The sequence below is a fragment of the Bombus affinis genome, chromosome 16 (genome assembly GCF_024516045.1).
Source record: "Bombus affinis isolate iyBomAffi1 chromosome 16, iyBomAffi1.2, whole genome shotgun sequence".
Lineage (NCBI taxonomy): Eukaryota > Metazoa > Arthropoda > Insecta > Hymenoptera > Apidae > Bombus > Bombus affinis.
Genome location: NC_066359.1, coordinates 5,410,512 through 6,557,099, shown reverse-complemented (window position 1 = coordinate 6,557,099; position 1,146,588 = coordinate 5,410,512). Strand labels below are relative to the sequence as shown.

The following is a 1,146,588-nucleotide window of genomic DNA, read 5'->3' as shown; positions in this document are numbered from 1 at the left end:
TATCTGGTAATTTATATTTGTAAATTTATAATTGAGAATTGACTGACTCAGAGACTTGGAGGTTTCAAGATTCGGAGATTGAGAGACTTGGATATCTGGTAATTTATATTTGTAAATTTATAATTGAGAATTGACTGACTCAGAGACTTGGAGGTTTCAAGATTCGGAGATTGAGAGACTTGGATATCTGGTAATTTATATTTGTAAATTTATAATTGAGAATTGACTGACTCAGAGACTTGGAGGTTTCAAGATTCGGAGATTGAGAGACTTGGATATCTGGTAATTTATATTTGTAAATTTATAATTGAGAATTGACTGACTCAGAGACTTGGAGGTTTCAAGATTCGGAGATTGAGAGACTTGGATATCTGGTAATTTATATTTGTAAATTTATAATTGAGAATTGACTGACTCAGAGACTTGGAGGTTTCAAGATTCGGAGATTGAGAGACTTGGATATCTGGTAATTTATATTTGTAAATTTATAATTGAGAATTGACTGACTCAGAGACTTGGAGGTTTCAAGATTCGGAGATTGAGAGACTTGGATATCTGGTAATTTATATTTGTAAATTTATAATTGAGAATTGACTGACTCAGAGACTTGGAGGTTTCAAGATTCGGAGATTGAGAGACTTGGATATCTGGTAATTTATATTTGTAAATTTATAATTGAGAATTGACTGACTCAGAGACTTGGAGGTTTCAAGATTCGGAGATTGAGAGACTTGGATATCTGGTAATTTATATTTGTAAATTTATAATTGAGAATTGACTGACTCAGAGACTTGGAGGTTTCAAGATTCGGAGATTGAGAGACTTGGATATCTGGTAATTTATATTTGTAAATTTATAATTGAGAATTGACTGACTCAGAGACTTGGAGGTTTCAAGATTCGGAGATTGAGAGACTTGGATATCTGGTAATTTATATTTGTAAATTTATAATTGAGAATTGACTGACTCAGAGACTTGGAGGTTTCAAGATTCGGAGATTGAGAGACTTGGATATCTGGTAGTTTATATTTGTAAATTTATATTTATATCTAGAGATTTATAAATTTGGATTCTCAGAGATTTGATGATTCGAAGATTACGAAACTAGCAGATTGTAAGGTTCGCAGATTTGAAAAGTAAATACTGTAACAATATTGCATAATACAATTTTTATATATTATTTCTGTAGTGAGTGCTAAATGAGAAATTCGTCGCGCTACTGAGATTCCTCGAGCATTAATTATCATTAATTTCGTCGCGCGTTCGAATCCGTACAACCACCGATCGATCCAACGCATTGTTATTGAGGCGAGATGGAGGAGCACCATATTGGAAACGCTAATTGCTATCTGTCTATGTGTATAAACTCACCATATACTCTCCTCTGGCTGTCTTATTGCTTGTCTACAGACAAAGCAGTTATGCCTATATAGTAACTTTGATTAAGACGAGTCTGGGTAAATTTTGGTAAAACGCATTAGACGAATTATTATATTCTTCGATTAATTTATAATTGTTCTGTTGCGAATAACTTCCGTGTCTTGTGGTTGAAGAGTAGAAAGTGGAAACATCAAATTCTCTCAAGTGTCGTTTTCTGAATTATAATCTAGAAAGATATTTTGGAAAATTATTGCACATCTTGTTTAATTAACTTGCAAATACGGTATATACTTGAATTTTGATGACTGTATAAATAAAGTACATAATATTGATTAAAATCTTTTAAGATACAATTTTCTCACCATAACCTAGAAAACCTATCTTGTAATTGTTACGAAATTGTTACATAAGATGTATAATTATCTTTCAGATACGTGAAACGTTTGAACTTTCGTGACTGTATAACGAAATACATAATGCTAATTAAAATTCGTTGAGATACAGTTCTCTGAACATAACCTAAAAAATTTTCTTTATAAAAGATTTCCACACCTCGCTGGAGGTATAATTATCCTTCATGCACCATTGGAAATTTATAATTCGATGATTACACTAATATTGACTAACGAAAGCGTCAATCTTGCCGCAATTAGCTGACCTTATCAACAAATTTGTCTGATTAACCAATCAATCGGTCGAATGTCGATGATCATCAAAGTGGACGACTGTAAAACATCCTCTGCAGCCAGTCTCCTGTCGTAGTAATAACGTGTAGATCCTCCTGTTTATTGAATCGTCCGGGGAAACACATCCCCAGTTTGCATAATCAATTTTAATGCGACCTGTAATGGTGACATGATGCGCGTCGATAAGCTAAACGCGATATTAATCAGGATATACAGATAATTCGCATGTTGGTTGCTATTGCCATTAGATTTGAGGCTTAATAACGTTGTTTAGCATTCAAGGGAAACCGAATGAGATTGATAATTAATATTTAATACTTAAATCAAGACTTAGGAACGAAGAAGGAGAGGGAAAATATTCGTCTCTGATTTTCTGAGTTATTTTTGAGGTTATGTACCATTAATTCGTTCAGAGCTTGAAAATGGCTTGAAAAGGTTTGAAAAGAGAGGAAGTATTTTAACACTTTACTAGACGAAACATTCGATATTAGTAGCAGAGTAATAATAAAATTAAAATTTCGGAAAATAAGCTGCAGGGAAGAAAATATTTGATAATTAATAAATATTGATGAATATCAGTTAATAAATATTAAAGGATGCAAGTATTCCATTAATTACGATATAGAATTATTACTAACGATATTACAAAATTTTAATAATGATATTGCATCAAAATAATATTATAAAATTCATAACAGAAATTCTCTTTAAAAATGCCAACGAACTGATAATTCCAGAAAGAAAATTTTGATATATCTTTGACACGAAAGATGCTTGATATTAGTTTGCGTCAGTTTGAACAACTAAAAGTCCCTAGTTTGAAAATCTAACCTAGAGAGAAACATGCAAGCTATTTTTTTTTAAATAATGAAACATAGACGAAATTGAAGCGTATTTCGATATTTCATTTATTCATTTATTTATTTATTTGCTGAAACACTTGCCCATGGCAAGGCACGTCCAGTTACAGACAAGAGGAGTGTCACATGAAATCGATCTCCTTAAAACCAGTGTTTTTACCCTAGGAATGGAACTTATACATTCGAAATTACTCGATGATCAATCGAATAATAACAACATATATATATTTATATTTATATATATGTACACTACCTTCATAAGTCACTGGACACTTATAGTTCATTCGTAATATTGCAAAATTTCATTTTTAATGAATTTCCGTTGTTAAATTCTGCTTTCTTTAATTTTCAGAAAACTTTATATCAATAAATTTTTAGGTTTAATTTAGTTAAAATTGTCTGACAATTTGCAAAAGCTGGAATACTTATGATAGATTTTTATGCATTTATGCAAAATTTGAACATGTAAAAGTGCACAGGATGCATATAATATGCACAACTACATAAAATATCCAAAGCATGGTATACTTTATAATTTGTAGTAGATGAACCAAATCTCTAATTTAGTTGCATTTCCTTTACCTGCGTTCATAAAAATGTAAATTTGCATAAAAATGCTCATATAACATTTCAATTAGATTTCATTTCATCAAGAAAAGTAACTAGATGTCCAGTGACTTATGAATCACAGCGTGTATAGACTTATTTATCAGCTCGTCTTTTCAAGCTTGCAAACGATCCGTGCAACGATGAGAATAGAACGTGTGATTTTATCGACTAAATTCGTTCCTCGAGCGTTACGAGCGTCTTCTCCGTCGGGGCCAGAAAAGTTTCCCAAGTTTTTCGAACTGTAGAAACTTTGCCAAACTATCGTCGGATCGGGATGAACAAGCTCGACACAACTGCGAAGGAAAAAGCACGACAACTCATAGAATCTTGCGAAAACAGTATACGAATGAACAAATAGTCCAACCTATTCTTTTTCTCGTTTCACTTTTGCTGCGAGAGAAAATCGAGGGAGGACTAAAGAATTAAGTGGGATTAAGTAGAATCTTAATTCTGGGGAGAATAAAGACAAGTTCCAGAATGGTGGAATTTCTCTGGCTTCGAAATAGCTTCGAGGAACGTAGGAAACTCGCAGCAATTTGAAACATTTGCGACGTAGCTTAAAAGTTGTTTAATAATTTGTAATTTACGTTACTCAGTACCTGGAACACGTTGAATTCCCATCGTTGGTTATCGTTCGCTTTCTTTCGCGTCTTTTGTGACTCTAAGGAACATTACAATTTTGCTTTGAGAAACTTCTGCAATTGTTGTTTATCATTTTCACGTTGATACATTTTGTTTGTTATAATTGCAAAGTTTAAGCGTTAAATAATATTTGTTATCCGCGATCATAAGCTATTGTTACATAATTTAATTAAATAGTCGTGGAATATTTATAGATTTTTCAGAATTTTTGCGTGGTTTCCTGACGAGAAACTTTGTTAGCTTCAATATTCATTAGAGTCACTGATTTTAACAATTTTCGATAATTATAGCAACGTACGAGCATCGAATTTGGCAAAGTGAATTAACATGACGAATCCTTTACTTTCTTTCCCTCAACAGACGATTCGAATTACCCGCGGTGTGTCGTGCCAATATACGGCAGACAAAAATCTGGTTCGATTGCTAGTGAATTTTTAAAGACAATAAATGTGGCGTACGATATACGTTTCTCCGTCTTCTGTAATGTTCTTTATCTTGAAATTCAAGAAACTGAACGGCAATATTATTCGATCGAAGAAATTAGATATTACGGAGCTAAATTAAAATCGATGTGTCGATCTTCATTTTATATGTAGGTTATGTTACAACTACGATCAAATAGTTAACCTACATTCATTTAATGGCTAATGTAAGCTAAAGGATTAGGCTTGGATTAGTTTTAGATCTGAGCTAAATCAGAAGGTTTATTGAAATTGTATTAGTATCTAATCTGGATTCAACAGAACCTTAAATCAAATCCAAACCTATGTAGATTTAGTACAAATGTCATTTTCCTACCTACACCCTGTTCAAAGGCTGTTAATCAAGTTAGATCCAAATCTAAGCGAAATCTGATTTGAACCTAACCTAAATGTAATATCTATGTTTAACAAAGATTTAGCTTACATCTACTCTGTTCAAAATACATTAATCAAACTTATCTCAAACATAATTTAGATGTCGCACAGATTTGCAATAGTTTATGTCTGTTCTGCTAAAAAATCGTTAACGAAATCTTACCCAAACTTAACCTAGATGTAGCACAGTTCTATTTTACGTCTGTACGTTACTAACCGTTATCCTTTCATAAAAATGTGAAAAAAGATATCGAAACGGTACATGTTCTAAAAGAAAATGTTTAAAAAGTACCGAAAACATAAATTATACGACAGAATTATGACGAGGAGAAGCAGAGCACGACACAACGCAGGTTTCTTTCATGACTCGATCCTTTATTAATTATGTACAGAGGTTATGTTCGTTTTTTCTCTCCCTTCGAAAAACTCGTTCTTAATACCATGCTGCGCTGATTTAATCAAGAAAGCGATATTGCTGATACTCGTTATATCTACGGTGTTTCTCATTATTATAGAAGTAACATGATCCCTTCGCGTCCTTTGGGAGAAGAATAGCTGGAGTTTTTGGCATCGATAAGAGTTTCTTATAGACAGCTTTCATCGAAACTATTTCACCGGAAATTGCCATCTTTCCCCTTCCAAATCGGTCACCCAGTAGCGCGTCAGACTCGATTATCGGGATTTCATCCTGCCTCCCGCCATAATATTCGATACCCCATGCTTCCAATGATCGAATGTTGAAAAATTACCCAATTTACCTAAGTTACGAATTTTCCCGTAGTGATTGGTAATAATGCGTGATTTGTTTTCTTTCTTTTACAATAAAGTAACAGACACAGAACAAATTCTATTGTTGATTCTTGTCACGTAAGGCTGAAAGGCGCGAAAACGAAGTAACCTAACCTAAATTTTTGTGGATCGCCTGCAGTCAAATGACGGCAATTCAAGGTAAATGTAACGGAAGGTTTTAAAGGCTTGTTGATATTGGAGGTACAAGAATGTGGAGGAAAGGAACATCGCCATTTTGCCTCTTTATGGGCTGATAAAAATGGCGAACGGCTGTAAATCAAGAAAATGTCCAATAACGGTTGACGTTCATCGATAATTGACAAAAAGATTGTAACGCGAGAAATTTTCATATCAGATTAAACTACAAAAAGTAAAAACCGTAATTCTTTTGTTTAATTAATGTTATCCTTTTTCCTAGTTTTTTTTTATAACCTAAAAAAAATTTTGAAATTATATCTTTACGATTATGGATAAATATCCATGAAAATATTTTCTGCATTGTTTGAATAATATTTTTCTAAGAGGAAAAGGACAATTGTCTTTAAAACGACGTAAAGTTTGTTTAAGAAAAGCAGAAACAGAATATGGAGTTTTATGCGATTTTACGAACAAAAGGTTAAGGGGATTTAGATTTAGGAATTCGAGCAACCCTTCGATCAGAGTCCCTTGCCATTTAAATCCAATATCGCCAAGGAAACGGACTGAATTCTGTACCAAATAAAAGTCTTTCGCTTCTAATACTAAAGTCCCTTCGATAAAAAATTTCCAATTCTTGAACATTACAAATTCTTACAGTTGGTAGGTCTGCAGAGATCCCGAGTGATCTAATAGATGCATGTAACATTTTATAAATATTTCTAAATAAACAAAAAGATCATTTTAATTTAATTTTTACTCTTTTTCCGTATTATTTTTTCCTTCCTCTGTGTAAAATATGATTCCATTTTGGTATACTAAGCATTAAGTATTTTTCATATATCCAACAGTTTTATCTTTTTCATTAAAGTTATCATTTGCAATAGAAGCTTTTAATGATAGTACCTTTTATATAGATCACAAGATAATAAGAATTTTTAGGATCTCTACAAAGTTAAATTTATCCCGAGAATAAAAAATGCCAGGAAGTCTAAAATATTTATTTCCAATCTCTTTAAACGATACGCTTCCCGTCTAAAAATTGCACCACCAATATCAAGAATCTACCAGGATTCTAATTTTAAAAATTTATTCTATTTCGATGCATTAACCTTAAACTGCAACGTCCACAATTTTGCCATATCATGAACATCTGGCTTTTCTGATATACCAATAATTTTATTAACAATATAACAATTTTATCTATCAACATTTTTTGCATAACTCAATTAATTTTCAATTTTCCTTTCTTTTTTAATTTTTCGTTCTGGGCTGAGTGACCATCATAAAATTTCAGATTTTTCTTAATTGTCCCACTAGATCATGATAATCAAATAATAATTCAAACTCCTTTTAGAAGTGAGAGCTTTGTATTGAAAGCATAACATTGGTGTAACATAACCTCGACTCGAGCTTTTTATCTCCCCAAGGACCAAAATCATGGACCGATATGCATAATTAAAACGTTTATGTGATAATTAGTGTCTCGTGTTAACTTTTGAATTAATGAACGGTCATGTCGAAGTGGCCAGACGAATGTGATCAACGATTACCCGATAGCCCACTGTCATGGCGTCGATCAATCATCTTCTCACGTGGGACGACTACGTGCGGCCCGCAAAAGTCCCTAGATCATTCTCTAGGTAGTTTACTTGCCGCGACGATTAATCGCCATGGTTAAAAGAATTTACAAATCCGAGTAACAGCTTGCAACGAGTTAATTGCTGTTGCAATTCAAGAAATAATCTAGTATATAATATATACAGAAAAAATAAAAATAACACAACGTTTATAATATATCTAATTAGAAAAATAATATAATGGAATAAAATAAAGATGAAATGTAATATAATAATATATATAGATCGAAAATACGACTTTGAAAATATTTATGCTTTAATCCATTTTATTAGGAGTCCTCTCCTTTATATCATATTTGATTATTAACATAAAAATACGAATTTCCTTTTTAAAATCATCCTGGTACTATATTAAATTGTGAATTATAAATTATTGTTCGAACGAGTGACGATTGAATGACGAATGAATTAGAATGACGTCTAATCGATATGAATAGAACAAATTAATGTATAGTGCACGAAGATAGCGAATCAATTAAATTACTGTTATCCTGCAGAGGATCAGAGTTCCATTAATGCACGGTATCAAGTCAGGTGTAATTCATAAACCGCATTACCGTTTCCAGCTATTAGGATCGTGTGTTACTAGAATTTGATTGGTTTTGCTATCAAGTAATTAGACGTTTTGTGTTGAAGTTTCTTATTAATATTTTTTTTTTATTTTGATAGCGTTCTTCGGCGAATACGTTTTTGATAAAATATCTAGATAATTTTAGTGGATCGATAGATTAAATTTTTGTTTCTACGTTTATAGACAGCATTACTTGTTTGATACTTTAAAGGTAACATTAAGATAACAATTTTTAATTGCAGATTTAACGATGAGTAGAGTCGGAGAAAAGAATTAATATATGTCGATATGAAATGTAGCTTTGGAGAGAAATCCCGATTTCATCATGTATCAATGAAATATCGAAAGCTGAAGTTATCGAGAAGCCAGATTATATGCAATGGAATGTATTTAAATCATCACATCGTCTGATAAATGTATGTCGAATTTTAAACGAATTTTATCGTTAATTACATTAACGTAAATCAGTTAAGTGGGTTTAGCAACGCAGGGAATTTAAATGAAAGTGATAAAAAAGATTCCATCATTATAATATATTTCCAATATCGTGCTCGTATATTTTGATATATCTTTAGTACACAAATATCCGCAGTCTAATAATTTATAATTCAATAATCTATAATCCACGTAGAATTTCCACTTTCTATATTTCAATCCGTAGAAATAAATAAATACAGACAATTAAACAAGAAAATTAATAACATAAAGCAAGATGAAAACTTTCACGTGTCAAATATAACTATATGACACCAAATTCTACTTTTGCTGATAGTCAATTCATAGAAAAAAAATCCCTAGATCTATGAAGAGCAATTTACTCGAAATACACCAAGAAATAAATAAATAAATAAATAAATAAATAAATAAATAAATGAGTAAATAAATAAATATAAGTGATTAAAAAACAAAAACAATATACATACTTATATTTATTATATAAAAAAATCAAGCCTTTAAAACTCTCATGTGCCAAGTGTAACTATATGGCGCCAAATTCAATTTTCACTGATAACGAAACGCAGCGAAAGAAGATACAAGAAAAAAGTTCCTCAGTTTGGTGACAAATTCTGAAGCTTTGGTTTTCTTCAAAAGGATGGAAGTCGGAAAACAAACGATTTTCATGAACTGTTGAACTCGGATCAATAAATCTGCTCCTGTCTCACCATCTCTGATTCGAGGTTCAGCCCGCCCATAGGGAACGTCGTGCGATGAAAAATGTCCATCATCACGTGATCACTAGCTAACGACGTTGGTGATCAGTTAAAACGTGCGACCTCCTAACGATGGAACTGATCGTCCTTTTAATCTAACGGCAAACTCGTTTTGGCGCGTATATTTACAAACGTATTTACAAATTGTTCAGGCTGATATGAGAAAAAGAGAACGAGAGATAGAACGACGGATCGTTCTTCGGTTTTGTTTAGCTCCAAGAGCTTCGACCTTGATTTAGAGTATTGAGCCGACGCTAAGTTTGGAAGCTGTACGATTCTTTACGTGAATAGGTTACTTTGTCTGTCTCAGGCAACTGTGGGGAATTTTTACCTTGGTTTTCGCCAATATTGGTATATCAAAATTGAAAGAGGTTATGTTAATGATATTAGGAAACGTTTATTTTATAAATAAAAGCTTTTATATTTCTGAATATGGAAATAATTTGCAAAAAAATTTCTGATTTAAATTTTTAATTTTTGATACTTTAGTTTTGCAGTTTGTTTCATTATTTCGTGTAATTTATATGATAACAATAAAATGAAAAATTGTAAAAAGACCTTCATGCTTCCAAACTTTTAATCGGTATCGTAATGCATTGTTCGTACGCTTGGAACGGTTTCGTGTATTTTTCTTAATTAATTCCCTTTGTTTCTTAGTAATTTTATTTACAAATCGACTTAATATTATGGCAGAAGACTTGAGATAAGCGGCTACGACGATATTTACAGAAAGCTGGCTCTCGAGGTTCGACCGATCAATCTTGACGAACGTGTTCCTAGATAGAAATGCGCGTGCATTCGCTCGGAATGAATTTCACCAAAATTTTGAAAATTTTCTTCATGGGAAAAATGCCTTCCGATGAATAAGAAAAAATTATTTGATAAGGTTAAGTTTCTTCGCGATTCCTGATCTTTTATATTCCGATATTTTATATTATTATAAAATAAAAATAATAGAATGAAAAAAATAAATAAAAGTAGAGAAAGAATAATTTTTAATAAACAATTTTTTATAATATAAATAATAACAGTAATAAATAATTTCTAACAAAAAATTTGTAATAAATAATAACAATAATGGATAACAAAATTTGCATAAATAAGAATAAAATAGTTTCAAACGAGAGACATTCAAAAAGCTCAAATAATCTTCGATCGGAGTATCCCAAATCTTAGAAATGAAACTTTTTCTATCCAATATTGGATTATCAATGGCTGTTTGAAGAAGAAGGTACATTCTCCAGAAATCGCGCAAGTTTCTTCGTACTTATTCTTTTCAGTTCTTTTCCAAACTTTGTAAAAACTTCATTCCATTGTCTCTCCATCGAGAATCTCCGACAAAACCGAGAACTTTCGTACAGTAAACGTCTAAGAAGCACTATTTACGATTTCAAGCTTTTAAAAACTGAACGTTTCCCGCGCTTCGCGTTGGAAATGGCGGGAAAGTAAAGTCGTATCTAGGGAATTCCCCTAAAACAATTTTGTCGTTCCTTTAACCATTTTCTTCCTTCTTCCCTCGTTGAGAGCTTCGAAGTTCTTGATAAAATCGAGATTTTATCGTTTTTTTTTTGTTGTTTATCCACTTGTTTAAACTAGTTCGATTTACTAATTAAAGTTTCGTATATAGTTCTCTGTTTCTTTTCGATTTATAAGACTCGTCACCGTGATATCACAAGTTTCCTTATACCACTAAAACGATGAAAACATTCATGAAAAAATGTTTCGTGCCTAGCTGTTCGTTAACTTATATTTACACAGCAAGGTTTGTTAAACCTTTATTTAATTGTACAAAATCGCCGCGCTCGAAAACAACTATGCGAGAAACTTTTCTTTAATCAAATTAGCGAAATTTCAAGTGGAAATCATTTACTCGGAATAAGGAAACTACGTTTAATCTAATTTCTTATGTTGAACAGATAAAATTCCAACCGAAAGTTACTGTTCATTTTATCTGAAAAAGCAGGCAGTGTTTATGTTCGAAACGGGAATTTTAACATTTTTGAAATTTTAGATAAATTTCATGAAAATTGACTTAACTGAAAAATAGATCCACCACTAATTGAAAGTGAAATTTGCTGGTTTAGTGAAATTAGAAAAATTTCAATAAACTTTTAGAATTCAACGGAAATAAATGAATATAAATGAATAAATAAGATGAAAATAAGTTTAACAGAGTTGAGCTGAAGTTTAGTGACAATTGTTCTGTCAATTACTGCAGAAAGGGGCTATAGAAGAGAAGGGTCCGTTTGCAGTTGAAATTTCCTTATCTTGTGCGTCTAATTAAAAAATTAAGAGGAAGAAAGGAAAGGGGACGAGAAGTTTTCAAGAAACATTTGCAGACTGCACTGTTAGAAACAAATTTAATAAAGGCAAACGGGGGAATCCAGGGCCGATTAGCATGTCTTTGGCTGAATCTTACAAACAGAACCACTGTAAGAAAGTTACCCTCGAAGTTTCTCGAAAGCACGGTTAAAGAGAAAGAAAAGAGGAAAAACTAAAACCTATCACAGTTATCTAGACGAATTCAAGAAGAACAGAGAAAAAGAATGTATTAAATTAATCTAGAAACATCGCTAAATATTTTTAATAATAGCGAAACAGTTATATCTCGAAGAACTAAAATTTATTTAAAAATTCCAGCTCGAATTAAAAAATGAGAACTGATTCTAGGGAATTTTTCTCACGCCGAAACCACACTGGTTACTTAATCAGATCGTTCATTTCACTTTCGATCTACAATTAATTACAGACAAAAAAACACGAAAGTTGAAATTGAACATCAATAAAAGAAATGTCACCATTACGTCATAACAAAAGAAATCAGCACCAAATTCCCTAGCTTTACACTTCCTCGAACATGTGTCTCTAGTCACTCGATTAGTTAGTTTTACGTTTCACAGTGAATTCTAGAATAACTAGAAGACTTTGATTCGAAACTTTAATTCAGTTTTCACAGAGCCAAATTTAGTTGCATTTTTACACGGTGACTTCTTCAGAGAATCTGCTTTTATCGTCCAGATTGATGACTATAGCGTGCGTCCTCGCGTGGCCGGATTTACTCTTACTCTTGTCGCGCTCCCTAACCTCACTTTCTTTGTCCTCGTGCTTCGTTTCCGTTCCAATGTCCTCTGTAGCCGGTTTACCGGAAGTGGAGACCGCCACATCGTTGGTCGTCGTTGATTTCTTCGTCTCCAGAGAAGCTAGGATTTCAGCCTCCTTGGAAGAACCCTGGTCCTTGTTTCTAATCCCATTTTTCTCCACGCAGGCCTGACACTTCTTTTCCTCCCTAACCTCTCCACCTGGGCACACGTTCGTTTGCACATGTGTCACGTGGTTTATTTGTTGCATTTGTATAAGATTGAGATGCATGTGCAGATTCTTCTTTATGAATAAAGAACGTGAGGACTTTTGACGGTGTGTAGTGGATAGTTTGTCGACATTGAGGTTAGATTGGTTAAGTGGGTTGGAAATGAATTGGTAATTGACAATAGAAATGTCAAATGGAAATGAAAATCACCTTCGCTCATAGTATAATGTAAGAAATGTTAATGGTCGATACGCGGCACAGTTTCGTTAGGTTAGGTTCATTGATTCGTTCAGGAATTAATTTATAATTGGTAATGGATATGTCAGATGGGAATGACGGTTACTTAGTGCTCATAGTGGATAGCAGCTCATGCTGTAATGTAACAGATGTTAGTGGATGATTAATAGCAATTTTTGATAGCAAAATTTTCTTACCTTTCTGATCGACGTCACTTTTAAAGGACCCTCCAACATCCGTTTCGGCAATTGTCGTAGATCCGTTAAGATCGTTCAGTCTCATGCCGCAGGAGATGACCTGGATGGTCGACACCTGTGTTTCAACGCGATTCGCAGCTTCCTGCATGGCTGCGAGTTTGTTCACCAAGTGGTGATTACCAAGTAGGACGTTTTTTTCCTTTAGAACTTCTAACTGAATTATGAACCGACGGAATTCCTCCTGAAACATTTAACAGCAAGAAACACCTTTTATCTCGTGTCTCACATTCTGTGAACTATAGATAATATTTTTATTCCCACATCTCTACATTTCATATTCCTTCTTTCATCTCCTAAATCTCTTATTCTCCACCTCATATGTAACATACATAATCCAATATTAACATTCCACACCTATCATTTACCTATCCCATACCACCGTTCCATTCTTTACATTACTTATTTCATTTCCTAAATCTTGTATTTCTTATTTCATATCTGATATACGTAAACCAATACTGATATCCAACATTCCCTACCCCATATCATTATTTCATTCCTTATTGCATTTCTCATATGCATACCCATATGTAATATGTACAATCCAATACTAATATCTCACATCCAATATTCCCTATCCTATGTGACCATTTCATTTCATACATTCCACATCCCATATCCAGTAACTGGCACCCCGCTCTCCACATCACAGTTCGATAATTTCACTCTCTCCATTTAGATGTAAGAGAAATCTTACATCTACATACCATAAAACATATTTTTCCCACAAAACCTAAAATACGGTCTACAAATTTCTTACAAGAAAGCGGCACTTACCACAAATGAAATCCCTATCCCACAAAATGAAATTTGTTGCCCACAAGATCCCCACAATACCCACAAAGAGTTAGCGTTCGTGCAGCCGAAAATCGATATCCCACAAAATGTAATTCGTTGTCCACAAGGTCCTCGCAATACCCACAAAGAGTTAGCATTCGTGCAGCCGAAAATCAATACCTCACAAGTGTAATTCGTTGCCCACAAATTTCCCACAAAACCCACAAGTGATAGACACCCTTCGCGGACGAAATTTCATACCCCACAAAGTGAAATTCGTTTCCCTATCCATGTTAGACTAGAGCTGATATTCTGACAACGCATCTCGGTTGTGGGAAGTGGTGTTTGTGGATCTTGTGCGAAAACGAATTGTACTTTGTAGAATAATGATTATTTTGCAGGAAAACAAACTTCACTTTGCGAGATGGTGATTTTCGTTTGTGGGCTCCATTTTACATTTTGTGGGAGAAGTGTAGTCTTTGCTTGAAACTAAATTTTTATAGTGTATATATAATTTAAAAAATATAGGGTTTAGGGAAAATGGTAGTTTGGCGTGGAGAAGGAAATGTACAAAATATGGAATGCAGAGAAGAATACATATACATGCAAGGATGTACGACATGGTTTAATAAATACGTGGCGTGAAATATGGGAAACGGCACATAGAAAGTGTGTTAAAGGATGAAGGATATGGAAATATGAAATATGATATGTGGAGTGAATATGTGTGTTGCGAAAGTAAGGACAAAAAGTATTTCTTAAAGGTACTGGATGTGGGATATAAAACATGAGAGAAGTAATGTGGAATATGGAACGAAGAAGTGAAATGCCAAAAGTAAGATGAAACGTATAGTTTGAGAATATTACTTATGGACTATACGTGATGGATACAGGATAGTGGATATTAGATGTTAAATGTGGATATAGGACATAAACAAATTTTACTGTATTTTACTTTCAGCTTTCATTTACACGAAGAATTATCTTTCTCCGGTTGTACTACGATTTCAGAAACACGCTGTGGATCATCGATATTTGATCTTTTAACGAATAGTCTCTTAAAATCCTCTATTTGTCATGCACAGGCGTATTAAAATGAAATACTAGGCATTCTGTTTTTGTCATCACATAATAGCCTCGTCGTTCGTCATTTCTAACTTTATGGAGACTGTTTGTTTCTCTTTTAGAGTGTCCATAGGGACATTATCCCCAAGTTTAGCTGCACCAGCTAAATCGGATTCTCTAATGTCGATATCGTAATTAACGTGACACGGTGGCCTATTAATCGGCTTTTCGCACAATAGTGCTCGACAGTTCTATGCCTATTAATCGGTATTTACCTTTATGGTGAGTATATATGTATGGTATTTCAGTGTACAAGGTAGGTATAAACCAACTTAAATAAATTCCCTAGCTCTAGGGAATCATAAGGTCTTGGAAATGGGATTTAATGTTTATTCAACTTTAGATTGTTCCTTCATTTCTTTAAAGTATAATGGAAATTGGTAATCAATGATTACAACTTAAAATATTTGTTGTGTATCAACAGATAAGATAAACATATTAATACCTTAGAGTATTTTGATTGGAATAAATATCTCTCTTCATTTCCATAAAATATAATAAAAATTAATGATTAAAAGTTAAAAATTCATGATAAAACATTCAGTGTGCATTACAAAAAAATAAATATGACTTTAGTGTACTATGATTTAAATAAATATTAATTTTCGTTAACTGCAGTGACAACTGAAAATATATCTTTAGAAAACATTTTTATACATTATTCTGTATAATCAAGTTTTTAAGTATTTCATTAATGGTGTTGCTTACTTCTTGGCTATGAGAAAAGTGCTCCAATTAATAGAGGGTTGAACTGAAGATTATTTAAGACTTAAGAAATCATTTGAAAGAAGTCAAAGGAAAGGAACGGAGCTCGGGAATAGAAATCAAGCTTCTGAATGGAGAGTTTATTAAGAAATAGCTTGTCAGGGTTTCTGAAGGAACTGCTGCTGCTGCTGGCAAGGAAACAGCAAGGAATCACAGAAGATATTAATTATTTTAAATGAAACATTAGTTCATTACAGGTATTTAAATTATACATAATATGAAATTAAATATTTTTACAAATCAATCATTCACATACTTCAACATTTTAATATTTGGATAATTGTTTTAAGTTTAGAAAAGAATAGTTTTCACATTTATTATCCTAATCTATACACCAGAAGTTGGCAGACTTGTATCAGATTGGCAGTAATGAGCGTGCAGGCTGGCTAAAAGCAGGGACTTAGTGTCGTGTATACTAAGGTTTGAAAGGGGAAGTGTATCCCCTCGAGCTCTAGAGTTCGATAACGGCATATTAGTGGTCCTGTGAAAGCGGAGCTGCAATTAATAGAGGATCAAGTGGTAGCAGGCTCAATAGGCTTTCACCTCAGCAGCCCTTCGACCAAAGGAAGTCACTAAAGCGTTCTACCGTTGCAAACAGACAGGGTGTAAAGTTTGCACGATGCATTTTGCGTTTCTGCTTGCCAGCAATGTATACATTCTCCTTGCGAATCAAACTATATATTCTTCTCATACTTTCTAAACAATGTTGTACCTAGCCAAGCTGTCCTTCGATGTAGAAATATACATAGAACTAGGAACACTCTTGCAAAGATGAATATTATAAATAGGGATTTTTCCTAGCAAGGAATTATAGGTATTTTTTAAGAATGAAGATGCAGAAACTTTCTTCTAGGGATAAAGAACTAAAGCCATTCTTGCCAGATTAAGCAACTAGGAATTTTTTACAAATGCAGAATTGCCAACATTTTGGTAGAAATACGGGGCAGACGTTTTTGTGAAGATCAAGATCTAGGAATCCCTAGATTGAGAACCTTCTGATAGACAAAAGGAACTAGGGAAATTTTCTAGCAAGGAAGAATAAAGGAGAACCTTTCCTAAACTCACAAAATCCATTGAAACTCTTTTTTTAGTTTCTTTATACAGTGTTGTAAACGTAACAAGAAACACGAGACAAACCAGCACGTCTGTAATAAAAGCAGCGAAACGAGTCTTCAACGATCGCGTCAAACGACAGGCTATAATCAGTAGTCAAATGTCAAAGCAGCCACGTTTCATCGACCGTGTCTTTCAGGTCGACGTAATTTTCTCGGCTTTTTGCCAAAGGCCTAGCAATCTTGGAAAAAATTCCCAAGAATGACATTTGTCATTGCGAATGGCCTTTTTCGCGCGATTCCTTCTGTCTAGGTCAACGTAACCGGGTTTGGGTCAAAGATTCTCTGAAATCAGCGAGTCGTGATTTCCACTTGGCTGATCTCGCTTCCACAGTAACGTTCTCTTTAACTGTAAAACTATGAACTCGACATGCCTTGGGTACTCTTATGTAGGTTATGTTCGATATATATACGAATTCTTTTCCAATTTTGCACGGGTCACTTACAGGTGTTGCGTGGCTTTCTATGGGTTATATGAAGATTATACGTACACAGGCCACATATAAATGGTGTCTAAGTTTCTATAAACCATATGAGGAGATAACATGGATTTAAATTTAGAAATTTGAAAATTTGGATATCTTGGATATTTGGACAAATATAGAATATACATATGTGGATATATATGGTTATGTTTTATTTATTATGTATTTAAAAGTAATAATGCAAAAATATTTCCATACGCAATTTATATGCAAAAAGTTGGCTAAACCAAATATAGGTTATGTACATATGTTTTCTTCTAGGTTATATCATTTTAACGTGTTCAATGAAAACTCTGTATAAATAACACATGGGTTATGTAAAGATTCTATAAATGAGATATTCTTTACTTCGACAGAAGACATTTTCTAACATAATGGAATCATAACCTAACTTTCCTTTCCTTAAATGCTTGGCTTCAACTGTGGATACTATTCTATCTTTTGAGTCAGGACCACAATACACGTGCTCACCAGATCTTTTCCTAATCCCAATTCCGCTTTGCCTTACAAGATTGTCATAATTCAAAGGAAACTCATCCAAGTCCTTGATAGCGATCACCATTAAAAACAATCGTTTGATTTCATGAGTCCCGTAAAGGGCAATCTTAAAGGAAATCCGCTTTACAAGCAGATCCGTCTAATTAAGTTTCCAAGAGATGGTTAAGGAGACTATGAAAGTTATACTGGTAAACCCACTCTAATACTCTATAAGCTTATTAAAGGACTGAATTCAGTGCGGGCCATTTTGTCTTATCCGTTGATATCATCATTGAGAATTCATGAGAAATTAGACGTCAACTTCCGTTGACTACTCTTTAGAAAGTTGATGGTGGAAGGAAGATGTTTTTTGTTGGACGCCATTTTGTACTCCGAGGAACCGAGTTGGCCTATGTATTTTTCCTCCACATTATTCAGAGAAAATTATAAAATTTAAGAAGAAAATTTATTGTTAACCCAGTTTGCCTATGCTTAATAATAGAACACCAACAACAACTCTCGAAAGAATTCTAGATTTTTCCAAAGCTCTAAAATAAAACTGCCACAAAAACACAACCAATATTTCATTCGTAAAATCTTCCCATTGTTTTCGTATTTTTACATAAATTGACGAATGTGGTTAGGTTACGTGGTCAGTAATTCAACAGCAATTCAAACAGAAATACTTTCCTCATTTAAATGGACCACTTTTCCTATATTCGTGGCAGTCTACAGTTCCTTAGATTTATCGTCCCTTTCAACAGGACACATTTGTCAGCAAGTTTTCTCGTTACTCCAGCATCTGATGCCTTCGCGACGTTTTGTTCGAGTTTCGAGTTCTTTTAGGTTAGGTTAGGTCACGTAGCCATTTTTTCCCCCTACCTGTCCCTCTTTTCGGTTAGAATCAGCACTTTTACGAAATCCTGTGCTTCGATCAGTAGGCGGGAATGGTCGACGTTAATGGTGTGGCTTGGTGGATTTAGAGGGCACGTGATTTCACTCGATTATGGACAAAATTAACAGTTCACGGAATCGTAAATGACAAACAAATTGTTCATTGCACGTTCATCTCGATTATGGACGATCTGTTGAATATTATAATTATGAAAATATTTGTTATCAACGAGCGATGTAGAAAGCTGACGCGTTTCAATATGGAATTTTGATTAATTGATTAATAATCGCTTCGTATTGACTCAGGCTGTGTCAGCCACGGTACAGTGTTGCCAACACACTGAATACAATCCATCATAATTTTCATATTATATGTCCCAGATATTATAATTATACTGTAATTATGTAATTGTAATTGTATCATACCAAATTTCAGTATGTTATAATTGTATCAAAAGAGTGACTAATTTTTCCAATTAGACCATTTTGACGATTGCCTAGTAATTTTTAGAAAACATATAACTATCTATTTGGTCGATTTACTTTTGAATAAATTATAAGCCACATTTTTGCATTGCCCTGTAGTATTCTGACAAAATTACCGTTACCCAGTCACGAAACTCCGGCGAGAATTTATGTAACGTGGAACGAACTAGAGGAAAGAAAAGAGCAGCTGATATCTAAGGATACATACATGCACAGAATCACGCGAACGTGCCATTAAAGACATATTTCGTCGCTGGTTCGAGTCGCCGTGGGAATTTAAATCAGACCCTGGTGCTCCCCTCGGTGCACAATCCGTCGAAATTGTGGGGCAGCACACGTGTCTCCCTCTTCTATTTCACAGTCTCATATTTCACGCTCAATCGACTTGACACGTGACATGTGTAAGAGAGTGAACATTTTTCGACAAAGAATATTCAGTTTCAGCTGTTGATCAATTGCTTTAAATATTATGCAACAACCAATCATCTTGTCTTTTTTAACTTAAGTTTTTAAAATAGATGCCCTATTTTATTTTATTTTTATTTAGCTCGAGCTCTTCATAACCTCAAAAATATCTCAACTTACATTTTTGAATGTAACTATAAAACTTAGAAAATTTGTACACGACGTTACAAAGTTTAAAAAGCTATTATATTGTTTCCAGCTAGAGCAATGTATTATCCATATGATTAGGAGCGAAATCTGGGCATTTCTGATCCTCAGAAAAGGGTCTAGAACCAGGGACGAAAGTTGTGGGATTGGATAGATCAAAGTGCTCTTACCGTCGCCCCGTCGCTTTCGTCTGTGAAGTTTCCATGCTGAAGGGATATGGAGTTTGTCTGGTTGCTAGTGCCCGTCGGGCGACTGCTTTTCCCCAGAAATTTACCTGTGGCCCCGGAGTGTTTCGAGTCTTCCTTGCCTCCGCTACGGAACACCACGTAGACCTACATTAAAACAGGCAAGTTTCAATGTTTCCACGCCTCGACCTTCTTTTTCTTTTTTGAGAAATTTTTATCCACCCGGATGGTGAAATTTTCGTCTATAGTGGCGCGATCTTGCATCGATGACGAGTCTAATGCGACCACTCTATAGAGGAACACGTATCTTTATGGGAAAACGAGTCCCTTTATGAGGGGGGGGGGGAGTAATGTGTTAGAATTTGGTATAGCTTTACTGAACAAAAGCGAAGCTTTAATATACGTTTACAAATAAATCATACAATTTCACTCGACTTAATTTACTTTACAATGGTTTTACAAATTTCTTATTTATTCTTACGAGTTATTCTCATTTATTCCTAACAATCTTGGCGAGGTTAGGTTCGATCAACGTTCAAATTAATACAATTTCTAATCTGCCTTCTATTAGTATAATTTCCTTTCTCGAATCTCTTTCACGGCTGAAAGAATATCACAGAGTAAAATGCGATTGTAATTTAGTAATTTACTTTGAATTATCTGGTGACATTCTAGGGACATTCATTAAAAACAGTAGGATAACGAAACTGAGTGTTATCTCTCTCTTTAACTAGTTTCTATTGGATTTCTGTTTAATGCAGCGTTTCTAATCTATGCCACTGAAGTAGCTTCCTTTTTGCAACGGTAACAATGTAGTGAGGTTAAGTCGAATTAATATTCGAAATAATACCGGAACAGTTGCCTTTCGGAATCTGCACTTAAATTAACATAGAATGGTAAATCAAGACGTAAAAACACTCTTGAATAAAACGTTCATTTTTATTTATCTACTGCTCGCTGGTTAAATAAAATGGCGCTCACTGTAATGGAAGTACAGACAGGTACGTTGTACGAACACTGAAGGACTACACTATGGACGGGAATGTCGCTAAACGACATGAATATTGAATTTGCCTGGACGTACTCTCGATGTTGCATAACTCCATAGTCTTGTCTCTAACGCATTCATCCGTCGAATCAATGGCGGCCAAGAATATTAGGTTAAAAGGGAAGAAAGGGAACGATGAGAAACCGTGCTTTTATCCTGTGTTAAGGTATTTCCTCAGGTTTACAATCGTCGTACCCGGTACGAGGAATACTGTCGTTCGTTACTCGGCTAATTAGTTCCGCTGACACGATTAATAAGAAATGAACGAGCTACATAACCTCTAACGAGCAAGAAGTACCATGGATGTGAAATTTTTCTCTGGGATACTTAACTCTATCGTATAATCTATCATGTAAAAAGAAGGAATGGCATTAAAGTATTCTGGTTAGAAAATCAGATTTTAGTATTTTAATGAACCAGTAAAACATTTTCTTAATTAGGACAGAAACAAATGATTTTACATTATTTAAATTACTTTCTTTTCAATGTGTAACACTGGGGCAGGTTCAGAAACAATTTTTTTTTTTTTTTCAAAACGACATATCCAGTTATTTTTGTTCATAGCAATTCAAACATTTAGTTTTTTGCTCGTATGTTGTGCACGAAGCTTTATTATTCTAAACGAATAAGAAATAGTGGAAGCAGGAAGAATGGTGACATTCGTTGCTTTATTCCACCGGAGAGTGGATATTTCCTGTTTGTAACTGGTTATACCACGCTTTGTTTCATATGCATACTTTTTACATATACATAACCTCTTAAACTTCATTTCATATGTACATATATTTACTTGTAATCTTCTGCAACTTTGTAGTTCTAGAATTTCAATTGTTACCAACGAAATAAAATGAATATTCCCCATTTTTCTCTTATCATATCGTTGGTAATACTCATCATAGTGATACAAAATCTTTTTCGAAATCATTGTCTAGTTACACCAACTTTCAAATCTTATTTTATAATTCCAATTGTCACTAAACATCGCTAGGAATAAACATCTCTATTCATCCCCTTGTGATACAAGTGAAGTAAAAAATGTTTTAAATTATTCGACATATGTATATAATTTAAGATTATTATTTTGGTAGACGAAGAATTTGCTAGGATTCCTTTGGCAGAGTTATCGAATTGGAAAGAAATGAGGTGTTTTATATTCAAGTTCCGACGTCGAACAACTTTCAATTTAAGCGCGGGAAAAGGGGTGGGTCAAAAAGGGGCGCGATTTTTCATCCCGACCACACGGCCGGAAATAAATTAGACCACGGCTGTTCGTACACAACTATTTTACAAGTTCCACGAGCGCCAGCCGTTGCTTTCAAATGATCAATATGCACGCCGTGAGATAAATAAATTTCAATGGGTTGGTCGCAGCCTTTAGAATTCGCGATCCAGCCGGCGCCATTTGTCAGGCGCACGGACCGCATGAACGCGTTGGAAATACAAGAATCGATTTAGTCTTACCTTGCTGCCGAATATCAAGCACAGCAGCAGCGTCACCGTTAACTGGGTGTGACAGAAAAATATTACGTAGAGTAAATCCGGATTGGCTGGCGACTGCAGGAACAACCTGCAACCAGAAAGATTGTGCCCTTTAGAAAAGAACGATCCTGCCTTTTTATTAAGTGCTAGTGACTTTTTCTTCTTTGGTTATAAAATCCTATTAAATTTTGATTTATGCTGTTTAGATGTTGGTAGGACTGCAGTTGTATCGCAGTTAATTCAAACGCATTTATCGGAGATTGATCTTAAAAGTTCTTAATCTTCTAATGACTTTTCATGATCTAAACAATCCAAACTACTTTTTAACGAATCCAGTACCTTCATTTATCTAGAAATTTTTCATACCGATACTGCCAACCTTCTAAACAGATCTAGTACCATAAATTGTACTATAAATAATACTGCGAATAGCAGAAATATCCAAGCGACCATAGAACCACCGAATAATTGAAAACTTCCACGTTCTCCGATACACTGAACATATCGAATTCTCCGCAGAGGGTCACAGTAATTTGAACAAACCTAAAAATCTCAATTCCATTTCGTCGTTATATTCCAAGCTGTTTTAACGAACAAGCAGACGTATAAAAAAAATCTCATTAGCGACCTAACCTTAATTTAGCCTGTCTTTTTTGACTTATCTTAACTATTCCGGCTTTGTAAAATAGCTTTTGTCCCTTGCTTGAAAGCGTTTTCCCTGGGAAAATGGCGACGAAGTATAGACGCTTCTACCATTTCAGGTGTTTTCGTTTAGTTCTTAATTATGCGCATAATTATGGCAAGACACGCGAAGCTGTAAACTCGGAGCAAAGCTTCGCCAAAGTAATATAACCGCGAGTAGAAAGTGTAGTTTAACGAACCGCAAGTAGTTGGAGAAATTGGTACATTGCGCACACTTTTGGGAGGAGAAAGGTAAACTCCGGTTCTTCGCCAGAGAAAACCCGTATGGCGGTCGGTAAACTGTCAGATAATAACAATAAGAGTTGCAGCCAGCTTCCGTATATTGCGGTAAGCAACTCGTTGAAAAGCAATAAACCAGCCTAGACCTCTCTAAAAATTGCTTTCTAAATATTAATAGTCGCTACCTTCTCAGATGGCGCCACCGTGCAACGGATATTAAAGTGGCCATTTTCACTTACCAACTTGAACTTCTCTTTGATCTCGCAGACTAGATTCTATAGTTTAACCTCATAATCTAAGCTCAATTTAGGCTAATGAATTGAGAGTAATATTAGAGTATACATGTACGTAGAGAGGACAGGAAGGATAGTATGATTAATTGACTGAAGGTATCACCTCCATTAGTTAGAATTCCCTTGTTAATATTCTATATTTATGCACCTAACCAAATAAGGAAACTGATCTATACCGTATGCGTGTAGATGCCAGTGTAGATTATTCAGAAGTCTGAGGCCAACCTTAATTGATCGTCTTAATCATGTTTTCAATAGAATTAGGCACCTAAGCGACAAGCAGATAACGATAGAATTAGTAGATTAATAAATGGAGCTTAGATCTTTACCAGAAGTTACTTTTAGATTCTGGTCACTATGTTACTTATGTTATGGTCACTTATGTTACTATCGTTACATAAGATGGTCTGTGATTCGCGGTGAAAACGGGGCTAGGGAAATTCTATGCCTTAAAATAAGGCGAGATTCGCAATGTGTACGTAGATTAGCTCAATTCTCAGCTAAACAGGAGTAGGGAGCACGGGAAAAGGAAAATGGCGATTCTTTCGATACGAAAAGTTACTAGATAAGTAATGCCACCATTTACTGATAAAAATTACTAAATATATCGTGAGATAGAGAAAAACAAATAGCGGCTGAAAATTGAAGAAGACATTACGATAAGTGAAATGTTCGGATTGATTCGATACGATTTTAAGAAGAACGGCCGTGAGAAGCTTCTCCGGTAAAATTATTAATGCAGAACACGTGCAGTTGCACGAAGCATAATAGTTTCCGGTGTTGCGCTCTAGTTCGTGTTGAACACGACCGAGTATCAGTGAAATGCATTATTAAAATTAACGATTCGCGGACGGCCCAATATTTGCTGGGTTGCACGGATTCGTTCGGCGTATTAAATTCAATGTTGCGCGATGGCGTACCTCTGCCTATCCATTCACACCGCCAGCCAGCAAGCCGTTTGATGGAAAATTATTCGGATTACGCGTGGCGGGTTTGAATATATGTAAATATAAAGGCACGGTTGCGTTAAAATTTCGTGAAAATATGCGTGTAAAAATTAGTTGGAAAACGTAATGGTACTTTATGATGTATTTACATACTTGCACTGTATTCCATATTTAAGAAATGTATTTTGCTGTTTCATTCGAAACGAACGATTTCTATTAAAACGAAACAAACGATTGCCACTTTGCTACAACACGAGAATCTCAAATATCGTATTTCGCATATATTTCGGTAAACATTATTCTCTTGTTAATTATGAACGTTTGCAAGTATACAAGTTTATTTAGTTTATTTTGATGCTAATACAAATAACTGTATTATAAAATAAATAATATTAATATCGTTGTATTATTAAAGAACAACTAGTGAATATGAACAATTTGTCAGAGATATTATTTAAATTCCCAGAATTACTAGGTTAGATTTCATTCCTGTCTAGTAACATTTTGGCGTTCTTGTTATGAGGTTAAGTACAAAGGGGATATACGGAGGCAAATAATTCTCATGGCCTGAGTTGCTCATAACGACACCGTTTCGCCTCGCACAATCGCACGGTTTTTTCAGCACAGCAAAGAATCCTGTAGCCGTTTGTTAGACTTAGCGTTAACCACGGATCTCTGAGTACACTTTTAACCTGTCGCTTTCAACTACAGTACAGCACGAGCTTTTGAATTTATTCTGTTGACTTTTCAGATAAATTGGTGGAATACGCTGTGCCCCTGGAAAAGAATTTTTAAACAAAGGATTTCCTCTCTCTTAATATCGTCAAAAGAGGAGCATCGTTAAATTCTATTTCATTTCTTTTTCCTTCTTGTTTTTTAAACACCCTGAACGTGCAATATTTTTCACGAGGATTTATGAAGTTTAAAGTGAGTAAAAAGGAATGTTTATTTAGCTTCAAGGAAATTAGTGTTTTTAGACGTTCACATGAATAAACGCGAAAAGGCGGTAAATGGAAGTCTCTAACGTGTGTTATATATTATTATCGATGTTCATGTACTTACATAGATACGTTTAGGAAGACTGACAGTAGAAATTCGTTGTAAATTGCCATCGAGATGAACCGACTCTCGTTGAACTCTGATGGTGTTTTTCTCACCACGATGCACAGCCTGATTCCCCATATAAGAAATATAACCTCAACTGGAACAAAGTAAAACATTTCTTCTTTTACTGTTGGCGAAACGAATCTGACTAACTTGTGTTTACGTGTAGCGAAGAAGGCGATTAGAAGATTATTTAAGTGGTCAATTATATCTTCACATATTGTTTATACAAAATATCAAATTAAAAATATATATTAAAAGTATAAAAAATTATAGGCAAAATTAAAGACATTAAGGACGACTAAAGATAAATAACACTTGAAGGTGGAATTAAAAATTCATAATGCATTTTAATATTCTTTTACAGTGTGGTATCGTTCGATTATAACCTTATCTAGCCATAACTGATAGTGTAACTTTTGAATTAATTTTAACACTACTAAATTGCCGTATTTTATCATACACCGTACTTTATAAAAGCAGAGAAGGTGGCGCGATTAATTGGCAACAATTCCAGGCAAACAATTACTGATAGTAGATTAATAAATAGAGCTTAGATCTTTACCAGAAGTTACTTTTACATTCTGATCACTCTATTACTATCGTTACATAAGATGGTCTGTGATTCGCGGTGAAAACACGGTGAATACCTAATAATAACAGCAACAAAAAAGAAAATGCGTTGCTAAAGTAAAAAAGGAAGATCTCCGCGCTCGTTCACGCAGCGATGTTCTTCACAGGAGGGAGATCTTCCTGTTCGGTTGGCTAAGTGTTAAGAAACTCACGACGACGACGACGACAGCGTTACTCGAATTTGAAATTACCCAGAAGCCTGAAACTCACACTGCGGTCGGAATAATATAATAAGACACAATAGAGAAGGGAAAAGAAGGAAGAAAATTGCCGTGATTTTCTTCCCGTGGAAGAAATTGTCCTATTACAGTGGTTCTTATTAAATTGTACTCTCGAGGATTCTTGTGGCATAGCCATAATATCGTGTCGTCTGCCGGATGAAGGAATTGGCGTATAACCGCTGCATTCTACGGCCAATTTGCCAACGTGGAATTTCCTGCTAGTTTGATGCAGAATTTTAACAGGAACAGCACATCAAAGATAGACCGCCTTATCTTTGATGCGCTTATCAGCAACGTCTGTCTAGCAATATGATTTAATCGCCGTTTAGGTTATGTATCGTATCTACAGGCCTTCGTTCCTTAAATTCTTTGGTAATTGTTATTGAATTATTTTGGACATTTCTGTGAAGCTTGAAATTTCCCAATTTCTTGTTTAACGTTTAAAATGGCTCGCGAGAAACACGATAACAGAACAATTCTACGAGTTGCTTTTTAACTGTATATTAGGTTGGCAACTAAGTGATTTCGGATTTTGTCACTAGGTGGCGACAAAATATTTTCGTTTCTGTAATCCATTATTTTATTTGTTATATTTTTCGAATTACAGTCATATGATATATATAAATGTATCGTTGAATAAACTTCATTAAACGAAACTATCCAATTCAAAGGGATCTTCCATTCAGTCGCGACTGTTCCAACTCGTCCATAACTGCGATTCCATTTATGATCATACAGTATATCCCCTCGTTTGGATTTCCCAGGTCCATTAAATTCCAACAAAACGATACACATTGCCTCGTCGCATAAAAATTGCAATTCAAACGAACCGCCTTGATGTTTGTACAAATCAATTTGAAATCGTATTTACCGTTTCATAAAGGGGTCCGTTTACGGTGACCTCATTGCAATTTTTCACTTGACTTCCGCATCATACGTTTTAATTCGGTAATAACGAGGTCGTACGTATCTTATATTCCTTTATGCATAATTTTGCAATAAAAGAGATAAACTAGCCTCTCTTCTAGCGACCTTTCTTTCGATAAATTTCCCCTCGAACAAGTTCTTCCTTCGGTAACTTTTTCTTAGATAATTTTCCCTTCAAATAAGATCGAACGATGTTACCATTTAGTTCATTTATCGAACGACTCTTGGTAATTATCTGATAAAAGTAACTCCTACTTTTGTTAAATATTTTCGTCAAGTTGGAATTTCTCGATTTTTCGAATTTTCCTACATCTTTTCACTGTACTGTTTATTTCGATTCGTAAAGTATGATGCGAAGGAAAAGAGATCGATGGTCGATGCAAGCAGTGAACGCGTCGGTTTTGGTTGTGCCCACATATGGGCAGGATTCAGTGTGGCTAGTAGTGGCAACATTTTGCGAAATATCTTTCACATATTCGAAAATCATCGAAATTGGCGAGGGATTGGTCTTTCGACAAGTTCGCCAAAATTTTGAGGAACAAGATTTTTAGTAGAACGACGAAACCCTGTAACAGGGTATTCTAAACTTAGCCAATCCTAGGCTTGTACATATATCTAGTAACTTCCCTACTGAAAAATTCCCTAGAGTGTTGCAGCGTCTGCTAAGCGTCATTAACAGTCCAGCCACGTTATTCCAAGCACGTTTAACCTAAAAAACAAAAGAACGAAGAGGGTTACGAATGAAGAGGAGACAGAGTACAACAGAGGCAGAAACCGTTTTAGAGAGGGTTGTTTTCCCTCGTCAAGAAAGCTCTCGCCCTAATGCGCTCGTGGAATATGCACTGGTCTGGAACGACGAAAAAGCTCAACAGTTCCTAGCCTGGCTAAACACGGAAACAGGCAGCATCATTTCTAGAAAATATATGCATGTAAAGAACTTTTCATACGTTGCAATTAAGGACATCAAATTAAGCCGAGTTTACAAATCATTACCGCGCATCAAAGGAGAAATTTGTGAAAAATTCATCAGAATTTTAAACACCTGAGGCATTTCGCTTGCCTTGCAAGAGTGGAAAGTTTAGTTTCAACGAATTGCGGAGGAAACGTTAAAATATATACGTGTGTATACAAGAGGGAACGGCGAAGGAAAATTACCTATCATTTTCACGCTATTCAGTAAGTTCTGGTCGTATATTATGTTACGATTCTTTAATTTTCTCTCGTTACCCAAGCTTTGTAAAATTCTCTAGTACATTACATTATTTTTGATATATAAATAGATATTGGTTATTTTCAGACAATTCTTATTGTTTAACATTTTAAGGTTAGAAAACTAACATTTTCTTGGTTTCTTAAAACTTCTCTAATTTTCCAAGCTTCGCGAGACTCAAACACATCCTTAACGCAAGCATCTATTATTCATTTTCAAGAAACTCTTAAACATTTTGAGGTTAAGAACGATAAATCTTCGAATATTACATTTCCTCAACATTTCCTAGATTTTCAAACTTTGCACGAATTTATTATTTTCCCATTCTCTGCCGTCCAAATATGTGCTATTCGTAATTAATTAATTTTGTTAATCCGTTGAGTTTAACTAACCTCAATTTTCTGAAACTAGTTAAGGAGGTTAGGACGCACATTTGATCCCGCCCATTTTGGTTTTACTTCTATTTTACGCAATTAAATTGTCCCAGTTAAAATAACAATTAAATGAACAATAATAATTAGAAAAATAATTGAAATAAAAAAATTAATCCAATCCACAAAGATCATACAATTAAATAAAAAAGCAAAACGACCAAAAGTTGCTTTTTAATTTTGAGAAAATAAATATACTTGGTGGAGAGTTAAATTAAATTTTGTTTAGTAGAAAATGTTGACTGTGTTAGCGGAATAAAATTGATCAACGTTCTCAGATGACAACACCTGGTGACGCTTAATCATTCGGTTAATTGATGGGACGTTCATGGAATTTCGGGTGGGATTTTATGAAGTGAATGATTGATTTCTGTCAGCCAGTGGGTTTTAATGTCGATAGAAATTCTCACGGGAATTACCGGGATGCCGTGGCCTGCATTGGACATCTACAATTCAAAATACAATAAGACAATTTATCAAAGTAGAAACTCACCTTTCTTTTATCTCAATTGAACAAAACGTGTGATATACGATCGTAATACCAAAAATTGATACCTTTTTATTATGTGCGTTCATAACAACGTCAGCTATCAATTTTTAATATGCAATGACGTAATTTATTAACAAAATAATAGCCTGATAATCAATGATATATGAAAGAGCATTAAAAATAATTCAATCGTCGATATACGGAATAAATTGGTGTCGAAATTTTCGAAGGTTATAAAGTAATCGTATTTAATACGATAACTATAAAATACTTAAAACAATATCGTTTGTAGTCAATTTAAATTAAGTAATATAATTATAATAGTCGGAAAATTGTTTTCATTGTTAGGAAAATAAATGCGAAACAACTGAAAAAATTTAAACGATAGAAAATGGTGTAGATATTCACATGAATTGCAATAAAAGTTAAGAATGCAGTAATTATAAAATGGTCGTGATTAATATTATCTGTTGATTCATTTCTGGCAATAGAATTTATTTTTTATTTATTCATGCAATTTAGTTCTCGCCATTTAAATCGTCAAATTTTTCAAAATATCAACATTTTCATTCAATATTACAATATAGTGACAATATTGCTTACACCATTAGAAAGGTTAGTGATAAAACCAAAAAAAAGAAACTAGCAGCTCTGCACGCGAGATCTAGTTACCTAGAGAAGGTTTCAGGTTCCTAATGACCGCTATTTTATATCACCAACCATTATCTCCGATACTTCGACTCTGTTCTGTCTTTTCAAGTGGCTAAATTCGTCTTTACGTGAATGTTATCCGATCGGTAGATCCACTTTCATGCAACGACCTTCTGACTTACATTTCGAAATTAAGATCTCGCGATACGGTGCGCATCGAAACGAATTCCAGAGATACCAGGACACTGCAGAGACTCCTTGAGATCAACAGAGCTGTACTCGGTCGATAATATTCGTCCTTTCAATGTAAACGTTTCATTGAAAGAGGTACAAAAGTTGTGGCGAAGGAGAGTAGATTTCAACTCGAAAGTGAAGAAAGTTTGTATATAGAAAAGATGGAATTTCTTAGATTTTGTATGCAGTGATTAAAAATTTGTTAACATTTTAATTTTAAGGACACGCAATGGAATTTGTTTTTTTTTTTGTTTTGAACATATACAGATGGCACGTGTTGGGAAGAAATTTTGGTTATCGGAAAATTGGAATTTTCGGAAATTTCTGAACGAGAAAATTTTAATTCCTTAACAGAAATTTGAATTCTTGGTGAACATGAGATTCCTGCTTCTGAGAATAGGGCCTTTTGTATTCATTTTAAATATAAATTCTGCGACTTACTGTTTATATACGAAAGATGGTTGTGGTTGTAAAATTATAAATAAATGGATGAAAAAATATTTGATACGAAGATCTGTAATATTTTGAAAATCAAGCTTATATTACTAAACTTGTATCAATCTTATTATAAAAAATCCACCCTTACGATTTCGATTTTTACTCAAAATTATGAAGAACTATAGATTTGATTAAAAAGCATGGAATCTGTTGAACTGTTTGCTTTAACCCTGTAAAATCAGGAGCGGAGTGAAAAAACTGTAACCATAGCCATTACTTTTCATTTCACGATAATATTGAACATCGTTTCTTATACTTTTTCACCCCTGTTTCACATTTTATTTGCGAAGGGGTATGTTTGAATTTGCCACGAAATTTATTTGAGCGCTGATCCATCGTGAAACTTTGCCTACAGCAAATAAACGTTGATTTATTTTTCCTCCTTCTTATCATTTCATTTTCCAGCAAAGAATTTATCTCGTATTTATTCATGAAATATTATTTAAGAATATATATATATATATATTGAAACTTCTAAAATTTATATTTCTCAATCGACGAATCTTTCACAATCCCTATTTCCTTAGTAATTAAAATCTCCAACATACAAATTCTCCAATAATCAAAATTTCCAATATCTAAATCCTCCGATAATTTCCACTGCACCAGTGGATTGATTCTACACAAACTTCTACAATACAAATTCCCCAATAAATAAAATGTCTAAAATTCAAACCTCTGTACATTCTCACTAGCTGGTGGTAATTTCAGGAACCAAACACGCTTTATAGTGAGATACATAAATTCCCCAGAAAACTATTAACATAGCAGTTACATTATTTTATTTGAACGATTGTAGCGCTGGAAATATTTTCTGCTGGACTTTAGCTGGACTAGATGGCAATACTGAAAGTTTTTATTTGTTAGAACGTTGGCACAATTGCCAGATAGGAAGACGCTTGATCATCCTAACCTTTGTTCAATGAATCCAACGGGTGATTACTTCGAAGAAAATTTCCATATCAACGAGACTGCAAGAAAAGTATGGCGACGAATGGTTATCGACGAATGAATGAGTTAGGGGTCCGCCGAATGGGCTGATATCTCTTGCGGACGCTTAATAACTGTCCTTACCAAGGCAATATCTCCTATGAAAACTCCCTATGGTCGTGTTTAAACCAATTAAAATCGCTTTATAAATCAATCGAGAGATGGAACCCGCAAGTTTTACGTTGCAGGATACCATAGGACGACGTTAAGTGGCTTAAAATTTATGTCTTGTAGTAAAAGTTTTGTAGAAAATTGGTATCTGCACCGACCACGCAATTTGTCTTGGATATAATACATTTTTTTTCAGTAATTTTCAATTATATCCTTTATTAAAATTTTCTAATCTTCAATTCTTTCTTCACTGTCAGCAAACTTATTACAAATTTGCCAATTGGTCAAAATCATAAAAGTGGTATTGGTAATTACAATTATAAAAATTGTTTAAAATTACTTGAAAATTGTCTCAGATAATTCTCAGTAGTAGTTTAAGATACCTGATGCTTTCAAATACTCTCAAATATCCTAAAATACTACAGCGACCATTCAGATGCTACCAAGTATCTTAGCTTTCAGTTTGGATTTCCAAGAAATTGTTATTTTTGAATGGTGCTGGATAATTTAAACTAATTTCAGATGCTGTCAAGTACCTTCAATTATATTCTAACGTACTATCAAAGTACAAACATACATTTTTTAATGTACTATCTTTTATATTATTTAAAATACCGTCTTTTAATATACCTCCATACTAATAATGTCACATCAGTATTACCTAACTTATCGCTGCAATCTGTACACCAAAAATAACGTTTACAGAAATCCATAATTTCATAATGTCAAATTTCAAAATGGCCGCAAAATGCACGTGCACATAATCGCACTTCATCAACAGTCCTCTTCAAACTTTCCCACTCGATAGAGGCCATTGATTGAAATCGTTCTACCAAAACATGGTGCAACTGATAGTGTTCTACGCAGTGCCTATTACACAGTGGGACGAGAGATGATAGAGGAGAAGGCATGCATTAGGCGATTGGTCGAGAGTTAAAGCACTCACGTATGGTGAAACTGTGATCCCACCAGTCAGTCCGGCAGAGATAAGCCTTCAGGTCGTCCGCTGTTCGTGCCACTATAACTACAGGCGGTGCAACCAGCGTGCGGATGCTCAGGAACACGCTGAATGTCATCACGATGACGCCCAGCCGCTTCAGCAGACTTCCATCCGTTATCTTCACCGCTTTTGCCGATTTCACTCGGAATATCACCGATATTCTGCAAGCAAAATCCACCAACATCTGGTTATCGTCTATTATTAACCCAGGATTTTGGGAATAGGGCAATGTTCATTAGGAATTATGGGAACGCTGTTTATTGCCAGATTCGGACAGTTCTCTCAATGAGAAAACGTGAAATCTTCAATAGCCAGGTTTCAGCTGATAGACAATGACAAGGTTTGTGTACTAGTTTCTGATACTATGGCTCTTATAGTCATTATATATGTTTTTATATTCATTCTATAATTCCTAGATTCTAGGGATTTCTTGATCTTTGGATATTTGAAGATTTGCAACGATGCATTATTTTGGGATTTTTATGGTCTTTTATGAAGATTGGTAGCTCTTCTTGTTGCATGGCACCCTCCTGATATTTTAGGTTAACACTGGGGCTATCTACCATGGTGGTCAGAATTATAGAAACATGGGAGACCTACAATGGTGTACTTTATCTTTATTCTTATTGATTATTATTTATCAAGTGGACCAAGAATTCTTATTGATTCTCTGTCCTAGTTTATAAAATGCTCAAACTCCTTAAATCACTGTGCAAATGGACCAAAAATTACTGTGGACCACAATGATTCTCTATCCTATGCCCAGGTGTCGCCTAGATGACTCTCAAACTATTAAATAACTTTCTAAACGCTTTCACGAAAAGGACACTTGTACTAAATGTTCAAGATCTCCCAATTTTTTCCGAAACTGAATAGAAAGTCTCTTAAATGCTCCTTAATCTCTGATCCTTAAAATAGTGGTGCAAGTAGAACATCGCTATCGGCAGGATGCAAGGATGCTCGAGATTTAGTAGCGTGGCCGTTTTCCTGACCAATAGAGCGTGTTCAAAGGATGCGACCTCAAGGATGAAATCTGTTCCGAGGAGTGCACTCGTGGCGATAAAGGCAGCGACACAAGAAAGACTGGAAAAAAGCTGTTTTCGCTGTTGGAACGAAGGAGAATCCACGTAAGTGGGCTTGACCTTTGATAATCGTCTCAAAGGTCCATTCGACGATACATCTATTAGCAAGAGTATCGTACTACAGAATTTACGTCATGAAACAGGCCGATGACTTAATACAATTTAAATTCCCATTTATGGAACCTCAGATTTGTCTCCGTACATTTTAATCAATTCACTTTTGTTTCTGGATTTGCATCTATCATGATCAACAAATTTGTAAGATTCTCCCGACTGAAGGGGACCTTCGAAAACTCGTGGAAAATCTCTTTTTTAACTCGCCAATTTCTATTCTTCGGTCAGACCATCTCTAAAAGGAGAAGCTTCCCTGTCCATTGCAGTTAGCTAAACGTTGGAATCCTTCTCCACTTGGATACCGCTCGGAAGCATCAAACGGTATTACCATAATTACTGGTATTTACCAGTATAACCAGAGCAAACTCCAAGCAATGTTAACCGTAACAATACTAAGTGTAACACTGTTCAGTGAGAATGTTCAAGACGAGCCAGTTTAGCATCATCCTTTGAGATGGGCTGCACTGAAAACTGTGTCAGTTGTTCTGTATTTGGCTGCCAGTTTATGACTTGGACAACACATCTCTCATATCATTTTTCGGCAAAGTCCGAATTGCCTACCTGCCCAAGCCGTAAACCTCACGATGTTGATCTCATTAAGAGACAATAAACCATGGAAAACCTAGGACCGGAAAGTCAGTATATAACGATGATACGAAGCTTCTGGTGAGAGTAGCAGCAACATCCTACCACAGTCTTCATCAGATCGTCAAACTCTTCGTGTATACTAAAAATGCAGATAAATTACCAAACCATGCCAATACACGATATACTTAATTTACCTCCATCTTGAGCGTTAATCTCGTTCAAGGTCATATCAACCGATCTGTTGAACCTGACCGATCTCCATTTAGTTGAGAATTCGCAACGTCAGTAGTGCGAAGCCTGTGCTGACCACAACAGTGCTAAATGTATCGATGTTACCTGGGACAATCTGAGTCCCAAAAGCCTCAAAACTCTCGCTCGTCGATCCTTCTGACAAGCAGCCGGCGACGTTCTCAGACTGCTTCAAACACCAGTCTCCGCCTTGATCAAACTGTCGAGTTTTCCCGCGAGAGCTCTACCTATTCAACAAGATGCAGATTAAGTACATCCACTGGCTCGGTCTAAGATTCAACAGTCCGAGTTTCCATTCGCAGTGAAACGCGATCTTGGTCGAGGAAACGGAGCGTAGAATCGACGATTACAATGCACTACGTTCTGCTATACGATCGTTTCGTTTGCCTAAGGAATCCGTTTAATTACTTGTACACCTTGGTTGACCCAGTTGTCGTGACCACTGGAAGCGATCCTCGAGGCGAATAAGAACCTCTGACAGCAAGCTACCCAGTCTGAGGGAAAAGTTGCGCCGTTGCTCTAGGGAATTGGCTAGGTCTTGGGCAAGATCAATGTGTCCTTGGTGCTAAACACAGGTAACAGGTGAATCGGTGAATCTTGAACCGGCTAAGTGGAAAATTGCAGCTGCTAAATCCTGGGTGACGATGGAAACTTCTCCTATTTTAGTTGAACATTATCAATTTACTTTGCAGTATTGTTAACATTATTCGAAACTTATTTCATCATATTAGTTTATTATTGTTAATATTAATTATTAAGATGACGAAGACTTGTTTGATAGAGGATATGGTCGAACTGGGTTTAGAAATGGTGAAAGGAAGATTTTATTTTGTACCAAGGGTTCTCAATCTGTGTTACAAGGTTTGGTAAAAAAATGGCTTTTGAGTAAAAATTTGGAGAACATTGAAATACTCTTCAAGTACCAAGGCTTCTCAAGCTGTTTTTTCATAAAGGAATTTCTTACGTGGATAGAAAGTTTCGCAAGTTTGACAATTTTTATCGACTATGTTTTGAAAAAAATTCAAATAGATTGAAACGTTCAAAATTTACAGCAATGGCTCTTATCTTGTTCCTTGTAATTTCTATTAATTAATTAATATTAATCCAGAGACGATAAAGTGCTCTCATATATTATAAATGAATCTTGGAAATTCAGAATTCGATAACAAAATATTTCTTCCAAAAGTAAGCAGCTGTGCACATATTGGGTTGGCAACTAAGTGACTGCGGGTTTTGTCAATGCCACCTATTGACAAAATCCGCAGTCACTTAGTTGCCAATACAGTACTCCTGTACATTAGCATTTGGACGGTCGGTTTAATTACTGTAATTATTGCAAGTTTTCGAGTATCAAAGGAAAATATGCCTAAGGGAGTATCGAGGGTGATTAATGGAGCTTTGATTATCAGTTGGACGAAAATAATTTTCCTGGCGACATTCAGGCGAACTTTCCTCACTTTTAACTTTCATCAAAGAACCCAGGGGCTCAGGATTAATCCAGCCTGAAGGCAGAGGGCCACGGATTATTCAGTTTTATTTCTGTGTCGTCGGTTAAGTTAATATTCAACAAACAAAATACAACGGCTCGTTCCGTGGCAAGTAAATTACGAGTTTGGAAAATATTGAAGATTCAAACGGGAGAGACAGGCGAGAACTTTTGGATTGCAAGCGCAGTTTTCTTCGGAATTGGATTATTTTTAATCAGCAGGCAGCTTTACCGAGTTTGATCGGAGTGGTGACAAGTTTGGCGAAATTTAGATCGCGTATCTCGAAAGCTTCCTTTAAAATTATAAGTTGATGCGCGTCACGAAATTCTTTAAAAGCTTAAAGAGTTTCGGATTTAGGGTTTTAAATCCTAGGAAATTCTTATGGTGATAATCAGTTCGATAATGAATAATTTTTCATATATATTTAGCTTCAGTTACTATTTTAATTCCTGAATGTTAGAATATTTATTATATTAGTTTGCATATTAAATTTTAATTTTATGATATTAAATATAACATATTTAAGCTTTGAGATATTAGAACACACAGATTTTTCAAAATTGTGGATATCAGATTATTCATTTTTCGATCAGTGAAAATACAGAATATTTGCACAAAATTAACTTTAATTTGCAAAAAAGTAAGAATCTCTATTTTTGTGATTGTAACGTTTGGTTTATAGTCATTCAGATGCGCATAAAACAATGGAACATATCTTTTCCCCTTTGAAATGTCATAATTTGGAAAATTAGAAAACCAGATTTCCACATGTTTTCTCTTTGAAACGTCCGAATTGGAAAATTAAATAATAGAAATTATAAAACCGAATTTCCTATTGATAAAACTTTTTCCCTTTCAAACGCCATAATATGAAAAATTGGGAAACCGAAATTTTATTATTTTTACGTTTCTCCCCTTTGAAATCTAACAGTATAGAAAAATATATCTCTCGGTTTCATGTAGCGATCGAGTTCTCAAAATGACATGATACTACGTGGGCGGGAGTTAATTAATAGATGATATCATGAAACTTCTCAAATTTCGTGGAACAATCGGTTAAGCAAGACAAAAGGAAACAGAGACGTGATCAGAGAGGCAATTTTGAGTTTCCAGCCGGAATTTCTAATTATGTGTGTCGATTTCTCGTGTAAGTCAAGCCTGTGCATTAGCTGGCTGAGTCGACTTCCGTTAATTATAACTTGCAGCTTCTGACAAAGTTGCACGTCGCGTCGATTAAGCGGCAACTTCGGCTAAATAACATTAGAATGCCGGAAACAAGGACTGGGTGTAATGGTGAGCGTACTAGTAGACGAAGAAAGAGAAAGTTTAACAGTGGACCCAGTGTAGCAAGTTTAACAGCAAGTTTCAGGGCCTTGGTTAATTGTGTTAGCTCCGACAACGAAGAAAAGTACATCGTCCACAGAATATTACAGCAATTTGCTGGTTCAAGGGTCAGTTTTGCTTCAATTTAGATTACATTAATATGGCGTTAGTGAATATTGATAATTCTTACATGATTTGACAAAATATCATGTGACTTTAGTGGATTTTCTATGACTCAAACCATTTAAATAAATTTCCCATGAATCAAATTAAATTTCAATTAGGCTCAAATAGATTTTCTTGGAACATTTCCATGTCACCGATAAATTTTCCTATGACTCAAATAACATTTCCATGACTCCAATAAATTTTTCCGCGACTCAAATAGGATTCCTATAGTTCCAATAAATTTTCCTCTGACTCAAATAACATTTCCACGACTGGAGTACATTTTACTATGACTCAACTAACATTTCCACGACTGGAATAAATTTTATTATGACTCAAGTAACATTTCCATGACTTCAATAAATTTTCCCGCGACTCAAATAAGACTCCCCTTCAACCACGATTATTTTCTCCAACTCTCCAAGCTTCTTTCAAATTTCTATGCTTTCCATCTCACTAACTTCTGCCATTATCGAAAGAAAGAAATCTGAACGTGCCGTTCGCGGAAATCGTCATCCATCCTTCAACCCTTTAAAATAGATCAATGTTTCACGATGAAAGAGTGGTTTATCACTCGACTGGCGAAGAATACAGTAAAAGGACAGAATCGTGCTCACTTGGCCGAGCTTTGTTCGTCGAAAACGAGGTGCAGTCCGAATGGCTTACGAATTCCAGGGGCGAGCCACGAGAGCGTACTTTTATTTCTCTTCTTCGCAAGCGAAATGGGCTGGGGCATGAAAGTAGAGGCAATCTTTGTCCCGGAATCTCCGTGCCCGACGGAAATCCTGCAGCTGCTCTTGAAACCAGCGATCTCGTGGGAAAAATCTTCGCAAAAAAGAAGAAGAAAACGAAAGGAACGATACATTACTCGTTGGTCGACGAAGCCACCGCTAGAAACTACTGACCTTCTTTTTTTCACGTTTCAACCCTTCGGAGCAACTGAGTCAGAGGGTTGATCGGTGGAAATCTATCGAACGCGGGAAGTCGGGGACGAAAGGAAGAGAATGGAGACAGGACGGTGCACTTCTAACCGTGGGAAACGATTCTTCCGATTCTTTCCAACTGGGGGATGAAGTGCGAAAAGTGTCACTGTTTCATCGAGTAGATTCTTTCGAGATCGAGGAAAATTGGCTCAACATTGTAAGTTGGAGAATTGCGACAGACGAAATTTTTCTGACGTGTGACGGAATAGATTGGAAAATGAAAACCTGGTTGAGGAAAAGGATGTTTTCTTTTAGTTATGGGAAAACTGAATGACCTATGCAAAGTTTGGTGGGATTGGAGGGAAGTGGTGTAACTTTTGGAAGAAGATATTGATAGCTTAAGATGTGTCCCAAGTATCGGTAAGTCATGGAAAATTATTGTGAGTCATAAACTCATTTTGATTCATAGAAAATTACTTAGGTTTATGGGAAATCGTTCAAAGTTAAAGAAAATTTCTTAGCATACAAGAAGAATTTTTCTATTTAAGTAAATGAGCTATTAGTATTCAAAGGAAAGTTATTCTAAATCAGTACAAATCACTCTGAACCATGGAAAATAATTTGGTGTTCAGGAAAATTCGTTGTGAATAAGAAAACTGTTTCAATATAATTTAATAGTAAAAATGTGAAATCTGTACAAATTACTTTAATGAGTCATGGGAAATTATTTCTAGTCGTGGGGAAACATGATTGACTCATGGAAAATCGTTTAAAGTAGAGGAAAATTATTCTAACTTGCGGAATGTTATTTTCACTAAGTTAAAATAATCATTTTATTCAGATTAGGTTTAAATCGATTTAATTTTTGTTTCATATGAAATTTAAGATCAAAATTCGTGGATTTCCATTTCCAATAAGATTCACCTTAAATATAAAGCAAACATTAAAATGCTACTAAAACTTTTCCTAACTATTCTATTAATAATAAAACTATTCCCCAGAAAATGATGCAATTGTATAATATGAGATATAGTATTCGAAACTCGTCAGAACTGTTGGTTATTTAGGAATTCCGTAAGGAAATTAAAACGTACAACCATGTAATTTTCCGCACGCGCGTCAGTGTGCAAATTGGAATTGTAATTTGAGTGAAGTGGATTCCCATTTGCGGAGCAAACATCGTTCGTCGGATCTCAGTATGGCACATGGAATTAAATATTTCCAACAACGTTATTTGTACTCACCGCCAAGTCTTTAACATGAGAGCTCCATAGGTGAGAGAAAACCCAATCTCCCTTAACCACACACGCACTGTACAGGTTATGACGTTCGGACGTGGATACATTACTATCGTCTGAAACAAAGAAGTTGATTTCCATTTACCATAATTCAACGTCAGCGAAGAAAAGTTAGATTTACTGAGAAATTCGAGTTTTTTCTTTTTTTTTTATGAATTCTTATAAATTGAATTTTTCTTGGCGTCACAAGGAGCTTAGAACCGAAAATATTCCACTTAAACAAAGGCAGATAGTATCGAAAGAGTCGTGCTTCTTAGACTTTTCCTTTACAGCGCGCCATTATGAATTCACAATATTTATCACGACAGATATAAAAGTAACCGCAAAAGGAATAAAAATGGCAAAAATTGAAAGTAGTTTGGATGTAACGATAGTTAGAATTACAATAATTTATAGGAACCTGCCATAAATGTATAAAAATCCACAGTTACTAAACTCGGGAAAGAAAATTCCTACGGCACAAGCACCGTTAAACAGAAGATATAAAATCCCTGCGATGCAATTATTCTTATAATCTAATGTTTCGAGAAATTAAACGAACGAGAAGTTCTCTCAATTCTTCGCATTCTTTCCTCTCGACAGGAAAATTTCTTTCTTGTTCTACGGGTGCATCGCATGAGGATAATTGCTGATATCGAAAGAATGCTTTTCATGGAAGAACGCGAACTCGCGTGCCGCGTCACGCTACGATTAGGTTAATTTTCGTTTGAGCGGCGCTAGTATCGCCCTTGCCCCGCCATTTTCGTGTCGATAGATTGTCGGTTTCACGGTCAAACAAGAGGAAAGTGTGCTCGATTGCCGGATAAAGACTTCCGAATGAACTTATCAATTGGATTTTATACAAGAACAGCCCACGCTGAATGGCTGCTTAAGCGGCTCTCAAATTATACGGTCCACCACTAGCGGTTTATTCTTATTAAAGGCATCGATCCACTTGGTTATTATTCTTTATAACCGCCGGGCGTTTTTGTGTTTGTCGACTATTTTAGCTCTTCATCTTCTATTTTGAGGTTAGGTTTCAATTTGCTTCGGGATAGAACTTAATTTGCTTTGATTCATTGATTTTCGCTAGGTTTAGGTTAGGTTCGCTTAGGTCTGTCTTGAGATTAATTTAGTTTGATTCACTGACTTTGTGATGGGTTTATGTTAGGTTCATTTCCTATCTTGATTAGGTTCATCTTAATTTTAGGTTAGGTTCATTTCCTGTTTTGAGGTTAGATTTCAATTTGCTTCAGGATAGAGGTTAATTTGATTCGACTCATTGATTTTGGTTAGACGTAGTTTAGGTTCGCTTCAGATCTGTTTTGGGATAGATTTTAGTCGAATCTATGTAATATTTGAATAGCCTTAGATTCGGATTAAATTCTGATTAGTGAGTTAAGTTTAAATTACATTAGATAAATGTTTTAATCGAAGGTTTCTTTGGTTATACTGAATATACTTTTAGGGGGAAATGGCACTATAGCTTCTTTCTTCTGGATGATATTTTAGGACGAAGTGACATTATCGTGGTTTTTCCCTGATCATTTTTGTGGGAAAAAATGTCATCATATCGGTTTTCTTTCTTATTTTATATTGAAAACTGTATGCTACATGAGAATATTTTCATACGTGTCTTATATAGTTTCTTTTTGTTTCAGTATGTAGCACACACAAAGTGTTTACCTTAATTTTTCTGTACTTTTTTAAGAAGAAAAAATGGAACTATTATTTTTACAACCCACGTTTAAAATAAAATTTCGTGAAAACGTCGGTAGAGTATACTACTTACCGTGCAGTATATGAAAAATGCACCTAGTACAATAACGCGTAGAAGAACAGGGCTTGCAGCTCTTACCACCTGCAACAAGAAAAAATCACCAAGAAATAAAATACCAGCTCCAAGCATTTTTACGACTATATCATTAAAATTATAATTTATTATATTTTTTATATTCATTATAGTTGTCTGTTTTATTGTCCATCATCAAAACTGTTGATTTTCTTTAGGATGAGAGCGTAGCAATATATAAAATACACGAAATAAGCGATATATTTTATCATTTACGTAATTAATTGTATCTCTAGGGAATATTCAATGATATAAAAGCTGACTCTTGTCGATTTATAATTATTTGTAAATAATTTGTTTAATCAATAATTATTGACAGTAAAAACATTGTTTTGTTACTGGTTCAAGAAGGTTATTCTATTGAAAAATAACCGATTTCATATCGTTAATTAATTCGTTTGTCAAATACACAGCCAATTAAAAAACAAACAAGGAATTCCCGAATGAAGAATAGAATATTGGTAACAGTAAAAATTCCAATGATATCGCTTTTTTCCATCGATTGCAGACTATCGAACATTATCGGAAATTGGAAGATTTTCCGTTTCGCGTTGCTGTGCACGGTTTTAACTTTCAATACCCACATCATAGGTCATAGGTCAGTAGAATAATTCAGGTTATATTTTGTATTAAAAGACGTAAAATTGTTTCAGAAGATAAAGTTGTCATCTTAAAATTTTGGGGAAAAATTATGTTAAAACTAATTTACGAAATTCGTTCGCACGAAATTCCACCACACCGATCCCAGACAAATTGAAATTATCCCAAGGCAGAAAATATCTGACATGAAAATCAAAGCATACATAATCATTTATAAAGGAAAATACGAATCAAGCTACGTTAGAATTAATTCAACGCGTTTCGTTCGCCTAAACTTCGAACGTACATCATTCACAACATAAATTAAGCATCTATTGGGTTGGCAACTAAGTGATTACGGGCTTTTACATTAGGTGGTAATGGCAAAATCCGCAATCGCTTAGTTGCCAAGCCCAACCTAACCTCAAACTGTTACTTGACGAGGCAGAGAGGCATCAAACTGATAATTATAACATTAGGTTGGCAACTAAGTGATCGCGGGTATTGTCACTAGATGGTAATGTCAAAATCCGCAATCACTTAGTTGCCAAGCCCAACCTAACCTCAAACTGACACTTGACGAGGAAGAAAGGCATCAAACTGATAATTATAATACTGGGTTGGAAGCCAAGTGATTGCGGACTTTGTCATTACCACCTAATGATCCCGTAAAATTATTTCCAACCCCATAAAATTATTTAAACGCAAAAATACAATTCACACGATGTGATAATTAACATAGAAATTAAAATAATTCCATGCAAACCCATCGATATACAAGAACATACGAGTAGGAAATATTCGTCAATGTTCAACAAATGGCGCAGAAAAAATATTTCAACAATCTGAACAAATTACTCAACGAATGAACGACAGCCACTTGAGAACCACTGACGAAGAAACGATTTACTCTGGCAACTAGAGACAAAGCTCGATGAAGAAGGGGTGGGCCGACGGATTTTTAATTGTCCAAGAGTTTCTATCAACTACTCGCTGCCTTCCACCCCCTTTCCTTTCACCCCTTTCGTCCGTGACATAGTTTACGCAAGAAACAGACACATTATCGGAACTGCGAGGGTTGAGTCCGTTAAAATAGGAAATCGGAAGTTGGCGAATTGCATTGGACGAGAAATAACTGCAGTCAGTGCTGAACTTGCCAGACACAATGGGAACCGGTGCCTTTCACGGAATGCTTTTAGTTTCTTAATCCGACAAGATTTCGTGGCTCCAACCCCTTTACCTCCTCAAGTTGCGTCGATAAGCGACTCTTCCTTCTCAGCTTAATATCGTCCCATTTACTTTAACTCTGTCCAACAGTTTTTTTTTATTCCTTCTCCTATTTTATCCTTTTCTCGGTTTTCCCACTCGATGAGTTTTGCTCAAGTCAAACGTGGGGGGGGGGGGGGGGGGGGATAGGGGAAGAAGCGCTGTACGACACCTTCAGATACAGCAAATTATGTGAATATTGGGGGTGGTTTCTGTGGAAAATGTTTACGCGTTTTACATTGTGCATTTTTAGACTATTACACGGTTGGCAACTAAGTGATTGCGGGTTTTGTCATTAGGTGGCGTTGACAAAACCCGCAATCACTTAGTTGCAGTAGAAATGGAAATAAATAAGCAGATATTTGTTTCACCTGTTAAATATTGTAATTATTAATTATTAATTATTAAGCATTGTAACTTCTAATTATATATATATGTTGAACGTTATAAATATTTAATGGTAATAAAATAATTGTAGAATATCGGAAATTATAAATGTTAGATTAATATTTAAATAGCAAATTCATGTTTTTGTGGATGCGATTAAAGAGGCTTTGCTCAGAGATTGTTCATTCGTTGTATTAATTAGAAATTAATTAAATAAAACTAAATAAATTTTATGATCTCTTAATGATCATGTAATTTCGAAATCAGGAAATCAACAATATGTATATATCATATTTTTCTTATATGATAGTCTTCATATACAGCAACCTAATATTATTCCTCAACGATTCAGTAGAATATTTGTCACTTTCTATTTCCACGATCTCTGGTCAAGCGAAACAGAAATCGAGGAATCGACGAAAATAATTGAAATTAAATAAAAGAAGATAGACTTATCAGGCTTTTATATTCTACATCTTTACACGTATCAATTTGTTACATTAATAATATAGAAATACTAATTGCTAAATTACAAAAGTAAATTGTAGAAATTATGGAAATAATTTATAAAGAATTTTCTTAACGATCCACTGCAATATTATAAGAATTGGTGGATCGATCGACGATAGCTGCTATATCTGGTTATGGTTACGAGAAACTCGACGAATGGTCCCATAATTCGCGTCGATCGCAGGAACATGTACAATATGTACAGTCGTGTTTAAATATTTGCCATCGGGCAAAATATTTGCAGCTCGCCGTGCATTCGTTTGAACAGCATCCCTGCAACGTTTCGCTTGGAATTCGCACGGAATAATATTGGCCAGCCTGGCTACGCATCGGCCTCCATCGAGTCAGACTTCTTCCTTCGTTTCTATTGTGTTGGCAACTAAGTGATTGCGGGTTTTGTCATTAGCTGATATTGACAAAACCCGCAATCACTTAGTTGCCAACCCAATGGTTTCTATTTGTGAAACTATGAAAATAGCCACCTGGTTTCCAAATAGCATACCTTGCTCGATAACCTTGATAACGTGCTTCGCCACAGATGAAATCAGCTGACAGAGACAAGGGAAAAAATTAGTTGCGCCTTCGCGTCGACGTGTGAAGTCCGGTCGGTTTCAGTAGCATAGGTCTGTCAGTGGTCAGACGTTGCGAGTAGAGCAGCCGTGAAATATCCCAGGCGTATCAGTCACTTGTCCAATATTTCCTTTGCAACTAAGTTCAAACAATTACTGCGGAGCTCGACCCATAAGCCATTGCTCTTGCTTCTTTATTTGCACGATATTACAAACGCTTTGTACAATATTAATAATTATTTATATAACAGAATTAAGTTAAATGCTCATTTCTAATTTTCGCTGAATGATTTTGCTTCAATGGTACGTGTGCGTTATTCACAAATGTGAATTGACGAGATTGTGAATTGATCAAAACGACAGAATAATTGTTAATTAAAACAATGAAACGAATAACGTGAGTGCAAATGAATTTTCTTAACGTTTAATTTCGTACGTACAGCATTCTCTCTTCGTTTTTTCTTCTTTCTGATATGTCTGATTAAATGTGGTAATTATTTCGATTATTTCACATACGATAAATGCAAAGGTACACGAATAATCCCTGTAGCCAACGAATGTAGAGAATAATACTGGGTTAAATAATTCCTTGGAAGCATCTTATCCACAAAATGTCTCGTTTAAATGCATTAGTTTCCCTTTAGTGTGGCGTCTTTTATGGTATTCTTCTCTTGACACGTTGCACGATGCCTTCTCCCCCTTCTTTCTCCCGGGGCAAGCACTTTCCTTTCCCTTTGTACATTTCCTTCGAGTGGCTTTTTCGACGGCTCCTTTTTCTCATTTCACCGTCCTCGGTGACTTTTCACAAAAATATTTCGCTACGTCTTGCGATCTTAAATTTCATTAAAGTAACTCCTTTTACCCTCTACGTTGCCACTATCTCGCTGATTAAATGCGTTTCCGCCCTGTTCGGGTCCCGCTCGAAACCCATTTTCTCATTATATGTCGTTTAAATGCGCTTCTGCCGTTTCCACTCTTTATTTAACCTATTTCCCCTAACGATCGTATCTTATGGGCTAGCAGCACCCCTTCTGCCTCCATGCCGGTGTCCAACAAGACACATTTATAAACAAATTACAAACATACACATCACGTATTTTACGTATAATTTATGTTACGTATTTATGCATTATAAATATTATGTGAACGTCGTGTATTTTACGTATTACAAATATTATAATATCAGGGAAATCTAGGTGTAAATTTTTCCTCATACTATTTATAATTTATTTACAATAAATAAACTATACAGATATTAATTAGACAGAAAACGACGGTTGTTTAACTCGAACTAAACGTAACAATCGTATTTCATTTCGACCATTCTCGCAACTCTACTTCTCCACTTCTCGACTAACTCTGACCTCTTGGTCAACGCTCTTTTTTTCCTTCCCTTAATCTCACCATGCCCACGCTCCGCAAGAACTGGGTGACCTTAGTCACATAGGCTTTTTCCCAATGTAAACTAACAACCGAAGGACAGACGACACTGTTTGTATGATTCGATCGATCTCTAATCAGGCCTTCTTTTTCACGATACTACGATATACGAATATTCTAAATTCTATACAGGCAGAGTTCAGGCAATTTTCTATGAACATTTTCTACACTGTATGTAAGGTATTCTAGAAACGATTGTTCGTCGAGAATCGTGAAAGTGACTAGTATTGTTTCATTCGTGATTTTTAAAAAAAATTTTTTTATGTAAATTTATAACTTGAGAAATGCAACGTTGGTTTTGCAGTAACGCGCTGATGACTGCGGTAAAAACAGAGAAAAGTATAAACCATCGGGACGTTTTTACAATCAGCGCGGAATCGTCCCGTGGGAGCCCACATAAAAAATGTAATTTAATCCAGAGTTGAACACGCTGCTCGTGCTTAAAATGGGGAAATATCGCGGCAATGTTCACTCGAATCTCCCAGGTTTACGATTATGGCTGAGAGATAGACTGTTTGCAGACGAATGGCGAACGTGTTCTTCGACAGCAGATGGTGACTATAAAGACACAGCGGTCGAAACTTTCTGACTGATACGCTTTGATCGACGATATTAGATGCTTATGATGACTTCATTATTGGAATTTCATTACTATACAAGTTACAGTCACGCTGGATTCGAAATTTGGTTCGCCAATCCAGCATTGACGATTATGAGGCCGTGACGATCGAAAATTGGTGACTATAAAGTCGCAGTAATGAAACGCTGACAACTACAAAGTTACAGAATTTGAAGATTGGAGACTATAAGATTGCAGTAGGTAAGGATTAGCGACTGTAGACGGGCGGATATTGATGATCCTAAAGCTATCGTGGTGAAAAATTGGCGCAGCAATTAATAGTCAACGACTATAAGAATTGTGGAAATTGAAAACTGGATGCTGTAAAGCTGTGGCAATTTGAAATTAACTATAGGATCTATATAACTGTATAACTATAACTGTGAAATCCCATGAATTAAAAACTGGCGACTACAAAGCTAGAGAGATGCAGGATTAATAACTATAAAGACGTAGCAATTGAAAATTGCTGACTGTAGGTGCGGGAAAATTGAAAATTGCTGACTACGAAGCTGCGACAATTGAATATTGATGACTATAAAGTCGCAGCAAAAATCTGGCGATTACAAAGCAACAGACGCAGAACGTTGCTGACTATAAAGTCGCTACGATTGAAGATTGCTGACTACTATAGAGGCGCGGAAATCGAATATTGGTAAATGGAAGATGGTCGCAGCTTTTACGCGTTTTGTCCTGCCGAGTTATTTTTATTTCACGCGTACAGTCGCTCGCCAATGTTCGTTTCGTCAAGAAAACACGCTCGCTAAGAAACAAGCACCGCAATTTTTCATTTATATAGGGAATTTGTCATTCGAAGAAAGCGTGTACGTGGTCCACTGGCAGAAGTAATGAAAGTACATTCGTGCAAGTTTCTTTGGGTTTTATTTCGAAGAATCATGATTGTAATCTGAGTAGAGGTCCCTTGGGAGATGATACACGCGATGGAAAGGCTTTTACCGATCCCTGGAACGATGACAGAAACCTTCGTTCGTCGAAGCTGGAAGAAAGTTGGCTGGAACGGGTGGCGACCCTTAAAAGGGTCGTCCTGGATATTTCTGATCGCGATTATTTTTATTGAATATTTTATTGCCAGCCTTTCAGCGTTTATTTATTTCTATGTAGCCAGAGGAACGTTTTTCCTTCTTTCTTTTATCCCAGCGTTTGGACACCTTGTGCAATTTGATTAAAGCACTGATATTTACTTTATATTTCTAAAGTACATCCTGTACATTTATAATATATTTATAATATATTATATTGGATAAAGTCATAAGTTAATTTTGTCTTTCTACTGTGGTATTTAGAAGAATATTTAAATTGAAATTTGAAAAGAATGGGACGAAAATATAAATTTAGCATTTAGAAAATATTTCATGACATTGTCTGTTCTATTTAAACAATTTATCGATACATTAAATCATTTGCAGAAGGTGTCTAACAACCAAATCTCAACAATTTTCGTATCTGGAAATCGACAATTTTTAGAAATCGAGCAGCGTAAATTCGCATTTTCCGAAATTCATGGACCATTAGGAAATGAAGCAAGAGGAAAGATCGGGAAATGCTGTCGACAATGATGTTTTCAGAGATATCACTGGAAACAATCTATGGCAAATAGCAGGAGAAATAACATCTCGAATGGAAGTAAGCCATTCCATAGTTGCCCCTCTTGGCTCATACAGCAGAGACAAAGAGAATGAACTAATATCATGCCATTTATTATTGCCATTTCATTACGTTGTACAAATAAATAGAACCCTGGATAACTATCGCATTATGGAACAGGCTGCTCTTCAGCTGAATTATATTTGTACCTGCATATGATGGAAAAGTATTCCTTTATGAAAAATGAAAAAATTAATAAATTTGAAATTATTAATAACACTGTTCTTTCGATGTAGATAATCAACTTAAGCTTCCTTCTTTATTGATAATATCAATAATATTAAAAATAGTATAGTATCAATTGTATGGTACAGTATTGTTATCACAATGTTTAAAGTTGGCAACTAAGTGATTGCGGATTTTGTCATTACCACCTAACGACAAAGCCCGCAATCACTTAGTTGCCAACCCGATATTACAATTATCAGTTTGATGGCTTGCTGCCTCGCCAATTGACAGTTTCAAACTGTTTTGCTATATTTTGCGGAATCAAAGTTGACATTTAAAGTCACGAACAAATTTCCAGATCTGAAATTTTGTTATTGGTGGAAGCGCGTTCTCCTGCCCCGATACGTAAGTCTCTACCTCGCTAACATCGAGTCTTCGTCGTCGTGTCACACATTTCGCCAATAATCTTCAATATGGAGAAATATTAACGAATTGAAATTTAATCCGAAGAAATATCAACGAGCTGAAGTTTAATACGAAGAAATAAAATCGATTGATTTTATAAATCGCGAACGTGCCCCTCGTTTATTTCGAAAATGTTCTTCGAACAGTTCGATCAACTTATCGATAAACGTTGGATGTCTCTCATTGGCGACGAGGTAAAAAAGGAAGAGGAATCTCGTTCGCTAAGGAGCATGGAGTAGCTGCGTTTATTGGAAGGATATAGCGGCATCGTGCAGGTTCTCCTTTGTAACGAACCTCCGGGGAAATAAGAGCGGAGGGCTGTTAATACAGACTGAACAGCGCTGCTTGCTTTCTGAGAGCTGGATTTTCTATTTCATTAGCGATAACGCGTATCGTTTCCGTCCTACAGCCATTTTAATTTTTATTCCTCGCTGTTTACTGTCCTGTGGTGCACGAGGTGTTGCTCCAATCAACTTCGCTTCGTCGTTTTTCAATTTTTCTTCTCGTCCGCCTGTTCCATCAATTCGTAGCTCAGGCAGATTTAATACGCGAAATGTCAGAGAAAAATATTTATAATGTGCAATTCCAGACGCGAAAAAAAATGTTCTTGGACGTACAAATTTATCGTTGATTTTATTAAAAGATTTTATAAATGTGTGGAACGTTATAAGTATGATAACGCGTAAACGAAACGTGATAATAATTATGTGATATATCAAAATAATGTGTTAGTGATATACGAATATATTGCTTGTATTATAAATATAATTTACAATCATTGGTATATACAGAAAAATTGAAAATATACCGTGCAAATGATGTGGAAATACATTTCAATTTATTCAAATTTCATTCTACAATTTTCATCTTTTTTCCATACACAAAGACATAGAATGTGCAAGAAACACTGCGTAAATATTTGCTTGGGAAATTTTATTGACACCCTGTATATTCTCCAGATATTCCCTCAAGTTACTACTTGTTTCATTCGTTGTAAAACGTGTTTTTAACTGGCAAAAGATTTCACAATACTGGTGTGAACAATTTCACTGAAACATATTTTTGGAAAAGCACGAAAGCTTCACGTTGACGACACGTTTTTTGCAGAAATTTGCAAAGAAATTGTAGAACGATTGTAGTTCTTTAAATATTTTTATAATATTTTCAGATACGTTTCAAACATACTTCTAAATACCACAGTAGAAAGATAAAATTAACTTATGACTTTATCAATTATAGTATATTACAAATATATTATAGTCCTGTTTGTATATATTATATATCGTAGTCTTTTAAATATTTTTATAGTATTTACAGATACGTTTCAAAGTTTCTTCTAAATACCACAGTAGAAAGGCAAAATTAATTTATGACTTTATCAATTATAGTATATTACAAATATATTATAGTCCTGTTTGTATATATTATATATCGTAGCCTTTTAAATATTTTTATAGTATTTACAGATACGTTTCAAAGTTTCTTCTAAATACCACAGTAGAAAGGCAAAATTAACTTATGACTTTATCTAATATAATACATATATAAAAATTAAATATAAAACTTTCAATTTATGAAATATTTTCATAGGTGGAAAATTCATCAAGTTTAGAAGTTTCGTAAAACCGATAAAATGAAACAAAAATTTAGAAAAGAATTCACGAAATTCATGAAATTCACAAAGCTGGTGAAACAAAAATTCGTTCATAAAAACAAGTGTTTTTTAAAGACATCGTGACGCGCCAACCATTGCACATTTATAATACAAAGTGAATTTAAAAAATTCGCTTATAATTGAGATCGAGTTACTCGTCTATTGTTGCCAAGCATTCTTCATTCTGTCAACAAAATTCCATTACTGCCGCAATGTAACAAAGAATCAATTCGGTTTCAGATAGATGGATGTATCTGGCACACCTGTATACTTCTTTTTAATTATTTCGAGGATGAGATCGATATCAGTTAAATTGCTACTTGCTCGAAGCTCGTGTGCTTCTTTTAATTGATTCGAACGAAGGAGCACGATTCGATTTCATGAAAGATTTATAGTTTCACGATGATTCATGGTCGAATTCAATTTCTTCGATTTTGTTGCTATATCGTAAACGATGAATCGTAGATCAAACTGTTAAGAGACAACGAAACACTGTTTAGGGTCAAGGTCATTCTCAGTTGCCACTTTTCAATTCTGTTCTTTGTACGAAGAAAGGCCACGTGAGATTATGTTATTGGGTTATTTGTAAAATTCGCGGCGAAGTCGGAGAAAGATTCAAAGGAAACGTAGTTTTCATGGATTTGACATTTTATCGAATGCACCAGCACATGCAGCAAATTTCTAAATTATTTTAAATTTTAGATATTTTGGCAATTTTCATACTTTCTTTATTTTCATTGCATCGATGTGTATGTAAATTGAAATATGTGTCACGAAAAAGAATTTTTTTTACCGAGATTTTACCTTTTTAACGATATTCTCAAAAATATAAATTTCCATAAAAATGGAAACAGCCTACTTACGATACATACGAAATTTCATTAGCACTACGATTAGGATTTGAAAATAATCTGAGAAAATTCTTCGAAGAATTAACATAGTCGGAGGAAATACCAAAAATTTGGAAACGGGAACGAACGTTGGAATTCGAAAATAATATTTGAGAAATTCGTCAGGAAATTGAAATAATTCGCCGAAATTGCGAAATCGGACAAGCGGCACGAACGTCGGAATTCGAACGTAATACGAAGGAATTTTTCGAGAAGCGGAAACGATAAAAAAAAAGCTGCAAATAGTTCGATGAATCACAAAATCCGTGTAATCTTGAAGATAAGTGTAGTAACAAATATTCAATGTATGAAGCCATTATTTGTGTTAATGTTTACACGGATAAACTATAATAATTCGTGCAATTTGAAACCGGTTCGTGAAACTTGAGACCAGTTCGTGAAAGCTGAAACCGGCCGTGAAACCTGAGTCCGGTTCGTGAAACTTGAAACCGGTTCGTGAAACTTGAGACCGGTTCGTGAAACTTGAAACCGGTTCGTGAAACTTGAGACCAGTTCGTGAAACTTGAGACCGGTTCGTGAAACTTGAGACCGGTTCGTGAAACTTGAGACCGGTTCGTGAAACTCGAGACCGGTTCGTGAAACTCGAGACCGGTTCGTGAAACTCGAGACCGGTTCTTGAAATTTGAGACCGATTCGTAAAAGTTGAGACTAGTTCGAAAAATCGGAATATTCATGGGCTTAGACTTGAATAAGGATAATAAAAAAAATATTAGATATACGAATTCATCATTTGAGAAGAAATTTATGTTAACATTGAAACGGACAGATTAATTTGAATTTAGAGAAAGAATCGGGAGAAAGGGCAGAAATGCCATCGAAGAAGATAACGTTTAAAGATATATTACCGCAATTAAGAATTATTACTGTAAATAATTGACGACAATGGGGAACCAGCGTTTCGAGCGAAAGTAAGCCAATCTACTGTTGTTGGTCGTTTCGTTCAAATAGGAAAAATAAAAAGAATGGATAAATGGATTTCCTGTCGCTTCCAACGAACAAACAAAATCCATTTTCAAGATTTATTATCATCTGTGATTACAAGTGGATGTTATCAGTCTTCGTGTTATTTTTAAACATTGGTAGCAGGATAATTCAAAAAATTATGATTTATAATGGTTTGATAAATTTCTATAAAATTGAAAAACACCTCGCTAGAAAGATTTTTGTAAATTTGAGGCAATAAAGAGGGGGAAAAATAACTGGCAGCAAAACGATGAAAAGTCTATTATTAAAGAATAGGAAATTTTTCCTATGAAGCCATTCATCCGTCCAATAAATGGGAAAAACACTGAAAACTTAATCGAAAACCAATATCGTTTATGACTTCAATTAAAATTCTATTAAATCGATCTTTATGAATTTAAAACGAAATTACATAAAAGCATTAAAAGAGTGCGCAAAACAAGATGGATATTATTTTAATCAAACGCACGATATTTCGAAGAAAGAGTAACCGTGATTGAAGTTTTATTTGAAAGCCATCAACCGGATATTACAAACGTCGTTTTCCATCACGAAGATGACGGAAATTTTATAGAACGTTCGAACAAAAGTAACAAATCTATTCTACTTTGGTCTGCACGAAATTTGTTGCTGCAAAAATGTTCAAATATTTCTCAAAGAAATTCAATATGAAAATATTTCTCCGCGAAATACTGAAACATTATACTCGAACAAATACGTTATCAAGAAACACACTCAAATAAAAGAAATTCTCCTGAAACAGTCGATAAACGTCACACGTTATAAAAATATTTCTCATAAATTATTAGCAAACTTTTCTTTGTCAACGTAGTTGATATATCGTGGCCGACGATACAATAAAATTTAATGAGCAAACGACGAAATTCAACGATATTTCACCTGCACCAACCTAATATATTCGACGAAACAGCTGCCTTTTTGTCTAGCCAGTCCCGAGTTCGCGTAACTCGTTTCCATTCGGCTCTTAATTTCTCCTAGTGGTCTGGCCGTGTCGAGCAAAACGTTGTTTCGTTATGGCTGGCCGCGAGAAACGAAAAAAGAGAGAAAGGCAAATGGACATGGCCGCGCATATTTCACCGCCTTTTTCCCTTTTCTTATCGACCCACCGCCTTTTTTCTCTACCACTAACGACCAGGCGAATACTTGTATGTCCTGAGTATTCTCCACTTAGCAAATCTATCTTCTCCATTTGTTCTCAGGATTTTGCTATTTTTCTAATTATTACAATTTGCAATTTGGATTTTTTAAAGTTAAGACGAAATGAAATTACAAAATGGAAAGTGAAGGAAGAAGAAGTAGAAGTATTGGCAACTAAGTGATTGCGGGTTTTGCCATTACCACCTAATGACAAAATCCGCAATCACTTAGTTGCCAACCGAATAGAATCCTGGAGTCTTTAAATTTTCAAAATCGTGAAATTTGTAATTTTCCTAATTTTCAAAACCTTCGCATTTCAAGCGATTACAGATTTCGTGAATAACTCGAATTTTCAAAGTACGAAATTTTAAAACTTCAAAATTTGAAATTGAATTTAAAATTTTTTAAATTTTAAAAATTTCAACATTTTTAAATTTATAATTTAAAAAATTTAAAAAATTTGAAAATTTGAAAATTAAAAATCTCAGAATTCCTGCAGTATTAGGTTGGCAACCTAAAATAAAATCCGCAATCACTTAGTTGCCAACCGTATAAAGCGAAGAAACGACAGGTTTGTTGGCGATGCCCGAACGACAAAGTAGAAGGAGTAGAGTCAGAGTTCAGCCGGTCGACAATGACTCGCCTTTGGCCAATCAGTTGCCCCGTGTTGCTAACTTGCGTTAAAAGGACGCTTCCCTTAATTTTCCAGCCAGTAGATCCAACAGAGTAGATTAAATTGCATTAATTTTTAACGATTTCACGCTCTAATGCTGCTGCCATATTGCAAAAATGTTCCACGAATTCATTAAAAATGAACTGGTTTCGGGTTAAAACTTTTCCTGACACGAAGCTTGTTCCTTAAAGTGTAGTTCTTGGAAATTTTTCACCACTTCCGTCAACTTTTCTTAATCTTGGGTTATTTGCATGCTTTGAAATATGTACGTTTGGTAAAATAGAATTTCCAGATTTCAATGTATATTCTGGAATAATTTTGAAAAGTTTCATAAAACAAAAATTCCTAATGAAATAAAATATTTGAATTTTTATTACTGGAGATACTTGAAACTTTTATGCAATTTCCAAACTTTCCTATCCTTCAGCGACTTGGATAGTTTTAAACGAAACCTTCCAATTTACATATTTCCTAGTATTTCTAATAATGTGAAATTTCGAAACTTTAATATGTTCTATTACAAAGTTGTCCGCTTTTTGGATTTCTAAAACTTTCACAAAATGTAATCTTTTACAAAAGAGGAAATCTTAACTAGAAACGATAAAGTCAGAAGCATCGTGCTACGACATAAGTTTATTTAAATTTGTCCAGGACCTAACACTTGACCGTCAGTAAGGAGTATTGCGCGGTTTTAGTCAGCCTCCTGTCTCTGAACCGATTGACCCATGCTACTGACAATAACTGAAGCGTCTGTTCATATGTACATTGACCAAGAATTAATTCAGAATTAATTAGCAACATGACCTAATTTTTGTCAGGCATCTATCGTGTGTCCATTATATTTCCTATCATCGACGATTATTTCTTGGATCACATATCTGTGTATGTGTATACCAGCCGATATTACTGGGCTTTTAATTTAATTATGGACGTGAACAGATTTTACAGTCTAATAATTGCTGTAAAAATAAAAAGAGAGGTAAATTCTGAAACTTACGTTCATCAGCAAATTTTTCTCAAATAACATCAGGCTTTTGCAACATTTACAGTGAAATACGATTTTCAAATTTTAATTCTATGTTTCTTGGACGCAGAAGTCCTTAAAATTTGCACGGAGAGGAGATAAAAGATACTGATAATAATATCCAAGTTTTTGTGTTATGTGTCTGTCGATACATTGACCTATACTACTGTCAGCCATCAAGAACTACTTTTACATTGTAATCAGACACGTATCTGACAATGTATCCGACCAATATCGCTACTTGCATTGAAAACTTGTTAAAAAGTTTCTAAATAATTTACCTCGCTGTTTAAATTTTAATTAGCCATTGGTTTTTCGTATTTATCGACAATACGTATCGAAGATTATTGAAAATTGTGCATTCTATTGAAAATTAATTAGAACGTTGATTGTTGCAAACTACTGTCTAGCTGAGAAATTATTTGTTGGGAAATAGATCGACCAATACTACTGTTAGTCACTAGAAACTACGTATTTCAGGTAGATTTCAATCGTGTGTAGGTTTTGAATCGGAAACTATTACTGTTCTATCCAACAGACTGTATGCATGCTGTATTTCGTGTTTTCGATCACAGAATCGTCTGACCATATATCGTCCTATACCACTAGCTCCGAGCTATACGACAATTTTCCCTAACTGCCGAAAACTTTTCCCTCATAAATAGGAATCTGGTGAACTTCCCAGTGTGCAATAAATATTCTTTCCTCATAAATCGAGCCGTTGCACTCGTCGAACAAGGCAACGGAGAATCAAAGAATTAGAAATAATTTCTGATAGGATTCTTGAGTAGCTGATCTATTTAAAAAAAAGTAGTCGAAGATAGCTAACTTTTCTTTGGGGTTCTTAACTAAAAAAAAAACATTACTTAACGAAGATTGAACAAATATCTGGTGGCTAAAACGTAGGAACGTTATTCTTAGCGATTCGCAGTGATTGAGATCAATATATTTTCATACATTCATATTCGGATTCACATATATATAACTCAGTAGTATTACCATAAGTAACATATATTGCTATTACTATAAGTAGTAATATCGATTATCAGATACACATACAGACGGGCAGCATAATATTTGAATTGCCTCCAAGTAGTATCGATCAGTGTATTCACCGGGAGATTTCCAATTGGAATTAATTCTCCATAACTGTAAAAACAATTCTTCTCTACTATCAACAGTACCGGTCGATATGGCGAAAGAGTTAATGGAAACACAACTAATCGATACTATTCGACATGATCCAGCACGTCTTTAATTAATTTTCAATACTCGTGAAATTTGAAATGGCAAGTAGTAATATCAGTCAATGTATAGACAACCGATGCAAACTCGCGGATATCCCTAATTAATTCCCAGTAGTTAGGGTCAATATTTGTACAGACACATGACTTACTTCAGTGTTTACAATTGTACAAAAAAAAAAAAAAAAAAAAAAAGGAAATGGCTTCCTAAAATGCAAAAATAATTTTACTTAATTGCAGTAGTATCGATGAATATCGATGCAGGCAGGTCTTTGATTAAACTGTAGAAACAATTGCAACCAATAATGGCAACTTGAAACCATGTCTCTGGCAGACTAATTTCCTTCGTAATTTACCTCTCGGCGAAGAAATACGTGCGTAACGAAGAAACGGGTTCACTGAGAGCTCGCGAGATTACGTTTTTGCAGGCCGACGGTGGATTTGCATTTATCTTACTCCGTATTCTGTAATTAGATTAAACGCTTGAAGAAAGACGGGGACTGGCTGACTGCAAATGAACAAATTCGTCGGGTCTCTCGACGTTGATTTTCACTTAACTTCCTCCGAGCTGTAAAAATTACCTTCGTTAACATTCAATCGGCCTGCAGAATACGAGCCTGAATGCTAAATAAAAATATAGCAGCCTGATGATCAGCGAGACACTGGCCCAATTCTCACCCCATAAATATATTATATTTTAATTTTTACAAATTAAATAGGTCGTTCGGCAAGTAATTCCATTTCTTTCGTTATGCTCCCATTTTCTTTGAGAAATTTCTCAAAGTTTTCATTTACGATACACTTCTCCAAAGTTCAAATTTATCATTTATTTACTTATCTTAGTTTGGAAATTGGAAATGATAGCCACGAACGTGGTTGTATCAGTGTCCGTTAAAAAGTAGGTCTGACCAATATAGTAACATACTACTTCTACCTTTCTCCATGAAATTTCTGTGTCAACAGTCGCTGATAGGTTTTTTATCGTAATTTCATTATCGATTGACAGTACCTGCATTGTATATATCTCTTAAAAATGCAATTTTAATTACCACAAAGATGGCAAATTAATTCATTGTTTAATATGGTAACTGGAGACCAAATTGTGGAGTTAATGTATCTTTAGATGAAAAGTTTATTTTCCCAAAGATCTTCTGTATTTCTGTGTAGTATAATTGCATCATAAATTTGTTATGGTAAGATCACAGTTAATTATTGTGACGAAAAATGGCTAAGTCAAGTTTGCTACCTTCAAATCTAAAATTTGTTTCTTAATTTATTATCTGAATTAGAGAATCTTACATATAGCGAAATTACAAATTCTGTGTCAGGAAAAGTGTGTCTGTGTCTCATTGAAAAGTGGCCTAATTAACGAAAAAATTCTGTGTCTGAAGGAGTTGCCTACTAAACAATAACCCAATGAACAAATCTTACAATGAAGTCAGGATAATAAAAAATTGTAACTCTACAAAATTCCTACAATAAACAGTAAATTGGTCATTTTGATCATGTCGTCAGTACAAATACCACCCTGCAAGAAATAACAAGAAGAAAAGTATGAAGATTAAACTAACGTTTTACCGACCTATCGTCGCAGTACCAGATGGAACTGGAACATCACAGTTTGTATTTCATGACGGCGGATTCTCAGACCCAGCCATCAATTAACTATCTTTTATTCACTTTAACATGAGCGCAGTACTAAGCTGTTAAATAACGAGCCACGTACCAGGTGGCCAATGAATAATACATGCAACAACGTTGTATCCATTGGCCACAGAAGCAGCGTGCAGGTTTGCTGACGCGACACGGTGAGTCAGAATTTTCAAGAGCAAATTCCAGCTGGTTTGGCACGCGTTCGCAATTCGCAGATGGCCGGGGATTCGCACAATCGTCTACGTGATTCGGTCGTCGTGTAATAATTTCCGGGACAGTAACCGTTGCAACTATGGCGACTTGTAACGCTAATGGGCCACGGGCACGTCGCATGTGCGGTCTCATTACCACTTTGATCGTCAACCGAGGGTCAGTTTCAGCGATGCTGTTCCATTAAACTCCACGTTTAATTGTCCATTCGTGGTGCTTCCTGAGCGACAGGATCGTTAGTCTTCTGACAAGAAGAATGCTAATTGTAGCGTGAAATATGATGGTCGATATGGCGAATCAAGTAATCAGTCGGAAATTATAGCGGGAGTTTAGCCTCAACCTTCATATAATCGAGAAACTTTCGATTTCAGTGGTAGACGCTCGTATAAGTCAGCCAGGGAACAAAACACAAGAAATAAGAATTTCCAGTGATGGTTTCTGAGTTGTGTGTGGGATTTATGTATTCCATAGGTGAGGCCAAAGTAGCAGGTCCATTTTAATTGATTTTAAATTCGCCACTTAATTGGTTATTTTTAGTCTTATGAAGGAAAAATAAAAAGAAAAGAATGTGTGCGCGTATGTGTTGATCAAATTACGAAATATGATTTCTAATATAGGAAATGAAGTGGACAGTTAGAAATCATGGGATAAATTCAATCTGAGTCTTCGTAAACGTGAGAAACCTTCCATTTCAGTAGTACAGTCTCATATAAGTCAGACGGATGATACAATGGCATAAATCAGCGTGTAAAGTAGTTTCTATTGATTTTTGTCTATGATCTATGTATTCTATGGTTGAAAGAAAACTAGCAGACCTACCTTAACAGATTTTATATCAAGTTACCACAAAAATTCGCGTCACAGAACGTGTTATATCCAGGATTTATCAAAGAGACGATAGTAAAACGAGAGCTTGTCATAGCGAGCCAAGCGCATTGAAATGCATCAGGTGCCATGAAAATAAACTTGTCTTGGCAGTCCCTTAGAACCGGTCGTGTCGTTAAATTAACCTCCCACGACCATCAGCAATCTGATGCGTTTGCAAAAAGGTTAATCTATCCGACGCAGCGGTATAACACGTGGTATCGCATCTCGCTTGTTAAAGTATCATATAAGACGCGCATATTGCGCTACACGATGCTCGTAAACGTGAACGTGCATATTACACGCGTTGCTTGTAAACCAGTTTAATGCGGCCAGCCTTCTTCAGCCAGCTCAGTTACAACATCAAAGAAACTCATTAAAGCTGCGAGGCCAACCGAATTGCGTTCGCGCTCCAAAATCCTCTGACGATTATGACGTTTGCTTGGAGATCTTCGAAAGCCAGGTAATCGTCGAATGGTATCGTTGCTGTTGAAGATTCAGGATTGTGCATTCTACTTCCGGTCCGTAGTGTAACACAGTCAGTTTGATAGCTTAAGAGAAAATTAGTGTAAAACGTCTTATTTTGGAACAAACTGTCATCTTAACGATTGTTTGGCTCCTCAAATAATCTCCTCCATCTTACTGAAGTTCAATGAATTAATCAATTGCAATGTAAAACAGCTGTCTAACTAAAATCTGCAAGTATAGTCACCGATGATTCGCAGTGCTATTGGTCAATATATGTCTCAGCATATGTCTCAAGTTGATCCTCAGTAAACATTATCGAGTGTTTAGGACACTGGTATCTTGGTAATAATTTGGTTACGCTGAAAATCCACGAGAAGCCCACGATAGTCAGTGACTAGAATCTGGGAATGAGAATTCAAGTACCAAAGTACTGGATACTCAAATCTCAAGACTGAGACCTAAATTGGCCTACAGATCTAGCTGTATAAATGGTAATGTAAAATGGAAAGTGTGGCAACTGGATGGGAAAGTGAGTTTTAGAAGCAGGCAACATGATAAAATAAGTAACCCACGTGTTTGCTTACGTGACTTTGAACTTCCACCGGGCCGAGAAAGCTATTTTCTGCGTCAGCGGTTCAGGTATATTCACGTCGGTATGGGACAGTATTTCACCGAGATACGTAGCTATTCCACGTTACAATAAACAGGTCTCAGGAAGATGGATCAGTCGTGGCAGACCTTTATTGTATCCGTCCAATTTCTCTGACCTAAGTCTCCTATATTTCTTCCTACAGTAGTACTGTAAGGGGAACATTGAACCGGATACACAAAGACTGCTACGAGAGAAAGCCTAGGTATCATTGCGACAAACAGTATTCACGCTGTCGAAAAATAACTCTGCTTGCCGCTCTTCTTTTCGCCATGTTCGACCGACCAACTTGTTTCCACGTTGTATTCCACTTCAATGTCTCTTCTTCCACTTTCAGAATAATATACCGTGGCAATAAGAGACCAGTGTCGTATAAACCTTTGAAATATTGCGAGTAAACTGGGATTGTTATACTCGAGTTCTTAGTCTTTTGATACCAGCCACTGGAAGTCAGAAACTTGATAAAGGGTCAAAGTTCAGCACAGCAATTTTCATTTGACAACTTGATATATTTTCTGCCGGTATAAATGGACCAATATCTAAAACATTTTAGTAATTCAATTTCAAGTTTCTAAACTCTACTAACATATTCATACGTTCTGAAGATGTCGAACATCGACCATAAGGTCTTTGCATCATAGTCATTTTTGCTTCCTAAATAAAAGTGCCTAAAGTCAGTTTCCTAAAGCTAATTGTTACTCAAAAATTCCTAACATTCTGCACTAGTGAAAAATTCCTCATAAATTGTGTTTGGAATTGTTAATAAATATCAACAGGTGGTTCAATAAATTCTGAAAAAAATTGTGCACATTAAACCACTTTGGTATACCTGGAGACCTTCTAATCCGTTCTCATGCAATCTAAACACTGCTGGCATCCACACGGAATAGGATCTCCGTGAAATAAATCCCAAAACACTAGTTAACAAGTATCAACGATGTAGTTGGCGGACAAACAGCAGAAAATCCTGCAGACTAGACGAGCAACCACCGTTTCTCAGGATCCGTTACGTTGGCCAATGTTCGCTAAAGCTGGTTTATCCCATCGCAACGCAACGAAAACGCAATCGGGTTAGCTAGAACGCCTGTATAGGAAGTTTGCTCGAACGAGTCCCATGAGGGCGGTGAATTCTCGCGTGGATGAATCGCGATAGATCCAACAGAGGAAAATCGATTACCAGTTCGAGGATCTGTACGCGACTCACTAAGCGGAAGAGCGGAACGGTATGACACGTAGCAGCATGATAGAAGAGCCTTACATTACAGCATCAACTAAAGCAACCTACAGATGCTGTGATACCCACGCTTCTGTTCAGTGCTTTATACTTTTCTAAAAATTGGATATACAATAAGGTGGTATTTTTTGGTGCGACATTACGATATTAGTATAGCGGAAATGTAACAATAAAGTAACCAAATAATGGTAAGGATTAATAACAGTAAAGCCTCATTTTTTGGTCAAAATAATAAGACTCTCAAAAATGGAGTATTACCTACCATTTTGTGTCTTACTATTTTGACCAAAAACTGAAGCCTTACTATTATTTTATCATTTTATATAGTTACCACTGTTATACCATAAAATAAGAAATGATAATATATATCACACACTATCAGTACGTGATAGTATTAGTATGGTGATACTCAGAGTATTAATAGTAGCAGTAGGTATATTATAGTATTACAATATCAGTATAGTACAGTAATAACAGTAATAACAGTAATAACTAAAATAATAAAATAACAGCAATAACCTCATTTTTTGGCCAAAATAATATCCTCTCAAAAATGAGGCTTTACTACCATTTTGTGTCTTACTATTTTGACCAAAAAATAAGGCCTTATTATTATTTTATTATCTTAGTTACCAGTGCTATATTACACTGATATTGTAATACTACACAAAACCTACTGCTACTATTAATACTCTGAGTATCACCATACTATTGTAATACTACCATCTACTGATACTCTATGATACACATTATATTCATTTCTCACTCCTACTAAATACAAATTCACTTTGTAGAATTATCGTGTCTCTGTACATTTCTTATTTTCTAAACTTTCTTTTGTCCGCTACCATACAATAACATATACAGATAACAAGCTTCTTACTGAACTGTTGGCAACATTGGCTGGTTCCATTGGGTACAGTAGCCTTGACAGTATATCCGAGGTCGTAAAATTGGAGAGGCGTCGAAGCTTATGTACGTGTCCGAGAGAATTGACAGAAGGTTGAAAAGATATGAAAGCTCAGAGCCGGGACGCGTCAAGCGTACCAACCTAGCTGTGGTTAAGTCTTCAACTACTGTTCTTATTGCTCGGCTATTTTCTCTTCACGTCTCACGGCTTTTTTCTTTTACTACTACGACTTCTTTTCCACCATATTTTTTCTTTTTATCGCACTGCCATACAGTATGACATCTTTGCCTTGTGCTTTTTCATTCTGCTAGCGGACCTACTCTATTTCTTCTTTCTATTTCTACTTTTTTTTTTTTTTTTTTAGTGCCCTGGACTATCATCTTTTTATTAGTGGAATATTTTCGACGATCTTACGATTCTCCTTTTTATTACTGGAATTTTTCTTGCTACTATCAATGATTTTTCTTTTTTTATTGCTGGTATTCCTCGCTTACGTTTCTCTCCATTTCTCAAACTTCTTTTTTTAACTTGTATTTCAATAATTGCACAAATAACGAAGAAATCTCTCGTTTAATTAAAAGTTTGACATTTCCCAGCCAATTAAACGAACTTTTAATTGGCGTTTATTATATGTAAATAATTTCATTAATTTTTCTCTCACGACATCTGTTTTCTTCTTTTCATTCAAACATGAAATGACATCTTTTTCGTTGATAAGAGTAGACCTTCTCTCGCACAATATTTCCAGCACATCTCGTTTTTTCTATGGGAAATAGAAGAATCGTCTGAGCGAACTCGTAAACATAATTCCTGCTGAGCAGTAATTTTTACGTCGATTGGAAACGAAATTTATCACGCGCCTCCCTGCCTTTTTCTATTTGTCACAATTACTCGACCCTCTGGCTCTTTTATTCCTTTCTACAATTCTATGAAGCACCGGGAAATTGTATTTTTAATCAATGAATACGATTTTCCTCGTTCAAGTAATCAATTTCCGATATGAACTAAGAACTTCGCTCACGCAATTCTTTTTGTTATTGCATTAATGCAAATGATATTAATGTTTTATATTATCTTCTTCTTCTTCTTTTGCATTTTGTTACTAGGTTGGAAACTAAGTGATTGCCGGTTTTGTCATTACCATCTAATGACAAAATCGGCAATCACTTAGTTGCCAAAACCAATCTAACCTCAAACTGACACTTGACGAGGCAGAAAAGCATCAAACTGATAATTATAGTACTGGGTTGGCAACTAAGTGATTGCGGGTATTTTCATTAGATGTTAATGACAAAATCCGCAATCACATAGTTACCAAGCCCAAACTAACCTCAAACTGACACTTGACGAGGCAGAAAAGCATCAAACTGATAATTATAGTACTGGGTTGGCAACTAAGTGATTGCGGGTATTTTCATTAGATGTTAATGACAAAATCCGCAATCACATAGTTGCCAAGCCCAAACTGACCTCAAACTGTCACTTGACGAGGCAGAAAAGCATCAAACTGATAATTATAGTACTGGGTTGGCAACTAAGTGATTGCGGGTATTTTCATTAGATGTTAATGACAAAATCCGCAATCACATAGTTGCCAAGCCCAAACTGACCTCAAACTGTCACTTGACGAGGCAGAAAAGCATCAAACTGATAATTATAGTATTGGGTTGGCAACTAAGTGATTGCGGGTATTTTCATTAGATGTTAATGACAAAATCCGGAATCACATAGTTGCCAAGCCCAACCTAACCTCAAACTGACACTTGACGAGGCAGAAAAGCATCAAACTGATAATTATAGTACTGGGTTGGCAACTAAGTGATTGCGGGTATTTTCATTAGATGTTAATGACAAAATCCGCAATCACATAGTTGCCAAGCCCAAACTGACCTCAAACTGTCACTTGACGAGGCAGAAAAGCATCAAACTGATAATTATAGTACTGGGTTGGCAACTAAGTGATTGCGGGTATTTTCATTAGATGTTAATGACAAAATCCGCAATCACATAGTTGCCAAGCCCAACCGAACCTCAAACTGACACTTGACGAGGCAGAAAAGCATAAAACTGATAATTATAGTACTGGGTTGGCAACTAAGTGATTGCGGGTATTTTCATTAGATGTTAATGACAAAATCCGGAATCACATAGTTGCCAAGCCCAACCTAACCTCAAACTGACACTTGACGAGGCAGAAAAGCATCAAACTGATAATTATAGTACTGGGTTGGCAACTAAGTGATTGCGGGTATTTTCATTAGATGTTAATGACAAAATCCGCAATCACATAGTTGCCAAGCCCAAACTGACCTCAAACTGTCACTTGACGAGGTAGAAAAGCATCAAACTGATAATTATAGTACTGGGTTGGCAACTAAGTGATTGCGGGTATTTTCATTAGATGTTAATGACAAAATCCGCAATCACATAGTTGCCAAGCCCAAACTAACCTCAAACTGTCACTTGACGAGGCAGAAAAGCATCAAACTGATAATTATAGTATTGGGTTGACAACTAAGTGATTGCGGGTATTTTCATTAGATGTTAATGACAAAATCCGCAATCACATAGTTGCCAAGCCCAAACTAACCTCAAACTGTCACTTGACGAGGCAGAAAAGCATCAAACTGATAATTATAGTATTGGGTTGGCAACTAAGTGATTGCGGGTATTTTCATTAGATGTTAATGACAAAATCCGCAATCACATAGTTGCCAAGCCCAAACTGACCTCAAACTGTCACTTGACGAGGCAGAAAAGCATCAAACTGATAATTATAGTACTGGGTTGGCAACTAAGTGATTGCGGGTATTTTCATTAGATGTTAATGACAAAATCCGCAATCACATAGTTGCCAAGCCCAAACTGACCTCAAACTGTCACTTGACGAGGCAGAAAAGCATCAAACTGATAATTATAGTATTGGGTTGGCAACTAAGTGATTGCGGGTATTTTCATTAGATGTTAATGACAAAATCCGGAATCACATAGTTGCCAAGCCCAACCTAACCTCAAACTGACACTTGACGAGGCAGAAAAGCATCAAACTGATAATTATAGTACTGGGTTGGCAACTAAGTGATTGCGGGTATTTTCATTAGATGTTAATGACAAAATCCGCAATCACATAGTTGCCAAGCCCAACCGAACCTCAAACTGACACTTGACGAGGCAGAAAAGCATCAAACTGATAATTATAGTATTGGGTTGGCAACTAAGTGATTGCGGGTATTTTCATTAGATGTTAATGACAATATCCGCAATCATTTAGTTGCCAACCTAATAATTATCTAAGAAATTGGTAGATTTTAAGAAAGTACATCATTACAATTTTACAATACTAAGCATAATAATACTACGTATTAATGCAAATAATATTAGTGTTGTTATTGTGTATTTGTATTCATTAATTTCTGGAGAAATCGATGGATCTGAAATGAGCCATTAAATTAGAAATACCATCTGCATAACATTGCAATTATTATCTGTCTATAGTTAATTATGCTATTTATACTATCTCATAAGAAAATTTGTTCTTGTACGTCACGATTCTGCTATATATAAGTTTCAACAAAATTATAGATATAGACAAAATGATTAAAAATATTCAAATTTTTCCAAACTTGATTTTCTTCCAAATTTCAAAACATTAAATTAAATTACACTTTAACGAAACACGCGAGATGTTGAGAAAAGACATGCACAAGCGTTCGAACGTTTTCTGTAAATGAACATTCTGTATATCCATCGAATTTTCGAATTTGATTAATATGGGAAATTGGTTCGAAGAGAGGATTGCATTTACATGGACGAACGCACATGGTTGTCAGTTTGACTCCGGAATTCTGCAACTTGTTGCATTCCGCCAACTCGTAAACAACGTTGCAGATGCGACAGGAAATCTGCTCTCGAAATATCATTTCGCAACGATATTTCGATTTGTCAAACGGGATCATATGCCACTGTAGCGACCGTAATCAGATACAACAACGAAACCAATTAACGATTTATCGTAATTAATTTCCGCTACAAATATATCTCGATAATCGAACTGATTTTATTAACCCATTTTCTGTTTTTTGTTTCTTTTTCGATAGAATGAAACTATTATGAAGAGAATTTTATTGAAAATATTGACAACTTTATAAATTGATTTAAAAATACACGGTGAGTCAGTAAAAACCTGCACTTGCAACAATCCCTTGTCTATTGACTTTATCGAACTTATACTTCAAACGAAATTTATTTTATCGTATTGAAGATAAAATCGAATATTGCAAAAATTCGTCTATGTGAAATCTTTTTTCTAGAAATATTTCAAATCTTATTCTTATCGATAGAAGGTAAGTTGTTCGGTTAAACTCTTGACAGACTCATCTTGAGTGTGTTGAGATCGAGAAACAGGCAGTATTTCTCTTCGCTGGAATTTTCTCTCTGATATTATCTTCAATTTTCCTGCTAAAATATACAAAATTATAGCATAAAATATGCATATTAATATGCACATGGTTTCGCTAGAAACATCGACGATTTTAAATTTAATTTCATAATAAATTCAACATTACGACAATTTCTTCGAAAATTTAAAAATCTCTTTCTTCGATCTGTAGCCAGCAACAATTTTTATTTCCAGCAATAATTCCGCACCGAATTACGTTGAATTTGATATGCAAATTTCCCTTATTTGTATACACGCGTATCTGTTTTTATAATTATTTTATAACAGATGAAAATATTTGGAATACTTATACATTTAAAATCTCTGCTTTTCACCAAATGTTTACTCAGACGAAGATAATTTCACGGAATACAGACAACGCAACTTTTCTTCTACGAGCTTCCCGCAACAAATAATACAACAAATTATTTTCAATTATTTCAGACGTTTAACCATCGAGTGAAAATTTTGACTGAATAACAAACAAGCGCATGCACCTATACATTTACAAGCTGTATGTAAATGTTAATGAGAAATTACGAAATCGTTGAAAACAGTGGAAAGTGGCCACTGCTTGTTCCACCGGTTGTTACCTTGTTAATTGTTAATTTATTTACATGTTTAATTATTGATTGGCAAAAGTAATTAAATTTATTGCGAATAAACGTTGCTACTGATTCGAGCAAACATTACACGGCGTGTTAATGTGGTTACATAATTATTGAAAAGCTTAAACAGAATAATCAGAGTCGACGAGAAATGAATGCGACTGTACAAACAATGAATATTTCGATAGCATTGTTATATTAAAATGTTTCCATGGCAAATAATACTTGTGCGTGTTTCTATATGTGTAACGTCTTTGTTTAATGGAGAAATACTAAAAGTTATCAAATTTCAATAAAATGTTTTCATCTCCAGACAAATATCTCTCTGTGTATATTTATTTATCGTTCAATAATATGTTTCTCATAATAGAATTTGATCAATGTCATGGAATAAAATATATGATAAATGTATGTGAATAGTTATATAATAAAATGTTTTTATTTCAAAGGATATTTGTATACATTTTCCAACGTGTATAATATTTTCGTTAACAAAAGAACAGTAATAAAATGCCCCTTTCTCTAGATAAATATTCCTGCGTATATTTATTTTTCAATAATAATATTTGTTATAAAAGCTCATGGAAGATTACATAATATTTCGATTGAATTGTTTTCGACGCTCGTGAAAATGCACGAGCCAACTGTTTGAATTTTACACTGTATGATATAATGGGAGTCAGTTAAAAAAAAAAAGGAACTTTCAACCAGAATTGTTTCGATAATATCTTAATCAGTTTTTAAAAGTAATTTTATTGAACGAACAAATTTTCAAAAATGGATAATTTCATTGAAATTTTCAAAGGGTTTAAAAATTAATATTTTCAATTTGTTTAAATCTTTTTTCGAAATTAAATTTTACTAAAACAATTTTTAAACGAAATTATATTTTAATTTTAATATGCTTGAAAAAAGGTGGTACAGAGGATAAGATTTTTAGTCGATTTTGGTTAAGCTTTTCTTCCAAATGAGACTTTAAAATAAAATACCATTTTTCAATCTTAAGGCACAATGCAGGAAAAAAGATAGTAAAAGGTTCGATTCAATTCCTCTTTTACTTTTTCTCCTGTCATCTAATTTCCTTTCAATATAAATTTCACACAAAACATCAATTCGCTTAATGTTATTTGTACAATAGCCAGTAAAAATTTGATTAAATATCTTTCTCTGGTTTGCTAGAATTAAATTTATCAATAATCTCTTATCCATCGGTCAATTCTTGTTCAAAAACACACATGATATCCCACCTAACTCTGCCACCCTTAATTACTTCCTTGTTTATGATGAGACAGCAAAATGTATGAAAGAAAAGTTGTATAACAAGATGAACGCTTTTCTTGTAAAAAAATTGCCAACTTTGTAACAAAGTCACTCTTCGACTATCTCTTTATATTTGATATTATTTCTTATATATTTTCTTCGAATTACTATTTTTTAATTTATTTAGAAATATTATAAATTAAGGTTTCCAATGATTTCTATCCTATATGATAAGTTTATTAATTGATAGATCTATTTACAATGGATTAAACATGGATGGAAACGATGGTTATGTAACGTGAACTAAATACAATAATGTGCCATAACTAAGACAATTAAATAGTTAATTCACAACTGACAACTAATAGTTTACAACTCATAACAACTCGGCAACCCAACTCTCGACTCCTCACAATCCGACTCTTCCCAACTCGACTCTCCACTCACGACTGTCACAACTCGACTCCCCACCACTCGACTGCCAACTCACGACTACTCAACTCGACTCTCCACTCGCGACTACCACAACTCGACTCCCCACCACTCGACTGCTAACTCACGACTACTCAACTCGACTCCCCACCACTCGACTACTCAACTCGACTCTCCACTCATGACTCTCCACGTAACGACCACACGGTAAAAACTGTCAGACCCTTTTAGCCTAACGGCACTTGGGCTTTCTCACAATATTGTTTATGGTTCACCCGATATTTCTTAGGCCATTTGTCCACGATACTACACTATCTACGCAAAACAATTTCTCTAAATTAATTCATCGGCAAGCAACATAATCCTTTTTCATTTACAAGCTTTGATATAGTTCCCTGCCATAAACGATATAATTTCAAGACAGTGTAACTGATAAAAATCTCCAACCAAAAGCTATGAAATTTCTCCTAAATTCCTAAATTCTAAATATATTTTTGAACTTAAAAAAACTTGCGCCGGAGAAACATAAAACAGCTGAATAAAAAATACTTGCTTCATGTAACGGGAGACAGGATAAATTTGCAGAATGGAAAACTACGAGGGACACGTAGAAAATTGTATAAAATACATACGCGTGCATCATCCAATGGACGCGTTCCTGTTCCAGAAACTAGGTGTGTAAAAAAAAAAAAAAAAAAAAAAGGGAGGAAATTATTTGTTCTGCGTGCGCGGAAATGAAAAATTCTTCAGCGATGCGTCGAGTTTCATGTTGATTAAGCAATCTGGCAAATGGCTCAACTGCCGCCACAAACGGACGCGTATAACAGAATAAAAAGGGCCGGTGAATATTGCATAGCAGCGTGACGGATTTAAAACGAGCAACGACTCGTAAATTCCAGCCAGCAGGAACGAATTAACCTTCGTTCGAATCCAGTTGTATTTTTATTAGCGACGAATTGTCCTTTTTCTCTCCAACTCGAATGGAATGAAAATTTTCAATGAGGAAAAGCACGGCCAACGAATTTCATCCACATACTGTACATCGTACAGGTTTTCCTTATGAAATGCTGTTTCAGTTTCTCGTGATTATTAGAACCGCGGATATTTATGCATCCATGGGAAATTGAAAGATGGAAAAATATCTATGGAATATACGTGGCAAGTCTGTAGAAACCCCCATCTCAAACAATTCATCGTTCATTGACTTTATGAAAAAATATTTAGAGTTCCAGTTGATCTCATCGCAGAGATCATGTTATGAGTTGGCAACTAAGTGATTGCGGATTTTGTCAATACTACTTAATGACAGAATCCGCGATCACTTAGTTGCCAACCCAATACTTTTGGCTATTAAAAAAAAAAAAAAAAAAAAAAAAAGAAAGAAAGAAGAAAAAAATATGAAAATTAACGACACTAGTCTCAAAGGATCTACGAAATGATCTGAAAAGAGAAGAAAAGAAATAGTAGGTTTAGTGTAATAGTAGAGATAATAGCGTTATCGTTTAGACAAAATCGGTTGGATGTTAGCAGGGTCCATAATCTCCTCAGGCAAATCTTATCAACAGTGACTTGACGTAGGAACTGGTGAAACCGACAGAAACAATCCTGTCTTTGGGCTATTCGTGTAATAAATTTCCGTAACAACTGGAGGCGATAGTTGCCGGAAGTGAGTTCGTAGTTTAGGTTCCGGCCCGTCTCCGGTTAATTAAAGGGAATTTATTAGCCCTGCGTTGGCTCAACCTCGATACGTGATTGGAAAGCAACGCTATTATTCTCGTTCAAGTTGACGGATAAACATCCTGACACGAATCCTGGAACTTTTAGAATTTACGGAATTATCGATAGAATTCGTTAAGAAAATCCAGACACCTTGAAGAGTTGGGATATTTCGCTGGAAATATCTGTAGAATGTACAGAGTGTACGTTCATGGAATTGTTCTTCCACTTTTCTCTTATTCCACTCTATTTTTATTCTTCTTTTTTTTTATAACAAATGGTACAAAACGGGTTTTGAACAAAAAATTTCATCACACGCATGTTTACAAACAAATATTTTTCCAACTCTGTCCCAACATCTAAAAAATCCTAGCCAAAGCAAAAACAAAGGCGATCTATTTTTCGTTGGTTAAGTCAGGCTTTTAATTTCCGGCAGCGGAAACACGTTGCCTTGTCTGGTAACGCGTTATTTTTCGAAAATATGAACGCCAAACGAACAATCATCGAGGGTACACGATAGTTGCAAGGACACGCTATTGGAAAAACGTAGCACCGATTTGCAGTTCATCCTACAGATCCACCTTTTTCTCTCTTTAATTACACCGGGTGATTGAACAGAATAGGATTCGTTAGTCGTGGAGTTTCGATTATCGAGACAGGAATAGAAAAGCGGCCAAAGTTGGTCACTTCAACGCGATTATTGCCCGATCCCTTTTCCATCTCCATATGGAAAAATCCGTCTTAACTGTTCCTTAAGTTCGTTCCATCTGAAATCCTTGTTCTAAGCTCTTCTGATCTAGACCAGGATCTTGTCAATTATTTGCCAAATAATTTCCTAAATCGGTTAGCAAAAGGCAGAGAAAATCGACGAAAGAAGGTTCAAAAATGACACTTGAGTAAAATTTATAGAATTATCGCGGGACACTATATACGGGATACCAATTGATTGGCATAAGTATCAGAGTGAAAGAAGACAAGAGAACGTGCCAAGCAATCTTAGGCCATAGAATCTTGGGCCATAGAATCTTGGGCCATAGAATCTTGGGCCATAGAGTCTTGGGCCATAGAGTCTTGGGCTATAGAATCTTGGGCTATAGAATCTTGAGCCATAGAATCTTGGGCCATAGAATCTTGGGCCATAGAATCTTGGGCCATAGAATCTTGGGCCATAGAATCTTGGGCCATAGAATCTTGGGCCATAGAGTCTTGGGCCATAGAGTCTTGGGCCATAAAGTCTTGGGCCATAGAGTCGTGGGCCATAGAATCTTGGGCCATAGAGTCTTGGGCCATCTTGGGCCATCTTGGGTCATAGAATCTTGAGCCATAGAAGCTTGGGCCATAGAGTCTTGGGCCATCTTGGGCTACAGATTCTTGGGCCATCTTGGACCACAGAATCTTGAGACATAGGAATCTTGGGCCATAGAATCTTGGGCCATAGATAGGGATGAAACAGTGAAACCTCTTTTTGCTTAGCTGTCAAAAGACACGAACCGCGCACTGTCCACCGCGCATTTTTCCAAGTTCGAGGACTAATATTCACTACTTATAAAACAGAGAAGCGTAAAAATTACTTAAGTGGTGAATTATATTTTGCGGTAATGATTTTGTTTAACAATTTAACATATTGTTTATACAAAACATCAAATTAGAAGTATATATTAAAGTGCACGACACAATCATAAGAAAATGTAGACAAATCAGGGAACAATGCCGGCTTATACGGTGAACTGCACCGCAACTTTGCAATGCAGAGATGTAATCTGCATTTGAGGACAGATAAAGGATCGATTCACGAGTCAGCCGCATTGAGATAATCGCGTTGAGAAGGCAGCTTGGACCTGGGTTAATTAATTTCGAAGCGGAGGTAGGTTAGCCTTTGGTAGTTGATTCTTTCGACAGAAGTTGCCCCAACTGCGTTTAGGGCAGTTAGTTGGCTTGGATTAAAGGACCTTTTGATGGTGGACAGGTCCTCCCAATGGGATTCTCCCCAGACCATTTCAAAGACCTTGCAGAAAGAAGGTGGAGCTGACATCAAAGGGGATTCTAGATTATTTTAAATCTATAGTTAGTGCTCAGAAGTTGTTAATCAGAGAGAATTTAGAAGCAGTTCGAATCTTGGCAGCAAAAAAAAGATACGCTAGGATCTGAAAATCAGGCTAACTGTTTTAGCTGTAGGTTGAAAGTAATATTATAGTAGTCTTGGGATTTAGTGATAACTGTGTAAATTTAATTTCAAGAATGCAACATAGGTAAGAGATTGATTCATTTATTCAGAATAGCAGAGAATACTGAATTTGGAAAATTATATATATTTCTGTGCATCTTTCCATTAGCAGTAAATGTATCTATTTTTCCAAATGATAAGATTTCTATCTGTTATTACATTTATTAGCTTTCTTGTTACCTAAATTTTCGGATACATTTTAAAAGCTTGCACTCTTTTGTGTCGATCATGTTTTATACAAAGAATTTTGTTACCAATCACCTGTTTCAAACAATGGAAATGTATTTTAACCGAACATTTTATAAAACACATTTAAAGTTTGAAATTTAGAACTTTCCATTAACTGTTATCCGCCTGAAGAACTTTCAGTTATGAATTTCCATTTTAAAAGCACAAATGTTCCTATTGAAATTTCATTATAATATTACAATAATTTAATTTTCATTTTCATGAAAAATTTCCTCAATCTCTTTTAACGTTCTTATTGAAATAAAAGTTTAGAGCCTATTTGTAATGAAAATTCCAGATAATAGAATATATGCCTTTAGTAACCATATCCTTTCTCACATACAGTCTTCCTTTGAATACTTATTCCATCGATAAGAACTTGGAATCAATATATGATCAAAATTTCAACGATATTATAGAATTTCATTATCCTGCCTTCGCTGACTGTGGAAAATTGCCTCTGCAAAATATTCAAAGCGTAAGGAAGGATTTGGATTGTGGGGAAGCATTTAGGCTCCTTACCTTCACTTTGCCATACTTCCAAGTGAAAAGGGCGACAGCGGGCAGGCAGGCGATGACGCAGCATTCCAGGATGAGGATAGCAGTTCTCATCAACCAGTTCAAGGATACCACACACGGTGAATCGTCCTCACAGGACTCGCAACCCTCAGCACAGGGAAGACACTCGAACACGCCATCCACGTCGTACTGATTCTCTTCACCCTAGAAATAAGACATCCAAATAGAAAATTAGAAAAATCGATTGTCATGGTACACTTGGGATGCAAAATAGAGACTGAAGGAAGATAGAAAACTAGAAAAAAAGGATGATTATATTTGAAATAAAAGGTAGAAATGAAAAATTAAAAAAAAAAAAAAAGAATTAATTATTATATTTGGAATTATATGTCAGAAATATTGTATTTATATTTTTAAAGAAATTAGGTAGAAATGAATCTTCAATGATATGTTAAAAAATGTCAAAAGTATAAGAAATTATAGATTTATATTTTACACGTACTAGTATTACCTAGATATTCATATATGTGATATGAGAAATTACATTGTATTATAATCAGGGTTCTAATTACACGATCTCCCCTTTCACATTGCTAAAAATGGATTGAATACTGTGTGCAATTTAACATTCTACATTTAAAATACCATAGAATACACGTTTTTATGGAAGCCAACGAATATAGTGTTCGAATAATCCAATGTAGATACGAGAAAATCTAAAAAGATACGAGAAAAGTACTAGGAGAAAATATTTAAAAAATACAAAAAATATAGTATCAAGAAATATGAAAAATAATATTTTCATCCGAAAATGTCTACCATCGTTTTATTAAGAGTTTACTAAAAATTCTATTTTACATTTCTATTTTGTTCATTGGTGTTATATTATACGATAAATATATTTTTCCAATTCCAAGCACAATTATTATTATTCAAATTACAATTTCATATTGATAAAAATTATGAGCAATTCGGAATTTTACGTCAGAAATATATTATATTTTTTATAATTTATATTTTATCAAAATTTTTTGTTTCGAATTTCCACTTTGGTGAGCGCTAGCGTTATCTCACTTCCGCACGCTCCAACCTCTGTCTCACTCGCACGCACTTCAACGTTTGTCCCACTCGCACGTGCTCAAACGTCTGTCTCACTCGCACGCGCTGAAACGTCTGTCTCACTCGCACGTGCTGAAACGTCTGTCTCACTCGCGCGCGTCACTGACCTCTCTTTTGCGCGCTAGCGCTGTCTCACTCAGCCGCATCACTGACCTAAAGCTCCTCCAACTGGTTGCCATTGAAGGGCGCTGAGCCAGCGGGTTTTTTTACTATACAGTAGGTCGCGCGTACGCACTTCCCGGAAGGAGTGGAAGGTGAAGCTTACTTTCAGGGATTTTAGCGGCACATCAATGGTAAACTTTAAAGCTGGATATCTCGAAAACGGAGCGACGTATCGACGTGAAACAAAATGGGTTTGAAAGATCGTGATTTATGCTGTCTTTCAAGAGTGAAAAATTGACAATTCTTCTGATTCCGTGGCTCTTATTTTCCCGTACATCTTATTGTATTTTCTGCTCCTCTCATTGCGGTTATGTTATTTTTCTAAATATCCGTATATCGTTTAAAGCGAGCGAGTTAAATATAGAAGAATATACAAAATATAGCGAACTTGTTAATAAATTTACTGCTAGTTTATGGATAAATATGAGGATATTCGATATTAAGAAACGCTTAAACGCTATCAGAGGAATATTCAAAAAATACCTTTCCATAAAACACTATATAAAAACATTCTCCATAAAAGAAATATTCGATGGTATCTCGATAAATGAATTTTTTCTAACTTCGAAATACACACTGTTTAGTACCATTTTACTGCACACGTTTCTTTCAAATTTCTCAAGCAACACCTGTATTTCTACAGAAGAGATTTTTATTCCATGAAGGAAGGTTTTAGTGGAATCGTACAGGTCGTAAATCACATAAACGCTGCTGTAAGCGGCCATACGGCAATCGAATCGATTAACATTCGACGGCTATTCGCCACATTCTTAATCCTATCGATAGCCCGTAATTCAACGAGCCAACCAACCGGACGGTTCATTAGCGGCCAATGTCAAAATCGGTGTCATGGAAACAAATGTGTGTCACGCCATCGGAACAAATTTCTTCAGCCATAAGCGACCAAATATGCATGATTACTTCCGCGTAAATCCGTATGGCTACAAATCATAACGTGGTAAATCGTATTCACGTTCGGGACTTAAGTTCAGGAGAATTTATCGATATCACAAATCAACGACGATGCCATTATGGTTTAGGATGTTAGGGTCAAGCTAACTACGCCCAGTTGCCATTTCCATGCGTCGTGAATGGAACCTTATGGCGCATCTCATTGCAGAATAACATGTTTATGTTAAGAGAAGATTCCATTTTACCTGTTACACGATATTTATTTGTTACGTGTATTTTTACTGATCTACTGATTTAGTGGCATTAATGGTGTCAATGATTTTACAATTTGAAACTATCAATGGTTCTTGATTCAAATTTTTCTTTAGGGGAAATATTCCTGCCAAGGAAAATTTCGAGTTTTCCTATTAATGAAAATCTTCTGAAATTTGGAATTTCCACAGAATGAAAAGTTTCAGCTCCTAGGAATTGCAAGAAGAGAAATTCTCTAAAATTTTCTAAAATTTTATTTTCGATGAATCACAAATTTGAACACGCTAAAAGCGAAAATTCTAAATTTTAGAAGCTTCCAAATTTTCGCTGAAAGTTTTCGTTAACTTAGTTTTTCTAAAGAGAAGACCATTCGAGAGGTGACGACTTTAAACTGTAAATTTCAAATTTCCAACATTCTAAATTCCAAATTACAGATTCCAATGGTTTGAAACTTCAAATTCCAGCAAGTATAGGTATCATATTTCAGAAATTTAAGATTCGCAATTTCAAAAATTCCAAGTGCCATATTGCAGAAATTTTCGATTCTAAATTTCAGCAACTCTAACTTCGAAAAATCCAAAGAAGAAAAAATGGTACTTCTTCTATAAAATAAATTTTGAAAAAGAATATCTTGCACATTTATATCTCGTAGCACATGTTAATGCAAATGATAATAATTTATTAGCAGAATGAAATTTCATGTGTGGCATTAGCCAGACAAATTCAAACTCGAGAGACACGTCTCATATTTGCCAAGCTAATAATTAAATTAGTCTACGGAATGGCATACCGTGTGTCTGTCATGAATTCCAACTGCTTCCTAGCATAATTGTTCGAGTATACAGACGAAACCTTGTCTAAGTTGTTTGGAATTACAGGGAGTAGAATTTCATGAAGTTGTTGCCATGTTTACTGTTGATTATTACACACGATAAACAATGCAAATTGTTACGAAACTCTCCATATTTAATTGTACGATAGATTAGATAACAATGTATGTATACGAGAAAAGAAAAGAAAAATAATAGGAAAAATATTCTTGCAAATTTAAAGACAGGATGTCCTTAAGAAAAACTACAAAATAAATTAAGTTTCTATAAAAAATTCTAATAACCTGTATTTAAAAAAAATAACAAATAAGAAGATACTTTGAACAACGTAAAATTATTTATCGGAGCAACAAATATGAAAATTATCCCATTGCAAAAAAGGAAAAAATATTCTTCCAAATTTAAAGACAAGATGTCCTTAATAAAACTAAAAAACGTATATTTAAAAAAAAAAAAGAAATAAGAAGATACTTTGAACAACGTAAAATTATTTATCAGAGCAACAAATATGAAAATTATCCCATTGCAAAAAAGGAAAAAATATTCTTCCAAATTTAAAGACAGGATGTCCTTAATAAAACTAAAAAACGTATATTTAAAAAAAGTAAGAAATAAGAAGATACTTTGAACAATGTAAAATTATTTATCAGAGCATCAAATATGAAAATTATTCCACTGCAAGAAACAATTTATTATAATTCATCGTATTTCCCTTCACTGATCTTTATATTCAAGCGAAAGTATTACATGAAAGAAACTACTTTTTCTTCCTGGACAATATTTTTAATTATTCTTTCAACAAACAAATATTACCATCCACGTTGGTGTATGACACTTTGACTTGTCTGTCTGCGTTCGCCGCGTGTTTCTGTTCAACGATGTAATAAGACTACGAGCACTTGAACGCGAGCTTTGTTGCAATTTTAATCCCTCGGATCGTGTCGAGTTCGTTAGCCAGATTATTAACACGTCCGCGAACGGAACGAAATTTACTCTTAATTGAACTGGTGTAACATTTCGAAACCGTGTAGCCAAGTTAATTAAGAGTTTGTTTTTTTAAGCGGATAGAATTCCAAAGAGGTATAATAGAGTGGAAAATAGCTGTGAGATTTATAAAACGCCAGTCAGACACCTAATTCTCTATCTGAAACTATTAAAGGCTAGAATTAGTTTATCAGGCGGAAAATAGAATTGCAGCGGTGATTAATTATTGTTTTGCAGAGAAATTGTGAAAGTTTATTAAATTGAAGGCTGTTCGATCGAACAGAAATCGTTTCACGTGGCATTTCGCACAGTTGGAAAATCTGGGATTTTCTTTTAGAAAAAGTGCAAGGGATTTTGGTCTAAAATTTGGCTGCCATATATAGAATTGTATGGAAAATATCTGGGAATTTTTTCGTGAAAAGAACAATTAGTTTATATAAAGTTTATTTCTCACAAATATTATTAATTTTAATTTGTCCATCAGGCAGAAAGAAGAAAAAATTGTAGCTAAATGTTAATCTGGACGATTGTTCCCTTCATCTGAACCCAATTAAGCTCCCTTTATTTAGTCGTGTTCATGGAAATACGAATTTTCCTAAACGCAATCAGAGTCACGTGACAATGATAAAAATAATATTGCGTTCTCTGAAATTTTATTAAAATTCACGAACAAACATTGTAACGCTATCCTGTCGATGCAAAACCATAGATAGCAGTAATAACAATAACGATAACAATAAATTTCACAAAAAATTCGAATAAAAAATTGTCAGCAAAATTTCGAGCTGGTCGAAACGCGAAGAAAAGAATAAAAGCTTCTAAAAAGTGTTGGGAGGTGCAAACAGGCGGAGCAGAAGCGGACAGCGTAAGTCACCTAATGGAAATCGACGAGAGGCGGGAACTTTAGCATTCGCCAGTGAAATGGGTCAATCACTCGCGCGACCTTCGCGCTCAACGCGTTGTAAACATCTGTGACAAGCCGAAACGACGAAATAATTTACGTTAACAGTACACTTACGTATAGAATCCGAACCGTTGACTCCGCAATGCCATGAATGATGATAATTTAAATAACATTAGGACGACAATGCTTTGGAAAGTTGGCAAAAGTGATTAGAATTCAACGAAGCACGGTTTAAATGGTTTTCTGGTTCGTTTGGTCGATTAATTGATAATCCACAGTGATGTTCCTGGCCGGTACAAGGGGAAAAAATCGATTAGAATCGGACAAGCGCCGGGGATTAGTAGAATAGGGTCGCGTATGGTCGGACAAGTGGATCAATCAGTAGAACAGCTCGCCCCTTCGGTCGACAGGTGGCCACGTCAGTGGAACAAGCAGTTTATGGTCAAACTGTGGTTACCTTTCATGGAATAGGAAAGAAAAATGGTAGAACCGAATATCTTTACGTCCCATGCTAGGATTTAAGTATATTTTAACACACAATATTATTTTTATACTGCAATAAGTGAAGAATATAAAGGAATAACGTTATAACTAAAATTTTACAAAAATGTTTCCTATGAGATTTCTGTGATTCTCCACGAATCAGAATATGCTAATAATAGCTAGGAACAACTAACAAGCTAGGAAATATATTTTCCTTGGATGGTATTCCAAGATAAGTACGCTTTATCAAATAGAAGATTACAGAGGAAGAATATGACAAGTTTCTCATCTTTCAGATAGCAGCAGTTTCCAAGTTTAAAATTGTCAGTTAATCACATTAACAAAATTGTTTGCGCTTAATTATTTGTTCACTCTATCTGTAATTATAAAACTATTACCTATCATAATATTAACACTGTCATCCGTGTCCTATCAATTTCACTTCTTCATCAACTATCCATCTTCAGTCTTAACAAATCCTTCCGATTTTTACCTCCTTTCACAGTTCATTTTATTTTATATTATTCAGTGAAAAACGTCCATTAAAATCATCCAATCGATAGAAGCATACCCATTACATTATTTTCCCACCAAGAACATGCTCGATGATGAGAAAAATATCTACATCTACACTGGTAGACAAATATTGGCAAGACCGTGTGCACCGTATGGGGTCTTGAACAGTTTCAATCTGACAAGATTGATCCACGGTCTCGCTTAGATGGATAGCAAATTCTCGTAGCAATGGTTCGCTTGTCATAGGTACTCGTCAGCCGATGAGATTGCACGTCAGAAAGACACGGTGGATTGGAGACAGAGGTGACACGGGAATCGAACGGTGGCCCTGGCTGGTCGGTGATCGTTCGATATTGCAAGCTTAGTGTGTCTGTTCACTGTGACAGCGTGTCATTTCTGATTACGTCGCAGGCATTCTGACTGAAGTTTAACGCAAACCGACGCATACCCTGCGCTACCGCTGATTGCTTTCTGATTGGAATTCGCTTGTCGACGATGACGAGAGGCCTGGCCACGGCGGTCTCTACTCTAACTAGCTAGATATCTAACCTACGTGGAGGTTTTAGCGATGGATCGTCGACGATCAGATACCTTCGTCCTATCGTTCCATTAATCTCTCAGAAATTAGACATCGCAGCTTGCATCAGCTCTTAATTGATATCAATGGGTCACTGAGGATTTTCGATCAGGTCACTGGATTCTTGAGTGTCTCACTGAATTCTTGAGTATCTCCTTTTACATTGTACTTTGTGTCCTACGGAGCAACAATTGTTAGTCATTTTTATGAAATACAAATTAAATAGTTTGGAATTTTTGACCGAAGCTCATCCTTGAACGAAGGCTAGAACTGACACAGTGCTTTTCTCGACTTTGGGAAGATTAATTACAATTTTAGATCGTCAAAGATCTCAGATCTTTATCCGCGTACTTTACAAATAGATCATTCGAGTTTGCAAGAGTCCACGAAATCCGCAACATTTCTAGGAACAATTACGAATTACAAATTTTGGCCAACTCTGATCTGTACGTAGTCGTAGCGCTGAAGCTCGAAGCATCGCGTGATAAAGAGGCTTCTGTGAGAGCCTGGCTGTCGAGGAGACGTCGACGAATTGATAATTGATTTTGGAGAATTGCATCGACCAATGGGGATTACCAGTCGATATGGTAAATGGAATCATGAATATTCTCGCATGTAGGAATTAGCTTCTGATTTCAAGAGAATAAGCTGAATTGGATAGGAAGTTGGGAAGAAGGTTCGTGAGAATAGGCTCAGGCCAGATTTTTGTGTCAGTAGTCCTGTAACAATTTTAAAAGGGCCAAGCGAACTCCTCGTTGTTCCGATTCTCAGAGATTTAACAACTACAGTGAGCAGTCACGTGAAACAAGGAAGAATCTGAATGGGCTTTGAGTTATTATAAATTCTGGTTAAGAAGTGAATAAGAACTCAATTATAGGGTGGACCCCAGAAAGCTGTGAAGTCTTAATACCGTACAGAATTCTGGTTCTTTGGAAGTTTCAATCTCGATTGTAGCGAAATTGTGGGGAATAAAGGAAGGCTTGAGTCAGATTTGGATTAGATCCCATTTATGTTTAAAGGTTCCAGGTCAAGGAGCGAATTTGGCCCGGGAATCTAACGTATGGAATAAAGGATTAATATGGAGGATTTAATATTCCAAGCGAAATAAAATAAGTGGAATTCCAAGTGAAACGAGAAACGAAATAACTTGATGCTTGTCAGGTGTAGAACGGATAAAAGCTAAAGTAGAATTTTATAACGTCGATTCAAACACAATTTCTGAACGGTTGGCAACTTATTCTAAACATTGGAATACTTCGATGTTAGCAAATTTAAGAAAGCTGAGATCACGCAAAGTGGAAGGAAATTCTAGGTGAAATTCTTTCTAACAAGAAATTCTTCAATCAGATGAATACATTTTGGATACATGTTTTAATTTTTACAGCAGAACCACGTGAGAGAACAGAGAACGAACTTCCACTGGAACCATTGTCAATCAACAATAGCCCACAATGTACCCACAATCTATCCATTCTGATCAAAAGGTCAGGCCTGAAAATAGCAGCTTTCCAATTGGATGAAACAAACGAAACGAGAGAACAACAAAAGCGAGAAAAAGTCACCAGAAGCAAACAGAAACGAGGATCATAAAGATGGGAAACGTAGTGGGGAACATTAACGGACAAATGACAATGATTCTTTTCAACGATACCTTTGGTGACGTCTATGCGACCCGTTTCACTGGCAACGTCCACTAACTAGGAAAACGAACGAAAGCAAAACCGAATCAACTGGTTTTATCGTCCTGTTTATTGTTCAGGTATTATTTCAGCGGAACAAAACAAGGTTCGTCGACTACGTGGAGGAAACGGGAAAAGTAGAATTGTCTATGCAGAGGAAACTGAAGAGCTCGCAACGACGGTAATTGAGGGGCTGCATCGAATGGTCTTGCATCATACACTTCTCGAAATTTCTTTTTCTCTCTCGAGAGCTGCTCTGTTTTTACGATGTTTTTCCAAACATGGGAACTGTTGTTAGTAGTGTGCGATGACACATTGCTTTTTCTTGGGAACATGGCGACCTGGTTTGACACATGTTTGTGACGGATAGGATCATCAGTACATGTGGTTTCATATTTTTGCCAGAGCCTTTGCAACCAGTGCGAAGCTTTGTTTCGGATTCTACCGAAGAAACCAGAACAGACCGTTCTTCATTTTTCGTATATTTGCAACGAACTTTCCGTCTAATCTGACAAAATCCAAACTAACCTAAATGTAGACTGTGCGCTATCTAGACCATGCTGGACCTAGTTTCTTTTTAAATTGATCACGAAACCCAAATACAAATCTAGGTTTTACATGATCCGGATCTCAATTTGAAATTCCATCATTTCTCTTGTCATCGCTAATTTCTCATTTACGATGGAAATGCTCTTGACCGACGGTACAATGTCTGAATTCTAGTCGCATAGTATCAGCATTTGATTGTCAACCGTCATAAATTCTCACACGTCAAGCTTTTATTTCAACTATCGGAAACTGTGCTTAGAAAAGTGATCGAGGAAAGTGCATCTATAAAAAAGAATATAGCCGATTCAAAACTGATCGATCTCGAAAATCCCTAGAGTTCAATTGACCGAACGATAGGAACCTGCCTTACCGACAGAGTCGTTGATGAAAAGATCTCATTTCATACGTCACACTAACCATTCGATGCGACGGGTCGACGAATTAATAACGTTTCGCTGAAACGCCAATGGGAAATCGTTTCGCCATCCGGCGCAGGTGCGCTCGTCAAACCGGGCACATAACTCCGGATGACAGTGCGGATGACAGCATGGCTGCTGTCGATACCCATTTTCGCGCGAAGGAACGAACGAATCGACAGACTGTCCAAGCTTCTATACGCTGGCCGTATAGGGTGCTCGAGAAAAATAGCGTTTGACCGAATAGCAGCCACAAAATGGAGTACCTTGGCCGCAACTATCGCTGCACAAATGATTTATGGCAGGTGTTGAGGTGTTGTTGATGGAAAAGAGATCGAAAAGTTCCTCCGGGTTGGCAACTAAGTGATTGCGGATTTTGTTAATACCATCTAATGAGAAAATCCGCAATCACTTAGTTGCCAACAGAATAAATCCTAACCTTTGAAATTTTTTCTCGTGCCAGCCATTGAAAAATTACCAATTTCCTTCAATCAGATGTTTATACGCGGTTATAATAGTTTTGCTATTATAACCTCAAAAATTAAGACCTTAACCTTTACATTTTCTTCTATCTAACCTTTGGCGAATGTTGGTCGTAACTGAACCTGACACCCTGAGGCGTTTCTCTATGGGAAAAAGATTAAATTTTCTTTAGAGATGGAGATTTACATGTTAACCTTTGGAATTTTCACTATGCAAAGACAATGGATAAATTCTCGTAATCGCTTTCCACTAGTGCAATATAAATTCGTTGGAATTTAGCAACTACATAAATCAGGAATAAATTAGAAACGAACCGCTGCGTTAACGCGTCATGGGTTCTTAATGGGTTAAGCGTAATGAGGTTCACAGAATCCTTGGAATAGATTTCCAACTAGTCACGTGTCACGCCAAGTTATTTACCACGACCAACCACAAATAACCACGGAATATTCTGCTGCGTCGCGTTCAAGTTCTCGAAGGAATTTCTGCGCCCAAAGGGCTGCATACGCGCGTCTAGGGAATATTATCGGAAGTTACGAAGGAATCTAGTAACTTTTTCGTTTTACCACTCGGACGAAAAGGACGATAAGCATTCTGGTTCTTGGGCGCTCGAATAATTTTCTGTCGATTAAGATGACAGGTTCTCGATAATCCGTGGTTCCAATCTACAAGTTTAATTCACTTTCGTCACGGACGATTGAACGTGGATAGCGATTCGGCAATGAATTCTGCTGCTAACTACGATTTCGTTCCAAAACTCGTATCCGTTGTTTTCGTGAAAAAGTTTCTCGGAAACGAGCCACGGAAAAACAAGTGAAGAATCACCTGAAATTCGATATCTAGCGTTAGTGTCGTGTACTTAACAGCGCAGCTTCATGCAAACGGCCCTATGGAGGACACGATAGTTGTTCCTCTGGCACGTTGCCACGGGATTCCGCACATTTTCATTCAACGAGAAAAAATTATACTTTCGTAAGCATTTTTTCCCTTCACTTTTTTCCTACCTCTACTACCCTCCAGGGATTAATTTAGCCTCTGTAGAGCTGTATACATGAAATAATTTCTATTGCTTTCCAACACGATAATTTCTTCTTCTTTTTGTTTTGGTTTTTCCTTTTTTGTTTCTTTCCTTCCTGTTCTTCGGAATGGAGAGATTCTTGGGTAAAGTTTCGAGGCTTGCTCCAATTTTTAATGCAGTCGTGCGATCGTTACTATGATTCAAGAACCTGCAATGTCCCTATATCAGTTGTTATTGTTAGCTCGTTACTAGGTAGTTTTATTTTCTTCTTTTTTTTTGGTGTGTATTATACACATCTCTACTTTGTCACTTTTTGTCAGTTAATTGAAACAATCATTTTTCTTGTTCAATTACTGTCACGCGGATATTATTTAAATAAAATATCTGAGAAACAATAGTGTATTAGACCAGCATCGGAACTTATCCATCGTTACATTGCTATAGTTATAGAAATATTGTATTAAGTAAAACATAATTAAATTATATTTAAGAAACTATGTCAAAGTAGATTATATTATATTATATTATATCAGAGTAAAATATTTGCAAAATAAATGTTTGTTAAGTTAAAAGCTAGATTTATCCATAGTTGGATAACTTTACCAAGTTATGGAAATATCGAATAGAATATTAAATTTTGTTATATAAAATGTGATTGACATATTATATCGTACTAGAGAAAAATATTGCTCAACCTATGGAAATACTATTTCTATAAGATACAATATTTGACAAATGTTTATTTATTAAATAACTAGCAAAACTTATCCATCTCGACTTTCAATCGATCCCCACGGATTATTGAAAGTTTCTCGTTTTATTTCTTTCGCGACATTTCCGTCGTACATGCGACTGTTTATTTATTTTCTTTTTTAACAGAAATATCGGAAAAATACGCAGACACGTGTGATTATATACGGGATAGAATAAAATTGGCACGGTTATTTGGTTTTGACAGAAAGGAAACGATTGTTTCAAGTTTAACGCGAGTTTGACGTTCCCTCGATTAGATGGCCGTTCAAAAAATGTAAAGTTTGAGACGAAGAATTGGGTCATTTTTTCCCTGCCTGCTCACGTCGTTTGTGACGTGCAGTTCTGGATTACGTGACGGGTTAATGGAAAAATATGAGAACGAACAGAACCAGGCCGAGTTTTGTATCGCGTTTGCTATAAAGTAATTTTCATAGCTCGCGTGATTTCCCCTTTCACGGTGTTGCAAGGGCTCCATCCTGGCCGATTGCCTTCGTATAATTTAAACAACGATATGGATCTTTCACTAAAAATGGTTGCGAGGTTTCTCCTTGAAATTTGTGTTTTTTACTCCTGCTTCTTCTTCTTCTTCTTTGTGGCAAGTCGTTGAGAAGGATGTGAAGTAAAAATAAATTGCGTCGTCGAGCCTTTTAATGCATGGCAAGGCCGCTATTATTAGCCTGAAATTACTGCAAAACGGTGCATTTTGTTATCAGGCTTGTCAACTTGTAGAGAATTAGTTAAAAAGTAATTTTCAAAAATATGTAGCTGATAGTGGAGAAATATTAACGTTCATGGTATCAATTACATTAACTGAATTTAGTGAATTTTTAAATAATCTTTCTTTAAACAAAATAATCTTTCTCTAAATCTGACCAGACAATGATTTGTAGTAAATTTTTCAACAATATTTCATTATACTACATATATAGTGTACAACATGAAGAATTTTTCATGGATTAATATTACAAAATTTAATTGTTTTAGGAATACAAGAAATTTAAGAAAAACACAATGCAATCTGGGCTAAAAATGAAGAAATTTGTAACGAATACCCAAAAACTTAATTATTCTTAGAATAATATTATGAACATACTGTGTGTAATGCCAATGATACTCCAAAAACATTTCATCGTGCAAGAACTGGAAACAAGAAATATGCAAAAGTCCCAACCGATACCCTAAATCCTAGCCATTTCCAGAAGATGGCGAGGCTTCATTGTTTAAAACGTGCATAACTATAAACGTAGCATCTGCAGTCCTACACAATAATTTCACATGGTACTCAAGCAAAAGCAAGTAGAAATCCCACTATTCTCTCATACTGCTCTTCACAGTATGTGCATTTATGTTCATCTTTGCATGGAGCTCATTAAAATCAGCGATTTCTCCTTCAGCCTCGAATGCGGTTTTCCTTTCACGCAAACCGTAAAACCAACGGATTTTGCCCTTTTCCTCTTAGCACATTAATTACTCTCAAGGTACTCTCTTACTCGATCCCTGGTCATTTATCAACAATTACAAACGACCTATAACAAATCAACACCACATAGCTAAAGTACAATATGCCAATGTTTTAAGTTCCATGCCAACTGGTTGACTAAAAAGGATCAACGTAGTGTTTGATATACAGTGAGATTTTACTTTGTCTGTATGCAAATCCCTTGCACGAATTAACATCTAAAAGTCCATTTCCATTTGGTTGATCTAATTAGATAAATGTGTGTTTCAGTAAAGGACTGTGCAAATGAATAAAAGAGACTTCAGTCTTCTGACACGTGATGTCCCAGTGATGCAACATCAACGAGAGAGCTTGCAGGTTCACAATTATGTAAAATTGATAATTAAACGAAGCCACCATCGTCTGCATTCTTTTGTCTGACCCAGAGTCATCTAAAATCACCCAAATTTCTATGAGAAATGGCCAATCGTGATAGTCTGACTGTTCAATTTCTCCTAAATACATAAAAATTCATGTTCTACCACTTATCACCTTCTTACATCTCCTTCACCCAATCCAGGAACCCTTCGGATCCACAAATCAAGTTATAAATCCCTCACAAATCTAACAATCAACCTAAATCAATCCACCTTGAAAGAAGCCAACCATGAAACCAGCTGACCAAATTATTCTATGTTACTTTTGAGTTACGATCACAATAAATTAACTGCAGGTTGGCTCATGATCCCAGTCTGTCTACCAATCACCAGCTGTCCCATTCCAGTCGCCTAATTCGGCGACTCGGTGGTCTGTAACGTTCGCCTAATACCGGCATAGTATGGTCGTCCACGTTGGAACTAGGTGCCGGAATTGTTTCAAATGGTCAGGTCCGTGGATCGTGTGCAGCACTTTCGTTTCACCAGGGATTAGTCGAATACTTCAAAGGAACCGACGAATCAGCAACGTGTTCTGTATTTCGTTGGGGACAAAAGGGAATCACCAGTCTTGGTCGTAGGCGATATAAAGTTCTTGGGTTCTATTTGATGGCGACAAGTGAGAACCGCGGCGACCAGACTTTGAATTGCTAGAATATTGAGTCCATTTTTGTGGACTTAGAGGAACTTGACTAGCAATTGTTAGTCTCTGCGAGACCTGATTTAAAGCACTTAAAACTCTACGCCCAGTAAACATTTTTGTTCATATCTGATGTACATTAATATATGATTTGAGAGTTTCTAAATTGGCTGAAGAGAAGATGACGAAGAGCACGGATTCTTATATATTTGATTGGCAACTAAGTAAAATCTAATATTTGGAAGAAATTTAAGAGCAATTAAAATTACCAGTTGATAATTTACCATTAGAGATTTATAGGAGTAATTTGTGAGATTCCTGAAGCGAGTCAATAATAATTAGCGAACTAAAACTCTCTATGTACTTGGAAGAATCTCAACGTGGATTCAGCACGATGACTGTCAAAATATCCAATTGGTGATTCCATTTGACAAAATGTCTATTCTACAACAATACCGTCTCTACGAATTTCTTCTTCTCGCTAGCCTGCATGTTTTATTGCAAACATTTATTCAAAAATGTTACTCATGAACCGACCTGGAGCCACTTGAACAATGGCAGTGTCTACGCTCTAATTGGGTATTGAAGCGTTTCTTTTTCCTTGATGGTGATTTTGTTGCCTCTCCAGAACTGTGCAAGAGCTATCCACGAAACTCCTGACTCAACATTGAGAGACACCTGAAGAGGTGGAGAAGTTGTATCTTGGAAGAAAGAGGCAACTCCGAATGCCGAAAGCAACGTGCTATCTCATTCCCTCCAATTTTTCCTTCTCTTCATCTTTTGAGCGAGAGACCACAACCGTGAAGTTTTTCCAAGTTTTTGATCAACAGAGGAACAAGACACGAAGAGGGATTCAGAGGTGTTTAACCAGGCTAAGAACCCTCGAGCAACCGGCAAGCCGATTTACAGCGAAGCTGCTTTTGAAAATCCTCGCAGGAAAGAATATTCTGTGACCTGGAACTAACTGGCTGCTCGCCCTTGTACATGATTTTTAGTCAGAGCCACGAGACACTGATAAGTTATCAGTGAAGAAGTTGTCTTGTAATTTGTCTGAGATTCCATTGCAGGTCCAGAAGAATTCAAAGTAGTTGGAGAAAATGATTAATAGTTGCTCTTTGGCGGTTTCTCTGGACGATCCAAAATAGTCTGAGAATTTCTTAACATCTCTTTTACTTTCCTAAAAATAGTTTTAAGCAGAGCAGTTTTTAAAGGAGATTCATTATGGTTCTAAGAGCGTATTGAAGAATGGCTATAGTTTGTCAAGGTATTTGGAATTCTTTGTTTTCTCCAGTTTTTCCAGGACAGTTTTAAGCGACTCGAGACTTTTTTATTGACATTTTATTAAACTTTTAGGAACAGTTTAAGAAAGGGATTTCTGGGAATGGTTGGCGATATTTTCAGACTTTTAAGAATAGTCCAAGAGAAGAATTGTTGAGGATTTATCAGGACTTTAGAAGATAGTCTAAAATATAATGATTTGAAATATAGTGTAGAGCAACCTTTTGATACTTTTGGGTGAGAGTAGTTTTGGAATAGTTGTAAAATCCACAAATAGTGCTTTCTTAATTTTATAAACAATCCATATCAACTCAATGTATGAAGGACAAATTATAATATTATTTTCAAGTACTTCTTTTTGCTTGAAAAACTTACCATCATCAATTTCTCGTACTCTTCCTCGATCACGGTGCCATTGTAGTATCGGTTGATAGACTTGGTGTCCGGGTAATAAAAGCCACGTTTGCAGATGCATCGGTAGCTTCCACGACGGAATCCAAGTCCTGGGATGGCGATGCACTGCAATTGAAAATTACAATTAGACGTGAACTTCATCATCGTGACTTCGTTCAATTCCAGATGAAATATTAAATAGCTGATACACAAGAAAAAAAAGGAAACAAAAATTTGGCTAAATTTATATGTTAACATTTTACCAATAATACAAGCTAACAATTTTTATTAATAAATCAACTAACCTCGGTGGTGCGTTTCTTGCATTTGTCACTGGCTGCAAAAATGTTCAATTGAGTGGATCCTGGTGGCAGAGGGCACTGATCTATGTCAAGTCTGCGTAGATCAATGTCTATTCCACTTGTCCCTCTGGAAAAAGAGAAAAGATATGAAATTATTCATAAGATTGTCTATACATATTTTTCGCATAACCATCTTCCAAGAACAATTAACAAAATGTATTAATATAAAATAAGAAGGAAGGTAAATTGCTAAGTATATAGGACGTAGATAGAGTCAAAGTGGCAATGGTTATTCGCTGTGACAGATTGAACCAAAGGGTAGTGGTAATTGACTGAAAGTCATAGTGGAGAGAGGACAAGGTTATTCCTATCGAAATTCATGCTTGTGACCGGCATAATGGACGGCAGTGTCAAACGACGAAGCATGCCACGCGTAAAGCTATTGATCGTTGCATCGCTTTATTGTGCAATAAAGCATAGTTAACGTCTGTTCTGAAAGTGAGGATCCTCTTGCCTGAAACACAATATTTTAGACGTAAGTAAGGCTTATTTTTCAGAGTGGATATCGACAGTGAGTCAAGAAAATGGAAAGGTTCAGTTAACATGTTTTCATATCCTCTGTTTGAGTTATCGTTTTTTTATACTCAATAGGATTATATATATATTGAGTATAGTAAAACGATAACTCAAACAAGCTTGGATCTATTAATTGGACTGATTGAACAGTATAATTGGTAAACGTGAGTCGAATATACTGCATGAACTGATTATACAAACAAACTGCCTGATTCATAATAGGAACTATCGATTTTACTACGATCTTTGGATTTTAATACTTCCATGTAGATTTCATTTTGAAAAAAGAAAACAATGATTCAGGAATTGTTAGCTTTTCATTTTCCATTATTTTCCTTTATTTTTATTTGAATTTTCCTTTATTTTCTTCTCTTTTCCTTCAATTATTTTGTGTTTTTCATTTTCTTTCAGTTTTCCCTGGGATTTCCCTTAATTTTCTTCCATCTCTCTTACTTTTCCTTAATTTTTCCATTAGTTTCCTTTTCCTAACTCACGGTTTTTCTTTGTTTGCCTCTCCTCTACTTTAAATTTCCCATTGATCGATTTCCCTTCTGTTAGCTTCAAATTTCCCTCCCCTTCATTTTCAATTTTCCTTCCCTTGTCTACTAATTTTCTATCGCCTTCCCTAAATTTCCCTTCCTTTTATTCTCGTTATCTTTTATTCTCCTTCAGACTGTTCCATCTTTCCCTCGCATTTTCTATTTCCCTCTTCCATTTCTCAATGCTGTCTTTCACTTGTTAATTTCCCTCACTCTGAACTCCCCTTTTATGTGCACTTTTACGATCACAGAAACGCATAAAAGTATACTTTGCAAACGTTCATGCACGCGCATTAAAAAAGCCTGGCTGGCTCTCATGTCTTGTAGCTGTGACAGACACGATGCACCTGTTCAAATAAAATACCTGTTATAGCGCGACGTGGACCACGAAACGTGGGCGTTGATCAATTTACTTCGCCTCTGTGAAGCACGTGCTCTGTATCGCTAATGACAAGACGCGAGTTCTAACCAGTGTATGCAACGGAACCAGCAATATTCATTACAGTAGTAACAGAACAGACACGAGTTTGTCAAGAGCGTTATCAGTTGTGGTGACAGTATCCACTGACAGAGCAAACTCTGCTATATGAATTTAATTCTTCATTTTTCATCGCGACTTCATTAATCGTTTAGCGATGACGAGTACATTAGAACGTAGAATAATAAATAGGTGGATGATAGTGTTGATTTTGGAACGTGATTTTTTGACAAATAGATAGGACACGAGTGAAAAAGAATGGTATTGACAAAACCCGCAATCTCTTAGTTGCCAACCCAATACTACAGGAATTCTGAGATTTTTAATTTTCCAATTTTGAAATTTTAAAAATTTTAAAAATTTTTGAATTTAAAAGATTTTAAATTTAGAAAATTTTAGTTTTAAAATTTCGTACTTTGAAAATTTGAGATTCAGGAAATCTGTAATCGCTTGAAATGCGAAGGTTTTGAAAATTAGGAAAATTACAAATTTCATAATCTTGAAAATTTAAAGTTTCCAGGATTCCATTCGGTTGGCAACTAAGTGATTGCGGGTTTTGTCAATACCACCTAATGACAAAATCCGCAATCAGTTAATTGCCAAGCCAATATTACTGTCTTGTCGTTTGAAGAAACTTTGGATATCGTTAGAGGAACTTTGACATTTTTCCACAGTTTGAAATATTCTTCTCGAGATTTCTTATTGGCTGTTTGAATAAATTTTGATTAACCAAACCAATTTTTCAATTTTACATCGCTTAATTTGATTGTATTTGAGTATCGACCGTGTCACTTGTTTACAAGCCATGCAATGTAAACTTAATTAATTAATGGAATTGGCAAATATCAAATAATCAAAGAAAAACACAGTAGCGTTTCTTCTCAAGAATTTCCTTATGCGGAAAATGAATTTTATTTTGCAAATGTTTAACAGATAGAAAGATCCTTTTCCATGGATAATATTCCATCGTCTTTCAACGTGGAAGTTTGCAAATCCTGAAAAGACCTTCTTTTAGCGTGATTTCCAATTAACCTCAATTTCCCCTAATTAACCTAATCTGTGGAAACGAGACTCCATGTATTCACGGCCAGTTACGAATTAATTCAATTATTACGAACCTGTGGATTTTCTCTGTAAACTCTGACTTCCTCGATTCCAAGGATAAAACTAATGCAGAATTTTCCAATCTGCTTGCAAAACGATGGTCAAATTCGATTTGTTCGTTTATTCCGAACGCAACACGAGCGTGCAAAACGTCAGGCATTTTCTTACTTGATCGTGAAATTTCGATTCGTTTATGCACATAGACATCGACTTCAGAGCCAATTATCGAAATTAATCCAGTCGATTCACGGAGATTTTCCAACCAGGGGGTCGGAAATAGAAGAGATAATTAAGTTTACGCGTAAAATTCGAACTCCAAGTTGGTAATTATCCCAGAATAATGCAACTGGAAATAATGTAATGACGCCAAATAAAGGAAATATCTGATCTTCATTTTTCCAGAGTTTGAATATGTTCATTTTAGGTTATGTTTTAGGTGTTGAATGTTATTAGCTCTATTATCGCAGTAACGTTGAAAAGTTATTTGTTGGTTGTGCGTGTCGGTTCTCTCAGTTCTATGATAGCGGTGGAATTAGTTCAGTCCGTCTAACTGGAATGCAGCTTGAACCTAGCCATGCTTCATTTTCTCTTGTTTGAAGGTTAGTTTTAGTCAAGTTCCGAACGTTGCAAAACCACCAAATTTACGTGGAATTAACCGTACTTAGCTGGCCTAACTCAAAAGCTCATTTAATTATACTTAATTGCACTTAATATAAACTTAATTTGAAATAACTTTGACTGTATTTAACTTATGTCTGAATGTACCGAACAAAAAACTAACCATATTTTATTTTATTTTAATATATCTATATATCAAAAGTCTGAACACTATCTGCTTGATCTCACTAGTCTAAACACTACCAACCTGATCTCACTAGTCTGATCTCGCTAGTCTGAACACGACCTACCTGATCTCACTAGTCTGATCTCGCTAGTCTGATCTCACTAGTCTGATCTCACTAGTCTGATCTCACTAGTCTGATCTCACTAGTCTGATCTCACTAGTCTGATCTCACTAGTCTGATCTCACTAGTCTGATCTCTCTAGTCTGATCTCACTAGTCTGAACACTACCTGCCTTATCTCACTAGTCTGAACATTACTTGCCTGGTCTCACTAGTCTGAACACTATCTGTTTGTTCTCTCTAGTCTGAACACTACTTGTTTGATCTCACTAGTTTGAACACTATCTGTCTGATCTCGCTAGTCTGAAAACTACCTGCGTGATCTCACTAATCTGCAAACTATATGTCTGATTTCACTAGTCTGACTTCACTAGACAGAAAGTAATTTGAAATCACGAAGAATCTTACATATTTCAGACATATTTTGTTTGTCAAAACTGATTTGAAAAGAATTTGAATAATAATTAGTATGTACGTAAGCATTGTAAATATTTATAGAAAATTCAAGGTTGCCAAAATGCATAGAATGCACGTACTGTACAAAAACCTGTCACATGTCCAAGCGATAAAAAAAAAATTCGAAATTGACAAACTATGAATTTTACTAACTTTTCTACTATACAGATATTACACCATTCGATAACTGTCGTCTATTGCAACATATTATATTTATTCACTATATTTAAATACAAATTCATCTTGCAAAATTTATACAATTATCATATTGTTATCTTATTTTCCTTACTGTATTGCTATTTTATATTTCTTATTCTATAAATTTTCTTTTGTAAACCACTGGTACGATACTCGTTAGAATATTTAGCAGTCGAAGCAAACCTCTGCCTGAGCGCTATTTGTTTAATTAGGTCCATAAAGAATTGTATAAAAATCCGCACTGTAATTTTAATTAAACGAAGGAAAGGTTAAACAGCAAAAGGAACGAATGTACGTAATCTGGGTATTTGCTAAACACGAGGAGAGACAACTTGGTCGTCCGGCTGCAATTAACAATTAATCAAGCATCCCGTTGCTCTTTAGCTTCATTCAACGAAAGCGTCTAATCCTTCGTTCCTCGAGTTGCGTTCAGTGAAGTTAAATTCACCGTGTTCGAGGAACGTTCCCACTGGACCAAGAAAATAACAAAAGGGAATTGTTCGCGAAGCGTCTGACAGTAAAATATTCGCCGCAAGGCAAAGGATTATAAAAACGTGAATACCAGCAGCGAAGATGCATGACTATGCTTCCGTTTTGAAACTGTGGACCTTCTGCCAGACTGCGGAAAAATAATAACCAGCCACGCGATGCCTTCGCTATACGACGAGAGAAGCGGACATGGGACGTTTCACGCGATTATGAAGTGCTATTATACGTTGTACCTTCGTTTTAATCATTTCTTTCGAACAAAATTTCCTTATTATATTAATTCTCTATTGTTCGATTAAACAAAAAGATCGTTTCTTCTACTGTCATATTGTGTTATTGGACTTGGCTGATTAATAGCAGATCTGCTCTACTTATTCCTAAATAAATGATACCTTCTAATATTAATATTTACATTAATATTTATTTGAAAATTTACATTTGTCATACTACCGATTTCATAATATTTTTCAAATGAAACTTGATTACTAAACTGATTTTTGATTAGTAAATTAAATAAAAAGTTTATTTGTACTACTTGTACTGTTTTATTGAGCTTGGCTGATTAATAATAGATCTATTCTACTTTTTTGCGAAGAAACGACACATTCTCTTATTCAGATTAATATTTGTTAGAAACTTGTTAAACTATACCGTCTTCCTAACTATTTTCCGACGAAATTTCGTTATTATGGCCGATACGTAACTGACTTATTCCACTGGTTTCACTAGTAACTGACCCATCTGCTTTATCTGTCCAGTAACGCTAACCTATTCTCCTTGTCTGGTTAACCATAAGAATTGATTCCTATCGGCTGATTAAAGATTGACACATTCTCCTTGACCACAAAATAACAAACACAAGCCAGAATCAGATATTGTGGCTAGTAAGTGAAATATTCCCTCGTCTGATCAATGACTGATTTATTCTTCTAATTTGATTACTAAGAGGTCACGTCACCTGTCTAACTAATAATTTACTTGTTCTCCTTGACCGACAAGTAACAGATACTGCTCACCTGCCTGATTAATAACCAGCCTATTTCACTAATCTGACTAACCAATGACCTCTTCCACCTGACTAGCCAATGACTTACTTATATTCCTTATCTACTGGTAACCGACCCATGTCACCTGTCTGACCACTAACGTTACCATTTCCCTTGACCGACAACCACCTGAGTTATTCTACTCGTCTATTCAATAATTGACCTATTCTACTTCTTAGACAGTTGCGTGGATATCAGCTGGAACTTAGTGGCCTTACAGCTCGAATTAACTTTATGTCTTTGAAGTTACCAGTTCAAACTCTTCTTTCAATGAATAAAAATACAATTTCGTTCAATAGCCAAATCGATCAGTTTCTCTTTCTGCACATTATTCAGTTGTGTAGCAGGCTGCAAAAATTCAGTACACTTTCTCAATGCTAATTATAGCATAGTCTGTTTTATCTATTGTATTGTACTGTATATATTTAATATTACATTTTAAACATATATTACTTTAAATATTACAGCATAATGACAGATATATTAAGTAATAATAAAATTACAAATTAAAATGAAGAATATCCACAAATACAATAAAATATTTATGATTTTGTATTACCATAAAATATGCCACACAGATAGGAGTACCGAAGAAAAATATCTTTTCATAAATAATTATCCGCTAACAGGGCAATCTTTAATAATAACAACTCCAATTAACCTATCAATTAAACAAAGTTAAAGAATTCATACTAAATTATCCGCTGAGAAATTATACATTTTCCTCAAGCTGGCTCAACCTATCAGAGCTTATTAATGACAAAATATCTTTAAAAACCGACGACTGCCACCAACTTGACAGGATCATCATTTCCCACTTGCCAATTTCTGTTTCAAATTTCCTTGGGGCTCTGAACGAATTTCATGGTAAAATTATTTCATCTGTCTTCCCGTAGATTTTTTTTCATTATTTTATTTTTGATAAATGATTGTTCGCCGGCTGGTTTGGTATCCGTTACCGGTCGGAATTACAGCGTGGAAAATGGGAGAGATGAGCAGGGACGATGGCCGTAATTCCCGCGAAACGAGGGATCGAAGGAAAATCGTGCAACTGCGGTGAACACGGTAAACCAGGGGTTACAGGGAGCCGAGCATCGAGTATGTTAATTCGCGCCGTCCAGGCAAACCGCCAATCGGTGTACGAACCGTTAAACTTCCACTGATAATGGCCTTGCTGGCACTTACGTGTAAGTGAAATGCGAGCAACGGAATTTGACGCCGTTTTCGTTCCTTCTCAGCCTCATTTTCATCCAATTACCTCAAAAACTATCTACCCTTAATGCATCTCTTCAGTACGATAATTTAACAGTTGTACTACTTGCATTAGTAATTTTTCTCGATTTAGCTCTGTTGATCTTCTTTTACAGTTGCGAATTATTATTGCGAATTTATTATTCATTTTCATTTCTCATTTTTCTAATTTTTTTTTTGTTTTTAAATAGTAACACGACCTGTGAAAGTTTATTTTCTTACGCTAAGGAGTTCGACGTAACACGGTTAATGCGGCGTTAACGGTGGCATTTTTCATAAGGCACGTCACCACAGCTGAGACAACGTTTCTCGCATCTGTGGAGTGGCGGAAGTCGCAGCAAAGACTGTCACAGTAGAAGGGGAAAGAAAAGCGGTGTTTACGTGGCAACGGTACTGCTCGTAAATCTCCCGACCTTTGATTTATATTGTCATGGAAATGGGAGACGAACGGTGTCCTCGACTGGTACCAACCCGATTTACGGCCACGACGGTTCTCATTGTCGCGCTTAAAATATTGCTAATCGAAAACGACCAACATGACAGGATCGCATCATGCGTTCGAACATAATTTTCAAACATACGTATTTACATGTATTTATTTAGATTATATATATGTGTGTGTGTATGTGTGTGCAGGAAGAAACTAGTACCATTAATACATAATTATTTTATTACTAGTATCATTATATTAATATATAATTATTTTATATATTATATCATTTATTATTATATATTTATGTTTATTATTATACTATTTATTACATTAATATATAATTATTATATTCATATTATACATTTATACAATTATACAATAATTCCTTTATAACGATTGATATTATTATCACTATTTATTTATACCATTTTGCAAAATCGTAGAAGGTAATTTGTTAAAATGAAGCGAAAATAATTCTGGTCAGCCTCTTACACCGAACACACCTCTACGAACGAAATGAAAATGATACAATATCAAAGAGCGTGATGATGCAGCGAGCTACGACGAACTTGCTGGTTCCAGCTACCATTAAAATTTAATTAAACTTGCTCAAACCATCTTCTACCGTCCACCACTTGAATCGCACTTCGGCCGATTTCTCGCCCCTTTTTATCCGCAAGAGAAGGATTCCTTTTATCCGTTTAACTCGAAAATCTCGACTCGTCTACTTCTTGCGATCCAGGCCGATTGGGAAGGGCGAAGTTAAGAGTAGCTGGCCAATTATATGGCGATCAGAGTGTAAATTAGCCCAGAGCTGGAGATAACAAGCAGCTAAAGAAGGGTGAAATGAAATTCTCTTTTCGTTGCACCACTTCCCAACGACATTTGCATGAAACAAACTTCCCTCTGCAAATGGCACATCGCGTTTACATTTCTTTCCGTTCGTTAAAAGTCTCTGATTGAAACGTTCGAACTTTCCTTCCTCTTATTTCCTCTTACCTCTCCTATCTTTTCCTTTTCTTTTCTTTTTTCGCGAATCTTTGTCGAGTGAAAAGTGCCCGGGAAAATTTCACGACGTTTGCTTTTTTTTCGAAAGATAATGGTTTTTTGATGGAAATGGAGTTAGGTAGATGAGACTGTGTGGCTGGTACATTAATAGAGAATGGTCGAAGTGGTGCATTAATCGGGCAGAATTGCCTGGGAACAAGGAATTAAACGGGGAGGATGGTGCGTCCTAATGAGGCATTCGATTGTTTTCACATGGAAACCTGGGAAATGGAGGCGTGTCTACCTTGTAATATCCCCTTGTAATTTCCACGAAATTCAACGGAAGCGAATTCTCAACAGGATTTTCCAGGTTGCTGAATGCGGTTGAAAATTTCAGCCGATTGATAGGACAACATAAGATGCAGAAGAAACGTTTGCCTTTCGTTGAAAATTGGTAATTTTAAACGATCGAATGGACGAGATAAGATGGACAGGACATTTTTCCTTTTCTTTTAATCACACGTTTATGCAACTTAGTTCAATAGTTTGATAGTAAATTCCAGTCTTTTTTTTTTTGATATATTTTGTAACATTTTGAAGAATGTTAGGAAAATTGTTCAGAGAATATGGAGGTACATGTACCTGAATTTTGTTCCATGGAAAATATGTTATCGCTTTTCCAACTACACTGGCAACGAGAAGAGTTCTCTCGTCATTGTCATTCGCACAACGATTTAATATCGTCATGAAAAAAAATTCTTATAATGAAAGAGGACAGGTAAAAATGACAAAAAAAAATGTGTTTGAAAAAAGTACGTAAAGACTGACGATAAAAATAGGAACAGGGAAAGAAATGTTCAGATTTTAATTCGATGTGCATTTTTTATCGTTATAACAGAAAAGAGAAAAATTCGTTTATTGTTATTATCGACATGCTAATGCGGTATATCTATTTATGAAAGACTAACAACGATGACAAAGGGAGCATGAAACGTCAAAGATGACAAAGCACGTATAATTAAAAAGAAAAGAGAATTCACAATTAAAATATATTGTCCCTTTAAATTCGTTCCTTTCTTCGGCAACTTTTCACCGAAGGGAGAACAAAAGAGCTGGCTTATCCCAACGAATGTTAATTTCTTTATTAAAACGTAACAACGAGGAGAAAAAGCATAAAATATCAAAAAAATAACGAAGCCTGTAATTAAAAAAAAAAAAAGAAAAAAAAAGAAAGAAGAAAAGAAACAAAGAAAAATAACAAAAGAATATCTTCCAGTTAGATTTAAATTACTATTGAGGTTAGGATTCCGCAATCACTTAGTTGCCAACCTAATATTTATATCCAATTAATTGTTCCAGAAACATTATCCAAATTATTATTACCTTTTCAACAACATTCTAACAGAAAGAGAAGAAAAGAGCTGTTTTATCCTACGATAACGACGATTTATTTATTAAAAACTGGGAAACGTGACCAAACCATCGAGAAAAGGCAAAAGGAATGTATCGAAAACAAACGAAGAGTAACAAAAATATTTTTCATTTAAATTCGTTATCATTCGTGCAGCATCTGGCCAAAAAGAGAAAAAATGTCTGGTTTATCATAACGAATGTTAATTTCCTGTGACTGGGTTCCAACGACGTTCCACGGCCGAGATAAACAGGCGGCTGGAATTTGGCGTGGCGCACGAACGCGAATAAAAAGTGTTCTACAAGCTCGAAGAAAAAGAGAGAGAGAGAGAGAGAGAGAGAGAGAGGCGCGCGAGGTAGCAAAGCGGAAACTAAAATCTCGACGGATTTCGTCCGGGCGGCAACGGGGAGGGGGAAGCGCGGATGGAGTGGGGGGAGCTGAACATTCACGACAGATTTCCGACGATTCTCACGAAAGGCTCATGCCAATTCCTTTATCGTAGCTTTTTATCGTAGCGATACGATTACTTCAGTTGGCTTACACGATTCCAGGCAAAGCCGTGGGAAAATCGGCAACTGCTGCTACATAATCGGCCCGTGAAATCGATACCAGCAGACCCTCCACCTCGGACTCCTCCCCCTAGGCTTTGTTCGTCACACTCTTTATTGAAAACTTGACCTAAAGAGACACTTACGTGCAGTACAGTTGACTTAAAGTAGGGCTTCATAACGTTTCCAGCGAATCTCGTAGATTTTAAGAGACACGGAAAATCTCTTTTACTTGTCTGGTTCTGACTATACGACCTTTTGTTGGAAATTTGACTTAAGAGAAAGCCTGTGCCTAGTGAAGTTGACTTAGACAGGGGCTTTGCAATTTTTCCAACAAATCTTCCTACATTTTCCAACACGCAGAAAATTCCTATTATTTATAATAGGCTTACGTCGTTGTCTTAGAAACTTAAGAAAAAGTGGCTGGCGCAACAGTTCGCTTAAACGAGTCTTTGTCATTTCTCTAGCGAATTTTGTAATTCTTAAAAGAAGCAGAAAGTTGTGTATTATCAATTTCGCTACAACCGCGCGTCATTTTGTTGGAAACTTGACTCGGGCAAAAGCGTATGAGTAATAAGGATAACTTAGATGGCGTTCGTCGTTTTTCCAGCGAATTTCATAGATTTTTAAAGGCAGAGAATTTACAATAATTATTTGTCTACGGCTATACGTTGTTTCTTTGTAAACTTGACTTTGGAAAATATTTTTACGCACCAGATGGACGTTTTGTATTATGAATTTAACAGTTTCATCGAATTTTGTTGATTCTAAAGAAGCGGAAGAATTTATTAGCTGTTCGTTTGTGATTTATTTAAAACATCTGTTAAGAGATACGAAGAAGTATTTTTATTTGTTGCTTCATATGGCAAATAAACAGTTTACAAAATTCATACGACTTAAAATTTACGATCTACATGAAACACCATAGATTCGTTAAAAATTGAAAATATCCTACGACATTTCGGTAAAGCTGCACTTAAGGAAAATGTCGCAACGCGATACTCTTATAATATAGTCACTGTCAAAACAATACAAAATTTTTATTTCGACGTCCCCTGGGACAGCAACCTACACGCTCGTCACCATAACCACTCACAACATTGTACAATATCCAGTACATAGCTTTTTCAAAGTACACAAATGCTTGTCGATAAACATTCAGAGTAACCTGGATGGAATTGAAGAGCAAACAGCCAGCCAACAAGCCAGTTGCAGGAATATACATAGGGAAAATGTGAGCTTCGAAAAATTTCTCCGTTCGATACGTTGATGACCGTCGAAGGGACTGCTGTCAGAAATAAAACAAGAATTCTGAAACAAAAATTCTCTGGGAACAAAATTCTAAACGAGTTGCACATTGCCACTTATCCATGAGCAGATGAACACATCTTGGTCGAATTACAATAACAATACGTGTGAAACGAATCGTTTATTTAACATCTTATCGATGATATGTTAAAATAAGCAGTTTGACGAACTTCTAGCTAATTTTACACACTGTCGTTAGAACCACGACAGTCTCTTTATTCGTTTGGAAAAATCTTGTCGCGTCTACATATTTGACACTGGAACGAGCTCTTAAAACGACAAAACTATTCCACAGTGTCTGACACTTAGGGATGCCAATTTCTCTTAATGTCTACTACTCTTTAAAAGCAAATTTGATCGTGTTACAACGATGAACGATCCTGACTGGTCCCATTCGTAACGTCGAGACGCGTTACTATCAAGAGTAACCAAGCGTCCACGTACATTCGAGCAACAAAGTACAACGTGGTATCACGAGGACATGCTGTTCGCGAGGAACTGGAGCTTCTAGCGGCGATTAAAAAGTTGCAGACGGAGGCTGCGGAAGTTTCGAAATGTTGCTGGTATTCGCGAATACACAAGAAAACTGGTGGAACGGGGGCAGAATATTTCGCGACGAGTAAGTGGTCGCATGTTGTACAAGCAATTGGCCAGCGCAAATTTTCTCTTGTAACTTCTCTGCTGGCCGAGGATAGTTCTACCTTTCTCTCTCTCTCTCTCTTTCTCTCTCTCACACACACACACACAGAGCGAACGTTTAATTAAAAAGTTCCCTGGCCAAGGATGATTCCGTCATAACTCTCATAATTTCAGCGGAAGCTGCGACCTGGCTTCTTTATCTACGACAGATCGACGAGATCCATTATGAAAGGGAATTTCGATTCTTAATGGTTTGGAGTACTGCGATTGCTCGAGTTATTGCTGACTTGGATGGCAAATAATTTACAGTTGGACGTAGCATATTGCGCGTTCCACTGATAATGTATTTGCCGCGAAGCGATGGGTCCCATTCAAATCACCCACGCCGTTTTCACCGACAGCGATTCACCGACGCCAGACCAGATTCACGACAGTAGCTTTAACCGACGATGGTATCGATCGATAACATCGACGATCGACGCAGAGTGTAACCAATTGTTCGCAGCAAACTCGCGCAGAGTACGAGATTGCTCCCAAGTATTGCACCAGTGTGCGTTCTAACTTTGTCCGTACGTCCGTCGCGCGTGTGATCGTACCAATCCCTTGTCATACCATTTAACAGGTTGAATGCTATCGGGGTCACCGGTGACCGGCACTCAACTTGGCCGTGGGGGTCACCGGTGACCGGCACTAAACTGGGCCATGGCGTCGTGGAGGTCACCGGTGACCGGCAGTCAAATTGGCCGTGGGGGTCACCGGTGACCGGCACTCAATTTGGCCATGGGGTCACTGGCGACCTCAGTAAGATAATTTCATTAATAATGATTCTACATACACAGTAACATATCACTTGTAAAACTGGCGTGGCATTAGACGTGTTAACTCGGAAGAATCCGAGCCCAAATGGTCAGGAAAAGGACCGAAGCGACGGAGACAGAGTGTCGGAACTCGTCGGAATATTCACGTTAGACATGAAATTAAACCACGAGCCTGACTCGTGATATTTAGGTTTGGCTGAAATTCTCATCACGACTGGGACTCGTAAAAGTATGGCAACGGGTTAAGAAGAAAGCGATAATCATAGTATGAAAATGCCATCGCCTGTGAACATAGCTTCTTCGCTGACTAATACAATGACACGCGTCAGGGATGCGCGAGCAAAGTTAGAACGCAGACTGATACGATATTCCGAGCCAAACTTCTGCCTTGCTCGAGTTTGCCGCGAACTATTGCTCGAACTCGATGTCGATCACTGTTGATATCGGTTAATACCATCGTATTATATACGTCGATCAAGTCCAGTATCGATGAAGCCGGGTCTCGGCCAAGTCTGGTGTTGGTCACATCAGATGTCGGTGAACCATTATCGATGAAAACTGTGTCAGTAATTTCAATGGCAGCCGGTGGAGCATTAGGATCATAGAAGCAACGAGTCTGCCAAATTCCTTGGAAAAATGTCAAGTGGCCAACAGCTGCCTTCCGCAGCTGCGACCCAAATGACTAAAAAGTTGCAAGAAATATTTTCTAGAAATTGGCATGTTTCCGAGACCTGCGTGCTTTATGACTTTATCACTTGCGAACGTCGTGCACGCCAACTTGGGCCAATCGCAACCTGAGAATCGGTTGAAAAAGTCGGTTGACGAAACAGACCGATAGACAGAGGGATAAGCTTCTATTTCCATTAATTTTCCGATACTGATTTATCGTCTTTTGCCACCATCTCTGTGCTTGGAATAACTTGCAAATCCTGCACTTGGCGTGTTACATCTGACACCGTGTCTATCCGCGGAATTAAGGTGCTACAACAATTATTTGAATAAACTTTTTGACGAACTTTTTTAGTTCATCGAGAAGAAAGATATATAATAATCCAATCATTTTTTGGTTTTCTGTTTCGGTCAAAAATTACGAGGTGGATCTTTCCCATCGATTGAATACTGCAGCCCATGAAATAGGCTTAGAAACCTGTTATAATTTTTTTTTTTTACCTTAACAAAAATTTTTTTGTATTCGTTAAACATATATAAAACCATAGCTCAAAATTCAATATCTTCATTTCTTTCTTTCCCTTCTAAAAAAAGAATCAGAAAAAGACGCTGTTTCAGAACATTCCAATTCAGGGCACCCCGTTAAAAGAGAATTTTGATATTTCAAGGGATGCAAAGAGCGTGGGCTACGTTTATAAATATTTCAGTATCACTCGGACGTTGGAATTCTATGAAATTTGAAAAAATCGAATTTCCATATATCCTTCAATTATAAATTATCTCGCCTCGATGTTTCAATCGTATTGCTTTTAAACGCAATTTTTACCAATTACTTCACGTTCCTGATCCTAAGTAGGTTAACGGTAACAAAGGCTATATGGTGCATCGTGGAAATGGTATGGCGGATGTAGAGGATTTATTGTCGCGTCGTTTCGACGTGCACATTCGCTTTGATTCCGCCAGCCGGAAGAAACGGTAGCTTGGAAGTGATGAAAATTTGATACCGATGTAAATTTCACATTAGAAGTCGTATTATACTGCTACTAAAATGGAGGAACATGACCGAAACGGAATTTTAAATCAGCTACCATTTCCAGGGTGTTATGTGCATCGATAATAATACGATGTTGCATTATTTCATATTTTACCGAAATTTCGATAAGAACGTTAAACAACTTTTGCCTAAATAATTATCAGTTAATGTTTAATTGGATTTATCTCAAACCGTTGCACAAACTGAACTTTCAAATGTGTTGCAAATTTTCAATTCGGCTCATTTTGTATCTTAGCCAAATTTTGTTTATAGCTTGTAAAAATTAATTATATTTCCGCAACAAATTTTTCCACTGTGTCAAATTTTAGCTTGGGCTGATTATTTTGTAACCTTGTCAAATCTGGCTTAGTTAATTGAAAAATTCCTCGCTGGATTACGTGGGTTATTTATTTGTTAAATTTCAATCAGAGTAGTTTGAAATTTTTATGGAAACACAGCCAGTGTATGTGTAATAACTGTCATCGAAAAAGAAAATTCGATAGCATAAATTGGCTCAAGGATAGAATCGAGAAGATGAATTATTGTATTAACGCAACGTTAGCCCTTAATGGTAGTTTTCATGGAAATAATCTGAAACCTGGAGGATCCTGGTAATCAAATTATCTCGCGTGTCTGTCGAAACTTTGGCTAAATCCTATCCCAAGTCGACGTGAATTAACGTCATTGTCCAAAGAATCGGCAAAAGTAAAATCTTCGTGGGAGATTTGAATTACTAAAAAAAAAAAAAAAAACGTGGATAAAAGTTAAAGTTAAAAGTCTGGTCTCGTTGGATAATTTGGAAAAAATCCTCTCGCAAGACTACGAAGAAAATTTCCTACGCGTAATTAGTGTCTGTACTTTCGTTTTCTGGCTTCTAAGTAAACGCTCTGGTTGCTTAATTAACAAGTTTAAGTCGGTTGGTTAAGAGGCAACCTGATTCCTGAGATTACCATCGAACGAGCAACAACGGATCAGTGTGTTAAAAAAGTAGCTCGAGCAAAGCGAAATTTTCCGCCTCTTTGTGAAAACAACTTCTTATCGACGATTTTCTCCGGTTACGCAGCTAACGGTAAACGTTAGTTGAGAAAAATTCTTAATTCGAAGAATCGACGTGCTGAGACGGACTTTCAACGTGCACTTTGTCCGACTAAAATGATATAATCCACTTAATATTAGGTTGGACCCATTATACAGTCTAGGCATTATAAAAAAATAAATGCATATATGCTAGTTAAAAATAAGTAAAATTTCAGAAGTTAACACGCGAAAAGTTATATAGGATGATGACAAATTTGTTTAAATTAAATTTGGTAGAATCTACCTAATAGGAAATGAAGTGATATAGAAATAATTTAGAGCAAGTAGAAGAACAATTGTTAATTTAAGAGACTGTTGCGGTAAATGTTTTGCATTATAGAACAATTAGAAGATAGTTATAGATAATTAGAAAATTGATCAATGTAGTATAATCTAGCTGATAGGAAATAACGAATTTAAAACTGTAACATGACAGCTGTATATTCTAATGATTTACATTCAACTTTAACTTAATGAAAATGGAACGTGGTTTCTTTTGTTGTAAACATTAGTGCATTATTAATTATCTCATTGAACTATTAACCGAGTCGGAGAACCCTGATCCACTTGCCTGAGCGGAAGATGTATGTTGTAGGACTTGGTTGAGCAAAGCCCAGAATGCTTCACTTGTTTCATTCTAATTGATCTATTCTACTTACGCAAACTGAACATCTTATATTACTTGATTCAGCACAGACAATACTGTTTCATTTGTCTAACTAAATATGTCTCTTATTCCACTTGCCTAAACACATGCTATCCATATTCCACTTGCCTGACCGTGTTTGCTCCCTAATCTACTTGTCTGATACAGCGCTTGCCTGTTCCACTCGCCTGACGAGGCACAATCTTGTTTCGCTTGTCCAATCTGAATTTCTACTCTTCAAATTTGATAAGAAATTATTCGTCCGGATTTTGCCCAGTTGGGAACGTCCTTGCACATATTATTTGTCCAATTAAGGATTGTTCTGTTCCACTTTCCTAGCTAGACACAAACCCATATTCAGTTCATCCTGGCTAATAATCTTACAGCGAGAAACTAGTTGGGAATTGTACGATTTCTGTTTACTGAACCAAATATGTTCTCCTCGGTCGTATGTTTGGCCAGAGACGATTCCATTTAACTTGCGATATTGACAATTACATCGTCTCAATGCCCCTTTCTGACTTATCCTGTTCCAAAAAGTCCCACTCGACTTGCCTCAATTGTAACCATCTTTTTCAATTGTCTGACTAGCGACAACTTTCTTCTACTTATCTGGCTGCAGGCAACTTCCTGTCTGGCCAGTCTTCTTCTATAGATCCGACTACTAAAACTTTCATTCCGATTTGGTCAATAACAAAACCGACTTCACTTGTCGGTGCATTAAAAGACTCCTTCTACTTGTCTAACTAGTGACGATCCTTTTCTACGTGTCTGGCCAATACTACTTTAGCTGGCCAATACCAATACTACTTTGGTTAGCGCTAGTTTGCTTATGTCGCCTCCGCGTGACTACTATGCTATTATGGCCGGCTAGAATTAGTATATTCCACTAATTTGGTCCACGGAAACCCTTATTCTGCGTCACTTCCCTACAGCGTGCAGTTGAATACGATCCATTTGATTAACCTACATGCAAGGTATCGCATTAAATCGAGCAGCAAGAAAAGTCACATGACCAAAGCTTTAAAAGTTTGCTCTGGAGCACAAGACAAGAAAGAAATCGAAGCAAGTATTCCATTTAAATGGCCACTCGAGCTCGCTATCTTTTTACACGTAAAATTACTGTGTTATGTCATTCTGCGAACCTCTGGTCGTTGTGTTTTCTCATTCGAATTCCTTCGTTTCTTAGTAGATGTGGTCGAATAAATAATTTTCTACGTATAACCATTCTCGTGACTTCTCAAATTCTGACACTAAATCCAGAACCGGACAAAATACGATTTTGATCGTGGATCCACAGACCTCATGGAGCCACAGTGTAAATAAATATGGAGAAGCAAATTCGACGCGAATAATTCTCCTCGGAGAAAGCTGCGAAGCTAATCGCGTGGATTTATTAGTGTTGCAGCTTCGTAAACATGGGAATAACGTGTTTGAGATATCGCCCTATATTATGCGCATAATCAGCGGAGGGAAAGCATGAACCAGAGGAAGGAATCCAGACTCTCAAGTCATCATACGGAAACGCTGAAATTACCGGATACCTCGAAGCTTTTATCGCGTCCTGCATAAAATTAGGGGTGAAAATTAAACGAAAAACCTTGAACTCCGACCAGCAGAAACACGTTTCAATTTGGCGAACAACGTACCACACGAGCTACACTTGCCAAAAATTTTCTGTGCCAAATATTTATGTGTTCGATTTACACGTAGAATTATTTTATGTTGCAAACGCCTTATTACGTGTTTGCTTGGTATTCAAATTTGTTGCCAAACACCAGCTAACGTCGAGTTCATATCTCGTCGAAAATGCCATCTTTGTAAGAGCTAATTATAGTAATACGGAGTTATAATTAATTGTTAAAACTGTTTCGTATATCGTATTACGGTTGTTAATTGTTAAATGCGGATTAACGTTGAAACAACGTTGCGTGTTCTGCACGCTGCTTACACGAGCAGGTCAGTAATTGCTATGGGAAAATACATTGAAAATACAGAATGAAATTTATTCATACAACGCTCTGGTCTCTGATAAGATTGACGCAAATTTTCACAACGTCGCTTAAGCGTAAATGAAAATAAGGAAGGGCAAATATATTAGGGTGGCAACTAAGTGATTGCGGATTTTGTCATTTGGTGGCAATGACAAAATCCGCAATCATTTAGTTGCCAAATACACATCTCACAAAAACGTCAACTCGATTTTCTCAACAGCAAAACTTCGTACAGACAAATTTTGTTTCTATTGAGATGCACAATTTTGTGTGCTACATTAGATTGGCCCTGTGTATGTGAATATGAGTGTGTGGAAGTATGTGTCGAGAATTGTGGACCTCAATAGCCGAAATAATGGTACAGGAACGCTAAATTTACACTTGGAATTAATATTAGACTAATTATATATTTATTTGATGAGCGATGTCTAAGATATTCATCGATACGCACTTGCACGCGTCTCAGCACGTTCTTCCATTGCGACTGTCACCCGACCGAACAATTTACATTCATTTGTTTTATCACACACAGATACTCCCATACAAGTATTTCTTCCAGTCTAGCACATAAAATTATACCCATCTCAATAGTATGTGTGTGCCTGGCGTCACGAAAAACAGATGAATGTAAATGTTCCTCTGGCAGTGTGGTATGGAAGATGGAGAGACAAAGAAATTGCTGAGACGCGTACAAATGTACATCGACGAAGATCCTGGCAATCGTTCATTAAATAAATCTAAAACTATTTTAATATGAATTCTAAGTGTAACCTTGGTGTTCCTTTACTTTTATTTCGGCGATTAAGGTCCACAATTCTCAACAGTTTCAACTCGTATTTTCTTATGGAACCGCTGTTTCTCCTATCACGTCATAATTTACGCAACAGTCTAAATTCTTCCGTAGCGAAGTACACGCGTGTCGTAGAGATTTAAAGTAAATTTCTGATTCTCTCAGGAACAAAGCTTCGTGTAAAAACCTTGAATGTACGTTTTCAACTGGTTTCTTTCTTTAACGTTATCTCCGTTTCTATTGCACCATCATTCACAGAACAGCCGACCTTTCTCCGCCAAATATAGCTCACGGAACCTTCGCAACTGGCTCTTAATCAACCAAGTTTGTTCTGCAATTGAAAGTTGCTTTCAATTTCTACTCGCCAAACGTAATTCGAGCGAAGATGTGAAATTCGAACCGTAACGCGAAACTAACAACGACGGAAACACGAAATCGAGGAGAAAAATAGCGGATAAACGCACGTAGGTACATGATCCCCCGTAGGATGATAGCCGTATCAGGCATCGCTGAAAAATCTAATTACCATACAAACACGATTTTTCTTTCCTGTTTTCAGAGTAAGAAAGGAGAGAGACGGACAGCCGAAGTCGTTAAACGAGTTATCGTCCGGATAGAAATGGCTCGATACGATCTGTAATCTGGCAAAAGGTCTTCGAAGCTGAGTTAAACGCACCCATTACGTTATTCTGAGATATTCCGAGGAATAAAATTTTAATTCTGTGAATTCCAATCGACGATCGGATTGGCTGATAGAAATATTTATATTTAAATTGTTTCAATTACTATTTACGAATTAACCATTTTTTTTTTTTTTGTCCTTTCTGTAAACTGTATGGCCATTTTGTTGAGTTTAAGCTACGATTGTAGATAAAAAAAAAAAAAAAGAAGATTGTCGGATGGTAGATGAAAATATTTATCTATGCCATGTGATTCTGCAATTTGAGATATTCGAATGTTCGCAATTTTTCCCATTCGAGGTTTGGTAATTTGAACATGAAAAAGTTATTTGTTACGATGGTAAACACGATATGATAAATATTATCGAAAACAGAGACTTTTTCCCTTCAGCTAAAAAGGACGTTGCTCGCATAATATTTGCACTTTCGAAATAAACAATTCTCTCCTACGATATTTCTTCTTATCCTGCGCCATTTTTTTCTAATGTTCAACTTCTGTCGTTTATCACATCGTTTAGTTATCAAAAACAATTGCTTCCTCCGACATTGTATTACGAAAAGCATGTCCAACGTTTGGACCGAAATTAAATTAAATTATAATTCGTATTTAGTTGGTATTTTACTTTCAAAGCGCAATTTTGATCATAACGATACGCAAATTTAATTAAAAAGAAACGCTACACTTTCATTATATTCTGTCGCATACATCATATTCATTGGCTCTTCCATCGAAATAATACACGGTGCATGTTGCAGATTTTTGACAATAATGGATGAAAAAAATTGAAAGACTTTTGAAACATTGATTTTTCCATTCTCATACCCTGTATATTTTATTACATTTCATTTCGCGTATCTCTATGTATTCCTTTTCTTTTTGTCTTTCTTTCATCAATGATTCCGCTGTAATCAATGGAAACGATCGCATGAATACGAACTCACCGGAAGCTTTGTCGTTTCAATTAACAGGTTAATCCGAAACCGATATCGGCCGTGGGAAACGAAATATTTTAGACTCATAGCGTATAAATTGTTTAATACAGATTGCTACTTCACATTTATACACGCGATATTTATTTATATTGGTCGAACGAGCGACCAATGTGTACGAATAATATCACCGATTGAAATACCTACAAGTAATTGTCATTAAAATAAGAACGTCAATGTATTTACGGATAATTTAAAAGTGGCAAGATTTATTGAAAAACATTGAAATATCTCTCGTTGCATAATCAAATTTTTATTTAGCTTTTATTCACTTGGTTGCGTTTACAGAAATATAAAATCTTAGAAATATTCTACCTGGTATACACATAACGTGGAATATACACATACACACACACATATATATATGTCGGAGATGTAGAGACATCGAGCCTTTCTTTTGGAAGATTTCCCAATACTTGGGCTCGGGGTGACATAACTGGTCGCCGAACGTAGCCACGGTCACGGGATGAACGAAATGTTTTACAAAGGAGGTTCCAGTGTTAAGGGATACGCTGTATAAACAATCAAGACTCGATCAGGAGCAATACTGGTTTATGTGGAACTGCCTAGTTACGGTGCTTGGGAATTTGTTGATATTCCCGATCGATATGTATTTGATATATGTAACTGTATCTGTCTTTTATTTTGCAATCTCCTTGGAGAGTTTACTGTCATCGTCTTGGAGTCAGTCTTAGAGAAACCCTGTGCCTGAGCGAACGTGTCAGTGTGCTATCAAAAATATATTAAAACGTATGGAAAGTTTCCCGTTGACCGTGGATTCGTTACAGAACCCAAGAATAATATTAAAAGCATTTGTTTACTTATTGTTTGTTATCTTAGTTAACCGTTAAACTAAATATTTATCAAACTTTGAAAAGAAATATAAATTTATGTAAATACAACCTTTATTGAACATCATGATGGCAAATGCTAAGGAAGAATCGTCTCGCGCTCGAAATCCAAACGACAATTCGACATATATATACATAAATTAATTTTGTTGAAAGTACGTGCATCGGTGAGCGGAAAGTTCAGAAAACTCGAGATTCGTCATTTTGATAAGGAAACGAGGTTGGAAATTAGGACGATCAGCGAATGGGTTCAGACATCAAAACAGCATATTTAAAATCCGATTTTCAGCATCATTAAGGTCAACGCGTGTCGAAAGGCATGTCGTGATGTCAGTGGAATTCGACGTACTCGTTTGCTGACTGATAAACCGGCCCGTCCCATAACGATCGATCAGTCTGTGGAAAAAATCAGTCGATATCTGTGCATTCTAAAAGATACGCTTACACTACGATGGAGGATATTCTTAGAAACTTCAAAAGTAGCTGGTAACGATGTAAGTATTCTCGGAAAATTGATAAAATTTCAATCGAATAGATCGATCATTGATTAGAGGAGAGAATTTTTCTCTTAATTTCAATTTTTCAATTTGTAGCATTTTTAATCATACAACGATTTGTACATTTTACTGTATAAAATATACTGTTTTTTAAAATAATATATAATGCAAAATACTAGCAAGCAATTTATAATAACGAATCTGTGTAAAAATTCTTGAAGCGGGTCCTCCAAAGATGACCACTATTTCCCCTTCCATTTATTTATTTAACCTATCCTAATCCAAATAAGAAAATCCACACCCCCCGCAAAAAGCAACAATACCCACAATTCTGATCAGAAATGATACTTTTCCACTCTTTAAAAATTCCGTCTATTCAATTATATTAAATCACGTAATTTCGAAACTGTAAGGTAAGTTAATATTCTTATGTTTTTAAGGGTTTGGTCCTTTCCGTTTTCCCGAACACAGTCATCCCATAATCAATAACCTAACGATGCTACAATGTTTTGCTACGTTGGAAGTAATGCACGTGTTAAGATAAAGAAAAATTGTGTTATCGAAACGCGATAAGAAAAATCGATGACGGAGATGCTCAAAGTAAACCGTACCCGTCGACACGATGAAACGGGTAAAGCCGAATCTTTCGACGAGCAAAAAAGATTTGAGAATCACTTTATTTCCAGCGATCCTGGTTCGTGTCGAATTACTTTGCAATTCAATACCTGGAAACGACTTTCGAGAAACCTAATTCACGCGGAACAACAGTCTGATCGAGCAAGTCGCTCGCCTTTCGCAGAAAGAAAACTGGATTCAGAGTTTAAAGTTTAAACACGAAGAACGAGAAGTGGATTTAAAGGAAAGAACCGGTGAATCCCATGGAAAAGATTAAATCGTCGATTACATTCACAAACAAAAATATTTGTATTTAAATTAATTCGGAGAATACAACGGAATATTCGTCTTTATATTGGATCATGAGTTAAGTAAGTAAGTAAGTAAGTAAGTAGAATTTTAATATCGTGAATCACAGATAATGATATTTCGTTGTAACGAGCTTCTTCCTACTTTGAAAAAAAAAAAAAAAATTCTAGAATAACTCTGATGATAATTTAATCGAACACAGTGTGTTTTTTAAATTTCTAGTCATTTTTTAATACGATATTATGAAAAGTGCAAAAAGTGTATCGATACAAATTTTCAATTTCATTCTTCTTTAAGCTTCAGACAAATAATGATCGGAAAATATTGCTGATAAATTCATCGTGCACTGGATATTTCTAAATAACGCGAAGAATTTGGTAAAATATTGCTAGGAGTTCATTCTTCTTCGGACATCAACTCCCATTTCCAACTGTACGCCTTCGCGTACATTTTGTAAATTCGTTCTTACATTGGCAATAATTTGGCAAACTACCATTTATCGAAAGTTCAGAAAACTCATACGCAACTTTCGATTTCCATCCGAATTTTTGTTTTCATTCTTTCTCAAATTTCAGACAAACAATCATCCACGCTGTACATTTACTCGCCCATTGTATATTTACTCATCCACTGTATATTTTCCAAATTCACGCTTGAGTTGAGTCAGAAAATGTTTGAAATTTAATGAAATATTACTAATATTGCAAGAAACGCGTCGCAGACTCTTCATTCTTAATTTCGATCAATTAGTCTCCAAACTTCAGGCAAACGATAATTTAATATTGTAACAAGCATAAATTAAATAATTTAATATTTTCCATCTAATAGTATGACCGTCAAATGTATATCTTCGTGTATTTGTATTTTTGTATGTTTCTATATGTTTGTCCATATCTTTTATTTTTATGTTTATATTTATATATATATATATATATATATATCTTGCCCATATCTTTTATATCTTTCATATCAACATTCTAGAAAGTACATGTGTTACGATTCATATTTGAGGAAGCAAATGTGTATATTACAGTGTTTGGATGTACCTAATATTGGTTAGTACAATGTTTACATCAGAAAAATGTTTGGACCACGTCAGTCGGATTAAGAACGCGAGAAAAAGGAGACAAGGGAGATAAAGATAGATGAGAAGATACGTACGGCGAAAAACGAGCGTTCTTCGGCTAGTACTAAAGAGGACGTTGCAAACAGAGGAGCGTTACAAAGTAGAAATCTTGTGAAAGCGAACGGCAAAGAGTGGTAGAAAATTTACGAGTTTCAGTGAGTTTAATTAAACTATTAAAAGCCAACGTTTTGTAAATACTTCATATTTCATTTGCGAATTCTCTTCAGTTTCTTTCTTTCTCTTCCTTTTTCTTTTATTTATTTATTTTTTTATTTCCTCTAACCAATTTACACGATTGAATTCTGCTGCTTGACATTTTAAGAAACAGTATGAGATTAATTTCTTTTTTTTTTCCATACAATTGAAATCGTACGAAATTGCGACAACAATTTTGTCATCATTCCTAAACCATTGCATTATTATAAAGCCGAAATTTTTTTCCTTTTTAGGTAATTAATGTGATTGAATTCTACACTTCCAATGCGATAATTTTATATTAAAATTCTTCAATTTTTCACATGCAATTTTCATTTATTTTATTGCTCGTTCATTAGTGAGGTTAGAAACAGGAGTTGTAAAAGGAACAGCATTTACGAGGCCAGAAAAAGTTGTAGGAGGTTAGAATTTCGCTATGGGTTTAATTAATTCCAGTCGTAGATTGGGAATATTTATTAAGTGGACAGTTCTGTGTGTATATTCGAACCTTTCAGCTTGTTATTTCTATGTACGGCTTGTTAACGTATAACCAAACTAACCTCAACCTAACCAAAACCTAACCTAAATACACGCATAATTTATTTAGTTCAACGACACTCTGATAAGTATTTGCTTAACGAGATACGGGTATAACTTCAATTTAACTGGGACTTTACTGAAACCAAACATAAAAAAGAAATTCTACTATTTTCTATGCTATTTTTAATCAATTTTCGATCGTGATACACTAATACTACCATTTCCCATAGAATTCGATGTATGCAAAGAGAAAGGGAAAGGGAAGGAATTTTTTATTAAGAAAATACATGCATTTTCGCACTTGTAAACATGAAAAATACAACTGTGAATATGCAATTCACTTTGAAACATTCAGCCTTTTCCCTTTTCATTTTTTTCTTCAAATTTATTATATCTGTACATGATAAAGAAATATTTACAATAGAAATTATTACAGCTACAATGGCGGATAACAAGGACGAAATGTTAGAAGAATGTGCTGACGATAAGAAATGTGATAATGACGAAGAATGTGTTAACGACGAATGTTCTGTTGACGAAGTGAATTCCAACGACGAAGTGGATTCTAACAACGAAGTGGATTCTAACAACGAAGTGAATTCTAACGAAGAAGTGGATGCTAACGACGAAGTGGATGCTAACGACGAAGCGGATGCTAACGACGAAGTGGATGGTAACGACGAAGTGAATGCTAACGTCGAAGCGGACGCTAACGTCGAAGCGGATGCTAACGTCGAAGCGGATGCTAACGTCGAAGTGAATTCTAACGACGAAGTGGATTCTAACGGCGAAGAATATTCTGATGACGAATTTTCTAATGTTGAAGAAAACGAGAACGAAGAGGGACGAGGGCGCCGGAACAGAAGGGCCATAATCGACCCACCGCTAAGAAGGCAGATGTTCCGTGATCATAACGGAAGACTTAGGGAGCCCTTTCGTATACGACGGAAAAGATCATAATAATAATTATATAAATTTCTTTATGTCAACCGAATCGATCAACCAAATAAATTACAATAAAATGTATAACACATAGTTTCAGTTTAAATATATTAACAAACTTTTTGAATTATTATTAATTTCAAGTCGTATAATCTGAAACATTTGCAAACCTAAAATTTCGCAACTATAGATCGTTGATGTTAAAACCTTCCGATTTAAAAAGACAAATTTGTACAATGCAGAAATAGATCGGAATAACATTAAATTAAAGCAGTCAAATGCTATCGACATTTTCTAATTTAATCCATTCGAATAAATTCGAAAATTTCTAACCCCATATTCTTCGAAACAGCAACAAAATTGTGTTACAGTACTTTTCCTGACTGCCTAATTTCGAATATAGTGCGACCTTTAAACATTAGGGTAGATCATTCTTAAATCGTGTGAAAATGCGTTTTAACTGAAGATCCCATTGTACCGAGTGACTTTTGACCTGGCGAAGATAAGAAATGATAAGTGGCAGCGACAGCTGCAGGGGATGAAACGAGATTGGCCGTGAGCCAAGACGTGTTTAGCCACATTCCACGGGCCACGGCTCACGGGGGATCCCCTGGGGCTACAGCCTTGCACCGTCATGAATGTAGCGCCATTCCCAACACCAGCCAAACCTTATTACCAAACACTTGCCTCGAATTATTAAACAGCCGATCTACAATGCAGATTTGTCCTACCGAAATTATTCGACGTTTCGCTCGATTCGTGGCCTTTTGCTCCTTTGACTACTTTGGTAACTTCTTCTCAGCAGCAATTTATGACTGTTCGGTAAAACGTGAGAAATGAGCTTCAAGTTACTAGACTTTGCAAGACACAGTTGCTAGTAAATTTTGGAACGTTAGGTTTCTGGGGATTTTTTGACGTATCAGGTTCCCAGGGAATTTGGGAATTTTTAGCTTCTCGCATTTGCAAAATATGCTGGGAATTTTTCAACTGTTGGAAGATTAACATTTTGTAGTTTCGAGGACTCGAGATCTGTGAGAGCAGAATTCCCCGAATTATGTAATTTCTAAATTCTGTGTAATCGAAGAGTTGCGGGAAGGTACGAAACGTTTGAGTTTGAAGTATTTGAAATTGCAAAATTTCGGACACTTGGAATTGTGCAGTGTTAAAAATTGACAAATTCTGAAGCATCGACATCTTATAGATTTTGATATTTTAGACTCCCCGATTTAAAAAAAGTTGAAATCTTCCAATTTCCCAGTTAATTTCCCAATTTGAAGTAGACAAAGCTCCGAAACGATAAGGAAATTGCAGATTGGATTGGTCCGTGGAAAGAAGTAATTAGATCATTTTTCTGGATCTGAAGAAAACACGACTTCATAAAAAGTATAATTTCTGATTCATGAATTTTCAACGTCGTTTCAGCTTTGTCTCACTAACCGTAAAAGAATTCCCTGAGAAAAAGAAATCACAACTGGCTTTTAATCTTTCCCTGGTCCTTTGAAGACCGGAAATGGATTCCCCGACGCCAGATAGCGCGAACGTCGCTGGAATTTTAACAAGAATGCGACATCTTCCACTCGACTTCAAATCAAGCCACATGAAATACGAAAATAGCTATTTTCCACTAACGATGCGACCATTTAAATAAATTTTCCACGAACTAACAAACAGACATGTTTTTTGTTAACAGTAATTAAAGCTGACCAATTAATTATTTTCATGTAAAAATAAAGAAAATTTATGTCTTTTACTTGTATAGAAAAATATGCCAAATAAATTCATTTCAGAGTTAGAAACACGTTGAATCTGTAAATTATTTCCATTCGAAGAACAAAGAAACAAATTGTTATAATTCCTGTAATTTCGTAAACTAATGATTATGATTATTCTTCTATTAAAAAGAGAAAGTACAGCTATGTCTCTGGCATAATTTTTCATCACAAACATTTTTATAACATTATCAATGTTTCTCAAACAACAGTACACTGTTACCTTGCTGTTTCGTTGCTTTTTTCAAATCTTTTTATCGACAGCTGCAAATTCAGCGAAACGATAGAGTTACTAGATAAAAAATCAAACGATAAATAAAATAATTAATGGCGTTAATAGTTAATTAATTAACAATTTTTTTCTTTTTTTTTAAATTAATTAATTACGATGTAAACGATCTTAAGAATCGTCAAAAGACTAGTGGAACAAATAACCGTGAGTCGTTTATGCAATAAGCCAAAATTTCGATAGAAACTTGCATTGACACTGATGATCATAATAGCTGAGATACAAATTAATCAAACAACGGAATGAGAAATAACCACGTAATAGTGGTACACAAAATGAATTTAATAAATCCGGCTCTAATTATCGTTACCATTATTGTCGTTATTGCCGTTGTTGCATTGCTATTGTTATTATTATTATTGATCCAATTTTCTGCATCACGGTTTCTCCGTAATTACACGTTCCGCAGTTTCAGTTTCATAGGTAAATTCGATTCTATAGATATCGTGCTGCCCTCTATCTGGGGATTTCGCGCCGAGCGACCGCTTGGAACGTGACTTCCGGAAAACGAGACCACTTTCACGGTTTGGTTGACGAATGGATCGCGAAAAAACACAGGAAACTGGCGAACTATCCGTCCCAGCGAATTTCCAAAACTCGCGTCGACTTTGATTTGTTTTTCTACAGGATGTTCAAGAAATAATGTATCTTCTATGAAAATAGCGAAAAAAAAACGTGTAGTTTAGTACGGATCTATATTTTTCACTCAACTAAGGTTTATTGGAATGTTGTTCAAAAATAAAACAGATACGAAATATGAGAAAATACGAGTATGCGATAGAGAAGAAGGGAAAATATATTAGTAGCGATTGAACACGTAATGCTGTTCTATAATTTCATATCAGCTGTTTTACAAGCGAACGTATCTTCCTAATTTGAATAAAAATTTGCTTTTTCCCATAGATTATGAATTACCAATCGCACGTATCTTTAAATAAATACCACTGATACTAATACACTAATGATATACATCTGGTGCAGGTTATGAATTTTGAATTGTACGTATGGGTTTAATAAAGCACTAGTACTAATACGTCGATAGTTTTGTCCTGCAATTTTTAAGAAAATTTTGATATTTCACACAAATTATGAATTGCAATTTGATAATAATAAAATACTGATGCTAATACACTAACGATTGCTCCCTCGAATAAAAATACCTACAATAAACCTGTAATAAACAACTGGCATACGATATAGGTTATGAATTATAAATTCTATACACAAATCGATCTGAATGCGTTTTTTTTAGCGTTTTTTTCATCGTTGGAATTCATAAATAACACAATGACAGACATGCACATTGCCTCTTGCCGTTATTGACGCTTATGAATCGATTACATTTTTGAGGTTATGTTGCAACCTCGCTAAACGAAATGTCGTTTCCAATGGCAACGTGCGAGCCACAGAGTAATCACAGAAAGGAGAGGGAAAATCATTTCGTTTTATCGTCCAACTTCTTAACGCCCCCGAAAAAAAAAAAAAGAAAAAAGAAAAAAAGAAATTTGAATTATTCATTCGTGCGCTTAACGGTATAACACAAAACGATAAATCAAATGTTGAACTATGCGGTGAACTATGACAAAACAACTGTTGGACAGCTGATATGCTAATAAAAATCGTCATAAATCAACATTAGAATCGGCGCCGTCGGTTATTTCAATCGAACGACACGATTCGCGTGTCAGAATTTCTAGAATAACGATACGTTTTTCGCCCCGGGATGATTAATTACGTACGATCGATGTACTCGTATTCTATAGCGAAAAAAAAGAAACTAGGAGGAGGGCAGGGGTGGGAAGGGGAGGGGTGGGGAGGGGAGAAGCGATGTTAATACTGGGTACGAAATTCTCGAAACGAATCGATTTTATTAACGTTTCGTCACTAAGTTTCCTTTTTATCGGCGCTGGCGTTTCGATGATAATCCCCACTGACAATGACTAATGCGCCATTGCGACAGATAAACTGTCGTGGATCATCCACTCATAAAATATCGAAACCGGAAGTAGCCGTTGGTAAAGTTACCGAAGCACGACAGTTGGGTCTTTACGCACGAATTATCGAGCCGATCAACTTGATTAGATTAAATATCGATTAGATTAAATATTGACGAGATAAGGTTGCATTTTATTGGAAATTAACGTCTTCTTAAGGTAGGCCCTGGCCAGCTATATCGGCCAAATTGAAGTTCCTTAGTAAACGACAAGTATAAAGGTGACATGGTGCTGTGGAGGTAATTATGTGTAATAGAATTTATATTTATTTTAGAAATAATCAGGATATGAGAATAAAAAGTTCAATTGCTTGGCGCGGTTGATCGATGCAATAGAGCTGACCTACGTCATAGAAATTCGAAGCGTTTTATTCAGTGCAAATTATAGAGCGGAACGTATTGTTGAAAATAAAAATACCGGAAATACAAGTTCGTTTGAAAAATGTTACAACACCGAGTGAACTTCGCTTGTGAATTTTCTACTAGCAGCTTTGTTACAAATACGGTAAGAACAATTTATTGAAAAATCTGAGAATAGTCATAAATTTCTAGGTTTATATATCGGCTTGGCTCATCACCACCTAATGACAAAATCCGCAATCACTTAGTTGCCAAGCCAACAAGACTTGCCTTAACATATCTGTAGCGCGACAGTATCCTCCGGAGGTAAAACACGTCGAGGCTCGAAAATCACGTTATTCGCGCCCCTTCATCCTAAGAAGAAATTTCTTGGTTGCCTGTACCTTTTACGCGCGCACGCTACAAACAATTCAGAAATAGACAGAGCAGCAACTTTGCCTAACGCGTTACAACTTCATTATAACACGTGGTATTTTGGACGCTGAAGCTACCGATGTTGCATATTTTTAAAATACAGGTGAAGAAACTTCATTTAAAAATTTGTTAAATTTCACATTAAATTTTAAATTTTCAAATATCGTACTTTGAAAATTTGAGGTTCAGGAAATCTATAATCGCTTGATATGCCAAGATTTTGAAAATTAGGAAAATTACAAATTTCACGATCTTGAAAATTTAAAGTTTCCAGGATTCTATTGAGTTGGCAACTAAGTGATTGCGGAGTTTGTCATTAGGTGGTAATGGCAAAACCCGCAATCACTTAGTTGCCAATCCAATATAACTAATTACTAATTATTTACAACCTATCACTAATTATTTACTAATTATTTGCTAATCAGTAGCACTGATTAAAATCACTGTAGGAAATTAAGCGTGCAAATACTGTTATTTAAATACGTATACATTTATAGAATACACGTAATTGTTATCATTGACAACTTTCCAGATAATACAAAAGATAATAAATGAAAAAAAAGAGAGAGAGAGAGAGAGAGAAAAAAGTGGTAGAATGGAGAAAATGGTAGAGATAAATGTGTGCAATCAGCGTAAATCCCTGGACCCTCGAGTCTAGAAAATTCGAGCAGATCTTAACACGAGTGCAAGATTATTTATATTCAGAAGGGGGATGAAAGCTGGTAAAGCTGTCGAATAGCCGGTCGACGTGTGGTGAAATATGAAAATATTGCCCGTTTCTCATAAATGGAAGACTACGTTCGTTCCATCTACCCGGACGGTTCATCGAATTCATTCCATGTTGTAAAATGTATCTAGCAACGGCTATAGATCAATGGAAAGTTCAACCAATTTTCCAACCAAGAATATTCATAAAATTGATATCGATATGGAGATAAAATATTTTATTATCAAATCAGGATATTAGTGGATAATATTATTACAATATTATAATTTTTTATTAAATTATTTATTCTTCTATATTTATAATTCTTATTTTTTTAATTTATTATTTAAAATTTTATATTGAAGAAATATAATTCTTTTCATTGTATCGTAGAATTTGTACAATATTTGTCGAAATTTTACACTGTATAATTCGATTTGCTTTTTCACCTACAATTCCCCCTTTGCCTGTTGTAGCAGAATTACCAGCAACATGGGCACATCCTCAACCCGCAAATTCAAAAAATTAGGAAACTTTGGCGATACGTGGAGGATATGTGGGTATGTATCGGGCAATTTTTTTCCTATCCACACTCCCTCTAAAGGGATCCGATTGACCCGTGAAGATCCGGGTATTTTCCGATTTTACATTTTACAACTAGCTAAAAGTTTCATAATTTTTTTTATCAAATAGTAGTCCTAATTAGAGCAAGTAACTTTCGTCTGAACATTCTCGTTCAGTCTCGTACAGATCGCGCGTTACAAGCTACAAAAATTGCCGAATCCGTAAGGGTTAGTTTTAACCCCCTCGAAATGAATTTGAGCAGCAAAAAAATTTACGTAAAAAAATATACATATAATCCAAACCTTCATAATTTTTTTAATTTGAAGGTTAGAGATTTTATGGACACTCTGTATATTGAAAATCTTTGAAAATTTTAAATCTTTAAAAATCCGCCCAAAGGAAATTTCAAAATCGCCGCTGACACACGCTCAGCCACTAAATTTCGATCGATTGTTATCAAATAGTAGTCCTAATTGAAGCTAGTAACTTTCGTCTGAACATTCTCGTTCAGTCTCGTACAGATCGCGCGTCACAAGCTACAAAAATTGCCGAATCCGTAAGGGTTAGTTTTAACCCCCTCGAAATGAATTTGAGCAGCAAAAAAATTTACGTAAAAAAATATACATATAATCCAAACCTTCATAATTTTTTTAATTTGAAGGTTAGAGATTTTATGGACACTCTGTATATTGAAAATCTTTGAAAATTTTAAATCTTTAAAAATCCGCCCAAAGGAAATTTCAAAATCGCCGCTGACACGCTCAGCCACCAAATTTCGATCGATTAAAAAAGAGGGTGGAATTTTAATCTGACGAACAGGTGGAACGAGAAGGAATATCATCTTTTTCTACGCGCATATTCCTTCCATGTGTTTCTATTGATTGATGGTGGGGTTAGCCAGAGGCGGACAGATACAACGTATACGTATGTGGAAATGCGCGATGAAATTCGGCACACATTGTTGGCGAGTAAAAGCTGTGACGTCGATGGAAATCCCAGTAAACCCAGAAACGTTAAATCTCCGGATAGCCGGTTGTATTTTGCCGTGACTTTAGCCGCTCATAATCATAATCAGGGCTCGTGCTACGAACTCGAGCATTTGCAACAATCGATAGGGTCAGCGATCGTAACAACACAGTCTCATCCTTATATTCTCTTTTCCAATCAGTATGTTCGTGTTTCATATTTTTCTGCCCTTAGTTTGCTTTCTCTTTCTTATTATTAAATTTACTTTTTTTTCTGCGTTAGGATTTCCACTATTTTAACAAGCTACTTACAAATATAAGCAAGCAAGTAATAATATTGCAAAAATATACGACTATATTTTAATTTAGTTTTTTTGATTATACTATACCAAATTGATACATTTCTATAGCAAGAGCCTGGTTCAGCATGTTAATATAATCATTCTTCAATACGTGGTAACGAAATGAAATATAACTGTGAAGCACCAATAGGTTGGCAACTAAGTGATTGCCGATTTTGTCAATACCACCTAATGACAAAATCCGCAATCACTTAGTTGCCATTCCAATATAGTGTTGATACAATAGAATATAGTAAAGCGTATTAAATACTTTGTTATTTTCTTATTGATCAGATACTTTACACCGTATTAAATTGGTATATTTCTATACTAATAGTATGTTTCAACATATCAGTACGATTATTCTTTAACGCTTCCGCTACGACCGGCTCGTCCGACGAGGGACTCCCCCCGAACGAGCCGCCGCGTCAAAACAGTGTATGGTGCGCGAGAAAGATCGTCAGCGGTCACATTTACGCTTCACTGCACACCGAGCTACAGTGACGGTGTTTACCGAAGAAAAAACTTTCCTCAAAACAGAGTATCTATAACTTCTTAACGCACTCAGTTTTCATTACAATTTGGAAACAAATAACATTACAGAATATAATAATATATTATAATATAATATAATTGTATGATACTAATAGCTTTTAATAATGGTATTGCGTGTGGTATTTTTCGAAACATGGTATTGCATGATGAGAAAAACATATACATTGTCCTCTTGTTATACCATTTTATTGTTACATTACACCATATTATGTGGTATAACGCATGCAAATGTAATTTTCGGAATGTCACAATAATATTAAATGCTTCAAGTATGTTAAAACTAAAATATGCTGAGGTAAATTATACACATTATATTAATTTGATACGTTCCAATATAAAATAATATACTTAAACATACGAATATAATTACACTCTAACTGTACTGGGTTGACAACTAAGTGACTGCGGATTTTGTCAATACCACCCAATGGCAAAATCCGCAATCACTTAGTTGCCAACCCAATATATTCATACAACTTGATATACAGTCTAATATACTGTGTAATGAACACAGAGATATGTCAAATATATTCAACACGCTTTATCACGTATTCAATGTTGTTATACTTGATACAACATACAGTATAATATACTTGGCTATATTCTAGTATCCCAGTATAGTCGAAACCACTAAAGTATTTGAAACATTCGAATGCATTTCAATCTGCCATTACGTTTAACCGTATCAAATGTACTACGTTTTCATATATTACTATACTATATCTTCATTTGCATCCTATTACATGGTACTGCATCAGCACACGGAGATACTGTAATAATTACTTTTAGGCTCCTATAACTCAAACATCGCGATCAAATAATTTCCAGAGAACAATATCGTGAATCTGTCTTGCAAATCGTTCTATTCGCCGATAGATATTAGGTTGCCAACTATGTGACCTACATTACCACCTAATGACAAAATACGCAATGACTTAGATGCCGACCCAAATAGAAACGAACAGAACGCACAAATGAAAATGCGCAAACGTAAAATTCAAACGATTTGAACAGTTTCAGATGGAAGATAGAGAAGAGACGCATAACCTCTATTCAATTACCTATGGCTGTCTGTTCTATGAGGTGGTTATTAAAACGGACAAATCTTGTTTGTCGTTGCTTCTTCACCCGATTGTAATTTTCCACGCCGAAACATCGAATTAAATCGCTGTTGTATGGATCGCCGTTGTATGGATTGTTCGCGTGCGTTCGTCCAATAAATTAGAAACAATTGGGCGGATTAGAATTTCGGTTGGTTCACGCGACCCTGCCATGTCATCGAGCTAGTTGATCCTACAGATAAGCACAGGTAAATAATGCGCTATTATTTTCACGCCTAACCTTTCACGCTTAAACAGATTGGCCTATAAACGATAGGAAATTGTTCTCAGCTTTGCCACACGTTCCGAAGTAAAAGTATTTTCGTTGTATGCAGTGGCTGATGAAGATATTGCGACGCGTAACGCAGAAAATTGCTACGAACGTATTACGCGCACTACGCGTGACTTTTCTCATATTTTGCAGCATCGAGACACGAGTATCGCGGTTGTAACAGTAAAATTTGAAATTAGTTTGAAAATGCGTATAAAAGCTGCAAGATGTTTGTTGCAAACGTACGTTAAGCGAAAAATTAGTATACAGCATGAATAGTAATATTGGTTTAGCAACTAAATGATTGTTGATTTTGTCAATAGATGGCATTGGCAAAATCCGCCATTACTTAGTTGCCAACCCAATATATTGAATATACAATTGATGCTGAACACGATACCACTAAATATTACGGTTTATTAATTTAACGAAGGATTAATTGTTGAGTGTTTAAATATTTTGATGATCTTGGCCAAGTACGTGTTTTGTAATCGACACTGTATAGTAAATGCAAGGGCTGAGCTGCTTCGAGGATTCGCTTGTATTGAAATTTGATACTGTTGAAACGATATGGAAACTTTGCACGACATTCGAGTCGATGTATATGGAATACCGTTTTTTGAAATTTGAATTTGAATTTTATCTCGTATTGAATGCCACTGAATCGCGTTAATAAAGAAGGAATTTACTATAAAACACGTATACCAGAATGTAGAATTTACAATGAAACTATAGAACCTGGTTAGTGTGTGTTCATTTATAATTTGAATATTCCTGTAATTTTCTCGTGTGAACTGATATTTGGGAAAATTGGCGTGAAGCTTCCTATAAAACCTGATTTAACGCCCGAAGAAGTTTCCTATTCAACGTAATAATTTTACAATGCATAGATTATACCAAACGGATTTACGAATGAAGAAAGTACAACAGCTGAACTACAAAGTTTTTTCAATTCTAACTATTCTAAAAATTCTCACAAATGCGGAATACGATGAAGTAAAATAGTCGACGAAACATAGAAAAGAAATTCACATCGATTAGCATAATAAAAAAAAAAGGTTACAAAGCTTTCAAATCTAATCGAATAATATTTGTGATAAAATGGAAACATATATTATTACAATTTGAACAAATATGATCCGTGTAGTTAATTATGTTTGAAATTAATTGCCTAGGGGACACGGTGATATACGTGAAAGGGACAGTGTGGGTGAATGAAAAAGCTGAAATTTGTCGAGATATAGTACATAACATATATTATAGATATAAGATATAACATATATGAAGCTTCTATATTATTCGATATCAAGGTTTCTCTACATAGTTGTGTGTTTTGTATTTAGTAAATATTCCATTATTTGTTTATTCCAACCACGTGCGTCTAGTTCTGTTAGTTCTATGCTATTTGCTTTCACGCAATATTGTATGTACATTATGTACAAGAAAATAAATTAAACGTGGAGATTAAATTATAATATATACATATATAATTTAACCTCCTATATTAAATTTTAAATAGATATGTATATATATATGGAAATATACAAAAGCGCTGGACCAAAAGAAGTTTAAAATTGTTACTTGTAAATTAATGTATTACCAATTAGTTTAACAGATTAGCGAAAGAGAATATTGTACATGAAAATAAATTATGAAATTACGTATGAAAATAATGTGTACAATTACATGCGAAAATAGATTATGAAATTATACATGGAAATATGCAAATGGATGGACTAAAGAAAATTTTTGCTTGCCAATTAGTTAATAGATTAATAAAACAGAATATTATACATACACAAAGGTTATAATATTATACATGGAAATATGCAAGGGGGCAGACTAAAAATAATTTCAAATTGCTATTTAGCTAGAAAAATTTACTGAATATCCAGCTGGACAAATTATAAAGTACAGATTAAATAAAAGAAAAAAGAAAAAGAACAAAAATTGCTACTTGTAGATTAACATACTACCAATTGGTTAATTGGATAATGAAAGAGATGAATGTCGTAATGAAATATACAATTATACATGGAATTAGATTGGAAAATTATACATGAAAATAAATTATCAAATTATATATAGAAATGTGCTAAGGGACGAACTAAAGATAATTTTAAATTGCCACTACTGCATTAAGATAATATATTGCCAATTGGTTAACAGGTTAGTGAAACAGAATGTAACACATGGACAAAAATTATAGAATTAAACATGGAAATATGCAAGGTAACAGACTAAAAATAATTTCAAATTACTACTTGTATATTAATACATCATCAATCGGTTAATAGATTAATGAAACAAAATGTCATATTTGTACAGCGTTACTTGCCCAAAATAGCGTGTATAGAATAAAAACGAGGAAGAAGTTTTATTGGAAAGTTTACAAAATGCAGACGATCGACAGTTAAGGAATTCATAGTTAAAAAACGCGTCCACTATCGTTCCAGCTATTGTCGCACAGTTTTTAAAAAATTTTTTGTAATAACTCTTAGGGGGAGAGGGGGGAGAAGAATATATAAGCCGCTTCGTTCGCAAGCGATTTGAAAAGCTATATTCGTGACGTGAAAGCTCCCAACGAACGGAACAACGCTTTATTGTCAACAAATATTAAAATTATTTATTTATACTGGAAACTAAAAAATTTGTTCCTATTGTTTCTCGAAAATTTCTAAAATGTCTAGTTGCACGACGGAACGAATAAAAATTTTATCATCGAACAATATGGCGAATACCGTCGTCGACGGCTATCACAGATATCAACGATCACTTGTACTTTTATCGTAAAAATCTTTTTGACAAATATATCGAAGGATATTAGCTGAAACGCTGAAAAACGATGGAGAGAAATTTATACTATCTCTATAAATCTGGTATCAAATTTAATATCTATAAATCTTCAGTGTGACGTACGAGTTCTAATAAGACTATTATATGGCCTGTTATAGTTCTCCATATTAGTACCATAAACGAGACAAACATAAGTTACATTGCGTTGATCATGAAAGAAATTACTTGGTGTCTATAAAAGAGGAAGATCTTGGAATTTTTCGATGTTGTTAAATTTGCGGAGGATTAGAAGAAATCTTGAAAATTCCTTCTCGGAGATTCTTCGATTCGTTCGATTTATTTGTTATAATAAAATAGCAAGCGTAGATAGATAATGCATATAATAAATTAATAGCACGATAGTGGTAAATTACAATAGACAGGAAACGAAAATGTTAGGCACGGTAGACATTTCCTTGTAAAAGAAATAAATATAAAAAATTGAACGAAATTGCATTAATTATACTAATTGTATTGTTCATTACTTTACTTAAAATTCGAATGGTACACGATTTAGAGGAATTCTAGTTTTAATGAAAGATTCAGCTTAAAAAAGGAATATTATAAAATAAACCACCTCGATAAAATTAAATTTAAAACAAAATTATTTAAAGGAAAAGTCTACGCGATTGAGAAATTTATCGAACAAATGTTCCTTTCGAAACATCCATAAAATTCCACAGATAAACGAAATAAGCCTAGAACTAAAAAATCATATACGCGTTTCCTGTCTACGTTGAAAATCATCGGTTCTGGCATTTCCAATATATACCACTGCAATTTCGAAATTTATATAACATAAACGACTTACTTGAAAAAGTAGGTGTCGTTGATGTATCCGAAAAAGGGGACAGTGTAGGTCAACATCCAAATATTTCCACCGCCGCAATCGTAGTAGGGTTTCGACCATCTACCATCCTCGTATTTCACCGTCAGGATTTCGTCTTCCTCGCGTTCCGTATGCGTCGTTTCGTTCAGTGTATACGTGTGGAAACCTGGACCACGAAATAACAATGGATTTCAATAAACTTTACGCGACAGCAAGTATATTTCTATTTTATTAATTTAAGATTAAATGTATAGAATATAGAACATAAATAAGATAATTCAATAGTGATGTAACTTTTCTAAATGAAACTATGCTTCTATAACGCAGTTTGTAATTCTCTACAAAAAGGTATTGAGGCGCTCGAGTCGATAAATGAACAGTTCGAAAGATAGTTTGCCTCTGGTCTTGTAAAACTTATCGTATGAAAGACAAAGGAAACGTAAATATGAAAACATCGCGTTGTTCTCTTTTGTCTTGCATACAACACACATACATACGTCGAACAACTTTCATCCGAAACATTGTTTCCTATTTCTGATATTTATAGAAATAATCGCGTGTAGACATTTAAAACGGACATATGGCGTGTATCACGTTTATATTGGCAATCTATAATACTTAAACGGGTATTATAACAGTCAGGTTAAATTAAAAATAATCTAGGTTATATTCATTAATACTAGACTGCGTATTTTTAATCCTTAAATAATAATACATTTTTACGGTAACCTAAAAGCTGTAAACCTGAGTCTTTCATAACCTATGCATTTTCAGCAGTTAATGCTTGTTAAAAGAGATCCAAAAACATTCATATAACACTATCAAACGTTCTAAATTAAGGTTATCGTAAAACTTTTGTCGAGTAACTGTTTCTAGGCGACAGAAGAAAGGTTTGTACGCGTTACGTTGAGAGAAACTCTTAACCCGGTCGAAATATATAAATATTCACATTTACAGATTAAGGGTTAACTTTATTTTCATCGTTTGGCATTAAAATTTACTACTTACGCTTACACGATATGTCTATGATAAAAATTCGCAATACTTCAATGGGCCAGCAACAGTTTAGGTTAGATCGTTTCTAGATTAAATGTATTGAAATTTATCACTTACCACTAACGATATTAATCACCAGAACCGCACAAGGAAGTTAAATATTCTAAAACTAATTAATTCGGTCGGCACTGTGAAGAAGAGAATAGAGAAATTTCTAAATTGCGAAGCTTTTATACGTATTACTTAATACTAACGCAGAACGATACGACCGACGTCACTTGTACCGTCCCCGATGTTTACCCAAATCAAACTGATTGAAATTGTGGAACGCAGAACGCTAGCGCCGATTGAACGTTAGGTCACAATATAAGGAAAATAATACATGAACTGAGTGTATACATCATCTGTTATCCGTTCCATAAGCGTTTGAATGTAACAAAACAAAACGGCTGCATAAATGTCGAAATCCTTAGTCATCAATAATCCAAAAGTATGTATAATTATATATTAATATTAATGTCGACATTAAGCCAGATTATAATTAGATTGCGGATTTTTACGCATTTATAGGAGATTAAAAATTGGAAAATATGCAGAAATATACAACATATTCAAAGTACAGTATTTATTTTAATATTCAACGGGTGAAATAAATTTCTACTTAAATTCCATTTGTTCAATTAATTTGCATAAAAATCCGCAGTCTAATAATTACGTATGATCGAACAAGGAACTTATTTCATACATCTAACGTAAATAAATTTAATGTAATTTATTAAAATGAGAAGAACAGAATAACCTATGTTGATCTATCAAATATTAGTCTCTAACAACATATCAATTTTATGTTCACGGTTTCAATGATCGTATCGTGCAATGGACAAGGAAAATTTTTACAAAAACACAGTATATTTTATATTTTGATCCGGCATATTATTCAAATATATTTCCAACAAACAGAGGATTTTTCAAATTAAAGACACAAAGCAGGATTTTTTCAATGGACATATCGGATATTTTCGTATCGTTATTCGTATTTGTATTTTACTAAATACATTTCACTGGCACATCTGACGATTTCGTTTCCCTTTGTTTCTGGTGTCTATTGGGAGATTATACGTTCACGATTTTCATTCGCCAACGAAGAAAATATCGAGTGAACCTGAGGAGACTGCGAAATATAAAATGACGAGATATTACCGAGCATGATCAATAGCGGAAGAATTAATTAACAGCTCGAAGCAGATTTTCTCGCATCTTCTCTCGTTGGGTAACAATGGTCAGCCTGTCGATTTCGTTTTTCATTCTGTTCATGGATAATAACTCGCGTATATAGGGAATCTTCGATAAAAAGTTACGTCCAGCCTGTCCCGCGCGGTAGTTTTTGCAGTGTATTTTATGAAATAATGTAACGTGCATATTACTATAATTACATATATATATAAGGAAAAAGTTACGTTAACAAGAATTACAAGAATATTGATCTTTTATGTAAAATTCTATTTAATGGAAATAGAAAATATAAATTCACATTTAATGTGAATATTTTAATAATGATATAAACATAAGGAGAACGATAATAATACAAATTTCTTATTTATTCGGTATTACATTATATTACGTAATTTTATAATATTTTCATTTTAATATTCGAAACATGAAATATTAAAGACGATAATGATACAATATAAATATTAAATATTCATTTCAACACAAGTATTGAATTTCTGACTTTCTCTAATTAATAGTTTAATTAACAAAATGGAAATTTTCTCTGAAAATTTATTTCGATAATTTGTATAAATAATTATATGAAAATTTGCACAACTAATTCGTACATGTAATCTGTATAAATAAAAGATCTCGAAGACTGGAATTTCGAAAATCTACAATCTACGTAAGTAACAAAATCTATCATTTGTACTTATACAGATCTGTAAAAACTGTAACATATAAAAAGTAGGAAAGGGAATTCTCTTTTTGATTTCTATAAGTAAGTACTTTTCAAACCCGGCATCTCATTTTTCATAGAACGTGGAGATTCTCCATGAACGAAACGGTATCGACGATTTTTCCGTTTCTTGCATTTGGATCATAAGATTTGAAGCGATATTCGAATCCGAAAGCCGTGCAAAATATACGAGACGCGTTAGGTGAGAAATTCAACTTCCATACATTTCTGATCGTCGATTCGACAGGCTACAGCTTCGGGCTCTTAAAAGAAATCTAGCATGAAGGGTGGAAAAGGGGTGGTTCCCCTCGTATCTCGACTTCGTTCATCGACAGAAGAGGCAACAGAAGAATTTTGTTCGAGATTACGAATTCTGGATGAAGTTTAACATTTCCCCTTGGCCCACCCCACTCCTCAACTCTCCGATGAACTTCGATCACGTGAAATCGATTTTGAAATCGTAATACCTTTACTCATACTTAACTAAAATCTTCTATCCCCCAGGCTTTCCATAATATTCGAACTTTAAATGAAATGTACATTATACGATCATGAAGGGTGAAGGTTTCGCCAAGTATAGGTTAGGTTTCAGTTAAATCAGGTAAAGTTAAGGTTATGTTCGATTTACATGGAATATGCCTCGTATAATGAAATATTATCTTTGAAGAATGGAAGAGTTTGTCAATTGATATATTTTACGGTATTATATACTAAAAAGACAAGCGGGAAAAAAGAAATCAATTTGTGCTGCTGGTTTTACAGCACTTTTTTATCTCATATTTTCCCAATGTAATACTATACATTGTTAAATTGGTTAAGCGTTTGGAATCGTAGATTTGGAATGCTTTCGCGGAAAATGGGAAATTTGTATCAAACAAAGTTGCAAGCCAAGATAAAGTTTGATTTATTGCCCCTGTTTTCCATAAACTTTTTAATCTGGCGACTGTTTTATTGTTGCACGAGATAGTGCGGCACACTGCTATATCGACGAATATTTTGTACAGCTGTCGCGAGCGAATTGTACTGACGGATCATCTTCTTCCGATTTACTGACATATTTAAATCTCGACGAATTTAAAAAAGAATTAAGAATAAAGAATAATTTAGAAACTAGAGAACGTTAACAAATTCAGAAAAAGAAATTTTAATTTAATTAAGGTTAATAGCTATGTAGTCAAATTTCACATATTTAAATCCTTCAGTTTTGACGATGAGTATTAAAATGGAAATTTTTACGATTTATTAATATTTTACTTTTGTATACGTTTCTATAATTTCTTTATTTCTCATTTCTACTTCCCCTAATCTTTTCTCTTCAAAATTCAATTTTTTAAAAATCTCGATCACTATCATTGTCTTCTCGCGAGATGACTATTAATTCCTAAATACTTCACGTAGAGTACATTCGATCCACGGCGATACGAAACCACTTCCCGCGCTATTACTCTAAATAACCTAACTTAACCTTGCCTAAAAGCTTCATCGCCTCCTAAAACCGAGAACTGTCTCCTCACAATATTCTCCAACCCCATACTACACTATAATTTTCACTCCTAACACCTAAAATTTCCTCTTCAAAATCAACCTAACCTCAATAACGAGCGGATAATTATGATTTACACGGGGAAGTACAGTGAGAAGAGAAAGTTTATAAAGTAGGAAGTATAAAGGTGCATACTATAATTCTACAAGATGAATTTATATTTAATAAGATCAATGAATAAATGTAATGTACGCTACAGGAGACAATGGCGGACACAAAAAAGTTTAAAAATCAGTGCATATGGATTTTGGTTACTTTTAACTAGACTTGACATTTTTTACTATGTTGGTAACAGTCACCTATCCCATAGTATAATCGTGTAGTAAAATTATAGTGCCTTTTGTACTGTTTACTTCATATAAACTACCTTCTGTCCGCTGTAGATTACTGCTACCAATATCGTACAATATTAGTATAGGACACCCGTTACAAAAATTCATACTGTGTTAATTTTAAACTTTCTTTTATACTTGTATACACCCGCCATGTATATCAAACTACAGTTAAAGCGAAACAAGGTAGTGAGAGAAAGAAAGAGAGAGAGAGGGAGAAAAGAATAGCCAGTAAAAGGTCCGTTGAAAAACACAAACAGGGAAGGAAATTACCGCGAAGGGTCGAGCAGATGACGGAAATAGCGTTTCGTCGAAGCCGTTGTTTCCTTAGCCGCTTTCGTTTCCTCCTCTGTCTATCGATAACGCTCTTATTTGCCGTAAGCTTCCGTTCCGGACGAAATTGCTCGGGCTTTATCGGTCTCACCCTACTTCCGGCCTGGGGAATGCGAGAAACGTTATTTGCACTGGAATCCTGACAGCATTGTCTCCATTCGTTGAGCCCGCTTTATTCGACGATAACTTTACATCGCGCGATCCTAACCTATACTCGCTTCATGGACTAACTATGATCACTGCGCTTTATTGTAGCCACCTTATATCCGGTTGGTGGGACACAATCTTGTTTCTACGAATCGACTGAAGATAACGCGATTTTCTTCGTGCTTTGTTCAGTATGTTCTTTGTTAGCTAACAATGTTTTTTGTCATTCTTGATGATAGATATCGGTTCGGCTGGGTAGCCTTATGTACAAATTTTACAATACTTAGAAAGTTTACAAATTTGATATTTACAAAATTTACAAATATTGGAATACTACAAAATTCACAAATTTTAAGAATGACCGATCTATTTTACTGCAGATACTTACATGTATCTGGTTGCTGGAATACAGCTCAATTTCTATGGATGAGCTGAATATATACCGCAATTCCCTTGGTGCTTTGTTCAGAGTTTCTTTTTCATTGAGTGACAATACGCTGCCAGTCCTGGTAGTAGAAAATTGGTAGATCGGGGAAACACATTTTTTATGCATTCGTGGGAAATTCAAATTTACAGATTTTACAAAAATTCTCACAATGTGTAATAATACAGAGAAACATACGGGATGTTCGCCTATGAATTTGAATCAGATTAATTATAATACAAGAGACTTTCCAAAATTTCAATTAAATTAACCGAAACCTAGACATGACCCAATTACATTTCAGGAAAAAGCATACCCATTCATTTGCATCCTCAAACGTGTATAAGCTTAATCAATAATCAGTGAAATAGACTATCCGCTTTATTGACTTAACTAATAATTAACAGATCAGCTACAGAAAAAGAATTCGAGATAATTAACCAAGGACAGCTCGTCATACCAGCAAGAAATAACCTAATTCTGTTTCATAAGCACACCAATCCTCTTTACATATATACACATCCTACATTTAAAGACAAACAGTGTTACCATCATCATGCTACCAGGGCCACTATTGTGCTAATTACTATTCACGTTTCAGAATTGGATTCTATTATAGATAATAGACAATATATAATACAAGTATAGATAACAAGTATGACACAATATAGATCAATTTAGATATACTTAATAACAGTGACTGCTGATATACTGTAATTTATCAAGCAATCAACTTGTGACCATTTTGAATATTTTATGGAAAGATTTCCCACTGTTATAAGGACGTAATGAGACACCGTGGAGTCAAATATCTCAACAAGTCCCTCCTACCGCATAACCTCACTCCTGACCTAACTCCTGCGCTGATTATTCGACTGAACAAAATGTCACACTTTTGGATTCTATCTGTGTGAAAATGCTTTTCTCAAGACCTTATCTCGTCTTCGCCTTAAATCTCCGTGAAACCATATTTCCGAGCATCCATGTTCATTTGGAACTATTCCTAGCTCTCACTAGCGAATATACCAGCAGCTGAATCTGGGATTCGGCTTGCGGGAAGATTTAAAGAGGACAGAAGCTGGCGAGAGGAAGTAGGTGAAACAGGCCTCAAACGTGGGTGTATAAAACGCGATGATGGAGGTTAGGATTAAGCGGAATAAATAACGGTCATGCGAAATAGAATTGGATCTTCCGCGTCCTTGATGTAGAAATACTCCTTGAAGGACGATTCTATTGGTCTGAAACGGAATTTTTCGAGACAAACTTTTTAAATAATTCGCATCTCATCGAAGAATGAACTTGTTGAAAAACTATTCGACGAGACGCTAGATAGAATTAAAAAAGAACGACTTGGAAAAAGCGAAATATCGATAGTTTCGAATTAAAGTAAGATGTGATTTTATATTGTCAATGGCTCAAAGACTTCTGTACAGACCGTTCACATCGATACAAACCATTTATTCATAAAACACGATATCCAACATGGCTTCGGGTGGTTATCATTAAATTGCAAATTCTTCGGACCATCGCTACGAGAAAGGAACTATAAACACTGAAAATATACGGTGACCCAAAAATTCCCTTAGGAATACTCAGAGGGCACCATAGTATTAAGTTACTCGAGAGAACATCTCGGAGATGCGAATTGCTAGCAATGCCAACCCGACGGCGTAGGCATAGGGTGCAAAATTAAGAAACCCACGTTAACGTTGTTCTTAAGATTGAGTTGGTTTAATCTCGAACACTAGATAGATCGTAATATAACCTCACTCTTTAGTTGGTAATTAACATTTTCACCTATGCTAATTAACTCTGGCACTTTGATATTTATCATCTAGTTACGCAAAGTAACGTAACAGCCGGTTCGAGTAAATATTGCATGAATTCTAACCTATACTAGGATAACCTAACCTAACCCATGAATTGTTGATTAGATTACATGAAGAATTTATGTAGAAGGTTTTGTAACGAAGTTTCGTAATTCTACAAGTTTTAATCCAGTAATATACTTAAGTAATATATCTAAATATACTTGGCATATTTAGGTATCATACTTAATATTCTTAGGTATCTTTATGGGAATAAGTCAGAATTATGGAAGCTTGTTCAGAATAGAACGTTAATCATCAACTTATACAAACGAAATAGAGAAATTCTCAAGAAACAGAGTTGACCAATTTGGCTAATAAAATTCAGGTACTATATTAATTTTATTAAAACAAAATAATATATATATATATTATTATCATCTTTAAACACACCATAGTAAACATACTAAACTTTAAGACGTTACATAAATTCCCTACAAATTAGTAGTCCACCAGACACATCTCGCGCCGCAATTTCACAGAATAATCTGGGGTCTCTCCAGATGTTATCAAAGGATTTCCCAAAGGGCCAGTTTCTTCCTCTGTCGTTTCTTTCGTACCTTTGCTTTTACGATGCTCTTTCTGTGTCTTTTAAAACAAGCATACCACAATAATTTAAGTCGCCGTTAATAGACACAGAGTGGAACACCAGCGGTATTTTTCCTGTCTCGTTATTTATCAACCACTAAGATTTTACGCAGCGCCGGACAATCGGGCCGCGTTGTTTTTTTACCTCGTTCGAACTCTCTCCTCGAGCGGATCGGTACAGCTGCAGCTCCTAGAAAAGCTACAGAGACGGCGCTCGACTTTGCTCCAACGAGTGATGCTGATTCACTTCCGGCCGAATTCGCGCAGGCTTTTAATTGGAAAACGGTTTTTAAAGTTGCCAAATGGAAACTTCTTAAGTGAATTCAGCTTTCGCTCTTTTGTCCGAAGCGATGGTAGCGTGAAAATGAAACAGAGTTAAGAAACAATTTCCAAACGAGTATTTGATTACAAACGAACCTTTCCAATGGAAATCTAGCAAAGCTTATTCTTAGAAATTAGTTCAATTTCCTGTGTTTCTATTTCCTTTTGTTTCATTAATATTTATATTGCTGCGGTGATAGATTTTTGACGAGGAGAATTAAAATTGCTTGGGTCAGAACAATGGGCCTGTGAATAAAACACCTACAGTCTAATAAGATCTAATTAACTCCATAATTTCACCTATATTATATCAAAAAATGGGACTATATATTCCCTATGTTCCCCATACAATCCTGCCACCTGAAACTTCAAACGAGATAAAACCTTCAGATCCTAACCTAACTTTACAGAGACGCGTATGTAGATGAAGGGAGCAAGATGGCTTCTGCTTTCTTTGGACGTATTAGGCGATAAATAACCGTTCATCGTTCGATAAGTGAATTCAGTCCAGATCAGACAGATTCCAATAAGGTCTTTGTATCCTAGTTAGATTATTCCTGGGAAAAGAAAGAGAAAGAGGATAGTAGGTTTATTGGGAAGTACGAGAACAGAGGAATAGAAGGTCGTGTGAATATTGGCTGAATCGTGGAGAAATCTGGATATATCGTCGGGCTACGACACTTCCAGCCGATAACGAAACGATATTAGCGGCGGTGTTGTATCCAGCTTAAACAGGATTTGCCCTCGTGATCACGTGATTGAGATACGCAGCTCGTTTTACGACGATCAGCCTTCCAAACGGTGGCTTTCATTATCAAATACCAGACTGGGCCGTGGTTAATGCGAATTAATTAAAAAGAGAACGTGCCCGGGGATAATCGTGCTGCTCCAGATTCCAAACTTGAAAAGGCCATTTATGGATGAAAAGAGCTGAGTCCTGGAGAAAATATTCGACCGGTTTGAAACGTCAATTTTTAGGTTAGTTAGGTAGGTTATCTGGATTCTAGCGACTTAATACTTTGTGATTGACATTTGAGAAAAATCTTTGTGAAATAAATTTGGACGAAATGGTAAAATTGATAAAAACAGTTATATATATTTACACATTGTAGCCAAGCACCTGAATAAAATTTTATTATACGTACTCGTCGAATGCAGAAATTCTAAAATCAACATTCTAACACTAACAGAAAGTATATAACGAATATAAAAATAAATACAGAAATAATTGTGCATATAAAATACAAGATAAATTCCAATTTTCCTATAAAATTTTGTCCCATTGTTTCTTCCTTGCTCGAAATAAAATTAGACCGGGTGTGAGTTAAATCCGACCATAAAACCACTTGGCCACTGCGAACCTATTAAAATTCTTCCATCTGCTTCCATTTGTCAAGTCGATGAATCTCGAGTTATTTGAAAGTAGAACTAAACGAAGTTTACGCTCGACTGAGTATCTGTACTAAAACTATACAATTGGGTATCTGTATTAATACAGCTGCTTTCAATTACAGAGCCATTTTCAACCTGAAAATCACTATGAACTAGTGAACAATTGTCGGTATATCCCTGTTGGACCTACGGCCATGTTTGCAGAGACATTCTTGATAAAGGCGGTCCGATGTATTTCTAGAGCAGGATCACGTTAGATTATTGATCAGAATTGGAAAGAGGAACAAAGATCCCGGTCGAAATAGCTTTATTCTCGGTCGAGCGAACGATGAAACATTTATCGGGTTCCAAGGCACCTGACTTGGGATTGGTGACATGTATTTCTAGCACGGATCCAATTCAGGCTGGATAATTTAAAGGAATATTTCATACTCTTAACTTGAAATTCGTCGGAATATTGATCAAGGCATTTGTACCTTCATAAGTAATGGAAGCAGGCGAATGAAACAATGAAATTTTTTAGTCGAATCAAACTTTGTCAAAGGCCAAATTAGCTTCAAATTACCTAACCTAACGAGGATCGAATAAGCTTCCACCGACGAGATCTTTTTGTGCCATCAAAATTAATTGTACAACGTAAACACTCTACATTGAAGCTTCTAAATTGTAAAGTTATTTTTTAAACAATTTTGTAACGAAGATCGAATAAGTTTCCACCGACAAGAACGAAATTAGTCGATCGGACCAAAATTAATCAAACTGCCTAGATATTACTTTGCAGGTAATTTGAAAGATTGTTTTTGAATGGTTCAGTCCAATAAGAATGAAAGTGGTTTCCATTCGCGAAACTTTTTGCTCCATGGGAAATTAATCAAAGGCTAAATGAAATCTTGGTAGTGAATTAAATGAAGAAATGGCCTGGATATTCAGCACAAGAAGTATAAAAATACTGGCTTCCATAAGACAGGTCTAGCTAGGAATCGATCCGACCATTGGTCAATACTATTTCCACTTGCATCGATCAGCTACAAGGCCGTGCTTATTATGCTGGACTACACTGACCTTTCACATCAGCCACCCAAGTTTCTTGTCAGATTTCAACAGCTCTTTGCTACAAAAGTGGCGATTAGATTTTCGCCCGACCTGGATCGTGCGACCAGACACCGCTAGGTATCGGCAAACGGGGCTAAACATATTTTCTACCACGGCCAGTCTGTCGTTCACCAGTCAGGTTAACTTTTCAGCTGGGGGATAATCGAATAAACGCTGGTCCCGAGGTGCTGACCGAGGCCTCCTTTTCTAATCGTTGCAGGCTCATCCAATAGAAACTATACCGGTGGGTGTGATGGAAGAATGTCCATGTACTGTCACCGTTATAAATTAACGTAACACGACATTGGTGGATAAGAGAAGCCGGTTGTGCAATGCTGTAACCTTTAAAAGTCGAGTGACTCTACCGTGAAGTTAGGTTAGGTCGACATCGCGGTACTGGAAACTAAGCGAAGCTAGCAGACTGTGTCCTCGAGTTGTTCATAAACTTATGATTGTTAATTTTCGATATTCTTTGAAAAAGTTTCTGAATATTACACTGGAATTTGGTGGGAATTCTGCAACACTCTCGAAGCCTGAAACTTCATTTCGAAATACTGTAACAGCGAGGCACGATCGATCGATGTCCAGGTGCTAAAAATTTAGTCCAAGAGGATTCGAGTGCTAGAGTTTGAAAATTTCAGATGCCAGTGGCAAGCTGCGGGAAACTTGAAATTCTATCAATTGTAATGTGACATGGTATCATCTGGACTATGCGAAATTCTGGCAATGCCAATTTCGCACCTTATAACTTGGACAATTCCGAATGTCGACAGTCTCGGTTTAGAATACGAATCGAGCGTCTTGCTATCATAGGCATCAGCCATGTTACGCCAATAATTTCGTATTCATCGAGGAAAAGAGGATTCGCCTTTAAATATCAACTTATAAATAATCCTGACATTTCCTTTCTCGTCCAGTTACAGATCCAACGACCTGAAAACACGAAACCACAGAGGTAGACGTTCTTGGTGACCCAAGAGCCCCGTCCTTTTCGTAATTCTTCTTACGACCAGCTCGTAACTGCATCAGCTCATCCAGTTGGAAACATCGATTCGAGAGATTTTAGATCTTAATACGTAAAGGTCGTAGAGGGCGTGGCAGATGCGTTTGTAGTACAATCGGACAGAAGATTATATTTTATATAAGAGTTTTATATTGGAACAGAAATTTGTCTCGTTTGCTAAATGAAATTTTGCAATTTTAAATTTCCGAAAAATTCACAAGCGAATCCACAATCTGTAAATTGATCGCTGGTTTCAAATTTCCCTCGATAAAATCTCCGAGCATAGATAAATATCAAATAGCATAGATAAATATCAAATTCCATGATTCTGCCAACTTATCAAGTTGGACAATTTTTCATTCCGATAATCGCGATTTCAGATGGCGCCACAGTAACAAAGAACGGTATCGACAGTGGCGTATCGATGACCTGTGCGCCCTGGGAAAAGTCTCTTGTCTAATCGACAATTGGTTGGCCGCTCGGTCCGATACGGATCGCGGTACGATCGAGTGTGGTTGCATACGTGCAGAGGCTGAATAGGCTGAGAGGAAAAAGGTGGCTGGCTATGAATGGAAGATGAGTGTTCCGGGCTTTCGTGCGGATAAATAGAGGCACACACGGTTTCATAGGGAACTCGTCGATCTGGAATACTCGCAGGATCAACCTGAATGTTCCATCTATCAGCTGCGATTCGAATTTGAATTTTCCTGGGATTTGTAAAGGTCTTTTATCCGATCCTCATGACTTCTAAATGATCGTCTCTTTTCAGGATAACGGGGTCAATCTAGCGTGATACCATTTCACTCTGAAGCTACATTCTAACGTGCGCATATACATATTTCTATCTGTTTTACGTTTTTCATTTATCTTACTCTTTCGCGCGGCTACGTGTTTCTTTCATTTGCCTGTTACGTATCCGCTTATTACCTGACGATTATTTTATTAAATTATCTATCAGGTTGGGATTTTGCCATTAGGTGGCAATGGCAAAATCCGCAATCACTTAGTTGCCAAGCCAATACTTACGATCATCGTTGCTTTCTGCTCGACAAATATAAAATCAAGAAACGTACGATGAATGTTGGATTATAATTCTGTGCGTTAGAAACCGTACCATGGCAACTGTATCGTATCGATTTGACGAACCATATGAAACAGAACTGTTCATCCTGCTGAAAGAAATACAAACGGTAGCGATACAAGGAAGCAAAAATACTGGATCTTTGCTACGTTAATTAACGTTAAACGTTACTTTCAAATAAAATTCGAGGTAAAATCGCGTTTCTAATTTTGCAACAGCGAAATGCAGAGCTACTCGAGATTGAAATATCCCTATCCAAGGGTTGCTCAGCGTGTCTATGAAGCAGCCATTTCAATTTTACAATAGCGTGTCGTTTATCATTTTGTTTGTTCGCGAACTTGCGAAGTAGTTATGAATAGAATGCCAAGTGGCAATAACTCTTGATGACAATACCTCCACAGATACATATATATAAGACAGGATAACGCGCATTATGAAATGTAGCGTAAATAAATACGAACACGACAGATGGCGCGATGGTTCTATGAAAATGTACAGGGCCGGTGTGACCTTTTGCGGGGCCAGGTTCAAAAATATTGCGGGGCCTGAATACACGTTCAAATTCTGCGCTTAAATTTTACAACGAGGAATTATTTATTTATAAATGCTGTTACATATATTATATACTTTTTATAAGCAGTTTTTGAATCCAGTCTGTACGACATTTGCAAAAAAACTATTGATGTAGTTTAATTTCTCTAAAAAGTACGTTTCTCTGAAAGCGCCTGGATTTTTTTATCTAAAGTAGTTTCCAAAATATGGGGACATTATGGAGTTACACCGAACCTTGATGATTTTTGTCACTCCTTTAAACTGAATCACCGCAACCAAAAAAATGTCTTGCATCTGTTAATGGTATCATCATTCTGTAAAAAGTTAATCAAAATCGGTGTTTTTTAATTGGATAATTTTCGTAGACCGCGGGGCCCCCCAAAACGCGGGGCCGGGTTCCAGCGAACGCGTTCAACCCGCCTTGCGCCGGCCCTGAGAATGTAAATAAATCGTGTTTCCAAGAAACCTTTGGCTCTTTACGATACACGCGAAGTCGTCTCCTTACGAACGTAACAAAAGAAACCTGTCCACTTGGCGAACGTGCTGTTTATCAAATTTAGAAATACTTCGTAACATTTCCCTGCGTTTCCGCATCTTCGGCTTTCCCATAAAAACATATCTACTCGGAATCACAATTTCCGCTATGAAACCAATTGTATTAGGTTGGCAACTAAGTGATTGCGGATTTTGTCAATACCACCTAATGACAAAATCCGCAATCACTTAGTTGCCAATACGTGGAATAGCATTCAACCATAAATCTGCCAAGAGGAAGAAACAACAGTCACTGGAAATTCGTGTATCGTTCTAGGAAAACAGAGGACGTAAAAATCTGCCGGCACGTTGATCGTCCATCGTCGCCGGCAAATGGCTTTCGGTGTTTTCATTGTATTCGTTTTTACCGTTCCATTTCGTCACCTCGAAATGGCGAGACTCGGCGCCATCGAATCGCCGCGTATTCCGCGTCGGCCTCTGTCAATAAGACTAACCTTTTACCCCTGTCCACTTGTCCCGCGTTTTCGGAACAGTGAACCGTGAACAAGAGCGGCGACCAGTTTCTTTAATCTTATTTCGTAGTCGGCTAGCTCTTTGCTTCGTTCGATGTTTGTTATTGGACCGTGAACAGAGAAGCTACGACAGCAGGATTTCTTTGATGAGAAATCGACGAATCCGTCTCCGGTGCGCATTACTTCGGCTCGTTTCTAGTCCGCGTATAGAGGGTCCGGAAAGCTCGTTTAATCTACTGGATAAGTTTTCAACGAGAACCTTTTATTTCTAATTAATCAACCGGCGAGCGGATTACGAGTTACCACATCGACGTAATCGTGGCACACGAGGCAGATTTCACATGGTTTATGGAGCTTCAGTGGTTTATATTAGGTTGGCAACTAAATGATTGCGGATTTCGTCAATGCCACCTAACGACAAAATTCCCAATCGCTTAGTTGCCAACCTAATATATGGTCTTGTAGATTGTTTCGTGAAAAGTGAATTAATGTGGGTTGGTATATATATATATGATATGGAAAGTAGTGTTTTTAACCCTTTGCACTCGAAAGGCGACTGTAAGTCATCATCTACGAAGATCTACCAAAATCACCATGGGTCTATGGGTATTTATACAATTACGGAAAACTGGCTTGACTGTAGCTCGCTGCATCACCTGCGCAAGGCATGTTCCTAGAAAACTATGAGTCTCGGAGGCCCTTCAAATTGATTTAATACTAAACAATAGCGAATGGCTTCGAGGACTAAGAAAACTAAATTTTAAAAAATATGTGAAGTTTTCCTTGAAATGGGTCCCACTCCAACAATTCTGTATATGTACACATATACGTTGTTACTATAGTTTTAGAATGAAATGATTAGAGATCAACAGTAAGAATAAATATAGTATAATATAATGTAATAATACAATATAATAAAATAGAAATATATATATTTATACATATGCTACATTTATACAGTGAGCAAGTGACTATCATATAGGCACACGACTGATCTCCCACGAGATATCGCCCAGTGCTACTCGCGAATCACGGTGATTCTTCACAGTGATCTGTGTGTTTTCATGATCGCCTCTGACTGGTGCGAAGCATAAATGCTCGTATACTTCATACTGACGATATCGACCGAACATTACGATCTGCACGCCCATACGAAGATTTAATATTTTGCTGTTTAAAATACCGACATAGGATAAAGAAGAGAAGATCGAATTATTTCTCACTTTTAATATCAAATAAAATTAATTTGCTTTGTACGTAGAAAATGTAACGTAATTTCAAATGCACGTCACGTGCAGATACCTTCGTAGTAAGCTATGTACATCGAAGTGTCGTCTGATAAATAATTCGATGAAGATGAAGAATTACGATCGTGGTGAGCACATTTGCCGAGGAAAAAAACATCAGCATCACGATAGCGGACGGAGCTAAGTCAAGATCGTGATCGTGATTCTGTCATCGCTGCGATAAATCACTGTGACGAATCACTGTTAGTAATTTTACCCGTCGTCTCTACCGATCTCGCGACCAACACCGATAACACGGCCATCGTCTGGCAGATCGCGTTTCAGCAACGGCGATTCGTGGTCTTTCTTTTCGTTAAGCGTCTAGTTCGTTGCAAAGTCACGGTATATTACACGGTTTATGTACACGGTACGTGTCTGTTAGCGGAAACTCCTGCGATATCCAGCGAGAAAAAAATTCCTATTGTTCGTGTGCGCGCTGTTCGAGGGTCAACTGTGTTTGTCACGCGGTTACTGTATTTGGCCGCGTCGCTCACCCGCTTTCAGCCTGTTTATTTTACCAAAGCACTTTTTTCGCGATAGTCTGATGGAGAAATATAGACGGGAGGACTCTGAGCACGTGACATGTGTGTTGATATACAGACTTTGACGACTGGACGCGTGATTAGCTAAACATAGTAAATAGCTATTTTTCCACTGAACTTTTTCAAAATGTAATTGTACAAAGTGGTTTAATCGATAAAAGGAATGAAAATATTCTCTGTTCGTTCTTTTATGGAAATATTGTAGCCGACCTCGGTGTTCCATATTTGGCTACCTATCCCATGTTATTTAGGTTTCTTTAATACTTCTCTTCTTTTTCTTTCATTTAATTTACCTTTCTTTAATAACGTCAATTCGATGCTGGAAATTGTTCGTAACGTTAGGAACATAAGTCTGTTCTTATATCGAGCGGAAATACGAGTACACATAAAAATTGTTTATTCGTCCCGATTGATTTTGTGCAGGCATGACGTTCGAAAAACAGAACGATCTTCCATATTTGGCTAGTCTGATATTCGTACGAGTTGGATAAACTCGATCGATGACACGGAACGTTAATTCGTACGGATTGTTGTTAGTTTCGTTCTCGCAGCAGGTTGTCGTTCGAACGGTGACACGCCTCTTCCAACGCATCGTTGTATCGTTGTTTTGACGATCGATTTACGAGGATGTAGCGATCGCGATTTTGACCGGAACGTGCTTCTAAGATGACAGAATTACGAGTATCGGTTCTTACGACCTATGGAATCAATCGAACCTGTCGCTTCCACACTCGAACCCATAGGATTTTCCGAGTCAACGATCAACTCGCGTAAACTTTCCGCCGCGAGCGTGTCGCTTTAGATCTTGAGATTTTCTGCGACGTTTACCCCGACCGATTAAAAATTATAGTACGTTCGATCGATATCTCGCGGCATTTTAATTCAGAAACTCGGAATTAAACGCAGTGAGATGGAATCGGCGATTTGTGTGGAAATTGAAGAAAGGAAAATACAATGACACGATGGAATATCTAGGTTATAATTGGTCGTAGGATTTAATTAAAAACGTTTCGATCTTAGTGAATGGGGATTAATCGAGTTCGTAATTGCCGCGCCAATTTATCCAGTAACGTTCTGATCGTTTGATAATCCGTTTATTTTACGCCAATCACTGTTTTCACTGTCGCTCGAATAGTTTTAAGTGCCGTCTCTGCTGGCTTCGTTCCCCTTCCGCCATCGTATTTTACGAAAGTTCGACGTGTTAATTGGGGAAGAAAGGGAACAGTTGTAAACGCAATAGCAAGATTCGAGTTTAAGTGAAAATCTTTAAAAGACATGAAAAATATCCAAAGTGCAACGCTCGTTGTAATATTTAACGAGCAAGCCAATTTTCCGAGCAATCTCTTCTTTAATCACGTTGAACATTTTTATTACTGTTAATCCGAAATACACTTTTCGAAAACTGTCCGGCACTAATATGTTTTAATAATCTGTCATACTAATATTTAGCATATTTTATAAATATATATAATAATAGTATGTTATGATTGCTCTAGTAACACGTTATGGCAATCCATTATATTAATTTGTTCTAATAACGTGTCATAGTAATGTATTATAACAGTCCACTGTACTAATTTGTTCTAATAACACGTTATAGTAATGCATTTTAACAATCCATTATACTAATTTGTTCTAATAACTTGTTATAGTAATGCACTATAATAGTGCATTGTAATAATGTGTTCTAATAGCATGTTACAGTAACGCATTTTAATAGTCTACTGTACTAATTTGTTCTAACAACATCTTATAGTAATGCACTATAATAGTCCATTGTACTAATTTGTTCTAACTAATGCACTATAATAGTCTATTGTACTAATTTGTACTAACAATATGTTACAGTAATGCACTATAATAGTCCATTGTACTAATTTGTTCTAACTAATACACTATAATAGTCTATTGTACTAATTTGTACTAACAATATGTTACAGTAATGCACTGTAATAGTCCATTGTACTAATTTGTTCTAACTAATGCAATATAATAGTCTATTGTACTAATTTGTACTAACAATATGTTACAGTAATGCACTATAATAGTCCATTGTACTAATTTGTTCTAACAACATCTTATGGTAATGCATTATAATAGTCCATCATACTAATTTGTTCTAATAACACGTTATAGTAATGTATTATATAACAATCCATTATACTGATTTGTTCTAATAACATGTTATAGTAATGCACTATGATAGTCCATTGTACTAATTTGTTCTAACAATATCTTATACTAACACAGTATAATAGTCCATCATACTAATTTGTTCTAGTAACACGTCATAATAATGTATTATAACAATCCATCATACTAATTTGTTCTAGTAACACGTTACAATAATGCATTATAATAGTCCACTGTACTAATTTTTTCTAATAACGCGTTATGGTAATGTATCGTAACGATCCATTACACTAATTTGTTCTAATAGCAGATAATAGTAATGCATTGTGATAGTCCATTACGCTAATTTGTTCTAGTAATACGTCGTATTGATGCATAAGGACATATCAGCACAGTGTGTTAACGCGTACTAACACAGAACACGTATCACCGTATATACGATACACGTGGTATATACTCGTCTCTCAAATATGATTACATGGGCAAAGAAGCCTAACAGGAGGTTGGCTCTCCAATCAACTAAACTAAATCAACTAAATCGTGACATTCGTTGAACAAGCCCCGAAATAAAGAACCGCCCTAATGATAAATACGATACACGCAGCAAAAAGGAGTTCTCTCCAAGGACGAGAAACGAGGCGCGCAGAATGGCCATTGACGTGAATACAGCCCCTGTCAAGCTCAGAATCTCATGGTTCATCGGTGTTTTTCGGACTCGCGAAGGGACCGCTGTTCCCCTTTTCCTTACCACACCGTACGATTAGCCTTCTAGCAGAGATAAAACCGTCATGGGACGAGTTTCGCTTTTTCCTCTCCCTGTCTCTCCCTGAACAAAAGAAGGTTGGCACGAGAGGATACTAGTCGAAGTGGTTTGTCGGTGACCAGAGGGAGCCCCTAGTCGCCTGCCGAGGTAATAATTTATGTTCCAGCGTACAAATATACCAGCCAATAATCGTAGCCTCTGGCAAACTATCGTACGAATGGCAGAACACGATGAAAACATGAAAGGCCGAGAGGGTGGAAAGCCACGTAAAGGGATGGAAACGTGGGAAATCAGACGAGAAACGTTTGATATGGACACGTGATATCGATGCATTCCGGGTTTCGTTAAGCCGGGAAAACAAAGGATTAGCTTCTTTTGTTGTGGATCCCAAGCCATTCGTTGACGATGTCTGTGTACGTATCATTTGTTTTCCTAATTACCGACGCAGCAATCGTATTACCATGCGAGGGATGCGGAAGTTTGTGGTTCGTGGAATATGCGGATCGTTTATTTTGGATAGGAGGCAATTTTTTAGAAAAATTCACCGGGCGAGAAATTTACGTATATTTCAAGGTGAACTTTTTATTTATATTTGAAGGCTTTGATGCTCAAATCATATGGAATGAAAAGGTGAGAAAATCAACGTTCACTTTACATTTCTTCAGAGCTAGAAACACAAGTACAAGGGGGAATTGAATTTTTCCCAAACTGCGCGAGAAGACAATTTTTCCTCGTCGTATCATCCGCTTTCTTTCCTATTGCAACCTTGTGCATTTCTATTTCGCGAAAAATTAAGAAACAGGCTTCAGCTTCCAATTCAGCCGAAGAGAACACCCCACTGACCTCACTGAAGAGATAAAATAGTCAAACTCGAAGATGGTATCCCGTAGCCATCCATATGTTATTTAGCAATTAAGTTAAAAAAATTGACCAAATGTCCAGCTGGACAAATTGTAAAGTACAAATTAAATAATAAAAACAAAAATACCAGCCACAAAGAAATCCAGCTTAGTTACCTTCGTCCAACGTTGACCAGTCCAGCTGAAGTGGACCAAAGGTTACGTTAAACGGTTCTTAATCCCCGAAAACAGCCTGAAATCTACTGTGGCAATCGTCAGCCGATCTTGCTGGTCCTGGAAATCCTCCGCACTCGCAACGAATTTAGGACAAGGCGAATAATCAGCGTGGATCGGTCGATGGTTTTGCAGGTCCTCGATGGCTTCGGATTACTCGAATCGAAAATGCCAAAGGCACTGGTTGCTGAACGACGAAATATTGACTGGTCAGAGCAGAAACAGTTGGTGATCGCAAAATGGTCACACACTGACGCAGCGAACGTTTAACAGCGGAGGCAAATTTGTTTAGTAACGTTCGATCGTCGCGATAAATGTGCCCCTTTTACATGCGTTTCGTTTTATTTCGCCCGGGGACTGGGCTCGTTTCACATTAAATACCGGCCATCCGCTTTTGTTTGGCCAATATTTTTCTCTCTGAACGTATTTGCGGCTATTTTGTTACAGATTTGACGAGGTTTCAGCGAGTTGGTTCGACAAAAGCTGTGACGAGCTACAGCAACGACCAGGGGGCCGACGTTTATGCAAATTCGTATTTTCGTGGAAATGTGAAAATAAGGAAGATGGTGGCAACTAACTAGGCAGAGATTTCTTTGAGATATGAAACATCATGACGAACGGCGAGTAACACATCGAATGAACGATCTGTTTGCATTTGCTGCGAACGAGAAGCACTTGGTTTATTTCTACGTTTCGTTTGTTTCCATCTGTGGAAACTCGAAGCTCGCCGAGAAAAAGCCTGTGATCCACGAAATTTGCATCGCGCCCCTCGAGGCTGCATATTATTCAAGGGACTTTCAGGAAGTGCGATTATTTCCCTGTACAACGCTTATCTGTCTGCTGAGGAGCTCGGTTTATTCAACCAGTGGTTGAAAAATCGTACGTACAAACAAAGATTCGCTTTCCCACGCGTTTCAGTATCAGCGATAAAAATTAGAAAAATAATAAATAGCGATTTAACCGATGGTCGTACATATCGTATAACATTGGAGGATTTTGGTGGAAATTTTCCAAATTCGGCCGAGGTAATTCGACCGACTATAACCCGAGGCTACGTAAATCGAAAGTGCAAACCCGAGTGCTAATTACTCAAAGTAATTTATCATTCTCATTGAGAATTGTGGATCTCAATCGTCGAAATAAATGTATAGGAACACTTGGATTATACTTAGAATTGACGTCAAAATAGTTTCGAATTTATTTGATATGGGATGTACAAGATATTCGTGGATACACATTTGCACGCGTCTCGACACTCTCTTTGTCTCACCATCTTCTTTACCACGCTTCTTTACCAACTGAACAGTCGCGTTCTTTTGTTTTACGAGACTCTGTGCACGCACATATTTCCACATGCTCATAGTCATATATGTGTGTCACTACTACGCGACTAATCTAGTGTTTCTTTTTAATCTAATTTGTACTTTACAATTTGTCCAGCTGAACATAATTTAATGTAGCACACAAAATTGCACATATTTCGATAATTCTCCTAGTAATTCAAAAGACCAGCGAACATGTTAAAAGTAGAATCGAGACTCGAGGTAAGAAACTCGAATCGAAAGTAACTTGGTAACTTTCAACTTCGTTAACTTGTATCGGAAACGTACGAGCGTTCTCTTAGGCGCTGTGGCGCTAGTGGAATGTACAATGTTGGATCGAAAGAAAGAAAAAAAAAAAGGAAGAGAAGGGAAAGAAAACACGTTGTGGTTGAGCGTAAAGAAAGGCAGGGAACAAAGAGCATCGTTGAAAGAAAGTCGAAGAAGACCGGAAGCTTCGCGTCGAGAAACGAGTTTCCTGGTTCAAGTGTTTGAGAAGCTCGTTAACCGTAAAACAGTCAGTAACTTCCGGACCATTATCAGTGTTTACGGTCCCATTATCGTTGCATGAAGCAGCAAGAAGCAACTTGAACAATGCGCCCGTTAATTCTAATTTACTATACGACAATAATCTTTGTGACCGATGACATGATTACCAATTTAGGTCAGGCCAAAAGGCTGAGATTCGCTAAAGCTCGCACACACTGTTCGTGAAACGTATTTTATACGGCATGTTGCAGAAATCATGATACTATTAACAAGCAAGGGAAATTCCACGAGCGACGTGGAACAACGTTTGACCATTCGTTTCCCGGAAAATCATATTTGAAACTTTATTCGGCGTTTGCGCGAGCTGGAACATTTTTTGGTTCACCTTCGAGTTTCATTTCTGGTGTGTTGAGGTTGACTGACGGAGGAACGAATGGATGAATTTGTAATAGAAAAATATATTGAAATAAGTATAGGTATAAGTATTATAGGATTTTTTGATTTATTTAGAAATATTAGGAATTAGGTTTTACAATGATTTCTATCCTATATGATAAGTTTATTGATCGATAGATCTATTTACGATAGATTAAACAGGAAACGATAGTTATTTAACGTGAACTAAATACAGTAATGTGCTGTGACTAAGATAACTAAATAGTTAATTCACAACTCACAACTAATAGTTTACAACTCATAACAACTCGACTCTCAACTCACGACTTGACTCCTCACAACTCGACTCTCCACTCACGACTACCACTCTCCACCACTCGACTGTCGACTCACAACTACTCAACTCGACTCTTCACTCACAACTACGACAACTCGACTCCCCACCACTCGACTGTCAACTCAAGACTACTCAACTCGACTCTCCAGATAACGACCACCCGGTAAAAGCTTCCAGGCCCTTTTGGCCTAACGGCACTTAGTTGCCAACCCAATAAGAACGCATCTATGATACGTCTGTTATTATATGTTAGGAAATTAAATTTAATTCAAATATATATACACCTTGAAGAATAACAAGTATTTTCGTGCGTAAAGTAAACTTCAAAATGATCTAAATGTAAATTGGCGCGAAAGATCAGCGAGTAGAGATTTTCCGAAAAATTCTTTCTATTCTTCGTGATGACAAGCGCAACGGAAAATGAAGTAGGGTGGAATTAAAAAGGGAGGTTTTCCTCTCGGATTTCCAGCTGATAGCGATTCTTCCCTTGGATTTCCAAGAATTGGTGCGTGCAGAGTTAATTAGTATCTTGTTCGAGTCTGCTTTTTGTCGACTAACGTTAATCGCGATCATAAAATTGATATTCGCGATTACGTAAAGCGTTTATGAAAATATCGTGCGCGCTACGATACGAGAGTCGGAAAAATTCCAGGTGCAAAAATATTTACATCGGAGAAAAATATTAAAGAGTATTATATAAAAAAACGTTTATGTCATATCACGGCGCAACTGCGTTTATTCCAACGAAATGTCACGTAACTCGTTTCCGCGACTCGATACGTCCCTCGTGTGTCAAATTCAAACGAAACATCGGTGAAATGTAACAGCAAATAATTAATTTTCCTCTTTATCGTTCGCCTGCACTCGCACTAATTCTCCTTCGAAGCTAACGGATTTTGTTCACGCGTGAAGGAGAAAGAGTTTCATAAAAATTGTCCTATAAACGCTAGAATAACATAATTTTCTATAAAATTAATAATTTTTTTATAAAATCCACACGAGAGACGAGTGAGAGTCCCGGTGACCCAACTTTCGCTGCTGCAACTGAATCGAACTATCGTGCGAACGAAAAATAATAACGAGGAAAGTAGTTGGCGAGCTCGTGTACGAACTGCAATTACGTAAAGTGTTCGACGCCGAAAAAATGCGATAAATTCGATAAATAGAGTCCTACGTTTATATTTACAAACATATGCGACCTTATTTTCGAGCAACAGCTTGTTTCATGTGATAATAGTCGTTCGCCAACGTTCGGAGAAATTGCTGCAACTGACCTAACTGTACGTTCGAACTGAACTTTAGCTAAGCTCTTATTATATGCTTGTAACCACCGACGAGCATCAATCCGCTTATGGCTTATATGAACGTCCAACAATAAGGTCCACGCACTATACGACACGCTGTTACGCTTCGCAGTTCGTACAAGTTCGCAAGTATATTGCGGTTATCACGTGTGTAGCGGCACATAAGTCAACGGAAGATTTGAATCGGCAGAGACTCGTATTATTGTGCCTCGGGACACTGTAGCGGGAACATTGTACTCTGATACTGTACTCGACAACGAAGCTTTCCAACGGTTTCGTCGGTAGAAAGTATATCACCGAAGCGTAATGTGCCATCGATATCCCTACGATCCTTTCGCCAAATATTTGGTAGGAGATGTGGCAACGTGGACGTGTAACGAACGCGTGTGTAGTGGGGATATTGAGGGGCGACGGAAAGAAACGAATCGGATGAAGAAAACAGTTGGAATCGAGAGTCGTACGTAAAGAGTCGAAAGCGAGAATCGTTAATTAAATATACTCTACACGTCCTATACGAAAATCACCTCAATACCAGCGTTGTTTTGGTTTGCTAGGTTCAAAGGTAAACAAACTGCGGATAAAATATTATCGCCGTTATTTGTAATCGTCAATCGGAGTTACATTCGAACTTTTTGTAGTAACGCCGGTACTGTTAAAGCGATACTATATAACGTTTTATCAAATACAACATTTATTAGACTAGAATAACTATTTTACATATAACATAATAACTTGAAGCATTAACGAACAGTGCTCTATTCTCTTGTACATCTCAAAACAAGAATTTGTTTTATTGCACATTCATGCGTTCCACACATGTTGAGCTTGTTGATGGGTGACTTATTTTTTCAGTTACGAAGAATTAAAAAGTCCATGATGGAAATATCCGCACGCAGATTTTCTGGCGTTGCGTGTGTCCGACGATTCTATTGTTAGAAAAAACGCGCGTTATCGGTGCAACCTAACTCGGTCTCTCGTTGCAGCCCAGGCGGGCCTGGTTTTTCAATGGCTGGCAGAATCGATACTTCAGCAAGTTTTTCTTCTTTTCGAAAGGGCGGCCGGATCGAAGGTCGAACGGTTCTGTCTGGTAAAATGTGAACAGATTCGAGCGGAAGATGGGCCGACTGACTCGGGAAACGAGCGAACAGGACACACCACTGTGTTCCAGCTATTTGTTCGTCACTGCCAAAGAAGTTTTTAAATTTTTTATCGCTGTGCAAATTTCTACACTAGGTGCTGTTTCCAACCTAACCTTACTCTAACCTTCCTAACCTATCCCATAAATCACGATTGTCTCGAACAATGGCATAATTTCAATTTCAACGATTTATTTCATGGTACAAAGAGTTAATATGAAACGTCTAAGGATTAACAAAAGATCAACACAAAATATCCCAAATAGATATTATTCGTTAATCGCTTTGAACATTCGTTAGAAATCCGTGAAAGCGAAACCTAACCTAAAAGAAAACCCCCCGGAGAAAACGGTAGGGCTCGTGCAGAAGATCCTGTCCTCGAAGACCTGAAGATTATCATTAATATGATTAAATGGGCCATCAATTATAACGGTTTGCTGGGATTGGACGAGAATGGCGTAAGAAAATGCAGCAATGAATAAGATAAGAAGCGAAAAGAAGATGTTGAGCGGACGATAGACATCGACGAGTAATATTAATGACGAAAGTTAGCGCAAGGAATTTGTTCAACGATAAATACCCTTTTACGACCGCCACGATCACCTTGGTATCTCTTCTTCTTTTCTTTTCTTTTCTTTTTTATTTTTTTATCGCCCCTAGCCGCGTTTCAAACGCTCAAGAGGAATTCCAAGGAGCCAGAGTGGAAAACTTTCGCCAGAAGAATCTCCTTTGCTCGTGTTTAATGCGAGCAAATTTTTAATTGGCGAACTTTCCCAGAAAATCCGACTTACAAGAAATCGTTCGAGTGCCGAAAGATTCACCTGAAAACAAGAATACCTGACATTCCTTTGCCTATCGAACTGGAAATCTTTCCGCAGGAATTAACATTGACTAAAGTTAATACTAATACTTGTCGTGTTGCTGGGACCTCTTGGAAACGAAATTTTCGATGTTAACGCAATGGTTGCCGTCTTGGCGCGAAAATTTAAACGACCGAAATACGAGATACTGGACATTGCGCAAAACGATGCAAAGGTACATAAAATTTATTTGTGCAAGATGTTGCAAACGGAATTGGAAACGAACGGGTGCTAAATTAACGCGATTCGTGAAAATCTATGAAAGACAATTCGGCAATTTGGCGCGGAAATTCAAAAAATCCACAAATGCCAAATATTCCAAAGATCGATCAAGAAAGCCCTCGAATATCGCTAAAATAGTGTTAAACACGTGGTGAATTGAACTTGCTATTGCACCGAAATCGATCAAATTTAGATCGACAATTCGGCGGGAAAATTCAAACGATCGAAACAGGACTGCGGATATCTCACGAAACGGCAGGGAAGCTTGAAAAATTCGATCGACAAAAGGGTGTCTCAAATAAAATTCGATGCAAACAGGTGTTAAATTGAGCTGTTCCCGTGGCGAGATTTCGCGAAATCGATGAAATTCGTGGAACGTTGTCGCTATCGCGATCCTCTCGTCGCTTTCGTAAAGATAAGCCCCAAGTGCTTCGCTATGAATAGGTGCCCTGACATTTAATGAGTCACGTTTTCTTCGGCAAATCTCGAACAACCTTCAAAGTACCTAGATACCATTTTCTTCGACTCATTAACGTGTCAAGGAAATCAATTTCGATAATTATTGGTGGCTAAGTATAGCAACGCGCATGCCGACGTCAGCTGATTTCGATGTGCCGTGTTCCTGGCGAACTGGAAACGTTGTTAAAGCGGAGAATTCAATTAACTACCGGGCTCTGTTGTATCGGTTATTTCCCTAATTTCCGCCCAACTCCGTACCTGTCTATGTAGTTTACGTTAACTTTTATTATTATTGCCATTTCCCACTAAATCTTCGCTAAAAATTAGACAGGAAGTGACGATAACAGCGGACCAAATTTTATTACTTCTGATATTCCTATTACTGTTGTTGTTGTTTATTCCACATACAAATTCTATTTCTTTGCTTCTTATGCATGTTCTATAATGTATTTATACGTGCTTTTTATATGTACATTGTCATTTCTATACATACAGAATAGTAGAGAAAAGTAAGTGGCCACCTAATGACAAAATCCGCAATCACTTAGTTGCCAACCTAATAGTATTTTTTTTAAACATAGAGATTTTTATACCTGGGTTTTGTAAATGGTTGAGAAATGAAATATTTCATGGTTTCTTCGCACTGTTGATATTAAATAGCGATGCTAGATGTTGGGATATTGGAAAATTTACCTTTTCACATACGATTTTATCTTTTTTTAATTTTTCTCCATAGCGGCTGGTGCAAACGACAAGAGTTTATAGCGTCTCGATGACGTTCGAATATCAGCTACAAGAATACGTAATAAAAGCTGGCGGTATCAGTTTCAAAATTTTAATGTCACATTTACAGGACGTTTCAAAGTCGTCGCGAGATGAAATAAACGAAAGCACAGAATGTTGTAACCCCTCGATAGCACGCAACTCTCGTCCAAAATATTTTATCGTATCGTTCGTATTTTTCCAGATATTTCAGTCTTCCCAGCTAAACAGGGAATATCGTGTAAACGTATATTTTTTAAGGCTCGGTGAAATCTGATACGTTAGAAAAAAACGGGATAAAATACGGGGAACTACAAAATAAAATACGACTATTTCATATGTTGCAACCTCGCATAGAAACAGGACCGTGTAAACAAAATGTAGTGCACTAAACTAATAAAAATGTGCTTCATAGTCAACGCGTAAACGACAAAATAAAAATCTATTGTACGATCATTATATTTTCGACAATATTTTTGTTTTTTATATACATATTCCTGGACCATTGATGTACACGCGAATTTTTCATAGAAATTCTGCCCTTCGATCGTTTAAAAATACAAAAATAATGAAGCAATATATTTAACGTGTTCGTAAGTAATGACGCAACGCGTGCGTCACGAGCATCTCGAATTCGACACCTGAGGACGCATACGTGTGCGTCATCCGTCGTTATCGAAAAAATTTGCAACTCGGCGAAGAATCTTGCGACGAAGAAGTCTGCATCTGCACGCGTATTCCAGTAGCCAATTTAGTCTAATTAGATTGGTTTAGAATATTGAAATTAGTTCACAGACACATGACCCCTTGGATTTATCTTTCAAGCGAAGACGATCGTGCAACTATTTCATTTCACGGTGACAATCGCTTTGGATAAAAAAAAAAAAACACGTTCACTTTTCACTTTCGACTTCGTGACCCTCGCTTTGTGTCTGACATCTCCTGGGTCGCGACCATTGTTCCACGCTTGGTTGATGGGTTCCCTGGGACCCAGCCTACTGCCCGGATTTGGCCTCTGCTCGCTTCTTCCTGTTCCCCAAACTGAAAGTGGCACCAAGGTTTCTGCAGGAATCCCTGAAGCGAGTAAAAGCCTCCTCTGCTCCCATATTCAATACAACCATAAAGATAAGCCCGCGTATTGATCGAAAAGTCACACATACAAATAAAATGATATTGCCGCAGACTGTGATAGCGGCACTTAGTATACAATCAAGGAAATCATCTGGAAGTCCTGAATGGAAGCCCTCTGACGATGTATTGGGTTGGCAACTAGATGGTAATGACAAAATCCGCAATCACTTAATTGCCAACTCAATAGAAACGCTTGGGAAGAAGGTGAGCCGCGTTATAAATAGAATTTCAAAAGACGTGCGCGCACGAGTCTTTCAACGACTGCGTGAGTCACCTAAAATTCGTGTAGAAAGGGAAGACGTATGTTGAATAATATTTGGGGTTCGACGTAGGAGCGAGAGAGAAGGAAGAAAGAAAGACGAGGAGAATGTTTGGTCCAGGGTTTGCTAGAGGACTCGTCAGTAAGGGTTAGGCAACGTATATTCTTCCCTCAGCCTCCAGAGGTCTATGACGTGCGAAACTTTGCAAATAAGATTTCCTAACGGCCTCCCTATCCCAATATCTAAGGTAACGTGTGGTGCGTAAGTCTGGAGCTAGTGCTGCCCACTGTACTACCGTGCCTCGCGCGCCTACTTTCCCTTCCACCTACCGTTTCTCTCTATACGTTCGTTAGTCGTCGAAGAAACCGCACGACGTTAAGAAGACAACTGCGACAGGGTAAATTTTGTTTTATTATTTGATTTGTACTTTACAATTTGTCCAGCTGAACATCCGGTAAATTTTTCTAGCTAACAGGCTACATGTGATTAAATATAGCGATTACTAAATATCGACATTGAATTTATACCTTGAAACTGATTAATATTATATATTCAACTGAAACATTTTTTTATCATTTCTGAAAACCTACTTACATAGTTATATTCGAAAGATGTAAGTCAAACAATTTGGATCCGGAAAAAAACTTTAAATTGAACAAGAACTTGATTTCCCATCGTTCGAATAAGTTGAAAATGATTCATAAGGAGAAATAAAACGGATAAATGAAAGATCGGCGAATCTCTCTGAAAACATCGAATCAACTTCCGCGGTTAATGATAACAGTTTTATAGAACGTTTCGTTTAAGTCGACTTTTTGGATAGTTTCCTTTTGTTTTTTTTTTTTTTTTTTTTTAATTTTTGTTTGAAATAACAAAACGACTAAGCTTCTGTATATCGTTTAACTGGCGCGAAGAAGCCATTCGTTAACTTTCTTCGTTTTTTCTGTCCGAGTCAAGCGACGAATAACGGTAGAATGGATTATTATACTTTCATGGATTATACTTCTCGTTTGTCGTGGATTATTTTCAGTAATATCTCTTAAAACGTCCATGGAATTTTCCAGCTCTCCTCTTGGCCCATTCTTTAACGAAAAATTACCAGCTGCGAATTTTCACGAACCAACGAGAATCGGCTTGCAGATTTACATAATCTTCTGCAAATGCTAAATTTATGTTTTTCATCGGGTGTCCCAACATTCCTTCCAACTTTTTACATCCACACGTGAAATAATATAACAAAAGTATTTATTTCTCCTTATGATTTCCATTATCTTCTTCGTATTCTCGTAAAATGCAAACGCAAGAAGTTCCATAGGACAGAGATAGCCTAAAAGGCAGCATTATATTTTCAAGGGATGAAAATTCAATGGCTTAGAAGGTCGAAGCTTCGCTAACCTTTCTTTACGCCATGTTGGCTTTATTGGCCTTGGAAAGTTGCATAAATAACCAATCTAATCGGCAGATATCGGTAGGAAAATAGTCTACGACTCAATTTTCTCAGATTTTCCTTTTTTATTTATTTTTTTTTTTTTTTTTTTTGTTTAATGCATTAGCGTCCCATCGACATTTGCTTCATTTCTCAGATCTTATTTTTTTATCCGACAAAATTCTTCTCCAGTAGCACGCCAGCTGCAAAATAAACGCGACACGATAAACACGCGGAAACTTGTTTATTTTCGTTTCATCGGATGAAATTCAAACCGATGCTTCGTCGTTTCGGCGATACACGCGTTCGGATTAACGCATTTATAGCTTACAATTTGTAATGCTGAAATGAATATCACATATATTAAACAATATGACGTGCAATACTAATTATTCGCTAATAATTCAAACACCGAGTATATTGCAGGAAAATACGATGAACAAAACATAATACGCGATAGACGCTGTGATATGAGATACGTGACAACGTAATAAGAGTTTCTCAGAAGCAACGCTAGTCGACTCCACTTTATACTCAAAATGTCTGCATTTTAATAAATTTCAAAAATAATGCTCGCAATAATGTCGTCCTTACATTTTGTTTCTCGATTCACCGACCTGTTCAACGTGGCGACTAAATTGGTTTACATAAAAATCTCGAACATGTTGGTTTACCAGGACAAAGTCCAGTTTCTCTTCTCGCCAAATATTAGGTTGGCAACTAAGTGATTGCGGATTTTGTCATTGCCAGCTAATGACAAAATCCGCAATCACTTAGTTGCCAACCCGATATTAAAGATACAACGTAACAAGATTATGGAAACTCATAGAGTGGCAATCGTCAACTTCCCTTTGATCATCGTAGTACACAGCAACTCTTGTTACCGGTAAAAGAATCTTCTCGCCGAACAGATAATCCGAAATCGTCGAAGCGTACGTCGGTGTGAAAGTTTTTTATTACTCGTGCACGCGACCCGACCGTACCGACTGAGAATTAAAACAATGGAAATAGGGCAGGGTAGCCGCTAGTTTCGCAGCGCATGTTCCATAGAATGCCGTTATACGCGTTCCAAGAGGCTACACGTTCCAGCAAAAGCAATTTTCGTGAAATGTTTCGCCGATTGTTTGCTGCTCGCTATTCACCACCGAGAGTTTAGAAGCAGAAAGTATATAGAGAAATGAGCTAGAGCAGGCACTTTCAATGAATGTATTAGCAATTAGTTGGCAAGTAGGGGAAAGCGGTAGACCGCGTAATATCGGCTTCGAACCAACCGTAACGTCAGAAGTGTCGAAAGCGGAGCAGCTCGAGTGGATCGAGGGTTTGAAGAGTTTAAACGAACCATTGTATCGCCGTTTAACCGCATTAAACCGGCCTGTTTAATATGTCCAATCGAAAAAGCTAACCCCAATCGATTCCGTGGCACTGCCTCGTTTTATTCAACCACGTAGACCGAGGAAATTACAGCGACTCGCCAACGTATCCCAACACCAGGCGAAACCGCGAATATTGTTATTCCTGAAGGTAATAACAGTACCGCACATTCTAGAGTATTGCGAAACGATAGTAGCATACATCTACTCGCGAAATTACTCGAACGTTTTTATAACATTTTTAGATGGACAGTTCACCAAACTGTTGTAACTTCGTCGCCTGATATGTCTCGCTTGTTTTTTTTTCCCGCGATGTTGACAAACGTCTCGGGTAGAATCTGAACGATTTCAAGGGCGACGTAACGTGAGACGTATCATATTTCGCGACGCGCTCCTCCAAAACGCTTAATCGATGCGTTCGACAGTGTCGCTTGAACGATACGTTCGATAGTTCTGTAGCGGAGAATAAGCTGGGCTCTCGTTTGGGAAACTTCAAGCGGTGGCAACGAAATCTCAAAAACTTTCGTATAACGCGGCTAATATATTCGTAGCAAGATTTTCTGATAAACATTGGAATACTTTGGTGCATCACCGTATCACGGCAAATGATTCAACGGCACAAGGAGAAATTTGGATATTTGACGAGGACACGAGACTGTGGAAACGCAAGTGGCAGTCGTTTCGTACTGACTGTGATACGCGATACCGTATCGACGATGCGGGTCGATGATAGCGACGGTAATTAACCGTTTCGTTGCTAAGTCCAACTATAGTCGTGATCCGTGAAACTTAATCCGATCCTACTGTTCACTCCACTCTGGCGAAGAACGAAAAACTCTTTGCCACGATATTGCAAGAAGTTCACAGAATGTTTCCCTTTCATTTCCATAAGCACTGTTATTCGATTGTTGCAATATATAACCTGGTCAAGGCCTTAAATTTCCTGCAAAATCTTCCCAGTACCTTCCATTCCACAAGACGCGCAAAAAGATCTAATCCCGTTGACCGAAACTTGGGAAGGAGCCGTTCCCCTGACATCAAATCGAATTTCCATATAGGGAAAGCTTCTTCTGGGAGAACGTTTCTCGTTGAACGGAACTTGCTTGCACGCAACATCAATCTGAAGTTCCAGCCAACAGCTTCGCAGCGAGACTCCATGATGAAACGAGTTCGAGTTGGGCAAACGTCGTCGTTTCGACAAACACCAGGCAACAAACACGAATTCGTTCTCCCGTGTACAACGGCGAAACGTCCAACAATGACGACAGAGAGAAAGAACAGAAAGCACGTCTGGTTCTCCTCGAGGCCATAAGTCGAGTACTGCACCGTATGGGGACAAGAGAGAAAACAGGAAGCAGAGGGCGCTCGGCAAACGAGCAAACCGCTGTTTACCTGACCCGGCTGTTTCCGTTTGCTTTGCGTGACGACGCAAAAGGATAACGTTCTTGCTGGAATTGTTCGGAAGAATCCAGCTTAACGCGTTCCTTGTCACGTACATCGCGTGGTCTTACTTGTCCGATGATTCGTTGAGGTTAGATTCGGTTCTTTGCTGAAGTTAACCCTTAGGCCGAGAACGTTCCTATGGTATCGTTAAGCTGCAAACCAGGGTCTTCCCCAAAGATTAGAAACTTCAGCGATGCCAAAATTATATTTGGCACATCAGAAACCTGAACACCGTGTATTGTTTCCGATAATGATTTCTTGAAGTTGGTAGGTCAGGATACGTTAAGATCTTTGGTATACTGGCGTTCAAGGGTTTGGAAATCTTACAGGCTTAGCTACGTAAAAAGAAGGGATAAAGGGAATATTAGGGCAAATAGTTGTGAATTTAAGCGTAACTTTTAATGTTGTTATCGATTATTGTAAGAGAGATACTCTGATACCACGAAGAAAATAGGAAAAAAATAGGTGAAATCATAATGGATTCAAACGCAATTTAAGTTAAATCGAATCGGATTTAGTTTGGATTAAGGAAATTATAATTTGTTGTACTAAAACTTTGAATGAAAAACTGCTTAAAGGAATGTTATAACTTACATGTATATATGCATATATATTGCAAAATTTTTGCCAAATAGATGAAAGACAGTTTGTCGTAATAAAACCTAATATAACCTAAAACAAATTTGACTCACGAAATTGATATTGATTTAAATATGCCAGTAATTGCCAAGGCAAACTCTATATAAACTAGGTTTAAGTCAAAGATACCTTAAAACAGCATGTTTGAACACTTCAAAAATTTGTAAAAGACAATCCGTCTTAATAAAACATAACCTGAAACCGCTGTAAGAGGAGAATTCTTTAAAAGAATGACAAAAATTTGGATACTCGAGGAATTTCTGACAGATGGAGGAAATACGATCCAGAATGCGAGCCTGTGTTACAAATGTATTCCATTTCCTTGGTATAACGACTCGCTTTTCATTCCACGGCCATTACCAGTTTTCCGGGAAACGAGGCCGTTCGGTTACAATATGTTAAGTACGAATCTCGAAATTGCAGCTAGCACGCCACGGAAACGTTGAATATACGTCCAGCAGTAAATCGTAAGCAATTTCGTTGAAGAGAGAGAGTAAAATCGATTTTAATGTAAACAGGTGTAAAAATCTCTTCGGATAAAAATTTCCCTAGAATTAAATCGAGTTTAGTCCTTAACAGCTATCATCGAGACGTCAGGTATTACCAACATATCGATACTATAAATTACAATCTAGTTAACTTTTTCCTATTTGAAAAATTGATAAAGTCAACCAAATGCGATATAATGTATTAAAGTCTAAGTATACTAAGTATATTAAGTCGTGAATATTTCAAGAAAATTATCGAGATTATTGGTCAGGCACTGGACAGCGACTTTGTTTTTCGACAATGCAAATCTAGATTATTTTTAACGATCACACGATGAAGGTTATGTTCTATAATGTGCACGACTTTTTTTATCTATAGGGTGTTACAATGGTTCCCTGTATTTCTTGAATTCCTCTTTTTGCGTGTATGTGTGCGTTAACCTCTTTATTGCTGAGTATTCCTTGTTGCAAATTCTTCTCGTCACTGAAATTCTTTTTCGGTTCTCCTTTTCTTCTCACTTCTTTTTGGTTGTATGTATCGCCATTTATTTTTTTTTTATTGTCAGAGAGTTAAAATTCCTTTCTGAAGTCTTTACATCGCTCCTCTTATCGCTACAACGTTTCTGTTTTTACTATTATATACGTTTGTTCCCTTTATCAGTGAAATTCCTTTCTTCCTAAATCCTTGCATCGTTCTCCTTATAACTACAAATTTCTTTTTTCATATCCTCATATCGTTTTTTTATCCCCGTGTGCCCTCCTCTTCTGGAAAACTCGATTTCCTTTATCGTTAGGTATTATCCCAGCAATCTTCCCCGTGACAGGATTGTTCTCCCCAAATGTGAAAGTTTTTCCAACTTCCAATTTCATCACCGTAGAGTGTACCCCAGGAAGTCCTTAGGATAACAGATTATTTCCCAACTATTGATCCACGTGGATGGGGGACACTGTCCACGGAACTACTTGAAAGCCAGAAGCCAGGACATGTCCACAGCAGTCAGAAACGATTTTAGAAGAAGTGACCGCTAGTTGACCGCAAACTAACCACAAGATGGACGCCGTTGTTCATGTCAGATACTTGTGACCAAAGGATTATACGATGAAAGCTGGAGATCTACCGGGGAGCTAGGCTATGTTGTGCCGTGCTATTGTAAGCTTAAAAATATTTACTGCCATATATTTCTAGGCAACCGTCTCCGCTAAAAGCTAGATCCTAGTATAGTTCAACTTAACTTTTGTTAATTGCCTGGTGGTACGACACGAAAGCTGGGGATTTATCGGAAAGTTAGGTTATGTTGTGCTATGCTGTGGTAGGTTTAAAAATATTTGCTGCAATATATTTCTAAGGAATCATCCGCGCTAGAAGCCAGATCCTAATATAGCTCAACTTAGCTTTTGCTAATTGCCTGGTAATACCTGAAAGCTGAGGATTTATCGGAAAGTTAGGTTATGTCGTGCTATGCTGTGGTAGGTTTAAAAATATTTCCTGCAATATATTTTTAGGGAATCGTCCGCGCTAGAAGCTAGATCTTAGTGTAGTTCGGTCTAGCTTTTGCTCATTGTCTGGTGATACGAAATGAAAGCTGAAGATTTGTCGGAAAGTTAGGTTACGTTGTGCTATGCTGTGGCAGGTTTGAAAATATTTGCAACGATATATTTATAGGCTACCATTTCCACTAGTATAGCTTCGCTTTCAGTGAAAACGGTTCCGTATATATGCGTGGAAGCAAATATTTTTGAAGCTAGTGTGCTATAATATAAGCTAACTTAGTTCTCGAGCTGATGCCCGGCTTAATACTAGAGCAGCTTTGACGTTTAGATACTCTAGCACTCGCAGAAATCCGAGAGTTTTATAAAATGAACGATAGTCTTATGAATTTGAATTCTATGTGAAAAGGAAGCTGTCCTTAAACCTTGGTGAATAATGCTTGACCTGAAAAGCATCTGCATGGTATTTCCAAGCAGAGCATTTTTAATTTAGCTCTATGTAAGTACACTGATTTTCAGCAATTTATTTACATTCCTTGATGTTTCAGACGGTGGATCGTGATAATCAATAAATAACGCAATATTGTATATTATTAAGTATTTTCTGTAACAAAGGAATGCTGAAACTAAATTATGCAGTCAATCGAAACAAACATTATTATTTCTCTATATACTGCTTCTATCATTTTCCTCAATATCATTTTCATATTATATTTCAATTTCAATTTTATATCATATTATTTTTTCAAATGTTCGTCTAAATATGAACATTGTTTATACGTGTAACGAACGCTATATTGCTGTAAAGCTTCTCAACAATTATAAATTATATTTTCAATAATATACAGTTATTAATATATGGTTCAATATATAATTTCGTTTATAATAAATGTCTTAGTATGAGTGAACGAGACCCAAGCCGTATATCCGGCAATTTTAACGACGTTATATGTGCACGCGATGCGAAAAACCGATTATTAAACCGAGAAGGTGGAAAAGTTGCGGCTAATACGGCAACGATACGCGTGCAATTAGCACGCCAGCAGACGATGCAATTAAACATTTAACCGTTAATTCGTCGGGCCGATATAATGTCTACAACGTTGCGACAAGCTTATAACAAGTTTCATGCCTTGATTTCAACGCCGGTCGTGAACGCTTCTCATTTTTCCTGTGTCTGGAATGACACATTATATCGGATAGGTTATATTTTTATCTTTGAAAGTTCTCAACCTCTTTTTTAAATTTAGTAAATGTAATTTAATTTGGTAAATATATATTGATAATTATTGGTATACATATTTAATATATATGACTTTACTTCATTTTATTAATTATTATTAATTATTAATAAGGTTATTAATAACAGTTTAAACACGAATAATGTTAGTAAATTCGTACAGCATACTATACCATAGTGAAGTCCTCGCTGTCAAATATGATTGGATGGATTTATTATAAGTCAGAGGTAATTAAAAAAATTCGTGAACATCCTGAAACACGTATGGCACAAAATCTGTTAATTAACGTGATCAGCAAAATTTGAAAGACCACCGCAAAATTTTTGATTGCGTAAATGATAAAAATAGAAAAGCGAGGAATTTTGTACACAGAGGAACCGAGACCAACGATCATAAAAATGAAGTTATCTAGAATCCGAGATTACGCGTAACCTAACCTCTAAGCTTCGAAAGATGTTACAGTGTCTTCGATTGCATAGATTGTGGAAACAAAAAATTGCTAACGATCGTTCTTCGTGATCTAAGATGGATAAACCGAGGGTAACAATCGTAAAAACGAAGTTAGAAGGAATCCAGGAAACTTTGTGCCTGCTCGAAGAGGCGATCAGATTTTTCGCAAGGGCCGGATATCGTAGTAGAAAGACCATCGAACAAAAAGGAATCACCATCGCGTATATTTCTTTCCCTCTTTGCCGTTCGATCATTCAATTTCGACAGACAATGAAGTAGTCCATACGGGAAGCGGAAGTAATCTGAGGACCGGCCTTCCATTAAAATCTGGGTCAGAATTCTTTGCTTCGTTCCGGCGAGTCGACGTTTCCAATATCCGCGACAGGCAATGGTTTCCCTAGGTGCGAAATTAAGTTGTAGAAAACGAAAAAACTGTGCGATAAGTTCCGTCAGATGTCTCTGTCATCGTTACGACAACCATCCCAATGTTTAACTCACAGTTCTGCCATTCGACAAAGTTTCTATATTTTTTAACGAAATATTGACCCATTTGAAAAAATTTACAATAAGAAAGAAATGTTCAGAATGTTTGACGACGTTTGAACTCCACGCTTCGCTACATTTCGTCTGTTATCTGAGCCCTATATTAGACTGTAATTTGAGCTCTACGCTGTACCATAACTTGGACTTTGCACTACGCCATAATTTGAATCCTATGCTATACCATAACACGAACTTTATGTCACGCCATAATTTGGTTCCTGCACTACCGACTATCTATTGGCTTGGCAATTAAGTGATTGCGGATTTTGTCATCAGGTTGTAAAGACAAAATCCGCAATCACTTAGTTGCCAACCTAATATTTGGATTCGTTTACTGTTCGCATTTGGGCAGATGTCTAGTTGGTTTATAGCGTAATAAATTACCTTTCCCTAGTACGATGTTAAAGGTACAACACGTGTGTTTCCGTTATTGGTCATCTAAAAGTGCGTCATCCATTGTCTTATGTTGTTTCACCACCTTCTGCCGTCTTTCCTGTCACGAACCATAGCTGTATCACGCTCACACCATATATTTCCTGTGCGATGTATTATAGTGTCACATTAATGGATCGTGATTTAGAAGCACATCTATCCAACAACGAAGAAAAGTAGACTTGTAGAAAATCTCAGATTCTTCTGTTCTTCGATAAATCAGCTGATTGGGAGCGTTACTAGAGAAAACCATTTCCAATAATTGGTGTTACTAATATTATTTATATTATAGCAAAATCTTGGTCAGATAAGCAGCTATCATAGTTCACAAAATTCCTGTAGAATATCCTGTAGATATTCAAACATGAAATTCTAAATCAAATACGAACATCTAAAAACTGGTCCAATTAACAAGCAGCAAAGGTTTTTTGTTTTATGGTATAATAAATACTGGGAGCTGCAAGGAAACGTAAAACTTCAACAACTGGGATTTCTTGTTTGGCTTTTCAAACTAGGAGGAGAAGACAACAGGTACCTGGATGAGTGGTTTTATTTAAACATTCTATTGATACTGTGTCGTGGACCAAGGGAAATCGACTGCTCTGTGTCTGCCACAGAATGGGCATTCTTCGTAGAGTGACCATTGCAGACTAAAGCTTCCAAGAAATTCTAGATTTTAGGAACTTTTAGTTGCCTTTTACCTTTGATCGGCAAAGCCTCAGTGATGTGATCTCACAGAAGCATCGAGCAAGGAAGCAAATTTTCTTTAAAGCCCTACCACGAACAACCATGTCATTGCCATATATTTATGGTAATTCTTGTCCAATGAAATGTAATTACGCCTACCTATTAATATGTCACTGTAATTAGTAAAAAAGATGTCTGAATAACTTTATCAGATAAATGAATTTTTCCTATTTTACTCGATACTCTTCGTTTTCTATCCAAGTGTATTTAAAAATTGCTAGCCAAGAACAGCAAGAAGCACAGTAAGAAAGACAGTCGACTATTCTTAGACTTCTACTCTTCATCTATTCAACAAAATTGCGGATAATGGTTCAAACCATTCACAGCTGATAATAATACAGAATCTCGACAAATATCGCAAAGATAGAGAAAGATCTGATCCGGCTTAAAGAACCAAATGAATTTCAGGTCACTCACCGCGACTGAATTGATCGTTATTCGCGATCACGCGCTCGGCGTTTTTCCTGGCGATGTAAAACCACTCGCTGCTGTTGCTCAGATACTTGTACTCGATCGCCAGGTCCTTCACCAGAATTCCATCTTGGTCCTGAAGTCGATGAGCAAAGGGACAGTAAAGCCAGTGGTCTCCATACTGCAGCTTGTCATAGCAATTCCCAGCGGCGAATATATCCTCGTCAAACTCGACCATCGACAAGACGCTGGCGTGTAACAGGTACTCCGAGGAGAGCATTACGTCTGGCGCGTATTTCCACAGTCTGGTCAGCATGTTGGCCCTGTTCACCGCGAGATTAGCTTCCAATTTGAACCTTTCCTGAGCATATTGGTCCACGATTCCCTCGCCCAGGTTTAAATCTGTCCCAGCGGTGCAGTTCTCACCGAGAATATGCTGATTCTCGATGATACGAAGGAACCTCGTGACGATGTCCACGTGGACAGGTTCCTTGCTCGACTTTCCTTGGTCTCCGCTCTTCTCATACTCCTCGTAATCTACATTTTCCGAATTGTTCCTGTCTCCGATCATGCCATAGTCGTAAACATCGCCTGATAGAACGATGTCCTCGTCGTCCAGGTCTTTCCTGTCACCAAACGATATTCCATGCACGATGTTTCCATAGCTTTCGGTCCCATTGCCGGCAGTTCTGTTAGAAATTTTAAAGATTTTAAACTTGTTTCTGCTCAACGTTTTCTTCCACTTGTATAAAGAATCGTTTCTATGGCGCACTTTCCCTTCTTTTCTTTTGTCAGACCCAGCTTCCGATAGTCTGGTGAGCAGCTTGTCCAATTCTGCTGTAGATCGTTCGTCGATCGTGCCCGACGATCTCAGATCTTGGCCTGAGATCGTGTTAGAGCTTTCACTCTTGCTCCTAGACCGGTCTGAAATCGAAATATCCTCACTTTGAGATTCATTGTCCATCTGCTCAGCTCTTCTACTGGATCCACTAAACACGTACGAGGACTCGGTATCATCTAGCTTCACCTGTCTCACGAAATGACTTCTGGATCTACCGTGTCTGATTTGGGTGGCTGGTCTTTCTATGTTAGTTTCCAATTTAGATCTAAAGGAGACCAACCGATCCTCAGGCTCCTGCTGATTGTCATCCTCGTCCAGTAGCGTGTCCTCCTCATCTTCTAGCTCCATTGAAGGCTCCGTCACGCTTTCGTGCATCTCCAGTTTGTCGACCAGCTTTCGTTCGATGAAGGAAGGCCGATGGTTCTGCTGGTGCCGCAGCAGTTCCTTGGGCCTCTCGATCTGAGCCTCTTGGTCAGCGTAGCCGGCCAGCCCAGTCCAAAGCGTGCACGTGAGCAGGACGAGCGCGTACCAGCGGCATAGGATACTCATCTTAGATGAGAATTCACGGCCATCAAGGGCAACGAGCTGTACAGATCCCGGCCCAGTCACGTCATCCGGACAGGAGCCGGGATTGCAACGCGGCTACCGTCATTTCCGTCACGTGTTCGCACCACTACGTTCCACTAGGCTTCTACCGATCCAAAATTAACTGCCACGTTTGTCTGTCGCATGTTTCTCGCGATAGATTCACCGAGTCACGATCGATCATCCGATGATCGACGATTTGCACTGTGCAGCCACGATTTCCGCACTGTTCTAAGAGACTTTCGAGTTTCTTGGAACAGGGACCACGGTTTCTCGCTGAAAATGTTCATCTTCTTTTCCAAGAGAAATTATAGGCAATAATCGAAATCGAGTTTGAGAGAGTTTGATAACGTTTGAGGGGCTGTTTCAGGTTGGGTCATCGGAATTTGAACAGTAAATATCGGTTGTGTCGTGAGTCATCGCTTCGAGCGACGTCGAACCGAGAGGATGACAGCGTTTTCGAGCGAGGGAGCGCCAAGATCCACTCGCGCTCGCACGCGGCGCCAGACTGAGGGTTGAAACGAACCAACCCCCGTGCTACGACGCGGTTACAACGCGCATGCCTCACCTGGATGATTTCGTTAGAATCAAATTGCATCTGTGTTTTCTTCGGATACGTGGCACGGATCCGCGTAAAACAGGGTAATCGTTAACGAGCAACTCGACAGCGTTCTTCGTTTTTCTTTTCTACACTCACAGCATATTGCAATAATCATAATACAAGTATAGATAGAATTACTGGTACGATGAAAATGATCAACTCTTAATGTTGCTAACTACTCGAAACGTAAGAAAATTGACGCGTTCTTCAAGTTTCTGAATTTTTATTTCTTTTAAAAATGTCAGCTGTTAAAGTAATTAAAAATCGTACGAGAATTTAATCAGCAACTCGATTCTATATATTCTTAATAATTTAATTATTTCGAATAAATCGTTCATTGCTCTTGTCAAAACCACCATAACTATTTATTACACTTTCGTTAAAAAGAGTTAAAAAGATGAGGAAGAGACTCGGATTGAAATTAATTGTTATTTTTAAATCGTTGCAATTATATTAAATATATTATTCTAATAAACAATTGATCTTCCATAACGTTGGAAACAGCACTGTCGTATTTTATTCTACGTCCTCATTACGTATATTATTATTTTCCATATTGTTTCGTTATTCAATCGATAAAGGGTGTCTCACTGTGCACGTAAGTATCTCGTTATATTGTGTCGGATATAAAAGAAAGAGCAATGTAACGCTCAATTGAATTTTCAAGCGATAGAATGTTAGCCAGACGATAATGATTAAACGACAACATTTATTCGTTATGACATATCGGACAATTTGTTGCACAATATGACAATTTATTATGTAACGTGTAGACGTATTGGCGAACGAGCAACGCGTCGATACCTAATGCAGCGGAAAATGCGTAGCAACGCGAAGTTTTCCAAGCCGGAGAAAAATGTTATGGCACACTATGGAAACAAATGGCCACCTCTGAATATAAAACGAATACTCAGCTATTTTTCTTTCCTACCCATTGAATAAATCACCATTTCACCGCGGCTATCTTTTCGTTAGAATTTATCGAACGATCCAATTTAAATGCAACTGAAATTTCAATTTCTAATCGACCGGTATACCAAACTTCTACAAACTTGTTCGAACCAAGTGGATGCAGAGCGGGAACAAGGGAAGCTGCACGTGGACAGCAACGATCCGATGTTTTAGAAAATCCAGAGTTCCTGGTATTTCGTACGATATATTGGCTTGGCAACTAAGTGATTGCGGGTTTTGTCATTAGGTTGTATGGACACAATCCGCAGTCACTTAGTTGCCAACCCAATAGAAATAAATGGGGAACTCAGTCGCGAAACGAAACGATCTGCAGAAACGAAAATAAAGATAAGATACAATGTGCTGGAACAAAGGTATTTCTATCGCGAACATGCGAAGAAAATGTGTGGTAGAAGTGTAGAATTGAAGAATGCCAGTCGTAGAGCAGAATTTCTTAGAACAGAACAACCATTTGCCTGGTGATGCTAAAAAATCGTGCGATAAGGATGGTATTAAGTTACACGTAAGATATTATGGTATTAAGTTACAGCTATGAACGAAACAACTACCACACCAGTGAAATTGACTGGTTCTACAATTTTATTTTAAAATTCCTACTTCGTGTTATATTTTTATAACTAAAAGAATAATATAACGACTGATACTTGTCGAAGTGTAAAAGGGTCCTGCAATCTGTTTATCGAACCCCAATTAACCAGTTTCCTCGTTTTCTGCAACTTGCCACACGTTTTTCAAATTTTTACTGCGTACCATTCAATATGCTGATATCAGTTATCAGGAAAATTCCGGATCAATCGCTAGATGCTAACACTAAAAATACCACACTGGTTCTACGATTTTATAAATATGCCAACCTTCGTTTAGGGACTATAATCGCAGATGGATTAATAATACCAAAAATGTAGTATATAACATGGAATTGCTTCTGTAAGAAAGTAATAAGTCAATGAATATAAAAATACTTTATTATTACATATTTTTTAAAAACCCCAGTCATTTTGATTGGTTTCGTTAAAATGTTGATGGTTCTAGTGTTGAGGCTACGTTAACATAAAATTAGCTATTTCGTTGGTGGATACTTTTTTCTCGAAACAGAGCTAGAACGAAGAAGACAATTTGTCTTGACGAAAAGTTCACGCGAGCTGAAATTTCCTCGAGATAAAAGGAATCCTCGACGACCTGTCTCTGCACGGAAGAGGCGTTCCGCGGAGAAAAGTTCAGCGAGAAATTTAACGAGAGATAACGATAACTCGACAACGATCCGGCAACGAAACCCTCAAAGGCGTGGCAACTCGAATAAGATACAGTTCTCGCTGAAGAGTTTCGTGAATTCGGTTCTATGTAAGCCGCGGGGGAACATGGTGGAGGAAATTTCTAGGAAATATGACACCGTCTTGCCAGATCTTACACCGTCTTGTTTGAATAAACAGCTGTTACTTTTGTACGAATTGCAGGAAATACCAAGGGAAACGAGAAGGAGAAATAATCTGCCTATCTATCACTTGCAAGTATTTTATATCGAAAAATTGAGGAGATTTCTGTGTAAAGGGTTCGTGAGATAAATTGTCGAATGACTGTTTGAGAAGCTTTAAATTCCGCCTGTTTAATATTACGTTCACGAATTGATAATTCAAGAGATTTCATTGTCGAATTAAAGAGAAATTTCATAACGACGCGAGTTTCTCCTTTCAAATTTCCTACATTTCAATTCTTTTCCTGCCTTTAATTCTTTGTTGTAACAATCTATCGTTCTGCTTATATCTTTTACGTGTTGTGCATTTTGATTTCTGTCTGTCGCTTGCGAAATTTCTTACGCGCAAAGCTTATGAAATGCTAACGTTATTCTTATTAAATATATATATATTAATAAGACATATGCAGCGACACTTGGCAACATTGCCAATATACCACCGAAGCGAACTGCCTAATGAGTCATCAATATCCTACCGGTCCTTCCGTCGAATGTTCGAGAAGAAGGCTGCATGGCAACGGTCGTGGACGTCTAACAAACGCGTGGATAGTGGGGATATTGAGGGGCGACAAAAAGAAAAGAATCGAACGCGATCGACAGTTAGGTTCGGACCAAGAAGCGATAAAGTCGAGTTGTAACCGGGCAGCGAGATTGACTGGCGAAACCGAAAGCGATAGGCGACGCGAAAGAAGACTCTTGTTAATAAATATATTGTTGGCCTAAGCATCGAGTGATTATTTAACGTACTATCACCTCACAAATATATATATTATATGAATTAGAACATATAATATAAGCAGAAAGGATACGATTCTACAAAGAATGCAACGGCAAATATAAAATAAAATTTCCTCAGATTTCACACGTTTTGGGAAGAGATGAAATAACCTATAATTATACATAATAATATAATAATAACAATGTAATTGCAGAATTTGTTCGATAATATGTATAATTATAACAATTCGATAATATGTATAATAACTTAATAAATATAATAATTTGCTCAATAATATATCTCGAGGAAATTGTAAAAAGCGACTAAAACTGCATGTAATATGCTAACACTATAATAGGAGGAGAGAATAGTGTCCAAGAGCTGATAAAATAGTATCAAAGGCGATAAAAAGAATTAACCATTCTATCACGAAAAAGCCGCTGGCGGTTGATCCTAAAAGGAAATTTGATGAGAACGATCAATTTACACGTCCAGGTCCGGCGAGGGGCCGATTCAAGTAATTCTAATGCGATCTGACCACGCTGGTATCGCTGCAGGCGATGAAAGGCTTCTTCAGACACTTGTTGCTGGCGCATGGTTCTTGATGGCGATAGTGATCGACCGTTTCTTTGGAAAATGACCAATCCTCGCATGGACGTATCGTATAATACGAGTGACGACGTAAAAAAAGATCTTAAAATCGATCAAACGCAAAGTTATTTTCAGCTGTTACAACGTCCACTTGGGAATGTATATTATTGGCCGGATATTTGGAATTGTTATTACGCGCTATATAAAAACTCGAAGAATTTAAAGAACAGAATTGGAAGCTTCGAATACGGAAACAATGGTAATTTATAAAATACATATGCGACTGTTATTAAAATAATAATGCTTTGTTATAACAGTTTCGTGAAAAAGAATCGTTAAAAAATTATACGTTTTATCGAACCTCCTACGTATAATTTTATCGGGCAATTTTTTGTAATTATATAAAATAAATATAGTTGTGAAACATGAATTTCGAAACGTATCAGAGCGTTTCTTACGATCTACAAGTATAAGTTGCAATGTTGCACAGTGCTGAATGCAGTGAACAAAAATTGAAATAATCGTTCGATTCTGATGTTATTATTTGATGATACCGTTAGTTTCGTTTATCTTGTATAGAATTCTATAGAGAATTCTTTTATCTGAACGTGAACTGCTATTATATAAACGAGAAATCATATATAGTAAGGATATAAAGTATTTGTCGCGCGACAGGTTTAAATAATCAGGCTGATCATTCTTGACCGTTGGTCAATTTCAATATTTGGATATTATAGTAGAATTGTTTTTGTCATAAACTGTCCGACACTTTGTTTACGTGCATGTTACGTGCACGAGTAAATGAAAAAATATCGATATTATAATATAATGCAAAATATGAATTTTATCTGTCTGATTATTGAATATCTTAACTTATTTCACAGTAACGTCATCGACTGCCGTTAGGCTTTTTTCCCCTTTTTGTTCAAACTAATTTATAGTTGAAAACTAGTATCAAAGAAGTGCGAATTTAGTCTTAGTTTGTAGAAACTATTAAAATGATAAAAATGTATATTGTATTAAATCGTTAAAGACACCAATTTATGATAAAAATTAAGAAATTGTTCACTTTGATTTTGTTATAATAGAAAAACCGTCGTTTGCTATGGCAAAAAATCGTTACCGTTTGATTGACATCCCGGCAACCTTGTCAAGTTATATAAGGAACACACAAGTCTCGCGCGAGCTCTTTTGTGCCTGAACTTCCGGAGAGTGAACATCGAAGAGGAACTTAAACATAAGGTAAATAAAAAAAAATATCACATAATAACATTGCAACTAGTAATTTATAACGTCTAAACCATTAATTTACAACACTTAAGTTATTAATTTATAACATTTAAGCTATTAATTTGTAACATATAAGCCATTAATTTATAACATTTAAGCTATTAATTTACAACATTTAAACTGTTATTTTATAACATTTAAGCTATTAATATACGACATTTAAACTGTTATTTTATACATTTAAGCCATTAATTTCTAACATTTAAACTATTAATTTATTACATATAAGCCATTAATTTGTAACATTTAAGCTATTAATTTATAACATTTAAGCTATTAATTTATAACATTTAAACTGTTATTTTATAACATTTAAGCTATTAATTTACGACATTTAAACTGTTATTTTATACATTTAAGCCATTAATCTCTAACATTTAAACTATTAATTTATTACATATAAGTCATTAATTTATAACATTTAAGCTATTAATTTACGACATTTAAACTGTTATTTTATACATTTAAGCCATTAATCTCTAACATTTAAACTATTAATTTATTACATATAAGTCATTAATTTATAACATTTAAGCTATTAATTCTATGTTGAGATCGATGCATAATATTAAATAACTCATGGGCGGGTCTCTTGCGTAGTCACCTCCGCGTGGTGAGACCTGGTAATTGGCATCGTTTTTCAAAAAATTAATCCGTTGATTAATCTTTGGAAAACGATGCCAAGCTAAGAACTACGCACCAGTCCGGTTTGGATCTCCAAATGCCGCCAAAAGAATTTTGGATGATCTGGACTGGACTGCAACGTGGGACACCGTGGGACACCGTTGGACACCGCTGGACAACGTTGGACAACGTTGGACACCGCTGGACAACGTTGGACACCGCTGGACACCGCTGGACACCGCTGGACACCGCTGGACACCGCTGGACACCGCTGGACAACGTTGGACACCGCTGGACAACGTTGGACACCGCTGGACAACGTTGGACACCGCTGGACAACGTTGGACACCGCTGGACAACGTTGGACACCGTTGGACAACGTTGGACAACGTTGGACACCGTTGGACACCGCTGGACACCGCTGGACAACGTTGGACACCGCTGGACAACGTTGGACACCGCTGGACACCGCTGGACACCGCTGCACCGTTGCACGTCGTTGGATATGTAGGATGTAGATATTGCATGTATGCATGCTTTGTTTAAAATTTGGATAGATTCATGCAAGTGTTACGTTGAAGATGAATGTTGTTGTAGATATATACATTTGTTTGTCTGTAGATCGTTAATGTGTAACTGCGTATAATCGTTAATTGTGTGCCTATTTGTACCACCTGTTTGTGTATCCTTACCCTTCCTCCACCACTTCGGAAGTTGCCCAACAAAACTAAGGTGCAAAGAGCCATTCAGTCGTCTGATTTTGTACCGATAACATGTGCTGCATCAGCGTAAAAAATAGCAGTATTTTCTAAATAAACGTTCGATAGGGAAAAAAAGAAAATTATCTAAACGATGTTTCGCTTCTGTCCCACCCTCCAGCCCACCCCACCCCCACACCCAACCCGCCATTAAACAGCTTTATTTTCAGGGAATATTTGTAACCGCGCGCAATGCGGTTGTAGAGTCAGTGTTTGATACGCGATAATTTCCTTTCAATATTTTAAAATCACTATAATTTTGATTAAATTCGATCAAATAATTATTCGCGAAAGTAATAAAATTCTATTAAAGAGATTTGTTACGCGATATTAGAGTACTTGTTCGCCGATCATAATTTAAGCAGTCGCGTTAACGTAGTCTTTTATTTTTCTTTTTTTATACATTTATTTTTTTGAATATTCGTTTTCGGTATTAGAGTCAGTGCCTCCCTCAAGAGGATAAAGCCTCTCCAGGAGCTCAAAAATGTAAGTAGTTTTATATAATGTATTTCAATTTGTTCTATGTATTATATTTTGCTTGAAATATTGTTGATTATAAAATAAAAATGATTGATAATTTAGAAAGTTGTAAATGTCCTTTCTAATTGAAATAAAGTTTTCAAGTCTTAACATTAAAGTATAATAAAACTGTCTCTGATGTGCATAAAAAATCACTGAATTGTCAATTTTTTGATTTCAAACTTTTATATTAGAATTTCAATTTCCATTACTCATTAGAGTTTATTAAAATTTCAGTCTTTATTATGGCTAAAGTTCCAAGTTTGTATTATGTATTAACAATATTAATGATGTCTTATGTTTTGTTATAGACACATCACAGCTTCAACTTCTTCATCTTCTTTGGGAATGTTCTAACAGTGGCTGAAAAGCCAAGAATGTAAGTATTTTTGCATATCGTACTTCAATTATGTCCATTCTGTATATTTTTCTTTCATCACTATCATTTAAGAGATACAATTTGATTGAAAATTTGTTAGGTTAGAATCTTCTTAGGTTATTCTTTCATTAAAATAAAATAAGTGTTAAAGTCTTAATACCAAATTATGAAACAAATGACTAACATATTTCACAAATCATTAGATTCTTCATTTTTACATTTTTAACTTTTATATTAGAGTTTCATTTTTTATACTGATCAAAGTTTATTAGAATTTCAATCTTTATTATTACCAAAGATACAAATTTAATAAACTTCCATTTCTCGTTATCTCCAACTTTTCTCCAACAATCTCCAATCACTCATCACGTTTTATTCTGTGTTTTATTTAGTCCACCACTGGACCTTCCACGGTTCCTGTCTGATGTTAATCTCCATAATGATATTCGCTGGAGTGGCGCTATAGCCATGGTACGCCCTCTGTTTCTCCGCTTCGAACGGTGAGTCGCATGCGTTTCTGTTCCTCCGGTCACCCAATCATGTCGTAGGATGAAAGGTCCGAATCGGCACGGGTGACTTGGTTGTATACGTAGAATTGTTTGCGAGCATAGTGACCGCGGGTATTTTTAATACCCGTGAGTAGTAACACTCTTGGTTAAAATTTATTAATTTAGGATAGGTCTTCTTGCATATCGCAATTATAATAATTAGCTTCTTAATAGTTAGGTTAAACATATATTCGTGTTATTTATAAATATGTATGTTAATATTCCGTATGAATATTTGCAAATGGCAAATATCTTCACGAATATATCTTGATTTTAAGCAATGAATTTTATTAAAAATAAGAGACGCTGAAGCGATCTCGTTTGAGCATTTTGTAGTGGAGAAATCGGATACCCTCCGATTTCGTTGCTTTGAAAGATGCAATTGTAACTGAATGATCATGACGATACGATTTTCTCTTTCGTGATAATGTTAAGTCACGTTAGTTTGTTTCACTTTGGATAGAATTTCAAATACGAGTTAAAATTCATTTTCTCCCGTACAAGAATGTGTGAAATTTTACGTGCAAGAGGACACTTCGCGACAGGTAGATCTTTGAATCAAAGCGATCATTTTGAACATTGCTTTTGCATTTTCGAGTATGTGCTTTGATAAAGAGATCGCCTGAGATTAGTTCTTTCTTAGTAATATATTTGGAGTCAATTGTTCCATTTGATCGAGTCTCTGTCCTTTTCAATTAACGCTACCTTTTTTGCAATATTAAAATTTTGTTCTAATTTATTAAATTAATAAAGTAGAGTTACTTAGTTACTATTAAATTAATAAAGTAGATTTAATTAGAAACGAAGTAGTAAAATATAAAATCAAGGAACGTTAGCCCGTTAAATAAAAATTACACAAACTAATCGTCTTTTTAGATCAGGATTTTCAGGTTTAACCCTTTCCGTGCCCATTGTCAGGACCCCATTCACGTGCCCAGGTGCTACTTGAATGGGAGAAAGACATTGGGCACGATGATCTAGAATTAAGTAATGTAATAATTTCTCAGCGACTGACGATGTGTTAGTGTATCGTGCACGACGTATTTTCCACATTATGTGTGTGTGTGTGGTTAGGCCGTGGAATTGCGTCGCATTTTTCCAATCCTTACAACTTCAAGTATTAAAAATGTCGAGACATATATTGATTCAATTACGTCACAATTTCTGATATCATCCACACGATTAAGTGTAATCACACTCTTGATATTCCTATCAATTGCAATTATGGTTCTAACTTTACATATATTCATTTTTAAAATATAATTCCCTCACACGTGTTTTATCACGTTTCACGCAATGGTCGCTAGCCTTCGTCAGTCGATTTCAGGAAAAAGGTACGTACCTTAGAGTGTGCATGATATGTTAAGCTCGGGTGTCGGAGGCGTCCCGGGACGTCCTCTCTAGTGTAGGACCTTTGCGCCCGAGCGTTTGTGTGAGAACCGTGGAGTGTGTGTGTTGGTGTGCCCGTTTTGCCATTTTTTAAATCTAGCGCTAGGTAGGATAGGTAGTATACTTTCTGGTGTGTCTGTTATAATTCTAAGTAGGTAGGGCCGGGCAGGTTGGCACAGTCTCAGGTCGGGTAGGCGCGTTTTCGTGTGACCAACCTGTTTCTGGAAATTTATTTGAAAAATCGACGGTGAAACTGGCACGAGTAGAGCATGCTCTCGTCTCTGGTTTTGCCTATCGATTTTTCGAATTTCGCGGTCGCGGTCGCGAATGGGCTCGAAACGAACGTTCATTGCTCGAGCACGCACATGCGAGTGGGCAACGATCACAGCTGTGATCGTTGGCCAGTCCATGGGCACTCCAATCAGCTTCCGCGGTTTATATTTTTATTTCACCTTTATAAGTTTTTTTTTTTGTTTGCGATTTAGAAGTCTCGAGCTTAGATTTAAGTTTCAGCGGGCATTGCGCTCGAAGAAAGAAGAGGCTATATGCCGAAGAGACCCGGCAAACTGCCACTCAAGAGGGTAACTACCAATGGCTCCCCATCCTCTGGGTCATCCAGAGCATGGGAAGTCATTATCGTTACTACTTTGTCACTATGCTCGCTTTTAGTATTTGTAGTAGTAGTAGTAGTAGTAGTAGTAGTTTTTGGCCGATGTATATCGGTCCATCGTCCCATTGGGCAAATCGCGAATTTTCTTATTAGTGTGGCGACAGATTATTTACGGGTCGAATTAGAGTTGCGAAATAACATCGCGGCTTTTAATTAGCGAGAAAATGATTACGGTTTGAATTAGAGTCGCGATAAAATGATAATCGCGTTTACTTTAGAGTTTCGAATTACGATATCGCGATTGTCTTTTGCAATTTTTATTATCAATTTTTAGAATTTCTTAGAGAACTATACGTATCAGAATTTATCATGTTTTCTATTATTTAAAATTGGATTATAAAAATGTTGATTTTTAATTAATTTTATAGTATTGCAAATAGCAATATCAGAATATTTAAAGTAGCTTTCTCATATAGTAAATAGTAATTTTCATTGTAATTCACTTTGAAAGAGTTAGCGTTGCGATAATCAAATGATCGCGTTTTCTTAAGTAGAGTTGCGTTTATGAAATGCCCAAACCCTCCGACTGCATTTGTCGGACACTGTTCCTGGATCACACGATACAGCTGCAAGAGCTGTACAAATGTGATCGTTGATCGGCAACCTCCTAAATGGTTGCATTGCGATCACTCGCTATTAGTGTTGCGTATTGTTTAAATACGAGTGCGTAGATTTATATTTATTAGCGTTGCGTATCAAATTTCGCGAATTTTCAGAATTTTTTTTTTTTATGGTAGATTAATTGATATTTGCAGATATAAAACGAAGCACTCGTTGCGTTTGATTTTGAGAACTTTCTGCTTCATAAATATTAGTAGTAAATTAGCGTTGCGAAATAAGAATATTCCTTTCCACTCGCGGTTTGTTGATCGGGTTTACATAGAGTGGAAGGCGATCGCATTTTAGTAGCCCTTCTGGCTACTGCACTGTTTCTTTTTCAGTGCCCCTTAATGTCCCCCTTATTAATACGCCCTTTAATGTCTCCTTTATTAATGCGCCCCTGACTAACGTGCCCCTTATTAATGCGCCCCTAACTAACGTGCCCCTGACTAACGCGCCCCTGACTAACGCGCCCCTGACTAACGCGCCCCTGACTAACGCTCCCCTGTCTAACGTGCCCCTTATTAACGTGCCCCTGACTAACGCGGCCCTGACTAACGTGCCGCTTATTAACGTGCCTCCTATTAACGCGCCCCTGACTAACGCGCCCCTGACTAACGCGCCCCTGATTAACGCGCCCCTGACTAACGCGCCCCTGACTAACGCGCCCCTGACTAACGCGCCCCTGACTAACGCGCCCCTGACTAACGCGCCCCTGTCTAACGTGCCCCTTATTAACGCGCCCCTTATTAACGCGCCCCTGACTAACGCGCCCCTGACTAACGTGCCCCTAACTAACGCGCCCCTGACTAACGCGCCCCTGACTAACGTGCCCCTTATTAACGCGTCCCTTATTAACGCGCCCCTGACTAACGCGCCCCTGACTAACGTGCCCCTGATTAACGCGCCCCTGACTAACGCGCCCCTTATTATTACGTTTATTACTGAAAATACTGCTACAAGACATATTCCTTTGTCAGCATGAACGTAATTATGAATGTAATATATATATATTTTTTCATTATATTTCATATATATACTTAATCCATATATATATATATAGATGTATGAAATTGTGAGCGATTTCATGCGTAACAAAGTATTATAATGAAATATCTTAATGTTGCTACGAAGATTTGAAATATTTTTTAAAATTTAATTCATTGCTATTAGAATTAATGCTGGTGATTGTTCGTTCTTAGAACCATAACTTTTAGGATCTTTTTGGCCGCGATATTTTCAATCTTTAGACAGTAATGTATAATTTTATAAATATTCGAATTTCACGAAATGATTTATGTGCATATCTTTCGGTTTGTTATGTTGCATAAGAAATAGCTGTAGTAAATAAGAATAATATAACAATAAATAACAATATAATAATAATATAAATAAGAAGAAAATAACAACAAGAAAAACAGACAAAAATAACAGACAGTAAAAGTTAAAAGGCAAAAGCAAGCGATTTTATATTAATCGGTTTTACTCTCATCTTTCTATTCAAACCAGATTTTCAATTTTCAATTCAGATCCAATTCAATTACTTGAAACTCAATTTCCTAAAATGCTCGCTTTCAAATTTCCTACTTTTCGCTAAAAAAAAAAAAAAAAAAAAAGAAAAAAAATACATATGATTCCCTACTTTTTTTCCAAAAATTTATCAACAGCAATTTAATCTAATCGACAATTATTACTTTATTTTTCACGTATAAAATGTTCTCATTTCAAAGCTGTCTGAACTTTTTTCCCAAGTACTAATCCAGCAAACGAGTTTGTCTCAGATTTACCAATTTACATAAAATGCATTCCAATTACACGTTTGAATATCACGCAGTATCTTCAATAATTATACATATTTTATAGAATTTTACTAATCTTTCGCAGATTGAATTTCTTTCGGAGTCTTTTATATAATCGAGTTCTCGTAAAGTCTCTCTTTTGTGCTATCGAATCTCTCGCGAAAAGGTCTCTCATACTCCTGACATTATCCCCTCCCTTTCCCTTTGTTACATTTAGATTATTACGTAGGCAGGTTACGTAGATGTTTAGACTTTTACGTAGCTGTGATTTATGATTAGATAGATTACTTTGAGATTGTGATCTATGTAAGTAGATAAAATGTATGTGATAAAATGTATGGCATTGTATATATTAGATTTTTAGATGCACGAGTCCTAGTCAGGTTTAGTTTTCGCGTCGGTTTTTCATCTCAAAGCTCCTTTTGCTGTTTGTTTCGAACGTTGTTCAAACGCACAGCAAAAGGAGCATTTATTTGACGATAAATAAATTTCACACTTTTTTGCGTAAACGGAGGGTGGATGGGTCGCGGTTAGGGTGGGTCTCCGCTCGCAGCACCTCCTCGTGGTGAGACCCGGGCAATCAGTATTATTTGATATATAATTACTAATTATATCACTATACAGAGAAGCAATTAACTGTATAACTGATACAATTATTAATTATATAGCAAGTAATATGAGCTAATTGGCTGCGATCCTGACTAGGTACTCGTATCAATGCATCTATGGTATATTAAATTAGTGTAATATGATTCGGACATAATTTACAAGTGTAACTAATAAGTACTTAGTACAGTATAAATAAAAATGTTTCCATGAGTTCAATCTACCATTTCTTTTGCATCTCATTTTGTCGTTCGGTTTGAGAATCACTGTACGCCCCGTTGCGTAGGCTGACCGCCTTTCACCCGTGTAAGGCGGGTTGCTCGCGTGCAGGCACAGTTCAGTCGATTTTTCATTATCGATAATCTTCGATTAATCTTCGATTTATTTCGGCTTCAACAATCACCCCTTAAATGTCCTCACACCTAGCCAAACACCCTGTATAATGGGATCCAGGGATGGTCACCTGGCCGTGGTGGGTTCAGGTAATTTGTATCGGTTTTCAAATATCAGTATCTCGAAATACTAGCGTAAATATTAGAAAATGAATAGAACAATTCGAACAAGCCGTGAATCTTATTTTGTTCTCTAATTGATCCCGGTCATTTTCTCCGATCTCGTGTTTAAAGGAAGTTTAGCTGAGTCATATTAAGGTATACCATTTTCTGACGTTTCGAAAGATACGAAGCGTGGCAAAAAATAGAACGTTAGAGTTTAGTAGAACGATTCGAATTTCCCTTTGCTAGACACGGAATTATGCATAGAGTGTCAGTAGCTTCGTTTCATTTCCTTCCTTTCAAACTATACAAATGTTGCCAAATAGTGTTGCGGATTACCGTACAATGTTCCGAATTACCGACGATCGATGTAATCGCTGTGTGGCAGATAGATGTTTGGCAGCTTAGTTTGCGAAATATTTATCTCCATTTATCATTTATCTATCATATATTTATCTCTCATTTATCGATTATCAGCAAATAGCGTCCGAATTCTTGCTAATAGCTTCGATGTCGAGATTTCTGTATAACGGTTACTAATTCATGGATAGGTCTCGTTCTGAGACCTGATAATTGCCATTTTTTCACAAAGATTAATCTTTGTATTATATTCTTGTTAATCGATTAACTATCTTCGGAAAAGGATAGCAAGCTGAGAACCACGCACAATGCAGTCCAGTCTAGATCATGAAAAGTTCTTGTCGTAGTCTATTAGTAATGTTGGCAACTAAATGATTGCGGATTTTAGCATTACCACCTAATGACAAAAGCCGCAATCACTTGGTTGTCGACCCAATAGTTTAACTGAATTTTAAGTCTCATTCTTGGACGAAGAGAGACGACAGGGGTTACAGGCGACTACAAAGGGCTCAATCTTTATTTCAAGATTTAATTTCAAGCCTCGCTTCTAAATCTCAATTTTCAGCCGCGTAGTTATCTTCAAGCCTCGGTTGCGTATTTTTAATTCAAACCTCGTCGTTTAATGCACCTCGTCGGTACTAGTATCGATAACCGAATCGATAACGTAGCACACGAAACGAAAATGGTAAGGGGACCCTGTAATCCGCAAGACACGGGATGCGCAAAAGTTTTGCTTATCGCGTCTATCCTGTGCCTCGTCTATGATTTAATAACAACGTCGACAATGATTTATCGGAAATCGATCACAAACTAGTATAATAGATAACACCGGAGACGAGTAGTCAACGGTATTACCAAAGCGTCGATAGCTGGCGCCACCTGCGAAAACCAATTTCAACTTCAAGTTTTCATGACGAAAGAAGCTGACGTTATCAGTCGTGAGTCTATCGACGATGCGAAATAAAATTGCGAACTTATGCCACAAAACAGATACCGATGTACGTACGTACGTCATCTGTGCTTATGCGAAAGACGAATACTCGCGTCTGCTTGCGCGTAACAATAGCAAAAGAACGTCATGGTCAGATATACTGCATTATATATATAAAAAAATAGTTGTGACAATTTATAATTAGACAGAGATCGTTTCTATTACAGTCCTGCGATTATTGCAATGTATTTAACCTGAATAATTTAATATTCTTCTCAGGCAAAGGAAATATTTGTAGGAAAAAATCATTTACATAGCGATTTCTCAACGTGTTAGACAAACGTAATAAACGATTGTTAAACTTTTTGAACGTCGTAAAACTTGTTCTAAACATTTGAAAGAAAAATTGATAGCTAACCGGTATTCTCGGAAATTATCTGCGTATGTATTGGGTTGGCAACTAAGTGATTACGGATTTTATCGTTACCATCTATTGACAAAATCCGCAATCACTTAGGTGCGCGTTTCTTGAGAAAGATCAGTGTACTAAGTTCGAAATTGGTAAAAATTGTAAGGGAAAATTTTGTTCGTATGAAAGGAATTTTAATATGGTAGGAATATTTCTTTTATTTAATTGTCGCGTTAAATTCTTTCTTTCGTGATAACGTTTAGTATGGAGAAACTATGGCAATGAATTAATTTCGCCTTATCGATCGAAGGAATCGATGTTCGTGCTATTTTCCATTGTGTATAAACTCATTTCGCCTGAATTAACCATTATCGACGATCAAATAACATTTTAAGAGATTAGATAGCGGATTGAAGCGAAGTTATACCAAAAACTTCTGTGAAATCTAAAATCAACAAATCGGATCATTGGGTAAAAGCGGTGAAAAAATTCATTTTATCATCAATCAATATCAATCGAAGTTGCATGATTGCAATACAGTGCTATAATGTGGAGAATTCTTGGAAATTGTATATTCTAATTAGATAGATTCATAATTATGAATTCATCAGTTTTGTTAATTATTTTGTGCTGATGATGAATTATTGTTGATAATGGCCGATTAGATTACTTATTAAGCAATAATACACATTTACGTTTGCAATTTTTTCATATCAATTTATATCATCGAACTTGATTTCTTTAGTGTCGTAATAAAATATTTACTTTGTTATTTTGACGCGCTTAATAGATTGCGAAACATCCTTCGAGTATCCTAAGTATTTTCGTCTTTTTTGTATAAGTAAATACTAAAAAAGCATTAAGAATTTTATTCGTTATTTTCATGATCTTTTTTTTTCGAGTCTTTCTTATTGCAGGGTATTTATTTATTTTATTTATTATTTATAATTGTTTATTATTATTATCGTGTTTATTTTATTCGGCATCTGGATTTCTTTTTCAAACTATCTTCGTACCTAGAAACCTACAGTTAACACTTCATTCGTCTCTCATGATGAACCTCGCAATCGTTTGAACGAAAAAAATGAGATTTTTCGAAACTTTAGGATAACTTGTATTTATTTAGAATATCTAGAATGTTAGAAGTTTGAAAATCTCAATTTCCGTCCAAAACTATAATTTCCACATTTAAGATCGAACAATACCATACACCATATTAAGAATTAGTTTCCTAACCCCATACATACGCGTATGAAGTTATTATATTTGTTAGAAATATTTATCATATTTCCCAGAAAACGAACATTTATTACTCAATACATAATTTCACAACTTTATATTTTCTCGTAGACATTACACAGAGCGAAACATTTTATTCTTCGGTTTATTCTGCGTAAATTTACCTATAACTTCGTAACAGTATAATACATTGAACCGTACAGAACTAGAAATACGTCATACAGGTGGAAAATTTATATTTCAATTAACGCGACGTAATTAACATATAAGATAAAGAGCATACGTACGAGCATACGAAGAAACATTAAACTCCACATTCTCAGGATTTTTGTTAAAATGGACGTTCCCCCTGTCTCCCGTGGACCCATCGTACTCCTATTAAAAGAAAATTTCGGTACCAGAAACGTTAGCCTGACACTAAAAAACCTAATCCTCAATTAACTCATCATTCGTCGTTGTATCGAAATCGTCTCTCGATCACCTCCCATGGCATCCATTCATATACATAATAATATGATGTGTATCGGTGATAGCACCTCCCAATCTGTCACTCGTGGGTCAACGTCACCATAACAGGTTATTTACTGTAATTTGTCAAATCGACCGCCAGAGTGCAGCCGGTGGTCCTTGGTTCGTAACGCAAATCTAACCTCCATAACCAATTTCTTATTTTCTCCTAAAGCACCAAAAATAAACGAAGGAAGTGTTTTTGAGGCGTGTTTTCGCGCTGCGTGTATTGGCGCAGACGCTCGCCTCCAGCACGCGGCATTGACCATTTCACAGCAGCCCAATTTCCATTTGTTACGCAATTGATGCAATTAGGTACGTCAATCAGCGGGATAATGGAATGGTCGAGATGGATACCGGCTAACAATGCGGAGTTAATCCGACTTCAAACGCTCGCCAGCGATGAAAACATGCTTTCGTCTTGCGTTGAATAGATAGCAGACCCAGCTATACCCAGTGTCCAATAATTCCATACTGTTGTGCAGCAAAGGTTAGATGTCAAGGAAATTTTCTAATGATGGATTACGTAGTTCGAGATTGCCTTGAGAATTATGAGAATTGATACGAAGTAGCCGGATTTTGAATCACTTAAATGTGTTTGAAATACGATAATTTTTTATTTCTTGTAGGTTGGTCGTTAGTGAATATGGTCGTTAGCGTATAATTCTATTTTCAAGAGATGTTTATTTCCGCATTTGATAAAACATTCTAACGTCTTTTTTTTCTTGTTTTGTGTCATTAGTGTTAAAATACATGGGTCAGATAAATAAAAAAGAAGCAGGAAGTAAATCTGCTGTAGAAAAGAAACTTAATTTTGACCTTTGACAGAATGTTCTAATTTTCTTATTATCGTTTTATTAGCATCAGGAATCAACAAGTGTTTCAATTAATAAATGATTGCTAGTAACTACTTGGTTTTGGAATAATCCTATTACGAAAAGGAAACTTTAATTCTTATACCTTTCGCTAGAATAAATTAGTATCTCTTCTTCTTTCATTTTACTATCGTTAATAGAAGATTTCGAATAATTCTTCTGCAAAGGAGAAATTTTTATTTCTGTCTTTTAGTTTAATATTTTGAATGATCTAATAATAAAATCGTGCAATTGGAGAGTTGACGAGGCATTAAACATTGAACAAAAATGCGATTGCGTGGTAAAAATTATCGTCGATACATGGTATAGAATATATTCTTAATCTTTATATAATATTATTCGATAATTACATCGACGACAATTCGTGCGTAAGTGAAACATTATTTCATCGTATTTCCATAATTCTCCTCGTTTCCAACCACTCACCCGGAACGTGTATCAACAAAAAGGAATTACATAAATAATAATTAACAAGTATGACCTCAACGGATATTAAAATTCAGAATCGAGAATTTCGTCGTCTGCTTTATACAATGATTCTGGGATCGCGTACATTTTATTCCACGTCTCTTCCACGTTTCAAACACACTATGACATTCACCTTTCGAAAAGAAATTATAAATTTCGAAATTATCCAATTTGAAAAAAATAAACGATCGTGAAATTTCGGAACGGAAATTATACACTAAGTAATATTTGAATGGAAATTCTCAGAATTTATTTGAAACAAGCATGTTGGAATATTTGCAAATTTTGATTATATCTCAAATAATTCTTTTCCTAGAACATTTGCAGACTTTATTTGTCATAAAAAATATCTCGAAATTTCTCAGATATATATATATATATATTGTAAACGATCTCTTCGTTAGAAAATTTTCAGATTTTACTAATCTAACAAAATCTTGAGTTTTCAAAAAATCGAAAATTTTTCAAGAAAATTGTCGAGTCAGAATACGGTATCTAAATCATCGGCCTTTCAGCAGAAGATCTTCGATATAAGCGATACAAAATATTAGTCTAGAAAAAGAATGAAATGAGTAAACATGGCAGGAATCAGGAAATGGAAACACGGAAATATTCTGACGTGATTTAACATGGAGGAAACTCGTTTCTAAGAAATGAAAACATTGTACATCGAGCACAAAAAACAGTCAGATGCAAAGAACCGGCGTGTATAAAAAAGGCAGATTTTCGTGCAATATTATGCACTGTATAATCGAACATACATAAAATTGTTCACCCGTAGTTCATGGCAATTTATAACATGAGGAAAGCAGATAAAAAAGAAGGCGCTGCTTTGCATCGGTAAGTTCATATAATTGATTCCATGCCGCGGTTTCTCATAAATATTCACGGTAAATATTACGTGGATGTACGTCAATATGAATATTGAAAAGCAAGAATGTTGCTCGAAGATCAGACTGCACCTCGAACAAATTCAGTAAATGGACTTGCTCATACTGATTGCACGGTTTCTACAAAGCATCAAATCTTTCTACCCTTAATGGGGCATGAGAACGATTATTAAATTTATAATATTGTAACTTAAATATAATAATAGTTGAGATAGTACTATATAATAAAATATATAATTTGAAGCTATAAAGTGGCATTTAGAGGGAAATTCGATTCTAACATTCGGTGAAACGAATAATTCCCTAGCTAACGTATATGTTGAATAATATGTTATATATATATATATATATATATAATTATATATATTGTTATAGCAACGTTATATCTATAAATATATATTCTATACGATAACTGATACCATTTAGAAAACACGCATTTCAATATTTTTGTTACAATTCATGCAACTTGTTGGAATAAATTAAAATAATAAATTCACGTTCAGAAAAGATATGCCATGATCTATTTTTACCGTGAAGGCCTCAAATGTAATCAATTCGCAAACATGTTTCGACTTTTCTGAAGATAGACAAATGAGAAGTAAACATTTTGCGGAGATAGATTAATAGCGAAATTTTAATTTTTCAGGAATGCATGGAATATCAGTAGCGAGAAATCATCTTGGCTTTGAATGAAGTACAAGTGAATCATGGATTTTATTTAATGAAATAGATAGTGAAGAGATAATGTAAAAGATTTGTTAACAAATGTTGAAGAAGGTCAGTCATGCATATCGAAGCTAATTATGATGATTTTGTATGCAAGTTCAACAATGTGATATAATATGGGTTAAAAGACAAGCCTGAGAAGCATAGAACTTTAATTACTTTATTACCACATTGAAATGAACATGTATACGATTTTATCACGATTGCGTAATTAGTAAATTACATTATTTTGATAGAGAGAATACTGTGGTAGGGAGAAACAAGTTGTAACACACTGTGGCTTTTTTATTCTTATTATAAAAGAAATTCTGAAATAAGATTTGTTAAGATGGAATATTCCAGCATTCAACTAGGAAGAATAATTTATTCTAAAGAGGGGACACAGAAGTCAGTGTCCAAAAATTTAGAGCGGCTATAGATGAGCCAAGTCATGAGGTACATGCGTGACACGAAATTCATATCTGTCAGTCATAAAGAGTAGCAGATAACCTTCACGCTTCAAACTTATGCCCATGAAGACTCTCGCAATCAGAAATTTTCCATTATTGTTAATAACAGCAAATATCCAAAATTGTTTGTTAGCTGAATCTATCAGCATCAGGAACTATGTCATAAGCATAACTGTAAAGTATTTTGATGATAATAGTGATCATCCTCCTCACCCCACCCCTCTCTCTAGTAAGTAGGGGACAAAGGAGAATCCATAATCACAAATTTCATAATACAGATGCAGTAAAGAGCTTCTTAGAATGTAAAAGTAAAACAATTTTGAGGGTCTCTTTGAAGAAAATGCTTTGATACACTTGTTCTGTGTCTAGACACTGTCTAGGTGATAATAATAAATCTTCTCAGGCAGAGAACAAAGAACTCAAGAGTGGAAGATCATTGGAGGCTCTTTCAGTGGGAAGTTTCATCTAGAGCATCTTTGTGAAATCTAGAATTGAAACAGTATTAAAAAACTTATTTACCTCTATAGAATCCTAATAACTAAGAGGTAAAAAGAAAAAGAGGAAAGGCAAGTCTCTTACAATTTTCTTCCTGATATATTAAATAATAAATAAGAAATGATTGTGAAATGATTCTGAAACGTTGAAATGAAAAATTTCATTTAAGATATATTTGGAGAATCTAAAATTGAGAAAACAGTAAAAGCCTTAGAACTGAAAGAGTCCAGACTTAGTCTAGATCTGAAAGAATCTTCTAAACTTCTAGAGTTAAGTGCAACTTAAAAATGTTCAGTCTTCTCTATCTAGAAATCATGTAAAACCTGAACTATTAAGAGACAAAATATCCTATTATAAATTGTTTTAAAAATGTTGACAAAATAGAAGGACATAGTTCTAAATATCTAAACTTTTACATGAAAATTATACAAAATTATACATAAATGTTCTAAATAGAAGAATATAGTTGTAGAATAGCATAGAATACACGCGGTCTGTTGTATTTCTGTTTTAAGTGACGATATTGGGTGGATGAGCTCGCAAAAATAACTAAGCGGCTGCGAAATTAGATGATCACAGTCGGAAGGCTGTCCAAAAAGCTCAAAGCTCCTTAGGCTGAGCAGTCTGGCTCAATACTGTGCAGCACGTGTTCGTCGCGTAACTTTTGACCCGATTGGTTCAAAATTGAGAAAACTTCATATTAGTTTAAAGCGATTCGAAAATTCTCGGATAAAGCTAGAAATCTATCTTGAGGCTATAATTTGTTTCAAGGTCAGTGAGAATTTCTGGAATTCAGTTAGAATCTTTGGGGAATTTTTTATTAGGAGAAGGAATCGTTTAAAATATAATACTCGTTTAGAAATTTTAATACCGCGAAATTAAATAAATAATAAATAAAATTAAAATTGAATTAATCGAATTTTGTAAAAATTAGAATTTTTATTTATACTAAAATCCTAACAAATTTTGACAAATTTCGAATTATCCAGGAAAAGGAACAATTTTATCTTTTGAAAGAAAGAAAGAAAGACCAATAATAATCGGCAATTTTCTAAAAAATTCGGCTCTTTACATGAAAGCTGGATCTGGCACTTATTGTTGAAAGATAGAAACTTTCCTTTCAATCATTTTTCTACTGAAGACGAAAAGCAAAATCAAATATTTGGGTTATTTTACGAATGTAATATAGTTTGCATGACTATCGGGGAATTTTTATTTTTAAAAGATCTGCGGTGAGGATCCATTCCTTTACTTGCACTGAGCGTCAAGTTAAAGCGTCGAGTGTCCAGAATATTCTGTACAGCTTGATCCAGCGTATTCTTGTTCAAAGAGCAAATCACTTTAAAATGCGATTATTCCGTGCTGAATGCGATGGTGTTTCTTAATTATTTGTAACCTTTTCCTTTTTTAATAATGTATTAAACGTAATTAAAATTTTGTTTTTTTATTAATTTAAAAACTACGAAAACCATTTATTTAAAGAATTAAAGAATTACGTGTATTTCTTATTTTAAAAAATTGTTGCAACTGTATTGTCATTTTGGAATTGCAAGATCAAAATAAAATAATAAACATAATTAATGATCAAATTTAAATGATAAAGGTAACTTTAGTCCAGAGAAAAAATTGAATTTTACTTAACCATAAGAATTTATATCTTTCAATATTTTTATAACTTTCCAAAAAAATATACAAGTTTAAACTAGCATTTGGATTAAGATTCAAGATCAAAGATTCAAGTACAACATTCTTCTTGCGCAATCCTGACAAATGATTAATTTTTTTGCATTGATTGAAATCTTATTTTTTCCATTTCTCTATTTTTTATTCTATCTAAAAAAAATTAACTTGCATCAAAAGCTAGTGTTAAGTACCGAATTTCATGATCGTGATTAACTATAAAGTATTACCAAGACAACGTAGAATAAACATAATAAAAAAACAAATATGTCTGAATGACCTTTTGTAATTGACGGAAAGGTTTCTATTGGTGCAACAATCTTTCTTTTTATAATTGAGGTATTAAGTACGTATCAAAAAATACATACTGAAATAAAAATTCTTTTTAAATATTTGGATATTATACATATTTATATAGCTTCATTATTTTAGAAATATTCCAACGTTATAATATCTCCATTACTGCGCACGCATACAGTTCTACTCGCGCATAAAAAAAATTCAATTAGACTCACCAATTACTTGGTCCTACGACAATGCTTTCCATTTTGTTAAATTAACGGCTGCTTTACTCTTCCTACTTCTTTCCTACTTCACTCCACTTAGATTTATTCCTGTTATATTGCTCCAGTAATTGAATTAAACCTAGAACAGGCGAATTTACAGCGTCAGATGTGGAAAATAAATTGAACGTGCAAAGCATCAGTAATGTTCTTATACGAAGTAACAAACATTGAAACGAAATAAATTATCGATACTGTTTGCGAAATTATAACATTTTATACAATAGCATACCTTTTAATCACTCTTTGAGAAATATTTATGGTAATTGATATCACTTTTCTATATAATTTTCACAATTTCGTGCAACAAAACGCGAATTCAAACCGACCGACGCGGAAAACGCGGAAACTACTAGCGCCACTTGCGTTCTCTTCTCTAAATAGAATTTAAATTCGAAATAGGTACTATATATCATACTATTCTCCTTTTATACATTACCCTTTATTTATTTTATATGAAAATTTGTATAATAAAACATTATAGACACAATACAATTTAATTTACGTACTTTTGGTTACAAAATGTATATCACAGAATGTATAATAATATGAATAAAATTCATAATAAAGTATAGAAATATATCTAGCCTAATCTATACTTGGAAGTTTAAAGAATAGACAAGTATGTTTTGTAAGTTATTTTTAATATACTAATAATCTACACAATTATCGTTTAATTAAATAAATCATTTTATTGTTCTATAGATTCAAATATCACTGTTTTAATTCGTATTATATGTTGAACATATACACAGCTACCACATAAATCACTCAATGTAAAAATAGTATTCAGAATAGTAATAAAACCAGAACATTATTCATTCTTTTTCACGTTATGCCTAACCGGAGAATTAATACATTTTCTGTCGTATGCACTAATAAACAAGTATAATGCAAAATGTTAATCTACTCAATCTATTAATATTAATAATAATATTTGAAATGCGAGAATTGCTTATTGACGATATCATTTCAAAATTATATGTTCACAAAACTTTTTCATAATGTTATAAATACTTCAATTTTTTTAAACTTTATAAAATTGTTAGATCGAGGTGGAAAAGATAGTGATGAAAAAAATAATGATGAAAAAAGTAGTGATGAAAAAATACTAAATTAGGTCCTAGGACACAGTATCAAAAAAGAAAAATAGAATCCGATAATGAAAATTGATTAGATAAATTGCAAATGAAACGCTGCCTTGACGCAACGTTGTCCTTGATAGGTTGAAAAGGGTGGAGAAAAGCGAACGTGAAGCCAAGAGAATTGGTTCAGTTTGTCGACGGTCTCATTCCACAGATTTATCAAATTTTTTGTCACGTGCGTGGCAAAAGGCGCGAGAGGGGCTCAGCTGGGCTGCATAACATTAATGCACCTGCGATTGGTCGCCAGTCGGAGGCTCGACCGGATCGTTTAAAAATAAATTACCACTCTGTGCAGTGTCGTTGCGGGTTAAATTGAAACCGGCCAGTGCACTCAGGAAATTTACGCCGGCCGTGTTCGGGTTCTCTGGTTACACTCATCTCGTTTACGAAGTCGTTTCTCGAACATCGTCGTGCTCGTACTCGCCTCTACTCTCCTTTATTCGAGAAATGACGCACGATTCAAAGCACGTGTGACTGATTCTTGCGCATTTTACGTCGCGTTTCGCGTTACAAGATCAATTCCGACTATCATCTACACATATACGTGCAACCACGACGAGCGAACCTAACCTCAAAGTCGTTCGAGCTCGTATCTGTATCTGCATAAAACTACACTTCCTGCTGGATTATCTGTTCGATTTTACTGAAAATAAAGTATGATAAAGAATATTTTTCATCGCACCAGTAGTGTTTTTTTTCATGCGTATAAATTATTTGCGTGGATTGCAACTTGAAGAATCTTCTTTAGTATGGTGCTAAAAGAGTGATAATGTACATTTTATAGTGGATTTATTTTGTGTGGAAAAAGAGTCTTGTTTTCACTTGTTACTGTGTCGATTATTCGTCCGACAATGTAAATTGAAATGAAGAGACCGATCTGAGAGAAATGATATAATTAGTGTGGTACGCATACGTAAGTGATGTGCAACGTCGACTTGTTTTCTCGTCGTGTCCAATCATCGTTTTATTCGTGCCGCTTATTGCGTCATGGATTTGGTTGGACGAAAACGTATTTGCTCGTCGCAACCTTGCACGCTGTGCATCATTGAACCTTTCGTTCCTCTAAAAATGTGAATTGAATAATACGTCAATTGCGTAATGTCGTTGATAACATGAAGAAAAATACGTTGGACGTTTTCTTTTCTTTTTTGAAATCATTCCCTGTAAATGTTTACATATACGTATATTTGATTAGATATATTCAAATTATTGCGATTATAATTATATCTCTATATTATTATGAATATCCTTTCTTGTGCTTCAATAAGTCCATGATACATTGTATTTAAATTATTGCGAATTTCCTTTTAACAAGTATTATGAATGTCCTTTCTTATGCTCCAATAAATCTATGGTCTCTACTGTATTTAGTTTATTGTGAATTTCTTTTTAGCAAATATTATTATGAATGTCTTTTCTTGTGCATGCATATTATGCACTACTGTACCTATCATATCTTTTTTTTCAAATGTTCTCAGGTCATATGCTAATAATACGTATATCTACATGATGTAAGACATGTTAGTGAGGCAGCCTTAAAGTGAAATGTTTCGTAGTTTACCAGATAGGGTGGCAGGGCTATATTATGCCCATGGCCTGTTTTGTTCGTCTCATCCCATTGCAATCATTTCATTGGCAATCTCAATTATATTGCTATGCTGGTTAGTAATACTGCTTCATTTGTATCCTACAACAAATAACAGGAATTAAAAAATAATTGCCATTTTTTTTTTCTATAGCTCTCCTTTGGTTAATTTACCAATGCCTGGCAATGTGCCAAGGACAATAATTAACCATACTATTGTACCTGAAAACAATACAGAGAACTCTGTGTTTTATGTGCAACAAGTGGTATTAAGGGTTGGAGTTATACCATGGACAGAGGAGTTAACACTGATGGATGCTTTTAGAGGTCCACTGTATGAAGTTTTTAATCTTTTAGAAATCATACAGAATTATCAGCATCCAAAAACGTAAGTTGTTTGCTTTTAATTGACTCTTTGAGTTGTGCTGTCTTTATTGTTATTATTATTTCTTCTAGACTAAAGACACTAGGTCAAGTCTGCTTACATATTGAGGCAGTTAAAAAAAGAAATGGCAAAAAGTCGGAAGTTTTGCCAGAATACAATTGTTTGGTTCTTTCACCTGCAAATCTATGGCAACGAAGTATTGAACTGTATGCACAAGATACAAATCTTATAAATACTATATATTCGTACCAGGTATGACAATAATGGATTGAATAAAGTCTAGAAATAATAAAATATCCAAAAAGATTTGCTTTAATTATAAAATTATGTTTTACAGAATCTACAAAAAGGTAAAATTAGTTTAGCCGAAGTAATGTTTGGAATGAATTTAAAAGAAACTGGAATTAAAAGATATCCAATTCGACTTAGACAAAGGATTTTACAATATGCAGTAACTATTTACTTAAAGGACTATGACCCTGAGTAAGTAATTAATTGATAAGTATAATTAGTTGACAATTATTTTTCATATTACTTGGTTGATTTTATTTTCAGGTTTATAAAAGGATTACAACATAGGTTGAAAAGTTACTATCATCTTCATCAAACGCAAAATGATAATGCTACTTACATTCCAATGGATGAAACATTACATATTCTTTATCCTGGTGAATTTAACTATAGTGACTTCTTCCCCCTGATGATGACATTTTTTGCTTTGTTTTTCTATGTTTATTTCTCTGTGCGTAAAATAGAGTTAGTGAAATCAAAAATTGGAATAGCTTTTAGTGCAACAGTAACAGTGATAGGTTCTTTATCTATGACTGTGGGTATTTGCTTTTTTTTTGGCTTAACATTGAGTTTAAGTGGAAAAGAAGTGTTCCCCTATTTGGTGATTATCGTTGGGCTAGAAAATGTGTTGGTACTAACCAAAAGTGTAGTGAGTACTCCAGCACATTTGGATGTGAAAATACGCGTTGCTCAAGCCCTTTCCAAAGAGGGTTGGTCCATTACCAAAAATTTGCTTACAGAAGTAACAATCCTAACAATTGGATTGTTTACTTTTGTGCCAGCCATACAAGAATTTTGTATATTTGCCATTGTGGGATTAGTCAATGATTTCTTCCTGCAAATAATGTTCTTTTCAACAATCCTCGCTATCGATATCCGACGGACTGAGTTGTCTAATGAAACGTCGAAATTTCACTTGCCCAACATACCAACTACGCGTAAGCAATTTACGACGACCATAACGAATAGAAAACCAAATATTTTCCGGTCAAAATCTCATCCGAGATTAAATGGTTTATCTAGTGGCCCGACGAATGTCATAGCTCCAAATACACAAAACACTCATACATTTGGCAAAATTCCAAAACGTTTACGTCTAGTACATTTCTGGGCAAGAACTCGAATATTTCAGCGTGCCTTTATGGTATGGATGGTTGTCTGGATCAGCATGATCATTTACAATTCTGGCATTGTTGAACATGTTATACATCTAAGTGAAACATTAAAACCAGAATCAGATATTGATGGATACACAGTAGACAGGTCCCAGTCCTCAAGCAATTACGTCGAATTAAATACCATGAAATCAGTATCAATTGCTTCTGAAACCATTGCTCCAGATCATTTGAACAAACAGGTAATTTAGAGACCATCTGTTTATTTTATTTTAAACGCTAAACGTGTGGAATTTCTAGAGCATAAATTTTAATTTACCGCGTTTTTTTATACATTAGGGTGATTTAACAAATAATATTACCGATGAACTGAATAAATTAAAACCAGTGGAATTCCCACCTTGGAGTCGTTTATCGCTTTATCACTGGTCTTCGATTCTTTCAATGTACAACATCTCTGCCGCCGGTGGACGTATAATTGTATTACCTACTATGAAACTATCTCATGCTGTCAGTCCGCAATTAGTGAAACAAATCAGTAATCCAAATGATGTGCAGCATTTTCAATGGCAGAGTTTTGCGACTGTCGCCTTCGACCCGTTAGATTTTTCAGGTAAGTATACATAACATAAAAAAATTATCAATACAATTAACGACACAACCATTCAATTAAAAATTTATTACAGATATGGAATTACCAACAAGGTCAGAAAGTCGAGGATTTAACGCGGATGCTCCTTTCATTCCTTCCAGTCCGATGGAAATATTTTTAGCGACAGTGCTATGTCTCATTAGTATTATTGTCGTCGCCTATACAATGGTTGTCCTTTATAGATGTATTTGCTCGAGAAATTACGCCGAATGGCGAGCAAGTTGGTATCAGACAGAAAAGGCACACGATTCGGCAACACAATTGGTTTTGGAGGCATTACCCCTAGTTCTTGAAGGTCACGCTCAAGAAGTAGAATGCATCGCTACAGACGGCAACACCATAGCCAGTACCTGTTTAGCTGGACACATCAAAGTGTGGGATGCAACATCGGGTGAACAGTTAATTCACATAGACAGAAAACAGTTCTTTAGTAGTCCTAATAAAAACTTGAACCACACAACGGCGGACGTGGATGAGTTAATGTCGGATTACGAAAGTGGCTCGCCACCTTCGAGAGGGGAAATGGAGAACACTAATTCGTTTGCATCGTATTACTGGCCAGCATCGACTGCCCAGTACAGAAAATCCTCTCCTGGATTATATAATATGCACAGAGGGCAAAATGATAATAGAAAAAGGCATTCAATGGGAAACACGCTGGACTATGATTATCAAATCAATGAATTCAACTTGGAGAAGAAGAAAAATAATCGTAAAAGTTTGGACAACGCTTACGATCTTCCAGACTTCAAATCAGCGATAAATATCAAGTTTACATCGATGAAACAATTCCAAGCACAGCAATATCGCGAGCAAGGATTCGATTTTGGTGACCAATATAAACATCTCTTTGAGGAACATAATAGGTCTATAGACGAGCTGCAGAATTCAGGGAGTTTAGAACAATTGTGCATTCCTAGTGTACAGTTAAACTCGCCCGGTGTAGTGGACAATGTGACTTTTGTGAATATAGATAAAACTATGCAAATCTCGCATGCAGTGTCCCCTATTTGGTGTATGGACTATCAAGAGAACCTTATAGTTGTGGGTTGTGCAAACGGCAGTTTAGAGTTTTGGGAAGGTACTACAGGTAAATTTAAGGTGAATATTATAAAAAATCAATATCAATATCAATATTAATATTTTAGAAAATAACAAAAATAAAAATAAATGAAATACTTTAGTGTTTGTTCGATGACGGATCAGGGCTCGGAATATCCGTCGTAAAATTCATCGGCAGTAGAGTAGTGGCAGCTAAATTAAACGGTTCCATTGACTTTCTACAATTAGAAAGTTATAGTGAAGGTCAACAAATTGACTGGGGATTCACCTCCTATAGAAGAAGTAAGTTCATTTGTTACTATTTAAATACACTGCTCTTTGCACTGTTACTTTTTTTTAGCTCATGTCAGAACAGGAAGTGCTGGCTCACCTATGGATATAAATAACATCATGCAATCCGAAGAAGACCTTCGCTGCATGAAAATTAGCTCTCATAAGGCACACCAGCAAGCAATAACGGTGCTTGACAGCGAGGGTGGTCGAGTTTTAACTGGTAGTCAGGATCACACTCTTAAAGTATATAGGTATGTATCTTTCTTTCATGATTTCTCTGAAACGTCCACTAGTTACGCTTATTTAATTTCAAATTCAATTTCAGGCTGGAGGACCAGTTGCCATTGTATACCCTCCATGGTCATTGTGGCCCCATATCCTGTCTATTCATTGACAGGGTGAGCCCTATGACGTCCGGCAGTGGGTCTCAAGATGGCCTTTTGTGTGTCTGGGATCTCTTAACTGGTACTTATATTATATCCTAGATAACAAATCATAACTTTTTATAACAAACTCATGTTTTTATTTTTTGTTCGTAGGAACGTGTATGTACAGTATACAAGCTCACGATGGTGCTATAGCCGCTATTACGTGTTCCGTGTCGTACGTGATAAGCATTGGCACTGATGAGAAGTTATGCGTATGGGAACGATTTCAGGGACACCTACTACATGCTCTTCCAGCACACAGATCAGCGTACAGTTTACAGTTAGTCATGTTAACACATCATTTACTCATAACCAGCAGTCAGGTATGTGCATATATTCTATTCTAATGAGATGAAATTTTTATTAGTTTAGCCGCTTTCGTAGCAACCCTTGTCACGTAAATATCGTGTGGGTAAGGTTCATGAAAATATGAGACGTGTTTGCAATTTGTACGATTTCAGGGATCACTAGTAGTTTGGGACGTGAGGACGGGAGAGCCTGTGCGTGAAGTGAGACTAGGTCACACAGATAGTTGTATTTTCGTAAAACAAATGTTAGCGTTAAGAGATAGCGTAGTGTGCGATTTTGGTCGACAATTGCGGATAGTCAGGTTCCCGTTGGTCTCTGATAAACTAGATTAAGATCTGTATATGCACCTTTGTACATAGCTCTGTTTCGTTTCTTATTTAATTTTAATATTTGAACAGCGTTCTACTATCTATGGAGATATAGATTTTTACACGACGTACATTTTACATTTGAAAATTAGACACACACTTTTAATATGAATTTTTTACACCAGACTACACCCGTCATGATCGTCGCCTTGATACATTTGTACCCTATCGTGACAGGTAAAGAGAAACGTGTAGAGTATATAAGTATACTTAACCCTTTCTATGAACCGTTACGAAAAATTTTCAACGATTCTCGAGATGGTTTATGTACATTTGAATATATCGCTAAAGGCAATGATACACGATAGAGATCATATTTTTAGATAACTAAACAGAGAATCGAATAACTTTTGATATCTCCGTTCGTTGCCTAAATAACAAATAAAAAATATGGCTGTGCTATATTTCGAGGCATCCAATTTCTTTCACAGCGCGATTTATGAGCATTTTCATAAGTATCGTTTGTTATTTTTCTTTCTATTTAAGCAACTTAGGAGTAGATCCATATGCGGAACTGACATTTTTGATTGTTAAATCGGAGTTGTTAAATACAGATATGTGCTGGGATTTCACTTCTGTATTATGCAAGCATCTAGACTGCGGATATTTATACACTTATGAGAAATTTGAGGGCAATAATGCATGGCGAAGATGTATAAAATATCCAAATTTATTATGTAGATTTTTCTATATATAGGTTCTATTAATTATTAATTATATTCATAAAAGTATGAATCTGCATAAATATCTGTAGTCTAGAAATAACGATTAGTTATTTCATAAACAGTACACTTATCAGTTTATTATAGAGGATCTTTCAACTCCAAGAGTTTTAAGAATCAATGTATTGCATAACAAGTGTCTAGCGTACGACGAGATTTCATTCTGTCTCTATGCAATTTTGTTACACGGTCTAAGAGTGCCTTTATTCAGTCTTTATTTAATCTAATTAAATATAAACGTATCTTCGTAAGGGGCTGTGGAAATGAATAAAACAGATCACAATCTTCTGACGCTTGGCCCCTCGATATGACGTCACTGGAGGCTTGTGCAAGTTTACAATTATGTAAAATCGTACATTGAATGTTGATTCATTTAGAGCATTGACAGAAAAGTATGTAATTTAATTTTTTCTGCCAAGAGTCTTTCGGAACTGTTGAATTTAATTTTCAAGAACCGAGCTCTTAGGCTGGAAGGATTGAATATTTAACATCCTATGTATTAAATCATGTAGTCTCCTTTAGTTTTAACGATCTATTTTTATACTAAGAATCATTACTTTCGAACGAATGAAAATGGGTCCTATTTTGCATACATATATAATATACATATGTATCACCATAGAAGATTTAATATGTAAATTGTCTTCTCCGCTTCGCTATTCGCTAACGTTCAAAGAGAAGAATATGTATATTTTGGGACACATAACGATGCGGAGTGTCGCCAATGTTTTATTCTTCTGAGAGGAAGTTGTACAAAAGCGTTCGAATCAAGTCCAAGTGTAAAGTTTGAAATATAGAAAATTATTGTTGAAGAGAGCGTTTAATATTACAAAAAGGGTTCCCGGCCATTAGCTGCATATATGTTTGAAGGACAATTTCAGAAGTTTATTTTAGATTTAAAACTATGATGTTTTTATTGCTCGCAAATTATGTGACATACAGACTGCAGATTGTGTGCAAACTTTTATTGTTACAGCCACAATTAAGGAAATGGAACTCAAACAGAGATCCATTCCACCTACTACATATTATAACAAATAATATGCTTTAGATGTTTTATATGTAATATCTTTCTTAATCTATTTATAGTTAATTCTAATTACTTTAAATTTTAATAGAAGCATAGAACTTTGAAGTCTAGCGATACGTAGTTGTTACTTGGACTTCCACTTGTATAATGAAATTCTAAATAATTTATCAGAAAAATGCGATCATATTTTTAAGACATACACAACAACTTCCACACTTTTATTTGAACATTTCCAGTTAATCGTCAGGGGACTCTTTGGTTAGGTTTCGAAGTTTGGCATGTGTGTTATGAAATGAATGTTAAAGATAGCGATCTATATATCTTTAGACTGAATTGTGTGGCGGTACGTGTCAACAAATTTCGTTTTATTTTTCTGATACAAGTTCGAGGAAATTAGCGTTGGGTCATGCGTCTGTTCAAAATAGATATATATATTTTTCTTAACCAAAGTTATAAATTATATCAGATATCATGACACGTTCATATTCATAGAAGTCGTTACGCGAAAGGAATAAAATACAAGGATAAAATAATTGAAAAAAGAAAGAAGAAGATGCTTTTAATGACACAGTTGGCTGGCTAACGTTTCATTTAGGATTTCGCATGATTTTTATATTTATTTAATTAATTTAACATGTGCATATATGTCGTACACCAGATATACCGTTCTTAATAAATTCTCACATTTACTACACCTCGAGTTACCTCTAATATCCTGAATGAACTCGTCGTATGATTGGTCAATAAGCTATGAATAATTATACAGATTCAGTTTTTCCTCATCCTATCGGAATATTGTAACAAATACTTTACATTGAATATTTTATTAGAAACTGCAAGTTTTCTCATAAACGCTTCAAAATTCACAGTCTGTTGATCAATTTCCTCTATCCTTTCTTTTTCTCTTCGCTAAAACAGATAAAGTATTAATGCAGTTTATGGAGCTCTTTTTTTTTGAGGAGGGACATTTTTACTATCTTTTATGAGGAAGATACGTCTAGAAAATCGAAATGAACGTGCAATTGGGGGTCATTATAATGCCAAAAATTCTGCGTATGATGGAACTTTCCACCAGATAAGAATTATACTATTGTAGTGTGTAATTAAGTTTCTTGGTAGATCAATAGGTGATAGTACAGGTATAGTATAATTCCATGATCAGTCTACGTGCGTAATATCGTTCAATGACATATTATGAACAACACCATATTTTGCAATTAATATTCTTCATAATAAGGTATATAAATATATTGGTTTGGTAACTAAGTGATTATCTCAAGTAGCAAACTGGCTTTGTCGGTATTAAGAACAATGAATATTTAATAGGAAATAAATGATAGATTATCGCATTATTAAGAGGCTCTTAAATTCGCGTCATTCCAAGTCGTACAAAGTTATGTGCTTTTATTTGGATAATTATTCAAATAAGATTTTTATCTTATTTTATTTCTTAGTATAATTTTCTGCAGGAAAAAACAATTTGAATTATCGTTCTTACAACAAAGACTTGCACAAGTTGGTCATGTACGAACAGTTGGAAGCTAATTGCCTGTTACAATTGATAAACATAGCGTAGACGAGAGTAATTGATCATACTGGACTAGCAAGAGCGCATAAGTAGCTCATTTGTAATAAACGGCATGCCCAATTAACGCAGTCGATTTTATCTAAATCATGCTTGAAAGATATATTCCTCTTCCTATGATACATAGTGTACTTAAATTCTCTGTAACAAAGGTAGCAAGTTTGATGATTAATTAATGACATAGGAATTATAAATTATAGTGAACTTTGCTAATATATTTTTCCTTTATTCTAAAGATCAATAAATTTCATAGACTACTGTGAAACTTATTACATAAAGAAAATCTCAAAGAATTCAATATCAATATAAAATTTTGTTGCAATAGATCTAGATCTAGATTTAAATCTCTGAATCTTCGTATAAGTAAGTTCAAAACGGTTGGATAACTTTTGTATATTAATAAGATTGGGAATATGATATTGGATTAATGTAATTTATTTTGAAATATTGTTATCTGTAATTTAATCCAGACATTTATAAGATTAACTGGCTGAAAATAAAGATAAAAAGTTTTCCATAGTGTCAGTGGCAATAAACAACAGGTGTTAAGGATAATTAGCATGCTGAGAGCTGTCTCAGTTAGTATGAAGAATTCTCAATGGCCAATATATAAAGTTTGAACTTAACAGAACGATTTTTGTTTTAATACACTAATTAATTAATAAGCATTTGCTATGTACTTACATTGCCATTACTTATACATGTAGATTACTCAAGTAATCCAATGATGGTCAGATTGTATTAATTGATTATCAAGACAATGAAGTACTCAAAGATAAATTGTTGTTGTAAAGCATATATCATGCCTTTTGTATCAACATTAAACTTCCAAAGTAAGAGTCACATTTCTAAAGTAATTCAATAAATTCTAAGATACTGAAGAGGACACTTTTCCTGATAGAAGAAAATCTAGTTCAATGAAGCTACCTGTAGCTGAGAGTATGACATTATAGTACTTGAATTCTCCCAATATTCTTCAATGATTTTTAAGATAGCAGTAAGAACCCTTTTACCAAACAAATTTCCTGTGAACCAGCTCAAGCTTGCATTTTAAATATTTAATGCAACAAAGTCCCAAGCCACTTGAGTGAATTTCAGAATACCAACAAAGAGGATACAAGATGTGATTTCCAATAGTTTGAACTACATACAACACCAGACAATCATACAGTTTGATATTGTGGCCCACTGATTTCCACAAGCTGTATCAGTGAACTTTAGAATACCAAGAATTTGTAATAGAAAGAACAATTTCTAACACTTTGCATGGCTCAGTTTGAGTTAGATCAACACATAAATATTCAGTGTGATATGAATTCACTCCCCAAGCCACATATTAATATACTTTATTCCTAACACTAACAATGCTACTCCTAATACTTTACAGCATCCAATTTGAGTGAAACGCGACACCAAACATTGCTATTCAGTACAATATTGAAGAGAATGCGTATAATCGAATAAAACCCAAAACCTCTACTCTAATATTTCAAGCCAAGACGTCTACTCCAGTTGACCAACTATCGTTAGCAGCTTACCAGTAGAGCAACGAGGAGCCTCCGAATCATCCACTTTGTCCCAAACTCTAAATTCAACGTTGCTGTTTTCCACTGCCGCTCGTCTTTCCCCGCGTCGGTCTGATCAATTTGGAAAGAGGATTAGAAAACACCGGTCTCCTCATTTGCGCGACTGATATTCGCCTGACTGAAGCTGACCCGTCACATGTGCTCGTTGATGAAAGCGAACGTGTTTGGTGGAGGAGGAATCGGAAGGTGCACTCGAGCTGTTCGCTTTCATTAACAGTTTAGTGCGTCTGACAAGAGTCGGGCGAAGGACTAGCTGGCTGTGCTCTCGGCTTGCAAGCGGAAGTGGTCGTGCAAACGCTCGTTGTTGCCCCGTGAGACTCCCGGCCTGGCCAAAAAGACCAGACGACTAGCTGCAGCTCGGGAAATCGCGTTTCCACGTAAATACGAGAAAGAAGATAACCAGACCTCGTGTTCGAATCCCGCACTGTCCATAAGACCTTATTATCGCCGTTTTCTTCGTCGTTGGACGCGATCGGCGCTTGGCAAGGCGATCTGGTCGTTTGACCTGCCTCCAGTGGCTTTTCTCAACTGCAACTTGTCAACGTCGGAATTTTAGTCACGAGCGAGGCACGCGAGCGAACGATCGACGAGGCTTTGGGAAACATTTGAACGCAAGGCTGGCGCATAGACGCGGATTTCAGTTGCAACGCTAGGATTTTCGAGCAAGGGAAGTCGCAAGGTGAAGGAGAGAAGTGAAAGTATCTGGGATATTCGGCTCGTACTCGTAAATCCTGCGGCTCTGATCAAAGCTAACCAGCTGCAACAGTAAAAATCATCGCTACAGAAAATATCGGAGGAAAGCAACTTTTCAAATATCTGTCTGTCGTTTGTCAATGAAAGTAGAACTCTTGGACTCTTTGCGATTAGAAGAGATCCGCGCGATGTTGGAGTAAGAAGAACAGCACAACAGAATAGCAAACAGAAGCTCTTGCAAGATTTTCTAACGGCTTATTTTAAATGACAGCACGATTCTCGTGATCGTAAAAGATGCGAAAGTCGAAGACATGAGAAGAATGTAAATCGGCGAGGATTAAGAAGACGAGTGAAACATAAATTCTCTTTATCGAAGCCAGTCGCTCGTGAAATCGTCTTCGATTTTTTTTTTTCCCGGAGGAAGAGTAAGTTGAATTATTTTTTGCGAGGAAAATCTTGACAAGATCTGAGAGGAAGAAAATCCTGACAGGATCTCATGAGATTACCCGAATTCTTCGAACGTTATTTGCAAGCAGAAAGAAGAAGTTTGGTGCAGAACGCGCGAAACAAAGAATGCGCTTGTGAAAGAATTTTGAAAACAGCTCAAGAACAGTAATATACGGTGTACACTATCGATTTAGAATGGCGCAGCCAGGAAACAACGATACCACCAGGTCTGTAAATTCTTCAAATTTTCTACTAACATTGAACGTCTGTGTGATTCGCAATAAGGAGAATAAATTTATCTAACGAACTCGTTGATCTTCAGAAATAATTGCCTTCCTCGCTTAGATAATTCTGTTTAACGGTTATTTACACGGTGTCTTGTAAATACGTAAGTAAAATTCAAACAAGCTATCGACTGCTCTTATTTTTATGATCCAATATATTGTACATTGGCTGATAACTTTATCTGAAAAATGCCTTGTCATTCGAAGGACAAATAATTCAGGCACCTTGTATTTAATTTTTAAAGAAAACAGCTCAATTTCCCGATGATATTACTTGACAAATATTCTTCCAATTCGCTGCTTACAGGCCCTAAAACAAATAAATTTTTGCGATAAGAATTTCAATTTATCGATATTTTCTTCATAATATTTAATAATAATTTCAATCCTATTCACCACATTATGTAATGTTTATTATATAATACCACTATTTAAATAATATCATTGTTAAATACCTTTTTCTAAAGTTCCAAATTGGACAATTTCTATGGGGATTTTCATTTAACAATCGCTTCTTTCGTTCTCTGATATTTCTTTGGATTTAATGCTGGCCTTTTCGATATTGTTAATATCCATATATTATTGTTATATGTTAATAATATTCTTCTCGTTAAGAAATGCCAGTTTCAACAAGCCATTCATATCATTTTGGCATGTTTTTTTATCACAGATCGTAAAGGATTTTTTATCTTATTCTTGTTGCTGTCGTTGTGAAAGCGAAAAGCTAACAACTTGCTAAAAGAATAATATTAAAAAATTCCAAATTAGAGAGGAAATTGAATTATTATTATTTTATATTGCTTTCAACGTTTGATAAACAACTTACTTTTATTCGATGATTTTATCTTGATTGTATACTGCTGTTTTTTTTTTTTTTTTTTAATGGAAAAACTACTGTTTTCTATGGTAGACACTGCTGCTTCTTTTTATACCAATAATTACGTGTTCCCTTTTTTTTTTCTCTTAAAAAAAATCACGGATAACCAGATGAAAATTCTCATTGTAAGAACAAAAGGCAATTCTTGCAGCTCTTTTTTTCTCATAGCACCGGCAACATTACTGCAGGTTGTTACGTAACGCGATAGTGTTCCATAGGTTTGGTCACGTGAATGCTGCACTTTACTGTCCTGTAAAGTATTCTCAGTTTGCCAATATATTTGGAAATCGTAAATTATCAGGAACAAGGATTTTGAATGCCGTGGAGGAGGAATTTTCAATTTTGATTTAATTCTGTCAAACTTCACGTTTCGAATACTTGAACCTTCAAACGTCCAAACATTTGAAAGTTAAACATTTAAAAGATTTCGAAGGTTTCTTACATTTTTAAACGTTGCAGCATTGAGAAATTCGCGTAGAAAAGATTTTAAACGTCCGAGCGTGCTAAATCGCAAATTTGTTAAGCTTTTATTATTAAAATCTTCAGTTACGCAAAATTTCAGAACTCCGCACGAAAACTTTCGAATTTCGAATATGCCCCAGTTGCGTGGACGAAATATATCGAAATGCGTTCGAAGGTTCGAGCTTTTTAGTTAAAACAATTGGGTTGGCAACTAAGTGATTGCGGATTTTGTCAATGCTTTGTCATTAGGTGGTGTTGACGAAATCCGCAATCACTTAGTTGCCAACCTTAACCTATAAAACGTGCGATCTTTGACAATCTTTGAAATGTGCGAAAAGTGTTTCAAAAAGATGGAGAAAATTCGATACTCGTTAGCCATGTGATACGTGTAACATTCGAGAAATTCTTTGCATCGCATAACAAACAGTTACTTTCACTTTGAACGAATTCTATCACGCATCGAGCATCGTGTAATTCTTCTCGTGTCGCTTTAGTTTATGCTTCTGGCTGTTATACATTCTTTCGTACAGTTACGTGTAATCAAGATGAGCAATACTCGATAAATAGTCATCGAACATGAAACAAGCTTCCAACATTAATAATAACAAAGCGTTCCATTCGAGTGCGCTGTTGTATCGGATTACCATATCGCGTAAATCAACGAATGCTTATGTGGATACTCTGACCGATTTATAATAACAACACACGAATATCACGACGATACGTGAATTGAGCCAAGTTGCTCGAGAGTAACCTATTCATAGTTACAACCCTCTATTCTTTTTTTTTTATTATTATTTAATTTGTATTTTGCAATTTATCCAGCTGGACATTTGGTAAATTTTTCTAATTTGATCGTTAAATAACATGTGGATGGCTACGGGATATTATCTTCGAGTTTGACTATTTTATTTCTTTAGTGAGGTCAGTGAGGTGTTTTCTTTTTAGTCGTCTCTTTATGAGAGTTTTGCTCGCTTCAGCAGTCGGCTGATTTCGATGTGTTGCCGTCCTTTCCTTGTATTTTTCTGCGTACTTGGCGATTTCTTCTTTGACTGTTGGTATTTTTAAGTCTTTGTGTATATCCTCCTTTGTGTATCTTCGATTGTAGCGCCTCTAGTTTATTTATGTGGCTGATTGCTGCTGTCCCCCATAGTGGTATTCCTGACGTCCAAATTGGTTTTATTATCGTTTTGTAGATTTTTAGTTTATTTTCTATGCTGAGTTTAGAGTTTCGACTAATTAGCCAATACATCTGTCTTCTTTTTATCCGTATTTTGTCTATAATTGACTTAGTATGTTGTTTCCATGTAAATTGTGTGTCTAAGTGGAGTCCTGGGTATTTAACTTGCCTTCTTCGTGTTATGTCCGTGCCATTCAATTGGATATTTGGTCAGCTCTCTATGGTGAGGAAAAATTAATGAAACACAATGCTGATGTCGTGATCATGTAAATTTTATTTTGCAAAAAATGATTAACCCTCAGGACGACCCTTACGTTGTACAATTATCAATTGTACAAAAATCAATGTACAGTCATTAAGTTATATTATAATAGTAAGTTGTAGATTCGTATCAGGTTTGTAATTATTTTACAGAGAACATCGTCAATTATAGTAGAAAACAGGCATTAGCAGTTATATTATGAAATAAGCCATTGAAAAATATTGTGAAAGAAGAAGAAGATAGAAAATACAGGAGATAAGAAATAAAGCTACTTTTCCCTTCTAAATGAAAATCTTCCAACTAAATCTACTGAATTTCAGATGATTAAAGCTTGCTAGCTTCTTAGATAATTTAGCCCAATTAATCGCAGGTTAAGACCAGAACTATTACTTGTTATCTTCTTCTGGCATCAACTGGTGCGTAGCATACGAAACATAGGTTCATTCGCAATTTTTTTATTCCACCAACATTCTATCATTAATCAGTAAATGATAAAATGTTAATTCCACTAAAAATTGTAATACTTCGACGTTGTTCTGGCTTCGGCAACGAAACACACTTTGTGAAAGATCGGGGCAAAGAGTCGCGCGTACTGACGAAGCTTTTCTCGTACGTTGCTGCAACGTGAAATATTTTCTAACGTTGCAACGTGCTACTGACTCAGATATGACGCGACGAACGCTTAATTTTCAAAACCAACAGAAAGATCGAACGGTGTTTCCCCGCTTGGAGAGAATTAACATTCCTGGAAGCTATTGAACGAGCTAACTGTCGGGGCATTTCCTGATAACACGCGTGCTGCTGTTTGTACTACGTTTCGCACCAAACAGGAAAATTTCGCGACAATAATCGAAACGTTGTGCGACCATCCATAGCAAATGAGCTTCTCGGAACGTGATCCTCGTCTTGCTATCGTCGATCATCGTTACGAAATGATCGCTTAACATCTGTTTTAGTCGTCTTTGACACAACCGACCATAGTTCGGACGTGGAATCCGCAGAACAAAAATGATAGGTGACGATTGCTGTTTTTCATGGGAAAGCATCTTTTAAATGAGACGCAACTAGCCAATTGGCTTATTATTCCGTTGGCAACTAAGTGATTGCGGATATTGTCATTAGGTTGTAATGACAAAACCCGCAATCACTTAATTGCCAACCCAATAGTTTCATTGGTTTCTGTTCTCTTTGCTCGAGGCAACATTGGGACAGATTCGATGGATTAAGAGGATCAAAAGTATTCTGCTGATATCGAAGGATCAAAAGGACTCGAGCGATATTTTTGAGAAGTCCAAGTTGAGGCCACGAGTGGCTAGCCAGCAAAATGGCAATCCAAATGGCACGTACTTCTCTAGAATTTTAAATCGTATAAAGACAATCGTCATTTGGCGTGTCGTTTAATTGATTATCGATGCTCGATTAATACTTTGAGTCGTACAAAATTGCGTAAAAGCATCCTTCATCTGCAGGCTCTTAGAATATGCATCGTTAAACAAACTATACAAATAGGTTAGGGTTAGGTTGGTGTTAGATCGAGGTTAGGTTAGATTTCTTTGTTCAATGAACATTGTAGCACGATTATGCGGTTATTTTTCTGTGATTACGAGGAAAACCGTGGAGCGTTGCTAACAGAATGCAAATAGAATAATGTCGTTCCCTCTGTGTCGAATAATTGGCCAACCAAAAGATGAAATTCGTGAAAAATTTGCATATACGTGTGATCTCTGATATATAGCTATTCTACAAACAACGAATGTAACTTTATTGCTACCTGGACATAGACCTGAAATATGACTTTTGCAACTTTATCAAATAAAAAAATTTCGTTTGTACGTCTGTGGACCTAGATGCATTATTTTAGACTGGAAATTATTTAAACGTGCATGAAACTTAAAGCGAAATATCGTTTCATAAAAATCGAGAAAAAGTGACTGGAACTTCTTCAGGTACGTCCTTGGTCGGGCAATTACGCGATCATTTCCTTCTTCGCATGCTTGCGTTGATTGGGGTAAAAATAAACTGTAAGATGCAGATGAGACTTCATCGACGGCATTAAAGATTATTATCGGCGGAGAAACGGGGAAAGGAAATCGGAAGATAAATTTACCTGTCGTTTTCCCTAAGCCGAATAATCCGTTCGTAATAATTCGAAGAAATCACGGGAAAATGAAAAACGCGGAGCACGCGCGCGGCATCAAACGAAATCGTATGCAACCGAATTTTCTGGAAAGTTGGATTAACGAACTGATAAAGCGAAGATAAGCGACTATAACCGCTGCTCTAATACGCGTGAATCACTTTCTTAGAAGAATAGAAAGATGTATTTTAGATAATTGATGATTGGCAATTTCGAATTGGTCAATTTTTAAAGTCCTTAAAATCCTCCCTTTGGAATTTTTGTTCAAAATTAAGAAAAGATTTAATGCAGATGAAAACATGAAAAATCGGTCAAGTCCACGGATTTGCTACAAATTGGCAAATATTGCTATTGTCGAATATCAAGATTAAACAATTTCTCTCAAATCGATCAGTTTTTAAAGTTTCTCAAAATTATCGGCTCGGAGGCTAAAAAATTCAATTAAACTAAAAAATAATTTTTTGAAAGGACAATTTCGAGAATCGACCAGTTCGAATCGAAATGTTGAATCTGCTTTCGAGTCAGATTTTTCTTCATTTTTCTCCTGCGATTCTTTAAATCAAGGTCCATGATTTTTCACGAAACTCGACGCATTCAAGGCTATTATTTCCTCAACGATGACGCATTATGACGGTAACTAGACACCATGAAGGTCGTATCAGCATGGCGTCACGTACAAATACCGATTACGATAGCTGTAAATGGTCAAAATGGATAATGAAAATTTACTTTCTTACAGATTTCAGAATGCCTTTTTATCTCAATTCTGGCCGATGATTCTTTCATGACGAATTGCTTGATTTAAGTTCGTTTCGTTTAAACAAAGTGGAACGTGGGAGTAGGGAGCTTACAAATGTAAAGTAAATACACATAATCGCAGTCAACATAAATATAATGATAATGAATGCAACAATCTGTTGTAATAAATGGCTATAAAGCATACTCGATGCCAATTCTGAAACAAGTTGCAAATTGTAAAAGAGATAAGAAAATGCCTGTAGAATATGGCAGACTGAACATTATAACAGTATATTACACATCTATTTTTATACTTTTTTATTTAGCTTCCTTATTGTCGTTTATTATCTTTCATATTATTTTTCGTTACAAAAGAGATTGTTCAGTTGGACTAAAAAGCCAGCAGTCTTACGATTCTGTAAAAATAATCCGGTTTTTTATAGTTTTACGATACGTGGTTGGATAACGACGAAATATATAAACACGGTTACCTTTAAATCGATCAATATTTCTCAAGATAAAACTAATTCCTGGATTAGGTGCTTCTTAGAAAGTACGAACAGGATCAAGATATCGCTACAATTCTCTATTTATCTAAACAAACAAAACATATACATTTGATTACCACTGCAAGATTATATCTCAACGTTGAGACGAAACTTTCGCGCAAACTACAAATTTGTAAAATATGATTTTTATTGTATTTATAAGTGGATTCAATAATCGCAAGTATATTTGAGAAATAGATAATAAATAAGGGAAGAGCAATGAGTAATTCAAAGGATACAGTGGCAATTATTTATATAGATAAGTACGCATATCGCGAACTAGTAATCGACACGTGCGGCGCTAGTGTCGCACCACGAGCCATAACCTGAACGAAGAATAAAATTGCGATTCAGATAAGAAGAAAAGAATTAAAAGACGCTATCGTTTACGATTATAAAAGTCTCGTTCTCACGCTATTAGTAGCTGTTTTTAATATGATTTATTGCTCGTTTTCAAACCGTTCGTATACACGTAAAACACGTAATATACGAAACTTTATTTTAACGTGGCATCTACAAATAAAATAAATCTCAGTAGATAGTACCGTGCTACAATCGGTAGCAGCGAATCCTTAGAAATCTTAGCTAAGATTATTATTACTTTAGCTATATCAGAAATTGTGCTCTTAATCTATGATAAGAGAAACGCGTGCTCCTTGAATGCAATAGGAATGTCGATAAGCTTCATGACGATGTGAAAGCATCAGTTTACACGCTGCTTGTTAAAACGTCGTTTTTAAGAGGCAATCTTGCGTTGACCGAGCATTTCCACTAAGAACAATCCAAACACAACGGCATTTCTTTTAAGAGAGGAAACCAAGATATCCTGAACAATCATTGAACTAATTAAATATCATCGCGTAGCTATCGTAAAACATACATGGAAACATCGTGGAATCACGTTGTAACTAATCGAGCGAGCATTATTTTTACAATTTTACTCGACGATGTGAATCGAAATGACGCAGCGATTCCTAATTCATCTCATCATCATAGACCTGAAACCACATTGATAAAACGATATAAAACGCGATTAGAATAAAATCAGCGTGTAGAACAAGGATAATAAGGATCGTAAATATTATCATGGAATTATGCTTATCGCGCCAGAAATATATATCGCAGAGGCGTAAGAACATAATAAGCTCATAACGAGTTATTTTCGCTAATCTTTTGATACGCTACAGGCGCCTCCTTTGATTCCATTCGTGCGCTAGTAGTATATTAAGTATATCTTTTACATGTCAAAAGGAAGCCTTGGTTTGGCACTGATATTGTTAATTAGTAATATATTTAATATACTTTATATATTAGTATATTAGTAGTATATTAAGTATATCTTTTACATGTCAAAAGGAAGCCTTGGTTTGGCACTGATATTGTTAACTAGTAATATATTTAATATACTTTATATATTAGTATATTAGTAGTATATTAAATATATCTTTTACATGTCAAAAGGAAGCCTTGGTTTGGCACTGATATTGTTAACTAGTGATATATTTAATATACTTTATATATTAGTATATTAGTAGTATATTAAGTATATCTTTTACATGTCAAAAGGAAGCCTTGGTTTGGCACTGATATTGTTAACTAGTGATATATTTAATATACTTTATATATTAGTATATTAGTAGTATATTAAGTATATCTTTTACATGTCAAAAGAAAGCTTTGTTTTAACATTGATATTGTTAACTACTAATATATTTAATATACTTGGTATACTAGTAGTTAACAATATCGATGTTAGAGCAAAGCTTCCTTTTGACATGTAAATGAAATATAAAGATAACAATCATTCGCAGTCTAGTCATGATATTTAATAATACCGATGGAAGTGTACTATACTTTTCTATGTGGCACTTTTCCTTTCACGTGCAGCCACCTGTATGACTGCATAACCGGATCCCTCAGGCGATCTAATCAACACAAAACTCGTTTTAATACAAGTTATCATTTTCATTTCGTCTGCTGTGAATCTTGTTTCCCAAGTTTTTGAGTAGACACAAACAGGTCTGCATCACGCTTCCTCTCTCTTTTTTATCAATTTATCAGATTATTTTGGTAACAATTTTGTCTACCTTATATATATATATATATCTTTTTTTAATTACTAAATTTTAGAAACAATCCAAATTTTAATCCCATGACTTTGATTTATTGTAATCTTTGAGCCATAATTTGCCGAGGGTAATTGCATTTCATATTAAAAGTACAATAAACAATTTATTTACAATCACAGCGAATATAAAAAATATTTATTATACAGATTTATTGTTCTTACATAAAATATGAGACATTTTCACCAAATATGTATTCTTCATGTTATACTGATAAAACAATTTTTGTCTCATTTTATGCCATTTTTTAATGTCATGTTTCAAGTTATTCACATTCTTGACAAAATTTCCAAAATTGTGAAAAATAGTGAATTGATCGATTGAAAGAGGATAATTCAGAATCTCAGGAATTGTTTACCAAATGTAATTCTCGATAACAGAGATGATCGATTATTTTTCTTCAAGTATCATTTATGTTCACACGTTCTACGATAAAAGTTAAGTTCAGATTTCATCTGGTCGATGTTTCTATCTTTCAGCACCGGTAAATATAATATTTTTAATTTTCCAATTTAAAAAAATAGAATTATACGATTGTCGAAATTTCCAACAAGTTGATAAGTGAGAGCAAGTCGATGTATTTATTTCTTTAATTGACCTGGCTAACCAGTCATTTGAAATTTCACAAAAACTGAGAGAACGCACTTGTAGCATCGCTTATGCAACTGCAATAGTCGAGAGCCTCCGGTTCCTTTCACGCAAAAAGAGAACTATGTCAATGACAAAAAAGCCAGCCACTGATGATGCTAGGCACAGGTGTTCACCTGTGACGAGCGTGAATCTTCTTCCAACGTGAATTTTTGCCTTTTGCACAAAAACGTTATTGTAAATTACAAAGACAAATCTCGAAATTGTATTTTTAGAAAAATAACAAAAAGCCTATGAAAATTGTAAAATAATCTATTAATGCAAATACAAGTAAAGCAGTATATTATTATTAAAAATTGTAGAATTTTAAAATAATAATTTCTCATAATTGTACAATTTTTTACTTTATTCAATTTTATCATATTTCATCAATTTTTTTAATTGTACAATCTTTCTGAACCATAATTTTTCCGGATACAATTTCGTCAAAGTTTATACACTCGGAAATATATTTCAAGAATTTTGTAATAATTTTATTCAAGACATACCACATTTTCTCAATTGCTATTCTATTGGGTTGGCAACTAAGTGATTGCGGATCTTGTCATTAGGTGGTAATGACAAAGTCGGCAATCACTTAGTTGCCAACCCAATAATTACGACGCGTTGGAAAATTTATTGGAGCCAGCAAGGGCAGGTTTTAGATTACGGGTTTTAAATTACCCATTTAATGTATGGAACCCAACCGAGTGGAACTTAATTGGGCCATTGGATAACAATTGCGCAATCGTTGTTAACCCAGTTTCGTTGAAGAAAGAAAATCACGTTCAATGGAATTAAACCTGCGACTCGGTGTCGATCCAAGTACGCCAATTTGGACCCCATCTGTCGTTGATCCACCTGTCTGCATCGTTAGATGAAAACATAGAACCTGGATGACTTGCAAAAATTTATCGAAGTATCTTTCGTTTCAAAAATAGAAGACAGAATTTTGTTCAACAATGCTAGGTGGGATCAATTTGGATGAAATTTACTGAAGAACGTTTGATGCCAAATATCAAATACGCTATTTTTTCTTTAGCTGACGAGCCAGGTCCCTTGGGTCCTGCAGGCAGAAATCTATTCGTACGGTTTGGCATACACTTTCATCGAAGCACTTTTACTAGTTTCGTCATTTTGTTTTGCATTCCAGCAATGACGAGAAAACGTCACCTGCTGAGCTAAATGGCATCTCTGAGGGTCTGACAACGTCGAGGCTACGCCAAGCATTTCCACAGTTCTGTGCCGTCAGTGCGAAGAACCTGCTCCTGCTTACCTTTGGTTCAACATTGGGATTTTCCACGGTCCTAATCCCGGAACTTCAAAAGGAGAACGCTGAGATCCCGGTTACTATGGAGGAATTGACGTGGATAAGTGAGCACGTTGTTTGTTTGCCTTGAAGCTTAGATCGACTTGGGAGCTGAATATGGTGCACCAAAATCAACAGGACTCGAATTAATATCTGGTTTGAAATGTCAAAACTAGGCTGATCTCAGAGTATCAAAGTCCAACTGACTGGGCAATCAGATTTAAAACTAATTTGAAAGGAAATCTGACTTTAGAGTCTGACTTAAAGCATCAATTTAGACGTCTAGCTCGTAATTAGGCTTCCACAATGGAATTCCTTTCACTTCCGTCTTATATATAGCCAGCTTTTTATGTCTATCGATTACGTAAACTCGTAGAAGGTCATAAAAGCCTAAAATTTATGAAACATTCTACTTATACCAATACAGGTAGCCTGAATCTGTTCCTGGTCCCAATCGGTTGCTTCGCTAGTGGTCCAGTGTCGCAGTTCCTAGGACGAAAGAGAACCATGATGCTGACTACCATTCCATTTACAGCAGCGTGGATCATCTTCTACTACGCGACGACAGCTGAGATGTTGTTTATAGCATTGGCCATGACTGGTTTAACTGGTGGTCTCCTAGAAGCACCTGTGATGACCTATGTGGCAGAAGTGACGCAGCCCCATTTACGTGGCATGCTATCCGCCACTTCCACCATGGCTGTGATCATGGGCATTTTCACGCAGATGTTGAGTGGCAAATTAGGCAACTGGAGGACTGTTACCATGATCAATCTCATCTATCCACTTATTTGCTTAGTTGCCCTCTGCCTGGTGCCTGAGAGTCCTTATTGGCTTGTTGGTAAATCCTCTTTCTTCCTTACGATGCAAATGATTTTACAAAATATGTAGTATGACGACTTTGACTGGTGTTTCTAGCGTTTAATCTCATGAACTTTGTAGTTCAGTTCAAGTTAGACTCATAGTTTCCACGGTTCAGCTCATAACTTGCCTATAGTTAGGGTCAGAGTCGCCAAGTTACATTACAACTACGCTGTTGTATAAATTAGCAGTCTAAATTAGTCACCGATTAAGTGTCGTGAAACAATTTTTCAGGAAAAGGCCGCCAAAGGGAAGCCGAGCGAGCTCTTTGTTGGCTTCGCGGTTGGGTCAGTCCGATCCACGTACAGTCGGAGCTCAGAATCATCTGTCAAGATGTACAGAAGCCAGCAGAATCCAAAGAAAAGATCTGGAAATCCTTCGGCAAGAGGACCTTCTACGTGCCTTTCTTTTTGGTCAGTATCGCCTTCTGCATTGGCGCTTTTGGAGGAACCAGTACTCTTCAGACGTACGCTGTATTGATCTTTGACAGTTTAGACGCGCCTCTAGACAAATACACAGCTGCTGTATTTCTTGGTCTGGCAGAATTGGTAGGAACATTGCTCTCTGTGTGTGCCATTCATTTCACCGGCAAGCGGTTGCTGACATTCTTTTCAGTCGGTGGTACCGGCATGTGTTTCTGTTTGGTGGCTGTCTATGGCTATTTGACTCAGGCTGATATGATCAATACAGAGAATATTTCTTGGATTCCAATGACTTTGCTGATTGGAGCTGCCTTTCTATCTCATGCTGGCATCAGGCTGCTTCCATGGGTCCTGGCTGGTGAAGTCTTTCCCGTACAGGTAGGTTTGCCACCTTTTAAACGCAAATTTCAGTCAATCATGAGCACAATTTGGCATAAAGATAATCCAAACACAACTCGAACCAAAATCTCCTGCATGGAAATCGGTCCATCGTTTCCTGAACATCATCCTAACTTAACCTGAGGATTCCCTCGTGAAAGTATGCCTATTTCATTAACGCAAACCCAAGGTAAATAAAATTATCTAACTATGACGACTGGAGTCAGGAAGTTGTGAGAAACTAATCTTCTGACAATGCTCCAATTTTGACCCAGGTACGAAGTAGCGCAACAGGAATGGCTGGATCCATAGGCTACATCTTCAATTCCATCGCCAACAAAGTGTACCTGTACATGGTCAACGGAATGTCTCTTCCAGGAACCTTCCTCTTCTACACTTTAATTAACTTCGCTGGGGGAGCACTCCTCTACTTCATCCTTCCAGAAACAGAAGGCAGATCTCTGAAAGAGATCGAGGAACACTATGCTGGTATCCAGAGTTTGAAGACCAGGCCTAAGAAGGAGGAACTAGCTTTCAAGGAGAAATGGGCTGCCTCGAACCCTGCAATAATCTACGACGACACCGAAAGCAAGCTTTGATTTTGTGGGAACAAAAGTGGTGATTAGTATTGTCTCTGTGAAGCTGAAAGCCTGAATGGTACAATGCTAACAGGGATTCAAAGTGTAGAGATTTTATAACGAATTCCTTGTTTATTTGACACTGTGTTCAAAAAGAGTGAACGATATTGAGAGTGACTGTAGACATCTAAGCACTGAAGAGAGTTAACGAAAGTTAATAATCAAATTTTATATACACTGTTAGCTGACTAGGTTGGGTCAATGAATTAGTCGAGGGATCTTTTTAAAATTGGACAGTCTGGAAACTGGACAGTTTAAAAATCTAATTCTTTAATATTTCTTACTGCCTCTATGCGTAGAATTACAAATGACAGAATAGTCGAATTATAGTTGGTTTTATGTTCCTGCACCCTACGAGGGCTGCAGCGACAGCTAGCGAGGCAACGCCAGACGATGCACACTTTATCGAATTTTATCTATCGAAGACAGTTTTATTGTAAATAAAACGTTGAGAAATATTTTTAATATTGTGACGTATGTGTTTCACAAGGATGTGTTCATGGCTAATTTCAAGCGAGATGTGCAATAAAATGGCACGTTTTGCAAAAATATTTTCACTTTAAATTACAATTTTAATCTATTAATCTATTAATCGGAGAAGTGAAAGTTCATTTTATTTTATTTGTCGAGAAGAAATGTTATTTGCAAAATTGTCATTACGGGTTTAGTCATTAAGTCTTTAATTAAGGAACGACCCAGTTCGCAGGTTAAAATTGTTTATTTTTAACAAATTACAAAGCGTTATTATGAGATTCAGTGGACACGAGCACTTTAGTTTTGCTGTCAAGATTCTTGCTCACATTGGCTTTTTTGGATTGTGGCTTTTTGGTACGTGGTTGCTTGTTGGATTTCGGTTTGAAGAACCGATCGACCACGTCCAGAAAATTTTCGTGTTGCAGAATGTTGACGATATCGACGATTCTCTCAGAGATCTGTGGGACTTTTAAATTCTGAGTCTTTAGTCTGCGAACGTGGCTAATTTTTGGTCTTTTCGAAGTCCCATCCACGCTTCGGCATTTCCTCAAGCTACGATTTAAGAATTTTTCAAAAATTTTCCATTCTTTTTATGTTTTCGTCGAACAACACAAATGAATTTTACGTTGAGATTTGCCTGAGCTTCGCTTCGTCCAGCTCACGTCCGGAATGTGATCGTTTTACTACTTGACCTTCGCAGCTTACTTCCGGCTCCAACACGATTTTCTCTTTCGCCTGACTGTTACCCGAGTTCCAGGATTTGTGAGACATGTTCAAAACGATTTTGCAAATAATAAAGGAAATAACATTCATTAGAATTTACACGAATAATCAACGAGAGAAGTAAGTGAAATTTCTATCAAACAAACAATCGTGGTTGCTATGTTGCTAATTTCTCTGCAATAATACTAGCACACACTTGCAAAAGTACAACAGAGTATTAACGAAGCTTTACACTTTTACCAATTATTTTGTAATTTTATTAATTTGAAAATTACCTATTACTTGGTTATTGAATAAGAATTCTGTTCCAAAGCCAACTCAAGTCATACTCCCATAGAAAGTTCTAAAAATTTTTGAAATTATCTCACAGCGCCTGTCGACGAGCAATACGAGCTGTCCGTAATACAGGAACCGATAGAAAGAGTTCGCAGAAATGAAGTAGACAAGTTACAGTAGGTAAGTTACCCACGGTCGATAAAGGAAACATCTGCAAAAAAATTAGCGAGATTCATGCGCATTGTCGTAGGCGCCGACGAACCAGGAAATCAACAAGTGTCCCTCCCCCGCGAAACGGGGTTCTATCTCCGGTTTCGAGATGTCAGTCGGGTTGCCTGTGGCGCAGGCGCGGCTTTTCTCGGGATTGGTCCGAGGACGGGCGGGGGTCCACGAAATGGTCGATATTTTAACTATAGCGGGCTACAGTGGCGCGAGGCTTTACCGAGGCCAGTCCAGTCTCTTTAAAATCGTCGCGAAACAACCCCCCGTTGTGCTACCGTGTGTTAAGTCGTGTGTCGGGAACCTCCGGACTCGCGTTTCGGAGTCATTTCATCATCGAAGCGAGGTGCAGGGTTCGAGTGGAACGCGTGGCGTGCAACCCTACTATTCAGCGATCAACAGTGAGAGGATCAACATTTTCAGGAGGTACATGATCGGAGAAACGACTCGTTGGACGGGAAACGACAGAGAATCGTCAGTGTCCATGTCCTCGAGAAGAATCTCGCTAACTAGACTTTAAGCTCGATACATTTCTGCCCGACCAGCCACAGTTCGTCGATAGACCGTTTATTGATTTCTCTCTGTCTCCCTCTGTCTCTCTCTCCCACTCTCGCGGTTTCCTCTTTCACGCTAGAAACTGTGGTCGTCGAGTCGACTTTTCACGCTAGAAACTGTGGTCGTCGAGTCGACTTTTCACGCGCTCTGCGCTTGCATGATCCTCGTTGACAGTCTATTCCTGCTTTCTCGTCCTCCCTGCCTCGCTTTTATCTCGGTTAACTTAAATTGTTAAATCCAGAAATTCCTCAAATTTTGCTGGCCCTGGTCTAAGACTCGTCTCAGGAGCTATCCGTTGCTCCTGCGATGTTGAGATTATGGACCTAATTGGATGGTTGCTAAATACAATGGTTGGTTCTATGACAAGTTTCACTGACCACCAGTGACGATCCAGTCTGTGTGACCTTCTTCCCTCTCTCTTGCTCTCCTGTTACCTCCCTCTCTTTACCCTTCAAAGGGACGATAGACATGTCAGCTGTGTGATCACGTCGACATTAAAAAGCAACTATGCCATGCCATCGCATGCAGCATAACCAGGAATTATTAACGATCAGGGGTAGACAGGCGACCGAGTTGGCAACGTTATCGGCCGGGCATCGCCGATATCGAGGAATCCAACGTATCGATCCGCACGCGTTTTCGGGATCCAGATTCGAGCGTCACGAGTACGTATACGGAGGCTCCATCTTCCGACTACGTTCATTCTGCCAGCCGCTGAAATCGAAACTGTGTAACGGGCGGCGTGGGTGGCCAGGGGTTGGGAATCGATCTTCCAAAAATATTTGCTCTGTTGCTAGCCACTCGCCACCACCGTTGCCATCATTCCACGGCGCTATATAATAGTGCTCGATCTATTCGTTCTCCTAATATTTCCGCCATTTTAAGACATATTTCATAACCTCACTTGCCGGTTGAACCTCTTACGATTAAATGCAGGACTCTGATTGTGATTCGTAGAGGGACAGGGTTAGGAAATTGGACAAATTTAAAGGCATATTCCGTCTGTTTGAAACTGTATGGATATCGTGTTTGTAATTGATTTCTTTTCTTGGATGTTCTATGTCTTTGGTTAGATTTGAGGCGAGTTTAATCGATCTAATTTTTCAGACCACAGAATTTAGTTAATCGAAGGCTCGAGCTTCTAATTTTTCGTTGCTATTTAAAAAAATTGCATAGAAAATCTCTGTTCCTAGATTTTTTATATCTGTAAATTAAGTTTGAAACAACTTGCGTTATAATTGTTTTCATTCATTTGCCGCTATTTCACCATCGTTTATTTACCAAATTTCGTTGCCTTCACGTCTACCGTATTTTCAAAGTTCGTTGCAGCAATCTTCCATCTTAGCTTCTCAAATTTATTCCACTATTTGCAAACCCTTTGAGCACAGTTTCATCTGTGAATTGAATTTGAAGCAACTCTTCTGCCTAGCCTAATTTTTATCGCGAAATATTTCCCAAGAGGCTCAAGATTCTTCCAAGCTCCGCCCATAATCTTCCCGGATCTCCGATTCTTTGAAGCTCGATCGTACGTCTCGAATCGCTGATCTACCGAATAAATTAATTTTCGATGAAAACACCGAACGATCTGCTCAACCGATAAAGAAATGTTAGGAGATTTTTCGCACAGGAAAGAGGCTAACAAGATAGTACACAGGTCGTTGCATTTGAATGTTTTAATGTCTTTAGTCGGAGGAATCGAATCTAGCCAGGGGTTGAGAGGCTCTTGGAGCACAAAGACCCGTGTGTCAGTCGCTGAAGAGCATTAACTGTGGAAAGGGGCCGAGTGCTTGAAAGATTTCACCGTTGAAACTCGCTTCACCGATTCATCGATACCGTGAACTTATTTCTTGGTACTTCAACTTCCCAATGAATTTTGTATTCGTCGATTCCTTCACGAACAATCTCTTCCGCCTCTGTTTAACGATGGGTCGCCAATAATTTCTCCCATCTTACTTCGTATCCGTCAACCGATCGCAGAATATCTTCCCTAACCTTAAAATATCTCTAACCTAAAAATGCAAGTTGGCACATAGCCGACATGTTTTCAAACGCGATTTAATCGAAAATGGTGCGTCTTACGAACAAACTTCGTTGTATATTTTCGACTTATTTTTTCGTTATTTTTCTTTTTAGATCGGCACGCGCTGGCTTATCGACCGAACGACGAATTTTCCAGTCGTGGAAATCGTTCGCCAAATAGATCGCGTACGAAAACACGAATTTTATTTTGTAGAAATTTCAATCGACAGATTAGTTTTCCGCGTTACTTATGCCGAGGAATTGCGCAAGATTTCAAGGTCATGGTACAGCAGGTCACCGAACTCAACCTGACGTTAACTGCACACGATTCTATCAAGATAAAACTGTATCGTGCCGCCGAAGAAAGCTAGTTTCACAGATTCACGCGACGCTCGTTTCTCTTCCTCGCGATATTACGTTGGCAAAGCTCGTGCAACGCGTTATCGCGTCGCTCTGCATGCATTCGTGCGCACCACCTCGGTGTTAACATGCCGCGATACGATTATCGCGAACCTTGTCCTACTTTCTTCGCCAGCCACTTGGAGCAACACGCGTAGGTGGCTGAAATTTTTCTCCAGAGTTTCGATATTGCCGAATGGTCTGTCGAACTTGCTGCATTGTCATCTTGCGTCGAAAGCTCGCCACTCTGTTCCTCCAATCTTCTTCGCGTTCATCCTCGAGCTTATTTCTTCTCCATAAAGTAAGAAACATTTTCGCGTGTAGGCTCGTGGCATTGGCTATCATCTTCGATCAGAATCTTCTCATTTTGCTCCTCGAAGACGCTCGCTGTTCGTTTCTAACGTTACGTCTTCTTCGTTGAATCTTCAGCAGTTTGTGATATTCCACCTATGACGAGACCCGCCTTGTCACGAATAGCCACGAATTGGAAATTCCTCGTGTCAGTGTTTAGTTGTTTGAGTGGCAAGCAGCGCGATCGTGCTGTTCAGATTTGGTGTGGGAAAGTGCCACTACGTTTGAACGCTACGTTATTTTGTATTCGCTTGGCAACTAAGTGATTGCGGTAATGACCATTAGGTGGTAATGACAAAATCCGCAATCACTTAGTTGCCAACGCAATATTTCGTTCCTATCTTCTCAATAATTTTTATCGAAGAAAATGTGGAATATTTGTAAACTAACAGTGCGCATATATAGTAAGATAGATGTATTTCGTACAAATTACAAATATGACGAGCGCTGTCTTAGTTCTCCTCGCAATCGATGAAGACAACCGCTGCCACGTTGTTTGCGATTTTTCTACCCTGTTTTTCGAACACCCCTGGGACTCAAACGGTTGATTAAGTTGAAGAAGAACACCAGGTGGTACACGTCGGTCTTTCGTTCGCCTGAGGGACGAAGAAAGGGAAGAAAATCCTGTGCAGACTAGCTGACCATATTTCGTTAACAACAATCTTCCTTGGCTCTTAAATGCACAGGACAACTGTTACACCAATTGCAATTTCCTTCGCACGTGAAAGGGTATTGCTGTACCATTTTGCTATTCCAGAATTGTGTAATCTATGGAAGCGGTTGGCTACGGAATGCGAACAGAGAACGTGATATCCGAGGTAGCCTCGCGTGAGAATCTCGAGAGAGTGTTGAATCATGCGACGAGATAGACCCAAAATCAATGGGTCGTAATTGACCTTGTTAAGATATTTGAGTCTTTATCGTTGATCTTACGAAAGTTGTCGGATCTTCGTTATTTCCTACGCTTTGAAAACTGTCTCGGGTCGCTTGTTTCAATCCTCAAAGCGCATGAACTTTGCTTCTTCAGCTTGACGCTTAACGGTGGGTCCGAAGAGATGGGAAGAGATGGGTCTTTCGTGAGAAATTATTTTACTTTTTTCTTCGATTTATCATCGTCATCGCGCACGTTTATGACGCGCATAATATCCCATTTAAAAAAGTGGGGGAATTGAAGAGATTGCGTAGGTGTGGATAAGTGTTTCAATAGATCGAAGTAGATTGAAGAGATCACGTTTCTTCATTTTACTTAACTTTTGCTTCGCTTAATTTACTGTTTATTATTTTATTTATTCTGTTAATTTATTAATTGTCTAATTTACTTTTTTTATTTTTCTTATTCTCTCAATTTATTAATTTTTTTAAGTCACTTAAAAAATACAGAGGACAATTTTTGAGTGGTCCCACATCCATAGCTGGCTTTCACTATGACGTTGGTAGGTTTCTTCAAGTTTCATCGTCAGTGCAGTATAGTTAGAAGGGAAGATAAGAGGTTGGTTATCGAGCAATTCTTCTTGGGTTATTTGTTAGAAGTCTGGCGAGCGTCTGCATGCTCTTTTATCGAAGGGATGGCAGTAGTTTTTAGTTGGACGAGCATCGTAGAATGAAGCGAGGCGGAAACGATAGGACTTGAAATCCGAGGGAAATCTGGTAGCTATGGCTGTGTGGCTCGGCCAAGAAAATCGATAAGAGCCTCCCACTCCGAAGTAAAAATCTCTCTCTCTCTCTCTGTCTCTCTGTCTCTGTGCCTCCGCGTCCAGTTTATTTATAGACTCTGCTCTTTTTAAATTTATTTTACGGCATAACTGCACACGAAATCGCAGCTGATCCCACGTTCAGCGCTACATTCCGCCTTTAGACCTTGTAATCGTTGACTTGATCGAAGGTCGAACGTACGTTTTTCAGAAGAATTCCTCCTTTCTCGTTGCGACGTTTATCCCTTGCATTTGCGAAACTGGATCACTTTGAGCTTTTTCTTTCTTTTTTTTTTTCTTTTATCGAATAATTTGGTCATTGGCCAACCTGCAACTTCAAAATACTTTCTCGTTTTTTTTTTTTTTTTTTTTTTTAACTGAAGGTCTCTTTTCAGGGAAGAACAGGATCATAAGCGTTTGCAAATTGTTTCGGTAGATGAATTTTTGATCGAATCGTAGGAAGTTCGAGAGTCTTTTGTTTCTTAAAATCGTAGATTTTTTCCTGCGGAAGAAGAGAATCGTAAACGTTGGCAGATCTTTCTTTTTCTTCTTTGTTGGTGACGATGGAAGCAAATGACAGTTTTTACATTATCGATGTTGCTGTAGCAGAGCCAGGACAGTTGGAAGGCTCGATTTACTTGGTATTTGTAATTCATATCGTAGAAGTGGAAATTCCATACGAATAGCAACGACACCATCTGGAATTATGGAACGATACGTGTCATTCCTATTACATATGCGTCACAGTAAGAGCCAATGTCTGTCTAAGAAGCATTAAGTCGGATCACGAACTTGTAGAAACGGATATTTAAGGGCTTTTGTTTGAATACATTTGCTGGATGCAGTGCACGTGGGTCGACGATATGTATAGCCGCACCTGGCACCAGGAAAAAGTCACGGACGCGGAACTCGTTGTCTTCCTATCGACTTAGGAAGCAACTGACGATTGCCAACCACCGATTCGCTGCCACTTCCACGGAACAGCTCGATCCAATTCACGGTCGAGGAACGTTCGTATTTGGCATTTGATGTTTAGCAAATTTGTTGTCGTTATTGTTAATTTACTGATGTTGATAATAAATTGTTATGGAGTTAGCTAATTGTTATTATAAATCTGATTGTTATACTATTATATAATACAATATCATTATATATTTTGCAATTATGTGAGTGTTAGTTATATTCAATGAAATAATATAACTATAATTATAGTTATATGAGTATTAGTTATATGCATATATATATTTAATATAATAATATTAAATAATATATTATTAGATAATAATATATCTAATATTAAATATATATATGAAACATATTATAATACTATTATATATTGTAAAATATTTATATATTTTTAATATTAAAAGGATATATTATTTTTTAAATATATACTATTTAGATAACTGCTATTATAAACCTATTGTAATACATTACATAATATAATACCATTATATATTATAATACATATATTTTACAATTATATGAGTATTAGTTATACGAATATATATATTTAATATTAAATATATTAAATATACATACGCATGCAAATACAATATTAAATATATACACACATACATATATGTCATAATGTAATATATTACAATAAAAGTTATATATTATAATATGCATATATTTTTTAATATTAAGTATATATAAAACACAATATAATACTATTATGTATTATAAAATATATACATTTTTTAATATTAAATATATGTTACTTATTGAACATAATATATTACTATATTATAAATTTGTTAAAAATAATATATATCTTTAGTATTAAAAAATATGTATATAACTAATACTAATATTAATATAATATGATTATATATAAATTATAAGCCTACGTTATTATTAGTTAACTGATGCAAGAAAATCGTGCGACCAAAATTACAATGCTGCTCCTTCTTTAACTTATCGTATTGGGTCGCCCTTACTGCTTCGAATAATTGAAATATTTGGTGATCGATGAGTGGTGGCTCGATCGAGCCCACGTGCTTTTTGTAGGAACCTGTAGTTGGAGGTTATCGGGTTTGACTGTCCCCATTGTGGGATTATCGATCATGTGGTCGGTCATGGCTACAGATGTGCCGGCAATTGCATTCAGTAATATACACGGTGAACAAAAAGAAACGACCTCCACTGATTGCGAACAAGTTGGAACATATTTCATACGAACATATTGAACAAAACTGTGTCCGATGTTATTAATAATAATTCACAATTGAAACCATCTCAGTGATTAAACGATATTTGTATCTTTATTCGAATGGCCATCAATCAATTTACACGTGCAACACGTAATTGCGCATAGAATTAGAAAGAATTGTTTCCAAATGTAAGAACAAATTTTTACTGCGTTTCACGCCAGCAGGATGATCTCTAACGTCTACAGGATGATTCAAACGTGTTGTACCCTTCGCGGTCTTTCAATCGCGTCGCATCCTTTGAATTTCTTTCGTATCACGCGATACGAAATTTTTACGGAAAATTGCAAAACAACGTTTCGAAAAATAACTCGCAAATGTCAAGATAACAACGATAGATAACGAGATAGGAAAAATTAGATAGATTAGAGTGTGAACGTGTTGGACGTTGATCGAAGTGGATATGTCTGGGTGAAGCAATGCTACGCCGATGCAATTTTTTAAATCATCCTGTACATCAGACTCGTGTATTCTGCAATTGTAGAGACGTTATAACGTTGATAGCATCGAGCAAAGAATAATTTACAATTGACATTAATTGATAGGCAAACGCAATAGACGAAGCAGACAATGGCACCGCACGTGTGACATTCTTCTTCCAGCCCTGCGTGGGCGTGTTCACACGTATCAGGAAACCGCGATATCGTGGAAAGAACTATGACAAGAAACGGGCAAAAACGAAAGAAACCACAAACATAGCCACGTTGGCCATTCGTCTATCAGTTAGCCATTTCCCAGCTAATTAGAACCTGGTTGCTCTTGTCACGCCTATTGTGCCTTTGTGCCAGATCATCGTAGAAAGTGTCGAATAAAAATGACGAAAAACAGTGTACCGCTTCCAAGTCCGAAGGAAATTTTCGTTTAGTGGAATCGTCTTAAAAATATTCACGGGTTGTCGATTTGGTAAAAAAAATTGTGTCCAGGTGCCTTTGTGTGGCTCGTTTTAATTCTGACAGGACATTTGCCGTTTATTTTTGAATCGAAGGTCAGCAAAATTATGAAAAATAATTGCACCTGTGTTTTCCCGTTATTCTGAGAAAAAGATTCTCGTAGAATCTCGTAGAAAAGTCTTCGTAATTTATTTTTCGATCGAAAATTATCGGGAAAAGTGGCACTTCGTATATTTTCTGTCAAGGGAAATTGGAAAAGAATTTCCATCGAAACGATCGGCTTGTTTACGCGTTTTCCACAATTTTGGAATTTCAAAGTAGTCGGATCCAGACTAACGAACGTACCGCCGGGAAAAATTCAATTCTGGAAAAATTGGTTGCTGGAAAATGGCAGACGAAGGGTCGAAGGGTCAAACAGAGAAGTCAACGAAAAATAGCAGGCCACCTGTCAAGGACTCCGTGTTGGAACTGAGGACGAGGATGACTCGGCTGATGTCCATCGTCGATATTACCCCGCACAACAAACTTCCGGTACCGCCATGCGTTTGTTTCGTCGCGATAACGTTAATTGCTATGTTGCAGTGTTGTTCGATCGAGGCTGGCGAACGCGTCGTGGAAAATTCTTAGTGGCTTAATCGACAGTGAACAGCCGGTGAAAGCGTTAGACAGAGTCGCAGAATGTTAACAGAGATACGCTAGAAAATTGAATTAGCCTCTTCTTGTCGGTTTTTCTAGAAATGTGGGCCTTTAGGAGGGTAGGGATTTCGAGACAATGTTGCAAATTTATTAGAAAAATGTTTCCTGAATATGCAAGATATATCGAAAAATATTTAAATGAAAATTTGTCATCTTTCTGGAAAATTGCTCGAAGAAAAATTGTTGCCTTTGCTGTTTGTCGTTGGAAATTATTAAAATTATTAAGACCAGAGTTAGTTTGTGTCTTGATACGTATTTTTTCTTATGAATTCCGCAACAAATTGCTTGCTTGGAAATGTTGCAAAAATAAGTCATACGTTTGAACGTAGACACAGGTACAAGTGGCAGAAATTGCAACAAATTTTACCATTACCTGTTATGATAATAAGCTTTTAAAATACATATAGCATCTGAGCATATTTGCATGTTACGTTTCTTCCAAACTCGATAAACATATGCCACACATTTATAAATAACGCTAAGTATATCAACAAAGTTTCGTCATATTTTGTTTTCGATCTGTTTGCAACATTGTTGGCGCAGCATACAATACAGCATATTCACAGGCAATTTTTCTAATAAATTTTCAAATAGCGACGTAATAAGTTATACAATACGAATGAACGTACAGGGTGTTCCAAAAGTGAAGCAAAGTTTGAGAGAAATAATCGCAAGATATTATCGAAATATTAATTTGCATATCGACGTAATGCATGCAAATATTGCACATAAAATTATGATACGAAAAAAGCGTATATAAATTACGTTGTCATATTTAACATAAATTGACGCTGTCATTAGCGAGGTACAAAAACATGGCTGAAAACATAAGAGCCGAATGGACAATCGCATTAGCAAAACGGTAACAGGCTGCTGCACATTAGTGCACGCTATTGCACGTGCATCAAATGCAAACTTAAAAAAAGACAGCCGATGGATGTTGTTGGATAACAATCGCATATGCTCGATAATGTATGATATCACGAACAATTCATCGAGTTAAGCCTCGAAGTGCATTCCATTTGTCTGTAAATTTTAGTTGTATACTCAGAAACCTATCGACCCAATATGACAATACGAGTCTGTGTTATGGCTGAATGAGATTGTGGTTACGCAGCTTGAGATTACGAATCGTTGATTTGCTGTAACAGTGACATAACCTAAAAAAGTTACGAGTTGAAATGTTCTTAGAGTTTCGTGATGATGCAATAGCGACGGTGTTGCCCTCGCGCGACCAATTTCCCAACTTCACTCAACCACTGTTTTCTCTACCAATAGCTTGTTAATTAAATGAAATGCCAATAACTCGAGAACGATGAACTTCGAGTTGTTGCAGCAAATGAACGAGATCGTGTACAATGTGGAATAGGCGAGATGTAACTACGAAAAGAGATGAAGTAAAGATTATTTACGTAATGTGGAATTACTTTTAGATGGCGGGCCAGGATCCAAAGTTTCAGAAGGAGGCCGCGGACCAGAACTTCGACTACATGTTCAAGTTGCTGATCATCGGCAACTCGTCGGTCGGCAAAACGTCTTTTTTGTTCCGCTACGCGGACGATTCCTTCACCTCGGCCTTCGTATCGACCGTGGGCATCGATTTTAAGGTGAAAACGGTCTTCAGACATGACAAAAGGGTCAAGCTACAGATCTGGGTCAGTATTACCCCGTACGTTTTTCCCCTTGCGTTTCCACTATCTCTGTTATGTTGTTTCTTTCTTCTTATAATTTATTGCGAGAATATTTTAAAAATTGAAAAAAGTGGAAAGAAAAGAAACGAGTTTTATCACGGACAATATATTAGCTGACAGAGTAGGGTCGATACTTTTTGAAGAGAAAATATCGTGTCAACGAAACTGAATAATATTTTAATAATTCTTTCGTATACTTTGATTCAACGTTATATTTCTGAACAAAAATTTCAATCAAATTTGTTAAACTTAAACGAGCAACATGTTGAGAAAATGTTATTTCAGGCAAAGTGTAAAATGCCTGAAACCTGCCTGTCTATGAAAAGATTGGTATTTGTTATATTTATTTATGTATCTTAATTATATTATCTTATCCATTTTGTATTTTCTAGCTGCTATTTTTCTTTCCTTATTTTCATTCACGACTACAAGTGTAGTATCTTTAACGTCATCAGGTGAATTGGACGACCCACGGGTATTCATTTAAACGGTATCTGTTAAATTATGCCAAACTTCATCATAATTTGTTTGCTAGATGATACCTGCTACAGATTACGTAGGATCAGATTGCTTCGAGGAGATATGATACACGTGTGAAGCTCTGTTGGGTGTGTGTGTCAAAACTCGCCAAACATAAAATTTTAAGACGATAACCCTAACAACCTAACCTCAAACTAACTCTAGTAACACTTAACCTTAAACTGAAAGCACCGAAAGTTGGATTGTAACTTGAACGTATTATCACGTACATCGTAGAATAATTGATATTTCATAAAGGTCAGTACACAATGGCAAGAACTTTATACGAGTTAGATGAAAGTTTTTCAGCAAGAAGACGTACTTTTTCCAATAAACAAATTTCAGGTGAACAAAAATGGCGGCTTCTTCCAGCCATTTCCTGTCCCATGATTTTGTAATTGAATTTTCTGATAACTGGAATCGTATCTTATCACAAGACACGAATTTTTAAGCTGACAATTCGTTTCTGAAATGTGGGAGATCAAAGAACTCAAAATTCACTCGGATTTTGTTTCAGTCCGACGACGTACATCTTTTAGGTTGGCAACTAAGTGATTGCGGATTTTCTCATTACCACCTAATGACAAAACCCGCAATCACTTAGTTGCCAACCCAACAAATTATAATTTAAAGTTGTTGCTGGATGTTTAAGGCTGGTGCCCACGAAAGAACGTCGAGTTGCTCGACCCGCCATTCACAGAAACTAATTGTTGGCTCAATTTGACAATTTGTCGCGACTCACCCTTCGTCGTACGAAATCCCTTGAGGCAAAAATTCAGTTCCAACATCCATGGGATTAAAATTAGGGTGCAATAATATTGCTGGATTGAATAATAAATATGATATATTCAATATTTATATAAATTAACGATATTGTGTTGGCAACTAAGTGATTGCGGGTTTTGTCATTAGGTGGCAATAACAAAACCCGCAATCACTTAGTTGCCAACCAATAATATGAACAAAAGTTATAATAATGTAATAATAATAATAATAACAGATTATATAAATAACATACAATATGAATATTGAGTATAATATTGCTTTTTCCATATGTTTCAATTTATTGGAAAACAGATATTTCACTGTTTCCTCTGGTTCGTCGTTTCCAACTAATTGTCCATATTTTCCATTTATTGCAAAATATTTTCAACGTACTCTTTCTGCTTCTCTTTTTAACTCGTTGTTTTCAATTTATTCCAATTGTCTTTTTTTTTCATCTGTCGATCGAATTTACAAAGAGAAATTAATAGAGAACAGCTATGGGCAGCATGTTCTTTCTTCGATTTGTTTTGAAATATTAAAAAGCTTCAAAGGACAGAAATACTGGTAGAGGAAGAAGTATATTTTTGTGTGATAGATCGTTTTACGGTTATACACGTGAAATAAAGCCGTAGAGCAAATGTAAATTCGATCGTCGCATACGAAAAAAAAGATAACTGGAATAAATTGAAAACAAGGAATTAAAAAGAGAAGCAAAAGGAGTACGTTGAAAATATTTTGCAATAAATGGTAACGTTCAGCCACAAGCACAGCGTACCGCACGTGGCTTCATTTATCAACCGAATCGAACGTTATCGCTTCCTTGTTCAAGACACTCGTAGTAATCGTAATTTATTTCATCGTTTTCGAACAACAATCATTTAGAAACTATTTTTCATCAATTGCTATAATGGTTCAAGATATTACTATTGTTCTTTTAATAAGTTCTTTTAATTTTCTTTTACAGAAAAATTTACCAATTTCACAAATGGTGTACCAATTACTTCACTACGCTGATAATTGTTTTTTAATTTTTGAAAATTCTGCAAATTTGTTGCTTCCATTATCCATGTTATTTATTGCAGAAAATGTTACCGTTTATTTCCTTGAATATTAAGGGAATTTATTTTATTTATTTTTCAAATTAAATGTATTGAAATGTTCAGAGAAAACTCGTCAATTAATTATCGCTTAATTTTAAAATTCGCAGAGAAGCTTCTCATAATTTTATTATTCGTGTCAGAACTGTTGTACTTCAGAAAATATTACTATTCATTTTAATCAATTATAATTGAATTAATTTTATTTATTTATTTGTTTCATTGATTATTTTTTAATTCACACAAAAAGAACTATTAGTCCCATCGATCGGATAAATTATTTTTCACGATACTTTTAGTTGTTATTTAATAATCTTGAAAGTCAGAAAAGGCCAATTTTAATCCGAGGATCCGTTTTATTGCAGGATACCGCAGGTCAGGAAAGATACAGGACGATAACGACGGCCTACTACAGAGGCGCGATGGGCTTCATCCTAATGTACGACATCACAAACGAGGAGTCGTTCAATTCGGTGCAGGACTGGGTCACACAGATCAAAACTTATTCGTGTGACAACGCTCAGGTTATCCTGGTTGGCAACAAGTGCGACATGGAGGACGAAAGGGTGATAACTACTGAAAGAGGCAAGCAATTGGCGGACCAATTAGGTGTCCAATTTTTTGAGACATCGGCTAAAGAAAACATCAACATCAAGGTGAGCCTAGCATCTGGACCATCTTCGTTTATTTATAATTAATTTATAATCACATTGTGGATTCTTATATTTATGGAAAATTTATATTTTGATAAATATTTTGATAAAAAGACGTTCAAGATTATAATATCATAATATTTGCAAAGACTAAGTTAGAATTTCATATTGGCATATAAACTAATAAAAAACATTGTCTGACTAATCAATTTCTCAGTTTTTGTCAATATACAAATTTACATAATGTTAGACGAACGAATGAAATAACAAGGAACGTAGGATTTTTAATTAAATTTTGAAACCGTTCATTTGGCCAGGCCTGGTAAGGTTAGTGTCAAACTAAAGCCAATTTCCAATAGAACGGGACTATCAATTTTTCATCCTAATGAAACTTAGCTTTAGCTTAATTGCCCTTTGGAGACATCAGAATCTTAGATGACTTTTTATTCAGCGAACCTCGACTCATCCACTTCACTAGAACTCGACTTTAGCTTCGTTACCACTTGGAGACATAAGAATCAGGAATGTTTTTTTATTAGTTTATGAGCTAAAGCCAAATTTTAATAGAAGCCAAAATTGCATTAGAATTTGGGTTAGGCTCAAAAAATTAGCCTCTTTAAAATTGGTTCGAGAGATATATTATTCTTTCTTCGTGGAAGTTATACAAAGTATTCCACCAATAGTTAAACACCACGTCCATTTTCATTTTTCTTCGACTGTTTACCCAGCCCATTATCCTAGCCAATACATAACTATCACGCGGTTGAGAAGGTTATCGCGTCACGTTTCTACATTTATTTCCATCCATGATGGTGTGTGTAAACAGTGTGCCATTACCTTCGACCAGGCATCCTCAATTACCGCTCATCTACACCCATTAATCATCCCAACACGACGGGTCAAACCTATTGGCACTGGCATATCGACGTCCATTCGATCGATTTTTCTGCCCACGGTTATCCGCGTCTACCTTTAGACCGCGTGACGTACATGAGATTTCAGCTTTTCTATTGGAAAACACCTTGGTACCATAAAACGATAGCAAGGCAAGCAATTTGTAGAGGATTAACGATGATTTCTAGTGTTTTCGTTACTGAAAGTGTTGTTCAAACAACGTCAAACAACGTCAAACCACGTCAAACCACGTCAAACAACGATAAAAGATATTATACGAGGTCGAGTAACATTGAATAACGTGAGAAACGGACGTTAGAAAATGTCAGGCGACGTCAGACAATATCAAACAACGTCAAACATGCAATACGTATAAAGGAACCGATTTTGAAATTTTATAGATATTGAGCAAATTGAAGTATCAAGAGAATCGCATGTTATGTTGTAGATATGATTGATCCTATAAGGAATATTGAGCCAAAATATGAAACTTATCAGATGTCTACTGTTTGAGTAAACGTGTAAAGTCTGCGAGAAGAGTTAGGGCCACAGATTAGAGACATTGTTGAGCTGTTTTCAATTGTCGATTGACCACGAATTATTTCTATAGCAAAAGTAGAAGAAGACAAACTGACATATATCTATTTTAACCTTAGATCAAGTCGATATCTACACTACGCTACACAGAGGCTACATTAAATTTTTTAGAAGTAACTTAACACTTCGATGGCCACATATTTCGACGTAGATCTTACTGTCACTCGTCGGTTGTTGTAACCTACTTTTCACCTCTTGAGAAAATTCCCTCGAATCCATCATCATGATAGAATTTTTATCGTGTTATCCTAATTTATTTTGTACACCTATGCGTTATATGAATTTGTTTATTTACTTGGCGATTGTTACATCCATACAGTTACAGAAATTGGGATTATAACCTTCTTCTGACCATCCACTTTCACTGAATCATTAGACTGATAAATTGCTGGTCTTGTCAATGCATTTTCCAAATCGTTTCATTTCAAGAGGACACTATCAGGTACAGGAATCATTTGTCTTACGCTTCAATTAAATGAAATTAAGCTAAAACTCTAAAGTCATGTAAACCTGACGACGACCAACTGACTGACGGTACAAGTGTTAAACAAAATTGAGATTCTAACAGGCCAAATCTGTGTACGTGAGGTTCAGAGTAAGCCAATATTAGGTTAGGTTAGGTTAAGTTAGGTTAAGATCTTTCAGAAACAACGTAAGCAAAATTGATATTAGGGCGTAAAATTAAACTGTATCCAGATTAACTATGACACTCTATGAGAAGTTAGATCTACCAATGTGTCCTTGTTTGAAAAGAGGGCGTGAACCAATCTCCGCTAGTAGATCATTAATCACACGATCACGTCAATTAGTGCAGCTCAATTACTTGGAATCTTTTTTCCCCTATGTTCCTCAAATATTAAGGCAATTAAACCCAAGCAAATTCCATTTCACAGACGGTATTCGAGCAGCTGGTGGACATAATATGCGACAAGATGAGCGAATCCTTGGACAATGATCCGACCTTGCTGGCGGGTGGAATGGGTCAGGCGAAGGGTCAACGACTCACCGATCAGCCGACCAATCCAACGGACGACAATTGTAATTGCTAAGAACATGGACGCCCATCTAATTGCTTTGCAAGCATAATAAGAAGGATAAGAATGAGTAAGAAGAAAACCAAGAAGAAGGAGATGAAGATGAAGATGAAGATGAAGAAGGGAAAAGATGAAGAAATATTAGAAGAAAAACGAGTGTATGCCTGTATATGTATGTGTGAACGTTTGTGCACGTGGTCTTGTGTGTATGATGAGTGTGTAGCTATGCGTGTGAGTGTGTAGCTATGCGGGAAAAGAGCAAGTGAGAGAGAGAGAAAGAGAGGAGGAGGAAGGTCAAGTGATAAACGCTGGCTCTAGTTCACTTTGTTCATCGTTCCTTTGACCTATGTTTCCGGCCGTTCTTCGTTCTGCTCTTTTTCTTTCCTCCTTTCTCGATCGATATATTTATATATGTGCACATAAATAATGTATATGCACAGGGCGAACCGTGCTACTCCATTTGACGAACATTGCTTCCCGTGTTGATAAAACGATCGTTGAGAATCCGAAGCAGACATTTGGTAAATTTCGAATTAGAGAAACGCCGAGTCGTTCAGACCTAACCTATCTTTTGTCATTGCACCGATTTCGGCATACTGTTCTTTGGGATAATTTGGAACAATCGCCTTGATCTTATCTCTAATCTATTCTTTGTTATTACAACAATTTGGGAATTAAAAAACTATTGGAAATTAATTTTCGTAGATTTGTTTAATTTTGAATATCGTACTGGATAACAACTTTGAATTCCTTCCTTTTAAGTTTTTCACCCATCTTTCTGTCATTAATCAAATTTGGGAATTTCGATATCTAAGGATTACCCAAACTTGAAATTTTCAACACGCAAAGTTGCTCTATACAATAATTTCAATACCTATGCTTTAGTTTCTAACCTATCTTTTGCCATTAGCTCAATTTGGGAATCTAATTACTGGAGAATTATAACTTCATGATATTTAATAGTTTCAACAATATTTTGTATATTTTAATGTTTCGTCTCTAATTCATAAATTGTTTATTAGTAACGAATCACTTTTAATGGAATTTTTTATCCCAGAACAAAGTAGAAAGAAGATTTGATCCCCACTGTGTTAAGGATAGTTCCACTTCTCACCGTAAGAAACGCTGCTATCCTTTCACGTATTATAGGCCACTCCCCCTAGACTAAAAAATCCAACATTTTCCCTCGTTTCTTCTTAGATATTCGATCAGAAGCTTGATGATCGATTCACTGACGACTGTAGGAGCAATTAGTCATGCGATTCGCCCTGTATACATATATAAATATGTATGATGGTTGTAGCCTGATTACGCGGAGGTGCCATCGAGCTAATCCGAGTCCGATTACGAGCAGACGTTGCAGTATTTTTCTTGGGTTCGACGGGGAAATTGTAAGAACGTGGTCAGACATCGTTAAAAGCTCGAGCAAGGAGCAGAATTGCGATATATCTGACCTATGTGACGAGGAAATTTATATTTCGTATCTCTACGATCTTGTACCCCTAACAGATTTAAATTTAGCGCCATTTCCAGCGGCTCAAGGTGGGGATACGTTCTTGTCACGCTGTTCATTTTCATCTTTCCCATTGGAATACGAATTCGTCGAATGAAAATTTATACAAAATTGATACTCGCAAATTGAAAAAGGAGAAATATTACTTCCTTTGGTTTCAAAAATTGTTTTGATTAGACAGAAAATTCTGCTCGATTCATCGACGTGAGTAGGACAATAACGAAAGAGCGAACCATTTGAAGTGAAACGGAACGTGAGTGCATCGAACCCAAATTGATCGAAAAAGTTCATCCTAAGACTCGGTTTCACTGCAAATGAGACATTTCAATGGCGGGTCGTTCGAACAAGCAGCCATGTTTCTTAGAAATACTTCTCAGGGACAAACTGATCTCACCCGCCATTTTTCCAATCTTCTTTTCACGGGTCAGTTTGTTTCTCTGAACATCACTGTAATTCGTTTCGACGGAGCATGAATTATTAGATAACGATGATCTTTGACGATTTCATGCGCAGCTGGCTCGATAACCAAGAATTTTCAACAAAGAAGCGCCTTAAGTCCCTTTCACACTTGAAAAATGTAAAATGTTGAAAATGAAGTTATGACATATCTATTGAATGTGATTCAGATTGAATTTTGTTGCATTTGGGATAGAATAACAGAATTTAACCGATTTGTGGTTAAAATTATTTTTTCAGGCGTGGATGGGGCTTAACACATTCGCTGCTATTGACGCGTATGGTGCGTCATTTCAGTTATCTTCGATTTTCGAAGATTATTATATTATAATTAATCGATAAAAATACAAGATAACAAACAGGATATTGATTTTAATTATTGAAAATTTTATACTAAAATCATTTTTGTTATTAATTTCAATACTAATGTTCTTTTCGTTTAATAATTATATTTCATTAAATTCACAATTTTCGCATCTTTTCCCAATTATCGAAAATCAGAAAAAATATATTCTTACCAACAACAATCGAAGAATATTTTTCAATTTATTTCTACACAGTCCATGAAACATTCGGATCGTAAAAGGGTTAAATAACAGCGAATGTGTTAATAAACACTTCTGAATTCGCCATGGCGCAAATCGTCGAACAAAAAGTTGCAACTCTGGTGAATAGAATTTAAAAAAAAAAAAAAAAAAAAATAAGAGTTGAAATATATCTGTATGTGTTGTATTCTCAATGGCGTTTCCTTTCTTCTTATAGAGGAACTCGATTTTTTCTGGAGGCTGTTCTCCCTCGAACCTATTATTCTCGACGACGTCGATCTGATGCACAACTTTCAAAACTTTGATCCTCGAAGGCTCGATCGAAGCTCGGGCACCTGAGATGATGTTAATAGAATTGTTGCGACGGCTGAAGTACGGTGACGTGGACGCTCGACACACTTGTGGATCGTGAATATTTTTCTTCTTTTTCTTTTTTTCTTTTTTCCTTTTGGAAGAATTTCTTCGAGAAAAATCCGTAAAAGTCTCGTCTTCCATTGGGAGGCTTTCGTTTTTCTTGAAGCTACAAGTTTGCCCATTGAGGTGGGCAATTTTCATAAATACGTGTGTGTCGGTGCAAGAAGTAGGAAAATTCGAGAATTTCTCACGTGGTGAGAAAACGTTCGTTCTCTAACAAGATCGTGCAGTTTGGATAAAGACATTGAGGCGAAGAGTTTCCGAGAAATAGCAGAATTCGAGCAACAATTTGGGGATTGTGTAGTGAATGAAAATTTGTTAATAATTAGAGAATGATTGGATAATTGGGAAATTAGTAACTTAAAAATTAGTGCATAATTGGAAATTTATCAGCATTAGGGCAATTGTTCGATAATCGGGAAATTCTTGAAAAATCGGACAATTATTGGATAACTGAAAGACTATTGAATAATTGGGAATTACTTAATAATTGAATGTTTATATAGCTCTAAAAAATTATTTAATAGTTGAAAGATTGTTAATAATTGGAGATTTATTAAATATTTGAAGATTTATCAACAATTAAAAAAATTACGTAACACTTTAAAGTTCATTAATTATTGAAAAGTTTAACCTAAAAATTCAAGATCTCCTAATAATTAAAAGATTACGGAAACTATGAGATAATTGTCCAAAAATATCTCCAAGAACACGTTAATTTATGTTCAAACAAAGAATTAGAGAATGTAAAATTCTGTTGCTTCCTAAGATTGCGTGACAATAAACGGAGGAAAAGTGCGGATCAATCCGGAGCAGAGGCTCCATTAGGCGAAGCATGTCGGCCATTTTGATTGGAGGTACGTGTCCGTTGATGCCCCATTTTTCGAAACGATTTTTGAAAGTGATATAAGAGATTCGATACTGTCCTTAAAACGGTTTCGAGTATTTTTTATCGGCATAGTATTCGAGCGTGAGACAGGTCAGATTGGGGGGGATTAAAAACGACCCGATTTACTTCGAGGAACAACTATCTATACAGTGTCGTATTTGTATTACTTGAGCAAACGTCGATACATCAGAGTAAATGTTTCTCAACGAATTCATAACGGGGCATTCGTTAATTTTCTTCGTCGAACGAAGATTGATTTACTTTGAAGAACAAAGATATTGGCACAGACCAGATTTTCCTATAAAATTCTGTGTAAGTATTAGGGCACTTACTTGGTCAGGTTTATTGAGAAATTTTAACAAATATTTTTACCGTTCTTAATTTTGCATCACGATCAAATAAGAAATTTATAATGAACTAAATGGAAAATAAAATTCGATATGTAAGTATACTAGGTATTAGTAAGTGTCTTGATACTTACGGCGGGAAGTTTAAATCTGTATATCGGAACTTTCCAATCTAAAGCATAAATAATAATTAATATAATAATTTATTATCATTAAGCAGTTGCACGATGAGAATAAATGATAAAAGCGTACCGATGACTTCTTCTAAATTCCAATTAGTGAAAAATCAATACATGAAAATCGAATATCGAAATTAGACGAACATATTGTATTATGGACAAATTCATCGAATTCGCAATATTCTAATTCAATTAATATAGTTTTCAAAAGAACCTGTAGACGTCGATTATTTTATTAAAATGTGGCTATTTTTCTGCAAAGAAGATTTGAAACTTCCCTAAGAAACTAAATTAAAAAAAAAATTCACACAGAATATTACAAAACAACGTTGTCTGTGCCAATGAATAAAATTGTCGTCGTCACTGTACATGTACATTCCAAATAATAATTGTTTTAGGATTTTTTAAGCCTTGCATAAAATATAATTGACCACGAATCGATAGAGGAGCAACGCAAACAAGCGCATCGATATTTGGCGTCAATTATCATAATAAAATAAAAAAAAAGGCATAATGAAAATAATAATAATAATAAAAAAAAAAAAAGAAAATAGCGTCCAATCGATTACTTCAGTCGTTGCTCGGCGTTTACAAACCTACTAGGCAAGCTGCCCTCTGTACATAAAGAAATATATATATAAAAAAATACCTATTATATATTATATATATAAATATATATAAATATATATATATATATTATTGAATCTGTAATGAAGTGTACTGTAAGCGTTACTTATTCGTGTCAACTCAAGATACGACTCAAGAAAAAGTCGCGGAGAAAATGCAGCCTGCGCCATCGTGTAATCGAGAATTAAAGAAAACTATACAAAGAAAAAAAGAGGTAAAAAAGAGAAAAAAAAATTGAGAAAAAAAAACAGGAGAAAAAATCTATCGATCGAAGAATTGTACGATTGTATCGATCAGATCGGAGAAAAATAAAATTGCGCTGTTAACGTGGAGGTGTTATGATCGACGGAATCACGTGTCTCTCTTTCTCCATCTGTTTCCTTCCTCTCCATGTCTCCAACTTCCTTGTTCTTGAAATTCAATATTAACGAAGAATTTCATCAATCGCTTAGATCATGACTTTGTCCACTTATATGACCACCTGCGAGCCTCGGTGTTATCTACGATTCGCATCGATGTAATTCAATGCGGTATCGAATTACCGGAACCCAAAGAATATAATATTTCTTCATTTATTATTATATTATTACGAGATGGCTTTAGACGGATTACTGAGATTCGTACGATCAAAATGATACTAAGCATGACTATATTCGGCCAACAATTTTCAACTAAACTAAAGAAATAGGTAATACGTAATTAGGAATAAGAAACCCTGACCCTATAGTATCTTATTACACTCTAGTCTACTCCGCTTTACTCGCTCTGCCTGCGTCTCACTCTGACCCTTCATGCTCGCACGGCTGAGTGAGCAAGAGTCAGATAATCTGGCCCATTTCTCAGAATTCTCCGAATTCGCTTCTCTGAATATATGGCTAAACACGCTGCCGATCGTTGCTCATATATCCGGACATTAGTGTAATATGTGATTAGGAGTGTGAAATGACCTGACTCTACCAGTATCTTATTACACTCTGCCTATTCTGTCTCATTTGCACTGCCTGCTTTCTCACACTTATCCTTAATGCACGCTCAGCAGAACGACCGAAAATCAGATAATGTGAGCTAATTCTCAGAAAGTCAGTTCTATGGATATATGGTCAGGCACGATTCTGATCGGTAGCCATATATCCCAACGTTACTCTATACATTCAAGAGCCTATCTAGTATCTTGCTAAAATGTCTGACCCCCTAAGAAGCTCCTGATCGGATTGCAGGGCCGCAAATTCAAACCGCCGACACAAAGTGATCGCTAAAAGGCTTTCAACACGCTCACTGTCATGATCTTCTAATAACAAGGCCGACATCGTTTCCTGTTGAGTGCTCCCTACCAGGCTTTTAGACCGTTTTGCTGACTTTGAAGAACAAGCGCCTACAATCTCTGCAGTGAGTACAGTCGAGCTGAAATTTTCCACGTCATATACGTATTACGTTGGAAGATACGTTCATCCTCGTTCGTTTGACAGTGGATCGATACTGTTTAGAATATTTTTTTATTATGTAAATTTATATATTTTTATATTATGTGAATATCGGTGAAATGGGCAAGTTAATAATAACAAAATATCAGGAAAGGAAAACAGTATGTGGATTTTTTAATTTCTCCAACCTTCAATATCTAGATCTATGAATTTTTGAATCTCGCCAATTTTGGATTTTCTCAACTACCGGACTTCTCAACCCTGCAATTTTCCCATTCTCGTACTTGTCATTTTTCGAATTATTTCGATACATTATTCGATTCCTGTATTTTTCAACGTTCGAATTTTCCGATTCCCGGATTTGTCAGTTTTGGAATATTTCAATTTTCCGTCCAGTTCCGCGGTTCTTCAATCGTTGGACATTTTAACGTACGAATTTCCCAGTTCTTGGATTTCTCAATTAATAATGCATCTGCACGCAGCGACATCTGGTAGCCAAGCGATGATAAATCGATGAATCCCCACTTTGAGGAACTTTCGAACTGTTCGTTAGAATCCTTCCAATCGCAGCGAGTTAAAACTTTGGTTTCAGTTCGATTTTTCGAGGAAATTTATTTACATCGCGGATGAAAAATTCATTTCAACGCCTAATCAAAAATATCAAACCTCAGCTGTTACCGTATTGTCATTATTAAGTCGCCAGCCTGAAGTCATTAAAACTGAATTTTGAAGACGCGAGCAATTACCATCGCAAGATCAGAAACGTACAAACGAACTTTATCGATCGATATCTCGATTCTCTAGGTTGGAACTCGTTAAGTTGCACGGCTCAATTAATTCCTGATTGTTCCATAACGAAGGGTTCATATTTTTGGCGCAAGGAGGCGTGACATTTGCCAGCGCCCCTGTTCACAAGTATTCAGATCCTCTCGCGAGAAATAATGAACGATATTTCCCAGCGACATGGTACAAATTTCGCAATTCTTCTTACGAAACAAATAAGCAAATATTTACAATTGCAGAAATTCTTCGAAACTCTGCACCAATCGTCATGCTCGTCTCTGACACAGAACCATCAAGTGTCCTAACACTCGCCAACACTGTACAGTACAACTGAACAAGAAATAAATTTTAAATGGGCATTGGTCTGACTTCGTTAAATGAGAAACCAAAAGATTCGAGGATTTTTGTATTTGGAGGGTCGGAACGTTAATGAACCGGTTGGAAATGGCGAGTCTGAACGAGATGAAACGCGAAAGTATGGCACCGGTGGTTTTAGCAAGAAACTGGGTTAGGCGAACTATTAAAAGACGCTCGACACTTGTGCTCGTTTAATATTTTTATTTAAGCACCGTTTGCCTGATTATTTCTTCTTCGAGTCGCTTTGACGATTGGAATTCGTTTGCCTGAAACTTGTGGAGCGCGCTGACAGCTTTATAGTCCTCTTCTTCATTAGAGCTCCCTGGCTAATACGGTTACCATCAATTATGTCGCCTAAGATATTTAATATAATACACGTGCACATGGGCTCGAATAAAGCTTAGAAGCGTCGATCAAATTTATGCGAAGAATGTTACAAGTTAGATACTCGTTCGAATATTTCAAGCGAGTTTTACACTAGAAATAGGACCAACTTATGGAAAATATGAATTTGGGTGAACATGACTCATCAAGTTTGTATTGTTCTTTATTCTTGTCAGCTATGAGGACAAATCTGATGTATTAGGTTGGCAACTAAGTGGCTGCGGATTTTGTCATTACCACTTAATGGGAAAATCCGCAACCACTTAGTTGCCAACCCAATACAGCAAATTTGTCCTATGCGAGTGCCAGGGTGCAAATAGGAAGAAGCAGTTGTGCAAGATATGAATTTGGGTGAAGAAGGTTCATCAAGTTTGTATTGTTCTTCATCTTGTCAGCTATGAGAAGGACAAATTTGATATATTGGGTTGGCAATTAAGTGATTGCGGATTTTGTCATTACCACTTAATGGCGTGGTGTCCTATGTGAATCCTATGCGAGTGCCAAGGTACAAATAGGAAGAAGTCGTGGAAGATATGAATTGGGATGGACACCACTCATCAAGTTTGTACTGTTCTTTATTCTTGTCAGCTATGAGGACAAATTTGATGTATTAGGTTGGCAACTAAGTGGTTGCGGATTTTGTCATTACCACTTAATGGGAAAATTCGCAATCACTTAGTTGCCAACCCAATACAGCAAATTTGTCCTATGTGAGTGCCAGTGTGCAAATAGGAAGAAATCGTGGAAGATATGAATTTGGGTGAACACCACTCATCAAGTTTGTACTGTTCTTTATTCTTGTCAGCTATGAGGAAAAATTTGATGTATTAGATTGGCAACTAAGAGGTTGCGGATTTCGCCATTATGTGGTAATGACAAAATCCGCAATCACTTAGTTGCCAACCCAATAATACTCGTATGCACGGACATCGATAAAATTCGAGAATGCCAGTAAAATATACGAGGAGAATATTAGAAGTAACCTGAATCTTTTAGGTATGCGAGTACCAGGCTGCAAATAGGAGGAAGGAGTCGTGGAAGATATGAATTTGGGTGAGCATTGCTCTTCAAGTTCTTGATTGAATTATTCAATTACTATGGAGCTTCGTCAGCTACAGCAAAGACGAATTCAATGTAATACACGTGCTATATGGGCTTCCATAAAATTGAATAATATCACTGAAGTGAGAATCATGAATCTTCTATACAAATTGTAGACTGAGGAATAGGCTAAGGAAGTTGCGGAAGATATAAATTTCAGCGAACGTCGCCCATTAGGTTTGTATTATTGTTCGTTCTTGTCGACTACAGCGAAGAATGGTTTTTGATAAAATCTATAATAGTAACATTCAAAATAAAATACTCCTGGATATTTTATGTGAGCTTAAAGTTGAAAAAGGATTCGATAGTCATAGGACACTGTGGCAAAGAAGAAAAAGAGGAAGAACTTGACATATGGAATGTGAATAAAATTTATCAGGTACATTAGGATCTGAATATCGATCAAATCTTTTATGTGAGTTTGGAGTAAGGAGAAGGCAAAAATATCGTAGATGACCCAAATTTAATCAAATATCATTTATCAACTTTCTAACGTTTGTTTATTCTAGTTGAGATCGTTGATCGCCTGTAATACAATGTATAACAAATGATAGGAATAATTATGCGAAAAATATCAGAATCATAATATTTATATGATTATTTAATACGAATCGACAGATAGTATAAGATACGATTTGCGAAAAGTGAAAAAATACTGGAAGAAGAAATCTTTCGTTTACACCGACTGTAATAATTTATGCGACGTGTAAGCACATAAACTACCGCTATTCCTATTCAATATTTTTATCACTAGCTAAAAATACTGCTTGAAACAACATTCAACGAAACAGATATTCGGTTATTTTTCTGATACAACGTGTATTTATTCTTCTGCGAGTTACGAGAAATTGTATGGAAAGTTTGGTATGTTCGAGGAGGATAATTCGATCGATTCAGATCGTCTGGGACGAGGAGGTAGTCTGCATAGCTGGAAACACGACCAAGCAAACTGACATCTGGCTTGGATGTCTTTTCTCCGTATAAAGAGGAGAATGAGGAATCGCAGCTAGAAAAAGGATTCCCTGGTGCGTGTCAATATTTGTTAGCCTTTTCCACATGATGGTTCTCGACTTCGTGGAAATGTAGCTCTGTGCATGGAAAAGGTCTCTTCCGTATCTGCCAGAAATTTATAAATAATGGCACAAGATAATGGTACATAGTATCAAATTATTTATGGAAAAAAGTTTCAACTTTCTTCTTGTTAGTTCTTTTTTTCTTTTTTTTTTTTTTTTTTTAGAACAGAGGTAGCACAAGCTACATCGTCGACCGGAAGTTTGGGATTATTTGTGGCCTTTTAAGCGAGCAGCGCTGCACTAAAACACTACTGGTAAAGGCCATAATTAGGCTGTGGCACGCCTTTTTCGTCAATTTCCTTTTCTTCCATGAATTCTAAATATATACAGAATATATAGCAATCAGAAACTTTTTGAACGCTGCTATATATATTGGATCTTCTCGATGAATATGTTTGGTCCAAATTGTGGCCATTTAGGTGGACAATATTCTACTGTAATGCAGTCAAACGCAATAAAAACGACAATTGGACTGTACCATGTCATTTATTTTTCATTCAATTATCTTCCATAAATGATTTTTCAGAAACTATTTGCATATTTCCCACAAACAACATCATTCCAGACTATGGCCATTTTTAAGTGGACAATATTCCATTGTAATGCAGTCAAACGCAATAAAAACCACAATTAGACTATACCATGTCATTTATTCTTCATTCAATTATCTTCCATAAATGATTTTTCAGAAACTATTTGCATATTTCCCACAAACAACACCATCATTCCAGACTATGGCCATTTAAATGGAACAGCTCAACGCTAAAATAGAGCGGAATCTAATGAAAACCAAAACTAGACTAACCACGCTTAGTTAGTTGTTTCATTGATTATGAACGTTTTCAATCATTTACTCTCCACCTAGCTGTTTCATAAATTATGGATATTCACTTTCAGTGGTTCCAAAGGTTCGTTATTTAAATATCGCCCACGAACATGTTCTTCCAGATTGTGGCCATTTAAATGGACAGCCCAACTCTAATAAGAACCAATATAGCAGCATACACGCTATATTATCTTCCATTCGTCTAGTTCTCTTTCATAAATTATGAACATTTCTCAGTGATTGCACCTTCGATCGTCGTTCGAATATTTCCCACAAACTATTAGATTGTCCGAAATGTTTCTTTCTTTTTATAAGGAAATAATAGACGCACAATGTTTTTCGTCTTATATCAGTTTATTCAATTATGCACGAACATAATAATAGAAGTATAACGAAATGGATCATACCTGATTCAATAAAATAATATAAAACAGTAATTATTGTCCATCTATTATCACCTTATGAAACGAAAGAAACTTTTCGGACAACCTAATATGACCATTTAAGCTGGCAACTGACATCTAACAAGAACCAGAACTGAACTGCGCTACGTTATTTATTTTTCCCATGCAATTAGTTGCCTCATAAGCTATAAATATTTTCAACCATCTGAAACCTTTAACTGGTACTCTGTTTATCGAGCATCGAATCTTTCCATCTGCTCGAGTTTCGGAAAAAGCTAAATACAGCGTACACCACGCGTGTACACGCGTCGAAACACTTGGAAGCTGTGACACACATCCGGAGGAAACGTTGTATCGATCCATCGGATTTGCGTTAATTCCAAAGTGTAAATCACGGAGCAACACGAACCTCGTTATTCCTGAAGATCTACCTAATAGAAAGGTTGCGTCGTTAAATCCAGGCTGTGCTTGTGTTACCTGGAAATCGTATCGGTGACAACGTTCAAAGGTAACCATGGCAGCTTTCGATTCCGGTTACGTTGCAATCTCGCGAAACAGTTCATGCATTATTCGTACTACTGGATCGTCACACACGTGTCCCGGCGGTTTTATCGATCGCGCCACACGTTCCTCGCCTCAAAATAATTGCGAGGCAAAAGAAGGTTAAGAGACAGAAAGCCTGTACTTTTGCGTATACGTCGGTGATGGCTGGACTGCGGAGTGTCATGCAAATTCGAATCTTTGACAGCGTGATGTGGGGAAAAAAGCACAGACTCGGTAGAAAATTATATTTTACCTCTCAAGTATCACGGAAACCTTTGAATATTTGATATATTTTTTGTTAGCGCGTTCGGCGAAATTTTGCCCTTTTCGATTTTGTGTAAATTCATAAAAATTCGTGGTCTAATGATCAGCAAAAAACTGAGTGAGTTTTTATTCAAATTGCTGTTTTCACCAACTTAATTGCCACTAGAAGCAGCAGAGCGGACAAAATGGCCGATTTGCGATTTTTCATAATAATTTTTTAGATTTAAATCGATACGTATCTTCCTACGCGTGTTTCATTTTCTTTTGCACAAGGTTTGTATTCGAATTGTCGGTAATTATAGCGTTAAACAAATGGAAACTATGTAGAATTTATTTCGTCCACTGATGAGCCCAACCTAACCTCAACCTATGTAAAAATTTATTTCATCTACTGATTATTATAATTATAATAATACAATAGTTTGGATATTTCGTACATTCTTCAATATTACGTGCATTTTGAGCATTTTTGAAATTTTAAATTTCCTCTAAATTGGTAAAAATCCGCGGTCTACTTATAATCAGACACTAAGCTGATGAATATTAACGCTTTATCGATTGATTGGTCCTTTGTAATGAACAATGGCTTGTCAACGGTCCGTTTTGGCCAAATGAAGGGAAATTTGGATCGTTATCTTCGTATTGTTGTGTATTTTCAATTAATTGAGATTTTACGAGATACAGGAGTTTGCAACAGTGTTGGTATACTATGTCTATTTTAAGGGCTGCTTTCCAGAGATTCAATTAGTGTGATAAAGTTTGGACTGAATTTTCATTACATACATTTAGATCTATAAGATATATTTAAACTAATTAAAAATCCCTGTAACTGCAATAAAAAATAGTGTTTATCTCTTTAGTAAAAGATCAAATAACAAATATCAAGTAATAAATCAAATGATCCGAATCCTTGTAAAAATATGAAAGAATACATCTACGTTATTTTATATCAATTTAATATTCACGTTATTTACGACAATTTCTAATTTATAATAAATATAATGATTGTTTATGAAAAATAGTGTATTAAACGTAAACCAATTGAAACAGAGTAAACATGGATCAGATTAATTTCTGATCTAGAACGCTTCAAACTATCGCAAACACGTCCAAACTAAAGTCACGGGTGAGTTGTAGCAAGGCTAAACTATAGTTGTAAGTATACCAGCACGATCTGGTCAAACACTTTCAGGTCATCTTGTATTCTAAACGACAACGTCGCCCTGGGAATGAACAAAGGCTAGAGAACAGCCCTTTGAAGGAAGGGAGAAGAGGGTTGCTCGTCGCTGGCGTGCAGTTTTCTTCTCTACACACGAATACACGCTAGGACAGGGCTGGCTCTCGTGTAGACCCCACTCGACCTGTCGAGGGGTTCCGAGCCAAGTTTCGCTGGACCGTCGTCCGAGACGCCAGGGTAGCCCCTTATCGTTCATTTCTTTCTATCTATTCATCGCTCAAGTGCAGAGAATTCACCTTGTCCTGCAATAGAACGCCAGTGAAAACTTGGAAGTTTGCTATGGATTACACATTGCTGTCGTTGGCGAATTTCATGCTTTTGCGTGAATCCAGAAATGCAGCAATCAGATACGAAAACTGGAAAATATGAAAATTTATGCGCATAGGATCTGGTAGTTTATGGTAAAACATCTAGAGAAGTGGAGAAAATAGAGAAGTAGAGAGAGACTGCCGTTATATATATACTGGAACAAATTTGTTCTTTAATGTACCTCATGATAGCTAACAATTCCCCAAGCTTTGTATTTTACGTGGAAACCATCATGCAAAATTGTCTGGACTTTCAAACTCGCTAAAACCAATTCAAATTCAGAGGTACGTAAGTATGCAGGACCGCGAGATCCAACAAGTTCTAGCGGAGCTTCTAGCGAAGAATTTCAAGAAACGAAGAATTTGTTCTCCAATATATAACTTCGTTACGATTAATAATAACCTTAAACTTGCCACTCTACATGAGACCTATTAATTCGATATTCTCCACACGTTAAAACCCTCTCCAACTAACTCAAACCTCTTCAAATGCAGAAACATTTAAGCGCTAATACGGTCTTAAAATATCCGCAAGTCTTTAAAGAAGCGAAATATCATGCCAATACTTGAAGAAACAGGATGCCTAAATCCTCGCGACACGTACGAATCCGCCACTTGCTGGTCGCGCATGCGCGCGACTATTATCCACTCGCGCGCGCTACAATCAGTCGTCTAGTTTCTTTTTCTCATACTGAAACGGATATTCGTAAAGAATACGCGCTCAAACAGTTCCACCACTCGCGTTCGAGAATACACACTAGTGGAAATATCCCTATCCCCACCAGCGTACGTTTACCCCCACTCGTTGGCCGCGTGCTATGTTACGCGTGGCGTCGACACGAGAGCAGTGAGTCAGTGGTGCGCGGGCCTTCGTGGCGCGAGGACGTGCACTATGTTGATATTTCCGCTTTGTAAACGCGCGTGCTCGTTCGTTTACCTCGTGTGAGTGCGTGTAATAACAGAAAAACTAATTTCATCTCGATTGTTCCTCGATAATCAGACTGGGTTTATCCTTCCACATGCTGCTGGACTAATTTTGTTATTTTTTTTTTTCTTTAATTTTCATTTAGTTTCGCTGGTGTTCTCGAGCTTATTGGGAAGAGTTGGAGCAAGATTGGCAACGTTTCTTCATTTGGCGACGGGTAAGAACTTTTTAATCGTGATTTAGTAGAATGTTTAGACGAAGTTAAAATTAGTTGTACTTAAAATATTCGTCCCATTGGGCGTGTTCTAACACGCTAATGAGCGACCTAGGTAATTTATCACGTTGCGATGTAAAAGTGAGCTACAAGTAGCTTGAATATCATATTTATTTCCATGATTTTATCTCTTTATGTATAACACTGTTTATAATCGATTGGAAGTTTCTCTTTTACCTTTGTATTATTAAACTGTGAAAATGGTCATTTTTGACCCACTCGTCGGTTTCTTATTTATCCCATTTTGCAAATAAACCAGAAGATGCTCACTGACAACACCACAGACGAATATGCTATAGCTGAAACCAGTTCTTAGCGAACGTCAGTTTCTTATTTGAGGATCTTCAGAGATTAGCAGTATCTTAAGGGATCATCCGGTGGTTAGAAGTCTCAAAGCAATCGTAACAACGATTACATTAGATTACCACAATAAATATAGAATGACTCTGTTCTCGCCAAAAATAATGCTCACCCACCACGTTGAATATATTTTCCTTTTTATTCCATTTATTTTTTACTTCCTCCTAGTTCCATTTTTATCCGATTCATTTGGATTCGATTCGCTGTATTAATAAAATATTCTACGAAAGTTTGCGATTGAGCAGAATATTTTCTCCGTTACTGGACCGTGGCAAACAGAGTGCTTAGAAGAAAAGTTTTCATTCAAGCATTCAGTCGCAGAGAAAATTCGATTTTAGTCAAACGAAAGCAACTCGCGATTCATTTGACTTTCGACGAATTCGATACTTGTTTGCGCGTTTGCTAAACGCAGGCCAGCTTCCTCTGCTTGTTGTTCTGGCTATCGTGGGCTGCTACAATTTCTGGCCAGCTAGTCGCCTGACATTGACAAATACAATCAGGCAATTGGACATCCTCCAACGATTACCTGGTCGCTATCAATTATTCTTTTACGGGTCTCTTCCGATCAGATCCGCGCCCAGCCAAACGCAAATTTAGGGAAATTTACTTGAGGATTGAGAAATCTTCTCATCTCTTCTATCGCTGCAAGTATCGTTGTCGCTCAATTTCACGCTACATGAAAATCCTCTTTCAGCTTTTCGAAAATCAACACGCTGTGCGTGTTGTTTCCTGATCGCCATTTCCCAGAAGTATTTAATTCTCATACACATACGTGTCTTTTATCTTCACAATCATCGACCATCGGACTTGTGACATGAGATTTATTTCTCAAAAATTTATGGTTCATTTTTTCGTAAACGTTCCAACACTTTGGTAATTTTATATCGAACATATTATAGTCGTATTAACGGAATAATTTTTTCCCGCGTGTTTCTCAACAAACGACAATGTTATAATTGTTAGTTTTGATCCATCGGATGAACTAATCGTTTGCCAGGAAGAAACAGCTGCGACCCACATAGTAAATTTATTTTCAAGATTAATTTCGCACGAAAGAAAGTCCTTTTATTTCGATGTTTCACGACTCGCTGCATATCAAATATCCCTGATAATATTTATCGCGCGTGTTTCCATACTTTGCCTGCATAAATGTATATTTCCCACACGTTCGATATACGTAAATATCCACGGCCTGCTAACGACATCTGCATTTTCTTCCATACCAAACGCAACTTGCTTCTCAAACTTCTCTCAACTCGTTCGAACAACGCCAGCCCCATCGAAACTTCTCTGCTAATAGCCGAAAGCATCTTCAGCTTCCATATCATTTTTGTTACGATCAAAGCAACCACTTTTAGTCAGTTAACAACACACAAACCTAATGTTTGCTTCGAACAAATGCTTCGAACTCGTTCGATGGAAAATATCTGCTTTGCACGTCGATAAACAGATTCCTCTTGAAATTCAAAATATATCGTAGGAAAGGGAAAATCTTGTTGGAAGATCTGCGTGTAAAAAGCACACGGTACACAAACATACGCAAACACCAGTTTCCCACAAACGTAGCATGGGGATAATCTCATATTGGTTGCCTTGATCGTAAACGCCAAGGTTTCTTGAAACGAGCCATACAACTAGATCAAACACGGGCGCAGCCTCGTCTCTTTAGATTAACCTCGAGTGAAAAAACCACTTGCCATTATCCGCAACAGATACCGAACCTCGTTCCACTGCTTCTTTTTTATCAAATTCTATCTGCTTAGCCGGTTCTCTGCGACGCGAAAAAACCTCGATTCCTCGATGAACATGGGCTGTAAGGGATCGGTGAATAATATTAGGTTGGCAACTAAGTGATTGCGGATATTGTCATTAGATGGTATTGACAAAATCCGCAATCACTTAATTGCCAAACCAATATCGATGATACAATTTTGATAGAAACGTTGTCAAACCGGTTCAAACTTCTTGAGACTAGACACGATCGATATTATCGACGGTATAGTAATCGTGGTTCTATCGCCAGGGAGTGATCGTACGTGAAAGAAAAAGTGAGGGGTGTATGATAAAGTTCGTTCGCGTGAGGTTTCACGGTGTTTGACGAAGTTGAATTTGGAAATTTCTTGAATTATCGATTGGCTACGAATGAGTATGTTATCTGTCGGTGCAGGGGATTATTCTACGTGTGAAAATAAGCGAAAAACGTAGAATACAACTTTTACATTTCAAAAAAAAAAAAAAAAAAAAAAAAAAATAGATTTGGAGGTGTTTACCGAACAATTTGCAAATCTCGTTTTCTCCGAAACGAAGAGTCTTCTGGAAAAATTGTATTCTACACTTTTTACTTGTTTTTACAGGTAGAACAATTCTCCGTTGGTTTTTATCCGCTGTCGATTAATTCGAAATTAACAAATTCGAGGCACATTTGTCAAATTTTTGAAACTCGATCGTCTCAGAAAAGTAACGTCGTACGAACAGATTTTATTCTACGTTTTCCACTGGTTTTTTCACGCAGAATCACCTCTGTGTCGAGTATATCACGCTTACCAAGACACCCTGTACAGACTGTTACATAAATAACAATGAAATATTTTTTAAATCGACCGAAGGAAAACAAAGATAATATACAGCTTCAATTTTTGCGATATTTCGAAATTGTGGACAGGGCGTTCCAACTAAAAGAAGAAAAAAAAGTATTAGTACTCCGGGGCTAGAGATGAATCAATGAAAACGCGACTCTCCGTCCTTTACTATTCCTATTATCTGGAAAATAGAGAGATCCCTTTGGCTAGCCATTTTAATTCCACCTGTTTGGACCGTATCCAATTAAATAGCGGGGTAGCCGCTAAAAAAACCGCCTGTTCCGCTGAATCGATGAATTCCGTCAGCGGGTTAGATCGCGGTCAAAGCTGATCTACGTGATAATCGGTACATAGAAGGCTTCTTTGGAGTTGTTGGCAGCCGGGATAAATTAATATTTCGAAGTGGAGCGGTCAGGAAGACCGACAAGTGTCTTCAGTCTCGTAAATCTACTGTCACACATTTTCCCTTTGGTTAATTTAGGCTCCTGCTTAGCGATGACGAATACATCAGAAGGTAGAGTAATAAATAGGTGGATGATAGTCTTCGTTTTGAAACGTGTTTTTTTTTGATAAATAAATAAGTGAAAAAGTAAAAAAGAATGGTATTGGGTTGGCAACTAAGTGATTGCGAGTTTTGTCATTAGGCGGTAATAACAAAACCCGCAATCACTTAGTTGCCAACCCAACCTAACTGAACAGCAGAAGAAATAAAATTTGTTCGTTTGGAACCTCGTTTCTGCGAAAACTTGTCTCGTCGACTTGGGAAACTTGTCAAGTGCGCGTGAATTTGGCTAATCCTTGGTTCCACTCGAACATTGTTGAACGATCGACAGAAAGTTACCGTAGGTTGAAGAAGAAATTGAAAATCCAGGATGTAAGGTTTTTCGTTGGAAGCCTTGTGCAGCAGGAAATTTGGAAATTTCTATGGTATGGAAAAACGTTGTTCTTGAAGAAATTAAATTTCATCATCGTACGGTCTAAGTACTCTGAGGCCTCAAAAAAAGCCACGTCGTGGGTCAAACGTAGTTTACCTCGAACGTTAGCTGTCCCTCGAAATTGACGGAGAAGTTATGAGAAACTGGAATGCAAACTCGCGAAGAATGCAGCCAGCCGAGCGTAGCGATCACCTCAATCATCTCTCAATTAATCCAAACTATTAATGGTATTTAGGCTCGACAATTTCACAGTATGCTTGTTCCATTCTCGCATTGCTGGAAAATAATTATTAAAAATCATTGCTACAAACGAGCCGCTTATCTGGCAAATTAATTTGGCGAAGCGAAACATGGAGAAAGATATAGGTTATGTTGGATTGGCAACTAAGTGATTGCGGATTCTGTCGTTAGATGGTATTGACAAAACCCAATATTTCCATCGAAACGATTAAACAGAGTTTCGTTTTGCCTACTAAAAATCTACAACGTGTATTCTACCTTTGATGATATACAGAGTGGCTGATAAAAGCATTGAAAAGCCCTTTGAAATAACGTTTTCAAAAAATTCCATCAAACAATGACAATTTTTTTTTCGAGAGGCTGCAAGGATCGTTGGCTAGATGAGGCGCAAACAAAATTTCGAAACAAACGCAATACTTGTCAGTCGCGAAGAAGAGAGTAAAGGTTACTTTTTCCAATTTTCCCATCCGGGTTTGTAGTGAAAATTTCATCGAAATCGGTTAACGTTGTCTCTGCGTCGATCGATTTCCATGAGACTTTTAATATTTTTCTAGCTGACATAATTTTTGAAAATGTGTCGTTTCAATTTTCCAAAACTCATTTTGCACGTCGCCCGAGATCGTAAAACAGGCATTTAACCACTTCGACCTGTGTCGATTGACCAAGTTTCTACAACTTGGAAACCCGAGAAGAACCGAGTCGCCAGATCTTGCTGTAACCCTGCAATATTCACTGTGCTTCCTTTTTCTTCTTGGCCGTTATACGCTCGATCAAAGTCGAGTTGCCGCGATTCCCATCGGCCGGCACAATCTCACGCTGCTTTCAAGTTGTGAAATCTAATTCCACTGGAAGTTGAAACTTTTTCCGCTTCTGCAGTTCTAGACAGGACGCAGCCACAGTGGTCTTTGTTCTTGACGATTCGATCGGTGTCTACCTCGGTTATTTGTCTATTCCCTCTGTACACTACTGTTTAAAAGTGTGTAATCATTTGCTTCCCGTTGACACAAACATTGTTGTTTCAACGTCACAAATGCAACGATTCTCTTCCATTCTAGCGACTCGATAAAATTTATTTGTAAAATGGTTGGCAACTAAGTGAATGCGGGTTTTCTCATTACCACCTAATGACAAAACGCACAATCACTTAGTTGCCAACCCAATAATACACGCGATGAAAGAATTGCCACCAACCGTTAAACGTCGAACATTCTGCAGTAGCTTTGCCATTTAAGGAATTCTTTGTTCTCAGCTCGTCTCTGTGCTATATATATATACTGTGAACTATATCGATACAACAAAGCAGATTCTTCCAAGTTCGTAAAGAGACTAACTGTGATTCAGTATGCGATAGTGTCGTTGTATTTTGTATTATCGTGATTGGTATCGTAAAGTAGTTAACGCTATATTAGCATGTAAAATTAGTTGGCACTTCTGTTGGATTGGCAACTAAGTGATTGCGGGTTTTGTCATTGCCACTTAATGACAAAATCCGCAATCACTTAGTTTCCAACCCAATAGTAGTGCTAACTAATTTTAGATACTAATACAAATGAAATGAAATGTTGAAACGAATGAAATGTAGAAATGAAATGCACAGTTCATCTATTGGGTTGGCAACTAAGTGATTGCGGGTTTTGTCATTGCCACTTAATGACAAAATCCGCAATCACTTAGTTTCCAACCCAATAGTAGTGCTAACTAATTTTAGATACTAATACAAATGAAATGAAATGTTGAAACGAATGAAATGTAGAAATGAAATGCACAGTTCATCTATTGGGTTGGCAACTAAGTGATTGCGGGTTTTGTCATTGCAACCTAATGACAAAATCCGCAATCACTTAGTTTCCCACCCAGTAGTAGTGCTAACTAATTTTAGATATTAATACGAATGAAATGAAATGTTGAAACGAATGAAATGAAGAAATGAAATGCACAGTTCATTTTAACGTGCCATCAATAAGATTTGAAATAGACAATTTGTGTTTCACATGCAACACTGCAGAAAAAGACGGCGAGCACCGGTTCTGATCTCGGTTTGTCATTAATTGCTGTACCTTGACAACATTTATACAAATTGTAGAAATTGTGCACGTATTGTTGTTGTAAGGCGACCGATGTGTCCACGTATTTATAAAGGACAGTGCACATCGAGCTCTATGCTCGGGACGCGTTTGTCTGCCTGTAGATTCTCCGCTAATAGAACAGGTGCTATTTATGGGCACACTCGTTCCGAAGCTCGCACAGTGTGTTTAACGTTGCCAGTTACAGCTGTCGTGTAAAATTCAGACGTCTCTTTAATCTTTCATCGATCGAAACCCTAAACACGAAGCTGGGTTAATAATAAATGTTACTCGTTGTTAATGTCAGTAACGCAAATATTTATCGGACAGACTGTTTTTGAAAAAGACGCGAGATCTATGACGAGACTTTGTTCTGATTATACGCGATGTTGAAATTCTACGATCGAGTGATCTTTGTACAGAAAATAACGTGTGCGTGTGTGTGCCTTGTATTGAGAATGATCATGGTCAATTATGATTCTGCGTTTCTACGCTCACTTGGACATCAATTAGCAAGAATCGAAATCATCCTCGTTTTCCCTCTCCAAAAAATTCGATATATTTGACAACCAACGAATTCAATATTGTTGATAAATTCTGAAATATTGGGTCCTCTTCGACCCAGCTATATGGTACAATAACCATCCTCATCATCATCCTCGACTTGTCCCCTAAAAATATCAAAGATGCTCAATAATACATGTTCCAATCATCATAATCCTGAAATGTTAGGTCCTGTATGATCCAGTCATACAAAAATTAGGCTTATCGTCTTCAATTTGTTTCTGGAAAAGCTGGAGGATAAGCGACGGATATCTCGAAAATTCTCATTGCCTGGCTTCAGCAGCCCGTAAGAGGCAATCATCGAGCCCTTCTGAAGCAGGAGTAGCATCCACAGTGAGCATTTTGCTCTACATTTATGGGAACAGGAATGGGCAGAAGAAAGCTACAGTCCTGGCAGCCAGTTAGTTGCGTAATAAACAGCATTTCGCTGAGAGGAAAAGCGGTTATCGAATCGTCAGACCCCATTTCCATCTTCAGTCGGATCTTACCAACGATACATCCTGTCGAATGGTCTTTCTGTGTTTCGCTTTCCCTTTCTTTACCCAGTTTTTTGCCCGCAGCATCGGCTTTCTCCATCTACAATGGGTCTCGGCCTCGTTCCCCTTGGTTCTCGTCGAAATTTCCAGGCTTTTCGTTGCCACAGGCAGATAGCGAAGGTCCGTGAAGCTTCATTGTAGCGAGAAACGATTGTGGACATGTGTAGGGATTCGCAGGATGCTTGAGACTATCGCGTTTGTACTCTGGAATTTATTGGTCGAGGATAATCCTAAGTTTGGCGACAGTTTCGTGTAAATGGAAATTTTTGCCGGCGATCTCAACCGATTCTCAGCGGTACGTTGATGACCCGAGATCTTTTCTTATACGTACAGTCATTCCAAGTTGTGGTGTAATTTACGTAGTCGAGGTATACTTATTTTTTCGACTTACAAGCTCATGAGAATTTGCTGAAGAAAGAAATGAAATTAACCCTCGTTTGTCAGAGTACCTTGGTGACTTGCTAGATATTCGCTCTTTCTCATCCCAGGTCCGTCATCTATCCAGAGATGTCTGTTCAGAAAGTGTAGAAATTATTGCAATTCATTTAGCAGATAATTGGACGAAGAAGAAATAGACGAAGATATATATATGAAAGATAGCAACAGTATAGAAAAAGTGCTATACTATATTTGTTTAGACTATTACTGTTATACTGTAAAGGAAGAAACAATTGGCAATCAATAGCATACTGTGCTGAACATGACCTCGACTCTCTTATCTCTCTGTGTATCTTGCAAATTAGCGCTTCAGGTTCTCGAAATACGTAAATCCTAGCGTCTGATTAATTTTTATGATTTCACGATATCTCGCCATCAATGAATATATATACTTTTTCCTCGAGATAATACGGCCGTATTTCAACCACCACATCTCGCTACAATCCCATCGGTAAACACGTGATTCCATTAATTTCGTTGGCCAGATAAATCACAGCGCCTGGTCGGTTACGTAATTAAGAACGAATCCTGTTTCTGAGATTAATATCCAGATGAAATTTGATAGGATTATCTGGTTAATCGCGACCGAGCACGCAACATCGAAAAGGTTTCGTTTGATCCTCGCAGTGTTTCGCGTGTGTCATGATTTATGGCTTCGAAATTACCATTCTAATCCGCGAAAAAGCTTTTCAATTCTCGTCTCTGATCTCTGATCTTTCAACGCTGAACTCGTTCCTTGCGTAGGAGCATTCCTTTTTCAACTGGTTTGTTGGTCGAACAAAAAGTCCCTAGGAAAATCACTAGACACATTTGGCCAATTTTATATACTGTACAGTGTTGCAACGTTACGTTGGAGTTACGAGCTTGGAAACGCTTTTAATTAAGTCACAAAATGGTTCGACAGGGAACAGGAAAAAGGAAAGCAATAAACTTTGAAAGCAACATGTTTCTAATTAAAAGGCTTTTTATTATTCCCGCTTGGAATTAGGTGAGAGTACGTCGAACGTAGGTTCTTGCCGTAACCTATATTCTCGATTTTTCGATAACGTAATAAATTTCCACACTTGTCGGCTGTGATTAATAAAAACAGAAATCTACTGTATTCGATGAATATTTATTCTTTTGAAACGGCATTGTGCTCAGGCAGATTGGTAGCTTTATGAATGTAATTAAATAAATAGAAGCTAAGTGGATATTTATTTCATCGTACGAAGTACAGTTCGTTGCGAAAGTTAGCTCTTCTTATCTGGAGAAACTAAAAATCCACTTTGTCTCAGAATTATCGCCTACATATTAAGCGTTAAACGCTTAAACATTTTTTGAAATATAAAAGATCTAACTCGCGAGAGTCTTAGCACGAAATTACGAAACTTTTAATTTCGTCGATACCAGACAAACATTTTACGTCCATAAAATAATTAATATGACGTTGGATCTAACTTTTTACGATTTCATGGAAATACGACAAGAGCGTGAACGCTTCTATGAAATTGTATTTTGCACTTCTCTTTAATATATTTATCTTTATATTTAATAGAACAAATCGCGTTGCGTTGTAAAACACGCGTCTAAGACCAACCAATATAAAATTCCACACCAAAAATATAACCAGAAATAAACTGTTCGCAACGATATTTCAAATTTAACGGACACGCGTAAACTTCTGCAACTGACTGTATCTGTTTACGCATATTTCGTACGTCTTTGCGTGTCCTATACATTTTGTACGTTTAAATTTTCCATAAATGCTCGAACATTCAGCCTGTCCATTTAGATTCCGTTTAATTCGTCATTAAATTCGAAGATTGAAGTTGGAACATGGATATGTAAAATTGGCCGATATCGATGAAGTTTGAAACTGTACAAGCAGTAATTCGCGATTTGATTGTGTTTACGAGACGGCAAAAAAATATTTCAGCCAATAAAGGATACAGAAATGGTGTAGATATCCGGCTCAATTTCCAGTTTTCGACCAGAGGAACCAATTTTTATTTAACTTTCCAAGCCGGATCATTCGACGAGATGTATAGTATTAATAAATCTGGGAACGTGCGCAAACAATGGCAGGCATGGAACGACGCGTGCAAAAGTAACTCCTGTAAATATACCGATAAATTAAAACCAAGCGAATAAGCCGGAACGGTATTACTAGACGGACGGACGGAGGAGGTCGTACTGACCTTTTCATCGTTCACCCTGAATCTGTTCCAAATTTCAGCCATTTTGGCATTCGATGCTCACCGTTTCTCGGATTCCCTCGTAAAATCGATCGAATGGAACCGTGCAAATCACTCGCGAGTCCATAATAAAATAAAAAACGTTCGATCCCAATTGACGTAAACAGCCGCCCTCTGGAATTCTATTTTGAGGTTAGGATGACGCGCGATTAAAAGATACGAAGCAATTGGCAGCGTTTTTATCGTTTGAACTGTTTATTTCTAAATTGGAGGTTATTGGAGATTTGGAGGTTAGGACACTGACGCGTCATTCGATTAACAGAGGCAGGTTAGCTGCCAACGTACTCACTTTCCCAGCTATTTATTTTTAAATCGCAGATTGTAGAATTTAGAATGTGAATCATAAGGGATTTTAGAATTTCGGGAAAGGAACGCCCCTTTCTCTTGTTGCTAGATCAAAGATGATCATTTTGAGGTTAGGATTGATATTTTCTACGCAGTTCGGTACAATTAATCGATAAATTTTAAGTTTCCATTGAGACACGTGTAAACCGCGAATTTTACCAGAGACTTGCTAATCAATTCGACTAAACATTTTCTAAGAATACATATAAAATAAGAAGTAACGGAAGACACGGCATTTTTCGCGGTGAGAAACAAATAATCGACCGACAACTATAGTTGAAATTCCTTGGCACGTCTTAGAAAAGGCTGAAAAGGGGTTTCTTTACGAAGTTTCAATCCCTGTCCCACTTTTCTCGGATAGAATCCTTGAAAAGGATACTAAAGCATCTCTCTGATGGGGAGGGGGGAGGGGGGATTTTTCCTATGAAGAATTAACGAAATTTCTTGGAACGAGGGTATGAGATGAGGGTAAAACCACAGAAATAGACGATTTGCGACCGTTTCACTTGCAAATTAGGATTAGCATTGTAAAGGAACGAATGCGAGTTAATGCTAGGCCTTCCAGTTCTGCCAACCGGAAAACTTCTCGGCTTGAGATCTGCTTGCGTCAGTGGCTGGACTACGCTTTGATGCGATGCTTGACGAACTTAATAAAGCATGAAATTCATTGACGAATGGCAAACATCGGACCTGTATTTCCTCTACAGGCCTTTTTAATCTCAAGTTTTTGTCATTTATGGCTTTTCTTCCTTGCATTTTTGTTACGGTCCTCTTTTTCAAGGACATTCCTTTCACGCTGAGTTTTAGAAAGTTTCACTTGGTTAATGCACACGTATAGAGCAGTGCACCTGACGTTAACGGAATATTCTTTTCCTCCTAAAAAATATTCTTCTCCCATGCAAATTTGTAGAGTTTCGTTAGATCAGATCCATTTTGTTCGTATAAATAGGCAAATGTTGGTACGTTAGGTGATCGTTTATTGATGGACCTTCGTTTTTCTCAAACCTGACAAACTTTGTCGTCCCAAATTTCAGCATTTTCAAGATTGCCCTAGTAATAAATATATTATAGCCGTAGGATGAATAATTAATCAAAATAAGTAAGTGGATGTTAGAGAGAGGTAACCAGTTTTCTACTAAAAACTTTCCTGTGTCTTAGTGACTTCTTTTCACATCTGATAAATTGTTTCTTGTCAAGTAGTTAAGTTTCAAGTTAATTAAGTAATTAAGTTAAATAAAAATTCTTCTTATAGGAAGACCTTATATTATATTTAATTAGTATAGCCAGATGTTAGTAGGACCCTGACAGTTATCTATTAAATAACTTGCTGCCTTTTTAATTTTCTTTTCAAACCTGAAAAATTGTTTCTCGCGAAATGGCTGTACCTTTAAGATTCTCATAATAATAAAATGTTGGTACAATGAATAATTAGTTACTTCTTTAGACTCACTTAACAATTTTCTATATTTCTATATTTCTTTACAACTATTCTCTGAAATTCATATAAATAAGTTCAACGAAATTTTGAAACATCCTGTAGGGACCAAACTGAAGGGCTGAAGCTTTTCTTAGCTAACAATTGCTTGGAAGAACTAATAGTCGGTGGTTTCCCGACTATTTTCTGGGAACAATTTCAACTTAGAATCGGAGATGGGATCGAGGGTGTATCTCGAGGGCGCCATCGAAATTTATGATGGCAGTAAACCTATTTTCTTTCAAACGAAATATTGATCCTACTTTTTTCCCTCTTCTTTTAAGACAAACAATTGTTTCTCAATTGTTCCCGAAGAGTCTACTACCATGAACCTTCCAGTCGATCCCTGTGTTTATCGATTTCGACGGTCATTATTTATAATGTCGAACCGTACCCCCTTTACGCGATGATACCGATCTCCAACAATGGCATAAAAATAGCAAATAAAAATACAGCCGAACTTGGATAGCTCGTGCAAGTAGTGGAACATTTTTAGAAACCTTTTATGAATATAATGTACGTGCTGCAGGAAACATTTTGATGCTTCACTAACACTATAGTAATATCACCTTGTCTCTGTATCAACTCAAAAAAAATCTAAAAATAAGAGTGACTTTTTAAAACTAAAATTTGGTTCTCCCCGATTAAAAAAATTGTTGATAAAAATATACATCGAACGTGGAAAATTTCTGTTTAATTTCAGGTGTAACGATAATTCTTTCTGTCGAAACAAAGATGGCCGAAAACGTAGTTGAATTGCTGCCAACATAGAACGTAGCACACCAAAAGGTTCTACATAATTTCAAGAATGTTTGATAGGATATAATTTGTTGCAAAGGACAGGTTTTCATCAAGCAGGCATAAAATCTTGAACGATGAGTTCACGTGGCCGACGAAGGCAAAAGAATCTTATCCTATGTGTCGCTTTTGGCACAGAAAGGTTGGCATTACACGCGGCAACGAGGCGACGAAGGTCGCCATTACAGGGCCGACTGCATGTGTAAAATTAACTTTGATCCCCAATAGCCTCGTTTTACCCTTCTGTCTTCTCCTAACTTATCATATTTTTAATAACGTTAAAACCTGCGTATCTTACCATATTTTTTGAGAAGGGATAAGAAAGCATAAGGGAGAAATATTTCAAATATTACTTATAACATGATTTATTGTGGCTTAATATTTGTTTTTAGTAAAAAGACGATCGATAATGTTATTTTAAAAGTATGCCCAAGTTCGCATAAAATATCACGATATTTCGTACAATGTAATTTTCAGTGTTCTGTTTACTACCGTTTATTTCGTACTTCGATAAAATTATCGGCGTTCGCACGAGAAAATTAGCATTTCAAATTTCGAATCGATACAGGCCGTCCAACTTTCCACCTCAAAGACCGTCACCCTTGTTATCTGGCAATTCTTATCGATACACGAAACGATAAACGCTTGGAACGTTAGAATATTAGCTTTATATCATTTCATTTAATCTATTTTTATATCACTCAATCTATTTTTATATCATTTTATCTTTATCTGACATCCATTTTTATCGAAATAGCTTTTATTGAAAATTTTACATAATATAGTTAAAAATTTACTAAATAAATTCTTGCAAATATTGTAACCACGTACATATGCTTAGTAAACAAATGCCACTGTGGGGATTGATGATAATTCAATTTCATATGTTTTGTTAATCTAACTCAAGTGGTAGTTGATTAATTGTTATTGATTAAATTACAATCATTAATTTCCATTATGTAAATAGACAGCGGTGCACATCAAACCCCATATTTTATTAATCTACTCTAGCTGAATATAATTTTCTGATCAAAATTTCTAATGAAATTCTGTTAATCAAATTATACTTGTACATTTCAACTTGTCAGTTTCTGTTGGTCTGGTTCTATTAATCATGTTCTATAAGTTTGCTTTTACTCATGCAGTTATAATAGAGTTTCAATTCCAAAACCAGTCTTAGATTGTGTTCTATTGATTTACTTTTAATAACTGACCAGAGAGATATTCCTTATTTTCACTTAAATCATCTGAATCATCAGTAAATTGTGTTCTTTTATAAAATGATATTTTAATCTCATTGTACTATATTTCTATTCTTATTCCTGCTCATTAACCTTTCTTAGCCTATAAGACATGTGAAAAAAATATATAGCCACTATTGTGGATGGGTTCTTCACTCTTGGTTTTATAAGAGATGATATAAAAAGATCTCATTAAAGTAAGGATTTATAATAGTTGAACTTGAAAATTTAAATGTAAATTTTAATTTAAAACCATGCCAATCTATCCCAAAGAATATTTCTTTCTTATTCCCAAAGAATTAATCTTTCTTTGATATTGAAATATTCTAGAAAACTCCATATAATACTTTCAAAGAATTTTATTCCCTAAGAACTTCATATTAAATTTTATATTAACAAGTTCTACACTTTTAAACAATGAAGACATTTAAATATACTTTAAGAATCTTTACATTTAAATTAAAAGAATAAGATTATTAATCTTTAAATTTTCAAGTCAAATGAGATTTTTCTTATATCTGTTCAATTATATTATCAATATTTAAACATTCACATATATAATAACATCAATACTGACAGTTAAGAGATCCCAAAGAATTTTATATCTGTCTATTTTAAAAAAGACCTTGTAGAGGGAAGATGACATGAAATTATGTATGTATATAGGTTAAACCTGCCACACCATATCATTAGCATGAATAATTACTCTAATTAATTAGCCAAAAAAGCAACGGACTAATATGAATGACTAAAATATAAAGACATTTCACATTTACATCTGCTTTAAAAAACCAAAGAAAATAACAAATTCAATGAATAAAAGTTTGCATAGATCACGCAAACGTGTCAAGAACGCACGAAAATTATCATTTCTAGAAAAAGTATTTTAGACTCACCGCAGCCTTCAATCCTCTATTCGAACCACCATGCAAAATCACTATAGAAACACCTTTAGCTGATGAACAAGCAAATTTCAAGTAACCACGATCCTATATCGGTATATCGATGTACGTTAAACAGAGTTGTTAAACGGATCGAAAGCTCGTAGCCTTTGTGATGGCAAGTTTTTGTCACGTGACACGAACAAAGGATAATTCGGGTACTGGGCGGGAAGTTTAATTAGTTGAGGGAAGTCTAAAACCATTACACGTGTCGGTTTGTATCGGAAGTGGGACCGGTATCGGCTTTTTAATAGCATACTGTCGAGCTGTTGCTCAATTTGTTCCCTGTTTTGTGCCAACAACTTCCTGAGGCGGAGTTTAATAATATTCCGAATAATAAATAGATCTAGATTACCATTTAGCCGAAATTAATTGCAACGGTTGATAAATAGTTTTATAATGTATAAAAGTATAAAACTAGATTATTTGCATTTCCAACTTCTCCGTATAATTAATTATGTTCTGTGGAGTTTTATTAGCAATGGTAATTGCTTTGGAGGATTTCAGTGGAATATTTTTATCCGAATATTTTATAAGAATAATAAATTTTCATTTTATTATTGCAACAAAAGATTAGAACGGAAACCTTTTTCATATTAACGATGTTGTTTTGAATTGTAAATAAATTTTTGTAGATCTCTTTTCTTATATAGAATATAATTCGACAAACTGTATTACGTTATATAAATTATCAAGATAATAAAATAATATAATTTGTAGAGACAATATGATGATATAGATAATATAGCTAATAGATAGTATATAATTTCTAATTATGTTCTACATGAAAAAATTCTTTGCAAATAATTTATTCAATTCTATTATCTACATATTATTTATGTCATTTCGAAACTACATTTAAACATAAATAAATGATCCATTATTAAAAATGAATAAAAGATTGATATGATATTCAAATCCTCTTCATTTCACGGAATACTTCCAGATCATCCTTTTTTCCACTGATGTAATTTGTAAGAGAATCCCGCCATAGCTCGCATAATGGAAATTCGATCGATATTCATCGATATTTACTGTCTCCGGTTATCGTTTCCGTTTCCTGTTCTACATTATTCCAGTTGTCGATGATTGAAATTAGAATTATGTCAATCGTGGGAAGATTCTCTTTGTCTAGGTCGACAAATTCCGATGAGGGAAAAATTTGATCTTATATTTTCGACCTCTTCCCGCCAAGTTTATAATTCGCACGGTCCAATTAAGACTCTTTTATTAGTTCTTTTGCTCTCTCCGCTCGGTTCGGATCGTCGCGTTAAATAAACGAGAACACGTTTAAAAAAAAGAGTGTTTCGTGATTTCTACAATCTGGTTCGCGAAATTAAATTCCGAGTGTATTGTGTTTTGGATTTCTATTGTGCAACAGGATTTTTATTCACTGCGCGGCACGATATTATTTTACGTTGAATGAAACAGAGGTTATGATCAAAAGGTTCGTAAGAATTTTCTAGTTTTCTATATTATTACGTTTCTACCCTTTTGCGACTGTTGTCATAATATTAAAATTGTAGTAGAGTGTTGTTAAAGTTGATTAAAAATTAATTGTAATTAATTAATTGATCGAAAAGATACTTTTCGATCTTCGATTTTATAGAATTATTTTCTTGGACGAAAAATCTTTTCGCTTCTCTATGAAAGTTATTTTACGTCTACTGAAAGTGATTTGTCATTTTTTGAATGAAAGTCATTGCAATTAAGCATCTACTAATAACAGAATTTTCATATGCAAATGAAATTCTAGGGGAATTTCTGGAACCATTGCTTCTCGAATATATAAAATTTACAGATTCCTGAATTTATCAGTGTTTTAAATTCTTGACATTCTAGAAATGACATTTTTGAAATCCTAGGGAAGTTCTAGGAATTTATTTTCATATACGGAATTTTTTTTAGAAAACATTTAAGAGGTAGAACTTTATTTAGGGATTTTATTTAATATCTCTAGACTACTTATCACTTCCGCCTTAAATTGGTGACAGTCGACGAACAATAGTTGGTAACGCTTATCGGAAAAAGCAATCGGGGATTTCTGGACGCTAAAGCTGAGAATGAGGAAGAAGGGAGGGGGCAGGATAAAAGCGCGGGATAATTGAGAGCGAGTGCTTCAATTATTCGGTCATCGAATAAAACGTCGGCTGGCTGCTTTTTAATTCGATATAGTAACGCGATTCATGAAGTCTCGAGGCGCGTTAAAGTCCTGTCTGATTTCAGCAGCGTGTTGCATTACTGGCTAGTGAATTATATTATATTTTTTCGAACGGTCTTTGATGTTTAACCATCTATGTAAAAAAACCTGAGAACTGAACCAGGTAAAATATCAATAAATGACCTCCGAGTATAATTCTGTAAATTGCTCAAAATTTTAATGAGAAAATTAACATTATCGTAGCATCCACGGGTCATTGCGAGAAAGTGAATTCTCAAGCAATCTTTGAAATTTAACTAGATGCAAATGGAAACTCTGGGTTGAATCAAGTTGTCTATCAAGAAAGGGTCTCCAGTTATTATTCTATGGACCTCTTATGACTCTTTAAAAAGAATCGTTTTTCACACAGCCTTCAAAGGAGAAGCATTATGAGAAAATAAATTTTTATTAAAATTGTACCGGATATAAGAGTGGGATTACAGTGGAAACGTACACACCAGAAGTTGTATTTGAATAAACCTTTTAAAATCTTAGGAAATGGGGGGAAATAGTGGAAGGAAGCCATCGTGAGACGGTAAAGTCAGCAATTAACAGGAAACAAGATGAATCCTTTGGCTCTATCATCGTAGCAAGAACAATTCTAGGAAGAAAAGCGACTACAAAGGAGAGGCAGGATGAAGGTATCGCTGGTTTATCGAGTCTGAGAGCGTTTCTTTATAAAGGCGGTATAGAAAAATCACGAGACTCTGAGAGCCTGACCTGGCTGTATCTATTGGTATCAAAGACGAAGACGCAAAATCGTAATACTCGTCGCGAAAGAATTTATCATCCTCGAGCAACGAGATTTCTAAGAAGATGGATCCTTTCTCAAGAGATCAAGGGTTAATAACCTTAGCAAACCTTATTAAACTGGATGGATTCCATCAACAAATAAGAACAATTTTATGTCTTAATATAATTAAAGCGATTTTATACTTCGTTTCTAGATAAGAGGAAAGGTATTTTAATCTAATCTAACCTAACTTAATTTGGTTAATTTAGGTTAGGATCTAGCAAGTATTTCCTAACCTATTTGTCTTTCAATATTGGCCTGTTAAAGTAATTAGACTCGAATAAATATTTTAATTAGTATCTTAATTTAGTAGGAAAAATAGTAATTTTTTATGAGATCATAAGAATCAGTATCATTCTATTGTTTGCACACCTGTTATGCACACAGAGTATACTTATAAAATAATTCTTAATAACGTGATTTTAACCTACAATAATGATTCGAAGCGAATATCAATTTTAATGTAAATACAAGTATAAACTCTAATGTGAATGTACTAATAATATCACATAACATAACTTTGGTTTATTCTCCGTGCAAATTGAGAAGAAATATGAATATTTTAAAAACAATCTCCATATCCGGCAGAACTTATAATTACACGAATCGGATTCATGTAGATTCTCTCACACTCAGAGTTCCAAACAGGCCTGAAACCATTGAAAACCAGGAACAAAGAGAGCCTAGCTGTCGGAAACTCTCTTAGAAGTTCCCTCATCGAAGTCCATAATTTGTTCCGACTGAAAAGCGTGTTCGAGATGGGACGTGTTAATTGCACAAAATGGCTTATCGCAATTTGCATAGCTCTCGGCGAAGAATGTCGTGGAAAAAGGAATAATCAGCGTTCACACTTACTCCAGGATTGGGTTCAATTACTTAAAAGGAGTCGAGCTTATCTGCTGGAATTTAATACGTGCAGCTTTTTCACCGCCGTGGAAAATAATCTTTTAAGGGGAATTAGCTCGACCATCTTAATCCAACGACAGTGTTATTAATCCTCTGAGGTTCGAAGAACATCCGTAGGACGACCGATAAAAACTTTTCATCTGAAAATGGAATGTCGAAATCACTCAATTAGGTTAGGTTAGGTTAGACCTCAGCAACAAGTATCTCAGTGTACTATACGGAATTGAGGAAAGCCAGATACGGTGAATGTGATCTAAGTGCACTGTACTGTTCAGTCTATGAGAAACATTCAAAGTTAAACGTGATTTATATTATTTCTGTAAATAATCAAAGTAGTCGGTTATGTTAGATCTGAATCTCTTTCCTTGAGTTAGGTTAGGTTTCAAGGAAAAATTACAGACGGCTAGAAACAAGAATGGAAAGTACGCAAACATAACTTTATCCACGTATTTTACAAAAAAATTATTCAAATCTTCAAAAATGTAACATTGTAAATCTATAAAGGTTCTGCGAAAAATTGTGAATTGACCATATTCTGATAGCATAGAAAAGTAAGGAAACAAGTAAGGAAAACTGACATAATATCTCGTAAACTTATTTATTTAGCCCTGGAGACGAATATATAAGAAAGTTCGAAATTCAGCGCGATTTATGGCGTTTCTGTGACTGCGCAGTCATAGGACAGATTAGGTTAGGTACATAATCCATCAAAATAAAGAAGGAATATCAGAACGTTAGATTGATCGATAGATTCAAATTTTTCTGTAGTGCTACGAATTTTTTATACAGACAGATGCACAAGTTTCCCTAGCGACTGTGCGCGAATGCTTTAATGGGAAATTTAATATTAATCGACGTGAGCTGCACCCATATTTAATCACAGGGAAACGTCCTTACGTTTAGATTAGGTGGATGCACATGGAGATAGAAATATATTTTCGAAAGATAAGAAGAAAGTTTCATCTATCATCCACAAAAAATATATTGTATTTTTATATCACGAAACTATGGTCAACGTTTACAACGTGGAAAAATGAAATATGGACGGAAGATGGAAATACGTGGTCGTGATATAAAAATGAAATTTTCCAACTGTAAATGGGTGACGGTAGTCTTCGAACGAAGTCCAGTATGCGATTAAACGAGACTGCAATCTGAATGAATTCAACGTATTCCATCCTCCAGGAAAAGACACATTGAAATTAGATTTAAATCACCAGGGACCATTTACATCACGACGTCCGTGTCCCCTCGAGTTGAAATAAGAAGATGTGTCCCGTCTTTATTCAGACACACTGAATAAGTCGTTTACCTTGTAAACAGAGCGCTCCTCGTTCCGTGGAACAAACGGCTGAGCCTTAACAAAGTTAAAACGGGTGTTCGTTAATAATTCATGAACCGTTACCGTGGCGCAGCGATTACTTAAATAAATACTGAATTAGATCGCAGCCTGGAAAACGTCAATGAAAATATCGTCGAATGTTTAAAGAGGTTTTACATATTTTACGATCGAAAACAGACTTTTAATCTGAGGAATCACGGTAAACTATGAAACAATAGAACATAGAAACAACATAGAACTTGCATTGAGAATTATGCAAATAATGCTATAAAATCCACTAAATGCTAATTTCTCTAAAATCCTATCTATGCTCTTTTAAGAACAGAGACACCTAGATGGGAGATTGGAATAAGCAACATTAAAGCAAAGTACAGTGCAGCCATTAGCTGTACCAGGATTTAGAATGTTATATAGGGACACGGTATGACTAAGGAATGAGGTAGTCGAGCCAGTAATAGGCGACTCCAAATAGTTGACATTGTTTGAGTTGGAAGGGAAGGATTCTGACCTAGTAATGATTGTTAATCCAAATTTACTGGTGATGAACTATAACGTTCCATAAGTAGATTACTGTTATGACCCCGCCAAATTAATTGACCAATTCTATTAACATTCATTGGTATTACAGTATTAATTATGAAGCCAGTCATGTTGGTAACAAACCACTCTTTTGTACTCTAGACCAGAAATGATCATCCATTTACAGGGTCTCTTTTATGAATCTTTAATACTTTGTCACAGCAAATACCCAACTCTGAAAATGTTCACTGTCATCATAAAAGTCTAAATATTCAGTTGACCACATTCTTTATGATATAAGTAAAACTGGCCCCATACCCAGTCTCTTATATATACAATATACCAACTACTGCAATATAAGATTATTCACATTCAGATCTCCCGTACAGTCAACACACAAATTATCACAGTAATACACGGTAGAAGAAAAGTACCACCAATTCTATTAGAATCCAGATTTCCAAAGATTCCAATGTTCCCTGTATATCTTCCCTGTTCCAGGGCTGGTATTACTTTCCATCTCATAGACAGCCTAGTCTACGTCATATCTGCAATATGATTGGTGCACACATTAGGTGTAACTTCAAGTTAGATTTCAAGGTATTCGCAAAGCTTCCAATCCTTCCCATTCCAAGTCAGGAATCACTTTCCACTTTTAATATTACCAGCATAAACACCAAGTATATCTTCAAATAGGAGGCCAAAATATTTTCTGAGTTTCCAACCAACCACTTCAAGCAAAGAATCACCTCCCATCCTCAGTATGGTCACTGCTCTTGAAACCCATTAACGAACCGTCTTCTTTGTTACAGACCAACAACCAAGGTCCACCGATGGCCATCTAGTAGCCGAATCTCCAGTACACCAGACTCTCATAAATACGCGTTGAAGCACCGATTCACCAGGTTGGAGGGAAGCTGCTGCCACGTCGTCACGAAGCTGCAAAGAAACGTAACGGCCGTAGAGGCATCGAGGGTGGCTCGCGTGCCAAGAAGATGCGACTGTTCGCGTGGCCTGGCAGCGTGACTCGCGGCGGACTCATAAACGATGAATTGGCGGGCAGCGATGTTGGCTCAGCCGAGAAACGCGGCAGCAGCAGGAGCAGCAGCGGAGGAGGCAGCAGCCACGGCAGCCAGCGAACCGGCAGATTGGACGCGCGATCGGGCGAACGGCACACCATCGGCTGGGCATGTACGTCATCTACCCAGCAGACGAGCTGTTGCGTATCTATGAGAACCCAGACCGTGATCCTAGTCCAGTGTTGACCGGAGATCGTCGGCCGAGTTGTCAGGTGACCGTGATCGCTGTTAACGAGAGAAACGACCGCCCACTAGCACCAAGTTGGCTGGATAGCTCGAAGAAGTGGAAAGAAAGGAGAAAGGAACGAGGACAGACACGTAGAAAAAAAGCGAGCCGTAACGAGGCTCCGCGTAGCCACGAGGTCGCGAAGGGTACTCGTCGCGAACAACACGCCAGGACTATGCAAAACAGTCGCGTTGGCGCCGGCGAGGATGCCGCCAATCCTTTCAAGGATCTCACACAACCGGGGCTCAGCGAGCCGCTCAAGCAGCACAATGCCGCCGCGCTCAAGCTCGTGCAAACCGGTGAGTGCTTTAGTTCTATCGCCAGTTTCTTCGCGTTTTTCTTCTTTTATAGGGTTTTAATGGGATCTTACGGAATTATGGCTCGTGGCTATTTGAAGACGCGAATACTGGAGAGTTGGGGTAGATTGACTGTGAATTTATACGCTCAATTATGTAATTTTATGGGTTACGTTATATTACCTATAAAGCCTACAGTGGTTTACGCGATACTTTATAGGTTAGGAAATTTAAAACAATTTGAAGGCAGGATTCGCGTATATTTATAAAGAATTTCCCTTGAAGAACATTGTTCATCTGTAGCATTTATCAAATAATTTTATTACGCCTTTCTCTATGAAAGCAGTATAAAAATTTTATTCAGCCTGGTCAATAGCTCAGCCTAGGATTTCCATTAGTAGGACGAAGTATTAGAAAGGTAGTAAAAAATTTTTGAAGTCTAACATTATAGTTGCGAATTATATAGTTAGAATATATACTTAGGATCGTCTAGCATTGGATAAATTACATTTATATTAAAAATAATTCTGTTTAAAATTAAAGACGTTTCTACCATAACTCTAATATAATTCTATTCAGTTCCAATATAACATAAGCTCAAATTTTTACTGGTTAACCATAATCATTTTCCGCAATTCTCATGTGGAACTTGGTTATTTTCTCTGATCGCTACGTGATAAGAATACAAAAGAGGTAGATTGCGTATCGTGAATTATTAATATCGTGGAAAATGTATTCGCCGGGAGAAATGTATTCGCCCGTATATATATGAATCCGAACTTGCTTCAAGGCCAGCATTACTACATTAGTATATTAGTATATTGTATAAGTATAATAGTCAATAATGAATAATAACACTTACGATCCTGATCTTAATTTCTTCCTAACCTCAATTCGTTCTGACGCCAAATTTGGAATTATTACTTTTGATCCTTCGTACGATTTTATTGTAACAAAGTAAATGTAGAGAGGTTAATTAAAGTTTCGGAAGTTGATTAAACCTAATGAAATTATATCTAATATGTTTACAATGGATTACAAATGGAAACGATGGATTATGTATTCAGCCACTGCAGACGCGCACTGTGCAAGAATGCGCTTTCTTCCTGAACTATTCTGTTGTTTCGTAATTTAGAATATTAGGTTCCGTAGTCGATCTCGTGATACGAAATACTTCTCAGCGATATTCACAGAAGTAATTTACCTGTACCGCAATGTTTCCTTACTTGAACATGTATGCATAATTTTGCTACACGGTACTTAACCTCAAAGGGAAATACCAAAGTCTTTTTCATTTTAAGGTTGGGAAGTAGCTGCTTTATAAATTTGAAAATATTGATTCAGATTTTAACATAGTATATGTCCGTAATTATTTATGCTACAGGTAGCACCATTATTGTAAGCTAAAGTTGTATAAAAAGATAATAATAGTAATTTTTATTTACGTTTGATAATTTATTCTAGGCAGAATTCTCCTAAAGTTTCCCTGGATAAAATTTCAATTAGTCCTAGTTGCTTTAGTCAAGCTTATAAATAGAATTCTTTCATAGAATTCTCCAGGGCACAAATCCAACCACCCTAGTTACTTTAATCAAACTCAATTAGTAAACATATTACTAAAACAAAATAACTACGTTTAGCAAATTGTCTCTACTAAGTAACAAACTTAACCCTCTCCTTGTGTTATAAAACTGTCATATAAGCATTCCATTATCTTGTTATTCAAACGTGAGTAACATGATTACACGTGCCACGATCAAAGGTCCCCCATATACTCATGTACACAGCTTTCCGTGTTCGAAGCTATTTTCCTTCGTATTTAGTAGTATAACAGAGTTGTACGTTTAGGACTTGACATTGTTCGTAGTCGTGCTAGGGAGTAATGCACCATAGACCCTATGATACGTATCTAGATTTCATGCTTAGGGATCGTAAGTCATCTTAGAGTTGTCCTAAACAGGTCTTTTCGGAGGTGGATTGCCTGTACAAAATGAGGGAGGGCTAATCTCCAAGCATAAACATATAATTTTAGCTAACTTCCTAGATTTATGACCAATTTACCAAATCTTTTCGTGCTTTCGTAATTTCTTTCCAGCATTCTTCCCTTTCCCTAGACTCGAGGCAAAAATAAGCTTGACTAATTCCCTATCAAGTCTTGATTCATGACCTACCAAATCTTTTTCCGATTTTTCAATTTCTTCGGTATTACTTTTCGCAATAAATTAAATATGATTAATTTACAATCGATAATTTGCTTGATCGTTATTTCATCGCCGGGATGCTTTCAAGCATTATACGCAGAGTATGTTTTGTGCGTTCAGTGTTGCCAAAATTGTGGCATGATGGATGACAGCCATTTTAACTACCGCTAGAAATAAAAGATTCTGCGATATCAACCAGATAGACGGAAATCTTAACCGGAAAGGCAGACATTTTGGCACAGATTCCCCTGAACTATTCTCCTTGTTTATCCAGACCATCCCTATATAGCGATATCCAACTTTTTCCATTGGTCTTGTCGCCTGTAACTTATGGCGACGCTGTAAACGATATATACACGGGAAAACGAGCGCTAGAATGAAGCAAAGGAATTTCATGGAAAATTCGTTGGCATGGAAACTGTCGTGATCGTGGCGTCTCCGAGTTCAGAGTTCGTTGAATTGGTGTCTTTCCAGCAAAGCTGGATAAAGCAGACTTGAAATATGGAACACGCGCAACATATTCTGAACCCAACAAAAATTGAATATTTCATAAATCCAACTCCCTAGTTTCATAGTAATAGGTTATAACCTAACTTATACAGTGTACAATTCTCTCTACTAATATAACTATAAGTTACATATAATATGATTTTACATAAATTATTTTGTTATATTTTAATGTAATTACAAGTATATAGAGAAATAATTAGACATATAAGAAAGGTTTCGTGTTTGTAATTATTTTGTATAAATAACAAATTATAGAATTATTTCTTCTACATCTACAATTACAATAAAAGAAAGGTTTCGTGTTTGTAATTATTTTGTATAAATAACAAATTATAGAATTATTTCTTCTACATCTACAATTACAATAAAAGGAAGTATTCTATGTAAAACATGGATTCTATTGTATAGGATAGCAAAAAAAAAAAAAAATGATGGAAAAAGATAATGGAATGAAAGGAGTTCCAAATTTTGGAGGTTAGATTACAATCTATAAATGTGGAATTACCACAAAGGTCTGGGTTTATCAAATTTTCATAATTATACTAAAATAACAATTATATTAGATCAAACTATAATCATATTAAAGCACAGAACCTATTTTACGTAGAAAAAGCAGATTCTATCCATCATCCATAATTCAAAAACTGGAATAATTTCCTCTGCTCTGACAATGTTTTCCGGGGATGTTCGGCTTTTTCCCTCAATTTTTCACCAGACCCAGACACGGAGCACGCTTCACAAAGGAAAAATCACGAAATTTCGACAGAGAAGGGTTTCCCTTTGCTCCAGCTCGGTTCCTCGGTTCCCGCCGAGAGAAAAAGTACAAATGGAACTGCTGTGGAGTGAGCAGAGAGCGAGATGGAGAGAGCCAAAAAAAGAAAAAAAAAAAAGAATTTCGGAGGCGTACAGGGTCGAACTGAGGAGGCGTGTGCCGCATAAAAATAACTCGACACGATGACATAATTGTAAGTTATTGCTACCATAAAACGACGTACACGTGCTTCGTAAAACGACGCGCTGAATGGGTTGGTGAGTCCCCCCATTTATAATTGACCTGTCACTGTTACGGCAAACGGTGCTGTTCTTCGTCTCTCTTTCACGTCTTTTTCTAACGTGTGGGTGGCACGTGATGGATACAAGCAATCAGGATCGTCTGATCTCCGTCTGGTCCAGCCTGTGAAGCTTATTAATGAAATTTGTGAACACGCGCCATCAAGTTACTGCTCAACCATATTACAAAAAGTGACAATCTGCCGTTCTCTTCGCAAATGTTAGGTTAAGTAACTGTGTCAAAAGCACTTTGATAAAATGAAAGAAGAATTAAACGGATAAAAAGCCTTGGGAAAAGGTTAAGGTGATTAAAAAGAAAATAAGAGTAGATAAAATGAAAATGCAGTACTGGGATTAGTCAAGAAAATGAAAATACATAGAAAGTCAGAAAAAGAGATGTTTTTTTTTAAATTGAAATTGAAGCAAATTGAACGGAGAGAAAATATTGATTTTAATTTAGTGAATTAAATTAAATGGAAAGAGAATGTAACTCAAGATAACCTAGATGGTCTAAAATTAACATAAGAATTAAGTATACGTGTAACGATATTGAAAACCAACCGTGTCTAATTGCTAAGTCAATTGTATCAGCCTTTCTACGAAGTCAATTAATTTAAAATTATTTGATTCTATTGAAAGCGAACCTAACCTAATTCGGTGGAATATCAATAAAAAAAAAGAACCAATTGTCAGTGGCAATTAACCTAACCTTGATCGTCTGAACGCTACAAAACTTAACTACGTTAATAACAATCTTTAAAAGCAAGCAGAATCAATTGCAAGCCAAGAAATCGATTCTAACCTGCGGAATTCAATTAAATTAAAAATGAACCTAACTTAACCTCGCCTACGAATACATAACTCGCCTGCAAAATAAATTATACTATGCATTTCACAAATATCAGATCCAACGACAGCGTGAGAAACGTTTACACTGTCGTGAGATAATAAAAAGCCAAGTTCCCAAGAGTGGAAGCGCGCGCGTCGAACGAGGAAGCGAAGAATTCATTATTCATGGAGGTAGGTCAAGCAAGCAATTCCAAGTGGACGGCCATCGAACTGGCCTTCAACAAAAATGCAACAAAACCAGATTTTTTGTCCTCTTGGCTCGTGGATAGCATTAGAGGGTGCGAATTTTACCCGATTCGTTGGTGGTGCATTTTTTCACGGTTAGCCTGTTACTTTTGGGGCCAATCACGCCGGTACGAGGCGAAGATTAATTATATCGAGCCAAAGCCAGGGGTTGTCGCTTCTATTAGGAAGTCCTCCTGTCATCGGTCTTTGTCACGCGCGATTTTATCGCGCTCCAGCCTCGAAAACTACGCTCACAGGCCGTACGATCTGATTAACCTTTGTCCATCGGTCGATGCCGACCATCTACCTGATCCAGTCAGGGGATAATAAATTTGCCAACTTTTTAAAACTCTATTTGGAGTGAAGAAGAGATCCTTTGATAAATAGTTTTTCATTTTCGGATGATGAATCTTTAAAAATATTATAACTTTTTGTCTTTAGAAGAAAATTGGAATTCTTAAGGTTAGGCGGCACTGTATAGTTATAGGTTACTACAAAGTTTAGATTCAGTTCAGATTAAGTTACTTAGTTTGTAATGAGGAACTGGAAAACAATACATTTTCATGAATCGTTTTTGTCTTTGGAGAAAAATTCAAGTATTAACATTTAGTTGGTACTATTGAATGACAGATCGTTCTACAAAACGTGTATTACATTGAGGTTAGATTTTCTAATGTGAGATGGTAAATTTAAAAAGCAAGTTTCATGATTTTTTTCCTTTTTTTTTTAGTTTGATTGTCTTTTTAAGATCTTAGATTTTCTAACAATTAGAATATTAACATTTACTTGGTTTTGTCATAGTTATACGTTATTACAATTTGAAGTAGGTTTAGGTTAGGTTCCGATGAAATTTATCGTTCGAAGATTTATTAAAAAGTTCTGGCAACGAAATACGAAAAGAAACTTTGTAGAGTAATAAATCCAGTTTACTTTGCCCTGTCCATTTTTTATTGACATACAATCATTTTGAAATAACCAGGTGTATTTTAACAATAATTACATCCATTATCAATTTGTCGTTATCTCGTGTCATGAAAATAAAAAGTGTACTTTCATTCCAATTCTTCTTTAATTTCATTTCGACTTTTCAACAAAGCTAGATATCAAATAAGCAACTTTTTGAATTTAACTCTTTTCTGATAAAGTTTAGTGGGAACCACCCTATATTTAAATAATTGTATTCATATTCATAAAAAAATACATATACATATATATTTATTACAGAGATTTATTAAAAATTGGGAAAAAGATTTACTAAATGATTTATTAAAGATTTATTTTTGCAAATGTTTCTACAGGTGTCCGAATACTTTCGTGAGCCTGTGTATACAACTTTTCAGTTATTATACAGGCTATCTGGCACGTTTAGTACAGGTTAGTTTACATGTGGTACATCGTATCTTTTATTGCAATCAAACGGAATGAATTTTATTATAGCATTATATGTATTTTTATGCGTATCCTTCCGTGTCTTTTAAAACCGTGGCTACAAAACAGTAACAATAATTATTTGCGATATAAACGACGTGTCACGATGTTCTGGTGACACAAATGTCGCGTCACGCGACCGACAGTCCACTTTCCTCGAGTAGTCGTCGTTATCGCGCTGGTTTTTTTCCTACTTTCTTCCTCTTCCTTCTCTGTGTGCGGGTTCGCTTCGTTTTGTAACGATCTTTTTTTTTTTCTTGCTCGATGATGCAAGTAGGGCTGTTAGTTGATTGGCTGCGCCCGGAACAATTGGCATTTCGTAAATTGAGATCACCCGACACGTCGAACGAAAAAATACGCAAATAATAGTGGCACCATTAAGAATTGCACTTTCTTTGGAAAACAGAAATTGAAAAGGAAATGTTGTTAAATTTATTATAATTGCTTTCTGCAATGAGTATTGTAAAAAATGTTGGTATAATTCCTCTCTTTATTTTATTTTTATATATTTCCGAAGAAGATTCGAATCGTCAGAAATTATTTACATTTCAAATATAGAATATAAATGGTTTTATCTTATTATTGATATATACAGAAATACCTAACGTAGTATTATTACACAGATAATATCTCATTTAAATATAAAAACATTTTAATTTTGTAAAATAAAATATACTTGAAAATACCAAATGTCTCGTAAAAATATTTGTTTCCAATGTAGTCCAATTTACATACAGATACATAAATAATGTAAAAAGTCAAATATTGGAAAACTATACAGGAAGCATCAAAAGGTTTCCGTTAGACAATAAATTAGCTGTCTGTGCCACTCGTCGTAAATGTAGCGATAAACGCATCAAAGTGAAATTGTAGAATTGCATCGTAAATAATTCTTTTGAATGTAAATATGCAAGTATAGATTCTTCGTGAAATTTGCTCATGCGTGTAATAAGTACAGAATACAATGTTATTTAATTTTCTCATTATTGTCTGCTTAATTGACGCTTTATTGATTTCCACTGGGTTCATGGTAGAAATAAAATCAAATCTTCACATAAAAAAAAATCTTTTTTTTTTGGATGTAATTTAATATAAATAATTATTTAAGACATACAAAAAGCAACAAAATAAAGAAACTTATGACAAAAGAGGAAGATCCCAAGGAACGTGAAATTTCCATATAAAATTGTTTTTTGCAGATATAAATCTATCAGGGATAATTATTTAGTGGACAAAAGCTGGCATTTAAATTTTTATAAAAACAATAATAGGAAAATCACGTGACTCTTGTGTTGCACAAAAACTGGCAATTTGATACATTAACGAATGAAAACTTGTTTTGTACGTTTTACGATATGCCTTTATAATTCCATCGCGAAATTTGTTAAAAGCGTTTTAATGTTTCCCCTGAAGGCAGCTTAAAGAATAAAACGATTAACGTTTGACAGGATGATTAAAGAAAAGCATAGCATTCTGCGTAGTACCTGTTTTAGAAAATTACTTTCTCACACTTATTAGTACTTAATTTACGCTTGTAGTAATATTTTTCTAGCCATAATTTCCATACACCGAGTGGACCAAAAGTTTCTAAATAGTATCATTATATTTAACAATGTAGGAAAATTATGAAAAAGTAAGATCTATGTTTATTTCTATACGTTCTTAAACACTTGGATTTATCATAAAAATATAAAAAGAACCATTTGTATCATAAATATCATAATACTTTTTCTACCACACAATTTAAGCGAATATCATACTTATAATTTACTGTAGAGATTTAAATCACAATTACAAATAACCAAAAAAGGTATAAACGACGCTGCAGATATCTATTTGTGAAATTGCTCTGAAAATCCGCAAACGCTTGGCAGCGTTCCACTTCCTTTTGTATATTTCACTCTGTAAAAACATATCCTAACTTTCGACCCATCTGCATCTCAAGAATGAACATCGTACCATCCCAATCTCATCGCCAACATACATGGGACTTACCATCCCATCAGCCATAAACGTTTGTACGGGGAAAACCCGATGATGGCGCGACGATCGCGGTGGACATGGGATATAGAGCACACAGAGGGCAGGCTGGTCTAAATGGGTATGAAATTGAATGATTACAAACCACATCGAACGATCGTCCATCAGGAATCCAATTTTATCTCCCGAATCCGTTGTGGCGAAATGTGTCGAGATTCGTCAACCGAATCACCCTTTGAACGAATCGTAGCCGGTAATCGAATTTCGGGTTGACATGACCGATTTCGTCGGTTCACTTAGGAGAAAGCGGAAATAAAGCGAGCAGATGCCGTTTTTCCGCGAGGACAGGCCACTAGTGATGGTAGTTGGTTTATCTGGTGACTTCCTCGTGGAAACGAATTCTCCTCGGAGTATTTCGCAAGATTACATCCAAGACCTCGTTACCGTGGTATAAATAGAGCTTTCCTGCTGGCGTGGATTCAGTTTAACAGCCGCGTAGAGTGGCGGCCGCGACGGGTCCAAACAATCTTCGGTCTGTCACGTGTGCTGACCTGGATGCTTATTCAGATCATTGGCGCCGGGTTGTTGCTTTCATCGGTTGCGCCAGGGGTGTACCTATTTCCTCTTCCTTTCGTTCTTCAGCATCAACTCTATGAGAGATAGTGGAAGTCTTCGTAGCTTAGCACATTGAGTTTACTGCTACAAGAGCTTCGTGTATTTTGCTCTAGGAATCGCGATAGGTTGAAATATGCTACACTGTTACGTTTAATTTTTGCAAGCTACCATATATTGTACTGTTTCTCTGACAATGATAGCTTAATTGTTGCACATTTTTTAGTCTATGCAATTTGTCTTAATTTAATCGGTCTAAAAAATTTGGTAGAAACGAGGGTCGCCAATGGCCATCCCGGCAGTCGATCTGTTAAGAGGTGGAAACTTGACAGAAACTGTCAACTTGAAAGCCAGTTTCGGGAAACCTGGAGCTTGGATGAAAATTTTGGCTATGATCGTGATGGATGGATTTGATATTCGAATGACAGAAATTTGATCCCGATCGCTTAATCTCTGTCATGTGATGCAAATGACTTGGTCCCAATAAATTAGGTTAGGATTAGAGTGGATTAACTCTTTGTCGAATAATTTCACCGAAATTGGTATGGAATCTAACGAAAATTATTTCACAATTATGTTCACAGCAGAGGAAATTTGGTAACCTGTCTTACAATGAGATAGCAACAATTGCGAAATTTCGGATCAGTTGACTGTCTATGTATTCGATGCTTTAGGTTAATGGTAAAACAGCCGCAAAAGGATCTAAGCGTACGGTCCTTTGTTTTTGAAAGATGATATTTTCGGTGCATCAGTTCCTTATGTTTTAGATCCTTTTGTTACAATTTCCAGCGGGAAAATTCTAAGAACCCGCAGGAATGCTATAATAAATGAAATAAACCAATCAAATGATAAATAATAAGTTGATGAAAATAAGTTGTAAAAGTTAAACATTAAAAAAGACATGATATTAACATTAATGGAAGTTATAAAGTACATTAACCTAAAACATCGAATGCACGCAGAAACAACTTATTCGAGATTTTACAGTTCTTGTCATCTCTTCGTTAGACCTAACCTCAATCCAAATTCGATCTAATACAATGTCTGACTATATCGAATTCCAATCAAGTTTCACTTATTTCTACCAATACCAACGACATTGCCAGTTTCGTGGTTTCAGTCGAAACCTCTTCTTCCGCCACACCAATAAATTGATAAACAAAATCAATACTATAAATCACGAATGCGCGTTGCTGCTCCACAGTGAAATTCCAAAGTGTCGTAATGTAACTTGAATTCTTTACAAGGACACGTAGTATTACCCCATCCTGAAACCAGCATTCCATATTTATTGCTTTCGATATTAGAAAATTCATTGGGTCGCTTGAAACCATAGATTTGCACCGAGTGCCAAGCTGGATCATAATTTTGCCTACTGGCGAGCGAGCATGTTTCCATGGTGTGCTACAAAATGGAAGGCTGAAAATCTAGGAACGATTTTATGAGCGCTACATTCATAATTGAGAATTCTCGTTCCGAGGATTTCAAGTGACATAATACGTAGGATGATATAGGAATCAGAGCTTATACAGGGTGTTTCAAACTTCATCTTTGAAATCAGTTAGATATAGAAAGAAATTCCATGAATGGTGTGAAATGATAGATGTATCCACGTTAATGTTGCACACTTTTATAGATTGCGTTTATTCAAATGGAAATTTCCATTTGCAAATGGCACATGTAATCTCGCTGCTTTCATATAGAACTGCAAACTTTTGTGCGTGCTAATCATCGCAGTCTTTTTTCGTTTTTGGAAAATACGAAAATATCTAATAATATAAATATATAATTTTTATGTAACTTATTTATCTAATTGCCAATAGTATTTTTTATATCAGTTTCTAACATTTGAATTTGTATTACATTGACATTAAAGTTTGTAGAACACGGTATTATTTTCTCTATTCCATTCAGTTTAATCTTTCATTTCTTACGAAAGGTGCCAGAATCTCGTACAATATAATTTTCTTTTGAATATCAAATCCTTCTGTATATCGAATTTTTCTAAAAGTACAATTTCTCTCAGTCTTGTGAATCATCCTGTACTCGAGAACTTATTCGTCAAATTGCCAAACGAATGTCGTGGATTAACCAGAGAATCTATCTGGAAATTCATTTTCTTGCCATTTGCAACCAAATACACGGTCGTTGGTTTCAACCAAATTGCAGCCACGTGACCAAAATTAATCTCCACTCGAGCGAAACATTTACAAGATCACAAGCAATTTGCTCGTATCGCAACTTTCTCAAAATCATTTCCCCAGCGCTGGGGTGCTTCCCTTCTAATTATTCCACGGGAAACAGCGGCGCGTGCATGCGAAATTAGCGAAAACGTTATCAACTACATTACCTACAGTAGGTAACGAGACTCGATGTAAATATCATTCAAGGTTATTGTTATAAAGTTCTCTTCGATTAAATGGATCGTGGAATGTTGCAGAAAGTTAAAGCAAATACATGCAATGCAGGGACGTACGGTAAATAAAGATCTCCTGAGATCTTTTATTGTCTTTCAGAACTTTGCAGGCATATTTGGGGTCTTTTGAAGACTCTCGTAGCCATTTGGGGACATCTTGCAATATTTTATTACCATTTGGGGTCTCTTAGGGAACCTTCAGACCTGTTGGAGCTTCTCAGTATCATTCGTGACAACTTTTAGAGTCTTTTGGCCTCTACTGATCTCATTTGAAATCCCTGAAATCCTGGAGCACTCGGTTTCGAAACTGGTGACAATGATCAATCCGTGTTCATTGAACGATGCACGTAAAATCGAAGGTACAGTGTCAGGCAATTTTTATTGCTCATCCCGATGTAATTTCATTCAAATCGAATCCGCTGAAGCGTTTTACCGACCATACGGATGTCGTTATTATTCCGGACGTTGGCTAATGGAATTTCATGGAACGTAGAGTTCCATGTAAACCGATTCTCTTTTTGGATCCTGGCAAACTCTCGAAATTGGACATCGAACCGTAGTCTTTCAACTATGTCTAACTCTCGAACAATGGAGGATATTTAATTTCCACGTAGAATTCTAGCATTCCTCTGCAATTTTTTGTTTGCCCGAAGAATTCAATAAAATCCTTTGACTTATACGACAAATCGCTAACGAAAGTTACTCTTGAAATTAGCCAGTCGTCGGAATTCTAGAGAAAGCGCGTTTTAATCCCACGAATGGTCCAACAGCAAATTCATGTCTCGTGGTCGGTAACCCCTGACATTTTGGCAACTGTTTAAAAAATCTCTAAGCAAAGTAAGTGAATCGGTAGAATGTGGAAAGTGGAGTGAAAGAAAAGCAGACACAGTAGGTCAAGAAGCGAAGCTACAAGTCAGGGGATCACCGAGTGAACTGATTCCTGGTAACTAAGGGTAGCCACTTGAGGAAGCTTCGAGTGTACCTTTCAGTAGACCAAGTGGACCAAGTAGACCAGCAGAGTTTGCAAGTAGAACAACGTAGAATAGATATAAATTTACATATCAGGACATCATTAACCTGTTAATTGGCTAGCCACTTGACTAGACCCTCTTGTCAGCAGCTCTTGCTCCACTGTTTAAAGAGCAACGAGGAGAAACTTGTTCATATTATTTCACACTAACCCTTTGTATAACAAGGTATTTCTAATAGAAATTGTTGAAGGACTTGTTATTGTGAAGACTCGCTCTCAACAGAATCTCAGTGCTCGCCTCTTTTGAAGCAGACGTTTAAGCAAAGGCCACAATATAAGCTTCGAGGAACGTGTAACAAGGTTTTCCTAAAAGGAGTCCGTTTCCTAAACGAGAAGGCTGCAGCCAAGTTTTTAGACGGATTTTCACTCACGACAGAAAGTCTAAATGCCACAATTATTCAGAAATATGTTACAAAATCCAAATCACTTAATGTAGCCCCGAAACCACACTTTTTAGCTATGCAGCCAATAATGATACTTAACCCAATATATTATTCATTAACGATTAAGATCAGATAATAAAACAAATTGCTAGCCATCCCAATGGAAAACGGTATCCTGCGAGAAATCTATTTCCAAGAACCAATACAGATATCAACAGCACCCAAAAACACGTGTTCGTAAAACAGAAACCATCCGAAGCGACGTATCTGATGGTCTCCAAACTTCAAGTCCAATAAGCGCCAACCATCAGTACAATGTCTACCCTGCAATTCCTTGTTCCCTGTTAAGGCACGAAATCGCGTTACACGCTCCTCTAATCTCGTCTAAACTGAGCCATAACACGAACAGGTAGCGCGCGCGCGTCACAGTCAGACAGAGACAGAACATGTACTTCCTGAAAGCTGGCACCGACTTGGGTTCACGGGTGCCAAGGTCGGGCCGATCGTAACTCGCCAATGAGAGAGAAAGAGCCAAGTACAAAAGACGGAGCATCGTTCGTTGTCCTCCGTCAAGGCCCTCTCCCTCTTTCATCCGCAGGTCGTCGACTGTGTGCAGGTGTAACCCGGAAGGTTAACGGGCTCGTACAGCAAAGGTCGGTGCAGGTTATATTTAATAAAGGAGTCTGGTTGCCACGGTAACTGCGAGGTGAACGAGCGCGGTATTGATTCAGCCCACCTGAATTCAGGTCAACCCCTGACTCCAACACCTTCTGGCCGTGTTACATCGACGGAGAGGCACCGCGGTCCGTTTCCGTTGCGTTCCCCCAAGCCTACCAGCATTGGATCTCTCCCCCGACCTTCCACCAGTTCTCTGTTCCTCGCCCCTCGCCTCGTTCCTATCAATTCCAAGCGCGAGACACGCGACCGCTATGCATTATGGATGTAGTCCATCTTGATAGGGGAGCCGAGGGACTCGCGACTGCCTGCCAAGCTAGGCCCCCTGTTTGCTCCCGGATCCTCGTCCCAGCAGCTCTTTCACGCCTTCTTACGAAGGTAGACCTGTCGTGGCAGGTATATGCGATAAGTATCTGGTGATGGGATACGAGGCAGAGGGGAGAAGACGATTAGGCGAGGGGATGCTGGCAGGTCTGATTGCTTATGTTTGATAGACGACGCAATTGCAAAGATACGCGCGTGTATCGGCAAAGAACGTGTTACATACACAAGCGAGTACAGGAGTACTGTAACAGGCAAATGTCTGGCCTGTGGATATACCTTGCTATCGTAACTTTTGACTGAAAATAGGGAGGGTCCTGCCACCCGGTAGGGCCATTGATATAGTTCCCCTTCAGCGGTGAGAATCTGGTTTACACAATAGCACAGCCAGATAGGAAGGGGATGGAATATATTAGGTTGTTCGGAAAGCTTCTTTCGTTTCATAAGGATGAGAATAAATGAACGACAATTTCCGTTTTATATTATTTTATTGAATTAGGTATTTATTCTAATTCTATTAGTGCGTCTATTATTTCCTTATAAAACGAAAGAAGCTTTTCGGACAACCTAATAGATCGGATACCTTCTGGACACATCTCGTATGACGATATCACCGTGTCGAATCGCCTGGACTGAGATAAGAATTGGGTGTCGATTAAGAATACGAGATGAGCGTTTGTAGGTAGCTTTTTTTAGCTTTGCAGGTATTCTTGGTTCACCTGGTTCATTTGACTTTCTTAGGCTGGTTTTTAGCACTTGGTCTCCGCAGGCTGTTTGGAGTGGTTCTTTTCTCCTTTCCAGGCAATTGCGCCGCAAGTGGAGCTTCTTTGGTACCAGGCAGTTTCTTTGGCCAAGCTCGTCCTCAGCTGTTTCACGTGGACTCATGTAGTGTTTGATGTTGGATATATGTTTGAATCTGTGTCACCTGTAGAAGAGAATTTTCAGAGAATTTTCCCCGAGTTTTCCGTTGTTTTTATGAATTTGTTCCACTTGGCTTTCCCTCTTTCGGGGCAATTACTCTGCAAGTGGAATACACAATATAAAGTTTAATTAGACTCTACAAGTTTCAGTAATTAAATTTGTTAAAATTAACTATATAATAATTTTATTAATGCAACGTAAATTACTATACTCAACTATAACTCAAAGATATTATTCGACGGCTATATGTAAAATGTAATCGCGTCTCGTTGCATGAATCGCCCTGTACAAAATAACGACACGGTGATAGTGAAAGAAACACAACAGGAAGCCTTCAAATCCCATCGTCGTTTTCACTCCTGATTCAATAGTTGAACGATTCAAAGTTGAATGTGTCTTGATCGCGATAAGAAACACGAAGAGGGTGGTAAATGTTCAGCGACTCGACCACGATAAGCGTAGCTCTCTGACAGCAATTAAAGCGAAATTCATTCGCCGGGACACATTCGTCCAGATGTTTTTCCCGATCGATTTCGTCCGCTTCGGCAAGTCTATCGATTCGTAAAATATATTATGGAATTATTGGAGCGTTGGAAAAGTTCAGCAGAGTATCGTGGGACCGCAATTAAATGAATTAATGTCGACCGGTTTCAAAATCTGCACATGCTTGAATAATTCCACTCCGTGAAGCTGGCCATTATTCTGGCAGAATTTTCTTCTTTTTTTCAATGAGAAAAAAGAAAATAATCTGGTTAACGTGGATTTGTATCGGAGTACTACGTGCCCTCGAAATATATGTATTCACTCGAATGGTAAAGGTGAGGTATTTCATGTGGCATAAAAACGACAATTTTAAGGTCTCTCAAGACGTTTCCACAGAGAATCCGCGTCACGTAAGAGAGTTTAATGTGAAAAGGATTTGGTGCAACAGAGATTTTAGTATTTTCTCAATGTACAATTGAAAACGTCCTGTGTAAATATGAGAAATCTCTATATCTCGGAGAAGATACAGTAAAGTAGGAAAAATAATAGAAATAATGTGGAGAAGAGGAAGAAAAATAAAGAAAGAGGAGACAGGAAGGATGTGAGAGAGTATAGGAAGAAGAAAATGAAAAGAAGAGATGGAAAGAAACATAAGGCTGGGAAGAGAAAAAAGTTATGAGGAATAAAGGGTAGAAACCCTTAGTGAATACTTAAGTTTGTTCTTGCTCATTTCGAAGTCGAATATCATGTAACACCATCCCCTCATTTATAACTCATGCTTCAACTTAACCCATCATAATCAAACTTGGACTTTCTTACATCTGCCTCTTTTTCTTCTATTTTTATTGAAAGAAGATATCAACCGTTTCGCTTAAATTACATCTATTACGATAAAAACGTCGATAAGTAGCAGAGAATCTTTTTACATTTTTATCTTGCACGAAAATCTAGAACAGTAAAAAAAAAAGAAAAGAAAAAAGAAGAAAAAATAGACCGAAGATAAAGAATCCAGATTGCCTGTGAAAGAATGTGAAAAATGATCTCTGCAATACGTTGCAAACACTTACGACATACCGCAACAATAAAACGAACGATACTGTTTGTAAAAACGATAAAAAGAAGAATTCCACGAAATCTACGAACTCTTTCGAAACGGTAAACAACGAAGCCAAACGTAGCGGGGCCATTAGGCAGATAATAAAATTTAGGATGGCTTCTAAAAATGAAAACGTAGGCAGAAGCCGTGGCGAGGTTTCAGCTTACATGGAAACTCGATTAAACGACAGGACGAAATAACATCGTTAAATAATGCCATTATGGTCAGCCATGGTCTGCTGATAAATCAATCGATCTGTAACGATAATTGATAGGGCGTAGCGTACAATCTTATTAGAATTACAGATTCCCGGCAGAAACTTCGTTTTCGAACGTTGTAATCGGGAATTTGAATGCCTCGTTGATCGTGTTGCCTCGTATAATACGAAACATTGGCATGAGCTGTGGAAGATTCGATCGAAGGTTCAGGGGGAAAGTTGGCTTCTAACGTAAGCTAAACGTAATCAAAACCTGACCTGATTACTATTGAAATAGGATCAGAGACACCTAGAAATCAACTGCGAATCTAATGTAAACCTAACCCCAAATATTGGGTTGGCAACTAAGTGATTGCGGATTTTGTCAATACCACCTAATGACAACACCCGAAATCACTTAGTTGCCAACACAATAAATCCTAACCTATATAATAGAAACATAATGCAAAAGAAAGCGAAATCTCAACTCGTCCTTGTAATTCGAATCTAATTTAAACATAACCGCGTCACGTTTCGTGAAATTCGTATAAAATTGATCGTACGTGCTATTAATTCGATTTAGCGAAGCAAATTACGAACGAAGCAACGGAAATCTGATTCTGAATTACAATAACAGTTATAGCGGGTTTGCAGCAGATATATCACTGGATCGGTCGTTTAAACAGAAATTAGTTTTAGATGAGGTAAGTTAAATTAGGTTAAACCAGATTGATGTAGATTATTTGCAGGTTAGGATTCAGTTTAGATCACACTTTCGCTCCATTTGGCACGAGTTAGTATTAACTTGTGTTTCGTCTCAATGCGGTTGTGCCTGCTTCCTAGTGGATATTCTTAGAGTTAGGTTAGGTTCGAAGTGTTTAAACTGCTAACCATTTAGCCAGCTTCTGTTTGGTTGACGTTAGGCCTGAAGACTATTTCGTTTTCAGCGTGGATCATTGCCAACGAATATTCACCATCAATTCATCTCCCATGCAAATTTCACTGAAACCGCAGTATCTTCGATAAACTGCCTTTTCAAAACATTATCCGATAGTCATTGCTTTAATTCACGACTGTACTGGTTATCGTGGCTATACGTGATACCACAGCCCAAATTGGTCAGCCTTGATCAGTACAATATTCCCATGCACTTGGCTAGATCGAATGGTATTCCAAAGCATCGTTTGCTCTCCCATTACCCAACATAATGTGTTACCGAACGAGACCTGTGTGTTCGTTTCTGCGAGCATCGTTTCAATCCCAGTGAATCGATCGAGGGATTCAAGAGTACGGTGAAACATATCGACACGGTGATGCCTATCGAATGATGATTACACAGTATCGCAAATACTAATTTGTTAAGTGACATGGTTCTGATGGCGAGCTAACACGAACGAACAAGAGAGGAGGAAACTGAGTAAATTGTACGGAAGTTTCATGCCACTGTAATTACTTGCTCTATCCTCGCCAGCAGCTGCATTAATGGAGCCCCATTAAGCTTTATAATAATGCACAGTTTAAATAGACGGTTGACCTTTTCCTGGCTCACTCTGCTTGAGGATGTGTCCAACAGTAGGGAATTGCCGCTTTCGAATCTTTGATAAAACCTGCTAGTATCGGTAAACCAATTTTGCCAATCATGTTCACTTGGAAGTTTTAGGAAAAATTACAGGAATCTGGGTCGAGGTATCTTGGAAATAAAGTTGCTTGTCCATTTGAATTAGATATGAAAATTTCGAACGAGCGGAAGCAGAACTTTGACGTTGGAGGTATTGAGAATTTAATAAAACTCGGACGGAAGAAAGGAGAATGAAAAATATACAGGAAAGAAGATAATGCAAGGAAACAATGAGTTTTTCAATAGTTACTTTATTAGAAGTCTTTCTTATTCAAATTGCTGGAACACGCAAAATATTCAGGACGTTTTCAACTAAATTTTGTCTACAGAGTGATCTCCTCCTGTCACATCCTGTACCCAATTTCTAGCATAGCAACAAAATCAGACCACCTAGTCCTGAAATAATGGAAGTATCAAATCCAGGTTAAGCAATATAAAATAAAGCCAGTAAAATGTGTGTAATTCGAACCATCGGTTGATACACTCGAATTCTACGAAGCTGACAGCACTTGACCTAAAGGATTGCACTCGAACGTTGAAACTGAACTGCTTGAACGTTCAAGGACCCTCTCATCCAACTGTCCTTGTTCTACACATCAATTTCACAACGATCTTTTCTAGATCAGCAGCATCCAAAAATATCGCTATACGACTCTTCGCTCCCCCCATGGGAATTAATCTTCCATGACGGTTATGAGAGATTTAGTGAGATGAGACCAGAATATAGGGCAACCCAGTGGGCAGTTTAATTAAACAAAGCAGTATACCAGGATAGAACAGGGTAATTGATGCTGTTCTTGCACATTTCATATTACACGATGTAGTCCAGTTTCACCTTATGTCAAATACTACTGGAAGTGCTATGTCTCAGCCGCAAAGGGTCCCAGATTCCAGGCGTGGCGGTGATTCAATTGGGCCAAAGTAGACGACGTCCGGCCGAAGGACGAATCGCCTACTTTTCCGGGTGCATCGCTGGGCCAATGGGAATTTCGTCATTCCTTCTATAATTACAGTCGCCTTCATGACGCCAGATATCAAGGATGAGACTCAAGAGATTTTGGCTAAAATTATCGGGGCAATTACCGCGCGCTCTAGCCAAGCCTCTAGGAAACCAAGAGACCGAGAACTCCTGGAGAGTCGAGGCCTTGGGCTGTAATCCACGGAAGTTGGACCTTCCGCATGTAATCTAGCCAAGTTTCGCTTTTCTTTATCTGTGGCGATCTAACCATGTCAGAAGTTTAATCCTTCGTAGACATCACTGACAGGAAGCCTTGCCTTTATCGCCTGGCAACTAATACGACATCTTCTGTTTCTCTCTCTGTCGTACAAAATATACCTAATCTTAGGAACCTCTAGGGTTATTGACAGGTTATTTCTAGGGTCTAATGTGTTTGGCTTTTTTCTAACCCCAGATTATAGGGTAATCCGTTTAGTGACCAGACCAATAGCATTTGGCATAAACTGAATTGGACCTTGTTCTATAACTGTATTATTTATAACTGATTTATCTTTTCGGAGATTGCCTCATATTGTGGCCTTGTTTGACCTAACCTGTATCCTCCGCAGTATAATCTGATAAATCCGATGTTATTATCAGAAGTATGTAATATATGAAATCTTCAGATTTATCGAGTGGTTCTCTGTTTGTCTCTGTTGATCGATGGTTTAGTTCTTTTCTGAGTCTAGATTGGTTCTAGGTTAATTTATCTAGTGGTAGGCTTAATAATATTTGACATGGACTGAATTAGATTCCCTTGTGTAGTATGGAAACTGATTCAAACAACGTACATTCTGATGTTTAATTAGGCTAACTGGGTTGCCAAATTTAGTTCTGCTGATCTCTTCTAACCTAACCTTTGGTATCTTATAATCCATCTGATAGAGTCCTGTCAGAACTACTGTCACAGTTATATCTGATTTGAGGAACTTATTTCAAGCTTATTGACAGATTTATTTTCGGGTTCCCTGATGCTAGATTGACTCTAGATTAATCTCTAGTAAATAATCCCTAGGAAATCCAACAGTATTTGTCAGGAACTAAACTGGACTACGTTGTGCAATATGAAAAGTGGGAAAATTGCATCATCGACACAGATCTATCTTAATATACTATTTTGTTTGACTAAGCTGACTAGATTGCCCCATATTTTGGCCTCGTTTACCCTAACCTATATTCTTTGGTATCTTAAGATCAGCTGGATAGAATTTGATTCTGTCATCAAAACTAGATCTGACCTTTCCAAGCTTTCTAGTTTTTAACTCTTCTTTGGATTTATCAACTCCCAGTTTGAACTGAACTAATGTATCCATTAATAAACCTCATTAGACGTGACGCGAATTTATTTAAAGTCCATTTGAAATTGTAAAAGTTGGAAGAACTGATCTGTCTTCATATACGCTTTGTCTGACCTAATTTCTCATGATTGATCTGATAAACTTTGATTACTGTACTGTCGCAAACTTATTATACTTCTATGTATTTAATTCTTCTCTGAACCAAAATTAATCCTAATTTAATCCATTGGTTCATATAAAAATTGAAAAACAAATGCATGAATTACACCAATGATAATGACTTATCTTTGTCTATTGCATTATTTGTAGTCCCCTTCACATTTTCCAATCTCACGATCGATCCAGTAAATTTTAACAGAGTTTGATCCTGTATCTGAATCCAGGACTTTTCAATTTTATTTCCTGGTCCTGGTGCTTCGTTCAACGATTCTTAATTTTTCGTTGAGCGAAGTTTGATCCTGGATCAGACCTTCTAGTGGTAAAACTCACGGTGCTCGCCTAATCAACTCTGTCTGCCTCGACTGAAACAGCTGAAACTGCAAACTGGCTGGAGAATCAGACGAACAACGCTATTTTCCTCTATCTATTTCTCGTTCTACCTGACAAATTGAATCCTTTGTTGTCCTCTGTGCCCTCCACTCTCGCGTAATTGTTTTATATTTTCGCGAGGTCCTAGCGATCTCTAAAGCTACTGAACGAATTTTAATGTCATCTTAATGCACGTGCTATCCACCTCATCTCATCCCCAATTTCACTGATCCCACAGGATGATTCGCAATTTAGGGTGAACGTCGAAAGAAATCCTTTGATCCCGATGAGAATTGGGACACAGAATACTCTCGAGGTTATACTGCATGTATTTTGGATACAGCTAAATCTCTGATTATCACTCGTTACGTGTCCTCGATGATTTTTCATCAGTGACGCACTTGTCTGGGTGAAATGGTGTGATTTAAAGGGCCATTTATATGAAATCGTGTGGCTAACGTTTTGATTAACGTTTTGTTTAACGGGTTCTATGTCAGTTCAGTCAACCGTTGCACAGCTGCCATAAACGATTCATGGCCACTGGTGCCTCGCTCGACGATTAGCGAAATTTTGGCTGCGGATCAACTGTCGCGCGACTGTTGCACTTCCTGACCATGGGACGTTTGCATTCCCCCAAGTTGTTGTCACTACACGTGCACCGAAAATAGATTACAGCTCTGACTTTATGTAGCGAGGAACTTTGAAAAACTCGTGGCTGGTAGCGTAGCTTAGATTTTCGAGGATGTGGGTCAGGTCTACCTTCGAAGGTCATCTTATCTTCAAATTTATGGAAAAATAGGTCACGTGATGGATCAACTTGCCAGGGATATTCTTTAATTCCTGACCTGACAGCGAGGACACGCAACTCTGCGTTGTAAATTTAGCTTTTAAACAGCTACATTTGCAACAAAATCATCTGAAACTAGAGAAGACCAGGCTTTCAAGACTCAAGTAGATGAAGCTTGTTGGGATATTCTTTATCCTCGAACATTCTCCGAGTACAACAAGCTGGAAAGAATGGAAGACAAAGCTTTGCCGGTGGCGTTAACAGGTTTCATGTGTCCGCGCGATAATTCACAGCGCCATGGAAAGTCGGAGATCGAGGGAGATCGGGTTCGTATTACTTGATCCCAGCCACATTAATCGACCAGTCATCCATCATATTTCACTGTTGATCCACGTAAGCCACGCGTCACCACACGTCCCGTGGAAATGATCGTTCCATGGTCCACGTATCTCGGCGATACGTTACACGGTTGTAATTCCTCACGATATCCGAGCAGACGGGACGAACTGCGATACTGTAAATCGTCCTGGCTACGTTGCTGCTTCCGTATATCCAAAAATGTGTCCTGGTCCAGTTCAAATTGCACATTTTTTCAGGCGATCTTCCAACCAGTTGCATACACTTGGTTTTTTCATTTCCTTTTTACGTTGGATTAGAGCTGGAGGCTATATTGTAGTTGAAGAGCTATAAATTCTATCAAGTACATGCGTGGTTGATGTTTGATCAAACATGATCAAACACGATCAAACTCTGTTTCCTCCAAGACGAAATTTGGTCTTGAAAAGAGAAAACATTCTTCCATATTACCACAATTTTAATACGAAACGTATAAAGAAATTTCTTGGCCTTCTTCGTGGCCACTAATTACATGCGTAGCTGATGTTTGATCAAACACGATCAAACTCTGTTTCCTCCAAGACGAAATTTGGTCTTGAAAAGAGAAAACGTTCTTCCATAGTGCCACAATTTTAATGGGAAGCATATAAAGAAATTTCTTGGCCTTCTTCATGGCCACTAATTATATGCGTAGCTGATGTTTGATCAAACATGATCAAACACGATCAAACTCCATTTCTTACAAAACGAAATTTGGTCTTGAAAATAGAAAATGTTCTTCCATAGTGCCACAATTTTAATGGGAAGCATACGAAGACATTTCTTGGCCTGCTTCGTGGCCATATATGAGCCACGGTATTTATCCATTGAAAACGCGTTTAAATATAATCGAATATAAGCCTTGGTCTTGATTGGCGTGACAGAGGCACGATAAACGTGAAATCCGGGAAACCTGAGACGACGTCTCGTGTTTATCATCTTCGTTATTCGCTACGGGCATAATTAACGGTTCTTTGGAATTCGATAGTCGAACCCCCGCGGGCTAACGTCTCCCGCCCTTTCAATTAACCCTGTCACGTCAATTTTCATGCGACGGGGCGATCGATATCGCCTCTGGCGAGGCAAATAAGCTTGATGTCTATTTGCCAGGGATTAGGAATTACCCTCGTTAGAATGTTCAATGGTTAAGAACATGCTCGTCTTTTGCTGCCTTGGATCCGAACCTTCGACACGCTCATTCCTATAAACCCAGGATTTTTTCGTTTTTTTTTTTTCGCTGTACCCTAACAATTTTTAAATTATTCACTCAGAGGCACCATCTTTCATCTCTTAGATCGTCAAAGAAAAATGATAATAGCTCTGTGAATGCTGCGTCTTGGAGCAAATATTTATATTCATTGATGAGCCTGAGAATCTCAACAATCGCTTTATACGTGCCATGAGATGAAAAATGATAGCAAACCACCGCTATAGACACGTATTTTGAGCGATTTAATTCCAAGTAATATTTTTTAACGCGATTGCACGAATTACAAATTATAACAAACAATTAAATGCAAATGAATCTGCAGCCTAAATATTAGTCGAATACGTGAGCCCAGTTTTGATGGAAAATATATGCAGCTCTTGAAAAGTAGCTCATTTTGATGGCAACGTGTGTGTTAGATAAGTGAAATCTTATTGCATTTCGTCGGCTGTTTGCTGTTCTTAACTATATTCTGTGTAGTCTGACAAGTAGAATTAGATCGGTAGATGGAGACAGGCAGTGCTCAAACTAGTGGAATAAGGTCGGTGGTCTGACCTGAAGTGGAGTAAGACAGACAGTGATCGGATTAGTGTCACTTATCTGCAGTCTAAAAACTTTCTTCCTGATTTCTTGCTGTTCCGTGTCTCGGATCAATAACATTTTCGAACTGCTGAGGATTATAGCGTGACAAACCATTTGATAGAAAACGATGTAATTTATCTTCCTCGTGGTCCCTTGTTGGCTCAGAATTGGGTGCAAAGGGATAACCTTGAAATATAGGCGAAAGCCCGTGAGCTTTTATTATTCCTCGATTACGTTGAATGAAATTTTACGTAAAAATATAACAAATAATAAATGTACAGGGATAAATATATAAATATGGGAACGTGTATTTATTAAATATTAATTTCTTTGTGTGAGAAATTTTATTTCTTTTTTAACAGTATAGCATACTATTTTTACAATGTACGATTCAATCATTTTTCTACAACTCCATAATTCATAATTTGTAAACATGGAATGGCTTTATTTTATCTTTAAGCAATAATTATGAACTAGATTAGGTTGAATAACAATAATAAATTTGTCAAGATAAGAATATTATAAATATAATATAACATAATAATAATATGATGATATAATAATAATAATAATATAATATAATATAATAGTAATATGATAATATAATATAATGATAATGTGATAATATAATAATAATAATATTAATATAGTATAATAATAATATGATAATATAATAATAATAATAATATAATATAATAGTAATATGATAATATAATAATAATAATATAATATAATATAATAATAATATAATATGATAATATAATAATGATAATAATATACTATAAATAAAATAATGCAAATAATAATAATACTAAATAATAATTGGAAATAAAACGTTGAAGATAAAAAAGGCGAAATAGAAAACCGCGAGTTGAAAGTGGAAGAGGAGTAAAAGCTATGATGGGAAGAGTGGACAGATTATCGATCAGGCTTACAGCTAATTATTTTACGATTGACCTGATGGCTCTATATTCATCGGTCATCCATGACAATTCACTGCGTGCCTCGTGTGCCTCGAACGCAGCTGTATCGATTGGCTGCTCATTGGAATTGACACGTACGTGAATAATTGAAGGTGTCAAATAGCAAACTGACTAGAGACGTGGTCCTATTCGCAATTAGAAACCTGTTATACCTAATCGATTATTCGAAGTTTCAGCACCAAAGTTCATTAGATTCGTTCGAACAAAACGAGGAAATATCGGATGGGAAAATTTCCCCCTCGTATTAAATCTGATTTAATTGCAACTTTTAATAAAATTAATCAACATACGCGTATTGTGATCACTATAGACGCGAGAAGAGAAGGTGAGATGGACAATAACGCGAGATAACGTCAACCTAAAATCATAGTCTTCATAGAAAAACACCACGAACATCATATATTGTTTTTCAAAAACCTCCATTTTTTTTTTAAGATTTTTTTAAAAGATATCATAAGGATGACATTTCCTAAAACAGAGAAATATTCATCTCTGAGAAAAAGAAAGAAAAAAAAGAACTAGATAGAACTAGATAGAACTAAAAAATACTAGACATTCTTCTACATCCTCGTTCGTGTCTCGTTACCAGTGACACTTCCTGTATATTCCTACCGGTGTGCAATCAAAACTACCGGTGATTAAAAAAGTCATAGTTTTTTATATTAACTTAGATAATGGTTAATTTATAACTGAATGTATATAAAATGATGAACATTGGGAAAATTTCGTGCAAATTTGCTTTTGCTTAATTTCAATTATAAACCTAAATAAAATTACACTTTTATTTATATAGAGCTATATCTCATTCATCTTCGCTGCACTTTTTACAAATTATCTTGTTATCAAATTTTCTAACCTTTACAATATTTTAATTGATAATTTTATTGTAGCAATGAATCTGACCTTGTTGATAGTTTCATTGTATGGTTTTTTCCCTGGGATTTTTTATACAACAGTAACATTAATGCACCAGGTTTATAAGAATTTTGTGAATTCCCTAGACGAAACGGTAGGACGTCAATGAGACGAACAGACAAATAACGAATTTTCCTCTTTGTCTTTCAAGCGCATTCGCACTAATTTTTCTCTAATTATACTAATTCATTCGGCCGTCAGAGTGAACAAGTTTCAGGAGAATGGTTCTACAAATGGTGGAGTAATTTAACGTTTTAGAGGGAAAAGCGTGTCAGGTTGACACGAGGGACGCGGCTCAGGGTTGAAACACGTTTTTCTACGAACGCGTAAAAATCGATCGGTAGAGGAACAGGAGGATTTGCATTGGTAAAATAAGCAATGGAGAACGAGCCTATTTACGCTGCTTCGTCCGTGTAATCGATTCCCGTTATCTGGAGGAACCTGGTGACACGGACGCGTGCACACGGTGCCGCGTGTACATCGATCGCAGAGACAGACGTATTCAAACAACGACCTTAATGAAAGCACTCGCCTAAACGAGAAGTCTTCACGAAACCGGCTCAGGTTACCGGCAGGTAACCCTGGCAACTGGATCAGGAGAGCTTCTGCCATTTCTCTTTTCCTTCTTTTTTTTTCTTTTTTCTTTTTTTTTTTTTTATCGATTTCTTGCAACGTTTAAGTGGATGAGGGGGAGAAATGTGTTTTTCGAAGAGACTCCTAGTAAATGAAATTTTCTTCTTTAGCGTTGTTTTGTAGGTTAGGAGAAATATTTGTGAAATATTGGCTTATGATATTTTAGGGTCCTGCGTTGTGACATCCTAATAGAGATATAAAAAGGGAAATTTGTTCATTCTGACAAGCTCCTGTGGGCGAAATTCTTTCTATCTTTGACGAAGGTACAGTAGAATGGAAATTTAGCGACTCGTAACATCGCAACGAGCATAACCTTAGCAACTGGCTTTTACAGAGGTTAGGTTTTCATCAATTTGTTGCGATATTCTATAGAAGTAGATGTTCGTTAATTTTGGCTTCCTTCTTGAGGATGAAAATGGTTAGGCTTTTTACGAAAATAGGGAAAAGCTTCAGGGAGACTATAGCATTGCAATCATTTTTTTGTCAGGCCAAATGCAATCTTAGGAATTGCCCAAGAGAAATTCTGATACGTCTGTCTCTCTTCCTTCGCATGTAACAATTTCTTGCAATATTTAAACAGAATGGGAAAGAAAGAGAAGGAATCTGCGGGAAAAAAGAAATTTGAGAAATTCCATTGCGCTCTCGTGTTAAGCAAAAAATATTTATGAAACGGCATAGAAAGACTGACTGGGACAGAAGTTCTCCTCCATTTTTTATAACACAGTATTCGGAAGAAACAGAAGAGAAAATTTGAATAATTTCTTCTGAGCGTTTCTTTATGATAAAAGGAAGCGATATGAAAAAGATTGAAAATTATAGCGGAATGGTGTCTGGGAGACACGAGTTATGATTATTCATTAGGCAAACCAATCTTAATCTCTCCTTTCTTTTCCTACAATGACTTCCTGCAATATTCAACACAACCAGAAAGCAGATTATTTCGGCGAGTCGCTGCTGAATTCTTTCTGGGAATCACCTGGCGATCTGGATTATTATGCAAATTGAAGTTTAAGGTGCTAGGAGATCGACTTTTAGTTTAGCTCCAAAATATAATTTTTGTGCCAGGTACAAGGAACACAGTTGTTTGTTTACTCCCACAAAAAACAGTATATTTGTATAAATAAATATTAACCATTGTTTGATATATACCAGGAATAAATAATAAAGAAACCATCGTGAAATTATGAAAGAATGATTTATACGTACGCAATGATGATGCGTGTAACACGATTGTAGATATCTGTTAATACCAGAGAATTAAAAATTGAGGATTAAAGAGATGTATTCTTTCGTACACGGAATGTCAGATACGCAAGAAATCTCGTGGAAGAAAGAGAAGGACGCTTAAAAATGGTATTTGTCGTTTGAAACTTGCGACGAAAATAAGAAGTGAAAATCGAAGGAAACGTTTTTCAACACGGAATCAAGGAAGATGGCTGGTTGCCGTGTTCAGGGGTTCTTTAACGCGTCGGAAGTTTTCTGGGACAAATCGCCTCCGGGATGAGTCGAGGGTTCGCTAAGTTCTTTTCGTTTCCAGATACGATCCACATAGCCGGCGTCTCGTATTCTCTGCAAAGCATGACGCAATCCGAATCAAATGTATCCAAACATTTTGAAAAATTGCTGCTAGGAATAATTTGCTTCCCTCTTACGTTGGTATTACTCAGCCGTTTATTAAACGTCACAGCATACGACGTATTCATTTCTCGAATATTGTCGCCGAGGTTAGGGCACTTTAATTTTAATCTTACTCGAGGTTGAAGTTGAACCGAATCCATGAAATTGTAGGAGAATGACTTCATTCGTTTTGTAACCTGATCGTCCTGGCATTGCCGCTACAAAGTGGTATCATCTCTAAATCAGTTGAACACGGTGATCCGAATGTGACTACGCTCGTTTGTCACCTGTTTTTAATTAAAATTCGGATTTCAAATGCACGTTTAACACGAATTAATAATTTAAGTAGCCTGATCAAAACCTAAGACGAATCAATCATACATATACATAAAGGTACATAACCTAATTCAAACCTAAGACGACAAACACACATACATACAAATACATGTACGATTAGCTTTGTCATAGGTTTGAGTTAGGTTATGTATTTGTACATACATATATTTGTATCTACACGTACGATTAGATTCGTCTTAGATTTGTATTAAATTACTGAAATTTTTACTTCGTGTTAAATGTTTATTTCATTAGATTAAGTTTAAGTTAAGTTTCGATTAAATTACTTAGATTCGAAACTCTCCATTCCAATTTCCATCCTACGCTTGTTCCACACGATGAAATCCATTATTGCTTCTATTAATGGCTCTTCATTGTACGTAATACAAAATTCAAAATACGATTAAGTTTGGAAAAATGTGGTAACCTAATGCAAACTTCTCTGTTCATTTACGTAGACCTGTATATGACTCATCTATAGTAACTTTTACTTTATTTATACATTTAACATTTTCTTTTTTTTTTTTTTTTTTTAGTTTCTAAGCTCGTCTGCTTCAGCCAACAAAATTAAGGACCAATGGTAGCTGTCGCGAGTTAATCAGGAAAAGTTGCAGCTTCGTCCGCAACGAGAAAAATATTAATACCTGATGGCGTGATTTCAAGCTGGCTTATTTCGTTAGATCTGTGTGAAGTTTACCGTGTCACGGAATTAATCGAGCCGCCCCCTTATTTTTAGAACACGTCCGCGTAATTGAATGTCAATTCCGTGCTCGTTAACCAGCCGCGTCGTTGGCAACACTGTTTCGGGGAACGTCAGTGGTAATAATTGAGTTTTTCTCTAGGGACTTTCTCTCCCGTGTGATCGTAATTTAAAATTTCTCCAACCTTACAAACTCAAATAATAAAGTAATTACAGATCCGCTGAAAAACCAGACACGTGTCTCGCTATGACGAACATACGCGAAAATAAATTACTCTGTTCCATTTCAAGAGTTCTATTTCATTTCTATAAAAAATTATTTTACTGTTACAACCGATAATCGAATATTGAAGGGAGAGACACGTGTGCCAATCAGAATGCACGAATTGGTTCATAGCGCAAAGAATCAACGATATTTGCTCCTTTTTTCACTAATGAAATTCCGTTTCACTTATCATAATTTCTCCCATTGTGAATTATCTTACAATCTTCTTTAAACGCTTCCGTTTCTCCAACGTGAAGCTCGATTTCTATGAAATTAAAATGGATGGATTGCTTGTTACACAATGATACACAGACGGATAAAATTGATATCGAATCGAGCACAATGAAAAAACTTAAGAGGATCAATGAGAGCCGATTTGCAACATAGTCGTTGGGTGGGACATAGAAGGGCGAGCATTAATAAAAAAGAAAAAAATAAACAATCAGAATACATCATGCAATATGTGATATGTGAGATAACATGAGACACGTTAGAACAAAGTATTATTGTCGAAATATTTCGCAGGTGCAGTTAAAACAAATGTAATGTCAGCAATGATATCGAAGATTCCGATATTAAAGTATCGAAATTCGATTGACATCTGCCACGATCGCAGGTCGGTGGAATGTTAAAATAGATTTTTAGAGAAACTGGACGTATACCACTTGTGTCGAATCTAATCGTTAACTACGTAACATGTAGCCGTGATAATTGAACGGTTTAACGATCGGATATTTTAATTACGTAATTGTACAATCTGACATAACCTAAAAATCGCCATCTATGATTCTATTTTCTACATAAAGTACAAGATATGACTAATTTTCAGCCATTTGGCAATAGAATACTATGGTTGCTTTGTTTCCTAAATTAGCTGATATCTAAAAAATTCTAATTTGGTAATTCTTTTATAAATGTCTGCTGTGTAAAAGCACCACGACATCCGATGTTCCGTCAAGTCCGACAGAAAGATAAAAATTTCGATCGATTTTACGTCAGAGACAGGAAACTCTGCCAATTCCCTTGGCCAAGTTGCGTCTATGTTACGTCGAGGATTTGACCACCCGAAATGCGTATTTATTTTCGGATTTCGTGCATCATGAAACAGCCTGTATATCCGGCTAAAAGTGGCCGTCATACGTCAACGAGCCACGCGATCATTGTACGCGTAAATATTTAGTCGATGCACGCGAAATGCCTTTTTTATTACCACGGATTCATGAAAATCGTCGTTTCTGGAATTCGAGAATTCTCCGAATACCATCCACTAATATCATGTAATAGCAAATTCTCCTAATGTGCCTCTAACCTAACCTAACATCAATACCAGATCCATCTTATCTACTAGTCATCAAACTTGACTACCATTAATCTTAAACCTTAGAAATTACCTAGAATTGGTATTCATGTGATATTCATTCCAAATACGCTTATCTCTAATGAGCTAAAAACATTGAATCCTAATACTAACCTGCTATTAACCACCAATTTTGTAGTCGAATTAGACAGTACCTTCTGTACTATTAGCACTGAAACCTTGAGATCACGTAGCTTTGTTATTTACCTAATATTCGCTGTAGATCCAACTAGCCCTGTTGATGGTCTCGAAAATTCACTGAACCCTACTCTAAATCCCCTAAACTCACGTAGCCCATTAGTCTAATTGACGCTTAGTGCCATTATAGGCGATAACGTACAGGTTGATGGATCTCGTTAATTTTTAATGAAGCAGCCTCGCGTTAACGTACGAACAACACATTGACCATTATCGTTATAATTAACGAGCTGATCGATTTATCCCACGATCCTCTAATTGTTCTTCGTGGTCTACTATTTTTGAACAACTCTACCACGGTTGGCATGAGGAAGGATTATTTCACTCAGAAACATATTTGAGCTTCTTACATAGCAAATTTGACAACTGCGCGGAATAAGGACTAAGACAAATTTATATAAATGTGTGAGTATCGATGAAATGCCTTGGCACCAAAATTTCAACGATTTCGAAAAATGAGTCCAATCCCTTCGGTCTATGAACAGCTTAATTCTGCGAGAAATTCAAAATTGAATGTTAAGATGCTGAAGCTTAAGACGTTGAAAGAAATAATTCTAGCCAACTATATCTCTGGCGCACAATACATCCTTTGTGCCACATTTACTCACTTCTGGTAATTGTTTATTGATACAAGAGCGGCCAGCCAGTTCTCCACGTGTTGAAATATTTGAAGAGAACTCGACGCCTCGTGTATCCTGTACCGCGAAACCCGATCTGTGTCTGACATTACGCACCCTCTCGTCTGTCTACGCTTTCATACAACCACCATCGAACAACCACGGCCTTCGACATACTCGTCCAAACGTTTTAAACAAACGTCCCATTTAATTAATCGAACGGTAGCTTCGGACAGATTGAAACGTCGCTCACCGAAACAGATTTGTCTGTCGAAGATATAGAGACAGGCTATCGATCAATTTACTATTCACTTTTCCTATTTTGTTCCAAGTGTTATAGATAACTCTGTACTCTCGTTCAAAGATCTAGCCATTCTATGTGTAACCATAACGGTATTGAGTGAATCGATGACTTGAAAGTTAGGTTAGGTGATTTTAGATCTTCAAAACTGGGTCCAATTCTAGAAGCTAGGCATTTGGTCCACGCGCGATTCTACAGACTCGACGTTGGTTCTAAATGATCCTAGAAACCCAAGGTCATTAGAGATCTTACAACTGTTGCCAAATCGAAGCCTGTATTTAAGTATGTTCCTAACCTAACTTATGTTTCACAGTGTCAGAGTTCGCGCAGGAGCTGGGCGCGGCAATGGAAAGCCACTCGGCAACCGTACGACGTCTTGTCGACGAGTTTCGCAGCCGATCCGGAGACACCAGAGTTGATTCCGGCGGAATGCGTCGAGTTTGGGAAAGTTTACTGCGCCAGGTGCAATCAGATGCAGAAGCTCACTTGGATCTGGCAGCGGTTCTCCAACAGCAGCTGTCTAGGCCCACCTTGGAGGCCAGCTTCCACCGGAAACTCCAGTCCAGGAAGGTAATTCGCTTCAGATCTCTGCATCTACGAAAATCGAACGAGCCCTTGATAACAAAACTTTGTTCAAAATCCATGGCATGTGCTACGAATGTGGCGAAAAGTGATTTAAGTTTGAAGGAAGAAATTGTCGTGCGATATAGCCAAAATAAGATAAGGCACCTGAATGTCTTTCACGACGTCGATAACGTGAGAATCTTCCAAAGAAATTGCACGTGGGCGTCGTTTGCCTGCTTCGAGATTGCTTCCAGTTCAATGTGATCGTCGTATCGCGTGCGGTATCAAGGGCTTCCTCCGAAAGCAGATAAAAGTTGCCAATACAACTGCTTTCAGTATTTCCTTAACGGATTTGAAAATTGAGATTTACGATCGATCCAGAGTTGCACGCAATGCAGATTTGAAGCTTCAAGATGATACCATCAAACCTACGTCTTACCCCAACCTAACCAAAACTTGATTCAGATTTTTCATTCTTAACAAATCTACTAATCTCGGCTGAGCAATTGGGTAACCAGTATCGATTTTCAGAGACCTGTTACAATCGAAAACCCACTGCAGCTTGACAAAATCCCAACTGAAAACTATTCCACACGAACCGAGATGTAGCCTTAATCCTAAAACCATAATTACAGGAGAAGACTGGTAGCATGAAAGAGAAAGATGATTATAAAACCAAGGAAATTCCATATTGCAGGTGTTTGCTCATCGCGAGGCCTACGAGCAGGTGGTGGCGAAGACCGAGGAGAAGCTGCAACGTGCCCGCGCGGATTACAAACGCGCCTACGCCTCTCTCTTAATGATAGATGGCGGGAGTGAGCAGGAGCTGAAACGCGCCTATTACGAGGCGCACAATGCGTACGTTCTTCAATTGAAAGCCACGAATGCCATCACGGAACGGTACCAGTCACAGTGCCTGCCTAGTCTGCTCGGTGAAATAGCGGAAGTATACGAGGAGTTATGTGGATTGGCTTGCAAATGCGTGGCTGGAATATCGGAGGCAGCCGCGGAGAGGGCTGGGGATCAGGCGAAACGTTATCAAACGGTAGCGAAAGAGGCTCAAGTCGTAACACCGCTAAATGATTTACAAGTACGTCAGATTGACTATATTTCCCAAGTCTTCCTTTATCTGTCCTCGTTTATGAGCCTTGACTCAATTGTTTGCGTACTGTGAGTGGCGGAATGAAGAGGGCAAGGGAAGGAATCCTATCAGTCGGCAGAACCGAATTAGGGTTGTGATGAGCTTGCCAGTCAGCCAGGCGTAAAGCTGTTAAATCCTCCTATTTGTGAGAGTCCTACATACTCGGTTGAGATTAGGATTCTTAGCTTCAGACGACAGGGAACTGTAGGGATATTATTCCGTTTCTGGTGTTGATTCTTAAGAGGAATAGTTTTGGGAAAACTAAGCTCGCGATTTTTAGAAATACAGGAAATGGGTTTGTTGTTTCTGCAAATAATAATAAGCTAGAGACAGAAATCGGATCTATATTTAGAGCACATGAACCGTGTCTATATTTGGCAAATCATGCAATGATGGGATTTATAATTATCATATATCAGCAGAGCTTGCATTAGATCATTCTATGATCATCCTGTCCCACAGAAATAGAGAAAAGATTCAGGTATCGATAAATAATGATCACCCTATTACAGATATAGCTTTGAGCCATTATTCAGTCTATTAAGAGTAGAATTTTGTGTCTAGATTCTGGCACGGAGCCTATCAGCCACAGCGACCCCATCGAAAAAGCCCTCCAGGCGGCTGTTCGTGGCGCCAGGTCCGCCAGAACAAATACCCATGGAAAGAATCAGTCAAATACCGTCGCTGAGGGACGAACTAGCACCAACAGGGACCAGTACTCTGCCCCTGATGGAGGATTTACGACGAGAGCACGATAGCCTAGCTCAAGAGATCACACGACTCCAGGACGCCTTGGATACGTTGATCCGCATGCAACGAAAGTGCGTTAACTTATCCACCCAGAACAAATATTTAGAAGTTAAACTACTCCGCGAATGTGCGAATCTCCTGGCCTAAGTGGATACGGTTTTCAATGAGTTAGAAGAGGTAGAAGGCCAAAGTAGGTGATCCAATCCTGGTCGGTTAGACGTTCAACGTTGGGTCTTCCCAGATGCAACGTAGATACGTTAACCTATCGATTCAGATACGAGATTTATAATTCAATAGACCATATCACGATCGTATGAACCTGATGACACGAACAGATAAGATTACAGGGGACAGAGCGGCAAAATGGGCAACCCCAAATCTTAGCGATCAAACGTTAAATGTAGGGTCTTGTAGCAGGCTACCATTTAGGATTTGATGAAAAGTAATTTCACTATATTGCCGGTGCTGGCATTGAGAAGAAGGTACGATCGATAACGTGGAGCACCAGTGAAATATAGAACCGCGAATAGAAATGATTAATGTCTGACAAAAGAATTCGTTCTAATTACCTCTCGTTCCGCTTTTCGGTGGCTGGTTCAATTTATTAAAGGTAAACACGTTACAAAGGGCCACGGTTCTCGAGAGCTGGTATTTCCAGCTTACAACACTCGACACGTTCGCGGGTTTAATTCCACGAAGCCCGAGAATCGCTAAACGGTTTCCCTTCTTTAATTGCAGGAGCGCTGAAAGCAATCTTTACACAAAAGTAGCCGAGCTCCAGGAAGACATCTCTATGAAGCGTTTCGAGCTAGGGGAGGCACAACTATACCTCGCAGCCGTGCAAGCACAGGTATTTTGATTGATATTATTTTGTAGCAAACATTCTGGCGAACCTGATGATTATCTTCAAACCTACGTTCGATGGTACTCTCTGTTCCTTTGGCATGGAAATTTTAACGAAACATTCACTTTGAAAAAGGCTAGTGAAGATACAAACATTTGTAAAGTAACTTTTCTAGCAGTGCTGTTTCAAGACAATATAAGAATCAAAATTTAGATACTCAGCTTTACTTTGTCACGATAATTTTTTAATTCTTCCGTTTATGAAAAAAATTAACTCATTAGAAATTTGACTAATCGTATGGCGAGAAAAATATTCTTAGGAAGTAATATTTTCGATCGACCAGTGATGTAATATGTAAAATGCTTGGAAATTTGTGAAAATGTTCCTTACATTTATATCACTTTCCCTTAAGAATCTCAACCTATCGCGTTTCTCATTTGCTCGGTAATTTTAACTTTCAGTAACCTTTTTCCCGTTTTCTTTTTTTTTTTTTTTTCTAAACTATTTAAATGAGCCGTCACAAGATCTATAGCATTAAAAAGCGGAGAGCTATTAGTGACTATCGAAAGTTCGCTAGCAAATTGCTGCACTTCAGTGCTGCCAACATAAAGTTCCTATCGGGGGAAACCGTATCAGAAGTTCCGTGCACTCGGATTAAAAACTTGCTACTTCCATAGCGAACCAGTATCGTTTTCTTGTTTAGAAAACCGCGACAAGGGTCGCGGAAAGTTTTTTCATTCGTGACTGAAAAGTTTCTGTGTTCCTGCTATGACAGAAATCAGATACGTGTGTCCTGTATGTGTGCGTGTTCGAACGTACAGGAATCGTTTGACGACCTAGAAATTGGATTTGCGATGGATCCCCGAGGAAACATCCATCGTAGAAAAGAAAAATCACCGATTTCACGCTGCTGTTCCCTTACACCGAAGGTTTCTTTACATCTGGCAGTTTCTTTGTTGGTGATTCCATTCAGACCGTGAAATCCTCTGATGCTCCTACCTACAGTTATACATATATTAGCATAAGAAATTTTTCAATCACAAAATGTGGTTACCTTCCATGGTTGAGAATTTAAAGTAATTCAGTATTGTTAGATCATACTTTTAATGAGCTTCCTAATTTCACTAATTACTAATTCTATCATTCAACATCTTTAAATCCCAAAATCGTACGAATTTAATCCTTCAATTATTCCCAGGTGACATATAACAACATAACCTCCAATAAACTTTTTCATTTGGTCATGTATCGATTAACATTCGTCATCTTTAAATTCTAGAATGTTTACTTATCAAAAAATAAAGTTTGATATTATTATTCGAATGAAATTTTATCTCAACCTAATCTCAACTGATCGAACGTATTGATCATATCAACGAACCAAATACCGAGAAAATTCTTCGAGTGGTTCAAAGAAGATTCTACGCAGAGTCATCTGGCGTGAATTCCTAACCTGAACCAATTTGTCATCGGCCAGCGAAAGAGCGCGAGCACGACGGTATCACAGATCAGCTGTCAGCAAAAGCATTATCCTCATCAGCAATCCAACCACCTAAACAGCCGGTCGAGTGGACGAGAACGACAAAGAGGAGCAATCCGTGACACTTTGTTCAGTGGGTCTTCAGACACAGTCGGTCGGAGAAGTCTCGCCGGGACAAAGGAACGTGTCGATCTCGGCCGCGAGAAAAAGAACTGGTCTCGCGGAGCATTCGTGGTTCTCGAGACGAGTGGCTGAGCCGATTAAAATTAGCACGAGCTTCCCATTGTTCCCTTCCACGGGTCTCGAATAAGTACAATGCACCCTGTTTGTTCACCTGCACGTGCTGTCCCGCAGTTCTGTGCCTCCTCTCGTACGATCCGCGCCAGATCGGCTGCCGCTAATAAGACGCCATATTGGAAACTAGTAATTGATCCTTCGATGTGAGTAGAGAGAAAGAAAAAAGTGTTCTTCTCAGCAGTTAATGCATATCGATCGGCTTAAAGATGGTTTTGATGTCTCTTAATGGGTTTGATTTGGTGGTCGGAATTACATGTGTATTGTGATGAAATGAGTATTAGTCAATACCGATATTATTGCCTATTGATGGCTATTAAACGGGTATTTTGAGGTTAAAATTTTCAAGCAGAGGATATTAGATGGAAAATTTGTATATTGTTGTGACAGTTTGCAAAATTTCAATTAACCATGGTGTCAAATTATCAAGCCAATTACTCTTCTAGTAATACTCTCTCATAAAGTATCATAACGTTGATAATTTCATTAGAAGACTAGCACGACTATTTTCACGTTTTTACAGAAAGTAACCTATGCTAAGTAACCTAACCAAAATCAACTCAACCATCATCATCGCCGTCAAACACTAACATTCGACTGGAAGTTTGAATTAGAAGATAGCAACGAGGTTATACGAGGATAAAAGAGGCAAGAGAAATATTTAAAAAAATCAGCCGTGGCAGAGGATAAGGGTCACAGAATCCTTTGTCGTCGAGCGAGACGCGGAAGACACGCGAGACAGACTTTCGCTGTGACTCGTATCCTGAAGGTAGATACACATAAAAGCCAAGCTTTTCTCCGGTCACTCATTTCCCGGAAAAGGGATGAATTATGGAGGGATAGGCGGCGAACGGTCGTGAAACGAGAGACGTAGTCAAAGAGACGTAAATTTTCGATCGCCTTCTCTCGTGAAAATAACTTCAACACACGCGCGCTTCTAGAAACGCTCGCTTCAGCGAGTTCGAATACCACGACGCGCATCTGTCGATACTCGAATTCGCAAGGAAGTACGGAACTTTTCAAACGTAGATACGTCAGAGATGATGAGAAATATGGGGAAAATGGGGTAGATTTAGAAGGACAAGTTTTCGTCGGTGAATAGTAGAAATTATATAGGCTGTCTTTGACACGTATAGCTATCTGCCGATATTTGAACTGCGATCAGATTACGATCGAAGCCTTCTAACGTGTACGACTGTATGGCGAACGATGACAAATACGACTGTGAAATGGAGGAACGATAAGAACGAGGAGTCGTCAAAGTCGAGAAAAATAAGGCGAATGATAAATTGACAAAAAATGATGAAAATGCTAAAGAATGACAAAAGCTACGAAAATGATATGGAAGGTAAGAATGGTGGAGGAAAACAAATTTACTATAAATTTACTATAGAAATCGTACAGGTTGCCTCGCGTAACTGAGACAGTAACTTTTAGAATACAGTAACTACTTGACACAGTAACAGCCAGAAGAAAAGTTTCTAACCTATAAATCTAGGTGTTTCAAAAAATGATGAGGCCCATATACGAAATTACGAGGAAATTTATTTCAGATGTGGAAACATGGCGGAAGTTAAGGCGCGAAATGCAAATTTCTCTGCTATGGTCTTAACTCAGATTAAACTCTAAGTCACAGTCATCCTACGTCTAACGTGACTAATAAAAATCCAAGTAAAATTCTAACTCGTATTAATCTACATAATCTGCATTTACGTATTTGTATCTAATCATCGATCTAATTTTAGACCCAACTAAATGTCCCTATGAAACATCAAGATCGACAGTAAACAGGATTTATGAATGGGAAAACAGAGACAGAGGAAACATAATGGAGGAGGGAATCTGTTTTTTTTTTCCTTGATAAATGGGAGGCAGACGCGTGAAGTATACAGCCCCATTCAATAATATTGATTTGCATACGCCTTTGAAACCTTTTTGTATCTAACTTTCCATCGAATTCGTCGTCCTCGGCGAGAAGATTGGCCTGATTCAAGCGTTCCACACGAGCATTCGCTAAATTCCACAATACGACGTGTCCTGATCCTTCAACTGGCACGCCAAGGATGACTGAATACCTAAATGTAGGCTGATCCGCACTCCATTACCTCCTAAAATAGCAGCCTCTGTGACGTTGCCAACTTTTTGCCGCAATGAACATTTAGGCTTCACGTGAATCTGAATAATTGTCTGCCAACCTGAATATCGATAGCAAAGGGCGATCAACGATATAGTAGTTGATAATTGCTAATATCCTGATATTAATATTCTTTGTAAAGATATTTCGGCAAATTTGTAAAACTTAGGCTATCGGTTTTTTAGCTGATGAGAGCTGCTGGTGAACGTCTTCGATAACAAAGATGGTGTTATAGTCATGGTCGTAGAACACGAGAATTGGTCACGTAGTCAGGAAGATTATAGATTGAAGGAAGGTCGTTTAACCGGTGCTTTCACCACCAGGGGATCGATATCGTGACCGAGTCTTGCTGAAATTTTCAGCAAGACACGTCCTAATGGACCTGTCAGCGGCCACCAGATACCAGTGTCTATGGAACAGGCTAGATATCGATAATTGCCCGTTTCGATCCATCCTAGCAATTTCCTTTGCATTAGGCTTCTATCCTAGCCTCGATCACTTTGTCAAGGCGATGAAGGAAGCTTGTGTTTTTTATCTATCAGAGATTTAGAGGCTAATTTAAAGGAGATGTTGCATGAAAGAGAGCGATAAAGAAGAAGAAAGGATACTTTTAAATTTAGATTTCTTATCTGAACGACAAAATTTGAACTTTATTAGCCACGTAGAGAGAATTTTACAGGCAATTGTGCCCTGTACAAAATGATTTTCGAATGAATTTTTAGATTAATACATCTAGCGGGATGGTATATTTCCCTTTTTCATTTTCTTCTTCGTGTTTCTCTTTTCTTTGTTTTCTAGTGGGACGTTGAATCGGAAATAGTTCTTTAAATATTCAAAAAGTATGCCCGATTGATATGGAGCTGCGATTAAGCGATAAAAGTTGCTGCAGTTCTTTGAAAACGATTCAATTTAGCCAGCACTTCTGTAGGTTAAAATATTCAAGGATATTTCGATTCCTAGCAATTTCTGGAATATGTAACGAGTAGTTATATAGAAATCCCATTGGAGTGAGAAAATTACTTGGTGTATCTTCAGAAATCAAATTGCTCCAATCGTAGCAAGCAAAAAAAAAGATCTGTCAATTATCTTGATTAATCAAAATGAAGGCTAAAATATTTTTTAAGTATTTTTTACCTGGAAGGGCAAATCATGAGAATTGTTCATTGCTATGAACCGACTAACTTTCTCTAACTCTCGAACACTCAAAATTCTTCTAGAAATTGAGAAATTGTGCTGATCCAAAGTTGAGAAACCTTTGTCAACAATGAGATCAAAAAATGCTTCTCCAACTGGCAACATCATTTCAAATGGCTTTGGACACTCGAAATTCCAGTTCTTGTCCAGTTCTACAGATTAGTTAAAACTTCTATAATAGTCAGAGTCCTTTTGAAATGTGTAGAAGCTGTTCCAATTAAAGGATTCCAAATTGCTATCAATGAAAGAATCAAAATAATAATTTTTTAAGAGAATTAATTTTTAAATTAATTTAACAGAATAATTAATTTATTTATTTCCTTTTTAGATCAATTTAATGATATATTACAATTGAGAGAATTACTGCGAGTGCTTGCAAATACTTAAAAATCCTATTCCATTCAATTCCATCGACTTGTTCAACTTGTATAATTGTCAACATTCCCCTGGAATGTTGAGAAATTGTCTCAATTAAAAAATCAAAAAGTTGTGTGAAAGATGAGGTACCTCAGTTAATGGAGTCAAGCCAAGTGCTTCCAAACACTTGAACTAAAAATTTTACCTGAGTAATTAAGAACCATAACTTGGGGACTTGTACGGAATTTTTAGAAACTGTTTTAACCAGTCCAAAGTGTTCGAGAGGTTAGAAGGAATCGAAGTTGGTCTCTTTAATTATCAAAATTTATCCAATTCGTCTAAAATGCTTCCCACAAGCCGACGAATCCTCTGTAGGTGGAACGTACGAAATATCGAAAGCAAAATGCTTGTTGCAACGTTTATTGGACAAATCAATTGTGCTGGGATTTCGTTTGTTAAATTACCTTCGCAAAAGTATGAATTCGCACGAACGTGCGCAGTCTATCAGCGGCTAAATAAAATAAAATTGAAAAGATACAGCTGAAAAGCAAATTTCATAGAACAGTTGACGTATAGAGAATAAAAACCGAATATACGTATACAGGCGCATGTCAAACTGCAATAAACCATGGCAAAACGCTGATGACTAAATGAAATAAAATCCGAAAAATATAAATCATAGAAAGAAAGGCTATCGATAGAAACATACAGATATAAAGCGCGGATAACTTGCAGCTTACATACAATCATACAATTGCCATACAACTGGTAATGGAAAAGCAAACAAACTCGAAAGAACAATTGTCAGATAGGAAAACCGGACATGCGTAAACAAACGCATGTGAAACTGTAATAAACCGGCATAAAGAGAAACTGATAACAGATAACAAAGAACAATTCTCAAATGGAAAGTAAAAACCGGATACGCGTAAACTGACGCGCTCCAAATTGTCATAAACCGGCACGGAACACCGATAACTGACTACAATAAACTGAGTAGAATAAAATGTAAAACAAAAGAATGCAGGCACAAAGGTAGACAGCTTCCAAATTACAGGTGGCGATGGGTTGCGGACGAAACAGGTTCCAAAGATCGGTTGGCAGATAGGGAAGGAAAACCGGATACGCGTAAACAGACACGCGCTGCGTTGCCTAACGCGTCGCCCGAATAAATAGGGGCGCGCAATCGCGCGACATGCGCCCTCACAACTGGGTCACCATCCGACAGCCGCCGTCTGAAAATCCATTCCTGGCCTCGAGTTCGCTCTCCTAGGTCAGGGTGGCAGGAGGAGCCTGACTAGTCCTCGCGAAAATGGGCTGGACAACGCTGCGCACACAAGTCGTTAGTATCCCCCTTGAAACACCTGGACGAGACACCTGGCCCCTTTCGCTTTCTATCGCGAATCCAGGTCACAGACATCAGATCCGTGCAGCCAGACAGTGATCGAGCCATTATTCGTGCCGCAGTGTGCTTTCGCGCTGGTGAATCCTCGCGTTCCTGACTCCGGATAGCTCGCATCCGTTGCTATGCGGCTCCACTGCGGTCGCTTCCGGTTCTTCTTACCTCACAAAGTCTGTACACATTGTGTCTAGTGGTATTTAACGTGAATGTGTGCCTGAATGATGGTTCTACGAAAATTAGCGACAAACGGAGGTCTATGAGAAAGTTAGGTCAGCTGCTGGTAGGAGCAGCTGGTGCATGGTGTTTTGACACGTGACACACGATATTTGCAGGCGTCGAGACGCGTGTCCGTGATCAGGACACACACGTGGGGGACACTTTTTGCCGCACGTGCTTGGGATTAAACGTGGTCGAATGATTTTCGTTAGGGGAGTGTCGTTCCTTGCTTGACAGAATGGACTCTCCGTGGCGTATTTTGATGTCGATACCGGGGCTTTGCGGACATTCGCAAGTGTGTACAGAGTAGTCGGGAATTGATTAAGAAGAATTGTTTATGCGATGGCTTTTACCGTTGTTTTGTCAAATTAGATTCCTCAGCATTTAACACTTTCGCGCGTATTAAAAAGTTGCTGGAAAAATCATGCGTCGTTGCACGTTGCAATTGTATTGCCTGATGAGACGTAGTGCTGCTGACGTTGCGTAACGTTTGTTCTCTGATAAATACACAGTAGCATAGACGCAACTGTTGCGTCTATATCTGTACACGTTTGAATGAAATATTTTTAGAAGAAGAAAAGACAGGCGACTGTAGGAAATGCGTTGAGATATTATTTAACTCTGCTACTTGGATATTTCATGTGTCAATCTTGCCTTCGTTTCTTGCCAAATTTTGTAATTCCATGGATAAAAATATCTGTACTTTTTAATAGCGAACGTGTTAAATACCTAGTGTCTTGACTTTTGTAAATGTCCCTGATTTTGCTTCTTTCATTATTTACTTTCTGTATTATTTTCGTGCTGCCCAGTCGTAGATTGCAGACTACTGAGTAACGTATCGCGGAATAATGCAGAGTACAGTTTCACTTGATGGTCGATGCTCCTTCAGTGTCTTTATGAATGAAGCCCCTACAGTATACTCGGTGCACGATATAGCGATAGGTACAATGGTCTGTTTGGGATCGATAGGAATCTCGGTTGCCGTGATATTGTACTATCGATGGCCTAATTTTAATTAACAATTATTTCCGGCAGACCATGCCTCAAGTTAACAAATCTGTTAATTATGAAATATTGACCACTGTTGGACACTGTTGTTGGGAATTAAATGTCCAATAATTATAATCAACGCTATTTCAATTTTAAACGATATGTCAATTGATTAATGAAAGAACAATAATATTAGTTTATATTTATTAAGAAACTGTTTATTAATAAATTGCAATTTTTATAATTGCAAGCAAAAGCTACCCTCCAGCTAGAATAAACATTAGCTTGCCATGCTTTTCGTCTCTTATATATTTCTGAATATTTAGATATTTTACATTTTGCATATTAATGAACATACCCTGAATATGCATGCTGTTTTCCATATTCATACATCCTGTGCATTTTTGTGTCTTTCAATTTTCACATAAATCCATAAAAATTGGCAATTTATTTAATTAATAGTAAAATGTTATTAAAATAATAGAACATTAAAATCTAATGATACTATTGAAATAGTTTTGTGAAATGGTGATAATAATTGGAAAATAAGTTGGTACATGTGTGTTACGATAAGCAATCGTGGTGTCCTCGATAGAATCCAATTAATAGCAGGCCGAGCCGTTGCATTAAAACGGTTCTGGCTTCCTCTTTCGTTGGATATCTATTTACCAGGCGGTCGTGCACGAGTTGTTTGCCGGCTCGTGCAGAAACTCGACTATTTCCATTGTCATCGCACTGTCATACCATAGGAAACAGAACTTTCTGAAAAGTTTTCCGATATCCCTGTGTTCAATGGCACAATAACGAGACTTGTGTCGTTCAGTTTATATCTTTCATTATTGCCACAGGTTTGAAGCGAATAGTGGTAGAGGTAAATTGATATTTAAAGAAACACAATTTTCTATTATTTCGTTACTATATTTGTTAGTGTAGAAGATAACTGTCCACTGAATTAATTGGAAAAATTTAAAGAAAAAAATTGGCTGAATATATTATATTTAGAAAATATTAGTTTGATTTATTGGAAAAAATTTGTACGTTATCTAGCGAGCTATTGCAAGAATCTAAAAATGATTCTAAATGTCACAAATCAGATTAAAGAAATATAATTGTTTAGTTATTTTGTTATTTAGAAATGAAAGACTGGAAAGATGAATTTTTAAAAAATTTGTCTATTTTGAGGTTCTTAATATTATTCCTTAAAGTATAAAGGATACAAAAGTTATCTTTGTCTGGATATTTTTAATTTTGAGATATTTTTTAACAGTACTTAGAAACGTGTACCTTTCATTACTATAATTTAAAAAGAAACTAGAAAGTCTCGAGAAATACAACATAGAAACGCAGGAATCAATTTTTCCATTGAGGTATCAAAGCATCAAAGTTCCAAGAAATACTGTGACCATTCTCTTTCTTCGTTAGATTATATCATTTCCCATTGTAAAAAGGTATCTAATTCGTTAATGGAAGTTAATTAGTGTAATTACTTAATTCCATAATGGCGTCGGTGATCATTTCAAAAATAATTGCAAAAGAGGTAAAGGCAGATCGTTAGGGAATTTTCAAGTACTAGAAGAAAATTGGATTCTATTAAAAAGATTGTCCAAGTCTGCCAGAGCAGATATTATATGTGACGTTCGTTTCAATTTGCAGAAGGAGCTGTTCGGGGCTGGAGAAGCCGGCCAACCGGATGGGGTGAGCAGCCGGAAGATGTCGAATGGCTCGACCGGAAGTACCAAGCACAAATGGTTGAAAGCGTTCAAGAGTTTGAAAACCAGCTCCCCGACGACTCCGCCATCAACCGACAAGTCAGTAACTATTCGATGAAAATGCACTTTAAACGATGAATGCTTCAAATATCTCCTTCCTTCTCTCCTATTTTATTTTTTGTTTCCATTGGTTTCTTTTTTTTTTTTTTTAGATAAGATGTTTTGTTAAAGTGTGTTGGTTGTGTTTGAGTAACCAAAATTGTTGTTTTGTCAATGCTTCACTAACACAGAGGGAAACAGGCGATGTACCATGCTGTTTCTACAGTCGTCGCCATGTCTAGGTGAGTTTGTCACTAGAAAGTCACTAGATATTCGTTCAACTTGCTTAATGATTAATTTAACAACGAGGTAAATTTGTTTACTGATCTTTCATTAATATATATATATATCTTATAATATATTAGCAATACAATTTTTAATAATTTTATGAAGAAATTGTATTGAAGATATATTCCTTTATTTAGTGATAATGAAGTATACCATTTGGTCCATTCTTTTAAATCATGGTACTTTACAAAATTCCAGAAATTTGCTAAAACCTTCTTACATTTCTACGCGTCTGACAAATTTTCCCTAAAGATACCATTAACAAAATAAACACGTTATATTAAACATATGACACATTAAATAAACAAAACAAAATAAGAAAGTCGAAGAAGCAATACAAAGAACAACTTGTTTCAGGAAAAGTTTGGAGTCCGAGGGAGGCCACTCTTGGCGCGAGTACACTTATCGAAAAATCACTCCCTGCGATGCGTGTGGCCAGGTGTTACGTGGCCATAGTCGCCAGGGCGTCAGGTGTCGTGGCTGCAAAGCAAACGCTCACACCGACTGCATCAATATGGTGCAGCCCGTCATGTGTCCGAGCCTGGCGCCTAAAAAGAGCGGGGGGATTCCCCTTCTTCGTCGACAGAAGACTCAGACTCAAGTGGACGACACCGCGGCCGCAGAATACAGTAAGTACTCGCCAGTTTGGGAATGTGATTGTGTCAAAATTGATTTTCTTATCCCCTCTCTCTCTCTCTCTCTCTCTCTCTCTCTCTCTCTCTCTCTCTCTCTCTCTCTCTTTCTTTCTCTCTCGTTGTCGCGGATGATCGATGCTCTAAGAAATGAGACGAATCTATTCTTAACCGAATCTTTGACACCCTCAGAAGTAGCAAGTTTATCGTCGACCAATTTGATGACAATCTCGCTATGATACCAAGTCTATTCACTGTGATTCGTCATTTTCATATTAAAAATTTGAGGCAGATTCCTTTGTATTACGGCGAAAGGTTTACAGGAGGAAAGAAAATTGAACTGCAGGGATGAGGGAGATGATCGATCCGGGATTGGAGCCAGCCGGATGAAACAGATTGCGTGAAATTGATGAATCACTATACTGAAATTTAAGCCTGATGGCCTGGAATTTAATTCTGGATCAATCTCGGTGCTGCAGTTCAACATTCCAGCTTGTACGGAAGTTTAGTTTCTCACTTTGGGATTCTAATTGCTAAAATAAATTACTGGATCCAAAGTACCAGGGTCGCAGAATAGCTTGTGCATGGACAGTTTCATTAGATAAGAGTATCGATCGATCCATAAATTGAAACAAAGAAAAAGATGCGAAAGGAAACGAAGGATCAAATTTTTCACGATGCTCTGCTCCTCATCTTCTCACCTTGATCGAATTTCCCTGAACGCGATTCATCGACATGCAAGGCACGGAAAGGGTCAGAGATCATGGTATGCATCACAGCCCATCGCGATTAACAAATTAATCGGATCATTCACCCTTCAACCTTCTTTCTTCCTCTTCGCGTCCCTCGATCGCCTGAACAGGCTACAAGAAAAAGGAAAAACTCTTTCTCTATGGTGTAACTCGGTGTTTCGTGTGGCTCGGTGTCGTTCAGAGTCACTGAAGCTGAAAAGTCGATCGCTCGGAGACTCTTTAAGTTCCATTAGCTCCCAGCTAAGATGGGAGCTTTCAGGTTAGAGAAGTAGTCTTAAAAAGGAATTAGGGAGGGTTCTGGTAGGTTTTTATATGATTTCAGATGAAAATGATATATTTGTTTAAATTAGTTTCCTTTTTAACTGTGTGACAACTGGAGAGCCGACACCAGTACCATGTTAGTATCAATTATTAGTACACACAATATACATATTTATCTGTTAATGCAGTCAGGTAGTTAGGTAGTTGTTATTTACTATTTAGATTTGGAAAGAATTGCTTCTCAAGGGCTTGCATCTAATTATAGATAGGAATGATATCTTTAGTTACTTTGTTTTATCTTAAACAATATGACAAATGATGATGCAACACTAGTGCCATATATGTCAACTATTGGTGTACATAACATTAGTCTGTTCAATTATTTATTATTTATTGTCATATGTATATTTATTACTCGTTTTGTTTATCAAATATTCAGAGTCACTGAATCTTCCTATAAATATAAGAAATACCATATTATTTAATTCCTGATATGAAGATCATTGCGCGTAGTGTTGAAACGATGGATTTGTTTGAAAGGTGTCAAAAATTATTGAGAGATTCCCTTGCTTAATCTGCTGTTAAGCGATCGCTTGTTACGTGCTCTTAATCCTTTCAACCTGATTTACTTCAATTGACGTCACTGTCAACCCATCCTCCGAACGATCGATGCCAATTTTGTTATCCGCTGTGCAACCAGTAATGTTGCAAATTGACTTTGAATGATTTCAACCTGAATTATGCCACTGATGGAGATAGATTCTGGCTCCCCTTTAAATCACGAATTTCCTACGATCTGCATTGAATTCTTTTGGAATTTCTAAGTGTAAATTTCTTCTTCGATAATGGGCTTTCTATTGTCCAGTACATGAAACTAGACGAATGTAATAGGTGACTCTGAACAAATGGCACTAAAACACACTATCACTGTACAATAATAAAGTTCAACTCTTGATGAGAAGTATGGCTACCATGAACAGGTGTCTTTAAAATTGACCAATGTTACTATCCTAAATACTCGTTTCTGCTATCTGTAGCTCCTTTCTTAATTCTGTACAAAAAGATACTATTTCCAGTTTACTAAATATCTGAACAATTACAACAAACTTCATTATATATTAATAAGGGAAACTATTTATACAGCAAGTAAATAAATATAATAGATTAAATTACAACTAATTAGTAAGTTATAAAGGACCAACTAAAGACACTTGTTGCCCAAGGAGCGTCTGCTTTGAGTCATAAAGTTGAAGACAAAGGAAAGGAAAGGAAAGAAAAGTGAACTAAGCAAAAAAAAAATAAAGATACTGAAAAGAAAGCACCTCGTGTGATGTCTCTCTGCTTTTGCATTGCTATCTGTCTATCTCGTGTGAGCAGACGTGGACGCCATATACCAGGTGCTGAAGCAGGCAGGCGAGATCCGTGGAAACTCGACAAACTCACCACCTACGCCTCCCACAGCAGATCATCCTCCAGCACCTTCGTCAGCGAGGGCTTCCTCCCACCCTTGTTCCTCGTCCACCTCTGGTAAGGCACAGCACCAATTCCTCTTGACCTTGAAGCAGAGCCTCCCTATAGGAAAAGTATAATTCCTCTGTTTCTTGAAATCTGTGACTGGAGTGCTCTTCAGGTGCATTCTACTGTGCAAAGATAATTGCTGACAAATTACTCAAGTTGTTGAAGCTTGGTCGACCCAGTAAATTGTAGATTCTGAAAGTTTTTGGTAACGTAGAGGAAATTTATGGATATGTGAGAGCGTAGGAGTTAGAAATGAGTCAGATAGCTGAAAGAAGTAAATACTCCCATTTAGAACATTTATTTTACTTGTTAGAGTAGTTGATGTAGTTTTGTGCTATAAAGTATTATATATTAGAGAAATCATTGTATGTTAGACTAAAGTTATTCTATTTCATATCATGCTTAATTTATTACAAACTGAAATGGAAAAGATGTTTAAAAATAAGAAAAAAACAAAATCCCTTTCAGTTCAGTACAGTATTCTGCTAAGAATTATACCCTTCAGTTCAATCCGTTTCACTTAAGAGAGTCTTATAAAGGTTTCTTCCTTCTGAGGTCTTCTGAGGTCTTTGTTAAATGTCAAATATATGCTGCTTCCTTTGAGAGAAGATCTGAAGTAAAACTTGGCACCTGTGCCAAGAGAAAAATGTATTAAAAGTACTTCGAACACGAGGAAAGCTATTGATTTTAGTTAAAGTTCAGCAAATATATTTTATATGAAAGCATTAGATGATTAAGAAGAGTAAGATGCAATCCTGAAGCGACTTCATCAAGTTTATGCATCTGCTAGAGCAATCTCTGCTTCAAGGTGGCACTTTACCCTGTTCTCTCTTTTTATTCTTTTAATCAACAGAAATATACTCTCTTCTTTAGGGACATGACTCGTAACTTTTGCCTCTTTTTTCTTTTTATCTATCCAGTAATTTCTCTGTCTCTCTTTCTACTTCTTCCCCTACTTCATCTTCATTCTTCCTCTTTACACGCGCGCCATCTGTACTGTTTTTATCGTACTATTCGGGATTCCCCGCATGCACTGATGGATCTAACCCATCGTCATCACTTTTCCGAGATCATCGACTTTGCGTTACGGATATTTCAATCTCTAGATCCTTTAACTGAAATATCTTTGGAATATTGTAAAAATCGTGAAAACTTTTAAAATGGATAAATTGTTGTTGGTGTTACCTCAATGATAATTACGGTGTGAATATTTTTGAAAAATTTATCATTTTCTATAAACGTGAAAGAATTTTTCGCAAATATTTTTGTTATTTTATCATCGTGCAATGTGTCCTACGTGAATTTTCGTCGATCGTTTATCTTGGAAAAAGATTGGGGAAAGAAGGATCATCTCTTTAAGAGTTCTCGATATGGCGGGAAGTTTAAATTTCACCATGAGGCCTCCTACGGACGAAGAGAGAAACGTTTGCCCGCTTTCTGTCCCCCAACTTCAAGTAACGAAGAAATCACAAACAGACGATCTTCGATTCTTGAACGAGTAACTTTGACAGTTCCATTAAAAAATAAAAACGGAAAATAACTAATCCGATCAAAAGTCCCAAATCGCTTGAAATGTTCCCAAAAAAACAGCAGTCATTATCGCCAATTCCCTAGTCTCCGAAATCGCAAACGTAACGTAACAATCGACTTTAGCGTCAATGTTAAAAAAAACTAACCAATTCCATCATGGAGTCTAAACGCGCAATTACAATCGATTCCATGGAATTCCATGAAACAAACGAATCATCTAAGGGAGAAAGAGGTGAAATCTTCAAATATCGCGGTAACAGATAGGGAGAGCACCGATAACGGCGCCACCAGCGCTGGACGGGGAAATCCCACGGAATTGCACCTACTAACGACTAAAACCAGCCTCAAAAGTGAGACTAAATTAAACAGTGCTTGTACTGAGAGAGAAAGAGCTACAGTTGGAGTGGAAAGCGCGTGAGAAAACATATCAAGGCGAAATCATCTTGGAATCGTTGCAATTCCATTGACCAGGACGGGGCAGCGGTGGATCAATGTCAGGAACCAGACCATTCGGGCAGCCACTGGTGTTGATGACCCAAGAGAAACCTTCGACCTCTTCGCAAAAGACGCCCGAACGTTCTTACCATGGCTCCAACAGAAAACGATGACCTTTGAACTGGACGCGCGTCGCTTAAGCGATCTGCGTTTCGAAAAGAAATGGATTTAAAGCTTCTAGGAACTGAAATCTAGCGACTCGTGATCTATAATTACTAGTTGTGGACTGTGAAGTAGGCTTTAGATGGTGAAACGCTCGTGAGTGGGCTGAAAACGTGGAATTGCTATGGTAAGGGGGTGGAATTGCGATTGTGAAAATCAAATGGGGGAAATTGATGTGTGCGGTCTTCGTTTATATACCGTGACGTGATACGTGTACGTGTTACTCGCTGGAATTGCTGAAGTTGCGCGACATTGAAGTATGCAACTTCGAAGTATAAATCGGTTGGTTTCAGTTTTGTGTGAAATTAGAGAGGCAGCTTGAAATTGTCGAGGAATCGAAGGTGAAATTGCTCGATCCCGTTTCGAGGAAAGCGAATATCGATCAACTTTTATGTATACAATTCTATTTTTCCGAATACCTTTGTTTACGCACGAATCGAAGAAGTTTGCTGGAATTGCACTAAAGTGAACGAACGTTGGAATTGCACACAAAATTCTCTTCATTTAACTTGTACAACTTGTTTGCGCCTAAATTTTCTCCGTGTAAGGACTGGAACGATGCTTGGAGTTGACAATATGTAGAGTATAAAATTGTAAATTTATTGTTCATCCATTCAACCAGCATTTGACGGAGGAGTTGATCATTTATTTCTGCGAACCCACCCTGTTGCTCTTTTCCGTGGAATTGCGAGATTGGAAATGTGGAATTGCTGATGCAAATTTTCCCGATTCAATAGTGAACAATTTTTTATTTGAGTATTGTTGAAAAAGTAGTTGGAAGTGAGAAATATTTTGAATTGCTTAATATTGTATTGCTCAATTTTTTCGTTATAGAAACTTACAAACTTTTTATTTTCGTCCAGTTTATGTATGTAAGATATTTATTCCTAAATTCAGCATGATCAAATAGCAGAAAAATCCCTATATTGGCGCCAATTATTCGCAGAATTTTTATCGTTTACGTACAGGTTGTGTCAAAAAAGACCGCGCCGTAAAGGTAAGGACTCACTACAAGATTACTACAGAGCAATTTCCAATCACTTAAGTACTTATTATCTCAATTAGCCTAGTTTCCTTTGAAGATCAAAATGATTAACACGATTGTCGAGTCTGGGATTGTTTTGTCAGGAAATTCAAAAGAAAAAAACTACAACGAAAAAAAATGTATAGTTATTCGAATCCAAGTTATTAAACATTATTCCGCATTTTAATTTCCCAGCTTTCTTTCTCTAAGAAATTATCTCCTCAAAGAAAAAATCGAAATGCACGAATCTTAAAAGTATGGTGAAAATGTACACAAAAGTAGGGGAAGAACGGACATGAAGTAGGAAGTATAGCGCGAAAAACGAACTCGAAGTCAATGAAAAGGAAGAAAAATTAGTACAAGGGAGAAATCATGTAAATATTGTAAATAAAAATGTTCTCTCCTGCGATTTCCTATGCTTTCACTTCTTGATGCGCGAGTCGTGTCCCATTTTTTTGCCTTTTTTATCTTTTTTTTTGTCATTTTTGTTTTATTTTTTATATAAAATTATTTTCTGTGTTAAAAAGTTTCGTATACTAGTTAAGTTTATCGCCTGGTGAGAGAAATACTTTCTTTGTGTGCATTCGTAATGTTACCGTATATCTATATGGTGTTCCTGTCTCGTTGTATGTGTTGATTTCCGGTCTCGACGTTGACGCCAAATGAGTACTTTTGTCAGAATGAAAATGTATGAAAACCTGTTGTCTCTATTGGGAATTGATTAAAAATTACGAGCCTCCACTTGCATATCTATGTGTACGTGTGCATACTGCAATTTTCTTGCACGCATATATCGACGTGTGGATTCGAATTTTGTTGAAAATCGTGTATTCTCCACTTTTTCGTTCTACACTGCTAACTGAATTTCCTTAAAAAATCTGAGATTCTGAAATTTCTTTCTTTTTATTTTTATAATTTTCTTTCACCTTGGTTTACTTTACTTTACCTTTTATTATTTTCCCGAAATTAATACTTTCGTGAGAAAAAGAGATTGTCTCTGAATCGTAGAAACTTGTCAAGCTTGCTCTATCTCTACCTAAACTCCGTTTAATTTAAGAAAAAAAATCCGGGAGCTTTTCGCTGTAACGATACATCATTACAGCGAGCTTCAATGACAGATATAACCTCAAAAAACGAGAAGGATAGGTAGGTACATCTTGCTGACAAGATGTTCGTGTTTCTTCCTGCAAGCAAACTCTCTCTGACTTCTCTCTATTCTAACTATCCGCTTATAAACTAGAAAAAAGAAACGAGAAACAGAATGAGAAAGTAACACTGCTTTGTAAAATGGCGTCAATGTCGAGCTACGAGCTAACCTCAAAGGCTAACTTGCTATGATCGCTCATTATGGAACATGAAGCGCCGCATAGTCCACAACGTAGACGCGAGAGACTGAACCTAAGGATGAAGAGTCTCAGCTTGGATTCTCCAGAGGGCACCGCTCATGTTCGACATCGTCCACGTGATTACTATACCGGGGGCCAAAGAGAGTCCACACCACCCAGACATTCTGACAGTGGAAGCATCAACAGATTATGTGAGTATTAATCAATTACTGGATTTCCTTGATAGGAGAGATATAGCGAGATCATGAAATTAGTCAGACTTGAAAGTATAGCGCAGAGGTGGAGATAATTAGTCTCGAAAAAGTTAAAAATACCATTCATGGTTTGAACGACTCGATTGCAGCGCCATGTAGTCCAGGCCAGGGCCACAGCGTCCACAAGCACGTTAGAGGGGCCATCAGAATGTCCAGCATGGAACTCCCAGATGAAAATGAAAAATCGTACTCATCGGCGAGCACCTCTCCTTGCCCCTCGCCGCACACTAACAATCAGAATCACGTGAATCCACCTGGAAAACGTGTCCTACCCCCTAATAATTTATATGTGGTGCTGTACAACTTCGAGGCGCGACATCGAGACGAGTTGGACTTGAAGTAATCATTCAATGATAATCACTCAGTTAATAGACCCCGGTTATTTAAACGTTTCTATGCATTGGAGAATTTCGCCTACTAAATATCATCACGAATACTATACTTTGTATACCTTATATAATTGAAGATTGTTTAAAAGTTAAATAAGAATTACATAGAATAAGAATCAAAAAAATAGTTTGGGCGAGACCTGAGTTAGGACATAGAAAAGTAACTAGGATTGTTCAATCTGCTGTCTATACGTCCTAGGGACTCTTTTCAATCATTGAATTATTTCCATTCATTTGCCTCTTGGTTAAGATGGGAGGATAGCAAATTGAACTGGGGAAAGAACAGGCCTCTTTGATGTTTCTACTAATATCTGAAACCTAATCGTTTCGCAGAGCTGGCTACAAAGTGACAGTAATTGATAAATCAGAGAAGGACTGGTGGAAAGGGAAGTGTTTGGGCGGCCGAGTGGGTTACTTCCCCAGTGCATACGTCATGCGAGTGGAGTCTGGGCAGAAGACGCTTCAGGTCACTCGCAACTTACAATTAACTGACCAGATTACCCTATTACGTGACCAGGTATTCCTTCTATATGTTATAAGGCACACAATTACGCGCAAAATAACCTTCACATTTTTGTAATCCTTATTATTTAATTGTCAATCCTTTGAATACTCTTGTTTCAATGAGAACGAACCAAATCTGAGCCAAGATCCTTTTTAACAACTACGATATTACATGTACTACGATAGCCCTAGGTATTTCGAAGTCTAGGGTCCTTCTCCTATTATGCACATACACGTCATGCTTGTCAAGTCAGATCTAGAATTTTATTCGCCCATTAATTGATAAGAATCTTGCCTTTATCATAATGGCGTATCATATGTTAAATACATGCGCTTGGTAATCCACCATAATACTGTATCATCAACGCAATCTATTTATGCGAACTCTTCCCTAGATCGTGATTCAGGTTGGCGAGGAGGTAGATGGCGTAGCGATGGTTCGTTGCGCCGCGGACGTGAGATCAGCGGACCACACGGGCAAAGAGGGCGAGGTGCTGTACAAGGAAACTCTATGCCCCTTAAAGTATCTTCAGGAGGTGTGACAACAGCCTCGCCAATCAGGCGAGCGCCAGAATCGCGCGAACCTTCGCGAGCGATTCTCCGCTTCAGCACGACGTAACGCGGTCGAGAAATACTACGATTGCCTACAGTGTGCCGAACAGTGTCGCCACGTGACCACTGTTGCCAACAACAACAATCCCAGCATCACTGCGATCAACAACAATAACCTAAAACTAGTGAAAAGCACGAAGAACAACAGTCTGGTCGCAAAAGGCACTATGGGCAACTATCGAGTGACCAATTCCATAAACTCTTCATCGCTGAAGGAGAACGCTAAGATATTGGCTCGTTTGGACGAGACCAGAGTTCTCAAGAACACCAAAACCAGCAATTTAGCCAGGTCGACGAAGACCCAGCCGTTGCCTCTGACCCCAGCCAAGAAGAGATCTTCCCTGGCTCGTCCAGTTCGAGTTCACGACTCCTTCGCTCAACCCAGAAAGCTGTTGCCTATGAACTATGCCTTCCAGACCTTGCAGAAGGCCAGCGAGTCCACGTACGAAGAGGACGACTACAAGGAGACCGGCTGGCCTATCCGGCTGAGACTCGAGCAGATGCTCGAGCTGACTTTGCCGCAGACCAAGAAGAGGCCGAAGAAGAAGACGCCGATGATGCTGATGAAGCAGCAGCAGACCAGTAGACATGCGTGCAAAGACACGGAGAGGCTGCTGCGCGTACTCAGCGTGAACAATGTGGACCAAGATACTAGGTACAATGTCACACGGTGTTCTGTCATGTAGAGACACGCGTTAAGGGATTGTTGGAATGAAGTTGGAGAGATTGGTGCTTGTTGGAGGAGGTTTCTAGAAGATGGAGCCCCACAGTTACGAGGAGAAAAGGTCCTGCAACACGATCTGGACCATTCTTTTCTTTTTTTTTTTTTTTTTTTTTTGACATAGAAAGGCTCCTCTAGGTAGGACAAAATTAATTGATAATTTTAAAACATTTGGGGCGTATAGTTGGTTTTCGATGAATAAACAATCGTCGTGTAACGAATAAACAATTGAAATTTATTTGAAAAAGGTAGGCTCTCCTCCCGAGCACGGATTTAATATCGAAGCTCGGTTCGATTTCCAAGATGATGGCCACGCAGATGCGTGACCAGTCACGTGATATGTATTTCGCTAATAATAAGAAAATTCTTCGTTCAGTGTGACTCGTGTCTTAGTACTATTAATCGCTTGTTGAGTTTGATAAAATCACCGAAAATCGGGGAGATCGCTATTTGTATCGTTTTTAATGTAGACAGTTCGCATAAGCATAACGAAAAAAAAAAAAAAATGATATTCGAGAACTATGATCGGTCTTCTCCCTACAAAGATAATTGTAATCATTTATTTATGCATTTATATCACGTGTCGTTTTCTTTCATTATCGTTGTTATTGTTTTGTTCTTTTTTTTTTTTACTAATTTTGCACTAACGTGTTTAAATTGTTCGTTGTCTCTTTTATCTTGGTGAGATTTCTGTTCGGTTAAATATTTCTAACGTGATGGATATTTTTAGAAAGCTTTGCATATCGTGCAATAGTTATGATAATCGAGAAATATATTTAAGTAAGAAATTAGCTGGTGAAGAAATATATTGTTGATAAATGGAATCGTAACAGAAACGCTTGATTAATTAATATTTGAAAAAATTAAAGAAAAATCGAATATCATTGGAAATCAAGTAACTCGCAGAGTGTGAAACTTATAGAACCAATAGGGGTCCTTTTTCGGTAGCTGGTCGCAAAAATTCCCAAATTTCATCTTCTGCATCATAATAAAAATTCTTTATCATGGACATTAACAGAATATATGAAAAGAGAATATTTTTTTTATCAAATCTATAGACAAAGAAAATTTTCTTTGCTTAATGTAAATTGTTTATGCCATTTAAAAAGAATCCAGTTTAGAGGAATATTTTATAGATGAACGAATTTTTATTAATTTTTATATTTTATGATTTATGTAACAGTCTCACTACACCATTGAGCCGAATTAAAAATCGCAATCGAAAATTCTAACATCTACACGCTTGTACTTTACGACTAATTCCGTCCCCAAGAAACATTCAAACTGATAAAAATTCTGGATTTTATTTATTCTATACTTGCGTGAAATTCTAAAAAATAATTCACACCTCCCCCCTTTTCTTTCTATAGCAACGATATCAGTCGACAAAAATCGTTGATAATTATTTTGTTGAAATTGTAAAAACAGTAGAATACTAACTGATTAAATTTATGGAACGTTTGAGAGAGATTATTATGCAGGGAAATGTTATCGACATTCGTCACTGTATTTAATAATGCGATATTTTATCCAAAGAGTTGACCAATTGCGTGATCTGCATTTACTTGATATGCATTTATTATTACAGGTTGTTTCAGAAGATACGTAACGCGCCATTTGAATGTGAATAAATAATAGACGCAGAACTTGAACAAAATTTAAATTAAAAAATTTAATTTCATCTGACATTAAACAAAATTTAAGCAAAGTGACACGGATCATGGTTAAAGGTTTCAAAGTAGAATACTGAAGAAATTTGAAAACTTTCAAGAGACAGCATGGCGCCATTTCGTTAATTAATAATGTATCTTCAGAGACAATATCGTTATCTGTAGAACAATATCGTTGAGTCTAAGAAATATATGAACGTTAAAGATTTTCATTCCACTATTCATAAATGAAAACATTGAAAAGGATATTTAACAAATAAATGAAAATTAATTTCTGATAAAAAGAAGAAAAAATTTCGCGAAATTTGTGAGATTATCATCGATCAGTTGAAAAAAGAAATCAACAGATACATCATCCCCAGTATAATAAAACGTAAGGAATAGAATGTGACGAGTCTTCTTGTTGCTGCTTCTTAGTTTCTTAATGACATAAACAGAAAAGTTGCATTTCCAAGAAATAATTTTTTCAAAGAATATCGAAGCACCAAAGAGCATTTTTCATAACAAACGTTTCACAACAGTATTCACGCATAGAAGAAAGTTATGTCAGAGAGTTCCGCGTACTTATTTTTTCACTATCCGACCTCATGGTGAGCTGCTGGATCTAGTCACAGATATGCTTTCAGCAACGTAATCTCGTCGAGTGTGCCCTGTTCCTGCTTAGAAAATCCTTCTCGACTGTCCTCGATCACGTCGAGCTCGTTGAGAAGACAACGAAAATCACTTTAAAGTGAATTATTGATAGCTACAAATTTTATTTGATCTGAAAAATTCATGAGTTCCAGAAATTTTCAATTTTTTTCCCAGATATATCTTAGATTTTCATGAAGTTGGGAATTTTTTACTTTTTTCATTTCATTTTAAAATGACAATTTTCCTCCCCGAAATTTTCAGATGATAAATCCAGAAAAAATCTGCGAGATACTGAATCTGGAAATTTCTAGGATTCGATCTGAGAGCTCAAGGGGTTGTAATCTAATACACTACCCACTGCACTACCAAGATCTTTACGTACTAACTTCATTTTTGTCCATTTTACCTACATCAATTATGTTGTTTTCATATTAATTTAATTCCATATTAGTTTCAAATTCCAATTTTGAAAAAGGATTTTCTAATCTTACGTACGGGCTCGAATTAACACTTCACGAGGACCGAAGTCAGAGTAGATTAGGATTAAGTATCAGGGATAACCGTTGTGTTATTGTACGTTGTAACGCTACGTATATTATATTTCATTATATTATATGCCGTAATGTAACGAGTGCCCTAACCCTGTTAAACTGTATATCGAATTATTAACTGTATCATAGAGTGTAAGCTATTCCAACTACCACGCCCAGTATTTTCTAAGTATTACGATTATGCTGCAGGATGTGTTCGTGTTGTTGCAACAACTGCTTCTGATTTGTCGTTCCTTTAAAATGACTTTTCATAACCCCAAAAAGAGAGTTATGATTTTACAAAAATGATAATTACACTTTTTATATTAACAAAAATATATATTTTACCTTGTGTGTTGTTAAAGAAATCACAAAAATTATTATGAAGTAAATTGTTCCCTCTCAACCTTGGTATTAATGAAATTATCTCGATTTAGCGGAACGACAAACTGGATCGCAGGAACCAAATGGAACAAAGATGTCTACGACACCGCGTTCACTGTACCAACCGTTTCTGCACGAATGTTTTTGGTGAAGCGCTGTGGGTTCTAACGAAGCACGAATATGATTTCTGTTCGACAATAACGTCGAGCTAATACGGAGGATGCAAAACTACGAATGTACAAGAGATTTCAGGAACGTTTCGTTTTTACGTATGAGAGTGGCTACGAATTAGCTGTGTCTCGTGTGCCATAACTCCTAACATTTGATATATTTATCGAGTCTAGTCCATTTACAATGAAACCTTTCGTACACACCCGAGCAAATGTGTTTATCCGAATTCATAGACTGCACGAAATATATATATATATTATATCTATATATACATGCACGTTTCATAAATCTCTACCTTGTCGACCGATCAAGATGTGTTGGTTTCTAGCACTATGGTAATCAGTAACTATGGCTAGAATGGCGCCATGTGAATGTTAATATAAATCAGTCCTCCTACAGATTTATGGAAATTCCTTGCAACCTAATGTGTGAAGCTAAGATGTTTGAAGTTATTGAACTTTTCTATAAATATAAAGTATATTTGGTTCATTCCTAGTGAAAATAGCTGATCACTAATAAAGATTAGCTCGAAATTAGTCAGTTGTCATAGTGTTAATGTGGCAGCAAAGAATTTGGCGAAAGGAAGAACTAGTCGCCAAACTATTTCATCTTTATTCTCGATATAACACTTCTGATACAGCACTTTTTTCAAATACTTAACATATCACGAAAAATAGCACATACGAAAAAACTAGAGCTACGTGAAGAATATAAAAAACACGAAGCAAATGCCTGAAAATCAAATGGTCATTTAGGATCGAAATTTCAAAAAGATTGAGAAATACATTTGTTAGTCGCGGCCTTAATTAAAAAACAGATCTAACACAACTTATACTTCAGCTGTGCCAAAATTGGCCACCTTCGACTCTTTCAGTGTCCATCGAATAGTCTTTAATAACTTCTTACAACTTGTATTTGGCGCCCCTGATAATAGGGTACTTGTCTCCGGTGCAGACACCACGGAAGTCGTCCAAGGACAAATCGTAGATAAGAACACCACCCAAACCTTTCGCCTTGGCGTAGGCAGCCTTATTGCCAGCTGTGTCAGGATCCTCATAACCGACCCAGATTCCGTCACTTCCTGTGTTCTCATTGTAAGATTGGAAGGCATAGCCGCCATATTTCTTGGATGGGTCACCAACACGTCTCAAACGACCCACAGCAGATTCTGTCAGCCTGGAGCACACCTCAGCGTACGAAAGAAGTCCTGGCGTGTTTGTGTGTGGTCCTTCGGCTCCCGGACCATCGGTGACTATAGGTGGTACCCCTGATATTTGACTGTCAGACGTGAGCTTCCATGTCCTAGCGTATGTTGGGATTCCCACGACTATTTTCGAGCCTGGAGTACCGTTCTCGAGCCAGTACCTTGAAACAGAATCAATACTTTACGGATATTTTAAAATTGTGCTACGTAAATGGAGATTCTAGAGCATTTCGGGGATTGGAACGCTTGAGAGCCAGGGAGTCCCCTTGAATTGAAGGGAGAGGGATAAGTAAATCAATAGTACAATAAACAAATTCTTAGTAATTTAGGATTTTCAGAAACTGGTGTAGATGGAAAATTTGGGGAATTTTGTAAACTAGTGAAACCAGGAACTAGGAAGTCCCTTTGAACTAAAGGAAAATTGATTTTTGATTAAGTTAATGGTACAATAAATTTCTGACGATTTGGGATTTTTAATAATTGACGGCAGAGGATAAGCATAGCTTACAGAAGTTCCTCACCTGGTTGTGGCATCAACGTTGTCTTGGGGGACACGTCCATAACTCTCATAAATGGGTGCTGGATAATCCCCTTCTTGTGGATTACGTTCTGGCGTTTTTTGATCGAAAGTGAACAGGTGCACGGCATCGATGTTGGGTGCCAGCAATCTCGCGTCATAGTAAACTGCAAGATATTAAATATAATAAGATAGAATCCACAAGAACAAAAAATTACGAAAATATTACAGAACTAAAAAATATTTCTTTATTTTGAAATATCCAAATTTAGGGCTTATTTTTGCGTGGAAATTTATACACAAAAGTTAAAAATATTAAAACTTCGAACTTATTCAAACGCGTGTTTGATAACTGCAGCAATTTAATTGCCTACATAAGAATTAAAATTAGTTGAAATTTTCTGATAAATGTAACGAGTAGGTGTCTAATAATTATGACCAGCAGTGTATGTTATTTGCAATCAATTTTACCAACACAGAGGTATATGAAAACACGTTACAGGTCCTACAAGTTACCAGAGTCCCTAAGTTCAATATTTAGAGAACGTGACGCTGGCCAGTTACACGCACAGCCACAGATAAGGCAAGATTGGTCGCGGCAGCACGTTCTTAATTTCGAAGCAAACAGACTACGTGATTTCTATTAATTTTTCGTCCCTATTTCCTCGTCACATCTGGATACTAATATCATATCCAATATACCTATCGTCCAAATCTTTAATCTCACCTGATTGCAAACTCGCTATATTGCCATCTTTGATTAAGAAAATTCGTTCATAACAATCCCATGTTATGAGAGGTTTTAAGAAGTTAAAGAAGTAACAGAGTAAAGAAGTGAAAATCTGAACTTACTACTACTGTTGACATGAGGAAGTACAGCAACAGTTAGGCCCTTCATTCTTGGTCTGAGTTGAGCTTTCAGGTCACGGACCAAGATGGTAAAGCCATCACGATGCTCCTGCTCCTTGTCATCTTTGAATTTACCATAACCAAAGGTCTTCTTCAAGCCATGCCAGATTGATCCAAATGTACCACGTTCTTTCTTGACTTTCACAGGTGGGAATTGCCAAGCCAGGTCAATTCCATCAAAGTCATAATCATTGAGAAGACGGTTGATTGAGTTAATGAACTTGGACCTTGATTCTGCCGTCTCAGTCTACAGCAATTGAGGATGTTAAGTTGTCTTTTTAACTTAGATTCAATTTGAGTTGTAATGAAAGTCAAATCTGAAGTATTTAGAACTTTGTGCCATCTTATAGCAGTAAAGAAAACTATGCAATGTTTAATAATAATTTCAATATTGTTTAATTTTCAATTTCCAAATGAAATTGTATTTAATACTATAAAGAAACTTACATTGTTTGTCAACATAGTCTAAATCTAAGATATTTATAGGAAAAAATTACAATAAAGGACAGCTCCTTGAAGTCAATCAATCCTGAATTGCAATCTATGTATAGAATTGAGTGACAAACAAAATAATACTTACAACAACAAGATACTTGTGAGTGTCATCCTCAGGATCAGCATTACCACCAATGCTGAGGTAGATCTTCAGATCTGGGAAGCCTTTCTTCAGTTGTGTGGCGAGTTTGTAATAAGAATATCCAACTCCAGTGTCCAAAGATGGATTCAAAGGAACAACTTCTAATGTCTCTGTATTAATTCCTGCAAACCCATAGATCAAATGTGTGCAGAGGGATAGTGCTGATCGAACATCATCCAACTGGAACTTTCCTGGCCCTGAAATATATCACAATAAATTACAATAAGTATCAAAAACACAACTATTGAAGAGCTATGGAAGAGTAGGATTATTTTGAATTAATTGACAATGATCAAAATAATTAATATAATATATAAATCGTTATTCATTTAATAAGCATTAAGTGAATGAATAATAATTGTTAATCTTTCTATTATATTATCTAATCTATGGATTAATAATCATTAATTTCTAATCTATAATTACTAATTGAATGATTACTAAAATCAATAAACGATTAACAGTAACGATATTAATCATCATTAAAAATAAATCAGTTATATTAAATAGAACAATAACGATTACTCTAGCATCATAGAACCTTTAATTGGACTATAATAATTGTTGATATTTTTAGTTTTTTCCTTGTTCAAATATAACGTTAAAATGTTGAAATATTCAACATGAAAGCAACTGATCAATTTTAACATCTCAATAGGCAAACTTTCTATTTCTCAGACTATAATTTCAGATTTTGATTGATCGAGCAAATTGATAGGTTGTTTGATGGAATAACGAAAGAAATTTTACCCTGTCGGTTGAAAGCCGTGCTGTTCCAATAGCACACAACTTTATTGTGCTCATGTGTGTCAACACTGAGCGCCGGTTGGGCGCAGAATACCGCAATAGCGGCGAAAATTAGCACTTTCATTTTCACAGACTGGTTCTACGGAAATTAACACACAGTAAAATTAGCATATTGAAAATAAGATCTGCTCCCAAGAAATATTGCATTATATTTCTATATTTATATAATTAATAAATATCCCACAAAGGTTTAATATAAATGAATGATAACGTTATGTTTGCAATAAAGAAGATAAAAAGTTGAAGAAGTCCATGAAAATTGAAAAACAAAATAGCAACTACGTATATCAAACATTTATACAAATTCGAAGGAAATATCTACTTAAGCAAAGCAGTAAAATTACAAAAAAGTAAAATGTCTACTATAATTTCTATTAATAGATTCTCCTTTCCTTAGACATTAACAGTTCCTATATGCTATACTACGTGTCAGCAAGCATAAATTTAAATACACCTATTATCCTTCCAAAAAGATGATTGAAAACTATCTGACAGTAGTTTAAAACTTTAGGTTACAAATATAAAGAAAATGACACTAAATATTACCAAAATATTAAGAAAAAAATTCAGGCATATTACACATTGGCAATCGATATATTCTCAACTAATACCGAAAATATACAGATAGAAGACACATAATTTTCAATCGCACAATCTAAAGTTTCACTTTTAAGGACGAAACCTGAAGAAATTGCCACCGTATAAAATTAAAGATGGCCCCAATAAAGACTCCAAGGTCGGACGTACTTTTCTCCGACGAAAAGATAAAACAAAAACTGTCTGTAGAAACTTAAAAGGCTGAATGAAAGACGTCTTACCTTTTCGAAAGGAAGAAACGGACTGTCGTGGCGATTTCTTCGTCAGGGACTTTGATACCTTGGATAGTTCCATTGAATAAGGTAGTGGGGATATTGGATCTCTTACGTCAGCGAAACGATCTTTCAGAAACCGTTTCTTCATAAGTGTTGACATATTCGTTCAGTAGAGAAATCAAGGCCATGGAGGGGACCAAAATGTTTCTCGGAACTTCGGTAGTGAATGCGCACCAGATAATCGGATCGATTCGAGGATTCGAGGAATTGGTGGCATGATCCCGCGGGTTTGTTGTTAGATCAGATGCGATATTTTCCTTTATTTTAATTTTGAGGGATTAGGGAACTTTTATGGGGTGTTTTTGATCACTCAGTGGCTTTGCTTTTTAATCGTTGGCAATAAGAAAATTCCTTTTTATTTTTACTTCTACAGTAGCGAGACAGAAATGAAAAACGTGACTAAAGAAGAGAAGATTTTCATTCGGTAATTTGATGTATTTGGAGGTTAATAAATTGGGAATTGGTAGAGTAGGGCATTAGTAGATAGAAAACGAAATTTTAATCTAAATTGGTTTTAGAAGGAAATCTGAATTTTTTATATATTTCTTAATATCAAATATTTTCTGTAAGACAGATGATTTTTATTATGAAAGTATTTTACACATGTTATTTGCTGTGAATTGGTGGTCTAGATATAAGTGAACAAATCTTGTTTTGGTTTTGATTGACTTAGAGAGGGAGTTGGAATTTTGGAGGCTTTTGGATGCCAAATTTACTTTCTTTAAGCGTTCATTTTTCATTTTCTTCAAGTTTGTTTGTGAGTTTTGAGTTATTTTTATTTACTAGTCTCGTTTAAAAAGAAGGAGGAAGAGAGAAGCGATAAAAGAGGGAAGTGATGTTACATAAATTGACAGTTTACATGATTAATAATATTTTGTTGCAACATTGACTGATTCAGGAAGAATGTTGATATTAAAAATATTTTGATAACAAATCTTGTTTTTAGCATTTTCAATTATTTTATGGACCATGTATAGAAATTTAGAATGTATAGAAATTTGTTTAGTGAAAAGGGGAAGAAAAAAGAGGGATATAAACTGAAGAAATTTTCACACATTAAATTTGACATGTTGAGAGAAAACGAACATTTAATGTTTCTTCTATACTAGCATTTAATCGGTTTTGAAAATTCAGCTGTAAAAATACAAGAATAAATGAGCTAATTTCAAAAATAAAATTAAAAGAAGCAATATTGTTTATTTCCGGTTATAACTGGTTGCTACCTAAGAAATAAAAATATAATAGTTAAAAACGAGGAGCAAGATGGAAACAAATTGGAACAATTTATACGATGGAAAATCACGATGAGATATTTTTAATGGGACATGGATATTCTCAAATAAGTAAACAGATTATAAGAAGTGAATTACAATTTCCCTCCTTCGTTGTTTATCTAATATGTTATTTTGCCAAGCACCAACTATCTGCTGAAATGAGTAACAGCCAGTCAATTTACTGAATCTCAGATGTAGCGGTGTCGCAACCTTTTACTCGGGTTATCGTGTTAACGTGGATCTCGTTTACTCCCAATACTTGCTTTTCTATCTTCTAGCAAACGACTCGTGTGTGCTAGTCGTCTACTAGTTAGTCAAAAACTATTATTTTGAAAATAATTCTTTCCTGGTAACACAGGATACTACAAATGATAGGAAACATGACTCAAAAGGACGACAAAAGAAAAAATCAAAAGAAGTAATTTAAGAAATAACGATGACTACTCATAGCGAAGATGAAGTATCGTTATTTATTATTTAATTAAATATTTTCAATGATCATTCTTATCTTGATCTGGTTAATGTGATCCTTTATGGGATGTTATAACAAGAAGATACAAAACACGGGGAAAAACAAGAAATTAAAAATGTGTAGAACTGCTCGATAAAAATATTCGTTTCTGTAAAAAAAAAAAAAAAACATTTGGAGACACTCGATAACAATCCGTATTTCCCTTTCCACAAAAAGAAGAAAGGCTATCCTCTGCCAAGGAATGTCTAACCTCCATAAATTGACGAAGTATCCTTGCCAAGATTCGCGAAGGATAATTTAGACGTGAAAAATTCAAAAGGCGAAAAGAAGAAACAAGGAAAACAACTTCTGTCGTGTCACTCGCTAGTTCTCGAAGGTTATTCGCACGTGAATTGTCGAATACGCGAGTCGACTCCTGACGAAGTAATTGAAGATGATTGTGTGATACGTTTTCGAGATGAGATCATGCATCATGACGCTCCTCGTGTAGGTCGTATTCGATTAATGCGAAGGAAGTCGAATTACGGGCGTTTGACGGCTTCAAAACAAACCTTGAGACGTTTGATAATTACGAATCGATTCGTTTTATGATAGTTTTATGACATTTGCGTTATCGTGCAAACGAGAGCAAATGATTTAAGGGAATTTGAAAAGAAGAAACGTTTCTTTTTAACAAAACGATTTCTTTCTACTATTAATTCTGAGTTAAAACACACTTAATATAGATACACATGTAATTATAAAATACAAATAATACGAATAATATAACATAACAAAACTATATAAATGTATTCTTAAATAATTTGAAGCAAATTTGTTGATTATCAGAGCCATGTATGTACAGAAAATTTAAATTTCAATGGTGTCTGATAATTTAGATGAGTTCACCTGAACACCTGGTATTACGTATAGTCTTCACGACTAAGTCACTAAGACACTTCACTACTAAGATCATTTATATATCTTTCTTTCTTGGCACAGCTGTGTATTGTATAGACGGATTATATAAACTCTTATTTAATAATGTTTGTGGTTTAAGAAATCTTCATCTGTTTATAATTCTTTAAAAATTATAATTTCTGTAGCTATGATTCTTACATGTAAAAGTAATAATTCCTGCAACTCTTCCATAAAAGAAAAAAGAATACAAAAATACTTAACCGTTTTTCTGTAAGATACTAAAAAAAAATTAATCTACATATTGCAGGAAACAGTGACAAGAAACTCGAACGCAGTCACAGACTCATGACTGGATGTTTAAAGGCGATTAGACCCAATGCAAATCGGTTCTGGGAACAGCGATCGTTCTGTATATTGTATTCTAGGCTTGCGTAAGACGAATATAGTGTATACATGTGCATCTGACTCATTGGCAAATAAAATCGCGAGCATGTTCCACACGGTTTAATAAAATCGACTGTTCTGCATAATATCCGATACTCGATGTGCAAAACACGACTGATAACATAAATTTGCATTAATTGAAAATGCAATTGAAATTTATAACGAACCTACAAATTGAAAATGAATGATAATAACAGTTAATCTATGTTATTTGAACACCTAAGAAAAGAGGATATGATAAAATGGTAATGTGAAACATCTGGAACGGTTTCGATCATTTGCTGTGAAAACATGGATAACGCGTGTATAAGGAACTTGTTAACTGATCGATAAACATGTTTAATTAAATAGTATTTAGTCAAAGTCTGATTCATCATGGAACTTTCACAGTGAGTTCACGAAAACATCGAAGCAAACAAATAATATTATCATCTTAGAAACTCTACTTGCATTATAGAACATAGAAACTATAGTTTTTCTAGAACCGCAAGTGTTACGTTAACCTTGGTATTTGATTTATAATCTACATATCCAGAAAGAAAAAAGAAGCTATTCTGTTTAAAATCAAAGATATAAGAGTAGTAAGTTATGAGATTTAAAAGGAATACTGATTGAATATTCTTGTAGATGGTAGTTAATTTATTTTACATATATTTGATATAGCATATGAACAAAGAGTTTAAATTAATAATGATCTATGAATCATTGATAAATAGAGGCTGTTAAAAAAGAAGATCTTTCTTCTTTGTCTTGCAGATGCAAGTATCAGTTAAAGGTCATTGGGACAATACAGATTATTCTGCAATATTTTATTTTCTGCAGACACTTCTGCATTATCATAAATACCATACATTCTAAATGAAAATTTATTTTTATGTAACCTGAAGACCTCAACACAATAATATGTATTATCTTTTAAAGAAAAAACTTTATATGTTTTTGAGATATTCTTTATGAAAAAGAATTGCTTTCATATTATTCAAATATTAGGTCATGAAGTATCAAGTGTTAAAAGGAAAATACAAAAAGTTTTTCAATCTTTTATTATGAAAAAACTCTTATGTACATATGGATCACTTTTCTCTGTGTCAGTGTATAAGTAGATATCTACGGTCATAACAAATATTAATCTATATCTTTAATAAATTCCTTAAAGTAGTTCCTTTCACTCTGTTAAGTCTTGATTGTTAGCGCCAGAACGACGACTGATAGGCAATAAATAAATCACGTGTACCCTTGTACCGATCGTATTGCACGGTTTCAATAAGAATAGTCGGCTGATTGAATTGCTGAATTCTATTTAAAAAATGTCCAACGAGACGGCTTAAGTAATAAGTGCATTTAAGTCACAACTCCACCTTGGCGGATTGTTGAAAGAAATCATGGACTCTTTCACTGGCAGAATATTTCATCTTTTAAGCTTCTTACTAATTGCTCATGTTCCACGAAAATCTGATAATCGAATGATTGATATACTACTTTAGAAAGGAACAAGTAGGAAGTATTCTCTTGGAATTCCATAAGTATGTAAAAACATTTAACACTCTAAGTTGTTAATTAGTTACCTACATCCTACATACTTAAACACATGATACAGGACAGAACATTTTGTTTTTGTTAACACAGATTAATTGCAAAATAAATGAATTCACTATATTAGGAGACTCTAACTTTGTAGAGTCTCCTACAATAGATTAGATTTAATAGACAAGGAATTTTCCTACAGAAATGCCTCAACAAATACTTATAAATCAATACAGTAATCATTCTAATACTACTGTGACATTTATCACAAAATTTTACTGTTTGTCAAATACATAAACACTGTATAATTAAATGAACAAGGTATTTCTTCCCCTGTTCCATCTGCCAATGAAAGAATGAATCTCTGAAAGAGGCTTTTCTTTCCATGGAAACTTTATATAATTCGCGTCTTTTTTACCTTAGAATTAGCTCTAGAAAAATACAGTCTGTTTTTTTTCTATTCACACACTGCTCGAACCAAACAACGAGCTTCTGAATAAAAATACAATCTACTCATGTTGGTTGGGCAGTGGCTGTTAAATAGCATCTGTATAGAGTATAGACTATCTAAATCTTTTTGGCTAGATCCCCATAAGAGGTTTCCCCCAAAAGAACGTGTAGATAAAAAAGTAAAATGGTGCATCTATCATTAAGAATCCTTGCTCCATCTTCTTTCTCTCTTCTTTATGATAAATGATGGTTAGCAGCTAGGTCAGTTCATTAAGTAATGGCAAGATGAAGAGTAGACTGATAGTAGATGTTAATTAGTAGACAATAATTGGTTTTCTCTTAAATAAGACTCTTGAATAAGAACTGTTTGTTCAAATCTGCCAAACCAGTCCACTTTACGGCATCTTTACTAAAAAAAAGATCCTTCACTCCCTCTTCTCTTGCTTTAAATTGTGAGGATAGTCTATTTGATCATCCTCATCTAAAATGATGAACAAAAGATTGAACAATATATAAAACTGAGTTACATAATGAATATATCTTATTGATTTAGTTACCTTCACCTTCATCTTCACCTTCAACTAATCTTAAATCACTGTCCTTCTGCTGGGGTTCTTTATCATATTCAACTCCTTCGTACTGATCATCTCCAATATCAGCTATTCGTTCAGCACCAGCATCAAGGCTAAAGTTCCATTAAAAAATAAATCTTATTATTGGATTACAAACAAAAAACCTATAATATTGTATGAATTAATGTCAATGTAGACTGTTAAAAGCAACTAAATTTTTGTAATTGTCTAAGATTTCTAAAATATCCGTACAAAATTGAGAACTGAATTTGATATAAAATTGGCTGAATACAAGAAATATGAAATTATCCTTCAATGAAACATACCCAGCAAGACGAATGTGATTCAATTCATCTCCAATCTCCTGTATGCCAGGCCCAACATTGAACCAACCATTTCCTCTTCTATCTGGAACTTGGTCATCGGCTCTTCTAGCTGGAACAGCTGGAAATGGAGGATCCAGATTTCCATTTTCACCCTCTTGCTCTTTACTGTTGACATTAATCTTCTGTTTCGGCTCTTCCTTCTTCCTGGCTACTTCGTCTTGTTTCTCCTCGCGATTCTCCAATTTTTGATCGATCATAATCGGAATGGGTGGCACGCCAACGGGGAGCTTGGACTTCGGGACCGGTTTCGGAACCGGAAGCGCCTTATCCACGGATGTGGACACTGGATTGCCGCTAGTTGCTGGCGTTGAAGTCTCCAGCTTCACGGCTGGGATCGACTTCATCGAACTTGTGGCCACTGTGCTCTGGAAAAATAATTTTGCAATCTTCTCTTTTTGCTTCATTTATTATATTAAATTTTAAAGCATTTCGAAACATTATTTTTATTTTAGTTTTAGAATATTTATTCTTATTTTATACATGGAGTATTGCTATTCGTGGAACGTAAATTTCAATTATTTATTTATTTACTTACTTACATAATGAGAACTAAATCTAACTTTCATTTCTTCGTTACTATCATAATGCAAAGTGCAATTTATTTTTACTAGGACTAAGTATTCTGTTCTCTCACATACACATGCACTCTAATAAGGAAATAAATTAATTATTCACAAAATATTCATTCTTTACTTTATAAATTTATATTTCTTTTTTGTATAAAAAGAAGGATTCTAGTTGCAATAATGCTATGCCTTTAAAATAGAGATAAGCAAGCGAGTGTCTTGGAAAATAGTAGGCTACAGATGTGGATGAAGAAACATTTTCAGATACATTTTGTAAAAATTAACTTACCTGCTTCAGTTTCTATTGGCAAAGAGGAATAGTTGTTTCTTTTTCTTCAAAGCTATGAAAGCATGTAAATAAACAAATATTGCATAAAGCATGCTCTTTTTTAAAGAAAAATCACCTGACAAAAAGAGAAAATGTCACTAAAAATTTTCCTTCAATTTTGAAAATTAAAAGCTTCTTCTCCATTTATAAATTAAATGGATTGATATGTCAACTTTGTTTTGTAACTTGAATTTTATTGAAAAGATAGTTTTAATTACACTAAAAAGAAATTGAAGGCAACCGCAAAATATCATAGAGCAAGTTCCAGTGAAGCAATATTAAAAACATAACCAAAGAAGAAGCTCAAGCATGAAAAATCAATTAATTCAAAATATTTATCATCCAAATATAAAAGTTCTACACCAAGATATTATTTGATGAAATCAGAAATATTATCGCAAAGAATGTGAAAATCAATTAATAAAACTTTCGAGAAAATTAATTAAAAATATCCTTCACATGAATAAGAGAACTAATTTTGAGAAGAAAATATTAAATGCTTTCACCTTCTAATGAGACTACTGTTTTATTTAAAAGAAAGAAATAAAGGGATCTATTAAAAAAGAAATTTAAACCATCTCACCAAAGATTCTTATTTCTAATATTTAATTAAATCTTTCTCTATCTTTCTTTCTAAATTTGCAGCAAACTAGTAATAACAAGGAAGCAGATCAGTTTAGTTAGGTTTCTGCGAGGGTGCCATAAAAAATGCAAGCAGATCAAAATAATAACAATTTATTAATGCATTGATTAACACGGACATACAGGCACATTCAATACAGCTTGCAAGCTACATATATATGACTGGTTTCTTTTTTAACTATTCAAAAGAATCGTCTTTCCTTTGCATTAGGCTGTCAATCAATAAAAAAATTATACCTTGAGCAAAAAGAACTTTTATAATTGAATTATGAAATACCAATTATAATTGAACGCAATTGAAACTAAATGTATAATATGTTGACAGCCTAATGTGTTCTAATTTACATGTAAAGATTGCTAAATATAACAATACAAATTAAAAAAAAAAGGATTCTCAACATTTACACAACTGCTAAAACATTTTGTCTTCTGCAAAATTCAAACATTGTTCTTGTGATATTGCACTTGAAAAATTTATATTAAAAAATCTATATTGAAGCAGTAAGTAGGATCAAGTTAGTGGATTTTTTAAATTGCTTATTTGGTTATTTATATCTTTTCAAGTTATTTATATTTGTCGAAGATTCGAGAAAAAAAATACTCTTCTGAAAAATCACAGTTTGCCCTAGATAGTACACAGAGGACTTTATTTCTCAAATATTTATGATAGCTTAGAAGCGATATTGGTTTCTTTTTTAGAATTATAATATTTTATTATGATATAGTTATGATAAGTATTTAATACCAGTTAATACTGATACTGATAATATAGATTAATAGTAAAAGAAGATAGATAAAACTACTAAATAATCTTCGAGACAATAATTAATTAAGATCATCCCATCATGCAACAGATTTTTCATATTTTCTATCATGTTTCCTCTCAAACCATCATTATACTGCTCAATCTACACTTGATTTCCTGATGATACAGGAAAGAATAGTTCTGTGGACTGATCTCAAGTCCTTTGAGTCAACTAAAGAAATTGTCTATCTACAGCACCAAGTACAAACCATGCAAATTACGTGCATGTGTAAACATTACCAGATAGATTATGCTAAGAAGAATTCAGTTCCCCAACAATCAACCATTTAAAGGCACTTCTTTGAACTTTCATAAGCTAGGAGAGTCAGCTTTCTAGCTTATCATGACTACTTCTATAGTTTAGCTATTCTCTTCCAATTCATTTTGAATGGCGATAATTTGTTCTTGCATTCTTAATATTTCTATATTAACACATTCTCTACAACATCTTTCTGTATTTCTGTACATTTAATTCTGTATATTTAATAATACAATATACTTTTATTATAGACAAGAACCGTTTGAGTTTTGTTTTCCCTTTTTTTACCAAACACCAAGCATGATATTAAAATTACATCTAAATTAAGTTCTGGTAGCGAATGTGTTAAGTAGTAACTAAGGTGAGCACAGTCAGAGTGTCACTACACATATATCAACTTTGATCTTTCCAACTATACTCACAATTACTTTGATTAATAATATATCTAAAACGCTTCAAGCATTTTTATAGCAAAGAGAATCACAACCAGAGCCTGAACTAAAGTCAGGAGCTACATTTAATCGTCAAGAAATTAGCTGCAATATCATAAAATCTTAAATCAATCTAAAGTCAATCATAAAATCTTTATACAAAAAATAGACAAACATGTTTCTCCAAGAGTAGCCATTATGGAATACTAAATACAATTATCCCTAGTATTTGTAACAAAAATATATCTGACAAAGCATTACAATTTTTTGTCAATCTTATTTGTCAGATCATTCTCAAAATTTGATTTATGATTCCATCTACATTGTTTTGAGCTTTTTCCAATTTTTTCTCTACCTTCTCAGAAGTCTGTTGGACTGGAGAATTTTTTTCATCAATGACAGCAGAATGTTCTTTTTTCCTTACCACTGAGACTGTGGTATGCTTCTTCGTATCAAGATTCATGTTAATTGTCTGAGCTATACCTGGTAAATTGGTAGAAGAGTGTTTGTCATTGAACTTGTCATTAATCTGGTTGGGCGGTGGGATAACTTGTCTTATCTCTTTATTGATCTCAATTTGAATTTCATCATTCACAGATTGATCGCCCTCCTTTTTCTGACGTTTCTCTTGCAAATCGTAGGGCAATGGTAAAACTTCTGCTTCCTTTAACTCGTTTGGACCCACTGGGACGATGTTGCCATTCTTCTGAGCGAATCTAACGTTGTTCATCTCGTTCACACGTTGTTCATTCGATTGTAGAGGATCCTCAATCGTTTGCTGAGCGACTGCTGGTGCATACAGGGGCTGTGGATTTTTATCGTCATTTGTCGGTGGACTTACCTGTTGTTGCTGTGTCCGATTAACAAGCTGTCCTGCGTTTTCTGCGTCTGCGGATTTCGCTTGTGAAGGGTGCGGATTGGCTACGTTTGGCTCTGGAGAAGTAGTTTTGTGTGAAGTTTTCTATTGGAAATAAAAAACAAAAAGTTACAGACCAATTCTCTTAAATAAATGATCTATCAATGTGAAGAGTCTTCAAAGACAAACTAAGAATCACGGATCAATATTTTGAAATGGATAGATTGGAAATTTGAAAAATCTTCAATTAAATAAGATTATTAATATAAAAAAGGAATCATACTTTGGCTACTTCCAGTTCATGCTTCAACTGAAACACTTCCTTCTTGAGATGTTCAATAGTGCTATCAGTATCCCCATTGCTCTTTAACATATCATTGTACTTTTGTTCCAGTTCATTCTTCTGAGTGTCCAGTTCCAGAAACTTGTTCTTTAAATGTTCTAAGGCTTTCTCTTTGTCCTCTCTTGCTTGCCTGATACGACTACGAAGTTCTCTGAGCGTTGTCTCCAATTTACTAGTGTCTTCTAGAGCTTGTTGATCACGCTTCTTACATTCTTCTTGCAAATCCTGGTGCTCTGTCTGCAGCAGCTTGTAAGTTTGTTGCAAAGAGTTGAATCTCTGCATTGCCTCTATGCTATCCTTGTCTCTTAGGGACTTTTCTCTAGATGCACGCTGCTGAAGTTCTTGTTTCACTGCTGCATTTGAACTCTTTTCCTCAGCCAAGGATCTTTCCAGCCTCACTTTGTACTCGAATATCACTAGAAATGAACAGAAATAATTTTTCAATGCAGCTGCTTACAAATTTATCTGGGAATAAATGCAATTTTCTCAAATTGAATCAGATTCCTTATGGTGCATATCTAGTAATCCATACCTTGAAGCTGAGCAGCTAGAGCCTCCTGTTGATGAGCACATTGGATGTGAAGTTCCCGAAGCCTGGCCATCTCTGAGGTGGCGGCGCGGTAGAGGAACACTAGAAGAAGACCCACCACCCCGCAACCCCCGTACACGGCCAGGCGGCCAACTCGGCCCCTGCCAAGTCTAGAACCACTCATCTCTGCAAACAAAATACATATCACAAGATTATTATATAGTAATCATAGTAATCATAGCACAAGTTAAAAGAGAGTGAACTGTCTCTCGAAAGTGAGTTGTATATTCTTGGAGTATGCATACATACAGTTGATCAAAATGCGGTCAAATTTCTTTTTTTTAATGTTTTTCAAAATGATACCAATTTTTTTCTATTTGAAGTATAATGCATTGATTAAATTTTTGTGTTATTGTTTATTATTTATTTATTATTTTAAGCGTCCAAAGAAAAGAAAAAAAATTGAAAAAAATTATCTTGTAATCATCCTTCTAAAAAAAATAAAACAAACAGCGTTATTATCATAAATACAAGATCTATTTAATGCAATCTGAGTTACAAGTCACATTCTCACTATTTTTATTTCCTACTTTGCTACTTTTTAATTATTCCACTACTTCAATATTCTGTTTATTATTAAATAAACTGCTGACAAATGAATCTTAATTTCTATAGCGCATATGACATCAATTTGATCAACTCGAAACTTCTTTTATCCCACAAGTGAAAACGAGAAATAAGGTCAAGGGGTGAGAGAAGCTCAAGCGTGAGAGAATAATTTACGCCAGCGTTGGCCCCAGTGCGACGTTCAATGCAAGTGAAAGTCGATGATTGCGACTGTAATAACTTTTATCCGGCGATATCCACTTGCATAATGGCTCATCTTGGAAAACGTACTAAAAAATCGAGAGATTTCTACGAACGTTCAAATCTGAGATCGTGCATGATAGATGCAATTGACCGACACTTTTAACGAGCGAGAAATAAGATGGTGAAATTTGTAACTGAACAAGACAGTGAACAACGTCTCGTCCTAATTAGAGCTACTATGTATATTTTCTGCTCGAGACTTTACCTCGATCGTTACTTTAAATTTATTTTTGCAGAAAGAGTTAAAAGTAACATCATAAGATTTCTGTTAAATAATTTTATTACATAATTACAATATGAAAAATTAAATAATATATGTTTAATATATTGGAAGACAGGTTTTTTAATTTTTCTTTCATTTTATTTTTGGCGTCATTTTTGTACAGTACTATGTGACTTAATAATTTAAGAATATTAAATATTGAAACTCATAATTACTATAATCTAAATATTATGAAAGATTAGAGAAAGAATAATATTATGAAACACGAGATTTAGTAACTGGAGAGTTTTGTGAAAATGAGGTATCTGGCGACAGTATCTGATTCGGCACTAACAATAAAAAAAGGAGGAAAATCCGTTTTGTAATGGACTTACCATTTCTACGTATATTAATAACAAATAATAGAAGTACAGCAATTATTGAATAATATTCATTACGAATTGTGTAATTATAAATCAGAATAGATTATCATGATCTACCTTATCGATCGAAAAACGATAACGTAATTTCCAGTAAACACATGTTGACAGGTAGGTATTAATCTAAACGTTAAGCGCATACATGTTTGCAAAAGGAAGGGTGGATGGTCGCGTGACACGCTTTCATTTCCTATATCTCGAAGAAACTATATAAAGCGGGACGCCATAGAGCTGGAGAATACACACAGACCGTTTATCTTCCCCTCCTTTTAATCCCTCTTAATTATATCTCTCATCCCTTTATAAAGCTGCAAGATACACAACTACCGGTTCGTGGAAAATCGTAATTGCACGTTTGCTCGTTCTACTGCTATTTTATACCGTGAATTAGAATGCTGTATTAAGATTAGCTATTAAAACCTTTATTTATGTTTTCATTCATTGGAAAGAGAAACAGTGCAACGACTGAACTAACCTCGTCGAAACTTAACCTAACATTGATAGATACAAGACTTATTTCTTTAATAAAAATTCTCCTAGTATCTATTCTTTCATTTAGCAAAGTTCTTCATGTAGTAACTATGATAAATTCTTATCATTTAAATAAAATTTCCCTAATAACTATGACAAATTCTTATTTTTCTGTATTAACTATTACAAAGTGACCGTGTTTCCATGAATTGCGATTTCTGTCGTTTCTCAATGACAATGAGAGGAGATTCGATACAAATACAATTTCATCTCGAGTTTAACCAGTCTGAAAAATATTCCTCGATATGTCTCGCATCCCTAAGTAAGTCTTAGCTATTTTATTCTTGGAAACTAAATATGCCGCCGCATTACTTGTGGTTAAATGAGTACACCGTGGATGGATTACAAGGACAAACAGATACAGATTAAGATCGATTCACGCAAAAAAATTGTTTGGTATTTTTCTATAAAATAGGTAATACAATTTTATATGTTATATTCTATTATATTATGTGTCTAATAATATTATGATTACATTTTACACTAATTTTGTAAGTTAAATACAATTACGATTAATAGTGTATTAAGTAATCCAATGAAAATATAGTAAAAACTTAAGCTTAAAAATATAATATAGCCATTTCAATTATTAAATAAATCGCGTATTTCTGTCTTCCAATATATCTACATAATAATAAGGCGTTAAATTGATTGATTATTATTCGGCGGTATAAAATCAAATTTAATCTCGTTTAATGATTCAAAGAATGAGATTTCCACGCGTGTCTTTTAATGCAGTGCATATATTCAGTCCGGCTTTCATAAATTTCAACGAGGCAAAAATTGCTGCTTTTATACGAAAGCAAAAAACATAGATAATTTAATACCGTCCCGGCGCGAAATAATAAAATGCGTCAAGTTATTTAGTTCTGTCAAATGAAATAAAATCGTTTATCACGAAGCTGCGCTTTGTTTCGCTAAAAAATTGATTCAATTAACGAAATAGCGAGCACCGGTTTGTTCTCCGACAATACGAATTTAAAGTTAGGTTATAAAAACTTGTGCGATACTAAAATGGATATATTTAGTTCTTTTTTGAGAAAAGAACTTCTTCATGTGTCAGTTAGAAGGAATATTGTTTGAAATTAGGTCAAAGAAGAATAATCTTACTATTTAAATATGAATCGGACGATAAAACCGTAGAAGTTAATGTGCACGCGGGCTTAGAAGCGAGTTTAACGGGAAAATGGATTAAATTTCATGTTCTTCTGCTTCGAGTTAGTCTTCAATTATTCGTATGGGAAGCTGCATTCGAGAAACTGATTGTAAAAACATTTAGGATACTAATGAAAATAAAATGATGACGTAGATATATTCTAAATTCCTTGAAATGAATAATGGTCCCTTTATTGAAATATTGCATGCCAAAACAAGATAATTATTGATACAGAGCTATTCATTAAGCAGAACTGATGCCATTTAGTAGTAATCAATCGTACAATGCCTAATGAATTTGAATATATACAGAATACCATGGACATATACATATTTATGATCATGGCAACCTTCAGCTTTCGCCAGAAAACTGAAGTTGTTCGCATCAATTAATGTACAATTTATTGCGGAAGAAGCCATATAAATTCTTGAAACATTACACAGCTGTAAAAACGACTAAATCGATTATACAATTATAGAAAATGAAAGAAGTCTTAAGAACATATATTATACAAGTGTAAAGAATTCTTATACATTAACTCCTAACAATACTTATCTAATTTCTTTTATGAATAGACCGCAAGTATTTATGTAAATTTATATTTTTATGAATACAATACCAAAGCGAGAAGTACATTTTTAATATTTTATATATTTTTGCTTATTATGTATATTTTGCATCTTTAAATTTCCTCAAAAATGCATAAAAATCATCAGACCATTCATCGTTTTTCAATTATTCTCCAAATATTAATTGTCATATGACCATATATCAATTTCCCAACTATATATTTTGAATGCAATATGTCGACTAATAAAATTAAACCAAAACTGATATAATCGTATAGCTTTTCGAATAAATTATTCACCTGCTACGTGTAACTTAAAATTCGAAAATGGTTTATCGATGGTTTATCGTTACATCCTCCACCACCATAACCTATACAAAACAAACGAGGAGGGTCCGCCACGGCAACTTTTGATCGGCGTACGTACGATGTAACGTAACGTGAGCAGAGGCAAACGTCTGAAATTGGACACCGGTAATTACGATAGTCTGCTTTTATCGTTGCACTTCGACCGGCTCTGCGAGAACGGAAATTACATCCGTCTCGCATGGCTCATCCACGGTTTGCTCGTCCTTGCTGGCCGCGCGAATTATCGAGGATATTTGCGATACCGTCCAAAGAGATGATACCTCGTATACGTGTACAATTGTGCATGTATATATAGATGTAGTGGGAAAAATGCACGAAGGGTGGAGTGTAGGCTACCTAGCGGCTGAATTCCGAGTTCACTGACACTTTCGAGCACGCGCGATAGATCCTGCTTTCACGCGTTTACATATGTGTAACGCACGTCCATGTGTCTGGAATTATTTTAACAGCATTAAGGTTAACGTACTCAAATTTTACTTAATTATCGGAGAGATTCTTCAGCGATTGATGCGATAGGAGGTAAATAATTTTGAATAATTATAACTCAATGATTTGATACGTTTTTAAGGCGGCTGTTTATTTACCCGGCGATGTAGTTTCCATTCGCGATCTAGCTGTAATTTTAATCGCGTTCATAAAATATAAAAAAAAAAATCGTAAGGTTTATGATCGATTTAATAGAATTCTCAGAAGACCGCTGAGAAACCGGTTTCTAGTTAATGGCGCGACGTGGTGTGAGAATATAAATGCGGCTTTTCGGAGATTCTATTTACCGCGTTGGAAATTCAACGAGCAATTAAAAACTATATCGCAATGACCAGTTTAATTTGAAATGAAAACAGTTTTAATATAAGTCATATGAAATTTCTTTAAAAAAAGTCGATTACTTTTTAGTTTACTATATGTATGATAAATCATACTTGTCTACAAACAATGAATTAAAGAAATACCCAAAATAGAACTAGAAAACGGTTCATTGTATCTCTGATAGGAGAAATTCAACAATCAAACTCTAAATTCAAACTTTCAAACTTAGATAGAGTTACATTCAAACGTTTAAACATTCAAGGCGAAGCTAATATTTCATCGAGCTCTATATAAAGAACGGCTTTCACAATTTTTATACGCTTTCTAACGCGGAAGAAAATTTATAGAGAATAGTGCTATACCGATTTAACTTTATGCCTTACAGGTCATTTTCCATCCACTGGATGTCTGTCTATTATTAAAAAATTTCTTAAGTCTGTGAAAATTATTTAAGAATACGTAATTGAATACTTAAGAAAGAATAAGATTTTTAAGAATTTTTAATTTCTTATATCAATTTTATACTAAAATTTTTCTTGAAATATTACATATATTTTTACTCATTAAAATAAGAGAGAATAAGGCGTAAGCTATAAAAAATCGAAAAGCGTAACGAAGAACTTTACTGCGACTGAAAGTTTTCTTTTAACTGCATTTGCGCTTTCATGTAGCTTTTAGTTAAGAGCCTAGAATTATGTACTTATAAAAAGTACATATACCGCCTAATTTTCGAGGTCGCACCTCAAAATTTAGATGTTTCACATGTATACGATATATACATACATATCTTTATAACCTCACATGTAAATGCATCGTTAACCTTATTCACCAGCTGCAGATTGCCACACATTAAACGATAGTATTTATCCTCGTTGAATCTTCACCATAACAGCACCAAATAAAAGCATGTCAACTTCACCCACCACAAATTTTGAATTATCAGTTATGTAACGTAATTTATACGGGAGATTATTACAAGATTTGATTATAGATTATAACACTATGCAAAAGTTCATGGTACGATTGATCATTATACAGAGAATAAAGGATGAATAAATATTTGCTCGTATCAAATAATACATACGATTAATTTCACACTATTTTATCAGTAGTTCTCTTTATGTACATTAATCATATCCACCACATTGAAAAAATACACTTATCAAGGTACACAAATAAATTTATGTATATTTAAAAGGTAAATTATTACATATATAATGAATATTTCTTTTTTACAAAGTTTTCCTAATGTAAATTTACATTTACGTAAAATGATTCCCACAATTTGTGTCGAGTTTTCTCTCATCAAACTTTTGCAATTTACAGGATGCGTATATCGAATCGTTATGGATATCTGTATTCACAATATTTAATCTTTTTCACAAACTTTAAACTAGGAATAATTAGGTCATTTCTGATTCGGATGCCTTCTAAACTACGTTTGTAGCATTATTTTGTTCTTTTTCCATTGTTAAATGAGAATAGCAAGTCCCGATTATCTATTTTGTTGTCAGCACTATTATTGAAATATACTGAATATTAAAATATACGTAAAACTGCCAGTGTCCTTGAAATAATAAAATATACGTAAGACTGCTGGAGTTCTTGAAATAATAAAATATACGTAAAACTGCTGGAATTCTTGAAATTTAAAATATACGTAAAATTGCTGAGATCTGAAATGACCCAATCATAATCATCCGACGTTTAATTTATGATTGTGCTTGTATTATCATTATAGCTCTGTATCATCTATTCGCGCTTAATTTCACAGGTGAACACTTCACAAGGCACGATCGCACTCAATGATTAATCCGTCTCACAGCACCGATTTCAAATTATCAATCAAATTATTATGCGATGAAATAACACCATATACACTGGTTAGATTCCACATGGAAAGCTGCGCCTACCTCATACACAAGTAGAGAACTGTACTCTCAGCTCTCCGTCATCGCCGCGTCCTCAAACTGTTATCTTGCGATTAATAGCCCCAATTGCGAAGAAAAAGCGTCGCGACGCGATTACACGGCCGCGAACACGACGTACTCGTCGATGGAGCTATCCTCCAGCTGAAATGCCGCGATCCAGATGAAGCACAACCGACAGGTTAGGACTCTTGCGAAAAACCAGACTCTAGACAATACAGTTGAACGTTCTGAAGCCGGTTTCCCCCACTACTGGTTCGTGGCTGCCACGCCATTAAAACGAAAGGTTCGCCAACCAATCAGGCCTCGCCACTTCGGCAGATGACCAATGCATGGATTCGCCATTGCCAACCTACGATTAAAAAATGCTCTAATTAAGCAAAAAAATACAGAAGCTCGTCGACAGTGCTCGCTTTGTTATTGGAGGGAAAAATTAAATATTTTTTAATTGACAAATAGAATTATGGATTAGAAAATTAGAAATTTTGAAATTGAAAATTAGAAATATGAAGACTAGGTTAGTAATTTCGAACCTTAAAAATCATGATTGAATAATACTGTATCTTTCTTTTTATTTTAAAGTTGATAAAGAAGGTCGGGAATATAATTTAGTATTTTATTAAATATTATAATGGTATTATGAGGAGATAACAATATTAAAATATTTGCATAGAAATTTCACATAGAATAGCTTCTAAGATGATTATGTGTAATACAATAGCACTTCTTACAATAAATTTGCAAAGAATAGCTTGTTAAATTAATTAAAGAGGTAATCGCGATTCGGTGCGATTTCTTCTTCCGCGAATGAAAGCACGAGACGAGAGAGTGACCCTCTTCTTAATGCTGCTACTAGGTCGTTATAAATTTCTCGAAGAATCGCATTTCCCTACTTTGTTCCACTTAAAACTCGCAATTATTGTTTTATTATACATTAATTTAGATTAATTACGAGTATCTTAGGACCAACTAAAATTATAGTATACACTTTTATATTTTTTTTATTATTATCGAATATTTTACAATAATGGTCTACGAAGTTTGGAAATAAGCGGAAATGACGTTTCTTTCTTTTTTATCAACAAAGAAATGCGAATAAAAACGTATAGCGTAACAAAGTGTGAAGACAAGTTTATTTCCGTAGTAATCAGAACTTTATTGCACGCAATCATAATTTTCTGTCAACACGTAACGTCATTGCAATTACTTGGTATAAAATATCTTCTGAAATGATTTAATAGCTCTGAAATAATTTAGAACCGGTTTTACTTGCATTTGCAAAGTTTGCAAAAAAAAAGCTTTTCACCTGCAAAGAAATGTACTACTTACTAGTAACATCATATAATATTTCTAAATTTATCCATAAAAAATTAAATTCATTCATGAAATATTTAAGATTTAATATTTTGTAATAATGAATAATAATAAATTTTAATCAGTTACTAAAATCTGCAACATTTTGTAAATCAGAATATCCTCACAACGATAATTTTCATCTATATAGAATTCCTATATACTATTTATTAAGAATTGATTCTAAATATAAATTTAAAAGAGAGATGTATTTATTATCAACATTATGCAACATTTATAAAATCACATATAATATAAATTATTATTATGAATTATTAATATACAACTATTAAAATCATATAACACTCATTTATAAAACATTTATGATTTGCCAGTAATATACTAAATTAACAAAACTTTCCAAACTAAAATATCCTCACAGGTATACAATTTTAATCGACATAAATACCATATCCTTAAAAAAATCACGCGCAATTTATTCCTCAAATTAATATTAAAAAATTACTGTATAATAGAATTTAAAAGAATAGTGGCTCACAACGCTTCTGCGGTGTACCTAGTAACTTTGAGCATCGCTACAGCAGTCGTGTGGCAGCAGTGGCGCCTGGCGGGGCACGGCTCGGCGAGCATCGGCCGCTCAGTCAAGAAACTCGACTGCACCGAATCACTACGAAGCGAGGTTAAAATCGGTACGAGCCAGGAGCGCGGTGCTCTCTGTAACTCTAGGCTTTGCCTGCACGGCAGTTGCTTTTTTGACGAATTCAGTGTACCGCGAGTTACTTCCGTGTTCCAGAATTCAGTGTCCGTAAGTTATTCGTGTTCGAGCCGTGTTCCCTAGTGTTCCTTACTTCTCGCGGGTTAAAGGACGAGGCGGAACGGGAACGTCGAAGAAATCGTTTTTCTTTTCTCGACTATCGAATATTTGGACACGCGTCGCTCTCGTACTCTCTCGCGTGCGTACATGTATTTATTCGAGATCCACTGGTCAAAAAAAAAGCAGCCTAGTGACAGTGATGAGTGTTTCTTCGCTTGTGTTCGTGGCCGTTGTTCGGGGCTTACGTGACTGTGACCGTGACTGCTGTGCCGCCGCCGCCACCGTGATGTACTTCGCAAGCTCCGCCACTAAGGAGATGCTGTAAGTCAAATTTTCTGTATAATCTAATTCGTACTATAACTTTCTCTTTTCGTTACCCGCGAAATTGTAATTCCGTTGGACAGCCCTGTGCATCCATTACGGATAGCCTTTGCGTGCTTGTTTATGTGCCGCAGATGGTACGAAGGTCGATCCGGAAATGGGTCGAAATCGTGATTTCCTATCACGATTATCCATCGTATCTCGTACCTCTCTTCTTTCTAAGCTCGTTAGAATTTCTCTGCAACATTCCTTCTTCTAAGACGTCCGTTGTAAATATTTTGAACATGGCTTTCCACTCGTCTCGGCATTTTCAAATATTCGATATTTTTTATACGTATCATATAAACAAAGGCTAATTTACATGTTGTATTAGAAAGAAATATAGGGTGGATATTGCTTTAGAGAAAAATTGGTAGGAAATTTATTCGGCGACGTAACGAGGCCGTTGCTCTTCGAACCGATAGTGCACAATTGCAGATGCGAATAATTTTCGTCGCTATTGTCGCGAATTACTCGTTGCCCCGTGTGTACTCAGCCGTACTTTTTTTTCCCTCTTTCGCGAGAGATAACGAGAGCGCGGGGCAGTTTTTTTGACGTTGGTCTCTCTCTCGCTGCGCAATAAAGGCGGCTCAAGGCAGCGCTAACATGGTGGCTGTTGCCGACGGAAACGTTGAAAGTCCGACGAAAAGGGTTCCCGATCGGTCGACCAAGGCATTTCCCATTTCCGCCCGTCTTCCGACCGTCCTCTTGAAGCCATAGATTTCTCGACGTGTCACGCTCGTATGTTACGTATATACGCGTACATGCGTGTGCATACGTGTACGTTTCCACGGCGAGGCCGTATGTATCTCTCCTTTGGTCGTCCGTTGTAAATGAAAACCTTACAATCCGCCTGCCTCGAAATTGGTAATTCGAACATATCAGCCGGACCAGTTTCGATTTCGAAATTCGAGCTCTCCGAAACCATTCTCCAATATCTTACCATTGTAATACAGAATAGCTTCTCTGTTCTTGCGTCGTGCTGGAAACGCAGTTAGTCATGCATGAAATTATTACGATTCTTCCGGTGGCGATCATCGAATCGTCAACAAATTATGATAAACTGTGGTTATATTAGTTATCACGAGTATCGGGGAAAATGAATATTGAAACGTCAGGAAATTCCGTAACAGTAGTCACTTGCTGCACGGTGCATATGTACAGCAGTGCCACGTTAACTGACCGGGATTTTACCTCGTTAACTGGCCGGCCTTATCCCCCCCCCCCCAGTTCTTGGAAGACATTTTGCGATAAGTCTGTAATATTTATAAATATTCATGTGTGTTCAATAAACAAATGTGTCGCATATGCGTATTCATTGAAGAAAGATGCTTAGAATTTCCTTGAAAGATATTTCGTTAACTGGATACGTAAGATACATCGTCAAAACGATGCATTGTATCTATATCATATGTTAATGTCGTGTAACTGACTCTAGTGGTAAATTACGTACTATTTTAACACTATTTATATATGACGTAGATATACAAGTTTTATGTTTCAAATTAAAATTATTTAATTTTATCGTGGAAAATAGTTTCACAATTATTATACATATTAACGAATATTGCATACATATTTTACGATTGTGTAATTGACTCGAGTAGTAAATTGAAACTATTTAATACTTGTACTTATATTATGCGGTATACATAAACACTGTTTAATTTTTTAGTTGAAAATAGTTCTACGATCATTATGCATATTAACCAAGCATTATTGCAAGTTTTACGGTCGTGTAATTCACTCAAATAGTAAATTACTATTTAATACTTGTATTTACAATGTGGTGTATATATATACTAATAATATTTAATTATTTCCTTGTAAGTAGTTTCGCAGTTGTTATGTATATTAAATAACAAATGTATATAAAAATAAATTTGATAATCTTTGAGAGTAACACAGTTAATACGGTCGTGTGAGAATTGTATTGGCTGGCGAGTGGGTATGTGTAGTGGTGCGATTTTTCAAACGGTACTTGATGGCTTGCGTTGATGCACACTGCTTCGGAAATCTATGAAATTGATAGCCACTTACATAACGCGGTATACAGAATCGCGAGAGAATCCAGAAGCGATTAGACGCCATTTTTCACTGGCGTCCTTAACTCATTAAGCAAATAGGGAGTAACGGTTTGTCCGTGTGACTGTGTCGCGTCCGTGACGTGTACCGTTCCGAGCAACAGATTTTCGATCCGCCATGTTTTTCTCCGAAACATCGAGTTTCCTTCCGTAATCGTGTTTTCATTCATCCTTTGCCAACTTAACGACAAAATAATATGTAAAAATCGCGTTAATACAACATTATTAATGAATGTAAAATAACGTAACTAAATAGTTTATTGTTACTCGCTTATTTACTGTTTTGTTAAGATATAAAATAAGTATCAGAATAATAGATAATTTATGGAAGTTTAGTATGTAAACCCGACATACGAAAAGAATCTTCATGCTTTACATAAAGATTTAGATAATCATAAAGTACTAGAAATAGTTCAGTTTCTTCAAACTTTACGGGATTTAGAAACTTTGTATGATCTAGAGAAAATAATGGAACAAATTCTTAGAATTTCCTTTCATAACCTCAACATTAAAGAATAGAAATCAATAAAATAAACTGACTGAGAAGAACAAATATACATAAAATTAGCTTTTGATAGGTTATACGTAATGAAAACAGTTAAGCAAATCTTTGGAATTTTCTGTTATCAATTTCCATATCGAATTCGGAATTGAACAATATAAATTAACTAAAATCGGATATGGGAAAACATGTTTGTCTTTACCAGGCTAGATAACAAATTTAAAAATGAGTAATCTCGTCAGTCAACCTAAAAACGTTTATATTTCTTCGAAAAAATTTGACATAAATAATATACACGGGCATTTTATCGAGAGAAATTGAATTTTCGCACCATAAGGCCGTCCATTTTTACCGCATACAAATTCCCCTGGTTTATTTAAATTTATAGGATGTGGAATATTTATGGGACCGTTGAAGATGCTCGAAAGGCGAGACATTCCGCCCGAAATCGACGTCGTTCATAAATTCCCGCCCCTTTTGGCCCACCCACTCGCCTCTTGGCTACATATTAGAAATCGATTTTACGTTTGTCATGCTTCAACTAGCTGTTATTTATCTCGTAATATACGGATTGCAAACGGACTATCTATATTTAGTGCGTTTTGTTCATTTCGTAGAGACTTAGGAGAGAAAAAAAGGAGAAAAAAAAAGAAAATAATGAAAAAGAGGAAATAGAACGCGAAATATTGAACGCGGTGCGATTCCAGTTTCCTCGAGTCGTTGCAAGTCACGAAAGTTGAACATATGTTGCGCTAATGGTTGCTGTGTGCGTAGGGCTATGCAAATAATACCTCTTCTCAGTTAAATCGGCCATTAGAGGCACGGTACAGTTACATTTTTATTTACCTGAATATCAAGATCTAAAATTAGCCTGCAAGCTTGCTTCGCTTTATAAAAAGAAAATTTTCTCCCGATTATGTAAATATTCGACAGGGACTTTACGTACTTTACAATGTTGGTACAAGTGGGAAAAAATACTGAAACATAAAATGCTGCTATATCAGGGCAATTATTTCGATAAAATACATTATATGCTTCGCTATGCTATGGGAAAGAAAAATTCATGAAATATAAAATCGCGAAACCGGTGTAATTATTCTAATAATTATTCGGTATGTATATGGAATAGTATAATAATTGTTATATGATTCATAATAATTGTATGTGTCATTAGTAAAGAAAAAAAAAAAAAAAGAAAAATTGTTAAGACACAAGACTTATTATCGATAAGATCTAAAAATATATCACCGGCTTGTTTTGTTTCATAAAAATAATATTTTCCCGCAATGCATATGTAAATATTCAATATTGATATAATGTAATAATATTGATAAGTATAGTTAATGAATAAATGAGAGTATCTGATATTCGATATAGGAAATTATGTTTTATAATGTTGGTAGGGAAAGAGATTGCACTAAAATGCACAATGGCGGGAAATCGTTAAAATAATTAATTGATATAGAACTAATCTACTTTCTAATGTTGGCAAAACAAGAGCAATTATTAAAATACAAAATGTAGTATGAAAATATAAAATTAGCCCATAAGTTAGCTTATCTTATAAAAGAGACATTTCCCTGTAATTATGTAGATATTAAATATAAGGATAATTTACTTAACAATATTAGTTAAAAACAAAAAAATTGTTGCCATGTAAAATATCACCAAACGAAGGGAGTTTAATTATTTAAACAAGTATAATAGCGCGTTAAATGGGATTTGGAAAGAGGATAATTATAATTCCGCAAACGAAGCGTAGTTCAAAAGATAAATGTTTGAATTAATAATTGGCAAACAGAAAAAAGGTACGCCGCGCGCTGCCTGTTAATTCATAAACTTTTAATCGCATCATTTTTAACGGTATGTAACATGAAAAATGTTAAACAGCCGGGTTTTATCCCGTCGAACGAGCTGCAAACGTAATCTAGGGGAATTACACGTGAATAATGTAACCAGAGGATCAGCGGTGTATATTCTTCTATGTCTTTTCTCACTAATCCGGATGTCGCAGTCCTAAACGCTTGATCTTTATTTTAATTCCAGCTTTTCTTCGTTTATTATCATTTAAACAACACGAGATAATGTTTTTAACTAATTCTTACTAACTTCTTTTCTATTACGAAGATGGTATTTTCTTTTTGAAAGTTCTCGTGGCTTTAGAGATATTATATCTAGTAACTTTTTTCTAATAATCTAATCGAATAATTCTGAATAACATTTGTTTTATTACTAGACGAAAGGATACTTTATTTACCTATGTTTTAAAAATAATGAAATGAGTTATTCTGACGATAACTCGCAACTCAATTTCAACTTTTATTATCTATCCCGGAACATCGTTGCGGGATAAAAATTATGCATAAGCTCAAAAAGTAAATCGATCAAACTCGGGGCAAATGCATCTGCATTTTAGTTTATAAAAGTGATGGATGTGCGGGTGTATAGTAATTTCTTTGGCGAATCGGTTCATCAGATAAGGTTTCTAATAAAATTGATGATTTTTCCCCCATAATTACTTTTGCTCCCGAGTCCTAATTATTAATTACTTAAAACAATACTTTCATTAGAATTATTTATAAATGTCTTAATAGGATTATTCATAATCATGGGATTTATATATAATCTTGTAGATTTTTTTTTACATATTTTAATTCCTTTCTCAATACTTGAGAATTATTTTCAAGTCCTAGAAAATTTCTATCTTCTCGAATGCAGAATTTGTTAATTTCATAGTGATTTCTAGTTTTTTCCATTTCTCCCAATTTTACTTAAATTTATATTTATATCAATTATATTAAATTCAATGAAATATCCCTCTGTACTTATGGGTACACTTCATTTCACATAAAATTTCCTTTAATGTCGAATGAAAGTTCCCGTTCTAAACCCCTTTCTATACAACATAAATCCGCTTTTGTAGCAGAGGAAAAGTCGGAAGAGCAGCGAAGTTCTCTGATCGAAGTCCATAATCGTATCACGTAATTACACGTTACCTGATCGCATATTGTTCACCATGATCGGTAAGGAATTACGCATGGTTCAGATTCATCGATCACGATCCTCTCACCAAACAATAGCATCGTATTTAGGATTAGCAAAAAGCCTCGTAATCAAGTGAAATATATTTCTATTTGCTCTTTTATCATTTATTCCTTTCTACCTTTTGTTCCCTTCATTATCGTTGGTTCCTTCTGCGACTTTTTTCTTTTTCTTTTTTTCTCGACACACACATTTTATTCTTTCTTTCACCATCAGGCCGTCGGACGCGATACTTCATCAGATTAATTAAAAATATTAGCAAATCGACAAGTTGCAAGTCGACAGACCTTACTTTTAATAATTAATTTAATCTTTATAATTTTCTCGTAGAACATATTGCAATAGATCGTTTCGTCATTGTCGTCACATAGAACAATGTTCTATAGATACAATTCCTCAAAAATCAAATTATTTTTAATGCAGTTGCTCGATTTGGCTGCTCAAAGTGCTTCTTTATTATATATATATATATATATCAGTTGTTTATATTTTCTTTATATTTCACGTCATATCATAGTGATTTTCCTAGACTCATTAAAAGTAGCAATTGGTAGAATGAAAAATATGTAGAATCAAAGATTGACAATGTAAGTGGTGGCTAAACGAAAGGCGGATTCATCGTCATTTTCGAGGTGGGTTTGGCGCGCGTGGAAAAAGTAGGCTGAGCGCCACTCGGCCTGCAGGACCGCCTAGTTTTTGTCGAAATCGATTTGTCGAGGAGGCGTACACGGATCGCGAACATTGAGACGCTTCCGAGTCGTCTTACCCAGTAATCGTATAATCTGCTGTTATCAAGAACCTTGTTCACGCTATGCTCCGTGGAAAAACAAATACACCAACTATTCTAAAGACAAATATAGGAAAGTTGGTCTAGGGGAATTTTTAGGGGACAACAAAATTAAAATTTAATATGAACGGTAGGCTTTGTTTTTTTTTAGAAAACTTGAATCCGATGTGGAATATACACCTTTTGCAAGAAATTGGATGTAGATGAATATCCTGAGGGATATTTAAGATTGGAAAGTAATTTGAAATATAAATTCGCAATGCGTCTACAGGAATTTTTAGGGATTTCTAGAATTACAGAGATGTAAGTTGCCATACATTTGCAAGTTTTCTATTAGCTGGTTTTCTTTAGTTAATTCTCTATTTCATTTTTATGCTATTTTATGTCTTCAAAAAGTCCCCAAAATACTTGTGATAATTATTAAAGTCTTCCTCAGGTTATACAATTAGTTTTTAAGACAAATGTTATAGGTTCGATATTAATTGCAATAAGAGAAATGAATAACAGTTACACAACTCAGCTAAGGGCTAAACGACTTAGTTAAAAGTCACAATGAAATGAAGAATAGGTTGGCAACACGTGATTCGATAGATCAGAAATATCGCGATTACAAAGATTGGCGGCCATCATAGGAAGAATGGCGTGAGATGGGTGGTGGCAGAAGAAAATCGACTACGCAAATCTTGTTTACCTGATTCGAATGGAAATTGCAAGCTCATTGCTTGCTTTGGGGAAATAGGACTAGTTTGCGCCCGGAACTCTTTTCAACGATCATTTATTTTGGTGGCGGCCATTAACTTTTTACACTAGAACCCCCGCACTACCGCAGCCATCATGAAAATTTGATTGAATACAAAATTCCAGCATCATGAATGAGGAAGACGCATAAATTATTCATTTTCATAATTAATTTCGCTTTGATATTTATTATTGACATTCCACCGCATCAATGTTTAATTAGCGACTATCTGCGTCTCCTATTTTGTTGATCCCATGTAATGATGGATTAGTGATTTTTGAACAAGTTCTTTTTCTCTTTTTTTCATAAAAAATGATGGAAAATTGGGAGTTGTGAATCAGCTGTGGAAAATTCGGGAAATTCCATTGGGAAATTATTTTATTTTGACGACCGATGTTTGCTAGGTGTAACTATGTATCAACCTAAAGACGATGCAAATTTAGGAATAACACGAGGAAGATAAAATTATCTTGTCTGGATGATAATTACTTGCCACTTGTAATTGTAAATCAGCCCAAGATCGAGCTTATAAAAGGAGTTTAAGAAAATAATTGTATATTCAGATAAGAAAAACGAGATGGAATAATACATATTTAAATAAAAAAATAGTTAATATATCGTCAGAAAGAGATTTGTCGTTCTGCGAGATACGATTAAGAATTCCTGAGATCTCGCAAAAAATTGCTTTCGTCTCTCATTACGTAAATACTTAAAATTCATAAATTACCAATACAGACGGTTACTTTTATAGCAAGTTTCCTTCTATTCGACAGTAGATGATACTTAATAACCACGACAAAATGAAATTGTCGAGACATATCAGCTCATCGAGACGATTCATCGAATAGTTTCTCGAATTTTCTCTGCATTCTCACACTAACCTAAAACCGTCAATTTCTTCCTTTTTCCTAACATAAAGCCGTAGTTTCGTTATATAAACCAATTAGTCCAATCGATTTCTCCTTTGTCAATCGGTTATCGTCGCAGGAATTAGAACGTCAAAACCGTGAGCTGCCGTGCAACCGTGTCGATCATCGATTTCTCGATGATTCTTATTAATTAACGAGTCGCCGGTTCGTAATCCTCCGATTGGAATTCAGGCACGCCTCACATAAGCGTTCAAAGTAATTAACAGTAGATGGATCTCGGGGAAACAAAAGAAAGATTTTAGTACGGATAGATAGGGGTAGATGGCAGCGCGATTGCGCGTAGATTTCTCCGCGATCGGTCTCATCGATTTGTCGCATACTTCGCGGCTGTCTTCCCTCGTTACGCGTGAGATTTTCGAGCCGCTGCGTGAATATTTCAGCGATAATACGCCATCTAAAATAGTCATAATTTATTCGACGAACCCACGCGACTGAGCGCCAGTAGTAATCGGTCTTTGCTCGATTAATACAACGTACAGTATCGTATTGATTAATCACGCGAGATTATGCCAATTTTAACGATATACGAAGCGTGGAATGCGTGCCAGACGAGCACAGATCAAGCAAAACTTTGTTTTATTATTATTATTCTTATTGAATATCGATTATCTGCCGTGATTTTTCTGATAGTTAAGTCAATCTAAGTATATGCATACATTCGTTAAAAAATACTACAGAATAATTTGTACTGCGATTTAGCTTATCACTGGGAGATTATATTTTATAGAGATTTTTTAAAGATATTGACTCTAGGTAATTTTAGAATACGCTGCTATTATAATTTGATATAAAGCTTTAGATATATAAGACTTTTCTTTAATACAGTAGATCTAAGGGACTTTTTGGAAACTCTGGGATCAGAATTTAATATAAAATGTACACTTTTTCCAATAAGCTGGAACTAGAGGGATTTTTAGAAAAACTTCAGGGAAATTTGAGACTAGAATTTAATACAGTATGAAATATGAGCTTTTTTGATTTTATATTGGTGAGATTTTTTTAAGGTACCGGATCTATCTGGAACCTTCGGGGCATACTAGAATTAAAATTTAATATGAAATGTAGACTTATTTTATTACATTGGAATTAGGGGCGTTTTAGAGAATTTTGGAATTGGAATTTAGTAAAAAATTTCGATTTCCTAAAAAGAAGTTGAGTTTGGCGGAAGGATTAGAAAATCTTAAGATTAAGATCTACAAGGAAATGTTGCGTACTAATCGCTAGAACGTGTTAATGGGTAATCCTAAGTCAGAGAATCGATGGAGAGAATATCATTTGATGTCTGTCAGCGAAAACCAGTTTCGTTGTTCGATTAAAAACAGGATTTCAGCGGGGAAAACTCTGTTTCCCGGCAACAGCATTATATTCGCAACTTTTCTCCCCACCCCTTCCCTCCTCTACGCCTGCGTTTTCGTGGAAACAGGAATTCCATTAGAGCTTTCAAATCGGCCGACTCTTTCATCAGACAGGATCGATTCCCACCGTCATCGTCTATTCGAATTAAAACGAGCCGCGCCGTTTCAGACTTCGCAGAACGTATCAATCTGCGCCGCCGCCATTGCAGAAAGAGGAAAAAAAAAGTCAGTCGCTGCAGTAAAATTAACAGAGATACGTCCGTAAAAAGAATTCGCGGAATTCCGGTGGTACGAAAATAAACTTTAATAATTTCCTATTAAAATTTATTCCAACTTACATCTGAATATATCACAGTTTGATCGTTGAACGAAATAAACATACATATCGGATTGAGTATGTGATAAAGTTCTCGCTAATTTCTACGTCTAAAGGAATATTGCAAAAATTATTTAAGAGGCGTAAAAACACGCGTATTTGAATTCTTTCGTGAAAGGTATAATAAAACTGCAGAAAAAAGAAACGCTCCTTGGTCATAAATATATTTGATATGAAAATAATAACACGTGATGCGATCTTTTAAGGAGACTCGAACGAATGTACCTAATGTTAATAAATATTTAGATGTTGAAACAGCTTCATAATGATCGCATAATATCAGTATCGATTCTTCGTAAATTTATCGTAACTCGTCGAATCGTTGAAGGTCTTGCGGTGGTGTTAAAGTTTCGCGCAACAGCTCGCGGCATTTTGCACCGAAACTTGGCGACGAAATTCTACGGGCAATTTGCACGGCGTATAGGCTGCCGCGCAAGTGGGTCAGCCTCTTGGTATCCGCGTGAAAAAAGCTTAAGGCGCTGTCTGCGGCCGTTTCACTCGGCTCTTAACGCGTTCAGCGCAGCAGATAATGTCGACGTGAACCGTCGCGAAAATTCCACTTGCTTGTTTCGAGAATTTTTATCGATGTAATCGTCTCTCGCGAAGAAATGACAAAAAAATAGGCAAAAAAGAAAGACCGTATCACGTAGAATATTTAGTATGTAGCACTATGTTTTTCTAATAAATTATGCATTGACGTTTTTTTTAAAGCAAGTTTTAAAGTATTTCCGTTAAGAACTGTGATAATTCTTTTTTGTTTCCACACAGTATCGCGTTTTTTTCACATTTGCAAGAAATTATACTGTGTATGTACATTGCTGGAGATATATCTTAAACTCTTTCCGTGGATCTTAGGAAATGGACGTGATCACGTAGTTTTACGTGTTTTAAAGTTTGTTTTAAATTACACTTTACATATAGGTTATACTATGCAGTGCCCTGTGCTTGATATTTCGGTATTAGGAATAGATTTCGAGAACTTTCTCTATGCAAATATTTTGGTAACTGATCGTTACCACGTAGCACTGCGGTTTTTCTTTTTTTTTTTACATTTGCAATAAATTACATTCCATGTAAGTCTTATCACGTTAATATCTCGTTAGAAGCGGCTCGTGTGTATTTTCACTCGAGAAATTAACATTAGCCCGTAATGTACTACGTTTTACGAAATGCACACCAAATTGCACTGCTGAAATTACGGTTTGGTCGTTGGACGAAATAAACACATTTTCTTTTGGCAACGTATTAATAGCCCATCGATGGTGGTTCTCGCGCGATTGTGCCTGCGAACATGGTACAGACAGCAATCGATACGACGGATACGTAGTCAAGTATCGCGTGAAACGGTAACCAATGTGTTAACACGCTGTCGGCCCAGAAATACGAAGGAAATGTTAACACTTTCACAACCGCCTACATAAGGGAGAGAAAATGGCTGGGAACAGCTGCACGCTGTCAACTAAATTACTAATAAGGGAAACAGTATCCATATTGCATTACGCATTATATTTACCTATGGAAATATTTGAAAATCAAATATTATAAATTAATCGTGCTTGAATCCTATCTTGTAATAATAGAATAAAATTTTTTCCTACGGCGTCTCGGTTTCGAGAAAAAGGAGTTTGAAAATTTGTTAATACACTTTTGGTTTAGGGTTTGGACTAGTATTTAAATACAGTGTGACAGAGTTAATAGATTTTGCATACATATATCGAAGGTGTTGATAAAATGTGAAAGGTGTTAAACTTTCTAATACTGTTGCTTTTGCATGATTCTTATATTGATGGGTCGTTAGTGGGGTGAATTTTATGTTGGTTCCACTGGTAGAGTAAGTTTGGTACCACTGAAATGGCGCAACGCGATTTTGCGGTACCGATACCTAGGCGAGGCTGACGAAAATACACCTCACCCGTTCTTTAATCGTCTGGCCCGCCTCTATCGAAGCCAAATCTATCCTGGTTAAGTAAAACGGCATAATATAGTCGCGGAAGGGCAATCCATAATTAATTTCCATAATTTAATAATAAAACGTAGTTTATCATAATTCTTAGACGAGGCCAGGAGGAACTTTCCATTCGTTTCTTCATTGATTTTCTTCAGAAAGAAGAAAGATGGTTCTTCAAACTTTGTCAAACTTCATGAAATTGTGGTATATTAGACAGAGGAAAAAATATTCATGAAGAAAGCGTTAAGAAAATTCCTGGAATTGCTTTCCATAACCTTAATCTTTAAAAAGAAAAGGACAGAATTCAATAATGTAAATTTATAGGAAATAAATTGCGGATTGGTTAATAGAAAATTAGTTCTTAATGGTTTAAGTTTGGTACAACCGTGCTTTCTATCGAACCTAACCTCAAATCTCCGATAAAGTAGAACTGTACACAATTTGATAAAACTTAATATACTATGGTTCATATTTAATCGAACTTTCTGAAATTTGTTTTGCATAAAAAGATTTTTAATGTTTTACTTTTTCAGCAAGATAAAATAGTATTATAAAGTTTCATCTATATTAAACGATTTATCCGCAATGTAAATAAAAAGGTATGGGAAGTAAAATATTTTTCGTGGAAATATTTTACGGTGGAATAATTTTTACGTTTAGGAATATATATTTGGACACGTCTGACCGCGTACTACCTCAAGCGTGTTGCGGACTGTCGATTCGTAAATAAATCGCGGTAGACGTCGCTAAATCACGTTTACTACATCGGTACTAGGGCCGCATCGTTTGGTGTTGCGATCGCGCAGCTTTGCACACACGCGACACATCCTGCCGCTCTCGAAAGACTGCTACGTGCCATTACCGGCTGACATGTTTGGACATCATTGTTTATAAGCGCTTTTACGCCGATCAGGACACCGCTGCCTCTGTGTACTAAACGCTAATTGATCAAAGGAAACAGTATACATCTTGTAACATCTCGTAGGCGATTGACGTACGTATTACTACATGATATAGAAAGTGATTCTTGTCGATCATCTATTACAATAAAGTCGAATTTACACTGTCACTTTGGAAGCACACGGTGGATGAACGCTATTAGCATCCTTATCACGTACGCTGATGAGAAATAAAACAGTGTAAATTCGGCTTAACGAAGACCCAAATTGCGATGTGAAATAGATTGAATTTATGTTAATTAATTCTCAATAGTATCATTGAATCATAAATGATTCGTATATTACATTTACAACTCATCAGTATATCAACTCAATAGTATACCATGATACAGTACTATAATATAACCCTAAATTTCAGTGATGATATGGTAATATAATGTAATATAGTGATACGATACTACATCTATCTAAGGATTTTCAAAAAATTCCTACAAATATAAGGCAGAATTTACCATAAGGCGCATTAACCTCTCTGTCTCTCTTTCTCTCTCTCTCTTTATGGCTTTATGCCACATTTTAAAACTTAATTAAGCCTCATAATGATGTTACGACATCAACAAATGGAGAAACGTTATACAAAAAACAGAATGAAACCTGGAAGAAAGAATCGTATCGATCTTTCAAAGTCCCGCAGAGTTTCGTTAATCGACGCTTGAAGAGCGTTCGAGGGAAGAATGACGAGGTACGATCGATAACACACGGACGTCGAGTCGCTGCTCGATACGGAAACCGTATATATATACGCGAACGATGGTTCTCTGGTTGAGAAGTGCGCGGTGCAAATACCTCAAAGGGACTCTTGACGATTTTCATAAAATGCCACTGTTTCTTGGCCGCTTTGGCGCGCATAGCGCCGCCATTAATGTTGCGCAGCACGGGAGCCAACCTACACACCTCGGGCGCACCTTCCCCTACTTCAAATTTTAAATTCGAGACACGATAAAGCGAGATCAAAGCAAAACGAGATTCGAAACGAAAGAGAGAGGCGGTAATTACAATCTGAAGATCCTAGCGACTATAATAACGCGAAACCTATATATAATTTCGTTCGGAACGTAGTATGTAATACGTTAATAACCTGTGCGATAGTTTTATGAACCGGCGAGAGAGAAAGGCAATAACAAAGGCTATTCTATATTTATTTGTGTGTATCTTGTGCGAGGTATGCAATGAGATTGATTTATTTGCGTCATGTAATCACTTTCATAACCTATTATTATTAGGTACACTAATGGCTAGAGTTCTAATATGTAATGAACGAGATATTAATAAATATGAAGGCTATATGTATTTCTTCCGAAAGAAACAAAAACTCTACCGCCGATAGCGTTTACTGAGTAGTATGTAAAATATTGTTATGTAACAAAGTTATTCGTATTCTTTTAAAGGAAAATGTTCCTTTAACGAAAGATCGTTATTTTTATACGAGATTTGTTGAATTGATTTGATAATATTATATCATCCCCTTGATAAAAATTTCTCTAAATCCACGAGTGAACTAAAGAATGAAGATTCTTAAATCATGTATATCGATCCAATATTGTCAGAAAATATAGGGAATTATCAAAAACTTTTGTCGACCAAAAACAAACTTTAACCCTCGATTGATATTGTTGCGTTGTAGATAGCCATGATAGTTTAGGTTAGATTTTAATTGTGTGTTATACGTAGTTCTAGGATATTTAAATATAATAAATGGATTCTATTATTTTATGAAAAATATAGAATAAAAGTTAAAGCAACGGACTGTAAAGTAAAGCGACTTATCAGTATCGCAGTATGATACTATATGTGCCACTGTATTCACGGTACTACTATGCTAGAATGTACAATGAAAATGTATTTATTAAGTTGTAAACGTATATTGTCCCTATTTTCTCTCTTTACACGATAAATTCAAAAACACGGTACAACCCAATACTATTTTGCCATTTCTGGCAACGTATCAATTGATAAAAAATACTAAAGAAGTTCTCAATATGTTTTTCTGAAATTATTATACACTATGTATAATACGTGCAAAGCTTAAAAGCTGGCAATGGATTTTCGACAGTATTCACAAAATACTCTCGAAACAGAAGGACGCTTGAGCGCTTTTGCAGCTCGCGCGCGCGCACGCCGCGCCCCGGACAAAAGGCAGGCTTCTCCGCTTTTGTACTCTCTCTTCCCGTCGTTCCTGCGTCTATTTCCGTCTTTGTCGCTCGAACACGGCTGGATTTCGTGACGCCGCGAGCGAATAGGGAATAGTTGAAGAAAAGGAGAGAAAAGAGTCGAGGGTGAGACTGAAAAGAGAGAAGTTCCACGAAATTCGTGTTCGACAAGGATGAAGTGTAATGGTCGAAGAGAGATGGTCGAAGTAAATGAGAGGATAGGAGAGCAGAGCAAGGGCGAGAGAAGTGGTTCCTCACCGCGAACAATACGAAATATCTTCCGTGAGAACTTTTCCCTTGCAAAACCACGGCGACTCATGATGTTCGGTTGCAAAATCTCACTCCACATTCACTCACTAATTTTTCTAATCCAGATATACTTAATATCTTCTACGATAATTCGCAAAATATTATCATTTCCCCTTTATTTGAATGTATTTTAATTGGAAAGTAAATTTTTATACCTTTTATTGTAGACGATGATTAGATCGAGTAATGGTTGCAAGAAGCAACCGGAAGTCATCTTCAAGTGACAGAGCAAAAGAATTACGAATAATAAAAGATAAATATTACATTTTTATATTAGTGTTAACCAATTTAAGATGAAATTGGTTGTAAAGAGTGATTTATTCCTCCGGATAGAATTTGCTGTTTTAATCGAAGAATCACGGTGATACACGGTCGACGTTGAAGTTCTAGTTTCTTAATCTTATCGTGAAGTATTGAACTTGATAAGGACTGGGCAGCCGAAGTGGAGCATGGTAAATCATTGTACTTGTGCTACGATTATGAGTTGAGTTTTGACCGTAAATTTCTTTTCTGTTGCTAACAACAGTTGTAAATTTTGAACTAATAAGTTCTTCGGTTAGAAATTTCTTTTTTATGACCTAAGGGTTTAAGACTTTAAGGGGTTGAAAGGAACGTTCCAGTTCTGTCGAATTTTCCTTAATAAAATTGTTTCCCGAATGATAGAATTCTGGAAACTGAAAAACGAATTTCATTTTCGTGGAGCTCTCCCTCAATTGTTTTTTAAACTACAGGAAATAATTCAACTTACGTTGTATTTCTTTTTTTTTTAAATTGGTATTACGTAAGCGAAAGAAATTAAATTTTCATAGAATGTATTTTTAACAATTTTTTCTCAAGAAAATAAATTTCACGAAAAATAAACAAATTCGAAAATGAAGTTTGAAATGATCGATCGCGAAGTCTACATATAACCATCTGCAAACGAGGAATATTCAAGCCGGAAAAAATTCCTGCAGCAGTTGTTCGGCTAAAGAGGATGCAAATGAACTATTCACGGTACTTGGAACTAAGTAAAAAGAAGCTACACGTAAGAAATTCTTTAGAAGGAAAATAGTAACAGAGAAAAGACTAAAAATGAACTTCGTTTATTCAGGATTTACCAGCTAATGGGCCTTGCTGAAACTTCACGTATTATTAGAATTAATTCGCAAACACTAGAAATATCAAAATTTCAAAATTCTTATTTTTTTTTTAATATTTTAAATAATTTTTCGAATATTTCATTTATTCGAAATATTAGATTTATTCAGGGTGTATAAACTGTACCCAATGATACGAATTACTATATCTAGGTACAGTCTGATAATATGGCGTCGTGACAACGCTTTGAAAGATAACATTTTGCCCTGATTGACGATTAAGCAAAATATCCACTCTGTTTATTTTTAAACACCGTATCCTACGCGTAATGTTAGAAGCGTCTCGATATACTTGTTAATCTGTCCAAGCTTGTTGAAACAAATCAATTTTCACAAATAGTCGGTACTATAATATATATATTATATGATAATAATAATAATTTCAATGGCGAGAATTTTGAGCCGTAATTCGATCGGATAAATATTCAAATGTTTGTAAATCATTAATGTTCCTGTAAATTTTAAATTCGATCCTTTGCCCTACAAACCGTATAATAGTTTAAATTAATCTCAAAAGCAAATTTGCTTAACGATGTTAAAGTAGTGAATATTGTGTTTTATACGGTTCACTTCGAATGTGGATAATTTTCAGCCATTTTATAGTGTTAGAACTGCATAACAATATACATTTCCTATTTTAAAGTATTACAATAAATAAAAGATCGAAACCTAAATAAAAATTTGTTTCACCCTCCAAATATTCCTCCGAGCACTTTGAATATTTCACATATTTTAGCTTTGCGTGCATTCTGCACACTTCTGTATTTCTAAATTTCTCATAAACGCATAAACATCTATAGCTTAGATATTGCATTTGACCATCGATATTAAAATAGTGACTATATATGTTTTCTCGAATATCTTGCACAGTTAGTTCGTTTCATATAGTTCTAAGTTGGTATGGTATAGTGAGCTTTCGTTGTATTGTAACCATGAGACTCATACATACTCGTACACAGACACTATTCACACGTACATGTGTAGTATACGTCAGAAAATACGTGGGTTCCAGCAGCTCGACTATGGCCGACGACGTGTCGACTTCGATTCTGGTTAAACGGCCGTCAATTTCTTGCGACTGTTTATAGTTACTCATCCTAGAAATCCTGAAAATCACACAGGAAATTCTTCACCTTTGACATTCGAACGTTTCCTTTTTCTCTCTTTTTCAAAAACGAATTCTGTTGTCGGTGCAATTTTTTTTCGTTGTATTTGTGGCTTGCAGATAAGATCAGAGATAAAGTTTCGTGTTTTTAAGAGATCCTCAGACTATGCTGAATATTTTACTGAATACATAATCATATTTTAATATCTTACTTCACTTTTATTGAAAATAAATTATATTGCTTTTATAATTGAAAAATTATTTGTAAGTAATTTGTCTGTATTAAGTTTTAATTTTATACCTAGTATTGCTGTAGGTTGTTTTATAGGTTGATTTACAACCGGCTGATTGCCTGAGGATGTCGTAGAAATTTTTATGTTTATATTGTAGAAATGTTTATGACGTTTGAGGCACTCCCAAAGCTTAAAGTAGCAGTTAAGGGTTAAATAGAAAGCTCATCGTCACTGGGGAAAGTGTACGTCTCAAAGTAGAAAATCGCGCGCTCAAAATAACACCCTGTCTACTCGGGTTACGCTATTTTGAGCACTGCTCGTACTACCTAAACTGGACCACTGAATTCAGTAAAAATATACTTAACCCTCAACTTGTATCGTTGGGTCATAGACGATACACACTTTAGGTTAGATTATCCAATTGTATCAAAGTGCATGTTGTTATCACTATTGTTAATCTCTTTTTTAATTCTGTACAAAATATCTGTCAGAAAATTCTCCAAAGATGTTAATATTCTTTTTTCAAATTCATCGATGTTCCTCAAACTCTTTCTCTTTTTAAATCTAACCAAAAACCCTGCGAATCAAGTAATTGTAACCAAATAACCTAAATTATTTCATTAGGGTTTTTAACGTTTTTCATAATGTAGAAAATGTAAGAAATGTTGGATCGTTAAATGCAAACACATTTCTATCTAAATTACTGTCTCGCTCGCTTTACTATGCTTAAGCCTATTCACCCTGACAGCAGCACTGTTCCCTATTTACTTTTCCACATTGACATTTCTCTAGTCCCGGAAACCGACCGCCATCATAAGAACAGTTACAACCGGGTCCCTTCGACCTGCCTTCATTCCAACCAATAAATCAGGTTTATTGACCCTTGGCAGCCGTAATAAAGGTTTTAACTTTCCGAAGGTCGGTATCATTGAAAATATTTGGAATAATATAGAGGGTGTCCAAAAGATAGCGATACAAGATTTTTAAGAGGTTATGGTATTTATTAAAAGAGACGAAATGAGGTAAAAATTAATTGAATGCATGCAATTTTGTATTTATCGTACAGATACAAGTTATACCAAAATTATATTTATTAAATAAAAATAAATAATTGTAAAAAATGTAAAATTAGAAAAGCGAGCATTTAGAGTATAATCATTATTATAATTATATTCCTATATGTACAATATTGAGTTAAACAATTAGAAATAGAAATCTAGGATAATATACAATACAACTATTACTATTTAGAATAGTTTTAGACTAACTACATGTTTAACTGTCTGAATAGCTGTACGTCTAGAATATCGTACGAAAAAAGGAAAATTAAAGGAGTGATAGCAGAAATCATAGCGACGGACGAAGAGAGATAAGGAAAATAGCTTTATGATTAGTCAAATCGTGTCAAGTGTCGTTTTTTTCTTTCTTCGAAGCTCGCAATTATCTGGAAGGTCAGTTTTGCTCCATGCTTGCCTTGTCAGAAGTTAAATTTCTTGATTATACTCGGCGATCATGAATTTCCATCGAATGTGTATTCCGCGTGACGTTCGCATAAACGTAGACTCGCGTGTCATTGGCAAAGTATGCTTATATAACCTGCACGTGGTCGGCTTGTTTATTTTCACGGATCCCAGTAAAAAAGCACATCAACTTTTCAATGTCTCCGACCTGCTAGTAAAGTTTGCGTATATCCTATCGTAACAAATCTGTATCACTGTTTACGATTTTATATTTTACCCTCAATCAGCTATTCATTTGTCATCATTTTCTTCCAATTCGACCTTTTAAACGTTGTTATATATTTTGTACCAATATATATATTCTATTCCAACATTGTGAATGGAAGTAAACAAATTATTTGCCAGGAATTAAATTCCTCAGATTTTAGTACAAGTTTTTAATGTTTTTCTTCTTTTTCTTTTTTCTTCGCTTTATGACGTTGAGAATTTTCAAAATATACTCTTTGTAAGGTTAGAATTGAAGAATAAGGTGATATTCTTTTCAAGAGGTTATCTTTATATTTTTACAATTTGATATGGCATTTTAATTTCTTTCCTTATAATTTGAGAATTTTCAAAATATACATTTTATATCAAAAAAATCAGAGGGATTATATTCTTTACCAAGAAATGAAAAGTCGGAAATCATGCTTTGAAAAGTTACCAAATTTTAATGGTATTTTTACTGTTCTTCTTTTATTAACCTCAAACTTCTCTGCAGATGTCGATTTTTAGGAATAGGAGGATTCGATAGTGAAGGATTGTAGGAAGTCTATCGGGAATCGATTAATATCAATTAACACGTCGTTCGTCATCGATTATGAATGGTTCGGACCACTTAGCAGCCGTGATAATGATTGTAATTATAAAGCGGCTGATAAGCATCGTTTAACGACCGCTAGTTGTTAAATATCACGTGACGTGACAAAAGCAGTAGTATGTTGATTAATTAATAACTTCATAGTTGATCGATCGCTTAGACGAAATGCTAATTTTGAAAAATGGTCCAATTATTCTCTTTCGATAAATATAACGAAATAAGTAAAGCATGAGAAATGATTGAAATAGAATCTTAACATCTAAAATTCTGCCAAAAGAAAGTAAATAAAATTTATCAACAAGATCTTCGTAAAATAAATAGTAGTCCAAAAAGGAATTCATTTCTCCTTGATTTCTTTCAAAGAAAAGTATACACACAAAATTGAAAACATTGAAATGTAAATATTATCTAGTCCAGGAATAATGCAAACTTTGACACGATGTTAAGAATCCATATGTACTGTGTATGTATGTGTATATGTCATTTAGTGTAGCGAGTCTGCTCGTATCCTATTGCAATCTTTGTTTTCATAAGTGCACGATTGGTTGGGTTTCTTTCGCCTCTTTATCTGTTTCTTATGTCTATTTGCAGCGACTCCATATAATATTTCTAGCTTCGGTTTGTCACGACTTATTCTATCTTATTATACTACCTTATAACCTATTTCTTTATCGCAGCCTACTTTACGCTATCGTATATCCATTTTTTTAAATACTGTCCCTGCATCACCATATTCTGTAGTAATTCGCGATTTTTTTTTTATGGATCCATATAAATCCCGCAATAGTTAACCAATTTTTTCCTACATACGAAATCGAAGATATTGAAATATATAGAAAGTTGTTTAACGCAATAAATCCAAAATTTAAGCTTACCGTAAAGAATCCAGTGTTTGTTTAAGAAATTGTTCATCGTAAAAAAATATTAAATTAAGAAATTATCCAACGTTAAAAAAGATCGAAATTTTGCCATAAAATTGTTTAACGCAAAAAAAAATTCGAACTTTGTTGACACGATGTTACAGGATGGATTATAGATCGAAAGAGAGGGTGGACTACGTGTTTTCATCGGCCCTGTAAAATATCTGGGCTCGCGAGTTTTCGTGATGATCGTCGGAAGCGTAAAAACTCGCCGGGTTGTACATGAACTCTAAATAAGCCGCTGCTGTGGCAAAACGTGGCGCGATCACCTCGCAGCCAACTAATAAAGCTCGGTATAAAGTAACCATCAAGCGGTGGTTTTATTCAATGATGCCAATGACACACACGGCACGTCATGTTCGTTCACAGTGGCTCTCACCCTCGAAAATACCGCAGGAACTTGGTTATCCCGATTGGTTTTCTATTAACGCGTTTTCGTCCTCTCTTTTGTCTACATGGAAACACTTTACTCTGATTGATCCACTTCATAGGGAATTTTGATTCGCTTTTGGGGAATGATGTGAACAATGGCGGATTATGGCGGGAGCAATTTTTATTGTAGCGTCGCTTTTAAAATTATATCGTATCTTTTAAAAAACATTATTTTTTTATTATTCCTAAATTATTTCATCGTTCCAAGCTCAATTTGAAGATCACGCTTTACAGAATACTTTCTCTAAGGAACTGCGTCTAGAGGATTTCTTAGGGAATAACTCTAGATGTACTCTATGTACCTTCGAATGTCAGATTGACAAACAAACTTGTATTTATGGGATAAAAGAGGTTTCTCTGTTTAAATGGTAGAACAAATGAAAAAATAGTTTGCTTTTAATTAATGCGAAGGATGGCTGGCCAGGCGAGTACAAAATGGAGGCATTTAATCGATATCACAGTCACTTAAGCGTGTCTTCGGAAAGCAAAAGAAAGAGAACGAAAAGAAACGAAATGAAAGAGAAAGGGGGGGGGGGGAATGGAATGGTTCCAGTAATAGTGGTGCAGTGCAGACTTTTCCACGGTGGAATGTCGCGTTTCAGCATTCCAGGCAAACGCTGTGTAACCCTCTGTAATTCTTTGATTTATAGAGATTCAGTGTTTAAACTCGACGCCTCCTCTAAATGGCATGCGTTATACCGTGCTAAACGGATTTCGCCATGCGGGATCACGTATAGTCAATACCAATTTTTCAATCAATATCGCCCTATTTGACAAGAACGTCCTTATTGTTCGCAAAAAGGTACAATTAAAATAAATATAAAATTTTATATAGAACAGTAACTATAACAATATAAGACCGATATAAGATAAGAATAACAATAATTATATATATGACAGTAATGAAAATGAATGTAGTCTTTGCAATATTTCTGAATATTTCTAATTATTTTACAACAATGCGAATAACTGTTTAAAAATTGATTTTTATTTTTATTTTTCTATAGTGTTGAAATTGAGACTTGCAATTTTGTTTTCATGATTAAAACTGGTGCGCTATGTGTTTCAAGTTTATGGGAGTTTTATGATGGTCACCATCATCTCATCAGTCCCTTTCCGTGAAACATTTGAACGATTGTTTTCTTTTCGTGGAGTTGTCTTCTCGCCGTACCGCTATATTTAGGAATGCACGATGTCCAACCAGAATTTCTACTTTTTAACCAATTGGAAATGCCAAACTATTCTGAGGATAGGAATAGGATGTGTTATAGCGAAATAATTTTCTAATATTGATTTCTTATAATCTTAAAAACTCTGTTTAAAAATTTCTTCAAACATCTAAAGATGTTGATTGAAAAGGATATGATAATTTATCATAGAAATGCGAAACCTTCAATAGAGTTAACTGTTATGTAATGTGAGATTGTAATCTAGAATTAACTGTTTGTCATTACTTTTGAATCACCCAATACGTGTTACTTTGCTCAGGTTTCTTCTTCATCGTTACACTGGTGGAGTCATTTCTACTTGACATATATACATCAATATCATGTAGCAAGCCTCTCCAAGATAAAAATTCAATAAAACAGACCTGACCTATTAAAAATTTGGAACTGTACTTATATATCAGCTGTCAAGTAAAAATGTGTTTCTTTGAAAAATTGCATGGTTGTCTGGACTTAATAGTAATAGTCTGGACTAAATCGCTAATGCGAAGAATCAAAATAAGAATAAGTGTCTTCCCTTGATAAATTTCATATTTGTTACAAGTAGAGCGAAAATAAAAGAAGGAGGGGGAAACATGGCTAAGGCAGTGACTATGGCTGAAAGTGTCATTTCTCGTGTAATACCATGATCGTCCCCGTGTCGAGGAGTCGTATCAAGTACCAATGTCGTGACCTGTTGAGACCAGCATCACTGAGGTGGTAGCATCACGCAGTTCAAATAGTCTCCTAATCCTGTGAGATTGAGCAGATCTCTCTTGCTAGATAGAAGTAACGGGGAGAGCGGGTGAGAAGTCGTGAAAGAGCGAGGGGGAGTGACTATGCACGTTGCCTTGGCTCTGGACCAAGCCACGAAGAGCCAGGGTCGTTCCGAAGTGGTTGGGTGCAGGGCCTATGCCAACGCCTACCGAATCACTGGTCTGTGCTAGCAAATATCGAATGCGCCTCCGGGGCGATTAGTGGTTTCGCTGGCGTTTCGAAGACGTGGGATCATCGTGGCGAAAGTAGATTCATCGATCTTCCGGTTCGCCACGAAGTCGTAAGAAATCGTTTGGTTCCGCTTTCGTGACGAAAATTTGCGGAAACTCCAGCTTTTCAGGCATTTCTCCTCAATAATTGCGTTTTATGTCTTATGCTTGTCGATACATCTAGGCTACTTTCCATGAAAATCTAGTTTTAATTTCTTTTCTTAACACGATTTGTTTTACTATTTATTATGTAACCAATAAACGTATAGTTTTGTGGGTATACATTAACATATTGACTTCGTCTTCTTTTTATGAATTGATATAGTTCTGTTTTTACGTGAATATTGTGTTTCTGGGAAATTATACAACTATTTATATACATATCTATCTTACAGTCTTAGTTTTCGATCAACTCGAAGCGTTTACAGACGGCAGTAAGTAAATCAGTTTTTTTTCATATTTGAAAAAGAGCCCCTAACAACAGCAATATTTCACTAGTGAGAACCACTGATACGAGGTCTTGCTACGGTTCTCAAGAAGCGACAAGACTAATAACGGGCTGGCAGCGGTCGCAATTATGACCATTATGCGAAGTGCAACAGACAATGCGACTGGTATCGCTGATGGACGATGATCCTTGATGCACTATATATATCATACTATAGTTGAGAACCACTATTGAATCACACGGTCCCAATGGCATTAAGCTGCCAGGGGCCATGACTGTTTGTTCGTACAACATTCCGATAATATGGAATGTCTATCGTTTCACGGAGATTGATGGTAATGGCGGTGGAAATTTGCGACAGAGAGCGCCACTGTGGCCTTGATGTTATGGCTGCGCGTGCGACATAAGAATGGCCGCACTTTGTTTTACCGTTGTTTGTCTTTCGATCGAATAATAGCGTCTTATTCTATTGACATAAGATGAAATCTTGTATCAAAATAGTTTGAAGTGAAATTTAATCTATAACTGGAGCACCGAAGCTTAACTTTCTTTTATCATTAATATATTATTAATAACAATTGTAAAAATATCATTCTACTATTGATAGCTGTTATTAGATACGGTGCGATAACTAGCATTATCTAAATATTGTGTAATTTGGTGTACGACACGCTGCATAAGCTTCTAGGCTACACGATTATCGAGAGAGAACAGATTAGTAGCGATAAGAAGCTACTTCAAACAATCCTTATCTCCTAGCATGTCCAGTGATGATTGTTTGAAAAAGTCTCTATTATCCACAAATAATTATTTGTTATCTCTCTTTCGAACGACAATGTGGCCAATTACGGCTGTATTGGGAAACATTTGCATATCGGGTGTTTAAATTGCTGTTGACCCTATCGTAATAAAGTCATAAAAATAATTATTATAAAAAAGCTGATATAACATAATTTTATCAGAAACTATGTATCTGCATCAGTTATTTAAGTAAATTGTTAGTAAGATTGTCGTAAAACGGTAAGGAAAACAACTATTCCACATATTTGAAAACATTAATCTAACCTAATATAATTACGAAATAATATTGAGTCAAAAAGTTGATATTATCCCTGGATGTAACAAATATCTTTAAATATTAAGAATTTAAATTGATCGAATGTCCTATGATAATTTCTTATTAACTTTCATTTTAACTTTGGTTCAAGTTTTTGATAATTTCTAGGAAAATGAACGTAATTTTGTAATTTAATTTAAATAATTATTTCTGCTCGACGAAATTATTGAAATGTTAAATTGAAAATTAGTAAAAAGTTATTATGAGGCTGAGAATCACTGTATGTGTTCCTACGCGGTCTCGATGATACGAAGAGAGGTTTCGCGAGCTCTAGCCGCCTTATATATCACGATCCTCGTCTACGTATCACCGTGAGCGTGCCTCCGCAGTCTCATATCACCTGTATGATACTGTTACTCGATTATACCAGATCTTCCGCCACTTTTTTTCTAGTTGAATGATACGCGGAATTAGATGCCTCTGCTTTCTATGCTTATTGGAACTAGGTATCAGGTGGATCGCAAACTATTTCGAAATTCGATTTTATATTCGTTCACGGAACCAATATGGCTGCCAGTGGAGTAAAAGTGAGATTATCCGTGATAAAATATTGCTATTGTTTCTTACGTGCAAATAGATAGGAAATTGGATAGAATTTAAATTCCCAGTAATCTCAATAGTGATAGGTTAAATTCAAATCTCCATAACGAAAAATTCATGCTACAGTTAAGGAGACACTGGAAGAAGGAAGTGACACTACGGGAATAGTTAATTTCAGACCTTCGTGAATAGAAACACATCCTATATCATTATCAAAACAGCGACGTTATCTCGTTAATCCTTTTTATTGTTGCTTTTCTTTTACTGGTGTTTTTTTACTGGAAGTGCATTTTATACAAATTAATTTTGAACTCAGGTGCATATATGTAATTGCTATGGATCATTAGCAATTATGAAATACAAATGTATATATAAAATTCTGTAGAAATGATATTTTATAGTTAACACCAGGATTTTAGAATATTTGGTCCATAGCAGTATTTTAATGACAGTTGTGTTTCGAAGTACTCTCAATATGTAGAAACTTAAAATGATATAGAAACTTAGAAAGACGAAGAACAGATTCTAAGATTCTATTTTATAATGTTTCAGGAGGATACGGCACGTGGTCTCGCCTAAATGGTGGCTCTAAGGGGTCCTATAAGAAAGCATGAGGGAAAGAACGCCCTCTGCCGACGACACCCCGAAGAGGGCCCCGCCAGCACCACCCAGAGGTTAGTTCCCATAATCTTGACCCTTAAAAAGAATTGCTCGTTTAATGTAACACGTGTAATCGTAAAAGTGGTTGGAAGTGAATTTTTAACTTCTCTGATAGAAATCTGATCGGTAATCTGAGTAGCATTATTTTTCCAACTCACGAGATTTCACGTGGTTATGTGAAGTTAGAAGTTTCCCCGTTGTGTACTTCACCTTCTAGATTCAGTAAAATGAAACTCACGTAAGTTAAGAACGTTACCCTACCTAAATTGTGGTTACTATGGTAGTGTGTTAATTACTTCTTGCCTGTTGTCATTGATATAACCTAATTTCCAAAGTAGACCCATGTCCACTCTTTCGACATAAATTCGTCCTCTGTTTATATTCATTGCAATATATGTTATATATTGATTTGTACAAAAAAGGTAGGATGAATTTGTGTTCCACTATTATAGTCAAAATAAACTGATATCCATAATCAACCCTTGTTAAACATACATCTTTTTATTAACAATCCTTACAAAAAAGTTTTCTACAGAAGAGAATCCAGTCCTAAAAGACTTCTTCTATAATTCGACATAACCTAAACAAGAAAAAGCAATCTTTTACGTCCAATATCTACTCAGACATATTCTAATTATCCTTCAGGCCACATTCGCATGACCGTAATGTTCCTCAGCTCGGGGATCGCGTTCGGTCTAAAATTATCCGCACTCGAGTCGCGATTCACGAGGTTGCAGCCGCTAGACGGGTGGCACGACTACTTTCGAAACACCCTGTTTGTGCGCATAGACGGCGTGTTTCTGAATGATGTGTTATGTAATAGGAGCGCACAGGTTGCAGGTTGCAGCGCTCGGGTAGTGTGCGCACGCGCAGATGCGTGCAGACGTCACGCACCGCAACTAGCGATAAGCCGGCGATATTAACCCGCGATAACGTTCGCCGAGCAGGTTATAGATGCGTATGTGTGCCACTGAACTGTCATGCTCACCGATAGGGGCCTTGAAAGCAAGTTCCATACAGTCACCTTCGCTAGTGCCTTCTTTTCTTTTCCTTTTATATCTTGGACAGATTCATGAAAATTTTTTGAATCTCCCGCCTATTCCTTATATACAGGACGTTTCAAAGACCGTGATCGGTTGTAAGGGAAGAAGTATGTGATTTAGATATCTTAAAAGCAGTTTATAATGGTAATTGGAAAGTTATTTTTGCATTGGGTGTTCTTGAACATATAGGCTGTTTCAACAATTGATAATATATATGTAATAAGGATATTCATAGAGACACTTCTGTAATATAATTTAAAAATGAGCTATTAATCTGCAAATTGTCTCTAGGTATATAAATTGTTCCAAAGATTGTTGTGTAGGTTAGATGAAGTGTTCTTCAGTTGATTACTTTTGAATATACAGATATTATTAATTTCCTTAATTAGTAATACAGGTAAAGTAATATATTTGAACTTTCTCCAAGACAATTTTTTCTAGTTTTAAATTACGTCTTAATGTAGAAATTAGCTTTCGTTTTGCAAGTTATTTCAAAGACTGTAGATTGAATTAAATGAAATACTGTTCCTCAGCGCTATAAACAGTTCTATAAAAGTCACTGGCAAACAATCGCTAGAAAGTTTCTGTTCCCAAGATAAGGAAGCGAAAACGCGTCTATATCCACATGTTTAATAGTATCATCTTTCAGATATAATATGGTGGGTGTTCCAGATCCATTATAGCCCCCACTGACGATGGCTAAATTAGAATTTTCCCAGAGAATATATCCTCAATTAAGATATTCTTAGAATCATCTAATTCAGTCCCAGAATTACCATTTTCCTACAATTGTCCAGGTCTAGGTTACTGAGCTACTGAATTATTATTTATCATTAATATTGTCACACTAATAACTACGTTTTCTTAAAAAAAAATGACTAAAAAAAAAAAAATACCTAAAAAATCAGAAAATCAACAAAAATGCATCATACTCTGCTGTTAAAAATTTTTTGTTGAAAATTTATCTCATTTAATTCAATGTTGTTATAATTATCCCTAACAATTGTTTAATCGTGTTTACATTTATAAATTTTTTATTAATACATTTAAAATCCAATTTTTTGAAACAATATACCAAGTAATGGTAAGCTGAGCCAATTTGTAACGATACCGTTTAGCGAGCCATGGGATTCAATGGGATTTAGGTTAGGTCCGGTTCCACATAGCCACAGTGTCCCGTAGCGGTTGGGTTTAGCCATTTTCGTGGTCGCAAATGGCAGTGGGATTCCTGGTTAATTATTGTGCCGAGCTCGCGTTTCACGCTGCATTATCGACCAGCCATTTGTGCTGCTCTTTGGAATGCAAACTGTTGAGTTTCGCCAAACGTACGAACAAGAATTTTTTTCTTTTGCTAATAAAACGATCAATGAAACCTAAAGTTTCTGACCAACTGTAATCGAAAATGAAATTCTGTTCAAGTTATTGTAATTAAAAATTTCAGATATAAATTTTCATATATAATAAATTCAGAATGAAAAATGTTAGTAGATTGATAAGTTCAGGTAGGTTACAGAATTTTCTTTCTTGAGTTGACAATTCTATTAGATAATTTGTAATTTGTATTATTTGAAGATTAACAGAATTAGAAATTATAGTTAGAAATGGAGATAGGTAGAACAGCACGTCGATTAAAAATTAAATATAAACGTAGTAAAAGTTTTATGGAACATAACCTAATCTAAGTTGATAAAAGCATAAAAAGTATTTAAAAATACTATAAGACTATCTAAGATGAAAGTAGTATAAGAGCATCTAAGAATTGTATATAATCTAATCTAAAAAAATATATTCCATAAATATCGAGAGATCCTTTATCAATATAAAATCGAGTTAGTCATTAAGTATGCAGAAGAATAACGTCACAGGAACGAAGGGAACTCGGAACTCGACGGGCGAAGAGACTGATACAGGGAAACGTGGTATAAGATAAATAATTTATCGCAAAGACGCCAGAGGGAGAGAAGCGGGGCGTATTATCGGGTTAAAACTGAAAATGTTGATCGATAACAAAATCAGCGAGAAGTGTGGTGGATCTGAATTATTTATCAAGTAAATAATTCATCGGAGGAATCTCGAAAAAAGCGTTACAGAAATAAAAGTATCAAATAAAGGCGAAGGAAACCTCGACAAAAGTAAGAATATTTATCGAAGATTGACGACTGATAAATTCGACTAATTTTTTCTTCACATATAGATACATTTTATTTGAATTGAAAATAAATAATTCCGTGACTGAAATAATAACACGTATAATGAGAAATATTTTGAATTTAATAATAATTTATTGAGAAGTAAATATATTTATTTTAATAATAATTTATATTGATCAGAAATTATATGAAAAATTAGTTGTGGAAATAATTATTCAGACAAAGAAAGTTTTTCTTTTGAAATAGTTCAGAGAAATGTTATTTTTCAGTTTAAATGAGTTAATATATAATTATTCCGAAGTAATTTAATAGCCAAATAAAATAATTCAAAAAACAAGTTATTTCATTACAACAATATATGTATCTCAATTTCAAAACAATTTGATAGTTGTTCAGAGAACAGTTATTTTTCAGTTAATATGAACGAGCGTGTAATTATTTCAAAATAATTTGGTTGTCAAATAAGAGAACAATCGAGGAAAAATTATTTTACAAGTCAAATGGACTATATAATTATTTCTAAATAATTGAAAATAAAGCGAATTAGTACAGAAAATGACTATTCAAATAAAGAATAGGTAGATAAGAGTAGATAGATAAATAAACAGATAGATAAAGAATAGGTAGATAAATAACAAATTAAAATTTCAAGAAAAATTACTTTTCGATAATACACAATTATTCCGGAATAATCTGATAAGCACATGAAAAAATAATTTATGGAAAAATTATTTTCCAAATATTGCAAGTAAAATAATTTTCTAAATTCGTTTTTATTTAAATAATCTCAAAATTTTTTTGATCCTCCATCGATTTTATGATATTTACGAAATGAAGATATCCATTTTGTAAAGGCTATTTTCCACTGAAACGAGTCTTCCATAACAATCGAACGATTTTACGAAGTAAATTTCGCCAGGAAAAAGGGGAATAACGTTATGGGAGATCATCGATTTTCTGGGAATTATTGGCTCGCCTTTGTTTATTGCCGATGGATGGAAATGAAAAGTTGGAATACGCGCTAGCCGTACAAAGGCTGCTGACTATTCTAATTGATTGACGGGCCGAAGGACGCTCGTGCGGTTGTCGTTTTAATAGACTGCACCGTTGTACAGTTATAAATTACACAGTTAACAGTGACTCGAAGCATCTTCGCCTCACGCAACGGGTGGAACACAAGCGACCTGTTCGAAATTAAGGCATCCCGATCGTATTTGTAGAGAGGGATTTTCAGGATTTAATGCTTGATCCGTCGTGACTCAATACTAACCGTAGCGAGAGGGTGGTTATAATGCAAGACATATGCAGGGAACAGGTCTCGATTAGATATTAAGGAAACGTAGAAATTTATTTCCAAAGCCGTTAACGTTCATAGATACCATAAACTACTTCGCCACGCAACTTTATTATTGCTGAGACACTTGTCATAACGGGGCACTAGTTTTTTCATCCCCGCTTTATAGAATAATACCGCTTAAGGTGGCAGGGTTGCTGTTTCGAAGGAAGATAGGGGACAAAATCCCGCTGCTAGTGCGGGAAGTAGTATAGTGGTGGGCTAGTGACGTCGCGATCATGCTATAGACTGTAGATTGTAGACAAATGAAGGTGGGGCGTCAACGTTGTTGATGCAGCGCGGAGAGACGTAAGACGAAATTCATGTCACGTGACACGAGCGACGTAGCTGTGGAATGGCAGTGGGGGTAATGTGACGTCATGTAGTCCCCGAATTAAGGGAATCGCCTGGCAAATTGGCACCAAGTGTAAACATAATCCCCGAAATCCCAGACGGTTCTAGACACAATTTCGTGGAGAAATGACCGTAAAATTGGCGGAAAATGAATAAGAAAATGGCGAAATTATGTCAAGCCATTTGAAATTTCGGAAGTTATGCTCACCTTGAATAATAACTTGGACAGCCTCGTTCTTTAAAGTGGGAATATAAAAATTGTTGTGAAAAGAAATAATCAAAAGTGTAATTCACAAGAATCATTTCGAATATGAGGTACAAAAAGCCATCGAAGTTTCATAATGTAGCATCGTGGCGGTTCATCTTAATTAAGAGAAAATTGCGAAGGTAATTTAAACGTGGATTAATAGCGAAACGAAACAAAAGAACATGAATTATGTAAGACAAAAGTAGATATATAATAGAACTTAATAGAACTCTGCCACGTGATAGAAAAGGTAAATTAAATAATCGTTCGATGCCCGCCATATTGAGTAGCTTTCAGAAAAAAGGACATACAAGACAAAGTGGCGAACCGAGTAAATTGCGTTAGAGGTTATGGTCTTTTTTATATTAACTAATTTTAAATTGAAAATGAATAAAAATTTTATGATAGGTCAACTATTTCATTACAGAATACAGTCTGCATCTATATATTTACCACAAACTTATAGAAATTTCTTCAGAAAGATTTTCAATTATGTGTTTTTGTATTTTTTAAACATGATTCAATATGTAGTTGAAAATAGTATACTTTTTCAGAATTTTAATTTCCTGTTGCTGAAATAGAAGTGGAATTTCTTAACCTATGCAATATCTAATTTTCTGAGCGCGTTCAGAAAGTTCATGTATGTTTCTATTATGTATCATGCAATATTTTCAAATATAATACCTCTATAAAATTCAGCATATTAAAAGACGCACTCTATATTCGTGTCCCTAGCAAATTTCCTCGATAGTACCAACATAAAACGAACGGAACAAAAAATCCAATGGAAATATCGTTATATACAGTTTTATATATTTGAGAAGAAATATAAAGGGCAAAAGTCACGATTAGCACAGGGTTGATCCCTGCCGCGATTAAAGGGTCAGTCTTCCGTCGCGTGTGATGTAAACTGGCGCAGCAGCAATGTCGCGTCGAGCGGGAGGAAAAAAGGGACGCGGCCATATGCATCTCCCACAGAGAGTGGGTAGCGCGCCGGTACTGCGGGGAGAAAAACAGAGTGGTGCAATTTGATGCAGCAGCAACCAACCGCTGGTAATAAAAAGATCGATTTTGAACGCGTCGACCCTTGCCTGGAAAGCCAACACCGGCTGTGAAACGACTTTCCGAGGGAAAAGTCGAAACGTGTACTACGTATTCAAGTGCCATTCTTTATATTTCCTCCGTAATGCTTTGTTGGAATTGTTTATTAATCGTTTTCAGTTTTCAGTATGTATTAGTATTTGGTTTATTAATGAATTACATGGCACAATTTTTTTTGAATGAATTTTATGATATATTCAAGTATAGTATAGTACATTTTTATTTAGTATATTACATTGTACGTTTTCTGAGTCACTTTTTTGTACCATTCATAGTATAGGTTTAGGTTTGCTAGTATAGATTAATATAGGTTAGATATAGTATAAAATGGTATAGGTTTGTTATTAGATTGTGTAGCACTATACCTCCTAAAACTTTTTTATAATGTATTATTTTTCTACATTATACTTTTTATTATATTCCATCTGTTTTATATATTTATTCCATATATTTAATAATCATTGATTCCACATTAATCATCTACAATTAGGTTTGTCAATATTCATAGAACAAATAGTTAATGTTAATTACAGCGTCTTAGCCGGTGGTAGAAAAAGGAACTAATGACTGCAATAAATAATTTTCTTCGGTAATAGTAAAATGAAATAATACTTCAAAAATATAAATTATCGGAGGTTTAAATCGAATGATTTATTACTCAGAATGTTCATAAGGTGATCCACCATGTTTTATTGCCAGCCATATTGCATTTGTGAGATTTATTGTTAGCTATATTGTATCTACGCTTTTATTGTATTATGGCCTGCTTGCATGTTTTCGGAATTCGGACAATATTAACAAAATACTTTCAATATAGGTTAGACGATTCGTGCAAATGGCGGACGAAAACGTCATGACAAATTCTCATTTTGCTACTTGGCGTGTAATTGTTCCTGCATTCTTCGAAGATGCGTTCAGTTTGTCACTCAAAAGGATGAGAGTTCGTTCGTATTTCCGTCACGTGGCACTCAATATCCGAAATTTTAAAGCGTTTTCGCCAGGATGCGATATTTTCCCTGTCGTCAGAGCTTCAGTCTTGGAACGAACGCGGTGGATATATTTCGAAATTCGATCGTCATTTTCTATGGGTCTAGATACAGAACGACTATAAGAATCTTCTACCAGAATTAAAATATTAGAGTCATATGAGGTTAGGTTTACGAGAAAAGGAATTTATAATTTTGGAAATTGGTTATGTTTCTTATTGATACTGCATCGATTGTCTAGGGATTTCTCTAGTGGAATCAGGATATCGTAAAGTTTGTAAGAATAAGGTATGGTCGCTGTTACTGGAATGGTGTTGCAGAGTACACGACTATTATTTCTAAAAATGTTGTAGTATTGTATTATCATCAGAAGAATTATTATTAGACCTGAAAACATATCATAAGTTTTAAATCTGGTCAATGTCATTAGGACTATATCGCCTATACATATATAATGACTATCAATTCTAAAAATACAACACACATTAAAATTTTGACCAATATTAGCAAAAAGGCATTGCAATAAAGAAAGATTTTCAGATCTAGAAACATTAACAATATAAACAGTGCTAACGTACTAAAAACCTTTGCGATATATAAATTTAATTAATATCAACATAAAACAATCGCAGAAATATATCAATCTAAATTTAAAACCATAAGTAACGTTATCAGTTCTGTATATATCACGTTCTACAACTACCAATATAAGCCAAAAGTGCTTCTAGTGTGTAACGAGACTGGGCCTGAACCAGGTCAAAGCGCGGCTCGTTCGAACGCCTCTGCTCTAATTGAGTGGCTGGTACAAAAGCTGATTTTCTCGTTTCATGATCGCAATCCCCACGAGTAGCTATACCTTTCGTTCGACGGACGGCGTAACGGTGTCTGGAATGGCCACATCGAGCCTCTACAGGGTTTCCTTTTTGTCCGACGGCGTGTGATGTCGCGAGCGTGAAAACCAGCCACGCGTTGCAATTAACAGTCGGTGGATTTACCGATGTTTCCGTGGCATTCGTTTCTCTTGTATACAACTGTACAAACACGCGGCATTCTCGCCTCGATGTACGTGTGGTAATCGTGCAATGAAATGCAAAGTAGGATGTCAGTAGCTATTCTTAGTCGGTTCTATGGCCGCCAGTTCCTTTCAGAGCCTTATAAATCCTAAATGGTTGTAACTTCTGACTGAATTATGGATTGCTACGCTTCCAAGTTGCGGTTTCTCCGATATGGTAAATAGTTTGCCATTGCGTTGCTTGCCCAGGGAATTTACTAGTGGAACTAGGATGTTAGGGAATATGAAGTTAGTTTCGGAGATTTGTTTCCGGGAAAAATATGTATAATTTGAGAAATTACTTATGTTTGATATTGGTATTCTGTTCCTTGTCTAGGGAATTTCATGGTGGAGCTAGGATAGTTAGGGTTTTATAAAACTGGATCTGGAGATTTGTTTCTGAAAACAAGTGTGTAATTTGAGTTAAATTTGTGAGACGAAAAGTTAAAATTTGAAAAGCTCGTTATGCATCATTGTTATCTATGTTATCAGTGTGTTATCCATGGAACTTTCTAATGGAACTAGAATATTACAGTTATATATGGTTAGCTTTTGGGTTAGCTTTGTTGGAAAAAGATTTATAATCTGGAAAATTAATGGAACTCAGATTATCTCTGGGATTACTTTTGAGGATTTGTTTATACACATTAGAGGTTAGGGTTAGGTTAGGTTAATTGTTCCACAGCTAAAAATAGGAAAAGGTAAAGAATACATTTCACTAAAACTAGGCACGAACAAAACGAATGACAGTAATTAACAAAACAATATAAGTACAAAGCAAAGTAAGAAAAATTTGAAGACGTTTCGCACGGCGCTATTTGTTGCGATCCGTTCTTAATAAAAGTAATGGCGCACAGTGCGGCAGTTGAATGAGGATTCGGGATAAAAGTCAACATTCGTCGGCCACTTTTGCCACATTCACATGTTCGCTGTCCACATTCGAACGTTCACAGAACAGGATCACACGCCACATTCGCACGTTTACAGGTTATGTTCTCACGTTACACAATACGGCATTTGGATAAGGATTCGGGACAAAAATAAAAAGATGCACACAATGTGCAGCTTTTCTGAAACTTGATATGGGGGGATCCGACGAGAGTAAAAGTCTCTTTATCATATCTTTGTTGGTATTTTCTCCACTCTCTGACGTAGTTTAAATATTTTGAATATTCATATCTTTGTTCAACCATACACGATAACGTTTAAGTAAACAATATCGATACGGGGAACAATTCTTTCATTTTTTCTTAAGTGTCATGCAGAAATCATTTATCTTCCCGTCCGTTTCGTCAGATATTGTACTGGCATTTAGTAAAGAACAAAGATTTTATGTAACTTTTACAATTTTCTGGCTATACATGTGGTCAGAAATTCACGTTACAACCAAATCCCGATTATTATTAGAAATATTATTATTAGAATGGATTTCACTAAAAGAATAAAGAACATCCAGCGTAGCAGTAAAAAATCAAATAGCAATGTAATACAATATGTTCTTGACACAGAACAATCAAAGCTACATGATGATTTGGACCGTCTTTTTTTAAATTGTTTCTCAGAGAAAGAAAGAAATGTTTAAATTGGAAATTAAAATTATGCAAGTGATTAGATTTTGATGTACAAACGATTTTCATTAATCCTCTATCAATTATTGGCACAGTTATTGTTTACATTTATACTACTTACAGACTGATGATATCATCGAATAATAAGATCAAGATCAAACAATAATTATTTCCATGGTTATTGTTCATTGCGTCCCGCATCGTCATGGCGGTTCAAATGGCGACCGTTTTGCATCATTAATTCGTTCGCTTCCTGTTAGGTTAGATGGCACCGGTGGCGGAGCGTGTTTTCGTGTCGCGATTCTTCCGCGAGACGCGATAATTGAAAGTGGCAGAAGTTAGAATTTACTTCAGCGCCCGGTCGCATCGCACTGGTGCGCTCGATCTTTTAATGAAAACCGGCCTTAAATTCTCAAAGGCCGCCCTGCGTTGCTCCTCGATGCACGGATATTAGACGCCCTCTCCCTGGTTTAACGAGAACTCTCTCTCTCTTCCTCTCTTGCTTTCCTTCCTCTTCTCACCCCCCTTCTCCGTCGGTGCATTCGTCACGAAGCAATTCCTTCGTTGCAAAACTCTGCACCCTTTCCTCCACCCCATTTTGTCCGCCCCGGTTGGTGCTTCGTCTTCTCTGTTTCCAAGTTGTCGGTGTTGTTTAAATATTCAAGAAAGTTTACGAGTCGACGAGAAGTTTTTAAACGCATTCGTGCAACGATTCCGCGGGTTACGCCAGTGTAGCTGCAACTCTTCAAACTTGGAACGAGTTTGCCAGTGTTGGAGGGAAAGATTTCTTCCCAACGAATACAGGGAATTTTATTCCCTTCCCTTTCTAATTCTAGCGACTGAACATTTTCTGTAGCACGTTCTATAACAAAACGTTGTAGAATGTATGAAAGTGCAACTAGTATCATAGAAAGAAAGTCTTAATTCTTCGCTCGTATGGAATAGTACCTGTAAATGAAAATTCAGCGAAATCTGATCAATAAAAACTGTTCAAATATAGATACGCTCTACGAGTTCTCAATATCTCGATTTATTTCGGAATGGAGTTTCGTAGCTAAGGGCTGTCACTTTTTGATTTTTTTTATATAATTTATTCGGAAAATATTTTATATTTTGGATTTTGAAGACGTCTTATCTGTTGAATTCCTATGTATAATGAGTTACCAAAGCCTTTGTAATAATCTATAGAAAAGCAGCTTTTTATATATCTTCGTAGGAAACTTAGCAATTTTGTTTAATTAGTCTTTAGCAAATTTTTTACTTTCCAAAAAATCTTTTTTGTTGGTCAATATAAATAGCGTTGAGAAACAGTGCATTATTTTATGAGTCGTTTATCTCTTAGATAAACCTATGTAAATGGCTTAGATCCCTATAAGTCACTTAAAAAAAAAGAAAATTAAAAAAAGATGGGGAAATGCAAATGACAGGAGAAAGGGCTGTATTGCAAGTGACATCAGCTTGTTAGTCTATATTCCACGAATTTGGATAATCTCCCGTCTTATCTCCCGAGAGAATCGCTCCACTTGACGCGCACGAACGTGACAATCGAAGGATCCGGGAAATCCCTGGTTTCTGGAAACGTGAAATACAACTGTAGTAGCTTTAATCCCTGGCTATATTCAGGCTGAAAAGTAGAGGGAACGACCATAGAGGAGGAAGTTTCCACGAAAAACCACTAGAATTCTTCCACTCCCATTTTTGTTCCTGTCGACTAGCTGGCAATTATTCGTTGCCCGAAAAGATTGATTCGTGCACGATGTTCCTCTTTCAGATCAGATTATAGATTAATCTACCTGGCATTCAGATACTAACGAGTATTATAGATGTCTTAACTGATCCGGGATATAATCGTAAATATTGGTAGCAATTACTAGTAATTTTGTGAACAATCCTAGTCATTTTGATGGTGTCAATGTCGTCAGTAATGAAAGCATGGAATATCTTACTGGTTATAGGAAAATATAATAGTTTTGGATTATATTCTAAAATATTAAGGTGCTACTAAGTACGTGTTGTGTAGAATTGAAGAATTGAAAATTAAAAATATTTAGTTCACAATTTTATTAGGTTAGGATGTTTTTCCATTAAAAATTTATGGAAGTAAAGAATATTGTATTAAGAAACACAATAGAAAAATTAACAATTCAAATACCAGAATAGGTTAGACTATAGGCCAAAAGAGTTTCTAATTTTGTTTAATGAAAGATTCCAACTAAGAGATGATAATTCTTAATCCTTAATAACGAAAGAATTATTTAATATAAGCTAGGAATATAAAGATCAGAGATTAATGATCTTTGCAAGTAAATTATCAAAGAATCCTTATCTCAATTTCCAACAATTTTCTCAGTGTACCACATATTGCAGAAATTCAAAGATTAAAGATTAAAAATTCTAGGATCTTTATAAACCAAAGAATTTTTATCTCTTATAATTACCAAATTACCCCACGTAATTACCGAAGAATCCTTATTTCAGTTGCCAATGATTTTCCAAGCGTACCACATTCTCCATAATCATTCTAGTACCTAATAAATCAGGGATATATTGTACATCGAGGATAAAAGACTCAACTCAACCTTCTCAAGTGTCAGCGCCCTCGATACCAGAAAACTAGAACTTAACCTAACCTAGATTCGTCAGCCACCACTCCGCCACCTATCAAACATCTTTTCGACTTTCCTAAAGAAGAGAAGACACCACATTCACCGGTTACCGACTGAAAAAACTTCAAATTCTCGGCAACTTGTAAACTGACGGGATAACTTTTCTAACCGTTTGAACGTTTCTAGCGGCGAAACTAATTTTAGAGAAAAGATCGGAGAGAGAAATAGTGGAACGAGACGAGTATTGGTCATAATTCAACTGTCAGAGAGAAGAATCGTGAGGAGGTGAAAACGAACACGGTCGGATTCAGCAAACTCGGCGCAGGTTCAACGAACCCCGTTTAATTACACGGCTCCACACTGGCTGCGCCACGCTGAAGCGATACAGTCGCGGATCTTTCAGACGCCACGTTCTCTACTGATTAGCATGATCATCTTTATTAATTCGAGGACACGTTCCGCTGAACCTGCGGCTCGTTTCTCTCTAGGAGGGAAATAGAGAGTTCCTGAGCCACGAATCGAGAGATTATCCAATTACAAAAGCAGCATGACCAGTCAACACGATTAATACAATTATAAACATTGTATCGTATTTTTGAATTGCCACAACTGCTATATTTTCTAGTTCATAATGGCTCCTAGGACTAAGTTCCATGTAAGTTAGGTTATTTAACATTCGCATCATATTATTATTAATATTATTATTTAAAGATATTGAATATATTGAGATTTAAAAATATTGAAGATAAGATTATTCTATTCTAACTAATTCTGTCAGATCATGGAATATCATAAATTTCAATTAAATTTTACATCCATAGGTCTTACAACAGCATCGGTAAATTAGGAAATTACCACTAGGGATAACAACCACTACCATTACTAATATGCCAGTAATAACATCAAAATCAAGGTACAAACACCATTGAAATCTCCCTAACAACTACCAATTGAACGCAACATCGATCCAAAGTAACTAAGTAACTAAGTAACTAAATTCAGGCGACATCGGGGCAAACTTATTCGGACATTTCCGAGGGCTGAGGTCGTCACCGTCACCCGGCGTCGCTCTGTTAATACAGGAAACCATGTAAATTCCATTGGACGCAATTGAATTCGTCGATGGAGCGTCACGTTTATTCCGTGCTCGAGGGATCATTAACGAGCGTGACCTGAAATTACAAAGCTCGCAATCATCGCCCTGGACCTGCGATTTTCAACTGGTGGCCGAGAAAATTTTGAAAATATTGTGTCATGTCTCGCTATTTACTTAGGACCACTGACCTCTATACCGTCGCTGTTTACCCAATTTCGTATCTTTATGGTCGCAACTAAAAGATACAGACATCTCGTTAGAGATTTGTTTCAGCCATTGCAAGCTATAGTTAATGTTCTTTTTTCCTATATTATATTTTATCTCTTCATATTTTGTTTATAGCGTATTTTTTATTGTTTTTATTATTTGTATCTTTATTAATATTCTGCTTGTATCGTATATTTTTGTAACTACAAATTTCCCGCAATTGCGTAAAAATCCGCAGTCTGATCATTAGCTTACACGTGCCATAAGATGAGGAAGATTGGAAATCGTAGTCGTAGGCTAGCTTCGCCGTTGTATACTCGTGTCCTATGCACTCTTGTCCTCGCTGGATCGTTGCCAATGCTCGCATGATTCCTTCCTTTTAATCTTCTCTATCTTCGTGTATCTGTCTGTCCTGCTTTTTTGCTGTTTCAAGTAAATGATGCAGACGGTTGATGGATCTAGTAATATCTGCTTGTTGGAGGATAGCGATAGGGAATTGTATTGGCTCTTTTGATACTGTTTTGCGTCTAGTTATTTGCAGGCTGATTGAAACAGCGGAATATAGAAAATTTTCGAATAAAGTTCTCTCGAGCGGAACTTGAGAATTTCAGATCTTATTTTCTACGAAAAAGATTAAGAATAGGGTTGAAGATTTTTAATCGATTAAATTGAAACTACCCAGGCACTGTATATTACGTAAGAGCAACAGGCCACAGATTTTCTATGTAAAAGTTAGATGAAATTGAGGAATCCAAGATCTGCCATGAATAGAATCAAAGATCCCAAGGTTTAGATTAAAGAATCTAAGATCTTCTATTGTGAAGAATAAAATAAAAGAAAGGCCAAAGAACCTGACGCTTCACTCTTCATGGTAGAACTTGTATCTTACATCTGACTTGGTTAAAACTGAAACGAAATGAAATCTACAAGCTTATTAAATTGAATGAAATTTCTTCTCAACGCGTGGCTATGAATAAATCACTACTTGCACTTTCCACAATTAGAAATTCTGCGAGATTATCGCCACTACTAATTCGCTTCATCGCTTTACTTTTCTTTCATTCTCTGTAAGCGATCCGTCCTTGCATATTTGATATTAACAGTTGCATACTTCCTTGAAGATTCTGAATTAAACACAGGTTGCAGCGAGAAAGGGACGACTAGAAACTTAATTGGAATGTTGTATGCAATACAAAGTTGTGCAGTGAGTTGAAGCAATCGTTTTCAGGACTTGAGCTGGTGGAGGCTCAGAATACTAGGTCGTCCCACTTGCTCACGCTCGACCGTTGTTAACAGAAATAGAACATTCATGATTTATCCTTTCGATGGGTTTGGTCTTGATTCCCCTGTTCTCATGCAAATTGAAATCATTCGCGATCTCGTATTTGAATTTCCATTAAGTTTCACCAAGTTCCAGGCAGATCTTTCTGAGTGCTGCATGAAATTATTAAAGGGCCTCTTAATAAGAAATACAATCCATCTTCGTCGTCTTTTTCTCCTCTTTCTTCTCTTTTAATACTCGAGCGAGGTTTCAAATTGTTTAAGACTCTATGATATTGATATTGATCATGGAAAGTCAATTATAGTAATTTGATTAGGGTAGCTGTTAAATTTTTGTCCATGTACGAGTAGAAGAGCAAAGTATGGATAAGATGAGTAATAAAAGATAATGAAAATAGGAAGATATAGTTGTGCAACTGTTGGATTTGTATCAGTATTTAAAGTGGAATAGATCTTCTATCAAAATAATCCCACATTTGATCGACAAAAAGGCAAATACAGAAGTAGTGTGTGAAGTTACTAGAGTTCAACTTAAAAGATCACATTAAAACTGTACAAACAACTATGACACATCTGTACAAAACTGCAAATCAAGCTAAACTACAATAAACAAACTAGAAGCAAAAGAACGAATACTTTTTGAAAAATACTTTCACACTTGAGGACAATCTCTTCAAACGTACACTTAAATCATTTTTCAAAATATTTCTTTAAATATTTATATTTAAAGAAGCCTTCAAACCACATCAAACATGTGCAAATTACCAATGTTAAACTACGTTTCTACGATAAACCACAGCAGACCATCCAAAAGCAAAAGAACCAGCAATTCCCCCAAATATTTCTACATTTGGTGGCAATCTCCTCGAGCTTCGATTCTTCAAAATACTCCTCGCCATAACCATTTAAAAAAGTCTTCAAACCACATCAAACATGTACAATCATTTTACAAGAAATCGCACTAGCCCATCTAGAAATGAAAGAAATTTTCCAAAAATACTTTGAGGGTAGACTTCTGAAGCTTCAGAAGCTTCTTCGAAGCATTCCTCGTTATAGTCATTTGAAAAGGTGTTCAAACCATGTCAAACACGTGCAATCGTTTCTCGAGTCCCATTTCTGCAACAAAGCACGCTAGATCACCTGAAAACAAAGGAAATTTCCCTAAATATTATTTAATTGACAAAGAGGCAAACACGCAGAGGTGGTCTGTGATATGATTAAAGAAAAAAAAAAAAAGCGTGACGATGATCGTCATCGTTGGCGTCATCGCTTCACCAGCCGACTTTTCCCCCGTGGGGGACGACCTGGTGTTCGAAGCCTCCTCTCTTTTAAAAGCCGTGCCAGGAGGGTGGCGGCGACCCCTTTCGACGCAGCAGAGGGGCGGTTATCGATTCTAAAGCTGTGCCCCTCCTCCCCTACTTCCGGATAAAGCGGCGTCAGGAGAAGCGTGTTGGCGACAGAGTGTGCATGGTTTTATCTTTCCTCTCTTGGCCTTCGTTTCCTTTTTATCAACCCCCTTTTCGTACAATTTCTTTCGTTTTATCGTCTCTGTACTACTTCATTTCCAGTTTGTCCTTCTTATTTACGGCTTTCTTTCTCATCGTTGCTTGTTCCTTTTCTAACAGCGTACAGACCTTTCGGAGTAGAAACGCTGCTGCTTTGTCCTCAATGTGAAAAGAAACAACCGAGGACTACCCTTTTGCGGAAAGGAAGTTTTGGTTGGAAAATTGTGGTTTTCTGGTTAACGAAATGGGATTGGGATTGGGATTTTCTAAGATACGCGATGGCGAAGAATAGTAGCAACGTGGAATAGCAGTACTCACGCGAAATATGCTTTTATATTCTTTAACATCGGTTCGTCCGATTTTTCTTCGAATCGAAGCTTCCAAAATGTAATTTGCTTCCTATTTTGTGCCATAGAAACTCTCTGGGCTCGCATGTATCTCAAATACCAGGGGTCACCCCATATAAATATATTACTCTACCAAATTAAGAATTCCCTATCTCTAAAAATTAACCTCTACACGTTACTTCCTTTGATGAATATCTTTAATTATCTCGTTGAACATATTTCATTGCCCTACCACTTCATTTACCTTCTTATACATCACCCTGTCTAATTAAAATTTTCACGTTATCAAAACATAACCTAAACACGTGAACTCCCTTTGACGAATATTTCTAATACCCTGTATACCTGTTTCACTCCCCTGCTACTTCATTTACCTTCTTATATATTATCCTGTCTAACTACAATTTTCATGTTATCAAAACATAACCTAAACACGTGAACTCCCTTTGACGAATATTTCTAACACCCTGTATACCTGTTTCACTCCCCTGCTACTTCATTTACCTTCTTATATATTATCCTGTCTAACTACAATTTTCATGTTATCAAAACATAACCTAAACACGTGAACTCCCTTTGACGAATATTTCTAACACCCTGTATACCTGTTTCACTCCCCTGCTACTTCATTTACCTTCTTATATATTATCCTGTCTAACTACAATTTTCATGTTATCAAAACATAACCTAAACACGTGAACTCCCTTTGACGAATATTTCTAACACCCTGTATACCTGTTTCACTCCCCTGCTACTTCATTTACCTTCTTATATATTATCCTGTCTAACTACAATTTTCATGTTATCAAAACATAACCTAAACACGTGAACTCCCTTTGACGAACATTTCTAACACCCTGTATAGCCATTTTATTCCCCTACCACTTACCTCCTCCATCCACCCAACTGTCTCTGTCCTCTCAATTCGCCTTTCTCTCCTCCGCATTGTGCTTTCCTTGTCGCCATTTTTATTTCCACCGCCTATCGTCTCGCTCTGCCACACGATTTACGCTCATACGTCCCTCCTCCTTTATCACGCTGGTCTGTACGGTATATTCTCTGTTCCCTGCGTTTCTCTCTAATCATTCAGGCCACCCTGTTCTCTCCCTTTGCCCTCTCTCGTTCCACCCTGGAAACTGGTCAAACGAGGACGAGCCAGAGACGAGCGGAAATATTGTTTACGAGATGAGAAAAGGGGTGTGTGGAGAGGCGCCAGAACCGAGGGAATAAATAAAGGGAAAATAGGGAGTCGGGATTTTTCCAAATTCTTCGAAATATCCTGCGTGTACAGGACTCCAATTTTCTAGGTTAGTCTCGCTCTCGGTTTCTCTGCGAGGATGGGTTTCAAAGTTGTACTTGTTGGCTTCGTTTAATAAGCGTGAATCAACCTTTGGAAAAGTTTCATCGTTTATTTTCACCCCTCGGTTGGTCGGAACGTTTGGTTTGATTAAGTTTCTGAAGGGACAGGGTGAGGTTAGATTTGGCTTTGCTCGACTTTTCCTGGGATCTTGCACGTGTTATGATAGCATAACTGGGAATTACGTACATATTCTTTGTTATACGATCAACAAACTTAATTCTTTGGAATCTCAGTTGCCAGTGAGGGGGAAATATCGTAATTAATCGCATGTGCGTCTCTAGTCGGAAAATCTAAGCACGGTAACAAAGAATTCAAGAAATTTAAATATGGTTGAAGTTGATTTAAACATTATCAAAGATGAAATTTAGGTACTTTCGAAGATAAGTAAAATTAATTTTAATTAACCTGAAGCTTTTTCGAAATTTTTAACATATAATTTAACACAATCTGTATCGTTACCCATTTAACATAACCTATAATGAAGAACCCGCAACATGAGCGAAAAACTGGCAAATGAAAATTTGTGCATGGAACAAAGTATTAATTTAGTATATTTTTCCAGAAATAAAATGAACTTTGCTCAATTTCGATAATAGCCGTGTAAACACTCAACAATTGATAATAAAGTGGTTACGTCAGTTTCAATGACTACAAATTTACAGAGGTCTGAAATTGATTTAGATGCGCGAGGTGAAAATTATGAAACCGAGCTGCCATTCAGGTTTTCCTGCCGCCAGCAACAAATTTGCCAGTTTGTTAGCAGCGTAAAATCAGTATAACAGTATTTGAAGCCGCGCTGCGGCGTGGTAGTTGCTGTAAAACGTTTACGTAGCCGTAAGGTGCATCGACTGGAACGGTCTCTAACTTGCACACTCCATTTCCGGTGGACGTGGAGTTTGCACTGGGCTCCGCAACTTGTAATTGGGTCATTTCGATGATACTACACTGAATATTCGATTCGTCGTCCCCTTACTGTATTCTCGTTATCGCGTTATTTCGCAAAACTCAAACATTCACCATTCTGCAAAGCTGAGAATAATCGTTTTTTATTCTCTCTACTAGAAGAGAAACTATCGTAGTCAGAGCGTTATTTATTTAAAAAATAACTGTTATCGATTACGATGGCTTTAAATTGGTTAATTAGTTCTAATCGCTTGTAATCTGAAAGTTAATAACGATTATAAATGGGTTAGGAATAGACAGGTTAGGTTATGATACGTGTACCGATAAAATGATTTAAAATTGGCGAAATAAAAACTGTTTCAGTGAGGATAACTTTATACTTTTTGGAAAATCATAATTTTTAATTTTCTTTGGAAATTTCTATAGTCAGAGTGCTGTTTGAGTATTAGAAAAAAAGTTGCTACTGATTAAGGTGGTTTTGAATTGTTTAATTAGCTTGAAACGTGAAACCAAATAGTTTCAAATTCAAGAGTTAACAATGGCCATAAATAGGTTAGGAATGGGTAGGTTAGGTTAGGGAACGTATACCGATAAAATGATTTAAATTTGGTAAAATAGCAATTAAGATAAATAATTTCTCTAACGTGAAAAAGCATCATCTGACGGAAAGAGGGGACCACGTTATTTGAATGATAATGTTGAAAATGAGTTATTGAAGTTTATTCAAATAATGTCCAGGCCCAAGCTTAAACGATTACCTCTTCTCTGTCTGCGCCCACTGGTGGCAACCGTGTTTTGCATTTCGTTTCCCTTGCTTCCTGTTCAGTGCACGTGACGCGCGTTATTGTAAAACAATTTTTATCGCTCGAAAAGCTTCACGCGTATTCATTTCTTTTCTACACACTGTATTTCGTTCCGTTTATCACAATACCTTGTTCAGTCAGTTCACAGATACTGTCGAGGAACATGTGCGAAAAGATCAATGTTGAGGACTGTATCCTGAAAATTGTTAGTTTGTTATACGAACTTCAGTTTGCTTAAAACATTGTTAAAAAAAACATGGTTAAAACGTGGTTAAAAAAAATATAGTTCAAACCATGTGAAACAAGTTCATATCAGCTACTCAATAAATAATTTTGATGGTTCTTAAATTAGTATTTATCACTAGTAGTTACCAGAAAATGTAAATAACTCATGGAAATGACTAAATAGGAGACTTGGTTTCTTTGTGTTAGGAGTTACCAACTGATAATTCTAGATAATTATCGGTTACTAAAAAAAAATATATAATTCTTGTTTCAGGAGTAGCTAAAATAGAAATATGTTATTTCATTAATCTAATGTAAACCACTTCAAACAACTTCAAATCCATTATTGAATAATTCTTGTTCCAGAATATTATCTAAGTACTGATTAGCAATTCCTGATAATGATTAGTCTACAAGAAACATAACTAGTCCAATCCAACTACTTGAAACAAATTCAAAATAATAATTCTCAAAAATATCAAAAGAATGTAAATAGTGGTTAAAAGTATTTCAATAGTCCACTACAGTATTTCAGATTGTTCAATTCAGCTTCTTAAAAAGATGGATTTTGAGAGAAATTGATGTATACGTCGCGTCAAGGATAACCCATAATTCTAATATTACACAACTGACATTTATGTGATAATGAGCCGGCGCTTTGAAAATTACCCCCTTAATGTATCTTCTATTAAGGTCGGCCATTTTGTAACGTTCCTCCATTATAGGATGCGGCAAGTTTGATGGTAAAGCATTAATTATTATGGGGTATTGTATACACAGCGATCGATGGACACTTCAAATTGGACACTAAAATTGAATCAAGTTCCATTCTTTAGACGCTTCTTCGAATTCTCTTTACTTCAGTCTTTATGTAAACAACCATACATATGGTTCCCATAGGCACACTTTGCTACGATTAGAAGCATGTTGACCAAAGACTGTCAGTTATTAATGCTCAGTAGCTTCATTAAAGCCTCCACTCAGTTTAATCAAGTTACAGCAAGTCAATCTAGCCGGCTTTCATTACTCTCAAAAGCGAACGATGTTATTCTCTTGAATTACATATAATTGAATGCTTTATCGCCCCTTTTCAGCATTGATTATCTAATGCGATATAGCTTGCTGATAGAGTTTCAAAATGATTTTCAATAAAATTCCAAAAATTATTTTCCGTTTACCTATACTCAGTTCTATGTAAATGTTATTAAAGAGAACATATTCTAGGTACATAATTTCAGGGATATCTTCATTTAAAGGATTTAAAGGTACGACAGACATTAATCAGTGCCATGAGAAACATCGTTATAAACGGTGCAATTTTTGATGAACTTTTCCTGTATCTTTACCATGCTATAAAGTAACGTCCGACGATAAATTTCTAGTTTTATCCCGCCTACATCGTGGTGGAAATATCACGGGTCAAGGTGTTTCCCGAGGAAAGCAAAGAAATGGAAGGAGTTTTCAAGAGATGTGATACTCCTCCATGGGGAGGCTAAAGGTTGCTCGACGTTGCAGAAAAAAATGGCAATGTTACGCGCATGATAAAATGGCGCACTGCACTCGCCCTCTTTCATTTCGTCGATTCGAATGCAACCTTTCGAACATTGACGACGAAAGTCCGCAAATATTTTTCTAAGGTGTAAAACTTTAAATGCTTGGTGGAAAATTCAGTAATTGGATATGGGTCAATTAATTATCGCACAGTATCTCTGATTTTGTAAGGAGCAGATGAATTATTAAACAATATTTAAATAGTACAGGATCATTTTATTTAATCTGTTAATATTCTATTGTATTGATTTATATTATATCTGAAAAATATTTTATGATAGTAATATTAAATTCTTATAATTACGTATATTTAAATAGGATTCTCTTGGAAAGTTAATATATAAATATTTAATTGAAAATTATATAGTGTTTATTCGTCGTTAATTATGGAAGCATAGAGAAGAAAATTTTGGGCCTAGTTGCCTCCACAGAGCTCGTCCATCGCGTGTAAGTGAAAAATATTGGAAAAGTATTCAAGTCATGCGGACCGATGAATGCGAGAATGATGCTTCTGTAAAATTCTATGCATCCCTAAGCGAGAGACTCTCTAGTTGTGTAGATGAACTCGCCACTCTCACATATGCCTAGGGAAGATCGTTATTTTTAATGTTCTCTCTACATCGTTCACCTAAATATGTATCAAAGTGATGTTATGGTAGATAAATTTCTCATGCATACTGCCTTGTTTCTCCATGAAAAACATATTATCGTCCGATTTAATAGGAAATATGAAAGCAAGCTTGTTCAATACTTTTTGGATGATTTTTACCTACTAGAAAGTATCAAGAAAAATATAAGGAATATTTTAGTCTTGTAGGGAAAATATGGAAAAACATGCTTTAAATCATTTCATAGATTTTACTAGTGCTGTGAATAATTATTGTATCAAGTTCTAGTTTTAATATTTTCAGAGTTCTAGAATTATTTCATTCCAGCGTTCTGAAACTCCGAAACTTTAAAGCTCTGCGACTCTAAAACTTCGGAACTCTAGAGCTTTGGAACCCTAGAGCTCTGGAACTCTAGAGCTCTGGAACTCTAGAGCTCTGGAACTCTAGAGCTCTGAAACTCTAGAGCTCTGAAACTCTAGAGCTTTGGAACTCTAGAGCTTTGGAACTCTAGATCTTTGGAACTCTAGAGCTTTGGAACTCTATAGCTTTGGAACTCTAGAGCTTTGGAACTCTAGAGCTTTGGAACTCTAGAGCTTTGGAACTCTAGAGCTTTGGAACTCTAGAGCTTTGGAACTCTAGAGCTTTGGAACTCTAGAGCTTTGGAACTCTAGAGCTTTGGAACTCTAGAGCTTTGGAACTCTAGAGCTTTGGAACTCTAGAGCTTTGGAACTCTAGAGCTTTGGAACTCTAGAGCTTTGGAACTCTAGAGCTTTGGAACTCTAGAGCTTTGGAACTCTAGAGCTTTGGAACTCTAGAGCTTTGGAACTCTAGAGCTTTGGAACTCTAGAGCTTTGGAACTCTAGAGCTTTGGAACTCTAGAGCTTTGGAACTCTAGAGCTTTGGAACTCTAGAGCTTTGGAACTCTAGAGCCTTGAAACTCTAGAGCTTTGGAACTCTCGAACTCTAAAGCTTAAGAATTTCGAAACTCCAAAATCTTGAAATTCTAGCGCTTTCGAATTCCGGGACTTTGGAATTTCCAAATCTCTGAAACTCCGGAACTCCATAACTTTGGAACTCTAGGATTCTTGAATCGCAGAATTATAGAATTGGATCGATAACGTAGGAATAAGTATCGAAGATGTTTCGAAACACACAAACATACATAAATATCTGAAACTGCCTGTAATGGTTTCATTGGTATCGTAAATTATAATTGCGCAAATAGCCAAGTTTCACACATGTTAAGAATTATCGTCTAGCCAAAGGATTTTCCATTGAAAGCAAACGTGTGCGTGTACATGCGCGGAAAATGAATTCCAAGAGCGAAACCAGTTTTACAACAGACACATTGATAACCCCCTATTCATTAGCGGATATCGAATTATTAGCCGAGTGAAATTATTGACAGTATGTTATACGCCTCCTTCAGACCCAATTTGGACAAAAAATTAAATCGTAGCTTACCTTGACGATTACAGCGATATCTGTTTTTACCGGCTATATCGCCAGGATGAAAGTATTTCCTCATCGATTAGTCAAGATTAATCTTCGCAGGATGAAAATAGAGGACATTGGATAATTCATTGCGCTGATTACGCGGCACTCTGATATGAAATTCGTACGTAATAGCACAGGTGGAGGTTTAACGATGTCGCTAAATTATTCAGCTGATAGTTAGCTTTTTGTACCTGAAAAGCTTATCGTTAAAACATAAATTTAGATAATTCATACGCAGGTGATTTATTTCACGTGGAAAATTTCTTGCAACTAGGTTAGGAATTCTAACCTTACGAATTCCAAACCGGTCCGCAATTTTTCCCCTAAGTGATTTTTTTTATACCACATACGAATAAAATTCTTTGAGGCAGTCGTAAGAAAAACGAGAATGTCGAAAACAGGCTGTGGATATTAAAGTCGAAATGACACGAGATACGATCCTGTAGATTTTGTAAATGGCGTATAACGAGGTTCGTTTTGTTTCTGAATGTCTTGTAAGGTTAGGATTATAAAATAATCTGTACAATCAGATGCACAGTATATACTCTCGGAAGCCTGAAAATATTGCTGTGTCAGATTCATTGAGAACGAAGCCAAGGACGTGGATGCAAGTTTTATGGCGATTCGGTGCAGCGAAAAATTTCGTAAAACATTAACAAACGCGACTCAGTGGAAGCGAAGCGTCGCTATTACGTCCTGTATATCGCACCAGTTGGCAGCTCGCCCGTGAAAATAAACGCACCTCAACTGAAACAGCCCCTTCGACATTCCAATCTCGATAGACTTTCTGTACTAGACCAGTTTGGACATCTGGATAGCCACCTCTCAGATTTTTCCTCAACTTTTTCTCCATTATGTTAGTCTTTCGCAACGGGGGCATTGTTCTGATTTCTAATTCAATTTCAGATTCAATCTGGCTCGAATCTCGTTCGATTTCGAAATATATCTATCGATTTTTCGTTCTGCTACACTTTTCGCTAAATTTCATCAAGGTCGCTTTGGCAATAAAAACACGAGAGAAACGTATTACTAAGAAATAGATTAAAATACAAAATTCGAAAAGGAAACTGAAATATCGCCGTGTTGCGTAATAAGAATAAAGTCCAAAAGGCTATTAAAATTGCCTGAAGAGAAATAACGCGTAGGAGTAGACATTAGCAGATATTGTTAATAAAAACAATAATTAGTTGAATTAGATTAAAAATGAATTACCATTAAATTTTCTTACCGAAGAACTACAAGGATATGTTTTCCCCACAAGTTTTGATAGTGGAAGTTAATTTACCACAATGAAACACGGTCAACTCTAGAAGGAAGTTTTTCGAAAGGATCAGGACTCGGGTTTCCGGCTCGTGAAACGCCTTAATCGGCTTATAGTCAGGGTTTAATAACTTCTACACGGGATATTAAACGAGAACCACGGAACTTATTACCAGAACCATTTTTGCCACGCGTAAATCTGTTTCTCTCTGACAATGAAAAACCTTATTCAGTCGATTGACACGGGACTCGACGATTGTTCAGGTTTAGTAAGTAAATTGGGGAATTAAAATTTTAGAACTTTGGAATGATAAGGATGTAGAAATTAATTTTTCGTAATTCAATTGCCCCGTGAATTTATTTATTACCCATTTAAAATTTATTAGAAACGCCATAAAAATATTTAGAAGACGAGTGTTTGGAGGGAATTTATCGAACAAGGAGGATTTATTTTCTTGCTTTGAGCAATGATGGTAAGGCTGAGAATAAAGAAGATAGGATAGGAAAATGTAGGGTGGGGATGTCAATCTCAAGATGTCATAGCTTCTCACAATCTTCTGCAGAGGTCCGTGGATGTTTACGACCACATCGGGCAAGCAAGGAATTATTGATCTGTTTCCATGCTTATATAACCTGGCCTGTTTTTTTTCACTTCCGTTTGCGTAGGCTGCATATCTCATTTACTAGATGCATACCATCGTCTGGGTATTTTAGTTCCACCCCTTGGATATATCCGATCCATGAGTGCTATTTTGAATGTCTAGTCGTGTTCTATTAACTTTCTGCAGACCCTGAAAATTAAAATAACTGATATTTGATAACATCCATATAAGTCAATGAAACCTTGAAATATTAAACTTCTACAACTCTTCTTTAGTTCTTGAATACGTTTTGTTCTCAAAATTCTCTTTTTCGTCATCCTTTATTAAAAAAAAAAAAAAAAAAAAAAAAATAGGATTCCTAACTTATACACTAGATGACTGAAGTTTGAGATGCCTGAAGTACTGATCAATTATAGTATCTAAATCACAGCCACGTTTTCCGTGTAAATAATTGCCATGATTATCAAGTAATTAGAAAAAGAAAAAGAAATGCACTAGCACTAATCGTCATTTTGAATTTTCAGAAGCTGCCTCGGCGGACGTGGCTGGTAGCAAGACTAGCAGCGAGGCTGCGGAGGTTTTCGGCGCAGCGAAATTCTCCCCGGCAACGACGGCATCGTCCGCCGCGACGACAGCATCGTCTCCGTCGAGCGTCGACGTCAGAATGGTCGCCTCAACTCACAACCTGGATGATCTAGGCATGAGCCATACGGCCAGCGCGAACAGCGACCGTCAGCAACAACAGGAAAAACACTGTCACACTTACAGATCCGCTCAGACGGCTCAAGACAAGAGAAGCAGGCTCAGCAACGTGATCAATAATCTCAGGAAAAAGGTTCCTGACTCCAGAAACGGGGACTCACCGAGGAAAGAAGAAGACGACAGGAATAGCGTTGAAAGGAACCTCGAAACTTTGGAAAAATATGTGATGACGGTGTTGAATGGAGTGATCAAGGACGAGGAGGACGATGACAGAGAGGTAAATAGAAAGAAGGAGGCCGAGAAGGGCAAAGAGCCGGAGAAATTGCCCGAGGACCAGGAAGACGAGGATTCCAAAGGTCCAGCAGCCAAATTCGAACCTTCGAAGCCCAACGAAAGCAGAACAGAGGCTGCTGTTTTCCCGTCGGAACAGCCTGACAAGCCAGAAGCAAAAGAAAGCTCCTTGGAACGCCAAAAAGTAGACAGGATTGAGAATTTTCTGAGGAATGAAGAGCCCAATTTCCAGCAGAGTCTGTCTGAAAGTGTCAGTGAAGAAAAAGAGTCAAACAAAGTGGAAAGAGCGGACGAGGAGGATATTCGCAGGATTGGTAAGGGTTCTTCTAAAGAAACAAAGTCTGAGGAGCAATCTGCCCAAGAAACAGCAAGAAACGATGAAGAAGAAAAGAAAGAAAATCGTTCCTTGGGTGCGATTATCATGGAGAGGCTGAGTGAGAATCAGGCTGAGGACAAGAGTAGCATTGATCCTGCCAAGGAAGACTGTAAAGAGTTCGTGTCTGACAACGTGGAGCTCTGGAACGTATGCAGAGATCTGTTGAATGACCTTCTAAATGGCATTAATCAGCTAATCGACGAGAACGGCCAGGAGAAGGAGCAAACGAGGACGTTGGACAATTCTGTGGAAGAGTCTAGGGATTCTAGGACCCAGGACTTCTCCATGACGAGCTTGCATTGCAGTTTACCCCTGGACAAAGTGGCTTCTGTGCTACAGAATTGTCAGACCAGTGAATTGGTTGTTCCACAGTCGCCTTCGTCGTCGTCTTCTGCGTCTTCGTCGTCCTTTTCGTCTCAGGGCTCGAAATCTCCTTCTAAACCACCTTCACCCACTGTCAGGCATCTCTGTCTATATTGTGACAGGAAGTTCATGTCGATATCTCTTAGACAACGACACACAGAGAGGGTTCACCAGCAAGGTGGTGGCAGAAGGTCGGAGAGAAACTCGAGGAAACCGTCACAAAACTGTCAGTATTGTTCTGACAAGTGTGCAGAGAGTTTGGAGGGCTTATTCCAACACATGGTTAGCAGCCATGGGGACAAGTACCACGGATGTTTACAATGTTCCACTAGATACCTCACCAGGGAAGCTTTAGCCGGTCACATGAACGAAAATCATGGTGTCAATGTGGAAAGGAACCTTCAGATTCAGGTTAGGGTTAAGTATAATAATAATAATTGAGAATTTTCTGAAAAAGATCCTACTAATCTAGATGTATTAAATCCTAAATACGAAGCTCCAAGTTCTAAATGCCAATTTCCATCTACTTCTGTATCTTTACCTTTCCAATGAATTAGAATAAATTCTTAATTTTTTAAGTAATATAGTTTTCTACTTTGTTCACAGGAGAAAATGAAGGAACCTTCGCCCTGCAAGGAGCTAGGCAACCAAAGCCCCCGCGACGCTTCAAGCCCCAAAGAGAGAAGACCGGAGGACACCGCCCACGAGCATCGAGCAGAAGGTACGAACACTCTTCTAAAGCCGATGCATCCAGTGAAGGACAACTTCAGCAACCCAGGAAGCCCAGAGTTTGACAGTTCCTTCTACAGCAGCGTGAGCTGTAACATTCGAGAAAACCTACTGCATCACCTAGACGGCAAACTCCAGAGCTCCTCATCAACAGTCACATCCACCAGTTTATCCATAATAGACACCAAACCTCAGCAACAACCTCAGCAGTCCTTCTACGAACACAACGTTAATCAGATCCAGTTCCCCATAGACATCTCCCTGACTGCTGCGACACCAGTTTATTCTAAAGAATACAGTAACGAAGAGTACGAGAATAACAGCGAATATGCCCAAAAACCTGGCAAGAGCAATAGGTCTCATCCCAGAAGAGTGTCCTTTGAGAAGTATAACTTCCCAAGGAAGTACGATGGGAAGGAACAGTGGACATGTTCCATAAAAGATCTGAGCAAGTTCGATATCTCCACTCAACTATCTCTAAGGAAGAAACAACAACTTCTGAAAGAACGTCTCAGTTTAAACAGGCTGCGTCAGATCACCGTTCTTTCTCCCTCAGAGATTGTTCAGGATGAACAGAATCTAGATTCTAGGAGTCTCGAAGAGACTGATGACGAGCCTTTGGTCGTGGCAAGCAGCCCGGATGTCGAGCAAACGTCTCGCTGCGAGATTGTCAAGTCTTCAGAGGTGCCTGATGGCTCTGAGGTGAAGCAACCTCAGGACACGGAGTTCACTGTGGAATTTGGCAACTTCCTGAGGCTGAGGAGGTGGGACGAGAATACTTCGATCGAGGCAGCTAAGAAACAGGAAATTATTTACGCCGAGCTAACCGGGGAATGGTCCAGGCCGAGGGTCTATATCTGCGGCGCCTGCGCCTCCAAACATGTGAGTCCTCAATGGAAATATTTAGGCGGTGAATGGCGCTATTTTGAGGTGGTTATTGGAATAATAAATGGTCGCGTTGGCGCAGACGTTATTTTCGGATGCTCTGATTCATACCTGGAGGTTGTCTCGAATTGATTTTGGAATGATATGAGGACAGAATATTTTTGATGACCACTTCGTGTTATTTTCAAGAAATCCTATGGATCTGTTAGGCAGAATGGTCAGAATGATAAATCAGTTGCAGATTTTTTTGTAGAAACTTGATGAATAATTTATTTATTTATTTATCGAGCTAGAGAGCATATTAATCAATTCGTAGTCTTGTAATATTCTTATCGGAATATGTATAATAGGATGTGATTCACTGTTTAATACTTTATAAATTTTTTGAACATCTCAATAAAATATATTTACATTTTTGAGAATCTGAATATAGAATTCTAAAAGTCCAGAAGTCTAAAATAAGAGGAATTTGTTATAGTTAGCCAAAAAATTATTATTCTCTGATTTCGTTGGCAAGTTTCGCTACGAAGCTGATGACGGAATTGTCTTGAGAAATAGTTTGGAAATTGACACAGTCGACATTTATGAGCGATTAGCTAATTAATCAGCCTACTTGATTGGTAACTATCGATCGAATTGCAGAGCAGTTGAAAGGACATCTCTTCATGTTGATTGACAATTAGCTGTCGTCGAACGAATCTCTATTGATCGTCCTGCGATATTACTGTCGATTCCAAGCCCAATCGTAATAACCGTGCATGCCGATCGTTATTATCGATTGAGTTAATTGGGACGTTTGCTTCGTGAAATTGTCCCGTGAACTAGAACTTCAGATTGTTTCTTGAAATTAGCCTACAATCCTTTTCACGGTCCAAAACATCACAATTGCCCACGAAAAATCAATAAATAACAGAAAAGTCATAAGTTACTCATCAAAAGCTGTTTAATTATAATAGAATACAATTCTGATTTTGTATTAGATTTTCTTGACATAAAAATATAGTAAAATAATTGCACAAAACTTGAACCGTGCAAACGTGGCCACTTACCCAGCAAGGATTGTCTTATTCGTTGTTTCACATAATAAAATTACTTTATTAAGAAGCAATAATGCAACGATGACACTAATCACGATTACCGTTTTTTCGTCACAGGTAACTTTGAAAGAAATGGAGGACCACAAAGTGATCACGCACCCAAACGTCTGGTGTTCCCACTTCGAGTTTTCTGGTGACCAAAGGGAACTTTACAAGCACCTGTTTCTGCCAGGGAAGGATGTACCCACGACAAAGGCGAGGACGGCTATCTTAGCGGAAAAGGTGTGCACCAAGTGTTCCAAGAACTGTACCACTCTACCAGAGTTGCATAGGCATATGTTGGAATGCGGAGGAGACCAGGCTTGGTTGTTAGGACTATTTGGCAATGGAAAGAAAAAGTGTAAGTGGAGACCCTTTGGAAGTCGCAGTAGAAGACGAAGACAGCGTGGAATGAAGAGAAATATCCAAAATTCCCAGACTCCAAGGGTGAACACTCCTAAGGAGAAGCAACCTACTGGGCCAAGGGTCAGGCCTAGCGACAGTGAGTGACTATTTTCTTCAACTTCATTTTTCCTAGTTTATAAAATTGCCAGCTCCTTTTAAAATCATCGATGAACAGCAAGTACTTCAGACACTATAGTGCAGACAGAACGTTTTAAAATTGCAGGATCCCTCTTTATATTTCTCATCGATCAAAACAAATTACAATGCTGACCACGTAAATACTTTATTTCGAAAAGGAAACTGCTTTTGAACCAACATAATTTTACATATGCAAAGACAAGTTTTGATGCTTTTCTCAGTACAATCAGATCAAGTGATCAATAGGAGAAGTCATGTAATTAACACCTGCTACTGGATTCTGATTAAGCCGTCATCTTGTAACTCTCTGCTGCTGTAATTTAACTACCCTTTCACGGGATTTAATGTCCTGTGAAATATAAATTTTAATTAGCTTCCATTAAAACGCGAATGTTGAGTTACCCAGCGTAACCAAATAAATTATGCTGTTACATCGGAATAAATTTATTTTTACAGCAAAGATAATACTTGTTTTAGGATAAAAACTAGTGTAATACATTTTTAATTACCAACGTTATTAATTATCTCATGTAGAGTCGCGTTGTATTATAACTTTAACTTTGGCAATTCTAATCAAATTTATTCTCAATGAAAAATATAAAGAATTCCAGTGCTGCGCGTGATTTAGAATTTAATAAAAAGCGAACATAAATAGGAACATACAAGGTAGGGAAAATTTGTTAACCACATTAAAGGAGCGTCTAATTATTGCACTAATTAAAACTTTGTTTCATTTAGTTGAATCACTTATCCAACAACTTCCCTTTGCCACGCGATAATTATGGATATGGTGAGGCATGATAACTTGAAACTTATTAATCATACGTTGATTAATATTAACGTGCCTCTAATGTCTGTACATATATACGTCTGTGTACTTACGTTCGTTTGAATATACAGAATGTTTTAAATTTTTCCTGAAAACTTTCACAAAGAAAGCAAAGAAAATAAAAAAATGTTTTATATACAACTTTCATGTAAATGCTTTATCAAAGAGTTATGAGCAAACGTTGAACATAATCAAAAGTATGCAATTTTCGCCAACTCTTATTGAATTATAATTTCTCAAAATTCTTTTTAATTATAAGTTATGCTTTCAAAATTTGAGACACCCTGTATTTAAGGAAGAAGCAGCTGATATTCAGGCAAATATAATCAAACATTAATTGAGTGATTAATAAACTGTTAAACCACTATACTAGATAGCCTTTACGATACACGATTTTATGTATGAATAATTCCCAATGATTGGAATTAAATAACCAATGAGTTACTGTCCAAGTAAACTACGTTATTAATGATACAATGTTAATGAAACTTTCACGAAGCACTTGTAATAAATAATATAAAATATATATATAAAATAATTGATATATCGTAGCATCATTCTTATGTAAGAAGTAAGTTGTAAAATTTGTAAAATTAGACAGATAAATGAATTTGAATCAAAGTGATGCAACGTTATATGATTAAGAAAAATTATATGATTAAGAAAAATTATATGATTAAGTAAAACTGTACAACTTAATTTATGTTTTATACTGTTTTTCTGTTCATAGGGGAGAGCATACAAAAGATGTTAGCCAACTTACCCCCTAAAAGAGCAACCAGGAAAGTACTGCAAGACAATACGGTGCGGACCCAGGGTAGACTACGTACTGTAAGTGTTGAATATTTGAACAATTCAATTAACTTCATCCTAGATGTTCAGTTTTCGTGTTCATGTGGTTTTAATGTCGAATAACACCGGAATCATCATCCACGTGCTATTCATACTAAGCAGAATTAATTGTCATACATATTAATTGATACACAAATGAAGTAGAGTTGAGATATCTGGAAATATAATTATCAATTAGAGGAGAATAGTACAGCAACAGTAAATAAAGTTATTTTAAATTGTTAAACAAAAACCTTTGCTCCGCCTTTATTATCGAGGAGGAGAAAATATCTGTGTAAAATTCAAATCTAAAACATTTTCAATCGCAGATATAAAGCTTAATTGGTAAACACACGTGTAGGCATAAGTAAGCGGTTAGTAATTAGAAAATTAAGAAAGCCTCTGCCTTAGCTTTTTCACTGGAATGTACAAAATTGCAAATTTCTCTAAAATAGAAATTCGCATCAAAATTAAAAACGAAGCGATTCCGATACCAAATGCGTAACTTAATCGCCGATCACACATCTACGAGCATAAGTTATCGGCAATTATGAAATTGGCAAATAGGGAATAAAAAATGAACGAAAGAAGCTCTTCGCTTCGACGGCGAGAATTTCAAAATTGTGGAAAAATTCGAATCAACGGGAAAGTAAAAAAAGGGAAGACCGAAGCTTCAAGTACACAAGTTAATTGCTGGAAACACACGTGTTAAGTGGTGAGCAATAATGCAACAGACAAGAGGACCGGACCTACTGACCGTGAAAGAAAGCTGCCGAGTCAGAAAAAGAAAGAGTCTTAAGAGGACAATTTGCAAAAAATGCATGCTCCGTGCCAAGAAGCTAGTAAGACACGGTGACCCAAAAAGCATGCACAGTCTGGCGACTGGTTGGAATTAGGTAAACGAGCAGCTCGCAAACAGCTCCAGTTAGCGAATGACCCGAATCCTGACGAAAAAGATGAAACTCGATAATGATAAGGCAATAACATGGGACCGGCTCCGGCTGGACGACACGGATATAAGTGGAGTATTGATTAGCCAACACGGTTGTCCGCACGTTGCACACACGGACCCATATACACATAGGGAGGATACGCCACGTAGTCACACCGACAGGATGGTTTTCGTGCTCTCTTAGAAAACTGGCACACGATTGACCCGTCTATGGACACTCCCTTGGCATTTTTGTCGAAGCAAGAACTATGACATTTGAAAAGTCTCGCTGGTTCCATCTAATTCGAATCGACCAACCGTGGAACAAGCGTAGAATTTCGAGAGTGATTTTTATTAGGATAAGAGCATCGAAGAGAAACATGTATAACGTTACGTATAGTGTTATTGATGTGAGATTGGGGTTTTAAGGATTTTACCGGGGATGGTGAGGATTTAGGGCACTTTAGAATTATACTACTTTGTTGGTTAAAAAGCTTTTAGCAATTTTGTAAGAACTAGAAATACTTAGGATTGATTTTTAAGGGCACTGCTGCAGGTGCTAATTTTAAAAGGTCACAGTACTGATGATACAGAATAGGAATTTTAGGGATTAGAACTGAGAATTTAGGATTGGTAAGTATTCAAAATATTAAACTTTGATGTTTTCTTCTTTTTCTTTTTATGCTGAGAGATGCAGGAATTTGTTAAGATAAAAGTAGAAATGCTTAAGAGTTTTATTTGCAGGATACAAGCACTGTAAATTATAATGCGTTTCAGTGCAAAGATACAAGGATTTTGTTGAAGATTATTAAGTTGTTTTATTAAGAGATGATTTATAAAAAATATCTCGGACTTAATTATTCTAGTTAGCATTGAATTTTCAAACACTTCAGATTTAGAGGATTATTGAATTATAGAGCTAAAACGATACTTAGCTACTTCTTCAAACAAAAGAATCCACGAACCAAAAACTTCTATGTTCAAAGTAAAGTAGCAAATCCCGTAGGGCTCAACTTAAATAATCCCCGTGACGTGTTGCCCAAGAAGCTTCCATAAATCATGGGAACAGTTGATTTCGTAGGTTGCACCAAAAAAACTCCCCTAACCTTCCGTAGAGAGCACAGAAAAGATACACTCACCGAGGTGCGCGCACACACACACACAATACCACGAAGGCTTTGCCATTTGTACAGGTGCAATCCAGAACGAGACCACGAATGGTCGGCGACAATTCCACCGCCTCTCGAATGTCCCGGAACAAAGCTGCCCTGAGGAACAAGCTGCTGAAGAACGCGAAGTCGATCCAACGGAATCGCTGTCGGATCGACAACATCTCTGCCGTGATCGAGAGCGTGGTGAAGAACTACACTCCTGACGACAAGAATCCTGACGAAGGACGAAACGACAGCTCAGAGAAAAACGACTTGGAGAAAGAAACCAAAGAGAAACCGGCTGAAGGATCGTCTTCTATCAAAGAAGGTGATGTGCCAGACGGAAGGAGCAGTAGAACAAAGATGGTCAGAGGTCCCAGAGTGCTGGGTAAAAGGAGAAACGTGAAAACGAAAGAGGGAGCTGTGAAAAGCTTGGTCCAGGTGAAGAAAACAACTTTGAAGGCTAAAGCTAGAGCAGCTTTAAAGAACCTGTCTGAGACGAAGGCAGAGACATCTAACGAGAGTACGAAGATATTAAAGAGTACCAAAGCTTCTCCTAAGAATGTGGAGAAGGAGGTAGATGTGGATGGAACAGAAGCTAGTCCAGAGGAAGCGAAGTCCCTCAGCCTAAAGAACAAGTTGTCCACTCAAACTACACCTAAGAGGAAGCGGCCGGTGGATCCTGTAGCCTCTTTGAACGCCTCCATCAAGGCAAAGTCACAGCTGAGAACCCAGGATGGAAAATTTGCCAGGAATCCTAACAAAGAGTCTCTGTCCCCCCAAAAGTCCCCTGAGATCACGTGTCCTATATCTGGTCGTTTAATAACCAAGACAAGAAGCAGCGAAACTAGTCCAGAGTCGTCGATCACTAGATCCAGATTAAGAGCAGTTTCTAAGTGCAAGAATGGCGACCAGTTGCCGAAGAGGACAACCAGATTGTCTTCTGATAGCGACAAGATGCCCACGTTGGAGCCAGCTGTTCAAGTATCATCCAGTTCTGAGGAATTTTCAGAAACTACTACGAATGACCTACCAATCCTATCTCCTGCTACGTCAGCTTCTAGCCAGGAAAAGATCCTGCGTGGCAAGAGTCTGACTAGCAAGTGTTTGAACTTGGAAGACAAGGAGAGTCCCAAGAAAGAGGAGAGTCAAGTTTCAGGTGAGAAAATTGATGTTATAAGCAGTTTACAGGAAGAAGAGAAGGATCAGAAACAGGGTAAAGGCAGGAGACCAAAAAATGAAATGAAGAATTTGAATAAAAGCTTGGAGAGCGTCGATACAAAGACTGAAGCTTCTAAGGAAGGCGCTAAAGGTCTAGTTAAAGAAAAATTCAAAAGGAAAAGTGCTCCTGCAAAGATTCTAAACGTGGAAGAGAAGAAAAATATGGTGAAGAATGCAGAAGAAGTAGGTCTGAAGAAAGAAGTGAGACAGAAAAAGGAAGAAGGAAAGTTAGAGACCAGGAGTAACGCTAAGGCAAAGTTAGAGAAGCTTGTTGACGATGACAGCCCTATAAAGATTCAGAACGTTCCCTTTGAGGTGAAGAAGTTGATAGGCTCAGACAATAAAGAGGACCTGCTAACCAAATTGGTTCTGACATCCAGGATTGCCACCTCCAAACGCTGTCTCAGGCAACCAGTGTCTAAATTTAAATTCGATCAGACAAAGATTAAACCCCGGAAGGATTTAGAACTGGAAAAAGGAAAGCTGGATTCAGGATCCATCTCAGACGCGTCTACGAACAAAGAGAAATTCGATGCGAAAAGAAGAAAATCGCTGAGGAACACGGATAGAAAGGACAAAGCTGCTTCAAAGGATGAAAAAGTTTTAGATGAATCTAACAAGATCAAAGAAGCTGTGAACGAGATGAAAACAACAATCAAAAGACGGAGAAGCAGTAGTATGTCCAGTGAGATCAAATCATTGGTCAATTCCAGTCATGCGTCTTTTGATGGTCAAACCAAGTCAGAAGTTGAGATGACTGTCCAGGCTGCTGACAAGAGGCAAACTAGATGGTCGTTGTTGAATACTAGCGAAGCGGAGATCCAGAATGAACAGACAGACTTCAGCTTCAAGAAGAATACTTTTGGGAAGAGACGAGGTAGAGTTAGATCTGGCAATGAGACATCTGAAAAAAAGAACACTGACGTGTCCCAAACAAAAAATGAAGAAACTGGTAAAAATAATTCCTTTGAAGTTAATGATGAAGTCAATTCAATGGATCAGAACGAAGCAAATTCTGATGATAAAGGGACCGTTTCAATTGAAGCAACGAAAGTTGTCAAGGATAGGCAAGAAGAAAGTGAGAAAATAACTAGAAATGAGAAAGAGCAACTCAAAGGATCTGACCCTTCAGAGAATAAAGAAGCAACCAAGGTAAATCACTTACAGGTGGAAACGAGCAATTCTATGGACAGTGGCAAGGAAAATTCATTGGAAAGACCTGCACCAGTTCAAAAATTGAAAGTTGGCAGACCCAGGAAGTCCTGGGGACCCAGAAAAGAAAGAGCATCCAAAAAGTCTTTAAATAACGTAATTGGAATTCTTACAGAGGGCATGAACGTCCCTGTCGAGTCTCAGTCAAGTATCTTGAGCATGCAGACTTCCTTGGATAGCGTGGACTCTAGTGTACTTCCCCAGAATTCCACACCACAGACTGATGATGCCACTAGCAAGACTCAAAATTTAGATAAAAGTATTAAATCTTCTGAAGACACTGTTTTAGAAGTGACAAGTAATCCTGATAAGTTAGTAAAGGAGATCTCTTGTGTTGAGAAGATCTCTGAGAAAGATCTAAAGCAACTTGAAGTTTCAGAAGCAGCTAGCAAGGACCTGAACTTGGACAAATCTGTAGAAAAGGTTCAAAAGGTTGAATCTCCCTCTAAAGACACCAAAGAACAGTCACCAGCTAATGACATTATTCTAGATCTGTCTAGAAGGAAACAGAAAGGAAAGGGATCGTTCTTGGAGAAAATAGTTTCAAAAATAGCTAAACAAAAGGATGCTTTATTAGAAGGTGAAGTTGGTTCTTTATTGGATACAGCTGCTGACGAACTTACTAGTATTTTAGACGAAGTATCAGAAAACACAGAGACTTCAAGTGAAGCGAAAGCGAAAACAAAAACAGGGAAGATTGGAGATACTAGACAGGAAACTATTAAAGAAGCGACTAATGGGAGTTGTCAGGATAGTTTAGTTCCTAATAGTTTGAACAAAAGCTTGGAGAAAACAGACGTTAATGTAGAAAATGAAGAGATGGTTTTGAAAGAATTTTCCAAAAAGTTGCAGTCTAATGTAGAAAATTCTGATGAAAAAGAAATAGAAAATGAATCGAGTATAAGTTCCAATAGAAAAGTTGCCGATGAAGAGATTGAAATTAAATTGCTAAGAGAAGATGAAAAGACTACTTCTTTAACAGAAAAAGGAGCTTGTAATAATGAGTCAAAAGTAGAAGAAGAAACCGTTTCTATTGAAACGAGCACTATTAGAAATGAAACTTCATTGTCTGTTTTGGAAATTCCAGTAAGTAATTCTGCAGATGTGTCTTTGTCAACTATGGAAGAAGAAAAGAAAAAGTGTGAAGACGTAACTGAAGAAGTCAAAGTGAAAAGAAAATCTAAGAAACGATTAGTGGAAATGAAGTCTCCAAAGAAAAATAAAAGGAAATCCTCCGAGCTAGCAGGGAATTTTGAGGAGAGTTCGATCTCTGAGGAACTGCATCTGGCTGACGTGATAAAGTTAATCGAGAAATCAAAGCAAGTGCCTTCTACCAAAGAAAATGTTCAAAACGACTTGTCTACTGAAGTTGATGCAGACAAGGTACCATGTGAGGAAAAAAGTATAAGTGAAAAACCCGAAGCAAAGGATAATAGGATTGTTAATGATGTTAAGACAGCTGAAGACTCTGAAGAAAGTACTGAAAAGCTCAAGATAGATTCTAAGGAAAATTTAGAAGAACATGCAACAAATGAAGAGGATAACTCAGAAGATGCCCTTCAAGGTGTAAGTGTAACGAAAAATACGGAAGAAGTTCAAGTGACTAACGAAGAAAAGAATTCGATGAAAATAACTGGAAAGAGAAATTCCGTTACAGAGGCTGTGGATCAATATTTAGAAATTCAATCTCCAGTTAGAAGGTCCTCCAAGAGGAAATCGCAACAGGAAGAGAAAATAAGCCAAATTTCTGAAGAAGAAACGATGTTCAGAGTGGAGTCTACTGAAGTGACAGAATCTTCTGTGAACGAAATAGCATCTGAGAATAGCAGAGGACCCAGAAGGAAGTCTTTCAGGACGAAATCCATGATTCAACCGAGAAACGACGAGAAGACTTCGAAGGAATCCGAAAGCGATCCTGTTCTCAGTATTAGCACCATTGTCCCAACTGAAAATCCTGAACTACCTTTGGAAGAACCATCTGAAAAACGTGAAACTATACAAAATGAAGTTCCAACGCAGCAGGTAACGCTATTGGATAGTATAGAACAATTGAAAGAAGAAAAAGAAGATTCTAGTTTCAAGAATACGGAGACTCAAGCAGCAGATAAAGAAGAAGTCACTCAAAATCCTCCAGTGAATGACCAAAAAGAGTCACAGAAGATCGAAGAACCTATAGTTGTCCCCAAAGTGCCAAAGAAGCGTGGAAGAAAGAAGAAGTGTTTGATAGTTGACCAGATACAGACACAAGGCACCGTTTCTCAAGAAAATTCTGACTCCAGGATGCACACACAGACCGCAGCGCTTGAATCCACAACGACAAACCAACTTCCTCCTAGAAGATCCTTGAGAACGAGTAGATTCATCGAGGAAATCGAAGATCAGAGCAAAAATTCCAACGATCTGACTAGTTCACAAGTTTCATCGACAAGTCTGGAACCATTCAAGGTTCCAGAGGTAACCGAAGTGTTGCAGCACACAAAGAAAAGAACGTATAAGAGAAAGTCGATCATCGATGAGAATCTAGACACTCAGAGCAACTGTTCTCAACCAGAAGCTGAAACAAGCAACGCAGAGTACCCAGAGGCGAGCAGAAGTTTGGCTGGAAAAGAGGAGCAGCCAGAAACTTCTTGCCAGAAAAATTCTTCTGAAGGCAAGAAACGTAGCTTTAAGAGTTCGACTCGTGAACACGTGGACCTAGAAAGGTCTAGTTCTGCTGGTTCCATAGATCTAATTGGTAAAACCGAACAAATTAGTAGAACGAGATCTTCGAAGAGAAAACAACTGTCTTCTGAAGACTTGCCAGGCCAGGAAAGCCTAAATCAACGAGTTGAGAGCGCAGATAATTTGTCAGAGACCTCATGCGTCAGTGATTTTAGTTATTTCAGAAAAAAACGTTATTCTAAGAAGAAGAAGCTTTACGAGTCTCGAGAAGACGTGCAAACAGATACCTCTGTGACCGACTCAGAATCTGTCGATACAGAGAAAAACACCCACAGAAGACAGAGTTTGAAACGAAGAGCCAAGAAAAACATATCCTTCTTTGCTGAGTTCTATTTGATGGATGACTTCGATATCCCAATGGATATTGAGGATTGTATACCGCATCAAGAGACAGCAAAGAACGATGTTAGCCAGGAGTTACAACCAAAACCATCGACTGAGCAAGAGAAACCGGTTGAGGAAGTCATCTCTGACGAAGTTTTTGATGAAAAAGCAGAAGAGAATGTTGAAAAACAAGAGGAAGAGATAGTTGAAAATTCTAAAACGCCGGTCGATGAGGAAGAAGACGAGGAATATGAAGAAGAGGAACTGAAAAATGACGATAAGGTGGACACGAAGCTGGATGATCTTTCCCAAGTTCAGGATGATTTTCAGACGCCAAAGAAGAGAACAGCAGGCAATTACGTGGTGGTTCATAAGAAGACAGGCGAAATTCTAATCGTGGAGAAAAGGAAGAAGTTGACCAAGGAGGCTGCCAGATTTTTCTGCGATGTTTGTACTACCAGCTTCACCAGGAAGAGCTCTCTAAAGAAACACAATCAGTCTCAGTCTCATTTACTTCAAATGGCCAAATCTAAGAAAGATAGAACATGTATGGAGGATGCTGAAAATATGGAAGACGTTGGTCAAAATGATACTTCTAGTGACGAAAATAGAGTTGAATCAGCTGATGAAGCTATGAATGTGTCTTTAGAGCTGAAGGATGATCAGAAAGACGCTAATCCTTCCGAATCCGTCATTACTCAAAAGGATTTAGAACCAGTTCAGACTGATCCTTGCTATAACAATCAACTCGAACAGGATTCTTTGACGGATTCTCAGACCACTCATCAACACATCCTTGAAGATGAACTTCTGGATGAAGAAATTTGTAAGATCACTGAAAATATGAGCCACGATGAGTATGTTCTCACTGATCAAGTGACTCCTGAGCCAGAATCCACATCCACGCCTATAAAAATGCAGACCAAGAAAGTGGAGGACGTTGGAAAGAAGAAGAAACATGAAAAGAAGAAAGAAAAAATTAAGAAGAAAAGCTTGATCGATGAACAAATTATTTTAGATAATTCTGAGTTGGAAACTTCAGCTGATTCGACATTGGTAACTGTTCTGGGTGAGAATGTGTCCATTAAAATTGCAAAGTCTTCGCACTTGAATAAAGCAAAGTCTAATTTGGATTATAAGGATGTTTCAGTAGTTTTATCTGAAGATTCTGCCGTGACCAATTCAGAATCAAAAAGTGATACTACAAGATCGAAAGAAGATGATTTCAAAGAACAGTGTTCAGATTGTGGCCCCAGGCTGCAGGAAAACCAGGATATGGATATGGAAATAAAAGATGCTCTGCTGAGGACAGAAGAAAACAAAATCGTGGAGAAAGATAGTACATATAAATTAGATTCCGAGGAAAAGACTGAGAATCTTTCGAGAGATAAGTTAGATGATAAAGATAATGAAGAAAATCAGTCACATGAACGTTTGAGTCTGAAGTTTACCATAAACAAACGTAGCATAGAAATCTGTAAAGAAGTTGATTCTGAGAACAATAAGAGCTACGAGTTAGACTATTCAAGCACATTTAATAAGGAATCTGAAGATGTTAATTGCAATTCTGAGAAAAACTATGAAAGTGCGTGCAATATACAAGTTGAATCAGTTAAAAGTTTTAATTACACCAAACCAGAAATACAAGAATTTAATCAACGCTTGAATTCAAGCTTGTGCAAGAATCAAAAAGCAGAAAGAAGAAGTTTTGAAGATATTGATGAATTGGACACTTCTAAAGTACAAAACTTTGAAGGAAAAAGTATGAAAATGATGTTTGATAACGAGAGTGATAAACAGGGTGAACTGGTCAAAACGCCACGCCATGGTAAATCCAAGAAAGGCAGGGCTAAAAAACATTTTGAAAAAGCAGAAAACAGTTCGGAAGATAAAACTATTAAGAGTTCTTCCAAATCTAAAAATGGTCAGAATAAATTAGTGTTCAATGATGTGGCCAAACTTTCAGAGACCACAGATGATCAAAAATCACTCGATTATGCTGAAACATTTGATATTAACGAAAAGTTAGAACGTTTAGTACCTGATTCACAATTGGAAGATAATTCTGCTAAAAGTGATGGTATAGTTATCTCTGCGACATTGGAAAATGAAGATGATCATGAATCTAATGAATTACAAATTGTTGAGGAGTTAGAAATCGGTAAATTTTATCCTGAGCCAGAATCTTTGGAAGAGACTGCTTTGAAACAGTTAGTACAGGAACAACAAGTTTCTGAGAAGAGAATTGAATTATTAGAGGACAAAATCAAGTATTTTCAGTCAATGGATGATGATGAAGTTTCGTCATCCTCAAGTCTAGCAGATAAACCTTTGTCTCAAATTTTATTTGAAAGAGAAGAAAAATTGGAGATATATAAAGAGCAAACAAAGGAACGAGAGTCTTCCACGACATTCCTGAAGGATTCTGTCAAAACTGAACCAAAACCTGAAGAGAAACAAGAAGTCGAGAATAGCGACCCTAAAGCCGTCAAATCTGATATCGATGATAATTCTTTAGACACAAATGAATTAATTGACAACCAAAATTCTGACAAGAATTTGAATACTAATGACGAACAAGCAGAGCAGCAGATTGCATCAGAGGAAGAATGTGAGCCAGAAGCATCGAAAACAGCGGAGGATTCTGACAAGGACTCCAAGATTTCATCAGAGTCTGAGAACAGCGAAGCAATTCCATCAATAATTGGTAGTGGTCGAAAATCAAGCACCATTGATCGTCAAAATCCGAACAAAAAGGTGTCTAGGAGCCACAAATACTCTAACAAGGACAACTACAGGAAACCCAGAGGCAAGAAGTCTTCTATAAGGAACAAGATCGCTGATTTGACTAGTGAAAGCGACGACAGTGAAATTGAGGATAAAATTGAATCACAAAACAAAAGCAAAATCGTGAAGAGCGTGTTTGGCAGAGTTTTTGGTGGTGAAAAGACAGACAAAGTTAAGGAGGTACTGAACGACTGGGTGTCCAAGTCAGAAGACGACTCAGATATCTCCAGAACAGGCTTCAGATCTTCCAGTTCCAGCGAAGGAAAGACTAAAGACTCCTCAGGCGACAAGAAAAGACACTCAATTTCATCCTCTATACCTTCTAGTCCCAAGAAACGTTCTGGAAAAAGATCCAAGAAGAGCTCTTCTTCAGACAGAGCCAAGGAGAGAAATTTAACCTATGAGAACCAAGGTGAGCATCGATCTAGAAAACACACAAAATCAAAGAACAGCTCCAATAATAAGAAAACACATGATGCAGAAGCTTCAAATAATTACTTCTTATTGTTGCCAGCAACCAAGTGCAGACTCAGCAAGAAGAGAGCAGAAGAATTAATTTCTAGGACCTTTGAGGACGATTTTATTGACGTCAATGTTGACAAAAGCCAGAAAGCATTGAAACACAAAGAACCAAATTATGGACTGAGGAATCAAGGCAAGCCTGACTTGACGATCAAGGACAGTGGCTATGGGTCCTTCAACTATGACGAAGATTCTTCCAAAATGGTGCCTTTGGGAGATGCCATAGAAGACGATCAGAAAATGATCAAGAAGAGAAAGCTGTCAGATTTTAGAAAAAGTAAAGGTAGAAACGAAGAGGAAGATTGGAGAGATCTGGTGGTAGAGAAAAGAATTTCGAAGAATCCTAAGGAGTCAGGCGACGAGGAGGACAATTTCACCAAGGTTCATCTGGAGAGAGACCCCTTCACTAGCCGAATATTTGTTGATCTGGAGTCTTCTCAAAGTTGCAGCAGTCTAGCACCTAGTAGCGTGAGGAACAGGTCTCCAAGTATGGATAGAAACTCGCAGACCACTAGAGATTCTGACATAGATGGTGAAGAAGACGAGGACATGGGCCACAGGCGAATTTCTCCCTTGTTCTGTGGGACACCTAGAAGTTCCATAGAGACCAGCAGTGAAAATGAAGAAGAAGAGGAAAATTTGGCTACCAGCGAGGCTGCAACTAGGAAAAGAAGCTCCAGCGAGTTCTCTGGTGAGAAAATCGTCATTAGGTCACCTTCTTCGAGCCACAAGAGCGAAGTAGTCACTATTGCACCCACTGACGCGATAGAGGACAACGCTCTGGATGTTCCTCAAGAGATTGAGACCACGAAGCCTAGACAGGGCAAAGTTCTGAACTTCGATGAGGAGCTGTTTGTCGAGTGTTGCTCCAGGTTGAAAGCCACCACTGAGAATGAGCTTAGGGGAGCTAAAAAGATCAAGCTGGATCACAACGAAGGTTACCATAGAAAGGATGAGCAGCAGCAAGGGTTCAGGGGACCCAGGGATCGATGGAGAGACGTGGAGAGCCAGAACAGCCTGGGGAGTCTTTTGGAATCCGTGAACCAGGTGAGTATTTGGTTAGATTAATTGAAGTTTTGCATGCTTCTTCGGATATTTCAGATATAATAAAGGTATTAGGATCTAGGAGGGCAGATTTGGCTTTGTTTGAGTATCTGTGCTGAATTGATAAATTTAAAGAAATGGCGAATTAACATATTTTATTAAAGTATCTTGATTCTTATTTTAATTACAATATTTTTTCTTTCTGTATATTCTGCATGTTTTTCTCAATACATCTTTCTTACCAGCTGCTGATAATGCTGATTAAATCAGCTAATTAAAAAAATCGATATTACTAAAAAATTAATTTGAAACAGTACGGTAAGTTGATAGCTTTTTGAAGGGATACATAATTTATTTACTATTGTTTAAGATATATGATTCACTACTTCATTGATAAGCCTACACTTTGCATGCACTATCTCTTTCTTACTTTTCTTTTTATTATTCGCTTGGCTTGGCGATCTTATATTATTTAGTAGCTGAAAAAGTTCAACTTTCAGCTCAGTCTGCAGTTCTCAGTTTCTTTTGTACATGCTTACAGAATGTTTATTTGTAGGGGTGTTTTCTGAACATAAATAATAAGTAAATTCAATGAAATAATAAATATTACACAAACTACAAAGATATTAATGATATTATATTAATATTTATACAAAAATATTAAATCATTATTAAATTTCTTTTTAAAACGGGATATGACACTGTAGCATTAAATTTAATATCACAGTTATTTTAGGATAAAATTGATACGTAAATATTTCAGAATTAAGATAAACTGGATTACACCCTTACACGAAATTCTCAAAAGGGAATACTCTATACATTATTGTGGTAATGTTTGCAGGACCTATGAACCAGCTTTATACAGACAATGTCTCTCAGTATGCATGCAAAAGGTAGTTCTCTCATTCCTTCGACATTTCTTAGTGTGTATGGTAATTCCAAAACTTGTCCCTTCAAATACAATGTTTTTTAATGTCTTGGATACAAAAATGCAAGTAACCAATGCTGAGCATTATTACTAAATATCTCTAATCATTCTACAAATTTTTATCCTATCTTGAAATGCATTATATCTTTTCTAAAATTCATTTTTCTCTGCAAAATCTCTATTTTTGATAGAAAAAGGTTCAGCTTGGCGTTACTAACACTACCTATTCATATTAACATTATTTGCACAAGAATAAAATTTCCACATCCTCTATCCCCACTAACAACTTTCCTAACTAAACCAATTTTTGAAAGAAATTGTATTTATTAGTAGATTTAATTTTACTGATCAATGTATTATCCTCTGATAGTATCTGGAGCATATTGTTGAAAATTACGTGCTAATTGCTGCAAAGTAGCCCATTTCAAATACCAAAATAGTTGGTTAATCTTCAATTGAAGATATCGTATAGGTTCCTCTGTATCCCACTTTTGGGTCCTAATTTCTCCCAAAAGCTTCACTTTTGATCAGTTAAACAGTAGATTCCTTGTACTGGACTTCTTTGTAACCATAAATTATAGCTTTCTGATTATTCTCTGGATATTCAGGTAGCCATTCTCTAGCTTTAGATATCTAATTAAGGCCAGCAAAATACTCTTAGCCTCACAGCGTTTTCAAATGGTCCACTCTGCAAGCAAGCATCTAGTAGAAAGCAGAAACTATCATAGGGTACCCAGATTCTCATACAAAGAGCATCCAGAGTTCTTCCAAGTGATCATTCACCAATCTGCTCTATTGCAGCTACTGGGTGAAGAGATGTACAGCACCAGAGAGAGGGACTACCCAAAACGGAGTTGCAGAAACTTACGAAGCGAGCATTCCAGCAGATCAGCCAGCCCCGACATGTCCAGAGTTGACAATCTAGGCTACGAAGACAGTCTGGACGTTGCATTTGAGCATAACAACAAACTCAGAGACAAGATCCAGCAACGTATGAGAGAGTCTGAAAACCTGATAGCCAGCACGTTTGGTCAGAAAAACAGTAATGAGATGATACGTGGGGAACATCCTTCGAAGAACAACGAACATGACATGCTGAGGAACTCGTACTCCTCTCTGCAGGATCAGAGACATTTGTCTGGTACAAATTTGTCCAATGGAGGCTACAACGAGTCTTTGCATGTTAGAGGACTACAGGAGGAGCATGGTGCAAAGATGAACCTCGATTCTTCAGAACTCAAGAGCAAAATGAATGCTTCTCTGGGTGGCTTATTGGACAAGGCGTTATCCAATTTACTGCACAGCAACGAAAAACACGATCACAAGTGAGTAATTTGTCAAGAACATGAAAGCTGTCAATGATTCTGGTTATGGTTAATTAATGAATTGTGAATATTCGTGCATTTATGAAAGATTGGTAAATGCAAAAATACACAGAATGTATATAATAGCAGAATTTTATTTATCTGAATCCAAAAGAGTCTATACAATAGGAACTCACTGATTTTTTTCCATTACGTGTGAGATAATTATTTTGTATACAAAAATAAATGAAAAATTAAATTCTACGTTAACATTGACCGTTAATGGATGCAAGTAAATAGAATATTTGTTGAGTTTTTTAACGCTGTTCATCGATGCTTACAGTAGCAATTATTGGCCTTTTCGTGTTACGTTTTTCGAACCGATACTCGATAGGATTTTTACAACATATTTAAAACAGTCTCACAATCGTTTTATAGAGAAAGGAGATTTCAGAACGATGTCGAGCAGCCAGTGAATCGTTCGTTATACCTACATACATACATCGAATAAAGTGTCTATCTTTTCCAACAAAAATTGCAATTCATACAGTAGATCGAATATCAAAGCCAGTTTTTCATTTCCACACCTGTTGATTGCGCCTTTGATCGACCACGTTATAATTCCTTGTTTTTGTCCGACGAATCATCGATACGTCATTGCTGTCATTGTGAAATTCCTCTGAACGTCGATGAACATTATACTGAATCTTCCTTTTGTCGTCCAACAATAGCCTCCTTGTGTTTTTGCCACATATACGTTCAATCTCGAACGATTCCTCAAACGTCCTTAAGATCATTAATCGATTTTTCAAAGATATAAGAATTTAATTACAAACATATTATTAAACATATTTACAGATAACAAAATTTGCAATAGGTAGCTTCCACTTAATAAAATTAAGAAGTCTTGAAATTCCTAAATATCTAAATTTTCTAAGTTTCAAATTTTAGAATCTTTTAACTTTTAAGCACCTAATTCTCTAATATTTCAAATTTAAAGAATCCTACATACCAAAAAGTTCCACTGACACAAGCTATCAAATTTCATCGTTATACCGCTGAAATCTTTGAAACCGTCAAGAGTCTCTAGCCAAGTGTCGAAGCAGCATCATATCTGTAAATTACAAGACACCGGTGTCTCGTTGAATGGTCCCCTATTCGTTCCTGTTAAGTATTGATCTGAGCCTGTCACTCCACCCACCAACGGCGAGGTATCTCCACATAACAACGCTGGGAATATACGTTCTGATATTCGTTATTTGGCCAAACAACGATTCAGAGTCGATGGAAACTCCGGCTGAAAGTACATTCCTCTTTCTAGCCTGGTTTAGCCGTTCCCTGTTTCAGAACAGGAAACGTGCAAGGATAAATATGTTCCAGGTGGCTGTAAATCTATTGCCATATAATAGTCATGTTGATATATGGCTCGATTCTTACGTGTAATAAATGAGACTGGATTTTGAGACAGGATTTATCCTATAAAAATTTTCATGTGTCAGTTTCCTGGTTTTATGAACTAGTATGACACTCAGTTCAGATATTCAAATAGGAAACTTTAATAAAAATATTATCAAAAGGAAACTTAATAGAAGAATATTAATCACCGATGTTCAATCTGAACAAATATTTAAATTTGCTGTTCATTAGTTTTGTCAAATTTATTTTCTAAATTATTTTCTATAGCTAATAATTGGTAGAAAAAGTAATATAGGATATTTCGAAAAGAATAGTGAAAGAACATGATCTGTATTTTATCGGAGAATTAATAAGGAAATATAAAATGAAATATTTAGGAAAATAATATATATAATTAATAATAGATAGGAAACATATTAATAAAGTATATAGCCTTTATTAAACTAGGTATCAAATTTACTTACGCTTATACACTTTCACTTATACACTTACTACAAAACCATTTCATCCGCAATCCTTATCATCCGAATTACGTATCAGTGTAATTTCGCTTTTTCTAATCTAATCAAAATCATTTTATGTACAGTGGATCCACGCCGATGAAGGTTCTAGCGGAGCTAGCATGTGCCAGAGCCCCAACATCTACATCTGGGGATGTAACATCTCAAGAATCTGTCCAATCTGCAAAAACTACTCCAGTAAACAAAGATGCACCTCTAGAACCAAATCCCATAACCATGTCCAAAGATCTTCAGAAGAAGTCCAGGAACCCCATCAAGGAGCTCTTTGAAAGAAAGAAAGAGATGAATGAAAGAAAACAACAAGAAAAGTCAAAAACAGAAGCAGCTCTCAGAGAACTGAATGTTCACAGACAAAGGAAAACTAAAAAAACCAAGAAGCACCAGAACTTCCCTCTAATTCGACGTAATGAGCATGGCGGTTTGGCTGAAAGGAAGAAACGCCGTGATGGCTTTGAAAGAAAAGATGAGTTCGTGTCAGATAGAATTAAAGATGTCTATGAGTTCGACGAGGAGGAAAGTCAGATAGAGCCTAACTTGGGTAGTGTGATGTCTTACAGGAGTAGGCCAGGCTATGAAGTGAGCTGCTTGAAAACTAAAGAGGTGGACGTGGCTGGATTAATGTCTAAGGCCATTGGAGATACTCTAGAGAATGGAAAAACTGGTGATGCTCTAAGTACCAGACTCGAATCTATGATTGATAGGAAATTTAAGGAGTTAGAGAAGTTTGCCCCAAAGACAAAAGGCGCTCTGAAATCCTTCCAGAGTGAGGATCAACAGAGACAAATCACTGGACCCATGGATGAGTTTGTGGAAAGGAAACCAACGAAGCCTAAAAGACCTATGGAGCAATCTTTGAAGCATTCCAAACTGAAAAAGAGGAACAAGAATCCTAAAAAGAAGACTAGGAATGCTTGGTACGAGAATGACAGCTCTGATGAGTATAGAACTGCTGTGAAGACTGAGGATGTTGGTGTAGGTATTTCAAAGAGTCAAAGAACGTGTTCAAAAGGGAAGCAAAATATTTTCGCAGAGTTATACACCTCCTCAGAGAGTGAGTATGAAAATGGAGACGCGGACTACGAGTCCAGAAGGCAAAGGAGAGTGAAGAAGAGCAGCAAGAAGACAACAGAATTGGAAAACGTGGAACAGATTCAAAAATTGGTTAACAAATACTCCTCTGATAACGAAGATCGCGTAGACGATTGGAGAAGCCAGGATTTAAAGAACGACACTCTCAAACATGATTGTGATAATAAAAAATCTGAATCGGAGATGTCCGATCATCCTCTGATTATTGATGAGAGAAAAGATCTGGATGAATCGAGGAATAGTGACGACGAAACTGAGAATCAGTATGAGAGAAATTTTGAAATGGATGACCTATATAGAGAAGACAGTTCTATTGTTGAATCAGACGTGGAAGACTCAGCTCCAGTAGAACCACCAAAGATCGCAGAAGAGTTTAGGGTAAAGAGCCCAAGTTTGCCAGGGGAGAAGACTGATGCCAAGGCAGATTACATACAGGAGAGTGAGCGCGAGCTGATCCCATTAGAGGAAGCTTTGGACCTTCTTGATCAAGCTGACAATGAGAACTCCCTAAGTACAAGGTACGGTGAAGCAATCAGGCCTGCTAAGCCCGAGGAGCATATCAATCCAGTGATGACAACAGAACCTGAGAATGAAACATTCAATCCTATTGAGGATTCTGATCCTCTGCCAGCGGCAAAGTCTCCTACTCCTATAGAGGAACAAGAGGAGGAGCCTGACAACGATCTCTTAGCCTTACCAGAAAAATTGTCAAGTAACGAAAAACCACAAAAGGAATCCGAGAATCTTCCACTGCATGTGTTCCTGAGCAGAAAGGTGCAGGAGTCGAAGAAAAAGAAGGAGCAACAGTTGAAGAAAATGCAGGAAGAACAAGAAAGGATACTAATGGACTTCCAGCCCACCAGGAGACAGAGAAAGTGCGCTATCGGAAAACAAGGATTATTAGCAGAGATCAGTAGCTCTGATGAAGAAATAAGTCCAAAGGATAGGAAAATGAGTGATAAGTCAGATCATGATAAGCCAAGGAAACAAAAGAGGGAGTCAAAGGAGAAGAGAAAAGAGAGGTACATAGAGAAAAAGCATGAACAAATGATAGCCAAAGAACAAAAAGCCATAGAGGAGGAGATCCTGAGAGAGGTTGGAAAGAAGAAGGAGTCCCTTGCACAGAATATTACAGATGCAAAAAATACTACAGACATGAATGGTACAAAAAAAGCAGAGAACACTGAATTAACAGAGAACAAAATGCCCCAAGAAGCAGCACAAAAAAAGAAACACCAAACTAAGGAGAAACAAAAAAAGCAGGCCAAAACAGATGAAGATATGTTTGCCAAGAATAATCATGAAGGACTCAGTGATTTAGAGAACAATTGCAACAAGTCCACGCTGATGGAAACCAATCATGAAATTGGAAATAATCAAGAGTCTCTTGTGAAACAGAAGAAATACTCCAAATCTCCAATGAAGCCAAAAAAGGCCTCAAAATCAGACCAGAAAATCACAGCAGGTAGAAAGAACAAAAACTCTAACACTGATAGGAAGAATAGAGCAGATTCAAAGGGATCAAAAGACAAAGAACGTAGATCCTCGAGTGGTAAGCGAGATTCTGATGATGAGGAATTAAAGACAACTAAATCCTGGAATAAAGTCGAAGAAGGAGTTGGAGTAGCCATTGGTCGGCGAAAAAGGGCAGCTGCCAATCAACTGTACTATTGGTCCAGTTCTAGTGATGAAGAAGAGATGCTGGAAGTGGTTCCCGCAGTTGAAGAGGAAGAAGATGATCGTCAAGAGCAACATGGTTGGATCGTCGGTGATTCGCATAAGAGGATGATTACCATGCTTGCTATGGAAAAACAGTTAAAGGAGAAACGAAGGAGGAGTGAGGATGAATTTGAGCCTGGCAGGACGAAGAGTAAAAAGCACAGAAACAGCACCTCTTGATACGTGTTTCATGACTAGGTTTATAACTAGGATGAATTACAAGAGCAACAGTTTTTGACTGACTAGAAACAGGATAAGGAATACAGAGTTCCTTTTTTCAGAGTCAACCAGCGTAGTTGGATATCTCACAGAATCTAGGTGATCAGCATGTGTTTTATAATCAGGTTCACATATACAGTTATAAGAAGCTTCTGACGAGTATAGTGACACTTGTAACATGTGAAAATGAAGAAGTACACTGAGGAGAGAGAGAAAGGCAGACGAAGAGGCAACTTTTGATACGCATTTCATCACTATTTTTCCCAAATGATTAGGAATGCTCTGAAGAGAGTACATCATTGTTTTTCTAAAGGACTTAGAAGTGGATTCAGAAGAACTGGATTCTCTTAATAACGCATTGCAGAATGACAGTCGAGATGATTAGAAGAAAGACTTTTCTAACAAGAAGTAGTGTAATCAGATCTTTTGATACTAGTCTTAGGTTCGCGAGTGAATGAGACAGAATAGGTTTTCATTAAGGTAGCTAAAGGAACGTTAGATAGTAATGTAAATCTGAGTCAGCGAATTTCTGTCTTTTGTTGAGAAAACAGCAACAAAGAGACAGTTTGTAATCGGTTTATGAAGAATGTAGAAATGTATCTTGAGCGAGAATTTTAGAATTGAAGCAATTAGGGGAGAGACTATATCTTATAACCTAGAAGAGTCAGAACTATAATTGTTCATATTTCCTCCTTGTTCTTTTTCAAGTATACGAGATAACGCGAAGATTTAGTTTCTTTTTTTTTCTTTCCTCTTTCTTTTATTTTCTTATAGTTGACGCTCTTTATAGTTTGTAGAACGTAGTGCTGCAAACGTTCAATAATCGACGCTTATTTGTTCCATCGAGTACGGTGGATGTAATGTGACCTACTGCCAGAAGAAATTCCGATTTCTTTCGGTCATATATATTGTTATATAAATAACGTGAATCGAAATGACGAGTGTATGTCAAGTTTTTTGAAACAATGGGAAATAGGTCACGTGTTGTAATCAAGGTGTGTAAGAAGAAAAAAGCAAAATGGCAATCTGTATATAGCTTGGCATTAATAATAATAATAATGATAATGATATGAATAATAATAATAATAATACTAATAATAATAATAGTAATAATAAAAAAAGCTAGCTCGTATAATGTTAAGAATATAATAATTCCACGCCCTTATAAATATTATAAATATAATCTAATTTAGACTGAATGTGAGTAAATAGCGAACATTAAAAGAAATTAAAAAAAATAATTAAGAGCACCTTTAGACAATACTAGGGACATTTGTAATGTTTTAGTTAAAGTAGCAGATATTTAGGTGATGAGAAACGAATTAAAAGGGAGATTAAGATTAATTAGGCAAAAAAAAAATATTAGAAGAAAGAAAAATATGTCATACATTGATTTAATTTATTAAAAAGGACGATGTAAACTGGGGTCCAATCGAGTAGCGTGCTTTTGCCGGCTTCTTGTGATTCGTACATATCGCGGTAGTCGAAAAAGGGAAGGTGGATAAAGAAGAAATTTGTAGTGTCGGCTGTTTTTTGTCGCCCGGCATGTTTTTCCAGAATTGCCCGAATAGAAATCCATTTTCGAAAAAGCTTTAGCGCAGTTTAGTCGTTTAATATGTGAAATCTTTGTTCTTTTTTCTCATTCGAATGCGTTCGAATATCCCCCCCCCCCTCTAGATCTCATATCGCGGCATCAACGATGATCGAATGATGATCGCTACGTATTTTAGGGTAAAAGCTTATGAATGATAAAGGAACGGTAGAAAAAAAACTTTCCTTTCATACGCCTAGTTGATGCACATAATTTTAAGTACGTAGAATTTCATATGAATATATATATATATACATATATATATTCGGGACAAAAGATTATATATATATAAATATGAACATATAAAAATATGAGAAGATAATTGAATGTATAACAGAAACGATTAAAACAAAAAGCAGAAAAAAATAATGACATAGACTTTAATGTAAATGTACTGCCATAATCATATTATTATACGAGAGCCTATGCGAATAGATATATTATTATTATTCCTATAAAGACGAACAACCGGAGAAACAGCGACATGTTGGTTAGCACAAAACAAAACTAGACAACAATCCGATTGTAAATAGAGCATATTTTCAATGTGTCTGGAAAAGTATGTTTTGTAATATAAGGATTGCAAAGGAAAAATAAAATTATTAAAGAATCATTTCTGCGTTACTGCATATTATGGAAAAGCGAAGAACCTCTGTTATTATATAAAAGTAATGCTTCCTTTATAGAAGCAGAAAATATGTGTCCATTGTATCTTGCATGTACAGAATACCTAAAAATTTACGAGAAATCGAAAAAAGGTGATAAATGAAAAATTAGTAGAATTTTTTTATCAATATATCTTCAATGCTAACAGAGTACTCAGTGTGTAAATTAATTATTCCTTTAAAAAATGTATCGCAAAAAATTCAATTTAAATTTATTTTTTGTAAAATAACGAAAAACTCAAAGCATAAAAATTTAAAATTTTATAACATTTATAAAGAGCTCTGGAAGTTTTATTCGATTGGTCAATTTTGAATTCTGATTTTATATCTGCGAAAAACGCGGGCTGAAGTCAAATACATTCACGTCTGTGCATATAGATAACAAATCGTCATCCTAACTGAGACAATTTATTTAATAAATAATTACAAAATTGATTTCTGATAATGTTTATCATGAACTTAATTTGAGATTGTCACGATTGTAATACTAACTTAACCTAAACCTAGTTTTACTCCTTTGTGATTTTTTGTCGCTCCAATTATTTGATTGGTGACATTTTAGAACTGAATCCACGCTATTCGTAAAGGGAGAAAGATCCACATATTTCCACGCATGTGCTTTGCCAAAACAGTGTCTCCTCTTTGCAATGTCTGCATACGTTAGAATATGTTGAAGTACTAAAGCATGAATTATTAACAGAACCGTCTCGTTTCACTGAATTTTAGAAGAATTTTTACACCATTAATTTGATATATGACGTATATATATCCCCAAGAAGTATATTTTAGTAATTGTTTTTCCTAGCTTACTGTTCAAAGGATATCTTGCAAAATGAAACAAATTCTTTGTGGTAAAATAGGGTAAGAACATTAAATACAAAAAAGGCTTCATTTCATAAACATTATACAACATACGTCAATTTTTATATCGTACTTTCGTTATTTAAGCTCCAAGTATTATAACTTTTAGGTTATAGTTCAAGAATTAGTCAATTTTATAAATCTGTCAGAATTTCTTTTCATTTCTTAATCTTATTGTTTAATGAGGCGTTTTCTCCTAATTCTTGGTTTAATATTTCTTTACTCCTGTATTGTTTGAGATAGAGATAATGAAAATGTACTGGTTGTATGTTAACTAGAACATTAAATGTTTCTTCTTGCAGAGATAGGATTGTGCTAATTTCAAAGACATCACGATATCCTTTACCTCTATTTAGTGCAAGACATCTAATATCAGGCAAGATGAACAAGGTTTATCAGCCATTACTAGCATCACCACATATACGCTACTTTGGAAACCCTAATCGAGCATATGCAATTTTTATTGGAAGAGTATTAAAAGGAGCATTAAAAGTTCGGTATCTTTTATTGGGTGGTGCAGTTGGTAGTGGAGTAACTTTACAGAAGGTACTTAATATTAACATAAAAATACTTCAATAATTTCATGCATGATCTATATCAATAAAAATATTTTCTGTTAAAGAAATACGAACAATGGAAAGAAATTGTACCAGATATGAGCTGGTTGAATGATGTATTTCCTAATGAAGAAAAGTGGAAAGATTTACGTGAATCGGTTATGACGGTTAAAAATATTTTCACAGATAAGATTGAAATTGGTAAGTATCAAATTGTAGAAAAATATCTAAATATACGAAAACGTGAGGCAAAAGAAATTAGAGGCATAAAAAATGGACAAACATAAACAGATCCACGTATAAAGCAGCTTGGCGAAGCTAAATATAAAGAATACAGAGAGTGGTTCAATCAGAGACTGGATGATGCTATCAAGGCAGCTGAAGTTGATCAAATCCAACCAGGTGTGGATATTTCCTCTAATCGTGAGTTAAGTGCAGGTCCTTGTTCGTCCTTGCAAAATGCCTAAATTTTTGAAGCCAGAAGCTTTTTCCCATCACCCATTAATTTTTTAATTTGCCTGACGTTTTCTTATTCTACTAATTTTCAGGGATAATTACCTATTTTAATATAATAGCTAATATTTGTTTTTCCACTGCTACTTTTTCCATTAATTTAAATGAAATTGCTGAAGTATCCCAGAAATATAAATGACAATTAAAAATACTCCAACTCGTTATTCAAAAGCATGCAAATAATATATAAAATCATATTTCATTTATGACTTTGTAAATGAATTAAATTTAATACAATTTATTTCCTCATATTTTCATTTTCCACCATTGCTTGTCAAAATCATGTCCATTATGTGTATGGTATATATCCAGTTAGAAATGTATCATTATGGTCTGTTCTGTTCAGGTATATTTGACGCAATCTCAACAATAGTATCCGAACTTTATTCAGGTGTGTAAAATGTTCAGGATTATCAATATCTTATTGTCTGTCCATTCAGCATCTTTTTTTCTTTTTTTTTTTATCAGTTATCTTCAGGCAATTCTAACATACAGTAGAACTTCATTCATTAGAAGATATAGGCAAATAACAATTTAGTGTCTTTTACATACTTTCTTTAATTAACATTTGTTAAACTTCGAAACATACACAGAAATCTAGAAGCAATATAATACTTATATAAGTAACATAACATTTAATGCAATAGTAATACAAGTAATATAGTACTACAGTATTATATATTAGAATATGACTGCAAACTTTTTTCTATATACATCTCATTTCATACATTTTATACATTTATTATATATCATACATTTATTCACTCCTTTGCTTAAACACTAATATCTTAAGATTTCTTTATTTTTATTTAAACCCTCGCAAATTTTAATATTATATTATAAAATTTCCTTTAAACAAATGAAGCTCTATTGTAAAAATCCTGATGCATTAAGCTAAAATGTAGATCTTTCCTGAAATGAATAAAAATATAGTGGTAAATACTGAATGGGACAGACCTTTTTTTGTTTTCAATTTCTGTTTTTTACCATGTTGAATTACAATTAGAATTATTTTTCCATTAATAATTCATACATTAAACAGAAAATATTATTAATCAATGATTTATTGGTTTTATTTAATACATATTTCATATTTCATTTGGAATCACTTTGTCACAATTCTTAATTTTTAATAACTAATTTTTATATGAGCAAAGTGTTACTGTTGCTTTATCATAAACAGACTTAATACATCAATACTTAAACATTTTTTTATACAGAAGCGAAGCAGCAAGTGGTGAACAATACTGTCGCGTTTGCTGGGCCATTAGCTAACGACAATATCGAAGAGGAACGTAAGAAAGCTCGTATGTACATGTTAGTGTATTAAAATTCATTTCTCCAATATTTTCGAAGCCTATAATTACATATTTGCCATTTCGTCCACAGAAAAGTCGCAAGAGCGATTGAACGCTATGCAAGAAGAAGTAATGCAAATACAATTAAGGTATCAACGTGAACTTGAACGATTAGAGAGAGAGAACAAAGAGCTTCGAAAGCAGATGCTACTACGTGGAAGCCAAAAAATGAGTAACAAAAAAATAAAAGTAATTACATCACAGCTATAGAATTTTGGTGCCTAAAATTGTATGTTAATATTAAATAATTTCTTCCAGAAATCTCTGATCGACATGTACAGCGACGTTTTAGATGAACTTAATGATTATGATAGCACTTATTCTACTGCTGATCATTTACCAAGAGTGGTAGTAGTTGGTGATCAAAGTTCTGGCAAAACATCTGTATTAGAAATGATCGCTCAAGCAAGAATATTTCCTAGGTAATAAAAATTATATAAAAAAATTTAAATTATTCACTAAAACTTATCTCTTTTCTTAATTCTGCAATTTTTATTTTTTGATTCAGAGGTGGTGGTGAAATGATGACAAGAGCTCCAGTGAAAGTTACTTTAAGTGAAGGTCCTTATCATATAGCTCAATTCAAAGATAGTTCAAGAGAATTCGATTTAACGAAAGAGTCAGAATTAGCTGAGCTAAGACGCGAAGTAGAATTACGCATGAAAAACAGTGTTAAAAATGGCAAGACAGTTAGTCCTGATGTGATTTCGATGACTGTGAAAGGTCCAGGCCTTCAGCGTATGGTTCTCGTCGATTTACCTGGTATAATCAGCGTAAGTGATAATTTGTATCAAAAATAATTGCCACACTATTTTCTAAGAAGCGTAAAATTTGTGAAATTGTTGCAACAGACAGTTACAGTTGACATGGCGGAAGACACGCGAGATGCTATTCGACAAATGACTCAACAATATATGAGTAACCCTAATGCGATCATTCTATGTATCCAAGATGGTTCTGTGGATGCAGAAAGGAGCAATGTGACGGATCTCGTTTCTCAAATGGACCCTTCCGGCAAACGAACCATTTTTGTTTTAACTAAGGTATAATATTGCTTACAAGACTTATAAGTCAGTATAATTATTAATATTTTGGCATCGGTAGGTAGATTTAGCAGAAGAGAATTTGGCTAATCCAGAACGTGTTCGTAAAATATTGTCTGGCAAACTATTCCCCATGAAGGCATTGGGCTACTTTGCTGTTGTCACTGGTAGAGGTAGACAGGATGATAGCATACAAACGATCAAAGATTATGAAGAAAAATTCTTTAGAAATTCGAAGCTCTTTAAGTATGTATTATATTGGATTCATTGACAAATAATTATGATAATATTACTACACTAGGCAATAATTATTTCTGTGTAAAATGCTGTATTACTGTATTATATTGCAACAACATAAATTGATTAGTTGAAGTTACTTTGTGAGTAACTTTCAAGGCTATATATATATATATATATTTTTCATGGTTTTTACTAGGGATGGCTTAGTAATGTCAGGTCAAGTTACAACAAGAAATTTGAGTCTCGCGGTTGCGGAATGTTTTTGGAAGATGGTTCGTGAAACTGTAGAACAACAAGCGGATGCATTCAAGGCCACTAGATTTAATCTTGAAACAGAATGGAAAAATAATTTCCCAAGGTATACACTTTCATATTTCATTGAGTTTACCATTTATATTAAAATTAAATTACTTGGCATTGAAAGAAATGATATATTTTTATAGATTAAGGGAATTAGATAGAGATGAACTTTTCGAGAAAGCAAGAGGGGAGATTTTGGACGAAATTATAAATCTGTCTCAAGTTTCACCCAGGCACTGGGAAGAGGTGTTGATGGTTAGGATCTGGGACAAAGTTAGCATGCACGTGTTCGAGAACATTTATTTACCCGCGGCTCAAAGCGGAAGTCCAAGTATATTTCACGACACCATTATGGAATTCTCTTTTATGAGCAATTAATCTAATCTTTTTTCTTTGTTTCCGAATACAGGCACATTTAATACCACTGTCGACATAAAACTTCGTCAGTGGGCTGAACAACAGTTACCATCTCGAAGCGTCGAAAGCGGTTGGGAATGCTTGCAACAGGAATTTCAACATTTCATGAATCAGGCAAAACTTAGTCCGGATCACGATGATATATTTGATAATCTAAAAAATGCAGTAGTTAACGAAGCTATGAGGCGACATTACTGGGAAGAAAAAGTAAATTTTTTAACTTTTATTTTTTAATCCTTTTTATTTGAAATGATACGTAATGAAAAATTCTTTTTAGGCATCTGAAATGCTGCGAGTTATTCAACTGAACACTTTGGAGGATAGAAGTGTGAATGATAAACGTGATTGGGATCAGGCAGTTCGTTTTCTAGAAACCTCAGTTAAAGAGAAATTGCAAGCTACGGAACAAATTTTAAGAGACATGCTGGGTCCAGGTCGCAAGGAACGATGGCTGTATTGGCAGAATCAGAGTGATGACCAACAGAAACGTTCAGCAGTGAAGAATGAATTAGATAAAATTCTTTATGCGGACAAAGTAAGAAGACATAATCACTTTATAATCTAAATAACAATAATCTAAAAGAATTATTTTTATCTTCTTTTTGTTCACAGAAACATACTCCTACACTTACTCAGGATGAACTTACGACAATTAGGAAGAACGTGCAGCGAAATGGTTTGGAAATCGACAATGAATTCATTCGAGAAACGTGGCATCCAGTATATAGGAGATTCTTCTTGCAACAAAGCTTGGCTAGGGCGTACGATTGCAAAAAAGGATATTACCTCTATCACACTGGGCATGAAAGTGAAGTAAGTGTATATAGTAATAAAAAAATTGCTTAGTATCTTTGATATTTTATCTTTCATTGGAAATTTCAATCTTTAATATTTCTCATAGATGGAGTGCAATGATGTTGTTTTGTTTTGGAGGATTCAGCAAATGCTGAAGGTTACTGCCAATGCACTTCGACAACAAATTATGAATCGAGAAGCTCGTAGGTTAGATAAAGAAATAAAAGAAGTATTAGAAGATTACAGTCAAGATAATGACATGAAACAGAAACTGCTGACTGGTAGAAGGGTCACTTTAGCCGAAGAATTAAGTATGTTCTTTTATTATCATGCATCTTAAGCAAATTTAAGTAAATTTCTTTAATTAAGTTCAAAATTTATTTATTATGTTTCCATTAAAAAAATATGTCGTGATATACATTTCAATAGATAATTTCAGAAAGTAGTCTTAAACATATACATCAATTTGACTATGATTTCTATATTTTTGTACTTTTATCTCGTTTCAGAACGTGTTAGACAGATTCAAGAGAAACTCGAGGAATTTATTCAAGCATTAAACAAAGAGAAATGAAGAACATAGACTGAGAGTTTAGAAGCCTGAAACCTATGGTATGTGATAAGTGATGATAAGCCCTGGTGGCTTGTTGTTAGGTATATACTAATTTATTTTCTTCGCTAATCGAACGATAATACAGATATATTATTAATCAAGTCTTATGATGGATGGAAACTATTCATTTAACTAATAAGATTTGATATGTAAAATTTCCCTTCAGACTGTTAGCATTAAAATTATGGCCGATTTTACGCGACTATAATATTTTTACGATATTTTTATTTTACATTTAACAAATTTTGTTAACAGAAAATATTGTTCGGACACAAATGCGAAATATTGTCAATAGTTAATATTGATTAATACCAAAGCGAGCAACTCGAGAAAAATTTCGGAAATAACGCTTCAGAATAATTGAACACATGGAATGTAGATATTCTTAATGTAACTAGAAAAAATAATTCTCATAACATTTTGTATATACGTCTCATCTGTGCATACAGAACGAATAGAAACGAATATGCGTTTTGTATGGGTAGGAAAAGCGGAATAAAGAAATAGAAACTGAGTTCTTCGTGTCTACAAACATTTCTTTTCAATCATAGAAGTGCATGTGTAGTGACAATATATTATAATTTTTTAATTTTTTAAGATATATTTCGCTTAAACTAAAATGAGAAATAAACACTAAAAGTTGAGAAAATTTAATGGTAAAAAACATAAAAGACATTTTTTATCATACTTTTCGAATTTTTGTTACGATAGTAACCATTTTCAGTACGTTTTTTTGTTCCATAAGATATACTATTGAACACTCAATAGGATTGTTAAGTACTTGTGGAATTGAAATGTGCCTTCATACAAAATACAAAGTAGCTTGAAGAATTATTAAAATACACGTTTTATACCTAGTTTCTTCTCGTGGTAAAAGAGTACAACGTATCTCGTCGAAATTTATTTCTATTCGTTAATTGATAATAATAGAGATTAACGGTTGTTCCAGATATATTACAAAGTTACAAGTAACATGGTAGAAACATATTAAAAATATTATTTTCTTTCAAGATCTTTAATTGACGATGTAAATTGCTAGGTCAACCGGAAAACTACTTTGCTTCTAAATTCTTTTTTTTTTTTTAATTCTGGACAATATTAACTTCGAGATAAAATATACCCTATTCTTTGGTCCGAACGTCTGATAAAGTATTCAAGTTCGTACGTTTTTTACGCAAATATTCTCACGAGAATCCATAGTACGTCTTATGAGCATTTATAAAACTCTTTTAAGGCTAGGAAAATTGTTTACTTGTTTGAAATTAAAATATTTATCAATCGTCTCTTCTATGATAATTAACACCACTTACGCAAGAGAAATATATTGATATGACTATGCAAACGCATTAACGGCACGGTTTTAGTGAATATCGCCAGTATAATATTTATCTCTTTTTCTCTGGCGATCATCGATGCATTAATATATCATATGTACTTGAGTATTTTGTTTTATCATCATGTAAATCATGTGAGCTTCTATTTTGTATCTTCTAATCGACGTAGTCAATACAAAATTAAACAATCATGTACATTTGGCAGGAATGTTTCTCTCGTTATTTACGGTACACTCGACATTCAGAGTTGGGCAGAATTCTATATACTCAATAAGCAGACGAGCAATTGTTTAATAAATACAAGACGAACAACATGGAAATTTAGACTTTTCGCGATGATAAAAGTCTTCTCCGAATAATGCCTAACTCCGTGGTACACTTATTGGGGTTGATAAACCAGCAATAAACAGTGTGACACGTTTATAAATAGGACTGTACCGATATATTGTTCTAAGTATAAACATTATTGTATGTATGTGTATATATATATATAATATATATATATGTACAATTATTTGGTAATACATCATTGGTAACACGAGGCGTCGCGTAATTGGCCGCAAATCAAGGAGGAAAAAAGCGTTTTCTTAAAATGGACGAGGTAAAACGACATTTCTGTCTCGTGTTGCAAACATGGCCACGTGTATCAAATCCCTTATTGTAATATGGTATTCTCATGTCGTGTCGTCTCTCCCGGGAATAATGAGTGAGTCGTTCAATGATTCAGGATGAGAAATTTGTACAGTACATGGGGGAGAACGCACGTTTTGTAAAATTAGATATTTTTTCAAACTTTTCTCGCTCTGCTTAAAGGTTATACTAGCGATATGGAGCAATCTTAATTAAAGTGTGCTATATTCCAGACGAAGTGTACCCCTTGATTAAACGTTCCTCTCTCTAAAAGAACATTACACGATTACGTCTTCACCGCGTTACTAGTATCCTGCACGTCCGGAATTAGCTCAGCGGGACCATCCGCACCATTCTGTTCCATCTCCGCTGTATTGTAACTAGAAAAGGAACATGCTGGCGCACTTCTGGCCGTGGTCACTGAAGCTTCTGGAAGAAGAGACGTGCGTTCTGTCGCGCTCCCCCAGGCCTGTTGATAAGCGCTTCGACCACGTATCCTACGGCTTAATGAAGATCCTACTACTCCAAGGTGTTCTTTGATGTCGTTGTGGACATCTGAGACGTCCCACATTGCTCTGGAAACATCAAGTATATTTTTAACCCTTTATCATGACTATTTGAAAAGTACATATGACACTACAACTTTTATAGGCTATTTTATAGAGTCTAGGATTCTTTCTTGCATATTGAGGTATTGAGGAACTGGGTTAATCCAATATCTATTGCTATGTACTATAAATGAATACTTAGTGCTATGAAAGTCATCTATAGTGTATTGCATAAATGTTCAATAACTATGATGATAACTATGGACATCCACAATAATCTAAGATGTTTTTCAACCAAAATTTAATTACCTGAATGCATCCCACCATGCTTGACCCTGTGCTAGATTTACAAAAGGTTTGTATGTAAAACTATAGTGGTGAGCCACTGCAGCCATAAACATTTCAATACAGATTAAAAAGTCCTGCAGCTTAGATGATATATTTCTGATATCTTCCATGTTATTCGTTTTAAAAATACTCGATATCACATCAAAATACACTAGCAATGCAACTATCACCCCTTGACTGCAAAATAAAGAAAAAAGTGAGATTTTGTGATACAACATTTAAATATATTCAAATGAAAATACGATTTCACAATGTTTGCAAACTTACAAGAAAGAGAAGAATACAACAGCTTTGATACACAAAAATTTCCCGATTGGTTTCATTGGTTTCAAAGCCTCCGCATTGGCGCGATAAAAAAGCACCAAACAATACATGGCAACAAATTGTGATAAATTATTTAAAGCAATCATATATGGAAAAGCTACGTCTGTTCTGAATTCACCTTCTCCATACACTCCATTTAGTTCACAGATACTAAACAAATAAATATAAATAAATAATTGATTATGAACAATCATGTAACAGAATAATATTTATATAATTCAATATGTAATCTACATATATTTGAAATTCATGCTATTAATAGTGCTTGATATTTTAAGTCGAATATGAGAAATTACCAGAGTGTATCACTGAACTTTTTTTATAGAAATATTTCTTTTTTAATTCTATGATGTAAATACGAATATTCATTATATACGTACAAAGATATTAAAGTTGTTATAGGCCTAACTGCAGTATATTGTAATATTCCATGTTTGCACATATGTACAAATTCTCTGCCCATTTCCCAATCAGGTAAACAACACAGGGGGAACATGTGATGTACTTGAGGAGAAATTTCAAGTCTGTGTTCCAGTTGACGATCAGCATCCAAGTAGGCCAATAAATACATCATAAAATTGTATATTACATATGCCTCATAACACTCCCTCAAACTGTCAACGTATATGCTGCCTTCTGGATAAACCAGACCAAGCCACTACAGAAATTAAAAAAGAATTTGTACTTAAAATAGAGAAGTATGTTGATATATGTATTTTATGTAAAAAATAGAAATTTATACCTACAGCATTCACTGCATAAATTGGTACCATCCATAATATCCTGAAACAGGATATAAAATTTCATATCATTTTATAATAATATACAAATATACAAACAAAAGCATAAAAAATTTTTTAATTTCCAAAAAACTAGTTCTAAATAAATCATGAAAAATTTCAATTGTTAATACTGTATTAAATATTTAACATTAATAGATTTCTATTATAAAGGTTTTTGACCAAGAGAATATTATGATGGAAGTATCTCCCTGTGATTAAACTAAACTTCTCAAGCTTGACAAGAAATTGAACTTTGATTTCCTACAATCATATCATTTTCTTCCAAATGGATTCAACTGTTTCTGTATCATAACAGTGTATATATAGCCACAATCTTTTTTGTGACAGGAATTTTATTTACACATCAAACAAAATTAAATGAAATTTGATATTTGCAATATTTTTGAATATTCATATTATTTTAATAGTATGAACATGATAATATCCAGTAATTATTTTAATAATATTTTAAAAATTAAGAATTTGTAGGTTTTATAAAAAGTGGGTTTATTTATTCAAAGCCTCTACCTATATCAATGACTCTTGACATTTACTATATTAAATGTCAATTAATACAAGTTCTTTGACTTGAAAGATGGTAAAAAGACATTTTCTTCAAATAAATTATTACCATTAATAATTGTTGCCAATTATGATATTCATGTAATGAATATAAAAAATTTAATAAAATATACAAATATAATATTTAAAAAAAAGTTTGTCCTTTTTCTAATCCTGAATGTTAACTTTAAATTTGTTATTTAGGAAATAGGAAAAGTACCATATATATACATACAATTATGTATTACATAATCCAGCAATGATATATTTTCTGATTGAAAGCAGACTAAGTAATTGTCAATCAATACATCCCTATACAATAAAACAGTGTATTGTTAAAGAAGCTACTTATATTTCTCACAATTTACCAATTAATCTAAAATATATAGTGCATAATAATTATCTACACTGATATCTAACTAATAGAAAGTTATGATGTAACAAAATTTCATAAGAAGCTATAAATTCCTAACTAATTTTACAAGCAATAAATAATCAATCCAAAAGTCCAACCGCATTGAAAGGAAAACATTTAAACAACAAATCAATGTACAATTTCTAAATATCAGCAAACAACCTCAAGACAACATCAATCGTAGAATTTATCAACATACCTTATAATATATTTCTGCAGTCTAGGTTGTGTATAATATATCATGTGTTGGACAATTTCGTAGAAAGCAATAGGCAAAGCAAGTAGCACAAAGGCACCACCCACCAGTGCTCCTTGATCCTGATTTTCGAAGCCATTCCTAATTGAATTGGCCAAGAGAATTGGAACCAAAATAATGATCAGAAGTGCATAGAGACAAGTTAAAACTGGTAAAATCCATAGTCTCCAGCGACGACAAATAGAAGCCATCACTTTTCAGAAGTTTCACGGGTATATCACATATTTTTTCCAATCAGTTTACCTGGCAACCTCTGCAAAAACCACAAACAACAATCATTACAATTTCACTATTCTATTATCAGTTCGTATCACGTGGATCAGGTTATGACAAACTAATGATCTTCGACACGACGGATAAATTAACGTACTTAAGCTCCCCGATATCTGATGTTTCCATTGAAAATACAAAGGAAATCGAGGATTTTTGCGGCGTACACGATTATTGTCTCGACCTATAATTGTGTAAACATGGTAAATGGCGTAGTTGTTAATAAAGTCATAACAACCTTGTCAACTCGATGAATCAACGATGAACCGACGAGTCAGCTGATGGTAACAGTGCGAGAGAGGGAAACCGCCTCCGAGCTCCCTCGCTGTGTGTTACGCGATGTAGAAACCGTGTGAAAATAAATTTCAGATCGTTTACATCGACTTGAGTCTGTCAGGTGCACTAATTCTCGATCGACGAAATTGTTAAAAGATTTGCGCCTCGTAAATTTGGCCTGTATGGCCGCCATGAGAACGAAGGTTCCTCTGAGGGACCCACGAGATTTTCACCATTTCAACAATTTGAGCAATCGTAATTCAATTAAGAATGTCCTTAAACGAGGTTACATTTATAGCGACACACTTTTACTTTCGACAGTGATGGAAAAGTTGTGAATGTTATTTCGACATTTTTTTGTTTTGCTTACTTAACAGCATTGAGCCAGGTTGAACCAGGTTGAATTCTGTCCCCGGAAGTGGAGAATTTGTACCTCGGCAGGTGAAATTTAGGTTTCGGAGTAATTCGATCGAATTCATGTTAGTTATGAGGTTAGACAAAGTCCATCTGGAAAATTCATTTTATAACTGTAGTATAGAAGAGAAGAAAGGCAAAATCAATAGCGATGAAGATGAGAATGAAGATCATAAATGGATGAAGATGGATTGTAATGATGATTCAGCCTAGTATTTTTTCATCGGTTAAGTTGGTATTGGCAGAGATTCGCGTAGGCAGTGTAGGAAGGGTGCATCCGTTCTAATGGCGTCAAGACCCAAGCACTGTTGTCACATTTTGTCCTACAGTGTTTCAATATTTTGCTTTGTTTATGTCGTTCAAGTTTTCCTCGAAGGAGACGAAAAATCGACGTGGGCTTGTGAAGGTTGGTACAGGAAGGTGAGAGGAGGCCGATTTTCCCGCTGGGACGCAAATCAAGTCCCGAGAGAAATTTTCTAAGAGCTCCGGGTGCAGTGACCTTGATTCCGCTGTCATTTCTGTAATACACTAGCGCGCGAAATTTGAATTGTTGATTCACTTTCTATAAATAAGAACGATGAATCTGCTACAATCTGCTTAAAAATAATAATACTAATTTATATTTATATAAATTTATATACTAATTTATATACTTATTATGAAAAAATATATTTTTTGTGACAGAATTCTTATATTTTTTTTATACTTTTGTAAATGTATTATTATAGATAAATGGAAATAAACATGATAAAACTTATTCATGCTGTATATGTTATTGAAATTAATACTTTTGCTAAAGAAAAGAAAATTTTTAATGACATTTTCCAAGGAATGAGGTAAACCAAAATATGTTAGTAAGAATATTATTTCAAATCCAAATATATTTATTAGAAACTGTTAGAATAAAAATAATTCACATGTATCTTCTTTTTCTAGCCACAAACAGCTAGTTTTTACAGATGGCAAGGAAATAATCTTAGAAGAAATTTTCTCCCATCAGCAGCTGAGCCAAATGAATATGGAAGTAACAACAGAAGAAGCACAAGCAGTGCTGCTGGAGGGAATGGAAGGTGCACAATACATTACCATCCAAAGGGCCGATGGAGAACCTCTGAGCAAAAGTGTTCCTCTTCTAACTCTTAATGGAGAACTAATTTCTGAAGGAATGGTTGTCGATATGATCAATGCTGGTGTTGGTACAGATTATGGTACAGCAACCCAATATTATGAAACAGAAGATTTATTACAACATGATTTAACAGAGGTATAAGGATAATTTATTGTTTTTTTATATACACACATTAGAAACTGATCTGGATTTTTTAAACAGGAAGACAGAAGACTGGCAGCAGCTTTGGTTGCTGTTCAATTGCAACAGCAACAAAAACAGCAACATCTTCATAGTCAATCCCAACATGAAGATCCAACTTTACCAGACGTTTCTCATCTAGAGACTCTAACTCCTGTGAATACTTATTCTATCCAAACTGTCCCAGAACCAAACCCGGTATATCCAACGTTACAACCTTTCAAACGCATCACGCAGAACGTAAAACAGGAGTTCATAAACGTGAAAAGCGAGTATGACGTTGATGTATCAGCTGAAAGCAGTGAAGATGCAGCACCAAGTTCAGGACCGAAAAGATCTTTGCCTCATAAAAAAAGGATACCTCGTAAATTGAAACAACAGACCAAAAGAAACTCGGCAAGGAAGGATGGCAGTAGGATAAATACGGATGTCATAAATGCTGACTCTTCCAGCGATGTACAGACTCATATATTCAAGTGTGAACTGTGCAGTTCTAGATTTAGTAGCCAATTAAAATTTTTCGAACATTTGAAGGTACATTATGAGCCTGTTAAACAGGAAACCAGAATAGCACAAGCAACCAATACGAATATTACGATATCTGTACCAGAGTCTGTTCAAAATCTGGAAAATACAGTTATTGAAGAGTTCAGTGAACCTGAGGATCTTATGGAGGGCATCAGGGGTGTTGGTAAGTATAAGAACTATTACATCAAAATAAAAAAAATCAAGAATTGATTTTTCATGTTTGTCTTTTGTACTTTTCATTTGTGATAGTTTCAAGAATTATTTTTGTATAATTAATATTTAACAGTTTAGATGAATCTAACCAATATTGGTTTGTATATTTGCAGTAGAGGAGACAGGTGCACATATAGATGATGAAACAGAATCTCCATTGTCCTCGGTGAACAACGAATCACCATTGTGGACGATTACTGATGTCACAGATCACGTACATAGGGACCATGTAAAACCATCAACAGTCAATGAACAGAGTATACATGACAAAGATAAGACTGACATTCCACAAACAACGAAGAAAAAGAAGATATTGAAAGCTAGGAAGTCAAGTAAGTATATATACATTCAAGGGCTTCTTCTTTTAATTGCATACTTATAAGATCTTTTTATTTTGGAAGATGACGAATTAACGTGTCCCCAATGCGACCGGTCATTCCATCATAAAAATAGTTTAGTGTACCACATGCGATCTCATAGTGGTGAACGACCTCACCAGTGTGAAGTTTGTGGAAAGAGCTTCTTTGCTGCTAGTGCGTTAAAGGTGAGACAGTTTCAATTTCATGGACTAATATGGTATTGTAGGTTAAACTTTTTTAAGCCAATTTGCAGTAAATAAAAATTATTTATTAAACAATATTGTAAAAAACATTGTAATTGTGTAAGATAGAGTAGAAAAGTTCTACAAAGAAGCAAAGAAGTTAAGCAAAATTAGTTCTATACAGCTTAATAGTGAATTCTATAATAAGTTCTATTGAGAAAAGGAAGAAATGTGAAAATAAAATTATGGAATCTTCAGAATCAAAATAAATTTTTAAACAAATTTTTTCAAATCTAGGTCCACAAGCGCCTTCACAGTGGTGACAAGCCCTACAAGTGCGAGGAATGTGGTCGTCACTTTCGTCAATGGGGAGATTTGAAGTACCACGCGACTAGTATTCACTCGGAGCAAAAGCAATATCAGTGCGAGTACTGTGGCAAGGATTTCGCGCGGAAATACTCTTTGATCGTTCACAGAAGGATCCACACCGGTGAAAAGAATTACCGCTGCGAGTACTGCAATAAAACGTTCAGAGCGAGCAGTTATTTGCAAAACCATCGTCGTATACACACTGGTGAAAAGCCCCACCAATGTGCTGTGTGTGGGAAGCCATTTAGAGTGCGAAGCGATATGAAGAGGCACATGCATACACACTCAAGAGGAAGAGCTGATAGACCCATGAATAGAGTCATGGCTGCGAAGAACGTAGCAGAAGATCACGACAAAGGTTCGCAAGCAAAGACCATTCAGGATCTCGTTCGTGACTTGAAACTCGAAGTGGAAGCCACAGGAGTCGTGGAGATCGTTCCTCCTGATGATAATCCTGAAAGTATTCTACCACATGCTGGTGGACAAACTTTAGAATACACAGTGACAACAGCACCAGACACGAACCCTGACAGAGATCCTCTGGAGGCAGTTGTTCGTACTGATAACATGTGAGTTTATCTACTGTTAAGATTACAAAGTAGAAAATGATACAATCTAAAGATAAAATTAAAAATTAAAAATTTGATTAAATGAAAAGAAATGTGGGATTTGAGATATTTTTGGAGATCTCGAAAAATGTGGCTATCCTCAGTGTGCCTACATCAATCGATATCCCAAAGCTTTAATTTACAACCATGCTATATCATTACCACCAGCATAATAATACTTCGATTTATTTTATTTTATATTGTAAAACATATTGCTGAGACTTATTCTTTTATTATTGTTCTTGCAGGCAGTATTTCTTCATGTAATGACTGTTGGATTGTTCCTTGTGACATTGAAAATGAAAGATCTCTTGCACAAAATTGGTGTTTTGTGAGACCAGAAACATGTCAGATATGACTGATTGAATCGAAGTACTATACATCAACGCACTGCCTATCGTTGATGTACATAAACGTACTTTCCAATTTCTTTGCGAGTTACTTTTTAGAAGAATATTATGAATGTAGTATTTAAGAAAAAAATATTATTCTTAAGACTGTTTTTAGCAGAAGAACTTGGGAAGTACAAACATATATATGTATAGATGCAAACTCCTATATTACAACAGAATTATATCAATTTAATTAGTCGAAAATGTATATAAATACATGAATGCATATACACATATACGTATACAGATAACTTACACGTATATATTGTACTATAATTAACGATAATTAAGGTAACTAATTAATTAAGATGTAAATTTCTTAAGTCCTAGGTAAGTTAATCGTTTATATTCGCGAATCGTCGTTGACACAAAAAAAAAAAATATATTTTTTACGTGAAAACATTTATAGAAACACTGTGGTCCATTTTTATTGCATTTTCCACGAAGCGAGAAAAAAAAAGAAGTGTTTGTAGCTCAGTCTTTATACGAGGATGGTGGAGGTACCGTGTTACTCGCGTCGATAAAAGCTTGTAAAACTTGAGCTAATTCTCTGGACTTGAGGGCTGCGCTGAGCTTCTCCGCAACGTCTTTGCTACCGATTCTGAAATCACATAGGATGTACATAGAAGGTGGAGCAATTAATTTAACAATTTTTTATTTTTTAACATTTCTCTCAATAAAATTTCATTTCTTATATCACCCGACGTGTATGGGTCCTCCAACTTCGTTATCGACAGAGTAACCAAAGACAGTTATAGTTATAAATTTTGCCATTGTTAATATTGCAAATTGTGTTCTTATAAAAACTTCCCTATAATTTATAAGACATGGCATAAAAAGAAAAAGAAATAAATGATTATTATTTAATATTAATTCTATTAAGTAAAAAATTGTCTTGTTAAAATTTTTGTCTTATTGAATAAAAATACTTGGAATAATAAGTGTTGAGGAGATTAGGAATATTATATTCTTTGAAAGAAGATGGTACAAAATTTTATCGATTTGGATTATTTGTTAATACATACCTACGAGAACGTTTCGCTCTTTCCCAATCAACATAGAGATCTGTAATTACTGCGTGTAGCCTCTCCAATATTTCATTGTCCTTTGCCATTTGGGATTTGATCTCTGATTCCTTCTGTATCAATTCCTGATACTCTGAGCACAAATTTTCTTTAGGATTTTCTTTTAACTCCCATTCCTCCAGAGCATTCAAAATCTTTACTTTTGTAATGAGGTCATGAGCAGCATTTAATTGTGGAAAAATTAATTCCAATACTCTGGATATACTACCATCAGAAACATCTATGCAGAAATACGAAATAAGAGAAGAAATCTTAAAAACGAAATAGTAATTCATATTGTGATGGATATATAATATACCACAAAAGACGTCTAATTTGATTTTTCTTTTTGTTGCCTCCCTGGTCAATATGTCTCTGAGAATTATGATGCTTGATATATTCTCTCCTAGGAAAATTGCACTTCCTTTTCTACCAATTAAGAAATCATTAAATCGGATTCAATATTTATATTATTCATGTGATATAGAACTTACTTGTATTTGCATTTTAGGAGGGTTCCAATGAAACATGAGACATATGTCAAAGTAGCTTCTCCTTCCTCCAAATGAGGTCTCTCCGGCACATCTGACAACGCGAAAGAAAGCCATGCATGCATCTGAAATATGTAGAATTGGAAAAAGAAATATTAAAATAATAGATTTGTTATCATTACAGAATATTATGGTATTTAAAACTTTCGAGCGCCTGTAGACTAGCAAGCTATTGACTTCTCATGAATAGGTAGGTTGCTCGGCAACAGGCGTAGAAACCAGTAACTTTATAGTTCTGAATTATTAATATTTATTTTATCATTGCAAAATTTGAAATTTTACTTCTGCAACAGTAAAACCTCCAATTAATTTCAGTTCATTAAAGGGTCCTTCAACGTGAGTTTCCGAGTTATCGGCTTCGTGCTGTCTTACATGAAGAGAAAGAGCAGATATAGGTATTGATATTTTGCGACAACATTTTGGTTGTACCTGAATACAAAAAGGATTATATATTTAGATTTTTATATTATATTAGTATAGTTATATATGCTGTTGCAGAAATTGTGGTATAACCAGAAATGAGGTGATTAAAAATTTTGTATTGTATTAATACTTGTGAAGTGACGTAAATCTGTAAAGTACCAGGCTGTCCTTCTATTGTCCTTAACCTCATTTCAAGATGATTAGTATTTACCTACAAAAATTATTACTAAAATATCAAATATGAAATATTCAATTATTTAGTCGAATTTTTAATAATGATTAAATTATTTATATTTACTTGACAACGATAGGTAGCAAGAACAAAATTGCCTTCTCTAGGATTACAAGTAGACAGACTAACTACTGCACTGTTACTTTCCACATCCAATAATTCAATTGGAGTATCTGATTGTATCAAAATGTTATCAATAGGTGTATCAAGCTCTATGGAAAGGGAATATGATGCATCTTCTCTGTTTAAAATCATTCTACAAGAAATAAGTTTCATTTTATAATTTGACTTTCCTAATTATTATATTGTATTTTGTTTAATGATGGGAGAAGAATAATTCTTCTAATTCTATACCTATGATTTACAGATAGAATCAATGGTGCTAAAGGATCAACTGAAAAACTAGCTGCTTCTTTTTCCTCCTTAAGCTTTTCCTGTAATTGTTCTATCTCTGCCTTTAACTTGGTCAAACCATCATTTTGGTCAGCTTCTAGTAGTCCAGGAGGCTTAGTAGTCAAGCCAAATATTCGTCCTGAATATGTGGTGACTAACACTTCAGGATATCCTGCTGCACCAATTATTCCTCCTACCACTGAACTGATGCTTTCCTTGGCATTCTATGAAATTAATTTTTTAGGAATGTTTGTTCTTTGAATTTTTACATAGCTATACCAATAAATTATCAGGGAATTTAAAAAATTAAACCACTGAATAAATTAAAAAAGAAAATTAAGGAAATTGAAAATATTGAAACAGTTAAGAAACATAATAGAAGATTAATTTGAAATTTTAAACGTTTAAATATATTATACCTACATAACGATACCGCAGAAATGGCAACATATCTTCTTCAGGAAAAGTATATACTTCAACGGTACCGTCCTGTCTGCCAATAAGTATATCTAGACCATCCTGTAGTTCATAAGTATCTAAAGAAGTGATTTCTGAGCCTGTCATATTCAAAAGCCAAGTGATCCTCAGTGTTTTGTTACCGTGAAGGATCAGCAAACCCACTTTGCCATCTATAGTTCCAACCAGAACACGTTCTTTAGATTCAAGGTCACCTTCCCTGGAAAAAATACTTGAAAGACACTTGGGAAATATAAACAAAGTAATATAAAAATAGTTTAGAAAACTTAGAAACCTATAAAGAGATAATACTGTGGGCACACTTGGAAGTCTGAGGATTGCTGGGGTTTTGGTGCCATGAAGGACTCGTATCTGAAAAGAACCAAATTTATTGTCAATCTAAAATTGTGAAATTAAAAGTTATTAGGCTGTACAATAGTATTTAGTCTAATCCTTATTGGAGCGAAAGGGAATTGGATTCCATTATTCATAATTAGACTGTGGATGTTTATGCCTTTATGGGAAATTTGGAGATGCAAATATGTATAAAGTTTCCATTACTTCAATTGCATTTATAAAAATATGAAATTGCATAAACATTTACAGTCTTACAATGTTAGCATATGTACTGCCTATAGTGTAGTTAACTTTTATTATTTATTATCTTAAGATTAAGATTTTTACAGCACAATCTCCACAAGCTAGTATAGCAAACATGAAATTGCCATCAGTAGGTAGGAGGACAATGTCATATAAAGTTTCACCAGCTAAATAGGAATCAGCATCTTTGCAATCGTGGTATCTATGGTAAAGATCTCTTGCACATGCTGCCAAATTTGGACCCAGCACATATCTGTGGAAAAATCTCCATTAATCTGGTTGGAATTGATAAATATTTATTTAAAATTAATTTTTATTTTGAATTTTCATTTTTTCCTATCTAATCTACTTACAGTGCTGAAATAGGATCTATAAGGTTTGTATCAAATTCCAAGAACAATTTTCCTTTCTTGGTGTACCCCTTCACTGTATTTCCTTGTGCAATGTAAATCTTATCATGTCCAGTACCCCCAAGAACTAATTTGTTAATCCTTGGTCCTGGTAAGGACTTAAATGAAACTTGTAGCTCTCCTTTCTTTATACCTTATTAAAATATCAAGTGTATTTACATATTTATTTAAAGAAATGAAGAAATAATAAATCTTCCTGCAAATTTTATTTGGAAGATTTAGTTTAAGTTCTAAAAAGTAAAGAATAAAATTCACCATAGACATGAAGTACGCCATTATGGTCAGCAACAGCAAATTTTTGAGTTTGCCTGTGTTCTGTGGCAGGAAAGACCTTGGTGGTTCCCTTAGATGTAACACCTACAGCTGTATAGTCTGTCCTTGACAGTGGCAGAGTCATTCTGGGCCAAAATGTAATTTTCTGTTATATCTCCTAAAATACTAATATGAAATAGAAATTTTTTGAAATCTACTTTTACACAGTTTTATTTATTATTCCATTCAGTACACTGAATAATATCTAGATGCTTGAACAAATTTTAATATTTTCAGATCAGAAAGATTTTAGTATTTCAATCTAAATAAGCAAATTTTCTAAGGTTTTGATGAAAATTCTTAGTTTTGTAATTAGGAAGGCTGTTACAACTTTGCTTGTAATATTGTAGAGTGTAATAAACGTACGCACGCGCGTCGATCAATTTAACTATGGTAACAAACTAACACAACAAATCATTCTTTACGCTCTTCACTTTGAATACTTATAATATTATAAAAAATAAAAAATTACATATAGAAAGAGATCAGAGTATCAAATAAAGATATTAAAAAGCATGTATACTTTTATTATCAAAGATAACATAATTATTTGGTGTATTTATTAAATCTTTCAATTTCTTTACATCATTTTCTTTCATATCATCAAGATATGTTTATTAATGTTTTTAAGAAATCATTTGTTATTGAAATTTTTTGTTTGAGATGAAAATTGACGACTAAAAATAGTTTTATTATACATAGAGACTACACTATTGCAGAGGGTTAGTATTGTTCCATCAGTGTCCTTAAAAACAAACTGTTATTGCTACAAGTTAGTCCTTAGCTGCTACTTTATGCTTTAGAAAAGAAGTACACCTTGACTTTATCAAAATTTTTTTTATTTTTTTCCTCCTATATATCCATGTCCATTGGACACATCTAACTGAAGAATATAAAACATACTCTGGTCTAAGGTCTTCCTTTACTTAGATCTAGATTTTGCAATGGCTAGGGGATGTAAAATAAGTACCAGCTGGAATTGAACCATTTGTGATCGCAGAAACAATATTGTTTCATTTATATTCTATAAACAAAATGATAGATTGTAAAGGAGGATACTTGCAGAATTCCTCTTTTGCTCTAGGTATCTTAAAATCTTAATCCAAAGTTTCAGAGTAATTATTAATAATTTTAACGATTAAAAAATTATACTTTCCATAATAATATTTATGCATTATTTAATAATAATATTTCTAAATACTTGTTTCACTGATTTTTGCATTTTTTAAAAACCATTGTGAAGATCAAAGAAGAGTTCTGCATGCGACAGTGTCGACGCCCCTCGTAGAACTACCTATTTGATGACACTAGCGACCTGAAAGAAACGTCTCGATAATCCAGACAATGACCTCAGCTAGTTAGCGGCAACAAATGGAGACACAGAGACAGCACGGTAAAGACTAACAATAAGAACCGCAAGACAAACGTGTGTTAACATGGTTTGCAACCACAGATTAGACTCTAATAGCTAGACTGCGGATATTTATGCAATTTCGTATTTTGGAGAATATAGCTAAAGAAGTGGAACTTAAATGGAGATTTGGTTCACTTATTACATATTATAATAAGTACAGTGGGGTCTCGATTAATACGTTCACTGTGGAGATCCAATTTTCATAATTCTAACAAGTAACTTTTATATATAAGACCTATGTCTACATTGTACAATTTTACGCAAGAGTTTAATATTAATTATTATAAAATTCTTTTTCGTATTTTCATGATTTTTAGTTTATGTTTTTAAGTTTTCAGTTTAAGTTCTAGTTGATATTCTTTGATTATAACTTTAAATTTTATTGATCCAGACTATACTTCTATTTTAGATACTTTCTTGACATTATATTTTCGCATTTTATACAGTTTTGCATTTTAAAATTTTCTTTAAATAAATGCATAATCATCCACAGTCCACTAATAGCCTAATATCCAGCAAAATTGCCAGGCGGTCGTGGTACGTCAAAGCGGGGATTCCCGTCGTATGAGACCTGCGCACTAAAGCCGTGTTTCCAATCGGCGGTGTAACGTACGACCTGCAGCCTTCCGTCCGGAAGCTGGACTCTGTATTCCCCACGGACGATGTCTCCGTCGCTTATCGCGTTGTGGGAATAATCATTTCCAAAGGCGTCTTCCTTCACCGCGTAGTTGAAGTCGAATGGCATTCCTGGCTCGTGATGATGATGATCGTGCTGGAATTAGATTTGAAAAATCGTCTGATAATAGAATTTTGCGATTAACTATAATGATACAATTTTTCAAATTATCAAGGATAAAATTTTGGGGTTAATTATGACAATAGAATTTTTTAGAATTTGTATAATATAGAATGAGATTAACTGCGCAAAACTTTAACATCTTCGCTTTCACAAAGTGACGCAACATATGTGTTGAAGATTTCTTATCACGTATATAAGTACAATATTTTATCTATTTTCTATAAAAATATATATTTGTAGCCTAAAGACCACTTATTTGGGAAACATCACATTTTGATTTTTACAATTTATTTTTACAAAAGTTTATAAATATTTTAAAGATGTATATTTTTACTATTACTCACTCCACCAGCAGGTAAAGTAGTTCCAGTTGGTCTAGTGGGTGTCCCATAATCAGGGAATTCTGGGGTGGGTCTGGTACCTGTTGGTGGATACCCTTCGCTAGGAGTAGTTCTCGATGGTGGAAATTTGGAGGGAGTCGGTTTGGAGTATGGACGTGATGAATATGGCGTCGTCGTGGGGAATGACGGTCGTGGGGTGGTTGGTTTTGTAAATGGTATGCGAGGCGTATCGTAGGTGTAACCCTTGGTTGGTTCAGGTGGCAAATAGGTGTTGCGCCTTGTCCCTGGTGGTAGGTCACATATCACGTACACTACTGCCATGCAAAGTATTGCTATCTGCAATGAAAAACATTAATTAATTCAAATTAATCAACTAAATTGCGAATATATTTGGTTTTAATAAAACTGATCTATTACAGAAAAAATAAAGTCATTGTCATTAATAAAAAGAAATAAAACAAATTCTTTACAAAAATATAAGAAAAAAAGCGTTTCTATTAATACCTCTTTCTTATAACCTCTAACAAAAACTTTGTCTTGAGAGAGTTAATTTTACTTAATTACTATGTATATATGTTACTTGTTAAATTACAATGTAGGATAGATTCTGACGAGAAATTTTTTGTTGCAGGTACAACGAAAGGAATCTTCTAGTGAAATATAGGAAAAGTGGAACAAAATTAACTGTGTAATAGATGGAGGAAGAAGAAGCTAATTATGATTGCAAAGATTATTGTTGTTTCTTCAAAGATATCCTCCTACTTCGTCCACCTACTCCTATTTACACAACAGTACACTGAATCATGGTGCAGCCTTTAATGGCAGCGCATTTCCTCTTCTCGGCGAAACGCGTGTCAGCTGCGGGCACAAAACGCAGCACGTGATGCGAATCTAATGAACTGTTGGCGTGTTGCAAATTAGTCTATACTTGGATTTGGCAACAAGTCGACAGATGTATAATGCGACATTCGCGGGCGTTGTTTTCTTTAATTAGTGGCTTAAGAGATTACGCAAACTTAACATCTTAGGACACATGTCCTGTATAAGTGGTAGTAATTAGATTTTTACAAGCTCGTTGAATGCACTTGTATGATGTCGATTTAACCGTTTCTAACTAAGCTATTACAGATTTAACCTAACGAGTCACATTTGTTGCAAAAAATATACATAGTTCTAATTTGATAAAGGTAGGTTGAAATTGTAACACAGGTTAAATTACTTTTTTAAAGATTCAGACCATTTTTGTAACATCCTGTATGTCATAGTTTCATATTGTATTATCTGACATGCTGCTATAACTACTATGGACAACTAATGCTTATTTACTCATTAAAAAAATCATAAGACAGAAGATCACAATCACTATAAGTGAAGAATAATTAAAGAGACGATAATTGAGTATAACTCGTTGCAATTATGAGGAAGAAGAAATGATCTAATTATAGGAATTAAATACTGAGTTAATATTTAGTTATTTACTAAGAAAATCATAAAAGAAGAGATTAATGATATTATAAGTGAATACAGTGATCGAGAAGACTTTTGTTTGGTATGAAAAGAAAGAAGAAATGGGTCAATTATAGATTAGGAATAGAATATCGGAAAAGTAAAATTAAATCATTAGCAACGAGAAGCAATTGAGAAGAGAATAATAGGAGAAGTGCACAAAGAGCGACGTAATTGCTCGAGGAATACTGTATTTCACAGTGCGTATGTGTCGCTTATTCGCAGGGATTTCGCAACGATTTAATTACACGCCTTCCGCCTCATTTCTACTTGATCTTCTGGCTGTGATGACCCCGGTACAATGAATGCGTGCGAGATTGTTTCCTTCGAACTCGTCTCGGTTCCTGATTGCTAAATTAATATGCACCAGATCTGTCTTATTATGGAAATAAAACAAATAGCTCCACAATCTCTTCTAAAAATAACAGTAGGAAATGGAGTAGCATTCCAAGAAGAGTCCATATCTTAAAATGCTTCATTAACTGAAATCAACTGTCTTATTATGTTGCAATAAACATAACCTGAGATGAAACGTCCCGTAATTCTTCAGGTGGAAAAGATTCTATCAGCGATGCAATTAACTGCTCATTTACTGTTCGATTACGTGCATCGACGTTTCACCTGGCACGTGCAACGCTGCCCCATGGAAATATCAATCAGTTGAAGAGCTCTGCTGTTGAATGTACCATGAGATCTTAGTTCAGTGCACTATAGAATCCATTTCTGATTAATGTTTAAGGAATACTTGCTATGAAAGGCAAAGAGAATAATGAATGTAACAAAAGAAACTTATTGAGAAAACCAATTTTTAACACCTTAGTGAATTTCAAAAGAAGAGAAGAAATATCTGGTGTCAAAGGTAAAGAAAGAGAATAATGAATATAAGGAAACAGATTTATTATGGAAACCAACTTTTAATACTTTAGTCCATTTATAAAAAGGACAAGAAATAGATAACAATTGATATGAAAAATGAAGAAGAAGGACCCAAACCCAACATAAATCAATTTTTAACACCTTTGCTCATTATTAAAGAGGATAAAGAGATGGGAGAGTATGGAAGATGAAGAAAGGGAATTTTGTAGAAAATTATTGAAATGCAATTAAATGTTTCAATGAATTCTTCTCTTCTCTTCTTCTCTGAGATTGAATATCCTTGTAGAATGAAATATTGTATTTTTTACTGGTAATGGACTTAATGATGACGACCTTCACTCTAGAATGAGGAAGAAATTAATTGGAAAGTAGCAAGAAGTATTTCTTCCATTTGAAGACTGAATTATGAAATTTCTTCTGGAGTGGAGCCAATCAAAAAGCTGAAGAAACAAGGAAATGCCGGGAATATTGCAAAATAATTCACAATCTTGCGAAGAATGTTAAACAGCCTTCTCTCATCAGCATCGTCGCTCATTTAAATTTGCCAACTGAAGAAAGAGCTGGCTTGCACCATTGTCTCAAGCAAGTTATTGTTTAATGTTCACTGTCACAGCCAAAATGACGTAAGTCCTTTTTAAATCAAGGATTGCAAGTACTATGCAAATTGCATGAAACATACAGCTGGAAGTTGATTTAACAAAGTTGTGAAAAAGAAATCTACAGAAGAATACTGAAAGAAGCAATTTCAAAAATATAAAACTTCTAATAATTGTTTAATTAAACATTCAATCTTATACTTGTTAGAAAATCAGTATAGCAATACTCTTCTTCATCTCAATAATAGTTACCACATCACTCTTCTCTTACAAGGTAGAGGATATGAGGAAACAATCAAGTAGAGCATATAAAAATTTTCACAGATCATATGTTCCTTAAAGGAAGTTGTTGCCATAACTACCGACAATAAAGATTCTTTCAGTATCCATGAATCAATCAAGACTCTCATATCTAAGGTTTATGGATCTTGTTGCATAAAACAGCCACGATCTTAGATGCTTAGTGTGAAAGAGTTTCCTGAGTTTCGATAAGAGTAAATTTATCTCAAAGAAGAAAATAAGATGTAGATATGATATACTCAAAGAATAGAACATTGTGACATGAAGTATCCGTGAAACTAACAATAGTTTGAATTCTATTAGTCACGCAATGTTGCACTTTCTATCACACTTCATTAGATCATGTAATTATAACGCAATTTAGGATCAAATTATCATAGAAAATTGAAACATATTATATTGAAACTTCCTTTCAGATTAATTCAATTGTCAAGCATGTTCATTCATAAATAATTTTGCTTGTAAACTGGTATTAAGTTTACGTAGTTTCTTTTATTACTTTCTTCCTCTTTAGAAAATAAAATTCTTTGTTAATTAAAAATTCTTTGTTTTATCTATGAATTATATACTGAATATTATATGTACATTATTTCCAATTTTCCAAATTCACATTTTTTCCTTAATATTCCACGAATAATATATTCTCATACTCTTTCAATATTTTAAAGATCCTTATTTTAGTTTTTTTATTTTGTCTGCTGAAACTTGGCTTAGAATTTTCTCTTTTATTTTATTTTATTTTTACAGATTCCAACCATGTATTATTGAAATACTCAACCACGAATTTCTTTGATTATATTCAATCATTATCAAAATCTCTTCACAGATATAGAATTCGATTCAGGCTCGATTCTTATTTTCTCTAACCATTCCTAGCACCTAAGAAGGGCTGTGTATCGATAAATCAATTACGTCGCGTGATTCATCTCTTCTGATTAATCGAAGATCACGCGGGATACTTGCGATAATTTGTTAAAGCTTCACCCTCTCTCTACAGCTCTATTGAGATTTATGTACGCTTCATCGGTTGAAATGCTGTAAATAATTATAATAATTAGACTATTGAATCGCTTCTTAATGACATTAAGAAATTTATGCAACTTCGGAAGAAAATAATGTCATTTGAGGGATAGGTAATTATTAAGTATTTTAATCGTACACATATAGTAAAAGTGTTAAAAATGCAAATCTCTTCATACAAATATTTATGATTTTAAATAACGTGTATCCAATATTTCCTTGTGATAGTTATTATTTAATGTAACAGAAACCAAATGTTATTTAATGGATTTTAGAAAAAAGAAGATCAAACAGCAATAAAATTGTCTTCAATACCGTGCAGGTTAGAGGTCGCCATATTAAGTCCTGCACTCTCTGAACAAGTAGCATTCAACATCTCTTCATTATGATCTTGATTAAAAAGATTTAAAGGTATTAAGCTTTCATAATTTTATATTAAAAGATTAATAAATTATACAAGTATATAAGGTTTATTAATATAGGTTGGAATTCTTTCTTAACAAGTACTCACCTGAAGGTAAAACATGTTGTGAAGAGAACTAAAGGCTCGAAAGTACCGAGCTTAAATCACGTACACCGCTTTTTTTTCAAAAGAACACTGTAGAAAGACATAGCATATCAATCCTTTATGAAAGCACCATGAATTTTGGAAAATTTTAATTATTCCTTTGCACTATCCCTCTCGTGAGAACACTGAGATTATTTACTCTATGCAATCGACTCGAAGAGACTTGAAGAAGATGCGATTAATGTTACTGGCAGCACAATTTATTCAACATTTTTATTTCACAATTTAATACTGAAGAAGGAAAGTTTAGAATTATTGCAACCTACTCACAATTTCAAACAGAACAAATATGGTTATTTTGACCCCTTACTTTTTCTTTTTCGTTAGGGCCTTTTTATTTTTATTTTCCTACTTACAATTTATAATTTATTTAAATAATGATATTTCTTATCAATTTTGATATCATCAGTCTTAAAAATCTTGATGTTCTTGACAAATCTGGTTTCGTTAAATTATCATATTTTTGTAGGGTCATTTGTTTTATGATCTTTAATAAATATTTTATATTTTCTACATGCATGTTCAGATTGATTCCGAACTTTATGAATATAATTAAAGCAACTGCATCTAATCACTGTACTAATGAAATTTCAAACAATTTTCTGTAATATACATTATATTTTAATAAAAGCGTTCTATGATAAATATTCAATGTATTTAAACTTTAAGAAACTATTTTACAATAAAAATTGAATAAGGTATCGCAAGTGCCAGAAATTTAGACAGAATTTTTACAACAAAATCTGTCATGTACCAAAATGTATTTCGTTATTATTATGCGTTTCTCGATAAGGGCAAAGCTGACGTTAAAATACTGCTTGTTAAATTCTTAAAGACTCATTAGCCGATTGCAGGATGTCAAGAGCAAACACAGGAGAGGGATATTGAAAATACCAAACCATTGTGTCGACTTGAAGGTCTTAAGTATAAAAGGGTAGAGAGATTATAGCTTTCAACAGACTTTGTTTAGAATGGAAGCATAAATTATCGTGTTTCTATGAAAACGTGTGCTTTGTAGCGTTAAAGGGTTGAATAGACCTCGACGACATTTCACGGTTAACCACACCCTGAGACTTCGCTACAATTCTTCATATTCATCGCATGCATGTACACCACTCCCTACTTGAGAACTTTAGTTTGAAACCTTCGTTGCGTGTTTCCTGCAGTATAGATCGAAGAAATATCTGTCTGTCTGCATATTCCTCAGTTTACTTCACTTGAAACAAAAATTATGTTCTGAGAGTTGCCATTAATTTAGGAGTTGGAGAATCGAAAGAATTGAAACCTTCAATTTAGGAATTAGAGACAATTTTTCTAATTCAAAAGTGAAGAAATTAAAATTCTATAATTTATAGATAAGAGAATTAAATTAATCCAAATTCTCTAGTTTAAAGATTAGAAAATTGAAAGAATGAACATTCTTTAACTTAGGGATAAAAGAATTTAAATGATTAAAATTTCATAATTTAGAAGTGAGAGAATTAAAAGATATAAAATTCTTCAATTTAGAAATCAAGAGGATTCAGAGGATGAAAAATCTCAATTAAAAAATCTGGCTGATTAGTATAAAAAAATATTTCGTAGCAATTAAATTTGAAACTTAAGTATTTTTTTTTTTTAAATTAGAAAATTAGATCTCTATTAATTAGCAAGTTTATTTCTTCTGGTATATTTCTATAAATTCATCTACGTATTTTAAAATATATCTAAGAATAAATAGAACTAGATAAACATTGCACGAATTAAAAAATCATAATTGCGTTGGTCATATGTGACCCGAACACAATGCTAAGCTGTTTCAGAAAAATTCAGATATATCCTAAGACAAGGGGGATATATATAATATCCTCATAAAGAAATATTAAAAAATAATTCAGTAAAACTCTAAGTTCACACTATAATTACACTACTATATCCATAAAATCCTTTTTTCAGCCACCAAGCAGCAAAACTACCTTCTGCAGCTTTAACAGTTCAAAAAGATCACAGAAGGTGTTCGTAACAGAATTTTCTCCACACAATATCACTTGACGAAAAAATCAGATCTCTGGTCCCATGCATAAATATGAGGATTAATAAAGCACCGTGGTCATCATGGAGATGGTTGGATCGATGAAATATCACCGAGGTCTGGCGAGGTTTTGTTGCAACTATTGTACTGGAGCCGCCCTTACGAATTCACAAAATTACTATTCCAACGGGGCACGTGTCTCGTTATACTATCGATATCGATGCACTCCGGCACGGCTGTGAATAAAGTCAGTACGTAACTGGCCGGCATGCTGGCAGGTTGGGTTTATATAGCGTGGGTCTAATAAGATGATACTTGAACGCGTGTTGGGACCGGGGCCCCAGAAGATCAGAAAGAGGGGACCGTTGATGAGCGTTGCCTTGTTTCGCCTTACCTTGCCTCACCTTGCCTTAGAACCTTGCCATCGTCGACCCGGGGAACGCGAATCCTGCACCACCTTCTTCCTTCATCAGACAACACGTCACTTCCCCCTTCGTCTCTTCATTCATCAATTTATCTTTTAGCTCTCAGATTGTTTCTTATGTATAATAACATTCAAACAAGATTTTTTATTTTTAATAGATTGGCAGTAGCGGTTAGTTTCTTTGTTGTTTGTTATTATAGAATATAGTATTTGCTACTATAGGTTTTAGGTTTGCTGCTATCACATAGTTGAAGGACACTTTCTGATAGATTGAAAATTAGGATTGTTTCAGAGTTTTAGATTGATAGCTTCTTTATAGTTTGATGTTATGATGTGTAGTGTTAGTTATTTTATTATTGTAGGATCCAGATTTGCTATTATTACAGTATATGTTTTCATAGATTGCAAAATAGGATTGGTTCAGAATTTTGGATGTTAATTCCATTATAGGGTTTGGTATCACAGGTTGTAATTTTGTTGAAGCATAGACTGATTAAAATTTTTGCTTTTAGGTTTGCTATTTTAGTATTTTCCATCATTCTTCAAACTCGGTTTGATATCAAGAGTTGAGTAGAAAATGGCACAAATGCATCTTCTTGCAGTCTTACATTTTTCTGAATATATATTGATTGATATACATATTATTCATCTCAATTTTAAACATTGAATATTTTGATCAATTCACTCTTTCTTAGAAGAATTTTCTTATGACGTTCTATGATGTTCAAAGTACAATGATCTACTGGAAACAACAAACTTCCATTATTCATAACAACTTCCACTACAAGAGAAGTTCAAAATACTTCAATGTGATGATCCAACCTCTCCTGTTCCAGACACCTATGAAATATCAAATTCTTTCCGATTCGAAGCACGATGTAATCGATGGAATGACTTCTTCATGCTGCACCTTCGAGGCTAGAAGTCAACGCGCGCCTCGAAAGATCATTTGGATCGCATTGATCCGGATTAGCCTTCCCACGATGCGGCTAAGTGCAGTCACAGATTTGTCGTACACTCTCATCAGCTTCTAACACTTCCTTCTCTTCTTTTATTTTTTAATCAAATCCTCAAATCTATGGTGCAGAGATTTTGATTCTTCTCATTGATTATTTAACGTAGTATCTTTGACGTTATGCACCCTTTCGACTGGTTCTTTGTATTACTGGCTTCTGTAAATGATGAAAGTCTATACGATTATACTTATGATGGTAATAAATTAATTAATAATGAGAAATATGGTACAGTTGATTGATAGTGAAGATATTTTTGAGTTGTTGGTGTTGAAGAACCTCCAAGTCTAATGTTCGAATATTTATTACTGAAGAATATAGAGTATATTATAATTTGGGAAAGTAAATTAATTGAGATGAGATATTGGTTGCTATTGAAGATAATTGTTCAATTGTTATTAAAGATATACAAGGCTGATTGTGAGATTTGAAGATATAATATTAAAGAATATAGACTATGGTCTATTAGTAATACTAGAAAGTATAGAAAGTATTGGGTTGGCAACTAAGTTATACAATACCAATATATTAATGATATAAAGGGATATAAAAAATAAGAGATGAAGTATATCAATGCATTTGCAATAAAAGTAGTATAATGATAAAAAAAATGAAAAATTTTCTTCTATATCTTCCCTAACCTGACTTGGTGTACAAATATAGCCTGATATAGCACTTAGAGCCATCCTAGCACAATATGAAGAGCACAAAGCAAAAATAATGCAGATGATAATATTTAATATTCTTTTTAATTTTCGAAAATTGTGAATGAAACTAAGCTGTAATAATAAATACCATTTATTATTACATCAATACAAGGGTATTTTTTCTATGAATTTCTAAATCTTTATGAACACTAGACTGTGGTCATTTATTCTTAACATTCCAAATTAATTGTTCTCTCTTCAATTGCAGATGGAAAAATTAGCATTCTATAAGGAGTAGGAAGAATCTATTGTCGCAAATCTCCTGGCACATCCAAGGTGCACGGATTCAAGAGGCAAACGGAGAAAGGCACGCGCGGGTACGCACGCTCGGAATTGCTCAGCGAGCAATCCACCTTCTGCCCAGCCTTACATGCATCCAACAACCGCGAGCAAGACCAGGTCAGGGCAGAGCACGAAGTTACTTCAACCCTTTCACGGCCGAGGAGATGCCTCGGTTCGCGTTTGCATCGTGACAGCGTTTCCAATCTGACCAAATCTTCTTTCTCATTTTGGTAATATTTACTTCGAATCCTAATTATCTTCTGAAGATACAAACTTTGGATCCTAATTCGTTTCCAATGATTCTGAAAACACAGAATATTGTTTAATATTGGATAGTTTCCTAATTATTGTCATAATGGGGTCCATATTGTTTCACTTATGTCTTCAGATTTTAATTTTGATGATACTTGTTCAGAATCCTAATTATCTTCTAATGATATTGGTTTTAATTTCTGACTCTTGGTAATTTAATGATTCTAAAACAGAGGAAATTGTTTAATATTGGATAGCTTCTTAATTATTATTATAACAAGATCTATGTTCTCCTCATCAAAGGAAGACAATATCCATACTCGGCAGAAATCCATAATTTTTATGAAAAATTATGAATTGATCATTCTGACTATTCTGATAATTCATTTAACCTTTTTTTATGTGGCGCGAAAGCAAAGATAATGAGGCACATATTGAACTCTATAAATTATATAAATAACTGCACAGGAGGAATATTTCAACGCCCACTACAGAGGCAGAGACACGGATTTTGCGTCATTCTAATGGACACATTCGTGTCGAAGACATTATGGTATGTTCATTGATGAATTTCTTTCTGAATCACGACAGTAGGCGTAACCACTACTCGTAATCATCTGATAATTCGTGCAACGGCATTCTAACACCAGTTTCACAAGAGATAGATGCAACCTACTCGAGATGGATGTGCTCCTCCTGAGTAAAGACCCAGCCAGTGCTTGTATTTCGCAACTTTTTTCGCACCACTTCCCACGATCAACGGCGCGTAACTTCTTTCATATACTCTATACCCGATAATAAAAGAAGATGGTCTAGATCGATGATCTATGATACATCACTGATGTCTACATCATTAGCATCGCAATCTTCTAAATATTATTTTACAGAGAATTCTAGAAATATTTTATGACGACGGTGGCACAGATTATAGATCAATGATCTATATGATCTATGATACATTACTGGTGTCTGTGTGCCATTATTGACGTTCAAATTTTTTAAATATAATATACAAAATTATACAAAATTGTAGAAATGTTTAATGGTGAACCAAGATGACCTAGATTCTAGATAGATGACTTTTAGGATCTATGATGAATTATTGATGTCTGTATCATTAATATTGGGATTCTATTAATGTCATTTTCTAGAATTGCAGAAATGTCTAATAATTCATGAAGATGTTTCACACTCTAATAGGTGGATTATATTTAGAACTTATGATATATTATTTATATATTAATTTAATATTATGATGGCCACTGACGTGACATTAGTCCCAAGTGACTGTTATTTATTAGTACAGAATACACATTTATTACTGATTATGGAGAAGTGGTACGGGTATAAAAGTGACATTTTTGTTTCGAACAAGATATAACAGAAATTAAAAGACCATTCTGCTTTTAATTGATAACATTGAAAAGCTTAGCTATCAAGCTGTAACCATATATAGTGCCACTAAACCTCTCTCCATATTTACAATAATGAGCTGAAATTATACGCCAGTGTACATGTATGGATGGTGTTGCAAAATAAAAAATATTATCGCCATGAGTAGACCATTCGTCTTTGAAATATTTGCAATGTCCCTTTCATACCACCTCACCCTATTACTCCCATCCTTTTACCTTTCAAATATTCGAAAGTATCAGATTTCAAAAATTCCTAGAACTATATAATTTAGAATTCTTACAAACATAATAAAAATCATGTTTTAATGTCAATGATCTTTTACAAATTATATGCATAAGGACTAAAGATTTTCCTACGTCCTTTATCTTCATGTCCATGGAGAGTCGAAGAATAATTTTCATATCAAATTTTTACGTTTTACTTTCTTCAGGGAGAAAGCGATCGAACGAAATTCCAAAGTGTAATGTCAAGCGTAAACTTATGAAACGCGAAGCTGAAATGGTCTCAGCGGACAATCGTCAAATTTATTTTTATTGCATCGGGGCCTGTAACATCCGCGGTAGAAGAAAAACATGGTGGCGCCAGTGTACCACCTGTTGCGTAATCACGTGATCCACCGGCCGCCTTAAAAGTGGAAAACTTTTTAAGATTCCACGATCGTAAAGCGAACTAATTGCTCGGCGCTGATGATGGTCGCCGACTCATGAGAAAGTTTTCTCTTCCAGCTTAATTTTTCCACGGACATCAAGGCTACCACGCTCGCTTACTAATCGCCCCACCCTTCGTTTGATGGGAAAGAGCAAATTATTTTCTAGTAGTCTCCTGTCGATCGTCTCACTTTAACTCTTTGCAACTTGGAGGTTAGGATACGTTTTAACAAAATGTTAGTCTCTACATTTTTAATAATATTTTAAAGATATTCCAGGAATTTAAAACCTAGGTATGACTGATAATCGAAAGATTATAGTTATATATACTTAAAATGTATTATTTTATTATGTTTCTCTATTCGAGACATTGAAGTAAATTCTCATGGATAGGAAAAGGAGTAGAACCTGAAATTAAAAAAGAAATTATCAAGGAAACAAAATTCAGTCAGAACATTGTTGAGCTGCCTTTGAAGCAACGCATCTTGGCAATAGTATATCTTCATATGGTAGCATTGGTAGCATCATTCCTGACGAGTATTTTGATGAGAAACTAGCACCTGTTCAACAGTAATTGGCGGATTCCTCGCGTAACACCGATGTTTCATCAAATTTACCGCACGTCAGGGCAATTCGATGCGGTAGTTGCAACCATAACTACTTATATCGCTGATTACTTTGATCTTCTACTGTTTAACCAATAGACACTCCCACGGTGGAAATTTATTTCCAACCTAATTACGAGTTAAGAGACTCCAAGTTTCTGCGAAGAACATATACAGTAGAATTTCATTTATTGGAAAGAAATCTTAATTAGTGTCCAATTAAATAAATTCCTGTCTAGTGAATCCACTTATCTGAAAGCAAACTCTTATTATATAAAATTTAGTTATTGAATAATTAAATTTACTTGAAATTCAAGTCAACAATTGAATTGGAATACTCAACGATTTAGGCACCTCCTCTGTTTCATCTAACAGATCACGAATCTTGTCTACATCTATTTTAGGTAGCCACAGGGATCATAAAGTACCTTCAGGTTACTAAAGTTATTATATATTATATTTATTTAAGTTAACTATTGCTGTATTCCTTTCATGAAACTCGTAGAGAACTTACATACTCTTTACCTCTCAATGGATTTATATTTATACAAAATCTGAACTGAAATTTGGTATTGAAGGAGAACAAAAATAATTGAACAAACAGATATGATACATAATACATAAGAAAAATAATTATAGCTACTTAAAATTAACATTCCAATTGGTTAGAAATGAACAACACGTAGATAGAGAGATAGTGGATGATGAAGTGGATGCATGTACACGGGAGTCTCAAGAGAGAGAGAGGATTGTCTCACTCCTGTCACTTTAGCGATTAACGTTGCACGTTAGACGTTTTACAAGACACGGTCAGACTATTAACGAACGCTTTAATAACGTTTAATAACGCGGTGTGTAATGCTCACACGGAGATATTATTTTCAAATGTTGCAATTCCATGATACCATCCTTTCAATAAACTACAGTCTCTATCATGAAACTGATAATTCAGGTAACCTTTATTTTTCATTTTCCTATTAATATGTAAATTAAAATTTCTCAAATTCCTTCCCAATCAATGCTGTTAGCATTCAGATAGAATGTTATTCTACCTGAATAATTTTATTTTTACTAGTTCTACTATAGTGATTAAATTGTTAGGTGACTTCTAATGAACTGTGTCTAAACTTGGAATTGGTATATTTAGATGTCTGATTGAATCTATAATTACTTTATGATTGAAATCTAATCCAAACATAATCCAAATCTAATCCAAAGCTAATTCAAATGTAAACTTAATACAAACTTGATAGAGATATAATTTAAGCTCAATCCAAACCTAACTCTAACCCAAATTTTTCTTTTTAAACCTTCCATTAATATTTAAATTACAATTTATTAAATTTTTTCCTAACTAATGCTACATAGGATGTACTTTGTCTGGATAATTGAATCTTTATTGTTTTCATTACAATGATTGAATCTTTCGAGCTAGTGAAGTGTGTCTGAACTTGGAATTGGCATGTTCAGCATAACATTTAATATATGTATGTCGACCCTTGTCAGGGAGTTTAAGAGGCCATGAAAGATTGGAATTGTATGTAGGAGTCAGTATTGACGTGGATGATCTTTTTACGCCCTTCTCAGGATTACTCTTGACATGATTTCCAGATCTGATTCACTATCTTCATATTAGAATCATTTCTTCTTTTTATTACATTGTAATATATGAAGTTAAAGTTTACAAATAAAATATTTCTGAAATTAATTTCTTCCATCTTCAGACTAGCTTATTGCATGATATAAGAACAAGTTTAACTAAATTCTAGTAAGAACCAGTTTAAGAAAATTTCTACTGAGTATATTGCCTCTCTACTATAATCAGCTCCTATAGAAACTCATACTATTCGATATAATCAACTAACATTGTCCAAACCACCACTAAAACTGAAAACTGCAACAGTTAAAAAAAGTATTTGTATACACCCTTATTTTCTAGTGAAGCATTTTTTATCAGGTCTAGTATTTCATTTCCACAGCATCAAATTTTTGTAGTCCTGTGAAAACACTGCCAAATAACGCAAAATCTAATACCGTTACACCAAATTAGCTAGTATACTAATATGTAGTAGCTAATATATATAAATACTATAAGTAGATTGTTGATTTTTACGTAGTTACAGGAAATTTGCAGGTGCAAAAATACATGGAATACTTATGTTGTGCAAAATCGTATGAAATATCTAAAGTACAGTAGTCTATATAGCATTTAGTGAATCAAACAATTTTACACCTGAATTATTTTTAATTATAATCATAGAAATATAGCGATTAGCTGGCTGCAATAAATACAACGCTATACAAATGCTTTTTGCAGTCACTGTATGACAAATTTGGTGGTCGAGGTTCTTAAGTGGTTCGTAACACGGGAATGGACGGGAAGAGACGGTGTGATGGAGCACCCAGATTCTTGGCAAGCAGTAGGTCATCTGCGACTAGAACGAAGAGTTTTCACTTTCATCGTGACCGAGGGAATGCCTACTTACTTAGATGCGCAACAGACAAAGGCGTCACGGCGCGAAGAAGCCGGCTAACTATGACACGCAACTTCGACAGAGGATCGGATATTCATAACCTTCCATTGAATTCGCGCACTCGTGCGAACTCTACGTTCCACTTGGCCTATTCCTCTCGCCACCTTGATGTGAAAATGCAACCAACATCCATGAGATTTGACCGTTACATCTGGTCGCTGGAACGCCTAATACTCATGGTCATAATTCATCAGACACGTTTGGAAATCTGGTTTCCCTTTGATGCGTTTATATGGTCAGAGCTGAATGATGGCGAACAGAAGGATGTAGCTATTTATAGGAAATGTCTTCAGTGAAAAATTGCTTTATATATGGTATGGTGTATAGTGGTTGGAAATAAAGTGATGGTAGGTTTAATGGCGTTGTTTGATTAAATCAATGTTATGGAGAATATTGAGGATTTTCAAAGCTTTGGAGGTCAGAATTTTAGGGATTCAAACGTCGAAACTCAAAATTTTAGAGAGCTAGCTATAATATCAGGAAATTCAATTTCGAAACTCTGTATTTTGGGAAATGTTAGCTAATAGTCATATCGCGCTAGTGTCGCGTCACAGCTCGTTATGAGCTTAATTAGGGTAATGATGGGTAGATAGTAATTATCATAATGATACTAGCAAATTATTTTCTAACTCAGGATTTCTCGATTTTAGATCTTCTCAAGAAGATTTCGTCAATTTTACACTTTCAAGTTCTACATTTAACAGATATTTCAATTTCAGGAATGCTGATTGTATATTAAAAGGTATCCATTACCGATGTAATGGCAAGTACTATGAGATTTACTACATTCTGTAATGATGCTGTCTAATGATGATCTTAAACAAGCGTGTCCCCGTTTCAACATGGTACACCATGAAAATCACCAGTTTCCTTTTTCATACACGATAATCAAGTGGGTATTTTGACATTGACATTTAACCATTAATGATGTAACTGTTAACTTTTCAGACTAATGCATCACATAATTTATACAACTTCCATTGGATAAGTTAATCACTTTTTATAATAATTTGTAAAATATGTTATATATTGCATCCTATATTCTTATAATAATATGTTGTACACGATAAAAACCTAACACTATAAATTTAATCTTTGAAATTTCTACAATACAAATCTCCATGCCGCAAAATTTTGTGGAATCCAAAGGTCCTCTAAATCTCAAAACTTTGTATCTATTCCGTTACTATCTATTCTGTTATTCAATTGATACCTCTATTCAAATACCCACAACATAAATAGTATTTAAACGTCAATTAGAACAAGAAAATGAACGCAATCTTTCTTCTGAATCTGCTCGACTGTTTCATCATTGGCTCCTGTACAGTTCCTCTCTTATTCTCCTGGCCAAATCCGTGAAATGAGCCCACAAGGGTTTTCCAAGCGTAGCAACAGCTCACGTGGAGCATCTCAACAACCTTAACAACCTTAGCACTCCTTTTTCTTTCTGACATCTCATATAATAGGACATCTTCATCACGCAACTTCTCGCGCGCCCGTTTGCACTTCTGTTTTCTAACTTACCTTCTTCTCCTTCTTCTTCTTCTTCTTCTTCACGACTTGGATCATTCGAAAACGTTCCTGACATTTCGGTCGTCACAACCTTCCAGTCTCACCACCCAAGATTGTGGTTCGTAGCTTGCGTGACCTGTCTTATGTAAGTGGCTGATCCAAATCTTGAAACGAACCGGGACGCTGTTGGAGAGTAAATTAAAAGGCAAAGATTAGTTGCTCGAATTGAAATTATCATAGATGTAATAGTATTCTTTGCTTAAGTTAACATTAGGAAACTAGAGGCTTCGGGACTCGACATTTTCGAGAGCATCAGAGAACTCAATGCGTTAGAAACTGATATTTTAGGGAACTCAAAACTGTGAGATTTGAAAATTTAAGGAACTCTGAATGTTGGGAAAATTGAACCGTGGAATTCGAAATGCGAAGAGTTTGAAGCTTTGGAACTCGAGTTCTTAGAGAACTGAAACATTTGAAACTCAAAATCGTGCGAAACACGATACTCTGGAACTCGAAATTTCCGGGAAATTAAAATCACGAATTTCTGAAATTCAAATACTAAGAAACGCGAATTTTTCAATTCAAATTCAAACGTTTCGAACGAATTTTGGAATTCGCAAGGTTTGGGGACTCAAAAGTCTAAGATTTTGATTCCTGAGAAACTCAAAGCTTTGTAAATCGAATTTTAAGCCAAGTATCATCAATTAAAGCCACTTCCGTTTTCTCGTCACCACTATACTTTGCATTCGCATTCCGATCTTGTTCGTTAATAAAACGACGTCGCGTTGAACTTTTACTTCGCCTTAAACTTTAAGCACACCACGGTGCAACCGCGCATCGGCCTCTTTGTTTATTCTCATAAAAGAGGTGAACAGAGGAATGCTATTATAGTCCTCTGGGTTATCGTTAATCAGTCTTTTTTCAGGGTAATTAAATGACTTTAGTGCCTGTTTTCTTTTTAAGTTCACTCTCCTCTGCTATAACATTTCTTTTTCTTCCCTCTTTTCTTCAGAACACCACGGAGGAAGTAAATACACTTTTCTTCTAAAGAACGCTTGACCTCTTTACTGGCCATGCTTTTGATCAAGCTTTTAGCATAATTTCCCACAGACTTTCTACGCCTTATGTAAAAATGAAAATATTTAATACAGGGTGTTGAAACAGATTTTAGAATTTAACCCATTTTTTAGGTTGCCACGTTTTATTTGTTATTTCCTTTTAATCATATTGTGCAATTTCCAATATAATTTACATTCTTTTAAATTAACTTAGCATGTGGCTAAATTCACTTGTCAATGAACTAGATATTTATTATAAATTTTTACATTTGTATACGTTCATGCTTTGACAGCCTGTATGCAAAAATATGTGCTAAAAAATTTGTACAGAAGAGTTGCAAAGGAAGGATGATTATTGGTGAAAGAATTCGGGAATTCCACAGCCTTAAGATACTCTGCTCCATCAAATCCATGATTGCATAAGGTTCGAACGGTGATTGCCGTTTATACGATCAAGCAATTTATGAAATGACCATTTTTTACATATGCATATGTTTCTCGAATTTAACGAGTCTCTCAGGATACAAAACAATGAGAGTAAAATATGACCTAACTTATTATGCAATGATTTTCTCTTTCTTATTTTTAAACCCCTTTTTTTTATTACTATTTGTTACTTTCTTTTGTAACAATCAGTCAACCTTTCATATATCAACCTTTTTATTACTATTTGTTACTTTCTTTTGTAACAATCAATCAACCTTTTATATATAAATTAACCAACTTTCTCACTATTCTCCAGGTTTATGACTAAAATCATGTAGCAAAATAAATAAGAAGAAATGCTGATGGACAATCTGATAGTTTTGGACTGTTTCTTTAGTTTCTTCATAAATAAAAGTTGAAAACTGATCAGCTATGATTAATGGTTGAAATTAAGTCTGAACTATTATGTTATAAACAGTACTGCTTCTACAAGAAGTCAGAGAGAGCAAAAGTGAGGACATACTTTTACCAAAATCTCAAACCTCGTAACAAAGAATAGAAAGAAAATGTGGAGTAACACATATATATTTTTCTAAGCGTGAATTTTGTCAGTTACTGTATACCGGTTATCCGTCGTTGAAATAATCTCACCGACATTTCCAAGTTTGTAAAATCGGTGCTCGCGGATGCATCACGCGTCGTAGCGTCATCCTCGTCACTTTAATTGCTTTACGACACAAGCGAAGACGCATGTCAGCCAGCATCCGTGGATTTATGGTCGAACCGCGCGCAGACACGCGACAATTTATGCGAGGCAGAGATGAAACTGAATACGGGAACGAGTGTTCAACATTCCCTGTCTGCGGTCAGATTTATTAAACATTGAATTTCACTGCCCTGATAATAGCCATCGCAAAGAAACTATACTCCATTAATGATATACTTTATAATTAAGACGTGAGCTTTCTTCAGAACTGTAAATTGGAAAGAGTAAATGTCATATAAACATTAATTCTCAATATCATGCTTTCTTTAATTAAAAATTAGGTAACTTAAGATACATTTTTATGGGGCATCGAGGAATTCTGGTTAGAAAATTATCAAACGTGAACCTATGTCTGCAAACGTTACTTGAGCGGTTGTATAGATGTTAAAGAGCAATGAAATAATTCATTTCTTCACTGTATCACTGTATTTAGATTTGAATGCTGCTCTACGATTCAATTACATCACAAGCAACTGATATAATCAACAGTTTTCTTCTGTTTGTTCCGTCTAATCTCACAAAGGGTATATTGATACCATTGAAGCTAATTAAACATTTTTACCAGGGAAATTCTTCAATTGTTAAGTAGGTAGAGTGTCAAAGACTGGTCAGTTTTCTTCTATTTGTTCCATCTAAACTGAAAATGGAATCAGTGGAATTGAATCTAATCAAACACTTTTCCAGGGGCCCCATTGTTGAGCAGCAGGCACAGTTGCAGAGTCTGGTGGGTATCAAGGCAGAGCGGTTCACGTAACCTACGAAGAACTATCTCGGAGCATAGACTTTAAGATCGAGGAGGATGAAATGTCACGAATGTCTTGAACACAATGTGCTGCGAAGGAGAGGGAAGGACAACGGGGCAGAAGACGGCCGTCGAGGAGAGAAGAAGAGAAGAAGAGAAGAAGAGAAGAATGCTGGCATCCATTGAGGAGAGCATCGCGCTCGATCCAGAAGCGAGGTGTTAATGTCACGCACTTCGAAATCAGATGGAATCTAATTCAACGAACCTTGATCTTTACTGCCTCCTTTTCTTCTTTGACCTCGCGTGAAAGAACGTTTTCTTCGTTGGATAACAGTCAACTGTGTTAACCCTTTAGTTTCCACCAGAAAAGAGGTCGTGGAACCAGACGGAGTTAAGTTAAGGGAAACAGGAACTTTTAATCCTACAATCTCAGATTATGGCGCAATCTGCGACATTTTTGTAATTTCTCTTTACTTAAAATATTTCCTTCTTTTACAAATTGTAAATTTATCTTCTCCGCAAATCATTAATTTACTGAATACTAACGAGATTTTACTCAATATTGAATATTAAAAAAAAGTACTTACAACTGGTTCCAGTAGATCATAGATAAAAATTGAAATATTATAGCAACCGCATGCAGAGTTGGTTGTGAATTATTTGCAACTCAACGATATTAATTATAGTTTAATTACGGTGTATATAGGATATTTAAAAAACGAGGAATCTTCCTTGCGCTCAGTGTCTCACGATTCTAGAACATCTCATACAATGTGAAATAATTAGTATTAAGCTTACCTCAGATCTCTTTAGTGATCGCGAAAGGACAACAACGTGCTATGATTTTTCGTCGCTTGAAATTGATCCTCCGTAGTCGGGAAGAACGAACGTGGCGCTATTTTGAACGTGATTACCATACAATTGCAACTCAGTAAAGTGGTAGCTAAGACGATTGGAGACGTCAACCGAATGGGACAATTAGACGTTCTTTTATTCTTATGAAGTGGCGCGAGGAATGTGGTTTCATCTTTGCTCGGAGCTATAATAAGTTGTACACAGTGGCATCAATAAAAAGAAACAAACTGACATTTATCCATTCTACTGATTAAATCTGACCGACAAATTTTTTAATTTCAAATATAATATTTTGAAATCTTTTTAGTATAAAGTCATTCTAGATATTACAGATAACAAAAGCATTGTAATTTCTAAAGTAGAGTAGGTACCCTATATGTATGCAGTCTGAAAAAGATTGAAACAAAAATCTTCTTTGAAGAAATAGAATCTTCTACAGGGAACCTGACTTAACCACTTAAATATATCCACAGATATTCCGTAACTTCCTTTAAAGAAGTTCTAAAATTAGTACAGTCAAGTGATCTCTCGTTGTTGCACAAGTATAAATGTTCCTCTTCTTCTGTAACAGGTGTTAGAAGATCTTATAACATGGCGAATATTTCACAATGACTTTCTCCTTTTTATGATTACTGAAAGTGGGCCAAGGGTTCTTCCCTCAACCCCTGGTGATTTAAACATCTAGTTACATTAGGCACGTCTGTCATTATTTATAATTACATGAAAGAAGCATGTGTGATTAGTAATCACTGATTACAAAACATCCTAATATAGCGAGTAAAAAGTTCCTTTTAAACCATCCTGACAGTATTGGTTTGGTACTTTAGTGATTTCGTTATTCCAACGCAACTTTTCAAAAGGGAAATACAAAAAAGAAATTGTTCTCGATCTTCCAATTATGCAATCGTGATTACTGTAACCCTTGAAACGTAATGACGCGGAACGCACACTGTTTAAAAGTTGTGTAATTATAAATGAAGATGGTACAGACGATAATTAATTGACTGACTTTCTACGGTTTTGTACCGTGCTCCTGAGCCTTAATGATGTTATGACGCTTAATTGATTCCACAGAAAATACGTCTGCCCTTTGATCCACTGCGAAACATAAATCATTTCATGGTTATGTTTGACGCCATCTGGTTTTTATCCTATAGCGCAACGCTGTACGATAATGAATCGGCGCGAAATTTAATTTGATGTCGATTTGCAACATTGCACCTCGTTATTCTAATGATATTGCTATATTCCCCAATTTGTAGAATTCTTTAACATTAACCTTACCAGGCCTGGTCAAATGACCGGTTTCAAAATTTAATTTAAGATTGTATATTCATTGTTATTTCTTTTGGTCTTATTGTTTGATTAATCAAATTCTCAATTTTTCTTAATATAAGAATTTACATAAAGTTAGATGAATTTTGTCTATTGGACTTATTCAGGGTTGCATTCATACTTTTGCAGGTCCTAGGTGCAACATCAGTATGAGCTCAAGTTATGTTTTAAAGTTAAGCTTTAAGATGTGACCCTTAGAGAGTGGGATCATCCGGACTGCACCTAATACAGTTTTTGTACATGTACAAAGTCGCGAGTTAGATGAATTTTGTCTATTGGACTTATTCAGGGTTGCATTCATACTTTTGCAGGTCCTAGGTGCAACATCAGTATGAGCTCAAGTTATGTTTTAAAGTTAAGCTTTAAGATGTGACCCTTAGAGAGTGGGATCATCCGGACTGCACCTAATACAGTTTTTGTACATGTACAAAGTCGCGTTGCTTCACTTCTATTGTCATACAGGGAGTAGTAACACGGTAATGGAAGATATAGCCTTTTTGAGACACCATAGTTTTGCAATAGATCGAGTTATCACTGATGGGACCGAATGGTATATTAATAGCAGATATCTCATCGAAATTCGCCGGATGTCTTGTCGGCGTTCTTTGTTCCGGCCCTTTTTCATCCGTTTACAAAGCGATGGGAACAATTTGATATTTTTCATTCGGCTTTCATACGCGGCATATCCGTCACGGTATACCGGTTATAATCTCATTGTTGGCCTGTAAATTATGCCATTTCGTTTTTCAGCCTTTCTGCTCTCGCTCTAAGACCAAGATTCAATGATAGATCCTGTTAACGATACGTCCATTGGCACAGCGCCGGTCGTGATTACGAAAACTTTATACGCTGGGAAGAGAAGAAACCAGGATCGATAGCCTCTCGATTAATCGTTTCTACAGTGCTTCAGTAGTTGGTACAAATATTGGCAAATCCTCCAGAGAGCTGATGACCAGTAGTATTGTTGACTTTGCAGCACTGATTAATGGCAATATTAATCTAGCTATATTATTATATTATACGTACATATTGCAGAATTCTTTTTATAACACTTGAAAAGAGGTCTAATAATATATTTAATAATAAAGAAACGGTACACCATTATCTTTATTATCTAAGTTTCTTCAAAGTGTTACTACATTTCTTCACATACAGTAACATGATCTTCTTGATAATTAGTCGTAATATCTATAAAGCTTTAAAACGCTGTAAATGATCTTCTATAGAATGTTGACAATAATGTTATATAATTTATTATATCTTCTATATGACTTAAAAACAGACTTTTCCTTAGCCTTATGTCACGTTGCTTCACTTCCATTACCATACAATTCTGGCGTATTTATATGCATCGTGATGCTTAATTAACATTGTTATATGATACGTGGGAGATCGTGCAGGCCTCCAACGTGTCCATAACCTGTCCAAGATCCTGATTTCGCCGTCGACGTACGGAACACCACCAGTCCGATCGATTCTATTGATTTGCAACCTGATCGAGTGCGATGGAGCAATTACATCGAACAAGATGTACATACGCCTTCAGTCCCGTTACTTTTAACACTGTTCTGCATCGTCCAAAGAAATATGCCCCTTGTGGTAGCATAAAAATCACGCCTACGCGCGGCGAGGGGAAGTTATGGTTGATTTACTGACGTGGTTCAAAGAGGCTCGAGAACCAACGTACCAACGAACAGCAATTTGTAATTTGTAGTGGCGTTGATGACTCTCATTTGTGACGTGATTATGACCTGGTTGCTATTTCTTTCAGATTACATGGCCTTTTAGATGATGCAACATGTTGTATACCAAAACCACTTGTTAAAACTATTCCACTTTCTGGATCATTTTGTTGCCAGGTGTGCTGGCAAGACTGAGACAATTATACAATTACTTAAAGGCATTTGGAATATTTTTATATACAAGAAATATTGACATACCATTTATTATTGGATTTTTATGTTGATTAATTAGGTCCAAATACATTAGATTTTGTACTATTTTATAGTACTATTTACTTCAGTATATATGACTTTTTAGATGAGACAACGTGCCATATGAGTGCTGCTTGCAGATCTTTGACACTGTTTTCACATTTTAAGTCATTTTGTTGCCAGGAGTGATGGTACTTTATCAGTAACTTGAGTACAAGTCTTAAATTAATTACATGGCTATTTAAAAATATTTTGAATATTTATATCTATATATGGATCTTTTTGCATTTTCTGAATGAATATGGAACTTGGAATATGTGGACTGCTCAAAACAGTTCCAGATGATAAAAAATTTCAAGAACTAAATTAAAGTGTTCATGTTTCTTCAGGGTTCTTCTCTTTACTTTATTACCTAATAATCTCATAAACCTAACTTTAGGATTACATAGTATCAACTAATATGTGATCCTTGAAAGGCCATTAGAACAGGTTTGCAAAAGTGTTGAAGTAGAAAATACGAAGAGTAGACGCTAAAAAATGTGGAATATAACAGCATATTAAATACTCTGGAGTTATTATATTAAAATACCTTTCGCCGTGAGAAAGGAAGAGAATTTTTGTTTTGCATTGACCGGCAAATTATACGGAGGTGCTGTAACGCATCTTCGAGACGCATCTAGCGGAAGGTGTTGAGAATATTGGTACTATAAAATGAAATTACGAGAAGTAGTAATTTATTATTCGTCGCTGTTTTAACATCCATCGTCCACTGGTGAACCATGTAATCGTAGGTGATAAAAAAGTGGATAATGAGTACTAATACCGAAGGTAAAGGAACACCGTTGAAGCAAAGGCCACATTAAAGGGCATCCCATCCCATAAGGAAGTCATGGTGACCATCTCTTTCCCTTGGCTCATATGGAAATTATCTCAATTTAAATTAAGTTATACTCTTCAAATACTGAAAAATAACAAATAAATTTGTAAATTATATTAATGAAAACATTTGCTTTATATTGTTGGCCTAATTAATCATTCAAATTAGATTGCATTTCTCAACCATCACCACAAATATCATAAAATTTGAAACCCATGTTATATTAATGAAAGTACTTGGTTTGTCTTCACCTAATTAATCATCTGGAGTAAATTTACTTTAAGATAGAGACATTACGATGCGAATATGCTTATCAATTTGTTAGGAAGATGCGTTTCAACCGGATGGCGGATTCCTCGTTTACTTCCTGCGCAGGCTACGCATAGAAATCTCAATAACAATGATTTATGGCGGTAATCATATCGAGAATCGGGTTTAATGAGCTCAAACATCAAAACAAGTAGCCTTAATGAGGTCTCGTTTGAGAAGATCTAATATCCAGAGATAATCCTCGTTTCTTCTGTTGCGTATTATTCTAATGCAGTGCTTCTCAACAACTAGTTTCCACTCTTCGGTTATATAGATATTGTTGTATGGCACTTGTTACACAACCGAAGCGTCATTCATTTTAATCAAATCTGCCATTAAAAACCTGCCAAAAACTGTCATTAAAATCCAATCAGTTCACGATGAATGATTATACAATAATGACCACGTGTACAGTAATTTAGACTTCATGTGATAATAGTTTATATAGAAATTTGTTAAATACATTAATTCCTTAACAAAGTACTATAATTATTGAACACAGTGCTTTTTATTGTCAGGTAAAATTTACATTTAAGTATGCCCCACGTCTTATCATAGTAATTTCCAATTATGTAACTAATGTGAGAAATTTCAATTACTATTATTACTACAATTTTCATATAATTCAAGGTACTGTATCCAAATAGTAATCACACATATTATTACTAATGAAATTTGTAACAATATGTAAAACATGAGACCCAGGTTTCATCTTTCTAAAAATTACATTCATAATAATATATCATATCACGTGGCGCAGGCACAAGTTTGGGAAACACTGTCTTAATGGTTTTCCGTTAAAGTACTCAGTTGGCAACTTTATCGTACACGCGTCCCTTAAATTTACGATTCGCGCGAAGCATAAACATCCTGCCATTATGCGAAGTTCGCTGGAGTATCCCGCCGTCGAGTATTCAAGCATTGTATTCCCTTATCGAGAGGTATCTAATAAACTATCTAATTTCACACGAACTTGACACTTTTTCTCGCAACGGAATATATACTCGTGCGATACGTATCTGCCCATTCTATTCTATTCGCGATTCGTATTAATCCTAACCATTCTTAAGAACCACGAAAAATCTAGAAATTCGAATTTCTATATTAACAAATTCTATACAAATTCTATATTACAAAATTCTATATTACAATTTCTCTACAAATTCTATATTAACAGATTTTTAACAAATTTCAGATTGATATGGTGTATTCACTTTGAAGTATCTTTGAGATGACCAAACATTCAGCACAATTTTGCCAATTCAGAGTTTAGGTTACTGTTAAAAATAAACAAAAATAGAGTAGCGCAGAAAAAATCATTTAATTCAAAAAGAATGCCCAATTCGCTTTATACTAATTCAATGTAAAAGTAATTGTACTATGTAAAACGTAAAGTACAGATTAAAATGAAGCAAATTCTAAAATTAACAAAGGTGGACTTATCGTGTCTTTCCTATGTGATCTTCAAATGGAACCATTTGAATTAAATTACGATTAAGACGCGAAAAGCGTTCATAATTGTAAATTGAGGTTATTACTCCATTGAAACCATTAAATCATAAGTAACAGTGACAATCTGAACTAGAATTGCCATAGCATAAAATTGAGAAATAAAGTAATATGTAACCTAAACTCTTGAAGGTTAAGAGGTGAAAATTGAGATTAAAACATGTAAAAAAATGTTTGGCCTTCGCATAATATTCTTGATCATTGTAACATTTGACTGAACAAAATGGCGACCAAATAGTTCTATAGTAATAATAAGAAGATTGAAAGAGAGGTTAGGTCAACTGCGTAATTCTTACCCATGTGTTCGAATGATCTTGGTTTCGTGAACAAATTGGCCAGGATAACAAGTTCTAATGGCGTATGTGCGGCTTGTTCATCGTCTTTGCAGTACGCGACTCGAAAAGGTCTCGCTGAAATCTGATTGCCTGCCGCGCGTTAAAATTGCAATCAGCTGATCTCGCATCAAGGAACACAATACCAAACAGAATCGTTACGAAATCGAATTTCGATAGCTGTGAACCGTGACTCGCTAAGCGTTTTTACCTTTCAACCCCCTCTCTGCTTTCTCTTCTTCTACTTATGCCAACCTGATGACTCGTGGCAATTTTTCAAATGTCAGTTGTAAACCGAATTTCGGTTACATACAATGAAATCATCTCTTTTGTGAAACGATAAATGAAAGGTAGCATGAACAGTTATAAGGAAGTAATAAGTAGTTAAAATAAAGAATAATTAAGTAAACCCTTAGAATTCTCTTTCATGACCCGAGTATTAAAATTAGTATGTATATTTTTATTCAATTCTGAAGTGCACAAAACGCAAACTATTTTCTTTCAATTCCATTGCATAATTCTGTGCATAAATACCTACAGTTTTATGACAAAGAAGTAGAATATGTATATCCACTGAGATCTATTAATTGAAATACACAATGGTTGTTAAAGTAGACAAATTTCTTAATTAATCAAGAATATCTGATTACTCAAATATTATTGATGAAGAAGAAAACAAAGATTATATGACCTAACAGATAATCCACTTTTCCTTCCTATTATCCTCTTGATGTCTTAAATGGAAATTGAAATGGTGCAATTACCAAAGCGCAAATAGTATTTAATTAATACAGAATGCTTGATCAGTCAAGGATATTGAAGGAACAGTCGAAGCTTTCAATCGGTAGGAATCGGTGAAACATTCACGAAGAAGTAGCGAGGGGTAGGATGTATACCTGAAAGTAGCTAAGCTAATTTGATCTTTGTACCTAGGATGCAAATAAAATTTACAGTAGAATATAGAAGGAGGTGTGTACGTGTATTAGCCGGATCATGGCCGTAAAGCAAGAGCTCGATCTGTCGAAGCACATGTTGCTTCGACCTCGCGCTCGCTCAATACTTACTCTGGTCTTATGCAAATCAGTCGAGCAGTACGTGCTGGTGGAATGATGAGCGGTTGGCTAAGGTCATCATCGAGGAAGGTTAGCGAACAGGATCGGATTCATCCCCTTTATTTAGTCGTTTGGATTCCTATGAAAATAATTGGACGACTATTAAGGAAATTATGAAATTAGGGATATTTTGAAACTTTAAGAGAAGTTTCTAAGTTAGGAGCATTGAAATTTTCAAGAAAACTATGAAATTAAAGAACTGTTGGAAAAATGAAGAAACTGGGAGTATTGAAATTAGAAAACTTTTACAAGAGAGTAAAAGTGCAATAATAAATAATGAAGTAATAAAACGTTAAAATTGAAAGTGGAAGTGCTGAATGATTTGACGACGCAGCGCGGCTGCAAAATGTCAGCGTTTTGTTAATTAGCCGCACGAGCTTAATGAAACCTCAACGGACCGTATAACCATTTAATTATGTGAAATTAGGTCGGAACGGTTGCCACTGGATTCTCACTGTATTTCAAACGACGGAAGAGGAATGTCGTTTGTCGTTTGCCGCGCTTAATTAAAAATCATGTATCCTAATTAATCATACTACGACTGCATAACGCCATTATTCAATAACAACGATCATTACATAACCTCACATAATTAAAATTCATGAGAAACAATAGTCAAGTTCGTAACAATGTACATATACATACGTATAATAATAATATACAGAGACAAATTAATGTTTAATTTGATATTAACTTTCCTAACCTATTCACGAGTAATAATATTTATCGTACCATCCGTACGATTTTCAATATTTTTTGCATATAACACATAATACAAGCCTGATAATACTCCACCAGTCTATAAAATATGCAAAAAAACCATGATACTATTCGGATCTAATCTATTCACGATTTTTTAAATTAAATAGATGATCAAAGTAAGCTTAGCATTATTTAAATGAAATATTTGAAATATCTACATTTTTACTTATAGCGATATATGTTTATTTAAATTTTACCTTCTAGTGATATATAATCTTCTTTCCTATAGCATACTTATTTCAAATAAAAACGATACGATACCGTGTAGCAAATCACATTTGTCATTTGTCACTACAAGTGCATCTTTATCATGCACGTGGTAATAATTACCTTAATTAAAAGACAACCATGTGCGTGGCCCGTGTGAAAGTAATACTAAAATTACTATAGCTCTGAGGGGTGGGGACAATGATCATCCTTGCACCCCTGCTGTTTATTTCCTCGCACTATTGACTTGAAGGTTATGCAAATATCGATGAAATCTCCATTTAGTATTATTTATCGCTTTTAATAAATAATTTGTCACTTTAAATAAATACTCAAACTAAGGGGAATATAATATTTAGAAATAAGTAAATTTCAAAGCTGGACACGTGGATTTCTAGGTTATTCATTTCAACGTTTTTTTAATTAATATTTTATATAACTGAACATTAATAAAGATACTGTATCAATTAATTCAAATTATATTGTTATATGCATATTATATATCGTATATTAATATTATATATTATATGTCACATTATTGCATTACAATATTATGAGTATGTCATATACAGAACACAATACATACACACTAAAAACAAATATACTTGTGGACTTTTAGGTTACTCTATTATGTATTATCCTATTTCTATTGATATTAATGGATATTAATAAAAATATTGTATTATGATGGAACTTCAAATTATTACTATGATAATTTACTAAACAGGGAAACTATCATCATAGATGAACCAACATTTTTTGATAATACCATCTTCAATTCGAAAAAATTAAAATTCAAAATTCAAATTACAATCAACTATTATCGCTTAATTATCAATTATAAGTTATAAATATGTACATTTATATGTATATTCTTGAACACAGGAGATAACCTTCTATCTTCTTCCCTTTATTACATTCATGTACTGATTAAATTTGTTATAAAATAAACATGCTTCTCTAGTGTTCTAATAATATTGTGTAATAACTCTATGACATACAATAATAAAATAACTAGAATAAAGTCAAATGATTAAAAATGGTATAGTGTACCTGTGATTGGAAAAGTGGCATAAGGGAAAAGGAAATATGTAGAATAAAACAATGGACATCTTCGACCATTCACCCATTATCGGACTCTCCCCCAATCTAACGAATCATGTGATTCGACATGGACGATACTTAAAGGTAACTCCTTCCGTGACATTAAAAAGGCACTCCCAGGCTCTTGTTGCATCGGTCCCTTTGCCTGACTGGTTTCACACGCTATGTCGGATGTAGAAACAGTACCGGTAACGCTATTTCTTTTGTATAGTACACCTCTCCACGATATCGGGAACAGATCTTCCTGTCACCTTTTAGACTAAATACTTAATAGGACTCGACAATTCAATAGTTATAACTATCGAGATAGTGTAAAATATAAATAAAAATCCATAGTTTTATTATTACTTACGGTCTATTTTTTAGGAGTTCCAATGATTTTTAATAAACTTTTTTCTTAAACTACATTTTTTCAGATATCTTTTATTTCGATTTCTATTCAAGTTGCATACTTTAGTCAACAACGATAGTATTTTACAATTTTAGAAAATCACATGTTAATTTATTTTATTTCAATTATACTACATATGATACATACTGCTAAAATTAATACACTAACGCTATCTACTAAGATTTCTAAGAACTTATCGTTAGCCGTGTATTAAAATTTAATGTCATGATAACATCAAAAATATTCAAACTTTCGAGTTCTCAGTTTTTCAAATTCTTAAATTTTACGATTTCCAAATTCTCAAATTTTCTAATTTTTCAATTGTCAGCTTACAATAATATCGCGTTTACGTAATTTTTAGATATTACAAATTTCTGTTTGGTTTGCAATAGGTAAAAATATCTTTTCATATAACCCCTTGCATTTACATACATATTTATGTCCTATAAATGAAGTAAGAAAGTTCGTATTCACGCCGCTAGGTGGTGCATTGTGATTAAAATTTCTCACTAGAGAGATTGAGGAGCAGAGTCGTTAAATACAAACAGAAAACTAAAATAGTTATCGCTTCTCGGCCTGATGGCTAAGATCAAAGTGTAGTATCTGTTCTTATCAGCTTAATATCTGATACACTCCCCATCGGGGAGTCAGAATATTAGTCTGATTTTTGGAAATCGGCGGAGTCGGCGGGGCTCGCTCCTCCTCTGCCACGGGTCGGCCCGGCATTGCAGTGCAGCTGGGATTGGCCCTACTTGTTAATTTATAAACAAAAAATAATATATTTAAGTAGATATTTAAGTAGATTTAATATTGTGATTATTTATAATTTTCACATTTAGTCCCTCCCCATTTCCAAGCTGAAATTTTTGTACCTGTATAAATAAGTAAAGTTATTAATTCTCTGGCCTGTGTTCTATGTTTAGAAGTTGTCATATTTATATTTGCGAAAACCACTCAACTGATCAAATTGGAACTAATTTGTCCCCGTTAATGTTTAATTTATTTAACTATATAAATGTTTGTAAGAAATAGATGGAGTCTCATTATCGTAATTCGTGAAATAGGTAATGATTTTATTTTACATATATTGTCTTGAGCTTTTTAAGAAGAGAAAAGGATAAATGTAACAAACATTTCACGCCTACTCTCGCTATATCTTATTTATGGTCATCATTAACTAATTTTAAGTAATGAAGAGTGATGATGAGGCTAAATTACTCGAATTTTGGTGAACATACTTCATTAGAATTTAAATAAGAATTACCATGATAAATTTTTCTGTTGCGCTCATCTCTCGTGATTTGGGCGCTAGTGACATCTGAGCTCGCGTAAATTAACTGTATTCACAATGATCAGTAGATAGAGATAGGAAAGAATAGACAGGATAAACGTGACATTAAATGGTACTTTGTGTCTCAGGTGTGAATTACCGATTTGTCAAAGAATTAATGTTTTTTATACTCTCTCAGATTTCCTGCGACAAACATAGTAATTAACGTGGAATATTAGTATTTTATAATGATTTATATCACAAGTAATTGTTATTGGAATACTTTTTTAGGATCTACAATTAGGAATTATCACAGATGCGACATTTTTGATGTCAGCCTCAGCGACCTCATGCTGTTTTACCAAAATTACTAAAAACTTTTGTATTGTCTAATTAGAATAATACAATCGCAAAAGTAACGTTTTAAAGATGTAATTGATTTATATACTGGCCCATGTGGCATACTACTGCCTTTTTGAATATGAGATCTTTGTTGCACCCCCTCTGTCTAGAACCGCTCAAGTAGTCTGTGCTTGTCGCACAGTCTTGCGTTCTTTCCTACGGACAAGCCATGTAGTGTCATTTATCCTCATATGCTCCAAGTCACCGTCCCTGCCACTTTCAATAGATGTCAGCACATAGTTTATCCATGGGACAAAAAACACATTAGTATGTGTTAATATGCTGCAAGAGATATATACATGTGTTAGACAAAAAGAACAATACTGTGCAACAAGGACAGATATATGTCTTTTATCAACAAGGAAGGAAAGTGGTAAGCGGAAAGAGTTAAGGAAAGATGATAATACGTTTGAATTCGCTTTTGAAAACCGATTTATTGATTGAATTTGAAAAGTTATACATTAATCTTTATAAATAAAGTTGAAACAGTAGGAACTTCTTTGTCAGAAATGATTTGAACATACATTTTTTAACATATCTTCAGCTGTTATGTGAGAAATTAGTCGAAAGATTCAAAACAGTCGCGTTTACAGTATGTTCTATATATTTGGAAATGCCAAACTCGGGTGTTTTCATCTTGATGTTTAACGACCGTATAAAGAATAACCGAGCACCCTCAGAGTCGCAGCCGCGAAAACATCGAAGCCCGTTAGCCTGTGTAGTTTGAGACATCCAAAACAATCACTATGAACGCTTGCTACATGTTTACATGCTACATTACAATGCTTGATACTAAGGACATTCGTACCAAGTACCACGATTATATCCTCGATATCCTCGTCGGCAATCCTTTCCTATAAGGAACGGGTTGCTCCGACCCATCGTGGTACATTGCTTGATGCATGTGTTGCATGGCTTGATTCAATCAGTAGCATTGTCTAGAACTGTCTTACTTCTTTCCGCATATCCTCTACATTATAGCGATTATTTGAGCAAAACGGTCCAAATCCGGAACGGTCTCTTGAATTTCGGAAATAGCTTCTGACTTGCGCTCATAGCAGGTTCACTGGTCCGCTGTACCAACACCAGTTTCCCTGGAAATAAAAGGACGAGACGCAGTCACTTACCTGCTGTCGATAATGCCACAGTAAGGACTATGAGTTTAGGAGAAGATTAGGGGAGGGAGACCACGTGTTATCATGGTTTCAGCTAGAATATATTTAAAAATATAATTAATATGTTGATATAGCACACATGTAAGAAAACAATCGTCTAGCATTCTTCACCCTTGACTACGGCAAGAGAAAGAATGAGTAAGCACATGGTGCTAGCATAAACTAGTCCATTCTCTTGGGCATCGTGGGCTAACGGGCCCCAACTTTTACTACTGCGATGCCTAACACATTTAACTATTCTGTGTACAACCACTATGCAAATTCAGTATTCTTGAACTGACATAGAGTTTCACAAACGCGACTTAACACACATTTATAATATATATGTGTATTGTAATATATTAAATTTTACTTATTAATTCTGTTTAATATCGGGGTGATGTTTTATATTAAGAGATAAATAAAGAGAAAAATTAAATAGAAAGAGTATTTCATTCGTGTATTACATTAAGCTCGTATAAATACATACACAAATATATAAGTTCGACAATCGCTTAGCAGAAAGTACAAGCGTATGTATGATAATATAAAAATTACCATGTACAAAGTATAAAACGTATACATAAAAATAATAACTACGCGCGTATACGAAACGTGCGTTGAGAAAGAAGAGATTAAATTATCCTAATCGATACATAATTATATATGTCGTTAAATACCAGTGGAGGTGATTATATATAAATGTGCATGTGACTGAGTGGTGTAAGTATATTGTGTGGTATTAAGAAGTAAAAAGCTGTAAAAACGAGGGAGGTCCGTGACGGTTGTCGCCGAGCATTCGGGAATTTGTCAGGTTTTTCTTTCTTTTTTCTATGGCGATGAATGTTGGGGCCGATTTATTTCCGTGGTGGAAGATATTGATTGCTAGCTCCAGGTCCGCCTCCAGCTGCGTAAAATTGATATTTTATTCGTTATTCAAGCAGAAAACTTTAAAATAAAATATTACATGATTTTTTAACGAAATTATACACGATTCGTAATTTAAATAGCACTGTAACGGCGAAATTATGTAGTAGCGCCATCTATAAGAGGGCTATAGAACTGGTATGTTATCTTTACAATAAGAAGCAGAAGGAACTTCTTTACCAATTTTTATACATACGAAGAAAATGCAAATAAAACTTTGGATATTTTTTAATATTAACAAAAGCTCTGTTATTTTGAAAATGAATCCACTGACAGAAAGCTTTTAATGTAATCTAAAAGTGTTCAATCTTCAAATAGTTTTGAATGTTTCTAAGCGCCTACACTATGCTTCATACTGTATATCAATTCAAAATACAGGAGTTGTAAAAATGCAAAAAATTGATCCTTCTTCAAATGTTAAGGTAATACTTTATAATACAATCTATATTATTAAAATTAATGAGAAGAATATAATATATAGTATTATATATGATTAAAAATATACTTACGTGCTTGATAGCCACCTTGGAATCCTCCCGCACCTCCTTGATAAGCAGGTGCTCCATAAGCACCAGCACCAGCACCAGCACCTGCTCGAGCCTGTCCTTCGTATTGAACATCAGCAGTATATCCATTCGCATCGTCAGCCATGTATTTTACGATTTGTGTCCTCGAGTCCGGTAAGAGTACTCTATATTCGCCTGTTACCACGTTACCGTCACTGCTCTCTCGTTGAGAGTAGTCATTGCCACTAGGGGGATCGTATACCTCATACTGGAAGCTGTATGGTTGTGGCTACAAAAATAAAATATTATCAATTATTTTTTAAAATTCTATTCCAATTCTAAAACTAGATACTACAGATTACTATAAATATGACATTATCGCGCTTCTTTTTTGATTGTAATCGTATAAAATTCTGTTCAGATACAGAAATTGTCGAACATACTCTTCCATAATCGCGACCCTGGCCTCCAGCACCACCACCTTGGTAGCCTGCATCACCACCGAATCCAGGAGCACCATAAGTGCCAGATGGACGTCCACCAAAACCAGCGTCTCCACCAGCTCCTGGAGCTCCGTACAACGCATTGGGTCTCCCCCTGAAACCTCCTCCTAAATCTCCAGACAATCCTCCTGGACCACCGAATCCAGCTCCACTGGGTCTGTTGTACTGGTAACCACTTCCACCGGCGCTACCACCCGGCAGCAATCCAGCAAGTGCATCACTAGCAAAACACGATAGCAGCAATAGCACTTTCGTTAACTGAAACAGAATAATTCCACCCTTATTTTTTACGTATACGCTGGTAAAATGCCTGAAAAATATTTATTGTTTGAAATGGGAAATGTGATATGAAAATACAGATTAGCTGGTCTATAATAACTGCATAACTGAACTTTGTTAGCATTTGAATCCTCCTATACATTAGCTAATAATATTAATAAATTGATAAGTGATATGGTATATGTAGACTTGTATTTTCCAAAATTCACTTTTAGGGATTTACTTGATTTAGTATAAAATTGATTACTATTCTGTGACAAAATTTATTAATTGATATCTTGTAACTCTTGGAAAGATTCACTAAAAATATCTTTCTTAATACCTCCAAGACCTTGACTAATAATTTCTCTTAATTAATGTTTCAAATCAAAGATTTCCAAGCTAATATCAATCTCCTCAAAAAAGTAATAATATTTTCATCGGTATTATATTTAATGGTAATCTACAGCTAATTAGAGATTATAATCAGTAATATATCCTTAAGTTTGATACATCTTCCCTTGAGTCATTTATGGAATTACTTCCTCCAGGCATGAAGCAAATGATCAAGCACGCAGAGAGAAACTTGCAGAACAAGCAGTAGCCTTGCATCACTAAATTTTGCAACATCTATGTAACAATAACATATCCAATAAACTATATTCTTAATCAAGAAGCTACACAACTTACAATTATCACAACTCTAATATCAGAAACAACTACAACAGAGCAACCAAAATGGATTAGTTATGAAACCAGGCTGAAATATCTGTCCAATTCGTGGTAAACAAATACAAGGAGTGTGATGAAGATTGTTACTATATCTATCAGTTCAAATTCATCCAATGAAGAAATATTTGCGAAATGTTTGTTGTGCCAAGTGGAAGATGTTAATATAAATTCTATAATGCAATTGCTTAGAGGGGAAAACTATTTCTCTTCTGGAATAGGATTAATAACGACATGCATGATAAACCTATTGCCTGATTTCGACATTGGACGTCATTAGTACTGGCGACAAAAAGAATTGAAGAAAATGCAAACGCCGAGTTCAATGGAAAGCTTGAAATATCGCGTGCCAATGATTTACCAATGGCGAAATTAATGTTCCACTGAAATCAGGGATGATTACTGAAGACGAGCGTGTCTTCTTCTCGTTTTGAACATTTATTGATGCACGTGTCTAGGGAAGTGAATGTTCCATCCAGCTCTAAGCACGAGGAACACAAGTAATAACTTTGAACTGGTTCAAGAAAATTGCAAATCAAAATGAAAAGATCATTCTATGCACCTACTTTGACTGAGTCCAGTTTCACAGAGCTCCAACTCATTAGAGATTCGACTTAACTACCTCGAATCTTTTTATTCTTTATAGTTCGATTTTTGGAATTGGATATTTTGTGATCTTTCAATTGTAAGATTCGATATAAGTTTCAATTAAATATGATAAATAATATAAAAAAAGTTTTGGTATTTTTGTTTTATATTATGAAAGATGAGAGTTGGAAGATTTCTTTAGCGAAATTCTTAGTGAAATTTTAGTGTTGCTACGAGTTAGTTAGTCATAACGAGTTGTATAACTTGAAACATTCAGCTTAATCGCCAATCCTGACTTATCAAACTTCTCTTTCAGTCTTCACTGTAATTAGAAATTAAAATTTCTTGACCAAGATTTAAAATTCTAAAGGATGTAACGATAGTCCTAAATTTTCAATTGAATGAATCTATGAGACCTCAAGGAAGCCTACAGTGACCTACCAAGTGTGAAGATACAAAACCCTGTACTGGCACTAAATTTTCAATTCAAGAAACTTACAACTTTGTTGTCAGGTTTGAAACTCATCTGAAAATCTCAGATCTCATGCTAAAAAATATAATTTTTCAATTTAAACCTACAGAATATGACTTAAAGAAGAAACATAATTTTAAACAATGAATAACATGAAAGAGCTATGAAATCAAATAATCTGCACTCTAACCAAATATTCTGATGTCCAGAATTAGTATCTATAAATTGGTATCTATACCGTCGCGTTACCAGAATGATGATTAGTAACCATAACCGGGAGGATAACCTACCTGGTGGTAATTCATATTGGTGTTATGAGCGAAGACGCGAAGCGAACTGAGAAGATGATCCACGGACGAGTTTATATACCATCCGGACCCTTTGTTACAGTTTATCCTTAGCGCTGCATATCCACGTATTAACCAGTATGTATTAGAATGACCGGCTATGGGTGTGGGAGGTGGAGAGGAGCAGCGCATCTTCCCTTCACTCTCGGTGATGCATCATGGGAAGAGATATCCCGTTGATGATGACTGAAACAGCTTTAAATTTTAATTGGATCCACGCACGTGACTCCTTGATCGCCTGGATCATTCGGCTGTCCAAAGAGCCTCGGGTTCCAGCTAGTAGGAGGTCTCTCAACGACCCTCTTTCCAATCCCTGGGGAACCCTCATGATCTATTGGGTTTTGCAATTTTCTTGTCAACAATTTCCTTTGTTTTTTCTTGCATATCGTGACGTTACACATTTGTTCTTTTTTAATTAATTATTCTTCTCTAGTAGATGTTTGTCGTGTTTGTTAATTAATGTTTATTATTACGGAAATTTTGAAGTTAAATTAACAATTTTCATTCCTTCGGTGCTTGACGCTTTTTGTCCATTTTAACACAGGATGTGTTTTATTTTTTCACAGAAAATTCCACGTTATTTTTTTTAATTTATGAAACTATTTTTTCTGTGCCTAAAATAGCTTTTTGCTTGTAGTCAAAATTGGTATGGGGTTACCGAAGATACGTATGAGATATATGAGTATAAATATATATAAGATGTAGATTCTACGAGTTATTTGGAATGTAAGCGTGTGCTTTGACACCTGGAAAAGTCATAGAGCTGTTCTACTCGCGTTGCACAATCCGTAGTAAATCTCTTTGTCAACGTTACGATATGAAGGCGATTCATCCGGCGTGGAAAAAAGGAAGAAACGGAGAAAAAAGGATTTCAATCTCATGCAAGTGCTCATATGTGCTGAACCAATTACTAACTTGTAATACGAATGAAAGGTGGATGAAGAAATAGGCTTTTGCTGCTTGGTGATCGAACTGGTAAAAGGCAGAAAATAAAGGAAAATCTCGTCCGTTTTAATGCCTCCATAAAAACATTGAAACACGTATCATATAAAAAATAAAAATGCAAGCTACCGTTCCAACACCAGAAAATTCCACTTATCTTATTAAATCGAAAATTAATTTTACAAACTTGTATGAAATATTTTTAACTAGATATTTTCCCATCTTTCCTATTTAATAATCGTTTATGGAATTAATCAGATGAAACTATGGAAGATCAAAAGTTTTCTAGATATGTACAGTGATTGACAAGTTCTCCTGTACTTTCACTCAGATAGAATGTGACCCTGTTTCAATATTTGGCAATAGAAGCACATCGCTGTTAACTGTTCCAGTCAAAGACTGCTCCTACGTAAGGTTTTGCAATTTTTTGCCATGCCAGACTGTCCACTGAACATCACTTTCAATCAACACCAATACCCATAATCTAACATTAGGAATTAATACAAGTATGAAGTAATACGATATACTTCTTCGGTAGACCAATTATCTAATTTATTTCCCTTATTATACGAGAATTTGAATAAAGTGCTCACCAAAAAGATATACATAATACTTTAGTTGCTTATGTAACATATTAAGAGTTCCAAGAAAGCTACCATAACGGTATTCAGACAGAAAATTGTCAACGTCCAGTTAATCGGATTTGCCCCTGAATAGCACATGTAATTGCGTGTTCGCTAGTACTAATGAATTCCACGATTGTACGCCGTTATATCGTTATTAACAGAATGAGAAATCTTTCACCAGGAGGATTACGATCTACGCGTGAGTATTTTTAAGGATCATCCTGGTAGTCGAGGCTGAATATTTTCTTAATTGCACCTTTTCTTCTGGTGTCGTTTCTTTTCCACTTTCAGCTGCCTGGAGGTTTAATGATTCAATTAAAGTTCCCCGAGTCGATGTATATACAACGTTGTTGTTGTTGTGTATCGATATCGAATCGGTCGTGCAGTTGTTGATCTGCCGCAGGTATGATCCTATAATTCCGCGCTGTCATAAATCCAATAGTATGGGATAGGAAACTCGCGGTCCCTGTTTAATATCTCTGATCGATCTACCTGTGAACTTTACAACGACGTCGTGGATCTGGCACGAAATTTTCAATTCAAATGCAGCAATTTTGACCGAACAAAATATTCCGAAATCGTTTTGTGGAAGTATTCGATAAGGCAAAGTACTTACGCGGATTGGTGGTCGCAAGGATGAATGCCATCTTACAGGCGTCAGTATTAACGTACATCTGTTATTGATACAAAATTGGTTAAATGGAAATAATATTCGTTGATTGAATCGTTTGAGTACACAACTAACAATTTCATCTCAACTATGAATTGTTCTGATAGTGATATGTTTAGATAATATCTATTTGTTATTGATCACTTTTTTAAACCATTCTGAGGATATATGTTATATATAAGTATATACATATATATATATATATTGCTGAAATATATATAAATATACATGTAATCTCAAGTTTCATAAATTATTACTTAAATATTAATATATGATTGTTTGTAATTTTAGGATCATAGGTAACAATAAAAGTCATTAAAATATTAATTACAATGACTGCATTCTGTATTAGAAGAGCAATTCCAAAAGAACGTGTAAATTTGTAGCAAGTTACCAAATCTATACTATAGGACCCTCGCTTCACACAATGACAGAAACCTTCACTAAGGAAATACGTTCGACGAACATGCCAGGAGGTTACGTGGTCCGAGTGAAAGAAACCCAATGGTATGATCTCGATCCATAGAAAGTGGTAATTTATGGTTAACGTTGGCGTTAATTCACTTGAATAGCATCCTAGTTACACATGCAAGCCAGGTTGGCATCCCTAGGACGCGTACAATTATTCTAACCACTGATATAACGACTATAGAAGTTATAATTGTTGGTATTTCTCTCTGTTGTATTTATATTCCTCTTAATGAGTTCATTAACTGGTAGAAGCCGTCGTAAACAACAATCCGATTACGAAAATGACCAGGTCGAATTTTTTCATGGTGTTAAGACTGATTGTCAGATCTAGCAGAAGGCTCGTGGCGAATATGAGGTAACTATCTGGAGCTATATCTCTATACAGAAACTTGACTGATGCCAACTAACCTGATCATATGAAACAGTTTCTAAACGATTTCGCGCGTTCACTTCAGAGAAAACATTAACTCATCTCCAATTGACGCGTTTACTCCCTCGATAAAGCGATCTTCATATCTATTTCTATGATTTGTTCCTCATCAGACATCTTCCCCGCTTATTAGCATGTTCTTTTCAATGAAATTACGAGGTATTGTTTCCATGAGAAATTAGAAGTACTTTTGCAACTAAATTTTTTCTCCAATTATGATAATGTTTTTAACAATTATATTTTTAACAATTATTTTTAAAGCGGGTAATTTAAAAAGTTAAAGTTAGAAGATCTGAAATCTAAAGTTTAAAAGATTAAAATTGTAATTATTAATCTTGTAAATTTAAATTACAAATACTTTCCAAATCGTCTAGAATTTTCTAGTAAAATAATTTAATATTTTTTACAATAATTTCAATTACATATCTAATGGGTTATTGTGAAATTTTGACTATTCGAAAAAATAAGATAGAATGGAACGTACATATGAAGCCATGTATAACAGTTAAATCGCAATAATGAGGCCAAATAGTATGGCAAATAATCATACGAGCCGAATGACATGATCGTCATCCAACACTACTATTATATTCGTTTCGTAAAACGTATTACTCGCTCAGGATTGCCGGCAGTTACTTAAATCGCCAAACGTAGGCGATTCTTACAACATGCTCGAGCACGCAGGAATCACTTTCCCCGCAACCCCTTATAAATTTGCCATTAATTTCTCCTTCCAGCTATTTGAGTAAAATATCAATTTTCTATCAATGATTCAAGTACAAAAATTATATCCTTCGAGATTCCTAATTACACGTGTGACTATAATTACTACAGAACTAAAAACTATAAGGTCAGTGCAAAAAGAGATACGTTTGGCTGCTATAATAATAACCAGTCTCTATTTAAACTTGTAGCAAAAAGAATTTTCAGCTACATTAGTCACAATCATCAAATTATTCACTTTTTTAGGAAGATATTTAACTTACTTCAAAACTGGAATGAGAGAGCTGAGAGAAGACTACTTTGTCTGTGTTTCCAGATGATTAATGGAATAAAAATGATAAAGAAAACACACAAAATTCATTCAGATACAATAAAAAGCGCAAGGTCGATATAAAGAAATATATAAGGCTCTCAATGCAGAATTAATAACTCTTTTATTCATGAAGTAGCTGATTTGTTGAACCTGTAATCAGCTGTTATGAATATATTCCTTCAACTACTACATAGGGGCTTTATTGTATTTACAGAATTACAACCACACGACGATGAATAGTACAAAACATCTAGGAATGAATATTGAATGGACCTGTCATAAACTTGTCCCAAAAAAGCATCCAGTAGCCATACCCAATCACTCAGGACACCTTTACTCCATTTATAACCTCACTAAGTTATTCAACCTTGAAAAGACCAACCAGCAAATCGAAAAATCACTTGAGCTCCTATTTCGAGGATAAAGGGATCACACTGAATGACCTACAGGATCGATAATTTCGCAAAACAACTCATAGTAGCCTCTATAGTACACACGTGGTTAGACTATACCAATTTGCTATAATGATTCGCCTTTGGCATATTTACAGCCGCTAATTCGTTTCCTAATCTGATTTCGTAATTTCAGTATAGTGTTGCGTTATCTTGAATAGCCGATACAGGCCAGTCTGTGACGGGACACTTAATTAATCCCGACATAATTATCGCTAATTATAGCTGACACAGTGAAAATAGGTTCGGGGTAGGGGCTGGCCTGCTGCATGGAAGCTCGTGCCCCATAAGAGCGGCCAGATTCTGTGTTTCTCTTTCTAATGTTTGCCATGGAATCACGGAGTGAACGTTTTGATGCACCGTCTACTCCGTAATCGGGGATAAACGGTAATTGTGTAATCGTTGCGATGCGGAAGACGTGTGGAGCCTTCTGCATATGCATGCATGTATGCAGAATGCAGTCTCTCCTCTTTCTCTCGATCGGTGTTCCAACCTCGCTCACAGAAAACCCTATGATCGACAGCTTTGTCCTCTGGTGGTTAACTACTGATGCAACTTACAGGTTATACATCCTGAGGGTTGCTCCTGGATTCTCTCAATGGGATTGAAGCTGTTGGAATTAGAATCTTTTTTCTAATTTATCCTAATAAGTATCAACATCAGATCGACACAACGTTTCACTTTCAAATTTTGTAATTTCCAAATCTTCAAATTTTTTTATTGTCAAATCTGCGAATTTTCAAAATTTTAGCTCTCCAGATTTCTCAGTTTTCAAATGTTTAAATTTTAAGATTTTCCATGTTCTCGTGTTTCCAAATTTTCAGATCTTTCGATCTACAAAGTTTCAAATTTTGTGGTTTTCATCTCTGATTTTCAAAGTTGTTCGTAAGTCTTCCTACATATAGATTATTATTGATTGAAAATATGAAAGATATATGCTAATACCCATCCATTGTGCTACAGGATATTTCAACATTACCAAAGTCTTCGACCAATAGAAAAATTCCTAGGTATCATATTGTAAATTGTAAAGGATAACAACGCAGAATAGAAATGTCTAGGGACAAAATCCGAGACAGTGAAGGATCTCTGAAGTGTTCAGAAATGATGAATGTTTTCGAGGCTTCATCCTCGTTTCGGCCGTGGTTTTTTCACGGTGAATCCAGAGCATTAGAAGCATATTCCAATCATTATCCACGTTCCTTTGCAACGGCTAACGTCTTTCATGTCGAAGCACCGGCGAAATGTACATACGTACTCTTTAGTCGAACGCATTACCGATTACGCCATCGTTCTACGAAACCTTTTTCGCAACTTTATCCCATCCGTATTCACCCTCGCAACAAACTATCTATGAATAAGACGTATCCGGATACCATTGATTGTTACTGAGCCTCCTTCGACTTCTCTCACACTACATTTTTAATCATTTGTCACTTCTATATCTTGTAAATTGAAATTTTATTCATCTATTTACTGATGAAATATGAGTTACGCTAATTAAAGGACTTTTATAAGTCCTTTCTTATAAATTGAAATTTTATTAATTTATTTATTTTTCAATCGTGAATTAAGTTTGTTAAGAAATTTTTTTATTCAGTTCTCTTTTTCATGTGGTAACTTTTTTAACGAATTGTTGAGAGAAGTTTGACTTGAGAAGCGAAACAGCTACAAGTTTAAGCCATTAACAAACATTCTGTTTTTCTATGGTAGTTAGACTGACAGGTTCTTGGCTAAAACAAAAACTAGAAAGAGTCATAATTACAGGTTTCTGATGTTTCTCTTCATATAGTCCTTGAATCTTTAACAGGTTACTAACTAAAGTCAGTTAGTCCATAAGAATTAGATAGTATCATATTTCTAGATTTGTTATATTTCCTTTCATATGCTATTGGCTAGAGGTCTATGAAATTTTTCAAGATTTATCTATATAGTACCAAGAAACTTAAACTTAAATCCTTCCCTCCTAGTAAATTTGTCTACATATTACCCACTTCTGTATCAAACTATTTATAAGAATAATACGTGACAATTAGGAAGAACCATAATTATTGTCCAAAAATTGTAAGAAGATTCATAAACATAAATCATACGCTCTTTCCCCATAGTATCTATTTCCATATTGAACTATTGTGAAGAACAGTATACATAATTAGTAACAGCTATAAATCTAAGTCATCATCTTGTATAGATTACAAAAGACATGTCAAAAATGAAACTAGAACATCTACTTTTCCTAATCCAAAATCAACTGACAATTGTTATTCTTGCAGGTCGCTATCAGATCCAATAGAGCTAACATCTGATCGTCAATGCAGCATATTTATTGCATCGTAGAAGTACCAACGTAACGCGTCTCTCCTCACTGACCGTTCTCCGACAGTTTTAAACGAAGTCAAGGAAATTAACTTTAAATGGAGCGTTGGGGCTCGCAGAAAGCACTTTCAAAACTGTTGTAGCACCGATTAAACCAGCAACTCATCTTTCACGTCGGCCAATCTTAGACCGCGAATCAGACGCATCCTATCCGATTACGTCACGTTGTTTTCGTAAGTTCGTTCTAACACACGCTACAATCAAAGAGCCTTTTTGTTCTCCGCTTCGCTCACCTTCACCTTTGCTTTCAGTCACACATCCCCTGTCACTGGTGGAAGGACAAAACGGCTCGTGTTTGTCCTTCCTGCTTCTATGGGACTCAGTTCTGTGCCTTCAATGCGAGAGATTAGTTGAAAATTGACTTTAAAAATAGGAAAATAAAAGATTTAGTGGTTGAGTTAAGCAATTACTTTAACCCACATATTGGAGTCTCTACATTTTTACTTTTGTTTTAAAATAATAGTAATTGTAATTATTATATATTAGGTACATCGTTTTCATTATTTTATTTTTATACGGTTAATTATTGACTCGCATCAATTTTCTTCTAAGATAATAAAATGAAATAATATAGATGTATTAAGACATATGTAGTTATGTATGGTATTTCAAATGGGTTAGTTATTAATACGTCCTTAGTGATCAATTTAGGACTTCCAAATTACGTTTTAGAGCTAATAATAGCTAGATCATACTGTAGCAATATATTTTTATGGTTCTAGACCGTAATAAAATGCAATAGTTCTTTGTATTGAAAACTTAAGAATACACGACGTATATTAATCCAATCCGTTAATGTCGTGGATGCTCAAAAAGGAACTCGACGTTATGCGCTCATTTATCATATATCAGTGTTTCGTGTGAAACGAACTGATTTTACGCAGCGTCTAATGATTAATCGACTATCATTAAAATGAATCTCGCAAACCATAGGGGAATTGTCATTACGCCTACGCGAGTATTTATCTGCAGATACGTAATAATCGTACAGAAAATAAATAAATAAATGAAAAGTAAAACTCTTTTCTAAAAGAATTTACTTCTTTTTTAGGACTAAGTATAATGTCCACATTTTAAAAGTTGGGATGAATAGCGATGCCAGTCAGTGTACTTGACTATTTTGACACGTTGTGGAATCTCATTCGGGACGCAATTTAGATGTTACAATATCAGAGAAAGCGTCCTCTCAAGCACGTGCCATGTTCAGGCTTCCTGGTGACATAATATGAAATAACATCGATCGAAACTCGATCCATTACGGATGCTTCTCAAAACGTATCCAGATTATTTTTTTCTGCGAGGAATGAAACATTTTTCAATCAGGTTTTGTTCTTCCTACCTACTCGATACATCAGCATGACGTGAACTCGATTAATGTGCGATTTCACCAACTGTGAGAAAATCAGTAATTATACAATCAGTTACGGTAAAGTAATATTATTTATATAATCAACGAAGCTCTTGGATAGACAGCAGTTATTTGGATTTCCTATATTGATCGCATCTGCTCTGAGACTGCTTCAGATTCATTTATGTTACGTACCTTTCATTGTACGAGCATTAATTTCTCAAATGTTCTGTAATGTTTTTAATGCTTTCGTTGTTTCAATTATTTTTGCTATTATAATATTTTTCGTACCGTGTTACTTATTTTTTACGTATTTCAATATTTTTATTATGTCTGAATATCCTTTAAAACGCATCTTAAATAGTCCTGATTATTGTTATTATTATTATTATCAGATTCTTTTTTTAATTTTCTCGTACCTTTTATAACGATAAGGGGTTGTATCAGAAAATTTGGGAAACATAAATATAAAAAGATAAAATAGTTTTTATTACAAAATCGCTAATCTTACAGGACGGACGCTTCTTATCCTATGCTAACAATAGGAATTGTACTAAAGTCACTTCTTAAAGGCTGGCCCGTACGTCGTCGATGGAGTCCGCGTATTATAGTTATTGCGAGCTCCAAAGTTGTTATAACTGTTGTCCAACGAGTTGGAACCAAATCGGTAGGGATAATTGTTACCATTGTTGAAGCTTCCACTTGGTGCTTGGTAATTGTAGCCTCCATTATTACCTTCAACCACAAAATGTAACAATTAGTTTTAATTAACTCCTCCAGCTACCGATATTCTCATAACAATGAATTATAGTCAGACACCTGCCTGAGTTCCATAATTCACTTTAATTAGTTATCAATTGAGAACTCAACACATATTAAGCTCAAATATGTACATCTTTATTACTTCTAAAGGATAAAATAATATTCATATAGTAAGAACACAAATTATATGATTCTTAAATAATATTATGAACTATCCAATAAACTCAGTTGGGTAAATAACCCTCTAATTGTTAACAGCTGTATACCTGGGGAATCATAAATTACCTAAATTGCCTGCATTGTATCCTGCACCTCCATTATTACCATGGAAGCCAAAACCTTGGCCACCACCCTGGTTATTATTATTGTTATTATTGTTATAACCATTGTTCTGAGTGTTGTACTGATCAGGATAGGTTGGTGTACCCTCGTATCTTACATCTGCATGGAAACCTGTCCTCCAATCAGCAGTGTAAGTCACAATTTGTGTCCTGCCATCTGGTAACTGAACTCTGTATTCTCCTCTTACAGTTTCCCCATCACTGCTCTCGCGTCTGCCAAAATCATTTCCGGTTGCTTGATCTTTCACTGCATATCCGAATTCGTAGGACATTGGCTGAAACGATGTTTGTATTCTTCTTAACATGATACTAATAGTAAAAGTGAAATAGAATTATTCTCAAATATCTCGCCTTCGATACCGTTGATGATACCAATGGCATATAATTATACAGAACATTTCATAATTATAGGTCAGTGAAGGAGAGACTAATATTTTAAGTAAGAAAACTATGAAAAGTGTATTGCTGTCCATAGATGCCAAAATTCGTATCTTGGAAACTTTATTGCTAGGAAACAAACCTAACTTTCTATCGTCATTATTCTTTCATCTCGATTTACCTTTTCTTTTAAAACATTCTATATGCATGAAAATTCGTGATTTAGGGGAGTTATCGTTTTATAAACATGTAAGTAGTAGAATAAAATCTGATGCTGAAGATTTTGTATCTTATTTTTAATTTAATTCTAGGTCAACTTTTGATTAATGATATCTCAATAACTACAGTAACGCATAAACAATGGAGACGTTATACTCTATAATCTCTATTGTGCACGCACGAGCCTTATTTGCATGTTAGGTGCCGATCACGGATTCCCTTGTCGGACTTTCTATTAAAGTGGCTTCTCGGATCACCGCTTTGAATGTTTTCCTAACCTAATTCAATGATTTCATTATTAGACTATTGTCTTCCCTATGTTGCTTGATAACATGAAGATGCCATTAGAGTGGTTGGAACTGTTTATTATATTCTTTTTATATAATCTTATTTTTCTGTTTAGATGATAAATAATTCCAATAACTTTTGCTTATATAATAATTTTAACCAGTTTCATCATCACTTTCCTTTTGATTTTCTAGATAATTTTTGTGATTGATGTGGAACAATAGATTCTTCTAAGTGAATGTAACATGTGAAGAAGACATTAGAAAGTGCTACACTTTAACCGGTATAGTAACTTATTATGATTTGTCAATTGTATCATCTCTTTGAATTACTATTATTATACTAATCCTTGAGATGCTGATACCTAATTGTCTAAATACTTTCTCAAATTGATATATTTCCATTATGTGACAATTATGTTTATTATTATTGCCAATGCAATATTTCTTTGAAGCCTCTTTGGTGCACTATAAATACACATGTAGAAGATTATTATAATTTCAGTATTTCTTAGATTGTTATTCTCATTATGATATTTCCCTATATTATTATGTATTATTTTCCTAGTAACTTCTCTAAATTATTATTATCATTTTATTACTCCCATCATTACACCAATAATTAATTTAAATTTTCTAACCACAGACTCAGTATAAGCTATCATTCATGGTTATTCAAGAAGTTAAAGTGTTCATAGTTATTCACACAACACTATCAAATTGTCTTAATATTGCATTTAACTTGTATAAGAAAAAAAAAGGATGGTGTAAATGCTCGAGTTACACCATGTAAATGGTTACACTGAGTGGCTGAACTTTCTTCTAAGAAGTGGTACAGACGAAGTGACTGAAGAAGAACAACAAAAGGAGGAAGACGACTGTGATTTAATCTGGCTCGCGCCAGGCCGTTCGACCCCGCGGCTAGAACCGCGCAAATGCACATAACCGGATCGTTTAGATTCTTAAGATGATTAGCTAATCGGCAGTAACGATTTGCCACGGATGATGCCTACGGTCGCGGTTCACCCTATTAATATTGTTACGTCAGACTAAGTTTACGTCATGCTACATAACCGGATGAATGTATAACATTTCATGGTGGAACATCAGGATTCCGGTGCCCACGTATAATTTCCGGAACCTGGAATAGTGCCATGGGCACAGTTTCCTGTTTCCTCTTCGTTGAAGTTATTTTTATTACAAGTAGATGTTGAGGATATTCTTTCTTAATATAATTATTATTTTTGTTATTTTATGAAATACTTTGTTAGATTAGATTGTTTCTGTGTTGAAATATTTATTATATACATCATCTCTCTGTGGAATATTTTTTTATGAAATATCTTTTCACTTCTTATGGAACGTTTCCTTATTTTAAATATTCTTTTCGTAGATTATCTTTTTCTGAATCATCCGTATTTAGAAAAAATTCTCCTTTAATTCCTCGAAATAATGTCTTCACTGCAGAAAATTCTCCTGTTGTCTATCTCTTTATACAATTTAATCCAAAATCCTCCCAGACGTATCATCTCCTTGGTAAAAGATTCGTTTCAGTATTTTCAACCAATCCGAGTGCATTTGTTCTGCGTTCTCTTTAACTCGCCAACGCTTATCCTCCATTAGAGCCCGCAGAAAGTTATGCCAACCAGCATTCCTGATTTCATACATGATAAACTCGTTTACCCATCGAGTGCGTAGAGCAATGATTCCAACAATCACGTGCTGTTCATCTTATGGTCGTCTAGAAGGATCCAACTATCATAGTATGTTATCCTGTCCCATCACGTGCATACATCATCTCTTCTCTCCTCGACTATCAATCTCACGTTATAAGACGCGTTACGGCGTTATATACAAATATAGCATAATACATACATAATAAATATAGTAAATCATAGTCAAACCTTGTAAAATTTATATATGTTATAATTTTATCTTTAATAAAGACGTTATATTCTTCTGAATTTTTAAGGGAAGCATTTTTAATCAAAAAACTTTTTCTAGGGAAAATAAAATTTTAGGGATATTTCTGGATTGAAATTCATACTAATGTATTTGAGGTACCAAGGCTTCAAATTCTGTTAAACGCTTGTTGGATAAGCCTAGTCATTTTGGTCACCTATATAAGGGATGTTGTATATTGCTTTGCAACGTTATAGCCGCATGTATTAATGTAATTTCATCGGTGTTGCAGCGACTCGAGGAGTGGTTATTGTTCTCTGTCGCAACAAAGTTGAAGTGCTTATGAAGAACATAAATTCCCGTAATAGCGCTACGAAACGAGTGGTCTGAGATCTCCTTTAAATGATTCTACGATAATTCTTCTCTTGTTACAGTTGAAATAGGCGATTACCATAAGAGATTAATAGATAAATAAAAATAAATTGAAGATGAAATTGCGATACATATAAGCTTTATAAATTTTGAACAATTAGCTTTTGTATTATAAAATAATAATAATAATTTTATAAATTCTAATAAGTAATCATTTTGAACTTTCAGGATATCACGATAGAAGATAACGAAGAGAAAGAGAAGAGTGCAAAATCGATGTCCGGTCAATCCATTCTACATTTACGTAAGCAGATCGTGCATTGAGTGCTCGACAAAGTTCAATGTTACTTGTAGAATCAGCGTTAACCCAGATCTATTCATCTATTGCAACCCTTGCCTCTACTATGAAACAGTATGTCGGAAATGCAGAATGAATGGATCAATGAGTAACGCGGTTTAGTGAACTAAATCGTTCAAGATCAATTTCCTTTGTGTTATCTCTTCAATTAACTGGTAAGTAATATCTTGTTAAAAACAGGTCCCATTTTGCAACTTTCTTCCTATATTTTTTTTTTATTATTTTTTGTATTCTCCATAATCTCCACTATGTTATTGAAATATTAATACACCTAACAGAAATTGTATTTTTTACTTTTAATATAATACTTATATTTTTGTAATTCTTCGTTATATTGAATTATATCATTACGTTATTATATCAAACAAAACTGTTTTCAATATGAAGGAATATTCTAAAAAATATTCGGTTATTGTTTGATACAGCAATTTCTTAGAATAATGCAATGTTCCTAACACCAAAATGAATTTCCTTAGGGTAGCATCAATCGTTGAAGAGAACGTAATTTAGTTTCTATCGCAACAGCGAATTGTTCCTTGTTCTGAAACCAGCCCAAGAAGAAGGTAATTAAGTTTAAGCAATCGTGATCGTTAGATGCACAAAAGAAGAGATCTTAAATGGCAAGCAATAAATAAATTATACCAACCATCTTATGTATATCTAACCATCGTTCTATGATTTTGACAGAGTTCAGATTGATGATTTATGGTTAATAGAATTTTATAAGGGGTGTAGATTGATTCATTTTAGATCACAGTTGCACCTTACCTGATCGACGTAATCATTATCGTTCCCATTGTCGTAATGATGATTACCAAGACCATTTCCACCAGACGTTCCATGGTTGTTGTTGCTTCCAGCATAATTCCCTGGGACACCATATTGGGTATTCAATGGTGGTTCACATTGCACAATTCCTATGCTCACCATGAGGGCAAGAGTTAACTGGAAATTAAGGCCTGGTTAATCACATCAGACACTGAAGAATATTTATAGGATACACCTCAAGAATTACTTCAGAGATCTACTGATATTTGTGGATTATACGTTAAAGATTACTATAACTAGTGAGTAAGAGTACTCATTGTCAGTGACTATGTTTTATGGTTCGTTTCAAAAGTCTAATGGTAGATGAATATTTTAAGGTAACCTTGGGAAATCTATCTGGAAGCTTGAAAACCTATCAGTGTCTCAAATCTCAATAAAACGGCATTGACCTAATTATTGATTCTTAATTATTAAAATATTACTAATAATAATATTCAAGTCGCTATTCTCTCATGATAATCACAACGCATAGCGTTAATAGCATAATAAATGAGTAGCGCGGAGGAATAATTAATTCGAAAGGTATCAGACAGATTCCCAGGCGTAGAACAGATGCGTCGCGTCGAAAGCGCGAGATGATCAAGGCAGCTCACGTTGCGTAGGCGAGAAATTGGAGTCGTGAGCCAGCGTTTTCCTCCCGTTTCTGTCGTGAGAAAGCCTCCGAGTGCGCAAAAGAGAGGGAAACGTTGCGTCATGTCGCGCCGCGTTCAAAATCAGCGCCAGATTAAGCGCGATTGCGGGAAAGGAAGAAGAAAGATGAAAACGAAGGAATTAGACTGTGTTCCGTTGGACTACAACAAGTTCTCGTTAAAGAATCGTCTTGTTATATATATATATCCTTTTACAAGGAAACAAATTTTCCAAACTCACGCAGACCACCAGTCACGCTCTCTGTATTGTGTACCGAACAATGTAATAACAGAATATTGGGCACAAATTCATCCGGATGTGAAATAAGAAATGTAACTTTCGTTCATGAATAAGTCAACAGTGACTTAATTATATCTGTGAAATGATTTTTTAAATTCCAAGAGATGTTACATATTGTATTAAAGAATTGATAAATAATAAAATTTTTCAGGATTATAGGTTAATTGAGTAACACATTATAGAGGATAATAAATGAGACACATTTTATTTAATAAATATATGTCCTATTTTGCTCTGTTTTTCTAGTAATGGAGCTTTAACGATGAAGGAGTTAAACGCCTAACATCAGGCAACCCGCTGTACAATTTTCTGAGGCGCGATGGTCGAAGTATACATTTTCCCTTTTGTTAAAAATAAAGTACAATTAGATAGATGTTTATTGGGTAAAAATATTCATCTTTAAACTATCTGTTATCTCCAAATTTTCAAACCATTGATTATATTTATAATTCATTAAAATTATGAAATTCTTGTAATTGTTTTTATTATTATTTTAAATTAATCAAATTGTGCTCAAGTTTGTTACATAACACTTTCAATGCTCTTTATAATTTTTTAAAATTCTTTACAATAATTATATATTTGTTCAAGGATTTTTCATCAGTTCTGGTTATTATAGATGACACAATCAGAAGTATTGGAAATGGAATTTTCAATTCCATTGTACGAGAAACTTGATGGAATTCACTTTTAATTGACTGCCCAGGATATGAAAGATTATTCTAGTTATATTTATCTCATTTTCTTACAAACAAAGGAATTCTCTATCTGCTATTATTCTGATGAGTCAAATGATTGAGCAATCCGGCACATATGTGTATATACTATTACAATAATTTTTGGAAAATGGCTTAATTTTTCAAAATCAGTTATTACTATGTTTATTAGTATATTCATTATATTATAATGACTTCATATTAACATTCCACAATGTTCTATAATTTTTTTCTAAAATACATCGTTAAGAAGTGAAAATCGACCATGATTTATACGTAAAAGACAAAAAGGAGAAAAGTCTTTCTAGATAGATAATTATAAAAGCTGATTGTCTGTCGTGTATAATATGCCTTATATGCGCGTGAAGTTATTAGATATTAATTGTAAGAAAATTAACCTACATACACGGTGGACGAATCTCTACTCTAATACATTAACAAAAATTCCTTTGTCTATATTCTTATGTCACTACAAAATTAGAAATACAAATAATTAAACGACCAACATCAAACTAAAAATGTATCAACATTGGATCTCGGATTTTAACTTGAATCTTCACGTTTAAGATCTTTATAGCGCCCTCTGGGACACTGATTTTCGTAACAAGCTGTAGTTGCAGCCAAGCGTGTATGTGCGTGATGTCATTTAACGCGAGGTTAGAATAGTTGCACGTAGAACCGGTTGCGAAACGCATATGTTGTTATTTATATTCCCGTGTAAAGCGTACGTGCCTGCGCCGCATTAACGGAGATGATTACACGGGACCAAGTGCACTTACATAATGAAATGCAACAGCCTACTGTGTATCTACAAAATGAGCCATACAACGTCCAACTGCGCCTGACAACCACTACACTTCACGCACTGGGGAGTACTGATCGCGTAAGATGACGTTGATCTAACTATTCATCCCAACTGGGCGCCCAGATCATTTTCTCCCACTCCATTGAAGCAGCGTCAACGATGGTCGAACCACTTGGGGTTAGTAAATTGCACTTGCAATATTTGCGGTTAGGAAAATGAAGAAACTTTCTTTTTTCTTTAAATTTTTATACGTTAGATCTAGAAACTAGTTTTAAAACTTGAAATTGATTACATTGGAATTTAAGAGAAACTCGGTTTTTAAAAGGGATGGTTGATGAAGTTAGTGGAGTGTACATTCATATATGTATAAGTGGACATTTAGAAGTTATGGCGTTTTAAGTTAGGTTGTAATTAAACCATTAAGGAACAAACTGTGGAATAATGCGTAAAAACTACTTGAAGTCAATATCCTTTTACAATAATAAATTTGAAGATCTGAAAATTTGAAATTTTGAAAATTGAAGATATAAAAGATTTAAAAATAAAATGTGTTAACGCATCCTTGACGCTTGATAGATTAATTGACCTAACCGACGGTAAGTAAAATTAATTTATGGAAGTGTTAATAATTTTATGAAAGAAAATAGTAATTAAATATTTTATGCTATTCACAAGTGCTAAGGATAGGAAAATTGGTGAACCATGTGAAAGTAGGTAATTATGGATAAGAAGAGCAAAGGATTCTAATTTAGGTTATCTTAAAGGGAATTTTAACTGAGAAGATTGAGGATTTCCGTGGAATACTGCAACAAGCATTTAACGTTAATTTTACATGCAATTTGCCAATTTGTGGATTAAATAATATTGCCTAAGAGTACATTATTAATTAATTATCTTGCTGCCTTCTTAATAGGAACTCTTATCAATATGCCAAAGTTATAAAATATCTCAAAATCCGTATATTTACAATTTAGAAAATTAAAAATTTGGAAATTTAAGAATTAAACAATTTTTGTTTTGAATTTAAAAAACTAAATCGAACTAAAAAAAATTACCAATTTCAATTTAAACAACTAAATATTAAAAAATGATATTAAGCAAAATTTTAAATTATGAAACTTAAAAAAAAAATATAAAATATAAATCTTTAAACGTGTAAGTTTTAAAAAAATTTAGGCTTAAAAAAATTGAAGTGATCAAATTATAACAAAAATTATCTTTCCTTGATCAAGTATTCACCGCCAATATCTCATTCAAAGCAAAAATTTCCAAAACGTCCACTATTACCAAATCCATTGATCAGCAAAATTCTCCACCAACAGGTCTGTAAGACCACCCAATGCGTCCCTGAGATCACTCCTCACGTGTCAACGACGACGGAACTCGCGAAGCGGAATAGCACCAGCACCAACAAAAATTCCACTCCTCGGTGAATTTCCTGATTACCTGTCGCACCACTCTATCCATACTGTCAGAAGATATTCAGAAAACCGAAGCACCGTGCGGAATGCTGAATTATAGTGACGTTTTGCGTTATAGCTGGCTTATATAGAGAGCTCACCTACGCCTACAAAGATTCATTTCCTGTCGGGCACAGATCCTTCTCCAGTACGAGGATGATCCGCGTGGATATCCCCCCGTGTATAAAACTGGGGGTCTCTCCTTGTACTCCAGTTCACATAGGAACGCCAACCGTGTGGAAAGCCCGCGCTTTATTTCCCATTGTTTCAGGTGTCTGGCATGCGCGATTTTGGGGCGGCGCTGCTGTATGAGAGGAACGCGTCTTCCAGAGCGGAGAAAGCTGATTACTTCACAGCGTGGGACACAGCCTTCCAGCGGATCTAACATCAGGACTAATTAGCCAATCGGGCCTTAATTAAGACACAGGACCATTGTCCATCCTCTTAATCTTGTGGCGTAACACTTCTCTAAATTTTCTTCCCATATCCTCATACCATACTAAGGAATGATGCACAATTTTAGGTTATGTAGGTTTAATACAAGAAGAAGCGGTGAAATGATTTCATTCGTATTCTATCTTTGGTAAATTGAAGGTATTGTAGTGTCGAGCATCTGGAATTTTAAAGAAGTATGTGCACGCATCAGGAAAAAGTCGGGGTCGAGGTTGACGTCGCGAACTTGATCTGATCTGTACCGGTTTCTTCTATCGAGTTGATTTATGAAATGGATTAGAAAGAGAAAAATTAGGAGTGACTGATGGTCGAGGATTAGATTGGAATATATGATGCTGATGATCAGTTGGTTATGAAATAACCCAAGGTAACCTAAGCTAATTAAGGTAATTACTGATATTTAAAAGAGGTACCAAATGTCAGTATAATAAGCGGTACCATACTAATACGATCAGCTATTTTCGAGCGTTATTTACAAGTCATGAATTAATAAAATTTAGCTTCAGTTATGTTTATAGAAAAATCCAGTACTTATCAATATTTGAAAAATTTAAAGATAGAAGAAACGAATAGCTGAATTGCATAAATAGATAAATGAATGTACAAAGTATGTACTGATAGTTAACATTTATGTGGCCGTAATCTCGTTTCACCCGTTGCATCTTTTTAAATTTGATATTCATCAGATTAAAGATTACCAATACTAGAACTAGTCTCTACTGTACTTTAAAATTAGTATTACTATTAAATATTAATATCAGTATCAATAACTATGTATGAATACTAATGAAATGCTTTATATCTCCATCTTATATACCTAACACGCCAAAAACAAATATTTTGATAGAGTGTTTGCTACTCCGTGAAGACAATCGAAGTTGCGTTAGAGTACAGAAGGAGATTTATTTATTTCATCGTTGACAGACCGCAACGCATCTCTGCGAGTGTCCATAATCTTGGTCAATAATATTATACACGCAACGACGCGTGTCAAGGAATGGCACGAGCTTGTGTTTAACGCAAATGTGTAACGCAAACGAACGCTGGATGGGACAAGATCGGCACGCGGTCCTATTTAGAAAGTATCCTGCGTATTTGAATGGCGTTAAAATCATCTTTCGAACTGGTCATTTCACCTATGCGACTATGTTATTACATTACTGTGAATAATCACGTTTCGTAATTCATCTCCGTTGAATCCTGCTCCTTCTCAACCGGTGAATGATGATATTTTATTTATCTGGTTCATTCAAGCAATATTTATAGTCTTGTTTCAGTTTATCGAGGTTACCAGAAAGAAAATCTAATAATTTATTAGTACTAAATATGATGGTACTAATTTGAGTGATTTATGGGATGCCTCCCATGGTGGTATATTCTGAAAGTGCACATTATTAACCTAATTGAAGGGTCGGACAATGCAGTTCTATAAATGGTTGGTCCAACGAAGTAATAAATCCACAATCATAATAGTTTTACATTCTACTAGTTATAGTTATAATTTCTAAGGCGTGAAATTTTACTTGACATGTGAGTATGAATAGATAAATATTGGCAATTTTTTTCTAAATTATAGAATAACATCGAGACGTGGTAATTAATTAAGTCATTCACCAGTCAAACAACTGAGTACAGTTTTTCATGTCCTAGGACCTCTTTGAAGTTAGGCAAACGCAACGAAATTAATAATAATCGTTAATCTTGTTTAGGACAATAGGCGTAATCATGAGCTTACGATCTAATCTCTCGGATCAATGAGTCAAATAAACCTAATCAAGACCGGTTTATTGTTTATTTAGTGTGCGAATTCTCACTTTCGATTCCTTTCGTAACCTTTCCCTGATTGTTCGCCGTTACGTGAACGGAAACAATTGCGTTGCGATAAACACATGCTCCCTCTAGGGACTATTTGCTTAATTAACAATTCTTAGAAGATTTCGGGGTAATTCGTGCTCTAGTTACCGAAAAGTTGCCACTTCATTGTTTCACTGAAAAATTGTTTGGTCCCACCCTTATTACGTAACATACAAATTTGCATTATCTTTGTTAATAAATTCTATAAAAAGAAACATTACCTTCTGGTATTATTATAATTTATATTTTATTCTAATTTATGGTTAATAACTTATACTATTTGATATTATATATCTTTGTTATTATGATCCCTCGTAGCATATATGTAATGAATGATAGGAAATTAATTATTTACAAAAATGGAATATAAAAGATTTACAATTTTTTCCTATTAAATAAGATTAACATTTTTAATTTAGTAAAATTATAATTCAGCTTTTTACGTTAATCATATTTCTCCATTTTCAGAATTCTTCAGATATCATAGTAGAATTTATACGTAGATAATAAGAAGATAAAGCATGATACAAATGCTATAGAATCTTCCTACTTTCTCCAGACGATTAAAAAGGATTCTGCAGACGATCTATTTAGATAATCTTTTTCTCTCTGAAGCATGATAGACAAGGTCATTATGCGCTCAAAGGATGCTCTAAATTCATTTCAATTTTACGCAACGCATCCTTCAGCACAATTTGACCGATCTCCTCTTTCTCTCCTCTATATGTATATGGTTTGATGTTACCATATCTCGTTGTGAAACAGCGTGATGTGAATAATGAATTAACTGGACGAAGAAAAGGCATCATCCCAGTGGGCGCCTAACAAAAAGTCCATTATTTCATCATAGTTGGCGTCACGCGACCCCTTCGATCTGACATCGAGATCGAAAGTAAATCAAGGATGCATATAAAAGTACTTAAGCACTTTCAAGTCAGTTTTACGTAAAGATGAATCGAAAGGAATCGCGAGCTTCTCAGAAGCCGAATGTATCAACTTCTCACTTTTTGTAAAATTTTCACTTATTCTATTCTTTTTTTATTCACACATGTATATCCTATTTAACTTTAAAAATAATAATATATAAATAATATAGGATAAAATTAATGTGAGATTTTTTAATTCTAAGAATTAATTAAAAATGCAATATAAAAATTTTCTAATGTTTTTTTTGTCAGGAATATATTACAAAAAATTTTTAGAACTTTTTTTGAGATAATCAAAGTTTCTACTATAAGTTTATACTAGTAATAGTATCTGATGTATGATATCTTTTGTAATGTTTACGAAATTTGTACTCGAGATTGTTCTCGAGCTTCTTCTTCCAAGGAATGTCAATATGTCGTGGCAATTACGGAGGCGCGAATAACGTATAATGAAGGACGTGAATAGCGTGAAAAAAACAATGCTAGATAATGTCAATATCAAGTCGACTATGGCTCGAGATTAATCTTCTAATTCGTGCCAAATTAGGATACCATCTACCAGTATGAAATTATGTGATATAACTTGTTTTGATATTGTGGGATTGTGGAACGGAAGCTCTAAAATTTTTCATTTCTGTATTTTTAAGCTTTTACATTGTCGAATTTATAAATCTTAATAAAGTAAGCAATTTCAACCAAATGTATTAACATTTTATTGACCGTTTCCAATAAAAGATCAATTGTTTCATACATAGTCACTTGTAATATTTAATTAATGCAAATGTAAATTATTTTCTATTCTTCTCTTTCAGGGAGTGTTCAAATCACAACGTTATATAATCCTTTTCATGCAAAGTTTTATTCTGCACTTTCACTATTTAAGGTTATTAAAGTTTAGAAAGATTATACGAAATTATAGAAGTAACCTTACCTAACAAGAGAACGTGATCATTACTAACTACGTACTTATGTTACGAAATTCATCATTAGCTAACCACAATAGAAGCAAACAGCGCCAAATTTGAATTAGATCCTATCAATATTCTATCTAGACCCTGGACTACAGAAAGTTGATAATATATATTTGCCTCTCCAAGTGTATCATCATATTAATTGGTATCCTAACAAAAATGTCGCAATTTCCTATCGTAAATGAGTATTTATAATAGAACAAGATAGATCTCAAGGTTAAAAATGAAAAATAATTTCATCATTAATCCATTCTCAAGTTACACTTTTTATGTTCCTCAGATTGAATAACTATTATATGCTCTTGAATAATTATATATTCCTAATAAAAAATTAATACTTTATTAAAAGTATTTTAATATTTTCAATATTGTTATTGAAAAACAAATATCAAAACAATTATTTAATGCTATATATGTCACTGTCTTCGTTGACGCTCTCGTTTGAATTTACTAACAGGCTTAGGATTGGTACTCTTTTCCATCTTTTCTAAAGCTCCCTTTGTAACTTCTAACGTGTTCTTCTCTTTGATATCTTTCACTACCTAAAAATTATAAAAATATTTCCATCATTTCATATTACTATTATAAAGCAGATTTGTATATTATAAGATTGTATATATTTTTTATAAATTACAGTTTCATAAACTGAAGGTTTAACAGTGTCCTCATCTTCTTCACTCTCGTCTTCTGTGCTATATTCTGGTGGAGTAGACTGTTCAGGAGGCAAATCATTTGGTGATCTTTTCAAGATAGACTTAGGTTTAACGAGTAATCTATAAATATCTGCAGGTGTTTCTATCGAATCTCCATTCGATTTTGTAACCGATTTATTCTTAGAGTGAGTGAATTTTATCCGAAGAATATCTTCTTCAAAATCTACTATGTCTTCACATCCTTTCTCCTTTTCTTTCATCAAATTTTCTTTTTCTTTTCTTGAAAGATCTTCTGGTTCTGCGAATGAAACCAATTTCTTAACTTTACAAGTTTCGACTTTATGTTGATATGTATTGGAATCAGGAACTTGTTTGTTATCTTCCTTAGAATCATCTTCTTTTTCTTCTTCTTCACTATTAGAGGAACTTTCAGATTCATAATAACATTCCCCTTCTTTCAATTCTTCTACTCCAAAAAGTTCATATGCTTCATCTCCTAATCTATTAATGAAAATAACATTAAAGAAAATTCGAAATTTCAGGAATTAGAGAAAGTAGAGTGTTTATAAATGTACCTATTTAATTCATCTGCTAATTCTTCTTCAATTTCAAGCTGATCAAGCCTATTAAATAAATCATCTTCTGTCTCTATCTTTTTCCTGTCTTCCTGTCTAAGTTTGGCTAATTTCTGATGATACTCTCTTTCCCTTTCTCTGTGTTTTTCTGTAAGAATTAAAGGATATTTAGATACATATATAAATCTATTCATAAAGAAGAGATGAGAATAATTACTCTTCCATTCTGTAATTTGATCTTCATTCCAATGTTCCACAATTTCTCCACCAGCATAATCTTCAAAAAGATTGCTTTCTATCATCATCATCCTAGTTTCATACAAATCTCTTTCCTTGTTTAAGTTCTCTAGCATTTCTTCAGCTTCTAGAAGAAAATTTTACAAATATTGTTCATTAAATTCTAATTATTAGTAGATTATTTCTATTTTACAATGTATTAATCATACTTTGTATTCTTCTTTCACAAAGGGCAGCTGCACCTGAAGCACTATACTTTGCGAAGTATCCATCACCCAGGGAGGCAAGTATTTCATTTGTGTGAATCAATTTGCCTTTCATTAGTGCTCGTTTTCCAATTGGCACCATACAGTTTACATATAAATCCTTCTGGAAAGTTTGCAACGTTTCTGCAACTTTTTGATGACCCTTCTTGTAAGTTGTCCATATTTTGCACTGTTCCTCGTTTTGTTGGATTCCCTTAAAAAATATTGCACATTTTTTTAATATATATTAATTTACAATTTACAGAATTATATTGTGAAATATTTTATCAAGATAATTAATTTTAAATTTGTGATAGAACAAGTTAAATAAAGAGTTAATTGTTTAATGAATTCTTTTGTTTCTTCATTTTTATTTAAGAATCTACCTTTGCAAGAGCTTCATCCAAAAGTAAACGTCGAACTTTCTGCGTATCGTCCTCAAAACTCATCATTAGATTAAAAAGGTTAAATAACAATATTTCTCAAAGACGAGAAAATATGATTAAAAATCTCTACTGACAGTAAACAAAAGATAATGCTATTCATTTTTGTATTATCAACTCTGATATTACATATACGAAAACAAGTATATTAATATCAGTACTAATATTTTGCAATAATTTTAAATCCATAGTCTACATAAAATATTCTGTCCAGTTATCTAAAACATTTAATATAATCACATTTTAATCTCAGTTTATATTGCCATAATTTTTATCGAAAATATTCTTTTAAATTGTTTAATTCTTCAAACATAACCTAGAAAATCCTATTCAAATCTGAAAAATCGTTGCAACACTGTGAAAGATGTTACCGTATGAGCGATAGTATAAAAGTTATTACACTATATAATATTAATTTTTGTAATAATCTAAGTGTACGATATAACTTAAATTTATCTTAATTTTATTATTTTTTTTAAAGAAAAGTAAGAAAAATTATTATTTTATTTAACAGAAGTATAAATATATTCAAATATAGTAAAATATAGGAAATACAGAGGACGCTAAGATCGCAGTAAGATACTTATTTACTAGAGACACGTGGTAATGTCTCTTATTGGTTCATGATCTTCTTCCTTGTTTCCTTTTTCCGTTGAAGAGGAATAATCGCAAGATGGTTAGTGAATTGGTGGAAATCTCTTTTTGTTTAAAACATCCTTCATAACTGTTATTTAGTTATTTGATTGTAGTATTTTCCATTGCGATTCTTGCAAAGATATCTTAACATTTTTGTTAGCGGAATCGCGTTTGATGACAAGCGTGCGCATAACCTCTCAATCCTTTAACAAGATATTTAACATTTTATTTTTAAATAAAAATTTTTTGCTTAATCACTCGTTTTTATGTATGTTAGTTATGTTTTGAACATGTTAATTAATTAAATTGAATGTTGCTTTGTTTCAATTTACAATCAATATTGGAGAGGTATTATAAATTTATGTTTTCATTTGCAGTAGCATCAAATGAAACATGTGTCGAATGCTGAAATTATCGAAATGTGTAAAAGTGCAATTTAAAGAGCAGTGTTGTGTTGTCGTTTCAGGGTAAGGTTAAGTGTACTGATCTGAGGACAAAAGACAAAAATGAGTTGCTCAAGCAGCTGGAAGAGCTCAAAACTGAGTTGACAAATCTTCGCGTGGCAAAAGTTACTGGTGGTGCTGCTTCTAAACTTTCGAAAATGTATGTATATATTTTATACAAAACCCTTATTACTTTATCCCAAAATTTAATTTTAATTAAAAATTTAATTACTATAAAGTCAACGTAGGTATTTAATATAGCTTCTATATTCGGTATATATATATAATTCAACTCAATTTTACAAAAAATAAAAGTTTTTATTCATATCTTCAATTAATATATTTAAAAGTAGTATTCAGTGTTTTAAACGATTAAAAAATTATTTGAATGAGTTAATATTTTTATTTTTGTTTTGTCTGTATTTCAGCCGAGTAGTGAGGAAGGCAATAGCTAGGGTATACATTATTATGCATCAGAAACAGAAGGAGAATTTGCGTTTATTGTACAAAAATCACAAGTACAAGCCTTTGGATCTGAGGCCAAAGAAAACTAGAGCTCTTAGGAGAGCTTTGACGCCTTACCAAGCTAACAGAAAGACTTTGAAAGAAATCCGTAAACAATTTGCTTTCCCTCCAAGGAAATATGCTTTAAAGGTGTAAATTGCGAGGTACTACAGGATAAAATAAAGGTTTTTTAAAAATTGAAAACTGTGTTACTTTTAAAGATTTAAAGACAAAAAGGGACAATTTTAAACTTATTGGCAAATGCTTTTTATTTTGTATAGAAAAAGGGTACAAAAGTTAAACTTAGATATATGCAGCTTCTAGTTAATCTAAATCTAATGTAATTCTTGATTGTTTAATATCTAATCGATAAAATTTTAATTCAATTGATTTTAAGGATATAAACTCATTAGAAAACAATTGTAAATTAATGAAGAGATTTAATTTAATTTTTAATTATAATGGATACATAATGACATATAAATTAAAAGCCAAGAAATAGAAAAGTTCCTTGCTATTCTTGGTTGATCAAGAGATCTTAGGTACTGAACATTCAAGAATTCACAGAAGCTATAAAAAGAAGCTTTTAAAGGCGAATGCCAGGGTTTCTGGAAAGCACGAAATTCAAAAGTTCGTCGCTGTCTTCGCAGACAAATGGTTTCCTATGATGGCAGGCTACGTCGTGCCATTTGATACCGTCATTGTAGAAGTTATTCAGGATCGACAAACAAGACTCGTCGTTACCCTGTAACATAATCCCATGTATCATAAAACTATCAAAAACGCAGAACAAAAGAAAAAATTGAAAAAAAGAAAATACAAAAATAAATTACCTGAGCAGCTTCACGATTATCAGGTTGTGCTTGGCCATATCCACCAGTGTGACTCCAATCTCCAGAGTTACGCTGTGTAGTGGGACCAATCTTAGCTCCAGAACCTGACCAGAACCATCCATTAATATTTTGCGGTTGGAGATCTGGCCTATCACAGCCATTGAAGTTGCATTTACGTCCAGATGTCCAAATGTACCTTACATTTCCTACATAAAGATAGAAATGAAGAAAACTTTAAAGTGTAAACATAATGAGAATAACATTCTCTTCTATAATTAACCTCTTGCTACTCGCTGTTTGATAAACTCATTTTCTTGTGGCGTTTCAAGAGAAACTGCATCCATACAGTGTCTGCGACAGATATTACGTGAATCTAGCCAGTCTACTTCAAGGCTTCTAGTCGGTTGGTGCTCCCAACTGAAGAAGTATGAATGTGCAACACCTCTAGCGTCCCTATAAGTAGCATGTCGTACTCCTGAAATAATATTTAAATAATCATTTATTATGTTACAGTAAAAATATTAAAATAAGATGTATTTGGTTAATGAACACGTACGGTTAGCACAGCTTCGTGGATCAGGCAGGGCCAGTCGGCGTTGAGCATTCGCCACAACGGCGACGAGAACCAACATCAACCATATCGCCCTCATATTTGTTGCTCCTGGACAAAAGGAGAAAAAACAATCAGATCTCTATACTTGATATAATAATCCAAATAATTTTTTACTTGAGAAGCGCCTAACATCCAATTAAAGAAAAGATTATATATTCAAGAAGTTCAATATCCGAGGCGACCTCGTTTAATGGAAAAATAACAGATAGCGAATGTTCCAGGAAAACATGGTTTCTAGCGTCGGATGTCTAGCGAGTAAAAGTTTCTTGGGAACGAATCTTTGTCGAGGGTGAAAGGAGACTTTTCAACGGTGAATTATGAGCTACGAAGGAGGAAAGGATCTCTCACGACGACGATGGAGAAAAATGCTGGAGGATTTTGCAACAGGTCTTTATTTTTTTGTGGCGTACCGCTGACTTTCCTCGAGGCCTTTATTGCCTTGTTGCAACTTTCTAAATCGTCCTCGCGACAAAACAAAACGTCGGACGATCCGCAATTAATAGCTGCACTGGCTATCTGAATATGAAGCAATTATCTCAATAACGTTCTGTAACGTAAGAGATGATATTTCTTAGAATGTAGATAGTACGAAGAAACATAATTTCACGAAGATCGTGAGATCGTTATCTGTACTGACAACTTGACAAACAACTAGAAGATATGAGAACTTTAAACTCCTTGTGCTTAATATGATAGTTTCTAAGTATGCAGATTGGCGACACTTTATGGAAACTACTGGGAATTGGGTTGATTTCTGTTTTACACACATAAAATACATTAGCTAGAATTAAATCTAACTTCTACAGAATCAAAGTTAATTTGATAATTGCCACGTTACTTTGGATGGTTTCGAAAGAATTCAAAAGTCGCGCTACATTCAAATAATGTGATTTAAATTGCACAGGTGATTCAAACGCAATGCCGTTAATCATCTCTATTACAGTCTCCTGTTTTCATTTTGTACATATACATATACATGTAGCCATTTCTGTTTTAATACAGAGGCACTATTAGTTTCTAATGGCAGCTCTAATATCACGTTGTAATTGACGACATTTCCTTTCAATTAATTAGTTACTGATAGAATATTTATCCTGTATAGTAAGCAGAAATATGATCTGTTTAGAAATTTGAGAATGTAGCAGATGTGATCTCTATCTTGCATAATACCGATATATTAGCTATTTGGTATTTTGATTAAAACACATACACAAAAATTAAATAGTTTCTACGTTTTATAATCTTTTCATCAGCAAAAAATCTACTGGAAAGCGACCATTCGGAGAAGATTAACTCCTTATGATGGAAGTTTATGATTTAATGAGAAGGAAGTTGCTCATTTTCATGTTAAAATATAATTGCATTTACTTTTGCAATCAGTGTACTTTCCATTTCATAATTCATATAATTGAAGTAGTTAATGTACCGCCATTGCGTTAAGCAGTTCGTGTTCGATTATCATATTGAATAACAATGATTCTTATTTAGAATTCCACGCCGCTGGGGACTTAATGAAGCTCCGCACTTAATGGCGTGGCTTTCGCTAAAAATTAGTGTCAGCGGTCATTCACCTGGATTGAAGGAATGTTAATGCTATCCCGGAAGAGATAATTCAATTATAAACTATATAACTAAGAAACTTCGTGTACAAAACGATCTTCGACTTCAGAAGAGGAAATTTTAATGTACAATCGCTCACAAAAGTTTTTCAATTTTTACCATAGAACACATGTATGTATATATTGTACGTATTACATAATTGACATTACATTTTGAAATTTCATTAGGACTGTAATGAGGCACGATTGCCATGATCGTATTGGCAAAATTGGAAATCAATCTGAAGATGTATGAAATTTCAAGGTACATATTGGAAAGATATATTTGGTAAATGATTAGTGTAATCATTTTAAATATAATAAGTGTTAAAGATGATCCCATGTATTTAGTCTTATTAATACATATAATAAATAATCGCTTGTTTAAATACTTTTATAATTTCTATGAAATATATACTTGCTCTAAGTATTTTGTAGTTTCTATGTACATATTCAGATTTGTTTTAAACCTGTGTTTCATGTAATGCATTTAATATATATGTTTATAAAAGGTCACTAGTCTTGCAAATTTGCATAATACTCAGTTAGAGGTAATATTTGATTAACTGAATTGTAAGAGTCATTTCAATGATTATTTGACTCAATACGGCATTCCAGTCATCTCCTCATGAATTTATACAGATTTAATTATCTTGATAAGATTTGAATCCTCCTGTTTTAATACTAAGCAGCAAAATAATTATATGTGAAAGTTACGAACTGCGCTAATTAGAGTTTTGAGATGAAGAAACGAGTTGTGACCGATGCATGAATCATTTTATCGATTGCGGCTTACGATTAAACGATCCTACGGTTTCGTTGAGGATTCTCCGGAAGCAAGGTGTTAAACGGGCTCGACATACCGGATGAGACTTTCGACAGAATGTTTTTTTATCTATTGCTCAAGAATTTTATTGCTATCCTGTTACGAAGAGATTAAGAAATTTTACAAATTAATTCTACGAATCTACTAATTATGAGGATGTTCATGGAAATCCATATCTTTATGAACACAATAAAAAAAAATGAAACCTTTGCAGCGATTTGTTTTACCTATTAGAATATTTATTTTACTTTGAATATTTCATGTATGCATTCTGTGCATAGAAATGAAATCTAAGCAGAGATTTATTTCAGAGTACCATACACATATTTGATATTTGATATTACATTAAATATCATGTGCATTTTTCATTTTTCAATTCCTATCACACTGATCTATCTAATCACAAACAAATGTGGCAAAAAATACATACCATTAATAAAGAATGTTTTTAATCAACTTCTACATTTCAAATAATATAATATATAGTTGGATCTAGTTTGTACTTAGTACATAAATACCAATGCCAATATTTTTTGCAACTTCTATATTTAATAATACAAGATAATATTTTTAAGAACTTCATTGAGATTTTTATAGTTACATTTTTCGCATTATTGTCTAATATTTTTATGTATTTTATGGGTTGGGTGTAAGTTAATCCCTAGTTAAAGGGTGAGAAGTACGTTGGCAATAGAGAAAGAGAAAGAGGGAGAGATCGTGGCTTTATTTTGTATCCGCGTATGTGCTCGTGAAACCGTTATCTGGCCGGCTTTATATCGTCCGGTTTACGTGGTCGTCTGTGTGCTCTACGTCTTTCTTAACGGCTCCTCGTCTGTCTGTAAGCCCGCTGCATACGCGTATTCGGGACGAGTACAACGATACAAAAACGAGACAGGAGCGTGCCAATGCGTTCGACGGAGAGTAATAAAGAAAGAGGATAAAGAAAATCGGTGCCGCTTCAATTTCGACTTTCGCCCGATCCAAATCGATCGAGGATCGTTACTTCATCCGTGTTCTATTTCTTTGTGACATGTTTCGTTTGTGCATGAATTTTTGGCAGTATATGTATACTGTATGTCGAACGAAATTATGGATTCATCGACGGGTGCCCATATACTCAACGTCAACATATGCGGAGGTATTCTCACTTGTGTGTTAAAACCATGCTTATGCAAATGCGTTCTAATGACATGTGGGTCACCGGTGACACCTGTTCCATTTACATCTTTATTTTTTGCAATGATTTAAATTTGTTCGTGCATTAATTGTAAATTCCCAATTATTTCAAATTACGTTAAAATTATTACATTAAGAAAGAAATAAAGCTGTAATTGGAACATTAATTTTTTAACGTAATTTAGAATGATTTACAATGAGCGGTTAATGCATCAAACAATTTTTAAGTAGTCTTATAATATTTTTTCAAGTTTCTGATGGAATAATTGCCATTTTTTAATTATTCTCAATTACATTAAAGAATGGAAATAGTAAAAATGTAAACATTCATTTCTAATGTAATTTAACAATATTCTTCTATTATTAATATAAGCATTATTATTATATAAGGCATTTTTAAACATTTGAAAAATAATTTTTGAAAACATCATTTATGAAAACATTTATGTAAGCTATCATATTTGGATGGTTCAATAAGGAAGTATTAGTTTAGGAAAAAAATTGATCTTTAATTCAGAAACTTTTGCTTAGCGTGTTCAATGAGGAAGAGAATTTCTCTTCGATTCAATCGGACAAGTGGCTTCGTGATGGAAATCGCGAGCGTAAAAGCTGGTTTGCTTCTTTTTTCTCCTTTTACGGAGGATATCGTAATGAATTCCCGGCCGAAGTAATACTTCACGTGTTCCACAAGTTGCATCGTTGCGTAGACTTGTGGAAATCTTACGCAAGGAAAGTATATACCTTCGCAAAGATAAACCCCATCGCCTCTCACGAATCAGAGAGAAAGTGAGTGATCTTCAAAACAAACGTGTTTACCTAAAATCTCAGATGAGGCAAGTAACGATAGCGAAAGATAATGCAGAAATTTTTCTTCTTAGAGAATAAAAAATGAACAGTAAAATTCTTTGTTAATAATTTCTACGTTTGAATTCAAAGAACAAAGAAGATATAATTGGTATTTATTAGCTAAATTTCTTGTTCTTAAACTATGCATACATGTATGGAAAGCGTGAGAATTAATGAGCGGAATCTCATACATAGTGTGAATTTGGTTAAAAGGTTCGAGAACAATATTATGAGGCACGCATGGAAAACTGTGAAATAGCTAATTGAGCATAAATCATTAAGTAAAGGTAATTGAGAGTGCGTCGTTAATTAAGAAGGTATCAATTATGTACGCTTTTGTTTGCTAAAATGGAGGTTTTAATTTGATATAGAAACAAAGAACTGCATCGCAAATTAGGCTTTGCTAATTTCATTACGTAATATCATACAAAAATTTTCCACGACAATTTTGGTAAACAATATCTTATTTTAGTTAACCTAACATATTTCGAGGTTCGAACAATAGCGCGCCAAATTTGTCCAACTTCTCTTTCCAAAATTTTATGTTATGACAAAAAATAATTTTTATTTTTTTTATTAAATAATCATTTATTATGTCATTACTTAGAGATAAAATTTATATTTTTATTATCATAACATTGGAAATCTTTTAAATGAAAAATTTAAATTTTGAAGTGTCATTATTAGAATCTCGAAAATTCTAAATTCTAAACAATCACATACTAAATGATTATTTGGTAATCAATTAAAATGAATTTATCAAACTATAATTTTACTACAATTATTTTATTGTATTTCTACTATGCTACTTATTTGCTATATTGCATAAATTCTACAATACTATTTTCAATTTATATACGTTCAAAATTTTAGAATTTTATTGACTTTATTTTACAATTCAATAACATTCTAAATACATGGGACGATACATTCACCAAGATTTTTATTAAAAGGTGAAAGCAATGAGAATTGATGATAGTTGAACTCGCAATGAACCGTCACGTACCATCACTGCGGGCATAATGCGCGCGATGAAACGCGCGAAAATCAGTTAGAAGATAGGACCATCGAAGAGAAAGCTCGGAGAGTCATAGCGCGGGTCAAGCAACGCGACCGTTCGATTCACGAAGTCGCTTTCGATTTCTCCAGATGCACTTACCTAAAGGGAATCTTCCTCTGGACACTTTGTTGACCTTTGTTCACCCTTGACGATCTTCTACCCAAAAAGTCAATGACAGGAGTAAATTGTCAATAAAGATACTAAGATACGAAAGAGTATAACTAGAACTTCTTTCGTGGGCTCCGTATATATAGATTGATATTAGTTTGGTTTCGCTTAGGCCAATGGGGAACGTACTTAAGCTCGTCTACGACTTGTCGATCGCGACGAGAAAGAAGAATGAACTGCGATGTACGAGCAGGCAACCGGTATATAGCCGGCCCACATTCCCTTCTGGCTCGAGTAACCCAGATTCTTCCCACTCGAGTGTGTCTGGGGAGCATCTCCGGGGGCCTGAAAGGGGCCCTGGATAATTCCCATCTTGTCCCGGCACCTCTCACCGGTCGCTTCCCTCCTGCCCGTTACTCGTGCGAGCTTCCTCGAACTCTTTCGGAGCTAGAATTCGTTTTTCTCGCGTTGCAATCCGTAGCTGGTAATTGGATTCTCCTTAAGGAATTGTCCTTCCGCTGTTTAGCTTTGCTCAGACTCGTTAGGTTTCATTGATGAACGTATCTATTGCTATTTGGATTACTTTTAGTATTAATATGATTTTTTAATGAAGAAAGAATGATGAACCAAGGATGTTTGCAATTTATAGGAATTCTTGTCACATTTGGATTATCTTTATGATTGAATTGAATTGTTTCCAATTCTAGGAGTTGATTTTTGAATAGAGGAAGAATATTTTCAAATATATTTACAATGAGCAGGATATTTGGATTATTTTTAGTATTAGAATATATTGCGAATTTGTTTTTAAATGAAAGAAGTATATTTACTATTGAATTTATAGGAATTTTTATAACGTTTGAACTATTTTGATTATTTTTAGTAATAGAAGATAACGGGAATCAATTGTTGAATGAAGTGGAAGGAATTCTTATACAAAGTATATTTACTACAGAATTTACAACAATTTGAATCATTTTTAGTATTGGTATTATAATATCGTATTACCAATGGAAATTGGTTGTTGAATAAAAAACGTTTTTATATCAAGTATATGTACAATTGAACTTATAGTAATTGATCTCTATTCAAGATTTGAAATACGTGTATAAAATGTCACATTTAGAATAACTACAGAACCGTGCTATACATATATTTATAGCATCATTAACTTTGTACAATTAAATATAAAATTGTATTTGTATTCACTAGAATCCTCAGTAAATGTATTCCTTTAGTACATTCTCTTGCACTAAAGTAAAGGTTGTGTTTATGTCTTCCTCATTATATATACTAATATTGTATGAAGATAATCCACTATAGATGAGCAGTATTGAACCTAATGAAACCCATGCACCACAAAAAAGCTAGGCTTTCACTCTTCTTCTTGAATACATTTCTCCACCAATTCTCTCAAGTTAGGATTTTCCATGGCAGCTGCAATTCTTTCCTTATCGTTTATTTGTTTATTTACTGAAATATAAAGCATTTAATAGACATTAAGATAAATTGGTAATTATTATATATGGAATGATTGATTGTACTTACTTTCTTGTTCTGTAGAGTGTGCACCTTTCCTAATATATATATCTAGTTTAAAAAGGGTTACTAAATGACGTTCTAGTTTCACTCTAATGCATAAGCCAATCAATGTTGCCAGAGAACAATGGGGCACTGTTGGATTGAATTCAATACGAATTACAGAAACTCCTTTGGGAGTTTGCCTCAAAATCTCAACACAGTCTTCATAAACAACGTCCAATTGCTCCAACGTTTGTGGCTTCTCTGGATCCTTGATTGTCCTTAACAAATCTGTGATTTTAAGTTCCGTAAGTTTTGATAAAATAAATGGATTACTAGTGAATCCTTTTGCATTAAAATATGTTACCCATCTTCTGATTAATTAAAAAAAAACAACAAATAACTTTATAAGTGAAATTTATGCAACTGCAAATACAAAATATGTAATGTCAATGATGCTTAATTTTTAGCAAAATTTTTAGTCATTAAATAGGTGTATTGTTACTAACTTGTTTACAACTATTGGTTAAACAAAGGCTTCTATAGAAACTGTTATTAATAAGCAATATAATAAGTTGGTTCAATGAGAATTCTAATCGGTTCATTTATATTCGATTTATAATATGAACTTGCCATAAACGGACTCCTTTAGCTCAGTGTCAGACTGCGAGATCAAACTTTGGTTTTTCGCATCCAGATATCCTTCAACAGCCTCCATTTCGTCGCTCGTCGGCACACCATCTCTTATCTTTCCCCCCAGTGAAATTTTTCGTAAAAATGACAACATTCTTGCCCCGTTCCCCCCTTGTCACTTGTAACAGTCAACGATACATCATTAGAATTTATTTATGTTATGGCTGGATGTTACAGTGGACCTAACCTCTGGTCAACTTGCAAAACGCATAGTAAGTGCGTCATCGTGGCGCGGAAGTTCAATGATGAACAACCTTCCCGTTCCAAGTTTGTTATACCAAATTATATTTCAATTCAAAGGGGAAACCATTCGAAAAGAAAAAATTATAATTAACGCGAGTATTATTGAATAATACGAAGATCATGGAGGTTAGATGCAATTTGACGAACGGATGATTTTGGAAAGGTAAATGAATTGAACGTCTAAAGTTTTTAAATGTGTGTAACATTAGATTATTGCAAATTTATTAATGTAGAACTTGTTAGACCTCGTACAGTCCCGTATGTTTTATTTTATTTAGATATTACATAGATTTTAACATATTGCTCGTATTTTCGTAGAATATAAACATGGTAGGCATAATTATAATATATGATCAAAATGTTATGATATATAATCATGTTACATCAATTGTAATCTGATCTTATCGCAGGATGATCCCAGATTATAATAATTTAACTTTATTAATCCAAGCTGTCATACTTAATTTATAATTTTATGTCGATTTGTACGCTATCTGTTGATATTCAGTATAACTAAAACAGCCCCGCAAGTCATTTTTTAAATCTGATTTTGTCTCAGAAAGCAAAAATAATCACCCTATTGTTTTAGTGTAATTTACTTGTCAGATTTACTGATTATAATTACTTACTTGTTCAATCGTAGTATTATTAGAATGCGAATATTTATACATTATTGGAAATATACATAAAATATTCAAAATGCAATACTTCTTGGAATATTTAATATATAAAATAATTTTATGTGTATCCGTGTTCCAGTAAAAACATAAATTTGATAAATCAGTAGTTTACAGATCGTTAACAAATTATAATACGAGAACATAATCCCGAATTCTATGTCCATGTTTTTTAGCCGCGTGTTAATTTATTTATTTTCACTTCCAAGTATCAGTACTATAAATACATGTAATTTGTTTATTTAATAATTTTTACAAACTTATGCCTGATTTCTAAACACCTGTCTAATGTAGTCATTTCTATATATATATATATATATATATATATATATTCTATATATATTTATAAAGGACATAGAAATTAACATATTGTTGTACGTTCTAACCGAACAAACAAGTTCTATGTAACTCCGGGTGAAAAAGAAATTTCCTTTCCTCATTATCATACTATACGCGTGCCTCATTCGTCATTGTCATAAATAATGCAAAAAGACACTATACTATATGTATCCAGATGCCAAGATCCTTTTATATACCATAAGAGATTATGAGGATTTAAAATAAGATGGAAGAACTTTCACAATAAAAAATTTAATTCATCATACATAGGCTGCGGATATTTATGCAAATTTATATTTTTATGAAGAACCTAAGCGGGAATTTGTTTTATAAATAATTTAAGCATAAATAACAGCGTACTTAATTAAAAAATAATTATTAGGCGGAAAACGTTAATTCGTAAATTGTGTTAAGGATTTTAGCTCCATTTAGCTTTTTAAGTAGAACGTTATACTTTTTATCTTATAGGATGTAAGCTATTTTTGATAGTTTAATCGTGAATTACACTATCCAAGGTTACTTGTATCCAAGATACGAATTATTTCTTAATGTCAAATTTTAACGCTCTACAACCTTGAGCGACCTTGCGCGAGATAACGCAGTTTGACTCTCATAAATAAACAGCGAATTTTTATGCAAATTCATATTATTGAGAATGCGATTATAAAGCAGAATCTCAGCAGAAAATTGTTTTATCTACTAAATATTATAAAAAGCAATCTTTATATTATGTTAATTTTCAAATGAACTTTCAATTTTGTTCATCTGATCAAATTAATTTTTAACTTTCAATATGTCATCAATCATGTTTATCTATGAATTGGGGGTAAGAAAATTAACAAAATCGGACTTAGCGTGTTTATCTTTAAACATTAGACGGATGTTCATGCACTACGAATGCATAAGCATCTACACTCTCCCTATTATCTCAACTCGCTTTATGATCTCCCTCTAATATATGTCCTTTCACCTATAGTGAATCTCATCTGCTGAATGGAAGTGAAGAGCGGGATGGCGCATAACGACGAAAGTTCATAGTACGAAGATCACGACCTCTCTGCAACGACAAATAACATAACCTATGTTCCGATTTGCGCCAAAGGGAAAAAGTTTGCGCTCATCTCGGGCGTCGCATCTTGCGCACGCTCCGTTCCGCAGCGAGAGCACGCAGAGAGGAACGTGTTGGAGTATCACCACCGGCGAGGAACACTGGCGAATTCGTGGAAGTTAACGGCGGTCGCGTCTGGGCCCTCCGCAAAACTGATAAACGCATTCATTCCGGCTGACCGAATGAGGTTTTAAGGTGAGAGAACGGTGCAACGCATGTCGGGCGAGGAATGCGTAAGGAAAGCTTTCTAGAGGGTCCCGAGATTCTCCTGTTTAATCCACTATCCGCGATAAAGCATGAAACTTAAAAGCTAGACTCGTGATATCGTCTCGAAGGCGGTGGTCCAACGTGAGTTGACTGGGTTGGAACATTAGAACCAAAGCATACTTGTGTTAGGAGGCTAGTAACCGTTCCACCAAGTGTGTTGGCCTGGTAGTTCCGATCAGGACACTGTTGGCTGTTCCAACTTCTAATTAGGTAAGAATTGTTTAGAATTTTTATTTTGGACAAAGAACCCTATATGTATAGAGAAGTTTTACTCTTTAAGTTATTGCGTTTTTTTAAATTTATTATTTCTATTATTTTTTGTTATTCTTGTGGTTAATTACGAAATGTTTTATCAGATGTGATAGAGTACATTTTGTATGATCCTCTTCCTATGAGGAGTATAATGAATCTGGTTGCTTTGAGTGGCTGATATTTATCACGCTGGAACACCAAATAACTGTAATCAAACATATTTCGGAGAAAGTCGAAGCGTTTATACGATAGAAGACACGTAAAATAGCGTTAATTAATACGACGATTTTGCTTGCGTGAAAGTACGCCACACGACTGTAGGATCAGGTGAAAAAGACTCATCGTGTATGTGTAATTAATCGATTATTTCTCTCATATTTCCTTTTTTTTTTGCCCGTGGAAATACATATTGAGAGTTAAATTTAGTAACTTGGTTTTTTATTTGAGTAGAACTGAGACGATTGAACATAAGTAAAAAATATTTTAACCGTGTTGTCATATCAGTTCTTGCTTTCGTTGAGTGACGACCTATTTACTTTGCTTTCTATTTGTCCTTGCAATAAGGGGCCGTAGTTCTTTGAAAATGACGTAATGCGCCAATTTTCAGTTTACTTATGAGGAAAACGAACTTTAAATCTTGATTTAAAGAAAAAAGGTTGACTTAATATCAATATGATTAACCATCTAGATCTAGATTGTATTTCTGTAAATAGGGAATATGATTTGGAAAGGATTAATTGAAAGAGTTTGAGCTTATCGATTAACGTTACGGCGAAAATAAAGATTTTACTCAAGGTCAGTCGATTGGTATCCATAAGTAATTGCAATAGTCTTCCATTGCAAAATTTCTATCGAGTTTCACGAATCAGAGTAATTCATTAAAAATTTTTTAAATTATTTCATTTATTACTTATTTTTAAACAAAATTTATTAGTTAATAAAATAGAAAAAGTTCATGTATGTAGATATAGCTAGAGTTAATTAATACAGAGGTAGAAACTCGATAAAGAAGTTAGAAAAGAGAAACATTGCTTTTTGTATTGAGAGAGACATATTGACCACTTCGATCGATAAAAGTAGTATTTTTATCTCTAGTTCTAGTGCCACCCACTTAGCGACGTAAACAAGGAAAGATACTGACGTACTTTCTATTAAATGCAATCGTACAGGAGATAACGAGAATGATAAGGAATATCTTTTTGCTGCGTCATTCATTTTTTCTCGTTAGTGAAGAAATTGAAAGTGGTATATATCTTAAATGATTGGATTATATAGCAATTATCTTCAACTAAAATTAAAATCACACTCCTAATACTTTTACGATATTTATTTTACCTAGTATGAAAATTTCAATGAGAGAGAATTCTTTCTTTTAAAATAACATTAATTGAATTGCAAAATTTAAATATTCTGCGCATAAATTATTTATGTTTTGTAATAATATTGAATATTCAAATGTTAAGCTATTTAAATAGATAAAGATTTGTTATATTGTATACTACTAGCTTGATCTTTTAATTATATGTAATTTATTGGTAACTTGAATCATTCAACAATAGAATTATCCATTGAGAATGCAAATATCCGACATTCCGTCGATTTCTTTGATACGGTAGAACGTCAGATGTCGCGTCGATTACATTCTTCACTAAATAATCCCCTAACACGCCACCAAAACCGATAGGAAAATTTGTTCCATAATTGATAATATTATTTATGAGGAAAATATTGTTTTATTTAATTTATTAATGAAATGTGCATTATGTCAATGTAAGATGGGAGCGAAATATTTTTCATTGTTCAATTCGCACGTCCCTGATTCCAATATTACAATTTCATTTCATCTAGCGCGCGTGTGCAGTAATTTCACCGAGATTTGGCGTAGTTCGATCTGAAAATTCGATTAACAGGTGTTCGCTTAGTTAAAAGGCTCCCGTAAGTTGCATAACGTTTCCCTATTGACGACCTACTGTAACTATGCATATATGTACACAAAAAACTAGTAACACACCATCGTATAATTCCAAGTTATGTTAGAAAAAATACTGATTACGTAACGCCATTATTATAGCCAAATATATATATATATACACATGTATATGTGTGCAGATATATTCACATCTATTTCAAATTTGTTAGAAGTTCTTCCATTATTTATATACAGTGAATTCTAAAAATGTCCATGCCCTTTTGAGTGTAACGCAATTCCATGATAAGGTTCGTTAAAATACTTTTGTTACAGTTAATCAGTATCGCTTAACAAAATTTATTACGCTAAAAGACCTAACCAATGTAATATATATCTTATTAAAAGTCTGTCATTCGCTTATAGAAGTAGCAATTGTGTTAATCGTTCATAATAAAGAATAGACGAAGTGTGAATACTTTTACGATCCATTGTAGAGTTAGCGGAATTAATATACATATGTAGTGAGTTTATAAATTGAAGCGTTAAGGGTTGTATGCATCAACGTGGAGGCCCTGTGAACCTTAAGCCTTAGACTATAAAAGTCTCTCGTTAAAACTCTATTGTTTACAATTTTCCATGAAAATTTTTTACTAGCTTGTTTGTAAATTAAGTAGCTTGTCTCTTGCTACTATTTGTTCAATTATAATTGTAGTGGTAAAAATTAATCTTCCATGTTAAATATTAGTATGCGATTTTAAAAAATATTTATACGTTAACATATAGAAATCTTAATCTTGAAATATTTAAGATCAAATTATGAAAAAATATAAGGATAATATAATTGAGGACATTGAGATATATAAGGGTTAAAACGCAACAATTGAATCAGTAAAATATATTAGAAATCAATACCTAAATTTCAAATAATATCAACAATAATGTTAACTTTAGTTGCTGATCGTTTTTACCCCCAGTATCTTCTTGTTTTAATTACGTTAATTCTATAAGAATAATGCATTATATATATTACTTCTGAAGATTTAGCAAAATTACAGAAAATCTAAATTTAATACATAATACAGTATAAAGAGTTACAGTATAAATGGTTATAATAGAAAATTATTACAATATTAGCGATAACATTACAATAATTGTACAACGATAGCTGTGACATATAAATTTCAGTAGATAAACGTTAATTAAGTCTTCCAGCAACTTTACAGCTCCACCCGTTTTACGTTTGCTTGTAGTATCTCACGCATGCGCGGATTCTCCCTCCTACGATCACTGAGCGAATTACCGGAAACAATCCGGCAACTGATAGAACTGGTTGCGAGGTAAAGAGAGAGGACCAACCGGTGACATGATGCCGCAAGCACGCTGGTGGAACGCTGTTATCGCGAGCAGTCGGCCTAGGACGTGGGAGCGACTGACTACCTCTGCGGGGCCAGGGACGTCAGGAGGTAGAATATTCACACATCTGACGGCTGTTGAGTCGGTAGTCCACCGGCCGGCTTCTGACAGAACATTGCGTCGCAGCATGGCGACCGGTCCACCCGGTAGTAAAGTTCTCACCGAGGACAATGTCTTCATCAACCTCCGGAAAATGGAATATGCGGTGCGCGGCCCTCTCCTTATACGTGCCCTCGAGATTGAGAAAGAACTGCAGAAGGTAAGGTATAGAAGTGCGACGTGGGGTAGCTAACCATTTTCGGTAGCCAGTTTCCATGGTTCATACCTCAACAGGATACTGATTTTAGATCCCTGATTACAGATATCATAAAATAATTCTACATGAAACGGTTCTTTAATCTTTTGGAACATTTCAACCTTGTAATCTTAAAGTGTTATAGTTTTTTATCATCTCAGCTGAAATTTTGCAGGATTTTTTTACATGTTTAAATTGTGCGAAAATCATACCAAATCTAAACAATCCCAATGTGATATGCTCCAAAACTATTAGTGTGCCATTTCAGAGTTACTTCGCGTTACATGCTGTTGTATACTAGTAAACAGAATAGTATTTGTGATTCGGTGGGTTCTTTTATTTTTCTGCGCCTGGACATGGCGTGATTAAATAAGGAAAACATTTTGAGAATAGAATATGTACTGAGGTAGTGATAAATATTTCTTGGTGGTTATATATGGAGGTTATGTTTCGATTTTTAAACATTATAAGATATATATAGTATATATGTATATTCGTAACATATGGTGTATATCATTTGGAAGTTTCGCGTTTCTTTTTTCTTAGGTTGATAACGATAAGAGAACGTTAGATAATATCAGATAATATATGAACGAAAATAAATTGTGATTAAGCTCAATTTAAAGAAGTTAATTTTGTATATCTTGACATGGTTTTTCAGGAAATATACTGCTGTTACTATCTTTTTAAATATAAATTTATTGATACATAAACTTTTTGATATTTTTCACTAAATGCAATGCTTTTATCCATTTAAAAAATTTACTAAAACTAGAGAACTACATCAAAATATATGTAGAAATTTTGTTTTTAAATAATGGAAATTAAATAAAAATGTATAAGTTTTATTGATTCTGAATGATGTTGGAACCACCTGTCGCTGAGGATTAATTCAAAGGAAAAGCAACTAAAAATAGTGTTTCAATTGGCGTCGATTAGCATAAACTGTATAAACATATCCTGAAATGACAAGTATTGTTACTTGCACGACAAAATTCTTCAATAACTTCGAAATAAAGTTCCATGAAGTCGAATTGTTTCCAACATTATAACATTGCATATTTACATATTGTAGCTTTGCTTTAATAACGGCTTAACTCAAAAAATGTAAACATCGAAGGAGTGACACTTAAAAATTTTACAAAGGTATCTTCGTAAGCCATTTCAACAACATTGTAAAGCTGATTTAACACAAGATGTGCCATTATTCGTAAAAGCACTGTAACTTTCTACTTGTAGCGTCACAAAACAATTGAAGATGAACCCATCTTGATAGTGGCATAAGTAATAATTGTGCCATCTATCGCAAAACTGATGGAATTATAAATATAACGTTTTACATGATAAGAATAAAAATAGAATACAGACATCCTATTCAATAAAACCAAATTTGGATTTTTTTTAATTGCGCCGCTATCAAAGCAAACCGATATATACTACATTTATAACACAGGAAAAACGAACATAATTTACATTATAAACCAACAATTAAAACTATGAGTGTAGGAATAGCGTATACTATAAACATACATATAAAATATAAGGTATATTTTATTCAATATTTATAGCAAAATAATAAATATAGAAATACTGTATGCATTTATTGTGCATAGTATACAATTATTAAATATTATATTTACGATTCCCACACTTCAAGTCGCTTAAGACTATGAATTTTTCAATTTATTATGATAAAAAATGATCACTGAAAACAATTTCGTTGATGCATTGAATAGGACAGATGTTACGGACAAGTGGCTGTATCCAAAACGAGCTTAGTAACAGGAGCCGTTAAAGTAGCCTGTTGTTTGACCATGCAATTTGATACCATAAACTGTGAAAAAAGATAAAACATATTGTACGCATGTAACAGCCTTCGTCTAGCTACCATAGCTTGTATTACATGTGTTCTGTTACATGTGACCTTATATGGAAACTTACAATATTATTCCAAATTTCTAGTACATTCTTATTATACAAAAAATGTTATATATTGTACAACAATAGACATGAAAATTTATATAATAACATTTCAATAAAAAAATTAAAATTTTAAATGTTCTATGAATCTTAAACGTTCAAATGTTTTTAATATTCAAGTTCAAGTGATTATGAATGACTAATGACTAATATTTATGAATGGTCTATGCATTATATCGTACATGTATGCTTTGTTTATGAATAATGTATATGTCTCTATGGAAAAACATAATCTTTCACGGTATTGAATTCGTTTTGAAAAATGCAATACGTGACTTGTGATAAATAATCTGCAAAGCTACCTTGGATTTGTGGAATTGCTATGAGTCACGAAGAGGGAGTAGTGCCAACGAAAGTGTTTAATGTACGTCATAGTTTAGATTATAGTTGCAAGTGAAACGATTGCCCAATTTCCCCAAGGCTATTATCGGATCATAAAAAACTTAACAAAAGAATTTTTTAAAATAACGAAATTACGAAATTTTTATTTTTGAGGGAAAATTTTACTATTTGAAAATTTACGAGTAAAATTTATAAAAAGATTAAATCTATAAATTGTATTAAATACTGATTAAACTGCAATTGAACATTATTAGAATTAGAATTTTACTTGTCTTAGATTCAGTACCATCGTGTATACTTGATTGTGTACACATACACATGTGGTTATTGTTCTGTATGTGTATTATGAATCACGCTATATTGCATAATTGTTTGCTTATTTGATTGAGCTGAATTACTTTAAAGCTAAGCAATATGTGGATAAAGCAAAAAAATTAAAAAAAAATATATCCTTCGCATGAAGCGAAAGAATGGTTCATTTATGATCTAATAAAAGCTGGAAGTATCTCGGAAAATCCGATATTCGCGCTCATGATAAGTATTCACCATGCTAGATCGACAGACTAAATATAATTTATAATAAAAACAATGAGATATATATCGCAAACTTACTTCAATTTTACATACGTTATAATTGTTATTACTAATATATCGTAAACTCTATAAACAGAGAAGAGAGGCACCATATTTAAAGAATATGATTTTAGTAAAATCCCAAATAAAAGAATTATAGTGATTTAAAGATATTAATATTATAAAAAGATCGAAACCTGATGCTCACATTGTGTAACACAAATATGTTATTAGTTAATGTCTAATATAATATTTAAAAAAAAAAAACAGAATTCTATAATATAATTTAAAAGTATTTAATGTAAATATGTTACATTAGTTACATAAGCACTATTTTAATTATATCCAAGTTTATACACAAATATTCATATACAAAAAATATGATTATGAAATATCTGTAATAAAGCTATAATCATTAAAGATATACTCTATATTACTAAATATAAAGATATAGAAAAATTAAATATATCAATACGCTATTTTTTTCAGGGAGCCAAGAAACCGTTTAAGGAGGTGATAAAAGCGAACGTGGGGGATGCACACGCCATGGGGCAACAGCCCATCACCTTCTTGAGACAAGTACTGACCTTGACGGTGTCGCCGAACCTTCTCGATGATCCTAGCTATCCAGAGGATGTGAAGGAACGAGCCAAGACCATATTGTGCCAGTGTAAAGGAGGCAGCGTTGGCTCGTATTCTGAATCGGCAGGAATCGAGATCATCCGGAAACATGTTGCTCAATACATTCAAGATCGTGATGGAATTCCCTCTGATTACCATAACATCATCCTTTCGAACGGCGCCTCGGATGGAATCAAAGTGTGCAGATTATTTCTCTTGTATTATATCGTTAAGCACTATAGAAGCGATATAACAAGGTCGTAAAGTAAAACGTTAAGCAATAACAATGATTTTATTACCTTATAATAATAAAATTATGAGCCAGATTAGCAAGTTGTAATGATGATAACAGATATTTAGACAAGCTAATTTTGAACATTTGTAAATGAGTAATATATCACATATTTTTAAAACCTTATTGCTGAACAAAAAAGCAGACTTGAATGAAAAAATTGCATTCCGTTTAATGATTTTATAGTTCTGAAACATTACTATTATTCCAAATGATTAAAGATCACATATTCTAATTCAATACAATATCTACATTTCATAACAACAAGTTTTGAAGAAACATTCAGAATTCATTAACAAATATTCAAACTAAAAGTCCTGATTATTCTGTGATTTTCAGCTTGATATATGAATAATCCATGTTATTGTTGCATTTATGTTACAGTCTTTCTTGAAACTGTTCAATGAGAAACTAGATGGTAAACCATCTGGAGTGATGATCCCAATCCCACAGTACCCTTTATACTCTGCCACTTTGGCTGAATTTGGCTTGACTCAAATTGGTTATTATCTGAACGAGGAGAACAAGTGGGGATTGGATATTTCTGAATTAGATAGAGCATTAAATGAGTCAAGAAGGTTATGTAATCCTCGTGTGCTAGTCGTAATAAATCCTGGTAATCCAACCGGACAAGTCCTTACACGAACTAATATCGAGGACATCATCAGATTTGCGTATAAAAACCGTTTATTCCTATTGGCTGATGAAGTTTATCAGGATAATGTTTATGATAAGGACAGTGCTTTCCACTCGTTCAAGAAGGTAATGACGGAGATGGGAGAACCTTACTGTAAAATGGAGCTCGCTTCCTTCATGTCTGTGTCTAAAGGTATATTCTAATTTGAGATCAAGTTTATGTTCTACTTCAATAGTTAGTTATAAGTATTTATCACTTTCCAAATGGAATGTTTAATATATTTAACAAGTATAGTACTTCAAATTTAAATAAAAATTAAATTGGGAAGTAGTATCTAAGACTCTCTTAAGAGTTGATCTTATTAAACTATCGAATATTATTTGGGAGCGCCTATGTTATAGGAGTAGATACTAATTCTTTTATGTATGTTGCAGGTTATATGGGAGAATGTGGAATCCGCGGCGGGTACGGGGAAATTATTAACATGGATCCCAAAGTAATGGCGATACTGTTAAAGTCGATCTCAGCAATGTTGTGTCCTACTGTTCTTGGTCAGGTAGTATTGGATGTTGTGGTGAATCCTCCAAAACTAAATGAACCATCTTACAAATTGTTTCAAAAGGAAAAGAAGGAAACCTTACGCTCTTTAGCAGAAAGATCTCAATTAGTGGTTGATACATTGAATAGTATTCCAGGTTTTAAGGTACTTTCTAAAAATTTATTATAAGAGCTGTATATGTGTTAGACATCATTTATTAGCACTCAATCATTAATTAGATTCCAATCTTTTACAGGTTAATCCAGCTATGGGTGCAATGTATGTATTTCCGCGAATCGATTTGCCAAAAGGAGCCATAAAAGCAGCAGAAAAGGAAGGTCAACAGCCTGATGTCTTTTATGCCTTCAAACTCTTGGAGTCCACCGGAATATGCGTGATACCAGGTTCCGGTTTTGGACAGCGACCTGGAACATATCATTTCAGGACGACAATCTTGCCGCAAAAGGAGAAAATAACTACAATGCTCGAGAATCTGAAACAGTTCCATATTAGGTTCCTCGAAGAGTACAAATAATGATACTATGGGATTTTCGTGCATTTTATTTCATCCTGGAAGTGTCAGGGTTATGATATAGAGATCAGTATTACATTTCCATGAAATTTTCACGAATTTATTCGAAAGAATGGTCAAATGTACATTAATTTGCATTTTGAAGTGAGAAAATATTATAAAGGGTATTTTTGAAATTATATTAGATCCGCTATCGACCTGGCACAAAAGGGATTACATATATGGTTTTATGTAAATGTAATATCATATGTATGGATTTCACAATTCATCGAATACTTGTAAATATAGTGAATTTATCATTACGTTTAAGAGATTGTATGACATACCAATCGATGGGTTTCTTTTATCAGAATCATTGGAACGTATGGTGGGTGTTTGTACGTGTACATCACAATAATTCGCAGATAACTAACATTGTTTTTTATAATATTCATGACGATATTATCAGGTTACATTGCAATTTATATGCGAATAAATTATAATTATCGATTTGTCTGAAGAAATAAACTGTTAGGCAGGATATACAAATATACAGGGTGGTTGGTAACTGGTGGTACAAGCGGAAAGGGGATACTATACCATGTACAAATCACGTGCATTCAATGAAATTCACCCACCAAAAAAGACTTATGTGTTCACATTTGTACAAGACCCTCGATGTTAATAAAAAATCACATGCACTTCAATTAAAACGTGAAAAACATTTAATAACCATGATCACTACTTTCAGCGTATAAGCGCAATCTATTATGAATTGATAGCAACACACTTTTGAACACCATTAGTACAATAAACACGTAAGCAAAACACTGGAGTTGTCTAACTCGTGCGTAATAAATAAAAATGACTTCAAGGATCGCATCGAAGATCTTGATCGGATGAAAAGCTACTTAATATTAAAATTCTAAATGAGACTAGAATCATCAGGTGATCACTCATATATTCTATAAACGAAGATATGGTATAACTGATTGTATGCTCTTTTTACCGAGTGTACTTGCTGCCCAAACAATTCGTACGTCGGAACGAAAGTTTAATGTAATCCAAAGGAGATTTTGAACAATGAAACTTATCGGAAAAATCAGTTTTTCGAAGAGGAAACGGAAAGAACTAAGAAGTAAAGCTATCATTGTACTCTATATAGAATAATCGACTGATTATTATTAAAAGAAATACTTTATTGAGAGCTTTTGCCATTAACAAATTGACAAATCTCTACGAAATTGGACGTTACATAACTGAAGCTTAAAGTTAATAAAGAGTACAAGTTCTACAGATCAATGGCGAGCCTCTCAATTTCTTCTGCGAAAAATCTCATATCAGCCTTAGTGAGTCCAGAATTCTGTAAAACGAGCCTGAAAAAGTTAGGTAGCTCGCGTAGAGGCTGGTACGTGATCAGCATTGAGCCCTTCTTCACCATTCGCTCCTTCACATCCGGTCCGATTTTCTCAAGGGCTTTCAACAGTTCTCCGTCTTGCAAGTGGCGTTTGGAGGGCGGCACGTACCAGAAGCAGACGTTGGTGCACTCGGGCTCAAGCATCAGTTTAAAGCCTTCTCTGTGTCTTATATAATCTGTGAAGTACCGCGCCAATTCGAACACTCGATCTACATGTTTCTCCAAGCCATGAGTGCCTTTTGCTTTCCACATAAACCAGAATTTCATCACGTCTGCCCTACGACCGCACTGAATGTGCTTGTCCCCACTGTCGAAAGAAGAGTCATAAAATTTGTCTGGTTGGAAGAGATAACTAGCTTTTGAGCTATGTGCTGCTTGCAGGAGATCCTCATGGCGCAGTAACAATGTTGAACATTGTTGCGGAGCAGCCAACAATTTGTGTGGGTTCCAAGTAACAGAATCTGCCAGTTCGACACCATCCAGGAGGTATCTGTGCTTTGTGGACATCAAGGCTCCTCCTCCCCACGCTGCATCCACGTGAAACCACAGATTGTACTTCTTACAAATGATAGCAATCTCTCTTAAGGGATCGAATGCACCTAGGACTGTAGTTCCTGCTGTAGCAGATACCATCAAGGGTACTGCACCTTCGTCAAGAGCTTTCTTGATCTGTGCTTCCAAATTCGTTATGCACATCTTTCCTCTGCTGTTAGTTTTCACTTCATACACATTGCTAGTGCCTAATCCTAGGAAAGCACTAAGCTTTTTGACAGAATAATGGGAATCTCTGGAAGTGAAGATTATTAACCTGCCAGCACTGGATAAGCCTAACTCCTTCAATTGAGGAAACCTGTGAATGACGATACATAAAAACGTAGGAATTTCAGGGATTCCAATAGATTAATCAAATTACAAAGAAATAAGAAGTACTTGTAGTGACGTGCCAGATTAATTGCATAACCATTGGCAATAGAACCACCAGGACAGAATATTCCTTCACCTTTACCATCCTTCCAGCCAACTATCTTCCTCATTTCACGCAATATCTCCTCTTCCATTAAAGAGAACACTGGAGAAACTTCATAGGTGTAAACTGAAGGGTTCAAGGCGTCTGTTAACCATTGTCCAAGAAGGCCATACGGATCTACGCTGGAATATAGTTGGTTTATGAATCGAGGATGACCTGTTTTTACGCTGTACTTGATCACGTTGCGGGCGAGGGTGAAAAGCTTCTCATGGGAGGATCCTTGGTCAGACAGCTTTAAGTCAATGGCTGATTGAAGAGCTGCTGGTTTCATCCATTCCACTACTTTGTTTTTTCTTGAAGTTCCCTGAAAGGTAATTGGAAACTTATATTATGTAAGTCAATAGGATAGAGAACTTTAATTTAATTAGTATGGGAACTAGCTTTTCTTTTTTTGCGACGCAGTTTTTTCTTTTTTTTTTTCCTTATATTTTATAATTTAACTTGGAAGTAGAGTAACATGAACGCAATTTGCGGCACAATTCTTCGTCCATGAATTGACAGAGCACATCATTAACAAACGAAGAAAAAAAGTCGCATAAATAACGTTTGACTCACGTTTTCACAACCAGGAAAGATTAGTTTTATAATAAATCAGTGACAGTCGTTGCTCATGGATGCATTTGAATATTGAGTTTTAAGTTACATACATTGGACAGAGATTTAAATATACTTGGGGAAAATGATTATCTTCATTTCACTGTATTCAAATTATGTAAAAAGAATTATGACAATAACGAACATACGTTTGATTCAATTTCAAGAATTAAGAATGTAATAAATGGAAAGAGGAAGATTATGGTTTAGAAAATGTGAGAACAGTCTATTGAGATAGGGATCAAAATGAAGCAAAGAAATTTTTAATAACGGTAATGTACTTGAAGCGTAAAGATAATTGGATACTTCAAAGTGAATGGCTTTGAAAGAATAAGAAGTGATTGGAAGCGTTCGTGTGTAACATAAATTATTATACCGAGTCACTGAGAACCACGCTTTTTGCTTAGTTTTACTTCGGCGAATGACTATAAATCTTCTTTAAAGATATTTTATGTTTAATACTATACTTCTTTAAATTATTTCAATTGACAGGAAATAAAATTCTTATTTCAACTTTTCAATTTATCCAAAAACATCAAGGGAATTGTCTAAATTATAATTTAGAATTCATATTAGCACTAAAAGAAGAATTAATTATAACAATATATTTGAATTTTTATACCTTAAAAAATATAATATTTCTATATATAATGTACAAATATGCAATTGTTTGTAATTTAGATTGAATTCATGTAAAATGACTAAAAGTTATTACCCAGGGAAAGTATAAGAAATTGTTCTGTCTCATAAGGAAAATATAACGTATATTCCAGTTTATCTCAAGTCAATAAACTTCAGTCGAAATGTCAATGCAATTTGTGCGTCACGAACGCAATTTTCCTTGTAGTTTACCTGGTCGTTTCTTGCGCCATACTTTTCCTATTTCCAGATTCATGAGAATATATATGTATATCAATATACATATGTTAGTATTATTGTGGAAAGAAATTGCTTCTTCGATACAAATGGAAAGAAAATCCTTCAAATATTCAATTTAGAGATTAATTAAAATAAAATATAAAGTCGTTATGGTGTTCTTAAATGTACATTTTAATTCACTATATTGCATAATTATCTCTTTATCATAACTATCTGTTCACTCTAAAAGCCTATTTGTTTGCTACAATAACTGTCAATATATATCCATATTCTTCTAACAATAGATTTTAACAATGAATTTACCTGAAAAACTGCTTCTTCCAGGAGCAGATCGATGAAACTTCTCATAAACTTCTCATGGACCTCTCTCACCGGAAGACTCCTGTAGTTACAATCTTCTGTGGATTCTCCGTTGACAATAGAATTTGGACAACCGTTTTGATAATCCTCTTCATCATCAGCAGAAGATAGACGAGCAAGATCACTCTGTAAACTGTTGTCACAGACTTTTCTCAAGAAATTATCTCCTATTTGGGGCGGAGACACGCTCACAGTTCCTTCGTTAGCCGGCATAGTTACGTATCGAAGTTTTTCTCAATCTGTTCAGCGTGGTGCTCCTACAGTTTCCTTTATACTAATGTCTACTGACCAAGGACAAGATCGTTGCGCGTTAACTACCTTCGGCTGTATTTGCTTCACCGAGATTCGCGGGACTGGTTCTCCTTTCCTGCCTCTTTTTCTGATGAATATCGCGACCAGGGCCTTGATGAATTGGGAAACTATCCTTTGTTCTATATTGCTGTTTCGACTAATCAAGTAAATAGAGCGTCGAGTTAAAGGGAAAATTTACATTCAAATATATCATCGACAATGCGATGAGATACATTTGAATGTAACTCGAGATCTCAATCCAGCTGTTTAGTTGCGTTTAACTTTCTCCAATTATCGATTATTATTCTTTTTTCTTGCGATAAATTTTTGCGTCAAATCCGTAAGCATTCTTCTTGTGCACTCATTTCAATTAATTAGAAAATTATAGTAATATTAATATTCATAGATGATTCGTCCTTGAAAGCATTCTTGGATTAATTCAAGAAGGAAAGAACAAGAAAGATAAATATTTAAATCAGATACTATAACAATCTTTTTTAATGACTTCGCTAATGACTTATACAGAAATAGAACTATTTATTTTTAATATTTCTTATTTTAACGTGTTTTTTTCTCTTTCGTTTTAAGGGTGATGAGAAAGATCGAGATTGTTTCGAGTTGTTGATGCTCGTTACCGATAATGGTAATAGCTGGTAATTTTGGTGGAGCTATGCGTTATTCAAGCTGAATTCTATTACATAATTTTATTACGTCCAATAATAAGTTACATATATGGAAATGCAGCCACCAATAATTTTTATCCTTAATACGTAATTGACTGATATTCAATCTCTTCTAGAAACTTTGACGCACTACAAATATTCTGAGAAGAAACTGGATGCTTAAAACCAGTTGTAAATATTCTTTAATGCTACTCAATCAAAATTGCTTATTACTGATTATGTAATGAAAATGAACAAAAATTAAAAATTATTGCATGTAGTATTTTTACGAGATTACGTTTGCTTCAAGATACATATAGATCATACAGTGATCGATAATGATTATATAGACTCAAATAATGTGACAAAAACAAAATACTTGGGTTGTATATGCATAAATGAATATGCATGCCGGAGATTGCGAATGTATCATTTACGTATCACGTGTATGGTGTCAAGTATCATTAGGATGAGACTTTCTTAAATTACAACCACCAATCAGTACCAAACTTCAGTCACAAAAACATTCCTTATAAATTATCAACAACACTATTCATAATTTGTAACAGTAAAACACATTGGTTTTTGTGTTTGATGAAAAAAATAAATTTCTAAAAATAATTTATTTATAATCGAGCATTGACTGTACTGTTTAACGAATAATACTTGACACTTATCTATGAAGATATGTATGTTTTTGTGAGTTACACAATGTTTACACAATAGATTTTAAATTTGAAAAAACTTTCTATGAGTGTAGATTTTCCACTGCCTACAACCTTTAAATATCGCTAATTCCTAGTATCAAATATTTTTGGTGATCTAATAATTCATTTTAAAAATTAATAACAATGATAATTTTAATAACAACTTCATTTTTTATACAAATATGTTTTTAGACAAGCCAAACATGTTTTTTTGTTTACAGATGAATCATTAATAGCTTTCAATATTAGAAAAATATTTCATATTTTCAGGTACATATTTAATGTTCTAGTACATCGGTTCGCATAACAGAGCATATTATTCTTTTCGTTTGAATCTAATCAGCATAATATTAGGAAAAACTTCCTTTGAAAGTCAGATCTGGGCCAATCTAACAAGTAGAAATGATATTTATAATAGCTTAAAATGGTTCCAATACAATTAAATACTGTTTTATTTTTAAAAATATAAATTGTAATGCGAGTGATTAATAAGTTTCATTATACACTTACACATCTTTTATAAAATTGATTGCATTTAAGAAAAAGACTTGCTGACATTTCCTTTGAGATTCAAACGTATTTTTAAAAACATATTACGTATAATTTTGCATCAGGAGACTGTTTTACAGCGACATAAGGCACAAACTTCATTGAATTTATTTTTCATAAAATATATAAGCTTTGATAAGTTATTTTAAAAGGTATTTTAAAATACTTTGTGTGTTAATTCTATGTAGATACTAGGTGTAGAAGAATTTCAATGAAATCTGTTTGAGATAGCTTCTTTGTCATTAGAAACATATTCTAAGTACATGGTACAGAACTATTTCACAGTATCCGTTGTTTCTTTTATCGCCTCATAAGAATATACATACCTAGAAACTACGGTATATCTACATTTTGAAATATGCAATTATATAAATAGATACAGATATAAACTCTTTCCTTATTCATTATAGTAATAAAGTAATATATGTTATAATAAAATGCAATGACATTAATCAGAACCCTCTGCATAAAGTTTACAAAATAGCACAAGGTCCACTTAAATTGTGTTAAATCAACAAAGTCTTAAATGTGTAGAAGAACCCCTTAATTGTATGTCAATATTTTGCAAACTTGTATTTCCCACAATTAACTAAGTTACCAATTATTGTACACATCCCTGATCATTGGAACACTACTTCCTCTTATAATGTTAGTTTAAATATATAATTACGTGAATGCACAATACTAGTAAAAAATTAATTTTTTGGTTAATTAATTAACCACTAATTCCATGGTTTGCTCGTATATCACCATATCTACACAATGATTGCATAAGAATTAAGACTGTAATATGTAACACATTATCCAAAATAGGCACCACAATTAGAACAACGTCGAGTCTTTAATAGTAAGCAGCATATTATCCCTAATGGGAAGAACAGGATTGCACATAGTAGTCCAAGACATGTAAAATCATCTTCCATTACACCCACCTATGTTGTAAAATCTGACCTTAGTTCCTACTTTTCATCTCAAATAATTGAATATCAAACATATGGGAAGGAAATTAAGATTTGTTTATTAAAAATTACTTACTCTGCATGCAGGACACCCTCCAACTAAAATTATTTCTGGCATAAGTATAGTGGTTGATTGTGTAGAACCATAGGAAGGTACATAATTGTGATTATTAGTTCCACTTGCGCTAGGATAATATCCTGCAGGTGGAGGCCATGAAGTAGACCCTGCGTATTGTGTTGCATTGTAACCTGGATCTGGTGGTTGTCATGAAAAATTAACTACATAAGACACATCCCATGTCAATTTCTGTTATTACTTCTAAATATAACATTTTTTGTATCAAACAAGAAACAATTATTTAATACAACAAGATATTGAAAATTAATTTATTCTTTTCCATTACTATTCAATCAATTTAGATTATTAGCCTGGAATATGAATTACAGTATGACAGTATAGTCAGAGTATTATCAGAGAGTAATGACATCAGAAATTACCTCTTCCATTTTTGTATAAAAATATCTCGCAATATTAATAACATTATAACATTAATAATATATATATTTTTTCAAACTATTTCTTCAAATTTCAATAATGATAATCATAAATGAACAAACTTAAATTATTTACTTTTTAAAACTTCGTAATAATCTTCGTATGATGCGAAATATAAAAATTATTAATATAAAATTAATAGCTTAATAATTCAAGCTTTAAATGTAATAATTAGACTTAATAGCAGTTCACATTATTTTTAGACAACAAAATAATACAAAACAGTAAAATTTCAATTTTGTTGCTCACTTATTGGCGCAGTGGCTGCTGCGTAAGACGGAGGTTTATCGTTCCCTGTAGTCAGCGGTTGCTTTTCCATCGTTTAATAATCGAACTAATGGCTTTTATGAGCAATTTGCACAATAAATTGGCGTAATTAGATAATTATCATCGATACAATTTTTTTCTGACAGCTAGCACCTGTATTAGCCTAAGATCTGACGCGGTTCCAAAACAAATAGTGCATTACTATTTTCGCCCGGGAGAACCACTTAAGATTTCACTTTTATTTTTCGATTAGAATACGAAGTTCTATTGGTTGATTCTTAGTGACGTCATTTCATTGTATTCGTTTTAATTTGATACTCATTTCGAATTGCATGACTAACGTGTATCGCGTTTTCTTGCGACTGTAAAATTGATTTACTTGTTTTTCTTCCAACATGCCACAATAGCGAATTATACGTAATTAGTATAAGTAATTGGAGGAATTACGAAGTGTGTAATATTAGAATTAAGAAATTTTCATATTGAATCAAAAATTTTCCTTTTTATCTTTCGCACGAGAATTAAATATAATTAAGGTGGTAATCATAATGGCTGCTTAGATAATATAAAAATTTTCGTTTTTATTATTGAAGTGAAGTTTTTAAATAGCTCCATATAAAAAATTAATTATTTGATTTTTAAGTTATTTAAGAATCATTAAATATTTTTAGTTATTTATTTGGATAGCTGTTTTCGCTGTTGCTTTGATTAAGTTATACGAAATATGTGTTAGAATTAAGAAATCATAGTTATAAAACAAAAATAAAGAATTCCCGAATACTACATGCATTTATATATACTATAAATGTACTTACATGATTTATTAATTAATTTATTTTATGATAAATAAATTTTGTTTAATTTATTAGTTGTCTTCTGTAGGCAAACTGCAGGGAGTTGTACATTTGACGTATCTGTGATAGAATAAAATATTTCCTTTAGTCAGTCACAAATTTAAACTTTAAAAAATAGTGCAACTGAACTTAAAGTAATATATCTTTTATTACAAAGAAAAAATCTGTATCTTAATTGACATCAGTAACAAAGATAGAATTACGAAACTTGCAAAATTCAATACAGTCATTAAATTTTTCCGCCACTGGTTAACACAATATCGTCTATAGCAGGCAATATTCACAAGCCTTTATCATTTTTTAAATTCCCGTGATATAGAAAATCATTTAGAACAAATAATTACTATTATAATATACAATTACTACTATAATAATACATACTTTTAATGAACGACTTATATATTAAAATTTCTTTATTTGCATGAGCAAAAAAGTGTAAGGGAAGTCTAATAAAATTTAAAGCAAAATTTAAACAATTCATATATTAAAACTTTTGTATTTTAATAAATAGTAAATAATATATATACAAAATAATAATATATATAACGTATAATAATATAAATAAATATAATAATAATATAAATAATAATATATACTAAAATTTTAAGCCCAGTATGTACGGTATTTATATAGGGATTCCTAGATTACTCATAAGTAACTAGTAGGTGTATGCATGCGTGTGTATGTGTGTGGAGGGCGCCACTTGAGCCTCCTTCGTCGTTTCAGCCTGTCTCTTGTGTGGTTTCTCCGCTGTTTCGAAAGTTTGCTGTCATTTTTCGGAGTTTCGTCATCGTTTCACATGATTTCGTGAAAAATGGATTGAAACGTAATCTCAAGACGAAACTCATTTGAAATATCGTTGTTCCATCTATTTGTCGTTGGTAAAGCTCCTAATCGATACGCGTTTCATCGACAGTGTCGCAGAGGTTTCCGCGGATGACTTCTGCCTCCAGAAGGTGGTGCAAAACGATGTACGAGGAACCAGTATGCAAATCACGGTGGTAAAGATGCGAGACTTCGATCGAGTCGCGTGTGCTCCCGTGCCAGCGTAGCAGAGGAATCAGCGCGGCCCGGCGACGATGCGAGATAACTCCAAAGAGATGTTCATTATCAGAGCTTTGGAAAAGATCCTGGCTGACCGGGATGTCAAACGGTCGCACCTCTCTCAGCTCAGAAAATCCTGCGAGACTGCACTTGGTAAATTCATTAATTGTCAACTTATCCTGTGTGATAACACTAATATATGTAATCGAAGAAGTTCCTTAAGAGTTATGCATACAACACAAAACTATTCCTATTATAGCAAATGTTTAAAATTGTGATACTCTACTGTAAAGTATTATAAATGATTATATTGTGTGATTTATAATTGGAATTAGTTTAATATTTTAATCCATTATTCTCTAAATGTTCTAATAAGATCTTGGTTACATAGAGATTGATGAAAGATTCTTCTTCAGAATAGCACATTAAATTCTTTAGGGTTTTAAAATTGACTAGTAAAATTGCATTTCTTGGTCTTCATAGAAAGATCTAATTAGATTAATTTGATGATTTAATATATTGCATCAGCTTCAATTTTTCTTTTTATTCAGTAATATATAGATATTAAGTAACATAATTATATTGTATGTTATTCAGTTCTTGGACTTTGACATATATGTGTTGTGTGTTGACATATATATATATGTGTTGTAATATTAAATATATACATATGTCCATATGAAAATAGGAATCAATATGTATATGTATTGTCTGTTATATTCCTGTCTATTTTTAATTAGTTGTTACCATACAAAGTTGCTTGATTTTCTTCAAACTTTTGAGAAATACAGACTAAGAATAATTTTGCATTATATTTTCAAAGAAATATTAAAATCAGTTTATAATTTTAAATATATATTGTTTTTCAGATAACTTGAGAAATGAAATCAAAGAAGGCTCAGGCACTCAAGTGTCAACCGCTTTGCCACAGCCTCGCAGTGATTCATATGTTATCTCTGCAGAAAAGTATTTTCTGCCCTTTGAATTGGCCTGTCAAAGCAAGTCACCAAGAATCGTGGTCACTGCTCTGGATTGTCTGCAAAAGTTAATTGCCTATGGACACCTTACGGGAAATGTACCTGATTCTACAGAGCCAAATAAGCTGCTCATTGTACGCATTGTTGAAACAATATGTGGATGTTTCATGGGTCCACAGACGGACGAAGGAGTACAATTGCAGATTATAAAAGCCCTTCTCACAGTTATGACCAGTCAACATGTGGAAGTTCATGAAGGTACTGTGTTGCTCACCATACGCACGGTATACAGTGTTTATCTGGCCTCAAGGAATCTGGTTAATCAAACTACAGCTCGAGCTACGCTCACCCAGATGATTAATGTTATTTTTGCACGTATGGAAACGCAGGCAGTAAGTTTACTAACCAATTGACATAAAATTGCATTACTGAAATTTACATAAAAGAATATTAAGGAATATTTTTTGCTTTCCTAGGAAGAAGAGACCGTCCGGAATGAGGTAGATCATGCCGAAACCACCAATGTAAACTCCACTAACTGCACTTCTGGAGAGCTTGAAACCGAAACAGTAAACCATGAAGAATCATCAGTGGAGAACAGTCAAGAATCACAGTTAATAGTGAGAGGGATTTTAGAGGATGTAGTAAATTCTATTATTCCTGAAGATTCAACGAATATAATTACTGTAACGTCAGAGGAGGCTAGCTTAGATCAAGTGCCTATAGATGAGAATTCCGACGAGGCTGTTGCAGAGAGCGATAATATGGTCAGGGCGAAGTTCACTCATGTGCTACAGAAGGACGCTTTCTTGGTTTTCAGAGCACTTTGTAAGCTTTCCATGAAACCACTTCCTGATGGCACTCCAGATCCCAAGTATGTGTAAAGAGTCTTTTTATTAAGAAAATGTTTTAATGCAGACAATTATTTTTAAGTTGACTCAAGTCTTTTTGAGATATTTTTTGACATTTTTGTATCTCATATAAATCAAGTAAAATCTAATTAGTTTTTTTGACTTAACCATTTAAAGTTGTGATATTGGAATATTTGTTATTTCATGTATCACAATTTCACAAATAGAGAAAGAGTATGTCACTTTTCTAATAATCAAGTTGGTATCTGAAGGTTTGGCATCTTATGAAATTTTTGTGGTATACTCTCTTTAGGTCCCACCAGCTCAGGTCGAAGATCCTTTCCTTACAATTGCTTCTGGGTATCCTGCAAAATGCTGGACCAGTATTGCGTTCCAATGAAATGTTTGTCATAGCCATAAAACAGTACCTCTGTGTAGCACTCTCGAAAAACGGTGTCTCTTCCGTTCCCGAGGTGTTTGAATTATCTCTAGCATTGTTTCTTGCACTGCTGGCTCGCTTCAAAGTGCACTTAAAGATGCAGATAGAGGTTTTCTTCAAGGAGATTTTTATGAATATCCTTGAGACTTCTAGCAGTTCTTTCGAACACAAATGGATGGTGATTCACGCTTTGACTCGTATTTGTGCGGATGCACAGAGTGTCGTGGATATCTATGTGAACTACGACTGTGACTTATCAGCTGCGAATCTGTTTGAAAGGTTGGAAAACAACAATTACCCATAAATTTATAAAACGAATGAATATTTTATATTTCGTATTATTATATTCTTATAGAGAGATTAAATTAGTTATATTCTATATTTTTACAGGCTTGTGAATGACTTATCAAAGATAGCACAAGGTAGACAAGCACTAGAATTAGGTGCATCACCCAATCAAGAGAAATCAATGAGGATCAGAGGTCTTGAATGTTTAGTATCCATCTTGAAGTGTATGGTTGAATGGAGCAGAGATCTGTATGTGAACCCTAGTGTTCCAGCTGATCAGCAACTCCCATCTGAACCTCCTGATCCTCCAGTGGAACCTCCCCTGCCTCGTTATGGAAGTGCTGGTAGTCTATCCTCAGCGAACTCTAGTTTAGTAGGAAACAAGGAGATCCCGGATTCTCCCGAACAATATGAGGTCCAGAAACAACAAAAAGAAGTGTGGGAGACTGGCATCGATATGTATGGATTACAATTCGTTTTTTAGTTTCTTCGTTTTGTTCTGATATTTAAAGCATCAGGTTGTCTCAAAACAAAATTCTTTTACTTCTTTCACTTGAACAATTGATTTGTGTCAAATAGTTGACTCGTATGTTATTGTATCGTATAATTCCTTTTACGTTTATTATATGGAATTATATGGAATTATATGGAGATGTGTTAAAATAGACATATTACGAAAATTTATAATTATGGCCAAGTTATGAACAGCCTTTTAATTTAACTAGGTACAAATCGGTCATAAAATGTTGAATGTAAGTTAAACTGCAGAAGGATAATAGGACTGCCTGGTATTTTAAATCATTGTAATGACACTTAGGAAATGGCAGAGTCGCAAAGAAACATGTATTTTATTAATTAAATTGGTATTTTTACCTCTAGTTTTAATCGAAAGCCAAGCAAGGGAGTACAATATCTTCAAGAACAAAGTCTTCTAGGTAATTCGTCCGAAGATGTTGCCCGTTGGCTTCATATGGATGAGCGACTCGATAAGACCGCAATCGGCGATTTTCTCGGCGACCATAATCACAATCAGGTGATGTACAGCTATATTGATCAAATGAATTTTGCCGACCGCGATTTAGTTACAGCCCTTAGATATTTTCTCGAGGGCTTTCGGTTGCCTGGGGAGGCGCAGAAAATTGATCGATTAATGGAGAAGTTTGCTAGTCGATATTGTGAATGTAATCCAAAGTAAGTATCCTTTAAATTTCAGTATTATATGATATCATATTATCATATTTTTTCATATTTCTTTCGTGTTATCTTCTTGTACATAATATTATATAATTTTAACATTTTTTTTCATAAATTAATTCATCTTTTACATTACCAGTAATGGCTTATTCACAAGTGCGGATACCGCATATGTATTGGGCTTTTCGATCATTATGTTGACTACTGATCTACACTCGCCTCAAGTGAAAAATAAAATGACCAAAGAGCAATATATCAAGCTAAACCGACGCATTAGTGATAATGAGGATCTCCCTGAAGAGTACTTATCGAAAATTTATGATGAGATTGCCGGTAACGAAATTAAGATGAAATCCAATCCTAATCGACCTGGCAAACAAGGTAAATAGAAATTGAACTAATTAAGTAGATTGTTATATAATTAATAATTTTAAATATGCTTGGTGTTACAGTGATATCTAGCGAAAAGAAACGACGGCTTTTATGGAACATGGAAATGGAAGTAATCTCGACAGCAGCGAAAAATCTAATGGAATCTGTCAGTCACGTTCAAGCACCGTTCACCACGGCTAAACACCTGGAACACGTTCGACCTATGTTTAAAATGGCGTGGACACCATTTTTAGCCGCATTCAGTGTCGGTCTTCAAGACTGCGATGATCCAGAAATTGCTTCTCTTTGTCTAGATGGTATTAGATGTGCAATACGCATTGCTTGCATATTTCATATGACGGTAAGCGTTTCTGCGATATCAGCGAAATTTTAAACTACTATGATAGTCTTGTTTCGGCTAGTTTTATTCAGTTGGTTACTTTTACATCCGAAGCTGTATGAACTGTAGAATATATAAGATACATCGTAAGCTTCAAATCACTCAAGATCTTTGTTGTAAATTCTATTTTTCTATTTTAATTATAGTTAGAACGGGACGCGTATGTGCAAGCCTTAGCACGGTTCACTTTATTGACTGCAAATTCACCCATCACTGAAATGAAGGCGAAGAACATCGATACGATCAAAACTCTAATTACTGTAGCTCACACTGATGGTAATTATCTTGGCAGCTCTTGGTTGGATGTTGTTAAATGTATCTCTCAACTTGAGCTTGCTCAATTAATTGGAACTGGAGTCAGACCTCAGCTGTTGGGTCCACCTTCGAAGCCGCATTTCCCTTCACCATTAGTAAACTTCAACTTAACACATAACAACTTGCATCAGAACAGTAATTTGAATCTCAGCTCGTTGGACCGTAAGTATATCATTGACATCCCATAAATTTTTCATGATACTGTAATGGTAAAAAATACGCTATTACGCACGCATATTGAAGATGAAATCCTAGTCAAAAAAAATTGTATTCTTTAACTTCTGTTTATTTTCTATCTATTTACATGCTTCGTTTTTTTGTATGTTTTTTAGCAAGCGTAAAGGAATCGATAGGAGAGACAAGCTCTCAAAGCGTGGTGGTAGCTGTCGATCGAATATTCACCGGTTCCACTAGACTAGACGGTGACGCCATTGTAGAATTCGTGAAAGCTCTCTGTCAAGTGTCTCTGGAAGAATTATCACACCCAACGCAGCCCCGGATGTTCTCTTTAACCAAGATCGTAGAAATTTCTTATTATAACATGGGACGTATCAGACTTCAGTGGTCCAGGATTTGGCAAGTGATAGGAGATCACTTTGACAGAGTTGGTTGCAGTCCTCGCCAGGATATCGCTTTCTTTGCAGTCGATTCTTTGAGACAACTTGCGACCAAGTTCATAGAGAAGGGAGAATTCGCTAATTTCCGGTTTCAAAAGGATTTCCTCAGACCGTTTGAGCATATCATGAAAAAGAATCGATCACCAGTGATTAGGGACATGGTGGTCCGTTGTGTCGCGCAAATTGTACACTCACAGGCCCCTAATATTCGATCAGGATGGAAAAATATATTCAGCGTGTTCCACCATGCAGCTAGTGACAGAGATGAAGCTGTTGTTGAGCTAGCATTTTCTATGACTGGGAAGATTATAAGTGAGTGTTTGGAGATGTGGTGATATACTTGATGTGATAATTTTAATTGGTTTATGTTATATTTGGTATATATTTTCAGATGAATTGTATGCCGAAGATTTCAGTATCATGGTAGATTCCTTTCAAGATGCCGTAAAGTGCCTCAGTGAATTTGCTTGCAACGCCTCCTTCCCCGAGACGAGTATGGAGGCCATAAGATTGATACGTTCTTGCGCGTCATATATCGACGCCAATCCAAATCTCTTCGCGGAGGGCATGATGGATGATAGTGGAATGGTGTCTGAAGAAGATAGAGCTTGGGTAAAGATCTCATATTTTTTTTATATATCCCCAATTTTTTCAAATTCTTCCAATTTGTCCACTAGGTACATTCGGTAAACTTTTTATTATAAAAAATTTACTACTGGAAGATTTTATTTATATAGGTTAGAGGATGGTTCCCGCTGTTGTTCGAGTTATCGTGTATAGTGAGTAGGTGTAAGTTGGACGTTCGAACACGAGCGTTGACCGTTCTTTTCGACGTTGTGAAAACACATGGAGCTTCTTTTAAACCCCATTGGTGGAAAGATCTCTTCCAAGTCCTGTTCAGAATCTTTGACAACATGAAACTTCCTGAACAACATACAGAGGTGCATGAAAAAATTTATTTTTTAACACTGCTGCTTTTTTTTGGTCTGCATGATATATAAATTACCTTTGGCAGTGATGCACTCCAAATAATGTAGAATAATTTTTATAGTGAACATATGAGCACTCATGCTAATATTTCAGAAAGCAGAATGGATGACAACAACGTGTAACCATGCTCTGTACGCAATCGTCGATGTGTTTTCACAATTCTACGACATTTTGGGGCCTCTTCTACTAGAGCAGCTGTACTCTCAACTGCTATGGTGTGTGCAACAGGACAACGAGCAGTTGGCACGTTCGGGAACCAACTGCCTAGAGAACTTGGTGATCAGCAATGGTATCAAGTTCGACGAGCAAACTTGGGAGAAGACCTGTAGTTGTGTCCTCGATATCTTCGAGAGCACCCTGCCATCCGCCTTACTCAGTTGGAAACCTCAGTCGCCTAATAAGGAATCTGACCTAGATGTAATCACAGGAGATGCAGACAGCCATATGGGGATCCTCAAAAGAAGCAACAGCTCTCAAAGTTTAACAAACGGCGAGACCGCGAAAAACAAAATTTTCTCCGCATTATTAATTAAATGTGTGGTGCAGTTGGAGCTAATTCAAACAATAGACAACATTGTGTTCTACCCAGCTACATCCAGAAAGGAGGACCAAGAGAATCTAGCATTGGCACAGGCGGACATGTTTAATGGGAAATCCTCTGAATTGGGTGTAAGAGCTGGTGCAGATCAACAGAAGGAGGAACAGGGCATGTACTGTGCTCTGACTACTACGCATCTATTACAGTTAGTCGAATGTTTGTTGAAATCCCATAGATTCGCGAAGAGTTTCAATTCCAACCATGAACAACGGAATGCTCTGTGGAAAGCTGGTTTCCGGGGCAACGTGAAACCAAATTTGCTTAAACAAGAAACACAGTCATTAGCCTGTGCATTGAGAATCCTCTTTAAGATGTATAGTGATGAAGCTCACAGAGCTGACTGGAGCAAAGTGGAAACCAGGCTTGTTGAAGTGGCTTGTGAAGCACTGGAATATTTCTTGGCACTTTCCAACGAAGCTCACCGAGATGCTTGGACTCCGATACTGTTGTTGCTTCTCACGAGGATCCTAAAGATGAGCGACAATCGGTTTGCAGTCCACGCATCTAGCTGTTACCCATTACTTTGTGAGGTTATGTGCTTTGATCTCAAACCGGAATTAAGGTCCGTGTTGCGGAGATTCTTCCTGAGAATTGGTCCGGTATTCAGGATCACGCAGCAGTAGTAACGAGTCTTTGTAAAGAGTGAGATTATACAATTTTTTGGTTCATTTTAAAGATTATAGAAGAAATTCTTGCAATTTGAATTGGTCGTAGTTCGTAAACATGGAGAATTCCATGGAGTTAAGTCTAAATTGCTTTTTTTAGATTATTAGGATAGGAGATGAACAGTATCATACAAGTTTCTATGCTACTATAAGAATTTACATTTGAATACTTTATGTGGTATCTTCTTTTATCTTTAATTTGCAAGTAGCTATGACTTGTACTTCTTGCAAGAATTTCTCCTACATATATTGTAATGCGAATTGAAATGAAATAGTTTAATTGAAATATTTTCTCTCAAGAAATAAAAGAAGAATTATTAAATACGGGAACTGTTCGATATTTAAGGCAGGACGATAAAGTAAAATACGTTTTAGTAAAATCCTAAAGGCAAAGCATAATATGTATGTATTGTATATGTTCAGAACCTCCTTTGTATTTAACATATTCTTCATTTTTATAAGAAAGAGGAAACTTCGAGTGAGGAGTTTTATAGTCCTGATACAATATGTGTGCAGAGTATTTAATAAATAGAGTATTTTCTGGATATAACATAATGTGTATCTTTGAAAAGACGGTACTGATAATAGTAGATTTATGTTTAAGTAAATTGTTTATATTTAAATTCACATTTAATTATCTTATGCGCCATTTCGATATAATTTTCTTAAATCTGAATTATTTTATTATAATTGAAAATGATATAAAACATTCCAAATTGTAAATTAATTGTGATTATTTAATTGAACAGGGTAGGAGGTGAAAATTATAGGCTTAACACAGTGTTATTACAAATGGGGAATTTCTCTGCATACTTGGTATGAAATAGATAAGGAAAAAATTTCTTTATTACCAGGAAATGCGCTATTTATCAAATGTTTTGTATATTCAGTTATTATAAACTGCATACAAAGTGTCTCCTGAAGTATACTGTATCATAGGAAGAAATAGATCTTTGAGTGAAAAATCAGATGATTTCTGATATTTTTATAGAATTGATTAGTAACTTTGTAACTTTTAAATAATTTAAAAATTCTATGACCAGGTAGCCAAGTAGAATCCTTAATATCTTGTTTTTCACTTGGAAATCTTATTTACAGTAAATCTTTTAAGGCACTTCTTGTATATTTACACAAAATATTTAGGAAATGATGGTATAAGCAAGAAATGGCAGATACTTAATAAAAACTAAATCAAATGCATTCTCTCTGTTCGATGATGCCTCTTTATTTTCACAAGCCTCATTAAGTTACACTTAAAATAGGTGTGAATAATAAGGTATTAAAAACGATCAAAGGCGGTTGGATAAAAGGAATGTAATGTAAAGAGGAACTCGAAAAAGAGTATTGTGCGTTATTTAGTTTATCATTTCTAGCCTGTACTACTATTTTCGAGATATACATATAATCTCTGTATAAAAATGCAATGCGCCCATAGTCATCACTCAGTAGTCGTATATATATAAACATCCATCGCGGATAGGTGTTCAGACAACGAGTGATAGTTATCTTGATAACTCGTTAGGGTCGATCGTTATACATAGAGTCACTTTAACAATAAAACATGAGAAATCCCGTGGACACACGTTGCATGTATATTCACATTGCATAGAAACTATTTATGCTTAAGTTAGAGTAATTATTTACATAATGCAGCCTTATTTAAATAAATTCTAGAGAAATGAGGTCGTTTTCTTTCTGTGTTACCTTGTCATTAGAAGGTCACTGCTAGTTTTTAAATATATTTCATTTATATTCATTTTATTAATAATTTAATCTTGTTTATACTTACATTAATACACTTATATTTACATAGAAACTTATGCTTTTCTATTTTGGAGACTATAACAATAAGTAACACCATGTGCCTTTAAAAAGAATAGTTGGGAATTGCTCCAAACCATTCTTGAATGAAAGCTAGAATATCATTAAGATTTGAATCCTGAGGAGCTTGGCGTGCAGTATTAATCAACTTTGTCCAGTCATCACGGTCTACCACATGCTGAACCTTTACAGATAGTAATTCATCAATATACTTTGAAAAAGATTAAAAAAAAAATAACATTCACTGACAGAATTTATAAAATACCTCTGCAAATTTAATGATTGAACCTCGAATGGGATACCCAGTCAAGATGCAAGCTTGAAGACTTCCACAATCAACAGAGTGAGCAGTCAATGAACCTACATAGACTCCTCTGTGATCTGTGGGGAGAATCTGCTCCACTTTTTGATCCATAGATACAGCAAGAACCCATTCACGGACTTCTTCTCTCTGTTCTTCTGTTAAACTCAATGTCTCTGGCAGAGGAACCTCCACAGGGAAGTCTGTTACAGCTAAATCTTCAACATCCAACACGGTACTATCACCTTCTTCTATGCACTCCTCTAAATCCAGGAAATGGTTTAGAAAAACAAAGGCTTCACTATTCTTTCCAGCTGTACGTGCTTCTATCCCTGCTTCATAGTAAGCTCTATCAGCAAGAAGAAGGTCAGTGTACCTCAGTAAAGTAATGGAAGCTTTTAAGACCAGCCCAGAAAGTACAGGATAATCACGACAACCACATTTCACTGCTGAATAATGAGTAGCTTCGAGTACTCTCTCAAATTTCGATTTTTGACTTGATTCTAATGGTTTTAGATTCTTCCAGAGATCCAAGAGTACAGTTCTCAAGTGACTTAAGTATCTGTATTCATAATATGCCTGAAACAAAACAGCTTCCAGTTGACTATTTCTTTTTTACCAAGTTTATCAGTATGCTATTCTTACCTCTGAATTCAAAATGCTCTCAGACAACTGTAAGTAGAGATTAAAATTTTGCTGGATGGGAGGAGTACCATACTTAACATATAATTGCAAAGCATCTAGTGGAGCATTCCCTTTCAATAGTTGAACCGCTCTTTGTGCCACATATTTGTGCAAAACCTGAGTTCCTTGAGTGCTTGCAGTCTCGAATACTTGGTTCCATTGACCTTTATTAGCCAGTATCTCAAGTCCTGCATCTGCATCTATTTCCACAAGTCTATCTATTTGTCCATCCCTCAGCATTGCTTCCTTATACTTCTCTTCCAGATAAGGTTCTATATCTGGTGCCAATTCATTCACAATTCTCTTGGCCTTTTCCCACTCTCCAATTGAAGCCAATGAATCAATAGCATCTTTCAATTTGTCTGCTTGTAAGAATACCTAAAGGAAATAAGAAAGAAGTTAAATTTGTGAAATTAAATCAATCTTTTATTTGTAGGATATTCAATGGTAAGATGGCAACCTGAGCAGCAACAGCATATTCTCCAATAGCAAACAAACGTGAGCCAAGGTCTCCACCGACTTGAGCAACAGTTTCTGAATCAGCTTGATGAAGTAGAATATCAGCAGCCTTGATAAGAGACGACCTGGGCGCTTGAGGATCTAGAATTAAGATATCGAGAGCAGCTCGCACTTCACCGACTTCTAACCACTTTCTGGCTTCTTCAAAAGCGTTTGCACCAGCAAGAGAGGCGCTTATTTGACCAAGTTCACGCCTGAGATTTGCTTGTTGACTCGGTAGGTATTCTCTGCAAACGCGTAGCGCCTCAGACCACATTCCTGCTTTCTGTAATATTCAAAAAGCATTTAAGAAATGAATCAATATACACATTATGCATTATTAAATAATCACCTTATAGTGTTCAATAATCATTTCAGGTTTATGGGCTCTCAGTAGCAAAGTTTCAGCTAAGGAATAGTCCTGTGCTTCAACTGCTTCACTAGCCCTGGCAATGAGGACTTGAGCAACTGCATCTTGGTTAATTGATTGAGCTACATCTTCAGCAGCCTCCCAATCTCGAGTATGAATATACATCTGAACAGCCTCCATGGTTCTTCCAGCTTTAATAAATTCTTTCTCTGCTTCAGAGAAATGACCTGCATCTTCCAGTGCCATGGCGTGTCTATAGTGAACTTCTTTCATCTGATCAGTACTCCCATATTTGACAATTTCCAAAGCCCAATCGAACAAGTCAGCTTCACAAGCTAGCTGCAGACAGCCATCTAAATAGTTCAGCCGCATAAGCAGCCTGGCTGCTAGTTCTGGTGCCAATGTACGTGCCCATATTAAAGCTACCTATATAGAAATCGGAATTTTTTAATTATATATGTATATAATATGCATTTTATACACTTTTGTATTTTTTAATTTTCTATAAATGTATGAACATTCACAATTTAAAGATAAGTGTCTAGTAATCGAGACCTGTTGGGCTGCGTTATCTCCAGCATGCTGTTTCGCTACACGAAGAGCATCCTCCCACATGTTGGCTGTCCTATAAGCAGTCACCGCTCCTCTCCAATCACCAGCTGCAAGATAATGCTCCTCAGCCTCACGAGGCTTGCTAGACTCATTCAATTCTCTGGCTAAGTGCGCGTGAGTGGTCTCTAAAAGATCTGGTCTATATTTTGCTACTAATCTAATCATATCTGCACGCCGACTAGCCTTTCTGTACATCGCTATAGCTGAATCATATTTGCCAATGGCAAGATATAGTTCCTCTGCGTGTTTCAGATCTCCTGTTTCACAGAGGATTGTAGCATGTTTTAACAGGACTTCGTTCGCTTCATCAGGAGTCATATACTCTTGAGCTACTTCATGAGCACGACTCCAGTTGCCATTTTGTACGTGAACATCAACTGCACGTCTGGCATCTCCAGATCGAATGAAAAGCCTTTCCGCCAAGTTCTTCTCGTGTATGGAGGCGAAATATTCGGCCAGTTTCTCGCACTGTTTCCTTATTGTGGGATCATCATCCTCGATCACCTTTTGAAAATACTAGTATTAGCGAGTACTTTATTTTGAATATTGCATGTATATTGGATATTTCCGCATATTTAGATCTTCCGCAATCTGTTAATTATAGAAAAATAGGCAAATGTGAAGAAATCTTTACCTGTATGATCTGTAGCCCTTTTCTCCACTGTCGTGCATTGATAGCAGCATCCAGAGCCAGAGCAGTTTCTCCTGCCTCTATAAAATGATTAATAGCTGCATCATAGTGTCCAGCAGAGGCCAAGTGCTTGCCCCATTCTCGTTCAAGGTCAACTACCGAAGTAGGATCCACTTTTCTAGCTAATTCCAATGCTCTTGCGAATACTCCAGCTTGAGAGTAGCATTTGATAGCTTCCAGAGGCTCTGATGTCTTTTCGAACAGTTCTCCAGCTAATTCCATTAAGTCCGTCGCTTTCAAGACTCTCACGATTTCATTAACAATGGATCTGTCCTCCAATAGATCTGGATTGGCCAGAACAAGTCTAGCTGCTCGACCAGGTCGATGAGCATCTAGGTATAACTTGACTGCACGTCGAGGATTAGTGGGTTCCAAAATGGCAGCGGCTCTAGCTGTCTGACCACTTTCGAGTAGCCAAGTCAAATGTCTATCTCTGAGCTCCTGGAGACCTGGCCAGCCTCTGTTTTGTGCTAAAATCAACGCATCTTCCCAGTGCCAATATTTTTGATACATGTCCAGAGCCTGGCCTAGTTCATTTTGTTCCAAATAAATGGCTTCTGCAGTTTTTAATTCGCCATTTAAAATGGCTAATTTTGCCCAACAGTCAGGGTTCGAAAGTGGATCGTGTCCAGTCTCTGCACGGTACTTTTCGCCGATTTCTATTATATTTTTTAAGAATCTGCAAGAGCAATGAAAAGCTTTTTATGGTAACTATTCAAATATTTTTGTAAGTCACTGTAATTGGCAAGGACAGACAGGAACAATGAAGAAACAGATATAAACCTGGAACAAGCTACATCCCCGAGAGCTGCGTAGCACCTGGCAGCTACCAGTAACTGTCTAGCAGCCATTGCATTCCTAGCCACATTTTCCCACATGGCCTCCGCTTGAGGCCTATCTGCCAAATCCTCCAGGAATAATAAAGCTCTACCAAAATCATTGTCATGTAGCGCTGTGCCAAATTCTATCAATGGTTCATCAAGCAGATAGGCCACCTTGCCTCCAGCCTCCTCCACCGTGACAGTAGTTCTTCCATCTTCTCTAGTAATGTCGATGGCGTCACCATGAACTGGAATTAATGTTGCCACTTCGGGATCATCGACATTGTACCAGACTGTCAAGGTTTGTCCGGTTTGAGCTACTACTACATCACTGCCTAGTACCCAAGAAGCAAAACTGGCTCCAGTCAGTAATAAAATTCTTCCACCTAGCTCGTCACTTAGCCATAGTCTAGATAAATAGCGAGAATTAAGAATATATTGAAATCTCGATAAAATTGATAAATGTTGGATGAAAGAGAAACTTCAGAGGTAGATTTTTTTAGTAATATAGATTCCATATTAATCGACAGAAGTTTACGTTATCGACTGTTGCGTGTCAACAATGGATAACCAGTTCGGCTATAGATGTGAAAAAATTTAAGGGGCCATTCTTAAAATTAAAATAATATAAAAATCAAGAATAAAAAAATTGCGTTTTCGACTTTCTTTCTTAATTATTGACAATTAAACATTAACCGAAATATCCCTGTGAGCGAGTAAACCTCCTTACACGAACGAAAGTGGATCAGCCTAAGCAGCAAGGTGTACAGGATCCTCAAATTGAACCCTACATGGACAGCAGGTTATCTCGTACAAGTTTTTTTACACCTGTAGCCAAAAACTCTGTATGTTTCTCCCAATAATTTTTTTAAATCTTTCCGTAAAACACTAAGGACATTTCTGCATTTAGGAGGGCTACAATACTTCAACTATGAGAATACAAGAATACTAAAATACTGCATACTGAACGACTAAAAAAATCTCATGTAAATGAGCGAGATACTTCATTACCTGGCTCTCTTGTCTCTGGATAGTAACCTGTGGCCCGTTTCGCTAAGTTCCAGCCAATCTACACGGACATCATGAGAAACCATTGTAACAGTAAGCCCAGTTACCAGGTCCATGATGCGAACGGTTCTTGGATCCAACAAATAAGCGAGCCTTTTATTATCCGGTGCTTCAGCAGCCTGTCTCTCATTGATCCTCACACTAACTACATGAGGATTTACTGCTTCTGTTCTTACTGAGCCTAATGCCTCATTGTTCCCATACTCAACTATGGTTAGCTCTCCTGAACAGAAGATTAGACACACTCTTGGATATTCAAAAAAGAATTTTTCACTGTTGCTTTTGTCTTCCCAGGAAATTTCACTGATAAGATTTAGTTCAATGTCAGCTAGAAGTAGAGTGTTAGCTGTGCGAGCTATCACATTATTGTCAGCTCGTCCTAGGACTTTGACATCCTCTATCTCATAGCCTGTTTGGGATCTAATAATTACTGGCCGATTGCCCTCTTGTAATGGACGAATCACTACTTGGCTGGGTCCAACGTAGGCCACTTCGTGACTTCCTCTGATCACTGTTCTCTTCAGGACTGTTTCGAATTGCTCTACTGCGCCGCAGAGGCTGCCTACAAGCAATCTGGAAAGTTAATAATATATCATTTTTATCTCTTTTATTCTGTATATACATATATATTCTTTGCTTTTTATTCTCAAATATTTTTCTGAATTTTTTCTTCTTTATTTTTTATTTTCTAAATTCCCTCATATCGTCTATCATTTCAGGGTCATAATTTGGTCTAATTGCATGGAACATTTTATATAGGCTGACCTGGAACCATCACGGCGCCAGGATATCGCAGTGACCGTATAGAAATTAGGCAAAGATCGTGTATTTGCCTCTTCCCAAATGGAACGTCGAGGACTCCAATCCAAAATTCGTATTTTGTCCCAAGAACCGATAGCAACGCTCTGTCCACTGGGACTACAGCAGGCCACAGCGATTTCTTTTTCATTCTCGCGACTGTAGTCGAAATTTTTCACTAACTTTCCACGCGAATCGTAAAATGACACTCGTCTGTCGCATCCTGCAGCCAGAATATGCGATTGTGTCCAAGCTAATGCGTATGCTGGTACTGTATGAGTACAGATACGTCCAGAAGGCTCGTGATTTCCATCGGCGGTTAAATGATACTTTATTATGCTACCGTCAGCGTGACTTGATAAGAAACCGGTTCCTCGTATACTGAAATTAAAGATAAGATGATGATTTTATTTAAATTAGATATATTACAAAGAAATTTCTAAAAGTATATGAGACGTTTATTAATTATTTAAATGAGGATCCACCTTATCGATTGTCAGGATCATGACCTAACTTATACCAAAATAAAATACCAAGATACAATGTAGCAGAAGTATTTTTATGAATATCCTGAAAACAAGCCGAGTAGCCATTATATGTATAGTAAAAAAATTGTCCAGAATATTGACTTTACAACATTTGAAAATTATTGAAATTAGTGAGGTAGTCTCTCATTTGAATAATTACCAGATGTTTTAGAATGATGTACCAAGCAAGCAAGAAGTGATAGTAGAGGTTGACAATTATTTTTTGTTTAATAGATACATGATCTTGCTTCAGTTTTTGACTGACCCTATTCAATGCAGCAAACAACAAGGACAATAAGATATGCAATGTTTGTGTGGCGACACTCGACCTCGGAAATTTCCAACGGTTTCGCGGCACGAGGCGCTTTATCTTAAAAGCGCTATGCCGACGAGCCTTAGGTGTCATCGATATCCCTAGGGCTCCTTCGTCGAACTTTCGGGAGACCGCACACGTGGCAGTCGTCGCGGACTTCTAAACAAACGCGCGCGATATCGATGGCTAACAAAGAAATGAATCAGCGTGGCTTTTGAATCAAAGAGATTCAGTCTGCCCCGAGCTGCGAAGTGCGAAGGATTACGTGATACGAGCGTTCTACTTCCTATAACCTGCGTTAAGCACTGATCGTTACCAAGCGCACTAACTGTTAATTGTTAATTGTTACTTGTGTTAATTGTGTTTGTTGCTTGTTGTTATTGGACGTCAGTTGTTAAGTTAATAGACGTTTTTTTGTTGAAACATCTGAGCATTCCTTCTACACCTATCACGACATACCACTTCATTTGTTTCAATACGGAGGAACTAATGAGAAAATAAAATATTGCGAAGATAGATTACTTGGAAGTCAAGGCAATTGTGGTGGAATCAGCTGTGTAAAGTGTCTGAGCTTTCTGAGTCTTCACCAATGCAATGCGAACTTTGCCATCTACCAAACCAATAATAATTGGTCCCTCGGTCAGCCAAATTAGGCAAGTGACAGGAGAACTTTGACGAAACTTGTTGCAAATCACTTTCTTCTCTCCCCTATATGAGAAGAATATGCTTTAAAAGGAATTTCGACAATTTTTTAAACTAATTTTTCCTATCATTTACCATTGTTCTCCAATCTTGTAAACGTAAACTATACAGTCAGTCTGGCCCACTGCTATTTTCGTCGAGTCTGGAGAAAAGGCGATACCCTTGACCACGTAACTCTTTTTACCAAACTAGAAAAGATGGGTAATTTTTCATAAAGGTACACACATCGTTTGAATTTGAAGAATCTTTTTATAATATTTCAATTATTGTTTTTCATAATATCTTTTTGAATACCTTCGTACCTTCGAATCGACAGGTTTCGTGGAAAATTTGTCACGTTTCACGCAGTTCTCGTCAAAAAGGAATATGGAACGATCAGAGGAAGCGACAGCCAGTTTTAGACTGTTTGGTGACCAGCTTATACCCACCACTCTATTCTCGTACTCCTGTTTTATAAAATAATTTTTCAGAAACTTATCTAAAATATTTTTCCCTATTTTATATTTAATTATTACCTTAGTACGAGTTAATGTTTTTCATCTATCCTTTATTTTATTATTTCTTCAAATAGATTTTATTTTGTAATTTTTTGTTTTAATATTACCCTAATTCAGTTTGCCATTAATTTTGCATTATTTAAAAAATGTTATTTTCTTACTTTGTATCTCATTATTACTTTAGTTTAGTTTAATATCTCTCTAAACAGATTTTATTTTCTAATCTTTTATTATATTATTATTCTAGTTTAGCTTACTATTAACTCGTTATCATGTTATATTATTTTTCCACATTAATCTTAGTAATGTTTACTTTCGTATTTAGATCAATTACAAGCATTATTCAGAACGTCATTAAAATCATTAACTAATTCAAAGTATATGTACTTACATACGGTGGCGTAACATTGCCCAAATATTTGAGCAACATGGTTATTCCTTATCGCTTTTAACATCGATTGATTGCAGAGAATTCTCGAGAAAATTGTTTCTGTTTGTACGCCTTCGCAGTCACGTTGGTTCATTTCGAGCGATATAAACGTGAGTTTCTGAGACGCAATACCGCATGAGACGTTTTGTATACGTTCAAGTTGCCTAGCGACAACAACCTTTGAGGCTTGTCTAGAAGCCAGGAAAATTGATAAGGTACGTTAAAAGTTACCAACATATAATTCTTATTGAATTTACGTTAGTTTATTCAGAAGAGTATACATGTATGATTAACGAGGAAGGAGAATCTATTCTCAAATGTTGAATAATTTTGTGAAAATTAACTGACAAAATTATAATTCTGTATAATTAAATAAATTCTTAGGTTGAATGTTTCAAATGATTTGCAATCTCCATTGAATCTACGCATGTACTTGAATTTATTCATACAATATATAATGTAACTAATAAATTGTCTATTTCTATTATTAAATAATTTTTAGAAAATGAAATATCAAAATTGTAATTCCGTCTCACTAAGTTAATTTTTAGATTGGTTTCAAATGAAATAATTTATTTAAACAAACGAGCACGTCATTTATAATAATAAGAAGTCGTACTATTTCTATAAATCTATCGATAATAAATAAATAGAGCCCGATGAGTGAGTAAAGTTTATTCAGTTGATTCGTTAAAAGCAATTGGCACGTTCCAACCAATTTCTTCGCAGTCCCACAAGAATAAAAACTCGAGGCCTTTCTCTCATTACTTCTAAGCCGCTAAGATTGATCTACACATTCAACAAGTATTTAAATCCATTTATCACAAATCTCACGACATATCAAATCATCAATTATTTAAGAATTCAGAATATATTGTCTATGAACAAAACATGCTTTTTCTTCTCCTTTGTATTACAATAACAAGGAAAGTTACCTAACTATTAATTTATTAAAATATAAAAATAATGAAAAATCAAAATCTATATTTTCTTTTATCTTAGCCACTTCATTTATGTTATTTAAAAGAACTTAAAAGAACATAAAAATTGCAGAAGAAAAACCACTTATATCTTCTGGTATTTTTCAAGCACCAATACCCCAACTTTCACCCCACTTTTCTCGTCTATGTTGAATTTTGAAAGATACATATGTAGGATGTCATAAAATTTAATTGTTTTGCGCTTTTAAAATTAACCAGTATTTAAATCAAAGTTTCTATTAAATTTAAACCTAGATAACTTCCCTTATTAATGCAGATCATCAGGATTCTTAACGAAAAGCGATACCTCTCAATAAAACACATCCCTCATACCTAATCTAACTAAATGATATAAATATAATAGGAAACAAGATTCCAAGTATCTTTATAAAGACTACGCAAGTGGAATATTAATGAATAATCAATAGACCTGGCGAATTGAGTTTGCAAAAATTTCTGAAAGACGCATAGGATTTTGATGGATTCGATAATAAACACATTCACGGTAGAGTTTCCAATCGTTTCAAGCATCGAACATAATAAGGTTTACGAGCTAACGCGGTTAGATGCTAAGATTCGCGTCGAGTAATTCGTTCTTGAGAGGCTGAACTTGCACTGTCACTGAATTCTCGTAGAAGCCACTGGATACCAATCGAACAGAAGTTACGCCGTACTCCACCAGCTCCCGATAATCTGAAAAACAATTAATAGGGTAATTATGCCGTCTATGTTTCTTCGAAAATTTTCCCAGTTTTGACTATTTGACTCCAATCTTTTCTTAAATAAACTAATAAAAAGTACATTTCATAGTGTTCTTGAGTTCTCCTGATTCAGATTCCTTGTTTTAGTGATAAAATAAAGGATCCAAAACGAGGATGGTAGTCAAACAGCTAAAATTGGGAAAATTCAGTAAACTGAACAATTAATTACTTGATTTAAAATTGATGTATACAGTGGAGAGTAAAGAGAAGTTTAAAGAATAAGAAGTTATAAGAATGTTATAATTGAGAAACACAATTCAATTGCCAATAAATATAATATAGACGACTGTTATCAACATGCTAAGAGACGTTCAACAATAAATAGGTTTATAGTTAGCTCGTGCGTGGGTCGACATAAAGCTTCTGATTGAGATCGATATTAGTGCTACGAGTTATTAATCGTATTACCTGGTTTAGAATCTATCCCGCAAATAGAATCAACTATCTGAACTTTGGACGTGTCCAGGCCGTCGCTGCCTCCAATTATCACTTGATCGTGCGGACTGGTTTCATCGCACTAGAAATCAGTATTTAATTAGTATTTTCCAATTATAACATATACGCATATATAACATATAAACAATTACATAAACTAAAAGACCAGCAAATTTAAGAAAACGTAGATAAAGTATAAGTCTGGAAATGTTTACTACATTATACATTATACTAGGTTGTCCTATAAGTTTCTTATAATATCCTTATAATATATAATAATCCTTTCTTATAAGGAAATAATAGTTGCACAATAGCTTTTATTTTATATTATTTCATTACAACACGATATGTAATACAAAATGAAATACATAATTCAATAAAATAATATAAAACAACAAATATTGTGCATCTATTATTTCCTAATAAAACGAAATAAATTTTTGGGACAACCTAATAATACTATGCAACTATATCGTCTATACTATTCTTGTTAGAATTTTGTGTCTTCCGCGATAATTATGTTCACGATATCTACTAAATCTTAAAATCTGCTATGTCAAGCATCGCTAGTATGTTTTTTATATTTATTTGAAGTATCTATAAGATATAGAAAACTACTAGTGAAGAAGGGTGGTCGAAATGTTACGAACTTTTCGTAGAGTTCCGGTTTCAGTGGTACGAGTGGCTCCGAGGAAATTCGAAACCCCAACGCCAAGTGCGATCACATGTACAGTGCCTGGATAAAGTGCGACGTAGGTGCAGTTAATACGCCGTCCATAATTGCGCAGCGTGTACGGTTCGCCTACGTTCGCTGCCAAAACATTGCAAGCTGAAAAATGATCAAAAAATATTCTTCCTTACACTGTGTTAATAGGAAACTATTATTGAAAATTACGGTAAATTTTTATGTGACAATTTCTAACTTTTGTAATTTAGATACCAGATATAGTAAATACTAAAATATATTGAATATAATAATACTTAGGCAAAGGTAACTCATTCAAAATGTCCTCTTTCAAATACTTAAAATTTCGGTATATTGTGAAATACAATATTGATACTAAAAATAAGTTAGTATATTGAGAATTGTATTGCACCTTTATATAATAATTACAAGCAATACCTATTTTAATGTAAAGTAGAAAATGCAATTCTCAAATTTTCCATTGCATATGAAGAAGGTCTCTAAATATTACAAGATTTAATTCTGGCGAATTTACGAAATTATTAGCAATTTCTATAAATTTATATTTCAAAACCTAAAATTGAAATGTAAATCTTCTAAAATTTTCAGTTTTAAATTCATTCAAATTTCAAAGTCATTGACTGTCACAGAACAAAATATCTGCAAGAAATAAAAAAAAAAATATTCAACTACTTTCAACTTCAAATTTCTGACTTTATATGAAAATAAAAGTCGACGTTCGACTCACGTCTAGGATTTTTCAAAAATTTGGCGAAGAGCGTGAACCCTTTCCCAGGCTTTGGTATTCTGTATCGGATAACCGCTGCGTTTTGTGAACTTGTGAAGCTCCTCTTCGCGCCGATATTTTTACCACAGAATTCGCTGCTTCTCTGTTTCAGCGGCAATCGATGGTCCATTTCGCTAGGGAACACTTCACCGTTTAATTCCCAGCCATCGACGACCTGCACGATATAAAAATACATTCTGAATGGACTGTTGTCACGGCACAGTGATGCATTGGAAAAACGTATCTACTGGAATGAATACATACAAGTAAAATACACGTTTCTGTATTCAAAAAAGTAGGCGAGGATTATCGGAGAGAAACTGAAACTCTAGTACTATACAATAGCCTCCACTATATAAAATGCTCAGTAATAAATATATTCGAAAATGGAGAATTAAAGGATTACGTTTTTCAAGCTTTATTTCGTAGCTATGGACATTGAAAGATTGACCAAAATGCTCCTGATGATTGCACTATATAAAGTGTTCAACTTTGCAGGCATAGTTAATAAGTGTCTCTATGAGCCGAAATAGATTGAGAATGTAGAATGACAAAATTAGGTTTGAGGTTTCTCTTGTTAGTTATTAGCACTTAAAGATCGAACACAATGCCCCTGACGCGCGGCAGACTTCTTTGCAAGATCATATGTAGGGCAGCCTAAGCAAAGGAGCACAGATTATTATACGTACAGTTGTGAATATACATACATATAAATATATATACTGATATTATAGTTTGTAATTGTTATTTAAAATAAAAAGTTGTAAAATTTGTCTATATTTATAGCATTTGGAGGTGCGCAAGTATTTCTTTATTCATGCGATAACCATAATTGTGTTCTTCTGAAATGTTATACATAACTAATTATTATATCTAATATATATATCTAGTACATATAGATATTATATATTTAGTATATAAATATACTAGATCGTATTATTAGTATGAAACATATAACACTACATTATGTAATATCTTATACCTTGGTTTTGTTTTCTAAATTTATTCTATTCTTTTAATTTTATCATATAATATTTAACCATCCCATATGCATCTTTAGGTCATAAATTATTAACATTATGTTGTATTTCCTCACCGAAATCAATCCACGGTGTTCACAAGGTATGTCAAAGGTGAGAAAGTTAATTTCTACTTTTTGATCCGGTCCAGCTAGGAAGAAAATTCCACAAACTTCGTCGTCGTCAGTTTTTGAGGTATATATGAAAGATCCCGGCTCTGCCGTGATAAACATACAGTCTGTAAAAGGATAAAATAACCTTTGATTTGGAAAAAAAGATTGAAATAAATATAAAACAAACTTCTTTATTCAAATTAATGGCAAGAAACTAAAACAGGGTTTATATAATTGATAGATTCATAAAATATTCATAATCTTGTCCATTCGTTAATTCATTTGATAAATGAAAAAAATATTATGTACCTGTGACAGGTTTAAAACGCGTATAAGAACTTATTAAACCATTCTTCAAATCCTGTCGATAAAAATCCTTTGAGAAATGTTCTCCAGCAACCTGGAAAAAAAATTATTCATTTTAGAAAAATTCTTCCTAAAAGATTGGATTCATTATTTAAAAAAATGTTTATCTATTTGAAAAGTTTCAGATAGGATTTATTTATTTGTTTAAAAAATTCGAAGCAGTAGAGATCCCATAAGTCTTCCCTTTGTCAATTTCTCCAACTGTATTTTTATCTAGTTGTCTGCCGCTCCATCAGAAATCTAAAAATTCAATAGCCGCTGAAATTGATTTTATCGAACGTGGGAATCAAAAACAATCAACAATGCAATTTTTGTTTCAATCTGGAAAAAGTAACTGAAAGAAGTTAAATGTTCAACCTTCGTCTTTTAATTTTTAATTTATAAATAGATTTTCATATTTTCCAATTTAGATAGAGGTGAAAAATAATATTTCAAAAATAAAAACTTCAGTAATACATATACATATATGAGTTTGAATAAACAAGCCTCCAATTACACCCTAAGCTACCATAAAAGCAGAGAAATATAAAGAAGAATCTCACACAGAGAAATACATTTTCTGTTAAAACAAATGAGTCTTTGTTCCCTAACGAACGAAATGCTATTCAGAATCTCCTCTCAACAGGATTTCTTTTGTAAGTTACGTTGCTGACGTTAAAATCCACATATAATAACATAGAAAAGAATATTTACGACCAATCGATGAATAACTGATATTTGAAGTAGACCAGGAGAAAATCTATCCCATCACGTGGTTGCCTCTGAAAATATCTTTATCGACAGGCGGATATTACAGCATGATTGTCATCGGTGATGACAATTACTATTGTTACCAGCCATCGACATTCCTCAGAAATGTAGGAAACTTGTTAGAAGCTATGATCGAGTATAAAACATTCATCGATGTTAAAAAATATTACAAAAGTATTTAAAAAAATTTAATTCATTAAAGCATAATGCAATCTTCCCTAAAATCTAAAAATATATATGTTAAGAACAATGTTCTATTCCTTTAAATTCTAACAAATAATTGTACCATTATTTTATAATATTCATCGATACCAACAAATATTTCGAAAATTCATTTCTTCTTAAGAAGACATAGTCTAACTTCTCTTAAAATTTAGTTAACAATTTCTTATGTAAGATAATAACATCTTTTGAAGAAATATTTGGAAGATTGTACTCTGCCTTTCTTTAAATTTTAGTAGATAATTGTACAAGTATTTTTAATTAACTTTTCAAGGTTTCATAAAAAAAGTTCGTGACAAGAAGAGAAGGATATATGAAGATATTTTCATAACTGGAAAAATAGAGATTGATTGGTGGAGGGCATAGGAGGAAAAGCGAAATTGCTTTTCCTCAGTGACAATTTGTCGATCTCCGATGAATTGCAAGGAATGAAGTCTCGACTAAAGGAAGCATTAATGGATAGAGGGAATTATATTCCCTGAGGGACTGTTTCACGATTACTTCGCCGTGGTGTAGCTGGATAAAATTCAGTGAATTGACTGGCTGGCAGCCAATAACAAAGGAGCTGGTGGCCTTCGAACAAACTTTTTGTAATCTTAATCTCCCTTTGTATAAAACATCTCAGTGTACTGAAAAGAGTTTCCAATATTAGTGACGCAAGTATCTGTATTGTTGAAACATATTATAACATAACTTGTAATACAAATGTTATAATATTTGTATTATAGAAAAATGAATATTATATTTTTTAATATATTGAATTAAAAAATAGAAAATTATGATATTGATATCAATTATTATATAAAACTATTATAATATAAATGTTATATCATAATACATATTTTTATCATAAGAAAAGAAATACTATATTCCTTAATATAAGGAATCAAAGATTATTATAACATTGTAATTCTAATATCAATTATTCTATATAATGTCTTATAATATTAAATTTATCTTGCAAAATGTAGATTGTATAATCTCTTTTATTTCAGAAGAAATTTTTAATGGATTATGTAAGGGAAATATCGAATTTCACATCGAATCATTAAAGGAAAAGATGGAGTTGGATATACCGGAAACGTAATCGACAGTTGTGCAATCTATTTAGATTTACTCAATATGCTTTCTGAAGATTTAATACTATAATATGAATATCAACGTCACAAGTAATAAAAGAAGGACGATACAATTTATGACTGATGATTGATTAACGTCAGAATGCTACGAATCTTTAATGTATCCCTAAATGCTAGACTGATTATTTTACTGCGTTTTATACAAATTCACATTTATATTCATATTAGAATCATGTTAAATGTTAACCCTTTTGCCAGTTTTCTTTCAAATATCTGCCTTCATTTTCAAGCGGAATATTTTTACGATAAAAAAAGTTATGGAACTGCGTATTTCGCATTCCACTTACTATTACATTTTACATTTAAAAATAGTGGCGGTAAAGGTTACGCCGAATGATTCGTGTAATGTTAACGGCCAAATATTTAAGAGTTAGGGGTCACGAGAATAAATGGACCTTACGATATCCATTACATTCCAGGAGCCACGATAAACCTGGTAAACGGCAGTATTTGACCACGCGACTCTTTCAAAGAGTCGACACGCCAATTTCCTTTTTATTTCCAATCCCTGATAACTTACAGATTTTCGTCTACGAGGGGATTCCCCAATGGATTTGCTGGAACTTATCCATTCAACACTGATTTTCTGATTCTCCAAATCGATATTCCTTCTTACTTTCATTAATACTTCATTTGAATGCTCCTTTTTTATTGAAATATTTGCTCTTTCAATACTCTCAATATTAATTTTTTCTCATTACTACAACATGCTTTGATGTTCCAATTTGTTAGACCCTGAAATGCATTTATTTGTTTCTGATTTAATTACACAATTCCTTTTCTATTTATGTTTTCTAATTTCCATATTTCTTACTTAACATAATTCTTTGATCGGTAAAACTTTAGAACTCTTAAAATTCTTTCTTATATATTTTTTCAGAGTTCTACATTGAACTTACTTTGGTGTTTAATTACAAAGTTCCTTTTTATTTACTTCTTTCTTTAATTACTATAATTCCACTAGACCATAATTTCTTATTATTGCAATTTTAGACTCTGAAATTCCTTTTACGAATACTGTTTAACTTAATTATAAATTTTGTGTCTGTTTATCTTTTTAATTATCATAATTTCTCCTTACCATAATAATCTCTTTACACTACCGGAAATTCTTAATTTCTTAGGAAGTTAAGATAGGGATTCGCTCTTTTTTTTCCGTCGATATAGAAATTTTTTCCAGTTCGAGTTTTATCCGCAGTAAATCATGTTTCGGAAAGACATCACCAAAGGCGAAATCCTGGAGTGATGGATTACTTCCTATTCTAATGCCATTGGTCCGGAATGAACACTGTCTATAGAACTAGTAAAGTAACAGAGGGGCATGAACATTAGGAACTTCCGAAGTCAAATAAAGTTACTACTAACGGTTTTGTGGAAAGTCAGCATTAGTGATAGTTGACTGATTCTACAGGATAAGATGGTGTTCTATTCAACTTCCGGTATTCTGAGAGAGATCACTGCCTGAATGTATCGTAGTAGGTAGTAGAGGTCGAGCTTTGGTAGAACACACCATACACTCGAAGAAATTGGAAGCGTAGAAAATTAATTGTAATGTTCATGAAAACATGCGAACATTCATCTTTTTCATCATATCATATTTCATCATTTATAAATACACTAAATTGCTTATATATGTAGCTAACAATTATAATTCGGAACCAAATTGTTCATAACCAAACTTCAACGAATCACAACGTATAATAATTATAACGCGAATTATAATATAAATTGTTCATATTTTCATATAACAAATTATTTACTCTTGTATACAGTATACATTTTACATATTATTTTATGTACCGCACTGTAGTTTGTACTTATATACAATTACTACTAGATATAAACTACTTGCACATTTATATACAATACGTATAAGTAAGTTACTAGAAGTTAAGTACTGTATATATAAACTTATAACTGATACATACTTGCATAAGTAATAATTGTATTTCAAAATCAACTGGTCCATAACAAATTTTCATGTATTACCAAGTTGTTCGTAACAGAATGTGTAAGTAACGATTATAATTCGAAATTAAATGGTTTATAAGAAAATGTTCACGGATTACCAAATTATTTACAAAATTGAACGACAGTTCTGATTTTTCCATCATACTCTTGAAGTTAATAGTCTTTCCAGAACCATTATTCTCGATCCTCGAAACACAACGATACACAAGTTCAATCGAGGGAGTCATTTAAAATATAACGCGTCACTGATCCTTTCGATTTTCGATACTCGTGCATGCATACGTAACCTAAATCACTCGATGACATAACCTTAAGCTGCTTCTTCTGCTTTATACTGTTCTTTATATAAGGGGAAAAGATATTTCATGCTTAAAAATTGACTACCGATATACGGGATACGTTGCGATATTCGGAACTTTTTGAGATTGCTACAATAAAATATAAAGCTCTTTATTGACCTGCGCGAGATATCGAACTTAATGTAAATATATGTCTATCCTAATGTGTTCATTTCTTATATCGAAGATGATCTTCGGTGAAAGAGAATGTATATAGTATAGAAGATTTTTAATATAAATAATAAAGATATACAAAATTATTAGCACAGACCAAATTTTTCGGAAAATAAAGGTGAAATTTTATGTAAGTCTTATAATCTTTAGTCTATCATCTAAGAAAGTTATAATCTATAAACTGCAATCTTTTTTATTAATGTCTTTTGTAAAATATGACTTTTATTCCTGAAATGGTGAAATGGTACATCATAGATCATTACTGTTAAGCATCTATGCAATAAAAATAAATGATACAAAATACATAATGGATTGCTTCCATTGAAACATAAAATTTAATTAAGATAAAATTCATATATGAGCTATATAATGAAACATTTTAAACATTAAGGTCGGTATTATTCGATATCAATCGATATTTCCAACTGTTGCTTCTAATATCCATATTTAAACTTTAAATTCAAAAGTTGTATTTTACAAAGAGATTAAGTAGAGAACCGTTTTTTAAAAATTTATACCAATTCGTAAAATCTGTGATCGATTTGCGATAAAATCGATATTTTTCAAATGTGTATTTTCCAAGTTTATACAAATCTATAAAATACGAGTAGATTTATATTCATCATTATATATAATAACATTTTGTATTTCGAAAATGTGAATGATTTTAGTCGATGACGTGCCATTTGATAGATATCCTTTTTACCAGGTGTTGTACGTCAGAATCGTTTTTCAAATCACGAAACATGACTCGATTACCATTGTTACACGTGAACCAGTCGCGTTGCTAGCGATTTACGATCGAGAAGTACATAATCGTGATACAAACAACGGAACAGCCGCGGTAAATATTTGCGATGACACGGATTTACCTTTTGCGACGAATATTATACCATGAACCAACTTCTTTCATGTAAATTGTACGAAATTCAATCGAAACTAATTCTTCCATTCTCTTTCTTTTTTTTATACACAAATGGATGGTAATTATTAGATTGGTGATTTTTATGTATATACATATGATATATCTCTATAAACATGATTAAAAGTATGGAATTTTAATGAAAATTGTATCCACCAAATATTATAGTAAGTATTCTATTTTGGATATTTGTTATATTTTTGTATATTATATGCTGTGTATGCATTCTTGTTCTTTCAAATGAATGCATTAAAATCTATAGTTTAATTCTACTTACACTACTCTACATTACTATAGTATGTGCATAGTATATGTAGTGTATTCTACTTACGCTATTATATTTTACTTTTCTTTTTTTATATTTTATATCAATCTATTTCTAGGTCACTATATTGTTTCTGGCAGATAATTAGGTTATATTAGTATAGATGCAAGTGGTAAAGAAATCTAAAAAATATTTTGGACTAAGAATGATGTATTTTTAGATAAATAATAAATGAAGTTCAATAAATGTACACGCTTAATAGCCAATGTATACACATAGAATTTAGACTTTTATTAGCTGAAGTTTATTGATGCATTGTAGCAGATATGTGCATTGTTTAGTAAATGAATACTAATTCGCGAACTAACGATAGGTTATGTAAATATACATACTAGAAATAGTAAACATTTTTACATGTAGCCAACATCAATCAATAAAAGTATAAATTCATAGATCAAATAAAATGGTGAGAATCGTACAGGAAGTTGCCAGATTAGTCAAGTACAAAACTAATTAATCACAAAAGTATACATTTTTATACTCTGTCAACATTTTTATTCTTTGACTAAATGTAAATATCACTAAATCTTACGTAAATGCATATATTAATTGTAATCGAAATACAGAATGAAAAAGATATTAAATATGTTACTAGGCATTACTAGGTTAATCACATAAAGAACCATTTCGATTTAAAAATTGAACTAGTACGAAAACAAGCATTTTCACGACATTTATTTCAGTATATTTCTTTGTCTTTTTATACAAATGGCAAAACCGAATTGTCCTCGAACCACAATTTATTTGGATTAACAAGGTTTTTACCATTTTATCCATTTCTCCTGTTTTCACGTATTTTTATATTTTTCTACATTTCCGTTTCATTAGCAGCCGTGCAATTAAAAGGAGAACAATTGCAATATTTCTACGTTTATTTCGTCTTTTTGTTTTTCGAGGATTACAATAGAAATTCAACACTTTATAACCTCGTTAGTTTGCATTGTGCGTAAGTACGTTGCCACTTGATTTTTGCAAGTTACATGCTCATGTTAAATTGCGTTTGCACTGACAACAAGCAATTGCACTTTGCAGGTCGCCAGAGTTGCCTGATAAGCCACCGAAACGCAGAAAAGATCACAGAACACATCCGCATTGAAATCCTCATTGGGACAAAGGAAATGAAAACCTGAATGAATTAAGATGAAGTTAATAACGACGAAAATTAATCACTAGATCGTGGATGTTTATAGAAATCCATATTTTATATTAGTGGTTATAATTAATGAAGAGTTGGACGTTAGTATTGTAATAGTAATTAAAGAATTGAATGTTGATATCGTAACCGTAATTAGAGAATTGGAATTTAAATAGAAATTTATTGCTTATATGATGATTTTAGAGATTACGTATTAATGTGTATTTTTGCGTCTAAATTTTTCACAGATGCAGGAAAATTTAATAAAACTATGCTATTCTAAAGTAGCATAAATATTCCAAATGTAATACTCGAAATACTCGTGATAATATTTAGCGAGTGAAACGAACCTCTAGTTAGATTCTTCTTTTTTAATATTATTTATAAAAATACGAATTTATATTCAATCTATTAATCATATATCAAGAAACTCGAATCTCCAAATATACAAATAATTCTCCAAAAATCAGGAAAACCCTAATTCTTATCATTGTTACATTTCAGGTGTTTCCGGAAGTGAGTAACATACAAGTTCCGTTTCGTTTGGTTACGAAATGTGCTACGATATAAAGGGAAAGCACTTGATATTTGAAGGTGATTCGTCATGAAGTTTCATTAAATCCGAGAGATTTAACAACGACATCCTTCTTCGTTAATCAGATTACCGGTCTCTGGTTTGCTTCACGGTGCGGAACGAAGTCAAATGGAATTGTCTTTGAAGATCAATGTGTAACACCTCGGTTCTATGGTCTTTGGAGACACCTCGACGCTATGGAACATGAGCTTTTTGTATTCTGAAACGGATCTTGAATGGAAAGAAGGTCGTAAGAGCCGACGAACAAACTTTAATTGGAATCCTCTTGAACATTTAACATTTCCTATCTTATTGTTAAGCTTTCGACTTAAATGTAGTTTACTAGTCCCTGTGGGAATTCTGTAGAATAGACCCACGTGGAGGGTGTCTGCTCGTTATTGTCCAATGAAAAATGAAAAGTTTCTTTATTTAATAAATAAACAAAAAGCAAAGATTAATACGTGCCATTAGTTTTTTTTTTTGTAAATCAACAAAAAGATCATATCAATAAGAACATATTATATAAATAACATTATTCGAGCATAAAATAAATAGTAAATAAATCGAATATGGGCAATAAAATTTTTTTGGAACATTTACAGTTTTTCTTTGTTAGATGACAAATATTGCATTTTCAGTAAACATTATATTAGAAGATTGTACCAGTCATGAAAAAATTCTTGGTATTCGTTTATTGTACATTATTATATATGTATATTCATTTTTATATATCCGGTATTATATATTTGTTTATAGCATATAATGTAACAAACACAATCCAAATAATGATTAACGCTATAATAACAAGTACACAATTGTATACTTGAATAATTACGAATATACGTACGATAAACGAAATGAATATACATTGAATATACGAATTATGAATATGTATACATGTACAATATATGTACAAACTAGGATATCGAGTAAATGATGTGTTAATAATGTTAATTGCTTGTCATTACTAATTGATTAGTTTGTGGCATTGTTCATTGAATCTATGATGGAACTATTGTGATCCTATTGGTGGGACAATTTACAAATTTATTCAATGTATCTCTTTATTCTACTTATTACCAATAAATAATTAATAATATGATAATTCTACATTGTATTTAAGTTTTTATTTTTAACTGCATTCTTTTTCTTTCAGAAAGAATATGGGCGCAGAGCATTGATATGAAAGATGAACGATCACTGCCATTTTGGAATGGAAAGATTCACCTTTAGTTTTAATTAAACTGCTGGAAAACCATATCGAAAGCTCCGACGAAAGCGGAGAGAAAGGGTTACCGAGGCCTTACATGTGGTGTTTACTTTGTACTACTCGTGCAAGTAATTGCCATGACAAAGGGAGGGAAATGTATCCCATCGTCGACCCGAGTAATGATCGATCAAAACTCCATTATTGACATTCTTTTGAGTAACGCGTGCAAGAACGATGGAAAACCAAATTAAAATCATTTGAATATGATTACCTTATTTTCTGAATGATGAAAGAAATATAATATGTATACAAGTACATAGAAACAAATTGATTGCTTAGATACTGCAAAAATGTTAGGGCGAATTAATTGTTATTTTATAATGGTTATATTTATATAAGGATAAAACTCGTCTGCTGTATACTCTATTTCTGGAATACAACGGAAATAGAAACAGTATGTTTAGATACTTTTACTTCTTTCAGACATCAATTATTTCAAAGCTTCTATATTTCACATCAAATTTATGCGTACATATTAGACGTTAGGTGGTATTATTTTATGATAAATTTTCATGAAATATATTTTATAAAGATTACAGCAGGAAAGTGATATATAAGTCATGCTTTCGTTCTCTTTCTTTATAAGCGAGCAATTTTAAAATAATGAAACGATTTTATCTGCATTTAAATTGTGTTTAAAATACAATTCCAAGTACAAAGAACATTTTTTGCTTCGTTCATACATTAAATTAGAAGACAAAAGTTTGCAAACGTTTGTTTTTACAAGACTTACGTCTTTGAACCTAACAAGTTATTCTCTTTCTAAATAATTAGATCTACCAAATGATATTTAATGCGATAAACATAAAAAAAAGCGGCAAATATAGACTTATCATATCTTCATTTAAATATCAAGCGACATTAAAATCAGAAAAATCAACTTTCCACGTTTTATCTCCTGTGATCTCATAAACGTTACTCAATAAAATAAAATATGATATATCGAGCTGCATACAATTTTCCAAACGTCCAATGCTCGTTATTCAAACCATCACAACATCTTCAAACAACATAAATCTCTTTACCTGTTGCTGATAGCGTTGATAATCGGCGTTTCCTTTGATTACAGCTGAAGCAGCGTTGAAAACTGCAACGAAGAGCAGCAGCCTCGCCAAACAATATACTGGCCCATTCAGAAACATGATTCCCCCGGTTGAATGCGAAGAAACCGGAAGTAAGTGTTGTTGAAAGAAGAATGGTATGGTTTGAAGATGATTCGTTGACGTTTTGAAAAGTCGTGTCTTTTGTCACTGATTCGTATTGTTGTAACGTACGGGGGGAAAACTCGTGGAGCTGGCGTCAGGACAAACTGGAGATTGTGTGGCGTCGCGACGCGCGGCGTCCCTCTTATAGCCGCTAGTCCAGCCCGCGATTCGTCCACGCTGCGCATCCCCAAACGCTTGCAACTGCCGACGATAACGCTGATAAAACAGCCTACGTTCGCCTGCACACCTTTCTCCGGTGAGTCGAAGACCTTCTGTGTTCGTTAGAGGAAGCTGGATTATGAAACAGAATGATAAAGGCTATATAATTAGAAGAGAGGAAAGTATTTTGAATAAGGATATTTGGAAGATGGAATTTTCGAGATTGATAGGAGAGAGAAAGTTGCAAGAAATGTTATTTGGGAAGTAGAATTTTGGAAATTGAAATATAATAGGATAAGAATATAAATGAAATTTAGATCGATTGATTAAATTAAAAATGGTTATCTCCAAAGATAGGGAGGAAATATGTAATTGTTATATTTATATGTATATGGGATGTTGTTCTCGAGAATTTCTTGAAATCGGCGGTGGAGATTAATTGATTGGAGAATTGAAAGCGAGAGAAAAATTGTTGATAATTAAGTGGTAGAGTATTTGAATTTTTACAAGATATTTTTGCAAAATTTTGTATAACAAGAAACCTTCTCGATAAATGATTTTGTTTAAATAGGACGGAATAAATTTATTTAAAATGTCCACTTGATTATTGTAATTGCGAGATAACGTTTTTAAGAACTTGAGGGCTTAATAAACGGTTTAAGTTGATTAATTCTTTGACTTGTTAGTTTTATTGAGCCAATGATCAAGATCTAAATTTCTCGCTCTTTCTCTTTCATTACTTCGTTAGGGCGAGTTCAGTGAACGCAATAAACTGTATCTCCATTATAAGTGTACACTAAAAAAACGTGGTATATCTGGTTATTGAGCTTTACTTTCCAACAAAAAGAACATAAAACAAAATTAAGAAAATAGAGATGCGCAATGCATAAAACTATTTAAAGATAGACGTATAGATATAGAAAGTAATATAAATTATAATAAGCCAATATTGCAGCAGATTTGTGCAAATATATTTATGCAAATCTATAATTTTATAAATATGAAAAAAACTTTAAATTATAAACAAATCTTATTTTAAAAATGTTATACATTTTTACATGTAATTCTGTGTATTTTTGTATTTTCAAATGTCCCATAAATGCATAAAAATCCGTAGTCTACCAATTAAAAATAGTTTAAGATTATCTAGGAGTTACCGACCTCAAAGCCCATGTATCACGGTCCGCTAGTAGAGTAAATCAATTTTTCTATCGTTACTGAGAAACAAAATTAAGAGCTTAAAAAGAAGAACTAGAATTAATATTGGAAAGGTATATTTATAGAAATTTATATTGTCAACGGGACTACTGTTTTAGGAACCGTGTATTATAAATCATGGACAATGTCTTTTTGAATAAATTGTCGCTTTTATCTATTTATAGGAATAAATAATTATGGAAGTTGCTGCAATACCATTGATTAGAGAAAACTAGCATGAAAAATTCAAGCTCACTAACTCTCAGGTATGTAAATCAAAGAAAGACTTTCGTTCTGTAATGATGTCCCTAAGGAAATAATATCTGAAGAAAAAAGCTCTCATGCAAAAAGAAAATCCATTTTATATCTTCTACTTTCAAGAAATTATTTAAATGTTTTTTCAGCTTTTTAATAACAAAAAATATTGCTTTGGTTTACTAAGATGCTTAATTACATTGTCAAAAAAAAAAAAAAAAAATAACACTTATGGAACTGAAACATAAATAGGATTCTTTGACTGAACTTAATGAAGTTCTTCTCAGTTACTGTGTGTGGGTTAAATTAATGATTTTATCTTTGAGAAAGACATGAATGCAACTCAAACGAGTGTCTAGAGTCTAGAAGATAACAAGGGAAAAGTATAATGTTGTGGCTGCAGTTTAAAACAGAAGGACACTCGTATTACTGATTATATTATGTATGCCACATTTGCACAAGCTATAGAATTTAAAGGACGAACATAGTAAGTGGAGTTGACTCTCCATTTTCACATAGTGCATAAAATTACTATTTAATGTTATGTTTAGAACTTTGAATTTCTTTTATTAAAAGTGGAATGTGAGTGCTTTTATTAATAATGGAGTAAAATGAATCCTGAATGTTTACATTAATATATTAATTTATGGAGCTCTTTGAAAAAGCTCTACTTATCCTACTAATTACTTTCATTTATATTTATCATATTTGGACTCTAGATCCTGTTTTACTTGTATTTTTAACGGTGATAATCTTAATTTTTTCGGCAAATGTGCTTCATTTATTATTACGCATCGTAATACATATCGCAAGCAATGTATGAATGGTTGCTCGACGGCAGGCACCCAAACCTTTCTTCTTTAAAGCTCTATTATCACCGATTAAACTGAGATCAAACATGAAAATATGAAATTACATTAATTTGTAACTTCTGATCTCTAATAATAATAATATTAGTTCAATTATGCAATAGAACCCAGTAACTTATATTTATGATTAATATTAAATTTAACATTAAGTAATTTATATTCATAATAAACTTCTCTCCTTCTAGGCGTGTGCACTTATGATACTGTCCTACAGAATACAATAAAAGAATTAACCCAATGTCCTTCTACTTCCCCGAAGAAGAAAGAAAATTGTTTAACGCTTAATAAGTAAAGTGCAATGGATATTGGCCTCCTGCAGGAGAAAAACAACGATCTTTTAGTATCGCCAACTGCGAGAAAGATGAATATATGCCGAATGTACAATATGGTAGTTTATACGTTTCATCCCCCTTGGGACCAAGATTAATTAAGACCACTGGCCGTGATGTTTATCTGAGCTAGTAATTGCCATAAACTCTACCAATGATTGCGGCTTGCCTATATTTTTGAAAAAAATACCAGACCTCCCTAACTAATTACGTTTACCTCTCTATTTTGAATATTTGTTGTACCTTTTACATTTCATTATTCCTTTTAGATTTTTAAATGCTTTGACTTCTCTAGTATATTTATATTCCTGTTCTGTGGAATTTCTTTCTTGAAAATTTTGGAGATTTTATCTTGTATTAAATAGATGCCGCCATATTTCATTACTTATTCTTGTAGCTAATATTTAAAAATTTTCAAAACACTATTAACTCCCGCCTTTTATACTATCCGTGATCGAGATATGAACTTTAAAATTCACTATATCCGATGTTCACCATGAACACACATAAAGATGTTTTTAATAATGCCATTATCGATATAGCCGAAGCATAAGCTTGCAGTTTTCTAATGTGTCCAAAACACTGTTATTTTTAGATAATTCCTTGTATCGGTCTGTCGAATTTCAATGTCAAAAGACACAAGTTTGTAGTGTTTTGAAATGTAATGAAAATGGAAACATCCATTTAGAAATTTTAATGTTACCTTTACTGGACGTGTTACGGTTAGCTCAAGGTGATATATGTAAAAGCATAGTATGTTCCCCTACAACGCAATAGTCTTACCATACAACTTTTGTCTGAAACATTTCTTCGTATCGTGAAAAATAAGAGAGTAACTAAAAGTGACAGAGTTAGGTGAGACACCCTATATATTCTATATTCTATATTCTATGTTTTGATACATTCCATTATTTTTCTATATCATATTCTGTGACCCAATCGCGTATCTTACATAAAATTCTACATAACCTCTTAATGTTCAAACTGCCTGCAAACTTTCATATTGTGCTCTGAACTTATGAGATATTCATCATTATACGGTACTAATTATATTTTAGGTTAGAAACTATACTAAAAACTCGTCAAATGGATTCTGACAAAATCAAGAAAAGAAGCATCCTATGTACGTCGTCTGAAATGGCAAGTGAGACGTGGCAATAAATATTTTAATCGATCATGAATAAGAACGTTAAATCAACGTATTTACGAAAGTATCGATTATACGAAATGTCCTAGTCGTCCTACAAGAATAGATTCAACGGCGTTCAATGGGAAACTGAATTATTCACTGAGACGCTTCTGAATCTGAATTTTATTAAATCACGTCCGCGAGATTTACGAGCCCGGCTCCCTTAGGAAAGCACGATTGTTTGATCACGTAAAACGTTTCTTAGTTTTCTGTTCTGTTTGCCTGCCTTTAATGTCGCTAATACTGACACGAACGACCATAAGCTGTCCATTTAACAGATCAACGAAATATTAATTACTTGTCACTTATGCATAGGTTTGGTAATAGGTCTTGTTGCTAATAGAAATCAATAACTCTTTGATAATTTTAAGAAACGTGAATATGATAATTGTTTTTGATTTTTTTATGAAGAATTGATAATCACTCTGAATTTTAAAGAGGAAAAAGTTTAATTATTTAATACTTTTAGATAATAGACATTTGATAGTTTTTATATTTATTGTTTATTATATTTATATGTAATTATATAATAATTACTGATATATTTTTTTTAATGATAAACGTGATTTTTGGGTAGTTTCGTTATATTTCAATGGTATGAAAAGAAGACGTAAAAATAAAAATCGTGAAACATTTATCTTATCAGGCAAAATGTCGTAATTGAATTTCACTTTCTTTTCCTTGTGGCTATCAATTTACGTCATTAGTGTGTAATCGCATAAAATTGATTCTGAGGTGAAATTCATGGTACTATCTTCTTTCTCTAAGAATTTATTATAAAAAGAAAATTTAAGTAATTTCCATATCTCTAAATAAATGTTATAATTAATTTTGTTTAATTCTGATTAAAAGGAATTTATTTACGTGTCTGTGAAAATTTCTATTTAAAAAGAAGAAAAACATTTTTTCACAGAAAGAAGGAAGAAATTACTATATTTTAAAATAATTCAGTTGGGCTAAAAAAGAAACGAAGATAATTTTTTAGTAACAGTTTTAAAATTTCTTAAAAATAATTAAATCTGTAGAACAAGATCATTATCTTGAGAAATTGGAGAATGTATTATTGAAAACAAAATGCTCTGTAACTTCGATCTTCGAGCGATTGAGAATTCCAATAGCCGATGGTCAGACCTACTTCTACTACTTGAACCATAATGTAATGTGACGGCTGTCTACCCATGGGTAGAACAATCTACTGACGTTCCTCTGGCAATTCTGGCATGCATGAGTTACACAATGTAGGAATAGGGCTGTATTTCTGACAAAGTTTAACTTCTGCAAATATTACTGGTGATAGGATACATATAATAAATTTTTATAATCAGGTATAAAATTTATCAAATTTTACCTTTTATAGTTAAGTAAAGCTATCTTATAAAGTTTTGATTAGATGATTAATCTTTAAAGTAAGACATAAGTAATATATTTATTAATATAACAAAATTTTACATAGACACTAAATTTTATTAATAAGAATTACTGAAAATTATAAAAATGTATTGTATTAATAAATTAATAAAATTTGACATCTATTATATTATATTTTATCGTATTCTCTTATTATATTGTAAACTCTCATTTTCAAATAATTCTAATCTCGTATCATTTTATATATACATGTATAAAATTTTAAGGCAAAAGAAATTTATAGAACATCATCGTATAACATGTTTTATTTAAATTATTTTGTCATAATAATTACTTTATAAGGCGTGGATATTCCTCGAATCTAATTCTTACACTTATAATAATTACACTTATTTTTAGGATTAAACAAATACTTGCAACAGAATGCAATCCATAGAGAAAGGAAAAAAAGGACTCGTTTACAATTTCAATAAATATTAACTTGGTTGCAGTAATAACAATGCTGTTTAATATACCACAGAGAGCCCTTTTTGTTCTCTTAATTCCACCAAGTGATTTCGGCGCTGACTTACGCGTTTATCTCCCTTTGAAATGTTTGTGAAAATATTTTAAAAAATTTGTCACTGTTACAACATATTTAATAAGTGCAAATTTTGGTGACTTTATAAAAATGAATTTTAAATAATCTTTTAAAACATTTTTTTTGTAGAGTACAGTATAATTTTTTAGATTAATTATCTAAGCCTAATTTAGTGAACTAATATTATTAATGAAAGTTTACAAATCACAAGATACAAATTATTAAAAACAATTACAATAAGTATACATATATAATAGGCAAAAGATTGGTAGTAAACAAAAAAAATTTTACAAACTTGAAAATCATTCGATTGTACTATTTTGTGCCCTATCATTTGCTATATTATTTATTCAAAATTGCTCTATAACTAGTTACTTGTCGATTCACTAATGTTATTAATTATACGTGAATAATGTTAGATGAATAATTAAGATGAATGAGTAAACAATTTATACTAGTTTTATAAATTATTTTGTATTATCATATAATAATTAAAAGATTTTTAAAAAATTTTAATAATCAAAATTAAGTTCAAGTTTATTCAACAACCGTAAGAATATAATTGGCGGGGATAGTCTTCTTCAGTGACCTTGAGTAGCTACCTAGGTAATTCTCAACAAACTACATACAATCCAAAACCTCGTGATCAAAAGTGCTTTCAAGATCGCTTATTGTTAACCTCAACACTATAACAATAACCACGACAATAAATGCAATGACAAATAGGAATGGTCACGTCTTTTAGATACCATTCCAGAGATTGTCTACCAAGCTCCATACAATTTACCCCATATATAAGAGGAACCATTCAAACAATCGATGAAAAATCCAAACAATGATGAAAATGTATGATCTAATTAGGGATGAAGCGGCGGTGGAAAAGGTAAGTCTAAATGTGGAGGCTCTATATGGCTTCTATCGTGCCAACCCCCTGCCACAGGGTGAGCGTGATACAGTCCATAATTAACGCCATTTGTTGCTATTTTTTTGAGACCTTGGATACTAGACAGTATCAAGGCCATTTTGGCCAAGAGCAACGCCTTGCCACCGAGAACCGCGAGGAACTGGAAACCCATGGGTATCAAGATCGAGCCCATCAGCAGGAAGCCCATCATCATCAGCGGCACCATGTGGTTATGTCTACGACGGTGGCGATGCCTGCGGCCTGATAACGAAACGAGCATCATTAATGAGATACTTGAGACAACAAGTGGCTTGTTAATGTCCACTCTCAAATTAAAGAAGGATTTTCGTGCAACAACAATAAAAGCAAAGTGATTTTCATGATTTTTTTTTATACTAACTGCTAGTTATATGAGATTAAATCCTTTTAAGATCTGAATACAGTCCTGAAATATATACAATATAAACTTAATTTATCTGGCGATGAAAGTAAATTTTTCTTATAAAAGCTAAAACTTTCAGATCTTCTATGTTTTTCTTTCAAACGTAGCTTCAATTTCAGCGTAAATTATCTAACTTTCAGAAAATTTCTTAACTTTTGCATTCTGATGACTGTGACAAATGCTATACTACACACCAGCAATGGTTACATCGTCAAAGACGATCGCAAGACCTGTATAATATACAATAAGCAATAAGAAGAAATAAAAGAAGTTACATTCGTACGTCAAAACTATCTATTTAACCCTAAAAAGGTCCAATTACATATAATCAGTAGTTAGTCTGAAAAAAATTTATAGTAGTCACTTACTTGTATTGTTCTTACACGAAAATCCCCCCTTAAGTATACTTTTATAATTTTTCAATTAATTGAATGTACTATAATTAGAAAAGTACATATATAGTTATAAACCGTAAAAGAAATATTAGGCGTACGAATGAATAGTTCAATTTTTTCAGTAAAATTCAGAGCCTATGTATGAGAAGCTATCGCAAGTTGTTCAGTCAAAGTATTTGTCATTGCTTTCTGTAACTTTAAGCCATCTATTGGACAAATGACGAATTACAACACGGTAAAAATGCTTTAGACACGATTCAATCGTCATGGCACTAACAGTAGTGAATGTTCTATGAAATTCCCACGTGTCAACGTTAGGCCACACACTGCTTCTACGACAAAAAAACGTCATAATGAGCCTTGTTTGCGACATCTTGCAGCAGTCAGTTTAATCACTAGACATTAGTTCTTCGGATTACTAGCTGTTCCGATCGATGCAACACGCCTTATCCGATAATCACTTCCAATTAGTGACTGAGATACAAAAATAACTTGGCAATCGGATCTTGTTTAAAGAGGCAGTATTTTTTTCCATGATGGAGTCCATCACTTGTCCGATAGATGATTTAAAGCTATAGGATGCAACGATGAATATTTTGGTTGAACATCTTGCTGTACTTTTTTTAAATAAACTTTCAATTTCAGTAGAAAATTTAGATTGTTTATTTTGTACCGAGCGTTTACTCGGCTACAGATTGTTGCATGATAATGATTACTTTTACAGCAAGATATTTTATTAATCAGAAGTTACCGATTCAGTTAAATGGACACGGACAAACCTTCGAATTTGTAGTTATCTACATCGGTTGCTTCATTATTAAGGAGAGAAATAATTTTATTGGTCAGATAATCCACGTCGACTTTGAACACATGAGTGCGTAAAACTCGTAATAATCGCTTCACGATAACGGCTGTCCAATTGGTATCATCCCCTATCTCACTGAAATATACAGAAAAAGATAATTTTAAGTATTATATATTTACATTTTTCTTTTTTATTAATTTTGTAAAAATATGAAGTTGAATCGTTATTGAATATGTCAACTAATTTATTGTCGTTACAGATTTACGGATGAACTAATTTTATAATAAATCGTTCACTTAAAAAGATTTTATAAAACAAACGGGATCAGTTTCAATTTCAATACACGCTAGATAATAGGTCATTAAGTTAATCTCGTGCTGAGTAAGAAATCCCTTAAACGCGGATTACTTGTCACGTGAGATTGCGTGACTTGAAATTTGTCCGCGGAAAATACTTCGGCGCTCCATTAAAGGTCTGATATTTTTCCTGTTCGCAAGAAATAGGGCGAGGCGAAATCGTAACTACTTTGTGTCAGTGTACAGCCGTTGGAAACCATCGTAGGTCAGCGGAACAACGATAATAACCAACAGGAATATTATACAAATTTTAAACAAATAAACAACTAATATTTTCTACAATACAAAATATAATTTATAAAAATTGATAAAAAGAAACGTATAGGAAAATGTTGACTATTTTAAATAATCTTTTATCTAAATAGTATTTTATTTAATAGTCTTAAATAGACTTTTTATAATGTTGACTATTTTCTTCGTTAATTTTATATCATTCTTTTTTAATCTCTTTTTTATTTAGCCTGGAAGTAATTTTTAAAATTTTCAAATCAACTATAAAATTAATTTAAATAATTCTCACTCTTATAACTTATATTGTAAATGAATATAATTCTCCATTTCGAAAATTGCATAGGTTCATAAACATTTATATTTTCAGATATAAGGTTCGTCAAGTTTACAGAGAAATTTGCAGAAATTCTATGGGATTGGAGGTCTGCAATCTTTTAGACGCTTATTCTAATATTGACCGAGCTATTGGATAAAGGAAATCAAAGATGAACTACACTTCTCAACAGAACGGGTCTTTACATTGTATCAAAAAACTTTTAATATTTTTTAATAAGATAAGCTTTGGATATAACTGCTCTTAGATTACCATATCTACACTTTACTTACTATAGAAGTGATACAATTCGAAAAATTGTATTTTATTTCTTTATTTAATCATGATCAAGTACATTGTAATTTCATAAATGACAAGAATGTACTTGATTCAATTTTGAGAACATTATTTGAGTTATTGATAAATTTAATTAACAAAATAATGTTTTATTTTCACAAATATAATCTTTTATATTTTACAGTTGTTTCACTTTGATATTATTCATTTTAATTCTGACTAAATTATTTAAAATAGACATCTATCTAATATTTTTTACGTTAGAAATTAATATCCTTTATCTATAATTTTTTAAATTACTATTTGTGCAATGTAAAAAAATTATTTTTAATAGAAAAGAATTTTCTACAGTTCCCAAGAATAAAAATAATAATTTCAACAACTTTTTAAATTATTATTTATGTAGTTTAAAAATTATTACTTTTAATAAGAAAATTAATATTTGCCTAAATATTATTTATTATTATTTCTATATACTATTAATGTTTCTGTACTACTAATGTTTCTATAAAGAAGACGTTTGATTAAATTATAAATGAAGGGAATAATAATTAGAACGACACTTGGAGAGAAAAGAGCGATATCTCATAAAATGATCAATAGGGAGTTAACTTTCATGCGATTTCGCAAGCTGAGAAGTTCCGAAGTGGAACGCAGGGCTTCCACGGCGACTATCACGCCCTAAAACTTTTCGGAACCGAAGTCGAACTTCCACGAAACTTCTGCAACGGATGTCGGTTGTATTTTTCTCTAGATCCTCAAATATTTAAAATCAATCCATTGAAATCTACGATTTCTTTACTTTTTTTTATACATTTCTATCTCTGCATCACTCTCATATCATGGATCTTCCAGTTTTCATTTTGAGTAAAAATATTCTGAAGTGAATTTTTAAAATCGTGTAGATTTTTACTTTCGAGAGGATATTGTTTATTTTATGAATTTAATATTTTCTTTAGGGTATTCTGGGAATTATATTTCACCTTTTTTAGCAGATGTAAATTTTACAAAATATCGTACTTTTTATAAACCTTAGAAAGAAATATAATTTTTATTTCAGGTCATGTCAAAGATAGTAAAGTTAAAACATTATCATTTATAGTTAGAGAACATCTAATTCTAAAATATCCAATTCGTCTGAAAGGCCAAAACTCCACCTTTTATAAGTTTCAGAATTTTATTATCCAGGTACATGATTAATGTTCGGTTGTCAAAAAATAAATAGCCTCTTATTTGTCAAATCGGCTAATTGCATAAAAAGATTACATAAGAAAATTTCTGAACTTACATGTAACTTATAATCAACCGAGTATTTTTGCATTAGCATTTCAAAAATTTCTAAAAGTGGAGTTAACCTCTTTGACCTATGAACAATTCATATAGCAATGAACACATTAATTCTTTGTTCTTGTTTACCTTTCTCTATAATTGTCCGTAAAATTCTTGTCCTCGTGAAACCTTACTAAATCCAGCCCCTCGAAAACTGGTATAATATCATCAACTAGAAGTGCATCCAAAGCAGCCAGTGCATGTTCCTGCACGCATTTTCGAAACTTCTCTAAAAACTCATCTTGCCCTGAATTGTTCCAGGATTCCAATGGACAATTCTGAAGCACGGTACGTAGGCCTGTGTACCACTTCGTATTGTCGTCGCAACTAGCGCCATCGGTCACAAGGATGACAAGTATGAACACGTAGAATGCACGCGGGTGCATCTGCATTCAGGGGAATAGTCGCCAACTTTAATAGCCGGTCGTAACAACTCGCAGACCGATAAAACTTAAGATTCGAGGGTACGCTCCGGATACGATACTTTGTGTTATCGCACGTGCAAGTTATAGGCGTGATAAAAACAAATGTTTTGAATAGGTAATTTATACCTGTTTTGAATTTTCTACTTTTTTCCTTTTTTATTATTAGGCTGTAGATGTTCATGCAATTTTATGTTTATATACACGTAATTAAAGAAATGGAATTTAAGTAGATATTTGTTTCATCTACTACATATCGTGATAAATGGTCTATTTTGAATATTTCATATATTTTTGCATATTAAATGCATTCTATAAATTTTTTTAATATTAAATGTCCCAAAAATGCATAAACATCTACAGTCTATTATGCTTTAAATTATAATATTAAAATTGCTTATGAGTTTATTTGTTGATCTTGAATTAGACTAATTAATTTTAAACATAGCATTTATTTAATGCTATTAAAATCATTTGATAAAAAGTAAAATTTACAAAATAATATTTTGCATATATGAAAAAATATTTAGTAAATTTTCTTAAATTTATGTATATTCTATTTGAATTAATTTGCTATATAAGACTTGTTCAATAATTAAAACCAAACCTTGCAATATACTATACCAACACTACTATATTCTAAAAAAATCATTCTTCAAGGTGTGAAAAAGTAAAAATTCCAAAATTTCTTCCTTCCTTAATATTCGCAACTTTTTACAAGTAAATAACGATCATTAAAGTTCCAGCTACCCTTGCAATCCAATGTTCTTCATTCACTGAACAAAATGAACTTTACCTCGAAACACGAGCACACCACTGGAGATAATGTTCTCCAAATCGGTCGCGATACAATGTAAACGTTCGATCGTAGCTATATGAAGATTTATACATGCAGGAAATAGGCTAGGACACCGGCCAGGTGGTCATTGCGATTCATCGAAGGGCAACAAGGCAACGGTTAAAAGGCGGCACCTTTTATGCTCCAGCAACCTTGGTCTGTAATTATCAATAAACTCTTATAGAGTTGCATGACTCAGACCCTGAATTGCTCTTTCAACTGATCAGTGACATTCTGATAATTGAATATAAATAATACATAAAAACACAAAACTTTTTACAGTGTTTATAACATGCTTACAATAAAAACAAAAAGATTATTATAATATATTCAATCACGAGATCTAAAAGAATGAAATTATTTAAGTTGGCAATAAGATACTTACTACATTAATAAGAACAAAATTTAAAGAAGTATAGCGTAAATATGTATACAGCATAAATATTAATATTTCTAAATATAATTTTTTTCTTTTAGTCAGATTATTTTATTACGTGATTTAATGAGACATTATGAGTACTGTATTCTATTGAGATAAAAGGAATTAAAAAGCAAGAAAAATTAAATTATATGACATCTAGAATATGCTAACTGTGAGGTAATATTTAAAAAATATCTAAACCTCCTTGTATAATAAGGTACCAACTAATAATATTAGTAAACTAACAAAGTACAAATTGCAGGGTATAGATTACATTTTTGTATAATTTCATAATCTTTTATCAAATAAAACAATCAGATTATTGACAATTTATGAATGTTACTTGTAAAATTTCATTTGTTTTATTTAGATGGAAGCTTATGTTAATGTCATGCAAGAATACTTTACTTTACATTATTATAAGACTGCAAGAAACACTATGGCTGCAATTTTCTTTTCTTCTCAAACGGTGCTTCTTCTGATGTATGTTACTTTTCCAGTCCGGAAATTAATGCTTCGATACGAAAATTGCTAACTATAAATTTATATTCCTCGAGAAATTACAGTACTCGACGTCTTTCATACCATAGATTAGTAAGTTTACGGTAAATTTTCTATTAAATATTATGGCAAAGTGAGGAAATGGAGAAGTTATGAAAAAAAAATTTTGTATTAAAAGAGAATCGTATAAAATAAATGCTTTAACAATAAAGTTGCAAATTTTATTAAGATATAATAATATAACAATTGAAATTATTAATCTATTATAAATATATTTTTTAGTCATTAACTTCATACCTACAATAAAGAAAGCACCTAAGCTGGACCAAACCATAAAATTTCTTTATTTCTAGCTAGATTTTGTTTCTTACTTCATGAAAACAAAATATCACATACTGCAGCACTGAATTCGTTAGAAAAAATAAATTGTAAAAAATATATAATAGATTACACCAAGCTAAAAAAGAAACCTCACAATAGTTTTTCGGCAAGTATATACATTACACATGAACCACGAATCTCATTTTATTCCTTATTCTATAATTTTTCCCCTGAAAAGTCATCGATAACCTGTAAACATTCGTTCCTTGAGAATAATAATAAACGAGAATGAGAAGAAACAAGAAATATCTTCTGACCTCATATAAAAAATAAACAAGAAATTATATAGGATAATCATATATGCTTCTTCAATGCACAATATAGAGTTTCAAAACTATGATTTAGCGAAGTAAGTGATAGTAAATAGTAATGAAAAAAATATATATGTTTTATTTAATTAACATATTTCCCACTTCACTTTTTTACAAATTCTAATCCAATCCATAAGCAACTTAATATATACCAAATCCCCATAAAAAAATCTGATATATGTAGTTAATCAGTAGTCGCTTAAAACTTACATCTTCCTAATCTCATCATTAGACTGCGGAAATTTATGCTATTATAGAAAATTTGAAAGTGCAATGTGCATGCAATACACAAAGTATGCAAATGTATATTAAATATTTAAGATAAAATAAATATTTACTTATAAAAAAGACATCTGTCTATAAACAAATATCTACCTATAAAAGATTTAGATTTCACTTCTTTAATTGTATTCATAAAAATGTGAATTTACATAAACATCCGCAATCTTCTTATTACAAACAAATAAAGCGAAATGAAACGTATTCCTTGAACGAAAAATTTTCTTAATCAAGTTTTTATCATAATCCTATTACACTTTACTTAATTAACATGTAGTTTTGAAGTATTCCGTATGCTAGGAGTTGGACAGAGTTATTGCAAATTTCTGTCAATCACAGAACTATAATAATCTCACTTGATTATCCCACCAAATATGCACCCTTGATCGTCATCCTTTTATGGATTATCATGAAAAAGTATTCAATCTTTCTATGGGTGAGACTTTTAGTTTTTGTTTTTCATTTAGGTTTTACAAACGTACGAATTATAACTACATATCGAACAACTGTCTTCGTTGACATTCCCCTCTGTGTTTTTCATTCCCTTCAGACGATACTTGTTCTTCGGCATCCCAGAACTAATGCACAATTCCAGGAAAGCCCAGTCCTCAATGGATCCAAGAGAACTTTCTCCACTAAGAGAACTCACAGAACTATGCCTTGAAGGTACTACATTCGACTTCGTTGTAGTCTTACGTAATTCATCGTCATCATTTTCACCATTTAAAATTGGGGACCTACAATTAGGAATTTCGGAACGTGAAGTGCTTAGAATGTTTTCGTTCGTGTTGTTATTTTCGTGCTCTGACTGAGAAAACTTCCTGGCGCACAATGGCATACGGTTTGTTCTTTCATATGTATTAATTCCACCATTTTTAACAATATGTCTCCTATTTTCCTGAACCTTCGTAGAATGGAAGGTGCAAGAAGTTCCTCTGTGCAGAGAAAGATCATTCTCTATGGGTTTATGTGATGGTTGGGTCTGCACCACCGTGTTTCCGAACAGATAGGGTTTATTCACATAATAATATGAAGTACTGGAAATATTTCTCGTTTTTGAGTATTCTGGTTGCTTCTTTACGGACACTAAGGACGAATTTGATGAAACATTCAACGCCTACGAATGATAAAAGACCCATAAAGTCTAATCCATCTAAAATTTGATATGTAGAATAAGAAAATAAAACTGTATATTTTTACCTTTGGCATACCAGATTTAATACATTGCGCCAGCATGATGTCTTCCTCTTCCTCTGAGAGGCCTAAATTATCCTCGAATGGTGCAGACTTCTTCGACTGATGTTTATTATCCTCAATATACCCTGGCTGACGGTACGACGTAGACGATGACGATGGTTTTCTTGAAGCCGTCACCTTCGATTTCTCCGCGGTTTGCGGCAATGCTTGTCCTATAAGTGTTGAAATATTCAATTTAACCTAGAATTAATACACAATGGTTCATAAAAAATATTGATATAATCAGGATTAGTCAAAAACGGAATAAAGGAAGAAACCTTAGGCATGGCCGCTCTTATACATTCACTGAGAATGGCTTCATCGTCCGAATGATTAGGGCTGTCGCCAAAAGGATCATTTTCGTGATCCAATGTTGTATGACACATGGATTTTCGAAGAGCAGGGTTCTTGTTGGCACTTTCTACAGGGGACGATGATGGTGTTCCACATATATTGAATCTCTGTGTTAGCACTTCTGTTTTCTGTACAAAGGGAATGCAACTCGTTGGTGGCGGAGTTATTTGTCTAACCTAAAACAAACATAAGATAGTTAACATTTAAGCACCCGACAATTGGGGATATATATACGCCTAATTATTTTTTGATTTGCTGAAAAGAAATCAATTTAAAAAGTATACACAATATTGTTTATTGTAGTAATAATATAGTATAAATATATTTTATTTCATGTTATATGGATTAAGAAATGGAAAGAATTAGTCAATTAAATTAATAGTTCTTTTTGTTATGATAATCTTCATAACAAGAGCCCATATGCAAGGGAACTTTGCAAAATGTACTTACACATGTAACTGTGTAACTGGGTGTTTAAGTGTTAATATCGAAGATTACTTAAAAAACTTCTCTACAGTTACACGTACTTTCGATATTCCTGACTGAATGCACTCATCAAGAATTTTCTCATCTTCACCAGAGAGATTAGAACTTTCATCCGACAGATCGTTTCTATGGCACTCGACTTCGCCCGAAGATTTAGCTTCTTCGATCCTTTCTACATCTTCCTGTACGCTCGGCATAGACAAGGCAGAAAGATTCGATTGTGAGCCCACTGGTGAAATATCAGCAGGTGTATCTTCTGTACAATACACATGTACGGTATCTGGAGCAGCAACAACTTCTATTGCGGACTTGCTAGGTTTTGAAGCTGTCACTGTAGCATCCGCGGAAGTGACAGCAACAGGAACTGAAGGTTCCAGTCTGTTTAAAACTGGTGTTCTCTGGCAACGTACCAACATGTTTGATGACTCTGCTTGTATGGGTTTCTGGACAGTAGACGTTTTGAAAGATTGTCTATATCTGTAATCAAGTGATATTAGTTGATAATGATATCGCATATTTATTGAAAAAATATTATATCATAACTGAAAATAATTCAGTTCTGTGTGTCATCTATAAACATATACGTGCAACATGTATATACACGAATGAATAAATATGAATGATTAGTGACTAGTATATTGCAAACTATTAAAATACCTATTATTTTGTATTCCCATGCTGATACATGCAGCCAACATGTCTTCATTATCTTCATCACCATCACTCACTTGTTCCTGATCCTTCTCAGCTTCTACGTTACTAACTTTTTCTTCCAAAGAATTTTCTTTAATATCTTTATCCAGCTCATTAGATGGTTCTTTCAGTTCATTTTGAGGTTTAGATATATTGGGAATTTTCATTTCATCGTCGATGGTTAAAGAACTGAGACTAGTAGCTGTGGAAAATTCAATGGGTGTTGATTCCTCCTTAAATGTGGCAATGTCATCCTCGAAGACACTGGTTCTCAGAGCATGACACTTTGAATATGCTGAAAAATAATATCTGTTAAAAAGACTAGTAAGGTATTAAGGACATTCTTACTATTGTATAAATAAAAATTCTTGTGCTTAATCTTTCACTAACGATCAATAGCATTGCATACATAAATGTCGAACAGGTTGTCTTACTGCTTCTTCTGGTATTTTGCTTATAAAATCTGTACACTGATTTTTATGATTACGAGGACTTGGAGGGATAGTTTGTGTTGGTGAATCTGGTAATTCACTTGGAGACACAACACCACTGGTCCTGCGACTATTAAACATCAATTTTAGTGTAAATTATAAATTTTGTTACAACCATTATTATTTTGCTGTGATTTGAGAATTACAGGGGGAAAAATATGATATGAACGTACAATTTTGTTGACTTTCTGATTTTGATGTTATTTAATAATTAAAACTGACGTACTATATAATATAACATAATTAAAAACAAGAACAACCTGCTTGGTCTAAAGATATATGTACTGTAGCAGTAAATGACAAATCTATGAAGTTTATTTTATAATGTTTTTAAAATCATTATTCTTCAAAAGAATTGGACATATCGAAACCCATAATTAATGAAAAGGCAGTTTTGGTAATATGTGATTGTTTGGCCAGGATTCTTTTCACTTGGATTTTAAAATTATTCCAATCTAAGAAATAAAAATTATGACTTATCATGTTTCTCCCTGTGCTCTTTATGAGATTTCTAAAAATTACCTGAAATCACTGATAATGGAGCTACGATCATCATGTATAGAATGCTGTTCAAATCCACTCAATGAACCTAGAGAACTACAACATGAAAACATTAAAGGAGTTTGTTCTGCATAGTAGTCTTGTCTACTGAATGTAACCATTTTGCCTATAACAATCAATGTAACAAATAAAGCCACAATTTTCCATAACACTTGATAAAAGCTTATACAGTACATTAAAACATTAAACATAGCAAACCTTCTTTGTCTACAACTCTGGAACTATTTTTTCCTTCTGTAGAACTATCAGTTTCATCAGGAATACGTAATATGTTGATGTTAGTGCTAGCTGCAGTACGGTCTGCTCTCTCTGACACATTATCAGCTTTGTCAGAAGAATCTGTGGAAGGTTCTTTGGAAATAATTCCATTAACATTATTCCTTTGTGTTATCGCACTACCAAGAGAGCTGAGAGAATTAGCACGAGAAAAACCATCAGATGTTCCTGCTTGATAATAATTAATTAACTTTTCATTAGAAAGACAGTTAGGTTTACATGTCTCGGAAGTTTTAGAAGATTCTAATTCTTTCTCAACAAGAAGTGAACGGTCTTCATTGCAATTAATTGTCATTGGATGCTCATAATTCAAATCTTCCTTGCGACTAAGTTCAACATTCTTTTTGCTGTGTTTCTTCTGGGAATCAACAGATTCTTTTGCATTCTCCAAACGTAAATCGGACATAGAAGTCGCAGTAGAAAAATTGAAAGGTGTTTCATATGGAGTTCCTTCTGTACAATAAGTCTTTACAGTATCCTCCTGAACGCTTCCAGGAAAATATTCAGGACTCTGTTTCTCATCGTCATCAGTGTCATCCTCTGCGTATCGTAAACTATAATCTGTTGGCTGATCAAGATCGGTTTCAGCATAATCTCCAAATAAATCGACTTTGGAGTCACGTTCCCCGAATTCTTTCTTACAAGATCGATCACTTCGAGAGGAATTCTCCGTTTTCCTTTCACTGTACTTTTTGCTATAATCTACTGGTTGCTCAGTTATTTCATCCTCGTATCTTTGTCCCGTATTCCTTTCCATACTGTGCTTTATTACTTTATTTTTTCGATTGCGATATATTTTCGCCCCCGAACAATTTTTTTGGAATTAGTTTTATCAATTGATTAACATAAAAATACGAGGTTTGAATATTAACTAAAGATTTGCGTGTGAAAAAGAATTATTGGAATCCGTTTTAACAGATTAATGTTTAATTACTCTCACCATCCCCGGTAAAATCTTAAATCAGTAGATGAGTAGGAAGATCACAGATACAACGTTAAAAAAGTCAGCCAAAAGTGCACACCAAGAATAAGGGTCTCTAACGGTCAACGATAGAACTATGCATATATTCTCCTTCGATACTCTTAATGGGATGAAAAAATAAATAAAATATTCAAAGTACAATGTCTTTTATAATAATTGGTAGATAAAACAATTTTCTATCAAGATTCTACTTTCGTAATTTTATATGTCAATATATAAATTTGCATGAAAATGCACTCTAATCATGATTATTTAATTTATTTCTACATTTAATAACTTACATTATAATGAAATTTATATTGTAATATTTCAATAAAAAAAACATTACAAAATAAATTTTATAGAATATCTTGCAATTATAATAAAATGTGTCAGCTTCTCTATGAGCATCATTTTTTAATAATTATCAGGATAACTTTTTCTTGAAGATATATCCTCTTCATTAAGAAAATATAATAATTTTAGACAGAGATCCTAATTAACTAATCCTTAATAATTAACTAGAATCCTAATTAACTAATAGAAAATCACTATTTTGGTCGATAAATTTCTCGATCGAACGACAAGTTTTTTGCTCTCAGATTTTCTCAGAAAATTACATCATTTTCAGGAAATTTAAAATGTTTCATATACTTCTTATACTATTTTATTCTTTTAATACTTATCAATATTCACCAATTTTCTCGAATTTTTTCATCATTAACCTATCCCTCAAAGCAATGGGAATTGGAGAAAATTAGAGGATTGTGGATGTTGAAAGGACTTTAAATGATTAAACGCTTTGTTTATTTACAAAATAAGATTGTTTTATTCAATTCAATTTGCAAGTTTACAACAAATGTACAATTTTACATTGTGTTCATCATTTTCTATATAACAATTTGTGTAATCGTGTAATTTTATGTTAATTTGATTTTGTTGCTCGATCGATGGAGTTAAAATAATTCTTCTTGCGCGAATGAAGATCGAAAATTTATAAATAAACTATGAATATTTATGCAAATTCATATTTTCATAAACACAATGAATGCTATATTTTAAATATTTCACATATTTTTGTGTATTATGTACATTCTATGTATTTTACCACCCTTAAACTCATAAATGTATAAAGATTTGCAGTCTAGTTATAAATTCTCGTGGTACAGCGTAGCGTTCTGCCGCTTGTTTTCGAATCGCTACTAAGCGCATGCGTCCGGCCAACTCCGTACACCAATATTCGACGACGTTCTGATTGATCAATATAAAAAACTTGCGAATTTGAAAAATTCATTCACATGGTTCTTTTTTCTAAATATATTAATATTATTTTATTGTTACTGACAGCCGTTAATTACTTATTACTCCATGACAAATTGTCAGGCTAGCTAAGGCTACCAGCCACAGCTAACACTCAACTGATAGATTGAAATAAAGAAAGGGAAAGAAAAGATTCATTCAAGCATAATGTTGCAACCATAAAGCTCATGTACGCAAATTCCTTACTACTATATAAAAGACCGCATTAATACTATTTAAAACTGATGCATCGATCGCAGTGTGCTCTGGAGTTATTGGGTATACGAAATGATCACACAATATGTCCAACATACATAGAATAACAAACATGAATGAATCTATTTAAACACTTATAATCATTAAAATTATAATATTAAATAGATCTTAAGATTGTATACATTATTGCTATTTGTTTCTTTATTTCGGGAAATATTGTATAAAAATACAATGACTGAGAACATGGTTTGGAAATTTTTATAGAAAAGTACTTCATTCGTTTATTTAAATATCTCTGTTTCTAATCAAGTGGAAATTGAGAAAACATTTGTTATGAACAATATAAAAAGTTGGTCTTAAATTGGGTTTATTTATCTTTTTCTTAATGTAATGTCCTTTATCATTTTATAATTTAACCTCGCCCTCTTCCTGCTTGAGATCCTCCGGGCTGATTTTGTTGATTTAGCCAAGGGGCAGAACCTGTGCCTCTACCTCTTTGATTTTGACCTCTACCTCTTCCACGAGCTAAAACAAATTGTCAACTCAATAAACAAACAGAATGATTGAATATATATAGTGGCTCATAAAGGCACAGAAAACTTTTATATATATATCACATGTCTTTCATATACAACATATTCAAGTTTCATTTGACCTATAATGAAACTTGAATATCTTAATTGAATGAACGTTAACGAAATTTGAAACAAATTTAAACATGTACATGGAAACTACAAATTAGTGCAATTATAGATTTTAAAGAGATTACAAAGCATTTAAATAGTTTTCAATTATTCACTATATTAATAAACCTAAATATTCAATGGTATCATCTTTAACACTTATTAAATGTTTTAAATGGCTATCTTTGCTGTACAGTACGTATATGTATGTTCTAATACTTTTATGAGCAGTTATGTATATCTCATAAAATACCATACAAAAATGAATACGCTAGGGATGTTCATGCAAATTCATATTTGTATGAGCGTAACTAAAGAAATGATTACCAATTTGAATATTTTACATATTTCCAAATATTGTGTACATTCTATAGATTGTAGAATATTTACATTTCCATAGATATATAAATACCCGCAGTCTATTAATGTAATACGAGGTAAACGTTATCAACCCAACTATTCACATATATTCAAACAGAAATATCTTAAAACTAAAATATATCATGAGTTAACCTTGGGCACGTAAAATAGCTGATTTGCCTCTGCCTGCAGTTCCCGAACCTTTGCCTCCCGGTCTCTTAAACATTGGTGCGTTCTTCAACATGTCTGGTAAAATAAGAAATCTAATTTTTGAGCCTCTAATATAAACATTCTCTAACTGCGCCTCACGGCCGTCTCTATAAGTTACAGTGATATTTTGCATCTGACAGTTCATATTATCCTCAGCTTCTATCAATTTGCCGCGATATACTTCGCCAGTATTTGTTTCACAGGTTATGGTATGGCCTTCCGCTTCGTGGAGTACTTTTATCGGTACTCCGATCGACATTTTGGCGAACTTTTTATAATTCCAATAACAAGCACAAAATATTACTTAATTGATTCAAAATAGTCAGAAATGTTGAAAGAAATAAGGAAATTATAAATGCACACTATAACCTCTCCTCTAGGTGCAAGCGTTTATACTAATCGCTTGCTTTAATTCGACCATCATAGATGGAGTTTCTCTCGCGCATGCGCATTGAATACAATTACAAACGGGAGGCGCGAGCAGAACACAATTCTTACTTCATGATTAAATACTTATTAAAAATAGAAATTAGAAGCACAGAGGATGATTTGAAGTAATAGAAGAAACCAATTAATTCGTCTAAATACTTTCGCACTAATGTGTAATTTTTGTTCTTCATAGAAAAAGAAGATCGCAACAGCTCTCTATTTTCCATTTTTAAATAATCATATATTTATTGGTCATTAACTTATCGAAGTGCTACCAACTTTATGATAAAACAATGTGGAATAATCGTCAAACTAGGTTCTCGCAAAATTCATGTAACTTTACATTACTTGATTTGGCTAAACACAGAAACTTATTTCGTGTCTTCTATATGTGTCTTATTGTCCTAAAATTGCATCACTTTTTTTATTTAATCGCTAAAATTCGCTTTAAGAAAATGATCACTAATTCGTTCGACCTATAGATTACATCGAATTGGTGAAAAAAAATGGCAGACCTCGTGTTCAAAATTACATGCGATATCAATTTGAGGAAGTTTGGTCGAATGCCAAATAACTTCATCTGCCTTATCTTTCGCCAGGGTGTTAAATTTATATATATTTTTGTTTGTTAAATATACATAAATATAATCAACTATATAATTATAAATGGTGAAGAACCATCGGGATAAAGATCGATACTGACGATCAAAAGACAGATTTATTGCAGTAAGAAGGAGTTACGTGAAAACGAAAGAATTAGAGGAGGAATTTCGTTATGGATCATAGGCGTAGAAACGAATAATACACCAAGAGAGATAATTTTTTCTTTCCCATCTACGAAAGAACCTAAGATATTGTATCTAAATGTGTTCTTGTCAAAAGGATGGTAAAATCGTTAAATTGATACATAATATATTAAAGTCGACGTCTCACTTCTTTCCTTTTAATCGCTTAATTATACTAATATCAATCATGTAATAATTACAAGCATCGTTTACGTCCTTAATATGTATAGTCAGCCGAATACGAACACGTCGCTCTGTTTTTATCCACGTCATTTTCCCAGTTCCATATACGTACTTTTTTTTACCAATCTCGAAATTAATTTTCTTCCAAACATTCACTCAACCATTCATACTCTCACATATTTATTCTTTCTCTCCCTCTCTTTCTCTGTGTGTGTCTACGCAAGTGTCATTCATTCGTTATAGGCAAGATTCTACTCCCCGATATCGTGTTACAATCTTAGAAAAATATGCTATGCCTAAAATAGGATGAAGGCCTGAAGGCAACCATTCCGTCGATATTATTGATAATCGGTGTGCGTACCTTCTCTTTTACACGTCGCTTCAATCTAGTTGACACATTATTCCCTCTCTTTTCCTCTAAGGTGCGCGTCAGAACGAAAATGTATCACTGCGCAACCAATCTGAAGAAAACAATTTGCAAGGACTATTTTAAATTTTCCCTCCAACAGTCATTAAGATTTTCCCATCATGCAAAATGTTAAATAATAATCGTATGATTTCTTTATGATGCATTACATAAAAAACAATATTTAATGTTTGTTTTGTAGGTTAAATTTTATCTTTCTTTTAAATGAATCATGACGTTAAAACAATTTATCAATGTTGCCAACCGACAAACGACCGAAGATAAAAAAAATTTGAATTGAAATATTCTGACATTTGTGAAAATAAAATAAAAGACGATTTGTTGTGAAACCTCGGCTAATGTGAGATTTTTTTTAGTTAGTAGTTCATATTGAAACAATACGATTTTTATTTATAACATTTTTTTGTTTTTGTTTTTCATACGACGATTACAAAAATTGGAAAATTGTGACGACCGAGAAAGTCTCACTCTGTACACATAATAATATATTGTCCATAGACATTATGTTCATCGTGTGTTATGTATGTGTATGTACGTGTATCTGTACGTGTGAAATCACGGCAAATATGGAATATATGCAAAGTTTCTATAGAAATCGCTTTCTCTCTTAGCTTCCTCTCGTTTTGCAAGAAGTACATACAGAATTGTATCGACTATATTATAAAATAAGGATCATCCATAACGTGGCACTGAAATTAAGAACGATTCACTTTATTCTATTTAACGTATCAATACAAGGACTTTTCTTCTTTCTTTGTATTCTCATAAAGACGACTTTTTCGTTTCAATAGCTTTTTTTTATCGCTAGATTGGCTATCACGCAAAACCTTAAAAAGAACGAAGGATCAACAATCTATTAGAAAGAAAAAAAAAGAAAAACAACGAAACGCAATTATTCTTAAAGACAGAGCAAAAAAAAAACATGATGGTACGATACACAGTGTGGTGTTTTTTCGTTTTACTCTCTTGCTCTCCCTTTACATTCTCACTCTCGCTCTCGCTCTCACTCAATTTCTTCCTTTCTCCCAATTTAGTTGTCTTTAAAATCGCAAAAGACCCAGTGTGACGACTATCGAATCTTTTTTCGCACGCTCGAAAGAAGACAACGATACGCGGGAAAAGCAACTCTTTCTGTTTTTGGAAAACTCACGAAGCAACAAGGACAAATTTTTCTTCTCCTTGTTCCTTTTCTTTTTTTTTATTTTTATTCTTTTTTACAACAAATTGCTTCGTGCAACAGTTTTTGTTTTTCAGTTTTTTTTGTTTGTAGAAGCGACATAAAACTCAACACCTACAGCAACTTCTTCTTTTCTCTCTTTCTCAGCTACAACCTAGTCTAAGAATCAAGAGACACGCTGAACAAAAGAACTGAAACGTACGTTTCTTTCGTGTTTTTTCTTCCATTTTTTTAAGATTTCTTCTTCATTTCGTTAAAAAGTATTGCAACACGGAAGAAAATGGTTAAAGACAGACGGAGAAATTTTTGTTTCTTTCATCGATCGAGTACAACAGGGCCGATAGTCGTCCCTTCGTCGAGGGGCCTCTCGTTCATTATTATTTTTCCTTTTTTTTTTATTTATGTCTGGCTGGCCTTTAAACGTTTCATCGTACAAAGTGTATTTTAGCACCAATATACATACTAGAAATCTTATTTAGAAGACACAAAGAGAAACGAGAAAACCGACTGGACGAGTCACGTGACACAACCTAATTTTTTTCCTAATCTCGAAATATTATCATTCGGGGAATCAGACGAAGAATCATTACAGAGCTCGCCATTTTGTTCTTTTTTCTTCTTCTCTTTTCAGCGAAGATATTTATTAACGCATGGCGTAAATAATTGATTTGCAATATAGTTTGAAACATATTTAATAAGGAATAATGCTTGGTTATATTCACGTGAAATTGGACATAAACACACAGTACTACTTATACTTCATTGCATTATTTATGAATCAATAGACTAATATACTTAATAATTATTAGACTAATTGTTAACCTAGGATTGTGATCACCCATCAACGTCAGCCACTACCTAAGCAACATTCCCTTTTTTTTATTTTTTGAATATTACGAACGAAACAGAAATATAGATTATATACATATAAAATTTCCTTTTTGTTCACTCTTTCTTGCTCACTCGCTCGCTCGCTCTCCCTTTCCCTCTCTCGTTCACAATTCAAAAACCCGGATCCCCGATGAGACGTCTCGGAACAAAACCGACCAAGAACGCACCAAGAATTCGTGTTCTTTTTTCTCTCTAAAGTTTAATATCTAAAAAAGAAAAAAGAAAAAAAAAGAAAAAAACAAACACTTCCGTACGCCAATTTTGCATTTTCTTTTTTTTTTAAGTAAATTAATAAACATAAGATAAAATAATAATAAGCCGTAGATAATAATAGAGGTAAATAGTAGTAATAAGCTGACAGCGCGCAGCAGTTAGAACCAAAAATATTTTCGATTAGAACTCTGGCTTAAGATGACAATCTGACATGGCACTAGCATCCAAAAATTTTCTCGAAGCACTCGTACACGTGGCACGCACTCTAATTTGTTTCTTTGTTTGTTTCTCCTTTTTACTTTTCGCGTTAGTCTTTCTTATTTGTGTTTTTTTCATTCTTCCTTCGGAAAATTTCGTCTATATATCTTTTATCGGCGTTTCTATATATTATATTTGCATATTGTGTACAAACCAATTTTTGTATTCCTTTTAAATTTTCCATTCTCTCTCATATTTTTCTTCCTCTCTACCGGTACAATAAGCTCGCAACTTTCACTCTTACTCGTTCTAACACATTTACTACAATTTTCTTTCTCTCCCTCATTCTCACTCTTTCATACTAATTCCCTGCTACCTTTCGTTCACGATCCTCGCATTCACCCGTCTCGCCCCTCGACGTGCAATCAGCTGCCAGATAATTTATCTCATTTTTTCTCCGTTTTTTTGTTTTATATTCTGCTTTGTTTATATAGTTATATAACCATTTTCCCAACGATCTACGCACTAAATAGTTCAAATTTTTTGCACTTTTTCACCAACAACAACTGGATTGTTGCGCCGAATTTCTTGAGCGCCCATTTCTCTGTAATCGAACTTGCAATCGTGCTTGTCACTGTATCGATGCACAGAGCAGAACAGTCCTCCACAACGGCATTCGAATCCTGTTAAGGGAGACAAATCGGATCGTAAATTGTCCAAAATGGATCAAGAATGTCTTCTAATTATCGTTAACTTACCCGTCAAACCAACTTTTTTGCGACACACGACGCAACGATTTTTCTTCTTCTTAGATTCTTTGTCAGTCTCTTTGCCATCGAAGCAATCGTCTGCGTCCCCACTACTTACAGATCCTTCTCCTACTGCTCCGCTGCTTACACCTACTTCATTTTCTTGATCTTCCCTATTTATCTAAAGCATAATAGAAATAAAGAGTTATTAATTTACAACTGCTGAATAATTTCCTTCCATCATTTTTCCATAGAATTTTATAAATAGACTGGGGATCTTTATGCAAGTTTATACTTTTATAGAAACAAATAAAAAATTGAACGAATAGAAGAATGTTTTATTTTAAGAATGTTTTAATAAATGTAATAATATGTATTTCAATTTCGATATTTTATATAATTTTTGTGCACATCTTTGCACCTTTCTGCATACTTATAAATAAATAAATATGCACAGTCTATTTATGACAATTAAAATTAGGTAATAAACCTTAATTCTCCTTTTCTAATCTTCATTGTTCTAATTAAAGATAATAAACTAGTTTTATGATAGTTTAAATACACATAAATATAATTTGAATAAAACTTACTTCTTTGGAGCTGGGCAGATCTGTCGTTGATTGAGGTATGGTAGGAATGGTAGGTTGGGCTGTAGTTCCTGTAGCTGCAGGACTACCAAAACCGCCTTGCAACGTGCCAGCGTTACCAGAGACGGTCTGTGATGTTGGAACAGTAGCAGCTGACACAGGAGGTTGCTGCTTCTTTTTTAGGTTTTCTTTGTAACAAAGAGAACAAAGGCCATCTGTGGCTGGGGAGCCATAAAATCCACAGCCGCTGCGGCACAGAGCTTGCATGGGATTAGATTCTCGTTCCATTTTCTTTGTTTATCCCAATAAAACCTCAATGATTAAACAAAGTCCTTAGTTTTATCCTATATGCAATCACTCGAAACAATATCGAGCAAGTTGCAGTCAACTAAATGGGAGATAATTAAGCTTCTTTTGCCACAGCTCGCTCTCCAGTTGCTCCTTCACGACCGCGTGTCACCATACATTCACCTACCAAAATGCAGCTTTCTTTAACATCTCTTTGTTTGTCACGATACAATCTATAGTTTAAAATCAGTAAAAAAGAAAGAACTCTAAAACTAAACAATAAACTTTAAAAGAATAAATCTGTTACACAGAATATGTATGAATATGAAATAAGACAAAGAGTACAATACAAGTGTATAAAATAATTATCACTGCAACCTTTATTTGTCAATGACAAAGCACAAACATTTAATTTTAGGAAACTTTTGTACAGGTAACCTGTCCTCAAATGGAATACAAATCACTAGAAATTATTTAATTAAAAAAAAGTGTCGAACGCGATGGGTCCCAATTCAGGTTTAAAAGGACGAGAAAACGGAGCAATCATTGCACCATAATAGACACATTATATAGGAAATACCGTCGACTACATCCGTACTGTCTCAAAGAAACCAGACGCTTGATTTTTCATGTCGAATTTTCACTTGCACACACGCGCGTACACAACGAGGAGTCTATACATAGAATAGAGAGAAGTCGTCAGCAGCAGCAACAGTAACGATATCTTGAGACAAGGGCCGTTCCCTCGTGTAGAACAGTTTCAGTGCTCACGAAAGAAAGAGAGAGGGAGAGAGAATGTGTATGTAATTCCTCCAAGGGCAAATAAAACCAAGAAATCGGACAGCGAGAAGCAAACAATTGTCGATGACGAGGAAAAGCGAAGAAAAAACGGAAGTTAAAAGCAAGAAGAACACAATAATTACAAAGGGGTTGGGAAATTTTCAAATTTGTCATAACCCCTTTTATCCGATTTTTCGTGTTCAACGCAATAAAATCGTATAAAGGCGTGATCGGGGGGAAACGTGATATTACTCACTTTCCAACACGCAGTCGTGTCGCAACCAACGCACAACATGGAGTAAGAATTCGTTCGAGGCATTTAAGTGGGCTCCCCTTGTCTATCCTTGTCGTGTGTTTAAGAGACACGTTAGACGACGTGTAGCAGTTTACCACGACCGATTGGGTCGACCGTCGGTCGAGAAGGCTCTCTTCCCTTCTGAGCCTCTGCTTGATAAATCTCGGCGGCGCAATTCTCGCTTTGGCCACTCTCTCGCGATGCGCGCGTTGGCTTTGTCTCTTAGGAGGCCTCTCTCTCCGCCAAAGCTAAAACGAAATATTACCAAATAGCTCTATCTCGCTTCCTTTCTTTTTCTCTCTCATCGCCAAAGTTAAAACGAAATATTACCAAATAGCTCTTTCTCTCTCACAGCCAAAGCTAAAACGAAATATTACCAAATAGCTCTGTCTCGCTTCCTTTCTTTCCTTTTCTCCGTCTCTCTTTCTCGCTCTTTGTGCGTGCAACTTCGCGCTCGATATTACTTCAATCCGAGGAACCTGCAAGGACGGAGGAGAAACAACGATAACGACGAGCCGAATGTTTTCATGATGGCGATCGTTTGGACGTACGGCCTCTGGGCGGACGTACAACCAACGACAGGCTGCGCACACTTGCCCACGATAAGGTTAGATGTTACTAGTTATTACCTGCGACTTTGTCTGCATAAAACTGGAAAGAACTGATATGAATTTAGTTTCACAATTCTAGATTCACTGTTATTTGCAATAGAAATCAATATAGTAAATAGCAGTCGAGAAATATTTATAGGAAGTAACTGTCAACTGTCGATCGAGCAATGCACAACACTGTAGTGGAAATGAAACTGCAGCTTGAGTCGTATTTATGCTCATTGTTCGGTTCCCTGAGGAGTAAGCGTAATAAAATATAGCCTGTATTCATTTGGAGAAAATGTATTTTTTAACGGTGAATTTTAACGGTGAAAGAATTATCCAAATCGGTTGTTAAATAGTTTTAGTTAAATAGTCGGTCCAAATAGTTTCTGAAATTACCTCGGGACACACACATACCTACGTACTTTTCTCTTTGTAATATTAGTATAGAAGATAGGTAAAGCGTAATTTACTCAGGTCTCGTTTATTACGGTTTTGTAGCGGGTTTATTTAGGATAAACGTAACGGTTCTCATACAACGTAAATTGTACAGCATAGATTGTCATTTACCTCTGTAAATAAATTATTTATCTCTAAAAGTAGAATGGGTCTTTCTTTCAACATATGTAGTTTGGAAGAAATATGAATTGCGAATGCCGTGTTGAGAAAATGGGTTTTTTTGAAAAATAAATGTAAATAAATAGACTGTAAATTTTTATATTCATCTTTATATCTTCATCTAAAAGAATGAAATTTAAATAGAAATGTGTTTCATTTATTAAATATCATAAATGCTTTATTTTGATTATCTATGTGCAATGTGTGCATTTTTGTATCTTCGAATTTTTCATAAATGCATAAAGATATCTACAGATAAATAACGAGGTCTTTCCTTCCTTTTTTATCTATTAGAAACAAATATCTTTTCTTCATTAGGCATCCTCTACATTTCTTACGTTTATGCTTTTACCTACCATCATAAAAAGAGGAATGTTCCATTGAATTTTTTCTTGCCCTTCTTTTATACTGCGTATACGTATAAGAAATAACATAAACAGTATGTTTGATTTACTAGACTCTTTAGTTAGAGAATACTTGAATTTCCGCCACTTATTTTCGTCGCTCTTTCTCTCTTTCTTTCTCGAATACATATCACACGACTCAGTCGGTCTTTTTCCTTGCTTTGCGCATGCGCACTCACGCGATCGTTCTTTCTACGATAGGTTTTCTAACCTTTTGTAAGTTTTTCTTTCCATCGAATCAAACTTAACAATGATCGTGATTTCTCGTAGATAGATAATTAACATGTAATTTTTGGGAAATATTGCGATAGTATTCTTGATTACGAGATGTATGGTGATGTGTTGTACTGTATTTCTCAAATGAATTTGTAGATGTCGCGGCATGATCTCTCGATGATACCTATGTAATACAATAAAATCAAAACTACATATATATTGTCTGATGTATGCCGACAGATGCGAAATGAAAGGCTAGGATAGAATTTTTTTCCGTTCTCTTAGTTCGTATAACTTCAAAGATACTTCACCTTTGATTCGTAAAAATTTGTTTAAATTTATTTTTTCATTATTTCTACAGCTTAATAAAGTACTGTGATAAACAATTATTATTCAATAAATTTAATATTAAAATTATAACTAAGATGTAATTAAACTGTAACTAAGATATAAGATTTGCAGTAAAGAAATCCAAATGAAAGATATACACGCGAAGAAATGCATAATATAAAAACTATGTAAAAAATTATACTATTTTATAAATCTATAAATTTTTATGAAAAATTATGAATTAGTTTGACCATTCTGATAGCTTTAGTAAATTCCTTTAAAATAATTATATGTACATATATCTCTGGCGTTTTCACTTTCACTACATAGAAAAGCTTTCTTTTGTATATTATAAAAGCAACAGAAATTTACTTCAACATTATATATTTTAATTATAAAATTAAAATATCAATCAAATTAATAATCGAAGAAAAGATGTCGATGTCATATATTTTGACACAAAGTATTCGACCTGTTGCTCAACCAGCTTTAAAACAGAATCTAGAAATATCACGTATATTTCGAATAAAAAATATTTGATAACTAATAATTAATGTAAGTCGTCTGTATCTGGACGAAAATCCACCATAGTGAAGGAGTTGAAACAAGAAATGAACGGTATTTGAATATGTTACTTCTTCGGACATCATGACATCACCACAGTAATTGAAAGCTTATTACTAATGAAAAACATGCAGTAATCAATAATTGGTATAATTTATCCGTCTTTTAATGAAAATTTATCATCGTGAAAGGATTAAGGCAATGAACGGGTTTTGAATCCGTTAGTTTTTCGGAATCAATGACGTCAGTGCAGTAATTGAAAGCCAAATCAAACGTAAAACACGTGTTAGGAAGTGTCACGGAGAAGAAAATATGAATAAGAAAGAATTTCCTATTCTATCTTTGGACGTTAATGAATTTTATTTTCGCGTCTCATTGCATATGATAACCTCAATACATGACTTTGCTTTATTTCAGATAATTAACTTCTTTACGTTCGAAATTATTTGAATATTTCAAAATTTACCGACAGTCGGTAACTTACACTCGATAAGTATATAAATTGAAATCTATGTTAAGAATCGTTAAAAACTGAACGGAAAAATGAACAGATAAAAAAGACAAAAATTATTTGTAATATGTCATGACATTTTTAATTAACAAGTGCAGTGACATGTATGACATTAAGTTAGGGTTATCAACTATTATTTTTCTTACAACTAAGTCGAATACATATCTATGACAAATGTAAACGAAACATTTCATTTCCGTATGTAACATGATAAAAATGATATAAAAATATGCCGGAGTATTCTAATTCCAATATTTCTAATTTTCTCTGGCGATATTATCAATACGAATGATTTCCAAACTATTTCAATACTACGGAAAACTGAGCAGATAAAGAAGACAAAAATTACATTTGCAATATGTCATGACATCTTTAATCAGTAAGTGCAATAATATGTATAACATTGAGTTAGGATCATTAACTATTATTTTTTTAAATATAAACGAAATATTTAGTATGCGATATGATAAAAAATGACCTAAGATATGCTTGAATATGCTTTTAGTATAATATCCCTAATTTTTCAAAATTGATTTATACATTTATATGACTAATGATTACTAGAAAAATTAACATTTTCTAAAGTTATTATGACGATCGTTTTTTAAAAAACAACAAATTTGCATAATTATTTCATGTATGTAATTTGCCTTAAGCTACAAAATTTGTTCGATCGTTATTTATATCGTCATCGACATAAAGCACTATTTTCGGTCTAGAATTTCGACATGACATTTATTGCGCCGACAATGACAGTAACACTCAGTACAGCCAATTAAAGACACCGTCTTTAATGAAAGTTTCGTTTATAGCTTACACGACCAATTGGAATAGAAACACTTTCGAACGGAAAGTAACTAGTTCGTTACGGAGAAACGCGCGCGAATTTTACATGGCGATCTGCCCCAAAAATTACACTCGTCTCTGATTTAAAAATTAGAGGTGTAGATGACTAAAATATACAATTTTGTTCAAAAAATGATGTATACGAAAAAATATACAATAGAAAAACAATATAATATCTCTTTCTATACGCTTCACAACAAATCATTTAAATTTTCTAGAAATATATAGCGTGATCCATAAGTCAGTTTCTCGTTTAAAAGTTGTATAACATTTTTTTATTATATATTTTTACCTTTTTGTTTCAGATTTCTAGTTCTTTTCCTCTTTTTCTTTTGGAATTTATAATGGGAAAATTCACAACAGAGCAAAGAGTATAAATCCTCATGAAAAAAAGCAAGAAAAAAAGTAAAACTTGACTACTCTTTGTGACATAGCGTCATACCAAATTGTAATCTGCAATTACAATTAATTATGCAATTTACATTAATGAACAACTCTTGGATTTTTAGTACTTCAAAACCTGAAATGTTGAGGTGAAAATAGTGTTAGAATAATGGAGCCTTAATTTCAAAAATAAATTTCTATTATCTTTACTCGTAGTTCCGTTGTGCCCTTTTCCACTATAAATTTCCAAAAAACAAAATTTAGAGATCTGAAACAAAGATTTAGAAATATGTAAGAAAAAAATTTACACAATTTTTTAATGGGGAAGTGACTACTGTGGTCTGACACATGTCTGACACATTTCTTGATAATGACGTGTTCCTGTTTTCCGCTTTACTTATCTAGGGTTTACTTTTGTTTGGCACAAACACGTTTGCGTCACTCAAAAGCTAATACAATGAAAATTACTAATCATGAGTCGTTCAAAAACAAATCGCTGATTTACACAAAGATTTAGTTTCCATTCGTTTGCATTGGCACAGTTGTTTAACAATTCTAATTGAATAAATATATTTACATAATATATTCATAGAAAATTTTTTTGATACGAAGTTGCACAATTTTATGTATCAAGAATTACAATCGATTATAATTATACCGACTTTGAATAAAATATTGTATTAAATTTAATTGGGTTTTGCATATTAAAAAAAATAAGACGAATTGAGTAATTTCTCATTGATTTCCATTGATATAAAGTTTTATATGAGGGATGAATTTTGTATCTGATCTTGACTTTTGTCTTGAGAAAACGATTGGAATTGATAATGAAACAGAAACTAGAAAATTTGAAACGGAACTTAAATTTAACAAATATTAACCAAAAAGGAAAATATATGTATATGTATAGTTTCTTTTCTAGTGATATTTAAGTAATAAATATAGTAAAGTAGTATTTTTAATTTTATACATGTATACTCTAATTATTATAAATAACTATAAGACAAATACAAATATATATCAATCTGTTGTAATTTGCGTTGATTTCTCATATGTAAGTTTCTTTATTTGTCGAATATAGCATTTTCAAAAAATCTAATGCAAAAGATTACAAAAAATTGTTTTATCAAAATGTCATTTGAATAGCGCTAAAAAATATGCGCAAAAATTCTAATCTTGCAATATACAACAAAGGGAGGAGATGAATAAAGACGATCTAAAATTGTGCTTGCAACTTTATTTTGGTTGTCAGTTGCCTATACTCTTCTCTCATTGTTCTTACGAAATTCGACTGTACAGTCCAATGACACGTGGTATGAATATCTTCCAAAGTACGACGTATGTATATGGTCGACGATGATTTTAAATCGCATCCGTTGAAGTTGAGAACGATAAATGACTGACTCATCTTCCGTTGAAAACGGAGTTTTACGAAAAAAGAACATCTTTGTAAGTCATTAGACATGAAAATTCATTGAGGAAAAAAATTTCTAGTAGTTGATGGATCCATGAAGATCTGATTGGCGCGCGCGCTTACGCGCACGCTTACCGACAATCGACAGTGAAATTCCTCGAAGGCATTATCACACGCGATATTATTCTGCTTGTAAATCTACATGCAGCCATTTTACGGTATCAGTCATGTAGCGGAAGAAAGCGAGGTGTGGCTCGGGTGAGGTTAATCTACACCAACATACAGCATCAACCTGCTAATCACTTCAATCGTACTACTCGATATACCTAACAAAACTTGGTTTTATTGAGGTCAGAAACTTCTTGCATCATTCAACCAATATTGTTGGTAAAATTTTATAAGTCACTGTCAAATTCTCTTGCATGATAGTAGCAAAATAAAATTAATTTACTTATTTTACCTTATATTATCTTTAGAATTGTAAGTTTCTATCCTATAGTGAAATCGATAATTTTTTACAATAAAGGAAAATTTTTAAACCCACGAGTCATCTGATTAAATTCTTTGATTGATAAAATTATAAAATTGTGAAAATAAAGATTCTAACCTAAAACTTGTCACATATTGCTAATTCATTGTGAAAAAGAACCTTCATTATACTATTCCACGTAAAACTATAAAAATGAAAATTCTAATCTACAACAAAATTGATAATACAATTTTTTATAATAAAAGGAAATTATGAGACTCACATGTCACCTGATTACCCATTTGTCTGAGAAAATTATAAACTTGAAAAAATAAAGTTTCAAAGCTAAAACTTGATAAATTATTGTGAAAAGGGTTTTTCATTATCTAATTCCACGTAAAATTGTATAAATAAAATTTATAGAAATAACCTACAATTTGTAAACATGTCAATTCACTAACATGATTAGTTGGTAAATTATCGTACAAAAGGACTCAGAATTACAGTACGTTAATTTCAGATCGTTAACGAATAATGCGGTCGCCATAGCTTGAAAATTCGAAGAGAATTAGCAACCGATGAAATCATAAACTTTTTGTCCTCACTCCTCATCGCTGCCATTGCCTGTCGTGGGCGCTCGATTTTATAACCTCGTCAATGCTATCTACAGATTCTCTCTTACACGAGAATTACGATTTATGACTACAATCACTATTCTGCGTACCAAGATATTGTATATATCATATCAAACTATTGCAAATACGCGATACATCTAAAGAACATAGCTAAGGTTGCTCAACAATTCCTTGAGATAGCGACAAGTTATGGAAATAAGCCTAAACTTCATATAACGAACACGCATGATGAAAGTCTTCGGATAATTTCGACTACCATTGACGGATAAGAACTACAAAAAACTCAATCACATTATTCTAACGAATTTCAGGCGTTTCATACAGGAGAAGGGGGTCATAACCTCAAAACAATGTCTGAACTTATAACCTATACAAGATTGTCTAAGAATAAATATCGGGCTTAAAGTTATTAAAAAACCTATTTGAAACTTCGATTTGTAGGACATTTGTACTGATCCCTAGAATATTGTGTAACTAAATTAACTAAGAAAGAATAGAATAGAACGAGGATCACTAGTTTCCAAGGAACGCATGAAGGGCTAAAGGGAGGGGATTTAAGACCAGTGCGGATGTGGGTGCACGAAAGGGGGTATGAACATCCAGAGGAGGAGAACAGAAGGAGAATAAATGCATAAGTGTGGATTTGCGCTTGAATCGTATCGGCGCTGCCGTCGTGCGGACACACGGCCACACGCATGCATGTACGCACGCAAGCACGCAGTCAAAGAGCACGAAGAAACGGAGCGGACATTAGAGACATGGCTCCTATCCTTGAGAAGTACGCACTTAGTAAGCAATTGCGTCGTTTCCTTTGTCCCATGTAATACACGTATTCCACATCGCGCCAGACATCTTTTTATTAAGAGAAACGCCAGAGAGACAGGGGGATCAAGAGAAGGGTACAAAAGCGAGAGGGAATGGGACAAACCAAAATCAGGCTAGATCTCACCAACTGGTTATTATGAAAAAAAAAGAGGAAGGAACGTTAGCGTTAAATGAAACGTATGGTTATATGGACGTATTTCAAGGGGATTTGATAAAAATAGTCGGCGTTGATGACCAAGTAGCGCGATTGCGACACTTACCAAGAGCTGTTGCGGTGTAGCAGGGCGCAATATGTCAGCTGACTTGACGTGTGACCGATCGTAATCCCGCATCAGTATCCGACATAATTCTCAGCGGAGCATTAGGTCCCCTCGGTTACGAATCCAGTTAGTCCCCAAATTGATACGCAGCGCGGCCTCACTCTCACAAAACACAAATATCGGTTATCTAGTAAACTAGTCCTTACACCAAACTTTCGATTGCGACGATAGACGAACCAAAGCTGCGGGCACAGGAACAAATACTGCCAATGACTGGTGTAAAGTTAGATCTCTTACCCTCCCCCAATCCGTACACTAAGTAGTCAGAACCAGAGTCGACAAACTCAAATCGTCGGACGAGTTGAGTTCAGTTTTATAAATGCTTCTTTTGCCGCCAGGCGGCCTCATTCGCGCGTCGCGCATTGGAAGCCGTCTTTACATTACATATCTGGTGGGCGGGGAAAAAAATTTAACTCAAATTTTCGTCAAAAGAGGATAAATACGCTTATATACTCTACGAATATTATAAGTACATCTCTACACGCACCCGTATATATCTTATTTTGTATAATTTATTGTACTAAAACGCTCTTGTATTCATCATATTGCACTATATGTAGTTTTGTATTGTATAATATTGTATATATTGTATATTATATATTATTATTATATATTTTGTATCTTATTGTATTATACATATAATACATAAATTGCATACTTCTCTAAGAGATAGAATATGGTAAGATGTAATATATAGTAAACGGCTTATAATTCCATAAACGAAGAAATAAAAAATCTATCTATTTATCTATCTATCTATCTATTATAAACGCTTCTCTACAAAGTTTATAATTCTGACTTATACTCTTTTGCTCGTCCATCAAAAAAATTATATTTTTCTGCTATATTAAAGAAAACTTGCGTTTTGGGTCCCATATAACACGAGATTCATATCAAATTAAATTTATACTTTGTCATATACCCTGTTTAAATAAAGTTATTACATTTGTCCGTGTTAAAAGAACAACATAAAAAGTTTCATAAATTATGATCATTCTTTTACAATAGAAATTAGTGAAGGAAAATAATTTTCTATTTCTTAGTTGCGAGGTTATGTTGCATGCTCGAATTATTTGTTTATAATGGTGAGTTTTCATTACTGTCAGCAGTGTCATAGATCACGGACATTAAATCTACTGTAAATTACCAAGTTTAAGCCTAATTTAATTAATTAATTGAAATATATATGTATGGAAATAAATCTATATTTTATAAGAAGAAAAGAAAATCTACGAGTTTAATCATCTATATTTTTGAAAAAGGTGCTTTATGATTGGCACGCGATGCAAAGTACTTTCATTGCATTAACATGTCAGTGCACATTACGTTTGCCGCTCAAATTGGTTAGATTACCTGTTCAAACGTTTGCGAGCGTTTCTTTTTCCCCCCAAATGCAAATTAATGCAATAACTATATCTCGGACCTATTTGCGTGAAAATGAAGGATACATTAGTCCATGTAGTTTTAGTATACAATACCGGAGCGAATTCATAGCAGAAATGCTCTGAAAAACAGAAAACATATGTAAGAGAAGGTTTTTAAACCGAAAGTGCGGATAATATAACCACGTTAATTATCGTTTACAATACACTGCGCGAGATCGTGAAAGAAGATGAACACTCCACAGTCGAACAAAAAAAAAGGCAGAAGTAGAATCGGTGTTAGCAACGATAGTACTAGCCCCGCGAACAACGAAACGCTCAGCACCCAAGAAACATCGAAATTTGTTTTGGTATGGAAATTATTCCGGTGAATGCGAAAGAATTGCGTGAAAGTAATGAATTCATAGACTGTACATATTCATCCATTTTTGAGAAATTTGAGATTCCAAAAATGTACATAATGCAAATAACGTATAAAAGCATATAAAATATCTAAAGTAAATTTCTTTAGCCACGTTCATAAAAATATAAAATTACATAAACATCCGTAGTCTGTTAATTAATATTGTAGAAACTTTTAAAAGTACATATAAACTGTAAAATAGTATTTCTTTTCATTTGTATTGCATTAAAATATATTTTTATTTATGTTACTTATTGCTGTATATTTATTTTGTAATAGATTGTATACTAAACTAAAATTAATTTATAAATATTGTTTTCACTGGGAATTAAATACTTTTGTAACATTATTTACTTTTAAGGTGAATCCTATTGGTGAAGATACAAATAAAACATTCAAAATTGGAATCACTGATTCAGTACCTATTATTTCCTTGGAAGGGAATAGTTCTGATGAGAAAAATACGATTCAGAAAGGTCATGCTATACCGTTAGACAAAGACAAGGAAGAGAAGAATATTCTTAGCAATTTACCTGTAGCTATGGTGAAAGAGATTGATGGGTATGAACAACAGCTAGGTGAAGCAGAACCACTTCCAAATTCATATATCAGATTTATGGAACGCAGTGGGGAAGAACTTGATGGTAATTTATTTCAAATATACTTATACTTTTCAAGTGACAATTCACTTAAATTTGTTCCCCTTTTGCAGGAGAAGTAGAGTATGATTTAGATGAAGAAGATACTGCGTGGTTGTCTACAGTAAATGAAAGGCGATTAGCTTCGGGACTCAGTCCACCTTTGGAGCCTGATACATTTGAATTATTGATGGACAGATTGGAGAAAGAATCATACTTTCAACAACAAAGTAATGGTGGTGGAGGAATTGCAGCTGATGAAGATGCAGTCTGCTGTATTTGCATGGATGGAGAATGTCAGAACAGTAATGCCATACTATTTTGTGACATGTGCAATCTAGCTGTTCATCAGGATTGTTATGGTGTACCATATATTCCTGAAGGACAGTGGTTGTGCAGAAGATGTTTGCAAAGTCCTTCACGAGCAGTTGATTGTGTTTTGTGCCCAAATAGGGGTGGTGCTTTTAAACAAACTGACCGCCCAGCTACGTGGGCTCATGTTGTATGTGCTTTGTGGATACCGGAAGTAAGATTCGCTAACACAGTGTTTCTGGAGCCTATTGATAGTATAGAAAGTATACCTGCTGCACGTTGGAGACTTACATGCTGTGTGTGCAAACGTAGAGGATCTGGTGCTTGTATTCAGTGCCACAAAAGTAACTGTTATGCTGCATTTCATGTAACATGTGCGCAACAAGCTGGTCTATGTATGCGTATGAGGACAGTGCAACCTGCAAATGGGGAACCAATGTTAGTTCAAAAAACAGCTTATTGTGAAGCTCATACACCATCTGATTATCAACCTTCCACCAATCCTGCTGATGCCAGAAGAAGGGCAATTGCGAATAAGAAGAGTTCTTCTGCTCCAGTTATTTCTATTCCAACCATACCACCAGAACGTATTAAGGAAATTGCTAGGTAAAAAACATAAAATTGTTTTAATACATATGCCAAAGTATATAAAGAATTTTATTAATGATTTATGATGTTAATTAGCTTAGCTGAGGGGTTGCCTAAACGAAGCCAACTGATACAGCGTCTTATAGCATACTGGACTCTGAAACGCCAATACAGAAATGGCGTTCCTCTTCTTAGGAGACTTCAGAGTTCACATCCTCAATCCAGACCACCGCCACTTGGAGAGAATTCTTCACCCCCACCAGATAGTGAATTACGTGGTGAATTGTATCGTCAATTAAAGTATTGGCAATGTTTACGTCAGGATCTTGAGCGAGCCCGATTACTTTGTGAATTAGTACGCAAACGTGAGAAGTTGAAGAAAGAACTATTCAAAGTGTAAGATTTCACGGAAAAGAAACCCAATTATCAAGAGCTATATAATAAATATTCAAACATTTCATTTTATTCTGTAGAAAAGAAAAATGTTTGTGGTTCGAATTACGTCCACTGGAAAGTATTCTATGCTCCTTACTAGAAGCAATCAAAATGAAAGATGTAAACGACGTGTTTGGACAACCAGTAAACATTAAAGAAGTCCCAGATTATTTGGAAATTGTATCTCATCCTATGGATTTTTCTACCATGCAGGTAATTCATCTTATTTCAAATTATTTAAAAAAAAAACACATGTTACATATACAAATTATGTAGCGGCACATGAGTCATAGAACAAAGCAAATCATGTAGTTGTTTTCCTCGAAGTATCACGACCGCTAGACTACAAGTAATGTAAAAACAACGTCACTGTTACCAGCAACTGACGTAGGAAGAAAAATTCGAATTCTCTGATTCCCCCCCGACTAGTATAAATAAACCGACGCGATTGCGAGCGATAGTTTTTATCGAGTACGTAGAGAGTCCATAGCAAGTATTTAGCGGCATCCGGAGTGACTTTGAATATCTAGCGAGCGTCTATCAAGTACATGATAAGCACTTGCGAGTATTTATTCCGCTATTTTATATTGCGATTTATACTTCGCATTAACAACTAACATCTACGTTTATACTTTAACTTACTGTCTCAAATACATTCGTCGCTTACGACAACAAGCGTCTCGTCATTAATCCTCACGATCTCCGTCCTCTTCACACACAAACATCTACAATTATAATCTTTATTTTACTAGATCAAAATAGAAAGACAAGAATACGACACAATTGGAGCTTTTGAAGCAGATTTCAACCTGGTGGTCAGTAACTGCTTGGCCTACAATCGTAAAGATACCATGTTTTATCGAGCTGGAATAAAAATGAAGGAACAAGGCGGCGCTCTCATAGATCAAGCTCGCAAAGACTATCCTGAATTGGACCCTGTAAATGAAAACGAGCAGACAGCATCCAAATCTAGAAAAAGAGACCGTGCTGGCAGAAGTCGTGGAGAAACTGAGTTACAATCCGGAGAGAAAGAAATAGGAGGAGGAGGAGTTAATAGAAGAACAGCAGTTCTCTTTACTCGCAAAGCAAGAGCGAGAGCCAGTAGAAGTAATCAAATGTTCGTCTTGGAGGATGATAAGAAGAAACAGAGTGACAGTTTTAAAGAGTACAGGTGCACATTGTTCCCTTTTAACTTTACTATTCTTGGATCCATATGAAATGGGCATTATATTTCAGTAAATATTAATCAAATATAGATTGCTTTTGAATATTTGGTTCTATGTTCTCGTATTTAATATAATATTATTACCTCTTGTGTATTCCACACATTTGATGCATAAGATATCCTGAAAAAAAGGGCATCTGAAGAAATAAAAGCGTGAAAAAGTAAAGAAAAAAATAGAATTAAACATTATACGTTTGTATTTCAATAAAATATTGAGTACAATATCGATGTACAATATGAAATTAATGTTTGCAGAAGTAGAACAATGGACAGCGACGTGGGAGAAGGTGAAAGTCAATCTTCGAGTTGCAGCAGTTGTTCAACGAGCAGGTCCACTACTCCTGATTTAGAAGAAGAAAAACAGAGGCAGCAAGAAGCGAACGAAGCAAAAAAAGAGCTGGAAAGCAAGCAAGGCGCAGCGAGCAATGGTCTGGAGGCTCTCCAACTTGTATGGGCTAAGTGTCGCGGATATCCCTGGTATCCGGCTCTTATAATAGATCCTAATACACCCAGAGGCACCGTGCATAAAGGTGTACCAATACCAGCACCGCCTGATGATGTATTAGCACTCGCCGTCAATTACAAAGAACCAGTATTTCTCGTTCTCTTCTTTGATACCAAAAGAACATGGTAATTTTATTTCTCTATAGAGTGCAATTATATTCTTTGTTTTTCTGTTGTTCTATTGATTTGGTTATTTTGTATATATATGTAATTATATATAATTATTGCAGGCAATGGTTACCGGGGGAAAAGTTGGAGAAGCTCGGAGTATCTCAAGAACTAGATGAAGCAAAATTAATCGAGTCTCGAAAACCTGCGGACAGAAAAGCCGTGAAGAAAGCGTATCAAGAGGCGCTCCATTACCGTAAACAAACGCACAACACAACGTTGAATCCCGGTTCGGTCAGTTAATCTCGTGAATTCTGATAAGATATTATTTATAACTATAGGGTAGTTCTTTCTAAGAATTTGTAAGTATGTAAAAAGAATTTTGACGTACACATGTAACTTATGGTAACTTATCTTAAGTCACACTTTTTCCAGAATTCTATTTATATTTTTAAATAATGACTGAGATGAAATAAAAAGAAATATTGTTTGTATAAAATCTTGTCTGATTGAATATTTGTCTAGATACATATATATTTTTTTATAACCATCTTTTTGATTTATACATATAATCAATAAAAATAAGAAATTTGTAAAAATAAACATCTGTGACTTGCAGCATTTCGTGTTTGACTTATTAATTTTTGCTGTCTTTTTCCTGCTGTTTCACATTTTTCTGTTGTGGTTTACAGTTTTTTTCCACATATTCGTTCAGTTCTTTGGCGTACAAGTCCAATCTTTGTGTCATCTAGAAAGAAAAAAAACATAGGAAAAGTAAGAGAAAAAGAAAAACAGAAGGTCACGAATATCTAAGGTTTTAGCTTACTCTCAAACACCAAAAATCTTTCATCTGACGACACAAGTTTAGATCTAGTTCAGAGACGAGAAGACCATCTTTACAACGACTTAAACCCGGTGTTCTAGTTCCATCAGGAGCAGTGATGTAGCTGGATCCATAAAAGTGGCCAAAATCACGGTGCGCAGGAGCTCCATCGCCAGACGTAAATTCATTGGGGAACATTTCAGTTCCAACGCGATTAATAGCACAGGTATAGTAACTGTTTGCTATGGCTGCACATCTTGCTTCGATGGACCATAATGGTTCAGATGTATGACTGGTTGTTGCTGATGGGTTGAATACAATCTAGGAACAGATATTTTATAATAAATTTTTAGAAATTTTATCAGTATAAATGATTTATGATATTTGTAAAAAATACATGAATGAAGATAAATTTTACCTCAGCACCATGCAATCCGTACATCATCCAATTCTGGGGATGATGTCTACCATAACAAATGTTAACAGCTATACGTCCAAAACATGTTTCGAAGACAGGATGTCCTGTATTTCCTTCCATGTAATAAGTAGACTCGTTGAAATCTCCTACGCGAGGGATATGATTCTTCCTCACCTTTCCAATCACTTTTCCATCGTTATTAATTATTACAGAAGTGTTCCACAGAGTGTCGCCATTTGCAGAGTCTCTCTCAAGAATTGGAGAAATGATAACCATTCCATGCCGTTGAGCAAGTTCACTCATGAGTATTATGGTTGATCCATTCTCAGCATCTTCAGCCAGTTCACACCAGGGATATTTCTCTCTGGTGCAGAAGGCAAATGGCATAGCTGTAACATAAATTAATAGGTTTCTGTTTTAGATAAACGGTTTCTAAAATAAATAATGAAAAGAATGGGCAATTATTTCGAACAAGATGATTATAAATTGCAATTTTTATTGGAAAGAATGAAATTTCTTTGATGAAGGTTTTCCTATTCTTATCTAATCTTGTAGAATTACATTAAGATTGATATTATATAATCTTATTTGGAAATATAGAAATGTATGCAAGATTATCATCAAAACAAGCAAATATTTGAATAGCTAGAATGATAACACTCTCAGTCCTCGAAATTTCAAGTTTGTAACTTCTCAGGCAAGTAGTACATGATTTTTTAATATACATGAATTCCATTGATATGTATTTTTTTAAGCACCATGTAGATTTTCAGACATACCCCAAGCCTCTTGGAGACAGAGTATGTTGACACCGCAGGCTGCAGCGTAGTCGACATATTTTTGAATTTTCATATGCAGAGCGTTTCTTTGTTTCTGCAAAGGTTCTGTCGTTGGTAGCACTATGGAATGCTGAATCAAACCAACTCGGACGGGACGTGGAGGACGCAGTTGTTCCGTCACACTGCCGCCCATGATGTATCCTTGGATATCGAGATCTCCACTTCCGTTCCATTGAGGAAGATTTAGCGACCTTCAATACATTAGAAAGAAAATTAGTTACTAATAACATGATGCTATGGTAAACTGTAACTGTAATCTAAATATAAAAGGAATCATATACAGGATGCACTAATAATTAGATGCTTCTACGTACAAAAATGTCAAGAATATAGAATAATATAATTATATATTCCTATTTTCAATATAATTATAAATATATAGGTATATAATCTTTCTTATTAAAAATATTAATTTTATCATTTTCTTAAGTTCGAAAGTTCATAATATATATTTTATTCATAATATATAAATTTGTGAAGATTGAAATAAGTGTTTGAAATTCATCTCGGGGCGTTACTAGGATGCATAATGTAGAATAAGAGTATGAGTCATTCAGAAGTCACACTGATCAAACATTATAAATCTAAAATAAATATAACGATAAGAAATGACGAAAATATTTCTGGCGAGATATCCTGTGTACAGTTCAATTTTCCACCAAATCTAGCCAGCGCCAAAATTCGTCCAGTACATGAAACATCTATGCGCAAAACGTCGATTCTTTATTCGCGCAAAATTTCGTGAAATCTAAAAATATTTCACACCAAATTACTCTAAGATACATTGACATCGGGTACAACGTACTCAAAACGTTCGGAGAGTATTAAAAGCTATTTTCGTATATTAAAATTCAGTCCAAAAACATCTGTTAAGAAAAAAGAACAAATTGAAGATTGATAGGTTGACTGTCACGCGCAGTTTCTATATCTTGCCGTGAAAGCGCAATAGATCGAAACACACTACACTATAATATTGAATTTTTGCAAAATGTTATATCTGCCCACTTTTCCTCTGATAGTGTTATGTAAGTCATTCACGTTGTTAAATATTCTTTAGTTCATAAAATTTATTTTATTTTAATAATCCTACAAAATTTAGTAATAGTGGTTACCGATGACCATCGTGGCAATTAATGTGTTAAGTATATAAATAGGAATAAATCTTACTGCAACTCGCGGCCATATAAAAGGCGCTTAACTTCAGCCAGCTCCTTCTCTGGTAGATTTGTTTCCAAAATCTCTTCGAGAGTTTGATCGAACTTTGAATTACTCATTCTGCTGTGAGAAATTCTCAAACGTCGTTGCTACTCGATTCTGCTTGTGACCACACTCCGTCACTGACTCCAGACGATTGTGAGAGGACGAAGAGTTAACGCGTGATATATATCGATGACATGTGCAAACATGTGTTAACATACTCGTTAATCTTTATCAGTGAATGCTTTTCGACTAGCTTAATTAATTATCATACCAACCATAAATTTTTTCAAAACTCTATCGTACCTGGTCAAAAGAAACAGATGACCTTACTGTTTTCATTGATTTCGTATTACTGTGTGTGATTAAATATAACATTTTTTTTCCAGGGGCTAATCTCTATAATAATAATTAATAATTAATCATTTTCAGTTTTGTTGATAGGTATTTATTTATTTATAATTATTAGTAAAGAATCAATGTAGATCATTTATTTATAGATACGTTTTATTTTCTATCATATAATTTCTATTTTGAAAATAAACACTGAAAATTGAAGACTCAAGATATATTATTTTTAGTTATTTTTTAACAAATTTTAGTAATTTTTGTTCTTATTTTTAATTTTGTTTAAATATTGATATAGCTCCTATTTATTTCGAATAAAAAATGTAGTCATTACATAAAACCCATAACTTAATAATTTCATGATCTGTATAAAACATAGAACTTTCGTAGAAAATATTTCTAAAAATAATTATATTGTTACTTGTTCCAATCTTTAGACTTCCATTTTCAACGAGATGTTCCTGTATCTGTAAAATAAGAAAATGAAAAATTTTATAAACGAGCCAAAAATTTTCCATTAAAGTTAACAAAATGCAGTATTTTTTTCAAGTAATCGTGCATGTTAAATGTTACTGATAGGGTGCAGTCAGGTTATCTGGAGGTTTATTCTCTCTCTTTCTCTCTCTCTCGTTGTTTATAATCCACGATATCGTGAAACAATAAATTTAAATGCTTCGTATTGAAATATTATCAAAATAAATGTATCGCTTGTTTTTGCTCAAACAGAATATATTACACAGATTATTACGCAACAAAAAATATTTTTCTATTACTATTACTGCAATAAAGTTCGTTAATTAAAGTTGTATCTCGTTTTTATATGTCTTTTTTTATTTAAGTTTAGATTGTTACCAGTGAACCTATGAAAATATAATTTTACATAACAAAAATACATAAATTTTAAAAAGTAATGATAATAATGATATATGATAATAATCAATTAAGAAGTAAATATGGTAATAAATTATTTCTGCTTTTTAAATTTGAACGCGATTATCGATTGTTTTCGAATATATCACTACCGATAAAAACGATAACGATAACATCGATAATTATCGAAAGTGATATCGATTATGAATTGTTGTTAGTACCTAAGACCTATTGTTAGTATATGATGTATATACACAAATAAGAGTAAAATGTGAAAAGTTAAAAAACAGATCATTCTTGCTGTATTAAAAGACGTCTACTTTCAAAACATCAGATAATTCATACAAGTGAATAAATATGTGGACATTTTATCTTCTGTTTCTAGGTTAAGTTAACCTGTAAACTTAATAGTTTTAATAACTGCGAAAAGCGAATAGTATTGAAAAATTAGAAATTAATTAAAGCAAAAGTAATTTACATAACTATAAAAATGGCACTAAATAGAGATCGGCGTTCAAACGCCGGAAGTAAGATGGCAAAATTACTCAATGAAGAAGAAGAAGATGATTTCTATAAAACAACTTATGGAGGTTTTGACGAAGTAGAACAGGATCATGATTACATGTTAATGTCACTTTATTTATTCACCAATTTGTCAACATTATGGTAATAAGAATTAATCATGAGCAATTTGTCTTAATTTAGGGAAGAAGATGAAGCGGAAGATGAAGTAGATTCAGACTTTAGCATAGATGAAAATGATGAGCCCATTTCTGATACCGAACAGGAGGGACCTAAGAAAAAACGTAGGCTAGTAACAAAAGCTTATAAAGAACCTAAAGTTCAGTCTAATCAATTGTCACCCAAAGAAAAGAGAGTAAGACAGCCGAGGCAAAGAACCTTTATCGAGAGCACAGGTGAATGTGTGTAAAATAAATGCTGAATTATATGGACAAACAACAAATTGTAATCCTTTATAGAAAGAAAATCTATACGTCGATCTACTGCTGCAAAATCGGCTGCAACACAAAGAAGACTTACTGAAAGAAATGAGCATCAAAAAAGGAAAACTAGAGTTATAAGACATGATACATGGAAGCCTACTCAAGAAGAATTATTAGAAGAAGCATTGCAAACTGAACAGATCAATATGAAATCATTAGGTTTGATATGATGATCATTAGATTGCCTAATATGCTATTGATAATTTTAATTTTTTTATTATTTTTGTTAATTCAATTTTATCAATTGCAGAAAAGTATCAGAAACTAGAAAATGAAAAAAAAAATACTAGAACAGTAAGAAAATCGCAAACTGGACCTATGATTAGGTATCAGTCTTTAGCAATGCCTGTTATGATACTTTCTGAGGTGAATTATGATAAAGAAGAAGATAAAATTAATGTTGAAGGAGATGACGAAAAAAGTGCAAATTTGGAAGACAAGCATCCAGATGGGACAACAGGTGAAAGGTAAAATATAACTTTCTTTTCGATTAAATTGATAATATTGTAACAATTCTATTCATTTCAGTGCTGTGACTATAAAGACAGAAAATGGCATGCTGGACATTTCCAAAAAGGAATCTTCCAAAAATTCCAACAAAGGCAAATATTACTATGAACAAACAAAAGGATATTACGAAAGAACCTTCATTACTTTCGAAAATGAACAACTGTTTTCTGGAGCTTTCAAAAAAACTTCCACACCAAGATCACCGATGAAACCTTTATGTGCAATTACTAGGTAAAACATCAAAAATATACTTTTCATAATTTTTTAATAGATAAAGATAAATTTATAAATATGAAAAAATATTTAGGCTCCCAGCAAAATATTTAGATCCCATGACTCAACTACCATACAAAAATGTGCAAACGTTTCGTCTATTGCGTGAAGCGTATTATCAACAATTAGAAGCTCGAACAGATATTAATGATACCTCACAAAGCCCAGATTTACTACGGTGGCTCGAATGGAGACAAAAAAATCATGGTGGTCTAGCTCAAAGAAACACAGTACGTCTTGAACCAGCTTCCGCGAGCATGCCTATGTAGTTTCTAGAACCAGTGATAAAATTAAACAATATCTGTATCATTATAATAATGTATTATTTTCTATTTTTATGATTTCTAAATTCAGGACTTCCATTTAAGAAACCTTTAATTTGTAAAATAAATGTAACTACAAATAACAGCGAAAAAATATGTTATAAAGAAAAGAGAAACTGTAAATAATCGCATAATTTATTGTTAAGTGTAGTATCGAATTATTGCATATCATCTGCATTGTATCACGTGAGTTTTGAGATTCTTTGTATATACAGTCTTAAAATTATGATAAAAGTAGCGATATATAATGTACCTATTTATACAAAGCTATATCGATTAATATCAATATTTTTCGGCTAACAAAACGAAAAATTGTACAATACACACGTATACATATATGTTCAAAGCAAAAGTGATTTTATTAATAAAATTATGAAGTACAAAGCATTGGTTAATAAAATGTCGCCGATTCGGCGATATCTTCTTTCATATATATATATAATAATATATATATTAATATATATATATATATATATTATTTATTTCGTGTGGTGTGAGTATATATATATATATGTATATATATATATATCGAATCAACGGAGAATAAACTGATCTCAATAACGTCTAAAAATTCATCGTTCTAAATATTCCATTCGTACAAATTCAATCTTCGCAAAAATGGAACTTGAAAAAGTTCCATCAAGTATCGTATTTAATAACCTAATGGTACAAAATGGAAACTAAAAAGGCATGTTGTATGTATACCCGAAGGGAAAAGTATGATTCTTCCATTGTTCTGTTAATTCATCGCACGCTCTGACACGAAATTAGAATTTTTCGGCTATCATTGCTTCGAAATGAATTTACATTTTAAAAGCTGACTAGTCAGCCAGAGGAATTTTACTTCTTATGTATGGTCACGCATAATCTTGCGGACTTTCTAAATTCATTCTTTTTTTCCTCTTATTAATTGCTCATTAAGCTATTTTGAAAAATAAAAATGATTATTTATTTAAAGAGAAGTATTTTCAATAAAATTCACACTTTTACCGGAACACTACTGGTAGTTATCTCTATTACTTATTGCAATTTACCAGGTAAATTGCGATAAAAGAGATAATTATGTTACTAATAAATAGCGCTCTCAGAAAAGCATAAATTATATTTCCAAGACTTCTTGTATTTGTTAACACGTTGACTGCCACGTCATTTTTGATATTTTGTCTAGAAGCTTGATTGAAATATACTACACCATAAAATTTAATTTTTGCAGATATTATATAGTATTTACACTTTCTTCTGATAATATTATCCAAATCATTTACATTGTTGACAACTTATTAGTTCATGAAATTTATCTTATTTAAGAAAAGGATTAGTAACGTTCATCACCGATGATCGCCGTGGCAATCAACGTGTTAATGATATTTTTCAAATTAAAAAGAAAAGAAAAGAATAATGTTATAGTTCCCTATAAACGGTTCTGTGTGCTCATTTTTTCGTTTTCTTGGTATGATTACTATTGCACGAACCATCAATGTCCTCGCATAATACAGCGAGGTGTAGACATTTCAATATTTCAACGTTTTACTCACTCTCTATTTATTCATCAAGATACAACGAGGACTTGTAACGATAACAGATTACATTGCGGCTACACACATCGAAGCGATAATTATTAGACGCCTAGAAAGTACGATATAATCTCGCAAATAGTGTACTTTCGTGTATTATCACTTTTATGATACGCGTCAAAATTTGAATTCGTTAATTCCTGTGTCAAAATTTCAATTCTTCCTTCGTTCTTTCGGTTCTTTTACTTCTCAGCTTTTTTCCACTTGGAAAAAAAGAATACCTTCGGAGAAAGTGTTCTTTTGTTTGTTTAAAAAATGGATAAGCTGCTTATCGTATTTCAAGGTCAACGCTACGGTGCAAATTCGAAAGCAGAGAGTGAGCAACAATAAAAGTGTTTCAAGTCCGATTTAATTCTTTTTTTTTTTCGTTTTTTGTTTTCTTCCTCAGTTGCTCTCGTTAAGCTTCTTCTATCTTGTTCTCTTATTTGTCTTCTATAATCGTGCACCTGTATACTTAAACTGCAAGACTTCACTTATGTTATAATATAGACTGTCTCTGAAACATTCGGCCAAATTTTGGAACAATGATACATCATCAGTCGTAAGATTAAAAACCAAAAAGATATTTATACTAATGCTTTGCTACTTAACAAATAATTATTGCTTGCATCTTTTGATCCAATCTTTGCCATCAAGTTGATGCACTATGGATACAATTTCAGGTGACTAATTTGCTCGTACAATTTCTTACTCAGCTCACTTATGGAAGAATATATAATTGTTAATCTATAATTAATTGTGAACATTCACTTGCACTTTTTAGTACACTTTAGAAATTCCTTTATGAAGATCATCACTTTCGACACCCATGGTACACTCTTTTCATCCCTGTGACTCACAAAGTATACATCCCTCCAAGATGCGACCAAGTATTTCAGACACATTTTTTTGTGTAACGTTTATAAACCGTTCGCTTCTACGTGTCAAGTAGAATAACATATGTATTATAAAGAAGCAGTAATACAACACTGACTTATTGTAACATATCAGAGATAAAGATAGTGGCGAGAGATTAGAGAGGAAGGGAGAGAGGCAGGATGAATTTCGGGGACAGAATTAGTGCATATGCATATCTTCGTCCTTCGTAAATATTTCTGATGATGTATTTTTGGGTTGTATGATCGTGTCTATGGTATTCTTTACTCCAACGTATCCAGCTATTGTATATACGTGTCGCTAAATTTTCCCCGATTCTCATCATTCATTTCCCAAATAATCCGAAGGAACTTGAGGAGTCTATGATATTAATCTTTCCTATTACATTTTCAACTAAAGCATAGAAATAATAACAAAAATTTGTTTGTTCCATGGTCAAAAAAGGCTGATTTAATGATACTGATGGTAGCGACGTTGATACTAGTAGTGGTAATAATAGTAGTAATAGTAATAGTAGTAGTAGTAGTTGTAATAGTAGTAATAGTATTAATATTAGTAGTAGCAGTACTAATAACAGCAGTAATAGTAATATGTTTCAATTGAATTGAAGCGACTGTTGAGGGCAAAATTGTACAGATGTCTTTTGATGTTTCTTTTAAGTACTACTATTAATATCTGCTTCCATAAAATAACGGAGCCAAAGAACAGTCTATTTTGCATCCAGAACGCCGGATTATTTGGGAAACCAGTAATCAGTGTATACTTATATTCGTAAATAGTCTTGATTCTTGTACTGTTTGCACCTGTTACGTTTACCGTCGACCACTTTTCTTTTTCCCTCTGCCTCTTTGTATGTCCTTCTGCAAACATAAAGGTACATAATCGCAGTTATTATATGCAATCACATTAAAGATTAATGTGGTCTTCACCATGTGTAAATGATACATTGCAATTCTTATGCCAGTAGAGAGGATGAGAATTATGTTAGAAAATGTTCAATATCTTGATGTGTTTAGTTTTAGGGATATGCTCTTCTTCTATGAAAAATCTTGATTTATTTCATTGAACTAGTGTTTATTTCAATAACAAGTTAAACTGTAGCCAATAAAAAATAAATAAAAAATATATACTTTGTTCTCTTTAACACGATTGTAAATTAATATACATTAAACAACATAAGTAGCTTTTACTAAACTATTTTATTAGCACTTAATACCTTTTAGGTATCACAGGGATATAATTAGATTTTAAATAGTGTATGCTTAAACAATAGAAAAATAATAATTTATAAATTCTTAATATAATTCATTATTGTCACAGCAAACAATAATGATTGGCATGAAATTTTTTATTTGTCTTCACTCACTAATGATGAATTTCAAAAACATAAATTGATGAATGGTTCAATGACTAATTTTCATTATAGTTTATTGTTTTAAGGTTGAATTTTCAAGTTTTCATTATACGATAGAAATAAGCAGAAAATTGTATAAAGGATGAATTTAATAAAGATTAAATAATCGAATTTAAATAAACATAAATCTACTCATAGTTTTATTTATTATGTGAAAAATATTTTATATAGTGGGCAAATGTACACGAGAAAAATGTTTTGTAAAAATTTGAAAAGTACATCTCAATAATCAAAAGAAATATTTATTTATCTGAAAGTTACACACTAGTACTACTCTAGAGAAATGCATTATGTCTGAGCATTCGTTTACACGTAAAAAAAAGATATGAAATGGCTTTTTTATACACATATAAGCTCCCACACATTCGATTACACGTAATCCATGTCTTGAAATGCTATTTTAAAGCTCTTATCAGTTCGTAAGAATCTTTTAAAAATTAACATTTTTACAGACCACGTGTTACATATGTATATATATTCAGAGTACATGCAATAAAACATTTAAAAAATAATACTGACGAAAATGAACGGCTTCCGTTACGTTAAGTAAAATTTAATACAAAACAAACCCTTGAAACTTACAGTTGTGAAGCTTTATTATTCGTCGATCTTCTGACATTGATAAGTATTCATAAAAAAACATTTTCCACTTTCATAAATATAAAAAAATAAATTTTAGAGTAATTGAAACATGAATAAATCTTAGGATATCTTATGTTAGATATTTCTATAAAACATAAATTTTAGATAAGTATAGCGTGAATGTGTTCTACGTTTATTTTCTTCTCTAATTAATAATTTTCTTTATGACAAAGTGAGAAGTGTTACTCTTATTCTGTAAACAATAAAATCTTAGAACTTTGAATATATCAAAATGTGTAACTATACAACAATAAAACTAGTCAATTAGTAACAATCATCATGGAAGAAAAAATACATAATAAAAGTGTCTTTAGTAGTATTTAATTTTGATGTATGTTAAAATTAACTCAATTTACAAATCAACTTAATATTTATAATTAACTAATCATAGTTTTCTTATATTAAAACTATGCTATCGTACAAAGAATTATTCCTGAAACTTTCTCATTTCTTTTTTTCACTTTTGTTTCTTTTTACTGGACCATAGACTAAATTTTTTTCTCTTAGAAAGTTGGTATTATTTGAGTGTACTCTCGTGATATTGATACTGTATTTGCGTGTACACACATTTTAAGCAGCAAGGTGAGTCACTGGCAGCACTGCTTGCGCATTCCCTCTGAGTTCATTGTTGGCTTCACGTCGATGGGTTCTACGTTTTGTGGCCGGATTGTATCACCTTCGGGTGGGTCACGTATCTGTTTCTGCGATACGATTCTGTAGATTTCTGTAATAATCAAATACTCTATCATCATCTATCTTTAAGAACGCACGTATCAAATCGCTGCAATGTTACTTCCATTTAGCAAAAAATACTGCAGCAATTACTTCCGAAACAAATACTATATAGAGTTAGAAAGAAGTCCCTTGGAAAGAAAAGAAATCTCATTGATTAATTGCAATTTCTACTAAACGCAATATGATCACAAATTGAAGCAGAAATATATTTTAAAGGATCTGTAAGTTTATTAACTATTTTTAAGGTATTATTATGATGTTTCCCGCGATTTTTCTTGCCTTAAACTGAATATTTTATATATATAAATATAATATTATATATCTCATTTAATTTTTACTTTAGGAATAAGTTTAGCAGTAAGTTTACCTGTTAATATATTTTGAAACGCTGTCTCAACATTTGTAGAATCTAAAGCAGAAGTTTCAATAAAAGAGAGGCCGTTTCTCTCCGCGAACGCTTTCGCCTCGTCGGTTGGAACCGCACGTAGATGCCTTAAGTCTGATTTATTTCCCACCAACATAATAACGATGTTTTGATCAGCATGGTCCCGCAATTCTCGCAACCATCTCTCCACATTTTCGTACGTCAAATGTTTCGCGATATCGTACACCAGCAGAGCCCCAACCGCACCACGATAGTACCTAGGAATTTTCATCCAGGTAAAATTACTATTTATTGTATTAAAAGAAGTATAATTATTTTGATAACATTTAAATTTCATAAAATATATTACATTGATAAAAAACATGAAAGATTTAAATTTAAAATACATTAATAATTTAGAAAAGAATACTGTTATTTCTTTAACTTACGCAGATGTAATAGCGCGATAACGCTCTTGTCCTGCTGTGTCCCAAATCTGAGCTTTAATAGTTTTCCCATCTACTTGTATACTACGCGTAGCAAATTCAACTCCTATAGTCGACTTTGATTCCAAGTTGAATTCATTTCTTGTAAATCTTGACAAAAGATTACTTTTTCCTACACCAGAATCACCAATAAGAACAACTGAAATAACAAAAAAACACTTTATTAAATAAATCAAAATGGTAAAATAAAAATTTACATATTTTGTTTTCTACAATTAGTATTTTATTAATTCATTTATGTAATTATAAAGAAAAAATCTTTTAATTAATTTAAGGAACAATGAATAATTATACCAGAATAGTATCATCATACAGTGTAATAAAATTAATTTCTTTAGATATTAATCTTTACCTAATTTGGAAATAACTTACCTCAAAAATAATTTTATTTAGAATCTACAACTTTATAATTTACATAACACTATAATTTAATACCAAAACTTCCAATATTTAAAATATAAATAAAAATTGTATAATACTACATGAAGAAATCAAAGTTAGACTCTATGTACTCTTTGTCTATACAAATATTCCATCCTATTCTAGTTATACTTCCTATTTACACAAATATTTAATTTATATTCTCCTCTAGTTATATCATTCTTGTCTATATAAAAATATAGATATTTATACAAATGAACTTTGCATAAGGTACCAAATGCTTAAAAAAGAAAGGGAGATATAAAAGAAGGGAAGATATACAATATAAGAAAAAAAATCAAACTTTACCAAAAATCATTAACATCCCCAAAACAGAAATTGTTGTAAATTTACAAAATTTCCATGAAAAATTACAAATTGTCATTTTGCTATTCTTACTTTAGTGTATAATGCCAACATCGATTGAATAAAGTTCTTCTGTCGTATAATTATTAGACTATGGATTTTTATGCAAATTTATATTTTTATGAAACATAATTAAAAAAGTACAAGTGAGATAGAGATTCATTTTGACTATGAAAAATTATAAGAAATACTCTACTTTGTATACTTTATGTATTCTTGCATATTATACATTTTTGGATCTTTAAATTTTCCATAAATGAATGAAACTCTGCAGTATAATAATTGCAAATAACACCCAATATCTAATATAGTAAATATTTTTGCTAAAAAAAGTAAAAATCTATTCAGCAACGATTAAGACTGCCAGATCTCTTTATTCCCCTGAAAATAATAAACACAAGGGTCACTTCTGTTATGGACCCTTTAATCATACAAGTTGTTCAGAGAAATGAATCACGAATCACGGATAACGAGGGTATACACAAAGGTGTAACTGGCCACGAAACAAAAATAGATTTAGATAGTTGACTCATTCGATTAACTGTAACTTCGATAATTTCGAACACGTCGTCCGATAAAAATTATTTGACAAGTTTTCACATGTGAAAACCTCATTTCTGATGTCATCGTTTAAGCCTCGATATTCTACGCTCTTTCTGTCAATCGTATCATCGTTTCAAACTTGATGTTATTTCGGAACCTGTTATGTTACTGAACGATGACAACTGTGATGTTTAACTAACATACCGATGTATATGTATATAAAATAATTACACAATAACAATTATAAAATAATACAAATTATAGAATAATAAACTATATAATAAAAAAAAAATTAATACACATATACGTATACAAAATCGTACGTGTATACGTGTATACATAATGAATAGCAGCAGCACACACGTATACACAGGACATACACATACGAATATATATATATATATATATATATACACGTATACGTGTACTTTGTGAACGTGTATGTGGATGTGTATGCATGTATGCGTGAAAAAATTTTCGCCAAACTTCACTAATGAATAGTAAAGTTAGGTCGACGAGTCGAATCGAGATTTACCTTTAAATAAATAATCATATTCGTCATCCCGAGTGCCCATCTCGTCTGGAGCAATAAACCCCTTTAGTAGACTGACGGACGATACCTAGATATCGGAACACACTACTACAACTTGTAGTTATTTACAAAAATGAAATTGTCGAAGCAACCAAATAGACTTTGCGCACTGTTTATCTACTCACGGCGTACGTACAACACCTAGGTGGATATGTACGGTAGAAAAAATATGAAACGAAACAAGCACGACTATACGATGATATAATTATTTTCGTTCTTTCAATTTAACTGTACAATATGGCCTCCTTTCTACGCCCCTCCAAACCCGATAAATTACACATGCGCAATGTGTACAGATTGTACGCATGCGCGGATTTTGATCACAAATTAAATTTATTATAGATTAGCGTTGGAATAGAAAGTATCTGATACACGATACCACTTGAATTTGACTTTATATTTGGCGATGATACTATTTAAATCGCGCGGGATATTTAAATTTCCTTATATTATTAGGTTGTCTAATAAATTCATTCACTAAGAAGCAATTAAACTCATCTACGCTCTAGGTATTAAGTTTTACATACTATGTTTATATACTATATTACTAGTTATTTATATTCATATCTATTGTATCAGTACCTATTATACTACTTATATATATCTCTATTATTATCTATATTATTTTGTAATAACAGTATAAATTTAGTACTAGATTTTAAATTTATATGTTGTATTTATATCAATATCTTATTTGTCTTAATGTAACAATATTATTGTGTTACTACCTATGTATTAGAGAAAAGAGGATTTAAGAATAGAAACCAAAGCCCCTAGAGGATCAAAAGGACCATTCAATTTTTTTTAGAACACATCAAGGAATTAAGGAATAACTTATAATGTGATAAACAACAAATAATTGAAACAACAAACAAATAATTTTAACTAAGAAGTAACTTATTTATGTTATTTCTATATAAATATATATCCTTCATAAGAAATTGAAATACTTTCACATGCTTTAAGCAATTTTTATAACGCTCTTAGAAATGTACTATGTTAGTAAAAAGTAAATGAATTTAGTATTCAATCCAATAGTACAATTATTGTCTATATTCAATAAAAGTGACCACCAACCAAGATAAAACAAATCATTAAATAGTTAAATATATAGTACTAGTCTTAATTGTTGTTGGCAATTTTCTGTTTAATTTAAAATTAATATATATATATTTAGAAATTTTCATGAATTTTAAGAGAAACAGCAATTTATCTATATCATGAGAAAAAATATTAAACTCAAAACTCAAACTCAATAGAGATTCTTATAAGACGAATGAATTGATAAACTTCATTAAAATCTCATTTTCATTATATTGTTCTCTGAATAAATAAATATAAATTTACTTTATATCTCAGTAATTAAAACGTAATTAGTGCTAAAAATAATCTAAGTACAAGTATCTAATAGATACTTTTTTTAAATTTGTCACATGACCCTAGACTTACCAATCATAGAATCGTCCAATGAATGGTTGACTATACAGTGCAATGTTATTTTTTCGTGAATTGCAGGTCGATTTACAAGTATGGTTTTCTATACAAAGTCGTAATTTTATGATATAATCGAATGTTGCATGAGTTAGGACCATGTGCTGGAACCAAATAAAAGGTAAGTCATTGAAAGACAGTCATTAATTTTAATGCATACTTAGATTAACCATACTATCATCGTTGTTAATTTTAGTTTAAGAATTTTTTAATAAATTCTAACAAAATTACACATAAATAATTAATACATATAATTGTTTTTACTCTTTTAAATTATTTACGTCCGGATAATAACAAAATCTCATGAAATTGATAAATTAACAACTATTTCATCATGTTAGTAAACACATGTCATTGTCTTCTTAATTCTAGAATGATCAAAAAATGATTTACAAACAAAGATGTTATTAAATGCGGAAGGGATATAAAATTTGGAAATGAATAAGTTAAGCAGCATACCTCCAAACTTGGATCTGGATGATCCAAGGTTTCGAATCAGACCATATCAACAAATTGTTGCTTCTTGTACAGGTGCTTTTATTACGTCAATTTTTGGTAAGATTTACTCGTTTTTAATACGATATATTTTTACAAAAAAAATTAATTCTATAGAGAAAATATTACAAACCTTCTTTTGTAGTTACTCCTTTGGATGTAGTTAAGATCAGACTACAAGCACAGCAGAAAGCAATGCTCTCTAACAAATGTTTTCTTTATTGTAATGGCTTAATGGATCACTTATGTCCTTGTCTAAATGGAAAAGGTCCAATATGGGCTAGAGGAAATGGAAAGTTTAATGGCACAGTGGTATGACGCATATACAAATTTTTGCTAAAATTTAAATCATAATAAAGACTAGTAATTAAATAATATAGAATAATTCATTTATAGGATGCCCTTATGAAGATTAGCAAGAATGAAGGTATTCTTTCACTATGGAGTGGTTTAAGTCCTACTCTTGTTCTAGCTGTACCTGCAACCATAGTGTATTTTGTTTCATATGAACAGTTAAAATTATATCTTAAGGTATATAAACCTCCCTTCAACTTCGTTTAAGTCTTTCTCCATTTTCTTATATTATTCATATGTTCATAGGATAAATATAATAACAACTACAGAAAAGTTAATGGAGTTACCATGGAACAGCCATTTTGGATTCCTATGTTGGCTGGGGCTACAGCACGGATTTGGGCTGCAACCTTAGTGAGCCCATTAGAGTTAATTAGAACAAAGATGCAATCTCAGAGATTAAGTTATGCAGGTAATTTCTTGTGCTTATTATTCTTCACATCATAAATTATGCACAATAATAATGTAATATTTATATCTATCTTTTTTAGAAATTCTTCAAGCATTGAAAACTGTTATAAAATATAATGGGGTTCCTGGCTTATGGATGGGATTAACTAGTACTCTTCTACGTGATGTACCCTTTAGTGCGATTTACTGGTTAAATTACGAAACTATAAAGCAAAAGTTTCAAGTGACTCAACAGACTTTTACTTTTAACTTCATAGCAGGTGCTATAGCTGGATCTGTGGGTGTTTTGTTTATATTCTAACTTTAATGATAACGACAGAGATATAAAAATACTATATACATATTGATTTTATAGATAGCCGCATTTTTAACTATTCCATTTGACGTTGTGAAGACACATAGACAAATAGAAATGGGTGAGAAAGAGATTTATTCAGGTATTATAAGTTTCATTTTCTACTTTCTTTTTATATCTCTATATCTTTCACATTTCTGTATCTTTCTTTAACGAAAATATGAATTACAGATAAACCTGGACGTATTGGCGGAACGTGGATTGTAATACAAAAAATTTATACGCAAAATGGAGTGAGTGGATTATTTACAGGACTAATTCCACGTGTAATTAAAGTAGCTCCAGCTTGTGCGATTATGATTGCGACATTTGAACATGGGAAACGATTCTTTCAAGTATACAATGCTAACCAAATACTTCAATACGAGAACGATTTACAACTTCTAAAACACAAACGGAAAAGCGTAGAATGACGTGCATGTCATATTTTATACCATAATATATTATACTCAAAGAGAATGAATAAATTTTATTTAAAACTTTATTCAAGATTTTAGATATTTGACAGGAAAAGTAAGCTATGTATAAACTAAGAATTGAAGACTATTAAATTATGAAGAGGTAATTATGCAATTTAGTAACTTTCCCAATTTTGACTATTTGACTTCAGACTTTTTCTTTTCAAGTTTCATTTTATAAAGAAAGCACCAAATTAAAGAATGTTCTCATTTCATAAGAGATTAAATTATGTTTTAACAAATTTACTTAAACATGTTTGAATAGATGAAAAAATTTCTACCATTTAAAAAATTATTGGCGCTGTAAAGATTCAAAACCTAATCTAACCTTTATGGTAAATTTTGAACATTAAATGCATTAATGTAAAAGAATATTAAATCTTTAAAACTTTCCATTATTTCATAAAGAGGGACAGAAAATCAAATAGTTAAAATTAGGTCAAATCACTAAAATGCATACTTACATATTATACAAAGATAACCTTTATAATCTAAATCTCTAGTCCAATTTCATAGCAACCAACCATATCTTCATCATAGAAATATTCTAAAAAATCCCTAGCATAAATATGAATCAAACGAATATTTACACAAGTCGATATTTAAAAATGTTTAAATCATCCATCTTTCTGTTTCAATACAATATTTAGAAAATTTTATCAGAAAGAGCAATGATAAAAAATAATACAAATTTTAATACAAAACATTTAAAGGTTTGGGAGTTGGAAGATTTCCGGAAATACATAATAGTAAATGTATTTATTAGTTACTGCAGACGCAGAAACGTTCGGCTAAATTCGGTTGGTCGATAATCGTGTTCGGCGAGAGTCGAGGCGTTGCAAGTAGTGAATAGGTCACTGCACGGAAGTCGGTTCGGTCGTTCAGTGGAGATTGTTCGTTCGACAAGGGACTCGTTCACTAGTCTCTCACCAATTGAACATTCCAAAGGCCGGGTCTTCTTACCGCCTCTTCTTGCTATACTCTGGTAAGTCTGACCTCCTATTAACTCAAAATCGCTTGAAATAAAAGAAAAACTCTCAAGATTTCTCATTAATCATTTTTTCAATATCATATTTTAATCTAAAATATCATTAAGAATCATAATTTACAAATTCTTAGATAATCGCAAAGAAGAAATTAATTGAGCGAACGGAAGGCAAAGTATGAGAAGTGGCCATTTTGTCGTCAGCCATTAATTGCTTCGTGGTTTTTACTTTTATTATTGATAACAGAAATTAGGCGATACTCGAGTTGTGATACTAGAGTTAATTTTGACTCTTGAATCTCACATAACGATCCCATCAGGAACGTTACGTAATACTAAGCTACGTACGTCCCATCTCATGGCCAGTCATTCGCTGTTATCCACCGGGTTACATTACAGCACCTTGGTGGCAACTCGTGGTCTTCGATTTTTCGAAACGTTTCTTGTTTCAGATACTCTTTAAAGCAGTCACACTTCAAACGTCATCATGTACGCTTGCACCAAATTCATCGCACCCATCGTCACCAGGTCGGCCGTGAGTATATTTTTTCATCCTCAGTTTGATTTCATATACGTTATTATATAATCTTCAATCTTAGAATTTATACCGGATTTTCAGTTGTTTGCTGGAAGTAAGAACTACATTCGGCCGCTGAGCAGTGCCGTAGTGAATCACAGCCAGTCTATACAACAGAACCAGATCCAGACTCCAATCAGTGCTGTAAATATTTTTCATTGTGCATTGCATAACCTATTCCCGTTACCGGGTTATATAAGCCGCTGTATTTTCATAATTCCAAGCTTTTTTGCTTTTTAGAGAGAAACAAAAGATTTGTGAAAAAAATTTGTTCATTTTTGGTAATTCATTGACATATATCACCTGGGGCTTTGAACTGTGTTGAATTATTCAACTGTACTGTTGCAATCTGAAGTTATGTCATGGAAAATATAAAGTTGAATTAAATTGGGGTTTATTGTGAATAGAATTCTTTAATTGATAGAAATAAGGAATTTAAGGGATGTAAGATATAACTAGAAATAATTATCTTTTAGCAAATGAATCTTTTCAGTTATGGATTAGTTCAGTAATTTTCTTTTTTTAGTTTCAATTGATATCATGAAAAGACTTGAAGCAACAAATGATTTTAATGATATATTCTTTGTCAATAGCATTAAATTTGATAACCTGGAATTGTGAATAAGATAGTAATATTTTCATTGTTTTCTTGAAAACAAAATTGAGTGTTGTGTATTAAAGAAAACAAAATATGTTTTTTAATTCTAAATGATAAACCAAATTTACTTTATTACATCAAAATATTGATTACACATGCAAAATCAATGAACATAAAGATTATGTAAGGCATGTTATTTTAGAGGTAAAAGTAGAGCAACTTTATGTAATATATGTAGCATTATAGTAGAAATTATTGCTGGACATGACATTCTTTAAATTAAATTTAAACTTTCTTGATCTTGCAAGACTTTCAAATACTTAAAATGTTGTTCTCTTTTTAATTTTACAGAATTTTTTCTTTAATTACTTGAATGATTATTTTATAGTCTCCACTGGTGCAGTCCACGATTGTGCGTAGTTTCCAGACATCCGCAATCAGCCGTGATATCGATTCTGCTGCGAAATTCATTGGTGCTGGTGCCGCCACCGTGGGAGTCGCTGGATCAGGTGTGTATATCCTTCATCTTCGTCAATTACAAAAATTCTAATCCATTATGATTCCTTATCTAACATTCACATTTCTCATTAGAAAAAGTCCCAAATTTCTATTCCAGGAATTGGTGTTGGTTTGATTTTTGGATCCCTCATAATCGGTTATGCCCGAAATCCATCCCTAAAGCAGCAAGTTTTCAATTATGCTATCCTTGGCTTTGCTTTATCAGAAGCAATGGGTCTCTTTTGCTTGATGATAGCATTCCTTATATTATTTGCCTTTTGATCCCAATTCCTCCACACAGTAGTAAAGTTATATTACAAGTTTCATTCCTTTGACTAATCATAAAACAAAGACTTAAATGTACTATTATTGATTTCAGGTGCAGGAATTGGTTCAGTGTTTGGTTCTTTAATCGTTGGCTATGCCAGGAATCCCTCTCTTAAACAGCAATTGTTCTCATATGCCATCCTGGGCTTTGCCTTGTCTGAGGCCATGGGTCTCTTCTGTCTTATGATGGCTTTCTTGCTCTTGTTCGCGTTCTAAGTTACCAAAATCGCATAAAAACACAATATTACTAGTTTTAGTGCGTCACTGCCAAAGCAGCATCCTTTGATTCCTGCAAGGGAAGCAGCGGTAGTTGCATTTGGTGTACGGGATGCCATGAAATCATTAGAGATGCTCGATTATCCGGTTCGACGGGGTATGCGACGGTACGACAATGAACTGAAAAAAAATGGCGGCTGTATACGTATATTTGGATCATCGATCGGACCGTCCTCCACCCCTTCGGAACCTTTCGAACTGATTTGTAATCATTTCATGGTCTACTGTAATATCATTGTAGCGTAAAAACTTCACATTACTACAATAACATATTTCAGTGTAATGAGAAACGACTAAGAACGTTACATAAAAGTTTATTAAAAGGTGAAAAACAGAAAAAGTACGACAGCCCTGCCTGCAAGATTATAATACGCATATATCCATCACTTTTAATGTTATCAAATATTAAGGCATAGTACATTTTTGTTACCCCGAAAATTGTTCATCATTGTTGTGCCATCGCGTGCGCACGTTATTGAAGGTAACTGGACGAAGAAAACTGTACAGTGATATTGAATAAACACTTGTCGTGACATTATTATTGAATCTATGAACGATTCTGTTTAAACCTCATCCTTAGATTCTAATTATAATTAAAGAGACAATTACTTTCTCTTTGGTAGAAGTTCATTCTGAAGATCAGAGTTTTATTAAATTATGCAATGGTTGGCAGTATGAATATTAATGTAGATTAATTCTATAAAAATGATTAATATTGGCAGAATTAAGTAATCAAATCTATTATTGAAATAGAAAATAAATAATTCAAAGAAAATATTTTAAAATAAATGTTACACCGTTTTATTTAAAAATTAGACTGATATTATTCAATTTTTATACATAGTTTTATCACGATATTGTACAATACAGTAAAAAATTGCATTTAGTTTGTAGTGCCGAAACCTATAGGTTCTACGTTGTTATGTGGTAACATGTTCAACTGGTCCAAAAGGTTTTCCCTCTCTCGAAGACACGACCACGCTTTCTCCTGTTCTTTTTTTGTTAAGGGTACTTTTCTTTGTTTCGATAGTATAAGTTTCTTGTAGTGTTCTATCACTTCGTTATCCGCCGTACTAATTTTCCTCTTCAACGCTTGCCGTTTGCTTTCCTCCTGAGCTAAACTCAACAGTCTTTTTAACTGTGTTACATTATGATTGGAAAGAGCAGTGAGCTCCTGCTGACACCGTTTTATCTCAGTCAAAATTTCGTCGTCCTCTTGACTCTTCTTTTGTGCATCTGGTTCTAAAATTCCTTGCTCTACAAGTTCTTTGTGCATCCTTAATTCTAAATTAATAGAGTTCTGAATAGTAAGATCTCTTAAAACCGGAGGATCACTATCCCTAAAGAGTTTGTTATCTGTGTTATTATTTGCAACATATACATTTTCTTCAAGTAAGGCAGAGACTAATCTCTGAGTTAGAGGTCCTGCTATACTGTGTGCCTTTTTATCATTTTTTCCAACTAACAGAGACACATCCGAGCGATTTTTTTTTTTATCTCTAGTTGGATTACCTGCATCTTCTTCTTGCAACAAATCATTATGTGCCCAGATTAAACTGTAATGACGACCTAATGGAGGGACTTTTTTAAAGTCACTAATGTCACTGTGCGTGCAAATTAATTCTTCTAGTAATTTAATATCATCAGACATAATGTCTGTGCAATATGGATCGACAGATGCCCAGAATTTATTGGGAGTATCATTTTTTGGTAAGAGCAACTTTGGTGATTCAGATTTGGAACCTTCAATTCTTGAAATTTCATGAACATTTGGAATGACTTGAGAGTTTGAGCTGGTAACAGCTTTTTGCTTGAACAGTTTTGCAGGTAAAGGAGACTGTGTTTTAACATTAAGTTCTTTAGGTTTGAACTTTTCTTCTCTAACCTTTTTATCCAGAAGAGAAAGACCTTTCCCACTCTTAGACCTTTTGTCTCTGCGTTCCTCTACTGAAGACAAATTGGTTATCTCCTCTTGAAGCATGCGATGTCGCACCACTACAGAGGAGAGAAGCATTTCTAGTTCTAACTGCAGCGTATCAAGATCCTCCATTCCTACACCTTCTTCCACACTACGTTGCAGGATACTACTATACCTTGGAAGAAGACGGCTATTGTCAGCAATTTTTAAAATAGATAAAGGCTTTGTGACCTCTGTATTCTCCAAAGTCGTATCCGAGTTAAGGGCAGAAGACTGTACAGTCTTCCCACTTTCTCGCACTTTGACGACCGCCTTTTTGGAACTTTGTTTTCCTTTTCCAGACATGGTTACAATTTTAATTTTGCACAGGTGCCTTCGAAAGATTACGTCTATTATTTCACTAGGAGATACTCATCTTTATAAGGCTTGGTTGTTGTGTTGACTAATTCTATCTACCTTTCTTGTAAGCCTAACCTTCTTCATTCAAATGAATTTTCAGTTCAACACATAGTAGACGTTTTTGTACTCTACATAAAAGATTTTATCTTCTTTCAGTTTAACTTTCCAATTTTCAATCGTTATACACATACAATTCTGAAGTGTCATAAGCTATTAGGTTATGTTAACATCCACAAGTTGTACGCGCAATGAACGCTCTGATCAGCTGGTAGGCTAATGCATGAAATATGCAGTCAACGTCATCTAATTGTAACTCATAAGACTCATAAGTAATCTTATCCTCGAAAATTTATTAAAGAAAATATTCTTATTTTTCGTTTTATGTTCAAGAAACTGATACGAAAATAGTTAGTCGAATCGCTAAACGATCCTTCCCTATTAAACAGTAGCACTATCTCAACTGTTCTATTTACATGTACCTAAAGCGTGTATGATACAGCGTCAACTAACCGAAATTTTCCCTTGTTAACTGACCATTGTTATTCCCACCACTTTAATGGTACTTTAGTAGTGTCAATTCATTTTGATTGGTTGAAATTAATTTGATTTAATGATCAATTACTTAATTTTGAATTTAATAGAATTTAAATAAATTTATTAAGCTGTTGTGTAACATGTTTTTAATACAATTTTTCCAATACTATTTTCAACATAAATAGATTTATTTAAAATTTATAGCAAGTATAGTTTGTTCAATGAGTCAAGTCGATAAAGTCAAATAGAGAGAAATATATGTATAATTGGTCAATAGTATATGCAACACCTTCAGTTATTGGCTAGTCGCTAGTGTAGTATAATTACGAGGATAATTTGATATTAATGTAAAAAATATTTAAACTGAGCTGCTAAATCTGATATATTTGTTTAATCTAACCAAAAAAAAAAGAAATAAATATAAATATATATCAGATCTTTTCATTTAGGAGGTTAATGTCTGGAAAAATAGCTTTCTCTAATATGTAGTTTCCTTTAGATTGTAATCACGTGGTTTTATTTACATTTCTTGACTTAACTCGTTGTACATGTCGTATATCTATTTACAACATTTTCATAAATCATATTATACACTTACGACGTATTTTTTGTATTTCCAAAATAAATTCTAATCTATAATCAAATAGACTATAATCAATACAACAACATATAAATTCCTAAATCTTGATGATGTTACGAAATTATTTGTATGATAATTGCCATTTAACATGATAATATATTCGCTTTAATCTGTAATAAATTTATTATCCATGTTTTTAAGAATTACTCGTCATGGGTAATAGGTCGTTAGATAAATAATGAAAAAAAGTAGAGAGTAGTGTTCAGTAAGGAAAATCGAAAATGGCTGAGAAAGGAGCTCATTTAACTGGAACAACATTTATAAAACCTTCTATTTTTGAAATTATAGCACAGGAATCATTATCATCCATTGTCGAACCCTCTTTTAAAAAATTTCTATCGGTAGGTTAGGTTAACTGATCTTCAAAAATAGAATTTAATATAATTTCAATTATAATTGTTTCATTTTTATGTTATTAATAAAAAGTACTCTACATTTTTATGAAATTAGAATCGATAATAAACTATCATGTTCTGATTGCATTAATAGTTAACATTCTTGCGTTTTTTTAAATTACCAAACCGGAAGTCCGAAATTTAAATTTGAAAATAAAATTAATTTCATTAAATATATTATATAATTATTTAATAATTCATTGAATAATATATTATTATTTAATATATAATAATCTACCTCCTCGCAATAAAAGCTTAATTTTTTAAATGCTTTTATAAAATTTTAGTTTCTCATATCATTCAATATTGAAAGATACAGTCATCTTCTTAGATGGACAGATGAAGGCTATTTAATTTTCAATACAATTCTTCAATGGTATTACTTGAATAAATATTGTAAGTGACTCATTTTTATTAATATCTATACGAGTTTGAAGAGTTCACAAATATTTATTTGTAAAAGATCTATGTATTGCAGCTGCTTCATTTTCTGAAACATTTTATGGTTTAAAACGCATAACTGTAGTAGATTCAAAAATTAAAAGCAAGTTATCAAACAAGCAAAAACATCTTTCTTTGATATTAACAGTTATATTTCCTTATATAAAAAATAAACTATCTCAGTTAAGTCAAAGGTATAAACTCGAAGAATTAGATGGATGTGCTCCAAAATCGGTATTTATTAACATATTTAATTTTAATTTATATTTATTTTTTCAAATAATTCTTAAACTTACTTTCCATTGCAGAAATGGGAAAAATTGTATCGTAATTCCATTATTAAAGGAAACGCGATAATTTTTATGATATATGAATTTATGGTACTGTATAATTATATACTTTATATTTCTGGAAAATCTGCATATACTTCCCCGCTTTTGAAGCTGTTATCTATTACTTTAACATATGCAGAACCAGAACCAATAATTAGTATTTCTGATCTATTAAGAAAGATTAGAAACAATTCCTTTGGCCTTAGTGATGGGGTAGATATATTTCAAAGAATGGTGACTACATCTTTTGAATTTGGAGCATTTTTCCTTCAGTTTGTATCGTGGTGGACTCAAGAACATTATTCAACTAGCTTACTGTCATTACCCATTCCACCACCTCCTAAGGCAAGAATATAATAATTAATAATTGTAACTATGTACCAAAGTTCTTTCTCTATGTAATCTGCAATTATATGTAAAATATTTTTTTTATTTATTTCAGATTCCAGAAATAGCAAAGCAATACAAAGGCATATGTCCAATCTGTCGTAAAGCACTCAGAATACATACAGTACTTTCAGTATCTGGGTACGTGTAAACATTATAAAAGTAAGAAGTTCCAATTTAGATTGTAATTCATAAATATTTCATTTCACAGTTACGCATTCTGTTATCAATGCATTCTTCCTGTGATACGCACAGACAGAAAGTGTCCAGTGACAAACTACCCTGCCAAAGAAGATGACTTAATACGTTTGTATTTAGGCTAAGTAATAATGTGCATATTTTATCAGGAAAATTGTATATGTAAATAAAAGATTGTTATTTCTCAAATTCCTTTCACTATCATTATTATATAGGACAAAATCACCTTCAATACGAACGTAATGAAAATATTTAGACATTCATTGTATTGTAACATAACTTTCAATGTCAACGAGAGTTTCATGAAAATAAAAGTTCCCTGGCGTGGAATAAACTAATTGAATAATTGCAATTGTGAATAACATTTACAGGTACATTCCTCTATATTGTAGAAAAAATACTGATTTCAGCCGAAGGTTTTAATTAGCATCCAATACACTCGCGTACTTGAATCACAGACAACGGCGCCGGAAGTTCCAGTCATCGGTTTCGATTGAACACTCGCACCAGACTTTTGGTAAAACATCTTAAAGAATGTAATATATTTCAATACTGAATATTCGACACTCTATATAGAATCTAAGAATAAAAATGATTCGCAAAATATAAGAATATTATCTAAGAGGTAATACAATAAGTATTTACCCTTCCTGTACTTCCATATTACCAAGTAATCAGTGTTCGAGTATTGTTCACTTATTAATAATGTATAAGGCACCCTTACGATTGTGGATATCAATTTAAAAGTTTTCTAATCCAAAAAATTTTTCTTACTTCATCTTATTGAATATTACCAACTTACAATTTGGAGTAATTATGAAAAATTATGGCACACACTTTGTAGAGAAATTTATGAAAGTGATGAAATACTAATTTAAAGTATATATTCACAAAACATTAAAAAATTTCTCATTTTTGTAATTCTATATATCTGCTTATAAAAATTTAATCTATGTATACTTTATAACAAGGAATAATAAAGGAAGTTGTGAGTTGAGGAAATAGGATTATGCAATATATACGTTACTTCATATAAAAATTAAAATCTTTTCTCGTTCAGAAAGTATTATATACATTTGTCTCTGTGTTATAATCGATGGATATGTTACATTTCAGAATGCTTGGAAAGCCCTACTTAATTAAGTAGAATACTTGAACACTGACTTTCTTACTACATTGATAGGAACATTTTTTTTTTCGAAGGCCACGATTAATAATGCATAGAAGTTCTAACGCTCTAGTCTAATCAAACTAACCATATAGCAATTATGTTAGTTACGTTTCATGGCATAAAAATTAATAACAATGATTTGCACTTACATATAGATTATCTAAAAAAAAGATGAGAATATCGCTATATATACTCATACATTGATCAAATTTTATGTTAACTTTTTTATATATACAAATCTTAAAACCTTAATTATAAATTATTATCTCGAAAGATTTTATGTTGATATAAACAATTCCTAACGTATTTGCAATTATAAAAAGCTTCTACTTTTTTTATGTAAAAATTACATAAAGAATATCCTCTCCATTTTGTTAAAATAAGCTTATACTGATGTATGAGTATACATGTTATTTTTTTTTTGTATCATTATCAGACTTTTAAAATTATGATTAATATTCCATTGGAATTTTTCGTTTACTTTCGTAATTTCATTAAGAATCACATTTTTTGTTCGCAGCAGTTGCGTTTTATAACTGTTTGAATTAAGTAGATTTTCTATTGTTTCTTTTTGTACCTTTACCAATGAAGAATCTGGCCGCCAGTTAGTTCATTCTCTCAAGTTGTTTGACTAGACTGCAGCTTTAATACAGTTTTCTCTATCTTCGATAGGCTCCTTTACCAATCATGCGATGCACGATGCAAATTTTTATAGGCACATTCGATCACTTCACGTTAAAGAGTATTAACATAGTAACAATAATAGTACCTAAGCATGTATTATGATAATACTAGCTTATAACTGAAACGCATTAAAATTGAATTAAAATTCATTCCAATCCTATTAAAATTTAACAAAATATTAAAAAATACATGCTTTCTGAATGCTGAAGTTTAAAAAAGGGAGCAGTGTTTTGAAATTATCGCAGCTTTAAAAGAAATATATGATTTCAAAAATTGCTTATTTCTACACAATCATTAATATCTAGTAATTCTACTAATAATTTTGATTTTTGTGTATGTACTTCATGCAAAATTCTACTAATCGACTTACTAAATTATTAGAAACTGTACGTTAACACGACAAAATAGGTAAAGATACATAGGGGATAGAAACAAATATAAGTTCAAGCAAGAGGGACAATTTTACTGTACTTTAAGTATGATTTACTAATTATATCGATAGTGTTAATATTAGAGGGTAAATCAAACTGTTACAACAGAAAGCGTACGTTTCAGTATTCTAGAACGTATACATACGTACGTGTCTGAGATTCAAAAATTTCATACCCAATCGCATATTCGTTTCATCTCCTCTCCATAAAGCGTCCGTTCAATTTTTCAACCTCTTAAGAACACATCAACTACAATTCTTCGAAGAATGCAACTCTGGCCTTGGTGGACCCAGACTTCACTTTCTTTAACGTACTATACTTATTCTCACCGAGTCGCACTTGTTCTTCGTGTAATTGATCTAACTCGCACTGTTTCTCTCCGACCTTCATAACTTCTATCTCTGTACGCAATTCTCTAAGTTGCTCTTGCAAGTGTTTGCTCTTTTCCCAGTAATCGACTCTTTCTTTCTCTATCTCCAGGGAAAGTTGATCGACGTCTCCATCGGCAATTAGATCATATGAAGTTAGGTCAGCTGGCAGAGGTTCAGTATCCAGTTGCAGTGTCTGAAGATCCGCTTGCAAATCTGACGGAAGTACTTGTGTCGATGGGAATAGATTTGGCACAGGCTATGAAAATATTAAGAGAAATATTAATTTTAATTATATGAATGAAATGAAACTATATTTCATTCTAACTTTATAAATTATATTTAATTATTAGACTGCTGATTTTTATGCATTTATGAAGAATTTAAGAGGTACAAAAATGCACAGGATGAACATAATATATAAATATATAAAAATGTCCAAAATACAGTACGTTTTATAATATCTAGTAAATAAAGTAATTATCTACCTAGGTTTCAATTTTTAACTTATATTCATAAATATATAAATTTGCATAAAAATCCACAGTCTATTAATTATTCCTATGATTTGGATGCATACAGCTATAGTAGCAGTGTAAGCGTTTCTGCTGAGGAATTCCAACAGTTTTTCCTTTGCTTCCTTTTCAGCAATTCGTGCACGCAGCAGTTCATCTTTTAATTTTTCTGCTTCAGCTGCTCTTCGCTCTGATTCTTGTACCAGCCTTTCTGTCAGCAACTCTGCTTCTCTGGTCTTTCGTTCGAGGTGAACCTTTTCCTCTTCTGTCTTCATATTATTCAATCGTATACGTGTGATCTCCTGTTCTGCCTCTGAAGCCTTCTGACTTAATAGCATGGCCTCCTCTTCAGCCACGCGACTTTTCTCTGCTAGTAGATCTGCAGTTTCTTCAGACCTTCTCTATAATAATACGAAATTTTTTAAAGATAATTTTTAGTTATTACGGTAATACAAAGTTATTTATGTTGTCTTACAAGTGCTTCGTTTGCTAGACGAATTTCTTCCTGATATTGCAGAAGACGTTGCTCCATAGCAGCCTTTTCCCTTTCTGCTGCTTCTCTGAGTTGTTTTTCTCGTGCAAGTTTATTTCTCTCGATTTGCCTCCTAACAAAACAATATTATTATAGAGTAAAAGTTATACATTGTTTAAAAAATAATAAGTTAATATAGTAATATAATATAGTAGTAATTACTTATCCATTAAAAAATACCTTTAGGAAGTATTTACATGATTCCTTTGAAGATGTTCCACTTTTAAGTGTTTAAATAAATATACTAACCTTTTTAAACATCTATTTAATTATTTCTCAGTTCCTATAAAATAATATAAAACAACAAAAAGAAAAGAGAAATAGAGGTTAATTAGGATAATGTTATAGTGAAATATACATAAACTTTTCATGCATACAATTATTAGATACATCTTTTATAATTCATCACAAAAATATTTTAAACTTATTTTTTCATTTTTAGTTAATAAAACATTCGAGTTCACAAGCTGCAGCCAAATTATAAGAATTTAATTTATAATAGAAAGAATATCATATATATTTAACATCGCATTGAAGTTGTATTAAAAAGCAATGAAAATTTAAGCAACATTTCGAGAAATATATATGTGTGAAAATATACCTTGACTTCTCCTCTTTGGCCTGCGCTTTCATCTGTTGCACCTCCATGGAATCAGGTTTGCGTCTCCTCATAAACAGATCGTGGTTGCCAATACAGAGGTCCAGGATCTTAACAAATAATATGTGAGCAGCTTTGTCATTGTTTTGTTCGTCGAATCCTAAAGCTATCAAACCCTTCACCCAGCTGCCAACATCTGACTGTTTTTTTACCAGTTTATTCATCCGAACTTTCTGCGAGAAGAACACGAAGTTCGGCGACGTTTTCTCCACCGGCTTTATTACGAACTTCTTGTCATCAAAACTGATGTGTCGTATCTCCGACCACGTGAATGTTGTTTTCGGTGCCAGCTTGTTCTCCTTCTCGTAAATGTTCAGTCCCAAGGCCGTGACTCCCAACCAAAGGTCAGTTTCTTTTTTATTCTAATAATTTATATCGCTGAATAAAAATACTTTTACAATAAAAATTTTATTTTATCTGTAAAATGTTATTGCACTTACACTAATAGGGAAATAATTTACGCCATACATATCAAGATCTTGAGCAATTTTTAGATATTCCATTTCTGCTTCATCTCTTGACATTCCACGATGATCAGCATACCAAATTTTTATTCTATCTTCCCACATTTCAGGCGTCATCTGATACTGATCGATGACTCTCTGTGGCAACAAATCCTCGCTAGCAAGCATTCCTGGACGGTATGATACTTCATCATAGTCTCCATACTATAACATTTAAGGTTACAGATTAGTACAAATAAGAATGTTTATTTTAAAAAGATAACTGAAGGTACAATCACCTTCGCTTGAACTGCATAAGAAGCTAACAGAACAGATGCCTCTGGTGGACAATAAATGTCCATTGAAAGGATGGCCTGTTTCACTTGCAGGAAGAACAAATGTTGTGTTACTTCTTGCACCAATTCTTCAGCAACATCCTCCGGATAGAACTTTGCCAGAAACATAAAAGGTGTTGTAGGTTGCTGAGAAATACACTGATCTTGTACTAAAATGTAAGTTCATCAAAGCATTAATAAAGTATGATTTATGAAACAAATCAGTCTATGATCAATGGATTTAATAATTCACCTTTTTTGTCCAATTTTAACCAAGATATAAATCCTTTAGCATCTTCATACTGGAGTCCAAAATACCATGTTTCTCTTAATCCTATCGTACGACAGACCAAATCGAACAGATCTCTTCCCGTTGATCTCCACTGTAATGTAAATAGTCTGAAGTAGTTGTTTGCATGGTATTTGACAGTAACAAAGCAACCAAGTAATTTAAGTAGAAACTAACCTCCAAACTGAATTCGAGTTCAGCGTCCAGGGTACAGACTTTAACGGGGAAAGATTTTCCAGACTTTTTCCTTCGAAATGGTGGCATTTTACTCCTCATTATGTTCACTCAACATCACGAGAGAAGAAGGGTAATCAATATCGCAAAAAAAATGGAAGAAAAAAAGAACGAAAGCACCTAAGATTATTCTGCGGGGCTTTGTTCGGCTTTAACCGTTTCTCATATTGTTCAAAATAATCCAGAAAAGATATGAATGATAGATAACCTTACCTACGCATTCGCAACATATTGACGAAATACATTGAAACACGTAATAACGATTCGATCCACTCGAATTCCCGTGGAACAGCGTAACACGATCTCTCGAACTGTGGATTTCCTTGTTAAATCACATTCCGTTGGCCTTTTTTCCAAACTTTATTTTCGGAGAGAGAAAAAACAGCAGCAAAATTGATAGCGATACATAAACCAATCTCTCCACCTTTCGAAACAGTTTACTCCACCAATTTCAGTCAATTCGAGTAACTTCGCTCGAGACAGTAACTATACTGACAGTCTAGATAATCTAACATTTTGTTTTTCGATAGTTTGAAATCTGCAACATCAATTGATCGATATTGCGGTTTCATTTTAATTCTTTATCAATGTAATTTATTTGGAATAATATTTTTAAGGACGATGCTAGAAAAAGGAATAGAATAGTATAAATTTGATATAATTTTTCTCTTTTTGAAGAGATCTACACTATCGGTAATGTTGAAATTTCGGTGGTTAAGATCTAACTGCCATAAAGTTAATAATCGATAAGGATAACAGTCGATTATGAATTAAAAATTTCATTATATTTTATATTGATAATAATAGTAATTTGTTATTTACTTTCATTATTTTATTAGCGATTTATTAGAATTTATTAGTCTAATAATGCTCAGAGGAATAGTAATTTCTATAGGGGTCTGTATTACCAATAAGGTAAGATACAGAATACGTTAAGCAGCAATATAAAGAGGGAAAAAGGGGAAAAAAAGGATGTATATTTAGATCGTTAAGGATGATACTTCATAATTTTAAAAACTATGAATTAGTGAACACGAATTTAAACTCGGAAATCTGCAATTTTTAATTACCTAAAATCGAACGATTGTAGTTAAGTAGATTGTAGTTTACTGATGGTACTATAAGTATCACAAAAGTAATGTATCACAAAATTATAGTTCGATTTATAAAATATGTTAATGATGAGTACCGATCGAATTTGAAAATCGATTCTAGTTTTAGGAGTACCAATTAATATACATGCAACACAATGTCAGAACTAGTTCTATGTTAATCTTATCTCATAATAGTACATTTTACTGTTATAACTGGTATACAAAAAATTCGTTATGTAATTTTTCAAACATCAACGGGGAAAGATCAAATTATAACATTTTACTATTCTCTCTCTCAGAATCCTATTCTCTCTATTCTCTTTTGTATTATAGGTTTCGTAAAAATGTTGAAAGTGTATATTGACGATGAATGCTACTGAACGCAGTTTCTGTTTGTTTTAACGAGACGAATAGGAATACACACGAACTGGTGAAAGGTAGTCGAAAGTAAGCAGTGGAATCGAATAACTAAGGCAAGACTATTTATTGCCTACTCAGTGATAAACTGTAGAAAAAAGTATCATACGTCGTTGGGCGAAACAGTTAAAAAAAAAAAGAAAAAATTTATTCCAGCTCGGTTCCCTTGCAAGATATGCTCCGTTAATTTAGTCCAATCATTTCATGTGACTATTATGTTTGCTTTCAGTTAGGATTAGATACAAATTATACATATATTAGTACATTCTATAGAAAGGTTATTTTTATGGAAATAAAATGTTACAAAATTTCATTGCTAGGTTATGTATATAAAATATATGTTGGTAGGGTCTTTTATTCGTAAATTCAGCTACTTGTATTGCGAAATGTTTCATTTCTAGTTAATATAATTTAGTAGTTAGTGTAATTACTAACTATTATATACTAGTAGTTATAATGTAATTTATATTACTATAATTGATAGAGAATTTACAAATACACTTACTATACTTTGAATTTTAAATGTTTTCAAAGAGTTTCCAGATTTTTTTCATTTAATAATTTGTTATTTTATTTTTAGAATATTTTCACACGAATAATGTAGTGAGTTCAGTGGAACGAGAGAATGGCAAACTTTCCGTTTCTTCTGTGTGTTTTTAACGCTTGGTCAAGAACTCGGCTATTAATTGCAATCATAACTGGTAACAAGAAGAAAGGAAAATCGCAGAATCACGAGGAATTTGCTGGTTCCATCAATGTCACTTTCTCGACCTTTCATTCGATAATTTTTCCTCCCTCCACAGCATTTCGCGCGCGAATCGCCAACAAAATTAAATGTAGTTACATATGAGACATTTCTACCTCTGACGGTAGTCTTGTAAAGCAGTCGCATACCATCGTCCGAATAACGACATTTCAAGTGACTATACGGTATGTAATCATATTTTATTTGACCGTATTTAACAAGTAGATTACAAATGTTTAAATTTGTTCCTGTGCTTTCTTGTGAATCATTTGTCCCATATATTAAGCATGTCCTACCACTTTATCCTGCCTGTTTTTCACATAAACAAATATCATTTCTAGAAGATAACTTGAACAGTTGCCGCTTTTTCGCAAGTTACGAAAAGAAGGACGTTCTTTGTACACCTATGCATACGATCTTCGTACACGTCATCATCTTTAAAAATTCAAGATTGTCCTAATATTTCGTCGCAGAGCGTAGTAATTAAACTGTGGATCTTTATGCACTTATGGGAAATTGAGGGGCGTAAAAATGCACGGAATGCATGTAATATGTAAATATCCAAAATGGAGTTTAATAATTTATTATGATATCTGGTAGACGAAACGAGTTTCTATTTAAATTTCATTCCCTACGGTTATGTTTATAAAAATATGAGTTTGCATAAAAATCTGCAGTTTAGTAATAACAGTAATAACCATTTTTATTTTATTTCCTGGTTAAATCGTGTTCTACAGAACGGAATATCGATGTCGACCAGTGTGTGTATCCGATGCTGGTCAAGAGATCTTTAAAGGTGACCGTAGCTCTCTTCGAACTCCTTTGATGCGTGGGGATAACTGGAGCTACCAGTTAAGTCAAGTGTATCGCGTCGGGGCGAAGTAGTACACTATTTCTTTCCGGAGTGCGTGCATCGGATCGAGGTTCCAGAGGATTGGCAGCCGTATAAGAGAATAGAGAAGAACATCCTGGAAGTCTAGGGAGGGCAGTACGCGCAGGAACTACTGTTCAACGACTCGCTAATCGACACACAAAAGACATGAATCTCCTTTATTTCGTAAGTGTCACTTTTTTCATTTAACTCTTTTGATTTCTCTTGTGTAAAAGATAGCGAATATATTTTTAGCAAGAATGCCGAACGAATATCGAAGAAATCATAAAAATTGCGAAAATACAAATAGTATAACAGAGTGAGAATTTTTAAATGGAAGTTAAAATTAAAAGATCGAGCATTTATGAACTTCTATTCTCTCTACGTGTGTTTCAATTAACATTTTCAACTTTGAAAATTTGTTTGAGGATAAAATGCTATTTAGTAAAATTGTTGAGTGAATTTTGGGAAAGGACTATAGTAAAATTGTAAGAACACAGATGGTACAGTATAATCGGAACTTGTTAATGAAAATTAAAATTAAGAAATTTAATATTTATATACTTATGTTATTTATTTAAAAAGTTTCTATATTCGCAAATTTAATTTAACATTTCCTCGTAACTTATTGCAAATTATTTTAAGTAAATTTCTTGAATTCTGTTATTGAAAAACAAATGAAAGTAAGACTTTTTACAATACAATTAGTTAAGTTTCCGAGTAAATGTTTTCTTATTTATTCAGAAATTTGATTTAATATCTGCTCATGAAATTTTTAAACCCATTACGACTATTTATAGTTAACTAGAACTATTTATAGTTAATGTATGTGCAACACTTAGAAAGTAATTAAATCTTCAATGAAGAATCGAAAGTAAACTTGAAATAACGATACTAACGTGTTTACTATGTTAATAAGTTATATATAGAATACATATAAATAATTTTATCATTGTTACCAGAGAAGTAATATTATCTTCACGTTATGCATTGTGACTGACACAATTCTTCCCAATGACAAAGCCATCTTCATTAAATAATTAAAAACTAATTATTTTTGTGTCTAGTAAAAATATTGCTCGACGTCAGGAAGCCCAGAAAACGCTGATGATTATGATAATCTTTGCCATTAAGTGCGAAATCGATGAATTTAATGGAAACAGGAAATTGGCTGACTATAATTTTGCTTATATTTTATAGAAGTATGGGGAGAAATAGAATTTAATGGTTGCAAAATTCTATATATTTAATGCTTTGCAAATTCTCCATTTCTAGTATTTTATCTTTTTTTTTCCTTATTAAGATAAAAAAGGATAAGTCTCTATGATTTAAGAGTATAAAGTTTATCATACTTTTATTACCTTGCCGATCCTCTTGTATTATCATTACTTATTAGTAGATTGCGGAGTTTTATATATTCGGATGAAATTTAAAATATCCAAAGTATTATATCCCATAGGCATAATAGTCCCTATGTGTTTAATTAGGTTTATAAAAATACGAGTTTCCACAAAAAACCCCAATCTACTCATTAGTATTTATTTTTATATTATTGTATCCTTTTTTAGTTTTAGTATAGTAGTAGTATTCTTTTATTGTGAATGTAGCAGAGGAGAAAGAAGAAATTGATGAAACAAATTGTTTCTTCTTACAGGTGGCTGCGGTTATATGGATAACAACCGTGACAGCGACATTGGAATCCGATTCCCATGGAAACTGGAGCAACGAAAAGGTAAACGCGAAGAACTTTCCTGTATCATAATACGCCGACGATTTGCAAATCTTTTCTCAAGTGATTTCATTTTCCCAGCTCCGATTACTGTTTGCAGATCCATTTGCATTCCACTCTTCTAAACTTCCAAATTAGTTGGTGAAGATTTCTATATTTCTCTCTTTTCTAAATCTGCCACACAATTTTTCTATGTATATCTTTTAACTTTTAAACCAAAGGACATTAACTAAAAGGAAATTATTAGATAAATTTCCTTTTAATATTTCTACTATAATGATAGTATATATAATTTTTAGTCATTTTAAATAATCTTTTTCGTTATTTATTGCGAATTTCCATTAAATTAATGGTATTTGTTACAAGAAAGCGGGATTCTTCTGACTAATAAAAAAGTTCAGATTAGATAACAGCTATATGCAATCCAAGAGAGAAATCTCAATCGGTATAGCGGAGAAACGGTGTGTCGAGGTCGTATTAGCACGTCTGCTTCGAGGAATTCACCAAACCACTTATTTTCCATCCCCCTTTAATAATCCTTGTCTTTCCACGTTGATTAGAAAGTTTTGACTTCCTGTCGCTTTGCTATGACGTTAATGTATAGCATATCATTCCCTCTAATAGTATTTTGATGAACCAGTGATCGATTTTATGACATCACATTGATCATAAGGAAACAATTGCGAACAATTTCATTTTATGAATATCGGTATTCACAAGTAGAATAATTGGTTGAAAGGTGATAAAGGATCATTAGATATATTAATTATCTTGAGGATTATAGCAAAGATTGGTTCAGGGTTTTCTGGGTATTTTTTAAAAAGTCAATTTTTTTTTATCACTATATATTCTTTACTTAAGCAAACGAAAGATACACTAATCTTATATTAAATTCTCTATATTTTTTATCGAAGAAAATAAAGATTATTAAGTATCTTTTAAAAAATTCACTATTAGTGTTTTCTTAACCTAAATCAAGTTCCATAAATTGACGAAGCTGTTAAGCAAAGAAAATATATGTGTTTCTACTAGCCTCTCTGTAATATCTTTCAACGAAGAGGACTATAAATACACCTTTCAGAGAATCTATTATTAATATTTCCATAACCTAATTCAAATTCTATAAATTCAGGAAACTATTAGACAGAAGAAAAGCACAATGGTTGCTACAAAAGGAAGTTAGCATTGTTCGTTATTAATATATATATCATCCTCGCAATCACTTAGTACTGTTTCCATAACCTAACCTAAGGTTCTTAATCTAACCACAAGTCGGAGGAGCTCTATTCGCTTGTCCTTGAGAATGCAACAGTGAACCCAACTCAGAGCGGAAGTTACTTTCGACGCGGGACAAACAATACAGAACAAGTTTCGTTGCCTTACGTAAATCAGAAGAAGAACCTTTCACGTGTAACCCCCGCGGACCAATAGACACTATCCGGGGACATCCTTAACCTTCGGGCATAGAAATCTTTAACCTCGATCTACTTGCGGGCGTCATTCGAGTGCTACTTCGTGTACTGTCTCGATGACGCCTTGAACATACTTCTACAACTATGTATCTTGATGGGTTTTTCAATTAATTTTCATGTACAGAATCGCTCGATATTTCTTATTATACATTATGTATCATTTGTATCGTGTGTATCGTATGTATCGTGTATATGTACATTTATGTATCTTTCCAAAATTTATATCGAACAGAATTAATCTTTGAGTTTATAAAAAATTTATCGATAAACCAATCTAAATTTGGTTTCTGTCTCCTTCAAAATAATCCCTTACTGCAATGATATAACGATCAGGTTAACTTTCTTGTACCTCAAATGAATTTTGTAAGTCAATCGATGCAGGAGGGGATTACTTCGAATGGGACGGGAACCAAATTTAGATTGATTCGCTAGGCAGAATTGAACAAATTGCTATACATAAAGAGTTTCAGAATTACGAGTTGATCAAGCACGAGCTAATACTCGATAATTATAGATAAAACATCGTCAAACAAGGGTAGCGGTACATCACCTAACCTCACTTTATTTTTTAAATATAATTTGCACGTAACCATTATTTCACCTACGTTTCGCTTGTACCATTGCATTCTAAATCGTATATACAAAATAATGATTTGCTATTTTTAATGGAAAGAACAAAATAGTCTTGTGGACAAATAGAAATATTCAAGTCTTATAGATTTCATCTTAGCAACATTTCAAATAGTCTTTATTTGTTTGCTTATTGGTTGTCCAGTCGAATGGCCTTCCAGCTAACCTTCATCCGCAAGTTTTAGGTGAAAGTCGTCCTTAACCTTCGCATGCTGCCTAGGTCATTTCACTCGCGTCTCATTCTCTTCCGACAAGTCCATCTAACAAAGTATAGCTTACACTTTCCCCCTGTGCTTCTACCCAGAAACGTTTACCCGCGACCAACGTGTCATTACACGCTTCGAGAAACGACTAGAATGCTTGTTTCTTGTTCGCTTATCAGGAACAAGTATGAAGTGGTCGAGTCTATTTTCAATTTTGTTAAAGAAGGTATATGCCTTTATGCTTGTACAGATTTTTATGTCAAGATTGTAATAAATCAATCGCGACCTGCTGGTATTTATTTATTTATAAATGCCGTGCGATGTTATAATTTCCATTCTTAATTTGCATAATCCATGAATGATATTCTGTGAATCACGCATTGTGAATCACAATCATTTTATTATTATAATTTTCTGATATTACACGTTTCAAATTTTTATAGTTTATAGAGTACTCATATAGTTATCAGAATTTAATCTTCGTATCGTAATTTAGATTTTCTAGAAATTTCTATTTCTGTTAGAGATTATTTCGCTCATACTCACGAATATACATACTTTGAATTATCGGCATATACTGAATTTCCGAGATAAGGGCAGCATTATTTCATAGTTATTCTACTTTCTCTTCTGTAGGTCACCTGCAGTAGCTTCTGCCCGACGTGAAACGCAATCTCCTGTAATTAGGGTTCGCAACCCGATTCATAAGGAAAGGAACGTTACTCAGTTAATTACTAGAAATCGTAATTAATCGTTGCATCGATTACAGTCGGAGCGAAATGCAAACTATATTCTTAGTAATATCTCGGAGAAAATCTCTTCCACTTTTCTATATCAGTATTTTATTTTCGTTATTTCTTCTGAAAATTTAAAAAGTATAGTTAGTATTTAATAAACGCGATGGATACTTATATAAATTAGTGGTTTTACAAAATTTTAGGACTCTAAGGTAAACAAGCAGTTATTTACAAGAAATACGATATAGTGGTTATTCTGGAGGATATACACACACATGAAGGAATTTCCTCATACAAAAACTGCGAATACTTTCTCCACGCACTTTCAGATGAAAGCTGGTTCAGGGTTGACCCACCTACTGTCAAAAATTCGACGTAAACGATCCCGGTCGTTCCCTTTCTCTTTCTCTTCTCCTCCTCCCACACGAGGTAACAAATCTTTCTGCAAATTTGTTTACACCTTCTCTGCTCCAATTTAAACAACTCCGTTTTTTGTTTCAGGAATTTGTTCACTGGTGATTTAATGTCCAAAGTAATCTTTCCGTCGTCATTCGACTCAGAAAGTAACTCTTCCCTATGATCTAATTCTTGAAGAAATGTTCTATCGGTAGCGCCATAATTACATTTTTTATTAATCGTCTAATTTAAAAAGAAATTATCCTCTGGGCAGCGAAAACTATAAGAAACTTTTTACTAGGATATAAATTGATTCTGAATGATTCTTTGCCTAGCGATACAATTCCTGGAGAAATATTTCATTAACGATGTAATGATTAATTTTTACTAGAACTAGCTTCCATAAGAAGTTAAAGATCTTAAAGCCGATACACTAGTTACGTAGACCTTGACAAAGACATTGACCATTCCACCAGTTCTGCATTTTTTTCAACGAGCCATAGAATGTGAAAGTGCTGCCCTTTGTCGGTCGTGTGTCTTGAAAGAATGTTACAGAGTGCAGGACAATTCTGTACATGTTGCTGCACCATAATAACAGCCTCTCTAATTAAAAAATGCTTACCTCTCATTCCTCAATCCCAAATGAAAGGGAATCTATTATTTATCTTCTCTGAGTTATAAGTTGGAATAGTAAAACATTTTTCTTTTTTCACTGGAGAGAATGATTTTAGTCAGCACAAAACATGCAAATAAGAAGACAATCTTTCTTTACTGTCTTATCTAGTGATTTCTCTTTTACCGATGCTGATTTCATCTTGTAAAACATCGTTCACCGATTATTTCCAATATTCTGAAAGATCCAGAACAAGTGAAGATATTGTCGACTCCATTCGGGGATTCTCCTTTTAGAGGGAAAAACCTCAAACAGTTCCCAAGCCATGTCGCGAATTTCTCCAGTGGTTATTTCCAGCAATTATCGGACGAGTTCTCTAAAGAATTCATCAGAATATACCAACTATTCTGAACAAGTTAAATATTGTTATATTATATGGGTTATCCTAGTAATTTTGGTGGATCATACATTTATTCTAAATGTGATTAGGGAAGAATCACAGGGGAACATTCTTTTACTATTTAACAAGCATTATACTTTAGACTATTGTATTTGTAATTACTAATTATACTTCTTAACTACATTGTCCAGAACCTTAAAAATTTGAAAAAATATAATCTGAAGAGTAAAAACCATTAATTTCAATTTCAAGCCAATTAAATCTGTCCAGCTCGATTTTATATGGTATAGTATATAGAGCATCCTATATCGTAACGTTTAACATTATAAAATTTTACCAAACTTTATTAAACAAGGAGTGAAGTAAAAATACTATACTAACCAATTACATATTATATTTTAGATTATTCGATAATAAATGAGTAATAGAGTGCAGAAAGGAGATATGATGACAAAAAGGAAGCTGGGTCCTATAATTTATTGGAGGTGCATTCTAATGTGAGACTAGCCAAAATAGTTAGCTTTTAATAAGATTCAGAGCCGGTGCGCGACTCTCACTGGTTTTTCTTTTGCGCGAGCTGCAAGAATGCAGCGCGCATCTTTTCCTGTTTCGCCTTTCTTCTCGCTCGAATGGTACTGGAGAAAGGGAGACCGGTAGTTGGTACCGTAACGTCCACCTTTCTCTCATCTCGCCTGGCCAGCTGCGTTATTTTCAACCTCCTCTTGCTCGATGATACTCTACTTAAGCAAAATTTGTATCTTATATCCCCATTAATCTGATCTGCACCTCCTATGGTTGTCTTTGACAGTCCATAGTATATAAACAAAAAGTTTCACTAATTCTTCAAAAAAATCTTATAGTTTCCTATGAGTCGATGTTTTAAAGACACATTAGATTTATTGAAAATGGAACCTTTGGTTTTCTAAGAATTCTTTAGAGGATTCTTAGTTATAATATTTCTTGTTTATTTTATATTTTAATATATTCTTCATAAATTTCTTCTTCTTTTTCTTTGCTTTTCTATCAATCCATAAAAAGCTGTTTGTAGTAGAGAAATGAATTCTTCAAAAGAATTACGTAATTTTCTCTGAGTACCTTTCTGTTCTTTTGATAAAAGTTTCTAAAGAAACATTGGGCTTATTAAAATAGAATCTTGTTTCTATCAATGATTCTACAGGGAATTCCTATAGATAGATACATAGCCTGTAAAAGACAACTTATTTTTATTTCTTCTGAATCCTTTATAATATACTCGAAGGACTCCAAAAATCATAATTAATTATCAATTTCACAAGCATCCAAATTTAGCAATTTTATTGATGAAAGTATTTATTTTGAAATCATTGGACACATTCTATTAGCAGTAAAAAGTAGTAACCAACAGTAAAATGAATTAATTATCAATTAGTCGACCGAGTTTCACCAATTATTATTTATTTTTACCAAAATCATCCACTTGACGATTTTCTACTCTCGTTTGCCCACTCGGGGAGTCGTGAGTTTCATTTCTAGAGCTTCTTCATGATCTGTTTTCTACTTCTACTTGGAACAAATTGGGTCAGACGCTCGGCCTCGCCCACTGGCTCGTGCCTTGATGACTGGTACAGCCTGTCTATACAACGCGGAGCATTGCTTCTCTTATTGAAACACCGGTACCTTCTGTGATTCTTTTTTTAACAACAGGAAAACGAACCATAAAAATCTGAACGCTATTGGAAACATTATTTCAAAAGGTTCTTTATTATCTTCTTCAAGTGTTTATCCTGAATGACAATACAATAAAGCGTTGATTAATGGAGTAATTGATTATTCGAATATCGATCAATGGAGAATTTGAAAATGGTATCAAACAAACCAACTGGAAGAAACTAAACACAGTTAAAAACGTTATTTTACAGAAATTTCTATTATCGATGGATTTCCAGCTTTATGAATTATAATACTGTAGTAGTATAGGATCAATTATTGGAATGTCAATTAATAGATCATTTGATGGTTGATGATTTATTAATAACATTTTTTTTATTTATAGAAACTCTTTGAACATGCCTATGATCAAGATCTACTCAATAGCCAGAAACAAGAAGAAACTGAAAATATCGAACAACAATTTACAAATCAACATGAGAGAATCTTCAATTCCTCTGAAATTGCCAAAGCTATTAAAGAAGAGGAAGAAACGCTGACTGTGAAATTTCATAATGAGAAAGAGGAAATTCATCAAGTGGTAGGTACACGTTAATTTATTTTTGGATACAAGATCCTACACAAATTGGACGACTGAAAATCATTTGACTTTGGAAATATTATTAGACTTTATCGCCTGACGCTAGATGTAACACTAAAAATTTATTTTTCTCAAAAATATATGAAATATCCATACATTATTATAATACCTGGTAGATAGGGCAAATTTTTATTTAAATTTCATTTTCTTTTTAATTATGGTCATAGAAATATAAAAATTTATAAAAACCTGAATTATATTTCAAAACTATTTTTGAAAGACTAATCTATTATTATTTTAAACTTTAAGCAAAACACAAAAAAATATTTATCTTTATTTACAAGCAAAAGCTTGCATTAATCACATTTGTTAGTGAAAATAGTAAATTTTGTTGATTTATTAATGTGTTAAAATAGTCTAACTGGTTTAAACGACTATATTTATAACTAATCGATTAGTTTTTAAGCGAACTAAAGGAATAGAAGGATTTCCTCGCTTTCCCTTCCTGATTGATGGAAAGTATATAATTCGCCTTCGATGCTACATGAAGCGCTGACTAATCGTATCGAATATTTGCGTCATTGAAATCGTGTAGACGAATAATAAAAACGTGTGAAAAATTACGTTAGTCGAGGTTACCGTCATCTCTTTATATAGATAATTTATAACATCAGGAATTCATATATATTGCAAGTTCCACGCGCATTTCTATTCTCGAATAATCCTCTGACATGCGCTTTCTCTCGAGCGTAAAAGGAAACGTCTGCAGGAGCGATTATTACGCTGTCCAGGTGCATTGGCGTTTATTTTTGCGTAAACAATCATACACCACGTGAATGCACGCCGGTTCTTTCAGTAAAAATATCTAACTTATTTGTAACACTTACTTGAATATTGGAAAATTATATTTACTACTAGATATGATTAATTTTTTTTTTATTTAATTTCCTTTGTTCATTATTTTGGTATTCTTGGTTTTAGAGTTGAATGTTTAGTGATTTTACTGAAATTTGTACTTTTATCGAAATTCTAATTTCGATGATATCAATAATATTGATAACAACTTTAACATTGATCATTTATTCCCTAGTGTTTCATTATTTCAAATAATAATATTAATTTATATATGTATATATTCTCAATATACTTTGTACATATTTAATAATATAATAATATACATCTTTCCAGAACGAATCCCAACAGCAATTTTCTAAACAATTAGTTCAACCATATGTGCTATCTTTGAAAGCAAAAAGCTCTTCAGAAGACATATTAAAGGAATCGCTCGATACCAATACGAGATTAGGGAGGACCAGTCAAAATGCGTTTAACGAGACAGTCACAGTGGAATACATTCCATCTCAAGAAATAGTTCTACAAGAATCAAACACAACTAGCAAATATTTCTCTCAAGAAAGTAACACCAGTGACATAGATCAATCTATTCCAGAAGAAAATCTAGATATTGAAAGTATAGGCGAATTTGGACAACGAGTACGCAGCTCATCCTCATCCAGACCAAGAAGTAACGAGAGTCACAGACGATTCAGAATAAAACAACCTTTCGATGCTTTATCATTTTCCGAGGATCAAAGAAAACAATATAGAAAGAGTGCTCGTCCTTACGTATCCAAAAAATTGAATACTTCAAACAGTAATCTAAATACGTCCTCGAAGGAACGACTTCCTTCCTCTCCGACGAAGAGCACAGAGTCTCAGAGAACCTTGAAGCAGAAGGAAACTGACGGAGATCGTGCTAACAGTTCATCCATAATTAAGGATGCTTCTTCATCAACTTCTGCTCCCATAGCATCAGTTTCTTTAGGCAAATTTTCTGGACCAATAGTAGTTCCAGACTTTCCACGACAGAAGAAATACTCCTACACTACCACACCTGATTATACTGATAAAAACGAGGTTTCAAAGCTAACCACAACTGTAACGGAATCAGTAAAATCAAAAGTTTCAGAAGATGGGTATTTGGCGGCACCGCCTGTCATCCTAAATCCTCTGCAGGTTGGTGTCGCCTTGATGAACGCTGGGCAAGATATAAATTTAGTCAATGACCAAATCACATTGACAAAACTATATCCTCAGGACAAATCTGAGACACCAGAAGTTACCAAGATTGATACTCAGAGCTTGGTTCAAAGCGACGCCCCAGTTTCTAGGAACTTGAGCTCCGACAGTGATCAGGTATCGCAACAAGAGCAAATTTCTGAGGTGATAGCCACAAACTCGCCAGTTCAGTCAGTTGAGATCCAAAAATCAGTGGAAATATTCCATACAGCCCCCATTCAGGAGATCCACTACCCTGTGGAGTTCATTCCTAGCTCCCAGCAGCTGCCATTATTAAAGCAGCATGCACAGGAAGACTATAGAAAGCCAGGAAGGAATCAATCGAAGGATCAGAGACAAAGTCAAATTAATATATACAGGAGCAACGAGATCTTGGACGAAAGTATTCACAACCAAGAACATAGTCGTTATGAATATAATGTGAATGAGAATGACGTTATTTATTCAGCAGGAAGTGGTCAGGTTGATCAGACCGTGGTTTTGCCTCGTCCAGCAGAGGTCAAACCCATTTTCGGGGTTACGGGGCAAGTAGACAGCGTTCAATATGATCAGGTAACACACTCTAGAGTGCAAGGAATTCCTGAAGCAAAAATTAAATTGAGTAACTATGAGTTGCCAAAGGGGTCAGCCTCTGCTGTTGCACAACCATCAAGGGGAATAGAGAGTCTTTCAGGTTTGACTAATTTAGAGAACCTGCAAGTGACTCAAGAAGTGCCTCAGATTCTGCTGAGCAAAGTTACCAGCGAACCACCGACTGAATTGAGGCTCTTGATGTCGATGTCACAGCCGTATTCCGTGGAGAAAAACATCCATGTGCCTCAGACGGTGGATGTGATTGAAAAAAAGGTGCCATACCCAGTGGAGAAAGTGATAGAGAAGCAGATAACGATTCCCCAACCGTTCCCTGTACACATACCGATAGACAGGGTAGTAGAGAAGCAGATACGGATCCCATATCCTGTCCACGTGGAGAAGGTGATTGAGAAGAAAGTACCATTCGCCATCCAGAGGTTCATCATACCTTTACCAATTCACTTTAGGGTTTCTCAACCGGTTTCAATTCCGGTGGAGAAGGTGGTAGAGAAATCTGTACCAGTACCAGTGTCTGTGGAGAAGGTCGTTGAGAAGCCTGTGCTCCTACCTAGACCGTACTCGATAGAAATCGAGAAAGGTAGACCATATCCCTTGGAGAATAGTAAACATATAAAATCAGCCCCAATTTATAATATTCAGCCTGATGGTAATTATCAGCAATCGGTAAGGCAGAATTTCCAGACACCAGTGGAGCCAATTTATGGAACTGATAATGAGCAAAGTTACTATAATTCAACAAATCAGTTTTATGGACAAGGGTATTTGGCCTTGAATCGTCCTCATGCTAGGCAACCATTGATACATTCATTGCCGAAAAAATTTGCGTCATATAGCGTTCAACATCCTCATTCGATGACTTATTCAGTAACTAATGGTAATTTAGTGGCTTATGGAAGGACGTCGGAGAAGGACAAGGTTAAGGACGAATACGTAGGTCCAGTACCAAGGAAAACTGCCACTACAATACAATCCAAGTCTCTGTACTCAGCACCGGATGTTCAGACAACGTTGAGAAGAACGAGGCAGGAAATTGGTAACACTGGAAACTTCAGGCAGTCCAAGATGGAATACGGGTTCAAGCCACCCATGGTACCTTCGGTCCAATATGATGAACAGACTGCAACGAAGGTGGAATAATTTGCGTAAATCATTATTTTATATTTTTGTTAATGAAATTTTGAGCATAGGTTTTGGAATTTTGGAATAACCTTAAATTCGTGATAATTGCTTAATGGAATTCTTGGTAATTAAAACATTCCATTTATTACCGCAGATCATAAAATTTCTAAATTTTGAAGTAACCTCAAATTTCTTTATGATTGTTTACTGTGATTTGTAATAATTAAAGTACTTAATTTCATTTCCTAGTTACTTTTTTGTTTGGAATTAAAATTTTACTTCCTGAAGGAAAAAGGAATGCGAGATATGATGATCATATAAACAGGTCTCGACACTCGCTAGGGAAAACCGTCCAAAAATTGAGTCGTGACTAGTTGTAGGAAAGCAACAAAATTCGAGGCAGATAGATAGAGATAAGTAAATTGTCTCTGTCTCTGTCTAAGACATTCATAACATGTTACGCATGGATAGAATGATAACTTTCTTGTCAGTCCATGTCGATTTTTTATAACTAGTCATGACTCAATTTTCGGACGGTCTTCTTTAAGCTTTGATATATGAGTATCGAGATTTATTTATATGATAGTGGGGTGCGGATTTCTACTAAACGTCCTTGCACAATCCTCCCCCCTTCTTCTTTTAGTCACCTTTTACGACAAACAGGGGTTGCTGTAAGTGAATTCTTAATCTCCACCTACAGGGATTTATATACTGTCGATAAAGTTACTGAGCAGTGAACGTCATCCATCCTTCAGAGTACTGTGGTGAACGTAGATTAAATCCAACAAATGCAAAGAATTTTTGCTTCCCCCAAAATCGTACCTATTATTCACTTACAAATATTACTTTTACGATTATAAATGCAATGTAAATATGAGAATATAGAAGAATGTATTATATTTATTATGAATGCGAAATCATTTAAAAATATCTCATATATCGATTAACAGAACAAATTTCTTTAATTGTGATTTTTTATTGGATAAATTATACTTTAGGTAGTAAAGACTGATACATAATATAATTATAGAAAATAATGTACTCGATCTTTTTATGTTGCGTTTCAGAGCCGCATAAATTGATTCCATTTCAATTAAATACAAAATTGTGACTAATGTCTTTTTTACTTTAGAAAAATAAATGATACGCTCACAAATTACTGTATTTTTTAAACTAAAAGTATTTTATATTTTTGTATACTTTAATTATTGTATCTTTTGTAGCAAAGATACTATTATCTTTTTCTTAATTATATATTAATTTCATAATTAGATTAAGATTAATATTAGTTTTTGTACTTTTATTAAATTATCTGAAACATGAAATATATTATATTGTTTTCATTATAAAGAACATTATTCTTTATTGCTCCCTATCTTATCGTTTTAATGAAACCTACCTATAGATAAAAGGAATGCACAGTGGTATAATTCAATGTTTATTCTTGGACGGTACCTGTTTAATTGCTCGAACAATATATATATATACATACATATATATATATATTAACAATCATCGTATTTCGTCGGGTCGATACAAAAATACAGAAAATACTGATACAGTTAAAAATAATAATTAAAACATTCTGGAGCCCCGCCCAGGAGACAAAGTCGATTTCTGATGATGATGCGCATTAATTTACCCATACGCACATACATACATATACATACATATATATTTATATATATAATATTTATATATATAATATTTATATTTATATATATAGATTTCTTTATTTATATATAGTTTTATGTATAATCTGTAAAGAAGGTCAGTGCCGCTCATTTTCTTCGTTGATCTGTAAAACATATGTACAACGTTCGTTTTACATTACTTTAAAAAAAGAGAGAAAAAAAACATAATGATCGTACAGTAGAAACTTGATTAACTAGTCAGATCGTAGAACTTTCTAACCTAACCAACTAATTTTGCATTATTTAACTTTCACTTCTTCATTTAAAACTAATGATAAACTGGTAAATTTATGAAAGAAAAATCTGTTCTGTTATAATTTGCAAAAAAAAAAACATAACTAATCTTAACGTTGATAACAAAAAAATTTTGTTAATTGGTAGATGAATGTTGGTGAAGAAAAAGTCACTGACTAAGATGTAGATTTAACAGTCTCTATAATTTGATACGCAATATACAACAACAAAACTGGAGATTCTGAAATTACAAATCTTACAAAATACTTTCGATTTTTTCTATAATCGAGATTCTACTGTACCAAATAATAAATCTTTCAAAAAAGGAAGAAACAAAATGATACAAGATTTCTCTCTCACTCATGTTCGGTGACGCACAACAGAAAACGGGTACGCTTTGTACATTTAAATGATCACCTCGCATACTCGGGCCTAATTTGTAATTTTTACGATCACAGTTGCTACGGAAGAAAAACTGTACACTGACGTTCCCCGCGCATAGTCTAGAAAAATGTACAAACGCATATAACAACGCTTACATGCGGCCGAGAAAGCTGAAAAAGAGAAAACTTTTTCTCTCTTTTTTTTCATAACAGATTCGTCTCTCCTATCATTACGAAGAAAACGCATATTTTGTGAAATGACACGCTCGTCGAGGCCTGTCTTCTTTTTTTAACGTACAGTCCCTTAAGCGCCCGTTATAATTCACCTCGAGTTGTCTTCGAAGAAAAAATATGGAATGTTTTGCTTTCGTTATGGTACATGGACAACGTGATATTAATATTCTGCGATAATCGTATTTACAAGACTTACAAATCGCACCTAAGAGGACACAAACTCGTTACCCGTTGCACTTCAATCTCAATACATAAAATGCTAAAACATAATTCTTTTTTTTTTTCATTATGTTATAGAAGATTCGTGCAACTTATTTTTTATTTTTATCTGTTTTAATGTATTTTCGTTTATAGATAGACAAAGTTTTTGAGACAGAAGTGCCACAGATACGAGAGCATTCCTATATAGAAGCAGTGGCGTAGTCAGATGCACTTCTTTTTCTCTTTGAACTTTACTGTAAATAAGCTATAAGTTCAGTACCCTATAGTTCGATACAAGTAATTTAATCGCATTCCGTTCCAGAATTTTACAGTGATATACATTGCAAAAAGTCGTGTTGTACATACTCAGTCTTGTGCTCCATTAGAAATTGCCTTCGTTAAAGATAAATGTATATGATATGTGCACCTGGTGAAGATTAATAGATAGTTTGAAAAAGTAAACCCTATACCAATAATACAGTTCGGAACTCTGTTTAGATTTTTGAAAAGAATTATTAGTTATTACTAGTCTTAAACTTCAAAATAAACCGATGACGTGTTTATATAAATCTAACAAATAACAATTGCAACAAATTTGTGAATAGATCGATACGCCACATCATACAAACATTTGTCAAATTTCCTAAAAATCTCTAGATCGATTCTATCTTCCCATTACGTTATTCAAATGAGTCTGTTTGCTTTCCAAATCACCTGAAATTTCTAACTACGTCACTGCACCAAAGAGTTAAACTATCTAACACTCGGATTTATCTTCCTCAACCAACTGTTGTGTATCTTTCCCCGAGTCGATGGGTGTTGGGTCGAGCTCTCTCCTCTTCAGGTGCAATTGTGGTGGATCCTTGTGCTGGATGCTAGATGGTTTCATCTCAGCTGGCAATTCGTACATACTACTAGCGCCGGTACCATTTGTAGCGCCTGTTTCTGTGTTCACCGCGTCGTACATGGGGTTACTAAAATCCCTGTTCTTGTTACTTACGTCACCAAGGTTGTACTCCACATCCAGAGGTTCCTATCCAATAAATAAGATTTTTTATTAAGACAAATTACTCAATAATTATGGAGATGTGAAAGACATTTTCAAAAGTTTCATAATCCAAAATAATTCAGTCTTATGCCAGAAGAACATCGAAGCTATCAAAGAGGGATTTTAAGTGCTAAGAATTATTACAAAAAGATTTGGCTATTGTTTCCAGTTTTCAAATAATTTCAAAATCTATTTGAGTTATATCATTTTTGAAATATATGTGCAATATGAAAAATTGTATTTACCATTCTTTCGTGAGCAGGTACGCCAAATTCAACATTGCTTCCTTGCCTGAAGGATACACTCTGAGCACCAGTTAAACTGCCAAGACCTCCAGGTTTACCGCTGTAAAAATTACCAATGATGTTGGAATAATTTGTGCATGGGATGGATTATGAATTACAATAAGAGACTTTAAAGATAGAAACTTTGGAATAAAAGAACTTACAATGGTCGTTTCTTCAGCACCATAATAACAGCCGCAGCTCCAAGGAGGAGCAAGACAGAAACAACAATGGGTATAACGATGGCTGCAGTAGCATTGCTCGACCTAGCCCCTAACATAATTTCACAGAACTCTCCATGGAAGAGATTTGGACAATCGCACTGCAACTTGTCTTCGACTTCCTGGCATACTCCACCGTTTCTGCAAAGGCAGATTCTTGGTGCAGGAAGTGGTCTTTCATTAGTCGCGTCACAATGACGTTCGTTGGACCGCATCGTCTCTCTTTGTTGCAATGGACCAATACTGTCTGAGCACAGACAGCGATATCCACCAGGAATTGGGACACATAAATGGGTACACTGGTCCTCGTGGCAGGGATTTCTTAAAGAAATGTTGTATTTCTGTTGATGATACACCTTAACTCCTCCTGAATTAGGCAGGGGCTTGACTATGAGCTCTGGTACGCCTCTGCCAAATTTATCTTGTCGGAACAGTTCAGCGGACCTCCTGGTTACCCAATACAGATTGTTTTCAAATGTATCCAAAGATACTGGGTGTCTTAGGCTATCTCCTTTAAGGATAACTTTTCTGTTCGATCCATCCTGAAAAAAAGTGGCAATTCTTAAAATGAAGTGAATATTCCGGACCTAACTATTAAGTCACCTGAAAATTTCCAAACTTTTTGCTGTATTTAATTGCAATGCTACATAAATATTGCAAGTATTATACTACGTTACGTTGCCATATTACATATGATTATGTTTACAATAGCTTGCATTTCTTTTATTTAAAATAGTGACTTGCTGATTTTCTTTTGCTCAGTATATTTCAAAGACCAAATATAAAAATACAAAGGAGTAGAAAACTTTACAGAAATTGCATCAATTGGAACCTACCTGTTCAATAGATTCAATGGTGTTAAGCTTGCTGTCAGCCCAGTAAAGAACATGCTGCATAGAATAATCAATGGTAAGTGCAATAGGTTGTCCAATTCGATCATAAACCAGTTGTTTCCTTCTATCACCGTCCATCCAAGCGATTTCGATCTTGGGCTGGCTCCCAACGTCTGCCCAAATGGCTCGACCTAGTTCTGGGTCTACTACGATAGAGGTTGGTATTTCTAGACCGACTGTTATCAAACTTCGACGGTATCTACCATCTGCCTTAGAGACCATCACTCTTCCAAATAATGTTGCTCCTGAGGAATCGATTTCTGTCCAGTAGAGATTGCCGGAAATCCAGTCTACGGCCAAACTTGTCAGCCCTGACTCGCCTTCAATAAAGATAATAATATATCTTAAATTGATTGTATAGTATATCTATATGACCGCAATACCAATATAAGCACTATAGTACCATATATATATATATATAATAATAAATAACGTATTGAAAGTGTGTAAGTATTGACAGTGGAATATATCTTAATATAACAGCGTAAAATTATAAGCAAAGAAATTACTCTTTATATTGAGATCCTGGGCGTATCCAATCTTCACCTGTCCACCTTTAGCGTTCACCATGTACGACCTCTTAATGGAATTATCATAACCATCGATCCAGAATACATACTCCGACTTAGGATCGAAGTCCAGAGCCTGTACTCTCTTTTCATTGGCAATAACGTCAATTTCCTCTTTGCTATGAGGATCGTAGGCTCTAATTCCAGGACCATTGGCAAATAGGATCATCATATCAGTGTCTAGAGCTTTACAGACGCCACTGCGATTGTCAGACAGTTCAAATCCTTGCCTGCAGGAGCAGGAATATGTGCCATTTAGATTAGTGCAGAGCTGAGAACACTGGTGCTGGCCAGTAGCACATTCGTCGATATCTTCACAATGCTTCCGATCATCTTGCGCGATTATGTAACCGAGATAACAGGCACAGATGTATCCTGCATCAGTGATGTTGTGACAATAATGAGAACAGCCGCCTTTATTGCTTTCCAGACAGGGTTTATTGTGATCTATGAGAGAAATAAATGAATATTTGCTATTAATAACATTTTTAAACTTGCAATTTAGATAACATAAAACAACATAACATAAAATAACATTTAGATAACATAACACAAACATAATGTTAACGAAATTTTTACACTTACGACAACCAAGTTCGTCAGAGGAATCTCCGCAGTCGTCGGCAAAGTCACAAAGCTTCGACCGATCGATGCATTTCTTATTGGCACAAGTATACTCTGTTATGGCATCACATGGACGGATTCTGGATGCGCACATGGTCATATTGTTCTCGTCAGAACCATCACCACAATTGTCAATGCCATCACACAATTGATATTTAGTGATGCACTTATGATTGGCGCATTGGAATCTCCTAGTTGTATCGCATTTGAAGTTTGCTGTAAAACATGAAGTAACATGATTAAACTGAATTCTATGATTATGTTTAGGAAGGTATATCATCCTGATTGTTTATTAGAAGTTCAGAGGTAGAGTACTTTAAATATCATAGATATAAAAGACGAAGGAAATAAAAATCATACCACACATGCTAGCATTTTCATCAGAACCGTCACCACAATCATCGCTTCCATCACATATATCAGTAAGATAGACACAAAGGTTGTTATCACACTGAAATCTTGTTTGAGGACAGTATCTTCCTCCTGGATACTTTGGCGGACAGCCAATTTCGTCGCTCATGTCTCTACAATCACGTGTGCCATCACATCTTAGATATGATGCGATGCAGTGGCCACTTGCACACTGGAATGTATCTCCTTTGCACACGAATTCTTGACAGCCATTCTCGTCACTGTTATCGCCACAATCGTCTTCAGAATCGCATCTCCACCTGGAGGCAATGCACTTGCCATTGTCACATTTGAACTCAGATTCTGAACATTCTCTATAGCGATCCTTGCACATGGCTTCAGCTTCATCACTGCCATCCCCACAATCGTCAGCGAAATCGCAGAGCCATTGTTTAGGCACACACCTATTATTGGTGCATTTGAAGTCCATTTCAGGATCACACTTGGGACAATTCTCGGGAAGCTCGTCGGAACCATCGCGACAATCGTCTTTGCCATCACAGAACAGCCATTTAGGTATACAACGATAATTGGCATGACCTGGACAACGCTGCCAACCGGTGGTGCAATTTTTTTGACGACACATGTAGGCTGGTTCGTCGCTATCGTCGCCACAGTCATTGTCAGAATCGCACATCCATACTTTCTGAATACATCTGCCATTCTTGCAAGTGAATTCTGTGCTTGGATCGCATGGTCGATTGTCTGCAATGGTAAGACAAAAGTGTTAACTATTTGATGACCTCCATGTAATATATATATATAGTTAGTTATAACTGGTTCTAATAGCATTTGGAGAATAAGACTTACGACAAATAGCGGGGTCTTCGTCACTGCCATCCTTGCAATCAGCATCCCCATCGCACTTCCAAGACTCGTGAATGCAACGACCATTGGATTTGCACTTGAATTCCAACTCGCCACATTCTAAGTTACAGTTGGCTTCATCACTCTTATCTCCACAGTCGTCAGCACCGTCACAGACAGCTACACTGGGTCTACAGTTACCATTCGCGCACTGGAAAACGCTAGGTCGACACACTCGTGCTACACAACTGGTGGGTTCATCCGAACCATCTTTGCAATCCTTTTCACCGTCACACCTTTAAAATAATTAACTTTGTCATTAATTCATGAATGCATGATGTTTCCAAATATAATAGTATATGTCTAAATTGCCAAATGTTTGCCATAAAAACATAGAAAAATAATTTTATAAATCTATTTCATTCTTTTGTATTTTTTACTTGGGAACAGAAACTATAGTTAATTAACAATTAATTTTAATTTTAATTGTTGTAATTAAAATTTTTAAAAATAAGACTACTAGATTTGTTTCATACTCACATCCAATACCACGGAATGCATTTTTCATCCGGAGGACCACATCTGTGCTGACCAGCAGTGCAATTAGCTCGACATGTCTTTCCATCTTTGTTTAAGATAAACTGATTCGGGCAATTGCATTTGTATGACGTGACACCAGGTTGACCGTATCCTTCTAATAGATAGGAACTTGCGGGTGGTGAAATTAGACACAAGTGAGAGCAACCACCATTATTCTCAATGCATGGATTGTTATAAGGCAGTTGTCTCAGAGGGTGGTACGCGTGGATATCGTATGGTCTGTGAGTGGTATTTCTAAGGACTCGCAAATTAGCTCCGGAAAATTTGTCTGCTCTGCTGATTGCCTTTAGGTTCCAGTCAGTCCAGAAGATGAAGTCATCGAATACAGTAATGGCAAAGACATGAGGTACTGCAGACCCGGAAAGAACTTTCCGCCTATTATGACCTTCCAAGTCAGCAAATGCAATGTAATCTAGATGAGCATCTGCATAAAAGATTCTATCGGTGAAGTAATCGATGGTCAGAGCGTTAGGCCAAGCTATATCATCCTCCCAAGTGAGAATTCTTGTGAAGTTACTGCCGTCCATTCCCATTTTGCCTATGTAAGCCTTAAAATTAGAGGAATTATTTTGTTAAGTGTAATATTTCATAGGCTTCATTTATATTTTGTAATTGAAACTGATTTAAAATTAATGAAAATCACCTGAAGGTGCCATGAAGTGAAGTACAGGTATCCTGTGCCAGGATGAACAACAATAGCACGTGGGTCAGCTATGCCAGTTAACAGAGTCTTCCTGTTGGTGCCATTAAGCTCAGCAACATCCAAGTGTTTAGCATGGCGGTCAAGCCAGTACAGTTTCTTGCCTACCCAGTCAATTGCTATTCCTTCCAAACCAAGACTATCGTGTCTAATGATTGCTTCTTTCTCTCCTCCTGCAATAGGTGCTCTGCAAAAAAATATCACATAAAGAGATTAGAGAATTATTCTGATCACTTTTTAAATAATATAGCTTCGTGAATTTACCTGAAAATTGTTTTAGCAGTAACATCACAGAAGTAGAGCATTTGTTCAGCGTAATCAGCATCCAGAGCAACAACATTGATAAGATCTTGATGCATCAGGCTATAGTTGGAAGCATCAATAGACATATTTCTAACATAATACTTGTTTGTGAAGACAATCCAAGGTATGATGTTGTCTCTTCTCTTGCAAGTATGCTCGTCAGCAGCACGTTCATACCAATAATGGTTACACTTGCAGTAAAAGCTCCCTGGTGTATTTTGACACTGCTGGCTACAAACTTGTGGCGTCTCCATACATTCGTCTATGTCTTCACAGGCTTTTCCGTCTTCCAAGAGTCTGTAACCTGGATTACATTCACAATAGTAACTCGTTGGCGTGTCGATACATTTGTGAGCACATTGATTCATTTCCACAACAGCACATTCATCTATGTTACAGTGAGCAGGTTCGTCACTCTCGTCTGCACAATCGGGTTCCTTATTGCAGACTAATTGCGCGTCGATACAGTTCCCATTTGCACACATGAAGTCCTTTGGGTTTGGACAGGTCATGCTCTTCGTCTTTGGTGCTATAAATGGAAGAAGAAATAATTTAATATTTAACATTTTGTAAATAAAGTCAACGTATTAGTATCTTTGTAGGTTAATTTATTTCTTAAAGTGAAATCTTATTTTATGAACTATACGATAATATTATATCACTTACGACATCCATCTTCGTCGGAATGATCACCACAATCGTCCTGACCATCGCAATGAAACTGCTTCCTGATACACTTAAAGTTATGACAAGTGAACTCTTGGCTAGTGCAAGGCTTGTATCTGGAGTTACAGAACTTTCCTTCATCGCTACCATCACCACAGTCATTGTCATGATCACACAACCAATTCTTATTCAAGCAACGACCATTGTCACATGTGAATTGATTCTCAGCACAAGGTGTTGGAGTGGGACAGTGGTGCAAAGTCACATTTTCATCAGCTCCATCTACACAATCTGGGTCCCCATCACACAGCCACTTCTTTGGGATACACTGTGCCCTGTTCCACAGCTTATTCGCAGTACAGGTAAATTCGGTCTCCTCGTCACACTTTCTCTCATTGCATTGGTGACGTTCATCCTCATCAGATCTATCTAAACAATCATTATCCCCATCACAGATGTAGATTCTAGGTATACAATTGCCATTATCACAAGTGAACAGATCTCCAAAGCAGGTTCTGCCTTCTGATTGACAATAACCAGGTGGTTCATCACTGCCATCCAGACAGTCATCGTCTCCGTCACAGTACCAAGTAGCTGGAATGCATCTATGGTTGGGACACCTGAAGGAGCTTTGGGGACAAGTTCTCTGAGCACAGTGCAGTGGATTTTCATCGCTATTATCCCCACAATCGTTATCCCCATCGCAAAGCCAATACGGCTCCACACATATATTAGTTTTCTCACATTTCAGGTGGTTAGGAGGACACGTGGTATTCCTAGGACAGCGTTCATGGGTCTCATCCGAAGTGACGTTGTCCTTACAGTCGTTAACGCCATTGCAGACCTGTGATTGTGGGATACAACGATAGTTGGCGCAAGTGAACTCTCCAGGAGCGCAAGGAGGATACACACAGCCCTCTTCATCGCTACCATCGCGACAGTCATTCTCGTGGTCACATTTCCAGGTTCTGAAGATGCACCTGCCATTGTTACACCTGAACTCATTGGGACTGCACGAGTGATAAGAACAATAGTTGGTATCTTCGTCAGAACCATCACCGCAGTCGTCATCACCATCACACGCCCACATTCTTGAAATGCAGCGGCCATTTCTACAGGCAAACTTACTGGAGTCACAGGTTACGTTCTTAGGAACACACATTCTGTCCTCGTTCACCAGTCTACTGTTATCGTCACACTTACATTCTGCTGAGCCGTTTATTCCTGGATGACAAGACTGATCACAGCCACCGTTTGAAATATTACAAGGATTTACCTTGCACTGTTGCCTAGCTGCTGAGTAGATATGCAAGTCTCTAGGCGAATCCTCCAAACGTTTCACCAATTCTACCTTATTCGCACCAGTGTGTTTCTCAGCCCGATATACGCCTCTTAGCTGAAGATCCGTCCAGAAAATGTACTCTCCGAAGACTGTTATAGCAAATGGGTATATCGTAGCAGAGACCAAGATCTGACGATTGTTTCCATCCAACTCTGAGCGTTCTATCTTCTCCCTAACTGCATCCGTCCAATAGAGCATACGATCTTCATAATCGATTGCCAAGCCACTGGGTTGAGAAAGATCTTTATCTATGATAGCTTTCTTCAAAGAACCTGCCATGGTGGTCCTGAAAATTTTCCCAGATGTTCCAAAGCGACCCCAGTCAGTAAAGTACAAAGATCCATTACAAGGATCGACTACTATGGCTCTAGGTCTATCCACTCTGGCAATCATCACAAGATTCGACCCATCCAGATCCATTGCGTATATACTATTGTTGGAGGAGTCTGTCCAGTAAACTTTTTTTTGCGTCCAGTCATAAGAAATGCCCTCAGGATTGATTCCTTTGCTGATCAACGTGTGAATCTCAGAGGAGGAAGGATTATCTGCCTGCATCCAAGCTATCTTGGCCCAAGGCCTGATCTGGGTAAACAATAGCTTCTTATCCCGATAGTCAAAGTCCACGCCTACTACGTTGGTCAGATTTCCAATCGAGTTAAATGGTACGCTAGTATTCTGTGGGTCCAGACCAATGGCTCTAATTTCTGTCCTCGTGGCGAACACCAGATATTCCTCCATATTCTCGCAGTTCTTACCATCCGCCGCTAGCTTACCAACCGCACATTCACACTTAAAAGGAACTGTACTTTCTTTAGGCATAGCAAAGCAGAGTTGCGCACAGTCTGCGTTTCCCTCTGACGAACAGGGATTCATTGGATCTGGTGGTTGACTTTTTTGATCGAACATGACAATATCTCTCAATTTGGGAAGATTTGACCTCACAATCGTTGGCATACTAAAGTCACTTTGTTTACTAGCCTTGAACACTGTGGCTAGATTTCTATCCACCCAATAGACATAGTCGCCATAAATGGCTACACCCATGGGATTGGGTAAGTTTCGCCTGATAATTTGACGGCTTCCTCCGGTGTAAGAGACTTTTTGAATGGTGTCTTGTTTAGAGTCTACCCAATAGACATCGTGTGTATCAGGATCGATTGTTATGTCACGTGGAGTACTGATACCAGAAGTAACTATAGGTGTCCAGTTGCTTCCATCTAGATAAGCCTTGCCTAATCGTGGGTACTGCCCATAGTCTATCCAATAGAGATACTTTTTAATGGGATTCACAGCTAATTCCCTAGGGGAATCTGTGGTCTTCTTTACCAATACTTTCCTGTTGCTACCATCTAGCTTGCAAACCTCTACATAATTGTCATGAGGGAACACGTTGGTGAAATACATATTACCAGCTACCCAGTCAATAGCGAGACCTCTAATGCCATTTGAACCTATTCCTTGTTTTACAACGTGTTGCAACTCAGTGCCATTTGGTCTAACGCGAAATATTCCATTCCACATTCCACGATTGAATTCTACCCAGTAAATCCAATTGCCAGCACTGTAGACATCTACATGGAGGATATGGTGACCCACTCCGGCGATTGGTACCATTGCTTCCTTCGCGTCTTTCAGGCTGTACCCTCTGGCAACATCCAGTTGGGTAACCACTGCGAAGCTCTTGAAGGGTTCACAGGAAGTGTCGTTAACTTTACGGTATTCCATGCCACAAGCACAGACCCTGGTGCCTCCAGAAGCTGGAAGACAGATTTGTTCACAACCGCCATTCCTTATAAAACATGGATGATCTCCAGTGACGCGTTTCTTGTAAATTGTCAAAGTTTTCAACTCAGAGTCGTTGTCGATTATTGTAGTAGGATTACTTCCACCAGGTAGGTCTACTCTTTCTATTTTATCGTAACTAGGATCAAGAAGGTATAGCTTATTGTCGTGAACAGCAAGTGCTTTCGGCAATGCTATGTTCTCCGACACAATGGTTCTCAGATTTCGTCCATCCGTTGAGATTGCCGTAATTCTGGCTGGGTATAGTGAACTGAAGTAAATAGTCTTGCTAGGTATATCGATCGTGATAGCCTCTGGTCTTCCTACATTATCCACCAAGATGATAGGGTTCGTACCGTCCATGTTTACCCTTCCGATCTTCATCGGGATACCAAAGCTACCATCATCTACCCAAAATATGTGTCCTTCAAGAGGGTCAACGCACATAGCCTTTGGCTTCGCTACAGACGTCTTATTGCCATCATTGACCAGTACTATCGTTCTATACCTGATCTTACCATCTACTTTTATGGCCTCTATATTGGAAGCATATTTGTTTCCGATGAACAAATTTCTTCCTAACCAATCGAACGCCATCGCAGATGGCGCTCCAACGATTCCACTCTCGCCAGTAGGATTGGGAAACTCTGTTCTGTTGCCACCATTATAAGGAGTCGTGTAAATAGTACCATTCTCATCGTCGTCATCCTTAGTTTGTAACCAATATATCATTCTTTCCTTTCTGTCGTAGTCTATAAATTTACCTCCTTCGACTCCAACAACAGGAGTTATGTAACCAGTCTTAGTACTTCCTGGTATCAGAGAGACGTCCACAATTTGAGAACCTCGTAGGACCATCAAATAAGGCATTTCCTCTTCCGTACATTGTCCATTGTACTGTAACTTGAATCCAACTTGGCATTTACACGTGTATCCTTGCGGGTTGGTTGGAGATAACAGACATAAGTGAGCACAGGTGGCGTTTGCGCAAGGATTCGGAGTGATGGGCTGCAGTGCGGGATGATTTACATGTATCGACAAAGGCTGAGATATTAAGTGAGATACTACTGTTTGATTCACACCGTAGAACTTGTGAGCTGATAATACCCTGTTCAACTGTCTATCTGTCCAATACATGGTATCCTCGAATAAGGTTAAAGAATGAGGATGCAACAAATAATGGGACCCAGCCAGTACTTGAATCCTTTTAGTTCCATCATAAAGACAAGTGTCGATGAAATCAAACTTACTGTCAGCAAAATATATTCGTTTGTTTGCTATGTCCAAAGCAAGACCATTTGGCCAATAAATCTTGGTATTAATAATGGTTGATCTATTGGTACCATCCATACCAATTCTTTCAATTCGAGGATTTTCTCCCCAGTCTGTCCAGAAGAGCCATCTTGCTCCAGGACTAGGATCCAGGCACATTCCTCTGGGTTGAGTAATGTTTTCTTTTACTAATATCATTCTATTTGTACCTGTTTCCTTGACTACTTCAATGGTGTTCAATTTAGAATCCAACCAATATAGGTTTTGACCTATCCAATCATATGCAAGACCTTCCACCAAATCCAACCCGGTTGAAATCACATCCACAGGATCGCTATTTCTGTCCAATCTAGATATTTTCTTTAATTTCATGTCTGACCAGAAAATGGTGCCTGTGTGCATATTACTAGCAGTTGCAACAACGTTCTCCACGTTGATCGGCACTCTTTCTAATGCTTGCTCTTGTAGATCAGCCACAAGAATAGTATGCCTGTTAGATATGATCAGGAATGCAGCACTGCGATTGAACGCCTTGCAAGTATGCTTATCTTTCTCTAAAGTATATCCGTCAACACAGCCACAATAGTAGCCACGTTTGATGTTAACGCAGGTTTGAGAGCAGCGTCCTGGAGGCTCACATTCGTTTACATCCTGACAATCATAGCCATCCTTGCCAAGCTCTTGTCCTGGAGGACACGTGCATTGCTTTCCAAGAGGTGTCTGGATGCAATGGTAGCTGCAGTAAGCCCCTCTGCACTCCTCGAAATCGCATGCTGGACCCTCATCCGCGCCATTAGGGCAGTCAAACTTGCCATCACAGACGCTGCTTATATTCACGCATCTGTCAGTCACGTTTGGACATTTCCATTGCTGCGAGTCGCATTTAAATTCAGGCGCAGTGCAAGCATGCAATTCAGTGTCTTCGTCAGATCCATCCCCACAATCGTCTTTGCCATCACAGATATACGCCTTGAACACACATTTCTCGTTACGACACTTGAAAAAACCTGGCTGACAGCCAACCTGGCCGCAAGAGGCCGGCTCGTCAGATATATCTGGACAATCTGCAGTCCCGTCACAGTACCAGCTTCTTGGAATGCAAATCGCTGAGCTAACACACTGGAATTGTTTGTCGGTGTTACATTGATCCGGTGCTAGGGATGGACAACCTACTTCGTCACTACCGTCGTTGCAATCCGATATGCCATCACATTTGTAAGAGTCAAGAACACACATCTTTTGGTCAGCACACGTGAACTGAGTACTTAAACAAGTGACTGGTGGACAATCCATCTCATCCTGCTGGTCGAAACAGTCATTGTCACCATCACAGACCCAAGATCGTGGAATGCAATGTCCCGATCTTGGACATGTGAACTGGAAGTAGGAACAAGTCTTCGCCACACAGAATTCTCCCTCGTCAGAACTGTCTCCGCAATCATTTTCAGAGTCACACTTCCAGGTATTGGGTATGCATCTATTGTTATCACAGGCGAATTGATTAGCACTGCAAGTTACATTTGGACAATCAGCTTCATCACTGTAATCCCCACAATCGTTCTCAGCATCGCAACGGAAGCTCATGGGAACACATTTACCCGATTTGCATTGAAATTCGTTAGGAGCACAGGTCGGTTTGGTGCAATTTCGCTCGTCGCTGTTGTCCAGACAGTCGTTCTCACCATCACAGACCCAGGCGTGTGCCACGCACCTTTGGTTAGCGCAGGTGAAGTCCCAAGTATTAGGACAGGCTTCTAGAGGTGGTTCAGCTTCCGGATCAGGTGCACAGGTCTTGCCATTCGCTTGAATACGTTCACCGTAAGGGCAGCCACAGACTCTGGTTAACCTAGCAGTTCCGTATCTGTTGGTATTGTTTTGGGGAATAGCGAAGCACAATTTTTCACATCCCCCATTATCGACAGAACAAGGGTGATCCGGTAGAGAAGTCTGAATGTCACGACTGTAAACTTTTACTCCATAAAGCCTGTTTGTTTCAGGTTGACGTACGAGAATGGTTTCTTGCTCCCCAGTTTCCTTATGAAGTCGAATAATGGCATCCAATCGCCAGTCGGTAATGTACATCCACTGTTCATGAATAGCCATAGAGAAGGGATGTCTGATCAGTCTAGAGTTAACTGTTTGCACATCAGTACCATTCAGATTGGAATGTTGCACGTGATCTAGAAGAGCATCGCACCAGTACAATCTGTCTTTCGCGAAATCAATGGCCAAGCCATTGGGCCAGCCCAAGGTTAAGTTTTTGAAAACCACTAAGTTGGAACCATCGGTATAAGCTCTACTGATGTTCGCAGGTCTATCCCACTCAGAGAAGAAGATATATCCCTGGTTAGGATGAATAACAATAGCCCTCGGTCGTTTCAAATTCTTTAGCAATGTTCTGCGGTAAGTGACGTTCCTGGTGCTCAAGACATTCAGTGTTCCTTTTCTGGAATCGATATAGTACAGATTCTTGGCAGCCCAATCAACTGCTAAACCTTCCACGCCTTCGTTCTGACTAGCTAACACAACATCCCGGCCTGTACCACTTTGGCGAACTCGATAAATCACATCTTGCAAAACGTCACTGTAATAGATGTACTGATCATGCGCGTCATAATCGAGACCAACGAATCTGGCTCTCCTAGAAACTACAGGCGAAATAGCATCACTGAATCCTTCCATTACAGGATCTAAAACTCTGCCTTTAATAAATCTTTGCTGTGAGTACATTAAGAACTCCTGGACCAAATTACAATTCCTCTGATCACTGGATAATCTCCAGCCTATATCACAAGCGCATCGATAGCCTAATCTGTTTTCTTGATCGCTAGCCGCAGTTACTATACACATATGTTGACAGCCACCATTGTTATTCCCGCAAGGATTGGAAACCGTTGGCTGAGTCAAAGGATGCAGAGCCTTTATAGCCTTTGCATCCCTCATTTTGTAGACGGTGTGAATAGTATCACTATCTGTTTTTTCTACGCTCATGATAGCTTGCTTCGTGCCATCTGTCCAGTAAATTTTATTCTCAAAGAGAGTCAGTCTCGTTGGAGACGGTGTCTGTTGCCCCCTAAGTACCATCACTCTGTTTCTGCCAAAATAATCGGCAGTCTCGATATAATCAAGTTGAGAATCACACCAGAAGATTCTTCGAGCAATTACATCCACGGCAATGCCGGATACTTTGTACGCTGCCTCAAAGACAATTGGGAAATCTGCGGTTCCGTCCATGTTTGCCCTTAGAACTTGTTTGTTATCGGCTATGAACATCAAGCCTACTGTGGGGTCCAGACCAATATCCGCTGGATTAGTCAGATTGGAACTTAGTGCGATTCCATGAAATCTTCCATCTAACTCCAGAACATCAATCTTTTGGACTACAGAATCTACTACGTATAATTTCTCTCCTATCCAATCCACCGCGATGGCGACTGGTCCCCATGAACTCGTCAAGTATATAGCAACTCTGGAGCTGGAACCTTCCCCATTTAAGGGTTCTGAATGCACTTTCTTGGTCTTCACATCGCTCCAAAAGAGTAAGTCCCTGGAATAGAAGTAATCCACTCCGCTAGCTCCAGTTGTGTTGACGACAATAGTTCTATCTTCAGCACTAGAAGACATTCTCCAAACTGCTCTTTCTTGAGCAACTAACAGTTCCAGTTTCACACCAGGATGTTGCTGGGCTCGACACTTGTTGCGTGCCTGCAACGTGAAGCCTGGAGCACAACTGCAGGTGTAGGAACCTTCTGTGTTCTGGCATAATTGCTCACAGAAGCCCCATTCTGAACACTCGTCACGATCTACAGTGAAATGGCTATAAGAAGCTTGTCTAACTTTCTTGTTCATTTACAGAAAGATATTGATGTACCTATGCAAGTCGTTGAATCATTCGCGAGAACCCAGCCTGGAGGACAATAGCACACTCCTCCTGTGGGAGATGCTCGACATTTGTATCGACACAATAATGAAGTGCATATAACTGATGCTGTAAACAAAGAAAGCAAACAGTTATGGAGTTTCCATTTTCAATTAAATCTTTAGTATGTTGAGAAAAAAGTCCAATGAAAAGGTAGAGTTGTACCTGATCTGAAGATCCATATTTTAGCGTACCAATTAAAACAGAAAAGGAAATAGATATTTTTATCCAAAAACTCATTACAGTGTAACTCATAAGTTTTACACAGAATAACACAGCACATGTGAAATTCTTTTTATTGATTCCATTGATTATATTGGAAATAACCAGACTTTTCTTGCCTATGTTACCATGTGTTCCATTTACAAGCTCCACGTAATATTTGATAAATATTACCAACGACTTCTATAAAGGATATATAACACTTACAACAAGTAGCTTCTTCGTCTGCTTTATCTTCACAATCAGACTTCCCATCACAAATTTGAGACCGATCTATGCAAAGTGGTTTCCCGTCAGGCGATCCCCTAGGACATACGAATTTGTTTGGAGGACAGGCGGTCGTGGTACATGACTTTTCATCTGATCCATCGTGGCAGTCCTTGTAACCGTCACAGACGTAGGATCTTGGTATGCAAAGTGAATTCGCGCAACGGAACTGGTTGATTGCACAAGGTTGGAAGTCTGAAAGTACCAAACTCTAATAATTCTGCGGTGATTCCCTTGGAATATAATAAATCCCTAATTTCACCAAACTTCTAGTCATAAAAGATTCTAAACATAACATTTTCTCTATACACGAAAAATCATTAAAAATAGAAAACTTTTGAACTAGAAACGTTATTAGTCACAAATTTTTATATACAAAAAATCTCTAGATCTAAAAGATTCTTAAATACAAAAGAAATCCCAGCTTGAAAAATTGTACGTCTAAAGTAAGATAGAAAAATGAAACATACTGCATCCCTCCTCGTCACTATTATCTCCACAGTCGTCCTTGTAATTACATCTAGCTGATTGTTCAATGCAACGCTGCGTGGAATTACACCTGAACTGATCCAACCTACAGGCTGGCTTCGCATTGTTCTCGCATTTCTCCTCATCCCGACCGTTTCGACAGTCTAGGTAGCCGTCACATTTTTTCTCTTTTGGAATGCAAAGCTCTGGTGTCGAACCACCGCACCGGAAGTCATCCGGTTGGCATTTCCTGTAATCTTTTCAACGTTTCTAATTAGTAATCTGACTTAGCAATTTTTCTAATCATTTATATGACAGTACGATCAAGTTTTAGAATATTTTTTCTCATTTTTTCTTTCCCTCATATTTTTATGCGCAATCTAGCGATCAAATGAAGCTACATTATCATGCACGTGGTGGTAACGTGCTGATATGTATCTTCTATCATTAAATGTGATTCTATTATATGACTCTATTTGTGCTACATAAGAATTTTATTACTTTTACCTTGAGGAAAACAAAATTATGTAATTTAAACAATTAAAAGTTAATTATGCATTATTTTCGTTACTCTTGCTGGTAATATATATTATATCTTTGTATTGAATAATTTTTATAAGTAAACAAATACTCACTGCAACCAGCTTCATCAGTCCCATCAACGCAGTCAACAGTCATGTCACATCTTTGATGGGGAGGTATACAGTAAGTCTTGTTGAAAATGTATTGACCACATGTGATCTGTCCGGCTTCACAGTCTGGTGGTGCTGCAAACAAATTCGTCGATCAGTCATTTTCCAATTATCCATCATTTTCGAATATATCAATAACTTTTTGACTAGTGTTTCTCATGAATTTGCTAATTAATAGTAATTATATCATTGCCATGCTGATGTCTTCTTCAGTTATTTGCACACTGCAAAAGGCACAAAGATAAAACTGATCTAATGTATTGTTATCTGAATGCCATATATTATATGCAGCTTGATTGTTAAGTATCATCATGCTAGTTGAATTGGTAATATTAGCAGAGTCTCAAGAACGAAAAGAAATTGCAGAATCACTTTCTTGAAACATCTAGTAGCGATAGTTCTAATGAGGAGACACTTATTATGAAAAGTTTTATTTTTTGCTTTTCTATCATACAAAATTTGAAAATATGTTTCTCATACTTTGAAGCACTACAAATATCGGACGACTTGCAAATTTCCATTCTGAGAAATAATTATAAATTAAATTATATTAAATTTGATATAAAGGAAGTAGTAGTCTATTTGTTTGCCTACCAGTATATATTAGCAGCAATAAAATTAACTAATCGTCAATTTATAGATTATATAATCCTATATATAACGCTTAGATTACTATGAACAAACTAGTGATTAAAAATCCAAGCACAAAACAGAATCATGAATTATATAAGAATATCGAATATAATAGCAATTTTTCATTGAACGTACTTTTTTCTTCAAGTAGCGCCGGAAATGCGCCAAAGAGGATTCGAATCTTCCTCCCGGAAGCGTCAAAATACCGGATGTACCAGTACTACAATTTTTACATTGAATTTAACCGGACGCGGATTTTACAAGCAACAATTTCAATCTTTCCAAACTAGTTTTAAAAATGCTGGAAATAATTAAAAGAAATCAGCTTTGTCGAATTTTGTGTAGATGTAGCAAATACTTACTGCACGATTGAAATTCATCTTCTGCACTTTCGCAATCTTTTTGATAATTGCAGACTAAAGTGCTTGGTATGCAGGTGCCGTCCATGCATCTAAAGCTATTGATGCCACAGCCGCTACCATCAGCTATTGAAAACAAGAAAAGAACAATTATTATTAACCTAAAGACAAATGAAAACAAAAATAGTTCTAGGTAATCATGCAGTTTGCTGATTTTTCTTAATTTCGAATTTGTTCATTTTCATTTTTCTAATATCTATCCAATGTTCTCTTCAGTTTAATTTTCGGCGCTAAAAAAAAAATCCCTAGTCCTCTATAGGCTATCGTTCAATGGAAAATTCATTGGTGTAATAAATAATTTGGGTGTTGATATATTATTGGTTAATTTATAACGGGGAGGTCGTTAGGAATATACAAATTATTTCTAATCTAAAAGTAACGAATTATAGCAAAATAGGAATACTCATGACTTAATAACATGATGTATCAGTAGCGTGATGGGTGAAAGGTTCAATGGATGATGGCAGCTCCATCTCGAGATATATCGAAGTTCCCGCGCGAACGAAACGAGTCCCTTTCGAGGAATCGAAAAATTCCTTCTCTTTTTCCGCATTTCGTCCCGCGAGAACAGGATGATCAAAATTATAGCGTTGGATTCCTGGATAAACCTGTTTCCATAGATTCATAGATAAGATATGATCTATGGATCTAGATTCTGAACGAAATAAAAGGCCTTTGATACTATGTAATTATACTTCGTAATGAATGTATTCCGCACGAAGTGAAGGAAGTAATCTAGCATAATATTATAAATTAGAGTACATGCTCTCTTTAACTAGAAATAACCAAAAACATAACCAAGAAGTTGAAAAATTTTGTAAACGTAACATTACATGCCACAAATGTTTCAAATATCTCAGCGAAGATATAATTTTATCAATGAAACTGTCTAATATTCTCGTTAATTTGAAATAGTAAAACACAATCATAATAGACATTTCAAAATTTTATGAATTAAATATAATTGGTATAAATACGAAATTAAACGAATGTAGGGTAGATATAATTGAACAGCGTAGATATCTAATGCCTTTTTTGAAAAATTTCTACTTTACTGTACAAATCTAGTGAATATCACTAGAAAAGTTCTTAAAGCGATGAAAGTTGATTTACTGTGTGAAATATTAATGTGCGAGATGACAGGTGTGATTAACTTAATTTAACATCGTTTAAGATATCGCTGATGAGGGATTTTGTTTAAATGAATCGCAGTAGAGTATGTCAGAACACCAATTAAGCGCTTGCTACTAACTTTTCTTTAAGCTAAAGAGCAGTGGGGATAGAGCAACGCAACGATTTCGAATTTTTTTCATTCAAACGGTTGACTTTCTATGAAATTTGTGGAACAAACGAGACGGGCTTCTCAACACATGAGAACAAGCCCCGTTCCCAATGCATATTGCGTGCGTGAGCGCCATTATAATTACGAGTGCAATTACGAGGGCGCAAATTACAAAATTTTAACATAAGATATTTTCACGACGAACTGCTGCGACGTTATCTAATTCATGTATCTTACTTTCTTTTTATCCTTCACTTTAAGCTTCTTTGATATTCATAAAAAGCAATATTTTTTTATTCAATACACAACGCGTTAATAACAAATAAAAAGTTACCAGTAATTTCAAATATTTCAAATAAAATACCAACAATAACTAAAAAAAAATTACTAGTCCAAAATAGAATATATCAAGAATTCGTTACGGGGCTAAATTTCAATTGAACTAATTAATCGAAGAATTTTTATGGCGTGGGGTAACGAAAAAGGCAACACGAAGAAACAGAAAGAGTATCGTCCATGGATGGGAGATAGAACGGTACCGACTGGCACCGAACAGATAGAATCTCAACGGAATCTAGCTGGAATCGGTTATCTAGCACGTACCTACCTGCCGTATATGTGCATCCTTTCAAGGATAACATCAACAGGATGCTTAGCCTTTCTCGTTCGGTGACGTATACTCAATAATATTGGCTCTTACTGCCACAAAATTACAAGGACACGTCGCCATATAGGAAAATTTTTTTGGAACTCCTGTACTAATTAAGGTTAAGATTTAGTGACTACGCTACGACACAATGTCATTGGCCGAGAAATGAGTCCAATAAGATTAATATCAATTTTAAAAAGCGATATTTAGAAGTCACACGATAGAAAATCTAAAACCGGCAGATGCAAATACGAGATAAAAAGTATCAATGTTTTCATTTCGCGGCCATATCTGATTCGGAAGAGTTTTATTATTCCTGGTCACGAAAACAGCAAGAACGTGTTCTTGGCAGAAAAATATACGACACTTTGCGGAACTAAGAACGACACGTTTCATATAGCAATCGTGTTTTTATAAATATTAAGTAAATTTTCCTGGAATTTCTAGCGAATGCTTGTAGTTTCGACAAATAAAACCTTCGATTCACGAGAAATGATGCCAAACATGGAATAAAACGTCGTTAAACAAACATAGAAGTAATTAAATCCCTAACAAGTTTACAAGACATGGGATATGTACATCATCTCATCTTACTTTTTATTTTCATACGTTGATGCAATTAATGTGTACTTTCATATATCCATGATCCTACTATGCAGAGATTTATGACCATATCGTATTACTGACCTATTCAAACTTCATAATTACTCTACATTCACGACTGTACTTATACCAAATTCAATTTATTTCGTTTGTAAACATTACTCAAATGTGAATCTACATTTATGGTACTTCAAAAGAAAAGAAATGTATTTTTAAATCCTATTCTTTATGCTCCATTTCATCTCTATTTCAATATTATAAAAATGGCCATACATTATAAAAATAAAAATTCTTTGACGTAACTAAAACACAAGTGCCATAAACCTAATCCAATTTAATTCAATTATATTACAGACTCGTATCTATCTAACTATTTTAAATATGCACTATAAAATGTCTTTTAACAAGTCGATTGAAAGGCGATGGCAACAGTCCGCTTTTCTGTGTTCTCGCGCAGGTTGCGAATTTTCTCATCTCTGTCGGCGTACATCATGAACAGAGGTGTGCTGTATCAGTAACAGGAGTGACGGAGAAGAGCAATGGATCGAACTAAGACAAGCATAGCCAAGGGGGTGACGGGCTGGAGGGGGAGCAGTGCACCGCTCGTACCAGGCGGTGCGCCCTGGTACCGACAGCACGTCGGTAGACTCGGCCAGACTCAGCGAGACTCGATCAGGAATCGTGGAGGAGAGTCGAGGAGGGGAGGAAGCCCAGAGAACTGCACTCGCCTACCTTCGTTCCACGCCACGATCTTTTTTGCACGATCCTCTCGCGACCTTCTCTAACCAAGAGCCTCGATAGACTTCTATTGAGAAAATTACCAACAAATTTTCGAAAATTAGAACCCTGGCATTATCATTTTCAAAGCTGACTAAAATTAGAAGGATAAAAGCCATCATCCATAGAAACATGGATTAAAATTCGATAATTATGTTTTCAAAAACAACCTTATGTTTCGAATATTTAGTAACCTATCTAATATTTCCAAATTTTTCTCTATTTCATGGTGACTGAATATCAATTTATAAATTCAGTCAAGGTAACTCGCAAAATTAATAATTCTGTTTTTAAGCAGCTTTTCTTACATTTCCAAATTTTTCCCTATATAATTTCTTATTATCCTATTAATCATTATTATTCTATATAATTCCGCTTTCACAGTAGATTTGAAGTATCTAATAACTTTTCTAATATTTCTTTTCCTCCTATCCGAGATTCCATGGTTCTGTGTTTACGACCTGCTTGAAAATAGATAAATTCGATCAAGGTATCCCGTAATTATCAAGCTCATCGGTTGATCGTCCTCGAGGGAACAATTATTCAATTGTCTGGCATAAATGAGATTTTATGTTTATCAGAGTCCATACTAGAGCGGTCAGCTGGACACATAAAGCATTCATTGTACCAATGCTACAGTCGTAAAGTAGACTGTTTTTACACGTCTGACTTTTACACGTCTCAATGATTAGAAATCACTTTCACCGGCTGTCTGATGTGAACACATATAGCCAGGCGTCTAATTACTCAGGGCTAATCTTGTAACGTTGCGAGTACGATCTATAGAAGCACTATTAAGACGGTTTACAATTACAATATATGTAGCTTCCATGGTTTTATTTCTTAGTCACATACAAGTACATCTATGGTGTGGTAATTAAATTAAGGCAGAAGTAACTCGGTCATGATCTACTTTTTTTAACATGGCGAAGTTGGTGTCAGGAATCTGTCTTAATCTTTAATTGCTGACATAGAGACTTGTTGCTGGCCAGTTGCATTTTTCCTGCCTAATATGAACAAGTTCAATACTTAAAGTCTTACCAAAATTATAGTATACATACCAAAAACATGATATTCGTGTCACAAAAGTTCTTTTTAAATCTCTTTTTCGTAATGTAAGCGTCATATTACGAGTTATTTAAATTCGTAATAAATAATTGAGTTTATTATTATACAATGGGTACCAAATGTAATATCTTTTATTGTTTCAAGTCAGCTCTCCGCTATTTTTTCGTGACTTCAGCCGTGAAAAGAGCTCGCGAGACATCGACTGTAAAAAAAGGTGGAACATAATGCCGGCTTAATAGCCGGTAATTTGCGTCTACGACGGAATCAAAGAATCTTGACGTGTCATATAACGGATGACCGATAAATACAGCCTTGTCCTGGTTATGTCGTCCAATCTAGATTCCTCATGACCAAACAAAGAAAGAAAGAGAACGATGACCCGAAATATATATACATATATCGAATATTGAAACAAGGTGCGAACGTTCAACCTTAATTCCATGCCACGCTGCACTGTCTTCTCCACTGATGCAATTGCCCTCAGCGTCGATACTAATAAGATTACGTGTTCGAAATTATTTAAGAGATAAATTGGTTACTCAATCTTCAATTTCCATCTGTTACACGACTGATATTCTTTGCCAAATGCCTAAAACATTTTACAAATATTCTGTATTTTCTTCAAATACCGTAAATCATTCTGTTGAAAAAAGTCACTAAACATAGAGGATTCGCAATTGTCATTTAAATTTTACGATTAAGTTCAAAGCATGCGGTGTTTATCGGACCGAATCGTAAATTTTTATGCAGATTGAAATAATGAATATTAATCACTACTTTTAATTATTTTTAATTTATACAATGAGTTGAAAAAATATTTTAAGTCTACAATGGAATTTTATATGTACATAAAAAATTAACTTGACACATGACATTGTGTAGGTTAAGTAATACAAATTTTTCCCCTAGAAGTTAAACCAAATTTAATTTATATGTCTTTTAGGATAGAGTTAGGAGTTGGAGTTTATTTTTTCTCTTGAAGATATTTTGATGCTGTACTTTAAGTAATATTTTGTAAATGGAAACTTTATAAGGTTTCATAGAAAGCATGCCTTTAAATGGCATTAAATTTATTTTTCCCACTACCCGTAGCGTTTATGGTCATGCGATCCTTTTATAAAACTATCGCTAACCTTTTTACCTCGAAAGAAACAAAGATAAAAACGAAACAATAGTTCTTACTTGACTCAATACTTTCGTACGTCGTGCCTGTATTTGGCGCTGTTTTCGAAACTTTCAGGTATTCATGGAGAGAATTACTTTCCCTAGATTAATTAATTTCACTATATTCGAAGTAACTTATTCATCTCGATTGTTGTTTCTAGGGAGCCGGTGCTTTATGCAAATTTATATTTTTGTACGTAATAAAAAAAATGATGTCTATACAAAAATTTGTTTCGCCCACTACATATTACAGTGAATACTTACACTATATGTACTATGTGCATTTCTGTATCTTAAAATTTCCCATAAATCCATGAAAATCCACAACTTTAATCATTTTAAATAAAGCATTCCCTTATGAGGGCGACAAACAATTTTGTCGAACTTCATGGGTTTTTACATAGGTGTCGTCCTATGTGAAATCTATTTACCTACAGTAGCGATTTTTAATTTTTACACGATTGAAGCAACAGTCAAAAATTACAAATCTGTATTTAATTATTTTTAAGGTTAATGCATAAGAGATGATAAATATTTTGTAATATTTATAACTACGCTACGGATTTTCATACATTCATGGGAAATTTAAAGGCGTCAAAATATATATACCATCCAAAGTAAAGTATTTATTACAATACTTGATAAATGAAGTAAACTTCTATTTAAATTCCATTTCTTTAGTTATGTTCACAAAGACATATAAATGCTTCAAAATCAACCATCTATTTATAACTTGTTTCTTTTTCAAGTGTATAGGTTAAAGTGGATAATAAATATAAGAAATGATCCAAGGGGTTGAAGAGTGGTCGCGTAGCAAATAGAATATTGTGAACGGTGCTTAAAGAAGCTCCCTTCACCCACGGTATTAATCGAACATTCGTCTCTCCGTGGCCTTGTAGACACGTACTACAAGTACAGTAGGTATGAGTCGAACGGTTGAATGGCACACCTATTTACGTGCGTCTCGATTGCCTACCAGTCGCCATCGTTCGTTGATCCGACTTGCTCAATTCACTCAGAACTTTCGGCTTATAATACTAGACCAACGTCTACTCATCAGCATAACCTAACCTTAATGAAAATTTCCCAATAAATATCCTACAAAGACACAATATTTTTCTAATTCCTTTTATCGCATTATTTATACCATTTATACCATTAAACTACTTAAATTTTTGTTTGCCTTCGAACAGTATCATTAGGTTATAGACAACTATGATAACTTATGTCAGGTCGTCAGAATTTAAATTATTTAATTTTATTATATATTAAATTAAATGAAATTAAATTAGATCAAAAATTCCCAAAAATAAATAATCTAATCTTAGATTGCTATAGTCTCCACTGACCCAATGATACCATTTAAGGGTTAACTTGTTTTTTTTTTTTTTTTTATTAATTCTGTAAATTATTAATAAGTTTCATAATTAGTTCTAAGATATTACTAAACAGCATACAGCATTACGTGAATGATTTCTAATATTTCAGTTGCAGTGGTTGTATAAGGGGTTCAGTATTATCGATAATAATCGTTGTGGATAAAAAAGAACACGGACAAACTCTCGAGATGGCTTTGTTTCAAGCAATGAGGGTTTATTGTATGCCCGTTCCAATTTCAACCATCATAGCGCACCGCGGTGCACTTCCTTTCGTTAGAGCCGATTCCGCTTTATAAAGCCGACATCGTCAGCCTTCGATGTGCATCGCGCGTTTCTCCTCGCTAAAATATAAACTGCACAATGCAACCTATTCTCTAGGCTGATTCGATTAAATCAATTTCTTTCTAATAAACTAATAAGATTGAGGTTAGGTTTTTACTAATCATTTCTGTTGGTCTATTCATCAGTAGCTTATCATCCATTAAAATTATGATATAATAAAATAGTATAAATACTTCAAATGCAATATGCTGGTATATACTATAGTATTGTATTATAGTGTATTATATTATATATATATAAAGTTAGATGAACAAAAGAAATAACAATGAATGTACAATTTCAAATTAAATTTTGAAACCGTTCATTTGACCTGGTAATATTAGTGTTAAGTTAGTATATATATTATTTTTAATGTAATATAGTAATATATATTGTAATACTTTTCTGTAATTATACAACATATATACATTGGTATTATATTATAGAGTATTATAGTATAATAGAACATGCGATTGCAGTAGACTTTTGAAAAACATGGTTACTCGTAAATTAGAAAGGAGGAGTGATCCAATGGAGTCTCTAGGGTCGAGGAAAGAAAAGCCAAGAATCTTGAATAGACAACGCGAGGCCCGGCATTCGCATTCTTTCTCGTTGATATTCTTCGATCGTGGCTCGATGCGCCTTCCTAAAGGTTTCCAGGTCGTCCGCCACAATTCACATTTACGATGACTCTGGTTAAGTTCTAAGATAGCTGCCCCTATCCCTTTTTACTGTACAATTTTTCAGTCTACAGCTTAAAGTCATTATTTTCGTAGATAAATATAATAACGATTGCGAGCTATTTTCTTTTCAGCAAGGCCAGAAAAAAGACTAATTTTAGAATAATTCTTCCATGATAGCCGCCATTATCGTGAAAGTTCGGCTCAGAGTACAAAACGAAACACGAAATGCGCCAAACAAAGATATCCAAAGCTATTCTACATTATCGACTTTTTCACCTTTTCACGTACTATCGTTTCCTATTTTATCCTTTTGACGCAATTGTTATACCGTGTGGGGCTAGATTAACGAATGAAATTGAATCGTGGCGATTATTAAATCGTCAAAGTTGAGTTCAATTAGCGGACGAAGAGGATAAACACTCAAGTGTTCCCAGAATAATCGGATGTATCCGTTGTATGCAATACATACGTATATATATATATACAATAGTATACTGAAAGTTGACATAAAGAGAAAATAATAGATAAATCAACTGGTCGAGGCATACTAGCTTTGCATGCTGACATTAAGAATTGCAATTCAGTCAACGGCACTCCAGAATCGCTAGATCCGAGCTCTCTCATAATCCCATGGGTGAAAGTTGCAGTTTCCCACGCGATCGACCTGTGGACGAATCAATGGGATCTGCTGTACTTTTATCCTCTTTGTCTGTGCACTTATTCAATCGTTCATTCAACCTTGTATTTACTTACTTATCGCGCGCATAACCTATCCATCAATTATATATAACATGTACTAATCACCGATTTATCATTTAGCTTGACTTTAATTGATCGGTTACTCGTTCAGATAAGAATGCATTTACTGTAATTCAACGTTCTGCTTAATTACCGTATGTCCATAAATATCGAAGTATATAAGTATTATCATTCCAAGTAACGTAGCTATGTAAAAAAAACATCGATCATAGGTGTGGAATACAATTTTTCTTTTAATTTATCGTCCCCGCGGAAATTATGTTTCGAAATGGGCGCGCGATGCGCGGCTGGTGATCAATAATCGACTGTACGCGCATATAGCCTGAATTTTTAAATGCCGTCTATTCGAAAACGCGTTGCCGACGAAAAAACTTCGTTCCACAAATTCGTCTCGCTATTTCACGTGGGATCATCTGTGCAGTGGTTTCAATTATATACCATGACGAGTTTCTTATGAGACACAAAAACATCGTCGGAGATCGTCTTACGAGAGTTAACCTCTCTCACCGGTTTCCGAAAGACCGGCAATCGTGAGGCCGATATCGCAACACGCGAACCGTGCACCAGGGACATAGAAACAAAGAAACAAAGACGGAGAGAAAGAGAAGGAAAGGAAGGAAGGTGTAGAGAAGGCAGAAGGAGAACGTAGAATCGGGGAGGCATGGTCCCGCTATCCGGTCGGCCGCTAGGCCGAGGTCAATGAACCTCGATCCGCCTACCGACTTTACCTGCCAGCCTCAAACCTGCCAACCTGGCTTGACTCCGTAGGTATCGGCCAGGATATTTCGCCTACGACGGCTTCGCTACGAAACATTTCCTGCGCGAGTTGCCACGAAATCACCGCAAGACAGTCCTCCATAACGAGACTTCATTGCATCTAAATTATATCTAAATATTATACACAAATAGGTTAGATTAATTCATATGACATTTCAATGCTCGGAATTTTGAATTTGATGGAGCAGTATCGTCAATTTTGTCTTCTAATTAATTGTCTGATACATTGAGAATAAAGATACTTGATACGACATTTGTGTTCCTAAATTGTATTAATTAACAATGTTATTGGGTCATAGGTTTTATAATAAAAATATCAAAATTTTGTTATTGTTTTAAATTTGGAGAGAATACCACTGATAGATGAAGGGGGTTAAAAGCAAATTTTTAATATACAGGTTATTTTAAAAGAAACTATACACGGGCAGACTAATAATAATAACATCATTAAAAATTATTGGATTTTAGAAATGACAATTTTCATAAATCTTGAAGAATTAAGTGAAATAATTCATTGGGAAAGTACATTGAACCATGTGAATTTTATTTTGATGAGATATATGATGTTTTAAAGAAACTAAGTTTTATTTGAAAAACATTTCATATGGGCCTCCATTTTTGAGAAAGTTATACTTAAGAGATTATTGGCTTCCGTAAATTTACGTGTTTTCAATGAAACAGCTTCTAAAATGTAAAAATCTTACAAGAAGTGACTTTGAGGTAGAATCAATTTTTTATGGGTACGGAGATACTAAACAACACCATTTCACTGAATAAATTTCTCGAACTCTTAGTTTTTACCCAGAGTGGAGAGTAATTCGCAATGGCACACTTTGCACGGCTGAGAGCATAGCCATATACCGATTTAAGCGTTTTATTGTTGATAAAAATACGAGATTTAAACAGAGCCGACTTTTTCGTAGTGAACGATAATTACGATCTTTATAAATTCTCTCGAAAATGTTAAACTTGGTCCGCTTTAATACGAAGAACCTGTCACAAGTTCACACAGTCCATCGACCGTGAAAGGCTCGAAAAAAAAAACGCTAAAGTAAACATAATCGTTATGGCTTCGCACATGCCATATATACATACACATCTATACTACTAGTAGCAACGTCTATGCACTAAATATTAGAGAAGCGTGCTACGTTACAGTTAAACTTCGCGCCCTCTTTTACCAATTGTCATTTACAATTTTACAATTCTCTATATAATATGCTCTTATTCTGTATAAAGTATTAATTTCCCTAATAAAGGTCCCTAGAGAAATAGGGTATTTAAAAATTACTCTCTGAGAAATTTAGGTAGAAAAAATAAATATAGAAAATACAAACAATTATGAATACGTAGAATATATGATATTACCAACATACCTGTACAGTATCTAAAATAAATATTCCCTATATATGTTATATTTTTATTGTTTACATATTTTATGTATCCATAATTTCTTATATTCTTTATACCTAATGCTTTTGTCTAACCATAAAGAAGTCAAGCTTTCAAAAGAATAATTTTTAGATGCAATTATCCTGTTTATCTAGAGATTCCCAATCTGAATTTTTGATTAATTTTTTTATAAAAATATTTGTATATTTATGTATATGAATATGTGCAAAACTTGATTAATGACTCAAACGAATATTATTAAAACCTAGATTCATATAATGCTCGCTGTTACCATTATTATTAACCGGCTATCGACAGTTGCCGATACTTTATGACTACGACTGGTAGTAACGGTTTTTACGACATAGAAGTCGTATGCATATAGTTTAAGTATATATTGAAGAATGAACTGATTCTAGTAGCTTGAAACATCTATTCGATCAAGCAGTCGTTTATATGTGACACAACTTATACGTGAAACGTAATAACTGAAGGTTATTAAAAATAAAACAAAAGGAGAAAGTATCACAAAATCCCATCTAGGGATTTCTAAAAAATATTTTCACTAATCTAAATAAACTAGCGTCCCAGCTTAGACGCGCTTCGTTTTTTTCTTTGAGGTCAAAGGAAACGATGTTTCCTGAATACACAAGAGGATAGCGGTACATCGATGGAAAATCATTAAATTCACGATCGCTGAAGAACCTCGACTAAATTATTTCATTAGAAAACGCCAGTTAATTTTTCAGCAAAAAAAAAGGTATCTAGAACAAAAAGCACTCGTTTGGTCTGATTCTAAAAAAGGAATTATTTGAAAGGCTAATTAAAGATTTCTATTGGTCTAATTAAACATAATTTAAATAAGAGTATTTTACATTAATGAAGGATGTTTCTTAGCCAGTGATTTATTAACTGGTATTGCGTGCTATTCGTATTTTATTGTTATCCAGGCTGGTAGATGCTCGTGCACGATGCGCGTGCAGTTATTAGCACGAGAAAAAGAAGTAGCACGAATCAGTGGGTCGATGAAATCCAAGCACCTTGCACTCGAGAGTTGTCTGAGTTTGTAAGCTCTAATTCCTTCTTTCTTCTTCCAAAGAAGGAGAAAGTTCCTCCTCTGTTGTAGATACATAGCTCACTTTAATCTTAATCTTCGTACGATAGTATATGAATGAAGAAAAATGTATTTAATTTTGATAATTATTTTCATTATGAAAACAAAATTAAACGCATCGCGTTTCATCTATTATATTTTTAACGAAACTGAAGTCAGATGCATCGTGTCTCATCTATTACTTTTATAATGAAAATGATATTAAACGCATTGCGTTTCATCTGTTGGAAACGAGTTCAATTCTTGTTTGGAAATGCTTATTTGTCACAGTCATTACGTTACTGGAATACGATTGGCGCATTTTCTAGAAAGATAAAACGTACTTACGTATTTATCCTCTCTTAGTGATACAACGCAAAATCACTATATTAATAGACGCTTGTCTAATGCTTATCTAATAAATAATATTGCATTGTAAAATTTCAATGTAATTGACGTAAACGAGAGAATAACACTATTTTAAGTTCAATATGTCAAGGTAATATGTATATCTGGTCATTAAGATTTTCAATAAAAAAATTTTCCGTTGCCTAGAAATAAAAAATAAACCTTGTCAATAATAATCTTGATTAATAGTCGTGAGAAATACTAATTATAAACTCTATTTGGCGGTGTTCCGATTATTGAAATTGAATAATGTGCAATTTTTCACAAAGTTTATTATATATATTATTTATATATTTCGCGATGTTCTAGTTACCAAAATTGCATACGAAAATATCAAAATTCTAATTAGATATATTATAGTCGCTAGACTTCATCTTTTAAAGTATTATTAAAATTTCAACTGAAAAATCTGTTGGTCCAGCTACCGTTAATTCGCTTCCCAGAACACGGAAAGTATAATACGTTCGTCTCGTGGTGCGTGTTGAAATACAATATGGCGATTATACAAAACGGAATCGAGTTACTCAGATACATGACTATACGGATCTTTTTTCATATTTTCAGGTCTTTGAATAGTTCACTGATCTTCTGGAATACAAAACACAATCCCGTGCATACATCACATTTCTTTATAATTGGAATTTCATTTCAAAAGCCGTAAAAGAAAGTTTTAATTAAACTAATGATTTAACTTATAGAAATATGTTAGACAAGCGTACGATTAAGACGTTCTAATGTAGTGATACACATTTTCATTGATCTTTAAATTCAATTATCTGGCTACAAAGGTTTTCAACTGACCTCAGCCGATTTATCATTTATCATTTATTCGAAATTGACGTTTAACCTTTCAAGGCCGGGGCATTTAAATCCACGATTCGCACCAACGTGTTATCGGTTCCGGTAGGCGCGGTAGATCTACATATGTATGTGGACCGATACTTTTTTTACTCATTTACAGAAACAACAGAGAAGGTTTTTTTCCTAGAAGAAATCTAATAAACCTAACGAATATTATACCGATTCACAAGTTCATACTTCATCTTATCATTTACCATAAATAAAAATAAGTATAAAAGTAAAAAAAAATGTAAGTCTCAATGAAGTTTCGTTAAATACAGCTTGTTTACACAAATATTAATGGCGATTTTTTACTAAATAATGTATGTATTATAATATAATAAATAAAACTTAAATATATAATATTAGTACTAGTTCGATTAAAGTTCATTCATATTTCCACTATCTATCCACTTATATTTTATCCTTGACTCTACATAGAATATTTCTACAGGGTTCTTATGCATATAGAGCCTTGTACTTAATTAAACTGGGATTACATTGGTTCAGTAACTTTCCAGTCCAGTGATCCAATCCAGCATTGAATCGTAACAAGAATAACGTAGACAGTATTTTCATTTCAGTACAGTACCGTCATTCCAGTGAACAATCCAGTCCAACGACTGTATTGAAAGTTTTCAATCGACTGTTCATCCCCAGCATTACTGGAAACATATAGACGACCTAATCCAGTACTGGCTGAAGCGTAGTAGTGTTTCTAATCTAACACTTCAAGAATGTAAACATCGATCGATTTCTAGTCAATCAACTGAAATATAATGGTTTGATTCAGCGACTGGACTAATGTAAACCCAGCTTTATTATTGGTTAACAAATTTAATGAAAATAAAATAAAGATCTAACAATAATGATAACTTTCGTTGTACATTCGCAAAGTAGTTCAATTTACTAACGGTGATATATAATAACACCAAATGGAGATGGACCAAGATGGCGGTCAATTACGAGATTTTAGAGTATAACTCTACTAAGAAGGAAAATTTTCGTGAAGCAATATAAAACAAAGCTTAGAAGAAGCTCAAGGTATGCGAGTCCTCGAGAATTCGGAGCATTCTCCTTCGTCGTGTTTACTACGAGTTCGAAAAACCGGTTTTTCTCTCTCCACAAAACTTGGACCTGTGCGAATAGCGCATTAGATGCAGCGCGTCACGGTAGCCCTCGATCGTATCGATCATTCGATCGTACAAGTGAGTACTTAATAAAATCTAATTAGATATAATCAATCCAAGGAAGGGAAGAAAAATCCGAAAAGGAAGGAAAACCTCAGCGATAGAGTAGTATTTCAAAATCTCGAGATCTTTCAGTTGTCATTTGAAATAAGTAATTACTAATTTATAATAACCTCAATTTGTCTGTTGAAATCATACAGCTATATTTTACGGTTTGGTGAAAAAATTTCACGTGAAATCATCGAATAGAAACGGAGGAGCTTGTGTAGAACGAGCACGTCGTTCGGTTCTCAAAAAAATCACGATCGGTTTACACGCAAACTAAGGCTACAAGTGGAACCGGTTTCGTAAAGATTGCGTGGCCACACAGCATTCATCTGTGTTTATTTCGTTTGCGGCAACGATCATCGGACTGTGTTCGTTGCCTTCCGGACGGATTAGAGAATAAGAAAACGCGTCGAAACGTTCAAGACAGTTTGGCGGATGACCCACTCCTCGTTTAAGATTTCACGCATACAGTGGCTTAGGAAAGTATTCAAATGCTTTCCATAGAAAATCTTCATGTGTGACGACACTAGCGCCATATTACGAGTGTTACGTACTACATATTTATCTACTTGTCTTTACTCATCTTTTTTCAAATATTTCATGTTATTGAATTTTACGAACTAATTTGATCCTCCTATATTATTGGGTCAATATCTTGTAACTCCATATACATACATACATTTATCAATTTTACCAATATAATTATGATGATCTTATCTCATTAGAACGCTAATGAAATTTCAAAATGTATTGTATAATACGGATGATATATTTATAAAAAAATTTTGCAATTGCGCAAATTACTTTCGTGAGCAATTGTGTATTGCAAAACACGTTATTTCTCGGGTGATAAGACATTTTAATATTCATAAGCAATGTTTGTTAAGAAAAATAAAACCGCATTACAAATATTTGCCTGTTTTACATCCGTCTGCATTTTCTTCGAGTTTCATGTGACCAGATGGTGTAACAACTTGTGCCGAATAACTGACATTTTTCGTTGACCAAGCATAAATATGTGTATGTGTATGCGCTGTGCACATATATATATATTTTGTATATTTCATAATAAAAATTTTCATAATTTTTAACGATTGAGTTGTTCTGGTGTACTTTTATTAATCGCATCGTGCTTGGGCAGAAACAGGACCGGCAATACTGCTAAATTTAACTACTGCTACCCGGAAAGGTCAACTTGTACATTTTACCTTTCACAGAAAACTACCTTCGAATCTCGAGGTCATTATTTATCTTCTTCCTTTTCCTCTCATATATATATATATCATTCCATATCCGCGGGCAATAAAACGCGCAAAGTTCTTGTTTTTGTATCCAAAATACAAACGCTATTTTTCTCTGCTTCCTTGTAAAGGAGCGTCTTAATTTGATCATAAATTCACTCTAGATATAAAAAAAAAAACATGCCCAAATATCTTTTTTCATTCGTACAATAAAATTTACAAGTTTAGGTTATGTGACAAAACATGAATTTGAATATCCTTAATTTGCCTATCCCTTAAATTTCTATTTTGATTTATATAGTTTTTCGAAGTGTATTCAACAAGTGAAGATTTGAAAGAAGATTCGATGGTTTCAGTGATCTCAAAATTCCAGCAACTTTTAGCGGTCTCTAAAGATTAAAATACTTTTACTTTGCAAATTCTTAGCCTTGTCTTTATAACCCTGCGAATCATATTTAATAAGCGAAGATTCGATGGTTTCAATGATTACGAAATTCCAGTGACTTTTCGCAGTTTAGGGATTAGAATCGCGTTACATTGAACAAAAGTCGCAGCAGCAACGGGGTTAACGGTAAATTCAACTCGATTCGTTAACTGCATTCTCATGCGAGGTGGGATTTTTAAAAAGTCGGACGCCCGAGGAAAAGCACATGCGATAAGTCGTACACCTAGCGGGGAGCAGAGAAAGCAGTGGCCGGAGATGCCTCGATGCAAAAACGACCGCAATCTCGACGGTATAGCATTTGTAACAGAACCAGAATTAGATCGAGAATGACCACTCTAACCATTTCTAAAATTTCACGCCGCTGCAACCAACCAGCTCCATTTAAAACCAGAAATTCAAAAGTTATCAAAGAATATGCATAAGATGAAAACAGGTTGTTTGAACAATCTAAAAAACTTCTTTCTGTACAATTGTATTTAAGTAGATTTGTTATTAATTAATTAATCAAAGCAGAGACAATAAATAAATACGCGTTTCTCGAAAATTAAAAGACATGTTTAAATATCGAGAGTAATAATGGCCTTGAAAGGGGTCATAAAAGTAATTTTGAGGTCATCAACGGTTGCATCACCCTATAATTTTTTTAGCATCCTCATTCACAATAATCAGCTCTTTTCTCGCATTATCAACTGTTTGTCATCCTTCGGGATATTTTTCATACACATATGAAAAGAGAACGAGATTATTTTAACATGTTGATTGCCACGCGAATCCTCTATATTTTGCACACTTTGCGGGAGCCGCGATAAATTAAAATATACACATCACACCATAATATTTAATTTTTGCAAAATATTACATTGTATTTGCACACCATTTTCTGAAATGTTATTTCTTATCTAAATCATTCACATTGTTGACAATTTTTTTAATCCATGAAATTTATCTTACTTTAATCATCCTAAAAGATTAATTAACCTGAGTTATGTTAAAAGAAAACTAGAGATTCAATTGATAGATTGCGTATCAACTATGTGGTTCTAAGAAACTTCTAAAATATTCAACCATAAAACCATGCGATTTCCCAAACAGAGAGATATAAAGTAAACCACACACGAGAGAAAGAAGAGAAGAAATTCAATTATTTCTTGCGCATCAAAGCAAACAAATCTTCATTCATCCAACGGAACAAAGGCCAACGAGAGTGTGTACGTATATTTGACTTTGTAGAATTGATAATTAAACATGAAACTTCGCAGAATGGTAATAAATGATAATAGTTGATAGGTTAGCTATTTGTGCTTTTTGTGCACGCAATTGTTACCATGCAACGTTCAATAAGATAAAAAAGAAAAAATGAAAACAAGATTCATAAGACCAAACAAAAATCATTTCATTAGGCTAAATTCAAGACTAAAATAAGCTGCTATTCAATAATCATTCTACTATTCTGAAAATATTGCAAAAACAAGAGAGATCCACATAAAACTACATGCGTGGAAACTCGATAGCTGTCATTAAACGTTTTAACGGTTCCTTTCGAAGTCACAAGGATTCATATCGAAAAACATCGATCTATGCGCGGTATGTATGCGCAGACGCTCGTGATCGCGAACAGGTTGCTGTGCAATTTCGTATAAAAATTGAACGAATTTTACCCCTTGCCTTATGATATCAAATGACAATCACGGCACGGATTATGATTACGACCCAGACAAATGATTTCCTATATATAATGTTACAAAATTTCGAAACTGATACTATTTTGCAGACTATAATAGATTAACGTTCATTTAATAGATTTAATGTCGCGTGGACCTCTTATTTTCCATTGAGCTCTCCATTCGAGCTGTATTTATAATATGGGTTTATAATATGGGTCCCACTGGGTGGGACACGTGGCTTAAATAGAAAATCTTACGAGAATAATATAGCATTCAAATGGCACACATATTAAATACCTACTATGAAATCTGAGATTTTACTTTAATAACTAAACATCGTTATCTCAATCAATTTTTAAACAAATTTTCTTCTATATATGTAAGATAATCTTGGTAATTACACACAAAGTTTAATGACTTTTACCAATTTTGATTATTTGACTTTACTCTTGTTTTACAAAATAAAAATAAATTTTCAAAATATAACGTCGTTTCATTTTATTTCTCATTCGAATCTATTGGAATTGTCTACAAAGTTGACCAGTTTAACCTAATCTATGATGCTGAGACACTGCTATTATGTCATGAAACTGCGAAGCAAGAAATTAACATGTTCAATACGAAGTCGACGCATATATCGATATCATCTTTTCTTAGATATTTCTCAATAATCTAACATGTGTTCTAGCCACTTTTTAAGTAGAACTAACTAAAAAATATCTTTTCTGGTCGTAATTCTGAAAGATAGTAATTGTAAAAATACTTCCCTACATTGAATGTGTTAATTGGGATACCATCGCGAGCAGTTTTTTCCCTAAAAGTAAATAGTGTGAAGCAACCATCCAAGAAATGGAGATTCACTTACCCATCCTGAGGGCGGCAACCTGTGCGACACCAGCTAAGACTAAGATCAGCGGAAGCCCATCGAGGATCGACCACAGGTTCTTCGTCCCAAAAGTATTCCCGGAAGAATATTTACCACCGAAGAGGAGCGTGCGTGGCCGGCGTGGCCCCGCAGCCACTGCCATCGCACCGTCCTGCTCACCGCACACTTCTCACAATTTTTGTCTCCACTGTTCTGCCGGCACCAAGATTCTTACAATGTTACACCGTTCGACTCGAGTCGAAACTGTACTTTATTAAATACACTTTAAATCAGGAAATATACAAAACAATGTGAATAGTGGGAGAAGAACGTGTTTTGTACGAGATAATGAAGAATGTTCGAAACGCAGAACTTGCGATAATTTTGTAAGTTCCTTTCTGAGGGTTAAGAAACGTTGATTGTAAAATACACTTGTTAGCAGATGTTGCAGAAACTATCTGTTGCGCGTGCGTGCTCTTCTCGAGACGAAAAGCAAATACGATCCCTTGGTACAGGAAGGAAGACGAAGGAAAAGAAAAAAAAAAGAACGCGAAAAGAGCACGAGCTACTCTCGGATTCAGTTCATGGCTCCCACGCGCAACATCAACGCGGCCGCGGTCAGCGAACGACTAACTTCGAAGCGTGTACACGCGCCGATTACAGGGGCTCGAGACTGATGTCACCGCACATGCGCGTGAAAGGGCTCTAAGGACCACGTGTGACAAATCCTCCACTAAGATAGGATTTAGCTAGCGAATACCTGTGAACGTTGTGACATGGATATTAAATACGACGTAAAAGGCGATCATTGGAAATAATCGATTAGCAGTCAACTTAAACGATCGATTTCCTCTATGCGTACAGTGTAATGCAAAAAATATTCGTACACTTGCCACAGAAAACTTTGATGCTTATATTGTACGTGTTATATAAAACATTTTGAAATTTCCTTAACACTGCAATGAGGTAAGACTTCCATGATCATATTGATAAAATTTGAATCCAATCTGAAAATAGATATAAAAATTGTAAGATGAATAAGAATAGTCACCTTAAGCATGTAATAAACATAAAAAATGGTCTCACTAAGGTCTGTGATTTATTAATATTTTAAATAACTATTTGTTTAAATACTTGTGTAACCTTTACGAAATATATGCTATCAAATATCTTGCAACTTCCGTATACGTTTTCAGAATCATTTCAAATTTGAACAATATAATCATGATAGTTGAGTATTATTGCCATTACAACGCTAATGAAATTTTTAAATGGTTCGTATAACATTTAATATGTTCATAAAATGTGTGAGAATACTTTCACGAGCCACTGTACCTAAAGATCATTCTTCTTAAACCATCATTTAAACCACCATTTTTTTTTTTTTTTAAATTCCACTCCTTCATACGTGTCGAAGGAGTGGAATTTTTTAAAAAATAACTTATTAATTATTTTAATATATTGCATTTCGTATAATATAAAATTTATTGATAGTTTTATTGTGTTTCATTTCTAAGATTCGTTTTCCTGTCCTTTGAAAAGAAAGTTGCAGAGAACGAATGTAAACAGGATGAATTTACCTGACCTCAGGTAATATCGTCCCTCAGACCTGTTTTGACTTCATCTACAGATCTTAACGGATCTGAAAGCTGCATCTATTCTTTGAATTCTTTTGTACGGAAACGCATTTATTGACCAAATGACCCAACCTGCTTATACTTTTCTACAATAACAAATTTTTTCAAGTAGTATTTAAATTTTCTAAATGTTTTTATAATATTTTAAAGACAAATTTTCCAATTGGAAGAAAATTACAAAAATTTGTAATATTCTTCTAGTAAAATATTATTATTATATAAATATTAGTCTCTGTCTAATATTCAATTGAAAAAGATTTAAGGGATGATAGAAGTGGAAAAGTATGCGATCAAATATCTCAGTATCTGTAAGTAAAAACGAGGATCAACTACGTAGCGGCGGAATTAATTGGGAGTGGCATGTATTCGAGAGGGAAACCTGCAATTTGTCTTTACGTACACTGTTTGTGAATGAAATTGTATAGCGTGAACTCGTGCCACCCGTGCCCGGTGGTGCCGCTCGAGAGAACGACAAGTTGCCGACTCCTGCGTTTTCTCGCAAACGCATTTATTAGTCAAAGCAAATACCACAAGACATGCCCGACCTTTTCTATTGTCCAGTCACATGGAAATACTACATCTCTCCACTTCCTCTTCATAGAATTACCGCACATCGCTGGTCTTTTAATTCATCTCTTAATACATTTTAATCTTCATCGAAGACTTTAATATTCCTTAAAATTAATACATCTCGTGTTGTATTTTTATTAAATTTTAGTATACTATATTTTTATTAAATATTAAATATTTTATTCGTGCTAATCTTACATAATTTGTCATTCGGGTGACCTACACAGCATAAAATGTGTTAGAATGCACATTAACGTGACCTTAGCAAATTTTTAATTCAACCTGATTCATGACTTTTACTCTGTCCAGAGTCTTAACCTAATTGTGGCAATATCCTGTTTAGGTATTCTATATGTAACTTCAAATTTATCTTCTTCATAAATTATGGCACCAGCCTCTTATAAAAAAATATTCCTGGCTGACTAGTAATACACCAATACCAATTCTGACTGTTGCAACTAGTATTAAGACCAATCATTACTGGGAAAGTAATCAATAATTTTGAGTACATTTTCCATATTATATTTATTTTGTCGTATTCTTCAGTAGTTCTTTTCGGACAATGTATGTTGCAAGTATTTGTTTAAGCTACTCTTTGCATGCGAGTTCATAAAAATTCATTCCTGCTAAGAGCACACATCTCTAGTGCGACGTATATGTTCTTTCACCTGTTATTTTGCTGTTCATTGGTTGCGCACCTTGCCGGCGCAACAGTGAGCCGCACAATAAAAGGTTTCTCTCTTCTTCTCGCGTTAACTCTCTTCCTTCATGTATACGGGCACACGAGTCGTGACCTTGTGGCATTTGGTACCTGTCCGTACCAGTCGGCGCACGACTACGCCTGACGTGTATAACGATGGACATGATTCCACTGGCAAATTAGTAATTTTCCTAAACTTTTCATAGAACAAAAAAAAAAAGAAAAGAATGTATTATATTCTATACTATATAGGTGCCCCTTGAACCATGAATGTGTGTATATGCACTTTAAAGTAATATGTGTGAGTACACATATTTATGTTAGCATCATTTTCAAGCAGTGGTTAATATAATATTTGGTATTGATTCAATACGACTAATAAAATAAAAATAAGAGTTTTTATTGACACAGTAGAAATAAGAGTAAAGTATTTCCATATTCTATGTGTAAGTTTTAAGACTAGTACCAATTCAATGACACAGGCTTTCCCTCTAATCTATCCTGTATGTAAGAGAACATTGTTCTTGCGTAGAAGATTTTCAGCAACACTGAATGATTACAGAAGCGATTATTAAAAAATAAAAGACTGTAAATATCACCATATCACCATTTTTTTATATATTAATTTAAAAAATTAGCTGTGTGCACAGAACATAAAACAAATGTAATTAGATAATAAATACTTATAACAGAGTAATTATAATGCCTAAGATATAATATTAAAACACAATTAGATAAAATTAATAACGTTTTAACGTATTAACGTTTTTACAATTAGAATATACCATTTGCTTAACACCTTGGACATTTTCTTTGATAATAGGATTATAAATAAAATATATAATATATCTATTATATAAAACGCCCATAATCGCCTCAATTCCTTTCAAATCTTCCACTCAAGATTAATCCTCTCCTTGCTAATAATAGAATATCTGGTTGGGCTTTAAATCATTATACTATAGTAAGAACATTCAGTCTACGAAAAATAATAGTTATCAAATGTCAAAGGTATAAGCAACCCCTATTAAGTTTCTCACGAATACTTTTATATTTGCCTACGATATCTTATTGTTATTATTTGTTAAGTCACTTTTGAACGCCAAGTATGTTCATGACAATTCCCTCTGAATGTAGTATTGGTAGTAAGTCTTAACTCGAGTATCGAATATTCGATATCACTAACTATCTGTAACTGTGGTGCGGTCAGGTAGTACAAACTTCACTGAAATAACAATTGTTAACAGTTCGATTAATTCGTTACTTTCAGGTATTATCCTCTTTTCACATGGATAAAGAATACGTATATTTTTAATATGCTTTACAAAATAAAAATGCGTATATAAAGTATAATTTTTATGGAGGCATAATTGAATACAAAATTGAAAAATATTTTTTCTCAAAATAATAATTTCTTTCTTAATCAACTATGAAACTAACTTGTGACATTGTAGTATGCCTCCATTAACAATTTCTGGCTGCACCACTAACTTACTCATTCTTACACCTGTTCACGGAACAGAGTCAGTACGTATAAAAGATTAAGTACATTCTGCTTACAAAGCTTACAAGCACGTAAATAATTAATTAGCAACACATATTATATCAACAAACTATACCATAATTAAAAAGCAAAGTTGAAAACAAAAATATGAATTATTTCTAATAAGAACTTCACCATATATCAGTGCAAGAGTTCTTTTATTATCTAAAACAAATATGGTTAGAAATATAAATTTAAATTTAGTCATACTGTATGTATAATCATACTGTCTAATCATATTATACAAGCTACTTTAAAGTATACATGTATTGGTCCACATCTGGGAGCAAGAAATAAAGAAGTTGGGAGAAAGGTCGAAAGATATCCATACCTGAGTTAAAAGAAATAACATAGAAAAACTGTGTATTACATACTATGAGTGATGTTTTCATTACTAATACTCGGAAGTGTCTAGAGATCTGGAAATGATCACATCTTAAATGATAAAATATTATGACTCCATTTCGTGAACAAAGTAATAAGGTTCTATACCGCCATTTTATCATGCAAAAATGATAGAAAATCTGTATTGTGGAATAGCTCCTTTTTATGAGCAGAAAATAAACATCCATCGTCTCGCATATCCCATATCTCTTTTTTACCTTCCTGAATGAAGAATACAGAATACTTTATCAGTCAGTGCTTTTTTTTCTTCTTTTTTCAGGGGGAAAATATAGGTTAGGATCAAAGGTCGGCCCAAGCGCGGGTTTGAAAGGTTAGCGGAACGTCTTTTCTCCTTCGTCTCTACGTCTCATCAATTTGTCCACGGGACAGAGTGAGATCTATCGAATGTTCTGACCTTTCAAACTCGCGCTCAGACCGACGTTACTCAGCCAGGCATTTTACGAGTTATAACGCCCATTTCGCAGGCGAGCTGCTTGTGTTCCCGATCGAGCATCAAAGTTCTAGCGCTGAGGAACGAAAGATCCGGCAAACGGTTTAATATCCTCGCTGTTTCTGGCTGAATCGGCATTATCCGACCGAATCTATCCATTACTACGTGCTCGGATCCGGATCTCTTGGTCATAGGCTTGCCACGGTAAACGTCTCCCGTCGTCGATTTCTCCGCTGATGAATACTGTTTGTCACTTGACGGAAACGATCTCTCAACCGACACGAATTGTCTTTCGCTCGTGTACTGTTTATCAATTGATAAAAACTGCTTTTCTATTGGTAGGCATTGTTTCTCCATTGGAATGCCTCTTTGAATACTTGTGCTCTTCTGTTTATTTCCTGAGTCGAGATCAGTTTTCCTCTTCCATTCTGGTGCACGTGGAACAGGCAAAGGTTCGATCATTTTCGAAGATTGTGAACGTTTCGTATTCTGTGACTTCGTGATATCATTCTCCAGAGAATCTATCGTCTCCACTTTTGACACTGAATTGCATCGTTCCCGATTTACATTTACTTCTGGGATATCTGTTGTTTTGTAAAAGATTTCATTTGAAAGCGGTGATTTTGGATATAGATGTGTATTACGATAGAGTAGAAGCATGCAGTAAAACAATCTAATGTGTCTGTGTGTTCTGGCTATACAAATACAAGCCTAAGACTTACGATGATTAATAGGATTCCTTGCGCTACTTGGTCGACGATAGGATTCAGAATTGGTGGAGTTGTGGGATGTTAGTAGAGGATCGAAGGGACACAAAAAGTCCAGAGGTAGAAGAGCAGATAACCCACCACCTAGATTACACGATTTATCAAAGAATATTCCCAGTAATTAGCACACTTTACACAAAACATAATTGCAAATGCAAAGTGAATAAAGCAATTAAATATTTTTATACTAAAATGTGAGGTACTCCTTTATTTGTCTATTAAAGAATACCTGATATTGTAGTAGCAAAATAAAACTAATGAAATTGTAACATGAACATACATTGGTCTGAATACTTACTAGCTTCTAAGGGATTAACAAGCCCAGAACTATTCCAATCGAATTGAGCAGCAGGTACTTCCTAATAAAATTATATCAATATTAATTATGATCAAATATACTGTGTGCAATATTATTAATTATTAGTAGAATACTACTTAAATAATCAAAAGAATTTCAGAAACTATTTAATAATAATTTTATGAAAACCTAATTGAAAGTTTAGTACTTCTAATTGTCATCAATAACAAGATTCCATGAAATCTTAACTAGGGAAAGATGTAATCGCTTATCCGAAGAGCATTGTATTTAAAAACTTACTTCTGAATTAGTTGAAGCTTGGGATTTGCTGACATTCGACAAAGCAACTGGTTGAGGATCAGTTGTGGCTTTGATTGGCTCTAATGGAGTAAAGCCAAGATTCGCAGCAAATCTTGGAACATTCGGGTTCCATCTCGGCCCGAATAACTGCGAGTTCTTAAATTTAATCTTCGATCTATTGTACCATTCTATACAAGCAAATGTTACTCACGATATTACGAGAATCAATACCAAGAGAGTTTAGCAATACATTGTTGCTGGAACTGTTTGTCCATTGGTACGTCAAAGCATTCGTTTCCTCAACATTTTTAATACTCTGCCAGACTTCGTCCACCTCACTTATCAATGGCTGTATCTCAATCTCACATTGCTCAGAGTCCATTGAAAACATGGTAGTTATTATGTCCTCTATTTTGTTAGCAGCCTAAAGAAAATTTATGCAAATTTCTAGTAGTTGATTCAAAGAAGATAAATATAAAAGAAACTCACGCTTTTATTTTCTATTCGACAAATTGACTCTTTTAGACTAATTTGCGACTGTTCTACTGAAGGCTGCTCGAATGTTGTTTCGAAATCACTGAAATCTCCAAAATCATCTTCCTCGTTTTTTTTATCAGGTACATTTGTTTCATCTAGTTTCTCGAATTGCGTATGCTCGGAGAAATTTGTAAAATCACCAAAATCGTCATCTTGAACTAGCATTTCTTCTTTCTTCTCTCCCGTTTCCGTGGAATAGTCAGGAAACTCTGGCTGAAGTGTGGCAATTGAAGTTTCCAACATAGAATCATACTTGAAGTCGCTAAATTCTTCGTTTGGACACTTGGAAATATCTGGCAGTGGTGCAGAGTAATGGTCATCTTCAATCTCAGAAAGCTGAAGATCTGTGACAATTTCATGTTCCATTTGATCTTTCAAAAAAAACTCCTTATTTGAGTTATTAATGCTCAACTCATTTTCAATAGGACTACAAAATACTGAATTTTTAACATTTACAAATTCCAAACCGTCAACTTCAAATGAAAAGTCATCTTCTTTAATAGATACATTCAGATTTTCTACAGATTTATCTTCTAATTTCGACTTTACGATGGTATCTTCTGAATCCAAATTCGAATCTTCTTTATTTTCTCCATTGAAGTCTTTGTTTAAACTGTTTACATTATTGGACGTGACTCCAGAGTCTTGAATTTTAAAGCAATCTGCTTTCGAAATATCTGTAGATGCATTGCTATTGGAAATCCAATTTTGTGAATCTTCATAATCGTAAATAGCATCGTTTAATGACTGTACCGTGTCAGGAGCGGCGGTCGGATCTTCTAAATCTAGACTTAAAGGTTCTATATCTTCTAAATTATTAGCTTCCCTCTTGTTTCCTTCAAAGCTATTGCTTTCGCTGTTTAAATTAACTCCATTAGAAACCCCTCTCTCTACAATAATTTCTTTATTATTATTGTTCACATTTCCCAAGTTCTTTTTGCTATCATTTCCTATGATTTCATCCAACTTCTCAACTTCTGTCCCGAATTTAATATTATTTACAGTATCATTTATTTTCTCAAGTATTAAAAGGTCCTCTGTAATTGTCGGTTTTGGAGCGACATTTATTTGAGAATTTTCTGGAATTTCTGGAATACCATTTACTCTCGGCGAAGTATGTTGAGATGTTAAAGGTGTTTGGACTGGAGTTACAAGCTTATGCGGTGAATCTGATGATACAGATAATCCTAGAATATAAATATTGATATATAATAGAAATGTATACAACATTATATATTTTCATAATATCATATTGTATAATTTTATTATATATTATATATTTTTGTAAAAAATGTAATTACCATCTATACCTCCAGTAGTAAAATCTCCAAACTCATCTTCCTCAGAGTCCCCTAGATTGTCTAAAGGAGGAGGCGTAGAACTAACTAGCGGAGGAAATGCCATTCTTCATGGAACTTCTGAAAAATGATATTTGTCTTCTTATGATTGAAGAAGAAAACTATTATTGTATAAACTTTTTGCTATTTATATAAAATATTTATGTCTATTTCTTAATATAATTCATCAAGTGAAATTCTTGATACTTGTGTTATCAAAATCAAAACATTTGCCGTCAACATTTTTTATAATTTTATTTAAAAAGTAATAAAAGCCCTATGAAAAATACAAAATTCTCATTTTCATTGTGATGATACGCATATGTCAAATTGAATTAGGTTAGGTACGTGTCATTAAAAATGACAATAAATATTGAATAAGGTAATTAGAAGGACCATCGATTGAGTTTTAACTGATCGTTATATATCGTTTTATTATAGTATGTAGGTCGAAAACAAGATCGGTGAACGTTGTAATTGAAATTAAAAAGTGATCGAACATAGACTTACAAAGGAGTGTCAGGTACGTGGAGCACCTTATGAAATGATTTTTATCTGTAGTTCGTCATCATTTCTATTGTAACGAAATCAAACCTCATACGTGTGCAATCTTTATCAGTAACAATTGCACTTGTTATAGTCGTAAGATTCAGTGGTACGAATCACGAGACATCGGTCGTATCACCTGTTCTATACGTGTTGCATCTGCGCACCTGTTCGCGCTTCTTATCGCGCCTAATTTTAAAGGAATACAAATTTAAATCACTTTACAATATCAATCATTCTTTTTCTTTCCTTTTACGATATTCCTTTCTTATACATCCAATATTTACATAACCTTAAAAGAACAAAGATTCCTAAAAGTAATTGATATGCATAATTCATAACTTTTTTTTCTAAATATAATTTATAAAGCATTACCATCATAAAAATTTTATTTACATTTTATTAATCACAACATAACGTTTGAAAATAATTCATTACAACAAAAGATTATCATAAAGTCTTTATATGAAAGTATTTAATAATTATATTTAACTTAACCTATTTTGTGTCTTGTTTGGCAATATGTTGTGTTCGCCTGTGTTTTCTCATGTCTCCCTTTTGTCTAAAGCATCTTCCACAAACATCACATGCATGTGGTTTTTCACCAGTGTGAATCTTTATGTGGTTGTTTAAAGCTTCTGTTCTAGTAAATGCTTTTTCACAATAGTGGCACTTGTATCTACGATCCCCTCTATGTATTAGCCTATGTTGGTAGAAGACAGAACCAGTTAAGAAAGCTTTGTTGCAAACATCACATTTGAATGGTCTTTCTCTTGTATGTTTTTTCCTAGTGTGGTCTGCCAGATCTGGCTTTATTGTGAATCTCTGGTCACAATATTCACAGGCATAGGGTTTTACACCCATGTGGAACCTTTTGTGGGTCCACATATGACTGGATTGAGTGTAGCTTTTACCACAGATATTGCAAACATATCTATATAAGAATAAAAAATCATAAAAATTACAAAATATTAATATAACTTAATATACGTACGGTCTTAATCCACTATGTCTTCTTTTATGAGCATTCAGAGAATTTGCAGTTGGTAAAAGACTACCACAAATGTCACATGGGAATTTGGAGCATCTGTACTTTCCATGTTCTTGGAAATCTTCTATAGTCACAAAAATACTTCCACAGAGTTCACAAATGAACTTCTCTTTGCTCTTCTCTGATCTTCTAGGCACTGGTTGGTGTCTCTTCTGCTTATGCTTATAAAGCAGAGATAGTTCCTTAACATCTCTGTCACAAATCTCACACAAAAATACTACTAGCACTTTGAATATTCTTGGGTGTTCTTTCCAGTGAAGAACAGCCTCTGCGAAAGATTTGAATGTAGAGTTACAATGGTTGCAAGAGTATGGTTTCTCAATAACGTGAGATTCTCTATGAGTTTTTAAATGATCCATATCTGCAAAGTGGCTGCTACAGAATTCACAATGGTATAATTTCAATACTTGCATCTCTTCTATAAGACTAATTTTCTCCTCATGTTTTTTGCAGTGTTCATCTGTGGATTCGCAACTTCCAAAGACTTCACCACAACGAATACACCTATAAAACATAACTTGTTGATTACTGAAGAATAATACGAAAACAAATATACTACCTCCAAATAGTTTGACTGTTTTCCAAAATGATGCTGTGCCCAGCAATGTGTTTATTCAGTCTTGATTTCTGTGTGAAACTTTTTGAACATTCTGGACATTTGTATGGCTTTTCTGGAAGATGAGTTACCACATGGCGTTTCAAAGTGTATCCATCACAGAACCCCTTGGAACAAACTTCGCATACATGAGGTCTTGTTTTTCCATCCACACATACATGTTTTTTTAATCCTTCTTGATTTTCAAATAGTTTTCCACATTGTAAGCAAGATACTCTACCATCTTTACAATGATATCTGCAAATAAAATAAATGGATATATTACTTAAATTTTTCTATAATAATTTTTCTAGGTAATACCTCTTATAGTGATAAAACAATTTTAATTCCTTCCCAAACGTAATTTTGCAAATTTCGCAATACAACGCTTTTGCATCTTTATGAAAATGTTGATGAAACTGCAATCGTTCTTCAAACGTGAAAGTTGCGAAGCATATATCACACTTATAAGGTTTGGAAGTACATTGTAAATTAGGTTTGCATTTATGCTCATCAAGAGTCTCTTTTGTATGATACAAATTCATACAAGCTCCACATTTCAAATATTTCTGCTTGGTACCCAAACAGAACAAAGTTATAGATTCGTTTTCTGGTTCCTCATTCTGTTCAATATTAATTTCATTAGGAATCTGTTCCTCATCACTACTCTCAAGAACAATATCGCTATCATACAGTTCAACATCTTTTCTATTCTCTTTATCTTCTTTGTAAATTCTCATCCGTCCTTCGACACACAATGGACAAGAATCAATATTCCCCTGAGAATTTTCTTGAATATCATTTCTAGCATTATTGAAAGAATGGTTTTGCTTTAAAATTTCAAGGAGAGTTTCCTCAGCTCTGATACACTGAACATCGAATTCATTGCACCAAGTAATCTTTTCTACACATGTTGGACAAAGTTGTTTGGGGAGAGGATCAGTTTTCTTTACCTATGGAAAAGTTCATATTTAATGATCATATTTAAAAATTTAATTATTATAGAAAAATTCATATGCATAGCAACAAAAAAAATATAAATTCCTTCTGTTTCATTTATCTATAAGTGATCTTAATGTTTTCATTTTATTAATTATACATTTACATAAAATTAGTATAATTTGTACTAAGGAGTAAAAAATTCAACAAATAATTACCTTAACACTTAAACATGTGTTTATTTTATGCAAAAGTTTCAAAGATTCGCCAAATTCGGAATAGATGTAAATCGGATGTAAAGTTTCTCCAGCACATAAACGACATAAAGATTTTAATCGATTTTGTTTATCGGGATCCGGAGCTAATTCTAAAATTTCATTCGAGGAAAATGGTTCCTCCTGGGACCAAATAATTGATCCTTCGAATTCATCAAAATCATCTTCATGCTCGCTTAATGTGCTAATCGACTCCGTTCTTCCGCTATTCATGTTGGAAGAAATCTACTAATTCTTTTTATCTAAAAATTTAACATTAATAATCGTTTATATTTTAAAGAAAAAACATATTATACAATAAATAAAAAGTTACATAATCATGAATTTTCGCTCGAACTGTTTGATTCTTGAGAAATATCCTATATAGCAATAATAATTTTCGCGTGCTTTCGTGTTAAATGAAAAATATTTTATTATTTACATTTTTTAAATTTTACATATAATATTTGAAAAATTATTCTCATAACATTAATTATATATCATTTTTCTTCAATATATTAATCATTAAGTTGAGATTTTTTGAATATGCATTTTTTACAATTAAATTGTTAAATTGATGTGTAATTTCTTAGTTGAAATAAATTATTATTATACGATAAGGTTACTATTAAATAATACAAAAAAAAAAAATGATAGTTTTAGACTATCTTATCTCCACAAGTGGAGCGTACGATCGAAATTATTTCAGAGCAGATTACCTCGTTCCTTGGAATTGAAAAGGGAAGAATTCTTTCATGGCAAACTAAACTTGAGTCTTCGTTTCGTCGAAACAATTCGACAGGGAGTCTAATCTTTATGAGTTGAGTGTTTCTGATAAACACGCTCCCACGACGACCGAAACAAAAGCGAATCTTAAAAAATTTTCGTAGTTTAAGAACGTTAGGAGCTTATTTCTCATCATTTAATATCTTAGTTATACATTTTTAATCAAATTAATTTGAGTAAAACCTTGATATTAAATTTTAAAATAATTATAAGAAATAGGATATTAGAAAATATATTTTACAATAGTATCAATTAATATAACTAATAGATGCACAATTGCTAAATTACATTTTTACTCTTTTTGTACAATAAAACATTCATTTATTACATAATGTCCTGATTTATTACTATAATTTAATTATTATTTTGGTAATATTACATATCGGACATCATTTTTTATCCTGTGCTCCCTTAATCTTTTGCAATGTCGTAGAACTATCATTAGATTTAATTTGAGTTTGTCTAATTTGGATTTCGTTTGTCTTTCATAATCTTCACCAGTGAAGAAGTATACATATTCTAAAACACAATTTTTACCTTTAATAATAAAATATGTACTTCAGTTATGTAAAATAGAAAACTTACTATTATCATTACAGATGTCCATTTCCTGTTTTTTATAGTGTAAATAAAGATTCAAATCGCCTTGTTTTCTAGCATGAGCTTTCCCCAATGATAAAAACATATATTTTGCTTTTAATATTTGATTGATGGTATTTATAAAGTTATTGACTGTTTCTAAAGATTGTCTCCCAATAATGTACTTTGGGATTTTACTGAACTCATCCGTGCCTATCAAAGATATCATAAGACAAACTTCAGGTTCGTTGAATAATACTTTTTTACAGTCTATCATTGGAGTTTCTTGTTTTTCTCTATTGTCAGTTATTACTGTATGTACTGGTGTGAATTCCTCTCCCGCCATGCTTCTTAATGGTAAGGAATTTTGAGTTTCATAATAATCATGAATCAACTCAGATGGAATATTTCTTTTCATGTGATTGATTTTTTTACTCACAGCTTTGATATGTAACATTAATTCCTAAAATTTTTAGATCTCTAATTAAAACTTATTTAAACTCAAAATGTGTAAAAATATAAAGAATTAAGAAACATACTCTACATTGATTATTCTGCTTCTTCATTTCATCCAATTTTTGCCTCATGATTTCTATATCATTACATTTCTGTGAGACTGCTGTACGCATTTTAAGAAGTTCTTCTTTCATTGCATCTTTGCCTGGACATAAAATTAAATATAAATATTGTAATATAAGATATTAAATTAAAGAATACAAATTTAACCTTACTTTTAACAAATATCGTTGCAATTTCAAGATCTTGCAATTTTTCACATTGTCTTTCCAAAATTTCTTCCAGTGTGTAAGAAGTTGACATTTTAATATATGTGCTTTGCAACTAGTAAATTGTTAAAAAACAATTGTTTATGAAATAACTTAGGAGAATAGATATAATTTGTTAGGTATTACCTGTTATTACAAATAACGGTCACTTTTCTACTGCCGTTTATAAACTTCAAATTCAATTCAGCGTGGTTTACAAATGGCGCGCTTGTCGGCGTCGGTTTAAAAACTTAAGGTAACCCACAATTAGCCGTTTTTCTTTGTCAGTTGTAGGTAGCTTTAAAACTGTATTTGAAGCTTTAAATTAAGAAACTAATGCTATATAAAGAGTTAATGATTCTTAATAGGATTGATTATTGTATGATTCTTATATACTAATTAATTAAATTTTGAATTTTTATGAATATACGCCATGTTCTTGTTTTCTATCATATCACGTGATTAATCCAAAATACCTAATGGCTGCCAACTCATCAGTATGTTGATGGGTTACAGTTGATTTCAAGTATTCTTGAGAGATATTTCTCTTCGAAATTATTTAACATAGTTTAATGAAACTCCTTGAAAAATGCGAGGTGTAATATATATTTTCGTAACGTTACTTGTGTATGCACACGGTATCAGATTTTACCTTGAGCCGAATGGTTTCAAGTGCTTAAAGGAGGAAGTTCAAGCAAATGTTTTAGTTGCTGGAGAATATAAAGTCTCTGTGACACTAGATGTTAAAACCGAATACATTGTAAATCACCAATTTTCTATCATATTTATTTTTTTAAATGTATATTGTATACAAAAATTATGTTGAGGTTATATTAGGTTAACTTCTCTTAACTCACATATGGAGAATTGAGTTGTTTTTCAATTTTTAGATATCAAACTGCAACAAGAATTGAACAATGTAATAACTTTTTGTAATTTTATAGATAAGAGATTCAAAAGGAGATGTTCTTTCGAAAAAAGATGATATTCCCCATGGGAAGTTGTTGAAATTCTCATTTGTCACAGAGACATATGATACATTTGAAATTTGCTTTATGGCACATTCCATGCTACCATCTTTTTCAGGCAGTATGTATACAGATACATAATTCTAAAATACATTATGTTTCTTTGTATTTCATTACCTAAACTTAAAAATGTGTTTTAGATACCAAACAGATTAAGCAAGAGATCTATTTAGTCACAAAACGTGGAATTGAAGCAAAGAATTATGAAGGAGTAAGTTCTTTGAATGATTTTAATATATAGATATATCAAATTGTTTTCATCAATTTGATTTTTAAATTATTTTTATGTAACAATTCTGTTTCATTCTTGATAAAGTATGTATTAAATATTTCATAGGAATTGACAATCCCTAATTTTACCCTAATTTTTGATTTATAAAAGCAAATTATGTTTCCTCCCCTTTTCTTTTACATAATATGAAATATTGTATAAAAAATATAACATTTTGTAATATATTCTATGGATTGTCAATATCTATCACTTTTAGCAAAAGTTTCAAGGATAAACTTACAGTATTTCCTATCTTTTCTTTGTTTTATATGTGGCTTGTATGGGCACACAGTTGGTAATGTAGCAATATTGCTTTTATTAGTGACCACCCATATGGCTTTTAATAGCATGGGTTTTAGCATGAATTAGTTAGCACAATATCTGAAAAATTTTGTTTAGAAAAAAAGTTACTTCATAATATTTTAATAAAACCCAATTTTGTTTTTAATGGAGTTTGAGCACAGATTTGAGTTTCCTAGACACAGGCTTATATTTTATATTAAATTGTGTTTGAATTTTAATTAATTCTAAATCTGGAATTTGACAGTATGAAATAACAATTAACCAATTAACTACTTTTATTTAAGATTGGTGAAGCAGCAAAGCTTAAACCTTCTGAAGTTGAATTAAAACGTCTGGAAGACTTATCAGAAGCTATTGTCCAAGATTTTGCTCGAATGCGGAAAAATGAAGAAGAAATGAGAGACACAAATGGTACTATAAGATATAAAAATAACTAAATATCTTTTTTGTTAAACCCTTTGGCGGAATTAAAAAAGCATTTAATTACCTTTCTTAAAATTTTCAGAGGCAACGAATACACGCGTACTTTATTTCAGTATATTTTCCATGTGCTGGCTTTTGGTTCTTTCAATCTGGCAAGTCCTTTACTTAAGACGTTTCTTCAAAGCGAAGAAGCTCATAGAATAATTAGTACATAGAAATAATGGAATTTGTCAAAATTGTTACAATTTTTACACTTTCCAAAATTTTATTTATTTTTTGTTCTTCAGTAAATGATTAAAAACTACTGTCATAAAATTGTGAGAAAATTGTCTCACTTAAGTTTTGTATACTCAAATTTGAATAAAAAATAAATAAAGTAATAATGAAATAATTGTAAAAATAATTTAGTAAATTATATGTGCCTTTAAAATTATTATTTTATTAACTTACTGTATTGTAATACAAGTTTATGAAAGAGAGATTATGAATAAGATAATATATTTTATAGGTTATATTTCATTTATTATCGATTTTGGTGAAGGACAAATTTTAAACTGTATTTTATTTATTAACCTATAATAAAAGTTTAATATATATTCTTAATTTTTATTATTTAAATATAAGCTATAATATAATATTCTAGTATATTATTTAAAAAATTTGAATCAAAGTTCGATTTATTTCGATTTATTGTGAACTTAGTAATTTAAACATAACCTACATAAAATCGTCGTAAACTGATTGTTTTGAAAAAAGTTCCTTCGTATATACTTTAGAAATTTTGTATTATATTATTATAAAGTGAAAAATGCAGGAAACATCTACTGTAAAGAGCATGATTAACAATCGAAATCGTGATTGTTTGGGCTGTAGAATTTTCAGTGGCTGCGGTCTTATTGGTTCCGGCTTATATGTTGCATATCATTCAAAAAAATTCCAGAAATGGACTGGAAAAACGACAATGTACGCAATTGGAAGCGGTAATTTATCAATTTGTTTCTACATTTTTCTATATTTAATTTGTAAAGTATTTTCACGTATCACATGTTTTGATATATCTATGTAAATAAACTGTATATTTTAGTTAAGAATTAAGTCGTTATTGGATATCTTTTAACAATTACATTAGTCTGAGATAGTATTTTTTATTATTTCTACAAACTTCATTCAATTTTGAATGAAATAAATTTGGCTGATAAACAAACTTTTGAGGTTAGGATATTTTCGACGAAAATATATATTTTCAAATTTATCAATGTTAAATATACAAGGCTTATGAAAGTATTGGTACACCTAGCACAGAAAATTTTAAATCTAAGACTATTGTGATTATATGAGTAAAAGTTGGGACCAATCTGAAAATATATGTAGAATTTACAGGACATATATTGTAAAAATTTATTTAATTTATAGCTGAATGTACAACAAGAATAATAGTCTTAAACATATGATTAATGCTAATGATGGTCTCACTAAAGAGACCATATAGATATAATAATAATATAGGTTATTTTGATGATCTTCGGAAGTATATGCCGGCAATAAATCAGTGCAATAAATATCTTGTCGTTTCTATATTCTAAGTTAAGAAACGTTAGAGTATATAGGTTGAGAGAGCAGAAAGTGAAATTAACTTTGCTGTGGACTCAACTTTTTAAAATAATATATACAAGATATACTACTAACAATATAACGGCTTTTTCATTCTCGATTTTTTAATTTAAAAATTTCTATTCTGCGGCTCGCCTGTTTATTCCGGCGTACGTATATACTGATTGATCAGCATAACGATTACACGTTCCAACTTCCTCGCCGGGGATTAGCCGTCATTGCGATGAGCCGGCTCCGATGTGATTCTTCCTTCCTGGGTTTTTTCGCGGCGATAACGGTTTCACAATAGTTTTCATTTTTAACCTTGCGCCGTCTACACCGCTAACATACACACACACTCACACATATATCCAGTTCCTAAAATATACATTTTTAAATTTGTTCCAAATTTTACTAATACGTACATGCAATCACAACAATCGTGACTCATGACTCGTTACAGTGCTAATGAAATTTCAGAATATATTATATAATATATTCATAAAAGTTTTCTGTGTGTATTCAAATACTTTCACAAGCCAATATAAATTATAATTTATGTCTGACAATAAAAATTTTGCGAAATTTTTCCAGCTTTAATGCTGCTTGGCACTGCACGAGTTTTGGACCTCCCTCCATTTCGCAAACAATTTAACCATGGATAACTCGTAAACGAATATTTATTCAAGTTTCATTACTTATACAAATGTTTTGATATCATTTTGTTATCTGTTTTTATATTTTTACTATAACTATGAAATATAGATACAGATATAGTTATTTGAAAAAACATTGCATCTATTTTCATATTTGTTTTTTTATGTAAAAATAAATATGATCACTAACTTTTTTTAACGTAGATTAGTAAATCTGTTTAGAAGCTAATAAAGAAACGGTAAACAAACAATATTAACGCAATTTCTATTACAAAAGATATAATTTTCGCAGTTGACTGAATCGTTATCATCATCAATTATATTTCGATTCTAATTAAACTAGACTATTATTATGCAAATCCTCGAAAATTTTATCGCGCCGGATCAATAATTTTATTACTGAAAATGTTTTATATAATTTTTGAATATTATTCTATTTGTGTAATTAACTAGAAATTTGGCCAAAACTAATGCAAACCATAGAAGAAATAAACGAATATGAAATCTGTACAGCAAAATGAATCGGTTTATTATTGTTTCAGTTAAGAATTAGATACAAAAATTGACTCCAGAGAAAATTCTTTACCCTTTAATACTTATTTTTATTGTAATAGAATTTTTGTAAATGCATCGATATCTATCTGGCTGTCTTGTTTGTTGTTAGCTCGGTTTATTATTTATATTTACACGCGAATGATCGCTGTTTGCTCGCTGGCGACCGACGGCTTAGAAGATGTTTTGTAATCCCATTGTCGCCAAATGACAAACAAAAGCTGTCACTCTAATAAATATGTTGCATCCGATGGACTGTTGTAACGGACGATAAGGAAACGGAATAAGAACTTCTCCAAGATGCATCAGACGGTTGCACATCGATAAATATTGATAAACATCATTCGGACTTAAGAGATCGAAAATTTCGAAACTTTCGACGCCAGTGTAAATCTTGATGATTAAATAAGTGCATTAAGTTAAATAAGCATTGGCATGGTTTACGTATGTTTAACTGTAGTTAATTTGTTTAGTTTCCATTCGTTGCCAACTGTTGATAAATATTAGCACGTGCTTAAAATTATCATCTAATTTCAACTAATAAGCTATAATAGGATTTTGAAATTATAAACAATACTTTTCTTTTTATACAAAAACAAATGTTTCTTTATTTTCAATAACATTCCTTTCGTGTCGAGTATTATACATTCTATATGATAATTTTTGTATTATTCGGTGGTAACATATATTTAAAAATATATATATAAATATATATATATATTATAAAATAATAATAAAATTATATATATATTGCAAGTTATGGATAATCATGCAAAAAAATTATAATTATTTATAATCTGTACAACAGACTAGCTCTAAGATGTTTATCCCTCATACTGCGCGTCCTGCAATAGAAAAAGTAATAAATACATTAATAAATTATATAATAATAAAGATAAATTTAATATATTTTGTTAGAAAGTTAATCAAGAGGTTTGTAAGAAATTAGACATGTAATCGAAACTTACATATTTAATGTATGATAGAAAAATGTCATAGATCATTGTCATAAAATTGATATAGAGCACCCTATAGTGTAGGGGTACGAATAAGAAATTAATGCACTGTGTTGGAGGCCAAAAGCAACAGTCAACCTGAGCATAAATAGAATAAAAAGGAAATTATAGTTATAATACATATATAGCTTGAATGTGCCATGAAGGAAATATAATAATAGTTCGGGAAAGCGAAGTGTGTGTATGTATATGTATATATATATATGTATATATGTACCTTCCACGTATCGTACAATTTCAGTTTCATTTCTTCGCGAATCTCCTCCATAGTGCGGTGTTCTAAAAGACCAAGGCCAATAAAAAATATTCCTAAACAAGTTGGACTGGCTATACTTTGGTCTAGACAGGTCTTTTTGATAACGGAGAGTACAGTTTTCCCGGGAACTACCCTATCCAAAATCATATAGAACCAGTGATGAAAAGGACCTTGAAGTAGACCCACAATAGTCATATTTTTAGTCCTCACATAATCGTGCATATATTTGTCAGAATCTTTTGAGTTATGAAATTTTTGTTCTGCATGTGGGGACGCTGCCATAACATATGTTCTAGTAGGTAAACATTTATGCTTTCTCAAATATTCATTGCGTTGTTGGAGGACATCCCCTGCCGCCATCATCAAACCACAACTCACAGTGTTGGTCACTAAAAGATACTTGCCTAAAATTTGTATTAATGATTATAAATTACTATAATTTGAAGTTACTTGAAAATTCATTAATATTTGTCAAGGTTGTACAAAAATTTGAAAATTTAAATATATTAAATATTCGTACTTACCAAATAATTTTTTCCACACAGTCATTTGCGTACTAAACTTAGTCTATTAGATAATTATTTTTTATTATTAGCCTGACTTTTTAAATATTTATATATTAAATTTATTTCTTCTGTATTTTATTTAAAATTCTTTTTTACTATTAGATAATCATAGAGATTTTAATTTTTCGATGCTTGTGAAGACGAAAGTGTTGTCGAACGTGATCCAATAACATACCGGCTCCGACTAACTAAAAAGCGAATACCTTTTACATAGATTTTCAAAACAGATATAAGTTACCGCTTTGTAATATAAATCTGCGCATTACTGAATATAAATTTGCGAAACCGCGGTTATTATAAGATGGAATGCAATCGAAAGTTGCGCCGCGTCTGCGCGGTAGATCTATAACCCCACCATTCAGCATTTTCTACTTGTTTGAATATTTATCTTTCCATAATCCTTGTTTGGCAAAAAGAACTAACTTAATTTTGGGCCACACCAAATTTGTGATTTCTCTTTGATAACATATGATAATTTTTTACCAAAAGTCCAAAAATATTAGTTTTAAGGCGCGAAAATCATTTTTTTAAAAGTTGTGCATATAGAAGTTTATGCATATTATACAATCTGGGCATACATATCTTTTCACTACACTGTAGATTTTTTATGCATTTATAGGAAATTAAAAAATGTAAAGAATGCATACAATATGCAAAAATATATGAAAGTATAATACCTTTTACAATATTTAATAAATAAAACAATTTTGTTCATAGGTTCCATTTCTTAAATTATATTCATAAAAATATAATTTTCCACGAATATGCACGGTTTAATTACAACTTACAGTAGTGGATGAAAAAAAAGTCTAAGTAATTTATTTGTGTACTATGTATGAATTTTATATACACATAACTTGTTAAATAATGACCTACACACTTTAAAATTAGTATTTTTGAATTCTACTCATATTCATGTCACTCATATAAGCTATTAAATATTATAACAAAAAGTCACAAAAACCGAAGATAGATCTAATCTAAAATAAAGATCAGGCAGCGAAAATACGACTATTATGATGATCTGTTATTTACTGTAGTTGCTTAAAGGTTTATATCTCAACTACTTTTAATTAAAATGGAATTGCTATTGACGTATATAATATACAATAGGCTTTTAGACTTTTTAAGTTATTTATTATAAGTCAAAATTTTATAGATATATAATACAATGAAAGAAATTAAAATTATTTAGTCTGAACTGATTTAGGTTTTGGCAAACCTTCCCTAAATCCATTCCTAGAAAAAATAGAAAGTTGTTTTTTCATTATTCAAAATCAACCACTTATTTGCTTTTTATTTTAAGTTTATACTTACTTGAATTTACGACGGACAATTTTTAAGTAACGCATACGGCCGGTCCCTGTAGTCTTTCTCCTTTTAGCTTTTATGGACCAATTATCTATAACAAAGTTCAAAATTTTTTGGGTAACTTATGAATAATATTCTGAAATATAACTACTAGAATTTATTGTGAATATAAAGTAAAATATTACATGATCGCATTTTTCTCTGAGGATATCCACATTGAGCACATTGTGATTTTTGGATATGGTACGAACTACGACCACAACGCCTGCACAATGTATGTGTCTTATTTCGCCGCTTACCAAAGCTCGATGTACCTTTCGTCTGTAAAAATTAATAAAATTGCTAATTACAAAATCATTAAATACTAATACTAAAAGTATTTTGCCATTTGGGTTAGGTTTCATAAACTTTAAATAAACATAACCTCAATTTGTGCGTAAAAATATTAATATATTTCAGAAATTGCCGTACCATAATTATACCTCTAAAATAAATTTATTTAAAGTAATAAAGTATTTGCAATAGGTGCAATAACCAAGATTTCAGTCGAGAGATTAGTTTGAAATCTGATGACGAGTCACAAACATTTGTCACATAACCTCAATCATCGTTTATTCACATTAATAATATACTGATACGACACATTTACATCAAAACTATGACTTTTTAATATTTTTAAATATTATTTAAAAAGGCTTGAAATATTTTGCAAGAAAATAACTTTTATGATCGTTTTAGAATATTCAGATTTGAGAGATGCGAGTATACGCTTACCATCTTGCACGAAGGAACAGTATAAGAAAGAAGGCTATTCGTGTTCCAATTCCACACGGTCCTTTTCCACGCAGTCCTTTATTCAAACACACAGTGGTTCTCATTTGAATATTAATTTTACACAACACAAAAAATTTTTTTATTTCTACATATTTATTGTGTATAATTTATTAACTTGATACAATTTGGATCTACGATATATATTGTATTAAAAAAACATACATATTTGTATTATTTTACTTTCTTTTTAAGAAATAAGGTTAATTTGAATTAATGATAATATACTAATTTTATAGAGACAAATATATTTATTATTTAAATGACTAATGTATTTAATATATTTGCGAATAATTAAATTACTATCAGGTCATTTGCATCAGTAAGAACGTCGCGAGAATATTGACTTCCAGATGGTACAACATGTTTGTAACCAACTATACAGTCCTTCAATTCACTACCCTCTTCAATAACACAACCACTACCTAATATGCAATTCTGTATTACGCATCTGCAACAAATGATTTATAAATTTTAAGTATTCCTTCTATGAACATAAAGTTTAATTATTTTAAATATAATACCGTTGTTTGACATTTGCAGATTCCATTAAAACGCTCTGTGATATTCTAGTCTTTGATTCAATGGTTACATTTGGGCCAATATGAGTGTGTTTAAGAGATGTTTTTTCTTCGATAAGAGCATTATTGTCCACATAACAATCTTGTATTTGTGTGCTACGTATCGTTGCTGTAGGAGCAATAATTGGTATAGGAGACTGTCCATCATTATTGTTATTCCACCATTCTGATATCTAAAATATATTATATTCTACAATATATTCTTATATCTCTATTGATGCTATTAATTTAATGTTTAAAACTATTAATTAAAATAAATGTTGTTCATTCTCACTTTTGTATTAGCAAGGTGGTACATTTGTATGGTATTTGTCCTCAAACCAAATTTCCCATTACCAATATGAGCATAACATCGTATTATATCTCCATGGTAAGCATCTTCCAAATCAGTGCCATGATCATTGTATGCTGACATTTTTCTGATTAATTCGTTGAGTGGTTTCTCAACCGCGAAATGATAGATATCATCCTTTAAATTCATTTGTACTACAGAAGCATTTTTATCATCTGTACATTGTTTGGAAGGTTTCGAAAATTGTTTCCTAACAATATATGGAAGAAGTTCACCTTTCAGTGTAGTAAAATTTCTATAAAAAAGCAAAAGTTAACTCATTAAGAAAATTTATAAATTAAATTGTTAAAAACTTTTTTTGTGAAATTCTACTTACTTATTTTGTACCAGGAAATTTAAAACCCATTTGTTAATGACATACAAATGAGAATCCATTAATTTTGAATGCATTGTAAAACTTGGATGTTTCTGAAGGAATATTTGTGAAATTTTTATTGTGTCCTCAAAGTCTGAGGCTGAAGCCAAGAAAATTAATCGGCCAGTCTCATTACAAATGCCAATCAAATCAGTCTCAGGCTTCTGTTTGTTTTTTGGACCAGGTGTTACAAAGTCATCTGGTATTTTAGGAACAGGCAACATTAATGCTGTGATACTAGCATTATGTTTTCTATAAAGATTCAAAATTTCACATATGTCCACATCTGTAATCAAGTCACAAGATATGACCAAAAAATCTGTGTGAATTTTTTCATGAATAAGTCTGATAGAATCTGCAGTTCCCAAATCTTCTGCATTTTTCACAGCAACGATATCTGTTTTAATTTTGAGATTCAAGTCACTTAAGGCTAAGGAAACATTGCGTTCCATATATTCAGATATAATAACAATAGCTTCTTTAAAACCAACACGTTCTAATAATTGAAGAGGATACCAGACCATTGGTACATTTCCAATTGGCAACAAACATTTATATTGACTTCTAGTAAGCTCAGTCATACGGGAACCTCCTCCAGCGGCGAGTACAACTGCTTGAAACTCTTTATAAGGAAACATTCTGTTTACCTAATAATTAATAATATATTTTAAATTATTATAAAGGGAAACAAATTTGTTGTATACTAAAACTAAAGGTTACTTATTTTACAATAATACATGATAAAACGTACAATAAAGAAAAAGAATGAAATTATTAATATTTTCTTCTCAGTGTGACTTTAATAACCTCTAGTGACAGATGATGCATGTGTCATCAATGATATGCTGGTTATTTAACCCTTTGAGTGCTGAATACTCGCGGCCTATGCCGTCCGTACGGACGGCGCGCGTCTAGCGCTGACGATCGCTGTAGACGGAATACTTTTTCGTTAGACTGAACTCTGTTGATTGACTATTCAAAGCCCAAATCATAATAAGTTATAGTAATTCTTTTGCACGAGATTAAATGATTCAAGAGCGTTATTTTTTAGTTAGTTTTAATTATTTATTATAAACATTGAAATTTACAGTTAACTAGAATTTGGGTAATAAACTAGAAAACAATAAACTAGGAACCTAAATTTAGTAAATATAACACAAGTTAATAATTTAGTTGTGTGTGAAAAATTCAGTGCTTGAGAAAATTAAAAAAATCAGATGTAGAGTTTTCTTACAAGTGGTGATCACTTCAACAATAACGAGGCACTATTGGCATTTGTTTACTGCTGTAAGGAATGCATTTATGTTTATTTCACACAAACGTAATAGTATTACTTCTGTGTAGATGTTCGGAAAAATTGAAAAACCCATACATGCGTCTTTAGTCCACGCCGGGCACTTACAGAAAACGCATATATATGTCCTTAGTCCACACCGATAGCTTTCGCCAGACACCTATATGCGCCCACAGCACTCAAAGGGTTAACGCCGCTGCATTTAGGTTAGATCAAGTTATATCTCAAATATTTCCAGCATTCCAAAACAGAAATTATAAAATTTGACAAAAAGAATATCATGAAATATATTATATAAAATTTACATAAATTTATATTGAAGTATTAATTATAGCATTTCTAACCTATAGCAGAGTTATCAAATCTAGAGAAAACGTGTATCTCGAGAGAGATCAGTTAGATTAATAAATATGTGTGAAAATGAAGACGATATAATTACCGTAGGAAAGTATGTAATAATAAAAAAGTTAAATTTTAAAAAGATTTATAAAGTAACTATGAATGGTACTTTAATGTTGGGGAAAGATACAGTACAGATGCATGAGATTATTGGAAAACCATTTTGGACTACCTTTGAGATGGTACAAGTAAAAGGAGGGAAGCGAACATATTCTTTAAAAGAAGTAGTAGAAACAGAGTCATTGAATGATTTACTAAGTGAACTACCAAGTGGTAGTGACAATCGTTCTATTATTGATGACGGTACATCACAGAAGCTTTCCAAGGAACAAATACTTCAGCTTCAAGAATCTGGCAAAAGTGGTAAAGAAATAGTGGGCAGTTTAATTGAGAACAATAAATCTTTCTTAGAGAGAACTGAATACTCTCAGGAAAAGTACCTGAAAAAGAAGGAACAGAAGTATCTCAAATATATAACAATATGGAAACCTAGTATAAATTTATTGCACGATATATATTTTAAGCAAGATCATAAAAAAATTGGAAATTTAAGAATGGACTCTTTGGCACAGTTATTGTCATACAGTGACGTTCAATCAGATGGTTTATACATATTATATGACAGTGGATCACATGGTTTACCAGCAGCTGCAATGTTAAATAGAATTGGTTCAAATACAATGGGACATTTGATTAATTTGCACCCTGGAAATAAGCCTCAGGTTACACTTATTAATGCTATGAATTTTCCTAAAGAACAATCAGACAGGTTACTTAATGTCAATATCTATAGTTTCTTGAGATTGTATTACCAGGGTGCAAGTGCAGTGTTGGATCAAATTTCTAAAAAAGCTTATCATGATAATATAAATAATGTAAAAAATGTAAAAAGTAAAAATGATGATAATCATGTAAATAAACAACTCCCACAAGTAGAAGAAAAAATAGGTATGAAAGAGGAAACTTTAGATAATAATGAATTAAATGATGAGATCAAGCATAGCATAGGTATGAAAGAGAAAAATTTAGATGACAATGAATCAAATGATGAGATAAAACATAGTATAGATGAGGAAGAAAAAAATTTAGATAACGATGAATCAAATGATAAGACTAAGCATAGCACAGATATGAAAGAGACAAATTCAGATATTGTTAATGAATTAAATGAAGATGTTAAACATAGCACAAATGGTAGTTTAAAACGCAAACTTAATGAAAGTGATAAATGTAACTCTGCAAAACTTACTCCTGTAAAGAAACCAAAGTGGTTATCAAAAACACAAGAAGCAGTGGATCTTGTTAATGGGTCTAAAGCTCGAGGATTGGCCATCATAGCAAGAGAACATCCTTTGAACATTATTATGGCTCTTCTACCTTTTCTAGGACCATCTAGACCATTTGTAATTTATCATGTGCATCGAGAACCATTACTGGAGACTTACATGACATTGAAACATAAGCAAAATGTTATTAATTTAAAACTTTTCTCCAATTTCCTGCGATCATATCAAGTATTACCAGATAGAACACATCCTGATATTTTAACCAGTGATACTGGAGGTTATTTATTAAGTGGATATTTAGTTCAGTAATAAGAAATACTTGAGCAAACTTATACCATAAATAGTAATATACTTTTTATAAATGCTTTATATTTAAATTAATTTTTTGAAAATAATAAAGAAATGTCATTTTATATTTCATGTATGATTTACTTAATTCTATTAGAATTAGCAATATTAGAAATCTGTTTTTTATATTTGAAATTTTTGACAGCAGTAGTAATGGGGATAATTCGTTCTAGATAATAAATTCAACAGCTGATTCTGTAATCCTTCTTGTCAATGAAGTTAGGTTTCTTTAACTCTCCATGTCAATAAAGTTAGATTTCTCTGTATCGGTTGAGTTTGTGAACTTTTCTTACAAAATTTAAATGTCAATATAAAAGGAAATAAGAATTTCTTACGAGAAATGCTTACGTAATAGATGATACTGATTTAAAGACTGGGCATTTGAAAAAATGTCGAATTATCAAGTCACATACTTACACATACGGAGGTAGTATTCGAGAGGTTAGGAATGTGAATATAAACGTATTTACAAATGAATTTTGTGACGCTTCTACCATTAAAACTTTCGTCGAAGAATTTATCCATGATGATCAGGAAAAAATTGCACGTGAAATTGAATATCCCAACGTTGCTGATCATGCTGTTGATTGTCTTCTTATGTATACGTTATTTGCCTTCCACAAAGTGTTCCCTGAACGAGCAAGAAGTAAGGAACAAGACAAAATTCAGACTCATAGTACTCATACTGTCTAGTCCTGATAACTTAGAACGAAGGGCAACAATCAGGAAAACATGGCTGGCTCAGAAGCAAGCCACGGTTAAGCATTTCTTTGTAATAGGAACTTTAGATATATTGCCAGAGCAAAGAGAAACTCTGCATTCTGAACAGCAGAAATTTGATGATTTACTATTATTATCAAGACTACCAGATTCTTATGGGACTCTAACGAAGAAAGTTTTATACGCATTCAAGGAAATCTATGAATACTATGAATTTGACTTTGTGATGAAATGCGATGATGATACATTTGCCCTGGTACATAAGATTTTAAAAGAGCTAGATAAGTGGGACAGCAAAGGCACAAAAAAGGAACTATATTGGGGATTTTTTAATGGAAAGGCACATGTCAAAAGGAGTGGACCATGGAAAGAGGCAGATTGGATATTATGTGATTATTATCTTCCTTATGCGCTTGGAGGAGGATATATTTTATCTTATAATTTAGTAAAATTTATTGCTATAAATGCAGACATTTTAAAGTAAGATTTTGATAATATAAAATTGAATTGTTATCAAGTATTATATTTAATATTTCTTACTATTGGGTATATTTTTAGATTGTACAAAGCAGAAGATGTGTCTGTTGGTGTTTGGATAGCACCTTTGGCAAATATTGAAAGAAAACACGACATACGTTTTAACACAGAATACAGATCGCGTGGATGTTCTAATCAGTATATAGTTACACATAAACAGACCATTGAAAACATGAAAAATATGCATGAATATTATCAAGCATCTGGAGTATTATGTATGAAAGAAATAAGAAATCACATGGGCTACCAATATAATTGGACAGTTCCACCTAGTCAATGTTGCAATTTACGATCAGGCATTCCATAGCAATCAAATCTCTTCTTTTCATACATCTGATATTCTAGTCATTTCTTCATTTTGAATTGTTATGCAAATTTGTACTCAACCACTAAATTTATTAGTAATTACTCTCATAAATTTTTTATTTATTTATCAAACATGATTATAATAATTCAATCTAAATAACGAGATGCTTCATAGTTTTCATAGTTAGTTAATCAAGAAATGAATAACGATAAATGAGTAAGAATTCGAATATTATCATATAAAAACATGCATTTCATATTAATACTCTTCTTTTGTAATGAATAAGTTAAGCATATTTATGGTTATTTTTTGTACATACGCTTGAATAGAAATAGAAATTAAAAAAACCATTTTTGTAAATTAAATATATTTTTTTCATTTATATATATCAAATTCAATTTCATATAGTATATTTTATTTCAACAAAAAGAAACTTATTCTCTTTTTCTCTCTTTATACAGTATCATTTACATTTATAAAATATAAAAACAGCAATATATATATATATAATTTTTTACTTTAATACAATACTTATATAGTAAGATAGTATTTCAATTGAGTAAATCACAGATATTTGAAAACGACCAATTCAAAATAAATTACTACTTTATATATCTAAAATGACAAACAGAAAGACAAAAATAAAGTCACGGCCGATTTTCAAATATTGTCTCTGTGATAAGCTATTAATTTACCGCATTTTCATTACATCTTATATTGCTGATGATATAAGTGTTATCGAACATAAAATTAAAAAAAACATTCTTTTTTGGCAATATTAGATGCAATGGAAGTTTTAGTATTTACTTTATATCTTTTTTCATTTTTCTTTACAAATTTCCTATTTACTTACTTTTATACAATAAAACATCGTTTCACGTTAAACCATGAAATGATGTCATATCCTAATTTTAGAAATGATGCATAAATCTTTCATTTCATTTTAAAATAGATGAACATATTTATGCATTTTCTAGAACTTACTTCTTCTTTCTATCTTGTGTACATTTTGGGCAATACCATTTTCCTTTAGGTTTTGTAGTTAATCCAACGCATGCAAAGTGGAACCATTCTATAGGACACTATACCAAAAGAGAATATTGTTAAAAGATTACAAATATTTAAAGAGATATTTGAGATAATATACACTTACGTCTGGATTATCACAACCAATCATTTCTCCATAAGATACTTGATGACACAGACAATAAGTTGGTTCATTAGGATCTACTGGCATGTCTAAAACATCTGCTGGATGGCCAAGTGCAGTAGAATCTACTTGAGCACCACTTCCAACAGCCCCAGCTGACGAAGCAGAAGCAACAGATCCTCCTGAAATTATGTTCAATGAATTATAATCTTTTCATGAATATAGATGAAACACAATATCAACTAATTTTACCTTTTTTTTGTTTTTTCCTAGCTGATTTTGACTCATCTTCACTATTTGTGCCTACAGCTCCTTTCTTTCGTTTCTCCTTCTCTTTCAATTTTTTCCTACCCTTTTTACTAGCATTATTCTCTTCTTGTGCCCTACTACTATTTAATGCTTTATCTTGTATTTCAGCTTCAAATCTAGCCAAATCTGAATCTAGTCTCCTAATATGTTTGTCTACTAATTCATATGTTTGTATCGCTAACTGAACTTTGTCATCGCCATATTCTTTTGCTTTATTGAACAAATTTTGAATATGGGTCAACTGTTCTTTCTTCTTTTCCGGAGATTCTTTTTTCATATTTTTCAAATAATCATCCGCTAATTTATCTATGTCTTTCATTAATCCTTGTGCTCTAGCATCGAGATCTCTCATCAAAGTGAAGTTTCTTTGTAGTTCAATAGGTAAATGCTCCAAACCTGATGAAACAAAATTTGATAAATAATAAGAATTGCAGCAAGAAATTATTTTCTCTATTATTAGTAATGCATTTATTCAATAGTGTTGAATTTGTGGTATCATAATATATATGTGAGTGACATTAATAAAATTTTAATTAATTTTTATGTGACATAACTCTATAAAAATATAGTTTTGTTTTTGTTTTAGATCAAAAAAGATTGAACACTTACTGTCTAAATAATGCTCCAGATATAATGCAGTTGTCATGTTTATTTTCATACAATTGAAAAATGAAGGAGAATGTAATTTATAGAAATATTAAAATAATTTATTACTTGCACCAAATTTCGGGTATCATTAAAAAAATCTACGAAACTTTCTGAAAAGGAACGATCGATGAATGTAGACGGTGCAAAGCAACATGCGTTACTGTCATGACTACCAACTATATTGCTACCATCATTGTTCTTCTGGCGGGAAGGCGCAATTTGCTGTCTAATAATCCCACAATAATAAAAATCAATTAGGAAGATATGAACATTCAGGGGGCAAATGTACATTATGACATGATACGTTATAACATAATTATGACATTATAACGCAATTTTTTACCCTATAATTTGATTACAAATTAGAAAGAAAACTTGAAACTAACATAGTTAGGTTAATTAGAAATTCAAATTATTATAATAACAGTATATTATTATAATGTAAACATCATTATGTATCGTATGTAATTATTTATTAAGTGAATTGAATCATAAAATAAATACGTAAAATTAAATCTAAAAAAGCGATGATACGCAGAATCGATTGAGAATCATAGTTCAGATGAGAAACATGGCGGCTTGCATTTCTTTAACATCAAAGTAGGTGCAGTCGTAAATGAAACTAAAAGTAATCATAGAATTCTTGTCAGGAATGAGCAAAAATTCAATAGTTAACCTAAATCTAATTCCTTTTGTATGTTAAAAGAAATTTAAGTAGATCGTGCATAATTCGCGGTAAGTTTTAACAAGTTTCAAGGTTGGAGTTGTTCAATGAAATATGTTCACTTTAACATGTTGACTGTTATATGATTTTTATATATTTTGTCACGGAAGTCGCACTCAAGATCGGAGTATATTACACATTGAATTTTTTAAAAATATTATATTGTATTTGCCTATTCTTTTCTGACTATGTTATCTAAGTCATTCACATTGTTAAAAATTTATTAGACCATGAAATTTATTTTATTTTAATCATTCTAAAAAATTTAGTAATATCGGTTATCGATGACCATCGTGACAGTCAACGTATTAACTTAGTGGTGTATTTGATAAATTTCAATAAGCAATATTTTTTATGCTAAATATATAATTATATATCTCTGGTGGGCGAGTAAAAGAATGTTATCCAAATTTTGGTGAGAATGGGAGAAATGCTCTAATTCATATATCTTGTACGACTATTTTTTACTTATGCAAAAGTTTCTCTTGCTCAACTTATTTTTTAATTCGAATTATTTTTATAAAGCATCTTAATTGCTATAGATACTGCTTGATTGAATAAATATAGGTTAAAGTTAAAAATTTGATTAAAATAACATGTTATTGTTTAAAACAAAAAAAAAGAATATTTCTAAATTGAGTATGATGTATATTTTGTAATATCAGTGGGACAAGATATATGTCATCACATGCATGTTCAAAATCAAACATCTGTACTAAAGTGCTTTTGTATTGTTTTATTATATTATTATATTATATGGAGCTTTTTGTTGCATAGTATTGTATAATATTATATAACATATAACTTGGTAATATGTAATATATAGTAAATGGAAGTCCTTGTAATCCTATAGGGGAAACAATAAAGAAACCTATCTATTATAAGTGCTTTTTTGCAAAACCAATAATTCCAATTTATACTCTTCTGCCCATTTACCAAAAATATATCAACATGGATATTATATCCAATTAAAAGAATAAATCATTCATTTTGCAGCTAAAAGATGGTAAAACTATATGCGCTGTCTGTTTTGTATAAAAATCCCACATCAGCGACAATGTTAAAAGCTGCTTATGATGTAGAGTCATTTTCATTTTTTCAAAGAGGAAGCATCAAAGAGTTCATGACATTTATAAGTAAGACTATCGTGGAACGTACTCAGAGTTGCTCTAGACAGAGCGTGAAGGAAGGAGGTAACACTTGCAAAAGCTTATGGAGATTCTTAGTAATTTTCAATTGTTAAATTGTAATACTTTGCAGATTACATGTGTCACGTGTTTGTACGAGCGGATAATCTTGCTGCAGTACTTATATCGGACCATGAATATCCTAGAAGAGTAGCACATACATTAATTACAAAAGTTATGGACGATTTTGTAGCAAAATATCCACAATCTATGTGGGATACATTGAGTGAAGCTATGACTGACTTTGCACAGGTTAACATATATTTAGCAAAATATCAAAACCCAAATGAAGCAGATGCTCTTACTAAAATGCAAAATGACTTAGACGAGACAAAGATTATTTTAGTAAGTATAAATCTTGAAAATAACAGCAAAGAAATATCTTCTGGATTGTATTAATGATATCTATTTCATGCGTTTTTGTAGCACAATACATTAGAGGCTGTTCTTAAAAGAGGTGAGAATTTGGATGAATTGGTTTCCAAGTCACAAGGTCTTAGCGCTCAGTCGAAAGCGTTTTACAAAACTGCACGTAAAACTAATTCGTGTTGTAGTTTAACTCCTTAAAACTCTTTGTTGTGAAAATCATGCTGACTATGTTTCATTGTAATTTTATAATATCAATACAGAGTGCAAAGAAATTAGTTAGAAATTACATATAGATTTCATTAAAATGGATAATTTGTAAATTCTACATGTAGATGGCATCATGTGGCAAAATTCGATATTTTGTGTACAGACTGTTTGTATATAAGGTGTATTAATGCACTTAAATGGTGTATCAAGCTACTGCCGGATTCACTCAACTGATTTTAATACTTTTTATTCGTTCTTAATTATTTTTTTTCTTTTTCTTTTTGTAAAAACCAACTTGGTCTTAGAAGAATCGTACTATAGTTTTGTGTATAGGAATACATTCCGACTTTTATTTATATGTTGATAAAATATACAAAAACGATTATAAAAATAAAGTGAATATTTCTCTACTAAAGATAAGTACATGATATAAGTACTACTTTTAAATTTATTTAAGTGCCGAGATGGGTTATTACAAAATGAAGCTTTGTAAACAGTTACCTTAGTGTTTATTTATAACGTAACGTAGCATAATAGTAAAAGAAAAATATTTTTGCTATTAAAACTTTGTTTTTTTCTTTTTTATCCCTTATTGCCGTATATGTTCTTGTTAATGACTTGTAAAATTAAATCGTTTTGTACTACTGTAAAATGAAACAATAAGTTGTAATATTGCGAACATGAAACGACTTGAAGCGATAAAAAGTGAAGTACTATTTCATGCATTACTCGATAATTTCCATATATGAGTTGTACCAACTTTAAATAATTAAAATTCTAATTTGTTTCTTTATAATTATATATATATATATACATGTTATATGTACTTATAAATGAATATAATACGCAGGTATATATAGCTAAAATGTATTTAATGTAATGCGTGTACAAGTGTAAACAATTATATATATATATATCTATGTAATTTTGAAAATATATTTATATTTTTAACACGTTTGCTTTTTTGTGGCAGAATCGAAATAATTTGAATTATTTCATTCTATTATCTAGAGATTGTGAAACGAGACTGTAGAATTATGTTTAATTTTACAACATTATAACAATAACTTTCTACTACGAGAACAATTTATTTTGATCTAAATCATTACAAATTAGTTTTAACGTAGCTATTAACAAGGTAATTTAAATAGATCGCAATTTATAAAGTCGCGGGGTGTACGACGGCACGCACTGAGTATGAAATTTTTCTCCTTTATAATCCATGGAACTTTATCAAGTTTTGGATTACATTTAGGTGCATACTTTTCGGATTCGATCTGAAACAATACAACAAATTTTTATAATTTATATACGATTTGATAATTTAGTATAACTAAAGTTACATACTTATACTTACTTCACTAAGTAGCTTGTCTATAGCAGCTTCTGCATCATTTGAAATGTACATTTCTAGAGCAATTTCCGATACTTCCGTTTTCTCCAAGCAAGCATATATATAATTCTTAGTATGATACATTTCTAATGAGTCGATTAATTCATTAGTATCAACAAATACCCAATCACTAAATTTTTCTTGTTTAATTTCTTCTTCTAAATTTAAGTTTTCTATGTCGTTAATTATATCCATGTTATTGCTCTCTTTGTTCCAATCATAGATTAATATCTCTGAATGAGAAGATAGCCAAGACAAGCATCTTTCTTTAGTCGCGATGCTCAGATCTGACAAAAATTTTTTTGTAAAGACTTTTGAATTTATTTCGTCTATGTTACCTCGTTTTTTAATTCTTTCCTGTAATATATTCAATCAATAGAGTAATATTAATCTTAACTGACATAATTTTGTTGGAAATGAGACAAAACTTACTAGAACAGTCTCTGGGGTTGCATCCAAATATATAATTAAATGCGGTCTCAGCAAAAGATTGAATGTGTCTGTCCTCATCATATCAAATTCATTCACAGCTTGTTTGCTAAGATACCCAGAATTATACATAGCATGCATATAACCAGCTTCTGTAAAGATGCAACGATTAAGAACCACTCCCTGTCCAGTTGCCAAAACATGAAGTAACGCATTTAAGTATTGTTCCATTCTCATCATAAATATTCCGTATTGGATACGGGCTGTTCCCCTGTTATCAGGATCTCTTAGGAAATCTGTCAGATCACGCATACGCCACTCATCTTTCAGTTTTGGATTTAGACTGCGTACGTCAAATCCATAATAATTTATATACATTTCATCAAATACTGGTGGTGGCATATATAATAAACCAAATTCCTTTGCTATTTGTTCGCAAAGTTTACTTTTTCCTGATGCAGGAGGGCCATCTACGACTATTACTTTGGTATTTTCATCAAATCTGAGAGTTGTTGGATCAAAAGTCATATTTATTTCACTACATAATTTTTTCCAATAAGGAAATGGAGCTGGTTTAGGTGTAAAGGGTTTATTTGACAATGTTTTCATAAATGCCACTTGTGTCACAATATTAAAATTCTTTGATGCCTATAAAAAGTAATTATATGAATAAGTTTGGTAATGGAAAGTATTCAGGATAAAAAAGAACATTTTATAAAACTATTTAGTTATACATTATACGTACAAATAGATAAACGATTTTGACAATATACAATTACTTTGATTATTAAATATCAAACAGATGTAATAACACTGTGTATACAATTTTTATTATACGTTAATGTCTTTATTATAATAATTCAGAAAGTACTAACCTTACATAATCGAGTTAAATATCCGATGGAATTGCCTTTAATGAAGGTAATACAGAATATCGATGTCATTGTACTGAAATAAATATTATCTGAGTCACATTTTAATACAATTAATGACATATAATGTAACAAAGTCTCTTCGCATTATTAATTTCTTACCCCCTATGATAGTAAAGTATTATCAGAAAGTAGTTCTTTAACTTTGCTCAGTGGTACTCAATTCGTACATACTGTTATTATTATTGCAAAGTTATAGCTTTTTAATTGAAAAATGTGATGAAAACTATGGAATTATGCTAAAAAGCAGGTAAAAATTATATGTTATACTTTAATAATTGAGACAATTGACATCATAAAATAATTAAATATAATTCCAAATGAAATGTTTTCGATTAAACGCACGTCAAGTGTTGTAAGTTAATGGCTTTATAGAATTATTATTTCGACATATTAACTAAAAATAATGTTAAAATAACATCTTAAAGCATTCAGAAGAAGAGTACAAGTCAAAAAATAAAAAAGAAAATGTAAAGGAGACAGAAAAACTTTGAATTTACCTCCTTGATTAAGTTGTTGGAGTTCTTGACAAGTGGCGCTAATATCGCAGCTATGCGATCTCGCAAACAAATAGAATGGTTTGCGCAGAAACTGAAGCGTCGAACCTTTTAATCACTAATTAATTAAGCCGGCAATAACCGTCATAAACATCCTTGCCCTAGAGTGATAACCATTTAAATTGATCCTCTTCTTTTAAAGAATCAAAATCTAGTGATAAAATTGTTTCGTGGAAGAGAAGCGACACATCTCTTGGGGATAAAAGATGTGAACTCGACGTGAAAATAGAGGTGTGATTTGCATGGCGGAGGGGAGAGTGAAAACGACGAAGAAAGAGATAAGTTTCCTGATTTTAGATCGGCGATCGGTCGAACGAAGTGTGGCAGACGCTTGCGTCTCATGACAAGGAGAGGAGCTCCGAGTGTACCGTGCTGCGTCATCGTAGAATGGGTGAGTGTCACGGTACGAGCTGAAAAGACACACTTATATAAATAATAATCTATTTGCAGCAACACACACAGGGCGTGTCTTCGACAGAAATGCAGCGATTCTTGATTTCGTTTCTTGTTCTTTTATGGGGCTTTGGTTCGATTGTGGTATACATATAGTAGCTACAAAAATTGGCACATATTCTTATTTCCCAATGAAGCGTTTTTATTATCAAGTTCCACATTTCATTTTTAAAGTATCAAATTTTTGTAGTCATGTGAAAATACATATTATTTAATAAACTTGAACCTAATTAATTAGTATGTAAATACCATAATGAATACAATGGTGTGCCAATACTTTTTATAGCAACTGTGTATGAGAAATAACAAGATGATAGACACATTTTTCGAATCTGGCGTGGTGGAACGCTCGATGATTCTTGATATTCTCAACCAGTGTACCCGTAAAATTATATTACACGATGCACACGGTACACACCGGGATTGTCGTCGCGTGCCTGTAATTTCGTACTCTCTCCCCACTCTGATTCGCCTCTATTATTTTCTATTTTCCCCCATTCTGTGCGTTTCGTGCTGTTCTTCTGCATAAAAGCTTTGAGTTGCGCCCCGTGTTCTTTCAGTACTCGAAAAAAATTTTATTTGTTTAATATTACTGTGATATTACCGGTGAATGATCGTACACTCGTGCAATAATCACGCTCGAAAATGGTAGTTCAGATTTGGTAATGTTCGGTGGCCGTGTAAGTAAAATTTTTATTTCTATGATAGGAGACATTTCTTTGTTTTGAGAGTTTCCCGAGTGATTTCCGTGAGATACATTTATTAGTGGATTGATTTATCGGTGAAAACTTGCTCCGACCTTTGGACTAGTATTAATAGAGCTCGATAGTAGCGGGGATTGGTGTCGTTCTTTATGGCGGGTTAATTCAAAAGTTGAAAGTTGATGAATATTCGTGAACAAGTAATTTTCATAAAAATGATTAATTATTAAAACTATTTTATATTTACATGTATTCGTTTTATTTGTTTAAAGACACACAAGGAGGAATGTCCCGCAACACTGGACCTGGTTTGTATGAATTCCTTATGGAAGCAGAGCTCCAGCAATATTATCCTGGGATCCGAGGTCTGTATTTCTAGTTGGAGTTATTAAGCATATCAAAAAATCCGAAATAGTAATTTGTTACATATTTATACAGGGGACTTAAAGGTACAGACAACTGCTCAATTGAAATATGTAACGGAGGAGGACTTGAATGCCATTGGAATGAGCAAACCAGAAATGCGTCGTTTAAAAAAATATTTTCAGAAACACTTTCCACAAAACTATCTATCCAAATTCAAAAAGATGTTGTTACCAAAACGGGAAGAACCAACCACGGGTGCTTTAACTATGTTACCAGAAGAAAGGCAGGATAAACCACCGATTCGTGTTCCTAATAAGTACATGATACCAGCGGATGCGATCATCGTGAACAAAGAACTAGGGACTGGCGAGTTTGGAGTTGTTCAACAAGGCGTTTGGACGAACGACGGAGAAAGAATACAAGTAGCGATTAAGTGTTTGTCACGAGAAAGAATGCAAAACAATCCGATTGAATTCTTGAAAGAAGCAGTCATAATGTATGCGATAGATCATGAACATATCGTAAGATTGTATGGCGTAGTTTTGGATACAAATTCCTTGATGCTCGTCACGGAGTTAGCACCTCTAAGATCATTACTAGAATGTCTAAAAGAACCTAGTTTACGCACTAGCTTCCCTGTTCTTTCGCTATGCGACTTTGCTGTGCAAATCGCAGATGGAATGCAATATTTAGAGGCTAAACGACTTATACACAGGGACCTTGCTGCTAGAAATATTCTAGTGTTCTCTAAGAACAAGGTCAAAATATCTGATTTCGGTTTGTCTCGAGCTTTAGGAGTTGGGAAAGACTATTATCAAACGAATTTCAATGTAAATTTGAAATTGCCAATAGCATGGTGTGCTCCAGAATGTATATCATATTTAAAGTTCACTTCAGCAAGTGATGTATGGGCCTATGGAGTGACTTTATGGGAGATGTTCAGCTATGGTTTTCAACCATGGGCGGCGTTGACGGGTCATCAAATTCTAGAAGCGATAGATGATCCTAATTTTCAAAGATTAGAACAACCAGAGTGTTGCCCGAAAGAGTATTTTTCACTCATGCAACAGTGTTGGCAACACGAGCCATCCAAACGACCAAAGTTCTCTGAACTGATTAATCTTTTACCTGACTTGAAACCGGAACAGGTTCAAGCTGTTCAAGATAGTACAGAAACCAGTCAACTTGTTTACAGGCAAGGAGATGTTATTACTGTTCTTGACAAAGGAAGTAGTAACACCTTGTGGAAAGGTGTTTTGAATAATGGAAAAACTGGCTTTTTCAATCCTGCTCACACAATAGCATATCTTGGATCTAATTTACCAAGTAACAAGCCAGGTGAATTCACACGTGGTGATGGAAAGAACGCCTTTTCTTCTCAAAGACGAAAGATCCGAACGGACATGATTTCCTCTCCGCAAGGTGATTTGAAACATACTGGCCATGTTGGACTGGATGGAGCTTATTTTGGTGATATTGGTTTTCTTGGTGGCAAATATCCACACTTACCACGACAGGTAGTGACACCCTACAAACCACAAGAAGATGTAACGGATAATTCTAGTCAAACTTTGAATCAGGATACAAGAAGCGCGGAGACGAACAGAGAATTATTGAGGGATTATAGAAATGCACAACAGGATGTTTCAAATAAACATGGTGTGTATATTTCTTTCACAATATTCCTTTATTAATATTTAAATTCGTTAATGGAATTTTTAATATTATCGAACGTATTCCCTTTATTAGAAAGTTTGTGGTCAGACGTAAATTCCGAAATATGTCATGCTGCTAATTCAAGTAAACAGTCTGTTCCGTTAAATGTGGCTGGCAATAACGATACTCTTGGAGCGGATCATGAGTATCACGAGATCAGTGATGAAGAAAATCAAGACAGCCCTTTGAGATTCGATAAAACGTTGAATTTTGATTTCGGCCCAAGTTTGTTAGCCGAAATGGACCAAATGTTTAGATCACTAGGTAAATTCAGTAAGTTTGTATATCAAAGAATATAGCATACAGAGCATTTTTTAGTAAATCAACTAATTTCATTTTTAGGATCTTCTCCTCCTCCACCACCTCCAGTTCATCCCTTATCAACCGAACATGAATCGAGCAACGTTCGAAACGAACTGAGGGAAATCCAGGCGAAACAGAGCAATAAGAAGAAACAGGCCACCGTGAGTCCAATAAATGTACAGTAACATTTTGTCTCTTATTTATCATTATGCTTTTATGTATTATTAGTTGATCGTTTATTTTTTATCCATTATTTGCTGCTGTGTATCGTTAGTATTTTTTTATATGTTATATGTATTATGTGCATGTCGAAGCATAGGACCCAAAATTTGTAGCATTCAAAAACAGAGTTAACAAATACAAAAGAAAAAAAAATAAAAAGACACATGCAGTAAATTTTTGTATGATAAAAATTAACGTGAAATGGGAAGAAAAGCAGAAATTTGTATATTATCCATTTACCAGAGATGGTAAACGTCTACTTCTTATATATTTAGGTGAAGCCTATCTCAGCTGCCGATCAGAAAACTCTCTACTCAGCCATTGCTATGGCACAGGAATTGACAGCACGTTCCATGACAGACCTTGAACATCCACCGGAGTCTCCCCGAACACCTGCCAGTCCTTCAAGACGCAGAAAGTTCTCTTTTAAGTTGCCACATCAACACAGTCCCAAACCAGACAGACGACACTTTTCAGAAGAAGCTGCCAGTATACCTGACATACAGGTATATTAAACATATTTTCGTTTGATCACCGATAACTTCTAAAAGGTACACGATTAACATAATCAGAACACGATTCTAATATTGCACTTGGAAAAAAAGATACTAATTCAATTTTATTTTTTACTGAAACTAACAAGCAGCCATACAAGAACAAATCAATCTTACAGACATCAATTATTCATTCCAACACGAACATAAATGATAATTCATACATTTTAAAGTACAAAACTTCTTTATTCGACGAGAGGGTTCTTTGTGACATATTTTCGATCCATTTTTGTTGAAACTGTTATGGAACAGAGTTAATTCCTGATGCCACACGAAAGAGTAGGTATATCGTAATCGTATCTGTTCTTCATATTCTGACCTGAGTTACTTGATTGTATGTACATTAAGTTGATAAAATGCTTGTTAATTTACAAGAAGGACTAATCTCGACTTTCCTCTAATCCTTTCCTGTCTGTTTATTTTTTGTTTGTTTTTGAATTTTTCAATTATTTATTACTGGTTATTCCTTTTTTTTCGTTCTATTGTTATTGCATCGCCATATTTAAATATTTATTTACTTTTTCTATCAACTACATGCAATCATCGGAAACTTGAACTCTTGGTACAATACTTGCTTTACTTATTTTAATCGTGGCATTCCCGCATGATTATATTTCGTCACCGCTTATTATTTATTATTTTCCCAAATGAATCGCATGATTGTTTGGGAACTATCAATGTCTACATAAAGTGGTTGTGTTCAAGTTTGCAATCACTTTCATCCACTGTATCTAGCATAGAATCACTTGGTGCACCATCGACCTTGAAATTACCATTATGGGACAAAGCATCCGCTGAATTTTGCTTCGCAAAATCTAGGGAACTCTTAACTAAACCAACTGCGTGGACTTCCTATATGGACATAGAATTTGACGCACATATTCTTGACAATGCAGCTACGAAACAGAATTTGGTGAAGTCGACGGAATTTCTGGAGAATGGTAACAAGAAAGGCAACTTCAATTGCGATAGCGTAACGGACATGAATGGGAAATTAAACGCTCTCCAACAAAGTAGAAAGGTACCTCCTCTTAGCATAGAAAATTCGAATTTCGATTTTCCTCGAGAGCAAAAAAGAGTGTCAACTAGTTACGTGGATCGTTATTTCGAACAGCCAAAGTACTTCGACGACGACAGTGCTCTCACATGTCCTAGTGAGAAAGTATTATATTTTGGCGAGGATAAATATGATAAGATAAATAATTTGGAACAGCCAAACAAATCAGTGTGCTATTCGAACATTCAGGAACAAGGTCCTATGACTGTGAATAAACATAATCAGCAAGTGGCAGGCAAATTTTCTAATTGCGATCAGCCATTGAAAGATAACGTGACAAGTTTTGAAGCACAATGCGAAGAAACTACCAGCTTCGATTTGATGAAGGAGAAATCCTCGAATTTCGTCGATTTTGGACGTAGCAAGCCTATTAAGTTCGATTCACCTAGGGATAAGATGGCTATCATGGATTTGGGTACAAGGCCGAAAATTTCTAGTTCTTTTAGTGACTCTTCCAAGATGAACATACCCGAATTTCCTAAGAAGATTGACATATCAAAGTCAAGAGGTGGAAAAGTGCCATTCGTACCTAGAAACCCGAGTCAAGAGGGCAAAAGCATCATTTATGGATCTACAGATAGTATAAAGACTAATTTGAAAGTTGGAGGTGGATCAGAAAGTCCGAGAGCAAATGCGGAAGCTATGAGAATTAATATCCAAAGTTTCCGTAAGATAGAACAGAATCAAAATGGTCACGATGCTTTTCCTTTTGTAATATCCAACAATCCATTGTTTATTGCAGAGTCTGAGAAAAAAGAATCCCCTGTTTATAGCAGCTCAGAGAGTCTGCGTGTCAATTTCCAACGACTTAGAAGGAAATCAGACGCGGAGGCGAATAATCAAGTGGAACTGAGCAGTAAACTTTTGGCAGAGAAGTATCAGAAAGAAGTGTCAGGTTTGGAGAGCGTGAAAAATTATCTAGATTCGAAGAAAGGTCAGGGATTGAACTTGGGTCTAGGTAAACTGACTCAAAACATGATTCAATTAGGCAAGAACATTGCGCAAAATTCCAGAAATATAGAAACTACTACGTCAAAATCGTTAGTTACCAGTGTGAGGAATTTTGACATATCTGGCCAAACTCAGACGCCTCTGAGAAGCTTAAATATTCCTATACAAAAGCCTAAACACTTGGATTTGAATATTCCTCTTCAGTGTCAATCACAGATCAGCATGAAACTGAATCTGACTTCGCAGAAAACAAATCCTCCTCCATCTAGTCCCAATTTGCATCAGCATATTCTGGAGCCACCGAAACTCTATCAGAATGACAATACGAGAAAGGAATTACCCAAGACTGATACACTTTTAGAAAAGATGTCTACAGTTACTAACATATATAGGCACAGAACGTCTTCACTGTCTGAGAACAGGAAGCCACCTATTAAAAATATAAGGAGATCCTTTCATCCTACCAATGATTCTAGCGAGGATTCAGATTCTATTTCTCACTCAGAAACAGATATACGGAGCCGTTTGCGCTATAAGCGCCGCCATAAGAAGCTTCCACATAACCTGCGATTGAATTTCAAGAATAAAAGCCATTTTTTGCATCCAGAGACTGCTAGGGGATTCTCGTCGATAGAACTTTGCGGAAAATCACCGCCTCCATCGACGAGCTTTTTGAATTCACTATCACCACCTTTCTCTTCAAGAAATAACCTGCTTTCTTGGCCAGAAAGTGCTCCCAGTTCTAGTCTGACATTCACCAGCAACTCTGATCTGGATTCTGATACTAGCTCAGAGTATCCGGAGTTCACGAACGACCTATTGACCTTCCCGCCATCCCCTGCCCCATAAACATCTAAGATCGTGATCTATTATGCTTTCCACTTGATCTTGGAACCTGATATCCATAATATGTCATTATTGATATGCCAAGTGCATGTTCTTGGCAGAAATGTATGGGATGGTACCAGAGTTGGGCAGAACTATCTTTGTTTCCTTTTAGATTAACCTTCATTGAATGTTCATGTTATCTGATTAACTGACTGATGTACAGGGTGAATCCTCTTGTCAGTTTACTCAAAAGTAGCGTAACAATAATACTGTTAGATTGTCAACACTGCTTTTGAATTAACTAGTGAGATGATCACACTACAGTAGTAATTGCTGATGTTAAAAAAACTTTAAAAGATTTCAGTCTTAAAGAAATCCCCCATGTGAGTCTTTTCTAATATAAAATAGCTTTCATAAGGAGTTCTCTATATACATATGATCCCAAATAATGAAGATATAATCCTTTGTAAGTGGTACATTAATGAAATGGTTGCTGTTTTTTTATTCAGGATGTTTGTTATAGTCATCAATGGAATGAACATTGTTCAATGATAATGAATGACGAAAATATTGAATGAAATGACATTCTAGGATCTTAGAGATCACGTGGATCACGTTGTTTGGAAAACAGTACCCAACTCTGGACAATATACAGTGTACTTAAACGAAGGACTGTCCTGAGGCAGTTCGTGTCACATACGCTTAGCATGCTTGCATGTTACATAGTAATTAACTGAATAATAATATCTAGTCGATAATACGTTTGGATGCATTTACACGTTTATACTATTTGTACTTGGAGGGAAACTGGAATGGAAATATGTTAATCATGGAATCACACAAGCAAGTCTTCAATTTCGATATTCTGCCCACATACACAAGGAAACATACTGCATCTGTTCCGTTTAGAGTAGCATCTCCAGTCGGCCTATACCAAATGTATTTTATCCTAGTCCTTTCTTTGGCATATTGTTTTGCACCGTAAGACACCAAGTGTGTGTTCCTCATTGTTCCCACATGCTTGCGAGTTCCTTTCATTTAGAGAGGATCCAGATTCATGGACACGCTCTACGAGGATATTTTTTCACGTTTCAACTCATAGTCACTCTCTTTCTGTATTTGTCTCTTTCTCTGTCAGTCTCTTTCCCTTTATTTGTTATTTTCGTTCTTTAATTTTTGTTCTTCTTTCCCGAATCTATCCCTTCCCACGACTTGTTTAGGCTACATTGTCGGACGAGGCCAAGGAAGTGTACAACAGCCTTGTGGAGACGCCCAGCATAGAGACCTCGCCGGACACGAACCCTCTGCGCATGTTGCGCTCTGGATTGCCAGTTGTTAGGCCTAGGATTCGTGGGAACAAGCACGCCACGCTAGGCTATCCGGTGTCCCATCAGGATGACTTGGCTACCGACCATTTCCACTTCGACGCCTATCATAGCGGTTCCAAAACACTGCCAAAAATCAGGGCACCGCCACCACCACACGCGCCGCCGCCCCTACCTCAATCGCGCCATTTAGAAAGACATCACTCAGCCCAGGAAATAGAAAACAACCAAAACCAGAGTAACGTGGACGAGAATCCTATACCGTTACCACCTAGAGACAGGTCCAAGACGCTGCAACCAAAATCTAGTTTACCTAGGCATCAGAGGAAACATCCTCTAATTATACCAGGTGGTGGTGTAACCAGAACTTTGGCCAAGATGGCAGTCACCACGCCGCCCATCGAGGACCAGGTGGATGGAAGTTTGCAGAGTACGAGTTCTTCCATAGCCAGCAGCTCATTACAAGAGGGCTATTCGTCAGAGAATTCAGCTAATAGGTTAGGATCCCATTTCCTATATTTTAGACAAGATTATATTAAGGCTATTTAAATAGATAAAAGCATTTAAGATTCCGGTACTACTTAGATCTCTACTTTCAGTCCAGAAGAATTCGAACAACGTATAGACTCCGAATTAGCTGCATTGGATTCGTTGCCAGCAGATGAAAATAGATTACACCGTTTCAGTGTCATCTCTGAGGATCTGCTCGAGTTCTCCGATAACCTGATCGATTGTGATACCCCAGACTATCGACAGAACATGCAGGAAAACAGCGACATACAATCGACTGACTCTTCCACTGAACGACTCCAGAGAAAGGTTAGCATCGAATCAAAAACTTCAGTCAGAAGTTCTACTTCGAAGTACGTTCAAGAAAACGAGGCAGGTGAAGCAAGTAGAAATTCCACTCCATCAGATTTAAACAAATCCGAAGATTCAATGGTCTCTGGGAAAGGTGACCTTCTCACCTCTAACAAACTCCAAACATCCAAAAGGACGCCATTAGTTCAGAGGCCCTCAAATTATATGATGCAGTTCGATTATGGGGAATATTCAGAAAATAATTCACAATCACGGTGTAATATGGGCAAACTACAATCAGAGATGTCGAAAGAACCTTCTATTACTGATTCGAATGATAGCTTTCATTCTGCGGGCCTAACAGGTACTTACAATAGGTTGTCTAACGAGAAGCTGCCAGGACATACGAGTGATCTGTCGCGACAGTCCGATCATGTTTCATGCGAAGATCTATTGGAATTCGCCTGTGACGGCCCAAACGCGAGGAGAACCCGTGGACCTCGAAACGGAGAACAGTCTGACGAGGTTAGGATCATGATGAAGGTGCTGCATGAACAGTCCACTCCAGAATCATGCATAGCCGCGTTAAACGTTACTGATTGGGATGTGCTAGCAGCAATTAAACTGGAACGTCTTCAGGGGTTGCTGAAAAAGGAGAACAACTTTGTTGGGCTGGAGGATTGCAAGGTTATGTTAAATCAATGTGGTGGTGATGTCGTGAAGGCAGCCGCGTTATTGAGAAGCACCGATGACACTGCTGCGGTTTAGTCGATATTTTTCTGATAATTGGAAGGTTTATTTGAGATTAATGATAATCTGACATGTAAGCGTCTTTGTGGAACACGCTTGATGGGGTTAGATTAGGGTAGCATTTTCAAAGTTAAAATGTTTTTCCGTTTTATACCCGCGCGAATTCATGCGACGTTTATTTATTATTTTAGAGTTAGTTAGAGTGAGATTATAGTTTTCGAATATATCGTTGTGTGTTGCCTGGGACAAGATAGGCATTTTGATAGAGCTTTTGCAGAGGAATGGCATACAATTGTCCACCAGAAATGAAGTCAGCTAGTTATTTTTACCTTCATGCGTATTAGAAAGAATGTTCAAAATAAAGCAAATTGTAATTATTTTTTCTGGTAACTTAATATCATACAGGGTGAGTTGTTATAGGTTAGGATATTAAATCTAGAGAACTGTCCATTTGAATACTTATTAAAATTCTACTCTAAATAATTATATTTGCTTTGGACATTATAGTATCTTCCAAATTAAGTATTTTTTTTCTGGTGGGTTAATCTGTACGGAGTAATAACTTTTTCTATTTAATTCGTTAGCGAGAGAGAGATAAATAGCGTTTCTTCCTCTTCTTCGTCTAATATGAACGTAATGTGATAATTTGCACAATAAACGTGTCGCTCTGATCAGGTTTTTGTGATCGGACAAATCGTACGTAATAGAAGCATAACTGAATACATATATGAGTGCATATGCAATTTTGCGTCTTCAGTTAAGCAAATGTTAAGAGAAAGTATTACGAAACTTATGACTAAGCAGTAAATTAATCCTTATACCACGTGTTGCGCCGATTAAAAATTCTATAAATTATCTTATCTTTCGTTAGTTATATCTTTTCTGTTATTTAAAAAGATTACGTATAAAGAATCGCATATTTTATACAGAATAATCATTTGGTCATCATTAAATGTCATCTTGCGAGACCTAACCTACAAATCAAACAATTCATTAATTTTTTTCATTACTTTTCAATCTTCAAAACATAAGAAGATATAAAAAGGGGAAAAAGATGTTTTACTGCTAGAAACGATATTCGATTCCAAAGATAATATTTGCACGGTATTATTATTTGGGTATCATGCGCACCGTAGATTAGTGTTCGATCGTATTCATCGTACATCGAGTTTTTGTAACCGAGTCACCCCGAATGAAAAGAGACCCACGTTTTTATGATGGTGATTAGCAAACTATTTTATTCTGTATTAAGCGCGTGTTTGTATCCGATAAGTGATAGATGTTAAAACACGTCGTATGTGCGTAATTAACGCTGAAAATCAGCACAAATGGGAGAGAGAATGAGAGTGAAAGAGACATGAGAGAGAACTGCTTGTTATGATATTTTTATTATGATTCAATGTCCAAAATCCTGGATCGAGAATTTTCTTTGCAGAACATTTTGTAGCTCGTACAGGGGAGGGGGGAATTTTTATATTTTGACCCGGTAGTAGGGTACGATAAGCACCAAATATTATGTATGGAATCTTTGTGTTCAGTAAGATTGATTTTTATATTTTGCTAAGCAAAGCTTTCGCGTTAACCTTGTTAAGTTATAAGAGATATGTAATTCGATTCGACTGGGGGAAGGGGGGCATAAAAGAGGAAATTGTTAATAAGCGTGCATAAAAAACGAATAAAATTCATGACACGTTTGATTAACAATCTCATCGGCGGAGATTTTTCTATTACAGTTTTGGACTCATTAAGTGTCTCAGGTAAAACAAATTTCGTTTTTCTCTTGTGTAGTATCTCCAAGATCGTACAAATCGTAGTTTCAATTTCTATAGTGGTCTCTAGCTAAACTTTGGATTGCACGATCTTCGAGATACAGGGTATGTTTGAAAATATTCAGCAATTTGATAAGTCGAACAACATATCCGGAATAGAACTCGTTTGAATTAGAGCAAAATTGCATACTGTTTGATTGACAGATATTTTTCCATCTTTTTTGTACGAGAGCCTTTTCTACAGACACTTCCTTTAGTCAATCTTGCTATAATTGAAATGAGTTCGAGGAACAAATTTGCTCATTGTAATTTCGCTGACTAGTACCACACGCGTCTGTAATGTTTTATTACGAGAAGAATGTTAAACAAAAAAAAAAAAAAAAAGAAAAAATGAAGGGACAATGTTAGAATTGGTTACGAGCGATTGGAAATCCTTGCCGACCGTGCTTTGGTATCCCTCAACGAAGCCAAATAGGAGCTTACGGAAATCGCCTAAGTAATGTTACTTAGCCTCTTTTTGTATTAATATTGAACAATAAGGTTTTCGGTTCCTGAATAAAAATACACGTGTCGTGTATTTTTTTATGCTGAATCCGTATTATATCCATCGTGTGTTGGCTTCAAGACATGAATGTGCTAGAGGACTGAGAAAATCAAAGTATCAGGGCATTAAGATTGCAAAGCTAGTAGAAAATAAAGCTACACTGTTCAAGATGGTCAGAAAATTCTTAAACTACAGATCAGTATAAGCTATTAAAACTTACAATAGTGTATTACCTTAAATAAGTTAGTTGACCTGTGTGGTATTGGAAGTTGATTAATAAGTGATCTTCCATTTATGTTATTTAATTAAACTCCCTAAATAAAAATAACTAGTAGTCAAGACAGAAATTCCCCTGATTATCTTGAATAAGTTAACCAAGAAACAAGAGGAAGGAAGGTCCCTTCGTTTCTTGAGCTTCACGTGATGGAGGCGAAGATCTAGAAACAGATAAAGTTCAGTATAAAAAAATCAATTATTTTTGCGCAGGAACCAGAATATGGGGATAACTGTTGGGTTGGCAACTAAATGATTGCGGATTTTGTCATTAGGTGGTAATGACAAAATCCGCAATCATTTAGTTGCCAACCCAATAGAATCAATCAATTAATAAAAGGTAATGCATCTGTATCAGTTTTATCTGAGCCAGCGTACTTACTCGATTCTCAGTGTGAGAGACGCGTGGTACTTTAACGCGTTGACTGACACGGGGATCATCAGTAACACACGTTACTAAATTTTTTAGAGCGATTGAGATAAAATAAATTTTATGGATCGACACATTTTCAACATTGTGAATGATTCAAATAACATTGTCAGAAGAAGAGTGCACAAATGCAATATAATATTTTGCAAAAATTCAATGTTATGGTGTAGTATGCTGCAATTTACTATTACTCTCAGGACAGAATATAGGAAATTCACGTAGCAGTCAACGTATTAAGGATCACCGACAGCAGAGCTTTTGTAGGATCTTCTCGAATTAGGTGCACGAACGTTTTACGTAAGATCGTTTGCAGCCGATAAGATCTCTACGCGCTAACGAGCACGTTTCCTTTGTGCGGATGAATCCGGCGACCTCGGGGATAGTAATCAAAAAATAAAACCCGCCAAATCTCACGAGGGGAGAATCGACGCCTCTTGCGGCAATAGGAGTAAGTTGATCCTAATAATCCGTTTTTTTATACACGATCTTACTACGATAAGGTAACATACGTTTGTACGTCTCTGTATGGATTATTATCGCGCGGAAACACGAGAATGTTTTATATCGACTGTATTTGCGATAATATATACACATTCATAAATGAAAAGGCCTAATCCTTATTTATTACCTTTCCATTTTTCTGGAAGTTTTTAGAAAATATATAATTACATAATTACGATCATAACTATCGAGATATCTCGCATGCAACATTTTTTATGCAAAAATTTTTCCGAATCTTTTGAAAAAATGTGTGCGAATTTTTTTATATATGTGGAATATTCAAAAATATAATTTAATTCGATATGATATAGGATGTTCAGAAATTATTTAATCAAAAGTATTTTAATTTTTAACTAATGCTTTAACCACCGCAGTAGGTGTTCAAAAGTAATCGATTTATCGGAACAAATTTGCGATTATTGAACTTTATTTCTTTCATTTTTATGTATCTATCTAAAAACATGCAATGCGATTGTTTCATTTAAATGAAAAGGTAAAATGCACATACACCCGGCATTGTACATTACTAATACGCGTTCAAATTTTTTTTTCAAAGTACCAAGCAAGCGGTCAAGCACTCGAGCTAGTCTGCACTGCCCGCGACAGTCTGTATATTCTCAGTGCGCTTTAATCGTTGACCGGATAAACATCGTCGCGGGACTTTTCTTCACACCGCTTCGTAATCCGGTAACTAATCCTAGAAGATCCTAACCCTAACATTTTTTAAACTTTCATTATTTCGAAGCAATTTGAATTTTATCTCAATTAGATTAGTTAGACATTTTAGTTTTTATTGGAATTTCGGAATCGATAAATATTCGTAAATATAATTTGTTTAGTTTTCATTTAAAATCATTATTTAATTTTAAGTATTATTTAAATATTAAGTATTAAATTATTAAAATATTGAAATATTAAATATTAAAATAGAAAAATAATACAACATTAAATATTACAATTAATATGCATTATTACAATATAAACATTAAAATATTTCAATATTAGATATCTCCTAAATTATTTCCAAAATATGTCGATTCTATTTTCTATATCTCGAAATCGAAATTGATCAGTATCGTCAGAATCGCATTATATCGTACAAACCATTTATATACTTTTCCTTTTCAGTAAAACTGCTCGACAATGATTTATTACGAAACTTTTCTAAAGAAATGTATGCATCAATAATATTTCATTCTGTATATATGCGATAATATTTTCATTTCAAGATTTTTATAATTTTTTAAAACATTAATCACGATTGACAGTTAGGAATTCGATATTGATTATTATCGTAAAGTCGAAATGACCAGTTGATCAACTGATGGCGTTCGAGACAGTTCGATTTATCGTCGGTTTATAACGCGGTACGGCCATTAATTAATGAGACGAAATGTTTTGACGATATAAAGTGACATTTCTGCTGTGAATCTTGTGATGATGTGCAGTGAATAATAAAAAAGAAACCACGAACACTTGAGAAAATGATGCTGGCAACGTGAAGAAACATTTCGTTGGAAGGTTATCTATTGAAAGCAACATCGGTGTACCTCGTTGGGGTAAGTCATAAAAATGATCATTGTCTTATTTACATAAAAGTAATATTACATGCGAGTAATTATTGAAAAATTTAGAATTTTCTTGAATAAAAATGCTATATAATAATTGATGCAATGACACGTTGATTTCTGTTAACATTTATTAGTGGAATTTTTCGTAAACGTTGTTTATATCAGCGGTTCTTAACCTTTATTTATCACGGACAGTAACTTTTTTAATCGTAAACAGCAAGATCTAATTTAAAATTTGTCTCAGATATGTACATATATTTAAAACACTTATCAAGTGTTGAAACTTGGAGAGAAGGTATTTACTACATATAAATAAATACACATGCTGCTATCAAATATTTTTTATTAGAATAATAAAATAATAATTTGCGTGTGTAAAGATTTCTTAGGCCACGCTTAGGAACCATTGGTTTATGCGATTTAAGAATCTATTAGGATTTTCAATGTGGAATTTACTTCTTTGGGAAATGAGGGTTACAAAACATGGCAGAGGAGGAATAAATAGGAGTGGATAATAAATAAATAGAAGTGGATAATGAAAAACGAAGGATTTAATAAAAGATACAGTGAATGACGCAATGAAATCTTCTCGTTTGAGACTTGTTTGATTGAAAATCGAGTGTGAAGATTCATGAGAATGGTGTCGAGTGTACTTGAACTTAGAAAATAGAACTAACCATATATGAATATCGAAATGGTAGCTAAAGTTAATTTGGAGATTGGTTTTCTCATACAGCTAAGATATTATCCAAGTACATTGGTAATTCAAAACCAGGTCACGAAGTGGATTTTCATTATTGCTGTAGCGCGGAACGTGTGCGGAAGGAACGTCTGAAAGGAGATGCAGTTTATCGTTGCCGCAGCCGGAGAATGTAGCACGTTGCATGCGGCGCAAGGTAATAGGAATGTCAGCTCTATATTACAACGTATGTCCAACGAAGCATTGTGTTTGGACGGAGAATGCGTATCGTTCAAGCCACGCTTTCTAAGTATTTTCAAACTTCCATTTCCACGTGTGTTTCTCCTTATGTATCATGTAATCGGTTGCGAAACGCTCGCGAGTTTCTTTGTAAAAGTTCATGAAATCCTCGTAACACAATGGAATATTCGATGCAATTAATTTTGAATTTATCGAGGAATTTCTTTTCTATTTCTTTTTTTGTGAATTTATAATTAGTACGTACATACGTATACATAAATTTTATGTTTGGTAAAATATTCCATTTATTTGGAAGATTACCGATGTATATTCGAATTTGGTGATTAACGAACAACGCTTTCTGTTCTATTGTAGTTTGATGGGTTTCCATGTTGATGAGGAGCTAGAGAGGATGGTAATACGTTTCACGTGATGAGGAATATTTGTAGAAAATTTATATGTATACATTGTGTGTGTTATATGAATTATTTTGATGCTTTGTTATTATTATACCGAAGCATTTGAAAAATTATGTTGTACAATTAATAAGTATGTAATTATTGTATTTTAGTTATGTAAGCTTTACATTAACTCTGGCTCATAAGCATATTATTCTTTGTTCACAATATTTTATTTGCTTATATATTCCTACATAAATGAACAATTTTAAAGTAGACTCAGATAGGTTTCAAATTTGACCAATATACTCATGATAGTCGGATTTCGTTATAATGTTGATGGAATTTCAATAACTTTTGTATAATACGCATAATATATTAATAATTCAAATACTTTCGTAAGTCAATGTAGATTTTCAGCTGGCATGGATTTAATAGCGACTAACAGTGTATGTTACGTTTTTCTTATTCAGTTTCAAAGCGAAGGCGAGACCGGTTCATGGCTCTTGGTCGCCGAATGTATTGTACAGCCTCGAAAATAGTAGTAAATTTTCCTAACGGGACTCGTCCGTCGTCCTAATTAACACTGAGACAATACTCTATGAGAAAAGTGTTTTGGTATGGTGCTCGAATCACAATTTAATTTTATATCTTTCTATAAAATAAATGCTATTTTAAGTTCTTCAATCGTGACTTTAAATAGCAATAATAATCTTGGCAATAAAGCATATGAAATACTAGAAGTGAATTGTGCAAATTCTAAACTATTTAATTATTCTATTTGGTTTACAAATTCGAAGTTATAAATTGGAAGTCATAAACATTTATTTTTTACGGCTTTACAATGTTAAGTCACTTAATTATTCTATTTGACTAAAAATTTGAAAACTCTAAAAGGGAAGTTTATAACTTCTAATTTACAACTTCCAATTTGTGACCTGTCCATTCGCTAATGTTATTATTTAGTAAATTAGTAGACGATAGGGCCCAAGAATCTATTGTATCTCATTGACTATTTTTGAATTATGCCACTGTTCTAGGAAACCAAGGACATGAGACGATTCATAACTTCCTCATATATTATGTTTGCACGTAGTGCATACGTATAAAAAGATCGTATAAGGAATGTCTGGCGATTATGGCAGAACGTACGCTTGATCTGTCAACGCAGCTATTCACTGTTTTTCCGTGGATATTTGCATAATTGCTCGATCTTGATGATTATCATAGTATGCCAGCGCATCCGCGTCTCACTTTCATGCTAATGAAACGCAATTCGCTTTCGTGACTAGCTCACGGTGTTTATCTGTTTATTCATCGGCTATGAGGATGCGCTCCGCGACGTAGAAATATTAGCGTGACTCCTATGGCGAGCCTCAAGGCAGAGGTTCCCGCGACTGTTATCTCTGCCATGGGCGAATTTCGTAATGCCACTGGGACTACCACGTGAAAATGTCTTTCATAAACCCTTCGTACGGATGTGTTACCAATGTTAGTCCTGCACTGCTGACTTTTACTCTGATGGAGAGCCACGAGTATCTGAAAAATTCGTCGCCTAAAATTGAGAACGTTTCGCGGTTCTGATATGTTTGGATTTCTTGAGTTTTCTTAAATTTGATACCTTACAAGAAAAAGTTAGGATACTCTACCTACGTTAGGATGGCTATTTTTAAAAAGGAAAATGGGTTAGGATTTCTTGGTAAAAAGAGGTTAAAGATTAAAAATTGGATTATTATTAATTGTACATTAAAAATCCAAGGTTTTACTCTTTCTTAGTAATTCCAGTGCCTGGAAAATTCACTTGATGGAAACAAGTTTTGCTTGGTTTGCTCTTCTTTAGCTTCTTTTAACTTTCATGTCTTTTCAATAGGGAAATTAAGGATTGAGAATCGAACTATTGACAATCTGAACATTTGGAAATACACGAATGCCTGGAAACTTTATTGGATGAAACTATAGTATCAAGAAAACTATCCTCTAGTTGCTACGCTATCATCTAACTCAAAGAAGGAGGCCAGACCTTCCCAAGCGATCAGGATCCATTGTACAACAAAATATTTTGAAGCATCAGCAGTGAATCTTGTGGCTTTTTTTGGTAAATCTACATTCACGTTTCTCCCCCAGCTGGGGCACTTTTTATTTCAGAAACGTCACGTTGCATGGCAACAAGATGTACCAGTCTCTGGACCGGCTGGTACATCCTAGCGGTCAGTGCAACATAACTGCACTTACTGCTGGCAGAGCCGGCTCCTCGGGCTATACTACGCATTACCGTATATCTCTGATGTGCACCATATATCAGAGTCTCTCAAATCGAAGTTTTTTTTTCCCTGAGTCTCGTGGAACGACGGTTGGCAGTACTGGCTATCTGTAAATCGTCAGGCAATCATGCAAGAATTAGTAATAAGAGCCTCACGGAGGATTATAAGAACTCATGGAGGAGTTAATGAATGTTGGAGTTGTTGGATATCGTCCATAATAACTTTCGATCTGAAAGCAACTTTGATATAACGTTACCAACTAGGAAGTTTTTCGAATTAGTCACGAAGGCAGGAAGTTAACGGTAACAAGGATATCTCGCTTTTAATTTTCGATAATTAATTAAATGATACAATAGTTAATCTTATGGTAAATCAGCCTTGACGTTTTGACCTATATCTAATGCTGGTAGTCTCGAGAAGTTATTAGATAGATTGGTTTAATTAGTTATAATCGGGTTTTTGAGATTATATTGGTAGCCATTGTAGTCATAGTCGTTGGAAATTAAGGTAGAGTTTAATTACTCGAAAGGAAGATGTACAGAACAATTTGAAAAGTTCTTTATCTTTGAATAAGCATATATAATATCGAGAATAAAGTATATGTTATAATATTAGGAGATAAAACATATGTCTATTCGACTCTTTATCTGATATTTTATGGATTCCGGCAACTCTTTCTAACCTCAAATAAAAAGAAAAATCACTTAACCGGAATATTAAGAATAAAATACATATGCATTATGATATTTAGAAGATAGAACGTGATTTTTATTGTAAATTGAAAGTAACAATTACTTAATTAATCGCATAATTGGAATTACAAAATTCCATAATATAAATGTAACCTCTCTCAACTAAATGTTGAGAAGCCAAGGCTTCTTTACAGGAATATTACAAATTGAAATATTATAGTTACTAAATCAAAGTCACTAGAATGCATTCTAATCATCATAATCTATAAACTATCAATTTGTTCACATCTCAGGCAAAATAAAATATGGCAGCTGTCTGAGAGAATTGATTGGTTAACACTCAGAAATTTGTTTATCCCAGAACAGTACCAACGATTAGAAAGATAGAAAATAAAGGAAGAAGATCTAGAAGGAATATTAATACACTTGTGTTAGGAATTGCATCGAAATAGATACCACTGGATGCTATGTCACTATAACGTATCCGAACATTCCTAACCTATAAACTATCAATTAACTATCTAAGACAAAATAAAATATGGCAGCTGCCAAAGAGTATTGGCTGTTCAACACTTAGCAATTTTCTTATCACAGACTTGCCAACAATAAGAAAAAGAGAAACGGCAAACATGGAAAACAGAGAAAGAAGAACTAAAAGCGATACTAATACACCTGTGCCATGGATCGAATCGAAAGGAAGGGAAGTGCATTCCGCGTGAATTCTACTGCCAAGTCTATCCGTTAGACGCCGAATGAATAATTCATGGGGAAGAGCCTGGCTTGAATCATCGACGTTATAGCCAATGAATCTAGCTTGTCTGAGAATCGTTCTATGATAATTGGTCGTTAGCGGCGATCGTGCTCCTCTCAGCTCAGCTTGATATTAATCAGGACGGCCAGTTGATAATGGAGTTAGATCGTAAAGAGGTTCCCGAGAAAAATCGCGTGTATACGTGATAATTTCAATTTCGTGCTCAGATACGCGAGCCAAAAGAATGAAATGAAGAATTAATTTCTTGACGTGATGGCGTCCTCAATGATTTAATCATCCTTATTATGCATCGAGTTAGTTGGTTTTTGCTCACAGGAAAAAACTATGTATCGCGTGTAATATACCTTTATTATGTTCTATTTATCATTGTAATTTGCTATGACAGTAATTCCTGCGTTTCTTCTTTAGTTCATTGGCTTTTTTCTGTTAATTTCTCATGTTGGTCCCGTGTGTTATACGTCGCTGGACATAGGCACAGGAGATGAAAATGTAGTTTGATCAGTATCTCTCTGCGAAGAGAACGAAAAATGACTAGTACCTTGCTCGTCTATAGTTTTTAATGTATTGTTTGGAATCGCTGCAGAAACATGTATGAAAAGAATAGCCTTAGATATGTGAGATTGGGGGACCCCCGAGTAGTTGACGATGGTGGCGCTAGTATCGCGTCAGTAACTTCTGCTTTCGTTAGACTCTTCTGCATAAGTTAATCTGTAACTAGAAACACGAAATTTGGATTATATTACAAATATCTGTAATATATTCAGTTAATGTATTTATAAAACCTAGCTAGACAACATTATAGTATTTAGAGATTATAGATACTTAGAAAGGAATATTCAAAGAACTGAACATCTACACCTATGCATACACACATATATAACCATAAAATATGAAACAGAATACTCCATATCAGAATATAGTGTGCACATAGTGACAAGAATGATAATAATAATAATAATTGAAGATATTTCATGCAGCTATCAACCTAATCTCAAAGCGGAGAATTTGCATATAAATATGTATTTATTCGGTGTTTCAGGAATTCTGGAAGAAAGAGAAAGTAAGCCTAGTAGTGCTATGTTGAATAGCCAAGATCACCAGCTAAAGGCGAGCTAAAGGCAAAAATAAGAAAATAGAGAAACATGTAAATGTGTAATTATAACTGAGCAGTATGAACGAGTAGAATTTAGAGAAAGAGGCGTGTATGAAGCGCATAATTAATTTTTATTGGCGCTGTGTTACACAATTCTGGGAGCAACACCTTTTCCCATCGTGGATTCCAGGTGAAAAAGTGGTCAGAACTCGAAAGCGGCGATTACATGAGCGCGTTGGCAAAGCGCTTTTGTTATTCCTGTCTCGTTGTTTCTATTTGAAAATTCGAATCGGCTGGTGATTCTCGGCTTGCTTGATTTTCGATTCGAGAATCGCAACCGTGACGCCGATTTGGCGCCACGTACGACACCATCAGGTGTTCTATGGGGAATTCGAAAGGAGTCTGCCGCCGATTCTCGGCATCCAATGCAGATACAACACATTCAAAAGCGTTCTTACTCGCTGACCGTTCGAACGCTAGTTACTTATATCTTCAACGTTACAAACGAGCCCAGAAAATTCTAGAAAATAATACAGGAATTTCTAGATGTCAAAGAGAACGGTCTTGGTTTTTTCGTTTCACTTTGGAATTTTTAGAATAGGATTTTTTATGTCTAGCGATTGTTTTAATTTGGCAAAGGACGATGTAGAGTTTTGTAGATCCTTTGACTTTGATCTTTTGGTTTTAATCATCGTCGCCAATTAAGTGAAATTGTTTGGTCTTAAGCTTCTTTCAAGTCGGAGGATATTTTCTTCAAGAAATAATAAACTCGTTAATTGTAAAACATTTTTCCAATTTGCTTAAATTGTCTAACTCAATTTAGAAACAGAAGGACAACAAAGTGTTGCATAAATGCAGAGGCCCTAATAATAGGAAAGAAATATTCATCTGTTAAGCGGACCTTTAACATTAGATCCTGAAAAAGTAACTAAAAATGTACAAACAAGTTTGGTAGAACAAGTGGAAAGCAAGCAGACACTTTGATAATATGCTAGCGTACAAGGATTCTAATAATAAGAAAATATGGAAATAATTGAACCTTTAGTACTGGATATAAAGAAGAAAGGAAAAAAGAAACAGGAAAAATATGAAGATACTTACAGAACAAATACATTACTATACAAGGATTGTAACATTAATTTAAAAAAATATCCACATGTGAAAATATTCAAACGTTCGATACTAAACATACAGAAGGAAACAATGAAAATATAAAAATGCAGGTAGAACAAGTAGAAGTCGGGCAGTACGCAATTAAAAAACGGCATCTAACAAAACTTATGCGGGATCGTGACCGGGAGCCGGAGCCCCCGTAATTTTCGTGGGGGTCATTATCACCGGGCGCACTTGCGCCTGAGGAAAGATTCTGAACGCAGCCTTCAGTACAGTTATAACTTCGCCACGAGTCTGACGTCTCTCTCTCGTCGCCTCTGACAATCGGCTCGCAGTCGCGGTTCCGCTCGGTTCCAAGTCGCATCCGGCCTTGCCTTCTCCTCCAATTCAATGAAAAGTCTCGCTTAAACCAGCACTCATACCAAAAGACTCCATAAATTTCGTTTCCACATTATCTGACTCTTAGTCAATCAAATAATACCCAATATAGAGAAAAGTAATTCCAAGAATTATTATTTCAAATCTGTTTGACTGATTGAAATCGATAATAAATATATTGTGATTAAATTAATCGGCTGATATCTGACAAAGGGAATTGTGATTCTGTTCAGGTTGATGTACCGCAGAGTGACCAAGTGCCAGAGGACATGAGGATGGACAGAGTGTGTGTTGGTGGTGAGTTATGAGGTAACAGAGTGAGGAGAACAGAGGGTCCAAGTGTGTGAGAGAAAAGGAAGCAAAGATGTTGTGCCTGAAAAAGCGGAGGACCTACAGCTTCACGCAGGGTGTCTGCACGGAGTTGCCTAGGCGATCGAAGGAGGACAATCATCGGTACGAGGGGTCCTTGAACATGGCTATTACGACACTGCCGCGTAAGAACAGGTGAGTCACCTTTTCCTGTTTGATTTGACCGTACACTATGTCCAATCTGATTTGTCATAGGTAAAAGTGGCCAGGGGTCTGCAGGATTGAGTGATCCTTCAGAATCTATACTTGTTATTTCAACAGGTGCGCATGATGGATTGGAAGGTGCTTTCAATGATTTCATGTTGAGTATCTTGAGCATTTTGACGTTGGATTGAAAAGAACTTTTAAAAGAGTGTTTTAGACATTCTGGATGGTTTAGTTTTTAAGTATTTTTTGGGTACTTTAAACACTTTCTAGTATTTAACTTAGACTAAGCGTAAATTAGGCAGTCAGGTATTATTGGTAGTCAGATTAATTGCGAGTAATTCAGATATTTGCTTTGAAGCACCTTCAGATACTCTAGAAAGTGTTCAGCGTTCTCAGGTACTGAGACATATATAGTATAACTAGTCAGATACTTAAGTTTTACAGGTATACTTTAAATATTATAGAAAATTTGGGTAGTTCAAATACTTCATAATAGTCTCAAATACTCTAGAAAGTATTTAATGATCATAGGTTTTCTGATATGTTCTAAAATCCAGATAGCCAACCACTCAAGTATTTTGAGTATTGTGAACATCCTGAACGGTTCAGCTATTTTAGAAAACTTTCATTCTAGATGATCATTCATGCATAACTCGAGTAATTATAAACATACGTACATGACTATCATCATACATATTCAGATATTTCTCTTTCACACTTTCCAATAGTGTCAGCTACATATATCTTCAGATTCATTGATGCATTAAAATACTTGCACGAATTTAAATATTTCCAATACTTTTGGATAACCAGATACTCCGAGGAACTTGCAGGATAGTCGAATGTTTTCGTTGAGATCTCTGGCCGGTGGAGCTCGAGAAAAGTAAGTCGTAATGCGAAGGTCGACCGGAGGTAAAAGTAGGTATCGTTCGATACTGTTGGACAAGTGGAATAACTTCCTACGCGTGCACTGATGGAATGATCCCCGATCGCCCTCAGGATGTTGCGCCCTGCGTGTCCGTGGAACGCAGTCACGTGTAACGTGCAACGTTATATATGTGGGAGGCAGTGTTTCCTTTTAATGAGAAACGATTCCCTTTTAGGAGATTGGTTGTGCTGTTGCAGCAGCCTCATTTTTATTCTGTTCCCAAGTACTGTTACCAATCGATGGATTTATTTACTACATACATTGTCATTTCTGTTCTACACTTCATTTATAGTAATTGATCTTGTGTCAACTAACTGAAAACTTGGGAAGACTTTGCTTGAAATAGATTTTATTGTTATTGAATAGTAGAAGATATATAGAGTATCAGATTCAATATAATATTGAGATCAGATTACCTCTTTACTTAGAGGAGTATTTCTTTTTTCGCTTGAGAGTAGATTTCATTATTAGTGAAATGTTAGAAGATTAGAAGATACTTAAAACATCAGATTCAATATAATACCAGAATATTTATAGCAATCTTCCTTGGACCAGAATATCTGCCTACTTACTTCATTCGCTTGATGAAAAATTAATGTTCATAGATAGAATATTATATAAGATCATAGATATTATAAATTAGAAGATTCTTAGAGTATCAGATTCAATATAATTTTGGAACACTGCAATCTTCCTGGGATCAAAGTATGTACATACACCTCTGTACTCACTTGATTAAAGATTAATATTCATAGGTGGAATATTATGTAAGGTTACAGATTTTACAAATTAGAAGATTCTTGAAGCCTTAGATCCAACATAATATTGGACTGGGGTCATTATTTCTTCCCACATCTGAGAAAGATTAATATTCATAGATGAAGTATAGTTCTTACAAATTAGATCCTTGGAGATTGGACTACAGCAATTCTTCCACTATCAAGGCATCTTGAGAAAAATTAAAGTTCATATTAAATATCAAGTCCAATATGATTATGACTACTGCTTCATTAGAATTCTTTTAAAATTTACAGTTCATTCCAACATTTCAGATTTCCTTGAAGAAAACACCTAAACCTCCTAATAAAATTTTATTGTGTTTTAATAATAATTAAATTTATAATTTAATTACACGAGTCAGGAAAAGTTACTGATAAGTACCAGGCAATTATTCAAGTTTCAAGAGAGTATGGAGAACCACCCTGTGCCATAATTTGCATTATTATCATAAGATTATTGGAAGATGCTTTCCTGAATTTAATGCTGATGATTTTACATGCACACTGGCCACGTGTGAGTGTGTAAACGGCCGCAAAAGCCGGATTTGAATACGGTGATTAGTGGTTGCTACCGTTAGAGATGGAAGGAAAAGACAAGAGCAACGGTGCGAATCATAATTGCGATATTAACGTTGCGTAAGTTATTAGCCGGTTTTTATCTTCGATGCCAACCGTGTTCCCAAGCTGGAACAAAGTGTTCCCGTTCGAAGGACGTGTGTTCTTAATGATCCTCCGGCGTTAAATGATCATCCTTGTTTCGTTTCACTGGCTCTTCTTCATTTGTTCAAGCCAACAAACATAGATGAATATTTAAAAATGTTTTATGTGCCTCTCTGTTTGTATAAAAGTGAAAAGGTGCATTTTTAATCGAGATCCATTGAGAATGATATTATTAAGAAATAACTTGATTGGAAAGGAGATATAAAAATTTATTGCTTTGATAATCAAGCATTAACTTGTTGAAGTTAAAAAGCTACAAGGTTATTGTACATTCTATAATTAGTAATTCTTCTACATTTGTTTCAATGATAGGGATAGAAAAATATTTTACAATATTGGATGTGTATTTCTTCATTTCCATAAAAGTGAAAAGTTAGCATTTTCAGTTGAAGTTCATTGAGAGTAATGTTTGATAAGAATAATGATTTTATATTTAAAAAAAGAGATACAAGATCTTATTATTGGCTAGTTTTGATCTCATTATGTTAAGAAATTTTATCAGGATATTCTACTGCTTTGCAGGAGAAAGCTGCCATTGGTCAGGTGAATAATATTAATAAAATTTATATCTGGAACGGTATGAAAGTAGCAGGCTATGAGTTTATATATCACATGATATCATGCAAAGGAATTTCTGAAGAGTATCCAATCTTTAGTACACTACAATTCTATCTCCAATAAATATTCAGTGTGAAATCATCACGTGCTTCTATATGAAAGATCTTGTTCCTTAAACAGACTCCTTGCTTGTACCTGATAATTATAAATAATCTCTAATATCCAATCTGTGCATTAGATTTTTTATCTTAATACCCATTAATTAATCACTTTCCATAGCTTGCCCAACTTCATAGTTATCCATGTTAATCGATTCCCCAAATAATCACCTAATTATCTAAAGAATCATTAATTAGCCCCTATGCAAACATAATTCATCTAGTTGTAATCGATATAACTGTAGGTTCTGCAATTGTACCATAAGAACAAAGATCTGAAACAATGTTTCTCCTTGATCTTCCTCAACAGACTTGCATAAACCTTTTGAAACTACTGAAACCTGGTGACACTTGCACAGAATCACATCTAAGGCTGTAAATCAATAGAATCTCGTACTTCTATGTTTTTCAAACAACTGATGATCTTACCTTTTACCATTTATCTAGTTCATCGTACTCGTCCCCTTTCAATAGCCATGCAAGAAGGTTACGTGAGTCAGAGTATGGACGTCGCGATTGTGCCTTATCTGGTATCGTTTCCTTCGTCTTGGTTTTTCCTAGCTGGAAGTACAACTGGAATCGTGTCAGCGTGCTTAATTACTCTAGAGATCGCCGGTATAAAGCGGTATCGGCTCTTCTTCGCCGCCCATCCTCTTTTGCCGGTAAAAGGCCATCTGGTGACTCATGAAATGGGACAATCTGTTGTCTACCATGTAATATATTTCATAGCTTAATTTCCCAATGGTTTTGTTCAAAGATTGTTGATTTCTTTTTTAATATTTAAATTTAGTATTTTGGAAGTTAGTTTCATTCAGAATGAGATGAAATATATTTTTTAGAAAGGAGAATAGGAGGGATACGATATTTGTATGTAATAAATTGTATAAACATTAAAATTTAAAAATATGCTGAAACATTGGAAACTTTTTCGAGGGACAATTTTGCTTAGATATTTTTTTAATTCGTAACATGTAAATTTAGTGTCTTGGAAAGTTTAGCTTAAGAAAGGAATAAATTATTTTCTTTTTTGCAATTCATTCTGTATAAGGAATATTGGCAGGTTTTGAAAGAATGGTCGTTATATTGCAATACGGATAAAAATGCGGTGTGGAAATGATGCACGGTGGATTTAGGAAATTGGAAAGCCGAGTAATTAGGAAATCGCAAGTTAGAAAATAATGCATGTTAACATTTGATGAATATTCCGTAGCCAACAGTGAAATACAATATTTCTTAATACGTTAGTAAAGGGTCAATTAAGTTAATTACCATTGCCATTTATTCCAAGGAAATTATTGAAGACCAGGCCAGTCCAAAAATCAGTCACGCCACTTTTTTGAGAGCAGAACAAATTTCAAAAATTGAAATACGATTATTTTTTACTCGCAGTTACACCTTCACTCGTTTTGTTATTACGAGCAAGAAGAATTCACAATTAAAAAATTCTTTTTGTAAATCTCTCCTGTCTCTAGTGCTCCCTAGGAAATCTAGGGTCCCCTAGGAAAGCTAGGGTCCCCTAGGAAATCTAGAACCCTTAGAAAATCTAGGGTTCCCTAGGAAATCTAGGGTCCCTTAAAAAATACGATGCACAGTAATAACACCTCACAACAACATAATTGCCTCAGATTAAAAGAGGCGAAACAATAAATTCAAAGAAGTGGATCTAACTGCAACAATTTAGGAATATTGCTGGGAGTAATAAATTCTAAAATCACAAGCACAGATGTAAACACAGTCACCCAAGAAGCAAGAAGTAAGAAGACGTGTCCGATGCGTCGAGGATGGCGAATACAAGCCCCAGTAAAAGTAATTACTTACCAAGAGGAATGGTGTACGCGTGTAAAACACTGGAAACGATGCTGTGGATTAAACGTAATCGATTGGAAATAGCGGTTCACCCGTGGAAAGGAACGTTAATCTAAGTCCAGCGTGTACCGGGGGCCGGAATTAGTTTGCCAGCCGGACAATCGCGCATTAATCTTCCAGTTCTGTTGCGTACGGAGGTGGAGGAAGGAGGGAGAGAATGCTTCCCATTAGGGAGAAACCGGGGATTGTGAGAATCTGGCTTTTGGGACCAGCGGCATCTCAGCGAACCACAACAATGGATCTGCCTGGAGGGATCTTGGGTGAAAGAGGACCTCGATCTAACTGCACATGGACGACCTTCGACAAGCACCGTTCTTGATCCACAGGAAACCACTCTGAGATCAATTGTGCAAAGACTAGGATGAAGCGGTGATCTTGATCATTGGTAATTGTAAGGCTTAGCGATTGGATTAAATATGTTAAGATGGTATGTATTTAGGGAATATTATTATAATTCTTTACTGTTTTAATCTTTCAATTTGAGCATCAAATTACTTAAAGGATACTAGATTTCCTAGGCCTTAGAGGAAACCAGAACTATTTTTCTTAGAAAAGACTTGTCAGGAGAATTGGCTAATTGTAAATATTTTTATTCTTGTATTTTCCTAACTGTTACTTGAGACAGTTTTATTAAGCAAAGGGAAAAATCTGAACTGAAGAATGTCAACGAATAGAAGGAGTTCTGAAGTATAACGATGCATAAAAGTAAACTAAGAATCGGTGGAATTGAGGTTGCAAGAATCAGCAGATAGAAAAATCAACAAAGCAGAAGTCTTTAAATATACTCGTAAAAGTGAAAACTGAAGAATCTCCAGATCTGCGATCATAATAAAGTCTGCGAAATTTCTAAAGAATCAATCCTGGACCGAAACTCAATTGACCATAGAAGAATAAGTATAAAACTTGGCCGATTAAGAGAAAGTCCAATAATAATCTGAAAATATTTAAATTCAAGCTGACCAGGCATCCCAAGCAGAAACCACATTGAAAGAACAAGTAGAGCTGCTGGAATGATCTTGTTAAGGTGGGCTGATGAATAATCCAAGAGAAAAGAGGAAAGAGATCAGGGGAACGCCAGTGTTGAAATGGGCAAGAGAAACTGGTCGAGTTTCGATTTTCACGGGATCTGGTCCGGCAAAAATCACGGGTTGGACTGCTTTTCTTGTTGGCATGCCGTCCGATAAGCACGGTGTTAAGGTTACCTAAGCACTTTCTATGCCAGTCGATGGCCGGTCGCTTTGAACGAGCCTCGATTCAGAATGGAAATTATGTCGTCGGCCGCTGTTACGTGGAATGTTGTTCCATGATAATGAGGGACACCACCAAGGATACGTGCCTACTGAAACTGCTCTGTCGTTTGGCTTCATTCACTAGGAGCTTGTACGCCATAGCCACTTTCTTTGCATTATTAATGTGGCCCAAGATTTCATGCCAGGGAACATGCACTTAATGCGATTACTGCTATGGCAACTCTTAACAATTATGATAATTCACTCGCTAGAAGTTCGCACACTGTTGCTAGTTTTCTTAAATTATTACACCGGGCTTCACTAATTATGTATATGTAAAACAAGTATGATCTTTTAAAACAGGGTATTAAGGAAGGTGGATTTAATTCTTGATATTAGGCGAAGCAGATAGCACATTTAGATAACAATTTTTGATATAGTAGACTTAATCTAATTGTCAAGATAGTAATCTTACGTTTCAGTAATTTTACTTATTTTAGTTATTTACTAGCATCCATTTCAGTTACTTATTTTACCTTTCTTGGTAAAGGTACATTATATATATCTTTTATATCTTTAAAAGATCATTCAGACGATCAATGTATGTTATCAATATAGCGTTTAAGAAGCTGAACTATTGAGGATAATATTGCTCGTCTAACGCTCGTTGAACCTAACTGGTCTTCTTCTCCTTTTTGAAGAAAATGGAATCGCCTATTTTTTTGTGTTTCTGAATCCAACTGGTTCTCTTTGCCTTGTTAACTGTATCAAAAAGCTGATTATCTTCTTCTCTTTTCAAATATGCCAAAAATGGGATTTATCATGCGGTCCTCTCATGGTTCCTCACTGGCTAACTAATGTCACACACCTGCAGCAGCCGGACGATTGAAATGCCCCCGCCAAGCGGTGGATCGATGGAACCCCGATGAATTCATATCACTTCCCGTCAGAACGGAAACGCGATGGTGTCGCGGATGGAATAACTGAACGATTGGAAACGCGTCTATGCTTGTACACGATCGTTTCTCTGCAACTAGGCGGGGCATCCTCGTCGATGCATCCCCGTGCCAAAAGGATGCGTGTCTTCAATGTTAAACGGCCGATCATCCACGGGGGGAATTCAGATCTCGCCACGACACGGCTATCATTTTAAATCGGACGCTTTTTCCTCTTGTGCATATTTCTCTTGGCAACCGGTCTTATCCAAGCTGTCGTGGTTCCACCACAATTTGCCAGCAACAGGTGATGAGTTAGCATGATGCATGGGTTAATATGATGGGTTTAATGTAGTGGAACTTGGAATCAGCTACTTACTTTGTTGCTGGGGGAGAAGTTATAGTAAGTACGTAGTTTGGTTGGACGTATCAGTGGATGGAACATCTTATCGGTATCTGTTATTCACTTAATAAATGGTAAACTTCTATTTATAGAGTGGATAGCCTAATTTACTTGTGGATAGGTGGATATTTATGCAAATTGTATCTTTATGAATACAATTAGAAAAATAGAACATGATCACTATGTGCATGTATAGGAATTTGTATCAGTTATTAAGTACTATAATAAGTACCCTCATGAAGAGATTCTTTACCATTTTGGAACTGTTTTGGATCCTTGGTTTACTAGTTTTATTATTTCTTTTATTTCTTTCCATTAATAGATTCTTCTGTTATAGATCTTTAGGTGTGTAAAGAAGAAGATTTTAGAAAATTCAATAGTTTATTATTGGAAATTGAACAAGATCTTTTCTTCTTTTTTTAAAAATGAAATTAATCATATTGGAACCGTGCGAAATTAGAGAAGAAGTAAAAGTGTCTAAAATTACTTGTTATATAACAATGAATCTTTGAAAATTTCTAAATATACAAGTAGAATCTTGAAACCTTAATACAGTTGATTCTTCCAATATTTAGAATTATCAAACTTGATTCCCCAAAAAAGATTCATGTCAATCATCCATAACGTAATGCCACTATAAATATTAAAATTCTATGCCATAGTTGGAATTCTCAGTATTCTCAAAACCTCTGTTATAATCATCAGAACACTGAATATCCTATTTTTGAAAGTGACGCGATTCTTTGTTCCTCCATCCATGCATTTCCAAAGTTTTGCATAGTAAAACAGTAGGATCACTGATTACGCAAGAGTTAGGGATCCGGCTAATTACCGGTAATTACGATTAATTACAGCTGATGGCAGGCTCTCTGGCCCAGCTCTGAGAACGACACTGTTCTCAGACAATTTGTCGGCTGGTGTTGAGATTGCATTCCGAGTCCTTTCGAGAATGTCCTCGTTACACACCGTTATCTCGTGCTTCTGCGGATCTCACACGCAGGCACGACGCCTCTGAAAATAACAATGAATTCGTAGAAAGTACCCGCGAACAATTTACATGCACGCATTTGCCTCGCCTAGTCGTCACTCTGGCTCTACGCTATCCTTTCACTGCCGCATTTTTCCTGGAACCAAGTAAAAACATAGTGTTCTTCGTTCTTCATTAAAAGCTAACTGTTTATGACGCTTTTGTAGCATTTAGAACGTTGGTTTTTCTGGTGTTTTAAGTTAGGTTAATTTACCTTAGATTTGTTTAGGTTAACTTAGTTTAGATTAGACGGTGTTAGGTTAGTTTAGTCTATATTACCTTAGATTAGATTAGGTTAGATTAAGTTAGTTTAATTTAGATCAGATTGATAAAGTGGGTTAGGCTAGGTTACGTGAAGCTATATTAAATAGATTAGTTCAGTTTAGGTTAGATCAAGTAGGTTTATTTAGGGCAAGTTAGATACGGGGGTAAGCGAGAAGGTTGGACGGTGGATTTAAAAAGAAAAGGGTTAAGTTAGATTAGGTTAGGTTAGATTTGGGGGACAGTTCAGTTATTTTCAAAATATACATACATCTTTTTAAATTGAGAGAAATGGAGAATTCTAAAATTGAGGTTAAAGAAGAGAAGGAAAAAAAGGAATGACAGGACAAAGAAGGTTGTTGTTGATTGTTGGATCTAAGCAGATATGCTTCTATATATTCCTGCAATGAATGAATACAATAAATAAAAGTAAATCACACATTCGTTTCTTAGAAATTGAACACTAATAATGCCCAAATTTGTATTACGAAGTTCAGAAACTAGTACTAACTGAAATTGATTAATTAACCTCATATTTCTATGTACATAACCTCGTTCTTTGTTTCCCCAATTTCTACGTATATCTCTTCTCTATTTAAATGATCACATCTCATACACGCATACCAATAGATACAAATCACATCGTAAAGATATTTTCATATTTACGTCAGTGACGAAGACAGTAGCCTCTAGGAGCCAATAAATCTGTCTTAGCAGCCATAATTACATAGCGGTATAATGCGTTAACCACGGAATTATAATGTACGTATAGAGAATATTTGCATAGCTGGAAGTTCGTCTGAAAGTAAATTGAGCAATAAATTGACGGTAACAAGATGGTTAGAGTTCGAGGATGTTACTACGAGATTCGCGTGAAATCGAGAGCTGACGAAAATGCGCCGGTATATATGCTCGAATGCACGCCTATCTGGGGAGATCTCTCGGCGTTTCGGAAGCGCTGACGGAGCCATGCTTTCTAACTTTTGCCTTGTAAATCGCGCTCCATCGGAAGACGTGTGCGAACCGATAATATCTGGTCGTCCCCGTTAACGTGAACGGTGAAAACGGATCCGCCTCTTTTATCTTATCTTTTCGTTAGGATTCCATTGATTAAGATAAGAAAAAAATATAAACCAATGCTTCATTGGATATTTTGGTTAACTATTAAGGTGTATACTGTTACCACCAAACTGCTACTACTATTGCTACCACTGCTACTATCAAATGTCCTAAATAAATATAAGCATCACCAAATGTTATTCTAACTTTAAGATCGTAGTGTACAAAAGTGGACGATGTCAAATACTACTACATATTAACAATGTACAAAAGGCAAATACAGTGTACAAAAGGCAAATACTACTACATATTAACATTATTGGTTAATTAATAATTGGCTTTTGTTTCTAAATAAAAAGCTTTTGAAATTAGCCTTATAGGAATTAAAGATGCAATACATTACAATCTTGTAATTATGTATTTGCAGTTCTTTCTATTACAAATAACAAGTTTTTCCCTAGAGATTAAGAAATTCAACAATTACACAAATACGTTTTTGCTTTAAAAAGAAACGACTTTAGAAGCACGTTTTTAGGAATTGAAAAGCCAGTGGAGTATAATTTTGTAATTTATTTAAAATTCTTTCTGTTGCAGGTAACAACTTTTCCCTTAAACATAAAATATTAATATTCCGGGAATTCTCGTGGGATCAGGATTGAGAAAGCAAACTCGTATGTACATGTGTTGACTATAATTAAGGTAGGAATGAATTTTATTCATTATGCGAGCGACGTGAAGCGTGCATGCCTCCGTGGCGCTGCAATCATGCTCACAGTTGCGCAGGTCGTGTTGCATACATCACAGGGGCTCTTTCTTCACTTTTTACGATTTACTCTGTTTTCATTGCGTTCTTTTTATGGGGAGTTATTTTATTTACGAATTAATCCGTATATATTTATATACATAAAATAGATAATTTAAAGAATATATATATGTATATTTTTTAAATTACAATATTTACATTAATTAGCGAAAGACAGTTGAATATATCCTAATGATTTAAGTCGGATATTAAATTGAATGCATCGGAATAAATTCTCGCTGATGATGCTCGAACTTTCCAAGATTCTCCGGACAGTTTAACAAACCAAATCCTTTCCTCTTTCATCGCGTTTCTCGAATCATGACGGACGCAAGAAACGATCCATAAAACTCGCGAACAGCTGTTCCTGTGTTTTATGCCGATTTTTATATTTCGATTTGGCATTCCTCAAATCGTTGCTTGTGCAATCGTCTTTCCTGTGGAATTTCCTGGAAACAAAAACTTTTCTCAATATAATTTTACTGGAATAATTCGATTCATGGATACTTTGTTTTTCAATGTTAATTGACGCGCTTCCACTTTCAGGACAATCACATTTTATTTTCCTAATAAAATATTGGTTTATTTTTTATTGTTTTAAAACTTGACCCAATTACGAAAAACACCATTTATATTATTATTATTGTTATCATTGTACATATTACTGCTTATTGCACTATATTCCTATAGTAGAATTTCTATTTTAATACTTTTTTCTTTAATATGTAGAATACGCTAACAACGTATATTTTTGTTATTTGACAAAAATTTTAATCATTTCAATTATTCCAAAATTATTTCAATTAAAATTTAAATCTTCAAGCTAATCTCAAAATACTATTTCTATTTTCTAATATCGGACTAAACTTATACCACTTATACCACTATCTCTATACTGCTTTAGTAGCATTTTTATTTACTATTCTTATTCTTCTCTTTCCTTGTAATATTTACATTGCAATGTATGATGTATATTATGCATTATAAAATATATTTTTATTATTTTTCATACTAAAATTTTATTATAGTTATTTTAATTACTTGTATTGCAAAATAAAATAGAACAAAATCATAAGTATGTACTATTAGTAATGAATACGGTAATAGTATATGTGGCTCCACCAGTCGTAGGAAACCACATGCGCAGAAGCGCGTGCCAGACATGCGCAACCGCAACGAACAATCCGTTGCTTCGATTGTTTGCCTTTTGTAAGTAAGTACATAGTTCGTCCATCCTTTTCTCATTTTTCTCGATTGAATACTGCTTTTTCGTCTTTCCACAACAAAGAAAAGAATCAAATGGCAGGCTGTAACCAAGGTGTAGTGTTCAGAGCCGGCAGTATAGCAGCTGCCACCGGTGTTTTAGCACGCGACCGTTGCCAACGGTCGTTGTGCATCATGCGTAACCCTCATACGCACCCTCAGTATATTTTCAAACACGTTCGTGAATAGTGCCGTTCATGTGTCTGTGGAGAAATTTAACAAGGATGGGCTTAAAATTGCGACGTATCTTTAAAATATTTCGGTGAGTTAAATCGCAAATCTTATATTACCTCAACTTTGATTTGTGTATAATAGTTGCTAGTAATCACAAGTTGTGTAAAAATTCTACGTGTTTTCTTGTAGACATAAACATTTATATAGGTTATGGTACCACAAATTGATTTTGTCCAGCACTAAATTTGCTATAATCGCTATATATGTGCAAATATGCAATTTTTTTCTATTGTAAATATGTATAATGGAATTCCTTAAATTATCTTTCAAATTTATTTAATTTCCAAAAATTTGTTTAAGTTAAGTATACAAATCATAATAATGAATAGTGAGGTTTCATTTATTTCGATACATAGAAAAATCCTTAAGTCATGTCTCGAGGTTTACCTTAATGTTAACAAATTTTAGGTTATTTTAATTTGGATTAGTATTTACACGAGTTAATTTTGCTTGTTTCATAACGAACAACCAATTTCATCAACAAAAAATACATCGACGATTTTACGAGATGTTCATAAAACCTTGTTCCAGCTAGCCGATTGCATTTCTGTTCACCGTAGAATATTTACTACGTTACAATCGAGAGAAAGTCTTTTGTCAATGTGATCACGCAGTCGAATTCAATTAGCTATTTCTTATTATGAATTCATTGTATTTATAACAACGAAGAATGCGAGTAATTAAAATGTAATTCCCACATTGAAAATCTTAATTCACTAGATTCACGTAAGAATTATTTCATACTGTATTACTGAATTAAATTAATTCATTTACGGAATCTGCGGTACCGTAATTCTAATTGAGAATCTCTCGATCTGTGGAGAACACGAAACTGTATACATAGAAAGCCGGTCACCGAACGGGAAAAAAGACAAGTCACATAACCAAGAGATATACCACTGGAATCATTCTAATGTATTCTAATGTCGATTCTAAAGTTCCTTATTTACACTACGGCATACAAGTATCTTTAGACACTTTAATAGATTTGTAGCGACAGTGCATGGATGTCAATAAAATTTATAAATTAATTAAAGTGTATACTTAACTAATATTGCTACTTAAAACGAGCTTTATCGTATTACAATAATGAAATAATAATATAGATAATATATACGATTATTACAATCATTTATTACTCGTGATACTGTAATTAAATTACACTCTGGCTGGATACTTTTGATAATTGAATATATATTAAAAATAAATATATTTAGGAATTCATTATTATAGATAGATAAATATCAAAAGTTTCATATAAATCGCATTTATATATAAACTCCTTATAAGGATTTGATGTCGTGTAATGTAATGTTTCTTACAAATTTTTCCTACAATAGATGAGACGTTATACGGAAAAATATTGAAACTGAAGTAAATAAAATATTATATATCACAACGCAAAATAATTTAATTGTAAGATACATACTAGGAAAAGTTTCATATAGATTACATTTACGATATACATCCTTTATGAGGACATTTCCATCGTTAGTCATAATAATCTTCAAAAAATTTTGCAATCGCCAACACCTGATCTAATTTTTAAAATACTCCTTGGCAATAAGAAACAATCATTCGTTTATATCTAATGTATAATAGCAATTTCAAATTTTAAGATAATCGCAGAAAATTTTACGTTCCCGAATTTACACAAAATCTCGAATTTCTTTTATGATATTTGGAGTGTCGGCGACACGGGCCGAGTAGCATGCGAGAGCGCCCGAACGAAAGTCGGAGAGGCTCGACGATGGGGCGCGAAAATTGCCGAAGCTACCCGCGCGAAAGCCGTTAGCTCTCGATCAGTCGTAGTCCGTCGATCGTTGAGTTTGGACCGTTAAACTTCTTCTTCCGGCGCGTGTACCCTTTATCGTGCTTTCATCTACTTATTGTTATCGTTGCTACAATTTTTACATCTCGAGAAGGACATTCGAAACGTTCCATTCGATCGGGCTCCTAAATAACAATAAATTATTGTCGTAAGTCGGGAATGTGATTGTTTGTCGGGGACCGGCATAAACGTTCTCGAGTCTTTCTGTCAACCGTCAAAAGTGTTAGTGAGAGAAAGAAAATTGAATTCGTGAGATTCGTGACTGGAAAAGTGCGTCTTAGAAACTAGTGCAGAAGGTCACGTTCAATGGCTGTAGGAATGACAACAAGAAATTAATCATCCGGTGAGTCGATTATTTCCCGCCATTTCTTTAAAAATTCAAATGCTGTGAAGAATAAGTTCCCTCTTTTTTCGTATTTAAGAATTCTTTAAAAATTTTGAAGTTAGAATATCGAACATTATCGTTTGTATACCATAAGTAGACTACGTATTTTTATGCAAATTCATATTTTTAATATATTCATATTTTGTATATTGCACGAGTTCGCTTTAGAAGCAGTAAGTAATAAATATTGAAATTTATAAATTCATATTTTAGTAGTCCGTCATGAGTTGTCAAATGATAATAGAAATTATAATAAAAAATAGGTTACCAATTAAGTTGAGGTTCTTGTGTGAAATGCAAGAAACGTTGAGTCATATACGTTATCATAACGGTCACTTTTGCGTTTTAATAGCCACGATGTAATTCTATAACACCATATTTTGTTCTTTTAACAAATTTTAACCCCTGACAAGAAGGTTCCAATCGATCATAGTAATACAGAATTGACAAAAAATTAATAAAAATATCGCGATTGCTTCAATGTAAAATGTAAAAATTAGATTGTTATATTTATATTTTTTTAGATTATAATTTTTAAAATTAGAGTAGTTTTGCGTTTGATCGAAAAATATTTAACGTTGAATGTTAAATAATTTTCTCGGGTAACAACACAGCTTGTGATAGTGAGATATAATTTTCTGTTCTGTACTGGAGGCAATTTTTCAAACATCTTCCCGTCTTATCAGCCCTTGTAAAACACAGACAATTAATTTCTTCAGCAAACATCGCAACTACTAATTGCTTCACGATTTCGTAGGATTCTTATCGTTCTGATAAAATTGTTACTGAAAAAGTTTGAACTAAGATCTCGAGATTTCTCGATAAATATCGCATAACGCAATTACACGATGCAAATATTGCGACGCTACAAAGTTATCCATTATGGTTTAAAAATTGTTTCTTATACGATCCGATAATTTATGTTCCTAGTAATTTTTTACCATGAGACCATCAATAATATTGTTTTTATCGATGAAATTTATGATTTCTCGTCGACAATTAGTCATCTGAATTTTATTCTTCGTTTTCCTAAAATTTTTCGTCGTGCGACTACAGACTTTGCCGCGTTTGTCTTTTTAATTTTAAGGTTTTTAAAAATTCTTTTTGTTTTAAATCGGCAATAAAAAGTTGACTGTTTTGATTTCTTCTCCATGATAAATACGTCGCGTTGTCGGGAAAATATGTTTCGGATCGTTTACCTGCTCTCGATTCGTTTTCGAGATTTCGTAAATCTCGCGATAACTAAACACTCGTACAAACTTGCCACGTATACTTATCACGCATTATTGTGTAAAATCCAATAACAATTCCTGGTAATACCTGCAATTTGTATACTGAAAATAATACACCATATTGTAAAATCGAATTAACGAAAAGAAAAGAAAGGAAGCAAGGTTAGGTTATGTTAGTAACGCGCTCAATAACAATTCGGGTAATAATTTCAATTAACATTCCATGTTAGATGAAACTGAATTAAAGAATAGAAATGAAAGAAAACTAGATCAGAGTATGTTAGCGATTTTTCCCCGAAATAGTAATTTTCCCGCAACTGACTTCTGTAAATGGAAAAGTAGAAGCACATGCTTAGTTCAAACAGTAGGTAAATGTTGGCAAATTTTGTTGAAAGAGCCGGCAGTTAAATAGAGAGCGTCGGCCGTCGGCTGTTTGCACGGCTTAGCTCATGTTTGAGGTTTCCCTTTTAGTATTTCTGGTTTCCCGATGCTATAAACGTCACGAATCCCGTGTTTGTACAAGAATCAATCACAGGTGGTCTTTTGACAGCCGTGTGTTTGTTACGTAAAACCAGGAGTAAAAGAAATGAAACGTTTCGCAATGAGTTTATTCGTAAAATAAAAGGAGAAAGATTCCAATTGTATTTTTAAATAACTTATGTATTCCTAAATCTCGAGTCGAGATTATTTTCTGAATTATTTATTCGACAAGTTTAATCGATACGACGAAACGAATTTGTCGTAGGTTCGTGAAAAGAAATTTTTAAACTTCAAACTAGTGGAATAAAATCCATAGATTATGAAAATGCTATGAAATAAATAAAGCTACAAATTTTGACTATTCTTTAATTAATACAATATAAAATTCGACATATAGAACTAAACTTAATATTATGTATTTATTTCCTTTAATCTAACATATATAAACAATAAATTATAATACCAATAGTTAGTAACAATTTACGCTATAACTTGAGAGTTTATGTGACTCACATGTAGTCATTACAAGATGGCAGAAACGTGTTTTAAAGGTTACAAAAATTTTCGATAACGATATAAAATAATCGGAGACAAAGCGTATCAAGATACGACGTATATATTTCGAGAGTGTGACTGAACGTATATAATTTCGAACGTATGTAAACAGTCTGTTTATGACCTCTCTACCATCAATATTGTCCTTCTTTCTCTAAACACAATCTTCTTCTCTTTACATTGTTTTCTTTTCTCATCTCATTTTCTTAGAATTCGATCGAACACAAGCATTTGTCACGTTCAAACCGTGACACACCCATGTTACGTGTAAAAATTATACTTTACGATTGCTGCTGGATAATCCGTTAGATGGCAAAGTTTATAACCGACCATTTGCCTGACGACCGGAATAAAATAGTCGAATGGCCCTAGGCGCGTTTACCCGTCCGCCATGTTGAATTTTATATTTCGAACGCATCTTAACGCGTCCAACACGAAGTCAATACATACATATGTATATCGAAGAGAAGGAAATTTTCGATATATTTATTAGCGTTGTTATTTCCTTTCTAGCGTTCTAGTCATTTTTAAGCAGATAAAAGTAAAAAAAGACGCTTTCCAATTTCTTTTAATATGAAATGTAGAAATCGTAGTTACGAATGCTTTAATATTATGGTCAGTTTCGAACATCACTTTCACATTAAGAATTAAATGTTTAAAACATTAAGAGTCTAGGTTGCGTTAACGCAACATATAGTTGCAACGTTATTCAATCAGTTTATGTTATCTAATTCTGTTTTTTCAACGTTATAGGTACGAAAGGGAATTCCAAGGATTAGCTTACATTTTTTCTCATTAGCATTTCTTCTATATAGACTCTATGATTGTATGAAATCTAAAGAAACGAAGATATTCGTGACACGAACGATAACCATTGCTTGGCCCTTAGCGAGTTAATCCCTATACTTATTTTTGTAATCGACTGATTATTTTAACCGCAGATTAACGTTAATAATATTTTATCTTACCAAGATATGTTCAAAGCTTTGTTAGCTGTTTCCTGTTTACGATTAAAATTTGCAAATCTTGCTACAGTTCCAAATACATATATATATATATATATATATATATATATATATATCTCAACGAATCTGTGCAACGCTTGAATAACTTTCCTTGATAATTAATCAGGTCGTTAATGGCGTAATTGTTAGATATTAAATACGTTATGCAAGGAGATGGATGACGTCGCTAATTTCATAATTGAATAAGCATACCAACAACGTTGATATCAGTTGGCTATCAGTTAGTGTAACTTCGAGTCGCTATCTTATCTAGTTTAGGCTGTACGTGCATGTCGAATTGTATGTTTTCATCACGTTCATTCATCTTTTTATATTGTTTCTTGCTTCTATTGGTCTCGCAACACGTAGGGTATTGCAGATGCACGGACACTTTCGCTGTCGGTCGAGTTTTTGCCTCTCGGATGTGTACGCGTACGTGCATGTGTATGTGAGCAAATATCCTGGCCTTGATTTGAAAATCTGGGCCGCGTTGCACCTCGTATCGATGCCGTAATCAGGCAGTGTACAATGACTGGTTGCATACGCTTATCTTTCACCTTTTTCTGCCCATTGAAAGCCAATTTACTTTGTCCTGTGTGTATGATCGTTGACGAACCACCTGTGTACTATGTACCTCAGATTGTGTACAGCGGCCATGATAGATGAGGATATTTTAAATTAATGTGATTTATAGGCTGTGGATTTTTATGCAATTCTTGTGCAAATTTATGCTTTGTATTTCTTCACAATTTATATTTTTGCGAATACAATTAAGAAAACAGAATTTAAACATAGATTTGTTTCATCTTTTATTAGAAGTTATAATATAATGACTATTGTATTTTCTGTATTTTATTATTATATATTGTTGTTGTTGTTGTTATTATTATTATATACTGTATTATTACATTTTATTATACTTTTGTATATCATGCGCATTTTGAGTACTTTCAAAGCTTCAGATTTCAAAGAAATGTGCAAAAATCCGCAGTTTAGAGGTTGTTCTATGGACTGGAATATCTGCTGATTCAAATTGATATTTAAAGAATAGTGTTTTGTAACAAAGATATATTTGGAATTAATGCCTAATAAAAGATTAAAGTCATCGATTTGGTTGAAATTAATTCTCAATAAAAGGGAACATTAAAATATTAAAAATCGGTGCAAGATGCGTACACCTTACTCTTTGATGTAAAATAAAAGCGTCCTTGAAAAATGAGAAAGAACAGCACGAACAGGTGGCAGACCACAAGTGTAATGACTAATTCACGGTCTATGTTTAGATAAGGGCCGGGTGCCAAGGTCATCGACTCCTGAAATTACTAGTTTCGCTTCATAATCATAGACTGATACGCGAGAGAAAGTCGTGAGTGATTAAAAAAAAAAAAAAAGAAAAAAGTACTATTTCTTGGCTAAAAGGTGTTCGCTTGCCGCTACGCGATTGTTTAATAGCTATGTTCATTCAAAAACTGGTTTATCAATTATCTGCGGAATAATGAACGGCCTGGCGTAGGAAATTGAGAAACCCGAAAACAGGAAACGGGTTAAGGAAAGGAAAGTTCGGCAAGAAATTATAATTGTTATATATATATGTATATATACTGAAAGCCTTGAATATTTTGCAAACGTCTGTTTTCTCCAACAATGAGAGACCTTGATCTTATATGGATGGAAGAAAAACTGAAAAATTTCGACGAGGTGCTGTTAAATGGCTCGATTCAATTTAAATTCCGATTTACTTGTGGAAACACGGTAATTAAATTAGTAATTGGAGATCCAACGCGAAACATTATTTGTGTCGTTAATTATACATTAATGACCGGCATGATTGATAACCTATTAGGTTGGCTAACGATTTACTCTGAAATTACATTGAATATTTCTCTGGTCGTAATTTTCGTTCGTGGAAATAATTTCTTGTTTGAAGACAGTCCTTCCAAGGCCTTAATTATCAAAGAAAGATGCTTAAACTTTTGTACGACTCGGATAAGACCGAAGGATAGCTTGATATTTGGTTTCAATTATTTTCGTGGATAATTTATACTTTGAGCTTGATGGGAAACCTAACTGGCCGAAATTGATTAACATACATCTAATTGGACAAATTTTGAAAATTGTAGCAAGAACAAGATTGTGATTGCAGAATGGTAGCATAAGCTTTCTTCGCATGGAATCACCCAATTGTCGATTGCATCACAGTTATCGGGGCACCCTGTATATAGAAGGCAAGAAATTGCTACAGTAGGAGGTAATAATCGCTCGGTATGTAAGAGGTACTGTTATGACTGTAGATTCAGCGAGTGTGTCGTGGAATTTGCATGATTTCCGATTATCGGTTCTCCAGGCAGACGCGAAAAAAAGAAAATGGCGCGACGAAGAGGATGAAACGGGAAACAGTAACTGCACAGGGTTCAGGCTCACGTAGACCGCGACGAAATACACGTTACAGTTGGCAAACAATGTATTACGTAGGCGATTTCAGTCAGTGAAACTTCTTTTCCGTAATTCTGTTCTTCATATGAATAATTTCTGTGCCTTTCTGTACGTCAATAACAGTTCGAGATTCCTCCCCTTGTAATTTTTATATCGGAATATTTATATCTTCCTTAAATAGCAGTGGCATTACCAAAGTCAAATTAGAAGCTAATGAAACGAGAATTACGTAAAATAATTTAAATTATAATTGTATATGAATAGAAAGTTTTGAATCTTTCGAATCAGATTTCAACTCAATATTTAGGGAACTAGGGAAATTTAGAATTTAGAGATTATCTTTAAAACTTTCTTTTGTCCTCCACTGTACTTCGTTACGAAAAGTAGAATTTATAAAGTGAGGAATTATGAATTTTTTGCATATTCAGTTATTAGAAGAGAGACGAAATTGAAACTAAGTATTTGAGAAATTACAATCAATTAAAGTTTAAAGAATAGAAGAATTTTGAACTTTCAAAGTCACATCTGGAAGCTTCCGATTAGCAATTATTTCCGGTGCGATCTGGAGGGTCAAAGAAAGTCACTCGTGGCTTTATTACGCGAACGAAGGACCCATGTTTGGTAAAACTGGTCGTAATAAGAGACATGGGATTTTTATGACGCGTTCCATTCGAGGGAACAGGTCAGTATCATGTTTCACGATTTTTCGTTTCTTTTACATCTTACATACGTAGCCATTTTGTTTGGAAATAAATTGCTGAAGATTAAAAAAAAAACGAAACATCGTGAAAGTACTTACGCTCTGTTATTCGTCGTTGTCGAACAAAACGTAAAAGTGGAAAGAGAAAATCCTTGAACATGAACGGGAATAAACTATGAATCTTGCGGTACATCGGGGTACAGTTTAGTCTCAGTTTCATGCGTGACGACCTAACACATATCAATAATACACGTCGTCTATTTCTGTTGTATCAGGAAACAGGAAATATAAAAATACAAAATGTGAAAGGATTTAATAGATGAAGTTAGTTGTAGAAAATTGTCACTCCTAGCTTCGTGGATAATTATCGTCGCATGTATTTATCGTTTATCTAGAACTCTAAAACTTACTACCTTTTCGAACCTATCTACGAAACAGTTGCTCTTATAATGCCAAAATCACTTCCATTTCCAATTTTAAAACGAAATCCTCGATAATTATTGCATATACAATCGTAGAATGCGAATATTGTGACGTTACAAATTGAAAACAAATTACAATTGGAAAATTCTTCTTTGTACATAATAACATAAATCGGTTAGTAATACTAATCAGCGAAATTTATCTAATCTAAATATCTAAATATCTAATCTATCGAAACAAACTTTGTATAACCTCAAAAATCTTCTTCCTATATACAGAATTCTTTCGAAAATACGACTCTACGAATCTTAGGTTGGCAACCACGATTTATGCAGAAACGCACGATTAAGTAATACGTTTGTTTCTGAACCGTTTACGTAAGAACGAAGGGGGAGAGAGAGAGAGAGAGAGAGAGAAGGTGCGCAATTCACGTGACTCCATGTTCGCGCATGCGTGTAGCAGCATTGTAGGAGACATACCTATGTCGAGTGAAAAAGCAAGAAAGAGATAGCGGTTTTCGGTTCGGTTTTCCTCCATTTTGTCAAGGTCGCGGGTATCGGTCGTCACATGAGTGCATTTTGCATGCGACGCAAAGCAGACGTGTAGGATGCACCGTTATTCGGCCTGAGACGCTGATCCAGCGATAGCTATACATATAAATGCACAAGTCGATCTCTCTGCCTCCATACAGATCGTTTGCCATCCTCTCGAGCGATGTTTGTAACTGGCGATGTTAATTCGAATAGATAACACGTGTACAATTATACATTGTGTGTCGCCTGCATATGTTTATACACATACAAATGAAACCTAAATACAGAGACATATATGTTTCACATTCTAAATATAACAATGAATATTTTAGATGCTTCGTGTATTTTTCTGTATAGCGTGCAACTTCTATACTTAAATCTCTCATAAATACACGGATATTCGTTTTGTTATGAGAGGAGAATAAAAGAAGAACAGGGGATACGAAATTTAACGAGTTTATAGTATATAGGGTATTTTGTTGCTAGGAAACATATATATAATATAAATAGGAATATATATATATTATAAACAATATAACAAATAGTATTCGAGGCTGAAGAGGTTTGAGAAGCTAAAACCAAGAAATCAAAGAGACTAGAGATCAGTTCCTGATGAACAGTTTGAAGAACCTAGAACTAGCAAAGATCGTGGCTCTTACAAAGTCACGAACTCGACATTGGTCGAGGGGGATAGAGAAACATCTATAACACTAGATAGAGGAGCGGATCAATCGACGATCCATAGATAGACGCATCGATCATCGATCCTTATCCAAGCATATCGCACTTTTATTATGTGTATCGGTGATTCTAGGGCCGATGATCGTTGCGGAGGATCTTGGATACGCGATTCTCTCGTCCTTGATTGAAAATCCATGTAAGAAATGTAGAAAAATTGAGCCGGTTAATGGAACACGTTCCAGGGAGCTTCGAGTTGGATAGAGTTGCTTGTTGGTCGGTATTGGACGTGATTCGATAGAGAAATAATATCACGTACAATAGTCTGAGGCGTTGGAAAAAGTTTGACGCGTCTAGGGAGGAATGCGGATGAGCCTAGGGAAAATTTTCATAACTCTGCATTAGGATAAATAGAACTTTAATTTGAGAAGATAAAAATTGTAATATGAAATAAAAAGGTTCGTTAAAAAGCGATTTTGTATTTCCTTTTGAATTTTATGCTACCTTTTAAATGCTACCTTCTAGCTAGCTTCTCATTGGCGTGGTAAAAATCAGATTACTGATAAGTAAATAATAAATCAAGAATTAATTAGTAAAGGTCTTTGCCAATAATTATCCTTGCACTGTAAGAGTATCAGACACCTAACAAGGAGTAAATTCTAGTGGATATTTCTGTAAAAAAAAGAACGAATAACGTGTAGATTTCCTTTTCGAGATCTGTATAATTGTATATATGCCTATATATTCTACCAATGTCGCGTAGACCAATTAATTAATAAATGTATTTATTTGATTCCAAAATATAGATTCTAGGGACTTTAGATATATATGAATATAAGGAATCTTGGAAAGAGGGAATCACTTTCAAAATTGAAAACAAAATTCCGACAATTCCAATCACACAAAAACACTATTACTCTAAGGGGAAATTTAAAGAACTAGGAACATCTACATTAATACGTGCACACAGAACGATTTAATATTGAAGAATTGAAGATTTATTATTGAAGATATCGAAAGTATCAGAGAAGCGCAAAAAACAACTCGGACTAAATAATGTCAATAAAGGAAGAGGTAGAAATTAGGTGAACCGAAACGCAATAGTGAGAAGGAAGCCGGGTTGAAAATAGCTGGCGATTGTGTAACTGTAAAACGCAAGCCGCAAGAGTTCAGCTTTTTTTTGGTCAGATCGTCTTGACGGAGTCTAGTCGCCTAGAAAGGATACGCTGTTGACTGGTTCAATACTTTCCACGTTAGGATTACATTTCTTAGCTATAGGCATACCAAAGTTCGTTTGAACAGTCCTCTTCTTTCCTATCCTTCTACATAACCTCACAAAAAGACTATCCTTCGATCCTTCGACCACTTAATCTCTTTTCTTCTGTTATACTGATTTCCTATCTGGAATAAGTATGTATTTGTTATGTAAGACACATATGAGATAATGTTCGGAATATTTATAACCTTGCCAATGTCTTTTTTGTATTGAATTCTATTTATACAACTATGTCGAGATTATGAATCTTTGTGAATATAACCTATTTCGTAAACATAACCTAGCCCAAGTACAATTTTGTAAATATTTTACTAGACAGTATTTTACTACACTGCGCATGTTTCTGAACATAACCTAGCCCAAATAAATTCTATAAATATTGCAAGTATTTTGCTTCAAATATTCTATATACTTTCTCATTTGTGTATCTGTGAGTTCCTCTCGAAGATAAATTATCGATATCAAATTAAAGAGGCTTTAATCTCATTTTCTCACATGCCCATTAAAGGCATTTAAAGGCATGCCCATCTAAAGGCCCCTTCAATTAAAACCAGCGATAGTTTATCACTGAATGGAAAGTTTGTAACAACGTTGAGCTCCTCTATTGTCCAATATCATATCGTCGTTATCTTTGTGAAATAAAAATCCTCACCGCTATTCATTTCACGTCGAACGTCTCGAGATAAACGATAACGTTACACGTTATATGCACTTGTGTCCCCTATTGTTTTGACAGTGTTGTGTCAAGCCTCTTCTCTAATCGTCTATAATTACATACTAGGTAGCGTTTTATTTTACAAATTTGTAATTGTTCGGATAAGCATCAAGTGAGTATGGACTATTCTTAAAACGGAACTCCCGACAAGTGTAATTTCCTTCACTGAAGAATAAAACGAGAGACTAGTCTGAGAATTTACATACCGTGTACTTTTATAGTTGTACAACGTTGTTACGTATATACCAGGTGGACGATTTGTGGCGCTTTTTTCATCAATTTTCAAACTCGATTTTCTCTTAAACTAAGACTTAAACGAGCAAACTTTATTCCATATTTTGTTTTTATTTTGTTGATAAGGGATCGTGTTATTCGGTCGCACCCTGTATAATTAGTAAATATAACTGCTATATAACTGATAATGTATATAATTAATATATATGTATATGCATAACACTACAGTGTTTGTCTTCAATTTATTTCAATTGTACGAGTTGCTGCAGCCGCATTGAAACTCTCACAGCGAGGATTACAATGTATCTCTGATTACTATTCACGACGTCGGTTATCATACATTTTTTCTCCGAGTTGCCCCTTCTCATTCGGTGAAACGAGCAAATACAATAAAGATGAAACTATTACCAGCCGCGAGTAGATTTATTGCTCGAGATTGCATCTGCCTGTGCGACGTTTGAACAATAATTAAGCGGTTTTTTAAGGTCGTCCCAAGCGAAAATGATTGATAAGAATGTTAGATAGAAGAAATTATAGTGCTTTGTCTTCTCAACTTTTGCAATCCACTAGCATGTTGCCATTAATATGGTGTATTAATATAGAAACGTTTTGTAAAAGTCGCATTATGCAACAGTGTCTTAAAAAGAAGATATACAATTATTTAAAATAAGATTTAAAGGCTTACAGGCTGGCTAAATTTTCTCATGGTAAGGTTTACACAAAGATCATGCTAGAAAGCTATAGTAAGTTTATTTTTCTTGACTTCCTGACTTTTATGTCACTTGGCGGCTAAGAAAGTAGTTTATCATGAGATCAATTATTTATAGAAATATGTCTTATACGTAAACGGCCCATTAGAAAATAATTGTTGCACAATTTTTAAGTCAAAATGTAAGAACGTAACCAACTATAGACCTTTCTTTGACAAGCAACCAGGATTTTGATTATAGAGGGTTAAAAGGTATTAAAAAAGGTTAAAAGGCTTGGTACATTACACGCATAGTGATTTCTTTTGAAGTTAGCAATGATATTCCAAGCCTGAATGCATGAGATCATAGATACATGATGATTCTGAGATATGAACTCTTATGAATTCTAATATTGCTTCATCAAATTTAATTGTCTTCTGCAGTAATGTTTGGAGAAATTTAAATACTTGGGAAATTACTGATTAGAGATCATAATCCTCTAGCCTGAGGTCATATCGCTTCCTGTGGAGGCTTCTTCTTGCTCTGGAAACTGTGGGAAAGAGTATCCCTGAGAAACGTCTCCTACAAAGAATTAAGTATTCACCTTTAAGCTTACTTTTCTCCAATATACTTTCGACAATCATACTTACGATTAATTAAGAAATTCTTGAAAATTTTCATCACATGGATTACTCCTAGAAACATGAAACAGAGTTCGTTACTTTTCGTTTCAAATGAATAACAATATCAAATAGTTATTCCAAATGAAATAGCAAGTAAATTTATTTGAAGATGAAATTGCTTGCAAATCAATTCTATAATCTTGGAAAATAAATTATTTCATCGTAATTCTTATCCTATGAAAATGTTCACTTACAATGAGAGATTTATGAATCGAAGTATAATAAAAGATATTTACTTTTGTAATTGCAATATTTTCCTGTAATCGGAGAAGTTCAGTGGTACGAGATCATAAAAAAGATCATTACGACCAATTTGAGAACAATTTTTGAGTGATATGAGTGTGGTTTTATCTCCTGGGCAGAATTTCTCTTCCACGCTTTGGACCCAGGGTCCATCGTCAGTTCCGCTGAAAAAGAAGTGTCCGAATTTAAATCAGAGAGGCGTTCATTAAAATTCAGAGGAGATCAGGCCGGATGGCCGTCTCGTTAACTCGTTTCTCTCCTCCATCTTTCTTTCTTTTCTTTCCTTTTCTTTTCTTTTTTCTTTTTTTTTCTGGATCATGAATAATATTCTTTTCTGCTCCCCTGCAGTAACCTTAAATTCTCGTTGCATATTTTCTCGATTCATCGGGTGTAGGGAAATCGAATGTGAATCCTGCAGCTTTGTAATTGGGACGAGTTTCTCCCCGGGCGAACCGGAAGTTGCTGCGTCATTGGATTCAGATGTTCTGTTCGACTTAACCTATACGAACGATCTCTTTCTTCAACGATCATTTTCTTTTACGTAGTGCGAATATTGTAACGTAAGCAGAGGTGAACATAACCTTAAAATTCTCATTCTAATCTCCATTTAGGTTAAGGTGTGTTGAGAAAAATATGAATTTTCACAAGTATCATAATTGTAGAAATTCAACGAAATTCTTCAAAATTATAGTGACAATGAGATGTATAGTTTTATTAATATTATACAGATTAGGTAAGAACTTTTTTCTCAAAGTAAAAGATATAAAAGTTGGATTATAGATGGAAAAACGCGTGATACATTTAAATTTCCCGCCAATCTTTGTCTGTCTAACCTTATTGTTAGTCGCCATAGCGCCGAAGTTATTGAAGTGTGTAAATTGGTCGAAGATTTCTAATATTTCAAACTTTTGCTTAGATTTCGACCTAGAAACACGGCGAAATGGAAATACAGTTTTATGATACTGTCGCTAAAAAATCAAAGGATATCGTCACTAGAAGAGCAAAAAATGTTGCCTCTAGAAAATGAAAATAAAAAATTGTTGAAAGAAATACAGAATGTCGAGTTGGGCATAGGATTAAAAAGAACAAAGTCTGATATTTTTCAACGCCGTGAAACAAATTACTAAGATACGGTAGCGATTAAAAATCTTCACACAAAAAAGCTTAATTACACGCTTATCTGTAAAACGGTATACTGAATTTTATTCATCCGGCGAATGATACGCAATAAAATTAATTCGCAATCAGAGAAAGAAAATCTCGTCTGAAACAGCTTTCGTTGCGCCAATTTGCATCGCTTCTACAGCCTGTCTCATTCAGCTAATCGATCCTTAATAGTATAGCGACGCTGCGCATGGTTAGGGAAAAAGCGGCAAAAGCTGGTTTATCCCGAGCAACCCTATACACTAGCTTTCGTGTTATCGCTTTCTCGAGAAAAAACAGGCGAAAAAAGAAAAAAGAGAAGCTGCACGGCTGCGTATAAACACAACAGAGATGGCCTCTGTGACTTTGGTTGGTCTTGTTAAGAGCAGCTTTTAGCTTGTTCAATCGAGCTGAAACTTGGTATCGTTTCATAGAAACCGGGCGAAATTGAGAGACGTTTTGTACAAGTTTCTTGTGCCAACCATGAAATATTGATATTGCGTACAAAAGGAAATACTAGTTGTATAACGTGTGGGTAGATGTTTGTTGGATCTTTAATATTATTTTTCGATTAGGATGTTTTACTAGTATTAATTTACGAAGAAGAAGATCGCGTTACTTGTTAATATAAATTTAGCGTTACAGTTATTGCAAGAAGATAACGTAAATGGTAGGAAACTGCAAGGTAAACTTCAAAAATAGTATCTGCAATATTATTAGGTATATTTCTCCGCTGTTCCATCTATGCAGCCGATCAATGTGGCTTCTGAATGGCTTAATTATCCATAACGTAATTTCTAAACGAAGAGCCCTAAATTTTTGGTTTTATTATCATAGTAATATACAGTAGAGTTTCCCTTATCAGAATTAACAGTCAGATAAAATTAATATATAACGTATAATGGAATCGTCGAATGATAGAATAATCACAATATCTCTCACATGAAATTTCATTTATTTAAATACAGATTAAAATTAATCGACAGATTCTTTAAATATTTATGGGCCGCGTACCTTTTTGGCTGGCAAGTCGCGTAACTTTTTCAACGCAAGTAACTGCACAAAGTTACCTTCTTTTTCTACCTTTCTTTTTGTACCTCGAACCATGGAAACCGTTTCTCGAATGCCACGAATGCTTCGGCACGACAAGGCACCTCGCCATTACCACTTTCGTTTGCTCTTTCCACTTGTATAAAATCGTCATTATCGCAATGGAACTATCTCGTTACATCGATATATTTGAGGTTCTTCTACCGTCGTCGATATACGAGGAATCTACGCGGTTCCGATAATTTTCAATATCGTCCTTTTATTTTTTCATGTCTCTGAGTGTAGCTTCTCCCACATCGTGTATTCTTCCTAATTCCATTGCACTTACAAACAACATCTTGCACGTTTTTTAATCATATTTTGTTTTCATAGTTAGAACATTAGTTCTGTCATATACATATACATATGCATTTAGCTATAAAAATATCAAAACATTGAGATACACGTAGATATGTACTGTTATTACTTTGGAGATTAAGTTTCACTTTTTTATTTTGTTTTGAGTTTCGTGCTAGATGCTCCTAATAGGAATTCACTCAGCCGAATAAAGGAAAGAAAACACGGTGCATGAACACCGATACAATATTTATCTACGTTTTCGAAGCGGAAAGAGTCGTTCGTTACTGGAAGATATTATGTTCGAATAACAAAGCGCTCGAATGTCAGCACTAACCTTACCAGAGCCGGTCAAATGACCGCTTTCAAAATTTCATCTAGAATTCTACATTTATCGTTATTTCTTTTAACTTGAACTTCGTTTAACTTTAAATAAATTAATTGATAAAACTAATTTCATGAAAATTCTTACATTATTCAATTAATCAATATCTGAATTTCTCAATTTCCTTTAAATATAAGAATTTACATAAGGTTAGGTAAACAAAAGAAATAACAATGAGCGTAGAATTTTCAAGTATTCGAACGATGGATATAGCTGCTGTATCTAATGAATCTATGGTAAAGTCTCGTTTCCACGAAGACCAAACATTCTCAAACGTCTTCTCGCTACCATCGTCGATACAAAACCTCTGGTTCCCCGTTTCCATTTGCATCCAGATTACTTTTTAGGCCTCGCTGTCCCCTGTTCGACCCACCTGGCCAACAATTATGGTTTTCTCCGAAATTTTCGACCGGTAGCGTAGTATTGGTGGCGCGAGGGGACGCGGCCGCTCACGTTTATCGAAAGTAACCACGTCGAGAGCGGCGATCAACGTTCCCCGGCGGGGACTTTCGGATGATCGCCGACTGAGGGCCGATCCGCAAGAAGCGGTCCGGCGAGATCACGCGTGGATCGGTTCTCGCCGTGGAAAAACTGGTCCCCTCGGTGGACACGTCGTTTCTTCTCGTGCAGCGGTCATACTTTCGTTGTTGCTGGGTCGACTTGAAATTTAGCCTCCCGTCGGAATGTTGAGTGTGGCTCTGGCGAACGACTTTTTACGTTTTATGAGCGAATACTCGTAAAATGGCTGGCTAATTTGTTAGTACGTTCGCTGCCACGCGAATTTCTATGTATTTCGTGCTGGCAGTCGCGGTAGAGTCTTTGCAAAATATTATGCCGCGTTTACATCGACTCGCGTGAGACAAATTCTTTAATCGTGTTGTTCGGACTGTTATTTCAATCGGCCAAAAAAAAAAAAAAAGAAAATGTAATAAATTTTGGTATCGTTTGATGAATTTCAGGACGAAGACCGAGCTTCGTTCTGGAAGCTTTCAACGCGACAGTGCGATACAAAATTCCACTCCCAACATGCCAATTGTAATTAAATTTGTAATTGTAATTGTAATTTGTAAAATTAATATTGTAATTAAAAATTTCGCTAACGAGACTTCAAAGATCTTTGGAACATAATCACCGTTCGTAGAAATAAAATTTGTATTATTATCAAGTTTGTTAATTCTAGAGTTCTATATCATTATTTAAACATTATAGTTCATAATTTGAAATTGAAATTTTAGGGAAAAAAAATGAAAACTTTTTTAATGGATTTGATAGAACTGTGCAACATGTTGAGATAAAAATGTTCTACAACGTACGAATGCAATCGTTAATTGGCTTTTTTCAAGTACGTATTTATGGAGAAGTAAGTTCTGGGAAACCAAGCGTCATTCGTCAGTTTCACGTTACTTTCTCCCTCCAGCTCGCGCAGGAAAGTAAAAATGGAGAGCGACGTCGCCTTTCCTTCCCTCGGGGAACCGACTTTCCGCAGGGTGGCCTTAATGGCGGCTAATAGGCATGACTTTCTTAAACCGGGCAGCAGACGGTCAAAAATTATGTCCAGCCATCTACCATCCAACACACCACTTCGTCTTCGGTCCAAAGAAACATTGTTGCATCGCTTTCCAACATTTTTCATCGCGTCAGCCGCCGAATCAATCCTTCTCGCGGTCATTATGGCCAACTGTCTGTTGGTATTCCAAAGTATATCCCTCCTTGAACTTCTGACTCGCCTTTCCAATATACAACACTTTCTGAAATTAGAAATTTCTTCTAATATGTAGTATTTTTTAGTTTTTGTCTATGTGTATTGGTTATTTAAATTACACTTTTCGGACGACCTAATTAGATTACTTTTCGAATCTTATCACAATTGAAAATGCTATAGAAAAGTTTGCTAGCATTGGTTCCTAACCTGTGTTACCGAGAATTGTCTTATGGTTAGGTTAGAAACTTTTTAAGGTTAGGTTTGAAAACTCTTAAGGTTAGGTTAGAGTTTCTTCTAATATAATTCTTCTAATTTCTGTCGAGATGTACAGACTGCTTCAATTTTTCACGTTTCAAACATTGTTCGTAGTTTCTATAAGCACAAATGAGAAAATTTTGTTGTATAAAAATTCCTCGAAAGCTTTCTTTATCTTATTATATCGGTCTGTTGAAAATAGGCCTTAACGTGGACTTGAAACAGATTGCTTTTCACATCTTGGAAGTGTTCCAGAGAATGTTGGTAGTACTGGTTCGTAAACCGTGTTATTGAGAATAGGCTAAAGGATTTTTAAAGGTTAGAGTATTCGAAATAACTTTGGAAAGATCTGGAATCTTGAGTGGAATTTTTCAAGCGCTTCGGCACAAACTATCTGATAATGATTTAATGTATAAATAGGCAATCTAACGTATGGACTTGACGAGTTTCATGCTGACTCTAATTGGAAATTTGAAAGAGCGATTAAATCATGGAGAATCGTTGGGATATCGTTAAAACATTGAGAAGAAACACAGGAGGAAGATTTATCAGATGAGAACCTATGAATCTATAGTTGTACCCTCCGAGCTCAATAAATTTACAACTCTCGACTAACCCTAAAACGATTTCAGTAACTAATCTCAACAAAGCTAATAAAAGTCACGAAAGCAAGAGTAACAGATCTATAAATCTATTCTACGATTAACTGCAGAGTCTAAGGAACAAACAGCGTAATAAAAAGTGCGAGTAGTAATAGAATTGCTTTAGCTACCAGCGTCAACGATCATATTTTTATGATTGGAAAGCACGATGGAAGCAAAAGTGTGGTTGTCACGCTTGCGGACAATTTCTGGTAGGTTGTGCAGCATTAATTTATGTCCAGACTAATCGCTGGCTTGCCGGTATAGACTGGTGTGTCGAGGTCAGGGTCACGTTTATCGTACAAGGGGAAAGCGGGGAAAAAGAAACTGTTTGATCGCCATATTCAGTCGAGGAGAAACTTCTCTTCGGCCAGAAGAAAAGCTGTTTGGGTTAGGTGAATCGTAGGGTGAAAAAAGTTGAAAGAAAGTTAGCCTCTGTCTGCGAGGTAGGTAGAAGCTGTAAGCTCTAACGAGACTCGACTTATCTTCAATTTTCACCAGCTGCAAACCAGACAGAGACACGTCCAGTTATACCAGTTATAGTTAGATGAGACGAAGTTTAACGCTCCTGTATTTTACCAAACACTATTTAAATGTCCTAATAAAATTTCTCTATGTAGGGAAGATTATGAACTGGTCATTTTGTCATCACAGCTTGACGCAGATACTGAAAGAATTACAGATTTTTCATAGGCAAGTCCGTAGGTGGAAAAATTAAGAAATGTTGCTTTTTCATTGTATAATATCTTACGTGCTGATGTACATCCCAACATTACCTCTGTATAAGCCACAAGCGATAGACACGGTGGGGAACATGTGGACACTAAATGTCCCCAATAGGTCTTGCATCGATCACAAACTATTGCAACATGTTGAGAAAACTGTTCGTGCAAAAAAGTATATGATCTGCATCTGACATGCTAATTATTTGGAACGCTGTTGCTATAAATAAATACTATTGCTTATGAATTGCTGCATAAGAGGGAGCCTAACGTTATACCATTTTATGCACAAACATTAAGGTTTTACATGAGGTGTTAATATCCAACTGATTTTATCATGATCATGAGAAATCTTAGGTGTTGTTTGTCTCGACAAGATAATGTATATATAGGGAGCAGTGGATCAAGGTGAACACTGGTATCAAGGCGAATTGTCAAGTGTGGATGAGGCTACGTACGCCTTCACGGCCTCTGATAAGGCAATTATTTTCGTTCGACGACTGGTGACACACTTTTGCCAGCCGATCATCCTGAAATCTCGCTCTTTTTCCACGCTGACTTTCGTGAAACTTTCTCGAGGAGATCCGATGCATTTTTATGAGCCGTGCCGCTGCTCAGGATTCAATGATCGTCGCCGAGTGAGTCTGAAGTTCCTGATATGGCCAGCAGGAGTAAGGTACCCGGTTTTCTTGCGAGCCATTTTTTTTAATGACAACATCCGTCATGAATAATTGGTCCATCCTTCACCTGTCTTCTCTCCAATCGATTTCTACTCCCATAAGATATATTATCGCATAATTTCACGCCTTTGTTAGGATAAAGGTACATATTGCTACAGCTTTACCATTTCAATCAATTTACTGATTAGCTGATTAGGTAGCGTTATTGGTTATTAAGGTCTAGAAAACTAGTAATAGTTCAGTGACTGCTACACCGTGTCACTGTTACATTGGTAGTAAGTTAAAGTGTCAGTTCATATTGTAATACATGTGCTTCCTGGCTTTTAATTCCCTTAGAAACTGAATTACATTGTGAAATGGGTCGATTACTGGCCTTAATTAGGGACGAGCTTATGTGTATGTATCAAGACTTGTTCTTCTTCTTCTTTTTCTTCTTCTTCAAAGACTTGTAATTCTAGTTTTAAGTATATTATACAACACAGTCACTAATGACGTTGCAATTGTGTAAGATGGTCCAGAGGACCAACAGCTATTCGAAAACGAAGATTTCGATTACTATACGCATTCCATGAAATCTATCGCTGTCAAATTTATTTCAAATTTCTAGCAACAAAAGTAGTAATATTAATTAAATTGTACAAGTGAGGCCAAAGAACCAATAGCCAAGAAAATACGAGGATTTCTATAAAAAAATACCTAAACTCAAGAGCGTGGTAACCTAACCTACACTGTGTAGTAACCGGCTGTTGGAGATAAACAGCTACGATTAAATCACGTGTACGTTGTTATCCCTCGACAGATCGATTTGTATCCAGGCTGATCTTAATGGGTGAGCAACGTCGCCCGTTAATGAGTCCTGGCTAACCAACGAAAATTTTGATTAATCGAACGACAAAGGATGACGGATGCATACGCGAAAATTCTACACGGCTCCTCTCTGTTGCAGCGTTGTTTTTAACGTCGATCGATAATTCAACGAGAGTTGTTCAAAAGGATGGGGCGAAGATGCGCGCGCATGCGATACCACGCGCGAGACACAAAACGTCCATCGAAACCACTTTGTTGAATATCCCAGCCGGTTGGTTGTTACTCTTCAACGAGCACCGAGGAGGAGCCTCTTTGCTCACGCGATTTTGCGTGCTTGAGAAATCCTGTCCTCGATGATCTCAAGGTTGGTTATTACACATATCAGATTGCCAAACTGATCGAAATTCCACTTTTCGTATAAATTTCGTAACTTTATTATCTGGATACACGATAAACGTTCAACTTTTTAAAGGAACAGCTGATTTAATGTCATAAGTTTACTTTTAAGCAAACGACATTGATAACATTCTGAAATGAACGTTTAAAATACACATAGAAGATTGGAAATCCTGTACAACTATAAAGTAAACGAATTTCTTAATCTTACAGCGTTTCTCTATTTTTCTATTTGTACAGTTAAGCGACGTTTCGTCGCATTCTTTTTCTTTTCGAAAGTTATCCTTAGGTTGTTAAATTTAGCTGCTGTACGAGTACTTCTTACACTGAGTGTATATTATGTAGATGTTAGAAGTTCCGTTTAGTGTTCGATGAAAAGTAACTAGCGTAGGGAGAAAGTAACTAGGATCTAGTGAGTATCGCAGTATCTCACGCAACGTAGTCACGTTTCACATGTTCTAAGGAAACATCCGATTAGTTTGACCCGGTTCTAAGAGATCCACGGCCTTCTCGGCTTACTTACCTTTGCTCCCCGTGCTAGAATCGATACCATCGTCCTATAAGCGCGATGAAACGCTGGTGGAAAGGTCCTTGAATGTGAACAACCTGGGATGTCGGATGACAACGACCTTGCTACTCTGACATATCCTCGTGACATCCTTTTCGCGGTGCTCGTTTTCCCGCCGCCAGTTTCGATCTGACCTTAAAACACGCGTTATATGGAAACACGGCTTTAATTAAGCTAGTCTGTGTACGTTTCGAGACTTTTTTTTCTTATGTTGGAGATATCGACATTCCAGGATGGACGATCTAAATACAGTCAAAAACGTTTCACCACGCGTCACAGGTGACCCTGTTCGACATATTAAGCCCCGTTTTCAAATATGGCCACTGGTTCTCACGTACTTATCTCTTTGTCAATCGTAAGTGGCAACCCTGAGACGCTGGATAGATGCTGGCTAAGCGATTTCTAATTGCACGACTGCCTCTGCATAATACATGGTTTAGAAAATGGTAGATGGTTATCTCGAGAGTTGGCTTAAGGCGAATCCATATTTGAGAGTGCTTAGTTTCGTTAGAACAATTTTAGACATTAGGTTAGGTCTAGGTTTAACCCCTTGAGGAGATGCTGTGGTTTGGAAGGCCATACTTTGGTATTCTTTTCTAAGATAACCATACAACTATTTTATTGCTTTCCTACATACGTGTTTATTAATGTTTACAAAATATTCACGATTTTTTTTCAAACGACAACGATTAAAATTACTCGAGTTATACGTCATTGTGCGGAGCCCCTTTAAAAAAAATGTGTCCTATAGGCTGGCACTTCGCCTGCAAAAATTGTGGATATTCTCTAGACAATAATAAACATAGGTGCAAAATATTGGTACAGGAAGGTGTTATGGTTCCTTTGGACAAAATTCCAAAACGTACGCGAATACGCGAAAGGAGAGATTCCGTGTATTTCGGGATGATCGTAAATTCGAAATAAAATCTGAGGTTTAAGGGCTAAGTTTTGCAATTTTCTTGGAAGAAAGCTTAAGTTTATTAGCATAGGGACGATTCAAGGCTACAGAGCGCTTGCGAGGCTAAGTAATAGCCATGTAGAGTCGCAGGTGAGTAGCCTGGAATCTCCGATGGCAACGACCTTGCCAGTCCGCGACGTGTCCTCGCGTTATCCTCTCTCGCCGCGGCATCCTGTTTACATCCCGGTTCACCTGACGGTAAATCGACTTCTCTTTTTCTCTTGCTCGTTCCACGGGGATTATTAATGCACGCGTGTCGAGTTCGTTCCGCTTGTTGCACGCAAGCGCGTCCCGCGCGCTTCCCCCTCTCCTCTTCTCACCCATCCCCACTCCTCGCTCCACTATAGATTTACTAGTCTAGTGGAAAACATTCGGTGCTCTATTTGCTGTGTTGAAAAAGAAAAATGATTTCTGCGTGGAATGCTGTACTTTTTAGTGCTTCCAGCGATGAGTAATCGTTGAACATGTAATTATTATGGTGTTGGAGATAACACGTAAGTTTTATACGATCCTCGCTAGTGTTAATGGTACTATAATCGTTTCCTAATATGAGAATTCCCTCAAGAGAAATTTAATTAATCTAAATCTACTCTCTGTAGAGTTTTTTGGCATGTTCTTTGGTTTTGAAAGATAATTTTGGATTTGAGTGAATGGTGAAAAGTAGAAAAGTCGGAAGTTCACTTTTTCATTTCGTCAATTTTTTATTGTGGCAAAAAATCGAAATAACATTAAAGTGATTAAAATGAAAGACATATGAAAATAATAGGTAATTTAGAATAGGAATAAACTTTTATCCATCTAGTGAATTCTCTCCCGCTATCTAGGGAATTTTAGAAAGTATAATAGTTACTTTTCAGAATAAAAGCAACACGAAACAGTGAAACAGGGAATTGTGAAAATTGAAAGATCTCAGAGTCTATAAAATTCCTGTGAATAATTATTTATAAATCAATGACTGCAAGTAGTAGTTGTACGAACCGAAGAGAATCGTAGAAAAGGCGAAGATGTTAGGGAGTGAAGCTAGCGGTCCAGTGGGAGCAATTGGTTACATAAAGAAGCCCGGTCCCGTTCCACGGAGCTGAGAAGAGAAATTGAATCGTAAGGTCGTTCCGTGACGCGTTCAGCTCGTAGCTAACGCTCCGCGGACACGTAACACGTCGCGCGTAGAATAATGTAAGACGTAACGATCGTCCGTAGGCTCGTACAGTAACACACCGCGCACAGGATGAAACACGATCCTGTCAGGTGAGCAGTGTGCCCCGTACACGTTCCCTGGCGTGACCTTATACACTTCGCGGAGCGATCTTCTCTTCCGCGAAGAAAGCTCCGAGATCCCGTACACGTGGCCATCTCTACCGGGTGTCTTCGATCGTTCGGATCACCTCAATCATCTCAAATCTCTTGCACAGGCAAAGTCACGTTATTAGTGAAATTTTACAAATTACAAGTTACGAGTTGCCAATACCAATGCATCGTTTTATGTAATAGAAACAAATCTGGCATCTACAATAGAGCTTCATTTATTCATTTTAATTTCACTGAATTTACGTTTACGAATGTACAATTTGCTTGTGTCTATATCGTGTAAGTGAATGGCTATAATTAGGATAAGAAGTTGATGATCTGAAGATCAAGAAATTAATATCAAGGATAGGCATATCGATGATGAGTGTTGGCATCAGGTACCCTCTATAATCACTGACCTACCTAATCCTTATTGTTAGAACCAGGTCTATACCTAAGTCTGTACTTAGGTAACAATGAACACATCTTATTGAGATTCTCCGTACGAGTTTCTCATGAAGCCCTAAATTGCAATAGTCTAGGGCCCCAAAACTAATCGTCTAAAGAAACAAATGAATTTATTTATCAGAAGAAGGTAGCACAAATAATAGCAAATTCCAAGGTCAGTTGAAGAAAAATGAACTTTTTCCTCTGCATTTCAACGCATAAAATTCACCACCTGGCATCAATATCTCATATCCCACATGATATATAGAAGTAAAAGGTTACCAAATTAGGTTATTCACCCTTGGTAAGAGTTAGAGTCCATCAGAGAATTTCTAAAAATTGACTGAATTCCTAAGTCATCGCTGACGATTAACGTAATTATTGCTCGATCTGTATCGATTGCCCCAGTTGAATCGTGATCCTCCTCAGGGGAGTTCAACGTCGCTGTGACGGTCAATTACGTTGACCAGAGTGGTTCCGCGGATCGTTAAAGTCTTCCTTGAATTCCCCGGCCGAACGATCGCATGAATGACCGCTCCTGCTCGATTCAGCAGAGCCTAGGCCGCAATTAACTCGCCAGAGAAGAAAGAATCGATACACTGGTCTTTCCTTATACCGTGGCCGAGAATGCTAGACCGAGCAGGAAGATCAATCACGTCTTGAATAGTTCCTTTTTTTTCTCCTCTGACACTGTTCAAAGTCCGCTGTACCTGTCCGTCAATGGATGTTATTAAAAAAAAGAAACGTTTATTTAAATTCTCGTTTGTGTAAGATGGTAAATGCTCTCTCTTTTTCAAGTTGAAAACGTAGAAAAATGTAGGTTGAGGGATTAGAATGAGGATAGGTGTGATTCTGACGAGACACCTTGACAATGATCACGCGTGTCAGCGTCATCGTTATTTCTTCCGAAGAAAATCTGGCATGTCCAGGTGGCAAAAAATAGTCACACGTGCTCATTGGGTGACGAGGGACATTCTCCTTCCTTCGCGTAATCCTCTTTGGTCTCGCTGAGCGTGACACGAATGGATATGAGATCACTTCCTACTGTGAAGTGAATTCATGCGTGCCTCCAGTCACTTTTGAAGGATTTTTTCAATCTGTCCTCAAATACAGAATTTATTAGGGCTTCTCCTTTGTTCTGATGTGCAATGTAGAAATATTCCTTTTAATCAATGTATTTAGCTTTGAGCTAATTTGTTTGGGACAGTGTACTTTATTTGGCGTGTATCTTTACTATAGAATTACTATAGAATTCAAGTCTAGGACTATTGAATTTGTTAGGGTTGCTACATTGCCCTAGTTTGGAACATGGGAATATTCCTTTAAATGATTAGTGTATTTAGGTTTGAACTAGTTTGGGTCAATATCCTTCTTTTGATTGCTAGGAATTATTGTCTACACTAAAGTGAATTCATCCGTGTCTTCAGTCTCTCTTAAAGGATTTTTTAAATCTAGCTTATAGAATTCAATTCATAGAACTCAACTACAGAATTTTGTTGAGCCTCCATTTTGTTCTAACATAAAATCTAGAACCATTAGCTCTGTACGAATTTGATAGTTCAATGTACTTTTCCTCGTTGGCAATAGCTTACTATTATATGTAGCATGCATTCATAGAAGCTTCCAAAAAAGCATATTAATCACACGAAGAATGCTGCAACGTGATTTCCAAGGATAAAAGAAATGGCAATTTTTTGCGTGCGAAGAAAGGGAGACAGCTAGATACTGTTACGTGATACGTTCCACTGTTGGTAACACCGGTGTGCGTGCGCACATGTATCTGCATACAAGCGTAGCGAAACATTGAAACGAGCCTGGAGAGATCGGAGATTGCATTCCTGGCAAGGGCGTTCGCAGGTTATGTTCCCCTGGAAGGAACTGAGAAAAGGAAAGAAAGGGGCACGCCTGAAGGTCTCTTTGGTCTCGTTCTCATGAGACGACCTGGCGTTTTTCTGTACCATCTTCGCGCTTGCTCTCACTTTTTAATCTCTTATACATCTGCGATACTTGAAATATTTCAAATTGTTTTTAAAAATTCTAGGGACTTTTTTTTATCACATGATTATTCCAAATTTAAATTTGATATAAATAAAATATAAAATAAATTTAATATAATTAAATTACTTCAATTAAGATTATATTTCGGTTTTTAATTTTAAAATAATAGTTCATGAAAGTATTTTTACGCCTTCCCTTAGTTTGTATATTTAAAGAATCTTAATTAAATTAGTTTTAAAGCTACTGTAAAAATGTCTACAAAGATAAGCGTTGAGTTTTATCTCTGGAATGTTTATGCTGTTTCATTGCCTACATCTTTTATTTCTCAGAATGAAATTATTGGTCGTAAATCATAGCGTAGTGGCAACTGGAATACGTAATAAATGAATAGTAGTTTGCAAGTTATTTGCAAACAGGTAATGCACTTAGTTTTTTCTGATATTAATTACATATTAATAACTCGTTATTGTGTCGTTATGTTGTCTTGTTGTTTCAAACGTTTCCTTCGTTTTGCATCTTCATGCATAAAAATTCATGATTCACGTTCGATCTTCGACGAAGGTCCTTCCTGGAATGTAAAACTCGGGAAAAAGTTTCCAATTCAAATAGTTTTCCCCTATAAAAAACGATCTACGCAAGCATTCGTCGAATCGAATGTTCTTCCCCCTTTCGAAATCAAAAGATTTCTAACGTGAATCATAAACCTCTGGGATTTACGAGGATACACATTCTATAAGAATTTTTATTGCTGTGTGTCATCTACCATTCACCTCTCTTGCATCTTACTTTTACTAAATTCCTACATTCTTCGCGTTAGTTTCGTAATTATCGAAAAGTTACTAGAATGTCACTAAATCTATTCCCGACACTTGGTCAAATTTATGGTAAAAGAAGGAAGTCAAGGCGATTGTATTACTCAACGTAAATCGAAAATTTAGAATGAAGAGAAAACAATCTTTCATTTAGGGTCCCTTCATTTTGGAAAAAATAAATCGTAGAAAGCAAATTTTCGAAATCGATTTTGTCGATAATGTAGTCCGAAACGTAACATTTCTTATTCTTTATTTCCGTCTTATTTTGGGCCATAGAATCTCTCCCTCCCCTGACATTATTTGTATCACGAATTTAGGTGCACAGCGCACGATGACAATTTTCGTTCGACATTTTGGCCATGGAAAATTACGCGAGTGTAGAAAATGTATGATAGGAGAATTGAAATAGAGTTTAGAAACCAGATCTATTTGTATGCTAAGGTAAACACGCGTTACAAAATGGTATGTCGGCAGGTTGAATAAATTATCCCTCTCCGCGACCCTGATCGTGCGCAAATAATACTATAGATCAGTTTACGTCACTGGAACGACAATTACCGTCGTTTAAGGATGCAACATGCGCAGAACAGGTGATGACATTCGTGGTCGACCTTCTCCTAGACTCGCTCCTGTGATACATTCTTCATATTCTCCTGGAAATATTCTATGATATCCACTATATCATTCAGAACTTGTGGCTGAATCATTGTCAGCCATAAAGCAGCTAGAATCCTCAAAGTTAGTAATTTATTAATATTAGAGAAAAAGGACACTGAGGAATATAATTCACTTTAGACGTTAATACAGAGGTTGAAATATTAATTTCATAAGATATAAATTTTAATCCTTCTTTTTGGCTTAATTGAAAAATTACTGGCTATAGACTTAAATCATTATCAAATATGAATAATTTATTAAGTAGTATCAGACACCACTCAGCCACTATTTAGATAGAAATATTTCTCTCGAACGATTTGAATGGCATCCATAGGCGACCTTCTGACGAGACCCAAACTGGGGACAAAATGAACGGAAGGAAAAAGGAAGGCGGTGGCATTGCAAGGCTGCTGGCCGGGTTTTGCAATCGCGTTGTGATGCAATCGGACCCCGGAGTCTCGTCGCGACACTGAAACGAATCCACCTGCGTGTTCAGTGAGAGACAGCCTTGCCTCCGGTTTATTTCGTCTTTTCGAACAGTGCTTCAACGATTATTGTTATAGGGAAGATTGCGGTTTCCTCGTGACGAGATCGTGTTACCTTCTTCTCCTCGTTTTTTTTTTTTTTTTTTTTTTGTTTTCTTTATCTACGCTGCCAACCGAAACATAGATGCCTGGGGAATGGTTTAACGTCCTGTGGATTCACGGTACATGCGTTTCTTTGTTCTTGTTCGGTTTCTTAGTCCTTTTACCGTGACTGTTATAACGTGTGCAAGCTTTCGTGTACGTGCATTTACGTGTCTTATAAGAGAAAATAGGAGCGCACAGGAGCACATAGTGTAACTAATATAGATCATGCTGGACTAAAGTGTTCTTTAAGAAAACGTTGAAATTTGTTCGTCCTAAATCTCGTGTGAATTGGTGTAGAAATAGTAATTATTAGAACTATATCTGGTAATGGCTTGGTCGTATGTATATTTTATTATAACTTGTGTAACAGTAAAACTGTATTTATTGATAGAACATCGTACAATCAGGTTAAGTGAATTCTTGGCAATTAAATCCAATTATGCGAACGTTTAATTCCCATTTTATGGATGAAAAATGATAGGCAGTGGAGGGAACCAGTGAATCTCTGTTACGTGAAACGTTTGATCCCGGATGAATTCAAATAAACGCATTTTTAGTGAAAAGCAAAGAGTCAGATAAAAAAGAACTTATCATCAGTTTATGGTGATGAAATTCACTTAGACCTAGTTTGATAGAATAGTAACTCATAAATATAGCTTAGAAGGTCATAAACGTGGAATGTCTGCACGTGTGAGAATTGAGTTGGTTTTCGTTATTAGAAAACTATTTACGACGTTGTTTAAAACCATGATTATCTAATCTATAGAAGTTCGCGTTTGTTTGACCAATCTTGGGACAAATTGTTCATACACTGTACTTTGGTCGTGTTCTCCATAGTTATCGTGTATACCCGGTAATTATGATACAAATAGTGGAATTTTTCCAATTTTTAAGCACCACTCTGCAAGTCTATAGAGAGGCCATTTTTGGCGAACCAGTACTTGAGTAAGTACTACCAGTTTAACCAGTTATGATCATTAAGTGTTGTTATATTTTAATCGACGAGAGAGCTTTGTGCACTGTTCAACGTGGACCGTCATGGCGAGGCTGTGAGAAACAATAGTATTAGCAACTTTCTCTTCTGCATGTGATGACAATCGGCCGGATATCGACCACATGCTCATGCACATAGCGTATAGTACCTACTATAGCATAGTATTAGTGTACGTATATTGCAGCGATATGATATTGAAAGAATGTTCATCCAAAATGTTATCATCTTACAAATAATCGTAATGTTCTCCAAAACACGAAACTCCAGAAAGTAACTCACTAGGCATTCGTATACGGCGAAACCAAGAAATGGAGGACGCGTTAACCGAACCGGATAATTGCAGTATCATGTTTCGTTGCCGATATTGGATTTATCTGGCGATAGGCGCGGTGTCCGTTACGGACAAAAAATATCTCCATTCCAAGCGTTTATTTATTTTTCCAGGTGTCGATAATCCGACTGGCTCATTTAAACAATGCTATTTTTAACTTGATAAGTGTATTAGTCATCGACGTGTCTTCGAGTGGATCAAACTTAGCCGGATTAGTACGATGACAAAATTCGATTAGTCATCGATTTGGATTAATTTTAATTATTATTGTTTACGTACAGACCTCTATATTTTATATTTTTTTATAGTTTCCTCAACAACGTATTAATTTTCTAAATATTATTTTTATCGGATATTTATACTTTTTTTTATCTTGTACATTCGAATTTCGCACAAATGTATAAAAATCTTGCCCTTTCGTCAAGCGAAAGATTCCACGAGGACTTCCGCATTCGTAATTTCCCTGCGAGTCTCAGCGAGCTCTCCGGTCCACCAAGGAAAGTTGTTTATAGCCATTCCCCTTCTTATTTCCCCTCTTCCACCGACCGTCCAACACAACCCGTATCATTGAGCTCGCGTGAATTCTAATCGGTTTTTACGTAATATCAAGCAGGGCTGCGTGCAAGGAATGCATCGTTGCGCTTCTTCTTCCACGGTTGAAAGGCTTCGCCGGTTCCTGTCGATGCAACCTGGCGCACGGTGCTCGTAAATCAGCCTGTTTTTAGTCATGCTATCGTTAGCCAGGCTAGTTCTTACTGCCTGTCTTTAAGACATTAGGCATTGGGACAAGAAACTTGCCTGATGAACCTGGAGCAAACTTGCTCGTTGGCGTGGTTTCGTGAAAGGAGATTCTAGGTTTATATCAAGGTCCAGGCTAGATCTTGTGGTATAGTCTAACCAGCCAGATCTCGTCAAGATCATTTGGTCTAATTGTAACAAATTTAGGTAACTTATCACAGGGAAAAGTAGGGTGATCTAATCGAATCTGATGCTAAGGACTTAGCCAAGATCATGTGCTCTAATTATGATGAATCTGTGTGGAATGATACAGGGCATAGTATATTAAGAAGGTCATCTTTCCATCCACATATGCCGAGGAAGTCTAATAGTAAGAATTCTGTTAACATCATCTTCCTAGTCACATATGCTGAGCAAGTCGAGTAGCAAGAAGTTTGTCAAGATCATTTGGTCTAATTGTAACGAATTTAGGTAGCTTATCACAGGGAAAAGTAGGGTGATCTAATCGAATCTGATGCTAAGGACTTAGCCAAGATCATGTGGTCTAATTGTGATGACTCTGCGTGGAATGATACAGGACATAGTACATTAAGAAGGTCATCTTTCTACCCACGTATGCCGAGGAAGTCTAATAGTAAGGATTCTGTGAAGATCATCTTCCTAGTCACATATGCTGAGCAAGTCGAGTAGCAAGGATTTTGTCAAGATCATTTGATCTAATTATAATGAATTTAGGTAGCTTATCACAGGGGAAAGTAGGGCGATCTAATCGAATCTGATGGTAAGGACTTAGCCAAGATCATGTGGTCTAATTATGATGACTGCGTGGAATGATACAGGACATAGTACATTAAGAAGGTCATCTTTCTACCTACATATGCCGAGGAAGTCTAATAGTAAGAATTCTGTTAACATCATCTTCCTAGTCACATATGCTGAGCAAGTCGAGTAGCAAGGATTTTGTCAAGATCATTTGGTTTAATTATAATTATTTTAGGTAGATTATGACATGGAAAAGAAGGCTGATCTAATTAAATCTAATGGCAAGGACTTGGCGAAGAGATCGTTTGCTCTAATTATGATGAATCTGCGTAGAATGATATAGGCTGAAGTAGATTACGAAGATCATCTTGCCAGCTACATCTGCTGAGGAAGTCTAGTAGCAAGGATTTTGTCAAGATCATTTGGTTTAATTATGACGAATTTGATTGTATTAGATCAACAGAAGGAAAAATTACAACAGATTAAGAAGGCCATCTTTCTAGTCACACATGTAGACCTGTGGTGCAGTAGATTCATATATCAACTCTGGCTGTTCCAACTTTGGTCCGTTTTGTTCCACAAATTAGCCCTAGCTCTGTGTACGTGAGATGATTAGGCGGTTGGCATGTTACGATTCTGAACGCTTGATGTCTGAATGATCAGTGTTTGATTGCCAGTTTCCTAGGTCCTCAGAGGTATTATTCGCGTCAGCAATTTTGGCTGTTTTAAAAATTCCCCTTGCACTTGAAATATTATTTGTGTCAGTGTATTGCGAAACTGCCACTATTAGCAACAATTTTTGCCCATCCTTCGGACCACTGCTAACTTATCATTCTGTTTTTTTCTCTGTTGCAGGTAAGTCGAGTCCTGAAGTATAAAGTACACCTTGTCCGAACCGGTAAAGCTTCTACTATAATGATCAGTATCTGGTATAACGATATAATGATAAGTATCTAATATAACGATAATGAAACAGAGGAAACTATCAGGTGGACGTATGAAGATCAGTTTGTAGTCTAACTACCTGTATGTCTATGTATTATCGAGTCATGATATGGAAAATTTCACTGTACTTGCGATTCGAGGTATTTCCTGATTTTACTGCACTTTTTGCGTGCCATGCTATCGTTATGCAACGATCTTTCAGTCGACGAACGAAAGTCGTGGGAGTGGAGAAGTGCGATATAGATTAGTTTGCGAGCCAGTCGAGTCCACTTTCTCGCACTGAAGAAAGCTACCGGCATAGATAAGAGGCCTATGGAGCCCATTGATTGAGCCAAAATTAATTATTGGTCCAGTGGAGCCTATAGTCTCTGTCCTGGATGCTTGACTCGTAGAGAACACTGTAAGTGGGAAAATTGAAAAATGTTGATCCTTTATTGGGAAATGTACTGCATACCAATGAGAATACCGTAGTGTAGAATTTAAATGCAATTTCCCTTCCTAAATAGTTATTGATAATGCTAGAAGATGGTGTCACAATGTCAAATGGAGAAAGATGTAAGTATCAATGGATACTAGATAATTGTATTTTTGGCTTTTGTCTATGCCATCTATCTAAATCTAAACGAATTTAAATGAATGAGACATTCAGTTTTCTCTACAATTAAAGATGCCACAGGTATCTTTCTACAGATACACTTACCTCTTTCATGAATTTGGATTACATTAAGGCACAAGACTTTTCCCCCCTGAGAAACTCGTTTCTTGGTGCTTGCAGTGTTTTCCACAAGCATTCTTCAACCATGAGACTCACAGCTTACTGAAAGTCTTGAGTAGCAGTAGCTTCTCAGTGCAGAAGTTTGAAGTTTCCTACAATCTGATAATACGTTGGTTTTATAAGAGAACGCAAAGGTTTAAAGTTAGCTAAGTTGAGAGTTATTGACAGTTTGCTAAAGAAATACCGATCAATTTGAAATAGCTAGTATAGCTAATAGTCGTTATATGATCACTGCCATAGATGACCAAGGACCTTTGCACATTGCTGTATATGATATTATACAACATGAGTTTTCAAGGTAAGCTTGACTGTCAGGAGCATTACTGAACTTGACTGGTTCTAATAGTTAATCTATATTTGGATTAGATATAATTGAAGCCTGTAAGAAGGAAGTATCACGATTAGAATCATCAAGTACTCTTGGCAAGATTAATTACTACTCCAGGACAGGGAAGGATAATTGTTGGACGATGATAGACTCTGAAAAATGGATGAGAGAGATTTATGCTAACTCAATAGTTGCTGTTATTAACTGATTGGAAGCAATTGACGTTTTAAGCGACCTTTAACGCGCGTTACAAAGTAACCAGTTTACCGGCGAACAGGCTAATCCATGAAATCGTAATGACTATGATAATGATGATTTCTAGTTTGTCGGGCCACTAATGGTCGCGCTACCTTCACTTGGGCTAGTAATGAACGTTGCAAAAGGAGAGTAATCGAGGAAACTACTGCATTTTTCCTCTCCTTTCTTTCTTTCTTTTTTAATTTCACAAAGCAAAAGTGAAAATTCCTCGCTGGTGTGGAAAGTTAAAATTCAAACGTTGAAATTGGAAAAAGAAAGGAAAGGGGGAAAAATTCGTTCGCTTGACACGGTGTTGCGAATGGAATGTTTGCATAATTCCTGGCATATAACAGAATCAGGAAGAGTTAGATTTACGAGAAGGGGAAAGGAATCGTTACACAGCCAGCTTGCATAATCGTGTGTGCACAGGTTGCATCAGGAAATGCATCGAATAGTTTTTATCTCTGCCAATTAAACTTTTATTTCGACTATCTCTGGAAAAATAATTCTAGTTCATCCTTGGATGGCTAGAGCTGCTTCATTTTTCGCTCATACGATCTTCTCTTACTTTCTTTGTTACATTTATTATTGCTATTCCCCTGGTTTTCTTAAGTTTGATGAATGCCATATAAGTGCGATAAGTTGAAGCTTCTTGGTGATAAAGGTTCTCCTCTGGACTAAATTCCTTCAGACTTTGATCAAAAATTGACAATTGTGGCTTCTTCTTAAAGAAATTACGTTGCTCTTCTAAATACCATCTAAATGAATCTGTGTCTTCAACATTCTGTCATATTTCTTTTCTACAGAACCAATTTACAGTCAGAGCCATGTCTGTCATTCTTTCATTGTGTTCTAATTGTAAATAGTGTCAGATAGATTGGAGAACACCGTTAGTCCACATAAAATAATATTAATAAAATCATATGCAGTAGAAGGAACATCGGTGCTTACCATTTTTACCATTTCAGACTGAGAAACTGCATCTCTGATCAGAATGCTGTTGCTATAGGTTCCATGTACAGTTAACGTTCTATGTGTGCAAGATAATCAGCATGGATTGTTATCTGGACTGAGGTAATAAAGTCTGCGTGGAAGCTGTCACGTTTGGTCCACGTAGTGGTAATCGTTCCTCCTTTAGATACTTTAGACGGATAAGAGAGAGCACGATTCTCTTGGAAAAAACGTTTGGAATGCTATTTGGAACGATGGAGATTGGTTGGTCCGAAGCATTTCAAATAATTACGTGGGTGAAATTGTGGAATGTTTCAATACCAACCTACGTTCGATAGAATCTTGTAGAAACAAGGATGGATCTGTTGGTAGAAAACGGCTGTTTCTAGAATCTTCATAAACGCAGCAATTGCAACAAGAAGGTTTGAATAAGTTGTAGACCCGCAATTCTTTGGCGTACGTGTGATAAGCTTTTTCTTTAAATGACGGATATTGAAAGATGGTTTTTCCGATTGAGGAGAAAGCCACACCAGATCCAATGGCTGATACGCCTAATCCGATGTGACGAAGTTGAGAGACGTCTGACAATTCTGGATCAATATCAGTCGTTCCACTTTCTATTTAATAATAGTGTCCAGCCAGCGTAGATAATTTTATTATCTTTAAAAAAGCCATTTACTTTGGCGAATTATCCTGTGGAATAGCTAGATAGCTCTGATCGTCCCATGCAAAATGATCGTAATAAGGTGAACCAGAGATTGACTTGATTAACAATCCTGTTGCTCGTGCGTCCAGGTACAGTCAGGTAAAATCTTCTGAAATTCCAAGTTATTCGCCTCTTGTTCAGACTAGTAAATCTTGCTGTTCTAGTTAGCTTGCCCATCCAGTTCCATGTCGTTAGTTATCGAGGGACCTGCCTGTAGGGACGAGACACGGCGGGACTGAAAAGAGAGCAAAGATGGAATCTGGACGTATTTATGATGCTCCCGTGATTAGTGCATCTCCTCCTACCTTGTCTCGCTTCTCTTTTTATCTCGTTTCGTCCTTTGCTGTCCTTTGCGCGTTTCCACTTACTGACTGCAGTTCTGATGGATCGTCTTTCGGTTCTGTTCCAATCCCATTTTCTCTCCCCTTGTTTTCTTTTTTCTTTTCGTATTTCTGAACATTAATCTATAATACTATCCTTGACTCGTAATACCTTCGGCTTGCATCTATCGTGGTTTCGAGAGTTTGAACATTTGGAGGGCTGATAGCCTGGGAAATTCTGAAACTTAACAGAGTGAGAGATTGGAAATTCGAATGTGTGAAAATTGGGCAATTTAGGGGTCTGGAAGTCTGAAAATTTGGTAATTCGGGAGTCTGAAAATATGCAAGCGCGAAATTTTCAATGTCCAAAGCTTGGACATTTGGAAATTTTGAGGATTGAAAATCTAGAAATTTGACTTGTACTTCAGTGCCTGAGAATTTGCGGATTTAAAAACTTGAAAGTTCGTAAATCTGATGGATCATTGATTTAGATCTTATAAATGTCTGAAAGACTGAAAATTTGGAAATATGAAAGTCCAGATGTTTGGAAATTTGGAAACTGTAGACTTAATGTTTGGAAATTTGGATACTTCAATGTCTCCAAAGGGATATTAGAGACTTAAATGTCTGAAAATTCACCAATTCGATGGTCTAAAGGTCTGAAAGTTTGAACATTTGGAAACTTAAAAGTTGGGAAGCTTGAAAATACAGAAAAGTTAAGTACTGGAAATTTGGAGATTTGGATACTTCAGAGTCTGAAAGTTCGAAGGTTTAGAAGTCTGAAAGCTCGAATATTTGAAAGTCTGAAAGTTCGAAGGTTTAGAAGTCTGAAAGCCGGAAGATTTGAAAGTCTGAAAGCTCGAAGATTTAAAAGTCTGAAAGGTCGAGGATTTGAAAGTCTGAAAGCTCAAGGGTTTTAAAGTCTGAAATCTCGAAGATTTGAAAGTCTGAAATCTCGAAGGTTTGAAAGTCTGGAAGGTCGAGGGTTTTAAAGTCTGAAATCTCGAAGATTTGAAAGTCTGAAAGGTCGAGGGTTTGAAAGTCTGAAAGCTCGAGGATCTGAAAGTCTGAAAGCTCGTAAATTTGATGGTCCACATGTCTGAAAGCTTGGGCATATGAAAGTTCGAAAATCTGGAACTATAAAAGTCAGAAAATCTGGAAATCTTGTCTTCCAAATTTTCATACAATTTTCACTTATACGATTCTCTGTCGTGGTATGTACCACCGATGTATCATCTTCTTCGTTCTCTGAATAATTTTCTACAGTTTCAATCTCGAGTCCTAAAACCTTGGCTCTTCCTGTGGCTGATCCTCGCCGGTAGTCCTTGTATTCCATGACGATCTCGTTGCTCTTCTTCTAGTGCGTGAGACAGGCATGTAGCTTGCGACCGTGTGTGCGTGTAATGCGCGCGCGTGAGGTAGAAGAGCAGCCTCCGGAGAAGCTCTCTCCGAGGAGGTCGCGAGCAAGGCCATTTGGGGCGTTGCCCTCCTGAGCTCGATCTCGAGCTTACATATGGCCGGTTATCCACACGTCGAGCACTCGTTCAGCATCGATCTACTGGGTGTCCTGATTCGATCCTTACCTATATTTCTTCGAAAATAACATGTCAAATAAGGATATTCTCCTTATGACACAGTTCCCTAGTTAGCTGAGTTTGATGAGTATACTCGTCAGGAAGAAATGGCAATATTTCGTGTTACGACGAGTATACTCGTCATGCGTAAAAAGTAGTTACAATTTGCTGTTTAAATTACAAGTCTAGCGGAAACTAAAATATATTCGTCAATCTTAAGATCTTTTGAACATTTGTCGGTCAAGACCAAAAAATAAAGAAAGCGGCATATAAAAAAGTCGATAATTAACTGAAAGTGTTACGTATTAATACTATTTATGCTAGTTGTAAAAGAGTATCATCGACTTTTTGTCAGATAAATCTCCACTTGCTACTTAAAAACGAATTAAAAGTGAATTAAAAATTCCAACGTTCAGATTCAACTGTGAGCAAACTATGCGCACGCTTGGGCATCACAGCTTAAAAACTTAGGGTACTGCTATTTCAGAACTTACGCTTTTGTCGGTGGATTTTAATGATGTTGTCGGAATTCAGCTCGTGCAACGTGAGCAGGCAATAATCTTATTGGAGTACAGAGTGAGTACAGAGACTATAATCCGAAGGTTAGGGGCAACGCATTAAGAATACTGATTTGTCTGGGATTAATGTTAATGAGGCGTGTAGGTGCCATTGTTTGGTTGCTAAGATATTTATAGATGACGATTGTTTTATCCTACGTAACTGTGCTGCTGACAACCTTGTTACATGAACTCAGCGATTAATATATGTTCACCGTGAACTTAGTAATTTTCTGCGTTGGAAGATTATGACTTTAGCATATTGAATCACACAGCAGGGGCAACCACTATATCGAATAAATAACGTTATATAGATCAGACATTCTGACGTTAGAACGAAATTCTAAATAGAAAGGGTTTGTCTCTAAATTTTGGTGCCCAATTAGGCAACTGCCTTCTTTGTGAATAAATCCATAGTAGTGGGAATTCGATCAGCTAATTAAACGAATCTCTCTCATTGCATTAGACATTTGGTCATCTGAACAATTGATGAAATTAAACAAAACTTAGGGGCACCTCTTAAATCCTAATGCACAGACCTAAATGGTAGACACAAGAAATAGCTTTTAGCTCCTTCCATGGAACAGTAACTAGCTTTGCTCATGGAATCAGATGAATCTCTTTAATTGCATTGGACATTTAGTCATCTGAACAATTGATGAAATTAAATGAAACTTAGGGGCACCTCTTAAATCCTAATGTCCTGAGCACAGACTTAAATGGTAGACACAATAAATAACTTTTAACTCCTTCCATGGAACAGTAACTAGCTTTGCTCATGGAATCAGATGAATCTCTTTAATTGCATTGGACATTTAGTCATCTGAACAATTGATGAAGTTGAAGAAAACTTAGGGGGGTTTCTTGAATTCTAATGTCCTGACCTAAATGATAGACACAAGAAATACCTTTTAACTCCTTCCATGGAACAGTAATGAACTTTGCTCATGGAATCAGACGAATCTCTTTAATTGCATTGGACATTTAGTCATCTGAACAATTGATGAAATTAAATGAAACTTAGGGGCACCTCTTAAATCCTAATGTCCTGAGCACAGACTTAAATGGTAGACACAATAAATAACTTTTAGCTCCTTCCATGGAACAGAAACTAGCTTTGCTCATGGAATCAGATGAATCTCTTTAATTACATTAGATATTTGGTCTCTTGAACAATTGATGAAATTAAATGAAACTTAGAGATATCTTTTAAATCCTAATGTCCTGAGCACAGATGTAAGTGGTGAACACAAAAAATAAACTTCAATTCTTGCCAAATGTCTTTGGAATAATACCACGACTAAGATCAACTAAAACTAATGTCAGAATTGAGAATTCTTAACAAAAGACTCGACCAGAAGACTTTGGCTCTCGATTATCTGGCTTCTCTTCGTCACCTCCTTGATCTGGACTTGGAAAGTCTTCCTTGAGAAACGCTCCTGCACAATTGTGCCCGAGTTCCCAGAGGTGAGAACAGTCTGTGACGAGGATCGAGTTTCTCGGTGGAAGTTGTGCAAGTGTATTACCGTCTTCTTAAAACAATAGCTGCTGCTCCTTCGCTCGCACAGGTTTATTAAACTAGGAACAGAAATTAAATACCGAACTGTGGACGTCTCTCTGCCTGTTAATACCGTTCCAGTATCGCTCATGGCGAAGATCAAAGGCAGGAAGATTGCACTCTCTTGCAGAAATAATTCCTTTGCTACGTTTCTTCCCATCCAACAAAGAGATGGACCAACAGGTGGATCAAGAATATTGGATGTCTTATATATCAGACGCAACAACATTTCGCAACGTGTTACATAGCTTAAGAGAATTTAAATATAATAACAGACTAATATCTTCGTCGTCGATCTTTTAATCCTTTGATTAGCGACTGTGTGGAGAAAGGAAGCAAGTATTTGTAGAGTTGAAAATGTGAAAAGTTGGAAGTTTGAAGGGTAGAAAAGTGAAAACCTGAAAGTCTGAAAAATTGAAAATTCGCTAGTTGGAGAATCCGGAGGATTGGAAATTTAAAAAACTGACAATTTGAAAAATTCTACAATTTAAGATTTGTAAGAGTGAAAGTTTGACAGAATCGAAGGTTTTGAAAGATTGAAAATTTAGAAAACTGGAAATTCAAAAGACTAAGGATGTGAACGCAGCGAAATATGAAATTAAAATTTCCAGCAGCTTGGCGATTCGAAAATTCATATGGCTGTGTATCTAAATGTTTGTAAGTTGGAAGGAAACTTAGAAATCCGAAACCAACCATTTGTAGCGCTGAAAGATGATCTTACGTGATACGAAACGGCGTATAAAATTGTAAATTCGATTCGGTGTTGGTTGCAGGTTTATGTTCAATTGTAATCAGCGAGAGAAACGAACGGCTGGATCGTTATTATTGATTCACCTACTGCCGGGAGTTACATAAATCCATGGGCGTACATTTTATTTTCTATAAAGCGTTTTCTGTTACTTTCGTTAAAAGTAACCAACCAGAACGTGTTAGGAAGCGAGTGCCGACTTATTTTTTACGCTTGAGGTGGTCGGAATATGTGCCAGGAAATTACTTGGAAATTGAAGAAATTAACACGATTCAACTAAGGTAATCTAATATAAGCACAGTAGAATGCGTATAAGAGTATTCCAACGTAGAAAATTTCCAAATGAAAAATTCCAATTAATATTTAGTAACTGAAAATATCTGAACATATTTTGCAGCAAGCAATGACATAATGTCTAGAGGCCAATAATAAAAATTTGAAAATGAGAAATTTGAAGATGTAGAAATTCAAGACATTTGAATACTATAAAGATTTTGCAAACATTCATATTTCAGAATTCTAATACTTGGAACTCGAATATTTAAGAACTCTTATATTCGGGGTCATTAATATTTGGGAACTCATACTCGGGAACATTAATATTTGGGAACTCATATTCGGGAACATTAACATTTTCCAGCTCTAATATTAGAAATCTGTAATGTATGGGAACTCTAATATTTGAGAGTTCTAATACTTAGGAATTGTAATATTTCAGAACTCTAACATTCGTAAGCATTAATATTTGAGAACTCTAATATTCGGGAGCGTTGATATTTGGGAACTCTAATATTTTAGAGTTCTAATACTTAGGAACTCTAATATTTCAGAACTCTAACATTCGTGAGCATTAATATTTGGGAACTCTAATATTGGGGAGCGTTGATATTTGGGCACTCTAATATTTGGGAACTCTAATATTTGAGAGTTCTAATACTTAGGGCTGTAATATCTGAGAACTCTATTCGTCATCATTAATATTTCAGAACTCTAATATTCGGGAGCGTTGATATTTTGGCACTCTAATATTCGGGAGCATTGGTATTTGGGTGCTATAATATTCAGGAATATTAACATTTGGCAACTCTAATATTAGAGAACTCTAATATACGGGAATTCCAGTTGCTCAATCGTTCGCGGAGAGACGCGTAGATCGCGTCAACGAGAGTCGTAAATTCTCCTTACGATTAGATAATCGACCCCACGTATTAGTCGATCGCCTATTTCCATTAGGATAATAAAGATGGTTGACTGATTATAACACTGAAGTAACAGGTTATAATATATACTTTATTTTAACAACTTGGTAGATATAAATATGCGTATAGAAGTATTTTCAGACACGTGTAAGTAGTAATTTACGACTGATGATTGATCAAAAAATTGACTGGTCAACGGATGAAAAATCAGTCAAAAGATGTTGACTGATCTAAGGCTGATAAACCAGCGAAGTTTGGCGACGATGTTGACACAGAGGAAAACTATTGCTGGGGGTTGCTCGCTCCACCACCAGTCGTTTCCGGATGGAAATGACCGTTGAACGTGGGAAAAACCTGACCTTCCCATTTTTTACCTGATTGGACAATAACCATAAGGAACGTCTCGACTTGAGGATCTTCTATAACAATTAAGGACCTTACGGTAAAATAAAAATGCTTAGTTTTATGACAGTTCCTTAGGATTATTGCTGTCCGACTAAATATATTTGTACATTTACTGGCCGTCTTGACCTAGGGATAGGTTCTGGTTTATGTAAAGGATCACCGGACGGTAACACCAATATTTGACAGTGCTAATATCTTGGATTTCTAATACTTGGCAAGCCTAATATTTAGGGACTCGAGAAATTTCACATTAATAAATAAATGCAGTGCTGCATTAACAGAACGCCTTTAATAGGATAGATGCTCGTAGATATCTTTAATATGATCATAAATAATTAATCTGGTTACCTCGCACATCGTAAAAACAAATGCAACGTATCAGTTATGTTACACGTTTCACGCAATACTAATCAGAATTGCTTAACAGACGCTGTACATTACATTATAACAAATCAGATGCCACGAAACCGTGGCAATTGCAACAGAATAATTGGCTGATAAAAATGTTGGCCTAACAGAGAGAAAAAGTGGTAGGAATGAGTATGGAGGAGACACAAAGCGCCATGATCGCGTTATATGTATCGTCCCTAATGGCGTCATTAAATTAAACACCGTTATTCCACGAAATTACGTCCTCTTACGTCACGAAACGACGATTACGTCGACTTACATGCTTCAACAAGTAACTTCGTGAATGCTCGTATTTCATGCAGCGATGGCCACTCGCGTTTCTTTCCTGCAAGAAAGTTTGTCGACGTTCAGTAAACCAGATCCAGTTAAATGTTATTAGAATGAGTAATATGGCCAGCCATTAGCGCTAAAAGTACTGCCTTCGATGAAAAGGCACTGTAATCTTACAAAGCGACGCTTAAGAATTGATTCTTGGTCATTTTGAATTATTAGTATCTTCAGGAAAGTGGAGTTCGCCGCAAGTTCCTGTTCCAGGATGACGGATATTGCGAGACACGTCGAAAAGGGAAATTTAATTAGCCTAATGTTGGTAAACTGTGATGCCTGGAGCTTGGAGAATTCGGAAATTCGAAATCGTAAAAATTGGAGAGCGCGTGGAAGCATTTGTCATTTTGAAAGTTCGACAAAGCTCTCATGGTCTGAAAGTTTGGAGATTTAGTAGAAGCTTGAAGCTTGCAAATTTGAAAATCTTGAAGTCTAAAAGTTTGGGAATTTGAGAATCGGAATGTCTGAAAATTTGGAGGTCAAGAAGTTCGAAAGTTTTCGAAACTTTGAAATCTTTGAAATTGAAAGTTTAGACATTTGAAAGTATTTGAGTCTAAAGGTTTAGAAGCGTAAAGGTTTGGCGAATTTGCGTTGTGTAACATTGAAGTTGTCAAAAAAATATGTATCGTCACGACTTCCTATCTTAAGACAGCAGTCACTGGAGCTTGGAAATGTAATGACTAGAGTCTCAGATCGTACAATCGTATAGATATCACGATTACAATTATTCGATGGCGGTGTATGACAAAAAGGAATCACAGCCGGGCCGTATTGGCAAAGTGCATCGCGTCCTCTTTGGAGTTACGCGTGTTGCGTAATCGTACGTTATGTAATTTGCTCGTAAACGGTGGAAAGATCGAAAAGGGAAAAAAGGCAAACGACGGAGATCGATCGAGAGAGGTCTTTGCTTGAGAAATCTCCGGTGGGAATTTTTTCCTTGGTAATTACGAATAATAGCTTTCGTCGGTATTTAACCTGGGTGTCAAACGTCCATTTACTCCTTCCAATAAAGACAAGAGAGGGTTGGACAGAATTCCTTGCTCTATAGATTTTATACAATATTTATCGATTTCAGCTAATGGTATACATAAAAAAAGAAAAGAAAAAGAAATTTATTAGAATAAGCCACAGGTGTGCGTAGGTCTTTATTTTGCATAATTATAGGATGTTCCTGGCATTATCGAAAGATATACCTCTTGCAGATTGCTTCACCAATGCTTACTTTCTCTCTGTAGAACGTACAATTAACAAAAATTACGTTTGATGTGTTTATAAAAGAGATAATACCGGTTGAGTCTTGATTACTGTAACAGAACGTACGTACAGCTTATATAACCCAAGAAAGAAGAGTACAAAAGAACCAATTCATGGTCCTCCATCTTTTGTGACCAACCTTAATGATTTGCACGTGTCTGGTATGATTATGTACCAACTATGTATCATGCAGACCAAAACATACTAATTGTAATAGATTGTGCCGTCAGTCTTATTATTGTGCCAGCTGTCCTTTGAATCTTCATATGATATATCCAATACTAGCATCGAGTAGACAAGTTAAAAGATGGTCTAAAACCGTCAATTTGTCTCTAACAGTATTTTGTACTGTGTGGTACAATGGTAGTACAGTGTAGCTGCTTAAAAACCAGTTATAGGTTAGGGACAAGACTTATTAGTCAGAAATAGCGTCAGATATTTTGTCACCTGGGCCAAAACCACATTTTGGTATATCCTATGACATCGATTTTCAATTGCTGTTGTTAAATTGTAGAAGTTGGGATTCTCAGTGATCCAATTATGGAAACCGAGATTCTGAGTATTTTAACTGTTGGTGTTAACGATAAAAGAACGCGATATTATGTTATCCGCTACATAATATTTTTAATTCTTATCCACAATGTAGTTGTGCCATTCGCATTCCAGAGATAAACATGTTCTTTCGAAGGACAGAAGAACGAGCTTCCTGCTAAGATAGTCTTCAGAGTTAACATATCGCGAACATGTGCTCATGCGCATGTAGAATCGATGCGATCACGGATCGATTACCGAGACGAGTATCGACTTACGCCGGTCCCATCGATGCGGAACGTAATTAAGTGGAATGGAAATATTGCCACACTTGAAAAACAAAAAGAGAAAGAAAAAGAAAAAATGGCGCGTGTCCAGTGAAAGACACGGACTTGCGATTTGTGGCCTCGTCCCGAGATCAACTTGAAACCGATACCGTCGTGAAATTCACTGCGAGATCGATCGTTACAATGTAGGGAGAGTTTCTATTACAGTCGGCCACCGATCGATTCGCGATAACGAATCTCAGCTTGACCTGTAGGAAAGTGAACGGTGGGAAAATATGTGGGAAAATAGGCCGTCATTAGTATAGAAATCTTCTCCAGTAGGGAACAAATAACGCTAAGAGGCTCAATGCAATTAAAGGGATTCTCCTAATTCCACGATGGATTCCATTATTGATCAAAACTGAGACCTGACTTGCCTGAATTAGGTTAGGTAGTCCCCTAATTAGAGTTATCCCTTATAATTTAAGAAATGTTCCTAATTTTTTATTAAATTTCTCAATTAGTCTAATGCCTGAATACTTAACCTATATATCGTGAAGATCTTTAGTTACAATTAATTTTGTAGGAAATTTTATCAGGCAGATCTTCAGACGTAGGAATAAATCTTTTTATCGCACTATATGAAAATAAGGTTTTGTTTAACGTGGATAAATATAGGATTACAGTTTTAAAAGGTCATGTTTTTATTATTATTGTTCGAACCTATCCCCTTCCGGCAGTAAATAAATGGATTGCCCGAGTAAAAAGAGAGGAAGAACAGAGAAAGTTCGGTGAACTCAAAGAAGCTTCTTCACCTCGAGGTCGCCAGTGTTGTTTTACGAGTTCCTGAAAGTTGTATCGTCTCGTTCTTGGTGAGGTCAGGTTCGTGTCCTCGTCCGTCTGTCTCGCTGTCTGTCTGTCCGTTTTCGTGGAACCTCCGTCCCACATACAAGGGCATAGCCATTTCCATACAACGTCGCAGAAAAAGAGCGTAAAACAGGCGGAAGTTCTGAGGAGAATACGAAATTCATCCAACCAGTGAAATCAAGATTCTCGCCTTTTTAAATTCCCTTGCAACTGATTCCGAATTAAAAACGATTACTCGATCTTTTTGTTATATTTATAGCGTGACGGGTTAGAAATGCGCGCGCAGGTATTTGAAACATTCGTTCTCCCCGTTTTATTAAAGCTGTTTTACCGACCGCAAAATTCGCGTCTTCCGTGAAATTAATTGAGCAATTAAAATTCTCTATGGCCAGAACGAGAATTCGGCGATGTTCAACACCAATCAACGAAGAATTATTGCTGTAGAATTGAATATAATTCTTGTTTAAATAAGGGTTAAGAATATTCGAGTTACAACGCGGAACGAACGAGCATAAACCGTTACGTACATCGTTAAGGGCAATAAAATAAAACAGGCGAAGGAAATACGAGAGGTTATTTTTAAAAAAGAGACAAAATGAAACTGACCTCGGTAGACTTGCTCGTAACAAATGCGAGAAACCTGTCTGATGCTATTCAACAGATTATCCTATGTGTCTGGTTTCTTTCTGTAATTTGGTCAATGGATCAACTTTGTACGCGTGTTAATTTTAACATTCAACGTGTTAATTTTTAACATTTGTCACGTTTCTTCGAATATCGACGATTAAAACCTTGCATCAATTCCTAAGAGATTATTAAATTATAATTGTTGAAATAGAGATTAATTCTTATGGGCCGTTGCTCGATCGGTAACTAGGGTTCAAAGCTGAACTAATATCGATCTAAATGAAAGTTTCAAATTCGAAATTTAATCGGAAATAGTCTTCTAATTTAAGTTTGTAATATTGCGATCTATAGCATATGTGTGTGTATGTGTGTGTATGTGTGTGTATGTGTGTGTCCGTCCCTCCGTATATTCTAATAATAGAAACATTCAAATATAATATTCTATAAGATATAACCTCACAATTCGAATTAATGAATTTATGGTGGTTTAGTATCTCTGTATAATCGAGGTTGTGAACGCAAGAAATCGATAATTGAAGTAAAACCAGCTGTCGAAACGGAAGTTTCAAATACAAAACCCATTAGACACGATCTTTTAATTCGATTTAATGTGATTGTAATCTATAACATCATATTCATGAGGTTATGAAAGTTAGATATTGTGGAAAAAGGAAAACAACCGCGGAATTTTATGACTCACGTCTCGAATGTTTGATTTGGTTAGAGCCTAGAATTTGTCGGACAATTTGCGGGAAAGTAAGAACGATCGAAGAAGAGAGGAAGAAAAAAAGGGGGACGGGCATTAGAAAAGTAGCTTCTGGGAAGACTGTTAGCCGCGTAAATGTTTTCTCTTCGAACGGATAGTTTTGCAACCGATTCACCGATCGATACACCTCGTTCCGGACAATACGATCTCGATTTCTCGGGACCTGCCGCGTCGAGGAAATTATTAAGTCGTCCAGTGAAAGGATTTTACCCGTGGACTTATCGAAACCGATGCACGGAACGTGAAACTTCGTTACTTATTTTCTGTCCGCCATATTTGTATCGACTCTTTTTTTGGTAACTCAATTATGGTTGGCGATGGAATCGAAATAGGGAGAATGCTTGGTATTATATTCGCAAATGATACGACTTTCACGAGAATTTATCCACATTGTAATCTCGATCCCTTTCTAACATAAAAGCTTGAAAGTGTATATTTTTCCTAAGATTTGTCACTAGAGATTTATTTAACATTCGTTTCATTTATTATTTTTTTATTTAACTACCAAATTCTGCCGTTCATTCCGAGCTCATCTTATTATGCTATCAAAAAAAAAAAAAAAAAAAAAATTGCGAGTGAATAAAAAATATTTTACAAGACCTCGGAACAAGAATAAAAGTCTTTGTAACGCCTTATAAGGTGCATAAACGAGGATCGTCTTGAATTAATACAAATTTATCCATCCGTGAATAATTGCTGAATCTGCTTAAATATTCAGCGCACGTTGATACTTGTTGTGCTCTGCCTCTTTCCGGCTGGGTATGTAGAGCATTTCCTTTAATACCGACTGGTATTTCCATCGCGTGTGGGTCGGAGGACCTCCAAATGGAATATCGCGAAACTCGTTTCCAAACGATCTGTGCAGACCCTAAGTCGCGAGGCCTACTTCATCGGGAGGCCCCGCGTTCGGCCATTAGCCCACATTCGGTTTTATTTGGTGTCGTAAGTGAAAATACCGGGGACTGTCGCGACGTTTTTGCGAGAAACTTCTGTTTCTTTACCGGAATAGAAAAGATGTCATGCTAATCAGCTGTCGTGAAACTTTACTCGTTGAAATATTGTTTCAAGGTGGTTCATTGTAAATATTGAAACAAATAATAGAGAAAGCGCAAGCAGAGACATTTAGCATGTTCACTACGATTTTGATTTGTATAATTTACGATGCTTGTATACAGAGTCCGACCAGATAACACGTAAAAGCGGGGCACGGTAATTCCTCGTGCGAAAATTACAAGAAAATACGAAATAAAATTGTTTCATTCTCGTTTTAATTTTCGAGAAAATCGAGTTGGAATATTTATCAGGTATACTTGATCATGGGTAATTCCAGATTGGACAGGAATAAATAATCGACAGAAGGTAATTATATGCGCGAAGATAAATCGAAAGCGTCGAATAAAATTTGTTCGTTTGAAGCTTCGTTTTCAAGGAAATTGAATTTGAACATGTTTAGTCAAGCATCGGCCTTGCACGCGTATGATAAATCCTCAAATTTATTTTTATTTTATTCTATCGATTATTTAATCCTGTCCAGTCCGGAATTAGCCACATTCAAGTATAATTCATAAATCTTTAGACTCGACTTTCTCGAAAACTAAGCCGGGAATAAAAGTAATTTTATCCTTAATTTCTTTCTTATTTTTCCACAATGAATCACGTCCAGCACGCTTTCGCATGTTATTTGCACCCTTTCCGTTATATTTACCTCTATACGTATTGTTCGCGACAATGTCATATATTTTACAAAAGAATCAATCGTATCTTGAAATGTTTGCAATATGTGAAACATACAGTAGTCATATACACTAGTCATTTTGTTTACTCCTGTAATTCTAAATAGCAGTAATTCTGTCAAAAAGAAAAAACTGTAAAGAAACAGGTTTTAGTTTATAGGTTATAAAAGGTTAATTTAATGGATGCCATTTGCATTCCATATTAAAATGCAGACATTCTTCCCAAAGAAATTAGAACGACTATGTGCTATTTTTTCCTCGGTAACAGACACTAGAATACACGCGTATATTGTTATACTGTTATTGTGCGTGAATTCTCACGGGGTTTCGCTGCACGAAGGAAACAATAGTCTCGTTCCTCCGACGCGTTCATCTTTCGGTCGCAGGTGCCCGTGTAATTCGATACGCGTCCGAAGAAAAAGACGAACTTTACTCGCGTGTCTCGCCTTCGTGATATCATTTCTTAGAACTCGATAAAGAAGTCAATGATCCTGAAAAAGCACCTTTTAGTAAACGAAATGGCAATTCTGTAAGACTTTTTATACCTCTATGTTAACTAACAGTTTTAAGACATTGAAAGTTAACCTAACCTTACTGGGATCTCCAAATTTTTATGTTCCAATCTCGACGAACTAAGAAATACTTTTAGTATTAAGGAAAAAAGAGGATGAAATTTTTAAGTACTGTTTTATTTATATTTCGAAACCAGTTTTTTAGTAGACACAAAATGGAAGCTTGTTAGAACAACAATCTTCTCAGTGTATACTTAATTAGGCTAACTATAAATTCTCTATCTTCATTCTGAAACCAAGTTTTGATTAAGAACCTGTTTTTTTCAGAACCTCTCATATTTCTATATTTATTAGAAATTGTCCAGCCATTGAACTCGCAATACATTCAAATCATTGGAAAATTGCACAGTCTTCTCAGTGGAGTGATTAATCAGGCTAAAAATGATTTTGCATGCCTATTGACGGAACTGGTGCATATCCTTGAAAATTATGTAAGGAGCGAGGAAGAAAGGAAGAGAGAGAAGAAAGAATGGAAGGTGGAGATACGTTCCATAGCTGGAGGCCCCGGCCTTCCTAAATTCCAACAGCGCATCCCGTTAGCTCTCCACCTGTCTGATCGCCTCAGCTCGTGGAACAACTATTGACCACTTTCCAGTCTGTTTACCACAGCAGTGATCGCTGTGGATTATGAATGGAATGACCGAGCCAATTGTTCCCCGTGATGCTCTCTAAAACACATTCCTATGTGAACGTCCATCACAAACAAAAATCCTCGATACACCATTCTCACCTGTTTTCGATACTCTATGGCGCAAGACTTATGGCTACTATTTATGAGCTTCTGCACTTGTATGAACACTTGTACAGTAGAAATCCATTCATAAATATTTATAACAGAAATTTATACATAGATATAATAGGAGTTCGTTGATTCTTCTAACAAAATTGTTACTTCAATATTTTCCATCCAATTGGTAGGGACTCATATTTAGATATGTCAATACTCAATCAGCTGTTACGAATGAATATGGTAGAATTCTATTTGGAAATATTGAAATTTGTACGACAGGATTTCACTGATACTTCTTCAAAATAGTTCTCGTAGGATTTAAGGTTTCAAACAATAGGATTTCATAGTTTAAAAGTGGATTACTAAATGGAACTATGGAACTATCAGACAGATAACAATGGTGAAAATAAAGGCGACCAAAGCGCTAATATCTCAAATACTATTTTTCTAAATTCACCTTAGAATTTATTTTCACTTACCTGCTTTTGCTTCATCTTTCTATTAAGTAGAAGTAAATCACTTATTTCTTAAGCATTGAACGTTGCAGTGTAACTGAAAAATCCACAAAAAGTGATATAATCAGTTTACAAATGCCACGTTGCTTTTACTTTTACCTTTGCGCATGAACATAATTTTAAAAATGCACGTGCGTCTTAATAACAGAATTATACAGTTTCTTCTTTGAAGCCATTCCAAAGCCATTTTGTCTTTCAATAAATGGCACGACTGTAATGGCATCCTGTCTCTCCAAGAGAATTATGTCATTTCAGCATAAGTGATCATGAAGGTGTACACACAGTCCAGGGTATAGTGTTTCGTTTTACGTAACCATGAGAGGCTGTCGAGTTGCAAGAGGGCGAGAACACGAATTAATGGTAATGCGTGCATGCATTGTGCGCAGAAAAGGACGGTCGACATTGCACCGGGATCTTTGAGGTCCTCATTAAGGATTTTCATTACGTGTGCATTGGACTGCGAGACAGACTGCTTGTCGAACGCGTGTTGCATTGTCCGATGGGTGTGCGTGACCATTTTGTCAATGTTTCCCTTGTCAGGATCAAGAGAATGGACGGTCATTGTCCTGGACTGGACGAGATTTTTTATTGGAACGTATAACTGCAGCGGTTTTAGACATAGTTGAGGACATACAGTGATCTTAGCAATAATTTGAGGACATAAAAGACCTGCAACCTATTAAATCTTATTCAATCAGTGTAGGAATATTTTTCATCATTCTTTTAAATATTTATGTAGAGTATTTACAATTGTACTGTGCAGAGGAGGTGTCAGAACCAAGTCATTTTGCTAATTTAGTATCTTCTTCTGGTCAATGTTGCTAGACTCCTGACCAAATGTGTAGTCTGACCACTATTGATGTAATTGCAAATTAGGGAACTTGATATAATTCCAAGTCAGGGACTGCCTATTTAGATCATTGTGTGTATTCAATTTTGTATTACCTTTTAATAATAGAACTAGGAAGATGGATTTTGGAACCCTACAAATAAATAGCCCGCTACATCCATTGCCTATTTCTATAGGATTTCTGTACAGTCAATAGTATGACATTGCATTACTGTTGCTTATTTTGAAAAATACACAATTTCCTCTGAATTTCACTTCTGATAACACCAATTATTAGTTATTAACAACAACAGATACTTTTCTCAACATTTATCAAGCAACAGACACCTGACCAATTGTGTAAATTCTAACTATTCCATAGGTATTATTTTAAGGACAGATTTGACCAGAGACAAGTTAGGCTAACGGCACCTGTACGAATTCACCAAAAGTTCAACAAACGTGTAATAGATACGCGATTTTCTAATTTTTTAAATTACATTTCTTCGATCATTTGTCAATGGGAATCCTCATTAGGTTTAAGCCTTTCAATTATCATAGGAGATTGAATCCGATCGTCATGTCCTAATAACATATTCGTGGAAACAAATGGGAATAATAATTTCCGGTGATCAGCCATGTCATTTGTCCCATAAAAAGAAGAAAGTTTGTCAATCACCGGCAGGATACGTTTCTTTTAACTTCTTCCTGACTATTTCGCGATACAACGCAGCAAAACAAGCGATCCCAGAGTTCCCCCTAGCGGGAATAAATCATGGCTCTTCCGTGGGATCTCTTTGGTCGAAGCCACGGTCAAGGAAACGTAGAAAGAGATCGATATTTCCTGCGTTCTAGCCAACGAACCGAATCGTAACAAAACACTTGAAAGGACGGCGTGCCTTTCCTGACGATCCACAGCGTGTAATCTGTAATCTTCGAAACGTCGATGGACCAATTATTCCTGCTGCTTCGTGCAACTCCTCTGCCAGGATGAAACTGTTACTAGGAATTCGAAAAAATCGGTCCATCGTAAGAAGTACATAGAGAACAGCTGTTTAGTCTAGGGATTTTCGTGATTTCGCGTTGGATCGATAAATGGTAGAATAAGGAAGCAAAAAGAGAAAGAAAATGTTGTTTTATAATCTCATATTTGTTAGTACTTATTATTTACATGATATTTACAGATATCGTGTGGCTTTAGCTACTTTCAGAGGAGATTCTCGTGTAACGACAGTAAAAGCTAGTGATTTTTATGAATTCTTTTTACACTAAATACTGGCTATATGGGACCAGACCTTTTTTAGGGATGTAAGTACAGCCTTGAGGTGTAAATGTATCAGACATTTTAATTTAAGCTTTCTGTCGCGAGAACGGAATTAAATTCGTGGTCCAACATGTTCAGGGCACGCATTGCCCGGCTCGTTACTGCTTCTTTCTTCGTAGACCTCGTGGTGGAAAACGTGCCAGCCACAGGAACTGATTGAGCAACTCACTATCACGAATTGCTCTAGGGACGCGTCTGCAGAGTCACGTGCGCCTGCACGTGGCGATATTCTTCGACAGCGGAAGATTTATTAATTTGAGAACTGTATAATGTGTTATTCATACATTCTCTTCATCCCTATGGTGTATTTCTCCGATATGATGAAAGGAATAAACGGTCGCTCATTTCCTTCGCATACCTTGCTCTTCAGTATAGTAGATATTTGCTTATAAATAGGTAGATATTTCCTTATAAATATGTAGATATTTGTTACGTTATAGTGTTGCGTTTTTAAATTCCTAAATGTCAAAATAATTAATGACTAATGAGCGATATTGGACATGTGGAATCCAAAAATATCCCCATTTATGTGGAAGATAAAATTCTCACAGCAAGTTTGACCTAAATCATAAATACTTCAAAAATCAGTATCCTTCGAACATCAAATCTGAAAATACCAAATGTCCAAAAAGAATTTGCATAGTGAGTCCACTAACTTAGTTCAAGCTTATAGTTTTTGTTAGTTCTCTTCATTCGCGTCAGTTCTCTTGTGCAGATGAAATTCCTGCACATTCGTAGAAGGGAATGCACCTCTGGGTTCATCGATAGCATAAACAACGATGATTCAACGTTTCATCGTGGCACGAGTTTATTAGTTTATATATACTAACTTGACTGATCGTGTTGTATATATGCAATTAGCAGCAAGTGGTCGGTGGCTGCGTTTGCCATTTGTAAGCGGTTACGTAAAGGGCCTCTCTTCGAGATCCGAATTATGTAACGGTACCGTTCCTTCGATATAATCATCGGCTATCCCGTGACTCGAGTGATTGATATCGAAATGAATGCGTGGATCTCAATTTGCTTTCCCCTGGTTACCCGATGAAAACCGAAACTCCGCCTCGAGCGTCGAAACAATTACGTTTTAGCCGTCAACTTGACGAAATTGCGTCATAAAATTGTATCGAATAGGTCCAAGTATGCCGGATGAATCGCTGTAAAAAAACTGAAGAAAAAACGTGTAATATATTTTTTTAACGAGTGTTTCTATTATCCAGAAAATCGAACAAAAAACTGGGGGTTTGTCCTATTCTGGTGACGTCATTGCAAAGATGGCGCACGTTCAAGTTAGTGGCACGCCTCAAACTTTTAAGCTCAATTTATTTGAAAATTATGATTCCTAGAGAAAAATATTATTCTATATCTTTCGTTTAATTTTTTATGCACAACCAACAGCTATTAATTATTCGAAGATATTTTTGGTGTTTAAAGGATAAGGCTGTGAAATATGTGAATGGTTAAATGTGGTTTGAAGAGGTTGCAGGAGTTTGAATACAAAATTCTTTTAATTTGATGCTTTAGACGCTTTGTATTGGAAAAGCTGACGTCGTTAAAGAATTTGAAGCGGCTGCAAGTAGCCGTTTTCTTTTCAACGAGCAACAGTCACGTTCATTCAATTGGCAAATGTCGCAACGATGTGCGAGAGTCACTTATGAAATCACTGATGAAACCACGGTTTTTCTCTGTGACTTGGAGATAAGGTTCATTCAAGATTCTGAATTGCAAGTTCTACATCTTCTTGTCTGTTTCGCCGATCTTAACCTATATTTTGCGATACTTGAGTATAATTTGCGCGCTATAATTTATCTTCTTTCATTGTACAGTTTAACGACAATCTATAAGGTGGTTCCAAAGTCCTGATACACTTGGAAAATACCTAACTTTTCGTCTAAGAATAAGTCGAAAAGTAGAGTAAAAATTTTACAATATAAGACATCGTTTTTTCTTTCTTTTTTTTTTTAATTAAAAATGTATTAAATTCAATTAAGTTGATGCATTATCAATACAATAGAACTTTGCACAGATATTGAATTATATCATATCACTGTATGTAATAAGTCTTACATACTAGATGTTAGATTCTGCTAGAAATTGACTCTTTATGATAAAATTCATAGTAATGTACAAAATTTAATAAATTTCATATTTATGCGTGTATAATATTATGTAAAATGGAGTTGTACAATGTGTATGCGAGTATCGTGTGAAACGTTTGCCTGTGTCCATTTGTTCCAGAGCACAGTAGCAGCCAGATAGATGGTAATCGATCTGACCACCTTATTCGACCAATAGAGTGGATTGCGTTATAGGAAACGATACTGTCTGCTTTTTATCACGCGTTTCGTCTTCCATGTGTCACCGTTCCACTGTATCACCTTACACGCGTTCCAGAATACGCGTTACTTGGGTGTCCATTAGCATTGACAAGTTAACTTTTTTAATAGCAGGTTTTAATGGCTTGTATTAACGCTGCCAAATAGCTATTATTCACTTTTTGTTTTCCTAGTCTGTCTTGTGACAAATGATGCAATTTCTCAAACATCAATGTGTCTAACAACTGGTATGTTGTTATATTCAAACGTTTACGTGTTCAAAGTACTAAACTACCAAGATACTAGTATACTGCTGTATGCAGGCACGAAATCATCAAACCACGAAATGTACTATCACGGTACTAAAACACTAAGAGACTGAGTATTGAGTATTGAAATATCAAAGCATTAAAATATTAAGAATTTCTTAAATGGAAAAAACAACATAAAATACTACAAAAATCTGCAACGAACTACTTGAAATAATTACGTAAAACCAACATTAACAAATCAGTGCACGACCTTTGGACATTATTAAAATTCCTAATGTTTAATTTTCAAGACTTTATCGTTCAAGGTCATCGAAAAAGATACATATACATATATCGCTTAACGTAGTGACGTTTCACTTTTAACACCAATCTTACCAGATCCGGTCAAATGACCGGTTCCAAAATTTAATTTATGATTGTACATTCATTAACATACATTAACGAAATTTGAGAAACTGATTAATTAAATAATATAAGAATTTATATAATGTTAGATGAACGAAAGGAATAACAGTAAATGTATAATTTCAAATTAAATTTTGAAATGTAATTTCAAATTGAATATTGAAATGTGATTTCAAATTGAATATTAAAATGTGATTTCAAATTGAATACTGAAATGTGATTTCAAATTGAATACTGAAATGTGATTTCAAATTGAATACTGAAATGTAATTTTAAATTAAATTTTGAAATGCGATTTCAAATTAAATTTTGAAGTGCGATTCCAAATTAAATTTTGAAATGCGATTTCAAATTAAATTTTGAAGTGTAATTTCAAATTGAATATTGAAATGTGATTTCAAATTGAATATTGAAATGTAATTTCAAATTGAATTTTGAAATGTGATTTCAAATTAAATTTTGAACTGTGATTTCAAATTGAATACTGAAATGTAATTTTAAATTAAATTTTGAAATGCGATTTCAAATTAAATTTTGAAGTGCGATTTCAAATTAAATTTTGAAATGCGATTTCAAATTAAATTTTGAAGTGTAATTTCAAATTGAATATTGAAATGTGATTTTAAATTGTATATTGAAATGTGATTTCAAATTAAATTTTGAAGTGTAATTTCAAATTAAATATTGAAATGTAATTTCAAATTGAATATTGAAATGTAATTTCAAATTGAATATTGAAGTGTAATTTCAAATTGAATATTGAAATGTGATTTCAAATTGAATATTGAAATGTAATTTCAAATTGAATTTTGAAATGTGATTTCAAATTAAATTTTGAACTGTGATTTCAAATTGAATACTGAAATGTAATTTTAAATTAAATTTTGAAATGCGATTTCAAATTAAATTTTGAAGTGCGATTTCAAATTAAATTTTGAAATGCGATTTCAAATTAAATTTTGAAGTGTAATTTCAAATTGAATATTGAAATGTGATTTTAAATTGTATATTGAAATGTGATTTCAAATTAAATTTTGAAGTGTAATTTCAAATTAAATATTGAAATGTGATTTTAAATTGAATATTGAAATGTGATTTCAAATTAAATTTTGAAGTGTAATTTCAAATTAAATTTTGAAATGTAATTTCAAATTGAATATTGAAGTGTAATTTCAAATTGAATATTGAAGTGTAATTTCAAATTGAATATTGAAGTGTAATTTCAAATTAAATTTTGAAACCGGTTATTTGACCGGGTCAGATTAAGTTAGTGTCAAGAAGGTACTTATAAACCACTTTTAAGCCACTTAACGGTCAGATTGCTATTGTTAGCTGGCCATGAACTAGTTCAGTTCCATTTTGAGGTATGAAATCCAGATCGAGATTAATTCGATAGTGTTTTGAAACGGCCACTATGATAACGGCTGGCATTGAATAGCTGCATGTCATGGGAACATGAAAGTGTGGTTTGTCTATGTTTGAGGAAGCCACGGGGAATTTGTGCCACGCTTGTTTCAAATGCACGCTTTCGTTTCGTACATATTGGAGAACGTTAAGAAATTTTTCTCCTTCGATTGTTTGGAGAATATCGCCTGCTGTAATTGTTATGCAAATGATTCTGTAAAACACGAGCTCGATGACTGAAATATCAATGGGAAGAAAAAGGATGGATTGTGCGCATCGTATGCAAGGAACATGTATTTCTAAATTAGAACTGCACTGTGACAATAGCTCGTTATAAAATATAATTAGAGTAGAGTTTTCTAGAATTTTCTGTGCAATTCTACTGTAATAATATTTTTGTTAATATTTCAGGATAATGACACTTGTAATTAGCGTTGGATTATCATGAGAAACGAACGCGTGCGTGTGAGTACGTGGCAAGAAAAATTATTCAGCATACTGAAAACAAATTATCTTTACACATAGACTGCAGTATGACATAGTAAATGGTAGAATGACATAACAACCATTTGTTTAGTATGATTGGACAGCGATATTCTTTTCTTTTGTTTTGTTACTAACGGTTAGCTTTTGAAGAGTTCAGTCTGAAATATAGAAGATGTGCCTTCTTCGAATATATATTAAACAAAGAAATAATTATTCCAATAAAGGATTGTTACATCTTCTAATTTATTGCCTATAATCGGTAATCATATTTGTCACATCTCATTTTTTATTTTATCTCTTTGTCAACGACATTTAAGAGAACATTTATGAGGCTAGCTCAATTATAAAGTAAAAGTGGGAACTTTGTCTATATTAAATACAAAAAAAGGATCTACTAAATTTTCTACAATTTCAATTTTAATTTTAATTTCAATTTTCTTAGTATAAAATATTCCTGATCCAGTTGGTTCAACATTTTTCTAATGAAAAATTCCTTTTTTTCTATTGATTTCCAGGACTAGAGAGGAGAGGCCATCCAGAATGGTTCTAACCGTGACCGAGGACACGCCAGCAGACATGCTAGCCGGTAGCATGGAGCTCCTGGTCCAGTTACCTCAGGAGCATCATCTTCAAACGCAGAGGGTCACGGTACAGAGAAGGTATACTACCCTTTCGAATTCGTCTTTCATACGTACTTGCCTGGAAAGTGGCTGGCACGTCTAAAAAATAGCAGCATCATTAAAATTGAGAAGGACCGACTTGCAACAAATTAAATAAATAAAATTAAACGCATAATTTCGTCATAATAAAATTTTTAAATGAAAAATAGAATCAGGTGTCATTTTTCTTATTTTCATTTTATAAGAAGAATTCTCTGGAAGTCTAGGAAGTCTAAATCTAGGGACTATAGAGATTCTAAATCTAGGAACTTTAGGGATTCCAAATCTAGGAACTCTAGGGATTGTAAAGAACTAGAGGAAATCCTAAGGAATCCCCTATTCTTCAACATGTTTTTCAAATTATGTCACTTTTGTAGCAGGAGTTTGGTACAACCGTAAATCCCAAGGCCTAAAATATACTTTGCTCTAGCAAGCATATGAATTAGGGATCTTCTAAAGAATTCAACTTAATTTAGTTTGTAATTAGCATTAGAAATAAAAATTTAAGTTTAATAATCAGTTTAGATCAGTTTAACCGAAGCTTGTGTAATAGAAATTTGTTTTTGCGATACACCTATGTAAGGTTTGTCTAACGGTGCAATATGAAACTGACAATGAACAGAATCATCCTAACAGCCCTGAAATTAATTTAACGGTCCAATTAGCAGATTAATTCGCCGATTCCTGGAACCTGCAGGCCATAATGCCTGTAATCATTGTGTTATTGCAGCGTGACGCTGTTCAAATTACGACCAGACGTTGTTGGTGCATAATTATGAAACATTCTCCTCTTGTTCAATCACTGAGATCATTCTCATTAACATCATCTAGAATCTAGAAAGTTCACCCTTCATTTTTGCCCGATTTAACTTGGTCAGCTTGTTGCTAACAGAAAGCTCTGCAGATAGAAACCAGTCGCTAGATTTCGAATGTTTATGCAATTACAGGAAAGCTGAAGTTATAGAAACACAAAGAAATATTTAAATATTGAAGAAAATGTCCAAAGTGAAAGGAAATGTTCCTTGTACAGTGGAATCTCGGTAACTCAGAAACCTCTGTAAGACTACAGTTTTGTTCATTCCCTTCCGCTCCGCTGCGAAGACCTCTGGAAGTCGAAATAAAACTTACTTCAACTTGAATTATTTGTCACGTGTCCGCGGAAGCTAATCGGTTTTCGTCGGTCGAACGCATAATTACCATCGTCTATCGCTTGTGTAAATTTTCCATTTATGTACGTCGAGTAAAACGAGTTTCAAGAGGAAGCTTAAAACGCTAACGCTTCCCAAAAAGGTGAATGTAATTGTGCCTTCGTACGAAGCTCCTGTCCGTCGAAATTTCGTTTGTTCAACTTCTTTTACTCGAAAACTTCGGTAAGACAAAGCCTCTGTAATTGGGAGATTTTGGCTCTTCCCTTTAGGTTCTAGTTACCGAGGTTCGACCGTACGAATTAAATTCTAGATTCTGTCTTTATTTAGTTCTACTCAGAAAAATACGAAATTCCCTGAGAATCCACGCAGCCAATTCACTAATCACTTTGCAGTTACTTCTTCTACAAATTTACTTTTGATTACTCTATAATTGTAGCTAAAACTACGTAAGCTATGAGAAAAAAAATTTCCCTATGGCGTGATCATCCAGTCGTTAGAAAAGCAAATAAATCACCGGTTTCTCTTAATTGACGATAATTCTTCGGTAAAAAGCTCCTGAAATATCCAGTCATTTTCCCTGTCCATTCTACTCGAGCAAATGTAACCTGCTCTATAGTGCACTTAGGCCACGAACAAAATCTTTATATCACGGTGCTTTCTAGAGATGCTAAAAAAGAAAAACCACTAGAAGGAGAAATTCAGTCGGATGTTTCTCTAGGATTAGTTTTTTCCACTTACGTATTGATCTCCATTCAGTCTTTTTTTTTTCTAAATGACGTTTACTCGATCCTCGTACTTTCCACAAATTCGGGCCGCCCCATGAAAATGGTAGCTGTTGAAGAAACAATACTGGAATCTACTAAAGAATTATTTGTTGACTAATGATCCGTTTACCGACGCGAGAAAACGTTTCAGTTGAAAGAAAGTACCCATTCGTTATTCCATCCGTGCTGTGAGTAGTGTTTTCTCGTTCTTTGTGGTCTACGCTTGCTATTATTACCATAAACTAATATTTTCTTAGGCGTGGAGCCTTTGTAAAAGTTGGAAATTTTGTTGGACAGGGAGAAAATGCAAAATCGTGCGCTTCAGAATATACAAAGCAGGTTTAAGGTGGCGAGGATATTAAATGAAACAATACAGATGGTTTTATTTGTATAATATATTGATAATATAATATTAACATTATAACATAATATAATACAGGCTAAATATTATATTAATAATATAATATTCATTTTTATAGAAATAACGAAGTTTTTAAGAAATAAAGAAGTGCATTAAAACAGCCATAGTTACGTAAAATAAAGACACGTCTAGTAAAGGAAAGGGTAATCCCCAAGGTAGCCATATTTGAACAGCAGCGGCGCATGCGTTAAGAAAGCGCGCGCACTTTAAATTTCAAACTCGATTTTCTCAAAACCTGGCAGTTCTATTCAGAAATGTTACTCGGCATTGTTCCTTCTTCTTTGTCTTCACCTCTCGTAAGCACAAGCATCGTTGTAATAAAATTTCTATCATTGAAATAAAATAAAAATAATTTTAAATAAGAATGGAAAATTCAGGTATAAAATGCAAAGTTCAGGGACTGATTTGCTGAGACGTGTCGACGCAATGTCGCGGAACGACATGGCATAATGTGGCATGACTTATTGCTTCCTTGGCGTGCAAATCTTCGAATTCTAAACGGTTCCTTTGATTTCTTTCTGTCCACAGTATGCCGATGATGGACCTCCTCGTGCAGATCGCCACGGCACACAAATTGACAGCTTCTAGCTACACTCTGCAAGCGATTGGAGAACGTGGAATGGTTCTACCTCATCAACCTAATACGCCAATTGGTGCACTGGATGCACTTCAGGTATTGCAGCTACATATGTTAGAAAACTATAGTTTGCTCAACGAGTCGAGATATCTAATAGCTATAAACACATATGCGCGTGGTTGTATTTAATCTGTTAACTGTGGGCAGTCTAGTTCCTTTACGGCAAAGTAAGTAGAAGGTTAAGTATCGAAAATATTTCAGTTTAATACTAACTTACCAGACCCGCTCAAATGACCGGTTGCAAAATTTAATTTAAGATAGTAATAATAGTAATATAAATTATGGATCTATACAAAAATAACATACAAATTTTTTAATTTGTGATATAGATGTGCACAGAAGACAGCAGCATCTGAAGCACGCGTATTGCATCTCACACTGTTCGAAAATCGTTCATCACATATAAAACAGGCCATACCTCGATCTTCGTTGTCTCTGGATGACTCTATTACGATTTTCTTTCTGGAACACACGTTCCTAATTTCGTCCTCTTGGTATCCATGTAAAGGAACGAAATTAGGCACAAAGTCATATACTTTTTTAAATATAATTGTCAGTTCTAATTGATAAGCGACAGAACGACCAGAAACGGCCAATTCCTTCGTTTTTCCTGTCATTCAAATATAGCGGCATTTCTATGTTAAAATTCCAATTGTCAGGCTGAAGCACTTAACAGCAAAGATTGATCAGGGGAAGAAATTTAGGCTTCTTATTCTACACATAGGTCGTGGACTTCTTTGTAATTTTTCAGATAATTTCTCCCATCCTCGCAAGCTCTATAGGGTTCTTTCTTGGGTAGAAGATCTCAACAGGAAGTTGTATCAAGGAGAGTAGAATAACTCTTGAGTCTGCAGTTTTTCTGCCTAGGAAAACGAAGGGTTAGAGTTGAGGAAACGACTTGGAATTCCATGAATCGTGCGATCCTTAATCTCTAAGAGACGGTGTAGTTGGTTTTTTCTGAAGACTGCTTCTAATCTCTTCTAATCTTGTAGAATTACCTTGCCGACTTCTAATCGGAACCGTTTCGTTACACGTGTCTGGTGTCTTTCGAGAAGTCTCGATCATTTCCTATGTTTTTTTGAATTAAACGGAGAAAACAAAATTTAAAAATTGAAAGAATAATTTATCGATGGCAGAGGAATTAGGAAACTTTCCTTTAATTGTTCGTTTTTATATTCATAATCTCAATTAAGGGTATATTGCTGTTTCCATGAAATAGAGAAGTGATTTAATTTATTTTTCAAGTATAATTCCACTATACAGCATAGTTGATTAATATTTATAGTGTTAAATGATCTTTCAATTGTAACATTAATTTCCCTTTCAATTTTCATATTAATTTTCATTCCAATCTTAATACTAATTTTAATCGTGATAAGTTTATTAAAGAATGGGGATTCTATTGGAAATTGTTCTGTCTTTAATGTTGCAGGTAAAGCTGCTACCTAAGCAGGGCACTTTTGTACCAAGAAAATCGAAGCAAGTTAATCAACCGTTCGAAACCACTTTTAGGCTACAGGTAAAAAAGAAAAATATATGTATTTAATAATCTAGTCGTATACTATATCAGAGAGCCAGCGAAATTTAAAAGTCCAAGTATCCTGTAAACATTTTCTTAAGACTTCAGATTTCAACATGTTAGCCTTATTGTTCCATTTTCTATATCTGATAATTTATCAAGTAATCAGCGAGCACTAGAAAAAATCACGATTGTGAAACTGTTGTAGGTACATCTACCAAGAAATCAACTGTGGGTGTCCAGAGTCAGTCCGAAGATGAATCTAGGCGAGATCTTAGATCAAGTGTGCCGCGAAAAAGATTTAGATAAGAACAAGTATGAACTGCGTCATCCAGGTAAGCAACATAAATACATTCCTATAATTAACAAACTCGTAGGAAAATAGATAAAGATGAGAAAAATAACAAGATAAGTAAGATAATAATTAGGGCAATTGTTGAAGCTAGAAACGTAATAAAAGCTTGAAAACACATATATAGTTAAATTGATATTATTAGTAGATTTTATAAGCTACAAGTTAACAATATTGACTTGTTAGTTACTAGGACTCTCAATTTCTTCGATATAACAACTCGTTTCTGGTTAGAGATCTCCCAATCCATTTTTCAATCTATTATATCTTCATTATCTGTTTACTGAATTCAACAATCTTAATTGGATAACAATAGGGTCTATATCATCGAGAAATCTATGCACTTACAAGAGATAAAATTAAACTAACTAAAATTAATTTGTCGTTGTTAATTTTTCATTACATAATCATAAAAATTCCTGGTTGAGAGATGCTTTGGTTAACAAATTAATAATTTGCTTGCACAACAATGAAAATACCTATGATAACACAAATAAAATTTTAGAATTAAACTTTCTAAATGACAAATTAGTCCATTATCTGATTTCACTTAAGACAGTAAAATTGCAAAAGGGAAGTTTATTACCTATAACTTGTAACTTTCTTTCTCTGTCAAGCCTTTAATGTCATTAGTTGATGAATTACTGCTCAAATGATACACGATTCAAATGATAGCAGTCTAAAATTTCAGCAATAGTAACTAGGAACGTTGACCTGAAGCTTGTTAAAGGTTTAGCAAAGGTATCAACTAGTGGCGAACTGTGTTAAGCAATTAAGACGTTTACATAAGATTTCAAGTGGAGATTTATTATTTGAGGTTTGCCCACGCAGAGAACAGTTTGATAAGGCTGTCCCAGATGATTGGTGGATATTCATTGCCCTGGAAAACGTAGCTGGGACGGAACTAGATTCGTTCATTTGCGCTTGATATTTAAACCGGTAGCACTGGCCAGGTTACCTTTTTCAAGACATAATACCAACAGGTTTACCTGGTCAGTCGATCATATTTTTATTAACGCTCTTCTTCCTTGAATAAGCAGAGCATTATTGAACTCGTTGTATAATTTCATCGTCTTTTTGTAAATAATTGAGGAAAAAAGAAATCCATGAGACAAAATTGTGGTTTGAGAGAATAGAGTTAGAAGTTTTAAATTTTAAATAACAAAACCTCTTATTAATGATTGTTTCTGCAAAAAATTAAATTCTTTGCATTCCAGCATTTCTTTACCCTAGAACGAGATCCCCTACCAATTTCTGAAAACCAGTCAACCAAATTTTTTTGGACTGTTAAGGGATTAATGGAATATGGTTTGGATTTAAATCTATAAGAAGGTTTTACAGAATTTAATAATATTAATTATTAATCAGTTATTATTTCAATAATAGGAGTTAATCTAATCTTTTAAGGTTCTATTACAGTGGTTATTCCATATACATTACTAGTTAACGCTCACGTGGCGCTAGTGTAGCATCACCAGTTGCCATAGCATTAAATTACATAAAAGAAAAGAATTCCTGAAAATATTATTTCGTATCAAATTGCGTGCTGTGGCATTATTTGCATGATGAATGTTAACATCAATTTTGCGAAATAGATATCAGATTTGCCAAGAAGTCAGTAGCCGTGCGCATCGGCTGGGTTTGCTCAAATCAATATGGCTTCTGAAGCCATCCAGATCATCTATGTGTATGTATATGTATGTATACACACATGTACACACACATACACACGTGTAATGATGTTTTAATTCAATTTTCTTGATATTCTGCATTCTTGTTCACCAGACGGAAAGTCTTCCTAACAAGATATACAATTTTAGGACTATGCATCTGATTTCTCCTTGTTTTTGTAATCTGAACAAACTTTGGAGGGTATTTCTTGATATTATCGCGTATATTCTATTTGCTCTTTCCCACAATTCGTGCACAGTGATCATGAACAAATTATTAACATTTCAGACAACTGCAAATGATCACTTTCTCTCAGGGAAGATACGTCATTACTTCCTGCAAAAGACAGGAGTAACACGAGAGCCTGCGTATTGAGGTTGTTTTTTCAACTTTAATTACTTTTGCCATGAACCTCTTGGTTTGATTCATTACTTTGTAGCTGGGTTTGCTCTTTTCTTTGTAAGAAACTGCACCCTTAATGTAGATCAGTATTGCAATTTCTAAAATATTAAAAAAGGAAGACAAAAGCTATTAGTATTTAACGAAATTTACATAGGGACTTACACGGGGATTTTAAAGTTCCTAAATTATGAAGGAGAAAAATTCTACAATTTTTCTTTTTACAACTGTTTTAGTTTCATGTAGAAATCTACCATGAGTATGTTAAAGCAGTCAAGATTACAAAAAAGATATTAAATCTTTTGATCCTTCCTGAACCAAATTCTTTTCCAGATAAGAAAAATTACTTTCTTTCTTAGTTATTAATAAAAAAGAACTCGTTTGTTAGTAGCTTTATAAAGGAAACATAATGTATTAAAATTTGAGACCTTCTTTTTAAATCAAACAGTAGTAAGTAGGGGTTTAATCTACCCTCTTGGAGCAGAAAATAATCTTCGCCATAAAGATAGCAATTTCAAATGAATCACCCTATAGATCATCGACTGTAGAATACCCTACTACATTCTAACATAACCAGATTCGCTGGTAAATGGCTCGGCCATCCTCCATAGCCTATTCTCGATACTATGAACACCGGCGGGAACTCCCCGATTATATATCTCGCGTACTTACGCGCCGGTGCACGAGATATTTCAGTTAGCTAGTTACACCAAGCCAGTTGTGTTAAGATCGCTATCGCAAGGTTGCCGGCCGACTCTTCCACTTGTTACTCCTAGTCGTTAAGCGTGCATGCCTCGCGTTGCTCTTCGGGCTCCGTCGTCCCTACGGAAACCCAGGCTCCTTTACACTTGTTACCGATCCCTTGGACCTGGAAGAATCTCTTTTTGCGCTCCTAAGCCGCGCCTCAACTGGAATCTGCTGTTTCAAGCAATTGATTCGAGTGCAAGGATCTTGATCTACTTTGGAGAATCATTGTTAATGAAGAGAATATTTTGAGGTACTGGATATTCAAATCTCTTTTGGTCCACGTTTTATTGTATTTCCTGTATAGGAGCTTTTTTTATTGGAGGAAGCATATATTCATAGGATATCTTCATCCTTTACTGGAGAATAATATAGTAATTGAAATATTCTCTTTATTAGAGGATTGCTTAAGATGTGTTTTGGAAGATCATAAAGATAGGAAGAATATTGTATACATTTATTTTTCTGTGTAGGTTTCTTTGTATTTCTCCTAATGATATAAAGATTGTTCTTTTTATGAGGGGAATTAATTCTTGATTAATAAAAAATCTGAAATAACATTTGTTAAACTATATTTAACGTTGAAATAGTCCTTGACAATTAATTTTCTAAAAGAAAGAAATAAAAAATGCAAAAATTGACTTTCTTTGCAGCAAGCTTGGAGACACTGGACCTGTCGCTGTCATTGCAGGATTACCATCTTCAGGAAGTCACCCTGTACGCCAAGCAAGGTAGATCACTAGGCTCAGCACTCAGCACTCAAGATATAATGGCTCTACAAAGGCAAGAAGAGCGACGTAGGCAACAGGCGAAGCAAGGTGTCTTTGGATTTGTGTTCAAGAAATCTAAGGAGGGCTCCTTGAGTACCGATAGCCTCGGAGGACGTAGTGCATCACCAGCGAGGAGTGATGAGACTGGAAGAAGCACGAGTCCTTTACAACCGCCTACCAGACCTCAGAGGAAGCGGAGACCCGCGCCAAAACCGCCTATTCAGGCTCAGGCAGACGTTAGTAATGTTAGTAGAATTGTTCTGTATACAATATTCTACACTCTATTGTTTATACGTATGAATGTTATAAAAATGGACAAATTAATGACAATTAGTCGCTCGGAAAAGTATTGTGGAAAACCGTCTTTTTATACAATTAGCAGATTATAAATTTAAATCATCTGTTAAAATTTAGCATAATACTCTATATTTTTCGAATATTTGTTTTTGATATTTATACAATTAAATGATCTTAATATAATACATAAAAATAAGCAAGTGTCAAAATATTTCTGAATATCAGTATAAATCTTATATACGATTAGGACAATTTTAGCAAAGAATATATTAAGAATATCGTTACCGTCATCTTTGAAAAATATGCCGCTAACTATTCCAGGGTACAGAAGAGAATTGCGCAGACTCCAGCAAGGACAAGGTAGTGATCAGTCACAGTCGTAACAGCAGTGACAGTTCAGGCTACCACGAAGCTTCTGTGTTAAGTGACAACCCAGATTCCGCTGGAAGACTTCCAGAAACGTTGCCCAGGAGGAACAAGGTTCCACTGGAAATGCCCAGGAAATTAGCTCAAACATCACAATCTAGCAAGAGCTTGAGCAATCTGACTTCTGTGCCTGGTACGCTTAGTCACGGAATTAGCAGTACCTCCTTAAGTTCCACAGGTCTTTCTTATGTTATATATATATTATGTTACATATAGATCTTTCTTATGTTAATTTCATTGTTGTTAATTTAATAGTAAATCTTGTTTGTAAATGCTTTTAGTAAAAGAAATAGTAAAGTAGTTATAATAAATAAATATAATCCCTAATGATGATGATTCAGTTCCTTCTTCTCTCTATCAGATAAAATAATAAAATTATCTTCCCTTGCTGTGCTATTCCAAACATCTATCAAATTATTCGTGTCAAATTTTTAAAAAATTTTATTGAATTTTTCCAGGATTAAGAAAGAAAAGAGTCGCACCTCCTCCGCCAGTAACCAGACCCCTGTCGTCCGCCATCTCCACCCAAGCTCTGGAACGCATAGTCGACTCCGAAGAGTCTCTAACATCAGATATGGATCCTTCCAAGCCTCCTTCCGACATCAGTGTCCCGTCCAAAGCAAACTCGGACATAGAAGAGCGTCCAAAGGCCAGCTCAGACATCGGAGTAACAACACTCGGCTCAAAACTATCCAACAGTATTGATTTCACCAATCCAGACAGCTCAAAAGTGGAATTAGAATTGAAGGGCAGCAAATGTGATATCGAACCGCGCCATAGATCCGGATCCATAAACGTTAAGTTACCTAGCACGGAACCAGGGTACCCTGCACCCGTAGAAGACGCTCCTGTAGATTCTAGATTGCCGCGGAAGAGAGGTAAGCTAGTACATAGTTGCAGTAGTATAAATGATAACTTCCCCTGCTATAGTTTCGTATCTAAAAATAGCTTTGAGAACGGAAGAGATGGAACAGATTTTGTCGAACAACGTACTAGTCTCTTTGATCCAGAGAAACTTAAATTACAGGCCAAAATTCAAGAATGTAAGGTTGAATGTAGGAACGGTGAAGTACCTATAGATTTTAACAACTCCTTTCTCAGGAATAACTCTGTCAGATACAAAGTTAGCTCTTTAGAATCAGAAAATAATTGTTCCTCATCAAGATCTGAATTGCAAAAGTCTCAGAGCTTTGCATGTTCCAATATGGTCACTCCAAAAACTAGACAATGGGCGAAGATGCGTTACCTTCCTGATAGTCAGGGTATTTCTAATCAAAGTTCGTTTAAATCTCAGAGTAGATTGGTTAAGATGCAAACTGTAGTTAATTTGGATGATATAGGGACTGATATCGAGGACATATCAAAACGTAGTATTTTAGAAGATAAATCTATTCCTATGAAACTGCATGTGGATAATTATATTTGCGGGGACAGGTGTCAAGCTAAAGCATTGAAACATAGTTCCAGCTTTCAAGTTGGTTATAAATTAAGGGAAACTAAGATAGTAAGCGCCTTTGAAAAGCCAAAATTGTCAAGTTCTAGAAGTTTCTGTTCTAAAAACGAGGTTTGCGAGTCAATCGGGAGTAGACAGCCGAGACTGGGAAATGTTAGTACAACGAAGTGTTACAATGGTTCTATTTCTTCTAGTCTTGATGAAGATATATTTGAAGGTTCAATGATTGATAATCGTAGATCCAATCTTTCACCACCTCCATTGAGTAATCTTCAGATATTTGCAATTTCTACTAAACCATTGGATATTCCAGTGACAACCATAGATTCTGTGCCTAGTGATGTCGATAAGTTGCCTTCTTTGCCTATTATTCAACACAGTGAATGTAGATTGGAGTCTGAGAAAAAATTGAGTATCTTGGAGCCACCTCCTCCAGGTTTGGTCAGTCGAGAGGAGTCGATAGAAAACTGGAATAGGTTCTTGATTCAATTGAATTCGATATTGGAGACCAGGGCTGGAGAATTCGTTTAGATTTTACAGAAATATGTTCCATCCTTTACGACTGTATGTTATTATTAGACTGCGGATTTTTATGTATTTAAGTTTTCGTATTTTTATGTATTTAAGTTTGCGTATTTTTATACATTTAAGTTTGCGTAAATATTCGCAATCTAGTTATTATTAATCTCCCGTAGTGCCCGAATTAATATTATTTGAAGTAGACTTTGCAAAAGACTGGTGACTATGTTATTATCATTCCAAAATTTGTACTTATTTTCGTTATCATAAGATGTAGTAGTTAAGAGATCCACCTTCTGTAAATATACAATACTGTCCAAAGAGATAAGATTAGAAATAGCATTTTCGTTTTGCATGTTTGTACAGAATTGCACCTTTATATTTTCTACTCTCTCTTAAAGGTGACCATATTTATCTGCTTGCTAACTAGACATGTTGGTGATGGCCTATTCTTTTTCTTTCCCTCTGAGTACAGTTGGAGAACCTGTTCCACTTCCCAAGCCTAGAAAAGCCGCCACAATACGGCCCGAGGTGCCAAAACGCAAAATAAAACCGCCCTCCCCATTGAGTAGAACCCTCAGTTCAGACTCCAGCTATGTAGACTCCTTGTCCAACGCTCCTGCGCACTCCAGTACTGGGAGTTTTATAACTGACTCAAGTTCCAATTGTGGAAGCTCCATCAAAGGTGAAGAGAAACTGGACGTCTGTTCCAACTATTCTACCAGTGAGGATGAGGTGTTCATGACGCCAGGGCACCTGAGTGAAGCAAGCTTTGATTACAGTTCAATAGACTTGGAGGAAAAGAGCCAAACTAACTCCACAGATACAACTTTAAATAACGATATTGATGATGGAGCTAATGATGAAAGAAAATTAAGTATAAATGAGGATAAAGTAAATGAAGCTTCTTTAAACCAGGATTCTACACTGGTAAGAAGTGAACTAAGTACACTATCATCAAAGAATTCTAGCCAAGAGAAGAAATTCTGTGCTGTGATATCTACTATGCCAAAGTGTGATCACTTGAGTTCACTGAGCATCAAGGATACAGTTAGTCAAAGTAAAGAATGGGAGGGTCTGAAAGAACCAAAGAAAGCCAGGATTCCTCGAACAGCGTCAAAGTCCAATGATTTTGAGGTTAATGCGTTAGAGAAGCAGAAGAGGCATTTAACTTCTCATGCAGAGGATATCACATTTGCCCTAAATTTGAATGTCAATCCTAGTCTGCTGTCTGACAGAGATCTTGTACAGCAATCAAGGGAGGAACAGGATACTGAGTCTCAGGAAGTGGGTGGAGAAAAGTCCCCTGTTGCAGTGGTTTCATCAGGTGCATGTTGCATATCATTAATGTGTGTGAGAACTTTGTTCCAGTAACGCAGCTTTCAAATAATTCTCTATGCTCAAATCACTTTAAATGTAAATGGCATGTTAAAGATTTTAGACAACATTAGAAGTGATTTAAAGCATCATCAGCTCATCTTCACTAATGTAGTTTCTTATATACTAATACCTAGATTGTGAATCTTCATGCATTTATGTAAAATTTGAAAACGCAAAAATTCTTAATTAGATTCATAAAAATATAAAATTGTAGAAACATTAAAAATATTTTAATGTTTTAAAATTTGTATGGTTAAGAAATTGTTTGATGTCTTGTAAATGGTGATGGAACATAAAAAAGGAATAGTAGTCTCACTTTCATGAGGTTTCTGGTTTACTTCCACATTTTTAACTACTCCATGGAAAGATAAATCCTTTGAATTATTTTGTATCATTGAATAATTCTCTAACCTTTTAAAATATTCTATTACAGATACAAATCTCTCAGAGACTGCCGTACTGCTTCAGAAAGTATCTGACACTTTGTCCAACTCTCTACCTGTAGCATCATTTGATGAAGTACCAGTATCTGCAACAATAACTGAATTAGAGCCAACGAACATTTCCAAAGAAACAGACCAGAAAAACAAAAAGATCTCTGAGTGTCCCAATGGTTTTGATGTAAATATCAGCTCGGCAAATTTGACTGTAAACTCTCAGCAGGACACATCAGACTATGTATCAGCAGTCGATGAAGATTTATCCGTCACCGACTGGGAGTATCAACTGCCAGCTCCTCCAAGTGCCTTCAGAGACTCTGCTTCTCCTGTCTTCGATAACTTTGAAGTAATCACTCCTTCGCCTGAATCATTCAGAGACACAGAAATCACTGAATCAACCTCAACTTCAAACCAGGAAGATGGAAGGAATATTACAGAAAAGGTAGAAAGGCAAGAAATTGAGGTTAGGAAAGAGACTCCACATGCAAAGTCCTTCATACAACGAAAGTCAGAGTCTAGCATGAAAAAGGAGGTGATTTATGAACTTGAGAATAAAATAAATACTTTGCCTCAGAATACTATGTCTCAGAAGGATGTGGATTCCAGGAGGTTATTGAATCCCTCAACTCCCAAAATTTCCCCTGTTGATAACACTTTGTCAAATTTTACCATCACAACATACAGCAAGCAAAAGAACCTGAATATATTTGAAGAAGTAGAACAGTCTAGAAAGACAAATTCTGATGAGAGATTTATCAGATCCTTTGCGACTCTGACAAGGAACAAGAGCAATCTTGATGAGAGTGAAGACAAAACTCTGAAGGAATTCAGTGTTGGAACATTGCAAGGGAAGAAAAAGGTAACTACAGGAGAAGATAAATCGAGTGAGACGAAGCTGGAACCAAAGATACAAACAGAATCCCTGCAGAGGTGGCAGTCTGGTAATGAAAAGAGCAATATTCAGAGATCCAAGAGCTATATATCCATGTGTGACAAATCTAACCTCCAAGGAAATATATGTGAGATTGAGAGTATCAAGAATGAAAAAAATCTGGAGATGGACGATAGTGGAATGAAAAAAGCAACGAGCATTAGCAACCTGAGCGTAACTGCGACTAAAAACGACGAGAAATCCTCGCAGTGGCGGGATAATATTCTGAAGCGGCCTACCAAAGAAAAGCAACTGCAGTCTGTACAGGTAATTACCTTCCAATTTGAGATTTTTTATGCAATTTTTATTAAAGTGTTTCCCCATTACATTTTTTTTGTAAAATATATAAATTTTTTAAATTGTCCCTTCTTTGTATTCATAGTAAGTGATTGTTCTTAGGTGCTAAAAAGCATTTTGCCGCAGTTGAAAAATGCTCAACAGGCGGAGGAAAATGTGCCCAAAGATTCGAGTGATATAGTATTATCTGAAAAAACGAGGTAAATTTCATATTTTTCCTACTTCGAAATTATTTTATACTTAAATAATAATTATTGACTAATGTATTCATTAGATCCGAGACTACCTCTAACGAACATTCGACCGAATCGAATGAAGTTTCGACTCGTGAACCTCAGACAGCACCAAGTAATAAGAAAGTAGAACCAGAATCAAAGAAACCAACGCCAGAAACTAATAAGAAACGATATACCTATTCAGGACCTCCTATGATCAATTTAGGCAGTTGGTCCGAACGACCGAGTGTTAATGTCCAGATAAAGAAGGACATTGACTACAAATTTGGAGTCAAACAAACTAACAGCAGTACCATCGTTAATATTAATAGCTCCAAAGATGAAGTAGACTCCAATAATGTTGATAGTTCTGCCAAAATACAGAAGAGTAAATTTGAATTTTTGGATAAAAAGGAGCCCAATGAGTTAACCAAGAAATTAATTAGTCATACAACAGCTACAGGATTCAAAAAGCCAGTATTGAATAAAGTTAACAACTCAGAACCAAAAGTCTCTAATGATAAACCAGTTGTAACAGGAGTTGAGCTGAAAAAGAGCTTCCTCGAAAACAAACAGGATGACAACGTGATAGATACTACTCCAGTAAATTTCAAAGAATTAACGAAAGCATTTGGTCAAGATGTTTGCCTGCGACCAAAACCAAAAAGGTCCAGTACAATTCAACGTTCAGATTCTCAGCTGGAAAACGATTCTAGTAAACAGAATGGACATAGACAAGATCAGTGTTTAATAAATGGCTACCAAAATATTAAACCTAAAAGGTACTCTTCGATAGTGGGTATTCAAAATGAAGGTAACCTGACATTTCGAAATGGCCTAAGCATTAAAGGGCACCAGCCAATGCCTGTTGTTAAAGGGTTTAAGATGTCAAGTACAAAGATTGGTGCAAGTCAAAGTTATGAGAACCAAACTAAAGAAGGCTTCAAGGAAGAAATGAAAGAAGATAATATTAAAGGATCATCCAAGGATTCAAATGGTACGCCAAGGCCTCCTACTATGCCTGTGATAACGGGTGTGACCTTGAAAAGTGCCAGACCTAAGTCCATGCCCATTCAAATTGACCAGCGAGACGTTTTGCTGGAATCGATTAGAAACTTCGGTGGTCGCGAGAATTTAAAAAGCGTAAGCATTTATTAGTCAGAAAATCCATTAAGAAGTAATGGGAATTGAATAATAGAGAAATGCTCCCTGATAAGAAAATTATGATTCATAAAGTGTAGTAATAGTAAAGGAGAATGTTTCCTAGAAATGGGAGACATTGGATGTTGGGAACAATTTTCATAAGAAGAATTTTGAGTTAAATGTTTTAGTAGAGGGCACGGAACTTAACGTTAAAATTGCCTAACATGAAAATTTATGGTTACAGGCTATGGAAAGATGTTAGCTGCCTTTCAGAAAGTAGGAAACCTTCTTGACACGAGGATAAAATCGGAAAAAGACTGGCGACCGAGGATATATTGTTCTCGAAGAGATATTCTGGTGCTTTAAGTCGTACAGCCTTAGTGATAATACAACGTTTGGCAATTATTGGCACAAAAGAAAGGGCAAGAAATTTATTTATGTATATTTTTTAATCACTATCGAAGGACCATTCACATTTGCCCTGTATTTTTGTCAGTTGTCAAACCTAACCTCTTCGAAATCATTCCATTGACGGTTTGCTGGCTAATAGTCTATAAAAAACAGCCACGTTAGTCGTCCACGTGTAAATACCGTGTGTAAAAAAAAGTCGAGACAACGAGGAAAAAGAGTTGTCAATAAAAAAAGAAATCTGTCAATGATGTACATATCGTTTAGCTGTTTAAAGCGATAAGAGAAATATTGTATTTTCGTGTCCAAATAGTCAACGGGCCGAGTTAGGTCCGTTTTCGAAACATTGTTGCTCATTATATGATGCAGTCCACGCAATTCTTGTTAAGTTTTCTTTTTTTTTCTTCTTCTTTTATTAGTTCAATCAGCCATTCGGTCCTAACCTGATCTAAAATGAGAAAAGAGGGAATCGAAGATAGGTTAGATCTGAACGGTTGAGTCAATGTTGACTAACATTTCCTATTCTTTACGATTAACATTAAGATTCTATCACTGGGACCAAAGGTGACATCATTTATTTTACGTATTGTACAACGAATTTAGATGCAACTAGGGTGTGTGTATAATTATGAAAGATAATCTTTTCTTTTCGTTTTTTGAGAGAGAAGGAGAGAGAGAAGCAATCTGGTCAGTCGCATAGGTTGAAAATCATAATAATGAGATATATTCATTAATTAGTATGCATTAACAGAGTTCAAAGTAAGTTTTAATATGTGTTAGTAGAAAACAACGAAGGATTGATTTAACAATCGATTTCCATTTTTTCCTTTTTTGCGTTTACATTTACTGTTAATTAAAAAGAAAAAGAAAATAAAAATTTGTTTTTGATTATTAACAAGGTTTCGATAGTCATTCGGAAAAATATATTGTATTTGTTAATATGATATTGTCGATATTATTCTAAAAGAATCAATTAGACTATTGTGTTTAAATAACAAATTTCAGTATGTATTTGTTTTATAGATTATGATCATTCTGGAGAAATATTTTTATGGCAGGTGGCAATCACCGTAGAAAGGTGTATTGTATACTGTAAATATCATATAATATGTTAATACTGTATTTAATATTATTTTTCCTTGCGTAAAAATATATTACGGCGACACTTCTATTTATGTATGTTGTTATTTATAGTTCCATTAAAAATAAAAAATATCATTGATTTTTATTCAGCGAATTGCTTCAGAGGCAACTCTGAATGAATAGAAACTGTAAAAATGATTATTTACATAAAACGCTTTATTTGTTGAAAAAATACAACAGTATATATAATTAAAATTAATTGGTCCACTTTCGTTCAACAATTTTTATAACTGCACTTTATATAAAAATAGCACCTATCATGTTTTACATGTATCTGGCAACTCATATAAAATCAATTTCAAAAAATAATTTGCATCTTATTTTCAACGTTTAAGCCTTATAATATTTAAAATATTTAATGTACAAAACACCAATACCTAAAAAAGAAAATAGTTTTTATGCAATATATAGTTTATCGACTAATATTATCTTTCTCTTTCTTAAATATTGTTACTGTGATGGAAGATATGTATTGCCACTGAAGAATCACAGATTCTAAGATTAATAACATGTTCAAATAACACCAGGTACTGCTTTTAAACTTTTGCAAACAATAGTTATAGCTTGTGCTCTTAGATATTACGGATATGATTAATCATTAGGTATGGGGGCATTGCAATTTCCATGCCATAATTTTGTTTCTGAATCACACTTTGAATATTGTCCAAATATATCTGCATATCCACGGTCCCTCCACCATGTACACAGCTGTCTATTCCATCCACAATCAATGGTGTGAATTAATTCAGGTTTTTCCATTCCTAAGATGGTATAAAAATCCTGATCTCCTAAGTGACCCTAAGAAAACATGGAAAATGTAACAACTTTGCAATGATAGTGTTAATCACTATTATTATCACTTAAATGACTTTCAACTTGACTTTATGAATCAATTATTGTTATATCCTTTACCTTAAAATGATATTTCTTTGTCATTGCATCAACACTTTCTCTTTTCACAATTGCATCATAAACAGAAGAATTCCTTAATTTGTCAAGGTTAAAGAGTACCACTCCACTGTTATATCCATGATAACCACCTGAACTCGCAGGTTCTCCAAATAATGTGTTAGGATGTTTGCTACGATACAAATATAAAACGTGTCTGTAAACTGGAGTGAGCTCTGGGGCCAGACCAAACAATGCTTGATTCCCAAAAGTGTTGAATTCTTCAAAAAGCTCCTTGATATCTTTGCGAAATTTGGTATCAACATCAAACATTGCTGCAACACTTTGTTCAGCTGGAGCTATTCGATGTAAACCTAAGGATAGGAAAAATAATGCATCTGAATAGTAGGTTCCTGGTTTGCTGCTGAAGTATGGAGACATGACAGACACAATGTCTTCCAATTGCAATGCTAGTTTATGTACATCATAATATTGCACCTGAAACAAAGGAATAAACAAATTATAAAATCTTGTAAGAAATATAATTCATGAAGATCAAAATTCTAAACAAAATTCTTCTGCTTCACCTCCATAAATTTGCCAGTGGATGAGAGAATGTTTGCCAAAACTTTCTCTGTAACATTTTTGCTATCGTCATCAGTTATAACATGGAATGCAATGTCAACAGAGGATAGTTTAATTAAAGACTCTGCAAAGATCTCAAATTTTCGTCGCATTGGAGAGTTACTATCTACTTTGGTGAATATACACCAGACATTATAGTAATTTTTCTTATTTGGAAAGAATACTGTCGTCGTGATGGTATCTTCATGAATATTTGTCGACTCGGTGGTCGAAGCATTTTCTTGGTCTCTGCGCAGTATCCAGCGTGTACCATTTGACGTCTGATAGCAGTAAAACAGAACAAGAATCACAACTAGGAGCGTCAAATTGATGAGCACCTTGCGTAACAGGAGCATTTAATTACTCGATCATGTTCAAGTTGCCTTCGTACATTCCAAATGGCTACAGCTCAATATTAGAAAAAATTTATTAAAACTGTAGATGATGTATTTATACTTCGATAGGTTATGTTATTGAAGTTTGATAAAATATTAGGTTATGTTATTGAAGTCTATCAAAATCATTTAATGGTGGCCATACTATAGAACACATAAGTAAACAAAAAAAATATACGTTCAATATTTATTAAATTATGAGTGGATAATTAATGTGCAGGAAAGAGGACACAAGTCATTTGGAAAAAATAAATACTGAATACAATATTGCAATCAAAACAATACACTTACTGATGCAGTTGTTTTATTATCTGCATCAAAAATATTGACCCTTTCTTCTTTGTATTGCATAGTTCATGATACATTATCCCAAAGCTTTGAAAGTCAAAAATAAGTATGTATTACACAATTATAGATCAAGTAAAATGTTATTTAACATTGTAAATATATCTGGGAAATAAAATTTCTGCAATACGTTTGTTAGAGTAAAAGAAATGAATTCAAAGTTCAAATTTTTCCGCTACTCCAAGGTTGTGGACATAATAGTTCCAGCAGTTATAGCTAGGTGGCGCTGAAAATACATTATGACGCTACATAAATTAATGCTTAATTTCAACACACTAATATTCAAAATGTTCTATTGAAAGCATCAATTTCGAAATGGTAACAATTTTACTGCAAAAGCTTATCAAAATATGAATTAGGGTGCAGTAGCTTCTTCCTTGAAGTACAATTTTTAAAGATATGTGTTATTAGATATTACAAAGGTATTGTAAAAGATTAAAATGTGTGTATATAATACAAAATGAAACCAAAATTCAAACAATCTTTTACCTTTACCACAATGATTAATAATCTTCTTTACCCCTTTCATAATACAAAAACATTTAATTCTAGAATTATGTTTCAGTTTTTAGATTATGTTATTGGAACAAAAAAAAGGTAAACTAGAAGAAATTTATGAAAGATTTATTCTTGAAAGAATTGATTGACAATGGGAGATAAATAGAGATTGGAAAATTTTCAAGGACACCAGTCTGACGAACTTGCGTTGACGAACTTGCGCCTTTTTATACGTATTATCTTCCATGCTGAAATGTGGACCAGCAGCCTACCTGTCCTGTGCAGAAGACCTCTCGCAGTATTGATCACTGCGGGAGGGAAAGGCACGTTGGGGGATAGTCGATGAACACGTGGCACCAGTCGAACTTTCAAGTGAGGATTTTCACTCCTCACACTGCAAGTAGATCAGAAAAAGTAAATAAAATAATTTTTATATATATGTATATACATATATATATACATATACGTATTGATATTAAAATGAACAAGATTGTTAAAATGAATGAATTGTTAAATTAATGAATATTTGAAAATATTGAGTTTATAATGAGTTCCTGGAGTATTGATCCAGCTTGGTTCAAATACAGATTTGTCATTGAGCAGATTTTGTATGATCTTGAACTTGTATTGATCTCTGAAATTAAAACTACATAATGTTCCCAATTAAATAAAAGCTAAGTTTAATTTTGTCAAGAGTAGTACATAATTAATTCTTAGTATTATTTATTTTCTTTACCCAAATATTGTTAGTATCATTAATTTTCTGTACTTGCATTTATCAAACTATTGGTAATCCTAAATTTAAGTTCTATTTCCAAAAAGAAAGATATCAAAGAAGTTATGAACTAGTTAACCAGTTAACAAACGCCACCTTTCCAGGTATCCTCCATTCCGTACCCTTTAAATCCAAAGCATATTTTGTACCCAGAGTTGGTTGATCGTGGTAGCAATGGGAAGACGTTATCGAAGGAGGCGGTCGAAGAGGGTGAGCTATGAAGGAGCGGTACAGAAGGGAGAGACGAGGAGAATGCAATCAGAGGGGTTGATAATACGAGCAAACCGATAGGAACCGACCCAAGAGCAGCGTAATGGTGTTGGTATATAAGGCACGAGCAGCGAACGTCTGCTCCTGACAGCCCATTACCACTGTACAAACGCTAGCACAGAGCTTTGGGAGGATGGCGAAGCTTCTCCTCCCTCCCAACGTCCCGTCCCTTTCTGCGTCTGTTTCCCTCCTCCAGCTTCCCGTCGCTCTTCCTCCGCTTATACGACTTGCTCGTCCTGGGGGAAGATGCTGGAAACTGCCGAAGAACCAGCGGAACTTCCGCTATGATTTCGTCGAACACGAAAACTGCTGTCTCTTGTATGAGAATAGGATGTTGTTTAGAGGTTCTGGAATGTTTAAGAAGTTTTGAGTAGAAAATGATAGTTTATATAGAATTTGAGGTTGAAATTGGCTTTTGAAAGCTTTAAGTTTGGTATTTTGGACCTTAAGAGGATAGAAGGTTAATTTTAATAAAATTTGTTGAGAGGTTAAGGGAACAGAGGTAATATTAATAATATTTTGGGAAGTTAAGGGATTAAAGAGTTAATTTTTAGGAGTAATTTAGTGATAATAATCTAGTAATTTGTAATCTCTTTATTTTAAAAATTGTTATAAAGAAAGGATTCTCTTTATTTAGCATGAACCTTACCAGGCCCAGGTCAAATGACCGGTTTCAAAATTTAATTTGTAATTGTACATTCATTGTTATTTCTTACAAGTTTATTTAACTTTATGTAAATTCTTATATTAACAAAAACTGCGAAATTGATTAATCAGATAATATAAGAATCTACATAAAGTTGAATAAACTTGTAAGAGATAACAATGAATGTACAATTTTAAATTAAATTTTGAAACCAGGCTAATTTGACCGGCCGAGGAAGGTTAGTGTTAATTGATACCTACTTGTTAAATATAAGGTTTGTTGTTTTATGACGACCATTCATCGTTTTATACAAGTCTTAGACATCATAGTGAAGTATAGGTCTAATTCTTAAAGAACGTTATCAATTTCTTCTCCTAAAAATGATTATATCTAAAAGATCCTTTAAATTCAATATTTGCTATTTCTTAATCTTATTACGTTTCCACCACAATCTCCAACTTTCTCTGCTGATTTACTCAAATTTGCCATTCTCAAATACTAGAAAACAACCAATTAAACCAAACATTCCACTTTCTAGTCTAACTTGTATCTTTTTGCAGGAACCAAAAAGAGGTTATGTCACGCGAAGCGACGTGTAATCCGACGAAAGGCAGGCAGATCTTCGTCTAGAAAGAAAGCAGAACGTGTAAGAAAGGGAAAATCCGTGCGGAATCAATTCGCCCCGTGTATCCCGATGCAGGGAGGGTGACTGGTGGTTTTTCAAGGGTGGCGTTCGAGCCACGCCTGCCGGCTAAGCCACGCCCGTTCACGAACCTATCCCCGGAGGCTGTGTCGAGGACCGAAGGGCTAATAATTCACGTCACGAGCACACCCCACCATAAAGAGTCAGCCACAGCCGTGGCGCGTCGTATATTCGGTATTAGCGTGCCGTATGAACGTTATCCAGCTCCAGTTACTGTTAATTACCGATCATCTTCCGTAATTAATTGCCTCCTCGATCGATGGAATCTCTTGGCTGTCGACACTGTTGGTTGCTGGATATCGATCCCGCGTCCCCAGTCTGTGCAAATCATTTTCGCTAGGTTAGGTTATGCAGTACTCCTGGTAGGTTATAGAATATTGTTGCAGAGCGCTATTGATATCGCAATAGAGGTATTTTTTGATATAGTTTGGTGGATTTTGAAAGATTTATAGTCGACGATGTTGAAATTGAGAAGGATGGTGAGAGGATATCGAGTTTTGTCATTTTTTAGAGTTACGTTTATAAGTATCCAGGTTGGAGAGTCATACCAATATAAATTTAAGCTCTTAATTAGAATTTTAGAATGTTCACATAGTATATATAGAGATAGTGGGATGTTCTGCTTAGCTTAATGGATTTTGATGCTAAAATGGAAGATTGATAAGGACGTATTAAGTTTTGCAGTTTCTTAGGAAACATGGGTATGCGTGTTCAGATTGAAGAAATCCAAGAATATAAATAATATTAAAAAATTGGAAGATTATGTGATATGGTTTGTACAATAAGAATATTTTAATATTTTAAAGGAACGTTTTAACTTAATATTACCAGAGACGTTATGAAAAATGACTGAGACAAAAGTAAGTAATAAATGAAAAGTATAGATGGAATTATTTGCACAATGGAATAAAAATACGACGATAGAAATAAATTGGTAAAATATAGAAATTGCTGAATTAAATACCCGTTTCCATTGTGCGTGAATGTGTTCTGGTCCAGCGGCGGTGTTTTAATTCTGAAAATCGATATCATCTTTTGTCATTTATTATCTCGCCAGGGAACAAGATCGCAACGATACAGGCTGGAGTGAGGTAATTAACTGGTCTGACAATTATGTAACATATTGACTCGTTTACATCCGGACGTATTTCATCGTTATTTGATAATCCATCGTCATCATGAAGATGATTGTTTTTGATGTGATTGCGAGTCGAACCTTCAAGCATAATTCTGGCTTTTGTAATTTTGCAATTTTCATTTTTTAGTGACAAAATTTCACGTCGTGTTATGAAAAGCAATTTTAAAGGGAGTTTATAGCAAATTATTTGAACAGTTAAAATTTCAAGTATATATTACTTTATATTAACATTTAATATAGAAAATGGCACACAAAATCGTAAATTAATTTTGTTTATTATATATTCAATTAAGTTTTTATGTTAAAAATTTAATTAGTTTATTAATATAAAATATTATCTACGATAATATTAAAATACTGTCGCAAACATTATTACAATATTATTATTTTTTAACTTCATCGTCATTTTCATTAAATCAATTTCAAATCAATGGAACTGCACAATGATAATAGAACTTACTATAATACTGTAACTACGAACAAGACCGTGCAATCTATATTGGAATAACATCCAAATAAGTTCTCCTAACAACCAAACACATCAATCTCCAAATCTCCAATTTCATCGTTCCAAGAAATACATCAAATTTGGTGTTCAATGAAAACGAAGGTAAAATTCTCAAGAGTTTCAATGAAGCAAACAAATCGGTTGAAAATCGGTTACAGGACGTAAATTCACTGAAAGGAATCGACTTTGTCGCCGGTGCGGTGGTCGACGGTGTGCCCCTAAAATTAGCCACAGTGACATATTGAAGAGTGCACCGAAGCGGGCGGGTCACAGTGCCCCATGAGCCGCTTCCCCCGTCTGCTATTAAGCACAAAAGCGGTGCCCTGGGAAAATCAACTGACGCGTAACTAAACGGTGTATCATTAATTCCGACGTGTATGTTTATATCGACAGCGTTAAGCAGCATTTGCACGGCCAATTTTCCATGACGATCATAGTGCCACTACAATCTTCTGTTTCTTTATACATCATCTTTACTTTCTTCGTCACAAAAAGTTCTTTAAAATGATGGAGAAATTCTCAATGAAGGCGTATCAAACAATCATCTGTAAAAGTAGCAAAAAATTAATAAAGCAATCGATAACAACCAGAAACGTTAATATTCTCTTCGTATATATTACGTTTCCTGTCTCATACCTATTCAACACTCGCAGAATGAAATTCATGTCACTCGTTTCCTCTTTTTTACCTGCACGCAGTCTAGTTAAATTGAATCGAACTAACTCTGTCTCTATTCCTTGTATTCGTTTCGTCTTGACGCCGTCTTTCACATTCTGTCTTCACTGACACCGAAACCGGAGCTCTTCCTTTTTCCGCAACACTCTGTCGCGACGAACGGATACCTTTCGTGCCAATCAAAGGCCCTCCATCGCCGAAGGTGAACGCCGATAACCGGTGCTGAGAAATCGACGTTTCCGCTCGACAGCTTCAACGCGTGCGAACCATCGCGCGGATTGGTGAATTCCCAGAGGTGAAAAAGCAACGACAGAGCTTCAATACTGTGGAGTCATAGTCAATTCCCCGTGTTTCTGTTTCAAGGACGTTTTAATATACGCCTCGATGATGGCTTCATGCGGAGAACTGAAAGAATTGTTTGTTAAGATTGATTTGACAATGAGTGGGGAAATGTAGGTGAGAATTCTGATTATAAGTGTCAGAGAAATTAAGGTGAAAAGTAGCTTGGCAACATTTCAGTCACAGATAGGATAAGTTTGAGAAACAGGAATTGTTCGAAATTTAAGGTTAGGAGATTTAACTAAGATTAGAAATTGAATCATATTTAATTGGAAGTTAGGTCAAATTAGGTTAGATTAAGTTACTAATCTTTAGCAAAATTGCGTCTTAATAAGAATGTAACGTTGTATAATAGGATTTATTATTAAGTCAGAAATCTTAACTCGAAACTAATGTAGGTTATGGAAAGTAGAATCGAATGGAAATTTAAAGTTAACAAAAATTTAGGAAAGCTTTAAGCTTAAAAATTCTTGAGAGTACTTAATTGTAGATAATAGAAAGTAGAGCTTGATAAGAATTTAAAGTTATAAAGAAATTCGACAAAGTCTAAGATTAAAAGCTTTTTTCTTATCTAGGTTAGAAAATTATTGCAGATTATGGAAGGTAAAACTTATTTGAATTGAATATTCAAGCGTAAAAGGAACAAAATTGAGTCTGACCTACATCAGAAAAATTGATGCCTATCAAAACTCCAGTTTATAATAAATAAATTAAAAATACCTAAGATTGACATCAAAATAACAAAAAAAAAAAGAGGTCCAAATCACAGATTAGTTCTAAAACACACACTTCTTATCAAAACCTAAATAACAAGACGAAAAAGATGAAAGATAAAGCGGAGTCGAAACGCGTTAACCATTTAATTTTCCTGGTACCTTTGATCCTTCCAATGAAGGGCAGCTCAAGAACCACACGCTTCATTGTGCCCTAGACCGTCACTACGGTGGTCCTTGGTCGAAGCAAACAGGCTTTGGGCCACCAAGCCTATTTGGTACACGTGTCCTAGCACGTTGAATCTCGACGATCCTCCCCCTTGTTGGGTCGAAGAAGAGACCGAGCTCGTGACAAAAGGTCGGCACGCTTCGGCACGTGGCTGTCAGCGGGACAACTTCAGGGCACCAGTAAGTGCCAACGAGTAGAGGGGTCGCGAAACTCCTCTCACTGAATCCTCTGTTCCCTCCATTTTTTCTTTCTCCTCTATTACCTTTTTGCTAGGTTAACTTAAATGACTGAGTGGCTAAGGTAAGAACAGGTTCTCTTTAGATCAGGTACTGTTGGTGATGTAAAGATTGGTATAAAAGAGTTTGGGCTAGGTTTGTTTAATGTTAAGTAGTATATGGAAATGTTATTGTAAGATTAAATGGGAATTTGGTACTCTTAGGGTTCAGCTTATAATTAGATTACATACTAGACTCTAGATTATAAGTAAGTTGTAGCTGATGTTATAGTCATTTTATAGTTAGGATAGATTTGAGTCAATCAGCCAAATCAGAAATAATTACAAGGTAATTTTGTAGCCATTCATATAATAATTAAATTTTAATCACAGTACAGTGGGTTTTCGGTTATAAATAAGTTGTGGATAATTAGTTCTTGTGTATAACCAATTCATAGTGATTTACAAATTATAAGTAACTATTTCCTAATTTATATTTAAGAATCATAATTTATATGTAAGCGATGATTTAAAAAAAGTTATAATTAACCTATAAGTTAACCTATAATATGAATTCTTCTTGAGCAAATCTCTTAAAACAATTTTTCTTTTTTATTTCTTTTTTCCATATTTTCAACGTCCCTCTTTTTATCTTTCCTGGCAATTTTTCTTCTTTCTCCTGGCAATTGTCTCTGATATACCCTTGTGCTCTCTCCCTCTGTCTGTCTGTCTGTCTGTCTGTCTGTCTCTCTCTCTCTTTCTCTCTGTGGTTCCTTCTCCCTTTCCATTCTGGTCTCTTTTCAACGTCAGACCGTCGATTGGCCGCAATTCAGTGTCGCGTCGTTGCACACAGTTTGGCGGCGGTGAATGTCAATTGCATTGCTCCGCATATTTCATTTCAGGCTGCTCCACGATCTATCACTGTTTTCAAGGGATCCTAATGGTAATCTTGAGAGGAAGAAAAGACAACCAAGTGCCACAAGTCTGTAGATTGATTACATTATGGAAACTATTGACATTAATTTGTTTTTATAGGAACTAAACTAAAAAATATGATATTTTAATTATTTTATATATATTCTTTTAATTGTGTTTATAGTAGTCTTCAGATCAATTATATTATGGAGATTAGCGATAGTGTCTTTTTATAACAGTCAAGATTAAATATAAATTCTTAATTGTTTTGTTATTTCTTTATAATCAAATATAGTATGCTTAATGTATATTGATATTTTTGAAAAACATATTTAAGAATGTTCAAGTTCATGTTTAAGAATGTTTTATTCTTAATTATTGAAGGTTTTTAGTTTGGACGCAAAAAATTAGAATAAATAATTATCAAAATAAAAAAGTAGTATATTATAGAACTGCAATATATATATATTCTTCTCTTCATTTTGTATTACAACAAAATAATAAAAATTCATGTTAATATGGAAGAGTAATGTTATTATTATATAAATCTAACTTCATCCCCGGAATAACTGAAGTTGAGACAGCATCCGTCGGATCCGCAAGATTTCTCCATCAAATAATTTCTCCCAATTCTGAACAGGTTTTCGTATCAAAGAGGGGTTGGAACTTTCCAAAAAAAGTTTCCAAACAAGATGCCTCAAACCCTCCAGATATACTCTCTTTTTAAATAAATTATAGAATTGGAAAATATTTCTGGGAGATTCATAATTGCTTTCTGAATTTCAAATTCCTAATTTTAAAAAGCTTATACCTAAATGCTTAATCACAAGCACATTAACCAATAATTGAACATAAACATTTCATTTTTAAGCTATTATATATAATGATCTGTCTAAAGTCTCTATACTGTTCTAGCTATATCCTCAATTATAATAAATACATCAACCAACAGTTAAACATAAAAATTTCATGTTTAAATTTTATGTAGCCAAAAACCTAATTTCGCTGCAAGTATCCATATCATTCCAATTGCATTCATAATCGTCATTTCAATCGTACCTATAAAAGGATCAAATTAAACAAAGACTTTGGCATAATAGCAAGAACGAAAAATCTCAAGTTTACCTTTCCCAAACCGCAGTTTAAACAGATTGGTGGCTCAGATGGCGTCACTTTCACCGAGAGCCTTGTCGGCCTATTTAACCAATAAATAATTTAGCAAACAAATTGATCCCCAGAGACTATAAACAGATACTTAGAGGCACGCGTTTCACTCTGCATCTCCGTCGGGGAATGAATTGACCATATTTTCTGCGAGGTTGAAGCGCACGACGATTGGACAATAAATATTCGATAAAGTACGAGGCCCCTACTGTGAGAACCGAAGTGGGGCCCGCGGCGTGAAATCTCTATTATCGAGGGATTGGTATGGTACCCCGTTGTTCGATTGTGGTTGTATGTGTACTCTGGTCAAACTGGTGCTGACAGGAACCCCTCGCCCCTCGGAAATAATGTAATCGCGAATTAAATGTTTGCTCGGATATCCGCGATCCCTCGGCATTTCTACGATATGGAAAGGAGAAAGGAGAGGAAATGCAATTATGTTTGTGACATAAGTGGGTCGTTTTTAGTGATCAAAAATATATTAGATTGTTGTTTTTAACTAAGGAGATTGGAAATTTGAATATTGGTGGAAAAATTAGTTTAAAAGTTCAAATATTAATGAGGAAACTTGGGATTCGAAAAGTAACGTAGGAAAGTTAGGTTAAGAATTGAAAAATTCATTTAGTGACCATCGGTCAGTGGACAGTTAGAATGTACTTAGATGACTTAGACGTAGTGTACTTAATATTGATAAAGTTGACATTCAGTAACTATTTTTTAGACGCAAAATCTATTTCCACGATCATCACAGAATTTAGCAACACCATTCCAGTTTCTAATTGAGACACAATCCGGTTAAATTAAACGAATAGTATTGTTAACTTATGTAGTATAGTTAGCAATAAAAATAGAAATGATTGTAGACGATATTAGAAATAAAATAAGAAAATTACGATGATTATATTAAGGAGTGAAATAGAAGAAAGAAAAAAAGAGATTCTATGAAGTAGATAGTCATGATGACACTCGTTCTCGGTTGATATTGATAAAATCTTGGAATATCGTTTCTGAAAGGAGGATGCCGACCAGATGCGACTCAAGTATCGGTTTTACGAGTATCAACTCGCAAATGTTCCGGAGCGTGCCGTTTCGAGTATCGCCGTGACAAATTTCAAGAGAGCATTGTGTACCCACAAACGATTATTTATCTCAATTTGTCACGTACAACAGGGGAGAGATTTGGTCCATGTCGAGCTCTCGTGCATCTTTCATCTTTTCCATCTTATTTTACAAATTCAGATCGGTCTTTTAAACAGATCAACTTTTTATCGATGGGGAAATAATTTTTTAAATAAATAAAGGTAGAGTAAGTTGTCATTATTATTCAACTTTTAATTGTTCAAAAAAGTTAGGATATTGTTATATAATATTCTTTGATAATAATTTTGCAATTATACGAAATAAAAAACTTTTCACCTTTTTTAACCTATACATATTTACAACTACTAATTTTTAAATAGAAAAGAGCAATATCTTTTTCCTAACGATAAACTGTTATTTTCATAAATATTACATCATTCCGAAACATCAACCTAATCTTCAATTTTTTCTTTCAGGAACCTAGCATGAAATTAATCTCCAACCAGCAGATAACATCAAAATATGCAAATTGAACGTGGAAAGGGCTCTACTTCTTTCGTCTGAAACTTCGATTCACATACGTTCCCCGACATAATCCCAATTATGTTGTGAGGGCTATAGTGTAGTATATCGGCGATCGACAATAGTAATTCACTTTGGAACCAACCAAAGCCAATGAGATATAGCTTTTTCAAGCTAGATGGCGACAAAACTTTGTCAGTTTACTAGGTACAACCCTAGCGAACCAGCATTGTGATCGTATTAACACCTTGCATAATTGCATCGCCACCGACGCCGCCGCGTTTCTCATTGTGCCTCCGTTAAACACGTCTCATTTGAATATTGGCCCATTCAGTGTTCTGTCTGTCGCACAAGCTCTCTTCCTCGCACTGGAAAGCTCGATCACTGATAAAGGGGAAGGTCCGTGTACTCGTGGTCGCTTCCTATAATGTTCTCTGTACTCTTTCTCAGGCTGTCAGCTTTCTTTAATTATGCACCATTTGATATAGATAACACGAGTGAGATATTAACGATGTTAATAACATTATTAACTCTTTTGAGTACGAATTAATTCTTTTTAAGGAAGAAGTCAAAATTCTAGTGTAAATGATATTCACGAGGTAAGTAGGAAGTTTGTTGTGATTAAGTTGCCTGCTTTTTATAATTGGTTGTAGTATGTATGAGTTTTTGGAGAAATTAATATTGACTCCTATGGGAGATGGAAGCATGCGTACATGGAAAATATGAATTTGCATAAATATCTGCAGTTTAATAACAATATTTCAAAGTTATTATCCAATAAAAGTCTACCTCAACAAAAACTCAGAAAACCAAAAAATTCTTCAAAAACGTCAGAAAATACCCTTAAAATTCTCAAATTATCCTTTATGTCCAAAGTATATACATATCTTCCTTTAATCTCCACTTCAATTATACAACCTCGAGTTCCAAAAAAGCTCACCTCGACATCTCCGAAAACCTTCAAAAAGTGCTCCAAAACATCGGAGACTATCCAACAAATTCCAAAATTAATCTCCGCCTCTAAAGTATTTATGTGTCACAACAACCTAACCTCTTCATCCGGAACAATATTTCTAAAAAAACTTGCACGAACCTTACCATCCATGAAAGCTCTCGAGTGACCCGAAATAATTTCGTGGAAAATTTCCAGGTTTTAAGAAGAGTTCCTCCGTGTGTCTCGTTGGTCGGACTGTCGCCAAATTGTGGAAGGAGGAGGGCGAGGCGGACAAATTTCGCTGGGAAGTGGGAGGATGGAGGATGGAGAATGATAGAAATAAAATTTCCGACGGCAGTAACAATAAACCGCAGCATTCAGTGGGTTTGTACTATGCTCGTTCAGCGATCCACCAATGGCTGAGTGGTCTGAGGGTACGTTTCACCCTGTATGGTTTCCGATTGGCTGGATTCTCCGCCCAGGGGTTGCATCGATCATCCCCTTGGCGTTTCCACGGGTTTTGGTATATAAAGCAGCCTCCCCAGGGACACTGACGATAGTCTGAATCCTTTGCTGTTTCGTGAATCTTCGGTTTTCACCGACTACTATCGTGAAGTAGTGACCTAACCTAGGAGACATAAGTTAATGTTAATATTATTAATCGAGTAGCAGGGATAAAACAGACTTTAACCAAGAAGTAAATTTGGTTCTAGAAGTGAATCTTTTGTGGAGAGACTTTTGAGGAGAGCTGGAAGTTGGGCAAAAGATTTTGAGGAATTTGCAGACTTGGTAAATTAATTAGGTAATTGGAAGTGAAGTGATTAATGATCTGGTAAGGGTAGGAAGCATGGCGAGCCATTCGAGTTACGAGTATGAAGACAGGGGGCAGAGGATGAGGCACCGGGTCGGTACCACTTCCAGGGCGGCTGACTCCACTGTGGCTTGCACTAGGTAAATTTTTTGCGAACAAAAAATGAATCTTTCGACAATTTTCTAAAAAATTGGAGTTAAAGCATTATTTTCCTGTTATCAAAATTTACTTTCTCTAGAATTACTGACGAATCTTGGTCTTAAAGTTTAAAAGATTTTATTCTGGCTTGTTCCGAGATTTCACAATCATAAACTTCTGAGATCCTAAAATTTACAAATTCTAATATATCAAATTTCAAAATTCCAAAATTCCAATATTTCAAATTTCCAAAATCCTAAGATTCGTCTTAAGATTTTTAATTTCTTAAATTATTGTTGAATACGACTGTAATAAGTAAAATTATTTTCTATTATAAATGAGAAACGTAGAAATGTCGTAGAAAAAAAAGAATTTGCTCAATAGATTAACGAACAAACGGAATAGAGAATTTATATCTTTTGATGAATTGGTTATAATTATTGATTACAGCAGTCAGTATTACGTGGGTCCAAGCAGTGATATCAGCGAGGAGGACCTTGCAGAGCTTCCTTCCTGCGTTTACGCGGGTAGATCCACTCAACACGTCGCACACACCTCCTCACATACTCATTCTCCTCTCCATTACCACATGCCGGTTTCTACACCTGGTAATTTAAAAAAAACATCAAATACAAAATCTTGATTTTATGTATTTTAGAATTTCCTATAACTGGTTATCCTTAGTCAGAGCGAAAAATAAGTAACAATTCTGTCTGAAAAATTTGTCAATATTGATAAGACTTGAAATTCTAAATTAGAATGGAGGTTTAAATGGAGGTCCAAATTGTTTCGTAAATTCGAATATCTTGCGGAATTTTTTAACATTGAGCGTACAAATGAATTTTTCTTTTCGTATTTATTATATTATTATTCCTTTAGATCACAATGATACGGAGATCAATGGTGTAGAAGAGGGCTACTACCCAAATGGCAGCCCCTATAGAATTCAACGACACGCCGCCAATATACGCGAGAGAAAACGCATGCTGAGGTGAGAAATTATTCTCAACGAAATCTTCATCCAATAATTTATTTAAATTATCATTTATCTTTTACGTAATCTAGCTGTCGAATAGCCTATACAAATATATTATAATACTAATATCAATATTTAAATTTTTATTACAGTTATCTATTTTTATTGCATTATTAGTTTTGTATTAATTTAACAAATTGTATTGAAGAGAAGAATTTAATAAATAAATTGTGAAGCAGGTTGTCAGTGTGATTACGATTTTTAGCAGCATCAACTCGGCTTTCGACGAGCTCCGAGTTCACGTTCCAACGTTCCCATATGAGAAGAGGCTGTCCAAGATTGATACTCTACGTCTGGCTATAGCGTATATCGCGCTCCTTCGAGAAGTGTTGGCTGCAAGGCTCGACCCATTGACTTACGTCGAGAGGTGCCTTAGAGGAGAAATAAATGGTGAACGCGCTGAATGGAACACCAGTGGTGAGAATCATTAATTAGAATTGTTTGTTTTCCAGTCAGGAGTATGGAAGTACCTTAAAAAATTAGAATATTATTATATGTATTTCATTTAAAAAAAAAAATAATAACTTTCGAGGTCATTGGACTTTTTCACCGTCCTATTTTAACTTCGCTATATGTTTGTTGTATAATCATTTTACCATATACATATTTATATTCTTGTAGATTATATTTTATATTATTTTAGTCCAGTTATTTAGTTTCAGTTACTTTTTTAAAAAATAGAGGACGTTTGTAATATTGATTATTTAAATAGCTTATATTAATAAAATAACTAAATAAATAAGTATTGTTTTTAATCGTAGATCTGACAGCACGTTTGTCGTGGATAAATTGGGAGAACTTAGGTGTGAATCCCAATCGACGGTCAGTCTTAACCACGCTCGCCCTAACGACGGACAATATGAACTAAAAGTACAGAAGAAGAAAAAAAAATCTCATCGAGGATAATCGCAGACGAATTCTCCTTTTCTTTGTAAATAAATCCCAGTCGAATAGAGTGCCAAAGGATGTTATACATAAATATGTATACATTTCAGTTCTAGTCTGGATCGTGCAATACGAAGCGATGATATTATATTTCGTATTTCTACATATAAATAATTATATATTATACGTACACGCGTGTACATGTAAAATGGGAATAGCTATACATATATTCTAGTTTTAGTATTTTGTTTGGAATAAAATCAGCGCTTGTGAGAAAACCTATATCGATCTTATGATTCACTACTTTTACACCCTCTGTATGTAATATAATATGTATATATATACTTTGTTTAAGATTATGAATTATCATATTATTTTTATTCTGATTAAATCTTAAAATGATTCTGTCTTTTAATTTCTATATTATTTATCGAAGGTTTAATTATATAGTTATAAAATTATGCCCATGATCGATCAATTAATAATTCCTTTTTATATTTCCCTCATATGTCCAATAACTGTTACTGCTTATAATTTCATAATCGTATAATATTAATCTCAATAATTGTCAGAATAAAAAGTAATAATTTTCCACAATAAACGTCGCAGTATTCTACAAAACGATTATTAAAATTATTAATATCAAATATATAATATGTGAAATTAAATTGATATTAATTTTCTGAAAATTCAATTAATAACAAATGAAAATTTAATCAACTAAACGTGACAATTTCTTTAATATGAATCAAAGTTTAATTTAAAGCCGAATCTGAAAGTTTGACTCAATACCAAATTAAAAATTAACATTTGAGCGTATAATGGCTAAGTTCATAGCACCCTCTCGATTAATTAATCTAATTTCAGGGTAACATCCTGTTTCACGGTGTCATCGAACGCGAATCTTGATTACCAGATGACACTATTGTTCCCATTATTGAAGCAGAGGAAACAAAAGCATGTGACACGTGCCCGGTGTCAGTATACTGGTTATGTTCCCATCAGTCACTTTAAATAGGAATAGATTTGTTTAATCGGCAAATGTCTTCCACGAAACCTCACGATATATCTACATTAAAACTAATTTACAAATATTACCATTAAATCTCTATTTTTGTGTGTAAGAATAAATAATTCTTCCCAAGGATACGTGAAGCGTATGACGTGTATTCCATTATATTTCACATCTTGTCTCCGTCCATACATCTCCATTTCAAGTTCACCGAAAAAATCACAAAATATTATATAAGTGTGTCTGTGACTGTTGAATAAATAAGTTTTATGTGAAATGAGATGGAAGATCCGAAGAAAATGGAATCGAAACAAAAACAATTTTCCGATGATGATGATGTGAGCGTGATTGCTGTGATAAGAAAAGAAAACGATCGGTGGTCGATGGAGCAACAAGATGAAAAACCGGTTAAGCAGCAAGAGAGGAAACGAGTGTTCGAGTTGAGCGACGAACGATGCAAAATGGCACTCCGGAAGCAGCTCGATCTGGATTCGTTATCGACCGAGCAGAATAGCAAGGCTAAGGAATACGAGGCTGTTGAAATTTTGCGGAAACTTCCGCCTGGCACCATTGTGATTAAACGTGAAAAGATATATAAAGATGATAGCGATTATGTAAGGGAGTCTACTGAAACGAGTAGCGGTGGATCGTCTTCTAGCAGTGGAGTGACCAAGGTTAAGAGGATCCATCGCGCTACGAGGAAAAAGTAGGTTCTACAGAAGACGAGGAAGTTTGAGATTTGATTTCTACTATTGAGATGTGGATTGATTTTGACATGTGGTGGATGAGAGTTGGAATATTTGGAAAGATGTTATTTTTGGAAATTTTTAAGGTTGTTGGTAGATAATTAAGAAATATTAAATATTTAAGATAATATAATAATTTGTGTATATTTGGCAAAGTATCTTTTCATAAATATGTGATATTTGGGGGAAATGTAGAATAAGAAATGTTTTACTATTAAGGAATATTTTCAAGTCTTCAGACTTTCAAAATACTCAATTTTCAAGCCACCAAAATTCGCAGTCTTGCAAATTCTCAAAATTTCCAGTTTTAAAATTGCAAAATTTCAATTTGTTAATTTTTCAATTTTCTAAACATTCAAAATCTCCAAATTAGCAAATTCCTGAAATGTTTAATTTTCAAAATTTTTAATTCTGAAATTATTAATTTTTCAAAAACTCCCAAAATTTAAAATTTTGAAGTTTTTTGATTCTTTAAATATTCAAAATTTCCAAATTTCCGAAATTTTTAATTTTTCACTTCCAAAACTTATTCGTAAGTTTCTAGAATTTGAAATTATGTAATTATTGGTTCTGGATTTACAAGATTTCAGCAGGATTAAATATTTCGAGAAATTTATATCATTTCGTCAAAATTTATTGTAGCCGTGGAACAGCGGAAGTCAGAAGAAATCCAACGCGCGTTACCAAAAAAGATCAGGACAAGGATTTTTCCCGCCCAAGACAACGATTACTTTCTGCGAAACGAAAGGAGATGCTGTTCAATTCTGAACACATTAAACGTGGAAAATCTTCCACCATGCCTTACATGAACACAAGGTCTGTTACTCGTAAAATGTATAATGTGGGAGCAACTTATCAAGCGCCCACTGTAAGAGATGCAACAGAGTGGAAAGAATGGCCTGCTCATGGCATGCATGAACGACCTGTGTTTCATCCACAAGTAAAAATTTTGCATAAACAATTGTTATAAAAAGAGCTTAGATTTACAATTTTTTTGTATTTTAACATTTTATTATTTATACAATCTGTAATGTTTGTAATACTTTGTATATTTTAATATTTTAATATTCGTAATATTTTCGAAATTTAAATGAAATTTTGAGTTAAAACTGCACATGTTTTCCAGTAAATAATAATTCGTGATATTTTTCAACTAACTAAATATATTTTTCAGGTTGGCCTAGCTGCAGAATATTTGGGCCGTTACTTTACAAGTTTAGACGGATTCTCTTACCGAGAAATAATCGACAGACCGGAAATAGAAGTGGTATCCGTGGATCCTCATTGTGACTACCTCCCATCATCTGCTGAAAAAAAACGAACCAAAAAGATCAAACCTAACAAAGGCTCTTCCAATTCCAAAGGTGCAAAATCAGTCACTTTAGAGTCTACTGAAAAGAACAAATCTTTTGAAACTTGCATGCATGAAAGCTTCCACTGTGTTCTTGGTTACTGTTCTCAAATAATGACGCCAAGTTACAAAACGAATGTAGAAGGAAAAATAAGCATGTTAAACGAGAGCAAAAATTTATCCAACACTAGCAAGGAAATAGAACAGCATTCTTCGGCGATAAACACTTTAGAACGCAGCTCCAAAAGCGATTCCTCTGTCTTAAATTTTAAGGAGAATTTACAGAAATCAGTGGAAGAGAACAAATTCATGGACAATTACGCAATCACGATGTTCCCACAAAATGTGAAGAGTTTTACTCAGGTTCCAAAAACACGTTTATTTCCTGCTCAGAAGGTTTATATAGCCAATCCTCAGAAATCCATTGCGTTCACTAATGCAAAAACCTTTCAAGGAGGGCATATGAAGATTCAAGAAATGGCACGACCTTCCAAGAGCCCTTTTATCATAGTAAACCCTTTAGACGCAAAGGAGACACAACTTTTGAATCCAAGTATTAGTACCATAAATGTGAGCAGAATAGAAGAATCTTCACCCAGTGAAGAAACGTTAGGAGAAGTGACTTCTATATATAAGAATGTATCCAACGAAGAGATGACAGTGAAACAGACTCCTGTAAAGCAAAGAAACAAAATGGAATTCACAATGACAAAACATCTTTTAGATAACATGCAACAGAATAAAATTCAGTTTGGAAAAGAATCAAATTCCATGGAAAAGAAAATATGTTACGAGGCTACTAGCAAACAGTTGAACTTAAAAACCATGTCTGGCGGCATGAGTAAGGCCTGGTGCACTGGAGAAGCTTCAGAAATAGCAAAAATTCTTTCTGAGTACAATAAAAGTAATTTAAAAAAGCCAGCTATAGAAAACCAGATACCCTATACCAATGTGAAGAACATTAGAGTTAAAGAACTCTGTAATAAGGAAGAAAATACCAAACAAAGTGTTCAAGAGAGTTTTATGGACAGAAATGTGAATATAACTTTTCCTCAGGGAAAATGGAGGCGGTTTCATTTAACTGTGGAGAAGCTGAAAGACCTAAAAAGTAATTCCAATGAGAAGAGACAGTCTTTGGGAGTTCTGAATAAACAGTCATTGTTTAAAATTGATCAGACAATTGGAGAAATTTCATCTGATAGAAAGATTGAAGTTCCTAAACAAGTGGAAATTGTTCAAAAGGGACAATCAAGTATAATGAACTTGGAAAAGAAAGAAAGCATTTTGATGGTGAATAATAGCGTAGATTCAGCTATTGTGAAGACACAATCTTTACAAGAATTGTTGGAGAATACCGCCATGTTATATTGCGCCGCTACTGGAACTCATCAAGACGATTTGGCTAATTATATCGATAATTTAGACGGCGTTCAGAGCATAGAATGGTTAGAAACTTGCAAGGATTTAATTGTATGAATTATTGTCATACAAAGAAGCATTGCAAAGTTTCTTAATTTTGCGCTGAAACTCCAACGAATTTGTATTTCATAGATTTTAACCATCTCTTCCACTTAATTTTATGTATACACAAATACTTTTCTTCTTTAATCGTTGTAATTAATATTTTAATTAGAGTAAGAGTGAACTAGGTGTGCAAAGAATATACTTTCGTTCCTTTACTATCACTTTCATTGACTAGAGCTGAAAATAGTAGAAATATCTTTATTCATACAATTTACATATATCAAGCAGCGTTTAGTTAATTATTAGTTGCGTTTATATATTAAAATAACATCTTAATGTCTTAGAACACGTTCAAACTACTTAATTTACGCTTGTAGGGTGCTAAACTTAAATAAAATCAATCTTGATTGTTCTTAACTTTTTGCACTTAAATTTTAACTTCAAATATATTTTAATAAATATATTGCTTTAGTAATCAATCATAATTTGAAAACAGATTAAAAGACTAAAAGCGCTTATAAGAGATAAAATTTTGAACTTTTTGTGATACTTTAATAAAAAGTGCAAAGGGTTAATTAGTAAGGATCATTTTCTTCGCCCTTGTGGTTAATACAATACCATCGTTGATCCCGGCGTATATAAAAATCATGCAAATAACGAGGATCGCAAAGTATACAAACAAGAGGGCGATTATGCCGAGGCATCGTTGTCAGTCTCTGTTCTGACGTCGCTTCCTATGAACATACCTGTAAAAAAAGTAATGCAACATATTCCTAAAATTTTCAGAAAAATATCTATATTTAGTACATTTCTAACTAGATATAAAAAATATAGTATAATCTATATCCATATTAATCGCTACTATGTAAAAATTATTTTTTTATTACAAGTTCCTATTAAATAATCAAGTGTTCAATTTCATATTGTAATAGTTCCTAAATATAATGCATGTTCTGTGAATAATATTATTTTTTGCTTTATAATTAATTTTCTTTATTTTATTATAAATTGAAGTGGCCAAAGTTTTTGTTATATATTTGGTGATTTATTAATTTATTTACCTTTTTCTTTCTGATTCTGATTCACTTTCTTGACTAACTATTTTATCAGCTACTTCTTCTGTTGTCGATTCTTCTTCGCTATCTTCTTTGCATTTCCGGCTTTTACTCGAACTTTTACTAGAATCCTCGTTCCTAGTTTTCATTTTAATACTCTCTGACAACTTGCTGTCCCTCTTTACCGACGATTTTTTATCAATTTTTTTTCTACGTTTGTCTTCATCACTGGAAATTTCAATTTTTGTGCTTTCTTCACGTGAAGGTTTTTTTTTGCTATCACCTCTCTGAGATTTTCGATGTCTTCCAGAATTTTTGGAGCTAGATGTGGAATATCCGGTGTCCTGGCGCGTTTTTCTATAAAATTACAAAATTTCCAGATAATAAATTTGAAAATTTACTGGTCAATAAATTTATAGGTAATTTTTAATTATTCATTTATGTATTTTAAACCTTCTGGAATGACGAATATTTCTAGGAGAGGAATCAAATTTATCTGCTTCTTCCGTAGTTTCCTCACTGTCTGAATAATTAGCCTCTATATCTTTGTCTCTTCTTCTTTTTCTTCTTCTTTCTTCAGAAATCCTTTTACTTTTCACATCTTTGTACATATCTTCTTTCGATATGATACTGATGCTAGATACTTCAGATTTCTTCTTTATCTTGCTTCGATTCTCCGTCTGCACAACGTACAATCGGTAAAGTTGCAGCAGTATTACTAAAGTATTCTTGCACGTGAAGAAAATGTTCATGTAGCTGACTATGCGATAGTGGACGATTAAAATCAATCTGAATGAAAGGAATGGTCCATCCTGTAATATTTTGAAAGACATGAAATCTTCAGTTTCCTGCTGAAGACGTAAAAGTTCAAAAAAATTTTCAGAGAAGGTTTTTCGTGACCCGACAGGAATTTTCAGTTAAAATTTAAGATCTTGTATTGAGTTACCACAAAAAATATTCTAATAAATAAGACAGACCTGTAGGAGCATGTTCAATGCAATTCCCCATACATCAATGCTACAGCAACTAGTTTCAGTGTGTGCTCTCTTTTTAACAGCGTTACCGGAAGATAGTCTAGATTTTCGGGACTTTGTGGCCGTAAGGACGACTGTAAATTGCATCAAGGACCACGCCCAAATTCCTAAAGTCAAATAAACTAAAACGGGTTCGCGAGCTATGCGGTCTTCTTTAAAGGAATCGAAAAATTCAATGATGTCTGCTGCTGTACCAATGTAAACCAATAATAATTGACTTAATTGATCTCTGGTTAACTCTCCCTTTGGTAACATCCATCTTCCAATGATCAGAATTAACATCAGAAACTGTTCGATCAAAGTTACCCAGGTCTCTGTCGATATTTTTATGTCAGGTAGATTTATATTTACCTAAATGATAAGTTACAGTGTATTTATAATAATAAAATAACCACATTTATAGAAATAAACTGCGAAGTTTTATAACAATATGATATAATTATTGAATTTCATTTTGGGGTATACAAATATAGCTTATCACAAACTAAATTGTATTTTATCTTTGCGTAAATTTATTTCCCCGTTTCCCATTTCTCTATGAAGGAGGCCTCCACTGGGCTATAATTTCAAGCCTCAGAAACTTTAATTTGGTTCTGTGGAAATCATTATTTTAAAAATTATACATATAAATATATATATATTAAGCTCATGCATATTGCACAGTTTTCTAGTTACCATATGTCACTATGTGTGTTAAATAACAGTTGGTCGGCAAAGTCACCATTGTGATACCGACCTCTCGTATTCATCCAGTCAATATGCATAAACTATACATATATACGCATAATTTTTAAAATAGTTATATTCGTGCCTTAAAATTCATAGCTTCGAATTTTGTTTTGAGAAGAAATTTCCTCTCTGGTTATAAAAAACGTTGTAAATTCGATGTGCCCCAAAACGAAGTTCAGTTATATATGCATATAATTTACAATATTGTGAATAGAATAATGTGAATTGAACCTACACCAAATGCTTTTTCTAAATGTTTCAAATCTTCAGCTGCCAGGTTGGTTAAATCGAAATTTTCGGATATGTTCACGTTTGTTTCGAACGTTTTCATTCTTCTATCGACCTTGTCTAATTCCAGAAGCCATATCGCCGGTACGACACTGCTTAGATACAAGAAAACGGAAGGACAGAACCTTCAGAAAAAAGAAATTTTAAATATTATATTAAATTTATTGTATTTCTACTCCGTCAGTAAAACAGGGTCGTTAACGATAATGTTTCTTAAAACTATAATACGTAATAAACAGGATGTTCGTCAATTATAATGAAAATTATGACGTAGTTAAGTTTGAGATAGTAAAGATTATCCTCTTTTGTTATTGCACTCTTTCTTAATTTAATATATTGATCGCCTTCGGGAATAGTAAAAAATACGACTTTCAAGGAATCAGTCGATCAATCATATGATATGAATGGTAAAGGATATTAGAAAAAGAGGTCACTGTTACGCAGCTCTTTCTGTATATCGATAATTTTCGACGTATAGTGGATTGTGTCTCGTCCCGCTCTTATTACTAATGCTCCAATTTCCGACTGTCAAACTGAGACGGACCCACAAAAACACACCCTTTCCTTCCCGGAGGAAAGTAGGTTTGTTTTAGCGTATAGATTGTTGCATTAGAGAACTTAAATATGGTTACTATTCTTTGTCTTATATATAAAGTAATGTTTATGTATAAATATTCGCAAAATATATTTGGAAATTAGATTTGAGTATTTATATATACGTATAATTAATATCTATTTAAGTTATTTCTATTTTCTAATAAAAATGTACTTTATTATGTTATAATCATTATTATTTATATATAGAAGGTTTATATAGTAATTTTTATTTCATATAATCTCCAAAATTAATTATTTGTTATTAAATTTTGTTAATGAGAGGAATATTATTTAAAGAAATTTGTTAGTATTTAATATTATTATTTATTTATTATTTTGGTGTAAATTATTATTTTCAATCACGACAAATATTATTAAAATACTGGAAAAATAATTAACTAATTAATAAATAAATTTCCGTTACTTACCATTTCCATTCTTGATTTTCCTTTATAGTAAGCGTAAAAATTCCTTCGAAAAACAGTAACAAAATTGGGCAACTCAAGTACCAAAATAGAGGATTCTTTTTAAACGTAGTTACTTGCCAAATTGCAATAAAGCCATGAGATGCGAAAACCAGTCGCGTAATTATCGCTTTAATCGTAGCTAAAAATTTTGCCATTTTCACAATATAATTTTTGTTTTTCTATTTAATATTTTTCACTATATAATTTTTGTTATTGTCATTCACCAATTTTTTAAAACACACAAATATCTACTGGTTACATTAAGAAATAGAAAAATATTGATAATACGAATTTTTTGAACTTTTTATTTGGATATTACATTTTTTCACTGAATCTTTTTTTAGAACAATGAAATGAACAATTGTTTTACGGTACATTGAGTGTCGTTTAACTGGAGCTCACTGTATCAGAACTGGAATGAAAGTATAGAAGCTTCAGAACGTTTGTATTTCAAACAGCCGCGCGCATGCACAGTAAAGACGGTAGTAGTGTTTAGAATTTATTCTAAACATGCGTTTCAATATTGTGCAATAAAATATATTATTACAATAAAATACAAGAAGAAAAATTATGTAAGAGTCATTTAATAATGAAAAAAGGTTAAAAAATTTGAACCATTATGAGTAATTCGCGGTAAGCTACGTGCATGCGCGTTTGGTAACTCTATTCCGCAATCCACAGTAAGCGCCGAACATCGTAAGGGGAGGGAAGTTCTTCATTTCTCTTAAACAGACATTCTATTTTTTCGTAGTCTTCAATAAATGTTTATACTGGAAGTAAAATAAATTATTTTCCTCATTCCTCGTTTGTGATATTTAATGTGAGTTATATTATTGTTTTATATGTATATTCTAACCTTTCTTACTTCATACAAAACAATTTTTACGTGGCAATAGCCGATAAAAATGTTTTACTATTTAAAGCATTTGAATGATATCAAGGTGTAATAAATCTGTTCAAAAGTTATGAATTGCTTTATTCAAGTTTGATTATCCATTTCTCACAAACAATTAAATTCTCTCTAATAATTCTATAAAAATAAAGAATCGTTGAAGACAAAACTATTTCTCGGTCAATTGTGTTAAAATGCATTGCTCTTGTTTAATGATACGCATTACTGCAAAAAAAAAAAAAAAAAAATGAAATCCAACAGGAGTTAACAAGCATCAATAGTTTTTCCGTAACAATTTTTACTTGTAAGCAAATACGACAATTTTTCTCGTAAAATACAAAGGAATTTTATATTTTGCAAGTGATTTATAAAAATCTACCGTTAGACGTTTTTACAATAGATAAAGGAATTCTACTTTAATTAAAAAATGTTATTCATTCGTTAGAATAATTCTAGGCTTTATTTCATTTGAAACCTCCTTTTTGTATTGTTTTTCCAAGCAATAAATATTTCCATTTCTATGTACCATCATCTTCATTTATCGATATATTTATAATATTGCGAAAAATATTTGTTTCCTTTATCAATCTTACAAGAGTCACTACGTGGATCAGAAACTCGCTTAAAACCAGAATCACATTATTTTAAAACAAGCTAATTACGATCATTTATTTGCCCTGTATAATTCACATACATTTTCACGGTTCTATCAATCAAATGCAGAATTAGTTGCGCTTATATTTTATCTCATTCTATTTAATGTGATTCCAACACAATGTAATTTACAACCCTTTGTGTCGTTTATGTCTCATCAGACAATTTTTTTACATCAAAATCAATACACTATTAAGTCTCGAGACCACTTATTTCGGACTTTTAAAATATAGCTACAGTTTAGTAAATAAAAGTATGCAATGAACAAAAGAGAATGAACATTAATATTACATTATTAATGAAACATAATACATACTGGATATATCATGAAAAGTTTTCTCTTCTACGTATATATTATTGAACAATTTTTGAATCAATTGTTTTTGAACAATTGATAAATAATTTCGAGTCTGACCAGAAAATAAGACCTCAAAGGGTTATTACAAACCATTCCTAGAACCTGTACCTATGAGTGCTTTTCTTTAAAATCACCGATAAAGACGTGTGAATCGTAATTTTCCATTTCTCAACCGTTTGTTTCTATTGAAGCTACAAAATAATAAATCCACTATTCGTTAATTCTATTTAATTAAGTACAAAACACGTTTCTTTAGTACTTTCGCGTGTTCTACAATCCTGTAACGTGAAGCATAAGGAAATACGCTAAACGACCTTTACATCGTACAGGAGGAAAGACTGACGACTGCTTTTTTCCCGCTTTCTCTTTTTTCGTTTTTTTCTTCTAGTACACGATATGCATTCGACCATTGCGCATATTTTTCAAGAAAGACTAAAAAGAATATATATATAAATATATATATTCATGTGATCATAGTGATTCATGTGTATATATTCAATGATATATGATATATATATCATTTGTTTGTCTGGCATTTCAAATAAGTAAGTCAGATGTGTTTTTAAGCACCTTTCGACAGTTCGCCACTCGTTTACTTAATTATTTGAAATTCTGTCATGCCCGCTTATGCGAGCCGGATAAACCTAAACTCTCGAGGAATTCATCGACTATTAATATTTACACAGGAATTAATGCAATAATATGAGTGATATAGGTTGAATATATGAGACTACAGCCATTAATGATTAGAGCAAGTGAAAACTTAAGCCAGTACTATATTGTTTTCTCCTCTATCTTCGCAGGTTCAGAACCGAACAGTTGGCAGAATTGGATCAATACTTTTTCACCACAGAAGCTCATCGCGAACTACCTTTGATTATTTTCTGTCAGCTTCTTTCTTCCTATTAATATCAGCATTCATAATCTATTCTCTATTTTCATAAGACTGATAGTTCTGCATATAGCTTTGAATGTGCATCCAAGCAGTCCATCAACAAATGAATTCTATTCATTGTTCTGTATTTTTTTTTTTTTTTTTGAACCATGTATGTAAGAAGTACAGACCGCGAATGCCTTATTGAGAAAATGGGGTTCATTGAGAAAGAGATGGAAATTAATAACGAGATCTCTTTTTCCTTTTTTATCTGCTAGAAATAAATATCTATTAGAAAGGGAAAGGATGACCGCGTTAATCCTCAATTGGTATTATTCGATTGTAGTTGACCTACAAAACTTTAGGATTAGTTACTTAATTTCAGAATATTCCACGCTAATTTTTATGGTATATTTTACGTCATAAAGACCATCAATAACATATATCGTGCAAAGTATAAAATACACAAATCAAAATTAAATACTTTAAAACTAAATATAATCAGACTTAAAATTAACCTTTGTTTCCTATAATCCAACAATATCAACTGAGGGCTAGGCATTTCTTTTCCAATACGGGTCACACTCTTCATTTGGCACTCGTAGTTTGTATTTCATATGTTTATGGTTAGAACTAAGGAAGTGAAAGTAGCAAAAGCCGTGAGAAAGCAACAAACGAATGGTAGAATTGTTTTTGGTAGAATTGAGTTTAAGAATTGGTAAATCTTTTTTCTCAAATTCTCAGATATCGAGAGAATCCATCAGCTTTTGTTACTTTCCATTCTCTGAACTGACGTTTAAGAATGGTATCCTGAGAGATTTCGAGAACTTCCATGTGTTGCTTTAATCGGTGATGGAGATCTGAGCAAATCCTATCAATGCCTTGTCGTCCGGCACTTCGTTTGCTGCATGACCAGAATTCTGAAACAATGTCATTTATATTGAACTATCGTTTGATCTTCCTAGCCTCAAGATGTTGCTACGGAAGAAGGTTTACCAGTGAAAACGTTACAGTCCGCAATTGCCCGGCACTGTCTATGAGTTTTTGCAAGTTTGCAGCAATCACGACGATATCCTTGCCGTCAACCAATCCTGCACCAACTAGCTCCGCCGCGATTCCTTCAGCGGAATCAACTCCAACAGCGAATTCGAATCTGATGTCGTTAAGCTCTCGTTTCTGGTTTCTAAACAGGAAACGATTTTCTATTCAATAGGAAATTACAATTTAGGCACTATTTTCATCAAAATATTTTATGTTATGAGAAGAAGATTAAGTAATAGCTGTGAATGATTAGGAACTGGGTAGGAACGTACTCGGATTTGTCTTCAAGGGTGAAATGGGTTTCAGGACGTCTGTAATAAAAATATAATAACGTCAAATAAGTGAAAAAGGAAATAGAAATTTATAGAGAAAATGTTTTAATTCTGAAATGAATATTTTGTGACAAACGAAGACCACATGAGACAAATATGATACATTCATTTCAATTTTGATGTGGAATTGGTTGAGTATCTTGAATTTTTAAATTGCTTTATTATAAAAGGCGAGAAATGTGAGTTAACATATTCTTTATCAGCGGCCTTGAAATTTAAAATTTGAAAAGGTTGCGAATATGGTATTAAAATTAAAAATGGTAACATATAATTAAAAAGATATACCGTAATCTTAGCACCAAGTTTATAGGAACATTCGACTCGGTAGCTTGCACAACAATGTGACTTCGTGCTGACTTCACTTGTCCATAAAACTCCTCTTCTGGTTCCTCTTCGGTACTAGATGCGTTTTCGATCGTGTTAACCGGCAGAGCTTCTTTGCCCTCATCGCCACTAGACGCGCTACTGTCTTCTTCCTCCGAAGACCAAACCCATTCTCCTGTAACTGTTCTGTGTAGACGACCCGATGTACCGGGTTGTCTTTTTGAAGCCTGGAATAAATACAAAAATAATAAAGTATAAATATAAATTATAAACTATTAGTTTATAAAAATTTAATAAGGAAAAATATACCTTTTGTACTCGAGTTTCGAGACTAGGACCACAAGCTACCAAAGTCTGCTGTAAATACTTTTTATCCTTTGCTTTTTTGAAGAATGGATGTTTCAGCAGCTCTGTTGCTGTTGGTCTGTAAAATTATTCTTCTTTAATATTTATTGTATAATTTTTCAGTTTTGTAATCCAGAAAGAACCAACATTTCATTTGCAATTTTGTTTCAGTCAATTTATTACTATTGTTTGGCCCTTAATAGATTAACAGAACAATTTTTCCAATAAAATTAACCTCTTTGTCGGGTCTTTTTGCAAGCAATCGACAATCATTTTCCGGAATGTTTTTCCATAGGCTTTGTATTGGTCTTTATCGTCGGCGGCAGTATCTAAAGTTGGTGGGTCATTCTGCAGAGTTAACATCAGCACCTTCATTGGTGGATACTTATGGTATGGAGCTGTACCACTGGCCATTTCGATGGCAGTGATGCCAAGCGACCAAATATCTGCTTTGAAATCATAGCCATGGTCCTGCAAGGATATTTGCATATCATAATTGATTTTACAATGTACGCATTAAATCGGAATGGCAATAGCGGGATCCAATCATGCTGCTCCAAACAGTTACATGCCTTTTATTTTAGTAATATTGAAGAAAAAAGATTTTGTAGTTAATAATAACTAATATGATGGATAAATAAAATAATTGTTACACAATTTACATGCTCAAGAGAACATACAAAAATTTTAAAACCCAAAGATTGAATTTAGAATTTTTTAGGTAAGCTAGAGTAGTCTTGTGAGAATTGGATATGTGTTATGAAAAAGGCACTAGCTATTAGGTTAATACTAGATATTAATCTCTATGAAATAAAGATATGCAATTTCAAGAAGCCTATTGAACAGAAAAAGATAAATATGGACACCAAAAACGCAGGCTAAGAAGATGTAATGTTACTTTCCTCTCTCACCTGCTCCATGACCTCGGGTGCCATCCAGCAGGGTGTGCCCACAAACGTGTGTCTGACTTTTTGCCTGCTTAGATCTCGACCAGTCGCTAACCAGGCACTGACACCGAAGTCGGCTATCTGCACGGTGCCATCTTCTCCTAGTAGGATATTACCGGCTTTTATGTCCCTAATATTATTCTGTTATTAAAATTTGTCTATATATTATCAGAGAATCAAATACATTCAGTTTGCACTTCATTAGAAATTATTATTTCTATCACTGATCTCCAAAATTTTTTAATTACTTCAAAAACTAAAGATGTCCAATACAAAACTTTTTACAAATAAAAACATGTTAACCCTCCATTGGCAACCTGAGCCATTTGTGAATTATTTTTATTACAAAATTTTTTAAATATATGACGTAAAAACTGATTGTATAGTGTAGTAGAGACATCAATAAGTATTCCAGAATTTCTTCATACTCGGAAAGCCTAGAAAAGTAACAAAATTAGGCTTGGATATAAACAACCCAGTATATCCATGGAGAGTTAATATCAACGCACTATAAAACTGAATAATATTAGAAAAAAGTAAGAATTTGAGGAAAATAAGAATATCCAAGATACTTTGCAACTTAAACGTTGCAAATTAATTTTCCTTACACAATTTCATAAATCTAAAAGGAAATTAATAATATACCTGTGGATTTGCCCATTACTATGGAAGTATTCAAGGCCTTTGAGTACTTCTCGTAAGACTGTTGCTATTGTAGCTTCATCAAACACTCCATGTTTACAGTTTGTAGTTCTGGTTTTGTGTTTGATGATGTCCAATAGGGATCCACCTTCTAACAACCTGAGTACCAGCCAAAGCTCCTCTTTCACGACAAATGACGTGTAATATGTGACCACATTTTCGTGATTGCACGAGGACATTGCCTGTATTTCTTTCTGTTAACAAAAAGAGATTTTAAATAATTTAATATTTTGAGTAGTTATGTTTTTTTTCATAGTTCAATGTATATCATTAAATCATTTTTCTAATTCTTCTTCAATAATATGTAATGAAGAAATTACCAGAAGTTCGTCCATGCTTGTGTTCCATTTTTCCAAATTTATTCTCTTGATCGCGCATTTTTCCTGTCGTGGAATGCAAAATGCTGCGTGTACTACGGCGGTTGCACCAACACCTGAAATAAAACGAATTATTATAATACACGATTTTAAATGAAGAATATAAAAATTTTCTGCAATAAAATGTACAAGTTGAATCGAATGTTTGAACAGTCGATGACGTAATTATACGTCACCACACGTCGTGTCGCTATCATGACGTAGTATTCTGTAGTATACTGACGCAGAATATGTACGTACTTTTCAAATTACATCTCTTTACCCCGTTTTTAAATTTTTAATTTTTTAAAGAAAAAATGTATTATTTAATTAACAGGTTTATAAATTTAAAAAAAGACTTTTTTATACGGAAATTTGTTTATCAATTAATGACAATATTAAATTAAAGCTAATATTTAATATTTATACTTCAAAAGTTATTGTATGTATAAAAGCTGTATTAAAACCTTAAAGTAACAATCATTTTAAACATTTATTGAAATAAAAGATGTTTTTAAGAACCTAATATAAATAGCAGAATAAATATCTCAAAACTCTATTTTTAATACTCCGACAAATTATTATACAAGAGTTACATTAAAACTTTAAAGTAGTTAATCATTTGAAACACTCGTTAGAAGCAAAATGTTAAAATAATTAATTATTTTAAAAATATATTCGAAGTAATGATATCTTTAAAGAAGCTAGTAATAATTCTATCTACGACAATTTATAAATATATCTGAAGAGCTTTTGCGAGTATTCTACGTATACATATTACGTTAAAAATTACTGGATCCGTTTCTCAAGCAAGTTAACTAGGTTAGGACGTATCGGGCACCGGTATACGTGCCTTGGTTGAGAGCGAGCGAGACAGTAGACTTTAAACATAGATGTGAGAGAGATAGCCGCGTAAACGCAGACGGGGACAATGCGTCAATTTAAACCTCATTATTGACGATCGTAAAATCATCAATGTTTCAACATATTCAATTTCAAAACGTCGCGTTTTTAAGTAATGTTTCACTTAATGAGTCAAATAACTTTCTGTGTGCATAATGTCAAGAAGCAGAAGTAGCTATTCATTCGGGACCCGGTAAGAGTATCATGATGTCGATCCGTATTCTGAAAAATCTCATAAATGCTTTTGTAGTTGTAGTGGATGAGGGAAATAGCGAGGTAACGATTACTCACCAATAACCTCTTTGAGCTCATAGTCGTCCTTGGTGTTCGGCCAGCCCTGCACGACCGTGGTAGAGCTCGAGGACGCCATTTTGTTCGCCAGCGTCGTGCCAAGACGTGCGTGCTTGCTGGTGCCTCGGGTGCCCCGCGCGAGAAGTAACACGCCGCTCTTTAAACGTGCGCTACCACTGTTAGGTGCCTTCGGCTCACGTGGATCTCGCGGTTCCGCGCCTGCGCGTTGATGACTTTTCGCCGCAGGTACGCCCGCGTTGTTCTTCGGTGGTGTCGACGCACCGAACGACTTTTGCCGGAAAATACCCGGGGAACACGACGGCAAAACGTCTGGCGAGATTTTCCTAAAATTTAATGAAATATTTCATGTTTCATAAAGAAGGATTTGTTTTTATAACTTTACTGCAATGTTTGGGTTATTGTTTATCCATTGGTGTTTTTTATGGCTAAAAACTTCTGAATAATCATAAAAATCCAAGAATTTATTTAACCCTACTGTGATCCTTGGGTTATTTTCGATTCATTCGGAAATCACCCAAGAAATGGTAAAATCATATTTATGAAATATTAAAAATTGTAATATCTACATTTTATTATAATATTTATCTTAAATATAATATTTATTTCGAGGAAACTAACAGAATAGAAAATTCAAGAGCCACAACAGAGCTAAGAATCTGCTAGCTGTAAACATTTTTTAAAAATCTTGTATATTTAATTCGAAATAGAAGTACAAATATTTGATCAAGAACATATGTTGGAGTTTGTTTAAAGGTTTGTTTCGGTAAACAATGCACGAATTAGGGACGGACTATATTAAGGAGGCAATGACAATGTGTTTATTAAGTCTCAATTACATGTAATGTTGTCAAAATAAATGCGTCGACAAAGCGTCGACGCAACCTACGCAATCCCCAATCTGATTCATTAAGTCGATTGGTCTTTCTTAGAGAAACCAACTACACGAGCAATAAATTCTAATTCAGAACAATTTGCTGATCCTAAAAGAATTTTCTTTCTGTTTTCAGTACTTTCGCTATTGTCATTATCATTATTTAAACAAATTCATTAAAAATCCATTCTAAAGAATAGAAAATAACTTTTACTTCACTTACATACCATAGATAGTGTATTGATACATTATATGATACTCTATAGAAAGTGTACCAAAAACATTACAATACTCCAACATCATCTCTTTAAAGTTCACATTGTGTGTCAACCAGAAAATGACAAATTTTATTAAATCACAGGAAAATTTAAATGTAATTTTAGCCCCATTTCCGTTAAAATGATTGTATTACGTCGGTGGAACCGCATTAACGAATAGATTCTAATTCAGAACAATTTACCTTAAAATAACTTTTTTCCAGTACTTTCCCCATTGTAATTTCCATTATTTAAACAAATTCATTAAAAATCCACTCTAAGGAACACAAAATAACTTTTACTTCACTTACATACCATAGCGAATGTATTATACACTGTAGAATATGTATTAGAAACACTACAATACTCCAACGTCTCCTCTTTAAAGCACACATTGTATATTAACCAAAAAATGGAGGAAAATTTAAATGTCACTTTAGCCCCATTCTTATCGAAATAATTCTATTGCATGGATAGACCGCATTAAAGAAATTATCGAAATAAAATTAAGCTGTATGACCTTTTTCTAACCCTGTTGCGACATGTCCTGTCCTCTTTAGAATGCACAATGTATATCAACCAAAACATGGAGGGAAATTTAAATGTCACTTTAGCCCCATTCTTATTGAGACGATTTCATTACGTGGGTGGAACTACATTAAAGAAATTATCGAAATAAAATTAAGCTGTATGTTATGTATATTATGTATTATACCTGTTGTGATATTTCTATCGGGGGTTTACTCGCGTAAGTGTCGAATAGCCGAGGATTAAAGTTTATCCGACATAAGCACTGCAGTCTGGTGCGCGGAATCCGTCACTACTGTCGAACAACAGTTGAAAAGATTTTTTTGGCGAGAGAGAACGAGAGTCGCGTGATACGTGACCGCGATATTAAGGTTAATCCTGGCCCGTCTGTCCAAGTCCCACCATAAACTCGGCACGCTCGTTGCGATTAGTAATTGAAGTGCTTTCATCATTGTTCGCGCGTATATCGAGAAGCAAGTTAAATAGAGAAAGAGGAAAGGAGAAAAGACAGAAAGAAAGAGAGAGAGAGAGAGAGAGAGAGAGAGAGAAGCAAAGAAATGAGCGGGAAAGAGAAACAGGGATGCCAATCGCGGCACAGTCGAAGAAAACAAATATGGAAAATGAAAGAATAGGTTAACACGTTGACTGTCGCACGAATTTCCTACATTTTGACCTAGGAGTCGCAACAGATCAAAATATACTATGGCATAATATTTAATTTTTGTAAAATTAAATTATTAATTATTGTATTTGCATACATTTTTTCTAACAATATTATTTACAGATTGCGGATTTTTATTGTGAATTCGTATTTTTGTAAATTTAATTAAATAAATGAAATCTAAGTAGAAATTTATTTCATCCACTGAATATTATAAGAAGGACCAGACGTTGGATATTTTGTGTATCATGTGCATTTTTGTAATTTCAAATTTTCTATATAAAAGAACAAAAATTTGCAACCTAGTTACTTTAATCATTCACGTTATTAATAGTTTGCTAGTTTACGAAATTTATCTTATTTTAATTACTCTAAGAAATTTGGTAACGTGGGTGACTCATGACCAGCGTGGTAGTTAACGTGTTAAGAAGAAAATAGACGGAAAATTGTAAAATTTGAAAGATTAGGAAAGGATAGGAAATCAAAGAATAGAATTGGTGTGTTTCTATGAGAGAAAAGGATAAAAGAAAGTGTATAAAGGATAAAGAAGGAAAATATACAAAAGAGAAGAAGAAAGAATTATGTAATTAGGGAAAATGACAATATCGAATGTATCTTTCGAGTTATCGATATCAATATCAGGACGTGTCAATCGATGCGATTAAAAAATTCAATTAAATGGTAAGCGATCAAATAGCTACGTGGAGATATTAGATTTCAGTATTTGCAAAAAGATCTATCGATGTTCTTTACTTTTGAAATGACAAATGACCTAATGCGATCAAATCCTGTGGGTGATATAAAAGAGCTTGATAAAAGTTGAGAGAGCAGTGATCTGGCTCGCGGCTTCTAATACAGGTGGCTTTTTGGACATCACTATCGTTGAAGCTAGACAAATTGAAGATTCTACCATTATGCATCGATTATGTTATATTACCATGGTAAGTATTCACAAAATATACTAGGAATTTTATAAAAAATTTTACTTCAAATTAAAAAATTTTAATTTGAAAGTTTCAATCTTCAAAGTTTGTGCTTACAAAATTACAAATTTATAAATTGTATGATTTCAAACCTAGAAACTTGCATTCCAAAATAAAATTTCTAAACTTGGATTAAAAAATCTCAGATTTCAAAATTTAATTACCAAAGTTGCAAATGTGAAGATGTCACATTTATAAACTTTTATTAAAAAATTCCAGACCTCAAAATTTAAATACCAAAATTTAAATACCCAAGTTTCAGATTAAAATATTTCGAATTTTTTAATTTGAATCCCAAATTTTGATTGTTCATAATCTAAACACCAAAGTTATATATTTAGAAATATTATTTTAAATTTGAAAATTTGTGTTTAAAGTCTCATGGAATGGAAGTTATAGCGAGGAATAACAATGTACGTTGCAAAATGTTTGCACTTTTGCGTACATAATCGTATCCTATATATATAACATGCTGGCAGCTTTAAACACTTTAATTATCATGGATGTACTACTACGTCATTAAGAAAACTTGCGTTGTTTGCCATCGAACCATTAGTACGTCTCCGTGTGTTCACCATGCCCATTGGTAATAATTCATTTAGAAAGACATTAAACGCACTCGTTAATTTGTAACGTAAATCGCGATTAAATTTAGCGTTTCCAAGTTTAAATTTATCGTCGCACATATAATTTTAACAAGCATGCAGACGATTAACGTAATTAAATGAAAACAAATCAAATTGGCACTTTAACTAGACATATGGTAATCGCCTTTGAGATTAGTTCATAAAAATTTATCGATTTTACAATTATAATAACTATAGTTACATTTTCAAATACCTTTCAATAGAACAAGCAACAAACAACAATTCAATTCAATAATTTATATTAATAATTGTTTCTGAGATTGACTCGTGAAAATTTTATCCGCTTTATAATTTAACAATTGTGAATACAATTTCAGCTACGTCTATGCTTGAAACGAACAACAGTTTGAATGTATCTCAAATTTCAATAAGTTCTGTTGATATTAGAAATCCCTAGACCACTCTCCAGTAAGCAAAACCGGTCACGTGACCACACGCACAACAATCCATCATTATTAAATAACCGAATAACCGTCAATGCTTTTGAATTCGATGCAACGCAATTTAAAACGAACCTTCTAAAACCACAATTGAAACGAATTGCTACGTGGGGAGGGTCGATGAAATTCCGAATTACACGAGCAAAATGAGAACAATGCTGGTACTCACCTATTTCTCCCGAGTACTAATGTCGTCAAGAACCTGTTGTCTTGAAACTTCAATCGTTCTTCTTCTGTAGACATAGGCGCCGCGGCGCCAAGCGTGCCGGTCTTACGTTGCCTCATGCTGCCCGTAATTCTGCGAACAAACGAACGTCTAAGTTACACTGGTTGCATACTGCAGGGGTGCCTCGTGCTTGTGCTGAATACATTTGTTAATTAATAATTACACTGTTTAAATTTGTTAATCAATAATTACGCACCTCTCTCTCTAATGAATATACTACGGGTTTTTTATACAAATTCATATCGTTGGGATATAATTAAAAAGGTAGAATCTTAGTACAAAATTGTTTTACTCACTAAGTATTATAGAGAGCAATACACTTTGGATATTTTATATATTTTTTTACATTATGTGTATTGTGTGAAACTTCGCAAATTTCATATAAATACATAAATATCAAGAATCTGCTAATGAGATATTCGAATATAAATGGAATTATTTAACTTTTTCTATGAGATTATTAATATATTTAGTTTGAAGATTCTTTCGTTAGTACTATTGAGATATTTTTATTGTAATATTCTCTGAACTTTCTCCCATTTGATTGAATATTGTTGAACATTGTTTGGAATTTATATTGTTGAATATACAATTTTTAGTATTTCAATATCTTTCAATATTGTTGTAATGGGATAGGAACTACAGAATGTGTTTTCTGTCCTGGCAACATATTATTTGCATTCGTTCAGAACGCTGACTGAGGTCCCCGTGCTGTCAGCGTGTGGAATATTTCTAAATTGGCGGTCAGTCGATTGTCACCTAAATACCTAAATGGAATAATTGGAGCTGGATTGGCCTTACCGGCTATTTTTAGCCAACATCAAGGGGTAGCCCCTATCTGGCTACCTAAAAATAATCTCATAGCGAATGGACCTTTGGTTGTTTTCAGTCTGTGCCCCTAAGAAATATTTTAAATATCCTAACATGTGATAATAATTCAACATTTTCACCGATTTAAAATGAAACAGAAGAATAAAGTAGGTAAAGTTAGGGTCAAGGCATTCATAGATACAGAACATTATAACGAGTCAAATTTCATGATTTTGAAGAATAATTCTCATTTTTCGAATAGCTATTGAATTTTCGTACACGTCATTCGCGATTTGCTAATAGGATTAAATTCGTCCTCGCGAAAATGTCTTGCCAGCATGATCTAATTGTCTCTTTAAACACAAGGTACTCGTGTGCATTCCTTCTTAATATAGTTATACACAAGCTCGCTGTCTTGAGTAAAAATATTCCCCAGCAGATTTTCCCTAGCAACGGAAAGTTTTATCTTAAAAAAAAGTTGTCACCAAAATGTTAATTGGACTCGTTACATTCTTCAGATGCTCGATTATATCCAAAGTATCTAAAAAGAGCAAACAGTTACAGAAAAAAGGAAACACCATATGGAATTAGTATTAGCAGAAATTATCTTCAGCAAATTGAGTAATTGTATTTATCGACTGTTGATAAAAGAGTCAAAAGAATTGCAGACAACGTTTTGCAAATTTGAACAATAAAACTAAGTAATTCTAATAAGTATCAATTAAAAATAGATGAATATATAAAAGAGACAGAATGAAGAAATAAAAATTTGTGAGGATCATGCGAGATGAATGTAGGTAGAGCGACACGTCGACTATAGACTTAAATTAAAGTCACTGTTCTGCTCAGGAAATGAAACTTTTAACCCAAATAAGATGCTCGTGCAAAACCTGTGACAAGCTTTGAAACAGCTCTATAACGGAGAAAGAGAAAAATTTCTTTACAAATATTTATAAAGAGAATTATACTATTACCAAATATCATAACTAAACAATTTCAGTTTCACAAAAATTAAGTTCTAATCTTTTATTAAAGAATGTAAAGCGAGAAATTTACATTTTTATTGGCTAAGTCATAGTGGCTAACTAACCGAAAGGAAATGTATAGACTCCAGTCTTACAAGGTGGAAAACAGAATGATTAGAACACTTGCTGTCTTATGACTGGCAACATGGAGCGAGTAACGTATTGAAACAGCAGTAAACACATCACGTAGTATTTTAATGGGATTCTTGCCACATGGTTACCACTTATGACAAAGAATTTAATTGATTTCCTAAATTAACGAATCTAATAGTCTCTTCTCTGCTAATCGTTCCCGTTTACAAGCCGCGTCCCGTCCACAATTTCGTGTTCTGAATTGCGTGCTAGCCGGCTATCTTCTCCAATTTCTCAACATTTAACAAATGAAATTACACAGTTTCTCAATTGAAAAATAGTCCATATTATTAATCCTAATTAATATGCTATAGTAGAATTTATATAATTATATATTTTTTATATTTTTATTTGAATAAACTTTACCAGTTGATCACTTTAACTATTATTCTCTGTTTAATATATTACAGAAGAATTTTTATAATTGTAGTAATTCTTTTTATTATTTTGGTGAATAATTTTTGATGAAATTTATAAGTTAATGACCTTGGCTATTGTCTTCTATCGTGATAGTATTTTTATTTGATTTTATGTCTTTTAATTGATAGCACATTCAACTCTGACAGTTGAACGTAATGGTATAAAGGCTATTAATAAATTTAAATGAGGCTAATACGTTTTGTAAAGTCCCAGTAAACGAGTGTGTCGACTGTCCACGAGAAATTCCCGGCAAAAACTGTTCGAAATAGGTCAACACTTGCTGATCCTTGTCAATATTATCAAAGAGAGCACATGTTTGTGTTTAATTTTTTCTTTGACAGCAGTTACGTGAACGCTTATTCTACTGTACTTTATTTCATAATTGATGGTACACAGACATATCTTTTTCAATATATAGATAGTCACTTCGTGCAGGCACATTAATTCTTCGAACAACTAAAAAAAAAAAAAGGAAAATATTATAGATTTAGAGAAGGAAAAATGAAGAAGAATTTGAAGCAAAATGCTACCATAATAATCTTATGTCTATCTTAATTTCTTAGATACCACGTGAATTTATTGAAACGACTTTGCATTGAGACCAAGTCAAGTGGCGTACACGTTTCAACAAACAATCTGATGATTTTAGATTAGATGACCCCTGCCATTATTCAGTTCCTGATTTTTTCCTACCCGTTTAATTTTTTAATTATGGACGAATACCATAAATCATAATAAATCATAATTTTTGACTACAGTTCAAGATATTTTTCTGAAGAAAAGAAAAAGGAGAATTTCGAGTGACCAACTGCTTAAGTTCTGTCTAACAGTATTCGTCAATGGAACCTTTGCTCAGGAGGTCGAGGGTCAATTGGTTATTAACTCAGACAGCAGTAACGGCTATTAAACCGTTTCACTGTCATGAAAATTGCCGTAAAAAAAAGCGAGGAAATCACGTTCTTGCACGAATCATCCCAAAATCAGAATACTAAAAATGCGGCAATCAAAACTGTAGTAGATTATTATCCATTCCTCCTTAAGAGTATCAAGCATTCCTCAGTGTAGAATTCTATGAATTCTGACGTAATTTCACTTTGGTCTACTTATCCTGGGAATTTTACTAGAAAGAGAATTAACACTCAAATCATCAATGATTAAAGTATAAAACGTATACCAATGAAAGAATGAAACCTACATGTCTATTATCTATATACCTTAGAGAGGAAAAGAAAATCTCTCTAAAAAATTAAAAAATGTAAATAATCATTTTGTTCTAATATCTAATTCATTGCGATCAATAATCCATCCATCCTCCAACTACTTTCAACAACAAACACTAACAATTTCTTAGAAATTCTAAGCAAACAGTCCCAATAATGCCAGTGTTCCCATTTGCAGCCAATAATACTGTTTTGAAGCGTAAACTGCCATTGCATTCCATTTCCATCCAGTTTATCTTCATCATTGGGCAACAAACAAGCATCAAAGCATATAGGGAACAGAAAGCACAGCAGCTTATCTGAAGTTATCTCTTATCTGTTTATATCTCACCTGTCGGACGTTGACTTCACAGATCCATTCGCGTACAGGTCGGCTGCCATATCAATCGTGCTGGTCCACTCGCATCTCCCTCCACTTGGACACGTGTTTGTTCCAGAAGAAGATATCGGTCCGGCCGATTTCACCGGCTGTCTCTAGACAGCCAGAAAAAAAAGAAAAAAGAAACAGTTCACTAACAATGGCCAACCTTGACCGAATTCGTTCTCACTGGACCAGTGAGCCGGTCCCAAAGCACGATCACGTTTTTGGACACCCTTACGGGAATCGTCATGTCGATTTCTTCAATGATTATAATGATGCAAATACTCCTTTCACTGTTTGTTCTTCTACGGTATTGAGATGAGTTGGAAGAAGCACACGTTGGAAGAACGCAATTCGGTGGATACCGGAACGTGGAGTAGCAAAAACGTCACTGCTGGCAGAGATGCAGTCGAATCGTCCTGAGTTTGTCGTCGACTGAACTATGTCAGACGGGGGCACTGTCAATTGGATAACTACCTACTACACAGCGACGTGCCACCGCGTGGAGAATACGCTTGATAGCGGTCCGAGCTGACGACCTCCCCTCCTGAAAGTGTTAATTCACTTTTAATTTTGGCCATTTGGTGAACAATACTTTAGTTTTAGTTATTAGACGCGTTGAGGTGTAATAATTGCTACTGGCTTAGGGTTTAAGATATATTATTGGGAGAAGAAAGTTTTAAGGCACCTTTAGAGAAGAATTTCTATTTTTTGGATTTGGATTGAAAGTAGAAAAGTGATTTCCATGATTTTACTTTCCTAATTACATCTATAGGAATAAAAATATCAATCCAAAAGAACCTACAGTAGAGGAATAATTTCTAAACAGAAATATTAAATTAAATGGTCCATTTTCAAATTACAGTTACCTTTGGGAAAGGTTTATAGTAGTTTTAATAACTTGGAGTATTTTTTTTGACCTTTTGATCAATAACTTTAGTTAAAGAGAACGTTTTTTGAAGAGAAAATTAGCTTGAAATTTAAAAATTATCAAATTTGTTGTTTAGTATTAGCTAGTATAGTTGAATGTTTTATTGTTTCCAAATTACTCCTCTGTTTTTGCTAGGTGAGTACTATTCCATAGTCAATTTAAAGGCAGAGTCACAGAGATCGGCACGGGGAAGACCAATTTATATCATACGACGCGAAGCACATCAGCTCAATCACGATCGACCTTGCTGACCGGTTCATAATCTGTTTTTCGCGGGACTAACATCATCTTCAAAGATTCGTCAACACACTACTCTGATTTCTGACATCACTAACCAATTGATCACGAGACTAGCTCGATTAATCCTCTGTTAAATTTCAATTAATGATTTTCATTGAACTAGTTTAATATATCTTCACCACGCTGCTCATGCCGTAAATACTTTAATACAATTCCAGTCAATATATTGAAAAATTAATTTTATATATTCTTTTTTATGTTCTTTTTTTATAGACATGTTTATTAAAATGATAAAGACGATGATATCATGAGTTTTTAATGATATTTCGTGACATCATGTTGCGTCATCGTTAAAATTTAAGCATTGACGGAGGTCTCAGTCAGCGTTAGAGACCCATCAAACTTGATAAAGCATAAATCGTATGCAGAGGGTTCTACCAAGTGGGAATGGAAGTGGAGTGAATCAGTCGTTTAATAATGTAGTAACTGACAAAATGCCAGTACGATTGTCGATTATTGATGTTTCACGTTTTTCGCAGCTTTGATCCTCTAGACTTGATCTATCAATATTTCTCCTTACTATAATAGCCAAAATCTTTATTCTGTTAATACAGTATAACTACATTTGTAGCTGATCCAATTCTCATTATGCAATTCGTAATTTCTTGAATTGCATTCTCTATAATATATCTTATATATATATGTATATAAACTGTACTGTATTAGTGTTATATATATTAGGATTACATATATATATTTCTCTTTTACTGGATAATTGATATTTAAAATAAGGAAATTCATTCATTTCTTAATTGGAGTATAAAATAAAACGAAAATTTGACAATTCATAAAAAAGGTGAGTTCTATTTTATAATTCCTAAAATTTTTTTATAGTTTGCAGCTGTAGGAGTGTTAGGGATGGATTCTTACGATCTCTACAAGAAGTGCAACAGAAGTTTTCAGGAATTTAAGAAACTGGATGTCACACGGTATCATGATCCTAGATATCATCCTCCTCTGGGGCGGGACCTCCTCTATCTACCTGAAGAAGAATATATCGAAAAGCTTGAGAACGGGCAGCAACGGTCCCTTAATAGGGACAATAGAAATTCATTACCTGTCAGTCATACTGTACTCAACAAAGAGAAATAAATGGAAAGCGAGGTCTAACATTTTGTACTTTGTCTATAGGATTATCATAGTCTATGTGAAACTGTAACGGAAACAGTGCGGCTAGATGATTCTGAGTACGAGTACCAACCACCTCTTTATCACGAAGTTTACTGTAAAAGTTATAATTTGCTAGATAGCTTGCAACGCGCCACGAATCCATCGAAGCAGGTAGATTGAAAAATAAAAAGGAAATTCGATAGTTTTAGCAAAATTACCTCAAATTTAGAGTATATGTAAATTTCCATTGAATAAAATACTGTAGTTAGTAATTTAGGTGTTCCTCGAGTAGAGAAAGTCTGCAATCTGAAAGAAATGATTGTTTTACTCTCATAGTTGTAATACCTGAATGAAATTGTGAGTGTACAATAGTTTTTCTATTTGAAGTTAATTTAGCATTTTAGAGTGTATTAGGTTTTTATGATGGCAATTGTCAACAAATTAATATTTATATCTTGTGAATGCAATAACATAAAATATTAACCTTTGTCAATGACCAGCCTTGGAAGATCTCTGTAGAAGCTGAAGATCTCTTGTTTCTGTTCTTGTATTAAGTGAAGTATATTTATTTCAGAAATGCGTGCATAATGGCTTTCATTGCGTGCAAAGAAGTAAAAGCTTGTTATTGGTAAGGCGGCGATGGGAGAACGAATGTTGGGAACCTTTCGTCAAGCAGATTGCCAGTGGTTGTGATTGCATGTGGCCAAAATCTGCCCTAGGAGATATAACTAATCATTACTAGTCTCCAATAGTCTATGTGTAGTCCATAGGTGAAGCAGGAAGGTTAACGATTAAGGAATGGAAAGATAAATTCTTCTGGCATCACATTTCAATCCATTGATCACTTTGCAGTGGTGCAGTAGATAGAATCATTATGTATATTATGAATTATACTTAAATTTGTGATCTATATTATTTGTTAGTTAAAGTTGTTTATTTCATTGTTTTCCTTTTATGTAGCTATAAGTGCTTAACAAAATAAAAACGATTTTTTGTTCTTTTACCTAGAATTTATTCTATGTATATTAAAATATATATTAAAAATAGGAAGGAAAAATGTGATATAAAACTATTTTGTTTACGTGACATATATATTATTTCCACGAGTTCGCCTTGTGTTTTGGCAAAAAATGAAATCCTTCAGGCACTTTTCCTAGTAACATTTCTCTGAAAATGAAGTCTAAGTTAAAACAAAGCAATTGCGTTAGATATGACATTGAAATAAAATATTTTTACGATAATTTAATCCAGTCTGCACAATTTGAACTGGCCATTAGCGTTTCCATATCATCACGGCCTCTATAAAATGGAGGTCTTTCATTAATCCTTTGTGGTGGTTTCTCTAATATTCCAACAGGAATATACCTAAACAGAAATAGAATTTAATAATTTGCACAACATATGTATATACAGTACCAAAATTATAAAATCAAAATTACCTATGCAAGAAAGATATCCACTCCAACATAAACCTCCTCGTTGTCTCGACGCCACGAGTGTCCGAGCCCCAATGTTCAAGGCCATATTTAGAATATTTTCTCAAAATTTCAAATCTTTCTGAACTTGATATATCAATCAACTTCTTTTCTTTTATTTCAGTGAATATCCATGGCTTTATCAATGCTCCACGTCCTATGGTGATGCCATATATAGAAGTGTATGCATCTCGAACTCTTTGATAATCATCATATGATAAAATGTCTCCATTTCCAAATACTGGGATAGGATCAGCTAGTTCCGCGCATTTTTCTATATAATCCCAATCAGCTAACTTTGTATACCTTTGTTCACGTGATCTTCCATGAACCTACATTAATTTACAATTAATAGTTAGTATTTTTTAACATAATTTATTAAAATCTTATCATAACAACTTCAGAGTATAATTAACTTACTCACAGTAATCATGGACACACCCCAATCACGAAACTTTGGCATCAACGTATGTGCAATAGGTTTATCTATGTAAACCCCTGTTCTAGTTTTTACAGTTAAAGGTATATTCATAACCTGGCTAACAGATTTCACAACAGTTTCTAGAACATTTAATCGATTCAGCATACCACTACCTCCTCCCTGTCTATAAATTAGATCTATAGGACAACCAAGATTCAAATCAATGAAATCAATATCAATTTCTTCATTCAGCAACTGTGCACATCTTGTTAATACTCCGGGGTTGTTTCCACAAAGCTGCACACCAAAAATGTCTTCAGATTCATGTCTTTTTACCAGAGCCCATTCTTCATGTGCTCCTTTCAATATCCTTGGTGCCAGAGCCATCTCTCCACAAGTTATGTCTGCTCCATATTCTTTGCATATTCTTCTAAATGGCAAGTTGCCTACTGTTGTCAATGGGCTTAACAATATCTTATTTTTCCAATCAATTTTTTTCTTTTCTGGGTCCCTACATTTTATTAAATCATAATCTTCAATGGGGCCAAGTTTCTTCTCTGTATTTTGAGTCTCAGAAGCTTTATTCTTAGACTCATTAATAGAAGTATCTAATATTGGACTATCTTTTACCTCCAATTTATCTCTGTCCAAGGATTCATCAATTTGTTTAATTTTTTCTATCTCTGGCTCTTGTTTAACATTTTTTGTTCCTACATTTTTTCTAGATGGTCCATTTGCCTTAACAATATTTTCAGATTTAGAAAAATTATATTTGTGTTTTCTTAATTGTGTCTGAATATCTTTAGCTAAATGATTTTTTGTAGAAGGAGGCCTTTTTCTAAATTCGTCCATTTTTTCCTTGTTAATAATATTCAAACCTTCTTTTGTCAAGTGTTTGGAACCCATCCTACAGGCAGCACCACGTGGACACCTGCCGGTAAGCTCAAAGATATAGCATTCATCAGTGATATCATCTGGCTTAATCTTTAAATATTCAACTCTGTTGTGCAAAAATATGCACTGATTATTATCACATTTCTTTTCAGGCTCATCTACTGCTTGGTCAGCTACCCAGGGACATAAATTCAGTTCACGCTGTGTCTTAAATGGTGGTGGCCTTGCTTTGTTTTGCCCCCTGAGCTTTTCCTTTTTATCATCATTTTTAAGCTTTTTGGTTGGAGGCTCATCCGATATAGAAACATCCTCACTTAAATTAGTTGTATTATTTGATACTTTCTGCTTGTCAGTCTCAGTCAAACATTTTTCACTTAGAAGTCTTACATGATCTTCTATAATAAACCTGTGACATTTTATTATGAATACATTTATTATACAAAAATAAAAGCATTTTTTTTATCAGAAGATAAATTATTTAAGAAAATATTACAACATAGAAGTATTTTTGTGATCTGTATTTTATTGCGTTCGACAGGAAAGCTTTGCATAATGACAGAATGCCACGCGGTTCAAACAAATTGAGGTTATGTAGTTATACATGTTATTTATATGAGTTACTTTCAAAAAATTGAATGTTAATAGTCAAAATAACAATGATTACTTACTCTTCTTTGATTAAGCAGACACCTTTTTGTTTATCATCATTGTAATCAAATGAACAATCTTCCACACATTTTTCACTGTAATCTGCCATTTCAAACAAGTCGATTGCTTGAATAGATTTCGAGAGATCGATCAGTCGAGAACTCTGAAAATTCATGTATCAGTGGAAACGGCGTTATTAGTAAGCCATCACGGAAAATATTTAATTATTAGCAGAAATTGGTAGAAAATAGTAATCAATTTTACTGTAGTTCAGAGTATCATGCATTTGGAGTATTATTATAAATATTTCTATTTTTAATTATTATTTTAGTGTAAAATAATTTTTACAGTGAGATTTTTCATTTCTATATAATTTAAAAATTAATAGTCACGTTTATCGAGTTTTTGTAGCTTCATCCAATTAATTAAGTCTCTATTTAATTCCAGGTAATGATTTCTTAAATCAGGATATCGATTACGTGTTACATAATTTTTGCATAACTGATGCATAACATATAACTGAGTGTGCTGGAATTAAGTATGATTTGAAAACATTAATGAAACGTTAAAAAATATTAAGTTATCCAGAATAAATAAAATGGCTAACTTTATAAAACCGATGCATCTATTTGCATATATTATTAGCTATTTAAATAGATATCGACTACCTTTGCCTCTAATTATGTCACCACAGTAATTTAAAAGTAGAGAACAGTGGCTCTCACAATAAAATTGTTGAAACCTATTTGTATTTAAAATAAAAAGAAATTTGATTTGCACACTTTTCTTACTAATAAAAGAATGTTGTATAATCTATAAATGATTTAAATTAATAAGCTTTTTATGGAGTTATTTATTAAGTATTTATGCCCAATTTTTTCCCAAACTTAATTTATTCCTTAATTAGTTTTCGGTATAATGATTTATATTCATAAAAAATCTAATTAACGAAGAAAAATAATCTTCCTGTATTTGCCAGTTTAAAATAAAAATTTTCATAAAAGAATTCTAATAAAATCCTAGATATATTCTCCAAAATATATGCTGGAAATTTTCAATATTTCTTAGGAGATTGGAATTCTTAACAAATGCTTAATATAAAGGCCAATTCATTATTGATTAAATACTTCATTAAAGAACGAAATAAAATTAAATACTCTCATTAAAGAATGAAAATAACCTTCTAAATTTTTCAATTTAAATTAGAAAGAAACATTCTAATTAAATTCTAATATTTTTTAAAGTGTGTTGAAATTTTTTAACATTTCTGAGCAAATTGAAATTTCCTAATCTAAATAAAAAATTTCCATAAATTCCAATAAAATTCCAATATTTTTTTAATTAATATGAAATGATACAGAAATGTATTTAAAATGGTACTCTCGTACCGTTTAAACCCGCACGCGCATATTCTCAATATGGTGTTGCGTACTCTTTCTACACGTGTCCTTGTGTACTCACGCGACTTTTTCATGCGAAAGATCAAGCATGTTAAAGTCCTCCAACAGTCAGTAAGAGACAGAACCGCGACGCGGATGAAGAGCGATCTGTCGTAGCGAGATATTTCTGTCAGTTGTATCGGTGAACGACGTTGTGACGATCCCGGTAAGTTCGCAATATGCTCTACGATACATCTTTCTATCCATCGATACGAATTATTGTTGAAACGGCTTAACAACCATGTAAACTATTATTTACGTCATCAACAATAGTTAGTCCTTCGATACAATCAAACACAGCGACTTAAATGATCAAAGAAATAGGATTACATGAAGTTTATGCGGTTGATAAGAACTATCGCTAATTTCGCAACCTAATAAATGAGGGCCGCTATATCCATTGTTGTGCACTATGATAGTCCTAGATGATACTATAATTGGTCTGTACTATATAATTTGTTTATTTTATAACTGTAGTAAAGTAAACAGTGTTTAAATATGAACTTCTCTGATCTCTATATGTGTCAATTAGTCTGCTTCTTGCATTATCTTGCAGGTTCTTAGATTTTATAATAATCTTTTTCTTAAGTGAGAATTTCTTTATTTTAAAAATAATTTGAACTAAATGTGATACATGTTCAAGCATTTGTGATGCAAAACTATAAGTTTTGCTTTCAATAGATAATATTAGGAAATAATACTTAACACACATTATAAAGATATGGTGCTTAAGGTAGATTTAGTAGATTATACTTATATCTTTCTTAATTTGATCTTTCAGTTTGAACTTATATATTTCAACTTTATTTTCTTCTTTGACTATTACATAGAATTATTTTCTGGTTAATATATATTGCATCTCCTAATGCATCTATAAAAATATGTGTATAAAATTAATAGAGTATTCTTTGCTTATATCAATAGAACAATAGTATGGAAGAAGTAGGTACATTACAATGGGAAGATTACCTGGTCATAGCAGCCACACTATGCATAAGTCTGGGCATAGGTATCTATTACCGGTTCAGTGGTGGACGACAAAAAACTATGGAGGTACATACATTATTCTTTTAAAATTGTGGCTTCTAAAACAATGTTAAATTAAAATAAAATTATTTTCTTAACAGGAATACTTCATTGCCAGCAGGTCAATGAGCATCACACCTGTGGCTGTCGCACTAGTGGTTTCCTTCATGTCTGCAATTACTTTATTAGGAGTTTCTGCAGAAAATTACACATATGGAACACAGTTTGTAGTAATTAATTTATCATACCTCATAGGAACTCCTCTTGTTTGTTATGGATTTTTACCAGTATTTTTTAAACTCCAAGCAACAAGTGCTTATGAGGTTTGTATAATAAACTTCATTTAAACAAAATAAAAATGATAAGAAACTATGTATATTTAAATTACATGTTTATTTTTTTCTAGTACTTAGAAAAACGTTTTGGAATCAGAGCTAGAATGATGGCTAGTTTTGTATACTGGCTGCAATTGCTTTTGTATTCTGGTGTTGTACTTTATGCTCCTGCTCTAGCATTAGAGGCAACAACAGGAATTTCTAAAACTGGCAGTATTATTATCCTTGGCTTAGTATGTGCCTTCTATTCAAGCATAGGGGGTATCAAAGCTGTCTTAATCACAGACGTGTTTCAAGGATTGCTGATGTTTGTTTCTGTCTTTATTATTATCATCATAGCTGCTAACGAGGCTGGAGGTATAGGCAGAATCTGGCAAATAGCAGAGGAAGGACATAGGATTGAATTTGACAGGTACAATGTGTGGCACAATGAAAAATGATACCTTAATTTTGATAAACTAATTATGAAATATCTTTCAAGTATTTCAATAGACCCCACAGTTCGACATACTTGGTGGTCGCTCATTATTGGTGGTTTATGCACGTTTCTATCACTGTATGGTGTAAATCAAGTTCAAGTACAGCGTTTGTTAACAGTGAAGTAAGTATCACAATGAATAAAATATGAAATGTTATTAATTTTACATAATATTTTTAGAGATATAAAAGCAGCACAGAAAGCACTTTGGCTGGCATGGCCAATTTTGTCAATACTTTCAATGACTACGTGTTTCTCAGGATTAGCAATATATAGTAAATATTATAAATGTGATCCTTTGCTTCAAAAAAGGATATCATCTACAGATATGTTGATGCCTTTGTATGTCATGGACACCATGTCTGACAAACCTGGTTTACCTGGTCTTTTCATAGCAGGTAAAATTTATTGATATCTTTATTTTACCTATTAATGCTTGTGTTACCTATTAATGCTTAAAAATGTGTTAATGTAGGTGAAGTAAATTCTTCAAACTAATATATTCTCATATCTTAGGTATTTTTAGTGCTGGTCTCAGCACTATTTCAGCAGCATTAAATTCTTTGGCAGCAGTAACACTAGAAGATTATTTAAAGCCAGCATATAAAAAATGTTGTGGTAAGGAATTTTCCACGGGTATGTCAACAACCATGGCTAAGTTACTTGCCCTCATCTATGGAATTATTTCCATTGCCTTGGCGTTTCTGGCGCAATTATTGGGAGGTGTTTTACAGGTATCCTTTTTTACTGATTAAACCATAAGAATACTATAAAATATTGTCGGGATTTTATTTAAGAAAGTTTTATTTGTGTTGATGTTATAGGCTGGCCTAACAATATTTGGGGTAGTGGGTGGCCCATTATTAGGGCTTTTCACTCTTGGAATGCTCACAGAAACAGCTTCTGAAACAGGGTCTGTAATAGGCGCTACTGTGTCTCTAGCATTTTTGTTTTGGGTTGCTTTTGGACAACCTAGGCCTATTCCAACGACACTGCCAGTTACCAATAGTGGTTGTTCAAATACAACTATTTTCATCCCTATGGAAAAGATACCATTGTAAGCAATTCCTAACTTTAATTAATCTTTTAAAAAGGAAGTTTTATAATGAAGTAATGTTTTTTTTAGGAAATCAGATGATTACCTCTATATGTATCGGGTCTCTTATATGTGGTATGCTCCAATTGGATTTTTGATGACGTTCATCATTGGATTAGGCCTCAGTTACTGTTTGAGTCGGATATATAAAGAACCGAAAGTTGGGCTGGATACCAACTTGTTCTTCCCTCTAATAGGAGAACGTATACGTCACAGGAATAGGGAGATTTCTGATAGTTGCGAGAACGTGGTATCAAAGAATGCTACTGCGCACAAGAAGTACATTTTCAATGTAAATTCGGCTAATGATGTGATGGAAACTTCTGATGATACCAATACCACCAAACTTTAATGCATACTTGGTTAATCGCTTGCTTTCTTCAAGTGGCATTTTCGATTCTAGGCATTCCACATTTTGTTTTGTAAGCCTAAGTACTGTACGGGATTTGAAACCACTTAAGTTGGTCCCTTAAAAGAAAAAAGATGACATGTTCAAAGAATGAGTAGGAAAATTAAATTATTATCTATATTTATAATACTAAATTTAATTTTATCGTAGTTTGGCTATGCTGCTTTGGGAGAAATAAAAAGCATGATTAATTCATACATTTATTGATAAATTGTTGGAGGTAATTTTAGAATGAGCCAGCTGGGCTAGAAAATTTACCATTTGGACATGTCAGTTCAAACACCAATATTATATTATAAAAAGGTACTTATCGGTGCTTTTAGCCCATAATAATTACTTATTTGTTATTTAGACAATAGTATTTCACTATCAGGCGAATGTCTTCCACCTTGTTCCTAAACTGCCATTTTGTAATTTGTCTATAAGATGTTTTACAGAAATGCACAAGTTACTTACTTTGTTTCACATATCAAAGACACGATGGTATATGAATTTTTATGGTACCAAAAGAAATGTCTTTTATTCCAAAGAATTTGTGCAAATCTGCTCAATACAGATACTTAATGTATTCATTCTTAAGTATCACAAATATTGTACAAATTTCTTTATGGAATTATATTTTTCGTAGATGCACCAAAAAAACAGGTCTAATCTTTTTTACAATTGGACAATAATTAATTAAACAATAATTCTTTTTACTTTAGAATTGAGAAACATGCACTACAAAATTGTACGTATGTAAGTAATAATACTCTCTTACCAAAAGAGGCTATGTTTTACCACCAAATATAAAAAGATATATTTTTATATACAATAGTTCAATACAGAATGTTCTATGGATAACTCATGGTGTTCTCCAAAACATATATTCGTAGAGTGTAAATTTTAAATTTATAATAGGTTTGTTATTTAGTGTGATGACATATACAACACTTCCGTCATTTTTTTGAGCTAGTCTGTCAGTCAGTAGAATGTAACAATATATTTATTCAAGCTTCACTGTACTATGTGACAGGGGTCAATAAAACAATGTATGTGTGAAAGGAAACGATGCTATGAGTAGCAGCAATTATTTTCAGTTTCTCCCCTTGTTTATCCAATGAAGAATCAAGTAATTACAATTAACAGTAAGACAATCGAGCAGCAGGAATGAGTATTTATTGTTAGAAATGATGGACTAGCTTAGAACTGAAATTTGTGGCTTTTAATTCCCTCTTTAATACATTTTATCTCTTTCAATAAAGCAAATCAGAAGACTTCTTATGAATTATTCCAAGGAATAACATAACATAACTTCTTTAACATACTTTGCATTAACTTATATTACAACTAACTTCTAGTCAATGAAATTTAATTATATTTGAAGTTTGTCAGACTCTTTAATGGAAAAATTTGTTTGAAATTAATTACAAGCATAATTTTTTGTAGGAATTAGTGTTATGAAATTTTGAAAGAAAAATAAAAGGGGACAACGTGTATTGAAATAAGAAGTTCTCGCAGAAGAAAGAGAACGATCTAAGGTGCATCTGGAGAGAAGCAAGTCCCAGATCAAACTACCAGTGGCCAGTTGAAACCAGTTTCAATTTATCCGTGGCTCGCGCTTCGATTACTGGGCTCTTTTTAATTATTTTTCTAGCGAAACTGTGACCGCCCGCCATTTTCCACGTCCACTACTTCTTTAACAGCCAATTAATCCATCAGGAAATCTAACTGACATTCTTTTTAAACGAGGTGTCGAATGCTATACTTGCCCATGTCCTCTGAAAGACTCGGTCTTCTTCGAATTAGTTAATTCTTTTTCGAATACGATTATCCATCATGAAATTGCCGTTAAATGTAAATACAGATATAAAATTTACCATTTTAACTTGACAAGTATGAGATTCTTGGATATGCAAACTAGAATTACTAAAAAATTAATAAATAAATATTTTATGTTTATTATAAATATTTAGATTTGTGTTATATCAATCAATTTTCTGGTCTTAACTTATAATAAATACAAAATAATACTGTATTTTTTTTCTTGACAACTTGTTACAATAAATAATATACTTTATTGTATAAAAATCACTTTATCTATTATATTGAATATTTCAGTATAGGATTTTTGAATGTATAAATTAGAAGTATTGAAAAATACAGAGCAAGTATCTTATTAAATATCTTATATTTGTCTTTTGATCATTCTTTCTGGTTTTAATGAATAAACAAATTATTGTAAGAAGAAGCTATTGTAACATTGCAGTGATTTAAATAATGATTTATTTCACTCGATTAAATAAAATTTTTATGAATCTGACAGTATAATGTACAGATGTATTTATATTTACTTATTCTTATACTTACTTTTGTTTATCTTTCTAAGGTTCTCTTTCTCCCTGTTCCTCTCTCTTTCCCCTGAAACTCTATACACAGGATCATCCTGCTGTTTACCTTCGAAGTCAACGGTCTCTTTACCTTGATCGTGTGGCATTATGCGAGCAAAACTAAGAAACAGAAAGAAAAACAGAAAACGTGTAGAATTATCGATTATTTTGACAGCTGAAGTATTTTATTAAATTAGACTAAACCAAAAATATAGATTATAGACGATGTCAAACGAATAGTGTATTTGAAATACCTGTGTGTGTGTGTGTGTGTGTATGAGCGTATTTATGCGTTTCTCTCGAGCTCGTAGAGTGTATGCAAAATTCGAATTTCTCAGCTTTCACAAATTTGAAGTACTATTTTAATTGTTTGTGAATTGAAAATTTGTTTGACGAAAGAGTAAGTACTAATTTTATTTTGATTCTTTTAAAAGGAAACTACTAATTAACCTAAGGAATTAGAATATAGCTTCATTTATATAAAATTTCAATATCTTCTTTAGTGGAATACTAATTTTAGATTTTAAAGCTTTTTAATCTTTATATTTATACAATCTAACAAATTAATTATTGAATGGGAAAAAGTTTCAATATCTTTAAATATCTTCTTCAGTACGTCCTTTCAATATTTCTTCAAAAGAAGATTAATTTTACATTTTACTTTTACATTTATACTTTGTATAGTTTATATATAATTTATTGCCATCAATTGTTAAATCATTTGGAAGTATTCTTTGAAGAAGAAATTTACTAGATATCTCTAAATGTGTAATTACTGGTTAGTAATGTTATTTATTTCGGTGTGTTCATTCATCAATTAGCGGTGTAACTTGTTTAACCCGACATGAATCATGCGTTCCTAGTAGAATTACTATAATCATTAGAGGAAGAGAATTTCATTGTATCATGTTGTGCCATATATAATCTGGAGCATTTCTCGCCTCTCCCCACCACGTTCTTTTGTGTTTTCATACGCATAGTGCAGGCGTAATAGTGAATTAACTTATGTTTCAATTATCAAAATGTAAGTTAAACAAATTTTAGAAGACAATCACGTTTAGAAAACCTATAAAACGACAGATTCATTCAGAAAAACCCATGAGTTCTCTATTGCTAGAATGAATAACAGATAATCTTCTATATTTAGTCATGAACACATTGTACATTTTTCCTAAAATTATCTTCAACTATCTTCACTGATGAAGACTGTCAAGTTCTTCATTCCTACTTTTATCAAATCTTTTTGCATAATCTTTTAACTTCAAATTTTTTAATTTTTCTTCCTTCTTCGTTATTAATTCCAATTCTTAATTATACTTAACTCTTCTAACTCTTCTGCCTCCTAAATTATAAAATATTTCTTCTTTTCTCATTGTTAACTTTTTTTGAGTCTGCTTGCTACTTATAACAAAAATGATATAAATGAAAGTGTCAGAGGTGTAGAACTTAGAGGAATATTGTTGATTTACAACCCTTTAAATGGTAACCGGTTGAATCCCGTTCCAACTGACTGCAAACATGGTTTTTATGTATACTCTGGTTGGCGTCGATTTTTCATGTTCCAATCTTCAGCATACAGAGCGGGTAGTGGTAGTTTATTAGCTCTCTTTATCGAGGAAACCATTGCAATCGCGAGTTTGCTCCTGTAACTGTTCATGGTGTCTCTTGACATTCTTCATAAAGTATGTTTTCGAGTACGAGTTGCTTCATGGAAGCTGTGGAGAATAAGGACATGGAAACGGTAAGTTTATTAAAGAAAATGAGGGACGAATTGGAGAAAATAGTAGCCTGTTGCATGAAATTATAATTTAGAGTATTTTTCCCTTTTTTAAATATGACATTCTCCATTTTAGTCTCTTTTGGTGTTTTACAAAGGTGGAATAATTACTTAGAAGTGTCTGCAATTGTACTTCTTAGCTGTTTTAGTATTCTGGTAATAGAATTCGTCATAATTTCTGCTTCTTCATTTGCTTTTAAATTTCCCTATTAAAATATTAAAATTATATGGTGAGATATTAAAATATTAAAATATTCCTAAACTTGAATTCTTTTCTTTTTTAGCATTTTGCATTAGTATTTCTTATAATATCTTCTTGAATTTTTGCTTTGTAACCATATTAGAATTTGTTTTTCTTTTTAGTATTTTTCATAATTTCTCCTTTTTTCATTTCTTCTTGAATTTGTCCTGCAATTATAGCAGAATATTCTTCAATTAGACTTTTCTTTTCTTCAATATTTTTGTATTATAATGTTGAACAAAGGAAAAGAAGAAGAAAAAGAAAGCGAAAAATAAAGAAGATTTAGAATATTCTTCTGCTCAACTCTTCTTCATTTTTGGAAGCTTTGCATTAAATTTCTACTTAATACATGCTTTCTTCGTTTCTCCTACCATTACATTTCTTTCTTTTGCGTTTTGTGACTGTATAGTAAGAACTTCTTCTACTCGATGGACATATTGTAGTATTTGCTGTAATTATAAATAGATAGCTAACACCATTTGTAGCAAATATCTTACTATCAAGTTGCGTTAAACCATAACGACTATCAATTGCCATTAACATAATTTTTCCCGTGTCTACGATGCATAACAACTGTTTAGCATTTGAATTGGCAATTTATGCAATTCATCAATAAACAGAGAAACCATGTGTAATTTTATCATGTTTATCTGCAATCTGGAGCAACAGCTGTACGAAATTATAAGGAAAATAAAAGAAAGATTCGGTAGCAATTAGATCGTTGATAACAAAAATTAAAAGAAGATTTTATCAGCATTAAGCGTTCGTTTATTCTAAGTCAAGTCTATTATTCTACGTTAAACTTTACTAATTAAAAGTAATTTCTAAGTTATGACGTTGACTGTCTTCGCTTAATTATGAATAATAAGTCTGTCATTGAGAATTTAGGAAGATCACGGTGTCTTCCACATAAACATGGATCAATTAAATTAATCTTCAAAATTATATAAGATACATTCTGCTTTAAAGAAGATATAATAACATTAAATACAAATTTTCATTTCTTCTTTCGATGTTTTCCTTTCTACTAAAATTTGTCCTTAAATTCTCTACTTTCTCCTCTTTTCTAAATTCTTTTCTTTTAAAAGTCTCTTCTTTCTTTCTTCTTTGTTTCTTGCGTAACGTTTTGCGTGGTATAATGATATAACGATATAAAACTCTTACTAGGATAATTTGATTAAAGCACGAGAATCAATGGGATGTCAATAGAGTGTCACGGAGAAGAGTTCTCAAAAAAAAGTTAAAAAGTTTGAAAAATTGAAAGCGCCACCTAACCAACAATTTTTCTAATTTTTCTAAGAACAAAGATCTACCTACTCAATATTCCACCCTCAAAGTATCAAATTAATATTTCCAAAATTTAGAAGACATAATATATATTCTACATCTTACCATTCTCACTTAATTAACAATCTTTCTTATTGAAAATAAAACAATTAAAAAGAAATTTTTAATAAAAATAAGAGAGAAATCTACCAATTTTATATTACACCCTCGCCCCTCTTCTCCTTATAGCTTAGAGTATCATGTCTTTACCCTAAACACACGTAAGCCACTTAATAACAGCGTAATTATCGTGGTCATAAGTATCGTTTTCATAAGTCCGCAGAATGGAAGAAACTCGCAGCTCTGGAAGGGGCTGGTTCATATAAATGGACACATGTGACAATTAAAACGACAGTCTGAAATCGTTCTCCGCTTAATTCGCCGGCTCCGTTCCAAACAAGACGCGTGAAACTGAGAATTCCAATTAATTAGTTAGCTAGAGTTTCTCGTCACGACTTCTTCAATTCCATCTGGGACAATTCTGAACAGCTAGTTTGATCCGTTGCTCGCTAAAAAATCCGAGCATATATGCGTTACGTCAGGAAGGCTAGCAGCAAGATTATACAGCTGCAATTTCGTACCTTTTTACCAACTACAGGACATCATTAGCCCCCTAGACCATCATTTTCATATTTTTCTTTGTATATCTTCTTATCTTCTTCTTCTTATTCTTCCATCTTGGGAAGGTGGACTACGTTTGGGTTATCTAGAAGTTGTTAACAGGTAAGATTTTGTTTTGCATATCTTTTTTGATATTTTGAGTGGCTTTTTTTAGTGGTATCTGTAAGTTTTGATAAAATAAAAAAGTAAAATTTTTAATTATGAAGATATTTTTGTTGTTTGCGTACTGAGTAGTTTCTTTAAAGTATCTGTTGGTTCTTGTATGGATAAGGGTAGGCTTTTAAAGTAAAATGGTAAGATTTTTAATTCTGAACATTTTTTTTAATTTCTTCAATGGTTTTGGTAAAATTTTAACTTTATAAGTGGATTTTTAGAAGTACTTGTTGTCCCTACTAAAGTGAAGAAGTAAAATTTAATTTTGAAAATATTCTTTATTATATTCTAAATGATTTGTTAGTATTTGTTGTCTTCAGTAAGGGTGGAGGCATAGTTTTTCTCGAAGAAGTTAAATGTTTCAGGCAAAATGCTTTGAAAGTTATTGAGGATAAGATTTTGACGTATTAATAGTTTGAAAATGTTGTTACTCTTGAAAATTTCTTGGCAAGATATTTCAAAATGTATCGAAACAAAAATTTACAGAATTTGGAGAATTTGTATAAATTTTCAGAAATTAAGATATCTAAAAAATTATAAAATTTATAAAAAATCTACAGAGATCAGAAAATCTATAACAATTCATAGGAAGAGAAAACAAATATCACAAAATTCATAAAAATAATAAAACAATTAATTTATGAAAAAGTTGCAAATTCTACAGTAATAAGTTATTAAAATCGAGTTGAAATACAAGGTACATGTCATGAAAAGAATAAATAACGTGGCATTACCTCCTTCATTCATTTAGCTATCCTATAAGAGGCGATAATATTTACGGATATCTGGTTCCCTTTGCAATTATCAAAGGAAGGTCCTGTATTTCCGCTTGTCAGCTTTCAAATGGATAACAATTGTAATCCACGTTTTGTTTCTCCATTGATATTCTAATGACAATCGCACTTGCTCATGCACTTAAATCAACCTTTTATCTTGTAGCATCGTTGTGTCAGAGTTCATAGCCCTGTTATTAACCAAGACTATCTTTTATCTTTTCAGAAGCATTTATCATTATATTTAAATGTATTCTTCTTCTCTTTAATATTAAATAATTTAGTCTTATAATGGAAGAATAGCCAAGACATTTTTAGTATTTAATTAAAATTTGTTGTCAGAGCTTTCTCTGGAAGCTAATTCTAACATAGTGATTCTTCCACTTAATGAAAATGGTTGCAACCCAGAATCCTAATGGAAACTACTCTTAATGAGAACTACTTTTACCAAGAATTACTTTTAATGAAAAATACCCTTAATGAGAACCAGACACGTAATGATAATTTAATAACAATTAAGAGTATTTACTAATACCAATAATTAGTACTAGTAACGAGATGAATTATAAAAATTTATTAGTGATAGCGTCATGTTTTACAATTTTTGAAATCCAGATTCCACACTTAAACCTCCTCTTTCACAAAAGTACTCCAAAAATGAAATCTACATAAAGAAAAGTTCTCTGTCATTTTTCATTTTTCACTTTATATAATATCTAATATTTCAAAAATAAGTTTGATTTTTATGGGTCTTTTATTGAAGAAAATATTCAGGTTTGGAATTCAGACTCTAAAATCAAATTTACATAAAATAATTTCGGATAGTAATATAAAATGAGAAATGAAATAGAAATTTGTAGAGGAATAAATTTATAGAAATTCACATTTATAGAAAAAACCATAAAATAAAATATAGAAATAGAAAATTTGTGGGAATTTATAGCAGAACAAATGTACAAAAATTAAACAATCTATGGGCACACTTATCCAATTAAAAAATGAAGAGATACTTATAAATTACATAAGACAAAATATAGCAACTGAATACCTCATAAACTAAAGAAGAAATCATAAAAATATACAAAATTCAATAAGAAGAGAAAGAAGAGATATGAAAAATTGATTTGAAAGTGTTCTTATATTGACTTGAAATACAATGGAAGATTTTCATGTGCCTAAAATTGTTTACATGTGAATATAATAGAAGATGTGACTATGATTCCTTATTTAATTACATGTTCCTCCTGAGTTTGGACAAATTGAACCCATTTGTTTTTGACTTAACTGGTACTAGCCAGAGTCAATCAGATTCCTTAATGATGATCGAACGCCGGTGTTAATAGCCACAATTATGGTGCAAATCCTTCTAAACAATTACATCAAATGGTGAGACATGATATACGTTCGATAATCGTCCCATTCCAACCAAAGCGCACTTAGAACACACACTTTGCTTATGTAAGAAAGAATCAAGTTGACTAAACGATTACTAAGCCCATTTGGTCTGTGTATTCATACTGGATCGATCGACACGTGCAACTGTGAGTTAAGTATTTAGGTTTCAATGCAGCCGATAAACATAGATCTGTAACAAATGAAACAAGAAAATGTAATTTGTTTTGAGATACGTGCTTTTATATATGAAGGAAGAGATGGAATTTTGAGGAATTCCTTTGAGTATTATTTTCTTCTTTGAAAGATTTATTTTTGTAAGTCTTGGAAATTTCTTCGAAAATTATTTTGTTCCTTGGCAGATTGATCTGTAAAATAATATTTTATGGCAATATTTTTCAATAATATACCGATACCGAGATTTTCAGATATTTCAGAATTTTGAGAAGACAAAGATTCGAGGGGAAGAAATTTGGGGGAATTTCATAGAAAATCATTCTGTTCTTTGGAAGATTAGATTGAAGAAGATATAATTATATAATATAACTATCCCAAAATAATATTTTGTGAGAATTTTCTAACAATGTTTTGATGGTAATCTTCGACAATAAATTTTAAAAATGAAAATGGGAATTGGAAATTAAAAAAAGATTGATTATGGATTGATTGAAAGGAAAAATCAGTTGTTATGTTTTTTACACATTTAATAATTTAAGTGATACCGCAGATATGTAAAATGATATGGAAACCGAACGCATAATGGAAATCAATCTGGGTAGCGCAGAAGTATCGGTTGGCTACGTTTTCCACGTGATTGTAGATCTATAGAAAACGCAGGATCGAGTGTCAATAAATGAAGCTCAAGGACGGAAAATACCGAGTACAATTGACATTTGCCTCAATTAGTCTTACTTATATTTCATGTGTCTTCATAATCGATATTTATTATATTTTTAGCAAATTTAAATTTAACAAATTTTTTTACAACTAGTTTAATAAAAATTTACTATGTGGTTGATTAAAAGAAGTATATAGGTAGACACAAGTACTTTTGACAATTTGAATAAGATTATTTTCTACTTATCAGAGATTAATAATGTATGGAAATTTATAGAGAAAGAAACATACAGTAATTAGAAAATCTATGAGCACGTTTCTTCAATTAAAAAATGTAGGAAAAAGTATAAAAATTTAGTACCATCAAAAGATAAAAATATTCAAAATGAAAAGAAGGAACTATATCAAAAAAATATCCTAAACCCAATTTATTTCAAAAGAAGAAAAAAAGCTATAACTCATATTTATGAGAAAATTTTCTTTTTGTTTTCAAGCTCCTGAAAAATGAGGTCGCGTGTTTTGGTACTATTCTTCTGTCTGGCGATTTCTTCAGCAGAACAGCGGCCATCCGCAGAGACAAAAGAAGAATGCATAGAAAATCACCCTGTTCTTCTCTACTATTTTTCATGGGCCGACTATATGGTGTTGGCTGCTATGTTAGTAATCTCATGCCTAATAGGTACTTTCTATGGTTTCTTCGCTAAGAAGCAGGAAACCAGCCAGGACTTCCTGCTTGGTGGTTCAAGCATGGGAACGTTGCCTATGGCGATGTCACTGGCCGCTAGTTTTATTACGGCTATTGAACTTCTGGGAAATCCTGCCGAAATGTATGAACAGGTATATTTTTTTAAAAGGGTATGATTCTATACAGTAGATTTAGATTTATTTTGGAAAATAAATTTTTTAATTAATTTTACCAATATAATTTAGAGATCCATGGATTTCTAATTATACCGATCTTCTTACTTTTTGGTGATTAAACATTTATATCCAATATACTGACTCATCAAATTCTAACTGCACTACAGTTATTATAATAAAACGTTTGTTTGAAAAATTACAGGGTACTCAATTCTGGATGACATGTCTGTCTTTTATTTTGGTTGTACCCATTACCTCCTGCCTATACCTGCCGGTTTACATGAAACTGAGATTAACATCGAGCTATGAGTATCTTAATCTTCGTTTCAACCGGCATTGTAGACTACTTGCCGGAGGTCTTTACATGTTGCAGATGATCTTCTACACATCTGTAGCTGTATATGCGCCAGCGTTAGCTTTAAGTCACGGTGAGCTTCAATGAAACGTGATACGACTCGACTAATCCGCGTCTTCTCGTAATTAATGTGCCTTCTCTTCTTACAGTCACGGGCCTCAATACTTACATAGCCGTCACTCTAGTCTACGTAGTCTGTATCTTCTACGCCTCACAGGTATCTATCCTTCACCTTGATTAATTCGAAGATATATTTTTCAAGTTCCTTTGTTTTCTTTGTTTAGTTTCTTCTTTGTTTTCTTCTCATTTCTCTTCTTCCAAATCATCATTTTCTTCCTTCATTTTTATTTTCTTCGTTCATTCTAGGGTGGAATGAAGGCTGTCATAATGACGGACACCTTTCAAGCAGCGGTGCTCCTCGGCTCCCTCTTCTTAATCGTTGGATATGGTCTTTTTTGGGAAGGTGGACCTTCCTTAGTATGGCAAGTCAACGAACAATCTGGAAGAATGGAATTCTTTAACATGAACCCCAGTCCAACTGTCCGACATAGCTTGTGGAGCGTGGTAATTGGTGGGACCATTTACTGGACCAGCATGTTCTGTAGCAATCAAGCTTCCGTCCAAAAGTACCTTAGCGTAGAAAACATTGGTCAAGTTAGAACGTAAATATCTTCAAAAATTTATTAAATAAATAAAAAATTTACATATCTTCAGTTTCATATTGTTTTAATTTATCATTCTATTGCAGAGCCTTATGGGTATCAGCTTTTGGTATGATTATAATATATACCATAAACTTCTTGACTGGTATGGTGCTCTATAGCACTTACAAAGACTGTGATCCTCTACTAGCTGGCTATATAAGTGGCCAGGATCAATTGTTGCCACTATACGTTATGAATTTCATGGGCAGTCTCAAGGGAGTGCCTGGTTTTTTTGTTGCTGGGATCTTCGCTGCCTCATTGGGGTATGTCGAATAACTTTTTCTGTATGTTGCGTATCCTTTTCCTAATTAATAAGATAGCTGGGTTAATATTTAAAGAGCAAATATTTATATAAAATTTGTAACGATTCCAAACTGGAGAAAATACATCTTGGAAAATGTTTCAGAACCGTGGCAAGTGCTCTGAATTCCCTGGCGGCCATAACCTGTGAAGACATTCTCCAAGGGGTACTCAAGATGGAGATGCCGGCCAGGAAGGGTGCAATTTATGCTAGGTGGATTAGTATCTTCTTTGGAGCGCTTAGTTTTGCTTTGGTTTTTGTCGTAGAACGACTTGGTAGCGTTCTTCAGGTATCAATTTCTTCATATACCATTCTCTTCTTTCAAAATTTCTATGAAGTAATTGCTCTATTAAATTTAAGCCATAAAAATAATTGAGTTCGTGCTAAACTTCTAACATAATCTATTTAATGCGAACTTATTTTTTTGACATCATGGTGGATGAAAATTAATTTTGCAGGTCGCACTTTCGTTTAATGGCATGGTTGGGGGTATTACCCTGGGATTATTTTCCTTGGGAATGTTTATTCCATGGGCAAATGCCAAAGGAGCAATTGTTGGTGCCATCACCAGTATGGTAATCGTTCTTTGGATTGGCCTGGGAGCTCAAATTGCTTTACTAAATGGTCAAATTCACCTAGACAACAAGCCAGTGTCAGTGGATGCTTGCCCATGCATTAACGCTACAGACATAAACCTAAAACAATTAACTGACAACAATGATGAAGTTTACTCCATATATAAGGTACTTATTTTATTATTTTCCTATAATTCTATTTATTTGTTTCCCATAGTAGCTTCTGACCTTTATATTTCCACTAGAAAAACAAAGACCTTGATAATAATGAATTATTTACTCTTTAAAACTTTAATTTTTGTTCCGTTTATTTTTAGATCAGTTATCTATGGTACAGTGGAATAGGTTGCATCCTGACAATGTTGGTAGGCGTGATCGTGAGCTGTTTTACAGGCTTTCAGAACTCAGCAGACCTCGACCAGAACCTCCTGAGTCCACCCATTGCTTCTTTGTTCTGTATCAAAAGAAAACCATGTGCCAGTAATGTCCATGGTATCACAAACTTTGGTCTGGAATTGGACGATGAAAAATCTCAGATGGAAAGTACAAAAAGTCCAAAGATATGAAGAACAATACCTATTAGTACATTTAGGGAAGATTCTAGGGACTGAAACTTCCTCTTGAGATTATAAGATTATGAGAACAATCAGATTATTTTAGAGAATTATGGGAATATTCCAAAGAATTTGTCCAAAAGGCAGCAGTTCCTAATTGCAACAGTATATTCGCTATTTTTATTTCTTGAAGGTTGTTTTCTATAGTCAGTTAGGGAAGATCTGCGCTGACTGCACTAGAAAAGTCTACGTGTTAGTTTTTAACAAAAGAAACTTGCTAAATAGCAAAATGATAAGTGCAGAAATGATTAAGAATTCACTTTTGAGAATTAATTTTGTTGCCTCTTGCTAAGGTTTCATAATTCATTATAAGTTTGCAAAGTACAATGATAGATTGCTTCATTCTGATTAAGGTGCTTACATAAGGCTCCAAGAGAAGAAGGATAATTAAAATATTGACTATTAAGAAGTACTTCTACTTTGACAACTGAAGAATAGACGAGAAGATTCTGAATTTCAAACTTAAAGTTTTGAAACCTAAACAGGGCAGAATGAAGCGTTATCAGTAAACAAGCCAAAGTAACAAAAGTCTTTCGAAGAGACTCAATTAGGAATACCTTTAGAGTATGGAGTATCTTACTTTTTATATTTTTAGAGTATCATGAAGAAGATAGTATTTAAAGAATATTGATGAAGAAACAGAATTTTAATAGCTTAGAAAAGGACTATGGATACTTACATATTTAAGGATACTCAGAGAAGACTCCTTGCCAGGAGACGACTCGGGATTGTGTAGAATAGTTTATTTATGGCAGTAATTATTGATATAGTACTTACTTTATTTTGTGAATTTCAACCATTCCTGAGCAAGAAATCTTCTCGCGGGCGGTTGCAATAATTAAAAATTAATTACTAGGAAATTCTTTCTGTAAATTTTTTTCATATTTAAAGAAATACATTATTCTATTATTTTTATTTTTATATTCATATACAAAAAATGTTTTTATTATTTTTATACTTTTAATCTAAATGGAAATAACTGTTATTTTAAATTTGAATAATCTTCTTCGTTTTAATATGAAAGGATTATTTACTTCTTAAAAGTAAAATTTTGCAGTTGATGTTTTATCAGTATGTTAAAGGTTTAACGAGTGCAATTTTTTCTTTTCTTTCGTAGAGAAACGAATTTTTATACTTTTCTTCATCTCTTCAAGCATCACTCCCGCCCTGAGAAGCTTCTACCGCGTGAAACGTCAACGATTCGTTTAGGAATCTTCCTTTTAACGCCTTGTCAACTCTGGAATGGTTTTTCTCCTCTTCTTTTCTATTCTTCGCTTTTTTCTTCTCTTATTTTTTTATATTGTGGAGATGAAAAATCATTCTTTCACTTGACTGCGGATCTGTACTTCGTTTCTTCCGAGTATTTAAGTAGCTGAGAATATACATGATTGTATTTCAAGTAAGTTTCTTCATTCTTAAATAAAGTATTTGTATATGAATATTTATGTATATAGGAAGAGAAATGTATTAGATAGCTTTGTTACACTTGTGAGTCTTCATTTCTTCTATTCCTTTCCTGTGTAATATTCCTCTATTATTATACGTAATCATATATTAATTTAAATATGTGAGTTTTTGTGTGTGAATCTTTATGTATTAATTTAATAGAACTTTTTCTTAGCTTTCCTTTCATTGTCTCAAAAAGAAATCTAATTTCAAAAAAGAAAAGATGTAATAAAAAAATGAATGACAAAAATAAATACTTTTAAGGAATCTAGATATTATAATTATAAATTAGATATTAAATAGAAGCATTTTCCTAAGAATTATAAAATTCCTAAATAAGACGGAAAGGACTGGAAAGAAGATCCTTTTCTTCTTTTCTTCAATGAAATCTTCTTAATTTTCTCATTTACTCTGATTGATAATAAATGCTTGCAGATTTACATCTTTATGAACATAATTTAAGAAATGGAACCCAAATACAAAATTATTTTATTATATTTCAATATTTCATATATGTTTGGGTATCATATGTATTCTCTTCACTTTTACACATTTTACACAAATCCTCAATTTACTCATTAGCATCAAAAAAAAAAAAAAAAAAAAAAACAACTAAGAGGTCATTGCTCTAAGAAGCTGGTCCAGAAAATTGATCAGAGGAACAAGAAGCTGTGGTCCAACTTTTACCACTACGGTTCAATCAGGAGACAGAGAATATGCATTTGTGATAAGAGAAACAGTGACAGAGACGGCGATAAAAGTGGAACAGGGAACGCCATTGGAAGAGGAGAGAGAGAGAGAGAGAGAGCCATAGAGAAAGGACACGACAGTGAAAGTGGATCAATACGCAGTTAACGTTTCGCCAGGCAGCGTGCAGCCAGAGTTCTCCTTGATATTCGTGTTTTTGTCAAAGAACAGAGAGCTATTAGTGCAGCAAATAGACTTTGTGCAGTGTCATCATCATAAATTGTCTTGTTACGCAAAATTACTTCATTATTAACATTGTGTCATTAATTTATACTCCATTTCTTGTTCAATGTTTCTTACCAAGTGCATACAAGCTCTGAATACATTTGTAGGATTGTTGTTATTAGCTTGTACTGTTTTGATGCGTGTTGAGTCATGAGTATCTATGGTGCAGTGCCATCAGTGATAGTGTTAAACGCAAGGACCTATGAGTGACTGTTAGCAATGATTTCTGAGAAGCTGGATAGGTAGTCACAGTGATGATAATTGAAGATTAAATGTAGGGATGGGAAACTTCAAGTTCTGGGGCTGCATAATGGTATGTGGTGGTCTTGCATTGTAAAGGGAGAATCAGCCATGTATCTTTCCTATTTTGTAAGTAGATTATGTAGTTTTCTCATTCTTTTTTCTATGTTCCAAAAGACTTTCTTAATAAAGACAGTAATTAGACTATCTCAATGCTGTTTCCTGCTGTGAAATAAGAAAATCTTAGAATATTTAATAAAAATTCCAAATATAAGAAGATAAATAATACAATTTTTCTGAGAAGAAATCTTTAAATTAAATTTCTATTTCACTTATCTCAATGCTTTCTTAATAGGTACACAAAGTCACCTTCAAGTCAGATTTACGGTGCTTCCGTTTCCTCCGTTGGACCATTCTAGTGCCTCTCGTTATTTATTTGTCCCTGTTCTTCTTCAAGTACAACAGAAACGTGCCCCTAAGGAGTCTGACGTCCACCACCGCTGTACAAGATAACAAAGGATTCATGATTGAGAATCTTTTCATAGAACTGGAAGCAGTGACGGCTGACAAAAGGGATTTGGAACATTATAAAGAAATTGATAAGAATATCAAGGACGTGGAGGAAGCAGAGAATCGGGAGAATCCGAGAACTTTGCTGGAGAATATCTTTCAAAGAGCTGATACTGATCAGGATCAGTTGTTGGACATCCAAGAATTGGCCAGATGGATTCATACGAAAATTACCGAGCATATCAGCCGAGCCATGAAAGAGAATGTTGGTTTATTTACCGCTATAGATAATAATCCGCGGAATGGTGAGTAATTTTAATTGTACAGATCAGTTTAAATGTAGATTTTGGAGATTTAAGATACAAATTTAAGAGAAGATATTCTTCCTTGTAGAGAAGACATAAGTATCACTTGAATGTAGAAGAATACAGAACAAATAAATATATAATAATTGCTAAAAAAATATCTAAAAACTATTCTAATTCTACGAAAAATTTAAAAAACATTGAAAAACAATAATTTTTTCCTGAGAATACAAGAAGAAAGGAGACTATACAGTTAAACTTTAAGCTCAACTATAATATAGATACCAATCTTTTAATTGTACAAAATTGAATAGAAAGCAAATTATTTCAGGGAAAATTTCAAAATTTCAAAACTAAAATCAGTGTAAAATTATTTATTAAAAAATTCTTTAAAAAACAAACTTTCATTAATAGAAATATTCGATGTTTTCAGTTTATCTAAACGATAAGTGTTAAATCAATGGCCAGTAGAAAGTAGATATGAAAGAGAATGTAAAATTGTATGTTCCCTCTGAATATTCCAGGCGAGATCTCATGGGAAGAGTATCACGCGCACTTTCTCAGATCCCACGGATTCCCCGAGAGCTATGTGAGCTCGCACGACAAGAAACATAGCGATATGTCGCGTACCTTAAAAGAGAGTATAATGAGAGACAGAGCTAGATGGGCGGAAGCGGCAAGAAATGATCCGGAGAGATTGGCACTCGACGAGTTTCTGGCTTTCACCCACCCTGAGAGCAGTCATAGGGCCTTACTGCAAATGGTCGAAGATCTGTTTGAGAAATTTGGTATGGACACTTTATATTTTACCTGGAAACGTAATTTTTTAACTTTCACGAATGAATTTTTATTTTTGGCTGTTTTTACAATTCTTATTTTAAACATTTAATTTTAAAGGTATTTTTAGTGTGCTACATCATTTTCAGCCTTTTCGAGATCAAAAATAACTAGCAATTTTCCTAATTCCCTTTTTATACTAATTTTTTATATTGTAAATGTTAAGAATAATGATTCTGTATCAGCAGAATAATAATTTACATCATTCTTCTATCTTTTTTCCATTCTAGACCGCGATGGGGATGAACAGTTGACAGAAGACGAATTCTCGGATTTACCCTCAGAAGGGATAGGTCTGGACTTGAAGGAAGACAAACGAGAAGCGGTAGGCGGAAGTGACGACAGGCGGAAGGAGTTCAGACATCTTATTGACAAAAATAAAAATGGAAAAGCCGATAGAACAGAACTTCTGGTAATAAATCTGAATCTGCCATTTTCAAGGACGCATTTATTAAATTTATTAAGCATATATTTATACATATTAAAGGAAACAAATTTTTGTTAAACTTTTTAATTTTTATTATTTTTCATTAATTTTTTAATTAAAATTTTATTCCAGATGTATATAGACCCAAGAAATCCAAGACACGCGATACAAGAAGCTCAACATTTAATAAGCGTGTCAGATACGAATCTCGACGAGAAATTAAACCTATCCGAGATTCTGAGCAAAATGGACCTGTTCCTGGGTAGTAAAATGGTAGACACGGAAAGAAGTTTCCACGACGAGTTTTAATTGCTCAAGATTGAAAAAAGAGACTCAATGTTTAAGTAAAGAAAAGAGGACAACTGCTTTAATTTTCTAAAGCAAAATGGAACCTACTCTCCAAAATTGGGCGCCATTTTTTATTGTCAGGAACCTAACCTTATTGTTGACAGTGAACTAACCTCTTAATGATAGCGTTCTTTTTATATGAAATTTGATAAATTGTGCCCAATTTTGGTTTTCTAAAAACCTTTTCTTCAATAAGAAGGGTCTTACTCTTGCCGAAGCAGACAATATCTGTTTCTAAATGATACTGATACTAAGCGTCTCAGTAATTTTCAATTAGATTGAGCCTTATAATCATAACCTATAAATTAAGAGTTTGAATGTTTTGTTTGGATAAGTCAACGAGTTAAACTATTACACTTATGGGTTAAAGAACTTATTTTTCCACAAGGATAGGCATCATCCTGCTTTCTCTGTTCCTCTAACCCAGAATTGATGTCTCTGTCTCTCACTCTAATAGATAATCCAGTATTACTATTATATATTGAATTTTGTACGTTTATTAAAAAGCACAACGAAGATTTTCATGTGCTTTTAAACCGTGTCTGTGATAGTCTTTTAACGTAGAATATTATTTTCGAAATTGAGGTTAGGACGTCCATTAAGGTTATGTCTACTACTACAAGAATTTTTTAAGATTATTTATTGCGCTTTTCTGTTAATTCGTGATAGAACAAATTCTGAATGGGAAAAGAAACTGGACAGTAATAATAACTTGAAAGGAACGATGTTGAAGATATGAATCAGATTTTGGAATCCGTCCTTTCAGTGAATCTCCACGGTTATTTATTTAACACAAGTTTCTTCGTTAAACTTTTATAACTTTAAGAATTCTAATCGCGCAAGATTTCGTCTATTATTAAATAGATTTAATTTGCGTCTTTAAGAAGTATTTACATAAATGTGTTACATATGTAATTATAGAGGACATATATCTTACGTTGACTGAAATTTGTAAAAATAAAAATTATGGATGTTCCTTCTCGAAGAAACAATCTTGTACTTTATAAAACGTGTTTTTTTGTACATTTATGGTGGCAATAAAAATTATTTGCAAATATCAGAATATTATATATTTCTACTTAAAACAAACCGTGTGTTTCCTAATTTAATTTAAAATTCTATAAAATTTTGAGGTAACAATTGTTCAATGGGTAGACGATGGAAATGTATACTATTTTCTAAATGTTAAAAAGAATTATAATTTAGAATTATATAAAAAGTATAAAAATTGTGATTAAAATTATGCTTATGGAAAATGTAAAAATTAAAGTCACAATTCTGCAAAAACTTCATCAGGCAGGGTACATGTCACGATAATTTATTTACATTTTAAAAAAAACGCACAGCTACAAAGTCATACAAGCGATGATGCACTCGCTAATTAGCTAGCCTTACAAATTATTTACCCTAGGTCGTTTGACAAAAGCTTAAAAATATTACACAGTACGTTCTGTCGCAGTAGTCAGTCTATAATTCATAAAAAGTGTGTTACAGTTATTCAATGAAAATTTTTTGATCAAAAATTAATTATCAAAGCTTCAGTTCACCCATAAAATAAATATTTACAATAGGATATTTGAAAATCTTCTGGTTTTCCAGTTTTATTTTATTTTCTTTTTGTCTGGGTTAACTCCAGAAAAAATGATATTTTTATTATAACAATTTGTTATAAGCATAGATTACAGAATATTAATTTATGTCTTAGTTTACTTGACATTTTAGATTATTTAATTTGAAATCCTTATTTTTCCAAATATCTTTTACATTCTGATTGGAATTAATCTTTTCCCACGATGCACATGGTGCATTCTCTAATGTATTAGATAAATAGCATAGGACGCAATTGATGCATTATCAGCCACGATTATATTTTAAAAAATAGAAACAGCAATACACGTACGTCAATTACATCTATAAACGTCTCTCTTCTGTCGTTTTTCTTCCAAATGAAGATATAAAAAAAATGAATTGAATCTCACTTGAATGTGTCTCTTGTAAATTCTGTTCTTAATATATACAACCCACTTTTATTTTAAGAAATTAACTTCCTGAATTTGATTAATTATTAGTAATTTTTGTAGAGGTATCATTTTAATTCTCTATGATATGTCGCTTGAAATAATTCTCATTAAGAAGAAAATGAAGAGAAGTGTATATTCACACGATTCACTAATTCTTAATAATCATCTTCAACAATTTCTTCATGCCATTCACTATGATTTATGACACATACAATTTACTTTCCAATTTTTCAACAAAAAATCTTCAAATTCCAGATTTCCATCCATCATTCTTCCTCAATATCCACTCAATCAGACACCAGTAAATGATTAATTAACACTTCGTAAATATCTTACAATGTCTCTAGACATTAAAAAATTTTATAGCCATGCTGCTCGAGTAAAGAAGTTTATTGAAACATTCAGAATGTTAATCATATCAAGTTTTACGCTGTGCTCATAATCTTCATCCATTACTCTAATCAAATTTCCAATTGAAAGTTGAACGATTGAGTCTTTAGATTAATTTCAGGTTGTCCACTTTTCATGATCCACAGAAGCTCACAGCTCATCTTCATGGTCTGAATGGAACTTTGAAGCTTTTGTCCAAGGTTCAGGAGTCCAGAGAGGCTCCATGGTCAGACAGCTGTTCTGAAATCGCAAACTAGTATTGCTTCCAACAAATCATTGGGGTTATCTACAACAATACTTTTTTCTGAACATGGAACACTAATTGGAACATAGAATTTTCATTGTTATATTGGTTTTTGGGAATTTAACAGACATACACCATCGTGTAACATACATTTTGGAAGAAACATTTGCACAAAGAATAGAAAAACAATTGAAGACATTGAAGTTATATAGATCAAACAAATTGAAAGAGAAGTATCAACTGCTTGTAATATCGTTGACACAGTTTCTATCTTTTAACTTTATTTACTAAATGAAACAATGTGTTCGTTAATTAATCTAGAGGTTTTTTTACAACGACAAAAAGCTATTGTAGTTAAATGTAAAAGGAAGAGAGAGAGAGAGAGAGAAGCGGACTGGTTTGTACATACTGAGAATTTCAGAGAAATTCTGAGCTACACGTCATGCAAATTATTTACACACAGAGCGAACAATTATGCTAACTATATGCACGCGAAGAACTAAATTGTGAGAAGAGTGTTTAAGAGACAGACTAGTTTCCGATTGATAGAGTTTAATAACGCTAATGGATTGTGGCAACAACAAATATGGAATTTAATAGAAAACTCCAAATTTTAGCAGTTTGAAGAAGTTTTACGAAACACGATAGAGCATAAAGCAATTCAAAAGAAGTGAGACAAATGTGGAAGAGCCAGGAAGAGCTAAAGCCAAAAGATTCTCCCAAAAATTTAAGGAGAATGCAAAGAAATCTAAGCATAAGAAGAGTTTCAAAACACTTGAAAAATCCTAGTAGAACTTAGAAAATCTCAAAAGAATCGGGGAAAACGAATAAGAACCGGGGAGAGCCGGGTGAGCCGGGGAGAGCCGGGGAGAGCCGGGGAGAGCGAAGAAGAACCAAAACCAAGAAATTCTACAAAAATTCATGGATATTATAAAGCGATGCAAATTGGTGGAAAACTCGAGAGAATTCAAGAGAACCAAATACAGTTAAAAAAAGCCTTAAAAGAACCATGGTGCCCGAAGGAGAGCCAGGGGGGAGATAGAAGCAAGAAAATGAAACTTTAAAGAACTTTACGAAAAGTGCAATAGTGTAAAAAGTGGCCTTAAAAGCTTTAAAGAGTCCAGAAATGACCAGTGAAACTTAAAAAATTCTAAAAGAACTAAGTACATCGAGGGAGAGTTAGGAAGAGCCAAGAAGATCTCTAAAGTTTACAGACCCATTAATCTTCGTAAATAACAGAAATTCGACTCAAGGACAAAAAGTTCCATCAAGATCCGGTGGTAATCCGACTGGATAGAAGAAATGAAACCAACCAAAAAACAACCAAAAGAAAACAACAATGTTAATTACTTCATTGATAATATTTAAAAGAATTCCAGAAGAAACAATTGAAGAGATAAAATTTAATACATCCAAAGGAAGTGTATAATGGCGTAAATTCATCAGCAGCTTGAAGAAGAAACCTAATAGAGCTTCCTTCAATTAAGATGATGTAAGTGGTGATGACATAGAAGAGGAGATGCAACAGTATATGCTTCCGTGTGTGCGTGTTTTTTACCTACTGGTACGATGTTGCGAGGAGGATCAACCTTCGATGTTGGTAATGATCTAAGTGCGGATTGGCGAAGTTTCCTCGATCATTACTCACTCGGCAGGTCGGTCCGGTGGTGGAGTATTTCCACCTCGACAGCACAGTCTTATCCATCCGCTGGGTCTCATCTGCTCTTCCTCCATCTCGATCACTGCACGTATTAACAATCATTATTCCGTCACTTTCTTTGTTCTCATTCTTTTCGTTCTTCGATCTTCTGCCTCTCAACGAATAAAATTTCTTGAGGTAAGGAAATTTTCTGCTATCTCTGTCTTGTAAAACTTTTGGCTAATTTCCTCGTTTATAGATCGGAATAATAATAATATAGAAAGTCAATAATTAAATTATTAAACGATGGCTGTTAGGAAATGATATTAGTAAAAAGAAAGATCACATATTATTGAAATAACTGTGTGTCCGTTTATTTAAAAAAAACAAGTTCGTACTTTAGTTGTTAAATGGTGAATTAATGAATTATTTAATTGCCAATCATTTTTTATTGTATTTGGTATTTAGCAAATGATATTTTGCATTCATGTGTGTATTTCTCAAATATTAGACTTTTGCTAATTTACAAACGAAATATCAATATATGTACCTATATGTTAACAGGTGTTTTAAATTAAATGTAACCAAATGTGACGTGATAATATAATTTGAGAAATCGCTTATCAAATAATTTCACTTGAACAATTTAATTGAATTTTGTTTGTCAAATATCCTATTTCTATAATACCCACACTCACGCTCTACCATAGTAATATCAATTAATCCAAATACAAATATTTTATTTCAATAGTTTCTTATGCTTGGAATTCAACAGTAACGGTATTAATTAATTCAAAGGCAAATATTTTATTTAAATAATTCACCGCGCTTACCATGCCTCAACAGTCGATTACAATTTGCACAGTTTGGATAATTACACTTGCAATTTGCAGTTGAATTGTCAAACACGGTTTGAACAAAGGGCAAATTTGGCCCATACAAATGAACGATCCAAAACACGGTTCGTTGGATTTGCTTTATATTTGCTTACGATAAACACGGCTTTGTCAAAAATTTCCTAGAATTCTCCAATCGTCAGATTCTACTGTATTTAATTAATTAATAATTCATTGCCTCCTTGCTACATGTTAATAAATAGAAATTTTTAATTTCATAAAATCGTAATATAATTTGTTAATTAATTTATCAATTAAATGCATGAATGTATGGAATAATGAGAACAAATATTCGATCATTTTGGAATATCGTAAATCATGTGAGAAAGCTCATTTCAATTTTATTTTATTAGAGTGTTATACGTAGGATATCCCTTCAAATTAGTATTTTGATATTTGTTCTAATATTTTAATAGATTATTCTGCAGTCAAACAGATGTTTGTTTATTAGCATAGAATTGTAAATATCAACATACTCTGATAAATGGAAAATATATCCTGGTATTATCCGGCTTACCTTGTATCAAATAATACTTAGCTTAATTTATTTTATAAAGGATTATATGCAATGCTAGGAATATTGTATGTAATTGGATTATATTTTTGTAAGTGGAATTAATCAAACTTAGGAGAATTGTAAGTTGACCAAGAATTTTCAAAAACATTTCTACTTAAATCTCATGAAAGCCAGGAATTTATAAGAGAAACTCGGATGATTTACAATTTATAAATATTTAATAAATTCATTAATTCACTTACCCGACGCGATTCTTTGGGGTTGACAACCACTGAATGTCGACTGTCTTCTTGCTTGTAAGTCAGTTCCTCTTAGAGAAAGGTAGACAGAGATAGTTTTGTCCAGAGCGAGCCTCACCTGTGTGTACCAGACAGTAATTGACCTTTAATCGTATGACTAAACTGACCATTCACTTACTACGATGCACAATTGAATCCTAAATCGAGCTCTGCGAATTCGAAACGCCGTGTTTCTGTACCAATTGTTCGAAGATGAACTATAATCTCTGGTTTGTTGCAATTTTGGAATATTAGGAGGTTTTTGATTCATTTTTAATGTAAATTACTATATTTAATGTTAAAAATTGGATATTTGATATTAGTTGTGATTCAATTTTGGAACATTGGAAGGTTGTTAATCAATTTTGTATATTAAATTTAGTACAAGATTAAAACATAAAGTATATAGTAACTTATCAGTATAAATTATTAATAATAATTTATTAGTTTTAATCTTGGAGCTTAGTTTTGGTATTCCCAAGAATGCCCTGTCTTCTTCCTTGTTTCTATCCATAATTTAATCACTTTAGGGTTTTAATCCACTGATTATATTATACTATATGTATAATATGCTATATTCGATTCAAAACAAAAGAAGACTGAAGTAGAGAAATTTGTTCATTTTTAAGTTCAATTGCCTCACCTCGCCGTTTAAAAAGCAGTACAGTGTTGCGATGAAGAGACCTTGAAAGGATTGAAGGAAATGCGTGGAGTAAGACCACAAGGCGAACTTCTTCACGTTGTGCAGGGGTACCTCGATCATGAAAAGCACGTTGGTGATGCCTAGTAAAGGCAGAAGCACCACAGCTGCCCTCACAGCTTTCCTGTAAGAAAGAAATTAGCAAAGGATGTTAAAATTATTTTTGTAATTTAGCAAAATATTTTTTTCGGAGATCAGAATTTGTATTATTTTACTATTATTCATAAAATATTGAAGTAGTACGTTAATTGTTATTTGTATACTTTAGCATTATACGATTCCTCGATATTACATTATATTTAATAATAATTAATAATTATATGTATTACTAATACGTATTATATGTATAAATATTAACATTTTCATATTTAATGTTATATAATTTAATTTAATATTACAACATTGGATGTAATATTACATTATATTGCTATGTATTGTTTCCCCTCCCCTATATTTAATTATCTAAATTCAATTATTTTCTTTACCCACTACTTTCCAACTTTTAATTAAAAAGTTGTGAGTATAGTGTAAACACGTTGACCCAGCCTTCGTGAAGTCTATTAATTAAATATCCTTGTTCTTTTTTGCCTGATAAGATTGGACAACTCGTTGTATCTTAGCTACTTCATCTTCTGCTTGTGACACTTTCCTCGTTCTTAGAAGAAGTTACTGTCATGTGAATTACTTACAAGACTTGCTCGATTTCGCTGGTGTGACTCTGTCGAAGCTTCACCACGAGCACTCTGACGATGTTCAGCAGAAACAGAAAATTGAGCTGAAGGATCAAAATCAATAGAAAGGTTTCTATAGTTTCCTGTATCTGGCCATTGTTGCAAATTAAAATATATCTTTCCAAATTAATATTACTCACCAATATCACTGCAAATCTAGGTCCCTCTAGGATCCAAAAGTAGGAAGACAGATTGTATCCAGACCAGCATCTGGTAAATCTAATACAAGCACCATAAACAATTCTTATTTGACAAACTTCTACCAAGAACTGATGATGGATAGGAAATCCAAGTATAAATACAACATTATATTATACTAATTTAATAATATAATTTCATTGTATATTCTACATATAGAAAAATTGGCTCTTGTTTAAACAATGTATCAACTATTCAAACGGCAGGTGTATTTAATTCTGGTGAAACTTACTATCTTCTTTGTACAAATATCTAAAAGTTTACATGGACAATTTTCTCTACAGCTGAGAAAATTTAAGATTTAGTTGAGGACTGAATAGATTTCTACAAAATCCCACGATAAATGCAATCTCATCTGAAAGTGGTATTCGATAAATCTGTCATGGTGTCTAACTAAATGAAGGGAAACTTTAGGTAGATGCACTTAGAAGATGAGTTTTAGAATCTTAATCACCCATAGCTGAATTTCATGTAGCTATAGCTTCATTTCCTATAGACGTGGCAATCTCCGACTTACTTCGACTTTGGATGGTAATAGAAGGCGGTGATGATGGCCCAAACTAGCGTCATTATGACGGGGCATCCCCATCCGATGAACCGATACATCCTGTAGTATGAGTTTTCTTGGAACACCGTTACTGGAATAGTAATTAAAAGACGGTGCGATTATTTGATAGAATTTCACTTAAACTCTTGATTCCTATAACAAAGCAGGACTTTGTAACATGGAAAATTTATTAGGACTAGGTAACTAGGTCAGTTACTTGGAAATTGTTCCAGATGCCTTAATAGATATACAGAGTGTTTTATCAACTCCACCTATCTCAAAATACTTAATATTTTAAATTACTTACAATTATTTAATATTTATCTTGGAAGATAAATACACTAGTTAAAATCACTATTTTAATATTTCATAAAATCTATTTAGAAATTTAAGAAGAAACCTTAGAATACTTTTTAATAAAAAATTTAGTAACTTAAAGGAGATTGCTACTGGTATTTATGGTATTAATTTCGAATTACAGAATTAGCAGGAAACTGAATATAAAATAATAATCATTGGTACTTTCTCTTTTCATTGTAACTTTTCAATAAAGTTTTATTTCGACCAATAATTATGTAAATTTCATTTCTTATTTATGTCTATAGAAAGTCCTTATAAAGTTTAGCTAGAAATTTGTTATCAGTATTATAAATATTTTCCCTAAAATATAGAAAATCTTTAGTTTGGATGAAGATATTTTATTTTAGAAAAAATGTTCGATCTTAAATTCAAGTTGTTAAAATTGATAAGATTCAAAATTTAATAGCAAACAAGTAGAATAAGTTTTTACTGAACCAACGTGATCAAGCTAAAAATAGAAGAATAATTGGAAAGGAAGATATGAATTTCCTAGTAGGAACAAGAACTTGAGAGCAAACAATTTTTTAATTAGAACTGAATCGTCTTAGAGCCACGAAAGCTTGGTGAAATATTTGTTCTTCGGTTTCTATGTTGATAATGTAAAGGAAATTTTGAAGAATAAACGTCGGTTCACTTACCAGTGACCATATTATGCAAGAATAGTCCCTCTATGAACATCCACATGAACATAGCGGTTTTGGTGTACTCCAAAAGGGCATAGCTGGCTTCGCAGAGCACAGGCTTTAAGAAAAAGGAGTTTCGAAAGTAGATTTTAACATTAGACTGTCTTTGACGTCTGTTAATTATAAATTTAACTTGTCACTTGGATCTCTTTCAATTTCTTTAATTTCTTCGAAATAACAATTATTGTTACATAATAATTAATTAGGATATTACTAATTAAGATACTAACACGATAATTTCTTTCTTTTTAATGTTTCATTTTTGTTGGAAATAAATTATATTGAATTTTTATTTGGAAGAATTAAAGTTAATTTATCTGAAACTGATTTATCTTTATTAAATCTCAATTTTATTAATCATAGAAATTTTTGTCTGATTAATAACTTGAACCAATATATAAAATACCTTACAACTATAGATTAACTCTCCTACTATTATTGGTAAATTGTCTTTCACTTAAATTATCCAATCATAATTACATAATGTCTAATAAATAGTACTATTTCAGATAATTATATTTCTGATGAAAGAATAAATGTACAACCTCAGATTATTAATATATATATATAATTATATATTCATATAAATTAAAACACTCAAATGTAGAATAATAGAGGGTAGCAAAAGGAACGTTTTTTATTAATAAACGTTCTTGATTTTACTTTGTTTCTTAGTACTGAAGCTTTAAAAGTACAATAGTTGAGCTCCTGACAACGAGCAACACGGCGTGCCAGCTGCTGCATGCACAACGGGTTGCTCGCTGTTAGGCGCCCAAGCGTTATATCTTTAGAGCTTTATTACTGGAAAATGAAGACAAATTGGACGTGTGTTTATAGAAGAAAAATGTACCTCGTTCATATAAAGTTTCTTAATATATAATCGCTCACAATGTTCTGCACACACTTTTGTCATACAATCATTTACTGTTATCTACCAATACAAAATATTTTTGAATTTGCTTAGTATATTTTGAGATGGAATTACTTTAGAAATTATAAAACTTCAAGTTCTGCGAAGATTGCAGATCATTATTAATGTCTACAGAAGAGCTACAAGTTTACTAACATAATATTAAATCTACACTTTTATAACTTCATGCAAGTACAACAAGTATATGTAAATATGTACATTTTTATGTCTTTTTACTTCTTAAAAAAGGCATAATAGATTGTTGTCTTTCTTTAAATGCATATATGTTTCAGAAAATGTTCAATTAATGCAAAATTTTACGCCAAAGAAATTACTGAAGATAATGTTCTTGTTGAATTTATATGTAATATAATAATAATAATATTTTCCAAATTTAAGGCTTTATTCCAAATTTCAGACGATGAATGTAGACTTTTATGACTAATTGTGTATCAGTATTGTTAGTCAACTACAAATACTTACGGTGTTTCCAATGCCATGTTGAATACCATAAGTCTTCCTCCTGAGGACCTCGATGTCTATGTACAATGTTAATCTAATCAAGACCTGGACAACCATGGCGACGAACAGATTCTTGTGTATCCTAGTCCTTGTGTTTCTCAGAGACCTAGATTCGCACGAATACTATTATCTCAGTTCTACGTAATATATTTCCATTTTCATGTGGCATTGTTAACGAGAAATGTGCTGGAATCTTTGTGTCTTGTTTGTAAATAAATGGCTTTTCAGTATCTCGGAAACCATATGACACTATCAAGATTCCATTACATTAATCATAAAGCTTTAGCAAGGACTTAACCTAATTACCTCCAACAACTGTATTTCCCATCTTTCTGCCGAGATAAATTATTATTTATATAATTGTGTTATCTTGATATTTGCCATTAAGACAAATGGAAAGCAGAAATCTTTTAAATGGCAGAATATTAGCTCGTATTTACGATAAAAAAATATTTTCTTTTATTCTTTTATTCATAGAAAACTTTGCCTAATTTCCACATTTTAGAAGTATATTACGTTTATTTACATTGACTTCCAATCGATTTCTTTCAAATCTCCAAAATACGTATTTCAATTTCACTATAGGTTTGTAATAAAATAGTGATTGAAATATCACTTAATAATATTACCTTTTAGGTAGACAAATTTTAATATGATAAACAATTTACCTAAAACGACAGAATATGGCAAGTGAAGCAAGCAAAGCTACTAGAGAGATGCTTAAACCGACGAATTCTAACGTTCGAGTCTTTTCAGCTATGTCCAGCTTCATCTGAAAAACAAAGAGAAGGTACAACCGATAAAAAAGTTAATTCTCATTAGCTTTTTTACATAAATTATTACGCGTCTCCAGTTTTTACGTTTTTCCACTCGTTTTATCATCCAATAGCTACACCACTCTTCCATTTGATTCTTTTTAATTTTATCTAACAAAAAGCTGCCAGATATTTATACTGTGATCAATGACAATTTTATTTTTGCAGTACAACCAAATAAAAAAATGTATATCAATCTTTTATCTTTGGATTATCACGTCACCTCAATTTCTTAATTCTCATTTCCAATAAATAAAAAAATATAGAGACATAAATATAGAGAAATATATATAAAAATATATTTAACATTAAAATGTTAGAAACATATTATTTAAAATTCACCTATTTGCTTACATTTTACTATTTCTTACGCTTATATCTCGTCGAGATAATCATATGTAGGAGATCGTTTCTTTATTAAATTTCTTCTTCAACATTAATCATGTATTTGATGCTATTCGTGATCATTCGTGTTATGTATTTTAAAGAAAAATTGTGTTCCAACGTTACTCATGTATCTGACTATATTTAAAATTATTTGCTTTTAGATACTAATCCCTAGTTTAGATACTAATTTGATTGTATCTAAAATAATTTGTGTTCGAACGCCTCTAATGTATTTCTTTAATGTTCATCTTTGAACACTAATATTTAGCTTTAGCATCTAAATGGATACAATTCTGATTCTCATTTAATTCATTTAATTCGAATTTCAACTCATGATAATCCAGCTCTTAAGACACTCACGTTACCCTCGACGGTGTTGGTGTAAACTTTTCCATGCAGCCGGAGCATTTCTGGTGTCAAACAAGTTGTGTAGTTTGCCCAGCCGTGCGAGTATTCCTCGTTATTCGTCCCATTCTGACCCTCCCATCGACCATTGTAACCACACTTCTTCTCCACCGATTCTAAACAAACAGCACACTCAATTTAACAAGTGCGAGCTTCCCCGATGGTATCAGGTACGGTGCAGTGTTGGTTGCACTGTTTTGCACTGTGTATAGTGTTATACAAAACCTAAGAAAGACAAATCGATCTACTGTCTTGTCTAATTTGGCCAATTAAACTGTTTGGTTAGCTCTAGCTCTAGCTTTGGTTAGCAAACAAGCTCTAACTACCAACATTTGTCTAACTAGTCCTGAACAAGTTTGAGAATTGTTTAGCGCGATAAACGGGAACGTTGAGTTTCGGAAATTGGTTTAATCCTTTCGCTTCGGCAGTCCAGTCCGCCGAAGTACTGTCACTGAACGGAAGCGCGCGCCAGAAATGCGCATAGTGTGTATACTTGTTGTATATACGTTTATCTAAGTTTTAAATAACAATAATTCTTGTAAGAACCGTATATGCAACATGGTTTTACTATCAATGGATTTAACAGATTTTTTAGCACGGACTAGTATACGATCGCTTGGATGTTTGAAATATATTGCTTAAAACATTTTGATGTTGTTTCAACAATGAGTACCTTTAAAGAAGTGATTACTCCAATATATCAATAAAATCAACAGAAAATGTTCTACCGATAACGAAAATATATATTATTGACTACAGATGGCACTGGTTTATACCCGATGTATGGGGTACCGTACCCAGGATTCGTCACGTGGTCGCCGCCGATAAGCGGCGCTCGTACCAACAGGTCATCTCGTTGGCGTATTCGATTTGGATCTTAAAACTACGTGGATTTGTCCTATTTTTGAAGCAATATATTTTACGTATAATTCTTTATAATCCTTATTCTTATTTTGTAATTTTTATAGTTTTGCCAATTTTTAAATTTTCAGAACTTTTGTCATTTCTATATTTCCTCAAATTTATAATTTTTTAATTATGGTCCAGGAGTAATTAACACAGTAAACTATAAGAAATAATAATAAAAATTATTAAATATGTATCATTTATTCTTAGTACCAATACTATTCTTATTGATTAAAGTAATATTTATTAATATTAATATATTATTAATAATAGCACGTTATTGCATTAATTACAATTTATTGTCATTAATATAAATTATTGACCATTATAGCATTCAATTCAATTCAATGCGCTTAATTTTTAATTTATGAGAAAACCGAATAATTTCGATTCATAAACCTTTTTTTATTGCTACGATACATTTTCCTTTTTTGACAAATTGTATTTTACCTTTGAGTTTCGTAAAAGAAATCTTCTTTGAAAAATTTTGAATAGCGGGCAACCATTGATGTAAATCGGGTTGCTCGCTCATCTCCTTAATTGCGTTTATTTATGTTTAACATCTGCAAATTATTTTGCAAATTTTATTATTTCCAATTACTTCGCAAATGTTACAGAATATTTGGCTGCTCGGTCTCTAATAAAATTTGCAAAATATTTAGCAAACGCAACGCTGTTGGGAAATGTGAATTAAATTGGTGAACTACCGACACAGTTTCCACCAATGCATAGTAAATTGCTCGTCGTCAGGCGTCCAAAGAGTAATAAGACCTCAAAAATTCCAAAAATTCAAACGTAAAATACTGACTGTAAGGAAAAAAAGATATTTTATTACAATAAAAAAGAATAAATCAATAAATAATATAATAATAAATATTTTCAATATGTACTTGTATACTAAATAATTAAACATCCAAATATATTGTGCAATACACAAATATATTGTGATTTCTACAAATTATTTCACTGTTTGATCCCTAACAATTATTATAGTAATAACTATAACAATTACTGACAATTGATAGAAGTTGCAAAACGATAATAATTTCTAAGAACTGAGCAGTGAAATAATTTAAAAAACTCCCATAATGATTTTAATTCACCATATAGTTCTAAATTACAGCTAACAAAACTTTACCAAAAATCAAAACTACAAATGTAAATTAAATAAGGAATTTGCTACGCCAATAGTAATAATTTGAACATTCTGATGTTTCTAAAATTTTCCAAGAAATTCCAATTTCATTTGTAATCCGATTTAATAACTTATAAAAATGAAATAAAACAAAGATACGAAGATTTTGAGTACTATTTGGATTACGTTGGTTGAAATTTGTTCAAATATCAGAGACTGAAATAGGGATGTATGTCGTGGGTTATTCTAGTCTCGCACATGAAAGTAAACGGATTCGCCATGAATCGGGGGATGATCCACAATTCCAGGACGCGAATGCTGGAGGAGCTTATTTCCAGTACGTGACTCGATAAACCGGTGCAATTTCGCACGATAGTTAATATTCCAGCAAGTATCGGAAACCGAAGGCATTACATGATACAGTTTTATTCGATTTCTTTAGCGTCTGTGAGAAGAAACAGAGCGACGATACATGAAAACGAAGTTAAGCATGAATATCCCACAAACTCGAGTACATCTGAAGAATAGAAGAAGAAGTACGAGTTGTTACGTTCTTATAATGAACATACAGGGTGTCCAGCTACGGATGTAAGAAAATGTAAGGGGTAATTCTTGAAGCTAAAATAAGATGAAAATCAAGAATAAAAAAATTGCGTTTTCGGCTTTGTTTTTTAGTTATCGTCAATTAAAAATTGACCGAAAGATCCCTGTACACGAGCAACCCTCTTTACACGAATGAAAGTAGGTCAGCATAAGCAACGGGTTGCACGGAGATCCTCAAATCGAACGAAACACATGAGTTGAATAAATTGGGTGGAGTAAGATTAAACACCCTGTATAGTGTTTCGTTTATAATGAATATTTGCAGATTGGCTTTAATAACTGGGATAAGCCATGGCTGTAAATAAAATAGTAGAAGATAAAAAAAATTTCATCAGGCAAACATAAATGGAACAAATTTTAAAAGGAAACTTTATTCATAACCGTATTAAAAAATTTAATGTAATCTCTGTTTGCCATACGTGACTATTGTGAGACGTGGCTTGCTCGAATAAAACCGTGCGCGCCCTAATTTGTTAGATTGACAGTTCGTTGAAGTAAAAAATAAAATGCATATCTCAAACAAAAATATTCTCTAAATTTGCCAGAAAGAAGGAATTTCTGATGTTTGAAGAGAGTTGAGAGAGTTTGAAGATTCTCGAAAAAATTTTCTAACATTTCAGGGATGATCGCAAGCAATTACTAGCAATCAGAAGTGAGACCTTTGAGCCTCTAACATTCATCTTTTTAATTGCCCTTGTCTTTATGGAAGCACTGAACACGCGCAGCTTGGGGAAAAGAACCGAAGACAGACTGAAACCTGGCATTCGTTTTCTGATTTTGCCTGTTTAATGTCAAGACTACACGTGAATTTTGTCCGCTGAAGTAGGAACTGTGTTCCAAATTAAACCACGTTAAAACTTTTAACGTAATCATGGCCATATACAGATAAAGTGAGTTGAAAAAAATGTGATTATATAGAAGAGAAATAGGAGTGAGAAGAGGAAGTGAAGTTATATTTAATTGTAGTTCGTTATTCAAACAAAGATATAATGAAATACATTCCAGGAATTAAATTCTCGTTGTGGAATTTATTTTTGTCTCAAATTAAATTGAAGTATCATTTTCCACGATTTGAAGCATACCAACATCAAATTTTATATAAAAATTATATATTCTGAAATTTATTTCCAATTGATCGGGTGAAAATTAAAGTGGAATTTTATAAAATTTGAAACGCCACAAATTACATCATTTTCATGGCAGATTTGTATTTAACTAAAAGCGGTCATTTTCAAGTTAATAGAAGAACCTTCTTATGTTAAATGATTAAAAGCAAATGATTATAAACAATAAAAAGTTGAATTTCATTTTTAAACTTGAGATTAAAATTAATTAATAAAATTTCTTTAATTTTAGGTAAATTTAAAAATAAAATTCATATCAAATTTATATTAAATTTAAATGAATCCAAAAATGAAATTCATATAAAATTCATATTAAATTTATATAAATTGAAAAAGAAATTTTATTTAAATTTTATTTATCAATGCATTTTAGTAATTTTCTATATAAATAAAATTAAGTTTTTTAATAAAATTGAGTTTTGTAAATAAGCCACGATAATCCCAAGAATAAATTTCCTTTGAGAAATAAAATATTATGTTATGAAAAATGGCATTCTTCTGTTTGGTAAAGGAAAAAAATCATTTATTAATTGATACAATTCGCGAGTATTTTATGTATCTTAAGTATTGTAATAATTATCTTTGGAATATCGTAGTGATGCATAATACCTGTATTGATTTTTAAGGCACAACCATATGCCAACCCCGTGATGGAAGATTTCCCAAAGTAGGAGCTTCATTAAACACGAATATCTATAAAAGAACAGAACTAGATGCTATCGGCAAACCACTTGCTTTATGAGTGCAGAAGATTTGAAACACAGTTGCATAGGGACAAAACTACGGACTTCGCCCTAGTACAACTTTGATATCTCAGAACCACATCAAAAATACTCTCAAATACTTAAAAGAAGCTCAAATATACTATGGAATCTAACAGCAAGAAGATGTGGAGAACAACCGAATCATAGCTGTCGCTAATGATCCTGTCGATGCGACATTAAAATCAAAGGAAAGAAAAAGAAAAGACTGCGTAAACAAGAGATTTAGAAGCTTCACTAATGATCAGAGAAGTATCCAGAATCGAAGAATGGTTTGTCTTTCTCGTCTGCTCGGTAGGTATTCATTTCAGTTGAAAAGTGGCAAAGCCCCGCCCACCAGCCAGCTGGCATTTAAACGGACATGGAAATTCAATGTAGCCACTTTTCCAAGTGATTCTAGAAAAGGAGGGAAAAAAGCCACGACAAAAAAAAAGGAATTACACGTCGAGGAAAATAAGCAGTAGCATTCTTCTCCGCGTTGATAATACCTACTCCCCTTCTTTCCAATTGAGGAACGAATCTAAAAGCGGATATTCCGTAGAAATAAATCGTTCCATCGTATCGTTGGCTGTATGTTCCCATTTCTACGTAAGATCTTGGAGAACAGAAGTTTTTCTTATTTGAAAATCTATTGGAAACAGTTTATACTGTTGCTTGCGATTGTTATTCAATTATTATTAAGTTATTATATTCCTTTGAGTTAATTGAACAGGAATTTTTGAATATTGATATGAATTATGGAAATATGATTTCAATGTCGCGATTGTAAATTGAGGTTAGAAATGTATGGAGAAGATGAGGTTAGAAATGATTAAAAGAATATTAGAAAATGATCTTGTTTAAGAAGCTTTGGACTTGAATAAAAACTGAACTGAAATTGCAGCTAGATATACTCCAAATTCAGATTTGGGGTGTTCAAAAATTAAAATTGGAAAATTAAGATCGAAAATTTTTAAGTAGAAATTCAAAATAATATTGGAGGCATTGTAAATGCAGGTTAGGAAAAGTCTGAAAAGGATAAGATTAAAAATTATTGGAGAATTGGATTAATGATGTTCGAGAAACTTAAAATTGAATCTGAGGGCATTACAAATTGATTAGAAATATTGAAATATTGGGATTGGAGTATCTAAGAAATTTTAGGTTGTAAGTACGGAATCAAATTGTGTAAATTGAGGTTAGAACTTGGTACTAGGTTATGGAATAGTAGGGAAACCAAACTTAGATTGCAAACCACGATTGTAATGAGAAATGTAATATAATGAGCAATGGAAATACCAGAATTTGAAATTAGAAATGTTCGTGCAACATGAGACTAGACGTCAGTATTAAGCTTGTAATGAAGATACATCATAATTTGGAATGACAATTATTTGGGAAATTGAAAATGGAATTAACAACACTACAAATGGAAATATTTATGCAATGTGAAATATAAAGATAAAGAATAGAATATGTAAAATATGTCTCAAAGAGATAAAACAACATTCTAAGAAATTCACGTCCACGAAGACGAAGTTAAGTTTCGAGTGAATGCGCAGAAGATGCTGAGGAGAATTTAAAATATAAGAAAGAGAGATCAGAAATACTTGTAAAATCATATGTCAGGATATTTTAGGAAAGTCACGTCCAAGTCATGAAAAATTTTTAAGTATTTGAAAAATATAATCTTAATTTAAGAATAACTAAGAAACAGAATAGAAAGTATGGGAAAAGGGACAAGCGAGAATACTTCACAAAGTTAAGCAATCACGAAGATTCATATTTAGGAAGAAGAAAGATCTAAAAATATAGTAAAAAAAACCTACTAAAAAATCAAAACTTTGTAGAAGCTATGGAGAAGAATATTCTCCACAATTCACATCCAAGCCTAAAGACTCTGATTTTGAAAATAGAAGAAGAGAAAGAAGAAGCTAAAAGTATAATACAGATATAATAAAAAGGGCATTCAAACTTAAAACTTTCTGAAAACCACAGACAAGAATATTTTACAAAATCCCTCTTCGATCCTAAAAATTTAGGTTTTGGAAGAAAGAAATGAAGAAACAAAAAAATCATAAAAAATCAAAAACCATAGATTCCCCAAAATCCTCATCATCTCTAAAGATTCAGATCCTGGAAGGACCACTTCATCCCAATTTAACCCACTTACGAATCCCAGAAACGTGGCGTATATAGTTCGAGTATATAGTTAAAAAAGAAAAGAAAAGAAATTTTCGTGGATTAACGACAGATGTGACCCGTTGTTGTCGTTCTTCTATTCTCTACGGTGTACCCGATTCAACTTCGCTACTGTGCTGAATGCGACCTGACCTGCATGCAAATTCCTCATGTTGTTACAATACGAAAATCCGTCAGGGAATTTGGAAGTATACCAGCTCGCTGTATTACGTAGAGTTCGGTGTTGGATCACCGGGAATCATTCGCTTCGTTTCTTGTTTCACAGATTCATCTCGGTGCGAAATTTATCTTCTGTTGTTATCTTCCTCGAGATTTACTTTTACAGAACTCGATCCTAGATCGGATTGTCTGCAACGGATATTTTTAACGACATTTTTTCCTCGGTTTTAGGTGGAAGCCTTCGGTAAATTGAGCGAGACGCATTTTCTTGGAAAGTCTAATGATTAAAGGTTTTCATTCTTGGAACAGTAAATTTTCATCCTCCATTGTAGCATTTTTAAATCGCATATAGCTTCGCAAAACAAACATTTAAATATTTGTAGACATCTTTTATCAATACGCATATGCAATCGATAAATAAGATATACAGAAACATTTCTTCGGTATAAAATATGGGACCCATAGTAGCGCTGGACATTTTGTAGAGAGTATTTTTCGTTTTACATATGTAACAAGTACATGATTCATTTTTGTTCATTTTTCGGTAAAATGAAATTAAAATGTAAATTTTTAAGCGCCTGGCAGTAGGCAACCAGCAACTCTACCGAAATTGCATTGGGAGACGGGATGCTAGAGGTCAGGCGCGTTAAATTGCGATGTTTGTAGTTCTCTTTACTTATTTGCACATTACTGAATACATTTCTTCATATTAAAAATGATAGAAGATTTCAAAATCTGTTAATACCAAATTACAAAATTATTTTTTCTGTAAAATACGAATAAAAACTGGTATTACTAAAATCGTAATGATCGTAGTATACTGTTTGTTTAATAAAACTATCTTGAATAAAGCAGAAGATCAAAATTTCTGGATTGGAAAATCTTTTTTCCGTAAAATATGAATGTAAAAGTTACTTAAACTGTGTGTTCCTAACCTATATGTAACCACACGGTCCATATGGCTATTACCATTTCATCGCATCAATATGAAGATTTACGTTCAGGACATTTGTAATTTGACTCTATATATAACTCAAACCTAATTGCATCGGAAAGCTGTTTAATCAAGGGATGTTCCTTCAACAAATATAACGGTTCATAACCTAAATCTGATTGCATGATACAGCTGTTTAACATCGGTCGACATTAACCAGAGGATATATCGTGAATCAGTAAAATCTTCGAAATCTAATACAAATCTAATCTACGCACACAGGTATTTAAACAGACAGTACTTTGCGAATCAGCATAACGATTCTTGGATCAAACCAGATTGGAAACCAATGCAATTCTAACCGAGTTATACATATAGCGTAGAGCAACCTATTACAACCGTAATTCAATACATTATATCATCCTAACCTATCGGTTGTTATTATTAGCGGTCGCTATAGTTATTACTTTGAAGAATGGGGAAACGAAGAAGGAGAAATTTTTATGGAACCATCCATGGGGAACCAAAATTTTTGTTTCGATTCTCAGATCAGTTAGTATATCTTTTGTAGATGTTTGGTCCTATATCGATTCCATTTATCCTAGAATCGATTTTTGTATCAATTTTGCAATAATTGAAATCTTACATCGCTAAGAAAATATTTAGTTTCATTATAAAGCTGTTTAACGATGACGAATTGTACTTAAACATATTTCAGATTTGAAGGTTAGGATTGCATTAGTTTAGCTGCCTACTTAAAATGTATTTTAGGAAGAAATTTAACAAAGAACCATACGTTTTATACATTTATAGAGGATTTAATACACAAATCTAATCTGTGACAATATTTTTGTTCGCTAAATATTATATGTTTAATACTACACATATATTATATTATATGTATATTTAGGACCGGTCTCCTTTAACCGGAGTCGTGTCGTAAGCTGACGACATCGATTCCTATCCGGGATTCGCTGACACGGGCAGCTTACTTGAACTTGCCACCCGGTCTCCGCAATACATTTCCGTTCCCACGACGACAACAACAGGCAGACAGTGCGAATGAGAACCAGGGAACTCCCGATACTCGACCCACTTCGTCGCATTTTCATTGCACTCGATAACGCTGTCACATGTTACCGCCACTAACCGTCCGGCAAACCCACTTTAACTGTCTTTTTCCATTCTCTTTAACAATAATTCTATCCTCCGCTGATTGAACTAGTCTCACAAATTTCGTCGATGTCTTTGGGGGCAAGTATTATATATACAAATTGGTTGACATTTTATGGAAATTTATGAAGAGCTGAATGATAAGTTTGATTATTTGAAATAACTATGAAATTCGTTGGAATGTAAAGGATTTTTATAAAGAATTAATGGAGATAATCCTAAATTTTAAAATTTGTCAGCGTTTTTTACGTTTTTTAGAAATTTGTATAAAGTTAAAGTATACCTAAAAAAAAGAAAAAAAAAAAATAGCGATCTAAACCAGAATACCAACTTAAACTTATCTTCTCTTAAAGTTTGCAGGAGGGCGAAGAAACGAAGAAAAGCAAACAAAAGGGAATAATCATGGGTTAAGTAGCAACGATTTAGGTTAGAAGTACTTAAGAGTGACTCTTTAAGTTCGTTTTACATTTGAGACGCCATCTATTTAGGGAACTTTTCCATAATGATTATGAATTTGACTCAGGAACTTGGTTCTCCTTTGATTAGAATTTGGTACGAACGTTTGGGAATTTCTGATTGCCGATGTGAACTCGTCAACATTCTTCCGCCAACGTTCTGCCATGCAAATGCGCCTTTAGTCACCGTGGAATTTCAAGGTTTCGCTACGACGAGTTGGATTAAAAAGTCAATAACACCGAAAAGCATCCAACTTTCTCAAAGCCTGGCCAACGACGTTAATTACATCTGAAATAATGACAAACTTCCCTGGAAAAAATCCTTTAAACTAGTTGAAAGTTAAAAATACTTCAATCGAGATGGTGCTTATTAAACTTCTTATTAAAAAACTATTCAAACTATTAAGCTATTCGATTAATTAATACTAACTGTAGTTTCTCAGGTCTACCTGGTATTTTTATTCGTTCTTTATTTATTGAAGTTAGATATTCACTTCTTCCACGTAATCATCGCCTATTGAGTTCCCTTACGTTTTCTGCGTTTAATTATTTTTATTAAGTTTTCTGATTTCCAAATCCTCCAATAGAAATTTATATTTAATTCTTCTTTCATTCGTTAGTCTATCGTAATTGCCAATGATGTTCGTTAATAACGGGTCGTCCCCAAGTTGCACGTTGTAGAAGCTTTTTACATTTTGTCTAAAGTGATGTAATGTGTGTATATTCCGATTTAGATTCCTCGTATAAGTCTCTGTTATTATTGCGTATCTGTACTTGTTCAGTACAGTAGTTCGGTATAGGCTTGCCAAGCTACCTACTTCATTACCAGCCATTGACTTTCACAGTCAAATGTTGGAAACGAAGCCTAAGGCATCTCGCACTAGGTTAGTCTCCTGATTCTTTCTCGAACTCTGAATGCATTTTGTACCGACCTTTTTATGCACGGTGTACTTTCTATATCTACGTTGAAGGCCTTACGGAGGAAACGAAGCTTAAGCGATTAAGAATAAATCTGCATTATTCTTTTAGAATTTTCGTCCACATCTGAAGCCCCTTTTCTCATGGAAAATGCATTTCATTTGTCTTTCCAGGGCTTAAGCGACGGAAAATAATCTAAATTATTCTTCTGGAATTCTCTTTCGTTTTCTCACTGATCTTCTCATGCGGAATATCTCCCATTTTTCTTCTCACGTTTAATGACTCATTGGAAACAAAGCTTACGTCATTTAAGAATACACTATATTATTCCTCTGGCATTTTCTTCCATTCTTGATGTTCCTTTTCAGTAGGTTGCTCATACAGAATACTTTTTTTATTTTTCTTCCCACAGTCTCTCATTTAAAAACCCGGCTTAATCTCTTAAAGAGCACTGACACATTCCACGTACAACAATAGAATTAATTCTCTTTCAGTTCAAACAGTCCAGCGCTTTATTATCAGATGGATATTAAATGCAAATCCAACTTTATCTGGTTTGTAACAATTATTGGAAATAAAAATTTAAAAGTCACCCTATATTTAATATTATGCTTCAAAGTATAGGAACTGTACCTTTCCATTCTGTATTGCAAAAGAAGGAAGAAAGAACAGAAATTTATCTCTGTCATATTATGAAAGATTTTAAAAGAATAATATGAAAACTATTTCCTATAATCCTTAATATAAGAAATGTATTTTCTAATTCTATATCATAGAAAAAAATAAGAATTTATTTCATTGGCACTATACAAAAAGTTGACTTTTAAAAAACAATTTCCTATAATATAGGAAAATATTATTTTCTATAATCCTTCAAAGTATAAAAAATATATTTTATAATCTTGCATCGTGGAAAAAGAAATAGAAATTTGTTTCTATGGTAAACTGAAAGATTTTAATTTTTAAAAAAGTTTCAATTCTTTTTTAATTAGTATGCGAATACTACGACACATACAATATTGTGCAAGTACTATTTGTAGCCACTGTGTGTATAAAATTTAGGAAAATACTCACTGATTAACAATCAATACATCACCATGTTCCCACTAAACCTGATTTCTATCTTCAAAACGTATTTGGAAATTCCATACATATAAATTCTAATTACATTATTACTCGATATTCTCTTCACTCGTTTCCTTCTACCTACGTTCCAGCTTTACATCTATACACACAGTGTATATCAGCCCAGGTAACAAGCAATTTAAATGTGCATTCATCAAACGGTGACACGTGTATACTTACTGGTTGCGTCGAATACATCCTCGAATGGGCATTTCTGTTTGGTCGTCGTAGACGCTTTGGTCGGTGGCCAGCAGAGCAAAGAGTCCCAGACCGGTTCACACCACAGCTCTGTAAAATGAAACAGAAACGGATACGTGAACCACATTACTGTCACACCTTGTTTCCTCGTACTGGACCGCGTGTCGCTGCTTTATACAATTTTGAAACCGACTACCTAACTGATATACGAGATTGCTTGCTCTTTGAATTTCGTTTACAACTTTCGTATGCGGAACGAGCCACCGAAACATCCCAGGGAACAGACGTCTCTATATTTTGTAGCATACAGAGTGTCTCAGCTAAATTGGATCTCCTTAATATCTAGCTGATGCGTGAGTAACCAAACTGTTACATTACATCACATTAATGTTACATTATTTTACATTAAAATAGTTAACTTCTAAGTGGAACAGATACTAAGAGGAAATTGAAGATAGATACGGAAATTTGGAATTCAGAGCACATGGTAGGAGGGTGCAGGTTACTGGAAATTGGCCAATTAGTAGAGAAGAGATAGTCGGCGACGAAGGAGAAGATAAGTCTATAGATATTGAGATGATATTGTGAGAAGAGTGGGAACAAATACGGAAATTTAAAGTTCAGATCACATGATAGTAGAGTGTAGGTTTCCAGAAATTGGGCAGTTAATAGAGAAGAGATGGTCAACAAAGAAGGAAGATGTAAACTGGGTGAAGAAATTGGAAAAGAAGAAGAAGAAAAGAGCGAAGAGAAGAGAGATATTTATAATGTTTTTAGTTAAATAGACTAATTCGATTGGTTAATTAGTTATTAGCGATGTTTGTAGATTGCAAATATATATCTGACAAGACTGTAGATAGTATTATCCTTTACATACACGTTATTTTGTTAAATAATTTGATTACCTATTGTTCTGTTTACATAAGAAACATCTCAAGACAAAGCTGCTTCACTTGCACTTCGCACCTGCATACTGTAGCCCACTTCTTTAACGCCATCCTGAAACTAAGAGTTTCAGGCATCATTTTGTCCACTTTGATTGGCCGATCAAGTTAAACGACTTCGAAGTTGAACACCCGGGTAAAACTTCCGAGTTGTGTCATCAGTTTGATCAGTCAAGTGAAATATCGCTCAGTGTACACGGAGATAATGGGATTTGAAACCGTCAGTTCCAGGTCTACCCTGAAGAAGTGGATTGCAATGTGTACGGAAGGTTCGTGCGAAATGGAAGTGCAAGTGTAATATTGTAGTTACACAATTGCTTCTGAAAAACCAATACCATGACACCTTACCACAGTGAAGATCTGAAATGTAAAATTCTCAAGACAAAGTTACACAGTTTCAAGGGGCACATGTAATGGTGGAAAGAATTTTTTCTCAAGTCTACCTCACTCACCACTTGAAATAATTTATCTTCGTCATGAGAATCCTCTTACGCGATTACAAGTGAGCCAGATATTTAGGTGATCACATTTACGTAGCTCAGACATCCTGTATATCGATTGATTCCTTATCGATGGAATATTTTTCTTTATGTTACCTCTTTCATTGGTAAAATTCTGTTTTTATCCTGCTTCCAATGCTTTTATTTATAATTATTTATAATTATTTATGTTTATTTATAATTATTTATAATTATTGTATAATTATTTTTTGAAATTTTCATTGATACGCGTATTTCTTCTTTGAATTTCATATTAAGGTTTTTTATTTAAATTCCAAACGTTAATTTGAATATTATGCTCAAATTTTCAATTTACTATCTGAATTTCAAACTAAGGTATCTACCTGTGATTTACAGTTTGAGTTTCGTATTAAAATTTCTAATTTACAATTGTATAATCCCTTTTTGGGATTCTTGTTTCATGTGGATCATTCCTCCTTTGAATTTCAGCTTAAGGTTCCTCGTTTGTAATCTGAATTATATACTAAAGCTTCCATTTTACAATTTCAATTTCGAGCTAAAGATTCTACGTGTAACCCTACAGTTTAAATTTTGTATTAATATTTCTAATTTACAATTACTGTATTGTTTTACATTTTGCAATTTTTACTTCGTATGCACGACTTCTCTTATTAAGGTCTTCTTATTAAGTTCAATATTTTCACCTCTATACTGTTTCTTCCCACTTACTATAATTACAACTTAGCATAATATTCTATCAGTACTTACCTCCATCTGGAGGCTGAAAGTCCTTATACTTGTCGCTGCAGAATTCCTGCGTGCTATTGCCAATGGCATTACCGATGCCCATGTTTCCTTTAATTGTCCATTTTCACTTCCTTTTACCTCTACATACTCCTCATCCATACAACTTCAATGAACACGCCCATACGACATACAGCAAATATACTCTGTCCTTGGGTTTCTTCATCTCTCGTCATCGGAAACCATTTTCTCCAACACGAAACGTAATCGAATTCGGCTATTCAATCGAATATCCCCGCGGCCACACTGTTCCTGTCTTCTCTATCGTTTGCACGGACGAATTCTGGCTGGCTGAATCCTTTATCTCGTGTAGAGGAACGCTGACAAAGGCAAAAGGAATTTCTTCTGAACCGATAAACGCTCCACGTTTAAGCTGCCTCTTCGTAACTAGGATCCACGTCGCTTACCCAGTTCCAGGAGTTTTTTATTCTCCAGTTATACTCGTCGATGAACGCTTTGTCGCTTTCCCTTGATAACTAATCGCTTCTATGATACGACACGGATAATAGGGAAGAGTTTGGTAGCGTTTGGAGTGTCTTTTACCGCGCTGGCTACTGATCTTTGTTCTCAAGAAGTATGTTGTCTTTTTGAAGATATCGATTCTGTAGATTCCTTGAAATGTTATATTTCAGCAATAATGGGACGAACAGAGAACAATTTAGTGGCGATTGTAGTGTGTTTGACGATGTTGGTTACTTTTCTTCTTTGTTCTGAAGAGATTATGACACATCCGAGTGGCTTTCTGCAGATGCTTCTCTATATTCATTTACATATTATATATTGGCAATTATAGAATGAACGTAGGGGGAGTTAGTAATGGTTTGAGTATGTTTGACGATAATGATCGCTTCTCTTCTTTGTTCTGATGAGGCTATGTGAGCTTCAAACCACTTTATGGGAATACTGATTCCGTAGATCTCTTTAAATTTTATATATCAGCAATAATGGAAAGATGGAAGAAGAGTTAATAGTGGTTTGAGTATGCTTGACATCGTTTGTTGCTTCTCTTCTTTGTTCTGACGAAGTTTTATGAATATCAAGTCGCTTTTTGGAGATAACGATGCTGTAGATTCCTTTGAATTTAATATCGGTAATAGAAGAAAGAATATAGAAGAGATTAGAAGTGGTTAGAATATGTTTGACGTGGTTGGTTGCTTCTCTTCTTTCTTCTGAACAAGTTATGTGAGATTCAAAGTTACGTGTGATGGTTTTAAAACATTGCTTCTATATATTTCTTTTAATTTCATGTATTGACAATAATAGAAAGAGTCAAGGATTGTTCGTTAGGGGTTGCACTATGTTAGCCACATTGATTTCTCTTCCAACACCTTGGAAACCATTTGGAAACAATATCTATATATTTCTTGTATATTAATATATCAGTATATTAGTTTGGATTTTGTACACTAATTATGTCGCAGTACAGACTGGTTCTCCCTTGAGTATTTTTATTTAGATTTCAGATGTGAATACTTCAAGAACTGGGATGTAAAGAAATACTTTTATGAAAGGATGATGGATGAAAAATTGCATGGAATGCAAGCTTCCTGCGGTAATTGGGCTTTGGTCTGATCCATGAAGCGTTTCTTCATTGATGGTCTTCACCTGAAATGAAAAAGGAATAATATTGTTAATGAGAGACAGAATAGATGGAAAATATTATTGAATTAAAAAAATATTCTAATAAATTAACAAGAAAAGAAGAAAAATCCTTTCAAGTCTTGTGACCAATCATAAAATTATAAAAATTGGAGACACGGTATTAATATCGTACATTGCTTCACTTATTGCTGACCATTACTACTGAAAACCAATATCAAAGTCTCCAAAGCTCTTTTTCCCTTTTGTAGGTAATTTAAAACAACTTCGATGCTTCCTAACTTAATTAAACTTAAAAATCAATATAAAGATAAAAATTTCTTACACAAAATTAAAAGAAAAATGAAAGAAAATCTTCGAAAATAAATCGTGGACAAAGCGAGATATCAAATATTCTTTCCTAACTGAAGTTATAACTAGACTGCGAACGTTTATTAAAATTCGTTTTCTTATCATGAAATGTAAAATGATTGCAAAAATGAAAAGTAAACATTTGCCCCGCCTACTCACCGTTATGACGCGTGTTCTACTTTGCATTTTTGACATATTTTTTCATACCATGTGCAATCTACAGATTATGCATCTATGAAAAATTTATAGCTGCAAAAATCGGCAAAATGCAGGTAATACGGAAAAATATAAAAAATATCCAACGAAGAACAAATTATCAGATATTCGTGCAATTTTATACTTTTATGCACACAACTAAAAAAGTGGAATCTAAATGGTTTGTTTCGTCCATTAAATGTCATAACAAATTTAATTTAAACGTTCCATATATTTCTATATATTATTGGGTTGGCAACTAAGTGATTGCGGATTTTGTCATTAGATGGTATTGACAAATCCACAATCACTTAGTTGCCAACCCAATATATGTCTTCTATTCTTCTATCCTTTCCACTCTTTAAATATTTTGGTCAATATACAGGAGAGATCCGTATCTTCTCTGAAGAGAAACAAACGAAAGAAGAGTCTTTTTAATCCTTGGTCACTTGTTGGAGATCCAAGAGACACGGTTCTAAATAACTTTCCCTGCTTTCTATTTTTATTGTCAACTTCTAGCAATTCAGTTTTCTATCTCCATTGTCCATTCAGCCGACTCTGTTTTCCATCAACACCGCTACGTGACATTTCCGAGTCCAAGTAGATTAGGCCTTGAACTTCAAAGGTCTGCAGCTCCATAAATAACCTCCCTTTAAAACTCCAAGTTTCTTCAACTAGATTACCACGTATTTTGCCAGATATCCAACTTAAAACTGTTTCTCCTCACCTCCGAAAATTTAACGAACCCAATATAGTCTTCCTTCGGAAAATTCGCGCTCTCACCAACATCTCTTCGCGTCAGGTTCCATCAGTAAATTGAAACTCGTTTGCCTGGCGTTACAAGTGTGACGTTGGGATCGTTTCCAGGCCAAGAGGTAATCGTCCAAAATCAGCGACGCGATAACGCGAATTCCGGAAATGGGGCTTCAGGTATCCTCGGGAAATTTAAGCGGCCGTATCTAATTCCAAGCGTTCTCTTTACATCACTTTAGCTCCATAAACCAGATATGTACTTTCATTTCGTTCCGTTTCCTGCCTTTTTTGCACAAGGAATTAATGGATTATGGTTGGAAAGAATTTCCTCGCTCTGGAGAAAATGGGCTAAACTTTCTTGTGTACAAGATATAGCTGTGTGGTCGTAGTCTTTGTTTCTTTTCTCAAGGCGGATGCTTCTTAAAGTGAACTGTTTCATTTTGTCTTTATTTATATTGTCTTGTAAAGTAGCGGATAATTTATATTGCTTACATTACAATTTATATTATTCTATTAATAATACTTGATTTATATTATTTATACTGTGATTTATATTACTTTATTGATATTAGTAGTTTATTAATATTAGCAATTTACTAGATTTTGAATTTCGTTAATACTGTTTTTTAATTAAATATTGTTTACTTTGGTAACTATAAGTAGACTATGGATTTATGTGTGTATTTATGGCAGGTGCTAAAGCTTCGCTAATTTAAATTCAACAAACGAGAGTTTATAATTAATCGTTTATAATTTTAGACACAGCCAGTAATGAATTTGATCAGCTGTTAAATACGACCGTTTAATTAAATATAAATTCACCGTTAATAACTTTACAAATATTCAACAACGAATTTACATGACCCGCAATGATTTGTGATCAAATCTCCCTACATTGAGAAATTAAATAAGAGAATTATTTTGGACGAAAAATCTGAAACGGAAAATTCATTGAAATTGAATATGAAAAACGCCTCTACCGAATTAAGCATAAGAACAGGAAATTATTTTGCCAATATATGTAATGTCATAATGGCATACAGGATTTGTGCAAATTTATATCTTATTTTTATTTATTAATATCATTATCAATTTATTATCATTATCAATTTATTATCATTATCAATTACACTTTAAATTTTTATTCATCAACAGTGATACGGTTTATTTATTAAAAATTATACCAAGTATTCCACTGTAGGTTTATTATAAATTTTATAATTTGTATCTTCAAACCTCGCATGAATGCACGAAAACACCTAACATAGAGATTAACGTACGATTAAATAATCAATAGAATATAATAATTTTGTTTGTATCTCCATAACAAATAGCCAGATGTTTATAGATATCTTGTTATATGGACAAACGGAGAATAATTCGGATCGTCAGTTCTGAATAAAGTGCTCGAGACAGAAACCTATTTTTCAGAATGAAGAATTATTGGGAGCGTGCCTCTGGTGGAACAAGTTCCCAGTCTGCGAGGACACTGTTTATACGTTTCTAAGGTTGCATCGGTGCTGAAAGTTTACTCATAAAAAATTCTACTTTCTTTAGACTTCTCTATATGCCGTGTATGCGCGTACACATATCGGGCTCGAATATACTGAAGTTCGCATGTGTCACACTATGAGAACTTTGAAATCCAAGTAGTCCTTCGAATCAACTTTTTCATTAACTTTGCACGTCAGGGAAGCTTTCCAATATTAAATTATACGCTTCGTAAGAGGATACAAAGTTCGAAAAATATAGGTTGAAAATTTCTTTCGTCTAATTATTGTGGATTTGTACCACTTGCAATAATCTAAACTCCTGTACAGTACTACTGTAGTTCTACCTGGTGGATCGATATGGATTTTGGATCGCTCTACGTACAATTTAGTTGATGAGCTAAAAATGATGAGCTGGTGATGTCTAACTATTTTTTTCGGTAGAAATTTAAGTCCCAGCCCACCACTGGATATAAGATCCCACCAAGTTTGGTCGACGACCACATTGTGGCTTTAGTACGTAGCGCCACTATAGTGTCCATTAGCGAGGAAATGTCGAGAAGGGAGAAGGGAGAAGGAGAAAAATGAAGTGCAACGGCAGTTTCTTTGCTCGAGTCCCATTGAAATCACCGGCACTAGACTCGATAGTTATCATCGATACCAGACTTGGTCGACGACACCTTTGACCGACTGGTAGTATCAGCACAGGGGATTTTTGCTTACGCACGTAGCTTTCTTGCTGCAAACGGTTGATGGCCAGATTGAAGGTCCTGGCCCAAAGCTACCTCACACCATGGATATCATATGGATTTGTGTTAAATTTACGCTCAAACTTAAGGTGAATTAATCGAAATCAAAGCAAGGCTTATTTAATTGCTAGCCAATTTGTGTTCTGTATTGGGTGTTAGGTCCGGTGACTCTTTGCGTAATCCGGAATCCATCCCTCGGTCAAGGCTATTAATATATGTGCAAATATAATTTGTCGGACCGTAATAATCATAAGGAATTGTCATAAAACTAAGCATTTCCATATTACCATTAGGGCCGTTGGTATAAAACACCTTTAAGTCAAGACGTTCTTTATAGTTATTGCTCCATCAGGTAAAAAGTGGGTTTTTCCATTTTTCCGGGGATTTCCAATCGCAAGCGACCAGTGGTGGGGCGACCGACATCCAGCAAGAGCTTTCATCTGCGGCAACATCGTCACTGAACTTTACTGGTTCAACCACTACAGATAAGTCAACATCTCTGTATTGGTTTACCATCGTCAGATCAGTCATCATCCCTGCACTGGATTCGCATCTGTAACCCAGCTAACATCACGGCACTGGGTTTACATCTTTAACTCAGTCAACATCTCTGCACTGGTTTATCAGCCTTAGATCAGTCATCTAGTTAACTTATATTTATACACGCCAAGCGTAAACATCTTATCTACAAGTTGTTGGAATAAAGTGTAAATTATTATCTGTTAGCTCAGTGTTATAGTCAATTTAACTACCTCTATTGTCCTAACCGAAATAGGGAATCGATCATTTCCTGGTGTCGACTGTATAATTGTAATGGGAATTTACCACTCCCGTTGGCGCGCTTCCTCGCTGTTGAGGTATCTACTTCAAGAAAAACTCTACATCTTTATTTATGTGACCTGAAGACTGCTATTACGCAGAAATATCCTAAATAAGGAGCAGTGCATATCATTGTACCCTTGAATATACATCATGTTTTGGGTTGCAAAGTTTAGGAACAAAGAAACTAATAAACAGATCTCTATTTATGTTCCCTTTAGCCTCTAGGCCAAACTATAAGATTAACTTTTTTGGTAATGACCTTTTGCTATGAATATATGAACGTGTTCTCTATCATTCCATTGTTTAGTAACATTAAAAGAGTAAGGATCTGAATCAGCATAAACTTATATATTACACTTGTTCCCTATAGTCTCTAGCCCAACCTAACCCCAATCTAGCCCAACCTAACCCCAATCAGGCCTAACCTAATCTCAATCTAGCCCAAGCTATAAGGTTAACTTTTTGGGTAATGTCTTTTTGCTATAAATATATGAACATGCTCCCTACCATTCCATTGTCTAGAAACTGTAAGAGAGTAAGGATCTGAATCAACATAAACTTATACTTATACCTTTAATTATTTCAATATACTTTTCTATTACAAATTCATCCACTCGTTCTTCAATCAGTCAACCTCATCCTCAACACTCGCGATCGCGTCTCCCTCCAAACGGTCGAACATTGGGTTTAAGTTAGTTTTTTTAATCCAACCATCGCAAACCGATCGGCCATCAATTAGCTGGTAGACCTACGTAAATAAAAATCTTCTCTTATTTCCCTCTGCTAATACTGTCAGTTAGCCAAGGCAGCTGTAGGTCAAAGCTATCGTTGGTCAAGTCTGGTATCGGTCAAAGCTATCGTTGGTTAAGTCTGGTATCGGACAAAGCTATCGTTGGTCAAGTCTGGTATGGGCCAATTCTAGCGTCGATCAGCTCTAGTGTCGGTGAATAGTTGTCGGTGAAATGTGTGTCAGGAAGATCCGTGTCGGTAATTTTAATGGGACCCGTTTCTACTCTACATGCTAAAGTCACGATGGTCACGATCAAATTGCTTCGCGTGGCTTCATGGGATCTCGTATCCATGGTATACGTATCTATCCATATCATAGCTACCACTGAAGGGAATCCCCCACAAGGGCTGCTAGTGTTTCCTTGTTGCACGACTGACAATCAGCAACGTAACCTGATCCGAAATCAATTGTTCACGAGACATTAATAATACAATGACGAAATTCTTTTAGTTTTCACCTTCTTTTAAAGCAAACATTTACCAACGTATATGTGAGATTTTTTCTGACCAGAATAAGACCAAACACGATACAGTTTAAATCACATCTACATGCATATTTAATAGACGAAAGAAACTAAGTCGATATCATTGAACAAGTAAATATACTGCGAATTATATCGTGTTTTGGTATTGTTTCAATCCTACCATTACACTGGTACAAGTTTTATTGAACAAAAATTGAAAAGAAGAAAATCCCATCGCTGTGTTGGTATTGTCTCACCGATATATTGTCTTCCCTTTCTCTTCCATTCGCGTTGTCCGTTTCTAAGTTCGACAAAATAGTATCTATACTGTACACTTAGCATCGATTCCTTCCTCCATGAACGCCTGGCTCGACCACCAATTTGCGACTGTTGTACTGCAGTTTACCGCAGATTTAGAGTGTCTAAACATCTGTTAGTAGAGGATCGTATGTATAAGAGCTAGTTCTCTTCTACTAATTTCTGACTATTCCCTGAATAAAACTGAGAGATACACCAAAAATACTTTTTCTAAAAAGACACTCTGAAAGAAGCTACCTGACCTTTGACCTGCCTGCTGTAACGTTTCAAATAAAACTGGCATGTGAACTGACCGATATAAAATTCTTTTACGAAAAACACTCTAAAATAACCACTTAACCTTTGGCTGTAACTAGTAAATTAGAAAAAACAACTAACACACAATTCAAAGATCGAGCAACTGGAGATCATCTTAAGAGACACCTAACCTTTGACCTGGCGAACGCAACAGCCCCTTTAAAGGGAATACCGTGGACCATTTAAAGCGAGATGAGACTGTCGATATTGAAAAATGTAGCATCCAAACTGAAAGGGAGATGATGCCATTATACTATCGGATCGTTACGTCTCAGTGTCATCTTCTCCATCGATGGCTTCACTTTTATCATACAACAGAAGAATCGATGAGACAGTCTATCTACCTATAGTCCATCAGGACAACCTGACATCCTTTTCGCTGATCAATTTTTCATTAACGCGGAACCTCTCGAGAAAGCTTACCAATATTAATTATATGCTATAGGGAGAAAAATATTCGGTCGATCGAATTGCTCGACCGATATCCGGCCCGGATCTTCCGCTTGCCGAGCGGGTACTTCCCCAATTAAATTACACAGGCTGACGGCAAAAATTTGTTCCTACGTTCCTAAAGTTTCAAATAGCTGCCATTTATAGTACTACTATTATATTACAAATTTTGTTAAAATAGTAGAAAATTCGAAAAATGTAAAACTTTAAAAATTTTCTATTGGAAGTGTACTGTGACTGATGTATCGCGGATTCGTACTACTTGCAAGTAGTTAAGGAGTATAACTGCTAGGTATAAATTATTAGGGTTCAGGATATCTACAGATTATTGAAAATTTCTAACAAATTTTGTTTTATCTGATATTTTGCTTCAGTTTCCATTAGTGTCAATTTAATTTTATTTTATTTAGCGTTTTAGATTGCGAGACATATATAATACGAATGAAATAATTTATTTATCATTAGCTGTTATCGGAAGTATTTGTTATCGGAAAATCATACTATCTAAGAATTTAATACTTCTGTGTCAATTTCAAATTGTATTTTTGATAAAACTAACCCATTGCCGGAAAAATCGATCGCCCGGCTCCTCAGTACTGAACTACGGACATTCATGAATTTATGGAAAATTTTGACGCGCCAAAGTGCACAGAGTGCGCGTAATATGCAAAGTTTACCACTCGTTACAATATTTCGTAGATGAAACAATTTTTTATCCATGTTCCAGATTTTTAGTTATATGTACAAAAATATGAATTTGCCTAAATATCCGCAGTCTGCTCATCACCATATTCATTTTTTATTCGAGTTCCAGATTTTTAAAAATATTCCTAAAAATGTGAATTTGCCTAAATATCCTCGGTCTATTCATCACCATCGCAATTTTTTTATTCCAATCCCAGGTTTCAAAAAATACTCCTTAAAATATGAATTTGCTCAAATATCTCCATTCTGTTCATCACCATCTCCATTTTTTATTCAAGTTCCAGATTTTTTAAAATATTTCGAAAAATACGAATTTGTCCAAGCATCCACGGTCTACTGATTATCATCTGAAAGTCATCACCAAACAAACGAGTAGGTGTCGTAGATTCACCGTAGCTGTCGATTGTGGTTCCATCCTTGAATGATCAGTGGTGAAGTTCATGTGTAAAATTTCACGGAAAGAAGAAAAGACTTTTTCTTCTTCTTCTTCTTCTCTGAGAAAAGTAGAGGTAGAAGCTTGGAAGAGGCTTGAAGAAAGTCGGAGAAATTCTGCTCCATCGTTCAATGATCAGCAGCGAAGTTGATGTGCAAAGTTTCCAGAGACAAGGAAGAGGACTTTTTATTTTTATTGTGAGAGAAACGTGGAGGCAGAAGCTTTGAAGGGGCCTGAAGAAATTGGAAATCGATCAACTCAGGAGAAAGAGGGCTAAATAGAGGGAAATCGTATATTCCAAGGATCAGGCAGGATTTTCCTCGGCCGATCCATTTGCAGGTTGGAGAATCAAAGAGTATGAGTTTCATACGTTAACACATTGGAATTCTGTTTCCTCTTATTTGTGTAAGATTATTGAATTCCCTTTAATATATTGCAGTAAAGAGAATATGAAAATGGAAGTGGTGCTGGTTTTTTTTAAACTCTTGGAGAAAAAATAGGAGAAGTGTCCGGATGACGCGTTAAATGCTTCCATTGGATTCACATAGAATTTTATTTGCAATTTCTCGCTGGTCCATTGGACAATTGAATTCTGCTTTTCAATGTATTGCGGTTTAAGGGTGGAAAGTAGAACGTGAAAATGGAATTTCTCTGAATAGTGTTTTTAAACTCTTGAAGGATAAAGCACAACCGACAAAAAAAAGAAACGTTTCAATCATTGTAGTAAATTATGGAAATAATAAAAAATAATAAATTTTTAATACCAAAGATTTAAAATTTCCGTACTTTTCATTAGATTTTTAGGATTATTTGAAGGCCAGTTTTTTTACTCAAATTCTATTATCCCGATCATGTAGAATGCACCCCGAATGTTTGACTCAGCTCCATTCGAGTTCCCATCCGGATCAGGCGATAAAAGCAGAGCACTGGCCAGAAACAGAAAAAGTACATAAATGACAAACCAGTAACGAGCGTCGATTTTTCAAGGATTATCGTCAATTTTCACCATTCGGTCGTTTCGAGCAATCAACGTCAGCCACGCTTTCCTATGAATCCTTTCCGGCACGTGAATCAATGAATCTGTATAAATATTTCGACGATGACCACTATCATCCCCTCCACTCATCCTCGGTCGCTGGCCACTAAGCCTAAGCCTCCTGGAAATTGTCTCGCTAGCTGGCCGAGAATACATGGCAGTAATACGCCCAGCGTTCCACTCCGCCCATAACACACCAAATATGAGCAAGCATAAATGTTACCTTCTTTCACCCTACTCCTAACCTAAAATATTTTCCTCCTTCCCATAAATCCTTCCAAATATTCTGACGCTGGTTCCTTAAACCAACGCACAGTGCCATAATATTATTTGGATCTTTTTTATATCCCTCATTTGTCTATAATGTACAACTTATTTATTGGAGAAAAGAAAAAAAATTGTTCATATTTTTATTTCTTCCTTATTCGCTCATATCACTCGTGTTAGCCAGAGAGAAGTTTTCAGTACTCAAATTCTCAAATTTTTGCTCTGCTATTTTGAACGACAAACTATTTTGAACGACACAGAGAAAACCATTTCATTGCAAATCAGTTTGCTACAAGTAGTTCGAAATGTTATTGGACGAAGTTTGAAGAAGTTTAAAATCCTATAAAACAAACAATAGGATTTTTGAAAGTGTTTGAACGGTATCGATGGAACTACGAAAATAATTTTTATTATTTGTGACATCAATAAAAGGAATATACATGGACAAAAAAAATACTCGTGTTTTGAAAACGTTCCCTTCCATATCATTCTTGAACCATTTCCAACAATAATTTTTATTGAATTTTGAAAAATCTTATACAAGTATAAACGAGCACCAAATATATAAGAAAATCTAAATAATTCAAAACTCAATATAAATATCCGAAATATTCAAATATCCAAAACTTTAAATAAATAAAAGGAATCCATATAATCGCTCCATAAGCTGAGGATCCACTGCTCTGTAAATGTTTGAATATCAAAAGCTCTAAATAAATAGAAAAGCCTATATAATTCTCCCATAAATTGAAGATCTACCAAACCATAGAATATCCAGAAAAAAAGGATAAAACCATATATATCACAGCGATATTTGCTACGTAAAACCAACAGAGCAGCTACCACAGAATATTTGTCTACCAAAAAAAAAAAGAAAAAAAAAGAGAGAGGAGCGACCAATAAAAGCGAAATTTCGCGACCAGGAAATAGTCCCTAAAGCTAAATGATGAAAAGGACGAAGAAAAATAAGAGGAAATCACACAGACTGCTCGGTTGTTTGCCAGAAAGTCGAGATCCAACATTCAGCGTACGCACCATGCATTTCAGGCTCGTGTTCATAGCTGAATAGAGTCTAATTCGGAAACGTCGTCATGTTCTACCGACAAGATTCATGTTTCTCCTCTGATTGTTCATCTCGAAATGTTCAAAAGAGATTAAATAGGATCTGCAAGACAGGTTGATTCAGAAACTTTAAGAAGCAATAAATGGAAGCTATTGGACAACTTGTACCATTGAATTAAAATTTGAATTTTGCAAATAATATTTGCACATTAGTGGATTTTAGTATAATAAGATCTTTGCTTTTTGTTTTTTAGCAAGTACTTTGTAAAACATATGAAAAGTATTATATATCTCTGAAAGGATTATTTAATTCTAAAATTTCCAAATTTCCTAATCTCTTCATTCCCAGGTTTCCCCACTTCGCAGCTCCCTTCCTTAATTTCCAAGTTTCCTAATTTCCTGATTCTAAAGTAAGTGCCCTAATTTCCTAATTGCTTAATTCTCAAGTTTCTCCATTTCCCAGCTCCCGAATTTCTTAATTTCCAAATTTTCAGATTTCCCTATTTCTAAATTTACAAATTATAAAAGTTTCAAAAGACCGAAATGGAAAAAAAGTGAAACTTGAAAAATTTATCAGGCCGAAAAACGAACATTAAACATGGAAGAATCCCATGGATTCCATGTCGTTCGACGAGGGAAATTATTTTTTGATATTTCAAAATGAACAGAAAAATGGTGAAAAACCCCCAGAAAACAGAGAAAAATACTGGTACGGCAGCGCGATATTCCAGTGAAATAGGTCAGGCAAAAGACTAACACGTATCTCTAGAACGAATTTAGTAATGGTTGAAATGACTCCCTTGAAAATTTCTCGCGAATTTTAACTTTAAATTCTTTTCCTTTAGAGTGAAATTGATTCTGTTTTACGGTCTTTGCTTGACGACTGCTCTATAATTACCTGTTTTAATATACCTTTTTAGGTACAAAGTACTGAGAAATAAATAATAATAAATAAAAGGAAATTTATCTGTTTTTCTCTGCGTGAATATTTTGCTATTCAATTAATTGGATGTTTCTACTAAAATCAAATAAAATTCTATTACACTAATATAACCAAAAATCTTGTATTTCTTCCACTAACAATTTTCACTATTCCCTAAAGTAACAAATATTCTTGTTTTCTCTCTCCTCGCTACTATAAGGAAAGATCTTTTCTCTCATTAATATCCACACCCACAAATATAATAAAAAAAACTACCCTCATTTCTTCATCAATATACATAGTCCTATTTTCCACCCTAACCTAAAAACCAGATGCTATAATGCTAACACGAGCAACAGTTCACTATTCAATTAATTTTTAGCTTCCAATATTTCGTAGTATGTGTAACCAGATGTGTGCACGCTTTCAAACGGTTCTCATCTCTACCTGTCTCTCCCTGTCTCTCCTCGTCTCTCCCCGTCTCTCCCTCGAGGCAATCGAGTTATCAATCGTACCAAGAAAGTTGCGAGGTACAGATACGTCCCAGGATCACGTTGATTCGTCTTACGCTGTTTAAGCGAGTTTCATGAACCGCTGAACTCTGCAAAACCAGCTAGAACACGACTACTTTGAAATTCATTACTATGTAAGAAACAAAGGTGACGATAACTACCTGATGAAATTCTCGCGGAATTCGATTCTGTTGAAATTATAACACACAGTACGTGATTTGGTGGAATAATTTGGGAGTTTGTTAACACATTGAAGAGTTGTCTTTTGAGAATTCCCTAAGAGGAATTTCAAAGATAGTGATTTTTGAAAATGTTTATGAGAAAGAAACGTTTGTCTAATTTTATTAAGAATGGAAATAAGAAGAAGGGTATTAGAGCGATTGTGCGTCCGTTTAGAGCGTTTTCGCCCTTCCTGTTATTTATTTTCACGGTGGTAATAGAGCAAACATTTTCATTAAAAGAGATAACCATATCATAAAAGATTATTCATAATTAGAAGATAATTCATAAATCACAAATCTTTATTATCGTCTAAAGAAATCTTTCTATTCTATAGTTGCACAAAAGACATCTCAGTCTGAAATATTGTTCTGAAATCTAAAGAATCCTTAGACAAGAAAATAATACACGAAGAAATACTTTGTAGTGTAAGGAATTTTCTTACAATTCACACACATATAAAGAACCTTTGTACAAACTAAAATACCTCTCTTGAAATATTCGCCAAACTATTCTCATAAAATATAAAGAACTGTCTACGAATAGAAGAAGGGAAATCTAACGTGGAAAATCTTATCACACTCCAAGAAATCTTCCTAATCTAAAATTCTTTCTCTCTACAGAAGATATCAAAAATCTCTTAATACAAAAACTCTTCTCGCGGCCCAAAGAATTGTCTAAAAGAAAAGTCTTAAAAAAACTCTTTACATAACATTAAATGCTATTAATCCTGGAATATTCCCCTAGAATCTGAAGAATCTCCCTGCAAACCTTTAAGCTAAGAAATTCCTCTGTATTTCTCTTTGCTAATCCACCACCAAACTTTCATGGTTAAAACAGTTCTACAAATAGGGGGAAGTATCGCGACAAGGAAACAGAGGATTCTCTTCAATTAAGAAAGTTTGCTCCATTGAAAACGATAGGATCCATCAACTAAAAAGGAATATCAATTGCCACTGCTTGATTCGCGACTCCGCATCAGAACTTCGCGTTGAAATGGGACGATCGATTGCGAGGAGAATAGTCATGGCTGGCAAGGACAACTGGTTTTTGTAGGTCAGAAATCTCACTGTACGTTAGCCGGCATCAGCTGGCTGGAAAAGTGAAAGAAGCACTTCTTTCTCGCCGGAGGAAGCACAGCACAGAAATAGAAACCGCCTCAACATGCTCTGGTTATATTTATACCATTCAATTCTTACTTCTTCTATTTTTCATCAGGGTTTCGCAACAATCGTCAGCTGAAGAAAGATTCATAAAGAGGATGATGAACCATAGTGCAAGGAACTCGTCGGAGCGTTCCTCTCATATTATGCAAATGGTATTAAAACATTGAAAATATCATGATCGCGTTGAAAACTAAGAAGAACAGGAACCATGTTCGATCTGAATCTTCATTTTAATCACAAATGTCAACTATTGAAGTGAGTTATTGAAATAATTTATTAATGTAATTATTCGAAGTCATTGTCCAGATTGAATATTTCATTTAAATTGTGTATGTGGTATTTTGGTGATGTTTATATTAAGCACGGTGCGTTGGCATTATGATAATGTAACTGACGCGACACTAACGCCAAATGTGTCACTCACTACCGTACAATATGCACATCTATTCATTTATTTGTTCATATATTCATCTATTCTATTTTTCTAATGCTGGTTATTAATGATTTATAATGATTATTTCTTTATTACTTTTATTTTTTTTTATTCATAGGATATTCTGTTAATTCTAAATTATATTTTGTTGATTTTTGAAGTAAAAATTCCATGTAAATAAATTCGAGGTTATAAAGCTGCCACAGTGCTCATAACGTTTCACATTTTTACCTTTAATAAATCGTATCAGCATGATTAATAACCATGCAGAGTGAAAAATTATTAAACGGATGATCCATCACGAAACTGCAATTCCAATTACACGTGCTCCATTCTCATGCATATAAAACGGTTATACAACGAGGAACAATCGTTTCACATACTGCATCGTTTACTATACAACGGTGAGCGTTTTCGTTTGTCAAAATGACATACCATTGTATCCTTGTCAGTGTCGTCGCTTGGAAATTATTACTGTCTCACGTGTAGATGATTTTCACGAAGACAGGTTGAATAAATTCCTTTCTTGAGCTAGCGTTCAGAACAGCGTGTTTCATTCGTCTCACGAAACGTGAAGAAAAACGCAGTACTCTGTCTTCTTTAAATGATCGATGAATTGCAACAAATTTATGAAAAGTCATATTCTTTTTTAATAACATGAAAGAAATAAAGCATATTCTCCGTTTACAAATATTAGGAAAAGTTTATGTATGAGCGTGACAAAACTTGCTAAACCTAACCTAAACCTAACTTAATCAAAGTAAAACTTGACAAGCAATAAAATTTAGTTTTGACCAAAAATAATTCCTAATTACCAGAAATAATGCATACGTTCTTTCAGGCAATTCCAAATAATAAATAATTTCTAACTAATTAATAAAAAAATTCTATCTACGTAAATACATAGAAGAATATGGCAATACGGCAAAATATGAAAACATAATATATAAACAAAATTGATAAATAGGGAGCAACGTTTACCTAAGAAGCCAATATAGTTTCGAATTCCACGCTAATTAGCAAGCAAGGTCTAAGATACACTCTGCTCGTAATCTAACATCTTCTAAGCCTAACAGCATCTTCATCATCCTGCTTAATTGCAGCACTGCACATTAGTTCGCATTATCGAGCATGGTAATTGCCTTTATGAACGTGCAACACAGATTTCGGAGTTGAAAATTCCATAGGGAATTCCAGCTTCGATGCAACGTGCCAGAGGTCAAATATTGCGTTTACTTAATCCAATGATCTACGTATGTAAAAGGAAACGCGAATCTACAATAAGAAAGATAGCGCATGTGAGAGGATTCATCCTGCATGTTTATTTTTGAAATTTTGTAATCTTCTGGCATTTCCAGAATTTCCGAACTTCTTGAAACTATCATAATTTAATCAGAGAGAAAGCTATTGTAATTTAATCACGAAGGAAATCATGAATTTAAATCTGCATTTTATAGTTTGAGTAGTACGACATTGATAAATGATTCTGTCGCGACTCTTTCGTTTACAGTTTTAATAAAAAATAACTTTTCTCAGACATAATATTCGAAATCTCAAAAACTTACTCCCACCCTCAAAAAATATTTAAAGACTCCAATAAAGAACCAAAATTTTCTTCATGTGTAGAGTATGTCTGCAATTAATTATTCGTACAAAAATTATCAAGCATTGAAGAAACTTATCACTTATCGCTGAATGATTAAAGTTTGTGTTGGGAAATGTGGAAGGGGTAACAACTAAAGGAAAATGATTTTCAGTTTATGGAAATTAGAGAAGCGCATCTGGCGCGATAGATGCACAACTTTGTATGCCAGTCAACAGCAGGCCGAAACGGTGATTAATTAACGCGTGACAAAACAATATTCAATCAAAGTATCATCCAAGAATTAAAGAGGATCCCATTAGTCCGCAAACTGAACCATTACGTGAATTACACAGAAATAATATTGTATTGTGATCCAATAAAATAATTAAAGTTAGAAACATTGAAATCTAACTCAACCACACATATATAGGTGTACCATAAAATAATTAATATCTCTTCTCTATTCCAATCAGAATTAAGGAAGCAAGATAATTTGTCCAATATTTCATTAATTTTCTACTTATTAGTACGGATTTTTTTAAAAATCCCTACAATATTTAAAAGGTCAAGGCTACAAAAATAATTGTTGCAAGGTATCTCTATATTAATTTAATCAGTGCTTTTATGTTAGAGGATATCTATTCAAAAGATTTATAATTGAATTAATATTCTTATCAATAAAATGAAACAAATATAACAATAACTGCTTTGTATAATAGAATTATTTCTATTTTTGTGCCCATTTTATTACTGTATACATGTAATAAGAATTATTTAGAATAATTTTTATTCTATATCCTAAAGATATGTAAAAATAACCTATAATTTAATTTTATTTATTATTAACCATACTTTAATAATTATATCTAATATTTTAATCATAATTCATTTAAAACAGAATTATAGAATAATTAAATGAACACGAAAACGCAAATAATTACATTTCTTGGCAAGAAAAGTGTATTTTGCAACTGATATAATTGTTTCTCTGCTTTTGTAATGAAGATCTCGCGTCAAAAGTTGAAGGCCCATTAACTCAACTGAAAATGTATCCTGTGAGGGAACAAGTTTCGTCTCTTTTACATCAACAAAATGTAACTCCAGTTAACTACTACTTCTGTTCATCCTTGTCATTTCTCATTCAAATCTCTTTGCTTAAAAGTTCCTTCGGGGCTCCCTTTGATAGAAATAAAATAGATCCAAGCAGAAATGTCAAAGAAATCTCATTTACTCCAGTTTCTTTAGTAAAAAGTCATCAGGTCGAGCAAGAATAATCATAGAGGCGAGTGACTCGGGGCGTTGAGGGATGCTCGATCCAATTTCTGATTTAGGATTTAAAAAAAAAGGATACGGAAGCCTTTTCACTAGTTAGAAACTGGCATGTGGAATAATTTCATGTAGTTGGTTGTGCGACTGTTAGAAGTTTTAACGAAACACCTCTCGAAAGTCAAAACTTAATCTGGCTAAAGGTACTTTAACCTCAAAAGCTTCGGATTAGGATTGCGTTTAATGCTTACGACATCATAGCTTTAATGGACCGTGCATTTGGATTTTCAATATTAAGAATCTTATGTTTAAGTTAGAACGTGTTTATCGATATTGATTCAAGTTTTGATTATGTGTTTACAGGTTAGGTTTTTATTGATTAAGTGCTTCATAATTCTGTCTTTTCAATGTTAAGAATTTTTACTTTGCCGGTTAAGATTTATTTGTTGGTGTTAGCCAAATATTTAAAGTTATATAAGTTAGATTTTTGTTGTTTTAGTGCTTCGTGAACTTATCTTTGCAATGTTGACAGTTTTTAGGTTAGGATTTTATTTACTGATAGTAGGTGGACTTTTGATTTAGTTAGCCTTTCAAGATTTAAATGTCTCGTGCTCCTGTTTTTCTAATTTTAAAAGCTTTTACTTTAAGTTAGGATATCTTTGTTTATATTAGGTAAATTTTTTTTAAGATTTTAGCTAAATCTTGTCAAAATTAAATTAGATTTCTATTGCCTAAAATACGTGATTTGTGCGATGTTCAATTAAAAATATGATGCATCAAGTATCTATATAGAAACTGGAATCTTCTTTCATTTTCTAAGAAAATTATTAACCGTGTTATTATTTTCCCGGAATATAAAAACCACGCAGAAGAAAATAGGCACGAAATTGATTTGCGATTTATAGAAGAGAATCTTTATGGGGATTATTGAGGAGCTTTGAAGTCTATCGTTCATGACGATATTTCTACTTTGTGGAATGACATGAAAGAACGAATTTAAAATGCATATTGAAATATGAATCATAGATATGAAGTAGGAATGGCATTCATTCATGGTTTAATCGTGGAAAACGACAGAAATATTTAAAAATAAGTTTGACTGCTTGAAATAATTTAATATTTAAAAATGGTACTATTTGTTTCGCTTGAGAAATCAAACAATCTGGATGTACAAAGAACTTTCTGAATAAAAGAGCAGATTCACAAGATTGGACGATTGTGTATTATCTTTTTAAAAATTGTAAGCTTCCTGTTATCGTATGTTAGCTTTGGAAAAGGACCAGCTTTTTGTTACTGAGCATCGGCTTTCAAAACTTTAATCTCTTTGTTATAACGTATTAACATAAAAAAATGTAGCTTTTAAAATCAAAAGCTACTTAAAAGAACTGGACATCAAAAATTTAAAACTGTTTTATCCCATTGTAATACCATATCATACTACGTATATCATTGCAAAGCCTTTTATTTGTAATTTCCTTTCATATTAAATAAAAAGCAAATTGTATATAAAAAAGTATATGAATAATTTAAGAACTAAACACGAAATATTGAAATGACTCTCTCTCTCTCTCTCTCTCTCTCTCTCTCTCTCTCTCTCTCTCACTCTCTCTCTCTCTCTCTCTCTCTCTCTCTCTCTCTCACTCTCTTTATTAAATCTAGTATAAAATTATAATTGCTACATATTCATTCACTTATACAATCGTTTGTATTTTCCATTACTACATCAATACTATTATAATAATGTGAAAATTATCCGTTCTATTGCTTTCACCAATGAAAGATGAAAAACGAGAGAAGCTTATTATAGAAATAAATTGTCAAACACATTTATAACCTTTTCCCCCTTCTAATCTAACCTAAATCTAATATTCTTTTCTTTCCTATCCGATGCAAACCTAATTTTCTACTTTTTCTGATTTAACCCAACACTAATTTTTCCTTTTCAATATAATTCAAACCTTCTTTTCTTTGTAACTTAATCCAAAACTAACCTTTTCTTCTCAATATAATCCAAACCTAACCTCTTTTTCTTTTTCGAGTGTTTTTAGATGAAAAACATGAAATATGAATGAATTGGAAAGAAATATTCGTCGACTAACTCATTGTCCTTCAGCAACCATTAACGTACTGTATTTCTAATATAAAATGATTACTTATTAAAAAATTGTTTATAAATTGTTAAAAATGAAAACTTGCAATTTTGTGAAATCTATATAACTTGAAAATTAATTCCCAAACAACATTTCTACCATATATATGAGCTTCTCATTATCTCATTATCTTGATGTATAGAATCACACCTCATAAACATCGCCCACTTGATGTTAGCGCTTTGTATAGTTCAGTGTGTTTTGCTATGTTCGATTGAAACCTTTTTACCATAGGTCACAGGTAATACAATAGATCGAGAAACGATCGTCATCGAGCGATTTAATTCTACACTTAACTCAACCTAAACATTTGCTTTCGTTACAATTGCGTATTTCAAATTGATCACTCGATTGGATAAACAAGATTCGTTTAATTATGCATCATCCCTCGATGCTAACGATCATGATACGTGAGAACGCAATCGTAAATCGTCAGACCTAAAGCGTTTCGTTCTCGTTGATGTGCCTCGTGGCAAATTTTAATCTACGGAGTGACCCATGAGAATTTCATTTCTAGTTTTACCTTACATCTAGAAAGAGGTCGCTGTTATTAAAATGGAAATTATTTGGTTACCAAGAATTTTTTTACATAAATTTATTCTACTCTGTGAATAATTTGTTCACATGAGAAGACAAATAAAGAGGGGAAAAGCAAAGAGCGTATAGAAAATTATTCTTTCATTTAGCGAAGTTCTTTCTTTTTGGTGGAAAAGAAAGTTAAAGGCTGATTTAGAAAAATTGGATACTTGAGTTGAAAAATAGAATTTTCTTATAGATTACATTTTTTACGAATTTGTATGAAATTCAAGGAATAGCAGGAATATAGCTTCAATTTGCTTCAAATTGAAACGAAAGATTAATTTACCTAAACAAAATTCCAGTCTAAGAGAAAACAACGAAAAAATATGCAGAATCTATTTTCTAGGGCCAAAATTGAATTTTGATAACTTGCCAAAGAACCAATAAAACGAAAAGATTGAAAATAGGTAGCAGGAAACAGAACTGGAAAGTTAATCGATGTGCCAAACACGTTAATTCCAAACCATTTCCAACTACTAACGAATCAGTAACTGCCTCCTACGCGTGTTGCATCGAATTCTCTCGCATCGAGAACGAAACCGATCGTCAGCTATCGAGTACCTCTTATTCTGCAAACAAAAATTGCACCAATAAAATCCAACGATTTCCATTAGTACCTTCAAGACTAAGAACAACATCGTTCGAAAAACAGAAACTACAATATCATAGAAAAATTGCAGGGAGTTGGCTTGGCAACTAAGTGATTGCGGATTTTGTCATTAGATGGTATTGACAAAATCCACAATCACTTAGTTGCCAACTCAATATTTGCATGAAGAAAAACAGCACCGTCACAGAGAAAAATCAACTAATCCTAAAACGAAGAACAAAGGAGTTTAAAAAAATAACAGTATAATTTCGAAAGTGTTATATTTGACATAACCTAAAAACTCACAAATGAAACAAACCTCCATTTGGATTACGTTACTTTCCTTATATCCACAAAAATATAAACTTGCATCGAATTTTGTAGTTTACTCGTTATAGTATGTTCATTAAAAAGTTTCTATAAATGATTGAGATGTTCCCATGAACAAATTGCTCCACGTAACAACCCAGGTGAAAGGGGAGACCAAGCGTGCGATTCCGTGCTTCTTCTAAAATCTGCCCGCTAATTACCGCAGTATCGCGCGCCCATTGTTCACGAAAGCCTCGGTTACGAGCCCATCCGACTATCGAGCCTTGACCTGGATGAACGCTTAACGATTGGAACCAGCCTGATTCAAGATCCCCTGGGATTTTGGCGAAATTTTCCTCTGGACAATGATTTGAGAATTTAATGAGAAAAGGAGATTGGATTTTGTTTGGCAGGACGGGGCAGTTTGAATTGAATTAAACTGGAATAATCAACTTCGAAATTAATAAATAATTGGCTTTTGCTTTGGATTGGTTAGTATTTACGTTTTGTGATTGTGCTTTGTTAGAAGGTTTTATTGGCATCGGAATTTTGAAACTATTTTATGGACTCCTTAAGCATTCTGCTGGATATTAACATTGCAATATTTTGAAGTGAACTATTGGAACAAAAGCCAGGATAAATAGATGATCATATTTTGATTTACTCAGATTTCAACTGGTTTGTTAAAAAGTTTTACTACCTTTGGAATGTTTGGGTAATGTTAATATTGGTGAATATTAGTATTCACCATTAAATTAGATTAAATTAGATTGGATTGAATTTTGGAATAAATAGATTTATCATATTTGACTTTTACTTAATTTTCAATTAAGATTTTAAAGAATTGTCATAATCTTGGTATTTTACAACTATTTCAGTAACTTTTTCAGTAATCTGATCAAATTGGTATAGGTACTGTAGCGTGTTATAACAATGTTCAATTATATAAGTAATATTAATTCTACATTATATAATATAGAGGGTGTCCCACGCAATTAGATCAAACTACATCTCTGAAATGTCAGAGATGAAAAAGGGCGATGAAAAAGAATATGAGGATAGAATAAAATGACAAAGAACGGTATACCATCGGATGTTAACATTGTGCTTTTTTATGAATATATAGAAGGTGTAACTACTGCTTCATTTTTTAGAAGCAACCTTATACTGTCGAATGTGGATATTACGTAATTGACCTTTTTAAATATAATTGTCACATTTTCTCCCATCTCCAATATTTTTTTTTTTTTTTTTTTTTTTGTGAGAAAGTAATTTAAGAAGCAATTTAAATGAGAAAGAATATATCATGTGTAACGCGTAAAAAAATGTTGGTCTACCTGTTGATGTGCAAAGTGCTGGCGATTTTTCACATCTCTTTTCAAACTCGGTAGTCTGAAACTACCGTGTGGCTTACTCTATACGCGTTTGAATCGTGAGAAATGGATTCGGTTGGAGCTATCTTTTATTCTGCGGACGTCATGAGGCGACAGATTACACCGTAATCACGCAGAGAGTGGTAAATGGTAAAATAGGCATTTGTAGTATTGGCATTGGCTAGTAGCGCCATCGCCTGTCCTGCCGCTTGCAGCTTATAGCTCTGCATGACCACGGTCTTACGCGGATTTCTACGATTAAGACCTTTGTCAGCCGAATTTTCAAAATCGTTTACTTCCGTGAAAAATGTCCCTCATCTTCTTCAACTTTAGCATCCTAAAATACCGCCAAAATGACACATTCAGATGAAAGGTTTCGCGATCTGAATACTATACTTTAGGTAGGTGGCGTTTTGTTCCGTAATCTTTCTCAAGGTTCCTTTGAATATTCTATGCTTCCAGAACCTTTCAGATTCTTTGGGCCCTTCACGTTCTTTAAAAATCGAAACGAATTTTCCCAATAATAATGATAAAGCTACTAACCATAAAAATTCCTTTGGGTCCAATAGCAGTATATCCATGTCAATAGCTCGTCGATGTAGTTAACATGGTCCAGTGACCACTATGATGCCAGAGGCACCCAGAATCGAGGAAGCCAGGAGGAAATTTATGGAACACTGGTTGCATATCGAAAGGATGAAATTATAGCGACGACCTAGTGACTGTTGCGTAGGCAGATAGTGGCGTATTGCATGCTAAACGAGAAGCCACAGTCCTACAGATGTCTGCAATCACAGCTCTTCTCATTCTAGGTTCGCTAACCCTCAAGGTCGAAGAACGTTGCAACGTTCTTAACGAGTTACCAACCACTGTTCGCTACAATTACCGATTCTCAACTATTCCAATAATTGTGGTTCCAGGATCGGATGAGAGATTCTAATTTTATCACGTGTTAGAATAGAAATACTTTTTCTTGTTCATTCTTCGTGAAAATTTTAATTTCATCGCTCGATGAAATGGAATGGGTATACTTTTTCCTGTTCATTCTTTATGAAAATGTAATTCTAGCACGTGGATAGAATATTCCGGAGAATCATAATCTCGTGAAATAATAATAAAAACGAGAAAAGACAGTGACTTTTTAATAAAAATAGAGAACCTGACTTTTCGCTATTGATGAAACATCCTTGTGATAGAATGTTAAATTCTAATTTTCAAATATACATGATTTCAGCTGTATTTTGTGGATAATAACAAATAAAATAAAAACGAGAAGGTTGCAATTTTTAGTGTAAAATATCAAACAAACGAAATAATATAAAATGATAAAGGAATAATAATATCTAACATTAAAATTAAAATAAAGTTGTAACTTGATATAATGAAGGGAGCTAATTTTTTCCTATTGATGAAACTATCTTAATTCGTAAAATTCTCTAAAATATTCTAACTTTGAGATATTTTTCATTTCGATTTCATTAGAAATAAAAGACATTTTAACCAATAACTATCGATATGAGAAAAAGTAACGTGTCTCTGCTTATCTCTCCCGGGATCCTAAGCTCATAACACTATTCAATCTAAAGGAAAACTCGCATCATTTTCTTTCCTCGATGCTGAAAACCCAATGGAAACAGGAAAAGATCCGATCCAATAAGCATCCAAGAGATGAATAAAGAGCAGAGTCACTCTGACCGGAGACTTTTACTTCCAATCTTTTAGGCGCATCACGTACTCTCGTTCGATCTGCAATTCAAGATGTTCCTGACTGACCAAGGAAACAGATTATCCACTCGCCATGGAAAGACCGATAGACAATTTTAAGGTATTTGCAGCACGACAAATATCGTTCGAAAGTAAGACACGCTAACTGAAACACAGAAATATATATGATATAAAATTTAACAAAATAAAAAGGTCGTATGTTTAAGTGTTAGTATTAGACATAAGATGAGATACGTGTGTTTGGGATGGAAGTGTGCATGGATGTTCTAAACAAAAGCTCTATATCCAAACAAAGCACGAGAATGAGAGAAATATTATACGTAAGCAAAGTTTCCTGTGTGATGGAGCCAAAAAATAAATAAACAGATATATAGAATGCGTTTCACAATTGAACAGGGTTTTATCTGAAAGTCGGTGAGAGAGATGGAAAAAAATACTGTAGAGGGAAAAGTTGAATGATATGATAGCATCTATATTCATAGGTACTCGCTTAGTTTATTTTTTTTTCCTAGTATGTAACAATGCACCGGAAAATTGCAGTCTTTTTTTAATGGAACTGTATAATTTTTATTCGTTTATTTAATTTCATTTATATGTTCGATGCATTGTTTAACTCTCTACGAGAAAGTATTAAAATATTTGAATCGAAAAATGCTTAGTTTAAAGGATATTCCAATTTGTGAGATATTCCAACTGCATAAGGAGAATAAGCGAAGATTGGTCAGACAACATCCAGCGACTTGTTCTAATGAATCTCCTAGCATAATTGTGTTATTCGTAGCGGTATAATGATGCAGATGAAATTTAATTGGTTTCCAATGAGAAATATATTCGACAATTAATTTTTACCTTCAAAGATATTAACATTTAATTGAAGCAATTAACGAAGCATTTGTAAGTAAAATAAAGCGAACAAGAAATATTACAGGAGAAATATAGTACTAGTTAATAGTAATAATAACTAGTAGTAGCTGCTTATTGTAGTAATAGTATATACTAGTACTTATAGTAGTAGTATATTATAGTACTCTATTTTTAGTACTACACAATATATACTATTATTACTATACTGTATTACTATCCTGTGTATGCTACTACCTAGTATTAATATATAGTATATACTAATATTTATGGTAGTAGTATATTGTAGTACTCTATTTTTAGTATTGCACAATATATAATACATTACTATACTATATTACTATCCTGTGTATGTTACTACCTAGTATTAGTATATAGTATAGACTAGTACTTAGTATATATTACTTATAGTAATAGTATATACTAGTACTTATAGTATAGTAGTAGTATATTATAGTACTCTATTTTTAGTACTACACAATATATACTACATTACTATACTATATTACTATCCTGTGTATACTACTACCTAGTATTAGCATATAGTATATGCTAATACTTATGGTAGTAGTATATTATAGTACTCTATTTTTAGTATAGCACAATATATACTGCATTACTATTCTGTATATGCTACTACCTCGTATTAGTATATAGTATATACTTGTACTTATGCTAGTAGCATATTATATTACTCTATTTTTAGTATTGCACAATATGTAATACATTACTATCCTGTATATGCTACTACCTCGTATTCCAACTTAACTATATCTCCAATCATTAAAGATATCATACATCTTCCAACTGTACAGAACAATGAAAGAATAATTTTACAGCAATTTCTCCGATATGTAATATTTCTCCTCTGACAGAACGTTACTGATGTTGTATTATACTATTATAGAACAACGCAATAATAAAGCTTAATTAGATTTAGTGGCCAATAGGATAAAATGTTTCTCGCGGGAAGGAAATAATTGGTGATGAGGGAAGGGACATCGAGGGGGTGGAGAAATGTCGAGGGAGTTGCGGATAATTGGAAATCGCGAGCATGTGTATTAACGTGGTGCACACGTGAATAATTACGCGTCGACGAATCGTCGATGAAACTGGAAGCTGCACTTTCAACGATATTGCATGTGCACAGGTCATTCCTTCCACTGGCGTCGATAAATAGAAGAACGTGGATGCCGTGGAATATCGTTTTTCAGTTAATGAAACGGAAGCGGTGGGAAGTGAAGCGATCAGCATCGTTTCTGCAGTTGCTAACAACCTGGCTACAGTGATTCCTTTCCTCGCCATTAAGAAAGATGGAATATTTGAAGAAGCTTGTAAGAGTTGATGGAATTATTTCTTAAAGGGACAAAATAAAAATCGGGAGAACGGGAACAATTTTTATAATTATAAAGACAAGGACGAAGTCTAATCTAGAGATCAATTACGATGAATTTAATGATTCTTGTAATTGCTAGATATGATAGAATACTTGAAGAGCCTTATGAAAACTGATATAGATTATGGAAGAAACCTTATCTAAGACTGAAGAATAAAATTTAATCTGAGATCAAGAACATCTCAATTACGTTTGGAGATCACAGTTTGGAACGATTTAACGATTCTTATAAACATTAGAAAAAGGTAGAAACACTTGCAAAGGTAAAAATTGTTTACAGAGGCGAAGAGTAAAACATATTTTACGGATCAACAGCTATATCAGATCTGAAGGGCACACTATTAAATAATTTAAAGGTAAAGGAATATGTTAAATAATTTTCAATAAAATTAAAATAAAAATTGTTTACAGAGGCGAAGAGTAAAACATATTTTACGGATCAACAGCTATATCAGATCTGAAGGGCACACTATTAAATAATTTAAAGGTAAAGGAATATGTTAAATAATTTTCAATCCAAGATTCTTCCGAGGAAAGATTTATAACAAGAAACTGTGCAGAGAATTTTATGAATAAAAAGCTTTGAACTTATCTTTTCCTAGTCACTTTTGGAGGAATCAGCGAAAAGCTTGATCAAACACTCGTGTACACCATCCTCAACTACAGAGACAAAAATTCTATTGACACTTTTTGATATTAAAATCACAAAAAATTTCCTATTTCCAAATTCTATCAATGATTACTTCAAACCACTTGAAATCAAACAATTAACATTTTATACTTAATAATGAATAATTAAAATTAAATAATTGAAACTAATTGTACAATTATTTAAAATACCCTTACACAAATCATATTATATTTTATAAATTACTAATTGTATAAAATTTAAAAGTAAACATTCGCTTAAAGAATACTTGCAAAAGCAAGTTTCACGTGTAATGGAACAATCAAAGTAAATAACATAACTACTATTAATTTCAGTAAATGGTATAACCATCAGCAATTATTGGACTGCGGATTTTTATGTATCCATAGAAAATTAGAAAATGCAAAATCACATAGAGTGCACATTATTGCATGTAGTATGAAGATGTATATATAAACTGTACATAAAAAATATATAAACATTTCTATAATATTTGATACGTAAAGCAATTCTCTACAAACGTTCCATTTTTCTAATTATATTCTTAACAGTATTAACTTATCTAAAAATTCGCTATCTAATAATTATAATAAATTATAAACAAATAATATGAAAATAAAAATACATTTCAAAATATTTGCAAGCCTCACCAGTGATACAATGCAAGGAATTAAAAGAGCCTGGAAGCGAAGACGAAATGCTCAGGATCACTGAGGAGAAGCAGTTCAAGTTTCGCGGTGAGCTTACGACCACGATAACCGATGCGAACGTGACAAAGTACGCGCGGTAACTGTTCCGAACTGGCTAGAGACGCGTCTAGTCGCGCAAGGAATCGCACCTCAACCCCTCCACCATTTGTCGTCCGCAGAGTCGTTCGCGCCAGCGTGGATCCTTATTCGCGCGAACCAATTATACGCAACCACGAGGCTTGCGGTGACGTGAATCGTCCTGTGGCCAACAATGGACCTCCTGTTGGCTATTTAAATCATTTCAAGTGAACTCTACCTGAAATGTTTAAGACGTTTAAATGATATTATTTTTGGAATCAGCGGCAAGTCATTTCCAAATTACATTAGGTTAGAGATTGAATAGAGAGTAAATATTGTATATAGAATATTTGGTAAATAATTTCTATTTTTTTACAGAAGTATCTTTTGAAATTCTTTTTTAAGAAATTGTTTACTCACGTATTTAGCTTTAAAGCTAATAGCTTTAAAGACGTACATATTCGTTAAAAATGTTATATTTTATGGATTGTTGTGTATGAGGTGAACCGTAGATTTTAAGAAAAATTAAAGAACCTAACATAATAACAAGAGAGGAGCTGGGTAAAATAAATATGTAATAATAATGGCTTCGAAAGCTAACGTAACATTGCATAAATAAATAATAGAAAAACAGAAAGAAACGATTTCAATCTCGTCGAAGAACCGAGTTCAACTTATCTTGGTTATAAATCCGGTTACGCAAACGCAAGGGCGCAAAAAGACAGGTAGGGTACATGTTAATTAAATGGATTGCCGATTACGAAACACGAAGGAGGAACAGATGTAGAAGGCCGTTAATTAATTCAGATAGTAGGACGAACAGTGTTGATCAGAGTGAATTTCCATTAATCCGAAAATACAATATCCTCGATTGGGTTGTTCACGTGTCTGGTGTCGACACTGTCGACCTCACGCGGCTCATAGAACACGTGACGCACTATGGCCACGTGATAAAAGGGGGAGGAACTCGTTCTTTCTTCCTTTACAGTGAGAAGCGGAGCCAGAAGCTCTTTCTTACCGCGCGGTTACGCTTTTAACAGCCTCGAACGTTTGCATAATCGTTTATAGTAGGAAAATCCTTCTACCCTTTGCACAGACGATTAACTATAGCTGTGGTTAACTGGTTAAGGATGAAAGACATTTATAAATTTAATTTAACTACGGTCGATCACAAAAATACTGGAACACCAATGTAATCTCACTTGAAAGTCACGTATTTTGAATATATATACAACCAGCAACAAAAATACATTGCATCATATATATCATCAATAATAATAGTAATAATAGTCACCAATCCTCTTATATTTAACACTGTTTTTATGAAAGAATATATTTCTCTTCTTTGATTATTAACAGTTTCTCAAGTTATCCCGTTGTAATATTAGATCTGCAAGCTGAATGTTGCGGACATTTGTACAATATACGGGGTGTTCGAATACAAATGTAAAAAAATTTAAGGAGGATTCTTGAAGCTAAAGTAAGATGAAAATCAAGAATAAAAAAATTGCGTTTTCGGCTTTGTTTTTTAGTTATAGACAATTAAATATTAGCCGAAATATCCCTATGCACGAGCAAACCTTCTTACACGAATAAAAGTAGGTCAGCCTGAGCAACGAGGTGCACAGGGATCCTCAAATAGAACGATACATGGGCAGCAGCTTTTTCCCGTAAACGGTTTTTCAATTCTTCTCTGCTATTGATTGATGTTTTATGTGTGTATTTAACTGTGTATTCTGTCAGCCATTTTTGTATATTAGAAAATATTTCAAATTCGAGTTCAATATGAAAAAATTGCTATTCGTATGACTAGCCCCTCGTCTTTTACGATAAACATGTCTTTAGGATATTATAAAGCTTTTGCTAAATTGAGAAAAAGATTGCAAAATTCGAGGATCGCTACAGGGTTAAGTTGGTTCTTTAGATTTTGCTGTTGAGACTTACTAGTAAGAACGTTCAATTACTATTTTTTATATTCAAATGGTTTCCCAGTTCTTTGGTAGATCGGTAGAATTTCTTTGAAAATGTTGAAATTTGGGAATTTACATATAGTCTAATTGGACCACCGGTTGTTGCATTGGACATTTTGTGTTCATATTTATTTCAGACAGGAAATTACTCATTGAGTATTTAGTTTGTTATTTATAAAAATTGAAAAAAATTAATTCGTAAACAAGATTAATTTATGTATAAAAATAAAAAATAAAGTGAAATATGGTGATTAAAAATAAATTTTTATGCTCTCGAATTTTATTGAACGATCAAATCTCCAATTTTCTTAAGCATCGTTTGATTAGTTATATTTTGTTAATAAAAAACAACGGTTCTAGAAATAAATTCGGCTACAATAGAACACAGTATCGCCTCTGGGTGAACTATTTTATTATTGAAATAAAAAAGATAGAAAGAACTGAGAATATATCGGGAAAACGATTGCTTCCACTGGTCTTTTTTTCAAAAAGCAATCACCGTGCAAGTTACAGCGAAATTTCTCTAAATCGGTGCGACGTTCCGCCAACCTCTTATACAGTGCTGTCCAAAAGTACGCTACCTTCTCCATAAAGCAAGCAACAAATAATTACGTGTATTATCTAATGTGTTATAATTATAATAATGACATGTATTATTATTATTTACTTTGTATTTCGGAAATTATTTGATAATATTACGTCAAAAAATATTTAGAAACATTAAGAAAGAAAAATTTCTATTTTATAGATTTATTAAAAAATACACATATATAAAAGGTGAGACAGTAAGAATGAACGCTTGAAATAATTCATTACCTCTTGACTCAAAAAATGTTTGGAATAAAATTTATTGTATTCGAACCCCCAATAAACTTCTCTTATGATGTGGGTGAAATTAAGCTTAGATGTAAACAAATTTTTTGAAAACACAAACTCTGATGGGGTAGAAAAGGGGTAAAATATTTTTACAGGATAACCGTATCTCTACGTCCACTGAAAGTAGATGCTTGAAATTTGGCATAACCTTCTCCTTTAAAATAAACAAACATGTGTTTAAGTGTTTTTCGAAATTCAACCCCCAAAGAGTGTTCGAACAAAGGGTAATACACATTAATTCGAATACCGTGTGAGTGGCCAGTTAATAGATTAATATTCGTTTGTAGAGAATGTCGATCTGGATCGACTAATGGTATAAAATATAAAATATACACGGTGCCATTTAAAAAATTCGAGGTGACTTGAACATCTCAAAAAATATAATAAGGTATTAAAAAATTAAATTATATTCGCCTGATCAGGCATTTCGAATACAATAAATTTTATTTCAAACAGTCTTGTGATAAAGTCAATAACGAGTTATTCCTTTCTTACTAGCTCACCCTGTATATTTTTTATTATTATACAAATTATTCGAAAATAATTAAGTTCTACTTGAATAGGTATCAGAAACTTACTTGCGATAATTTACGTGAGGAAAAGTTATCAAAAGTATCATATAGTGATTGCATTAAACTGGTGAAGAAAGAAGTTTCCAAGAAGAAGATATATTAAAGCAGGAATAGGATATAGGAGAAATAAGGATGAAGATAGGTAATATGTAGATGAAGAAGTGAGTGCAAGGATGAGGAATAATCAAGTGGAGAAGGTGGTGAACCGATGGTGGTTATGAAGTGAAGTAGTAAGGGGAATATAGTAATAGTAATCAATGAAACTGGGTAATTAAGGAAAGGAATTACTGGAAAAAGAAGGAAGAAGGAAGTATCCAAAGTAAGAAATACTTAAAGAAAATGATGCTAATGATATGTATACGTGAAAAGTATCACTATATATATTGTATAAATTTAAAAATCAAATAGATTAGAAATCATAATACATATCGAAGCAATTTCGAAAATAAGTTTTCTCTGTTACAGAAAATGTGCGAAATATATCCATACAATAAAGAAAAACAGTATATACCATAGAAAATTCTTAACGATAAAAAAAAGCAGCACAAGTATCAATGAAAAAACAAAAGCTCGAATAGAAAAGAACCCAGCAAAAAGGAGGTCGTTGATGAAGAAAAAAGCAATATAAAAAATTGTACTAAAAATGAAATTCCAATAATAAAAGAAGGCAAGTGTGAAAGAAAAAATTGCGGCAATGAAAGAGGGATAACGAGAGGACACTAAAGAATTTCAATGATTAAGAGAAGGCGCGCTAAAAAAAATTCTGGTAACAAAAAGATATAGAGGAGGGGACGTGGTAAAAAGAAACCATTGCAACAACTAACAAAAATTAAAAGACACCAAAAAATAAATAGCAATTTAAAAAAACAGTGACAAGTTTAAAATTTCAATTAGTAAAAAACGCCAAAGAAAGAATTTCTACAAAAAGATATCAATGAGTAAGATATCAATGGCTCTTACGAAGCGGTCACTCCACTGATTTTTCTCTACTTTGTGTACGACTAGACGAATATGATAAACAAGCAAGGTAAGAGGGGTAACTGTTGGGAGGGGGGGGGGGGGGTAACTGAGGGAGGGGTAGAAGTTGGAGTAGTGTGAAACGAGTCTCACAGTCAGAAATTGAAGTTTATTAATTTCATGCCGATTTTGAAGATAATTAAAAGTTCAGGACCTCTTCGCGATGCTCTTTTGATCCGGGCAATTACTTAGTTGCAAATAATATACCTGACTTCAGCAAATTTTCCTATTTCGTAAACCAATTTAATTTGCACCCACCATGAAAAAAGTATAAAATGAAATTGAATATTTTGGAACTGTTGTTGGATAAATAAATAGTTCTAACGCAATTTGATTTCTTTTTCCTTTTTTAGTGTTTCAATACGAAGATAAGTAACCTAAGAAACAGTATATTGAATCAAATATCATTACTAAGGTTCTTCATTTGATTTCTGACTAATAATTCTTAAAAAAGCGCAGCCACTTGAAGTGCCTTGGTAGCATCGAATGTGTTAATGTAATTTAAATATTGTAATTGTACTGATATGTAGTTTTGTAAAAATGAGTGAACATAGCTGTATGAAATGTATGAAAGCTATTCAGCTGGCTTTTTTGTTCATCAAACTGTTATGTACTTATTACACTTACTGTAAACTTAGTATTAAACTAGCTGGTTGGTTGTAAATTTACAGACTAAACAATAAAATAACAAATCTTCTGAAAAGAATAGCTTGAAACGTTTATTTAAATACATATTCGTACAATAAAGAGGCAATTAAATGCTCTGCAGTGAGTACCCTTTTAAAAAAGAACACAATTTTAAACATGCTATAAGCAATGGAAATTAAGCGATGAAAAGACTTTTAACAATGAGATCGAACATTTTTCTTTCCACGGCACAATATGCACATTGTAAGTGTGTACAGCTGTAGTTTCAAGCTTTAATTTCATATAAAAATTAAAAGTGAATTGTTGTGCGTTTGTATATTTCCACCTCTTTTTGTTTTAAGGTCTGTTTTGGTCCCAAGAAAATTTTGGACAGCACATAATTATTATAAATTAGAAACAGCAGAGAATTCAGATGCTAACACAAAATTAAAAACAGATACTCCTGGTCCTTTTTAAAGCCTACAAGAAGTAGAATTAATATCCTACCTCAGATAATTCTGTATGTACAACCTGCTATTCAATTAGAAAAAATACTATAGCTACCTTTAAGTTAATATAAACCAAAAAAAGAACACAATTCATTAGTGCCGTGAGAGTTCGTAGTTGCATCAAGAAATAGTATACATATAACATAGTATACAATCTGCTACGACAATTAATAATTCTTATGTTAAACACTAATCATTGATCTTTACAGTATTTCACACATCAATATAGCTTAAGCCGGTGTGTATATAATATCAATAAGTATCCATTTTGAATGTACCATGGTGCCTTCCCCAACTAGATCTAAATTTCGCTACTACTTTTACGACATTTACAATAACTCAAGAACTACTCCTGATATCTTTACTTCCTGCCTTGGTAAAATGACTTTATAAATATCTATAACTTAAAATACAACAATATAATCTGCAATGAATGTTATAAAGGAGAACAAGTATTAAAGTTAACATAAGTTCGCAGGAAACCTGCACTTTTTAAAATACCACTTGCAGCTAGTCCTAAACTGTTTAGCATAGACATGAATAAACTATAAAAATATTCAACATTGCATAGACGATAGATATTCTTTGTTTGACAATATTGCAGAGAAATGATCTAGAAAAGAAAAACAGATCAGGAACTCTGGTTCACAAATCCTGTTGCAGGTACCTGGCTATAATGTACATACATATACATATACATATGTATATATATATACATATATCACACAAAATCGAAAGTGCCGATATTTATTTGCACAATTATAATTACGTTCCCTAGATAGGTTGATTACTCTAATAATATGGCTAAGACCAAGAGAACCATGATCGAGTGGACTGTGTAGGAGATTTGGGTAATGGTGAAGACGGCATTGATGAAGTTGGTGTGGTTGGTGTTGGTGGCTTCTCGTTATTCATATTTCTGAGTCGCACTTTCTCATTAGTTTCAGCTTGCATCTTTTGTTCATACTGTCGAACATCCTCCAGTGTCATGTCATACCACTCGTCAATCCATGCAAATGCTTGACGATGACCCAATAATAAAATATCTCTAATACACTGCAGATGTAAGAATAACATCATTACAGTTGTAAATTTCGTAATTTAAGTACTCTATAAATATTTATAAACAAATTACTCTATGAATGAAGTCTTCCACTCGAGTTTGCATACCCCACACTTCAAAAGAAGCTTGAACTAGCTTGTAAGAACACATTATAGGCTGTGTAGTGCCTTTCCACCCTTCTACCAATGGACCACGACCAGTTCGTTGAGATTTAAAGAATTTTGGGTCCTAAAGTAAAGATATTCATGAATGTAAATTTCTAAGTCAAGACCTAGGTGTTATAATAATAACAATACCTCCTCCTCTTTATAGTGCTTCGCGGATAATTCATCGTAAGCAATGTCCACAAAATCAACTTCACGATGAATCAATTCGATTGGAGACAGACCTAAACACTGTTTTAATAGCATTATATGTAACAGAACTAATTCTATTTACATATAAAACTCATTTACATACATTTTCTGTAGATCCATTGTTATCCTCATATCGCGTTTTTATTGAGATGTACAATTTTGGAATAAAAGAACACTAAAAAGTAAAATTTTATGTAACAAGAAACCTCACATAAAGCTACAATTTTTTTACTTACAGTGTATTCTTGGTAGACCATAAGCAACATGAAAAAAAGCCACATTATTAGCTAGAAAGAAACATTTTTGGATTCTATTTGATGAAATATTAACCATATTTTAATATACCTGTGACAGTAAAGGGATAATAATTCCATGCCTTCTCTGTGACATAAAATATTCGAGGAATGAGAGATTGAATCCAATATGGCAATTTACTGTAATTTAATATAACAAATATGAGGCATCAATCTCTATAATAGTCTGAATTTACAGATATAAGTGATGCCATGAAAATTACCTAGATAGATGGATTCGTTTCTCTGTATATTGACCCTTTCCATGTTCTGGATCATCACACTCCACATTTTCAACAACCTCAACACCTTCATCACTATCTGATTGCTCATGACTGTGTCTAGCAATCATATAAAGTTGACCTATCCGATACTACAAAGAATATAATCAATAATTGAAATTCTTTAATTCAACTGAAGTGAACCAAAGTTCTAATTGTGCTTAATCAAGAATTGTGAGAAAATATTAACTGACAGAGTAAAAAATTATAACGGAATGTTAAAAACGAAAATTTCTAATATCTGTATATGGAAGGAATATTTATGCAAAGCTGTAGCAACAATTAACATTAAAAATTCAGAAAGATTTACCTCCCCTGTGGTAAGCGGCATACATATGCGATATTCCTTCGTTAATACCATATTGTAACGAAAACCAGACAACCTCCTACGACTGCATTAAATTAATATTCGCTTATGAGATTATAGTTCTCTTCTTAGCTAATGAATATGGAGCTGATGAAATTGTCATCCAAATAGCTATTTCACTAGCTCCAAGCGATGAGCCAATAAACAATCGAATTGTATGAAGTCCGTCCACTGTTTCAAATCGATAATAATGTTTGGCACCTTACACAAACGATAGTGTAACTAGACATACCATAAAGAAAAAATCCCAATCATTTAAATTATTTAATGATCAATTATAAATAACTAAACATTTTTTCTAGTGCGATTAAGAAAATTTATTTCCTGGTGTTACTAGAAATTATAACAATCTTCACCTAAATACATTTATTTAAAAAAAGTTAAGGTTATGCCAAAAAATGTTCCTAAAAAATAAATTGCTTAATACAAAATAATTACATTTATTAATGTTTCTGCAATTTTTTAATAAAGTTTATAACCTGTTGCAAATGCACTTCATTGCATTGCATTGTACGCTGCTATCTTATAACTATAGCTTGCAATAATATAACCTCTAAGTCGCCAAACAAATATATAATGCGACCGCAAAAATTCCGACTTCCATGCAGCGCAGGAAGGTAATTTAACGAAGAAAATATTTTTACTTTAATAAAGATAAAGTTTTCTAAATTCGGCAACTATTTCATTGATTTATAAATTTATTAATTAAAAGTAACAGTAAATGTGATATCTTGTATATAGAAATATTTTGGTATTTATCATAATACAGAAGCAAATATTTGTTTTTTCTCAATATTTTCTTTTTAGTTTTATACACACAGATAAAAAGGTAGTGATAGTATCTGTATTTGGAAAGTCACAATATAGTGCAAAAGGATGCAAGACCAACATGCTCAGTTCAATCCTGCAGATGGGCCTCCTGGATGAACCAGAAGTAGAAAATGAATCATTTGTAAGATTTCATTTAAGAATATGTTAGAATCTCTAAAATAATTTGTATGAAAATAACACTAATGAAATTATTTCTAGTGTGAGATTGAGGGATACTACGATTCTAAAGACAGAACTATATACTTGCATTTAAGAGGATTATTGGATACACACACCCTTTTAACAAAATATGATAAATTCGTAGAAAAACAGGACTGTAAAGATTTCCTTAGTGTATGGGCACATATGAGAGACAAATATGCTAGAGCACTACTTGTTTTATTTCACATATCGCATGTTATTATTCTTACTCATCCAACTCACACATTTGACTACAGTTATGTACATTTATTCAGAGCCATGGATATGGTGAGGTATACATTTAATTTCTTTCAATAAATATACTGTTCTACAATACAATACAAATCTTGAATACAAATGTATGTTTTGATTTTCAGACAAAAGGTTTCTCCACAACTTTCTGATGTCTTAAGTTCCATATACAGTTTACCCAAGGACTGGATATCAAATGTTAGACCCTGCTCTCCTAGGGTTCTATTCTATTTTGAAACTTGTCCCACTGTGTTTCAAGATCCTGCTAGTGGAGCTAATATCAAGAAACTGGAGCATTCCTTAGAAGATCAGATATACCAAGTATTGAGGAAAAATCGAATAGTAACCAATATTAGGTAAATATAAAGACTACAAAACTCAAACATTGTTTAATTTAATGTAAATAATATGTGGGTGAATTTTCAGCTCAAATTCACTGTTTGCAATTCCTGCAAATCAAGAATTCGTATATGTACACACTGGTACGACAGAATCCAGAGATATTCTGGGCTACATGGCAAAGAAGCTCATACAGAGTTGCAAAGTTAGCTCTGGAGGAAGTACTTCAAGGAGTTTGGCTAGTCAGGATTCCAATATTCAAATAGACGATACAGAAACTGGTAAGAATATTACTGAATTAAAACCTCATAATCAAAATAATAATAACTCCATATATATTCACAGAAACTCGTTCCTTTAGATCATTTCTACAACAGCATATAAACCTAGCCTTTGCAAGAGGTTTTGATGACAATGTTGGAAGACACTCTGTACCTGCCTATTTTGAGGTTGAACCAATAATAAACACAACTAATACTAAATTACAATTTTACATTCAGTTTGCTTCTAACTTCAACCTTTTTTTTATCAGATACCTAATGTTACAACATTCTGTGAAGTGGCAAACAAAGTGTACGACTATTTTATACATGGAACAGATAAAGAACTACTAACATTACACAGCTTGTTAGATACTGATGTAAAGTTCAGTAAGAGCAGATGCAGTAAAGTACTCCCACGAGCCCTTCAGACTTACCAAGAAAACCTGCCCCAACACTACACAAGGTATTCAAAGTTTCCCCAAGAAAAATTTACGTAAAGTAATCCCTCAATATTTACACCAGAGCATACCATGAAACAAAATTGGCACATGCAATGGGGGTCTTTGAGATGCATGCACGAGGCCCTTTGTTTGAAGAGTTTAATGAAAAACTACAGGCTGAATGCGAGAAGCACTGGAGATCTGGGAGGCAGATGTGCGAAGTACTGTCTCTGACAGGGAATCCTTGCACGAATCCGATACACAGAGGCGGAAGTGAGGGCGCTGGAGGCGGGGAACAAACGGAACAAAGAGAGAATGACAAGTGTGTGATGCAGGGAAAATGATTTATCATCTCACATTATCTATTATGTAATCTCAATATAATGTTATATCACTTTACAGTGATTTACCAATTAGGGAACATTGTAGTGGAGTTCGATACATCTGTGCTTGTAATTGTGGTCGTTGTCAGGGTTCAAGGGAGGACCCATTCAGTCTGAGACAGGCCAACTATGATTATTTTCAAATGCTAGCTAAGCAATGTGGGTGTGCTCAATTAGAGAACATACAGTTTCCTGTTTTTCAACCAAGCACTCATAATTATAGGTAAAATATTTATAATAATTGTATATCAATATTGATAATAGATTTCTGTGTCTTAGAGTTTGAACAATGGTGTACTCTTATTACAGGCCTGCACAGTTGTTTTCTACTAAACGAGAGGACTCTTTCACTCATACAGAATCTCCAACATCTGAAGGAAATACTCAAGCTTGCAGCTTAGGAGTTAACACTTTGAATGGTATTTTTGTTTTATTGTTCATAATTATTTACAATTCAATCCTGTGGTAAAGAATTTGTTGAAAAGTCAATTTATTGGTAAAAAATTGTTTGAAAAGTTAAGTTTATGACATTAAGGTTATGACTTTAGATGATATTCGAACTCCATATGGAAGTGGAGGACAGTCACCTCCAACGAATGAAACTAATGAAGATGTTCCTAAGCTCAGCAGTAAAACCAGTCTAACACCTAGTGACGCCCATAAAGTAGTTATAGAAGTGTCAGATAGTGACGCAGAAAATGCAAAAGGTAACTATTCTTTGAAAGGATTAATTATAATATTGTATTTCAATATTCTTCAATTCTATAGAGAAATCTCTAGTCAGGCAGCCTTCAACAACAGAGTATCTACCAGGAATGTTACATACAGAATCACCAGCTGGTTTATTGCCACAATTCTCTAGCTGGTCCCTAGTTTGCCTTGGACCAAGTAGCCTATACTCTCATAATTTGGGTTTACAACACCAAGCTGGTGTTTTAGCCACTTCTGCTTTTCTTTTACCATGGGATGTGACTGTTAGGTAATTTAATAAATCAAGAAATTCAGTTTCATCATTAAGTTGGATTTAATTTGTATCAATTAATTTCTTATTAGACTAGAGCATCAAAAAGAAAGAGGCTCTTTGTGGCCTACTATAGGTGATCATGGAACCCATAACTATTGTGCGAGAGGAAAGAATTTTCAAAATATGAATACTATTCGTGGTCGGAAATCAAAAGGCGGAAAGGAATTTGTAGTGAAAATATTTGTGGGAGTGGAGTATGAGTGTCCAAGAGGACACAGATTTATGGCGTCTGCGCCGGATAAGGTTCTAAAGGCTACTGGAAATGGGATTGTGAAGGACAGTGGAAATAAAGTCACATCCAGTACTGCGGACATGCCGCTCTATTTTCCCTGTCCTTGCCGGTATGTGAATATTTAAAAAACAATTTGGATAGAAATCCAGATAATTAAATTTAATTTAAATCCAAATAATGATAATGACCATATGTATTTTAGCTCCAAATAAATAATATTAAATTAATTTTGAATTAATATAGAATTAATTTTTTAATTTTCAGGCAAACAAAGCCTCTAATAGCTCAATTAATGAGAATTCATGTAGTGACGCCAAAAGCACCTGTTCATGTTACGGTAAATCCTAGAGTACAACCTGGACCTCCGCCTTGTCCAATTTTTGTCACTGGTTGCGATGAACCAATAAAGTTATCGCAAAGTGCTTACTGGGTCTTGAGATTACCGTATCCTTTCAAAATTAATATCTACATTGCCTTTTATATTATAGCATAAGAATACTTAAATAATGAAAATTGTAATTTCAATAATCTTTAATTTGGAAATGTGAATTTTTAAAGTATGAAATTTTAATATATCACAATGTTTATAAAAAATTTAAATTAATTCTTAACGAAAATTTAGATACGTATATATGGATGAAAAGGGTCCATATTTGGCGCCAAAAGAACCGGTACCAACTTCACACGGAAGACTATTGGCAGGAATGTACGGAATTAGTGAAGTACTTCCGGAAAAGAAAATATAGTATTCAAATATTTTTAGTCAAAAACTGATGTATACGAAATTTGTAAATCTTGTGCAAATTACTTCTTTTAAATAATAAATTACTTCTTGTAAATATATAAGGATAATCAAAGTTTATATTATTATTTATAATTTCTAATTCCAATTTTATATAATAAAACTCAATTTGAATGTAGTCAGTTAAAATGATCTTTATGTTTCAAAAAATGGCCTAAGAATTAGTTCTTATAATTATCATTTACTAACTATAGAAAATTATATATACGATATCATATAGAGTATTTCAGAATTTAACAGCCAAACTTTGTCAATATTTTTTTATTTTTTTAATACAGCTGCAAATTAGCTATGTCCTTAACACTTTTTGCTTGATTTTATCCATACAATATTCTGACAAAATTTGGCTGTTAAACCTTGAGATACCTTGTATAATACCACATAATAGATAATTTAACTTTTATGTATAAAACCTTTTATATACCAAAATTGAAATAAACAAACATGTATTAAAAACTACTTTTTTTTCAAAACTTAAAATGTTACGAACTCAGAAATCAAAAAGTATTGCTTCGATAGCGTCCTTTATTTGATTTTATTTAACACAAATTTCAAAGGACACCCAATATATGCACTACATATTTACTATTCACAAATTATTCAGTAAAAGTTAACTTAGAGTGACATTTATGTTTCTGACTCACCGAAACAGCATACAGCGTATTTCGAAATCTTCCATGATGCACATTTAACACTATTTTCGGCATAACTAACTTACAAAAATACGAATTCGCGACATCACAAACATATTCGCGGTATTGCAAGCAACGCGAGACTGATCTGCGCAAGCGATTTGTTAGCCGGGAAGTGCTCTGATTGGTTCACTCAAAGAACTGCGCAGGTAATATGAATAAAAGTGCGCTTCTGAATTGGTTGGTTTAAATCGTATCTTGGAAAAAATTCAAATCTCCCGAATTCATATTTAGTTAATATGATTCACAATTAATATTGAAATTCGATATGTATGGTATTTATATCATATATTGTAATAATTTTTTATGATTATTTATATTAGAACGAGGTTAACTGGAAATTAAATAGATATTGCCAAATATTATGTAAGAAAGTTTGATTTCACTTTCTAATTTCTCCGCCACTGAACTGCAGCGCTATAACCGTTGCAAAGTCCAAGCATAACGAGAATAAATAAACGCACGATATAGAATCTCACCTGTAAAGCAGCTATTTTCGTTTGTCACCCACTACTACTATAAATTTCCGATGGAATGAATGAAGCACTCGCTTTTCTTAACAATAATATTTTAATATTTTATAGCATAATATTTTACAAATATATTTTACATCGGTGAAAGTGATATAACATTACGAAAGAAACTGAGTATTTTTAACGTCGTAAGTCTAAAATTGATTTTTAATTCTGTATTCTGATTATTTGCTCAATATCATTTAGAAGTTAATTTTTCTCAACTTTTATTTTAGGTAATTTAATTCTGATAGTCATTTAAAAGTCATTCAATATTCCATAAATAATATCAATTGTTGAATTTTTTTGTCATCTTTTCAGAAAAACAAAGCAGGATGGTGTATATACGTTTATTGGTCTTGTTACTTATGTCAATAACTTGTGAAGGTGATTATGCTTCGGTATTTAACTGGATTTGGGGAAAGGATACAGATGATACTACTGTCTTGGTAGCAGATGGTGTTCCATTGATTTCTATTCCTTATGAATCTATGACAGAAGATGAGAAGTTTCTTCAAGAAGCTGCAAAGTTTACAGAAATTCAAGTGTCATCACCTTTAGAAACTTGCCAACACAAAGTTATTATGAAGATTAAAACCTCTTGCTATGGGTTGAGTGAGGAACAACTTGCCAAATTGAGTGTTAATCTTTTGAATTGTCAGTCTGCAGTGGAGGGCAGAAAAATATTTCCATGTACTGAGGAAATGGTAAAATTTCATTATCTTTTTACAATAAATTCTTTATTTTTTATAGCAATGTAAAAATTGGAAATTTCCAAAGCTTCAACTGTTTTCCATTTTTAATTCCAAGTATATAACTTCTATAAACTTTATTTTGTTAATGATATCATGGATTGAAGGGGACTGAATTCAAGTATACAAAATACCTAAATATACACCACTGTCTGTGAAATTACATGTGGAAGGGTGGTATGAAGCATGTTCAGACTTGCATTTCCCCCACTTACAAAATACACAGACCACCACTAAGGTCTCCCTAGTTTCAAGCTTCATAATATAAAGTACAGTCCCTGTTTGTACATGAAACTAATCAGTTGAACTTTATGTAACAGTACTAAAAATTTAGTGTTTCTGTTATTTGTATATAGTGAAATTAAAAAAATACGTAATACTATGGAAATCTTTTTGTTCAAAATTTATAAAGTGAATACAATTGTACTTTTTGCAGTCGCTAAAACAATGTACCACAGATATGGATGCAGATATGTGGAATGCATATCATTTAATGAGTAACAGAGCCAGAGCAGTTTGTTATGCAGCTCGCAGTACTCAATTTCGTGCTCTTACAGAATTGACTGTGAACAAATTAATGCAAACTGCGCACACACAAATTAAGACACTGAGTTCATTAAAAGTGAGTGTATAAAATAGTGCATGAGCTCTGAACGTTAACATTATTTTATCATTGAATATTTTTTTAGGAAGGTCAAGATCGTCTAGAAGAACAGACTGTAGAAGCTCTATCGTCTTTGTCGGACGGTAATAAAGCGTTATTAGAACAGCAAAAGCGTTTAAAAGATGCACAAGCATCAGCTCATAATCTCGTGACAACAAATTTAAGAGAATTAATCAACGAAAAAGCTTTGATTCGATCTGGACACGCACAACTTGCGGCAATGGCAGACGATATCAGAAGGAAATTAGGTAATTATTTAAATGAATCAAAATCTAAAATATTTGTGATTGATAACATTCAATTAATTCAATCTTTTATAGAAGAGGCAAATAAAAATTTGGAGCAACAAGCTATCGAACGTAGCGAAAACCATAAAGAAATACTAGAGGATTTATTAAACATTCAATTACAAGCACAATTGATCTGGGATAAAATAGAATCTAGTACAGATCGAATTTTCGCACAACATGAAGCAGCGCTTGTTCAATATGAACAAACTTTACAAAAATTAGGTCAAATTAATGACACTATTCAATATATTTGGAATATAACAAATACTATGCGTACAGAGATAGATGAGAAGCTTAATTGGTTGACCAATTACATTGGTGATACTGGTAATTATAATTTTGGAAACAATGAATATTGTAGTATAAAAAAAGGAAACCTCATTAAGATAGATAATTAAATTTTCTAACTTTTTAGGAGAACAAATGCATCGAATATATCGTATAAGCTTGCACATTATTTATTTATTATTTGCCATGATAATTGCTGCATTCCTTCATGCACCACTGCTAACTAGAATCACTATTCTGGGACTTGTACCATTAAACTTAGTATCTTTCTTGAAGCATGGCATGGATGCTTGTTTGGACTTTGTATCAATGAGTGTATTAATATTTTTAATCACAATGAGTATGTATTATACAAGAAAAATATTTATAGAGTCAATATACATTTTATTTTAATATTTTTATTTCTTAGTGCATTTCCTAATGGTTGGAATTCAACGTTTATTTGGTGCAAGAAGAAGAGAAACCCGGTCAGATCCGATTCAAACCATCAACAGAAATGATCATGTGAATAGTACCGCAGGATATGTTTCTTCTTCTTACATTACTCAATCACGTCACTTTTTAATATCTTTCTACACAAATTTGAAGAGGAGTACACAGAAAATTTATAGTTTTGTCCGTTACCAAATAAACCGATCTATCCGTAAGTTCAAAAGTGATATATATCATATTTTCTTCATTAAAATAATTAATTGCAATTTTCAGAAAAGCTTAGTTCACTGATACAAGCAGTAACTTCGTGGAGTAAGCAAAGATTAATACCACGCGAGGAATTAACCTGTTCGTATACTTCCTCCAGGAGAAATCGCGAAGATCTTGTTTATAATTACGAGCAAGAGTATCCAAGTATGTCCGAAGATAATACATACTTTGAACATTCAAATTTAACGAATGAAAGCAACAGAAGTATCGATAACCTTGATCTTCTACTCGATGCCAATGATCTAAGACAAAGGTTAAAAAGAATTGAAAATTCTGCCAGCAGGTCTTCTTATTCTCGTCAACAATCACCCTCCAGAAGGTATCTGAGATTCAAAAATACTAACAAAGTAGAATTTTGTTATCGTCAATGAAATGATTCTTTTTGGTTTTAGTATTTCTTCAACATCATCGAAAGTGATATGTAATGGCATAACGCTAAGCGGCAGAAGGTGTCGGTCATATGCAATAGGTGGTCCTTATTGCAGCAAACATTCCTTTTGACACTCAATGGATGACTGATAAATTTTTTAACATAATGTTAGGTTAATTTGTTACATTAAGTTAATTAGAATTACTTCTATCGAGAATTGAACCGTTTATATTACTGTTAATCAATTAAATTAAATAATTAGATATAAAATTATTTTATCAGTTGGACAATTTCTTGAACTTCATAAATGTCCGTAATTTTAACATCGATATAATAGTGCCTTTGAAGCATTGTCTTCTACATTCTCAACATGACAAATATGGTAGTTTATAAAGAAAACAAAATTGTACATAATAGGATGCTATACACTTTATATTATAGTTGTTTGTAAGAAGCATGTATTTTGTATTAAATATAATTGTAATTTATTTTTATAAACTCTTTTATTGTAAAATCAACACTAATAAAACAATAAGAATCTATTTGCAGTTTTATTTAAAAATATCAACAAATGTACGTATGTATACTAATTAAATGAAAATATTTCATAAATAGCAAAGAAAGCAATATTTTTCAGTCACAAACTGCCATATTGTATTGCGTGCAAACTGCATTGGTTGTCAATTCCAAAAACTTCGAACTTTTATCAAAACCAATCTCGGTTACTAAATTATGCAAATTGCAGTAATTTGTGCCATAATCAAAAATCCTGAACCATTCATTTGACACGGATTCTCCCTTCAATAATAAAAAGAAATAATTTAAAAAATTATAATTCATGAGTTAAAAAATTAAATATACCGTTGCTACGCAAGTTTTGTTAATTTCATCAAAATCAATTTTGATGGTTTCCGTAATCTTCAAATTTGGAGCAAGATGAATAGCTTTAATTATGTTACTCTCACTTGGTTTTGGTTCCTTGAGCTACAAAACCAAAGTTAGACATTATATATTTTGAAATAAAAAATTATTAATATTTAAATAAAAATTATTTTTTACTGTATATAGACATCTACCACCACGTGGGCCACAATTCACGCAGGACGACCAATTAAGTATCTGACTCCTAAATTTCTGCATAACATACTTGCATGGATCACCAAATTTCCTATAATAAAAAAAGAAATAAATTATTTCAAAATATGTTTTTCGATATAAGGCCGATAAGAAAAGTCGCTAGAAAATAATGACAGAATTTTCCACGATTATCCACGGAACTAGGTAAGGTATATTTAATCCGAAATTGACTGTTTTATTCGTGAAAATTTTTATCGTCTTTTGGCAGCGTGGAAGTTCAAAGGGGAGCACCGAAATAACACGCGCGACGTTCTCATGGGCTTGAAAAGTGCGGCTCGTATATTTTTCAAGCGGTGTCGTCCAGCCAAAGAAAAATATACGAGCCTTACCATTGCTGGCTAATATTCAGTTGCTTTATGCACAGGATTACTTGCAGAGTAGACGTTATCATAAAACAATTTTTCCCAAGCTTTTTGGGTTATAGACAAAACATTTATGCTGCTTCATTTGATGCAGCAACACGTTTTCTTACAAAAATGAAGTATATAAAGGAGAGGATGTTGGTGATACATGAATGATATATTAATTCCTTTTTCTGGATGTTATTGACAATTGTATATTAGTAGAAAGGATTAAAATAAAGAAAACTTCATAAAAAGAGTAAATTTTACTGAAATATTAATATAAACAAATTTTGATTATTATTACTTGCAAGCATATGTATAAAGAGTATATATGAAGAATTGAAATACCATTTTACAATACAAGAAGCATGCATAGGATAAGGGAACACGAGGCTGATCCAAACAATACAGAGGAAGCATATCAGGAACCCACAGACAGGGTAGACAAAGTATTTACATTTTGGAAAGACACATACATCTCTAACTATCACTGTTGTTGAATTGTCCTCCTCCTCTACTTTGATTTTACTTAAACCTTTAATTTTTAAAGAAAAATTTATCTTTAAAGATGAAAATTAAAACTTATAAGTTTCATCTAAGAATCTTTAAAATTTCTAAAATTATTAAACTGAAAAATTGCAATTTTAAGATTAAAACAGATGAAGAGGAAGATGAAAAAAATATATTTGAAGTAAGGAAGAAATATTGTGGAAATAAAAATGAGGCACATTTGAAGAGGACCATTTTGTTTCTTTGTCGTGCAGGCATTCTGCGAGTTCATGAACCTCTGTTCGTTATGCGTGTAAGGTGGTGATCGTCTCGACATTGACCTGAGCTCCATATATGATCTTTGCGACGTTCTGACCTTTTCCACGTTTTCTTTCGACCTGACCATCACAAATCGATCATCTTTCAGCAGAAAAGGGGAAAAAACAATGAAATGACGGTCCCTGAAATCTGTCAGAGAAAATGATGATATACGACTGTCGCGTTACATTCTCCGACAATTTGACTACATACCTTAAAATACGAAAGAATATGAAAAATTGTTTTGACATCAAAATTCTATTTTTTTTTTCTTTTTTTTTTTGAGTTGTATAGAGTTCATAAAATTTTTTATTTTTTAATAAATTATTTCTTTTATAAAAGCTTATAGAATATATTTTTTATAAATATTTAATTATTTTTTTAAGCTAAATGATTATTACTGTAAAAATGTTGCGTGTTATCGTTACAACTTTCTTTAATTTTAATTCTATAATTAGTATTTTCCTTCCATTTCCATTAATAGATAAAATAATAAAATAATTTCCATTAATAGATAATATAAGATAAAGAAAGCAAAATGTGATTCGATATTTCATTTTGATATTAAAAGATCTGCATCAGGCCAATCTTAAATACTGCATTGATTTATAGTCGCCTTTAGGAAGATCACAGACTTCCCACGAGTGTAGATCGAATCATTTTTTCCATTTTTTTTTATCCTGTCCGCTGACGCGTATTCGGTGTCCCTAATGAATACTATCTACCAAGATACGACCCATAAATGTACTTACTCGACCCGACTACTGCTTCCTTTTTTTTCCTCTTGATTTTACTTCTTACATTCAGTGACCAACCTTGTTACAACTTTATCAAATATCTTCTTCGTGCAACATTAAAATAGGCATATTAAAATTCTAAAATATTAAATTATGATATAAATTCTGCAATATCAAAATCGGAGAGGTTAGAAAATATATTTCTGGTAACTCTTTCTCAATTTCTAATTCTTTTCACTTTTCTTATTATAGTTACTTCTCTACTGAAAGGTTTCACTTTACGTTGGTTTCACTTTACTTTCCTCAAGTGTAAAAGAAGAAACACATTCAGAGGGACGTCCGACAATGTGACGTGCTTTGATGTTTCCTAACATCCGTACAAATGTATTTCTTTGAATCGAACGTCGTCGGGGATCCCGCTAGTTCCGATTCGAATTAGTAAATTAGTCGAAAATAGTGACTGGACGTCGACAAAAGTGAAACGGAAGAAAGTTGACGTGCAGACGAATGATCCAGTGACGTTGCGTCGCGTCGCCACTTATAAGGATCTCTAAAAAAAAAATTCTAGTTAAGATGCTGCAAAAACATCAGAATTACTTTTTTCTAAATCTAATCATTCCTCTTCCTTTAAATTTTCTAATAAGTATATCTAACAAATTCAATTATATATATTTTTTTAAATAATTCTAGGAATTTAAATCTTTTATTTAATATCCTATCTACTTACTTGTTATTGGATGGACAACAATTGCTGCGAATCAAATATAATCACTTTGTTTTTTTAATAATTTTAATAAAAAAATAAAGTTAACCATATTCTCTAAAAATAGTTTTAATGTCTTAAATCTTATATTTAATATTTTATCCAGTTATTTATTCTTACTTAATTAGATATTTAGATGACGTTACGAAACTAAAACAGCCTTCTTACCTGAAGATAATCAGTCGATAAAACAGCGACTGGAGAAATGAATTATCGATATGGTACCACTTTTTCCTTCGAATAAAGATAAATACAAGGTGAAAAAAGTGATTCGTACGATCCTGAGCAAGGAGAAACGACAGATCAACGAGCCGTGGCTGGCTTGACTTATAGCTGATTGTTCGAGGGTAGAGAAGAGAAGCAGAAGAAAAGATAGCGACTTCTGCGAATGTGGGTCAGTAGAGAGGAATGAATGCGCACAGTGTTTTCCTGTTTACCGACTTACACCAACACTGTCACCATACAAGTGTATTGCAAATTGAACGTCCTTGATAAGTGCTTCTCTGGCAAAAAGTTCGCGCATGAGGTGGCTCTTTCAGTTCTGCAAATGAAAGGTTATTTCATCATCCATCTCGTAACACTATTACCAGCTATTGCCAATAAAATGATGAAATTATCAACGAATAATCAATTAACTAAGATCAATTACGGTATAATGCAATAAAGAAAAGTGAATGAAGAAGAAGAAATTTGGTGATAGTGCCATGCACAGTTTTCAGAAAGCTCTTATAAAAGTGTAAAAAGAAGATCAAGGGGAGACAAGTGAGGAGACTCGTGTGAACCGGATCTTATAGTGGTGGCAGCTGTCGAGGGAACACGTCGACAACTTCTCTCCTCTCACACAGTAAGCTTGCATAAAAAGAAGCTCACTGGAGGTTAGGTAAGTAAAATAGAAACCGATGGAATCTTTATCACGATATCTGCAGTTAGATACCGTATTAAAACTATGTTACAATTTATAACCTAAACTTTATTTTAATAATACATTAGTTTTAATGTGACATAAATGTTTATAAAAAATTTTGGGATAAATTGATGAAAAATGAATTTAAAAAGAAGGAAATGGATATGATTTTGCTTTGATGTGGCCGATGAAGCAAAATCGAGGCAGAAGATAGAAAAAGGAGGTCTTTACCGAGAAATGTATAATTCGAACCGCCTGTCGGCAACTAATTTCCTGTTTGGGAGGCGGGACTGGAAAGTCGGAACGATTTTCTAACAAAGATCTGACCGACTACTTCCATCCACTTTCAATATTAATAAAAAGGGAACTTCACCTCAGAAATAAATTTTTTAAGATACTCTTAAAAAACATAATTTAGATAGAATTATACGATTTTCAGTAAAATAATGATTGTTAGGTCTTTCTTTTCAATTTTCTTAAAAAAAAAAGAAAATTTAAAAAACTTCATTGCCCATTTTGGATGATCACTTCACACTCGTTTCTTTCGAAAAGCGGCAGCAACCTTTTTTTAACCAAGGAAACAGCTGTCCAACATGAATAACGGTTTTTTCAAGCGATAGCGTAATGGGTCCATTTCTCTATTAAAACCGAAGGACCGATTTTGTCACCTCTTCGATTCCCTAGATACTTTGTCGTCAACATCTGCACAGGAAAGGATTTTAGAGCTTCGTCCAATAGAGAAGACAACTAAAAAATTCCACTTTTTTTATTACAAGACATTTCACATATTTTTTCTTAATTTAAAATTTATGAACGTAGCTTAATGTAAAAGAAGAAATGTTAATTTTAAATGATTTCTTCTGTAAATGAGGGAACTGTTCCTTCTTCGATGTAACAGTATTTTTACCCTATTTAAAGATAAAGAGACTGAAACGATAAGTGTCAGATGAAAAGTCGTAGGAGATCAAAGTAAAAATCACGAGTGAGGTTTTTCGCAAGGAAAATTTCATGTGCCGACCAAAGAGATATTTCCGGGGTGAAAAACAACACAGAAGAAGGAGAATAAATTCCATGGGTCTCTTATCTATGTCTTCTTTTCGTTCAGCCCTATTTTCAACCCGGCTCTCCACTATTTGCGCATATAAATATTTTACGAGGGCCAGGAAAAAACTCTATTTTCGTGCAGGCAAGCCCTATCGCCACCGTTCATAAGGAGAGATTTACGGCGAACGGAAAGCGATTATTATCTTCAGCGCAGTTTCCACTCTTTCGACAATGAAAGGTATTTTTACCATTCGAAAACAATTTCTTCCAGTATTTTTCATCCTGAAATGTTCTTAAATAAAATTTGCTCTTGAATACAAGATGTATGAATTAAAAACTAATTTATACTTTTCTGTATGAAGATGCGGGCACCTTTGAATGAGTATTAATTCAAGAATGATATTGAAGAAATTAGAAGTACGCGTCTTTCTGGAAATAAAAGAAGATATGATTAATCTATGGTAGTTTAAATAAGTGTAAAACGGATTACTTGGAGGTTAGGAATGAAGAGATTATAAAAAGACAGGAAAGTGTCGGTGCAGTAACACGTTCTGAGTCTCGAAGGCAATAATTCTTTTTAATAGTAGGGAAAATGAATCACGAAACGATAAAAATAGCGGAAACGCGTCGAATTATATTGCCTCGGGGTGCAGCAAATAAACGTCCCCGCGAATTAAGAACAGTTACAGCCGTTCAAGCCTCTATAATACCGATTTACGCGACGTCCCTCCATTTTTCAAACGATCACGCCGTGACACAGCACCTCAAATTGGCTTTGCCCAGTAATTAATTTTCTAAAAGTTCATAAGAACCAGAAACGTCTAAGCCAGTCTTTCCTAAAGAATCTTTAACAAAAGATTTTAAGATAGAATTTTATATTATATTATATTATATTATATATATAATTATATATTAATTATATTATTTATTTTATATTATATTAAATTAATGTTATATTAAGTTTGCATTATGATAAATAATCGATACTGATTGCCAATTCCCATTCTCTTCTCCTTTCTTCTTCAATTATTATTTAAAAAATTCGAACAAGATTTTAAATCAATTTCTGACCATTTTTCAGCCACTCTATAATTTTCCTACAATAAATAATCAATAAACAATTGACAATCAACCATTAAAATTGCGGTAATTTCTTAATTCCCCTTCCCTCTTTCTTCTTCAACAATTATCGCGTAAAACATTCAGAAATGAACTTTCAGTCACTTCAATTTGAAAAATTCGGTTACTTGAGAGACACTGGATCTGTGTTGCACCTCGTGTCGTCAATGTTCCGAGGTTGCTGGAAGGAATTGCGGGATTTATGCCCGCTGGTCGAAAGTATTCCCGCTAATTACCGCAGGAGACGAAGATTTATGGAATTTTTCGCGACTAACCTCGCCAGCAATAATTAAAATAGATCGGAACGTGGAAACAGTAAATTGTAACAGCCGCCACCCCCGCCGATGGATGGAATTTACTCAGGCGATACCGCGAAATCGCGGACCTCACAATACAGGCGCCAAGGAAAACTCGTTCGTTTTCGTACGGAGCAAAAAGACATCGAGAATTATTCCGGTGAAGTGTATAGTGCCGTGTAAACACATTTTCGAAGGCGAATGGGAAGCCCCGACGTGCTCTCCTGGTTTATTTCAGAACGGTCGAAAGATTTCTGATAGTCGAGATTGTTGCTCTAGTTGAAGCCTGGAAAAGAAGAAATATTTCAGTCGATATTTGGCGATGAAGGAAAGAAAATCGTTATTGGATAGTTTATTGGTAGGAAAAATAGAGAAAAAGAGAAAGGAAAAGATGCGACACCGATGAAGAGTTTTGGTAGAAGATTTCTGTTAAATAAAAAAATCTTTTAATTATTCATCATTAATCATCGAGAAGAAATAATGTAGCAAAGAAGAGACTAAATTGGGGTTGATAAAGGACAGGAAGAAATAATGTAGCAAAGAAGAGACTAAATTGGGGTTGATAAAGGACTTTGTTGTAAACTTCTTCTTTAACTTTATCTAAAACTAAAAATTCATCCAATGAATTTCTTTAGCGCGGATTTTAATTAAAATCCAGCCGAAGTTGTCACATTGATAAAAGAGCATCAAGACTCTAAACAGAAAAGAAAGCTATATTTCTTTTTATAAACATCAGAAAATATTCACTATATCATTTCTCGTACAAAAATACCCAAAAATCAGTTAGCCTCGACCAAAAGTAAAAATTCATTCATATAACGAATTTCTTCGGCGTGGGCTTTAATTAAAATCAAGGCGAGGTCGTCACGGGTTCGAAAAAGATAAATTAGGACGAGTCGAGAGAGGGACTTGAAAACCTGAATAATTTACGATTGGTGTTGCGGGGGCGTTAGACACCCCAAGGAATTCTATGGGCCACCCTTACCGGAAGCACGCTGTGAAACCGAAGGCGTCAGCGCTTTGGGTGCTGCCATTCGAAGGCGCCGCCCCTCCGCGACTGCGTGTCGTCGGTTTCAAGAAAAGAAAGGGAGAGAAACGGAGAGAAGAACAACCCTCTACCGTCACATCGCTATCCAAACGCGAAGGCTGGATTAGCTTCGTTGATCGAATCTCATAGGTGTCCAATCGCATTACTATGATCAACCTAAAAATAAAAAGAAATATTTTATTAAAATTAAAATTTTATTGGAAACAGATTGTTTGAAATTTATACGTTAATATTTATTATTACAATGTAATTTGGAAATTACATACTTAATTTTATATCTTCATATCTATAATTTTGTATCTTCTTATATTTAATTACTGTTGTAACAAGGTAGTGAAAATTTGTTATAATGTTATTGAACCACAACCAAGTTAATTACTTAGTTTCATTAATACTCATTATTTCTTGGTCACTATTTCTCCTACATGTAATGTAATTTCACCATAGTATTATTATACTCATAAAGAAAATATAAGCAAAGAATAAATGAACATAATGCAATTAAGCATAACTATAGATTATCTAAAAAGAGTAGATTGAAGAATAATTTCAGCATGGTACAAGTTTTAAAGAAAAACAACATGATGGTTCACATTAAGAGGATTAACCTAAAATCACTCTACGTCCATTTCTCCTTCGAAAATAACGTTTGAACCACGTGATTTCATAGGGAAAACACGGTTTAAAATTGGGGGATAGAACGAGAACGAAGAAGAGGATTCTCTTCATTAACACATACTTCATCAGTGGCTGTTAATGAATCACGTGTTCATATATCAGCGTTGAACGACTCTCGCCGTGTGTTTTTCCTAGACTGTTGATTTATACCTCGAGAAAGCTCATCGCAGCGACCATTTTCGGTGTCCAAATAAAAAGGGGCCATATTCTAGATTATTCTAGAGGACCAACCCCTTTTACTTGCACAGGGTGGCACATAGCACTTTGACCAAGGGAGACCCTTTTTTATGCAACGCTTTTAAAATCCCTGTTCTTCCTTTTTTCCATTGCTGAAGGCGGCTCCTTTGGTGGAATTCATTTTTTCCCTTTAATCTGTTATGGGAGTCCCCATATATTGGTCAATGTTAATATTCTACATATGTAACAAGTAGAGTGAAGATCAATTACCATTTTTCAACTACAAATTTGCTAAGAATAATTACTTTAATTATGCTGCAATTAATATTTATGACAGAATTACATTACATTGCTACAGTAATAAGCAAGTGTATGAAGATATAAAACCATTAAAAAATAAAATAAAAGAGAGAAAAGAGTATATGTGATTTTTTGTAAAGTGTAAAGAGAAAGTTCGTGTATGATTAAGTGAATGGTTGAGAGTTATTCATTCAGGCAAAATTCCTACTGGATCAGGTTCCTGAAAGTCCTCATCAGACTGTGACAAAGAAGTAGAGCCTTCTTGGAACATTCATTGAAGAAATTTTAGTAATGTTTCTTTCCTTTCATCCACCATAAAATATCTACATAAAAAGAAAAGACTAAAGTTAGAAAAAGAAGATATACAGATAAGACATAAGATAAAACACAAGATAAGTCACACACTAAAGGAGATAATTAAAGTAGAAGAAAGAAATTAATTAAAAATTGAGGTTAAAGATCTTCATTGTTCTCACTGAAATATTAAAGATACTAGATATTATATATTAAAAATAGATACAATAATAAACTTTAAAACTAATAAATTAACACTAGATAAAACATATTAAATACTAAATTTTGTATCTTTTTTTTATCCAAACGACAACAGTGAAGAACTTTTAGTAATATCTGAACCTCAGTGCTTGATATTAAAAAATGTCATACTAATACATTATAGAGTTGTAATTAATATTCTTCCTTAGTATTTAGTAAATTTACATCTACCACTCTGCAAGGTACTAGAACAAAATTTATCAAGAGGTGAAGTTAAAATATTTCTGGCGATTATTCACTACTATTATTCAGATATTAAAACAAGCTGAAGAAGGATTAGAGAAAGGCGGGGATTCCTAGATTTCTAGGCCGATGTGATGGAGTCAGAAACGAAAGAACGAGGGGAGACACGGCCGATTATGAAAAGTTTTTGTCGTGTTGGCGCCAGCGGGTCGAACGCGACTCGTTCTCCTTCCTTTCCGCCAGACTTCGAATAGCTAAAATCATCCCGCGTGCCAATTTCAAAGCAGCGACCCGAACTGACTTCATGGGGAAAAAAGAAAGAAAGAGGGTCGGTCGTCTCTCGTTACACATTCGTAGCACGGTGCGTTTAGCGTGGCTGCTATCGAATACGACGAGTCCTATCGAAAGTGAACGAGCTCGACGCACCGACCGTTTGAGGTTAGAAAATAGAAAATGGAAGAGAACCTGGGAAAGGAAGAGATTCACATTAGATTTCTATGCTTTTTAGTATATTAAAGAAAGAAGAAGATATACAAAGAAATGTAAGAGTTATTAAGAGAGAGGAAGCTCAAAACTGTAGAGAAAAGAAAGCAACTGTTTTAGAGAAAAAAATGCATGAAGTACAAGTTGATTAAGAGCTTAAAGAAATAAAATAAAAGAAGAAATTTAGTTTCATAGAGTTCTGCTAAAAAAAGAAGTTAAAATTGGAGGAACAACAGCGTGAAAACCTATGAAGCTAAGAAAATCAGAGGGAAAAAGCAATTTTCTTTGGAAAAAGAAGTATGTGAAGAGAAAATTGAAGTAAAGGTACTTAACTGTAATATTAAATAGTATGTAGTAAGAGCTACGGCTAGTTCTGAGTTGGTGCGATGGATTTCGCTGAATTTTAATAGCTCCAAGTCTGACATCGGGTAGGGACAACATCAGACACCAGCTGTTTCGACGAAACCTAGCAGCCGGCCGTGTCCATGGCATGTACACCGTCACGAATGCAAGTGCAAACGTCTGTCACACCTGGTCACAAATGTCCTATACATATATATCCAGTTTCCAATACGGAAAAACCACTAGCTTACATCAATCTTGATAAATCCATGCTTCTTTTAATTCAAGAAATTTTATCTGCTAGAAAAATGAGAAAATAAATAATATAATTAAATATTTAATGAAACATTAGATAAATTAGTAAAAATTGATAATTTATGTTTGAAAAGAAAACAGAATAGTTTCCTCTTCCTAAAGAGGATTCATTTTGTACCAGTAGCTCCATTACAGCTTGGTAGGGACACTTGCCTGTTACCTGCCCTCAATCCTCCAATAGGAGACTAAAGCACAGGTGAGAGGTAATGTACAGGTGAGACTCGTTTACAATTGGTCCGGACAAAATAAAGGGGATTCCAAAGAAAATGGCGTCAGTGGTTTTCTCCACACACAACACACATATCTTCTTTTTATCTTCTTATAAATCAAACTAAAAATATAATTATTGTTATTAATATATCTCAATATTATTGACACTGATATTTCATTTAATATTTAACATTTAATAATGTTTAATATTTATTAAGGTTATCCACATTTTTTTATGTTTTATCTAATATTTTTAAAAACTATATACATTGATATTATCAGTAACTGACTTGATAATTTGCTTATGTTATTGGTTTTGTTTCTTATGTCATTTCTATTGTAAAATTCATCCCTGGAGACTGGTTTTCTCCTTTTTTTTTATCAAAGATCTACAAATTGCATTAGTTGGTAACATATATAGAGTCTGCTGAAACAGCAACGATGAATCTTTCACCAGGATGATTCCAGGGGCCCGTAGCAACCACAGGGTTCCAAAGAGGAGGAAAAAATAAGAAAGGGCACGCTTCCTTCGACTTGGGAAGTGTCGCGTGTCCTGATGGTCCTCTCCTTCCGAGAACCAGGATCATTTAGATTCAACTCCCGACCTCGACTGTGCCACGGGACCTCCTGAACGAATTCACCAGACGCTGCGAAATTTCCATGGCAATTAGTAGCCTCGACTCCGCCATTAGTTTCAACTTTCAACATTTTTTTCTCAACTTTCTTCTTTTTTTACTTGGCTGCCGTGTTACTTCTACTTTTCTTCTTTTTTCAGCTTAGCTCTGCTGCAGTTTAAAAAAACATTGCCCTCCTCTCTATTATTATTTACTTTACTTCAAATTACATACATATCTTTGCTGCATAATGGATCACTAGTTTCAAATTTCCTGGTTTTTTTTTTTTTTCATTACCACGTTGCTCCTACTTTTCTTCTTCACTTTGAAGTTCAATTATGCTACAATTAAAAAACATTAGAATGGAAAGAACAATGATTAGATACTTAATAGATATAGTAATGGACAAAAGAAAGTTTAAAACTGATACAGCATAAATTTTAGTAACTTTTATATTAAAGATTTTTCACTATAATAGAAGCCTATTCTATATATATATATTATATACATTTCTTCATTGCTTTTATTAAATATAAATTCGTTTCGTAAAATTGCAATGCCACTTCATATTTGTTTCCAATATATCAAGTGTGATGTCATCAGAACTGTGTACATCCTTGATGGATGGCTTCTTGTTTACTTTGCCATGCATCCATAACATAATTTCTAGTGCGGCACAAAAAATGATACATCGTTCCGGAATGATGGGACTTTGAAATTAGTCAGCTATATATCGTTCACCTTGTATTAGATATATGTAGGTTATAGCAATTGTTAATCAATTATGTTAGGAAATACTTGCTCGATATGAAAAAGACTGGAGATATGAGAAAACGTTGAAAGAAAGCGTTGAGTGGAGGAAACGACAATGATTCCTCCGGGATCGAAAGAAAAACGAAAGAACCCATCCGTGGGACCCCCACTGAGGATTCCAGAGGCCCAACCAGGCCACAACGATCCGTGAGGCCCTTTTTTTCCAATTCACGACCTCGACATCGGGGACCACGGTATTCACGTGGGGCTAATACCTCCTCGAAGACGTTGATTCGGAAATTCAATCCGGAGTCCATCCAGTGGTCACCTCTGACCTCTTGTTCGATTCAAAAAAATCGTCTACATAAAAATGATTGGGATTAGGTGAAATTATAATGTTTCATAAGTAAAATATATATTTCATAAATACATATGTTTATGTAATAAATATGTCTCACCTGTGAAATATGTTTCATAAATACAATAATGTTTCATAAATAAAAATATTAAATAAACGTATTATGGAAATAAAATATTTTACTGATAAGCGTAATTATCAGAGACATTATTTAGGAAAATAAAATATAATTTCTTACGAAATCTAGCATCAGAAAATTCACTGTGATTGTTGTATTATTATTATCTTCTAAAACTTTCAAGTCGCAATAATAACAATTCATGCATGTATGATTTAAAGAGTTGTCAAAAATGAAATTAATTAACTAATTAATTAGTTAGAAGAATCCTTCTTGGAATTTTTGATACTTTAATAGCGAAGATAAGTCATTTTTGCAAGATAAAAGAGAGATCTAGTAGAAAGAGTTCAAAAAGTAAAAATGCGAAGGTCAAGCAACCACTTGGGCAACCTGATGGCGAACACGTGTGTTTGAAGTAGGCATTTCTGAAATACGTACAGAATCCGCACATGCACGTTAGGTAGCCGTGGCAGAACAACGAAGACAATAAGTCCAGGGACTCTTGACGAGCTTCTCTGTTTGCGAACAGTACCCGCTGTTTTCTTTCATTTCCGGTCTTCTTGCGACATCGACGTTCTCAAAAGATCGTACTTCTTATACTTGACTCTACGAGAAGGCATCAAAATGTAATAAAACGGAAGCTATACATTTTTATAAATATCATAATTGTCCAAAATTGTAGCTAAAAATGATCGAAAATTGTGCTAGGATAAATATGGATAATCTAACAAATTTGTTGATCAACATTTTTGTAAAGAAGATATAATTGAATAGTATAGCAATTGTTTAAGAAAATGTGGACGTTAGTTCCTACATAAATAATGTTTATTGTAGTGAAGTGATTAGAGAAGAATGTAAGATTCGCAAATTACAAGATAGAAGGTGAAAGCACCTCGTTGACACCGCGACAACGCTCGCTAATCCGGCTGTTAGCTTCACAGGCTGAAATTTATCGTGCTCATAATCCGGGAACAGATGTGACTATCAGACAACTGTTTTCCTCAATTTGTCTAGCCGACGGCTATCCATTTTCTCCGTAGCAGGATAACTCTGTTAAAAATTAGATTTATATTCCATTAACAAATACACAAAAGATTACATAAATATTCTTCATTATATTATTTATAGGAAAATGCTTTTGAATTGTTGAATCTCTTTCTTAACAAATTCTCATTACAAAATAGATATATTGTAGTATAGTATATTGTACAGGTTACTACTATAACATAAACAGCATTGAAGAAATGTTTAGTAAGAACAAAAGATAAATAAATATTGTTCATTTCTAGGATATGTTCAATATTTGGTAATGTTTTCAAGTGAATCAGTTTAATATTCATTATAATATTAATTATATATATATATATACTAAACTTAATCATTAATTTAAAATTACCTAATTAAATTAAGATATATAATTTTAGTCGCTGAGATGGCGCCCTGGGGGTCTAAATATTTCCATTGACACGAACATAAAAATATGTTTAATAACCCTTTGAGTCGAGCCAGCATCTGGAGAATTAGCGAGTTCGAGTTTCAATGTTCGACGGCGGCCAATGTCATGCGACGAAGGGCGCACTTTTTCCTAATGGATAAAATCCAATGGGGACATGTGTTCGCCAGACGATGTCTCCTCAAGGTGCATGGGAATGAATTACGTTTCATTAGGTCCGTCTTACAGGGCTGTAAAGAATCGACGTTTCACGATTTCTTCTCTTTACAGCCTAATCTCTTCTTCCCTTTTTTACCATCTTCTTTAAAAAATACTTGCTTATCGAATTCTTCCATCGATATTATCTTTCTAAAAACAGATTCAAAATTTAACATACGAAGCAAATCTCGTGAAATCTGTTCCATCCTTATCAAACTTCATCCAGCTATACTATTATTAATTTTCTTCGTTAATAATAATAAAGAAGAACGGGATTAAGTAGAAGATGATTCAAAGAAGATAATACCGTTAACATTATCGAAGATAACTGTTTCAATTGAATAAATGATTTTGGATGTAACTGGCGCGTGAAACAATTACATAATGTGTGAAACGCGGCATTAAACGGTACGCGGATCACCAGGGCAGCGATCCCTCAGCGACAATAAACAAACGGCGACGACGGAAGTGCAGAAACGCGGCGTCGTCGGCTGTTTGTTTGATTTTCGAGTCGACTTTCTTTCTGGCAGCGCGGCATCCACGACGCGACGTAGACGTCCCCGTTGACGACGCGTGCACCGTGTATACATCGGTTCCAGAACGCGGTTTCTCGAACCGTGAGAGAGGACCACCCTGATCGTCATCATGACTCCCATAACGCGCTACTTATTATCTCTTGCGTTGGCAAATATCGTGAAAATAATTTAACAGTATGTTCAACAATTTCGCAACCTTCTGTTAAACATAACCTATACAAAAATTCATTGGATCATTTAATCTAATTAATCAATCTGTCAATTGAGATTGATTAATCACTTAACAAGTTCATCGAAGCATCTATTAATTATCGTTATATTTATTAAATTATTCCATTAAATATGATGTATAGAAAATTCGTCTAATCGTTATTACCTCTCATAACATACTATTCATTACATACCTCTTTTATCGCCAAATTTCGTGTAGTGATAATCTCACATCACTTTAAACATATGTTGATAATTTTCTCCTTTGAACATAATCTATACAACAATTCATGTGATTATATCTCCCCTTTTTAATTTCAATTATCATCTCCCTGTTTGTATTTGTAGGTCGATTAGTTAGCGAAAAACTTGTTGAGGTTAACTAAAACGTTTCGAATGGTCGAATATTTAACTGAACTAAACATAGAAAGTGTAGTACTTGGGGAAAACCAGCTATCGTAAATTCATATACCTGTACCTGTCACGAGCTATGGTCAGTTTTAAAGAATCTTTCTCTTTCTTGTTAACAACACATAGCTGGATTAAGGAAACTTTAATAGTCCTTGTATTCCAAAAGTAGCGATTATGCGGAAGACGTATTTCCCCAAGTACCAACAGTTTATTACATTCAGTACATTTCCGTGCTTTTACTAGGACCTAATAGGAGAATAGTATCTTTTATCGATGAGTTTGAATTATTATTTCTATGTATTTTATTCCTGAAATTTATTAATAATACCTAGGATATCAATATAGAAAATTGGACATATTAAGAACCAATTGTAGAGAATGTTAATTAAAAAGTTAATAATTAATTGCTTTTGGTGACAATTGATTGTTTCTTTCTGGAATGTAAAAGCACGTAATCTTCTAAATTTCTCTAAATTGGTCGTTATAACCTATCAGCTTAGGCCAACAAAAGCTTATTAGTAGCCAACCACCACGAGGGTAATCACTTTCATTGTTAAGTTTTCTGTAACATATTTGTTAGAGCTGGCGGAGCATCCTTCTAAGCTATGCGGATGTTCCACCTTTATTAATCCTTAGATCTTTAAGAACCTCCTACAAAGAAAACAGGCATGTGAGAAATTATATGTAGGCAGTTGGATATTTTTACTACTTGATATTCTTCTTTACTCTGGAATTGGTATTTAATGTAGTGGAGGATTAATTTTTCATTTGAATACACTTCAAAGTTAATATTTAATATTAGGATTAACATTTAATATATAAAAAATATTCTAAAATTAAAATATTTAATTCCAGAATTATTCTCCACTCAAAAACTGTTCCAAAAAAAGAATAATATATAAGCTCAGTACTGCTGTTTAATTGGTAAATCATAATACTAGTAATCTCAATAATTTGTAATTAAAAATTATGTTCAAAAGTACATTTCCTATGATTTTTGCAAGCACATCTCCTGCTATTTATGCAAGCAATCTCCGTGCCGTTTCAAGAACACTTCCAGATTTTTGGGATCTTAGAATAATTGCCAAGCAATACAGGAAACATAAGCAACGTGACTGGAATTTCATTAAACCTGCACCGTACCATATGATCAGCACGTGCTCGCCAAATTTCTCCAGTTTATATGACTGGCAGAATCCTGACATGTGTTCACTAGGATTGCAGAAAGGTCAGTGAAGGTGGATCGCCCAGTGCAAACAGGTAGCGCGAGCCAGAGAGGGAGAGAAAGAGAGAGAGAGAGAGAGAGAGAGAGAGAGAGAAGCCAGTCCCTCGTGAAAAAAGCTACCCCTTCGCAGAACCCATAATTCTAGGAAAACATCTGAAAAATAATAAATTAAATTACAATAAAAATGTTTATTCTGAGACTATGAGTCTGAGACTCTGGCTGATATCTAACTTAATTTTGTCTTATAGAGAAGTATAAAAAGCTTAGGAATAATGTAAAGTAGACAATTTTCATCTGTATATTTCACCGTGAAATAATCTTTATGAATAAGAATATCAGAAGAGAAGGATATTTTTTATCCAGAGGATGCTTCGAATTCTCATCAGAAAGGAAGAAAGCAAGTGGTCTTGTTGAATAGGAGGGAAACAGGATTCAAAGGAGGCACGAGACCAGAGTCAGATGGTCTTTATGGTTCTTGAATGGCGACAAGTGCTTCTCACAATGTAGATCCTCTTGACTTGCTAATAAAAGTACTTAACCGCGCCACTCTTCCCGTTTTACCTTTCATGCTGTGCTTCTATAGATTATACGTCATTATTGGCAACAAGTTATTCTGAAACTGTTATAAAACTGATATCAATATTCATCTTTTTTGTTTGACGATTTTTCAAAAGAACATAAAATTATTTGTACTCTGTCAGTGAATAAATTCAAACTGATTGATATAATCTACAAAATGTTCATAATTCTATATCCAATTATATAAACTGTTTCCTTGCGAAAAAGATAAAGAACATTTCAGTTTGTGCCAAAGTGTCAGCCAAGCCAAGTGAAGCACGTGGCAAGATATATAGATGACGGTATGCGCGAACATCAGAAAACCAGTAGCTAATAATCTGCCTATTGTTTTAAACGCAAATATTTTTCTAGGTTCCTAATCCGCAATACGGATTACAAGTCTTTTACCGTGACTTGCTTTAATATTTACAGTCTACCAAATCTTTTCAATATACCTGCTGCTTCGTCTACGATTATCATCAAACAACATCAACGGCGTCAGTTTTACAAATTGTCTTAAATTCGCAATTCCACAAGCGATCTAGAGAAATTAACAAGATTAACAGACAAGTTAAATAATTGAAACGATGTAATGGACCGGTATAGTTAATATGTACCAAGTTTAACAAATCTCTTCAGTATCAAATTTGACTAGTTCAATCTAGAATGAACCGTGTTATTTCTAATACTAATTCTATTGTTAACACAGCCACTATTTCCAATAACCATTACTTTTAATAAACAGCATACTATTAATACAGGACTAAACCAATCAAATTTGGTAGTGAAGAGATACGTTAAAACTGATATTACCTAAGAAGATCGGACTTGAACAAAACCTACGATTCAGTAATAATAGAAATGTCCGAAAATAACTGAAGAACAAGCTGAACATCATTTTGAACATCAGCAATCGTTCAACTACACATAGTAAAATCTCTACAACGTGGCTAAATGCATTCACGATGAGGTTAATCACAATGAACGATGGACATGCTGGAAGACGAAGATCTTGATTCACGAACTGAATGACTGCTCGTCGGTTTTCGGTCCGTAAACTTGAAACATCTACTACGACAATATCTCCTATGGCTTCTCAGCTAATGTTATCGCCCATGTGCACAAAGTGTCCCTGGGCTAGGCCGTGCGCATTATAAACGCTGCCTTTACGATCCACGCCGACAGATAGTTTCTACAATGTTTGCACCGGTGCCATCGCCTTCGCCATGTGTCGAACATGCGGCACCGTCATCCCCAGCAACAGCAATAAGCCCGAGGTAGAAAAGTTGCATAGTCTTCGGGCACGTACACAGCCTGAAAATTTGATAAATCTTATGAATGAATTTCATGAATAAAGATTAAGTATCGTCCTTAAGGACCAGCAGTTGCTTTGATGGATGAATGAAATAGAAATTAGTATAGAAGTGTATTAACGATACTGTTTTACAGTTCACAATTTCTATGCAAATTTAATATTTCTTGTAAACGCAGACGAAGAAATATAATCTAAACAATGATTTGTGCATTTCACATTCTATACATTTTCACATTTTTTAAACTTCCTATAAATGATTCCCAGCTTAATTATAAGCATCAATTTAATCGGTGTTGATTCTTATTATACTGCTAATAAAATTACTGAAAATTTATGCTCAGTATAATCAAACGTATATTTATTTGAAACTTTCCCAGATTGGTTTTTCTTGTAATGGTGATATAATAATATGAACCGACGATGGCCTCAAATTTGAAATAATCTTGACTGAATGAGAATAGACAATACTCAATACTCGATTATTATCACCAATCAATTGCATTTATTGCAAATATCAATTACACATTACCAATTGCAGGCTGTTCTGGATTAGCCATTAAATTAGTTATTTAATGTTACATTTTCCAGAAATTCAAGTATGAAGATATTATTCCTAACTTGTTCGTTAATTACACAAGTATGGATGGTCGCGTAAGAAGAGTTGAATGACAGGAAAAACATGCTGATGTCCTGGGACAAGTTCTCGTCTTTTACCTTTTTGCCTGTAAAGAAACACGTGCCTGCGCTAGCGAGTTTTCGGCAGGTCGCGAACACATGTTCCGGGTTTCCGTTCTGCTCGTAAATGCAATTCAGAAACGGCACGGTCGACTCGACTAACGACACATGGACCATTATTCCACGCCTATTGCCACAATGTACGCCGTCCATTCTTCACAGGCTAGCATAAACGTCCGTAGGCTAGAAAGCTATATGTTATGCAACTTGAGAGCAACTTTTTTAAAATAAGGAAGATTTGCAAAATGTAAATTAATCTTTGATCAATAACCTGCAGCGATAAGCACATTTAGAAATATTTTCCTTCGCAAATTTTCAATAAAAATTCACTGCATTCGCCTTCGATCGATTCATAATTCACTTTTTCAAACGCTATCACTTCGGAATAAGCTTCTTGGGATTCCCCGCCATAACGGCTGGTCGTAGACGTGCCGGCGCCGTTTTATGACTACCATGGTCCCAGAAGATGTTCGCCACTCACCAGGTGCTAATTGTTTTGCTGGTGGCTGAATTCAACCTGACACGCCGGAACACTTTAATCACTGCAAAACGCAGCAAGTGTAAACAAGGTGACTCGTAAATTTCCATCAAATCGGATTTACAGCGACGTTGTGCTGCCTCCAAGGAACTACGTTGAACGACCCTTGTTTATAATCAGGCACCATCCAGTAACAGGTAGAAATACGTGCACGTAACTGTTTATCTGAAAGAAGTCCTCTCTCTCAGAGATCATGCGAATAGTCACCTTACCTTTGATCACCTTTGTCAGTATTGCTCAACTTTTTGAATACCCACTGTGTTTTATAACAGTCATATCACCTAAAATATTAACATAATTAAAAGAATATCAAGGACCTGTCACAGTAAATATGTAATTGGAATAATATAAAACTTTTGATATTTACAACTTTGATATTTATGATTTTAACATTTTTTAGGAATTTGTTAATATCGTTAATTCGTCTTTGCTTACTTCAGCCTAATCTTGAAACCAGGAATTTTTAAATAATTCTTGAAGATGAAACGTAATCTACTTTTTGAATGAAACTTGGTATTTTTAAACAATTTTTTACATATATATACAGAAAAATAGAATCACCTTTTTCGAAGAGATAGAAAAAGATAAAGAAAACAAAGAAGAATATACATCAATTTGTTTTACTTGTTTCGACGAAAGCATGCGCAAGGAAGGAAGCCATAAAACGTAGTCGTTGGCAGAAAAAAGAGCCTCTGAAGACTCTTAACCTGCAGCGGTGCACGACGAGGCACACATTCGCATGTGCACCGATTAAATGCGCCCCAGTACGCGCAATTAAGCCCGCGTTAATATCGTGAAACGGTGCGTGCGGCAGGAACGCACGCACGTGTACAACCCCTTGTGTGTTGCGTAGATGGGCCCTCCTCCAGGAGACCCTGAATAACGATGCTCATTTAATTTCGTCTCCTACAAATTTTTGAAGTATCTTTTACTACATTGCGAAATGTTTATTCTCATTTCTAAATAATAAAATAGCTTTTAAGGAGAAGAAACAAACAGAAATAATAAAGATACCTTAATTTCTTACAATGTTAGGTGACTCAAATTCACATTAATTTGTTCTCCTGTCCCCAAATATTTAAAATATATTTTAATCCTTTTATTTTATTTTAGATGGTTAAAATTCAAGTTCTAGATTTATCTTCTTTAACTTTCTAAACTTTTGAACAACCTAATATCACTAAGCCTGAATATTCAATGGAGCCACATTTGACGCCTATTAAATGTTTATGATGGTGGCTGTTTATGCCGACTATTAATGCGGACTACTTCCGTACCAAATATATGTTCACAATAAATATCTCGTGATTTCTATATAAATCTTCAGATTGGTCTCATTTTGCCAATACAATCGACAGTCGTGTCTCTTTATAGCGATAATGATACTTTAAGATGTTTTATATAACACACATAATAGGTGTGTACATAAATATTTTCTATGATAAGTCGAGTCTTTGTAATAATTCATACTTTCACGGGGCACTGTATGTACAAGCATAGAACTGTCAAAAAATCAGGTCGATCGGTGGCCAAAACCCTCGAGGTTTTCAGCCGCAAGGGAAGGCTAGAGGGGTCAGGAAAACGCCGCGAGTTATTCGACTTTGATCAGCAACGAGTATTATTTTGGTGTTTGGCCGCGTTATTTATCGGCCTCTTTATTGGCGATCTGATTTTCAGTTGGCCACGAGCCAGGATCCGGGATTTTCTGCTTGGTCGTTTCGCTTCCCAGAAGTGAACGGGAGAGACGATGAAGCCGCGCTAATGTCTTCACTTTCGATAAACGTGTTCCGACGTTGACGACAAACCCAGACGCTTGCTCTGAGACTTCCTCAAACGTTCGAAAGTCTCTCTATAGATTGCTACCTTGGCTTAACACCTATTAATGACGACATGCAAGTATTTTAATGTAATAGCGCTTACTCTTTGAGGTTATGTTCTTGCAAGATGAGAATGAGATGAGAATTCCATTTTGAAATGAGAATTTTTGTTATTAGTTGTGAAAGATCGTAATGGAGGAAGAAATTGATAATAAAGCTAGAAATTAAGTCTACAGAGGCAATACGTACGTTTCATTGAAAACGGATCTTCGTGTACTTTCCATTGTAATATGTGTAACAGTTTATGGGAAAATTCTGTTCCAAAATTTGATGAAAAATTTCTCATCTTTGTTGATGCCAGATCTTATTCGTCGCTATATGTAAAAAGAAACTGTAAACGGATGAATAACATATTAGAGAAAATAAATTGAGGAAACGAAACTTTCGAACTTAGAAGAAAATTACATGAACTGATTGTTACAGAGACTTAGATTGATATTTAAATTAAAAATAACAAAGAGACTATATAGTTTACTTATATGTAAAACATTAACCGAAACAACGTACAAAAAGAAATATGAAACAGTAAAAGTTTGGAATTAACGTAAGCAGATTTTCCTGATTAAGGAGGAATCTAGAGATTCATTTGGCTTAGTCGCCACCCCCGCAACTAAATTTTACGCAGGCGTGGCTGGACGGGGAATGGTAAATCACGGCACCGGGTAGGAAAACCGTGGAACCCGTGGAAGCTCGAAACGCGGAATTTATAGACACCTTCAAAAGAGCTTTCGTCCGTCACAACAAACACGTCTCGGCAATCCAGCTTGGTCATCCATCACCCAACCTCGCCACGCTGGAGTTGTGCTCTTCCACGCGTGATTTTCAATCGTTCCACGCCTGATGCATTAATTTCAATCCGCGAAAACACACCAATCTCAGCCTACCCTCGATTAAAACGTCTGCGAACCTAGGCGCCGATACTTGATGCCTCGAGTTACACCATTGTTGCTTGAGAAGATTTATGGTGCTTGCTTTATGTATGTATGCAAGTGTAGAGCATGGAGGAGTATATGTTCAGGCAGTTTCCAGGATAAAGCGAATCTGAAAAGATGTACAAAACGGATTAGTAGAGGTACGTTGATACTTTAGGGGTGGTTTATAATTAGACTGATCAGGATAATTAAACCTAATAAGGATTAAATAGAGAAATAATAAAAGAAGCGAATTGGCAGAATATAATTGTAAAAAATGCTGACTATGGACGCTAATATTGAAAATGGATGAGATGAATTAGTAGAGATGAGTCGATATTGTATGATAGTTTATTATCATCTAGTTACGATTGAATGAGCATCAATAAACGATTTATGTATGGCGTTAAAAAAAAAAAGGGGGGTCTGAAGAAAGATTCATACTCGAAGAAAGGAACGCTATCATAATGATAAGTAACGAATGGAAGCCAAGGAATCGCGTGTTTTCGCGCCAAGCGAATGCAAAGTTTCGCACATCGGAGCGTGTTCCTGGCTATCCGCCGCTTTATTCTCACTGGCTCCTCACGATATAAATATTCAACATGGGTCGTCCCTCAAGCTCTCTATCCTTCTCCATCATATCTCCCTTTCCTCTCCTTCTCCCTACTCACAGCTTACCATCTCTTTCGCACATATCATCCAGCCAACTTGTACTCTCTCCTTTTAGCCTCTCCACTCTTGCAGATCAAGATCACCGAGGCAACACAGAGAGATCATCAATCATTCCGCATAAAACTTTATAAAATCTCCATCAACAAGATCTGAAAACCAAATACTCGGATGAAACAAACCTCCAAGTAGCATATCTCACAAATACAAAACTATACTCTCATGCACTTGAATCTTCTTTCTTTATCCAAGAAGCGAAGAGACTTCATTATAAAAAAAAAAAAAAAAAAAAATGATAAATCAGGGGAACTAAATGGAAAAAAAATATAAATCGTCTGAAAGTGTCCAAATTCCACTTTCACCCGTCTCGTCTCTCCCCTCCCGGGTCTGTCTACCTCTTTGATAATGGCTACAACTTTGTAGATGCCCGATCGCGTTCTCCAACCTCCCAAACGCCCTTTCAGTGCATCTTTTTCTTTCCAACAGAGGAATCTCGTGGGTGGGGACTGATGGACGCGACGGATAAAAGAAACCGTCCCAGAATGAGGGAGGGATTAGGTTAGGAAGACAGAGGGGCCAGGTAGGGGAGCAGTTCGCGGTGAAGGGTAGGGGTACGGTTCTGTAGCCGGAGGCGGGGTTCCTGGTTGACATGAAGAGGCAGTCCGAGGGCCGGTTCCTTCAGACGGCTCTGAACTTTGGAGCGAAGACGTATTATCGAGAACATTAACCACCAGTCGTTCTACCCCGTGTACTGTTATATAGTATCCTTCACAGTGTATGCAACAGTGGTGATTAGTTGTAAAATAATTGCAAAGTGGATTTCAAATATGCAACCAGTGAGTCTTCAGGCGCAGAGGATCCAGGGACTTTATCTTCTAGATAACAACGACAGCTCTGGTATTCCACATAGCGCTGACAGCTCTGCTAGCAATTCTCCTCATCATTACGAGAGGTTTTCACCTTCAAAACATTTGATGGATCTCAGTAGCCCTCCGGAACACAGAGATGACGAGGAGCTTGGATATCAGGCCCATCATCATCTTCACCATCACCACCACCAAGTGGTCTATCAAGAACCTACTTACTTGATGTACGAAAACTCTGATGAGAAAAGGTATCAGGAACATCCTAGTAGCAAGATCCTGAGGGAGCTTCAGACCGACTATGACAGACGTCCCCATGATAATTCCCCAGGATTCTTATCAGATCATAGCAGAGATCACGAACAAAGTCTTTATTTGACACCATCGCCACAGATGTACTCCTCCGGAGGTGAAGAGATGGCACCTAGGCAAGCACAACAGGGTTACCATCACATGGAGGCGGTTGAATATAAACCCGATATAGAGCAGAGGTGCAAGCAGCCAGAGAAGAAAAATTATGGCAGGAAAAGAAAGTCTTGCAATAGTGAAAACAGTGCTGCCACGACGAAGAGTATTAGAAGAAAGAGTGGAACTTCTGAAGAAATACACATTCAGAGAGTGATGGCAAATGTTAGGGAGAGACAGAGGACTCAGAGTTTGAACGAGGCGTTTGCTGCGCTCAGAAAAATCATACCCACGTTGCCCAGTGACAAGTTAAGCAAGATTCAAACGCTAAAACTGGCCACTAGGTATATCGACTTCCTGTTCCAGGTGTTGCACTGCAACACGGAAAACACCGATAACAGCGAGGATGGTGGTGAGTCTTCCGGTGGAGTTTTAGTTCGCATTCCTTCAATTTATGTATGTATTTTGAAAGCAATTGAAAGTATGTAATCAGTATCGCTTTGTTCTTTTTGTTCAAAACTCTTTGATTCTAACATTGAAACTCAGATATTGAAATAAGTAGAATCTTAGAATCTGCGGAGCTGAAATCTTAATAATCTGGCCCAAATTAAACAACTAAAAGTTACAACTAATTACTAAGAATATAAAGTAATACGACAATTTGATAATAAATTTGCATCGAATTTTTCAATCTTAATATTCTTTCAAACATATTGAATTTTTATGTGAAAATAAATGTTCATTTCTTCTGCATGAACGCTTCAGTTCCGATACAAAACCGTTGTTATCAAGATGAATGGTGTATTACACGTCTCTAAACATATCCGAATATCGAAGTAGCAATGCTTGATAGTAAGTAGCAAAGTCTCCGTCGGTACCTTTCTTCAGCCAAGTAGCACATGTTTATAGAAACTAGCTCGCGTTTGTTTAAAGTAGCCCCGTAATTAAACAGACCCCCATGAAGAAGTGGTCCTCCGATTCGAATGTCAGAAACCATGTTAAGTAGCTGTATCATTTCTAGAGCCAGTCCTTCAGGTAAACATCTTTCCTCACTCGACTTGGTTTGTCATCAGCTAAACAATGTTTATAAATTGATAGGTGAGCAAACAGGGGATGTAACGTTTCTACGAAGCTTCGGGAAGCTGCATTTGTTTACATGAAGCAACTTATCTCTTCTTCTTTGTCCAGGTTACTTAGTTTCCTAATTCATGTTTAGCATGTTGCTGGATCTTGGATAAAGATGAGAATTGAGAAGTTTGTGATAGAACATAGAAGAAATTATGATAACATTGTTTCTAAAGATAAATTAAGCTTCTGTCGTTGTTCAGTTAATGGAAATTGAGAGATCTGTGATGGAACCTAAAAAAAGTTTTATAGTAAATTAGATTATTCTTAGAATGGTTTATTATTAAAAATGAATATTTAAGGTTTTCAAACCTGTCTTATTGTTCGAGCCATTGATCTCTTATCCTAATTTCAACATTAATTTATACATCCATAGTCTCCTTAAACAAAGATGAAAATAAAGTTGTCAATTTTTTTGTATCTCTCTCTAGCTTAAAATTAAAGTTTTTATGAGATTTATGATGGTTTCTCGGAGCAAAAAAAGCTTCTGTCGATATCGTAGTAAGGTGGGAACGTGTCTTCATTAGTTTTTTAGCAACCCAGTCCAGTATCTTAGCCAGGATTGACAGAGTACAAGGCGATCTAGTGCGAACCAAATGGCGACGATATACCATAACTTCAGGTGACTAAAGATATCAAGACACGCTAACTGTCCCGAAGACGACGATTGGTCCGTTTTCAGTGCACCAACCGCGAGTACCGCTCTTCCATGTTTCTTTTTCACTTTGCTTAACTGATATCCCATGACGTTTCTCCCTTCGTCTCGACGTGCATTCTTTTTACTTGCTTGCGCCGGAACTTGGATCCTTCAGCTCTCATTCTTTTACTTTTCATCCCAATGTATAGAGGCAAGCTTTGAAATTTTTAGTATTTCCTGTTACAATATTTAGAGTTTCAATAATATCGAGAACTCTTCTTGGGAATATAAGCTTCTAGGATATCGAAATTTGGTATTACAAGCTTTTGGAATTTCAATCTTCATTATTCTCAACTATGCGATTTTTAACTTTCACAATTGTAAGTTTTGAGATCTCAAATTTTAGAATTTGAATTAAGTTTTAAGATAGCAAACTTTTACTATTTTTACCTTTGAAATTCTAAGCTTTTACAATTTTTACCTTTGGAATTCTAAGCTTTTACAATTTTTACCTTTGGAATTCTAAGCTTTTACAATTTTTACCTTTGAAATTCTAAGCTTTTACAATTTTTACCTTTGAAATTTTAAGCTTTTACAATTTTTACCTTTGGAATTCTAAGCTTTTACAATTTTTACCTTTGAAATTCTAAGCTTTTACAATTTTTACCTTTGAAATTTTAAGCTTTTACAATTTTTACCTTTGAAATTCTAAGCTTTTACAATTTTTACCTTTGAAATTCTAAGCTTTTACAATTTTTACCTTTGAAATTCTAAGCTTTTACAATTTTTACCTTTGAAATTTTAAACTTTTACAATTTTTACCTTTGAAATTTTAAGCTTTTACAATTTTTATCTTTAAAATTTTAAGCTTTTACAATTCTGAGCTTTGGGATTCCAAATTTTTGCAATGCTAAGCGTTAGAATTCTAAACTTTTTTAACAATTCTAAGCTTCTGGAGCCAAAATTTTGCCATTCTTATCCTTGCGGTTGCATATTTCTGGAATTTCGAAAATGGAATTTCAAAAATAATTTGAGAGTCTGAACTTTCGAGATTTCTCGTTCCAATACTCGGAATTTCATTCCTTACAGTATGCACCAGCCCAAGGATGAAGTCCAGAGGGAATTAATCAAGCTCGATTTCCTGTCTTCTTCCAGGCGAAAGAAATCCAAGAAGCGCTGTCCTAGCTGCCAGAGAAATAACTTCGTCGTCGTGCAGTTACATGGCCCACGAGAAACTCTCGTACGCTTTTAGCGTTTGGAGAATGGAAGATGACTGGAATTCGAATCTCTAGAGAAGTCTATCTGTATCATGCTCAACAAGGTAAAAGTTACTTAAACCCCTTAATCAACGCTTGGACGCTGTGTAAATACTTCCATAAACCTCAGGACACAGAGCTTCGAGATGGCTCGACGATTATTTAATCCCATGCCGTACAATTTCCACGAAGTTCAAATATCGTGTGGTAAACAACAACAACGTTGGAAATTGTGCAAATCGTACAGTCGCCATTGATATGTAAATGCATGTGTAAGATACAACTAATTTCCGTTTGCAAGATGTTTGATACATAATTACTACCGATTGAGCATTGAACAAGAAAGATTTATTATCTTGAAATAAATAATAAATCAATAACACCGATGTACTACGTCTCTCATACGTGTTATTTATGTTTGGCCTGATCGACGTACCGCGTCTCTCGCACGTGTTGTTTATGTTTAGCCCAATCAACATACCACGTCTCTCGCACGATATTGTAGGTTAAAGACTATAGCATATTTTCACAAAAGGGTAGAAATCACGCAAGTTCATTATAAAGTCAAGTGTGAACTTATTTTCGCTGGCACGAAAATAACGAAATTACGACCGATCGGAAGAAGATAATATAATCTGATGGTTTGATGACATTACAAGTACTTGTATCTATAGGAAATTCGAATACGTTGAAATATACAGGATGCACGATACGTGTAAAAATATGTAAAATATCCATAGCAAAAGAAGCATGTGTCATATTTAGTTTCTACATCTTTGGTTGTATCTAGACGAATTTGAATTTTCACGACTATTCTATCTAGTCTACCAATTAGCACGTGAAAGATGAAAAATTGAATTTCTTATTTCTTATATCGCTATTAAGTGATATGTACTATATTCTCTAAAGCAATCTATATGGAAAAACCAAAGATTTGATTGTGAAGAGATGCTGTCACACTTGCTGACCGTTGTACATAAATAATTAACAGCAATTATTCGTGGTGGAGGGCCAGTGACGTGCTTTATTGACCGCTCTTTGAAATATAATCGCGACAGTCGACTTTACGCCGCTATAGATCAACCGTTAGGTCTATACGATATAATGTAAGCCAATAATTTACGCCTCCACGTCGCTCTATTAACAGTGGAGTGGCTTTGGCCGGCTAGCCAATTCCTCCGCAATTTCTGTACCGTGTGAAAGCGTATGCAGCATCTTATTAACTGATCTCTTCTCGCTTCCGTCAATGTGACGAGGTATCCTCCAAAATCATCATGTTGGTTACGTCGTTGATCTTTGATGGAATTTGGTCAGGGAAGTTTATTCATTTTAACGAATCTAAATGTCGGAAATGATGAAAATGGTTCAAAATGATCTTATAGTTACATTAGTATCCTCCGTTAGTTGATGCTTTTGGTATCTGTAATTTTATAGTAAAAGTGAGCATTTATAAATTTTAATGAATCCAATTATTGGAAATATGATTAATTTTCAAATTTGAATATTTAACCATTTTATAATTTCCATAATAATCTTTTATTTTGTTATGTATTACTGTGATAAATGAATTTATCAAAAAAGATAGTCGAAGTGGATACTTTTTAAGATGTTTGCCTACAAACATTAGGAAGAGGGCTACAACGAAGTCACTCAATGGTCGATTATTGCCGAGATTCCCGAAATGATTTTCTCTTGCCACTTTCATTACCTCTCGAAAGGCTGGCCAGTCCATTAGGGTGAATTTATGATTCTGGAGGCTTCTGCTCCTAAATGAAAATGAAAAGTCAGCTAGGTCGCGTGCTCTGCGATTTCCAACTAGAGATACAGAGCAATGTGAACATAAAATTTCTATTCTACACAAATTTTCTGTCGATTGTTGTTTTTGAAATTTCTACTACAACTTTTGGTGATTTGTACAAATTCGTACCAATGTAAATTTCTACAATAGTCTCGTCGACAATAAGGAGAAAACTTGTTGCATTTATAATGCATTTTCCTGACTTTTGAATTTTAACACGGAATTTCTACCAATTCATATAAATAATTTTCTCAATTGGAAATTTCATTGAAATTATATACGTACATCAGAATAATTTCAAAATGATACAACAAGCAGCAGCAGGAATTCCCTGAACTCGTCCGATTCTCCTTTCCCAGATTCACGATAGACAGTAGCGTCATTGCTACAATTTTACGAGTTTTTTTTACGAGCCTCGATGATCGTGGCAAGCTAACGTTTCGACGTTGTGGAAACAAGCTCTAACTGCTCCGACGGGTAGATGAAACTTAAACAAAACAACCGGCAGAGAAGCATTAACGAGCATTTTGGCGCCGATAGGTCGGTCAGAATCTCATACATTTCTTCTTCTCTTTCTTCGTCATTCTCTTTTATTCCAAAGAAGAGAACAATTTTTGACCAGATATGTATCATACAGTTAGAATGGAAGTTCTGTTAGACCTTTGTTTCTGGGTTTCTACGTGAAACGCTTCGAAAGCAAACAGTTATTTTAAACCAAGAAGCCAAGAAGGAAAAGTTAAGCCCGCGTTTGACTTGGTTAACGAAGACACGCTACGTTAAATCCGCCAGCGTCTTTATTGCCGCACTGAATCTTCGTGAAAAAAAGCCTGCCTCCAAACGAGGTGCCATCAGTGTCCCCCTTGGGAAGCTGTCAGAATGCTATTCTCCATTCTCCGTTCTTTCTTTTTTCCTCGTTGAAAGACCATACTAGTTTTGGAAGATGTTTCATGAAAAAAATACTTGTTTTTAAAGATTTTTCTTAAAAATTGTGACTTTCTTTATTCTGTATAATTATATCTTTTCAAGTTTCTGTTAAGAACTTGATTTATTAGTATTATTGGTTATTAAGCAATTTAAATTAGGTGACGAGTATAATATCACTAAATTTCAAGATCCATATTTGATAATGAAGAATATAGTATAATATCTTTCTCTTTGTAAGAAGGTCCAGAGTAAGTGATCCAAAATCCAAGCATAAAATGTTATTTTATCCGCAATTAATCAAGAAATTAGGCTTTCTTCGCTATTCAAAATAATCTTCTTTTTCTACAGTCTTCAAATATTCTACTAAAAAGATTTAGTAGCTGTGCATTCCTTTTTATTGTTTATCGGTAATAAAATTAGTCACCAAAACTGAGCACAATTTCTTCGCTTCTTCTGGGCTCAATGCTCAATATCTGAAAAATGATAAATCATTAATTGGAATTTTTGACAACGCCTGTAACAAAGTACTCTTCCATTAAATTGAATGTTATATCCTGTGTTCATTCAGGTGTGCACAATGTTAATATCTTGGATCTGATTTTCTCACAATTCAAAACAATATGCATCACGCAGATATATATACAATTGCAAAGCATCGGTGATTGTATCAGATTTTTATATTGTTGTTTAGTTTTCAAGTGGGCTAAATGATAGAACCAAAGATGGATTACATACATGTATGTAGTTAAAGGAAGTGGTATTAGACTACTCGATAACTTCTAATCTCATAAGAATTATGAGAATTTTGAAAATAAAGAAACATTATTTTACACATATATGTAAAGTAATCTCGAGTAAGCTTGTTTATAAAATCTATACTTATGTAGGAACTTATGCTGCAAATGATAGCGCCTTCTTATCGCTAGATGACCAATGTTAGTTTTTAACAATTTACAATGTAAAACTCGAGATTGCTAATGTTCTTCACTTCTGTATGAAATCTTTCACATAAATTGTACCTTCTATGATAGTAGACCCTTTAATTATAAGCTTTCAAGAACATCTCGAGTGCCTTGGACATACAGCTAAAATAACCAAAAATCATCCTGTACATACTAGATCATGTAGACTTTCCAAATTGTACATTCTCATTGCAAAGAGACTGTAATATTTATACAATGCATGTATATTTTCTTACCAACTTCATTTTTAACTTCGCTATCATAAGTGGCCGGATGTCGCAATAATTTATTCCTCGTCGAATTATCGCCAAATAATGTTGTAAATACTGTAAATATTCGAAACTTATTAAATATTAGAATCTTTTTCTAACTTAGATCGAGGAAAAAATTCCTTCGAAAAATTTTTTCTCATACATACATACATACATACATACATACATACATACATATATATATATATAATATATTTATATTATGAGAATAGAAATTATAAATTAAAATCCTCGGTGGAGATCTTCAGTTTAAGTCGGATAAAAATTTTTCCTTCCAAGTTTAACATTTCCTTTAAAATTATTCTGGATTTGTTGACTTACACCGATTGGTCTTTTTAGTTATACAGATAGACACGCTCCACTGGGATATTTTTATATAATTTTCGATATATTTTTAGTGAGAATTAACGCAACTTTACAAAAAAGTTTCCTATGATATGTGAACACTTGGATTTCCATTCCTTAAAACGATGCCAAAGTGCATTTTTTAATACTATCTATCAGCGTGCACCTGCACGACTTTCTAATGTACAGTATTTTTATATCTATTGCGAGAATAGCAATAAAATTGACTATTGAATATATAAATCTCTCTTGTACCTTGATAATCCCTTCCTCTATCAATTTACCAATTAAATATATCAATGAAAAGTGAAAATAACAATTTCTTAAATTACAGAGTATTTCTCTAATTTACTAGTGTATCTCGTATTTAAAAATTATATTATACTACAAAGAATATATTTATGTGAAGACATTGATCAAGAGGAACATTGCGATTCCAAACTTAAAACTCTAAATTTTGGAATTCTACACTCTTGCGATTCAAATCTCCGATAATCTTTGAAATTCGCGGGCTAATTCCAAGTATTTACAGAAATACTCCGAGTGTTAAAATTTGACATATGCTTCCACGCTCAGTACCCACATCAGAGTTCCAACAACGCCGGAAGTTCTATCGCGGAAGCGGGAGACGTTCAAAGTGCGCGGATGGTCGCGTAATGCTCAGCTGACGTCACGAAAACTCGTAACGAGTTCAGACGCAAAATGTATGGATATTCCCAGATCGTAAATTCGAAGAAGCATCGTGGAAAGACGAGGAACGACAGGCGAAGCGGAGTAGGGACGAAATAGCATCGGAGGAGAGCCGATAAATAATTTACCAAACGTCAGCCGATGGCAGGCTTAATGGATTAGACGAGCCAGTGCAAATATTATTGCAAGGAAACGGCAACTAGCGACGCCCAGTTTGTCCGATTGGCTAAAAACGATGTCAACCGCCAGTCTTTTGGCCAATCAACATACACCGGATGTTCGTTTCGATCTTTTCGACATGTTATTCCCTCCACTATTCCCCTTCCATATTAGAAGGACACGCAGTTTTATTTCTTCTAACGGAATGTTCAATTCAATTCCTTATGTTTATTTCATTCTGATTTATAGCGTTGAAATAAGGGGGGGATTTTTAATAAATTTTGAATAATCGTGTTGTACGAATAGGTTAAGATTCGAGGACAGAGGTCTACCTGAATGTGGTACCTAGTTTAATGCTTCCGTTGAGAAAATAGATCTCCCAACCATTTGCATAATAATTTACTAACTGATCTGATACTCACTAGCCTTCGCTAATTCCCTTCCATGTTAGAAGGATATCTTACTTTTTCTGGCGAAATTTTAAATTCCTAATGTTTGTTTCATTTTCATCTATAATATTTCACTGAGAGAAAATTTGAAATAAATTTTGGATAATGGTGTGTATAAATAGCTTAAGACTTAAAGGTAGGAATTCAGTTCAATATATTACCTGATTCAATGTTCCTTTCGGCAGAATAACCTTTTTCGATGCTTTTATACCATAAGTCACCAATTGCATTGATATGTACCGGGTTCTGAATTAGAAATTTCTATCGCACGAACCGATTTTGCAATTACGTATCAAATAGGACAGTCAGTTGGCTTATAGTTTATAAAATTCACCTGTACAATGTTGATTGTTTTGGTTACCAATCTTATTACTACTGAATTAGGTTAATAATATTAATTCAATCGTGCAAAGGGACTATGAAGCCGCGAAGATAGATATGCATTACAAGACAAAGAAAGATTTTTTCTTAGAAGGGAAAGAAGAGTAGTTACTATCTCTTCACTTTTCTCTTTTCAAAACGCAGTCGTCAGTGAATTGGAAGCGTACTTGTGATCGTAAAGCAGCCGACCGGTAGCTGGAAGACCTGTCACATTCTCCCATAGTGATCCCAGAAATCTGAGAAACCACCTAACCTAAACATAGCGACCCACCACGCTTCACCGGTTTATTTACGAACGCGAGAACTCGATGGAAATCCTGCCATCGGCGTCCGTAACTGTTCTATGTTTTTCTACTTCATTTTCTTCTTCTGTTTCTTCTCCGTTTCGTGGATAGAAGACTTTTTAATTTAATACGTTGATAATGTTATGTATTCATTGATGAAGAGAACCGCTCAAAACTTATGCTATCAGATAAGATTTAAGGAACTTGCTTTAGGCTTACGTTGATTAAAATCTGCAGAAAAGTATTTAAAATAAGTTTCAAGGTAAGATTCATGTGAAGATAATATCTAGTCATTACATAGTAAGATAAGTTTTCCATATAAGTGTAAATCTTTTCCAATAAGTCAGTAATCAATAAATTTCCAATAAATCAGTAAGTTTACCATAAGTTTCCTAATTTTGAAACTCTAATGTTTCAACCAGTATCTAGCAATTTCTCGTCTTGTCCAAAAATCAGCACAAGATAGATATATACTTGAAACGAAGAACGTTTGGAAGCTGACAAGGTGGACGGTGGAGTAGGCAGATAGAGGCTATGCAGGGGCTAGATACGGTGGAAAGGTTAAACATCTGTTCTCTGTCTTTTCCTACTAAATCACCGCAATTTCTGTCACTCCTTTCGTTTTCGCCCAGGATGATGAATCGTCCGTCGTTAGTGCCAAGTACGACCACCACCTCCTCCACCCTCCTCACTCGCACACCATGTATATATATCTGTATGGGGGCGATCCAATGGCACGGTGCTCCGTTTTACGCGGCCAGTAAACCGTTTTGCGACGGGCTGCGCCACTCCAATGGGACGTAGGTAAATACACCGGCAAAGGAACCACCCTGCTGGTTATACTTCGTCGCAGGCACATGTCGATAAAAATAGAAACCCATGAAATTTTCATCCATTCTCTAACTGAACCTTCAATAACACAACGTTACTTAAAAGTTGCATATCCATGTATCATTGGGCAGACTGAAAATCATAGTAGTATAAGTCAAGATATTAAGATTTTCAATTTAATTAGATATTTTCAATCTTGCAAGTGTCACGATTAATTAAATTATAACTTGTCTACTATGATCCGTATGTATGATTTGAATAAGTGGATATTTATGTAAATTTAAATTTTTGTAAGCACCTATAACTGAAGAGATAGTTGTATACTTTGAATATTTTATATAATTTTGCATGCTATGCGCTGTTGATCCATTTTTACACCTTCAAATTCCTCATAAATACGCAGTTTGCTAATCAGTCATAATTTTCTTTTATAGAAAAGAGTAATTTCCTCATTCGGTACTTTTCATAATCTATAAAAACAGAAATCTAATTAATCCTCAATCTCATTTTCTTAATAATATCTTATTAACATTTATTTATTAAGACATTAACGATACCTTTTGGCCAAAAAAGCATTTCAGTTTGGACGGAAAGAGTATTACAGGAAACGGTTCCAGCTGAAAACCGGAGGCGGGGTAACTTAATAAAAGGCGCGTTCTCTAAGCGGGAACATCGACATACATAATTCGGTAGCCGATTCAGTCAAGCTTTCCTGTGGCAGTCTCGAGGAACACAAATACCAGTGGCAACTAATTAAGCCGCGTAATGAGCTCGTCCCCGCCAGTTAATTATTTTCGAAATCGTTTTTTTGACTACTGAGGAAATGAATACCAGGAACGGTTTCCTCGAACTGTTCCTAATCGACTCACGACCTTCTAAATCATACTGCTACATCTTGTAGCAATTTATATAAAATGACCCTCTGAAGGATTCTTAACTGCATGCTTCCTTCTGATATAGTGTAATTAATAAATATTTGACATCTTTTTACAAAATTGTGAACAGGATTGTTAATAAACATGAGAAGAATTATTTTCTCAGTATAATCCTAGCTCGTGGTTGAAGTATTTTAACTGCAAATATTGTTATGAAAAGAAGTACAGTAATATCTAATTACAAATTTGAAAGTTTAGTAAACTTAGATTAAATCTGAGAACATAGAATCATTCTTTGTATGTAATTTAAGTCTAATCGAAATATTAGCTGTACAAATAAATAATCCAAATTTACCAGACAAATTCAAAGTTTATTTAGAAAAGAGAAATACCGAAAATTGAATTCCATCATGGAATAATGTTGGGTCTTTATACAAGATCCAATTGTCAGGGCACTAACAAACGAGGATGTTCTGTGAAATTGTTGCGTGACAACGTTAGGCCACACACTGCTTCTATGACAAAAAACATTATAATAAGTGTTGGTTGGGGTCTTGCAGCAGCCAACTTATTCATTAGACATTGCTCCTTCTGATTACCACCTTTCCAATCGATGTAACACGCCTTATCCAATACCCATTTCCAATTAGTCGATGAGATACAAAAATAGCTTGAATCTTGTCTAAAGACGCAGATTCTGCCCTGATGGAATTCATTATTTGCCTAATAGATCACTTAGAGTTAAACAACGGCCGATACTTTTTGTACTGTATTGTTTTTTAAATAAACTATGAGCTTAACTGAAAAATTTGGATTATTCATTAGTGTACCTAATATCTCAATTGCAAATATAGCAATCAAGAGAAATAGAGTAAAATCTAATTGCAAATTACTAAATCTAGTAAATTTAGTGATTAAATCTAAGGATGTAGAATGAAATAGGGACACGTCGCGGACATGTGCGTCTTATTTTCGCAGGATTTCAGGCATGACTAAAGTATCCTGGCGCCTGGTTCGATGATTTACTTGCAGAAGGCGGTCTCCAGGCGAAAAGAAGTTGGAAAAGGGGATGTTGGGATCGCTAGAGAAGGAGCGTATGAACGACTTCCTTATTATTTCGTGGTTAAATAAATTGCTGTTTGCTTCTTTTGCGGCATATTTTCATAGATTAAAGTGGATCTTCGTGAAACTGATGTACAGGAAGCTTTCGAGGCAGCTGCACTATTGTTTGAACGCAAGGAACACGGGATGCCACGAAATTTTGATTTACCACGAAGATTTCTTGAAGTCATTAAAAATCTGTAACTTTGAGCGGGAAAAGAAGAAGTTATTAACATAATATAACATTAAAATAATATTTAATCTAGATGCATTTCAGTTATATTAGAAATTAGGAATTATTTATGTTGGGCAGAGGAAAATATTGCGAATTACTTATATTGAAAGTTTGGAATTATTCATATTAAGAAATTAGACATTACTTACGTTAAAATCTGAAAACTTTAATTACCAGTAAGATAAGTATTAAAATAAAATGGTACCCGATTACGCAAAACTAGAAAAATAAAAATACAAGATGTATTTGTTTCATTTAGAAATATGAGGTACATACACATTCAGATATTTTTAAGTAACTAGTATATATAGTTACCAAATTATAGTTATAGAATTATAGTTATACCGAATACATAGTTGTAGAATTTATAGAAAAGTAACGTTTAAAGATGCAGCAGTCAGATGCCCACAGTAATCACAGAATTTAATGGTTATTATGACCATATACCACTTGCAATTAATAGTATGTCGAGTGCAACATCAAATCTTCAAATAGAGCTATTAATTATTATCAGTTTTTAGTCAATGTGCGAGCCAAACCACGATGAATATGTACCTCATATTTCTAAGTTTTTGAACAGATACATCTCTCTTCTTTGTTCTTTTAGTCTTACGTAATCGGGTGTTATTTTATTCTAATATTTATATTATTTAATCCTCTTTGATATCGTCGAAAACCTATAATTAAATGCGCTATAATAAAAGCAATAGCCACATTTCTTTCCTAAATTCATCGATTTAGGCATATGAACTTCTTTTTTGCAATTTGCATCTCCCGCCATTTTGCCCTTTTAATATGCTACATAGCCTACAACACTACCATGACGGGCATAAATCGATCGAGACCTGTAAAGTTAGAATTGATTGAAGTTAAGGCATTTTTAAATTACAGTAATTCGAATAAACATATATACATGCATACATATATATATAAACATATGCATATACATATATTCATGCATACATTAAGACCAAGCACAACACTCTGCTCCTAATATAGTCAGTAAAAATTAGAAATCCAGCTTAACTGCCAACGCTCAAAATTAAGAAATGGCGCCCAACCTAATCTCAAACTTATTTAATTTCAAAACCAAATTATTTTCCATTTCCTAAAAAAAAAAATAGAAAATTGGTTAAAAAATAAAGAATTGTTAGCTCAGGCATCCCTTAAATTGTTTATATTAATTATATTAATTCCTTAAATCATCATAATTCAAATATTCTTCGTTTATTATCCTAGTTGATATTCATTCATCTACGTTCGAATTCCGAGTACACGACTCCAGAGTCAGAAACGAGTAAACGTAGAATCGGCACGAAAGTAAAAGACGGCTTCACAGGATGCATCCTTCCTCCCGACCGCACTCAAACAAGGGAGCATTGAAAGAAAATTCTAACTGTTTACCATCCCGGTAAACTGCCACTGCTCCCATTCCCTTTCTTCCTTTTCGATCGACAAACCGTTGAATGGTTCTTTAAACAATTCTCGAAGATGCTACATACACATACACATATGTATGGCGATCGAATTTTAATCGTAACCCATCAGGTGTATCGATAATCGATAATACTCGATAATACTCTATAAAAATATTTAATATTATTCCAATGAACTTTATTCTAGGGAACACCGAATTTCTGATTTTTTTTTTAATAACTTATGCTAATTTTTAATAATCTTCACGCTTTAAAACCTTTTTGGGTTTAGCTTGTCAAAAACTATCACATCAAACTCAAAAGAAGTTATAAATTCGTTGTGCCCCAAAACGAAGTTCAGCCAAATATTCTTCAAATCGTAAATCGAAGCTTTAATTAAAAATACGAAATTAAAGTTAAAAAATTAGTTCAGAAAGGATATTTGGATTCGAGAAATAAGATGTTTTTGAATATTTGAAAACTAATAATGAAATATAAATATTTCTTTTAAATTTTCCTGGTATACTGCATTTTTCTGCGTGTTCGATATTGTGACTACGTAAATCAAATAAGACATGTAATTGTATTAGCATCGTTGTAATATGCTTTACATATATAAAAAATTCGATGACTATTTCTTTATTTATTATAGTATATTATATGTCTGTATATAAAAAGGAAATAGATGATACACAAAGCGTAAATTGTGTGACGAAAAATAGACCAGAAAATTGTATCACGACGACATCTGTAAGTGTCAATCTTAAACTATAACCACAATTTTTCGCCTAATACAAAGTAGCTATATTTTCTAATTATATATTATTTACACGTTGAGTAATAAAATAAAAGTAGTTTTTCATGTATACGATTGAATAAAAGTTATGTGACTAATATACATTTGTAAATTTTATACGGAGGTAGAAAATGATAACGAATGTTGATGACAAATGAAAATACAACTTACTTCAGATTTTGTTTTACAACTAAAAGTGAATGATTTCCTCTTCTATCAATAACTGAACAAAACTAATCTAATTAGGAGAGAAGACAATCATTTCTTTGTAAAAATAACGCGCCAGAAAAAAGATACTCATTAGAACGTAGAGGTTGCTTTTAAACACATTGCGCTTTAAGATGGCGCGAAGACATTGACGAAAAAGAGCGCGAAGGTTTCATTTTCAAATTCTGTTCGTATTTCAATTTCACGTGCATAATTTTCAGTGTTAATAAATTATTCTGAGTGTATTACACTGGTTGTTCATTAAATTTGTTGTTAAAATATTGAAAGTACTTGAATTCTTAAAATTAAGTAAATCAATCAGCTTGTACATTAAATATTTAAAAATTTTAAATTATTTCCTTTTTCTTTTTTGCTCTTTTTTTACAAATATATCGAATAGCAAGGATGCAAAAAAATAGACATCTTTTTTCGTGTAGAAAAATTATTACATTATTTTTAATCCATAAATAAAACCGACGCAATTCCTTAACATAAATATCGTTTCACGGATTATATGTCAGTTCTGTTTCCATGAATATAGTTTCGTACACGTTACCAATTGTTAATTACTCGGTAAAGTATAATCTTAATGTGTTAATCTGCGAGTTACAATTAAATCTCATTTTCTTTTCTTTTCTTCCTTTTTTCAATCACGCCGGGTGACAGGAAAAATACACTCCAATAAAGCGATGATAACCGATTCGAACGAAACTTCTGAACAAGCTGAGAACACACAAAATGTATATTCAAAGAATCAATTTCTCTAAAATTATCTCTCGAAACAGTTAAACAATGAATACTGACACTGATCTGTTGAATTTCTTTGCTTTTTTTTAACTTTGTTATCAACTGATATTACATACGTCTTACTAGTCTACTATACGTATTTACAAGATCGGCACGTTTCATCAATGACACAAGCTATTCTCTACTAAGCTTAGTTCGATTCAGTTAGAAATTTTGACTTTGTTTCTCATTGGCACATCGCAGAGACGAACTTCTATTTATTTTTAAACGTATTCGGGAAGTTTTTTTGTTGTTGAAGCATCGTGCGAAAAGTCCGTTGTGGATGTATGGAAAGAAAGATCAAGAATAGAAAGCAGTAGCAAGATTTGAATCTTCACTGATTTACTTATAGCATTGGGAAGCTCCCACGAATTTACCTTATTACTCTATCTTTTTCATTTTCCCCCTATCCCCTTCTTATATCCTTGTACCATGTAATTACTTACATAATTATTCAAATAATCGCTAAATATTTATAGTTCAGGTTAGTTGAACTACGCTTTGGAAATTCGCGTAACAGAACTTGACTGAAAGCCAATGGTGTTAATCCGAAATTCAATTCGAATCAATTAACGATTTGCTTTTCTTCCTTTTTTCTCTTTACAACTGGATAAAGAACTCAGTGACATTTTGTTTGATGATAAACGCTCACAGGTAGATCCCTTTGGTAAATTGTTATCTTAATTTCGCGGTTACCACATTTAAAATTTGCGAATATAGTACACAACTCGTATTTTACAAGTAACTTTGTTATAAAAATCTATCAAACGCCCGTAGATGGACCAGCATACTCGAAAAGAGATTAAATAGTACCACGTAGATTCGATGTGGACAAACAGCCCCAAATCAGTTTCTAATACCTTTCTTCAAGATCTGCACGCATCGTTATTATAACATTTTTCCTCGTTCTTTTTTCTTTATCGAAAAGTATGCTATGTATTCATCTTTCGTTCACTTATTCCATGGCGACGCTCCATAACACGTATTTTACTGTGAAAGCAAATGCTGCGAATCCTATAATGACAACAAGATTGGTGAGCACACTGTACAATGGACTTTGATCCCTTTGTAGTTGATCGCGTAACAGCGACGAAACTTCTGAAGCCGTGGTCTGATGCCTTGCCTGTTTTTCTATTTCTTTTCTGTGTTCCAATTCTGCTTTTATTGCCTATGAAACATGAATTCCTCTACTAATCTATTTGGTATAGATCAAAAGTATATCATTTTGTAATATTAATGATACCTCAACAGTTTCTGGAAAAAGTTCACAGAACAACTTGTCCTTTAAATTGTACTCTAAACTCTGTGCAGCAAATTGTTTTTTCTCGTGATCAGATGTATTGATACTACCCATAGTAGGACTATTTTCAATCTATCATAAGACAATAAATTAGTATTGGATATATTAGAACTTAATTTAATTATTAATGATTAATTACATACCATAAAACTAAGTAATCCTGTAAGAATAGTGGATACACTCCATGCTGGATTCCATGTATCAGGGTGGAAGTCAGAAATAGACAAACACAATCTTGTATTGACCTTAAATCTGCCATTTGGAGTAGTCATATAAATGCTAGGAGGCTGGAATGGAAATTCTACTGGAAATATAAGTTTTCCATGATAAAATCCTCCTTCATAGGGAGTTTTCTCTGGACCCTTCACAACATAATGCCTAAAAAACATTATACAGTATCTATGTATAAGCATTTATAATGACTCACAAAAATATTAGCATGCTTACAGAAACTTTTTATGAATATACTATGTTATACAAAACATTTTGAATTTTCTTTCGGAGATATATGTTTACATTGAATGTCTTATAATTTCTATGTACATTTTTTAATCAGTTTCAAATTTTATCGCAGTGTTGTGAAATTTCAAAATGTTTTATACAACACATACAAATATACATAAAAGTTTCCTAATGCAAATGTCCACATACTTTTATAAGTCACTAAGTACAACAGATTATCTCCTAATATACAAAAACATTTAAAACACATACCATTCTAATATATTCGAGGGTACTGGCTCTGCAACAACATATGGTACAGGATCCTTTTTAAGACGTAAGTAGTCTTGCTTCAGTCTTGCTGTTGCACTGTTCGTTGTCCTATTCATGTTGTATACAAAATGTTTTGTGAATTCTTTCTAATTCTCTAATCAATTGACCTCTTCTTTTTAACCTCTCTGTTTTAAAATATATTTCTCTGAACAACTTTTTACAAAACTTTTCTATGTTGACTCTGAGACAAATGTGACACTTTTTGTTTAAGTTTCACACTGAACTAAAAAAAGTATAGAAATTACGTTTCACGTGATAACTTGAAATGTTGATTTTCATAAATTTTTAAATGTATTGTATTGCTTGGATATCACGTTCAATGTATTACCTTACCTGGTAACCTAATAAAAAAGAAATTTGCAACTTTAAGAAAGATAGGTTATATTCTCTTCAAAATTCGGTAACGTAAACACAGACGAGCACGCAAGTTGAACAGAGTGGACTTGTCACGAAATCGTTCGTGATAATCTTTGCCTTTTCACTTACAGAATATTCACGAATGACACTAAATTTGACAGCAACTCTTTCATGACACAAAACATATGACTATGAAATCCACTGAATTATTTCATTTCGCAACAGTGCTGCCAAGTATTATAATATGATAATAATTATTAGCTGATCGATTTATAAATCATTTTTCCTTTGCTATTGAATTTTTTGTTTTATTTATTATTTCCTTTTCATTAGTTTATAAAAAAGTTATGATGATTCAAATTTTGTTATCAATGCTTTTAAGATTTCGGTAATGATTATTTATTGAGTGGAATTTTATAGAAAATATAATTAAAGAAATAAATAGCATTCTATATTTCAAAAAATTGTAATTATAAGATTATTAAAAAATATAGAGTAATTATACATATATAAGAATTAAAATGGAAGGCATCAGGAACTACAAGTTTAAATGTTTGAATTCCAAAAATAATAAATTTAATTGATAAGTAATTACAGAAATTAATTGTCATTCTAAAACAAAAGTTTTTAAATTCCTACTTTCAAAAGTTATCTTTTCGTTTATTAATATCATAAATCACAAGATCGATCATTTAAACAAATTCGATGAACTTTTAAACATCGATTAAAAAATAAATATACGTATTAATATTTTATAAATATTACTATTACCATTAAGGAAACATTGTTATTTAAAAAATGATCTTTCCGAAACTAAAAAAGCTATGTTCGCGTAATAAATAAATGCTAAATATTTTTTGTAAATTAAATGAGATAACTGTTAACATTCGTTCATAGTTTTAGTATTTGTTAGAATTCCCTAGACATTAACTATCATAACAAAATAATCACACAGATCCAAAAATACGTATACATCCATAAAAACATACTTCTAAAAATGTAATAAAGAAATTCCTACCAAAAATTCCTTCTAATTTTTAAATAAGCAAAATGAGAAAAGAGGAGAACTTATTTAATACTCCATTATATAAATTTTTCTACATATTTACTTTCCACTTTTTACAGATTTACCGATTATAATCTTATTCTTCATAGATTTCTTCTGTACAGGCATGGAATAGTACAAAACCACCTGTTAATACTATTTCCGAATTACATAACGTGACTTACAAAAGCTACAATCAAGAATTATTTTTTATGAATGGAGCTTAAGATTCGTGACAGTCTCCGCCTCCCACCGACTGTCACCGGGAAACTCGACACTGTTTACAGTTTTGACACAAGAAAAATAGTTGAAACAGTATCCATGAACTATTTAAAAGGGTTTAGTTAACTAAAAGGTTCATTTGAACAAAGTAATTGAATTGTCAAACTTATCTGAAAAATGAGTTCTCCGGTGTCCATAAGTAACACTGGTCCCACAACTAGTGCTACAGGAATGGAAACAGTAGTAGCTGTTGCACTTGGTGCACTTGCTGCTGTTTTCCTTGGTGCACTCTTGGTATTACTTGTTATATGCAAAAGACAAAGATGTTACTATGTAAGTTATATACTATAAGTCATATATATATTGTTTAGTCTCTCTTATAAAACATGGTAAAATCTGTACAATTGCATTTCAGAATCAGAAAGACTCTCCAGATCTAAGCTCAGACTTACTAGAGGGAGAAAATTTCTCTGGTTTAGGCTTAGATGTTTGGGAAAGCGAAGAATGGTTAGCTGGTGCAGAGAGGTATAGACCGTTTGTTAATATCTAGAGATGAGACTCTGAATTAGTTACTCAATGGTGAAATTTTATGGATAATACAGATGGGTTGATGATGCTACTGGTTTAGCTCCACTATGTATTGCTGTATTAAGATCGTGCCATGCTTTGGCTTCCAGTCTCACTGCTATTGCAGGCACAGTAAATAGTAAAACTGTCCCATTGGAGATAGTGGATGTAAGTGTATACTTCCTTATTCCATAGTAACACTCAATGCTAAGAAATTGTATATTTGTATTCATTAGGTTGCCAGACGTATTCCACCTCGAGTTGACGATGTTGTTAGAAGCTTGTATCCACCATTAGATGCAAGACTATTGGAAGCCAGAGTAGCAGCATTGGTACTGGCTGTTACACACTTGGCATTGGTGACTAAGCATGGAGTGTCCAAGAGTCATGCTAGGAAATTAGCATTTATTGATCAAGCTTTAAGTGATATGGATTCCCATTTATCAATCTTAAGGAATGCTGCACTGGCACAGGAGGTGGCTTGTTCTGTTCCAGCTTCAACACCAGTTTGACCTTCAGTTTATTTCCTAATCCACAAGAATCTTCACCACTATTTACAGTTTTTATGTTTCTCATGGTTTTGGGTCCTTATACTAGGCTTTATTAGCCTCTACGTGAAATTGAAGGTATACACAGCATTACAAAGTGTTTCATATTATGTATTTCTTTTCCTTTTTTTATTATGTCAAGGTCCAAAACCCAATAGTGCAACTTCGAGTTTTCTATCGACAATATTCAGTGTATTACATTTCATGTAATCATAGTTGTTACAAAAATGCATACATTACTTCCATGGCGTATTAAAAAATATTGTAAGATATATAATATATATAGATTTAAACATTTTTCACGACGAAAGAATCAGAGATATACTACTTCTTGTGATATGGATATCCGCGAGACTTTAGTCTTCCATAATGTTAATATTAGATCAAAGTATTTATGTATAATGTCAGATGAAAAGTTCTATTCGAGAGAAATCGTGTCGTTTTATCGATTATATTAAGTATTTATAACTGTTTGTACACATCCATATATTTTTTTATATACCAAGAATCAAATTAATTTATAGCTAAATACGACTTTATAATAAAGCTAAATTGCAAGAAAAGAATTCGAGTATTTGTTGTGTGTTAATAATACTTAAACGTGTTTTATTTCAATAGTTCTCTTAAGTAATCTATTTATATATATACATACATATACATATACGTGTGTGTAAACACATGTACGTATGTATATATATGCGAAATCTATAATTTTTAGTACAGTTCGTAGTACAGTAATAATGTCGGATCTCTAAATTAATAACATGGCAAACATCCACCATGAATCGATATCGCCAGCTATTACAGAGCCAGTAATTCGCTGCTCATTATTTAAATAAATTAACTAAAAAATCTTCGATCACTGATAAACGCTACACAGCAGCGCAAAGTCAGCAATAGACACGAAATAACAAGGATAGATTACTATAACGGAGAGAGAGAAAATATACTTGGAAAAAAATTGGGCAAAGCATATTACACATTATTCAAATTATTTGCTTCTGTGCATCTCCTTTTGTCTCTTCTGGTTGTCACTAAGCACTTTGGTTTTCAAATGCTCTTTGTAGTCTAATATATTTCCACTCCATTTCGTGACTGTACCATTTTCACAGACCCAAATTTCCTCTGCCACCTAATAAAACGAATAGATATAATATAATCAAATGATTAATGGATTATATACCTAGTCTTTTTAAACGGCAGTATATACCTGATTGATTAATCTGAAATCGTGAGACACAAGCACCATTCCACCATCAAAATCATTAATTGCATCAGCTAATGCATCAATTGTTTCCATGTCTAAATGATTGGTCGGTTCGTCAAGCAGTAATAGATGAGGCACTTGCCAAGCTAACCATGCAAAGACGACCCTACAACGTTGACCGTCGGACAATTGTCTTATTGGGCACACCTATACACACAAAAAGAAAATATTACTTTCTGAACCTCAATGATAGATATTTAAGCTTTTATAAATAATTATACCTGCTGACGACCGGTTAATCCGTAACGACCAATGATTTTCCTCATTTCTTCTCGTTCTTTAACATCTGGGAAGGCTTTCATCATGTAATCCAAAGGCGACATATCTAGATCTAATAATTCATGTAAATGTTGGTGGTATCTCCCGATTCGAAGATGACTGTTCTTACGTATCATACCACTAGTTGGAACTAACTGTAATTATAAATTAATATGTAATTTTGTATATATAAATATTCCTTTTTTTTAATTTCCATAGATGGTGGTTAATTGGAACTTACATCTCCATATAATAATTTTAAAAGAGTACTTTTTCCAGCTCCGTTTGGCCCAACTAATGCAATTCTGGTGTCTAAATCTATACCAAATTCTAGATTTTTATAAATCCAAGGTGAATCTTCGTTGTAACGAAAACTAACATTTTGGACCATAATAACAGGAGGTGGAATAGTTCCGCAAGAGGGAAAGTAGAAATTCAGTACTTTGTCATTGACTACTTTTTCAGTGAGACCTTGTGCTACCATCTTCGCCAGTGTTTTTTCCTTAGATTGTGCTTGCCTTGCTAGTTTTGCAGATCCGTGTCCAAATCGAGCTATATAATTCTTCATGTGTGCGATTTGATCCTGTTCCCAGTTATACTGTTTCACTTGATTCTCCAGTAATTCCATTCTAACATAGAGAATTCATATTAATATTCTCATTTGTATTTAGCAAGAATTTAAGTTTCATTGATCTTTTGTTTACCTTGTCTTCACAAACGCTTCGTAATTACCACCATAATATTTTAGTTGCTTTTTATTGACATGAATGATATTTGTACAGATGCCATTGAGGAAATCTTGTGAGTGAGAAATAATGACCAAAATTCTTTTATATGTTTTCAATTCTTCTTCCAACCATACACAAGCATCCAAATCTAAGTGATTGGTAGGCTCATCCAGTAATAATAAATGAGGTTTTACATATAAAGCTCTGAAACAGAATAAAACAGCCTTTGTAGATCATTGTATAGATATGCAAATTCTTCTATTCACAGATAATTAAATAGTTAACCTTGCAAGAGCAATTCGCATTCGCCAACCTCCAGAGAAATCTTTGGTAGGTGTTTTCTGCATTTTTGCAGTAAAACCCAAACCATGTAAAATATGAGCAGCACGAGCTTCTGCCGTATCAGCGGACATATCCTCTAACCTTTCATAGACATCCATAAGTTGTTCCTATTTAGATAAAATCTGTTAAATATTAAGTGTCTGTAAAAAAAGCAAGATATACAAAGTAAGAACATACTTGAGCATCTTCTTCTTCGCATTCTACTAGCTCTTCTGCCAATTTCTCTAATCGTATACGCTCCTCATCTACCTCCATCACACAATCTAAAGCTGTTTTATCGCTAGCAGGCATTTCCCTGGTCAGATGAAAAATGTCAATCTGATCAGGAATAGGAACTTCTCGATTTCCAAGTACAGCTAATAAAGTAGATTTCCCAGAGCCATTAAGTCCAAGCAAGCCATAACGTCTGCCGCAGTTTAATTCCAACATAGTATCCTGCAGCAGTTCACAGCCATGGAAAGTAATAGAAAAATTAGATATCTTTATATCACGACTTCGGGGGTGTGAAGCCAATGATCCTGTACACGAACGTGCTTCAGCATTCAATCTTGCATCTGCTTCCAATTTCATACACAGTGCCTCTATAATAACACCAATGAATCAAACTCTCAAATAAAAGACCTTTGATAGCATTTTTGCCTTTTAAAGACAGTTTCTAACTTTACCTTCTGCACTAACAGGCAACCCATTGGTTCCATTTTGAATGATTCCCACTCCAGGACTGGACTCCTTACCATCCTCCACAGTCTTGTTCTGGTTATTCTGAGGTGGCTTCTTGCCTGATTGACGAGCTTTAGCTGCTTCCTTCTTTTTCTGTTGCTGTTTCTTTTTTGCGTCGGACGGCATGATTCGTCTGAAATTCGATTAGATACTTGAAGCGTCGTTTTAACGTGGTATGAGGTACGTGGTACAAGATACGTGTTATGTAAGCCGGAGGTTAGGAATACGATCACACGTGCGTTAGAAAGTAAGATCGGAGCGATGTAATGTCAAATTCGAAAATTGGAAAACTTCCATTGCCGTAAACGGCTCGTTACATGAGCCAGCCAACGAGTGCAACGAAGAGGTACATAGGCAAGAGGGGGACAAAACAGGGCGATAGAAGAAGAAAGAGAAAGACATAGATAGTGGGTCTGGGATACAGAAACCGTGATTCTTCTCGAATTTCTTCTACGGCCAGATTTGAAGTTATCCGATAAAAATAACTAGCTTATTAATGTTGGTTGTGCAATAAAAATGAAAACGATTAACAAGGGGAAAAGAAAGATAACAGGGAAAAATAGAAACGAAGCACCTGCAATTGAGACAAAAGAAACTTCGATAATTTTGCGACAGTTACAAAAAGGCGGATGTTAGAAAAATTCTTAGAATTATTAGAAATTACTCGATGAGATGTTTATAGGTTATATTGGAGTAATGATTTTATAGCAGGTTCGAGAATTATTACCTAGTTGTGCGCCAAAAATCGAACGATCCGTGCAATACGCAAACACACGTGCATGGATAAAGGCAAAGCCGTCAAAGCGACATCATTCGTCAAATAGAATTATTTGCCGTGGCAACCTTTCCCACTCTATCACCAGAGGTCTATAGCATGCGAGACTTTTTTGTTAGTGCTTCGGCTCTAAGCGTTTCCTACAAATATACAACTATATGTAAAGATACAATGTATACAACTTCTAAAAGATATCTCCTTATCCCTTACACACTGTGAATCACAAGCATGACTATGATTACACAAATGACTCGATCATGGACCTACTTAGACGTACCCCCATCCGTGGATATCTTGTACCTACCGATCTGGCTTGAACTCAGACGGGCATATATATCTTGTATGATAATAGACGTATGTTACCTACCAACAATACAACATACATACATAGTTCTATATATACATATATCACTTATTACTCGCAATGTGTTAGACAATTTAAGCAATATATTTCTTTTTAATGATTCAATCGATTTGGATAAAATATACATATATTCGAAGAAATTGAGGATCATGAATTCAGTTGTTGCACGTTTTTCATTAATTTATTCATACCTTCTTTTCAAAAATTATAAAAAATAAAATGATTATAAGCAATTAAAAATCGAAAAAACCGAATGTATCAAGCTAAAAACTTAATGTTAAAAATAAAAAGTTTCTTTTCTTTATATTCTTTCTTTATTAAATAAAACGACTGCTTTAACAAAACGTTTATTGTCAATTTGAAATACAAAAATGCATAACTTTTTTACTTTACCTATATTATAACGTTTTAAATTTTAGTTGCGACTGTCATGATTCTTGGTATTTATATTAAATGGTGACCATAACCTAATCTGAAAGAAACAATATAACCTATAAATATACTAACACAAATGCTGTTCCCCACGAATAAAATTAATCTTATCGAATGAAAATTGGAAGTACCTATCTGTTAAACAATAAATAAAATGACAGATTATTTAAGACAACTTGCTTTCGATGTTGGAGAAATTGACGAGGATATTAATTTGTCGTTGCCTCCAACTTCCGGGGAAGAATATATAAAAAGAGTAATGTAAGTAAATTTCCGGAAAATAATCATAAAAAAATATTTTTAATAATTAGTGATTGAGAATAAAGAATTTTATATAATGTTACTACAGGATAGAAACACAGAAATGTGCTGATATTGTAGTAGCTGACATTGATAGAAAACATTTTAAAAAACCTACGATTGATGTTGAACCTGTAAGTTCGCAAATGGATGCTTTAATATCATCTGTAAAAGAAGTATGAATTGTACACTAGCCAGAATTTGGATAATGTATAATAATCATGTAAACACAACCTTATAAGTTATCAGGCTGCATGGAGGCACCGCCATGGCTGGGCCCTACACTTAATTGGCAGTTGTGTCAAGTGTCAGACTTTTCCAATATCAGACTATACATAAGTCAATTGAAAGATGAAATTCAGACATTGAAACGTAAATGGAAACCTCCAAAGATCAATATGGTATATATTAAAGTACTTTTCTACTAGTTGCATGTTTTAATATTACTGTTAAAATTTTAATCTTACAGCCAAGTATCGATGATGAGAAAGGTTGGATCAAATTCTGTTCAGGTAATGATGAAGAAAATATACGAGTTCCTCCAACATTGGATGTTATTTTTTCTTTAAACCAACCAATGGTAGAACAAATATTAGAATATTTAGTTGAGCATATGGAAACGTTGAAAAAGATTGAGTACGAATTGGGTCAATGGATATATGCATTGCTAGTTGTTCTAGAAATGCCACTAACTCCAGGAACATGTTCTTGTCTGCGTTCTTTGGCTAGAACCTGTTCTGTCATGCGTGCAAAATCGGTAATAATGAATTACAAATAACACTGTCCTTTATTTTTTAACAAATCAGTTTTATTGCGTATATTAAATTTGCCATTGACATAAATCAGGGAGTGATTTAAAGAAGTAGTGTAAAAGGAAAGATACAATTATCATTTGTATTAAAAGAAAACATATAAATCGCTTACTAATTGTTTTGTAGTTAACGTATCTTATAATAAGGGGAGGACCCCAACTCCAGTGTCGATTTAAATGAAAATTCTGAGTCTGCATATTTTAAATACATACTTCTAAATTAATTATTAATATTATTATTATAAAAATTTTAGGATGGTACTTGTCATAAAGTGAATAATTTATATTTAATACATTGCATAAAAACTAATATGAACATCTGTTTTCAACATTTTCACTCTTTGTTGAATTTATTATTTTTGTATTTAATGTTATCAGTGAACATAGAAAAAGGAATTTATTACAGGCCCTAAAATTTCATTAAAATCAGACACACAAAGTTGAGGCCCTCTCCTTATCGATCTTAACTTTACCTGCTTCTTCCCTTTGTTCTATTTATTTTTTTAGAAGAAACTGGAAGTACATGAAATAGGGGCACTGAATTTATTTATATGCCTAGTTGCGCGATACTTTCGCCAATTGGACTTGGCCGACCCTTGAGAACTCCTGTCTATTTTTTTTTTTTTTTTTATTAAAGTACAGTTACTATTAGTATACTTTATGTATGTTTTAATAAATTTAATAAAATCGACCTTTTAATACATCTATATGTTGCTCTTTACACGTCTTATTATTTACGATTATTTAAAATATACTACTGGTTATCAGGATATAATGAGGCAACGTTTCTTTCTAATTAAATAAAAGTGTATTACAATAATCAAATAATAAGCGAGAGAAATTGAAAAACCGAAATTTTATTCTTAGGCTATATTCTCTTGGTCCTGAAGAAGTGCAGTCGCTAATCGTTCTAGATCATCGTAACTAAGGTTATTCACTTTATTCTTTAGGTCTTTTATCAACTCATTGGTTATCGACTCAGTTTCTGACTCAGTGTAATAATGCCTCAGAACTCTAGAAACTTCATCTCGTAAGAGATATATGCCAGATTTGCTGTGTGAAGCTCTTCCCTCACTAGACCCTTCCTCTGCCTTTTTAATAACCAAAAGATTTAACTTGCTCCCATCCTTAATTCCTGGATAGAAACTCAATGGATTTTCATCTAAAATATTTTTACGCTATTGTGTTAGACTGTAAACATAAAATTTAAATATTTTGTTTATAGCTCAAACATTACCAGCTAATGTCTTGCCCGTGAGCAAAAGTCTCTGGTGTGGAACATCTATACCCAGGAGGTCACTGACTTTATGTTTTAACTGAAGGACTGTGTCTGAAGGTGTAATCTATTAAAAAACAAACAATCAATTAATAATTATTTAAAATGACATGAAACCTGTTTAATCAATGACAAAATAGGTTACAGTAAAATCAATGACACAGGTTTCATAAACAGGAATTTAAACTGACAAAAGCAATAATTGACAATAGCTATGATCAATATGCAAATTTAGACACCTGAGAATTATAGTAGCATAAATCAGTCCACTGTTAACTTTCATAAAATAGTGTTCTGTGTTTATTATAAAAGATTGAGTACATTTCTTCAAGTCATAAAAATATATTATGGCAGAGATTAAAGTTGTAACTTAGTTAATTACAAAGCTAAGAGGGCAATATTTTTAAAAGCTGAAGTATATGCAATATGTGCAAATTCTCAAAATCTTGACTTACACCACTATGACTTTCAACCCATCATTAGTGTGTATACCACTCAAAAAATATGTATGTCAATGATTATTATTGTCAGTCACGGAATCCTGATTAACGAAAGCAGTTGGTGATACCTATTGTAACCTAATGTAACCCTATTAAAACTACTCTAAATAAAAAAAATTCAAAAACTTAATTTCCTAAGATGTGCAAAATATTCTATGTGTAGGTTAACAGAATTTCTAGAAACATCGTCGACGGCTCATCAATTGAATAGATATATCGCGCGACGTTTCTCGTTGTAAATAGAAAAATGGAAAATGGAAAAAATGGAAATCAAGCTGTTGTCTACTCACGTCAACAACGCATTCTTTCCCTTGAAGCTTCTTCACGATAACTTTCATGGTGTAACGTACACGCCGAAGCGTCCTCAGACCAACACGACTGTGTAAAATCAAATTCTTCTCAAGAACGAGACCTTTAATGATACGGATAAGGTTTCGAGCATTTTATTGTGAGGTTATATTTTGCGACACACGATATTACTAACACACGGCGTCATCAACTATTTCTACCGAGGACACGCGACACATGCACACAGGTAGTCAGAAACCCTTGGTGCGAGGTCGATACTGGGCGAATTTTTATCGATACATGAGTTTCATCGAGATAATTCTATTTTTTTCTTTTCTTCAAAATATCATTGAAATACCTAATCCAAATATTTGTAAAATATTTTTAATTATTGTAAATTTCTTAAGTTTGACTAGATTATTCTCTAGCAATTTAAAGATGTGATGCTCATTTGGATTAGAGAATTGTTTATCATACTTCGATACGACCTATCGATATTCGACGTTTGCGATTTTGGCGGTTAATCTAAATACTAGTATTCGGTTTTGAGGTTATATTGGAGGAAAAACGTGTGAACGTTATGGAGAACGAAAAGGAAATGATAGATGAAGTTGAAGAAACGAAATTAGAAGAAAATTATGTTAATTCTGAGAAAGATAGTAAGATTACCTGCAAAGAAAACCTAACCCCATATTTCAAAGCTTGGGATCATAGTATCAATAGAGTTCACTTGTCAGATGTATGTATATATAAAAAAGAACAATATGTTTTATTTACTCTAAGAGCTTCTATTTTCTTATCATTTATTTCAATTATTATTTTCTTGAGATCATAGTGACGTATAGGTTATTGAATGTTAACTATTAACTATTAACATATCATCAATTTGAACTTCTGTTAATAACTAAAAGAAGAATAGCATTATAGACTGTATTTAAAACAACTTGCAACTATTTTGGAATTATGTAACTTGTAGTTGCTCTTTTGAAAACATAACCTAATAAAATTATAGAATCATTATTAGTGGAGCCTGAAACATATCATGTATTTTAAAAACACTTGTAAAAGCAGTGAAATTATACAAAATTCCATAAAAAGTATGATTGGAAAGGAGCAATTCAGTATATATATATGTATATATGTATCCTACAATACAAGAATATAAAATAAATTTCTTACAAATAAACATCGTTTAATTGTTAAACTATTGATGATTTTAATAGTACACTCTGATAAACATTCCTTCACAGATAATTCATTTCTCAAACGAATCAAGTCTCTAACTTGAGTCCTCATTTGTAATTTCTTCTAGGTACCACAAATATGTCGGGATGAACCATGTCAACTTGGTATCGATGAGGCTGGACGTGGGCCAGTCTTGGGACCCATGGTTTATGGGATTGCCTATGCACCTTTATCAGAAAAGCAGCTTCTTGTGGATCTAGGTTGCGCAGACTCCAAGAGTTTGACGGAAGAACAGAGGGACGCAATTTTCGACAAGATTTGTAAGCAGCACAAGACGATAGGTTGGGCTGTGGATGTCATATCCCCTAATATTATCGCGAATAACATGTACCGTCGTGTTAAGACCTCTCTGAACGAAGTTTCTATGAATTCCGCGATTGAACTAGCCAAACTGGTGATTGAAGCTGGTGCAAACATCACAGAAATCTATGTAGATACCGTAGGCGTACCGCAGAAGTACCAGGCCAGGTTGGAACAGATTTTCCCGGATATAAAGATAACTGTCGCAAAGAAGGCTGACTCAACGTATCCTATCGTCAGTGCTGCCAGTATTTGCGCTAAAGTTTTACGCGATCATGCTTTGAAAGCTTGGCAATTTCGCGAAGAGTTGATAACAACCGAGTACGGAAGCGGATATCCGAATGATCCGGATACTAAAAAGTGGTTGTCCGAGAATGTAGATCCAGTATTTGGATTTCCGCATATTGTTAGGTTCAGCTGGTCTACTGCTGAAAAGATTCTGGAGTCAAAGGCCCTGTCTGTTGAATGGGAAGAAGTGGAAGACACAGCGAACCCTGGGGAACAAAAGATTTCCAAATTCTTCGCCAAGTCGCCGGTTAAGTCTTGCAAGCCACAGAGCAAGCGACATCAGTTTTTCACCGAAAGATGTCTTTCCAGTACTTCCAAATTATGATCTTCTTTGTTTACAATACGAATAGTACATAGACACGCAAACATAGTATCTTATAATTAAAAAGTTATTCTTGGATAAAACTAAGACTTATGTCTGATCATTGACGTAAACGCCGCTTTATTTATCAGAACGTTAAGTTAGAGATAAAAGTCGGTTCAATTTATGTACATATGTACAAAGTGCTCTTACAGTAAAATACGATATGCAGGTAGTGGTTTCTTTTTATACCACCCCGTGTATTTCACTTGTAATTAACAATTAGGAATGTTATTTAGCGCAAAATGTTCTTTGGTAAAACACACTCTACATTCACGCGCATACACACGGCTCACAATAAGTTCTAGGATAACATATCTCTGTTGATTAATAGCGACTAGATTGATAAAAGCTACGACGAAAGAGAACACTCTCACCGGGGCTAAAATCTTTGCTTGTTCTCTCGCGTGACTGGACGATAGAAACACTCGTGTACAATTAGAATATAAATATACTCGGCGTTCGTTCGCTCGTTCGTTCATTCATTCATTCATTCCGGTTGAATATTAATCGTCCGTTTACGCTTGCGATTTTTTTTTGATAGTAAGAGACGAAGGAGAGGAAAAGAAGTACGTAAGGGCTGCAATTTCGCACTCTCGAGAGTTTGAAGATGCTGAGATGAACGTAGATTTGTAAACTCTGCTCTCTGTGTTGTATCAACGATTGAATAGCTTCTTTAAGTAACCATGATCATGTTTTCTTTAACGAGACTATACATCTCTTTGCATCTTGCTTGAGAATCTGGGATTTAACACTATGACGCCGCATACACGACACTAGCTCCGCCATATGAGCGTTAACTTTGTGTTACTTTTTAAATTCCATTAACATCATACAAGGTCTAATTACTTTTATTACGTTTCATTACTTTTATATTGACAATCAATTTTATATTATTGTCGAAATTAAAAATGCAATCGGACACGAATTTTTGTGCATTTGTAGTGGTCATCTTGCATTTTGGGTTAGATAACTAATGTAATTATCTATTTATTACTTTACTCTTTTTGTTTTTCATATATTTAAAGTTACTAAATTTTTCTACAAGTACAAAAAAACCATTGTTCGTCAATTTTGAAATTAGCCTTTCGTTATAGTGTTAAAAACGGCTATAAGCTATAAGAAAACGAAACATGGAAAGTATAAAAAATCCGTGCAAGATGCAGGGAGATTTACACATCCGATTCAGTAAGTACGAATTTACGCGTCCACCCATTTTCTAATCTCTAACATACTGACGTATATCTCTGTTAAGTATATTCTCTCGCCTATATCGTCGCTAACTTCACTAACTGCGATTATAAAAAATAGAAACAACACGGATAATTTAGTACACCAGTGGTCTCCATAACACTTGTTTTTGGAGGCCTGAAAAGGATGAGCACAAAAAAGGACGCGGCACCATGTTGTGTGTGTCCTTCTTATCGCAGAATCAATATACTCGTCATCAGCAGGAAGATACACGGCGCTAACGTGCTGCTTCCGCTTCCTGAAACAGAAATGAAAAAGCATTGAACCACGATGAATCTCAACGAGCAATTTTTGTCGACGAATCAGGGACAAGGAAAAAATAAAATAAAATAGAGACAGAGAAAGAGAAAAGAGTAAAATGGACGATGGAAATCGAGTGAAAAATCGGAACGTATCGTCGGTTTAATTCGATCGATATTGGCGAGGGAATTGCATCCACAGGCTACTGACACAAACGTTTACTGACGTTCGCCAGGCATGTGACCATAAGTCAGCAAATTGTCGGCAAACGAACGTGTCTCTGATTCGTTGTCACAGTTTTTCCTAACGATATTTCGTCTCGATATTTCCTCGTGGACAGACGGTCCTTTTTCCTTGGCATCGATCTTAACGATTGATGTCTTGGTGGTAAAGGATTGTTTATAGGTTAGGGAGCCTCTCCTAGGGGATGAAAATCTGTTTGGAAATGAAAAAGAATTAGTAGGTGTCATGATGGACTTAAAATAGTTGTATTTAATTTGAAAAGTTATGAATATTTCTAGAAAATGATTCCTTCTTTAAAAGCAACAAAATTTCTTTTTTCCTTACTTGGCTTAGAAGGAAAGTGGTTTGAAAATGTGCTACGTGCGCGTTTAACCCTCACCTGGATTATAGTTATTATAGCCATAATTTTTGTGGAATTTTTAGTATAATATACTGAACAATATATGAGGAAGTAAATAAAAATAAAAATGAAAATAAAAATAAAGTGTGGGAAACGATAATAAATTTTTTAATAACACTTTCAAATATAATTCTCCGATATTTACCCCAACGTAATAATAATATTTATCCCAGAAATAAAACTGTTTATATATAATCTGATAAAATGATAACACGCAAGTATATCATTAGAGAGTATAAACGTGAAATGTCCGTATCAAAGTTGACCTAGCCATCGCCATCCACAAATTCGCTGTCCAAGAGTTAACTGAAGTATAACAGCGGTTCTCATGTTTCTGTAAAAGAATTTGACATATCTAAACTAATTGTTCCATTCACTTTAATCGAAAAGGTTACTCATTAATCGATAAATTATCGAATCACTATTTGCTTTACCGACAGAATTTTTTATCGATATATGGAAAATAGAGGCTTCAAAACAAAGCACGAAAATCGTTGAATAATTTAAATTTCCAATGAATTTAATTTATATATAATACAATTCATTACACGAAACAATAAATAATTAAGTAATAACGAAAAACGAACTAATATTTCATAAATTTCAAATAATTTTCTATCGAAACAATTTTTAAATGCATTTTCAACGGGACTGTATAAACGAGAAGAAATGGGAACCACTGAGGCTTTTCCGTCAAGTGCACGCGTCCTTAAGCGATCTCTTCGGAATGCTTTTCCTTCAGAATGAAAGCTTCCACGAAAAACCGCCGTTCTATATTTTCGATGCCTTCCGTTCCAAATAATAACTTTTTTTATGATTCTACTTCGCGTTACAACGTGTATACTGTGGTGTGCAAAAGCTCCTAACCGAGCAAGATATTCGAAAAGCGATATATAAAAAAATGTTAGCTTGATATATATCTTTATACTAAATATCTTATACTTTCTATGTATCTCAATTATTCTCGAATTTGTTTCAAGCTCTATACTGGTCATTATACTGCTATTCCAATTTGGAAATGTTTTATATATAACGCATAATACAATGGCTACAAAAACTACTGGCAAACCATTGCGATTACCATAGCATGTACGTACTAATTAATTAAATTAAAGTATGTTAAATTTCTCATCATTTAGTAATTTGATATTATGGAAATGAAATGTAGATTCTAATAGAGAAGCGCTTCATTAGAAAGTAAGGGCATCTGTCAATTCCTTTTGTAGGCACTGTATAGTCATGAAAGGTTTGACAAGTGATCGAATAATTTCGCAGACAACTGTATACCGACCGAGCAGCTCGTGTTCTATTGCTTACCTCCTAAGATATGTTCCGCGTGCGTATGGCCTTGCGCCCTTGTCTCCCTGCTCTCCATGACCGGCATCTTGAGGGGCCTTTCACCCTCTATGCTGAGCTCGTTCGATTTCCAATATACGGTCGCTATCGTTGCCAGGCATTTGATCTTCAGGTCCCCCCTCTTGAAGTGCTTCGTACGCAGACGGAACTCCAGACCTAGCACGGCGGTTTCCAGACCCTCGCGATCCACCTCAGTGATGTGGGGCCCTCGCAAGTATTGCGTGTCGACCTGAATCCCACCAAAAATAATAAGAAAAAAAGAAAGAAAAAGATATAAAAGTCTGCTTCTTCACGTGCAGGTGTCTGCGTGTTTAGGGGAAGTAAATCGAATTTGCAATTCTACTTTGGACGAGCGAGCCTGACCAGGATAAGTTACGGCTACGTTAACCCTGTGATCGAGTTGGACTGCACTCGAGGGACTGCAACGTTTCGAAAGATGGCAGGCACGTGAAAGCACACGGATGATTTATTAACAGGTGTTTGACCAGTACCTGGACTAAGTAATTATTTATGGAACAGGTAATGGACGTCGACTGGAAGATTCGTTCAATTGTTCTTTTAGGAGAAAGACCGGGCTGACCACAAAGGGAATGGCGAATTGGGTGAAGGGATAAATAATTGGGCAGTTCTTTGGAAAAAGAATTTACATGACAAAATTGGAAATTGGGCGTACCTGCTTTGGTTCTAGATTTAATGAATTAATAATAATAAAGATTCCTACAGACCTTTGTTTCTTTTTATAAAATTTTTTTAGAAAAATTTCATAATAATTCAACTATCTCATTACGAAACCTGTTAGGTCCTTTTCTCAATTATGTATTTATCGACTTTTTATACATAGTTTAGTGTATCCTTAAAGAATTTCCTGGTTTCCAATTACAAGAAATCGAACTGCGATCCTCTAGATTCTAAGCAATCAATGTTCAAAATTAGTGTTCGGAGCATATCGTTGTATTTTCGATTTCTAAAATATCATTCGCTACCTCAAATTCTTGCATTAAAATTGCGTTAGATGCAGGAAGCTCCTGAATCAATGTTTACCACGTATTGGAAACTAACGAACAAGGGATACTTGAGTTACGTAGTCATTAAAGATGCTCATAGATGGCGGTGTTCTAATAAAACGAATGTGCAATACGGTCGGCATCATTTATAACACTTCAATTAGCTGTTTTAAACGATCCGCCTCGGTTGTCCAATTAACGGAATACCGTTCCTTAATCCAACATCACGCTATATTCTGAAAATCAATATACTTGCGGTGGTCACCCAGTGGACAGTGTTGAAAGAAGTTGAAATTGATGGCAAGCGAGTAATTACAGCGGATAAGCAGCGATAAGAAAAATGTCGCACAGGACTTTTCCCACGGAATTTCACGGCTTCTGACAAGTACCAGGAACAGTTATAAGTATAAGTTACTTACAGGGTCCCCGTTGATGAACCAGCTGAGCATGGCAGCTGGTTTAGACTTCGCCGAAGTGCAATTGAACCGCACCACGTCACCGACTTGATAACGATGCCTTCCTGGCCTTCCGGTGATAATGGGCCCGTCTTCCGGTAGGGCTGCAAGTTTTTTACCATTTTCTTTTTCTCTCGGAGATACTTAAATTCTTGGAAGAGTAAGGTTATGTAAGGATACGTATTTATGTAATTTTACGAAATTACAAGCCAAGTAAGTAAATAGAGTTAATATTAAATCTCAAAATGTTTGCAATAATGAGATATTCGTATAATATTAAAAAATTATCAGAAAATTAAAAGGAAATTAAAAATAGTTTCAGGTGATGAAACGATAAGGAGGAGAAATAGCCCTATACAGACTATGCTATTTTACTATAAAGTTATTTACCTCACTCTTTATTGTAAAAAATAAAAATTAACAAATTTTGTATCTAACGCTTCGTTTTTCACCATGGTAAGTATAAAATCAAGATAAAAATTATAGAAAAATAGATAAAAAATATTATGTTTATATATAACTCCTGCAAAAACAAAGAAGAGGAAGAAGCTACACAAGTTAAAATTAACTTATTTTTTTTTAATAGTAAATGGGATGGAACTAATAGTGAATCTACGTGGACCTGTCATGCTAGAGGGAAGCAGAAAGGACGTTTGGTATTTTTGTTAGGATGTAAAAAACGTTTGCCGTGTGGTTGGCGATGGGGAAGATCAACTGATGCAACGATCTGTAAACGTTTCTTACCCACTACCAGCATGTCCGAGTGATCGGAGACCGTTTGGAAGGATGGCGCCTCGGCTGACACCTCGCATCTGTATCTTCCGGTGCTCATTAGGTTCACGGAATAGAGAACGACCGATCTCTCGGTCGAATTGTGAATCTGGAAAACGACAATGATTCTCCCTGTAGCGCTATGGACCAATTAACCCATTGCAATTGACCCCTGTACTATTCCTCGAATCAGCTATCATGATTCCAGCGGTTTTTATAGCTAATTCTTGCCATCAACATTCTTCTGTGAGAGTTTATGAGGCTACCAGAAGCGGGTGCTCAGCATGTATTGAAATAACATTTTTTGTGATTGAAATATCCTCTGGCCATATCTTTCGTTTCTTTATTTGTTTTTTAGTACAACGTGAAGACGAAACTTCAAGGAAAGATATATTTTAAAGAAAGCTTGAAGCTTTAGTAATTTTGTGCTATATAATCACCTAGTTTCTCTTCGAGTTCCGTCAGAGGGAACATCCGAGTGCAAAGTGTTTATAAGTCTCTTCTATCTAGGCCTTGCTATTTTAATTATTCGTAGAAACAATTGCATAAATATCTATTTATCAATCATTCAAAAAAGAGCAGATTTTCTACGACCTAACAACTATTCAACCCTACAAAATGTTAAGGATCTCTAAAAAGAAATTCCTGAAATCCCTAGGACACTCAAAATAAAAAGGTGAACAATATCGACGATGGCATATTACAAAACACCAAAGGCTAAAAGCAAGCTGCTAGCTGATAAAAAATTCGCAAACCCTAATTTCTCTTGTAAGAGAAAGATACGTAGCCCAAGGGAACAGGTGCAGTCTCGTGAAACAGCTGGACACTGTTCCCGACCGAATTTCGTTGGCCGTACATTACGGAGGCCCGAAGAGAAATTCGTAGGCCGGAAATGGGCAAGATTGAATAGAAACGCAGGCGACAGAACGCGATAAAAATGAGAAGCGATGCGCTTTAAATAGAATAAGCTAGGCGAGGGGTGCATTGGCACGAGACGCGGTAAAAATCAATACAACGTGATTCTTACGTTCGCCGTGACACCTGGCAGCTGAAAGACGAGCACAGGCGGCATGTTCTGCGGCACGTATCGGTAGAACTCGTTCCCGTCTTTGTACCATTTTACCGAGTATAACGTCTCACCGTCCAGGTTAAAGTTGCACTCCAACTTGATGTTCTGGCCACGGACCACGTGCTGGGGGACCACCAGCTCCAGCATCCTCAACGCTAGCGTGCCTGCAACACAAATTGACGCTAGTTAGGAGACTGTGAAATGTTTATGCAAATTATTATTATTAATTATTAAAAAGTAACGAGACAGATTTCGATTTTCTGGAAGAGCAACATCGTATGAATGTCGCGATGCTAATTTCACACGTAATACAGTTTTCCCTTGGTCTTATTAACAGACTATGAAAGCTCTTCACCGAGCCATTAAGTTCTTTATACATGCGGGTTCGCCATTCGCTGACCCTCCAAAACTCCACCCTTGCTTTCCTGCCTCTTACGAGATTCGATTTGTACCTAATATTCATGCGGTCTCGAATTATGAGAGCGTTTTTGCCAGAGACATTCGTGAAGCGTAACTAAGGGTGTTAATACTGCAAGTACCAGTTATTTTTATATATTCATATATCGTCCGAAATTGCGCGTTTGAAGCGTCCCAATATTAAAATTACCGTTCAATACCGAACAAATTATTTAATTAGTCGATGCTTCTGTCTAAACTGTGATTGATAATGTTATAGGAAAAACATTTAAGATGCGATAGTAGTCGGAAATAGCGCTGATGCTGGTGTAGATGTCGCTGGTGGACTACTGCTGCTTTCTTCTCATTAAGATGTCGTGGAAGAAAAATCGGACTACGGACGCCGGGATTTGAACTCGGGTCCCGAACGTTTGTAACCAAAGACGCTAACCATTGCGCTACTGTTTCTTCTTTTTTTTTTTTTTTAACTTTGTTTATTAATTCCAGGATTTTTTACATATTTGTTTTTACATGTTTTTTTTTCCAGAATAAACGCTGAATTCTAATTGTAGGGTGGTACAGGCAAAAGTACCGATACGCGACGGTACGACGTAGCCATGCATTATTACATTCTTTTTTTTTTTTTTTTTTTTTACGCCTATTATTGTAAGTTAAATTTAAGCCGCTGTTGCGCTGTGCTTATGTGCAATGTTTTAGTTTATGTCCTGAAAGCCTGGACGCAAAAACAGGACAGTTCGCTAGCCTATTAGGGGGGGGGGGAATGGGAGGGGATGGTCTGGGAGGGGAGGGGAGGGGTGTTCTGTGGGATTAGTATAATATTTGTTTATCTCATCGCGCTACTGTCGTCCGGTCATAGTTGTTGTCAAGTGCCGCTACACATTTACATGTTAGAATACACATTTTTATTCGACGTGCAGATAAAATTTCATTGTATAATCTCTCCGAAGCGAAGGTGTCAGATTTCATGGTTCCTGCACCTAAAAACACACACCTACGAGGCTGTGACTGCACAAATACTGTTTTACCTCAGTCGCGATACTCGGCAAGTTGCGCGACTAGTTGCAAGTGGGCAAGAGACCTAACAAATTCACGGAGGTTTGGAAGGGGAAAACTGCAGCGTGACAGCGATAGTCGTATGAATCGTTCAACGTTGGGAACGCGAAGCCATTCTCACGCGTGTTTGCTCACTGTTCCCAACAACGCTAGAACAATTCCATCGAATTGCCTTTTAACCTTCCACTGATACTGATGAAACGTCGCGTTTTTCCGCGCTCGCGTTCTCCACGCGATCGTCCGTGTTACATCGCACGCGAACCTCTTGCCAAAATCATTTGTCCACTCGTACTTGCTTATCAAAATTATGTATCAAAAATAAATATCAAATTAAGTACAATTATATATGTTTGCATGGTAGGCGAATTGTTCAATTTTTCTAAATTTTTCAGCTATATGAAAAACGACGTAAAGCATCGTATGAAAAAAGTGGAAAGCGCTTAAAGTCGTATATCACACGAGAAAGCTTGACGTTTTCGTGATTTTTCGACGCAAGTGTCAATATCTTGTCGCCAATAAAAATTAGGACGTTGGAGAAATACTCTGACGAACTTACACTATAAAAATAGAAACGTTAGGAGGAATATAATTCCCTCAGGAAATTCGACAATAAATTTGTAATTATTTGAACTGGTAATTAAAGTACGCGAATGGTAATTATTATTATATTATATACCTTAGCTTCTAGAATTTATGTTACTTGATTCACGTGGAATAAATTATCGATCCGTCTGTTTTGATATTTTGAATCAATTTCGTATATTAATAATTTATCAACGTATGAATAACCGCTTGTTCCCAGAGGAAATTTCGGAAAATGAGAAAATATCTTGCAAATTAATTTTAAACGTTGATAGAAAATATTCTAAAACAATATGCTCGTTGAATATATGTTCAATATCTTGGCATTAACGTTACACGAGGTTAAAAAGGTCGTTATTTTTTTCGAAGACCTAGCATGCCCTTAACAATAATAACCTTCTCGTCAGAAACAAAGGAATTAACATTGTCACATTTATTTATTCATGTAATACTTAAATCTATAATATTTCATAAGTCATCCTCATTACTTTTGCAGGGAGTAATTTAAGTTCCAAGAAATTTTTCAAGCGTGTAATTGAGCAAATTTGTAAGTAAATTTTTAAATCAGTAATTTCGAAAATTTGTTTTATCATGAAAATATTTATGGCCGTGGATTTTCGCGAGACACGACCAATTACAATTAGATAATCCACGTGCAAACCAGTTTGGATATCAATTTATATAGTTCGTGGACTCGTCGTTAGTCTGTCTTTCTCAGAGAGGAAGAGAGGGGGGGGGAGGGGAAGAGATAGGTTTCCAGAAATTACAACAGAAATAAAAGAATAAAGAACCGTTCTTGTCGTTTATCTCGTGGCACGCTTCGATTTCATTTTCCTCGACTTTTTTAGCCCCATTACTTTTAAACGCGACTGGCATTAACTACGAAATCGGCCGACATTAAGGGCACACTCTGCAACAAAGAGAATTATCTCCTCTCGCAGTAAGAGAAAGAATCATTGTTAGGTGTTCCAGAATAGAGAAAAAGAGGGAATCTCGACGTCTGCGTAAATGCAAGACACTTTAATCTAAAGCCGAGACAGTCAACTTTCTCTCTTTTCTTTCTACGACTGTTATTCTTCAACAATTTCTGCTCGAGGATTCTCCAATTCGCAAAGCGTATAATTATTGCTTTTACTTTGTAACGGAGAAAAATTTCATCGGAATGGATTTCGAACACTTTCCTTTGATTCCGTCGATAAGATAGTATACCGTTATTTACGAGCACAATTCAACAACCTTAAAACGCCAAAAGGCACTAAGAACCATCGAAAAATTGTTAAAATTAAATTGGGATATTCTTTAATTATGTGAGCCACTTTACCGATCGTTGGTACTAAAAAAATAATAATTTTCTAAAAATTTCAAAAAAATCGCAATAATTGCTTTTTAATACATGTTCAACGATATTCTCAATATCTAACATATCCACAAGACAAAGAATACACCTTTCGTCTTTCTCGTAGCTCTTTATTTCCGTCTTCAAAAGCCTAAACAAAGGTTACGAGGAATCGTAAGGGAAGAAAGGACAAAGAAACGATGGCATGAGACTACGCGGAGGAAAAGAGTGGCATTCTCTGAAGATAAGGCAGCACACCGTGGTATCTGGTCCGGAAAAGTCGCGTGAACGGAAGAGAAAAAGTCTTGTTCCTCTGATTGTCGAGGGCCGTGATTCACAATTGCAAAAACCGATCCAATTATTCCACGAATGCCCGGGGCGGGCTGCATTTATCGGTCCCGTTGATGCAGCGATCCAAGCGCCACGTAACGATTAAATTCGGTAACAAACGCAATTCTTTCTGTGATCAAACAGAAGAACTTCAATACGACATAGTTGAAAATACGAAACAAGATGAAGGGGAGATTTTATTATCTCAACTTGCGTTGTCCTCGTTTCCTTTTCTTTCACACTCCGCACAAATGATCAAAGAATTCAACGAATGTCTCATTGTTTTTCATCGGTCTTATTAGGATATCAAATTGCTTAGACGATTACAACGACAATTAGGGAAATTCTGACAGGAAATTCCCCAGAATGTAACGATGATTATGAACTAGGCGCTACTGTCGGGAATAATAGTATCTAAAATATAAGTAACCTCTGAATGCATCTGTCCACAGACGGTGAAAATCTGAGAAGACGAGAGCCTGTGAATCTCAGAGAGAGTAGTCGGCGTGTATTTGTCATCAACAGGCGACTAGATGTTTATGCATTCATAGGGATAACAACAAACTGTCTAAAGTATAAATCACTATATCCGCGTTAAATCGCGTGCCAAACGAACCAATCAATCTCCTAGACACAAAAATTGCTCCACTCTAAATCTTTTACCAACCTATCAATAAAAAGTCGAATCTGTCAACCATAGTAGCCCCAAGAAAGCATCACACAACGAACTTTGAACGATCGACTAGAAACGCGGATATGACCGAGTTCCCGGGGTTTGTCCGGTGCTTTCAGTCTGGACCGTATTTAAAATCCCTAGGGACGTGTTCCTCGCGGGCGCTCCCCTTACAGCAAATATTTTCCCATCGGCCTGGAAGTCACTTGTTACCTTGTCCAGTGGCTTCTTTTCGATTGACAAAGGGTTGCCTTTCGTTTGAATCCAGGGTTGAACGAGGGTGTGACTGTCGAAGAAAAGGGGGAGTGGGGGGGGGGGAAGAAAAGAAGAGAAATCACGCGGTAGTGGCTACGTGTGGCTGTTGTCCGAGGAAGATAGCGGACGCGAGTGGTTATTAAAGGAGGCAGAAAGGGAGAGGACGATAAGAAAGAAGGGCAGGGTGGACGTGAATGGCGATGTAAATGGCGTAGCGTCGCCAGTGAAAGGGAAAAGGGAAGAAAACCGTGATAAGTGTGAAGACGACGGAGGAGAGAATGAAAGAGAGATAAGAAGGCTCGATAACGAGCGGGAGAGTGAAAAGGCAGGGGGGAGGGAGAGGCAGGGGGTGGGGAGAAAAAAAGGAAAGTCGGCTACTGGGAGTAGAAAAGATACGGAACTGTAAAAACATTAGACGTTTCTTTGACGCCTGTCACTGTGTGCCACCAACGGCACCATTATTTTACTCTTGTATTTCCTTTCGTTCGAACCTTCGTTTGCCTCCTTTTGCTCGTCGCGTATTATAACTCTGAATTGCTTCTGAGAATAGATGAAATAACTAAAGGGCTGTATCCTGATTCCTACGTGGCGTAGTTAATTAAAGACCATACATATATGAATTTTAAAGATCATAGTTTTATGGGTAAAACCCATTTTTTTTTAAATATTTGTTGAACACAAAACCGGGTAGTTCTAAAAAAATTCCCATTTTTTCATAACTTTCCAAGTTTTATTTTTATTTTTACTGTTTAAATACTTAGTTAAAGCATCACTTGAGTAGTGAATTAAATACTACAATAAGTATCTGGGAATTTTTTTGGATTTCCAAAGCCCAACACGATAAGAAATCGTGTTAGTAAAAAAAAAAGAAACTATATTGCCGGTGGAGGGTTAAGAAGATTGCATTTGTGTGAGATCAAAAATATCCTTTGTTCTACGTTGGAAATAAAAGGAAATTTCCATCAGGTGTACACAGTAGCAAGCAACTATATTTAAAAAATATCCGACACAAAAGCGAATAAAGAATACGATACGTGTTCATCGTCTTCCAACGTTGCATACAATTATCAAAACTTCTCTAATTTTCGTTTTTTGGCAAAGTCATTACATTGCAAATGGCCGAGGACGCCTACTTGAGTGCAATAATTTCGGCGCTGAAGACGCGCGTCGTAAATACGTCGAGGAGAGAAACTCCGTCAGTAGCTACGTGCTACGTGTCGCATAAACGTCACTTTCTAACCGAAAAATTCCTTTGTCAACAGTTTCTCCGTCGACTCCTTATCGAAGAATCAATCTCGCGTCCAAGTGTTCCCGTGTAAGCAAGAGGAAAGGCTCTCCGGTTTCATTTCGACTCACACCACCGTGGCGCACGCTGTTGTCGCTCTCTCGCCCCCTCTGCCTGTATTAAACCAAAGAAGAAGTGGAAACCAAATCGTCGTACGCTCGTCCGAAAGGTTCCTAGTTCTTTAGTAGACGTGGCTGGTCGATCGTTTCGGTTAGAAGAAAAAAAAAAAAGAAGAAAAGAAAGAAAAAATGAGGAGGAAGAAGGGTGAAGTGAAATAACGAGTGCCGGTTGAGAACGTCGCGAAATATGATTCATTCCTGTTCCGTTACCAATGATAACTCATGCATATTGAACGGCAGGGGGTCTGATTTGTTCTGTGAGTCAGTCATTGCACGCGTCGCGGCGCCTGCACCGTGTCACGCCGTCGCTCCGGGCTCGTGTATTAGTATACCAGGAACGGGGATGAATAAGGGCGCGCAGGGTCGCTTTTATCGAGCCTGGATCGCCTGAGCACTTTAACTTTCAAACAGAAAGAGAGAGAGAGAGAGAGAGAATCGGAGCGCCTTCGACGTCGTCGTTAATTAGGTCGGCGACGACGTACCTCCTTACCTAACCTTCGATATTATTCCAACGAACGCGAAGCAATTCCGATTTGCCTGATAAACGGTGAACATTGGCCGGAGCCTGGGCAAAATTCTCCTAATTACGCGTCCGACCGAGCCTATTCTACCTGTGGGTCGGATCGATTCTGATTGATCCTTAAACCGATAGGTTGCACCGTACGTACAGTGCAGTGTCGGTTATCCGAGTCTCGTTTAACCGAACTTCCGTATTATCCGAAGTGCCTCGAACTTTACCGTAGCTTTGTTCTTCCTTTGTCTTTTTTTTCTTTTTTCCCCCTCGCCACCTCTTTTTTGTTCCAAATTTTAACACGAAAAGTACGGAAGCATAAATATAGTCAGGTATCGTGAAAGCGATTAAATCAAACTTTCAATCGATCGAATAATCAATTAGACCAAAATACACGCTTACGTTATTAAAATGCTTTTTACGAGTTTATTGTACGGTTCGTGGAAGCTAACAAAGTTCCCCGCATTATCCGAGGTAGGTACGGTCCACATCACTTCGGATAATAATCGAGCTTCTCTGCACGTGGATGATTTTCTCGATGGTCTATTACTGCCCTCGTTGCTCTCTCGTTTTGGCCTCTGTTAATGAAATAAACTCGGCTCCAGAAGATTCTGGAAATCCTCTCGACTATCGGATTTGATCATGTGGATTTTGGCTCCGGCTGTTTGACTTGGGTTTTGGCACGGGTGGGGTCCGTGAACGAGTGTTGGAATCTTTGCTCGAAGTCATTATATCAGGGCAGAAGGCGGAGAAGGGCTTCTTCTTGCAAGCCCTGTTACACTTCTACGTCCTCGAATTCATTTACACAGCGGCTAACGAAACTTGAAATCCCTCATTTACACGCTCGAGATCAAGAACTCAGTCGTTTTTGCACTTAGGACATTTCAGAGATCTACTTTATCTGCCAATTATTGGACTGCAATTGAAATTAAGCAAAAAATGAACCAGTCATTTTATGGAAAAATAAATTACAGTTCTAGAAAACACTAAAAGTGCCAAAATTGAAGAGTTCTGATCTTTTTCTTGGAAAATGTTCCACATACAATTAAATATGCAAATAAAATAAAAAAATGCAAGTGTCGATAAACGTTAGTTATTTGTCTATTGACCCTTTGTTCATGCGATCCATCTAAACGAATGAAACCCTGAGTTTTTCCTGCAACTAAGACGTGCCACGTACAGACTTTCTTCCAGATGCATTTTTCTTTGCGAGTGAATTTTTGGAGAATTTTTAACCGGCAGAATGGTGGAAGAGGAAGCTTGCTTGAAGCAACTGACTTGTTCCGCTTTATTACCTTCATTGTTCGGGTCTCTGTTGGTAAAACAAACGTCGAATAGCGCGAATAATCCATCTCAGCTTGCACGAGGCCAGACCTGCTCTCTTGGCTTCTGACTGTGCTCGTGTGGATTTTGCTTTTTGTTGTTTGACTAGTCGCAGAGGACTTTTTCCATGGTAAACCTGGCGCATGAGAACGAACATGGGAATCTTTGCTGGCAGTCATTAAATCAAGAGAGAACCGTGTAACACGAGTTCCTCCGTCAAATGAGACAGGACTAACAGCTCCTGCAAATCCTGTTACGTTTCTGATTACCCAAATTCGTCCGCACAGTGGTTAACGAAACACAGAATCTCTCGTTAATCGCGTACAATTAATCTTGCAAGTAGATACAAAGACTAAGCGAGTCAGCAAGAGAAAGAGATAGAGAGATAAAGTTAGCTATCCGTAGCTAGTAGTAGTTTCCTTTGTCATGCAACATCAAAGGTCGAACTTGCAGTTGATGGAATCTGTGCTCGACGTGGCTTCCAAGGAATTGTCATCCCAAGTACCCCTCTACGTCTCTTTCACCTACCAGTCGTTCTGATTAAGCGAACCATCCTATCGACCAAAGTCAAGGGTGCTAATTAATCCATCGAACGAACGCGATAAACGCGGAGATTCGGACTGTCGATCAGCGTGGCGCGTCTCTGTTACCATGGGACAAACCTTTCGGATTATACGCGGATACGAGCCACACGGGCGCCATCTTAATCCAAGCTGGAGGCCTTTAAAGCGTTCAGACACGGGTGGCACGTATCGAATGAGAGAAAAAGAAAGAAAGAGCGAGAAAAAAACGAGAAATCCACGTGGACAATTGGATCTCTCCAGGATTGTGTCTCCCCAGAGGAAGCCCTGCTCTTTCGTCGAAGGGTCGGTGAAACGAGAAATGAAACGCGGCCCATGCACAGAATAGGGAAGCTGGAGAGAGAGTGAGAGAAAGAGAGAGAGAGAGAGAAAGAGAGAAAGAAAGAAAGAGAGAGAAAGAGTAGAAAGAGGGAAAAGAGGAATCTCGCAGGTGTCATCGCGGTAACCCCATCGGTGTCTGGACAGTCGGTTAATTTCGTCGTGGTGTTGTTTTACGGAAATCGTACACGTACGTTCCGTGAGCGAAGCCAGCTAAATGCCAGCCAGCATCGGCTACCTGCTACCATTTGGCTATTGCAAAGGGCAAACGGTGTCGTATGTCTCGAGTTACGAGGTCGTGGCAATGAGAACCTTCGATGACAAAGGGAGACACGCGAGTGTTTACTGTCGGCGGTCTTCGACATCGTCTTACGTTTCCACATCGTGGCTAACAGCGGTATCAGGTTACTAAACGAGTTGTTTTTATCGTCGAAACGCTTCGGCTCGGTCAGATAAGGATACCTCTTGTTTATGTTATTGGGTTGGCAACTAAGTGATTGCGGACAATATCATTAGGTGGTAATGACAAAATCCGCAATCACTTAGTCGCCATGCCTCGATGGTCAACGAAACGAATGAAACGAAGAGTAGTCGTGAAGGACGGACGCTGTAAGTGGCAGAATCGAAGGATTTCGATGGTTCTATCGTCAACCCAATAATATCTTTGATAATCCGTAAGCATCGTCCAACGTGTACCCACGCGGTTGAAAGTCTACGAAGTGAAAAACTTGGTGACGACTGCGAGTCACAGACTGGGAGTCAGTGAATCGATTGAAGAGAAGAGGAGGGAGGTGTATCGATATCGGGGGAAACCATAAGTCGAGAGAGAAAACGAGAAGCTCCATCGGGTCTTTTTTACCCCTCCAATTCGCCTCACGCGCCCTTTAGTCACGTGTGGCCGTGGAACAAGAAAGAAAAAAGGAAGAAAGGAGACGTTTTAATAATAGTAATAAACGACACCAGAGATAGGGTGGCTCTCGGTTTCCTTCTTCGCTGCGAGATCGATGACCGTTTCGTGGGACATCGTAAATTTATGTGCGGCCATAGGGGAATCCCTGGTGAACGTGCACTTTTCAAGCCAAATAAGCAGGTATGTGCCGCCGATAGAGGGAATGTGACGAGTTAATAAACTAATCCATCGAGTGGATCTCAAGGATTGGCTGTGTAAGATCTGATATAGGAATATCGAACGAGTTTTATACGTTGAACAATCAAATTAGAACAATTGTTAGTTTCACATATAGTTGTACATATTTAGCAAGCTATTTTTATATTTTTCTTTCACACAGTTCTTTGTTCTAGAAATAACTGTACTTCTTAACACTTAGCCAACCGAATGGGGAGATCTTTTTTTATTTTTTGTTATTGTTATTATCAGTTATTGTTTAGCTGGAATTGTCCCCAATTAATTGCGCCACTTTTTCTGCTTTTATAAAGTGCAGTATATAATGAGATATACCAATCTAGTGGTGTTAAAATTAATTAAAAAGTTACAATATCAGTTATGACTAAATAAAGTTATAACATAAACGATACCACACTGTAAAAAAGATATTAAAATGCATTATGAATTCGTAATTTCACGTTCAGGTCGTGCTATATATCTTTACTCATTTTTAATGTTTTATGATGACTGGGCACTATATGAGTGGAAAGAACCGATGGCGATGTCAGTAGCAAACTTCCATCGTGTAAAAATACACGCTTCGTTGACGTCACGTGAAATTTTTAGAAGCGGCCTGGTAATTATTGTTTTGTTTCTGCACTTTGTCCCGCTATCCAGTTACATCGCGTACTTAATCTCTGCTTCTTGATAATCTCATTACAACGACTGCACACAAAGGATCCTCGCTGTTCGTTCTAAAGCAAACGAATGCAATAGAATTAACAGCGAATCGGTCGACTGTGCCAATGTCCTGGACGATGGCAAGGTCAAGCTTGTCGCGCGAGCTCCATCGATCCTTCGTTTATCTATCGATGATCTAACTTGGATCGTGGTCGGTCGCGAGTTCGATTTAAGACGAGAACAATTCCGCTGTGCCGGTTGGCAACTAAGTGATTGCGGATTTTGTCATTAGGTGGTAATGAGAAAATCCGCAATCACTTAGTTGCCAACCCAATAGAAGACACGTAAGCTCGAAGGTCAAAGTGTACGAACCGTACGTCGGGGCACGCAGATTACACTGCAACGATTCCGCATACCGCGGCCTCGTTCTCCTGCAATAATTAACTCTTTAACTATGTAATTAGTTCTAGAGAGTAGCACGATATTCGATAACGCGTTACAACCACCGAGGCAACTTCCCTACCTCTATTAAAATAATATTTTCACCGATCTGTGTCAACCCCATCCCTTTGCTCGTTCCTCCAGCAACGACCAAGATCCCGCAGATTCGCATTCGAATCGTTTCCAAGCCGAAGGGCACGAGGTATTCGGGTTAACCGTCGCTTATCCCGCCACTGTTCCCAAGTGTCCTCTCATCAAACAGCTCGCAGCTGTTCAAAATTTGACAACGCCGAATTTCCAGATCGAAAATCTTCCGGTATGAAATTTTCCTCGGACCACGTTTCCCCGATAGGATTTTATCCAGAAGACGCAGGTTTTCGGGAAATCGACCAGACTGTTTCGAAGTTTTGGTCGCTGCCGTGAAACGACGTTAGAGTACGTTGGCTGTAGGAATTTGTCAACGTAGAAAATTGGTCGGATTCGACGACGTTGATAATTCGGTCGAAGGACGAACGACGCGAGTACCAAAATTGGCACTTTTCTTTCCTTTGGAAATCCTCGTTTCTATTTTTCGAGTTATTTTGTAGGTTAGAAGCTCACAACAAGCGATGATTCGAATTTCTTTTTTTTTTTGTTAAATCTAATTCTTCTAATAGACAGATAATTTGCCACAAGGATATAAATTGCTGGAAATTAGCGTAATAATAATAGCAAGAAGTAATTACGAACATTTATAAATTGCTCGATGATTCGCGAACCAGCGGACTGTCATATTCGCTAGACACGAAATTTGCAGAAATCTGCCCTCGTTAAATTTGTCGAAAATTAACTAAAATTATCTATCTGTTATCGACTAATGTCCAAAGAATATAAAAGACGAATGAATATTCCATTCGGTATTCGGAATGACCATTTGACCATCCACTTCTGTTACGATATATACGTACATTGGCGTAAAATGGAAGGGCGTTATGGCGGTTGTCGTGATAAAAGGGCAAGAAAACAGGGGTCTGCTCTTTTTTGCGGCTCCAGTTCGAATTCCTTCGAGGAAGAACACGTTTTTTCACTTTTTTCTCCTTGTAGAATTTCTCGCTTTTGCCACCTAATATTGTTTAGCCTAACCTATACGAGGTGAATCGTACAACATAACCTCTTCCATTATTTTCGTTCTTAGCCAAGCGATCGATACGTTTTTTACCATAAAATGATACGAGCCTGTCGATGGACCTCCAAGCTGACGATTTTGTGTCCTTTCTTTTTATGTCCTTCTGTTAATATCGTAAGTGGGTTGCAGCAAAGAGTCTACAGTTCATGTTCGATATATCGGGTGTCCCGTTTGAAGTTTCGCACGCAGTTATCTTCCACAGAAGCTATAGGTCGTTTCAAAAAGTGTTTCGAACGGAACTCGACCTGTTTCGAGAGGAACGACTTATTGTGGTTAAAAATCTCCTTTGGGCGACTGTGCTTCTCAGATTTCAGAGCGGTCTTTATTTTCTTTTTTATACGCAACTGTATCTTTTTTACTTAGTCGTTTCGCGACGAGTTCATCGACCTACTGAGCAGAATCGTGCAATACCGACCGAAATTAGTTCTGGCTTTTTACACTGGATGTTATTTCTTTATTTGAACGAACAAACGAATATAACAATTTCGTGTAACATATTTCGGAGCCACGTCGTTTATTTTATTGTTTTCGCTGTTCTGACACGTTAATAGTATACTTTATATTGATAGTGTTACATTAGACTGTTAAAAGATACTTTGTAGGATTGATATTTTGTTTCTTAGTTAAGTAAATGATTTTGTTCTACTATACAGTCTATTAAGTTTTGTTAGCAGTTTTGCAATTTTCTTTGTATATATACATTATAATCTATAACATTCCCGCGTTTTTGTTAGTATCGGCTATCCAACTGTCGTCCAGCACTGACCGATCAACCGTCGACCGGCACGAACGAAATCTTCTTTATCTGTAGGTTCAATCTGTTGGCGATTGAAATGAAATTAGATGTCCATTTAATCCCTCTTCTACCTTTCGTCAAAGAGAAATGTTAGAAATTTCAAAACAGAAAAAAGGAAAATGGGCAGAGGCGAACGTGAATGCAGCTTTGACGCTACTCGTCGAAAATAAAATGGCTCAGAGAGACGGCTGGACACCCGTCGGATGACCAAGAAAATATTAATTATTTCACTTGCAATATATGTGAAAATAGAATTCGAATAAAAATCTGTATTTAGAAGAATCAACCAATTGAATAATTGACCGCTATTGGACGACAATTTTAAGCGGGACATTTCAAATGCGTAATTTCGTAAGACGTATTTCCAAATATAAAGTAAATAATTTTTATCATCTTAATAATCTTTATTGATTCGTCGATGGACGAAGATCACGCAACTGGTCTTTCCAATGTTAACACCCTTAGTTACGCTTCACGAATCTCCATGACAAAAGCGCTCTTATAATTCAAGACCGCATGAATATTAAGTAGTCCAAATCGAATCTCGTAATAGGCAGAAAAGCAAGGGTGAAGTTTTGGGAGGGGAGGGGGGAGGAGGGGTCAGCGAATGGCGAACTCGCCGTGTAGAAGCGTGGCACGAGGATCTCTAGAAATTCCGAAATCCTACTGTAGAGCACGTCCCATGTGTCGACGACCCTCGACGCGTTACGTGTCAGCTCGCAACACCCTTTATTACTCGTCACCGTTTAAGCGGTCGAAAGCACGCGACGTCTTCCCCGTTATTACCGCGAGACGTCGCAGGGAAAACTTTGGAACGCGCGACGGTGAGAAATTGTATCGTCTCGTTGCGTCTATCTCGTCGTTGGCCTCTTTCGAGTCGGAGAAAAATTGTCGTCCCTCTGGTGACTGGTTGCTTGTACAATTATACGAGATTTGTACAGGTTAGGTGTCGAACTGGCGGCTGCTTCTCCTCTTCGCGTGTTCGTTATTTGCACAACTTAATGTGCTCCTCGTCGTGTGTCAAATTGGAATAATGGTAAAACATCAATAAATAAAAGTATAAATAATTGATTTTGCTCTTTGTCATTCGCATACATTCGCATTAATTTTCCTCCAGAAATATTGGATTTCAATCGCACGTCAAAGTCGACAAGTTTCAGAAAAATTGTTCTATAAATAGCCGAATAACATAATCCTTTATCGGAAAAATCCGGCGTCGAATGGACACGAGAGACGAGTGAGAGACACGTATATTTAATGGTTGCTAGCTTGTTCATAGTGAGGTTAGGTTGCAGTTGCGTATACTATATCTAGTAGTATAAGGGACTCGTATCTTCATATGAATGTCTTATATAGATGTGTGTATGTATATGTAGAAGTAGCTAGCCTGCTCATGGTGGGGGAATCGGTTAACTGAGAGTAGGACTGATAGTCAGACTCCTGAATAAGCTCGACGCTTCTGATTCGATAATCAGTGATTCGGTAGAAATTGACTGGTTGGGTCACATTTTTAAACGTATTTTGGAACACGCAAGATCTAGGTTAGAACTATTTTAATCTAGTTTCGATAGATTACTGCTGGAAAGTGTTAGGACATTTATTTAATTTTAGCTAGATGTGTCTTTATTTCCAGAATTATGGACCAACTAATCCGCTATGACAGTATATACGTTGTGGAACATTTTGGAATAGCAATTAGGTCCTAATATAGATCAGATATCGATCCGACCCAAAGTTAGTTTCTATAGATTTCAGAGTAACACAGACTTAAAGCAGACCTAACTGAAGATCCAGCTGAGATCCTATGTAGACATAATTCAGATCTGACAGCATATATACTTAGCTCTGTCTTGAAAATTCTAACGTGGATTTAACATAAATTTACCATAAATAAGAGACTCACTATATAAATAGATATAATTTAAAGTCAAATCCAATATAAACTCGGTACAGGTTTATTCCAAACTTGAGTCTCTAACTTAGAGACTTACGCTAATAGGGGACTAATAGAAAGCTAACCATGAGTCAGACGCAATTCAGACCAAATGGAACTCTAATTCCAACTTAACTCAAGCCTAGTACAGCTTTACACTATAATTTCGTGTCCAACATAAAACAGCATAGCCCAACACTCTAACGTGGTTTCTAACGTAAACCTAACATCCCATAAACCATAAGTCTACCACTGTAACCCAGACCTAACATTGTGAATCAACCCTAATCTAGATCAAACATCGTAACTTGACCATTGAACAAACTCTAGATCCTAATCCGCGTCAATGTAAGTTACCTCGAGTTAAAACAAGACTTAATGATACAGGACAGTGAAGTGGGCTAAGATTATTCGGTGGAACCGTCGGAAGAACTATTTCGATCGGTCGTGTACGATATTAAATGATGGCTTCGTACCCGCAGCATTTATTATTCCGTGATTTTTATCGGTGTATAAATGACTCACTCGATACTTCCTAGTCGGGAAGGAGGAAAAAAAGGAACGTGACTCAGCCGTGGCTCGTTTTTCCCCGCCCTGGCAATTCGGTCAGCCCTCCGGCGTTCCGCTAAAACGATAATAACACCCAGTAAAAACGGCAATTCCGATCGAGTATCGGTGGACCTATATCTGATTAGGTGTTCCGAGACGAAGTGCGTGAAACGATCGCTAGAAACGTCCAGTGGATCACGTTGCACTATCTCATAAACTAGATAAAACATAGATATACTATTGTTTTTGTTCTTTGTCCCACGGTTTCTAGGGATTTCGCAGTTTTTTTCCTACCAAGAAAAGTTTTACAGAAACGTAGAAATTTGTTACCGAGAAATATTTTTATGGGGTTTCAGAATTTCTACGTCATTTCAACTTCGTTTTCTCCCTCTTTTCCTACCAAGAAATTATTTATAAAACATAAGGTTTCTTTTTTAGAGGTAAGAGATCGCACACAGGTTTTGAGAATTTTTCATATATTCCATACTTCCAATTTTTGTTTCACCCCAATCCTCCGTTTCTTTTCCAGTCGATCTGAATCCCAATACGAACGTTGCCGCAGAATGGAATAAAATTTTTATATCGAGGCAGATTACTGAATTATCAACGTACCAATATGCTAAAATATTCTTGAAATAAATATTGTAAATGTTATGTTATATTGAATATTAAATGTTACGAATAATTTATCAGAGAATCAGTACATGACGAACGAAAATCAGGTAAATCAATATTCATCAACGAAGAATAATTACAATTTCTATAAAAATTTCCTCCGTAATAGGAAGCATAAATAATCTGTATAAATATTACCGTGCAAATGCATTCGACGATTCATATATTCGAAAATTTCACCAGAACCGTTCGGATATTTTTCAATAATTTACAAATCCGTTTCATCTTTGCTTTAAACACGTTGTTCGTGTAAAATCCCATAAAATGCATTAAACGCAAGGTTCTTATCAAACTTACTAACATAGTCGTACCTAATTCACTAGATTCGAACCCAGTCGGTCAATGTAGAAGCCTACTTTTGCAACGTATTAAGCTCCATTAACGATATATATATATATATATCAAACTCAAAGTATAGCGAAACCAGATTGGGGTAACAGATTTATCCGGCAGATTGGACAATTGTCGCGCGTTTGAATATGAATAAATATGGAAAATAGACTTAAGTTGTTTAAAGCCAGTTCGATCAATTTTCTTTTTCCTCTTCAATCGTTCCTTTTTCTCTATTTTTATTTAATTCCACAACCAATCTTTTTCTCTTTTTCTAACGGATTTCGCGTCCCTCTTTTACATTGATCTGATATCGAATCACGCTGCCCATAAATTCCCCCGGCATTATTTAATTAAAGCCCTTCCCGCTGTGTAATTTATATATTTATGCTCGGTGCTTTTATTTAAGAGATCTTATTTATTGGGCCACGCGTTTATAGGCTGGGAAAATTATCGATATTTTTTTCATCCTACCCCTCCACCTTCACCTCTTGGTCTTTCGATTTTCGGTCGTTAAACGCTCGCCAATGTTACCCAATTGGGAACAGTCGTAACTGCGTAGAGTTTTCGAAACAAATCCAAACGCGCGAAGTAATTTTCGGAGGCTTCGTTATACACGACCTCGTTTTTCAAATGTTTTTTTCATAGATTCCGCGGCGCGTTTGTTAGGTACAAAATTTGGTCGACTCGTTGAGGAACAAGCACTGAAACAATTTAGAACAGTTTGCAATAACCTGGAAGTCAGGTAAAATCTAAAAAACCGTGCGCTATCCACAAGAAAAAAGAAAAAAAGTAGCTAAATCAAAATAAATAAATTAATTATAAGAAATTATACAGCGTTTCTTTCATACTTAAAAAATTTGCTTCGACCTGTATACCAGACTACACTTCCGGTTGAGAACTTCCGGTAGGATAGCGGAAGGGTTAAGGATCGGTGGAATTCGGTTCGATTTAAATGTCAAATGAAACCCGGTAGCGAAACCGTCTTATCGGCTGATCCTTTAAGCAGACATTTAAATCTCCTGTCCTTCGTATTCGGGGCCCGATTGTTCGGCTCTTTGCCCGTTGTTAGCTCTTAATCGCGCGTCTCGATTGGCCCGCGCGCGACTCTAAATCCCACCGTTGAAGAATTAAACCGTGACGCGTTTCCTTCGGGGGATTAATCCGTCGACCAGCTTTGCGAAAAACTTCAATCCCCGGGTAATCGTCCGACCACGGGACAGGCTACGACTTCCGACGAATTACCAACGAATCTTTACTCTGTCGGAGCTAATCGAACCTTAAGTTAGAGGTGAATTCAGCTGGATCGATATCGAACGCTGGAAAAAGTCACTAGATCAGATTACCGACCGAGTCTTCATAGGGATATAGGCATTATTTGATCCTATTAGTTAATCACACTGCTAGATTATACTCTGCGCTAGTGGTTTCTAATCATTTTTTAATCGCGTCACCGATTTATAAGAGATAAATTGATTTATACTAAAGCGACAGTCTGGTAACCTAACCTAAAATTGCTGGATCATACACGTAGTAAGTCAAAGATATAAATGTAGTCCATTTCTTATACGATATCGGATACTGAAAAATGTCACTACACCAGATTATCGAACGAATCTTATTTTTTCGAGCTGAAAACGGGAGGGGGCGGCTTGTAACCTAACCTAATCTGGTATCACTTTGATTCACTGTTTCTCAGACTAAAAAGATAGAAAGAAGTTTAATCTATGATGAAACGTCGCAATCTTATTAGAATTTTGTCTGTACCTTCTGCGGAGGAAGAAGATATTTAATATGACTTTAATACTCTACCTTTGGATTAGAAAAAATGCTATTTTTCTAGATGAAAAGAAGGGCGTACCAGTCGCCATTTTCATCGAACAATTCGACGATTCCATCTTCCCCTGGTAGCCGTCATTCGTTCACTTACGGTGCAGCCGGTTTATCATAACAAAAGTTTCTCGATAAAAATTCCCCCAGGCGACGCGAGACTCGAGCTATCTCGTTTTTATTTATTCACAACGTTCCCCCTCTAATTGCGCCTTCCTCGGATATTACGCATTCATGCCTCGAAAGATGCTTGGAATATCTGAAGATATCCAGAGATTACTCGATGCTGGAAAACGGACGAACCGCTCGACGATTCCGCGGCTTTAACTAATACGGCTGAAACCGTATTATCGAACCGACAGAACGGCAGGCGTTTTGGATTCTTTGAGAAATATCTGACGTATCATCGCAGATTTATCCGAGCATTGCTGAAGAAAAGATTCGATGCAGCTTTACCGACGTGCCTGTACATCTACAAGAAAATTATTAGGAGAAATTGAGATTTTTGGTGGTTAAATTATTCCTCCTTTTTAAAGAAAATTATATGTACTTGGATATACATATATATATATAGTGTGTCTGGGAATTTTTTAATCGGAGGATTATTAAAAAATTCTACTTATACGTGACTTATCTAAATATTGGTACTTTTGAGGAATAGCTAGAGAAATTAATTTAGCCAGCAGAGGTTAAATTTCGAAGAAAAAAGAACGTGAATTGATAACGTGGATTGAACTCAGTTAAGCTTCACTGAAAGGGAAACCTCTAACCTATCTAGGGAAAAATGAAAAAAAAAACTAGACCTCGTTTTGAGCCCAGTCTCGAAATTAGGTTTCGTTCTCAAGTTCAGCAGTGACAACCGATCGTCTTGGGAGCGTGTTTGGTAAGCTATCTAGAAAATCCCTAGTGTTTTTCTTCTAGGTTAGATTTATACAAGACAACAAAGATCCTAACCTGACACGGAATATCGAGATTCTGAACTCGGTAGTCTGCCAAGATAATCATGTTATCTGTCACTCCACAAACCCACATTTAAGAACTCCTATATAGCTATATCGACTGTAAACTGACAAGGCAAAGTCTCAACCAGCTACCGGGGAATTCCAGTAGTAATTAACTCTCCGCCATCTTGAGGATTATACTTAGACGTTTTAAACCATCTACCCGGCCGAGACTCTTTCGACCATCGACAGAGGATCGTTTACAAACTTCTCTCGAAGTGAAATGAGGCTCGTACTCGAGTCTGAATAAATGCAAACCAGAGCTTAAGGAACTTTAGCTATAAATCTGAAAAAAAAATCATCTTCATCCGAGGTATCGCCAATATTTCTGAGGATGCTTCTTTCTGATTTTTAACGAAATCTGTCTGCTTGGATAATCGAGTGGCTCTTTAAAGAACCAGTACATTAGGGAAAGCTGGAAGAGTGGGGTGCCTAACCTCAAAAAGGGCTAGGTCTAAATTTGAATAAGAATGTTCGACAGTATCGTTAAAAGAAGCAAGAGGATTTTTGAAGGTGGAGAAGAGGTAGAATAACGTAAATGGCCCACAATGGGAATCGATCGGAAATCGATAAAGACAAGGATAGAAGGACATATAACGTGTGTCGTTCTACCTGCGTGCGTCCATTGACGACGGGCGGCCGGCAACAATGCTAAATCACCGGATACGTCGCATCCGCCAAAACTTATCGTTCCACGGCCGGAATTTCCTTCCTTCCTCCCCCTGTCCAACCTTCCAATCGAATTAGGATCCTATAATGGCCGACTGGTAAAACCTAACCCACGACCGTAATTTCGTTATACAGGATATTTACGAAATGATGATCTATCTCTCATTAAGGGCGGATTCTCGTGTAACAACAATGAAAGCTGATGATTTTTAAGAATCTTTTCCAGACTAACTTTTGGTTATATTATATTTGATATAGCGCATCCATTGTTGGTGTACAGCATAGCACCTGTTACAGTCATCAGAATGCAGAGAGCTAACTTGTCGCCTTCTAGGAGACATGGATGAACCGCTAAAATATCGTGTTGATAGCGAGAGACGAAGGTAAAACGAAGTGCAGGAGCAGACTCGTTCATCGCCTGGAGTTGCTGCTCGAATCGAGGCTCGATTTCTCGCCGACGGGAGAAGAGTGTGGCGCTCCTCGTTGCTGGCACAGGTATCTATTTACAATGGCTCTTTTCTTTCCTTCTCTTCCTTCTTTGGCATTGTACAGTTCCGTTTAATCCGCTCGGTGGCGCTCCATCGACTTTTTTCAGCCAAACCACCCACTCACACTAGAAAGGTAGGAAGGAACGACGACGTTGGCACGTCGCAACAGCCGAGTAACTGCAACGTAGCGCCGCAATCGGATCGGTAATTAAACCGGCGAACCGGGTATCCCCGGCAAACTGCAAAGCTTTTCCGGCTGGATGCCCATGGTCGGATGTAGGAAAAACAAAAAGGAATCTATTCCATTACACCGTCTGTTTGATGCTGGCTGGCTGTCCGCGCTAAATCGATCCCTTTGCTCCTTAGCCGTGTTCATCCAAGTTTCCAAGGATCGAATGAGACCTTGCCTCGTGTTTGGCCAGATTCTCCCCTTTTTTAGATATTTTGACTTTGGTGATACGATTTTCTGTAAATGGTTTCGTTTAGCAATTATTTTCCGATAAATGGCTGTATACGAAGCGGACGATTAAAAAAGATAAGACCTGTTGTATCGGTAGTTTATCGAACGATTATCATTCATCGGTAACAGATGAACTTTCATTTAGATGGTTGAAAGAAGAATTATAAGAGATTGAGAAGCACTTTAAAGCGTAGTCTGAATTCGCACTCAACAAGAACAGACTAGAAATGTAACGTATAGGAAAATCTCCAGTCTACGCTATTCTAAAGTATCAATTTTATTTTTGATCTATCCACTTTAAGTATCTTCATACAGCGAATTAGTGCAAATTAGGTGTATAAAATGTGTAAAAGGGTAGAGGCAAAAATATGAATCGATCGAGATGATTTAAAGATGGTGGCCAAAGATGAACTTTGAGGTTAGGTGTGCTCCACCATCTTTCTCGCGAATAGTTCTTTTTTAAAGAATATTATTCTACTCCTTCGTATGATAAATATGTATCGATAATAAAAGAAGGGAAATAAATTGTGGCAATAAATATGATTAATAGCGGACTTAATGTAACCGAGTAGAAAAGGCGGATTTTCATGAGTGGTAGTGAATGATATTTCACAGTTCTGATTCGTTTTAATGCATCGTGACAATGGTATACGCGTTTACAATAGAGTACGACCGTGGGGAGAATAGCCAGGAAAGCACAAAGGAAGCCACGGAATCACGTTGACGAAACGAGTAGGCTCGCTATATGGATGGCACGGACGAGTGATCGAGCAGAGTTTGATTCCAAGTCCGTCACTATCTATCTCTTTTTCACTGGCATTATCATATACTTAATCTATAAGCTTAACCTGTCCGATGATGGATGGAAAGTCTAATTACGATCGTGTCATTCGCACGGAACGTTGCAACTAGCAATGGTACCACTTTCGTTCATTCACCGTGAGGCGCTATCTATGCGAACATGGTAATCACGAGAGTCACTCAAACGGCAGATATCGATCTGTAGATCTAATTATACAGTATACCTATATATACTACAACTAAAAATTATATGAACAGTACATGTTACTAATGTATGAATTAATGACAAACCAATGAATAAAATATGAATTATTAATACAAAACTTTTATTTAAAATGATATAAAAATGGAATCTCTAACCCCTATGTGAAATAAATAGAGACAGTCGGTATCGCAGTGTTCATCCTGCGTAAGATTCTCTAAAAAGTATCAAGTAATTTTGGATATTATTCTTTCATAATAGGCTCTTCATCAATTTGATAGGATCTTCTCTACTTTATCCATAGCTTGACAACGAAACGTGCCAATCTCTTTTATCGTACATCAACTTTGAGAAGTAAATTTTATCGAGCCATAATATTCTATGACAGCTCTAACGAAGAATGAAATTGTGCTGTAGAGAGAACAAAATGACCAAGAATCCTACTTTCGAGCGATAGTGTGCCTCGCTAGCTAGGGTAAGACAGTTGCACGTCAGATGTAACTAGCAGAGAAAGCTAATTAGTTAGATGTTACCAGCCATGTGATGGGATGTCGGTCTTCAAATGAAATTGGCCACGCCTACCGGTCAGTCAAAGAAGCCTGCCTCCTCCTCGATATCATCAGAATGGATCGTACGTATACGTCACCATATAATCTCTCTGAGTGGAGGGAGATAAAAACGGTTGAAAATGGTTGCACATCAGTCAAGGCGAAATTAAACCCCCTGAAGCGCCGCCACGTCTCGTGGCTCGTTTCAAGCGAACCTGACGGTGACTGAAGCCTAACATCGTTCGGGTGGGTCCTGTTTTCAAGTCTTTACAGTTCACTTTACGATGACGATCAGGCGAGTTACAGCTTTCTGCAGAAGGAGCGCTTGGAAATCCAAACACATCGGTGTACTTTGCATATATATCACAGTGAAAGGGACAAATATTGAGGAGAAAAGATGCCTTAACAATTTTTAGGTTAGATGACAATCGATACGTTCGTGAAAAGATGCCTTAACAATTTTGAGGTTAGTTGATAATCGAAACGTTCGTGAAAAGATGCCTTAACAATTTTGAGGTTAGTTGATAATCGAAACGTTCGTGAAAAGATGCCTTAACAATTTTGAGGTTAGTTGATAATCGAAACGTTCGTGAAAAGATGCCTTAACAATTTTGAGGTTAGTTGATAATCGAAACGTTCGTGAAAAGATGCCTTAACAATTTTGAGGTTAATTGATAATCGAAACGTTCGTAGAAACTTTTACCAAATCACAATTAAAAACGCACACTGTCACCGTACTGAGTGTCAGATTTGTGTAAAACTTGATTAATGACTGAAAATTGTAATTAATGTAAAATCAGGCTATTAATCATGATTACTGGTTATTTAATAATCAGATAGAAGGTCATTCATTAACAAGTAGGGGAAAAAATGAAAAGTTGTAACCAATGGTCATGATTAATTTATTAATCATTCATCGTGAAACGATTACATTTTTGGTCATGATTTAATGTGTAGTTTCTCCATAATAACAATGCTATGAATATTTTAGTTCAACCAAATCGCATAATGTTAGGCAATCGAAATTATGTGAAAGAAGCCATATTATACAATTTTCAAAATATACAAATTACAAATGCTTATATAATATAAATTGGTCATTGAATGATTTAAAAATTACTGATTAAAAATTACACATACATAATCGTGATTTATTTATCAACAACAAACTACTGTTATTATGATTATATTAAATAATTAATTACAGAAATCGATTACGAATAACTACTGTCCATCTCTGATCTCTGAATACTTAATTTGTTTATACAATTTCGCTAATAAAAATCTAAATATAACACCAGTTACGAATACATTTACTTACGAAGCAAATATGCGAAGTGTATAGATATATTTATCGAATGGATACATTCACTGTAACGCGTACAAAAGAATTTTCGTCTGCATGTTTCTATATCTGTCGCGGGATCCATTTCTTCCATGTTTTATAGGGGAAAATTTTCGTGGGTTGGGGATTTATGAGGGTTGCGAGCACGCGACTGAAACGGGGGTAGGGACGTTTTTACAGGGCCAATCGTTCGACGTTTTGTTTTACACCCGCGTTTTATGACCGTGGCACGGACCCGTGTTTTTGTTGGAATTTTTTCGATCGATCGAATCCCGGCAAAGAAAAGAACTAGGCGTGACGGAGCGACGACAAATAAACGGGGCCGAGTACCCGTTAATTAATCACGCGGGGACGAGCTCGTAATCGAAAGCCAAAAGTTTCCATTTTCTTCCCTCTTGCACCGATTTAACCCTTTTACGAGCCTATCTGATCACGTGCTGCCTTTTGTTCCGTGCAATTGCGGGTCTAGTGAGAATAGGCTTACCAACCGTTGCCTACGGTCAACGTATCTCAACTGCGAGATAAGTTTTCCTTTATCTTCCGTTTCTTTTCCCTTCGAGATAAATAAAAACGATATGAATGTTCGTTGAAAGTGAATAAGTATAGGTTAGGGCGTTTCAAAATATAATCTCAGAGGTTAGGTTTAAAAAGATTTTCCAATCGTTTTAACCCTTTGACGGGGCTATTCGATCATACAGTGGCTTTTGTTGGATGCAATCGCTCCGTGAACGAACAGCATTGCCAACAGTTGTACGCGTTGAATAAATCTCGACTATGCATATTTTTATTTTTTCTCTGTATCTGTTGAATTTGTTATTTTTCGACAAATAAAAGAGACGTTGTTTCATATTTATTCAACGCGAATGAGAACAGGCTAGGAATTTCTGAAAAGTTGTGCTGGAGGTTAGGTCGTAGTTGGATGGCCTGTAGTTGCAGGAAACGGGAGTAATCCGGTGTAAATAAGCAAACGAACGGATTTATTCGCGACAGATAACCCGGCCTGGATGGCCTCGTCTTAAATAATCTGAAATGCTTCGAGTCCGCCGCTGCAGCGCGCTAGAACTTTCGCAGAAACTTTTGCAACTTCGTTAATTTAAGGAACCAGAGTATCTCAAAAATTTTCCAGACCATTTAATTCAATAATGATTCGCCGGACGCCGCTTATCTCGTTGGAGAGAATTTCAAACTACCGTACAATTTTTTGAAAGATTTTCAAAAACTTGCTACAGAAATTTTGAAACTAATCGAAGATTTATTATTCCATATTATTTCCACGTTATCATCAAGCTCGTTGTTCGCGAAGGATTGTATTTGGAACGTAAAATATTCTAAATATTTTTGATATATCTGGGGACTACTATGAAAAAAGATCGCAACAAGCATCAGAGTGATACTCGAAACGTTTAAAGTTATCTTAAATTTGACTTTCACATTTTTAGAGCGTGGCAGATAGTTGGTATAAAAAGAAGGAGCCCTTTATTCGACGGTGGTGCTAGGACCTGTCAAAGGCAGGCCTGCCTGCGTGCAAACGATGATCGCAAAAAACACTAGATCTCTGTCTTTCACACTCTATGAACGCATCTTTCATCGAGTTCCAAGCCAATGATTTGCCAGATCGGTAAGATCTTTGTCGAAAGTTAATAGGTACTGCATTACCGACCAATAAAATTGCAGTAGAAAATTGCCGGGGATTCCTCGATTCACGAGATAAAAAGCCTGTGTAAACAGTGTTGCCACGCGGCGTCCACTGGCGCATTAGACCGAAGAATATCGCGATCATAGAGTGATTAATCACTGGGGCGCGGCGTTAAGCCGGCCTGAGCATCGCACACAGGGCTTTTCAGCGAATAGCATAGGACAGGCTAGATTATCTTCAAAGCTTCTGAACGTATCTTAATGTTTTCCATAATTAACGTCCAAACTCGAAAATTCCAGGCACTTCATCGCTTAAAGAAAAGGCTAATATAACATAACCTCTTTTCATACCGTCCAACGATTAGATGGTAGTTTTTCCTTCCTGTCGTTTATCTTAATTAGCGTCCAAGCTATAAAATTTCAGGCTTTAGTAACTGCCCTTTTCTTAAAAGGAAGAAGAGCAAGTTAATATTTTATCTTTCAGAAAAAAAAGAAAGACGATTTTATGGCATCTAGAATATCTGTAGAATAAATAGCAACTTTTGTCTCCATTGTTGATCACAATTCGTACGTCTCGACTTCGTCGATAGGGTCCGACGCATCTAGGGAATAAATAGTAACTTTTTTCAAGAGAATCAAAGTTCCGTGTTTGAGCACACAGCTCCGGGGCTACGGAGAAGTGGTGATCAAGTGAGAAATTTCCGTCTGATCAATCGACGTGCCGCGAGAGTGTATCTTTCTCGGCTATCTTCGCTTTATTTATCCGGATCAAGTAGTTCGCCGTTTACCGTCTGATAGCGTCGCTCTGATACCGAAGTTCCGGCGGGATCGTCGTTCGTTTGCACGATAAATACGACGCGGCATCGAGAGGTCTGACCAAAGGAAACTGATGCCAACTCCGCCGTGCAAATATTGGCTCCCGTGTAAATGTGCGTACAGCAGACAACGAGACCGTGTCGTCGACGACGAGGATCAGCCTCTTCTCTCTGTTTCGATCCCGCCTCTCGCCGTTTCCCTTCTAGCCCAGAGCCGCGGGCCAGACAAAGAGACGAGCAAGATTTATTTATGCGACGACAAACCCTTAAGATGTCGAGCTTCCACACGCCAAAGAGAATAACGGTCGTCCAAAATCTAAATAGATCACGAGACTATCCTGCACGTACTTTACTCTCGGTGAAAAGGATCTGGAGCGGTCGTAAATGAAAATGTTAAACATGGATATCTATCGACCATCTGGTTGAGGTTAGGATCGTACATGTTGCATATACGAAGTTTTACGAACCGGGATCGATGTCGAATCAATTCATGAATCAAAATCTCGAGCTTTTTTAGTATTTATATAATCATAATGCTCGAGATAACGAATTTGTTCGAGAAATATTCTGAGAAATAACAGGCGCGTGCCTAAACGTCGATCGCGGATGTTATTTCTCTTGAAAGCTAGCTGCCGATGTAGGTCAGTTTACCTTCCAACTAAATGATTAACATGACTGAATTGTAGGTTACGAGGGTGCAAAGTTAGGTTAGGTTCAAGTTCGTTGAATTCAATTTCATGAAAATTCTAGCGTGCAAGTTGGCCAAACGCTCGGTTAAAATGGTCTAACGTGAAATACTAACGAAGCTTCGATGTACAGAACAGCTCTCTGTTAACCTCAAAAAATATAGGTTAACCATAGCTACGTCGGCAATGTAGATGTATCGTTTCGATCAGAGGAGCCAGACATGGTTGTGCATCCGGATAAGGATTCATTCTTCTGCTAAACGATCTGTAGCGAAATATTCTCTGGAAATTGAAAATTAAATACCTTTCGCTTATCGTGAAACGTCTCTAAAAGCGTCCAAGTGGTTTTCTCAGCAGCTACGATTACGAAAATTTCGAACGTGCGAATTCTGTTGCCACGGAGAACAAAACGGCGGATGCTGAGATGGTAGGATAAAGGGTTGTTGAAGGAAGGGCCACGCAAATTTCTTCATTAGAAATTCCCGTGGCGGCCTGTTATTATAGAAATTTACTGGCTGCCCGTAAACGCGTTATCGACGGCCAGCGATCTGCAATTAGGTGGGAATTTGCATGAGAGAAGCAGCTGGCTGCAAGAGATGTATCGTGATCGAATGCGCACGCACGTTCGCGTTCTCGTTCAAGAATTCGCCTAGTGTCTTCAGGACGAGACGCGGCGATCCCACTACGACAGGCGAATAATACTTGTCCCTTGCGCGCCGCGAGAATTTTTATCTCTGATTTTGTCGTCGTCACGCACTCTGTGTCCGGTTGTTGTTGTTGTTGCAGAGGTGCGCCAAGAACGCCGCCGGAAACACGGATCCCTGTGGGCGTCGATAAGCCGTGTCTCACGTGCAACACACGGCCCTTCGCACGAAGGAAAACCGCGTTTCCCACCTTTTGGTCTTCCCTTCTGACCCGCGGCATAGTTGGCACGTTTCTTTTCCCAGGACGATTGGAAAATACCATGTCGAGCACTTCCTGTCTCCGGACGTGTCTTTGACAACGCCGCGTACGAATCTCACGAAATCTGAAGGAAGCGAGCTGCTGAATTACGCGCTTCCAAGGTTCCAGGTGAATTCCTAGTGGAATTCCGAGGGATCCTCCTCAGCCTATGACGGTTTACATCTTTGATCTTTTCCCTAATTAACCATGCATCGAAATCTAGGCAGCCCTAGCTAAATTCGAATGTGATTCCAGCAGATTCTGAAAGCTTCTCTTTCATCTGCGGTTCTCTAGGTCTTCCGCCTCTTCGCTAATTAGGCAAATTTCTGATCAGGATTTAAATGCATCCGAGTAAATCATTTTACAGTCTGCACGGTGCAGCTCTCTACAGAGCTTCAGAGATATCCTCCTGGTCTCTGCTCCGTGCAGGCTCGGCTCTTCCAGTTGTTAGTCAATTAAGTAAATCCTGGATACGAATCCTAGGTGAGTTTGAATGAATCTTAGAAGTTCTAGGCGAGTTTGCAGGGGACTTCGAGAATCGTTGCAACGTGCAAGTTCGGTTCTTCGAAATTCTCGTCGATCGGATGTGAATCTAGGGAAATGTCTAGGGGCACCTTACATGTTCTGAGCAGATTTCATGGAATTTCAAGTGTTATCTTTTGGCCATAGACCGACGCAACTGTTTTCGTCCGATTGGAACCAGATAACTCGATAGAAGGATCGTGTTTGTATCCATCATTAGTGATGTTTATCATGTAAATGTATAGGCTATGCAGACAAAATGAAATCCAATACTCGGAAACGAAGTGACGTAACATGATCCGAACATATCAGTTGACGTTTAACGAATCAATTAACGACAGCGATCGAAAAGCCAAATTTCATCAGTGCCAGCTAAACAAAATTGCTCCTCGGTCGAGATGAAACACACTGAACTATATTTGCCTTCGTCTACCTCGTATTTCTGCTGAAACTGGTGGTGTTATTACTTGCTTCGCGATGTTATTGTAGGGATTCATGCGAAAACGAAGGGAGACAGAGAGAGACAGAGAGAGAGAGAGAGAGAGAGACATCTCGTACTGTTGTAGGAAAACACAGTGATGAATTCTCATTGTTATTCTAGATCCTTCTCTTCTGATTTTTCCTCAAGAGAACTCAATCTCGCGTAATCACATCCTTCAGCTTTGCTAACAAACAAACGATTTGAGGTATCATACTACTGTGTTAAATTACCTCCAACTGTTTTTTTTTTTTTTTTTTTTTTTTTTGTTCCTATAAAAAGTAATTTCGAACAGGCTGAACAATATATCAGAGAAACGTTCAAATTTGATTTTATCCACCTGGTGTGAAAACATTTTATTTTATATATGTTTCTATGTAGAAACAAATATCGATAAAAATTTATTACCAGTGTACTAATATCTATATTTAATATATACACTATAGTAAAAGCCTATATTAATTTTACCAAAAGCCTTCACACCTTTCAACAATTATAACGACAATTACGATTATTACATTTAAAAGAAAATAGGGACTCGTTATTTTAACGAATTTTGTAACACTAGTGTTAATCACATAATCCCGTTTGTTCAACCTATATCGATTTCCATGTTCCAAGGTACCGTGCACTTAATCTCCCCATATTAACGCTGTCTCTCTCTAATGATTATCAATGGAAAATTATGGCACGTAATTATCTAACCTCTACTCAACGAGGATTCGATGAGGTGTTGGTGAATAGCCAGATAACACTGCTAGGGAATTTATTGTGTAGTGGGAATGATCCTGGTGTTATTATTTCAGGCCAGTCGAGAGTTTGGTTATTTTTATTCACGCTATTGCGAGACTTAATGCAGAAAATGAGGCAGTAAAGATGGCTGCTGGGATAAGGTTAAGCGCGGCTTTCGTACACACCAAAGGACGATAGCTTAATTTCATCTGAAAACTTCATCAAACTCCGTCTTGCACATCGATGGGCGACCGGTATTGTCAATTGGCTGGTACCTTCTCATAATCCCCGAACTAAGAACATAATGTCCGTCTAGGGATATTCTAGTTTTACGCGATACGAACCGATATTGACATTTCACAGTGTACCTTCTAACTTTGAGCTGGTCCATACGCCGCGTATAAACTCGATACTCTGTTTCGTTCAATTTTGTCGAAATCTTAGAATTTTTACATGAAAATTTGCACGAATCGAATTTTTTATTATTCTCTATAAACAAATACGAAACACGCTACTAAAATGCAAAACTAACCTTAAACCTGAAATTTGCACGAATCGAATTTTTTATTATTCTCTATAAACAAATATGAAACACGCTACTAAAATGTAAACCTAACCTTAAACCTGATCAAACTTAGCCCAACGAAACGAGCATTCCAAAACTTTAAAAACGATAACTAGGGCCGATGTAACAGGTAGATCCGAATGTTCGCCGCTAGTAGACGTTCAGAAATATCGTTTCCACCAGATGTATCTGGTTGTACGTCTTAATGATAGGTGGCCACTTTTATCGGCCTGATAGTGTTCTCGCGTGGCAGCCAGCTATTTGTCGCCACGCGGTAGGACACTGGCGTGACCAGGACCAAAATTCGAGACCGAAGGCACACGAGCGACCAATAACTCTTCCCACCGATGAATTTCCCTTTCCAAGCCTTAAACAGCCACGCCCTTGTATGACTTGTAGCTCGCGCGAGGGCTTCCATTTTTTTTTCTTCAATAGTCCGGACAGCGAGCGTGTGCAGTGTCGATTAGGTCAGTCACGTGACCCTGAGAATCCAGCCGCGAAAATCCCCAGCAAAAATCATTCTCTCACACGATCCGGTATGGTTCTACTGGGTTATATTGCCGCGGTGTATCAGGTCTGTCGTATATCTTCCAGAAAGATATTACGCTATTACGTTTCGCGCACGTTACGTACCGCGTGTCCTCCTAAAAGCGCGAATATCAAGACACGAGGAGAATCCATTTTTCTTCTTTACATTTGTGCGAGCTTTTTTTGCAACATCGTTCCTCCATTTTTCCTCGTTCATAAGCGAAGTTTCATCTAACGAGGTTAGGATGTATCGGACGAAATTTAGCTGGTTTTAATGTGACAAAGATTGGTTTTACAAGCATATTATCATTCCACTGAATGAGATTCGTTTATTGGAATTTATATTGGCTACAGTTTGTGTCTAAGCACGCGGTACGGTTAATTATACCGTTGAGTTTATTTACTCTATGCAAGTTTAGATTTCAATTAGGTTAGGTCAGATTTGGTACGAATTACATTTGAACATGGATAGGTTAAGTTTGAATCGTAGATTGTATTTGGATTGCAAATTAAGAATAATTTTCCAAATAACTGGTAAAACTGTTAGGTAAAAAAATACCGCGAAAAAAGCAATCTTCGTGTTACGAAAGAGTTATGGTCGAACTATACATAACAGATATAAAAAGGTATAAGAAACAAATTAAAAGAGCTCGTTAAGTAGTGCTGATATCCTAAAGCAAAATTTAACCTGCACTTAAATCTTTGTCTGTTTGATTAATGCACCGGTAAAGTGGAATGCATTGATTTATTTCGTTCGACAAATTTAGGACACCCTGTGCATGGCTGGCTTCGCGCTTATCATCGCGTTTCTCTTCTATATTTCCCGAACATTTACTTTCAATGCTTCCGCTACTTATCGGAAAATATTACGCGACAAAAGGTGAACGCGCAGATCGACTCTTTATCCCTTCATTTCTTCCGCGTCGCAGTCTCTATCGAGCTTGTTTCGTCTTGTTTTCAACGTTATGGCCCGTTCACACCGACTCGACCTACCCACTTCTTGCTTATTTTTATCCCATTGCTCCTACGCCTCATTCATGCCAATAAAATTACTTCCTACTATATAGGTTGTCCCAGTCGGTAAGTGGGTGATTCTATGTGGAACAGAAGATCTAAAATATATTACGGTCGAACATCTATATGTCGAGCCTCAAAGGAAGAGCTAAAATCTTCGAGTTACAGAAGTTTCGACTCGTTGAATAAAAATTCGACGTACAGAAGCTTTCCACGAAGACAATTACGTTCACCTTTTCAAATGGTGTTAGCATTTCGAGCTTCCTCTTACAACTCATTTCATTCAACGTACATAAATGCAAAAGTTAAAGACGCGACTGACGATGGCAATTATGCGTTCGACCGAAGAATAACGATTAGCTTTCATGGATATGCATGTGGTCGTCGTGGCCGAAGGGCGAAGAGGAAGTGATACGGCTTGATTCGTCTCACGTTACTCGAGACAATCCTAAAAGTTGGAAGAGAAGAGACGATATCGAAAGATTGGTTTACACATAATGTAGCTATAGGTACACTTCACCTGCAGAAACTGCAGCGATAGAAGTTCGACTTATAGAAGTAAACTTCGACTTATAGAGGTCTGGCTATTATAAATTCCAATTACGAGGTAAAATAATGCATCTGAACACGTGGCGAATAATTCGAGTTAAGGTAAGTTTTACTTCGACTTTCAGAGGTTTTCGCAGCGGAACGGAAAGGAACGAACAAAATTGTAGTCTTGTAGAGGTTTTCGATTTACAAAGATACAAGCTATCGAGGTTCGACCGTAAGACATTTTCCTCGAAACAATGTCTCTGCTTTACTTTTAAAAAGTTCGGTTATTTTGTAGACAGAGCGCGTACTTCTGTGGTAAACAAAATTTCTATATTTCTGAATTATGTAGCGTTCCTCCACGTTGCCTAATACAGATATCTCCGTTTGCAAAAAAATCAAATTCGAAAATCCGTCTACTACGTGTGAACTTGGCTATACCATCGCGAAATATACTATATGGGCCACTGTTCACCTGATCAGCCAACATGAACGATTACTCGCATCAAAATAAAATTGCAATACGTTAACGCGTGATTGCCGAAAGCTTCGCGGCATCGACGTGCATAGCGCGTCATTTTGCGTTCCGTTCAACGATTCCGGCTCGCGAGCGATGAAAAACGTTCGGTGCATTCGCGGTACGTCAGAAAGAACCGGCTGATTCGTGGAACTGGCGAAGGCGCAATGGCAGTGGAGGGGTGTAGGAGCGGATCCGGTCGGGGTAGGGAGGGAAGAAACGGAGAACGTCGAGGAGAGGGGGAGGGGCATGTTGCAATCGTGACAAAGAAAGAAGATATTTCTATAGGTTTCAATGGTCGTGAAAAAATGGGGGAAACGTTCGAGACGGAGAGCGAATCTCTCGCTCGGTCAGGTATTTCGATATATGTAGAAAACCAGACAAAAAGGCGGAACGTATTTAAAAAGCGAACGTTGGGCCGCGCTCGTGCTCACCGCTCCGGGATAAATCGTTCCCGGGGACAAAGGAACGTTCACCGGCGACACACGCGTTCCCCCAATGACAATAATCGCTCTCGTTCCGTGTACACGGTAGTCCCTCTAATGAGCGGTAATCGCATCTCCGGAAAAACAATGCTAGGCGGTTTGTAGGTTAGGCGAGCGCGCGTCTGGTTTTAGTGGCTTTCAACGAGGCTGCGGGCTTTTTCCTCCTCGCTTCCCACTGACGAACTTCTTCAACGACGATATTTCTTGAAAACGCCATGTTCTATCGACTCCCTATAGGATGATTCACGAATGGTGCTATTCATATTTAGGTTATGGAACGTACAATATTGGATACAATATATAACAGACTCTTGTAGTTGTATCCGTAAATGGATTTATTTAAAGTTAGCTTATGAGGCTAATTTTGTGTCTTTTAACGAGGCTCCAAATTCTTTTATGTCCTCTAACGAAGATTTTTGTTCGATGTTTTTGGAAACTCAATATATTTCATCGACTTTCTGTATCTTGAACCACGAACGCTTTTTACTTGCATTTAGGTTATGGTAGACCCTTCAATAGGGTAACGTGTTCATTTATAACCTCCAACGAAGAATTTTGCACGATATTGCAGTCACGGTGTTCGATCACATCCCTACAAGGTCTAATACAAAAATAGACTTCTTTGAATTTAGGTTATGTAAGTCCTACAACATCATCCTACTCGGCTGCTTTTTAATTCTGCACGACATGCCTCAGTACCGCGCTCTATATCGAAAACGTGACTATGTCAGATGATATCGAGACGATTGCGCGGGAACGTAGACAAATTTCGCTTCTCTACCACGAATGCAATTTGCGTCGACAACTGATCCCACGTAGTCCCAATTGTTTCGAGCGGCGTACATAATTCATTCGACAATGGCCGCAAAATGGTGTCACTTCGTCGATGACGGAGTTATTGTTCATGTGAGATAATAGGTAAGCGCCTCGTGCTCCTTCCAAACCCGGAAAATAATTGAAGTCCTCGACAGTAGGGAAAATAACGACTACGAGAGAGACTATGTTCAGAAGAGAATACGAAAAACAAATTGGAGGGGGGCGGGGGGAGAACGTTTTAACCTGTAGTCTGTTGCTGCTAAGTATCCGGACATTTTGGTCAACTTATTATAAACACAGTGTTTGAATATGACCAATAACTCTAGTCAAGTATGGACTTTAGGTTATGGCAGCGGTCTCGTGGCTTTCAACAAAGATATAAATTCTTTTGCGACTTATAGCGACGAAGATGATGAAGATTTTTGCTCGATGTTTTTGAAAATCCAATTGTTTCTATCTAATCGATTTACCATACCTTGATTCGCAATTACCCGAATTAAGGTTAGGTTGTACAAATTGAGGATCAGCCGATAAACAGCTGTAAGTGAAGATAAAGAATAAAATCATTTTTAATTTCGTAATTAAAAATAAACAAGTGCCCGGATATTTTTTGCGTGGTAGAACATGTATGTGTTTGCTATTCCCGTAGGAGGATACACATTTTGTGCGCGCATGCGCACACAGGCGACGTTGTATATTAGCATTATTCTCCGCGCGATGTAAAATATTAAATTAAAAACAGACAAATTTTCCGGCTGTTTGCCAGCCGTGCTCGCGATGAGAGACTCTTGATTTATTTAATACCGGCTCCCCACGTACGTCGCTGTTACCTGACAGAGAAAAAAGCAAGCTAGATATCACAGGTAATATGTTTTACAATAATACGTAAACGACGCGCGACGTTATCGCGACCGGCAATGATGATGCATCGCGGCTATATACTTCTTCTCATTAACGTTAAAACGGACGTTTATTTTACATCCCTGGATCTCGTTCTAGCGTAAATATTTACTGGCTTGCGGAACACTCTGGTCAGGAAGCGGCCATTTCCCAACTTGATCAAATTTTTAAATCTAAACAACGTTCTTTTGTTTCTTTTATGCTTTATGCTTATTTCAAAAAAATATTTTCCTAGGGAAGTTTCTTGCTATCTAGTGTTTTTATTTAAAATGTAAATAAAGTATTTTTAACTAGAATTTTTCTCCTAGCCACCTCGGTGTTTTAAAAAGAAGAAAAAATAATTTCCAACTACAATATAAACGCCGTACTTCTGTCTTCTTTTTGTTTTCAAATCCTTTGTTTTAAGAGAATATATTTTTGCAAAAAAAAAAAAAAAAAAGAAAAAGAAAAAATAGAAAAAAGTTTCTCTTCGAAATGCGGATAAAAAAATTTTCGAAAAATAACTAGAATCCTTTTGCAGCCACTTAAACAGGACAAAAGAATGATTTCCAAGTCTAAACACCATTCGCTTATTCCCCCCTTTACATCCAAGTCCTTTGTTTAAAGAGAATACACCTTTTTGTAATAAAGGTAAATTGAGGATAAAAAATTTCTAAAAAAAGATACCTGGAACTCGTTTTCAGTGCCGACGAAGAAAGGGAAGAACGATGATCTTTATTATTCTAACACTCGACCAACACATCAAAGCAAGGATTCTCGGAATCAGAAATAATTCCTTCTAGTTTTATGGCATTTGGGGTTGCTACCGATCATAGTGACTCGGCGACTAAATTTAGGCAGTGAAAGAAGTTCGACATCGGTTGTTTATGAGGGGAAACCCGAGCAAACGCGTTCTGTTTGGCATCACGCTTTGGAGACAGACTTCGATAAGTTTATATGTATGAGACGCAGTCCTGACATGAATTCTTAAGAGTCGTACCCCATTTTTAGGTTATGTTCGTGAGAGTGCAAAAATAAAGAAGTCAAACTGTCATGTAGAGAGGTCTCTCTCTTATGAATATCTGTATCAAGGAATGTATCCGCTATTCAAACACAGCTACCTCTTCCCACGTTTTAAGATCTGGCTCGATCTTTAATTCCGACTATCGGTAAGAAGCAGACCTGTTTTCCTTTCTCCTTTGTTCTTAATTACCGACGAACCACTCTTACCTACGTCTGCTCTTACGATTAAAACAAAATCGAGGAGCGCTCGTAAACGACACTGTAAGCGTAGCAATTGGATAGCTTTGGCGTTCTATTGCAGAAGATACGATATCACAACGTCCACTCTACAGAGAAACATACAAGTACCGATGAACAATTAGTCAGTCGTTTCTTTGCATCTATCTATGCCATCTATAGAAACGAATGGAACACCGAGTTTTCTTTACAAATACGAGCTGGCACATACAGCAGGCTTTTTTACCTTTCTCTCTTTCACGAATTTTGACTACATTAACGCATAAGTTTTCTTTTGCCGCTGAAAAGCTTGTTTCTTCGCACCTGCGCTCTTTTCTACAAGCACTCTTCAACTTTTCCCCTACTTCGTAATAATTCTTTAGTCGTTGAAATTCTAACTGGTAATTCATAAGGAATAAATTAAAGTAGGTAAATTTAGTCACACGGTGAGAATTTGTAGAAAATGAATTTTTCTTTTTTCTTTTTTTTTTTTCTAATTCTGCTTCTGTCAATCGAGGAAAATTCTGCCTCTGTTAACTGGAAATGGCTAACGTTAGCCAGAGTGACGATGGTAGATTGGAAAATCACACATCATGGTTTTCTAGGTGAGAAGAGTCAAGAAGTACACAAGTTTGGTTAGAGGCTGACGTTAGTGACTGAACTATCAACCCTTAACCAATATTGGACATTGCTTATAGAGTGACTTGGGCCAACTTGCCAACTTGCAAAGCTAACTTAAAGGGAATCTTGCGAAACACATCTAACCTGAACAATCCAGACGCCATTATTAATTCCTATGCACGACGAATATTTAACAACACCTCGTGAAATTACCATATGGGCCATCTCAACGACACCAGTTGCATAATCAAACATCGATTTTCCCCGTGATTTGACAATTTCATGACCGAAAGAGATATCTCTTTATTCGAATGGCCTACACCTGGCGCCTGTGCAACGGACCTAATCTAAACGAAATTATTAATAACACGCGACATTATCGATTTCCGGTAAGCAGACTATGGATTTTTATACATCTATGGGTAAGTATAATATACGAAATATAACAACGCAGAGACACCTAGAATATCGAAAACGTGAACTTTGCTTCCTATTGGCTTGGCAACTAAGTGATTGCGGATTTTGCCATTGCCATCTAATGACAAAATCCGCAACCACTTAGTTGCCAACCCAATATCTCCACGGTACCATTTTTTCAGCTCTGTTCATGAAGATTCTAAAAATGCGCAAAGATCTACGGTGAGACAGGAAAAATATGGAAAACTGACTTTCTGAAACTACAACGTAACAACAGTTTCGCGTGAATGGAATCGTCAAGATTACCAGAGTCAGTTAACCTAAAAACCTGTACAGACTGCAGGCCAACAGGGTCGTGAGATCCTCCCAATGAATATTACTTTTGCGATTATGAATTCCATTAATACACGTGGGCCATTTTCCAGCGTTATAATACCGTTCGAATTATGCTAATAAATCGTGCTGCTAATCCCGCCATTAGCGTGTACCGGGACCCGTTTTATCGACAGCGTTTGTCGTTTCGCGAGTCATTGTCGCGGAAAATAGCCGCTGCGCCAGCCTGTCCGACCTGTCTGGCTATTCACAGGCGAGAAATCTCGCGCGATACCACAATGGTGATGTATTGGCTTGGCAACTAAGTGATTGCGGCGTTTGTCAATAGGTGGTAATGACAAAATCCGCAATCACTTAGTTGCCAGGCCAACATTTCACCAGGTGGCAGGAAGACGAATTTGGCTATTCGTCTTCCAGAAACAATGGACAAAAAAGATGTACGAAATTTTGTATTTGATTTGCTGATGTCTTACTGACTGCATCTAAAGCAATTTAGTCTGACTGACTAAAAGCGAGCTTCGTTATACCCTACAGGTTTGATCGTCGATACCCTTTGGCTTCTGTAAAGCTCCTCGGAACAATGTGAGTATAGAGGAGTGTGAATAAAGTGCTGGTTTCTTATCGCTGGTTCCGGGAAAAAATGACCAGAGCTGTATAGAGTGCTTGGTGGAAGTTAGTGACGGGCTCAAGTATGCTGTAGGCAGGCTCAAACCTTGATCAACTAGATTCACGAATCCTCTATAAGCAATTGGAAAAAAGCAACGAGGTTTTCAAGTACGTTGGAGTCCAAACGTGACAGATTCCAGGACGCTGTGTGAACACTTTAGGAAAATAAAAAAGGTCCCTGCAAGTAGAGTCGAACGTCGGTTGAGTAGGTCCGGAACTTGGTGAGCAGCTTGTTGGAAACTTTCCATTCGCTTAAAATCACTTTTTTCTTTTTTTTTTTTGACTGTAATTCTGACATAATTTTGAAGAGTTCTGACTCTTATGATTCGATCTGATTGTAAGAAGTTGGTCTCAGTGATGGTTGCTAGATTTTCAACGCTAGGAACTTGTGAATATTCGTCCCGAGGTCCGAGACTTGCCTGTGATGATCGACTACTTGGCAAGTACAATGAAGGAACCGATATATGTCACGCATGGTATTCGAATAGGAAGCATAGTATGAGGACGAGCATGAATAGTATGGAGCTGTTATATTTGATTTACGATGTTACATATTGAAGTTGATGGGATCGTTGGTGGAAGTTTAACTGCGTTTGAATTACACGCCGATGTAGCGGAGTTGTTGAGAACAGTGATTTTTGAGCACAGAAGCAAAGAGGGCAGAAGAAGCTGGTAAAAAATTCTGTCTGCTTCTTGAAAAGTGCAGTTATGATGCACCAAATCCTTGTTAAATTTTCACATTCGCGGGAGAACCTCGAAAAGCACAAGATTTCCTGCCTTCTCTCTGTGAACATCGTTCAGCGTGGTGGAACATTTTTTAAAGCTGCAGACCAGCGAGATAAAGGAGGGTGGCTTTTCTCGCTTTCCAAGTAGCTTATACGCGTGTGAAAATTGTTCAACACAGATTTCAAGTCAGTCCATACATTGACTTTTGCTTAGTGCGTTAGTTATTTGTTGACATTTAAGACAAACATAATTTAAAAGTCTTCTTTAAGTAGAAAATTAGAATTCCAACTAGTTCATACACTTTTAAATTACTTCACACACTTCTCACTTCGTTGTCTACACAAATTTCCACGTAGAACGTTCATGCATGTAACCCAAACATAATCCAAACCATTTTCAAACCTAACGATTAAAAATAGGAAGAAGGAAATCACTTTCCAACATCTTCATACATCTTCAAATTATCCTAAAATCACCCTTTACATAAATTTCCAAACAGAACGTTCACACATTTATCCCAAACATAATCCAGACCATTTTTAGATGTAACAATAAAAAATGTTAAAGAAAGCAATAACTGTCCAACATCTTCATACATCTTCAAACTGTCCTAAAATCATCACATAAATCTTCACGTAGAGCATTCACACATTTATCCCAAACATAATTCAGACCATTTTTAGATATAACAATAAAAGGTGTTAAAGAAAGCAATAACTGTCCATCATCTTCATACATCTTCAAACTGTCCTAAAATGCCCAAGCTGTCCTTTACATAAATTTCCACGTAGAACGTTCATACATATAAGCCAAACCACAATCCAAGCCATTTTAAAATCTGGCGATGAAAAATGTTAAAGAAAGCAATAACTTTCCAACAGCCTCATACATCTTCAAACCATTTAATACACTTGCTAAATCAGTCATTACATCGGTTCCCAGGCTGATCGCTGGCGTACCTACCAATTTAGAACAGCCTCCGACACGGTGGTTCGATTAATCACTCAAGAGTCGAAGAAGCAGGACAGTCTGAACTCTCAGACCACTGGCACGAGGCAACCAACAAACCAACGGCTTCAAAACCGAAGGGAGAATTCCAAGGGGGCTTGTTTGCAACGTGGAGGAAAATATTTAAACACCAAGGTAGGACGTGGCACGCGTGTGTTTTCCGTCTGTAGGAGAACCACGGGTGCTGCTTCTCCTTTCCCTCTCAGTTTATTTTCTAAACATGGAAGCAATCCTAACGAGGGGTTGATATCCCTGGTCCGATCTCTGGTCGAGTCTCGTGCGGAGACGTCTCCAACCTTTTCTCGATGAGCACACACGTTCACAAACGCACACATACAACTGCAAACACGTGCACGGGCGCTGCTGTTAAAAAGAGCCTCGACCCACTTACCACTTTTTCTCGCGGCACGAAAAACAAAACAAAAAAAAAGAACAACATTAATAAAAGAGAAATAGAGAGAGACAGAGAAGAGGGGTATACTTGAAACTTTGATTGTATCTGTTCTGCCGGAGGAAAAAAAAATTAATCAAGACTGTTTCCAACGGAGCATAGAATGTCGATGGTAGGCTAGAGAAAATGGAATTACGTGGTGGAAATCGAGTTTCCACGAGGATGCCTGAGTCTAGGTATCCGTACTAGGTTCACGGTGATTTAGGGTCGGTAATATTCTGTGATTAAGTCTGCGGCCAGATTTTGGATGAGTTCGCCAGAGACACCGACGTCGAACGAACGTGCTGCCACCTACCTACACTCTATCTCGCTTGTTACTAGAAACTGCAAACGCTCATGCAAATTTGTATTTTTATAAATATGAACGAGGCACCGAAACCTCTCTGGGCTATACCTCGTTTTCGAGGCACATCGAGTATCTGATTTAAAAAAAATTTTTTTTCGAATTTTTTGTTTGTTTTGACAGATGTAACTTTCGACGAGTAAAATGGACAAATATTAATTTTAAGGCAAAAAAATGTCACAGGTGAATGTTTCTGCGAGTAAAATATTTTTTGCAAAATCGAAGTCTTTAGGCTACTAATCGTAAGCAGAGTACATAGAATGGCAGAGTAATTTGGCTGATGATACCATCTCATCACCTGGCAATATATTTGCTGGTACATCTTAAGCCAGATACCGTACTAGGTAAAATCATTTCGTGATAACAAATGACAGCAAATTTGCTGGCAAGCTCCTCTGAAATCCCTAGCTTGTCCACAGGCTTAATTGCAGAATATTACCTCCCCTGAACCACTCTATCTTGGCACACATACCAACTTAACATACTCCTTAATACATTAAGAGCTCCATATCTATGAGAGAACTGTAAAACCTCATTTCCATCGAAACCGTGGACGCTTAAGAAGCCACGACAAGATTCGAACAAAGGAAATACCCCTGGCACAATGTCTATTGTCCGCCAGGCAATATCACGTCAATAATTTGTTAATAATTTGGCAATAATTAGGTCATAGATGTTCACGTGTTTGGAGGGAAAAGGAGATAAAAATTAATCAAAAAAATTACTACCATGGCTTTCGAGTATTACGATATTATTTTTCATGCAAACTAGTCAAAGCGTGGAAATTATAGGAAAATTTTCTACATAAATATAGTAACTTAATGGGTCTTAGAATAAGGACAAGTAATGATGTTTTGGTTTAACAAGTGATATTCAATACAACGAATTGATTACAATATCGTCGTACGCCTTATTATCATACTCGGCTCTCAACTACCATTCTCCGGCTCCTCCACTCACACTCTCCGGCTTCTGCACTCACTCTCTCTCTTACTTCTCAACTAACACTGTCCGACTTCTAACTAACTCTATCTCTAGCATCCTTTTGTCTTTTTCCATCACGCATGTGTTCCGCAAACACCCGTGGCCAGGGTCACGTAGGCCTTTTCTACGAAACTATTCGCTTGAAAGGACCGTCGACACATTGATGGACCCAACGACGCCTCGTCTCTCGCGACACTGCTTATGGTTCGACCGATATCTTAGGCTTTTTTCTCCGCGATACTACATAAATATACCTTTTTTCTGCTTATTTAATTTTTAGGAAAAAGGTACATTTGAAGTATATAGATGAATTAGTAATCAATTAGTAACGAAGTATATAAACAATTAGTAATTATTATTTAAAATAAATTCCAGGGAAAAATTAGAGTTGATAATAAAATGTCATATAACTAAAATTCAAATGAAATCTAAGTACAAGATACGACATTTCAAGCTCACTTCAACCGCTAAAACCAAAGAGGACTAGCTGTTAAATCCCCAAATGCCTTTACTCGACAAAATGTGAAGCTTCCCGAAACTAAATAATAGAATTAGTCTCAAAACGAACCGGTAGCATAGCGCTAGAGCCAGAAAATAAATACAATGGACCAGCTAGTTCAGTTAAATTTAGAGCACGAAGGATCAGTTTCTCAGAAATAGTGAAAAATAAAAAAGTAAAACCCTCATGATCATTTACAGCCTCCATTCACAAAATCGAACCGAGAACCGCAGTTAAACAAATTCTCGGGTTTTACGTGGTCGTTGAAGTAGTTGGTTTAGACGTTTGGCTTTACGTACCAACGAAACTGCCCCGGTTAATGAGAAAAGGAAGCCAGGGAAATATTATCCGCGAGATCGGCCTCGTTAACGCTCCTTCGCTTCCATCGATCGCTCGTCGAATCGACCGAACAAAGGGCTAAACAATGGTTCCAACTTGTCCAACGTGGAGAGAAGTTGCAATAACCGTGCGCGTATGAGAACGTGATTAATTAAAACTCTGGCTGGGCCCTATCGATGAAAAGACGCGTACACACAATTCTCTAATCCCTAGCAGTTTCTCTTGATTGGTTGGTGAGGCAAGGCGAGGGTCAAAGAGCCGAGTAATTCGGTCTCGAAATAACCGGGCAACTCGCGGCAAAACGGAAATTACCGTTCCACTTTCCCGCAATACTCCAAACGCCTGTCTCTTTGTTCCGCAGCAGATTTTCCACGGCCTTGGACCAGTGTTTTCTAATTAACCTGCCACCACGTAGCTTTTTTCCCCCTCTTTCAACAGTCGAGAGACCGGCAACGCCTCTCCCCACTCCTGGACCACTGACACTTCTTTCGCTTTCCACGGACCGAACTTACAACGAACACTGATAGATCGACTGTTCCCGTTGGGGCCAATTAACGGGACCAACTTCTCCGCTGGTTCCGCGGATTCGTCAAACGTAAGTGGATGAACATTTTACGGAGAAAGAAAAATAGCGCGAGAGGAATATTTGGCCCGTGACGAATGGACCGAGGGTGTTTTGCATCTATGGGGACCGTAGAACTTTGTTGGATACTTTTGGTAATGGGCCTGTGCTCGAGTTGCATTCTCCGATTTTCTGGACATACAGCTTCCTTTGGTATCATTTAGCGCACTCTGACATTGGAAAATTGAAAATCGAAATTTCTGTGAAATTAAACGAGTATAGTAAATCCGAGGAGAGTATTTCTAACATTTCATGGTTATTGGTCGAGTCGTTTGTTAAAAAGAATGAAATTTTTACCCCCACTTTTATCATCTGGAAGTGGAATTTCGAAAAGTCCCTTCTTAGTGGTTGCTTACGTCGGTGAGCAGAAGCTTTTCTCAAAAGTTCGACCTCCTAGGTCGAGGAGTTTGGGCTGCGCGTTATTCTCTAAGTCAGTGAGTCATTTAGAATTTCACTATAGAAAAAGATAGCGTACTTCAATTTATATCTCATTGTATTTTTTCCATTAAAAATATTCTATACGTTAAGCTTGATTTCAGCTCTAGTCTTTGCTTACATTACAACTGACTCATACTACTTGTATCAGTAGTATAAGTAGTGTACGTTCAAACGACACACGTCCGACCAATATTTAACTAGACCCCTAACGACGCCTAGCTATCTGATACGTTACGAAGAATATTCGTGTTAAACTTGATCTCATTATAGATAAATCATATCGCTTGCGTGAGTAATACGAGTAGTATAATCGTCCACGACCAGACAACACGCGTCTGACTAGTATCTAAGTAGATCCTTAACAAAACCTAGCTATTTGATACGCTAAGAATGTCAGTCATGTTAAACGTGATACTACTTTTAGTCTTCGCTCATAGTATAAGTGACTCATACCACTTGCACGAGTAGTATAAGTTGCAACGATCAGACAATACACGTCTGACCAATATCTAAGTAGATTCTTAACAAAGCTTATCTCATACACTAAAAAGAATATTCGTGTTAAACTTGATCTCATCATAGATAAATCATATCGCTTGTGTGAGTAATACGAGTAGTATAATCGCCCACGACCAGACAACACGCGTCTCATTAGTATCTAAGTAGATTCTTAACAAAACCTAGCTATTTGATACGCTAAGAATGTCAGCCATGTTAAACGTGATACTACTTTTAGTTTTCGCTCATAGTTAAGTGACTCATACCACTTGCACGAGTAGTATAAGTTGCAACGATTGAACAATACACGTCTGACCAATATCTCAGTAGATTCTTAACGAAGCCTAGCTATTTGATACGCTAAGAATGTCAGTCATGTTAAACGTGATACTACTTTTAGTCTTCGCTCATAGTATAAGTGACTCATACCACTTGCACGAGTAGTATAAGTTGCAACGATTGAACAATACACGTCTGACCAATATCTCAGTAGATTCTTAACGAAGCCTAGCTATTTGATACGCTAAGAATGTCAGTCATGTTAAACGTGATACTACTTTTAGTCTTCGCTCATAGTATAAGTGACTCATACCACTTGCACGAGTAGTATAAGTTGCAACGACCAGACAACACGCGCCTGACCAATATCTAAGTAGATTCTTAACAAAGCTTATCTCATACACTAAAAAGAATATTCGTGTTAAACTTAATCTCATCATAGATAAATCATATCGCTTGTGTGAGTAATACGAATAGTATAATCGCCCACGACCAGACAACACGCGTCTCATTAGTATCTAAGTAGATTCTTAACAAAACCTAGCTATTTGATACGCTAAGAATGTCAGCCGTGTTAAAGGTGATTCTACTTGCAGTCTTTGTTTATAGTATAAATGACTCATACCACTTGCACGAGTAGTATAAGTTGCAACGACCAAACAACACACGTCTGACCAATATCTCAGTAGATTCTTAACGAAGCCTAGCTATTTGATACGCTAAGAATGTCAGCCGTGTTAAAGGTGATTCTACTTGCAGTCTTTGTTCATAGTATAAATGACTCATACCACTTGCACGAGTAGTATAAGTTGCAACGACCAAACAACACACGTCTGACCAATATCTCAGTAGATTCTTAACGAAGCCTAGCTATTTGATACGCTAAGAATGTCAGCCGTGTTAAAGGTGATTCTACTTGCAGTCTTTGTTCATAGTATAAATGACTCATACCACTTGCACGAGTAGTATAAGTTGCAACGATCAGACAATACACGTCTGACCAATGCGTCATCTAGTCCCTCGACGAATTCTAGCCACTTGTCAAACCAGAGGTCCAAGACAGAATTGTGACACGCGAAAATATCAAAAAATTGCATAATGAACGACAAATTTTCAGGAAGATAATAGTTGAAATTTGTAACTATTGACAGACATTCGACAAGAATGAGAAAAGGATTTTCACGTGGTGTTCCATTTTGTTAGCTATTCATGACACAGGGTGGTATTAAAAGGTAGACGAAGGCCAGCTCTCTTCCAGGAGGAGGATATTAAAACCGTGGCTGTACAGCTCGTATTAAAGCGAACATTCGAATAATCCTGGACGGTGTACCGTATATATTAATCATAAAAGTAGGTTATTGATCCGCGGAAACCGGCGGACAAATTACTAGTGCGCCCGTTACGAGACGCGTATGAATTTTCATAAAAAAAAAAAGAAAACGGAAAAGAGAGAAAGAGATAGAAAGGAAAAAAATAGTAGGTCCATTAGCTGGCGTGCAATAACAAAACCGGGACCATTTCACCGTTTATTCGACCCGCTTATTTTATTCTGCCAATCACCTCCTTTCAATTTCAGAAAATACATTTTCATAAACCTTCGTTGAAGGATCATTTTTTAAAAATGCAAACGTAATTTTCTACTTTGACATATTTTCAATTAACGTAGTTAATTATACAGGGTGGTCCGTAATTAATGATACAATTAGACACGGAGCGATTTTTCGAAGAAAAATAAGGCGAAAATATGGGATACGGTATTTTCACACGACGTCTCGTTTCCGAGAAAATCGAACCGGTAAATTTGACAAGTATAACGAAATAAAATAATTTCGCACTGAGCAAGAACAAATAATCAACAGGGGGTTAAACTACGCGTGAAAATAAGTGAAAAGCGTGGAATAAAATTTCTTCGTACGATGCTTCCTTTTCGAGAAAAATACATTTAAAAATGTGCGCGTATATCACATCAGTTCTTAACAAAACATATTCAAACTTTATTTGCGTGGAAATGAGGCCACAAACGGAAAAACTTTACTTCACATTTTTCACTTATTTTCACATGTATAATTACCTGCTAATTGCTTACTCGTACTTAATGCGAATCGATACTTAGCCAAGTTTAAGTACACTCGACAACTTTTCAAACTCGATTTTCTCAGAAACGAAAGGAACTGTATTCCATATTTTCGTGTTAATTTTTCACCTACAATATCCAATTGTATTTTCAATTCTTTTCAATCAATCCAATTTTTCTCAATTTCTCTGCAACTTTTGAAAAGTTAGCCAGTTTTTAATGACAGATATTTGTTACCTTCTGGACCGTTGGAAAAAGCACTCCTCGTGGGTTAATGGAAAATTTTCTTGGTTAACGAAGTCGTGAACCACTTATTTCTCTTTCCATTGTTTTGTTTCGTAAACAACGTTTTTCCGTAGTAAATTTATACTCGAGAACAAATTCCTATTCACTGAGAATTCATGCTCTTAATACGCCAATTTTGGTTACTTGAAACTCCGTGTACTCGCATGTCTTTGCTATCGTTTTCTCTTTAATTAAAAATTTCTATATTACATTTTTCCCTACTAAACGTAGTCCTCTTCGATAATTTACATTCTTGCATAAAAAATTCGATCGAAGCGATTGCTAATGAAATACTTTATTAATTAAAATATTTCATGTTCACAAAAGCCTTGCCTGTCCATTAAAGGTGGCTACTTTTATACGCGAAATTTGATTAATCCGAGTCCTAATAGAAAATTTGTTTGCCACTTTAAGCTCCGTGTGTTCGTCTCTTTCTTTCTCCACTGTCTTCTTTGTAATTCAAATTTCTCTGTAACAAGTAATTTCGCTAAAAATGTATTGGCTTGGCAACTAAGTGATTGCGGATTTTCTCATTACCACCTAATGACAACATCCGCAATCACTTAGTTGCCAACCCAATGTACATGTTTGCACACAAAATTTCTTCCACGTGACAGTCAATAAAATATCATAATCAAACGAATTTTAATTTCTCTGTAATTTTACCTATTCGTTTTACTCTACCATTGCATTAATTAAAAAGATTTTCGAGATTCAGATCTTCCTACAGGAAATTCAATTTTCTCATTTTCATGATACTTTTCATGGCGACTCTGCCTCAACAGGAAGAACACTGGTCGTATTGAAATTATACCAAATGCAAAAATTAAATACATTGAATTTATAGTTAATAGAGAAGTTATACAAAATTTTTAAGGATTCTAAAAAAAGTAATCCTTAAATAATAACATTAAGGATAATTGATAATATTCCTTTTAAAGGGCAATCCTTTCTTTCTGAATCGATAAACCGCAATCGAAAATTACTTTATACGTTCTGCTACCCTAATCTTGCACATCCTGGATACCAATACTCGTCAGGCAACTGACTCGTGAGTTTTATGTAACAAAGTGTCCAGGTTCAGAGAGTTTCGGACTGCACTAGGAAAATTCATGCGATGGCTAGAGTTAGTCTAGCCAGTCAGTTAGATAACTAACTTGCTTCAAACGGTTGTTCGTTGGAATATTATTCGCTGGAGTGGCCACATTCTATGTGGAATTTGCGGCAAGTTAGCCGAAATTGAAAAATTTCATCAAGGAGAATTGCAGTCCGATCGAGTGCCCGTGGAAATAATGGCTGTTACGTTCGTTGGCGAATTTGTTGCGAGAAAAAAAGAGCCCCTGGAAATTGAAATACTTTCGCCGATGGATTCGATTAAATAACTAGAATTCATGATACTAAGCTTAGATTTCAATCCATTCTATAAAACAGGGATAACGCTCTGATGCTTCAATATTTATGGAATGAAAATATTTCCATCAATTATTGATTGACACTTATGGATAGAAATTCTTGACCAAGGTCAACGTCCATTGAATTTTAAAATTCTCCACTTTCATACTTTAAAAAAAAAAAAAAAAAAAAAAAAAATAATCGTATGAAACACTCTTAGTTAATTTATATCGACCGATAAAATTTTGTTATCAAAATAAAACCACTATTTTGCAAACGTTTAATATCCACTCGTCCATAATGGTCTTCGCGTATTTTATAAGAGCACCGTATTATTTATATAAAGTACTTAAAACATCTAACACCATAATTATTTTCTGACTCACAGAACGACCATAAAACACACCTTTTCCACTTCTCCGCGTAAAACGTGCTAATTCAATAAAACAGTAAAATTTTATTCCAATAAAAATAGTCGTTTGGTAGCATATGTTCGACGAATTTTACGGCCCACCGTAATTAACTATAATATTCACTACCCGCATCTAATATACTTCCTTAATTTTCTGCCAGTGAATTGTAGGCTGGCATAGGGCCCCGAATAAAAGAATTGGAGGTGGTCCGTGAAAAAAGCCAGTTCCACTGCAAGCACACCCATGGCGGTTGTCATCTAACCGGATATTAGCCTTTTTTGTCCCAAGGCTGACGATTCCTGGTCACCCGACATGACGTCACACTGTATTTTAAAGTTGCGGTCTGACCGTGAAAAAGATCGTCAAGTACCACGCAGACCGATATCAGCTGACACGTGACAGAGAACGCCAGAATTCATGCGAATGGTACATTTTCAAATTCGCCTTAGAATTCGAACAGTGAACCTAACCCAACCTAGCCCCAACCTAACCTTAATCTAAAGTCATTCTATTGCAATAAATGAACTTATGGAAGAAAGTAATTTGTTCCTTTAGAAACGAATGTTAATCGTGTAACGAAATTAACAAACTAACACAGAGTGAAGTTGGTTAGTTCTATATGGCGTTGCGCTTAGACAAGTGAACTTTTTGTGTATGGTCCTAATTCAATGATCAGGACCTGTAATTAGGGATCTTCAAGGATTTGGAAAATTAACAAATAAAGTAGAAAATTAAAAAGGAAAATGGAAAATTGAAAGGACTAAAAAGTAGATAATAGAAAATGAGGAACATTATGACACTTTGCCGGTCAGACAGCAGTTGTTAAATACTGTGCGTCATCCAATGGCGGTCTTCTTCCACGCGTAAATTGACTCATTTTCAATTAACGACGATTTTAAGCGATTAAAACGTCCCTTGGTGGCACGCCCATGTATGACGGGTACCATCTGCTGGTGCGTTTCAGTCGCACGCGGTGTACCGTGACGATGGAAAAATTTCACGGATGTCCCTGGCCCAGTGGCACCCAAATAACTATTTAGAAATAACTATTTTATCGTGCGTTTCGCGGAATTTTTATCCATACTATCCGTTTCTGCGGAAAAAAACACGTGAAAAATAAAGAGTAGTATTTTTTCGTAGAACGTCCGGTTCACGAGAGAATCGATACCGAAAATTCGTGGGTGAACGACACCTGGTGTCGGACAACCCATGAATCTTTGCCATCGATTATCTCGGAAATGGAAGGTCCAATGGAAAAATCTCTTTTTCCGACTTTTATCTATTTTTACACCAGAATTCGAGATTTCAACGTTTCAGTATATAAATAATGATATTTAAACTCTTATCATGTATAACACGTTATCACGTCGTCAAGTGTAACGTGTATATTATAAAGTAAATATTCATGTTAACGTGAATGTCCATGTAAATTTATATCTTTGGAAAGAAATGAAAAAGTAAAACTTGGACAAAAATTTGTTTTGCTTCCTAAATATAATACTACAGTAGGAATTTAGAAATTTTAAATAATTTAATGTATTTTTGTATATTCCGACGAAATCAATATTCTATTTATTAATATACAAATGCTCATATCATATTAAACACAAATTTAGATTTTCATTCCTACTACAGAATTTTGCTTCTACCTTTTACAGTTCGAGCGTTAAAGGTACAAACATTCAAGGCACCATATTTGTCGCAAAAAAGAACGAAGAGAAAATATGACACGTTTCTCGACAAGCTGTGATAGCCTCCATATGAAAAATGTAGATGTATGAATAATATCTTGGCCTATCCAGGCTCTAATATCGCCGACGAGAAATTTGGGAACCACTGACCTATACAAACCCGCCGCTCATTCACGGGCGCACGTGCTCACTCGTGGGTGTATCGGTGAAGCGTCATCAGATGTGTTTAGATAGGCTTCCTGGGCCAGGTGAGGGTCAGAGGTGTCCCCATATGGGAAAAATCCTGACGGTTTATTAATAATGGACACGTTTCGCCCATTGAGCTGCGTTCATTTTTCCAGTGAGATTAAAAACCAATTTCCAAACCTGTCGACTTTTTCACGTTACCTATTGGGTTGGTCGAAAAGTACCGTCAGATTTCTACAATAAATGTCCCTCTTTGTTTTGTAGTATTGTTCCAACCTCTGTTCTTTTTGTATTAAGAAACACCTGGTTCGATATAATGTCATTACGTTTAGCTTTCACCTTCGTGATTTACTTGTCTTGATAGTGAACGACGAGAAGTTGTATTTCCAAGGAGTACGGATTTTTGTAAGGAAAAGATGTAGCTCAACAATTTGAAAAACTTGCTGGATAAAGAAACACGTTGCACGTCACTAATCTAATAAAAAGTATCTTATTGAAGAACAGATTTAAAAAGTAGTTAGGAGAGGAAGTTTTTCAATGATAAGAGACTGGCCAAAAGAATAGTCGAAAAATAGTCGACGACTTAAAAGTTCAGCTTGGCGAATATGCACCCCCGGAATAAATTCATTTGGTGGATAATATATCCATTAAATATTATTAGCTTTTTCTAAAGCATGCATGCTATTTGTACATATATACGTTCTATTTGAGCCCCTAACTTTAAGTATACAGAGAGGGGCCACAAAAAAAGTATAGACATTTCAACAAAAGAAAAGCTTATATATCAAATTCAACTTTGGAACAGCCCATAGATAACATCTACTAAAGTGTATATGTATCAGTGTATATCTCTATTAACATGTACGTACAGTAGTTCCGGATATGTATATGGACACGAATTCGTCCGCTTATATGGCCTCGAGTTATCTCCAGCAATTTCTGAAACTGCTGGCACGAGCCAGACCTCGCTGTTATCTGTGATCCCCATCGACGTAATTCGATCCGGTATCGAATTACCGGAACAAGAAAAGTCTAAACTTTTTCATTGTTTGTTATACAGTTACGAGATGGCCTGAATCGAATTGTTGAGATTCGTACGAACAAAATGATACCAAACATGACTATATTTGACTCACAATATTTCAACAGGAACTAAAGAAACATGCAATTAAGGGAAAGAAAGGATCTAACTCTAAGGTATCTTATAACACTCTATCTATTCTATCTCACTCCCATTGCCTACTTCTCCCTCTCTTTCTCTTTCTCTCTCTCTCTCTCTCTCTCTCCCTCTCGTGCACCAGCCTTTGATGCACGCACGCTAAAGCACGGTAGAGCGAGCACGAGTCGGATAATTTGGCGCAATTCTTGGAAGGCCACCTCTCGGCAACTATGAATACTTCCGGTCCCGATCTTTGTCCACATACAACTGTGTGTAATATGTGATTAGAAGTAAGATATAACCTGACTCTGTAATATCTTATTACACTCTACTTATTCTGTCTCGCTCGCACTGTCCCCTTCTCGCTCTTATTCGCGACGAATGCACGCCAGAGTGAACAGGAGTCAGATAATGCGAGCAAATTCTCGGAAAGTCACTCCTTCGGATCTATATGGCCAAATGGACGGTCCCCATCGGTAATCATATATCCGGACATTACTGACTTTTTTCGGCCCCCTGTATGTATATATATTTCTCATAAAAAATTCAGGTACACGAACCTTTACACGCTTCCAACAACTTGTTTACTATTCTTCGAACCAGTCCAATGAAACGAGAATGAACTTATTACTCAAGCCAATAGTCAACAACTGCTAGTTAAGGCTGACGAATGCTCACCCCTACGTACGAAGAGAGGTTCCAACAAGCGCGATCGAGAATTGGGGCGAAACTGGTATATATTGTGGATTGATCTCGCCGCGATAAACGGAAACAGCGTGGAGTTTCGCGTGCACCAGCGTTAACGCGACCACGAGTTGACGCTCGACACACCCACACACGCGTACAAACGCCTGCTTTCCCGATGAACAATTATCTTACGAAGCTTAGGCGTGCAAGGGAGTGTGTAGATGTTCTCGCGGAAATGGGTCGTCGTGTAACGGCCGCGGCTGGATAAAGTCCTCGTGAAAGTTGCACGCTTGTTGACGGCCACGATACACGCTCGGGCCACAGGCTCTGTTCCACCCCTCTCTGTTCACGCAGCTCACCCCATTCGTGAACGCCGGCTGACGCTGAAAATCGACGCTGACGCCCACTTAATCCTACCCGCTGCAAGATTTTCAGGAACACTGTGTCGCTGGCTATACGACCGCTTGAAATTGCTCGAAATTATCGTGGAGAAGGGCAATTCTGGCTACGGGATTTTCCAGTTTGGCTATTATATTCCTCTCAGTTTTCCGAGCTCGGTTATCATCCAATAACGAGTCTTTCATATTTTCATCCAATTTAAAACATTCTCCGAGGGTAGAAAAATAATATACGGAATTATATAATGACAAATATATAAAGTCGTGGCAATATATAGGGGCTGAAACAAATCTCGTAACGTTATAACGAGTACTGTACTTTGTATATTTTATATACTTTCTCGAAAATGATAGGAGTACGACGATAGATGTATTACGATAATACTGAAATTTGAACTAATTTTTAGCGTAGGAATTTTTAATACAGCAACTTTTTTAAGTTCTAAATATTATAATAGGAGGAGTATAACACGAGAGTGTACATGTAATGTGCTCAATGAAATTTTTTATATTTCTGCCATCTCTTTACCTACAGTATGTGCTAATGCTGGTGGCTTGTCGAAATTGAATGTCCACATCTGTTAGCTACAAAAATATATAGTAAAAATACAGATCCCTGTTTGAAAAATTTAATGTAACTTTCGCATGACATTTCAAGGTCATCGCGAGATAAAATAGAAAAAATCATAGTCGATACTACACAACTTTCACCTGCAACATTTTCTCAGTCGTATTTTTCCAAATATTTTAGCATTTTCAGCCAAACATACTCTAGAATCGCAATTGCACCGCGATTATCGGAACACCCTGTATTTGCCCCGTATTTGAGATTGATGAGACCACGGTATAGCACATGTAGCAGAAAAACAGGTTTCAAAGGAGCGGTTCAAACGACCCGGTCGATACATTTCCCGATGAAAAACCAAGAGGTAGCACGCATCTCGATTAAAAAAGAGAACCACTTTGCCGGCCACGAGTTAATGACGTGGACGATTGTCCACGACGTTTCTACCCTGTTTTTCAATATCCTGCGTCCCACTCTAACACGCGTTATCGAAACGAGAGGAAACGTTCGGTTGGCCGATACATATCCTATTCTCGTGGCAATCCCATTAAAGTCGATGAAACCATCGGTTATTAAGCGCGTGTGCCATCATCGGGGCTCTGGCTGTTTCTCTTGCGACGTCGCATTAACGATAATGGGGGGAAAACGAGTGCCGTTATCGATTTCGCGGAATTTACGGGTTTGCGTCGATGAATTGCTCGTAATCGTTCTGTGCGATGAAAACAGAAATTCATTTGTCCCGTTTCGAGGCCTGCCATCCACCTGCAAGCCAGAGAGAGATGGCGAATAGCAGTCGGTGAAATGGTAATTTTTCAACGGTCCCATCGGCGCCGCTGTTTTTCATTGCATGAAAATCCAACTGCCGCTTCCTATCCATGTTTCCATCAACCGATCCTCGATTTTTGCGAGTTTCTAGCATTTTTTTCTGTATTTTTTCTGTATTTTTTTCTTTTTTTTGGTTGTCAACGTGGGCTCGTCGGTTTCTCTCGAGGCAGCTTATCCGGCAGTGACGGGATCAAATTCCGCGGGCATTTATGAATTCTTTCAAGGTTCATTTTCTAGGATTTAAACGGTAACCGTACCTTCCTTTTTTTGTTTCTTTTTAAGGATTTTTTTAAGGACATGTTCGAGTCTACTTCAAGCGCAATACTCGTAAAAGAATCCGAGGCTGAAGCAAATAGATAGGGTGAATTTCTTTAAATGAAGATTTCTAATAGGCGACACTGCAAATGCAAAAATGAAAAAATGTTTTTTTATCATGTAATGGCCTACATACGAGTGGGAATATCGTAGTATAGAATTAAAGAGCAATTTTCATTTGTAAGTAATTGCTAAGAGCGTTAAAAGGTGATACCACCGGTACGTCTAACATCGCATCTATATAAAACAATGTAAGTGGCATTAAATGGTAAGTAGGTTCGAACATGTGGAATATTATAAAATATACTTTTGTAATAACGATAGAAAAACCACCTTGAGAAAATATATTTGTTGTCTTTTATACCAGCTATCTCGAGACAAACAGAATTGGTACTTACAGCGCTTGCAAATTTAAATGAACGGCACGTTCAATTTTCTCTACAACTAAGAGGAGACATTTCTACAAATACGGTCCTGTTTCTAATGAAATTCCACTATACTGGTAGAAAAATAAAAAAGTTTCGTGACGCACTTGGATTGTCTTTTGCACATTCACAAGATCTTATAATAATCAAAACAAATTAAATTTCGAGAATAATATCAAGTTTCGCTCTTAAGAAATTTGATGTCCGCCACTTACAGTGTTGTCTGGGAGAAGCCTTCAGTCGAAGAGTGTTTGTGCTACAATTGTAGGTGTCAAAAAACAAGATGTTCAAGAGGAAAAGGAAACATATCCACTAACGTAGCCTGAATTCGTAAAAAAAAAAAAAAAATGTCTGGAGCAGAACCATATAGTATGTGCCCCATCTTAACTGTAAAAAAAACTCAGTGTTCCATTCGTTTGGATAGATAACATAGACAAAAACCCAGAAACGATTAACTAGCGTTTATTGGCACTTGGGTTTTTTCCCCATAGGGGCGACACTGTGACACCATCTTTTAGCATTATTAATGACTGTTTAGGAAGGGAAACTACACTTGAATTCCATGTTACAGTATCCTCGTGGATATGTAGAACATTTTTCAATAAAAATCCAAATTCTTCAATTTTCCCATTTATAATGTCCTTTACAATTATAATTATAAAAATATGAAAAATTTCATAAAAATGAATCCTAATCTGTACTTGACAGTATTTTTTATCGAACAGCGATGGAAGTTATTCTTATTATGAATTTCAAATCAAACCTAATTTTCCTACTAATTTTCCTTCCTAAATATATGAAAATATATTTTCTATATTTTACAGCTTTGTTTCGCTCTCTAAACATTATAAAGACTATAATACCGTAGGTATATTTATCTTTATATATTTCTGCGAATTATTTTCCTACCCCCATCAATTAAAATACCAATTTGCCCGAGGGCACGCGTTAAACGACGGTTCTGTCTCTGTTAAGGTTAGAAATTACAACAACCGATGTCGTTGTCGTTGGTGGCCTTAAGAGAGCGTTGAAATATACTTCTTTTATAAAGAATGATCGAAGAACCGATGAATAATAGCGAGACTTGAAATTGAGGGAAACATCGAAGGCGTTTGGGTTGATGGCTCGATAAATTAGCCGGTGCCCCGTTTTAAAAACACTTGGTAGATTGAGAATTGGCGGCCGTCAGGCCTGGCTAAAGAAATGATCGAGGAGGAAGAATTCGTTTTAACTAGAACCCCTCGCAAGAAGTCCCTTCATCAGTAAGCAGAAGTTAGATTAATACGACACGGTTTCGCAAGAATTTTTCCACGTCACTGTACTCTGGTTTTTGAGCCAATTAAAGTATCCTTTATACTAATATCCTTCATACGTCGCAATAAGCAGTCATAATGGACTGCGCGTCTTAGAAATACTGCAAATTGAAATTAAGTCTGAATGGAACTTAAATTAGGTTTACGTTAGGACTAATATCAAACTTGAAATTCGTAGTAAGACTAAATTTGATCACTGTTTGGTTAGAAAACAGGAGTAGGTATAGGTTAGGATTGAGTTTAACGTTGGTCAGGACGAGTTATGGTGTTACGTTTAGGTTAGACCTCAACTATTTCAGTCAATTAAACTATACTTTATACTAATACCCTTTATACGTCGTAATAGGCAGTTACAATGGACTGCACGTCTTAGAAATACCGTAAATAAAATTAAGCCTCGATGAGACGTAAATTAGGTTTAGGTTAGGGCTAAGATTAGACTTGAAATTCGTAGTAAGATTAAATTCTATTACTGTTTGGTCGAGAAACAGGACTAGGTATAGGTTAGGATTACTCGTTTAGGTTAAATTCAAACTTCTTTTCATTTTGCAGTTATATTCAGATTAGTAGATTTTTGCGGATTTTTACGAGTTCGTAGAAAATTTCAAAGTACCACGATTGCATATAATACAAAAAGATATCCAAACTATTGCGCTATCTATAATACTAGCTAGGTAAGACAATCTTCCACTCAGCTTATATCCTTTTTATTACATTCTCAGAAATACGAATTCGCCCGAATAAAAGCCCGCAGTCTACAAATTAGATCCACGTGAAATTTATATACTAGTTGACAAAAAACAAATCCATCAAGCTGCCCTCCCCCAAGAAAAGATGCAACTCAAAATCTACAAAACCCATAAAATTTCTGCAAAACCTAGAAATTGATAGTTTCGCCTGCGTTAATTCTATCTTTAAAGCACGTTGTGCTCGCATGCAACCAGTAATCTCCCAGTCACGAAGAACAGCATCTTTAACCTTGCTAACAAGCGTTAATCCAAGCCTTGCCCGGCACGTCTCGAGACCCCTAGACGTCGAGACAGAAGCGGTAATTGAACGTTATTATATCCTCGCGCCACAACCAGGTCCACGATTCTTCAGGGTCCGTAAACGACTGGAAGAAAAACCTGGCTGTTGTCGAGAAAATAAACGTGGTTCGAGCACATTTCGCTCTCAGTTTGCATTTCTCGTAGACGGTCTTGGCCCTGTTTCTATCTTCTTCTCATACACAGGAGGTCCAGGCACGGAAGAGACAAGAGAATGAAATGGGAAAGAGGGAGTTTGTGGGCAGGGGGAGGGAAGAAAAAAGGTTGGAAGAAAACGAAAGAATGGCAGAAAAACGAGGGAGGAAAACTGGGGAAAATGGGGGCGAGGGGGGTGTTACGGGGACGAGGCAAGGCACGGAGGGGGTGGTCCTTTAATATTTGCTCGCTGCATCTCGCGGACTTTCCGGGGAAGATCGATGCGACTGTGACCTCCTTCTCTCGCCGGCTGTTAAATTAAATTATTATGATCGTTATCGTTAAGCAGCGAGAAGATATCGCGGCTGAATCGCGCGTGCCGACACCTGTACACAGGGACGAGTCTGCTCGAGCCCAGTCGGAGAACGGACGCGGCAAATTCTATACCGCTCGAAATAATTAGAGGTTCTCGTGTTACCCTGTTGTGCTAATGGATCTCATGGACGGCGGAGGATTTTTAGCCTGCAATTTTCCCGTGTTCTCCGCAGCTCGACGATTCTAATGGAAATTCGGTATTCAGAAAGTGGCGTTCATGTTCTTTGCTAAACTAGAGGCATTCTGGTGGGGGTAGAGTATTGAAAAAGTGATTGTTCGTGCATACTTTTGCTAAAACATTTGACGAGGGTTTGCCTAGAATTCGTATTGCTCGTATTGGCTTTGAGAATAAGAAATCTTTTTCTACTGCTTTACGTTAGAAATCCGTATATTTAGAATGCAACTGTTGTACATCCTTTGTGGAGGATTCTGATGGGACTTGAGTATTCAGCAAGTGGCGCTCGTGTGTCTGGTAGTATCTTGACGAAAACTTGCCCACGCTTGGAATTCTTTAGGTTATGTTTGAGAATAAGAAATCTTTTTCTACCGCTTTACGTCGCAAAGCTGTTCTATCTGGAATGCGCGTCCCCTCTCTTCTTTGCAACTAGAAGATTCCGAAAGTAATGCTCGTTTGTATCCTTTCGATAAATTCTTGGCAAAAAATTCCCTAGAATTGGTATTACTCTTATTAGATTCGAGAGTAAGAAACACTTAGCCCCGTGTTACTAGACTGCAATTTTCCAATTTTTCATGAAACTGGAAAGCTGCGATAGGAATTCAGTATCAGAAGAAATAAAAATAATTATCGTGGTAAAGTTTTCACGGTAGAATTTCAAAAGCCCTAATTCACTTGTCGGTCCTAACCTCCTAATTGACTCAACCTAACCTCCACACCGCGCCATAACTATCATCGTTCGATACGCACCAACACCGGAGCGCATCCATATTCATAAAAGGCTCTCATGTGACACTCGTTAACAAGCTTCATCCAGCCTAATTCTCTCGCAACGGGAACGTACCAGCATCGAAGGTGTAGAAACGAAACGAGGCACCCTGGCTCCCCGTGCGAGGAAGATCGAGCCACGAGATGCATAATTCTCCCGAGGCGCCATCAAATTATATTAATACACTCCCATCAGGAAATTGGAATTCGCAACGAGAGAGAAAGAGAGGGGACGAGGTCGACGCGTGTGCTCACGTTTCTCTTTGTTCCATCTAGACGCGATACTAGCGCCGCTTATCCGCGATCTGATCGCGTATACGTCGCTGATCGGAATCTGCCTTCTGCCTTTTTCCAAGATTGCTTCAAGCTACACACAGATGAGTAGAATGGATGATGGGAGGGACAAAGAAAGGAAAACCTGGAGGAATTTCAATGGTTGGTAATTGGGTCAAACCCCGAGCTGTACAACCTCAGCTCGATCCGTTTTACTTGTTTATCCCTATATCGCGAAATGAGTTTTGGAAGGAGCAACGTCGAGCAACGAGAACGCTGGAAACGCGTGCCAACGACAAACAAGACGGATACAAGACGACCAACTCTCGACAGCTTGTTATCGTTGATGGAGTTTCACGAGACTTTCCGCCCACCCTTCTTGTATAATTGATGGCGTATTATTAGCGTTTTAGTCTTTCGCCGCGCACGTGACTTCTTCCTAAGACGTCGAATGCCGTGTTCTTCCGATTTTCATTTTCGAAATTTCTCAATCCTAATCTGTCTTTTCGACGTTGAAAAATATATAGAGTGTGAAAAATATGTGGAGAAATTGTTATCGGTGTGCTCGAGGTCTCCTTTCAATCTTGTATTAAATATCGTTTAAAATCGCGTAGCTAGTTGCTAAAATTAAAGCAACATTGAAATATCATAATTCGAGGAGGTTAAAATAAGATAAATCTTATGGGCTAAAAATTGTTCAACCGTGCGAATGATTTAGATAACGTTATCAGGAAACAACGTGCAAATGCCACGTAATATTTTTCGAAGATTAAATGTCATGGTGTAGTATATCTGAGAATGGGTAAAAAAAAAATTTTTTTTTAAATATGTGAAATTCGCGTGGCAGTCTACGTGTTAAGCACTCTAGAATGTATATTGTGATTAATAACGAGCAGATATCAAGTTTCATTCGAAGTAATCTATATCACGCGATAAATGAGACTGCAGAAATATCGCGAATATCGAAATACAGCGTTGAGAACTGTTTGTGTTAACTGCAGTGGTAACAATAGGTATGACGTTTGGATTATGCATTACTCGATACGTTACAAAACGAATTACTTTTGAGACGAATTTCCATGGTAGACGAAAAATGGATAATTCGTGGTGACACAGTGCGAGGAAGATATCAGGAGGAGACAGAGTCAAACGCGTTGAAATTTCCTCGATTTCCAGGAATTTCCAGATCCAGATTATTGTTCAGGAAAGTATAGTAAATTCTGAGAGAATGGAATCGTGCAAGTAATAAAACGACGACGAAAGATTGTAGATCAGATTGGTCGATACATGTTACAAATAGAGTTTTTTTTTTTATATCCAAGAGAGGAAGACTACCATTTGCTAATTAAAAATCGCTAGGAAGATCAGTAGTTTGGCTCGTTAGCGAAGTAGGGATAATTATTATTGTCACGAGTTGCTGGCTTTTTAAAGCAATATTACTGCTTTCCTGTCTCTTATCTAAATCTCCCAAATAATAGTACATTATCCTTTAGCCATTGTTGTTAACGTACAAAAGTATACTTAAGATGAGTATCAGCTAAAAGAATCTCTGGTGTTTACAACTGGAATTAACAAGTCTGCTACAATGGCGGGGCTTCCGGTGTTTCTTGTTTTTGCCATTTACTGAATGTGCGCAAGTGTTCCCGACAAAATTAATAATAGGATTGCCAAAGCGATCGAAATAACGTAATTTTTCGACGAAATTTCAGAAAATTCGATATTACGGCGAATTTGAATTGTTAATAAAATATGTTGATATTTTGCAGAAATTTTACAGTTTAATCAACGATGATGTTAGTGTACTTACTTGCACCATATTATTTTGATTATAATTATTTATATCTAAGTATAGGATGGTAACTCCGGTGTTAACAGCGATACTAAATTCTTGTACACAACACTAACGAGTACGGTAAGATACAGTAATTAGTGTAATAAACAAGCGGCGTAAATGAATCTTACATTTCGTAGCCTGGTAAAATAGCGAAATAAAACGAAATCAACAAATTATTATATTTATACATAAATTACATATAGAAATTAAATTAATTCATGTTCCCTTTCAATCGAATAAGAATAGAAATAGATTTAATTTAATTAAAATTCTTATAATAAATTGTTCCATAGTATATTGTTTCACCTGTTAAATATATTAATGTGATTAGTTAAGGAATTACTGTGCAATGCCTCGAAGCTATCAGTTCTTGAAACTTCCTACCATTCGAAGGTTGACTTTGTTTTGGTATGTTTATTGTGATTGAGACTGAAACGTGGAGATCGTCGCAAAAACATGTAAACAGTGAAAATTCTATTCAAATAGAATACCATTAATTTACTAAAAGAGCGACATAAAATAACTACTATAAATAAGTTGAATATTGTAATACAAAATAGTAATGATAATATAAAAATGTAAAAGAAAATTTATCTACATAGGCAACCTTAACAGCGGTTAAATATAATGATCCAATTCAAATATTACACAGTTCTCATTTGTAACGATCGAACCACATCTTGATCAAATGTGACCACTATAATATTGAAACTATATAATAATAAAACAAAAGATTAATAATTATATATAACATGTAATAACAACATTTTCCTACATAGAAATCCTAATAACGTTTGGAACGATAGTTAAGAACGAACCTAACTGTAAGAAAAATCCGTTCCCTATCATTATGAGCCCCAAAAAAGTTTCTTATACCTTCCTCTAACGAGCACAATATCCCTGTCAGTCATAACTTTTCTGGAAACCCAATCAAGCCTGGCCCCGTTCAGTCTATCCGCTGAAATTCCTCCAAAGAAAATCCGCGATGGCACCATCGCGCGTTTGGATACTATGTTCCGGCAGTTATTGAACAAACGACGGTCGGAATAGGTTGGAATTTTTAATACCAGCGGACGCACGCTACTCTAGCTGCGACTGCGGCACCGAGTGACACAGCGCTAAAGCCACCCTCGTAATACCCTACCACATACCCTTATACGCATCTAAGAAACGTCCCCCAGATGAAAAGTCACTCACCGTCAACAAGAAGACAGGTCAACAACAGCAATCCGAGTCTCCAATCCATGGTCAGGCAATCGATCAATCTATAACCAGTCTATCTTCTCTAAGAATCTTCTTTAATGCTTCAGCACAGTCTCACAGAGAACAGCGTCACACACGGTGTCAGCTCACGAAAGCAGTAGTCCACGCACTGTAATATACCCGAGTCACAATTCAAAGCGGCAGAGTCACAATGGGATAGAGTAACGGCAAGGAGCACCTTGACAAAAAGAAGGCAGCAGAGTAAGTAGCGAATGGTTCGAGAGATCTGCCGGACTCCCCTTGACCTCCCTCACGATAAGTCGTACGCGTGACGATCGCGCGAAAGGCACGCGTCGCGAGGAAATAGCTGCAGCCGGTGAGGCATTTGGGAAGAGCGTGTGTATCGCGCGATGATCGCGTGTCCAAGTGCTGCGACCCTAGCGAGCTCATGCCGCCCACTCCACAGCTACCCCCACCGCGTGGCTTATGGCTGGCGTCGAGCGGAGCAGCAGCGTGGCCGAACACCGTCGAAGACAACCGAGCGCGTACGATCTCGTGTTGCGCCCTTTCGGTTGGCGTGGTGGGGGAAGCGGCGCGCCTGAGAGTAGGAACACGGCTCAGGGACGGCGTATCGTGGCCCGCACCCTTACTACCGCGTCCCGGAGGCTGGAAGATTGCCTCGTTTCGAGTCAACGAGATTTTGTCCCCGCGATTTGCTTCCGAATGAGATCAACTGGTATTCGGTGGGGCGGATAGACGACCATAGTGGGGACTAGATGAAGGAGACGGCTGTTTCGGAATTTTCCTGACGCATGCCGAAAGGGAAAGCGGTAAATAGTGGCGGGTCAGTGGTAATGATTGTGTGAGCGAGCCAAGCAATGGCAATTAGGGGGTGCCGCCGCTACGATCAGTCCCCTACTTTTTTACTAATGACTTTATTGTTCCCCTTAGCAAGATTTTACTTCTTTTTTTCTGGTCGTTTGGTAGATTTTCCGCGTTCTTCTTTTTTGGAAAGGTAAAATGGGTGGGTTTGTCGAGCACCAGTGGCGGAGCACGGTTGTAATTGTTGATGTTCCCTTTATTCGTTTGTTTTTCGCAAGAACAATTCCGTGGGAATTCCTCTGTATTTAAATACCGGACCGGCGGGAAAAAATTTCTAGCCGGCAGTGGAAAATTTGTTTCCCGCTTTTTATTCCAGTCCAAACGGGGACACGGTCTCTTGACGACTTAATTAGATTTTTGTTGTCCGACAGAAGCAAAAAGACAGACGCAACCCCTTCTTGTTCTTCCTCCTATCCTCCGCTCTCACCCTTAATTATTTTTCGAATTAATCAACTCCCAAAAACCGAAAGCTTAAATAGGAAAACGTTCGGTGAGGTAAATATAGCATCTACTGGATTAATGCTATCGACCAGCGGTTGCGAGGTATTCTTTTTGATAAAAAATTATATCGAATTGTTTAAGGGACATTATTATTTGAACCATTGATCTCAAATCAAAAATAAAATTATCACATGACACTATGTAAATAAAATAGAAAAAACTATCCTACTAATTATGATTTTTAAAACATTAGACATAATAACTGGAAGCGTGAGAAAGTCGTATATATTCATCGGTCAGATCAATGGATCGACAGGAGGGTCGAGTTATCACGGAAGGAAGAATGGTTACATACACCCATAAACAAACGGAATCGCGTCAAACCGTGCAACCGCAATAACAAGCCGCTACAGTTATCGTCGCGTGTGCACTTGTGCAATTATTACCGCACCAGGGGTTCCCCTGACGATTGTGCTATCAGAACAAGTTCTCCTATGCACATACAGTCGTCAAACATTGCAGCAAATACTTTCCAACTAATCTCTAGTAAATATTTTGCTTCAGCTATAGGCATACACCATCAATTTTGGGAAATTCAAGGGTGTTAGGAGTAAGTGACTAGGATAACAGGTATCCAGCTGTTTCTGATGAACAGGAACACCGTATAATTGATACCTACACACGACCAATTGCATACCAACGAACTTGTGTGCGATTACCTAGTTTGCATCAGAAAAGCCACGTTACTCACAGGTGTTAGTACCATGAAAATCTGCTATACGAACATGGACGAATGATAAGAGGAATTATAATAAGAGCAAAGAAATAATAGATTACGATCAACGAAAGGTAAATCCGCAAATAATATAAAAATGAAGTTCGCCTGTCGATTTAAAAAAGCAGGTTATGTTTAGGAGATTAACTCGTCCGTTTGTTGCCAACCTAAAAATCCTCGTGTACAACAGAAGAGAAAATGAATAGAATGTAACAATTCTGAATAAAAGGGTTAAACAGGGCACTTGTAAATCTCTGTGCAGCGCTATCGGTGGGAAAAAAAGAAACGTAAACGAAGCTAGCACGCCACCTGAGCCCCCGAACGGAAGAGCGACGCTCTTGAAAAATCGTGTTTTCCTAGCATGGCAACTCGAGAGGGTCGAAAATTGATTAAAATCGAGGCAGAAATCGAGCAGTGAGCGATTTTTCAACGTGGACGCGGAACAATGTGTCGCTATTTTGCCTGAAAACCGACCGAAGAATCGACGCGATAAATCTCGGCTGTCGGGGTCCGTGTAAGAGCAAAGGACACGCGCATGCGCAAAGACACGATTCTACGTTTCCACGCAAGAACGTCCCATTAGTGGCAAGCATTATTTCGCCGCACGATCGGCAACCCGCGCAACGCTCGCGATTTTCTGGTCGAGAGTGCATCAATGGATATCGATTTTTTCCTTTATTTTTGCATTTCTATTCGAGCTCGTCCAAAATTTAATCTCTTCCTCTTTCGTATGTCCATCAAGAAAAATTTTTAGATCGCAGCAATGGTATGACGAGTACGCGTTTTTCTTTTTCTTTTTTCTTAATTTTTGGATATTAGCGTCGCTCTACGAATGAAAATTTCATGCGAGGACAGGCATCTACGACACTCACGGCAAATATTTGTTCACGAATATTATGTAGAGTTGGAAGGGACAAATGCGGAGAAAATTATCAACGTGCGCGAATTATGAAAGATAGTAGACAAGATATGACAGGACCTCTCCTACGCTATACACGCAAAAACATAGCAAACGCAGTCTGATCAACGAGTGACCACTTGACTCAATGTTGAAGTATAAAAAAAAAAAAAAAAAAAAAAAAAAAAAAAATAGAAACAAAAATTACTTGTATTAATCGTTAAGATGTGGAAGTTTTTTCTTTCCTTTTCTCTTGACCCAATGCACTGGAAATGTTAGAATTCGCTTTGGCGAACGTGGTCTGAGGAAAACGTTATTGCGTCGCGAATTAAGGACACTTAATAATGCCCATCGACGAGCTGACTTTATCGTGATGTGGCCGTAATGGAGCCGCGACTATAATCGCGATTTTATCTCTAAGGACTTTAAAACGATCGCATCTCGACCTTACCGCGACCCCTTTTTGATCGATGGGAACGTGCCTTAATCCTCCATAAATCATGACACCTTTGTTACCCAAAACGCCTGCACACAGCGATCCTCCGATAAGATTTAACAGGATCGATGAAAAAGGCGACTTAACCCTGCCCAGTTCCGCCAATTTTTCAATCTCGCGAGATCTTCGGCGACAAACCACACATCTTAATAACCATCCCTTATTAACTTAAGCTTCGTGACTAGCGACGGGCCCAAGTACGTCGCGAGTAGATAAAAAAACCCCGACGGATCCAGAGAAATATAGGATTCCTCGTTTCCTCGCTTCTAACATCGTTCAAGGATAATGGAAAATTTTTTCAAAACTCTTTCGGGTAGCGTTCGAACTATCAGGCGATCGTTGGATATTGGATTTTACCTCGTTGTCCTCCTCGCTTTGTATCTCATTAAATATCCTCTCTTCTTCGATTATTTCTTCATAAGAATGATGCGATACGCGAAAAGTACGGGAATTACGTGGAATAATAAAATTAAATACTTCGTGACTATTAGGTTGGCAACTAAGTGGTTGCGGATTTTGCCAATGCCACCTACTGACAAAATCCGCAATCACTTAGTTGCCAACCCAATGTATATCGTAATAGACGATCCTTCGCAGGTAGTCGAATAAGCGTCACCCGAATATGGGCGACGCGCTCAGATCAAAAGCCTTGCCATCACCCGGGTATGGGTGATCGGATCAGATCGGAAACTTTGCTGTCACCCGAATATGGGTGACGCGACAGTCAACACGTTAATAGACAGAGAATAAATCTATATATGCTCATAGATGTTATTATTAAAGTATACATAGATAATGATTATTTAATGACTAATATATACTCTAACAATATCTATCGAAGTATAAGATCAGTTTCGGGTCATATAGACCCGAGGGAGACGGCTGTGTTAATTTGTATTTATGGTTACATACGTGGAGTGCTTCATGCCATCGCTATTTACAACGTGGCGAAGCACGGCGAGGATACTGATTTGAAAATTTCCGAAGGCGCTTCCACCGAGTGGAGAGCAAGCTCGTTCGCACGTGGCCGGAGCAAACCACCAGGAAGGTTAATTACTCGCGGGAGTTCATTTCGGGTGGGCCAGCAGAAAGCGGTAATTGCAAAACACAAACACTTAAGCCATGGCGTTGAACGTGTAAAGGGGGCCAGCAGAAGGGCCGCGTGGTGACCTTCTTCCCGGTAATTACGTCTCTTTTTTACATTTTCTTCCTTCTCTTCTTTCCCTCCTTTCCTTTTTTTCTTTCAATTTCACCGCACACTCTGCCCCGTGTCTTCCTTCCCTTCGATGTACACACAGGGTATAAATAAGATAACCGCACACGATGCACTTTACGCGTCACTTATCCGGTAAAACCCACGTAAAGGCACCGTTTTCTATCGAGAACGCCACTTACTTAATTTTCCCGGAGAAAATATCGCTTTTCGAATCCACACGACTTTAATCGCGCAAGATCGCGACGCCGATAGTCGCGCGACCCCTTTCACTCGCCGCTTACGACGAGCACGGCACACTGTCATCGTATTCTGGCCCCTGGCACATAAGGAGCTCCTCTGCTCATAGGGTGCCTTTAAAGGATCCCCCGATACTCGAGTCAGGAACATAAAACCGCTATGTTCGAACCGAAAGGAGATCATTTGATTAGCCTCGATTACCTGATCGTGATTATCTACTAGCCACGGTGAAAACATTTTCCAAATTCCATAGTGGTACAACATTTTTGTTGTAGGGAGCCAACGAGGTAACCACGATCAGTCATCGATCATGATCATAAGAGACAGAAGCGATACGGACGCATTGCACTCGTCTGATTCCTGCACCGATCGATCAGCGATGTACAAAAGTACTGGACTGGCAACTAAGTGACTGCGGATTTTGTCAATGCCACCTATTGACAAGATCCGCAGTCACTTAGTTGCCAATCTACTACACAAGTCCTGCACAGGTAGGACTTTTGTACAAGCTGGACTCTCGCGATTCTTGCTCAATGACTGACGCTATTCCTTACTTTATGATCCCTGGCATCCACGTTGCTGCTACATCTACGATACTCTTTGCCATGGAAGCAGCAAAATTAGACCTCACGTTTGCCCCTCTATCTCTTCTCATCTTACGTCGCTAACTAAAGCCAGCGTGCTCACTGTGCATTAACAGGATGCGCCGCACGAAATTCGACTACCAAAATGTGCAAAAAGTGGAGAGTGCAGTACTATGAGGGTCCATACGCGTGGGCTACTATGAACGTACTAGATCTGCTGAAAACATCATCCACGCGAACCCTTCTCACTTTCTCAGCCAGGATACACGAAATTGAGAGAGTATAGATTGAACAACGAGGCCAACCCACCCCTTCTATTCTTATAGTGGTCGATTTAAGGGGTTCCATAAAATTCCCTGGAGAAGATGGAGGACCACGGGAGGAAGGAACAAATAACGGAGCAGGGAATCGTAAGGAATAATATACGATAAATCTGAACCGCGATGTTCCATGGTTATTCAAGGGGTTGAGGTGTGTGTGTGTGTGTATGTGTGAGTGAGCGTGCGCCCGCGCTGGTTCTCTTTACGCGTGTACCCAGGGCAGACGGCGAGTGTCCACGGCCCCGGGGTCTACGGAAGAAGAAAAAAATATAATGGGAAGGCTGTGGGTCACGAAACGGCCGAACATTAATCCTTTTATCGCGAGGCATAAATGTTTGGAACGGTGACAAACGTTTGCCCAGCCGAGTTTGCGTTTTTAATAAAGCGATATTTTTCTGGGAACGGCTGGCCAGGGAGCTGGTTATTTGCTTTCGAGCGGGTCTAGCGCCACCGCACTTTTTAAACCAACCACGCTGCAAGCCGAGCGATGATTTTTTAAATTTGGTTTTTATAGGGTTTCTTGGATTAGGTTGGTCGGCCACTGCATTTTTCCTACGGCTTGTTAATCGCTCGCCGTGTGTTTTTATTTAATTTCAGTCACGGTGGTCCAAGTGCCACCTAACGAGATTAAGATGCGAGCAATAGCGATTTTTATATCAGTTTCATTTTCAAATAGTTTCTCCGGAGTTTTGCAAGATTGCCGGAATTTATTAACTGCTCCTTCGTTTGATTCCGAGTGGCGCACGTGCTGGTAAAATGACTACACGTGCGATTAGAAAGACACCGTGGATTAAAATGACTATAGGTTGCAATAATTAAATATTGCAAAATTTCTTCAAATTTTCTTAAATATCGATTTTGGATGTAATTACTTAATTGCTGGTTAACATATACTCCGCATATGGTGGTTTTTTAAATAAGAAATACACAAAATGGTTCATACACCATAAGAATTCTAAAGCTGAACAAGTATCAAAAAGTAGTCAAAAATATTGTACGAGTATAGGTTTCTTATTTAAGTTTCTTATTAACGCTAGAACTACCGAAGCTATTTCTACCAAGGCCAGTGAAAATTACTGGTCTTTAAAAAATACCTAAAATAGAATATTTGTATATTTATTGATTTATTACTTTCTCACAGAAGCATTTCTATGTTATGTGGTACATTTTTGATATTATTGATCCAGCTGGGACCATCATCCCTAAACGAGAGTTTATTTGTAATTATAATTTAAACTAATAAATACAAATAATAATTATAATTTATAAGATTGTCGAACCGGTTATTTTGATTGCTGTGGTATTTCTACATTGCAGGACCCTTTTACATTTTGACAAGTATCAGTCATTTTCACTGGTATTGGTATAAGTAGCCTTGATACAAAATTATTTTCAGCTTGAATTCAGAAAAAACAAAATAAAATTCATTATATTATCCTTTTAATTATCGTTGCAAAATTTATTACGTCATTGCGAGAAAAAATATAACATGATTTTTAGTAAGTATTTTATAATAAAATTGTAAAACCAGTCAATTTGATCGGTGTGTTAATTCTAGTGTTAATGTCTGAACAATTTTTCCCCATTGCGTTAACCGAGTTTCTTTGCCAGATTGTCTCCATTCGATTGATAATTTCGTATAAAGTTAGTCAGAGAGAGGCGATCCAACCTTACCAGCTCGATAGATAATTCATTTACGTTCGTGTGCATTATTTCTAGCTGCGACAAAAGCGCCCGGATATCGATGTTGTCACGTTCACAGAAGAAGAATACACATAATTGCACCGAATCCTATTTCAGTGTCACTTGGACTCTGCTTAAGATTGATGGCTGTTTATTGATTGATTTATATTGAAATTAGGACGAGCAAAAGTCTAAAGGAAAGTAGTAGACTTATCTAATGCAAATCTCGATTAAAATTAGTGCTGATTTTTATGTGTAAGAAATACGTTGTTCCATTGTTTAATCGTCGATTTTCCGCGTTAATTAGAACCAAGACGAGTGTAAACGGTAGGCGAGTTAGCACTTTCAAGAAGCATCGATCAGCCTGATTTATCGATGGAGCAAATCGGTTATTCGAGTTGGTAAATGTTTATCGAATAAACGAGCGTGTTCGATTAATTAACACAGAGCCTATTGTTGCTGCTCGCCACGTCCACATGTTGCGCTCACAGGGGAGTGGCCAAAGTTGCCCGGAATAAAACGTTAATTATTACTTGACAATTAGCCGTCAATTAATGCTTACGAAACGGTTAATTTGACGAGACTTGGGCAAACTGTACACCTGTTGTCTGATCCACGTTTACTTTAAATGGCCCAACGACCCGGTCACTGGCTTGGAAATCGTGAAATAGGTGAACCTAATTGGTTCACCAACCTACTGAAAAATTCATCGAAATTGGGCCAAAGCCAAATTCCTCCGCTTCGAAAATGGCTAAATTATACCATAGGGCAGTAACTTCGCAGCTGATCGATGAAATCTACCTACGTTGATCCTTCGCTATGTGCTACCGTGCAATCGAAATATATTAAGTTACTCAGGCAGGCACGACAAATTGCGTTCCATAAAGTTGACAATCGAAAAAATGTTCTAGGTTAGGATTCCTTCGCACATAAGGACATCTATAGAACCGATTTGGAACCAATATACGATAACAGCTCTGAATATAGCACTGTAATTCTGCCAAGTAGCAGTTTTGAAAAATCCCATTTCCGAAACGTACAAATTGCTAATTGCAAAAATTCTTAATTTCTGGTTCCATGATTCGAACTGTAATTTAATAAAATAATCCAGGGAATTATCTAGGGTTTGTATAAGTAGAACAAAGTCTCGTTCAGCAAGCAAGAGATCTGTACGTTTGAAACACTTTCCTAACCTAACATATTCCAAGGTATTTCATAGAACGTATTTCTCTCAGCCTAATTTCCATTTCATTTGTTTATTTATCTATTAGAATACACGTATATCTTTGTTACAAAGAACCAAAGCCTCTTTGTTTACGATTAAACAAGAAAGAAATGTTGGTCGAGTTGGTTAGGTTACTAGGTTAGGTCAGAGTTAGGTTAGGTGTAGATTAGTTCGGAGTTAGGTTAGAGGTTAGGTGGACGTTAACACCTGAGAAAATGAAAGCTTGCCTTGGAAGAGATTTCTAAGAAGAAACAGTAAGATAGACCGTAATCCTTTTAGCAAAGTATAACGAAGATCAGAACGAAACAAAGGTTGTTAATCTGCGACTCCAGATAAGCGTCTTCTTCGTGATTGTATACAGAACCGCCCGGAATTATTCAAACGGTACTGCTTTTATAGTTTATCTCACTTTTATTATAGAAGCATTTCCAGGTTATTGTTATCGTCGTAATTTATTATTCAAGCAATGAACACTTTGTTTACCGTATCGATTATCGATGCAAATCGTACGTGTCTTTGGTTGGAATTTACGTAAGCCATCGATTTTTGACGTCGTTCGAAATAATTACCGGCGGACCGTGAATATTTATGCATTCATGGGAAATATCATTGTTCGCAAGTGTAGATAATACGCAAAAATATACAAAATATCCAAATTAAGTATTTAGTTAGCTGTATTTACTGTGATCATATTGTTTATAATTATATGAATTATTGTAATTTTAGAATCCAATATTTAACGTTTAGTATATAATGGTGATTATAATTTTCAAATTTAACATTCCAAATTAATATTTGGATAACTGCGTGTTATTTGAGGCTCTCCGTCGTTGTTCGCGAAGGTCTAAATTTGCCTCGATATCCGCGGTCGAATTATAAAGGTGGACTTGTCCCAAGTGATAAATCCCGAAACTCGAGTTCATTGAAATTTTCAAAGGTGTCCTTCCACTCGAGAGGTGGGATTTTTCGCCGCCAATTTTCTCGCGTTGCTGGTAACTCGATCAGTCAGTGGAAAACTTAACTGTCCATTAGAGTGGGATCGTTGCTTATGGTTCGTTTAGCCGTCGTCCAACTTCGTCGAATTTGATTCTTCAGATTGTTCTGGTCGATCGATTAACGCGCCGCAAGAAACTTTCTCCTCCTTTTTTTTTCTTCTTCCTCTTCTCGACGAGTTGAACGAAGACCCGGCCGGTTTGCTCGACAAGGCTACGCTTTTCGACGGCAACTTTTCCGCTTAAAATAACTCGCCTTAACTCAATTATTTCTCATTAAGTCCGCCGGCGCTGGGGCCACTTCTTTTTGTCCTCGCTAACTTTTCGCTGGGCCGCACAATGCTCTGTCGGTGGGAGCAAAGGGACGAGGTCGCCCTGTAACCCTCGCCCCCACCATCGCCAGAGGCGAGCTAGACGAATGCAGGGCTTGCAAGTGTGTCATTCGATTAATTTTTACGTAGACCTGTTTTTTTTTCTTCTCTCTGTCATCATTGAGCTGGCAGGATGCCTCTGAGCTAAGGCTGGCGAAAGGACGTAGGAAACGGTAATTCGTGATAATTGAGGAACAAACTGTGATCTACTACGGACCTAATTTACTTTCAGTTACCTAGCCATAAATTACAATGTCTTGGATTAACGCTAGCCACTCGTGAGTTTCTCGACACTTTGACCGGTTTGCAGCAACAGCATGTAAAGTTGATCGAAATGCTACTGGTAGCTTGTTCGTTTCAGCTTATTAGCCCAGAAATTCAACTCGATTACATGGGTTACGATATACAATACACATACGTTGCACACATATGTATACGTCATCTTAATCAAAATAGCTGGCTATTTCGAATAATATCGTTCTTCATTTTCCCTTCGAATAGAAATTCAGTCAAACCTAAGACTTCTTCGCCGAGTTATTTCTTTCCAAGTAAAAGCATTGAATTAATAAAAAAATAGCTCTATCTCGAGTAA

General features: G+C 34.9%; 80 protein-coding genes, 34 long non-coding RNA genes, 1 other non-coding gene and 1 pseudogene across 265 annotated transcripts; 56 read left to right on the top strand and 60 right to left on the bottom strand.

Annotated features, from left to right (window-relative positions):
- Nucleotides 1–2,950: 2,950 nt before the first annotated feature.
- On the bottom strand, nt 2,951–172,042 carry LOC126925497 (probable G-protein coupled receptor 158). The gene is made up of 13 exons (XM_050741083.1): nt 170,097–172,042; nt 130,293–130,476; nt 91,184–91,307; nt 90,861–91,004; nt 75,062–75,262; nt 42,291–42,359; nt 40,466–40,575; nt 33,234–33,448; nt 25,850–25,988; nt 22,609–22,714; nt 20,085–20,246; nt 13,122–13,362; nt 2,951–12,679 (listed from the first exon to the last, which is right to left on the bottom strand). The coding sequence occupies exons 1-13, from the start codon at nt 171,478–171,480 to the stop codon at nt 12,357–12,359; spliced, it is 3,402 nt and encodes a 1,133-aa protein (XP_050597040.1). The 5' UTR covers nt 171,481–172,042; the 3' UTR covers nt 2,951–12,356.
- Nucleotides 64,015–65,517, bottom strand: LOC126925540 (uncharacterized). Its single transcript, XR_007713986.1, has 3 exons — nt 65,379–65,517; nt 65,104–65,238; nt 64,015–64,823 (listed from the first exon to the last, which is right to left on the bottom strand). It is a non-coding gene; the product is annotated as an uncharacterized LOC126925540 (long non-coding RNA).
- LOC126925521 (uncharacterized) lies at nt 69,184–73,933 on the bottom strand. The gene is made up of 2 exons (XM_050741153.1): nt 73,453–73,933; nt 69,184–73,387 (listed from the first exon to the last, which is right to left on the bottom strand). The coding sequence occupies exons 1-2, from the start codon at nt 73,521–73,523 to the stop codon at nt 73,084–73,086; spliced, it is 375 nt and encodes a 124-aa protein (XP_050597110.1). The 5' UTR covers nt 73,524–73,933; the 3' UTR covers nt 69,184–73,083.
- On the top strand, nt 113,267–117,598 carry LOC126925517 (101 kDa malaria antigen-like). 3 transcript variants are annotated; one of them, XM_050741145.1, is made up of 4 exons: nt 113,267–113,589; nt 114,279–114,578; nt 115,550–115,797; nt 116,814–117,598. In XM_050741145.1, exon 4 carries the CDS (start codon nt 116,819–116,821, stop codon nt 117,335–117,337), a length of 519 nt encoding a protein of 172 aa, XP_050597102.1. In that variant the 5' UTR covers nt 113,267–113,589; nt 114,279–114,578; nt 115,550–115,797; nt 116,814–116,818; the 3' UTR covers nt 117,338–117,598. The 3 variants fall into 3 exon arrangements, with proteins under 3 accessions (XP_050597102.1, XP_050597103.1, XP_050597104.1); XM_050741146.1 differs by having other exon boundaries at nt 114,279–114,582; XM_050741147.1 differs by having other exon boundaries at nt 114,279–114,586.
- LOC126925532 (uncharacterized) lies at nt 121,417–122,718 on the top strand. 2 transcript variants are annotated; one of them, XR_007713976.1, is made up of 3 exons: nt 121,417–121,530; nt 121,646–121,875; nt 122,677–122,718. It is a non-coding gene; the product is annotated as an uncharacterized LOC126925532 (long non-coding RNA). The 2 variants fall into 2 exon arrangements; XR_007713975.1 differs by lacking the exon at nt 121,417–121,530 and adding an exon at nt 121,545–121,591.
- A 13,630-nt stretch (nt 172,043–185,672) lies between the features above and the next one.
- Nucleotides 185,673–196,437, bottom strand: LOC126925530 (uncharacterized). The gene is made up of 3 exons (XR_007713973.1): nt 195,370–196,437; nt 195,090–195,219; nt 185,673–188,859 (listed from the first exon to the last, which is right to left on the bottom strand). It is a non-coding gene; the product is annotated as an uncharacterized LOC126925530 (long non-coding RNA).
- Nucleotides 196,438–196,576: 139 nt separating this feature from the next.
- On the top strand, nt 196,577–205,196 carry LOC126925496 (sterol regulatory element-binding protein cleavage-activating protein). 4 transcript variants are annotated; one of them, XM_050741082.1, is made up of 13 exons: nt 196,577–197,185; nt 197,761–197,943; nt 198,022–198,255; nt 198,324–198,504; nt 198,590–198,735; nt 198,808–199,900; nt 199,998–200,271; nt 200,345–201,411; nt 201,495–201,654; nt 201,713–201,896; nt 201,971–202,110; nt 202,185–202,396; nt 202,535–205,196. In XM_050741082.1, exons 2-13 carry the CDS (start codon nt 197,828–197,830, stop codon nt 202,712–202,714), a joined length of 3,987 nt encoding a protein of 1,328 aa, XP_050597039.1. In that variant the 5' UTR covers nt 196,577–197,185; nt 197,761–197,827; the 3' UTR covers nt 202,715–205,196. The 4 variants fall into 4 exon arrangements, with proteins under 4 accessions (XP_050597039.1, XP_050597037.1, XP_050597038.1 ...); XM_050741080.1 differs by having other exon boundaries at nt 196,577–197,195; XM_050741081.1 differs by having other exon boundaries at nt 196,577–197,352.
- An 812-nt stretch (nt 205,197–206,008) lies between these two features.
- LOC126925524 (uncharacterized) lies at nt 206,009–269,197 on the bottom strand. Of its 5 annotated transcripts, none has more exons than XR_007713962.1 (6): nt 268,995–269,195; nt 210,417–211,834; nt 209,924–210,224; nt 209,553–209,832; nt 206,772–209,407; nt 206,009–206,228 (listed from the first exon to the last, which is right to left on the bottom strand). It is a non-coding gene; the product is annotated as an uncharacterized LOC126925524 (long non-coding RNA). The 5 variants fall into 5 exon arrangements; XR_007713963.1 differs by having other exon boundaries at nt 210,730–211,834; nt 268,995–269,191; XR_007713960.1 differs by having other exon boundaries at nt 209,924–211,834; nt 268,995–269,197.
- Nucleotides 208,893–222,127, top strand: LOC126925505 (facilitated trehalose transporter Tret1-like). Of its 4 annotated transcripts, none has more exons than XM_050741111.1 (5): nt 208,893–209,040; nt 219,208–219,428; nt 219,791–220,204; nt 220,459–221,024; nt 221,300–222,127. In XM_050741111.1, exons 1-5 carry the CDS (start codon nt 209,009–209,011, stop codon nt 221,621–221,623), a joined length of 1,557 nt encoding a protein of 518 aa, XP_050597068.1. In that variant the 5' UTR covers nt 208,893–209,008; the 3' UTR covers nt 221,624–222,127. The 4 variants fall into 4 exon arrangements, with proteins under 4 accessions (XP_050597068.1, XP_050597071.1, XP_050597069.1 ...); XM_050741114.1 differs by lacking the exon at nt 221,300–222,127 and adding an exon at nt 221,086–221,254; XM_050741112.1 differs by lacking the exon at nt 208,893–209,040 and adding an exon at nt 209,066–209,201.
- LOC126925513 (ras-related protein Rab-3) lies at nt 223,545–242,091 on the top strand. 4 transcript variants are annotated; one of them, XM_050741135.1, is made up of 4 exons: nt 223,545–223,780; nt 233,602–233,823; nt 236,606–236,896; nt 239,278–242,091. In XM_050741135.1, exons 2-4 carry the CDS (start codon nt 233,602–233,604, stop codon nt 239,431–239,433), a joined length of 669 nt encoding a protein of 222 aa, XP_050597092.1. In that variant the 5' UTR covers nt 223,545–223,780; the 3' UTR covers nt 239,434–242,091. The 4 variants fall into 4 exon arrangements, with proteins under 4 accessions (XP_050597092.1, XP_050597088.1, XP_050597089.1 ...); XM_050741131.1 differs by lacking the exon at nt 223,545–223,780 and adding an exon at nt 231,199–232,003; XM_050741132.1 differs by lacking the exon at nt 223,545–223,780 and adding an exon at nt 232,049–232,227.
- On the top strand, nt 253,925–330,962 carry LOC126925500 (uncharacterized). 5 transcript variants are annotated; one of them, XM_050741092.1, is made up of 15 exons: nt 253,926–254,231; nt 275,612–276,403; nt 308,404–308,660; nt 309,352–309,744; nt 310,360–310,616; nt 311,284–311,395; nt 321,110–321,264; nt 321,456–321,506; nt 321,910–322,181; nt 324,575–324,724; nt 327,849–327,899; nt 329,287–329,463; nt 329,616–329,865; nt 330,249–330,432; nt 330,815–330,962. In XM_050741092.1, exons 2-15 carry the CDS (start codon nt 275,989–275,991, stop codon nt 330,959–330,961), a joined length of 2,871 nt encoding a protein of 956 aa, XP_050597049.1. In that variant the 5' UTR covers nt 253,926–254,231; nt 275,612–275,988; the 3' UTR covers nt 330,962. The 5 variants fall into 5 exon arrangements, with proteins under 5 accessions (XP_050597051.1, XP_050597049.1, XP_050597052.1 ...); XM_050741094.1 differs by lacking the exon at nt 321,456–321,506 and having other exon boundaries at nt 253,925–254,231; XM_050741095.1 differs by lacking the exon at nt 324,575–324,724.
- LOC126925539 (uncharacterized) lies at nt 274,796–275,614 on the bottom strand. The gene is made up of 2 exons (XR_007713985.1): nt 275,465–275,614; nt 274,796–275,347 (listed from the first exon to the last, which is right to left on the bottom strand). It is a non-coding gene; the product is annotated as an uncharacterized LOC126925539 (long non-coding RNA).
- LOC126925531 (uncharacterized) lies at nt 276,410–280,843 on the top strand. Its single transcript, XR_007713974.1, has 2 exons — nt 276,410–279,324; nt 279,406–280,843. It is a non-coding gene; the product is annotated as an uncharacterized LOC126925531 (long non-coding RNA).
- A 138-nt stretch (nt 330,963–331,100) lies between the features above and the next one.
- LOC126925519 (uncharacterized) lies at nt 331,101–344,614 on the top strand. Its single transcript, XM_050741149.1, has 2 exons — nt 331,101–331,686; nt 343,040–344,614. The coding sequence occupies exons 1-2, from the start codon at nt 331,199–331,201 to the stop codon at nt 343,047–343,049; spliced, it is 498 nt and encodes a 165-aa protein (XP_050597106.1). The 5' UTR covers nt 331,101–331,198; the 3' UTR covers nt 343,050–344,614.
- Nucleotides 335,730–340,144, bottom strand: LOC126925507 (chitinase-like protein Idgf4). 3 transcript variants are annotated; one of them, XM_050741117.1, is made up of 6 exons: nt 340,033–340,144; nt 339,158–339,293; nt 338,351–338,604; nt 337,714–338,017; nt 336,866–337,028; nt 335,730–336,523 (listed from the first exon to the last, which is right to left on the bottom strand). In XM_050741117.1, the coding sequence occupies exons 2-6, from the start codon at nt 339,276–339,278 to the stop codon at nt 336,043–336,045; spliced, it is 1,323 nt and encodes a 440-aa protein (XP_050597074.1). In that variant the 5' UTR covers nt 339,279–339,293; nt 340,033–340,144; the 3' UTR covers nt 335,730–336,042. The 3 variants fall into 3 exon arrangements, with proteins under 3 accessions (XP_050597074.1, XP_050597075.1, XP_050597076.1); XM_050741118.1 differs by having other exon boundaries at nt 335,730–336,505; nt 340,033–340,057; XM_050741119.1 differs by lacking the exon at nt 340,033–340,144 and adding an exon at nt 339,761–339,813.
- LOC126925506 (Golgi integral membrane protein 4-like) lies at nt 344,205–357,973 on the bottom strand. Of its 2 annotated transcripts, none has more exons than XM_050741116.1 (7): nt 357,724–357,973; nt 350,871–351,053; nt 350,279–350,754; nt 349,981–350,100; nt 346,049–346,473; nt 345,714–345,835; nt 344,205–345,631 (listed from the first exon to the last, which is right to left on the bottom strand). In XM_050741116.1, the coding sequence occupies exons 2-7, from the start codon at nt 351,049–351,051 to the stop codon at nt 345,576–345,578; spliced, it is 1,380 nt and encodes a 459-aa protein (XP_050597073.1). In that variant the 5' UTR covers nt 351,052–351,053; nt 357,724–357,973; the 3' UTR covers nt 344,205–345,575. The 2 variants fall into 2 exon arrangements, with proteins under 2 accessions (XP_050597073.1, XP_050597072.1); XM_050741115.1 differs by having other exon boundaries at nt 345,708–345,835; nt 357,724–357,972.
- Nucleotides 357,974–359,667: 1,694 nt separating this feature from the next.
- On the top strand, nt 359,668–440,135 carry LOC126925493 (uncharacterized). 2 transcript variants are annotated; one of them, XM_050741075.1, is made up of 10 exons: nt 359,668–360,187; nt 386,403–386,524; nt 412,719–414,337; nt 414,533–415,537; nt 416,695–417,118; nt 418,719–418,819; nt 420,944–429,578; nt 429,681–430,735; nt 432,465–432,988; nt 434,970–440,135. In XM_050741075.1, the coding sequence occupies exons 2-10, from the start codon at nt 386,461–386,463 to the stop codon at nt 437,890–437,892; spliced, it is 16,350 nt and encodes a 5,449-aa protein (XP_050597032.1). In that variant the 5' UTR covers nt 359,668–360,187; nt 386,403–386,460; the 3' UTR covers nt 437,893–440,135. The 2 variants fall into 2 exon arrangements, with proteins under 2 accessions (XP_050597032.1, XP_050597031.1); XM_050741074.1 differs by having other exon boundaries at nt 420,944–430,735.
- LOC126925536 (uncharacterized) lies at nt 389,227–406,756 on the top strand. Its single transcript, XR_007713982.1, has 2 exons — nt 389,227–399,604; nt 399,771–406,756. It is a non-coding gene; the product is annotated as an uncharacterized LOC126925536 (long non-coding RNA).
- LOC126925538 (uncharacterized) lies at nt 411,932–412,821 on the bottom strand. Its single transcript, XR_007713984.1, has 2 exons — nt 412,696–412,821; nt 411,932–412,383 (listed from the first exon to the last, which is right to left on the bottom strand). It is a non-coding gene; the product is annotated as an uncharacterized LOC126925538 (long non-coding RNA).
- Nucleotides 433,105–434,256, bottom strand: LOC126925534 (uncharacterized). Its single transcript, XR_007713978.1, has 3 exons — nt 433,980–434,256; nt 433,555–433,753; nt 433,105–433,457 (listed from the first exon to the last, which is right to left on the bottom strand). It is a non-coding gene; the product is annotated as an uncharacterized LOC126925534 (long non-coding RNA).
- Nucleotides 440,136–440,412: 277 nt separating the features above from the next.
- On the top strand, nt 440,413–449,921 carry LOC126925498 (dynamin-like 120 kDa protein, mitochondrial). Of its 7 annotated transcripts, none has more exons than XM_050741084.1 (18): nt 440,428–441,048; nt 441,351–441,594; nt 441,671–441,806; nt 441,897–442,028; nt 442,465–442,509; nt 443,339–443,425; nt 443,508–443,665; nt 443,735–443,898; nt 443,985–444,249; nt 444,328–444,519; nt 444,581–444,765; nt 444,956–445,117; nt 445,203–445,390; nt 445,469–445,683; nt 445,754–446,011; nt 446,089–446,289; nt 446,378–446,582; nt 446,781–449,921. In XM_050741084.1, the coding sequence occupies exons 1-18, from the start codon at nt 441,020–441,022 to the stop codon at nt 446,843–446,845; spliced, it is 2,931 nt and encodes a 976-aa protein (XP_050597041.1). In that variant the 5' UTR covers nt 440,428–441,019; the 3' UTR covers nt 446,846–449,921. The 7 variants fall into 7 exon arrangements, with proteins under 7 accessions (XP_050597048.1, XP_050597041.1, XP_050597042.1 ...); XM_050741085.1 differs by having other exon boundaries at nt 440,429–441,048; nt 441,897–442,007; XM_050741091.1 differs by lacking the exon at nt 446,781–449,921 and having other exon boundaries at nt 440,413–441,048; nt 446,060–446,289; nt 446,378–446,570.
- On the bottom strand, nt 447,400–453,146 carry LOC126925509 (transmembrane protein 184C). Of its 3 annotated transcripts, none has more exons than XM_050741122.1 (7): nt 452,999–453,146; nt 452,026–452,335; nt 450,815–450,851; nt 450,449–450,726; nt 450,012–450,218; nt 449,706–449,921; nt 447,400–449,423 (listed from the first exon to the last, which is right to left on the bottom strand). In XM_050741122.1, the coding sequence occupies exons 2-7, from the start codon at nt 452,271–452,273 to the stop codon at nt 449,135–449,137; spliced, it is 1,275 nt and encodes a 424-aa protein (XP_050597079.1). In that variant the 5' UTR covers nt 452,274–452,335; nt 452,999–453,146; the 3' UTR covers nt 447,400–449,134. The 3 variants fall into 3 exon arrangements, with proteins under 3 accessions (XP_050597079.1, XP_050597077.1, XP_050597078.1); XM_050741120.1 differs by lacking the exon at nt 452,999–453,146 and adding an exon at nt 452,591–452,739; XM_050741121.1 differs by lacking the exon at nt 452,999–453,146 and adding an exon at nt 452,453–452,603.
- Nucleotides 453,147–453,314: 168 nt separating this feature from the next.
- On the top strand, nt 453,315–457,236 carry LOC126925502 (zinc finger protein 354A-like). Its single transcript, XM_050741105.1, has 7 exons — nt 453,315–453,462; nt 453,979–454,306; nt 454,373–455,042; nt 455,206–455,424; nt 455,494–455,636; nt 455,931–456,571; nt 456,859–457,236. The coding sequence occupies exons 1-7, from the start codon at nt 453,395–453,397 to the stop codon at nt 456,875–456,877; spliced, it is 2,088 nt and encodes a 695-aa protein (XP_050597062.1). The 5' UTR covers nt 453,315–453,394; the 3' UTR covers nt 456,878–457,236.
- Nucleotides 456,780–461,789, bottom strand: LOC126925501 (Bardet-Biedl syndrome 7 protein homolog). 7 transcript variants are annotated; one of them, XM_050741102.1, is made up of 13 exons: nt 461,387–461,778; nt 461,075–461,264; nt 460,806–460,974; nt 460,417–460,493; nt 460,089–460,341; nt 459,627–459,889; nt 459,339–459,528; nt 459,171–459,251; nt 458,900–459,046; nt 458,561–458,682; nt 458,386–458,495; nt 458,028–458,307; nt 456,780–457,603 (listed from the first exon to the last, which is right to left on the bottom strand). In XM_050741102.1, the coding sequence occupies exons 1-13, from the start codon at nt 461,526–461,528 to the stop codon at nt 457,477–457,479; spliced, it is 2,151 nt and encodes a 716-aa protein (XP_050597059.1). In that variant the 5' UTR covers nt 461,529–461,778; the 3' UTR covers nt 456,780–457,476. The 7 variants fall into 7 exon arrangements, with proteins under 7 accessions (XP_050597059.1, XP_050597058.1, XP_050597056.1 ...); XM_050741101.1 differs by having other exon boundaries at nt 460,089–460,493; XM_050741099.1 differs by having other exon boundaries at nt 458,028–458,495.
- A 160-nt stretch (nt 461,790–461,949) lies between these two features.
- Nucleotides 461,950–493,821, bottom strand: LOC126925516 (pro-resilin-like). 4 transcript variants are annotated; one of them, XM_050741140.1, is made up of 7 exons: nt 493,544–493,821; nt 491,474–491,600; nt 480,279–480,449; nt 471,269–472,467; nt 468,807–468,893; nt 464,001–464,333; nt 461,950–463,629 (listed from the first exon to the last, which is right to left on the bottom strand). In XM_050741140.1, the coding sequence occupies exons 5-7, from the start codon at nt 468,819–468,821 to the stop codon at nt 463,363–463,365; spliced, it is 615 nt and encodes a 204-aa protein (XP_050597097.1). In that variant the 5' UTR covers nt 468,822–468,893; nt 471,269–472,467; nt 480,279–480,449; nt 491,474–491,600; nt 493,544–493,821; the 3' UTR covers nt 461,950–463,362. The 4 variants fall into 4 exon arrangements, with proteins under 4 accessions (XP_050597097.1, XP_050597101.1, XP_050597100.1 ...); XM_050741144.1 differs by lacking the exon at nt 493,544–493,821 and adding an exon at nt 492,614–492,706; XM_050741143.1 differs by lacking the exon at nt 493,544–493,821 and adding an exon at nt 492,481–492,605.
- A 727-nt stretch (nt 493,822–494,548) lies between these two features.
- On the top strand, nt 494,549–494,741 carry LOC126925964 (U2 spliceosomal RNA). The gene has a single exon (XR_007714199.1). It is a non-coding gene; the product is annotated as a U2 spliceosomal RNA (small nuclear RNA).
- A 2,504-nt stretch (nt 494,742–497,245) lies between these two features.
- LOC126925512 (pro-resilin-like) lies at nt 497,246–504,041 on the bottom strand. Of its 4 annotated transcripts, none has more exons than XM_050741127.1 (6): nt 503,774–504,041; nt 503,326–503,383; nt 501,085–503,208; nt 498,688–499,005; nt 498,248–498,533; nt 497,246–497,718 (listed from the first exon to the last, which is right to left on the bottom strand). In XM_050741127.1, exons 3-6 carry the CDS (start codon nt 501,271–501,273, stop codon nt 497,669–497,671), a joined length of 843 nt encoding a protein of 280 aa, XP_050597084.1. In that variant the 5' UTR covers nt 501,274–503,208; nt 503,326–503,383; nt 503,774–504,041; the 3' UTR covers nt 497,246–497,668. The 4 variants fall into 4 exon arrangements, with proteins under 4 accessions (XP_050597084.1, XP_050597085.1, XP_050597087.1 ...); XM_050741128.1 differs by having other exon boundaries at nt 501,085–501,336; XM_050741130.1 differs by having other exon boundaries at nt 501,085–501,327.
- Nucleotides 504,042–504,055: 14 nt separating this feature from the next.
- Nucleotides 504,056–515,673, top strand: LOC126925527 (uncharacterized). 5 transcript variants are annotated; one of them, XR_007713968.1, is made up of 5 exons: nt 504,056–504,205; nt 508,042–508,317; nt 513,982–514,266; nt 514,588–514,674; nt 514,972–515,673. It is a non-coding gene; the product is annotated as an uncharacterized LOC126925527 (long non-coding RNA). The 5 variants fall into 5 exon arrangements; XR_007713969.1 differs by lacking the exons at nt 504,056–504,205; nt 508,042–508,317 and adding exons at nt 510,911–511,006; nt 513,674–513,765; XR_007713967.1 differs by lacking the exons at nt 504,056–504,205; nt 508,042–508,317 and adding an exon at nt 512,576–513,765 and having other exon boundaries at nt 514,972–515,178; nt 515,257–515,673.
- Nucleotides 504,932–505,741, top strand: LOC126925537 (uncharacterized). Its single transcript, XR_007713983.1, has 3 exons — nt 504,932–505,130; nt 505,250–505,387; nt 505,531–505,741. It is a non-coding gene; the product is annotated as an uncharacterized LOC126925537 (long non-coding RNA).
- LOC126925514 (N66 matrix protein-like) lies at nt 509,961–518,941 on the bottom strand. Of its 3 annotated transcripts, none has more exons than XM_050741137.1 (4): nt 518,837–518,941; nt 514,880–515,056; nt 510,540–510,870; nt 509,961–510,227 (listed from the first exon to the last, which is right to left on the bottom strand). In XM_050741137.1, exons 1-4 carry the CDS (start codon nt 518,855–518,857, stop codon nt 510,052–510,054), a joined length of 705 nt encoding a protein of 234 aa, XP_050597094.1. In that variant the 5' UTR covers nt 518,858–518,941; the 3' UTR covers nt 509,961–510,051. The 3 variants fall into 3 exon arrangements, with proteins under 3 accessions (XP_050597094.1, XP_050597095.1, XP_050597093.1); XM_050741138.1 differs by lacking the exon at nt 518,837–518,941 and adding an exon at nt 518,678–518,816; XM_050741136.1 differs by lacking the exon at nt 518,837–518,941 and adding an exon at nt 515,533–515,634.
- Nucleotides 517,421–522,783, top strand: LOC126925523 (uncharacterized). 4 transcript variants are annotated; one of them, XR_007713955.1, is made up of 2 exons: nt 517,421–517,567; nt 519,122–522,783. It is a non-coding gene; the product is annotated as an uncharacterized LOC126925523 (long non-coding RNA). The 4 variants fall into 4 exon arrangements; XR_007713957.1 differs by having other exon boundaries at nt 517,427–517,567; nt 518,713–522,783; XR_007713959.1 differs by lacking the exon at nt 517,421–517,567 and adding an exon at nt 517,574–517,986.
- LOC126925510 (unconventional prefoldin RPB5 interactor-like protein) lies at nt 522,773–525,589 on the bottom strand. Of its 2 annotated transcripts, none has more exons than XM_050741124.1 (6): nt 525,151–525,589; nt 524,729–524,978; nt 524,500–524,646; nt 524,283–524,430; nt 523,689–524,208; nt 522,773–523,596 (listed from the first exon to the last, which is right to left on the bottom strand). In XM_050741124.1, exons 1-6 carry the CDS (start codon nt 525,214–525,216, stop codon nt 523,471–523,473), a joined length of 1,257 nt encoding a protein of 418 aa, XP_050597081.1. In that variant the 5' UTR covers nt 525,217–525,589; the 3' UTR covers nt 522,773–523,470. The 2 variants fall into 2 exon arrangements, with proteins under 2 accessions (XP_050597081.1, XP_050597082.1); XM_050741125.1 differs by having other exon boundaries at nt 524,500–524,643.
- A 158-nt stretch (nt 525,590–525,747) lies between these two features.
- On the top strand, nt 525,748–526,994 carry LOC126925522 (60S ribosomal protein L35). The gene is made up of 3 exons (XM_050741154.1): nt 525,748–525,883; nt 526,310–526,446; nt 526,715–526,994. The coding sequence occupies exons 1-3, from the start codon at nt 525,881–525,883 to the stop codon at nt 526,944–526,946; spliced, it is 372 nt and encodes a 123-aa protein (XP_050597111.1). The 5' UTR covers nt 525,748–525,880; the 3' UTR covers nt 526,947–526,994.
- A 47-nt stretch (nt 526,995–527,041) lies between these two features.
- Nucleotides 527,042–534,119, bottom strand: LOC126925515 (L-selectin). Its single transcript, XM_050741139.1, has 5 exons — nt 533,842–534,119; nt 528,180–528,284; nt 527,904–528,098; nt 527,624–527,829; nt 527,042–527,535 (listed from the first exon to the last, which is right to left on the bottom strand). Exons 2-5 carry the CDS (start codon nt 528,271–528,273, stop codon nt 527,377–527,379), a joined length of 654 nt encoding a protein of 217 aa, XP_050597096.1. The 5' UTR covers nt 528,274–528,284; nt 533,842–534,119; the 3' UTR covers nt 527,042–527,376.
- Nucleotides 534,120–534,778: 659 nt separating this feature from the next.
- LOC126925518 (MIP18 family protein galla-1) lies at nt 534,779–536,280 on the bottom strand. Its single transcript, XM_050741148.1, has 3 exons — nt 536,005–536,280; nt 535,399–535,662; nt 534,779–535,323 (listed from the first exon to the last, which is right to left on the bottom strand). Exons 1-3 carry the CDS (start codon nt 536,156–536,158, stop codon nt 535,226–535,228), a joined length of 516 nt encoding a protein of 171 aa, XP_050597105.1. The 5' UTR covers nt 536,159–536,280; the 3' UTR covers nt 534,779–535,225.
- A 2,177-nt stretch (nt 536,281–538,457) lies between these two features.
- LOC126925504 (alanine aminotransferase 1) lies at nt 538,458–548,774 on the top strand. Of its 3 annotated transcripts, none has more exons than XM_050741109.1 (6): nt 538,458–538,626; nt 542,110–542,531; nt 545,952–546,281; nt 546,760–547,204; nt 547,447–547,715; nt 547,807–548,774. In XM_050741109.1, exons 2-6 carry the CDS (start codon nt 542,223–542,225, stop codon nt 548,083–548,085), a joined length of 1,632 nt encoding a protein of 543 aa, XP_050597066.1. In that variant the 5' UTR covers nt 538,458–538,626; nt 542,110–542,222; the 3' UTR covers nt 548,086–548,774. The 3 variants fall into 3 exon arrangements, with proteins under 3 accessions (XP_050597066.1, XP_050597064.1, XP_050597065.1); XM_050741107.1 differs by having other exon boundaries at nt 538,459–538,908; XM_050741108.1 differs by lacking the exon at nt 538,458–538,626 and adding an exon at nt 540,783–540,885.
- Nucleotides 548,775–549,239: 465 nt separating this feature from the next.
- LOC126925503 (cysteine sulfinic acid decarboxylase) lies at nt 549,240–552,551 on the bottom strand. The gene is made up of 3 exons (XM_050741106.1): nt 552,282–552,551; nt 550,409–550,809; nt 549,240–550,328 (listed from the first exon to the last, which is right to left on the bottom strand). Exons 1-3 carry the CDS (start codon nt 552,549–552,551, stop codon nt 549,353–549,355), a joined length of 1,647 nt encoding a protein of 548 aa, XP_050597063.1. The 3' UTR covers nt 549,240–549,352.
- LOC126925528 (uncharacterized) lies at nt 550,679–553,800 on the top strand. The gene is made up of 2 exons (XR_007713971.1): nt 550,679–550,816; nt 552,303–553,800. It is a non-coding gene; the product is annotated as an uncharacterized LOC126925528 (long non-coding RNA).
- A 333-nt stretch (nt 553,801–554,133) lies between these two features.
- Nucleotides 554,134–556,586, bottom strand: LOC126925520 (brain protein I3). Of its 2 annotated transcripts, XM_050741152.1 has the most exons (4): nt 556,483–556,576; nt 556,312–556,403; nt 555,583–555,761; nt 554,134–555,479 (listed from the first exon to the last, which is right to left on the bottom strand). In XM_050741152.1, the coding sequence occupies exons 2-4, from the start codon at nt 556,379–556,381 to the stop codon at nt 555,348–555,350; spliced, it is 381 nt and encodes a 126-aa protein (XP_050597109.1). In that variant the 5' UTR covers nt 556,382–556,403; nt 556,483–556,576; the 3' UTR covers nt 554,134–555,347. The 2 variants fall into 2 exon arrangements, with proteins under 2 accessions (XP_050597109.1, XP_050597107.1); XM_050741150.1 differs by having other exon boundaries at nt 556,312–556,586.
- A 1,317-nt stretch (nt 556,587–557,903) lies between these two features.
- Nucleotides 557,904–567,615, top strand: LOC126925495 (brefeldin A-inhibited guanine nucleotide-exchange protein 1). Its single transcript, XM_050741078.1, has 14 exons — nt 557,904–558,009; nt 558,100–558,380; nt 559,097–559,596; nt 559,681–560,078; nt 560,369–560,773; nt 560,885–561,241; nt 561,662–561,973; nt 562,116–562,357; nt 562,429–562,709; nt 562,895–563,225; nt 563,396–563,992; nt 564,072–564,292; nt 564,418–564,621; nt 564,764–567,615. The coding sequence occupies exons 2-14, from the start codon at nt 558,263–558,265 to the stop codon at nt 565,889–565,891; spliced, it is 5,094 nt and encodes a 1,697-aa protein (XP_050597035.1). The 5' UTR covers nt 557,904–558,009; nt 558,100–558,262; the 3' UTR covers nt 565,892–567,615.
- LOC126925494 (intraflagellar transport protein 172 homolog) lies at nt 567,049–576,168 on the bottom strand. The gene is made up of 14 exons (XM_050741077.1): nt 576,028–576,168; nt 575,442–575,585; nt 575,215–575,327; nt 574,960–575,145; nt 573,565–573,978; nt 572,743–573,372; nt 571,694–572,140; nt 570,854–571,589; nt 570,163–570,723; nt 569,590–570,033; nt 569,200–569,523; nt 568,701–569,117; nt 568,020–568,634; nt 567,049–567,938 (listed from the first exon to the last, which is right to left on the bottom strand). The coding sequence occupies exons 1-14, from the start codon at nt 576,064–576,066 to the stop codon at nt 567,801–567,803; spliced, it is 5,208 nt and encodes a 1,735-aa protein (XP_050597034.1). The 5' UTR covers nt 576,067–576,168; the 3' UTR covers nt 567,049–567,800.
- Nucleotides 575,232–580,493, top strand: LOC126925525 (uncharacterized). The gene is made up of 3 exons (XR_007713965.1): nt 575,232–575,356; nt 575,456–576,281; nt 579,827–580,493. It is a non-coding gene; the product is annotated as an uncharacterized LOC126925525 (long non-coding RNA).
- Nucleotides 576,619–591,343, bottom strand: LOC126925511 (corticotropin-releasing factor-binding protein). Its single transcript, XM_050741126.1, has 7 exons — nt 591,058–591,343; nt 581,156–581,246; nt 580,811–580,971; nt 579,676–579,889; nt 578,893–579,071; nt 578,216–578,324; nt 576,619–577,739 (listed from the first exon to the last, which is right to left on the bottom strand). The coding sequence occupies exons 1-7, from the start codon at nt 591,172–591,174 to the stop codon at nt 577,609–577,611; spliced, it is 1,002 nt and encodes a 333-aa protein (XP_050597083.1). The 5' UTR covers nt 591,175–591,343; the 3' UTR covers nt 576,619–577,608.
- Nucleotides 583,127–585,282, bottom strand: LOC126925533 (uncharacterized). The gene is made up of 3 exons (XR_007713977.1): nt 584,405–585,282; nt 584,223–584,340; nt 583,127–584,058 (listed from the first exon to the last, which is right to left on the bottom strand). It is a non-coding gene; the product is annotated as an uncharacterized LOC126925533 (long non-coding RNA).
- On the top strand, nt 585,334–591,033 carry LOC126925535 (uncharacterized). 3 transcript variants are annotated; one of them, XR_007713980.1, is made up of 4 exons: nt 585,334–587,999; nt 588,086–588,289; nt 588,693–589,009; nt 589,919–591,033. It is a non-coding gene; the product is annotated as an uncharacterized LOC126925535 (long non-coding RNA). The 3 variants fall into 3 exon arrangements; XR_007713981.1 differs by lacking the exon at nt 589,919–591,033 and having other exon boundaries at nt 588,693–588,782; nt 588,849–589,716; XR_007713979.1 differs by lacking the exon at nt 589,919–591,033 and having other exon boundaries at nt 588,693–589,716.
- Nucleotides 591,344–591,394: 51 nt separating the features above from the next.
- On the top strand, nt 591,395–595,858 carry LOC126925529 (uncharacterized). Its single transcript, XR_007713972.1, has 5 exons — nt 591,395–591,493; nt 592,779–592,859; nt 592,998–593,335; nt 593,903–594,901; nt 595,105–595,858. It is a non-coding gene; the product is annotated as an uncharacterized LOC126925529 (long non-coding RNA).
- Nucleotides 595,859–596,890: 1,032 nt separating this feature from the next.
- On the bottom strand, nt 596,891–603,626 carry LOC126925954 (uncharacterized). 3 transcript variants are annotated; one of them, XM_050741973.1, is made up of 4 exons: nt 603,474–603,626; nt 602,343–602,641; nt 599,704–599,864; nt 596,891–598,348 (listed from the first exon to the last, which is right to left on the bottom strand). In XM_050741973.1, exons 2-4 carry the CDS (start codon nt 602,639–602,641, stop codon nt 598,041–598,043), a joined length of 768 nt encoding a protein of 255 aa, XP_050597930.1. In that variant the 5' UTR covers nt 603,474–603,626; the 3' UTR covers nt 596,891–598,040. The 3 variants fall into 3 exon arrangements, with proteins under 3 accessions (XP_050597930.1, XP_050597931.1, XP_050597928.1); XM_050741974.1 differs by having other exon boundaries at nt 603,428–603,488; XM_050741971.1 differs by lacking the exon at nt 603,474–603,626 and having other exon boundaries at nt 602,343–602,892.
- A 1,559-nt stretch (nt 603,627–605,185) lies between these two features.
- Nucleotides 605,186–610,536, bottom strand: LOC126925953 (adenomatous polyposis coli protein-like). Of its 2 annotated transcripts, XM_050741969.1 has the most exons (8): nt 609,428–610,535; nt 609,191–609,335; nt 608,587–608,738; nt 608,142–608,472; nt 607,526–607,961; nt 606,923–607,174; nt 606,609–606,845; nt 605,186–606,525 (listed from the first exon to the last, which is right to left on the bottom strand). In XM_050741969.1, the coding sequence occupies exons 1-8, from the start codon at nt 610,260–610,262 to the stop codon at nt 605,872–605,874; spliced, it is 3,042 nt and encodes a 1,013-aa protein (XP_050597926.1). In that variant the 5' UTR covers nt 610,263–610,535; the 3' UTR covers nt 605,186–605,871. The 2 variants fall into 2 exon arrangements, with proteins under 2 accessions (XP_050597926.1, XP_050597927.1); XM_050741970.1 differs by lacking the exon at nt 605,186–606,525 and having other exon boundaries at nt 606,711–606,817; nt 609,428–610,536.
- A 1,619-nt stretch (nt 610,537–612,155) lies between these two features.
- On the bottom strand, nt 612,156–615,592 carry LOC126925332 (small nuclear ribonucleoprotein Sm D3). The gene is made up of 2 exons (XM_050740753.1): nt 613,178–615,592; nt 612,156–612,506 (listed from the first exon to the last, which is right to left on the bottom strand). Exons 1-2 carry the CDS (start codon nt 613,491–613,493, stop codon nt 612,394–612,396), a joined length of 429 nt encoding a protein of 142 aa, XP_050596710.1. The 5' UTR covers nt 613,494–615,592; the 3' UTR covers nt 612,156–612,393.
- A 156-nt stretch (nt 615,593–615,748) lies between these two features.
- On the bottom strand, nt 615,749–628,622 carry LOC126925328 (AN1-type zinc finger protein 5). Of its 5 annotated transcripts, none has more exons than XM_050740745.1 (6): nt 628,306–628,622; nt 620,567–620,715; nt 620,198–620,484; nt 618,877–619,344; nt 618,296–618,467; nt 615,749–618,220 (listed from the first exon to the last, which is right to left on the bottom strand). In XM_050740745.1, the coding sequence occupies exons 4-6, from the start codon at nt 619,159–619,161 to the stop codon at nt 618,072–618,074; spliced, it is 606 nt and encodes a 201-aa protein (XP_050596702.1). In that variant the 5' UTR covers nt 619,162–619,344; nt 620,198–620,484; nt 620,567–620,715; nt 628,306–628,622; the 3' UTR covers nt 615,749–618,071. The 5 variants fall into 5 exon arrangements, with proteins under 5 accessions (XP_050596702.1, XP_050596704.1, XP_050596705.1 ...); XM_050740747.1 differs by having other exon boundaries at nt 620,614–620,715; XM_050740748.1 differs by lacking the exon at nt 620,567–620,715.
- LOC126925336 (uncharacterized) lies at nt 620,715–621,483 on the top strand. The gene is made up of 2 exons (XR_007713870.1): nt 620,715–620,843; nt 620,927–621,483. It is a non-coding gene; the product is annotated as an uncharacterized LOC126925336 (long non-coding RNA).
- Nucleotides 628,623–629,648: 1,026 nt separating the features above from the next.
- Nucleotides 629,649–634,581, top strand: LOC126925305 (bromodomain-containing protein homolog). 3 transcript variants are annotated; one of them, XM_050740699.1, is made up of 8 exons: nt 629,649–630,097; nt 630,512–630,794; nt 630,863–631,706; nt 631,785–632,084; nt 632,162–632,336; nt 632,876–633,294; nt 633,604–633,978; nt 634,083–634,581. In XM_050740699.1, exons 1-8 carry the CDS (start codon nt 629,978–629,980, stop codon nt 634,261–634,263), a joined length of 2,697 nt encoding a protein of 898 aa, XP_050596656.1. In that variant the 5' UTR covers nt 629,649–629,977; the 3' UTR covers nt 634,264–634,581. The 3 variants fall into 3 exon arrangements, with proteins under 3 accessions (XP_050596656.1, XP_050596658.1, XP_050596657.1); XM_050740701.1 differs by having other exon boundaries at nt 629,651–630,200; XM_050740700.1 differs by having other exon boundaries at nt 629,651–630,244.
- Nucleotides 634,446–637,416, bottom strand: LOC126925318 (beta-ureidopropionase). The gene is made up of 5 exons (XM_050740727.1): nt 637,208–637,416; nt 635,981–636,231; nt 635,202–635,590; nt 634,787–635,104; nt 634,446–634,708 (listed from the first exon to the last, which is right to left on the bottom strand). The coding sequence occupies exons 1-5, from the start codon at nt 637,312–637,314 to the stop codon at nt 634,598–634,600; spliced, it is 1,176 nt and encodes a 391-aa protein (XP_050596684.1). The 5' UTR covers nt 637,315–637,416; the 3' UTR covers nt 634,446–634,597.
- Nucleotides 637,417–638,627: 1,211 nt separating this feature from the next.
- On the top strand, nt 638,628–640,949 carry LOC126925316 (vacuolar protein sorting-associated protein 72 homolog). Its single transcript, XM_050740726.1, has 6 exons — nt 638,628–639,079; nt 639,161–639,372; nt 639,436–639,618; nt 639,710–639,926; nt 639,988–640,200; nt 640,277–640,949. Exons 1-6 carry the CDS (start codon nt 638,946–638,948, stop codon nt 640,509–640,511), a joined length of 1,194 nt encoding a protein of 397 aa, XP_050596683.1. The 5' UTR covers nt 638,628–638,945; the 3' UTR covers nt 640,512–640,949.
- Nucleotides 640,950–642,491: 1,542 nt separating this feature from the next.
- Nucleotides 642,492–648,875, bottom strand: LOC126925325 (ras-related protein Rab-11A). Of its 2 annotated transcripts, none has more exons than XM_050740739.1 (6): nt 648,723–648,875; nt 648,541–648,642; nt 646,620–646,815; nt 646,174–646,448; nt 645,639–645,795; nt 642,492–643,875 (listed from the first exon to the last, which is right to left on the bottom strand). In XM_050740739.1, exons 2-5 carry the CDS (start codon nt 648,578–648,580, stop codon nt 645,659–645,661), a joined length of 648 nt encoding a protein of 215 aa, XP_050596696.1. In that variant the 5' UTR covers nt 648,581–648,642; nt 648,723–648,875; the 3' UTR covers nt 642,492–643,875; nt 645,639–645,658. The 2 variants fall into 2 exon arrangements, with proteins under 2 accessions (XP_050596696.1, XP_050596697.1); XM_050740740.1 differs by having other exon boundaries at nt 648,541–648,625; nt 648,723–648,872.
- A 1,169-nt stretch (nt 648,876–650,044) lies between these two features.
- On the top strand, nt 650,045–652,187 carry LOC126925319 (probable mitochondrial glutathione transporter SLC25A40). The gene is made up of 8 exons (XM_050740728.1): nt 650,045–650,209; nt 650,461–650,643; nt 650,729–650,895; nt 650,980–651,114; nt 651,184–651,349; nt 651,429–651,625; nt 651,704–651,785; nt 651,875–652,187. The coding sequence occupies exons 2-8, from the start codon at nt 650,526–650,528 to the stop codon at nt 652,114–652,116; spliced, it is 1,107 nt and encodes a 368-aa protein (XP_050596685.1). The 5' UTR covers nt 650,045–650,209; nt 650,461–650,525; the 3' UTR covers nt 652,117–652,187.
- Nucleotides 652,188–652,969: 782 nt separating this feature from the next.
- Nucleotides 652,970–655,968, top strand: LOC126925330 (ATP synthase lipid-binding protein, mitochondrial). Its single transcript, XM_050740752.1, has 5 exons — nt 652,970–653,146; nt 653,599–653,681; nt 653,766–653,867; nt 654,710–654,830; nt 655,199–655,968. Exons 2-5 carry the CDS (start codon nt 653,634–653,636, stop codon nt 655,360–655,362), a joined length of 435 nt encoding a protein of 144 aa, XP_050596709.1. The 5' UTR covers nt 652,970–653,146; nt 653,599–653,633; the 3' UTR covers nt 655,363–655,968.
- Nucleotides 655,969–656,221: 253 nt separating this feature from the next.
- LOC126925314 (transcriptional adapter 3) lies at nt 656,222–658,278 on the bottom strand. The gene is made up of 2 exons (XM_050740724.1): nt 657,797–658,278; nt 656,222–657,713 (listed from the first exon to the last, which is right to left on the bottom strand). The coding sequence occupies exon 2, from the start codon at nt 657,683–657,685 to the stop codon at nt 656,306–656,308; it is 1,380 nt and encodes a 459-aa protein (XP_050596681.1). The 5' UTR covers nt 657,686–657,713; nt 657,797–658,278; the 3' UTR covers nt 656,222–656,305.
- A 205-nt stretch (nt 658,279–658,483) lies between these two features.
- Nucleotides 658,484–660,855, top strand: LOC126925322 (peroxisome assembly protein 12). 2 transcript variants are annotated; one of them, XM_050740736.1, is made up of 6 exons: nt 658,484–659,254; nt 659,596–659,704; nt 659,772–659,983; nt 660,058–660,426; nt 660,524–660,609; nt 660,680–660,855. In XM_050740736.1, exons 1-6 carry the CDS (start codon nt 659,135–659,137, stop codon nt 660,789–660,791), a joined length of 1,008 nt encoding a protein of 335 aa, XP_050596693.1. In that variant the 5' UTR covers nt 658,484–659,134; the 3' UTR covers nt 660,792–660,855. The 2 variants fall into 2 exon arrangements, with proteins under 2 accessions (XP_050596693.1, XP_050596694.1); XM_050740737.1 differs by having other exon boundaries at nt 658,487–659,254; nt 659,787–659,983.
- On the bottom strand, nt 660,491–666,860 carry LOC126925310 (merlin). 6 transcript variants are annotated; one of them, XR_007713866.1, is made up of 10 exons: nt 666,540–666,859; nt 666,270–666,363; nt 666,057–666,186; nt 665,768–665,973; nt 665,466–665,693; nt 664,969–665,387; nt 664,311–664,440; nt 663,901–664,236; nt 662,415–663,579; nt 660,491–661,192 (listed from the first exon to the last, which is right to left on the bottom strand). XR_007713866.1 is itself a non-coding variant. In XM_050740712.1 (10 exons), exons 1-10 carry the CDS (start codon nt 666,569–666,571, stop codon nt 663,202–663,204), a joined length of 1,851 nt encoding a protein of 616 aa, XP_050596669.1. In that variant the 5' UTR covers nt 666,572–666,854; the 3' UTR covers nt 660,491–663,201. The 6 variants fall into 6 exon arrangements, 5 of the variants coding, with proteins under 5 accessions (XP_050596669.1, XP_050596670.1, XP_050596667.1 ...); XM_050740712.1 differs by having other exon boundaries at nt 660,491–663,579; nt 664,969–665,075; nt 665,178–665,387; nt 666,540–666,854; XM_050740713.1 differs by having other exon boundaries at nt 660,491–663,579; nt 664,969–665,075; nt 665,178–665,387; nt 666,270–666,376; nt 666,540–666,853.
- Nucleotides 666,861–667,450: 590 nt separating this feature from the next.
- LOC126925304 (uncharacterized) lies at nt 667,451–681,893 on the top strand. Of its 4 annotated transcripts, XM_050740696.1 has the most exons (7): nt 667,451–667,867; nt 668,418–668,767; nt 668,924–669,135; nt 669,320–669,639; nt 671,108–671,185; nt 677,666–677,860; nt 679,049–681,893. In XM_050740696.1, exons 4-7 carry the CDS (start codon nt 669,622–669,624, stop codon nt 681,668–681,670), a joined length of 2,913 nt encoding a protein of 970 aa, XP_050596653.1. In that variant the 5' UTR covers nt 667,451–667,867; nt 668,418–668,767; nt 668,924–669,135; nt 669,320–669,621; the 3' UTR covers nt 681,671–681,893. The 4 variants fall into 4 exon arrangements, with proteins under 4 accessions (XP_050596653.1, XP_050596652.1, XP_050596654.1 ...); XM_050740695.1 differs by lacking the exon at nt 668,924–669,135; XM_050740697.1 differs by lacking the exons at nt 667,451–667,867; nt 668,418–668,767 and having other exon boundaries at nt 668,788–669,135.
- Nucleotides 681,894–683,764: 1,871 nt separating this feature from the next.
- Nucleotides 683,765–721,908, bottom strand: LOC126925302 (low-density lipoprotein receptor-related protein 2). The gene is made up of 18 exons (XM_050740683.1): nt 721,189–721,908; nt 702,484–702,606; nt 701,432–701,563; nt 700,799–701,053; nt 700,269–700,523; nt 699,792–699,908; nt 691,525–699,723; nt 690,820–691,387; nt 690,499–690,742; nt 689,796–690,403; nt 689,259–689,551; nt 688,398–689,153; nt 687,999–688,253; nt 687,354–687,860; nt 686,788–687,164; nt 685,895–686,493; nt 685,692–685,791; nt 683,765–685,431 (listed from the first exon to the last, which is right to left on the bottom strand). The coding sequence occupies exons 1-18, from the start codon at nt 721,349–721,351 to the stop codon at nt 685,156–685,158; spliced, it is 13,827 nt and encodes a 4,608-aa protein (XP_050596640.1). The 5' UTR covers nt 721,352–721,908; the 3' UTR covers nt 683,765–685,155.
- Nucleotides 706,668–708,866, bottom strand: LOC126925335 (uncharacterized). The gene is made up of 2 exons (XR_007713869.1): nt 706,913–708,866; nt 706,668–706,858 (listed from the first exon to the last, which is right to left on the bottom strand). It is a non-coding gene; the product is annotated as an uncharacterized LOC126925335 (long non-coding RNA).
- Nucleotides 721,909–724,474: 2,566 nt separating the features above from the next.
- LOC126925307 (putative uncharacterized protein DDB_G0282499) lies at nt 724,475–730,371 on the bottom strand. Of its 4 annotated transcripts, none has more exons than XM_050740702.1 (8): nt 730,223–730,371; nt 729,677–729,793; nt 728,328–729,562; nt 728,050–728,262; nt 727,839–727,994; nt 727,539–727,599; nt 727,196–727,324; nt 724,475–727,057 (listed from the first exon to the last, which is right to left on the bottom strand). In XM_050740702.1, exons 2-8 carry the CDS (start codon nt 729,777–729,779, stop codon nt 726,468–726,470), a joined length of 2,487 nt encoding a protein of 828 aa, XP_050596659.1. In that variant the 5' UTR covers nt 729,780–729,793; nt 730,223–730,371; the 3' UTR covers nt 724,475–726,467. The 4 variants fall into 4 exon arrangements, with proteins under 4 accessions (XP_050596659.1, XP_050596660.1, XP_050596661.1 ...); XM_050740703.1 differs by having other exon boundaries at nt 727,839–727,985; XM_050740704.1 differs by having other exon boundaries at nt 729,686–729,793.
- Nucleotides 729,830–732,195, top strand: LOC126925334 (uncharacterized). The gene is made up of 4 exons (XR_007713868.1): nt 729,830–730,056; nt 730,154–730,235; nt 731,565–731,701; nt 731,763–732,195. It is a non-coding gene; the product is annotated as an uncharacterized LOC126925334 (long non-coding RNA).
- On the bottom strand, nt 730,115–733,942 carry LOC126925309 (zinc finger protein 678-like). Of its 2 annotated transcripts, XM_050740707.1 has the most exons (7): nt 733,817–733,942; nt 733,062–733,360; nt 732,226–732,857; nt 731,869–732,162; nt 731,253–731,813; nt 730,757–731,192; nt 730,115–730,550 (listed from the first exon to the last, which is right to left on the bottom strand). In XM_050740707.1, the coding sequence occupies exons 2-6, from the start codon at nt 733,329–733,331 to the stop codon at nt 730,757–730,759; spliced, it is 2,193 nt and encodes a 730-aa protein (XP_050596664.1). In that variant the 5' UTR covers nt 733,332–733,360; nt 733,817–733,942; the 3' UTR covers nt 730,115–730,550. The 2 variants fall into 2 exon arrangements, with proteins under 2 accessions (XP_050596664.1, XP_050596663.1); XM_050740706.1 differs by lacking the exon at nt 730,115–730,550 and having other exon boundaries at nt 730,641–731,192.
- On the bottom strand, nt 733,506–735,568 carry LOC126925320 (spindle and kinetochore-associated protein 1-like). 5 transcript variants are annotated; one of them, XM_050740731.1, is made up of 6 exons: nt 735,374–735,568; nt 735,194–735,302; nt 735,002–735,123; nt 734,469–734,925; nt 734,263–734,420; nt 733,506–733,969 (listed from the first exon to the last, which is right to left on the bottom strand). In XM_050740731.1, the coding sequence occupies exons 2-6, from the start codon at nt 735,279–735,281 to the stop codon at nt 733,757–733,759; spliced, it is 1,038 nt and encodes a 345-aa protein (XP_050596688.1). In that variant the 5' UTR covers nt 735,282–735,302; nt 735,374–735,568; the 3' UTR covers nt 733,506–733,756. The 5 variants fall into 5 exon arrangements, with proteins under 5 accessions (XP_050596688.1, XP_050596686.1, XP_050596689.1 ...); XM_050740729.1 differs by having other exon boundaries at nt 735,194–735,566; XM_050740732.1 differs by having other exon boundaries at nt 734,263–734,402; nt 735,194–735,552.
- A 115-nt stretch (nt 735,569–735,683) lies between these two features.
- Nucleotides 735,684–737,847, top strand: LOC126925326 (transmembrane emp24 domain-containing protein bai). The gene is made up of 5 exons (XM_050740741.1): nt 735,684–735,986; nt 736,171–736,315; nt 736,395–736,465; nt 737,113–737,239; nt 737,334–737,847. Exons 1-5 carry the CDS (start codon nt 735,816–735,818, stop codon nt 737,453–737,455), a joined length of 636 nt encoding a protein of 211 aa, XP_050596698.1. The 5' UTR covers nt 735,684–735,815; the 3' UTR covers nt 737,456–737,847.
- A 2,779-nt stretch (nt 737,848–740,626) lies between these two features.
- Nucleotides 740,627–742,514, bottom strand: LOC126925327 (mpv17-like protein 2). The gene is made up of 4 exons (XM_050740742.1): nt 741,846–742,514; nt 741,283–741,725; nt 741,018–741,143; nt 740,627–740,894 (listed from the first exon to the last, which is right to left on the bottom strand). The coding sequence occupies exons 1-4, from the start codon at nt 741,868–741,870 to the stop codon at nt 740,874–740,876; spliced, it is 615 nt and encodes a 204-aa protein (XP_050596699.1). The 5' UTR covers nt 741,871–742,514; the 3' UTR covers nt 740,627–740,873.
- A 488-nt stretch (nt 742,515–743,002) lies between these two features.
- LOC126925333 (60S ribosomal protein L37) lies at nt 743,003–744,090 on the bottom strand. Of its 2 annotated transcripts, none has more exons than XM_050740754.1 (4): nt 743,973–744,090; nt 743,384–743,519; nt 743,205–743,289; nt 743,003–743,126 (listed from the first exon to the last, which is right to left on the bottom strand). In XM_050740754.1, the coding sequence occupies exons 1-4, from the start codon at nt 743,973–743,975 to the stop codon at nt 743,075–743,077; spliced, it is 276 nt and encodes a 91-aa protein (XP_050596711.1). In that variant the 5' UTR covers nt 743,976–744,090; the 3' UTR covers nt 743,003–743,074. The 2 variants fall into 2 exon arrangements, with proteins under 2 accessions (XP_050596711.1, XP_050596712.1); XM_050740755.1 differs by lacking the exon at nt 743,973–744,090 and adding an exon at nt 743,670–743,837.
- Nucleotides 744,091–744,195: 105 nt separating this feature from the next.
- Nucleotides 744,196–746,815, bottom strand: LOC126925313 (translation initiation factor eIF-2B subunit gamma). Of its 7 annotated transcripts, none has more exons than XM_050740723.1 (6): nt 746,720–746,815; nt 745,834–745,964; nt 745,279–745,714; nt 744,885–745,197; nt 744,554–744,783; nt 744,196–744,480 (listed from the first exon to the last, which is right to left on the bottom strand). In XM_050740723.1, the coding sequence occupies exons 2-6, from the start codon at nt 745,847–745,849 to the stop codon at nt 744,324–744,326; spliced, it is 1,152 nt and encodes a 383-aa protein (XP_050596680.1). In that variant the 5' UTR covers nt 745,850–745,964; nt 746,720–746,815; the 3' UTR covers nt 744,196–744,323. The 7 variants fall into 7 exon arrangements, with proteins under 7 accessions (XP_050596680.1, XP_050596679.1, XP_050596678.1 ...); XM_050740722.1 differs by lacking the exon at nt 746,720–746,815 and adding an exon at nt 746,552–746,700; XM_050740721.1 differs by lacking the exon at nt 746,720–746,815 and adding an exon at nt 746,069–746,217.
- On the top strand, nt 746,669–748,711 carry LOC126925311 (tRNA (adenine(58)-N(1))-methyltransferase non-catalytic subunit TRM6). Its single transcript, XM_050740714.1, has 2 exons — nt 746,669–746,817; nt 746,962–748,711. The coding sequence occupies exon 2, from the start codon at nt 747,022–747,024 to the stop codon at nt 748,603–748,605; it is 1,584 nt and encodes a 527-aa protein (XP_050596671.1). The 5' UTR covers nt 746,669–746,817; nt 746,962–747,021; the 3' UTR covers nt 748,606–748,711.
- Nucleotides 748,712–748,849: 138 nt separating this feature from the next.
- Nucleotides 748,850–751,600, top strand: LOC126925321 (beta-1,3-galactosyltransferase 6). 2 transcript variants are annotated; one of them, XR_007713867.1, is made up of 3 exons: nt 748,850–749,844; nt 749,923–750,424; nt 751,242–751,600. XR_007713867.1 is itself a non-coding variant. In XM_050740735.1 (3 exons), coding segments are annotated over exons 1-3 (1,014 nt in total). In that variant the 5' UTR covers nt 748,850–749,116; the 3' UTR covers nt 751,243–751,600. The 2 variants fall into 2 exon arrangements, 1 of the variants encoding a protein (XP_050596692.1); XM_050740735.1 differs by having other exon boundaries at nt 749,923–750,207.
- LOC126925323 (inhibitor of growth protein 5) lies at nt 750,602–752,649 on the bottom strand. Its single transcript, XM_050740738.1, has 4 exons — nt 752,277–752,649; nt 751,611–752,063; nt 751,362–751,540; nt 750,602–751,290 (listed from the first exon to the last, which is right to left on the bottom strand). The coding sequence occupies exons 1-4, from the start codon at nt 752,323–752,325 to the stop codon at nt 751,189–751,191; spliced, it is 783 nt and encodes a 260-aa protein (XP_050596695.1). The 5' UTR covers nt 752,326–752,649; the 3' UTR covers nt 750,602–751,188.
- Nucleotides 752,650–752,857: 208 nt separating this feature from the next.
- LOC126925329 (synaptobrevin homolog YKT6) lies at nt 752,858–755,367 on the top strand. 2 transcript variants are annotated; one of them, XM_050740750.1, is made up of 4 exons: nt 752,858–753,050; nt 754,036–754,232; nt 754,300–754,571; nt 754,653–755,367. In XM_050740750.1, exons 2-4 carry the CDS (start codon nt 754,043–754,045, stop codon nt 754,791–754,793), a joined length of 603 nt encoding a protein of 200 aa, XP_050596707.1. In that variant the 5' UTR covers nt 752,858–753,050; nt 754,036–754,042; the 3' UTR covers nt 754,794–755,367. The 2 variants fall into 2 exon arrangements, with proteins under 2 accessions (XP_050596707.1, XP_050596708.1); XM_050740751.1 differs by lacking the exon at nt 752,858–753,050 and adding an exon at nt 753,298–753,454.
- A 501-nt stretch (nt 755,368–755,868) lies between these two features.
- Nucleotides 755,869–757,795, bottom strand: LOC126925315 (NADH dehydrogenase [ubiquinone] 1 alpha subcomplex subunit 10, mitochondrial). Its single transcript, XM_050740725.1, has 5 exons — nt 757,659–757,795; nt 757,500–757,572; nt 756,628–757,272; nt 756,160–756,552; nt 755,869–756,079 (listed from the first exon to the last, which is right to left on the bottom strand). The coding sequence occupies exons 2-5, from the start codon at nt 757,566–757,568 to the stop codon at nt 755,933–755,935; spliced, it is 1,254 nt and encodes a 417-aa protein (XP_050596682.1). The 5' UTR covers nt 757,569–757,572; nt 757,659–757,795; the 3' UTR covers nt 755,869–755,932.
- A 310-nt stretch (nt 757,796–758,105) lies between these two features.
- LOC126925303 (uncharacterized) lies at nt 758,106–765,596 on the top strand. 9 transcript variants are annotated; one of them, XM_050740686.1, is made up of 9 exons: nt 758,106–758,344; nt 758,411–758,504; nt 758,564–758,650; nt 759,540–759,632; nt 759,706–761,292; nt 761,383–761,613; nt 761,692–761,828; nt 762,150–762,380; nt 763,120–765,596. In XM_050740686.1, exons 2-9 carry the CDS (start codon nt 758,501–758,503, stop codon nt 765,283–765,285), a joined length of 4,536 nt encoding a protein of 1,511 aa, XP_050596643.1. In that variant the 5' UTR covers nt 758,106–758,344; nt 758,411–758,500; the 3' UTR covers nt 765,286–765,596. The 9 variants fall into 9 exon arrangements, with proteins under 9 accessions (XP_050596643.1, XP_050596647.1, XP_050596644.1 ...); XM_050740690.1 differs by lacking the exon at nt 758,564–758,650; XM_050740687.1 differs by having other exon boundaries at nt 758,106–758,504; nt 761,692–761,813.
- Nucleotides 765,597–765,739: 143 nt separating this feature from the next.
- Nucleotides 765,740–771,763, top strand: LOC126925312 (activated Cdc42 kinase-like). The gene is made up of 2 exons (XM_050740715.1): nt 765,740–767,086; nt 767,189–771,763. The coding sequence occupies exons 1-2, from the start codon at nt 766,575–766,577 to the stop codon at nt 768,156–768,158; spliced, it is 1,482 nt and encodes a 493-aa protein (XP_050596672.1). The 5' UTR covers nt 765,740–766,574; the 3' UTR covers nt 768,159–771,763.
- A 1,166-nt stretch (nt 771,764–772,929) lies between these two features.
- LOC126925849 (protein cordon-bleu) lies at nt 772,930–869,733 on the top strand. Of its 7 annotated transcripts, none has more exons than XM_050741829.1 (14): nt 772,930–773,216; nt 781,088–781,358; nt 852,428–852,571; nt 855,433–855,577; nt 856,974–857,060; nt 857,269–857,395; nt 860,880–861,241; nt 861,615–861,852; nt 862,178–862,597; nt 864,167–865,018; nt 865,505–866,709; nt 866,842–866,939; nt 867,014–868,097; nt 868,342–869,733. In XM_050741829.1, exons 2-14 carry the CDS (start codon nt 781,219–781,221, stop codon nt 868,357–868,359), a joined length of 4,920 nt encoding a protein of 1,639 aa, XP_050597786.1. In that variant the 5' UTR covers nt 772,930–773,216; nt 781,088–781,218; the 3' UTR covers nt 868,360–869,733. The 7 variants fall into 7 exon arrangements, with proteins under 7 accessions (XP_050597786.1, XP_050597785.1, XP_050597792.1 ...); XM_050741828.1 differs by having other exon boundaries at nt 861,615–861,897; XM_050741835.1 differs by lacking the exon at nt 864,167–865,018 and having other exon boundaries at nt 772,938–773,216; nt 861,615–861,897.
- On the bottom strand, nt 807,208–808,240 carry LOC126925853 (uncharacterized). Its single transcript, XR_007714155.1, has 3 exons — nt 807,680–808,240; nt 807,411–807,455; nt 807,208–807,342 (listed from the first exon to the last, which is right to left on the bottom strand). It is a non-coding gene; the product is annotated as an uncharacterized LOC126925853 (long non-coding RNA).
- Nucleotides 811,739–812,726, bottom strand: LOC126925852 (uncharacterized). The gene is made up of 2 exons (XR_007714154.1): nt 812,510–812,726; nt 811,739–812,348 (listed from the first exon to the last, which is right to left on the bottom strand). It is a non-coding gene; the product is annotated as an uncharacterized LOC126925852 (long non-coding RNA).
- A 53-nt stretch (nt 869,734–869,786) lies between the features above and the next one.
- Nucleotides 869,787–871,826, bottom strand: LOC126925850 (xyloside xylosyltransferase 1). The gene is made up of 3 exons (XM_050741836.1): nt 871,124–871,826; nt 870,561–871,034; nt 869,787–870,446 (listed from the first exon to the last, which is right to left on the bottom strand). Exons 1-3 carry the CDS (start codon nt 871,514–871,516, stop codon nt 870,240–870,242), a joined length of 1,074 nt encoding a protein of 357 aa, XP_050597793.1. The 5' UTR covers nt 871,517–871,826; the 3' UTR covers nt 869,787–870,239.
- A 25-nt stretch (nt 871,827–871,851) lies between these two features.
- Nucleotides 871,852–873,736, top strand: LOC126925854 (uncharacterized). The gene is made up of 3 exons (XR_007714156.1): nt 871,852–872,322; nt 872,466–872,812; nt 873,278–873,736. It is a non-coding gene; the product is annotated as an uncharacterized LOC126925854 (long non-coding RNA).
- A 2,699-nt stretch (nt 873,737–876,435) lies between these two features.
- Nucleotides 876,436–878,534, bottom strand: LOC126925851 (uncharacterized). Its single transcript, XR_007714153.1, has 2 exons — nt 877,075–878,534; nt 876,436–876,983 (listed from the first exon to the last, which is right to left on the bottom strand). It is a non-coding gene; the product is annotated as an uncharacterized LOC126925851 (long non-coding RNA).
- A 5,059-nt stretch (nt 878,535–883,593) lies between these two features.
- LOC126925217 (basic helix-loop-helix transcription factor amos) lies at nt 883,594–886,375 on the top strand. 3 transcript variants are annotated; one of them, XM_050740527.1, is made up of 6 exons: nt 883,642–883,864; nt 883,937–884,174; nt 884,623–884,780; nt 885,052–885,163; nt 885,414–885,625; nt 885,970–886,375. In XM_050740527.1, the coding sequence occupies exons 2-6, from the start codon at nt 884,071–884,073 to the stop codon at nt 886,074–886,076; spliced, it is 693 nt and encodes a 230-aa protein (XP_050596484.1). In that variant the 5' UTR covers nt 883,642–883,864; nt 883,937–884,070; the 3' UTR covers nt 886,077–886,375. The 3 variants fall into 3 exon arrangements, with proteins under 3 accessions (XP_050596485.1, XP_050596484.1, XP_050596483.1); XM_050740528.1 differs by having other exon boundaries at nt 883,594–884,174; nt 885,417–885,625; XM_050740526.1 differs by having other exon boundaries at nt 883,642–884,174.
- A 645-nt stretch (nt 886,376–887,020) lies between these two features.
- Nucleotides 887,021–891,463, top strand: LOC126925603 (uncharacterized). Its single transcript, XM_050741343.1, has 3 exons — nt 887,021–887,811; nt 888,494–888,791; nt 889,026–891,463. Exons 1-3 carry the CDS (start codon nt 887,387–887,389, stop codon nt 890,676–890,678), a joined length of 2,376 nt encoding a protein of 791 aa, XP_050597300.1. The 5' UTR covers nt 887,021–887,386; the 3' UTR covers nt 890,679–891,463.
- Nucleotides 891,295–894,993, bottom strand: LOC126925608 (transmembrane protein 26). Its single transcript, XM_050741356.1, has 6 exons — nt 894,798–894,993; nt 893,720–893,897; nt 892,699–893,106; nt 892,175–892,533; nt 891,728–892,078; nt 891,295–891,412 (listed from the first exon to the last, which is right to left on the bottom strand). The coding sequence occupies exons 1-6, from the start codon at nt 894,989–894,991 to the stop codon at nt 891,376–891,378; spliced, it is 1,527 nt and encodes a 508-aa protein (XP_050597313.1). The 5' UTR covers nt 894,992–894,993; the 3' UTR covers nt 891,295–891,375.
- A 794-nt stretch (nt 894,994–895,787) lies between these two features.
- LOC126925604 (serine/threonine-protein kinase OSR1-like) lies at nt 895,788–911,839 on the bottom strand. 4 transcript variants are annotated; one of them, XM_050741344.1, is made up of 12 exons: nt 911,696–911,839; nt 911,428–911,570; nt 907,433–907,561; nt 902,856–903,199; nt 901,626–901,738; nt 901,249–901,499; nt 900,561–900,733; nt 899,892–900,129; nt 899,621–899,735; nt 899,273–899,538; nt 898,611–898,797; nt 895,788–898,534 (listed from the first exon to the last, which is right to left on the bottom strand). In XM_050741344.1, exons 1-12 carry the CDS (start codon nt 911,705–911,707, stop codon nt 898,457–898,459), a joined length of 2,049 nt encoding a protein of 682 aa, XP_050597301.1. In that variant the 5' UTR covers nt 911,708–911,839; the 3' UTR covers nt 895,788–898,456. The 4 variants fall into 4 exon arrangements, with proteins under 4 accessions (XP_050597301.1, XP_050597302.1, XP_050597304.1 ...); XM_050741345.1 differs by having other exon boundaries at nt 899,892–900,127; nt 900,568–900,733; XM_050741346.1 differs by lacking the exons at nt 895,788–898,534; nt 898,611–898,797 and adding an exon at nt 898,855–898,966.
- On the top strand, nt 902,510–903,047 carry LOC126925613 (uncharacterized). Its single transcript, XR_007714021.1, has 2 exons — nt 902,510–902,757; nt 902,815–903,047. It is a non-coding gene; the product is annotated as an uncharacterized LOC126925613 (long non-coding RNA).
- LOC126925612 (uncharacterized) lies at nt 905,979–914,801 on the top strand. Of its 4 annotated transcripts, XM_050741366.1 has the most exons (5): nt 912,541–912,822; nt 912,902–913,128; nt 913,523–913,747; nt 913,820–913,969; nt 914,373–914,801. In XM_050741366.1, the coding sequence occupies exons 2-5, from the start codon at nt 913,051–913,053 to the stop codon at nt 914,538–914,540; spliced, it is 621 nt and encodes a 206-aa protein (XP_050597323.1). In that variant the 5' UTR covers nt 912,541–912,822; nt 912,902–913,050; the 3' UTR covers nt 914,541–914,801. The 4 variants fall into 4 exon arrangements, with proteins under 4 accessions (XP_050597326.1, XP_050597323.1, XP_050597325.1 ...); XM_050741369.1 differs by lacking the exons at nt 912,541–912,822; nt 912,902–913,128 and adding an exon at nt 905,979–906,134; XM_050741368.1 differs by lacking the exon at nt 912,541–912,822 and having other exon boundaries at nt 912,840–913,107.
- On the bottom strand, nt 913,465–918,841 carry LOC126925606 (tRNA-dihydrouridine(47) synthase [NAD(P)(+)]-like). 3 transcript variants are annotated; one of them, XM_050741351.1, is made up of 9 exons: nt 918,625–918,639; nt 917,257–917,399; nt 915,698–916,994; nt 915,238–915,605; nt 915,035–915,163; nt 914,881–914,965; nt 914,283–914,802; nt 914,017–914,104; nt 913,465–913,911 (listed from the first exon to the last, which is right to left on the bottom strand). In XM_050741351.1, exons 2-6 carry the CDS (start codon nt 917,343–917,345, stop codon nt 914,893–914,895), a joined length of 1,956 nt encoding a protein of 651 aa, XP_050597308.1. In that variant the 5' UTR covers nt 917,346–917,399; nt 918,625–918,639; the 3' UTR covers nt 913,465–913,911; nt 914,017–914,104; nt 914,283–914,802; nt 914,881–914,892. The 3 variants fall into 3 exon arrangements, with proteins under 3 accessions (XP_050597308.1, XP_050597305.1, XP_050597306.1); XM_050741348.1 differs by lacking the exon at nt 918,625–918,639 and adding an exon at nt 918,698–918,841 and having other exon boundaries at nt 914,283–914,965; XM_050741349.1 differs by lacking the exon at nt 918,625–918,639 and adding an exon at nt 917,629–917,771 and having other exon boundaries at nt 914,283–914,965.
- Nucleotides 918,640–924,329, top strand: LOC126925605 (putative sodium-dependent multivitamin transporter; annotated as a pseudogene).
- Nucleotides 924,330–924,646: 317 nt separating this feature from the next.
- On the top strand, nt 924,647–936,403 carry LOC126925607 (sodium-coupled monocarboxylate transporter 1-like). 4 transcript variants are annotated; one of them, XM_050741352.1, is made up of 9 exons: nt 924,647–924,788; nt 932,003–932,345; nt 932,572–932,797; nt 932,874–932,941; nt 933,091–933,386; nt 933,473–933,691; nt 933,835–934,018; nt 934,188–934,472; nt 934,622–936,403. In XM_050741352.1, the coding sequence occupies exons 2-9, from the start codon at nt 932,013–932,015 to the stop codon at nt 934,868–934,870; spliced, it is 1,860 nt and encodes a 619-aa protein (XP_050597309.1). In that variant the 5' UTR covers nt 924,647–924,788; nt 932,003–932,012; the 3' UTR covers nt 934,871–936,403. The 4 variants fall into 4 exon arrangements, with proteins under 4 accessions (XP_050597309.1, XP_050597312.1, XP_050597310.1 ...); XM_050741355.1 differs by lacking the exon at nt 924,647–924,788 and adding an exon at nt 926,105–926,129; XM_050741353.1 differs by lacking the exon at nt 924,647–924,788 and adding an exon at nt 928,070–928,455.
- Nucleotides 936,404–937,197: 794 nt separating this feature from the next.
- On the top strand, nt 937,198–941,060 carry LOC126925610 (45 kDa calcium-binding protein). Its single transcript, XM_050741362.1, has 5 exons — nt 937,198–937,705; nt 937,932–938,391; nt 938,916–939,179; nt 939,459–939,640; nt 939,788–941,060. Exons 1-5 carry the CDS (start codon nt 937,652–937,654, stop codon nt 939,962–939,964), a joined length of 1,137 nt encoding a protein of 378 aa, XP_050597319.1. The 5' UTR covers nt 937,198–937,651; the 3' UTR covers nt 939,965–941,060.
- Nucleotides 941,061–941,305: 245 nt separating this feature from the next.
- LOC126925609 (PDF receptor) lies at nt 941,306–1,007,870 on the bottom strand. Of its 8 annotated transcripts, none has more exons than XR_007714019.1 (14): nt 994,292–994,609; nt 966,092–967,732; nt 963,901–964,008; nt 952,202–952,362; nt 951,308–951,411; nt 950,601–950,745; nt 949,163–949,265; nt 948,135–948,255; nt 947,560–947,638; nt 947,378–947,463; nt 946,632–946,812; nt 945,953–946,067; nt 944,217–944,400; nt 941,306–942,649 (listed from the first exon to the last, which is right to left on the bottom strand). XR_007714019.1 is itself a non-coding variant. In XM_050741358.1 (14 exons), exons 2-14 carry the CDS (start codon nt 966,171–966,173, stop codon nt 942,565–942,567), a joined length of 1,464 nt encoding a protein of 487 aa, XP_050597315.1. In that variant the 5' UTR covers nt 966,174–967,732; nt 1,007,730–1,007,870; the 3' UTR covers nt 941,306–942,564. The 8 variants fall into 8 exon arrangements, 4 of the variants coding, with proteins under 4 accessions (XP_050597315.1, XP_050597314.1, XP_050597318.1 ...); XR_007714018.1 differs by having other exon boundaries at nt 941,306–942,654; nt 944,221–944,400; XR_007714017.1 differs by having other exon boundaries at nt 941,306–942,654; nt 994,292–994,608.
- LOC126925614 (uncharacterized) lies at nt 997,569–999,549 on the top strand. Its single transcript, XR_007714022.1, has 2 exons — nt 997,569–999,111; nt 999,197–999,549. It is a non-coding gene; the product is annotated as an uncharacterized LOC126925614 (long non-coding RNA).
- On the bottom strand, nt 999,538–1,002,482 carry LOC126925611 (cytoplasmic phosphatidylinositol transfer protein 1). 2 transcript variants are annotated; one of them, XM_050741364.1, is made up of 8 exons: nt 1,002,283–1,002,482; nt 1,001,916–1,002,064; nt 1,001,744–1,001,832; nt 1,001,635–1,001,685; nt 1,001,502–1,001,573; nt 1,001,339–1,001,437; nt 1,001,115–1,001,270; nt 999,538–1,001,035 (listed from the first exon to the last, which is right to left on the bottom strand). In XM_050741364.1, exons 2-8 carry the CDS (start codon nt 1,002,022–1,002,024, stop codon nt 1,000,784–1,000,786), a joined length of 828 nt encoding a protein of 275 aa, XP_050597321.1. In that variant the 5' UTR covers nt 1,002,025–1,002,064; nt 1,002,283–1,002,482; the 3' UTR covers nt 999,538–1,000,783. The 2 variants fall into 2 exon arrangements, with proteins under 2 accessions (XP_050597321.1, XP_050597320.1); XM_050741363.1 differs by having other exon boundaries at nt 1,001,635–1,001,642.
- On the top strand, nt 1,002,603–1,007,140 carry LOC126925602 (nonsense-mediated mRNA decay factor SMG8). Its single transcript, XM_050741341.1, has 15 exons — nt 1,002,603–1,002,956; nt 1,003,147–1,003,291; nt 1,003,369–1,003,643; nt 1,003,728–1,003,958; nt 1,004,029–1,004,222; nt 1,004,287–1,004,390; nt 1,004,474–1,004,667; nt 1,004,727–1,004,966; nt 1,005,047–1,005,250; nt 1,005,337–1,005,446; nt 1,005,576–1,005,734; nt 1,005,796–1,006,006; nt 1,006,081–1,006,392; nt 1,006,548–1,006,727; nt 1,006,906–1,007,140. The coding sequence occupies exons 1-15, from the start codon at nt 1,002,916–1,002,918 to the stop codon at nt 1,007,027–1,007,029; spliced, it is 2,724 nt and encodes a 907-aa protein (XP_050597298.1). The 5' UTR covers nt 1,002,603–1,002,915; the 3' UTR covers nt 1,007,030–1,007,140.
- Nucleotides 1,007,871–1,008,194: 324 nt separating the features above from the next.
- Nucleotides 1,008,195–1,011,897, top strand: LOC126925843 (protein brambleberry-like). 2 transcript variants are annotated; one of them, XR_007714140.1, is made up of 9 exons: nt 1,008,195–1,008,438; nt 1,008,611–1,008,996; nt 1,009,478–1,009,663; nt 1,009,731–1,009,953; nt 1,010,026–1,010,322; nt 1,010,411–1,010,623; nt 1,010,693–1,010,926; nt 1,011,083–1,011,304; nt 1,011,378–1,011,897. XR_007714140.1 is itself a non-coding variant. In XM_050741822.1 (9 exons), the coding sequence occupies exons 2-9, from the start codon at nt 1,008,625–1,008,627 to the stop codon at nt 1,011,484–1,011,486; spliced, it is 1,950 nt and encodes a 649-aa protein (XP_050597779.1). In that variant the 5' UTR covers nt 1,008,197–1,008,438; nt 1,008,611–1,008,624; the 3' UTR covers nt 1,011,487–1,011,897. The 2 variants fall into 2 exon arrangements, 1 of the variants encoding a protein (XP_050597779.1); XM_050741822.1 differs by having other exon boundaries at nt 1,008,197–1,008,438; nt 1,010,989–1,011,304.
- Nucleotides 1,011,894–1,015,933, bottom strand: LOC126925845 (uncharacterized). Of its 7 annotated transcripts, none has more exons than XM_050741826.1 (5): nt 1,013,578–1,014,389; nt 1,013,185–1,013,371; nt 1,012,415–1,012,523; nt 1,012,217–1,012,339; nt 1,011,894–1,012,153 (listed from the first exon to the last, which is right to left on the bottom strand). In XM_050741826.1, exons 1-5 carry the CDS (start codon nt 1,013,729–1,013,731, stop codon nt 1,011,989–1,011,991), a joined length of 738 nt encoding a protein of 245 aa, XP_050597783.1. In that variant the 5' UTR covers nt 1,013,732–1,014,389; the 3' UTR covers nt 1,011,894–1,011,988. The 7 variants fall into 7 exon arrangements, 1 of the variants encoding a protein (XP_050597783.1); XR_007714143.1 differs by lacking the exons at nt 1,013,185–1,013,371; nt 1,013,578–1,014,389 and adding exons at nt 1,014,396–1,014,930; nt 1,015,312–1,015,684; nt 1,015,793–1,015,933 and having other exon boundaries at nt 1,012,133–1,012,339; nt 1,012,432–1,012,523; XR_007714144.1 differs by lacking the exons at nt 1,013,185–1,013,371; nt 1,013,578–1,014,389 and adding exons at nt 1,014,396–1,014,930; nt 1,015,312–1,015,340; nt 1,015,421–1,015,563 and having other exon boundaries at nt 1,012,133–1,012,339; nt 1,012,432–1,012,523.
- Nucleotides 1,015,934–1,016,526: 593 nt separating this feature from the next.
- On the bottom strand, nt 1,016,527–1,022,556 carry LOC126925847 (uncharacterized). 2 transcript variants are annotated; one of them, XR_007714149.1, is made up of 5 exons: nt 1,022,264–1,022,556; nt 1,020,918–1,021,032; nt 1,019,492–1,019,710; nt 1,017,440–1,018,792; nt 1,016,527–1,017,373 (listed from the first exon to the last, which is right to left on the bottom strand). It is a non-coding gene; the product is annotated as an uncharacterized LOC126925847 (long non-coding RNA). The 2 variants fall into 2 exon arrangements; XR_007714150.1 differs by having other exon boundaries at nt 1,019,626–1,019,710.
- A 101-nt stretch (nt 1,022,557–1,022,657) lies between these two features.
- LOC126925846 (uncharacterized) lies at nt 1,022,658–1,027,517 on the bottom strand. The gene is made up of 8 exons (XR_007714148.1): nt 1,027,232–1,027,517; nt 1,026,037–1,026,441; nt 1,025,533–1,025,859; nt 1,025,079–1,025,246; nt 1,023,920–1,024,524; nt 1,023,646–1,023,752; nt 1,023,066–1,023,582; nt 1,022,658–1,022,918 (listed from the first exon to the last, which is right to left on the bottom strand). It is a non-coding gene; the product is annotated as an uncharacterized LOC126925846 (long non-coding RNA).
- Nucleotides 1,027,518–1,032,597: 5,080 nt separating this feature from the next.
- LOC126925848 (uncharacterized) lies at nt 1,032,598–1,039,098 on the bottom strand. 2 transcript variants are annotated; one of them, XR_007714152.1, is made up of 6 exons: nt 1,037,982–1,038,972; nt 1,037,423–1,037,903; nt 1,034,411–1,034,737; nt 1,033,886–1,034,027; nt 1,032,847–1,033,695; nt 1,032,598–1,032,725 (listed from the first exon to the last, which is right to left on the bottom strand). It is a non-coding gene; the product is annotated as an uncharacterized LOC126925848 (long non-coding RNA). The 2 variants fall into 2 exon arrangements; XR_007714151.1 differs by lacking the exons at nt 1,032,598–1,032,725; nt 1,032,847–1,033,695; nt 1,033,886–1,034,027; nt 1,034,411–1,034,737 and having other exon boundaries at nt 1,037,342–1,037,903; nt 1,037,982–1,038,849; nt 1,038,912–1,039,098.
- Nucleotides 1,034,732–1,041,641, top strand: LOC126925844 (protein twist). Of its 3 annotated transcripts, XM_050741824.1 has the most exons (3): nt 1,034,732–1,036,956; nt 1,039,462–1,039,627; nt 1,039,693–1,041,641. In XM_050741824.1, exons 1-2 carry the CDS (start codon nt 1,036,104–1,036,106, stop codon nt 1,039,596–1,039,598), a joined length of 990 nt encoding a protein of 329 aa, XP_050597781.1. In that variant the 5' UTR covers nt 1,034,732–1,036,103; the 3' UTR covers nt 1,039,599–1,039,627; nt 1,039,693–1,041,641. The 3 variants fall into 3 exon arrangements, with proteins under 3 accessions (XP_050597781.1, XP_050597780.1, XP_050597782.1); XM_050741823.1 differs by having other exon boundaries at nt 1,039,462–1,041,641; XM_050741825.1 differs by having other exon boundaries at nt 1,034,732–1,037,000; nt 1,039,462–1,041,641.
- A 725-nt stretch (nt 1,041,642–1,042,366) lies between these two features.
- LOC126925827 (uncharacterized) lies at nt 1,042,367–1,045,814 on the bottom strand. 4 transcript variants are annotated; one of them, XR_007714120.1, is made up of 4 exons: nt 1,045,710–1,045,814; nt 1,045,323–1,045,495; nt 1,043,304–1,043,572; nt 1,042,367–1,042,757 (listed from the first exon to the last, which is right to left on the bottom strand). It is a non-coding gene; the product is annotated as an uncharacterized LOC126925827 (long non-coding RNA). The 4 variants fall into 4 exon arrangements; XR_007714119.1 differs by having other exon boundaries at nt 1,045,666–1,045,810; XR_007714118.1 differs by adding an exon at nt 1,045,135–1,045,235 and having other exon boundaries at nt 1,045,323–1,045,801.
- Nucleotides 1,045,815–1,046,552: 738 nt separating this feature from the next.
- Nucleotides 1,046,553–1,047,158, bottom strand: LOC126925840 (uncharacterized). Its single transcript, XR_007714137.1, has 2 exons — nt 1,046,956–1,047,158; nt 1,046,553–1,046,789 (listed from the first exon to the last, which is right to left on the bottom strand). It is a non-coding gene; the product is annotated as an uncharacterized LOC126925840 (long non-coding RNA).
- Nucleotides 1,047,159–1,050,906: 3,748 nt separating this feature from the next.
- On the bottom strand, nt 1,050,907–1,054,807 carry LOC126925805 (ubiquitin-conjugating enzyme E2 J2-like). The gene is made up of 5 exons (XM_050741795.1): nt 1,054,480–1,054,807; nt 1,054,087–1,054,369; nt 1,053,516–1,053,750; nt 1,053,316–1,053,444; nt 1,050,907–1,053,240 (listed from the first exon to the last, which is right to left on the bottom strand). Exons 2-5 carry the CDS (start codon nt 1,054,200–1,054,202, stop codon nt 1,053,028–1,053,030), a joined length of 693 nt encoding a protein of 230 aa, XP_050597752.1. The 5' UTR covers nt 1,054,203–1,054,369; nt 1,054,480–1,054,807; the 3' UTR covers nt 1,050,907–1,053,027.
- Nucleotides 1,054,808–1,055,603: 796 nt separating this feature from the next.
- On the top strand, nt 1,055,604–1,057,451 carry LOC126925806 (transmembrane protein 98-like). Its single transcript, XM_050741796.1, has 4 exons — nt 1,055,604–1,056,103; nt 1,056,186–1,056,295; nt 1,056,373–1,056,505; nt 1,056,574–1,057,451. The coding sequence occupies exons 1-4, from the start codon at nt 1,055,948–1,055,950 to the stop codon at nt 1,056,847–1,056,849; spliced, it is 675 nt and encodes a 224-aa protein (XP_050597753.1). The 5' UTR covers nt 1,055,604–1,055,947; the 3' UTR covers nt 1,056,850–1,057,451.
- An 8-nt stretch (nt 1,057,452–1,057,459) lies between these two features.
- On the bottom strand, nt 1,057,460–1,061,752 carry LOC126925748 (ATP-binding cassette sub-family F member 2). Of its 5 annotated transcripts, none has more exons than XM_050741675.1 (9): nt 1,061,733–1,061,752; nt 1,060,146–1,060,333; nt 1,059,658–1,060,061; nt 1,059,424–1,059,587; nt 1,059,115–1,059,342; nt 1,058,652–1,059,039; nt 1,058,374–1,058,565; nt 1,058,096–1,058,299; nt 1,057,460–1,058,017 (listed from the first exon to the last, which is right to left on the bottom strand). In XM_050741675.1, the coding sequence occupies exons 2-9, from the start codon at nt 1,060,324–1,060,326 to the stop codon at nt 1,057,877–1,057,879; spliced, it is 1,902 nt and encodes a 633-aa protein (XP_050597632.1). In that variant the 5' UTR covers nt 1,060,327–1,060,333; nt 1,061,733–1,061,752; the 3' UTR covers nt 1,057,460–1,057,876. The 5 variants fall into 5 exon arrangements, with proteins under 5 accessions (XP_050597632.1, XP_050597630.1, XP_050597628.1 ...); XM_050741673.1 differs by lacking the exon at nt 1,061,733–1,061,752 and adding an exon at nt 1,061,280–1,061,333; XM_050741671.1 differs by lacking the exon at nt 1,061,733–1,061,752 and adding an exon at nt 1,061,186–1,061,220.
- Nucleotides 1,061,189–1,063,589, top strand: LOC126925802 (gem-associated protein 2). Its single transcript, XM_050741792.1, has 6 exons — nt 1,061,189–1,061,329; nt 1,061,759–1,062,032; nt 1,062,121–1,062,205; nt 1,062,314–1,062,472; nt 1,062,541–1,062,828; nt 1,063,390–1,063,589. The coding sequence occupies exons 2-6, from the start codon at nt 1,061,926–1,061,928 to the stop codon at nt 1,063,480–1,063,482; spliced, it is 732 nt and encodes a 243-aa protein (XP_050597749.1). The 5' UTR covers nt 1,061,189–1,061,329; nt 1,061,759–1,061,925; the 3' UTR covers nt 1,063,483–1,063,589.
- On the bottom strand, nt 1,062,858–1,065,206 carry LOC126925813 (ubiquitin-like protein 4A). The gene is made up of 3 exons (XM_050741812.1): nt 1,064,949–1,065,206; nt 1,064,120–1,064,225; nt 1,062,858–1,064,044 (listed from the first exon to the last, which is right to left on the bottom strand). Exons 1-3 carry the CDS (start codon nt 1,064,994–1,064,996, stop codon nt 1,063,746–1,063,748), a joined length of 453 nt encoding a protein of 150 aa, XP_050597769.1. The 5' UTR covers nt 1,064,997–1,065,206; the 3' UTR covers nt 1,062,858–1,063,745.
- Nucleotides 1,065,207–1,065,418: 212 nt separating this feature from the next.
- On the top strand, nt 1,065,419–1,067,315 carry LOC126925785 (ribonuclease H2 subunit A). The gene is made up of 2 exons (XM_050741755.1): nt 1,065,419–1,065,685; nt 1,066,259–1,067,315. Exons 1-2 carry the CDS (start codon nt 1,065,527–1,065,529, stop codon nt 1,067,102–1,067,104), a joined length of 1,005 nt encoding a protein of 334 aa, XP_050597712.1. The 5' UTR covers nt 1,065,419–1,065,526; the 3' UTR covers nt 1,067,105–1,067,315.
- LOC126925793 (uncharacterized) lies at nt 1,067,192–1,136,342 on the bottom strand. 3 transcript variants are annotated; one of them, XR_007714103.1, is made up of 8 exons: nt 1,135,871–1,136,342; nt 1,073,888–1,074,093; nt 1,072,834–1,072,969; nt 1,072,054–1,072,193; nt 1,070,592–1,070,859; nt 1,069,420–1,069,608; nt 1,068,842–1,069,066; nt 1,067,192–1,068,629 (listed from the first exon to the last, which is right to left on the bottom strand). XR_007714103.1 is itself a non-coding variant. In XM_050741776.1 (7 exons), the coding sequence occupies exons 2-7, from the start codon at nt 1,135,917–1,135,919 to the stop codon at nt 1,068,562–1,068,564; spliced, it is 867 nt and encodes a 288-aa protein (XP_050597733.1). In that variant the 5' UTR covers nt 1,135,920–1,136,045; nt 1,136,115–1,136,340; the 3' UTR covers nt 1,067,192–1,068,561. The 3 variants fall into 3 exon arrangements, 1 of the variants encoding a protein (XP_050597733.1); XR_007714102.1 differs by lacking the exon at nt 1,068,842–1,069,066; XM_050741776.1 differs by lacking the exons at nt 1,068,842–1,069,066; nt 1,069,420–1,069,608 and having other exon boundaries at nt 1,135,871–1,136,045; nt 1,136,115–1,136,340.
- LOC126925826 (uncharacterized) lies at nt 1,072,193–1,073,176 on the top strand. Its single transcript, XR_007714116.1, has 2 exons — nt 1,072,193–1,072,545; nt 1,072,676–1,073,176. It is a non-coding gene; the product is annotated as an uncharacterized LOC126925826 (long non-coding RNA).
- On the top strand, nt 1,083,226–1,095,912 carry LOC126925834 (uncharacterized). The gene is made up of 3 exons (XR_007714130.1): nt 1,083,226–1,083,802; nt 1,094,185–1,094,382; nt 1,094,483–1,095,912. It is a non-coding gene; the product is annotated as an uncharacterized LOC126925834 (long non-coding RNA).
- Nucleotides 1,107,838–1,108,775, top strand: LOC126925823 (uncharacterized). Its single transcript, XR_007714112.1, has 2 exons — nt 1,107,838–1,108,099; nt 1,108,153–1,108,775. It is a non-coding gene; the product is annotated as an uncharacterized LOC126925823 (long non-coding RNA).
- Nucleotides 1,136,343–1,146,588: the final 10,246 nt, after the last annotated feature.

Excerpts from the sequence above, each read along its gene's own strand:
- LOC126925521 (XM_050741153.1), bottom strand. The coding sequence starts at position 73,523 with ATGGCCCAAGATTCTATGGCCCAAGATTCCTATGTCTCAAGATTCTGT. Across the intron at positions 73,388-73,452 it reads CCAAGATGGCCCAAGAATCT|ATGGCCCAAGATGGCCCAAG; the intron begins GTAGCCCAAGAT and ends CTATGACCCAAG.
- LOC126925517 (XM_050741145.1), top strand. The coding sequence starts at position 116,819 with ATGGCGGATAACAAGGACGAAATGTTAGAAGAATGTGCTGACGATAAG.
- LOC126925497 (XM_050741083.1), bottom strand. The coding sequence starts at position 171,480 with ATGAGTATCCTATGCCGCTGGTACGCGCTCGTCCTGCTCACGTGCACG. Across the intron at positions 130,477-170,096 it reads TAACGATCAATTCAGTCGCG|GTTTCCACACGTATACACTG; the intron begins GTGAGTGACCTG and ends TTCGTGGTCCAG. Across the intron at positions 13,363-20,084 it reads ACGAAAGCGACGGGGCGACG|GAGGAATTCCGTCGGTTCAT; the intron begins GTAAGAGCACTT and ends TAAATGTTTCAG.
- LOC126925496 (XM_050741082.1), top strand. The coding sequence starts at position 197,828 with ATGTTTCGTAGTTTACCAGATAGGGTGGCAGGGCTATATTATGCCCAT. Across the intron at positions 201,412-201,494 it reads GTACTACAGGTAAATTTAAG|TGTTTGTTCGATGACGGATC; the intron begins GTGAATATTATA and ends GAAATACTTTAG. Across the intron at positions 201,897-201,970 it reads CACACTCTTAAAGTATATAG|GCTGGAGGACCAGTTGCCAT; the intron begins GTATGTATCTTT and ends ATTCAATTTCAG.
- LOC126925505 (XM_050741111.1), top strand. The coding sequence starts at position 209,009 with ATGGCGCAGCCAGGAAACAACGATACCACCAG. Across the intron at positions 209,041-219,207 it reads GGAAACAACGATACCACCAG|CAATGACGAGAAAACGTCAC; the intron begins GTCTGTAAATTC and ends TTTGCATTCCAG. Across the intron at positions 221,025-221,299 it reads GTGAAGTCTTTCCCGTACAG|GTACGAAGTAGCGCAACAGG; the intron begins GTAGGTTTGCCA and ends ATTTTGACCCAG.
- LOC126925513 (XM_050741131.1), top strand. The coding sequence starts at position 231,860 with ATGGCAGACGAAGGGTCGAAGGGTCAAACAGAGAAGTCAACGAAAAAT. Across the intron at positions 232,004-233,601 it reads CCCCGCACAACAAACTTCCG|ATGGCGGGCCAGGATCCAAA; the intron begins GTACCGCCATGC and ends AATTACTTTTAG. Across the intron at positions 236,897-239,277 it reads AAGAAAACATCAACATCAAG|ACGGTATTCGAGCAGCTGGT; the intron begins GTGAGCCTAGCA and ends TCCATTTCACAG.
- LOC126925500 (XM_050741092.1), top strand. The coding sequence starts at position 275,989 with ATGTACGTCATCTACCCAGCAGACGAGCTGTTGCGTATCTATGAGAAC. Across the intron at positions 322,182-324,574 it reads CACCGCGGCCGCAGAATACA|ACGTGGACGCCATATACCAG; the intron begins GTAAGTACTCGC and ends TCGTGTGAGCAG. Across the intron at positions 324,725-327,848 it reads TTGTTCCTCGTCCACCTCTG|AATTTTTATCGTTTACGTAC; the intron begins GTAAGGCACAGC and ends AATTATTCGCAG.
- LOC126925519 (XM_050741149.1), top strand. The coding sequence starts at position 331,199 with ATGGGCAACTATCGAGTGACCAATTCCATAAACTCTTCATCGCTGAAG.
- LOC126925507 (XM_050741117.1), bottom strand. The coding sequence starts at position 339,278 with ATGAAAGTGCTAATTTTCGCCGCTATTGCGGTATTCTGCGCCCAACCG. Across the intron at positions 338,605-339,157 it reads CACGGCTTTCAACCGACAGG|GGCCAGGAAAGTTCCAGTTG; the intron begins GTAAAATTTCTT and ends GATATATTTCAG. Across the intron at positions 336,524-336,865 it reads AACGTTGATGCCACAACCAG|TATTGATTCTGTTTCAAGGT; the intron begins GTGAGGAACTTC and ends ATATCCGTAAAG.
- LOC126925506 (XM_050741115.1), bottom strand. The coding sequence starts at position 351,051 with ATGAGTGGTTCTAGACTTGGCAGGGGCCGAGTTGGCCGCCTGGCCGTG. Across the intron at positions 350,101-350,278 it reads ATGAACTGGAAGTAGCCAAA|AAAACTTCACACAAAACTAC; the intron begins GTATGATTCCTT and ends TATTTCCAATAG. Across the intron at positions 345,632-345,707 it reads AGGTGAAGATGAAGGTGAAG|ATGAGGATGATCAAATAGAC; the intron begins GTAACTAAATCA and ends TCATCATTTTAG.
- LOC126925493 (XM_050741074.1), top strand. The coding sequence starts at position 386,461 with ATGAGGGAAAGAACGCCCTCTGCCGACGACACCCCGAAGAGGGCCCCG. Across the intron at positions 386,525-412,718 it reads CCCGCCAGCACCACCCAGAG|AAGCTGCCTCGGCGGACGTG; the intron begins GTTAGTTCCCAT and ends TTGAATTTTCAG. Across the intron at positions 417,119-418,718 it reads AAGGGTCAGGCCTAGCGACA|GGGAGAGCATACAAAAGATG; the intron begins GTGAGTGACTAT and ends TTCTGTTCATAG.
- LOC126925498 (XM_050741084.1), top strand. The coding sequence starts at position 441,020 with ATGAAACAAATTCTTTGTGGTAAAATAGG. Across the intron at positions 443,899-443,984 it reads CAAGCAAGAATATTTCCTAG|AGGTGGTGGTGAAATGATGA; the intron begins GTAATAAAAATT and ends TTTTTGATTCAG. Across the intron at positions 446,012-446,088 it reads AAATTCTTTATGCGGACAAA|AAACATACTCCTACACTTAC; the intron begins GTAAGAAGACAT and ends TTTTGTTCACAG.
- LOC126925509 (XM_050741122.1), bottom strand. The coding sequence starts at position 452,273 with ATGGCTTCTATTTGTCGTCGCTGGAGACTATGGATTTTACCAGTTTTA. Across the intron at positions 450,852-452,025 it reads CTGCAGAAATATATTATAAG|GATATTATGGATGGTACCAA; the intron begins GTATGTTGATAA and ends ATCCTGTTTCAG. Across the intron at positions 450,727-450,814 it reads CAATTTATGCAGTGAATGCT|TGGCTTGGTCTGGTTTATCC; the intron begins GTAGGTATAAAT and ends TAATTTCTGTAG.
- LOC126925502 (XM_050741105.1), top strand. The coding sequence starts at position 453,395 with ATGTCGTTCAAGTTTTCCTCGAAGGAGACGAAAAATCGACGTGGGCTT. Across the intron at positions 453,463-453,978 it reads GTGAAGGTTGGTACAGGAAG|CCACAAACAGCTAGTTTTTA; the intron begins GTGAGAGGAGGC and ends TTCTTTTTCTAG. Across the intron at positions 455,425-455,493 it reads ATTGAAAGCTAGGAAGTCAA|ATGACGAATTAACGTGTCCC; the intron begins GTAAGTATATAT and ends TTATTTTGGAAG.
- LOC126925501 (XM_050741097.1), bottom strand. The coding sequence starts at position 461,528 with ATGACTCTGCCACTGTCAAGGACAGACTATACAGCTGTAGGTGTTACA. Across the intron at positions 459,529-459,626 it reads ATTCTATCTGTAAATCATAG|AATGATTTTAAACAGAGAAG; the intron begins GTATAGAATTAG and ends TATTTCTTGTAG. Across the intron at positions 457,604-458,027 it reads AGAGCGAAACGTTCTCGTAG|AATCGGTAGCAAAGACGTTG; the intron begins GTATGTATTAAC and ends ATGTGATTTCAG.
- LOC126925516 (XM_050741140.1), bottom strand. Across the intron at positions 463,630-464,000 it reads CTACTTTACCTGCTGGTGGA|CACGATCATCATCATCACGA; the intron begins GTGAGTAATAGT and ends ATCTAATTCCAG.
- LOC126925512 (XM_050741127.1), bottom strand. The coding sequence starts at position 501,273 with ATGCGCTGCTCCTCTCCACCTCCCACACCCATAGCCGGTCATTCTAAT. Across the intron at positions 498,534-498,687 it reads AGGGTCGCGATTATGGAAGA|CCACAACCATACAGCTTCCA; the intron begins GTATGTTCGACA and ends TTATTTTTGTAG. Across the intron at positions 497,719-498,247 it reads CCAAGGTGGCTATCAAGCAC|CTGGAGGCGGACCTGGAGCT; the intron begins GTAAGTATATTT and ends AATTTTACGCAG.
- LOC126925514 (XM_050741136.1), bottom strand. The coding sequence starts at position 515,634 with ATGACGCAACGTTTCCCTCTCTTTTGCGCACTCGGAGGCTTTCTCACG. Across the intron at positions 515,057-515,532 it reads CAATTTCTCGCCTACGCAAC|TTAACTCTTGCCCTCATGGT; the intron begins GTGAGCTGCCTT and ends CTTAATTTCCAG. Across the intron at positions 510,871-514,879 it reads ATAATGATTACGTCGATCAG|CCAATGTCCTACGAATTCGG; the intron begins GTAAGGTGCAAC and ends ACATCGTTTCAG.
- LOC126925510 (XM_050741124.1), bottom strand. The coding sequence starts at position 525,216 with ATGATGAGTTTTGAGGACGATACGCAGAAAGTTCGACGTTTACTTTTG. Across the intron at positions 524,647-524,728 it reads TTGTGAAAGAAGAATACAAA|AAGCTGAAGAAATGCTAGAG; the intron begins GTATGATTAATA and ends ATTTTCTTCTAG. Across the intron at positions 524,209-524,282 it reads TTAGCAGATGAATTAAATAG|ATTAGGAGATGAAGCATATG; the intron begins GTACATTTATAA and ends TTTCATTAATAG.
- LOC126925522 (XM_050741154.1), top strand. Across the intron at positions 526,447-526,714 it reads GCTTCTAAACTTTCGAAAAT|CCGAGTAGTGAGGAAGGCAA; the intron begins GTATGTATATAT and ends TCTGTATTTCAG.
- LOC126925515 (XM_050741139.1), bottom strand. The coding sequence starts at position 528,273 with ATGAGGGCGATATGGTTGATGTTGGTTCTCGTCGCCGTTGTGGCGAAT. Across the intron at positions 527,830-527,903 it reads CAAACAGCGAGTAGCAAGAG|GAAATGTAAGGTACATTTGG; the intron begins GTTAATTATAGA and ends ATCTTTATGTAG. Across the intron at positions 527,536-527,623 it reads ATAATCGTGAAGCTGCTCAG|GGTAACGACGAGTCTTGTTT; the intron begins GTAATTTATTTT and ends ATTATGTTACAG.
- LOC126925518 (XM_050741148.1), bottom strand. The coding sequence starts at position 536,158 with ATGTTGTCATTTTTACGAAAAATTTCACTGGGGGGAAAGATAAGAGAT. Across the intron at positions 535,663-536,004 it reads GCTAAAGGAGTCCGTTTATG|ATTTGTTAAGGACAATCAAG; the intron begins GCAAGTTCATAT and ends TTAAAATCACAG. Across the intron at positions 535,324-535,398 it reads ACACTCTACAGAACAAGAAA|TAAATAAACAAATAAACGAT; the intron begins GTAAGTACAATC and ends TTTATATTTCAG.
- LOC126925504 (XM_050741109.1), top strand. The coding sequence starts at position 542,223 with ATGATGCCGCAAGCACGCTGGTGGAACGCTGTTATCGCGAGCAGTCGG. Across the intron at positions 542,532-545,951 it reads TTGAGAAAGAACTGCAGAAG|GGAGCCAAGAAACCGTTTAA; the intron begins GTAAGGTATAGA and ends TATTTTTTTCAG. Across the intron at positions 546,282-546,759 it reads GCGCCTCGGATGGAATCAAA|TCTTTCTTGAAACTGTTCAA; the intron begins GTGTGCAGATTA and ends TTTATGTTACAG.
- LOC126925503 (XM_050741106.1), bottom strand. The coding sequence starts at position 552,551 with ATGCCGGCTAACGAAGGAACTGTGAGCGTGTCTCCGCCCCAAATAGGA. Across the intron at positions 550,810-552,281 it reads TGGAAGAAGCAGTTTTTCAG|GGAACTTCAAGAAAAAACAA; the intron begins GTAAATTCATTG and ends ATTACCTTTCAG. Across the intron at positions 550,329-550,408 it reads AATCTGGCACGTCACTACAA|GTTTCCTCAATTGAAGGAGT; the intron begins GTACTTCTTATT and ends CGTCATTCACAG.
- LOC126925520 (XM_050741150.1), bottom strand. The coding sequence starts at position 556,381 with ATGGAAAAGCAACCGCTGACTACAGGGAACGATAAACCTCCGTCTTAC. Across the intron at positions 555,762-556,311 it reads AGCAGCCACTGCGCCAATAA|ATCCAGGTTACAATGCAACA; the intron begins GTGAGCAACAAA and ends GACAACCACCAG. Across the intron at positions 555,480-555,582 it reads GAGGGTGTCCTGCATGCAGA|GTGGGTGTAATGGAAGATGA; the intron begins GTAAGTAATTTT and ends TTTACAACATAG.
- LOC126925495 (XM_050741078.1), top strand. The coding sequence starts at position 558,263 with ATGCGAGATAACTCCAAAGAGATGTTCATTATCAGAGCTTTGGAAAAG. Across the intron at positions 563,993-564,071 it reads TATGACTGGGAAGATTATAA|ATGAATTGTATGCCGAAGAT; the intron begins GTGAGTGTTTGG and ends ATATATTTTCAG. Across the intron at positions 564,622-564,763 it reads TTCCTGAACAACATACAGAG|AAAGCAGAATGGATGACAAC; the intron begins GTGCATGAAAAA and ends CTAATATTTCAG.
- LOC126925494 (XM_050741077.1), bottom strand. The coding sequence starts at position 576,066 with ATGTTGCTCAAATATTTGGGCAATGTTACGCCACCGTAT. Across the intron at positions 575,586-576,027 it reads GCAATGTTACGCCACCGTAT|GAGTACGAGAATAGAGTGGT; the intron begins GTAAGTACATAT and ends TTTATAAAACAG. Across the intron at positions 570,034-570,162 it reads GAGATAACGCAGCCCAACAG|GTAGCTTTAATATGGGCACG; the intron begins GTCTCGATTACT and ends ATTTCTATATAG.
- LOC126925511 (XM_050741126.1), bottom strand. The coding sequence starts at position 591,174 with ATGTTTCTGAATGGGCCAGTATATTGTTTGGCGAGGCTGCTGCTCTTC. Across the intron at positions 581,247-591,057 it reads ATCAACGCTATCAGCAACAG|GTTGCTGGAGAACATTTCTC; the intron begins GTAAAGAGATTT and ends TTTTTTTTCCAG. Across the intron at positions 579,890-580,810 it reads AACACCGTGGATTGATTTCG|GTCGTCGATGGCTGGGAATT; the intron begins GTGAGGAAATAC and ends TATATCGTGCAG.
- LOC126925954 (XM_050741971.1), bottom strand. The coding sequence starts at position 602,647 with ATGCAGATGCACCCGCGTGCATTCTACGTGTTCATACTTGTCATCCTT. Across the intron at positions 599,865-602,342 it reads ACGGACAATTATAGAGAAAG|TGAGATAGGGGATGATACCA; the intron begins GTAAACAAGAAC and ends TGTATATTTCAG. Across the intron at positions 598,349-599,703 it reads AGATAACTACAAATTCGAAG|GCCGCAGGCATCGCCACCGT; the intron begins GTTTGTCCGTGT and ends TTTCGTTATCAG.
- LOC126925953 (XM_050741969.1), bottom strand. The coding sequence starts at position 610,262 with ATGGAAAGGAATACGGGACAAAGATACGAGGATGAAATAACTGAGCAA. Across the intron at positions 608,473-608,586 it reads ACAACCTGTTCGACATTTAT|CATATTCAAAGTGTCATGCT; the intron begins GTATGCAATGCT and ends ATTATTTTTCAG. Across the intron at positions 607,175-607,525 it reads TTCAGTCAGGAATATCGAAA|GTTAGACAAATAACTCCGCC; the intron begins GTACGTGTAACT and ends TGTTTGTTTTAG.
- LOC126925332 (XM_050740753.1), bottom strand. The coding sequence starts at position 613,493 with ATGTCGATCGGAGTACCGATAAAAGTACTCCACGAAGCGGAAGGCCAT. Across the intron at positions 612,507-613,177 it reads AGCTATTTTACGTGCCCAAG|CTCGTGGAAGAGGTAGAGGT; the intron begins GTTAACTCATGA and ends AATTTGTTTTAG.
- LOC126925328 (XM_050740745.1), bottom strand. The coding sequence starts at position 619,161 with ATGGAACGAGAATCTAATCCCATGCAAGCTCTGTGCCGCAGCGGCTGT. Across the intron at positions 618,468-618,876 it reads ATCTGCCCAGCTCCAAAGAA|ATAAATAGGGAAGATCAAGA; the intron begins GTAAGTTTTATT and ends ATTATGCTTTAG. Across the intron at positions 618,221-618,295 it reads CAAAAAAGTTGGTTTGACGG|GATTCGAATGCCGTTGTGGA; the intron begins GTAAGTTAACGA and ends CTCCCTTAACAG.
- LOC126925305 (XM_050740699.1), top strand. The coding sequence starts at position 629,978 with ATGAACACTCCACAGTCGAACAAAAAAAAAGGCAGAAGTAGAATCGGT. Across the intron at positions 630,795-630,862 it reads CAGTGGGGAAGAACTTGATG|GAGAAGTAGAGTATGATTTA; the intron begins GTAATTTATTTC and ends CCCCTTTTGCAG. Across the intron at positions 632,085-632,161 it reads AAGAAAGAACTATTCAAAGT|AAAAGAAAAATGTTTGTGGT; the intron begins GTAAGATTTCAC and ends TTTATTCTGTAG.
- LOC126925318 (XM_050740727.1), bottom strand. The coding sequence starts at position 637,314 with ATGAGTAATTCAAAGTTCGATCAAACTCTCGAAGAGATTTTGGAAACA. Across the intron at positions 635,591-635,980 it reads CTGTCTCCAAGAGGCTTGGG|CTATGCCATTTGCCTTCTGC; the intron begins GTATGTCTGAAA and ends TTTATGTTACAG. Across the intron at positions 634,709-634,786 it reads AAGATTTTTGGTGTTTGAGA|ATGACACAAAGATTGGACTT; the intron begins GTAAGCTAAAAC and ends TTTTCTTTCTAG.
- LOC126925316 (XM_050740726.1), top strand. The coding sequence starts at position 638,946 with ATGGCACTAAATAGAGATCGGCGTTCAAACGCCGGAAGTAAGATGGCA. Across the intron at positions 639,080-639,160 it reads GAACAGGATCATGATTACAT|GGAAGAAGATGAAGCGGAAG; the intron begins GTTAATGTCACT and ends GTCTTAATTTAG. Across the intron at positions 639,373-639,435 it reads AACCTTTATCGAGAGCACAG|AAAGAAAATCTATACGTCGA; the intron begins GTGAATGTGTGT and ends AATCCTTTATAG.
- LOC126925325 (XM_050740739.1), bottom strand. The coding sequence starts at position 648,580 with ATGGGCACTCGGGATGACGAATATGATTATTTATTTAAAG. Across the intron at positions 646,816-648,540 it reads ATATGATTATTTATTTAAAG|TTGTTCTTATTGGTGATTCT; the intron begins GTAAATCTCGAT and ends TTGTTATTTCAG. Across the intron at positions 646,449-646,619 it reads TATCGCGCTATTACATCTGC|GTACTATCGTGGTGCGGTTG; the intron begins GTAAGTTAAAGA and ends GAAAATTCCTAG.
- LOC126925319 (XM_050740728.1), top strand. The coding sequence starts at position 650,526 with ATGAATAAGTTAAGCAGCATACCTCCAAACTTGGATCTGGATGATCCA. Across the intron at positions 650,896-650,979 it reads GAAAGTTTAATGGCACAGTG|GATGCCCTTATGAAGATTAG; the intron begins GTATGACGCATA and ends ATTCATTTATAG. Across the intron at positions 651,350-651,428 it reads TCAGAGATTAAGTTATGCAG|AAATTCTTCAAGCATTGAAA; the intron begins GTAATTTCTTGT and ends TATCTTTTTTAG.
- LOC126925330 (XM_050740752.1), top strand. The coding sequence starts at position 653,634 with ATGTACGCTTGCACCAAATTCATCGCACCCATCGTCACCAGGTCGGCC. Across the intron at positions 653,682-653,765 it reads CCATCGTCACCAGGTCGGCC|TTGTTTGCTGGAAGTAAGAA; the intron begins GTGAGTATATTT and ends CCGGATTTTCAG. Across the intron at positions 653,868-654,709 it reads TCCAGACTCCAATCAGTGCT|TCTCCACTGGTGCAGTCCAC; the intron begins GTAAATATTTTT and ends ATTATTTTATAG.
- LOC126925314 (XM_050740724.1), bottom strand. The coding sequence starts at position 657,685 with ATGTCTGGAAAAGGAAAACAAAGTTCCAAAAAGGCGGTCGTCAAAGTG.
- LOC126925322 (XM_050740736.1), top strand. The coding sequence starts at position 659,135 with ATGGCTGAGAAAGGAGCTCATTTAACTGGAACAACATTTATAAAACCT. Across the intron at positions 659,255-659,595 it reads CTTTTAAAAAATTTCTATCG|TTTCTCATATCATTCAATAT; the intron begins GTAGGTTAGGTT and ends ATAAAATTTTAG. Across the intron at positions 660,427-660,523 it reads CCATTCCACCACCTCCTAAG|ATTCCAGAAATAGCAAAGCA; the intron begins GCAAGAATATAA and ends TATTTATTTCAG.
- LOC126925310 (XM_050740709.1), bottom strand. The coding sequence starts at position 666,571 with ATGTATTTCGTCAATATGTTGCGAATGCGTAG. Across the intron at positions 666,364-666,539 it reads AATATGTTGCGAATGCGTAG|GAGTAAAATGCCACCATTTC; the intron begins GTAAGGTTATCT and ends GAACATAATGAG. Across the intron at positions 665,694-665,767 it reads CTTATGCAGTTCAAGCGAAG|TATGGAGACTATGATGAAGT; the intron begins GTGATTGTACCT and ends TAAATGTTATAG.
- LOC126925304 (XM_050740695.1), top strand. Across the intron at positions 671,186-677,665 it reads GAAACTGGAGCAACGAAAAG|AAACTCTTTGAACATGCCTA; the intron begins GTAAACGCGAAG and ends TTTTATTTATAG. Across the intron at positions 677,861-679,048 it reads AAGAGGAAATTCATCAAGTG|AACGAATCCCAACAGCAATT; the intron begins GTAGGTACACGT and ends ACATCTTTCCAG.
- LOC126925302 (XM_050740683.1), bottom strand. The coding sequence starts at position 721,351 with ATGGCAGTGGCTGCGGGGCCACGCCGGCCACGCACGCTCCTCTTCGGT. Across the intron at positions 701,054-701,431 it reads GACTGATGAAGCTGGTTGCA|ATTACAGGAAATGCCAACCG; the intron begins GTGAGTATTTGT and ends AACGTTGAAAAG. Across the intron at positions 699,724-699,791 it reads TGATTCAACGACTTGCATAG|ATCGTGACGAGTGTTCAGAA; the intron begins GTACATCAATAT and ends ATTTCACTGTAG.
- LOC126925307 (XM_050740702.1), bottom strand. The coding sequence starts at position 729,779 with ATGGCATTTCCTCCGCTAGTTAGTTCTACGCCTCCTCCTTTAGACAAT. Across the intron at positions 728,263-728,327 it reads GTCGAATAGAAAATAAAAGC|GCTGCTAACAAAATAGAGGA; the intron begins GTGAGTTTCTTT and ends AATTTTCTTTAG. Across the intron at positions 727,325-727,538 it reads TGTTAATCCCTTAGAAGCTA|GTGGTGGGTTATCTGCTCTT; the intron begins GTAAGTATTCAG and ends CGTGTAATCTAG.
- LOC126925309 (XM_050740707.1), bottom strand. The coding sequence starts at position 733,331 with ATGAATAGCGGAAGAACGGAGTCGATTAGCACATTAAGCGAGCATGAA. Across the intron at positions 731,814-731,868 it reads AACAGTCAAACTATTTGGAG|GTGTATTCGTTGTGGTGAAG; the intron begins GTAGTATATTTG and ends TATGTTTTATAG. Across the intron at positions 731,193-731,252 it reads AGACATAGTGGATTAAGACC|ATATGTTTGCAATATCTGTG; the intron begins GTACGTATATTA and ends ATTCTTATATAG.
- LOC126925320 (XM_050740731.1), bottom strand. The coding sequence starts at position 735,281 with ATGTCAACTTCTTACACACTGGAAGAAATTTTGGAAAGACAATGTGAA. Across the intron at positions 735,124-735,193 it reads TGCAACGATATTTGTTAAAA|GCAAAGATGCAATGAAAGAA; the intron begins GTAAGGTTAAAT and ends TTTTATGTCCAG. Across the intron at positions 733,970-734,262 it reads TAAAAAATGATGTCCGATAT|ATTCGCTTTTGTTTCGGTCG; the intron begins GTAATATTACCA and ends AAATTTTTTAAG.
- LOC126925326 (XM_050740741.1), top strand. The coding sequence starts at position 735,816 with ATGCGAGGTGTAATATATATTTTCGTAACGTTACTTGTGTATGCACAC. Across the intron at positions 736,316-736,394 it reads GCTACCATCTTTTTCAGGCA|ATACCAAACAGATTAAGCAA; the intron begins GTATGTATACAG and ends AATGTGTTTTAG. Across the intron at positions 736,466-737,112 it reads AAGCAAAGAATTATGAAGGA|ATTGGTGAAGCAGCAAAGCT; the intron begins GTAAGTTCTTTG and ends CTTTTATTTAAG.
- LOC126925327 (XM_050740742.1), bottom strand. The coding sequence starts at position 741,870 with ATGACTGTGTGGAAAAAATTATTTG. Across the intron at positions 741,144-741,282 it reads AATTGTACGATACGTGGAAG|GTTGACTGTTGCTTTTGGCC; the intron begins GTACATATATAC and ends ATTTATGCTCAG. Across the intron at positions 740,895-741,017 it reads TTCTATCATACATTAAATAT|GACGCGCAGTATGAGGGATA; the intron begins GTAAGTTTCGAT and ends TTTCTATTGCAG.
- LOC126925333 (XM_050740754.1), bottom strand. Across the intron at positions 743,290-743,383 it reads TCAGAGAAAAATGCGATCAT|ATAATTGGTCCATAAAAGCT; the intron begins GTAATATTTTAC and ends ACTTTGTTATAG. Across the intron at positions 743,127-743,204 it reads ATTGTCCGTCGTAAATTCAA|GAATGGATTTAGGGAAGGTT; the intron begins GTAAGTATAAAC and ends TATTTTTTCTAG.
- LOC126925313 (XM_050740716.1), bottom strand. The coding sequence starts at position 746,145 with ATGCATCATCTGTCACTAGAG. Across the intron at positions 744,784-744,884 it reads ACCACCTTGCTAATACAAAA|ATATCAGAATGGTGGAATAA; the intron begins GTGAGAATGAAC and ends AATATATTTTAG. Across the intron at positions 744,481-744,553 it reads TCTGCAAATGTCAAACAACG|ATGCGTAATACAGAATTGCA; the intron begins GTATTATATTTA and ends CATTTGTTGCAG.
- LOC126925311 (XM_050740714.1), top strand. The coding sequence starts at position 747,022 with ATGTGTGAAAATGAAGACGATATAATTACCGTAGGAAAGTATGTAATA.
- LOC126925321 (XM_050740735.1), top strand. The coding sequence starts at position 749,117 with ATGAATTTTGTGACGCTTCTACCATTAAAACTTTCGTCGAAGAATTTA. Across the intron at positions 749,845-749,922 it reads ATAAATGCAGACATTTTAAA|ATTGTACAAAGCAGAAGATG; the intron begins GTAAGATTTTGA and ends GTATATTTTTAG.
- LOC126925323 (XM_050740738.1), bottom strand. The coding sequence starts at position 752,325 with ATGAAAATAAACATGACAACTGCATTATATCTGGAGCATTATTTAGAC. Across the intron at positions 752,064-752,276 it reads TCTGGAGCATTATTTAGACA|GTTTGGAGCATTTACCTATT; the intron begins GTAAGTGTTCAA and ends TTGTTTCATCAG. Across the intron at positions 751,541-751,610 it reads TAGGAAAAAACAAAAAAAAG|GAGGATCTGTTGCTTCTGCT; the intron begins GTAAAATTAGTT and ends ACATAATTTCAG.
- LOC126925329 (XM_050740750.1), top strand. The coding sequence starts at position 754,043 with ATGGTAAAACTATATGCGCTGTCTGTTTTGTATAAAAATCCCACATCA. Across the intron at positions 754,233-754,299 it reads ACAGAGCGTGAAGGAAGGAG|ATTACATGTGTCACGTGTTT; the intron begins GTAACACTTGCA and ends AATACTTTGCAG. Across the intron at positions 754,572-754,652 it reads ACGAGACAAAGATTATTTTA|CACAATACATTAGAGGCTGT; the intron begins GTAAGTATAAAT and ends GCGTTTTTGTAG.
- LOC126925315 (XM_050740725.1), bottom strand. The coding sequence starts at position 757,568 with ATGACATCGATATTCTGTATTACCTTCATTAAAGGCAATTCCATCGGA. Across the intron at positions 757,273-757,499 it reads ATTTAACTCGATTATGTAAG|GCATCAAAGAATTTTAATAT; the intron begins GTTAGTACTTTC and ends TACTTTTTATAG. Across the intron at positions 756,553-756,627 it reads CAACCCCAGAGACTGTTCTA|GAAAGAATTAAAAAACGAGG; the intron begins GTAAGTTTTGTC and ends AATATATTACAG.
- LOC126925303 (XM_050740686.1), top strand. Across the intron at positions 761,293-761,382 it reads GGATGTTTCAAATAAACATG|AAAGTTTGTGGTCAGACGTA; the intron begins GTGTGTATATTT and ends TCCCTTTATTAG. Across the intron at positions 761,829-762,149 it reads CCACCGTGAGTCCAATAAAT|GTGAAGCCTATCTCAGCTGC; the intron begins GTACAGTAACAT and ends TTATATATTTAG.
- LOC126925312 (XM_050740715.1), top strand. The coding sequence starts at position 766,575 with ATGTTGCGCTCTGGATTGCCAGTTGTTAGGCCTAGGATTCGTGGGAAC. Across the intron at positions 767,087-767,188 it reads TCAGAGAATTCAGCTAATAG|TCCAGAAGAATTCGAACAAC; the intron begins GTTAGGATCCCA and ends CTCTACTTTCAG.
- LOC126925849 (XM_050741828.1), top strand. The coding sequence starts at position 781,219 with ATGTTGTGCCTGAAAAAGCGGAGGACCTACAGCTTCACGCAGGGTGTC. Across the intron at positions 861,898-862,177 it reads TACCTCCTTAAGTTCCACAG|GATTAAGAAAGAAAAGAGTC; the intron begins GTCTTTCTTATG and ends GAATTTTTCCAG. Across the intron at positions 866,940-867,013 it reads GTATTATCTGAAAAAACGAG|ATCCGAGACTACCTCTAACG; the intron begins GTAAATTTCATA and ends TGTATTCATTAG.
- LOC126925850 (XM_050741836.1), bottom strand. The coding sequence starts at position 871,516 with ATGCTCCTGTTACGCAAGGTGCTCATCAATTTGACGCTCCTAGTTGTG. Across the intron at positions 871,035-871,123 it reads CCACTGGCAAATTTATGGAG|GTGCAATATTATGATGTACA; the intron begins GTGAAGCAGAAG and ends CCTTTGTTTCAG. Across the intron at positions 870,447-870,560 it reads CAAAGAAATATCATTTTAAG|GGTCACTTAGGAGATCAGGA; the intron begins GTAAAGGATATA and ends ATGTTTTCTTAG.
- LOC126925217 (XM_050740527.1), top strand. The coding sequence starts at position 884,071 with ATGGCGAGCCATTCGAGTTACGAGTATGAAGACAGGGGGCAGAGGATG. Across the intron at positions 884,175-884,622 it reads TCCACTGTGGCTTGCACTAG|CAGTCAGTATTACGTGGGTC; the intron begins GTAAATTTTTTG and ends TATTGATTACAG. Across the intron at positions 884,781-885,051 it reads CATGCCGGTTTCTACACCTG|ATCACAATGATACGGAGATC; the intron begins GTAATTTAAAAA and ends TTATTCCTTTAG.
- LOC126925603 (XM_050741343.1), top strand. The coding sequence starts at position 887,387 with ATGGAAGATCCGAAGAAAATGGAATCGAAACAAAAACAATTTTCCGAT. Across the intron at positions 887,812-888,493 it reads CATCGCGCTACGAGGAAAAA|CCGTGGAACAGCGGAAGTCA; the intron begins GTAGGTTCTACA and ends AATTTATTGTAG. Across the intron at positions 888,792-889,025 it reads GACCTGTGTTTCATCCACAA|GTTGGCCTAGCTGCAGAATA; the intron begins GTAAAAATTTTG and ends TATATTTTTCAG.
- LOC126925608 (XM_050741356.1), bottom strand. The coding sequence starts at position 894,991 with ATGGCAAAATTTTTAGCTACGATTAAAGCGATAATTACGCGACTGGTT. Across the intron at positions 893,898-894,797 it reads GAAAATCAAGAATGGAAATG|GTTCTGTCCTTCCGTTTTCT; the intron begins GTAAGTAACGGA and ends TTTTTTCTGAAG. Across the intron at positions 891,413-891,727 it reads TCAGAATCAGAAAGAAAAAG|GTATGTTCATAGGAAGCGAC; the intron begins GTAAATAAATTA and ends CTTTTTTTACAG.
- LOC126925604 (XM_050741344.1), bottom strand. Across the intron at positions 901,739-902,855 it reads TGAGCTCAAAGAGGTTATTG|GTGTTGGTGCAACCGCCGTA; the intron begins GTGAGTAATCGT and ends GTTTTATTTCAG. Across the intron at positions 901,500-901,625 it reads CAAGCATGGACGAACTTCTG|AAAGAAATACAGGCAATGTC; the intron begins GTAATTTCTTCA and ends TTTTGTTAACAG.
- LOC126925612 (XM_050741366.1), top strand. The coding sequence starts at position 913,051 with ATGCAGAGGGTTCTACCAAGTGGGAATGGAAGTGGAGTGAATCAGTCG. Across the intron at positions 913,129-913,522 it reads TAGTAACTGACAAAATGCCA|TTTGCAGCTGTAGGAGTGTT; the intron begins GTACGATTGTCG and ends ATTTTTTTATAG. Across the intron at positions 913,970-914,372 it reads CCACGAATCCATCGAAGCAG|AAATGCGTGCATAATGGCTT; the intron begins GTAGATTGAAAA and ends TATTTATTTCAG.
- LOC126925606 (XM_050741348.1), bottom strand. The coding sequence starts at position 917,345 with ATGGCAGATTACAGTGAAAAATGTGTGGAAGATTGTTCATTTGATTAC. Across the intron at positions 916,995-917,256 it reads GTCTGCTTAATCAAAGAAGA|GTTTATTATAGAAGATCATG; the intron begins GTAAGTAATCAT and ends AAAATGTCACAG. Across the intron at positions 915,606-915,697 it reads GGGGTGTGTCCATGATTACT|GTTCATGGAAGATCACGTGA; the intron begins GTGAGTAAGTTA and ends AAATTAATGTAG.
- LOC126925607 (XM_050741352.1), top strand. The coding sequence starts at position 932,013 with ATGAGGTCGCGTGTTTTGGTACTATTCTTCTGTCTGGCGATTTCTTCA. Across the intron at positions 932,798-932,873 it reads AGCGTTAGCTTTAAGTCACG|TCACGGGCCTCAATACTTAC; the intron begins GTGAGCTTCAAT and ends CTCTTCTTACAG. Across the intron at positions 933,692-933,834 it reads ATCTTCGCTGCCTCATTGGG|AACCGTGGCAAGTGCTCTGA; the intron begins GTATGTCGAATA and ends AAAATGTTTCAG.
- LOC126925610 (XM_050741362.1), top strand. The coding sequence starts at position 937,652 with ATGTGGTGGTCTTGCATTGTAAAGGGAGAATCAGCCATGTATCTTTCC. Across the intron at positions 939,180-939,458 it reads AGATCTGTTTGAGAAATTTG|ACCGCGATGGGGATGAACAG; the intron begins GTATGGACACTT and ends TTTCCATTCTAG. Across the intron at positions 939,641-939,787 it reads CCGATAGAACAGAACTTCTG|ATGTATATAGACCCAAGAAA; the intron begins GTAATAAATCTG and ends ATTTTATTCCAG.
- LOC126925609 (XM_050741358.1), bottom strand. The coding sequence starts at position 966,173 with ATGGGCATCGGTAATGCCATTGGCAATAGCACGCAGGAATTCTGCAGC. Across the intron at positions 951,412-952,201 it reads CCAACACCGTCGAGGGTAAC|ATGAAGCTGGACATAGCTGA; the intron begins GTGAGTGTCTTA and ends TTTGTTTTTCAG. Across the intron at positions 948,256-949,162 it reads CTTGCATAATATGGTCACTG|TAACGGTGTTCCAAGAAAAC; the intron begins GTAAGTGAACCG and ends TTACTATTCCAG.
- LOC126925611 (XM_050741363.1), bottom strand. The coding sequence starts at position 1,002,333 with ATGGTATTAACGAAGGAATATCGCATATGTATGCCGCTTACCACAGGG. Across the intron at positions 1,001,833-1,001,915 it reads AAACGAATCCATCTATCTAG|TAAATTGCCATATTGGATTC; the intron begins GTAATTTTCATG and ends ATTAAATTACAG. Across the intron at positions 1,001,036-1,001,114 it reads TGGAAGACTTCATTCATAGA|TGTATTAGAGATATTTTATT; the intron begins GTAATTTGTTTA and ends TTACATCTGCAG.
- LOC126925602 (XM_050741341.1), top strand. The coding sequence starts at position 1,002,916 with ATGCGACCGCAAAAATTCCGACTTCCATGCAGCGCAGGAAG. Across the intron at positions 1,003,644-1,003,727 it reads AGAGCCATGGATATGGTGAG|ACAAAAGGTTTCTCCACAAC; the intron begins GTATACATTTAA and ends TTTGATTTTCAG. Across the intron at positions 1,006,728-1,006,905 it reads TACTGGGTCTTGAGATTACC|ATACGTATATATGGATGAAA; the intron begins GTATCCTTTCAA and ends ACGAAAATTTAG.
- LOC126925843 (XM_050741822.1), top strand. The coding sequence starts at position 1,008,625 with ATGGTGTATATACGTTTATTGGTCTTGTTACTTATGTCAATAACTTGT. Across the intron at positions 1,009,954-1,010,025 it reads CGATATCAGAAGGAAATTAG|AAGAGGCAAATAAAAATTTG; the intron begins GTAATTATTTAA and ends AATCTTTTATAG. Across the intron at positions 1,010,927-1,010,988 it reads CCAAATAAACCGATCTATCC|AAAAGCTTAGTTCACTGATA; the intron begins GTAAGTTCAAAA and ends TGCAATTTTCAG.
- LOC126925845 (XM_050741826.1), bottom strand. The coding sequence starts at position 1,013,731 with ATGGTCAGGTCGAAAGAAAACGTGGAAAAGGTCAGAACGTCGCAAAGA. Across the intron at positions 1,012,524-1,013,184 it reads GCTTCTTGTATTGTAAAATG|GAAATTTGGTGATCCATGCA; the intron begins GTATTTCAATTC and ends TTTTTATTATAG. Across the intron at positions 1,012,154-1,012,216 it reads ACAAAACTTGCGTAGCAACG|GGAGAATCCGTGTCAAATGA; the intron begins GTATATTTAATT and ends TTATTATTGAAG.
- LOC126925844 (XM_050741824.1), top strand. The coding sequence starts at position 1,036,104 with ATGCAACCAGTGAGTCTTCAGGCGCAGAGGATCCAGGGACTTTATCTT. Across the intron at positions 1,036,957-1,039,461 it reads CGATAACAGCGAGGATGGTG|GCGAAAGAAATCCAAGAAGC; the intron begins GTGAGTCTTCCG and ends GTCTTCTTCCAG.
- LOC126925805 (XM_050741795.1), bottom strand. The coding sequence starts at position 1,054,202 with ATGAATAGGACAACGAACAGTGCAACAGCAAGACTGAAGCAAGACTAC. Across the intron at positions 1,053,445-1,053,515 it reads CAGGATTACTTAGTTTTATG|ATTGAAAATAGTCCTACTAT; the intron begins GTATGTAATTAA and ends GTCTTATGATAG. Across the intron at positions 1,053,241-1,053,315 it reads TTTTTCCAGAAACTGTTGAG|GCAATAAAAGCAGAATTGGA; the intron begins GTATCATTAATA and ends CATGTTTCATAG.
- LOC126925806 (XM_050741796.1), top strand. The coding sequence starts at position 1,055,948 with ATGAGTTCTCCGGTGTCCATAAGTAACACTGGTCCCACAACTAGTGCT. Across the intron at positions 1,056,104-1,056,185 it reads AAAGACAAAGATGTTACTAT|AATCAGAAAGACTCTCCAGA; the intron begins GTAAGTTATATA and ends ATTGCATTTCAG. Across the intron at positions 1,056,506-1,056,573 it reads TCCCATTGGAGATAGTGGAT|GTTGCCAGACGTATTCCACC; the intron begins GTAAGTGTATAC and ends TGTATTCATTAG.
- LOC126925748 (XM_050741671.1), bottom strand. The coding sequence starts at position 1,061,205 with ATGCTTGTGATTCACAGTGT. Across the intron at positions 1,060,062-1,060,145 it reads GTTGCCTGTTAGTGCAGAAG|AGGCACTGTGTATGAAATTG; the intron begins GTAAAGTTAGAA and ends GTGTTATTATAG. Across the intron at positions 1,058,300-1,058,373 it reads GATTAACCGGTCGTCAGCAG|GTGTGCCCAATAAGACAATT; the intron begins GTATAATTATTT and ends TTGTGTGTATAG.
- LOC126925802 (XM_050741792.1), top strand. The coding sequence starts at position 1,061,926 with ATGACAGATTATTTAAGACAACTTGCTTTCGATGTTGGAGAAATTGAC. Across the intron at positions 1,062,206-1,062,313 it reads CTACGATTGATGTTGAACCT|TTATCAGGCTGCATGGAGGC; the intron begins GTAAGTTCGCAA and ends CAACCTTATAAG. Across the intron at positions 1,062,473-1,062,540 it reads AACCTCCAAAGATCAATATG|CCAAGTATCGATGATGAGAA; the intron begins GTATATATTAAA and ends TTAATCTTACAG.
- LOC126925813 (XM_050741812.1), bottom strand. The coding sequence starts at position 1,064,996 with ATGAAAGTTATCGTGAAGAAGCTTCAAGGGAAAGAATGCGTTGTTGAC. Across the intron at positions 1,064,226-1,064,948 it reads GGAAAGAATGCGTTGTTGAC|ATTACACCTTCAGACACAGT; the intron begins GTGAGTAGACAA and ends GTTTTTTAATAG. Across the intron at positions 1,064,045-1,064,119 it reads CACGGGCAAGACATTAGCTG|ATGAAAATCCATTGAGTTTC; the intron begins GTAATGTTTGAG and ends AAAATATTTTAG.
- LOC126925785 (XM_050741755.1), top strand. The coding sequence starts at position 1,065,527 with ATGGAGAACGAAAAGGAAATGATAGATGAAGTTGAAGAAACGAAATTA. Across the intron at positions 1,065,686-1,066,258 it reads ATAGAGTTCACTTGTCAGAT|GTACCACAAATATGTCGGGA; the intron begins GTATGTATATAT and ends AATTTCTTCTAG.
- LOC126925793 (XM_050741776.1), bottom strand. The coding sequence starts at position 1,135,919 with ATGGATTGGAGACTCGGATTGCTGTTGTTGACCTGTCTTCTTGTTGAC. Across the intron at positions 1,074,094-1,135,870 it reads GACCTGTCTTCTTGTTGACG|GCACGCTAGCGTTGAGGATG; the intron begins GTGAGTGACTTT and ends TTTGTGTTGCAG. Across the intron at positions 1,072,194-1,072,833 it reads CTCGGACATGCTGGTAGTGG|CCCTACCGGAAGACGGGCCC; the intron begins GTAAGAAACGTT and ends AAAAACTTGCAG.